This window comes from Dermochelys coriacea, chromosome 1 (genome assembly GCF_009764565.3).
Source record: "Dermochelys coriacea isolate rDerCor1 chromosome 1, rDerCor1.pri.v4, whole genome shotgun sequence".
NCBI classification, from domain to species: domain Eukaryota; kingdom Metazoa; phylum Chordata; order Testudines; family Dermochelyidae; genus Dermochelys; species Dermochelys coriacea.
Window position 1 is genome coordinate 199,670,722 of NC_050068.2, and position 1,021,997 is coordinate 200,692,718.

The window sequence follows — 1,021,997 nt, forward strand, 5'->3', positions numbered from 1 at the left end:
TTTTTCCCAGCTTTCAAGTCTACTTACACCATGATTAGGGTAAACAAACTAAAGGCAGTTGCGCTCTCTGCCCTGTTCTCTGGCTGAAACCTCACTGTTGACCCAGGGCCTGATCCAAAGCCATTACAATAAAAATTGCAATTGACTTCAATCAGCTGTAGATCAGGACACTAGGGCCCTGTCCAGCATTTCTTGCATGGCCAAAACTACCATGGATTTCAATGGGAGTTTGCAATGTGCAAGGACTGTAGCATCAGGCTTCCTAGTGGAGACCTTCTCTGTTGCCCTCTGCACAAGGTGCAAACATTTACACCACTGCAGAAGGGCGGGGAAACACCACCATTCAGATCTGGTAGCATTTTACATGCATGCTGCACTCACTTTTCATTGGTGTAAGTAGCTAAACAAGGTGTAGCACAACAATGAATCACCCTTGAGTCTTACAAAGGGTTGGAAATAGTGACTGGGTTTCATTGGTTTTAGGGATGGCCAAACTGGTTCAGAGAAAGTAGCATCTGACCCCAAACCCTCCTCTAGACTTTGAATGAGCCCCCCTCCTTTTTTTTTAGGTTCAAAATCATTTAGTTGACTTTTTTTTTAGAATGGCTTCTTTTTCATACATCTCTGCACTCTGGGCTCAACTAGAAGTGTTAAAATCCCATGGAAGAAGTCTGCCCTTATTGAATTTCTGGCCTACTTTTGCAGAGACAAGAGGGATGGAGAGTGTATAAGGTTCAAAAAGGATCTGAACACTCAGGCGCTTTTCCTGCCCTCTGAACCTTCGGACACTTGCCCATCACAATTCCAGATTCGTATTGTGTTGTTCATCACAGTACAATGATTGCACTCTAGGAATGTCAATTTCACTAAGCAGCTGCCAGACTATTTCATTTCAGAAACTACCTTTCACTGAAACAAAATATTTGTTTAGGATGTCCTATTGGTGAGAATTTTTTTTTAATGGAGTGCCCTAATGAAACCATGAGCCAATATGCCTTTTCTAATGAGTTTTTAAATCTTTCCATTTCTGGGGTTACAATAAAAATGTCTTATATGCAATGTGTTTCATTTTTCAACCCCCAGGATGCTGACACCCTGAACAAAGGAGGTTGGGGGGAAAATCCACCCTGACTGTATGGGGAAGGCACGAGAGTGTGAGCAGAAAGTAGCTCATGTGGGAAGAGGAGGGAAGACATGGAAAGGGTGGTCAGGGATTACATGGTTTGTAGGATTAGATATTGCAGAGATATAAAAATATAAAACTTTAAGTCTCTGGTGCGGACACCATGTACAGCTTGCTGGGCAGGAAGGGGTTGAATGCTGAACAGCCAGAGAGAGGCTCATAGCTCTGCCCTACATGGCGCCAGACAGCCCATACCTGGAAAAAGTAATTGAAATGCCCCTGTGCAGCTGCATTGTAAAAGAGCACATAATACTTACTGACACAGCTCCCCTCCACAGAAATGTGAGGCAGGGTGCTAGCAGAGCTCTCTTCCACAGCAGTTTCATTCTATATGGCTGTCCACATGGGTTTCTCACGTATTAGCCAAATCTGCCACATCAGAAAATTCTTGGCTGCCCTGATAAATCTCCTCCTGGATGGACCCATGGCATACATGGGGCCATGGGAGCACCAGTGGTTTGCTGGGTGCTTGCCACATTCTCTGCAGTACTACACACCACAACAATGTTGGGTTCAGTGGTGGCATTACTTGCAAAAATGCAGCCAGCTTTTCAACAGAGAAGTTACTTCAGAATTAGGTGACCCTGGAGCATTGGAATGCATGCAGGTATCAATACAGGTCAATCCAAGTATGAAGCAATGCAGTGTGGGCCACTAGCTGGAGGACTGCCAGAAGTGCAGAGGTTTTAGGAATTGGTCCACATGAACCTTAGCGTAAACAAACTCACTACAAAGTGAAATTACTCTTTACTACTTACTTACTGCGACCTAAGATGTTAAATAAATTGCTTTGAGAACAGGTTTTGGATGGATACATGGCACTGTAAGGTGAACTAACTGTAGTTACAGTGATGTAAAACCTGCATGTAGACAAGGTCTAAGGTACTTATCTGGCCATAGTATGGGAGTGCCTCACAATCTTTTTAGTATATTTATCAGTACAACACTTCTGTGAGAGAGCAGAGTAGTTTTATTCCTGTTTTACTGATGAGGCACTAAGGCACAGAGGGACTAAGTGACTTACCCAGGGTCACAGAGGAAATCTGTGCCAGAGCAGGGAATCAAACCCAGGCCTCCCAAGTCAGCACCTTAACCACTAAGGCATCCTTCCTCTCTAAATTGTTGTTTTCTGCATGGGAATAGGGGAGAAATTTCTACTGGCTATGCTGTACCTGTACTGTGAGTAAACTGAGGGTTTCTCTTACCAGGGCTATTTATTCATAACCTTTCACCAGCACTAAATTCATTTTGAAACTTGATTATGTAAAAAATGGCATCATGGGGCTCTGTGATCAAATGTGCTCAGTTAATATGTAAAAAGATGTCTATTTTTTCACCTGCCAGCCCTGTAAAATCCCCAGTGGACCCAAAAGTCAAGCTGTGTTCTTTACTTCTTGCACATTAACACCAGTCTTCAAGTTTCTGCAGGCCAAATTCTACTTTCATTTGGTCTTCAATGAGTTTGCACAGGTGTAGCTGATTGGCATTTAATAAGTAATTAATTACATGTGGTGGTGCACAAGAAAGAGTAGAATCCAGTGCATTCTCTTAGTACTGTAGAGCTAAAAGGAGAAAAAAAAATCCCTATTGTAGTCAGCTAAAATCAGCGGATTTGACTCCAATACACTCTTGAGCAGAGCTGTTGAATAAGAAGTGGGCATTTTTATACGGCTATTATTCAGAATACAACTGCACTTCAAAAAACATTAAATGCAAATTCTTTGGAGTAAAGAAGAGTGTATATTGCATCTTCTTCCTTTCATAGTGATATCATAGAAAAGTGTAGATATGACAGCTTGTCAGATCTACATCACTAGTTCTTAAAACAACTGAGATTACAAACTTTTAACAGTAGATTTTCTTCTCTCACTTAAGAACTGATTCAACCTTGTAAACAAACACATTCTTCACAGAATTAACAGTTTATTCCATTTTTAATGAGCCACATGATGCTATCTAAATATCATTTATCCTATAATCGTCTTTCATGCAGAATCCCAAATGTTCCGATTGCCTCATTAAGGCAGCATGCCCAGATTTCTTTCTTTCATATTTGCCTGGCTCTCAAGAAATTGGCTACAACACATTCCGATGTTTGAGTGCATGCATTCTAAAATGTCACAATATTCTAGATACACAGGAATTGCCATACCGGCACAGACTAACTGTCCAGTTAATACAAGAGTTTGTCTCAAACAATGGTCAATGCTGGATGATTCAGAGGAAATCATACTCCTGATGTGCAACATTGTACCCTCCAAGGAAGTGTCTTCCTGACCACAGCTGGTGATCCGTTTATGCCTAGCTAGTGTAGTGTAGTGCTGTTCTTATTCATGATCTTTTATTTTAATAAGTTAGCAAGCTCTTTACTTCACTAATCTTGAGCTATGCAAGTACCAGACAACCCACTCACAATGGACATTATTACAATATGTCATAAATCAAACAGATAGTCTTTCATCAAGAAGAATCCCAAAGCGTTTTTATTGTGCTTATCTATCTGATATATTGTACAAACTCCAAAGTTCACTTAAATTAAATGTTCACTTAACCTCCACTGAAATGGAACCACTCCTGGACTGAAACATACTCAGTCTCTAACACCACACAGCAATACTACACAGACATTCAGGCCAAGAAGTGAGGACTATTTTATCTGATTGAAACTGCAGGGGAAAATCTGGGTAGCCAGTGTCATTGCCAAAGTCCCCTGTGGATAAACACTCCCACTCTTGTAAAAGCAGCACGAGGACTTTATTAACCACAAGTGGACAAGCCCTCTGTTTGACAGCCCATTCAACAAACAGGGGCACTGTGCTCCCTATAAGGTTATTGAATCTCACCTGTCTTCCATAACTTTCAAAGATAATGGCTAATGGCTCAGATATCTCCTCAGTCAGCTCCTTGAGTATTTTAGGATGTATTTCATCAGGGCCTGGTGACTAGAAGACATCTAAGTTGTCTAAGGGCATGGCTACACTTGCAGATGTAGAGTGCTTTGAGTTAAACCAGCCTTCGGAGAGCGCAGTAGGGAAAGCACTGCAGTCTGTCCAAACTGACAGCTGCTAGTGCACTGGCGTGGCCACATTTGCGGCACTTGCAGCGGCATTGGGAGCAGTGCATGATGGGCAGCTATCCCACAGAGCACCTCTTCCCATTCTGGAGCTATGGCTTGTGGGAAGGGGCGGAGGGGGCTGGGCATTCTGGGTCCTGTCCCAACGCCCCGTGATGCATCAGTTCACATCCCAGCAATCCCTGTGCTTCAGTCCACATTTGGCACCATCTTTCAATGTTTTTTATACTGCACGCTCTGTCTTCCCTTTCAGTCTGCGGGAATGGAGCCCAAACTGCTGAGAAATATGCTGATGAGTCTCGCCAGCACACCACATTTGGCAGTCAAGTTACTGCTTAAGATCCAAATTGATAGTGAGGATTCCGACCATGATATCGACTCAAGTAACGCATACGACACAAGATTGCTTGTGGCATACACGGACATGCTCACCACTGTGGAACGCCGCTTTTGGGCTTGGGAAACAACCACTGAGTGGTGGGATCACATCGTCATGCAAGTCTGGGATGATGAGCAGTGGCTGCAGAACTTTCGGATGAGAAAAGCCACTTTCATGGGCCTGTGTGATGAGCTCACCCCCAACCTGTGGCGCAAAAACACGAGATTGAGAGCCGTGACGGTGGAGAAGTGGGTGGCTATTGCATACTGGAAGCTGGCAACTCCAGACAGCTACCAATCGGTTGCTAAGCAGTTTGGAATGGGAAAGTTGACCGTTGAAATCATGTTGATGCAAGTTTGCAAGGCCATTAATCGCATCCTGCTCAGACGAACCGTGACTCTGGGTAACGTGCATGACATTGTGGCTGGCTTTGCACAAATGGGTTTCCCTAACTGCGGAGGGGCGATAGATGGGAGGCATATTCCAACTCTGGCACCAGCCCACCTAACCTCTGACTATGTTAATTGGAAGGGGTATTTCTCTATGGTTCTCCAGGCACTTGTGGATCACCATGGGCGTTTCATTGACATTAACGCAGGCTGGCCTGGAAAGGTAACTGATGCATGCATCCTTCAGGAAGCTGCAATCCAGGACTTTTTTCCCCAGACCAGAAGATCACTGTAGGGGAAATCGAAATGCCCATTGTGATCCTTGGAGACCCCGCTTACCCTTTAATGCCGTGGCTCCTGAAACCCTACACAGAGAGCCTTGACAGCAGCAAGGAGCAGATTAACAACAGGCTGAGCTGGTGCAGAATGACTGTGGAGTGTGCTTTTGGCTGTTTAAAGGGCTGCTGGCACTCTCTGTATGGAAAGCTGGACCTGGCCAATGACAGCATCCCTGCGGTTATATCAGCATGCTGTACCCTCCGTAACATTTGTGAAGGGAAGGGTGAAAGATTCACTCAGGCATGGAACTCAGAGGTTCAACATCTGGAGGCTGAATTTGAACAGCCAGAGAGCAGCGCTATTAAAGGGGCCCAGCATAGGGCTGCAAGGATTAGGGATGCCTTGAGGGATGCCTTGAGGCTGAAAGCCAGCAGTAATATCTGGTGCCCTGCACGGGAATGAAGTGCAGTGGTTCCAGTGTTAGTATGAATCTGTGTTTGCTACACTGACTTGCAGGGCCAGTTTCTTTCCTGGGCTAAGCTATCTTTTACTTCATGCAATAATAAAGAATGTTTTCAAAGCCAAAAAATCCATTTATTGAAAAGAAAATGCATTTATTGAAAAGAAACACAACTGTTTTGGAAACAAAGGGCAAGGGGTGGGGTGGGGAACGGTACAATCACAGATTTATGTATGTCCTGTTATCATACTCAGCCGTCCGGTTTGGAGTGCTGTGCAATGAGTGCTGCACTTTTGGATGGCTATACTGCATGGTGATTGGGGTTGAGTGCAGTGGGTAAGGGTCGTAGTTTTCAGGGCTGGGTGGTGAAGCTGCAGGTGTTGGAGGCAGCTGGTGGCAATAAGAACCCAAATGTTGGGGAAAGTGGGTTGGAGGTGACATGGGGCAAAAAGGAAAGAGTTTTGGCACAAGGGCTGTGGGGGGGGGCATGGTAGTGCTCCGCCTGCATGGCTATGAGCGCCTGGATCGAGTCTGCTTGGTGCTCCCGTGATGCTTATTAGCCGATCCGTGCTTTGCTGCTGGAGCACCGCGTTTTTGTGCCGGCGCTCCTCATTCTGCTGGCGGATCCTCCTTTCACTCTCCCTCCACCTGCGCTTTTAGATTCTTGTTAAGGGACTGCTGCATTACTTCATGCAGAATGTCTTCTTTGCTTCTACGTGGCCTCTTCCTAATTCTTTGGAGTCTTTCAGCCGAGATCTCAAGGTTGCATCTGTAAAGGCAAAATGCAACACTTAACAGAGGCAGCATTGTTCACACCAGACAGAGCAATGATTCCCCCGTACTTAAGGGCAAGCACAGTCTACACAATAGCATAATTTTCCCATCCCAAAGTGAGCACACATAACCCACGGGAGCCCCAAAATGGTAAGCAAGCACAGGGTCAAGGGCAGGGCCGTCCTTATCCATACGCAAAGTATGCAGCTGCTTAGGGCACCAGGAAATTTCCAGATTCCCTGGTGCCTTGCATGCTGCTCCAGCCCCTGCTCCGCCTCTTCCCCATTGCTCCGCCCCAGCCCCACCTCTTCCCATCCCCGCTCCGCCCCCACTCCACTCCTTCCCCAAATCCCCCGCCTCTTCCTGCCCCCACCCCAGCCCCACCTCTTCCCACCACTGCTCTGCCCCAGCCCTACCCCCACTCCCACTCCTCCAAGGAGTGCAGCAGGGCTGGGCCTGCACTCACAAGCAATAGGAAATGCAGTGATCTGGCCCCAACCACATTGCCAGTGAGTGCTGGGGGTGGTTCCCCCCATCCCCCAAGCCAGCCCTCCCCCTCATAGGCTTGGGGCCAGCCCCCCCCATGGAGGCCTGAGGAGTTGTGTAGGGCCCCAGAATATCTAGGGACGGCCCTGGTCAAGGGGGACTGATTGTTTCACAGCTGTACTGCTCTCTGGATTTCTGTGCCTTGAAGAACCAACAGTGGCAGGGAGCCCCTATACTGAACACTCTCCCCACATTTTCCACAGGAGTTTGTCCTGGAATATATCTTGCTGCTGAAGGTGACCTGCGAAGCAAGGGAGGGTCTTCTATTACAAGGCTTCCTCCCTGGCCCATATGCAGCTTGCCTGTGTGCAGCAATGGTCCCCCCGCCCCTCACGGAACAGTGGCGCGGACATGTTAGTCTGACTGGAACAAGGACCCCAGTGGCTCTCCCAAGAAACTTGCGCAAGTGCATTGTCCAACTTCTGGAATGGACCTTTGAAGAGATCACTGAGGCCGATTACTGCGATGTGAGAGAGCACATCAGCGCAGTATTCTGCATCTAGGCATACATGCAGCCCTAACCCTCCTCACCCCAAGAGCCTGCACCGAATAACTTCCTTCCCAAAATAAAAGCCGCTTACCGGGAACCTCCTCTGGTGTTTGTCCTTCCCCAAGCACCGGCCGCCGCGACTGGCTACCTTCCTCCTGACTTGAGAGCAGCTCCTGGCCGCATGCATCTAGGGATTCCAGGGTGTTTTCCTTCGCCTCAGCACCCTCGCTCCCGCTTTGCTCCTCCTCCTGCCTGATTGCACTGGGCTCTGAAGTGTCCATAGTGGTACCTGGAGTGGAGGTGGGGTTGCCCCCAAGTGTCGCATCCAGCTCTTTGTAGAAACGGCAGGTCGCGGGGGCAGCACCGGAGGGGCCGTTTGCCTCGCAGGCTTTGCAGTAGGCATTCTGCAGCTCCTTCACTTTAATCCTGCACTGCAGTGCGTCCCGGTCATGGCCCCTTTCCATCATGTCCCTTGATATCTGCCCAAAGGTATCGTAATTCCTACAGCTGGAGCACAGCTGAGACTGGACAGCTTCCTTCCCCCAAACACTGATGAGGTCCAGCACCTTGCCATTGCTCCATACTGGGGATCAGTTGGCGCGTGCAGGCATGGTCACCTGGAAAGAGTCGCTGAGAGCCCTCCACGCCTGGCTGAGCAAACAGGAAGGGGATTTTCAAAATTCCCAGAGGATTTAAAGGGCAGGTCTGATGGTTGGTCACTTGAGGGCAGGGCAGTAGAGTTCAAAGTGATGACCAGAGTGGCTAGAACAGGCATTGTGGGACACTTCTGGAGGCTGATCAGAGTGCACTAACAAACCAGGGTGTCCACACTGGCCCTGCGGTGCTCCAACCAGGGCCCATCAAACGTTATTCCATTCACTGAGGTGGAGTACCAGGAGCGCTCTAGCTGCGGAGTCAGGGCGCTCTATGTGCCTTGCCAGTGTGGACGCGTCATGAGTTAGGGCGTCCAGGGCTGCTTTAATGTGCTCTAACTTGCAAGTGTAGCCATGCCCTAAGTAATTTTTAACTTGTTCTTTCCCTATTTTAGCCTCTGATCCTACCTCATTTTCACTGGCATTCATTAAGTTAGATGTCCAATTGTCACTAAACTTTTTGGTGAAAACTGAAACAAACAAGTGATTTAGCAGTTCTGCCTTTTCCATATTTTTTGTTATTGTTTTTCCCCAGAACTACATAAGAACGTAAGAATGGCCCTACTGGCTCAGACCAAAGGTCCATCTAGCCCAGTATCCTATCTTCTGACAGAAGCTGATGCCAGGTGCCCCAGAAGGAATGAACAGAACAGGTAATCATCAAGTGATCTATCCCCTGTTGCCCATTCCCAGCTTCTGGCAAACAGAGGCTAGAGACACCATCCTGCCCATCCTGGCTAATAGCCATTGATGGACCTATTCTCCATGAACTTATCTAGTTCTTTTTTGAGCCCCATTATAGTCTTGACCTTCCAGAGGTTTGGAAAAGGGCAAATATAGTGCCAATCTATAAAAAGGGGAATAAGGACAACCTAGGTAATTACAGACCAGTCAGCTTAATTTCAGTATCCGGAAAGATATGGAGCAAATAATTAAGCAATCAATTTGCAGATACCTAGAAGATAATAAGGAGATAAGTAACATTCAGCATGGATTTGTCAAGAACAAATCATGTTAAACCAACCTAATAGCTTTCTTTGACAGGGTAATAAGCCTTGTGGATATATTAGCAGGAGTGTTGCAAGCAAGACACAAGAAATAATTCTTCTGCTCTACTCCACACTGATTAGGCCTCAACCAGAATACTGTGCCCAGTTGTGGGCGGCACATTTCAGGAAAGATGTGGACAAATTGCAGAAAGTACAGAGAAGAGCAACAAAAATGATTAAAGGTCTGAAAGACATGACCTATGAGGGGAGAGTGAAAAAACTGGGTTTGTTTAGTGTGGAGAAGAAAAGACTGAGAGGGGACATAAAAGTTTTCATGTACATAAAAGGTTATTACAAGGAGGAGGGAGAGAAATTGTTCTCCTTAACCTCTGAGGAGGTGAGAAGCAGCAGTGGCCTTAAATTGCAGTAAGAGAGGTTTAGGTCGGACATTAGGAAAAATTTCTGAACTGTCAGGGTGGTTAAGCACTGGAATAAATTGCCTAGGGAAGTTGTGGAATCTCCATCATTGGAGATTTTTAAGATCAGTTTAGACAAACACCTGTCAGGGATGGTGATAATACTTAGTCCTGCCCTGAGTGCAGGGGACTGGACTAGACCTCTCAAAGACCTTTCCAGTCCTTTGATTCTATGAATCAGTCCTGACTCAATGAGAACATCTCCCTCTGCTGAATCACCAGCTCCTGGGGTTTCCTTTGAGATGTGCCATCCTGAGCAAGATTGAACCGGCTTACTTTATGTGAGCTGACAGGATCACAATCTGAGTTGAGGGAGGGTTCTTCCTCCACCCCCGCACAGATAACTGGGAAGACGATGCATCCATTTTCATTCCATCTGTAGGCTGTATTGCCCTGCCAGCTATACAGGCAGAAGTGGATTATTTCAGTATTTATTTATGGTATATACGGGTAGCATTACTGTGCAAGGGATACTCAGCTGGCTAATAGAAAATGGACCCAGAGTAATTACTAATGTAATGGTGGTGTTCAGGCCGAGAAGAGATGTCAAATGGAGTGATCCATACATTTAATTGATGGATTACCTATGATTTAATATATTAATTAACAACCTTAAAAAGAATCCGTGGAAGAAGGTGTGCTTATCAAATCTGCGGATAAGAGACCAAACCCGGGAAGCAGCAGTGAACTCTTTAGAGGACCAAGCTTAAAATATAGCTTGATCCTGAAAGGCAAGAGAAATGGGCTGAAATCAATAAAATGTCATTCAGCAAGGATAAAGGTAAAATGTTTCATATGGGTAAGAATAATCAAAGACACAAAGAAAAATTGGAGAATTCTGACCAGAGGACAGTATTACAAGCAAGTCAGTTTCACTGATTCATTCACTCCTAAGCCTCTCTGCTGAGTCTGCCTGAACTTCATTCTCCAGGGTTGTGTCCCCAGTAGCTTTCCCTAGCTCTAAATTCTCTCTCTCTCTCTCTCTCTCTCTCTCTCACACACACACACACACTCACTCACTCACTCACTCTAATGAAAAAACTGAACTTTTTTCAAATCACAAGAAAGTTTTGTAACACTTGCTGGGAATCGGTTTGGGAGCTTCAATTTGCACTTCTCCAGGTTGAGAAATGGTGTGACACATCATTATCCCCTTGGTTTAGTGAAAATGTCACTAGGTTAAAGTTGATATTTTTGTGGAAGCAACTGTGAATGCTCAGCAAAAGGACTAGCAAGGGATCTTAAAAGAACTGTTTACAGCAGCTGATCAGAATTGACAACTGCATATCCTCTCAGGAGCATTCAGAAGTGACCAAATGGTCAAGGTTTGCGGTTAAAAAGGGATTTTGGAAGTGGAGAATTCTAAACTAGAGCTGGGTGAATAATGAAAAAAGTATCTGGGAATGTTTGCTTCATTATTTACAACCCTTTTCATTTGCTTTCCACCAATTTTTCATCTAATCGGCCAGCTTGCCTGGCATATTACAGCAATTTAAAACAAAAACAACATGAGGCCAGGTTTTCAAAGGTACTTAGGTGCAGCTAGACACCTAGTGTGATTTCCATGAGCCCTGAGGCACCTACCTCTTAGACACCTAAATACCTTTGAAAATATGGCCCATGAGCTCTCCTGTATCGAATTTGTATCAATCCTATAGCATGCAAATAAGTTCTGAGACCAGTTCTACACATAAAGTTCCACTGATTTGCTAGTGCTGTGATTTGAAACAAGCTTCATTTCTATCCATTTAAAAACCTAGTTCTTATGTGTTTAGCTTGCACTTGCAAATGTTCCAATAAATAAACCAATTGTCAATTAATGACTCTGCTTGGAGACCTCTTCTCTGTAAATGTTTGCTAGAGTTCAGGCTTTGAATTCAAGTAATACCTTTGGAGCCATGCTACCAGGGCTTTCCCTGGCCACAGATGCTCCAGGATCCCCTCCCCACCTCCACATATAGCTAGATCTAGGCACTAAGGGCAACTATTTGAGCTACAGAGATTAAACTCCTCTCTAACCCCTAGAGGTAGGTGGATGAGGTGGGGCAGAATGGGGAAGCTTGCCTGCTCTGTGGGTATAAAGAGGACTCCCCACCACAGCAAATTCCCTTACAGCATTTGCAAAATTTAAAAAGTGAGAAGGATAGTGAATGGCTGCCTCCATAGGGAAACATACTCTTCAACTTGCAGTAGCCAAAGCTGTGCAGGATTTAGCCCGACTCACTCTCTTGTACTGGAGTGGCTGAGCATAATCACAGCAGAGTTTTGTGTCTTGTTTTCCTCAAGTAAAAGCACCTTTGAACTGCTGGGACTTCAGTTTTTCCTTTTATGTTGGTCTGTTTCAGGGTCGTATCATCTGTGCTTGATTTAAAAATAGTAACGTGACCTAACATAATTTCTCATTAGTCTAAGCCATCACTCTAATGCACCTTGTCAGATATAATCACAATAATACGCCACAAGAAAAGCTCTGTCAGTAAGAGAAAAATGCAGGTGCTTGAAGGAAAAAGGAACCCTTTTAATAATCAGGTCTCATATGCACGGATCTTTAAAATGAATAATGATTCAGATGATCTGGTATTTTAAGAACTTCAATCTGACTTTGCAAAATACTCCCACCTCAAAGTCATGAGTAGGCCCAATATACATTGAAAGCAGTGCTATTAACTTAAAGCTAGATCTTGCGCATACAAACATACACATTCTCGCTCAACTTTATTTACATAAGTAGTCCCAATGGCAAGCCCAGGGCTTTACTTTAGCATAGCTAATTCCTTCCTCCCTGCAATCAACAAAAAATTGTTTGTTTTATACAGTGCAAAGTTTCTTTTACATTTCACTGACATTTTTATTTCAAATTTAAACCTTTCCATTGCAGTAGGCACAGGAGCAGAATTAGGAAGCGAAACTAACTATAAACAGATAGTGAATCCAGTAGTTCAGTGATTCTCAACCTTTCCAGACTATATCCCTCAGGAATTTGATGTGTCTTGCAAACCCCATGTTTCTCCTCACTTAAAAACTCCAGCTTTGGTTTCAGCCCCCACGGTAGGGCTTGGGCTTTGGCTTCAGCCCCATTCAGCGGGGCTCGGGCTTTGGCTTTCTGCCCTGGGCCCCAGCAAGTCTAATGAGGGCCCTGGCAACCCCATTAAAATGAACTCGCAACCCACTTTGGGGTCACAACCCATAGTTTGAGAACCGCTGATATAGTAAATAGAGCAGTATAAACAAGTGATTGTCTGAATGAAATTTTAGTTTGCTTTGACTCTGCTAGTGCTTTTATGGAGCCTGTTGTAAAACTAAGCAAATATCTGGATGAGTTGATATACCCCCTGGAAGACTTCTGCGTACCCCCATGGGTACACATACCCCTGGTTAAGAACCATGGAACTAGTTTTACTGTCCCAGCTGTGGGAAGAGCAAAACAAGTAAACAATCAACATGAATAGTAGAAAAAAGTAAATTAGGTCTTTAACATTCTTTCAGTTTTAAGAATCTGTGGTGGCACCAGTAACACAGGTAAGGATTCTGTTTTGAAATATATAATTGTTTAAGGATTTACATTATAAGGAAACAAATCCTAACCCATTTTTTGCTCTTCCAGGTCACCTTTATCGTATCTGATATAGCACTCTGAAGAAGGCAGGCCCAACCCTGAAGTCTGCACTTTAGTAAAACTTTTATTAAGCCAATGGAAGTTTGCCCTGAATATGAACTATAGGAGCATGCCTGTAAAGGGCTAAATATTATTGTTTTGCTGGGGGTTGGGTGAAATCTCATTGAAGCTGGTGGACATGAAAGCCACCCTTCGTTCAGGATAAATATAAGAAACCAATCAAACTACTTGATGGAATAAATTGCTGAAACAACAGAAGCCACCACCAGAGATGAAAGTAAGCTGGTACACCCCGGTACAGCGTACCGGCAAGAGCCAGTGCACCGTACCAGGGTGGATCGGCTTCCCCAGGTGCAATTTAAAGGGCCTGTGGCTCCCAGCAGCGGCTGAAGCCCCCAGCCCTTTAAATTGCTGCCAGAGCCCTGGGGAAGGCGATTTAAAGGGCCCGGGGCGGTAGCGGCGGCCAAGCTCTGGGCCCTTTAAATCATCCCCGGAGCCCCGCCGCTGCTTTCTCAGGGCTCCGGCATGCTCCAGGGATGATTTAAAGGGCCTAGAGCTCCAGCCACCACTACCACCCAGGGCCCTTTAAACCTCTGCCAGAGCCCCCGGCTGCCACTGTTACCCCAGCATGGGGAGGCGGGAAGGGAGGGGAAGGAGGCACTTGCCGGTACAGAGTGGGCCGGGGCTGGCTCTGACCCCCAGTCCTGCCCCTTCTGCTCGAGGCCCCACCCCTTCCGGGGGCCAGAGCCGGCCCCAGCCCAGCCCCATACCGGTAAGTCCCTAGACTTACTTTCACCCCCGGCCACCACCCAAAACACAGGCCAGACAGGGCCAGTCAGGAATCTGAACTATGCTGGTAGAGGGGCTCCACTGTGGGCTGAATGCAAAGGCAGGGATGCTGGGTATTATTTTTAATGAAGGTGTGTGCATAGGCACCGACTTCTTCTGGCACCGGTGGGTGCTCGACCCTCCTCTGCCCCCGGCCCCGCCCCAACTCCACCCCTGCCCTGCCCCCTCCCGCCCCCATTCCAACCCCTTCCTCAAATCCCTGCCCCAGCCCAGCCTCTTCCTCACCTCCTCCCCTGAGCACGCCACATTCCTGCTCCTCCCCCTCCCTCCTGGAGCTTGCTACAGCTGTTTGGCAGCAGCAAGTGCTAGGAGGTAGGCGGAGGAGAAGAGATGTGGCGCGCTCAGGGGAGGAGGAGGTGAGGTGAGGCGGGGAGCTTGGCTGCCGGTGGGTGCAGAGCACCCACTAATTTTTCCCTGTGGGTGCTCCAGCACTGGAACACCCACGGAATTGGTGCCTATGGGTGTGTGCATGTGTGCGTGAGTGTGAGAGAGAGTGCAGATGCAGCCAGGCACATCACAGAAGGACACAGAGAATCAGCAAGGAAAGATGTGGACAAACTGGAGAGAGTCCAGAGGAGAGTAACAAAAATGATACAAGCTTTAGAAAACCTGACCTCTGAGGGAAGGTTAAACAAACTGGGCATGTTTAGTCTTCAGAAAAGAAGACTGAGGGGGGCCCTGATAGTAGTCGACAAATATGTTAAGGCTAATATAGAGAGGCAGGGATCAAATGTTCTCCATGGTCAGTGAAGGTAGGACAAAAATTAATGGGCTTAATCTGCAGTAAGGGAGATTTAGGTTAGATATTAGGAAAAACTAACTTTTTTCTAACTATAAGGGTGGTTAAGTTCTGGAACAGCCTTCCAAGGAAGGCTGTGGAATCCCTGTCATTGGCAGTTTTTAAGAACAGGTTGAACAAACCCCTGTCAGTGAAGGTCCTGCCTTGGCACAGGGGGCTGGACTTGCTGACCCCTCAAGGTCGCTTCCAGTCCTATATGTCTATGATTCTACAAAGCACCAGACACAGAAGCACTGGTAGCATAACCTTAGGAAAAAGAGCAGGAGAGAAAGAGCCTTGAGCAAAGTGCTGGCTGGAAAGGGCTTAGAACTGTGAACAAAGAAATTATCTCCCGTTGCTTGGTTCCTGCTGTGTTCAGGAATACAGGACTAATGTATACTTTGTAAATAAACAAGATTGCATGAAAGAAATAATTGTCTCCATCATCATTTTCTCCCCCTAACAGAAACAACAGTCAAGACCCCAAATCTTTTCAAACTGCTCAAGTCAAAACATTATAGTAAATTCTTTGGAGCAAAAATCCCATTCACCTCACTCATGTCAAAGCTCCCACTGAGATCAATGAGAATTTTTCCACAGTAAAGTGAGTAGGATTTGGTCCCAATTTAGAATCAGCAATGGTCAAACCTGGAAAGCGTTGGAGGTTCACTTAGGACACGCAACAAAGTTTAGAGACTTATCCTAATATCCTAATCTCTGGACAAAGAAAACAACCCCATGGAAATATATTCTCTGTGGTTCTGTTGAATAAGCATGGGCCCTTGGCAACACAGTCTCCTCAAGAAACTTTCTGACATGGGAAGCATGGGCCAGGGGGAGGCCGGGCAGCAGTACAGATGGGAGAACCTCAGTGAGGACAACTTGGAAGCCACGGAGATTCTTGGACTGCACTGCAGATCCTTGGGGTCTGCTAAATTCACAGCCCTCTCTATAGTGCTACAAACTCCCTAAGAAAAAGGGGGATTGGAGTGAACTATGTGGGCCCTATCCAGCACTGACCTGGAGCCCCTTTACAACTGTGCTGGCAGGTGTAAGGTGCAACTAGCGCCTATGCGTTACACAGAGCCAGCTTCATCTGCTCTGTGTTACCTCTGCAGCAGCCCTGGGAGCAGAGGGCATTCCAAAGAAGCCTGGGAAGTAGAGGGAATGGATGTAGCAAGGACAGACTTGTGCCCAGTTAGTCTAGGCCTCTGTGCCCATGGGGGTCATTGAATGAGGGGCACTTGTTAGGAACAAGCCCTCACTCCCCCTGAATAAAGGAGATGCAAACTGGCTCTGAGTTTCCACTAGCAGATCTCTGAACAAGTTTTACCTTCCTGCAGGGTGATCTGCTGGAAGATAGCATGTCTCCTTGAATGAAGTTTATAGAAATAGGGCCTGATTTGACAGTCCTTACTCAGGCAAATGCCCAATCAATTGTACGAGGTACAGAGCCACATAACTTCTGTTATGACATCGTTCTCTAGGTACTGCGCCTCAGAATGTCAGCGGAGGGAGCTACCGTTTTGTGAGGCTGCTTGGATGCAGTCTGTTATAGGGGAGACACCTGCTCACGCTCTGCTCTTTCATGGGGACTTCATATGTATTCTTCTCTTGATTTGTTGGTCCCTTAATTTAAACAGAGGGCCATCCAGATTGACATTACGTGGTTGTGTGCTGTATATGAAAAAGCATCCCGCTGCTAGCCCTAGGGATGGGCAGAGACTGAGAAGAGGTGGATTGTTCCTCCTCTATTCCAGGGCAGTCACAAGCCAGGTCTACTCCAGGTGCTGCCCCAGGGCTGCTCTAACCTGCAAGATGCGGAACCTCCAGGGTATAAGAATGCACCAGCCATATCTCCACCCCATCCCTCCAGCCTGCCCCTCCCTAGACTGTTCACTGTCACTCATGTTGAGACAGCATTGGTGATGACTCACTGCCCCTGGGAAGTTTTATACCTGACCCAGGGCATCTTTGCACCAGCCTACCTAGGAATCTGTCCCAACAAGTTGAATAGGAGTTTTGCTTGAGTAAGGCCGGCAAGATCAGGCCCTGAATTAGCAGCGCTACAACTAGAGTGAACATCCTGAATTTTACAGAAATAGCTGCGTCCTGTGAGAAAACATTTTCAGCGGTGTATTCTCAGAAGTTGTTTTCCCCTCACAAAAGTGATGTAATCATATAAAGCGAGTCAGGATTTATATTTAAATCAGATCTTTGGAGCAGAATTAATTCCTCATTTATCTCTGTGAGTTCACTATATCTCTACAAAAATATAATACTTGGAAAACTTTGTAAAATACATGTTAGATGCTACCACATCTGAAAGTGTGTGAGAAGTGATCACATTCCGTATGACCTATTGGCCTTGACATTTCTAAAAGTATTTATTTGCCGTCTATAAAAATCTTAGCCAGCTGTATTATTATTACTACAAAGATCCTCTGATCATTGCTGGAATGGACCTTTTCTTAAAATCCAAACATAGACAAACTGATATCAGCCAAGTCATTCACTTTAAAATAAAAAAGTAATAAAGTTTATATAACTACTTTTCTGATCTCCAGATCTTTATCTGTAAATTTCCAAGATAAAAAAAATCTATTGTTAGGGCTAGATCCTCAGTTGGTGTAAATGGAGCTGCTCCAACTTATTCCAGCTGAGGAGCTGATTTAAAAAAATAAACTAAACACAACCCTGAATGGCCAAAAAACAAAAAACAGCTATATATTTATGGCATTTTAAAGGAAGGAAAAGAGAGAAAGAAATAATAAAATGCCTTTTGAGCCAGAAAGCAAATAACCGTTTCTTAGCTGAAAGCAGAGAAGAGCAAACAAGCCCTGCCCTCAGTATTAAATGGCTCCACTGCTGAAAGGAATTATATTCAAGTGACTTGCAGTAAAAAACAAAGACAGATGGAAGAAACTAAAGCTCTAAGCCTTTTGTCTACTTTTATTTTGTTTTACTTTTTATCTTCTTTTTGGCTTACTAAATTGGCCTTTGACTGTCAGGATTTAAATATGGTTCTATTATGGTTAAAACTGACACCCTATCTGAGTTTCTTCTGCAGCACTTATTACAAGTGCCTTCTCAAACATATACATATTATAAAAAGAAAAGGAGTACTTGTGGCACCTTAGAAACTAACAAATTTATTAGAGCATAAGCTTTCGTGAGCTACAGCTCACTTCATCCGATGAAGTGAGCTGTAGCTCACGAAAGCTTATGCTCTAATAAATTTGTTAGTCTCTAAGGTGCCACAAGTACTCCTTTTCTTTTTGCGAATACAGACTAACACGGCTGCTACTCTGAAATATACATATTATAGGCAGCACTATCTGCCTTAACCTATAGTTAAGATTGCCCAACATTTTCCATGATAAGACTCTGTTTTCAGTTCTTTATAACTTTTCTAACCTTTAACTGTTCAGGCTGAAATTTTCCATGCTGGGTGTCTGCCTCAGGCTGAATTTTTATTTATTTATTTATTTACTGAAAAATTCAGCAAAAACAGTCTGCTGTTTCTCAGAATGAGGTGAGAGAAAAAATATGTTATTTTGCCCATGTTAGAAAAATTCTTACAATCATTTCATTCAGAAGCTCCAGCACCTCCAGACTTTGGGGGTAGAGATTTGAAATATGACAAAGGGGTATTGCCCTGGAGGTAAGATGTACCTTGGCAGCCCCATGAAATTTTGTTCAAATGTGGACGTGTTAAAAGCCTCAAAAAAAATCTCAGTTTGCACATGCTCAGTAGGGACTTATTACAGTCTGGGAGCTAAATTCTCCAAAGATTCTGTCTGCACTGAACATGCTCTAGCCCCCACCTGCTCCTACCTGCTGACTGGACTGTGCATGTGCCATCCCTACAGAGCTACTGAGCATCCTCCATCCTGGGAATGCAGGGGGCTAAGGAGGACTTTCCCTGCAAATGCTGCTCTCACTGCTGGGAGCCACTGTGGCACTGGGCACCAGCTCTGACTGCATGCAGCCTGTCTGTTCCGGGCTCTCAATGATCCACCGGCTGGGCCCAGGCAGTCAGGAGGAGAAGGAAGCTCCTGGCTGTAAGGCAGAGCACTGTGGAAAAGGTCAGGGCAGGAGGGGAAGTGGATAGAAGACTGGGGGCGGGGGGAGAGTAGCAGGAACTAGGGGCGGGACCAGGGGCACAGAGGGTCAGAAGATGGGATGATAGGAACAAGTTTAGGGAGAGGGGCTGGAGCAGAGAGGATAGGAGCAGAGGGGTCTGGGAAGAGCAGGAGCTGTTCAAGGGTAGGAGAGGAGAGGGAACATGGGAAGAATCTGGACAGTGAAGGAGATAGGGGCAGGGGCAGGAGCCAGGCAGGGGAGGATGGATAACAATGATGCAGCATGACAGGAGCAAGGTCTAGAGGCAGGAGTAGGAGGACAAGGGGACAGAGAGCCCTGGGGGCTAGAGCAGAGGGCTTATAGCCACTAGAGCACATGTTTAAAAAACATGTGAAAATACCTATTGGCTTTTGGAGCATCCCTCACAGACTCTGAGGAGACCAGAGTTCCTTGACTGCATTTGGTTATAGGCCTTGTTGGTCTTAATTGAAGCCCATACCGGACAGTTACTTGAAGAAGCCTGGTAATGGTCCCCTACACCCCTCATGGCAGGTGAGAAGGAAATGGATGGCCCAAAGAGCATCACAGCTCTGCATTGTGATGTCATCTTATCATCACAAAGCCCAACACTGTGGAGTCAGTGGTGAGGGGATCACAGGACCTGAGTGAGAGCTGAAGCCTGACCTTCCTTTCAGCAGAGTTCAGCCCAGAGGGAGTACAGTTTCTGGGCCATAGGGACACTCAGGGGAAATTGAGGGAGAGACAAAAAAGAGAAATTTTAAAAATTAATAACATCTGAGAGGCAATGTGGGGAGAAAAGGAAAGGAACCCAGGTGAGTCCCTGAGAAGTAATGAGTGCCCTTTTCCATGCTGTGCTACTGACATGGGAGCATCTGTGAAAGACAAGAGGTGTGCTCATGAACAGGGGAACAAGACTGGGGAGCACCCTAAATCAGCAAAACTATGAAGATTTGTCTCGTTGCTGAGTGCCAGGAACGTGATGCCAGAAACTCCAGGGATATTAGTGCTGGGAATGGGAATACTTGGATTTTTCTCTAATTGTGCTGAGAGTGGACTTGCGACCTGAGACCAAGTGTGCTTGCAGCTCACTGGTCCCTGTCCTGTCTGTGATCCTAGCTCAGGTGACAAAGCACTGGTGCACTGGCAGCATTGGTATCTTGCTGCATAAAATTAAAAGGAATGGGGAAGTCAGGAACAGAGGTCAGAAAATGGAGAGTGCAATTGCAAAAAGTTATCAGCACATGGTATGAGAAACAGAGAAGTACTGTGGGGTGGGGTGGAGGCTGGGACAGATGTCAGGATGAGAAGGATCTAGGACCATAGAGCCACAGATTCCAAGACCAAAAGGGACCATTGTGATCACCTAGTCTGATGACCTGCATAACATAGGACAAAATAATGCCTACACTAGATCTTCTAGAAAAACATCCAGTGATGGAAAATCCACCATGACAATTGTTCAAATGGTTAATTATCTTCATTTTTTAACAAAGCAAACCTCATTTCCAATCTGAATTTGTCTAGCTTCAACTCCCTGCCATTGGTCATGTTATACCTTTCTCTGCTGGACCAATGGTTCTCAACCAAGGGTACGCGTACCCATTGGGGTACATAGAGGTCTTCCAAGCAGTAGATCAACTCATCTAGATATTTGCCTAGTTTTACAACAGGCTACATAAAAAACACTAGCGAAGTCAGTACTAACTCAAATTTCATACAGACCATGACTTGTTTATATTGCTTTATATACTATACATTGAAATGTAAGTACAATATTTATATTCCAAGTGATTTATTTTATAATGATATGGTAAAATTAAGAAAGTAAGCATTTTTCAGTAATAACATGCTGTGACACTTTTGTATTTTTTGTCTGATTTTGTAAGCAAGTAGTTTAAGTGAAGTGAAACTTGGGAGTATGCAAGACAAATCAGACTCCCGAAAGGGGCACTGTAATCTGGAAAGGTTGAGAGCCAATGTGCTAGACTATCAAATATTTGTTCCCCATGTACTTAGACAGCAATCAAGTCCCCTTTTAAAAACCTACTGCCTGAACAGAGATTTGAACCATGGACCCTGAGATTAAAAGTCTGATGCTCTAGCAACACCTTGTCCTTCTGAAAGACAATATAGCAGGGGTGGGCAAACTTTTTGTCCCGAGGGCCACATCCGAGTGGGGAAATTGCATGCAGGGCCGGGGCAGGGAGTTAGGGTGCGGGAAGGAATGTGGTGTGTAGGAGGGGGTGTGATGAGCAGGAAGAGGCTCAGGGAAAGGGGTTGGGGCAGAGGAGGGGTGCAGGGCATATGAGGGGGCTCAGGGAAGGGGGTCAGGGTGCGGCGGGGGCTCAGGGCAGAGGGCTGGGATGCAGAAGGGGTGCAAGGTGCAGCAGGGGTCTCAGGGCAGGGGATTGGGGTGCAGGAGAGGTGCGGGGTGCAGCAGGGGGCTCAGGGCAGGGGTTGGGATGCAGGGTGCAGCAGGGGGCTCAGGGCAGGGGGTTGGGGTGCAGGAGGGGTGCAGGAGGGGTTCGGGCTCCAGCCCAGCACCACTTACCTGGAGCGCCTCTAGGGTGGCAGTGGCAGGCAGCGGGGCCAGGGCAGGCTCCCTGTCTGCCAGCCCTGGCCCCGCGTCACTCCTGGAAGTGGCTGGCACCACGTCCCCATGGCCCCTGGGGGAGCGGGGTCAGAGAGCTCCATGTGCTGCCGTCGCCTGTGGGTACCTCCCCCAAAGCTCCCATTGGCTGGGAACAGAGGTACCCACAGGCAAGAGCAGCACATGGAACTTTCTGCCCCCCCTCCCCCAGGGGTTGCAGGGACGTGGCGCTGGCTGCTTCCTGGAGCAGCACGGGGCCCACAGCACCACAGGGGTGACAAAGCTGCGGGCCGCATCCAAAGCCCTGAGGGGCTGGATCCAGCCCACAGGCCATAGTTTGCCCACCCCTACAGTATAAGAAGGACCTGCCTTGAATTTAACCTGTTGTCCTGACCCATGTGGTGGTCACCAGGAAGGATGACTTCACAAAAAGGTGGTAGATGGAGTGAGTAACCATGGGCTTGAATGGAGGCCCCATCAACCCCATGTTTCTGGTGCTGGAAATGTGGATTCTGGAATTATTTTCCAATTGCACTGGTGGGCCAGGAAAACGATCCCAGGAGTGATGAGGTTTGCTATCTGAGGCCTGGACTTGCAAGAGACAATGGGGTGGATCTGGCATCTTTTCTTGCTGAGGAGGGGCATTTAGCCTATAAAGGTGGAGCCTTACTGATAGTTTGGCTGAGGAGCAGATTGGGAAAGATGGTTTGGAGATAATATAAAAAAGGCTTATAAAGATAACATCTATGTTCCATCTGATCCATTTCAAAGGGAGAATAGGAGCTTTTTAAGTGCCTCAGGGAGTTTGACTGGAAGGGATTCATGCAGAAGGAGCAGGGGATTCATGGGTCTAGAGTTTGGACTATGGAGTTTGCTGCAGGTGTGTGATTGGGGCTTGACTGAGTCTGCCACTGTGCTACATCTCACCTACCAGCTGGGATGATTTGCCTTATCTGCCCTCCCCCACCCCCCACCCCCACGCCTGCCCGCCTGCCCCAAGGCAGGGAATGAAAGGAGAGTATCTTCCACCTGACAAAAGCTATATTCTGCCCTCACAAAGCCCTCAGGCGAAGACCCAGGAGGTGGGGATGGAGATAAGAGTGGGAGTGGAGGTATGGGCCCATGGAGAGTACAAGCCCACAGGAGCATTTGACAGAACAGTGCCATGAAAATCCCAGCAGTGAGAATGAAATCAATGGGAGCTGGAAAAACAACATTCTTATTGGTTTCAGAGTAGCAGCCATGTTAGTCTGTATTCGCAAAAAGAAAAGGAGTACTTGTGGCACCTTAGAGACTAAGAAATTTATGAGAGCATAAGCTTTCGTGAGCTCACTTCACAGCTCACTTCATCGGATGCATCCGATGCCACAAGTACTCCTTAACATTCTTACTGGAACCAGTGGCTATAAGAATCATTGAACTTCCCCACAAACCTTACTTTCTCAAATCTAACATCAAAATGATTCCAGATCAGAAGAGTGGGGCGGGGGCTAATTTCTGTGGGTTAACCCTTTCCCATTTCCTAGGGGTAACAGGTGGGGATTTTTGACAGTAGAGTTCACCTTCTAGCAGCTGTCTAATCTATACCAACAGGTCGACATTCAGGGGGAAACTGGGCATACCCCCTTTACGGAGAATAGGACCTTGCTCTGTGATATCCAGGTCACAATTGGGGGTGAGCAAAAGCTAGCTCTTTGTCTCTAAGGGCGCCTTGGCTTAATGCACTGAGTTGAAGAGGAGCGAAAGGGAAGAGAGGCAGGGAGGCAAATCCAAACCAATTCCACCTTCAAGGTGGAAGTCAATGTGTGATCTCAAGTGCTTCCAGGCTCCATTCTCCCCTGGGGACCTTTGTACAACTCCTCTGAAAGGAAAGAATACAGCTTCCCCTGAACACTTCCACTTCCTGGACACTACGGTGCTAATAAGCGATGGTCACATAAACACCACCCTATATCGGAAACCTACTGACCGCTATTCCTACCTACATGCCTCTAGCTTTCATCCAGATCATACCACTCGATCCATTGTCTACAGCCAAGCTCTACGATATAACCGCATTTGCTCCAACCCCTCAGACAGAGACAAACACCTACAAGATCTCTGTCATGCATTCCTACAACTACAATACCCACCTGCTGAAGTGAAGAAACAGATTGACAGGGCCAGAAGAGTACCCAGAAGTCACCTACTACAGGACAGGCCCAACAAAGAAAATAACAGAACGCCACTAGCCATCACCTTCAGCCCCCAACTAAAACCTCTCCAACGCATCATCAAGGATCTACAACCTATCCTGAAGGACGACTCATCACTCTCACAGATCTTGGGAGACAGGCCAGTCCTTGCTTATAGACAGCCCCCCAATCTGAAGCAAATACTCACCAGCAACCACACACCACACAACAGAACCACTAACCCAGGAACCTATCCTTGCAACAAAGCCCGTTGCCAACTCTGTCCACATATCTATTCAGGGGATACCATCATAGGGCCTAATCACATCAGCCACACTATCAGAGGCTCGTTCACCTGCGCATCTACCAATGTGATATATGCCATCATGTGCCAGCAATGCCCCTCTGCCATGTACATTGGCCAAACTGGACAGTCTCTACGTAAAAGAATGAATGGACACAAATCAGACGTCAAGAATTATAACATTCAAAAACCAGTTGGAGAACACTTCAATCTCTCTGGTCACTTGATTACAGACCTAAGATTGGCTATCCTTCAACAAAAAAGCTTCAAAAACAGACTCCAACGAGAGACTGCTGAATTGGAATTAATTTGCAAACTGGATACAATTAACTTAGGCTTGAATAGAGACTGGGAATGGATGAGTCATTACACAAAGTAAAACTATTTCCCCATGGTATTTCTCCCCCCCACCCCACCCCCCACTGTTCCTCTGATATTCTTGTTAACTGCTGGAATTAGCCTACCTTGCTTGTCACCATGAAAGGTTTTCCTCCTTTCCCCCCCTGCTGCTGGTGATGGCTTATCTTAAGTGATCACTCTCCTTACAGTGTGTATGATAAACCCATTGTTTCATGTTCTCTGTGTGTGTATATAAATCTCTCCTCTGTTTTTTTCCACCAAATGCATCCGATGAAGTGAGCTGTAGCTCACGAAAGCTTATGCTCAAATAAATTTGTTAGTCTCTAAGGTGCCACAAGTACTCCTTTTCTTTTAGCTTCCCCTGAGTTGGCCAACTATCCGGATTATTCCCCTCCTTTGGAGAGGCATAGCTGTGAGATGCCTGGGCACACCAGAGTGTCAGTCATGAAGGCTAGGAAGATTTCTCCCATTGCTGAGCACTACGTACATATGTGATGCTGTAACTCACAGCTTAAGGGTCTTTAAGAAATTCCCTTTTGCAGGGAATTATAAATTGCATTATGTAATAGATTGTTTCAAATGGTATAAAGAGAGGCCTTATTTTAAAGCATGAGCACAAGGGGGCAGAGTTAAAATTGAGCTTTCAGCCTTAAATCTGTATTTCCTAATTTCCGATTCCTTGGTTTTTCAACATTCAAGTCACATTGTTTTACATCTGCCTTCTAATTTTTAGCCTTTAAGGAAAGACATTCACCCCCAATTTGTGTGTAATCATTACAGGTGTAATACTGGGAAAGTCACGTTAACCAAACTTTTCACAGGTGACCACTGTGCATTCCTCATTTTCTGGGTACCCAACATGACATGAGACTCTGGTCTGCAGTACTGCTAGGCTCTTCAACACCACAGCTGAAGGCAGTTGGAGCTGTGCTCTGGATACAGGGTATGTCTAAAGAAAAGGAGTACTTGTGGCACCTTAGAGACTAACAAATTTATTTGAGCATAAGCTTTCGTGAGCTACAGCTCACTTCATCGGATGCATTTGGTGGAAAAAACAGAGGAGAGATTTATATACACACACACAGAGAACATGAAACAATGGGTTTATCATACACACTGTAAGGAGAGTGATCACTTAAGATAAGCCATCACCAACAGCAGGGGGGGGAAGGAGGAAAACCTTTCATGGTGACAAGCAGGTAGGCTAATTCCAGCAGTTAACAAGAATATCAGAGGAACAGTGGGGGGTGGGGTGGGAGGGAGAAATACCATGGGGAAATAGTTTTACTTTGTGTAATGACTCATCCATTCCCAGTCTCTATTCAAGCCTAAGTTAATTGTATCCAGTTTGCAAATTAATTCCAATTCAGCAGTCTCTCGTTGGAGTCTGTTTTTGAAGCTTTTTTGTTGAAGTATAGCCACTCTTAGGTCTGTGATCGAGTGACCAGAGAGATTGAAGTGTTCTCCAACTGGTTTTTGAATGTTATAATTCTTGACGTCTGATTTGTGTCCATTCATTCTTTTACGTAGAGACTGTCCAGTTTGGCCAATGTACATGGCAGAGGGGCATTGCTGGCACATGATGGCATATATCACATTGGTAGATGCGCAGGTGAACGAGCCTCTGATAGTGTGGCTGATGTGATTAGGCCCTATGATGGTATCCCCTGAATAGATATGTGGACAGAGTTGGCAACGGGCTTTGTTGCAAGGATAGGTTCCTGGGTTAGTGGTTCTGTTGTGTGGTGTGTGGTTGCTGGTGAGTATTTGCTTCAGATTGGGGGGCTGTCTGTAAGCAAGGACTGGTCTGTCTCCCAAGATCTGAGAGAGCGATGGCTCGTCCTTCAGGATAGGTTGTAGATCCTTGATGATGCGTTGGAGGGGTTTTAGTTGGGGGCTGAAGGTGATGGCTAGTGGCGTTCTGTTGTTTTCTTTGTTGGGCCTGTCCTGTAGTAGGTGACTTCTGGGTACTCTTCTGGCTCTGTCAATCTGTTTCTTCACTTCAGCAGGTGGGTACTGTAGTTGTAGGAATGCATGATAGAGATCTTGTAGGTGTTTGTCTCTGTCTGAGGGGTTGGAGCAAATGCGGTTATATCGTAGCGCTTTGCTGTAGACAATGGATCGAGTGGTATGATCTGGATGAAAGCTAGAGGCATGTAGGTAGGAATAGCGGTCAGTAGGTTTCCGATATAGGGTGGTGTTTATGTGACCATCGCTTATTAGCACCGTAGTGTCCAGGAAGTGGATCTCTTGTGTGGACTGGTCCAGGCTGAGGTTGATGGTGGGATGGAAATTGTTGAAATCATGGTGGAATTCCTCAAGAGCTTCTTTTCCATGGGTCCAGATGATGAAGATGTCATCAATGTAGCGCAAGTAGAGTAGGGGCATTAGGGAACGAGAGCTGAGGAAGCGTTGTTCTAAGTCAGCCATAAAAATGTTGGCATACTGTGGGGCCATGCGGGTACCCATCGCAGTGCCGCTGATTTGAAGGTATACATTGTCACCAAATGTGAAATAGTTATGGGTCAGGACAAAGTCACAAAGTTCTGCCACCAGGTTAGCTGTGACAGTATCGGGGATACTGTTCCTGACGGCTTGTAGTCCATCTTTGTGTGGAATGTTGGTGTAGAGGGCTTCTACATCCATAGTGGCTAGGATGGTGTTTTTAGGAAGATCACCAATGGACTGTAGTTTCCTCAGGAAATCGGTGGTGTCTCGAAGATAGCTGGGAGTGCTGGTAACGAAGGGCCTGATGAGGGAGTCTACATAGCCAGACAATCCTGCTGTCAGGGTGCCAATGCCTGAGATGATGGGGCGTCCAGGATTTCCAGGTTTATGGATCTTGGGTAGCAGATAGAATACCCCAGGTCCTGGCTCCAGGGGTGTGTCTGTGCGGATTTGTTCTTGTGCTTTTTCAGGGAGTTTCTTGAGCAAATGCTGTAGTTTCTTTTGGTAACTCTCAGTGGGATCAGAGGGTAATGGCTTGTAGAAAGTGGTGTTGGAGAGCTGCCTAGTAGCCTCTTGTTCATACTCTGACCTATTCATGATGACGACAGCACCTCCTTTGTCAGCCTTTTTGATTATGATGTCAGAGTTGTTTCTGAGGCTGTGGATGGCACTGTGTTCTGCATGGCTGAGGTTATGGGGTAAGCGATGCTGCTTTTCCACAATTTCAGCTCGTGCACGTCGGCGGAAGCAGTCTATGTAGAAATCAAGGCTGCTGTTTCGACCTTCAGGAGGAGTCCACCTAGAATCCTTCTTTTTGTAGTGTTGGCAGGAAGGTCTCTGTGGGTTAATATGTTGGTCAGAGGTGTGTTGGAAATATTCCTTGAGTCTGAGACGTCGAAAATAGGATTCTAGGTCACCACAGAACTGTATCATGTTCGTGGGGGTGGAGGGGCAAAAGGAGAGGCCCCGAGATAGGACAGATTCTTCCGCTGGGCTAAGAGTATAGTTGGATAGATTAACAATATTGCTGGGTGGGTTACGGGAACCATTGTTGTGGCCCCTTGTGGCATATAGTAGTTTAGATAGCTTAGTGTCCTTTTTCTTTTGTAGAGAATCAAAGTGTGTTTTGTAAATGGCTTGTCTAGTTTTTGTAAAGTCCAGCCATGAGGAAGTTTGTGTGGAAGGTTGGTTCTTTATGAGAGTATCCAGTTTTGAGAGCTCATTCTTAATCTTTCCCTGTTTGCTGTAGAGGATGTTGATCAGGTGGTTCCGCAGTTTCCTTGAGAGTGTGTGGCACAAGCTGTCAGCATAGTCTGTGTGGTATGTAGATTGTAATGGATTTGTAATGGGTATGTCTACTTTGCGATAAAAAACCCCATAGCACTGAGTTTCAGAGCCTAAGTCAGCTGACTCGGGCTTGCACGGTTTGGGCTATGAGGCTAAAACTTGCATTGTAGTCATCTGGGCTCGGGCCAGAGTTCAGGCTCTGAGACCCTCCCACTTTGCAGGGTCTCGGAATCCTGGTGCCAGCCTGAGCATCTACACAACAATTTTAGAGCCCCACAGCCCTGCAAGTCTGAGTCAGCTGACCCCGGTCCAGCCAGGGCCTTGCTGTGGGTCTTTTGTCACATTGTAGACATGCCCATATGGTGCTATATAATGTTAAGGAAAAGGAGTAATTGTGGTACCTTAGAGACTAACAAACTTATTTGAGCATAAGCTTTCGTAAGCTAACACGGCTGCTACTCTGAAACCTGCAATGTTAAATACTCTGAAAAATAAGATGCTAAGTATCTCAAATTGGGCACCCAAAATTATTTGATACTTTTGACAGTTAGAGTCTTAATCTCTCTCTCTCTCAATTCCACATGTGTAAAATGGAGATAATAATACCACCTCACCTCACCGGGAGGTTATGAAGATAAAACTAAGATACTGTGCTGAAATGCCCACAAGGTAATTAATAATGATGTATTCAGAGCAGGGTTTGGATTGTGTGCAGTAAATAAGGCCTGGAGCCATACACTGAATGATGAGGATAAGAAATAATATTGAATAGCTACCCAGTCAATGAGCGCCATCCATCCTGTGCACAGAATGACGCAGGAGTGTTGTTTGAAAAAACAATACGTGATCATGCAATTAAAGTCTGTATCATAAAGTATATGCTCAAGGGGACAAATTCAAATTGCACAAGCAACCTTAATTCTGGCATTTCCTAACTTTTGAGTACTTGACTTTGCAACCTTAATAATGTTCTTTTAACATTTTGTGTGTAACATTATATAATCGTTCTACATTACTGAGCATTTTCTTTTCCTCCAATCATTTTATATTATGTCTGTAATTCTATTAACTACTTGCTTCTGTAATTTCCTTTGCATAGTTGCTGATACTGTTCTATTTTGTTATCTTTAGTGATCAGTTTTGCTATAAAACAAAGGCAGCCTAAGACATGACTGTTTAAGCATCTGCAATAATGAGATTAAATGTTGGCATTAAAGAGCCAGTGTGCACAGAGCCTCTTTTGTGAAGAATTCCTACTGGAAGTTGCTGAAATCTCTTCTTTTTTTTTTAAACCCTTTAAAATAAAGTGCTCCCTGTATTCCCTCTGTCCTCTGCATCCGTGGCAATTCATTTTGTCAATCAACAAATTAATAAGCAGCAGCAGTAGGAGCCCATTGTGCATTTGAACTGCAGTGTGACTTTCTACTGACATGAGATTTCAGGTTTGTGCTGTGTTAAATGCCAGAAGTCAGGGCCAACTTGCAGGGAGCCCTGAGCTAGGTTGTTTGGGGTAATGGAACTGGGGCTGACCTCACACATCATGGCAGCCAGGGGAAAGGAGTATTCATCTCTGAGATGATGTTAGACCCTGTCTACAGTCAGGGATAGCTCCAGTACTGCAACTGGTGTAGCTGTGCCGCTAGTGACCCTCACAGTATTACTACACTCAGAAAATGCATCTTGTTAGAAACTAACACGATGTTGCCTTCAGGACAGGAAAGGACAGTTGTGTTGAAAAATATGTTAAATGGGACATTGTTAAGTACACCTTGCTCCTGTCTACAAAAGATGCCAAGTCATATTTAACATCACGTTTAGTTAAAAACATGATAGCACATTTTCTACCATGAAGCACTTTCTCAGTGTAGACATGGCCTAAGTGTAGTAAAGGGCAAGCCAGGGTTTGCACTGATTGCCAGCAGGGGGTAAACTTATTAGCTCAATCAGTGCAAATCCCTGCATATCTTTGTCTACACCTAGCAGGTCAGCATTCATGCAGTTACTCTGACCTTTGGACACCAAATTTTGAATCAGGCCTGATTCTGAGAGTATCGTTGGAGCTGAAACATAGAATCAGAAAGGGGAATTCACCCATGTTGCAGTCAGCATAGCTGTCACAAATTGACTCCAAAAGCTCTCCGTAATGAATTCCTTCCAGTGCAAAGCTGGCTTTCTGAGGGCGCTCCAGTGCAGGAATTATTCTGGGGTAGGATGGACAAAAGGAGGGAAACGTGTGGGTGTTGCCAGAGGGGACTAGTGCCCCAGTGATTTCTCAGCATGGCAGTGCCAAGCATAAGTTAGGGCAGTGCCTTATCCCTCAGCAGCAGCAGTAGAATAGAAGAAAAGTAAGCTGGCTCCCCCAGGTCTCTAGCTATAGTGCAGGATTGAATCTGGCCCAGTGTGTCATGAGGGCTTGGGGGCAGGGTCATTTGGGCTTCTCTGCGGGGACAACCAGCAGATGGAAGGGGAGACAATGTTGGAGGTGGGTGGAAGGAGGTCTGGGCCATTTGTCTTGGAACAGGACATCAGCATCCTCAGGACACTGACTGGAGTCTGCAACCCCCTGTGTACTCTTAGGGTTAAAGGAACCTAGGCTTAGCAAGGCTGTATTGAGATAAAGCATGGAAGCTAAGCCAACACTAGGATTACGATCAGTAAATCAAGGAGGCATTTTAACTATATAATGGCTGTACTTAGTGTTATTTACTGACTCGTCAGGCCTTGCTATTGAAAGTGACTTACAAAGAGGAAAAAAATCCTGGCTTCATGTTCTCTTTTGCTTTCTTATGGTGTACGAAGAAAGCATGCCCGGCTTGTCTGATTTTTATAAAACGTATTTTTGTTACCTTAGAAATATTAGTGATATCAGTTTGATCTTTCCTGTGTGACAAAGTCCAACTGGAGAGCTACCAGAGAGTGGTGGAAGGCCCATAGATTAGCCCTAGAATTCTAAAGGCTAGAATTACTCTAGAATCACCTTAGAGACTAACAAATTTATTAGAGCATAAGCTTTCGTGAGCTACAGCTCACTTCATCCGATGAAGTGAGCTGTAGCTCACGAAAGCTTATGCTCTAATAAATTTGTTAGTCTCTAAGGTGCCACAAGTACTCCTTTTCTTTTTGCGAATACAGACTAACACGGCTGCTACTCTGAAATCTAGAATCACCTTTCCTGATGAGCTGGAAAGAGGTTACCTCAGGTCAGTTAGGGACACCTGAGTCCAATTAAGGGCTACCTGGGGAGAGGGAGGTGAGCTACAGCAGAGAGAAGACATCTCCTGGGTGGTAGGCTGCTCTCCTCCTTATAGAGGAAGCAACGGGACTGACTGACTGTTTGGGGAAGGACTGGCATCCAAAGGCCAGCATAACAAGGCAACACCCTGGAGAGGGGGTAGGGAGAGGTATATTATATTCCCTTCTAGTGTAATGAATTTGCTTCTTTTTGTTTGGCTGAAGAGTCCAGCTTGGGCCTACCCTGAGGCCCATCTTGTAAATGGTGAAAAATATTACCTGAGTGGGGAGTAATAAAAATTCTATGGAGCAGGGGCAGTGAGTTGTATGAGCCCACGATGCCCCTGTTCCAGAAATATTCAGAGCAAGGGGGCCTGGCTCTACCAATGTTCAGGGCTTGGTCTCTCCCCCAGCCCCCCCCCTGCTGCCCCTGCACACCTTCCCCCAAAGCATCTCCCAGCCCTGCCTGCTGCCCCCGGGCGCTTTAAAAGGGCCTGGGGACCCCCAACCACTGCCACCATCAGTGCAGCGGGGCTAAGGCGGCTTCCTGCCCGCCCTCACTCAGTGCAGCGCCACTCCCAGAAGCAGCTGGCACATGCTGGGGGGGTGAGTTTCTGTGTGCTGCCCCTACCCTGACCCCCAATGGGAGCTGTGGGAGCGGTGCCTGTGGGCAGCAGTGCTCAGAGACCCCCTGCCTAGGAGCCACTGCCAGCGGGGTGTGTGGGTCATTTTTGGGAGCTGCCTGAGGTAAGTGCTGACCCCGTCCCATACCCCTGCCCCAGCCCAGAGCCTGTGCCTCAACTCCCTCCCAGAGCCCACTCCTGCACCCCAACCCCCAGCCCTAGCCCAGAGCCCACACTCAAACTCCCTCCCAGAGCCTGCACCTCCTCCTGCACCCCAGCCCAGAGCCCACACCCAGTACCCAAACTGCTTCCCAGAGCCTTAGGCAGGTGAGGGGGGTGCAGGACTTGGATCTGTTCTGGGCACCACCAAAAATTATACAAACTTGCTGCCTCTGCTCTGGAGTGGGAGTGACTTGCTCCAAACCCCTGCTGCCTGAGGGGGAAATGCTGAGCCTGGCAAGGTAAAGGAGGTGCCTTGTCACACCTGGTTTTGCTGGATGATTTGCCGTGGGAGTTGGGGGAGGGTGTTTCACAATATTGCCAACTCTCACAGTATTTGAAGTGACATCCTGGCACCATTAAAATCAATAACAAAACCCCAGTGAAGCCAGGATTCACTCTTGGTGTTTTTCTTAAAGCCCTAGCTCCTGGAGTCATGTAACTATAAGATTAAACTTTAATATTTTATTTATTTATTTATATAAAGCCTTTGACCCTCATGAACTGTAAAAACTCAAAAACCAGCAAGCAAAGAAACAAGAACACAAACTATATTACTTTCCTAAATTGTGGGGTTTTTAAAGCTAGTCATGATTTTTGAAGAGGAGTATAGAATATTTATTTAAAACTGATTTTTTTTTTCTTCCGACTGTGTCTGGGATGTTTGAGTTAGGTGGGTATTAATAAAACCAAAGTGATTTAACCTGTTTAAATCAATTTCCATCTCAATCAGTTCTTACTTTCTTGATATCTTTGCTGTCATAATCCACCTGTTCTCCAGTGGTCCATAGTCTTCCAGGATAGACAAGACCTGATTTTTTTTTCTAATACAAAAAAATTATAATACAAATCCTTCTAGGCCTTCTCTTGGCATCATCTACATGAGGAAGTTGCATCTCAGGGTGGTGGATTACCTTAAATCAATGGGAGAATCTCTCCTGTCAACCTATGTTGTGTCTGTACAAAGTGCTACAGTTGCATACTATAGCAATTTAAGTGTAGACCAGCCCTTAGATTCTCTTTCTATTTCTGCTGGTGACTTGTTCTGTGACCTTCAGCAAGTCACTTAGGCCCAGATCTACAATGGGACTTGGCCACTGATACTGAGCACCGCAATGCCTAACTTTTAAGTGCCCAGAAAACTCACAGGAACAAAGCCTGAGTTAGGTGCTGAAGCTTCCTGTACAATGAATGGGGAGAGAGTGTTCTTAGGCACCTTTATCTGCAAAAGCCAGCATGCTCTAGGAGATGCTGGTGATGAGGGGTGTACTAAACCCCACCCCTTGCTGGAGATCGGTGTCTCCCGGCAGACCAGACTTAGGTAGGATAATCATACATCTGGGACAGTCCTTTTTTTTTTTTTTTTTTTTTTTAAGCCCTGTCCCAGCCATGCTGACTCTTTTGACAAAAGTAGGCATTTGTCCCTGATCAAGCTGACAAGAGAAAATGGGACAAATACCCATTTTTGTCAAAAAAGTGGGGTGTGGTGCGGAGGAACATGAGGGGGGGCAAACGGAGATGCCAGCCCCATGTAGGGGGGTGGCTGGGGTAGAGGGGGAGAGAGGAAGGGTTCCAGTGCCTGGGGGCAGGCAAGGTTCCAGCCATAGCCTCAAGCCAGAGGCTGGAACGGTTCAAGTGACCAGTGACAATTTGGGGGTGGGGCGGAGCTTCAGGTCAGCAGCTGGAGACAGCCCCATGGGGGGCCGGGTGGGGGGGGGGGGAGAGAAGAGTACCCAAGGGCAGCCCTGTGCACTGTCTCGTTTTTCCCTTTGGGAAATATGATCACCCTAGACTTAAGATGCTATATGTGCTTGCATTCCAGAACTAGGAACCCACTCCCTGGAATGAGGTGTCTAAATCATTTCTTAAGGGAATGGTAGGAGCCTCCCTGACTCCACACAAAACAGCAGTGGCAGGTGGTGGTGGTGCCCATGTTATAATTCTTAGCCCCATGGATGGAGCAATGAGCTGGGATGTAGGAGACAGCTACAGTTCCACTACCTCTGCCTGGTGGGAGAAAGGATTTGCACAGGGGTCTCCTACTCTCAGGAGAGAGCTCTAACCAGCTCTGGGATATTCTGATGTAGGGTTCCCTCAGTCTCTCCTGTTGAAGCTGTTCCATTGGGAATAAATAATCAAAGGAGCAGGGGGACTGGACCCTGGGCCTCCTACCTCCTGGAGGTGGGGCAGCCCTAACCTCTAGGCTATAGTTATTCTTCCTCACCTTTTCAGGCGTAATGACTAGCTAAGTAATCAGCATAGCTCAGTGGTTAAAGCTCATTTCTGAGAGGTGGGAGACCTCTGCTGAAATCCTTCCTTCCCCTCATGGAGGAAATTGAACCTGGATCACTGACATCCCAGCGGAATGCTTTAACCACTGGGCTGAAGATCACAAAGTGTCCAGCATCATGCCATGGAGTTCGAATGGGGCCTAACAGGGTGAGAATGCCTACCAGGTGAGCCCTGTAAGAAAGAGAGGTGTTTGCCTATCTACCTTTCCCTGGTTTGTGGATTGGATGGTACAGGCATCCTGGTGACTAGACTAAGGCAATAGTGCATATGCCCAGAGGCAGAGACATGGGTACAAAGGGAACTTCTACAGCAGAAATGTAGGCCCCAAGTGAGTTTAGGCACTTACAGAGTTAAGTGTTAAATCATCCGATGAAGTGAGCTGTAGCTCACGAAAGCTTATGCTCAAATAAATTTCTTAGTCTCTAAGGTGCCACAAGTACTCCTTTTCTTTTTGCGAATACAGACTAACACGGCTGCTATTCTGAAACCTTACAGAGTTAAGTGTCAGCTGACTGGGGGTTGCAGTGGAACCTAAAACTGAGGTTTAGATGCCTAAGTACCTTTGTTGATCTGGACCATACCTGCTCTGTGCCTCTATTTCTCTGGCTGTAAAACAGAGATGCCAGGAAGTGCTGCGAAGTGTCACAAAATAATGTGTGTAAAGTGCTTGCTGAGATCTTTGGGTATAAGTGCAAAGAATTACCATTATGATCACTGTTATTATTGTCTTAAGTGGAAATCTTATCAGATAATAAGCAAGAGTCACTCCCACTCCTTACTGCTGCTGAGTACTTATCTAACCTACACTTTGAAGAGACAGCCCTTGTTCCTCCTAGAATCTCATGCCTAGACAGTGAGTGCTTGGTTGCTATTTCCCAGGGGCTCAATGTAGCTAATGTGGAAGGAATAGGTGACCCATACGTGGGTCAGATTTGAAGCGTTCCTCACCTACAAATAAGGCCAGATGTAAGTCCTCAGCAGCACCTGTTCTGACGCTTATGGTCTGCTTTTCCAAACGGCTCAGCACCCAAAATGCTGATCTCCTTTATTAATCAGGCCACTTATTTTGATAGTTAGGAGGAGACGGGGAGTGGAAATGTGTGCCGCCTGCCTCCCCTCCCCCCCCGGGTAGCTCTCTTGCAACTTTGGGTCTTAGTGCATTTAAAAAATGAAAAAGCAAATGAGAAGGAGAGATGAGACAAGATTTAGCAGCTAATTAGAAGAACGCCGTGCCTGCCCACAGAATGCCTGCTCCAAACCACAACACCACCACCAGGGGAGCCAGAAGTAAAGATGCCAGCTGCCACTATGATCCAGCAGTGGCTTCAAGGATCCAAAAGCTGAACTGGGCAAAATGCACAAAGGCCGTGAGGGAGATCCTAGGTGGGCCCTCGCCCTACTGCACGATCTATCTCTACAGTTACTTCAAGGATGAGCATCTCTACAGTTACTTCAAGGATGTATTTGACCGCATAGTCCAGAATGACGCGCAGCGCCCAGAGTGCCTCCGCCCCCTGCCCCATGTCGACTAAGCAGGTGTCCTGGAAACTGATTATACGCCCAAGGAAGTGATGGCCAGACTCTCAAAAACAAAAACACAGCTCCTGGGAAAGACGGCATCCCCTACAGCCTCCTGAAAAAGTGAGATCCCAGCTGCCTAGTCCTCACCACGTTCTTCAACCAGTGCAAGTGTAAGGGGACTCTTGCCCCCTTACTAACATTCAGTGGGGGTGTTTTAGTTGCTAGCTCCCAGTACTAAAAAGAGAGAAGGGTCAATGGGGAATCAGGACCCTGAGACTGACAGTCCCCAGGACAAATGGGGAGAGGCCAATGCTCCAGGTCAGCCTGAATGACAGGGCGAGCAGGCTAATCAGGGCGTCAGGAGGCCAGGGAGGTCCCGTCCTCAATGTGAGCTGGATTTTCCTGGGTCAGACAGAGTGGGGCTGAGCTAAGGAGAAAGCAGGGGCCCAAGCTGAGCTGGAGGGCAGAGCTGTGCCAGATCCAGAGGGACCAGAAAAGCAGCCCAGATAGAGCAGACCCTGTCCTGGGAGCAGAGCTGCAGCAACCAGAGCCAGAGAGGCCAGAAAAGCAGCCCAGGAAGCAGGTTAGTGCTGGAATCAGAGTCACAGAAGCAGCCTGCAGAGGAGATCTGTCCTGGGAGCAGAGCTGTAGTAACCAGAGCGGCCAAAGAAGCAGCCCAGGGGGCTGGAGGCAGAGCAGCAGCACCAGTGCAGAGACAGAGTGGTGGAGCTGGGGCTGGAGCAGTCTGGAGCTGGGTGCGGTGAGCAGCTGGGGAGACCGAGGGGGACCCTGGGCAGCAGGCCCAGCACAGGGAGACGCCTCAGCAAAGGGGCTCTGCAGGCCAGGCTTGGATCATAACCCCGACAGGGTGGGGGCGACACTGGGAAGAAGGGTCCTACCACTTAGAGCCTGAGAGCATGTGGCCACCACCAGAGCAGGTGTCCAACCCACAGCATCCCTGCAGCACAGCCAGGGCCTGAGAAGAAGGCCTGGGACTTGCAAGGAACAGACTGTGAACTGCCCTGACATTCCAGAGACACTGTTTGTGATGTTCCCTGCCACAGAGCGGGGTGATGTGTTTCCTTTAACCTTTCCCATTTTTCCTTATTCTTTTTAAAATTAACTGTTGATTAAATAACTTGCATTTGCTTTAACTTGTATGTAATGGTCAGTGGGTCAGAGAAGTGCCCAGTGCAGAGAGAGTCCCCCGGAGTGGGGACACCCTAGCCCCTGCCCTAGGTGACCACAGCAGGGTTGGGGGTCGAGCCCCCTAGGAATCCTGGGCCCAGCCTTGTTGGGGTTACGAGGACTCTGCCAGACAGGAGAGTGGAAGGGGAGTCCTCAAGGGCAGGGAGGCCACTGGGTAAAGGAAGTGGGAGCAAGGACTCAGATCCTTTCGCTAGCCCACTTCACTGGGGTAGTGCAGAAGCCAGGAAAGTTCCTCACAAGAGCGGGACTATTCCCCCACTTACACATGCGATTCTGCCGAACTCCCAGCTCCTGGAAGAAGGCCATGACGGTACTGGTGTACAAGAGCAGGATGACCCCAGCAACTGGAGGCCCATCTCCCTCTGCTCCACAATGTACAAGCTCTATGCCAGCTGCCTGGCATCGATGATCACGGAGTGGTCGGTGAGCTGGGGAGCCATCAGCTCCATCCAGAAAGGCTTCATGTCCTGCGAGGGCTGCTATGAACACAACTTCATCTTCGAAACCACCATTGAAACGGCCAGAAAGGCACAGAGGCAGTGCACGGTAGCGTGGCTCAACTTGGCTAACACCTTTAGGTCCATGCCCCACCACCACATCTTTGCCACGCTCCAGGAGTTTGGGATGCCAGAGAACTTCCTTCGTGTGATCCGAGAAGTGTACGAGGGATGCAGCACCAACGTTCGCTCGGTCGAAGGGGAGACCACCGAGATCCCGATCCGGAACGGAGTTAAGCAGGGCTGTCCCCTCAGCCCCATCATCTTTAACTTCGCCATGGAGCCGTGGCTGCGAGCGATTCCAATGGCAAAGATGGCTTCAACCTCCATGGTGAGAGGGTGAGAGTCCTGGCTTATGCGGATGACCTGGTCCTGACCGCAGATGACCCAGAGAGCCTCCAACATATGCTAGATGCCACCAGTTGAGCTGCCGATTGGATGGGGCTCTGCTTCAATGCGAAGAAGTGCGCAACTCTCCACATCGACGGCAGCAAAAGGGACTCGGTGCAGATGACAGGGTTCCAGATCCAGGGCGAGCCCATCATCCCTGGCAGAGGGGCAGGCGTATCAGCACCTCAGCACGCCGATGGGTTTCTGTGTCCGGCCAACTCCCGAGGACACCATCCAGGAGATCTTGCAGGATGCCACCAAGATCGACGCCTCCCTGCTAGCACCATGGCAGAAGATAAATGCCCTGAACACCTTCCTGACCTCCCGCATCTCGTTCATCCTAAGGGGATCCGCCGTGGTGAAGGTACCCCTCAACAAGGCAGACAAGATCGTCCGGCAGCTGGTGAAGAAGTGGCTGTTCCTTCCCCAGAGCCAGCAATGAGCTGATCTACATCACCCACAGGCATGGTGGTGCCAACGTCCCCCGCATGGGCGACCTGTGTGACATCGCGGTGATCACCCACACCTTCCACCTGCTGACGTGTCCCGAAGCCATGATAAGGAACATCGCGGCAAACACACTCTGTGACACAACAAAGAAGCGGATCCACAGAGCCTCCTACAGCCAAGACATCGCCACCTTCCTGAGCGGTTCCCTGGATGGCAAATTCAGACAGGACAGGCGCGACATCGCTTCACTGTCGTCCCATGCTTGCAATGCCACGCGTTGCCTGGGGAAGCGAACCGGCTGCCGCTGGGAGTGGTGCGAGGAGTGCCAGGAGCTGGGAGTCCTGGTGCTGCAAATCAGGTCCGATGACAACACCATCATCACCCCAAGCACCAAGGGCATGCTGGAGAGGACCCTGAAGGCAGCCATCCACTCACTCTACATGGAAACCTGAAGCGTAAACCGGACTAGGGTAAAGCCTTTGAACTGACCAGCAAGTGGGACGCCAGCAACCAGTTCCTCGCCGGGGGCGGCTTCACCCATTTCACTGACTGGCGGTTTATCCACTGTGCCCGGCTCTACTGCGTCCCGCTCAACGGAGCTGTCTGCCACAGGAACCGAGACAAGCGTTGCAGGAAGTGCGTCTACTCCAGCGAGACCCTGCCCCATGTCCTGTGCAGCTGCAAGCCCCACTCCAGAGCCTGGCAGCTGCGCCACAATGCCATCCAGAACTGCCTGGTGAAAGTTATCACACTGCACCTGGGGGAGGTCGTTGTGAATTGTGCCATCCCCAGTACTGACAGCCAGTTGCGACCTGACGTGGTAGTCACCGACGAGGCCCAGAAAAAGATCATCCTAGTCAACATCACGGTCTCCTTTGAGAACAGAACCCCGGCCTTCCGCAAAGCCCAAGCTTGTAAGCTGGAAAAATATGCCCCCCTGGCCAACACCCTGAAAGTGAAGGGCTACAAGGTGTAGATGGATGCCCTGATCGTCGGAGCCCTGGGTGCTTGGGACCCCTGCAATGGGCGTGTGCTGCAGACCTGTGGGCTCGGTCGACGCTACGCACGTCTCATGCGGCGCCTCATAGTCTCGGGCACCATCCGATGGTGCAGGGATATCTACATTGAACACATCACCAGCCACTGACAGTACTAGGAGGTGTGAGCCAGTATGACGTTGTGCATCAACTATGAGAAAGGGACCGAGAGACTTTTTCCATTGGACCATATGAACTGGAATCATAAACTCACTGAACATTAAATCTCACCAAATGAGGGTAAATCCATCCTCCTTGTCGTATCCACTCATTATACTCCACACTTGAACATAGCCATTATATGAACAACATACCTCCATATCTCAATGTCTGTACTTTGACCCGTTAACCTTTTACTCCCAATCGGGGATATTGAGATTATGTATTCCTTACGCCACTTGATCCTAAACTGAATTTTGCACCCCTTGATAATCTGTACCTTATTCCCTGATAACCAAAAACTTCTATGCTTAAACTCTGTACTGTTTTCTTTTTATTTTAACATCATTTTAATAAAATTATTAAATCTAGCCAGAGAGAGGAAGGGAGTAATGCATTAGGGATGGGGAGAGTGATCTTACAAAAACATCTTATCTCGCAAAAATGTATTTACATTTTATACAGTAATGAATAAACACACCCCTCTTTCAATTACTTCCTTAATATGACCGCTAACTGCCCGCTGTTCCAGGGTTTGTTTTCCCATATGGAGGGCTAGCAATGGAGTGATCAGGAACCACAAGTTCCCCTATCCCCTAATGGGAAAAGTGCAGAGGCAAGCGTGTGTTTGTCAATGAATTGCCCTTTGGATGTTTTGTATAATGTGAATGATCACAACCATGTGGAAACTTTCTTATTTTGTTGTAGTGCCTAAGGACACAGTGAGATGGACGCCCTTTTGTGCTAGGCACTGTACAAACAGAGTAGTACAGAATCCCTGCCCTGAGGAGTTTGCAATCTGAATAGACAAGGAAGACCCAGGGTAGGGAAAAGAGGTAGTGCATACGAGCAGAATCAGTGTGATGACAGCAAATGGCACATTAGCGCCATGTTGTTGGGGTTTTTCAATATTTTTGGATGGGTTTAGTTAGGAGAGATTAGCTATGTGTATAGAAAAAGGGAATGGAGAGAGGACAAAAATGAAGGGGGATAGAGGAGGGGAGGAAGGTACAAGCAGCAGGTGTGGGGGTGAGGCTGGGGTGAAGAGAGCACAAGGGGAGTTGGTGCAAACAGCCAATCAGCACAGGGCAGAGGTCCAAATCCATGAAGACTATGCTTACAGATTGGATCCCATAGGTGGTGGGATAGACAAGTATTTGTTCCTGGTTTACGGATCACTCTGGGGCTTAGGCAGGACATAGGCATCCTGACATTTAAAGTGACTCATTGTCCGTATGCACAGAGGCAGAAACTTAGGGAACTTTTACAGTAAAATTTAGGCACCAAGTGAGTTTAGGCACCTATTGGGTTAGGTTGCAGCTGAGTGAGGGATTTGTGGATCACAATAGTACCTAAAACTAGATTTTTAAGCACCTTTGTGGATCTGGGCCAGAATGTCTGGAGTTAATACTCTGAAAACATCCTCTGTATTGGCTGGTCTCTGCTAAGGCTGCTTTGGTGCCTGCTCCTGTAGGCCTCAATTTCATTGAGCCCTGGGGTTGGCTCCTCCCAGAATTCCTCACTTTCTTCCCCAAGCTCACCTGCTGCAGCCGAGGGAGGGGGTGCACTACAAAAGTCACAGTGCTCCCAAAAGGATGTCTCTCTTCTGCCCTAATGCGGATGTGGGAGATGTTTGTCTTGCCTTTCTTCCTCTTTAGTATCTCATTAGTTAGCTGTCAAAATATTAAAATATCATGCTGTGTTTCTTTAAGACAACTGTCAATTAAGCTAAAAAAGAACTGGAGCTGCTCTAGTCTTTATCTCCTCTCTTTAGGTACCTCTGTATTTGAAAAAAGTGAGATCTTAACCCAGGTTAAAACAGCAGTGAAGAGATGGCAAGGGGGTCTGGGATTGCAGTTAAGCAGCTAACCCAGGTTAAAAGCAGAGTTGCCAGATCTTCATTGCTACTTTAAGCTAAATTTAGCTAACTCATTAGCCAACCAGCATTAAGGCCACATGTTTTATTTGCATATAGATGGACCCTTAAATTGCTACATGACGTTACTGTGCACTGTTAAACCGCAGCTGTGTTCCACCGCAGAGATGGCTTCACTTCTGTAGGGGACAAAGAAGTCCTCTATCTATACATCCTATAAAATCCCATGGGATCCCTTGGGATGAGAGTTACTAAACAGACTCTACAGCGATTTCCCTTTAATTCACAGCTCTGCATTTGCTTAAAGTCAAGTCAGTATATTATCTTGACTGGCCTCCCCATAGGCTTTTTGTCAGCCCAGATCTGTAGAACTCATGAATCATTTTGTATTGTGTCTTTGATTTACATGGCACTACTTTAAACGTTGCAGGAAGTTTTGCTTGTTTCTTTTTAAAAAAAACACAAATTTCCACTTACTATTATGCCTTTTGTCTCCGCTACCGCATTGTTCATTTATTTGAGTTCCTTTTGTGCCTTGTCTCAGGACTGTGACCAATGGTGCAGTACAAGATATGCATTGCAGTAAGGCACACAGGAAAAAAAAAAATCTTATTCAGCAACTCAGGATTGTGGGGTTTGGGGTGTCTTTTAAAGCAGAAACCACACCTTATGCTGCTTAATGGTTGTATTGCATCTTTTGCATAAACTGTATCCTTGAGTAGAGTTAAATCTTCTACTGTTTGATAAAATAGTAATTGAAGGAGAGAAAAATAGACAAAGGAGAAAGGAAATGAGAGGGAGAGTTGATGAGGCAGAGAGATACAGGAAAGCTGTTCCAGAGAGCAGGAGCTCTTCAGAAGAAAGCTTACAAATCAGCGGCAGAAATATTTATATCAAGGGAGATGGGCGAGGCAGATGCTGAATGAGTAGTCTCACACCTGACAACCTTAAAGCTATAAATAAGGACATGTGGGGAGAAAAAATAAGGATGTTCCTCTAACTCCACCGAAATACTTTAGGGTATGTCTACACTACGAAATTAGGTTGAATTTATAGAAGTCGGTTTTGTAGAAAGCGTTTTTATACAGTCAAGTGTGTGTGTGTCCCCACACAAATGCTCTAAGTGCATGTAGTCAGCGGACTGTGTCCACAGTACCGAGGCAACCATCGACTTCCGGAGCTTTGCACTGTGGGTAGCCATCCCAAAGTTCCCGCAGTCTCCACCGCCCATTTGAATTCTGGGTAGAAATCTCAGTGCCTGATGGGGCTAAAACATTGTTGCGGGTGGTTCTGGCCCCCGTTCCCTTCCTCCCTCCGTAAAAGCAAGGACAGACAATCGTTTTGCGCCTTTTTTTCTTGAGTTACCGGTGTAGACGCCATACCACAGCAAGCATGGAGCCCGTCCAGCTAACGATCACCGTATGTCTCCTGGGTGCTGGCAGACATGGTACTGCATTACTACACAGCAGCAGTTTATTGCCTTTTGGCAGCAGACAGTGCAGTATGACTGGTAGCCATCGTTGACATAGTCCTGGGTGCTCTTTTAACCGGGCGCCTGGGCAAACATGGGAGTGACTCAGCCCAGTTATTTCCTTTGTTTCGTCTCATGGCGATTGAGTCCTACCGGCAGTGCACTGTCTCTTAATCTGCAGCTAGCAGAAGACGATGGCCAGTAGTCATACTGCACCGTCTTCTGCCGAGCACCCAGGAGGTGACGATGGCTAGCGGTCATACTGCACAGTCTGCTGCCAGCATGATGTATAAAGATAGATGAAGTGGCTTAAAAAAAGAAATAGACCAGATTTGTTTTGTATTCATTTTCTCCTCCCTCCCTCCCTCTGTGAAATCAACGGCCTGCTAAACCCAGTTTTGAGTTCTATCCTTGAGGCGGCCATTCAGTTTCTCACAAAGCCACCCCCTTTGTTGATTTGAATTCCCTGTAAGCCAACCCTGTAAGCCTTGTTGTCAGTCGCCCCTCCCTCCATCAGGGCAATAGCCTCGTTCCACGTCTTTTTTCTGTGCAGACGCCATACCATGGCAAGCATGGAGCCCGCTCAGATCACTTGGGCAATTAGGAGCACATTAAACACCACACGCATTATCCAGCAGTATATGCAGCACCAGAACCTGGCAAAGCGAAACTGGGTGAGTGGGCGACGTCAGCGTGGTGACGAGAGTGATGAGGACATGGACACAGACTTCTCTCAAAGCACGGGTCCTGCCAATGTGGGCATCATGGTGCTAATGGGGCAGGTTCATGTGGTGGAACGCCGATTCTGGGCTCGGGAAACAAGCACAGACTGGTGGGACCGCATAGTGTTGCAAGTCTGGGACGATTCCCAGTGGCTGCGAAACTTTCGCATGCGTAAGGGCACTTTCATGGAACTTTGTGACTTGCTTTCCCCTGCCCTGAGGCACAAGAATACCAAGATGAGAGCAGCCCTCACAGTTGAAAAGCGAGTGGCAATAGCCCTGGGGAAGCTTGCAATGCCAGACTGCTACCGGTCAGTCGGAAATCAATTTGGAGTGGGCAAATCTACTGTGGGGGCTGCTGTGATGTAAGTAGGCAATGCAATCAAAGATCTGCTGATATCAAGGGTAGTGACCCTGGGAAATATGCAGGTCATAATGGATGGCTTTGCTGCAATGGGATTTCCTAACTGTGCTGGGGCCATAGACGGAACCCATATCCCTATCTTGGCACCGGAGCACCAAGCCAGCGAGTACATAAACCGCAAGGGGTACTTTTCAATAGTGCTGCAAGCACTGGTGGATCACAAGGGACGTTTCACCAACATCAACGTGGGATGGCCGGGAAAGTTACATGGCGCTTGCATCTTCAGGAACTCTGGTCTGTTTCAAAAGCTGCAGGAAGGGACTTTATTCCCAGACCAGAAAATAACCGTTGGGGATACTGAAATGCCTATAGTTATCCTTGGGGACCCAGCCTACCCCTTAATGCCATGGCTCATGAAGCCATACATAGGCAGCCTGGAGAGTAGTCAGGAGCTGTTCAACTACAGGCTGAGCAAGTTCAGACTGGTGGTAGAATGTGCATTTGGATGTTTAAAAGCGTGCTGGCACAGTTTACTGACTCGGTTAGACCTCAGCGAAACCAATATTCCCACTGTTATTACTGCTTGCTGTGCGCTCCACAATATCTGTGAGAGTAAGGGGGAGACATTTATGGCGGAGTGGGAGGTTGAGACAAATCGCCTAGCTGCTGGTTACGCACAGCCAGACACCAGGGCGGTTGGAAGAGCACAGAAGGGTGTGGTGTGCATCAGAGAAGCTTTGAAAACCAGTTTCATGACTGGCCAGGCTACGGTGAGGAAGTTCTGTTTGTTTCTCCTTGATGAAACCCCCGCCCCTCGGTTCACTCTACTTCCTTGTAAGCTAACCACCCTCCCCACCTTCCTTCGATCACCGCTTGCAGAGGCAATAAAGTCATTGTTGCTTCACATTCATGCATTCTTTATTAATTCATCACACAAATAGGGGGATAATTACCAAGGTAGCCCAGGAGAGGTGGTGGAGGAGGGAAGGACAAGGCCACACAGCACTTTAAAAGTTTAAAACTTATTGAATGCCAGCCTTCTGTTACTTGGGCAATCCTCTGGGATGGAGTGGCCGAGTGGCCGGAGGCCCCCCCAACGCGTTCTTCGGCCTCTGGGTGAGGAGGCGATGGAACTTGGGGAGGAGGGCGGTTGGTTACACAGGGGCTGTAGTGGCGGTCTGTGCTCCTGCTGCCTTTCCTGCAGCTCAACCATACACTGGAGCATATTAGTTTGATCCTCTAGCAGCCTCAGCATTGAATCTTGCCTCCTCTCATCACACTGCCACCACCTTTCAGCTTCAGCCCGCCATTTACTCTTTTCAGCCTGCCACCTCTCCTCCTGGTCATTTTGTGATTTCCTGCACTGGGACATTGTCTACCTCCATGCATTCATCTGTGCTCTGTCAGTGTGGGAGGACAGCATGAGCTCAGAGAACTTTTCATCGCAAGTGTGGTTTTTTTCGCCTTCTAATCTTCACTAGCCTCTAGGAAGGAGAAGATCCTGTGATCCTTGAAACGCATGCAGTTGGTGGAGGGGAAAAAAAAGGGACAGTGGTATTTGAAAAGACACATTTTATAAAACAATGGGTACGCTCTTTCTCAGTAAACCTTGCTGTTAACATTACATACATAGCACATGTGCTTTCGTTACAAGGTCGCATTTTGCCTCCCACCACCGCGTGGCTAACAGCGGGGAACACTTCTGTTCAGCCATAGGCAAACAGCCCAGCAGGAACAGGCACCTCTGAATGTCCCCTTAAGAAAAGCACCCCATTTCAATCAGGTGACCATGAATGATATCACTCTCCTGAGGATAATACAGAGAAATAAAGAACGGATGTTGTTTGAACGCCAGCAAACATACACTGCAATGCTTTGTTCTACAATGATTCCTGAGTACGTGCTACTGGCCTGGAGTGGTAAAGTGTCCTACCATGGTGGATGGAATAAGGCTGCCCTCTCCAGAAACCTTTTGCAAAGGCTTTGGGAGTATATCCAGGAGAGCCACTAATGCCAGGGCAAATTAATCATTAAACATGCTGGCTTTTAAACCTTGTATAGTATTTTAAAAGATGCACCCACCAGAGGTCCCTTCTCCGCCTGGTGGATCCGGGAGGCAGCCTTGGATGGGTTCGGGGGGTACTGGCTCCAAGTCCAGGGTGAGAAACAGTTCCTGGCTGTCAGGAAAACTGGTTTCTCCGCTTGCTTGCTCTGAGCTATCTACAGCCTTCTCATCATCGTCTTCCTCGTCCCCAAAACCTGCTTCCGTGTTGCCTCCATCTCCATTGAAGGAGGCAAACAACACGGCTGGGTAGTTGTGGCTGAATCCCCTAAAATGGCATGCAGCTCATCATAGAAGCGGCATGTTTGGGGCTCTGACCCGGAGCAGCCGTTCGCCTCTCTGGTTTTCTGGTAGGCTTGCCTCAGCTCCTTAAGTTTCACGCGGCACTTCTTCGGGTCCCTGTTATGGCCTTTGTCCTTCATGCCTTGGGAGATTTTCACAAATGTTTTGGCATTTCGAAAACTGGAACGTAGTTCTGATAGCACGGATTCCTTTCCCCATACAGCGATCGGATCTCGTACCTCCCGTTCGGTCCATGCTGGAGCTCTTTTGCGATTCTGGGACTCCATCATGGTCACCTCTGCTGATGAGCTCTGCATGGTCACTTGTAGCTTGCCACACTGGCCAAACAAGAAATTGAAATTCAAAAGTTCGTGGGCATTTTCCTGTCCACCTGGTCAGTGCATCCGAGGTGAGAGTGCTGTCTAGAGCAGTCACAATGGAGCACTCTGGGATAGCTCCCGGAGGCCAATACCATCTATTTGCATCCACAGTACCCTAAGTTCAACCCAGCAAAACCGATTTCAGCGCTAATTCCCTTGTTGGGGGTGGAGCAAGGAAATCTATTTTAAGAGCCCTTTAAGTTGAAAAAAAGGGCTTTGTCATATGGACGGATGCAGGGTTACAATGATTTAACGCTGCTAAATTCGACCTCAACGCCTAGTGTAGACCAGAGCTTAGACACACAAGACTGAGTTTAGCCTTGTCATAAAGTGGATACAATTCCTATTGCAGGGTGTTGTGAAAGCTTATGTCTGGACTGAGTTGGCCCAATGTGCTTTTGGAGAAATAGTGGGGGTAGAGTTTGGGGGAGATGATAGACAATTGGCATCTCTGAGCAATGGGAAGAAAAAGCGGGGGAGAGAAAAAATGAAGGGCCATGAATGAGCCTGGCACAACAACATGGATTTACCATTGTCATGGACCCTGTGTAGTCTTTTACAATGGTATAAAGTGCAACCATTTGGATTATTATTTATATTCCTATAATGCCAAAGAGCCCTAGTCCTGGGCCGGGCCCCCATTGTATTAGGCACCTTACAAACAGAAGGATGGTCCCTTCCCTCAAGTACAAGCTAAGTTATTATTAATAATTATTACAATAATTTATTAATGATCATAATTTCATTTTCATGGAACTCATGACCAAGACTTGTAGGAAATCAGTTTCTCGGTTTAGAACAGATTCGTCTTCCTCCCCTGCCACCCTCCGCATCAATTAAAGTGAAGTTCCCAAATCAAGGATGATTTTTAAAAAAATACAACCCTATTGTACAGGAATAATTCAGAAGCCTTCCCAGCTACAAGCATTTTGCAGTAGTAACTACAGAACATAGTAGCAATCCTTAAACACAAGGGAATGCTGGGTGGAGTCTTATAGCTTTTACACTCCATTTGCAGAGGTGTAACTAACACAAGATACAAGGCACTGAAGAATTGTGCCCCAAGAGGGCTGCTTGAAGGGTTCCTGCAATTAATAGGGAGCCAGCGGAGTTGTTTAATATTAGGAGGATGTGGCTGAGTTTCTTGCAGATCCCACCCACTTATCTCTGTCCCACACCTACAACTACTTAGTAAACATTGTTCTGCAGTATGAGTTGCTATTATTCCTGGCTTGGCTTTATCTATAAGTCCTCTCTTTAATGATTTCACTCTAACATTTGCATTGTAACACGTCTACGACAGAGCAATCCTGCCAGAAGGAGTGATTTGAAGATACAATGAGTGTGTATCTGAAAGATCACTTCATATTTATCCCTGCAGTGGTGACTGAATCTGAAACATACAGAAACAAAATCTCCAGCCCAAAAGGATAGTGTGACTTCTGTTAGGCAATTATGTCCAACAAAGGTCAATCAAATTATAATGAGCTCTAATCAGCACTCCCTTGAGCTGTAACACACACTACCTGCAGCTGAGCGGCCCTTAAGAAAAGGTGTGAAATTATTTCCTGCCTTGGAAACATATTATAGAACAATCCCCTCCAGTCAGAGCCTTGACACCAAAAGCCCCACAGTTTATGTAAACTAGGGGCAAACACACAAGCATGCAAAGGAACTGGCTTGTGGAGAGCCATGTAGCCAAGTAATCACTACACATGGTGATGAGTAAAACCCAGTTCTACTGTTTTTCTTCTCAGTTGAAAGGCTTTTTAGCCTGTAGAAAATACTTTTCATTAACTAGTTGTGAAGAAGGGGTGCAGGGAAAGACAAGCAGCCTTCTTCTAGAAAGACTTGTTTACTCTAGTGAAATATGACATAATGTTCATTTCCCCTAGCATATCTATAACCTGCCTAGATCCCTTTGGGTACATCTACGCAGCAGCTAAATACCTGTAGCTGGACTATGCCAGCCAGCTTGGGCTCAGGCTGTGCTGCTGTTTAATGGCTGTGTAGACTTCCCAGAGGTCAGGCTACAGCTGGAGCCTGGACCCTTGTAGGATCCTAGAGCCCAGGCTCCAGCCTGAGCCCAGAAGTCTAGCCATGAAACTGCCCTGTGAGCCCAAGTCGACTGGGATGGGCCAGCCGTGGGTGGCTGGTTGTTGTGTAGATGTACCCTTTGTGGAGCTGGGCCTTAGTGACTTGCTAAAGGTCATATGGAGAGACTATGGGAACCTGTTGCTCTAAATCTCCTGGATATGCTAAGAAGGTGCTTGACAGTAATCAAAGGTGCCCAAGGGCCAGTCTGTGGAATCCCAAAGTGCAGCCCAGGGATAACCTCTCCATGTAACTGCTCTGGGAAGGCCAAACTGAATTATGGGACTGATCTTGCAAGGACCACCACATGGCATCATGCCAGTAGAAGAGCTGGTTGAAAAACAGAACTCTCCTTCTGCAAAAATATTTGTGATTTCAGCATTGGTTTTCATTCCAAATTGATATAAAAACAAAAATCAATTTTCTGCGAGATGGAATTTTCAAAAAATGCGGGTTGATTGGAACATCATTCTATTTTGACCAAATCAAAACATTTGAATCCAACTTTTGACTTTATATTTATAATGGATTGTTTTAAAATTTAAAATGCTTCATTTCAATTTTTACCAAAGAAAATTTCCTCAAAAACAACACATTCCCACTGAAAGCTTTGATTTCAGTAAAATGGGAATTTTGGACATGAAGTTTCATCAAAAAAAAATTTTGAGCAGCTCTACCTATTACTGTGAGTAGGCTCCGGGAGGCCATACTAGGTAGAAATTGCTGTTTGGCTGAATTGCCCAGCAATAAAAACCTACAGGTGGGTGCACTGCTCAAGTCAGTGAGCCTACCTACAGTAGTAGGTGTTTGCAGGTTAGTGCTCCAACTTAGTATTATTTTCTCTCTCATTTGTTGCTAGGTAGTTTGGTGCAGTGTGTAGAGCACTGGACTGGGAGTCAGGATTGGGCAGAAAATAAGGAGATGTAACTGGTTACATGATGCCCTCTCCCACCAATGCACTCCATTTTGCAGAATGTAGATCTGGCCCAGAATCATTGAAAAGTCATAAGACAGGAGTTGGATAGAAAACTGGCTTACAAGCAGCATACAAAGGTGGCCATGAATGCGTTCTATACAAGTAGGGAAAAGATTACAACTGGAAAAGGCATAGGATATTCCCTTCCCAAACTATCTCACCCACTACGCATAAATGCTTTGGGGGAAGTTATTGGAAATAAGATTTCCAAGGTTTCATTTGGAGTAATAGTGTTTGAGTCTTGAGATGGACAGAACTACAGGGTCCATCTGTGTCCTATAGCCACAATAAAGAGTGACTTTTGTATTCTGTAGAATTGTATCCTGTCCCCTCTGTGTCCCTGGTCATACAATGAGCTGACCGCTTTAGTCAGAAGCTGACTTCATAATCTCACCTCAATCTAGAGGAGAAGGCTTGGAAGCAACGAGTTCTCTGGCAGTACCATCATCCTTTTAACTCCCCTAGCAGGGTACTAACGGCTTGTCTTCACTACCATGCTATGTTGGTGCCGATGTTGTACATTTGGTGAAGATGAGCTATGTTGACAGGAGAGTGCTCTCCCACTGACATAGCAGTGTGGACACCACTTTAAGTCTATGTAACTTGCATCATATGGGAGTATCACTTTTATACCCAAAAAGAAAAGGAGTACTTGTGGCACCTTAGAGACTAACAAATTTATTAGAGCATAAGCTTTCGTGAGCTACAGCTCACTTCAGCTGTAGCTCACGAAAGCTTATGGTCTAATAAATTTGTTAGTCTCTAAGGTGCCACAAGTACTCCTTTTCTTTTTGCGAATACAGACTAACACGGCTGCTACTATGAAACTTTTATACCCGTGAGTGACGTAAATTACATTGACTTAAAGCAGCAGTGTAGACCAGCCCTAGGGATGGTCGCTGTCCGAAAAGAAGAATGTTACTGCATTGCAACTAGGGCAATAAAGATAAGTCTTTAATATTATTTGTATTCCAATAGCAGGTAGAGGCCCTGACCAGCAGCAGGGCCCCCTTGTAGTGGATGCTGAACTACACACAGATGCCGATAGATGGTCCCTGCTCCCAACACAGTTTACAATATAAATAGACAAGACAAAGGGTGGGGAAAAGGACAGAACAGATGGGGAGCTGAGGCAGAGAGAAATTAAGTGACTTAGCCGAGGTCACACAGGAAGTTTGTGGCAGAGTTAAGATTTGAACCAGGATCCCAGTTCAGTGCCTTATGACTCAGACATCCATCCTTCCTGAGACTCAAGAGTCAACGTTATGAAGGAGTTTAAAAACTTCCACAGAGACATCTTCAGTGTGGTTATTTCCTCCCCCGATTCTTTTAGAAATGACTATTTATAAATCTACTCAGCTAAGTTGTTCACTCGGGTGAAGGAACTGAACCACTAGGGACACAAATTAAAAACTCAGCATGAAGCAGGGAACTCAGGCAGATCTGCTTCAGTCAAAGGGTAATAAACATTTGGAATAACAGGGAAAGTACCTGAGATGTAATAAAGCAGCTCAAGAGGGAGTAAGGTTGGCTGCTGGAGATAGAGGGGATTAAGGGGTCTGATGAAAAGGTGGGAAGGAAGGATTAAGCTAGAGCAAAACTTTTAAAGGGGCCGGCATGTTAGACCAGATAGCAGGGTCCCCTGCCTCCAATTCTTCTCTTCCAACAAAATAAATGCTCATATTGTGCATTTTTATTCATTCTTCTAAGCTGTCTTATTTTGGTGAAAGGGAGCACTAACAGGCCAGCTTGCTACGAGGAACCACGTTGTGTCATTTGTGTGTAATGACATGTTATCTCTGTAACAAAAATACAATGATCTCTCCTCCATGCATTTCATGTAGGGGCTGTTTGTAAGAACTTCGCTAGTTAAACCCAAAGCCAGCCTGCTATTGCTATAATGTGTAATTTTGTGCTGACAAACTAAAGAATGGCACAGTGTGCATCCCTGGAGAGGTGAAATGAGGACTTAAATCGCTGTCCTGTATTGCACAGTTCCTACTGCAACAATAGCTCAGTTATTTCATAGCCCTACCTTAGTTTACCCCAACTATACATTGTGCTAACAATCCAGATGCTACCTGACTATCTCAGCTGTTCTTGAGAACTGGAGAACAATCACAGACTAATGTGCTGTGACAAACATCAGCCAGTCCCAAAGGGTTACATAAAGAATCAACAAAACTGCAGTTACCCACAAGGAGTTACATTCATGGAGAGAAACAGAACCACATTGTTTGACAATCAGAGAAGAACAATGAGGTTCAATGAGAAACCAAGTCCTAAAGCAGTTCTGCCAAGGGGCTGGCATGCGTCCGCTCCATGTAACCTTACCTCTTCCTTCTCCGTGTGCGCAGAACTGTATGCCTCATTGTAGCATATGAGCATCTAACACAACTCGCCCTTCCCCTCCCAGGCATTCTGTGCCAGGGGAGAAAAAGGAATTGCCATGACTGTGCCATTCTCTTTCCCATCCTGTCCTCCTTCATCAGCCCAGCTAATACTTTCATTAACCATTCTTGGGAGCTTGTCACCCACACTACATTAGGTTCCTTACCACCATGCAGTATTAGTAACAGTTATATTGCACTAATTCCTAGAATCCAACCTGCGTCCGTTGTGCCAGGTGCTGTACAAACACTTAGTACTTGATAGTCCCGCCAAAAAGGAGTTTACAGGCTAAAGACATATAAGGTGGACGAACAAGCAGGCTGGAGCGAGGGGCGTGAGACAAGGTAACAAAGATAATAGGATTTAAGCAATTCTTAGTCAATTGGGAGTAGAATTAATTTGCAAACTGGATACAATTAACTTAGGCTTGAATAGAGACTGGGAGTGGATGGGTCATTACACAAAGTAAAACTATTTCCTCCATGTTTATCCCCCCCATTCCTCAGACGTTCTTGTCAACTGCTGGAAATGGCCCACCTTGATTATCGTTACAAAAGGTTCCCCCCCCAACCGCTCTCCTGCTGGTAATAGCTCACCTTAAGTGATCACTCTGGTTACAGTGCGTATGGTAACACCCATTGTTTCATGTTCTCTATGTATATACATCTCCCCACTGTATTTTCCACTGAATGCATCCGATGAAGTGAGCTGTAGCTCACGAAAGCTTATGCTCAAATAAATTTGTTAGTTTCTAAGGTGCCACAAGTATTCCTATACTTTTTCTAGATACTTCTCCTGCCTTTTAATTCCTAAGGACTTTGCAACTTGGATGATAGGCATATTCCACTCCTTGGCGTATCACAGGTCCATCTATATGATGTATGTAGTTAGATGTCATCACAGAGTAAATAATGATTGTCCATTAAGTGCACATTTACGAATGCTATAAAGACACTACAAACTTTCCAGTAGTAGGCTTTGTTTTATTTTTTTGAATGGGTTGATGGCTTCAGAGGAAAGCGATAATAAAACCAACAAACTGGCTGACCGAGTGTTGCTAACATGATCTGTTTTTTCATTAACAGAGCTCCTTGGGATTAAAGCTAATGCATATTGCTGGGGGGCGGGCAGGCGGGGGGGACTGCCCATAGAGTATTATAAGTAGAGAAGGAAAAATACTTTTAATTATTCAATATGCAAGTCTCTGAAGGTAGCCCATACATACTTACCACTGTTTCTGGATAGAACCTGTTTCAGTTTGCTGCACTGTGTGTCAGGTTCTGGGACTATCCCCTCCAGATTTCTCACTAAGCCATTGGAATAACCAGAGAGCTAGCTCCCCACTTCCTTCAGGAATTGTTTCCAGGTTTTGTACAGAGATCAGTGCAAGCTGGGATAGGACTTGCGTTTCCACAATGTGTGTGAATATCTATGCAGTGCAGACAAGGGGTGAAAACTTGGCCTTGTTGATACCAATCAAAAAACTCCCATAGACTGCAGTGGGGCAAGCATTTCACCCAAGGATAATAAGCTATTAACTTTATTAATAGTTTATGTCCCTTCCTATTGAATATCAGTGCCTTGATTTGTAGCAGGTCTCAACCTGAGGCATAATTTTATGTTAATCTAAAGCTAACAGCTGTAGCATCTCACGGTGTGACCTCATCATGTCTCATTAACTAAACAGTTTTCAGATTGGTCAGTGCTTGGATGGGAGACCTCTGAAAATGTGGTCGTTGAGCAGGAAGTGACACTGATTCAGCAAGTGTCACTTCCTCTCTGAGAAAGTAATAAGCCAATACCTCAGCAGGGTATTCAGCTGCACTCTGTGGATAGAGGTGCCATCTTTCTACTGAGCAAGAAACCTGAATACCATTGATTTTTAAAGATCTGAAGACCTTTTCTCAAGAACAGTAACCCAAACCTCGGTCTCTTGGCCAAATTCCATTTTGAATAATTGCATTCTGTAGACCTAAATTTTCCTTGCAGTTTCATTGCTTACAATATTCTTCATTTACTGCACTAAACTGTTATCTAGTGTTATTAACAGCTGCCATGCTCTACCCCGAGACAGCTGCATTCTTTGAAGGGTGGTGGGGAAGTGATCCCTCAGTGAGGCCATTTGTGAGGGGGTTTTTTCTGTGCAAAAAATTTAGCATCCGCACAGCATTTAAGTTTGGAAAGCAAGCATTTGGAAGTCAAGAAATACTGTTAATAGTGAACGCTTAACTTTTCAGTAACTCTGCCCTTTGTACCTGTGCCTTAAACATCTGATGTCTTTATGTACTGTTAAATTATTTGTCAGTTAATACAACCTGAAATTCCTTATACAACTTTATGTACACTCAGGTCCAATTTCATATTGGGCTGGATTAAACTTTCAATGAGAGCTGCAAAACAAGCCAAGTTTGAAGACAATTGGGTCAGCGTTTTCAAAGCAATGAATGTTCTGTGTCAATGGCCCAGAAATTGTTTGAGACAAACTAACATTCAAGGCTTTCTAGCTTGGAAACAAAACTTAAAAACCAAATAGAAGTTTAAACTTGCTACCTTTAAAGAATGCATTAATGATTTCCATCAAGTGGGATGATACTGGATCCACTGTTGTGTGGTGGGGTTTGTTTTGTTTTCTGATTCAGGAGGATCATGGGTCTAACTAACACATAGGACCCAGAAGCTCCCCAAACACATCTCTCCCCACTCCACTTCACAGTGAGTGAAATGATTTGTAACTCAGCCAGAAATGACGTGGCTTTCTTCCCTTGTAGCTAACCAGTGCAATCTAAATGGGATCAGTCTTATCTGTGAAGAATTGTTGATTAAAATTTATTCCTTTGACATTTATATAGTGCCTAGCGCAATGGATCATTGGACGCTAGTGAAGTACAGATAAATAATGACTTATGAGTTCAGTGTATCTATCTGACATTCTTGCAAAGGCAACTTAAGGCCTTGAAAGAGATGGGCTTGGCAGGGAAAGAATAAAATGTTCCCCTTTCTTTAAAGGACACTGTCATAAAGTCTGTCTCAAACTAAGGCCTTAGGTAGGGTCTTTTCAAGGAAGCCTATGAAAGTTTGGCACCCACCTCCCCTAGGCTTCTGGAAAATCCCAACCTTTCAATCACTGTTCACACACAAAATGCTGTTGGAGGTAAATACCCTGATAAGAATAGAAGTGTTTCACTATTTTTATTTCAATTAAAACTTTTTAAATCTTGCTGCCTTTCTTTCTTCCTGTCAGAAGCCCAGCAGCAGTGAGCTAGGGCATGAGAACCGGGAAATGAAACCAGCTAGAAACAAGTGAAACTGACCTGCCTATGTTAACAGTCCAAGGTGAGTGAGGACCAAAAAGAAGACAAACAGCATACAGGTAAGCTAGATTATTCTTAATTATCTAAGGTATGATTATCATATATAAGGATTTTTTTTAAAATATGTACCTTGTGGGCCTAACTCTGCTCTAACATTGGTTTTGCTGCAGTATAAACAGCACTGATTTAGTGGAGTTATTCCAGAGTTACACCAATGTAAATAAGAGCCCAGTGGGTTTGTTTTGACATATTGCCTGTATGTCACTCTTTGAGTTCCCATAGTTTTTCTCCTTCTGAAGCTAGTTGCTGACTTGGTTTGTATTTCTGTGTGCCAATGCTTTTTTTAAAAAAAAAAAAAATTATTTTGGACCTGGAGAGGTTCAGGTTCATAAACAAAGATGGGGAAGACTGCGACCCTGCTCCAGAAAAGCATTTGAGCTCACATGTTTAACTTCAAGCACTTGGGGCTCAGTGCTGAGCACATGGGGCCCAGCCCAGCCAAGCACTTCAGGCATATGCATAGATAGTCCCATTGACTTCAGTAGGGGAATGCTTGCATGCGTAAAGTTAAGCACATACTGAGAGATTTGCTAAATCAGAACCTATAGGAGGAGAGAAAGCCAACCTGATTCTGATCTTGTTTTAATTCCATTGACTTCAGAGAAGCAGCTCTGATTTACACATGTATAAGTGAAACCGGATTCAGGTCCATAAAGTCATCTTTCACTTTAGCCAAGAGAGTAATCTCTCTCTCACCTGGGATAGCAGCAATTAACTTAATAGCAGATACTTGGCTGCCAGTTTATTGCATTGAATAGCTTGCACAGCTGTACAAATTCCTACCTTTGATTTGACAAAATGAGATTAACATAGCTCTTCCAGTTAAGCTCATTGTATACACTGCATGTCTAAAGTCTACAAGGGTGAAAAGAATTGGCTCAGTAGCACTTCTGTTGTTAAAGGCTGGAAATGATTGGCTGTGTAGCCTTTTTTATATTAATTTGGTGGGTCTCAATCCACTTCAAAACGTATATTTGGCCATCTCACACCTGGCACTTGTTGGTGGGCATCCCAGAAAGGATCAAGGACTGAGTGGGCTATAGAAGCTGTACCCTCTCAATACTAGAGGCAGTCCCGTTTGCATAGATTTGAAGCACATTTACCTGGGGGGAAGCTTCAGTTGCTGCTACCAAGTGTTGTGCGCTTGTTCTGTGCTGAAACAGAGGACTTGATTAGGATACAATAATCCCTTTTCATGGGACTCCTCAGCTGTAACCAGTTTTGATCACTGTAGTCACAGAATCTAAAGAGGGAAAAGAGCAGTTGGGTCATGTGGTCCATCTCCCTGTCAGTGCAGGAAAGGATCTTCCTCTGGGTTCAAAGGGCTAGCAGAGAATCAACCATAATACACTGCAGATCAGGCATTTGCTAAAGATAATTCATCTTGGTTCTGTCTTCACCCCTTTTGTACCTCACAGTATTAGTGCAGCAAAAAGAAATATTGAAAACAAAGCCTTCAAGCATGGTGTGACACACTCCATATATTTTATGGAAATACGCTTATGAGTAAAAAGAAAAGGAGGACTTGTGGCATCTTAGAGACTAACAAATTTATTAGAGCATAAGCTTTCGTGAGCTACAGCTCACTTCATCGGATGCGTACTCATATGCTTATGAGTGTGAATGTGATGTAACTGGAATATGCTTTATGCAAAACGTCTCTTGTAAGGTCTCATAACAAAGGTTATAACCTACTGAATATATTCCTCCTATTTGTATGCATGTAACATTCTTGTATCTGAAGCTAGAAATATGAAGTATAACTCTGAGGTCCTACTGTAATTATGCAAAGTGCGGGCCATTAATGGTGGTTAGAATCTTGATGTCTCCCATTAACTAGGACAATTGATTGTAAATGGTTTATTTACCTGCAAATCTTCCTGTGTAGGTGTGGGCCAACCCAGGAAGAATGGAAACTAGGGGTCTTATAGTGACATGTGACCATGTCACATGATATTGGAATCCATCTTAATCCTTGTACTTTTCCATTGATGAGGCAGGGGTGGGAACAAGCACAGACAAAAGATTCCCGCCTTATGCCAAAGCTATAAAAGGAGGTGGAGCAGGACAAAGGGGGCTGCCAATCATGAGAAAACCCCTGCTTACCACCTGAGATGTCTGCTGGAACTAACAAGAACTGTACCAGAGGAAAGGATTGGGCCCAGACTAGGAAGGAGTCTAGTCTGTGAAAGATGCTTATTGGAACATCTCTGAGGGTGAGATATTACCTGTAATCAGTTTCTTAATGTATTAGGCTTAGACTCGCGTGTTTTGTTTTATTTTGCTTTGTGACTTGCTTTGTCCTGGCTGTTATTACTTGTAACCACTTAAATCCTACTTTTTATACTTTTGTTTATTAATAAACTCAGAGTAAGTGATTAATACCTGGGGGAGCAAACAGCTGTGCATATCTCTCTATCAGTGATATAGAGGGCAAACAATTTACCCTGTATAAGCTTTATACAGAGTAAAACAGATTTATTTGGGGTTTGGATCCCATTGGGAGCTGGGTGTCTGGATGCTGAAGACAGGTAACCTGCTGAGCTATTTTTAGTTAAAGTCTGCAGCTTTAGGGGTATAGCCCAGACCCTAGGTCTGTGTTGCAGCAGGCTAGCATGTCTGGCTCAACAAGGCAGGGTTCTGGAGTTCTAAGCTGACAAAGAAAACAGGCTCAGAGGTAATTTCACCACATCAGGTGACAGTCCCAAGGGGATCTCTGTGACCAAACCCATCACACAGGGCCAAATGTCTTGGTCCAGAAAAGGGCCCACTGTTCTATTTCTTCCTACCTCTCCCATGCGCTCAGATGCTAAGCTGCATTTCCTGGGTCCCGTCTCTTGTCAGCCTGTCCAGATAGCAGCTTCCTGTAGTGGTTGAACCTCTTTTAAAAAAACAAATAGGACATAATTTTTTGTAGTAGCTGAGGGTACTGTCAGGAGTGACCTCAGTGGTGATTATTACACATGTTGGGATGCAGATATAAGTGACATGTCGGGGGGAGGCATAGCAGGAAAGATCATCAATATGAAAATGTGAGGTAGTGCAACATAAATCTTGATGGGGGGGCACTTACTCTTTCATGCACTCCTAAATCCTCCTGTTTGTTGCTTTTCCTACTATCTGCTCTCTCTTGTGGCCCCTTGGCATGTAAACACACACCAGCATTGACGTTGCTTTTGAATTTGGCGCTTACTCTTTGTTTTTAATTAGATGGAGTGATTATAACGTGAGCAGTGATTAGCGTCTCTTCTGGGTTAAACTGTAGCTTTCCTCTTACAAACTAAGAGCCTGCTTGCTTGCAGGTGGGATTTTCTTTGTATTGGTTAAATAATACGTGAGGGAGAGCAGTTGAGATTGGGAGGAGGAGGAAAAAATTATCCGAGTTCTTAAAAAACACAAAAACCTGATCAAATGATTTAAGGCCTGCCAAGCTCCATTGAGGAGTTTTATGGCTTTGGGAAATAAACAGCTTAGAAACTAGCAAGGGTGGTAGAGGGCTCAGGGGATTGGTAATGGGATATGAAGTGTCTCAACTTCAACTCATTGATTCAGATTCATCCCAAGTCTTGATAAAACTGCTCTTGCTGAGCGCTCTAAAGGCTAGTGTAGGCGGGCTCAGATTTTAACGCACAGTTTTCTCAAACTGGGGATTGCAAACAAGGTTCAAGGGGGTGATGCCCACCCTCCGTTTCTTTATGGCTAGATGGGAGGGAGGTCCCAAAATTCTATCTTGTTGTAAGAGGGGGCCGTAGTATGGTAAAGGTTGACAAGCACTATTCCAAGGTACGCGCGCACACATACACACACACACACACACACCCCATTGGCCTGATTCTTCTCTCCTTTATGCCGGTGAAAATCAGAAGTAACTCCACTGAAAATTGGGGCTACAGCCCCTCAGTGCACATTGGTCTTGCTCATTAAGTATTGATTCCCTAAGCTCATTTTTGGACGGTGTTGGAACCATTCTCTATATGAAGAGCTCTCTGAAAAGGGTCAGCTTTCCCCTTTGCCTAAAAATAATGCCATCCACACCCACTCTTCATTACGTCTCCTCCTAAGTGGATTGCGGGAGGATGGCAGCAGGGCCAGAGACAGAGTGGGAGGCTTTATGATGTGCAAGTGCCTGAAAATTCTTTATTGTATCGATTTCTGGCAGTATGAGAACCGCCCCCAGCAGCAAAGTGTCAGGATGCACTGGCATCATGTACAATGATTGTCATTTTTAAGTTCACCCAAGATATCGTGCACAGTCACTTACTCGCTCTTAATTATTTACTTAATTTAATTTAGAACTGGTAGTCTAATAGGAGCCACGCTGACAGTCCTCAGGGTAGACCAATTCTGTTCATCAGCGGACCAGGCAAAGCAGAGGCAGTGCCAGTATGAGTTTCTACACACCATCCAACCAATGGTCTTATCTACACAGGGGAATTGACCAGCATTGCTATTCCACAATAGCTCTTTGGGCCTAGCTACACAGGGACACTCAGGAAAGATAATATGGGTGAACTAGAGGTGTTAATTCGAAGTGGATTAGTTAAGCCACACTGAACCTGTGTGAGGAGACGCTCATTCAGAATTAAAGTGGCCTTAATTTCGATTTAGTTTAATTCATTTCCAAAGTGATTTAAACTAAATCGAAGTAAGGTCACTTTAATTTTTAATAGGAGCATCCACACAGGGGGTTTAATGTGGTTTAACAAATGCACTTTAAAAGCTAATTTGGATTTACTTTCCTGAGTATTCCCAAGTAGATAAACTCTTATTCTGGAATAAGTGTGTCCATACAGCAAATTATTCCAGAATAGCTATAGCACTTTACATTCATACCTACCTCAACCACACCATAGCTTCCCCATGTAGGCAAGCCCTTACCGATTACCTAAAGGCAGGAGAAAAAACTTCTGTCTCCACATTTGTTACAGTCACAGCTTTTTTTGCTAGGAGTGCCTTTTATGGTGTGAACTTCTATGATGTGGCCACCTGCCTACTAGAAAGTGGACTGAAACCCTAACACTTCTCATATGGGCCACCAAACAACCTGAACCTCATTAGTGATTTTCAGTCTTTACTGATCTTGGTGTCATATTTGACTTGAAGACTTGGAGGTGAGACACTCCACATTCTATTACCCAATCTCTGAGCCATTCAATGCACCTACTAGCATCTTCCTTAGCCTGAACATTTCCCATTGTTCTGCCTTAAGGCCTGAAGAAAAGACCTGAAGAAGAGCTCTGTGTAAGCTAGAGTACGTCTACAGTACGAAATTATTTCAAAATTATTCTATTAGAATTTTCTGAAGCGATTTTATACATTCGGTCTTCTGTGTCCCCACTAAAGCACATGAATTTGGTGGAGTGCGTCCACAGTACCAAGGCTAGCATCGAATGTCGGAGCGGTGCACTGTGGATAGCTATCCCACAGTTCCCGCAGTCCCTGCCACGCACTGGAATTCTGGGTTAAGCTCCCAGTGCATGATGGGGCAAAAATATTCTTACGGGTGTTTCTGGGGGTGTGTTGTCAGTCGCTCCTCCCTTCATGAAAGCTACGGCAGACAATCATTTTGCGCCTTTTTGGTGTGCAGAAGCCATGCTGCTTTCAGCAGATGGTGCACCACTGCTCTCTTGCTACTATGAATCCACCTCACATTTCCTCTCATCTTTCTATGTAATCTCTAGTATCTACTCTTTCTCTTCCTCATCGAACGCTTCCACTGCGAACTCTGCTTGGCCATCGTGAACCAAGCAGCACAGCTTCTGCCTCCAACTCTGCTCTCCCACTCTTGCCACACTACCGAGCTTCTCCATCTTGTCTGTCCTGGGCTCCCGCCTCCGTGAAAGCCACAGAACACAACCATTTCCCGCCTTTTTTCAGCTATTGTGAACTAAACAGCACTTCTTCCACTGCCACTCTGCTCTCCTATATTTCACACCCTTTTTCCAGGATTACCCATGCAGGCGCCATAGCCATGGAGCCCGCTCAGATCTCTGCTGCAGTTTTGACCATTGTAAATACCTCGCACATTATTCAGCAGTATGTGCAGTACCTGCAAAACCGGGCGAGGAAGTGACGACAGCACGATTACTATACTGATGAGGACATGGACACAGACGTTCCTAGAAGCATGGCATGTGGTGATTGGGAGATCATGGTGGTGTTGGGCCAGGTTCACGCCAGGGATCACCGATTCTGGGCCCAGGAAACAAGCACAGACTGGTGGGACCCCATAGTCTTGCAGGTATGGGATGATTCCCAGTGGCTGCGAAACTTTCATATGTGTAGGGCCACTTTCATGGAACTTTGTGACTTGCTGTCCCCTGCCCTGAAGCACAGAGACACCAAAATGAGAGCAGCCCTCACAGTTGAGAAGCGAGTGGCCATAGCTCTGTGGAAGCTTGCAAAGCCCGACAGCTATCGGTCAGTCGGGAATCAGTTTGGAGGGGGTAAATCTACTGTGGGGGCTGCTGTGCTGCAAGTAGCCAACACAATCATTGACCAGCTGCTATGAAGGATAGTGACTTTGGGAAATGTGCAGACCATTGTGGATGGCTTTAGTGCGCTGGGGTTCCCTAACTGCGGTGGGGTGATAGATGGAACGCATATCTCTATCTTGGCCCCGGAACACTGGGGCGGCCAGTACATAAACCACAAGGGGTACTTTTCCATGGTGCTGCAAGCACTCGTGAATCACAAGGGACGTTTCACTGACATCAACGTGGGATGGCTGGGAAAGGAGCATGACACTCGCATCTTCAAGAACTCTGGTCTGTTGACCAGCTGCAGGAAGGAACTTACTTCCCAGACCAGAAAATTACTGTTAGGGATGTTGAAATGCCTATAGTTATCCTTGGGGACCCAGCCTACCCCTGAATGTGATGGCTTATGAAGCTGTACACAGGCAGCCTGAACAGTAGTAAGGAGCGGTTCAACTATAGGCTGAGCAAGTGCAGAATGGTGATAGAATGTGCTTTTGGGCATTTGAAAGCACGCTGGTGCAGTTTACTTACTTGGTTAGACCTCAGCAAAACCAATATTCCAATTGTAATTGCTGCTTGTTGTGTGCTCCACAATATCTGTGAGAGTAAGGAGGAGATGTTTATGGTGGGGTGGGAGGTTGAGGCAACTCGCCCGGCGGCCACTTTCACACAGCCAGACAACAGGGTGATTAGAAGAGCACAGCAGGGCACACTGCACATCAGAGAAGCTTTGAAAGCCAGTTTCATGACTGGCCAGGGTACGGTGTGACAGTTGTGTTTGTTTCTCTTAAAGTTACCTGCCCCCTACATATATGAAAGGAAATAAAGTCACAATTGTTTAAAAACCATTCGTTATTATTTGTTGCACAAAACACTGAGAGAAATCAGAGGGTAGATGGGGGAGGGTGGGGGTATTGAGTTAAGGGGTGGAGGAGGAGGGAAGGACAAGTCCAGAAACCAAATAAAAATTTTGAATATGCCATCTTTCTGCTGCTTGTGCAATCCTCTGGAGCTGACTGTGTGGGTCCCCGTAGCTTCCCCCACCGTGTTCTTGGGCATCTGGGTGAGGAGGCTAAGGAACTTGGGGAGGAGGGAGGGCAGTTATACAGGGGCTGCAGCGGCAGTCTGTGGTCTTGCTGCCTTTCCCGCATTAGATTCACCATACAGCTGAGCATGTCAGTTTGCTTCCCCATGAGCTTGACCGTAACATCCTGCCTGCTCACATCACGCATGTCTCTCCTCTCTTCGTATTCATGTAACACTTTACGGGACTCCGCAATTGTTTGCCTCCACGCATTCAGCTGGGCCCTATCAGTGCGGGAGGACTGCATGAGCTCAGCGAACATGTCGTCCCAAGTACATTTTTTCCACCTTCTAATCTGGACCAGCCTCTGGGCCTGAGTAGATAGGGGCTGCGTTGAAACACTTGCACCTGCGGGAGGAGAAAAAGGGAGGGTAGTATTTTAAAAGATACATTTTAGAGAACAAAGGGGACACTCTTTCTCAGTGACATAGGCAATTCATAGTACACAGCACATGTTCTTTCTGTACAAGGTCGCATTTTGCCTCTTGTACTGAAGTGCGTGCCACTCTGGTGTGAGTAAGCCATCACATGTAGCCAGGCAACAGAATTCAGCTTGCAGGCAGCCATGGTAAGCCCTAGGGGCATGTGGGGTTCTGCTTCTTCCGCATTCATTTCAATGCTTTCAAACTGTCGGGCCCCCTTTTCCATAGCAAGCAATGCCTGGTGGATTTGCCATATAAAAGGAGGGCCTGTGGGCTCTCTGGGATGATCGCTTCACACAACACCCTCCCCCCCCGCCACACACACACACACACACACACACACACCGCGTGGCTCCGATGAGGATCTGAGCAGCGATGAGCCGTTTAAACTAAACACAAACAGCCCAGCGCGGCTGGGTTCCCCCCCCCCCCCCCCCCCCCGCATGGCTCCGATCAAGCTCTCACTCACCAGAAGTGCCTTCTCCAGGGTCATGGTCCAGGACCCCGCCTTGGGAATGGGGGAGGCTATTGGCTCCAGCGTTAAGAATAGTTCCTGGCTAGGGGGGAAAACGGATTCCCCACTTCCTGCCTGTGCACTGTCCTCCTCCTCTTCGTCCTCCAATTTCTTTACACAGTGGGGTAGCTCTGAACAGCAAAAAGTTGTAACACATGAACCATCTGCAATTTAAATCTCTGGGCCAAATTCAGCAGAATTATGACTTACATATCAAGTGTAAATTGGTCAGAATGCTTGAATAAATGGGTGTCTGTGGTAAAGGAGAGTTGCAGTGATTAAGTATTTAGTGAGTTATGCAAAAAGAATGTAAATTATATGCTGACAGAATGACATGGGATGAAGTGGGGGGAAAGCAACAGAACACAGCATATAAGAGAATGTTTCCACTATGTTATCTCTCACTCTTACAGTTGTTGCTTTTCCTTCTGGATCTACTTCTCCTCAGGAGTGTCAGGTTTGTATAATTTTTGGTGGTGCCCAGAAAGGGTTCAAGTCCCACCCCCCCACACACACCTGCCTAAGGCTCTGGGAGGGAGTTTGGGTGCGGGAGGGGGAGGGGTCGGGCTCTGGGAGGGAGTTTGGGTGTGGGTTCTGGGCTGGAGCAGGGGGTTGGGGTGCGGGAGAGGGTGAGGGGTGTGGTGCTTATCTCGGTTGGCTCCTGAAAGCAACCCACACACTCCTCTGGCAGCGGCACCTAGGTGGGAGGGCCAGGGGTCTCCGCGCACTGCTGCCCACAGGCACCACCCCCACATCTCCCATTGGCCACAGTTCCCGGTCAATGGGCGCTGCGGAGTCAATGCTCAGGGCGGGGGCAGTGTGGGGAGACACCCCCCACCCTCAGGGCCGCAGGGACATGCCGGCTGCTTCTGGGAGTGGCATGGAGTGAGGGTGGGAAGGAAGTCGCCTTAGCCCCACTGCAATGCTAGTGGTGGCAGCGGCAACTGGGGGCCCCCTGGCCCTTTTAAATCACCTGGGGGCAGCAGGCGGGGCTAGGAGACACTCTGGGGGAGGCATGTGGGGGCAGCAGGCGGGGCTGGGGGAGAGACCCGGCCCTGAACATTGGTGGAGCTGGCTCCCCAGGCCCTGAATATTCCTGGAGCCCAGGCACCACAGGCCCATATAACTCGCCACCCTGCCCACCAATATAACTCGACTGACTTCCAAGGGAAGCTGTGGGGGCAAAAGACCTATCTGGCTTTAAGATTAAACTTGATAAGTTTATGGAGGAGAAGGTATGATGGGATAATATGATTTTGGCAATTAATTGATCTCTAACTATTCATGGTAAATAGGCCCGATGGCCTGTGATGGGATGTTAGATGGGGTGGGATCTGAGTTACTACAGAGAATTCTTTCCTGGGTATCTATCTGGCTGATAAATCTTGCCCATATGCTCAGGGTTCAGTTGATCGCCATATTTGGGGTGGGAAGGAATTTTCCTCCTGGGCAGATTGGAAGAGACCCTGGGGGGTTTTCCCCTTCCTCTGCAGCATATGGCACGGGTTACTTGCTGGAGGATTCTCTGTGCCTTGGAGTCTTTAAACCATGATTTGAGGACTTCAATAGCTCAGACATAGGTGAGAGGTTTATTGCAGGAGTGTGTGCATGAGATTCAGTGGCCTGCATTGTGCAGGAGGTCAGACTAGATGATCATAATCGTCCCTTCTGACCTTAATATCTATGAATCTATGACTTCAGTTAAGTTACTCCTGATTTACATGTGAGTGAGAAGGAGAACTGGTCTCTCTGTGTTTAACAAAATTCTTTCTAGACATCTACATGCTGAATTGGTGCAGGTTCCACTGCTCTAGGCACAGACACCCACCAACACCTGCTTTTCTGACCAACTTGCACTTAGTGGGATAACTTATGTGACTATTACGACACAGATGACTCACCTATGCTTACCCATGACAAATGTGTGGGCCGACCCACAGAGTGTGTGTAAGCCCCACATTCAGCATGGTGTAGTGGAATAGGCACTTGACTAGGAGTCAGGAGACCGGAGCTATAGGTCCTATTCCCAGCTGACACTGACCTGTGTGACCTTGGGTAGGTCACTTACCTCTCCCATTCTTTGTCAGCTTTGTCTGTCTGTTTAGATTGTAAACTTTTCAGGACAGGGACTCTGACTCTGGGTAAGTCTGCACTTTGAGCTAGTGGTCATGCTAACACTCAAAAATCAGGAATAGTCTCAGTGACACAAGTGGCAGAAGGGGCATGTACTTGGGCATCTAGCTCCTCATACAACTGCAGCTACATTCTGTTTGTAGTGCACTAGCTCGATCAGAGCCAGTGCAGGTGTGTCTCATACAGCTCCAAGCACAATGGAGCTGGTAGTCGTAGTGCAAATAATACATTCCTTGTGCATTTATCTGATGTGTGTCCAGGAGAGCCAGTTCATAAATCCAGCAGGTGTATGTTCACCTCTTTGGGAGACCTAAGGTATGAGTTCAGATTTCAAAATAGATCCCATTACACATTCTTCTTTCTTTGCCACAGATATTTCAGTGTAGGGCACCCAAAGTTACTTATCAAGTCAGTTTCATTTGCCATTTTCTTCTCTCTTTCATCTAAGGAAGAAAACAAAATGCAAACAAAAGGGCGAACATTTTTGAAAAGTCAGTAATTACAGGCAAAATGCATAGCTTAAGGCTTAAGAAGAAAATTACCCTGTTGAGCAATAAAGCACTTAGAGTTTGACTCTGTTACGCAAGAAAGAAACTTTCCAGTCTGGTTGGCAACTGTTCCACTAGCGTCTACATAGTTATTGATTAATTCCTCTATTGTTACACACTTCTTTCATTAATCAGAATGGTTCTCTTCACTTCTCTGTCCCTGTGTAGCTTTTCTTAGTTTCTTTACAGCTGTTTCAGAGTAGGAAGCTTTAAATATCAGGTTACTTCATTAAAATACAATCTCTTCTGGTCCTGGTATGGAAATTTCCAGGGTGTGGCATTGTGTCTTTCAGAGAGAAATAAGAGTACACGATTTATTTTTTGCCGATTTAAAATTAGAGTCGGGTCCATAGTTCAGATCCAGGGCTTTTTGTTCACTCCATGATAGGACACACAGAGCCAGATCCTGAGGTGATGTAATTCCCTTGACTTCAAAGGAGCTATGCTCTTTTACACCAGCAATGTCCATAGCATGTACAGGGCTCTCCCCTGGGATCCACATTTTAGGGATATTGAGATCCAATGTTCCGGTTCAGAAATCTCTAGTTGAATCACATGGAGGTGATGATGCTGAGAGTAGATATGTAGTACAGATTTGCTTTTTTGCCTTTACCTTAATGCATATTAAAATTTGTAGACAGCCCTGAAACTTACAGTCCTCTCTTCATGCTCACAAAAGGTAGAGCACAGACAGAAATAGGCCTCAGTTGTCATGTGAAGGGACTCCACATATAGAAGGCAAAATAATAGTTCAGCCTTTGCTAACCCATTCAGTTCTTGGTGCATTTGCTGAAATCGCCAGTTCTGATAGTGATTTTTGTACCGAAAGCACCTGGCCTGGACAAAAGCCACTGCCTCACTTCACACAGGATGTTGAACACGTGTCAGAAGCAACAACTTCTGGTCACTGTCTATAACAATCATTTGTACTAGTGAATTAGAGGTCCTAACTTACAAATCCTTGCAAAGGCTAGTTCACAGACCTCTCCCTTTGTGGACCTGCAAGACAGCTATTGACTGCTCCACAAGGACAATGCATCTAGGAAGAGCCAAGTTTAGACTATCAAGGACTGAGAGCAAAGCATTCTATTCTAGGACTCTGATGGAGCCTTAAACTAGACTATATAAAACTCAAACCTAAGATACATCTTTGTGGGTAATGATTTCATCAAAATATCCACTAACAGATCCTCCAAGACACTGGGTCTGATTCACCCACTGTTTTGCTCCTGTTTTGCACCAGTGTTACTCCATTGAAATAAAGGAATTACACTGGTGGAAAACTAGAATAATGCAATAGTGAATCAGGTCAACAAAACACATTTGAACACCTCTTTAACCCAGGAGAGTCATTGTTCTGGACAGATTTGTTACTTCATCATTTGGTTTAGCATCTAGATAGCAAAGTGGCTGGCCTTTTCTACCCCTGTCCCAGTTAGATAGAAAGATATGAAATTATCTATATTATTCTTGACTTTTAAACAAACAAGCCAAAAATATAAATAAAGTCTTTGTTTGTTGCTTCCATGCTCACAGCTCTAAGTGTTGGAAATGAAATACTGAGCAAGTCCTTTCTTTACTCAGCCTTTATTGTTGTTCTTTCTGCACAATCCTAAGCTGCCTATAGCATGGTATCTAGGTGCATTTCATATGGGTCATTAACATTTTATATCAGAAGGGCAAGGATGTTTCTTCCTGTGTGTTAAAAGATAGTTGTATCCAAGAGACTGGTGGAACAGGGAGAGGTTATTAACTTCATTCTCACCCTATGCACAATGATTTGAGATTTCCTGATGACAATGATTAACACAAACTCCAGGCACAGTTAAATGTCAGTCTCAATTTCTAATGGCAAATTTAGTGTGTGTGATGCTTGCAAGATTCTTCATTCAGGTTTTAATGGTGTGCATAATCCATGTGTGTGTTTGTCTTCCTATATAAACAGGACTGACATAATTCACTGTGAAACTGGGACTCTGGAAGTTAAAAATTTTTACCAGCATCTGAATGATCCTCTCAGTTCTCTGTCATTGTAACGGATTGGATATCACTCCTCAAGTCATCTTTGATATAGATCAAAGTTACTGAGAAGACAGGGAATGAAGCTGAAGGAGATATATTCATGTTACCTTTAAAACTGCCATTGAAGGAGGATAGCCTTGTGTCTTGCAGTGACAACAAATAATCCCCTAATTGGGATAAGGCCATTAATATGCACATATAAGGAGCTGTTTGAGAGGCAAAGGTATGGGAGAGCGAACTGGAAACACAAAGATTGCACAGCTAGAGTGAGTCTTTCATTAAATATTGTATACAATGGGTATTGTGCCAGGCCCCAACCTAGCAAATGTCCAGACTACTGCACCTGAGCAAACATTATTGTTCCTATGCAAATACAATGTGTGACACTCTGGCCAATATGGTAATGTAGAATCATACATCATGCCCTAAAGTGACCAAAGGGTGTAACTGGGAGGCATTTCCTGAGAGGAGGTGGCTCATATCAGAAGCTGGGAGATGCAAACTGACAACAGGAGAAGGACGGGACGTCAACAGTTTGAAGAACAAATCCAGGTTCTCAAAGGACATGAGCATTTGGTTCTCCAGCTTATTTCTTCTTAAATGTTTGGGGCCTACCTAGGTGAGGCTGGGTAGGAGTCCTAAGGATGTTTCAGACAATTTATCTTTTTGTTTTTCTCTCAATTTTTGAATAAACCTTTTTCTTCATGTTGGATATTTTCTTAGTCCTGGACTGCTCTTGGGAAATTTCATTGTAATTTATTCTTAAACATGAGGAGAAATAAGTTCTGAGTTCTAGTGAGGGCAATGACATTCGACCTGGGTCATTTGCTCAAAGGTACAGATCAAAAGACTGCCCATCCCCCTGATGAGCTGCCAACATTCTGAGGCACCCAGTGAAGTGCACTGGGGAAGCCTGAGGGCTACTTGTTCCAGAAAGACCTGGGTGCCTCAGAGGGACATCTGAGCCCACTCGGCCTTTCCTTCCACTCCCCAAAGAGAGTTCTCGGTATGGATTGCTTCTGGACTAACATCAACTGCCTGTTCACTCTCCTCAAGACAGCCCCTTCGTCCTAAGGAAGCAAGCAGGATAATAATATTCCACGGTACCTGCCCATTCAATTTCACAATTATCCAAGTTTCAAGCGATGCTTCCAAGTTACAAGCTGCTGCTTTTAGAATTACTAGAGTGCAGGTAACCTCGCCAAGTATACTTCATTCTTCCTTTGAAAAGGAGCAAATGTGCAGCCAAAACTGCACACTGGTCATTCATACTTCTAACTAATTGAGCTATGCGGTAAGGAGACACTGATGATTGGAGAGCTAGTTCACTGAAGAAGCCGAGTTTTTGAAAAGTCCTTTGCATGTTCCCTTTAAGAAAAGGGCCACTCCAATAATTCAACTGATTGCTGTCTTGATCTTGTAAAGATATGGAAGTGCATTAGTTGCTGTCTCATGTGGACCTACCTGCTTTTTATTATTATTATTATTATTATTTATTTGTTTTATTATAACTTGACTTCTTTTTAATATTGTTTTTTACTTGTTTGACACTCGTCTTTTGTGATTTTCACAGGAATATTAACTAGTGATATTACTGATTCTTTCGTACTAAAGGTGGCTGGACTGCTGAGTAACTGCAGCTCCTTTTGACCTCAGTTACAGTTGGGTACACTCTATTCTTTTGAAAATCTGGCCCTATCTAATTCTGTTCCAGCGGGCATGTGATGTGAACAGCATAATCTAATAGTACAACAATTTATCACTGACGTACTGGACAGGCTGGCTTCTTTGACCTGAAAGGAAGTTAATCAGACTTCTTGGCCCTGCTTTTGCCGGCTATGATGGCTTGATTGCCATTCAGAGAGCTGCTGGTGGAAACTGATTCTAATATTAAGCACTATGAGCAAGGGATTGACTAAACTGATGGAACAGATATTGGGGAGGTGTTGTTTTGTTTGTGTGTTTTTTTTAAACACTATAAGCATGTTGAACATTGATAGCCACAGTTAAAAATGAATATAAACAAAATAATGTATTTTGGTATAATTAGGCTAATTATGATGGGAAGTTGGTTTTAACTAAACACCTGTTACCATTCTCTGATTGAATTAAATAGTTGTAAACCTCTGGGGTGCTCCTTCTTTTTCTTTCTTGCTAAAATCAATCTGTGCCGGAGGATTTTGCAATGTCTTTCTTCAATCGGATTAACAGTGTTTGTAGGGTCTTGCTCTCTGGAGCCTTGAATACACAGGGAATGTTGCCAGCAAATTCCAAATGGTACACTTTACGTCTAACCCTCACGAGAGCCCCCCAAGTTTACCTTCACTCTCTATAAACTTGGTGCCCTCTTCACTTGTATTATTGTAAATGATTTACATTGAAAATAAAGATCAGCCCTGATCTTACTACATCTGTCCGTAGAATCACTTGATGTATTGCTGCCCATATCATGGTCTCTGTCTGGTACCTAAGGATCAGAACTCTGCTGGGTTAGGTCTTCTTTTTCTGATCATTCATTTTAGATGGCTTGTGGTTCCAGTGTTGTCTCTTGCCACTTACAAAATAACATTCCACAGGATTTTTATTTTATGTCCCCTTCTTTTTACCTCATCTCCATTCTCACCGTGCCTTTACTCCTCAAAGCCTTTAATATCCAGGTATGTATTTCCAATGCAAAATTTCAGACCACTTTTTATGGAAGCAGGACAAACTTTTTAGGGAAAAAATGATAGTCATTATAGGCCTGATGGAAAGATTGCCATTTATTTCAGTGGGCTATGAATGTGCCCCTGCATCATAACTATAGCCCCATGCTGCCCTATCAATATTTATGTACTGCAGTTATTTTGCTATAAATAGATCAGCACATCTGAAAGAGACCAGATGTCTAAAATTAAAATTCTAAATAAGCAGTCCTTTCTAACCTGAGAAAGCTCTTACTGCATACAGTAGAGTAGCTTATAAATAGAACTTCAAATGCTGGTGATGTCATGAACCAAGAGAGCTCTTGACTTGTGATTTATTATGTCAGAGCATGGCATATTCACAACCTTGTAACTTACAGTCACTGCCCCTGTTATTATTCCCAAGCCATTGTGATTTTCAACAGATACACATTGTAGTAAATACTGACCTGAATTGAAACTCTAAACAATCAATCAGACTCTTCATTTTAAATTCTTCTTTGTGAATAATTAAGGGTATTATTGGCTTAATTGGGGGTACATAAAACATTCAGAATGAAATATGAGATTTCATGTCAAGTTTGCAGCCACCAAATTTGCAGATTTTTCAAACTCCTTGCTTAAAAGCTAATTTCCAAAGTTTGTGATGAAGATTTTTTTCACTGCAGCACATGATGTTTCTCTTGCTTCAGTGCAAGCCAATTATTTTTCAAGCTTTCCTGGAACACGGTTGTGAATACTTATTTACAAAATTTAATAATAGAATAATTGTCATTTTTGCTTAGCTCTCATCCCTGATTCTACACACTTATGCATGTGAATCACTTTATACACATGCAACTCTTTGCAGAATCAGGGTCAGGGTGAGTAATCAGAAAGGTAAAACATTCAGTATACAGAAAACATAATAGCACTGGAATTTAAAACCACACACTTAGGGGGAAAATGTCTTTTTCATTTGAAATATGCTTTGGAAGAGGAAGTCGTAGTTACAGACATAAAACTATTATGAACCGTTGTCAAAAATTCAAACTGAAACAAACCTTTTTTTAAGGTTTGAGAATTCTTTTAACTTCTCATTATTTGTCAATGTCATGCCCCTCTGCACTTATGAGTTCCAGAAAGAGCTTGATTTCCCAGTATTCTGACCAGAGCAGGAAGTACTACGCCTGAAAACTCATGAAACAGCTTGTGCTTGCAGTCTGATCCAGTCCAATATGCACACCTTAAGATGTTCAGAAAAGCCATTAAACTTTTGGGTGCTTATCTTCTGTTCATCTAAAAACTAATCTGAAATTGTCATGCGTGGCCGTATTATTCACAAATGGCAAAGCTGTAAATCGTGTACGCTCAAAGGAGTGCCAATAAAACATGTAGACTACAACATCATGTATTCTTCATAAATCACATATTTTATTTTAGAAATGTTTGAGAGAGCTCTCAAATATTTTATTTGGACTAATTTTTTGTACAGCCAGGCTGTCTGAGATGAGTTCAATTCTAACAATAATTTTTCTCCTTCCTCTAAAATTGCTTTTACCCTATCTGTCTGGCAGCTCTATGGTTTACAATCTTGGGACCTTCAAGACTAGAACCAAGTATTGTGTATTCCACTGAGATGCTAGGAATCTAACATTTCTAATGGACTAAAGCTCTGCTTGCTCTCTCTCTCTATATATATAGCCTCTCTCTATATAATGAGATAATGGTCCTTAAACCTGTTACTGGTGCCAGATCAAATGTTGCTCATGTAATTTGAGGATAAATGAATAATTTCTCTAGCAAGTTGATTTTCTTTTGCGACAGCTAAGTGGCTTAATGTTAGTCCTTGCTGGATCAAAGACATTTAGGCGCCTAATTCCTATTGAAATAGGTGTCTAGATACCTTTTGAGGATGTGGGCCAGAGTGCAGGTGAGGTGGTCAAAGGTACATGAGCAATCCAATTTATCACATAGATCTCATCCCCTGGTAGGTTATGTATGCATATACCTGCCCACATTTAATAAATATTTATTTAACTATCTCGGGTACTGTGACTGCTATTTAAAGAGGCATTTACTGCACAGGAGTATTTATCTTCACAGTACTATCTGCACTATTTCTTGTACTTAGACTTGGCTACATTTTTCAAACGTGGCCACTTCTTTAGTGTGCCTCAATACTTGAGTGCCCAAATTATTAAATGGGCTGAACACCCACAAACCTAACTGAAGTCAATGGGAGCTGTGGGTGCTGGACACCTCCTGAAAATTAGAGTGAAGCTGTCTCAAGTTGGTCACTCTACAATCTAAATCAGTCAAATGAATGCCTAGGAATGTGTGTGTATAAGTTCAGAGGGAGTGTATTATGCACATCTACCAATGTGATAGATGCCATCATGTTCCATCAATGCCCCTCTGCCACGTACATTGATCAAACTGGACAGTCTCTACGTAAAAGAATAAATTGACACAAATCAGACGTCAAGAATTATAACCTTCAAAAACCAGTCGGCGAACACTTCAATCTCTCTGCTCAATCAATCACAGACCTAAGAGTGGCTATTCTTCAACAAAAAAACTTCAGAAACAGACTCCAACGAGAGACTGCTGAATTGGAATTAATTTGCAAACTGGATACAATTTACTTAGGCTTGAATAGAGACTGGGAGTGGATGGGTCATTACACAAAGTAAAACTATTTCCCCATGTTATTTCCCCCCCTCCCCACCGCCCCACTGTTCCTCAGACGTTCTTGTCAACTGCTGGAAATGACCCACCTTGATTATCACCACAAAAGGTTTTCTTTCCCCCCTCCCCCCTCCTGCTGGTAATAGCTCATCTTAAGTGATCATTCTCCTTACGGTTTTCAGAGTGTATGATAACACCCATTGTTTCATGTTCTCTGTGTATATAAATCTCCCCACTGTATTTTCCACTGAATGCATCCGATGAAGTGAGCTGTAGCTCATGAAAGCTTATGCTCAAATAAATGTGTTAGTCTCTAAGGTGCCACAAGTACTCCTTTTCTTTTTGCGAATACAGATCAACATGGCTGCTACTCTGAAACCTGTTGTTATGGATTCAGTATTGCCAGTCCCAGATATGCTTGGTCCCCCCAAAATCTTGAGATTGGCTTAAAAACCATGGGATTTTAAAAAGTAGATATTGGATACACTAGATATTGGTTTCAGAGTAGCAGCCGTGTTAGTCTGTATTTGCAAAAAGAAAAGGAGTATTTGTGGCACCTTAGAGACTAACAAATTTATTTGAGCATAAGCTTTCGTGAGCTACAGCTCACTTCATCGGATGCATTATTGGGTTCTTTTTATGAGCCTTTTGGATACATTCAGGGCACCTTTTTCAAGCTTTCCTCCACAATCATAATAGCTAGAACTTTGCAGGGGTTTTTGTTCTGTTTTGTTTTAAAATGAAAGCAGAGAATCTTGTAACCGTGTGGCTTCAGAAATTGGGACTTTAGGGAAAATATTGACTATCACCAGACTGGTGGTAAAATCATGAGATTTGGCAACACTTTATAGTTTCTAAAGCATTAATCATTTGATTTCCCACCTCCACTCCCTTCTTAATTTGATCAGAAAGGAAAAACTCCAGGAACCTCAACTGTTTCCTTGATCACACTGACACTAGAAACAATTTCAGCACTTGAATATCTGTATGGGACCGATTAGCCCTGGACTGCTAGTGAGAACTGACTGCTAATTTGAATCTAGCTCAAGATGGCAGTGATTGACAGTTGTTACCAAGTGACAGCTGTTAGGTGCCCTGTACGAAGTGGTTGGCTGGTCTCAGTCAAGCTCCCACTGGCCAATACCTGTCTTATAAACTACCAACGCATCTTGCATCCGTGTTGATGCTCTCAGTAGAGAGGTCAAGGACTGATGATGAGACATAGAGAGTGAGATACTGTCTCAATTCCAGGAAAACCCACATTTCTCCAGGTGCGGGGGGGAGCGTGTGGAGCACTGAACTGCTATCACCCAGCTTATTCTATAGATAGAGGCCTCAATTTGCCAGAACTAAAAGCTCTTTTTAAACCTGGATTCTTGTGTAAATAATAGCCCCCTGATAAGCCTTGAGCTAGGCTTAAAGTGATAGTTGTCTGTCCTTTGTATGTTTAGGATTCCGTATCAAGAGAACTAATATTTGAAACCATAATATAAACCCCACAAGCTCAGTGAGCAGCAAAAATACAAATTGTGTCTTTACCCTGCAGGTGTGGGCTTTATTTAGTAGCAAGCAGAGATCTTGTCAATTCAGACCAGGAGCTGACCACCAGGGTGTGGTCTGAGCACCCACAATTCTAACTGAAGTTAACCTCTGAGCATTATAAACTAAGAGGTATGTGTACTCTGAGATTATAACAATGACGGAGAGACAATTTCGATAGAAAGTGTCTCAGATACACTGACCTGACCTCCCATCAGAGGCTGCAGAGCCAGTGGCGGGGGCACCGGGGCCATAGCTTGAGCACTTTTTGGCTGGGCCAAACCTGCATGGTACTGTGACTCCATGTGCCTGGTCACACCACCACTCACTCAGATTTGGAGCAGGTGGATGTAAGGACTCATGGGGTGCCTGAGGGAGGAAGAGGAGGATAAGGTGGGGGAGAGGGAGATCTATGGGGCCTCCCCACTTTAAACAGTGCCCTGCAGCCCTTCCCTCTCATCACAGTATGACACTATGGAGTGTTTTGAAGCTGTGAGGCTAAGCAGCCGGAGGAGATATAAGCCCAGGAGAAAGGAAGGTGAGGCAAGAGGGGTATTTATTATTCCTTCTTCCCCCCCAACCCCTTGGGCCTTGACAAAACAAGAACGTATACTCAGTCCTGGCTACTGAATCAACAGCCAAGTACTCCCTTTGCAGAAAACTGACTAGCCAAAAAGGAAAACAAAGAGGCTGCCACAAAATAATGAAAGAAAAATATTTAACATAATCAGAAGGATAACTACTGTATCCAGTCTTCTCCAGTTTAGTATATTTTCTCCATGCCTTTGTTTCCCCTTTTAACACAGGGACTTGTCTCCCACCATCAACCTGATACATGGAAATTGGGCTTATTAGCTTGTTTTATGACTAAGGCTACGTGAGTCGGTCACTGAGGTCATGGATTCCGTGATTTTTACGTGACCTCCATAACTTTCTGCCCCGGGCGGTGGGGTTCAGGCTTCAGCCCCACACTATAGAGCTCCAGCTTCCATGATTTATTGCCCACATCCTGTCCGTGACTTTTACTAAAAATACCTGGGACAAAATCTTTGTCTTATTTGATGACTTATAAAAAGGACCTGAAAGTTTCTGTTTTTTCTATAGGGTTTTGGGGTTGCTTTTCTCTGCTTCCTTTTTATCTTAGAAGAATCAGACATATCGAGTCTTGTTTTCCCTGTTTGGCTGGAGGCCTCCCTTGGAGGACCCAGGTACATGGAGTGAGAACTCTCTGAGCTTTAGAGTATGTCTACACTGCAATTGGGCAGGTGAGTGGCTTGAATCTAAGCCCTGGTCTACACTAGGCGTTGAGGTCGAATTTAGCAGCGTTAAATTGATGTAACCCTGCACCCATCCACATGACAAAGCCCTTTTTTTCGACTTAAAGGGCTCTTAAAATTGATTTCCTTACTCCACCCCCAAGGGGATTAGCGCTGAAATCGGTTTTGCTGGGTTGAATTTGGGGTACTGTGGATGCAATTAGATGGTATTGGCCTCTGGGAGCTATCCCTGAGTGCTCCTTTGTGACCGCTCTGGACAGCACTCTCAATTCAGATGCACTGACCAGGTAGACAGGAAAAGGCCCACGAACTTTTGTATTTCAGTTTCCTGTTTGGCCAGTGTGGCAAGCTGCAGGTGACCATGCAGAGCTCATCAGCAGAGGTGACCATGCAGAGCTCATCAGCAGAGGTGACCATGACGGAGTCCCAGAATCGCAAAAGAGCTCCAGCATGGACCGAACGGGAGGTACGGGATCTGATCGCTGTATGGGGAGAGGAATCCGTGCTATCAGAACTATGTTCCAGTTTTTGAAATGCCAAAATATTTGTGAAAATCTCCCAGGGCATGAAGGACAGAGGCCATAACAGGGACCCGAAGCAGTGCCGCATGAAACTTAAGGAGCTGAGGCAAGCCTACCAGAAAACCAGAGAGGAAAACGGCCGCTCCGGGTCAGAGCCCCAAACATGCGGCTTCTATGATGAGCTGCACACCATTTTAGGGGGTTCAGCCACCACTACCCCAGCTGTGTTGTTTGACTCCTTCAATGGAGATGGAGGCAACATGGAAGCAGGTTTTGGGGATGAGGAGGTTGTAGATAGCTCACAGCAAACAAGCGGAGAAACCGGTTTTCCCAACAGGCAGGAACTGTTTCTCACCCTGGACTTGGAGCCAGTACCTCCCGAACCCATCCAAGGCTGCCTCCCAGACCCACCAGGCAGAGAAGGAACCTCTGGTGAGTGTACCTTTTAAAATACTATACAAGGTTTAAAAGCCAGCATGTTTAATGATTAATTTGCCCTGGCATTCGTGGCTCTCCTGGATATACTCCCAAAGCCTTTGCAAAAGGTTTCTGGGGAGGGCAGCCTTATTCCATCCACCATGGTAGGACACTTTACCACTCCAGGCCAGTAGCATGTACTCAGGAATCATTGTAGAACAAAGCATTGCAGTGTATGTTTGCTGGCGTTCAAACAACATCCGTTCTTTATCTCTCTGTGTTATCCTCAGGAGAGTGATATCATTCATGGTCACCTGGTTGAAATACGGTGCTTTTCTTAAGCGGACATTCAGAGGTGCCTTTTCCTGCTGGGCTGTTTGCCTATGGCTGAACAGAAATGTTCCCTGCTGTTAGCCACGCCGTGGGGGGAGGCAAAATGCGACCTTGTAACGAAAGTGCATGTGCTATGTATGTAATGTTAACAGCAAGGTTTACCGTGAAAGAGTGTACCCATTGTTCTATAAAATGTGTCTTTTCAAATACCACTGCCCCTTTTTTTTTCTCCACCAGCTACATGTGTTTCAAGGATCACAGGATCTTCTCCTTCCCAGAGGCTAGCGAAGATTAGAAGGTGAAAAAACGCACTTGCGATGAAATATTCTCTGAGCTCATGCTGTCCTCCCACACTGACAGAGCACAGACGAATGCATGGAGGCAGACAATGTCAGAGTGCAGGAAATCACAAAATGACCGGGAGGAGAGCTGGAGGGCTGAAGAGAGTAAGTGGCGGGCTGAAGAGAGGGCTGAAGCTGAAAGGTGGCGGCAGCGTGATGAGAGGAGGCAGGATTCAATGCTGAGGCTGCTGGAAGATCAAACTAATATGCTCCAGTGTATGGTTGAGCTGCAGGAAAGGCAGCAGGAGCACAGACTACCGCTACAGCCCGTGTGTAATCAACCGCCCTCCTCCCCAAGTTCCATAGTCTCCTCACCCAGACGCCTAAGAACGCATTGGGGGGGGCCTCCGGCCGCTCAGCAACTCCATCCCAGAGGATTGCCCAAGTAACAGAAGGCTGGCATTCAATAAGTTTTAAACTTTTAAAGTGCTGTGTGGCCTTGTCCTTCCCTCCTCCACCACCTCTCCTGGGCTACCTTGGTAATTATCCCCCTATTTGTGTGATGAATTAATAAAGAATGCATGAATGTGAAGCAACAATGACTTTATTGCCTCTGCAAGCGGTGATCGAAGGGAGGTGGGGAGGGTGGTTAGCTTACGGGATGTAGAGTGAACCAAGGGGCGGGGGGTTTCATCAAGGAGAAGCAAACAGAACTTTCACACAGTAGCCTGGCCAGTCATGAAACTGGTTTTCAAAGCTTCTCTGATGCACACCACACCCTCCTGTGCTCTTCTAACCGCCCTGGTGTCTGGCTGTGCGTAACCAGCAGCCAGGCAATTTGCCTCAACCTCCCACCCCGCCATAAACATCTCCCCCTTACTCTCACAGATATTGTGGAGCGCACAGCAAGCAGTAATAACAGTGGGAATATTGGTCAGTAAACTGCGCCAGCACGCTTTTAAACGTCCAAATGCACATTCTACTACCATTCTGAACTTGCTCAGCCTGTAGTTGAACAGCTCCTGACTACTCTCCAGGTTGCCTATGTATCGCTTCATGAGCCATGGCATTAAGGAGTAGGCTGGGTCCCCAAGGATAACTATAGGCATTTCAACATCCCCAACGGTTATTTTCTGATCTGGGAAGAAAGTCCCTTCCTGCAGCTTTTGAAACAGACCAGAGTTCCTGAAGATACGAGCGTCATGTACCTTTCCCGGCCATCCCACGTTGATGTTGGTGAAGTGTCCCTTGTGATCCACCAGTGCCTGCAGCACTATTGAAAACTTGTGGTTTATGTACTCGCTGGCTTGGTGCTCTGGTGCCAAGATAGGGATATGGGTTCCGTCTATGGCCCCACCACAGTTAGGGAATCCCATTGCAACAAAGCCATCCACTATGACCTCCACATTTCCCAGGGTCACTACCCTTGATATCAGCAGATCTTTGATTGCATTGCCTACTTGCATCACAGCAGCCCCCACAGTAGATTTGCCCACTCCAAATTGATTCCCGACTGACCGGTAGCTGTCTGGCATTGCAAGCTTCCACAGGGCTATGGCCACTCACTTCTCGACTGTGAGGGCTGCTCTCATCTCGGTATTCTTGCGCCTCAGGGCAGGGGAAAGCAAGTCACAAAGTTCCATGAAAGCGCCCTTACGCATGCGAAAGTTTCGCAGCCACTAGGAATCGTGCCAGACCTGCAACACTATGCAGTCCCACCAGTCTGTGCTTGTTTCCTGAGCCCAGAACTGGCATTCCACCGCATGAACCTGCCCCATTAGCACCATGATGCCCACATTGGCAGGACCCGTGCTTTGAGAGAAGTCTGTGTCTATGTCCTCATCACTCTCATTACTGCGCTGACGTCGCCTACACACCAGTTTCACTTTGCAAGGTTCTGGTGCTGCATATACTGCTGGATAATGCGTGTGGTGTTTAGTGTGCTCCTAATTGCCAAAGTGATCTGAGCGGGCTCCATGCTTGCCATGGTATGGCGTCTGCACAGAAAAAAGGCACGGAACGAGGCTATTGCCCTGATGGAGGGAGGGGCGACTGACAACATGGCTTACAGGGTTGGCTTACAGGGAATTCAAATCAACAAAGGGGGTGGCTTTGCGAGATCTGAATGGCCGCCTTAAGGATAGAACTCAAAACTGGGTTTAGCAGGCCGTTGATTTCACAGAGGGAGGGAGGGAGGAGAAAATGAATACAAAACAAATCTGGTCTATTTCTTTTTTTGAGCCACTTCATCTATCTTTATACATCATGCTGGCAGCAGACTGTGCAGTACGACCGCTAGCCATCGTCACCTCCTGGGTGCTCGGCAGAAGACGGTGCAGTATGACTACTGGCCATCGTCTTCTGCTAGCTGCAGATTAAAAGACAGTGCACTGCCGGTAGGACTCAATCGCCATGAGATGAAACAAGGGAAATGACTTGGCTGAGTCACTCCCATGTTTGCCCAGGCGCCCGGTTAAAAGAGCACCCAGGACTATGTCGATGACGGCTACCAGTCATACTGCACTGTCTGTTGCCAAAAGACAGTAAACTGCTGCTGTGTAGCAATGCAGTACCACGTCCGCCAGCACCCAGGAGACATACGGTGATGGTAAGCTGAGCGGGCTCCATTCTTGCCGTGGTATGGCGTCTGCACAGGTAACTCAAGAAAAAAGGTGCAAAACGATTGTCTGCCCTTGCTTTTACGGAGGGAGAGAGGGAACGGGGTCCTGACGATATGTACCCAGAACCATCCGCGACAATGTTTTAGCCCCATCAGGCACTGGGATTTCTACCCAGAATTCAAATGGGTGGTGGAGACTGCGGGAACTGTGGGATAGCTACCCACAGTGCAAAGCTCCGGAAGTCGACTGTTGCCTCGGTACTGTGGTCACAGTCCGCCGACTACATGCACTTAGAGCATTTGTGTGGGGACACACACACTCGACTGTATAAAAATGCCTTCTACAAAACCGACTTCTATAAATTCGACCTAATTTCATAGTGTAGACGTACCCTAATTAGCTCAGGCACCAGTAGAAGTGAAGCTATAGCAATACAGGCTTCAGCACTGGCTGTAAAAGCCTGCCCAGGACCCTGGATACTTATTTGGGCAGCCACCCTGCACTTGGATCTGTGCTACCACAGCTTTCACTGCTCTTAGTGTTCCTGTTAGCTAGAAAGTGATCTCAGGTATGGGAGCTGCGCTCACATCTCCGATTGCAGTGTAGAATGGAAGAGTTGGAGTCCTTCCAACAGTTTGTTTAGGCATTTTGATCAAACAGATGTTAAACACAGTGGTGAAAACATCTGCTTCTGAGCTACACTAGAGCTTCCCCCATTGGTAATAAAAGTGCAACTTTTCCTGTTTTTCAACCAAAAAAAAAAATCTCCTCATGTAGGTTTGTCCTTTGGTGCCCTTCTGCTCTGGTCTTGTCACAATGATTGATTGCTGGTACGTGTGATGAATAAACTATTCCTGCCTTCCTCCTAAGTGGCCTGGAATCTCCTGTGCTCCCAGCGCTCTGAGCTATTCCCCTTGTGGAGCTGGATTACCAGGAGCGCTGGGAAAGCTCTCTCCCCGTACTCGCACGTGACCACACTCGCACTTCAAAGCGCTGCCGTGGGAGGGCTCCCACAGCAGTGCTTTGAAGTTTCTAGTGTAGACATAGCCATAGTTATACCAGCAAAAAAGTCCGTTTGCTCATATAGCTTATTCTACTTGGAGAATTGGTTTAAGGTGTACCAACAAAAGAGTTCTTTTGGTAGTATACGCTGTATCTCTGCTAGGGGAGGTTGCCGTGTAACTTTACCATATATCTATGCTAGCAAACCCTTTTAAGTGTAGACAAAGCCACATTAGATTTGCCAGAGCTGGAATGCCCAACTACTGGGATAGGGAAAGAGCTGTTTAAAAATGGCAGCATATTATCAGCAATAGTGAGAATTACAGAGGATGAGTTAGGTGAGTGGCGGGAAAGCGCTAGTCGGTATTTTGGACTTTAATCTGTGGCCTGTACATGTGTTGGAGGTACACTAATGAATTAAGCCTCACATTCCCCCTCGGGGGTGTGGATTTTTAGGCCCATTTTCTTAGACTGGGAGACTGAAGCCTTGTTCCTGCCCTCTAGGCAACAAGGGTGAGAGGGTCATTCAGTCTCTGGGTATATCTACACAGCAATTAAACACCCATGGCTCATTCGGGTCAGTTGACTCGGGCTTGCAGGGCTCAGGACTGTAACACTGCTGTATAGACATTCAGGCTTGGGCACAAGCCTGAGCTCTGGGACACCACAGGATGGGAAGGGTCCCAGAGCTAGAGCTCCAGTCCAAGCCCAAATGTCTACACAGTAATTTTAGCCCCTCAGCCTGAGCCCTGCGAGCCCGAGTTAGCTGACCTGGGAATGCCACGAATGTTTAATTGCTGTGTAGATCTACCCTCTATGGCCCAATCAGCCCTTGACCTCTTAGCTGGGACTGTCACCAAATGCAGAGTATGATGGTGGTTTTGTAATGTGGGCATCTCTCCAGTCAAACGTGGATTGAGGCCACCAACTCATGTCTCGCAGGCCACAAACAGTTATCAGATCAGAATGACTTTGGGTCTCTATTGACCTCAGCTGAATTTGCAGCGAGTGAGAGGGTTTGTATCTGGTGATCAATCCCCCTAAGTGTTCCAGAACTCCTGAAAGCACAGAGATTTAGCTTTATGCCACTGTTTCAAATGGTTAATGTTCTACAGCAGTGAGTGCTTTACTTCCCCTTAATACCACACTTCAAAGGGAAGCAAACAAAGCATTACTCTCAATCAGCAGACATCTACCATCCTTCCCCTTACCTCCTCTAGTGCATTAACCTTCCCTGAGATAGCTTTGTCTTGTCTTGTAGCTTAGATTGTTTCATAAGGGCAGCTCAGGGATTGAGGTCTGGCATCTTGGCCTCCTCAATGCAGGAGCTACTACGGGGCCCGTTCGGCCCCTGGCACAAGCTAGAACAGTTCTGAGGTCTTCCCTAAATCACACCCTAGCTTCAGTGGTTCCAATGCACCACTGCAGAATCACCAGAGTGCAAGTTTGCCCCAGCCATGCGCACACACTTCACTGGGCCCAGCTCAGGCCCTGCCTCTGCTCTGCCCCCTACTCTTGCTCTAGAATGTCCCTGCATCCAAAGCTGCCGCTGAGGTATCAAAGCTGGCTCTCTACTGTGTTAGGGGCCTTCTGTTCCAGGGTTATTCCCTGGGGAGGTTTACGCTGACTTACAGATGGGCCCTAGTTTCTTCTTTCTTTAGAACCTCCTTTAGAATGCAAGGCGGTATTGTTTGGTAGTTAGAGCAAAGGACTGGTATTTGAGAGATACGGGTTTTCACTTCAATTCTGTGTGCCTCAATTACCTAATCAGTACAATGGGCAGAATCCATATGTAGGGGGATAATCCTTGGCTAAATGGTGCTAAATCATTGAGGACGGTAGCTATATCTTATCATATGTGCTACCCACCTGCTTTTCAGTAGCAGTGTTCAACCTCGACTATGCCATTGCTGAATGGTGCCATGGCAGGGCCTAGATGGCATGCCACACAGACCTCTCAACCCACGTGGAACTGTATGATTCTGTACCATTTATTTTCTCTTCTTGGAGCAACACAATCCCATCCAAAGCACCGTTCCAGCTCCTAAGTAGTCACTTTGGTTGAAATGATACATAGAATTATGAAAAAAGAAAAGGAGTACTTGTGGCACCTTAGAGACTAACAAATTTATTAGAGCATAAGCTTTCGTGAGCTACAGCTCACTTCATCGGATGCATTGGGTGGAAAAAACAGAGGAGAGATTTATATACACACACACAGAGAACATGAAACAATGGGTTTATCATACACACTGTAAGGAGAGTTTCAGAGTAGCAGCCGTGTTAGTCTGTATTCGCAAAAAGAAAAGGAGTACTTGTGGCACCTTAGAGACTAACAAATTTATTAGAGCATAAGCTCCGATGAAGTGAGCTGTAGCTCACGAAAGCTTATGCTCTAATAAATTTGTTAGTCTCTAAGGTGCCACAAGTACTCCTTTTCTTTTTGTAAGGAGAGTGATCACTTAAGATAAGCCATCACCAACAGCAGGGGGGGGAAGGAGGAAAACCTTTCATGGTGACAAGCAGGTAGGCTAATTCCAGCAGTTAACAAGAATATCAGAGGAACAGTGGGGGGTGGGGTGGGAGGGAGAAATACCATGGGGAAATAGTTTTACTTTGTGTAATGACTCATCCATTCCCAGTCTCTATTCAAGCCTAAGTTAATTGTATCCAGTTTGCAAATTAATTCCAATTCAGCAGTCTCTCGTTGGAGTCTGTTTTTGAAGCTTTTTTGTTGAAGTATAGCCACTCTTAGATCTGTGATCGAGTGACCAGAGAGATTGAAGTGTTCTCCAACTGGTTTTTGAATGTTATAATTCTTGACGTCTGATTTGTGTCCATTCATTCTTTTACGTAGAGACTGTCCAGTTTGGCCAATGTACATGGCAGAGGGGCATTGCTGGCACATGATGGCATATATCACATTGGTAGATGCGCAGGTGAACGAGCCTCTGATAGTGTGGCTGATGTGATTAGGCCCTATGATGGTATCCCCTGAATAGATATGTGGACAGAGTTGGCAACGGGCTTTGTTGCAAGGATAGGTTCCTGGGTTAGTGGTTCTGTTGTGTGGTATGTGGTTGCTGGTGAGTATTTGCTTCAGATTGGGGGGCTGTCTGTAAGCAAGGACTGGTCTGTCTCCCAAGATCTGAGAGAGCGATGGCTCGTCCTTCAGGATAGGTTGTAGATCCTTGATGATGCGTTGGAGGGGTTTTAGTTGGGGGCTGAAGGTGATGGCTAGTGGCGTTCTGTTGTTTTCTTTGTTGGGCCTGTCCTGTAGTAGGTGACTTCTGGGTACTCTTCTGGCTCTGTCAATCTGTTTCTTCACTTCAGCAGGTGGGTACTGTAGTTGTAGGAATGCATGATAGAGATCTTGTAGGTGTTTGTCTCTGTCTGAGGGGTTGGAGCAAATGCGGTTATATCGTAGCGCTTGGCTGTAGACAATGGATCGAGTGGTATGATCTGGATGAAAGCTAGAGGCATGTAGGTAGGAATAGCGGTCAGTAGGTTTCCGATATAGGGTGGTGTTTATGTGACCATCGCTTATTAGCACCGTAGTGTCCAGGAAGTGGATCTCTTGTGTGGACTGGTCCAGGCTGAGGTTGATGGTGGGATGGAAATTGTTGAAATCATGGTGGAATTCCTCAAGAGCTTCTTTTCCATGGGTCCAGATGATGAAGATGTCATCAATGTAGCGCAAGTAGAGTAGGGGCATTAGGGAACGAGAGCTGAGGAAGCGTTGTTCTAAGTCAGCCATAAAATGTTGGCATACTGTGGGGCCATGCGGGTACCCATCGCAGTGCCGCTGATTTGAAGGTATACATTGTCACCAAATGTGAAATAGTTATGGGTCAGGACAAAGTCACAAAGTTCTGCCACCAGGTTAGCCGTGACAGTATCGGGGATACTGTTCCTGACGGCTTGTAGTCCATCTTTGTGTGGAATGTTGGTGTAGAGGGCTTCTACATCCATTGTGGCTAGGATTGTGTTTTTAGGAAGATCACCAATGGACTGTAGTTTCCTCAGGAAATCGGTGGTGTCTCGAAGATAGCTGGGAGTGCTGGTAACGAAGGGCCTGAGGAGGGAGTCTACATAGCCAGACAATCCTGCTGTCAGGGTGCCAATGCCTGAGATGCCATGATATGATGGGGATAAACTGGCCTGGCTTCTGTTAAGGAAAACTGTTCCTCATTAATGAGTTAGATTATCTCAGCGAAAGTGTGATTAAACAAGAACTAATTAATGCAATTTATTTGGACTTTAAAAAAGTGTTAACTAAATTAAGTGAGGCTATTAGGGAAACTAAGAAGTTATGGGGTGAGAGGTAAAATACTGTCATGGATTAGAAACTGGCTAAGTGACAGAAAAAGGGAGTAAGAATAGATGATCAATTTGACTTCAATAAAATTCAATGTTGTTTGTTTAAGTCACATCACAGAAACACATGCTACCAAACACTGCAACATTTACTACCTTTGATAGGAACCCATTCTCTTTGTGAACGTTGACAGGACTTGGTAGAAAATGGAGCACAGGTGTTGCATGTCCTTTTGACTTTCTAAAATATCTGATATTTTTGGACATTTTCTATGTTAACCCATCCTACATCAGTCTTTTGGATTACCAGGTGGGGATAGGTTGATCTTCCAGCACAAACATAACTGCTTCATTGAGATATTTTCAATGACAGTGGTGATCCACAGGCATGCAGATAACAGAAAATTAGAGGAGTGTGTTTTGCATTTAGCAGCTGGGAACACAGTGCCTTGAACCAAAAACACATGCTTAAATCTAGCCTGCATATGAGTCTAGTTACTGGCTGCATGTTTCCCATGAGTGTTAAGCAATGCAGATCTGGAAATACGTCCCACATCCCGATCTCCCCAGTGAAAACTGTCTTGAAGGCAGGTTAGGTTTTGATTGCTTTTACTGCCCTGCTCAAGGAAATCCCAATGATAGAAGTTAGCCTCAAGACTAATGGGGCCTTATTAATAATGGGACTGCTTTCTTCTGTAGCAGTGAATGGTCATTTAATGGCCTGCCCTGCAGTCATACTGCCTCTGGCTGTGATTGTATCACATCTCATCAACTAAAGTGGAGCCTTGTCAATAACTGGATGGAAGTGGAGAGTCCAAGTAAAAAAATCTAGGGTGCTGGACAGAGTAGGTTTGGTTGATCAGTAAGTGGCAATCTTATATGTAAAACCCCAGCACGGTGCTAGGGAGCCTTGTACTGTTGGAGAAGCCATCTTCCAGGTGATATGTAAACCTGAGGTTCTGATCACTGATGTTTAATAAAAAACCTCATGGAATCTTTGTAAGGCATGGAAACCTTGCATCCTGGCTGAATCCTAAATCCACTAACTGCATTTCCCCTTCCTAAATTCCCCCGTAGTTCTGATTGGATATAAAGCATTCCCCTTCATAGTGGCATGGGGTCAGAAATGTAGCATTGCTGTGTGTTGTTAGACAGCTGCTGTGGGTGGAATGAAAGATGCTGTGCAAATGTAAGTCACTAATTATCATTAACTGCATCTGCCATTCATAACTATGAGCAGAGGTGACCTCAGTCAGTCCTCTCAGAAACGACTGACTAATTGGTAGAGTTATTCAGGCCCCATTGATCTCCACTAGAAGAGGAGACAGCAGCACTCTTCATTACGCTAAACTTTTCAGCATAGGCAGTTTCCATCGCATCTTTCTGACTCGAGAAATGCTGTCGTTTTTATATTTTTACTTAAGGAGAAACCCCCTAAACCATTTCCACGGCATTTGACCCATTTTGCAGCACATCAAGGGAGAGTTGGGTCCCCAAGCTGATGGAAGGCAGAAGGGGCTGGGCAGAGAGCAGGGGTACCACTGAGAGGGAGATCAGGGAGTGAGCTAGTCTTGCTAAAAATAACAGAGGACGGGAGCACTGGGGGCAGCATATTGCCGCCTTTCCTGCATACCCATTCTTTAGTTCCCGCTGCTGGAGCTAAGGTAAGCCCTAAATTCCCCCATTGTTTGTGTTTGTTGTGGTGTTTTGAGGGCTGTGGTGGAATTGCCAGCTATCACTTTGAGTGGGGAAGGGGAGTGGAGGGTCAGGGTTCAGGTCCTGATCCTGTTTGCAGGCTCTGTTGGGAAGTGTGCAATCCACCTGGGCCTAGACATAGAGTCAGTCTGCAGACAGATAGCCAGCTTAGAGCAAGGTAGGATACGTTGTGCCTCTCTGTTTTAGGGAGCAGTCTGCTTTGTCTCCCTCTGTTTGTTCTCGTGTTTTATTGTTCTGAAGTCTAAGAAATAAAGTAGTGTTACATTGCAAGAACATTTTATGTTTTTAGCTAACCCCTTTGTGTATATGCAATAACACTTATAGACCCAGCCATCTTATAACCTTTAAAGATATTTCACTCATAGAAATAAATATGACTGAGGTTTGCTCTTGAGCATCTAAGATTCATGCTACAACTAGACTGAGGCCTTTGCATACCTTAGGATTTCAACCACTAGTATAGCTGCACAGATGTAAATCATATCTATGCTAGCGGTAGTATGCAGATGGTGCAGCTACACAGGTGGCTGAAATCTCAGTTGGCCAAGCCCAAGCTTTCTCCAGCTATTGCGTCAGGAGGAAAGAGAAGACCTTGTTGTGCATAATTTGCAGCACTAAAATCACTTCCCAAATGGGGAAAAAAATCTATATCCAAGAATGAAGACACAGGAAAAAGCCAGATTTGCCAATGTGTAAAGGCAACATTTAAAGGAGACAATAAGTTCAAACTGTTAACTACCTTTGAAATCTGTAGGGCATGATTATTTGGAGAGACTAAATGTCAGTATTTCTGTTCAGCAGGGCTCCTCCCTCTTACCTGGAGATGGGCTAAATTGGGGCTTGTTTTGATTTTACATAACCACATCGGTCAGGATTTGTCTTCATAAAACAACAAGTGGGTTTGGTTGGATCCAGGTCCCAGTTTATCCAGACATCTAGAATTCAGACTAAACTGTCCCAGTATTGACTCATATCAGCTAAAGGGGGACAAGTTGGTATGTATGGAAAATCTCCAGTCTCCTCCTAGACTAGACAGAGAATGGGAATAAAGAGGCCAGGCTCAGGCCGGTAAAAGGCAGGGGTAAGAAGTGAGCAGAAAGCTGATTGTTTGTTTAAATTAAGTGCTTTGATTCCATTTGGTTGTTTATTTTTTGATAGGTGAGTTTAATGGCCCAAGCTAGGTCTCTGACGTAAACACCTCATTGCAGTGTTTGGAGGCTGTGGGTGGGTCTAGGGATCAGTTTAGTGCTGCTGTTTTCCATGGCTGGGTGATTAACTGGGCGACAGCAGCATGGTGGCGACACTCTCAAAGCTCTTTGCAGGGAGACCAAAGAGAAAATTTGCTTTCTTTTAGTTTACACTGAAAACAACATAGCAGATTTTAGCCCTGTGCTTTGATCGTAAATGGAAAGTAAGTAAAGAATAGACCATTGATTCTCAAACTTTTTTTGTTGTGGACCACTTGAAAATTGCTGAGGGTCTTGGTGGACCACGTAGTGATCTTTCCAAATGTTGTTTGTACCGTTAGCTAACTATTGTAAAGCACTTTGGATAAAAGTGCTGTATAAAAAAAAATTAATAATAATTAACGTTTTTTTGGTCTACAAATAAAAGCACACAACTCATATTTTAATATCAGTAGTCTTACCTTTCTAATGCGATGGATGTGCCCTCTCTCCCCTGCCATGGCAGCCCCCCAAGCTGGGGTTGAGAAGGAGGGGGGTCTCTCCCTAGCAGCCGCAGCCCTGGAGCTGGGGGAACTCATCTCTTTTTTTCTGGCCGCTTCAGCCCTGCACATCCCAAATCCCCTCCACTCCCTCTTCTCACCCCACTGCCCCCTCCCACCTACCCACTATTTCCCCCAAGGCCACCACCTCGCCTTACATGTGCATCTTCTCCAGGGTCCAGGCACCTAATTAGTGGAACCAGGCCTGTGCAGCTCCACTAATGAGGTGGGGGGCCCTTCAGTCTCTTGTGTGTGGCCGCCCAGGCACGCACCTTAGCGGGAATTATCCGCGGACCACCTGAACGGAGCTCACGGACCACTGGTGGGCCACGCACCACAGTTTGAGAACTTCTCAAATAGACAACGTTACAGGAAGGGGGGTGGAGCACTAGGGACTTGAGCATGTGACCAAGAGTTAGGAATCCTGGGTTCTCTTCCCAATTCTCCCAATGATTAACTGCATCTACTCCGTGTTTTGGGGGCAGTCTCCCAGCTTTCACTTGCACCACTAGTGAAGCTCCACTGGCCGTGAGTGGTAGTGTCCACTCAGCACCACTGTTTTTAACCACTCTGGGTAGGTCTGCGCTGCAATTAGAAGGTGACTTAAGCACAGGCTGGCTGCTCAAGTACACACTGAGGGTCCTAGGTGGGCTTGTACAGCCCGTGCTGCCGTCACATCACTGCTATTGTTATTCAGGCTAGCTAGCTGAAAGCTAGCCTGGGTACATCTACAGGTCACACTTCCGATTGCAGCACAGCCATACCCTGTATCAGATGAAGTCTAGATGACACATTGTTTAATATGCCAGTGGTCACCAGAGCCCTGTCTACACTAGCACTTCCATCATTGCTTGCACAAGTGGAGCTACACTGGTGATACTGTAACTGCAGATTTCCCTAAACAAGCCTACTGTGACTACCATGTGACCATGAACGAGTCGCTTAACTTCTGCATTCATTCTCCCATTTGAATGGGAGGTGAGAATAGGTGAGAATAATATTTGAACCTTGCAGAGGGGTCGTGAAGCTTAATTTTAACTATTTTGTCAAGTGAGACCCTTGGATGAAAGATGCACGACTAGACACACAATGTTATTACTTGCATTGTGGATTCTGTACAAACCATGACAGCCCTAAAATCACAGGATCTGAGGGGGGTTTTATGTATCCTTGATTTCCCAGCATCCTCTTCCATTAGTCCACTACCCTCTTTGGATAAAGAACATACAGTAAAAAATACAATACGTAATTATAAAAGGAAATAGGATAAGTGTTAGCTTAACAAAGGCAGCCTTCTCTTAACTAAGATTTCCTTCAGTAGGTTACATCCGTGGATTCAGTCACTAGAAAAGAAGACTTGAGAACACGTCTTTTAATGTGAATTTAGTGTTGGTGAAAGTGACATGTTCGCAGCCCCTGGAGACTTTGTTTAACCACAGAGCAGGTATAGAATCGGTAGCCGTGGAGCAAGCTTCCTTTATGCTGTCTTGCCACTGTGCCAGCCCTGTCTAGAGAAACCCGGGGCTTGTCTGCATTAGAATTTAGCTACTGATGTAAACTGTGATTTGTAGGAAAAGCCTAGCTGTCAGTGTAAGAAGTAATCTATCTTTCATAGGTCCCATTACCATGATGTCTGAGCAGCTCATTGTCTCTAAGGGTGTGTCTACACTGCACTTAAACATCCATGGCTGGCCTGTGTCAGCTGACCTGGGCTCAGGCTGTGGGGTCGTAAAATTGTGGTGTAGACATTCAGCCTTGAGACAAAACTCTGGGACCCTCTCCGCTCATGGGGTCCCAGAGCCCAGCCTCCAACCGATGTTTGAATGTCTACCCTGCAATATTACAGCCCCATGCTCCTGAGTCAACTGTGGGAGTTTAATTCCTGTGTAGTCACACTCTAATGTATTTACCCTTACACATAGGCACCGACTCTGTGAGTGCTCCAGGGCTGGAGCACACATGGTAAAAAATGAGTGGGTGCTCAGCATTCACTGGCAGCCAGCTCCCCCACTCCCCCACAGCACCTCCTGCCCACCGGCGGCCCCACTGATCAACTCCTCCCTCTCCCTCCCAGCACCTCCTGCACACCACAGTCAGCTGTTTCATGGCATGCAGGAGGCACTGGAAGGGAGGAGGGAGGAACAGGGACAGGGTGCGCTCAGAGGAGGGGATGGGAAGGGGCAGAGTGGGGGGGGTTGAGCACCCCCAGGGCCTGGAAGAAGCCAGCACCTGGGCCCTCACAGCACCCCTGTGAGCTAGGGAAGTGCTATTATCCCATTTTGTAGCTGAGGCACAGAGGATCTAAGTGGCTTGCCCATAGGAAGTTTGTAGTGGAGCAGGGACCTGGACCCTGGTTTCACTAGCCCTAGGCTAGCACCTTAACCACTGGGCTATCAAGAGCAGTTAAGAAAGTGCAGTCTCAACAGCCTGTTCAAATCTTGGTGTCTATGACAAACTAGCTAGGGACCAATTGTGAGGGTGGCTTTTGTGATGTGAATGTTTGAGACCGAAAACTCACTTCATTTAGACCACTGAATTGACCATGAGATGCTAACGACAACCAGGCGTTAACAACCTGTGTTTGATTTGAACTGTCAACCCAGTTACAATCCAGGTCAATAAATACAGGTGCTAGAAGGGACAGACAGCAGCCTACTACCATGCCCCAGAGCCATCTAGATGCCATACCAGCTTGATTTTGAAATGCAGAACTATTTTCCTTCCCTCCATTCTGCCTGGTAAACCTGGTATCATCCCATCACATGGGTGTCACTACACGCAACTGTGGTTCTAGGTTAACACTGAAAGGAGTGCAACAAACCATTGTTTGGAATGCATTGCATCTGCAACATCTGTACAGTACCATTTGTCAATGCAGAGTTGGTTCCTCCAGGTCTTCTACCAGCATTGGTTGTAATGTTTGGTAATGCACCAGGTCTTTAGCTCTGGACCAGCTGCAATCTAAAATAGTTTCTTCCCAATGTAGACTGTAAATTCTTCAGAGCATGTACCATGTCTTCCGGTGTGTTTATCTAGAGCCTGGCACAAGGAAGTCCTGTTCCTGGGCCAAGGTAACTAATAACACTATGTGGATGGGAAACTTCAACTGTCACAATGACTCTGGCTCAACCGGTCCCTGTAGCCCCATCCCACAATGCAGTGCCTTACAGCTGGAAGCTACCCAAAACCCCTGTTCCCAGCAGGTGCTGGGAGAGAAATGTTTCAGGATTTACTTGCACTACACCAGTTACTAAGTGAGCTGTGTGCAGAGGCAAATGGGTTGCCAAGTCCATTGTTGCAAGGACAAGCCAGCACCTACATAGTTCATGTAACTCATGTCCTGGCAAAGTTTTTCTTGCTTAGTACAAACACCATTTAAGAGAAGAGGTTTGCCCTGATGTTGCTAAGCAAAATATCCTCCTCCCCACTGTGACAGGGTCCCCGGGGTGTAAACTGGACTGTGGGATCTCTGAGCCCTCCAAACCCACTATCCTGGGCTGTCTCTCTTGATGCTAATGTCAAGCTACAAGCCTCTGACAGGCATTGCACTTACACAGCCATCCACAGGTAGGGACACACCCAACGGCTCTAGGCAGGGGGAGGGGGGCGTAAGGTTAAATCCAGCCCTGACTTAGACCACCAGCCTGGCCAGTTATATCGGCAAGGCTGTGGAGGTCCTGTCACTCACAGCAACTGCACTGAAGTATACAGGGAGATAACCATGTGCCAGGCTAGGCCTCGGGCAGGAGTGAGACCCCCCACTAGCTGCCAGGGTTACTGATTTATAGACAAAAGCTGTATTTAGAGCCAGCCATGCCAGCAACTGGTTAAAAACTGAGCTTATTAAAGTTGCAAAGTAGACAGGGCCCTAGAATGTTGGCATTCCACTGAATAATTAGCATAATTAAGCACAGGCAATCTAAGAAACCAGAGCTGGGGCTCTTTATAGAGTGTCCTCTTTATGTCTCACCCACCCCCCTTTCCCAAGATGAGCCTTTTGTTTACTCCTTGTTCACAACAACAGTAGCACTTAGTAATTCTCAGCTTCAGAATGCTTTCCAAACGCTCATTAATTCAGTCTTTCCCAACCTGGCTTTGTCAGAGGCTTTCTGTCCATTCATTTTCTCTCTGGTCCCTTTTCACCATATTTCACTTTCTCTTTTCTGTATATTTTCCTCCGGGGGAGCACTTTTTCTTGCTTTCCCTGTACATCAGAGAAATATTGCTGAGAAGTGCTTGGGGGATCTCAGCTCAGTTTACAAAGGCTGGCACAGGTCCACTTTCCTATGAAGAAGTGGTGAACTAAGTAATGAGCTTACATTGGTCAGGCCTCACTCCTGGTTCCCACCATATGCCTGCTCTGTGCTGATTCTTGCCTCTCCTCTGGTTCCTGCCCATATGCCTCATTTCCAACCATCAGTAACCATTCCTGGCTCTGACCCCTGGCTCCAGCTTCTGACTCTGGCTTGACCCTTGGCTCTGGAATTTGGTCTCTGACCCTCAGCCTCAATCACTGGCTCAATCCTGTAATTGGCACTTGACTCTGATGCTAACCCTCATCTCTGCCTACATCCCGGTCCCTGATACAATGGTGGAAAGGCTAGTGTAGATATGCCACTGGCCTTTTTACCACTGTGTGACTTGAACTTGCTCAGAGCAGCCCTCCATGACATAGTAGTAAACACACTGGTACTGGTCACACTGGTGCTCTCACCATTGCTACCCCATGCAGAGCTGCGACAGTGGGAGAACTTCACAAAGGCCTGTGTGGACAGTGTCCATGTGTTACGGAAAACTGGGAATGTCCCTGTTTTCTGGGTCTGTCTCAGAGTCCCTTGGGATGGTTTTGAAACTCTGCAGAAGCCAGCAGCCAGCTGTGCTGCAGAAAAGGCCACCAAGTTGGCTGAGTGCACCCCCAAGGATCACCCCCCACCAGGTCTGGCATGTGTTGTCACCCTCCACAGCCTCCTAGTGAGTTCCCTCGCTTCACAAGTCCTGGAGCCAGCCCTCTCCTCACCCAGAGGGAAACCCATTAGGTGGCAGACTGGATGAGGGAGGAGGAAACCCTTTTCTCTCTCTTCTCCGGCGGCACAAAGGCTCCTGAACAGGGACCATTGTTCCATTCTGTGTTTGTACAGCGCCTCGTACAAAGGGGTCCCAGTCCACGACTATGCACTATAGTAATACAAATAATATATAATAGTGGAGAAAGACATTTTCTTTAGCAGAAAGCTTAAAGTCGGGGAAATAGCAAAAAACTGTGGGGGGGGCGGAGCCTTAAATTCCTTTGAAAAGGGACTGCCTTTTTGTGCGCATACGCCTCAGTGTGAGAATTTGTTTCAGGGCCTTGAGCAGCATAGTGCAAGGCAGGAGACTTAGGCTGTCGTCTTAGCTCTGCCATTGATTTGGCCTCTCTGTTGCTCAGTTTCCTCATCTGCTAAACAAAGATAATAATACTGGCCCCCCATGAGCATTGGGAGAGCCAATTAGTGTTCAGAAATGTTTGGATACAAATATGGCTTGTTTCCTGAAAGGTTTGGGATTCAGACTCTCAGCAACCATCTCCCATGCTTGAAGATAAAGCCTTTATTGGATCAATTAGATGGTTGCACCACCACAAAATATAAGGACATACCATTATGGCCTTGTGCAGGGATTGAGAACATAGGGAACAGTTTGATGATTTCCCACAAAAGCTTTCAGATAAGTTTAATGCCCTGAAATAATTACATTAGTCCCCAAGACAGAACTGATCTTCAAGCAAGCGAAACTGAAAGGCTCTGCTTAAAATGATTATTGAGTCATTCACCTTTAGGTTGCTGTAACCAGGGCCGGCTCCAGACATCAGCGTTCCAAGCAGGTGCTTGGGGCGGCAGTTTGAAAGGGGCAGCAGTTCCTCCGGCCACAGCGGCAAATCGGCAGTAGCTTCTTCCTTTTGCTGTCCACGGCGGCAGTTTTTTGTCACTGCTTGGGGCGGCCAAAACTGTAGAACCAGCCCTGGCTGGAACCAAGTAAGTAACCATTGGCCTATATGAAATGAGGTGATAGGAATCTCAGTCCAGTTCCTAATGGAGAAGAATCTGTAGCTCAGAACAATTATGATCACAGCTGGCAACAGCTGTCCCCTTTACTGTCTCAGCAAAGAGGTCAAGTGTTGGGTGTGCCTGGAGCCAGAACTCACCTTTCACACACATCCCGAGAGGTGGCCCCTTGAATTCAGCAGTAGGTCAGCTGAAGTGGGAAAAACAGGGGAGAAGTCACTTTATGTGGCATGTCCTCCTTGCACTCCATCAGGAATGTTGATGCTATTGTAAGTTTATGTTACCTTACCATTGCCTCAAGCTGCAGTAACAACGCTTTCCCTCCACCCCTCAGTAGTGAAGTAGGAGAGGAGAGCTACATATGTACAATGGCTGAGTGTTTTGTGTGACAATGGTGTATAGTAAGGGTTGGTGAGGCCTAGTCCTGCCATGCAGGAGGCCAGAGATCTGTGGTAGGGTTGCCAGGCATCTGGTTTTTGAATGGAACACCTGGTTGAAAAGGGACCCTGGTGGCTCCAGTCAGCAGCGCAGCAGGGCTAAGTCAGGCTCCTTGCCTGCCCTGGCTCTGCATGGCTCCCAGAAGTGGCCGGCATGTCCCTCTGGCCCCTAGGCAAAGGGGAGATCAGGGAAGCTCCGCATGCTGCCCCCGCCTCGAGTGCTGGCTCCGCAGCTCTCATTGGCTGGGAACCACAGTCAATGGGAGCTGTGGGGGTGGTGTCTCTGGGCACAGGCAGTGCACAGAGTCACCTGGCTGCATCTCCGCCTAGGGGCTGGACATGCCAGCTGCTTCCGGGAGCAGTGCGGAGCCAGGGTAGGAAGTGAACCTGCCTTAGCCCTGCTGCACTGCGGACTGGGAGCTGCCTGAGGTAAGCACCACCCAGCTGGAGCCCAACCCCAAGCCCTCAGCCCCAGGTTGGAACCTCCTCCTGCGCCCTAAACCCCTCATTTCTGGCCCCATCCCAGAACCCACACCTGGAGCCCTCACCCCCTCCTGCACCCCAACCCCCTTCCCCAGCCCAGTGAAAGTGAGTGAGGGTGGGGGAGAGCGAGTGATGGAGGGAGAGGGGCTGGAATGAGTGAGGGTTGGGCCTCAGGGAAGGGGCAGGGCAAGGGTGATCGGTTTTGTGCAATTAGAAAATTGGCACCCTAATCTGTGGGACGTGGCCTTTGTCCCGTCCTCCTCCTGCATCTGTTCTGCCAGTAGCTCTGAAGTTGATGCAAGGCAGCAGCAGGCAGGGCTCAGGAGCCAGGGGTCTGTCAGTGCTGGAAAGGGACGACTTGTGAATCCAGTTAAATGCTTCACAGAGATAAATAAGTAATAGCAGGGGCGAGAGAATGCAGAGACAGAAAAGAATGAAGTGACCTTTTCATTTCTTACCAAGAGGGAAAATTCCACTAGGGATAAATGAGCAAGAAAAGGACCCAATCTCCTTCCAGTCACAGCTGGCTGACAGGGGATTCCTGTCCTGAAGGCGAAGGCTAAGCACAGGGAGCCTGCTGGGGAAATGAGATGGGAAAGGGACAAAAACAATGTCAGAAGTGGAGCCTGGACTCCAGCCTTATTATTAAATTGCCCCTGCCCAACTCTCTCAACAAACCAAAGATACATTTTTAGTGATCCCACCTAGGTCTTCTGGTTGGCTCCTCATCAAGGTGAAAGGGGTAGGTAGGCAGGTTTTTGTTGTGCTGTTTGGCTGGAGGCTGTTTGCTGTGCAGGGCCAGATTAATGGGCTCCGATTACACTGCTGAATAATCTACACAAGGGGCGAAACATAGATGCTTCTTTTTTCCTTTGGGAAAGACCAAGACACTGTGGGGAACAGCACAAATGCTGGCCTCAACATCCCACTTTGTGCTTGTTCCCATGCTGCCTTTGCCCCTGGGGGAGCCCCTCTCAGTTGCTCCTCCTTTAAAGCATTCCATAAACCCCCATCGTTTCCATGACACATTCCCGGGAGAGCTGCCTCTTTGTACTGCATTGTTTTACCAGTCAGTACCTGTGGGACGGAAGCCCTTTGGGGCAGGGAACATATTACTTGCTTGGCACCGCTTTCCTGCTGTATGATGCTCTATACACTTACAATACTGCATGCCTGTGATTTTCCACTAGTCCTGCCTGTGAGCTCCTTTGCTCTGTGTGCTTTCCAAAGAGGATGTTGCTTCGAATGTCCCATCTGCACTGTCAGATCAACCTTGTTCGGGCAACACACACTTAACAAACGTGCCAACCAATCAAACAAACAAAAAATGGTTCTGTCTTGTACCATAACTGAGATTAAGCTTTGTATTAACCACAGGTTTGAACTGGGCTAAAGTGCAGCTTTGCAGCACGTTTCCAGGAAAGTGGTTAAAACAAAATTCAGTCATGTCTGTGCTACAAAATCAAACTGATGCCATATTTTTTTAAATTAATTTTAAGTTACTATAACAGAAATCATATACTTGGTATACAGTTTGCAGCAAATAATGGCACACAAATCACAGCTATAGAGATGTGAATTTGACCAGTTAAGACCAAAGTGTATTTTATAGGTTTTATTGTGTCTAAAACCCAGAATAAAACATCTTCTAATGGAAATGCCAACAGACCCATCATTACATTGTGGTTGCTGGATGATGCTCTACACAAGGAGGGAGGGATAGCTCAGTGGTTTGAGCATTGGCCTCCCAAACCCAGGGTTGTGAGTTCAATCCTTGAGGGGGCCATTTGGGACCTGGGGCAAAAATTGGGGATTGGTCCTGCTTTGAGCAGGGGGTTGGACTAGATGACCTCCTGAGGTCCCTTCCAACCCTGATATTCTATATATCTGAGGTTGCTACAGCAAGAAGTCTCACTGTAAAATTTAGTATAAATTTTCAATATAAAATTTTAAAATTACTCCTCCTTTAAAATGAGAGGGTTTTTTGTTATTACTCATTTATATTGCGGTAGCTTGTAGTAGCTCCAGGCATGGCCCAGGGCCCCTTTGTTTTAAGTGTTTATTTTCTGGCACATTTTTTGCTTTTAAATAAAATAAAATAGGTATGATGAATCTTTGTTGATTGATTTAGTTTATTTCCCATTTAAGATCCTACATTTAGAACCTCAGAGCTTATCCTCAGTATTCAAAGGGCAGCATAGCTTTGGTTCCTATTGAATTTTCCTTGTCTAAATACACATAATAAAAGGCATCTATATGTCTAAATATTTAATCTTGTTTTTGTCTTCCTTCTTGGCATAGCCTATTCTGATGTGTAAGCTTTCTCAACAGCAAGGGTATCCCGTACTCCAATACAGCATGCTCAGATGTTGGGTAACTGACCTCGTTTTAACCAGATCCCGACATGGCTGATTTTGCAGGATCAAAGAGAAAGAAGAGACCACCTCATTAAAGAAGTTCCTTTTGCAATGCTGAACTAAATAAAATCTGTCAGTAAACTGAACTCAAAACATTAGAGAAGCAGTTGACTGTATCCCTATAAATAAGTGGGAGATGCTGCTCTATAGTGCTTAAAATAGGGGACAGGGAGTCAATACACCAGAATTTTAGGGGCAGAATCACTGAATTCCTTAGGTTTCAGAGTAGCCGCCGTGTTAGTCTGTATTCGCAAAAAGAAAGGGAGTACTTGTGGCACCTTAGAGACTAACAAATTTATTGGAGCATAAGCTTTTGTGAGCATCCGATGAAGTGAACTGTAGCTCACAAAAGCTTATGCTCCAATAAATGTGTTAGTCTCTAAGGTGCCACAAGTACTCCTTTTCTTTTTGTGAATTCCTTAGCAAATCACTTGACCTCTCTGTATCTTAGGGTTTGTCTGCACTAGGAAGTTTTACCATTATACTATACCAGTATATTTAAATGTGATTGATAGTTTTAGCAATTTCCTAAGGAAAATAAGAGAGAGAATCAAAGTCAGCATTGGTGTAACTCCATTTGATTCTTTTATCCTTAGGACAGCGGTTCTCAAACTTTAGCATCCCAAGGACCCCCATTTTGATTTAAAATTTTTCACGGACCACCAAGTCCCCTGCTCAGCCATAGGCCCTGCCCCCACTCCACCCATTTCCCCAAGGCCTAACCCCTGCCCTACCTCTTCCCACTCCCGCTCCACCCCTGCCCCTCCTCTTCCCCACCTTTTTCCGCTCCCTTCCCCGAGTGTGCCCCATCCCTCGAGTGTACCCCATCCCCACTCCTCACTCTTCCTCCCAGTGCCTCATGCATGCCAGGGAACAGCTCTTCCATGGCATGTGGGAGGGAGGGGGAGGAGTTGATTAGCAGGGCGAGAGGCCCCGGACATGATTCCGCCCCCACCCCTGAGTGTGTCCCGTCCCCGCTCCTCCCCCTCCCTCCCAGCACCTGCTGCATGCCGCTGAACAGCTGTTCCCCGGTGTGCAGGAGGGGCTGAAAGGGATGGGGCAGAGTTGAGGGAGGGTGGGGGAGGAGTTGATCAGCAGAGTCTGCGAACCCCTGTTTGAGAAACGCTGCCTTAGGAAGATTCTGAAGATTAAGGCTGGTATTTTTCAGAGTGCTTAAAGCCTGGCCTACGCTAGTAAATGTACCAGCATTGCTATATCGATTAGAAGTATGAAGAAAATCCCAACCCTAACTGACATAGTTATGACAGCAAAAGCCCTAGGGTATGTGAAGTTACACTGTCAAAAAAGTCCTTTTGCTAGTATAGTTTATTCCATTTGGGGGACTGGTTTAAGCTACGCTAGCAAAAGCACTCTTGCTGATATAAATTGTGTCTCCACTAAGAGGGTGTGCCAAGATAGCTCTACCGGTACCTCTATATCAGCAAATCTTTTTAAATGTACACAAGCTCTAGACCGATTAGGCACACAACTCCCACTGAAGATTAGTGAAAACTGAGAGCCTAATTCTTTTAGATGCCTTTGAAAATCCAGCTTAAACCAATACCAGAGATGGGCTGAATCTTTCCCTTTGATGTACTGGGGTGAGGGAAAGAGGATGGAAAGAGCTACTTCTTGCTTGTGAAGCATCCAAGCACTATGATACCCCCTTGTCTACTCTCCTCTTCCCCGCCCCGCCCCAAGCAAAGATGGCCTGCTTCCCGCTCACCCCAGTTGTGTATAAACATCAGCAGATCAGCACACACTTGGCAGCAAAATGTCCGAAACAGCAGTGCCCTGTGACAGCTCACCTTGAGGAATCCTGTCCTGCCTTGGTAGGGTTCTTTTTGGAAAGGAAGGCCGCAGCTTCTGGTTAGGGTAGCATTTGGCTTTTTAATTTCAAGCAGCAAAGCCCATGTTTTTAACTGCCACCTGGAGGGGCATCCTCTTGAGTGAAGGAACCTGTCAATGCAATGGAAATGAAGTGAAGGTTTTACAATGTTATACCAGTTGGTGAGGATTTCATTCCTGTCTTAAGATGTACCTTTATTAAGCCTTTTTCTTTCTGAGCTAATGGATTTGACTCTCAAAGAGCCAGACAGCTGGTTGTTAGCTTTAGCTCATCTTGATGTTCATTTTCTTTTTGAATGATTTTACATGTTATTCAAGTTTAGTTACATTGCTGTGCAGATAAATTTCTTGGAAGCTTTCCCCCTCCCCACCTGCCTTTCTGCTAAGTTTTTAATGATTCCCCACTACCTGTCTTCAGCTCATATAGATCCACTTTTATTTGAATTATAGGTGTCTTTTTAATTAAAAGAAAAGGAGTACTTGTGGCACCTTAGAGACTAACAAATGTATTTGAGCATAAGCTTTCGTGAGCTACAGCTCACTTCATTGGATGCATTCAGTGGATGCATCCGATGAAGTGAGCTGTAGCTCATGAAAGCTTATGCTCAAATACATTTGTTAGTCTCTAAGGTGCCACAAGTACTCCTTTTCTTTTGCGAATACAGACTAAGAGGGCTGCTACTCTGAAACCTTTTTAATTAAAGGCATCTTGATTGCTTATTCATATTTGCAAAGCTGTCTAGCAAGTGCAATAAATGGTGGATGATTGGTTGAACAAAGGGAACAATGGGGGAAGCCTGGTCAAACAGCAACATTAGAACTTCAACCATCACCATTATAATAGTCTGGAGTTGATGACTTTTTAGTTCCTAAGCTGTAAAAGGAACCTAAACAGCCTTGCTGTGTCTGGTGATAGAGTGGCTCCCCGAGGCTCAAAGGGGAATAAAACAATAGTAGTGGCTGGGGGTTAGCTGACTGTTCTGTAATGCGCATTTATATCATCATTTGAATAAGTTTTGTGAGACAAAGTTTCTATTCCTGGTGAGGAAATGAAGCCCTGTATGGATGTCAATAATCTTCACCATTATACTGCATGTCTGATTCAGGGCTGCTCACAGATAGTTAAAATACTGGGACAGGACTGGGAATGGGAGATGGAGCCTCTAGATTAGCCATTCCCAAACTATGGTACAGAAGTTCGATGTTCCATCCATTCACTTCACAACCATTTTTTAAGAAGGTGATATGTGAACCAATAAAGCTTGGGACCCATTGCTCACTGGTTTAAATTACCCAGACTTGTAGTGGATTCAAGTGGCTATCATTCAGTGACTTCAATATAGTTTCTAATGCACAAAGGTCCACCATAGCAAGGACTGAATGGGCCACAGAGACTGAACAGTTCTCTGACCCATAGTGGAGACATGGTAGGACAGGGTGAGGAAAGTTTTGTCTGCTGTATGTATCAAGAGAGGAACTTGTTTCCAGAGCTGTAAGTCAGGCACCTTGTCTAATGTCTTGTCTACACTTGCAGTGGTGTCTAGAGTTCAGGCGCTACATGCTGCAGTGAAAGTCAGGCTGTGTCCACATTTGTCACTGCAGTGTGTAGCTACATGTGGCAGTGAAAGGCTCTGGCAGTGGGGCACTTTCGGAGCCTATCCCCGCTGTTGGAGCTTTTCACTGAGGCTGGGAAAGGCTCCGGCAGTGAACAGGCAGAGGGACACTACGTTGGTAAAAATAGCAGTGTAGACATGAGAGGCACTACTTCGGCATGTAGACACCCAGGTAGGATATATACCCTAAGGGTTCAGGCGTGTAGGGCACTCTACTCATCTAAGCTGTGCCTCACCGCCTACACTGCTATGTATACCCTTGCCAGCTGTGCTTGCAGTGTATTTAGGCTACGCTACGGTCTAAGTGGAGACGTGCCTTCAGGTACTCATCTGGCCCCTGTGATGGTAATATCTGAGCACCTCACAATCTTTAATATGTTTATCCTTGCAGCACCCCTGTGAAGTAGGGCAGTGCTATTACCTCCATTGTCCAGATGGGGAACTGAGGCACAGAAAGACTAAGTGACTTGCCCAAAGTCACACACAAAATCTGTGGCAGAGCTGGGAGTTAAACTCGGGTCTCCCAAATCCCAGGCTAGCGTCTTGACCAGTAGATCATCAGTCCTCTCTGTTTATAATACCAAAAGACCCATTCAAACAGACATAGCTACAATGCTAGGGGATCGTGTTACAGCATAGTAGTCCCCTAACTATGTTACAGTCCTAGAGTGCTCCCGTGACAGCGCTTTGAAGTTTCCAGTGTAGCCATGCCCATAGTGTGAATGCAGCTATACCTGTATAAAGGGGTCATATACTGGTACCACTCATTCCAATTCCCGTATAATAATAGCTATAGCAGCACTCTTTTCACCAGTATAACTGCATCCACTCTCTGGGAGTTGTATTGGTTTAACTATACCAGTATAGTCAAAGCGGTACAACTTTTGTGTGTAGACAAGCTGTGATGGGATGTATTCCCCACACTCGCCCTGAGAGAGCTAAATTAGGCCAGGTGGGCCCAATGAGCCAATTAAGCACTAAATGAGGGAGAGCCTTGATTAGAACGCAGCTCATCTCTGAGAGAACAGGTGGGAACTCCTATAAAGCCAGGAGGCTGGTAAATCATAGGGGGGGCAGAAGCTTATAGACTCTTTCCTTGGAGTAAGGGAGAAGGAAGTAGTTGGGGATAGGAACTGCTGGGACCTAGTAGGCCTGAGAGAGCGGGCTAACTAGCATAGGGTGACCAGTCAGCAAATGTGAAAAATTGGGACGGGGGTGGGGGGCAATAGGAGCCTATATAAGAAAAAGATCCAAAAATTGGGACTGTCTCTATAAAATCGTGACATCTGGTCAACTTAGATTAGCAGGCCTGGAGAAACACAGTAGGACTTGCTGTTTTGCTCACCCCCATGTTAGTTCTGCTTTCAGTTGAGTCAGCAGCAGTGACTTCTGGGCATGTATCCCAATGTTGTGAGCACCACTCCATATGATTCTGCTGAGCGGGAACATACAGGTGTAACCTTCAACTAATGTTCCCAAAGTTCTGACAACAGGAGCGGCACTCAAGGCTGTCCATTCATGAAAACTTTGACACATCTTCCAACCACCAAGAGCTGGTGCAAAACTAAATGTTGCGATCTATGAACACTGACTATTAGATGCTGTAATTGTGGTCAAATATGCTCATAGGACTGGCTGGCTCAGAGTATTTTGTAATGGGGATATAAACCTAGAGAAGTAATGGGGTATACTCTCCAGGATGGTAGTGACTGAAAGTTGTAACCATCTGATGGCTGTTTAGCCTATGTGAAAACAGTTTGGTGATCTCAATCCAGTTCCCAGTGGAAAAGTGCCTCTGTCACAAAATCCAGGCTTGGTTATGTCCAAGTTTTTAGTCCAGTTAGGGAATACAGTTAAGGTCCTGTCTATACTAACAAGATGGGCAAATGTTATAACTGGATCGCATGTCTGTTGTGATTGAGATTGATGGGGCCATTCATTGGTGGTGGTGGAAGGAAGTCTTGATCAGGCTTCTTTGGCTAGAGGTTGGCTACATTCAGTGCTCGTGGGGCCAGGGCCTGAGGTCTGGGTCTTGTTTTCTTTATCAGGATCTCACAGCCACAATTTCTTCTGAATTAGAATTTTTTTTTTTTAATCAAAAATACCTCCACCCCAGAAAGCTTGACCTTCCATCTGGTGTATTATGTACATCTGATCTAGGCCTAACTTAGGTTGTCAACTTCTTGGGTCAGGGACTGTATTGCCTTTTATGTTTGTAAAACACTGAGCACATGATGGTGCCCAGCATCCCCATGGGAGTCAGGGGAAAGAGGCAATCGCAGCAGTTCGTGATTTGGTGATTGGCGCTGTATAAAGATCTTAGAATAGGAAAAATACGATGCAAAGACAGAGAATGCAATAAAAGATTAAAAGAAATAGGACAGCATATTAAGGGTCTGATCAGAACTGCTCCGTGGTGGTTGCTTTAGCTTTCCCATCACTCATCCTGCAAGCCGCCTGTGCACTGTTCCCCAGCTCAGTTCTAGCCTGGAGCATCTTCCCTTCTCACTTTGAATATTGGCAGTAATGGTTTTAAAGGTACAATACTTAAATTTCTACAGCTACACAATTTGCTTTAGTGTTAATAACACATTTCCCTAGCACAGGGATCTCAAAGTACTTTATTAGCGTCTATTATTTTGTGAAGGATTTTAAATGCATACACATGCTGAAAACTGGAGGAACATTGAGGCCTGGTCCATACAGTGTAAAAACAAGTTACTGAATTAAGCTAAAACAATTTTAAATTAGGCTTATCCTGGCTTCAGTGCATCTAGGGGTTTGCACTTGTGCAACTAGATCCATTTTAAATGTATTTAATTAAATAAATGCAAATTGTCTATATTAGACAAGCCCTTAATTTTAAAGTATCAGTTGTTTGTTTTACATTAGATCACCCCTATTTCTCTGATATGTTACAACCCCAGAGCAAAACAGCCCTCCCCCCAAACACTGGGGAAAACTCTGATTTAACTTTGTGATTCGTGGATCAGGCCTGTGGGTAACGCTAAGAGTTGTTTTGAAGTTCTTCATATCGTAGTTCTATCAAGGCTGGTAGAAGCAGGTCTGAAACCTCTATTCTATCTCTGAGTGTAGCACGTGCACCCTCAAGTTTATTTTAATATCTGCCTGTTTTATCTGAAGGCCCAGCTTTGCCAAGTGTCATCAATATTTCTCAGAATCTCTGCTACCACCCTTCCTGCATGACACTGGTGACAAACTAATGATATTTTACTTATCTGTCCAACAAAACCCAGCCCTCTCCCTTGGTAAATGAGAGAATAGAACAATTGCAACATATCTGTCAGAGACTTGGGTTGAATTTCCTACTCTGTGACTTATTTTATTTGCCAGTGAAGATTCCCTGCAACTAGAGTGCTGGAGTAGAGGCATAGGATATTGTCCTGATGTATTAATGACTCCCTAAATTGTTTTTATGGGGCTTCTCAGATTCATGTAATGTTACCGGGGGTGGAATGTAGCAGATTTTAGGGGGGGAATCTGGGCCCCAGCGAATTCCTGCTGATCTAGTGACATTTACGGACACCTGCAAACATTAATATAGTGGCCCTCATACAGATCATCAGTTAGGCCCCACTCCCACTAAAGTTTTTTGAGAATTTGGGGGTGGCCTGTGCTTTCAGAGGACATAGTCCAGTCATGGATGTGTTTACAGTGTCACGCTGTCTGGAGTGGCTTATGACCGTGAGTGCCTACCGCAGGGCAGAGACCCCAAACTGGCTGTATGTTCTATGATTAGATTTTACCAGCACGGTAACAAATGTGAACTCCTGAAGTACTATAACAGACTGGAATGCCCAAGGGGACTATCTCATCACCCAGGCAAGCAAGCCGGACCTAGTGATAATTGGTTGCTATACACCAAAGATCACAAAATATTCAGGTTACTCCCAGTTTCAGGAGACCAGCCACTTACCCCAGATCAGTTTGTACTGAGATCTCACACCAAAGAGAACTCTTGTAGCCAATCCTATAGTAAATTATGTACACATTTATTAACTAAGAAAAGAAGTGAGGTATTACAAAGCTAAAGCAGGCAAGCATCTATACACAAATGAGTTAGTCTATAGGTTTTGAAAGGTGTTGTAGTAATCTGTCGGCTCTGAATGCCTCTTAGGCCTAACTCAGGTTGACCCTGGGATCTCTGCTTCTGTTGCATATCTCCTCAGTCCCGTGAGTCCAAACCTCAAAAAAGATGAAAAGATTTCTTGTTAGCTGTTTTTATTTCCTTCTTCCTGAACTCAAGCATCTTCATGGGTGCGGGGGCAATTAACCAAGTCTTTGTATTGTGATGTTCCACAATGGCTCACTTATTTTTAATAACCCTTCATGATGGGCAGGAGATAATCCCTCCTGACTGAGTTCACAATTTCCGAGAAAACATTTTTTTACGGTTATACAGCAAAACATTAAATATTACCAAATAGCATGTGATAAAGAAATTATATTTGAGATTAATGCATGCAACAACTTAGAAGCATCTCATAAAGTCTAAACACAGTGTTATAAGTCCAATACCTATCTTAACTATCCTAACATACCAGATGAAATCAACTGGTTTCCAGCAATGAGTTTGTCAGTGTTTTGGCTGAGGCCTAAAGCCTTGGCAAGAGCTGTCACCTAGTCTGCCAGAGTCACATCCACCTCTGTTACTGACTGACCTTAGGTTAAAAGTGTCCATGTATTTTGAGTGCCGATCTTGACCTGGATTTTCAGCAATGCTGAGCAGCCACAACTCCAGGTAATGGCAGCAGGAGTTGTGTGTGCTCAGCGCTTCTGACAATCAAGTCCTCGGTGTCTCAAGTTAGACATTCACAAATGAAGGCACCCGAAATAAGAGTCCTCTCTTTTTAAAATGACAGGTTTCAGAGTAGCAGCCGTGTTAGTCTGTATTCGCAAAAAGAAAAGGAGTACTTGTGGCACCTTAGAGACTAACAAATTTATTAGAGCATAAGCTTTCGTGAGCTACAGCTCACTTCATCGGTGAAGTGAGCTGTAGCTCACGAAAGCTTATGCTCTAATAAATTTGTTAGTCTCTAAGGTGCCACAAGTACTCCTTTTCTTTTTAAAATGTTAGTCTTGGTCTCTGTCCTAGTTCTCTCATCTTAAAAATGGGGAAGCAAAATCGGTAGGGGTCAAAACCCAGACCCTTGATGTGAACATCCCTGGAATCCAGAGGTGTTTGAAATTTAGTCCAAGATTTGGATTCAAATTTTGCAAATGGCTCCAATCTATCACAGACACTGGATCCAAACACTTCTAAACTTTAGCATCCACACCCACATTTTAGCGCCTGAACCTCTCTCTTAGAAGAATAATAATTACTTTTCTCTCAGCTGGTTGTGAAACAGATAGGAGCACAGGGTAGGTGGGAATCAGAAGACTTGGATTCTAATCCTTGTTCTGCCACTGACTCTGACTTTATCTTCACTTTGACCTGCCAACACATGTTAAAAGGACAACTGCTTTGGCCACACCAGAATTTTAACATATTAGCTAATACAAGGTGTGTGTTTTTAAAAAAAACAAACCAACCCTTTCCCCTGCCCCGTAACCTTGGATGTTACTGCTCCTCTGTGACTCAGGTTCTGCATCGGTAAAATGTAGTAAATAATATTTTTCCTTTGTAAAGTGTTGTGAGATCTATAGTCGAAAAAACCCTATATAAATTCTAGGTATTACTGGTGTTCCCAAAGAGTTCTGAAGATGCAAAATGCTAAGTTTTCTCTGATAAAGGAGCAAAACATTTATAAGAATGAACTATCCATGGCACCCAACCCATTTTCTGTGTGCAGCTGTTAAACCAACTGCTGCTAGATAACTCTTATCTGAAGTTACCTACTACAGGACAGGCCCAACAAAGAAAATAACAGAACACCACTAGCCATCACCCTCAGCCCCCAACTAAAACCTGTCCAACACATCATCAAGGATCTACAACTTATCCTGAAGGACGACCCATCACTCTCACAGATCTTGGGAGACAGGCCAGTCCTTGCTTACAGACAGCCCCCCAACGTGAAGCAAATACTCACCAGCAACCACACAACAGAACCACTAACCCAGGAACCTATCCTTGCAATAAAGCCTGTTGCCAACTGTGTCCACATATCTATTCAGGGGACACCATCATAGGGCCTAATCACATCAGCCACACTATCAGAGGCTCATTCACCTGCGCATCTACCAATGTGATATATGCCATCATGTGCCAGCAATGCCCCTCTGCCATGCACATTGGTCAAGCTGGACAGTCTCTACATAAAAGAATAAATGGACACAAATCAAATGTCAAGAATTATAACATTCAAAAACCAGACAGAGAACATGTCAATCTCTCTGGTCACTTGATTACAGACCTAAGAGTAAAAAGAAAAGGAGTACTTGTGGCACCTTAGAGACTAGTACTCCTTTTCTTTTTGCGAATACAGACTAACACGGCTGCTACTCTGAGACCTAAGAGTGTCAATTCTTCAACAAAAAAACTTCAAAAACAGACTCCAACGAGAGACTAGTGAATTGGAATTAATTTGCAAACTGGATACAATTAACTTAGGCTTGAATAAAGACTGGGAGTGGATGGGTCATTACACAAAGTAAAACTATTTCCCCATGTTATTCCCCCTCCCCCACCGCCCCCCACTGTTCCTCAGACGTTCTTGTCAACTGCTGGAAATGGCCCACCTTGATTATCACCACAAAAGGTTTTCTTCCCTCCCCGCTCTCCTGTTGGTAATAGCTCACCTTAAGTGATCACTCTCCTTACAGTGTGTATGGTAACACCCATTGTTTCATGTTCTCTGTGTATATAAATCTCCCCACTGTATTTTCCACTGAATGCATCCGATGAAGTGAGCTGTAGCTCACGAAAGCTTATGCTCAAATAAATTTGTTAGTCTCTAAGGTGCCAGAAGTACTCCTTTTCTTATCTGATTTGTTTATTTAAATTCTTCTGGTTGGTTGGTTTTTTATGCTTAATTCCATGTTGTTGTTTGAAAGTCTCAGGACTCCCCAACACCAAACTCCCCATCCTGAGCCAAATTCATTAACGATATAACCGCATTGAAGCTGTCCATCAGTTCATTGTTTTGACTACAGTCCAGTGCTTGTTTCTCTGGTTCCCCTGTAATATTCCTGGGCTTTGAAGTTTCAATAACATTATTTGCAGGGCAAGGTAAACAAGCAGTGCCACAGTTAATACATCAAGTACCTAGATACCATGGTGATAGGGGATCAAAGTGTGTGTGTCTAGGAGCGATTTCGTATTTGCATTGGAATTGATATGCTAAAACCCAATGGGGAAGAATGGAGCACACCTCCTTTGCTTTGTTTCTTGGTGCTGATGATGAGCATCTCCAAAGCTAGGTTAACAAGGCAGCAGTGCCTCTGTTTAAACAACAGAGTCTGCCTGTATAAGGGGAAAAGGCTAGAAAAGTCAGTTTAATAAAACCAAAGCTTAGTATCTACAGAAAACACATACAAATAACATTTTAAGGACAATTAGATTGCAGCAAATGCTTGATTATATGTTTTAGTCCCACGCAAGTTACTGAGCTCGCTGCAGGAGTAGCTGGGTGTAACACAGGCCATAGAATTTCACAGGTCAGACTATTTGATCTAATGGTCCCTTCTGACTTTAAAATCTGATTCTTCTGAGAGCTTTTCATGGAACTGTATTTGTGCTGGACAATACACCCTAGGGTGAACAGATAGCAAATGTGAAAAATCAGGACGGGGGTGGGGTAATAGGTGCCTATATAAGAAAAAGTCCCAAATATCGGGACTGTCCCTATAAAATCGGGACATCTGGTCACCCTAATACACCCACTCACTTCCCCTTCCTTCCCTGCCTGTTTTTCAGACTTTCTTCTTTTCCTTGGCACACAAGTATCAGCTGGAGGCTCATGACAATGGTAAAGATGTTCATGACAATGGTGACTAGAATGTAGGGTACAGTCCTGCACTGGCCAAAGGGGTTGTCTAGCTACTTTTTCCCCTCTCTCTGATTAGGGATCTGGGGGGCTACCATCACTTAGATAACCATTCTGTGATACTGAGGCAGGCAAATCCCTGTTGTGGAGTGGGGAGTGTACAGCAGGCAAGATGGCAGCATAGGGTTTACAAAAAGAACAGGAGGACTTGTGGCACCTTAGAGACTAAAAAATTTATTAGATCATAAGCTTTTGTGTGCTACAGTTAGCTTCCAAGTTTTGCTGTTTGGTTGATTGTGTTCAGTAGCTGATTCTTTTCTTATTTCCTTGTACAATATTCTTATTGTCTGTTGCAAAGTGTGGTGGGAGAGGGTGAATGAAGATTATAGTGAGGCTGCAGCCACAAAAAACAGTCACCACCCATAGAACCAAAAAAAAGTCTTCAGCTCCGAGTCCCTGTCCATGTGTGCTGAGGCCCTGTCTGCAGTGTAAATATAACAAACAGATGCCCTGGTTATAAGCTATAGTCCACAACCCAGTTATAAGCAATAATGCAGTGTAGTGTTCCTCATTATGTCATGCTAACCAGGCTAAGGCTGTAGGCTCTCTGTATCATAAACACGACTTCCTTGGTTATAACTATAGTGTAGACAGGACCTGAGGTGGAGTGGAGTCATGACACAATCTGAAGTACTTGGGAACTAAGATTCCCAGGGTCCATAGCACATGGGAAGAAGGATGGTCTAAAGCACTGTTGGGACCCAGGACTCTTGGGTTCTATTCCTGTCCCTTCCACTATCTCAGAGGAGGTGAGAAGCAGACCAGTTGAAAGTCTCTGTATTAACAGGATAAAAATAAAAGTGGCAAAAAATAGAAGTGATGTCATGGTAGAAGTTTACCACAGACCACCAAATCAAAGAGGCTGTGAATGAGTCATTCTGAGAATACACAACAGAAATATTGAAAACACAAGACCTGGTAGTAATGCTGGACTTTAACTACCTAGACATCTTTCAGAGAAATAATGCAGGAAAACACAAACATTCCAGCAGAATGTGATGTATGGGGAACAATTTTTTGTCTCAAAGTGGATGAAGTAACTAGGGGGACAGCCATTTTAGACTTGATTCTGACCAACAGGAAGGAATTGGCAGAAAATCTGAAGGTGGAAGGTAAATTATGTGAAGAGATAATCATGAAATCTATATTACGTTCTAAGAAAAGGCAGGTGTGAGAGCAGCAGAATAAGGATAATAGACTTCACAAAGGCAGACTTTAACAGAACTAGTAGGTAAGGTCCGGTGGGAAGAAAAACGATGGGGAAAAAGGAGTTCAGGAGAGCTGGCAGTTTCTCAAGCAGACAATATTAAAGGCACAACTGCAAACTATCCCAATGTGAAAGAGAGATAGGAAGACTAGTATGAGGTCAGTATGGCTCGTCACGAGCTTTTTCATGACCTGAAAATCAAAAGGGAGTCCTACAAAAAGTGGAAACATGGAAAAATTGCTAAGGAGGAGTACAAAAGAATAGCACAAGCATGTAGGGACAAAATCAGAAAGGTTAAGGCACCTGCCAAAGGATATAAAGGGCAATATGAAGAAGTTCTCTAAATGCATTAGGGGCAAGAGAAAGATGACGGAGAGTGCAGGTCCTGTATTTAGCTGGAAAGGAGAGCTGATGACGTTAAGGAGGCTGGGATGTTTAATGCATATTTTTCTTTTGTCTTCACTAAAAAGGTTAATGGTGACTAGATACTCCACACAATTAATATTAACAAGGGGAAAGGAATTCAATCCAAAACAGGGAAAGAACTGGTTAAAGAATATTTAGATAAGTTAAATGTATTCAAGTCCTCAGGGCCTGATGAAATTTATTTTAGGGTACTTCAGGAACTAGCTGAAGTAATCCTGGAACTTTTACTAATTATCTTTAATAACTTATGGAGGATGGGTGAAGTCCCAGAGGACTGGAGAAGGGCAAACATTGTATCTGCCATTAAAAAGGGGAACAAAGAGGACCTGGGGAATTACAGACTGGTCAACCTAACTTCAATACCTGGAAAGATACTGGAATAAATAATTAAACAATGAATTTGCAAGCACCTGGAGAATAATAGGGTTATAAGGAATAGCCAGCATGGATTTGCCATAACAAATCATGCCAAACCAACCTAATTTCCTTCTTTGACAGGGTTATTGGCCTACTGGATGTGGGGGGAAGCAGTAACCATGAGACATCGTGATTTTTAGTAAGGCTTTTGATGTAGTCCCATGTGACCGTCTCATGAGCAAACTAGGGAAATGTGCTCTAAATGAAATTACTATAAGGTGTGTACACAACTGATTGAAAGACCATGCTCAAAGAGTAGTTTTCAATGGTTCACTGTCAAACTGGGAGTGTGTATCTAGCAGGGTCCCACGGGTCATCCTGGGTGCAATACTGGGTGCAAATTCCCAACTACAAAATGGGGTGTAACTGACTAGATGGTAGTACTGCAGGAAAGGATCGGGAGGGCTATGGTGGATCACAAACTGAATACAAATCAACAATGTGATGTAGCTGCAAAAGAGTCTATCATTCTGGGGGTGTATTAACAGGAGTGTCAAATGTCAGATACAGGAGGTAATTGTCCTACTCTACTTGGCACTGGTGAGGCCGCCTCTGGATCATTGTGTCCCGTTCTGGATGCCACACTTATAGGAGAGATGTGGACAAATTGGAGAGCATCCAGAGGAGAGCAACAAAAATGATAAAAGGTTTACAAAGCTGAACTATGAGGAAAGGTTAAAATAACTGGGCATGTTTAATCTTGAGAAAAGAAGACTGAGGGGGTGACCTGATAACAGTTCACAAATATATTAAGAGCTGTTATAAAGAAGATGGGTATCAATTGTTCTCCATGTCCACTGAAGATAGGAGAAGTAGTAATGGACTTAACCTGCAGCAAGAGAGATTTTAGGTTACATATTAGGAAAATCTTTCTAATGATGAAGGGTGGTTAAACTCTCGAATCAGGGCCTTGCCAAATTGCCCCAAATTTCCTGGTGCCCTATGCAGCTGCTTGCTGCTCCAACAGCCAGCCTGATCCCCCAGCCAGCTGAGCCAGCCAGGAAGGCTGCCCCCGCTCCTGTCCCACACCCACTCCACCCCTTCCCCTTAACCTTCACCTCCACCCCACCTCTTCCCACCACTGCTCTGCCCCAGCTCTGCCCCCACTCCACCCCTTCCCCAAAGCCCCTGCTCTGCCCCAGTCCCCGCCCCCACTCTACCCCTTCCCCTGAGCTATGTTCCAGGGGACTGCAGCAGGGGTCAGGCGCGCCCTGTACTCACCAGGTGGCGGGAAGTGGAGCGACTCAGCCTGCTCCGTGCTACCGGTGAGTGCTGGGGGGCAGCTCCCCCCTGCCCCCCAAGGCTGGGAGCCAGGGGAGCAGAGCAGAGCAGGCTGGGGTCAGGTCACTCCATTTCCCATCGCCCCATGAGTGCAGGGTTGGGCCCGCCTCCAATCATCAGGCAGCAGGAAGTGGAGCGACCCGGCTCCTACCCACTCTGCTCTGCCAGCTTGTGCTGGGGAGCAGTTTCCCCCTACCCCACACAGATCTTGGCTGCACCCGCTTCCCCCATGGAGGCCTGGGATCAGTCCCTGCTCCTCCCAAGGGTGGTGGTGGGTGGGGGGCTGTGTAGGGCACTACAATATCAAGGGAGAGCACTATCAAGGGAATAGGCTTCCAGGGAGTTTGTGCAATCCTCATCCTTGGAGATTTTTAAGAACAGGTTGGACAAACATCTGTCAGGGATGGTCTAGGTTTCTTTGTCCTGCTTCAGAATGGGGGGAGAGGGGCTGGACTTGATGACCTTTTGAGGTCCCTTCCAGACCTATATTCTATGATCTTGTATGATCCTACATAAGTCATGCCCCTTTTGTGGGTCTGTTTCTCCCACTGATAATGTGGAAATAATACATCCCCACGTTACAGTGGGGTGGTTGGGAGACTGACTTAACTAATATTGATTAAGTGCTTTGGTAACCTTGGATGGAAGGCACTAAAGAGGAACAAAACTATATATTTACTTCTCCTCTTCTCCTTCCTGCCATTTCTGGGTCTTGTAGCAGCACCATTCAGCCAGCTGCAGTCAGCTGTGTGTGGTTCTGGCTGAAGCTCCGTTTTCTGCTGCCTCCCAAGAATCGTGTGGCAAGTCTCACCTGGTGACACACTACCATGAAGTGGCCTGTGAGTGAACTGTGGCTTCTGTTCCCATTGCTTCCACCATTTGGCTGTGTCCCTCAGTTCCCATATCAATTCAAAAGGGATAATATATTTTATCCACCTTTTAAAAGCACTTTGAAACGTCTAAGTATATTGTGAACAGATCTGGGTGGTTTCCCAGTGTCAGTACAACCTCTGGGTGTAACAGGAACTGAAACAAGCTTTGGCAGATGCTTGGGAACTTGATCTCTGAGAGATAAGCACAGAACTGAACTAACAGTGACTTTTTTTCCCCGTGCTCGAGATTTTTTTTTCAGTCAGAAGTGGTCAGAGGCTCCTTACCCCTACGTGATGCAAATCTCTCATATAAACACATTTATTCTAAGTCATTGAGACACCCAGTGGACTTGGGCCAGGGCTGGAGTGAGAAGCTATTTTAATAGCTAGACAGAGTGGAGTCAAAGAGGGAGACCTGCTGAACATGTGTTTTCCAGGAGACTAACTAAAGTTAGTTGAGAACCAGTTTCCAAGTGGTTCTAACTTCAATTTATATAGGAAATATGGCCAGCTACTCATCACAAGAATGCAGCATCTAAAACCATCCAAGTGGCCAAACATTTACCAGGTCTCAAGCCTTCCCTCAAAAAGAAAAAAAAATGCATCTTAATTTCTCAGTTTTCTCTCACCTACAGAGCTGAGGAAAGTTCTTCTACAAAAGTGTTAATTGGATTTTATTGCGCTCTCACACTATGGATCACACCAGCCTGGTAGCAAAAGGGTCCATTCTGTGCCATATGGGTGTCATGTATATGCCACAGTCTCTAGTAGACATCTAACCTTACATTGGTTAGTATGCTTTATTTAATGTTGCTGTTAACACTGGGACAAGTGCTCAAATACCATGGTGATAGGTATGGTATGGAAGCCTAGATAGAGTGCCACACTCAACAAATAAGGCATCCCAGCTATGTGCTGCTTGTAGCTCCCAAAATGGAGCTGGTAACATTCTGGATGAGTGCTGGCACTCATAAAACTGGGATATATGTTGCATTGGGTGCTTGAGTTGGTCACTAGCAGCGTGGCTCTGCCAGGAAAAGGAAAGGTGAAAGAGTAGTGTAGACAAGGTGTAAAGGCTTTTAACACACTCATCTCATTGCATGGTGATTTAAAAAAAAAATCTGAGACCGGCTTACACGATCACCAGTGGAGCTGCACTCATGGAAAATCATGGGTCAAAGTGTAGTTTCAATCAGTAACTGTAGATGAATTTATTGCATAAATGTAGAAGTGTAGTCAGTGGTTAAAGCAGGATATTCTAATGTGCTCTGCCACTGACTTAGTAGGTAGCCTTGGGGAAAGTCATTTAATTGCTCAGTGCCTCAATTTACCAACTACAAAATTAGTATTATAATAACATTAGCCAGGGATATTTTGAAGTTGTTTGTTTAAAGTGCTCTGAGCTTCAGGTAGCAGTAGTAGCTTTGTAAGGACAACTAGTATCTGATTACAGATAACAGCTGCTTTCCCTGAAGGGATTTAGAAAAAAGTAAGGAATCTCTCAAATCCCCCTGCATGGAGTTGAGCAAGCCCTCAATTAAGACTGCCCAGGCTCTGCTTCAACATGCTGCAGAACTGATTTGCATTTGGTAGTTCACCCCCAGCCTCCTTCCTGAAAGCAAAATAACATAAAAAATTATCATTTAGTTCAATCCTAGTCCTGGTCCACACACAACACCCTCCATTGCATAAATATAAGAAACCAAGTTTCAAATGGAAAATATTAAATACAAGGATAGAATTTGCCTAGCACAATGGCACTGATCTGGCTGAGGCCTCCAGGTGCCACTGCAAGTGAATGACTGCAAGGCATGTCCCATGTAAATGACAGCAGCAGGTCAATACCATTTGCTTGATTCCTCTGCTGTGTCCTCATTAAACTCATGACTGAAGGGTTTATTAATAGGATATAGTTCCTTCTGCTTCCAGGTTATTGGTGGTTCTTCAGCTCTGGTTGGGAGTGCCAGAAAGTCATCCCCATGGCCACATGGTGACCCCTGTGAAATGAAGTGGTCTCAGGCCAATTCCTAGTGGGCAGGTATCAGGTAAAGAAAAGTCCACCACTATGCAACTGGCACTAATTGGTTCTGTTGCTGGCTGTCTTAGCAGAGAGGCCAAGGAGGAACTGAATGGACCACAGAGGCTATGGGCCAAGTTTTCAAAGGTAACGAAGCACCTAAAGATATATCGATACATATATTGAAGCACCTAAAGATAGTGCCGAGTGGGATTAGGTACCTAACCTGCTTTGATGCTTTTGAAAATCCCACCAGGCACCAAGCTGTATTTCTAGGTGCCTCAGTATCTTTGAAAATCTGGGCCTATTTGCATATCCCATACAAACTCCTTCAGAACTGAGATGAGGCCACTTGTCAACGGGTGTTGTGTGTGGGGAAACCACCACTGCCTGAGCCATAGTGCATAGAGAACTTCAATCCACAGGCCTGTCAACTCAGCACCTTCTGTCAACACCAAATCTACTTCAGAGAAATGTAGCCAAGCCTACGTTCACAGTGCAAGCAGGAGTGCAACTGCAGCTCGAGCAGAGCTACCTGAGCTAGCTTTAATCTCCTTAGCTCAGGTCCCAGAGTAGTGAAGCTGCAGCAATGCACACTTCAGTACAGGCTGCACAAGCCCACCTAGAACCCTGGGTAGTTAGTTGCTGGCCTAGCCTGAGTTGAAGTGCATGCTGCTGCAGCTTCACACGTCTGGTACCTGAGCTAGCAAAATTTAAAGCTAGCTCGGGTATGTCTACATGAGCTGCACTCAGACCCGATGATTGCAGTCTAGACATGCTCCGAGACAGAATCCTCTTGGTGGCAGCATGAGATGTCAGACATATTGCCCTATGGAAACTAGATGATGACATCTCAAGAGGCAGGTAGTCCAGTCAAATCTTACTCTCCTCCCCCCCCACCCCCGGCTTCCCCCCCGGGGTGTCAAGCAACTCGGATCATTAAAGAATGGAATGGGAATCAGGCTAACGAGACCAAAAAACAGAGTCAAAGCCAGCCTTCTGTTCTGCAGCATTCTCAGAGTTCACAGGCTAAGAACTGGGAGCTCTTCTTTCTTACCATGGGTAGAACTGAAAATAAAGCTTTTTAACTATAATTGGCATTCTTTTTAACCTCCTGCTGCTGGTGTCCAGCCTGCTGGGAGGAAAAGAATCTCTGAAAGGGTTTGTAAATCACATTGCCATCCTACTGTGCTCCTGACTGAACAATTACAAGAGTTTGAGAGACAAGTTGTGCCCTGGTTTACCCCTCCCATCCCCAGTCCGTGTGGGCTGCTTGGATAAGTCAGCGCCTGATAGCTAACGACAGGAACCCTCCCCCTCTTCTTTTTTTTTAAACCTCTGTTAGATCAGGTTTCAGAGGTTTATGAGTTTAGTTCCCAAATTTAAGTGGTTTAATGCTGGTGAAAGAAGTCTGATAGATTCTTGGCCCCTGGAGACTGGAGTCTTCTGTACATAACGGAATAGGCAGCAGCATGGCAAGCTTCCTCTATGCTTTCTGCTGCTGGTATGCCTAACCACTACACCCCTTTAGGAGTGAGCATGGAGTTTAGTCTCCACGTGCCAGCCAGTTCTTGATTTTTTGCTGCTGAGACAATTAACATGGAGGCAGGGGAGCTGGAACAATTTTGTATAGTGGGGGTGCTGAGAGCCATTGAACCAAATGGCAAACCAGGATGGGCAAGCTTTTTCGCCTGAGGGCCACATCAGGGTTGCAAAACTGTATGGAGGGCCGGCTAGGGAAGGCTGTACCTCCCCAAACAGGCTGACCCCTGCCCCATCTGCCCCCTTCCACTTCCCACCCCCTGACTGCTCCCCTGAGAACCTCCTATCCATCCAAACCCCCCTGCTCCTTGTTCCTTGACCGCCCCCTCCCGGGACCCCCCCACCCCTAACTGCTCCCTGGGACCCCACCCCCTATCCAACCCCCCCCCCGCCGATCTCCTGACTGCCTCTACCCCTATCCACACCCCCACCCCCCGGAACTCCCACACCTATCAAACTGCCCCCTGCTCCCCATCCCCTGACTGCCCCCCAAGACCCCTGCCCCTTATTTAAACCCCCCCTCCTTGCCCCCGGTCCCTTTACCATGCCACTCAGAGTGGCAGGACTGGCTTATTGGAAAGCCTGGGAGGTGGGTGGGCACAAGCAGTGCTGCCCGTGCGGTGGCATGGCTGCGGGGGAGGGGGGAGAGTAGGGGAGGGGCCGGGGGCTAGCCTCCCTGGCCAGGAGCTGAAGGACGGGGCAGGGTAGTCCCGTGAGCCAGATGTGGCCCGCGGGCCATAGTTTGCCCACCTCTGCTGTAAGCCCTGTATATAATGGAAACCACTTCAAGCCAGAGGGTGCAGGAGCACCCCCTGCACTCTTATTTCCAGCACCTATGCCTGGAGGCTAATTAGTGTCTGCAGTTGTGTTTGTGGCGCAGACTTTTATCCTGTAGGAATGGAACTGAGAGCCACCAAACACATGCCACACAGACTTCAGATGGTACGGTTTCTGGGATGAATTTGAACCAATGCACTAGGAGTGAAAGGCTCTTTCTTCAGCCTCCTTGCCATTACTTGTCTAGTTCATATGGTGATTGATAAGCAATCACTACGTTGGCTGCCATCCTCACAGAGGCTCCAGAATGCCAGCTGTAATGAAACACATTGTATTTTCCCCAATTTCATACTTTATTCTTTGGGAGACGTGCTTTTTCCCTGAGGGATGTTTGCTTTCTGATGGGACAAGCCAATGGGGTGGATTTCCTCTATTTTCAGTGAGGAGGCAAAAATCCTATTTTCCTGCATCATCAAAAAAAGAATGGGTCTGGAGAAATGGCTTATTTACTACATCATAGTTTTCTATTGCATTGATCAGAATGTTGTTCGGGTTTCTGCTACTAATGGTTGTGTGTGCATCAGCCAAAGGAACAATACCTAGTCCCAGTGACCTAGCCTGGATATTTAACATCCAACAGTGATCTCTCTCCTGTTACATGCAGTCCTATTGCATCCCCAACATCCTGTCTGCCCATCCATGACAGACTCAGACCTTCTAGAGCTGTGAATCCTGCACCTACCCAGCTGTTCTGTGCTGAATTGGAAACTGAAGCCTGAACAGTTCTGCCCAGCTGAGCCAATACACCTGACTCTGCTGAGACTGGCATAAGCTAGGAGTAAGTCCACTGTATTACATAGGTGTAAAACTGGCATAAGCAAGAGGAGAACTGGGTTCCTTGGTGGTTTTCTGCTGATCTAATTACTCGTTGCCACCTCCCTGCTTTGATGCCTGGAGCATGGATAGGCATTTTTAATAAACCTACATAAATAAAAACTCTGTGCTCAGAGAACCAAATGCATACATCTGTGGGCCTGGTTCTCAGATATGCCGTTCCTGTGTTTGGGACAGGAATGGGGAGCAAAGATGGTTTTTAAAGCCACTTTTGCACACACTGTATTCTGGGGCTACGCAGACTTGCCTGTTCCCTGGTGTAATTTAGAGCTGCTTCTGTCCTGTTCCAAAACATATGCTCTGCTTCCCATGGACCCTTCTGGGTCCAGGAGGCAGAGAATCTGGGAACAGTCACAGTGCAGTGTGCTGCAGACATGATGCTCCTTGGGCTAATGTAGAGCCCGTATGTTAGCTTTACACTGACTGGGGTGCAAGGGACATTCTCGTGGGGGGAGAGGGGAGAGCGGCATTTCTAGCCACTCTGAGGCTACATTACGCTGCTGGAGTGGTGTAAAATGCCCCAGTGTCACTGAGAATCAGGCCCTGTGTCTCCCTAATTTTTCCTGGGAGACTGAACAGAGCACACATAGCTTGTGGCCTTTTGCACTGTGGTGGCTCTGATTGGTCCCCTTTGTTTTTCTCTTACCTGCTTTGTGTGGTGTGGGCATGGTGCCAGTCTTCTGAGCAGCTGCCCCTTCCTGCTCTAGGCCTGCCAGACAGATGAGAGCCAGCCCTGCCTGTTTGCCGCAGCAGTCCATGAATGGTAACTACTTAAGGGCATTTTGCATACTTTCATCTTCTAAGCAGTGCTCGTTCTAGCAGTTTATGAGGTTCCACCAGAGCCTGCTCCCCTCTCCCCTCAGTCCTTTCAGACTTGGAGTGTAATGTAAGTTATTTGCAGATCTGGAGAAGAGCTCTGTGTAGGGTGACCAGATGTCCCAACTTTTATAGGGATAGTCCCGATTTTTGGGTCTTTTTCTTATATTGGCTCCTATTACCCCCCAACCCCCTGTTCCGATTTTTCACACTTGCTGTCTGGTCACTCTAGCTCTGTGTAAGCTTGAAAGCTTGCCTTTCATAACAGAAGTTGGGCCAAAGCTATTATCTCACCAGTCTCATTTCGGTGCAAGTTACTTGGGTTCCTGTGGGCGGGAGTCAGCCAGGTGGCAAAACTACCCTTTTCTCCCAGCAGTAAAATCCACATTGCTCCCTCACTGAGAGCAAGGCACTTTCCCTGCCCAAAGGGCAAAATAATCACCTCTCTGGGGAATAACCCTGCGTCTCTCCACTCCCACATCTTGCTGCACCATCTCTTCAAGTGAAAACAACTCTTGAATCCCTTCTTTTCTCCCACTGCAAGAAGATGCCTCACTTCAGCCTTCTCCCTTCACCCCATTCGCATAAGAAACAAATCCTTATGAAACTGAGAGTAAATCCTAACAAAATCCCATTCTGCTAAATCATTCTTCCCTAGGTAGTGTGGAAGTGGGTTTCCATAACTCCTTCCTCCTGCAGCTAAACCTGTAGACATGGTGGATATCTTTGCACATTTTATCTTCGGCATTTTCAAAGGTCATTATAGGCTTTTTCTCTTTTGAAAATCTGATCATATAGTTGTGTGCTCAGACTGGGAAAAAGCTGAGTGGCCAGGCAGGGGACCGGTGAATTTGTACCTAACTTGGGTCCCCATTCTGCAAACATGGAAGCAGCTGCTTAACTTTACACAACAGTGATACTGAATCCAATGGAAACATTCACGGATATAAACTTAAGCATGTGCATAAGTGTTTGCAGGATTAGGGGCCTTGGAGTGTGGTGTGGTTAGGTGTGTGCCTTTTGAAATTATGCAGTGTTGGCCCTAGGATATTGGGGAGAGACAAGCTTTTGAGGCACACAGTTCTTAAGATCTGCTTGTCTCTTACCAATAGAAGTTGGTCCAATACAAGATTCCTCACCCACCTGGCCTTTTGAAATGCATTCTGGGTAGCTTTGTTTCCCTTTGGTTCTAGGTTTGGGATATGTGGTTATGGTTTCTACAGCCCTGCTTGATGCTGCTAAACCAACAAAGCTTTTCCTTGTAATAGTAATAAGGCCTTGCTCTTGTATAGCATTTTTCAGCAGCAGATTTCAAAGCGCTTTACAGATGGGAAAACTGAGGCATGGGTAAATGAAGTGACTTGTCCAAGGTCACTCAGCAGGCCAGTGGCTTAAGCTGGGAATGGAACCCAAGTATCTTGAATCCTAGTCCAGTACTCTAACCAGTAGGCCAGATATGCTGTAACAAGGGATTCTGTAATTACCCAAACCCAAGCATTACAAACACAGGAAATTCAGAGTTAAGGTTATTTAGAAGAAATCCAGACATGTTAAGGTTTGGATGCCTTACATGTACATTTCATACTACCTTAACTCTGCTCCACAGTGACACCATGCAATAACCATATTTATGATTAAGGCCTATTAGTTTTTGTGGTCCCATAATAAGATTAAATTGATTTTTAATGACACATTTAATTTTAGTTTATACCTCCCGCTCCTCCCCACACAGCATCTCTAGAGGGCAGAGTAAAAGTTGGTTGGAGCAGGAGCTACGTTGGTTGGGTGGGTGCTACGTTATTGAGGCAACATGATATGAAGCACAGAATACTGATTTGAGACTCTGGGGACTTGTGTCCTGTTTCTGCATCAGTCATTGGGTAAGTCACTTCATCTTTTCGTGCCTTTGTTTCCCCATCTATAAAATGGCCACAATGAGAGTGACCTCGTTTGTAAAGCATTTTGAGGCCTCAGGATGAAAAGCTCTTATATAGAGCTAAGTGGCGGTGTTAGCTATCGGTAATACAGTAAAGATGTGAGTACCTAGAGGGATGGGCCAGAAATTGCTGCTTAGGTTTTGGTGGGGGACCTAGCAATATTGAGTACTGGGCCAATTAGCAAGGGAAGATAGGTGGCAGGAGTGTGGTGGTGGTCAGTAAATGGTGGGGTAGGGTAGGCTACAGGTGAGCCAATGGTTATTGCTGAGTATGGATACATAGGGCAATTGGCCTAGCATTGGGATATGGACAGTGATTGCCGGCCCCCATCTGCTCCATAGTGGTGGTTCTGTGTGCAGTATTGATCCAGTCTCCACTTACATGGACCCAGCAAGCTGAGATATGGCTTTGAAAAACAAAAATCTAGTCGGTAATTGTGGGCAGCTCTTCCTTCTCCCTGGCTGTGCTTAGTTTGACCATGTGCTCTCCAGTGTCCTTGAGGGGAAAGAGAGGAAAATAGTGCATATGTTCCTGAAGGTTAAACTGGGAGGAAACAGTCTGGCCTGGTCCTTGCTGCTTTCTCTCACCCCTCAGATGGCATCCCCTTCCCCAATCTCTTCCTGAACACTACCACCGGTTGGTCTGGTCTGTTCATTGCAGACTCTACCCCCTGCCATACCTACCATCCTGTTGCAGACATTGTGGATAGCACAGTCCCAACCCCCCAGCAGGGACGCATCCCCGCCTGGGGGGCAGGCTCTGCCTTTCTCTCCTCCTCTTAACAGGTGTTCCCCGCACAACCACATTATTTGCATTAAATATGCAATAGCTGTGTTTACCCTTGAATGAGCTGGAGTGCAGTGTGATTTTAGAATGGAGGGTAGGAAAGAAAGATGGGAGGAGAAACCGCAAGAAGGGTACCCAGCATATCTTTGCTCTACTACACTCTCTGCTCAGCAGCAGGGCTGCTGCAGAAGTAGAGGCTCATGCAGAGGAGGCTGCATAGCAAAGAGAAAATGACTTTAAAGGGTGAGGGCATTTCTCTTCCTGCTGTCACCAGTTAACACCCCTCTTTGGCCTTCTCCTAAACCCAGACCAGGCTGCCGCTGCTGCCAGAGACGAAGAGGAAGGACGCCCAGCATGCTGTCCTCCCCCTTCTCCCCCTGTTGGGGCATCTAAGCTACGACTCAGTGACAGGCACTGTTGAAAGACCTAAACCTTGGAGTTCCTGGCATAGAATCAGGGGGTAGTACCCTTTTCTCTTTCCGGCCGAGTGGGCTGCTGTCCTGTGTTTGATATTCATGGGGGGATTCCCAAGGCAGGAACTTGCAGCTGTGGCCAGAAGGGACATCTCCGGCAGCTACTGCGCGTGGTAGCCAGCGGGTGGGAGCCGATGGGCTGCGAGAATGCGTTGGAGGCATGTGGGGCCCACAAGAAGGGGAGAGGGGTCAGGCACTTTCAGGCCATGGCAGGGTTGGCCGCTGTCAAATTTACAGACGGTAGGGCTGGGGGAGGTGTGGAGATGGTACGAAGGGCATTTCTCCCTCTCCCATCCCGCTTCGCAGCGAAGCTCCCGTCTGCAGCTCCACACGCCCTTGACCCCTTATCCCTCTCCCCAGCTCCTCCTCCTCCCCTTTTACACGCAAGGGCTCAGGTGTGCGGCTGGCGCCAGCCCTCGCCCCCTCCCCTGGTCTCAGGCCTCCGCCTCCCTTTGTCTAGCGGCTTGTGCCACGCCGCCTCCTTAAATGGCCCTCACCCTGCTCTGGTCTCTCATCCCCGCCCCTTTCCCTGCCAGCCTCCGGGCTGCAGCCGCACCCCGCCCCGCTGAGCTGCAGGGGCCCCCTGGCCGCTTTCGATCTCCCCGCCCCCATCGCCTTCCCCTCCGCCCTGCTAGAGCCACCGCTGCCCCCACCCGGGTCTGCGGGGCTCTGGCCGGGCGATCCCGGCAGGGCCCCGCATTACAGGTGGGGTCTCCGCTAGCGCCCTAGCTCCCTTGCAGGTGCGGCGGCGGCGGCGGCGCCGCCGGCGGGGGGGGGGGAGGGGAAACGGAGGCTACAACCCGAGTCGCCTTGCAGCTTGGCCACGTGCTTCCCCCCCTCCCCCCCAGCCACGCCCCCTCCCCCCAATCCCGCTTTCATTGGCTGCGGGGCTGCGGTGGGCGGAGCCAGTCCCCGGGAGCCGGGCAATATAGCACGTCGCGAGGCGCGGCTGCGGCCGAGCTCGTGTCCCTGGCCGGCTCGCGTCTGTGACTGTGACTGGGGCTGGCGGCCCGCCTGCGTCCGACCTGCCCCGCGGCCGCCGCCGCCGCCACCGGCCCGCAGCCTTCTCCGCCTGCGAAGCCGCCGCCGCCGCCGCCGCCGGGGCGTGCGCGGGAACCTGCCGGCAGGGTAGAGCCCCCGCCGCTCTGCCGTAAGGGGGCCAGTAGGATTTCCCCGTGTCTCGTCCGCGCCCAGGCGGGGCCGCTGCCTCCCCCATGGCTCGCGGCAAAGCGAAGGAAGGCGATGGCAACTGGAAGAAATTCGTCTGGAACTCGGAGAAGAAGGAGTTTCTGGGCAGGACCGGCGGCAGCTGGTGTAAGTGCTTCCCCGGCCCCGGCTCCCTGTGCGCCGGCCCCTGCCGCAGGGGCAGCGGCCCGAGCCGAGCTCCTCCCGCCTCCCCCCCCCCCCCCCAGCGGGCTGCGGGTCTCGGGTGGGTGCGTGGAAGGAGGCTGCCGTGCCCTGCTAACGCGGCCCCGCAATACCTCGAGATAGAAAGGGGGCGGGGGGCACGGAGTTGATTCCCGTGTGGATGGTGATCGGTTTAGAGCAAACGAGAGACCATCCCTCTCGCATCGGGATTAAAAAAACACACCCCGAACTTCCTGCACTGGTCTGAAATGCTGCTTAGAAAAACAACGAACAAACCCCAGGCTTGGTTACGCCGGCTGGATTTCATTTCTGGTTCCTTGCTGTGCTACCTTGAGCTGTTAGCTGATCTTGGGGCGGCTGGTTTCCTTCCTTCCTTCCTTCCTGGAAGAGCTGCTGTATCGCTTGGGGGAGACGCAGCGCTTATTGTTCCAGGCGGAAAGCGATTGTGTGTGGTGGGCTCTGATGTAGAGGAGGAACCTTGCCTCGTCTTTTGATCTTGCCCATACCCTGTCGTCCAGCCTGTTGCCTAGATTTGTCAGGGATGTTTTGAAATCTGAAAGGCTGAGCTCCTTCCCCGCTGGAGAAAGCTGCTCGGGTGTCTCTTTTCCTGGAAAAGGTCGTGCTGAAGGGCACTGATGTACTTAAATCCGAGTCGTGCCTGCGGTAGGGGTGGGGTGGGGGCGGCTGTGGGTGCGGGGGCGAACAGCCCTACACATGCCTGCCTCTCGCTGTTTCCTACCATTCTTCTCTGCATCAGACCCTTTGTAGAGGAGCCAGTGCGACTGGCGTGGTGTCTTTGGAGGAGGACAAATTGTGGAGAGGGTCAGGAAAAGGGGCTCTGTTTAAAGGTGTTAGAGGGATGGCCTCTGAAATCGGGGGTAGGGGCTTTTGTGTTGCAAGGAGAGACTTCCCTGGAATCCAGCAAGGTCGGTGGGGCTGCTTGGCTGGGGAAGCAAAGGGTTAATAATGCATCAGAGCTCAAGGTTAGTCAAGGTGATGCCTCAAAGCAGGAGGTAACGGGAGGCACTGGGCTCTCTGGGCAAGGCCATCCAGTAGTAGGACATTGGGGTTTGGTTTTCCTGGATGTGTGGATGGTCCTCTTGGGTTTTATTTACGTTCCGCTCCCTGCCTCCATTTGGAGGAATAACCTGCCTGAGCTGGTGGGGGGAGGGAAGAGAGGAAAGGGCTGGGTGGGGAGGAAGCAGGGGAGACTCAAGAATGAGTAAGTCCTTGAAGCCAGTCTCCTAGCAACTAAATGTAACTTGAGCGAGACCATGAGGTGCACAATGGCTCAAATCTATTGCCTCCTCCTTCCCTTCTCTTTGCTGTGTTTCTCCCCACTCTTCCTCCCAAGTCAGAGGCAAGAAGGACCCCCACTTCTAGGTGCATCACAGGCTGCATTGCACTAACCAGATACAAGGGACGCTGAAGATCTAGGGCATTACTTCCAAGTTTTTCCTCCCTCCATCTTTTTTGCTCCTCTCTCTCTCTGTTCTCTATACAACCATATCTGTTTGCTTTTGGATTCTAATAGTCTGCAAGCTCTAGGTCATTTTAATTTGACCCTGGAGGAAAGCAGCTTCCGGTTCTGTACAATAAAACACAAAATACGCAGTGATCTATAATTTGAGAAATGGTGTGTTTGGTTCCAGCTTGACCTAGCATGTGGCTGTTAGACACTGTCTTTCCCACCTCCCAGTCAAAGTTGCAAAAAAATACTGTTAAAATATTTCAGTCCACTGTTTTTTGTTTTCTTTTAAACAACCAAGCATCAAAGATGGCGGTGACACCTCTTTTGTCTTAAACGAGGAATACATCTCTCAGAACTGAAGTGCTAGGCATGGTTGTCCTTGGGGAGAGGGCATTTTGCCCTTGGGCTCATTTTTACCTAGCTGCATTATAATCAGCAAACCTGGGGTCTGTTTATGATTAGTGAAATTGTGGAACTGGAAAGACTTTTTATCCACCCTTTCCATTCTTCCTTTTTTGGGTGGTTTAAGGAAGCTGAGTTTACATCAGAACCCGGGAGGAAAAAATGGTTTTTACACTACCTCAATATAGCTGTATAAGCAAGAAGTATCTATGTGTAATGTACTGATTACATATTGTACTATTCAAATAGTACTTGGAGAGTTGTCTATTTATATATGAATTTTAAAAGCCGTAGTCAGTCTTACAGTTGCTGCCAACCAAAGCTGGCCTGCCACTCTCATTGTTGAAGTCAGCCCCTGTTGACTGATAAACCGGATGTGGGGTTGCCATCTTTAGATTTGGCAGGCAGAAGCATTAGGACACAGTATAGGAGGCTCTCACTATATACTTATGCGTGAGCACAGAATTTAAATACGTTTACTGTTTTTTATAGCCCCATGAGCCTGTGTGGGGCTTTACAGATGTGTAGAATGTGGTCCCTGCCACAAGGAACTTGCATCTAAATATCTAGAGCCAGATCCCCATTGGTATAGCTCCCTTAAAATCAGCCAAAGCTATGACAAGTGTACATTAGCTGAGAATCTGGCACATATATTACACACCAAGCAGGTGTGTGTAGCAGGCACCTGTTTCTCATGTAAGCCCTTGTGCTTTGTCAGTGCATTTGCTGGATATTTCCTAGAACCCAGGCTGTGTACCTTGTAGAGATCTTTTTACACTGTTCAACATATCTCCAACCAGGATGTTGTCAATGCTACCTCCTGGTACTGCCCATTTGATGTGATCCGGGGGTGGGGGGAATCAAAGGCAAGCAAGCACATTGCAGACAGCAGCGCTCTTGTTTGGTGTATTACAACAGCACCTCCTTTGACTGGTCTGGAAAAAATTTCCAAATCTCTCTGACATCACAACCATTTGCCTAGAGCTGCCTGAATACCAAAGAGTGTGATTAACTCTGAGTGTGCCAAAATATAGTGCTGCTGAGTTCAATTTCATGAACTTCCTGCTACCCTATCCCAGTGAGGAAGGAGGAAGTTTGAGGACAAGGCCCAACTATCTTAGTTTTTTCTCTTGTCTGTCCCACTCATTCCTGCTGCTCTTGCTTTAAGAGACTGAAAATAATTAAAGCCAAGGAGAAGAGAATTGTATTTGAATTGGGCTGCTTTTATATGGTAATTGAGCACAGGAAGAAAGCTTTTTTTTCTCTTGCACTTTGTCCGTCCTTCCCCCACTCCAGACGATTCAGAGAGTCTTTGTTTTTAGGGCTTGTTTACAATGGCACTTTACAGCTCTGGAGCACTGCAAGTTTCAGTGCTATAAAAAGGCAGTGTAGACAGTGCACCAGCGCTGGGAGCTATTCCCCTTGTGGGGAGGTGGTTTTTTATAGCGCTGGCATGCTGGCCCAGTGCTATGCCACGATTACACAAGCCACAGCATGCTAACTGTAACATCTGCTTAGTGACATCTGATTAGGGCATTCTGAAGTCAAATAGGTCTCTTCTCAAATCATCTGTTGCCTCTAACTCTAGTTCACTTACTTGTGCATCTGATGAAGTGAGCTAAAAGCTTATGCTCAGATAAATTTGTTGGTCTCTAAAGTGCCACAAGTACTCCTTTTCTTTTTGCAGATACAGACTAACAGGGCTGCTACTCTGAAACCTGTTACTTGTGCTTGTTACTGTTCCCTTGATTAGCATACAATGGCTTGGCATGGGCTGGTTTATCCTTCCTGTAGGCTGCCTGGTGATGCCTAGTACAGCATGTTACTATGCAGTTAATCATTTGAGATAATCCTTGTAAACCAGTAACTGATATCCAGATTCTGAGTAGTGTTGTGTTCCTTTTTATTTTCTTGTGTGGTTATTTCAGTCCCTCCTTTCCTTTAAACCAAAAATCAGGTTATATAATTGGCTGCTTCAGCTGGATGATGTGGTAATGCTGGGAGGTTTTTATTTATATAGGAATTGTCAAACTACAGTAATACAGATGGCTTTCAGCACCTGGAATCAACTAGACAATAGCCAATATGAAGCCTAATTTTGCTCCTAGCAACCTCTCATTGTCCTGTGTGTGGGCCTCTCATTGTCCGGTGTGTGGGATTAGGCCCACGGTTGAGGATTGGGGTTGTCAAAGCATCCTAAAAGAATTAGGCACCCAATTCCCAGTGGAATTCAGTTGGGTTTGAACTGTGAATTCATTTGGAATTTCCAGCTCCAAGGCTCAATGCTAGTGAGCGGCTGATGTCAGTGGGCATTGTGGAAGTGCTGAACATCCTAAGGACAGGCACTTTTTACAGATGTCCTTTAATACCACTCAGGCTTGCTTCACTGAAAATCAGTCCCTTATAATGCATCACAGAGTGATGTTACGGGATCCACCAGGAAATAAGTCCCCAAGCTTTAACCTTCACATGGTTTGTTTTCGTTTTTTTAAACGAAAGTTGGCTCATAGTATTATGTTGGAATGTGATGTGAATAAAATCAGAAAATTGCTTTGTGTTTGTACAGCGCCTAGCACAGTAGGGTCCTGGTCCATGACTAGGACACCCAGACACTACTGGGATACAAATAAACAATACGAAAACCCTGTGCAACTTGCTAACTGTTGTGACCATGATCCCTAGCTCAGTCCTCTTCGGCAATTTCAGTGTCACACTTAAGCATGCTGGGTTTTCCTTCAGCAGTAGAAAAGGATGAAGTTTTGTGCTCAAACATGGCTGCATCAAGGGCTTGATTGTTTCTCTGTTCTCTTGCAGTTAAGATCTTTCTTTTCTACCTGATCTTCTATGGCTGCCTGGCAGGGATATTCATTGGGACCATTCAAGTGATGTTGCTCACTATCAGTGAATTCGAACCCAAATATCAGGATCGAGTGGCACCCCCAGGTAATTTAAATAACAGGCCCATGCCTGACTGTACAAATCATTTCAAGAACAATAATTTTATTACATGGGAGTGATGATGGAATGCTGTCCCATTGCTGTGGCACACAGCTAAAATGGACTGGTGCCTCATCGTGGCTATCAATCAAGCGTGTCTAAAAGTGGTGGGTATGTTCCTAGCCTATGTTTACAGCATTGTTTTTTTTGCTATTGAGTCTTAATGAGAATTAAATATTGCATCACCTATAACATTTTCTGAAGTGAGATCTGAGTGTGCATGATTTGTTTTATATTAAAACAAATTAATGGAATGTGGTTTAGATGTTACGGCTGTCGGGACTCCTGGGTTCTGTTTTCATCTCTGCCACCTGATATCCAGTGGTGACCACAGACAATTTGCTCCACCTTTGTCTCTTTAACTCTTTCTTTTCTGTGAAATGGGGGAAATACCAATCTCTGAGGTTTTTAGAGGCTTATAACTACTGCTCCTAGATTCTTGGACATTTGGGGGTGGAAAAAGGGGTGTGTGTGTGTGAGAGACATACACATACATGCATTTGGAGTTCTCCTGTTTGAATGAACAGCCTGTTGGTACTGGATGAAATACAGCCAGAGTTTAAAAAGAGATCAGTTAAGAAGGTTTCAGAGTAGCAGCCATGTTAGTCTGTATTCGCAAAAAAGAAAAGGTGTATCTGATGAAGTGAGCTGTAGCTCACAAAAGCTTATGCTCAAATAAATGTTAGTCTCCAAGGTGCCACAAGTACTTTTTTTTCTTTTTTTAATCAGTTAAGCAGCATCTCTGAACAGTTTGCATGAGGTAAAAGCAGAGAGAATGCCTTGGCAATGCAGCAGATTCCCCACTTTATCATATCCAGTCTATGCTGTTTGGCTCCTGCTAAGAGTCAGTGACTGGTAGGCCATGAGAGTGTAGGGGGAGGAGTCTTGCAACTTTCTGCTTTCCCACATTACAAATGACCTTGAGGCTGCTTGGCATTGGGGATGGTAACGATTTGTCTCTGTCTCACTGCTTGCTCTGAAAAACAGCTCAGAAGCTTTTAATAACAATAGTATTTAAGTGACAATTGTGAGGCTGCTGGCAAGTTCCAAAGCTCTGTTGTCAGAGAGCATGCTGCAGCCTCACCCGGGGGTTAGCAGTGCAGTGGTAAACTGTGGCTAAGCTATATTCTAGCTAAGCAAGGACTATCATTCTAGCCCAGGGGTACATGTACCCTGAGGTCTTCCAGGAGGTACTTCAACTCACCTAGATATTTGCCTAGTTTTACAACAGGCAACATAAAAAGCACTAGCAAAGTCAATATGAACTAAAATTTCAGAGACAATGACTTGTTTGTATTGCTCTATACATTCTACACTGAAATGGAAGTACAATATTTATTGTATGGTAAAAATGAGAAAGTAAGAAATTTCTCATTAAGTGTGCTGTGACACTTCTGTATTTTTGTCTGATTTTTGTAAGGAAGTAGTTTTTAAGTGAGGTGAAACTTGGGGGGGTACACAAGACAAATCAGACTCCTGAAAGGGACACGGTAGTCTAGAAAGGTTGAGAGCTACTGTTCTAGCCTATACAATATCACTCAAGCAAAAATCAAAAGGCAGATCTTCCAGAAGCCTCACCACCAACATTTTAAAGGAAGTGTTTTCAAAGGATGAAACTTGGAACAAGGGCTAGAAACTGTGGTTTTTTTTTTTTTTTTTTTTTTTTTTTTTTTTTTTTATGATGCCTCAGAAGGTGTAAATGTTGCCCCAGGTGCTGAAATATTGGCCTGAACCCATCTGGCTTTGACATCTGCAAGAGAACTGATTGCTGTGGTCAACATTAGCAGCACTGGGATAATTAAGATAGAGCAGGCACTACATACCATATGCATTAGTTTTGGTGGAGGAATCTGCTCTTAAAGAAGAAAAGTGTTTGCCCCACAAAACTACATGGAAAAATACAAGGTGGGGGAGAAATTTTGATGTGCAGTTTGATTTTCAGGCTACATCCATATTGACTTGCTGAATGATCTGATATCACATGATCTACTTGTTGTTGTAGCTAAACTATTGCCAGTCTCTTCACTTTAATAGTAATTTTGGAGGTCTATTTCTGAGTTGAGATTAATTGTGAGCTGAAATTTTTTCATAAAACCTTTAATCTATAGAGCATTGACTAGTGTTTAAAAATGTTGACTGGATGTTGTGCAAATTGACCTTCAAAAATAAAATAATTGGAAGGTGAGTTGGTTTCAAGACACCATTTTAATGTGTCATTAAAAATCCACTTTGATTTCTATAAACAGGTTGCAGGCATTGATTTTCTGAAGACATGGCAATTTGAGCAGGCAGACTAGACTCCCTGGGCATGCAGTGGGACTAACATGACGACATTTTGCTTCACAGTCAAAATGGACTATCCTATAAATCTGTATATTCCTTCCTTTCCACCCCCTACTATGGGTGTTTCAAGCCCAAGACATTCAGTGCACTAGTGTTAAGCCCCTAAATTGGGGCAAGCATCCTTCTGTCTCTTGGAACCAGTTGATATTTGCTCTTCCTTGACTGGACGGTAGAGGTCATTTACACATTGGTAGGTACCTATGCCTGAAGCCTTTCCATCCTCATGCAAGCCTAGAAATAGTGTAGCTCTCAGCCTCAGACCTCATCATAGCCACTAGTCTGGCCTCTGAATATACTTTTTCAGTTATGGAAGTGTGAGTTTATATCTCATCAGCTTTGCAAAATGGCCATGAAAGTTGACCAGCCCAGGCACAAAATCTCACTGGATCTTATCACAGTGGTGGACTCATTATAAAATGGAATCCTGTCAAACAGGAAAGTGGACAAGTAGAACTTTGTGTATTGAGAGGGAGAATAGAAAACCTAAATTGCCTCTCATTGGAACCACTGTAGACTATTGGCTACATAAAATACAAATCAATATTCCCCAGTGAACAGCACATGCCCAGGTATATGTGGGGGAGTGGTACAAAGTGACAGGGCCCCAACTATTACATGTACTGGTAATCCAAGAATGGCAGGGTTACAGGACTGGGAGCTAGAAAAATCAGACTTCTATCGCAGTCTCTGGCTGTGACCCCTTAAGCAAATCACTTAACCTCTTTGTGCTATTTTGCAGATTGGGAGGGAGAAATAAAACTTGTCCTTCGAAAGCACTTAAGAAAAGTTCAGAAGAAAATGCTATATAAATGTTGTGCATTAGCCTCATTGCTCTGTAAAAATGCTATTGCTGTTATAAAATCAGAAATCATGTTGCCAATTACTGGGTGATCTTGATGTAGGTATAGCTCTATTTCTTTACCAGATGGCATTAATATGCTAATTACTGCATGCATTTCACACAACCGGGTTATTCTGCTCACTCAAGAGGCTAAATTAAAGTTTTGTACCCCTCCATAAAATATTGCTTTTCTAGGGGGTTGTGGTGGAATCAAAGGCATTCAAATGTCCAACATTGCAACTACAGCAAACACCGATACACTTTAAAAGTACAACAAGAAAAATGTATGGAATTCTAAGCCCTATTTAAGCACAGTATTTGGTTAGAAATTCTGATATGTGTGATGGAATAGGACGTTTTGTCTTAAACCTCAGTGTAGTATGCTGTAAAAATATCAATTGGGCCATGTATTTCTGTTCTTGCTGTTTGATCCTGGCTGCAGGGGGCTGGGGTGGGGGGGAAGGCCACTCCACACCTCAGAGTTTGGTTTCCTCTTCAGAAACTGTGGCAGAAAGGACTCTTCTGTCAGATCATAGTGTTTAAAAATGGCTCCCTCCTATGCCTGTGAGGTGGTGTAATGGAAAAGGCTGTTCTGGTACATAGTGGTTCATTGGCTCACTTAGCTTACATAGGAGCAATAAATTCAATAGAGGTCAGTGTATTTTTGCTGGTGAGTCTGCAACTGTCCTGGGGGCAACTCTCTGCAGGAGGCAAGTAACATCTTTTCCCTCTGCCTCTCATCTCTTAAGAGTGGAATTCGTGAAGTCCAAACTACAGAGGGCACCTGGTCACTCAGCCATGCAGCACATATCATTACATGTTGAGCAAGTGCACGTTTTCCTCAGTGGGAGTGGAGAGAAGACTAGTGTGACACCAGCACATCAGGGTTTTAAATTAGTTCCATCTTGGTGTGGGGTTTTTTTAAACTTACTAAACTAACGGGACCTTGAGGGTGGTAGCTTGCTAAGAATGACTGTGGGACTGTTGTGAATCTGTGTATGCCACACCCATCAGCACTTAATGTGCCCTCTAAGCCCATGATTGTCTTTAACTGGAAATAGCACTGTATTATGAAGCAACACTACTTACAGCCAAAGTTCCTCATTTTAAAGCCTTATTTCCAAAGTACAGCATTTCCTTCTTGAGGTTGTTCTGTAGGGGAAAGGCCAGCACTTTAGACATGCTGTTTTTCTTCCCCTGCTTTTAATTTTGCTTCCCATCCCAGGTGTGCACACTGCTCTTACAGGGATGTTCATGAGGGTTGGGCTGCTGGCTGCACTGCCTGCTCTTTAAGAGGATTGAAGCATTTATTTTGGGTGGTTATAGGCTTGCAAAAATTAGAGGGATGGCGGACACAGTGGGAAGCAGTAGGTCTTAAGTTTGGGCCTCAACACTGTCAGTAACATAGGTGAGACAGGGAAGGGGGAAACCAGTGATTTAAATAATCCTCACACTATCCCTGTGAAATTAACAGTGGTATTCCTATTCCTCTAATCTATCTTGTGCATCATTTTACCTATTTAAGTCCAAAGTCACATAAGCACATGCTTCTCCTTAAACACAAGCTTAAGTGCTAATGAAATGAATGTGACTTAAGAATTTCTACTTTGGGGGAACTCTACTCCAAAAAATTTAAAAATTTTGTGCACAATATTTTAATCTGCAAATTTTATTTGTCAAAATAACACTATATAATCATGCCAGTTTCAATTATTTTGGTAATTTATTTCAAAATACCTGTAAGCAAGTATGTCTCTAAAAATAGACACACACAAATTCCCCCAGGAGTAGAGAGTTAAAGAAACCCTATGACAACCCAGTTCCTGTTTCTCTGCCCCCTACACCTCCAAGAGCCCAGCTGGGGGGCCAGATGCTTACCTTCTGTCCCCCCAGAGCAAGCTGCAGGTACCCTTCCCCCAGCCCAGAAAATCACACCCCCTCCCCCAAGAGGCCAGCCTTAGGGGGAGGGGACCCCATGCCCAGACACTCTCACCCTCTTACCCCCCAGGGATCCAGAGGGAGAAATAGCCTGATGCTTGGTCCCAGGTTTGCACAGTTTTCTCTGTGCCACTGCCTCCTTCCTTCGGGGTGTGCTGGGAACTAAAGCTGCTGGGAATCCTCCAGTTCTTTCCCCTGGTGTTGTCTTCTATTTGTGAACTGAGCTCTTCTGGGTTCATTGGCCCCTGCTGGTGGCCAGTATCTCTGCAGCCCATTTCTGGGGGGGAAGGGAAATTCTCCACCATTGTGCAGTGGTGCAGAATTTCCCCAGGAGTGTAAACGTGCTTAAGTGCTTTGCTGAACTGGGGCCTTAGTGACTGGAGCCAAGGCCACAGGTTGAGCCATTAGGAATAATTTCTGGTCTCCCATCCTCCTTAGTGTAGTAGCCACTAGGTGCCAATTAAATATTGGAAGTTGGACAGAAGAGCCAATGGCATCTTTCTGATGTAAGGCAACAGCTCAACCTTTCCGGACTACTATGCCCCTTTCAGGAGTCTGATTTGTCTTGCGTACCTCACTTAAAACCCTCCCCTTAAAAGCCACTTGCTTACAACATCAACATAAAAAGACCAAGTTTCAGAGTAGCAGCTGTGTTAGTCTGTATCCACAACAAGAAAAGGAGGATTTGTGGCACCTTAGAGACTAACAAATTTATTTGAGCATAAGCTTTCATGAGCTACAGATCACTGCATCAGATGCATCCGATGAAGTGAGCTGTAGCTCACAAAAGCTTATGCTCAAATAAATTTGTTAGTCTCTAAGGTGCCACAAGTACTCACTTGCCTTTTTATGCAAAAAAGAAAAGGTCATTGCTTGCTTATATATTTGCTATATAATTAAACCATTTTTCTCACATGTCAATGGTGGGCTTGACTGACCACTAGCATGCAGCTACATGTCATCTTTGTTTAGTGGCTTTAGCTTGATATTGGGTGGTGGGATTTTTGTTTTTCCTGGGTTTTTTTTTTTTTTGCTTCAACAGAAGATGTACAAAAGGGGGTAGGTTTTCTGTGAGTCATGTGCCCTAAATAAAGTGTAGCTTGAATCGTCTAATGACAGACTGTACCGTGTACTTTACAGCTTCTATAGAAAGGCATTTCAAAATATTCTGCTATGCTTCATCTGTGTTCTCAGTTCCCTGGGTGAGGGGAGGAAGGGGGTGAGAGAATTTCTCTACAAGCTTAAATCAGTTGAAAAGCTAATGGTGTTGCCTGAAGCCCACATACAGAGGGCCACCTTAAATAACTAGTGTGTTTAACATTCACCAGCTGACAAGGAGGAGGACTGGGAGGAAGGGGTTAAAAGCTGCTTGCTATCACACACTATATTTAGCAGCGAGGGTTTTGTGTGGATAGCAAAGTTAAAGGTTCCTAAAAAAACAAATTGTCAGACTCTTGTACAAGCAATTGTAATTTTGATAGGATTTAATTCTGCTAGTGGGGAAGGTAACTTAGTTCTCAATTTGCAACCCAGCCCAACCCCGGGCAAAATATATGAAAGGGAGAACTAAGAGAAGATTAGAACTTCTTCCTGAAGTAAAACTTGAAACCATGAGCTCTACTGATTGGCTGTCTAGCTATCTTTGGCTGCTGGGGGCTGCCCTCAGGAAAACAAAGCAAATCTTTGTCTCCTAGGTTACAAATTCCAACTTTGGGAGGAGGGGATGGGGGACGCTAAGCAGTAGTACTCAACTGGCTTTGAAAGACCTGATAGAATTGTGAGCCGGTGTAGGCAGCTGAGTAGCTTCAGCCTGCATTGGAGGAAATTGTTGTTGGCAAAACATTTGTTTGAAAGTTGTCAAAGCAGATGCCACTTCTCTGCTATGCTGTGCTCGCTAAAGCGAAGGCAGCGGACTGAATGCAACCAGGAATCCCTAATGATCACACTGTTTACGACAGAGGCCACCACCAAAGCAGCATGAACTCTAGTTCCCGTTATTTTAAACTTCAGCATTAGTCACGCATCAAGGCATTCCATTAAAATGTGACCTGGACCTCATGCGAGTGCAAATATTTAATAGAGTTTTGTAATGACTAAGGGAATGGTTTTCCCTTTGACTGACTGTATGGGTAACTTCTATATATGAATCCTCTTCTCCTCCCCCCAATATCCTTGCCCTTTCTGTAATAGACAGAGCAGAGCTGGCTATGGAATCCAGAATTCTGGCCCCCAAGGCAGGGTTCTAACCAAAGGAGGATGTTCCCATTTACCCCATTCAATGAAATGTCTGACCAGAGGCAGTTAGCTCGCTTTCTGTGCAGAAAGCCCGGAAGAGATCAGTAAGGGGGAAAACACAATGCTTTCTAGAGATCAGATAATAATTTGACTCTGCTCTTAGCTCATGATGTGAGTAAATTTCATTTGGCTAGCGTAGTAATTCCTGCACAGCATAGGAGGGGAGGGTTATAAAGTGCAGAGGCCATGTGGGGCTGGAGAAGTGTTCTGGATGCCTGGCTGATCTGTTCTGCCCCCACATCCACATAGTGTAGGATCAGAGGGCAGACAGCTGTGTGATCTTGGTGATATGTCTGAACAATTCTTGTTGCTGGGATCACAGCAGCCTTACAGTGGGGCATAGCCTAACTTCTGATTCAAGTGCCGCAGCAGTGCTCCAGTGTTGCTTCTGTCAACCCAGCTGCCTCTACACTAGGGGTTGGTTCAACCTAACCTTGGTACTCTGGTGCAAGACCTTCAAAGCCCTCAGCGACATAGCCAGGTCTGTCTTATTTTTAAGAGTAAACCAGGGCTTAGTATTGAAACGTTACCATTTCAGGCTTGTAAAAATGAAATTTCTACTTAAGCAAAGAATGGAACCGTATCTGGTACAGATTTCCCTCCTGTGCTCCATCATTCACCATGGGATGGAGTCTTTGTCCTGATGTCAAAATAGATCTTCCCGGTCTGGTTTAATTCAAGGCTGCAGTCCACATCTCTCCATGAATGAGGAGTATGCCAGGGAAGTGTGAAATCTCAGTAGCATTTTGAGCTGAGGTTTGAGAGCAGTTACACCCAGACCATAATTTTTTCTTTCTTGCTAGATGTGAGAGGACAGCGATCAATCTTTGCTCTACCTCTACTGGGCCAGAGTTTCCAAAGGCTGTAACCCAAAAGACACGTGTCATTTTGAAAATGCGTTCCTCTATCTCCAGGCTCTGGAGCTGCTCTTGAAGGGCAGAAACAGAGTAGTGGGTTCTTCAGTTCCCTCAGGTAGTATCTGAACTTTGGCCCATGTCTCAGTCTTTAGCAGAGGCACCCCCAAATCACTAGTTGCTTCTGAAAATCTTGGCTTTGGACTGCTAGCACTACTCACTAACCTGCATTGTTTCCTAAGTCTGTGTTTTTCCTAGTGGATTCTAGGCATTTTCTTAGAAACCTCACCATCTTCCAAGCCTTGAATTGTTCTATCTGCCAGAGCATTGTAACCATTGAGTAAAATTCTCAAAAATACCTAAATGACATTGAAACTCAGTGGGACTTTGGCTCCTAGCTCATTTAGGCACTCTTGGAAACTTGTCGAGAATCCATTTGAGGTATCTCAGAGCCTAGGACAACTGTGTGCTCCCCCTTACCTTAGGGCCCAGTTCAGGAAAGCACGTAAGCACATACTTGCTTGGAATGCTTTCCTGAGTTGGAGTGTTTGGGAGGTGTCTTGAGCCAGCATGCTTGGGCTGTGCACTGTCAGCTCTTTGTTCAGCTGTATGCTAATCCACATCAGGCTGTGTCCAGCCTCCATCTTGTACAATTGACCCAGGTCTGTGCTGGATTAGAGTGTACACAACTGGTGGGGAAATAACAGTGCCGGATACCAATGAAGCCATAGGCCAGTAGGCCGTGTACTGCATGCTGGAATGTTGAGGGTTTTTTTTTAAAACAACTTGTGCAGTGACCCAAAACACTGTCCCTGCCACTAATGTCGGGACAGTGTTTTGGGCCATTGTTGGAAGCAATGACTGAGCTGTGTCTTAAACACATCACCTCCAAGTGAGCTAAAATCTGAAGAAATTCAGTGTGTTGGTTGTGCAGACTCTGAAATCTGAGTCATGTGGCAGTTTCTAGAAGAACAGACTCTTTCATGCACTATACATGTTGCCTTGAGATCATGTGACTTGGGTATTTATTAATCAATTTTTTTCTCCTTCTCGCCCCTTAGGACTGACAGTAATCCCCCGAGTACTAAAGACAGAAATTTCCTTTAATATTTCTGATCCCAAAACTTATAAAAAGTATGTGGCAGGCCTTAACGAATTCTTGAATGCCTACGACAATGATCAACAAGCCAACGATATGATATTTGACAATTGCCCTGGTAAGCAGACTCCTGGATATGAAGTTCTGATTGTTTTCACATAGCTGGAGGCTCCATTAGCCACCCCTCTCCTAAATGCATCCATCAAGAATCCAGATAATACTGGCCATTGTTGGTGTTGGTATAAGCCCTGTAGAATAACTTTCGTAGTGACCAACAGCACAATGGTTAGCTTTAGACTCTCCGGCTAATTAGCTGGTCTTGAAGTGGCTCATGACTGCCTGTTGTCCAAGTAGAATGCATGACGGTGAGCTTTGCTGTCCAGCTCTGATAAGCTTATGAGTGGGATTGTGAAAAACACTGAGCATTGGCCATCCTCCGCTCCCATCAGCAACAATAAGGGGTTTTACTGCTGTCTTCAGTAGGAGCAGGGTTAGGCCAGTGCTTAGCAAATTTGACAGTTCCACCCTGTGTGCCCAAATCAAGTTAAGAATTCAAATCTCGTCTCCAAAAGCTGTTCCGTGTGGGGAAGTGTCCCTTTCCATGGCCCCTGGGGTATAATAACAAACTACAAATAGATGCTGAAAGCACTGTTGAATCTCTTTGGACTGCTTTTCCTTCTCTACGTGGTCTGAAGGGACATCTGTATTCAAAGCATTTCTTCTAGACTTGCTGCTGCTCCTCCTCCTCCTCAGCTCCAACAGCCAGCCAGGGGAGAGGTCGTTACTCGGAAGCCATTTAAATCATGACACCAGCAGAATATTTTCCTCCTAAGTAGAGAGCGTTGGCTGCTCTGGGTCTTGACCCAAACCAGATCACTGGGCTCAAATACACAGCAAGTAGCCTTTTCAGTAACACTAGCCCACGTGTATTTTTCTGCAAGTCCAAAGGCCTAAAACTCCAATCATTGTCTTTCCATTGACATAAATGGAACAGGTCAAAGATGGTCAGTAGGTTTGTTTTTTAAAGTGGGCTTGAAATGCTTGTAAGATGTTTCAGATCCCCACCCTCTACCAGAACATCTCAATTATAGAATCCACACTTCAGTGTCCTTTGCAGTCTAATTTTTGGGGCCAGATCATGGAGCTATGCAGATTTACACCAGCTGCATAGACTTCAGTGGCATTATGCCAATTTACACCTGTTGATCACCTGTCCCTCAGGTCAGTTAGAATGTTTTGAGCTTCCTTCCCTTCTTTAGTTGACTGCTTCAGTTAACACCTAAAGCATTGCTCTAAATGCATCTCCCTGTTCTGATTTAAGTGTGATATCAACTCTTGTAGGGGAGAGAGCCCTGACCACTTAAAGGGGGACCTTTTCTCCTTCTAATGTAATTCAGCAAAGCACCTATAGTGGACTGCATGTAGTGTTGACTTGAAGGGAGATGTGTGTGTTTGAGAGAATAGATTTCTGACAAAATCCCTCCTGTGACCCAAACCTCTCCCAAAAAAATCAGAAGCAGCCCTTGCACACACTCATTCAAGGAAAAACACCCAGGAGAAAACAGACTTGCCATGTTCAGTAGAGCACATGTCACTGAATGGCTTGGTGCAGATCCATGAAGTCAGTATGTAGAAAGTGGCGTCTATCTTAGTTTTGATCACTACTAGACTGGGGCGGGAGGGGGGGAAGGATTCCAATCCCAGGGAAATGCTCACAGGAATGTTGCTTTTCTTCTCAAAGCTTTCAAGTGTGAGTTCATGCTGCATGCAAGTGTTTTGGTTTTTTGTCCCTCCCCCCAGAAAAACCCGAAGACTACATCGACCGAGGAGCATTTAATAATGGCCAGGGTCAGAAAAAAGTCTGCAGGTTCAGACGTGAATGGCTGGAAAACTGCTCCGGAATAGCTGATACCAACTATGGATACAAAGATGGAAAACCATGTGTTGTCGCCAAGCTCAACAGAGTTCTAGGCTTCAAACCAAAGGCAAGTGCTTCTTTTCTCTTCCTAATAATTTGGGGGGAAGCGATTTCATAGCAGGAGCAGGGGACTGGTCTTGGAAAAGCCATTTACTCTGGACTCTTCTCTGTAAAATGGAGATATTAATGTCTACCTTGCACCGTAGACGCAAGGCTTAAATAATTCATGGAAAGTGCTGTAAGAGCCTTCAATGATAGGTGCTATGGAAGCACATTGCAAATCGAGACTTTTGATGCATCCCCTTGGTTCAGGACTGCCAGTTGCCTTCCCCAATTCAGCCACGCAAGTTCTATGCTGACTCTCTCTGGCACTGTATCTAGAAAGCAAACTCCCATGTGGGCTCTGTGCCATTCCTCCTTATCTGTGATACATACGCTTTCCACAATACTTTTAGGAGACTTGCTTTGCCCTTTGACCACAAGCATTTATTGTGGGGAGGGGTGTTCTCTCAGGCTGTCAAGCTTAATCTACTACTAAATTCACTAACAAGAATATTATTTTTTTTTTTTTTTTTTTTTTTTACTGCATCTGAACTGCATCTACCCTGCCCCCCTCAGGAAGTTGTCTGTAGAGCTGCTCTTGTTGGCAAATTCAGATTACTGCTGGTAAATTAGTGGCTTCCATGGCCACTTACTTGCTCACAGCAATGACTGAAAATCATTGCCAGCCTGAGCTGGCTTTGAAACTGTGACCTAGAAGCAAATCTGGCTCCTGCCAATAGTCCTCCTCCCTCCCCGTGTCCCCTGGGACTTTGACACACAAGGATGAGGCCATTTGTTGGCATAGTTCTGAATTTCAGGAAGACATGCTGGAAACTAATCAATGTGCGTGTTTTCAATGGAGTGAGTCTGAAGAGCAGAGATTGTCCAGTGTGAAATGTAACACTTGCTTGTTCTGGGTTTCTTTTAGCCTCCACTAAATGACAGCCTCCCTCCAGAGATGATGGGAAAATACAATCCATATGTCATCCCTATTCATTGCTTTGCCAAGGTAAGTGGGAAAGTGTCCATGCCTTTCACACAGGAGACTGATCATGTGTCAAGAATCACAAAATTTTACTTTAAGCTTTGGAGGAAATTTGAATGTGCAATGAACTCGGGCCATGAAAGGGCAGAGCAAGCCAAAACCATAACATACACCATGCCCGTTTTGTATAAACAGACTCTTGCTTCTAAGCCATGGCTGTGGGAGGACATGTACATTCAGTGATGCTGTTTATTATCCAGGAGCTTCTTTCTCTGGCCCTAGTTCTCTTAGGGTAGGTCTACACTACCTGCTGGATCAGTGAGTAGCGATTGATATCTCGGGTGTCGATTTATCGCATCTAGTCTAGACATGATAAATTGATCCCCGAGTAGACTCCAGAACTCCAGTGCTGCGAGAGGCGCAAGCAGAGTTGATGAGGGAGCAGCAGCAGTCCACTCACTGCAGCAAGTCGATCTAGGTACATCGACTTCAGCTAAGCTATGCTCGTAGCAGAATTTGTGTACCTTATATCGACTCTTCTCCCTCCTCCGCCCCCTCTGTGTAGACTGGGACTTAGATTGGTGCAGATTGACTTCAGGATATTTTAAAAAGTGAGCATGCTTCAATCCTGAGACAGGAGTCAAGTCTTAGTGCTCATTCACTCCTTGAGCTTTCTGCTGACAAATGATGCTCCCCCCCCATCTTGCCATTCCTTTTGATAAGGATATCTTCCCATTAGGAACTGGATTGAGGCAACTCATTTCACAAAGGTCAGTGAACAACTAATAATGACTGAATGTTGTCATTCCCCAATCTCTGGGAAAGGTGCCCTAGAAATAACTAAAAGGCACGTCTCCCCAATCCTTTCACCCATCTATTGCCCAAAAGCAAGGTCTCTTCCAAATAGCAGTACCCTCTCCCTGGGGTAATTCATTTACTCAGGCAGGAAATTTGTGGAGAATAATGCTAACTGAAAAGCAGAATTTTTTTGTTCAATTTAAAATTTTTGGACTGATTTAAACTGCCAGAGGCACAGTAAGCTTTGCCAATTTTGGGCCAGCTCTAAGAGGGAATTATTAGAATTCAGGATTTTCCTGTACCCTCTGCTGTAGATAACAATGAGTGGGCAGGGAACAATAATGCTGATCTTGCCAAGCAGCTGGAAAACAACTTGAAGTTCTGTGGTGACATAATTTCCAAGTGTTTTTGTGGAACTACTTCCTTATAAAAGGTAAATAGGATTGGATTATGTCCATTGATTGCTTTAGTTGCCCACATTCTACTATTGTGTAGCTGTCCTCAGGGATGCTGAATTGGTTTGAATGAACAAAGTTAACTTTATTGCACTATCCAGCACAGAAGTCACATGATGATGGCCAAGTAGGGTTCAGATAATCGGGTTGGATGGGGGTATATAGTGGTGGGGAATATTTACACAATGGGGTTTGGACAAGTGGCTTTTTTTTCCCCCCCTTTCTTTAGAAAGAGGAAGATGCTGGCAAAATTGGCCCTGTTGAATATTATGGGATGGCTGGCTATGCTGGCTTTCCTCTACAATATTATCCATACTACGGCAAGCTGCTCCAGCCAAAGTATCTCCAGCCTCTCCTGGCAGTGCAATTCACTAACCTGACCTTAAACATGGAAGTGCGTGTGGAGTGCAAGGTCTATGGTGAGAACATCCATTACAGTGACAAAGACCGTTTTCAGGGACGTTTTGAAGTGAAATTTGACATAAAGAGCAGCTGATCATAAGCACAATTTTCTTTTCTCCCCTCCTAGCCATTTAAAAATTAAAAAAAAAAAAAAAAAAAAAAAAAACTACTAGTCTTGAACAAACTGTCATACGTATGGGACCTACACGTAATCTATATGCTTTACACTAGCTTTCTGCATTACTAGGTTAGAATGTAAACTTCAAGTGTAGCAATAGTGACAAAATATTTATTCTACTGTAAATGACAAGAAAACAAAATTGAGCCTTGGGATGTGCCCATTTTTACTGTAAATTATGATTCCATAACTGACTTGTAGTAAGCAGTGTTTCTGGCCCCTAAGTATTGCTGCCTTGTGTATTTTATTTAGTGTACAGTACTATAGGTACATACTCTGGTCATTTTTCAAGCCATGTATTGTATCTGTTTTCTACTTCTGTGAGCAAAGACTTTTGCTGCCTGAGGTGTAAATACTCAATGGGACTAGAACTGGCATGGTACTTTATTTTTCCTTTTAAAGATAAAGGCCCACCTACGAGACTATTTAACAGCACTCCATAATCCTTTTTATTTTCCTGTGGTGCAAGGGTATTTTATTTGGAGGGGTGGCAGGGGAAACTAATTAGAGTTCATGACTAAATAAAAAAGGTGATTGTGTACTGTGCTCTGTAGTGAATGCTCTTTCCACCCTCATCCTCCAGTATGTTGAGGGACCTGAGTCAGGCTATCCCCACCAGTGATGACTGATTATTTGCTTTGTGTATACTTTTTTTCCCCCCTCCTGCTGGCAGCATCACACCATGTGGTGCTAATGTCTTTATTGAATGTTTTAACCATTTTCATGGTGGAAGATTTTATATTTATGCAGTTGTACAATTTTATTTTTTCTGCAAGGAAGTGTAATGTATGAAAAACCAAAGTCACTTGTTTGAAAATAAATCTTTATTTTGAACTTTATAAAAAGCAATGCCGTACCCCATAGAATGGTGTTAAATGTTGTCTAAAGTGCAAAACTCTATGTTCTAACATATGTAATAAATAGCCAGGAGCACAGTGCTCTTGCTCTTGTATTTCAGTCAGGTTAAAACATTGGACAATAAATGAATGAACACATCTCTCCTTGTGTCAGTCTTTCGTTTAGAAACCCAAGATAGTTCCATGTTCTGCTGTCAGTTGTCCAGAATCTTGAAAAAGTACTGGACCTGTAAAAGATGCACATTACATTGCATCTTCTAGGTAGTTAACCATTGCAAAGTGACTAACAATAGCATCAGTGTGAATCCAGCTGGATCTCTGAAACAAATCAACTGTACTTGGTTTGCAAGAAAAGGATCTTGGCTGTCAGAATGTACTGGTCAAACTGGAATCTGGCTATATTTAGGGGGGTAAAACAGCTATAGCAAAGTCAGGTACTGAAGTGCTGTTTTTCTAAACTTTTTAATGGGAAGTGATTGTTTTTAGCACTCTGACCTTTCCAGAATTCCCTTGCAACAGTAAAAAAAAAATAAGACATTGACAATAGATGTTGATATTCAAAAAGTTAAAGCTTTAAAACCCAAATCAACATCCCATCAAAAGTAAATATCCTTAAATCAAAACTAAGTTCTAAAGCAGCACTTCTCTTCTCTGTAAATTAGGATGAAATTAACATTTACTGACAATCTTATCTTTCCAAGCCTATTTTACTTATAGGATCTCATGCCATTTTTAAGTTACATTTCAAAGTGTAGGCCTGCAGGTTCCTCTCTCAAACAGGTCAAAAACCTTTGAGTTTAGGAAAGGTAAGGGCTCCTACATATTGTATGATGTGGGTACATCAACTATTTTAGACCATATTAACACAGCAGCAGGGGTTGTGCATTAATCTAACAGGAGCAGCTGAAATGAAAATGTAGTGCTTACTGACCAACAAACCTGTACTCCAACTTTTGTTAATCTGCTGATGCCTCAAACTAACTTAGTACCTAATGTACCTTTATAGTTTAAAGCTGAGTTGGCAGTCAAACACCCTTCTAAAAATGTGGCTGAAATCTTATTTTCTGTTTTAAAAGTTGGACATCACTGGCAGCTTCAGGTCAGACACAAGTAGAAGACAAACTGATTCACAAGCAATAATGTAGTTTATACAAAATCATAATCACCAGAAACCTCCATTTAATGAGAATGTACTTCAAAGACCACAGTAATGGAGTTATTCCCATGTGTTCACAAATACAATTCCAACTGTTAAGGGCCATTCACTTTGTAAAGGGTTTGTAGGGAACTCGGTGCATGTCAGTCACGTATGGTAGCTCCAGTGATTTTTTTTGGGGGGGGGGGGGGAGGGGAGGAAAGGTGGGCATAGGCATTAATTTTTAAATGAGAGAACAGATTGCCTATGGCTCCTTCAATCTCCAGCAGCAGTTCAAAGAAATGCAGCCTTAACTGGTGCTGTCCCCTTAGGAGCAAGAGCCAGTCTTTCAACTCTGCATCTAACAGCTAGAGAAATTTTGTGAACACCACTAGCCTGAAAAAATGAAAACATTCCTTTCACTCACTTTATGCACATGTGAGGCCCTACTTGAACCTTACTGTGGTTAAAAACAGAGCTCCTACCACAAACCTAATTAGGATTGTGTGACATTTTGCAATTCATGACAGACTTTAAAAAGGCACATTAAGTGTGAATAGAACAGCACCTTAACTTCACCTACCACAGAGCTTCTACACAATTTCCCCTGCTTTTCTATGCATTCCCTAAGACATGCCTCAGTTGTGGGTCTAGTCTGATGTCTATCAGTGAAAAGGTAACAGACTTGATTCAATTATGATAGTCACAGGTGTTAAGACTTACAGCACTAAAGAAAATTGCAATTATTAAAAGGGCATGTTCCTATCTGAAAAAGACATGCGGAAAGTGACAAAGGTTTCTAACCATCAGAGGAGTGAAGTTTTGGAATAGCCTTCCAAGGGAAGCAGTGGGGGCAAAAGATCTATCTGGTTTTAAGATTCTACTCAATAAGTTTATGGAGGAGATGGTATGATGGGATAATGGGATTTTGGTATAATTGATCTTTAAATATTCAGGGTAAATAGGCCTAATCCCCTGAGATGGGATCTGAGTTACCCAGGAAAGAATTTTCTGTAGGATCTGGCTGGTGAATCTTGCCCATATGCTCAGGGTTTAGCTGATTGCCATATTTGGGGTCAGGAAGGAATTTTCCTCCAGGGCAGATTGGAAGAGGCCCTGGAGGTTTTTCACCTTCCTCTCTGTAGCATGGGGCACAGGTCACTTGCTGGAGGATTCTCTGCTCCTTGAAGTCTTTAAACCATGATTTGAGGACTTCAGTAGCTCAGACATAGGTGAGGTTTTTTGTAGGAGTGGGTGGGTGAGATTCTGTGGCCTGCATCGTGCAGGAGGTCAGACTAAATGATCAGAATAGCCCCTTCTGACCTTAGATTCATAGATACTAAGTGTTAGCAGAAAGAAGCCTCTCTAATCAATCAGCATTTTCACAGAGGGTTACCTGTAGAAAGCTGAAGGTGGTACTCCTGTCCCCCTCTCACAGTGAGGAAAGCAAGACACCCAGAAATAGGAACAGAATCCAGGTCTAACTCCCAGTTTGATTGCCTGTGTCACACTACTTACCTTGATGCTCTGGTAAAATCAAATGTGGAGCCTCTCAAACCTGGACTGCACTGATTTTCCAGCTCAAGTTACCACTACAAACATGCCCCTCCCCCCATATAAAGTATTTGCAACTGGCAGAATCCAATGGATTGGATTAGACTTTCATGACTGGGAAAGTCCCTTTCTGTGTATTTCATCATGTGTGGCATAGCAAAATGTGGTTCCCTTGAAAAATCACCACTGAGTAGATAGAAACTGCCCAAAAAGCATTTAAGAAAGGGTACGTCAACATCATCTAAAACTATCCCAACAGGAAGCTTTTCTGCATCCCTAATGAGAAGTCTGGAAAGCAGAAACTTGCAACTAGGGCCAGGCCCTCATTTTGCATGGTACAACCTGGTACTTAAAATGAGTAGTATTGTCATATCCTCAGTAAAACAGCAAGATCATCACTGGTCAGAGATAACGCTCTGAGTCACTTGATAAAATCCTAGCCACAGTGAAGTTAATGAATTTTTGCACTGACTTCAAGGAGGCCAGGATTTCACCCCCAGGGCAAAAGGATTAGAAGAAAGGCAAAAGCAGCATGGTTAAGTAGAACAGTCCATTTTTTTATGCTGTCACTTACAGACTCAGACTTTAAGGTCAGAAGGGACCAATATGATCATCTAGTCTGACCTCCTGCACATTGCAGGCCAGAACCTTACTCCCTACTCCTTTAATAGACCCCTAACTTCTGGCTGAGTTACTGAAGTCCTCAAATCATGGTTTAAAGACACTGAGTTACAGAGAATCCACCATTTACACTAGTTTAAACCCACAAGTGACCTGTGCCCCTTGCTGCATTCAATCCACTTCTGAAGTCAGTCAGTAACACAATGGAACATGAGTCTTTACAAACAAGACCCCTGGGAAACCAGTTTTAATTTAGGGACTGCTGCCCTCTGTAACAGCCAAACAGTCCTATTTGATTAATAGAGGGATAATGCATCTAACAGGGCACTGAGTTTGATTCTCTTGTAAAAGGATAGCATAAACTGAAAAAAAAACAAAGGATGCTAGAGGAAATTGGTGGGAAGGCATTTACCAATGTACCATGCCCCAGAAAAAATACTCCCAACAAGAAAGCATGAGAGACCATCAAAACCCCAGCCCTTCTTTTTCAATATAATCAAATGTTAATATTAAACAGGTAGTTGTAGTGACACACAAAATCTCCAGTCATGACTCACGCTCCATTGTGTTGGTCCTGTACAACAGAGGCAAGTCCCTACCTTGTCCAGCTATATGTATACACCAATACCCAAACATAGGACTCGCACTGAACAATGGAGATAAAATGTCTGCTCTGTGAAAATCATCTGATTAGACTCTTGCCAAAGGTATGTACATTTATTAAGAACATGCTACAAGCCACAGGGTGAAAGGCTGGCTTCACTGAACTCAATGGAAGTTTTACCATTGACTTCAGTGGGGTCAAGATTTCACCCATAGGCTCTACATGTAAACTTCAGGAAAAACAAAAAATTCCTTCCTCCCCTCACCCCCAAATGAGCAATAAATTATATTTTTATTTGATATCTGGGCCCCATAGTAAATTCAGAGGCTTTCAGTCACTAAATTATATACCAAAAAAGCCATCCAATGTACAAATGCAATCCACCAATTAATATAACATTTTAAATTGGTTCCCAAATTTTCCTCTTTAGATTCGGTTGAACTACACTAAGTATAGGAGTTGGGAGAAAACCCCACTCTTGAAATCCTACACTTCCATTTCTGCAAACAAATACTACATGTACCCTAGCCCTTAGAACCAAATAGTACTCAAAAAACACTGCACCAAAATCTACACTGCATGCTTACATGCATCATTGGGGGAAAAAAGACCCAAAACCAGCTGGACTTTTGGAGAATCATACACAGAACCTTCATACCAGTAGATATATAAGAATACAGATGTGTAAAACAGAATCAGTGACCAAAAATTACAGGACGAAACTGGGAGACCCTAGATGTGTGACTTGTGAATCAGTGTTGCAAAGGAGACAGAGATGGAGAGACATTTTCTGCTCAACCGTCAGAAATACAAGTCCTCCAATCTATCATACTTGATAGAGACTTTCCATTAAAAAATCCTGAGAAAGACAAAGGACAGAGATAGCATCACATAGCCTTGGGCACGTTTCTTCCTATGTCTACACTACGAGCTAGGGGTGTGATTCTCCCCAGCTCATGTACACACACTTGTGCTAGCTCTCATCGAGCTAGTGAGAATAGCTGTACAGCTGCAGTGGTAGTGGCAGTGAAAGCATGTCTGAGCTGTGCAAAATACAACCCCCCGAACACTGGTAGATATTGCCCTAGTGCGAGTATGTGTCCACAGACGGGAATCTCAGCCCCTAGCTCATAGCATAGACATAGCTGGAGTCAGAGGTGAACAAGAATGACCGATGGAGATGGGATAAAAACCCAAAAAATGACTATGAAGCCTGACAGGATACCGGATACTTAGATTGTAACAAAGCTGTTTGGAATTTCTGTTCCATGGGAAATTCTGACATTTAAAAACAAGGTCCCAGTTGAGAACGAACAGCCAACATTTTGAAATGTCCCACAATATTAAAATTCCAAAATGTTTCAATGTGGGACCACTGAAACATTTCAATTCAATAGTGTCAGAATATTTCAAAAGGTGGTCATTTTGTTTGGACTTATTTCAGTTTAACTTTTATATTAAATTGATAACATTAAATTAACACTAATATTATAACTGTATATTTGATATGAGTATAAGTAAAAACATTTCCATGCTGTCAAAAAAGTTTACACTTTTTTCCATTTTAAAATGATCAATAAATCAGTACTTTCCCATTAAATGTTTTGATGTTGACAAAGCTGCATATTTCAATGGGAAACTGTTTTGCTGAATTTTGTTGACCATCTCTAATTGTCAGTTCTTCGGCGGTAGGGGCCATCTTACTGTGATATGTTTATACAGTGCCCAGTAGCTGGTCCAGGACTAGGGCTTTAATGTACTAGAACTACTTTTCACAAATACCCCAGGTCTGTCTCTTTTTAAAATTTTAGCAGCATTGTGTAAGTTGTCACACTAATAAAGAATTTTGAATTTAGCTTGACTTATGGAGAGGCCTATCTGCCATCAACTTCAAATTTTAGGGTGGTTTGTTTGTACAGTAGTGACTTTGTAAAAGCTTCCATTGCACTCAGTAGAGCTGTTACTTCCTTATTGCTTACATGGTATATTATCAGCTGTCTATCTAAACACTCTGTTCATGCTGCTAGATTGACTCAAGTGTAATTTTTTTTTTTAATTCAATAAAATGATTTCTCTCTCTGCTCTTGGTGAGATTGAATTCCAGAGAGACAGGAACATTAAAAACACCTACGAAATACAGAGAGAGACACTTAAAGGCAAACTCATAATAGCTGAATTTGAGAACAAGCAATCTTATGAATATACATAACGTCATTAAGGTGTTGTAGACCCCTGATCAGAACAGAGTTAGTTTAAGCCTTAGAATATCGGGGTTCTTTTCCCATCTCTTCCCAATCCTCTCAACTTGCAAAAGTGTAAATGTGGAACACAACATGTGTCAGAGAACCAAAATGAGGAGGACAAAAAGCAGGAAAATTAAAATGCATGGGATCTATTCCTTCAGTGTAAATAACTCTGTTTCACCTTGGTCACATGATTATGCATTTCTCATTTAACTAATTTTCAACAATAAAGGGAAGACACCAAATGTGGGTGGAATATAAGTAACTTGGAGATTTTGAAAGGTACAGCTCTGCCACTGACTTGCTGTGATGCCTTGGGCAAAAATCACTTAATCTCTCTGGTCCTGTTTCCCAATTCATTAAATGTGAATAATACTTCATTAATGATTGTAAAATGCTTTGATGTGTCTAGATGAATGTCACACTTAAAATCTACACGACTAATACTAATAAAGAGTGTTAACTATAGATGCCCTGTTTATTGCAGCCTGGGCCTCCACCTACATGGCCTCTCTGGAAGGGAACTCTCTCACACTAATGGCTCACCCCTGGTTTGAAGAATCTCTCTCTTTTAAAATAGCTTTTATTGCATTGTCTAAAACCCACACAGAACGTTCTGACAAACTTCAAAGGCAGAACAAGCACAATAGATACTGTATAACCTACAAACTATGTGCCATTATGTTCTTTCCAAATACAATTATGTGGATTAGCTGCCATAGACTCACTGTAAAATCTGTTAACAATTTACAGGTATATAGTACGGAGGAAGGATCTGCCTTTCTAAAGACTTACTCTCAGGAGCTGTGCATTGCTGGGCAAGATGCTACAATGATAAATATGGCTCTGGGTAATCAGTAGGAAACAGTGCTAAAATCTGTTTAATGAATTAGTGCTTGTGAAAGATGGTGTATTGCTAGCTGTAGAGTGAGGCCAAGGTTGTCAAAAGTAACTAGTGATTTTGGGTGCCTCTGTTCTAGGCCCTTTGGGATGGCCCAATTTTCAGAAAGCGCTGACCCATGCCACCAGAGAAATTTAAGATACCTCTAATGGGGCATCCAAAGATGGAGGCAGACAGATCACTAGTCACTTCGGAAAATCTCAGCCTGCAGTCACTCTTTACTGGGACAGCACAAACAGCAGGAGAAAAAGCTTCCCCTGCACAACACGAATGTGCCTCATTCTTGACCCGGAAAGGGAAATATAGTCTCTATAGTCTATTCAAAATTTTGGCCCCTTTGCTATTAACAAGGGGGCCAATCAGTGCCAAAGACAGTAATGATTTTTGTCTGTGGACATTTGTCCTCCAAGGACAACAGTGAGACCAACCAGCCAAACTCATTTTTCATAGGCCACCCAATGGCCTTTAAATGGTGGTAAATTTCAGTTACACTCACTCCTCCCTTGGGATAGGTTTGAAGGAGAAGATGAAAGGCTCTGTATCCCATTACTAATCTCAGCAGCCACCCAACCTCCAAGGAAAACTGGGTTATAAACATGAAGATAAGCCCACTCTGCTTCCTGCTTCTATGGTAACATGGAAAAAGAACTGCGACTCTCTGACTCCAACAAGACCAATGACCTCACAGGGAGAGCTCTAAAACTGCTGCATTCCACAGTGGACACAAACTCACTGCAATCCTAGGACTAGTGAAGATGATAATTCCATCTCTTAAAGTGCAGAATAAAATAGCCGTTTCCAAACTTTCTACCCTCTAGCACAGAGGTGGGCAAACTACAGCCTGTGGGCCGTGGGACCGTCCTGCCTGGCCATTGAACTCCCAGCCAGGGAGGCTAGCCCCTGGCCCCTCCTCTGCTGTCCCCCCTCCCACACAGCCTCACCAAGCTGTTCTGCCAACACTGTGGGTGGCAGGGCTGCAAGCTCCTGCCGGGCAGCACAGCTGCCGGTCCTGGTGCTCTGAGTGGCAAGCAGGGGTTGGATAAGGGGCAGGGGGTCCCAGGGGACAGTCGGGACAGGGAAAGGTTGGGAGTGGGAAAGAATCCCCTAATTATCCTTCATGTGGGAACAAATGATACGGCTAGATTCTCGCTGGAAAGTATTAAGGGAGACTATGCTAGGCTGGGGAAGACGCTTAAGGAAATTGAGGCTCAGGTGATCTTTAGCGGGATCCTTCCTGTTCCTAGAGAAGGGCAACAAAGGTGTGACAAGATTATGACTGTCAACAGATGGCTTAGGCAGTGGTGCTATAAGGAGGGCTTTGGGATTTATGGCCACTGGGAGGCATTCATGGACAGAGGACAGTTCTCTCAGGATGGACTTCATCTGAGTAGGGAAGGAAATAGATTTCTAGGATGAAGGCTGGCACAACCGATTAAGAGAGCTTTAAACTAGGAATTTGGGGGAGATGGTTGGGAGATATCCAGGTAATCTCCATGCCAGATCTTAGCATTGAGAGGGCAGAAGATGAAGTAAGAAAGGATACAGCTGTGGGTAGGAGAATGTATATAAGGAGCAAGGGCAGTGTGGATACCAGTCTAATAGGTTATACTGGCTGTAGAATGACTGTGCCTAATCGGGTATAAAATGTGAGCGAGGCCAAACAGCAAAAATTAAGATGTTTGTACACCAATGCGAGGAGCCTAGGTAACAAAATGGAGGAACTAGAGCTACTGATGCAGGAAGTGAAACCAGATATTATAGGGATAACAGAAACATGGTGGAATAGTAGTCATGACTGGACTACAGGTATTGAAGGGTATGTGCTGTTTAGGAAAGACAGAAATAAAGGTAAAGGGGGTGGAGTAGCATTGTATATCAATGATGAGGTAGAATGTAAAGAAATAAGAAGCGATGCAATGGATAAGACAGAGTTCGTCTGGGCAAAAATTACATCGGGGAAGATAACTAGTAGAGCCTCTCCTACGATAGTGCTTGGGGTGTGCTATAGACCACCGGGATCTAATTTGGATATGGATAGAGCCCTTTTTAATGTTTTTAATGAAGTAAATACTAATGGAAACTGCGTGATCATGGGAGACTTTAACTTCCCAGATATAGACTGGAGGACCAGTGCTAGTAATAATAATAGGGCTCAGATTTTCCTGGATGCAATAGCTGATGGATTCCTTCATCAAGTAGTTGCTGAACCGACTAGAGGGGATGCCATTTTAGATTTAATTTTGGTAGTGAGGATCTCATAGAAGAAATGGTTGTAGGGGATAATCTTGGTTCAAGTGATCATGAGCTAATTCAGTTCAAACTGAACGGAAGGATTAACAAAAATAAATCTGCAACTAGAGTTTTTGATTTCAAAAGGGCTGACTTTCAAAAATTAAGGAAATTAGTTAGGGAAGTGGATTGGATTGAAGAATATATGGATCTAAAGGTAGAGGAGGCCTGGGATTACTTTAAATCAAAGCTGCAGAAGCTATCGGAAGCCTGTATCCCAAGAAAGGGGAAAAAATTCATAGGGAGGCGTTGTAGACCAAGCTGGATGAGCAAGCATCTTAGAGAGGTGATTAAGAAGAAGCAGAAAGCATACAGGGAGTGGAAGATGGGAGGGATCAGCAAGGAAAGCTACCTTATTGAGGTCAGAACATGTAGGGATAAGTGAGACAGGCTAAAAGTCGAGTAGAGTTGGACCTTGCAAAGGGAATTAAAATCAATAGTAAAAGGTTCTATAGCCATTTAAATAAGAAGAAAACTAAGAAAGAAGAAGTGCGGCCGCTAAACACTGAGGATGGAGTAGAGGTTAAAGATAATCTAGGCACGGCCCAATATCTAAACAAATACTTTGCCTCAGTCTTTAATAAGGCTAAAGAGGATCTTAGGGATAATGGTAGCATGACGAATGGGAATGAGGATATGGAGGTAGATATTACCATATCTGAGGTAGAAGCGAAACTCAAACAGCTTAATGGGACTAAATCGGGGGGCCCAGATAATCTTCATCCAAGAATATTAAAGGAATTGGCACCTGAAATTGCAAGCCCATTAGCAAGAATTTTTAATGAATCTGTAAACTCAGGAGTTGTACCGAATGATTGGAGAATTGCTAATATAGTTCCTATTTTTAAGAAAGGAAAAAAAAGTGATCTGGGTAACTACAGGCCAGTTAGTTTGACATCTGTAGTATGCAAGGTCTTGGAAAAAATTCTGAAGGCGAAATTAGTTAAGGACATTGAAGTCAATGGTAAATGGGACAAAATACAACATGGTTTTACAAAAGGTAGATCGTGCCAAACCAACCTGATCTCCTTCTTTGAGAAAGTAACAGATTTTTTAGATAAAGGAAACACAGTGGATCTAATTTACCTAGATTTCAGTAAGGTGTTTGATACCGTGCCACATGGGGAATTATTAGTTAAATTGGAAAAGATGGGGATCAATATGAACATCAAAAGGTGGATAAGGAATTGGTTAAAGGGGAGACTACAACAGGTCCTACTGAAAGGCGAACTGTCAGGTTGGAGGGAGGTTACCAGTGGAGTTCCTCAGGGATCAGTTTTGGGACCAATCTTATTTAATCTTTTTATTACTGACCTCGGCACAAAAAATGGGAGTGTGCTAATAAAGTTTGCAGATGATACAAAGCTGGGAGGTACTGCCAATTCAGAGAAGGATCGGGATATTATACAGGAGGATCTGGATGACCTTGTAAACTGGAATAATAGTAATAGGATGAAATTTAATAGTGAGAAGTGTAAGGTTATGCATTTAGGGATTAATAACAAGAATTTTAGTTATAAGCTGTGGACGTATCAATTAGAAGTAACGGAAGAGGAGAAGGACCTTGGAGTATTGGTTGATCATAGGATGACTATGAGCTGCCAATGTGATATGGCTGTGAAAAAAGCTAATGCAGTTTTGGGATGCATCAGGAGAGGCCTTTCCAGTAGGGATAAGGAGGTTTTAATACCATTATACAAGGCACTGGTGAGACCTCACCTGGAATACTGTGTGCAGTTCTGGTCTCCCATGTTTAAAAAGGATGAATTCAAAGTGGAGCTGGTACAGAGAAGGGCTGCTAGGATGATCCGAGGAATGGAAAACTTGTCTTATGAAAGGAGACTTAAGGAGCTTGGCTTGTTTAGCCTAACTAAAAGAAGGTTGAGGGGAGATATGATTGCTCTCTATGAAGATATTAGAGGGATAAATACCGGAGAGGGAGAGGAATTATTTAAGCTCAGCACCAATGTGGACACAAGAACAAATGGGTATAAACTGGCCACCAGGAAGTTTAGACTTGAAATTAGATGAAGGTTTCTAACCATCAGAGGAGTGAAGTTTTGGAATAGCCTTCCAAGGGAAGCAGTGGGGGCAAAAGATCTATCTGGCTTTAAGATTCTACTCAATAAGTTTATGGAGGAGAAGATATGATGGGATAATGTGATTTTGGTAATTAATTGATCTTTAAATATTCAGGGTAAATAGGCCTAATCCCCTGAGATGGGATATTAGATGGATGGGATCTGAGTTACCCAGAAAAGAATTTTCTGTAGTATCTGGCTGGTGAATCTTGCCCATATGCTCAGGGTTTAGCTGTTCGCCATATTTGGGGTCGGGAAGGAATTTTCCTCCAGGGCAGATTGGAAGAGGCCATGGAGCTTTTTTGCCTTCCTCTGTAGCATGGGGCACAGGTCACTTGAGGGAGGATTTACTGCTCCTTGAAGTCTTGAAACCATGATTTGAGGACTTCAATAGCTCAGACATAGGTGAGGTTTTTCGTAGGAGTGGGTGGGTGAGGTTCTGTGGCCTGCGTTGTACAGGTCGGACTAGATGATCAGAATGGTCCCTTCTGACCTTAGTATCTATGAATCTATGGATATGCGTGGGAGTCCCGGGCATCTGTCAGGGGTCAGGGGTGTGGATGGGGTCGGGGCAGTCAGGGAATAGGGAGCAGGGTGGGTTGGATAGGGCATGGCATCCCGGGGTGGCAGTTAGGGGCAGGGGGTTCCAGGGACAGGCGGTCAGGGGACAAGGAGCGGGGGGGTTGGATGGATCGGAGATTCTGAGGGGGACAGTCAGGGGGCGGGAAGTGGGGGGGGCAAGTAGGGGGCAGGCGGCAGGCTGTTTGGGGAGGCACAGCCTTCCCTACCTGGCCCTCCATACAGTTTCGCAACCCTGATGTGGCCCTCAGACCAAAACGTTTGCCCACCCCTGCTCTAGCATTTTCAGGAGTTTACACAGTTGTGCAGGCAATAACAACATCCAACAACATCCTGATTGTATCACTCATGCAAACACTTCTCTTTTCAACAATGTGCATCCTAAAAACAAGGAGAGGTTAGACAGAAAATTAAAAAGGAAAGCAAACCAACCAATCAAGCATCCCAAGGAAAGAGAAAGGTCTCTTAGGTGTAGGACACAGCAGAGGATTCCAAAGTGAAATAGTAGAGAAATTCACAAGTAAGGGTATTCCCAAGAAATGGAAATTCCCCTTAAAAAATAAAGAGGAGTTTAATGCTAATGCAAGGTGCCAGCTAGCTAGACAGCCTGAGAGACCAATGTTCTTGGTTTAACCATGGAATAAATACAGAATGGGCAGTAGCAGTATACCTTGGCACAGAGGTGGATGATGACTTACTGGGGCATTGGGCACAAAGAACATTTGCCCCCCCCATGTCTCGCAGCTCCCTGGAACCAGGGAGGCCAGGCGTAGCCCCTGCCCAGGGAAGGTGGAAGGTCCAAGGCTCCCCACAGCGGCCCAGTCTCCCTGGGTGGCTCTTACCACAACCCAGCTCTGGTTTCTTGCCTGGCCAGAGAGCAGGACCACAGTTCTGGAGCCAGAGGGTCCCCCACTTCTACACAGCTTCCAGCGCTCTTGCAGGGGCCCCCAAATTGGCCAGGACCCCATGGGCCCATGTTTTAATCTGCCACTGGCTTGGCAGAATGCCTCAACCCTGCCCTAGAGTTGAAAGGGTACTTTGTTATTCATGGTCCATTCATCCTTGGCCTCTCAATCTGAAACTCCTAAGTGCAGGGGACCAGTTAGTGTCAGTTTTGGTAGTGGTGGTTTTAGCAATGTAGACTCTTTCCCAATGGAAACTAATCTAAGACCCCTAACTCATTTCACAAGTGTCACCGAAAGGGTGATAGTAATTTTCAGTCATTTGTAACCTATGCTGAATTAGAATCATCAGCCAAGAGATGGAAGGCTCCATAGTCTATTATTAATTCAGAGCCAGCCAGTCCTCCTCCAACTGGCTGAGAGAAATGCATGCAATTCATCAATGCTATCTCTCTGAAACCATTTTGACACTATACCCCCACTGAACCAGTGACAGGGCTCCAGGAACAAGGTCCAGGTGATAATGTGATTCATGTGACTTTTACTGACCCATGGCACTGAGGTTTTATAACTCTTTAGGAATATCTTAATTTCAAATCACTAATGGGAACTCAAATACCATTTTGGCCATTAAAGCTGCTCTCTACATCAGTATAAACCTCGCTGAGACCTGACTGCACTTATTGATGGCTAAGACTGAGTTCTGTTTTAGATGCTGTTGAGTCACTGCAGTATTAACACAGCAGCATGGATTAAAACACTCAAAAAATATTGCATTTTTACAACATCTCTCATCCCAAAGGGTTTTATAAACAAACTGATGTACAAACAAGGGAGACATTTTACCCACCACTCACATGCAGTCACCTCTGGGGTGAGACCCAGCAGCTATTTAACAGTTTATAGCAATACCACTCAACCAACAAGGAAGTGAGGAATAGCTCTTCCAGATGAAACTGCAGAGAGAATTTGGTTCACTGTTGGACTTTGGTAAGGACACCAAGGTTATACTCCTTTCCTTCTTACCAAAGTGCCAAGGAATTTGTAAGGAACAAAACTGATCAGGAAGGGCCAATCTGAACTATTCACACATACTGGCAGGTTCTAAATCAACTTTAACCACTGACATAAAAGACCTAGGCTTCATGGCAGAGAGCTCAATGAACAGCTCTTTTCAGTGCATGATCATGATGAAAAAAACAAACGAGGGTACTCCGCAAGGTTAAGCAAAAGAGAATAACATTAAAAATATTGTAATGTTGGTGGCACACACTCATCTCAAATGTGTGTTCAACTATGATTAGCCCATCTCAAAAAGTTGTAGCTAAAGTAAAAAAAGGTTTACAGAAGGACAATGGTAGTTTTTCCATGTCTTAATAATTTTAACACTAGGACAGATTAAAAAGATTAGGTCAACATCTTAGATGGGAAACACGTAAGAAGGGACACGATAGTGATACATGAAAAAAATGAAGGCTACAGTAAAGGTAAATTGGGGCTGCTAATTTACTCTCTTTAATAGTACAACAACAAGGGGATATAGTCAATGAAATTAAAAAGTAAATTTAAAATGGATATAACAGTACATAGCTAACCAGTGGAATTCACTGACACAATTTATTGAATTCAAGAGGAGTTCAGACATTTACAAACGTAGAATTTTTTCCCATAACTGCAATAAAACAAACAAACAAACAATGTAAAACTTTAGAGCCTACAAGTCCACTCACTCCTACTTCTTGTTCAGCCAATCACTAAGGCAAACAAGTTTGTTTACATTTACGGGACATAGTGTTGCGCACTTCTTATTTACAATGTCATCTGAAAGTGAGAATGGGTGTTTGCATGGCACTTTTGTAGCTGGCACTGCAAGTTATTTGTGTGCTAGATGTGCTAAACATTCGTATGCCCCTTCATGCTTGTAGGCTCTAAAGTTTCACATTGTTTTGTGTTTGAGTGCAGTTATGAAAAAAAATTCTACATTTGTAAGTTGCACTTTTATATTACATACAGTACTTGTATGAGTTGAATTGAAAAATACTATTTCTTTTGTTTATCTTTTTCCAGAGCAAATATTTGTAATAAAAATAATATAAAGTGATCACTGTACACTTTGCATTCTGTGTTGTAACTGAAATCAATATATTTGAAAATGTAGAAAAACAGCCAAAAATATTTATAGTAAATGTAAATTGGTATTCTATTATTGTTTAACAATGCGATTAAAGATGGGATTAATCACAATTTTTTTTTAAATTGTTTGACAGCCCTAGAAGAAACTACTCCCGTAAGCATGTTACTTCATAATTGTCCAGCCTGGGTTCTACTTCTCTCTCTGAAGCACCTGGTATTGGCCACTGTTAGAGACAGGACATTGGACTAGACAGGCCTTTGATCTGGCAACTCCTAAATTCACAACTCATTTTAAAAACCACAGCACCCAGTTCCCAACATTACGCTGGAATATTGATTCAGTATCAACTCAAACCACCACTTCTTGCAATATCTAGGCATATTTTAGAGGACTCATCCACTTACTGACTCAGTATATCCCTGTTTAGTCTGAGCAAGCACTAAAAGAATCATAGCACAAGGCTGCAGGCAAAAATAGTTTTAAGGACCTTATTTGAATAGCTGTAAAACGGCTATCAATAAAAAGCAGAGGGCCTGATTTTCAGAGGGGTGGGGCATTCACATTGACTCCAAATGTAGGTCTGGGTGCTCAGCACTTCCAAAAATCAAGTCCCAGAGCTCCTTGCAGGTGAGACACACGTGAGAAAGAAGAAGACAGCCTGGGAGGTTTCCACACTGTAACTGACTGGGCTGCCAACAACTCAAAAGTGTACACCGCCGGAGCAAATGAGAGCGTAACTGGAAAACGGAGAATGGGAGAGTCTGTTCAGAGTGAAGTCACCACATCAGTGATTTAGGGATTTGCATACTGTTCACAGTAACAGGTAAACATCTATATTAAAGTACCTGAGAAGGAAGAAGTTAGTAAAGGGCAATAAGGTGAGATCACTCCCATTAGAAGTTAAAATGATACATCCAGAGAAAAATAAAGTCACTAGGAGCTGTACAGCTAACAAGCTATCCCTAAACAGCATGGCATAGATGCAAAGTAACACCTATCCAAAAGGCCCTGCTAGGGGACCATATATGCTACAGTTCGTGGCGCAAGAAGGATTATTTCACACACAAGAAAATGGTTGGTAACATTTTATTCATCGCAAGTAACCTCCTCTTTCAAGTGGGTTATTCTGAGATTTTGAGTGTCTGTGCTATTCTACTCACTGCAGCCCAAGAGATCTCTCACAATACGATTATTTTACACATCTGTGGCATTCAAAGTGCTTTACAATCTGATTAAGCCACAGGACTTCTACTCCCCTGTGGAATGGGTCAGTGCTATCACCACTATTTACATTAGTAGATGGAAAAACTGAGGCACAGCAAGACGGTGAGACTTGCCCAAAGTCCCACAAGTCAATGGCAGACTCCTGCATTAACCACTCAACAAGCTCTGCTTAAAATCAAATACACACACACACACACACACACACACACACCTATATGGGGAAATAACTTCTTGTTTTATATTTAATTTATAAAAGTGCATCTATTCGACACTCACTCAGTATATGTAAATGAATACCTAGCCAGAGTTAAGAAGTGAACTCCTGTCCCACTGATGTCAGTAGTAAAATTCCTAATGATTTCAGCGAGGTCAGGATTTAATTCAAGTTTCCTTTGTATTACCTAGATTGTAGGCTCTTTAGGCCAGACACCCTCATTGTCTTCTGTGTTTGTGCAGTGCCTAGCACAGCGGGATCATTGTCCTACCTGGGGTTTGTATTTGGGAAATATTACGTATGACAGGGGAAGTGATTTCTAAAGTTTGTGAAAGAACCTTAGCTCAGGATTTCCTGCATTTGTAGTGATTGTGCTAGCTAGGAATGGATATCAGCAGCCTTCACTCCATGTTAAACACAATGTTTTGTGTGATTAAATTTATTTATATATATATGTACACACACACACACACACATACACGAAAACTTATTGACCTAATTTAATCATATCAACGTACATTAGGAGTAGTTCCAATGAAGTCAATAGAGTTAAACTGATAAGAGAAGAGTGAGGCCCTACCCAGTACAGGTATAATTAATAATTTGCCTAGGGGATCTCTGGGAAGAATGCTATTTTGGACAAGTGAATAGTAATATTTCAGTGTGTTCCTAAAGGTGTATTAGTGGACAGAAAACAGCCTTACAGTCACACAGCTCTATACACCACAGGGTATGTCTACATTGGAGCTGGGAAGTGTAATTTCCAGCTTCACTAGACATACCCGTGCTAGTTCTGATTGAGTTAGTGAGCTAAAAGTAGAAGTGCAGTTGCAGCAGCATGAGCAGGAGGAGGGGCCAGCTGTCCCGTTAGAACGTGCCCACTGTTTCAGATGTAATCTGAGACAGAAGCCAGGCCAAGAAAGCAGGCCAGACAGGCTACTGAGAGGTCATAATGTACAAAAAAATCAAAAATTTTCTAGCTCAGCACAACCTCTCTTTCTGTGTGTGTATATATATATATATATATATATATGTATATATATATATATATATATATATATATATATCTTAAAAGCCCATTTATCACATAAATCAATGGCTATCACTCTTTCCAGACTACTGTACCCCTTTCAGGAGTCTGATTTGTCTCGTGTACCCCAAGTTTCACCTCACTTAAACTACCTGCTTACAAAATCAGACATAAAAATACAAAAGTGTCACAGCACGCTATTACTGAAAAATTGCTGACTTTCTCATATTTACTATATAGTCATAAAATAAATCGATTGGAATATAAATATTGTACTTACGTTTCAGTGTATGGTATATAGAGCAGTATAAACAAGCCATTGTATGAAATTTGAGTTTGTACTGACTTTGCTAATGCTTTTTATGTAGCCTGTTGTAAAACTAGGCAAATATCTAGATGAGCTGATGTACCCCCTGGAAGACCTCTATGTACCCCCAGGGGTACACATACCCCTGGTTGAGAACCAGCGAAAGAGATGACCTCTGGGATAAGGTGAAAGGAACAGAGCTGCTTGTCTGATCCGCTCCCAGTTTGTTAACCTCTCTACTCTAGTGCTTAGAAATACCCTAACTTGGCAGAATAGGTGGCATTTGGGCCTCATCTTCCCTGGCAGTGAAAGCATGTTAGCTGAACTGTTTCTAAAGATTGTTTAAATACAGTTTCAGCAGAGTTTGTTTGGCCAATCTAGGGCAGGCATAACCATTTTACTCACCGAGTTCGAAGGTAGGCAAGTGAATTAATACTTGAGGCTTTACAGAGGAAAGATAAAGCATCAACAGAACTAAAAGTAATACATCTACATTAGACCTACTATTTTCTTTTTAATTTCTTTTCCATGCACAAAGTCCTTTTCATTCTTTGTGCTGAGTCACCTCTTGGTATCAGCTACATACACAGCATCAGGAAACATTTTGAGACAAAATTCCAGTGCTAGTGAATATGTGCATAACCACCACCGAATTAGATACAAAAGACTGTCCTGCATTCCAGATTATTTCTATTCTGCTCCCATACCTCCTGGATAGCAGGTATCCAAAAGTCAAAGTGGTAGAAGACTTAAATCACAATCTTTATCATCTCACAAATCTCTCTGAAAATTAATTTTGATCAAGAGCGACAGTCAGATACAAATTTCAGTCTTTCAAAATGCCTATTATTTTCATGAAAAGTTCAAAACATTTTTCCCTTTTCATTTGAGATTATTAAAACCATTTTACTATGGATTATGCAGCTCAGTATAGGCCCCTAGTAAAAGACTTCATTGCAAGATTGCCTATGACTGAGAAACAATGGCTTCTTTATTAACAATTTAAAGACTCTTGAAAAGAAATGCCATACAAATGAAACCCCCTTATTGAAAGGTTCATTGCCACATTCTGCGCTTCTGCTGTGTAATGTTTTACAAATTGCATCACCTTGTGAATAGTAAGAGTTAGTTCTCAGAGGCTAGAGGCTGCTTGCATGCCAGAGTAGTTAATATGTAACAAACAATGCAGGAGACCTTTGTTCAGAATGTGATATACTGAAATTTCACACTAAGAATATGTACTCTTCTTAGCATCTCTATGCTTTCCAGAGTTATTCATTCACAGACTTTATTAGCATGTTTGTCATGCAAAGTTTGATGCACCAAAAAGATTACTTTTAACATTTGCATCTTTTAACAAAGAACTCTAGTTTTACTACTTATTATTGCATGGTGTACTGTTGCCAAATAGTATGAAATAATAAATAATCAAATAAGTAATGTTTTACACTCATATAAGGTCTTTCATCCCGCACTGTAACATAAACCATACACAGCAACCGACTCATCCATCACTAAAATCAACCTCCTCTGGAGTGGAATCTGACGGCCATTTGACAGCACACCAGAGTCCCTATGCAATGGTTTAAGATAGGAAGAGAAGTGTCACATTGAAAATTCAAGTTGGCATTCACCAAGACACTGCATCAAATACACCTCCCCTTGTGAAAATTGCCATTAGATATTTAATGACACCACACGGGCAGTGTTATGTTTTTCCACACTCAAAGAGCAGCCACACACCGTTACTCTGAATGACTTATTTTAGATCAAGAGAAACAACAGAACAAGAAAGAACAAAAATAAAGTCTCTTTGAGAAAGCACAATGTGTGCTGCCTCCTCTGGACCCTGTGTGACAACTTTGCATCACAGATTGGCAGCAGCCTCTATGGACAGCAAACTCCTACAAATTACAAGTGCAATACATCAAAAACTCAGTCGAACAATTATATGCACCACTGGCATGATCTCCAGCTGCACAGCAGCTCTGAAAACCATCGTGACACTAAGCACTCCTGTAGTCATACCCTACACACTATTGTAATTACCTTTGTACAAAATATGCCTTGTGAGGTACCATTTGAATACTAATAACTTACTGATCATTATTACTCTTGTGTGACATATGTACATGATGGGTACTAAGAATTATGAATAGTTTAAGTATTGACTCCAAGGGATCAGTGCTTCCTTTGAATATCCAACAACATGACATGTAGGACCTACTTGATGAGAGTCATTTAGGGAACATCCTTGAAGTACCTGTCCAGCCTGACACTGCTCAGCTTATGAGATGATCATTGTAAAAGGTGGTGCCTTCCATTTCTATAAAGTTGGATCCCAATTAGCTGAATTTCTGTTGTCTGAACCTTGATAACAATTGTATCTGTGTATCCCACTGTCTATCGAGCAATTGTAAGCAATTTGTACAACTAAATGGTGTTACTTATTGTTTCTAAGCCATTTAACCAAGTCATTTAGTTTTATTGCTAGGATGCTGGGCAAGAGAAAGAAAGGTTATTTGTCAGTAGCAAAGACTCATGTAGATTGTCAATACACAGCCCCACAATTGGGGATCTCAGGGCATACTTGAAATTAAAAAAAAAAAAAGATAGAAAACACTGTAATAAATGGCTCTCTCAGTGGACAAATGAAAGGCGTCCCACTTCAAGAGGTCATTTACATGCCTGCAAGATACGTTAAGTATGGGGTAAGGACAGGGAGGAACAGAGGCACAGACAGGGATTGAGGAGGCTCTGTTCAAATCCAGGCTGAAAACTTGCCTGAGACAATGAAAAATCCCATGTCTTCCTACCGAAGCCCACCCACCAAAGAGAAACACAGAGCAGGATGATCACGAGGAGAAACACAATTAACTCTCTGATGAGTTAACTGTGAATGGGGTGAGGTGGAGAGAGGGTGAATGGGAGGGTGTGGAGGTAGCCAATACAATCCGCATTTTAGGCAGCTCTGAGGCTGGAAAAATGTACATTTGGAAAAATGTAAACTCGACATGGAGAGGAATGGTAAGTGTGATACTATTCAGCTAATGCTCCTACAAACACTAACAAAGAGACTGCCAGGCCGCTTCAGATTATGTTACCAAACCTGCAGCTACAGGAGAACCAAAATTATGGACAGTGGGGACACCTATGCTAGTGTGGTGTTTACTGATCACACTCCAATATTGTGTGGTATGAGCTCTTTCATGCTGGCAGAGCTCTGAGATGCCTGGAACCCCATGATGAATAAGGACATCTGCCTTTTAATCATAGTACTGGCTGCAGCATACCACAGATTCCACCCTTCTTCTTCTTTGTTAAACTGGAAGCTTCCTCCACACTCAGACCACTTCTGAGCATACTCTCACTACCACCAGGGTCCTATCCACATGTTTACACTCGAAAAATTAGTAGCCTTATTACAGAAGTTGCTCCGGTCAGTGGTAGCAACAGCTTATAAACTAATTTTTTTACACAAGGTTGAGATGTTTTTACTCAGACCCTGACAACCTGCTTTGATGCATGTCTTAGCATGGACATAGCTGCATCATTGCTAGCAGTGTCTCTAAAATGGCTAGTGATTTTCCTAGCACAGACAAGCCCCAAGAAGCTGAATCCCTTCAGATGTCATGGATAGGAGTTTAGAGCAGGTGGTGGAGAGGTGCTCCGACACAAAAGCGCGAGTCTCAATGGAATGGCTGATGGCCCCAGATTTGCACGAACCAATTCCAGAGAGACGTGCTTTACAAAAATCCTTAATACTTTATGAACATTTGCATAAACTACTTGTACTGTACCGGTTTGGTGACAGCATGAGAAATAAAAGCTGCCATGCTGGTCTGCAGGTCTAACACAGCAGGTTTTCAAAAAGACTGCTAATTATACAGACTCCTGAGCAAACCCCCTTTAGAAAGCTTGGCTCTTTACTCTTCTGTAAAGACTCTGGGAAATATACGTTTTGGGAAAAGTTAGGTATTGAATAGTACTATTCATATCATAGCTATTCATGTAAAAAGATTTTACGCAAGTTGGGTTTGTGGCAAAAGCTTTAATGAATGTTAAAAATTACAAAATAACTCAAATTTCATGGGTTCATTGAATATGAAAGCAGAATCTGGCCTTTTACAAAGTTGAAGATGTGTCTTATTTATGTACAAATATTAAATAGCAAAGTATATTTGGATAATGGTTGTGTAACTTGACAATTAAGGGCCCAATTAAGCAAAGTGCTGGGCATTCCTGACCCCCACTGAAGTCAGTGGAAGCAGAGGACCCTCAAAATCAGAATCACCTTATAGAATCAGGACCAAAAATGCTACTGTTTTTCAGATCAAACGTGTATGTTGAGTAGACTTCGAAGTGCATTGTTCATGTAGTTTGCTGTTACATTGATTATAGACAAATTAAGGGCCAGATTTTCAAAGGTATTTAGGCACTTATAGAAGCAGATAGATGCCTAGTGGGATTTTCAAAAGCACCTAGGCACTCAACTCCCAATGATTTTAATAGGAGTTAAGCACCAAGGCCCTTTTGAAAATCCCACTAGGCACCTATCTGCTTCTTTAAGTTCCTAAATAGTTTGAAAATCTGGCTCCCCATAACTACATTTCTGAAAATGGGAGTTAAATGTTTTTGAAAATATTACTCAGTGTGTGTAGATGGGCTCAAACCCGAACTGTGAGTCTGAATGCTCTCAAAATGCAGGCCTGTGCTTTGCATTTCAATTCATATCAGGATCCAAACTTCCTATCTGAACCCAAACCTTCACCAAGATCCTAACTTCTCCCTGAACTTTTTGAAAGGTTGATCCCGGTCTGCGTCTACATCCTAGCGCTTCTGCTCACTCCCACCTCAAACTAAAATACTTAAGTCATGAACTTTGTGTAACTCTCAGGGCCGGCTCCAGCTTTTTTGCCACCCCAAGCAGTGAAGGGAAAAAAAAAAAAACCCAAAACCAAGCCTGGTTGAGCTGTCGCCGAAGTGCCGCCAAAGAGGAAGAGAGGGACTGCAGGGCCTGCCGCCGAAGACCCAGACGTGCCGCCCCAATGATGGACGGTGTGCTGCCCCTTTCTGTTGGCCACCCCAGGCACCTGCTTCCTTCGCTGGTGCTTGGAGCCGGGCCTGGTAACTCTTAAAGTTATGTGATATGTTTGTCAATGGCTCTCTCCTTCTCATGAGGGGGCAGAGTTAAGGGTTGTTGGATATTTCTGAATGCTTGATTGTTGGCATGTCTAGATTTCTTTAAGACTGCATGAACCTTAAAAGTTGCATTCTTATCTACACCATCCTGAGTATTAACATACATTTAAACACTTAGGTTTTATTAGTCGTACAGTCTTGGTATGTATTTTTTTGTAACTGTTTTACAGATTAGCAACCTTAATTTTAAGTAAGCAAAGTTTTTTGCCTGGGAATGTCCTCAAAGCTGTATATCACATAAGCTCGCCAAGCAAATTGAGATTAAAATTTAGATTATTACTGTATGGAAAACAAGATTTAGTTTCAGCTTTTTTACCTGTCAAAAAATTCCCTGGTTAGCAGATTACCACATAAGTGCACCATGTCCCTCAGTTACATTGGTGCTACCCCTTGACTTCAAACAGGTAATGGACAGCAAAATTGGGTCTAGGTGGGTTTTTTTTTGTTTTGTTTTTTTTTTTAAGGTCAATCTTTTGAGCCACTCCTTGCTGTATAAACAACGAGGAGCCCTTGTGGCACCTTAGAGACTAACAAATTTATTTGGGCATAAGCAAGGATGTAAACACATATACAGAGGAATAATTAAGATCCTGATCCAGCAAGGTGAAGAGCACTTTAGATAGATTTAACTGCACTCCCATCACCCAAATTATACCAGAAATAAAAACTGAAGTTATAATTTTATGAATGAAAATGTGCTCTCTCATTATGGCCAATGCTTCAGGCTAAACTGCAACTCCACCCTCCTGACTCAGTCACCAGAGTTAATCATTAACTCTGAGGTGCTTAGTGACTCGCTAAAATGTGGAGTAGTTTGCAGAACAAAGCCAAGAGGTCAGGGTCAAACTATAGGGAGCCAGTGACAATGAACTGGGTATTTTTAAGCTGCTTCTCATTTTTCAGCCTGACAGACAGAGTACTACCTGGCAGCAATGAAAAGTTAGTGTGCAGAATTAACAAACTTGACTAAAAGTTATTTTATAATAATGTTTGTTCCAACACCTGGGATCTAGTTCATTTCAGCTTTCCCTGTGCCTACAATAGTCCACACCTGTAACTCTGGGATGCTATTTGTGGGAGGAAGGCCATAGTCTGCTCCATCCCAGCAGTGTTGGACTAAGTCAGGATCCTGCACTATCCAGGTCAGTGAGAGATTAGCTATCAACTTCAATGACCTGAGATCTGGCCACCCTCAGTTACCTACTATCTCTCTCTCTTTTAAGAGGTTGAAGTACTTTGTTCTATCTGTGGGCAAGCTGAACAGCAACTGTCCCAAATAACACTCTCCAAATCCAGTTCAGGTCGATCTTTAACCAGAGGTTATTAGTAATTTTGCAGATGCCAGAGAGAGAGAGAGAGAGAGAGAGAGAGAGAGAGATCTTAAAATAACCAGCACGTAGAAACAGGAATACCTAAATGAATCCTATGGAAATCAGGGGTAGCCTGCTACTAAAACAGCACTCAAAAATCAGTTGAAGAATCTGTCACAAGACTGAAAAGTTCTTCCTCTCTCTCCTTCCTTCTTCCACTCAGCAAATACTGACCATACATGCCTAAGGACATGGTGACAGGGTAATCAGATGCCCCTTCTCCGTCTCAGTTTGGCTATACAAGGACAAACATCACAAGTCTTTATTAGGATTTGGGGATTGCCCCATCCTCAGTTTCCCATCTGCAAAATGGGAACCACAATACTCCCTCTGACCATCTTATCTATTTAGAATGCAAGGTTTTTGGGGCATGGATTGTCTCTCACCATGTACCTGTACAATGCCTAGCACACCGGGGCCCCAATCTTGATTGGGCCCTCTAGGTCCCAGGGTAATACAACCAATGAATAATCTTCCTGCTGCTGCTTTGGTCAATAACACACAGGATTAAAGTTTTCTTTTTACAAACATACTGGGACAAATTTACTCTCCCCAGAGCAGAAGGCCGCTCTCTGCATCCCTTGTGCACACAGGATATTTGCACCAGAAGTGGGACTCGTCAGGGAAGGGCAAGTGAGGTGTAACAAATACGATTGCCAAGGAGCCCTGGGTTAGAGGCTGCCTGGGCTATGCAATGAATGAGCACATATGCTCTCTGCCTTCTTTTGGGGCAGCAACAGCTGGCTCCAGACTACCACTCTGACAGACCAAGGGCTACAGGCAACTCACTCCAGGCAGACTTACTGCCTCTGGACTTGCAGCCTATGTTCCAACAGCAAAATCTGGCAAAACCCAACCCAGGAGGTGAAATGAGTCCATGTGCTATTCAGCACAAAACAAAATGCAGTTATATAGAGCAGGGCAAAAAAATAAAGTAAAAGCTCGTAAGTTTTCCCACCATTATTTTTAACACTAATTTTGTGGTTTGTTTTGCAAAGTCTTGGTTGCACTTAACATTTCACTTTTTGCCAAAAATGTAGCAGAAAACTTTGCTACAACATTTTCACCCAAAATTTCTGGAAGTGACTCAGCCGAGAGAGACAGACAGACAGACCTGGAGGTGAAACTCAGGAGTTCCCATGTCTGTACCTAGATCACTCCAGCACACCTCTCTCAGCTGGCTGGAGTGCATACTGGCTGGGATTTGCATACTGTCAGGTTATAGAAGCCAGGGCCTTGTTGGTGGCCAGAGTAGAGGGGGATGCATTTGGGGAGCTCATTTTCTAAACAAGTATCCCAGGGATGTGATGCAGTGCAGAAATAATTCTACACCAAAAGGTCTGGCTTTTATTCAGGTAGAAAAGTGACTGCTAGGGTCAAGTTTCTCCTCCGTTTGGGAATTACAAGGGATTGTTCTCATATTGGCATGAGAACACAATAGGCCAAATTTATCTCTGGCATAATTCCATAAAAGTCAATGTAGTTATACCAGTGATGAATTTAGTCCAGTCTCTCTCAGCTAATCAAGTATCCAGCAATGGCACACCAAGGTTTCATGGCAGCAACATCTGCATGATCATAATAGTGGCAGAGTAAGCAAATTTTCCATTGAAACGTATGAAACTGACTTGATCCTGCCGGCTCCACTATGTAGTGATGGGGAACCATGAGTGGGACCCACAAATTTGTCTTCCTACTGGAGAGTGAATTCAGTCTCTTTGAAGTTCACCTAGTCTGAAGCCCAAAATATTTGATATTTTGAATTCAATGTATTATTAAAATGCCAAATTATCCACACCCAAAAAACCCATCACCATAGCACTTTTCATAAGATCAGTGGTTTGCCTCAGAGTCTTGACCAAAATTTCCCCCTGCTTGTGTTGTGTCATTTTTTTTTTCCAGGGGGGATGGATAGCTCACTGGTTTGAGCATTGGCCTGCTAAACCCAGGGTTGTGAGTTCAATCCTTGAGGGGGGCCATTTAGGGATCTGGGGCAAAAATTGAGGATTGGCCCTGCTTTGAGCAGAGGTTTGGACTGGATGACCTCCTGAGGTCCCTTCCAACCCTGATAATATTCTATTCTATTTTATTCTATGATTTGGTTGCTTTACTCCACTCCAGCAGTGGCTACACTTCAATGCAATTGTACAGTATACATAGATATTTAAAGCACTTTGAGATGAAAGGTGGTACAGTACTATTATTATTACAGAAATAAAGGTCTAGTCTATGTTATTCAAAGACCGATACTTTGGGGATTTGCTATGAGGAAATTTGTACTAACCCTCTCCATCTCATCCTTAATAAGCTTCTCAGTGCAGTCCTTCCCTAGGATCACGCAAATGCATACTACATCACTACCATTTCATCAGGTATGACAAGCGAAGTGGTTGTATGTACCAGGACCATAAAACACTTCAGAGGCTCTTTTTAATTTCTGCTTAGCTGGGTTTTCAGTTAATTACAAAACTGAGATTAAAAAGAAGAGTCAGAAATGTATGCATTCTAGGAATTGAAAAGCTCTAGTAATTTATAAAACAATGTCCGCTTGCCAAGGAAACAATTCAGTATTCACTGTTTCATTACATTAAAAATGCACATTGGATGGATGGTCTTCATTATTGTTGCTTTAGCTCAAATTGTCATTGCAGAAACAATTGACAGCTGCAAAGCCATGTTGTGGGGGCAAATGCGCCAATGATAAAAAGGTAATTTAGAAAAAGAGGAATGTTTATGGACTGCAAAGCACATGCTTAAAATAAGAATGAACATGCTATGAAATAATATGCTTAAGTCTGTGAGCGCACTGCGGATTCAGAGGACATCATGAACCATTACAGTGAGGTCTGAGTTCATGCAATCAGAACATAGAGATAGAACTTCAGCCTTAAACTTCATTGAGGAGAAGCAGGGCCAGATTCACTAGTATACTCCAGCTTCTTTGTGCCACTTCTTTCATGAAAAGCAGCCAGGGTACATTTGTGAATCTGGCCCATATTATTTAACAATATATATGGAAGTCTCCTAGATATACTGAATTGTTGTCAGCTCTGGGTGGTTTATCTTCAGGGGTTAAACCCTTTCTCCGCTGATCATCTAAAGGAGGGGAGGGCAAACTACGGCTCACAGGCTGGATCCGGCCCATCAGGGCTTTCATTCCAGCCCACGGGATTGCCAGCTGCATGGCACAGCGGGGCTAAGGCAGGCTCCTTGCCTGCCCTGGCCCCGTGCTCCTCCCGAAAGTGGCCGGTACCACTTCCCTGTGGCCCCTGGGGGAAGAAGGAGCGGGGCAGAGGGCTCCATGCACTGCCCTCGCCTGCAGGCACCGACCCCTGCAGCTCCCATTGGCCAGGAACAGGGAACCGTGGCCAATGGGAGCTTCAGGGATGGTACCCGCAGGTGAGGACAGTGCGCGGCAGAGCCATCTGCTCTCCCCACTCACCCCAGGGCCACTGCCGGACATGCTGGCTACTTCTAGGAGCAGCGCGGGGCCAGGGCAGGCAGGGAGCCTGCCTTAGCCCTGCTGCACGCTGCTGCCACCCTAAAGCCGCTCGAGTTAAGCGGTGTTGGGCCATAGCCTGCACCCCAAACCCCTCCTGCACTCCAGCCCTCTGCCCTGAGCCCCCTAACCCCCTGCCTTGAGCCCCCTGCAGCACCTGAACCCCCTTTGTCTAAAACAAAGCTGATCACCAAGAGGAGTTTTTGCAACCTTATGCATTCGTCACATTGCTAAACATGCCCTCAGGACAGGTCCAGCCAATGAGAGGGTCCTGATGATATAATGCTTCTGACATTGGTTCACTACTTTGTTCAGAAACATCCTGAGAAAACTGTATGGGTGGAGTTCTCAAGCAACATAATGAACTAGAATTCTGCCTCCGGCTTGCTCGTGTAGTTGAATTAATTTCTCTTAATAAAGTCACCAGCTGTTTTATTTTTAACTTATCACTAGATTCCCGTACTATTACTCCAAACACAACACATTTTAAATAGCTCCAGAAATTGTTAGGCTTATTTTCTAATTTTAAAAAACCCGGTTATAAAAAGGGTGTGTAGAATTGTTGAACCTTACCTCCAAAAGTCCATCCTCTGGTAGATCTGTACAGTGGACAGCATTCTGAATCTTGTTTTTACCAAAGATGGCACGCAGGGTTCCAGGTCGGAGGTGACGGGCTATTTCCTATTGAATATATAAATATTAACACCGTGTGAACCTTATAGCCATGTTACATCATAGACAATACAAACATGTATCAAGTAAAGAATTCATTGAATGTTGATTAATATATGTACAGTATATCAAAAATGAAAATTAAGTGTTAAGTTCCAACTTGGACTTCATGTATGCATGTGATTGAAAAGCCATGACTAAGATGGGAACCGAAGGGTAAAAACAGTCCGATGTGAATCTAGTGTAATTCATAGATTCCAAGACCAGAAAGGACCATCTAATCTGAACTCCTGAATAACGCAAGTTACAGAACTTACAAAAATAATTCCTAAATTATTTCTTTTAGAAAAACCATCCAATCTTGATTCAAAAATTGTGACGGAGAATCCACCATGATCCAGTGGTGAATTACTCTCAATGTTAAAAAATTATTCCTTATTCCCAATCTGAATTTGTTTAGCTTCAGCTTCCAACCATTGGATCATGTTATACCTTTCTCCGCTAGACTGAAGAGCACATTATTAAATATCTGTTCCCCAGGTAGATATTCCTAGATTATAATTAAGTCACCCCTTAACCTTCTGTTTGTTAAGCTAAATAGACTGAGCTCCTTGGGTCTATCATTATGAAACCACCAGGAATTGTCAGCAGGGATAGGACTCAGCACCTTCCACAATATATGTATAAGCACCTAACACTTGAACTAATGGAATTAGCTGTGCATATGTAGCAGGCTCTTATCCACTACATGGAAGAGTCACTAGAGATGAAAAGATCACACACACTTAGCTAATGCAGAATGCTACACTAGATCTCCTCCAGCCTGAAGGAAGCAGATTTTCACTTTAAATTTGACATTGTCAAAACTGAGCTTCTGATCCACCCTCAAGCCCCTTCCTCCCCCGTCCTCTTTTCTCCGTCACTGTGGCCACCACCATCTAGCTTCCTCCCAATCATTCAGCCCCATAACCCCAGGCATCAACATATTCAGGCTATATCTAAATCTTGCCCTTTCTTCCCTCATAACATTTCAAAGTTCCACCTTTCCTCTCTGTCCACACCCTAAGGTGCTCCTCTCACATCATGGCTACTGCAACCTTGCCCCATTCTAGTCCAATCAAAGCATTGCTGCTGAGATCATCTACCTGTCCCATCATTGTGACCATGTCAATCCCCCCACCTCATACGAATTCTGTCTCAACCATGCCAAATAAAAGTTTCTTGCCCTTACCTTCAAGGCCTCTCACAATGTAGCCTAGCCATACCTACCTGCTCTATTATTTTATTGCTCTGCCAACAATGCAGGATCGACCACCCACTTGTCTGCCTCTCCCACAAACACCTTTGAGCTTCCTTCCATTCCATCCCTTAGGCATGGAATATCCTCCCTGAAAAAGCCACCATAATGCCACAGCCCTGTCGTCCACCTTGATGACTACAGAACACCACCAGCTGAGAGGGGTCAGGTAGCTGATGAGTTGAGACTATTGCTACTAAACGGCTGATTTGTCTTAACAAAATATACACATACCAATCAACTGTGCATGCAGCTAGTCTCTGAAAAAACATGCTCATACAACTCTTACCCTGGCTTTCCACACTCCAGTTTCACCCACCTGTTATGTCTTGTCTTAAACTACGATTGAGGCAGGGATGGCATTCAGCACAACAACCTGACTGAGGCCTGCACATACTTCTGTAATATTAATTAATATGAATGGTAATTTAGTTAACAGGTACCCATCTGAAAAGCAATTAAGCCATATTATGGCTGGATTGAATCTGGCTCAAACCACTTTCTGATGAGAAGCTTCATTTTCCCATTGTTACTGTGTGTATGCCAGTGTTAGTTACTGTTTACTTTGTAGTTATCTTTAGTTGTGGACACAGGAGCACACATGATGAAGACACTCTTCATCTCATAGGCATTTACAAGGTTTTGCTTCCTAATAAAGTCACGGGCATTGCCCTCCCCCCTGCAAACTGCAAGCCTTGGGCAGGTGCAGAATTTACCCCCACCCAAATGCAGCCCCATTGGCCTGACTGGAGCTGCCCCGCCCAAACAAAGATGTCAAACTACACCTATGAGTAAAGTCCAAGAGATTCTCTTAAGAAAAAAAACCTCCTAAACCCGATCATGTTTCGGGATTGCCAATAACCTGAGATTGATGAGGGAACAAAAATCACATGCGAGTTTACTGCATCTGCTTTGTACTGAGTAAGTGAAGCCTGGCTTGAAATGACTGTTGATCCCAGTTGGCAGAGAGCGACAACAATTTGGCTGCTAGAAGCTTGAAGAGAGCCCCAGGCTTTTTAAACTTTACTTGAAAAGACAGAAAGACATTACAAATATTTCGGTAGCCATAAAATGTTAGCTACCACTTCAGCAAGAATTAGCTCAGAGGCAGACTTGAAAGTCAAAGTTTCATGTTCACACCTTTTCCCCTCCAGCTTATCTAAAATGCTGCTTCTAAAATAATTTTGCTCTCCCACTGTTCCAAACATGTCCCTTCTTTCTCTGAATTCCTTCAGCACTTTCCCCTCTATTTTCTCATCAAATTCAATCTCCTTGTCCTCACTTTTACATCCCTGCAGAGTCTTGCTGTAGCCTACATCTCAGCTCTCTTTTCTTCCTACTCCACTTCCCAAGCCTCCCTTCTAAGTGTCCTGAATCTGTCCTTCTCCCTACTGCCTCTTATGCTTGGAAGTCTGTTTTTTCTTTAGCATCCTGAGACCTCCCAATCCTTCTCCAAACTTCCTCCAGGAAGCCTTTCCACAGTGGCTGCTTGCAATACATCTCTCATCTTTTTCACAAACTCATGGCACCTATTGTACTAAGTCTAATTTTCCTGTGCCTGCATTAGATCATACGGAGGGCAGAGTCAAGTTTTGTGTCAGCTTGTATGTTTAGTGTAAAATAATAATAATACTTCTTGAGCAATCTAAATAGATTCCTATTGCCTTCAGTTAATATATGTGACCAGAGAAAAGACAATTTTCACTAAGTGACCAAACAAGGGACCAACAAAAATCAGTTCCCTTTTAATTATTAGTTCTTCATTCTATTGCAGTAACACCGAAGCACTCACCTCTGGGATCAGGAACCCAGTATACTAGGCACAGTACAAAGAAACAACACAAAAACAGTTGATCTTTAGTTAAACATTAAAAAAAATATTGGAAATCTTGAGGATACTTCCTAAGTGGTCATTTCCGACGGGGCATTGCTTATAGAATTCAAGCTGCAGCTACACAACAGAGCTTACAGTGGCACGGCTGCACCAATGCTACTGTGTAGCGCTGCTAGGGCGGACATTCTAAGCCGATGGGAGAGAATTCTCCTGTCAGCTTTGTTACTCCAGCTCCTGCAAAGGATGGTAGCTATGTCAGCGGAAGAAGCTCTCCCACTGACATAAGCGCCGGTGTGGACAGTGCTATGTCAGTGTAAATTACATTGCTCAAGGAGGTGGATATTCACACCCCTCCACGACATAGGTAATGCCAACATAAGCTATAGCGTAGACATAGCCACAGTCCTTAGTGCAGATCTTAAGGTATATGCTTATTGCTTCCTATGTTTATTGTTACATATACAATACATTTCTATTGCCTCTTTAGTACCAAGAGAGACACTCAAGTATATGGTCCTCTTATTTTTAATTAAGAAAACCAAAAAGCATTCTATTTATTCCAGTTCTCAGAGTTTATATTTTACATGCTATATATACCTATTTTCATATTCTCTCCATTATATATACACATGTCCTTTCACTGTGCAGGAGTAACCTTGCCCGTGTGAAATAATTTGCAAATTCTATGGACTCATTTCTCCTAGATGAGACGGGGAGTTACGGAGGGCAGATTTTGCATTTTTCCTCTTGCCTTTAGTAGTGATAATTGTCAAAAACAGGCTGAAAACAACAACATCTTTATGATGAGAGGGCTGGTTACTTTTGCTTCAACACTTCAGGTGAAATGGCTTTGTAGTTAAGAATGCAGGAAGTATTTTTTTTTAAAATTCAGAATTGTAACAAGTGTCAGATAAAGTGTTCCAGCCATAAATGCAGATTCCAAGTAGGTTAAGCATTCAGTACAGATGAGCTAGCCCCATGTGGCCAGAAAGGCAGGTGGTTAAAAGCGTTGTTAAACATGCATGCGTATTGTCATTTGTTGTGGACATGAGATTCTAGTTAAGTGTAATTCTAGAGGCAGCCACTGACATCAGGCACTTATCTTTTCCTTCTCATTCAAGATCTATATGAAGTAGTCTATCCACAGCAGGTCCTTTTTTTATAATAATCAGGCCATCATGTGGTTTCACTCCAGGTGAATGATGGTTCCAATACCCTGGTGAATCAAGCACCAATGTGTTCACTATCAATTTCAAGCTTACAGATAAGATGGGCAGAATTCTATTTGAATTTTTTAAAAAGGTTTGACAGATAAACATTTATATTTAAGCATTTTTTCTATTTTGATTGTTTTAAATTTTCAGTTGTAGGAAATTGGGGAGGGGCAGGCAATTATTTAATGTCAAGATTCAAAACATTAAAGCTTTATAGCCATTAAAACACAAATTGCCAACATCATATGCAAAATATACAAAATAAATACCCGAAATCAAACTAAGACGTTCTCAAGCAGCATTTATCCTACTTTGCCTATCTGTACATTTCTATCATCGATAGAATATTTGTCATTGGTTTGTATTGTACAGTGAAATTAATGTTTACTGACATTTACTAAAAAATCTAATCCAAGCCTACTTATAGATCTAATTTTTCGCTGCTTTGTCCCTAATAATACAGAAATGTTTGCCCCTTCAAATTTGCCATTCACAAGGATAATTAAGAAGACACAATGACCACAATTGTCTTTTACTGCCATGAGCTCCAGAATAGACTTTCTAGCTTTTGTAAAGTTTAAAATCCCAAGAGATCATCTCCTTGAAAAGCAAGTGACTTCAATATCAATGGTGATTAAGTCCATCATGGAAAACACCATGCCCACAAATATGCCTGTCTTGATGTCTTTAAGAATGGCTCTACCTCAAGTGGCAACATCCTGACTTAGTTTCTGCCATATAATCCAAATGATAATTCTGATCATAGTCTTCATTGCTCTGGACACCACTCCTTTTTGCCTCAAAAGTCTCAGCAAGGGATAGAATTAATTCATGTATTATACTTCAGGTCAGACGAGATGATCACAGTGATGTCTTTTGGCCTCAATCTATGAAAGAGCTTGATGTTCCAGTCATCTTTTGGGACTTAAATAGAACAACTTGAAATGTCTTTGAAAATAAGGTCACATTTTAAGATAAAGATAATCCTTTCCAAGTCGCAGAATACCAAGTTAATGGTTACGACTGATGCAGTGCACAACTTCATGAGGAGCAGTTTGTCTGAACTTGGCCTGCACACCATGTGAGCAGCCCATATCCACCTTTGCTCCTTCTAAATTCAGGTCAACCAGTTTTGAGTTGTGCTCTTCTATTATAATCACTATAATGCCTAAACTGTTTTTTATCCCACAGGGTTACACCATCTAAGTCTGCTACGTAAGCAGAGCCTACGGTTTCCCAATCTGCATAGATCTGACATCAGTTTAGCCATCAGCAACTGCAGTGATAAGCTTTCTGTTTGTATTCCTGAGATACTTCCCAAGGAGACTAATTTGCTGTCTTTACGAAGTCTTTCATTTGGTTGGGTGTTAGCGTAGTTGCTCCAAGATGCTTAAGCTCTGGCCTGCCAGTTGAAGAGTATTTCAAAAATCCGAAAAACCGAAACCAGGTTCCATGTTAAACACTTGGTCCTCTTCCTCTATTTTATGGAGTAATTAGTAATAGGAGCTTCTTGTTGACAAAGTGATGCAATTTCTGTTTACATGCACTCCACATGAGCAGCAGAGAGGTCAAATACAGGTAGGGAATCAATAATAAAGATATAATACCCACTGCCAAGTCTTGCCAGAAAACTTCCTGTGCTTTCTGAAAATTCCACTAAAAACTTTTAATCGTTCTGACATGTAGCCAACTGATATGTAGATTATCATAAATTCTGGAATGAGAGTTTATATCTAAATTCCTTATATTCTTTAGCATAATCTTCTGTCCTGGGTGTATTAAACTTAATTGGCCTTAGGCCCTCAGTATTACCCTCTGCTGATTCAGGTTAATTTTTTAACCAGGTTGGTTTGACGTGTTCCAGACATTTTTCATTTTTTTAAATCAACCAACTCTGTGCACACATAGTGGTGTGTTTAAAGCAGTGTAAGAGTCAAGGATTGATTTGCAAATTAAATTGCCTGGCCCAGGGAGCAGCAGTCGTCAAGTATGCAATTGCAAGGATGTAAAAAATGTATCAGATCGTGTTTGGCAGCAGTAGCAAGTAATCAAACTGTAGTTTATTTTCCTACAAAGTCTGCTCTGATTTGGTTGACAAATTCAAGTATTGCTTGCCTTGCTGGTAAAAAATGACAGCCTTTGAATTCAGATTAAAGCCACGTCCCTTTTGCGAGTTATATTTGCCCACTTAAAATCAAACCATGCTCTGCATTGTAACCTCAGCAGCTGCTGCCTAAGCTTGCAAGTCTCTGAAAAATTGCTACACAGCCTATTCTCTTTCCTCTTCCCTCAGGCAGTTCAGTTCTCTTTGCTTCACTCCCACTCATTTCCTCCAGCCAACCTTCTCTCTGACTGGCAGCCTAATGGTGCTGCAGACTTGATATCACTCAATCCACCCACAGACTTCCTATTCTGTGTGCAGGAAACTTGACAGTTACTAGCCCAGACAGCGTTTCTACTTGTCCTGGACTTTTCTGGTCTACACTTTAGCAATTCCAATGATGGCTCCTAAATTACTTCTCACAGAAAGTTATTCCAATGTATTATTTAGGAACGCATCTGCCATAAACAATGGCCAAATTCAGATCTGGAGTAAACAGGTGTAATTCTTATGCAAGTTTCTGGGCTAAATTCAGTGGTAATGTAAATGAAAAGTTATGTATGAGGTGTAAGTTGGTCAGAATATGAATGTAAATGGTAAAATTACTCGATTTGGAATTCAGTAGGTCTGCAAAATGTGTGTAAATTACACACTGACAGGTGAAAGGGGAGTGTGCAGCAAAGAGCAACTAATATGAGGGTGTAAGAAAAATAAGAGGTAGCCAAGCCTCATGTACTCACAGTCTTCAAAAAATTGATTAGTTACTTTATTTGAGTTCCATTCTCAGATCTGTTTTGACTCAATGTATGACTGTAAGCAAGACAAAATAGGTAGGTACAGTGAAGAAACAGATTGACAGAGCCAGAAGAGTACCCAGAAGTCACCTACTACAGGACAGGCCCAACAAAGAAGATAACAGAACGCCACTAGCCATCACCTTCAGCCCCCAACTAAAACCTCTCCAACGCATCACCAAGGATCTACAACCTATCCTGAAGGACGACCCATCACTCTCACAGATCTTGGGAGACAGGCCAGTCCTTGCTTACAGACAGCCCCCCAATCTGAAGCAAATACTCACCAGCAACCACACACCACACAACAGAACCACTAACCCAGGAACCTATCCTTGCAACAAAGCCCGTTGCCAACTCTGTCCACATATCTATTCAGGGGATACCATCATAGGGCCTAATCACATCAGCCACACTATCAGAGGCTCGTTCACCTGCGCATCTACGAATGTGATATATGCCATCATGTGCCAGCAATGCCCCTCTTCCATGTACATTGGCCAAACTGGAGTCTCTACGTAAAAGAATGAATGGACACAAATCAGACGTCAAGAATTATAACATTCAAAAACCAGTTGGAGAACACTTCAATCTCTCTGGTTACTCGATTACAGACCTAAGAGTGGCTATCCTTCAACAAAAAAGCTTCAGAAACAGACTCCAACGAGAGACTGCTGAATTGGAATTAATTTGCAAACTAGATACAATTAACTTAGGCTTGAATAGAGACTGGGAATGGATGAGTCATTACACAAAGTAAAACTATTTCCCCATGTTATTTCTCCCCCCACCCCACCCCCCACTGTTCCTCAGATATTCTTGTTAACTGCTGGAATTAGCCTACCTTGCATGTCACCATGAAAGGTTTTCCTCCTTTTCCCGCCCCTGCTGCTGTGATGGCTTATCTTAAGTGATCACTCTCCTTACAGTGTGTATGATAAACCCATCGTTTCATGTTCTCTGCGTGTGTATATAAATCTCCCCTCTGTTTTTTCCACCAAATGCATCCGATGAAGTGAGCTGTAGCTCTCGAAAGCTTATGCTCTAATAAATTTGTTAGTCTCTAAGGTGCCACAAGTACTCCTTATCTTTTATTCTGTTTGTGAAAGAGAGAAGCTTTCGAGCTTACAAAGAGCTCTTCTTCAGGTCTGGGTCCTCAGATTTGAGGAAGAGCTCTGTGTCAGCTCAAAAGCTTGTCTCTCTGACCAACAGAAGCTGGTCGAATAAAAGATATTACCTCACCCACCTTGTCTCTCTAATATCCTAGGATCAACATGGCTACAACGTTGCATACAACAATGACTTTAAGCAAGCTGCTTAAACTCTATCAGTGAATTCTGGCCTCAGTGAAGTCAGTGGTAGTTTTGCCATTCACTTCACTGGAACCAGGATTTCACCCTATGGGTTTATTTATCCACCTGTAAAACATGAATAACGATACTTGCCTGTGTATCAGGGGACATTATGGAGTTTTACTGATTAATGCCTGTAAAGCACTTGGAGGTCCTCAGATAAAAGGAGCTATACAGCTGAACCACAATATTAGTCTGCAAGCATTCTGACTGACTATTACCCCAGCAGAACTAATATAGGCAAGTATTTCTTCCTTCTGAATTTTAGGAGAAAGAGAGAAAAGCAAAATTTTACACTCATACAAACAGTTCCGATAAAACTGCTTCACTGTACTACACATATGTGTACATACATAAAGTGCAAAGAAGTTGTTCCTGAAATCACCACAAACTTTACTCTTGTTGGGAAAATTCAGAGTTTACCTAGTGTACAAAGATAGCAGGGTCCAAGATGATGAAAGTTAAGTCTGGTCATTTCTGGCTTCGATCCTCCCATCACGCACACACACACACACACACACACACACACACACACACACACACACACACACACACACACACACACACACACACACACACACACACACACACACACACACACACACACACACAGAAAGAAATGCAGAAGAGGAAAGAACCACCAGAAAATTCTATAAGATTCACCAAGCTAAGCCATCTTGCTCCCTTCAAAAGGAGTTTGCAGCCTTGTTGAGGTGCGCAATGAACATATCCTGGGGATGCCAGAGATCCTTCTCGCTGATTCTGGGCCACCCTCAGGATCCCCTTCTCCTCCTATACAGCAGTAAGCCTTCCTTTGGAACAATGAAGGTATTGGCTGCTTTCCACATGGCAGTGCACTGCCCCTTTCTGAAAGAGGTATAGAAGCTATTGGGAGGAAATATTACGGTTTGTATTACAGTAGTTCTTTAAAAGCCCCAACTGAGATCAGAGTCCCATTGTGTTAGGTTCTGTACATGTATATTAAGAGATGGTCCTTGCCTTAAGAGCTTACAACCCATCTTGACACAACAGACAAAGGGTGGGAGAAAAGAGTATCATCTCCATTTTCAGAGTGAGAACTGAGGCACAGGGAGATTAAGTAACTTGCCCAAGGTTACACAGGGATGTGTGACAAAGCTGGAAAATGAACCTAGATCTCCTAAATCCCTGCCCAGTTCCTCAACCATCCTTGCTCTTTGGGTTAATGTTCCTTTAATTCCTGAGCAGATTTCAGATCAGGTATCTGCCTAGTCCCCTCCCTGCAAAGGGAGCCCCTCAATTCCACCTGGGCATCTTCCAAAACCATTCCATCCAGAGTCTGCACAGAGGGGCTTTGTGTGGGCTTTCCCTCCCTTGTTCCCTATCACAATGCCGTTCTCTTGCACTCAACCATTTCAGTTTTTAAAAAACAATCCAGTGTTTGGTTACCATGCATTTTCTCAGACTATAAGTAAACGAAACTGCTAAAAATTCTGCTCAGGTTGCCTTGCAGTAGAAAGAAGAGCAGAGCAGCAAGAAACACCCTAAATTATTCATCGACAGCATGTTTATTGAGCCACTCATTTTATATCCAATTTTTTAAATGTCTTTGTTTGATGGTTTCAGAGATAATGCTACAGAGTGAAACCTGCTATTGCAGCTGCTCGTGTTTGCTGCTGTCAGCTACAGCAGAGGTGAAGGATGGAAAAACAGAGATCACCTGTTTCTTTCTGATACAGAAGGGTAGCTGGCTCAGCTTGGAACATATTTCTGCCCTTCTAAACCACTGATGATGTAACCTAAGCAGAAAAGACTGGAGACATTCTCTGACAGCAATAGTATGCATTTCTTGTGTTATTACAATGGCACAATGTGGTATGCGAGGCCTACTGCGGAAACTCTCAGCCCATATGTATTCTCTCTGTCCCAATTCTTCCCCTAGGGACAATCCCATCATGCCTTTAAACGACGCAAGCATAGAGTCAGGTCACAAGCAGTTGTCTAGGAAGCCAGCTGCAGCTTCCAAGGAACCTGTGTAGATTGATTTTAAATCGCATTCCATATCCTAGCCAGTTCTTGTGGTTCCACTGCAGTTGAGAGTCCTATACAGAGTGGGTGAGTTCCCCCTAGAGCATTTCAAAGAACGAGTGACAGTTCCTCACAGACCTGCCTCTTCGGTGTACTTCAAATCCACACTAATAAAGGGTAGATGAAGAAGGCTGTGATCTGCAACCCCTCTTCTGCATGGCTATCAGCTGCTCTATCACCCACTAGTTAAATTTTCAAACAAGCACATTTGTGCTTTTTCCCATACTGCCCCTCACACTTGCAAGGTGCTCTGCAGAAACATCTGCAAAGCTACCTCATTATCCTCCTTCAAATCCCTCTGTACAGCTCTTCTTTTCTGTGATGCTTGCAAAAAAAATTGACAACGGCTAGGCTGCTAGTTGCAGAGACAACTGCCTATCATGCTGACCAGTACTGTCTCATTGTTTACTTGTATTCTTGTCTGTCTGTATCCATCTGTTGTCTCTTGCTTATACTTTGATTGCAAGCTCTTTGGGGCAGGGACTGTCTTTTTGTTTTGTGTTTGTACAGCACCTAGCACAATGAGATCCTGGTCCATGGTTGGGGTGCTTACAAGCTACACATAATAAATAATAAAATCAACGACACCCCTGGTCTACACTGGGAAAGGGTGGGGGGTTGACCCAAGATACGCAACTTCAGCTGTACAAATAGCGTAGCTAAAGTCAGTGTATCTTAGGTTGACTTACCTGGCCATGAGGACACTGGCAGGTCCCCCATCAACTCCGCTTCTGCCTCTTGCGAGCTGGAGTTCTGGAGTCAACAGGGAGTGTGTTCGGGGATCGATTTATTGCGTCTAGACGAGACGCGATAGATCAATCACTACCCGCCGATCCAGTGGGTAGTGAAGACCTGCCCTAAGCAAACAGTATTCCTCACTGTCAACAGACATTCTGAGTGTTAACTACAACTCAGCATCTTACAGTAACCAGGGCACTGTTCTGGAAAAAACCCCAACAGATTCTGAGCAACACAAATGACAAATGTGAAAGGTGCTATATGCACCTGATCATGCCATTCTCTACTATTGATTTCAAGGGTGTTGGAAAGAAAATACTCAATACATTCCAGGACTGAGCCCTGTAAGAACAAATTATTAGTAAGTGACTGACCGAGATAAATCACTGTGAGCTTCCTGCATGAAACTTTTTGGGGCAATCATAATTGACTCTTACCCACAGACAGATCTCCTGTGGCACTTTTGGAAAGATAAGGCAGCTAGCCCTAGTGTCCTAACAGAGTTCTAGCTTGGTTAATTACATTCTGCTCTCTTACACTCTCCTTGCAGTTTCAGCTAGATATTCCTCTTCACTTCCTCATCTAAATAACACTGCACAATTGCTGTGTTCCAACTCAGAGCTGGAAGCATTTCAGTGATGGATAAAGCCATTTCTGTTTGCAAACAAATTACAGAATCAGAAGATTGTGAGGTGCTTTGGAATCTATTTAGATGAAGTTGTTATGTAAATGCAAGGTCATTGTGACCAGCCATCTATCCTTAGCTGAGGAACTGAAGAGAAGGGAGACAGTAGTTCACTGCTGTTGCAATATCTTTTCCCTTTCTAGACACTGTGACCTCAGCACTTCCCTTATCTTCTGAAAAACAGTGCCCCTTTCTCTGTGGGAGGACTGGTATCACAAGTGACTTTGTTTTGGTAAAATGCTCTCTCAGGGTTTGGGCTCATAGAACATAGCTTCCCCATAGGTCTCCAAAATTCAAAACAAGCCAAGCCAAGCAAAGAAACAAACATCTTAGACAGAAATTAACCCAGATACTGAGTGCACTTCTAAAGCACATTGTATAAACGGATCTCACATAATGCTCTATAGATACTATTGAATTTAGCCTCAAAAACACCACTGATAGACAGGAAAGCCTAATTTACAGATGGGGAATCTATGATAGAGAGATTGATATATTTGTCCAAATCAAACAGTGAGTCTGTGGGTAGAGCCAGGAACAGAATAGAACACAGGTCTCCTGACTCCTAGTCCTGTGGCTTACCCTCGAAAGCCGTGTCTTTGTTGGAAAAAAAGGTGTGGCTTTAAAGCTTGTTAAAACCCTAGCATAGACAGGGAAAGCAGTATTTTAACATGTTAGCTGGCAGGGGTCAACCCTAGAAGGAGCTAGCGCAGGGGTCTCAAACTCAATTTACCTCAGGGCCAATGCAGTCCTCAAGTCCTCCCAGTGGGCCAATAATGTCACTCATGCTGCCCAGAACCCGCCCCCCAAAACTTCAAATCCCCCCCACTGCTTAAGGCTCTGGGAGGGAGTTTGGGCGGGGGAGGAGGTCTGGGGTAGGGGATTGGGGTGCAGGCTCTGGGAGGGAGGAAGAGTGCAGGCTCTGGGAGGGGGTCGGAGGGTGCAGCGCTTACCTGGGGCTTCAAGGTGGGGTGGGCTGGGGGGCCCTAGGCACTACCCCCGCAGCTTCCCATTGGCACAGGGGTACTCGGGGTAGGGGCAGCGTGCGGAGGCACAGCCCCACCCCGCCCCGGCAGACACATGGAGCAAGCAGGCAGTTGCCGCTCAGCTCCGCTGAGCTGGTGGAGCCCTGGGCCATTGTAAATTGCCTGGAGGGCGGCAGGTGGGGCCAAAGGAGAGACCCGGCCCTAAAACTGCTGGAGCCCTGCAGGCCACATTGGGGAGGTTCACGGGCCACAGATGACCTGCGAGTTTGAGACCCCAGAGCTAGCGCTAACAAATTTTAAACTACAACTTGCCTTGTCTACTCTAGGATGTTAATTTGCATTTAGCTAATGTGTTAAAAACACAACTTTTTCCCTACTGTAGATGTGGCCAAAAAACCCAACTGCTTCTCTAATCCTACCAAGACCATGTTTACACTAGTAAAAAGATATTGTGTTTCAAAACATGTTTAGCTAACACGATTTTTAAAAAGACTTTGCACCAAGATTAGACAAAGCAAGTGGTGTTAAATTCATTGGTTGGTTGTTGTCATCTAGCGGGGGAAGCAAAGGGTTGACCACAACCATTCACCACATTTTTAAAATACAATTTGCCATGTCTACACAAAGTGCATAATATCATTTAACATCATCTTAGCTGGCAAATTGTGAAACATGACCTAATCTTCCCAGTCTAGACAAACCCATTTATGCATAGTAAGCTCTGGAGCTGCAGAGTTAAAGATCAAGACAGGCTACCTAAAATAGTTAACCTTTTCGAGGCCGAGCACTCAAACCATACAATTCTATACAAATGATACAATTTTAGAAAGATCAATATTAGCTACAGAGAGCTTAAAATGTTGTGTATTTCATTCCACACAGGTAAAGAATGTGCTGCTTTTTTATCATTATCATTTTGAGTGTAAAGGGAGTATCTAGGATATTGGTCATCTCAGCCAACCTTTTTGGGTATGTCTACATTACGATCAGATGTGAGACTGCAGCACATGTAGACATACACATGCTAGTTTAGACCTAGCTAGCTTGGATTATAGTAGCAGTGAAGCCATGGCAGCATGGGCACCAGAACAACCTGTACAAGCCTGCCCGGGACCCTGGGTATGTACTTGAGTGGCTAGTCCTGCTGTCATGGCATCCAGTGATGTGGAGATGAGTGAGAAAGGCCAGCACTTGAGACAGACAGGTAGGGATCATGAGGTTCTCTATCTATTGGTACAGTCACCTTCCCGAGGTGACGCCAGGTTTTTTGGGGGCTTGTGAGACCTCAGGCAGACTTCTATAACCTACTTAAATGTACTCAACATTAGGAGTGTTTGGAAGCTGGATGGATCAGGGCCCTTATTGTGGGGATGCTACAACACTCATCATGGTGATGGATGGTATAGGAAAAAAAACTAGTTAGGTGTTTCAGCAACTGGGGGAAGGACAAAAAAAATTCTTGCAGCAAAAAGGGGGATGGACCCCAGTTCCAGTCTCCCGCCATAAGTCACCAGAGACTCTTAAGGGAGACAAGGAAGCAGAGTTTTCTGAGTTCTCATCCCTCACTGCAGACAATATGCTTAATATCAGCTCTTCTCAGTTGGGTTTAACACTTAGCACAATGCAATACCTGTTTTGTACCTAATTGCGGCAGTTTTATGACTAATGAATCTAGTTCAATGACTATCCCATGCAGGATTGATTTATGTAGAGGATTTAGTGCTCCTGAAAGGTTCTGGCCTGAATGTTCTGGAGAATATAAGTCTCTATCCATGAGACAAGCACAGCAGAGAAAGAGGCACTGCCAGCTGTCCCTACACTGTGGCCTTGTCAACGTGTCTTAGCCATGACTTGGAAAATCCGCCTCTAGGATTTAGAGTAGAGTTCAGTGTCCATGACCAGTCTTTGGCCTCCCTGCTGGAACTGCCAACAAATCCCCAATCGAGTGGTGATTTTGCACATGTGGACAACTGCCTATCAGGAAGACGACTGAGACCACCACCTCATTTCCCTGAACAGCTATCACATGGCAAAATCTCTTGGGCGCTACCAAACTATGGCACAGCACATTTAAACCAGCAGTTGAAATTGAAAGGATCCATATCCCATCACTAATTCCCTAATTGTTCTAATCTGCACAAGAAAATATTTTCAAGTGGCAGTGGTTGATACAGGACCTTTTAATTAAAAGCCCCTTGTTCTAGTATAGTAAATTCTGTTGCCTCTCCAGGATGATTTTGGAAAGTCAATATGAAAAAAGATAACTGAGCAGGTCATCCCACACATTGTGGAGGTCTGCCATATGAGCTGTATAGCCATAAGGTAAAAACCAACTTACTTATCTTTTTTTGTTTGGTTGGCTGGGTTTTATTAAGATATATTCTACATGCCTCTGAGTGTGTCACAAAATTAACATTATGAACATTGAATACATGCCTATTAGACTGAGGGTATGTCTACACTATGAAATTAGGTCGATTTCATAGAAGTCGATTTTTAGGAAGCGATTTTATACAGTTGATTGTGTGTGTCCCCACTAAGCGCATGAAGTCAGCGGAGTGCATCCACAGTACCATGGCTAGCGTTGACTTTCAGAGCAGTGCACTGTGGGTAGCTATCCCACAGGTCCCGCAGTTTCCATTGCCCACTGGAATTCTGGGTTGAGCTCCCAATGCCTGATGGGGCAAAAACATTGTTGCGGGTGGTTCTGGGTACGTGTCGTCAGTCACCCCTCCTTCCCTCCATGAAAGCAACAGCAGACAATCATTTTGCGCTCTTTTTCTTTTTCATGCAGACGCCATAGCATAGCAAGCATAGAGCCTGCTCAGATCACCGCTGCAGTTGTGAGCATTGTAAACACCACGCGTATTATCCTGCAGTATGTGCAGAACCTGCAAAAGCAGGTGAGGAGGCGACAATAGCATGATCACGATAGCGATGAGGACATGGACACAGACTTCTCTCAAAGCACGGACCCAGCAGCTGTTCAATGTGAGAAGCCGCTGGAGATGGTGTCGCAGTGATCAGAGGAGAACAGAACAGGATCTAAAGCCTGCAGTAGGGGGCAGGAATCCCAATTTCCAATCTCAGGGGCTGCAGAAAGACTTTTCTTTCCTGAATTGGTCTCAAATAGCTGGACATTGTTACAGCAAGTCCTAGACCAAGGCTGCAGCAGGGGCAAGTTGAGAGCCCTCCAACCCTGGGGAACTTTCACTCTGAGCCCCTAGTGCTATACAAGAAGCTTCAGGTGTTTTCCCAATTCTTTTTCCCCCGCTCTTTCCCCTTCCCCCACTTTCTTTACCTCCCTTCTCCCCATCTCTTACTCTCAGTAAGAATCATACAAGGACCATGGTTAAAAAGTGAAAGGAAAAGTCAGCGAAACCAATATTAATTGTTATTGCTGCTTGCTGTGTGCTCCACAATATCTGTGAAAGCAGGGGGGAGATGTTTAAGGTGGGGTGAGAGGTTGAGGCAAATCGCCTGGTGGCCGATTACACACAGACAGACACCAGGCGATTAGAAGAGCACAGCAGGGCACGCTGAGCATCAGAGAAACTTTGAAAACCAGTTTCATGACTGGCCAGGCTACAGTGTGACAGTTCTGTTTGTTTCTCCTTGATGAAAACCCACCCCCTTGGTTGACCCTACTTCCCTGTAAGTGAAAACCCACCCTCCCCCCTTCGATCACCGCTTTCAGAGGCAATAAAGTCATTATTGTTTCAAAATCATGCATTGTTTACTAATTCATCAAACAAATAGGGGGAAAACTCGCAAGGTAGCCCAGGAGGGGTAGGTGAGGAGGGAAGCACCAGGTGGGGAGTTGGATGAAGGGAGGAGGGAAGGACAAGGCCACACTACAGATCAAAACTTATTGAATACCAGCCTTCTGTTGCTTGGGCAATCCTCTGGGGTGGAGGGGCTGGGTGCCCGTAGCCTCCCCCCGCCGCGTTCTTGGGCCCCTGGGTGAGGGGGATATGGAACTTGGGGAGGAGGGCAGGCAGTTATACAGGGGCTGCAGTGGCGGTCTGTGCTCCTGCTGCCTTTCCTGCAGCTCCACCAGATGCCTGAGCATGTCAGTTTGCTCCCCCATTAGCCTCAACATTACATCCTGCCTCCTCTCATCGTGCTCCTACCTCCTCTCATTGCGCTCATTTAATGCAGGGGTCGGCAACCTGCAGCACACATGCCGATTTTTGTTCCGTTCACCCAGGCTGGCAGTGGGCTGAGCAGGGCCGGTGGCTGGAACCCCAGACCGGCAGCGGGCTCAGCGGCTCAGCCCATTGTCGGTCTGGGGTTCCGGCCGCCGGCTCCTGCCAGCCGGGGTCCCAGCCGCTGGCCCCGCTCAGCCCAGGCCGGGGTTCTGTCCATGCCTTTAGAGATTTTGACATATATATTGGCATTTTGTCTTTTGGAACGGAGTTCTACCTGCACGGATTCTTTTCCCCACACAGCGATCAGATCCAGAACCTCCCATTCAGTCCATGCTGATGAGATCGCCATGCTGGCCAAAATGGAAATGAAATTCAAAAGTTCCTGGGGCTTTTCCTAACTACCTGGCTAGTGCATCTGAGTTGAAAGTGTTGTCCAGAGAGGTCACAATGAAGCATTCTGTGATACCTCCCAGAGGCCAATACCATCGAATTGCGTCCACAGTACTTCAAATCCAGAACAGCGATGTCGATTTTAGCATTACTCCCTTTGCCCAGGTGGAGTACAGAAACCGGTTTTAAGAGCCCTTTAAATCGACAAAACCGGGTTGGTTGTGTGGACGGATTTAGTTTTAATTTGACCTAAAGCGGCTGAATCGACATAATCATGTACTGTAGACCAGGCCTTAGAGATTGGGGTCTAGGTTCTCAGCAGTAACCAACACACACTGGACACAGTTTTGGCAGAAGGCACGAAGGAGGTAGCTCTGCACCACACTGGTGACTGTGTAGTTTAGAGCAAACTCAGAGAGCACAATGGAGGGCTGGTCATATCCTGTTCCTTGTAGGTACATCCCCTAATGAGCCCCCTACACTAGGTGCCAGGCAGAGAGTAGCATAGGGAGGTGTTAAAGGTAGAAGGGAATCCTGAACTGGCTAAATCTGTAGGCTTTATGGATCTATTTTACTATCAGATCATCACAAAGAGGCAATATCATAGAGAAGAATCTGACTCTGGAAGTTTACCCTTATAAGGAAATCATTAAACCACCTAGCTAATAGGCCTTGGCACAGTCTGTACCAGATTTTTCATTAGATCTGCAATAGCTCATATGCTCAATTAAAATTGAAAGGACAGAGTCAGATATCTGACCCTAAATAACATTTAAGTAATTCAATCATGTCCTTTCCATTACAGGACTCCATAGACAGCATGACATAGTAACTGCTGCCTGTTATTGATCTGTTTGCTACTCTAGCCGACAATGGTCTGTGGCTGAATGAATTTTTTTTTTTTAATTTAACTTGTACTGTTTCAAGGGGTAACTGATTATATAAATTTCTTCTTTGTCAAAGAGTTATAATTGCCTTTCATACATGTTAATGTGTCTCTCTGTAGATGCGTAAGCAGTGATCATTAGGCAAAGGAAGACAACAAGCTTAGTTGACACTAGACAAGGAAGACAACAAGCTTAGTTGCTTGAAAGAGTCATTGTACATTATATGATTATATATTCTAATTTTTATATGGTCATTTTTCACATCCCATAAAAATGTCACATAGGCAATGCAGTTATAAGACAGTATAAAAGTACATAAGTATTTAGCCCTCAAATATATCTAATAATTCTTTGCACTTTCATAGTATCTGCCACAGAGATGCTCCCAACCCTGGCAGGTGGGTCATGTCATTGTTCCCATTCAACAGATGTGGAAACTGAGGCACAGACTAAGCAATTTGCCCAAGGTTACACGGAGGTCAGAGAAAACAGAAGTCAAATCTCCTGACTCCCAATCCTGCATTTTAAACCATAAGGACTATCCTCCCTTTCAGTTGTTAAGAGTAATAGAGTTTAAGGGCAGAAGGGACCATTATATCATCTAGCCTGACCTGTATATCCCAGGCCGCCAACACCCACACACTAAATCCAACGACCAAAATGAGACCAAAGTAAATGAGCCCTCAGGAGACTAGACTATGTGCCACAGGCAGAGAATAGAAGAGACAAAAGTGCCTCAGTGCCAGAGGCCCCTGCAATGGCAGGGAAATGATTGAGATACCTGGATAATCCTGGCAAGTGACCTGCACCCCCACGCTGCAGAGGAACCCCAAGGTCCCTGCCCATCTGACCTGGGGGAGAATTCCTTCCAAACCTCACATATGGCAATAAGTTAGACCCTGAGCATGTGAGCAAGAACCAGCCAGCGGAGCACCTGAGAGAGAGAATATGTGGTGCCACCTCAGAGTACCAGCCCACACTGCCCCATCTCCAGTTGTGGCCATGCTTGAAAGGAAAGAAAAAAAGCCTCCTTGAATACATGGTGGGGGGGTGTCCCCTTCCTGAGTCCTGCCACTGGCTCACTGAAACTCTGAAACACAAGGTTTAGGAAATAAGATATAAACTAGAAGTGAGCTCCAGGGCTGTTGAGCCTTGCCCCCTAGCATCACAAGCAATCCTGTCACATGAGTGCACTCATATATTTGTCCAGTTCTCTCTTAAAACTAATTAAGTTGTTTCCCACCACAACTTGGCTGTTGTGGGGGGAAACAACATGGCTGTTCCAGAACCACACCCTTTTGATGGCTAGAAATCTTCTAATTTCCAGCCTGAATTTGTTCATAGCCAGTTTGCATTCATTTGTTCTTATGAAAATATTGTCTGTTAGCTTAAATACTCTTCACCGTCCCTGGTATTTACCACCCTAAATGTATTTACAGAGACCAATCATATCCTGCTCAGTCTTCTTATCCCCTCAAGACTAAACAAGCCAAGCTCTTCCAATCTACAAAAACAACTTATTTTTTTTCCTGTGGCACCTTAAAGACTAACAGATTTATTGAAAATTTCCTTTGCTCTGACCCTAGCTCCTTTCCCCTCCCCAAACTCTCTGTGAAAAGGTTTTCTGGATTGCTCTGATTGTATTTAAACAGAACAGCTCTACTGAGAAAATATCACATGATACTTGGTATCTTCCAATCTACTCTCAGAAGATAGGCCCTTCATTTCCTTGATCATCCTAGTAGTGCTTCTCTGTACTTGTTCCAGTTTCAATTCATCTTTCTTGAACATGGGCATTGCATACAGCAGGGGTTCTCAAACTTTCCAGACTACTTTCAGGAGACCGATTTGTCTTGTGTACCCCAAGGTTGACCTCACCTAGAAACTACTTGCTTACAAAATCAGACATAAAAATACAAAAAAGTGTCACAGCACACTATTATTGAAAAATTACTTACTTTCTTTTTTTTAATATATAGTTATAAAATAAATCGATTGGAATATAAATATTGTACTTACATTTCAGTGTATGGTATATAGAGCAGTATAAACAAGTCATTGTATGAAATTTTAGTTTGTACTGACTTCGCTAGTGCTTTTTATATAGCCTATTGTAAAACTAAGCTTGAGAGATGAGTTGATGTATCCCTGGAAGACCTCTGCTTACCCTCAGGGGTACATGTACCCCTGGTTGAGAACCACTGGTATACAATATTCCAAATAAGGTCTTGCCAGTGCCTTGTACAAGGGCATCAATCTCTCTACTGATAATGCCTCGCCTAATACATTCTAGGATCACATTTGCCTTTTTCACAGCCACATCTCATTGCTGGCTCATAGTCATCCTGCGATCAATCCATATATCCAGGTCTCTCTCCTCCTCTGTCACTTCCAACTGATAAAGCTACAGCTTGTAGCAGAAATTCTTATTATCAGACTAAGTATATGACTTTACAATTCGTAATGTTAAATTTCATCTGATTTCTGTCGCTCTAGTCTTCAAGGTCACCCAGATCTTCCAGTAAAATATTCTGATCCTCCTCTGTTGACAATGCCTCTCACCTTTGTACCATTAGCAAATTTCATTAGCACATTGCTATGTTTTGTGCCAAGGTCATTAATAAAAATATTGAATAAGATCGATCCCAAGACTGATCCTTGAGTACTTAAACAGAACAGCTTTACTGAGAAAATATCAAGTACCTTATCAAAGTACTATAATTTCTCATGAGCAAATGTGTACTTTTTTTTAATAAAAAATTTGGGTGACAGGTTAGCAGTATAGTTTCTTTTTCCTTTCTAGCTGATATCGAGGCTGTAGATCCATGCTTTGTATTCTGCATAAATCAGCAGTTAATTAACATTGTAACCCATCCTTTTAACTCTGTAGAGTAGCTACCTCTTTGCTGCTGTTACATTTCATCGATTTTGTTCACAGATTCATAGATTCTAAGGCCACAAAGAACCATCATGATCATCTAGTCTGACTTCCAGTATAACACAGGTCATAGAACTTCCCCAAAATAATTCTCAGACCCTATCTCTTAGAAAAGCACTCTATCTTGATTTAAAAAATTGTCAGTTATGGAGAATGGTTAATTACTCCCAACATTAAACATTTGTGCCTTATTTCCATTCTGAATTTGTCTAGCTTCAACTTCTAGCCATTAGATCATGTTACTCTTATAGACTGAAGAGCCCATTATTAAATTTCTGTTCCCTATGTAGATACTTATTAGGGATGTTAAATACTAAACAGTTAACCGGTAAGCATTAATCTTACCAGTTAACTGACCCAAACCGTTAGCTCCCAGCCCACGTGGGCCGGCTGGCCAGAGCAACCCCAGCCCCAACTCCAGCCAGCCCAAACAGCCCCACCTCCTCTCCCTTTAATCGGTTAACCATTTAAATGACATAATTTTAATCATTTAAATGGTTAACTTTTTAAATGGATATTTACATCCCAAATACTTATAAAATATAATTAAGTCACCCTTAACCTTCTCTTTGTTAAGCTAAATAGATTGAGCTCTTTGAGTCTATTGCTATAAGCAGGGGTATATTGGGGTTTTGTGGGGTCCTGGGCCAGAGCAAGTGGGGGCCCCTCCCCACCCCTTCCACCTGCAGTCCCCCTGCACACTTCTGCCAGGAAAATGGGGTCAGGGCACGGGGGCTTGGCACGCCAAGCGGGGTTGGGGCGCAGGGGCTTGTCCCGCTCTGCCCACCTGGCACTCTTGCTGGGGAGCAGGGTTAGGGCATGGGAGCTTGTCCTGCTCTATCCACCTGGTACTCCTGCCCCCACAAGGGAAGCCCCCACATGCTGACCCTGCTCCCTGGCTGGAGTGCTGGGCAGGCGGCCAGAGCGGGGCAAACCTGGCAAGCCACCTGCACTCCAACCCCAATCCCCAGCTGGAGTGCCGGGTGAGCGGGCAGAGCAGGACAAGCCCGGTAAGCCCCCAAGCCTCAACCCCACTTCCTGGCAAGAGAGCTGGGTGGGCAGAGCCGATCAGGGTGTGGGGGCACCCATTTTTCTGGGGCCCCCCCAATTGGCTGGAGCCCCGGGTATGGGCCCTGCTGGCCCCGTGGCTAATCCACCACTGGCTTTCTAATCCTTTAACCATGCCTTGTTGCATGGTCATGGGCCTCTTCCTACTTTTCTGAAATACAAATGTTGAATTTCTTTTTAAACTTTACTCAATTTATGAATATCTTCCTAATACATATTTTTAAATGATATAATAAAGCCTAAATTTTTATATCAGACTTTAAAAAACACAACATTTCTTGCTTTGGAAAATGGAACCAAGTGACTGACATTCTATTGTTGAAAATAAGACCTTTTAAGAAGTAACTACACTTCCTGATTTTGGAAAGTGCTCAAATACATTGAAATTTCTTTTTTTCTGGTATAGATCTTCCTCTGCATGTTTTTCTCTTGTAGACAATGAGGCCTAATCATTTCACAAATGTCCTTTTAGAAAGGCATTGCTGTACCGTGATTATAGTCAGTCTGATTCTCTTCTATGATGATTCATAGAATCAACAAAGCAGCCAGAAAACCATTGGCCACCCATCACCAAATCAAATCCTCAGCACTGACTCCTCTAGGCACAAAAGGATTGGTTACATGAGTGCTCCTTGTAGTGTGCCCTGAAGCCTTCCAAACCCAGGTGCTGAAAAAGGGCAGGAAGTAGCAAGTTTCACAGATGTGGGCATTCAGCTAAGTATGCTGGCTGTCCTCTAGAGTTTATGCACAGGGGCCAAAAGTAAGAATTCCCTAGCCATTCTTAACCATTCATGATGGGACATAAGAGGAGATGCAGACTCTCAGGAAGCTGTCCCTCTGACCATTTAGGGCTTTAGAGAACACAACTGACACCTTGAATTGCACTGAGAAACCACACGAGTCAGTGCAAAGCATATGTGTTATATGCTCATGGTAACCCAGCACACTTAGGAAACAGGCAGCAATATCCTGCACAAGCTGAAGCTTCCAGGTGGTTTTCAAGGGCAGTTCTAAGCAAAACATATACAGTAGTCCAGACTAGAGGAGACAAAAGCAAGGAAATCTATAGATATTAGAGAGGAAAGATGGTCTTGTGGTTAAGACACACTGGACAGAGATTTGAGAGATGTGGGTTCATATCCAAGCCCTACCACAGACCTCCTGTGCAACCTCCGACAAGTCACTTCATCTCTTGGTGACTTGATTTCCCATTTGTACAATGGGAATATTATTTCCTTTCTCCCACCATTTGTCTGTATTGTCTATTTAGATTGTAAATTCTTTGGGGGCAGGAACCATTTCTTACTATATGTACGTACAGTACTCAGTTTAACAGAGTCCTGATCTTCACTTAGTCATCTTGACAATACCATAGTACAATTAATAAATATCTATGGTAAGCAAGGGCACCAGAAGGACTGCAAAAGGAGGGTAGTGGGAGAAGGGCAAGAAACCCAAACAGGCCAAATTTCTTCATGTTTCCACTTTTTGTAGGATTCTTTTATGATGTTCAGGTAATTAAAGAGCTCCTGATGGAGCCATATTGGACTCTTACTAGTCTTCATATCTTTCCTTTATGCTTATGACCAGCAAAAAAGCTATGGAGGTTTGTGCTCCTTGGGGTGGTACTACCAGTGTTTGCCTGACACAGACAAACCAAAACTAGTAAGGGGAAACTGTTGCTTTTGAAGAGAGTTTCAAAGGGTCAAGAGCAGGGTGACACAGTGGGAATTTTCTGTAACATTTTTATGAATCCTACGCATGCCTCAATTTCCCTCTGTACGTTGCATTGCTACCCGGTGGGTGCAAAAAGGTTAGCACTGCTCTTGGACCAGCACAGGAGACCAGAGGTGTCATCTGTGTCACCTGGCTGTCTCGGGGGCGGGGGGGAGGGAATGAGTACAGTCATTAAAAAACTGGCTCAAAACAGAAGGTCCAGCAAGACAAAGAGATGCCCCAACCACTGAACAATTAAGACCTAGCAACGGGAAACCCCAGCAAGCGGGATTTGTGAACTGAGCTGGAGAACAAGGTGTCAGGTGAGTGGAAGAAGAGGGGTATTTTTGGAGGGACTCAGGAGCCCAGACCAGAGGAGACAAAAGGGGGCAGGGGGAGAGAGCTGGAGTTGGAGTCCATCAAAACATGTCTGGCTCATCATGGCATTGGGTTGGCCAGGATGGATTATGGCTTAATTTCTGCCTCCCTGTGCTAATCTACGGACTTTCAGATTCTGTACCCAGGTGACTAATAAATTGTTACCTTGTTTTGAAAAGACTGCCTGTGTCATTGCAAATACTGAGAACATTGCGCCCTGAATGGATTCAGTACTAGCCTCCCGCAGGAGTCTGATTTAGCTGGATTCACTGCAGGGAGCCATGGTGAAAAACAGGGTTTGCTGACGCTGGAGTCTTGGAGGCCAGGGGCCTGCCTCTGTGGAACTGTAGGTCTGTGGGGCTTGGAACACTAAAGGGGTCATTCCCAGGAGATTGGGTATAGACTGGGGCATAGATCAGTCCCTGTGACTTCATGACCAGCAGAAATTAAGAACTACATATCTGTTAAATTTCTGTGGTTGGCAATGTCTCTTTAGCGGCTTCCTGTTACAGTTCCATTCCCATGTTCTGAGGTTATTTATTCTCAATCTGGGGGAATTTTCATACTATCAAAGCAAGGAAATGAGTCAGGTAATCTGGGGTTCTACTCCCAACTGTCATGGACTTGCTGTCACTTACCTCCTCTGTGATGTACTATCTCTATTCACAACGTTTTTCCATACACGTAGGACAGCCATATATAGTAGTTTCAGCACAAATGACTTATTTTAGATTAAGAAAAACAGAAAAAAAAGACCAAAACAAAAGCCTCCATGAAAGCCTGGTATGTATCTTTGGTGCAACATGCTGCATCAACTCAGTATCCTAGAGTGGCAGCTGTCTTGCATGACAAATATTTAAAGGTGCAGTACATGGGAAACAAAATCACAAGTTACACAGTTACATGCACCACAATCACAAAGCCTGCTCTCATTTATATAACATTTTGAGCACTTACCACTATAGATGCTGGAGATGGGCGGGGGGGGGGACGACCAAAGGATAGTTTCTCCTCTACTTTTTAAATGGGGGTGGAGGTTGGCATGCCTCCTGGCATGACAGAAGGGCAGCCAGGCCAAATTTCAGCAAGCGTATGGCATTGTGACCTGGTTTCAAATTTAAAATGACCCTGACAAATTGGAGAATTGGTCTGAAATCAACAAGATGAAATTCAATAAAGATAAGTGCCGAGTGCTTCACTTAGGAAGGAAAAATCAAATGCACAAATACAAAATGGGGAATAACTGGCTAGCTGGTAGTACTGCTGAAAATGATCTGTGGGCTATAGTGGACCACAAAGTAATTATGAGCCAACAATATGATGTGATTGCAAAAAAGGGTAATATTCTTGGATGTATTAATAAGAGAGTTTTGCATGTAAGATATGGGAGGTAATTGTCCCTCTCTACTCAGCACTGGTGAGGCCTCAGCTGGACTACTATGTCTAGTTCCCACATGCTGTAGGAAAGATGTGGATAAATTGAAAAAAGTCCAGAAAAGAGCAACAAAAATGATAACATTTTTCTGGCCTATGTGGAAAGATTAAAAAAACTGGGCATTTTTAATCTAAGGAAAAGATGACTGAGGAGGGACTGGATAGTCTTCAAATATGTTAAGGACTGTTATAGAGAGGACTGTAATCAATTCTTCTCCATGTCCACTGACGGCAGGACAAGTAGTAATGGGCTTAATCTACAGCAAGGGAGAGTTGGAAAGTTTTTCCTAACTATAAAGGTAGGTAAGCACTGGAAAGGCTTCAAGAGAGGTGGTGGTCAACATCATAGGAGGTTTTTAAGAACAGGTTGGACAAATACTTGTCAAGGATGGTCTAGGTATACTTGGTCCTACCTCAGCACAGGAGACTGGACTAAACGACCTCTTGAGATCCCCTGCAGCCCTACACTTCTATGATTCTATAATGTTATTAATGTCAACACACTTCTGAGAAAAGGCCTTGGTGGTTAACTTGCCTTCTTTTTTATGGTATAGCTTTCTAGATCTGCAGAAGCCAAACAAAGGGATTTTACAGAAGAATCCTGCATGCTGCCTCCAATGCTCCCAGCTGACTTGGGGAATTTTGTGGGGCTTTTGAAGTCACTGTGTATAGTGGCTGTGAGATAGAGTAATCTGGGAAGAGGAAATGAGGAATGCAAATAGACCTGGGGGGAAAAAAATCTTTACAGTGGCTGACCAGTTCAATATAAACTACAAAGATAGAATAGTGTTTGACAGTGACTAGTACAACTAGTACAGCGTTTCAGAGACACTATATACTATAATCGAATGGAAACAAGATTCAGGCAAGTGACATGGCTGCATAATCAATGTATTCTATTGGTACCAGTGGCAAGAGGACAAAGTTAAGATCTACCCTAATCTGCCTCCAAATTACAATTCTTTGTGCATCAGAACCACAGTAACAGATAAAAGAAATAGTATAACTACAGCCAGGATTATAAAAAATAATTTTCAAATTTGGGTGTCTAAAGTTAAGAGGCAAAGTTTTTAAAGTGCCTATGTGATTTAGGGACTTGTGCTTTCAAGTCACCCATACACTTCTGAAAATCCCATCCATAATTCATATTCAGGCACCTACATAAAAGTGCTTTATTTTTCATATGCGCTCAAAGCCCAAACTTCCAACAAATTCAATGGGTTCTTAGCGCCTCTGGAAAAAAAAATCAAGATTTTTATTTAGATGCCCAAATATGGGCTTGGTTCCCAAATGTATGCATCCGTCTTTGAAAATTTGCGTTATAATTTTAATAGCATGAAGAAAAAATATTAAAATTGGCATTTTAATGAACCTGCTGGCCTCTGATTGGGCAACTGACTAGCCCCCTAGAACAAACAGAAGCAAAAAGATTGGGCTATCTGTCATTCTAGGAGTTGTAGAAACACCTTTCAGTATCCATAGAGGGCAACCTGTTACCTAGCGTGACCAAAAAGTGACAGAAGATCAGGCTTAATGAGACAGACAGAGGGTTGGACTGTGACAGCAGCTGGTTGTAGGCAATATCCTGGCAATTGGCTGTGAAGGAAAACCCAAAGTAGAGCAATCCAAGCAGACAATGAGAGGCAACCACTTTAGCTGACTGACAGGAGAACAAGGAAAGGCCTATACGAGACCACAGATGAGGGAACTAAACCCTGGCCAGTGGGTTCCACAGGTCAATAATTAATTGCCCTCTAACAGATGAGTGGGCTAGCAGGAGCACCCTAAATACTAGGTCTGAAAGGGGTGAGGATATCCTTGTGCCTCTCTACTTGATTGCCTCCTACAAGTGGACTTACAAACTAGTGTGATAATTTTTAATTGTCATTTGTTTAAGACATTGTAACAAGGGTATCTGCACCTTTTTCCCTTTTTTAGTTTTAGCAACAACTCACTGGTTATTTACCGGATATGTGTGAGTCTTTAATAAAAACCCAGCAGAGGGCAAAAATCTGTAGAACCTAGTGTCTGGAGTGCAGACTGTACTTCATTCCCTGTAACGGCATTTCCCTCCACACTACTAAATATTTACAAGGGACTGTTGTACCACTGCATTCCCAGTGATCCCTACAGTTAGGTCAGTTACAGTATTTTTAACTGTGGGTTGGTCTTAGCCCAGTTCCTTGTAAACAAATACCTAATTCACAAAATCCACTAAAATCTTTGGCAATGCTGTCCCAGCATACAGACTACGCTAGTATACAACAACAAAACAGCAAGTTTTCTGTCTGAAATCTTCCCCAATGGCAACAAGATATTCCTTTTACAATGGGAGAGTCTTTCCTTTGCAGAAGTTTACTCACTTGAAGTGCCACCAAAAATAATCCAGTCATAGCAAATGAAACACATTTCATTCCAGTTTTAGCACTGTGCACTAATTACTGGTTTTGTGCACTTAGAGCTGTTCCTACCGTTTCCATTTTGGGGACCATGGAAAGTTAATCACTTGTCCTCACTCCTCCTCATCCCCAGAGTTTGGGGGCTCAGACAAAATGAGAGTGAGGTCCAAACAACAATCTCATTTTGATTATGTGAAACCCAGGCCACATGTGTTTTTGTCCAACTCTACTGACATCATAGAATTCCAAGGCCAGTAGTCTGATCTCCTGATCTCTCCGGCCAGCGACACCACCCAGCACCTGTACTCTAAACCCAGCAACCAAAATGAGACCTAAATATTACAGCCCACAGAAGACTAGACTATTATATGCCACAGGTAGAGAATGTGCGTGACTGGACACTATTCTGGATGCTTATGCCAGGCTCAGGGAGATGTTATCATTAGGGTCTTTAAGATCCACTTTAAAAATGTGAATTGCCACATTTGTAGTAATTATTACATTAGTTACATATCAGAGAGACAATTTGCCACCAATAAACTAAGGTGACATCCAGATAGGTCAGAGTCCAATGTCTTTACTCACTTTGAGTAGCACCTTACTTCAAGAGTCATCCCATTGACTTCAAATGAGACAACTAGTGGAGTAAGGGACTATTCAACATGAGCAAGGTTGGCACAATCTGGAACTTTGTGTTTTGTGCCGTAATTACAGGCTTTGCCCTTGTCTTGGTCTATAGCAGGTTGTATTTTTAAATCAGGAGGCAGTGCATCAGCTATGAACATGTGTGCATAACATGCCATAGCGCATTGTTAACATTAGTAGTTAAGAACATGCTGCATAAAATGCTTGATTGGCTATTCTCAAATGCCTTAAAACTTTGGTATTTATATACCAAACTTCTTCACACAAGTTAAGGTCAATAGACTTCATAAATCAGAGTCAATTTAGGTCCTCTTGTCCCGAGTCTGTCAGAGGACATTGGCACTGCCTCAGGATTTTAGAATTGCTCCAGGATTTTATCTCCTGGACAGCAATGCTGATTGAAAGTTACCACAGTAAGCTTAAACAAAAAACACCTCATTGATCAGAAACATAATAACTAAATGAGAAAAGGTGCATTTATATGAGAGAATAAGAAAAACACTTAAATCTTTCCCAGTCAACAAATGTTAAAATAAAAAAAAATGTTGAAACTGAAACCCCACATTGAGCAGAAAACTAAATCTAAAGTAGTGAAGCTTGAAACTAATTCTACAAGATAACTGAACTGTATAGGACAAAAACAGATTTTTTTTATTTTACACACACACACACACACACACACACACACACACGCGTGTGCGCGAATTCAGATCTCTGAATAACAATGTAATATTTATGGGACACTTTAAATATTTTCCCTCTCTTTAAGCACTAAAATATCAGCTCATGAAATTCTAAGACTCTGTACATAACCTTGTTAGACAGGAAATTGCTTTTCTGGGTTCTGCTACCACTACCTGAGGCAGACATTGAAACTACGTTTAGTCGTTAGCTTCTCTGACTATGTAGATTAGGGATGATAAAAAATGTGATACTTTAACCACGTTTTGTCAAGGACAAGCTGCAAACATTATCTAACTAAATAGATAAATTGCAAGGAAAGATACTCCTGAAAGCAGCTCTATCGCTGTGCATTTATCCTGTATGTGGATAAGGAATTGATTTAAGGTGATTCTTAGAATAAACAGTGGAGATAGATATGTTGTGTACTTCCAACATACCATTAAAGCAAGCAATATGAAGCCAATGTCCAAAACCTAAGACATCTGTTTCTAATGCATGTAGAATCATGCTTATTTTCACTCTACACATATAGTGTTGCTACCAGGTAAAGAGGAACCACACAAATATCCAAGATGATCCAATGGTTAGAGCACTAGCTTGGGACTCTGGACACTAGGGTTTAATTCCCTGCTCAGCTACAAGTTTCTGGTGTGTCTCTGGGAAATCAACTCGTCTCTTTATGCCTTACTTCCTCATTTGTAAAATGGGGATAACAACCCTTCCCTATCTCACAGGAGTGTTGTGAGGATGAATACATTAAAGATTGTGACTCACTCAGATACTATGGTAATAAATAAATAGCTAATAGAGCTTCAGGCCAGAAGAGATCATTAGATCATCTAGTCTGACCTCCTGTATATCACATGCCATTAAATTCCACCTAAATTGAGCCTAATGACTTCAGTTAAACCAAAACATTTTACTCCTCAGGAGAATATACTGAGGTGTACCACAGGCAGAGAATAGGAAAGACTGAGATACAACCAAGGCCCTGTGATGGCCAGGAATTGAGTAGATGAGATATACCCTATACTGAGATGATCCTAGCAGGCAATTCACAACCCACATTGCAGAGGAAGATGAAACACAGCCAAGGTCCCTGACAATCTAACCTGGAAAAATTCCTTTCTGATCCCAAATCTGGCAATCAGTTAGATCCTGAGCATGTGAGCAAGAAACACCAGCCAGGCATTTAAAACAAAGGAGTTTCTGTACTGCCTCATACCACCGGCCTAGCCCACCCTCACTAGCCATGGCAAATCTCTGATGCTTCAGAGGAAGCAGAATGAAAAAAGACCCAACAAAATTCAAAATGCAGAGATTATAATTGTGCACTGGAGCAAAAATATTCCTTCCTAACCTCTGCTGGAAGCCCTGAAACAGGAGATTAAATTATAACCATTATCATCATACAGTGTTATGAGCATGTTGGATTTATCTTTAATAACTTTAAGACTGCTAGTTTGTGAACACCTTCCAGTATCAGCAGTACCATGCCAAGGATTAAACAAAACCAGCATAAACATGAAAAACAAAAATGAAATAAAATGACAACCCCAATCTTTCAAAGAGTTCAAGTGTTTAGAAACCTTCCATTCATGGCATTTGGGATAACCAAAGGAGCAGTGTACTGTGTGAACTGCTATTGAGAGAGGTGACCGACCTTCATTTAAATATAGGTCAAATAATTGGGGTTATGCTCTGCTCACACTAGAGTAACAGAGTACATGAAATGGAACATTTAACATGGCCAAATGGAAAAGCAGGTAGAAATTAGCAAAAATATTTGAATAATTCCCCCAATATTTGCCTTCTCTAATGTTAAATGTGAATCTACACAGCAATAAACTCTAAAGAAGTTGTTCTCTTCTTCAAGTGTATATCTATAAAATACTGGGCATTGGAAACTGCCAAATTACAACTAAAACATCCTACCATAATATTAAAATACAAAGCCCTGACTGCATTGCCTAGGGATTGTCATTTTGTCTTCTGGATGCAATCTGGTGGTATTTTTGTCTGCACCTTATTGTCTGGTTAGTCAAAAACGGCAAGATCTTTGGGATAGGGACTGTCTCTACCTCTCTGTTCTGTACAGCATCATGTACGTTGATGGCACTCAAATAAATACATAATAAAGCCTATAAAAATCATATTACAAGCAGGGCTACGGAATGCAAGCTTTTTGTTTCCTACAATGAACATGGAGACTGGGGGTATGTCCACAATGTAATGTAAGCCCAGGCATAGACGACTCCTACCTCCTGATACTGAGGGGAACAATCTAAAGGGGGAGCACATGTGATTGTCCCGCATGTCTCCTTTGCCCAGCAACCCACCCTACGCCCAGCCCAGGGCCACCATGCTCTCCCTGCCCCCCCACAGTTACCTGTGGGTGGGAGGGGCTCTCTCCTTCTCCTGCTGCGCCTCCACCCTGGCACATTTGGCTGCTCTCCCTGGCAGTCGGGACCAGGCAGGGAATGGGATGGAGCCACTTCTCATGTGCTGAAGCTGGCTGCTCTGGGTTGCTGACTCTGTGCAGCACAGTGGCTGCCTGAGGAGGTGGCAGCGGTGAGCCGCCCTCACACCCCTGGCCTGGCTGCCGGGGACAGGGGCTGAGCAAGCTGGAGTCCCCTCTCCCCCTGGCATGTTTCCAGCTCACTCGGCCCCTGTTCCTGGAAGCCAGGCCTGGGCGGGCAGGGTGGCTCACTGCTGCCACCTCCCCAGCCAGGCTCTCTCTCAGGCAGCTGCTGCGCTGCACAGAACAGCAACCCGGAGTGGATGGTGTGAGAAGTGGCTGGTCCTGCCCCTTCCACTCCCCACCCAAGCCTGACTGCCAGGGTCGAGGACTGAGTGTGCTGAAGGACAGGAGCAGTGGGAGAAGGACAGAGCTCCTTTCCCTCCACCCCTCTGCCCTCCAGGCCAAGAAGAAATTGTGCGGGGGCATTTGACCCAGCATACCCCCCTGATACTTATTGCCTATGAGCCCAGAGTTAGTGGGACTCGAGTCAGCTGATCTGTATTAGGGAACTCTGGGCTTGAGCATCTACATTGCATTTTAACCCTATGTTAAGACTTTTCTAACTTGTGCTACAACCTTGGGCTCTGATATCCACACTGCAGTGCACAGACCCAAGTCAAAATAACCACATTCCAGCATCCTCCCTTTCCCCCAAAATGTGGCCACTCTAGCCCTAGGATTGTGGTGCACTGTGGGAAAACTTTACTGCCTGCCCTGCACATTACCAGGAAGCAACACTCTTTGCAAAAGGCTTGATCAGTTCACTCTCCATTGCAACCCAGGAGGCTCTTTGATAGTGTGCTTGCAGATCAGTGATCAGAAGAGAATGTGTTAATGCTGACCTAAGCTGCTGCCATTTGCAAAGGGCTTCCATTTTCAGTAGAGTGGATTGCAGATTGTTGGAACAGAGAGGACTAAGGAAGTTGTTCCATGGAACTGTGGGATACTTCTGGCTGACACCAGGAACCTGAATCAAGCGAGGCCGCATCTACAATGCAAAGCAAAAGGGCTCAGATTTGGGTCCCAGCTTAATTCAAGCTTGGGTCCTCCAGAGACCTGGGACCCTGGGTCCAAGCCCTGGATTAGCGCTATTGCAGCGTAGACACAAGGAGGGTTAGGCTTGAGCCCAGGCTCAAGCTTGGGCTTACTTTGCCGTGTAGACATACCCTGAGAGTTTCCTCCCACCAGTTAGACACCAGGGGAATGCCACAGACTTCAGTGGAGTAACACTGATTTACTCTGGCCTGAAAGGAGAATCAGCCTATTTGTTTTTGGTTAACTGTTGTAGTGCTTTGCAGTCCAGAGAAAATTGATGAAAACAATTACCAAGATAAAAGTTATCTTGACACTGTATTTTCACATAAGTATTCTTTTGGTAATTTTATTACTTTGTTTACCTAGGATCGGTGGATTGCCTACAGGTTCAGACCACTGATCCACCTAGGTCTAGTATCCGGCTTCAAGCAAGCAGTGTCCAATTGGGGATTGGTCCTGCTTTGAGCAGGGGGTTGGATTATATGATCTCCTGAGGTCCCTTTCAACTCTGATAGTCTATGAGTCTATGTCCAAAGGCTAAATGTTTCAAAGGAAGTGATAAACACATACAGTAACAGAGCAATACTGTAATGTTTAAGTTTGACATATAGAATATCGCCTTTCAAATATTTCTCTTTAAACAAGTAACTTACAGGATCAGAAGGCCCACAGAAGTCTCTGAATACTTTTTGAGGATCAAGCTGCCTGATCTCTAGTGCTATGCAAGGCCCTGAGCACAGTTCTGTAACCATCTCCTGGAAGAGGAAAAGATGAAAACAAATGTCAGTTTGTTAGTGTGTTACCAAGAGTTGTATTTCACATAAAAGTTGGATCGAAACACAAACAAGAAGAAATTATTAGGAAATGTTGGGGAAAACAGCAGGAAGAAATGGCAGAAGGTATAATCAGCATCCTTAGTTGAGATAATTTACCCATATTTTGTTATTCAGGTTCACAACATGGAGGGTAAGTTGGATCCCTAACTTCTTCAGGATGCCCAAGTACCAGCAGTTGCCAAAGTATGTTTATTTCTCTGCATTTAGCCTGAGGTTGCAACCTCTTCATTCCTCACATGGATCTTGCTACAGAAAGCCATAGCTTTGTCACCTTCAGATTAAGTTACTGCAACTTGCTGTACTTGGGTTTAAACCTGAAGAACATTTAGCCACTTTCATTGCTAAAAATGTGTTGCTTAGGGGTGGGAAAAAACACACCTCGAACGACAAAAGTTTTAGTGATGAAAAGCGCCAGTGTGGACAGCGCTTCATTGGTGGGAACCGCTCTTCTGGCGATGAAGCTACCTCCTCTCATTGGCGGTGATTTTATTCTGTAGCTGGGAGAGCTCTCTCCTGGTGACAAAGAGCAACCACGTGGTGCACCTCACTGTTGTAAGGTGCGTAGTGTAGACATAGCCTTAGAATCTTCAGCTGGTTCAGAATGGAGCGATCTATTTACTTAGCAGCATTTCCCATAGGGGACACGTAACACCTGACCTACTTAGTCAATATAAACTAAGTTGTCCGTTTTAGCTGATAAAAAACTTACATCATGCTTTAGGTCCTACCTCCCTTAGACACTGCCTCTTTCTTTAAGGAGAGTCTTAATTTGGGGAGGTGAATTTTAACTATAGCCACTGGTGCCAATTTGTAGTTTGCTAACAAGATTAATAGGGGTTCTTATGATCATTTAGTCTGACCTCCCGCATAACACAGACTGTAGAGTGTGTGCGCACCTAGATCTCTGGGCAGAAACTTTTAAAACAAAACAAAAGAAAGGAATTGCAACTGATGGGGAAAAGGGAAGACAGGAATAGGAAATGGGCGAAGGTGGTGAGAACAGGCTAAGATGTCACCATTCTAGCACTCAGCAATGAGCTGCTCATAGGTCAACCCGGTGGCAAGCAGAGAACAAGAAAGTAAAGGGCAACAAGGAGATGAGGCATGTGGCAGAAAAACCTGGATCATGCCTATCCCTAGCATGTAAGAATTAAGATTAAATGCAAAGAGAATTAAATTCAAATGCTATGTTTCCAGAATGAGAGCAACTTCCCAATGAGATCCCTTTTGAGATCACTCATGAAATCCTGCCCCACTGAAGTCAATAGCATGCTCCCTTTGACATTAATGGGGCCAGGATTTCACCCCAGAACTTTGATTATAGGGTGTTCACAGTAAGACAAGCACTCAACAAGGGATGAGTTTATTCCAAATTCCTAGGTTGCGTTATGAGGCACAAGGTTGAAGACCAGATGCCTTCAGCTACAGTGCAATGCTAAATGGTATTATTACTATGAAACAAGCTCTAGTGCAGCTGCTTCCAAAGTTCATTGGTTCATATACCACCTTCTTAAACAATGGCTGTGAAGTGAACAGATGGAACATCAAACTCACCTACCACGGTTTGGGGATCCCTGCTCTAGCAGTACTCAGCATAATGGGACATCCCAAAACGTGTAACTGTGTTTATAAAGTGATCATTTGTGGTTTGTTTTTTTCTAACAGTTATCTAAGGACTCCTGCCCTATGCAGTTGGACGAAACACCAGCAAAGCTATTGGCAACTATTTCAATTTCTCCTTTCATGAAGGACCATTTTATAGTTAGATGCCAAGCCCACATCTGAATGACAGACGACGATCCCTAGGAAATGAGGATAAGACCTTTGAAAAGGAAGCTGGATTTAAATATGAAACAACTTCTGCCCTGAAATTTCACACATCATGATGATTATTTTTAAGTCATTAAAAAAAAAACACAACAGGATGGAAAGTCCTAGAGATCTGAGTCACATATATGGAGGTCAGATCCTGACTTAGGTGCTCCTCCTTCTTCCCTCCTTGCTCCTTTTCAGTTGCCTAGCACTGGCACTATCTCACTGCGCTTGGTGCAAGTGCCTTCTCTTACAAGCTAGACTAGATTTCCTATACCTCTCTAGCTCAGAGAAGACCAGACCTGCACCTGGGGATATCCCATTTCCTTCACTTGAGTGCTCCAGGCACAGAGGGCTTGAAGGAGGTCTTGACTCATAAATTTAGCTTCAAATAGACTCTAAACAAAATCTCTTCTTTCTTGTCTTGATCTCTCAAATTTCCCTCTCCCTTCTGGTCAACTCTCCTATTGAATTATTTAACCATGCCAAATATTTTGGGGTACAGTATGTATGAAAGAGGTGCAGAGATGGAATAGCAATTGCATTTTGTTGCAACCACAGGGACTTCTCTGGAGATGAGAACAACTGCAGAGTATACAATTTCTTTATCAGACCATACAGATATGCTCACATTTGAGCTATGCTACATTCAGTTCTCCTATCTTGTCAGATCCTCCTTTGTCCTAGTTCTAAGGCTCAGGGCTGGGAGATGAGACCTGGTTAACATTCCCTATTTTGCCACCAAACTCTTGTGTCACTAGAGTCCTGATCTTCCAAAGTGATCAACCTGAGGTACCCTTACACACTTCTTGTACGCCCAGAGGCATAAAAGTTAAATGGCCAGATCCCTTTGGAGTGCTGGTACCTTAATCCATCTTTAAAATAGGGATAACTTACATACTTCACAGGAAAAAACAACGAGGAGTCCTTGTGGCACCTTAGAGACTAACAAATTTATTTGGGCATAAGCTTTCGTGGGCTACAGCCTTCTTCATCAGATGTATGGAGTGAAAAATACAGTAAGCAGTATATATATTATAGCACATGAAAAGATGGGAGTTGCCTTACCAAGTGGGGGTAATTTTCCCTCTCTTGATATTCACCCCTTCTTGTCAACTGTTGAGAATAGGCCACTTCCACCTTAATTGAATTGGCCTTGTTAACACTGACCCACCACTTGGTAAGGCAACTCCCATCTTTTCATGTGCTGTAATATATATACTGCTTACTATATTTTTCACTCCATGCATCTGATGAAGTGGGTTTTAGCCCACAAAAGCTTTTGCCCAAATAAATTTGTTAGTCTCTAAGGTGCCACAAGGACTCCTCATTGTTTTTGCTGATACAAATTAACACAGCTACCACTCTGAATACTTCACAGGGACATTGTAAGTCTCTTTTCACTATTGTTTTTACAGTGAACTGAAATCCTCAGAGGGAGGGTGTTGCAGAAATACAAAGTCACCTTATTATATTCCCGTTGGTCCACCTGTACCCAGAAAGCCTTCAGAGCCAGTGCTCAAAGGCATTACAATGTACACAGACATCAGTCCCCACTGAGATTACTACATACCTACTGGACCATACCGATTTCACAGAGATTCAAAAGACAGATTAACTTATATATGACATTAACCGCCCAACCATCATAAAAATGCTGAAACGCCCCAGGACGCACTGAGGACAAAGGAATAAATACAGAGTTTCTAGGCCAAACCACTTTTGAAATAGGACATTCAACAACAATATAAAACTAGACATTACATCAGCTCTACCAAAGTGAAATAGCTCAGTTCTGCTTTTCCAATCTGATCTATTCCATAAATATCTTGGCCCAATGGTCCTCCACTTTTCTCACAAAAAATTCTTCTGTCTCAGGAGTATACATGAGGAATTTCAGATGGATTGGTTCATTCTGGACCAACTCAGGGAGTGATCAAAATCAGACGCCAGATAGAATTCTAGTCACAATCCTAAGTACAGAGAGCAATGACCACTTCTCCTTAACTGCCGTCTTATTTTTTAGTAGATTCTTTTCTAGTTGATACTTACAGCGTATTCAGCAACGACACCTTTGTAAATCTCATAGAACTCTTCCACATTCGCACGTTCCATGTTGAACTATGCAAAGGAAAAGGGTGAAAATGTTAGCTAAACTGTCTCAGGAGAAAAAGCCAGCAAGCTTTTAGCACACTCTTTATTTACCCCATAAAGTATTTTGATAGTTTCCCCTGTGATACAAAGGAAGGCTTTGAAGGACTCTTTTGCTGATGATGCATGGGGCAGATAGGTTCCAGATCATTCTTTAACAGCCCAGCAAGCCCATACAGCTAAGCAGTAAATATTGTATTTTCTCCATGAAGTTGGCAGATGCCACTTAAAGATAAATCGGGAGCAGGATGGATTCAATAAGACCATTTTTACACAGTTCCTTTTCTGACCATAACTGAACTCTAAATTCCAAATTCGATTAGAAAGTCCAGCACCTCAGCTTGCACTAATTGATTCTGTTAATTGTGCCTCAATGAGCGCACAAATAGACCAAGGAGGCTGAACTACCTTCTGAACTCTAGAGTCTGTCCTTCCAGATCAAGATTGAGGCATATTAATGGCAGTTTTGTGGGGGAAACGTTTGCTTTGATTCTTCCCATGCAAAAACAGCTCTGTGGCCAAATAGATGATTTCAATCTCAAAGGTTTTCACAAGTATTAAGGGTGAGATTTTCAAAATCCCTTAGGCAATTTGGAAAATCCTATCTTAAATTCACACTAAATGTTTTATAAAAAAAAACTCTAAGCAGATTATTATTAATACCTAGCACTTTGCATGAGTAGATCTCAAAGTGCTTTATAAAAGAGGTCAGTATCATTACTGCCATTATACATATGGGGAAACTGAGGCACAGAGAGGCAAAGTGACTTGGACTTGTTCAAGATCACCCATCAGCGATACACCAGCCATACATTTAAAAGAAAAAATAATCCTAATGCTGACAACCTTGACACCCCGTCTACAAAAATAACTGTCCCCCCCAAAAAAATATAAACACAAAATGAAAATAACCCTCCAATGACCATATCACCCAGTCAAACAAACAAACAAACAAACAAAAACATACCCCCAAAAAGTTCTGATCCTAAAAAAGGGAGAGGCACCAGCGACTCAATGAAGTCCACTAGGGACTCTGTTATTCCTGTTGATTTTATTCAGAAGGCACTCATACACTACGATGAGGGGCAGCAGTATAAAACCTTTAAGACAGAGACTCATTCTGCATCACAGAAGTACATGGAAGTGCCAGGCTTCCAACATTCTTCCCAATACAGTCTTCAATTTGACAGCCCACGTTCCTATGTTGAGATTTTTTTTTAATTAAAGAAAATGGCAATCACACAACTTTAGATCCAGTTGAAATGGAAAACGGAAAGATATGAAATGCATGAGGATACTTACCAATTGCAAAGCTGAGATTTCAAATCCTCCATCAAGGATGGCATTTATGATCTTTCCAGTTATCCCTATGGAGATACAAACACACACATTCACAAAACAATTAAAGAAATTCATAGTATATAGGTATAGCAGTTACTTCATATACTACCTGTCTTCTTGTCAAAACACAGCATTTATGTTATCTCTGTAAAGCTGAAATATGCAGCAGAGCAGAATTCAGATATCAAACTTTTTGAAGCCATCCTTTGCAGGTGATTCTCCAAATGAGTTTTTATTCAGTTGTTGAAATAACTTTTTGCAGCAATGTATGAATAATGTGATTGGTGAAATCCTGGCCAGACTAAAGTCAATGGCAAAACTCCCATTGACTTCACTCTATATTTGCACCCAAAACTCCATTTATATAAACAGCCATTTAAAATATTATTTAGATTGCAAGTTCTTCAGGATAGGGACTGTCTACTATTCAGTGTAAGTACAGCACAATGGGGCCCCATTTTTGGTTAGTCCCTAGGCACACCTGTAACAAACATGATTAATTAAATGTGTACAAAAGCTCATCTCTGATGTACCTTCATGGACTTCCACGAAGTTACAACAGAGAAAAATATGGTCCCACTCCTATCTGGAGCCCGTTCTTGTAAATACTTACTACTGAGTATACCTACCAATGAATAAACTCACTAAAGTGGGGTGGGATGGGACTTGTGTTCACAGGATCAGGCCCTTTGAGAAACTATGTCAGTCTAGCATACGATGCAACAGTAGGCAGAACTTAGTAGAAATACTGTATCCACAGGATGAACCCAGTCAGTGCTCCAGAACTTCCTGCAGCTCTCAGGAGCACTTCATATAGTTCTAGGGGTTTCCAGACATTTGTTCAAGAGCAAGCAGAGATGATCATAGTGCTGTCCCCACGCTGAAGTCCAAATGTTGCACTGGGAACTTGAAGCAAATGAATTGATGCTCCTAGGATTTCTTCTTGTTGTTCCAAGAAGGTATAGGGTATGGAAAGAGGCAAGAGGGGAGAATGCCTCCCATTCTCTTCTAGTAGCCTGTCTTAGAGGTGGGGGAGGGAGAGGACATGGAGTAGAGCCACAGATTAACCGTACTGAGACATCCTGCCATTGTGTTGTGATGTTTGCATTGAGGTATTGTTATTTCTTTAGATGAGTACACTGTGGCACACTATGGTGATAGATGCAATATAAACACCTAGACAGCCTATATAACAAAGAGATGGGGCTTGCACTTCGTCATTCAAAGTCCAAGAAAGACATCTGGTAAAAAGTTTATGAAAAAGCAGAAAATGCATAGAGTACAATGGATGAGAGTTACTGAGCAGAAACCACCACTCATCTATAGGCGTTCAATGTAAAGTATTTGCTCAACACTTGCAGATATGGGGTGAAGTCCTGGACCTATTGAAGTCAATGGCAAAACTTCCATTGACTTTAATGGAGCAAGGATTGACTCATGGTCATTAAATACCTTAATAAACCATTCTCTAATATGAAAGGTTTTTTTTAGCACTGTAGAGAATAAGCTCAGTAGCTAAGACTATGACTGAAAACTAATACTCAAGTTTCCTAAATGCTCAAAACCTGAATTCTGCAGGACCCATAGATTTCTGTAGCATAGGGGCGCTGAATTTTGCATCACACTAACATATTGATGGCAACTTCAGTTAAATTCAAGAAGAGGGGCAAGTTCCTTAACAATTTAGTGAAGTACCTTCAATATCGTTTTCTGTCATTTTCATGTTAAATTCAATACAAATTGCAATTTGGGGAAGATTTTCAATTCATGCTTTTCCCCAAAATTTCCCATTTTCAAAATGTGACCTATTTTTGTTATTGAGGGAAAGCTGGAGGTTGTGGCATCTGGCTAGGGGACAGCTGTTTGGAATTTTGGCATTTAGAAATGAGTGGAGACAGAGTTTTTGGTGTCAAGGTATGTTTTGATATGGTGCCTCACAAACATTAATAAATGTATCACCACAATATTCCTGTGAGATTGGCAAAATAGGGATAACATCTACCCATGGGGACTGAGGCACAGAGAGATGAATGTCCTCAAGGTCACACAAGAAACCTGAGGTAGAGTCAGAAAGAGAACCCAGATGTCCGGAAGCTGTCTGGCAATCTCTCTCAATAACTCATATGGCCCCTCCCTTACTACAGTATCTAAGCACCTCCTAATTTTTCATGTATTTAACCTCACAACATCCCTGTAGGTAGGTAGATATTATTCCCATTATACAGAGGGGGTGACCGAGGCACAGAGATATAATGGGTATGTCTACATTGCAATGTGAGAACAGGCTCAGATTCAGACTTGAGCTCAAACCCCCTTTCCATCTACAAATAAATCTCTCAGACTGACTCGGACCTAGGATCCCAGGACACCGTGGGGGTGAAGGGTTCAAGACCAAGTCAAGACCAGACCCAGGGTTTGAGCCCTATTGCTTTGCAGTGTAGACTCAGACTAAATGACTTGCCCAAGGTCATTCAGGAAATCTGTGGCAGAGTAGGGAATTGTCACCATTCTACCGTCAACAGTTAAGGGATTACAGGACAGCTGCAGAGGGATAAGAGGAAGGGATCCTCCATCCTCTAAATTCCTGCAACCAACAGCCACAGTTTTGGGGAGAGCCAAGGAAGAAAGGGAAGAAGCAGAGGAATAGCAAAGGCTGAACTACTTGTTGTGAAATAGCAGCTATACCATTGGCTGAAGATCTCGGTTTTTAAACTTTATCAATAAATATCAGTTAGCCATTCACCAGTCTATCTGGTTGGCACATTCACACTGTTTGATTAAAATATTCATCATGTATCTGGGCCGGTGGGTAACATACACCTGCTCTCTACTGGACTTTTATCCTTACCAGTTTTAGTAAATTAGTAAAGTAAGTAGTAAGTTAGTAAATTAAATTAGTAAATTAGTAAATTCTATGTTGTAGAGGAATAAAGGATACTGGAATTCTACCATTCAACTTTGTGTTTCTTCTTTACTTAGGTTATTAAGATTTTGCTCATCTGGGTGGGAGAAGACAGACTACTTAGTGAGAGGGGCTCAGACATGTTTGGAACACTTTAACGCAGTTCCTTTGGCACAAAGTTCTTTAAATAATGAACCACGATAGATCTAGCAATATGTTCTTTTCTCCCATGGCACTTCCTGATTTCATCCTAGCTGCAGAATTTCTTGTGATTCCAGAAAGATCACTCATTACTACAGCATTTCAAAAGTTGAACCAATGGAATTCATTTCACTGGCCCACGTCATCCTCTCCCATAGCAAAATGTCTGGGAGAAGAATTCCCCCCAAAAAACCTCCTCATGATAAGCCTCCTCAACTATTCAGAGTAAGTGGGTGAGGATTGCCCCCACTGAAAAGGCCAATGGGCAAATTTATAAATCTGGCTAGGCAGTCCATTCATCCAGTTTTAAGTTGAATAGTCCTGTTTTTTCAAGGTCTGTCCTGCCGGTATAGATATAAAACCGGTCATGGTTTTGTCTGGTATCACGCTGCATAGGATGGAAGGTGATATTTTGAAGAGTTCGCTGCTCCACCCCGCCTGCATGACCTCGCATGCACCATGGACATGGCCAGTTTAAAATCTCAACAGAATAACCTACTGTTACCACCACCACCACTGTGCTTACATAGCTACTCATCTCATCAGAGCACTTCACAAACAGATATTAAGCCACACACCACATCTCTAATGGGGGAGATTATCATCGCCACTTCCCAGCAGTGGAAACTGAGGCCCAGAGTGGATAAGTGATTTGCCAAAAGCCTGACAGCAAATCAGTGGCAGAGTGGGGACTAGAACCCCAGAGTGCTGGCTTCCACTGCCCTGCTTTAACCAATAGACTGATGTCCTTTTCCTAGTAACAATGCACTTGCAGAATATAAATGGAGCAATACAGAAAAAGCCCAAATATAGCAACCCTAGAGCAATAGAGTGGCAAAATCCCACCGTTCAGGACCACGGTTTCAGCCAACTGCAGTAGTGGAAGGGGTTATGTGCTCAGATTTCTGAGTATATGGGGTGGGAAGGAAGAATTAATTAGGCAGTCATTTCAGCAGCTTACAAAAATTTATGACTTTTTTTTAAAAAGAGTAGCCACTTTAAAATCCAAGTGAAATAGTGAAACGAACTACTTCTTAAAGACCCTCCAAACAGGGACAGTATATATTTAAGTGCAGTAAGAAGCCAAATCAAATCAAAGCTGCAGATTAGGGGTTAGTCAGGATTAATTTTCAGAGACAACGTACAAAAGAAATCACAGTCTTACTAAATACAACTGGGGGAATTTAACACTAATCCTAGCAAATATGCATAACAAATAACCTTCGGCATAAAAACTGAGAGAGAAAGCTTTGTGTCTCCTAGACAGCATTAGGTTACTAGGCACTAACACTGGACAGATAATCTTCCAGCATATTTTAATCAGATGAACAGATGAGGCATTAGATCTCATTAGTTGCAGTGGTTTTCAACAATTTGCTACCTTGTAGTATACAAGGATAATTTTTCAATCATATGTAATAAAGGAGTAGTGGAGAACATCAGACTTTGTAAGATGATACAAATGTTTGCAAAACAATTGACTGGAGTAACATGCCCGGTTTACAGATGCCACATGTTCATCTAATAGTTGATTTGTCAATTCCCAGATCTACTAGCCAGTAGCCCAACTCTAGACTGTCATGGGTAGAGATGCTATGTTCCCTTCACTTCTTCTTGGATTTGCCATCCCACTTGAGCTTTTCACAGAGTGCCAGTCATCAGTTGGGGAGTGTAAGTCATCTAGATAAGTCAGAACACTGGCTTCTCTTCTCCAGCCTCTATTAATTCATCTGCATAATGTTCTGCCCCGAGTTAAACACATTTCACTCCTGCAGTGTGTCTCTTTTAAAGGGAAAAAATAGTTTCTTCACAGGAACATGAAAATTGCCAAATTGGCTCAAACAATGGTCCATCTAATCCAGTGATTTTCAAACTTTTTTTTTGGCAACCCGGTTGAAGAAAATTGTTAATGTCCATGACCCAACGGAGCTGTGGATGAGGGGTTTGGGGTGTGGGAGGGGCTCAGGGCTGGGACAGAGGGTTGGGGTGCAGAAGAGAGTCAGGGCTCTGGGGTGGGGGTGCAGGCTCTGGGGTGGGGATGGGTTTGGGGTGCAGAAAAGGGCTCCGGGTTTGAGGGGGCTCATGGCTGGAGCAAGAGGTTGGGGCACGGGCTTACCTCGGGTGGCTCCCAGCCAGCCATGCAGCGGGGCAGCTAAGGCAGGCTTCCTGCCTGTCCTGGCACTGTGGACCGTGTTGCTCCCTGGAAGCAGCCAGCAGCAAGTCTGGCTCCTAGGCGGAGGTACGCGCACTGCTCTCGGCCGCAGGCACTGACCCCCCGAGCTCCCATTGGCCAGGAACCGGCCAATGGGAATGTGAAGTCAGTGCTTGGGGCAGGGGCAGGGGCAGCACATAGAGCCCCGTGGTCCCACCACCTCGGAGCCGGACCTGCTGCTGGCTGCTTCCAGGGTGCAGTGCCAGTGTCAGAACAGGTAGGAACTAGCCTGCGTTATCCGGGCAGCACTGCCGACGGGATTTTTAATGGCTCGATCAGCAGTGCTGACCAGAGCAGCCACGACCAGTGCCTTCCATTCCGTGACCCAGTACTGGGTTGCAACCCACAGTTTGAAAACCACTGATCTAATCCAATCTCAAGTATTGGAGGATTCAGGAGAAATGACTGGAGGATGACAATTCCATTTCACTGAAACTTTTGAAGTTCTGCTTGTTTTGTTTTCATTCGGCAGTGGAATGAAAGCAAAACCTTTTGAATGTTTTTGTGCAAATAGAATTGTGTTTGGGGAGAAGGGGTGGGTGTACATCTGTTTGTCTCTCTTTTTTTTGCCTGGCAGTTAGGGTGCTTGCCCGGGATGTGGGAGACCCAGGATCAAGCCTCTGCTTTACCTGATTCAGAGCCGTACTTTTCATCCCAGCTCACACCACATCACAGAGCAGGGCCTAGAACTGGATCTCCCAAAAACAATACATCTTCAACAAAACAGAACATTTTGGTGAAGTTGTTCCAACCAGCTCTATACTTCAGAGCAAGGTACAAGAAACTCTGCAGTAGAAAGGGAGTTACGGGCTAACATGCTCATGGGGACTGTGATGGGGTGTAGTCCTCATACTGGCTCTGAGAGGGCCCAAGTAGGCCCAATCAACTAATTAGGCTGTAAAGCGGGGGGGGGGGGGAATGAAGGGAGGAAAGAAAACCCTCATTAGGAGGAAGGTCACCTGAGTTGAGGTTGGCTGGTCTAGTATAAACCCAGGAAGCTGGCAGCAGCAAGGGTGGCCAGAAAGAAGTTTGTGGTCACCCTCTGATTAGTAGAGAGGGAAGAAGGGAACCTGAGGAAAGCGTAGGACCCTGGAGGCCTGGCCTGTCGGGAAGGGTGTACCCTGAAGAGAGCCTGTGGCACAAGGGGTAGGAAGCAGCCCAGGGATAAGCAGCAAGGCTGGGGATTGCACAGACGTTGGCTGTGTATTGTAGGATCCCTGGGCTGGAACCCAGAGTAGAGAGCAGGCCTGAGCTTCCCTACCTGCCACTGAGGAAGTGGCACTGGTGGGGCAGTGAACTGGAAGACTGCTTGGGTCGCTGTGGGAGCGACGGAGACTTCGACAGATTGTACCCCAGAACGGGGGGAATGGTGAGTGATGTGACAAGAGGGCAGAGTCACAAAGAGGAGGCTGTGTTTCCTGGAGCGAGAAGATGACAGGGGAGACACCACCAGAGGAGGGCGCTGGCCTGGCAGAGCTAATCCCCAGAACTTCCAGGAGGCAGTGCCACCTGCAGTGAATGGACCCCATGACAGGGACATTTCTTCCTAACTCATATCAGCTGTAGTCAGTTTCTACCCTGAAGACTGAGGTTTTCTATCCCTTCCAAACTTCTGGATGTTTCCTTAATTCTTACTAATATAACTGCATAGTCTTATTATTATTATTATAAACATACAGTTTTTTCTTACTCTTGCTAAGATCTGGCCTCAATGCTTACCTGAGGCTATGAATTCCACAGGCTAATTGTATATTGTATGAAAGTATTTCCTTTATTATTTTTATTATTTCCATTATTTATATTGCTGTAGAGTCTAGAAGCCCCACTCCTGGATCAGGATTCCACTGTGCAAACACAAAACAAGGATCGTCCCTGCACCAAAGAGCTTACAATCTCAAGTATAAGACTAGAGGCAACAGATGGATATGGACTTACTGATTGTGGAGTTGTCATAAATATAAAGGGAAGGCTAACCACCTTTAAATCCCTCCTGGCCAGAGGAAAAACCCTTTCACCTGTAAAGGGTTAAGAAGCTAAAGATACCTCGCTGGCACCTGACCAAAATGACCAATGAGGAGACAAGATACTTTCAAAGCTGGAGGGGAGTGAGGAGGGAAACAAAGGGTTCTCTCTGTCTGTGTGTTTTTTCTGTTGCCCGGATCAGAGCAGGAATGCAGATCAGAACTCCTGTAAAGGTTAATATGCAATCTAGTTAGATTCTGTTTTGTTTAAATGGCTGATAAAATAAGTTGTGCTGAATGGAATGTATATTCCATTTTTTGTGTCTTTTTGTAACTTAAGGTTTTGCCTAGAGGGATTTTTTATGTTTTCAATCTGATTACCCTGTAAGGTATTTACCATCCTGATTTTACAGAGGTGATTCTTTTACTTTTTCTTCAATTCAAATTCTTCTTTTAAGAACCTGATTGCTTTTTCATTGTTCTTAAGATCCAAGGGTTTGGGTCTGTGTTCACTTATGCAAATTGGTGAGGATTTTTATCAAACCTTCCCCAGGAAAGGGGGTGTAAGGCTTGGGGGGGAAAGATATTTCTAAGCGGGCTCTTTCCCGGTTATATTTTGTTAGATGCTTGGTGGTGGCAGCAAAAAAAGTCCAGGGACAAAAGGTAAAATAGTTTGTACCTTGGGGAAGTTTTAACCTAAGCTGGTAAAAATAAGCTTAGGGGGTTTTTCATGCAGGTCCCCTCATCTGTACCCTAGAGTTCTGAGTGGGGAAGAAACCTTGACAGGAGTATAAGGCAACAATGAGACAATACTGATCAGGATGAGAGCCAGTGATCTCAACACACCGGTGACCTAACCATTGTCAAGTTTTTTTGTAAGCATCATAGAAAAGGAAAGTTTTGAGGAGGGATCTGATGGAGGATAATGAGGGGGTGTGTGTGTGTGTGTGTGTGTGTGTGTGTGTGTTGCCCAGGTTATGGGCCTGAGTTACCAGCAGGATGGTGATGTTGTCTACATTGATTGAGAAAGGACTTGAGGGGGAAAACTGAGAGCTGTGTTTTAGCCATCCTGAACTTGCGTTGACAACTGCAGACCCCAACAAGGAAATGCCAGAGAGACAGGCTGAGATTTCTGGGTTTCCTTTTCATTGAACATGCCCTTGTTCTTGTGTTAGGAGAAAGTGGGACAGAAACCCCGGTCTACCTTCTCTATGCCATTCATTAATATGTGTACCTTTATGATGTCCCTTCTTATTCCTCTCTAAAGTAAATAGTCCCAATCTTTTCAATCTCTTTTGTGATAACTTTTTTGAGATAGGGTCAACAGAACTCAACGCAGTATTCAAGGTGAGGATACACTATTAGTGTATATAATGGTATTCTAATACAGTCAATATTATATATAGATATAATATTTTTCATCCTATTCTTTATGCAGCCTAACATTTTATTTGCAGATTTGAATGCTACTGCACACTGAACAGAGAACTTCATTGAGCTGTGCACAAAATGAAACCCAAGTATCTTCCCACCGGTTACACATTGGAAGGAATAATTTGAATTACTCATTCACCTTACTTTATTAAATTACAAATTAAATTACTTTGAATTTGTCAATAATGAATCTCATCAGCTGTTGTGCTGTCAATTGACCTAGCTTTGTTAGGTCTTGCTGAAGTTCCCCACAGGTTTTTTTGGTCTTCACTGCCCTAAATACTTTTTGTATCCTCTGCAAATTTTGCCAGCTTGTTGTTCACCCACTTTTCCAGATCATTAATAAATATATTATAAACACTGATCTCAGTAGAGATCCTTGTGACACATCTGTTCATCTCTTGCTATGGTAAAAATGAACAATTTATTCATAGTCTTTGCTTTCTGTCTCTTAGCCAATTTCTAATCCAATATTTTGCCTCTCACTCCGTAATTTTGGCCCAGATTAGGAAAAGCCAGTTAAAGCGGATACTTAATGTTAAATACACACTCAAGTCCATTATTTTCTAGCAAAGCAGTTAAACTAAACACATGCATAGATTTAAACATATGCCATGCTTCGCTAAATCAAGGCCTTAGCTACCTAATAGCCTCTTGAGAAGGACTTTATCCCAGGGTTTTTAGAAGTGCTGATGAATTATGTCAGCTGGTTCTGTTTTATTCACCTTCACAAGAGGCATATTTAAAGGATTTAATAGATGAATGAAGCAAAATTTTCCCTAGCAGAAGTCACAGGGGTTAGTCTTGATCATGTTCTGATCATCTAGGTGTTTGTTTTTTTTTAAAATTGTTTCAGTTTTGCTGGTAATGAAGTAAGGCTCACTAGTCTGTAATTCCCAGGATCACTCTTGGCACCTCTGTTTAAAAAGAGCTACATACCCTCTTCTCTAATGTCTTGCACCTGAAAATCCCAAAGTGCTATATAAACATCAATTCATTCTCAATGTCCCGGCTTAAAAGATTTTTATTTTAAGACTTTCTCCCTCACATATACTAAAGACATTAGTCTTCACTGAGGATGAAATCAGTATTCTCTACATTATATTAGGTCAATTATAATCAAAACCTTGATGATAAATGGCACCTTATTATGCCAGAATATGGATATTTTGAGTTTCAGCAAGGAGCGGCTAAGACCACAAGATCAGTTACAATGCTCTGAAATATGTCTGCCTTCCAAATTCTTCCTCCCTCTGCCCACTCATAAAAGCTGTAAAAAGTTAGAAGCGCAGATTGAATTCTTTGCTCTAATGTCTGGTTCACTTAGTATTTAGAAAAAGAAGAAAAGGGTTACTCATCAGTAACTGTTGTCCTTCAGAATCAATCTAATAATGAACATCTACCTTGAGCGATTAAGACTAAATTACTAAAACAAGTAATCTAGAAAGAACACAGGATTGGCCTAAAAGCCAAACAAAATACTCCAAGCATAGAGCAATGGATCCTTATGTCCACAGGTAACTGCAGAAAAAAGGGACTGAAGCAATTGAGATGGCTCAACTCTTTCACAGACTTGGACATAAATGTTCAGATCTGTGAGGGATCACTTACATGAACCTAAACAGCACAGCTTTTCTAGATGGCTTCAAAAACTCAGCAGCACTGTCTTGTCTTGAAAGTGGAAATATCCACAGGCAAGTCTAAAATTACCTGAGGTACGGATTTACAACACCTGCACAGATTTGTATTAATCCCACTTCCATTTTCTTTCAGTTGCTATTTTCCAACAAATATTTCTTGATTTTTAAGTTGCTGAATACTTTGAGTTCCTCACTGACCTTTCCACACACTCCCATCTATATGGCTTAAGCCACACAGTACAGGAATTCTGACTCTGATTATTATTGTTGTTATTAAGATTATCATAGCACCTAGGTTTCTAGGATTAGATCAGTTCACTATGTAGTTGCCACTGACCTATTCATAATATACACTTATTTGTGGAAAATATATTTTGGGCACAAAATTTCTTGCACTTAGTCTGAATACAGAAATGATTTTTTTTTTCTTGGGTCAGAGAAAATTTCAGAACAATCCATTCAGCCAATTTTGAGTTATCTGAATACTTTTTTAAAAAGTGCATATTTAAAAATATTTTCCAGATACATTTTCTCACACTGAAAACTCAAAAAGCTCTTTTAATTTGGCATGTACCTATCCTGAATGAGGACTGCATGGTTTTCCTTGGAAAAATTCCTAACCAACAGGGAAGTTAAGTACTAGAACAAATTATGTAGGGAGATTGTGGAATCTCAGTCACTGGAGGCTTTTAAGAACAGGTTGAACAAACACTTGTCAAGGATAGTATAGACCAGTAGTTCTCAACCAGGGATACGTGTACCCCGGGGGTACTCAGGTCTTCCAGGGGGAAAATCAACTCCTGTAGCTATTTGCCTGGTTTTACAACAGGTTACATAAAAAGCACTAGCAAACTAAAGTTTCATAGGCAATGATTTATTTATACCGCTCTATACACTGAAATGTAAGTACAATATTTATATTCCAATTGATTTATTTTTCAATTATATGGTAAAAATGAGAAAGCAAGCATTTTTTTCAGTAATGTGTGCTGTGACACTTTAATATTTTTATGTCTGATTTTGTAAGTTTTTAAGTGAGGTGAAACTTGTGGGTACACAAGACAAGTCAGACTATTGACAGGGGTACAGTAGTCTGGAAAGGTTGAGACACACTGGTGTAGACAATACATAGTCCTGCCTAAGTGCAGGGGACTGGACTAGATGATCTGTCAAAGTCCCTTCCAGTCGTACATTTGTATGATTCTATGATTTTCTAAACCCTTGGCATTTCTCAGTTTAAAGTTCTGGGCTGAAATCCTAACCCCAAAGAAGTCAAAGACAAAACACCATTGACTTCAATGGAGCCATGGTTTGACTAAAAGAGGGCAGTGTTTCTCCTTGGTGCCTGTTAGACACTGCAGTCTGAAGCATTGCCCAAGTGGTTCCCTCTGGCCTTGGAATCTGAGGCCATGTCTACACTACTGGCTAAATTGGCACTGCTGCGATCAATGCAGCGGTGTCGATTTAGCAGGTCTGGTGAAGACACACCAAGCTGATGGATGAGCACTCCCATTGATGTCTGTACTCCACCTCACTGAAAGTTGGAAGCTATGTTGACAGGAGATCATCAACCATCAACATCTTTTTTTCTTGTCTCTTTGCAAAGAAGTTAGATTAAAAATATTGTGTTTATGAAATAGTAAACATAAGATTTTTAACAAGGACAGTAAGAAAATTCCAAATTCTGGTTCCTATAGCAAAATATAACTAGGCTACATTGCACAAATACATGAAAAAAATTCAAGTCTACCCTAATATACAAGGCACTATTCCTATTAGAAATATGGCTAAGTTATAGTAGCTATAAAACCCTGATCTTTCAATTCACTCTACCTCCCCACCCTACCCTGAACCCATTCAGAACAGCAACATTCAGATTCCTGCTTTTTACTGATTGCACTGGCTTAGGTGCTGCTGTTACACCTTTTTGGCCAAGGTTCAAGACTATATACTTCCTTGAAAGTCGATATCATGGCACAACAAAAACCAAAGCTCTTAGTTGGGGGGCATTAATTAATTTTTCTACTGGGGCTTATTTGTTCTTCCCCCCTAACCTTTATCTATTCTATCCATGTTTAGCTTGAGAGCTTCTTGAAGGAAGGACCATCCTTCTTGGATGTTTGGAAAGTGCCTAGGAGATTGTATTTACTTATTGTAACATCCACTAAGTATTAATAATACAACTTTCCTGCGATCATAATCAAATTTAACAATTCTTTAAAGAACTTGGCCATGCATTTTCATCCAGTTCTGTTCCTCGAACATCATGACATATCTATCATTTATGCAACATTTCCAGGCTTTGATCCCAATTGTCTTGGCCTCTATTTAAATGGTCATTAATGTTATTTCCAGACACTGCCACACTTCTGTCTAACAAACTCCCTGGTGGACCCCTACACAGATTGTTATTTGTGCACCACTCCATAGAACAGAGGAAGTATTTAACACAATATGTTTCCCTTGCTTCTTAGCCTTGACTGACTCCTGATTAAATTTTATATTTCTTAATAACTTGTTCTTTAACTATAGAAGACATTGTACAAATTTGGTCTGTATCTTTATGAACTTTTCATTTTTAATTTTCCAGTGTGCAAATAAAAGCTGATGCATCAACAGCCCTGAAAACTGAAGGGCTCTTTCATCACTGTTTAAGTACAGCGTGGCCAGTAATAGTGAATCTTCCCACACACTATCTCCTGCCAATGTGTGTCAAGTCAGAACTAGAGGAACCCACTTTGGCATCAGAGAGGAGATAGCCTCTAAAGAGCTTTAATCCCTTCCTGATGAAAGTCTTTCCACATGAAGTGTGAAGAAAAGGAATGGCCATGAGGCACGAGAAAAAGCATTGGCAGAACATGTATTGTATGAAGGTGGAAAACTGCCACTACTTTTGGAAAGAAACTTGGCCAAGCCTGTGGCACTATCTTATCTTTGTAAAATTTGGTAGAAGGTGGAACCGGAAACTTACTTTATACAATAAAAAACTGCCACCAGGAAATGACCTTCCATACAAGAAATCTGAGCTCACTCAGGAAATCCAGTGGCTCAAAAGGAACTTTCATCAGCTTTGTCAGGACCACACTGATATCTCATGACACTGGGGAACTTCTGAGCAGGAGAAACATGGGGTAATGTTTGTCACTTGTTCTCTCATGCCTGAACTGGCACAGGCTCCAAGCACAGAGTGGACAGGGGAAAGACACATGCACGAAACATCTTATCATTAAACAGTGCCCCATAATCCTAACCAGGAGATTGAAGAATTTATACTAATTACCATCCGTCTGGCTGAGGCGGAGGCCTGGGGAGAAGGCAGGACAGATTTTAAAAGAATGGAGAAATCTTTGGGACTTTAGAGGATGGTGAAGCTCTCGGACTCCCTATTGCCCCATTGAAATGGCTATTTCCTATGCTGGCACAATTACATAAACAACATAGCTTCCTAGAAAACCACCATGTACTCTGTCCTTCCTCTAGCCTCACTTCTATGAAGAGAAAATGGGATGTTTCTATAAGCCCTCTGCAGAATCCAAACACACCACCAACACCTTACCACCTCTCTCAAAACACTGAATCATGGTGACAGTCCTTCCAACCCTCCAGTTCACCCCATTAGCCAAAGCAGTTCTTTGCTTCAGCCAGGGATAGGGGGTTGCTAGAATGATGCAAGGCACTCTCTGTCCTCCAAGGCCAGGATACACTGCCTTCAAGGCACTCCCAAACTGGGAGCCAGGGACCCGAGCTCTGATCCTATATCAGGCAGAGTATTCTGCTGACAGTAGACTGAAACTACTGAGTATTTTTGCCTTTTTGAAAGACATGTCATGATACACTCATCCTTTTGTGGATCATGACACTATCTCCCAAACCCACATCTCTACCCCCACTCCAAGTGTTGTATGTTACTATCACTCTTGCTGGCCGAAGTCATCCCTTTATCTGGCCCCTAGGGTTTCTCTGCATCCTGGCAGACATTCACAGAGCTCTCACTCGCACTACATATCACATGCCTTTGATCACTGCGTCATGTTTCTGCTGCAGGTACTACTGTTGCTAAGTTCTGGTGCTTTGGCTGCCTAGCAACAGATGTTTCTTTATTCCAGTCAGGAGTGGATCAGTGAGTCCGGAGATAAAAGCAACAGTGATTTTCCACTGCTCTGTCATTGGATAGGAGCCCTATAAATGATCTACTGTAATCAGAGTCAGCTTCTAAAAAAGGACTGTGTCCTAAAATTAACTAGGTGCAAACTAGAGATTAGATTCAGAACTCTGATAACCACTTAGCTCACAGAAAAGCTCCCTGGCTCAGTCATGGTTAAACTAGGCTGTGTCTTCCAGCACGGCTAAGTGTGCCATTTTTCTGCAATGATCTATCATGATATGGAGTCTGCAGGAAAAAAAATCAATTGGAAATAGGATCAGAAAGCGTATCTTAAATCAAATTCAGTCAAAGATGGTGGGGGAAGGGAAGATGGAAAGCTCTCTGTAAGCTCAAGCACTTAAGTGTTTTATTACAACTGCACATAATTATACACATGTAATGAGCTGATTATGTTAATGGAAATTAGATAATCATGTTCAAAGCCTGGAAACTGAAAAGGTTTATTTTTAGTTGCTCTAGATTAAAAACTTGTACTACTCAAAATCCAATCTTTCACTGCTGTCTGAAAGCTTCTGCTGCTCTGATACCCCATGGGAAGGGAGGGGGTCTGTGTGGGGCCCCAGGCCCCCGTGGGGGAGCTGGTCACTTCCTGTGGGAAGTGGAGTGACCCAGACCCAGCCTGCTTGGCTCCCAGGTTTGAGGGGCAGCGGTGCAGCTGGGAGCCAGGGGAGCGGAGCAGGCTGGGGCCGGGTCGCTCTACTTACTGCAGCTGGTGAGTGCAAGGGAGCCTGACCCCTGCTGCAGTCCTCAGGGGAAGGGCTGGCTGGAGTGGGGGCGAGGGTTATAATCTAACAACAGCAAAATTATTAGGAGCCAAAGCCTAAGTTCATGCAACTTTCAAGCTGAGAGTTTAATTGCAAAATGAAGTCAGGAAAGTCAGAGTTAAGGCTCCCAGTAGCAACATTAATACTGGCACATAGCCCTTTACAATAGGCTCTTTCATCACAGGATACAAGGTAATACAAAACACTATATATGTGCATATAAGGTAACTGAGATGCCACTGTGATATTGGTATTATTTGAAAAGAGACCCAAGACTAAAAGTGTCTAAGAAAGGTTGCATGAGGAGGGGGAAGGAGGCCTATAAAAGGACAGGCCTAGAAGAATTAAATCTGCTCCCCAGTGATTGGGCCTCTGACATGTCATTCCATATTCTTTATGAAAATATGCTTATGATATGAATATGACATAACTCAGATACACTTTATGCAAGATAGGTCTTGTGAGATATCATTGGAAAGGTTATGATTGATTATCCAATTTGTATGCCTGTATCATTTCTGTATCTGAAGTTAGGAATATTTACTCTGTGTCTATATTTCAACTATATTACTTTGGGTGATGTCCCCTGCTTACACTTCAGGTACAACAATGAAAAAGCCCGACAGTGCCGATGGCCCAGCGGCAAGAGACAATGGATTGTAAAAGAGCTTAGTCTTCCTGTAACCTTGTGCGTCAGCCTGTGAAGAATGGCTACGGGGCCCTACAGAGGTATGTGACCATGTCACCTGATACTGAAACCCATCTTGAATTCTGTACTTTTCCATGAGAAGCTGTGGTGGGGGGAGTCAAACTAGGAAACAAAGGACTCCCGCCTTATGCAAATCCTATTTAAGGGTGGGGAGTGAGGTAATCCAAGCCATCAGTTCTCTCCCCGCTACCCCACACAAGATGACTGTTGGAAACAACTAAGACTGAACTGGGGAAAAGAACTGGACCCAGGTTAGAAGGGGCATCTGGCCTGTGAAGAAGATTATTAGAATAACATTTAGGATGAGAACTTTCATGTTACATTAATACTTTAATGTATTAAGTGTAGTTTGCATGCTCTGTTTTATGTTCTTAATAATCTGCCTTGTTCTGTCTTCTACCTCCTCAACTACTTAAAATACACCTGTAATAGTTAATACATTTATTTCTGATTTACAATATAACCCAGTTGATGTGATTTCTAATGGGAGGGTGCGGGGGGAGGGAGAAGTTGTGCATACTCTCCTCCACATCGAGTGAAGAGGCAAATTTCATATAATTTTGGGTTTCTACTCCAAGGGGGATGGACATCTGGGTGCTGTGGCAAGCTCGTTAAGGTGAGCCTTCTCAGAGCGGATCTCTGTCTCTCGGTGCAGCTGGGTGTGGCCCTACCTGTGTGCTTGGCTGGAAAAGGCTGGGGAGCCTAGCCCAACAAGACCAGGTAAAAGGGGGCCCAGGCTGGCAGAATAGTCTGACTCAGTGGTGTCCCAGCACACCAGGTGACATCCCAGGGGGTCCAGCCCGGCACAAGACCCATCATAGCCAACACATAGCGGAGCATGCAGGGTCAAATGCCCTCCCCCCACCCCGGAGATTTCTGCTTGGCCTGCCAGGTGGGAGCGCAAGGGACTCTGTCCTTCTCCCACTGCGCCTTCCCCCTGACAGCCAGGCCCAGGTGGGGAGCAGAAGGGGCAGGATCAGCCATTTCTCATACTGGCTGCTTCAGGTCGCTGATCTGTGCAGCGCAGCAGCTGCCTGAGAGACAGCCTGGCTGGGGAGGTGGTGGTGGTGGCGGCGGCGGGCCACCCCCCGATCTGAGCCCAGCTGCCAGGAACAGGGACCAAGCAAGCTGGAAACATACTGATGGGAGAAGGGACTGCGGCTCGCTTGGCCACTAAGCCTGGCAGCAGTACCTGGAGAAGCTCATTGCCGCCACCTCCCCAGCTGGGCTCTCTCTCAGGGAGCCAATGCACCACACAGAGTCAGCGACCCAGAGCAGCCAGCTTCAGCGTGTGAGAAGTGGCTCCATCTCATTCCCTGCCCAGGTCCAATTGCTAGGGGAGAGCAGCTGAATGTGTCAGTGTGGAGGCACAGCAGGAGAAGGACAGGGCACCTCCCCCCAGAGGTAACAGGTGCAGTGGCCCCGGGATGGGTGCAGGGGGTCGTTGCGCAGAGACACATGGGGCTGTCACATGTCCTCCTCTTTAGATTGTGCCCCCCACTATCAGGAGGCACGAGTCATCTATGGGCCCAGTTAAGTGGACTGAGCATGGGCGAGTTCCCGTGGGCCATGTGAGGAAAGATTCCTTCCTTCTCAGGCTGCACAATGGAAGCAGAGTTGCTTTGCCTCAGCTATTCCAAACTCAAGGTATAAGGCGTCTCCACCATGGCATGAGCAACTCATCTGTCCGCCGTGTCCAAATTTCTGCCTCATCCCAAACTTCTGGATGGTTTCTCAAACCTGCCTCTAAAATCTCATGACTTTCTAGGTTGTAGTATCTATGGTTTTTGCACAGGAGAGAACAGAGAGGAAATGGAGAGCCTACGTAGGCTACAAAGGAGATAGTTATTCAATCCCACCATTCTCATATGTTTTCCTGGTTTAAAATCAAGTAATTCCATTTATCTAATCCAGGGCATAGGGATGGGTGAGAAGTCACAGAGAAGATATTCTTAGGCTGTTCAATTTAGCTGTGTAGCAGCTATGCTTCTGCCTTACCAACCATTCATGATGGGAAGGAAAGGACTAAAGAAGTTGAATGGATCTTCTGGCTCAACCGTAGCCTAATCCTTGCATCTTTCAGGCTGCAAAGGTGGGTTCCAACTCACACTAAAGTGCACACTCATCCTGTACAACCCCAAAATACCTCCCTGCCACCCACACCCAGTGGAGCCACCCACACCCAGTGGAACCACCCCAATTCTAGTGCTTATGGAGCCCTGTACATTGGTGAAAATGGAGAGAAGATTTGTCCAGTAGCGACAGGGAAAGGCCTGGATGGAGACTAAGAAAGTGGACAAAAGGACCTGGGCGGAGATTTATGAAAGAGATACAGCAAGTCAAAAGAGGGCTGAAAAGGGGAAAGGGACTCCTGATGTCTCATTAAAAGATAGTTTTGAACGACTTTAGGAAATAACAGTTGTGCATGAAAGTTAAAAAAGCCCAGTTCAGGCCCTTCATTTTGTAATTTCAAACTCAATTTCAGATATCTGACAATTTTCCCATGTACTTTTTTCGCCATCATCGAAACATTTACCATAGTAAATATGCCAACCTATCTATGATCAAAGCCCAGGCTGCTGCTGGTGCCAAATTGCTCTGTCTTGGCTGCACAGCAAAGCTTTCAATAGCAGATGCTATGCAAGGCCTCACATATATGTATATGGTATATGTAGATAAGTAGATATAGCAGAAATATTATAAGTCTGTTTCCTGTGTAATGCACCCTTCTCCTCAGATGAAGACTTTGAGGCAATTTGAGATGGCTGTTACAGAATGAGTGACACTCTTTCATTAAGATTTGTATTTGGTTTTTGTTTTCCTTATTCTGAAATATAATTTATCCAAACAATGTACATGATTTGCTCTTTGAAGATGGAAATCACAGCAGTAAACCATCTAAAAGGCCACGATTGTGCTATACAGCACTTCTGAGTCAGCAGTGAAACACACACCCTGACCCTGCAAACTTTTATTCTACTAAATTAGTAATGTTCTTATGATCAGGCCCATGTTACTCACCTTCATTAACAGCATGAGGCTTAATAATGCAACAAGTACAGTTTGTAAATTTTGCACTATTAGCTGGACCATGGCCTCCACTTGAGGGAAAGAACAACTCCAGTTCCTGGGTGTAATTGAAATTGAAAATATTTTAGCGTTACACAGTTGCATGTCTCAGATCTTTAGCACACACAGTATTGTTCGGTGATATCCACAGCCTCATTTATTTAGATAGTGCTATAAGAACACCTATATTTATACTTCTCTCTCTAGCACCATTGATACCCAGGGCATGGCTAATCATTGTATCTCCCACCTTGGCTGCTGTAAGCATTTCTTCTTCACTTTCCCACTTCCATCTATTCGCATTCAATCTGTTCAAAATGTTGCTGTCATAATCTCCTCTCCCAACATTGTCTCTTCCTAGTTTTCTGCCTTCAGGTCAAGCTTTTTCACTCCCACCACAAAAATTGCTCCACAAATCCTCTCCTTTATTTATATCTCTGATCTCATTCCCCCGCCTCCCACATTCCATCCCTTTGCCTGTGGGAATGGTTGGAATCCCCACTCAGTTTTCAATACGGCACACACAGACACAAGGCTAGAGTCCAAACAGACCTCCTTCCCACTCATTTTGGGATTATCCTTAACAAACAAACAAACAAACTTTAGCCTGAACTTCTTGTCTGCCTTCTCTAAACCCTTTTCTTGCCTTAAAGACACTATCTTTTATGTTCCTGAATGTGGGCTAATGAGACCCATCTGTTCTGGCTGCCAGAATGAGTAAGCAGAATAGCTCTGCACCAAAATGCAGTGCCCTACAAACCTGACATCTTGTCACGCATATTCTGATCAAGCCTCTTTTCCAATTGCTCCTTTTGTTTCCTTTGCTCACTGACAACTCCATGCCTTCCTTCCATGCTATTCATTCACTGTGCTCAGAACAGCTTGCCAATGAACATTAGCTAATCACCCTGAACATGGCCTCCAATAAGATGCGTTAGTCATCTTAAACGGAATTTGATTAATTTCCTTTTAAAGGAGACAATAACCTGGAAATGTTACCACTAAACTCAGCTGATTCTTCCTTGTGTAACAGGCTCAGGGTGAAGCTTATCTCCTTGAGTTCCCTATGAGGGCTTGTCTACACTTACCGGGGGATTGACACGCGACGACCGATGCATTGGTGGTCAATTTAGTGGGTCTAGTGAAGACCCGCTAAATCGACCACAGATCGCTCTCCTGTCAACTCCTGTACTCCACCTGAATGAGAAGCGCAAGAGGAGTCAACGGGAGAGTGTCTCCCATCAACATCACATAGTATGGACCCCAGGGTAAGTAGATCTAAGACATTGACTTCAGCTACGTTATTCACATAGCTGAAGTTGTGTAACTTAGATCCATCTCCCCTCATAGTGTGGACAAGGCCTCAGTGATTTAGTACTGTGTTTCAGAAGGAATTAAGCTGAACTTAGATTTTCCCACTCCATAGCTTTTGTCCCTGTAATGACTTGTGATCCCTATCTAAACAATGAGCTAAACAATGCAATTTAGGGGCTCTTTCAATAGAAAAGAAGAAATTACCTCTGTTTTTGCTGCCACCAAATGTATCCTTATTTTAACACCTATCTGAGGCAAAGGGTCAACTTCCTGGATCCTTTTATAGATAATGAAGAGCATGTTTCAAAGATTATTCTATTCTGGTCTGTTGTCATTGACTACTGTTAACTTTAAATAAACAAAGTAGTCCCCAAAACACCAGGAAAAAACAAAATAAGATAAAATATTTACAAGTGTAACACGTGTAACTGGCAATATACAAAACAGATTCCTGAAAGAATAGTAAGAGAAATGACTAAAAGAACCAACACTTCAGATACAGGAATACCAAACTAAAACTATGTGGAATTCTAAAAACCAAGAACCTTTGACCTACCTATATGCCTAAATTAAGATTACCCCAAATTTGGCCTGTAAAAACAGAGATGTTATCCCCGGATAGCCTAGCAGACAAACCCTCAACTTGATCTGCAATTCATTCTGTGAGAAGAACAATTCAACCATCATCAAAAGAGCCCAGGACTTTGTTTCCCTTTCAAAAGATTTTTCCCAGTATGCTTTAGCTGACTTTTCTTTCCGCCCAGGAAAGTTTCTAAAAGCTGCACCCTATTAATTTCTTTGGCATCTGGTATGTAGCCACCTACCATTGTATGGCACTTGCCCATTAAATTCATAATTCCAATTACTGTATCAGAGATAAACTCCAGTACTCACAAGGTAAAGAGAAACCCCTCCCACAAAGATATACAAATTTATATGCAAGTCTACCAAAATAGTGAGCTAAACATTTACAGTCATAGGACGAGTAAAAAAATAACTAGCCTTTCAAAAGTAATTACCATAATATTACAAAAAACCAGCATTTTAAAATAAGTAAATGCAAGTATAGTAAAGCAACAATCTTATCAACAGAAAACACACACTTATTTCTCTAACTAAAATCCTGTGTTAACAGATTTTTTCCCATAGCCTCTTTCTTCAGAAGCTGCTATTCAGCATGCTGGCAGTATGCCAGAGCAGAAATACAGGATATAGCTACAGTACAAGGGCTACAGCAGCACAATTGCAGCTACGCCATTATAACAGATGCTACAGAGATGAAAGGTGTTTTTCCATCACAGTAATAAACTCTTCCATCGACCTAGTGGTGTCTACACTAGGGCATAGGTTGACATAACTATGTCTCTCAGGAGTGTGAATTTTTCACACCCCCAAGTGACATAGCTAGGTCGACCTAAGTTTTAGGCGGAGACCAGATCACACTTTGACTCTTACCTTTTCAAGTGAAGACATCTGGATCTTTCAATCTTGCAGATTCAACCCATGAGCACAAATAACCACTGTGACCCGAACAGCATCCCAATGCAAGAGGGCAAGGGGCTTACTAGTATCTGGTAGTGAGTTTCAGCTGGCCTGACCAGTTCAGTGTACCCATCTCGCTAATATAACCTGTGCCTAAAAAGTGTTATGTAAGATATCAATAGAAAGCTAACAACATATTGATCATTAATATTATTGTGTGGTGTATATGTGGTGGACTAATGCAAAATTATAAACATATTGGAAGTTACGTTCTTAAAGTGTCTGCCAACCAGCATTGAAGTTACCCCCACCCTAGACAAAGGAATGTGGTTTCATCACCTTATAAGTACTTCCAAGGTACATTAAGAAACAATGGGAATGCATTTACATAAAAGAGGTAAACAACAGCATCAAGGGGAGAAGATAACTATTCAGCATCATGGCAGGGGGAAGAGATTGCAGGAAACAGATCAGTTTGCATTGTAGATAACACCAGTCAGGAACCTTCTCCATCAGACTCCATGACCCCTTTCCTCACAGCAGGGGCAATTAACTTTAAGGAGGATTCATTTTCAAAAGTTTAATAAAAGAGAGGGGCAAAGAACCCCCAAGTGATCTTTCACCTAAGACGACAAAGGAGCTGAGCACTTTGTCTTTGTGGGAGATCCTGACCAACAGGGTGATCAGCCACCTTGCTGGAAGGTAGTGTGGTAAGAATCTGACCTTGAACCAAGATGGTAGGTTTCTTAAGTCTTAGCCTCTAGAAAGTGTTTTTCACTTTGATTTGCTTGTAACCATTTCCAGTTCTCTCCATCATACCTGGACTTACTAACAAAAGGAGATAGGATTTTAAATCAACTTGTTTTACTTTTAATCTAAACCCTCACAGTGTGATAAGCTGTGAATTCTGTCTCCTTAGAGGAGCAAACAAATCATCTTATTCCTCTGACGGTCAAGGAAAGAGCTGGACACTGCAGACCATGCAGTTTGGGGAAAATTTGGGACTGGGAGTGTGTGGAGTCACTTGGCTAATAGTAACCATGGCTGGTGGATACCAGAGTATGATTGGGGTATAATAAGCAGGTTGCTGAAATCTGAGTTGCGGAACCAGAGTTGGTTTAAGAGACACTCAGTAAATGCTTGTCTGCTGGTGTCAAGGCTGAGAGCCACAGCAGCAGAGCATTTAAGGCACCCAGGGTAAGAGGGCAGGTGGTGCCACAACCCCGACTGGTCGGGATTGGACCCCAGAATATGACACCTACCCTCAATACTCCCTTTCCTCGGCCCCTCCAAGCGCAAATTCCACTTCTTCTCCAAACCTATCATACGCAACCCAAGTTTCCCTCTGCCCTCAACAGTCTCGTTCACTCACTTACAGTGCCACTATCCCACAGATTTGCGCAATGTCCTCCCACAAGTTCCCACCCAGGCTCCACTCATACACTTGCCCCCCATAGCACCCACAGCTTCCAATGTGTCACTTATCAGAGCCCTGCTCCTTAAGCATGCCTCCTCCACCATGCTCCTATACTCAACTAACACGTTTCAGAGTAGCAGCCATGTTAGTCTATATCCACAAAAAGAAAAGGAGGACTTGTGGCACCTTAGAGACTAACAAATTTATTTGAGCATAAGCTTTCGTGAGCTACAGCTCACTTCATTGGATGCATTCAGTGGAAAATACAGTGGGGAGATTTATATACACAGAGAACATAGATTCACAGATACTAAGGTCAGAAGGGACCATTCTGATCATCTAGTCCAACCTCCTACACAACAGGCCACAGAATCTCACCCACCCACTCCTGCGAAAAACCTCTCTCCTATGTCTGATCTATTGAATTCCTCAAATCGTGGTTTAAAGACTTCAAGAAGCAGAGAATCCTCCAGCAAGTGACCCATGCACCATGCTACACAGGAAGGCGAAAACCTCCAGGGCCTCTTCCAATCTGCCCTGGAGGAAAATTCCTTCCCGACCCTAAATATGGTGATTAGCTGAACCCTGAGCATATGGGCAAGATTCACCAGCCAGATACTACAGAAAATTCTTTTCTGGGTAACTCAGATCCCACCCATCTAATATCCCATCACAGGGGATTAGGCCTATTTACCATGAATATTTAAAGATCAATTAATTACCAAAATCACATTATCCCATCAAACAATGGGTGTTACCGTACACACTGTAACAAGAGTGATCAGGTAAGATGAGCTATTACCAGCAGGAGAGCGGGAGGGGGGACGGACCTTTTGTAATGATAATCAAGATGGGCCATTTCCAGCAGTTGACAAGAACATCTGAGGAACAGCGGGGGTGGGAGGTGTGTGGGGGAGAATAAAGATGGGGAAATAGTTTTACTTTGTGAAATGACCCATCCACTCCCAGTCTTTATTTAAGCCTAAATTAATTGTATCCAGTTTGAAAATTAATTCCAATACAGCAGTCTCTCATTGGAGTCTGTTTTTGAAGTTTTTTTTGTTGAAGAATTGCCACTTTTAGGTCTGTAATCAAGTGACCAAAGAGATTGAAGTGTTCTCCAACTGGTTTTTGAATGTTATAATTCTTGACATCTGATTTGTGTCCATTTATTCTTTTACATAGAGACAGTCCAGTTTGGCCAATATACATGGTAGAAGGGCATTGCTGGCACATGATGGCATATATCACATTGGTAGATGTGCAGGTGAACGAGCCTCTGATAGTGTGGCTGATGTGATTAGGCACTATGATGGTGTCCCCTGAATAGATATGTGGACACAGTTGGCAATGGACTTTGTTGCAAGGATAAGTTCCTAGGTTAGTGGTTCTGTTGTGTGGTGTGTGGTTGCTGGTGAGTATTTGCTTCAGGTTGTGGGGCTGTCTGTAAGCAAGGACTGGCCTGTTTCCCAAGATCTGTGAGAGTGATGGGTCGTCCTTCAGGATAGGTTGTAGATCCTTGAAGTTGTGTTGGAGAGGTTTTAGTTGGGGGCTGAAAGTGATGGTTAGTGGTGTTCTGTTATTTTCTTTGTTGGGCCTGTCCTGTAGTAGGTAACTTCTGGGTACTCTTCTGGCTCTGTCAATCTGTTTCTTCACTTCAGCAGGTGGGTATTGTAGTTGTAAGAACGCTTGATAGAGATCTTGTAGGTTTCTGTCTCTGTCTGAGGAGTTGAAGCAAATGCGGTTGTATCGTATTGCTTGGCTGTAGACAATGGATCCTGTGATGTGGTCTGGATGAAAGCTGGAGGCATGTGGGTAGGCTTAGCGGTCAGTAGGTTTCTGGTATAGGGTGGTGTTTATGTGACCATCGCTTATTAGCACCGTAGTGCCCAAGAAGTGGATCTCTTGTGTGGACTGGTCCAGGCTGAGGTTGATGGTGGGACAGAAATTGTTGACATCATGGTGGAATTCCTCAAGGGCTTCTTTTCCATGGGTCCAGATGATGAAGATGTCATCAATGTAGCGCAAGTAGAGTAGGGGCATTAGGGGACGAGAGCTGAGGAAGAGTTGTTCTAAGTCAGCCATAAAAATGTTGGCATACTGTGGGGCCATGCGGGTACCCATCGCAGTGCCGCTGATTTGAAGGTATACATTGTCCCCAAATGTGAAATAGTTATGGGTGAGGACAAAGTCACAAAGTTCAGCCACCAGGTTAGCCGTGACATTATCGGGGATACTGTTCCTGATGGCTTGTAGTCCATCTTTGTGTGGAATGTTGGTGTAGAGGGCTTCTAAATCCATAGTGGCTAGGATGGTGTTTTCAGGAAGATCACCGATGGATTGTAGCTTCCTCAAGAAGTCAGTGGTGTCTCGAAGATAGCTGGGAGTGCTGGTAGCGTAGGTCACATAAACACCACCCTATACCGGAAACCTACTGACCACTATGCCTACCTACATGCCTCCAGCTTTCATTGAGACCACACCACACGATTCCCCCCCCCCCCCCGCTGTTCCTCAGACGTTCTCTGTGTATATAAATCTCCCCACTGTATTTTCCACTGAATGCATCCAATGAAGTGAGCTGTAGCTCACAAAAGTTTATGCTCAAATAAATTTGTTAGTCTCTAAGGTGCCACAAGTCCTCCTTTTCTTTCAACTAACACATGCATATCAATATTTTTAAGCTATGGCAATGTTTAATCTGCCAATGATAATATGTAACAATATGTACATACAGAAATGTTGACACATATAAACTTTTAAAAGTTGAGCATGATAGGAATGAAGAGGGGCATTTTAGGGAACAAAGTATGGGGGAGCATGTGGTGCACTTGGCAGTGGGGATGGTTAAGGGTGAGCAGGGTTATGCAAGGTGAAGCCTGGGAGCAATTCAGGATTTTCACAGAAGAGTAACAATCTGGGAATCTGTGGGGGATATAAAGGGGAGAGAGCCATCTACATGATTAACTGCTAACAATGATACAAGCTTATTAAAACATGGGAAATTTCCACACAAAACCTTTAACTTTGAGTTAAGGTTGTTCAGCTACATAGTACAGCCACTGTTTATTGCTGTATTTCAGTTTGCGTTAAGTCATTCAAACACCCCACTTATTTTACTTCATAGCACACACTCATACTGATCAATATGCAACCACACATCTGTAATACCAACACGCACTCACAAATTTCAACTCTAATTTCTACGTAAATATTTGTAAGAGGTCACCCAATCCAACGGCTTTTCCTAAACATTACAGAAAAACAGATTGCAAACAGTGATTGCAAAATTACATTTTACCTCACTTACACACACCAGTCCAAAGCCACGTACAATGAAATTTATGAAAGTCACTCTTACTCATATTAACCATCAAAACACAGAACTATAAGCACTCAACATGGTTGGAATTCCACGGTTCCTGCTGATTGTTCAGGATGATGGTTGAGATATGTGGGCGGTGGAAAGGAAATAATTATGGTTGGGAAGGGATGAGTGGAACGTTGCTGGCTTGCTGAATGATTTAGCTGCTTATTTCCTTGCTTTTTAGAATTTACATTGCTCAGCCATGCAGTCTACATAATTAACTCAAAGTTAAAGCATCTATATTATATACAGGCTTGAAAGGATTACATTTTAATTGGCAAATGTTGATTTTAGTATATGCACACATACCAACAAAAATGTTTTCTTTGATAATAATCAAAATTTACACATATGCAAAGTAAGACTTTATGGGTCAAATCCAGTGATTTCGATTTTTGAATCAGGCTTGTTACAAATAGACTAACGAATTAATAGCAAGAGCAGGTATTAGTTCATTTAAGGATATTTTACTGTCTATTTTGACATGTGATGATGACAATTTGAGTTTTTACAGTTTATAAAGCTTTAACCTTTTGAATCTCAATGTCTACTGTCATTAAAGAATTGCCTGACTGCCTCCCCATAATTTCCTGCAGCTGTGAACATTTAAATTGATAAAAATCTAAAATTATAATAATAATAAAAAATCTTAAACATCAATATCTACTGAAATTATGAAAAAATAATAATCGAATTCTGCCAGAAAGTGGTACAAAATGTGGCAGATGGGTTAGCCTCAGTGTCCTTGGCCAAATTTTCCAAGGTTATTCCCTCCAGGCCAGTGTGGAAGTATAAAGGCAGTATAGATTGCACAGTTGCTATTTGTACTGTGGATAAAGACTGTCTACAAACGTGTCACTGTAGTACATTTAAATCAGCACTAAATTCAAATGAAAAAAATAAATGGCATTTCTGTACTGATTGCAGACTGATCATTAGATTAGGTAAAAATACAGCTTAGCAAATGAACATAATGAAAAAATATATTTAAAAAAACTTACTTGAGCAGCAGAAGCAAAAGAGTCAGGGCCATGAGCTGCATTTCTTATGCCATCTGTTCCAAACATTGCTCTAATGCTGCCCGGGGCATCAGAACGAGCCACGCCAGAGTTTGCAGGTCCCAGTAACTTCTTCCATTCAGACACAGCATCATCTCCTAAAATCTCCATGGCAACAGTAGGACCACTTGTAATAAACAGGAGAAGCTCACTGCAAAACAGACATAGAGCAGGCAGGGAATTCACTATACAGAGAACAACAAAAATCTATGGACTGGTTCTCAACTCTCACTAGTGTCATGGGAAAGGATAACAGTCCACAGCACAGCCCACAGGCTCTGGAGGAATACTGGATGGGATAAGGCAGGGACAGTGGAGGCAGAAGACCAGTAGTGAGCCATTCCTTCTTTCCAGTTGTGCTCCTTCCATCTTGTGACACACTGGTGTCCATCTAACAGACTCTACTCAGCCTGTAAGATTGTCCTCATTAAAGCAACACGAGCACTCCTATTAGAGACCTCTGCCTCCTTCATCCACCTCTAAATCCTCTTATCCAGTACTTGCTATCTTGTCCGATTAGCTTCTCTCACTCAACCTATACCTGCTCCCTCACATCTGAGAGAGGCCTTGCATCAAAAATGTGTGTTACCTCAAAATATTCACTCCACCATGTGCTTCTTCCCTGTGAGACATGGAGTGGACTCTAATCTCTGCCCCTTACTAAAATGGGAAACTGAATTCTAGTGAAAGTGGTCCCTCTTAGCCTTGCTAATAATGTGTGATTAAGATAAAAAGTAAGATAAGATGAAAATATACTGTATGTAATTTTGTAACTATAATTTATTTGTTTGCCACAGGCAATGCGCTCAGTGCTGTACAAGCCACACAGATAAAGACAATCCCTTCCTTGCAGACTGCTGCAGTCTTTCCATTGAAAGAGAGAGACTGAGAAGTCAATATATACTGGAAATACAGAGCAGGGAAAAGAAAGTTGTTTGTTGCTTTTTGTATTGCAAACTCACAATTTCTTGGTATCATGGAAGTCATCAGATATTGGGGGAAGATTTGAATAAAGAGAAGGTGATGTGAGGAAAACATAAGGAATGCATGGTTAAAAAGACTCAAAAACTAAGAAATCCCAAAGTTAAGTTTGAATACATGTAACCTTAATTCTTCTCCCTTGAACATATACATCATGATATAGCTTTCAGTTCACAGTCGCATACTATCATCTCTGCAGCAACCACCTCATTCGGTTTGAAGGCTGGATGCTGCACAATGAATGAAAAAGTTGTGCGAGGTTTTTTTTATTCAGTTATTGTTATGGTTATATTTTTTATGGCTTATAGACAAATACAGACAAAAAATAATTTCTGAAAAGCTCCATATTTCTTTAAAAAACTACTGTGCAATCCATTTACATTAATACATATGTAAAATATGAAATTTAACATTCTTAACATTTAATCCCCAAAAAGTTAATAGCTACTTTTCCCTACTATTCAGTAAACCTTCATTAACTACCTATCTTGACAATTAAATCTGAAAGTCCAGTTTATGAAACACTATAATAAACCTTTAATAAAATACTATATGTAATTGGGTATGAGAATTTACATTTTATCAGCATGAGGATACTTTTTCGGTTCACTTACTGTAGCAAAATCCCATACAACAGATATCAGGTTTTGCTGGATGGCAGACAGAGTACATCATAGTGAATAGAGGGCTGACAGTTTCTCAGCCTGCTGCTAGTTTAAGCAATCCATGAAATAACACTGCAGACAGAATTCTTGTTCATTTATAAACTTATTCAAGCAGACTTGTTCAGCCAAGAAAAAATGACAACTTTATACTATAGTCTGACATTTCCTAAGGTCATTTCTCTACAGAGGACAGAAGAAAACAACCTGCATCTACACAAACCGATTGCTGCTCCTAGAATTAGGTGACAATTTCTATATTCCCAATGCTCAGGAACCCCATGACAGTGCTGCACTTGGCTCTCTGTCAGTTGCAATTTCTTGTTCTGCATGACCAAAAACATAAGCATGTCTACACAGCGCTTTAACATGGCTGTGTAGTCACAGCAGAGCGTGGCTGTAAAAAAAAACAACCCACGTCCGTGAGGGGAATAGCTCCCAGCACTGCAGCACTACCTACACTGCCACTTTACAGCGTTGAAACTTGCATCGCTCAGAGGGGTGTTTTTTCACATTCCTGAGCGAGGAAAGTTTCAGTGCTATAAGTGGCAGTGTAGACAAGCCCTAACTAGGATTGACCTCAACCAACTACACTGTGATAAAAGCTGTTAACCTGGGTCCAAACTCAGGAATATATTAGCTACCCCACCTTCTTTGCTAATCAGATAAAGCCTATGTGTAAATAACAAATAGCATTTATCCATTATGCACTGTAGCAAAGTGATCACCCTGCTCCAGCCCTGAAGGGGTTAAAACAGCCCTGGTAGAGGGCTGCCCTGGGAAGCCAGTAGTAAAAGCAGCCCTGGAGAGGAAGCAGCTGGGGAAAGAGGAGGAGAGGCTGGGGGAAGCTGAGTGAGTAGCTGACCACAGCTGTAGCCAGCTCAATCAGGGCCCAGCTGGCCCTTACAAGAGGACTGGGGGCCAGGAGCTGAGAGTCTCCCTGCTGTGGGAGCAAAGTATCTGAAGTGCAGCGGTGCTGGGGAAGGACAAAGGGAGCTGGGAAGCTCCACCCTTGTAAACCCCCAGGCTGCAGGCCTTGTTGAAGGCCTACAAAAGGTACTGGGGCTATAGAGGTGCAGCCTGGGAATAGGCAGAGGCAGCTGGTTCTAACCTCTTGCCAATGATGAGTGGCCATTACAGACTGCAGTCTGCCCCAGTGAGCAGGGGCTAGATGATGACTGGCAGTAGCCACTGAGGCAAGGTGGGTTTAGAGGGTTGGGGGTTCCCCTGGGAGGGGAAACCCAGAGTGTGGGGGTACTGCTGGCGCAGAACCCCAGGGTAAAGGGCACCGGGGTCCAGGAGGGACACGGAGCCAGTGGTAGGTGAGACACCGGCCTACAGAGGGCGCACTGAAAGCTGGAAAAGAGCTAAATTCCCAGATGACCAGCAGGAGGCGTCACACTGATGAATTGTCGCTTCGCTACATGCATCCTAATTAAACTTGATGCATGAGGAAACTGGAAGATTTTATACAGCTACATACACACAAATATATAAATATTTTCATCCAGCGTTTATGGAGAGATCAAGTATTTCATAGTTTCATGCAATATGAAACAGCAGAGCCACAAAGAGTTATGTATCTTGTCCAGCCATATACAAGACATGTGCTCCAGGTGCCACACTTTTTGAAATACTTGTGCTTTTGCATATTTGCTACCAGAAGGGTATCCAGGACTGGATGGTACTCTGCAATTCTCACTGATTGCAAGCCATATTCTGTATCTGGAAAGTCTCCTTCTCATGATTCTTTTTAGCTAGTGTCATTTTCACATCTCATAAGGTGGATGCATTCATTGGCACTCTATACCATAGTCTGACATTTCCTAGGGGCATGGGATTGTGGAACTGGGCACTGGACAACTAGGCCCATCTTAGGAGGAAGTTGGATGGGGTCCCCAAGCAAAACTTTGCATAGGCTCCCTTGAAACTTAAGCCCAGTTCTGTTTTTTGCCACATTCTTGTAGTGTCACAGGCATGTGAAATGAATGCCATGCACTGTAAAGAAATTTCTCCAGAACAATCTTTTCCTGTACAGTAAGTGAACATAACCTCAAAAGTATGTACGTACTTGTAAAAGGGCTTTGATTGATGGTCTACATGGAGATCCATTGCTTCTTTCCTAGAAAAGATTTTAAAAAACCCTGCATGAACCATTAATGAACAATTATATAATAATGTGCCTATGTGGGAAGTTTCTTCCCGGTAGTTCGTGGGTGGCTTATGCCCTAAAGCATCAGGGTTAATATACCTCATACATTTTTATCATAACAAGTGCAACTCTGAATATTCCTTTTACCCAGAAAAATTGATAATCCTCTGGGTCCTCTTTCGAATTCTCCTAAGCTCTTGGCTTCTATGGAATCTTGTAGGAATGAGTTCTACAGTTCACAACACATGGTGTGTAAGAGTATTTCCTTGCAGTAGTTTTAAATGTGTTGCTTCTCAAACTCTCTAACTGTAGCTATGTTTTTGTATTATGACGAAGGGCAAATAGGAGCACTATAACTTCTTTCTACCATTTGCTATTTTACAGTTTTCATATTCAACCTCAGATTGGACATGCCTGTCAATCTATTCATCCAGGCAGAGCAGCAGCTAATTTGCCTCACTATAACTGTTTTACTTGTCCAAACTAGACTTTTTGTTGTCCTGGAATGCCAGACAATAGGATTTTTCATAACCTGGTTTCTGCCTAATGTTTGCAAGTGTTGTTCCAGGACACAAAATATCACAGTGCTCTCCAGATTTCAGGAGGACTTTTGTTTGTTTGCTTGATTTGTTTTTTTTAACATGGAGAAAGTGTTCCCCCCAGGACTTCCCCATTTTTGTAAACTCACTATAGCTTTGTGTTTTCTTGTAGGTACACACCAATTGCCACATACTGCTTCCTTGCCACTTGACTGAGGTGCTGTAATGCAGTGGTTTTCAACCTTGTCATGCAATTGAACCAGTTTACTGACTAAGATCTCAGTTGTACCAGCCATTGACTTTTTCATCACATCCTCACCTGCGATTAGAAACCTCCTCTCCTCCCTACTTTAGGGCTATATTCTGTAGCTGCTCCATGTGTGTAACTCCTGTTGGCTCTACTGGGATTTCTGCATGTGGAGTGGCTAGAGAATTCATGCAGGGTCTCTAAGTCCAGCCTAGATGCTGGGCGGCTTCTTAACTCTAATTCAAAAGTGCACGCTCTAATCCATAATGGGTCTTTCTTTATTCTGAATTCTGGAGAGCACCAGATTCTGAGGCTATGATATGACAAAATCCAAATTCTCTTGGGGATTAGAGCTAGCACAACTGAAGACAGGCAACGGCCGAACAACAATGCTCAGACCACAGGCTAAGTCAGGAGTTCACCATTAAGATGAGGAGTGAAGTTGCAGTGAGGCTCGTGGACAAAGCAAACACCAGTGACAGGAGCTTGAAATAGCACTGGAGGAAACCATGCTGTTGTGTACTTCTCTATTAACTACCACCCATCTTGAAATATTGTCTTTGTAAACAAAGACAGTTCTGTGAATTTTTGGTCTCCATGACTCCACTCATATTGCTGAGAACCGGATGCAGTTATCAGCACAATTTTTAAAACACAGAATCCAAGACTGCACAAATGCACAGTGTGGTCACATCTTTAAAATGACTTCCCATGTCCACTTATTTTTCAGTACATCAGTGTGTAAACTAACTTCTATGAAGACAAGGAGGGAAAAAAGAGAAATGTGAGACACAAGAACTACAGTTACAGTCACTGGGCCAGATTCTGAAGTCTTTACTCCAAGTGGGTGAATAATTTCTAATGAAGACTTTATTTGAAGAATTTAAATTTCTCACTCTTCATAGTTCATGATTTTCTCCAATTTATACATTAGTCAAATTTCAGGTCTGTAGCTTATAGTTCACTGCAAGTATCTGACATTCAAAATTTGAGCCATTTTAATTGGACAGGTCTTGTGGTATGTTTCTGTTTATTGATTGGAGGAGTGAAGTTTTCAGAAGGAAGCTTTTCATGTGAATACTCATTCTGTTCAAATCAAAAACTAATTTTCCACAAATATTCTAAATATTTGCTTAAAATTCCCTATTATGGCAGTAATTCCTACCAGTAAGCTAATTCACTAGAATATTCATGGAAAGTGTATAGAAATGGGGCATGAACCCAGCCTAAGTTACATAATGTATAAATCTGAACAAATATTTGTGGATATTTTTTCAAAATATTTGCTCTGTCCTACTGCTTAGTGAAAAATCTTGTACGATATTAACTAAATATAAAACCAATCTTGCTAGCTATAACCCTAGTTCCCATTCTCTCTCAGCAGATCCCCACTTGTAGAACATGGAAAGTTGCATTCATCTTGGACAATGAGCTGATTTGAGAAGTGATTAGCTGAAGAGTTTGGAGAACTGACCTATCAAAGCAGGTGTCTGCCCTTGATTTCATATCTAAGCAATGGGTTTTACAAAAGCTGTGAATCAAGTTAACAGGGTCTGCCAGGCAAATGGCAGCAATAAGCCCCTTTTTTAAAAAAAGGGGGGGCGCAGGGGGGAGCTGAAGCTGATCTGGATAAGCCATCCTAAAGGGATATTTGGGATTGGGACTTTGACATTACTATATGCTATCACTAAAAATATGGTGCAAGTCCAAGGGACAAAAGTAGAGGGTCTTGTGAAAACCACAAATATCCAGCCACCATTTCAGATTCATCCCACATCACTGTCCAATTATGGTTTCATTAATAATAATTTTGCAGGGCAGGCAAGCAACTTTTCTCAATGAAAGGTAATAAAAATGTATATCTCATATAAACTGCTTGGATTTCTTTTCCTCAAGGTAAGCTAAGTCTAAAATATATAAAGTGGTTGAACAGAGATTCAGTTATCAGAGAAACCAACACACAAGGAAGCACCCAGCGCTCCAGGAGCAACACGCCAAGAAAGCAGAAGTTAAGTCAGGCCACAAAATGGTTCATGTTAAGAGACTGGAGGGTTGAGAGTGCTGCATTCAAGAACTGGAACTGTGTGGCAGGTTCTGGGGACTGGCATAGTCACAGACAACAATATGTGGCTACTGGAGGTGTGGTCTAGCACTGTCCTACCACTACCTCAGAGGGCAGACAAGATAACGGAATTCTTCCCTGTCTTATACTGGAACAAAGATGCAAGAGTAAGAATCCTGTGAGAATGATTTTTCCTCTCCAAGAGATGTTGAGTAGAGAGGTATGTCACAGCAGTACAGTGACTTTGGGGAAATCCTTCATGGTAGATCTACCAACTCTACCTTTCTTCTTTCCCCAGCATGCCCTCTTCTCCAAATTTTGCTGCTCAGGAACATGGGGGGGGACACAAGGTAGGGGGTTCAAAATCCACGCATGAGCTGGTGCTGGGCCTGGCCCTGGCCCTGTCCTGACTTGTGCCCCACAGGTTGTGGTGTGTCTGGGGAGTTCCACAGCCATGGTAGAAGGAGCAAGGCTCTGTGTTCCTAAAGCCAAATCTTGACTTTATAACTTGACTTTAGTAAGGCTTTTGATACTGTCTCGCATGACCTTCTCATAAACAAAGTAGGCAAACACAACCTAGATGGAACTACTACAAGATGGTGCATAACTGGTTGGAAAACCATTCCCAGAGAGTAATCAATAGTGGTTCACAGTCAAACTGGAAGGACATACTGAGTGGGGTGCCATAGGGATCAGTTCTGGGTCCGGTTCTGTTCAATATGTTCATCAATGATTTAGATAATGGCACTTTGCAGATGATACCAATCTGTGAGGGGTTGCAAGTGCTTTGGAGGATAGGATTAACATTTAAAATGATCTGGACAAACTGGAGAAATGGTCTGATGTAAATAGGATGAAATTCAATAAGAACAAATGCAAAGTACTCCATTTAGAAAGGAACAATCAGTTGCCCACATACAAAATGTGAAATGACTGCCTAGGAAGGAATACGATAGAAAGGGATCAGAGGGTCATAGTGGATCACAAGCTAAATATAAGTCAACAGTGTAATACTGCTGGAAAAAAACAAAAACAAAAACCCCATCATTCTGGGATGTACTGGAAGGAATGTTGTAAGCAAAACATGAGAAGTAATTCTTCTGCTCCACTCTGTGCTGATTAGGTCTCAACTGGAGTATTGTGTCCAGTTCTGGGCCCCACATTTCAGGAAAGATGTAGACAAATTGGAGAAAGTTCAGAGAACAACAACAAAAATGATGAAAGGTCTAGAAACCACGACCCATGGGAAGATTGAAAAAATTGGGGTTTGTTTAGTCTGGAGAAGAGAAGACTGAGGAGGGACATGACAACAATTTTCACATACATAAAAGGTTGTTACAAGGAGGAAGTGAGGTAAATTGTTCTTGATAGCCTCTGAGGATCGGACAAGAAGAAACGGGCTTAAATTTCAGCAAGAGAGGTTTAGGTTGGACATTAGGAAAAACTTCCTAACTGTCAGGGTGGTTAAAGTTGAGGTCCCTTCCAGTCCTATGATTTTAAGAATATGGATTTATTGCAAGGTAATAACCCAACCACCTTTATAGAATTATACAACAATCAACAGCTCAGTTTGCACTATGAAATCAGGTAATTCAGGTTAGGGGCAAAGAAACATTATCTGAGTTTTAAATCCATGATATTGATTTCAGTTTTAAAAAAGGTATACACTATATTTACTTACAGTAAGACCAATGCCATTTGTATATAACATTTTTGTATTACTCAGACATTGTCAGTGATTGAATCATGGGCAGTCTGGCCTAGTCATTGGATCAAGAGTCTTGCCTAACAGTTAGAGCTGAATCCAGACCCGGTGGTTCCAGGAGCAAAGCCCAGGGTTGTAGCCAGGAGTCAGAGACCAAAGCCTAAGCTGAACGGTCAACTGGAGTCGCAGTCAAAAGGTAGAGCCAAGGGTCTGAGTTTGCCTCATGTTCTCTTGGAGACTTGGATTTCCCATTCTTCATGCTCCTTTTGGCCTGGGCGCCTGTGGGAGGTGGTGGTGGAAAAGAGTGTCTGGGAAAGGGCTTTTCCACATACTGTTTCAGAGGGACACATGGAACTCTTCGAACTGTCCCAATAGGGGGCTAGAAGTCTCCAGGAGGGGAGATGTCCAGGCCAGGGCCTCCCCGATTAGGAGACTAATAAGAAGTCCTACTTGGGTCTGGTCAGAGGAGAATGACTGGGGCCAAAGCAGGAACAGGAGGCAGCACTAGCTCATGAAACCATGGAACTTGTTACGTTCCCCATCAAACTTATCCTGCATTAAAATCTTCAGCTCCCTAGAATCCAGGGCAACAGATATGGGTGGGACAGCTTGAGCCTGTAGCGCTGCAGTTTGTACTGCAAGATCATAAGCTGGGACCATAGGGTCTGCAGGATTCCCAAAACATCCTGCAGGGGGATGGCTGCCTCTGAGGAATCCTTCTGAAGGGCAGTCCAGCCATTTAACCACCCTTGTTCAATCTTTTGGGTTCCTCAAACTGTCAGTGACTGAGTTGTGGGCAGTTTGTCCTAGTGGTTGCAGCATGACTCTGGCATACCAGTTTGAGCTGAATCCAGACAGAGCAGTTCCAGGAGTGAAGTCAAGGATCATAGCCAGGTGTCAGAGTCCAAAGCCTAAGGGTCAACCAGATTTACAGACAGAAGGTGGAGTCGAGGCTCTGAGCTGGGAATCAGAAGTCAAGAAGGAGCTGTGGGATGGAACAGGAGCAGCCTGGGGCTGGGGCAGGAACAAGGCTAGAGAAAGTGGAGGCAAGGGCAGGACCAAATACAGCTATGGGCTAAGAATGCATTGAGCAGCAACTGAACTGCTACTGAGCATAAGTATCAGTCTGTTCACTCCTTCAGTCACTCAGATGGCTCAATCAGACAGCTTCTATCAGAGCCAGCTGCATTCACTGGATTGCCTGGAGACAGGCTCTGCTGCAGGTTAAGCCCAACAAACATCCTGAATTATGCATCATATGAGAAACCTAGATATGATTATGAAACAGATTATTTTCTTTGCTACTCAGTGGAATAGATCTAATGTTCTGACAACATAGAATAACTGTGAGGATACACTTCAGTACAAATAATCAAATCCTACAGGGAATGTTAATAGAGCCTTACCGTGAAAGTACCATCATTTTGGCTTTAGTTATTGTTAACCCAGCATTAATGATGATATCAATTAGGTCTCCAATCTTGGGAACTGCATCAGGTTTAACCAAAGCCAGTGTTCTGAAAAAGCAGAACAAAAAATATTTGGAATTTTCATTCTTTAGGAAAAGACAAAGTTAAAGTTACACTTAAAGAAAAAAGCCTCACAGAAGGAAATACAGAAATGCACAGTTACAGTCATCCAACAATTTTACCTCAGTCCTTACTGACCTTCCAACCAGCACAGGCATATCTTTCATGTATGATGGAGGCATTAAAACCTTAAAAAAACAGTTACCTACCTTTTCGTAACTGTTGTTCTTTGAGATGCGTTGCTCATGTCCATTCCATTCTAGGTGTGTGCATGCTCATGTGCACAGTCCTTGGAGATTTTTGCCTTAGCGGTACCCATAGGGTAGGCTGTAGCACCCTCTTGAGTGCCGCGCTCATACGCTTGTATATTAGGCGATGCCGACCCTATACCCTCTCAGTTCCTTCTTGCTGGCAACTCTGACAGAGGAGCAGGAGGGCGGGTAATGGAATGGACATGAGCAACACATCTCGAAGAACAGTTATGAAAAGGTAGGTAACTGGTTTTTCTTCAAGTGCTTGCTCAAGTCTATTGCATTCTCGGTGACTCACAAGGAGTCTCCTCGGAAGTGGGCTCAGAGTTCACAATTTAGCGGCTTGGGCATAGTGGGTAAGTGCATAATGGGACGTGAACATGTGGTTGGATGACCAGATGGCCACCCTACAGATGTCCTGGATAGGCACTTGGGCTAGGAAAACTGCCAAAGAGGCTTGCGCACTGGTTGAGTGGGCGGTGACAATCGCCGGAGATGGCTCCTTCATCTGACTGTAACAGTAATGAATGCAAGTAGTGATCCAAGAAGAAATTCTTTGAGCAGACACTGGACGACCTTTCATCCTGTCGGCTACCGCGATGAATTGCGTCGATTTGCAGAATGGCTTGGTTCTTTCAATGTAGAAGGCTAGCACCCTCATGACATCTAGAGAATGCAATCTACACTCCTCCTCTGATTTATGCGGCTTTGGAAAAGACAGGTAAGTAAATGTCCTAGCCCATATGAAACTGCGAGACCACCTTGGGCAGGAAAGCCGGTGTGGCTGCAACTGGACCTTGTCTTTGTAGAAGACTGTATAGGGTGGTTTCGAGGTAAGCACTCTAATCTCTGAGACCCGGCAGGTGGATGTTGTTATCACAACTAGGAACGCAATCTTCAGGACAGGAAAAGGAGAGAGCAGGAAGCCAGAGGCCCGAAGCAGGGTCCTGTGAGCCGTGATAGCACAACATTCAGGTCCCAGGGAGGAACAGGGTCCCTGACATGTGGGTAGACACACTTGAGGCCCTTGAGGACCTGGCAGTCATATCCCAGGCAAAAACTGACCTACCCTCCAGCGGCAGATGGAAGGCCAAAATAGCAGCCAAGTGGACCTTGACAGATGAAAGGGACAGACCTTGGAACTTGAGATGCAGAAGGTAGTCCATGATCAACTGCTGCGAGGCCCGCACAGGCCGAATGCCTTTATCCAAGGTCCAATAAGCGAACCACTTCCATTTGGCTAGGTAGGACGCTCTGGTACAGGGCTTTCTGCTGCCCAATAAGACCTGCTGGACAGCAGCTGAGCACTCTGGCTCCTCCGCATTTAACCATGCATCAGCCAAGGCGTCAGGTGCAATACTGCCAGGTTTGGATGCAGAAGACTGCCATGGTTTTAGAACAGCAGGTCCGGCCTGAGCAGCAGTTGTAACGGAGCAGCCAATGAGAGGTCCAGCAGCATGCTGAACTAGAGCTGGCCTGGTCAAGCTGGTGCTATGAGGATCACCTTCGCCCTGTCCTGCTTGATTTTGACAAAGACTCTGTGAATCAGTGGCACCAGAGGGAAGACGTACAACAGAGCCCCCAATCATGGGAGCAGAAAAGCGTCCGGCAGGGAGCCACTTTTATTCCCCAAATCAAGCAGAAAACATGGCATTTCCTGTTCTGCCAGGATGTGAACAGGTCTACCTAGGGAGTTCATCTTCCAAAGGTGGGGAAGTTGGCCTCTTTCAGATGGAGAGACCATTCATGGCGAGACGAGAAGGTCCTGCTGAGGCAATCTGTCAGAGTGTTCCTGGGCCTCGGGGAGATGTGAGGCTACAAGATGGATATTGTGTTATACACAGAAGTCCCAGAGCCTGAGGGCTTCCTGGCAAAGGGCAGACAATCTGTCCCCACCTTGCTTGTTGATATAGAACATAGTCACTGTATTGTCCGTTAGGACCTGGACCACCCTGCTTTTTATGTGAGGTAGGAAGGCTTGACAGGCCAGGAGAACCACTTTGAGCTCCCTGATGTTGATGTGTAGGGAGTGATCGTGACTCGACCAACGACCTGGTGTGCTGAGATCGCCCAGGTGGGCTCGCCTCCCCAGGTCCAAGGCATCAGAGACGAGGGTCACGGACAGGGACAGAGCCATGAAGGAAACCTCCTCCAACACCGATGCAGGATTCCACCACCAAGTGAGTGATGACATTTCATGGTCTGGGACCCTGATCACATGGTCCACACTGTGTCAGTTGGGGACATAGACTAACACCAGCCATGCCTGCAGGGGCCTGAAGCAGAACCATACGTGCCGGACCACATAAGTGCAGGCCGCCATGTAGGCACGTGTAAGAGGGTGGGCTTGAATGCACGAGATCAGGTCTGCCATGGCTTGGAACTGAGCTTCAGGAGGAAGGCTCTGGCCTGAGTAGAGTTGAGGATTGCTCCAATGAACTCTATGAGTTGTACAGGCATTAGAGTTGATTTTTTTCTTGTTTATCAACAGGCCCAGGCTGCAACAAGTGGAGCAAATCAGATCAAGATATCACCGCATCTGATCTCAGGACCGACCCTTTATTAGCCAGTCATCGAGGTACGGATAAATTTGCACCCCATGGCACCTCAGGTAAGTGGCTACTGGTGCTATTTACTTCGTAAACACTCTCGGGGCTGATATGAGACTGAAGCGCAGCGCTGTGAATTGAAAATGGCAGTGGCCCAACACAAAACAGAGGAAACGCCTGTGCCCCAGAAAAATAGAAATATGGAAATGTGTCCTTCAAGTCAAGTCAAGGGCAGCGAACCAGTCTCCCGAATCCAAGGAGGGAATAATGGAGGCCAGAGAGACCACACAAAACTAACTTCTTGAGAGATTTGTTGAGGAGAAGCAGGTTCAGAATGGGTCTGAGGGCCTCTTTTGCTTTTGGGGTTAGGGAATAATGGGAGTAGAACCCCTTACCCCTCAAGTCTGGAGGGAGCCCTTCTACTGCCCCCAGGCTTAAGAGGCTCTCGACTTCTGGAAGGAGGCGTTGCTCGTGAGAAGGGTCCCTGAAGAGGGAAAGGGAAGGGGGGCAGGAGGGAGGGTCGGCCATGAACTGAAGGGTGTAGCCCGAAGATGATATGTTGAGCAACCAACGGTCCGAGGTCAACTGCGATCAGGAGGACCAGAAGGGGTGCAGGCGGTTGAGGAAAGAGCAGGGGGGTGGATTCTGGGAAGTGACTGGGGAATCATCTTCGGGCGCATCCTCAAAATGCCTGCTTCTGGCTTCCTTGGCCTCTGAAAGAACCAGGATGGGCAGAGGAATGGAAAGACAAAGGGTGATGCCATTTAAATCCTTTGTCTCTGTCCTTCTTTTTGTAGGAGCTGGACCAAAGGATACCCCAGGACCTCGATGAAGGCAGAGGCAGTGGGGGACAGAAAGGCTTTCTAGCCTGCTGAGGGGTGTGTAGGCCCAAGGAACTGAGGGTGGTCTTTAAGGCCATGGAGCCGTGTGTCGGTCAGCTCCGAAAAGATCTCTGATCCCTCAAACGGAAGGTCTTGAACAATAGTCTGCATCTCCTGGGACAGCGCAGAGGATTGTAACCAGGAGCTGTGCCTCATGATCACCACAGAAGTGACCACCCTGACTACTGAGTCCAAGGCCATATGGAGGGTGCCTTACCACCGCTTTGCCCTCATCAACCCAGGTGGTGAACTCCTGGGCTCGGTCCTGTGGGAAGCCCTCCTTCAATTTGCTGATGGAGTCCCACAGGTTGAAGTTGTACCTGCCTAGCAAGGCCTAATGGTTAGACACATGAAATTGCAGGCTGGCTGTCAAATAAATTTTCCTGCCAAACAAGTCCAGCCTCTTGACATCTATTTTTCAGTGTGCCACTTGCCTGGCCCTGCCTAGCCCTTTCGTTGACGGCGGACACAACCAGGGATTTCACTGGAGGGTGGGTGACAGGTACTCAAACCCCTTTGCGGAGACATAGTACTTCTCTTCCACCTTCTTAGAGGTAGGCAAAATGGAAAGGGGGGTCTGCCATAATTATTTAGCAAATTTTAAGGACCCCAGGAGGGATGGGCTGTGCAACCCAGGCAGGGTACTAGAGGATATGACATTAAAGAGGTCATCAGACTCCTCCGCTAGCTCCTCGACCTCCAAGTTCAGGTTGGCAGCCACCCTTTTGAGCAGGGTCTGGTGCTCCTTGAAATCATCCGTGGGACCGTTTGCTTGTGAGGGGCCTGCCACTGCTTCGTCTGGAGACGATGAAGATGACTTCACAGCAGGGGGAGGGGCAACTTCCCCTTGCTCATCCCAGGATGGCTCCTTGGGTGTCGGGGCCCACTGTGTTGCACCCGCATCTGATTCGGCACTGTGCTCCGACTCAGGTGCTGGAGGCGGCTTGTCCAATGCTGCCTGGGAGGAACAGTGGGAGTATGGTACGGGCTTCAGTACTGCCACTGAATGGGCCATTTTCCCTGCCTCCACGCCACCACTGCAGGAACCACACCAGTCTCGCCTTTATTAGGTGATGGGCTGAACTCCCCTTCAGGCTCGGACCATTGCCTGTTCAGTGACCAGGGCAGAGCCGTAGATGCCTGCATCTGCCAACGAACCCTCATCTGCAACCAGTAAGGAGAGGGCGAGGACTGGTGCCTGCCCAAAGAGTGGTACTGGGGAGCCGGAGATTGGTGCTGCAACCGGGAACAAGCCCACACTGGGGGGGAATGACACCTGGAAGACCACCTAGGTGATAGAGATCTGCACCATGGTGAACTCTGGCCGGAAGCCAGACGGTACCATGGGTACGGGGATCAGCGTTGTGACTCAGGTGTTCGTGCCTTGCAGGCAGCAGGAACCTGTGTCTTCTAACTGGGGACCCAGGAGGCGGTTATGGGGATCAACCGTCTATGGACCGGGGATGTGCCGCTGCTTTAGGGGGCAGTCCCATAACTGGCTTGCCCATAGATGCTGGGGCTTTGGTTGGTTCCGTCGCATAGCTTGGTGTCTTTGATGGTGGCTGGCCTACATCCTCTTTGGCCACCGGGCCCACTCCAGGCACAGATGACCCTACTAGGGGATGGGACCCCGTGCTGCTTCCAGGCTGGACTAGGGGGTCTGACTGCAGCAGTACTCCCCAGCAGCTCCGGTGCAGGTACATGACGTGACATAGGTCCTTTGCCCAAAGTCCCCTTTTTCTGTGGTGCCGGTGGGTTCACTGACTTCAACTACTTCTTAGGCACCAGGGAAGGGGAACAGTGCTGGGAGGGTTCAAGTGCCAGTGGTGCACTGCGTGCTGACGCCAAGATGCCGGGTGTGGAGTCCGATTGTGACGGCTCCAAGGTAGGACAAAGCACAGCTTCAAGTGGATACCCTGCTCCTTTTGAGTTTGAGGGTGAAATTTTTGCAGATCCTGCATTTGTCCTTTCTGTGGGACTGCCCCAAACACTTTAAATAGCTCTCGTGGGGGTCACTAGGGGGCATCGGCCATCTGCACACTGAGCATGGCTTAAAGCCTGGGGAACGGGGCATGTCCCACTTCAACGCAAAGTCCCAGCCAAGACTCTTAATGCCTAAACAACTACCCTAACACACAACTTTAAGGTCTATGTACCTAACAACTAACACAATGGACTGTAAGAACTGCTAATGCTCTTGCAACCAACCAACCGTCACAGGTGGTAAGAAGGAATTGACAGGGCGTAGAGTCAACAGTGCCTAATATACCAGCACATGAGCATGCTACTCAAGAGGGCGCTACAGTCGACCCTATGGGTACTGCTAAGGCAAAAATCTCCGACGACTGTGCACATGGGCACAAACACACCTAGAATGGAATCTACATGAACAAGCACTCGAAGAAGAATAATATTTGCCTGTGGCATGGTCAGCAGTACATATGGGATCTCTGTGTCATCTAAAATGTCTAACTCCAGATATGGTAGCATGCATCTATGCTAAGTCTCACAATAGGGCAATCCTTTATAACCAAAAGTTCATGCATCTTTGGGAGGCTGTCCTGAATGTGGTTACTGCTGAGAATGTGAAAGCCTAATTTTCTGGTGAATGCACAGCACATTGAGATCCTTAGATAGAAGGGGCTATAGAAATGTAAATAATATATTTATTTGATTTATAAAGTGAAACTATTTCATGCTGGAGGTTGAAATATTTTTCCATCATGTCCCACCTCCATCACACTCCAACAAAGCAAGCTTTAACATCCCATTTGTTCCCTTTTCCCTCTTCCATTTCTGCCTGTTTATTCACACTGCTCTTTATGCATAGAGTGACCTCCTGATCAACAAGCAGTTATGCTCTTCCTATTCAAATCCTTCCATAAAAATTGTGCTTCTTGCACTAAGCTTGTAAAAAAAAAAAAAAGTGAGATCCTTATTTATTATTTGTATTATAGTAATGCCTAGAGGTCCCATCATGCTAGGTGCTGTACAAACACAGGGGCTTTCTTCCAAAGAGCGAATAATCTAAAAAGTCAGAATAAAGGAAGCATTATCTCTGTTTTATGGATAAGAACTATATTATGAGAGAAATCAAAACAAAAACCTCTACGCTATCCAGTTCATCCTGTCTTCTCTGCAATTATCTTTTAGACTCTAAGCACTTGGAGCCAGGATTCTTTTTATCATTCTGTTCTGTACAGCACCAAGTGCACTCTCAGTACTAAATTCATTATTAATCATAAATAATAAGCAGCATAACAGGAACTCTGTAAAATGACACTGTGTGCTTCCATTATTTAGTCTCACAGTGAGTCAGCATCAAGTGTGCTCAAGCTTACAAATCAACAGATGATTTATTTTACTGCCTGTATCACAAACTGCCTGGAATCTGAAAATCCAGTGGGGTTCTTCTGTCTCTTACACCATCTCCAGCAATGGAAGATATTCAAGACTGAATGTTTCCTTTATAGCAGTGCATCTATATAGAGAAGACAGATGCTGCCAGTTTGCTCCTTTTATTTCCCAGCATACTGGAGCAGACAGCTTCTGTGTTCGCTACAATTTGTTCTAACTGGAAATAACATGCTGAAATTAGGGGAAATTGACGAAGTGCCATTCCATTTGCTCTGATCACTAAAAGATATCAAAATTGCAGATGTTGTGGGGGAAAACATAACACTCTAGCCATCACTCAAGGCTTTTACAGAGAATGGGCACAGGAAATGTTAGAAGAGAGGTGGAAATTAATCTGATACTCCTGGTGGGGCAGAGGAAGGGATAGACCTAAGATGCAAAATTCACAGTCGAATGTGAACTTCCCCAAAGATCAGGATGCTCAGATCTGTGATTCTGATTAAGGTGCATGTCTACTGGAAACACTGCGATGGTGCAGACAAAATTGATTGGTTAAGATGCTAGAAAGGATCAAGTTGTTTAACCAGGAATTTCAATTCAGTTTGAAGCTAGTATTTCCCTTCAGAATGTTTGTCTAGGGGTTGTTTTTTGTTTGTGTTGTTGTAGTTATATAGACTATCAGAGAGGAGGGGTTTAATCCTACCATAATCTGTTGTTTACTTTGCTGATTTCAGACTTTGATAGGAGATCCTTAATTACTAGCAACATGCAGTGAAATAGGATATGGTGAACCCATTATCTTCAGTACTAGCTGAAATAAGCATCTGTCAGGAGTGGTTTTTAATAGTATTTTCAGTGTGTTTTTTATGGAGATGTGCAGGATAAAAAGTGCGATGATCCAGCATGCTGAGGGCTGTTCCTGAGATTGGATTTTGGATCCCTGTGATCTACTTGTAGTTTTAATTAGCAATATGTTTTAGGGTTCTGACATGTGAGTTCACACAAGTGCATTAGGGAGCAGTTACATCTGAGAACAAAGGGAGAAGAATTAAAAACTAGATTCGGCTACTTTGTATCACACAGTAAATCTGAATACAAATCTCTTGTGGTTATTGAAAGAAAGATAATAAGTGATCATAAGAAGGGTATCTGGTGCATAAAACACAATGTATACTGTGGCTAAAGCTGGTATTTATTTTAATAGAAGGACTATTACAAGTACAAAATCTTATGCTGTGGAGGGGAGGAAATGTTAAATATGATAAATGACTGGAAGCACATTTATGACTTACCAAATCAATAAAATAATCTGGTATTTCTGGTTTGTCATAAGCACTCTAACAATTTTTTTAAACCAGTTATGGTTCAATGGTAACATTGAAAGACACACAGTCCTCTTTAAAAATAAAATAAAATAAAATAAGTCTGAAAAACGTTTAACTAGTGTTAAGCGCCATCTAAGATCACTACAAGTGAAAGATTAGGGGGGAAAATTCTCTATTTCTTCCATTTTATTTACTTTGTGCATTTGACAGCACTGTGTGTTTAGTTAAGTTCCCTAGTCAGTTTCCTTGTTTGCATGGATCTTTCAGTTAACAGTGGAAAGGGGGAAAAGAAAAAAAGCATTTAAATATACAAACATGGCTGTAAAGCTAATAAATAAATTGGCTGGGGGACTCTGAGGCAAGTGGAGAACCTGAAACTACTTTCAAGTCACTTTTTGGAACTGGATAGATCTTAAGTTGACTGTCCGTACGGGAAAGTTTTATCTTTACGTGCAACTATAATCAGAAGAAGGATTACATAAAAATCAGCCTTTTTTTCTCCCCGCACAGCAGATCAATTGGCTGTATGTGTCTGGAGTCACACTGGCTCATTTTACTGACAAAAACAAAGGCCTCAGAAAGTGCAAAATGCTTGATGTGCAGATGCCAATCTAGCCTGGAGTACTCAATTTTGCACATGCTTCTCTAGTGATCAAAGTATGTGTAAGTTTTCCAAACTTGAGCCTAAGTGTTTCCTTCTGCTAGATGTATGGGCCATGCAGGACTATTACAGAACAAGGTGAAGATTATTCTGCCTCGTGCATCAACAGCAAAATTGTCCAGTTGCACGTTCTTTATCTTTGGTGATGCTCATTTCATCCTCTCTTGCAAAACTCCTCTTTTTCCCCTTCTGTCACTGTCATGAAACTTGCACTAAGGACTATCCCTAACAGGCAACTCCCCATAACCAGCCACTTGCCCCCGTGCAATATAATCTTGTGTAACCACTGAAAGTCAACCTCTGCTTGGAAACTGGATTTTGCTGGTCCCTTTGGTGATTGCCTAACGTAGATTTCAATGGATGCCATTTGGTCATTCTGAATAAATTATAACACTATCTCTTCTACAGCTAAAGATGGGCATGGCAAGTATTAGAAACCCCATTTTACAGATAGGGAAATGAGAGATTAATGGCACAAAGGCACAAAATTTGTACTGTTTTAATATGTAAGACTATAAATATGTTTTAATTATGTAAGAATATAAAGCAGTTCAATCATCCTAGTATAAACTGCATCCACATTGGTACAAAGGTGTTTTATACTAGTGTAGCTATTCCTATATAAGAAGTGGAATAAACAATTCCCATATAGGACACCTTTAAACTGCTGTAATTGCACCCACACTAGGGCTTATTCAGGTATAGTACATCAGTAAAAATTTACACCTCTAACCAAAAAGGTTATATTGGTATAAAAGTTGTATGTAGGCCAGGCCTAAGTGACTTGCCCAAGGTCACAGAGTTGAATCATAGAACCAGGAACATAAATAGAGCCTCATATTTTTTGTAAATGCAAAACACCACAAAAAACAATGTATAAAACTAGATAAAGTGCCGTTCACTCAACTCTGGCCCAGCTGCCCCTCTGTCATGATGACAGAAAAGTAACTGGGCCAAGCCTGAACAGTGCTGTGCCCCATTGCCAGGTCACATCAGCAGCAGCAAAGCAGCCGCCACTATGGGCTGAGTGCAGTGTGTGGGGGGGGGGGAGATTGTGGGGGGTTTCACTCTGTAAACTTCCTCCTCAAGCCTTCCACCTGCCCCAGTGGGAGGATTACCCCTCCACCCAAGGCAGGACCCAACCCTCCTCCCCCGGAGTGGATAAAATTGATAAAACGAAACACGAAATCCCTGAAAAATAAAACAAAAAAGGAATGTCACAGGGCTCTAAATATAACCCAAAAGTCCTGAAACACAATCTTCCTCTTTCATACCCTCCCTCCCACTACTCCAATTCCAACTGATAGGCAACATGCCCAGAGACCTTATTTTGGAAGGCTGTTACTGTATTCATCTCAGTGGCAATATTTTTTAGGGGGTAGGAAATGGTAAATGTTCAACTTTTCAACCTTATCAGTGTCTTTTTAGTGTTATTTTGATTAAAATATACGTTTTAAAATCCCGCCTATAGCTCTTTAAAAACAACACAGAAAAACAGGGCTAGTTTGGGGCTAGTACCTGGGTTACCGGTGTTAAGAACAGCAATCTAGAAAGGGTACTGAGTGTTTTTCTTAATGATATTGGGCTAAACTCTGGTCTCAGTGATACTGGTGCACATTCAGAGAGTAACTCCACAGAAGTCAATCCGTGTATGTAGCAGCATAACTAAGAGCAGAATTTGGTCCATGGGGTTTTTCCAGATTTGTTCTCCAAAGTAAACTTCTCCTGTCATGCAGCCTCAACTGGAATGAACTTATGAGCCTGATCTCAGATGGTGTAAATTAGCATAGCTCCAATTTTCACCAGCTGAGGATCCAGCCCTATAAGTTTTCTTGCCCCCACCACCACCCAGGCTTGGAATTTTTCTTTGAAATGTTCCAGCATCTCCTTTACTGCAGGAAAAGCAGTGGAGGATGGATTAACAACAATAAAAAGCTACTACAAGCTGATGTATAAAACTCATCACTTGGTAACGAGTTGCTGTTGGATCACAAGGCCTGTGCTTTGTCCCTGCAAGACACAGTCAATGGCTTTTGCAAAGTTCATTCCCTATAAGCACATACCAAGGTTGAAATTCTTCCCCAAGCTACCCATTGAAATCAACATTAGTGCACATTGGTGGGGTTATACAACTGTAACAAAAGCTGAACTGTGCTCCAGAATTGAAGTGGGGAGCAGTTTACATATATGGGAAGGTGTGATCTGGAGGGTGTAACAACAAACAGGAAAAATCATAGGTTTGACAACAGGTGGATGGATTGCTTTCTCTTGCCAAATCTCCTTGCCCAAGATGCAAACCAACAGATATACCCTCCCATCATCCCACCCTATCAGCTGTAGACACCCTCTCTGATCCCTCCTGAGAAAGCCAATTAGTTTGGTAAACTCACTTGCATAAACAGTTTTGTGGATAGCAAATACCAAAGGAACATCAGAGACCACATCCTCTTACCTTTCTTTGCGGCTACCCAACTTGCGGGCTGTGTATTGATCCCCATAGTCTACTAGGGAAAGGTGACGTGAAAAGACAGTAACTTTGTTGCCTATAAACAAATCTTCTAGGTGTAAGTCATCGTATTTTGTGCGTTTCAGAAAGGTGCGATGGTTCTTTACATCATACTGCAAAGAGAAGGAAGATCACCAAGCAGTTAAAGAGAGTGATTAAACAATGAGCAAATTCAAAATAAATTCTATTGAATTTTAGAACAGCCTCAAAAGTATTATGGGATCCAGTGAGGTTGCTAGATTCACTGAATTTCTAACCCTTTGAGTTTGCACGTACAATAGAAAAGGTCATGAGACAAAGCCAACTGTTGTACATTTGTTCCATTTTAACTGTCAGCCGGTGACATTGGGAGTCCCCTCAATACCAGTTGGCAGGGGGCATAACATACTGTAACTCACATCTGGCCTGACATGCTCACTGGCCCCAACATATTGGTGTCAAAGTGTCATGTAAGGTACCATGTACAAAATCCTAGTAATGTCAACTCAGCACTTCATCTTTCTGAAGAAAATGCAGTAAGTTCCATGAAGTTTACTGGGTGAGCTGTCAAAGCATCAGAGGAGATCTTAAAAGCAACAGCTTCCTTTCAGCTGCGTGCAGATATTAAAAATCCCAAGGCACTTCTGTGACAGTAGGGATCTGACCTGCTGTCCTCAGCCAAAACTGTCTCTTCCCACCCTTATATACCATGTGCCACCCTCCACCACAACGCTATACCAACCATCAGATTTTGTGAAACTTTTGCCCATTTTTAAAACCAAACTGAATCTTTTTGATAATCTGAAGTGTTTCGGAAGTTTGGACTTGAAAGTAGATGAAGGTTTCTAACCATCAGTGAAGTTTTGGAATAGCCTTTCAAGGGAAGCAGTGGGGGAAAAAGACCTATCTGGCTTTAAGATTAAACTCGATAAGTTTATGGAGGAGATGGTATGATGGGATAATGTGATTTTAGTAATTAATTGATCTTTAAATATTCATGTAAAATACGCCTAATGGCCTGTGATGGGATGTTAGATGGGGTGGGATCTGAGTTACCCAGGAAAGAAGTTTCTGTAGTATCTGGCTGGTGAATCTTGCCCATATGCTCAGGGTTCAGCTGATCGCCATATTTAGGGTTGGGAAGGAATTTTCCTCCAGGGCAGATTGGAAGAGGCCCTGGAGGTTTTTCGCCTTCCTCTGTAGCATAGGGCACGGGTCACTTGAGGGAGGATTCTCTGCTCCTTGAAGTCTTTAAACCATGATTTGAGAACTTCAATAGCTCAGACATAGGAGAGAGGTTTATTGCAGGAATGGGTGGGTGAGATTCTGTGGCCTGCGTTGTGCAGGAGGTCGGACTAGATGATCATAATGGTCCCTTCTGACCTTAGTATCTATGAATCTATCTCCCATTTCTAGATTCTGACTGGAATCAATAGAAGTCTCACAGGACAGCCTGCTCTTGTGAAATTCACAGCCCAATTCTGCATACTTAAAAGGTCAGAATAGTTCTGAGAAGCACTCATTTTGGTGAGGATTGGGTGGGCTACCTCATTCTGAACTTTTTGAGGTTCCTCATCACTATTCAGAATGAAACCCCTCTTTGTCCTTTGCATTAGTTGACATCTTATATTCTAATAGTTGATGAGATGGTAAAATAATAAAATAGTCGCTTAAATTCTGCTGTATAGTATTGCCTGACTTGATCAAGAGTTGTATTTTCAGATGTAACTAAATCAATAATCTTCAAAACCCTGACACTTGCATATTTCCTAGCCCAGTTCAACCCTAGCAGAGGAAAAAATGTGTTCCAGTTATTTTGCGCTCATTACCAAGTCGTCGATGTGACAAGGATGAAAAAAGCCTGAAGATGATATTTCCTCATCTACCTGTTTGTGGTTTATTTTTTTACATGGATGCCTGAATATATTTATAAACCCTATTTTAAAAAAAAATGACGAGCCACAAAGTGGGTAAACAACAGATCAACGTTACTTAGATTTGGTAAAACTGCAAGCTGTATTTATTTCTCTCTCTCTCTCTCTCTCTCTCTCTCTCACACACATGCACACTTTGCCTGAAGAAGCAAGTTTAGCAGAAATGAAATAATGTCTGCTAACAATCTGTTTTCTTGTGTGTTTAAAAAAAAAAGTTATAAGCCTTCTCTTATTAAGGCAATCATCTACATAACTTCTATTCCAAGCAATAAATTGTTATGGATTAACCTGTAAGGTTTCAAATGATGTCAAATTCTGAGAACGAAGCATGAATATTTGCCAACAGATCCAATTTGCTCACAGCATTCCCTGGTACCCTTTTCTGTTGTGGGCTACTGGGAGAAGAAACAAAAAATTATGCCAAACTCTCCCATAGCCAATAGAGGCCACTCCTCCTGCTATATAGCTGCCTCTCCAATATTTTCACTGCTTCCTCTACCAGTTTCCCCCTTTTCCCCAGGAACAGCCAAGAAGCATAGCATAGTAAGGAAAAGGAGGAAGGAAGGCTGAGAACTAAAAGGCCTCATTTACCCACAATAAGCCCTCAGCAGCTTCAGCCCCACATATGGCATAGGGGTGGTTAAGGAGAGGCATCAGTGGTGGTGGTGGGGGAATCCTTACAGGGAGGGATGAAGAGGTCAAATCATTCATCACCTCCAAAAGGAAATTTGCCTACCAGTTGCCACCTATCCTCTCTCCAGATATGTCCAAGGGAATAACAAGAAACCATTCACTTCCTCAGAAAGACAACAATAGGTAGAGATGAGGCAGAGCCCATTGACAGAAGAGGTGATTCAGTGGGGATTGGTTACTGGACATAGTTGGGACTTATATAAATTCAGAAAAGCATCCAAATTTTAAGACATTTGTAAAGGAGACCCCTAAGTTTTGTCTCTTCAATGACTGGAGAACGTGTCCACACCCAGTTATTTGCATTGTGTGCCTCCGGCACAGATCCTAGTTCCTTGGTTCTTACAAGGGGCCTCTATCCCCTTGAAGCCTTCTTAAGTCTCTCCCTGGCAGTTTGAGGCACTTTCTGTAGGGTTGGGGTGAAGATCTCCTGGATGAGAGTTCCCCCTGTGGGTCCAGGAGTCAGACCAGCAGTCTACTGCTTTGCAAACACGTTCCTTCCCCTCACCTGACTGCAGTTTCCTCTCTTTTACAGGCCTCCTGCCTATCATGAGTAATTGACAAAGACGGAGGGGTGGGGAAAGCCCTGCCCCCAGGACCTCTCTGGCACCTTTCTCATCAGCGAGAGGTCCATACACCCCATCACAACACCTGTCCAAATTGATCCCAAAATCTGAACAACAGAGTGTGACAAATGGCCAGAAAGGGTTAAATATCCAGCAAAACAAAATGACTCAAATTCAGCCGTTAAAGACGTGTGGGGACATGTTGTTTGTGTTTTTGTGTATTTACTTATATATGGGTAGTGGTCAACAATGTAATCAACAGTCCCTGTCTATGCTGTATTCTGATAATTCAGAGATCAAAAGAACAGCCTAGCATTTAAATGAATTGTAAACACAGGATATCACTGTATTCATCTCTCTTTGAAATGTATAGCAAATTATCTGTGAATGGTGGAAAAACAGGCAATTGCCTTATGTTAATTGGTATAGCTAAGTAGCAGTGATGGACCCGCTTCAAAGTTGCCCTAATTACCTATTGTTCCCCAAGGGACTGCGATTTGTCAAAGGTGGCTTGAAATTGTATAAAAAATCCCTGGATCCTGATCCTGTTTATCTCAAATCCGCTTAAGCTTCATCAGGAGAAGTTTGAATAGCAAGATGAGATCCCAGTTAATCTGGTACACCCTGGATAGGATATTGGACATTGGACTATAACCTATGGACTAAATTCTAAAAGAACTCTTTGCAACTACAAAGCTCACCGACTCTGCTATGAATCTGAACCTCAAGAAGTGAACTCATGTCTGTATGTATATTGATCTTTTAACCATACTCTCTCCCTTTTCTTTTTTTAATAAATTTTAATTTAGTTAATAAGAATTGGCTGTAGTGTGTATTTGGGTAAAATCTGGAATATTCATTAACATGGGAGGTAATGTGTCCGATCCTTTGGGATTGGTAGAACCTTTTCTTTTATATGATGAAATAAGATTTTCAGATATCTTCATCATATTTGACTTGGGTACCTGAATGAAGGCCTGAGGCTGGGTTACTTTAAGGGAACTGTGTTGTTGGTTTCTGGGCAACTGATGAGGTAATAAAAAAGCTGTTTTGTGCTGGCTTGGTAAATCTAAGTATTGAAATATCCACCAGCCTTGAGGATTGACTGCCCCATTCCTTGTAGTTCACCCTAACTGAGTGACCCCAGCTGGCTCCCACTGGGATCCCAGGTCACACACAACTTCTCCCACCATAGGTTATATATGGCATTTTTGCTTCCCCAGTTCCAATATAGATGGTCAGTTGAGCACCCATTCTGACATGCGTGTCTGTGTCAAATTATCAAGTACTGACAAGTTGTCAAAATGCAGAACTGTGTGGCTGTTGGGTGTACTAAGAGCTAAGATGATTAAAAATATTTTGGAAATTTTCAGTTTAGAGACCAAATATTTCTATACAGTTAATCTAATTTCACCAGCATCCACAGGAAAGGTTATTGTCACCCCAGGCCTATTAGGACAATTCTCTCTGGATACATTTTCAAATGTTGGCAACTATGCAAGCTTTACAAAATAAATCAATAAATAAGGAGGTTACTCCCTAGGTTCCCCTGAGTTTGTTTTATTTTAGAAACAGAGCAAACAAATTAAAAAATCTCTAAATTTTCCATTTCCAAATTAAAACCATACTATGGGGTGCGGCTTCCCAACTTCCAAACTGCATAGCTGAAAAGTATGCTTATGATAATATAAAAAGTTTTTACCATTTCAATTGACCCATCTTTCGGATAATACAACAGTTCGTAACGTCGAAAGAGTGAAGCGTTTGGATCATACCATTCTGCAATGAAAGCAAATCTGTCGTCTTGACTCTGGAAAAGAAGCAGTCATACTCAGAATCATTGAATTAAATTTATGTCCCAAATGAAAACACACTAGTGAACATGCTTCAGCATTGTGAATAAGAGCACTACTATCTGCTCACCAAGGGTGACAGCATCATTTAACTTCTGAATCGACTTTGATCTCAAAGAAAGCCTCTTAGAAATGTGGAGTTGGCCTTCTAAATAAGTATGATCAAAACATATTGTTCTAGTCTTGCCTACACTACAAAAAAATCAATCATGTTGAGGGGTCCAGTTACAACACAGCTACTGTCAAAATTTGAGTTCAGTCCCACCTACAATGCATGAAGGAACTGTTAGGGAGGCAACTTGACCCTCTCAATTTTCTGAGGTCAAACTCATCTGGGCCTGCTACCTTGCCCACTTTCAATTGTTATAAAATGTTTATCTGCTGATAGCTAACCACAGAACCTTTCCAAATTTCACAACATAGCCCAGAGGAAAACATATCCCTCTCTTGGTGGTGGTGACAATGAACGACATCTTTTAATATAAAGATAAATTCACTACGGCTGGGGCAATATTAGTGTAATCTATAACTTAATCTCTTACTATCCTTAAGAGGCCTGTGCACCTCAGCCTCATCTATAACTAATTTCCTATGAGTGGGAAGGGATAGCTGGGTTGCAACATTTCTGAAATTAACCAAATTTAGCTGGATGTGCGGGTCACTGGATGTGACTTCATCACTGCTCACAATCTTACCCGTTTGAGCCCTTGGATCCAAGGCACTGAAGAAAGGAAAAAAGTCTTGAACATTTTCCAGAACATAGGTAGACCACAGCTTTAAGATGTTGGCACTAGATGATTTTCAGAGGTGGCAATGACTGTCCCTCTAGCACCTGACTGGCTCAACGTGGGAGCCTCACCAAAAGTGGGTCCAGAAGGATGCCTTAGGTTGTATCTGGCATTGATGGTTTGATTTGCTCACTGAGGAGGTTTAGAAGTGAAAGACCCTCCTTCATTAAGAAGGCTTGGAGCCAGGTTTGTATTTCTATACTGACTCAGGGTGTGAAAATCTGACAGCAAATCAGGAGAATGAGCAAGAAGAATGGCATTGCCAGACATGTGAGGCACTAGCTGTGCACAGACTCCAGTAAAAAGGAAAGACAAAATGCACACCTCAAACCTTGGCCTGTGGGTTTGAGAACAAACCAGAACAAAACCAATGCTAGTTTGGGATTCAAACTGCACAATGATGTGGGAAGAGCCTCAAAAGAACCTAAACTACCTAAAAACCTAACTACCAAGAACTATTTACAGATAAAAAATTAGCAAGAAGTCTTGTTTAAAACCAAACTCCAGAGACAGAGAAGTTCCTATGTCCATAGCTGGCTGCCAAAAGGAAGAAACTGAGGTGCTTTGGACTGTACGGATATTTTATAACCTCAGCTCTGAATGTTTAGTACTGTGAAAGGGCAATTGGGCAATACCAAAGGGTGCTGCTTTCTAAAAGTTTCAGAGTTCTGGTGCTGGTGGACACATGCTACAAGTGGAAATATGCAGAGGCCACCCTAGAGTAAGTGGTAACACTTCATCACAACTGTTTACCAGTTCTATAGTCCAACAATGGTAATAAGATGATCAGTTTGCTTCTACCGAGGGGGAAAATAATAGAGAAACCTGCAGGCATTTCATATGCTTCTTCAAATGATTATTTTATTTTTACTTCAAAAATAAAGTATTTTTAACAAATATTTGGAATTGCAGGGGGTGTTGGATGCTGTTTGATTAGTTATACAGTTTCAATTCAACACTGCTAGAGACACATCTGAATTAAAACCCTGTGAGCTATACACCCCTGATCTTTGGGGAAATTTGGGTCTAGATTCTGGGGCTCAACCATTGCTCTCTAACAGAAATGCTTCCAAACTCTGTGCATAATTGGATAAGAACATTGCAACTCAGTCCAATCTCTGAACAATGCAAATATTTACAATAAATAGAAATTCAGAACTAAATAAACTGATCCCCCCCAAGTACTCATCCCCATCCCCGCCCCCCCCCCCGCACCCCATTCCAACCTTTTTGAGCTTTCTACATCGATAAGAAGCAACAGTTCTACTGTTGCTCAGCTGATACTGGTAAAAGAACACGTCCTTTAAATAGTTAGCACACTGAAACAGCTGATGGTATTCAAAGAAAGTAGCCTAGTGCAAGTCATTTCCCAGTGCTGCAGAACGTGTTATATATTGTGTCACTGTGCCTCATATTACATCCAGTCTTCAGAGGAAAGCTCTTCCTAGTCAACTGGTTTAAACAAAAGACAAGTGCTTCTAAATTGCCAATATAAGAGGATGGGTAACTGAATGTCATTACTATCTGATGTGTGTCAGTAGTCCCTGTGAAATAAGCTGTCAGTTTTACTCCGGTTCCAAGTGGACAGATGTCCACTAACTGTCTCCCTCATTTGCATTCTCAGTAGAAAAGACATGAACTGCACTCCCCCTCACCATTTGAGTAGTCCTTCTACTTTAAGGTTGAGGCATGTTAGAGGAAAGCTTGCACACACTGCCACTGCTTGTGTGATTCTCGCTCCGTGGAACAGAGATCTTCCAACTCCAAGGCTGTCAACTCTGCACTTCTCACTCCCCCCCCACAGGCACATTTGTGTTTTCCTTTTGACAGCCCTACGCCTTTGTTTTTAATGTCTCTCATTTAGTTCATCACTATTCCTTTTCAGCCTCTACTTCTGGGAAAAGGGGGAGCACGTTTCAAGGATCCCACCCCTCTAGAAAGCTCAAACAGGCCATCCCCTTTCACTTTTATACACTTTTTGAAGTCTAACATACATATATATCATATAAAAGATTAAGATTTTCAAGTTGGCACTAAGTAGGACTTAACTTTCAAATTTTGGAAAACAGTGGCATTTCAGTCGTGTCAAACACTGCTCGCTAAGCAGTGGAACGAACAAATGCATATCAGCTTTTAGAGCAGTGCAGAAGCATGAAGAGTCTGGTCCTGCTCCTGCTCCTACTTAAGTCAAGGATAAATTGTCCCAAGAGGATGGTCATTAGACTGGTGCATGTGGGCCAGAAACTATCAGCATTAAATAAAATGATCACTGGTAGGCAATTTTCTGCATTATCCTTTTCCCCTCCTGCTCCCAAGACAGCATGATGTGATGTTCCTACTGGGACATCACTGCTAATGCTACTAAATGTTAGATACTGAAAATACAATCCAGACAACAAAGCTAGAACTTTATAAGCTGGCCAGTGGCAGCATATGTACAGCTAGACACAAAAAACATTACTAGGATCTAAGGCAGCATCTCTCAAATGTGGCCACCATGGCCACACGAGTGCAACCAGAGGCTTTTCTTGTGGCCACAGCCTCCCGGGCTGTGATTGTGGGGGGAAGAGGCAAAGTAGCAGCCATTCCTGCTCCCTGTTGCTCCTGGATGCCCTACCTTGGTGTTGACACCGGGGGCACAATGCAGAAGGACCAGGCAGCCAATAAGTTCCCACCTTCCCAGTGGGGCTCAGGCTTTGGGCTTCAGCCGTGGGGTGGTGGGATGGCACGCTCTGGCCGAGAAGTTTCAGGCTTGATCCCCAAGCTCCAGCTGCGCAGTTGCAGGCCCCAGGCTCCAGATGCAGGGCTTCAGGCTCCAGCCCCATACTGCCTCCCCCACTTGTCACCGTATCCCGATCCAGGGCTTAAAATTTGTCCACAGGCTTGGCAGGACTCAGTAAATCTGCTGTGAAAAGTAATACTTGTACGTTTGTTCATATAATTTTTCACAGAAGACTTACTAACTAGCAATAAATACATTACAATGATTTGGATGTGTATATGTGCATATTTGTGTTTTTCCTAAAGCTAATTAACTATTTTAGGAAAAAGTGAGAGAGTGGCCACCGTACTCTGAGGCCACCAAAAAAATTGTCCTGAGAACCTGTGATCTAAGGCCTCAATTCAGCAAGCCATTTAAGCAGAGGTTTAAATCCCAGGGAATTCAATTGGATTTAAAGATGAACCTCAGCACTTTACTGAATCAGGTCTTAATATGAGAAGCAATGGGAAAGAATGAGATAATGAAGAATAATTCCACAATTGAACTACATTATCGAGCTTTGCAGCTTTGTTTTCAAAAACATAAGAGGAGTGTAGTATTGTAGACCATGTTGTCTAACAGAGAAAGCCCTGGACTGGGACTCAGGAGACCTGAATTCTGTTCCAGCTCTGACACTAGCTGCTGAGTGACCTTGAGCACTCATCTCACCTCTCTATGGCTCAGTTTCCCCACTTGGAAAAGGGGTTAATGATACAGATCTCCTTTGTAAAGTACTTTGTGCTCTACTGATGAAAAGTGCCATATAAGAACTAGGTATTATTTATTAACCCTTTAACACTCTATAGTGATGCTGGAAAGAGAACAAATGAAATTGTTTGAGTAATTTGCTTGAGTTATTTGCCTAGCAGTGACTCATATTGCGAAGCAGGACAAGTCACTTTATAGTTTAGGTTGCAGTGAATTTCCATGTGGCCTTCTTTGAACATCCTTTACCATGTTGTTTTGATTCTTAAACAAACAGTGCCAGTTTTAACAGCTGAATAATGATCTATGAATAAGAACAAATAATAAAGTCACATGGTTGTTAATCAGAGCCTTCTTTGTATTAATACTGAACATAGCTGTATTTTTCATTGCTGCAGGTCTGTAAAATAAATTAGTCACTAGAGATATGCTGCCAATTTTAATTTTACTACAATCCTGAAAATTTCCACCTCAAGTTTCCTCAGGCAAATGAATTTTTAATAAGAAAATAAAAAAATAAAAAAAAAATAGATTTTTCAATATAGTCATCAGCATCTTCATGGGAAAGTTGAGCAAATCAACTTTTTGCCTGGACTGGTCAATTTAAATGAGAATTCTGCAAGCCATTTCAACATGCTATTGATTTTAAAGTGCCTCAAGTAAATTGTATAAGATTTTGAACAGGTTGTCTATTAATTATTTATATTTATTATTCAGCAGATATTTATTGCAGGCCATCATTGGTTGTTCAGCTGAATGGCAAAAAGGACTATTCCTCAGCATGCATCTTTAACACGGTGCCCATGGCAAGGTAAAAAAGTAATTTTGGTTTGAAAAAAAAATCCCTCACAAAAGAGACTCATTTACAAGTTTAGGAAGCACAGGGTAAAGAACAATTTGAAAGAATTAACATTATTTTAAGGATAGGAAACAGTAATAGCTAACAGCTCCCTAAAACAACAAAATGGAAATAACGAAGCTTTATCAGCAGTCAGGATTAAAATTGCTTCTGTGCATACTACGCATAAAAATGTCATGAAGAAGAAATATTTTAAAAAGGCTGAGGACCCAAACTGGGAGATGATAATAGTCCATACAAAACAAACAGTCAAACCTAATTTAAAGCAGATTAAGTTTATGGGCAGATAAAATGTTTCAGGACAATTTATTGTAAAGTTAAGAAATGAGGTACCAAAAATAACCAAGGAAGTTTAGGAAATGAGCACAATGCACATACAAACTGAAAATCAGCACACAAGTGAGACTGTAGCTATATGAAAATTATTTGCATAGTATCAGATGTACAATGGCAAATAAAATTGAGTACAGTCATGACAGGAATTGATTTATGTAATGTGACTGATGTAATGTTAGCTACTTTCAGTTGTCATTGTACGTGTACGAGGCAGGGGTCCCTGGGGGGCCGTCAGAGAACAGGGGGGTTGGATGGGGCAGGAGTCCCGGGGGGCAAGAAGCGGGGGGGGGGGTCAGATGGGGGCGGGAGGCGGGCCATGCCTGGCGGTTTGGAGAGGCACAGCCTCCTCTAACCGGCCCTCCATACAATTTCAGAAACCCGATGCGGGGCCCTCAGGCCAAAAAGTTTGCCTGCTCCTGATTTAGATAATGGCATAGAGTCTAAAGTTTGCGGACAATACCAAGCTGAGAGGGGTTGCAAGTGCTTTGGACGATAGGATTAAAATTCAAAATTATCTGGACTAACTGGAGAAATGCTCTAAAGTAAAATAGGATGAAATTCAATAAAGGACAAATGCAAAGTACTCCAATTAAGAAGGAACAATCAGTTGCACACATACAAAACGGGAAATGACTGTCCAGGAAGGAGTACTGCGGAAAGGGATCTGGGGGTCATAGTGAATCACAAGCTAAATATGAGTGAACACAGTGTAACACTGTTGCAAAAAAACTAAGCAACATCATTCTGGAATGTATTAGCAGGAGTGTTGTAAGCAAGACACAAGAAGTAATTCTCCCACTTTACTCCATGCTGATACAGCCTCAACTGGAGTATTGTGTCCAGTTCTGGGTGCCACATTTCAGGAAGAATGTGGACAAATTGGAGAAAGTCCAGAGAAGAGCAAAAAAACGATTAAAGTCTAGAAAACATGACCTATGAAGGAAACTGGGTTTGTTTAGTCTGGAGAAGAGAAGAGGGGACATGCTAAAAGTTTTCAAGTACATAATAGGTGGAAACTCCATCACTGGAGGTTTTTAAGATTAGACAAACACCCATCAGGGATGGTTCAGATCAGTGTCTCTCAACCAGGAGTCTGATTTGTTTTGCGTACCTCCAAGTTTCACCTCACCCAAAAACTACTTGCTTACAAAATAAGACATAAAAATATAGAAGTGACACAGCACACTATTACTGAAAAATTGCTTACTTTCTCATTTTTAGCATATATTATAAAATAAGTCAATTACAATATACATATTGTGCTTACATTTCACTGTAGAGAGTAGTATAAACAAGTTATTATCCCTATGAAATTTTAGTTTGTACTGATTTCACTAGTGCATTTTATGGAGCTTGTTGTAAAACTAGGCAAACATCAATTGATGTAGTCCCTGGATGACATCTATGTACCCCCAGGGATACGTGTACCTCCGGTTGAGAATCACTGGTCTAGAGAATACTTAGTCCTGCCATGAGTGCAGGGGACTGGACTAGATGATCTCTCGAGGTCCTTTCCAGTCCTAGGATTGTTCTGAAGACTGAAATCCTCTACCTAAAGAGCAAGTACAGCGTGGGCCACCTGCTCCGCAACAGTCCCGTCAATGTGCTTCAAACCCTGACCTGGAGGGGACCCTGTAGAGATGAGAGGAGTGTTCACCATTCATAGCCAATCCTTGGCTTCTGTCGGGAGTCCCCAAAAGGGGGTTAATTTATGTGAACACTCGTCCCAAAGGGATTAGACAGAGACAACCACCAATTTATTTCACACGGGCCTCCAAACTTCTAACACTAGCAGTAACTTTAAGTCATTTCTGATCTGGATTAGATTTGATTTGGTGTCCTATACACGAAAGGTTTCAGAGCTCTTAACCAATCCCTAAAGCCATGCAGTCGTCCTATGAAATATTTTAAATTATTTAGGTAAAAGGTGACATCAATTAGTTGTGAACAGTTCAAGTAAAAACTATTCAGGTAACCTTACATATTTCTCTCTACTTCTCAAAACAAAATTCTCACTTTTTTTAGCCCTTTTAATAATTCCTACTCCACATTCCAAACACACACCATTGCAAAAATATATATATATATTTTTATAACATCTGCTACCACCCTTTTGTAATTCACCAGTAAAACCCAATGGTACAATGACAACTACTACTCATGATTTTCTCATCAGTGAAACCCTGTTCTAGTTATGACAACAAAATTGTGTAGGTGCTTTACAATTGCATACTAATAGTCTTAGGTTCTCCATATCTATTAAGGTACTTAAACTGCCGTCTCCTCATAATATCCAAAGGCCTTCCAAACGCAAAATCCTGGCCCCATTGAAGTCAACGGAAGTTTTGCCACTGGCCTCAATGGTGCCAGGATTTCACCCATGGTATTTAAAGACAAAGAAAAAGATTTATTTCTTCCCACTCTGTAGGAAAAATCACTTGTTTAGTTGATAGGTTTTGCTTGTTTATATTTATGTACGTGTATGTGAGAGTGAGTGGATGGGTTTGTTGTGTGACTGTGTGCACACGTGATGAATTTATTGGGAAAAAGCTAAATTAAAAATACAAATCTTACACTTAGTTCTCAGAGTGGTGAAGCCAATGGTCATTGTTAGCTTCAGTCTAGGTTCATCTCTTGTGAAAGTTCTATTTCTTGCACTGACTGGTTGAAAGTTTCATTGTCCCAGTGAAATGCAATTATCATGGAACATCACGGTCACAGACAGAAAGAGGTAGTGAGGACCAATCCCAAAGAGGGCTTTCCAGATTAGGATAGGGCTCTGCATTCACTGTGAAGCCAGTACAGAGAGTTGAGTACCAGGAGGTTATGTTCACAATGGGCCACAATCTTGTAGCCAGTCGGGGGGGAAAGCATTCCTTGCCATCATGGCCATTTGGTTGTCCAGCATCATTAGTGTGTCCAAAATGATACCATGGCTATGAATTGTTGTTTTGCTCCAAGAGCACATATGATCCATAATGGGGAGGCAGGTTCCACAAAGCACTTTATTCTTTATACCAGCATCACCTCAATATTTCTTGGGTTCATCTTTAGGAGTAACACTACTCTGCAGATCCTATTCACCGTTATCTTGTGCCCTGGTATTGCAGGGGACAGAATGGGACTGATTTTGGTTTCAAAAGCATCAGTGCAAATACAGACCAACTTAATTGGCCCAACAAGTATTACCTTTGTAAATGCAATGTTACCAAATTCATTACCATCGAATGTCATTTTTATTATACTTTGTCCATCTATAACACCTGAAAAACAAGGCTCTCAAGCTTTATAATATTAATATATTATCTCTGACAACACCTCTGGGATGTATTACATCCATTTTATAGATGGAGAAACTGAGGCCCAAAGAGGTTAAGTGCTTGGTCCAACTCTCACTGGGAATAGTATCAGGCCTTAAGTGACCTGTCCAGGGTCACACAGCAAGTCAGTGGTAGAGCTGGGAATAGAAATCAGATCTCCTGATTCATAATCTCCTGCATTCCTTGGAACCCCTTATTAAAATGTCACCACCAAACTGAATAGAAAGGAGGGGTGATTTTCCAACCTATGATGGAATTGATCCCTCTCAGACTAGTGTTAAATCATCTCTGAAAGGAATGATTTATCCCTGGGGCTCTCAAACCCACTGACAGAGAGCATTTTTTTGCCTTTGGAATGCGCCACAATGCCCCAGGTAACAGATATTTTCCCACATGAAGATACCTCAAACCACCACATGCCCTACAAGCTACAAAAGCTGAGCTCTGAGCTATACTATCAACATACTTGGTATATTTTTCAGGCGCTATATAAAACATTTCCAAGTGTGCTTACTAGATGCTATTGCTCCTCTCCTTTATTAGGTTATAGCAATGAGAAATGTTCTTTCAAAATGGGAAAAACAAAATACTGGATTCCCCAGTCCCTGATCCCTGTTTCCTGAAGGCACATGCACTCTTGGGCTTATCACAGGCTAACAGATGAAAAATGAATACAATCCCCTTCTTATAATATTGACAATACATCTTTGCTTCTAAGATCTTATCTTTTATGTCCCTTGCTCTTTGTCCATTAAACAGACAATTCTGTCCCATCAGCAAAAATAAGGTTACTGTTTCTTGTCCTGATGGTTTATAGATCACAAAAAAAATAATGCTTTGCGCAGTAACCTTTGTGATTCACAATTGCATTGGTGGGAACAGTTATCTCTACTTTCACTACTTATCAGTCTCCATGTACTATGACCCCTTCAATTCCGGCTTAGCAACTATCTCATGTGGGACACTATCAGAAAGTTTCTCAATATTGGAAAAGTGTGCAGTTCTATATAACACTGCAGTGAGTGTATCTTCCAGTTTTATTACATTTCCTGTCTCTTTTCTGTTCGTATTGGTTACCAGGAACTTCACCTTGTGTGAAATATTTGACACTAGTCCATTGTCTCTTCTACTTATATTTACCCGTTTGGCAGTCAAGAGAATACTATTAGGTTATAAGAGAGTGATTTTTGTCTGTTGCTCCCCATACCCCCTTATCCAGTTATCTTCAAATAGGGACTGCGTTAAAAAGAATCAAAAGGCTTGATTTAACTCTCATTGAAGCAATGGAAAGATTACCATAGACTTCAGTGGAAACTGGATTAGGTCCAAAATCTCCATTTTAATGTTCTGATGGCTGTATTTCATTTACTCTCTGCTGTGGGAAAGCCCTGAGCACAAAAGCACAGACATAGAAATCAGCTGTTTCTTGGAAATTGCTATGTGCAGCAGCAGCATCCCAAGAGCAGGGGACAAGTCTCCCACTGTAGAAGTGTTTTATTTTTTAAATGAAGAGAAATTCGATTCCCAAATGCAAAGTTTCATACCTTTCTAAATAGTATAAGCAATTTGCAATTAAGGGAAAGCTCCCGTTTGGAATTACTGATAACATGACTTATCATCATCAATACAGTATTTCAAACTTGATTTGAATAATATGTCAGTGGAGCCTGACCTTTTCAAAATGTATACTGCCTAAATATGTGATGAGATGAGAAGCAGCCAGGATGTAGAATTTTGCCTGTAGCACACCCAAACAATTCTAAAAAAAGTATTTGGCAGAGACGCATGCAATCTCAAATTTCTCATTCACAGTGGGATATCCTTGTTGTTGTTGTTATTAATTTAATGTTCAATCTTGACTGATCTTGGAACATGGCTAATACACATAGAAAAAACTGCTGAAGGGGTCTTCCTGGAATCCACTTGTTAAAATTCTTCCAACAAATTAAAGGAAAGGTTTCCTCACCTCTGATGAATTCCTACCCTAGTCCCCAAGCCATGCCAGAGAACTTGTTTTTGGGGCAAAATAAAAATACTTCAGAAGAGCAGTACTATTGCCTTTGAAATAGATGAGATTGTATCTTTGCCTTTTGATACTTTTCTTCCTCCTTTAATTTCCCCTGGGAAGATACCTCTAGGCTCTCCTAAAAAGTCTCCACTCACTTCCTCCTTTTCAATTTACACAAAGTAAGGATCATGCTATACTATCAATATATACTTGGTGTATATTTCAGGAACAAAAAACAAACACTTCCAGAAAATATAAAAGTCTGTCATGTCCTGTTGCCTCCTTCCTTGGCAGTAGTTTATTAATAGAGTATCGTTTAAATAGGATAATAAATAAATAGATTCCTCAGGTCATCACCACTTCTGTCGACAGGATCAGACCCTGTATCAGGCTTGGAAGGATTTCTTTTTTTTAATTGGCAGATGTTGGTAAACATCAATTTCACTGCACGTACACAAACCAACAAAAATATTTCCATCAATAATCTAAATATACAGATAGGCAGAGTAAGGAAAATGCTGCTTCAGAACTTAAGAGTAAAAATCCAATGATTTATACTTCTGAATTAGGCTTGTTAAAAATAGATTAGCAGACGAATAGTGCAACCATTTGATTTGTTGATTTAAAGATATTTACCTTCTATATTTTTACTTGTGACGTTGACAATTTGTATTTTAATGGGTTATATACAGCTTTACGATTTTAAATCTCAGCATCTACTGTCGTTAAATAATTGTCTGACATCCCCCATAATTTCCAGCAACTGTGAAAACTTAAATCGATAAAAATAGAAAAAATGCTTAAAAGTCAAAATTGGTATTATAAATCAAAATCAAACAAAAATAAAACTTGAATGCCACCAAGCCTACCTATAACAGATCAAAACAGAGAACATAACCACTTCATAATAAAATAAAATCATCATGATAAAAAAGAATGTGTTGTTGTTTTGAACAGAGATGGTTTAGGTGGAGCATATTATACTGCTCTCCAAACAGAAGGCTGAAGTGAAGGACCCTTCCTTGGAAGCATTATTACTCAGTATCAGATTAAATGGATCTTTTTGTGGATGTCTTTTCAGCCTCTAACAGATGACTAAGTCTTCCTAGTAGAGAGACAAAGTAGATGAGGTAATATCTTTTATTGCAGTGGTTCTCAATCTTTCCAGATTACTGTACCCTTTTCAGGAGTCTGATTTGTCTTGTGTATCCCAAGTTTCACCTTATAAAATCAGACATAAAAAATATCAAAGCGTTACAGCACATTATTACTGAAAAATTGCTCACTTTCTCATTTTTACCATATAATTATAAAATAAATCAACTGGAACGTAAATATTGTACTTACATTTCAGTGTATGGTATAAACAAGTATAAGCAGTATAAACAATTCACTGTCTGTATGAAATTTGAGTTTATACTGACTTTGTTAGTGGTTTTTCTGTAGCCTGTTGTAAAACTAGGCAAATATCTAGATGAACTGATATACCCCTTGGAAGACGGCTGCATACCTCCAGGGGTATGCGTACCTCTGGTTGAGAACCACTGTTTTATTGGACCAACTTCTGTTGGTGAGAGACACACACCTTCAAGCTTACAAAGAGCTCTGAAGAACCTCGAAAGCCCCTCTCTCTCTCTCTCTCTCTCTCTCTCTCTCTCACCAACAGAAGTTGGTCCAATAAAAAATGTTTTTTTACTTCACCCTCCTTTTCTCTCCAAAATCCTGTGACCAACACAGCTACAACACTACTGTCTATAAGCCTTCCTGTGAATGACAAAGAACCATTCCTCCAACTGGGAAATCACAAAGTATTAATTCTCTAAAAATGCCTAGTATATTAACCAATTGAAACTGCATCACCTAATGAAACATCTATGAGTCAACTACCAATTCAGATCAAGCCCCTCCTACAATGGTGCTTCAGCGCTGGGAAGAGAAGGTTGCTGACAGATTACCTACAGCCTCTTGAAGAATGCTCATGACCCAAAGGCAGAGCTAAATCCACCTTCCCCAAATGCATACTCTTCCCAAGCATGCCCCAGGAGTAAAGCTCATCCTTCCCCCAGAGGGGCCACGATCACCCTTCTGGCAAGACTCACAAGTAATAGCCTTGGACCGCTGGAAGCAGAGGTGTTACTAGCCTTTCTCCATGGCTCTTCTCCAGCAGGGTGCCATCTGCATTGCCTTTTTGTAATGTTGAGCAGGCCGGTCCCACAGTCCCAGAAACAGTAAGCGCAACAGCCTTCTGCCCTCTTGCAGCCAGGTGAAATGAACTCAAAGGAGACATGCAACACGTCAGTAGGAAAGCAAAGGAATAGAACCTAGGAGTGCTAATTCCACTCATTCCCAGCCCTCACTGCTAGACCATACTGACTCTCTAAATCAGATGTTGGCAACCTTTCAGAAATGGTGTGCCGAGTCTTCATTTATTCACTCTAATTTAAGGTTTTGCGTGCCAGTAATACATGTTAACCTTTTTAGGTCTCTTTCTATAAGTCTATAATATATAACTAAACTATTGTTGTATGTAAAGTAAATAAGGTTTTTAAAACGTTTAAGAAGTTTCATTTAAAATTAAATTAAAATGCACAGCCCCCCGGACCGGTGGCCAGGACCTGGGCAGTGTGAGTGCCACTGAAAATCACCTTGTGTGCCACCTTTGGCACACATGCCATAGGTTGCCTACTCCTGCTCTACATGCATACAAAAGGTAATATTAATAAAATATTCATCATATCCCTAGTTCTCACTGCAAAGCCTGAAGTCAAATCTCAACTTCGGATATTCTAATAATTTTTAGAGCAACGCATTAGGTCATCATAAACACCATCTCTCTATTTGGGGTATTGCAGGCCCAACATTGCAGATTACTTGCTTCATTATTTTGTTATGTGTAAGAATTTAGAACACTGGAATAAAATATAGGTTTTTAATTGGCTATTAAAGGTGGTCGCATTTAACCATAGATCTAGGAGCATTTCCCCTCTGTTTAATGACAAACAGACAAAATAGGACATGAACTTCTCCCTCCCTTCAGCCTGCCCTCCCTTCACCTCTTACAATTCTTGCTTCCTCTTCCTGTCACAGATGCAAAAGTTTTCATCTGCTCTCCTCCTCTAGCCTCCCACTTGCACCAATGATTCCATCCCATTTCCTGATCTCCCTGAGACCCACACTCATTCCCTCCCTACTCTTCTCCTTAACCTTTCACTCTCTTCTGGCTCCTTCCCTTCACAAAACAAGAATGCTTTAATCTCTCCCATCTTAAAAATACCCACCCTTGACCCCACTTGCATCTCTAACTACCATTTCATCTCCCCGCTCCCTTTCATCTCTAAGCTCATTAAATGTGCTGTTTGGAGCTCCTCTCCTCCAATTCCATCCTATACCTTTTCCAACGATGCTTCCAGCCCCTTGCATTCAACTGAAACCACTCTTCCCAAAGTCCCTAATGTCCTCTTCCTAGCTAAAGCTCACATCAGTACTCCAGCTTCACCCTCCTTAACTTGCCATCTGCTTTTGACATCATCGACCAGGCTATTCTTCAAATGTTGCCCTCCCTTGACTTCTGAAACTCTGTCTCCTCCTGTTTCTCCTACCTCTCCAATTGCTCCTTCAGCGGATCATCCTCAGCCACCTTCCAACCTTCTCTGCATGTTCCACAGGACTCGGTCCTTGATCCCCTTCTTTTCTCATGCTACATCTTGTCTCTGTGTATTCTCATCCAGAAACAAAGTCAGCCACCATCTTTATGCTGATGATTCACAGATCTACCAGTAGATCTTCTCGAGACCTGTCTTTTTGGACCAAACTGAACTCTCGGCCAGTCTCGGACATCTTGTGATGTCTAGCCATTACTGCATGCTCAGCACAGCCAAAACAGCTCATTCTTCCCCCTTAAACCACCCCATTACCTTTGTTCTCAATCACTATGGACACCACCATTTTACCTGTCCCAGCCAGCCCAAACTGGGGAAACTAATGATCCAGCCAGTGGACCAAATTTGGTGATGAATCTTGGTCACGTGCCACCTGAGGCACATTGCACATATACTAAGACTACAGGCCATAACCTGGATATCATCTTTGACTCAGACCTCTCTTTCGAGAGCCTCACATTCAAGGTGTGTCTAAATGTTGCCAACAACATTTTTAAGATACCACCTTTCGTATCCATCCACACAGCTAAAACTCTCATCATCCCACAACTCAATTACTGCAACAGCCTTCTCTCTGGCCTTGACATACACAGTCTTGCCCTGCTCATATCCATTCACAATGCTGCTACAAAAATCATTCTCCTACCCCATTGCTTTGACCATGTCATACCTTATTTGAATCTGTCCAGTCTCCCTCTTCCCTATTGCATCAAAAACAAGCTGCTCGTGTTCACTTTCACATGATATCCCCACTCAACTTATCATCTTTCATTTGCTACTGAGTTGTTGACTTCCACCTCCAGTCAGCCTTTGATGCCAGTCTCCATCACCCAGGGTTTTTTTCCATTGTTTCCTTGTACTCCCCTATCTGTCTGTATCCATCTGTCATCTCATCATATGCTAAGGACTTGTCTATACAGAGAGTTAGTCCAAGCTGGAGTGGAAATGTATACTATACTAGCTCCTGCACAGTAACTAGTCATGTGGACCTTGATACCACACTCTAAAAGTTCCACAGCATGATTTGATCTACTGCTGTTTCAAACAGCAGCAAGGTGCACATGGGCGACTTAGCGCATGGCAGGCTAGAGAGCTGTAGATTTACACCCCAGCTTGCCATACATTAAGTCTCCATATAGACATGCCCTTAGATTGCAAACTCTGGGACAGGGACTGTCTTTCTGTTCTCTGTTTGTACAGTGTCTAGCACAATGAGTCCTGGTCTATGACTGGGAGCCCTAGGCACTATAGTAATGCAAATAATAAATAATAATAATAAATCACAATAAATGAGGCAATCAGAAACCCAGGTGGCTATCCTACAAAGTTGAAGAGACAGCAAAATTATATAAAATACCAGCACTTGGAATCTTTACAAAATGGTATGGAAAATAATAAAGCAAAGAATAGAAACAGAACATGTCAAGTTAAGCTACATTAAAAAATACCAAAGCACCACCTGGGAATAAGTGTTCCTCTTCTACCTCTTGTCAAGGTTCCTTCCCCACTCTGAACTCTAGGGTACCGATGTGGGGACCTGCATGAAAGGCCCCCTAAGCTTATTCTTACCAGCTTAAGTTAAAACTTCCTCAAGGTACAAACTTTGTCTTGTCCTTGAACCTTATGCTGCCACCACCAAGCGTATTAAACAAAGAACAGAGAAAGAGCCCACTTGGAGACGTCTTCCCCGCAAAATATCCCCCCAAGTCCTACACCCCCTTTCCTGGGCAAGGCTTGATAAAAATCCTCACCAATTTGCATAGGTGAACACAGACCCAAATCCTTGGATCTTAAGAACAATGAAAAGCAATCAGGATCTTAAAAGAAAAATTTTAATTGAAATAAAAGAATCACCTCTGTAAAATCAGGATGGTAAATACCTTACAGGGTAATCAGATTCAAAAGATAGAGAACCCCTCTATGCAAAACCTTAAGTTGCAAAAAGACACAAAAACAGGAATATACATTCCATTCAGCACAGTTATTTTACCAGCCATTAAACAAAAGAAAATCTAATGCATTTCTAGCTAGATTACTTACTAACTTAACAGAAGTTCTGAAGAGCATTCCTGACCTGGTCCCAGCAAAAGCATCAGACAGACAGACCCTTTGTTCCCTCCCTCCCCCCGCATCCCCTTCTAGCTTTGAAAGTATCTTGTCTCCTCATTGGTCATTCTGGTCAGGTGTCAGCGAGGTTATCCTAACCCTCTACACGTGAAAGGGTTTTGCTTCTGGCCAGGAGGGATTTTATAGTTCTGTATACAGAAAGGTGGTTACCCTTCCCTTTATATTTATGACACCCCTGTAGTCAATTTTCAGCAAAAACAGAAAAGAAAGTTAGTCGTCTGTTAAACATCCTGGTTTGCTAAATAAAATGATTAATCAAAGACAGGAAGTGGGGATGGAAGCCGGGACTCCCGAGGTTTGTTTTCAGCTATTTCACTGATTTGCTGATCAACTTCACACCCCTGTGCCACAGTTTCCCCATCTAAAAGTAGAGGTAGTACCTATTCTGTTGGGGTTCTGTGCAAACACTTATCCTATCTCTCTGGAACCGTGAGATGAAAGGCACTACAGATGTGGAGAGCCCAATATTTACTACATCTGCTCATTGTTAAAGCATTTGTTAAAACCATATTTGTGCTCTGTTTGGCTGAGGGAGAAGGGGGAAAATAAAGTATCAGAGAAGAGATACCGCACATATACAGCAAGATTGCCAATAGTCAAAAACTTTCCTGCCTCCAAGACCAATAAGTTTCTTAGAAAGAAACAATCAGATGCTTGCTCCATAAAACAGAGAGGGGCTCTTCTGAGCAAGGCCTGTCTCTTCCTGTATCTACATAGTGTCTATTACACTTTGCATGTTAATAAATAAGAAGGGCAATTATATTATTGCAATTCTAATACAAGTTTAGTCTATATAAAATAAACAGTGTTTACATTTCCTTTTATAAAGTCTATATCTGACGTTCCACAAAGATGCACCTTGGGCAATAGAGGCCCCTATTTGAAAAGGTTAGGATACAGATGGCATCATTTTATCATAGAATAAAATGATTGCTATCTTATTTTAAAATATGCCCATCACTGCAGTTTCTAGGTGCCACCTACCTTCCATTCGCATTGAGCAAAGTCTATTTGCATGATTATAATGGTCAATAATCTTAAAAAGAAAAAGGAGTACTTGTGGCACCTTAGAGACTAACCAATTTATTTGAGCATAAGCTTTCGTGAGCTACAGCTCACTTCATCAGATGTAGCTCATGAAAGCTTATGCTCAAATACATTTGTTAGTCTCTAAAGTACTCCTTTTCTTTTTGCGAATACAGATTAACACGGCTGCTACTCTAAAATAATCCTAAATAAATGCACTGCTAAGAGACTTCACCCCACCTTTCTTTATAACTTTTATTTGATAAAGACAGTTATATTAAAAAAAAACTACTTACCCACAAGTAATTTTCCATTCTTTTTCCATTTGCTTAAGGGGAAGGAAAATTTCATTCATATTTCTAATGCTGAAGGTGTTCAAAAGCCAAAGGCCTGAGTTCTGAATTCTGCATGAACCCCACCTGAATCCAATTCCAATCAAATTCTAGAAAATGATTTGAAACTAAACAAATATTAGACTAATTTTTAACAGATTAAAATCTTAATCATGGGATTTCAATTAAATGGGCCAAATTCAGCCATGGTGTAAGTAAGTGTAACTCCATTGAAGTCAATGGTTTTACACTAAAACCAAATTTGGCTCAGTAAAATTTGGCCTCACTGTTACTTGTGCATGAACTTTTCTACTTCTACTAGATTAAACAGGCACACCACCATCTGAACTGTCTATTGCCAGTTTCATGGAAATACTGCAGCTTTTGTGTTATTGACCAAACAGGTCATGCTTCCTAACAAGAGCTTCACTTCAACAAAAGGACTTAAGCACATAGTTGGGTGTTTTTCCTGAATTGGGGTCTAGGAAGTTTGAAGCCTACAACTTTCTCCACAACTGGAAGGACAGGTAGTCCCAATTTATTTTAAACAAGCTACCTGGTTTTTGTGTCAATCTGCTATAGTTAAGAAAATATGTTTGTAAAATTGACAGCAAACAGAACTTCCAATATGAAGCATTTATGAACAGTCTCTACAATACGTTGTTTCATTTTTAAAAAATCTCATTTTAAAAGAGCATTTGGTTTGTGCAGTTAGACACAAAGAGGTCAGGAAACCTCAAAGTTGTATGCAGAAGCTTACTTCTGCCCCTTTGTATGCACACATTACAATGAAGTCTAGTTATAGGATCACACACTATATATAATGCAATTTTTTCCTCAGATTTCAATTACACATGAGGCCAAAGGCAAGTACTTTACTTAAGAAGAAACAGTCAGTTGCACACACAAAAAATGGGTAATGACTGCCTAGGAAGGAATACAGTAGAAAGGGATCTGGGGGTCATAGTGGATCACAAGCTAAATACGAGTCAACAGTATAACACTGTTGCAAAAAAAGCAAACATCATTCTAGGACGTAGTAGCAGGAGTGTTGTAAGTAAGGCAGGAGAAGTAATTCTTCCACTCTACTCCATGCTAATTAAGACTCAACTGGAGTATTGTGTCCAGTTCTGGGTGCCACATTTCAGGAAAAATGTGGACAAATTGGAGAAAGTCCAGTGAAGAGAAACAAAAATTATTAAGGTTTCAGAGTGGTAGCCGTATTAGTCTGAATCAACAAAAAGAACGAGGAGTACTTGTGGCACCTTAGAGACGAACAAATTTATTTGAGCATAAGCTTTCGTGGCTAAAACCCACTTCATCAGATGCATGCAGTGGAAAATACAGTAGGAAGATAAATAGATAGATAGATATACACACACACACACACACACACACACACACACACAGAGAACATTAAAAAATAGGTGTTGCCATACACACTATAATGAGAGTGATCAATTAAGCTGAGGTATTATTAGCAGGAGAAAAAAAACTCCAATAATAGCTCACCTTAATTGATCACTCTCATTATAGTGTGTACGGCAACACCCATTTTTTCATGTTCTCTGTGTGTATATATCTTCCTACTGTATTTTCCACTGCATGCATCTGATGAAGTGGGTTTTAGCCCATGAAAGCTTATGCTCAAATAAATTTGTTCGTCTCTAAGGTGCCATAAGTGTGCCTCATTCTTTTTTAAAAAATGATTAAAGGTCTAGAAAACATAACCTCTGAGGAAAGATTGGAAAAAAAAGGGGGGGGGTCTTTAGTTTGGAGAAAAGAAGACCGAGAGGGGACATGATAACAGTTTTCAAATGCATAAAAGGTCGTTACAAGGAGGAAGGAGAAAAATTGTTCTTAACCTCTGAGGATAGGACAAGAAGCAATGGGCTTAAATTGCAACAGGGTGGTTTAGGTTGGACATTAGGAAAAACTTCCTGTCAGGGTGGTTAAGCACTGGAATAAATTGCCTAGGGACGTCATGGAATCTCCATCATTGGAGATTTTTAAGAGCAGGTTAGACAAACACCTGTCAGGGTTGGTCTAGATCATACTTAGTACTCCCACGAGTGCAGGGGACTGGACTAGATGACCACTTGAGGTCCCTTCCAGTCCTATGATTCTATGATTGATCTTGTACAGGTTGAACCATTCTAGTCTGGCACCCTCTGGACCTGACCGGTGCCGAACCACGGGAGATCAATATTGTAGCGAGCAGGTCTCTTTATTTTTATCTCACCAAGGCGAACAAACAGAACAACGCTTGCAGCGCCACCTAGCCAAGGTTTACCGGCTCTCTTCATAACAAAGTGTTAGTGTTGTTACACAATTTTACTGTATTGGCACAAGGAAATAAGTAGATAAAGCATAAAAAAACGTAAAATATGCAAAAGAAAGAGATAATAAAGGTAAATCTATAATTTACTCATGTAAAATGATGCCTGAATTCTGCTTCCAAAGTGATGTAACAAGAACTACTATAATAATTTGAGTTACATCTGGGGTCTCTGCTGTAGGTATATCCAGGGTAGATGAAGTGGAGGCAACAGGATTTTTGACTCTAGAGTGTTGCTCACCGCTCCTCTTCGCTACCTTTAACCAATCTTCCAGCTTGGCTTGTCTCAGGTATTTTGGTTTTTCTTTAATGAATTTTTCTCATATCATGTAGAGAGACATGATCTCTTGCTCAGAAATGAAATGTCTTTGCTCCAATCCTTCTATTAAATTTGTTGCCAACTGAATATAGAAATTTTTTGTGCAACATCCTCATCATCATCTTCAACAACATCACTGGTTTCTTCATTATCTTCGTTTTTTCCCTGCTGTACCATTTGCACAATTTCCTCATCCGTCATTTGACTAGCAATTGGTGCATCTTTGTTGACTTCCATCCAGTCTAGAAATTTTCCTCTCCCAAATCCTTGGGCAGCTCAAGCACTACAAGGTGGGACATTCTCCATTAACACACTAACAATTTTTTGGTTTTCAGATATTGAAATCCAGTGAACTCGGACTCGTCGTTGATGTCAGGACTGTCCTCGAACATTAGGGCTTGTCACAATTTGTGTCTTCCATTCTTCAGAGTAGATGGAGTTATTCCTTCCCAGGCTCTAACTAGTGTCCAAATCATATCCTTGAGGTTAAATTCTTTCCTAAATGTTGTCAAAACTTTTCCCATCATTAAGTGATATCAGCAATTGGTGCATAAACTCGGACTTGTACATACACTTAAGGGATCGTAAGATACCCAGATCACGAGGCTGAATCAGTAAGGTACAGTCTGGGGGTAAATACAATCCCACCACATTATCTTTGACTAGCAGCTCTGCTTTATGGTAGGCAGAGCAATTGTCAAGAATCAGCACAATTCGGCACTTTGGATCCAGACCTACTGAGGTGCAATGGGTTCTTGCCTGAAGTAAAAATATTTCTCAAACAACTTGAGACATAGATTAGTCATTATCCATCATTTTTTGTTGCCATGGTATATTACTGGGAATATTTTCACCCCTTTGAATGCCCTTGGGTTCACACTTTTCCCAATAACTATGAGCTTGCATTTGTGCATGCCGCTGCATTGCTACAACCAAGGACAGTTACCCTGTCCTTCGACTCCTTCGTATCAGATGTTGGCCCCTCTGCATCAGTAGCCAATGTTTTTTCTAGGCATACAATGCCAATAGAGAGCAGTTTCATTGGCATTGTATACCTGTTCTGGGGAGAACTACTCATTTGCAACTAACTGTGCAAACCTGTCAATGTACTTAGCGGCAGCTTCCATATCTGCACTTCTTTTTTCACTGCACACACAATGTAGACTAATGCCATGCCTGTTTTTAAATTTCTGAAGCTATCCTTGTGAATAGTCAAACTCATGCTGCAGGTTAAGTTCTTTGTGGAATATTTTTGCTTGTACCATCATCATCTCGCCTGAAATGATAACACCTTCATTCCTACGAAGCTTGAACCCATGTATAAGTGCACTATCTAAATTGCTGCTTTCCCCCCTCCTTCAATATCTTACAAACACTCATACTTCTTTTACTGTCACTTTTGGCAAAAAGCTTAAGGATTTGACTCTTTTGCTTCTTCAAATCATACACTGTAGATGACCCCACATTGTAAAACTCACACAAGGCAAGTACCGATGTGCCCTTTTCCAATTTCTGCAACAGTTACACCTTTTGCTATATGGATATTGACACATGCTTATGCTTAGCAGCATTACCAACACTTCCACTGCTTGCTGGTCTCTTAGAAGACATGTTTAGGGGCAAATTAGAGCTAAATAACAGCACGGAACACCGAAAGCCAGGATTGGCAGGACTTTGCTGGACAGCGGGAAACTTGCCCCCCAATAGGCGGACATCTAGCGAACTAAAATCATGCCGAACCACTGATGTTGCCAGACCAGAGAGTGCCAGACTAGAGAGGTTCAACCTGTACCAGTGCACTGCTCTGTATACACCAGTGAGGCAAGGTCTTTACAGGAGCCCTACCTCATTTACTGCACACATTACAAGACGCATCTCACAAGGCTGTAGAAAAAAGTTACATTATAACGTATCACTTGAAAAAACTAAATTTGATGATATAATTAAAGACTTCAGGGAGATTTTCAAAAGTGTTCAGCACTGGCCTAACTCTGCTCCAACTGAACACAAGCAGAGTTTTACCATTAATTTCAATGGAAGCATAGCTAAGCTCTGATCCAGCAAAGCACTTAAAACACATGCTTAACTTTAAACATGAATCATCCCATGACTTGGGCTACTCACATGATTAAAGTTGAGCACATGGTTTTTGTGCTTTTCAAAATCAGAGTCAAAGGGGCAGAGTTAAAAATACTGCTGTCATTCATTGTTAAACATTTAGGTCCTGATCCTGGAATGTGATGATTGCAAGCAGGCCCTTGAGCACCCCTGTGAATGTGAATGGCACCCCTGTGAATGGGGCTCTACACAGGGTGTAGTCTGCATGCATTTCATTGAGGGATTGGGAATGTGATGATTGCAAGCAGGCCCTTGAGCACCCCTGTGAATGTGAATGGCACCCCTGTGAATGGGGCTCTACACAGGGTGTAGTCTGCATGCATTTCATTGAGGGATTGGGCACTTACTATGCATGTAACTATTTCCAAAGCTCAAAACTTGGCCAAATCAAAACCAGTGTTCATGGTAACCCTGAAAGGAACTCCTCTTCTATAAATTCTTGATCAAATTTCAGCATTCAGCCTCCAACTATTTCAGCACTAAAGCTGTTCAAAACAACACTGAAAGACTTTCTTTTTTTAATGCGGGGAACTGTGTATTTTCCCCCCTACTTTCCTTACGTTCAAAAGTAACAGCCCCATATTTACTCAAACTTGTCACTAAATATTCATCCTCCAGTAGAGGCCAAGTTTGGAAAATTTCAGAAAGTTACCAACAACTGAAAAAACAGTCTTTGAAAGGAAACATTCACAAATCCTGAACTATAGCTGTCAATAGTGTTCCAAGCTATAATTTTAAAGTCCAATATGATATTTAAAATTTCTTCAGTTTATCCCAGCTCTTAATAATCTTTTGCAAGATATTTTAGCAAGAATTGCCCTACTTGGAACCAGAGGCAAGGCAAACAGTGACCTTCAGCCAGCTGATTCCAGAGAGTGCTACTACCAAGTAGTTTGCATGAAGGTTCCAAAGAGCACACATTCTGCATTTACCTTGAACATTCTGAGTATATAATGGCCTATTAAACATTTATTACCCTATTTATTACCCAAACAACGTTGCCAACACTTCTCTTATTCACCACTGTGGGCATATTGAGCAAGCACTTATTCTGCACTACTGTTTAACCAAATGGGCTCCTCCCAAAGCTTGATAAAGTTAAAAATACTCATTTTACCTCGAGTTGTGTTAAACATTAACTTGAATGTAGTTTAGCTAAATCCAGATTTTAGCCAGCACAGACCACATTCTGTAGACTACTCTGCAGCCATAAATCTTTTCTCAACCTTTTTAGTGCTGGTGACCCCCCCCCCCCCTTTGGACTTAAAAATAATTGCCCCCCACAAGACCTGAAAAAATTGGGACCCCTTACCTTAGATATCATTAAGTAAATTATGAATAATACTCAGGGCCGACATTAAGGGGTGGCAAGCAGGGCAATTTCCCAGGGCCCCACAAAGCTAAATTACATGCTTCAGCCTCAAGCCCCACCACCTGGGGTTCAAACACGAACCCCACCACCTCGAGCTGAGGCATATAATTTAGCTTTGCGGGGACCCCTGTGACATGGAGCCCAGGGCAACTGCCCTGTTTGCCATCCCCCAACACCAGCCCTACATTTGCAACCCCCCTAAACCCATCCCACAACTCCCCTGATGGTCACAACCACCAGCTTGAGAAATACTGCTCTATTATAAAGACAGATGGACCACAAGTTAAATTTGAAATGGATTTCTTATGATGAAACCTGTTCAGCATTTTCCCATTATCAGGTTGTAAGATAAGTAAATTACTTCAGGGAAAAAAAGAAGTTAAATGGAATTACAAAAACACTATTAAACCTTGCTAATCCTAATCAGCTCAAAGGCTAATTTTATTACGATTTCTTTTTAAAATGATTTAATACATTCACTTGCCTCCTAGAACTTAAGACAGTTCATACTAGACTATTTCCCCTCTCAATTAAGGAAGGGTGTTTTCTAGTGGTTACCGGAGGGGACTGGGCAACGGAACTCTGCCATCAACTTCCTGGGTGACCTTGGGCAAGTTGCCAAGGGTTATTTTCAGAAGAACTGAGCACAGACAGCTCCCCTTGAATTCAAACAGAGATTTAATGCTCAGCGCCTCTGGGAAAAAAATTCAGGTTATTTGTGCCTCAGTATCTATCTCAATGTGTAAAATGGGAGTACTAATACTGACCTACTTCAGAGGGATTGTAAGGCATAATTAGTGAATATTTATGAAGTACTTGGTTTCGGAGTGGTAGCCGCGTAGTCTGTATCAGCAAAAACAACGAGGAGTCCTTGTGGCACCTGAGAGACTAACAAATTTATCTGGGCATAAGCTTTTGTGGGCTAAAACCCACTTTATCAGATGCTTGGAGTGGAAAACGCAGTAAAGAGGTATAATAAATATACAGCATATGAAAAGATGGGAGTTGCCTTATCAAGTGGGGGTCAGTGCTAACGAGCCAATTCAATTAAGGTGGTAGTGGGCTATTCTGAACACTTGACAAGAAGGGAGGAAAAATCACTTTTGTAGTGCTAATGAGTTCAATGTAATCAAGGTGGCCCATTTCAAATAGTTGACAAGAATGTTACCATCCTGCCTGTCACTCAGGCCCACAACCTGGGCATCATCTTTGACCCAGACCTCTCGAGAATCTCACATTAAGTCTATGTTTAAATGTTGCCAATTCTTTTTGCATAACATTTCTAAGATGCAGCCTTTCCTATCCATCCCCAACCAAAGCTTTCATCCAGCCTCTTATCGTCTTATATCTTGATTACTGTAACATCCTTCTCTCTGACCTTGACAAATGCCATCTTGCCCTGCTCATATCCATTCACAATGCTGCTCCAAAGATCATTCTCCCAGCCCAGGGGTCAGCAACAACTGACAGCTCTTTGGCTGCCCCCTTGTAGGCTGATGTTTTTTTGATGGGGTGCAAGGTATAGGCTCTGGCCGGGAAGCGCTTACCACAGGCAGCTCCCGGCCAGCGGCGCAGCAGGGCTCTGGCCCCACGCCACTCCTGGAAGCTGCTGGCATGTCTCTGCGTGCCCCTTGGGGGGAGGGGGAGAGGGAAGGCAGCGGGTCTCCGTGCGCCGCCCACACCCGCAAACACCACAGCCGCAGCTCCCATTGGCCAGCCCCCGTCCAATGGGAGCTGTGAGGATGGTGCTGGGGTCGGGGCCAGGGCAGTGCGCAGAGCTGACTAGCCCCCGCCAGGGGCATGCAGAGACGTGCCAGCAGCCAGCCGCTTCCGGGAGCAGCGTGGGGCCACGGCATGCAGCCTGCCTGAGCCCTGCTGCACCGCTGGCCAGGAGCTGCCTGTGGTAAGTGCCTCCCTACCAGAGCCTGCATCTCCCACCTCCCAACCCCCTGCCCCAGATCAGAACCCCCTTCTGCACCCAAACTCCCTCCCAGACCTCGCACCCCCCCCGTACCCCAATCCCCTGCCCCAGCCCAGAGCCCCTTCCTTTTATATTCAAACGGCAGAAGTCACGTTAAAAAGTATTGGTGAGTACCAATAACTTTAATACATTCAATTATTATTAGTTGATAAATTCTAACTCTACAAGTAGCTTTGCATGTGATGTGGCTCTTGAAAGATTTTGGTCAAAGACAAAAAACAAAAAAATAGCTCTTCTTCTTTGAAAGATTGCCTACTCCTGTCCTAGCCCATCCCTAGGACTGAGTTACCTCTCTCTGTGAATCTGTTCACTGGCTCCCCGTTCTCTATTGCATCTAAAACAAGCTGTCTGTCTTCACTTTCCAGGCCCCCACTCCACTATCATCTTTCATTTGCTATTGAGCTCTTGCCTTCTGCCTCCAATCAGCCCACAATGCCAGCCACCATCATCTATTTGTTAAGCGTTAAAACAAGCACCTTCATGCTTTCTCCTGTGCTGCCTCATGCTTGGGAAGAGCTCCCCATAAACACAAGCAAAGCTACATGGTCCTTCTTCAATTACCTGCTTAAGACTCTGTTTAACCACGAGAGACCACTGCCCATCATGCTGGTAGTGACTCCTTTGTACTCCTGTCTATATTTATCTATTGTCTCTTCTCTTATACTTCGACAGTAAGCTCTTTGGGGCAGGGGACCATCTTGTTTGTTCTGTGTTTTACAGTGCTCAGTACAACAGGGTCCTGGTCCATGACTGGGGCTTCAAGGTACTATAGAAATACACATAATAATAATAGAAGCTGCTAGGCTGGCTCATCCTCATTGCCAGCTGTTTTTTACAAGCCTCTATGAGCTTCTTTCCAGTGATGGAACTTGATACCTGTAGAAGCAGCTAGAAACAAGTTAAAAACAGAACTATAAGACCAGCATGCACTCAGTGGACCAGAGTTTGAAAACTACTAGAAGGTTCTAGAAGGTTGTTGAGGAAAGATAGATTGAGAGTAGAAATGTGTTCAAGCTGCAAAGATGGGCTCCAGAACCAAACTTCCACATAGTGTGGGGATGTTCAGATTGGGGGAATTGGTTCAGCCTAGTAATGAGAATGAAGTGATAGAGAAGGGCAAAACATAATTTAATTAATACTGGCGTTAAAGTTTGGCACAGGATTGCAGCTATATATACATATTTCCAGAGACAACCCGTGTCTGTCGATAGTGGGGGGCAGAGCGAGGGCAGCCGGCTTCAGCTGTATCACTGAGCATGCTCAGTTCAAGCCAAGCATTGCCTCTGCACACTTCCTCCTCAGCACACCTTTCTTCCAGGCCTTTAAAAATAAAATCCCCTGCCAGACAATCCCACACCTACCATCACTGAACTCATTTCCTCTCTGAGCAAGAGTCCACACCTCTCTGAATCTCCCCCCCCCCCTGCACTCTTCAATCACTTTTCTTCCCTTATATCAATGAAACCATTACCAACTCAATTTCCACTGAATCTGTCAGGCTCACTCAAAACAAAAACCTATCACCCACAATTTAATAACACTCACCCATCCAAATCCGATCTCAGCCCCAGAGTCAAATTACCCTCCTCCCATCAAAATCACAAAACTGGAATGCACTGAGACAGATTTGAACTAGGCTGATGTCTCCTCTATATCATGCTAAAATAAAACCCCATATGCGCCCACCCCCAAACTCTAGGGAAGTTACACTCCAGAACCAAGCTTTGCGCTTTCACCCATCATTTCTAGTCTCCAACCTTTTCTTTAGAAAAAGGTTTCTCCCTCGGTTCTGATCAACAGCAACTAACTGGCCTTGTCCTCAATGGAGGCAGAGCCATGCTACCTTCAGCATAGCAAAACGGCACGATAATCCTTTTCAACAAGATTGCACCTAGTACTATTTTTACCCAATTTCATAGTACTTGGTGGGAAGTGGATTCTTTCAAAATGAAGTGGTTAAAATTAATAAAGACAGTGTACACAGAACTCATAATACACAACTGGGCAACAGACCCGGATCTTGAATAAACCTTATCAAAGCTATGTCTCTGCAAATAAAGGAGTGCCACCTAGTGTTCATAGTGGGGCTGAATGCTTCATTTAAATACTGTCAAATTAGAGGCATTATCCAATTTCTTATTACTTTATTTAAGACATATGTAGCATGTGGGTTAACATTGTATAGTAAACTATACTTAGAAAAATAATGAGTTAACAGGAGAAAGTCAAAGATGAAGGCTTTATAAAGCCAAAATTTGAGGAGCAATGTACACAAGCATTCTAGAAATTATAAGTAGCATGGACTGGGGTGTCCTAGCAGTCAAGTCCTCTTCACCCAGAAAACGTTTGAAACACAGGGGATGTGGTTGAGTCTTTATATCTTGTCTCCAAAAGTGCCAGTACCACATGCTTCAGAGGAAGATGTGAGAAATCCTATGACAGTCACTTTTGGAGTAACCAACGGATAAGGGAAATTTCTTTCTTACTCCAGGCATATAACAGTTATCATGAGTTCTGGAACAGAAGGATTTTGACATTTTGTATACATTTATCCTGTGTAATGAAAGTGTGGATGTTATTATCCATATTAATATCTGCTAAGCTCCCATCCTTAATTATGTCATGTGGCCCTGAGTCCCAAGTGTCAATTATAGTTCCTTTTAAAACTATTTCCTTTTGTTAGTTTTTAATTTGACACCTTTCAGCTTCATTGGCTATGCTAGGACTACTGGATTTCATCCCTGGATCTTCCATGGACTTTCTGGGTTACCGTGGGCAAGTCACTTAAATGGGGAAACTGAGGTAAAAGCGTTTAACAAACAAAAGCATTACTGAGAGGTGCTTGTACTTCAGAAGTCACCACACAAATTCAAAGTATTATTAACACTACCATATAAAAACAAAAAATGTGTTATTCTAAAAGGAAGCTATTTTAAAAGTGCCAACCAGCAATGACATCTAAGCACAAGTGTTAAAAGCACAGATGAGCCTGAACATCCTCAAGTTCTGGAGCGTTTAAAAAGACAGAATTATGTATACTTAGACTTATACATGCATCCATTAAAAGGAGCATGTATATCCCTTTTTTTTATGCTCCTTAACAGTTTTCAAACACACAATCATAACAGAAACCATTCCTGTAACCAATGTTTTGAGGCCTGTGCCCATCTCTAATTAAACAGCTCACAGTACACAACCCAAAGGGATCATTTTCAGCAGTGCCTTTTTTAGTACTACCATTCAAGGGACTAAAGTTAGTTTTTCTGGGAGCCATATGAGATTGCACTGTTTGTAGGTGAGGGTTGTTTTATTTCCAAGTTCCTTTTAGCTGCAGGACCAATTATTGCATGTGAGTTTAAAGTCTGTAAGTATCCAGAGAGTTAATAGCCACAGTGCACAATGAAAGGCATAAAATTAGGATAACATTGCTCTTTCCCCTTTGATTTGGGGCATCCCACTCACCGGTTTTCTAAATCTTCATACCATACACACAACTGCTATTTATGAAGGTTTTTTCATTCAAGAAAGAACACAAGCCAACCCAGTTTATACACTATACATTAAGATGGGGATAAGGAGGGATGACTAAAACAACTGAGAAGTTTTGGAGGTCGGGGACAGCTGGGGGAAAGCAGTTGTGTGAAATATAGAAAGGATCTCAAGTCACAAAATTCCAATCAGTATATAAAAAAATTGCATCCCAAACACTCCAGTACTTGTATCACTTATACAGTGGTCACTAAAACAAAAGCACAAAATCACAGAGCCCACTCCTGCAAATACCACTAGGTACAATGCTTATTTCCATAAGTAAGCACATTTGTACAAAAGTAGCCTAATTAAACAAAAATGTAAGTTAATACCCTCCTGAGCAGACTCAGTTAGCAGAAATCTTTGTTCAGTTCTTCCAGGGTTGCGCCCTTTGTCTCACCAGCCCTTTGTATCTCGAAGCCCTGGTCTACACTAGGCGTTGAGGTCGAATTTAACAGCATTAAATCGATTTAACCCTGCACCCGTTCACATGATGAAGCCCTTTTTCTCGACTTAAAGGGCTCTTAAAATCTATTTCCTTACTCCACCCCCGACAAGGCGATTAGCGCCAAAATCGGTTTTGCTCGGTCGAATTTGGGGTACTGTGACACAATTAGACGGTATTGGCCTCCAGGAGCTATCCCAGAGTGCTCCATTGTGACCGCTCTGGACAGCACTCTCAACTCAGATGCACTGACCAGGTAGACAGGAAAAGGCCCGCGAACTTTTGAATTTCAATTTCCTGTTTGGCCAGTGTGGCAAGCTGCAGGTGACCATGCAGAGCTCATCAGCAGAGGTGACCATGATGGAGTCCCAAAATCGCAAAAGAGCTCCAGCATGGACCGAACATGAGATACGGGATCTGATCGCTGTATGGGGAGAGGAATCCGTGCTATCAGAACTACGTTCCAGTTTTTGAAATGCCAAAACATTTGTCAAAATCTCCCAGGGCATGAAGGACAGAGGCCATAACAGGGACCCAAAGCAGTGCCACGTGAAACTTAAGGAGCTGAGGTAAGCCTACCAGAAAACCAGAGAGGCAAATGGCCGCTCCGGGTCAGAGCCCCAAACATGCCGCTTCTATGATGAGCTGCATGCCATTTTAAGGGGTTCAGCCACCACTACCCCAGCCGTGTTGTTTGACTCCTTCAATGGAGATGGAGGCAACACGGAAGCAGGTTTTGGGGATGAGGAAGACGATGAGGAGGAGGTTGTAGATAACTCACAGCCAACAAGCGGAGAAACTGGTTTTCCCAACAGCCAGGAACTGTTTCTCACCCTGGACTTGGAGCCAGTACCCCCCGAACCCACCCAAGGCTGCCTCACGGACCTGCCAGGCAGAGAAGAGATCTCTGGTGAATGTACCTTTTAAAATATTATACAAGGTTTAAAAGCCAGCATGTTTAATGATTAATTTGCCCTGGCATTCGTGGCTCTCTTGGATATACTCCGAAAGCCTTTGCAAAAGGTTTCTGGGGAGGGCAGCCTTATTCCTTCCACCATGGGAGGACACTTTACCACTCCAGGCCAGTAGCACGTACTCAGGAATCATTGTAGAACAAAGCATTGCAGTGTATGTTTGTGGCCTTCAAACAACATCCATTCTTTAGCTCTCTGTGTTATCCTCAGGAGAGTGATATCATTCATGGTCACCTGGTTGAAATAGGGTGCTTTTCTTAAGGGGACATTCAGAGGTGCCCGTTCCTGCTGGGCTGTTTGCCTATGGCTGAAATGTTCCCCACTGTTAGCCACGCGGTGGGGGGAGGCAAAATGTGACCTTGTAATGAAAGCACATGTGCTATGTATGTAATGTTAATAGCAAGGTTTACCGTGAAAGAGTGTACCCATTGTTCTATAAAATGGGTCTTTTTAAATACCACTGTCCATTTTTTTTTTCTCCACCAGCTGCATGTGTTTCAAGGATCACAGAATCTTCTCCTTCCCAGAGGCTAGTGAAGATTAGAAGGCGAAAAAAAACGCACTCATGATGAAATGTTCTCTGAGCTCATGCTGTTCTCCCACACTGACAGAGCACAGACGAATGCATGGAGACAGACAATGTCAGAGTGCAGGAAAGCACAAAATGACCGGGAGGAGAGCTGGAGGGCTGAAGAGAGTAAGTGGCGGGCTGAAGAGAGGGCTGAAGCTGAAAGGTGGCGGCAGCGTGATGAGAGGAGGCAGGATTCAATGCTGAGGCTGCTGGAGGATCAAACTAATATGCTCCAGTGTATGGTTGAGCTGCAGGAAAGGCAGCAGGAGCACAAACTGCCACTACAGCCCCTGTGTAACCAACCGCCCTCCTCCCCAAGTTCCATAGCCTCCTCACCCAGACGCCCAAGAACGCATTGGGAGGGCCTCCGGCCACCCAGCCACTCCACCCCAGAGGATTGTCCAAGTAACAGAAGGCTGGCATTCAATAAGTTTTAAAGTGCTGTGTGGCCTTATCCTTCCCTCCTCCACCACCCCTCCTGGGCTACCTTGGTAATTATCCCCCTATTTGTGTGATGAATTAATAAAGAATGCATGAATGTGAAGCAACAATGACTTTATTGCCTCTGCAAGCAGTGATCGAAGGAAGGTGGGGAGGGTCGTTAGCTTACAGGAAGTAGAGTGAACCAAGGGGCAGTGGGTTTCCTCAAGGAGAAACAAACAGAACTTTCATACCGTAGCCTGGCCAGTCATGAAACTGGTTTTCAAAGCTTCTCTGATGCGCACCGCACCCTCCTGTGCTCTTCCAACCGCCCTGGTGTCTGGCTGTGCATAACCAGCAGCTAGGCGATTTGTCTCAACCTCCCACTCCGCCATAAATGTCTCCCCCTTACTCTCACAGATATTGTGGAGCGCACAGCGAGCAGTAATAACAGTGGGAATATGGGTTTCGCTGAGGTCTAACCGAGTCAGTAAACTGCGCCAGCACGCTTTTAAACGTCCAAATGCACATTCTACCACCATTCTGAACTTGCTCAGCCTGTAGTTGAACAGCTCCTGACTGCTCTCCAGGCTGCCTATGTATGGCTTCATGAGCCATGGCATTAAGGGGTAGGCTGGGTCCCCAAGGATAACTATAGGCATTTCAAAATCCCCAACGGTTATTTTCTGGTCTGGGAAGAAAGTCTCTTCCCGCAGCTTTTGAAACAGACCAGAGTTCCTGAAGATGCGAGCGTCATGTACCTTTCCCGGCCATCCCATGTTGATGTTGATGAAACGTCCCTTGTGATCCATCAGTGCTTGCAGCACTATTGAAAAGTACCCCTTGCGGTTTATGTACTCGCTGGCTTGGTGCTCCGATGCCAAGATAGGGATATGGGTTCCGTCTATGGCCCCACCACAGTTAGGGAAGCCCATTGCAACAAAGCCATCCACTATGACCTCCACATTTCCCAGGGTCAATACCCTTGATATCAGCAGATCTTTGATTGTGTTGGCTACTTGCATCACAGCAGCCCCCACAGTCGATTTGCCCACTCCAAATTGATTCCCGACTGACCGGTAGCAGTCTGGCATTGCAAGCTTTCACAGAGCTATTGCCACTCGCTTCTCAACTGTGAGGGCTGCTCTCATCTTGGTATTCTTGCGCCTCAGGGCAGGGGAAAGCAAGTCACAAAGTGCCCTTACGCATGCGAAAGTTTTGCAGCCACTGGGAATCATCCCAGATCTGCAACATTATGCGGTCCCACCAGTCTGTGCTGGTTTCCCGGGCCCAGAATTGGCATTCCACCTCATGAGCCTGCCCCATTAGCACCATGATGCCCACGTTGCCAGGGCACGTGCTTTGAGAGAAGTCTGTGTCCATGTCCTCATCACTCTCGTCACCGCGCTGATGTTGCCTACTCGCCCGGTTTTGCTTTGCCAGGTTCTGGAGCTGCATATACTGCTGGATAACGCGTGTGGTTTTAATGTGCTCCTAGTTGCCAAAGTGATCTGAGTGGGCTCCATGCTTGCCGTGGTATGGCGTCTGCACAGAAAAAAGGCGCGGAACAATTGTCTGCTGTTGCCCTGACAGAGGGAGGGGCGACTGACGACATGGCTTACAGGGTTGACTTACAGGGAATTCAAATCAACAAAGGGGGTGGCTTTGCGAGAAACTGAATGGCCGCCTCAAGGATAGAACTCAAAACTGGGTTTAGCAGGCCGTTGATTTCACAGAGGGAGGGAGGGAAGGAGGGAGGAGAAAATGAATACAAAACAAATCTGGTCTATTTCTTGTTTTGAGCCACTTCATCTATCTTTATACATCATGCTGGCAGCAGACTGTGCAGTATGACCGCTAGCCATAGTCACCTCCTGGGTGCTCGGCAGAAGACGGTGCAGTATGACTACTGGCCATCATCTTCTGCTGGCTGCAGATTAAAAGAGAGTGCACTGCCGGTAGGACTCAATCGTCATGAGACGAAACAAGGGAAATGACCTGGCTGAGTCACTCCCATGTTTGCCTAGGCACCCAGTTAAAAGAGCACCCAGAACTACGTTGACGACGGCTACCAGTCATATTGCACTTTCTGCTGCTAAAAGGCAATAAACTGTTGCGGTGTAGCAACGCAGTACCATGTCTGCCAGCACCCAGGAGACATACGGTGACGGTTAGCTGAGCGGGCTCCATGCTTGCCGTAGTATGGCGTCTGCACAGGTAATTCAAGAAAAAAGGCGCAAAACGATTGTCTGCCCTTGCTTTTACGGAGGGAGGGAGGGAACGGGAGCCTGACGATATGTACCCAGAACCACCCGTGACAATGTTTTAGCCCCATCAGGCACTGGGATTTCTACCCAGAATTCAAATGGGCGGTGGAGACTGCAGGAATTGTGGGATAGCTACCCACAGTGCAAAGCTCCGGAAGTCGACGGTTGCCTCGGTATTGTGGACACAGTCCGCCGACTACATGCACTTAGAGCATTTGTGTGGGGACAGATACACACTTGACTGTATAAAAACGCTTTCTACAAAACCTACTTCTATAAATTCGACCTAATTTCGTAGTGTAGACATATCCCTAATCAGGGTAATAAAGTCCACATGCTTAAGCTGACTGGGGCAAAAATACAGCTGCCTTCCCTCAGCCCAAGCAAACTGTGAAGGAAAGGAAAAGCTGTACCTCCTTGGCCACTGTGGCCTGACCTATTTACATACCTGCTTGGGTTTTCCCTAGTGTAAATTAGGGGCAGGGTGTTTCCAGTCCACAAGGATCTCCTTCAGTGAGCCCCAAAGGGTTTGTACAATTCTTCAGAAATGAAAGCAGAGATAAGTCACTTTCAGCACAATGAACATAGTGTGAAAGGCTACTAGGGAGGAAGCATGTTAGGAGACTGCTTTGGAAGAGAGTTGATTTTTGTGTAAAGATAATCAGATCTTAAGCAGGGAAGTAAACAAGGGAGTGGATTGCTCAGGGGTTTGATAATTTCAGGGTATAGAGCAGTAATTAAAAAGTTGTTAACACACAATTGTCATTTGGCTTTGGCATCAGACCTTAGGTTAAAATAACTAGTCAGTCTAGACTTTGCACTGCCAATTAAACTCCATAAGCTTCTTTTACTTTCAGTCATGGCTCACTCAGTAAATCCTGGATCTCTTTCAGTTCATAGCAACGCTTGAAATGGATTTAAAGGAATAAAAATGATCTGACAAATTTATTACAAATAAGGAACTGCACGAGGAGTCAGAGCTCTCAAAAGACAACTTATAAGTGATGCAATGGGAATTTATTAATACAGGCTTTAACCATAGCAGATGTCTACTTTGTCTCCTTTGATGGCAATTACTTTACCCACATCACTCACATGAGCCATAACTTCGCATGTATTAATTTTTTTTTTTTGAGGGCAGCAACTTCTGCAAAACTGAGCTACCATTTGGCTCATCCAGTAAGTTATTTGCACTGATTTTGCAAAGGGTCCTGATTTTGCCACCTTTACATAGGCAGAGTAGTACTTTACTTGACATGTACTGTAGTCCCATAGGGGTGGCAGTATTGACCCAAAATGAGTAACTGAAACAAGTTTTCTGTGGGTCAATCAGACAAACATAATGGGACAAGGGTTTGGGGTTTTTTTTGTTTGGTGGGGTTTTTTTTGCATTCCTGCCTGTCTTTTTATCTGCATGGATGACAAGGGCAGAAGCCTGTATCTTTGTATCAGTTTATTTTCTAATTACACAGCCCAAAAATTCCAGGATATTAGCAGCCATATCTTCTACAGAGTACAAGGCCTGTCTGCCCAAAGGGTAACTTAGCAATACTAGAGTACATTAGTTCAGCATGACCCCAATAAAGTCTCCAAGTTGTTTATCTGAAGATTTACCAGCCAATGAGCTAATTAAGGCCCACAATTATGGCATTTTCTTTGTCTGTAATGGCTTTTTTAGCATATTGCACATATCACTTTATTTTCATTTGCACTGAAATGTTGCAGACAGGAGTAGTCATGAAGCCAATGAGTTAGGAAACTCCTCTTTGTGGCTCATTTAGTCACAGAGTTTTCTAACTGAGAACTGGAGGAGTCAGGGGCCACGGCTCACATATCTACACTACTGTTAATAGTGGGATCCTTCTCTGGTACATCAGTTGTGCTGAGCCCACAGGTGCAAACTCTGATCAGGCAACAGAAGAGCACCTTTTCTTTTTATACCTTTTTCAAGAAGCCTCTTTGAAAAAGGAAATGCCATCCTTTTAAATTACAGCTGGTTACTCCACAATAAAAGCACACAGAGCTGAGAACAATGTTGGGTAAAGTCTATTATAGAAAAGCTAACCCTTGTCATACAAAGAGTTTTTACAGGTTCTGTAGGATGCAAATAATCTTGACTGCTTTTAAAGATGCAAACAAATGGCCAGACCCTCAGTAGAGCTATGTCAATTTACACCATCTGGAGACTTCTGCAACAGCTGGAATTCCAAGTTTACTGTTGCTGTAACACATTGGCATCTAGCTTAAGAAATTTTCAAGAACACTGCAGTTAAAATCAAGTCAGAACTACAACAGTAAAAAAAAAAAAAGCAAGATGATAATCAGAACGACAAGACAGTAAACTCTGACATCTCTATGCTTTATGTCATATAGAACTAGGTTGTGATATTCAAAGGAACCTGAGGAAGTTCCATTGAACTTAATGAGACTACTCATAGGCTTAATATTAAGCATGTGAGTAAGTGTTAACAGGATGGAGGACTTGCTGTGCAATACTGGACAAGTCACTTTGCCTCTGAGTACCTCAGTTTCCTCATTTATCAAATGGGGATAATATCTGCCTACCTGAGTGTTGCAAAGATTGTTTGCAATGAATTTTGAAACTGACAAGCACTAAGAACTATTATTTTAAGGAGTAAAGAAAATGAAGGCCCCAGTCCTCCAAGTGACAGCCTGTAAGCACACTATTGCACCCAACAATAGGTCCATTGATGTCTAAAGACTGTGTCACACGCAGTCACTTGCAGGATCAGGGAGTAAACCAACTGCTCCTACTGAATAGCATGCTACTGCATCTGGATTTGCTTTCTAGATTCACACAGTGTGACAGAGACATTGTTAAAAAGACATTTATATTTTTAAGAGGCATTTAATATTCTTACCCATCCTTGTGTGAGATTATATCAAAGCATATAATTTTTATTAAAAACATTTATTTAAAACAGTCAAGCAAACACCATACTCAACACCTTCTGCTGACACACAAGACGATTCCTTTAGGGTGTTCACCACTGTACAATTTACAACAGGTGCAGATCACACATGTAGACAATGAAATCCCCAAATGTAATTGAGTTACTTCTCTTTGCCACTGTATGGCAATGTTTCAAACTGTTTATTGATATTAGCTGATCTCTAAACGAATGCATTAGCATAGAAAGGTAAGAATTTAAAGAATATTTCAGAGCTCCTCCACTTCCCTTTGTTCACACCAAAATTATAGGCCCAATTCTACAATTTATAAAGACACAAATCCTAATGTACTGCTAGAAAGGACTGCAGCACTGGGCCCAATATAATTATACTCTGAATATTTTTGCATCATAAATAAAACTAGTATGAAACTGATTCAGTTAAGATTTTAATTTTCATGGTTCCATAGCAACTGTGTGATTTGTAATAGTTTCTCTTCAGGGAGTTCTATAAATGTTTTAATGAATGCCATCATAATTCTTATATACACTGTTGTTGCAGTTATGTTGGTCCCAGGATATTAGAAAGACAAGGTGGGTGAGGTAATGTCTGTTATTGGACCAACTTCTGTTGATGAGAGACAAGCTTTCGAGCTTACAGACAGCTCTTCTTCAGAAATTGGTCCAATAAAAGATATTACCTCACTCACCTTGTCTCTATCACAATTCTTAGTTTATACTGCTGTCTGGGAGCAATGCTGTAGTAAAGGGTCTGTCCGACTTTCTGTCAGATTTTCAGGATATAATAATTACATTCAGGATGAATTTAGGTTTAGAGTATAAGATCTGAATCTACAGGAAGGAGCATTTTATTTTTAATTCAATATTCTTGAAACAAGCTGTTTTTATGAAAGTTGCCGTTATTAACATCCTTCTGATGTTCAGACAGAACATTCACTTTTTAAGCAGGACCAGGTGAATAATGAGTTACAAGGTGTACAATTGCCACTCAATTTACCTTTCTGCTTAGACACTGCAAGAATTTTAAATAATGCTGATACATTCCTAAAATGGCTATTTTCACATCATCTAGTTTTTTAGCGTGTCCTCACACTATTTCAGGACCACTGCAGGAGGAGACTATGTATGTGAGTGGCTGGTAACATACAGGACTATGAGGGACAGAAAGAATTTAAATATTCGCCTGGAAAGGGTTGCAGGAGGCTTGTATAAGCCAGGGGCTGCCATCCTGCAGCTTCTACCTATTTATACAGTCTTCATCACGATAGTATCTGAGCACCACACAATCATTAATGGATTTTTTGTCCTCACAACACCCCACCGAGGTAGGCAAGTATTATCCCCAATTTATAGATGGGGAACTGAGGTACAGAGTAAATTAAGCTTCTTGGCCCAAGGTTGCACAGGAAATCTGGTTGAGCGGGGAACTGGTCCAGTGTCCTATTCAGTGTCCTATTCATTAGAACATCCCTCCTTCTACACAGTGGAGTTCTGCTCATAGAGGGATTAGGAGCTCACCACAGCAGGCAACTCCTCAGATGCACAGCAATTAAACTGTTCTCCCACAGAGTTTAGGAGCTCAGCATGACAGACATCTATCTTCCCTGCTGTACACCTTCTAAGACTCACAAGAGTACAACTCTGCACTGGCACTGCTTAGGAGCCTCCTTGTCCCCCTATACAGCGCTCTATCTCCTTCTGCCACTGCCTACCCCATGACTCCTTCATTTTAGTAGTCACCCAATTTAACAAAATTGTTTTGTAATCAATTAATATTGTCACATAATTCCACAGAATTCAGTGCTGTTCTCCCACATAACTTGACACAAAATTTAGGGCTAATGTCGCACATAATACAAGAGCCTTGCTTATAAGCATTATGATGTAAACAGAGTAACTCTGCTTCTGGGACCAAATATGGACTGCAGTGAGAAACTGTTTTTTTGTTACAAGAAACAATAAAAAACAAAAAACATATTTCTTAAAAACAATGTGTGTCTACCTTATTCCACCTTAAAAATAAAGGTTTCAGAGTAGCAGCCGTGTTAGTCTGTATTCGCAAAAAGAAAAGGAGTACTTGTGGCACCTTAGAGACTAACACATTTATTAGAGCATAAGCTTTCGTGAGCTACAGCTCACTTCGAGTTACACCAGGATCAAATTGGTCTACTAACTCCATACTATTTCTTGCTTTCTACTCTTCTTTATTTTGTAGCACACCCCATACCTTGCATTCTAAAGGCTAAAATTAGGCCTCAATTACTTTGTCAACACCAGCAAAATCAGTGCTCATATTAGAGCAACTAACACCAAGCACGCAGCAGCCACAGTTGTAGCAACAATATCAACTCTGCTGTAGAAAGGGCTGGAGCATTTTTACTACCATGCCAAGCTAGCAGCTTAAGGCTGGGACAGCTGCCTGGTGGCCGGCAATTGTTGAACTACAGGCACTAACTTTACCAGTGCAGATGCACAGGATGTCACAATACCACTCTTCTGCCTTGGAAGACGTTGCTTGAGAAGTAGTAAACCAAAGCTCAAGACGGGACTTGATGCCAAGGCTCCTATTTCACCCGAGGTGGTGGAAGGATGGAGACAGGGGTGGGGCCTGCCCAGCACCCACAAGCCACATGCCCCCGCTGGGAGTGGTTTGCAGTGGGCTGGTTCTGCTACCAACACCCCGCCGGGGCCCCTCACCCCGCGTCCGCTGCCAGGCCCAGAGGGAGAAAGGGACTGGACCACAGGGTCAGCGGTCTGGGGCCAGCGCGGGCCTTCTGCATTGGGTTTGTACAGCGCCTAGCACCACTGGGGCCAGGGGCCGCTGCTGGACTTTACGGCAAGAGAGGATGCGCCAAAAACGAGAAGAGCCCCCGCGGCCGCTGTGGGAGCCGCAGGGCACGCGCTGACCAGCCGCCCCGTTACAAGCAGCCGGGCCGCTGCCCAGAGCGGAGACGCCCCCCGCCCCACCCAGCCCAGCCGTGCCAGGGAGCGGAGCGGGACCGCAGGGGCAGAGGACTCGTCCCCCTCCCCCGCTCCATGGGGTCGGGGCGGTCCAGGCTGCAGGAAGAACGGGGGGGGGGGGGTTGTAACGTCCATCCCAAGGAAGAGCCACCCCCCCCACTCACCATGGTACCGTCCCCTCCGCTCCCGACCTCGGGTGCAGCCGCCTGCAGCGTAAACTCCGCGAGACGCCTCCTCTGCCCAAGCCGCGTCCTGGCAACCGAAGCCCCACCCCCGCGCGACAGTGAGTAACCCGGAAGTGCCTCGGGAGAGGTGGCGGAAGTTGCGGGGGGAGGGGGAAGGAAGGGAGCGTCAGTGGCTGGGCGCGGGGGCTCCGGCAGACCCAGGGCGCGTGGCGGCCCGGTGAGTGTGTCACGCCCCTCGCGGGGAGGGCGGGGCCGGCCGCTCCGCGTGTTGCGGCCTCGCATCGTCCGCCCGGCCCCTGGGTGACGCCGCAGCCGGGGACCCTGCGCGGGGGGTTTGTTTTTAACCCGCCGCCCGGCCGGGGCCGCTGAGGGTTCCGGGCCCGGGACTCGCGGCCCCGCAGGGTGGGCGCAGTTACCGGCGGGGGCCGCTCCAGGAGCTCAGGGCTGCCCGAGCCTCGCGCGCCCCCTCCCCTCCGGTGTTCCCCGCCTGGGGTGGCCGGTTTTGGTTGCCAGTGTTCCGGGAGATTGAATCACGTGACACGGTCTTTACTGCCTGGAGACTCCAGGCCAAACCTGGAGAGTTGGAACTCTAATACCGGCCTGTGTCCAGCTGCTGCCGGGAGAAAGGACTTTGGCCCAGGCCTGGCCCGGCCCCACCCCTCTCCCCCGGACGGTGCCGGTCAGATCTCTGCGGGGCTTGCGGAGCAGACGGCGTCAAAAAGAAAAACAAGGGGGAAAAAAAAAGCTGCCCCATAACTGAACGTAGGGCGGCCTTCTCATCAGGTTTTTGGTTTTATTGAGAGGGTGATAGCTCCCAAAATGTGCTAGGCCTTTCCAGACACCGAGCGCTCCGGTCCCGTCCAAAGGAGCAGGTCAGTGGAGTTCCTGCTCCATGTCACAGAGGCACAAAATAAAGAGTTCTGAAGAAACATCAGCAAAATTAGCAGGCACGTTTTAAAGTACTAATTACTGTTTCACCCTGAGTGTTCAACTTTTTTAGATTTGGTCGTCCTCTCTCCCATACAGCTGCCAAAGGGAAAAAAATGACATCTCTAGGGAAGAAAGGTAAGTGCTCTTCCTTTACTCAAAAATATCTACATTCTGGTAATTCCGTATTCACTTTGGAGGTGTTTAATTACAGAACAGAGCTGCAGTGTATGTTGGATGTTACAGTGTATCTCAGGGGGGAAAGGTTGTGGGAATCTTTGTTGTTGCAGTGAAAAACAGAGATACAGTAAAGAGCCTGGGTAGAAGTGGTAATGACATGTTTTCTTTTACCTTTGGATCCCTAGTTCAGATCAGGCCAGGGCAGTAACAACTGAAAGTTATTACCCTTTGATGGCTTTTTGGTGCCCTGAGATGATGATCTTCGTCTAATTCCTAGCAGATAGGTGTCTAGCATTTACTTGGCCCCCTTGTTTTTATTACAGTAGAATAATGAATTAAGCATTAAGACCGCACTTCTGCAAACAGACCTGCACAAGTAGACTTTTGTGCTGGCATAGATCAATTTGCAGGCAAAGTACCTAAATCTGCAAAAACTAGGAAATTCAAAATTAAGGATTCTCACTCTGTCCTTATGTCACACTGTAGTGGTGAGGCACAGCAAAATGTATATGGTCTGTTCTTGGACCTGCCTATTGTGCAACAATGGTAAGAAGTCAATCTCTTTTGCACCTTAATGGACATAATTTGCTGGGAATACTCTAAATCCCTAAAAATTTTATTCTCTGAAGATATTTTTTTTTTCTTAGTCCCTCCTTTTCTCAATGTTGGTTTAGGCAGGCATTAATAACCAGGGAGAGATTAGCACTGGAGAGGAAAAACACAACAGACCCTATTTTACTAACTGTGTGAGGCAAAGGATACTGGTTCAGTTATTGCAGATATTGTTTCACATTAGCAAGAAATCAATTTTCTATCAAAAAGATTTCTTGACTAGACTTGAAAAAACTAAATTCTAAAAAGCTCTTCTCTATTATCTGTTAACTAGTTGAGCTCTTGAATTATTTCTGGGTTTACGTATGTGACAGATATGGCAATTTCCTGTAATATCTTTGGGAGATCTTACTGTATTAAATTTATGTATCATTGTGGGCCAAGGATTGTATGTAATTCCATGGGGACGGGTGACCACAGCTCCTCCAGGAATTAAGAAGGGGGGTGTATGGTGCCGGGGGTGGGTGGGTGGGTAGGTGGGGGGTTATTAGGCAAATTCACTCAGGTTGTAACACTGCCAGAGACATACCACTACCTGGAGAGGTTCATATATGCTGGTTCAAACTGGATTCTCCAGAGACCAATAAACAAAAAAAGGTCCTATGGATAAATAGCCTGAGTTTAAACTGACTCAGGGCCTTCTTTCTGATCCAGCAAATGGACAGGACCTTCTGTCCAAGGGAGGCCTGGGAAGGTTGGAAGGACTTTGGCCAACTGAGGCCCTATAAAACAAATGGGTGACCTTTACCTCTACCTCGATACAACACGATCCAATATAACGTAATAAAGCAGCACTCCGAGGAGCAGGGCTGCTTTACCTCGTTATATCCGAATTCGTATTGCCGCAAGCGGTTCCTCTGTGCCCCCCACCCCAGCTCACCTCCGCCTCCTCCCACGAGTGCACCGCCACTCCGCTTCTCCCCCGCCCTCCCTCCCAGGCTTGCCACACCAAACAGCTGTTGCACAGCAAGTCTTGGAGGGAGGAAAAGCAGAGCAGCGGCGGAACGCTCAGGGGAAGTGGCAGAGGCAGAGTGGAGGTGAGCTGCAGCAGGGAGTGGTTCCTCTCTCTACCCTGCTATAACACGATCTCACCTATAAGATGGTAAGATTTTTTGGTTCCTGAGGACCGCGTTATATCGCGCTAAAGGTGTAGTAAGCTTTTAGCATGCATACAGGAATTCATTGTTTTTTACTGCATTGCTTTCATTTTAGGAATAAATGTGCTTCCTTATAAAAAGCTGTGTGGTAACTTTTAACTGCTGGCAATTAAACTGTTCATAAGCCTTCAGAGAGAAAGCAATGCACAGATGCTGGCCTGCTTAGGCAGATCTGACTTGCTGTGAATACCATAATGTAGGCAGAGAACTGTGAGCCTGGAAAAACCTTGGTCAGAAGGGAGAGAAACACAGGTTTTTACCCAACAGAGGTAATGTTTGAGAGGTGGAAGCCTAAAAGTGGGTGCCCTTGGAGGACAATGGAGAGGGTGCAGTTCCTCTGAAGTGTGACAACGTAAAATGGGCCATATGATAAAAAGATCAAACATCAGTCTTCGGTGTTCTGAAGCATCTTTCACCAATTTAGAATCATACACGTTAGAAATGGAAAATATCATTGAAGATCAACCATTCCATGTCTCTGCAGTGTGGTAGTACTTGAAGTTCTTGTTTTCTTGGCTAGAAGTATGACAGTGAAAATTTTACAACCAGTTTAGGGTTGTGCACAATTTAATAAAATCCAGCATCAACAGAAATTTTTATTAAACATTACTCTGCAGTGTTGGAAACCCAAACATGCCAGCACTAGGGGGGAGAGGAGTACAGGAGAACCAGAAACAGGAAGTGATTAGTTAATTCCTCTTTCCATTCTCCTCCCCCCCCCCACACTTTGGACAATGAAGTAAAACAGCACAAATAGTGAAAATAATTTTTTTTTTCTAAATTTTTCCAAGATTTACAACTAAGTTATTACTAGACACAGTTAAGGGGGAAAAAAAACTTAAGAATGTATTATATTGACAGTATCTCTTTAAAGTTGTTGTGAAGCAATCTAATGCTTTTCAACGGTGAAGGAGTGAAATCCTCTTGGCTTTGAATTCAAAGTTCAGTGGCTAATGTAGTGAGTTCATATAGATTTTCTGCAAAGTGGCTGCTGTTGACCTTTTTATCTATATAGTCTTGTTTGTGCAATGTGCATGTAAATATAAATGAAACTAGATGGCGGGGTTTTGTATTACTGACCTTACTAATATGAGTAGGTGCGCTCTTTCCCTTCTGAATCCTAATTGAATCTGTGCCCCAGCACTATGCTGCTTTGCAGCTGCATTGTAAAACCAAGGGCCTTCCAGCGTTGTGTTGCCATGCTCTTTGATTTTCTGTAACTCCCAATGGCGTAATAAAATAAATATATTATCTTCCCATTGTCTCCAAATTAGCTGACTATGCCTCGTCACCCATCCGTGGACCTGGAGATGGCATGGAAACTGAGCAGCCACCTAAAACTGTGGAAGTAATTGCTGGAGCCCACAATACAAGTCGTCATGCCCATCACAGGCCACACAAGAAAGCTATCTCTTCCCTGAGTCCTGGAGTTCTCCAACTAGGGAAAATACACAGTGATAAGTCAGTGGAGATTGAAGCTGTTCGAATACTGGTTCCCAAAGCTGCTATAACTCATGTTGTTCCTACCAAAAATGCTAAGGTGTCTAAATCCCTGGGACACCATAAAGGAGAGGACTTCAGCCAGTCAGATGGAGTCATAGAACCCAAGAAAGAGCTGTTGGATCTAAAAAATGCAATAGAAAAGCTCAAGAATTCAGAAAGGAGATTGCTACAGGATAAAGAAGGTCTTTCCAACCAGTTACGTGTACAGACAGAGGTAAGACATTGAGGATTGTTCTTGTGATAATAGATTTGTAGCTTTATTTTGTTTGGGAAGCCTGAGGAGACCAGTATGATGGTATAGTCTGACCTTCCTCACAAGGCAGGCCAGAGAAGCTTGCCAAGTAATCTCTGCATCAAACCCATAACTTCTTGAGCTATAGAATATATCTTAATCATGTGGCACAGCAAATTCCTAGCAAGCAGGTATGGTTTTACAATAATCTGTGTCACTATTGTCTTAGAGCTCCCTTAGTAAATTAGTATAATGAAAGACCCTTTTGAAATTAGATGTATGCAAGGGAACAGCTGTAGGAATCTCTACTCTGAACTGGAAATCTACCATGAGACCTGGCAAACTTAAATATCCAGTCTTGATTTAAAGGCTTCAAATAATGGAGAATCCACCACTTCCCTCGGTAAATTGTTCCACTAGTTAGTTACGCTCACTCAAAAATATCCACCTTTTTCTGAATTTGTCTAGCTTTATCTTCCAACCATTTGTTCTCTAAAACCCATTACATTTTGTTTCTGCTGTTTTAGACAGCAGAAACATTCATTATTTTAAAAATGTAATCAAAAGGCGACTTTTTGATATCTTTAACAAAGACAGCGGGAGCATGCAAATATAGAAAAATTGGCTTGCTGCACTGTATAAAGTATTCTGCAGAGGGCAACACTGTAAACTCAGTTACAAAAATAATTTTTCCCTACTGAACATAGAAATTGCTATACAGAGAGTACCAGTGGTCTACCTAATCTGGCATCCTTTCTAACACAATGGCCTGATGCATCTACCAGGTGCTTCAGAGGAAGGAAGAAGCCTCAGAGTGATAACTATCAAATAAATCACCCATAGGGCAAGTTTCTTCATACCCCCTTTTAGTTAGTGGTTGGGTTATGCCCTGGCACAGATGAGTGGATGTCCTACCTAATATAAACTGCAGATCTAAATGGCTACTCCTTCTGTAAATTAAGCTTGCATTCTTCTCTCTGTAGTAGATGAATGTGCTTATTCTTTCAGACATCAGTTATACAGGCTTATTTAAGCAATTACAGTTATAGCAAATAAGTTGCATGTCTTGACCACTTTAGTAAACATGAGGCTTAAAACACTTGGCCTTCAAGTTCCCAAAAGGACATGTATCTGCCCTAGTTGCAGTTCTTAAAGTGTCTTCTAATTATTTCCATACAAACGCCTGACATATTGGGAAATCAGTCTGAAGCTTTGTTAGCTAATGTGCTTTCTAGAAGCACACTGATTAGAAATATGACTTATGCTAGCTGTTCTACCCTTGGCCTATTCTAGGTGAATCGAGAGCTGAAGAAGTTACTTATTGCTTCTGTTGGGGATGACCTGCAATATCACTTTGAACGTATGGCTCGTGAGAAAAATCAGTTGATCCTAGAAAATGAGGCCCTAGGCCGGAATATGTCTCAGCTGTCTGAACAATTAGAGCGGATGTCTATACAGTGTGATGTGTGGCGCAGCAAATTCCTAGCAAGCAGGTATGGTTTTACAGTAGTCTGTGTCACTATTGTCTTAGAGCTCCCTTAGTAAATTAGTATAACGAAAGACCCTTTTGAAATTACATATATGCAAGGGAACAGCTGTAGGAATACCTACTCTGAACTGAAATCTACCATGAGATCTGGAAAACTTAAACCACCACAGCCCTGCTTTCTTAAGTGTCCAGCCACTGTCTGTCCAGTTTTGAATAAATATTCAAAATTATTCATCCCTATATACACTTGTATATCTTCAGTGTCCTTACCTAAAATTGTAATACCATAAACTTTTTTTTTTTTTAGCTGTGCATATGACAAGCTGAAAAGGGGTTCGTGCTGCTAGTAAATCAGGGTTCCAATTTATATGAAAACATTTATTGGTACAGAAAAGGATTAAAAGTAGTTTGCTGAGCTTCCGAGCATGGTGCAGGGCCCCTTTTATCTGTCAAGCGTTTGTGATGGACCATTGCTGGAGAGGGTGTGTTTGTTTGTTTTTAGACTGGGTTGACACTCCAGTGAAGGGGAGGCTTAGTGTTATCTATTTTGGAGTTTTGCATTAAGATTAATTGCTTTTTACTTGTCAAGATCCCAGATGTACAGTAAAATACACAGGAGCAGGTCTGTTGAATACAATTTTCACAAATGGAATTTAGACTTAACAATAGAGTAGACAGAGGATCTGTGGCATACCGGCTATGACCAAATTAAAGGCTTTACAAATGCAGTGCTCTAGGATTTATATTTAATCTAATATTGAATGCAGAATATATTTGACTGAACACAAGTTGGCTACATATAACAAAGCACATTCAACAGAGACTCAAGATCAGCGATGGAAGATCAGCCTTTTACCTGAGGTTGCCAGTTGAATCCAGCCCAGGTCATTAGTAACTGAAAGGTGCTATTATAAATTTAGGTGGTGGGGACCTATGTACCATGATTTCCATGTTCTTAGTTCAGTTATGTCTGAGGGATTAGAGACAATCTCTTTCCTCTAAATTTAGTAGTTGAGAGTGACCAAAAGTGGTTGGGATCTGATAGCTATTAGTTTGTTTCTAAGGGATCTGTGTCTAGATCATCCAATCACACCTTTGTTAGTCTCAGCAGAAAGACAACTAAATAAATGAGCAAGAAACTAAATGCACCTGATATCCCCCTTGATTTATTTCCCAGAGATGACTTCCCCTAGGCCATGCTTGAGGCATATTAGTGGGGCAGCCTGTGCAGTCACTGCTCCTTGCTTTACCTGCTCTTTGGTAAAAGAGGACTTCATTCTCCATTGCTGTTACGTATGACATTTCTCAACAGCATTAACTTGTCCCAAAACACTTTTTTTAAAAAAATTAAGACACTTCCTGTTTTTTTAATCAAACAACACATACTAAGCGTTTTGAGACTTTGAGTTTAAACAATCAGTTACTATGAATCTGCACGTTCTGTATTGGAGACATGTAAGAGGCTCGAGGGTTGCGCCAAACAAATAGAAACTAAAAATAATCTGCACTGGCTAACACAAGAATCCCTCTTCCTGGATTGCATTTATTCAGATCGGTCTGTAACAAATTTTGATAAAATAAAGTCTCAGCTCCCTGAAATGCTCTTTTTTCAAGCAACAATCAAATGTATATCCAGCTCAAAATAACAAGTGAATTTATGCAACAACAAAAAGGTCCAAAAAAACCCACCTTTTTAATTTAGCCTTTGGGAGTCTATGGGGGGAGGGATAGCTCAGTGGTTTGAGCATTGGCCTGCTAAATCCAGGGTTGTGAGTTCAATCCTTGAGGGGGCCATTTAGGGATCTGGGGCAAAAATTGGGATTGGTCCTGCTTTGGGCAGGGGGTTGGACTAGATGACCTCCTGAGGTCCCTTCCAACCCTGAGATTCTGATTCTGTCAGGGAGCATTTTCCATGGTGCCTTCCAGAGCTCCCTCAAAAAAAAGTCACTTTTTTAGATTATTATAGAGCATAGATAATAAAACAAAATTTAATGCCACTATATAAATCCATGGTGCACCCACTCGAATAGTGTTTGTCGTTCTGGTCACCCTATCTTAAAAAAAAAAATTGGAAAAGGTGCAGAGAAGGGCAATAAAAATGATTAGGGGGATGGAACAACTTCCATACAAGAAGAGATCCAAAAAGTTGGCACTGCTCAGCTTAGAAGAGAGGACTAAGGCAGATATGATAGGTCTATAAAATTGTGGATGGTGCGGAGAAAGTGAATAAGGAAGTGTTCTTTACCCCTTCACATAATACAACAACCAAGGGTCACCCAATGAATTTAACAGGCAGCAGGCATTGTTAAAACAAACCAAAGCAAGTATTTCTTCACACAGCTCACAGTCAAGCAGTGGAATTTGTTGCCATGAGATGTTGTGAAGGCCAAAAGTATAAATGTGTTTTAAAAAAAAAAAATTAGATAAATTCCTGGAGTGTAGGTCCATCAATGGATATTAGCCTATAGGGTCAGGAATGCAAAAGTTTGTCCCTCAGCCTCCAATTGGTGGAATCACCCAGCACTGGGCACTGTCAGACAGGATATTGGGCTAGCTGGACCATTGGTCTGACCCAGTATGACCATTCTTATCTTCATCTCCTCTTCCTGACTAAGCCGTGGAAAGAAAACAACTGCATTTCTTGATCCCACAGTTGAGAGTAGAGGGAAGGAAGCAACTGTGCCTTGCTGATGGTCCTTTTTTCTGATATTTGTGTTGGTTTGATCCTTACAACCTTGCTCATATCATCTACTGTGCCATGCGGCTTCCCCTATGAGCTTCAAAAGGCCTCCTTATTACAAAACATTTCCTATTCCTAGTTTAAAAAAAAATAAGCCAGGTATGCATCAGTTTTAATTGACTGCTCTTAATCCTTGAAATATTTGATCTGCTAAAATTATATCTGCAACAGAACCAAAAGTGAAAACTAACTCTTCGATTTCTAAATTGCCTGTTAAAAGTAGCTGATTTATTGGGGATTTTTTTTTTTTTTTTTTTTTTTTTTTTCAGAGTCATGGCTGATGAGCTAACCAATGCCAGAGCAATTCTTCAGCGCCAAACCCGGGATGCACAGAGTGCAATTCAGGATCTGTTGAGTGAACGTGACCAGTTCCGTCAAGAAATGATTGATACACAGAAGTATGATTACTCTTTACATTCTTTTAGTTTTCCTGCCCTAAACGTTACTCTGTGCATTTTTTTTATTACTGTGGTCTGAGTTAGGTGGTAGTCTGACCTAGAATCAATTCTCAACACTATTCTTGGTAGATAAGTATTTACAAAAACCATTGTTGTGATTGCTATGCGTGGAGCCCTTTTGTTGGCTGTCTCTCAGCAGAAGGATTGAAGGAGAAATATCAGTTGAACTTCACTCTTCACCCTAAAGAGTTGTTACCCCTAGGTGAGGGTTGAGATTTATCAGTCAGCAAAAGATAATGTAGGGGACCTCAGTCTTTCTGACTCTGAGTCCACCACTTGTCACCAAATTCTCTAATCATGATGGGCTCCTCAAGCCTTGTATTTTATTACTGTGCTAGTCTATTGAATAGCCATATGTCCTAATCTTGTTTAAATATTTAATTCTTATTTGTATGTTTCCTTGAATGTTTTTATATCCCTTGTCTGCTTTGAATTGTAAGTTCCTTGGGGCAAGATGGTCTATTTGTACAGCACCATGCACATTGATTGCACTGTATAATGATTTACTCATCATTACTATAACAATTCAATTTTCCCCTGAACAGATTGTTAGAAGAGCTGCTGGTTTCTCTACAGTGGGGGAGGCAGCAGACTTATTATCCTAGTGCTCAACCCCACACTACAGCAGAGCTAGCAGCAGTGAACCATAAACTGGCTAAAGCAGTGAGCTCCCACCTTCTTGGAAATGTTGGCACTAACACTCCAAAAAAGACTTCCCCACCAACAGAGTTGTGCAACACTCCTGCTGAGAAAATGGCTGAAATGGTAAAACCCTTACTATTGCTCCCAGTTTGTGCCACTATCAGTGCTGCATAGGTGCAGCTTCCAGTTCACTTCCAGGAAAGGCAACTTCTGGTGCATGAGAACTAATTACAGTCTAGAGTGAGAGAGTGCGTGGGCAATAGAGCTTTTTCGGTACATCTATCTAAAAGACCATTCCCTAAGCATATTTTAAAAACTGGAAAAACTCATGTCCCCACACTTTCTCCAGAGCACCAGGAGGTAGCCTACACCACCGCTGTATATCTGTGCAGTAGCACCCCTTAGTATAGTGTCTAATCTCTTTACCACTAATTTAGAGCTGCACGGTGATCATGCATAGAGGACTCTGTTCTTGGTCTTCCTCATGTTCCAGGAAACTGCAGTAGGATTTTTTTCTCCCTCCTCTTCTCTTAGACTTTGGCTATAATTTCTTCCCCCCCCCCCCCCCCCAATATATAGTCTGGACTTGAGACTGTATCCCTGCCAGCTATAATTTTGGGGCATACCTGAAGACTGGGGATTCAGTTTCAAAATAAATGGCTTTATATTAGGGCAAGGAGATCATTAGAACATTAAGACTGAAACAAATGACCTAATAAATGGTCAGTATAGTAGAGTTTTAATGAAGATGTAGATGAGCAAATTCTCCAGAGACAATAAGCAGCTGGGCTGGAATAACCAGCAGGAAGACTTTAAAGGGAAAGTACTGCTTCCCCACCCAGCCTACCTGCTGCACTCCAGAAGCGATTGGGACAACATTTAATTTTAGGCTAGGGAACTAACCAGGAAGCCTCAACTTGAGAAGTAGGAGGGAGAGGGGAAAGGATGAGGAAGAGAAGGAGGTGGGGCAGGGAGGCAAAATCCATACCATTTTCAAAGCAAGCTTCTCCCCCCCCCCCCCCCCCCCCCAAAAAAATCCAGTTACTGCAAGTACAGGTGGAAGGAAAATTGTGGAAGAAGATAAAAGTAGTGGAGAAAGTATTTTACCTTTCCCTTTAGTGTTTGATCATCATTGTAGCATGAACCATTTCTATAGGGAGGAGTATCCCATGCATAAAACTACCCCAAAATACCTATTTTAAAACTAAGCTATCCTCCACTAGAACTGAATCATCCTGGGAGTGTACTAGATAAGTGTACTGATAGGCACCAAGCAGCTGAAGGCACAAAGCACTGTGCACATAATAGTGGCATATTGCTGGACTCAAGCATGTTTGCAAATATCTTTGATTAGTTCAGAGGTCACTTTTTTGAACCTCTGATCTTCCCTTTTTGTAATGAATTTAATCGTAGCCTTTTAAAAAAAACAAAAACCATTACCTTAGTTCTGATGAAGGGATTCCAAATTTGTGAATCTATATTCACTGCAATATGAAGTTACTCAATGTTAAGAATTGCAGTTCAAGGTTAAAACTGATCAAGGTATGAGGATTGATAAAATTTACCATTCACCACAACAGCAGCCACCAATTGTATGTAAATTCAAGTCAGGGATAAAGCATCTTGGATTAAATAAAATCCAGTTCATGTCTGATACTAAAGTTCTCTTTTAGGTGCTGCGTGTGTTGGATCCAGTTGCCTGTCCTGAAGCATCACCAGAAGGTCCCTTTTCTGAGCCTTCCCCACCTTCCTTCCTTTCCACAAAGAAGAACATTGGGCGGTTTCACCCATACACCAGATATGAAAATATAACTTTCAACTGCTGCAATCACTGCCAGGGAGAACTGATAGCCCTTTAAAATCATTGTGCTGAAGACAAAATAAAGCCAGTGTGTCTGCAGATATGCTAACTTTTCCCTAAATGGCACTAGTGATTGATCCATTCTGATTTCCTTCTTTGCTATTATCTTCCTGGGGGTTTGTTATGCTAGAAACAATGTACTTTTTACTTCCTATACCTCTCATGCTTAGGGACCATCTACAATAATCTGTGGTGGGATCATAGCTTCTACAAGGCTGGAATATGGTTAATGCTCCCATCTATAAGGGCAAGACCAAAATGTTACGTCAGTACAATTTATAGTGTAAATAGCTCCTTAGATGTGTAGGATTTGTAATTATATTATGAAACCTTAATGGATTTCTGCTCAGGGGAAGACAAAACCATGAAACTATTTAGGAACATAGAGACAAGTGATGCATCCACTTGAAATCTCTGAATAGCACTTCCTTTAAAAGGGAGTTGAAATAAATGCTCAAGTGAGAAACATTGATTTATTGTTTAAGTATTTTCATTTAAAAAAGGGCAATAGAAAGCACAATCATTTCTATGCGGTTTAATTTTTCTCAGTAGTGTTACTCAGTTTGCTGTGGTGCTATGGTCAAGTATTTATAGGCCTAATTAAGTTAAGGATCAGGTGCAATTATGGGTCTTCACAAGTTCAGAAGGGGGCAGCAGGGCCCTTACCTTGATGGAAAGGGGGTAGAGAAGCCTCTTTAAGAAGAGACTTGAATGAAATTTAAGGTGTTTAAGTAGGAGTTGGTGCTGAATGGAAAACCTAATGTGCATGACAAAGTTATTTCTATGTGTACATGAGGTTGAAACAAGTGGATTAGAAGCATTTTAACTCGTAGAACCAAGCTGCTGCATAGCTGATGCAGCAAAGATTGATGTAGCTCCTTTAGCGCATAGTTTTAAAAACTGAAACTTACCCTATGCTTAGAGGCAAGATACTACACATGAAAATCTTTCATAGGTATTATACCCATAGAAGGGCCTGCATCATCAAATACTATGTATGCATAAGTAGTGACAGAGCATACTATATTTTTACTCATCTGGCTTTATTAGGTTAATGAGACAAATTCAATGTATGTACTAGTAACCAGCCAGCCCAATACAACAGCTTGCAGGGTTCTTCTCGGCTTGCTTATTTACATCTACCATATGTTAGTGAGCTTTTGAGCTCTTTTTGAACAAAAGTCATATTCATAGAAAAAATCATGCTGATATCTTGCAGCACTCCAGTATCCTGCCACCCCCAACAGACACAGTATGCATAGCCTTGCTATGTAATTAAGGAAAAGTCTCTAAACCAGTCACTGTAACACCTTTTGTTTGGTAAATCTAGTACTGTATACCACGTATAAAAGGCATACGTTTTTGACTGCTACTCTTGGACATGCTGTGGCCTGTGCAATTAATATGTTACAATAAACATTCTCTACCTACTTTTATCATGAATGAAGGTTTGGATTTTGTATACTTGTGACAGTCTTTGATTCCACATATTCTTTGCAGAATCTAAGGGCAAGTCTACACTAAAGCCAGGACTGATGCTCTGAGATCGATCCAGCAGCAGTCAAATTTAGCAGGTCTACTAAAGACCCACCAAATTGAGTGCAGATCGCTTTGCAGTTGATCCCTGTACTCTACTCCCAATGAAAAGAGTAAGGCAAGTCGACGGGAGATTTTCTCTTGTAGATCCAGGGTAACTTGACCTAAGGTACATAGACTCCAGCTACATTACTCATGTAGCTGGAGTTGTGTAGAATAGGTCGACTTATGCTATGTCCACACTACCGCGGTAAGAAATAAGAGATTGAATTCTGCAGGTGTTACAAGAAAGCTAACTGATGGGCATTAGCTTTTGTGCCCTGGTGAACCTCATAGGGACAGAGATTCCTCTCTCCACCCCTTGCAGGCTGGGAAAACACTCAAACAGATATTAAATTGATGAATTTGTGAGCGTATTGCCATGGGGAGAATAAAGGTTGGTCACCTGTAACCAGAGTTCAAGATGACCTCTGCACAGTCACACTTTTGTGATGTGCCAGTGGTGCAGCTTAGAACAGCAGAATCTTTTAATAGCAGTGCCCATTCGAATGCTCTTATGTCCTGTTCTCCTCCCTGCAATAAAAAGGAAGCATGGCATGCAGACTGCCTCGGACCTGAGGAGCTAGTGGAAGGAACTAAGTCTGTCACTAAGACTGAGAAGGAGGGGAAGGTGGACAGGGAGTATGAATTATCTTTGTGAAAGTAGGCTCTAGTTCTATCACTATGGCATTTTCCACCATTGTTAAACAATTTTAAAGCTGCATAAGTCAGTTATACTTTGAAGCCTCGCATTTTAAGCAGGAAAAGAATAAGCCTAACTTTCTTCCCAGTGGAATAATCAACTCCCATTAAGTCTTAGCTAGTGTAGCAAATTAAATGGTGCTTTAGGATCTCTTCCTGTATTATGGTAGACACATCTAAAGGCTTTAACAATAACTTTTTTTTTTAATTAGTTAACACATAGTTGAGCTGTGTCTACTAAACAGGTCAACACATGTGTCTCAAACCAACTATGCTTCCTAGCCACACATGCAGCAGTCTGTTTTTGGAAATCTAGATGATCACCCTACAATGCCTCAGTCAGAGCACCCAACTGCACTCTAGGTGGCTTAAAGGAAGGCAGACCAGTGAAACAGGTTATAAAAGGCATAGTTAACGTGCGTAGAGGAACCCTTCTACTCAACAGGACAGCTATGACTTGGTTGCAGAAAGACCCATGTTCTGTGTATGCAAGGCTGGAAACACTATTAGTAAGAGTTAACTATATTGGGTATGGATACACACCATGTTTAGAACCAGCCAGTTAATAGTAGGTTACATTAAATAGCGTAGTGTAGACCAGGCTAAAAACTATAAAGCCCACACCACTTGTGAGCATGCATACTTGTATGCTCACTAAAGGTGTGGGCAAAGAATTGGAATGAAATCAGTTGAAACTGTTTGAAAAAAGGTTCATATTTACTCTCTTTAAAACACAAACAAATACAGCCATTCCTACGTCTATGGTGGAATGAACAGCATGACTTTTAGATATCAAGACAGGGACAGAGAAATTAGAGCCAAAGTTGGTCCAGCTTGGTTTGCTTTAACAGTTAGATCAGGGGTGGCCAACCTGTGGCTCCGGAGCCACATGTTGCTCTTCAGAAGTTAATATGCAGCTCCTTGTATAGGCACCAACTCCCAGGCTAGAGCTACAGGTGCCAACTTTCCAATGCTCACTGCTCAACCCCTGGTTCTGCCACAGGTCCTGCCCCTTCTCACCCCCTCCTTTGAGCCTGCCACGCCCTCGCTCTTCTCCCTTCCCCGTCAGAGCCTCCTGCATGCCACAAAACAGTTGATCAGGAGATGCTGATCAGCAGGGCTGCCAGTGGGCAGGGGGAGCTGATGAGGGGCTGCTGACATATTACTGTCGCTCTTTGGCAATGTACATTGGTAAATTCTGGCCCCTTCTCAGGCTCAGGTTGGCCACCCTGGAATTAGATTAATAGAGTAAAGGCAGAAGAGAAGGAACACTGATCAATGTAGTCTGAACCTCTTGCATAACCAGCCATCGAACAAATTAAAGCACCCTTGCAAAACTGTCAAATTAACGAGCCCTGACATAGAATGTTCTCCCCTGCCCTTTACCAGGATGGGTGGCAAGGAAAGAACTCATCCTTTACTTCCTGTCAGTAAGTACAATTTGGAAGGGTTCATTAAGAAGATACAGCTCAGAATGTAATCTGAGCTATACGAGTGAGGTGTTAGCCCAGAAACAGAAGAATGAAATAGAGTGAATCTTCTGTGAGATAATGTCACTTTGTCCATTGTGGTCTCTTCGAAGATAAATATAGGGTCACTGTCCCCTGCATGAACATGCCAAACATAATTAAAGCAAAGCAAACTTGCCACAGCTATATGGATATTTATTCTCACTTTGGCTCAGTGGGATTGAGAGCACTGCTGAGTCATACACACAACAGAATCAGGTTCAAATTCTAAATAAATAAATAAATAAATAAATGGTAAGTAGTAAATGCATTGTCAGTTAAGAGAAAATTTTTAAATTATTTAAAGATTTTTAAATACCATAAAAGGGCACCGGTTGTCAAGAATCACAGCTCAAGCCATAATAGGTATGTCAGCTGACATTAATAATCGACACACATCAAACCTTCAGCTGTAATGGTCTGTGAAGCGGAAGGATTTAGGTTCAGAAATGGTGCAGAGGATATTCTGGATTTGTTTTGCTCTTCTGGCTTCTAGCCTAAGTTGCCTCGATCGCGCTTTGGCAGCCAGTTCCTCTGCTCGCTTTTCCTCTCTCTTTCTTTTTAGCCATCTGTGGAGAAAAACAACTTTGGAAGCACGGATAGCGATTAAAAAAAGTTTTTGACCACTCACTGGCCATCACTTCTGGCTGTATTCAAAGCAGACAACTGTTCTCTTAACGGGGAGAGTTAACTAAAGCCACTGCATCACTTAGCAAACAGGCTACATCCAGGAATTAATTGTTTTCTAGGGTCAAAGCACATCGGGGAAACTAGTGAGACAGATCTACAACAGTGTCAGCAGTGAGAAGAGTGGAACCCTTTGCCTGAAGCAAATGCAGTGCCTTTTCCAGAAACCCCTTTACTGATCTACAGCCTATGTTCCCAATACAACTTCCTACTATGGGGTTGCACCTTGATCAGCAGGCTGGGAACCAGCAGGAGTTGGTGATGTTGGGAGGAGGCTGGGGAGGGCACTGCCTGAAAACTTCAATTGGAGGAGTACAATAAGGTTGGGAGGAGGGTCAGAGGAACTGAAAGTGATTTCACCAGATTCTAGTCAGGACTGGCCCTAGGCATCTGTGGATATTCAGACTGCCAGGCCCCCCAAAACAACAGGGCTAAAAGGGCTGTAGTTTTCATCATCTGTGAAGAATGTAAAGGACTCCATTTCTGTGTTCAAAGGATGGCACATCTGATAGGCCAGTTCTGCCTTCAATTCTGAGGAAAAGTGTCTCCCACATACTTTACAAGTTTAAAATTAGATAGTAAGCTATGTTTTTCACAACAACATCTTGCTTTCTGCTTTAGAGAAACTAAAATAGTAAAGGGATGTTCAGCCAGCATCAGATCTAGATATTTTAACTGCTTTAAACATTAGCTGGACTTTCTTTACTAGACGAAAGTCACTCAGCACTGGGTTGTGCACCTTGGCTAGAGGCATATAGAATAAAACAGCCTTATTTTGTAGATTTTTCATACAAACAGCATCCCAAAATACTTGCATTAAATAATGACGAGGAAAGAGAAATTGAGAGATTTTAAAGGAGAAATTTGGAAGAAGAGTGAGCATCAATGAGGCAGAAAGAGTGAGGCTGTACCAGGTGTTAGGAACAACACAGAAGAAGGCTCTTACACCCATAGGAACAAAGGGGAGGATAGTTCTCAAATCTTTGCTGAAAACCTCCTCTTCACTTCTTTCCCCAGCCACTATAATTCACTTCATTCAAAATATGTTGCTTCCCTTTCAAACGTTTTAAAATGTAGCTTTCATAACAGATGCTTAACAAATAAAGTTGCATTATAAAATAAATTTTATAATTTAAGTTGCTGAAAGACATAACATTCGAATTTCCTTGCTCCGTAGAAAATAAGAACCATAGACTTACTGTTTAAAGGCTCTGTCACATTCCTCTGTTCTTGGAAGGAAGTACAGGCACTCTTCCTGGCGTCTAAGGATTTCCATTTGTTTTTCTTTCATTTGATCTTGGTGCTTTTTTTTAAGCCATAACCTGAAAGCTTCCTCTGGATCTCTGTTCTCCTGCTATATAAAGTGCGCACACATACACACACACACAATTAAATATGCAGTTTGTCTTTGAAATTAATATAACAGTACTACTTTGAATTTCTCTAGCATCTTCCATCCCAGGTTATGAAACATACTTTATAAACAATGCTGAATTTAGCCTCACAACCTTACTAAGTATTACCACCCCCATTTTAGAACCTGAGACACAAAGTCCTGGTTCTAAGACTAGAGTTTTTGGCTGCCGTTGTAACACGTGTAAATCGCTTGCTAACACAAGTGTAAATAAATGCTAATGGAGACACTTCACAAACATTAGTTCCTGGTTGTGATTCACCATAGGGCAAAGCTCCCAAATCATCATCATATTAAATGCAATATAGTAACATTTCTCATAAGTGATCCTATGACCATAAAGGTCACATGAGCACAGCTTGCTGCATGATTCATCCTGTTAAAACTGGAAAATTCCGATATATGAGCAGTTCTAGCACTTTTAAGAGAAAACAGTGTGGCAAACATGGAATATTCCTTGCTATGTTCATTTTTATAATGCTGAGCTGAGCAAAATAGGTGTAAATTTCAATTTTTCTGAATACTTACAGCACACTTAACAGGTATGGGATGGAGAGGTCTTAACTTACTCTACTATTTGAGCCTTCTAGTTCCTTTGCACGCTGAATTCGCTTCTCTTCCTGCACTTGTTCTTTTTTCTTCTGCAACCAAGCTCTAAAGACCATGTCATTCTCTCTCTTCTTTTCTTCTTCCTGTTGTTTTTTTTGTGCTGCTTCCTTGTGTGAAATTAAGGATTGAGTAATATCTTACAAGAAAGGTGTTAATCTGACACATGCAAAGGGGTTCAGCGTCAGAGCGAACACCAAAAATAGTCTGAATTACTTGCCCTAAAACATACTGAGAGAAATGGGAATAATCAACGGACACATCAAGTCAATACTACCTTGAGGAGAAAACTGGCCTTGAGCACCTCTGTGATTAAGGTTACATTTGGAGGCTTTCATTCTAACCCTTATTATTACAACCTCAATTTCCAGAAACCTTCCATGCTTTGTCTCAAATCACTGGAGGTTCAGTAGAAGTGGGTCAGGACACTTTAAACCCGATCTACCCTATGGCTCTAAGTGGTTTAAAATAAGTTTCACTGACCTGTTTTCAAAATTCGTTACAAATTTTCTCCTGCCTAGACAGACACTAAAAATCAACAGTTTTGTGACTGCAGGCATTAGCCTATAATAGAGGTTTCTGGAGTGACCACGCATTGGAGTTGAGGAGAATGTCATTTAATCATGGAGACACTGATAGCTTAACACTTCTCTGAAGCTAACATGATGGATTGCTTTTTAAAAAAAGCAGAAAACAGTCTTTGAGAGGTCTGTGAACGTTTGAGGATATTTTGGTCATTGCCAAGCATTCCAATAAACCAAACTATTCAGAAATTTTGTCTCATGATATTTTGTTCCTCTTTGGCACAAAATCTATGCACCCATCAAATTCAAAATACCAAAATACCACTCCTTTGAAGTCCAAATATCTTTTTCCCTGAAATCTTTTAGCAATTGTCTTCAAAAACTGACAATTGTTACACATTTTTGAGGTCTCTGCTACACACAATCTTTCAGAAACTTACTTTTCCTACTACATATTATTTTCCTGAGAGCCAAGAGGAATCATAGTACAGTTTCTTCTCTTTAGTACATGATTATAAAATAAAGGCACTGATCTGGCCTTCTACAATAGGTCTGTCTAAGGCCCGTTCTACACAATGAAATTCGATCAGTACATCACTCAGGGATGTGGAAAAAAAAAAGTCTACCTCCCCCGAAAGATGCAGTTAAACCGACCTAACCCCCAGCGTAGACAACATTAGGTTGACGGGAAAAATTAGCTCCCGCCTCTTGGGGAGGTGGATTAATTATGACGATAGGAGAAGCCCTCCCGTCAGTGTAGGCAGTGAGTGCCTTCAGTGAAGCGCTGCTGCAGCAATGGCACTGCAATATTTCAAGTTGAAACAAGCCCTATGTCTTGTTTGAAATTTCTTTCCTACATAACAGTGTTGAGAGTTGAGTACTTGAGTTGTTTTCCATTGAACCCCTACATAAAAAACACAAGCAATTCCCACAAAGGAAACCTTTGAGGTTGCTTGAGGGCAACACTCACCCACACAAACCTTTAAAAGCAAGGAAATGTCCAGTTACAGTAGTCTTCTTTAGCATACTTTCACCCACACACCACATTCACCAACAGACTCTGCCGCTCTTTAAATAAGTTCCATATACTGCCAACATATACATCAAACACACTACACACACCACATTCCTTACAGTCACACTTCAATGCAAACCTTTAACTCCCAAACAGTTCCCCATGGGAAAACCATATATCACATACTTATTCAGCATACAGATTCTAACAACGTCACAGAGGTCAGAGTTAAGGTTTTGGATTGAAATGTGATGGCGTGTGGGGCATGTGTGTGTATTCAGTTACTGTACATAGAGATGTATGAACTTATGAACAGAAAGGAAGAGTGTCAGTGAAAATGGTGAATGTGATGGGGGTAGGCATGTTTATGGATATATTAAATGGACATTTCCTTGCTTTCCATGCATGAGCGTTGCCTTAACTAGTTTTTAATGAAAGAGATTTTTATGGATTTGGATTATTAAGTGCAAAGTATTATTATACCATTGGGGAAACGATCAACTGAATGGCTTTTGAGAAGCAATATTTTCCATTAAGTTTGAGAAACACAGAAGGTCTGGTGGTCACTATGTTCTGGTTATTTCCTTTGTACTCTCACCTCTTTCCTTAGTTTCTCTTTCCTTTGTTGCATCTGTTTTTGCATCTCTTTTTGTTTGGGTGAAAGACCATAGGTGGAGCTTCTCAAAGGAACATTTGCAGACTGCACTCTGCGGGGAGTTCTTCCCATTCCCCCACTTCTTGCCATGTTGATGGCTGAGTTTGGGCGATACTTAGGGTTAGGTGGAGGCTTAGGGAAACAGACAGACTCTTCTCCAATGGGAAAGAAAGCATTTACCCCTGGCTGCACTAAAGGCTCTTCCTTTCTTAGACTGGGAGTGCCAAAAATAATGGAATGGGAAAACTTAGGAGAAATAGGTTGAGCTTCAATGTCAGTGAAAGAAACACTTATCGGGGGCAAAAAGCCATGGCTTTCAATATCACGTAAACTCAAGAGTTCAAACTTCCCATCTTTCTCTACTAGGATCTTGCCATCCTTGTGTTCCTCATCCTTGCCACCATTAAGTGAAAAAGACATGCTTTCCAGTCCTGGCTCATTAGAAATATGCAGTTGAGACAGCCTACTTGAAATATCCTCTTCACTTTCAGGATCATTTTTATAAGCTTCCGTATCTTCTAGAGGGGGAACTTCCAGATCTACCAATTTATCTTTGAATTTTAGTTTCCTTTCTCTATTCTCATCCAGAGGTTCTTGGTTCTCCAGCAGCTTGTTGGCTTCTTCGATCTTTTCCAAAATATAGCGCTTTATTTCTTCATCATCTTCCTCATCCAGTTCGTGCTGGTTTTCCAGCTTGGACTCCTGAATGGAGCTTTCACTGTCAGTATCAGATGTATGATCCAATGGTTTAACTTCGGGTACGGATACAGATTTTTCTTCATTTGGTGGACTCTCCTCCAGATCTGCATCAGGCTGAGGAAGCTGATCTACACATTCTTCTCTTTCCTCATTGTCTTCGTCAATATTTGCTTCTACATCCTCTTCATTCTGATCAAGATTTTAAAAAGAAAGAGAGTCCTCCTTTTTAAATTGTATAAGAAATAACCTCTCTAATAAGTTAAAAACTAACACTGGGTAGTTTATACATTCATAATATATCATTGAGGTTGGGACTTTAAAACCACAGAAATCAGGAAATTTACAGTTTAAGCTCCCGTGGCAAAGAACTGAATATGCCCCTTTGAGCATATTACTCAGACTTTAAGGCCAGAAGGGACCATCATGATCATCTAGTCTGACCTCCTGAACACTGCAGACTACACCCACTCCTGTAACATACCAATAACCTCTGGCTGAGTTCCTGAAGTCCTCACATCATGATAAAGGCTCCAAGTTACAGAGAATCCACCATTTACAGTAGTTGAATCCTGCAAGCGACCCATACCCTATCCTGCAGAGAAAGGTGAAAAACCCCCAGAGTCTCTGCCAACCTGACCCCGAAGAAAAAATTTTCCTGCCCCCAAATATGGCAATCAGTTAGACCCTGAGCATGTGGGCAAGACCCAACAGCCAGATACCTGAGAAATAATTCTCTGTAGTAACCCATCACCGGTGATTGGAGATATTTGTTGCTAGCAGTCATACATCGGTTACATGCCATTGTAGGCATTCTCATCATACCATCCCCTCCATAAACTTATCAAGTTCAGTCTACATAAAAGTTAGGTTTGTTGCCCTGACTACTTCCCTTGGAAGGCTGTTCCAGAATGTCACTCCTCTGATGGTTAGAAATCTGTCCAATTTCAAGCCTAAACTTATTGATGGTCAGTTCATATACATTTGTTCTTGTATCAATATTGGTGCTTAACTTAAATAACTCCTCTCCCTCTCTGGTATTTATCCCTCTGATATCTTTATAGAGAGCAATCATATCTCCCCTCAGCCTTCTTTTGGTTAGGCTAAACAAGCCAAGCTCTCATAAGGTAGGTTACTCTTCTGATCAGCCTAGTAGCCCTTTTCTAAACCTATTCCAGTCTGAAGTCATCTTTCTTAAATGTGGGAGACCAGAATTGCACAAAGTATTCCAAATGCAGTCTCACCAGTGCATTGTATAATGGTACTAACACTTCCTATCTCTACTGGAAATACCTTGCCTGATGCATCCTAGGACTGCATTAGCTTTTTTCACAGCCATATCACATTGGTGGCTCTCATCATCCTGTGATCAACCAATACACCCAGCTCTTTCTCCTCTGTTGCCTCCAACTGATAAGTCCCCACATTATAGCAAAAATTCTTGTTAGTCCCTAAGTGCATGACCTTGCATTTTGCACTATTAAATTTCATCCCATTTTTATTACTCCAGTTTACAAGGTCATCCAGATCTTCTTGCATGATATTCCAGTCCTCCTCCATATTGGCAATACCTCCCAACATTGTGACATCCTCAAATTTTATTAGCACACTCCCATTTTTAGTGTCAAGATTATTAATAAAAATGTTAATGAAGATAGGTCCCAAGACCAATCCCTGAGGAGCTCCACTAGTAACCTCCCTGCTCCAGCCTGACAGTTCACCTTTCAGTAAGATCCCCATTATAGTCTCCCTATTAGCCAGTTCCTTATCCACTTTTCAATTCTCATATTAATCCCCATCTTCTCCAATTTAACTAACTTTCCCATGTGGAACTGTATCAAATGCCTTGCTGAAATCTAGATAGATCAGATCTACTGCATTTCCTTTGTCTGAAAAACAGGTATCTTCTCAAAGGAGATCAGGTTGGTCTGGCACAATCTACCTTTTGTAAAACCATGTTGTATTTTATCCCAATTACTGTTTACTTCTGTATCCTTTACTTTCTCTTTCAACATTTGTTCAAAGACCTTGCATACAACTGAGGTCAAACTAACAGGAAAAAAGTGACCTAGTAAACTACAGGCCTTTCTTAAAAATAGGTACTATAGCAGCAATTATCCAGTCTTAAATTCACAGATCGATTAAAATCCTTGCAATTTCATATGCCAGTTCTTTTAATATTCTTGGATGTCCCCCCAATTTAGTCCCATTAGATTGTTTGAGTTTGACTTTCACCTTGGGTGTGGTAATTTCTACTTCCATACCCTCATTAGCCACCCTGCCATTGTATCTAACCTTCTCATTGCCTCAGTTTTTAATAAGGGTAAAGTATCTGTTTAGGTGTTGGGCTATGCCTAGATTATCTTTAATCTCCACCCCATCCTCAGCGTTTAGCGTTCCCACTTCTTGTTTTCTTTCTTTTTATTTATATGGCTACAGAACCTTTTACTATTAATTTTAATCTCCTTTGCAAGGTACAACTCTGCTTGGCTTTTGGTAGTTCTCACTTTTTCCCTGCACTTTCTGACCTTCAAGAGGTAGCTTTCCTTGCTGATCCATCCTACCTTCCATTGCTTGTAGGCTCTCTGTTTTCTCTTAACCACCTGTTTGAGATGTTTGCTTATCCAGCTTGGTCTGCAACCCTTCCCTACAAATTTTTTCCCCTTACTTGGGATACAGGGTTCAGATAGTTTTTGCAACTTTGACTTAAGTAATTCCAAGTGTCCTCTGCATTCAGTTGCTTGAGTTTTTCAGTCCAGTCCACTTCCCTAACTAATTCCCTTCATTTTTTAAGGTTTGCCCGTTTGAAATCAAGGACGCTAGTTGCAGATCTATTTTTGTTCAAACTGAATTAGCTCATGATCACTTGAACCAAGGCTGCCTCCTACAATCAGATCTTCTATGAGGTCCTCACTACTCACCAATAGCAAATCTAAAATGGCCTCACCTCTTTTCAGTTCACTAACTATTTGGTGAAGAAACATGTCGACTATCACATGCAGAAAAATCTCGGCCCTACTATTATTAGTAGCACTTGTCCTCCAATCTATATCTGGAAAGCTAAAGTCTCTCCTAACAACACAATTACTGGTAGTCTTTGTTTAATTAAAAACATTAAAGAGGTCTCTATCCATATCTAAATCAGATCCTGGGGGTCCATAGCATACCCCAAGCACTATCCCAGGGGAACCTCTGGTAATTTTCTTCCCAAAAGTGATATTGACACAGACTGTTTTATCCATTCCATCATTTCTAATTTCTTTACAGTCTACCTCATCATTAATATATAATGCTACTCCACCATCTTTTCTTCTGTCTTTCCTGAACAACACATACCCTTCAATACCTGGACTCCAGTCATGATTACTATTCCACCATGTTTGTTATCCCTATAATATCTGGTTTCACTTCCTTCACCAGTAGTTCTAATTCCTCTATTTTGTTACCAAGGCTCCTTGCACTGGTATGCAAATATCTTAGTTGTTTCTGCTTGGCTTTACCCAGATTCCTCACCCAATTTGGAAGTCATTCTACTGCCAGTGTTGTCTACCTGACTGTTGGGTTCATTGGTACTGACACTACTGTACGCCTTGCTGGAGCCCTCGGCATAACCAGCAGTGTAAGCCAAAGGCTGTGAACCAGAATAGGCCTGGCCTTGGCAAAACAACACACTAGGTATCAGCTAACACCAAGTAAGCACATTCCTGACTGGAGAGAATGGTGCAAAAAATACAGATCTCTCAAAAAACTACCTAAACGCATCCCAAAGAGATAGTACAAGAACACATTGACCCCTCATAAGATAAGGATGTGATGGACAGGATAATAGAGAAGGATGTTTTGTTCAAACTAGCAGGAACAAAGATAAGGGTGGCAACTAACAAGGTCTGGAGTATAATATGCAACATGTTTGTATTAACGTATAAAAGGAGGAGAAGTCATAGGAGGGGACAACTTTGTAATCACCAAGGGGACAGCATCCTGGTGTACTGACTGAGGGGGTACCTTGTCATGGGCATACATGTGTTAGTGTACCTGTAGCTCCTATGGGGCGCTAGTACCATGCTTTGTTGACAATAAGCCTGTCCAAAGGCCTTTGCCACTGAACCGAGCCTGTGGTATTTCTTGTGAACAACACTGAGGTCTGCTGAACTAACATGCTGCACTGTCTGCTAGTGCAGCTGACATTGGAGCTCCAAGAATAGCGACACTGGCAGCAGCAACAACATGCCACAGCACTAACAACAACCATCTCTCCTCTTAATGTCCATTATCCTACCCACTGCTGTTCCTTTCTCCACTGATGTATTCTCTTTCTTGATTTTCCTCCTGGTCATTAGAATCAGGCATGGAGATTACATAAGTGTCTTCCTCAAGTTCCTAGTTTAAAGCTCTTTCAATCAGTTGTGCCAACCTCCATCCCAGAAGTCTATTTCTCTTCCTACTTGGATGGAGTCCATCCCATGAGAATAGCCCTCTGTTCATGAATGCCTCCCAGTGGTCAAACATCCCAAAGCCTTTCACCACTTCCTGAGCCATCAGTTGATCATCATAATCTTGTCTCATCTTCATTCTCATCCTCTAAGAACAATAAGAATCCCACTGAAGATCACCTGACCTTCTATTTCTTTAGGACAAATCAGTGGATTCTTTCCTGCTCCTATTAGGATTCTCTTCAGCCTCAGGTCCACATCCACTATCTTTGCTCCCAGTGGACAGCACACCCCTCTGTTCTCTGGATCAGCTCTGGCAACATGCCTGTCGGTTCTTCTTAGTAGGGAGTCACCAGTCACATAGACCTGCCTCTTCCTGGTGTTGGAGTGAATCTCTGGCCCTCCTCCTATTCTTTCTGGCTGCAAGTCCTCTTGTCTTTTGTTCTCCCCTGCAATCTTCTGCAAGTTCTCCTGTATCCTCACGGGGCTCTGAACTCAGGCTATCTCCATTGACTCTTCCCCTCTTCTTACAGAACTAGCCAATCTTTTCTTCCTTGCCCTCCCCCTTGTTACTGCCTGCTGTGCCCCTTCTTCATTTTCCAACTCAGCAAACCTGTTCCTGAGCTTTATTTCTCCCTCACTAGCCTTTTCCTCTACGTAGTTCTCGCAGTCACATGGTTCCACTAACCACTTTCCATACCCAGTCTACCACTTCAGCTTCCATCTGTGACTCTTGACTTTCCCTTTAAGCCTCGTGCCTTCCCGCAATCATCTGCTCGAATCCCCTTCGAAATTCAACCATAGTTTCCACCTGCATCTCCAAACCTCAGATCTTCTCTTCCATCAGCTCTATTAGGCAGCACTTCATACAAACAAAGCTCTTTTTGGGGTACCTGCTCTAGAATAATATACTCCTATAGCATCCAGTCATCTTCATTGTCTCTTCCATTCCTTGGATCACTACCACTGCTATCTCTGTATTTGTCATAGCCTTCCCTCCCAAGATTCTGTCAAGGAACTGAAAAAAAACAAACACCACACACCCACTTCCACAAACTTCCCTTATAAACTCCCTGGTTTTCAGCTGGGTGTGCTGGCTCCTGAGCCGCTGGCTGGCTGGCCCATTCACTGTCTTTATAGGCCCTCTATCAGGGAAGCCCTACCCCCTAATCAGAGTCTCTCACAGTGCACTACCCCCTACCAGCCTCCGCAATTTGGGTAACACACATACACATACATACATACATACATACACACACACACACACACACACACAATGCACACAAACACACCCAAAAACACAAGAAGTCACTCTCAGTCCCTTAGTAACAGGGGATTGCCCCCTCCCACTGAACTCCCACTCAGACTCCACTGTTTTTAGCTCTGTTGGCTGGCTCCTGTGCCTCTGGCTCCTTTGTTGCCTTAACAGGCCCACCAATCAGAGAAGCCCCACCCCCTAATCAGGGCTTTGCTTCTCTCACAGCACACTGCCCCCTTCCAGCCTCTGCAAATATTCATTAGAAGAGGATCTTTTAGTACATGATCACACAAGGTTTAACTCAGTTTTCATAACATGCTTGATTTTCGCTCCCTCATAAAAATCCATAAAAAAAAAATCCAATATCAGCTTCAGAATTGGTATATGAAGTATGTGACCAAGGCACAATTTTTCAACCATGCTTAAACAGGACAGAGCTCAGAAGTGAGTCATTAAAATATAGGTGTTAGTAGTGTTCAAAAGTTCATTTTTGTCACTATGTAGCATAAAAATGGAAAGAGATAAAACTCAGTTTACTGGATGCATCTGTCAAGATCTAATGCACAGGACTAAATATAAAGGAATACAAAATACTTTGTACATGCATTCATGGTTATCAAGAAAAATAATTTATCAGTACTTTTAAGCCATGTTCATAGCTCAGCTTTTAAAGTTGCAAGCAGCTCTCCATTACAAGCCCTTATTTTTTGACCCCCATGTATATTTGTTAAAAATAGCCCATTTTGTCTGAAAAGTCCTAGTTGTAAGGAGAAACATTTGAGGATTTGAACACAAATGCTTTTTTGAGCTCCAGATTTATTGACATGTCCCATTCTGCAGATTTCTCCAAGCCTTTTTGGATTCCTATAACTCAGAAAAGAATTGCTATCTTACAGTAACTGGAATTCGAGATGCATTGTCCCTATGTCAGGCTGGAGGGAGGTTACCAGTGGAGTTCCTCAGGGATCGGTTTTGGGACCACTCTTTTTATTACTGACCTCGGCACAAAAAGTGGGAGTGTGCTAATAAAGTTTGCGGATGATATAAAGCTGGGAGGTATTGCCAATTTAGAGAGAGACCAGGATATCACACAGGAAGATCTGGATGACCTTGTAAACTATAGTAACGGGATGAAATTTAATAGTGAGAAGCGTAAGGTCATACATTTAAGGATTAATAACAAGAATTTTAGTTATAAGCTGGGGACGCATCAATTAGAAGTAACGGAGCAGGAGAAGAACCTTAGAGTATTGGTTGATCACAGGATGACTATGAGCCGCCAATGTGATATGGCCGTGAAAAAAGCTAATGCGGTCTTGGAATGCATCAGGCGAGGTATTTCCAGTAGAGATAAGGAGGTTTAGTACTGTTATACAAGGCACTGGTGAGACCTCACCTGGAATACTCTGCGCAGTTCTGGTCTCCCATGTTTAAGAAGGATGAATTCAAACTGGAACAGGTACAGAGAAGGGCTACTAGGATGATCCGAGGAATGGAAAAAGGAGACTCAAGGAGCTTGGCTTGTTTAGCCTAACCAAAGGAAGGTTGAGGGGAGATATGATTGCTCTCTATAAATATATCACAAGGATAAATACCAGAGAGGGAGAGGAATTATTTAAGCTCAGTACCAATGTGAACACAAGAACAAATGGATATTAACTGGTCATCAGGAAGTTTAGACTTGAAATTAGACGAAGGTTTCTAACCATCAGAGGAGTGAAGATTTGGAATAGCCTTCCAAGGGAAGCAGTGGGGGCAAAAGATCTATCTGGCTTTAAGATTAAACTCGATAAGTTTATGGAGGAGAAGGTATGATGGGATAACATGATTTTGGCAATTAATTGATCTTTAAATATTCATGGTAAATAGGCCTAATCCCCTGTGATGGGATATTAGATGGGTGGTATCTGAGTTACCCAGGAAAGAATTTTCTGTAGTATCTGGCTGGTGAATCTTGCCCATATGCTCAGGGTTCAACTGATCGCCATATTTGGGGGCGAAAAGGAATTTTCCTACAGGGCAGATTGGAAGAGGCCCTGGAGGTTTTTCGCCTTCCTCTGTAGCATGGGGCATGGGTCACTTGCTGGAGGATTCTCTGCTCCTTGAAGTCTTTAAACCCCGATTTGAGGACTTCAATAGCTCAGACATAGGTGAGAGGTTTTTTGCAGGAGTGGGTGGATGAGATTCTGTGGCCTGCATTGTGCAGGAGGTCAGACTAGATGATCATAATGGTCCCTTCTGACCTTAGTATCTATGAATCTATATTCTACTGTTAATACACGTGTTTCATGTCCCTGACATCAGACAAATCTTGCTAGCAGTGCCTGTCTGACCCATGTATGTGCCCTGCCTATCCTAGTGCCTAGTACCAGAGATATATAGGGCAGTGCAGGACCAACCAACATTCTAGTTCCTTCTCTACCATGAATCCACATAGTTTAAAAGTTATCTGAAGCAGACAGAAAAGAGGGTGGATACTGGAATACACATAGGGACAACACGTCTTAAAGAATGACATTTACTGTAAGGTAAGTAACTTTTGTTTCTTGAGTGCTTGTCCCTATGTGTATTCCACTGCAGGCGACTCCCAAACCGCCGGTAAAGCAAGGAAGTGTGGTCTCATTAAGATTGATAAAATTAGGTTGAGGTCCCACATAAGTATAGGTTTAAACACTGGAGGAAATGCTCTCCCTAGCCTTTCAGTCATCTAGATGCGTTAAGGTGAAAAAAAATACAGTAGAATTGTCTATAGATGGATGGAATGCACTAATGGCCACTAGATACACCCTAAGAGAACTGAGTGAAATATCCCAGGTTTTTAGCAATCTAATGTAATCCAAAATCTCTGATATACTAGATTAAAAGGGTAATAGTTGACATCAATCAGATACAAACCTCTTCCACTGTGCATCGTAAAATTTTCTTGATGAACATTTCCTACTACTGATTAGGATTACTTGGACTTCAGACGAACATGATCTCTCTAACTCAGAGATCTATCTAAATACCAAACTGCCAGGTGAAGGGTGGACGATTCAAGGGAGGCCAACTGTTCCTTTGTCTAGAGCAGCGGTTCCCAAACTTGTTCCGCCGCTAGGGCCGGGCTGTTTACCTGCTGCGTCCACAGGTTCAGCCGATTGCAGCTCCCAGTGGCCATGGTTCGCTGCTCCAGGCTAACGGGAGCTGCTGGAAGCGGCACAGGCCGAGGGACGTACTGGCTGTTAGATGTTAGAGGCAGACAAATCATAGAACGGATGGAAAAATGAAGCAGCTCTGAAAGCCAAGATAATCGTGGCCATCTCAAAGCTACCAAAATAACTGTTGCTTTGATTGTTCTTAGTACCCTTGGAAGAAGAGGAATTGGCAGGAATGCGTACATTAGGGTTTCTCACCATTGAAATTGAAAGGCAATCCATCAGAGAACCTGGACTCTGTCCTTTTCTTGCACAGAACTTCTGACATTTCTTGTGTGTGTCCATTACAAACAAATTTACTGCTGGCTGACCTCAACAGCTAAAGATGGCTTGTACCGCTTAGTCAAAAAGCACTCATTCATGATCTCTGAAAAAAATGCCTGCAGAGATTACCCGCTAGTGTTGTGTACACCCATAAGTGAACTGTTGACAGAGTGATCTGATGGCATGTGCACCAATTCCAGAATCTTATTACTTCTTTTCACAGGAGGGAAGAATATTCTTCTCCCTGTTTGCTTATGTAATATACTGCTGTTGTGTTCTCTAACATAATTTAAATGGACTGATTTGGAATAATTGGCAGAAACTGATTGCATGCATTGTAAACTGCTCTGAGTTCAAGTATGTTGATGTAAACCAAGATTCTTGTGGAATCCAGGTTCCTTGCACTAGGGGCCCATCTAGATGGGCTTCCCATCCAAACAAAGATACAAACAAAGATGGAGTTTGTCATGTGGTGTTATGTAGGTACATAATGCAATGTGACCCTGGCAGACAGCTACAATATCCTATAGTTATTCAAGGACTTGACTGCAGTTGATTTATTCGATGGACATGGTCTGAAACCTCTCACAAGGCAAATGAGCTTTGACTACCCTGGAGTCCAATCTCACTCCTACAAACTCTGTACTTTGCGTTCTTCTTATTCTGAACCCCATATTTTGGGAGAGATGGAGAGGACTGGGCACTGACTCTTGAGCCTCTTAATAAGCTCTCCCTTCAACTAGCCAGTCATCTAGATACGACTACACTTATCCCTTTTTGACACAGATATTACTACTAACATCTTCATGAATACTCTGGTGCTGTTGCTAGGCCAAACGGAAGCACTCTGCATTGATAGCAATCTGATTGATGATAAATCTTAGGAGCCTCTTGTATGCTTTCATCTAGATGAAAATAAGCTTCTTTGAGTTTGAGAACAATCTCCTTGAACTAGCAATGGAATTATTGAGACTAAGCTGATCATTCTGATTCTTAAATGACAAACTGTAGTGTTTAGCTGTCTGAGATCTAAAATGGCGTCTTCATCCTCCTGTGAAATAAGGACGTATCTGGAATAAAAGCCTCTCCTCCTCTGTGTTGAGGGGATACTGTTTCTACTATCCCCAACTGTAACAGAGAAATTCTATATCTTGTAGAAGAAGCCTCTCAGTAGAGGGGTCCCTAAAAATGGACAAGGAGGTGGACTGTAGGAGATAAAAGTGTAAATTTGTATTTTATGAAAGGTGGTAACAATTTCCAGTACCATTGGTCATGAGTCCTCTGTAATTCTCTAATGGAATTTGAATGGAGTCAGCAATGCTCTTCAGCAATTCATGGAAGGATTTAAACTCATCAGGATATGAAGATGAGGCTGGTACAACTACCTCATCAAGAGAAGAAAATAAAAGACTGACTAAAGCTGAAGTTTTTTCTTCTAATTTAAATAGTTTACAGGAGAAAAAAATCCCCTGCAGTGGTTGCAACCCAAACATTGCAGTAATGTGGTGGTGCCCAAAATCTAGAAGCTAAAGTTCACTGGAAATGTATGATAGTACAAACAAAAGTGAACCAGACTAATCATCCTTTAGTTTCAAATTAAGAAAAAGTTAAAAAGCAAAAACAAACAAACTGGGGAACTAATTAACTTGGATATTTTTTAATTATTTCAGTTGAAATTTATCAAAGGTATTTTGTAATACAAGTGAAGAATTTTTTAAAAAAATATAGGACATACGCCTTATTTTATTGGTATCTTTAAGGCTGGTATGGTAACCATAATTCTGAATGTTAATGGTATAACAATCAAATCTTGTATACACATTATATGTGACATGTTCAATTTAATGGAGAATAATCCCAGATAATAACATTCAGTTGTTTTTCCATTTCTGCACAGAGCACACGACTTCTAGGGTTGTGATCTTACTTACACAAATGAGGGACCTCTGGAATCATATTTCTCTGTAGATGTACCACTTATAGAAAAAATGTGGCTTAAGTTTTTAATTAAAAATAAGATGCATGAGTTTTAAGACATTTTTAAATCAACAGGATTGCAGTTTAACAAAACAGGAGAAAAGAGGAAAGGAAGTGGAGGTAGGACAGAAGGGAGGAGGAAGATGATTGGGAAAGGGCTGGCTGACTGATGGCTGGCTTCTCTGTTGCATGGTGCACGTCGGAACCAATATGAGTAGAAAGGGGGTCAGAGGGAAAACACACCTATATATTAATAAACCAACAGCATATAGTTAATGTCTATACCCCACTTTGAAGACAAAGTGCTACGTAGATAACTGTCCCCTCTAGCACAACTGGTACCATACAGAAGTTCACCTCCATAAGTCCTGGTAGAGTCTAATGAAATGGCACTCTAAATGCCTTATTCATCTCTCACGTGATCTTAAGTACAATTCAAACATCTTCATAAGTTCCTGCTGTTCTGCGTAACAAACTCCTTTGCTGCTTTTCCAAACTGGGTTGGGAGGGTGTGTGTGGAGGATCAGCAGTGGTTGTCTGAGGTCCTGTCAGTGACAAGACTGTGGCCAACATTCCCTCTAAACTTTCTTTGTGCTGAGCAGGCTACAAACTCCACTGAGGACTACATTTTTGTCCTTGGGCAAACTTACACTTTGGTATTTAAAAAGAGGCAAACCCCTAACAGAACTGTGGGAGAGCAGACAATTGATTGCAATAGCTTTCTTGAGAGATCACAGTCGACTGTGTAAATAAGTATTCCAGGACTGCTTAAAGTATGGATTATGTAAATGTGTATTTAAGGACATCAGAAAATGCCTAGTTCCGACAGGACCTACTACAACGGGTATCATGTAAATGTGTGTCCAGGGAGTTTTAAAGACCTGTATTATTGTGCAGTATTGTGCCAACAGTGAAACATTCAGCTGGAAGCAGGTCTCAAGCATTCTACTTCTAGCAGAGCTGATATCCATAATTAATTAAGTTGTGAAGTTTTGCTAAACAATTCTGTTCAAGATTCTTATATTTAGGCTGTAGCTACACTGCCACTTTCAACGCCAAAACTTTAGTCATTCAGGGTTGTGGAAAAAACACACCCCTCAGCGACAAAAGTTTTAGCGCTGAAAAGCGCCAGTATAGACAGCTGTGCTCCCGGCCATAAAGCTACCACCCCTCATTTGGGGTCGTTATTTTTTATCGCCGGCAGAGCTCTCCGCTGGCGATAAAGTGTGACTACACTGCCCATGTCACAGCGCTGCCGTGGCCGCACTGTAACATGGGCAGCGTAGACATACCCTTAGTCATTAAACTCAGGTCCATGGATGAAAGTAAAATTACCACATTTGGCATTACCTGTTACTCTCTATCACAAACAAAACAGATTTTTGCCATGTTCATGCAATAATTAATAATTTAAAAAAAGGGGAAATATGTCACATTACTGACATTTGAAAACCAGTTACTGTAACTGTTACTTTAGGTATTTTAGGAACTTCTGTGTCATGGTCTGTTCAGGTCTCGAGGGACCTCTCTACCATCCCTTCCCAGGAGCCCCTGCCACCCCCACCCCACTCCTTATCCTTTCTGGCTGGCCCTAAGAAGCAGATGAGAGGTGCTGTCCTGCTGGGGAAGCCCACCTGCCAACTATATCCTAATTCTGCAACCACTACAGATTGCTCACCCCATTTGGGGTAACTTTCATCCTCTCTGCCCCTCGCTATTCTGGTCTTTTTCCCCTTTGCCACTGTTTGGCAGTGCCTCTACTCCTTTCTTAACTCCACTTCTACCCCATTCCTGATTTTGACTCTCTGCCCCATATTCTGTCTGTTTTACCCCCGTGTATACAGTTTTCTCTCCTGCACAAATTCAGCCCATCCCTCCTCTCCAGCGTGCCCCCTCTGCACCTTTTTAGTCCACATAAACAGAAGGCAGCACACATCATGATTCCAAGTGAAAGCAGAGTAAGGGCAGAGGCTTCAGCAGATGTTACTGAGCATGCTCAGATTGCTTAAGCAAGTTCAGGAACAGAAAAGTAGCAAATTGCGCCAGAGACCAGTTTGTGCCAGGTTTCAGAGTGGTAGCCATGTTAGTCTGTATCAGCAAAAAGAATGAGAAGTACTTGTGGCACCTTAAACACTAACAAATTTGAGTATAAGCTTTCATGGGCAAAGCCCACTTCATTGGATGCATGCAGTGGAAAATACACACACAGACACACACACACACACACACACACACACAAAACATGAAAAAATGGGTGTTGCCATACCCACTATAATGAGAGTGATCAATTAAGGTGAGCCGGAGGGGAAAAAACAAAACAAAAAACAAAAAACACCCCACCTTTTGTAGTGATAATCAGGATGGCCCATTTCCAACAGTTGACAAGAAGGTGTGAACAACAGTAGGGGAAAAAAATAAGCATGGGGAAATAGTGTAATGACCCATCCACTCCCAGTCTTTATTCAAGCCTAATTTAATGGTGTCCATTTTGCCAATTAATTCCAATTCAGCAGTTTCTCGTTAAAATCTGTTTTTGAAGGTTTTTTTTGTTGTAGTATTGCCACTTTTAGGTCTGTAATCGAGTGACCAGGGAGATTGAATCAACTGAGTCACTCGATTACAGACCTAAAACATAGCATGTGCTATGTAGCTATGCTACAAAGGGCCAAAAGGAGGGCAACACAAACCCATTTTCCATACACAAAAAGCAACCATTTGCTCTCAGTCTGATCTGTTAAAAGAAGAAAGAATGAAAGTAAAGTCACTATGAGAGAGCACAGTCTGCATTGAACTGAATACAAAATAACCATCCTTAGAGATTCAAAAGGTGCAGTACATAGAAAACAGTCACATAGCTAAAATATAACACACAGATGAGATGCAAGCTACAGGAAAAGGCCCTATTCTTATGAGCTCAGCCTTCTATTAGAACTGGTGGCATGCCTCCAGAGGTGATGATGTGAAAGCTGTGGTCTCCAAAAGGCCCAGCAACAGTGGGACTTGGAGTTCTATCTCATGTGGTTTTACACTTGAACAGGAGGATGTGGTGCTCATTTCTGTTGTTAGAGTCCCATTGGGGAGGGTCTTTCAGTCCCTCCACCCAACAAAGGCCAGAAAGGAGAGAAGAATAACAAGAGTGGTAGGAGGGCAGTACCAAACATAGCCTGCCCGAGATAAGCTATCAAATAGTGAATTTCATAATCAGCTTCCATTTTGGCACTAATTCCTCTCTCACTGCATCCCTCCATATTCTCATCTTCATGTAATTTGGAATAAACCAAAGTTTGAGTAGCAAAGTAGTATGAGGCAACATAAAAAATGTATAATGGGAGTTGCACAAATGCTTAAAGATCACCAGCTAGGAAATGGAAGAAGTACTTTTGATCCAAGCACATTCTCTTTGTCCCTATAGGGAATACTGGCTTTTCTATTTTAAAGACCGGAATGATCTGAGTAACTGGAAAAGCCATGTATACCACATCTCTTTCAACTAGAATCCTGAATACCCTTTTCCTAGTTAAATATCAGCATGTTTACAATTACATACATATTTCAAATCAAACTTTGCATTGATTGTATGTGGGGTTCAAGTTGTTAAAAATCTGCAAGTCTATTGTAAAATAATTAGCATTTTCCTAATCAAATACCTCTGTTTCCCCAGGGTCGTCGTCATCTTCTTTTTCTTTTTCTTCATTAATAAACCACTCAAGATCCTTTTCAAAATCATCCTCATATTCTGCACTTTCTGTTGAATCACCAGCCTCTCTTAAGTCATCAGTGTCTTTCTTGACACTCATTTTGGCTTTGTGTTACAGCAATACTACAAGGGGGGAAAATATCGTTATTTTCATAAGATTTTTATTGATGCACAACAATATACTGTTGATACCTGTGGCACATAGGTAAAGTGGTGGACAATACCACCGCCTAGCTACTGTATTTCTATAGCACTTTACAAGAGAAGCTCCCAATGGGGTTTCCATCGTGAATGGATTTAGCCTTTCAACCCATGAAGCAGGGAGATATTTTCATTCCCACCTGTAAAATGGGGATCTGAGACACTGAGAAGCAAGCTGACTCATCCACAGTCTTAAAGAACGTCATTGGCAGAGGTAGAAAGAGAACCCATGATCTCCTAACTTCTAGTCCCTATTCTTTAGCCATAGACCAATTTTGCATGTATAACTACAGTGCTGGTACCAGATAACATCTCTCCTACTGCTTCCATTCCAGTTTTTCTTTGTTGTTCTCTCTCTCAATAGCTATAAAAACAGCAGTGGAGATGTTTCATTTATTATAACAATTCAGTACTGGGGAGGGCAATCCTGCCTGTGGCAGTGGCAATATATTTATTCCCTTAACATGTTACCAGCATAGGCACCACCAGTTCATTCAAAGAAGGTATTGAAACAATTCTCACATGTTAAAGCCAACACAGCAACGAACTGGGGCGCACAATGTCCTAGAATAGACCTTTCATAACTTCCCATAGAGCAGAGTATTCAAAACAAGAAGAGCCTGATGCATCAGACACTTGACTGGAGCCAGTGAGAGTCCTAAATCCAAAGCAGTTGTAGAATCAAACTCGAAATAACTGGTTCCCATTTAAAATATTTATTTAAAAATGCCTCCATTTCCAGCGTAAACAACAGGATTTAGGTGTGGGGGTAAAAACATGTCTTTCAAAGAGTTGAGCATGAGCTAATTTTAAAATTGATTATCAAACTATTAACATTGATAACTGAGAGAAACAACTGGATGGAATTATTAACTAATTGTTTCTCATCTGAGTAGTTTAGGGAATACAAAAGCCAAAAATAGAGTTATTGATAGCAATTAATTTGTCCCACATTCTACCACCAAGAATTCTTTTCTCATGCATTAGGGAATGTCAACCAACCAAAGAAACAACTTTAAAATAAATTAAAAGTTACAAAAATTAGTAATGGAAGTAAAAATAAAAGAAAATATTATTCAAAAATAATGAGCAGATAAGGATTACATAAAAGGTAAATAAATGAGTGATACAATATGTTAACTACGCAAAAGAAACCATATTAAAATAGAGTATACATTCTAGAACTACATCAAAAAAATCAAGGCATCAGCTAGGTCAAAGGAAACAATACCACAAAGCAAGTATAAGTTGAACAAATAACCACAATTAGACATCTATGTCATTCTATTAGTCATTTAGGATACAATACCACTTTGAAAAATCAACTAAAAGAAGAGTACAGCATGTCTGAAGAAGGCAGCACTACAAATCCTTAATATAACTCAAAATCATATTAAAGAAACAGTACTTTATGGGTAAATACAGATTTGAATGAGGCAATTGAATCACAAAATAAATGCAGGCAAATCTACTTCACACCATCAGGTTTCTATGAACTAATATACTTGAGCTATATCACAATCTTTAAACTGAATTAGGAATTGAATAAAACAAGGCAATACAATTTTAGCATTTTAAACTAAACAAGCTTTAGTAAAGCCAAGTAGTAACTTCTTTTGAATACTCTCAGCAAAATGCTTTCAAAACTGACTGGGAGAGTCAAGAGAATAACTTCAAATGATGTGACCGCTTTAAGCACAATATTAATATTTAGTGTACGTACATGCATAATTACTGTTACAATTTTCACAAAACATTTCAATAGCAAAATAGAATAGTTACAATAGCACAAGGATTAAACTGAGTTAATTAGGAGATGATGAAAGGCATGAAAGGTATAGTTACCATGAAATGCAACAGTGTAAAGTTAAGGCTTAAATCAGGAACGGTGAAGTAAGGTGTCTTTAAGAGGCAATGATGGATGCAACAATGCAGTCCCAGTTAATTTATCTAGAGGAAGAGGATGATTTGTGAAAATGTTTAAAGTCTAGAGTGAATGTTGGAAATTTAAGACAAAGAAATATCAAAATTCAACTTGCTCTCAGAGCTTGAGTTAGACAAAGAAATTTCATTCACAGTCTGAGGTTTCTCTCAAACTAAAAGGAAGACAGCAATTAGTAAGTTTTCATAATTTTAGAATGAATTCTGATAGGGCCTTTTTTTAACAGGATAAGTATAGACAAACTACAGTTTTCCAGACTACACTACAGTTTAAATGAAATGGAGAGTATGAAAAGTTATTCTCTCTCTCTCTCTGCACACACAGCAGCACGAACAGCAGATTTTGAAGCGGGAGGGTGAAACAGAAATTACCTGTCACTTGCTCACTCATACAGACGCAGGCAAGAACAGTGCCTGTTAGTTTGGCAAAGTAGGCATGAAAGGGAAATAGACAGAAAGGCAGTCAGAATAGGGGTTAAAGTAGTTAAGCCTTTAAAGCAGTTCAAACTGGAATAAAAGGCAGCAGACCAGTAACGCTAACTCCAAAAAGGTACAACGACACAGCAAAGGCTGAGTTTAAAGCATATAACCAAACGCTTATAATTTCACCTTGTTAACATCTTTAAAGAGTTGCCAACATATTTTTAATAAGCATGGGCAATGATTAAATCAGCCTTAAAAGAATAAGAATACAACCGTATCTGTGCATTAATACAGTGCTAATTAAAACAGTGCTTTAGGTGCTATAGCAAAGCTTATCTCTCGCAATTCTAAGAACCTAGTTTTTGGTTGTTAGCATGGAAAGGAATTTAGGTTTCTATTATGCTGACCACAGTAAGGCTTCTTTGTTCTTTGGATTTATTCACAATCTGTCTTTCAGTTATTGGAACAGAATAGTTTAGCAATATTCCGATGGAAGTTTTAAACCTGGAATTATGCAACACGGGAATTTGGTCCAATAGGTTGATTATATAGGAAAGCAACATAGTTCTTTCCCCAAGGAACTTCTGGTCTTCCTTCAGAGCCCAGGGTTCACCTATGGGTTTGTTGACGGGAAAACAGCGATTACCCCAGACTCTATACTGAAGCAGGATTGTTTTATCTCATCGTTCAGTATGGAGACTGATAGCTCTTGAGCAAGATGGATTTTCGTGATGTCTATTTCTTTAGGAAGGCAACCTCCTTCCTAAGGCTGGTTTCTGGTAGAAATGTATGCCTGGGACCGAATACTCCCCAAGGATGTTATCCATGAAAGACTCAATTAAAAAGAGTACCTCTCTCTCAGGAGATTAAAATGTTAGATTTACCCTAAGGTGGCTCACTTCAGCTAGAAGTGACAACAGTTCATGGGATCAGGCAGCTTCTTTGTAGTAGGAGCATTGATCTTTGGTAGGCAGATGGTACCCTTACTGGTACAGTTACAGCTATCCTTGACTGGCATAGGTCCAATTATTTTATAGGTATTGTTTCCCATTGAAATATATGGATGCAGTGGATTCCTATCTAAAAATGGTCACATCTGATAGTTCACCTTCCCAATAAATAGTTGCAAATTTTGGGGGAGCAACGTGCTGATCACATTGCTGGAAATGTGTCTCTTCACTGACAAGTCAGGAAGAGCTGCCCTATTTGTGTTTGCCCAGGAGAGGGCATTGTGATCTCGCAAAAGTCTATCTTTCAGTCCTTTCTCAAGTCACTGACTCATCAACAGTATCAATTTAAAGTCTTTTTAGTAACTGTGCTGTTTATGCTTTGCATAAAGTTCTACATAGTTATAATAGTCCTTTCACATTCTGTGATATTTGGTGCAGCTTTCTTAAAGTTTTAATTCTGGAGTTCAATATTCATTCTTTACTCAAAAATTTTTCCAAAAAGAATTTTCTCTATTTCTGCTTTAAATATAGGAAAGTTATCACACAAAATTTTGATTATATAATAATGAATTAGTGAAGTTTATTAAGCAAGTTCAACTTTCCATTCCTAATAATCAGAAATACTGCTTTACTACTATATATTTTATTCTGGATAATTTTACATTTACTAGGTAAGTACAACCAAAGTAATAATATTCAACTATAAGTTAATTCTTAGTCATAGTCTCGTACTTAAGAGCATAAGAACGGCTATACTGGATCAGACCAAAGGTCCATCTAGCCCAGTATCCTGTCTTCTGACAGTTGCCAATGCCAGTGCCCCAGGGGGAACGAACAGAACAGGTCATCATTAAGAGATCCATTCCCTTCTTGCCAGCTTCTGGCAAACAGAGGTTAGGGACACCATCCCTGCCCATCCTGGCTTTACCATTAAACTTCTAACCCAATATTTCATTCAACATCTTATTACAAATTGCATATTCATGAGTTATGGACCCCAACATAGGGTAGAAATACTTTGTAAACTAACTGGTACACATGAAAAGAGCATGGTTTAGTAGAACGAGGATATCAGAGACAGGATGGGAAGGAACTTTGAGAGCTAAGCGGTCCCAAATTACGTATGGTGCTTTATTATACTTGGACAAAAACTGCTTGAGAAATTAAGAAACAGAACAAATAAAAACAGTGCACTACTCATTCAATATGTTCTATTCTTCTCCATCACGTGATATAAATTGGCATAGCTCCACTGACTTTCATTAGAGTTAGGCTGACTTACACCAGCTAAGGATCTCTCTCTCTCAAGTGCAGTTAGCTAGCACCTTGCCCTTGCACAGGAGTGAACCGGATTATCTAGTGAGACTTCTGTCTCTATTGTACTGTAATCCTCAATCAGCACAGTAAAGTAAATAAAACTGTTTTTACTTTGTTGGATAATAATCATTAAAAAAAAAAAAAAGTTACACACAGACCACCACATTCAGCTGTAAAAAGCTCTCCACTTAGGCCAGGTCTATATTTAAAAGTTTTGCTGGCTTAGTTATGCCCGTTACAGGTGTGATTTTTTATGACTCAGCTATATAAGCAAAAGTATGCTTTTGCCAGTATAATTTATTCTTCTCACCAATATAGACATACTGGCAAAACTTTCGTGAATAGACGAGGCTTTAGATGGTAAGGTCTTCAGATTACTGGCTGTCTTTGTTATGTGTTTGTACACTGCTCAGCACTGTAATCCAATTAAGAAATAAAAATAAAATCATGGTAGGGACTTGACATGCACAAAAAGAAAGAAATTCAGCATTTATAAAGTTGCAAAGTTCTAAGCACAATCTAAACTCTATCACATTGCACACAGAGTACACAAAACAAAAAAGTTATGGTCTTAACAAAAAAATTACTCTGTATGAACAAAAGGGTATAGAGGGAAGACTAATCATTACCATAATTTTGCATTAAGTTCATGAGACTAACCCTTTGGTAGACTTTGCTAACTTATTTGCCTCATTAACACAAAGCAGTTGTAAAGTCTGTAATGCTCTGGACAGTTTTAAGAACATTTCCAGTCTGCCTCTCAGACATTTTTTTCTAGCTCCTAGAAAAAAAAAAAATCACTAAGACACTATATGTTTATAACGCTTTCCTGCCAAGCTATTGCAACTTGCAACAAATTCATTAACGAATTAAGAGCACGTATCCCCCCTGCGAAGCAGATTACTACTACTAACTCCATTTTACCTATGTGGGGAAACTGAGGCACGGAGCGCTGACAGCGGCTTGCCCAGCACGTGAGTAGCAATGCAAAGCCAAGCAGGGACCTCAGTCACCTCCAGCAGGCTCCAGCCCTGTGCGGGGAGCCCCCGCGGGGCTGTCCAACGCACCTTTCGCCACCGTATGAATGTTCACGCTGCAAAGGAGCCAGTCGCCACCCCCCAGTCGGAGATAAGCCCCGCGGCTAAGCGCATTAGTGGCCAGCGCAAGGGCCCATCCCAAGGGCTGGACCGCGGGAGCCAGGACTCCGCGCCGGGCTCCAGCAGCCGCCCCGTGCCTCGGCCCCTCTCTCGCCTGCGCACGGTGCCGGGAGCCCGCTGCGACTCGCGTTGCCATGGTAGCAGCGACCAGCCCCAGCTCCCCTCACTCACCCGTCCAGCCCTGCGCTGAAGACGGCGGCTCAAAAGGGCCAAACCTCTCTCTCTCCGTTCCCTTGCCTAAGCACCAAAGAGAGGGCGGGGTGAAGTCTCGTGAGAAAATAGACGAGAATGCTGCTTGCCCCGGTTGCCAGGGAGACCTAGATCACGCCTAACCTGGGTAGAGGCTGGAGCGTCGCCATCCTGGAAGGTGGCCAAGGCCAGCCAGAGCAGGGTGTGTTAGCACTTGTGGCACCTTAGAGACTAACACCTTTATTAGAGCATAAGCTTTCGTGAGCTACAGCTCGCTTCATCGGATGCATTTGGTGGAAAAAACAGAGGAGAGATTTATATACACACACAGAGAGAGAACATGAAACAATGGGTTTATCATACACACTGTAAGGAGAGTGATCACTTAAGATAAGCCATCACCAGCAGCAGGGGGGGGAAAAGGAGGAAAACCTTTCATGGTGACAAGCAGGTAGGCTAATTCCAGCAGTTAACAAGAATATCAGAGGAACAGTGGGGGGTGGGGTGGGGGGGAGAAATACCATGGGGAAATAGTTTTACTTTGTGTAATGACTCATCCATTCCCAGTCTCTATTCAAGCCTAAGTTAATTGTATCCAGTTTGCAAATTAATTCCCATTCAGCAGTCTCTCCTTCGAGTCTGTTTTTGAAGTTTTTTTTGTTGAAGGATAGCCACTCTCAGGTCTGTAATCATGTGACCGGAGAGATTGAAGTGTTCTCCAACTGGTTTTTGAATGTTATAATTCTTGACGTCTGAATTGTGTCCATTTATTCTTTTATGTAGAGACTGTCCAGTTTGACCAGTGTACATGGCAGAGGGGCATTGCTGGCACATGATGGCATATATCACATTGGTAGATGCGCAGGTGAACGAGCCTCTGATAGTGTGGCTGATGTGATTAGGCCCTATGATGGTATCCCCTGAATAGATATGTGGACAGAGCTGGCAATGGGCTTTGGTGCAAGGATAGGTTCCTGGGTTAGTGGTTCTGTTGTGTGGTGGCTGGTGAGTATTTGCTTCAGGTTGGGGGGCTGTCTGTAAGCAAGGACTGGCCTGTCTCCCAAGATCTGTGAGAGCGATGGGTCGTCCTTCAGGATAGGTTGTAGATCCTTGATGATGCGTTGGAGAGGTTTTAGTTGGGGGCTGAAGGTGATGGCTAGTGGTGTTCTGTTATTTTCTTTGTTGGGCCCGTCCTGTAGTAGGTGACTTCTGGGTACTCTTCTGGCTCTGTCAATCTGTTTCTTCACTTCAGCAGGTGGGTATTGTAGTTGTAAGAATGCATGATAGAGATCTTGTAGGTCTTTGTCTGAGGGGTTGGAGCAAATGCGGTTATATCATAGAGCTTGGCTATAGACAATGGATCGGGTGGTATGATCTGGATGAAAGCTAGAGGCATGTAGGTAGGAATAGCGGTCAGTAGGTTTCCGATATAGGGTGGTGTTTATGTGACCATTGCTTATTAGCTCCCTCCCCCCTGCTGCTGGCGCTGGCTCATCTTAAGTGATCACTCTCCTTACAGTATGTATGATAAAACCCATTGTTTCATGTTCTCCGTGCGTGTATATAAATCTCCCCTCTGTATTTTCCACCAAATGCAGCCGATGAAGTGAGCTGTAGCTCACAAAAGCTTATGCTCAAATAAATTTGTTAGTCTCTAAGGTGCCACAAGTACTCCTTTTCTTTTTGCAAATACAGACTAACACAGCTGCTACTCTGAAACCTGTGTTAGCACTAGCGCTAACACGGGCTGCACCCCCTGCCCGTGCTCCCGTAGCCAGGCCCGCTTTCCTAGGGAAACCCCACATCCAGCCAGACACGCAGCCCCAGGCTGACGTCTCACACCCCATGCGGTGCTTGAGGCCTTTGCCTCCAGGCACAAGCTGATCGAGCATCCCAGCCCCATGGCCAGTTTGTAGACAGCGCCCAGCATAGCCCACAGCACCTGTTCATAAATCAAGAGTCAGGGCTCAGAAATCATGAGATTTGAAGTATAACAAACACTAGGATCCTCCCCCCCCCCCCCCCTCGGGTTTCTGAGCTGTTGTCGGGTTCCACCAGGGCCTGGTTTCAAGCCTCTACAACCACGGGGCACAGAAAATTATTTTTTCCAAGGGGGGGGGGGGCAGCAAGCCCAATCTCCCATAGTTACATGGTTGCAGTTCGGGCTTTAAGGAAACCTCAAACGTTACAAAACTGGTTATAAAATCCTGCAAGTTGGTAACTAGCCTAGCAGCCTTCCCTCTGCTTCTCCTTTGCTAAGCCCCAGGGCACACAGCAATTTAGTTGACCTGAAAGAGAGCTCTGGGGCCTCTAAAGCTTGCCTCTTTCACCAATAGAAGTTGGTCTAATAAAAGATATTACCTCATCCACCTTGCCTCTCTCATATCCTTGGATCCAGATAGCAATAACACCGCAAACAGCAGTTTAATTTAATATACATACATCGAAACATGGGATGGAACTTAAGTGAGAAGGACAACAATGCAGAAGGTTCCATTAAATATTTCTACCACCTACACTATCCCTTCATTATTTATAAATCAAATCACTTCATAGTTGTCTACATAGAGTTAATTCCACAGCAAGTATTTAAAATGACACTTTTTGGCAGCATGCTTCACAGATCAATGGTTCTGAACATTGTGGTTTATGCAATTCAGCCACTCAGACAATGGCCCAGAATCCCACAATCTGTTGGGGGTTATATGAACAAACAACTAGAGGTTTCTGGGTACTGCAGATGGCTAGGACTTCTGATAGACTTGCCGCCCCCCCCCCCCAGCCCTGGATTGGATCACTCCAAAAGATGGCGAGGTTACCTCTACAGGCCCTGATGTGCTACTTACCTTGCCCTGAATCTGATACTTGGCACATGGGGAAAAAAAGAGGTGCGAAGATCTGCAGTAGGGTTGAGAGAAGAGCTGTAGAGACTGCACAAACAGAAGGAGGGGGGAGCTATTCCTTCCCTCCCTTGCCCAGGTTCTTTCTGGGCCCTAGTAACTAAAAGGTTTTTCTTCTCTCTCATCAACTGGGATGTATTCCACCAACCACCCTCTTCCAATCTACTTCTAGGTTACATTCCAGACCTTGAGAAGTATTTTTCTAAAGAATTGCATGTGCCTTTGGGAGCCTGGAGGTCCCAAGTTCTAACCCTGGCATAGACACCAATTCACGATGTTACCTTGGGCAAGTTCCTTCCTCTCTCTTTCCCCAGCTGTAAAATAGGGGATCTTTGCAGCTTGGCTGCTTCAGAAAGTGTGTGTAGAGCATCTCACTATTTGCAAAGGCTGTTGAGATAGTCAGCTGTAAGGTGCTGAAGCAGGACACAAAGTACACTGAAGATGCTTAAATGGAGGAAAACGCTCTCCCATTCACAGATCTAAAAAAATTACCAAAAAATATATTTTATAATGACTCAAAAAATTCACCTTTCAGCCACTACTACTAAACATGAAACTTCAGCCCATAAGGCATTTTATGCAAAAATTTGAAAAACAGTAGCTTATAGTGAGTGCCTCTCTATTATTGGCAATACTGTAATGATGTTTAAACTGCCAATGCAATTTAATAGTTCTCAAACTATGAATATTAATTATCTAAAGTAGGGTTTGAAAGTTAGATGGCAAGGATGCTATTCACATTTCTCAAAAAGAAAAGGAGTACTTGTGGCAACTTAGAGACTAAAATTTATTTGAGCATAAGTTTTCGTGAGTTACAGCTCACTTCATCGGATGCATGAAGTGAGCTATAACTCACGAAAGCTTATGCTCAAATAAATTTGTTAGTCTCTAAGGTGCCACAAGTATTCCTTTTCTTTTTGCGAATACAGACTAACACGGCTGCTACTCTGAAACATGTCAATTCACATTTCTGTCACTGTCTTCCTGCTATGTGACTTTGGGCATGTCACTAAGCCATTCTGTGCCTCATTTGGAAAAACACTGGATAAGTGCTAAGCATTCTTAAAAGGGAGGTACTTATTTACCCACCTTTTAAACACGGATATCTAGGATCTTATCTTTCACTGCTTTAGTCATTTTAAGCCATTGCAACATGGATTTGCACACATGTAAATTGCTACAAATGCAGGGCAGTGAAAAATCAGGTAGAGATGAGTGCTAAATAGAAGTCTTCCAACCCAACCAACTGGGTTAACATGAAGTGACAATTTTTGATGTCCATTTCTAAATTGCACTAACAAAAAGTCCTGGGTTAAGAGTCTGAGAAACTTTAGAAATCACTTCCTTCTTCATACACAACATTCCAATAATTATGTTCATAAGTACAAATAAGCCAACTGAAATATGTTCTTGGTTATATAGTTAATTTTTTATGAGACATACCTTAATAGATCTGTGACAGGCCAAAGAATTTCAGTGTACTAAGTTTTGTTATAACTGTATGACTTACTGTGGAAGTACACATTTTAAGAGAAGACCATTAGTGTATAAATTTAAATAGTTTTAAGAAATAGTATTAAATGATTTGTGGTTGCATCAGTGTTTGAGGTTATGTAGGTTAAATTTGTCAGATTGTGTATTAAACATACATGTTTTGTTTGGTAATGAACACTGATCAAATTCAAACGAAGTTAGGAGTAGAATGTTGAAATTTGTGCTTGTAACAAGAAGCCAGCTCGATAGTTAACCATAGAAGGACTAGTGCCCTCTAATTACATATCACCTTTACAAATTTTTGAAGTTAACACAAATCAATAACTTCCAAAAATTTCAAGGAGCTATGACTAGGGGTAGAAAGGAAAGGATTCAAAAAGAGATCCTCAAGTATAAAAACATTTTACAGTAACATCCTGGGTTGTCTGACATTTGTAGAGTGTAAAACAAATAATACCTGTAGATTGTAGCACACTGCATCATTGTGCTTAGGCTCTGGTAGCTGTTGTATGGCAATGAAACCAGTCATAACATATATAAATAGAAAAAGGTAATTTTGAACTAGAAACCCTTTTGTTTGAACTCGTGGCTATCAGCAGCATTCTTAGGTGACTGGGAATGTCACTGTTGCTAAGCACCTGTCAACACCTTGCAAATAATGTAGGGCTCCACTACTAATTCTGACGAATGTTATAGTAGCCAGCCAATTTAACTTGCTGTATTACTTCTTTTTTGAAATTCTCCTAGCACTTATGATAAACAGGCCATTGGTTTTCAAAACACAGTTTTAAAGGGCAAGTGATGACAGCACAGAGAACCATTGGTTAGATGTCATCTTTAGCTAGACTGAAATAGATGCTTATTGATCAGAACACTTAAGACAGACTCAGTTTTCACATGACAACTCACATTACAAAGTCTGCATCAAGCCTGCTCTAATTTCCACAGGCAGTACTAGACCTACCAAAAAAGAAAGGAGATGCGTGTGACTATAAAGCTTTAGCAAAGAATCCATAGCAAGTAATAGGTGGCATGGCTGGTGCAGGGAAGTTCATGATGTACCTCCAGTTTTACTTCAAGGGAAGGGTTTCCACTCCATCCCCTTGCCCAGTAGGGTTGTTCCATGGAAGACGTTAGTTTTAAGTTCTGCTGGGGACTTCTAGGAATGCTCTCACTGGCTGCTGGCTCATTGCAATCTAGCCACACCCATGCACTTTTGGAGCTTCACTATCTCCAGGACTCTCTACACATGGATAGTTATGGCTGCAATTATGACTTCTTACCTGGCAAACTGCCTTCCACTGGGAATCTTGTGCCAAGCAGAGATGCATCATTTAGTGAATCTCACCCAATGCTTTATAATTCACCATCACAGCTGAATCTAGCCTTAAGCATCAGATTTTAATCCCCTGGATTGCCTGGAAACCCAGCTGAGTCAACTCATCTAGTCATCCAAGTAAGGCAGAAGGGTGAACCATCATCATCAATTTTCAGATTAAAGATAAGGAATTAAGTTCTGCCACTGGCCTGCTGGGTGATCCTGCACATCACTTCATCTCTGCACCTGAGTTTTCCTCTTTGGAAAATGGGAGTAATGATGCTGACCTCCTTTGTAAAGTAATTTAAGATCTCAGATGAGAAGCACTTTATAAAAGTGAAGTACATTTCTACCCCAATATTACACGACCCAATAGAACACAAATTTGGATAGAATGCGATAAAACAGCACTCGGGGGGGGGGCCTGCACGCTCCACTGGATCAAAGCAAGTTCAATACAACATGGTTTCACCTATAACACGAGGACAGCATTATATCTGGGTAGAGGTGTACTAGAAAATGTTTCTACCTTTCCCTTATTATTGGCCCAAACTTGTATATACTTGCTACCAAGCACAGTGCACACTACCATGTGTATTCCAAAAGCAATGTGTTCCAAGATCACTTCTTTTGCGCTTCGTAGGTGTTTGGTGTTTAAGTAATTTGGTGGGTGCCCTAGGTGGCACTAGGATACAACAAATCAATGCAGTCCCAGACCAAAGCAACCCATCTACAAATTAGAGGGACACCACCAATTTGGGGCAAAACATCCACACAATTTAAAAAAGCATACTACTCTACATGACATTATTTAGAGTTCTTGCTTTTAATGGCACCGTGTGTGCGTGTCAATCCCCCCATTTTGCTTGTATAGTGAAAATTTGCCTCGTTTGTTTAGCTCTTCCATATATTAAATATGAGAGAGGACACTTTTTGAAACGAGATAGCATCTGTAAAGCCAGAAGACTTGGCAGGGGAGGGTGTAGTACATAAAACTAATTAAAAATAGTCTAGATTCCAAGGCAATTATCTTTAAGAGTTGGTTTTAGAGAAGACACACCGTGGTAGCATTACTCCTTTTTTGCTTGCTGGTGGATGTAGTGGTGGACACCAGCACCACTATTATTGTCTCCCCACCTGTCTAACCTAGTTTTCAGATGTGGATCCAACAAATCTATTTTAAAGTATTTCCCCTTCATGGCTGGCCTCTACTTCTTACCTGGGATATTTGCTGCTTGATGCTCAGGCCCGTGGCTCACGTCTTCAGTACTTGCTGTCACATCTATGCCAGAATCCTTCATGTGGCCACTATGTCGCAATGGTCACAGAGCAACAGCTACTCTTCGAGCTCCTACATTTTCCCCTCAAACCTCACTCTGCTGGATCAGGTTTTGCAAAAGCCAAGCCACCCCCATCCTTAGACTGGAACTGAAGCACAACCCCTCTATGGCAGGTTATTTTGTAGAGTTTATGGGCTGGGGTAGTGGCAGCTCTCTCTGTGAGGGTTCCTGGTCACAAGCATCCATTCAGTGGCTCTTCCCTCAACCTGCCGCTCTGGAACCTGCTTTCCAGTGATCTCTCCCATCCCATGCAGCGGATGTGTCTGTGGCTCCTTGATTGGTGTTCCCTCCCACAGTACCCTTTTAGTGGGCCCTCCACCTACAAATGAAATTCACCCTTGCTGAATAAATGCTTACTAAAACTAGATTACTAAGCAGTCCAAAGAGGTCAGAGTAGACACCTTGTCTCGGACACAAGATTTTTCCTGTACTGACATCTACAAAGCTGTAAATAGTTAATTGCCATCCACCAAGATTTGTTTTAGCTGTGGTTCCTTTTTAATTTATCCCCCCCACACCCTATTTCCTATTACATAAGAACTATTAGAAAGACCCATGTCCATTGCAGAAGCAATGCTCAACATAAGCAAGGTGATGAAATACAGATAAGATCATTTTAGGAAATACGTTGTAAAATACTTTGATAAAAATTGCTGTAATATCAGAATAAAACCAAATAAAGAGGTCCTATGCATGATTATGTCTTGTTTGCAATATTTCATATGTATATACCTTTGCTTCTACAAACATCACTCCCTCCACAACAAAATAGTCTCTCCTCCATCTAGGTTCTTATACTACTCCATCACTGCAGCATTCAGATACCAGTGATAATCATAAGAACCTGAAACGGACTTCCAGGCTTAAGATACCTACATTCATTGGCCTAAATAAATATAGTGTAAAGTGAACATATATTTAAAAACAGACATGGCGATAACTTTTGTACAACAGACATTTTGATCTTGCCACAATCCATTAGTAACATCACGCTAGAACAGAGGTCCTCAAACTGTGGGGCAAATGCTCGGGGGGAGGGTGCAATGGGACCCAGGCCAGCCCCACAGGGGTGGGGAGGGAGCACCACCCAGCCCCTCCACTCCCAGAATTGCTCCAGCCCCATCCCCAGCTTCAGCCCCCTTATCCCTGACCACGTCTCCTCTCCCACCTCCCAACCAGGGAGCCACAGCTAGAGGTTCAGCCTCCTTTTTTGGTTATTCATCCCCATGCTCCTGTATCATCTGCAACCAGGCTGAGATTGGCATCCGATGAAGTGAGCTGTAGCTCACGAAAGCTTATGCTCTAATAAATTTGTTAGTCTCTAAGGTGCCACAAGTACTCCTTTTCTTTTTGCGAATACAGACTAACACGGCTGCTACTCTGAAACCAGGCTGAGATTATATCACAAGGGGCTGCATGTGAAATGGCCATCCATTTTCCAAGAACAGTTATCAAATTATGTTTAATCACAATTTCTCCTTGCCTAAAACCTACCCTTTAACACTGCTTGAGAAGTTTCCTTAAAAAACAAAAGGAAAAAACAACTTTTAAATGTTCCTTTCAAGTTTCTTTTTCAGGATAAGGCAGCTAAGTTGCATACAAATAGAGGTCAGCAAAAATGGTCCCAGGAAACATTAACAAACCAGATTTCAAAAGCAGGAAGTTTGGGGAAGTTCAGATCCTGGGATTTTGCCTCAGGTCCAACTATACTTGTTGGGCTCCATAAGCCATCTCAGGTTCGAGTTGGATCAGGTCCTGGACAGTAGGAGAATAATGAGCATACACACTCAATTCTGTGGCTCACTTTGTAAGAAAAGCATTCTCTCATGGAACTCTCTCTCCTCCCAACAACCCCTCCCCCCCCATGGACCAATTCTCAGTTCTTGGCAGAAAAAAAAAAATTGCTTCCGTCCAAGGATACCTGTGAAACCTCAATTACGTTTAAAAAAAAAAAGTAGTGAGTAAACATGGTAGAATCAACTGGATAAGAAGCATATAGCATAGCAACTGGCCCTCCCAAAAGAGCCAATTTAGATACAAAAAATTGCACTGCTGTGTGCTTCCTTTTCCAGATTACTCAGGCGAGTTCCAAGTTGTCCAGACTGCAAAACAAAGGCAGGTTTTAGGATGCAGAGTTTTCCTGTTTAGTTAGAAAGGGGGAAGGGTTTAAGAATGGACAGATCTGATCAAAATAGGACGTCACCAAGTGTTTTTAAAAAAAAAAAAAAAAGCCAAAGAAATGACTATTTAGATGAAAAAACTGCAGTAACGCAGTCAGTCAACTTCATTCCCAGTACTAGTGTAGCCTACTACAGTAACCTACACTGGAGCATTCAGGGTCAGTGGCCTTTGCATCACAGGAGTCAAGAGTCCTAAATGACATCCATGATCCCACAGACCAGTATTCTGGACAAATACATAGCTTATTTGGTTCTCTCCAGAATTACAGTCCTTTCGAAGCAAGCAGCAGCATGGACTTTCCCAAAACAAGATGTATTTGCCAACAGCCAACTCACTGGTGTCAGAAGGCTAATCCAGAACACATTTTAGCTTTCCGGGGAGAGAACAAAAGAAAGCTATGTCTGATACTCTGACAGATGGGATGGCAGACCAGGTAGAAATAGTACAAGTGATATGAAGGAACGTGCAGACATACAAACCTCAAGTTTAAAATATATTCAGTACTCAGAAGTGTGCGTTTAACAGCATGGGTAAGGCACAATGGCAGATACAACACAGCTCCGCCAATGCACCTAAATTCTGACTTATAGCCTGCCTCCTGCTATTCCAGCCCTGGATCCCCACACGCAGCTCTGCTGGCGAACCTCACAACTGACCTGCAGCAGCTCCAGGCTTTTCATGCTCAAACACTGACTGCTGGATGGAGGGAGCATTTATACACCCAAAGCCTTATTTGCACTGATGATCTTGAGAGTCACAGGTTTTACTAGCCTTTCACCTCTTGAGCAAACTTGTGATACCCCAGTGCACCTCCATACACATGGAACTGAACAATAAAAAAGGCATTTGAGAAGGAATGGCTATTCTTACTTATGCAAGATCTAATTAAATAATTTTCCCTCTGATGTGTGCTACTAACATAGTATAAATTACACTTCAGATGGCTGCCTTGGAAAACAAGTGGCAAAGACAGCAATAAATACTTCATCTTCATACATCACAGCTGAATATGTCCTCATTCGCTGCATTAAGGAGGGCTTGCAGTAGATCTGCTTGGCATCTCTTCCCGTCTTCTGTAATTCTTCAGAACACTGTATATGCCACTCACCAAGAACACCAGCGATATGGCTGCAAAGTAACTAGCGTAGATCATGAACTGCAGAGTGGGAGAAAAAAACTGGTAAGTTAAAGGTTAGCAAATCCACTCCTCTCCATCTTATATGAAAGGAAAAATATTTTTCTTTTTTTTTTTTTTTTAAAAATAGGATTGGTGAATGAAGTATGCTGCACCTAGTTCATTATCTGGATTTATCACTACTTTAATTAGAACTGGGGAAAGACTCCAGACAAATGGAGTTTAGTCTCCAAGGCTGCTTACCTAAAAGGAACCAATGCCACAGCATGCACACAGAAAAATCTTTCACTGAACTAACCAGGAACTTCACTTGCACAGGGCTCCAGGAACATGTCTAATGAATAGTGGCAGCCCAGTTCTCCCACACACCTGTGCCTCAAACCCTGTCCCAATGGGGTGAGATGGAAGCTCAGCCTCCATCCTTGACTAGTCAGAGAAAATTAACAAGGCAGTCAACAGGTGCTAAGTGTGGTTGTGGTTTTGTAACATGGACACAACTGTCTGCTGATAACAAAACTGACACTTTCTTTTTCTTCCCTCTCCACACACAAGGTCACAAAGCACATTATGCAAAAAGAAAAGGAGTACTTGTGGCACCTTAGAGACTAAAATTTATTTGAGCATAAGCTTTTGTGAGCTACAGCTCACTTCATCAGATGCATCCGATGAAGTGAGCTGTAGCTCACGAAAGCTTATGCTCAAATAAGTTTGTTAATCTCTAAGGTGCCAAAAGTACTCCTTTTCTTTTTGCAAATACAGACTAACACGGCTGCTACTCTGAAACCTGTCATTAAGCAGGTTACGGAACACCCTCTGAACAGCAATAACCTGGACCAGAATCACAAACAGATGACAGAGGCAGGAGAGAGGCTCCACATCCTGATTTACATCCTTTCCTTCTTCCCCAGTTAGTAAAGATAAAGCAGTGATCTTACCTGTGTGAATATGTTTAGCCCAAGACCACTGGAGTCAACAACAATCAAGGTGAGCAAAGTCTGCAGAGCCAAGGCAATGAAAGTATTGATACCAAACACCAGAGCATACCGCTCCATGCTTAGATTGGTAGCGATTTGGAACCTAAGCAGAAAGACAAAGGGAGAAATGTGAATACAGGAGGAAAAGGGAAGAAGGAATCTTTCAGGGTGAAACAATATTTAGATAAGCAAGCTATGCAGGTTGAAAAGTTAGTTCATAAACTGGCTATACATTTCCATCATTTGGCACTGTGATCGTATCACATCTCACAAGCTAAGCAGGGTCACAGCGGGCTACCACTGGGGAAACTGTCACAGGGAAACCCCAACTGCTGCAGAAAAGAGTTTCAGATGTTCAATAAGTTGCATTCTTTATCTGAGTCAGTACTGAAATATTCTCTCCTAGTACCTGCATAGCACTGTGCCATTGGAAGGGGCCATCTTTCAGAAAAGATGCAAAAAACCCATTAGCACGGGGTGTATGCACTCCATGTTGGCCCAGCAACTTAAGGGTTAATACAGGCACTGCCAACCACTGCTGACTGGCAGTCTCACAGCAGCTAGGGGGGATACAAGGGCTGGGAAGCAGGGACTATAAGAGGAGTAAGCAGGCTGGAGAAAGGAGCTCCTGTCAGCAAACGTCTAAAGAGCTGCCCAGGGATGAAAGGACCAACCCCCGTGGTACCTGAGAACAAAGAGGGTATTCAGATTCCTGGGCACCAGAAAGACTGACAGCCCCACTGAGCTGACTGAGCTGGGCCCATGCCCTGCTAGGCCAGAAGGGGGCACCTTTGCACTGACTCACACCCTCCTCCTTTAAGGAGGAGACTTGTTATTGGTTGTCTTGGCTCGATTCCAATTTGTCCTACTGAGGAAAACTCCCTCTGCAGGTTCCAGTGGGACAGAGACTTTTTCCATTGGACCATATGAACTGGAACAATAAACTCACTGAACATTAAATCTCACCAAATGAAGGTAAATCCATCCTCATATCCACTCATACTCCACACCTGACCATAACCATTATATGAACATACCCTCATATCTCAATGGCTGTATTTTGACCCGCTAACCTATTACCCCCAGTTGGGGATATTACAGATTATGTATTCCTTACGCCATCTGATTCTAAACCGAACTGCACACCCCTTGATAATCTGTACATTATTCCCCGATAACCAGAAATTTCTACACTTAAACTCTGTACTGTTTTATTTTTATTTTATCATCTTAATAAAAATTCTTAAATCTTTCCTTCACTTCCTAGCTAACCTGTGCTATAGTGTTTGATTAAAAAGTTGCTGCACTCCACAAGTGACATAATATTATCTCATCTCATCTTCCTTCTTGTATGTCTAAGCTTTGATCATATATTATTGACATAGCACTTACCCCTCTTCCCCTCCCTATGGCTTCACTCAAACAATGTTTATGGAAAGACATTTCACTGACAGGCAGCACTACCCAGTATTTATAAACAATGACTTTAGTATCACAAAACCTCTGTTCTATTCCCAAGGTCTGCCACTGAACTGCAGGCAATTTGTCAAAGCTCAAGTGTAAAGAACTTCAAGATCCTTGCACAAAAGGCACTGCCTACATGCAAAGCATTAAGCCAGTTTTGAGACAGACAACAATAGTCTTATCAAGTTTTTTTTTTTTAATTAAAATACCTACGTTGCTATTGTGATGAGCAGCATATAGACAATTCTGAAGATTATATATGAGGCGTAACACACCCAGATGTTACGAACAGTGTCCATGACATATACAGCAGCAGCAATGAGGAGGGAGAACAGGGCCAATGCCACCTCACCCCAGGTAGCCCAAGATACTTTTACGTATCCCACAGCAAATACAGCAACAGCTCCTATAAGTAGAAAGGAAAACAATATGCAAATTAATAGTTCCTCAGACATTCAGCTTAAGCCTTCTGTGTATTAGATTAAGAGAAACCAATGTCTAAATATATGAGACGGGCATGAGGGGAGCTCCACTATTGTGCATATATTTAAAAAAAAAAATCAGAAATTGTAGGGCTGCAAAGAAGCTTGAGAGGCCATCAAGTCTAACCCCCTGCCTGACAGGTGTTTGTCTAACCAGTTCCTAAAAACTTCCAGTGATGGGGATTCCACAACCTCCCTTGGAAGCCTATTCCAGAGCTTAACTACCCTTAGAGTTAGATGCATCCGACGAAGTGAGCTGTAGCTCACGAAAGCTTATGCTCTAATAAATTTGTTAGTCTCTAAGGTGCCACAAGTACTCCTTTTCTTTTAGAGTTAGAAAGTTTTTCCTAATATCTAACCTAAATCTCCCTGGCTGCAGACTAGACCTATTACCTCTTGTCCTATTTTCAGTGGATATGGAGAACAACTGATCGCTGTCCTAATATATTTGAAGTCTTATCAGGCTCCCCCCAGCTTCTCAAGACTAAACATGCCCAGTTTGTTTAACCTTTCCTCATAGATCAGGTTTTCTAAACCTTCTATCGTTTTTGTTGCTCTTCTCTTGACTTTCTAATTTGTCCACATCTTTCCTGAAGTATGGTGCCTAGAACCAAATACAGTATTTCATCTGAGGCCTCACCAATGTCAAGTACAGCCGGACAATTACCTTCCATGTCTTAGATTCAAGACTCCTGTTAATACATCACAGAATATTACGGATTTTTTTCACAACTACATCACATAATTGATTCATATTCCATTTGTGATCCACTATCACCTCCAGGATCTTTTCAGCAGTACAACCACTTGGTCAGTAATCCTTAATTTTGTAATTGTGCATTTGAGATTTTTCCTCCTAAGTGAAGTATTTGTCTTTATTAAATTTCATCTTGTTGATTTCAGATCAGTTCCCCAATTTGTAAAGGTCATTTTGAATTCTAATCCTGTCCCCCGGAGTGCTAGAAGATCTCTGTTGGTGTCATCTGCAAATTTTATAAGGACACTCTCCAAGTCATTAATGAAAATATTGACTAGTACCAAGACACAGGACTGGCCCCCATGGGATATCCTCTCAGTTTGGCAGTGAACCATTGATAACTACTTTGAGTATGGTCTTTCAACCAGCTGTACACCCACCCTACAACAATTTCATCTCGACCACATTTTCCTTAGTTTGCTTATGTAAATGACATTTGGGACTGTGTCAAAACCCATATTAAAATCAAGAGTAGGATTCTCAACAGTACTCATCATTGGACTAATTGATCTCTACTTGAAGTCAGTGGTAAACTCCTACTAGACTTCAATGGGAATAAAGTCAAGCCAGTACCAAATGCTTTTGCAAATCCCACCCTAGCTCTGCGAGCGAGCAACCCTAGTGCCCCAGACTGTAGCTGATTCACTCGTCCTCATACGATCTTCCGGCTCAGACCCAAGTGAGCTATTCTGATCCCATCATCAGGAGGTACTGTACTCTAGCAGTCAGGTTTGTTCTGTTACTTATTTAAACTTGGCCGAGCACTATGGAGGCAGGTGGTCAAATGGTTAAGGCAGAGAGATGGGAATTAACCTGCTGGGTTCTGTGTCTAGAAAGTGATGATCTGTATGGGGGCCAAGTCTCTTATGATCTAGGGGGGGAGGGATAGCTCAGTGGTTTGAGCATTGATCTGCTAAACCCAGGGTTGTGAGTTCAATCCTCGAGGGGGCCATTTTGGGATCTGGGGCAAAAATTGGGGATTGGTCCTGCTTTGAGCAGGGGGTTGGACTAGATGACCTCCTGAGGTCCCTTCCAACTCTGATATTCTATGATTCTAGTCCTCAGAGGTGCTGAGCAACCTGTTCCCACTGAACCTCAGGCAAGTGCTCAACACCTCTGGGGAAGGGAAGGAATACAAGGTCATTAATATTCATTGCCTCAGTTTCCACCAACTAGGTTAGGAGGGTGATACTGCATTAGGCACCTTAGCTGTGTATCATTTAGTGCTCCTTTGAGTGAACACATTAGAGTAGTATTAAAAGTATCCCCCACAGCTGTGACAAAGAATGTCCAGTAGACTTCTGTTACACAAAAGTTTTTCACTTATGCCTTACCTGACCCTTTCAGTCAAGCAAGGCCTTTGGCAACTGAGGTTACAGGGCAGACTACTTTGAGGTTCACAAGTTTCTTCCAATACTTCCAACTAAAAACAGCGGTACCTCAGTCTGTTTGAGCAATAAAGTCATAGATCCTCAACTGCATTTAAACTGGCAATCATGTTAACACCTAACTATACATAGGGAGTCTGTCGTACATCCGGAGAGTTTTGTTAACCATTCCAGAGCTGCAACTGCTTTGGGAGGGTCCTGTAACACTGCACATCACAGGTAGAAAGACCAGGTATTTCCACATTTCAATACCTACCTCTTGGATTACAAAATCAGCGCAGTGCAGCTGAGTCACCTTTAGACATTACACATGAAACCCACCCAATGAAAATTTAATTCAGTGTCATTCTTTCGCCTGTACATGCTAGGAAGCACTGCAACATCAGACCTGTTTTGGCAATACTGAGTTTGAAGGACGTAACATGCTAGTTCTATGGTTTGATATAGTGTTTAGATGCCTTGTGACATGCACCCTTTGAAACTGGAGTTTAGTAGGTAGCTTACCTAGTAACGTAGAAACTGCCTCCACGCCACCATTATAGATCTTGAAGTTCTGAGAAGGCAGCACCATTTCCCACAAGCCTTGCGTGTAGTTTATTACCTGGAAGTAGCCACAAGTTGAGAATGCCCACCACACAGACCAGCAGAGCATAGGCCGGGAGGAATAGCACTGCAGGAAGTCCCGCCATAGCTCTTTGAGCACCTTTGAGATATCCACTTTCTGCTCCTGCACAGACTTTAAAAAAAAAAAATAATAATATCATCCCATTTCTGAATGATTCATCTTATTCCACAAATGAACTTACCACTGGCAGGAAGTTCCAGAGCAATAGCCCTGCATACACCACAACTCAGTCTGTCACAGAGTAGGCAACAAAGCATCCCCAGACTGTCCCAGCGACACGTTTTCCCACCTAACCCTGCATGGGTGAAAAAATAGTTCATTCTCCATGGTCTATATAAACCTTGGCCTCTGCGCTCTAAGGGCCAATTTACTGCTAGTTGTGGTGGAGGTGAGACTGATTTTCTGCTCCCCACCCTATTTGCTAGGAACTGGACAGAGGCCACCAACTTATTTCACACAGGCCACAGAACCATCAAACAGCTTCAAGTCATTGCCAATCTGACCTGGATTTGAGCCAGAGATCAAGTAGAAAGAGTTTGAGAGCAACCACGGAAGTTTTCCCAAGCAGGTATTTGGAAGTTTCCCACAAAACCAGTTTTCAGAGATTACAATTATTCAGATTAGTGGTCCCATTACATAGCTTCATACCCCGTTTATCAAGAGATGCAATATAATTACATAGGTGAAAAGGCTCAGACAATCATAGATATGTTGTCTGGAGGAGATCTGAAGAGTGATGGAGACTCTATGGAGCAAAGATAGAAGAAGGTTGTTTCAGACATAGGAGCTGCAGAGCAGAAGTTTCTTGCAACCACAATTGCTGGATTGCGTGAAGAAAAAGAAACTTACGGTCTCTTCTCATGCAGCTCACCTAGAATGAGGTTGGATAGAGAAGTTCCAGGGAGAGATTTTTGTAAGTGTTTACCTTGGGTGGGAAGAGCAGAAGTTAATTATCCATCAGAGAGGCTGGTTACTTTACTATCTAATGTGTAATTATATTCCCTACTGCTTTATGTGAACAGCACCAGAGAAAATAAGTACTAGCTTGCTTTGTAATAGAGATGCTAGATTTCAGACTACTTGGTTCAGTAGCAGATCTAGCAACTCCTCATGCCAAATTAAATTAATAGTTGCAGGAGTTGTACAGAGTAATTCATCTTGTACCAAGACACTGCAGGGTTCTTCCCAAAACCATTAAGGGTCATATCAGCACCATTAGGATTTCTCCTCCCCAAACCCCCTGCAATGGACATCAGCAGCCCCTTATGCATGGAATGCCCTTCCTGAACTAGTTTGTGAAGCTCCTGTTCTGTCCTTCAAATCAGTCCTCAAAACCCGTTCTACTGTGATGCCTATTAGCAACTGGAGGCTTTATATCAAGTTAAATGTATTAAAAAAAAAATGTTGAGAATGTTAAGGTTGAGAAGTCAAGTCCCTGAAAGTTAGGAAATGCGATTTTTATGGCGGTCTGTGCAATCTTAATTTTACCCTCTTGTACAACCATTCTGTACACTGAATGAAGCAGGGGTCCTGTGGTGGGTTGGGGGGGAGGAGAAGAGAAACCAGTATACAATCATGCAATTAGACATTATCATAATGCATCCACACAAGAGGGCCAAATTAAGGTTGCCCAGGCAATCATAAAACTGGCATTTCCCTACTTTTGAGTGCTGGACTCTGCAACCTAAATAAATAATGTTATTTTCATGTAATTTATATGCAATTTGAGGCGGGCGGTTTTTTTGTGTTTGTTTGTTTTTTAAAGATAACCAAATTCTACTGTGGACAACCCTCCTCCCTGAATCATGCTATGCTGAATGTGAACGAGACTAGGTGTAGGAGGGGGATGTTAGCTTTCTGATGCAAAAAATACCTCACCGATGCCAGCTTAATGTTTACTGTATAAGGAGAGAGTAGTAATGACCAGTAATGACCAGCTTCTCTCACCTTTCAGGAATGACCAGGCTAGGGTTCTCAGATTCACATGAATTAATTCCCAAAAAGAATTTTATCTTTATTTCTCTTGTAACCATTTCTGACTTTAATGCCTAATATGTGTACTCAAAATCACTTTTAAACTAACCTAGGATTGTGTTTAAACTGAATTGTTTGGTAATCCCAAGTAGCAAAACTGTTGTACACTGACCCCTTACATGGGCAACAGACCTATAATATCTGGAGTGTCCAGGAGAGGGCTGGGCAGTGAAGAACATATTTTGGGGGGAAATTTGGGACTGGGAGTGTGTTGGGGTCAACCTGCAAGTAACAATGAAGGCTGCTGGAAGCAAGAGTGTGACTGCAGTGTTGCTGACAGACTCCTGGGGTCAGAAGTACTGAACCAGGGTAGTGACTATATACAGACACTCAGGGGTGTGATCTGCATGCTGGCAGGCTGATTATGAGTGACCCAAGATTGAAGAGCAAGCGGTGACATCCCCTCACTGGTCTGGATTGTCCCTCGGAATGCGATACAAATATCACCAACAACAATGCAAGAGCTTTCTCCTCTGTAGTTCCTAACATCTTTTCATCAGGCTGACTCTCCATCTCATTTCAAGTCCCTCCTGAAGGGCTTTTTTAATCCATGAGTCCTTTATCACTTACTGATCTTATGCCTGCACCATAGTGTATACACACAAGTGTCTACTGTGATTTACTGTCACTTATTATAAAGAATTTCAGCAGAGTTAGGAAAAAAAAAAAAAAAAAGGTACTCTAAGATACTTCCAGGATCAAAAAAAATAGGACTAAGTTTGTTGCAGTCCAGTTACAGCAACCACATATGCCAAGTGGTAATAAGTTAATTATAGAACTGGGCAACTGGACAAATTTAAAATACTCCCACAGGCTATATTCTATTTAAAATACTCCCACAGGCTTGCATCAGAACTTAGTGCACACAACCCTAAATTCTTGTTCTGATTCAGTATCTTCCTGGTCAGATTAAATGATTAGCAAGTTCACCTGCAATAAAACTCTGTAGTTCCTCAGTTTTTCCTCTCACCAGGTTATTGAGGTGGCAGAGGCAAGCTGCATATTGTGATGCCATGGGGTGTATTAACTGCACTTTGGGCACCCATAAGGTTCTCACTACCTCCCCCCAAAAATGTTTCATTTCTTAAATAACTGAATGGGAATTTATTAATTTCCTCTTTCATAATATAAAGCACTAGAGAATTTTAAATAAAGTGACCAGGTACCTGCAGGAATAATGCTCGACATGTGTTTTTCAAAGTTCGGGTCGCAACCCATTACTGGGTCACAGCATGTAAGGCACTGGGTCACCTTGCTCAGCACCCAGGGACCCTAGCAGCTCCAGTCAGCACTGCCAACTGGGACATCAAAAGTCCCGTCGGTAGTGCTGCCCAGCTAAGGCAGGCTAGTGCCTACCTGCTCCAACACCGTGCTGCACCCCAGAAGTGGGTCCAGCTTCTAGGCGGGGGGGAGGGCCCATGGGGCTCTGCACACTGCCCCACCCCAAGCACTGGCTCCACACTCCCATTGGCCAGGAGCCGGCCAATGAGAGCTGTGGGGGCAGTGCCTGTGGGCGAGAGCTGCTTGTGTGCCTCCGCCTAGGAGCCAGACCTGCTGATGTCCGCTTCCATGGTGCCTCCCACACTCCGTGGTGCCTCCCACACCCCAACCCTCTGCCCCAGCCCTGAGCCCCTCCCACATCCATCATCCCCAGCTCCACTGGGTCATGGCATCAATTTTCTTTAATTAGGTCCCCAGAAATAAAAGTTTGACAACGACTGCACTACAATATTGCGTGATCAAAAAGAAGCCGGGAAAGCACTTTTCTGTGCCACACGTGGGTGAGGAGGTGGAGAGGGATACCTTTTGCTGTCGGGTAATTGAGACATACAGGTCACTACATATACAAGGTGGCCATGATAGTAACATGTTCCAAGGAAATGGAAGACAACAGCATGGCTTACCTGTGTCTCTGCAGAATGCTCTTCTACATTTAAGGGAACTTTCGATTCAATGTCTTCCCACCCAGGGACCCTTTTTAAGGCAGGATCATCTCGGATGACAGCTCCATTTTTACAATCTAGAACTTTCATCTCCCCTCTGGCCTGGCTTCTCAAGATGTGGTGAAAGAAAAGACTTTTCTGGGGCATTGGCAGAAACCAGGCTACGGCAAAAGCCACAGACACAGAGGTCAGGGAGATGACGTTCAAGCTGAACAGGGACCACTTGGCAACCGATACCAGAACCTGTCCACAGATGGAACCCACAGTGTAACCAACCAGAGTGGCACTTCGACAGTAGCTGGTGACTTTCTGGTACAAGTTCAAGTCCACAATGCTATAGATGTAAGAATAATAGGCAATCTCCGTAGCAGTCACCAATCCATAGAAGAACTCGAGGAACTGAATAGCTAGCAATCCTTGGGCGTAGAGCAGCATGAACCATGTCACTATAAGGCTCAGTCCCTGGAGAAGGATTACAGGTTTGTACCTGAGATAGTCTGTTGCAAGGAATACAGGAAACAGCAACACCAAATATGAGTAGGTCCATACTGGATAAATTTCATTGAAAACCTGTACAAAGAAAAGCAAGTCATTAACCAATCTACCTGGGAAAGTAAACTTTGTGTATTTGAAAGTTCAAAGGAAAAAGGATTCCTAAACACAGACATTTAAGAAACAGCTAGTAAAACCATTTCCCAGCAATGCCAACAATATACTGAACAAAATGCAACATCCCTCCCTTCTACCTCTAGTTAGTGCTGTACAGGGAACTAGAGGCAACAGTAGACTTGAGATTGGATACTTAAAATAAAAATCTTAAATTTATACGTGTCATTCCATCCCCAGAATTCCCAGAGTGCTTCACAAATACAATAGTTTTCATCCACTAGTGAAATGCAACAGCTGTTTACCAGAACACCAGACTACTATATAGATGCTTAAATACTTGCATAAGGCTTCCCAGATGTAGATCACAGAGTACTTTACAGAAGTGGGTAAGTTACTTTGTAATGTATTTCTAAATCATTATACATTTTACATCCAAGGAAACTGACTTGTCCAAAGTCACATAACAGATCAGTGGCAGAACCAGGAACAGAACCCAGGAGGTCAGGATGCCAGACTACAATCCAGTATCCTAGCCACTAATTAAGTTAAGGCAAGTTTAGGTCTGAACCTGCAACTAGTACATTTGTTCATTCCTCCAAAGAAGAGGAACATTACTATTAATGTTATCAAAAAGTGATCATGCTTTACCACTCATTTGTTAGTGAAGAAATAGTAATAGCTGTTGCTTCTCTACTTTGCTTCTCTTACTACTTTGCCATGTCACCAACTGGCATTTACTTTAACGGATAATGAATTTGCTACCGATTTATAGTGGACACTGTCAACATGAAACAGTTGACATGTACTTTTTTTTTTTTTTAAATCCAGATTCCGGATCAGTGCATCAGTTAAAAAGCCTGCCCTGAAGTTAGCCTTTAGAAAATTCCTTTTAAGATTATTTGTATGGGGTTTTTCTGGTTCCCTGTTGGGAATATCTTTATAAACACCAACAAAGAGGAAATTGACTATACAGCAAGTGCTGTCAAACACTCAAACTATATCGTGTTATACATTATGACATTCTCCTAAGCAAACCAGGGAAATGTGGTCTAGATGAAATTACTATAAGGTGCGTGCATAATTGGTTAAAAGACTGTACTAAAAGAGTAGTTAGCAATGGTTCACAGTCTAACTGGGAAGGATTTATCTAGTGGAGTTCCACCGGAGGCTCTCCGGGGTCCATTATTATTCAACATTTTAATTAAGCACTTAGATAATGGAGTGGAGTGTATCCTTATAAAATTTGCAGATGACACCAAGCCAGGAAGGGTTGCAAACACTTTGGAGCCCAGGTTTAGAATTCAAAACAACCTTGACAAATTAGAGAACTGGTCTGAAATCAACAAAATGAAATTCAATGAAGACATGTACTACACTTAGGAAAGAAAAAAATCAGTTGCAAACACAAAATGGAGAATAAATAACTAAGCAGAAGAACTGCAGGAAAGGATCTGGGGGATATAGCAGATCACAAATAAGGGTCACTGACCTCAAATAATGACAGATTTCAGAGTAGCAGCCGTGTTAGTCTGTATTCGCAAAAAGAAAAGGAGTACTTGTGGCACCTTAGAGACTAACCAATTTATTAGAGCATAAGCTTTGAAGTGAGCTGTAGCTCACGAAATCTTATGCTCTAATAAATTTGTTAGTCTCTAAGGTGCCACAAGTACTCCTTTTCTTCTGACCTCGAATAGATTACTAACAAAGTTGTGGAATCCCTATCACTGGAGGTTTTTAAGAACAGGTTAAAGAGGGATGAACTAGGAATATTTGTTTCTGCCAAAGCTAATAGGCAGACCGTGTGCCAAATTCAGATCGCCAGAAGCTTTTGAATGGACTGCAAAAATCTTATTTATTTATCATTATTGTTATTTTTGTATTATTTTCTCTAGAGTCTGGACTTCGACTATATTTTGACCAAGAAATTTGGACCTTGACAAAAAATTACCACCTTTGGTATAGGGGGAGGAACTACTAGATTACCTCTCTAGGTTCCTTCCTGCCCTACATTGCAATGATTCCCTGTAAAAATTTATAGCAGTCTTAAGTGTAATTTAGAATGATAGTGCATACGTTTTCAGACAAAAGTGTGACTTATGTGACAGCGACCCTTTAAACTAATTTTTAGGCCATGGACATTAAGATTTTGGGAGAGCAGGTCCTCCTGTGAAGATTTTCTTCCCAATAACAACTCCTCTCAGTTTGTACTCTGGCACTTCCAATCCTGGGGCATGGACCAAGATTAGATTAAACAGAGGTGGGCAAACAATGGCCCGCGGGCCACATCGAGCCTGTGGGACCCTCCTGCCTGGCCCCTGAGCACCTGGCCCGGGAGGCTAGTCCCCGGCCCTTCCCCTGCTGTTCCCCGTCCAGCGCAGCCTCAGCTCACTGCGCCGCAGTGCAGTCTTCGGGGGTGGGGGGAGGAGAAAGAAGAGAATACCACCTCTGAGCGATAAAACTTTTATCACTTAATTGCCAGTATAGACATAGCCTTAATCTGCATGCTGTCTGCATTACAGGGGACAAATATTGCCTCTGTGGCATTTCCATCATCTTGTAGGCACACAGGCAGCAATGTCCAAAGCCATGCCAATCAACATCCGCTGCCCCTAAACCAGGGGGTCACGAGGTTATTACATGGGGAGTCACAAGCTGTCAACCTCCACCCCAAACCCTACTTTGCCTTCAGCATTTATACTTGTGTTAAATATATTAAAAAGGGTTTTTAATTTATGGGGGGCCCACACTCAGAGGCTTTCTATGTGAAAGGGGTCACCAGTAAAAAAGTTTGAGCTCCACTGCCACTAAACCATGTACAAATCTATTCCAAACAGAAATCTGATGTTCTTGTTGCTTTGTTTTTTCAAGTAAAAAATTATTAATCTGGATTCTAGCTTGCTTTTGCAGAGCTAAACAAGAGTGATCAGTAAGTATTTAGTGCTATTTGAAGGTATTTATCAAGAAGGGGAATTGTTTCAGACACACAGAAAACTGCATTCTCAACACATGACAAAATTATTTTTAAATTCCCTGTTATTTCCCCAGACATTTACAGGCGAGGAACACTGGAAAACTAGTTATCAATGAGAAGGAAAAGAGAGTGTAAACAAACCAACATTTGTGCTCCAAATCACCAGTCTGAATTCAATCAGCTGTGATCAAGAGTCATTGTACTGAAATGTACTTGACAAGATGATCCCCAATACTTCAGATTTTTTTTAAATGTTTAAATGCCCCCATACACTCTTCCTTTGTCAGACAAGCCAAGAGCAGGTCAGAGACTGAGCCTATATCTAGTATAGAGAAGGTAGTTATGTTTACAACTGACAAAAACAAAAAAACATTTTACATCAAGACAGCTAACGTGTGTGAGTTACATTGCTGTAAAAATCCTACTGGAGACGAGACACAATTAGTTTTTAACAAAATGTAGCTAGGGGAGGAGAACACTATACCCCACACCTTGGTTTGATCTTACCTAGGCTACATCAGGGTAAAAGCCTCATGTGCCTTCCCTGCACTAGGATTTACAGTAAGATAGTTAACATGACTTAGCTGTCTCACTGCTTACAAAACACACGGGGGAGGGAGAGGCGGCAGCAAAGACCTAGCCATACTCTCTCCAGCTTCAAGTTGAGGCATGTGAGAAAGGGCAAGCTTACACGACTAACCCCTGCCCCCCCTGTCCTGCAGAACAATGATACATCGAGTATATACAGTGCTCTTAACAGGATGATCTCAAGCACCTTCCAAAACCTATTACCCCAATTTACAGAAAGGGAAGAGGGGGCATAAATTTAAGTGATTTTTCCAAGTTCATAGACAGAATCAGTGGCAGAGCTGAAGTCCTGACTCTTGCTGCCCCAAGCTAATAGGTAGGCACCACTGCCTCCCTGAAGCCTAGCTCAAAAAAAAAAAAAAATCCCTAACAAGGAGTCACATTTCAGCAACGGGGTGCAGTGGCCAGACTCCACCGGGATGATGCCATTTTGTCTCCCTCCAATCCCGCCTGCCATCAGACAGTCACCGTGGGGTGGGGCTGCTGTGCACAGCTCCCCTCTCTCCCCCCGGAGGGGATGCTCTGCGGGGGAGAGAGGGAAGGGGGATGCAGATACAATTCCGGGAGTTCTGCGTTAATCCGGAGTTTCGGGGGAGGGGGGGGAACCCCTAGATGGGGCACCGCCGCTTCCCCCAGCACCTCCGCGCCGCCGGCGGGCCGGTACCTGGGTCTCGGTGAGGTTCTTGTCCGGCCCCAGCAGGTAGCGGGTGAGGAAGGGCTCCGAGGGCCGCAGGCTGGCGAAGAAGCCGTACAGGCAGAGCAGGGCGGTGGGCAGCGCCCAGCAGCGGCCCCGGGGAGCTCGCCCGGAACCAGGCGGCGCCCGGAGCCCGCTCCGCGCTTCCATCCGCGGGGGCCGGCTCGCGACTCAGCGCGGGGCGCTCACGCGCCGCGGAGCCGCCATCCGTCCGCACGCGCCGCCAAAGGCACCTCCAGCCCAGCGCCGCCGCTCAGCCTACCCCCGGCCAGCCGGCGGAAGGGCAAGCGGCCTTCCCATTGGGCAGGGCGTCCCCGCCCCCCCCCGGGGATCAGCCAATCACAGCGGGCGGAATGCTGTGACGCTACACGGTCTCCTCAGAGTAAGGTGACGGGGGAGGAGGGAAGGGGAGGGGATCGGCACGTGGCTGGGCTCTCCTGAGGGCAGCGTGGGACTGTCACAGGGGGCTCGCATCCCGCCATTGGCTACCCAGCACCTGACTCTACAGACGTGCGCCCAGCTCAGCGCTCGATGTACTGCTCCTTATTGCCAGCTGCAGAGGCAAGGTGGGTGAAGGGTTTCAGAGTCGCAGCCCTGTTAGTCTGTATCCGCAAAAAGAACAGGAGGACTTGTGGCCCCTTAGAGGCTAACACATGTATTTGAGCAGAAGCGTTCGTGGGCTAAGACCCACTTCATCGGATGCAACTGAAGTAATAGCTTTGATGGCCCCAGTTTGTGTTGGTGAGAGACACAAGTGTTTGAGCCACACACAGAGCTCTTCTTAAGGTCTGGGAAGGTCCTCAGCGTGTCACAGCTGAATACAAAAAGAAAAGGAGTACCGGTGGCACCTTAGAGACTAACAAATTTATTAGAGCATAAGCTTTCGTGAGCTACAGCTCACTTCATCGGAAGCTGAATACAAGGTGAACAGATTGTTTAGCATAAGTAGTTAACATTCAGGAGTCAGGCCCTGAGAAAACTTGAGCCTAACTTAAAAGTCCTGTGATCCTAAACATAATAAATGCTGTTGGTGGTGGTGTTTTTATTTGTCCTCTGTGGTTTGAGCCTCAAGAAGGTCATATTTTCCATTTTTTTCCCCCTCCATAGCCACAAGTGCTAGAAACTTGCTGTTTATAAATAGCACAGGCTGAACTTCTCACATAGTCAAATGACTTCAAGGCTGGGGCTTTGAGAAGACAGTCACATAGTTACAATAAAATCACAAGAGTTGGCAATGTTGCGTACCCTCCACCTGACACATTACCCCATGATGTATCCCATGCACATCACCAACAGTAGCCTGTAACATATCCTGTGTACACCAGCCTGTACTATATGACACACCCACCAAGGTCACTGGCCTGTAACATAAGTTGCAGTACATCTTGTGCCTACCATAGAGTAGCTGTTCACATGTTCCCAGAATACCAGACATTTCAGCACTTTTGGTAACAGCATGGGCCCACCTCTGCCTACATGATGCTCCCCTCCCCCCGCCAGCATGATCTTGTAATAGTAATCCTTCAGGATTGTCCTGGAGGCTCCAGGAATTAAAGATTAATCTTTAATTAAAGAAGATGTCATGTGATGAAACCTCCAAGAATACATCCAACCAAAACTGGCAACCCTACCTTGTATGTCTGGTGCATGCAAGGTCATGCCGCGTGGGGGATGCCATTTTCAAGAGCATGCCTCCATGCCCCTGCCAGTGTGACCTCATATGTACTATCAGTGCAAGGTCCTGCCAGCAGGGCCAGAGCAGAGCACTGTTCAAAATGGTATTCCCAGGGGTGAAAGTAATTTAAAGGATTTACTGGTACTCTGGGGTCCTGAGCAGGGAGCGTAACCTCGACCGGAAGAGGTATGGCCTCATCCCAGAAGAGGCGGGACCTTTAAAGGGCTCAGGACTCCCCACAACGGCCGGAGCCCTGGACCCTTTAAAGTGCTGCTAGAGCCCTGCCACTGCTACCCCAGTGTGTAGAGAGCACTGCCTGTCATGCTGGCCAGCATTCTCTCATTGTTTCCTTTATGCTCATACCTGTGTATATCCATCTGCTGTCTCTTTTCTTTTACCTAGATTCTAAGCTCCTTGGGGATGGGACTGTCTTTTTGTTCTGTGTTTGTACAGCGCCTAGCACAAGGGGTCCTGGTTCATGACTGGGGCTCTTAGGTGCTAACGTATTATACATTATCATTATTATTACTATATTATTATTAAATAATAACCAATCAGGGATGAAAGATTAACAAACTCAGGGCTTGTAGAAGGAGAGCTCGAAAGAGAGACAGAGAGCCTCATTATGAGCGAAGAAAATTAGTCAAAGCTTAATTTTTGAAACAAAATTGACCAAGAGAATTACTTCCTGAACTGCAGAATTGTTTCAAACAGGAAGAGATGGTGCAGCATGTGCTGATCACCTGCATGAGCCTGGTTGGGAGAGAATATATGGACAGACACAGTGAGGTTGCCAAGAGTCTGCAGTGGAGACTGTGTGGCAAGTACAGATATAAATGCACCCTGCGATATTATGACCAGCAAATTGCAAGTGCTCTAGAGAACAAAGAGGCTAAGATTTTATGGATCTGGCAGTTGTCACAGGCAAAGGTGTGAGCAAACCGGCCAGACATAGGTGTTGTATAAAAGAAGACAAATAAGGTCATGTTAATTGATATTGCCATGCAGCAGACAAAAACATAAGAGAGAAGACAGCATTCAGGCTCTGCAAGAATTTTAAGGAAAGCTAAAGGAAAACAAATGTATTTGAGCACTTAAAATTCACAAAGTCTGCAGAGGGTTTAAAAAAACTCCTGACTATGGAGTCAGTTTGTGCTCAGGATTTTTGGTGATTCACAGGTAAATTTTAGAAAGTAGCTGTCCCCACTTTATGTTTAAAGATCTTGTATGTTGTAAAAGCTCTTTGTTTAAAAACAAACACAAAAAACCACATCCCTAGGATGTAATAATTTCCAAATTTATCCCCTGGCCCATGAAATATAATTTAAAATGGAACAGAATTAAATTAATTTGGCATCCCTATTCTTATGCACCAGGAAAACACAATACTATATACCAGATATACAGTCATTGCTCATCTCTTATTATGAGTCACCTTCAGGAGTTCCCCCACTCCCTCTCTTTCCTTAAGGCTAGGGCTTGTTAACACTATAGGTTATGTATAGGTCTGTATAATTTATCACTCAGGGGTGTGACTCAGCCACGACCAAGTGACGTAAGTTATACCAACCTAAGAGCCAGTGTGATAGCTAATGCCTCTCTTAGAGGTGGTTTTAATATGCTGATGGGAGAGCTCTCTCCCGGTCTCCCATCAACATAGAACATCTTCACCAGATGCACCATAGCAGCCAGTTTGAGCTTCTAGTGTAGACCTGCCCTGAGTCACAAGGCTTCCCTGATGAACATTCAACAAAGGGATCTTTTATCTTCCATTGTGTCCTCATTCTTTTCCAGCAGGGCACAATCTGAACTTCAGAGGGTGAGTTCTAGTACTTTTTTCCCCCAGGCAAGATCAGAGCTGGCAGCATTCCTCAAATTCAGTAAAATAGCTCCTCACTATCTTACTAGAACAAGAACATATTATGCAGAGAATGAGATAATGATCACATGAAATAATATTTTAGAGAGAGAAGAAAGGAGGAAAGAGAACAATTCATTCTTAGCTCTGATTGGAGCTATTCTATAAGATATACACATATTTCCTAGATAATTTAATGTTCTCTGCTCTCGGTTCAGATCCATCCTGCAGCATTGCAGGAACTCCCTGTTTTTCCATCTCCCCTTGTGCTATGCTTCCTAGCTCACACCTGCATTGCTGCAACTCCTATGCTTTGTTTTCTTTCATCCATGCTTTGCTCCACAAAGAGGGAGCTGCAATACAATAGGATGACTTAATAGGATTTACCAGACTGGGTCGTACCATTCATCCTTGCAATCAAGTATCCTGCTTCTAGCTAAGGCTAATACCTGAGGCGTGAAAGGGAAGTAGCAGAATAAACCTCCATAATGCACCCATCTTGATGACTCCTCTAATAAGTTATTTTCTTATACCTAGAACCATGGGTTTTTCTCACCCTCTCCATCATTATATCTTAACTTGCATAGCTGCAAAAGTTATTAGTGTCATAATATTAGCCAGCTCTTTATAGCACCCAGCCAAACATTTTGTCACCATCCACATCTTCCTATGGCAGTGATTTTTGCAGGCTGTCCTCTGTGTGCAGCAAAAATTCTTTTTCAGTGGCTCTTAGGCTACTGCCCCTCGATATCATTGCATCTCCTTGTTCTTGTGTATGGGACATGGGAACAAGGAGGGAGCGATCCCTTTCACCAGGCCATTCTGTAATTTGGAATAATTCACTCAAGCCCCAAATAGATGGAATAAGCTCCCTGGTCCATTAAAATAGGCACTTATCCCCTCTGTTTTTAAGATTTGATCTCTTAATCCTCATCAGTGTGAAAGAAACTGAAATTGTGACTGAAGCATGAGCTGTAATGTGAGAAATGTACAAAAATGTGTCCTCACTGTCAAAAAGCCATAAACACCCTCTCTGCACCCTGTACACAGGGTCTGAGTAGTAGGTGGCATAGAAGCCTGGCCTGCTGGAATGAGGAAGGGTTGAGGATCTAGATGCTGGCTGGGATCATATCCTCACACAGAAGTCAGCAGACTGGAGGTAGGAGTTTTAACTTTGTGAGTCTTACATCCTTCGGGTGCACATGCAGCCCTGCGAGTAATTTTTGTTTTTACCGCTGCCTTGTGCCAGGCCGCGTTACCATGAGCTTGCCGCTGAACCCCAAGCCCTTCCTGAACGGGTTGACACGGAAGCCGGTGATGGTGAAGCTGAAGTGGGGGATGGAGTACAAGGGCTACCTGGTTTCTGTCGATGGCTACATGAACATGCAGCTTGCAAACACAGAAGAATACATAGATGGTGCATTGTCAGGACACATTAGTGAAGTTTTGAAAAGCTGTAACAATGTCCTATACATCAGAAGAGTAGAAAAAGAAGATGGAGAAATGAGAGAATAAGTTTGTATATTTCTGGAAAATAAAGATCCGTTTTTCACAAAAGAGAATAGTAGTTCTATCACAGATCCCACAGGAGGCGAACCTGTGCCACCGCTGATAGCCCCTTCTGTCTCTACATCTCCTTCACTGGATTACTTCATTGAAGCCAGGCTGCAAGGGATCCACTCAGCTGCTGTTCCCCAGTGCTTCCCTTTAGGGGGTTTAACTAGAGTGTAGCGACCTGTTGAAGAGTTATTTAAGCCTCATGCTACATCATCTGGCTTCCAGTTTTTCTGCAGGGTTTTGGAGTGGACTATATGCATCTCCCTCTTTTCCGCTCCCCCCCCCCCGAGACTGCCCCTCTAGAGCTATGGATCCCTCACCCTCTGAAGGGGCCTCTGGGAGGTCTAAGGTGGGAGGGAATAGTGCAATAGACACAGCTGAGACCCTCTATGCTAGGAGGAGGTGGATCCAGAAGGAGACCCTCTGTGACCCTAACACTAGGCAGACATTTGGCCTAGTACATTCCCTTCTCAAACCAGCCACAGGAAGGTAATGCTCCTCTGAGCAGCATTGACATTTCCTGTACACAATTCAGATCGTTTTATTAGGAGTGAGAGATGAATTCAGAAGAGTAATTGAAGCTGCATGAGAAGGTTGGTAAGAAGGTGAATTTCCATTCTGTCTGGGTCTACAAAAACTCCACCTACCAAAAGCACTCTAGTTTGGTTACAGGTTTATCTATCAGGTTAGAAACATTACATCATCAGTTTTCTGGATTTTTGTTCCCACTGAATTTTTCTCCCTTTTTACTTTTTTTCCTTCTTTCCCATGGAAAAAGGAGGGTAAAGGTTAAAAAGTGTCTGAAAGTCAATATTCTCACTTTTTTTAAACCCTTTTTTCCAGTTGGAAAATAGTAAATAAATGTGAAAAGTAGGGGCTTCCCTCCATTGTCACAAGATTTTGTTTCTAATTTTCCAGTCAGAAATTTGACTGCTCTATCAGTCGATCCTATTATGAGCATTGAACACTATTACTTCTGTGGATGTAGTAGCTCTGCACAAATGAACCCTGTAATAAACGAAGTGGGGAGGTAGCTCCTTTTTATGGACACCCAGCCAGCCAGTTAGCTACAAAATCCCTGTTAGTAGCTGTTCTCTACTTGCTTTACCTGTAAATTGTTAAAAAAGCCCGTAGGTAAAAGGAAGGGAGTGGGCACCTGATCAAAAGAACCAATGGGAGGGTTAGAACTTTTAAAAATTGGGAAAAAACTTTCCCTTTGTTTGGCTGTTGTTGTTCTCCAGAGAGAAGACACAGAGCAGCAATGCAGTAAGAAGCTTTAAACCAGGTATGAAAATTCATCAAATCATACCTAGGAATTACTTATCTGAAACCCCAGATATGTACGTAGATCAGGGAATGTCTAGGAAGACGCAGTTAAGTTTATTTCTTTTATTTCTGTAAGGCTTGTGGACTCCTCTGTGCTAACCCCAAGTGTTTTTGTTTTGCTTGTCCATTAAGCTGGACTTCAAGAAAACCATTCTTGATGCTTATTATTATATTTGCTCTTTTTAAATCTAGCAATAGCCTAAGTTCCAAATGTATTTTCTTTTATAGTTTTTAATAAAATGTACTTTTTTTAATACCAGGATTGGATTTTTGTGTCCTAAGAGGTTTGTGCATATGTTGTTTAATTAGTTTGTGGCAACAGCTGATTTCTTTTGTTTTCTTTCTCAACTGGTCCCCGGAGCAGGGGTGAAAGGGCTTGAGGGTACCCCAAGTGCACCTTCCTGGGTCCAAAGGGGATTTTTTTTGCATTTCGGTGGTGGCAGCATCTACCGATCCAAAGTCAGAGAGAAGCTTTAACCTTGGGAGTTTAATACAAGCCTGGAGTAGCCAGTATTAATTTTTAGAATCCTTGCGGGCCCCCACCTTTTGCACGCGAAGTGCCAGAGTGGGGAATCAGCCTAGACAAACCCTTTCAAAGTTGTAACATATAGCATGAAGCTTACCAGGGAGACTGTTTCTACACTGTGTCATGAATCCTGGCTGTCACACCGAGCAAGCATAATGAATGTGTGATGCTATCTGTTGGGATCCACCCAAAATTTATGCATGTAATCTCCTGAGCATATCCTTGTGAATAATATTTTATATAAACAAATACATCATGCAACATAAAAAGAATATGAAAGGATACATCACCTGGTTCAACATGAAAATGGGAGGAAAGTTGCCAAGTATAAATGGATATGATTTTGAAGATAAAAACTTCAGAACTGGTGGAAATCCAAGGGTATTCTGTATCCTGGCTAAAAGAAAAGGAGTACCCGTGGCACCTTAGAGACTAACAAATTTATTAGAGCATAAGCTTTCGTGAGCTACAGCTCACTTCATCGGATGCATCCGATGAAGTGAGCTGTAGCTCACGAAAGCTTATGCTCTAATAAATTTGTTAGTCTCTAAGGTGCCACGGGTACTCCTTTTCTTTTTGCGAATACAGACTAACACGGCTGCTACTCTGAAACCTGTATCCTGGCTGTAACCCTGTAAGAGTGTAGGGCTCAGTTGTGATCTCAGTTACACCCATGGAGTTCACACTGAAGTCATGGGGAGTTGAGTAGACATATTGGAAAGCACAATCAGGTCCTTGAATTTCAAATGTGAAATTCACTTCACCCACATATAGTGCAAATAATTGGGTGGGGAAGGTCATGGACTTGGGGAGGCAAAATCTACCTGAAGCCTGGTGAATGCAATGTAGCTCTCCCCCACTTGCTCCTATGCCAGGCACTCTCAAGTGGATCCACATAGATGTTTCAGAGTAGCAGCCGTGTTAGTCTGTATTCGCAAAAAGAAAAGGAGTACTTGTGGCACCTTAGAGACTAACAAATTTATTTGAGCATAAGCTTTCGTGAGCTACAGCTCACTTCATCGGATGCATCTGATGAAGTGAGCTGTAGCTCACGAAAGCTTATGCTCAAATAAATGTGTTAGTCTCTAAGGTGCCACAAGTACTCCTTTTCTTTTTGCACATAGATGTTGGATCCCATGGCCCCATCCCCAGCTCACCTCTGTGCTGGGCTATGTGGCTGCACAGAGAAACCTCCCCCTCTCCCCAGAACACAGGGGCTGCCAAAACTTCCCCATGCCACTCCACCAGCACCTTGACACAGGGCTTCAGTGCTGCAGAAGGCCTTCTGGTGGCCCTGCACACCAGGGTGAATTTCATCTTAAGTGTTTGCTGTGTGAGATGTTGAATTAGGTCAGGCCAGAACTTGGCGGAGCTTGTTCAGCAATCACATGGTTTTAAACAATTCTCAGAAATTGCTGCAGGCATATTGGAAGGCAAAATCATATCAGCCCATCCTGGTTCCGCCTTGTCTAGCGCTCTTAGTAACAAAGCGTCATTTCTTGCCTGACATCTAGGGTGCAGTGATCCCTAGGGGATGTTCTTAGTCAGCATGAAACCTGAATAAATCATATGAAAGCACAACGCAGCCGGAGGGACAAAAACAACAACAGTTGTAGCTTACATCTTACCCAGTTCATGAACTGCTTCTGGGTTCATTGAGAAGTAAATTAAAGGGGAGGCTGTCAAGTTTAGATCGGTGGTTCAGGGCAAGGATTTACAAAATAATCTCACATGTGCAGAAACGTTCTTCTGAAATGTCTCTATATAAATTGGCACTACAAAGCATTTTTGTATTTAAAGCATCCTGTGCACTGTTGTGAAACAGTACACAACAAAACTCAGCTAGAAAAATGAAACGAACTATAAACAGAAAGACAAGGTGGGTGAGGTAATAGCTCTTTATTGGATCAACTTCTGCTGGTGGCAGATACAAGCTTGCGAGTTACACAGAGCTCCTTGTCAAGTCAGGGGAAAGGAACAGAGGGTCTGAGCTAAATACAAGTTGGAACAGATTGTTAAGCAGAAGGGTAACATATTGGAGGTGGTCACTTGAAAAGAATGAGTGGTTAGGGGCTAGATTGTTATGCGTAAAGGGTTTGAAATGGGCCATTAAGGATAGCAGGCAGTGAGGTGTGTCACAAATTGTTGCAATAAGCCATAAAACCAGTGTCCCTGTTAAGCCCAGGGTTTTGAATGTGAAGATATTGTGCAAATTTCTATTAAGGACAAGTATTGAAAGATCAGATATGAAGTGATCACTTTTTGAAAAGTGTTCACCACAGGTGTTGTGATGTTTGTGTCTTTTATCATTGTTCTGTGTGAGTTCATCTGAGAGCATAGCTACTGTCTGGTTTCACCCACATAGTTGTTACTGGGGCATTTGATGCACTGTATGAGGTGCACCACGTGTTTTGAAAAGCATGTGTAGGACCCCTGGATCTTGAAAGGTTTGTTGTGGGGGTGCTGATCATTTTAGCAGTGGATATATATCTACAGGTTTTACATCTGTTGTGCAGGCAAGGCCTGGTGCCCCTTTGAGTTGGTGTATCCTGGTCTGTGGGGAATTTGCTTCTGATGATGAGCTTGGTTAGGGAGTTGTTTGAAGCATAGGTACCAACTCTGTAGGTGCGCCGGTGCTGGACCACCCACAGGGAAAAATTAGTGGGTACTCTGCACCCACCAGCAGCCAGGCTCCCATCCCCAACACCTGTCCCATCTCACCTCTGCCTTCTCCCCCACTCCTGAGCACACTGCATCCCCATTCCTCCACCTACCTTGGAATAGGGGCAGGGAGGGGGCTGAGTTGGGGCAGGGACTTTGGGGAAGGGGTTGGAATGGGGGTAGGGCAGGCACAGGAGGGGGCAGGGCAAGGGTGGAGTCAAGGCAGGGCCGGGGGCAGATGAGGGTCAAGCACCTACCAGCGCCAGTAGAAGTCAACACCTATGGTTTGAAGGCCAGAAGAGAGGGTTCAAAAAAAGTTTTTTCAGGATATCAAAATGTTTAATAATCTGTCTCTAATAAATTTGTTAGTCTCTAAGGTGCCACAAGTACTCCTTTTCTTTTTGCAAATACAGACTAACACGGCTGCTACTCTGAAACTTCTATTTAGTTCACTCTGTTCCTGGCCTGGTGTCCTGGCCAAATTTACCTAATTATGTTCTGCCTATCCAAAATTCCCCCCTGCAGTTTCAGCTGATGCTAGCATTCCTCACTTCTGCAGTGCCATGTTGCTTAAGGTTATGTCATGTGAAGTGCCCCATGGCTTTCTCAGTTTTGTTTCTATTTAATGTGCATATGAGGAGGCTTCTGGGAGGGTTTGTAAGGAGACATGGTCTACATTGTCTCCAATACACTGATGATACCTAGCTCTATGTCTCCATAACATTCTGCTCTGCCAGCGGCATGGAATGAATGATGCACTACCTGTGTGAAACTGAGGCCTGGATGAGGGCAAGCAGGCTAAGATTCAATACAGATAACACTGAAATACTGTTGGTAAATTGGGGGAAAGCCAGCAGAAGAACTAGCAAAGACTGTGTCAGCAATTCGGATTGGAGGCATGCATCCACTGTTTGGGTAGGAATGAATGGTCAGTTTTTAGAATGGAGAGAGGTAAATAGTGGTGTCCCCCAGTGGTCTGTACTGGGACTAGAACTATTCAACATATTCATAAATGATCTGGAAAAAGGGGTAAACAGTGAGGTGGCAAAATTTGCAGCTGCTACTTAACTACTCAAGATAGTTAAGTCCAAAGCAGACTGCAAAGAGCTACAAAGGGATTTCACAAAACTGGGTGACTGGGCAACAAAATGGCAGATGAAATTCAGTGTTGATAAATACACAGTAATGCACATTGGAAAACATAATCGCAACTATACATAAAAAATGATGTGGTCTAAATTAGCTGTTACCTCTCAAGAAGGAACTTGGAGTCATTGTGGATAGTTCTGTGAAAACATCACGAAACTGCAGCCGCAGTCAAAAAAGCTAACAACATTAGGAAACATTAAGAAACGGATAGATAAGACAGAACATATCATATTGCCTCTATATATGGTACATATGCCCACATTTTAAATATTGTATGCGGATGTGGTCACCCCTCTCTAAAAAGATATATTGGAATTGGAAAAGGTTCAGAAAAGGGCAACAAAAATGATTAGGGGTATGGAACAGTTTCCGTATGAGGAGAGATTAAAAAGATTGGGACTTTTCATCTTGGAAAAGAGATGGCTAAGGGGGAATATGATAGAGGTCTATACAATCATGACTGGTGTGGAGAAAGTAAATAAGGAAGTGTTTTTACTCCTTATAACACAAGAACTAGGGATCATTAAATGAAATGAATAGGCAGCAAGTTTAAAACAAACAAAAGGAAGCATTTCTTCACACAATGCACAGTCAACCTGTGGAACTCTTTGCCAGAGGATGTTGTGAAGGTCAAGACTAACAGGGTTCAAAAGAGAAATAGATAAGTACACATGGAGTTAGGTCCATCAGTGGCTATTAGGCAGAATGGGCAGGGATGGTGTCCCTAGCCTCTGTTTTCCAGAAGCAGGGAGTGAGTGACTGGGGATGGATCACTTGATGATTACCTGTTCTGTTCATTCCCTCTGGGGTGTGTGGCATTGGCCACTATCGGAAGATGGGATACTCATGAGCTCCTCTGGTCACTTAGGAGTGGGCTTTTTAAAGCCCTGGTCTCCCTGAGTAACCCTGCCCCCTGGGTAAGGGTTAATGGGTGCTAAAAGGCTTAGGGATCACAGCTTTGTTAAGATGCTCTTAGCCTTGCCTCGCAGGCCTCTTGGCTCAGCAAACACATGATCCCCCAAACAATTAAATAATATTTCTTCACACAACGCACAGTCAACCTGTGGAACTCCTTGCCAGAGGATGTTGTGATGGCCAAGACCAAAACAGAGTTCAAAAAAGAACTAGATAAATTCATGGAGGATAGGTCCATCATTGGCTATTAGCCAGGATGGGCAGGAATGGTGTCCTTAGCCTCTGTTTGCCAGAAGTTGGGAATGAGCGACAGGGGATGGATCATTTGATGATTACCTGTTCTGTTCATTCCCTCTGGGGCACCTGACACTGGCGGAAGACAGGATACTGGGCTAGATGGACCTTTGCTCTGACCTAGTATAGCCATTCTTATGTTCTTGAGACAGGTTCATCATGTAGCAGCCTTGTTAAATCTAAGACCACTTCTGGATACTCAGGTAGAAGCTGTGTGGCCAGAAGTGCTATTTTCCCCCACCAGTGTCTGGCAATGAAGTGTGGCCCTTGCTACACAGTGATCCATGCCATCACCACCTTGGGCTCTACAAAATGTGACAATAGGTAATCACCCTGAATCTGGAGTTGGTATAAAGTGTAGCTGCTCAATTATTAAGTATTTTCATGACAAGAGCATGTAACACGGGTGCTCTGACTTACCAACAGACAACAGAAGTGGAGCACCCTCCAGATTTCCATGGAAAGAGGTTACTGACAGGGAGGCAAAGATCCCTCGCCTCTGGAACCGATTTCCCCCATTTCTCACATGAATTTAGATCTGTTAATCCTCAGGACATGCCTGCAAAATCTACCTCTTTTCTTGGGAATGGTTTGAGACACATAGGGTGATGTCCTGGCCCTACTGAAGTCAGAGTTTTGCCAATGGTGTCACTGGAGCTAGGACTGCACTCCAGAACTTTTGTTTGTTTAAACAAAAATATTTTTGTCTGGGAAGTCATGGCTGGGTTGAACATAAAACATTTTATAACAGCTTATACGGTTGTAACAACTGATCATTTAGCAATATGCAGTTATTAAAACTGTTTCACAGTATGAAAGGATCTCAGAACTTAGGAAATTTTAGCTGCAATCAACCTGAAAACTATCACATGAACAGTTTGGTGATTTTGCTCCAGGCCATTTTTGGATGCAAACATTTCATTTTTGGTGATGGTTTTGTCAAACTGGCAAAGTTGCCTCTCAAAATATGGAAAATCAGAAACGTTAACATTTTGCTCTTCACTCCAGAAATTCAGCTGTACTTTCACGTGGAAAACGGTGACAGTATGAAATATTTTAAAAAGGCAGAATAAAATGTGAAAATAATATTGATTGAGGTTTTAAATTTTATTTCACTTTTTTATACATCTTTACTTGGAAACACATACATTTTTTGATATAAGAACTCTAATTCTCTTGAAACAGCTTGAGACAATACTTTCTAAGGTTATAGACCAAAACATGGCCCTGGGTTCTTGATGATATTCTGCCCCAGGCCATGAAGGACCCAGGTGAGCAGAGGAAGTCCTCTGCTGACAAGACTGGAGCCTAGGACAGTACTAAAAGCTTAGCTAAAACTCTGCTGAAAAGATATATTCAGGGATAGCAAATAGATTCTCACTGAGCGCATCCATCCTGAGAAAATCTATAAATGTTTCATGCACTACAACAGCGCCACCAGCAATAATGTTGGCAAATGCTGTAGCATAGACAAGGTGTAGGTGTCTTTACCGTAGTGTTATCTAATCCTATTTTATTACCATCAGGTTCTGTTTCTCATCAACAGCCAAGAAGGCTTCTTTCTTCCAGTAGGGGATAACAAAACAGCATTGCCTAGCTTCTAGTGGTTAGAACATGGGACTGGAAGCCACGAATCCTATTTCTGGTTCTACCACTGACCTGCCATGATCTTGGGCAAATCTCTGTCTCTCTCTATGCTTCTTTCCTGCCACCTATAAAGATACTGTTGACCCCCACCCAGGGGGGCTGAGAAGATTAATGGTTATTTAGGATATATAGAGTCAGAGGCATGCATGGTGTTTAAAAAAGCAAATATAAAGATGAGGGCCCTAGATTCTCAGAGAAGGGGTTGCAGATGCTTGATCTTGAGGCCACTTCTATGTCAGCCCCAGCAGAGATCAGAGCAGAGTAGAGGCTTCTCTTATCTACACTGGCTGGCAATGACCCTCCAAGGGACCACCTACCAGCCAGGGATTGCTGGAGTGCAGCATCACACCTGCTTCCCAGCCCCAACACCATCGGCTACTGGATGGTGGTATAGATAGTGGTTTTTATGAGTACTGGGGAGTCCCCCTTCAAGGGGAATGCCTAGGGAGGGACATCTGATAGCTTTCAGCAATGAGGGGGCTACAGAGAGAGCAAATCTGGGCTCAGGATTAAGCCCAAGGTCCGTGCCCTCAGGAGATTTAGTCTAAAATTCGGTCAGAACCAGGACAAACAGAGAACAGACCATTATGTGTGACTGGGGGAAGACGACAGTGATAGAGAAATGGAGGGAATGTGTTTGGGTGCCCAGATTCCCATGGAAAGGGGCATGTCAAACTTGCATGCTTTGTGGATTTGATGTTTGTTACTTTCTCTTTTTAAGGGTGGGTCTACACTGCAGCTGGGACGGTGCAGGTGAAGAGACACGTGTTAGTTCTGCTCCAGCTTGGGTGCTAAAAATAGCAGTATGGCCATGGCGGCACGGGTTAGAGAACAATCCTACCTGTGAATAATCCCTGAGAACAATCCCACCTGACCTCTGTGTCCATACGTGGTTGGCCAGCCTGAGCTACCGCCCATGCCGCTGCTCGAGCACGCAAGCTCAAGTGGAGCAAGCACATGTCTACCCACCCACTCTGGGAAGCTCCCTCCCAGCTGTTATGCAGTTGTATCCTTAATATACATTTATATGAATGCAATATCTGTCAATGAAATCTCTCTTTTAATTCATGTTGGCAAAACACTAAGATCCTTGGAGGAAAGGCACTTCAGAAGGACTAAATCTGACTATTCTAAGAGTTTAAAAAAATGTAGTTCTGCACAGCGATTGCTGAAAAGTGTAAGGCTCCCAGACTTAACAATCCTTTGTTCGTGTGTACTCTGTGTGTCCAGCATTTAGGAAGGATCACAGCCAAAGAGTTCTACCCGAAGAGCAATGCTTCGATTCCAGGTTTTAGGAACAATGCGGATAAACCTGGAAAATATGGGTGGATTTAAAAAATGCTTGACCTGTCCGCTGCTGTTCTCATTCCCCCCAAATACCTGAAAGTAAACAAAACAAGGAATTAGTGGGAAAAAATTATTTTAAAAAAAAGCGGATGCATTTTTAAGGTATCTAAAAACTTCAGAGTTGCTGCGTTTGGGGACCGGAAGATGGACTGGATCACACCAGCCTTCCTCCTCTACGTCACTGGTTCAAATCCAGTCAAATCCAAACTGTGGTCTGTGTGAAATGATTTTGTGGTCTCTGTTTTTGTCTACATCACAAAAACTATCACCACGATTGGTGCTAACTGGCCCCTGTGTTGGCTGGGGACTGACAAATCTCCCCTCTCTTATCCCTAGATGTGGTCCCTGCAGGTCGGGTTTGAAGCACTTCCGTCAAGGCGGCTTGGGGGATTTTGCAAGTGCTGTACCTGCTGTGTGGATGTATGGGGGTCTCAGCTCTGTCAATCTGGGACCTTCCACCAGCACTAAATTCACTTAAAAAAATTAAAGCAAAAAATATTTTGCAGTGAAGTTTGGCAGAGGCTTCCGCGTACACATTTTGTGCATTCCTTTGAAATGTCCCTCTTTAAAAGGCATGCCACTGATTTCATCCCAGGTTCAACGGCATTCCACTCACACGTAGCATCTCCTCCCTTTCATTGGTGAAAATTATTTACATCGGAAATAAAGAGCCACGAAAGGGAAGTTTGAGAGTCCTCTATAATAGAAGAACTACTCCATCAGCATTTTAAATTCAACTGCGGGAACAATTTTTTGTGCCCCTCATTCTGGGGCTGTCCCTCGTTTGGGCCTTGAGAAGTATGACAAAGTGCTCCGGATTCAGAAACAGGGACAGAATTCTCCGAGTTTAAAATGGTACCTTTCCCACTGAAGTGGTGTCATCCATATAAGGTTTCCATTCTGTGCCTTCATCACTGTAAAGGATGGCGTAGGTTTTCACAAACAGCTCCACAGACATGGACTTGCAACCCTGGGTTGTGATAGCGGTTATCTTCTTTGCTTTGAGGAGATCAATCTGCAACCACTGCTGGTTGTTGTTTGACTACAATCAATACAAAGAGTAATGTGTGAGCAAATGTGTGTTTGTGCCAATATTAGCACAACCAGAAACTTTGCTCAATGACAGTTAAAGTGGTATGAAGACATCCACCCTCCCAGAACTTCAAACCTACGCAAACAAAGTTAAGGGAAGTGCTACCAGCATTCTCTGCTGGCCACATCAGTTTAATCACTGCAGATGATACACACTGATCCTCCATCCAGCATTCACTTCCATCGCCAACGCAGAATGAAAAGCAATAAAAATTCATCCCTGGTGAATTAACGAAGCTCTTATAAAGCACTTCTCATCAATAGATCTCAAAGCGCTTTACAAAGTGTCATCATCATCCCCATTTTACAGATAGGGAAACTGAGACATGCAGGGAACTGACTTGCTCAAGGTCAGCCAGCAAGCCAGTGACAGAGCTGGTTACAGAACCCAGGCCTCCTGAGTCTCACTCCAAGGCTCTAGTCACTAGGCAGTACTGCCGATCAACAGTAAAGCCAACAGAATTACACCAGATGAATTTGGCTCACAGGCCACCAACCTTCAGCGCTTACTCATCCACTGAGTCCAAAGAGACCACTCCCATGAATAAGGGCTGCAGGGCCTGCTTCCAGTCTCCACATAGTTTCATTGCTTTCCACTTCACATTATGAAATTAGTAAATGTTCTTTTAAAAAAAAACAAAAAACAAAACCCACCACCTGTCTTCCTTAAAGGAGCTGGGCATGTCATAAACCTTCCACTGGAAGGGAACTAAACAGGCTTTTCCCAGGAGGACTGAAAAGAACAAGCCAGAGCACAGCATGGAGGGGGCACAGGCACGGACACACACCAGAACATTTGCTAACAGCAGCAGCTTTGACTTAGCAGTTTTTTCTTCTGTTTGCTTGTTACCTTTGCTTGCCAGGCATTCAACCTCCCTTGCTGATTGAGACGCGCGAGGGAAGGCTCCCATGAGTTATACCAGGATATCTTATAGGAAGAAGCTGTAATCTGAGCTTTTTTGATCTCCCCATTTTCCATTCCCAGCGGCAGAGAGCAACCTGTTAAGAGAATAGCAGTAGATCTCCATGTAATCTCTTGAGCAGCAGTGGACCAGAGGAATAAGCAACAGGCTAGGAACGCCTGAGTTGTAATCCAGTCTCTGCCACCGACTTGCTGTGTGGCCTTGCTCAAGTCATTGTAACCGCCCTTGTGCCTCAGTTTCCCCATCTTTAAAAGGGGGGTAATGCAGGGTTGTTGTGAGCATTCATTAGTTAAAATGCATAAAGCACTTGGAAGTTGTGAAGTGCTATCTAAATTCTAAATGCTCAGGACGTGGGAGAAGAAAACACATTTGCAGTTAGGGAGTGGAGCTCTCTTTGCCCAGTCATCATTAAAACGAAGCCCAGCAGATGTGTGAAATAAAAGGTTTGTGCATCTGCCTGTTATGGGTGAGACTGTCAAAAGCACCCAGAGTTAGACCAATTCTGACTGAGCGCTTTGGAAAGTCCCACTCTGTATTCTTATATTGCCATTCAAGGATTTCAGAAGCATCTTGTGATGGTTGGATGCCCAACTTGAGAAACCCAGTTTTCAGAGGGTGGGAAGAGCTCAGTCTGAAAATCAGGCCTCTTTGAGGTGTTTCATATTAGGCACCGAAAATCATGAGTTGCTTTTGAAAATAATAATAGGGGATTTCAATTATCCCCATATTGACTGGTACATGTCACCTCAGGACGGGATGCAGAGAAAAAGTTTCTTGACACCTTAAATGACTGCTTCTTGGAGTCCTGGTCCTGGAACCCACCAGAGGAGAGGCAATTCTTGATTTAGTCCTAAGTGGAGCACAGGATCTGGTCCAAGAGGTGAATATAGCTGGACCACTTGATAATAGTGACCATAATATAATTAAATTTAATATCCCTGTGGCAGGAAAAACACCACAGCGGCCCAACTTGGGGGGGGTGGGGGAAGGCTTTTGTTTGTGCTCTTTGTTTACGTGGTTGTTCTCTCTTGGGATTGAGAGAGGCGAGACAGAAATCCATCTTCTCCAACCCATCCTAATCCAAGTCTCCAATATTGCAATCAGTATAGGCAAGGCAGATTAGTTTATCTTTTGTTTTTTTTTGTGAATTTTCCCTGTGTTAAGAGGGAGGTTTATTCCTGTTTTCTGTAACTTTAAGGTTTTGCCCAGAGGGGGATCCTCTGTGTTTTGAATCTGAATACCCTCTAAAGTATTTTCCATCCTGATTTTACAGAGTTGATTCTTTTACCTTTTCTTTAATTAAAATTCTTCTTTTAAGAACCTGATTGATTTTCCGTTGGTCTTAAGATCCAAGGGTTTGGGTCTGTGTTCACCTATACAAATTGGTGAGGATTATTATCAAGCCTTCCCCAGGAAAGGGGGTGTAGGGCTTGGGGGGCTATTTTGGGGGAAGATGTCTCCAAGTGGTCTCTTTCCCTGTTCTTTGTTTAAAACGCTTGGTGGTGGCAGCATACTGTTCAAGGCCAAGGAAAAGTTTGAGGAAGTTTTTAACCTAAGCTGATAAGAATAAGCTTAGGGGGTCTTTCATGTGGGTCCCCACATCTGTACCCTAGAGTTCAGAGTGGGGAAGGAACCCTGATAGAGGCAAAAAGGCATCCTTTAAACAGTGGAAGTTAAATCGTAGTGAGGAAAATAGAAAGAAGCATAAACACTGGCAAATGAAGTATAAAAATACAATTAGGAAGGCCAAAAAAGAATTTGAGGAACAGTTAACCAAAGACTCAAAAAGTAATAGCAATTTTTTTTCAAGTACGTCAGAAGCAGAAAGCCTGCTAAACAACCAGTGTGGCCACTGGACAATTGAGGTGCTAAAGGAGCACTCAAGGACAATAAGGCCATTGTGGAAAAACTAAATGAATTCTTTGCATCGGTCATCATGGCTGAGGATGTGAGGGAGATTCCCAAACCTGAGCCATTCTTTTTAGGTGACAGATCGGAGAAACTATCCCAGATTGAGGTATCATTAGAGGAGGTTTTGGAACAAATTGATAAATTAAACAGCATTAAGTCACCAAGACAAGATGGTATTCACCCAAGAGTTCTGAAGGAACTCAAATGTGAAATTGCAGAACTACTAATTGTAGTCTGGAACCTATCATTTAAATCAGCTTCTGTACCAGATGACTGGAGGATAGTTAATGTGATGCCAATTTTTAAAACGGGCTCAAGAGATGATCCCGGCAATTACAGGCCTGTAAACCTGACTTCAGTACTGGGCAAACTGGTTGAAACTATAAGAAAGAACAATATTGTCAAACATATAGTTGAACATATTTTGTTGAGAAAGAGTCAACATGGTTTTGGTAAAGGGCAATCTTGTCTCACCAATCTATTAGAATCCTTTGAGGGGGTCAACAAGCATGTGGACCAAGGGGATCCAGTGGATATAGTGTACTTAGATTTTCAGAAAGCCTTTGACAAGGTCCCTCACCACAGGCTCTTAGGCAAAGTAAGCTGCCACAGGATAAGAGGAAAGGTGCTCTTATAGATTGGTAACTGGTTTAAAGATAGGAAACAAAGGGTAGAAATAAATGGTCAGTTTTCAGAATGGAGAGAGGTAAATAGTGGTGTCCCCCAAGGGTCTGTTGTGGGACCAGTACTATTCAACATATTCATAAATGATCTGGAAAAATGGGTAAACAGTGAGGTGGCAAAATTTGCAGATGATACAAAATTACTAAAGATAGTTAAGACCCAGGCAGACTGTGAAGAGCTACAAAAGGATCTCTCAAAACTGGGTGACTTGGCAACAAAATGGCAGATGAAATTTAATGTTGATAAATGCAAAGTAATGCACATTGGAAAACATAATCCCAACTGTGTATATAAAATGATGGGGTCTAAATTAGTGTTACCACTCAAGAAAGAGATCTTGGAGTCCTTGTGAATAGTTCCCTGAAAACATCCACTCAATGTACAGTGGCAGTCAAAAAAGGGAACAGAATGCTGGGAATAATTAAGAAAGGGATCGAAAATAGGACAGAAAATATCATGTTGCCTCTATATAAATGCATGGTATGCCCACATCTTGAATAATGCATGCAGATGTGGTTGCCCGATCTCAAAAAAGATATATTAGAATTGGAAAAGGTTCAGAAAAGGTCAACAAAAATGATTAGGCGTATGGAACGGTTTCTGTATGAGGAGAGATTAATAAGACTGGGACTTTTCAGCTGGGAAAAGAGACGGCTAAGGGGAGATATGATAGAGGTCTATAAAATCATGACTGATGTAGAGAAAGTAGATAAGGAAGTGTTGTTTACTACTTCTCATAACACAAGAACTAGGGATCACCAAATGAAATTAATAGGCTGCAGGTTTAAAACAAACAAAGGAAGTATTTCTTCACACAATGCACAGTCAACCTGTAGAACTCCTTGCCAGAGGATATTGTGAAGGCCAAGACCATAAGAGGGTTCAAAAAAGAACTAAATAAGTTCATGGAGGATAGGTCCATTGATGGCTATTAGCCAGGATGGGCAGGAATGGTGTCCCTAGCGTCTGTTTGCCAGATGCTGGGAATGAGTGACAGAGGATGGATGATTACCTGTTGATTCCCTCTGGGCACCTGGCACTGGTCACTGTTGGAAGACAGGGTACTGGGCTAGATGGACCTTTGGTCTGACCCAGTAGGGCCATTGTTACGTTCTTAAATCTTAGCCCATAAAAATAAAAAGTTGAACCTCTTTTTCTAAGGTGTAGAGGGGAAAGAAGTACCAGTGAGTTCTCATTGCTCACCTTTGACTTCGCAGCCCAGGAGTTCCATCCGAAGAGTAGGCCTGTTGTAGGAGTCAGTTGGATAGACCCTAATATACCTAGCAATGATAGGTGGATCAATATGGTTGACTTTTATCCCATGGGCATCTGAATTACCTTCAAACAACTAGTAAAACAGAAAAAAGCAATTAAGAATTCACAAAACATAATGATATTAATTAAAAGCAATTGCAAGCTTGGTCCTGCAAACCCTATGTCATGCAATTAAGTCTTTACTTATGCAATTTCAATGAGGCTACTCACATTATAGCAAAACCTAAAAATACATCACCTTTTCTTTGCCTTACTATAGCATCCAGAGGCTAAATCAGGGACCCAGTGTGTTAGGCGCAGTACAGACCCTTATTAGGATATTAATAGACAGACAACTAAGACCAGTAGAAACCTAACATGCTTTAACACCTATCATTCAAACACCATGACACTGTGGGTATTGCTACACTACTGCAGCTACAGGTGCAGCGTGCTGGGGCTGTACCACTGTAGTGCCATAGCATTCATCCTTCCTTTGTCACTGGAAGGGGTTTTTCCATCAGTGTAGTTAATTCTCCTCTTCAAGAGGTCGAAGAAAGAATTCTGCATCTACAGTGGGGTGTAGGCTGACCTAACTACATTGCACAGGGTGTGATATTTTTCAGAGCCCTGAGCAATGCAGCTAGGTGAATTTAATTTTTAGGTGGAAACCAGGGCTCAAAGTTGAGCTCCAGCTGGCAGGGGAGGGATGTTTGGGCATAGCTAGGAGACCCCTGGGAGGGCAGGTGCGTTATGGACACTTGGGTTGCTCATGCGTTAGGTAGCTACTGCTAATATTGCTTTGCTAACTATTGTGACAGGGTGCAAGGGCTGGTCCGCACTGAACAGGGGCAGGAGTTCAGCCCAGCGTCCCACTCTCCTTGCACATGTGCTCAGGGGAAGGATTGTGAGACAGAAGTGAGGCCTGTGCAGAAGTGGGGCTGCACAACCAGGGTTACAGGGCTGGGTTGAAGCCCAGGCTGAGGAGATTCCTTATCGCTTACTACGATCCTGTAAAAAAGAAAAGGAGGACTTGTGGCACCTTAGAGACTAACAAATTTATTTGAGCATAAGCTTTCATGAGCTACAGCTCACTTCATCGGATGCATTCGGTGGAAAATACAGTGGGGAGATTTATATACACACACAGAGAACATGAAACAATGGGTTTTATCATACACACTGTAAGGAGAGTGATCACTTAAAATGAGCTATTACGAGCAGGAAGGAGGGGGGGAAGGAGGAAAACCTTTTAAAAACAGACTGTATTTCCAGCAGTTAACAAGAACGTCTGAGGAACAGTGGGGGGTGGGGGGAGATATAACATGGGGAAATAAAGAAAAGGAGTACTTGTGGCACCTTAGAGACTAAAAAATTTATTTGAGCATAAGCTTTTGTGAGCTACAGCTCACTTCATCGGATGCATTCAGTGGATTTCCACTCCATACGGTTAAATTCAGTGCCTTGCATAAAACAAGTTTCAGAGTAGCAGGGAAATAGTTTTACTTTATGTAATGATTCATCCACACCCTGTCTCTATTCAAGCCTAAGTTAATTGTATCCAGTTTGCAAATTAATTCCAATTCAGCAGTCTGTTTTTGAAGTTTTTTTTTGTTGAAGGATAGCCACTCTCAGGTCTGTAATCGTGTGACCAGAGAGAATGCCATCCACAGCCTCAGAAACAACTCTGAAATCATAATCAAAAAGACTGACAAAGGAGGTGATGTCATCATCATGAATAGGTCGGAATATGAACAAGAGGTTACTAGGCAGCTCTCCAACACCACTTTCTAGAAACCATTACCCTCTGATCCCACTGAGGGTTATCAAAAGAAACTACAGCATTTGCTCAAGAAACTCCCTGAAAAAGCACAAGAACAAATCCGCACAGACACACCCCTGGAACCCCGACCTAGGGTATTCTATCTGCTACCCAAGATCCATAAACCTGGAAATCCTGGACGCCCCATCATCTCAGGCGTTGGCACCCTGACAGCAGGATTGTCTGGCAATGTAGACTCCCTCCTCAGGCCCTACACTACCAGCACTCCCAGCTATCTTCAAGACACCACTGACTTCCTGAGGAAACTACAGTCCATCAGTGATCTTCCTAAAAATACCATCCTAGCCACTATGGATGTAGAAGCCCTCTACACCAACATTCCATACAAAGATGGACTACAAGCCGTCAGGAACAGTATCCCCGATAATGTCACGGCTAACCTGGTGGCTGAACTTTGTGACTTTGTCCTCACCCATAACTATTTCACATTTGGGGACAATGTATACCTTCAAGTCAGCGGCACTGCGATGGGTACCCGCATGGCTCCACAATATGCCAACATTTTTATGGTTGACTTAGAACAACGCTTCCTCAGCTCTCGTCCCCTAATGCCCCTACTCTACTTGCACTACATTGATGACATCTTCATCATCTGGACCCATGGAAAAGAAGCCCTAGAGGAATTCCACCATGATTTCAACAATTTCCATCCCACCATCAACCTCAGCCTGCACCAGTCCAAACAAGAGATCCACTTCCTGGACACTACGGTGCTAATAAGCGATGGTCACGTAAACACCACCCTATACCGGAAACCTACTGACCGCTATTCCTATCTACATGCCTCTAGCTTTCACCCAGATCACACCACATGATCCATTGTCTACAGCCAAGCTCTACGATATAACCGCATTTGCACCAACCCCTCAGACAGAGACAAACACCTACAAGATCTCTATCATGCATTCTTACAACTACAATACCCACCTGCTGAAGTGAAGAAACAGATTGACAGAGCCAGAAGAGTACCCAGAAGTCACCTACCATAGGACAGGCCCAACAAAGAAAATAACATAACGCCACTAGCCATCACCTTTAGCCCCCAACAAAAACCTCTCCAACGCATCATCAAGGATCTATAACCTATCCTGAAGAACGACCCATCACTCTCACAGATCTTGGGAGACAGGCCAGTCCTTGCTTACAGACAGCCCCTCAACCTGAAGCAAATACTCACCAGCAACCACACACCACACAACAGAACCACTAACCCAGGAACCTATCCTTGCAACAAAGCCCGTTGCCAACTCTGTCCATATATCTATTCAGGGGACACCATCATAGGGCCTAATCACATCAGCCACACTATCAGAGGCTCATTCACCTGCGCATCTACCAATGTGATATATGCCATCATGTGCCAGCAATGCCCCTCTGCCATGTACACTGGTCAAACTGGACAGTCTCTACATAAAAGAATAAATGGACACAATTCAGACGTCAAGAATTATAACATTCAAAAACCAGTCGGAGAACACTTCAGTCTCTCCGGTCACATGATTACAGACCTGAGAGTGGCTATCCTTCAACAAAAAAATTTTAAAAACAGACTCCAACGAGAGACTGCTGAATTGGAATTAATTTGCAAACTGGATACAATTTACTTAGGCTTGAATAGAGACTGGGAGTGGATGAGGAAAGTTTTAGTTTTACATAAAGTAAAACTATTTCCCCATGTTATTTCTCCCCCCTCCACACTGTTCCTCAGATGTTCTTGTTAACTGCTGGAAATGGCCCACCTTGATTATCACCACAAAAGGTTTTCCTCCTTCCCCCCCTCCTTCCTGCTGGTAATAGCTCATCTTAAGTGATCACTCTCCTTTTCTTTTTGCGAATACAGACTAAAACGGCTGCTACTCTGAAACCTCTCCTTACAGTGTGTATGATAAAGCCCATTGTTTCATGTTCTCTGTGTGTGTATATAAATCTCACCACTGTATTTTCCACCAAATGCATCCGATGAAGTGAGCTGTAGCTCACGGAAGCTTATGCTCAAATAAATTTGTTAGTCTCTAAGGTGCCACAAGTACTCCTTTTCTTTTTGGGGAATACAGATTAACATGGCTGCTACTCTGAAACCTGTTACGATCCTGTATTCTCCTTTGTTATTAACACCAGGCCAGACTAGTAAAGGGATCTAGGTGCCTCACGATGCAGATAGGCATCTAGTGCCGTTTTCCAAACGCCCTTTAGGCACTTAGGTCCTTTGGAATTAGTGGGATTTTCCAATCTGCATCTTCATATGCCTAAATACCTTTACAAATCTGACCCTGGTGGCAGCCTGTGTGTTACTTTCTGCTGAGCTGCGTAAAGCCAGGGAGGCTGTGGTGATTAATGAGCCGGCAGACCTTCTGTCTCCCAGTGCTGTTTCCTATGAAGGTGATCCACTTCCGTTTGTCCTTGCTGTAAGTCATAAAGAACTCTTTGACATACAAGGAGTTCATCCACTGCGAGGCTCCCTGCGTCTGTATCCCTGTGACCAGAACTTCCCTTTGCAAGTCCACCTGTAGAAGAGCAAGATACACAACTGTAAGAAAAGCTGCACCATGAACCTGATTTCATCCTCTGGCACCTAGGGCATGGTGCCCAGGCCTGCATTTAGGCACTCAGAATGGCACTTCCATGTCCAAGATGGGTAACGGGGTGTCTAAGCGCTGGCGCAAGAGTCCAAATGAGGAGTTGTGTCCTAACCTATTTTATTGATGTGTGTATTTATTTGTAGGCATTTTTGGGGTGCCCACCACCACAGTATCTGGGTACCTGACAAACATTAATGAATCCATCCTCGCAGCGTCTCTGGGCGAAGCAGTGGAGTGTTACTATTTCCATTAATGAGGCACAGAATGAGTAAGGCATACATTGCAGCCTCTGGTTTTGAGCATCCAGCCTGAGATAACCAGGGCTTGTTTTTGGGGGATGTTGAGCCCCCACAACTCCAGCTGAAGCCATCAGAGGCCATGAGTGCTCAGCACCTCTGAAAAATTAGAACCTGGTGTCTCAAGTTGGGCACAGAAGCACCCTCCAAAAAAACCAACATTTGAAAGTTTTTGCACAAGGTCACACAGTGATCATGTAGCAGAGCCAAGGTCTCCTGATTCCCGGGAGTGAGTGCCTTCACCAGAAGACCCTTTCTCCCCCCTTAGGCCTTCTGATGCAGACAGTGAAAAGGTCAGTGATGTTGTTTACTAGTGAAGCTGTGCAGGGAAAGAAAGATGCTCTTTCTGTAGCGGATCAGAAGAAAAAAACCCCACAATTAGTTTAAAGTAAGTTTTCAGCCCCACTTCATCAAGCACAAACGGATTATTTCTCTCTCCAAGTTTTCTTCCCTTACAAAAGAAAAGCAATTCTTTTCATGGATTTCAGAGGGATTTGGAAGGCATCTGTAATCACAGACCCTGGTTTCCACTGAGTAAGTCACATGAGTGCCATTAACTCCTTTACAGCTGCTAGACTGTTTTTGTGTATTTTTAATAAATAATTATGTTGACTATAATCACTTCAAATGTGTTGGGGGGAAGAAAGAGGAGAGGAAAGGTGTTGGACTGATAGCTCGGGGGAGAGTGAAGTCTTCTATTTATCCACCCAACATGGGCAGTGACCATGCAAGCTTCCTCCACGCTAGCCCACCAACAGGCCTCTGCCCAGAGCTGCAGGTGCCATCCCCAGGGTTCAGAGGGGTGTTCAGTCTCCATGGCCCATCCAGTCCTTGGTCTCTCTTCTGAGACTCTCAGCAAGGGGGCCAGTTAGCACCAGTTTTGGTGGGAGAAGGGGTGGGTTTGTGATGTGGACTGAGAACATCAGCTCATACACAGGTCTCTGATCAAATCTCATACTGCTGTGATTTTCTGGCTCCAGCAAAACCAGGCTGGATTCAGACAAGTGAGGTCGCAGAGAAAGCCTGCACATCCTGTTATCTATCTCATGAGCTGTCCAAGTTCCTCCTTAGCAGCAGTTTTAATTGAAAATCCATAATAACCTGCAGCTGCTGATTGAAAGTTTCTCTTTGATCCAGTAAGATGAGCAAAGAGGCAATTTTTTTAGAGGAGATAGGCTTAGCACAGCTCTGACTGGGTAAGCAAGGAGTCTGGGAGGATCCCATTTGCCACACCTGGTAAAGCAGCTGCCTAAGGATCACTCATGTCCCGTTTAGAGCATGAGCTGCAGTGACATGCAGGACATACTGTCTGTCAAGCTACAGAGAGCAGATACCACAACAAACAGGCAATTTCTGCAAAATCTTCTAGTGCTACAGCCAGTTCTAAGGAAATACTCAGTGTGGGCCTGATTTTCAAAACAGCTCAGCTACCTGTTAGGCACCTAAATGAAGTGACCGGATACTCAGAAGTACTCCACACCCAGGAGTCTCCACTCTTGAATATCTGGCCAAGTCTTTAGGGGTCTAACACGTCGCTGAGCTTTTCCAAGAACCTGGCCACTTGTTCTGGGGTTTCTGGAAAGCCACTAGAATCTGAACAGGAAGAGCTTAAAGTACAAAACAACTTGTAATTCGTTAACCGCCCCCCTCCCCCCCCACACCATGTAACAGTTTGTGTAGTGAAGTGGAAAGCAGATGTCTAACCCATGACTAGCCTGGAGGATTAGCTAGTCACTCAGCAAGGGGTGAATACATATACATATTGAGAGAAGGGGACAGCAAAAGGACAGACTGTTTATCTACAGTATGATTATACCCTGGGCAGCGGCAGGGCAAACTTCCCCGCAATTCCCTCCGACAAGAGGTCACGACCCTGACACAATACTGGGGCAGTGGCTCAGCACTCATTTGAAGAGGACCGTCCATCCTACTGAATCACCAGTACCACTTCCTGCAACACCTGAGTTTTCCTTGGCAGCCTCTTTGGGAAGGTCTAGTTATAGTTTGGCCTTGTTTAACACACGACACCCAAAATACACCCAGCATATGTGTGGTGGTGTAGCTGCAGGCATCAGCTAACCTGTCTGGACCTCACAGTGGGCAAGTATGTATGATACCAACCATACCTGGATCCATGGAAATTCACCTTGCTCCATGTCAGTGCTCCAAGCATTATATTTTCCAGCGTTGTTTAATCTAGCTAATTTAGGTTCCCAGTAGCCTAGATGGAAAAAAGGAACAAGGATAAAAGATATAACTCAAGGAAAACTAGAAAGCCACCATGTGCATATTTCAGTTTTTTTTTGGTTTGTCCTGAAGAAAGAGACCCCAGTACAAATACCTGATAAGCTGTAAAGCTGACAAAAGCTTCAGAGACATTGGATGTTATCAGCAAATAAAAATTGATTGTATCTTTGAAAACATTATAGTCAGAAAAGTGGCTTTAAAAATAATATAATACCTAGCTCTTATCTAGCACTTTTCATCAGCAGCTTTCAAAGCACTTTATAAAAGGGATCAGTATCATTATTCCCATTTTACAGATGAGGAAAACGGAGGCACAGAGCAGTGAAGTAATTTCCCCAACGTCACCCAGCAGACCAGTGGCAGAACTAAAATAAAATCCAGGTCTCCTGAGCCCCAGTCCTGTGCTCTAACCATTAGGAAACACTGCCTCCCGTGGCACCCTTTTATTTAACATCCTACTTCCTTTGGCTTTGTCAGCATTAGGAGTTGGAGTCAAGTTAAAACATGCAGCAGTCAGAGCTAAACAGAGTTTGGTTACTAGCGGTGGAGGCAGAGTCAAACCATGTTCTACGTCCACTGTGGAAAGCAACCCCTCCTGAAGGGCACTGTGTTAAAAATCAGTTGTTTCTCTTGTCTGATAGATAAGTCTCAATTGTGTGTGACTTGATTACTTCTGAAGCAAATGCCTTCAGAGGCATCCATCCCTCATAGAGGGCTAAATCCACAGGAAGTTTGAAGTCTCCAAAATAAGCCATTTGTTTCTAATCGCAGGGAGGAAATAGCATCTGAAAAAAAGTACCCACGCATGGGTATATGGAATGTTACCAAACTCTCCATCAAAAGCTCACCTTCGGGATGGAATAACTGTGAGAAATCAAAGACCCCAACATTGCTTGGAATGTCATTTTGCAGCCTTTTACTCCCTGATAATATTTGTACACTGCACTTCTACATCTCATTTCCCTTAAAAATAGCAATGAATTCTCAATGCCATTTTACAGCTGGAGAAACTGAGGCACTGGGGGAGAAGTGATTGTCCAAGGCCACCCGGCAGGCCAGTGGCAGAGACAGGAATAGAACCCATGTCTCCTGACAACCCTGCCCTGTACATTAGCCAGCAAGTAAAACAGGAGGAGCAGAAAAGCCTGTCTCACTGTCAGAAGACTACAGTGATATGGGCCTGGTCTACACACTTAAGTTTTGCCAGCATAGTTCTGCTGGTGAGAAGTGGGTTGGCGGGGGAAATCACACCTCCTATCTGACATAATTATGCTGGCAACCTCCTCCCTGCCCCCCGATCTTCTGTTGGTATAGCTAATGCTGTTCAGGGAGGCAATGTAGTTATCGCATCAGAACTCCTTCTGCCAGCCTAGGCTGCATGTCCACTAGGGTGCTTTTCTGGCATAGCTATGCCAGCCACGCGCTGCTGCGTACACATGGCCTTGGGCTGCTCAGTCCTCCTCCGACTCTGGGCCTGCAGAACCAGAGAGCTTTCTGAAGTCTGACAGCCTGTTAATTCCTGAAATGATGCCAGAAGACAGTAGCATACGTGAAACACAGAGACGCAGAGAAAATCTACAGTTGCACTGCCTGGTGCCAAGTCATATTACTGAAGACCATGTCTGACCTTCTTAAATAATGTGTTTAAACTCACTTATGTGATGAGAAGCACTGATCTCTGAATCAAGTATAAGTCCATTCATTAGGCCCATTGGTAACTTGCACTCTAGAGAGAACACAAACATGTTTGATTACTGATGAGCTGCATTCCATAACTTATCAGGAAAAAGAGGGTCATTCACAGTCATGTTTGAGGAGCTGGCTGGGCCTTTCTGAGGAGGTCACCCTTTGTGCTAACTCCCATAGGGCACATATGGGACTATCACTGTTAAAGAAAGAAAAAAAAAAAAAAAAGAATGATCATGATTAGATTCAGTACCTTTCTCTACAACGATAAAGGAAGCCTGCATTCCAGCTTGCTGATATTCCCCCACTTCGGTGTCTAAAAGCCACATGCCAGCTTTTGGTGGTGTCATTTCAATAGTTCGAAATGAGCCTTTAAAAGAGAGAGGAGAGAAACAAATCACAGCTCATCTACTGAAAGGTTAGCAGGAGATAGGCCCTGGTTTATCCAGCCTCACTGTTCTGTGTCAGCCAATCTATCCTGCCCATTTCTGGTGGCTTGGCAAAGTGAGAGTCCAATATCCTGCATCTATTGGAAAGCGTAGTAGATCCGCTAACATTCTCCTTTTAATAAACAGGTTCTAATTAGAGACATGCGGGAATCAAAAGTTCAGATCTGAATCCAAGCTTCACCGCTTTAAAATTTACCTTTTCACATAACCTTGGATGCAGGCACATATTTTGTACAATACCGCATACACAGTATGTGCTGTGTGATCATGTAGTGAATGACCTAACCTTTTACACTGATTCTTGCTGTGGTAACAGTAACTCTGAGGGGTTGATGCTGGCCCCGTGCTCCAGCCATGGCTCTGGCAGTGTGTAAGGGTTGTCAAGGAGCCACAAGAGAGCATGCACTAGAAGGGAATTCTCCCCGAGTCACAGCCGTATGCTGCTCCCACCATCCTGACACGTTCTTCAAAACCTCCAGTGGTGGGGATTCCACATACTCTCTTGGAAGCCTATTTCAAAGCTCAACTACCCTTAGAGTTAGAAAGTTCTTCCTATTGTCTAACCTAAATCTCCCTGGCTGCAGATTAGGCCCATTACTTCTTGTAGGTCCTTCAACGTGAAGAGGCGACCTGCTAACAGTCTTCCAGTATGTTAAGAGCTGTTATAAAGAGGATGGTGACCAGTTGTTCTCCACTGAAGAGAAGAACAACTGGTCACCGTCTTCTTTATAACAGCTCTTAACATACTGGAAGACTGTTAGCAGGTCACCCCTTCACGTTTCTCTTCTCAAGATTAAACATGTCCAGTTTATTTAACCATTCTTCATAAATCAGGTTTGCTAACCCTTTTAATCATTTTTGTTGGTCTCCTTGGGACCGTCTCCATTTTGTCCACATCTTTCCTAAAGTGTGTGCCCAGCATAGGTGCCGGCATCTAATTTTCCCCAGGGATGCTCAACCCCTGCTCAGCCCCAGGCCCCGCCTCCATCCTCGCCCTGCCTCTTCCAACCCCCACTCAACCCCCGCCTCTTTCTGACCCCTCCCCGAGCGTGCCCCATTCCCGCTCCTCCCCCTCCCAGCACCTCCTACACAGCTGTTCTGCAGCGTGCAGGAGGCCCTGGGAGGGAGGGGTAGGAGTCGATCGGCAAGGGCCAGCAGCAGGCGGCAGTAGAGCTTAGCTGCCGGTGTGTGCTAAGCACCCGCTAATTTTTCTCCGTGGATACTCTGGCCCTGGAGCACCCACAGATTCTGCACCTATGGTGCCCAGAGTTGGACACAGTACTCCAGCTGAGGCCTCACCAGTGCCAAGTAGAGCAGGACAATTAATTCCCAGGTCTTACATACAACACTCCTGTCAATAGACCCCAGAATGATATTAAGCCTTTTTAAGGGACTGCGGAAGACTGTTATGGCCTAGCTAGGGAATTTCTGCTTTCTCGAGCCGAAGGACACAGCTGCTTTGTTATTGTGGGATATAGATAGTTATTGAAAGACCTAGCTGCTTTGCATGGCTCTTCGCCAGTTAGCGAAAAGCCCACCTCTTTGGGAAGTACCTAATTCTATATTCATGAGCTGTTTTTGTGTAGTGCTTATTAACGCTGACTGTCTGCCCCTCCGTTGGACTCCGTCGCAGGCAAAGCTCCGGTGTGCTGGGTTCTCTGCCTCCGTGACTGCAACGCTTGGAGTCCCCGTTGCGGGTGGGTCACTAAACTTCAGTAAAGCCAATAACTCACAGCTGTGTGTAAGCCTCGTTTTTCTCAGAGTACTCCTGCCAGGCCTGTGGTACTTCGAGCACCTTGGCCCAGAACAGCCTTTTTCACAACTGCATCACATTGTTGACTCATTTTAAAGTTGTGATCCACTATAACCCACAGATCCTTTTCAGCAGTACTACCACCTAGCCAGTTATTCCCCATTTTGTAGCTGTGCATTTCATTTTTCCTTCCGAAGTGAAGTACTTTGCACTTGTCTTTATTGAATTTCATCCTATTGATTTCAGACCAATTCTCCAATTTGTTAAAGTTGTTTTGAATTCTAATCCTGTCCCCCCTCCCACCTTGGTACCACCTGCAAATTTTACAAGTACTCCGTTATCCATGTCATTAATGAAAATATTGACTAGGTCTGGACCCAGGACTGAACCCAGATGGATTCTACTGGATAAGCCCTCCCAGTTTGACAGTGAACCATCAATAACTACTCTTTGAGTACCGTCTTTCAACCTGTTGTGCACCCACCTTACAGTAATTTGCCTAGTTTGGTTATGGCAGTGTCATTTGGGATTGTATGAAAAGCATTTTGATGGCAACAAAAAAAGAGCTCTATTGTGATCATTAACTAGTTATTCATGGGCTCTTTCTTTTCAGTATGAATATTAAGCTCTCTAGCCACAAGTCTCCAAGCACTTTACAAATGGAAATCAGCATTATTGTACTTATTTTGCAAACAGGGGAAACTGAGGGACAGAGCAGGGAAGGAACTTACCCATGTTCACACAACAGGTCAGCGGCAGACTGCCTCCCACCTCTATCTCCCCTATACAAACCTGCTATGCCTGATCAGGACATCAGTCCATGCACTCCAGATCCCATCTCCAACCTTGCCCAGTAACTTACATTTCAGAGGAGGGCAGCCTCCACTCCAGTCCCACCTCAATGAGGTTGATCAGTGGTTCTGAAACTTTTGCACTGGTGACCCCTTTCACATAGCAAGCCTCTGAGTGCGACCCTCCTTATAAATTAAAAACACTTTTTAATATATTTAACATCATTATAAATGCAGGAGGCAAAGTTGGGTTTGGGGTGGAGACTGACAGCTCACAACCCCCAGGTAATAACTTCGCGACGCCCTGTGGGGTTTGAGAACCCCTGAGGTAGATGATGCTGGGGTTGGGGAAGTCCTTTCCGACCTCACAGGAAATGAACAGTTAGCACCTTGAAACACAAGACTAGATCATCGCTATCTTAATGGGCCCAAGCCAATTTCTGCCTCTGCTGGTCTAATGACACTGAATTTTAGTAGAGTCACTCCAACATTACCAACTGTAGGGTTTAACCTCATAATTATGAGTAGAAATGAGAAGACACTGAGCTGATATGTACCTGGAAGGAGAGGGTAGACACCAAGCTGATGCCCAGAGACTTCTGTGAAGGTCTGACCATGAAAGTGAACCACGTGAATATCTTCTGACCCGCCCATATTCAACAAGTGCCACCGGACCAGTTCATCTTTATACATCCTCAGTCCTTGCAAGTGATATATGATCCCATTAATGGCTGAAAAGGAAAATATTACAAAGGATAAAAGAAACTACAAACACATTCCAGCTGAGAGACAATAAAGATGTCAACTAGAGTTGGACCAGAGGATACAGATTGGATCTAGATCCAAATGTCCCCAAAGCCTATAGAGTTTCATATCTGGTGTTCTGGTCCATGCCAATCTCTAGTGTCAACATATAATAATGACATTCTCAGTTAATGAATTAAAATGTCATTGCAAGTGTAGTTGATGGTCATTCAAATAAGCGAGAATGCTTTCTACCTTCCTGGTAGAAACAAAATTAACAAAAGCCCCAGAAACTCTTGAACAGTTAAAGATAGACAGTGTTGAAATGTATCTCTTTGAATGAGTCAAACATGACGACAGCTTGATTCATGTTAGGTTTGTGAGCCAAACTAACCCCATAAAGCCTATATTAGGGGGCCTAAATTAAGTTGATTCCTCTTAAAGGGTCATTATCAAGTGGGTGTTGCAGCTCTGAAAATTTTAAGGGAAAAACCTGCAGGGTCCCTGCTAGCAGTGGAAAAAAAAAGGTCTAGAAAATAAGAATCAAGTGATAAGCAATACCCAAATGTCTGCCTGAAACTGCAGACAGCCTAAAGCAATGGCTCTGAGAGGTGTGAACTATCCACTTCATCTGAATAGTGCATTGATTCTGACATGTAAAGGTGATGATTTAAATGTCAACTTTGGTAACAATTTCACTACTGATCATTTTAATGGAAACATCCAGCAAATGTGCTTATTCCAATCCCAAACTGCCTCTCATCTCCTCAGTTGGGGGATTTAATATTAAAATAAACTAACAGAGGTTACTGTGTGGATGGCAATATTCATTATCATATTACATTCAGAAAAACTCCATTTTTCAAATTTAAATGGAAGTGCCACAGAATTCACAGCCTGCTGCATCTGAATGCCAAAGAACGCAGAGACCAGGCCACAGGATTTAAGCACAGCTTTCTGTAGAATACAGGGGGCTTGAATATAATGAGACAGACTCTATTAATGTCTACAGATCTGGCCACACTTTAAAAACGTGGCTTCCATTTTTACACACGGTCACTTATTCACATGAATAATAGTATTTACTGGCCAAGTTTCCAAAAGAGGTCTCCCATTTAGGCACCTAAATGAAGTGATCAGATTTTCAAAAGTGTGCAGCACCCAACTCTTCTCATTGTTGTGAATGCGGGGAGCTGCTGGATCCTGAGCTCTTTGGAATAATTGGACACTTCTTTTGGTACCTAAGTGGGAACTGAACTCTTCTGAAGAGCCAGATTCTATTGTGGGTGCCAAGCATGTCTGAAAATCCACCCTCTATGCACAAACTCCCATCTGTGCCAATTAGAGCTGACTGAAATCAGAATGTTCTGTTTCATGGGGAATTTCAAAATTTTTCTGAAACACAAGAATGTATTTTTGTGGGAAATGTAATTAAAACTGATGCAATTTTGCAACTTTTTGGGGGTAATCAGATCACCATTTTTAATTACATTGAAAACTGTTTCAGTTGAAATTTTCCTACCAGCTCTCCTGCCAAAAAAGCTCTCCTGTGCTAGGCCCGGCTGAAAATTCTCTTGAAACTGCTTTTTAATGGAAATTTTTTTTAAAAAATGAAATTCTCACAGAAAGGTCCTGTTTTCCATGGAAAACGTCATCTTGTGTTGAAAAACTGAAGAACCAGGGAGTTTATGGTTTTCAGCCCAGAACTGAAAACTTCCTGTCTAAAACCTAAAAAGAAAAGGAGTACTTGTGGCACCTTAGAGACTAACAAATTTATTAGAGCATAAGCTTTTGTGAGCTACAGCTCACTTAAGTGAGCTGTAGCTCACAAAAGCTTATGCTCTAAAAAATTTATTAGTCTCTAAGGTGCCACAAGTACTCCTTTTCTTTTTGCGAATACAGACTAACACGGCTGCTACTCTGAAACCTGTCCAAAACCTGAAAACTTCAATTTTTTTGGCAAAAAGTTAAAATTTTCTGTGGAAAATTTTAACAAAAACATTTTTTCTGTTTTTGTCAAAATTTTCCAACCAGCACTAGTCTATATGCATATTCAATTTTTATATGCACAAGGAATAGTGTAAAAAAAAATAAGTGAATGCAAATGATGTGTGCGTGCAAAGTTGCAAGTGCACCAAAAGAAGCTGGGTTGAGGTCTTTTTAATTCCTCCCTCTTCCCTCCCAACATGGATAACTGACAAAGGGAAAACATTAGTACCATGGAATTTGTGGTATTTTTGCACTGCTGAGGTCTTCTCAGTGTAAGTCCCTTTGGAATTCTTATCAAAGTACCAGCTTTTCTCTTCATCAAAGACCATAAAAAGCAGGACAAACTCTTGGGTATCTACTGGCCTGTTACTTGTACTGAGGGTTCCCTTTCGACAGATCAAGATTGGACCAATCAAGCCTGAGTGAATATCTTTTTCCTGGAAGGCAATAAATACAAATTACAAGTAAAAGTTAGGGTTTCCCCAAATACTTCATTAATAACAATTTGCACATTCACCGGGGCTTTCCTTTGAGGATTTTTCTTTAAAAGTGTTAACATTGGTGCACAGGAATTGCCAGACCGAATCAGACATGAGGCCCATCCAGTTCACCATCCTGACTCCAACAGTGGCCAGTGCCAGATTTTTTTCACGTTTTTTAAATGCCCCTAAATTTATGGTGCCAGTCTCTGATCCCTGTCTAGTTCTGCAATATCCTTTTTGAGATGGGTGGCTATTACCTACAGAAGTAAGACTTAATTAATGAATAAAGGTTGGGTAAAGGTCCCATTTTACAGATGAGGAACCCAGATCCAAGGTGTATTTGCACATCACATTGCAAACATGGGGGCTGGGAGAATCTCTCAGCGATGCTATATTCCTAACTAAGAGCCTGATCCAAAAGTCTACTGAACTCAACAGAAAGACTTTGGATCAGTCCCTACATTTGGGATAAAGGACCTGATTCCCCATTGCCTTGTGTAGTTACTGAACTCTATACAAAGCGGCTATGAAATGCTATCAAATCAGAATTTTCCACCCACTCATGCCAGTGGCAGCAATTTATATTCACTTTGCATCGGCATAAATGATTAGATGAGAAGCAAGAGAGTGGTGAATCAGGCCCAAAAGAATAGAAAGCAATGCAAAGTGCTGTGAAGCCAGTATTTCAGCAACAAGATATAGTAGCCGTTATCCAACAGACTCCAGCACCCTTCTGCTTAGATTTCCTTACCGGGTTTACACCGGAGTAATAGGCCCAGGACCTACAGGCTGCTCCAGGTTGCACAGGTCCAGACCGCTTGGTTGCAAACCATACATAGGTATAGGTGTCATTTGGCTGAACTGCATCATCCTTTTTGAACCAGCCTGGAGACTCATCTTCATAACTGCTTCCCTCAGAGGATTTCTCATACAAAAGCCCATGGGAATGGAGGGAATATGGTCTGGATGCCAGATTTTTAAAATGAACCTAGAAAATAAATACAGGCAGATTCTTGATTAGCAGACTTGGGCCTAAACCAAAACCCCAGGCATAAAACACCCATGAATTGTGTAAAGTACAAATACAGGATTCAGATTTGTCTACTGATTATGGGCTAGATAGTGCCTGGTTGGAGGTGGGGAGTGTAACTCCTGACACATCTTTACGGGGTGCAGCAAACTCGACTGTGCACAGCTAGTAGTATGTGGGAAGCAGGGTAATGGCTCTGGCTACTCCCTGCCCCCTTTCCAGCATTGTTCCCAAGAGGGAGCAAGTTGGGAGCAGCCCCTGCATTCCTGGGAGAACCCCACTTCCAGGCAGGCCTACAGTGGGTTTCACAAGGGGGACAGGGAATCTTCATTCTTTCCTACACCCTTGGCTGGCTGTGTTAGACGGGGCACAAGCTATTTCTACAGTAATACGAGATCCCAGAGTATGTAATTCCCACTGATGTCAATTGGAGTTTCTCTAGTATGCATCTCCTCACCCCAGAGGCGGACTGCCAGGGCAAGGAGCTTGTCTTTTCTCCCTCACTCTGAGGATGGAGTTGCAAGATTAGGGTTGGCTTTTGTCTTCGCCTTTTCTTGCTCCTGATTTTTATGTCGCTCATCTGTTCCCTTTGTGTACTAGAGAGCCTGGTCAAAGAAGTTAGAGATAATGAGCAGGTGGCTAATGGTTTGAATGGTGGTCCAGTGAGGCATTTCAGTACCAGGTTGAGGTCTCATGTTGGTGTAGGTCATCGCATATCTGGGTAAACATTTCTGAGACCCTTGAGGAAGCGTTTTGTATTTGGGTGTGCGAAAGTCAAAGTTCCATCGATCTCTCGGTGGAATGCTAAATGGCAGCAAGATGGACTCTGATCGAGCTCATCGTTAAGACAGTGCTTTTCAGCTCCAGTAGGTATTCTAAGATGAATGGTGGTGCAGCTGAATCGGTCATCAAGTGTCTTCCTTGACACCAGGTGGAGAACCTCTTCTATTTTTGAAGGTATGTGTTTCTCATAGTCAGTTTCCTGCTGTTTAATAACACGTTTGACTTGTTCTGAGCACATTATTTTGTCATGGTGGAATCATTCAGGAGTCATGCCTGTAGGTGGAATATCTCCAGATTTGGGTGGAGAGTGCGACCATTGTGTTGAGACAGCAGATCTGACCGGCGAGGGAGAGCTCGTGGGGCGTATATCACCATGCATAACAGGTAAGGATACCATGGCTGCCTGGGCCACATCAGGACTGTAAGGATAACTTTGGCCCTGTCTGCTCGGATCTTGTGTATCACATGTGAGATCTCTGGTATCGGTGGAAACACATACATGAGTTGTGCCTCCCGTCTGATGAGGAAGGCATCCCCTAATGACCGTAGTCTCAGTCCTGCTCTTGAGCAGAACATTGTGCTTTTGCGATTCATTGGGAATGCAAACAGATCAATGGTGGGAGTGCCCCACCATTTGAAGATTCAACTCAGGACCTCTCCATTCATCTCCCATTCGTGATTCTGTGAGAAATAGCTGCTGAGCATGTCTGCTGTCACATTCTGACAGCCTGGCAGGTAACATGCTGAGATGTTTACATTGTGTTGTATGCACCAATTCCAAAGTCTCATGGGTTCTGTGCATAGGGAATGTGAGCGAGCTCTTCCTTGCCTGTTGATGTAGAACATGCAGATGATATTGTTGGTCATAATTCAAATGGATTTATTCTATATATGAGGTAGGAAGTGTCTGCAGGTGTTGCTGACTGCTCGTAGCTCTAGCAAATTGATGTGCAGTGGGAGTCTCTCCCGGAGACCATTTGCCTTGTATCATGTGTTGACTCTTGTGAGCACCCAGGCCTATCAGTGAGGCATCTGTGGTGATCACTGTTGTTGGGGGTTTCTGTTGAAAACGGATACCCATACAGATATTTTGTGGCCTTGTCCAGCATTGTAATGAGTTGAGGACATTTGCTGGAACTGTGAGCCATTTGTGTAGGTTGTGTTTGGTTGGTACGTATACCATGCTTAGCCAACCTTGTAGACTTCGCATATACAGTCTTACATGTCGTACCATGAATGTCGTGGCTGCCATGTGTCCTAGTAATTGTAGGACAGTGTGAGCCTGAACTTGAGGGCTGACTTGTACCTCTTACATGAGGTTTGTGAGATTTGTGAAGCTGGTAAGGGGTAATGACTCCTTGGCTTCTATGGCGTCGAGGTGTGTCCCGATAAAGTCTAGTTGTTCGACCTGGTTTATGGTTATTTCCGTTCATTTATTTGTAGACCCAGATTCCGGAATAGTGTGATAGTGGACCGGACTGCATCCATTGTGTCTTGTAGAGTTGGGCCTTTGAGAAGGCAATCGTCCAGGTAGGGAAAAATCATTATCCCCTGTTTGCGCAGATGAGTCGTTACCACCACTAGAGTTTTGGAGAAGACTCTTGGTGTTGTGGATAGGCCAAACAGTAGTATTCCGTATTGGAAGTGTTCTCGTCTACCATGCATCGTAGACATTTCCTGTGGGCAGGATGAATGGTGATATGGAAATAAGCATCTTGGAGGTCGAGGGCTGAAAACCAGTCCCACTGAGGCAGCGCTGGGAGTATCGTACCCAATGTGACCATCTTGAATTTTTGGGATCTGACAAAGTTGCTGAGCTTCTGTAGATCCAGGATGGGTCTTCATCCTCCGCTCTGAGTCAGGAAGTAATGGGAGTAGAATCCCTTCCCTCTGAATTGTAGTGGTACTTGTTCCATGGCACCTAGTTGTAGAAGATGATTGACTTTTTGTTGTAGTAGGTGCTTGTGAGAAGGGTCCCTGAAAAGGGACAGGGAAGGGAGTAGGGTAGGTGGGCAGGAGGTAAAGGGAATAGTATATCCTGACTTGATAACTTCCAACACCCATTGGTCTGATGTTATGGTGGCCCAGATGTGGTAAAAGAGCTGGAGCCAATGGCCAAAAATTGGGGATGGGTCAGACGTGCTGTTTCATGAGGGAGGTCGTTCAGACCCTCAACCAACTTTTCAAAATTGCGGTTTTGGAGGTGCTGCCAGAGAAGTCGGCGCCTGAGATTGAGTTGGTCACCAGTGTTGTGATCGTTGACGCTGGTGTTGTTGCCTGTTTGAGGAGTCTCTAGGTCTCTGAAATGGTTGGTCTCTCCTTCTCTTTGCAGGGGGGCTGTAAATCCCCAAAGTGCGGAGCGTGGCCCAAGTGTCCTTCATTGAATGAAGAACCTTGTCTGTCTTCTGAGAGAAGAGTTGTTCCCGGTTGAAAGGTAAGTCCTCTACTTTTGTCTGGAGTTCTTTTCATATCCCCGAGGCTGGAAGCCATGAGGCTTGGTGCATTATTGCGGCTGTGGCTGTCATTCTGGCTGCGGTGTCTACTGTGTCTAATGCTGCCTGAAGGGCTGTTTTGCATCTGAGCTTGCCCTTGGTGACCATGGCCTGGAATTGTGTGTTTTTCCTCTGGTAGCTCAGAGATGAGCTGGGTAAGTTTCCCATAGTTGTTGTAGTCGTATTTGGCCAGTAGTGCAGAATAATTGGCCACCTGAAACTGAAGGGCACCAGAGGAATATACCTTGCGTCCGAACAAGTCGAGTCTTTTGTGTTCTTTGTCATGCGGTGTAACCTTGAATTGTGGCTGTTTGTTATGGTGATTTACTGTCTCGACAACTACGGAGTTGAGAGGTGGATGCACAAATTGAAAGTCTGCCCCCATGATGGTACATAATATTGTCTATCTACTCTTTTGCAGGTGGGTGGAATAGAGGCAGGTGTCTGCCAGCCTGTCTCTGTAGGATCCAAGAGGGCCTTGTTGATGGGAAGGGCAATTTTGGAGGTAGATGCGGGTGCATTATTTGTACCAGCTTGTGCTCATTTATCTTTTTCTCCTCTAGCAGGATGTCTTGGCTTTGCGCGACCCTCTCAAACAGCTCTTGAAACTGTTTAAAGTCATCCTCCGAGTGACGGTGGGATAATAATCACCTCATCTGCGGAGAAAGATGAATTGCTCACAGGAGATGTATCTTGATCTGTGCCCGGCTCTGTGTCCTCTCCCCCTTCCTGTGTCTCCAAGGATTGTGGTGTGGGAGATCCTGGGTTAGAGCACAGTTCACATCTATGTGCTGTGGACGGTCTAGAACGCTGACCCCTATATGCACTCCAGGGTTCCCAATGCGCCCACTGCATTGGGAAAGCCATAGGAGGGTACATCCATGGAGGTCAGCACCAACTGATTTGTTGGTGCAGGCATGGTGCCTGAGACACTTGGTGGCAAGTCCTGTACTGGTGAGCTCGGTGCTATGGAAGAGGCACATTTTTGTCAGTGCCTCAACTCCGTTTCTCTCGCTCAGACCTCGGCAGTGCCAGAGGTGCCTGGAGCATTATAGGTGCTCACCCAAAAGGAACATAGCATTGGAGGCAGCGTCCTGGCAGGAGACCGCCTCTGTTTTCGCAGACCTCTCTGTGGAGACATTTGAGCCCATTTTTTTTGGTTTTTCAGCGGGTAGGTCTCCTTTTCCATCCTGAGGAGCACCCAAAGAGACTGTTTGCTTGTCCTCCTCAGGCTGGAGGGACTTCTCCATCAAGATCATTTTAAGCCTGAGATCCCTGTCCCGCTGGGTTCTGGCTTTCAGGTTGCTGCAGTGGGACTATTTCTAGGAAATATGCCCCTCACTCAGGCAGCGTTCACATAAAGAGTGTCCATCTGAAACGGGCATGGCATCACGGCAGGAGCTGCATCGTTTGAAGCCTGGAGACCCCGGCATTTTAACTAGTATCGGTCCCTTAAGGGGGGAGTGTTGGGGAAGATTATTCCACCGCCTCAAAGATCTCATTCACAGGAAATGTGCCTTTTTGTAATATTCCCGTTACTACTAGATATAATCCCTTTTATTATATTTATTATTTTTATTGCTTCCACGTCATCCTTAGCATTTATGTGATGGCCGGCATCTTGGCCACCATGCCGGGATTGACGTGAGGACCTCCAGAACTGAAAGCATGAGTGGCTACCGTAGCTGGCTGAGAGTGTGGGGGGACTGTGACAACTCCGATCCTCTGAGAATTGGCTCAGAGGGGGGACTGTAACACATACTGACCAGTGAGTTACATTTACACTAGAACTGCTCAACATTGTTACATCAAAATATTTTTAAGACTAAAAATGACTTTTCAGAAAAATGTAAACATTTTCATTTTTGTTTCAGGTTTTTCATTGAAAATTTTTTTTCAGTAAAAAATTCTTGTTTCACTTGAGTGTTGGGGAAAATTTTCAGTTTTCAAAGAGCAAATTTTTTGTAGAACGAAAAGAAGTTTTTGAAAAATCTCCCTTCGCCCCCCTCCGACTTTTTGGTTTTGTGTTAAAAAATAAAGCTTTTTTGCATGGGAAGTTGAGAGAAAAATAAATTTTGCAAGATGGTCCACCAAAAATGACTGATATTTTTCAACCAGTTCTCGCTCAGCCCCTTCAGATCCTTGTAAGAAACCTTCATGCACCAAATATCTGAAGCCTTGACTTACTTGGATGACATCATCCACCTCAGCCCTGATAACAGGACCCAGGATACCCAGGTGTTCTTCATATTCCCCTTCAGGCTCCCGAGTTGTAAATGTACTATCCACATAGCTTCGGAAAATCACTTTTTTGTATATGGTGCTGCCCCCATCATGGCTGGTTCTGTCATTCCTCACTGTGCTGAGGGGAACATAATGGAATTAGAAAAATTATGGAATTAGAACATAACGGAATTAGAAAAACTGAAATCTTATGATGAAAATTAGAGACCTACACAAAAAAACCCCTCAAGATGTAGTCTGAGGAACAGTTACATTTACTGTTGGAGTGCTTTGGAGGAAAATGAATCAGCACAAATGTCAGTGATTCACACTGAAAATGTATGATCCAGGGTATTAAAGTGACTACAAAATGATATCACTACATTCCATTTTTCTCCTCAGTGATTCCACACCAGATTTGCTCAGTCTGCAAATCCTAAAATAGTTTTTCTAACCACCAGTGATGAAAATTTTCTCTAATATCTGAAAATCCATCTTGGCTATTTAATTCTCTTACACCATCATCTAGAAGAAACTGAATCAGAACTTAGAGTTTTGGTGAGGCAATAAGAATCCCGCTCCCTCTCTCACAGATATATCAATTCTGGAGAGCTAGTGGGAAAAAAGGATGTAATTAGTTATCAGCTATAATTCAGAGCCGCATGAGGAAGTGATGCTGACAGCTCAGTGAGAAGGTGTCACCTTGGCATATTTGCCATCTGATCACAACATTTAAAAATGCAACTGATCTGTGGAGAAATAGGAGTTTAGTCCCTCATAGTCACCTAAGGTACATCTACACAGCCCACAGCAGACTCAGACTTGCACTACCAAACTAAAAATAGCTGTGTACATGTGGCTCTGGCTTTCAAGTGTAGGGATGGGGGTGGGAGTCAGAGACCAAGTGCCAGCCTGTGCTTCAATTTCACGCACTGTCTACACAGCTGTTGTTATAGTATTAGCACAAGGCCAGGTATGTTGACCTGCACTTGGAAGTCTTGCTTCCGCAGACTGTGTAGATGTACCCTTAGTGGAAAGAGCACTATTCCTCTTGTGCCTAGAGCAAAGGCTGGGGATCATCCCTTTCTCATGCGGCTCTGAATTATAGCTGATAACCAATTACATCCTTAATTTCCATTAGCTCTCCAGAGCTGATACATCTGTGGGGGAGGGAGCTTGATTCTTATTGTCTCACCAAAACTCTAAGTGCTGATTAAGTTTCTTATGGATGTAGGTTCTATTCTCAACTCTTCCAAAGACTCAGGGACAGATCCTCAGCTGGGAGAAGTTGTCACAGCACCATTGATTTCAGTGGTGCTATCGTCATTTATATCAGCAGCTGAGTATCTGCCCCACACAGGGCAAATCATTGCAGTATTTGAGTTTCAGGATTTTTACACATTGAGAACTCAGAGCCCTCTGGGAACTCTTGCAAATACAAATAATGAAGGTAGAGCTTAAGCAGGGGTCCTACATAGGGAAAGTTGGGAAGGGGGAAAATAGACAAGTTTGTCAAGTAGTCTGAAGATACAATTTGAAAAATACACAATTTGGAGACTGAATTTGCTGTAGTGAAACTATTTCCGCTCCTGTCCAAAATCAGCTGACAATGAAAATTCAGGCTGTACAAATATTTTTGTGGGTAGCAATTTAGGGGGGAAAAGGCAGATTTTGCACAGAAATGTGCAATCACTGGTAATTTTGCATGGTTTGATTTGAAATTTCAAATTTTTAACAGGTTGAATTTCCTCAGAAAAACTGGATTACAAATTCCTGTTGGGAAATAAAGCCACTTTTTCCAAATCAAAACAATGCAAACATCTCAAATTTTGGGTTCATGCGCGATGGTCCAATCAGTTCTTGATCTCTGCTAAGACTGGCAACAAGGGGGTTAATTAGAATTGTCTGTGGTGGTGGTGATTTGCATGATGTGGATAGTCCAGTTCCCAGCAGATAAGTGGGAGCCAAACTACTCATTTTGTACTAGAGACTGAATAAAACTTCAGATGGTGGGAACTATAAGGTTGGAATTTTCAGTGGGGCCTAAGGGTGTAAGGCACCCAGCTCCATTGAGACTCCCTTAGGTCACTTTGAAAAATCTCCACCTAAATTCCTACCTACCCAAGCTGGATTCAAACTGGCAACCTATGGGCTCTCTCTTGACTGAGTCCCAAACCATCCCATCCACACTTACTTAGATATCAAGCTGAGGTATTGATGTGGGCCTCATTACTGTAGTATCTGTGCAGCTCCCAATCTTTAATGCATTTATCCCCACAAATGCATCTGTGAGGTAAGAAAGGGCTTTATCACCATTTTACAGACAGGGAACTGAGGCACAGAGAGACTAAGTGACTTGCCCAAGGTCACACAGGAAGTCTCTGGAAGAGGTGGGAGTTAAACCCAGGTCTCCTGAATTCCAGGCTAGTGCCCTAAAGCACTGGTCCTTCCTTCCTCTTCACCTACTGCATTACAGACTGTTAAATAGAACAGCACTTGTGTGATTAAGAAATCCCCTAATCCTTCAACAACAGTAGCTTTGCTGTGGGACAGCTATCTGAATCAGTGGCCTGGTATTTAGCAACAGGGTGTGAGGCAACAGAGAGGAAGAATTTGGCCCAACCTTTTCTTTAATCCTGCATAGTCCCAGAAGACCTCTTCGGCTGCGATGTAGTATCTCCTCATGGTCCCTCTGCTGCGTAGATAATGCACAGCAATGTCATCAGGGTTACGGACATTATTAATGTTGAATCTGGGGTCCGTTGTGTATGGGTCATCGAATTCTACGTATGCATATGAATACGAGTAATCTGCAATTTCCTCACTGTCAGAGCCTCCTGGAACATACTCCTTGTAGTCCCCATTCCCACTGGGAAGCCCTATGATGATGGGCTTAAATTGTCTTGGGGTCAGCGTGTAGTTAGCCCTGCTTGGCAAAACCGTGTGGTTGGCCTCGCTGGGCAATGCTGTATTGTTGCCCTCACAAAGGGACATTGTGTGGTTGGCCTCCCTGGACAATAATGTGCAGTTTTGCTCTCCAGGTACCTTTGGGGGTCTCACACCTCTGGGTGTCAATGAGAGATTACTATACTTTTGATGATCCTTTTTCTTCCTTCGGGTCTTGATGAGAGTCACAGATGTACTCAAGGTGCCATTCATATTTCTCTCTTCCCCTTTCAGAGTTGGATGCTTGCTTCTTCCTTTCCCATGACCCTTTGTAAATGGTGAGTAGCCTTTGAATTTCCCTTGCTTCTTCTTATTCAGGGATACACTCTCTCTTGTAGACATTGTAGCATTTCTGGAACAATTCTGTAATTTATCAGTAACCTGAGCTGAATTTGTCTCCATCCCATAACTCTCCTTTCCAGAGGCTAAATTCCATTTCTCATTCATAATTTTAGAGGGAGACTTCATACCTCTTGGTGACAGTTTTCCCAACATGTCCTTTCCCACCACTGGGCTACGAGTAGGAATTAAGATATCCGATGCATAATCTAGAGTAAAATTTCTTTCTTGTTTATCTTTGGGTAGTTCTAAATCAGAGAGATTGAACGTGTTTAATTCATTGTTTTCCACCCTGTGTCCCACAGCAAAAGTCAAGTTATCTGCATGTTTGGGAAATTCAGCATTTTCTTTCTTGGTTTTCTCCTCCTCTTCCTCCTCCACGTCCTTGTCCTCAACATATTCATTTGGAAACTGGTCAGACCCTAACATATCTGAACTGGAGATATTCTCTGCATGGTGAGCAGAAAGAGGTGCTCTGTCTGAACTGGTGTTGGCAAGAGAAGAAAGACTTTTGTTTTGCTGTATACGATCTAAGAGGGCTCGCATCTTTTTAACGGCGTAAAATGTAGTCTTCAGCTGGTCTCGCCTTTCCCTCTTTCTACTGAAATTGAATTCTCCGCCTGAACTTTTCTCTTGTGGTTCTTCTGAATAGAGTGTTGCAGAGGAGGACGCCATGCTGTCCCCTCTGTCAGGTAACAGTTCTGCTGCATCTTTTGTTTGGGCTTCTTCCCTGGTCCTCAGTAGTTCACCTGCAAGTGTTTTCTCATAATTTCCTGATATCTGACTGTAATTTCCTTCATTGTCACTTTGGTTTCCAGCTTTAGATGCCAAGTCAGGATTTACTGCTGTTGTGGTGACTGGAAGTGAATGTTCTTCTGCTGCCACCGTGTAATTTGCATGGAGGGATCCAGCCTCGGTTGGGAGAGGAGCAGTGCTTTGAGTTTCCAAGAGCTCATCAGTGTCCAAGGTACCACTGTTCTCTATGAATGGTGGATCTGAGCCAGGAGACACATCAGCCCTCTGAGTGCTGGTGCCAAAGTTCTCATCTATGGCCAGAGCAGTAAGATTCTGTGTTTCTTCCTGGACCACTGATTTGTTCCCAAATGTCCGAAGTCCCAAACTTGAGGCCAGAAAATCTTGATAATCATAATCATCAGAAGATTGCTGGGGTTTTTCTTCTGTTTCTCCTTCAGTTTGGGGTGAGGTTACAGGCACATTTTTAAGAGTCTTCTCATATGAAAAAACTATGATTTCATACAGGTCATCCTCAGAATAATAATCAATATCTTTTTCACATTTGGCATCTCTAAACCTCAGCCTCATGCCATGGCTCATCTCAGGGGAACCCCAGGATACAAAAAGCCATGTACCTGCAATTGGAAAAAAAAGTGTACTACATATTACTTGTAGAGCTTAGTCTGTACAGCACCCCACAATATTGCTCTGGTCCTTGATTGGGATTCCTAGGCATAACCGTAGCAATAAATCATGAATACTGAGTACAATTGACCCATAAAGTTCAGAGACAGATCTGGATATTAACTTCCCTAAAGTTTAGGGTTATTTGGTTTCAGGTTTTTGGTACAACCCATGATAGAAAGGGAGATAAGAGACCAAAACTAGATAGAAACAAGAGGTTTAGATAGGGATCCAAACTTTGGGAGTTTGGGTTGTGTGTACAAAACCTATGGATGAGAGAATACTGATCATAATAAAAATCCTCACATGCATTTTAAACCATTTCAAAATCAGATATGTTACAATATTTTAAAACGCTCTGGAGGCGGGAAGGTCTTTAATAGGACAGTGAAATTCCACATTTGGACCTCTAGATTGGCCTGCATGAGAATAAATGGGCACAGTGCACCAGTTGACTCCAGGTTCTTTGCATTTCATGGCATGTCCCACAATAAAACATGGGAGAGATGGACAAAAAATGGCTTTTACCTGAAAAAGATGCCAGATGTAATTTTCTACCTCCTCTATATTTTAAGTGACAGAATTGCATTGCTTACCTTACATTATTTCCAAAGTCAGCAATAATGAGCACATTTTACAAGAACTGGAAAAGAGGGTCTAGGGAGGGAAGGAGATGATCACATACTAAAACCAAACAATAATGATGGAGAAGTACAAAAGCACAACTTTGGAGATTTCTGTTAAGTCTGATGGAGGTTTCCAGCTTCAAGTAAACATTTTAAAAAAATAACCATAATGCATAATTAGCCTGTGGAACTCACTGCCAGAAGGTATCGCTAGAGCCAAGAAGTTAGTAGATTCCAGAGAACTAGCCATTTATATGGACAAGGAGAACATTCACAGGTATTTTAAACAGGATCAAAAATTAAGGGATCTAAACCCTTCTTCAAGGCATCAACCAACCACTGGGATTAGGAAGAATCTTCCATTATATGCAGGCTATTCCAAAATTGTCCACACTGTGGGATTTCTTCCAAATTTATGTGAAGCATCTGATAGTGGTTACTCTCAGAGACAGGATACTAGAACTAGATGGACCACTGGTTTGATCCAGTCTGATTGTTCCAACAGTCTTTCGCTCCTACATGACTGGTGGGCCAGATCCTGACCTGTAATGCAGCCATTTTTCTCAGTAACACCAGTATAATTTGGCTATAAGTCCATTTTAACCAGCCTACGGCGGTTAACACCAGTGGAAAGCTACATATCCTACAGTAGAATAGAGCAGATCAGAGGTCCCTACACCACGTGTTTTCTCTGCTGCCAGAGTAAGAGGGAAAAGCAGCTCTTGCTATGGAACAGCGACACTGTCAGGATGTTCCTTTCTAAATGCAGAACGATGAACAGGGCCCCAATGTATGGCTTTTAGGATTTGGCCTGCTGGTTTAAATGTGGACATTTTTCAGTTTCTATAGATTTTGACAGAGAACTTCAATACTGTGCTTCAAATGACAGTTATACAACTAGAGCCACAGTAAGGACTTCTTTGGAGAGTGCTCAAAAGCAAAACAGAATCATCAGTAAGTATAGCATATGCAACAGCACTGCTGTGTCATGTGCTGCCAGCATACATATACCCCATGTGTATCAATCACTCTTGCTGTAATCTAGGGAAAGATGTAGATAGGCTAAAATTTTCTATGCACTTTATGCAAAGCTTTTCTATTTTTATGAGTCCTTATGGACTCTAGATACAAAATCTCTTAGCAGATCATTAAACAAACACAGCAGTTCTGCCACTTACCAGCGTTGTCCATTTCTACAGTGACCGATTCTCCACTCATGGGGAAAAGATTCAGTACATCTTCATACTTCCCTCGAGACAAAAAACTGTGACCAGAAAGGTGTACGGACACCACCTCATCCTGGGTACCAATACTGGAGACGTGCCACTGCACAATTCCGTCATGGCAAAATCCCAGGATTTCAGTGCTGTCAGACATGTAGCCATTTATTGCTAAAACAAAACATAAGATATGCTGTTACAGCACCTTAAAGCCTCACCAGCATGCAAGACGGTAAGCCAAATTCATGCTTTCAATGGATTGACATCAGGGATGGAACTGACATCTTTGTATCCAGACAGAAAGATTATTGGCACTCTGATGAAATTGGGCTACAATCCAGTCACCTTCATCTGAAGGGACACCATTAGGTTAAAAAAATCACATATTAAAATAAAATGTCCTTACCTCTGTTCCTACTCACCCTATATTGGATTCAGGGTGAAAGAATTCAAATATATATTTTTTAAATTGTTGATTTTGTACATTTCTCTCAGCTAGCTAGCCGTGAAAACAGACTATGAATCAATTACACTTATGTTTACTTTTCACTTTTGGGTTCTGCATTACTCACAGTATAACACAGGCCTGTGGGTGACCTGGGCCGGGTACACTGGGGAGGGTGAGAAATGGGCTCCCAGTGTTTGTGCCATCATTGTCACCAGCTATTTTGGGAGGGCATATGCCTTCAGGACACATGCTCAGATTCACAAGCTAGAGTCAAACACTGGAGGAAACCCCAGAGGCTAGTGTTGCATCAGCAGTTTCTCTGGCTGCTCTGCTATCCTGTGTGTTACTGGACCACATGCTCCCTCCTGATTCTCTTGTGCTGTGGCCCTGAGGAGGCGGCTTCTAAGAACTACATGCACTGAGGGCCCCCCACACGGCTGTGCAGCTATGCCCCCCTTCCCTCTCTCAAATTAACAGACTCATTAACACTTACAAATTGCTTAGTGCCATGCTAATAGCTGCTGCTTGCTCCAAACACAAAAGCATGCAGTACGAGGCATGCAGCTGCTTGGCTGACTTCTGGATTCTTCCCAACATCCTTCCCTTTACTTCCCTCCTGATTCCTTCCCCCATCCACCCCAGGGCAAACAGGTGCAGCATCACAGATTGCTCCTGGTCACCACCCCAGGAACCCTGCCAGCCCCTGCCTACTATAACCATTCACCCCCAGTATCCATTCCCTTCTTTGAGGCTCTACACAAACTTTTACTAGGCCCCCCCTCCCTCACCCAGGTACTCTACCTCTCTCTATCTCCCACTGTCACTGATACGTCCACCCTGCACCTCTGGGTGCTGCCTCAATGGACTGTAGTTGGTGGCCCAGAAGCCCATGCAGGGCTGCTGAGACCACTGTCACTTCCCCTTCTCGGTTTACAGTTGCCTGACTCATGATGAGCTTGTTTGTGCCTAAGTTGCCCTAACTGTGCCCTATGAAATTCTGGAAATAGCAGATCCATGAAGCCAGAACCAGAACTCTGCTCATTCTTGCTTGCAGCACACATTCATCCTTCAGCATACAATCTCAGGGGCCAGTTTTTGCCACTTGGGAAATCCCCATGCCTGCCTTGCACCGCAGAATATGCACCCATCTGGGTACTTGCGCTCACATGAGCTTTTGCAAACTTGGGCCTAGTTTCCCACTCACTGTGCATCACGTTAGACCTGTAGAACTTGGGATCATCCCTTTTGACGGTGGAGGGGTTGCTGCAGTACTGCTTGATGTTATCCTCTAAGTACCAACTCTTGTTTTCATCAAACACGGCAAACACGGCCTGCTGCTCTACATCCGCCTTGTTCTGAAAGACAGCAGACATGGCAGGGTAAGTTTTGCAAGCAGCTAATGGATACATAGTGGGGTATATTAAGGGCCTAATCTCGCCATCCCTCCAGAGGCAAAATTTCCATTCAAGTAAATAGAAGCACAGTCCAGTAGTTAGAGCAAGGGACTGGGGTTCCGGACTCCTGGGTTCCATTTCTACCTCTGCAACTGACTCACTGGGTGACACTGGACCAGCTACTAGCACGGCTACTATGAGCTGGGCTCCCCATAGTGGCCCACTTGTTCCTGTATGTGCAGACGCTTAAGTCACTGCTTCCATTTACTTCTGGGTGGTGCCTGAGACACTTTCAAAGTAGATTCCTTCCTTTGGCCACATGGAGGGGAAGTGAAAGAAGAACTCTCCCAGCAACCCCCTTGCAATGCTTCTGGATCCCCAAAGTTTGGGGTTGCCAGACCTAGGTGAAATCTATGATAGACTGGGGTCAGAAGCTATCATAGACCAGGGTCAGAACTTCCTCCCTTTCTCCCTGCATACCATCAAACTTTGGGGAAGTTTAGGGTGGTGTCTAGAACCAGGATTTTGCAATTTCTTGTCTTGGCAAACAAAGCACAATGAAAGAAATCACTAGCAGCCTGATCTTTCTAACTGAAAGCCCCAGCGAGCACTCTAAATCCGGGGCTACATATGCCAGCATGCAGCTAAAAACTATCACTGCAAGCCGCCCTTATAGAGAAGTCCTATAGAATTTAATACAAAACTATCCCATTATTTTAGGTTTTTTGACTCATCCTATAGAATTTAATGTCCCAACTAGTGAGTTCTGTAGGGTGGTTCAAAGAACTTATCCAAAGGATCTCATACCTCATTACATTCTATGGGTTTTGAGACTGACTTCTACAGACGACTAGTGATCCGATCCCAGTTCAGTTCTAGAGGCCTTTTCTCTAAGGGAACAATCAATGAAACCAAATTCCTCTGTAGTTCAAACAACACACACGGACAGGAGCCTCTCTCTCTCTCTCTCTCTCTCTCTCTCTCAGAGGCTGCAGAACATGATCATACCTGCACACCCCTCTTGTCCAGTGCTTCCCTTTTACAAATCAGAAGTGGGCCAATCAGTCCAGAGGCTATATCCCTGGTTACATCTACAGCACTGTGATAGAATCTCGTTAGACACTGGGCATCCTGTGCAGTGGGCTGATCGGTGTCCACAACGCTCCATTTATACGTGTAGGTTTCCCCCGGTTGAACTGCTTTACTCAGTGTGCTGTTGTCTGAAGGAGAAATAAAAAGAGAGAAACATTAATAGGTGTTACAAACTTAGAGCCAGATTCATGGCTGGTGTAAATTGGCATAGCTCCAATGAAGTCAGTGCACCTTCAGGCACTTGAAGTTCAATATGTACTTTGGGCAGATCTACACTTCAATAACAACTGAGTACGGGGCCCTAGATACAGCATGGTTGTCCCATGTGGCTTACAACAGAGTTCCTGTTTGCAGTGCAGAAAGGGGCTTAACTATGCTCTGTTATTAAGTTACAGCCTTGGACCGTCCAAAGCTCTAGCACATCCTGGAGACATGCTTTGTGTCTACTGCAGAATGCAAAATGTGTTGTCACTGTGTTTTCTGACTGCTAAGGTCCCATGTGCTATATGGGAATTATACCACTTACTTTAGAGACTTGTCATGAAGCTAAATGAATGATGGGTGTAAATCGCTTTTGAGATCCATGGATGAAAGGCACTACAGAAGGACAAAAAAATTATTGAACAAGGACTGTTCATATCTGGGGCAGAAAATTCTACATTTTAATTGTGACAGTGAACTGCACACTGGTGGGAAGGCAGATGCAGAAGGAATTGCCTTGGCTCTAGCATATGTCCTGGCTAAAGCTAGCTCCATTCTTTTTCTACAACAAACCTGCTACTCACTACATTCTTCCTATACCAAATAATCACCCATAAAACAGCATCTAATCAATTGAAGTTAATGCTGCAGAAATAGAATCAAAGGACTGGAAAGGACCTCGAGAGGTCATCTAGTTCAGTCCCCTGCACTCATGGCAGGACTAAGAAATATTTAGACCATCCCTGACAGATGTTTATCTAACTTACTCTTAAAAATCTCCAATAAAGGAGATTCCACAATCTCCCTAGGCAATTTATTCCAGTGCTTAACCACCCTGACAGTTCTAAAGTTTTTCCTAATGTCCAACCTAAACCTCCCTTGCTGCAGTTTAAGCCATTGCTTCTTGTCCTAGCCTCAGAGGTTAAGGAGAACAAATTATCTCCCTCCTCCTTGTAACAACCTTTTATGTACTTGAAAATGTATATCCCCCCTCAGTCATCTCTTCTCCAGACTGAACAAACCCAGTTTTTTCAATCTTCCCTCAAAGTTCATTTTTTCTAGACCTTTAATCATTTTTGTTACTCTTTTCTGGACTTTCTCTGATTTGTCCACATCTTTCCTGAAATGTGGTGTCCAGAACTGGACAGATTACTCCAGTTGAGGCCGAATCAGTGCAGAGTAAAACAGAATTACTTTTTGTGTTTTGCTTACAACACTCTTTCTAATACATGGCAGAATGATGTTTGCTTTCTTTTGCAACAGAGTTACACTGTTGACTCATATTTAGCTTTAATCCGGGAGCCACAGTGGATCACCTTTCCGCAGTACTCCTTCCTAAGCAGTCATTTCCCATTTTGTATGCGTTCAAGGGATTGTTCCATTCTAAGTGGAGTACTTTGCTTTTTCCATAAACATTGTTTTTATTAAAGAAGTCATTTACTGTTGAGAATATATCTTCTCCGGTACTTCTTTCCTTTAGTAGCTCACAAAAAAGTAGTTCTTTGTGTATTTCATTATTGAAACAGAATCTAGCAAATACCACAAGCTGAGACATATTAGAAACATCTGTACTTTCATCAAACTGTATAGCAAACCTCCCACACTGGGTAATTTGTTCTAATACTTGTTTCTTCAAATCTTCAGTAATGTTTTCTATGAGTCTTCCAATAGTATTTGCTGACAAAGGAATGCATTTTAGTTTGTCGCCATATTATTTTCCGTGTATTATTTCATCCATTTTTACCACGGCAGGAAGAACAAGTGTTTCCCCAATGGTATATGGCTTTTTGTCTTTCACTATTAAGAAAGAAACCTCAAAAGAGGCTTCTAAACATTTATCATGAAAAAATTGTAGAGGTTTGTCTTCACATTCTGGATGCTAGTTTTTAAATGTCTTGCTAATCATGATGGCTTCATACTATCATTAGCTAGTATCTCAAGGCACAATATACACTTAGGGCGAGGTTCATCGTTAACGATAGTGGATGTAAATCCATATTTCAAATAGCCTTCTTGACCATTTTCAATTTTTTTGGCCGACTTCTTGTCAGATCTGATTAGATTGTCATTGTTTTTACCTCGTAATGTGGTTGGCGAAGAGCTCGTACTAGGAGTAGGAGAACTGCCAGCTCTGCCATTTTCTTGTTGTTCGCTTGTGCTTGCAGTATTAATATTATCTTCAACCCGCGGTTTCTTTGCAGGAATCTTTTTAAGCCACTTGTTCATTTTGTGAGGGTTAGTTTAGTTCAAACTAGATAATATAATCCATAAATCCACTTAACCAGGCACATGTAAACTGCAATATGTCGCAATATGCTGAAAGCAAACGAAAGAGTGAGGGCGCCACTGTCAACCCCTCCGTGTTGTGGAACTCCCACTCTTCCCTCAGGATACCTCGCATGGCCAGCTCCAAGCACCAGCGTAGGAAGCACGTGCCTGGGGCGGCACACTATAAGGGGCAGCATTGCAGCCAATCTTAGGGCACCACTCCTCCGGCCGCCCTTTCCCCCCCCCCCTCCGGCAGAGCTCCTCCTGCCACGCCCCCCAATGGATTGTCTTGCGCACCCCACTTTGGAGACCACTGATCTAGACCATTCCTGACAAATGTTTGTCTAACCTGCTCTTAAAAATCTCCAATTAAGGAGATTCCACAACCACCCTGGGCAATTTACTACAGTGTTTCACCACCCTTACAGTTCGGAAGTTTTTCCTTATGTCCAACCTAAACCTCCCTTGCTGCAATTTAAGCCCATTGCTTCTTGTCCTAGCCTCAGAGGTTAAGAAAAACAATTTTTTCCCCTCCTCCTTGTAACAATCTTTTATGTACTTGCAAACGTATGTCCCCCCTCAGTCATCTCTTCTCCAGACTGAACAAACCCAGTTTTTTCAATCTTCCCTCAAAGGTCATGTTTTCTAGACCTTTAATCATTTTTGTTACTCTTTTCTGGACTTTCTCCGATTTGTCCACATCTTTCCTGAAATGTGGTGTCCAGAACGGGACACAATAGTCCAGTTGAGGCCGAATCAGTGCAGAGTAGAACACAATTACTTTTTGTGTTTTGCTTACAACACTCTTTCTAATACATGCCAGAATGATGTTTGCTTTCTTTTGCAACAGAGTTACACTGTTGACTCATATTTAGCTTTAATCCGGGGGTCACAGTGGATCACATTTCTGCAGTACTCCTTCATAAGCAGTCATTTCCCATTTTGTATGCGTTCAAGTGATTGTTCCATTCTAAGTGGAATACTTTGCATTTTTCCTTATTGAATTTCATCCTAATTACTTCAGACCATTTCTCCAGACCATTTTGAATTTTAATCCTATCCTCTAAAGCACTTGCAACCCCTCCCAGTTTCGTATCATCCACAAACTTTATAAATTTACTCTCTCTGCCATTATCTAAATCACTGATGAAGACATTGAACAGAATCAGACCCCACTTGATACGCCCTTCCAGCTTGACTGCAAACCACTGTGAATGCTGCTTGCTGTCTGACTCATACAACGAAGTGCAATCACATCTCTCCGGTCCTTGAACAAATCCACTGACTCCCCCATTCCTTACAGGAATCAGGAAATAAAGTGTCCCCTCTTCCTTCTTTAAAGCCTTCCATGGACTGGCTACAGATTATTTCATAGCCCTTAACTTCTGTGTAGTCTCTCGTTTGCTTGACCAGCACTAGCATCCTCACTACCCAAGATTGCGGATACACAGTCTTACCACTGTTGATGACTTTTCCTGCTGCTCTTTCTGTATCTCTCAGCTCCATTTCATTTCAGATCACAGCAGAAAACATTTCTCTCTCTTTTTCCCTTAGCTATGCCTCTTAATATTTGCTAATATTTCTTCTCCTCCATTACTATTTAGCCATGGAAAGACTTTGAAGATGTAGTACTTGGACTTTCGGAAAGTCTTTGACAAATCCCTAACCAAAGGCAAAGTAAGCGGTCACGGGATAAGAGGGAAGGTCCTCTCCTAGATCTGTAACTAATTAAAAGATAGGAAATACAGGGTAGGAATAAAGGGTCAGTTTTCACAGCAGAGAAAGGTAAATAGCAGGTTCCTGCATGGATCTGTATTAGGAAATATATTGTTCAACTCATTCATAAATGATCTGGAAAAGGGGGTGAACTGAGAGGTGGCAAAATTTGCAGCTATACAAAAGTACTCAAGACAGTTATGTACAAAACTGACTGTGAATCGTCATAAAGGGATCTCACTAAACTGGGTGACTGGGCACCAAAATGGCAGATGAAATTCAATGTTGATAAATACAAAATAACGCACATTGGAAAAAAATAATCCCAAGTATATATACAAAATGATGGGGTCTCAATGAGCTGTTTCTACAACAGAAAGATCTTGGAGTCGACATGGATAGTTCTCTGAAAATATTCACTCAATGTGCAGGAGCAGCAGTCAAAAAAGCAAACAGAATGTTAGGAACCATTAGGAAAGGGATAGATATTAAAACAGAAAATATCATACTGCCACTATATAAATCCATGATACGCCCACACATTGAACAGTGCAGTTCTGGTCACCTTGTCTCAAAAAAGGTATCTCAGAATTGGAAAAGGTGCAGAGAAGGGCAACAAAAGTGACCAGGGGAATGGAACAGCTTCCGTATGAGCCGAGATTTAAAAGACAGGAACTGCTCAGCTTAGAAAAGGGACAACTAAGTGTGCGGGGCGGGGTGGCGGGGGGAGGGGGGGAATATGACAGAGATATGATAAAACCATGACTGGTGGGGAGAAAGTGAATCGGGACATGTTAGTTACCCCTTCACATAACACAAGAACGAACGGTCACCCGATGAAATTAATAGGTGGCAGGTTTAAAACAAAAGTAAGAAAGTACTTCTTTGCCCAACCCACAGTCAACCTGTGGAACCCATTGTCAGGGGACGTTGCGAGGGCAGAAGTATAACTGGGTTCAAAAAATAATTAGATAAGAAGACAGGTCCATCAATGGCGATTAGCCAAAATGGTCAGGGACCCAGCCCCATGCTCCAACTACCAGAAGCTGGAACTGTATGACAGGGGATGGATCACTGGAAATTGCCCTATTCTGTTCATTCCCTCTGAAGCATCTGGTACCGGCCATTGTCAGACAGGATACGCAGCTAGATGGACCTTTGGTCTGACCCAGTATGGCTGTTCTTATGTTACATCAGCGAGCCTCTTGGCTGGTGTAAACTGACATTAGCTCATTGAAGTCGAGGACCACGTCCACACAGATATTTTAAATAATGGTGCTGCTTAGCATATTTACATTTTATTTTTCATCTGTAGATCTCAAAGCACTTTACAAAAGTGGGCACTTATCATAATCCCCATTTTACAGATGGGGAAAACTGAGGCACGGAGAAGAGACGCAACTTTCCCAAAATTACACAGCAGGTCAGTGGCAGAGCTGGGAACAGAACCCAGGTCTCCCACTCCTGTGCCCTAATCAGTTACATGACCTCCTAAGGCAAAGACAGACCCTACACAAAGTAACACTTTTGATATTGTGCAAATGTGAACAGTTTCTGACCTGTGGAATCCAGGGGATCAGTGGCTCCTTCTGCGTCTTTTGAAAGCGTCACTCCGTGGAGGTAAATGCTGTAGGGTCGACTGGCCATATTTTTGAATACAATCTACGTAGATATGGAGATGCAGAAAGTTTGAGTTCAGCATTCAGTGAATCCTGGTCTGGGTAAATCCCAGTGAGAGCAAAACTTGCATGATTTCAGCACTGAAAGTGCTCAGGAGAAGAAACGCTCCTTAAAAGAAAACTCTGGGGATATTAAACCAGAAGCTTCTACTTCAACATGAACATTTGTGGACCGCACTGATTGGGGTTCCTCTTGTGCGGCCTGGTCTCAGGCAGCTGATGAGACTGCCATCCTCAGGAGCACTTCCCACAGGGCCAGGCACATGAAGCCATAGAGAGTGCTAGCCATGGATTGGAATCACTGGAATTCCGTAAAAACAACGTGTGGCACCTTAGAGACTAACCAATTTATTTGGGCATGAGCTTTTGTGGGATAAACCCCACTTCATCAGATGCATGGAATGGAAAATACAGTAAGCAGGTATAAATATACCGCACATGAAAAAATGGGAGTTGTCTTACCAAGTGGGGAGTAAGGCAACTCCCATCTTTTCATGTGCTGTATATTTTCCACTCCATGTATCTGATGAAGAGGGTTATATCCCACGAAAGCTTATGCCCAAATACATTTATTAGTCTCTAAGGTGCCACAAGCACTCCTCGTTGTTTTTACTGATACAGACTAACACGGCTACACCTCTGTAACCTGGGATCCCTTGACATTCCTCCCAGCAGTGAAAACTGGGGAGAGAGGATAACACCCATCCCTTTCCCAGCTTCTAGGAGCCAAGGAGGACGGCGAGGGAAGAGAAATGCTCAAGGATGGAGCCAGATGGAGAGAGAAGAAACAGTGCACTGAATTCAATTGCGGAGCCACAAAATCGTCATGGCATTTAAGGATTGTACGGCTTTGGGATGTATCAATCTACAATGGCGGCAAGTCCAGGGGACACACCATTATGATACAACATAACATCTCAACATCATGCTGTCAGTATTGTGTAGCTCTCTAGCTTCATTTGATGACTCCCATCAAAGTGGCTCTTCAGCTTTCAAGGCTGAGTACCCTTGTCTGAGACAGCTAAACAGTAAGTGGTAGAGATTATGGGTTCCTAAAGTTCAGACACAGATCCAAACTTCCCCAAAGTTCAGGTGTGTTTGGAGTTGGGGGTTTGGACCAGCTATTCTAAATATTCTTTACAAAAAGCAAGTGTCAATGCAAAGTTTAGATTGATAAACCCAGCACTCAAAGTCAGGGATGGCAGAGATAGGATTGCAAACTTAAACTTAACTCTGTCCCCTTGTGCTCATACCTTCAAATATGGCCACTCTTTGTATCATTACACCTTATGTGACAAAGAATACAACACAAGCTCTTTCTTGTTTACTGTAAGTTATTTTGCATTTACAGTAAGTTACACCACAGTACATACAGTCTTTGTATTTGGCCCTTGCCACTTACCTTGATTGTGTCTCTAACCTGAGCTCTGATAACAGGGCCCAGAATTCCCATTTCCTTGGGCTGAGGAGTCTCCAGACGCTTATTGAAGTTGGCATCTTCATACTGCCTGAAAACGGCCTTTTTATACTTCTTCCCAATGAGATTTGAGAAGTTGTCCAAGTACTGAGCTTTATATTGCCTTAAAAAAAAAAGCAAGAAGTATCAATAACATCTTCTTAATGATGAGATCCACTAGATCGTAGAATACTCTTCCATGGGAAATGGCAGAAGCCCCTTGCAAGGTTTCAAAGACAGTGGAATTCCCAATGATGGCTAAGAATAGGTAGGGTTCATTAAGTCAGGTGAGAAGTTGTGTTTTAGCCATAAGCTGTGGCTGTTTTGTACCTGGACCCTTTTGAGAAAGGCTGTGGAAGCGTGATAACAACAAAGGTAAGATTTATTCCCCTCACTCTCTTCTTTTCCATCTCCTCTCAGTCCTCCCTCTCCCCTGCTGCATCCTGGGAATTGTAATTCCTGAACTCAAAGCTACAGGAGCCCGCTTGGAGCAAATTTAGAAACACACACTGGGATAGCTATCTGCATCTAACTAGATGCAACACATCTTTCCCCTTTAGAATAACCATTGTAAAACTTCAGTCACTTCCAGACCATCACTTGAGTCCAGTAACAAAGTCTTCCAATCTTTTAGGCAGTTTCCTTTGTCTCACACTTCTCCTAATACCCAGAGAGGCAGGAAAAAGACAAGGCAGTGGAGCAATTCCTACTACTATAGATTGTCCATCATTATTATTGGTGTCATCAACATTCTCTGGTCCAAAGTGGAAATCAGCATTCTCTTCTTCAGCTGCTGGCTGATGAGCTGCGGACAGTCTTGAAGTGTTCTATTTCTTTTGATTTATTAATCCAGCAGAATCTTTTCATATTTCTAGTATCTGCAAAGGAAAGGAATATCTTGAACATTCTTTTTTGACTTTGTATGACAGCTTCACACAAACAAGAGCTCCAATTTCAAATTTGTGAGGTTTAGCACCTTACAATACACACACTGCTTATATTTCTCCTGTTTGTTCTTAACACATTCACAAATTGTTTCATGAGAAGGTTTGGTTGAAAAAAGGAGAATATGTAGGCCCCTGACAGGTAGTAAGTCATTTACCAGCCTTGTGTCCTCGTAACAGTTCAAAGGGCAATGCTCCTGGTGTTGAATGTGGAGTAGTCCCATAAGCAAACAGTGTTTCATGTAAAACTTCTTTCCCTGGTCTCCCTTGAAAACTGGTAAGTTGTAAACTTTCTTTCACCAATCTGTTCATTATCTCAAGTAGGCCACTAGCTTTTGGATTGCATAAAGAAACCATTTTCTGTTTGATAGCATTGCTAATGAGGTAGTGTTGCATTTCAGCAGAAGTTATTTGCATTCCATGGTCAGTTACCAATTCCTTGGGAAAGCCTTCTCAGGCAAAAACTGATGATTTTAACTTGTTTACTATTTCAGCAGTAACCTTTCCAGTGAATGTAATTTCTGGCCAATCTGAATGATAGTTTACCATACTATGACAAACCTCTGTGTAACAGACTGACCTTCAAATGCTCCCCATTAGGTCAGGAGCCAGTTTCTCTCATGGACACTTGGGATAATGAACTAGTGTGAGAAGGTGGCTGAAGGTTTTCGGTGACTTATCACTTCTAGCACAAGCCATGCAAGTCTTGATTATTTCCTCAACTTGCTTGTCCATCCCTGGCCACCAGAAGTCTTATCGCAGTCGTCTTTTGGTTAGACTCATCCCCATATGTCCTCCATCTGCCAGGTGAATTAATCGTTGTCTCACAAGTGTAGGCACAACAAGATGGTCAATTCTCAAAACCCATTCATTTACAAAGGACAGCTCATGTGATACATATCTATATGGTTCCAAGTGTTCTGGTGTCATTGTCATGTAAGACCATCCATTGACTATGTAAGTCTTTAGGTTCTTGTGATGGGGTGTGCTCCCCACACTGAAACTGCAAGAGTTGCATTAGGTCAGGTGGACCCAATCACTTAATTAGCTTGCAAAAGGGGAGCTTTGAGTTGGAGGCAGCTAATCAGAGAGAAGCTCACTTGTGAGAGAGAGGCGAGGCTTCTACAAAAGACAGGGAATTAGCAGGGAGGTATGTGCAGTCACTTCTGGGAGAAGGGAGATGTGGCGGGGGCTACAGAGGCAGGTAGCCTTGGGTTACTCCCTGGGAGGAGGGAGTGAGGGGACTGGCAAACCCAGAGGATGGGGGCAGGCCAGGAGGTCTGGAATCGGCTCAGGGAAAGGCAGCAAGATGCAGGGAACTGATCTTGGCTGTTGTATAGAGGGTCCCTGAGCCAGAACCTGAAGTAAAGGATGGGCCCAGTTTCCCCCACTGCAGGAGTGGCACCATGAGCTAATGAAGCGGAAGACTGCTGGAGAGCAGGAACATTGATACACTGCAGCACCTAGAAGCGGAGACCACAATAGTCACCTAGTCAGAGGGCTGAGTCACAAAGAGGACGCTGCAGCTCCTGGAAGTGAGAGGGAGGCTGCAGAGGAGAAACAGACAGGGTGTAATTGCTGGGAGGGGCATTGGCCTGACTGAACTAATCTCCAGGACAGCCACAAAGCGGTGAGTACAGCAACCCCATCACAGTCCTGAAGTACCTTGTCTTCTCTCATGGCTGTTACCCACTCTGAGATTGAGTTGTAGCAGAGATTTGTGCAAGGACAATCTCTTCCATCATCTTTCTCTATTGCAACCTCATGGTAAGGTATGGGCAGGCGAGACAGAATCTGCAGTGGTGTTGTTGATTCCTGGAAGATACACTGTCAGCAAATCAAAGTCCTTTAGTTTGGTGGCCCATTTGGCAATTCTTGGAGTTGCTTTTCCAGAACCTCATGTGATGAATAAAGGTGAAAGAGGTTTATGATCAGATCTTAAGATAAATCTCCCACTGCCCCGTAAGTAAGTTCTGAAGTGTCTTACTGCCCAAAACCATGCCAGAACTTCTTTCGCAGAGACAGAATCAGATTTTTCAGAATCAGTCAGGGCTCTGGAGGCAAATGCAATAGTGACTCCTGTCCATTTTTTAGCTGAGTCAAGACAGCACCAAGACCTTACTGACAAGCTTCTGTTGTGACAATTGTTTGTTTCACAGAAACAAAAGGTCTTAAAGCCAGGATCGTGGACAGTGCATATTTGATCTTGTTAAAGCTGTTCTTGTACACTTCAACCCATTCAAACCTTACATGACCTTTTTTTAGGAGATGACTCAGCAGAACTACTTTCATAGCAAACTTCTTTACAAACTTTGAATGGTATTTGCATAATCCAAAGGAGGACTGAAGTTTGTGCTTTTTGTCAGGCTGTGGTGCATCACAAATGGCTTTCACTAGGTCTGGTTTTGGTTGTATGCCATTCTGAGAGATTCTGTGTCCTAGACATGTCACTGAGTTGGTACGGAGTTGACATTTCTTCTTGCTAATAGTAAATCTGTATCAAAGTTTTTCTAGAACCTTTTTTAGCATGTCATCATGTTCAGATTCATCTTTGCCATACACTAGAATGTCATCTTGAAAGTAAGTAACACGCATTCTCTCGCCAAAGTTGCATGCGTCATTCTCTGGAATACTGGTGCTACAGAGGCCTTTTGAATTGGAAAAAACCTTCTGCAGTGATGAAAGCTGTGTACTTGCGGGATTTTTCCATTAAGGGGATCTGGTGGTAAGCCGAGCATAAATCAAGAGTCATAAAGACTCTTGCCTCCTTCAAGGTGAGCAGCATTTCCCAGATGTTGGATAGAGGATGACAATACACAACTATGTTGGAATTTAAATCTCTCAAGTCCACATACATGTGGATAGCACCATCAGACTTCCTGGTGAGAATGATAGGAGAAACCCATTCTGATGAATCAACTGGTTCAATTATATCTGCTTTGCATCGTTTCAGCATCTCCTCCTTGAGTGGTTGTCTCACTGCAACTGGTATGTTTTGCATTTTATGTTGTACAGGCACCACATTATATCGTAGCTGGCTCTTGTGCTTGAACTTTTTTTGTAATCCCTGCAGTGTCTGTGAAAACTTCTGAAAAGTCCGATTCCCATGATCCAAGTGATCTGCTTGTAGATATCTAAGTTTCTACAGATGGATCGGAGCTGTTCTTGACCAGCCTCTTCTCCCCACGATCCAGGAGATCCAACACCTCCTGTGTCGTACAGGAAGGAGTGTGTCTGCAACATGTAGCCAGCATAGTCAGCTAGGCAGTTGCTAGGTGAGCTCTCCAAGCTGGGCAACCAGGAAATGGAATTCCAAAAATTCATGGGGCTTTTAAGGGGAGGGGCAGCTTCCTGCGTACCTGCAGCAGAGTTCAAAGCAGAGAGAGATCAAACGAGGGACATTGTGGGACACCTCCCGGAGGCCATTAAGTTGATGTAAGTAACAGTGTCTACACTGACACTGCATCAACCTAACTACATCAATCTTGACTCTACACTGCTCATGGAGGTGGAGTTTAGTTGACAGAGTGGGGAAGTTATGTTGGCGAGATTGGAATTTAAGGGTTGACACTTCCATAGTTAGGTCACCATAAGATGCCTTGCATTGACCTAACTCTGTAATGTAGACCAGGCCTAACTTGATGCTCTGGCACTGAGAGTGAAATATCTGTGCCTTGGGGACATCTGACCTGGGCCCTGCCAGGGATAGGCTGCGTGAATTTGTCAATTTAACAGATGAAATGATCAGAGATCAAATTGTCATGAAGATAACAAGTTCCCCCAAGATTTGTGAACAACTCCTGATGATAAAAGGCCTTACCTTGGAGAAAACCATAGAAGCTGCCTGACGAGTGGAAAGCACAATCCACTGTGTTAAGTAGCTTTCTGCAACACCAGATGTCTTCGAGCCTGCATGTTAATACAGTCTGATACAAGACTGCAACCCGCAAAGCTCCTAAATCTACATCCTTTATTCCCAACCAACTCTACACTGTGCTATTTGCCAACTCCCAACCTGAGTTGCATGCTTCAGACATACCCCAGAGGCTATGGTGGGTCTCCCATCAGTGACTATTTTACAACTACCATAGAGTAAAAAAGCTGTAATCCCAAGGGGAGGGGGGAAATCTATGTAGCCCAAAAGAGAGTTTCTATTTTAGGATTGAATTATCAAAGGGGGCTTCAAATGATATTAGATCTGAAGAGTACAGAACATATTCTGCAAACTGAGGAAAAAAGGACTACAAAAGGGACCCGCAGCAGTGCTGCATGAAAGCCAAGGAGCTGCAGCAGGCGTACCAGAAGGCAAGGGAGGCCAAAAATTGCTCTGGTGTAGAGCTGCAGACTTGCCACTTTTACAAAGAGCTACATGCTATCCTCGATGGAGAGCCCACCACTACCACCCCCAAGAGCCCTGTGGATTCTTTGGAGGAACTTGAGTCTCAGGCCCTCTGCTGTGAACAGCGAGGAGGAGAATGGGGACAGGCAACCAAGGTATCCAGTGGTGCAGCAAGCCAGGACATGCTTTTGAGTCCTGCGCAATCCAGCTAGTCCCTACAGTCCAACATAGGCAAGCCTGATGCAGGGGAAGGAATTTCTCATAAGTATGCAGTTTGCTTTGAAATTGCAGGGATGGAAGGCCCAAAGTTGCAGGACACGTCTGTTGATTTACTCTTTTTTTACTGATGCTAGGTAAGGTAGTGAAATAACCAATAGAGGTAGTTGCTATCTGCTTTTCATCCCCCTCTAGAGTAAGGCAGAGGGTCTCTGCAGAACAGTTTGTGCGCTCCAGGATGTCCTGTGCACCCTTCATGGAGATCGTGAGGAAACTTCTCTGGATGTAGTGTGCAGTCCTCAGCCAAAGGTTTCTGGTGAGGGCTTCCTTTTTTCTTCTGCTGCGGTAGGACACTTTCCTATGCCACTAAGCCCTGATCTACACTACGAGTTTAGGTCGAATTTAGCAGCGTTAGGTCAATTTAACCCTGCACCCGTCTACACGACTAAGCCTGTTTTGTTGACTTAATGGGCTCTTAAAATCGATTTGTGTACTGCTCCCCAGCTAGGGGTTTAGTACTAAAATCGACTTCGCTGGGTCGAATTTGGGGTAGTGTGGACACAATTTGACAGTATTGGCCCTCGGGAGCTATCCCAGAGTGCTCCATTGTGACCGCACTGGACAGCACTCTCAACTCAGATGCACTGGCCAGGTAAACAAGAAAAGCCCCAGGAACTTTTGAATTTCATTTCCTGTTTGGCCAGCATGGCGAGCTCATCAGCACAGGTGACCATGGAGTCCCAGAAATACAAAAGAGCTCCAGCATGGATCAAATGGGAGGTGCTGGATCTGATCACTGTATGGGGAGAAGAATCCGTGCTATCAGAACTATGTTCCAAAAGACGAAATGCCAATATATTTGCCAAAATCTCCAAGGGCATGATGGACAGAGGCTGCAACAGGGACACACAGCAGTGTCACGTGAAAGTTAAGGAGCTGAGGCAAGCCTACCAAAAAACAAAGGATGCAAATGGTCGCTCCGGGTCAGAGTCCCATACATGCCGCTTCTATGATGAGTTGCATGCAATTCTATTGGGGGCCCCTACCACTACCCCACCACTGTCCATGGACACCTCCAAGGGGGGAGTCTCACGCAACAGGGATGAGGATTTTGTGGATGAGGAAGATGAGAAGGAGGAGGAGGAGGAGGTTGAGGATAGCGCACAGCAGCCAAGCAGAGACTCCCTTCTCCCTGGCAGCCAGGAACTGTTCATCATCCTGGAGCCAATACCCTCCCAACACTCCGAAGGCAAGCTCCTGGACCATGAAGCCAGAGAAGGCACCTCTGGTGAGTGTACCTTTGTAAATATAATACAGGGTTTAAAAGCAAGTGTGTTAAATGATTAATTTGCCCTGAAACTTGGGATGCATTTGTGGCCAGTATAGCTACTGGAAAAGTCTGTTAACATGTCTGGGGATAGAGCGGAAATCCTCCAGGGACATCTCCATGATGCTTTCCTGGAGGTACTCTAAAAGTCTTTGCCACACTGTGTGGGGAGGCCTGTTCATGCTGAGCTGTCCACGTTTGGCTGAGAGGGATCTTCTCTGATACTAGCCACGCGGTGGGGTGTGTGTGAAGCACATGTGCTATGTAACGTGAATTGCTTGATTCAGTGTGAAATAGTCTTCTCTTTGTTCTCTAAAATGTATTTATTTTCCTCCCGCAGCTGCAAATGTTTCTATGCTCCCCCTATCATCTCCACCCGAGGCTTGCGCAGATTAGAAGGTGAAAGAAACACACTCGCGATGACATGTTCTAAGAGTTCATGTAGTCCTCCTGCACTGAAAGAGCCCAGCAGACTGCATGAAGGCAGACAATGGCAGAGTCCAGGAAAGCATTAAATGAACGTGATGAAAGGAGGCAGGATGCAAAGCTGAGCCTAATGGGGGAGCAAACTGACATGCTCAGGCATCTGGTGGAGCTGCATGAAAGGCAGCAGGAGCACAGACTGCAGCTGCAGCCCCTGTATAACCACCTGCCCTCCTCCCCAAGTTCCATATCCTCCTCACCCAGATGCCAAGAACGTGGGTAGTGGGGGGGCTACGGGCACCCAGCCACTCCACCCCAGAGGATTGCCCAAGCAACAGAAGGCTGGCATTCAATAAGTTTTGAACTGTAGTGTGGCCTTGTCCTTCCCTCCTCCTCTCATCCACCACCCCACCCAGTGCTTCCCTCCTCACCCACCCCTCCTGGGCTACCTTGCGAGTTTTCCCCCTGTTTGTATGATGAATTAATAAAGAATGCATGATTTTGAAACAATAATGACTTTATTGTCTCTGAAAGCAGTGATTGAAGGGGGGCGGTCCGTTGGCTTACAGGAAAGTAGAGTCAACCAAGGGGGTGGGTTTTCATCAAGGAGAAACAAACAGAACTGTCACACTGTAGCCTGGCCAGGTTTTCAAAAAGAGGCATCCGATGAAGTGAGCTGTAGCTCACGAAAGCTTATGCTCTAATAAATTTGTTAGTCTATAAGGTGCCACAAGTACTCCTTTTCTTTTTGCAAATACAGACTAACACGGCTGCTACTCTGAAACAGGTTTTCAAAGCTTCTCTGATGCACAGCACGCCTTGCTGTGCTCTTCTAATCACCCTAGCGTCTGGCTGTGCATAATCGGCCACCAGACGATTTGCCTCAACCTTCCACCCCGCCATAAACGTCTCCCCCTTACTCTCACAGATATCATGGAGCCCCCACACAGCAAGCAGCAACAACAATAGGAATGTTGGTTGTGCTGAGATCTAACCTAGTCAGCAAACAGCACCAGCGAGCTTTTAAACGTCCAAAGGCACATTCTACCACCAATCTGCACTTGCTCAGCCTGTAGTTGAACTGCTCCTTACTACTGTCCAGGCTGCCTGTGTACGGCTTCGTGAGCCAAGGGAGCAAGGGGTACGCTGAGTCCCCAAGGATAACTATTGGCATTTCAACATTCGCAACGGTAATTTTCTGGTCTGGGAAGTCCCTTCTTGCAACTGCTCGAACAGCCCTGAGTTCCTAAAGATGCGAACGTCATGCACCTTTCCTGGCCATCCCACGTTGATGTCAGTGAAATGTCTCTTGTGATCCATCAGCGCTTGCATCTCCATTGAGAAGTACCCCTTGTGGCTTACATACTGGTTGGCATGGTGGTCCAGTGTCAAGATAGGGATATGCTTTCCATCTATCGCCCCACCACAGTTAAGGAACCCCATTGCAGCAAAGCCATCCACTGTGACCTGCACATTTCCCAGAGTCACTACCCTTGATAGCAGAACATCAGTGATTGCATTGGCTACGTGGCTCACAGCAGCCCTCACAGTAGATTTACTCACTCCAAATTGATTCCCAACTGACCGGTAACAGTCAGGCATTGCAAGCTTCCAAAGAGCTATCGCCACTCGCTTCTCAACTGTCAGGGCAGCTCTCATCCTGGTATTCCTGTGCTTCAGGGCGGGGGAAAGCAACTCACAAAGTTCAAGGAAAGTGACCTTACATGTACAAAAGTTTCGCAGCCACTGTAAATCATCTCAGACCTGCAACACTATGCAGTCCCACCAGTCTGTGCTTGTTTCCCAGGCCCAGAATTGGCATTCCATGGCAGAACCTGCCACATTACCACTATGATGTCCAAATTGCCAGGGCCCATGCTTTGAGAGAAGTCTATATCCATGTCCTCATCACTATCGTGATCACGCTGTTGTCGCCTCCTCACCTGATTTTGCAGGTTCTGCATATACTGCAGGATAATGTGCGAGGTGTTTACAATGCTCACAACAGCAGTGGTGAGCTGAGCGGGCTCCATGCTTGCTGTGGTATGTTGTCTGCAGAAGAGCAGAATTGCAGCGGAAGCAGTGGATGACGACTGATGCCACGAGAATAGATATTTACACAGAATGATGAGAGGACCTGTGAGGTGGATTCATGGCACCAGGAGAGCAAAGTTGCAGTGGAAGCGGTGGATGATGACGACGATGGTTAGCAATCCTACTGCACCGTCTGCTGACAGCAGTATGGCGTCTGCATGGAAAAAAGGTGTGAAATGATTGTCTGCCATTGCTTTCACGGAGGGAGGGGCGACTGACAACATGTACCCAGAACCACCCGCGACAATGTTTTTGCCCTATCAGACATTGGGAGCTCAACCAAGAATTCCAATGGGCAGTGGAGACTGCGGGAACTTTGTGATAGCTACCCACAGTGCAACGCTCCAAAAATTGACACTAGCCACGGTATAGTGGACGCACTCCGCCAACTTAATGCGCTTAGTGGGGACACACACAATCGACTGTATAAAATCGCTTCCTAAAAATTGACTTCTATACATTTTACCTAATTTTGTAGTGTAGACATACCCTCAGTGATTACTTCAACCGGAACCATTGCAGCACATGGACTGGCAGCATATGGCCCTGGTTTGCAGCCAGATGCCTGCAGGATCTGTTCCCTTCCAGCCTCCATTACCCTCAGGAGTGAGATATCAACTAAAATCACCACCGCCTGTGGAAAACAGTGCCAGTATTCTATTCAATTGCCCTAGATGCACACACTCATGCTCGTGAGCTATCCCCATCGTCCCCCTCACCCCTTCCCTTCATGGTTGTACTCATGATGACTGGACTGCAGCCATACTGTATCGATCACAAGTTGAAATGAGAATCTAATGCTTGCAACTTGTGTGGATGAAGGGGAGTGAGTTCAGTATACCAAGTTTCCATTTGTCTCGTGAATACACTCACAGTAGTACCTCTGTGCATTGTACCCTTTGCAGTTGGAAATGTGGCCTTGGGGGGGTCTCTCCATCCACACCAGTAGAGCGGCTCAGCCAGATAAGGAGGAGAAGGAAGATGAGGGATGGCATGTTCCAAGAGATCCTGCAAGCCTCTGCTGCTTTGGATACCAAGCATGGGGCTTGGATGTTCACCCTTGAGGACAGCAGGCCAGGGATAGAGTGGAGAGGAGAAAGGTGCAGGAAAAGGACAGACATGCAGCAGGAAATGCTAGCACTTCTCAAGCAGCAAACAGACATGCTGCAGACTCTTGTTGATCTTCAGGTTCAACCATCTTGTGCTCACCTCCTTCTGCAGTCCAAAGAGAACTGCATTCTGGGACCTCTGCACTATCCCTACCACACCACGCTGGACAATCACAGCTGCACATAACTGACCGGTATATGTGGAAACTTGTTGGATTTCCCAACTCCAAACTGAATTCCAACTGATCAGTAGCAGTTGGGCATTGCAAATTTTCACAATGCAATTACCACTCACTTCTCCACTCTCAGTGCAGATCTCATTTTGGTGTTGTTACGCAGGAGGGCTGAGGTGAGTTCGGCACATAGATCCAAGAACATCCTAAAGTTCTGCAGCCACTGCTCATCTTCCCAAACCTAATGTGATCCCACCCGTCAGTGCTTCTTTCTCTGGCCCAGCTCCAGCTCCATCATGAATGCCGTCAACAACTTTGAATTGTTTCTTTCTATGTCCCAGAGCAAATCTAGCCTCCGAGAAATTGTCACGCTGTAGCTCACAAAAGCTTATGCTCAAATAAATTTGTTAGTCTCTAAGGTGCCACAAGTCCTCCTTTTCTTTTTGCGTATACAGACTAACACGGCTGCTACTCTGAAACCTGTCACGTTCCCTGCAGCTCCTCTGGCAGTTCTGCAAATACTGCAGGACCAGGCTCGCCAGTCTCACAACACTCATCACAACAGTGCAGAGCTGTGCAGGATCCATGCTTCTGACACAGATAATGGACAGCCAGGAGGGATGCACAGGTTTGTGGGGATTTTGAGAAGAGGCGTGGAACGTTATGGGATGCAGATGAAATTATGGGATGGAGAACACTGCATTATGGGATGTTGAAATCATGTTCCTAGTCACCCCTGCGTGACTCGTTTTGCATCGATACAAGCGCTGCTAGTGAGAATGCGCACCGCCAACAAAAAGAGCGCATTGTGGACACGCAAAATTGATGTATTACTGCAATGGCTGTATGCTGATGTAACTTAGGTCGACATAATTTTGTCGCGTAGACATGGCCTTCATCTGCACAACAGCACCACTCACCTAGGAAACCTCCTGCTGCCTCATGGTGTCAGACTCCCTAAGCTTCCAGGATCTGCAACACTATGCAATCGCACCAGTCTGTGCTTGTTTGCTGAGCCCAGAATCGGCATTCCACTGTATCAACCAGCCCCACTGCCACCATGATGTCCCAATTGCCACAGCCCATGCTTTCAGGAATGTCTGTGTCCATGTCCTCATCACAATCATCCTCGTGCTGGTGTCTCTTAGCCTGGTTCTATACATACTCCAAGATAATGTGCGAGGTGTTTAAAATGCTCACAACAGCAGGGGTGAGCTGAGTGGGCTCCATATTTGCCGTGGTATGGCATCAGCATGGGTAACCCAGGAAAAAAGGGTCAAAACGATTGTCTGCCATTGCTTTCATGGAGAGACGGAGGGAGGGCAACTGACGACATGTACCCAAAACCTCCCTTGACAATGTTTTAGCCTCATCAGGCACTGGTAGCTTAACCCAGAATCCAATGGGCTGCGGAGACTGCGGGAACTGTGAGATAGGTACCCACCGTGCACCGCTCCGTAAGTCGATCCTAATCACAGTATTGAGGACGCACTCCACCGACTTAGTGCACTTGGTGGGGACATACACAATCGACTGTATAAAATTGATTTCTAAAAATCTACTTCTATAAAATCCACCTAATTTTGTAGTGTAGACATACCCTAGGACTTCTACATAGTGCATTCCATAAATACCATGCAACCCTGCCTCTAATATTCCTCTTCTTCTACAAGATTGAGTTCCTGTGAAAAATATGCAGAAGAAGTTCTTAAGGGCTAGGACTTTACATTATATAGCACATTTCCTAAGCCACCTCAAGTTAACATTCATCAGCACAGTATAGTTCACCATTTTACCTATCAATGGTCTCTGGAATTTCTGGAGCATAATCCCAGGTGATTTCTTCCGCAGCAATGAAATATTCCCAGTCCTTAATCATACGCAATTCCTTAAAGGATAATTTCTTCTTGAACACGTCTTTCCCCGCACATTCTTTTATGTTGAGGTAACCGTGCATTCCAGCTGGTAGAAGAGAGACACAGTACAATGGTTACTGTTAGTCCTATGAACACTGCATTCCTACAGCCCATCAGCTCAGGATGCATGAAAACATTCACTCATTGACCTGAGTCTATTCAGGTCGAAAAAAAAGGAGTGCAGGCATTAAGGGTGGTATTTTCAAAGGGGCTTGTGGGAGTCACTGAGAGCTCAGCAACTAACTCATATAGCCTCCTTTGAAAATACCAGCCTAACTGATAGCAAGAACTGCTCCTCTTCTGTTAAATGAGTCCTCCAACCTTTCACAAGAGGGAATCCACTGATCCATTACAACTGAGATCTGTTCACTCTAGGGGGAAACTAACATCCACTGTTAAAGATGAGCAGAAAAGATTTTTTGCCCACTGAACTGCAAAAGTTCTCTGTTTCTCCTGAAAGAGCTGGTCAATCTCCAGGTTTTTTTAGAATGAGGCTCATCTGAGCAACTTCCAAAGAGTTAAAAACTAAGTTCGATTCATTGTTGTCCTGTAGCCGCTTTGCAGCAGTCATCCTAATGAGCCCCATCTTGCAACCCTAATTCAAACAAAATGCCCTATTTCCACTGATTTCCTAGGATGATCCCAAATGTGTTAGCCACCACATTTGACAAACTTAGCAGCACTTTTGGAGATAAGGAGGAAGAGACAAGAATGACACTCTAACTGTACAACTGCCTCCTGAACAGATGTTCCCTTGCCTTGCAGATGCTTCTGGACAAGAGAAGATATCAGCCACCTTCCTTTCTGGCTCACAGTCATGTTTGCTGTGGTCGATGCACCTCCCACAAGGCTGACGGTCGAGACCTTGCGACAGTTTTGTTCCAGGACTTGCCCATTGAAATGGATGGAGAAAATCTCTGGTTTGGAGCTCATTCCTATCAAATGCCAGCTAATGTTATCGTATGTGCAAGCTCCTAGGTCTGAAACAGAACAGCAGGGTTCAGAACACAGGTGAATCATCCCAGAATGGTTCATTAATTCCCACTGGTAGGTGAAAAGTGAATATCCACTCTGCACTTTTAATAAAGTCTCTCTGATATCTCAATGACCACGTCTAGGATGGGTACTGTATAGGCCATGGGTGGGATTTTCAAAAGTACTTAAGTGGATTAGGAGTCTAAATCCCATTGAAAGTCAATGGGAGTTGAGTGCCTAACTCACTTAGGTGCTTTTGAAAAACCTCACTCCTTATCCAGCGAGTGGCAGGAAGAGATTTAATTCTCTTTCTGCACAAACAGCCACGCCCTTGGAAGCCATGTGCTCTTGGCACCAAGGGCAGACTGCAGGGGAAAGCGGTGGTGCTTGGGAGTGCACACATGCTCCCTTGTGGAACCAGATACGCATCATAAGGTTATACAAGAGGCTCTGCCACTCTACTCCTTCTGTTTGCTTTCTACAGCCCTATAGTGTATGCTGCAGTGAGGAGTAATATACAGTTTGTGGACTCTGGCTGGATGCCACGAGTATGTACAGTACCTGGCAACGTCCCATTAGTGTAACCATTAATTGTGTACAGGAGAGAGGTTGATTTTTGCCAGCTTTTGCTTTCATCGAACACAGCAAACATCAACACATATTCTTTGTCAAACAGCTTCTGTGTCCCATCTTCCTTCAGGCTTCCTGTGGGAGGAAACAAGAGGTATCAGATAAAGGCAAAAATAAAAGGCGCTCACATCAACTAAAAGGCATCCAGATCTATTCCATGAGCTTGCCGCACGTGCCAGCTGCACCTGGGCACATAGGACATCTTTTCAAAATGTGCTTGAGGTGACTAATTCTGGGGAAAGGTGCTGGATTGGCAGCTTTGGAGACTGAAGGCCTCTAGCATCCACAGAACAGATTCAGCACAGCATGCATCAGTGCATCCTCCCTCTAAACTACTCCGGTAATGTGCCACAGGGACGCTCTCTGACAGTGAGAGAGGAGATTCATCTTGAGGTCCAATTCAGTCCTTGACTTCTCTTCTGGGACTACCAGATTAATGCCAGGTGTAGCTGAGTTTCTGTCAACATGGACGGCTGCCCCCTTGGTACTGGACGGAGACCCCCAAATCATTTCACACAGACAAGCAAGTACCCTTCACATAGTAAGCATTTTTGGTCATTACTGCCATGGGCAGATACTGCAATGATGAGTGTAGTATAAGAACCTATATAGAAGAGAATAGGACTGGTGACCTAGAGGTGAGATGCATTTATATTGTATGCACATGTGTATTGCCATCCCACCCAAACCTAGTTTCATCTCACTGTTTCTTCTGATAGATTAGAGACATAACAAATGCAAACTTGTTTTCAATATATTGCTTGTTTATTTGACTTGTATCACCCAGGCAGTGCTTAATTTGTAATGAAAGAGGTGCTGGGGCTCAAGCAATTTTTTTACTTTCATAAGTGATGCGGGAAGCCCTGAGGTGCCGGGGCTATGAACTGCTCAGTCTAGAGGTGCTGGGGCTCAGCCCTGGCAGAAATTAAGTGCTACATCCAGGACTAAGACAGATATAAATGACTCTGGAGAAGCTTGACACAAGGAAGGAAAATAAATATTTCCAAAATATTCAAAAACACAATCACATCAGCTACATCATCAGGACTTTCCAGCAAGAATCACAATAAAACACCGAAAGGGAAAGAGCTCTGATGAGAGGAGGAGACTATAATAATAGATAATTTATAATACAAGAGCATTAACATTGCAAATTCTTGAAAGGAACATTATTGACTATGGTGCCAATCCTACAATGCAGTGTGAGCGGGCAGACCCCACACTCACATGAAGCCTGTTGAAGTCAATGTGTGCGGAGAAGAACTTGTATGTATTACATTGTGGGCGCAGGTTTTGTTTTGTTTTGTTTTGTTTTTGGAAGGACTAAATGTACAAACCCATTTAATCAATGTGCTCTACCCAAGTCATTCCATACAACAAACTTTTCTCAAGGAAGGAGAGAACCAAACTAAATAACTCATATACTAGCCTTTGGCAAAGGAAAAACATATACTCCTGTGGAATGGATGGCTCGGGGGACTGACAAGGAGCTAAGGAAACTTTCCCTTAGATCACTGATTCATGTCCATCTCAGATCTTCTGCAAGTATCTAATGTCTGTTTGAGATCATATAGAATAGCAGTTACTATCAATGAGGGGATGGAGCATGCTCAGTGAAGACAGAATCTTTGGAGATTTTAGCCACTAAACTCTAGCATGACACTACTGAGCATGTGCAAACTGAAATTTTTCATAGACTTATAACACAGCCGAATTTGAGCAGATTTTCACGTGAACCGAAAAAGCGCATCCCTAACAGAAAGGCCACCCCCCTTTGTCAAATTTCACATTCCTGCTCCAAAGCACGAGGATGCTCGAGTTTCTCAACAAAACAGTCTTAATAGATTTTTAATATGGGCAAAACCAAGTGTTTTTTCCTAGCCTTGTTCTCGGAAACAGTTGAACAGTATTGGATACAACTTTCCAAAATAATTCAATCTGAGGCAGACACCTGGAATGGTAAATTCCAGCCTGAACAGTTAAAGTTTCACAAAGTTATAAGCAATTGAAGTTGAGGGTCTCAAAATGGGAAATGTCAGGCAACTTTAATATAAAGCGACGTTACCAGCCCTGTCTACAATTAGAATTATTCAACAAACTAGTGTGCATTACAGCTAGTCCAGAACACTGTAACCTTGAGGCCTAAAATAAAGAGAGAGGAAACAAAAATCAATGTCCTCTTAACTGCCTGCCCAGAAACACGAGAAGGAAAGAGGGAAATGAAATGCCTTCTCACATTATGATACAATCTTCAAGCTTGATTTTTATGTTTTTTTTGTTTTTAGCATTACCATAACAGAAAGCAGCACTATCAGAATGTGCTAGGCTACTGAAACAGTAGACCAACTGACATTTTATAGCTTTTGTCTACCCAAAGCATTTTGGTTACCTTTTTTACATATAAGCAATGCTCCAATCAGACCGGAGTTAAAGTCCATCACCATGTTCTCATGTGAGTAATAGATATAGGTGAGACAGGGAGGGTCGACTTCTTTAGGCCCAATTTCTGCAGTGATCTCCCATGTGTATTTATACAGCAGGCCTGGAGGCACAGCATCATCCAGTTTTTCAAAAGAAGATGTTCTGTCAGCATACAGGGAACCTGCATAGGTAGAAGTCGAGAGAGGGAGGTAGAGGTGGCATTGAGGGAGGGACTGATGAACGTGTGAACAGGGCTTTTACTACCATTGCCACCCATACACAGAGAGCTTGATTCTTCTCTCACCTGCACCAGCTTTACAATGGTGTAACTCCATTCACTTCAGCAGAGTTACTCTCGATCCTCACTGGTGTCCCTGAGAGCAGAATCAAGACCAGTAGTCGGTTTCATTTACCCAGGCTGATGTGGTGGGGGAGTATAGTACAACTGCTCAGTCTCTCCATGGTTGGTTTCAGGAGTGATCGAGAAGGTACTAGCTGCCTAATTCACCAGCTTTCCACTGATCCTGGTCCAGCCTCCCTCCATAACACTGGCCCTGTAGGAGCTACTGCAGCCTTCCAACTTTTGTACATTACAAATCTGAATGGTGATAACATTGCATTTTTGTATTTAATTTGTTTGCATTGTCTACAGCCAATAAAAATGTTCACTTAACAAGAAGGCTTCATGGAGGTTATCAAAATTCTAGCTGCAAATAAGATGAGAAATCAGTGAAATATCAACCTGAACCATCATCAGACAGAATCGGAGATTTTCAGTGACATGTGATTGTTCCTCAACACAGAGCTCGACTCTGCTCCCACTCAGCTGAGAGCAAAACTCCTCTTGGGCCCACCACATGAACAAGGCATTAAACAAAACCTCAGAGAGCTCTCCCGACAAACTGATAAATAGCAAGGAACAAGATCATCTAGAACTGGGGGGTGAGGGGTGGAGGAGGGATGGGCTGGGAAATCTCGGACATTTTTGCAAAAAATGTATTCACAGAGTTTGAAATTTCAACCAAATTTCAAAATCTGAAAAAAATCCCAACCCCCTCGAGAGTTGCTGAAAAGGGAGAACATTTTTCCAGATACTGTTTCGAGATTCAAAACATTTCAACCACCTATGACATCATCAACCCTAATGCAATTAAATATTTGCAAGCTGACAGCCCACGTGCGTCACTGACACCAGTGCATAGGCAGTGTAAAATGCTACCATTCCGACATGGAAGTGCTTTACATTCACTTTGCACTGGTGAAAATGAGACACAAAGTGCAAATTGGGCACATATTCAGTAATAAATAACCCATTACCAATGGTGGCAAATGCCTTGAACTCTAAAGTCTTGGAACTGAAAGAATATCAATACATTTTCTTTAACACACACGTTTAAACATTTACTGTATGGGAGGATAATTCCAAATCTTTAGGACAAGGTTCCTTCTGAAAACTGTAGCTCTTTGGAGTAAAAGTATGTGAGGAGGCAGGACAATGTTGTGCAGTTCATTTAGTGCACAAACAGCCACAGACTGGATTCAAGGGTCACAGGTCATCAGTCTGTAGAGGATTTTCTGAGCATTTCCTCCCTCACCACTCTATTTTCTACCCCCTTGTTGCACTTGCAGCTCTATGCAATCTAGCTGATTGAGCGCCAGTTAGAAGAAGTTAACATCAAATTGGATTCCATCCTGAATTTTATTAATGGATGTTGGTAAATCATTTGGCAGGATAGAGTGGCACTGTTTTAAACTGGTAGCTTTACTCAAGTTTGATTTGGTCTCTATGGCATTCTGGGAAACCAGCAGGACATATTAGTACCATGCCTCTAACAACTGACAGCCAAAGGCCAGATCTTGCAAGAAGCTGAGCTCCTACTGGGAGATACCAAGTACCCTTTGTCATAGTCCCTGGGTAGGCCACCCCTTCTGAGACCCTGTTTCAGTCCCCTGACTGCATCTCTTTCTCGTGGCAGGGCTGTGCCTCCACTTCTTTTTGGGGTGAGATCCCCTGATCCAACCACTCCCTGACTTGGTCTCTGGGTCACACCTCCCTGGTTGCCAGCCATGATATTTAGCAGGCCCAACAGCTTGGCACCTGCAAGAGTTTCTCCTTGGGAGCCTGTGGTCAGTGGTAGTACGCCGTGACACAGAAGCAGCCTCTTCAAAACAAAAGAATGATTTGTTTGCCAAAAGGCGCACAGCACTCAGAGAGATGGATTGAAAATAAGAGACCTATACACATACTGTCTTACCTACACTAGGCATTCCCCTCAAGCCCCTAGGGTAGCCTTGGAGCCCATGTATTCTTGGGGAACAAATTACATCCTGCTTGCTGCCCCAGACATCAAAGGTCGATGGTGTCCATACTCTGGACTTGATTTTCGGCCCTTCTCTATCTAAGATTATATAGTCTTGAGTAGAAAAAAAGAATAGATGGCATTTTACAGCACATACCTTCCGATAGTTTGTTGTAAGCTATGCCTTGTGGGTGAATGCTCAGTGGTTTGTTGGCCATGTTCTTAAAGTGAACTACTAAAGTGTCTCCCACTTCAGCATGCAGAGTTGGTCCCAGAAGTCCTGCAGAAATTCAGCATAAAAAAAAGAAAAAGAGATGAGTATCAAATGGTGCATCTTAGTGAAAGGGAGAGAGTCACTTTCTCCTGAGTGGGAGAGTGAACTCCTGTTAAAGGACAAGTTGCACAAAATAAAGGCATAGGATTTAATGCCAGTGCAACAAGGATTGATGCTATCCAGTGATTTAGCTGTGAAATACCTAGATGATGGAAAGGCAAACAAGGATCTAACAGATGTTGCCCAATGTAAATGAGGTTGTGAATTATATATTCAGCAAAAGACACTGAAAATCATAGGAAAATTCTGCACATGAACAGAGAAGGCTGTTTCCTGGCTATGGAAAGTTTAGTGAACAGACAGCTTAAAAGCTGGGGAGAGGATTTCTCCCCTTACAAATTAGTCACCAGTACTGGCATAGTTTTAGGACAGCAGACAGACGTCTTAGGGAGTGTTTAATGCAACATCCAGAGCAACAGCCTCACAACACAAAGTATGCCTCCACTTCAGTGGGACATGCAGTTGCTAGTATGGGAATGCCTTGCCAAGCTGCTTTAATTTAGATAGCACGGCTAAGAACAGCAGAAAAGATGCAATAGCGCAGACCCAGGTGCAGGCTAACAATGTCAGTACATACCTAGGAGGAGCCCACACCGAAGCCCATGCTCCTGCATCTTTGCTACTTTTAGCCATGTTAGCTCCATTTAAGCTAGTGTGGGTATGCCTACCTGCGCTGGTATCACACTTCCCAGTGCAGTGTAGACGATCAGGGAAGAAAAGATCCTTCAGTCACAGAATGCATGCTGAGGAAATGGGCCTGGTAAGAAAGGTATTGTAGTGACGGCCTGAGGCATCTTCCACTGAAGTCAAAAGGATTTTTTCCATTGACATTAAAGCACAAATGGATCAAACCCTTGCCAAGATGGCCTAGACATTTACCTGTAAATATGTAGCACCTGTAAATGAGTAGCACCTCACTCCACCCAGTGACTGCATCATAGGAAAAAGCCAGTTTTACCCATCCTATCTGAGGGGAGGGCTTTTATGGAACAATGAAAAGTTACCAAAAGATAGGACAAAGGAAGCCAAGTATTGGAAAGGGGCATATCAATGCAGAGAGTCACACAGGAAGGGGAAGCACTGTGCAGGAGAGAGCAAGGTCACAGGCTGGGGGAAGAAAACTCCATGTGGGATAAGCCACCCAACATGTAACAGCCTGCATGAGGCAGGGGAAACCCTGCTTGCCTACATTCCTGGACACAAGTGTCCCTCCAAGGACTCCCAAGGGAAGAGTGAGCTAGCGAGGCACATTGCTCTTAGGATGGTTCTTGTGTTCTATATGATCAGTATTGTCTTGTGCTTTATGTGATTAAGTAAAAGAGCAATTGTGTTAGGCTCTGTGCAGAGTGTGAGAGTGTGCTTCACAATTATCACATGCCTCCTGTTCAATTAAGCCTTGGAGCAGAGTGTAGGGAGAGGGTGTGTTTGAGTGCAGTGGAGTCTGAAGAGTCACCGTTGTGCCCAAGGGCTCGGCAGCTCAAGAGTGGGTTCCACCTCTCATAAGGAGGTGCCGGATAGAAAGTCTGCACCCTGAGTGCGTGTCTAGGGACTCCAAGATCGGGGCAGGGGCTAGACTGTCTTCAGGTCCCAGAGCCTTAATGCACCCAGGGACCCTGAGGCTTGGATTCCCCTCATAGCAGTCTAGTGGGTGGCCAGCAGGGGGCACCCAACCAGATCTGTGACATTCTTCTTGCAGGGTTACAAATTGCTTTACAGAGAGAGTGCGTTGCTCCCCACTTGGTAACCACTGGCCCTGTCTAATGAGTGACCAGCCACTTACTCACTGCCTTTCATGCTGTGTTCTTGAAAGAAAGGAAATGGGTTAGGAGAAGGAGAAGGGAGGATGAGATCCCAGAAATTACAGTGTCAACCCAGGAGGGATCTAATCACAAACTCGCCGCTGCAGGTTGGATCACGGCAGGTTGCTGGCATCCAGTTGGTCCTCTCATCTATGATCTTTAAATACTGGCATAAATTTTCTTCCAGTCTTCTGGAAACTTCCCCAGCGTTCCAAGTCTTATCCAAAATCAATAGTGGTGGTTCAGGGCTTCGGTCCCCCACGCAGGCTTGCTTAAAAATCCAAGTCAAAGGGAAGGACCCCACCAAGCCACTACTCCACTTCTACCCCCCCTACAGCAACCCACCCCACCTGCTAATACGCCCCAGAACCTGTCCCCCTGGTGACCTTAGATCTTCTAGGAGGAGTGGTGGAATCCATAATGGGGAGTACTGAGGGGGGAGCCTCTGCAGCTGTGCACTGATCCATCATGAGCCCAGGCAGAGGATGGCAAATGGTGTCAAACAGAGCCTGGGGTTGGAGGATTGAGTGTGATCAGTGTGACTGTTTTGCACAGCGCTACACGTGTGGGAGATTGATAGCAGTGGAAGGGAGCAACACCCACATTTTTCAAGTTCTGAAAATACACAAACTGGCCTCCAAAAAAGGGTGCCCACATATTCTGCAAATGCGGCAATAGTGTACGCCTGTATTGTGGCCAGCAATGGCACCACAAACAGACCCATCACACAGATGATGTTCCAGGAGCACAAATGATCCCACAGAAGGGATCATTCTGCAACAGTATGATCATATTATATTGGAAACATGCAATAGGCAAGACAGTCAAAATCTCCTGGTTATGAAACTGAAAACAGTCAATGACTTACATTTTCAAAGGTGGCTAGTGATTTTGGGTGCCCAATTTGAAATACTGTAAAGCGGCCTGATTTGCAAAAAGTGCTGAGTCTGCCTGACTCAGAAAATCAGCCCCTCTTAAGGCATCTCAAAATTAGTGACCCAAAAATGGGAACTCCAATTACTAGTCACTTTTGATCCATAAATTCCAAGGCCAGGAGGAACCATTGTCATCAGCTAGTCCAGAGGTTCTCAAACTTCATTGCACTGCAACCTCCTCCTGACAACAAAAATTGCTACATGACCCCAGGAGCGGGGAGAAGCCTCAGAAGCCTGAGCCCACCTTAGCCCGGCCGCCCCGTGCAGGGCGGGGTTGGGGGAGGGCAAAGCCAGAGCCCCACTGCTCTTGGTGCAGGGGCCAAAGCTGAATCCCAAGAGCTTCAGCCCAAGGTGACGGGGCCTGTTACCTGAGGGCCTCCCACACTCTCAGGACTGAAGCCCTTGGGTTTCGGTCCTGGGCCCCAGCAAGGCCAATGCCAGCCCATGATGACCCCATTAAAATGGGGTCATGACCACTTTTCCCTCTAAGCTGTGCATGTGTGCATGCGCACACAGATCCTAAACCCTGCACACACGGCAAAACACTGCATGCACAAAAATTTGCACAGAAGCAAAATATTTGCACAGAAGTAATTTTTTGCACACACATGGCCTGTCAAAAATTAGAGGGAACATTGTCATGACCCACTTTGTGGTCCAAGCCACAGTTTGAGACCCTCTGATCTAGGCTGACCTCCTGTATAAGAGGCCATAGAACTTCTCCAAAATAATTTCTAGAGCAGATCTTTTAGAAAAACACCAAATCTTGATTTTAAAATAGCCAGTGATGGAGAATCCAGCACAACCCTTGGTAAATTGTTCCAAAGGTTACTTACTCTCACTGTCAAAAATTTACACCTTATTTCTAGTCTGAATTTGTCTAGGTGCAACTTCCAGCCACTGGATCCTGTTATACCTTTCTCTGCTAGATTGAAGAGCCCACTATTAAATATTTGCACCCCACGTAGATACTTATAAACTGTAATCAAGTCATCCTTAGTCCTCTCTTTGTTACGCTAAATATAGACTCTGAGAACTCAATCACTATACAGCATGTTGTCTAACGCTGTAGTCATTCTTGTGGCTCTTCTTTGAGCCCTCTCCAGTTTAATCAGTACTGATAACAGAGGCCAAAGTTTTTAAGGGATTGGGCTTTTGGCTCCTGGGCTATAGAGAAGAGCCACCTAAATTCTCTATATATTTGCTTGGCTTGCCATATATGCTAGCCAGGTGTATACAAATACAGGCACATTTTCTCGCCCGTAGAAGACATTGGCTTTGAAAGTTATTTTCTACTTACCTGAGAAAGTATCTGTTGGTTTTGCTTTCTTAAAATCTGCTTCATACTCTCTATAGGCAATTTTCTTAAACACAGGCTCTGAATTTTCTAATCTGCAATGGGAAGTATTAAAAAAAATAAATTAAAGGTAAAGCTTCTTAGCAATGCAGTGTGGTCGAGTGGAGTGGGCAGGAGACTGGGCCTCTGGAGACCTCACTTGGGTAAATCATTTCATCTCTTTCCCCCCCATCCCCCGTCCATTTAGAGCAGAGGTGGACAAACTAGGGCCCGCGGCCCACATCCGGCCCGGGCCCTGAGCTCCTGGCCGGGGAGGCTAGTCCCCGGCCCCTCCCGCATCCTCAGCGTGGGAGGGGGCTGCCCTGCGGGGGCAGGGGAGAGCAAGGAGGAAGCTCCCCTGCAGCCTCCGGGGAGCAGGTGGGCCGGAGGGCTCAGGAGCAGCACCGGGCTGCCGAACAGCTGGCTGAAGAGAAGTGGCGCTTTGAAGAGGAAACCGCCGCCTCCCTCCAGCGGCACAGCTGCCCCTGCTCCTCTTGAGCCCCCCCCGCGTTCCCAGGCCCACATACTGACAGGGGCTTTAGAGGGGGGAGTTGCCGGGGAGGGCCTGTCACGAAGTGGGGGTGTGGATAGATTTCGGGGCAGTCAGGGAGCGGGGGTGAGGGGGTTGGATAGGGAGGTCCCGGTGGTATGGGGGCAGGGAATCCCAAGAGGGGGCGGTCAGGGGACAAGGAACGGGGGGGTGGATGGGTCAGGGGTTCTGAGGGGGGCAGTCAGGGGGCGGGAAGTGGGAGGGGGCGGATAGGCTTAGGGTTTGGGGAGGCACAGTCTTTACTACCCGGCCCTCCATACAGTTTTGGAACCCCGATGTGGCCCTGAGGCCAAAAAGTTTGCCCACCTCTAATTTAGAGTGTAAGCTCTTGGGGACAGGGACTCTCTTATTACATGTTTATTCAGCAGGTAGCACAATGAACGGAGCCCCAGTCACAGCTGGAAATAGAAAATGTGATTTGTTCCCCTTTGAAAGAGCAAACTGGCCTCTTATAAGGCAGCCCAGGGATCAAAGTCATTCAGGAAATTGCTTCTTGGGAAACATGGCAACTGTCTTTAGCTTTTGATACATAAAATATATGCACAAATGGATCCCATGCTGTGTGCTGTAGAAGGAACCCAAGCAGGCAAGACGAAGAGAGCACATGGCTCTTGGATGATGGGTGTTGAGCTGAAATGAAGGTTGGAGGGGCAGAGCAGCCACATTTTGTGTCATGCATCCCTAGCTGACTGGTAGATTTCTTGGTAGCTACTGCAGGGGGCCTTCAGCGACAACTCCCTCTCAAAGTCTCCTACCTTCCTTTCAGGAATGTAAGGCACAGGCACGGTAGGGGGAACTTGATGACAGCACACAGACAGGGAGGCAGAGCAGGTGGATGAAGGGGAGGTCAGCCCATGGTGATGGCTCAGGATCCAGCCTCTGAGTTCAGAGCAGATCTGCTGCCCTGCAAGGCTGTGGATTACCCTAAATCACTCTCCCGAAAGGAATGAATCAGGCAGAAACGCCATAGGTTTCTACTCCACGGGGAGCAGAATTGGGCTCCATGAGTTAACAGGAATTTTGTCATTGACTTCAGCAAGAGAAGGCTCTGATCTATAGAGCTCACTGCTGAGTTCTTCCCTGCAAGAGTTTGTCCTCACAAAGGTGATATGTGACCTTATGTTATGATATTAGATGGAACATGCCTGACCGACCCTGGGGCCTAGGAAGAAGGAAGTTATGACAAAAGGAATAAAATCATTAGAAAAACCTGACATTTTTTCATGAAAATCTTGAATTGAAATTTCAAAAATCTGAAACATTTCTGCCAGGTTAGCAATAACGTACAGCCAGAAATAATCTTTGACCAGTCAGTGTGTGTAAACAGAGCCAAACCTCTAGCCAGCTTCGTTTCTATACACAGTGATGAGTGGGAGACATACACGTAGCACAAAGGCAGCTTGGAAATGTCATGGACATATGAATGCAAGCCCAAACGGTGTATGTTTGGAGGGCAGGGTACACTGAAAAATTACACCTGGTTATATCATATACAGTACTGCCAGCCTCAAATGTTCAAAAACATGAGATTTAGTTTTAAAAAAATTGCCCAAAATAGAGCAGTCATATTGAGTCCTGAGTTGTTTTTAGTGTTGGTGTAGCCGTGTTGGTCCCAGGATATGAGCGGGACAAGGTGGGTGAGGTAACATCTTTTATTGGACCAACTTCTTTCTGAGGTAGCAGCCAATAAAAGAATAGGTAATCACTTTAGAGATCAATTAAATGCATTCAAAGAAGTTTTGGGCCTCCTCTCTAGACACATTTGAATTAAAAACATTCAAAAGGCTCAAAAAATGTCTGACTTCCATGCCACTTAACTCCTCCACCTTTTTCCTCCTGGGTCCTTCCCTCCTCTCCTTATTCATGTAGGTCTCCTATATTATTACTGGTTTCAGAGTAGCAGCCGTGTTAGTCTGTATCCGCAAAAAGAACAGGAGCACTTGTGGCACCTTAGAGACTAACATTTATTAGAGCATTAGCCCACAAAATTTGTTAGTCTCTAAGGTGCCACAAGTACTCTTGTCTTTATATTATTACTGTAACCTCTACCCTACTGTGTTACACCTATATAGTACTGTCTGGTTTGTATGGTCTGTTCTTGCAGCTTTGAAGAGTTGTAAAATTGCATAATTCTGTTGGAGATCCCATGAAGCCTGCAGTATTCAGCAGCATATATCAGCTGTAAGTCATTTACCTTTTGGTACTTACTGGGTTTTTTTTTTTAAAACCACAAAAAAAAATACTAATCCCAAAAATTTGTCAATGTTGCCAGAGGAACCTGAAAGTGAAATTGAGCAGAAAGCATGAACGTGATGAAACTGCCTGTTGTGTATTCGTCACCTCAGCTGAAGAAATGTACTTAGTAAGCAACCATAAAGAAAGTAAACTAGATTATTCATTTACATTTTTAAAAATTGATGGTGTTTTTTTGTAAGGACCTTTTCTTATTTAAAAATAGATGTAGTATTGCCAACTCTTTTTTTGGTTAGTTCTGTGACATTTGATATTTTTTCTTAAAGCCCCAGTCACTTGAATCAAAAGTTTGCATGAGAATCTCAGCTTTTTAAGAAAATAAAAAATAATTAAAAACAACCCCTCAAAACAGTACATTTTTAGTGGTTGCAGAGAAAACTTGAAAATGTAACTTGAGTGTGACCAAAAAGCAAATAAAAAGAACTTCAAACTTCCCCCAAATGATGAGATTTTAAACAGCTTTTAAATAATGTTGAGAGTTTTTTTTATTTGCCTTGTGGCTTTTGAATTTTTCTACACAACTGTGAGGGCCAGAAACTTTTTTTTTTACTGTTGAAATGAAATGCATCCGATGAAGTGAGCTGTAGCTCATGAAAGCTTATGCTCAAATAAATTTGTTAGTCTCTAAGGTGCCACAAGTACTCCTTTTCTTTTTTCGAATACAGACTTACACGGCTGCTACTCTGAAATGAAAGCTGAGATTCTGATGTTTTCACTTAGCTGCAGCAAAACACCAAATCTCCAGAGACTCATGCAAAAATTCTCAATGTAGGATTGACCCCAGTGACAGTTTGGGGGGCACAGAGGACGCGGGATTGAGTCCAAGTTTGCCTTTGTCAAAATGGCATCAATAAAAACTGCTCCCAAAAATCACATTGTGTGAATAAAACAGTTGATAGCATTGAACTGAATTAAGGGCGTCATCCAACTGGAATCAATAAAAAGGATCTTATTAACTTCCATAGGCTGGATCAGGCTCTAAGCCCAGCTGTGCACAAACTCCTCAGGAGACTCAAGTCCCTTTCAGCCCGGGAGGGAGCTGGTTGCCTCCACATCTTCCTACTCTTACCTGGACTGTTCTTTGGACTGGGGTCTGTAGCTCCAGCTGGTGGTCTCTGCGGCTATGTAGTGCTCTCGGACCTGAGCTGCTCCCACCCGATGCCACGCCAAACCTGGCCACCACAAACCAAGCAGCATCAAGAGAAGGAGGCGCGTGCAGGAGAGCCCCATGGTGCAAGCTCCTGCTGATGCCACACTGGGAGACACATGAGGCAGTGGCTGCTGCTTTTGCTGCTACTGCTGGGGAAATGTTTTCACTGTGGTTAGTGATGCAAGAAGGGGGTGGTGATGTTAGTGACGCCCAGGTCATTGCTCTTCACCTCCTCCTGCTGCTGACAGGAACCATAGGGGAGATAAAGAGCTGCTCCGGCTGCCTTTCCCTCCCTCCCCCACATCTTCCCTGCTGTGTGCCAAGCACAGAGGACAAGCAGCCTCAACCACATAAGGCAGAGTTGGTGGGCTGGGTCGTTGCCTACTAGGGCAGTAGGGTATTAGGGGCAGCAGCCCAAATAAAAACTGTTTATGTGGCTGAGTTGCAGGGTGATGAAGCATAGGGGCAGTGCTGGCATTGGGGGCAGGGACCCGGCTACAGATGCCACATGTCCTTGGATTTCAGGGATTATTCCAATTTTGAGAGGGGAAGATCTTGCATTGTGCAAACCTGGCATGCTGGGCGATAAAGAGCAAGAAATAGTTCAAGGCTTGGGGACTGACAGGCTCCAGAAACTTGTACTAGTTCATATCCGGTCCAGGTTATCAGGAAATGTCAGCTGCTACCTCAGGACAGCTCTCTGGGGGCCTGTGAGAATCCGGGAGCTCCTAGTCGACAAGTGTCCACATAATCAGATAATTTACTTTAAATGCTCCCTTATTAGCAGGCTATATGCCAAACCCGAAGGAGCCAGGGAGACTTGACTTCTCTTTCATCCAGAGTTAGAGTCCCTCTAGCCCAGCTGTGAGTAGAGCTGGCTGAAATTTTTTGAACATTTTCTTGTAAAAAAAAAAAAAAGAAAAAAAATTTCTAAAATGATTTTCTTGTTGACATTGTTGAAATTTGACATCAACATTTTCATGCCTTTTTGGATATTGTTGCTTGATTTTTTTTAACACATAAAAAACAAATCAGAAACATTATCAAAATGGTTATTGACTTTTTTTGGTTTTCTTCCAATGTCAGGTTTTTTTGGTAAAAGAAAAATAGTTGATTTAGGTTTTTGGGAAATGCAAAGTTCCAGTGATCTCTTTGACAGTGTCTTTGCTAAAAATTAAAAACAAAGAAAAAGTCACAAAAAGTAAAATAAAAAAAAACTAGGCTCAATTTAAAACACTTTGAACCAAAAACATGTTGGCAATTTTCCCCAATTAATTTTGAATGTAACCAACCCCCAACTCTAGCTCTGGGATACATTTACAGGGCACTTGTCCATGCTGTACTGTTCTATTCTCTGGCTCTCACAGATGCATAGATTTTAAAGCCAGAAGGCACCATTATCATTATCCAGTCTGACTGCCTATAAGACACAGGCCATAGGACTTGCCTGAATTAACTCCTTCTTCAAGTCTAATAACTTGTGATTTAATGAGAGCACATCTTTTAGAAAAACATGCAATCCTGATTTAAAGATTTCCAGTGACAGAGAACCCACCACATCTCTAGTAAGTTGTTCCTGTGGTTAATTACCTTCACTTAAAATGTGCATCTTGTTTTCAGTCTAAAAATGTCTAGCTTCAACTTTCAGCCATTGGATTTTGTAATGCCTTTTTCTGGTAGATTAAAGAGCTGTCTACGTTCAGAAATCTCTTCTCCATGTAGGTACCTGTAGAATTTGTTACACCTTTGTCTGTTAGAACAGGGTGGGCAAACTTTTTGGGCCAAGGGCCACATCTGGATGGGGAAATTGAATGCAAGGCCAGGGCAGGGGTGCAGGAGGGAGTGCAGGGTGTGGGAGGGGTGTGGTGTGCAGGAACGGGCTCAGGGCAAGGGATTGGGGCAGAGGAGGGGTGTGGGGTGTATGAGGGAGCTGAGGGAAGGGGGTTGGAGTGCAGGAGGGTTACAGGGTGTGGTATGGGGCTCAGGGCAGGGAGTTGGGGTGCGGGGTGCAGGAAGGATTTTGGGCTCTGGGGTGGCATTGGCACGCACCGGGGCCAGGGCAGGTTCCCTGCCTACCTGCCCTGTCCCCACGCCACGCTGCTCAGGGTAGCGGCCGGAACCACATCCCTGTGTGGCCCCTGGGGACGCGGGGAGGACAGGGCTCCATGCGCTGCCCCTGCCGCGCCTCCAGGTACCTCCCCTGAAGCTCCTATTGGCCATGGTTCCCTGTTCCTGGCCAATGGGAGCTGTAGGGGGTGGTGCCTGGAGGCAAGGGCAACACATGCAGCCCTGTGCCCCCGCCCCCGGGCCCCAGCGTCGTGGTGCTGGCCGCTTCTGAGAGCAGCTCAGGGCCTGCAGCACCACGGAGGGCAATCCCGCGGGTCGGACCCAAAGCTCTGAGGAGCCGGATCCAGTCCGCTGGCCATAGTTTGCTCACCCCTGTGTTAGACAGAAGAATACTCTATTATCAATTTTTTTCCCCATATAGGTTCTTCCAGGTCATTGACAAAAATCTTAAACAGAAGAATCGATCCCTGTGGGATTCCACCAGAAACACACCCGCTGGATGAGGATTCCTCACATTTACAATTTCATTTTGAGAGGTATCAGTTAGCTATGTTTTAATCCATGTAATGTGTGGCATGTTCATTTGTATCATGCTAGTTTCTTAACAAATTAAAATACCATGTCAAGTGCCTTACAGAAGTCTGAGTATGTTACATTGACACTACTACTTTTAACTAAACTTGTAATCTCATCCAAAAAGATATCCAGTTAGAAAACAGATTTTGTCACCCTATAAACCCATGTTGATTGTCATTAATTATATTATCCCTCATTAAGTCTTTAATCATCAAGTCTCACATCAGCCGTTCTATTATTTTGCTCGGGATCCACATCAGACTGACAGGCCTATAATTACTTGGTCCTCCCATTTATGCTTTTTAAATACTGGTATAACATTAATTTTCTTCCAGTCTTCTGGAACTTCCCCAGTGTTCCAAGACTTATTCAAAATCAATAGCAGGGGCCAGAGAGCCCCCCAGCCAGCTCTTAAGATTCTTGGATGAAAATTATCTAGAGCTCCTGATTTAAAAATGTCTAACTTTAGTAGCTGTTGTTTAACATCTTCCTTAGTTACTGTTGGAATGGAAAGTATTTCATCATAATCATATGAGATGAAACTACTGTCTTGTTTTTTTCTCCAAACATAGAACAGAAATATTTATCAAACACACATCTGCCTTTTCTGTGTTATTATTGACAATTCCACTATTTCCTCTAGTAATGGACCAGTGACCATTGTAGGATTCCCTTTGTTCCTAATGTATTTAAAAATTCCTATGGCAAGCAGAAATAAGGCAAGAAGATTTCTTTGTGTCGTTTTGCTTCTTTTATTAAGTTTCTACTATTGCTGACTTGTGATTTTTGTTAATTTCTATTAACTTCCCCTTTTTCCCATTTGGCATTAGAACAAATGGAAAAAAGGGGAAGTTGATAGCAACTAATATAATTTATATATAAAATTTTACAGCTGCTTTTCCTTCTTCTCTCAGAGCCAAGCTGCTTTCTAATCAGTGTAGTCTTGCACCTAAACAAACAGTGACACATTTAGAGTTGGTGGGCCCTGTGCGCAGCTTCATTTTTGGGGCCCCCACCTTGATAGTGGCAGCTGGGAGCCCTAAGCCCTTTTAAAATTGCCAAGCCCCAGGGCAGCTGCCCCTTTGGCCCCAACCCCCGTCAGCAGCCCTGGGTTCGGGGGGTGCTGCAGTACCCCCACATTTTATGTGGGGCTCCATTGCTTGCCTGGACCACTTATGTTAAAACATATTGTTAGGAGCACAACTGCAGGGGCTGCCAAAACTTCCCCAGGCCACTCCACCAGCATCTTGACAGATGTTAAGAATCATTAAGAAAGGGATAGACAAGACAGAACATATATTGCCTCTATATAAATCCATGGTACATACGCCCATGTTTTGAATATTGAGTGCAGATCTGGTCGCCCCTCTCTAAAAAGATATACTGGAATTGGAAAAGGTTCAGAAAAGGGCAACAAAAATGATTAGGGGTATGGAATGGCTTCCGTATGAGGAGAGATTAATAAGATTGGGACTTTTCAGCTTGGAAAAGAGACGACTAAGGGGGAATATGATAGAGGTCTATAAAATCATGACTGGTGTGGAGAAAGTAAATAAGGAAGTATTATTTACTCCTCATAACACAAGAATTAGGGGTCACCAAATTAAATAGGCAACAGTTTTAAAACAAACAAAAGGAAGTATTTCTTCACACAATGCACAGTCAACCTGTGGAACTCTTTGCCAGAGGATGTTGTGAAGGTCAAGACTAACAGGGTTCAAAAGAGAAATAGATAAGTTCATGGAGGATAGGTCCATCAGTGACTATTAGGCAGGATGGGCAGGGATGGTGTCCCTAGCCTCTGTTTCCCGGAAGCTGGGAATGGCTGATAGGGGATGGATCACTTGATGATTACCTGTTCTGTTCATTCCCTCTGGGGTTCGTGGCATTGACCACTATCAGAAGATAGGATACTCGCTAGCTCCTCTAGTCACTTAGAAGCGGGCTTTTTAAAACCCTGGTCTCCCTGAGTAGCCCTGAGTAACCCCACCCTCTGGTTAAGGGTTGATGGGTGCTAAAAGGCTTAGGGATCACAGCTTTGTTAAGATGCTCTTAGCCTTGCCTCGCAGGCCTCTTGGCTCAGCAAACACATGATCCCCCAAACAATTAAATAATATTTCTTCACACAACGCACAGTCAACCTGTGGAACTCCTTGCCAGAGGATGTTGTGATGGCCAAGACCAAAACAGAGTTCAAAAAAGAACTAGATAAATTCATGGAGGATAGGTCCATCATTGGCTATTAGCCAGGATGGGCAGGAATGGTGTCCTTAGCCTCTGTTTGCCAGAAGCTGGGAATGAGCGACAGGGGATGGATCATTTGATGATTACCTGTTCTGTTCATTCCCTCTGGGGCACCTGACACTGGCGGAAGACAGGATACTGGGCTAGATGGACCTTTGCTCTGACCTAGTATAGCCATTCTTATGTTCTTGAGACAGGTTCATCATGTAGCAGCCTTGTTAAATCTAAGACCACTTCTGGATACTCAGGTAGAAGCTGTGTGGCCAGAAGTGCTATTTTCCCCCACCAGTGTCTGGCAATAAAGTGTCGCCCTTGCTACACAGTGATCCATGCCATCACCACCTTGGGCTCTACAAAATGTGACAATAGGTAATCACCCTGAATCTGGAGTTGGTATAAAGTGTAGCTGCTCAATTATTAAGTATTTTCATGACAAGAGCATGTAACACGGGTGCTCTGACTTACCAACAGACAACAGAAGTGGAGCACCCTCCAGATTTCCATGGAAAGAGGTTACTGACAGGGAGGCAAAGATCCCTCGCCTCTGGAACCGATTTCCCCCATTTCTCACATGAATTTAGATCTGTTAATCCTCAGGACATGCCTGCAAAATCTACCTCTTTTCTTGGGAATGGTTTGAGACACATAGGGCCTGGCCCTACTGAAGTCAGAGTTTTGCCAATGGTGTCACTGGAGCTAGGACTGCACTCCAGAACTTTTGTTTGTTTAAACAAAAATATTTTTGTCTGGGAAGTCATGGCTGGGTTGAACATAAAACATTTTATAACGGCTTATACGGTTGTAACAACTGATCATTTAGCAATATGCAGTTATTAAAACTGTTTCACAGTATGAAAGGATCTCAGAACTTAGGAAATTTTAGCTGCAATCAACCTGAAAACTATCACATGAACAGTTTGGTGATTTTGCTCCAGGCCATTTTTGGATGCAAACATTTCATTTTTGGTGATGGTTTTGTCAAACTGGCAAAGTTGCCTCTCAAAATATGGAAAATCAGAAACGTTAACATTTTGCTCTTCACTCCAGAAATTCAGCTGTACTTTCACGTGGAAAACGGTGACAGTATGAAATATTTTAAAAAGGCAGAATAAAATGTGAAAATAATATTGATTGAGGTTTTAAATTTTATTTCACTTTTTTATACATCTTTACTTGGAAACACATACATTTTTTGATATAAGAACTCTAACTCTCTTGAAACAGCTTGAGACAATACTTTCTAAGGTTATAGACCAAAACATGGCCCTGGGTTCTTGATGATATTCTGCCCCAGGCCATGAAGGACCCAGGTGAGCAGAGGGAGTCCTCTGCTGACAAGACTGGAGCCTAGGACAGTACTAAAAGCTTAGCTAAAACTCTGCTGAAAAGATATATTCAGGGATAGCAAATAGATTCTCACTGAGCGCATCCATCCTGAGAAAATCTATAAATGTTTCATGCACTACAACAGCGCCACCAGCAATAATGTTGGCAAATGCTGTAGCTTAGACAAGGTGTAGGTGTCTTTACCGTAGTGTTATCTAATCCTATTTTATTACCATCAGGTTCTGTTTCTCATCAACAGCCAAGAAGGCTTCTTTCTTCCAGTAGGGGATAACAAAACAGCATTGCCTAGCTTCTAGTGGTTAGAACATGGGACTGGAAGCCACGAATCCTATTTCTGGTTCTACCACTGACCTGCCATGATCTTGGGCAAATCTCTGTCTCTCTCTATGCTTCTTTCCTGCCACCTATAAAGATACTGTTGACCCCCACCCAGGGGGGCTGAGAAGATTAATGGTTATTTAGGATATATAGAGTCAGAGGCATGCGTGGTGTTTAAAAAAGCAAATATAAAGATGAGGGCCCTAGATTCTCAGAGAAGGGGTTGCAGATGCTTGATCTTGAGGCCACTTCTATGTCAGCCCCAGCAGAGATCAGAGCAGAGTGGAGGCTTCTCTTATCTACACTGGCTGGCAATGACCCTCCAAGGGACCACCTACCAGCCAGGGATTGCTGGAGTGCAGCATCACACCTGCTTCCCAGCCCCAACACCATCGGCTACTGGATGGTGGTATAGACAGTGGTTTTTATGAGTACTGGGGAGTCCCCCTTCAAGGGGAATGCCTAGGGAGGGACATCTGATAGCTTTCAGCAATGAGGGGGCTACAGAGAGAGCAAATCTGGGCTCAGGATTAAGCCCAAGGTCCGTGCCCTCAGGAGATTTAGTCTAAAATTCAGTCAGAACCAGGACAAACAGAGAACAGACCATTATGTGTGACTGGGGGAAGACGACAGTGGTAGAGAAATGGAGGGAATGTGTTTGGGTGCCCAGATTCCCATGGAAAGGGGCATGTCAAACTTGCATGCTTTGTGGATTTGATGTTTGTTACTTTCTCTTTTTAAGGGTGGGTCTACACTGCAGCTGGGACGGTGCAGGTGAAGAGACACGTGTTAGTTCTGCTCCAGCTTGGGTGCTAAAAATAGCAGTATGGCCATGGCGGCACGGGTTAGAGAACAATCCTACCTGTGAATAATCCCTGAGAACAATCCCACCTGACCTCTGTGTCCATACGTGGTTGGCCAGCCTGAGCTACCGCCCATGCCACTGCTCGAGCACGCAAGCTCAAGTGGAGCAAGCACATGTCTACCCACCCACTCTGGGAAGCTCCCTCCCAGCTGTTATGCAGTTGTATCCTTAATGTACATTTATATGAATGCAATATCTGTCAATGAAATCTCTCTTTTAATTCATGTTGGCAAAACACTAAGATCCTTGGAGGAAAGGCACTTCAGAAGGACTAAATCTGACTATTCTAAGAGTTTAAAAAAATGTAGTTCTGCACAGCGATTGCTGAAAAGTGTAAGGCTCCCAGACTTAACAATCCTTTGTTCGTGTGTACTCTGTGTGTCCAGCATTTAGGAAGGATCACAGCCAAAGAGTTCTACCTGAAGAGCAATGCTTCGATTCCAGGTTTTAGGAACAATGCGGATAAACCTGGAAAATATGGGTGGATTTAAAAAATGCTTGACCTGTCCGCTGCTGTTCTCATTCCCCCCAAATACCTGAAAGTAAACAAAACAAGGAATTAGTGGGAAAAAATTATTTTAAAAAAAAGCGGATGCATTTTTAAGGTATCTAAACACTTCAGAGTTGCTGCGTTTGGGGACCGGAAGATGGACTGGATCACACCAGCCTTCCTCCTCTACGTCACTGGTTCAAATCCAGTCAAATCCAAACTGTGGTCTGTGTGAAATGATTTTGTGGTCTCTGTTTTTGTCTACATCACAAAAACTATCACCACGATTGGTGCTAACTGGCCCCTGTGTTGGCTGGGGACTGACAAATCTCCCCTCTCTTATCCCTAGATGTGGTCCCTTCAGGTCGGGATTGAAGCACTTCCGTCAAGGCGGCTTGGGGGATTTTGCAAGTGCTGTACCTGCTGTGTGGATGTATGGGGGTCTCAGCTCTGTCAATCTGGGACCTTCCACCAGCACTAAATTCACTTAAAAAAATTAAAGCAAAAAATATTTTGCAGTGAAGTTTGGCAGAGGCTTCCGCGTACACATTTTGTGCATTCCTTTGAAATGTCCCTCTTTAAAAGGCATGCCACTGATTTCATCCCAGGTTCAACGGCATTCCACTCACACGTAGCATCTCCTCCCTTTCATTGGTGAAAATTATTTACATCGGAAATAAAGAGCCACGAAAGGGAAGTTTGAGAGTCCTCTATAATAGAAGAACTACTCCATCAGCATTTTAAATTCAACTGCGGGAACAATTTTTTGTGCCCCTCATTCTGGGGCTGTCCCTCGTTTGGGCCTTGAGAAGTATGACAAAGTGCTCCGGATTCAGAAACAGGGACAGAATTCTCCGAGTTTAAAATGGTACCTTTCCCACTGAAGTGGTGTCATCCATATAAGGTTTCCATTCTGTGCCTTCATCACTGTAAAGGATGGCGTAGGTTTTCACAAACAGCTCCACAGACATGGACTTGCAACCCTGGGTTGTGATAGCGGTTATCTTCTTTGCTTTGAGGAGATCAATCTGCAACCACTGCTGGTTGTTGTTTGACTACAATCAATACAAAGAGTAATGTGTGAGCAAATGTGTGTTTGTGCCAATATTAGCACAACCAGAAACTTTGCTCAATGACAGTTAAAGTGGTATGAAGACATCCACCCTCCCAGAACTTCAAACCTACGCAAACAAAGTTAAGGGAAGTGCTACCAGCATTCTCTGCTGGCCACATCAGTTTAATCACTGCAGATGATACACACTGATCCTCCATCCAGCATTCACTTCCATCGCCAACGCAGAATGAAAAGCAATAAAAATTCATCCCTGGTGAATTAACGAAGCTCTTATAAAGCACTTCTCATCAATAGATCTCAAAGCGCTTTACAAAGTGTCATCATCATCCCCATTTTACAGATAGGGAAACTGAGACATGCAGGGAACTGACTTGCTCAAGGTCAGCCAGCAAGCCAGTGACAGAGCTGGTTACAGAACCCAGGCCTCCTGAGTCTCACTCCAAGGCTCTAGTCACTAGGCAGTACTGCCGATCAACAGTAAAGCCAACAGAATTACACCAGATGAATTTGGCTCACAGGCCACCAACCTTCAGCGCTTACTCATCCACTGAGTCCAAAGAGACCACTCCCATGAATAAGGGCTGCAGGGCCTGCTTCCAGTCTCCACATAGTTTCATTGCTTTCCACTTCACATTATGAAATTAGTAAATGTTCTTTTAAAAAAAAACAAAAAACAAAACCCACCACCTGTCTTCCTTAAAGGAGCTGGGCATGTCACAAACCTTCCACTGGAAGGGAACTAAACAGGCTTTTCCCAGGAGGACTGAAAAGAACAAGCCAGAGCACAGCATGGAGGGGGCACAGGCACGGACACACACCAGAACATTTGCTAACAGCAGCAGCTTTGACTTAGCAGTTTTTTCTTCTGTTTGCTTGTTACCTTTGCTTGCCAGGCATTCAACCTCCCTTGCTGATTGAGACGCGCGAGGGAAGGCTCCCATGAGTTATACCAGGATATCTTATAGGAAGAAGCTGTAATCTGAGCTTTTTTGATCTCCCCATTTTCCATTCCCAGCGGCAGAGAGCAACCTGTTAAGAGAATAGCAGTAGATCTCCATGTAATCTCTTGAGCAGCAGTGGACCAGAGGAATAAGCAACAGGCTAGGAACGCCTGAGTTGTAATCCAGTCTCTGCCACCGACTTGCTGTGTGGCCTTGCTCAAGTCATTGTAACCGCCCTTGTGCCTCAGTTTCCCCATCTTTAAAAGGGGGGTAATGCAGGGTTGTTGTGAGCATTCATTAGTTAAAATGCATAAAGAACTTGGAAGTTGTGAAGTGCTATCTAAATTCTAAATGCTCAGGACGTGGGAGAAGAAAACACATTTGCAGTTAGGGAGTAGAGCTCTCTTTGCCCAGTCATCATTAAAACGAAGCCCAGCAGATGTGTGAAATAAAAGGTTTGTGCATCTGCCTGTTATGGGTGAGACTGTCAAAAGCACCCAGAGTTAGACCAATTCTGACTGAGCGCTTTGGAAAGTCCCACTCTGTATTCTTATATTGCCATTCAAGGATTTCAGAAGCATCTTGTGATGTTTGGATGCCCAACTTGAGAAACCCAGTTTTCAGAGGGTGGGAAGAGCTCAGTCTGAAAATCAGGCCTCTTTGAGGTGTTTCATATTAGGCACCGAAAATCATGAGTTGCTTTTGAAAATAATAATAGGGGATTTCAATTATCCCCATATTGACTGGTACATGTCACCTCAGGACGGGATGCAGAGAAAAAGTTTCTTGACACCTTAAATGACTGCTTCTTGGAGTCCTGGTCCTGGAACCCACCAGAGGAGAGGCAATTCTTGATTTAGTCCTAAGTGGAGCACAGGATCTGGTCCAAGAGGTGAATATAGCTGGACCACTTGATAATAGTGACCATAATATAATTAAATTTAATATCCCTGTGGCAGGAAAAACACCACAGCGGCCCAACACTGTAGCATTTAAATTTCAGAAAGAGGAACTACACAAAAATGAAGAAGTTAAACAGAAATTAAAGGGTACGGTGCCAACAGTGAAATCTCTGCAAGCAGCATGGAAACTTTTTAAAGACACCGTAATGGAGGCTCAACTTAAATGTATATCCCAAATTAAAAAAACCTAGTAAGAAAATCAAAAAAGAACCACCCTGGCTAAACAACAAAGTAAAAAAGCAGTGAGAGGCTTTCATAAATATAATGGGAAGGGTAACCACCTTTCTGTATATAGTGCTGTAAAATCCCTCCTGGCCAGAGGCAATATCCTGTTACCTGTAAAGGGTTAAGAAGCTCAGCTAACCTGGCTGGCACCTGACCCAAAAGACCAATAAGGGAACAAGATACTTTCAAATCTTGGGGGGGTGGGGGAAGGCTTTTGTTTGTGCTCTTTGTTTACATGGTTGTTCTCTCTTGGAATTGAGAGAGGCGAGACAGAAATCCATCTTCTCCAACCCATCTTAATCCAAGTCTCCAATATTGCAACCAGTATAGGCAAGGCAGATTAGTTTATCTTTTGTTTTTTTTGTGAATTTTCCCTGTGTTAAGAGGGAGGTTTATTCCTGTTTTCTGTAACTTTAAGGTTTTGCCCAGAGGGGGATCCTCTGTGTTTTGAATCTGAATACCCTCTAAAGTATTTTCCATCCTGATTTTACAGAGTTGATTCTTTTATCTTTTCTTTAATTAAAATTCTTCTTTTAAGAATCTGATTGATTTTCCGTTGGTCTTAAGATCCAAGGGTTTGGGTCTGTGTTCACCTATACAAATTGGTGAGGATTATTATCAAGCCTTCCCCAGGAAAGGGGGTGTAGGGCTTGGGGGGCTATTTTGGGGGAAGATGTCTCCAAGTGGTCTCTTTCCCTGTTCTTTGTTTAAAACGCTTGGTGGTGGCAGCATACTGTTCAAGGCCAAGGAAAAGTTTGAGGAAGTTTTTAACCTAAGCTGATAAGAATAAGCTTAGGGGGTCTTTCATGTGGGTCCCCACATCTGTACCCTAGAGTTCAGAGTGGGGAAGGAACCCTGATAGAGGCAAAAAGGCATCCTTTAAACAGTGGAAGTTAAATCGTAGTGAGGAAAATAGAAAGAAGCATAAACACTGGCAAATGAAGTATAAAAATACAATTAGGAAGGCCAAAAAAGAATTTGAGGAACAGTTAACCAAAGACTCAAAAAGTAATAGCAATTTTTTTTCAAGTACGTCAGAAGCAGAAAGCCTGCTAAACAACCAGTGTGGCCACTGGACAATTGAGGTGCTAAAGGAGCACTCAAGGACAATAAGGCCATTGTGGAAAAACTAAATGAATTCTTTGCATCGGTCATCATGGCTGAGGATGTGAGGGAGATTCCCAAACCTGAGCCATTCTTTTTAGGTGACAGATCGGAGAAACTATCCCAGATTGAGGTATCATTAGAGGAGGTTTTGGAACAAATTGATAAATTAAACAGCATTAAGTCACCAAGACAAGATGGTATTCACCCAAGAGTTCTGAAGGAACTCAAATGTGAAATTGCAGAACTACTAATTGTAGTCTGGAACCTATCATTTAAATCAGCTTCTGTACCAGATGACTGGAGGATAGTTAATGTGATGCCAATTTTTAAAACGGGCTCAAGAGATGATCCCGGCAATTACAGGCCTGTAAACCTGACTTCAGTACTGGGCAAACTGGTTGAAACTATAAGAAAGAACAATATTGTCAAACATATAGTTGAACATATTTTGTTGAGAAAGAGTCAACATGGTTTTGGTAAAGGGCAATCTTGTCTCACCAATCTATTAGAATCCTTTGAGGGGGTCAACAAGCATGTGGACCAAGGGGATCCAGTGGATATAGTGTACTTAGATTTTCAGAAAGCCTTTGACAAGGTCCCTCACCACAGGCTCTTAGGCAAAGTAAGCTGCCACAGGATAAGAGGAAAGGTGCTCTCATAGATTGGTAACTGGTTTAAAGATAAGAAACAAAGGGTAGAAATAAATGGACAGTTTTCAGAATGGAGAGAGGTAAATAGTGGTGTCCCCCAAGGGTCTGTTGTGGGACCAGTACTATTCAACATATTCATAAATGATCTGGAAAAATGGGTAAACAGTGAGGTGGCAAAATTTGCAGATGATACAAAATTACTAAAGATAGTTAAGACCCAGGCAGACTGTGAAGAGCTACAAAAGGATCTCTCAAAACTTGGTGACTGGGCAACAAAATGGCAGATGAAATTTAATGTTGATAAATGCAAAGTAATGCACATTGGAAAACATAATCCCAACTGTGTATATAAAATGATGGGGTCTAAATTAGTGTTACCACTCAAGAAAGAGATCTTGGAGTCCTTGTGAATAGTTCCCTGAAAACATCCACTCAATGTGCAGTGGCAGTCAAAAAAGGGAACAGAATGCTGGGAATAATTAAGAAAGGGATCGAAAATAGGACAGAAAATATCATGTTGCCTCTATATAAATGCATGGTATGCCCACATCTTGAATAATGCATGCAGATGTGGTTGCCCGATCTCAAAAAAGATATATTAGAATTGGAAAAGGTTCAGAAAAGGTCAACAAAAATGATTAGGCGTATGGAACGGTTTCTGTATGAGGAGAGATTAATAAGACTGGGACTTTTCAGCTGGGAAAAGAGACGGCTAAGGGGAGATATGATAGAGGTCTATAAAATCATGACTGATGTAGAGAAAGTAGATAAGGAAGTGTTGTTTACTACTTCTCATAACACAAGAACTAGGGATCACCAAATGAAATTAATAGGCTGCAGGTTTAAAACAAACAAAGGAAGTATTTCTTCACACAATGCACAGTCAACCTGTAGAACTCCTTGCCAGAGGATATTGTGAAGGCCAAGACTATAAGAGGGTTCAAAAAAGAACTAAATAAGTTCATGGAGGATAGGTCCATCGATGGCTATTAGCCAGGATGGGCAGGAATGGTGTCCCTAGCGTCTGTTTGCCAGATGCTGGGAATGAGTGACAGAGGATGGATGATTACCTGTTGATTCCCTCTGGGCACCTGGCACTGGTCACTGTTGGAAGACAGGGTACTGGGCTAGATGGACCTTTGGTCTGACCCAGTAGGGCCATTGTTACGTTCTTAAATCTTAGCCCATAAAAATAAAAAGTTGAACCTCTTTTTCTAAGGTGTAGAGGGGAAAGAAGTACCAGTGAGTTCTCATTGCTCACCTTTGACTTCGCAGCCCAGGAGTTCCATCCGAAGAGTAGGCCTGTTGTAGGAGTCAGTTGGATAGACCCTAATATACCTAGCAATGATAGGTGGATCAATATGGTTGACTTTTATCCCATGGGCATCTGAATTACCTTCAAACAACTAGTAAAACAGAAAAAAGCAATTAAGAATTCACAAAACATAATGATATTAATTAAAAGCAATTGCAAGCTTTGTCCTGCAAACCCTATGTCATGCAATTAAGTCTTTACTTATGCAATTTCAATGAGGCTACTCACATTACAGCAAAACCTAAAAATACATCACCTTTTCTTTGCCTTACTATAGCATCCAGAGGCTAAATCAGGGACCCAGTGTGTTAGGCGCAGTACAGACCCTTATTAGGATATTAATAGACAGACAACTAAGACCAGTAGAAACCTAACATGCTTTAACACCTATCATTCAAACACCATGACACTGTGGGTATTGCTACACTACTGCAGCTACAGCGGCGTGCGGGGCTGTACCACTGTAGTACCATAGTGTTCACCCTTCCTTTGTCACTGGAAGGGGTTTTTCCACAAGTGTAGTTAATTCTCCTCTTCAAGAGGTCCATGGAAGAATTCTGGATCTACAGTGGGGCATAGGCTGACCTAGCTACATTGCACAGGGTGTGATATTTTTCAGAGCCCTGAGCAATGCAGCTAGGTGAATTTAATTTTTAAGTGGAAACCAGGGCTGAGTTGAGCTCCAACTGGCGGGGAGGGATGTTTGGGCATAGCTAGGAGACCCCTGTATTCTCCTTTGTTATACACACCAGGCCAGACTAGTAAAGGGATCTAGGTGTCTCACGATGCAGATAGGCATTTAGTGCCATTTTCCAAACGCCCTTTAGGCACTTAGGTCCTTTGTAATTAGTGGGATTTTCCAATCTGCATCTTCAAATGCCTAAATACCTTTACAAATCTGACCCTGGTGGCAACCTTTGTGTTACTTTCTGCTGAACTGTGTAAAGCCGGGGAGGCTGTGGTGATTAACGAGCAGAGAGACCTTCTGTCCCCCAGTGCTGTTTCCTATAAAGGTGATCCACTTCTTTTTGTCCTTGCTGTAAGTCATAAAGAACTCTTTGACATAAAAGGACTTCGTCAACTGCTTGGCTCCCTGCGTCTGTATCCCTGTGATCAGAACTTCCCTTTGCAGGTCCACCTGTAGAAAACCAAGATACAGAAACTGTAAGAAAAGCTGCACCATGAACCTGATTTCATCCTCTGGCACCTAGGGCATGGTGCCCAGGCCTGCATTTAGGCACTCAGAATGGCACTTCCATGCCCAAGATGGGTAACGGGGTGTCTAAGCGCTGGCGCAAGAGTCCAAATGAGGAGTTGTGTCCTAACCTATTTTATTGATGTGTGTATTTATTTGTAGGCATTTTTGGTGTGCCCACCATCACAGTATCTGGGCACCTGACAAACATTAATGAATCCATCCTCATAGCATCTCTGGGCGAAGCAGTGGAGTGTTACTATTTCCATTGTATAAAGAGTGAGGCACAGAATGAGTAAGGCATACATTTCTAAAGCAGCCTCTGGTTTTGAGCATCCAGTCTGAGATAACCAGGGCTTGTTTCTGGGGGATGTTGAGCCCCCACAACTCCAGCTGAAGCCATCAGGGGCCATGAGTGCTCAGCACCTCTGAAAAATTAGAACCTGGTGTCTCAAGCTGGGCACAGAAGCACCCTCCAAAAAAACCAAGCAACATTTGAAAGTTTTTGCACAAGTCACACAGTGATTGTGTATCAGAGCCAAGGTCTCCTGATTCCCGGGAGTGAGTGGCTTCACCAGAAGACCCTTTCTCCCCCCTTCGGCCTTCTGATGCAGACAGTGAAAAGGTCAGTGATGTTGTTTACTAGTGAAGCTGTGCAGGGAAAGAAAGATGCTCTTTCTGCAGCTGATCAGAAGAAAAAAACCCCACAATTAGTTTAAAGGGAGTTTTCAGCCCCACTTCATCAAGCACAAACAGATCATTTCTCTCTCCAAGTTTTCTTCCCTTACAAAAGAAAAGCAATTCTTTTCATGGATTTCAGGGGGATTTGGAAGGCATCTGTAACCACAGACCCTGGTTTCCACTGAGCAAGTCACATGAGAGCCATTAACTCCTTTACAGCTGCTAGACTGTTTTTGTGTATTTTTAATAAATAATTATGTTGACTATAATCATTTCAAATGTGTTGGGGGGAAGAAAGAAGAGAGGAAAGGTATTGGGCTGATAGCTGGGGGAGAATGAAGTCTTCTATTTATCCACCCAACATGGGGAGTGACAGTGCAAGCTTCCCCCAAGCTAGCCCACCAACAGGCCTCTGCCCAGAGCTGCAGGTGCCATCCTTGGGGTCAGAGGGGTGTTCAGTCTCCATGGCCCATCCAGTCCTTGGTCTCTCTTCTGAGACTCTCAGCAAGGGGGCCAGTTAGCACCAGTTTTGGTGAGAAGGGGTGGGTTTGTGATGTAGACTGAGAACATCAGCTCATTATACACAGGTCTCTGATCAAAGCTCATACTGCTGTGATTTTCTGGCTCCAGCAAAACCAGGCTGTATTCAGACAAGCGAGGTCGCAGAAAAAGCCTGCACATCCTGTTATCTATCTCATGAGCTGTCCAAGTTCCTCCTTTGCAGCAGTTTTAATTGAAAATCCATAATAACCTGCTGCTGCTTATTGAAAGTTTCTCTTTGATCCAGTAAGATGAGCAAAGAGGCAATTTTTAGAGGAGATAGGCTTAGCACAGCTCTGACTGGGTAAGCAAGGAGTCTGGGAGGCTCCCATTTGCCACACTTGGTAAAGCAGCTGCCTAGGGATCACTCATGTCCCATTTAAGAGCATGAGCTGCAGTGACATGCAGGACATACTGTCTGTCAAGCTACAGAGAGCAGATACCACAACAAACAGGCAATTTCTGCAAAATCTTCTAGTGCTACAGCCAGTTCTAAGGAAATACTCAGTGTGGGCCTGATTTTCAAAACAGCTCAGCTACCTGTTAGGCACCGAAATGAAGTGACCAGATACTCAGAAGTACTCCGCACCCAGGAATCTCCACTCTTGAACATCTGGCCAAGTCTTTAGGGGCCTAACAGGTTGCTGAGCTTCTCCAAGAACCTGGCCACTTGTTCTGGGGTCTCTGGAAAGCCACTAGAATCTGAACAGGAAGAGCTTAAAGTACAAAAAACTTGTAATGCATTGATCATCCCCCCCGCTCACCCGCCCCCGCCCCCCCACGCCATATAACAGTTTGTGTAGTGAAGTAGAAAGCAGATGTCTAACCCATGACTAGACTGGAGGATTAGTTGGTCACTCAGCAAGGGGTGAATACATATACACATTGAGAGAAGGGGACAGCAAAAGGACAGACTGTTTATCTACAGTATGATTATACCCAGGACCGGCTCTAAGCACCAGCAAAACAAGCAGGTGCTTGGGGCGGCACATTCCTAGGGCTGGCATTCTGGCGCCGGCCATGCCGCCCCTAGAAAGTGCCCCCGCCACCCCAGCTTGCCTCCGCTCCTCCTGAGCGTGCTCTTTCCTGAGCACGCCACCGCCGCTCCGCTTCTCCCACCCGCCCTCCCTCCTAGGCTTGCCGCACACGAAACAGCTGTTTCACGCAGCAAGCCTGGGAGGGTGGGAGGAGAAGTCGAGCGGCAGCACGCTCGGGGGAGGCGGTGGTGGTGGAGCAGAGGCGAGCTGGGGTGGGGAGTGGTTCCTCTACCCCCCGTTACTTCCTGCGATACCCCGCCACCTTCGCTCACCTCCGCTCTGCCTGCTCCCCTGAACGTGCTGCCTCTCCCCTCGCCTGAGAGGGAAGGGGGAGAAGCGGAGCGGCAGCATGTTCAGGGGAGCAGGTGGAGTGAACGTGAGCTAGGGCAGGGGGTTGCACGGTGGGGAGCCACAGGAAGCAAGTCGGGGGAGGAAATGCAGCACACCCAGGGGAGGAGGCAGGGCTAGGGATTTGGGGAAGGGGTTGGGAAGGGGCGGAGTTGGGACAGAGCTGGTGGCGGGGGGGCACAAAAAAAAGCGGGGGTGGCCAAAAATATTTTTCTTGGGGCGGCAAAAATCCTAGAGCCGGCTCCGATTATACACTGGGCAGCAGCAGGGCAAACTTCCTCGCAATTCCCTCCGACAACAGGTCACGACCCTGACACAATACTGGGGCAGTGGCTCAGCACTCACTTAAAGAGGACAGTCCATCCTACTGAATCACCAGTACCACTTCCTGCAACACCTGAGTTTTCCTTGGCAGCCTCTTTGGGAAGGTCTAGTTATAGTTTGGTCTTGTTTAACACACGAGACCCAAAATATACCCAGCATGTGTGTGGTGATGTAGCTGCAGGCATCAGCTAACCTGTCTGGACCTCACAGTGGGCAAGTATGTATGATACCAACCATACCTGGATCCATGGAAATTCACCTTGCTCCATGTCAGTGCTCCAAGCATTATATTTTCCAGCGTTGTTTAATCTAGCTAATTTAGGTTCCCAGTAGTCTAGGTGGAAAAAAGGAACAAGGATAAAAGATATAACTCAAGGAAAACTAGAAAGCCACCATGTGCATATTTCATTCTTTTTTGGTTTGTCCTGAAGAAAGAGACCCCAGTACAAATACCTGATAAGCTGTAAAGCTGACAAAAGCTTCAGAGACATTGGATGTTATCAGCAAATAAAAATTGATTTATCTTTGAAAACATTATAGTCAGAAAAGTGGCTTTAAAAATAATATAATACCTAGCTCTTATCTAGCACTTTTCATCAGCAGCTTTCAAAGCACTTTATAAAAGGGATCAGTATCATTATTCCCATTTTACAGATGAGGAAAACGGAGGCACAGAGCAGTGAAGTAATTTCCCCAACGTCACCCAGCAGACCAGTGGCAGAACTAGAAATAAAATCCAGGTCTCCTGAGCCCCAGTCCCGTGCTCTAACCATTAGGAAACACTGCCTCCCGTGGCACCCTTTTATTTAACATCCTACTTCCTTTGGCTTTGTCAGCATTAGGAGTTGGAGTCAAGTTAAAACATGCAGCAGCCAGAGCTAAACAGAGTTTGGTTACTAGCGGTGGAGGCAGAGTCAAACCATGTTCTACGTCCACTGTGGAAAGCAACCCCTCCTGAAGGGCACTGTGTTAAAAATCAGTTGTTTCTCTTGTCTGATAGATAAGTCTCAATTGTGTGTGACTTGATTACTTCTGAAGCAAATGCCTTCAGAGGCATCCATCCCTCATAGAGGGCTAAATCCACAGGAAGTTTGAAGTCTCCAAAATAAGCCATTTGTTTCTAATCGCAGGGAGGAAATAGCATCTGAAAAAAAGTACCCACGCATGGGTATATGGAATGTTACCAAACTCTCCATCAAAAGCTCACCTTCGGGATGGGAATAACTGTGAGAAATCAAAGACCCCAACATTGCTTGGAATGTCATTTTGCAGCCTTTTACTCCCTGATAATATTCGTACACTGCACTTCTACATCTCATTTCCCTTAAAAATAGCAATGAATTCTCAATGCCATTTTACAGCTGGAGAAACTGAGGCACTGGGGGAGAAGTGATTGTCCAAGGCCACCCGGCAGGCCAGTGGCAGAGACAGGAATAGAACCCATGTCTCCTGACAACCCTGCCCTGTACATTAGCCAGCAAGTAAAACAGGAGGAGCAGAAAAGCCTGTCTCACTGTCAGAAGACTACAGTGATATGGGCCTGGTCTACACACTTAAGTTTTGCCAGCATAGTTCTGCTGGTGAGAAGTGGGTTGGCGGGGGGAATCACACTTCCTAGCTGACATAGTTATGCTGGCAACCTCCTCCCCGCTCCCCGACCTTCTGTTGGTATAGCTAATGCTGTTCAGGGAGGCAATGTAGTTATCGCATCAGAACTCCTTCTGCCAGCCTAGGCTGCATGTCCACTAGGGTGCTCTGCTGGCATAGCTATGCCAGCCAAGCTCTGCAGCGTACACATGGCCTTGGGCTGCTCAGTCCTCCTCCGACTCCCGGCCTGCAGAACCAGAGAGCTTTCTGAAGTCTGACAGCCTGTTAATTCCTGAAATGATGCCAGAAGACAGTAGCATACGTGAAACACAGAGACGCAGAGAAAATCTACAGTTGCACTGCCTGGTGCCAAGTCATATTACTGAAGACCATGTCTGACCTTCTCAAATAATGTGTTTAAACTCACTTATGTGATGAGAAGCACTGATCTGTGAATCAAGTATAAGTCCATTCATTAGGCCCATTGGTAACTTGCACTCTAGAGAGAACACAAACATGTTTGATTACTGATGAGCTGCATTCCATAACTTATCAGGAAAAAGAGGGTCATTCAGAGTCATGTTTCAGAGTAGCAGCCGTGTTAGTCTGTATTCGCAAAAAGAAAAGGAGTACTTGTGGCACCTTAGAGACTAACAAATTTATTAGAGCATAAGCTTTTGTGAGCTACAGCATCCGATGAAGTGAGCTGTAGCTCACGAAAGCTTATGCTCTAATAAATTTGTTAGTCTCTAAGGTGCCACAAGTACTCATTCAGAGTCATGTTTGAGGAGCTGGCTGGGCCTTTCTGAGGAGGTCACCCTTTGTGCCAACTCCCATAGGGCACATATGGGACTATCACTGTTAAAGAAAAAAAAAATGATCATGATTAGATTCAGTACCTTTCTCTACAACGATAAAGGAGGCCTGCATTCCAGCTTGCTGATATTCCCCCACTTCGGTGTCTAAAAGCCACATGCCAGCTTTTGGTGGTGTCATTTCAATAGTTCGAAATGAGCCTTTAAAAGAGAGAGGAGAAAAACAAATCACAGCTCATCTACTGAAAGGTTAGCAGGAGATTGGCTGACACAGAACAGTGAGGCTGGATAAACCAGGGCCTATCTATCCTGCCCATTTCTGGTGGCTTGGCAAAGTGAGAGTCCAATATCCTGCACCTATTGGAAAGCGTAGTAGATCCACTAACATCATTCTCCTTTTAATAAACAGGTTCTAATTAGAGACATGCGGGAATCAAAAGTTCAGATCTGAATCCAAGCTTCACCGCTTTAAAATTTACCTTTTCACATAACCTTGGATGCAGGCAAATATTTTGTACAATACCGCATACACAGTATGTACTGTGTGATCATGTAGTGAATAACCTAACCTTTTACACTGATTCATGCTGTGGTAACAGTAACTCTGAGGGGCTGATGCTGGCCCCTGCTCCAGCCATGGCTCTGGCAGTGTGTAAGGGTTGTCAAGGAGCCACAAGAGAGCATGCACTAGAAGGGAATTCTCCCCGAGTCACAGCCGTATGCTGCTCCCACCATCCCGACACGTTCTTAAAAACCTCCAGTGGTGGGGATTCCACAAACTCTCTTGGAAGCCTATTTCAAAGCTCAACTACCCTTAGAGTTAGAAAGTTCTTCCTATTGTCTAACCTAAATCTCCCTGGCTGCAGATTAGGCCCATTACTTCTTGTAGGTCCTTCAACGTGAAGGGGCGACCTGCTAACAGTCTTCCAGTATGTTAAGAGCTGTTATAAAGAGGATGGTGACCAGTTGTTCTCCACTGAAGAGTGTTGAAGAAGTACTGGAAGACTGTTAGCAGGTCGCCCCTTCACGTTTCTCTTCTCAAGATTAAACATGTCCAGTTTATTTAACCATTCTTCATAAATCAGGTTTGCTAACCCTTTTATCATTTTTGTTGGTCTCCTTGGGACCGTCTCCATTTTGTCCACATCTTTCCTAAAGTGTGTGCCCAGCATAGGTGCCGGCGTCTAATTTTCCCCAGGGATGCTCAACCCCTGCTCAGCCCCAGGCCCTGCCTCCATCCTCACCCTGCCTCTTCCAACCCCCACTCAACCCCCGCCTCTTTCTGACCCCTCCCCGAGCATGCCCCATTCCCGCTCCTCCCCCTCCCAGCGCCTCCTACACAGCTGTTCTGCAGCGTGCAGGAGGCCCTGGGAGGGAGGGGTAGGAGTTGATCGGCAAGGGCCAGCGGCAGGCGGCAGTAGAGCTTAGCTGCCGGTGTGTGCTAAGCACCCGCTAATTTTTCTCCGTGGATACTCTGGCCCTGGAGCACCCACAGACTCTGCACCTATGGTGCCCAGAGTTGGACACAGTACTCCAGCTGAGGCCTCACCAGTGCCAAGTAGAGCAGGACAATTAATTCCCAGGTCTTACATACAACACTCCTGTCAATAGACCCCAGAATGATATTAAGCCTTTTTAAGGGTCTGCGGAAGACTGTTACGGCCTAGCTAGGGAATTTCTGCTTTCTCGAGCCGAAGGACACAGCTGCTTTGTTATTGTGGGATATAGATAGTTATTGAAAGACATAGCTGCTTTGCATGGCTCTTCGCCAGGTAGCGGAAAGCCCACCTCTTTGGGAAGTACCTAATTCTATATTCATGAGCTGTTTTTGTGTAGTGCTTATTAACGCTGACTGTCTGCCCCTCCGTTGGACTCCGTCGCAGGCAAAGCTCCGGTGTGCTGGGTTCCCTGCCTCCGTGACTGCAACGCTTGGAGTCCCCGTTGCGGGTGGGTCACTAACCTTCAGTAAAGCCAATAACTCACAGCTGTGTGTAAGCCTCGTTTTTCTCAGAGTACTCCTGCCAGGCCTGTGGTACTTCGAGCACCTTGGCCCAGAACATTTGGCGCAGCGAGCGGGGTACTCTGAGAAGCGATGCCGCTTTGGCCGAAGGTAGGGGAAGTGGAGAAGCTGTTGCTGTCCCTACAGCGCATACCAGGATGGCCCCCGACGGAGCGCTGGGGGCCGGTAGCGTGGATTATGGCCGGGTGGGCTGCCCCGGCGGATTGGCCGGAGTTCCAACAGGCTGCAGGGGTCACGCCCGTGCAGCTGGTAGAGGGGTTACAATGGTTGCGAGCAAACCGGCGCTCTGGGGCAGAGAGGCGGGCGATGGGGGAGCTAGGGTGGCTCCTGCTGACTGCCGTCCGGGCCCAAAATAAAAAGGTGCTCCGCTTACAGCGGGACTGGAAGAGAAGACTCAGGAATGCATGGCGCAGGCGGAGGCCCGGGCCGTGGCTCAAGAAGTCATCACCTCCCAGGCGGAGAGAGCCCAGGAGCTGACACGACGCTGCGAAGTGTTGGTTGCTCAGGTAGCGAATAAAAGGCGCCTCAGGCATGGGCGGCAGCTGATCACCATCGCCCAGGTGTGTGCGTGCGGTGGCCGCTGCCCCCTCCCGGGACCCCAAGACTTGGGATGGGAATATTTGGGACTCCTCATCCTCGGACGAGGGGGAGGAGGAGTCCCCTGCTGTGGCTCTGGCATGCCCGGTCCGGGAGTTGCGGGTGCAAGGAGGCGCCCTACAACCAGAAGTTGTCCACACGTTTAAAATGAGTGAGTTGCAGGAAATTGTGAAGACGTTCCGCCAGGAGCCCGGGGAGAGCATCCTGCAGTGGCTCGTGAGTGTCTGGGACAATGCAGGTAACACGGATTTGTTGCTTTCTTATGAATTTCAACAGTTGGGGGTCCTATCGAAAGACTCTCAGGTACGTGCACAATTGGTGAACCCGCCGTGGCCGCAGGCTGGGGGGCAAGAAATCGAAAGCCCCTTGTTGTACCGCTGGCTGGCGGCTGCAGTAGAGGCGGCCTACCCCTCGGTGGAGGAATTGGAAGCACAGGCGTGCCCCTGGAAGGCCATTCCGGAAAGTGTGCAAGCCCTCCGTCAATTGGGAATGGCCTTGGTTGCCTCCACGGGCGGGGAGATGGGGCCAGACAATGTACCGGTGACAAAATCGATTAAAGCCACAATGTTATGCTTGGCCCGATGAGTTAAAACCTTCCCTCCACGCGGTTGTCATGGCAGAGAATGGGCACGTGGGAGACTTGGCAGCCACCCTTATGCGATTGGAGGCTGCCTTGGCGGGCGCTAGGCCAAGAGCCATACGGGCTGCGAAGGCGCAGCAAGGCAGGGGACAGGAGAAAGGGGAGTTGCGGGTACCCCGGAAGACCTTGTGGCTAGATCTCTTGCAGGCTGGTGTCCCTCGCGAGGAAATCAATGGAAAGCCGACGGCGGACTTATATAAGCGGTGGATGCAGCTACCCCCTACCAAACGTAGTGCCGGAGAAAAAGGGGAGAAGAGTGTGGAGCGAACCAAGCCAGTGGAGCCCTCTGCTCCGCCAGCCGAGTGGAATCTGCCGCGCCCATATTGAGGGCATGACAGGTCCTCCATTCCGTGTGTCGCGGCAGCCACACACGGGAGGGAGGCGGGAGACCGATGCCGCTATGTACCCCTAGCAATTCGCTGGCCGAGGGGAGGAGTCCAATACGAGTTGGCGTTGATAGATACGGCCAGCTGGGTATTATACAAGGGCCTCCGGACCTGGATAACTGCGTGGGAGGCGAAGGGTTGGGAACTCGCAGGCTGGCCCCTGTGGGGAACGGCGCTCTGGCAGCAACTCCTGCGCTATGCCTGATGAGCCCCTCTGGCCGTGCGACATGTAGACACCCACACAAAGGCTAAAACCTCCGAGGCCCATTGGAATGCGGCGGCCGATGCAATGGAAGCGAGGGGAGGCCCTGTGTAATCTGTTCCCTTTACCTCCTGTAGGTCTAGAAACCAGCAACCCGAGCGAGACCAAGTGGCACGTATTGGCTAACGTGTGGTGGACGGTACCGCAGCGGGAATCGCAGGCCTCCATAGTCCTCACCACCGGGGAAGGATGGGCATACATACTCCTGGAAGGGGAAGACTATCCCCGCATGGTCTCGCTCTCCCGTTTGTCGTGGCACTCCTTATGAGAATCACCGCTGCAAGAGCTACCACCTCCTCCTGGTGAATACCTGATTGGTGTTAGCCCAAAGTGCTGTTAATACGACGTCGTTTTGCTTACCGCGTACATATGCCATGGGTGCCGTGATGGAGACCTGTTTCATCGGTGTCTGCACAGACCTGACCCTCGTCAAGCACTATTTCTTACTGAAGACAATTGATAAGACTATTACATATACGGATTTGTATGCTTTGGGTCCCGCCCAATACAATGTAGACGCGTCTATATATTCGTTCCGTCTTCTTGCGTCTTCCGTCTTCTTTGTATTTTTTGCTGCCTTTGTGGCCTTGGCCTAGTCTCCCAGTGCGGTGCGCGGTTTCCCCTCCGCATTGTATCCTCATGGTCCTTGACATCGCTCGAGAAAGTGAGGGGAGGAGTGTAAGGGACTGCGGAAGACTTTGTTACGGCCTAACTAGGAAATTTCTGCTTTTTCGAGCCGAAGGACACAGCTGCTTTGTTATTGTGGGATATAGATAGTTATTGAAGGACATAGCTGCTTTGCATGCCTCTTCACCAGGTAGCGGAAAGCCCACCTCTTTGGGAAGTACCTAATTCTATATTCATGAGCTGTATTTGTGTAGTGCTTATTAACGCTGACTGTCTGCCCCTCCGTTGGACTCCGTTGCAGGCAAAGCTCCGGTGTGATGGGTTCCCTGCCTCCGTGACTGCAACGCTTGGCGTCCCCATTGTGGGTGGGTCACTAACCTTCAGTAAAGCCAATAACTCACAGCTGTGTGTAAGCCTCGTTTTTCTCAGAGTACTCCTGCCAGGCCTGTGGTGCTTTGAGTACCTTGGCCCAGAACAGCCTTTTTCACAACTGCATCACATTGTTGACTCATTTTAAAGTTGTGATCCACTATAACCCACAGATCCTTTTCAGCAGTACTACCACCTAGCCAGTTATTCCCCATTTTGTAGCTGTGCATTTCATTTTTCCTTCCGAAGTGAAGTACTTTGCACTTGTCTTTATTGAATTTCATCCTATTGATTTCAGACCAATTCTCCAATTTGTTAAAGTTGTTTTGAATTCTAATCCTGTCCCCCCTCCCACCTTGGTACCACCTGCAAATTTTACAAGTACTCCGTTATCCATGTCATTAATGAAAATATTGACTAGTTCTGGACCCAGGACTGAACCCAGATGGATTCTACTGGATAAGCCCTCCCAGTTTGACAGTGAACCATCAATAACTACTCTTTGAGTACCGTCTTTCAACCTGTTGTGCACCCACCTTACAGTAATTTGCCTAGTTTGGTTATGGCAGTGTCATTTGGGATTGTATGAAAAGCATTTTGATGGCAACAAAAAAAGAGCTCTATTGTGATCATTAACTAGTTATTCATGGGCTCTTTCTTTTCAGTATGAATATTAAGCTCTCTAGCCACAAGTCTCCAAGCACTTTACAAATGGAAATCAGCATTATTGTACTTATTTTGCAAACAGGGGAAACTGAGGGACAGAGCAGGGAAGGAACTTACCCATGTTCACACAACAGGTCAGCGGCAGACTGCCTCCCACCTCTATCTCCCCTATACAAACCTGCTATGCCTGATCAGGACATCAGTCCATGCACTCCAGATCCCATCTCCAACCTTGCCCAGTAACTTACATTTCAGAGGAGGGCAGCCTCCGCTCCAGTCCCACCTCAATGAGGTTGATCAGTGGTTCTGAAACTTTTGCACTGGTGACCCCTTTCACATAGCAAGCCTCTGAGTGCGACCCTCCTTATAAATTAAAAACACTTTTTAATATATTTAACATCATTATAAATGCAGGAGGCAAAGTTGGGTTTGGGGTGGAGACTGACAGCTCACAACCCCCAGGTAATAACTTCGCGACGCCCTGTGGGGTTTGAGAACCCCTGAGGTAGATGATGCTGGGGTTGGGGAAGTCCTTTCCGACCTCACAGGAAATGAACAGTTAGCACCTTGAAACACAAGACTTGATCATCGCTATCTTAATGGGCCCAAGCCAATTTCTGCCTCTGCTGGTCTAATGACACTGAATTTTAGTAGAGTCACTCCAACATTACCAACTGTAGGGTTTAACCTCATAATTATGAGTAGAAATGAGAAGACACTGAGCTGATATGTACCTGGAAGGAGAGGGTAGACACCAAGCTGATGCCCAGAGACTTCTGTGAAGGTCTGACCATGAAAGTGAACCACGTGAATATCTTCTGACCCGCCCATATTCAACAAGTGCCACCGGACCAGTTCATCTTTATACATCCTCAGTCCTTGCAAGTGATATATGATCCCATTAATGGCTGAAAAGGAAAATATTACAAAGGATAAAAGAAACTACAAACACATTCCAGCTGAGAGACAATAAAGATGTCAACTAGAGTTGGACAGAGGATACAGATTGGATCTAGATCCAAATGTCCCCAAAGCCTATAGAGTTTCATATCTGGTGTTCTGGTCCATGCCAATCTCTAGTGTCAACATATAATAATGACATTCTCAGTTAATGAATTAAAATGTCATTGCAAGTGTAGTTGATGGTCATTCAAATAAGCGAGAATGCTTTCTACCTTCCTGGTAGAAACAAAATTAACAAAAGCCCCAGAAACTCTTGAACAGTTAAAGATAGACAGTGTTGAAATTTATCTCTTTGAATGAATCAAACATGACGCCAGCTTGATTCATATTAGGTTTGTGAGCCAAACTAACCCCATAAAGCCTATATTAGGGGGCCTAAATTAAGTTGATTCCTCTTAAAGGGTCATTATCAAGTGGGTGTTGCAGCTCTGAAAATTTTAAGGGAAAAACCTGCAGGGTCCCTGCTAGCAGTGGAAAAAAAAAGGTCTAGAAAATAAGAATCAAGTGATAAGCAATACCCAAATGTCTGCCTGAAACTGCAGACAGCCTAAAGCAATGGCTCTGAGAGGTGTGAACTATCCACTTCATCTGAATAGTGCATTGATTCTGACATGTAAAGGTGATGATTTAAATGTCAACTTTGGTAACAATTTCACTACTGATCATTTTAATGGAAACATCCAGCAAATGTGCTTATTCCAATCCCAAACTGCCTCTCATCTCCTCAGTTGGGGGATTTAATATTAAAATAAACTAACAGAGGTTACTGTGTGGATGGCAATATTCATTATCATATTACATTCAGAAAAACTCCATTTTTCAAATTTAAATGGAATGCCACAGAATTCACAGCCTGCTGCACCTGAATGCCAGAGAACGCAGAGACCAGGCCACAGGATTTAAGCACAGCTTTCTGTAGAATACAGGGGGCTTGAATATAATGAGACAGACTCTATAAATGTCTACAGATCTGGCCACACTTTAAAAACGTGGCTTCCATTTTTACACACGGTCACTTATTCACATGAATAATAGTATTTACTGGCCAAGTTTCCAAAAGAGGTCTCCCATTTAGGCACCTAAATGAAGTGATCAGATTTTCAAAAGAGTGCAGCACCCAACTCCTCTCATTGTTGTGAATGCAGGGAGCTGTTGGGTCCTGAGCTCTTTGGAATAATTGGACACTTCTTTTGGTACCTAAGTGGGAACTGAACTCTTCTGAAGAGCCAGATTCTATTGTGGGTGCCAAGCATGTCTGAAAATCCACCCCCTATGCACAAACTCCCACCTGTGCCAATTAGAGCTGGCTGAAATCAGAATGTTCTGTTTCATGGGGAATTTCAAAATTTTTCTGAAACACAAAAATGTATTTTTGTGGGAAATGTAATTAAAACTGATGCAATTTTGCAACTTTTTGGGGGTAATCAGATCACCATTTTTAATTACATTGAAAACTGTTTCAGTTGAAATTTTCCTACCAGCTCTCCTGCCAAAAAAGCTCTCCTGTGCTAGGCCCGGCTGAAAATTCTCTTGAAACTGCTTTTTAATGGAAATTTTTTTTTTAAATTAAATTCTCACAGAAAGGTCCTGTTTTCCATGGAAAATGTCATGTTGTGTTGAAAAACCAGGATGAACCAGGGAGTTTATGGTTTTCAGCCCAGAACTGAAAACTTCCTGTCCAAAACCTGAAAACTTCAATTTTTTTGGCAAAAAGTTAAAATTTTCTGTGGAAAATTTTAACAAAAACATTTTTTCTGTTTTTGTCAAAATTTTCCAACCAGCACTAGTCTATATGCATATTCAATTTTTATATGCACAAGGAATAGTGTAAAAAAAAAAGTGAATGCAAATGATGTGTGCTTGCAAAGTTGCAAGTGCACCAAGAGAAGCTGGGTTGAGGTCTTTTTAATTCCTCCCTCTTCCCTCCCAACATGGATAACTGACAAAGGGAAAACATTAGTACCATGGAATTTGTGGTATTTTTGCACTGCTGAGGTCTTCTCAGTGTAAGTCCCTTTGGAATTCTTATCAAAGTACCAGCTTTTCTCTTCATCAAAGACCATAAAAAGCAGGACAAACTCTTGGGTATCTACTGGCCTGTTACTTGTACTGAGGGTTCCCTTTCGACAGATCAAGATTGGACCAATCAAGCCTGAGTGAATATCTTTCTCCTGGAAGGCAATAAATACAAATTACAAGTAAAAGTTAGGGTTTCCCCAAATACTTCATTAATAACAATTTGCACATTCACCGGGGCTTTCCTTTGAGGATTTTTCTTTAAAAGTGTTAACATTGGTGCACAGGAATTGCCAGACCGAATCAGACATGAGGCCCATCCAGTTCACCATCCTGACTCCAACAGTGGCCAGTGCCAGATTTTTTTCACGTTTTTTAAATGCCCCTAAATTTATGGTGCCAGTCTCTGATCCCTGTCTAGTTCTGCAATATCCTTTTTGAGATGGGTGGCTATTACCTACAGAAGTAAGACTTAATTAATGAATAAAGGTTGGGTAAAGGTCCCATTTTACAGATGAGGAACCCAGATCCAAGGTGTATTTGCACATCACATTGCAAACATGGGGGCTGGGAGAATCTCTCAGCGATGCTATATTCCTAACTAAGGGCCTGATCCAAAAGTCTACTGAACTCAACAAAAAGACTTTGGATCAGTCCCTACATTTGGGATAAAGGACCTGATTCCCCATTGCCTTGTGTGGTTACTGAACTCTATGCAAAGCGGCTATGAAATGCTACCAAATCAGAATTCTCCATCCACTCATGCCAATGGCAGCATGTTCACTTTGCATCGGCATAAATGATTAGATGAGAAGCAAGAGAGTGGTGAATCAGGCCCAAAAGAATAGGAAGCAGTGCAGAGTGCGGTGAAACCAGTATTTTAGCAACAAGACATAGTAGCCGTTATCCAACAGATTCCAGCACCCTTCTGCTTAGATTTCCTTACCGGGTTTACACCGGAGTAATAGGCCCAGGACCTACAGGCTGCTCCAGGTTGCACAGGTCCAGACCGCTTGGTTGCAAACCATACATAGGTATAGGTGTCATTTGGCTGAACTGCATCATCCTTTTTGAACCAGTCTGGAGACTCATCTTCATAACTGCTTCCCTCAGAGGATTTCTCAAACGATAGCCCATGGGAATGGAGGGAATATGGTCTGGATGCCAGATTTTTAAAATGAACCTAGAAAATATATACAAGCAGATTCTTGATTAGCAGACTTGGGCCTAAACCAAAACCCCAGGCATAAAACACCCATGAATTGTGTAAAGTACAAATACAGGATTCAGATTTGTCTACTGATTATGGGCTAGATTGTGCCTGGTTGGAGGTGGGGAGTGTAACGCCTGACACATCTTTACGGGGTGCAGCAAACTCGACTGTGCACAGCTAGTTTCTACAGTAATACGAGATCCCAGTGTATGTAATTCCCACTGATGTCAATGGGAGTTTCTCTAGTATGCATCTCCTCACCCCAGAGGCGGACTGCCAGGGCAAGGAGCTTGTCTTTTCTCCCTCACTCTGAGGATGAAGTTGCAAGATTAGGATTGGCTTTTGTCTCCCCCTTTTCTTGCTCCTGATTTTTATGTCGCTCATCTGTTCCCTTTGTGTACTAGAGAGCCTGGTCAAAGAAGTTAGAGATAATGAGCAGGTGGCTAATGGTTTGAATGGTGGTCCAGTGAGGCATTTCAGTACCAGGTTGAGGTCTCATGTTGGTGTAGGTCATCGCACATCTGGGTAAACATTTCTGAAACCCTTGAGGAAGCGTTTTGTATTTGGGTGTGCGAAAGTCAAAGTTCCATCGATCTCTCGGTGGAATGCTAAATGGCAGCAAGATGGACTCTGATCGAGCTCATCGTTAAGACAGTGCTTTTCAGCTCCAGTAGGTATTCTAAGATGAATGGTGGTACAGCTGAATCGGTCATCAAGTGTCTTCCTTGACACCAGGTGGAGAACCTCTTCTATTTTTGAAGGTATGTGTTTCTCATAGTCAGTTTCCTGCTGTTTAATAACACGTTTGACTTGTTCTGAGCACATTATTTTGTCATGGTGGAATCATTCAGGAGTCATGCCTGTAGGTGGAATATCTCCAGATTTGGGTGGAGAGTGCGACCGTTGTGTTGAGACAGCAGATCTGACTGGCAAGGGAGAGCTCATGGGGCGTATATCGCCATGCATAACAGGAAAGGATACCATGGCTGCCTGGGCCACGTCAGGACCGTAAGGATAACTTTGGCCCTGTCTGCTCAGATCTTGTGTATCACATGTGATATCTCTGGTATCGGTGGAAACACATACATGAGTTGTGCCTCCCATTTGATGAGGAAGGCATCCCCTAATGACCGTAGTCTCAGTCCTGCTCTTGAGCAGAATATTGCGCTTTTGCGATTCATTGGGGATGCAAACAGATCGATGGTGGGAGTGCCTCATCATTTGAAGATTGAACTCAGGACCTCTCCATTCATCTCCCATTCGTGATCCTGGGAGAAGTAGCTGCTGAGCATGTCTGCTGTCACATTCTGACAGCCTGGCAGGTAACACGTTGAGATGTTTACGTTGTGTTGTATGCACCAATTCCAAAGTCTCATGGCTTCTGTGCGTAAGGAATGTGAGCGAGCTCTTCCTTGCCTGTTGATGTAGAACATGCAGACGATATTGTTGGTCATAATTCAAATGGATTTGTTCCGTATATGAGGTAGGAAGTGTCTGCAGACATTGCAGACTGCTCCGCAGATGCTCTGCTCTGCATCTAGCAAATTGATGTGTAGTGGGAGTCTCTCCCGGAGACCATTTGTCTTGTTTCGTGTGTTGACTCATGTGAGCACCCAGGCCTATCAGTGAGGCATCTGTGGTGATTATTGTTGTCGGGGGTTTCTGTTGAAAAGGGATACCCATACAGATATTTTGTGGCCTTGTCCAGCATTGTAATGAATTGAGGACTGTGAGCCGTTTGTGTAGGTTGTGTTTGCTTGGTATGTATACCATGCTTAGCCAACTTTGTAGACTTCGCATATGTAGTCTTGCATGTCATACCATGAACGTCGTGGCTGCCATGTCTCCTAGCAATTGTAGGACAGTGTGAGCCTGAACTTGAGGACTGACTTGTACCTCTTACATGAGTTTTGTGAGGTTTGTGAATCTGATAAAAGGTAATGACTCCTTGGCTTCTATGGTGTCGAGGTGTGCCCTGATAAAGTCTAGTTGTTTGACTGGGTTTATGGTTATTTCCATTCATTTATTTGTAGACCCAGCTCCTGGAATAGTGTGATAGTGGACCGGACTGCATCCATTGTGTCTTGTAGAGTTGGGCCTTTGAGAAGGCAATTGTCCAGGTAGGGAAAAATCATTATCCCCTGTTTGCGCAGATGAGTCGCTACCACCACTAGAGTTTAGGAGAAGACTCTTGGTGTTGTGGATAGGCCGAACAGTAGTACTCCGTATTGGAAGTGTTCTCGTCTACCGTGAATCGCAGACATTTCCTGCGGGCAGGATGAATGGTGATACGGAAATAAGCATCTTGGAGGTCGAGGGCTGAAAACCAGTCCCACTGTTGCAGCGCTGGGAGTATCGTACCCAATGTGACCATCTTGAATTTTTGGGATCTGACAAAGTTGCTGAGCTTCTGTAGATCCAGGATGGGTCTTCATCCTCCGCTCTTCTTCTGAGTCAGGAAGTAATGGGAGTAGAATCCCTTCCCTCTGAATTGTAGTGGTACTTGTTCCATGGCACCTAGTTGTAGAAGATGATTGACTTTTTGTTGTAGTAGGTGCTTGTGAGAAGGGTCCCTGAAAAGGGACAGGGAAGGGAGTAGGGTAGGTGGGCAGGAGGTAAAGGGAATAGTATATCCTGACTTGATAACTTCCAACACCCATTGGTCTGATGTTATGGTGGCCCAGATGTGGTAAAAGAGCTGGAGCCAATGGCCAAAAATTGAAGATGGGTCAGACGTGAATGCTGTTTCATGAGGGAGGTCGTTCAGACCCTCAACCAACTTTTCAAAATTGCGGTTTTGGAGGTGCTGCCTGAGAAGTCGGCGCCTGAGATTGAGTTGGTCACCAGTGTTGTGATCGTTGACGCTGGTGTTGTTGCCTGTTTGAGGAGTCTCTAGGTCTCTGAAATGGTTGGTCTCTCCTTCTCTTTGCAGGGGGGCTGTAAATCCCCATAGTGCGGAGCGTGACCCAAGTGTCCTTCATTGAATGAAGGACTTTGTCTGTCTTCTGAGAGAAGAGTTGTTCCCGGTCGAAAGGTAAGTCCTCTACTTTTGTCTGGAGTTCTTTTCATATCTCCGAGGCTGGAAACCATGAGGCTCGGCGCATTACTGTAGCTGTGTCCATCATTCTGGCTGCGGTGTCTGCTGTGTCCAATGCTGCCTGAAGGGCTGTTTTGCATCTGAGCTGGCCCTTGGTGATGATGGCCTGGAATTGTGTATTTTTCCTCTGGTAGCTCAGAGGTGACCTGGGCAAGTTTCCTATAGTTGTCGTAGTTGTATTTGGCCAGTAGTGCAGAATAATTGGCCACCCGAAACTGAAGGGCATCGGAGGAATATACCTTGCATCTGAACAAATCGAATCTTTTGTGTTCTTTGTCATGGGATGTAGACTTGAATTGTGGCTGTTTGTTATGGTGATTTACTGCCTCGACAACTACGGAGTTGGGAGGTGGGTGCACAAATAGAAAGTCTGCCCCCTAGGATGGTACATAATATTGTCTATCCACTCTTTTGCAGGTGGGTGGAATAGAGGCAGGTGTCTGCCAGCCTGTCTCCGCAGGATCCAAGAAGGCCTTGTTGATGGGAAGGGCAATCTTGGAGGTAGAAGCGAGTTGCAGCATTTGTACCAGCTTGTGCTCGTTTATCTTTATCTCCTCTAGCGGGATGTCTTGGCTTTGCGCGACCGTCTCAAACAGCCCTTGAAACTGTTTAAAGTCATCCGCCGAGGTTGGCGGTGGGGGCATAATCATCTCATCTGTGGAGAGAGATGAATTGCACACAGGAGATGTACCATGGTTTGTGCCCGGCTCTGTGTCCTCTCCCCCTTCCTGTGTCTCCGAGGGTTGTGATTTGGGAGATGCTGGGTTAGAGCACAGTTCACATCTATGTGCTGTGGACGGTCTAGAACGCTGACCCCTATATGCGCTCCAGGGTTCCCAGTGCGCCCATTGCATTGGGAAAGCCATAGGAGGGTACATCCATGGAGGTCCACACCATGGTTGGTTCATCTGGTGTTTAGGACCCATGTGGCTCCACATTGGTCGGTGGGCCTTAAGTGAGATGGGGGTATAGTCCCTGCATCTCCTCCTCCTCATTACTGGAGAACTGTGCCATGTCTTGTGGGCTGTGATCTCCTCTGGAGCCTGTGGGGGAGCCCTTGGCACCAAGTATCGGTGAATGTGGTGCCAATGAAATTTCTAAGTCTCTCTGGTGCAGGAGAGATGGTGCCGGTGCCCATTTCTGAGTAGTCGGTCCCAGGGGTGCTTTCTCTTTTGTTGATGGAGTTGGTGCCGACCGGTGTTGTTGTTTGGCCATTGCCCTCAGTGCTGACTTGGTAGTGTCTACCGGTGCCAACTGATTTGTCGATGCCGGGGTGGAGGCATGGTGCTTGAGACACGCGGTGCCAAGCCCCATACCGGTGAGCTCGGTGCTATGGAGGAGGCACGTTTTTGTCAGTGACTCAACTCCGTTTCTCTCGCTCAGACCTTGGCAGTGCCAGAGGTGCCTGGAGCATTATAGTTGCTCACCTGAGAGCAAGATGGCATCGGAGGCAGTGTCCTGGCAGGAGACCGCCTCTGTTTTCGCAGACCTTTCTGCGGAGATGTTTGAGCACGCTTTTTTGGTTTTTCAGAAGGTAGGTCTCCTTTTCCATCTTGAGGAGCACCCAGAGAGGCCATTTGCTTGTCCTTCTCAGGCTGGAGGGACTTCTCCATCAAGATCATTTTAAGCTGGAGATCCGTGTCCTGCTGGGCTCTGGCTCTCAGGTTGCTGCAGTGGGAGTATTTCTGGGGAATATGTCCCTCACCCAGGCAGCGTATGCATAAAGAGTGTCCATCTGAAACAGGCATGGCATCACGGCAGAAGCTGTATCATTTGAAGCCTGGAGACGCCGGCATTTTAACTAATAACCTTCCCTTCGGGGGGGTGGGGTGCTGTCTAACAAATTAACAAGAAATTTGTTTTTGTTTTAATAACACTAACTCTAACTCTCTTTTTAACAGCTTATCTAAATATTTATCTAAAAGCTATTTCTTAAAGGTTTTCAGGGAGAACTGCTAACACTGCCCCTTCGCTCCCTCTTTAGCAGAGGACGGTTGAGAAGGAACTGGAGGGCTTGGGTCGTGCACGTTCTACACACAGCACCAATGGTGCCACGAGATGCCTACTGCGCACCGGCAACCCACACGGACCCTGCTACCATAAATCTCTCATCGACGGGACGCACCATCACTTAAAGTGGAGTACCCACAGAGACACTGCTCGAAGAACTATTATGTCCCATTCAATCTATCCCATCAGGAGTCAACACCTTCCTTAGAGTAAATATTCTAAAACACTGCCCAGTTTTAAGTCCCAAGAGATGGAGACCACTTCTCTGGGGGAAGTCTATTCCACCGCCTCAAAGATCTCATTCACAGGAAGTGTGCCCTTTTGTAATATTCCCCTGTTACTACTAGCTACAATCCATTGTATTGTATTTATTATTTGTATTGCTTCCACATCATCCTTAGCATTTATGTGATGACCGGCATCTTGGCCACCATGCTGGGATTGATGTGAGGACCTCCAGAATTAAAAGCATGAGTGGCTACAACTTGAGCTAAAGCTCCATAGCTGGCTGAGGGTGTGGAGGGACTGTGACAATTCCAATCCTCTGAGAATTGGCTCAGAGGGGGGACTGTAACACATACTGACCAGCGAGTTACATTTACACTAGAACTGCTCAACATTTTTACATCAAAATATTTTTAAGACTAAAAATGACTTTTCAGACAAATGTAAACATTTTCATTTTTGTTTCAGGTTTTTCACTGAAAAATTTTTTTCAGTAAAATATTCATGTTTCACTTGAGTTTTGGGGAAAATTTTTAGTTTTCAAAGAGCAAATTTTTTGTAGAACGAAAAGAAGTTTTTGAAAAATCTCCCTTCGCCCCCCTCCGACTTTTTGGTTTTGTGTTAAAAAACAAAGCTTTTTTGCATGGGAAGTTGAGAGAAAAATAAATTTTGCAAGATGGTCCACCAAAAATGACTGATATTTTTCAACCAGTTCTCGCTCAGCCCCTTCAGATCCTTGTAAGAAACCTTCATGCACCAAACACCTGACTTACTTGGATGACATCATCCACCTCAGCCCTGATAACAGGACCCAGGATACCCAGGTGTTCTTCATATTCCCCTTCCGGCTCCTGAATTGTAAAGGTACTATCCACATAGCTTCGGAAAATCACTTTTTTGTATATGGTGTTGCCCCCATCATGGCTGGTTCCGTCATTCCTCACTGTGCTGAGGGAAACATAATGGAATTAGAAAAATTACGGAATTAGAACATAATGGAACAAAACATCATGGAATTAGAAAAGCTGACATTTTATGATGAAAATTAGAGACCTACACATAAAAACCCCTCAAGATGTTGTCTGAGAAACAGTTACATTTATCTTTGGAATGCTTTGGAGAAAAATGAATCAGCACAAATGTCAGTGATTCACACTGAAAATGTATCATCCAGGGTATTAAAGTGAATACAAAATGATATCACTACATTCCATTTTTCTCCTCAGTGATTCCACACCAGATTTGCTCAGTTTGCAAATCCTAAAATAGTTTTTCTAACCACCAGTGATGAAAATTTTCTCTAATACCTGAAAATCTATCTTGGCTATTTAAATCTCTTACACCATCATCTAGAAGAACCTGAATCAGAACTTAGAGTTTTGGTGAGGCAATAAGAATCTCGCTCCTTCTCCCACAGATGTATCGATTCTGGAGAGCTAGTGGGAAAAAAGGATGTAATTAGTTATCAGCTATAATTCAGAGCCGCATGAGGAAGTGATGCTGACAGCTCAGTGAGAAGGTGTCACCTTGGCATATTTGCCATCTGATCACAACATTTAAAAATGCAACTGATCTGTGGAGAAATAGGAGTTTAGTCCCTCATAGTCACCTAAGGTACATCTACACAGCCCACAGCAGACTCAGACTTGCACTACCAAACTAAAAATAGCTGTGTACATGTGGCTCAGGCTTTCAAGTCTAGGGATGGGGGTGGGAGACAGAGACCAAGTGCCAGCTTGTGCTTCAATTTCAAGCACTGTCTACACAGCTGTTGTTATAATATTAGAACAAGGCCAGGTATGTTGACCTGCACTTGGAAGTCTTGCTGCCGCAGACTGTGTAGATGTACCCTTAGTGGAAAGAGCACTGCGGATCATCTCTAGTGGCTGGGGATCCATCTCTAGATCCTCTAGTGCCTGGGGATCATCTCTTCCTCCTGTGGCTCTGAATTATAACTGATAACCAATTACATCCTTTATTTCCATTAGCTCTCCAGAGGTGATACATCTGTAGGAGAGGGAGCTTGATCCTTATTGTCTCACCAAAACTCTAAGTGCTGATTCAGTTTCTTATGGATGTAGATTCTATTCTCAACTTTTCCAAAGACTCAGGGACAGATCTTCAGCTGAGGGAAGTTGTCACAGCACCACTGACTTCAGTGGTGCTATCATCATTTATATCAGGAGCTGATTATCTGCCCCACACAGGGCAAATCATTTCAGTATTTGAACTTCAAGACTTTTACACATGGAGAACTCAGAGTCCTCTGGGCACACTTGCAAATACAAATAATGAAGGTGGAGCTTAAGCAGGGGTCTACATGGAGAAAGTTGGGAAGGGGGAAATAGACAAGTTTGTCAAGTAGTCTGAAGATACAATTTGAAAAATACACAATTCAGAGACTGAATTTGCTGTAGTGAAACTATTTCCGCTCCTGTCCTAAATCACGCAACAATGAAAATTCAGGCTGTGCAATTATTTTTGTGGGTAGCAATTTTAGGGAAAAAAGGCAGATTTTGCACAGAAATATGTAATCACTGGTAATTTTCCATGGTTTGATTTGAAATTTCAAATTTCTAACAGGTTGAATTTCTCTCAGAAAAACTGGATTACAAATTCTTGTTGGGAAATAAAGCCACTTTTTCCAAATCAAAACAATGCAAACATCTCAAATTTTGGGTTCATGCGCGATGGTCCAATCAGTTCTTGATCTCTGTTAAGACTAGCAACAAGGGGGTTAATTAGAATTGTCTGTGGTGGTGGTGGTTTGCATGATGTGGATAGTCCAGTTCCCAGCAGATAAGTGGGAGCCAAACTACTCATTTTGTACTAGAGACTGAATAAAACTTCAGATGGTGGGAACTATAAGGTTGGAATTTTCAGTGAGGCCTAAGGGTGTAAGGCACCCAGCTCCACTGAGACTCCCTTAGGTCACTTTGAAAAATCTCCACCTAAATTCCTACCTACCCAAGCTGGATTCAAACTGGCAACCTATAGGCTCTCTCTTGACTGAGTCCCAAACCATCCCATCCACACTTACTTAGATATCAAGCTGAGGTATTGATATGGGCCTCATTACTGTAGTATCTGTGCAGTTCCCAATCTTTAATGCATTTATCCCCACAAAAGCATTTGTGAGGTAAGAAAGGGCTTTATCACCATTTTACAGACAGGGAACTAAGGCACAGAGAGACTAAGTGACTTGCCCAAGGTCACACAGGAAGTCTCTGGCAGAGGTGGGAGTTAAACCCAGGTCTCCTGAATTCCAGGCTAGTGCCCTAAAGCACTGGTCCTTCCTTCCTCTTCACCTACTGCATTACAGACTGTTAAATAGAACAGCACTTGTGTGATTAAGAAATCTCCTAATCCTTCAACAACAGTAGCTTTGCTGTGGGACAGCTATCTGAATCAGTGGCCAGGTATTCAGCAACAGGGTGTGAGGCAACAGAGAGGAAGAATTTGGCCCAACCTTTTCTTTAATCCTGCATAGTCCCAGAAGACCTCTTCGGCTGCGATGTAGTATCTCCTCATGTTCCCTTTGCTGCGTAGATAATGCACATTACGGACATTATTAATGTTGAATCTGGGGTCCGTTGTGTATGGGTCATCTTCGTCTGCATCTAAATATTGGTAATCTACAATTTCCTCACTGTCAGAGCCTCCTGGAACATACTTCTTGTTGTTCCCATTCCCACTGGGAAGCCCTATGATGATGGGCTTAAATTGTCTTGGGATCAGCATGTAGTTAGCCCTGCTTGGCAAAACCGTGTGATTGGCCTCGCTGGGCAATGCTGTATTGTTGGCCTCACAAAGGGACACTGTGTGGTTGGCCTCCCTGGACAATAATGTGCAGTTTTGCTCTCCAGGTACCTTTGGGGGTCTCACTCCTCTGAGGGTCAATGAGAGATTACTATACTTTTGACGATCCTTTTTCCTCCTTCGAGTCTTGATGAGAGTTACAGATGTACTCAAGGTGCCATTCATATTTCTCTCTTCCCCTTTCAGAGTTGGATGCTTGCTGCTTACTTTCCCATGACCCTTTGTAAATGGTGAGTTGCCTTTGAATTTCCCTTGCTTCCTCTTATTCAGGGATACACTGTCTCTTGTAGGCATTGTAGCATTTCTGGAACAATTCTGTAATTTATCAGTAGCCTGAGCTGAATTTGTCTCCAACCCATAACTCTCCTTCCCAGAGGCCAAATTTCTTTTCTCATTCATAATTTTAGATGGAGACTTCATACCTCTTGGCAACAGCTTTCCCAACATGTCCTTTCCCACCACTGGGCCACTAGTAGGATTTAAGATATCCGATGCATAATCTAGAGTAAAATTTCTTTCTTGCTTATCTTTGGGTAGTTCTAAATCAGGGAGATTGAACGTGTTTAACTCATTGTTTTCCACTCTGTGTCCCACAGCAAAAGTCAAGTTATCTGCATGTTTGGGAAATTCAGCATTTTCTTTCTTGGTTTCCTCTTTCTCTTCCTCCTCCACGTCCTTGTCCTCAACATATTCATTTGGAAACTGGTCAATCCCTAACATATCTGAACTGGAGATATTCTCTGCATGGTGAGCAGAAAGAGGTGGTCTGTCTGAACTGGTGTTGCCGAGAGAGGAAATACTTTTATTTTGCTGAACATGATCTAAGAGGGCTTGCATCATTTTAACAGCGTAAAACATAGTCTCCAGCTGGTCTCTCCTTTCCTTTTTTCTACTGAAATTGAATTCTCCTCCTGAACTTTTCTCTTGAGGTTCCTCTGAATAGAGTGTTGCAGAGGAGGACGTCATGCTGTCCCCTCTGTCAGGTAACAGTTCTGCTGCATCTTTTGTTTGGGCTTCTTCCCTGGTCCTCAGTAGTTCACCTGCAAGTGTTTTCTCATAAGTTCCTGATATCTGACTGTGATTTGCTTCATAGTCACTTTGGTTTCCAGCTTTAGATGCCAAGTCAGGACTTACTGCTGTTGTGGTGACTGGAAGTGAATGTTCTTCTGCTGCCACCGTGTAATTTGTATGGAGGGATCCAGCCCCGGTTGGGAGAGGAGCAGTGCTTTGAGTTTCCAAGAGCTCATCAGTGTCCAAGGTATCACTGTTCTCTATGAATGGTGGATCTGAGCCAGGAGACACATCAGCCCTCTGAGTGCTGGTGCCAAAGTTCTCATCTATGGCCAGAGCAGTAAGATTCTGCATTTCTTCCTGGACCACTGATTTGTTCCCAAATGTCCGAAGTCCCAAACTTGAGGCCAGAAAATCTTGATAATCATAATCATCAGAAGATTCCTGGGTTTTTTTTGATATTTCTTCTGTTTCTCCTCCAGTTTGGGGTGAGGTTACAGGCACACTTTCAAGAGTCGTCTCAGATGAGAAATCTATGATTTTATATGGGTCCTCATCAGAATAATAATCTATATCTTTTTCACATTTGGCATCTTTAAACCTCAGCGTCATGCCATGGCTCATCTCAGGGGAACCCCAGGATGCAAAGCTCCACATACCTGCAATTGGAAAAAAAAAGTGTACTACATATTACTTGCAGAGCTTGATCCCCACCTATCATGTCCTGTCTAGACTGTAAACTCTCTAGGTCAGGGGCTGTCTTCTGTGTTATTAATCTGTAAAGCACCCCACAATATTGCTCTGGTCCTTGATTGGGATTCCTAGGCAAAACCGTAGCAATAAATCATGAATACTGAATACAATTGACCCATAAAGTTCAGAGACAGATCTGGATCTCAACTTCCCTAAAATTTAGGATTATTTGGTTTCAGGTTTTTGGTACATCCCATGATACAAAGGGAGATAAGAGATCAAAACTAGATGGAAACAAGAGGTCAGTTGTGAAGTTTAGATAGGGATCCAAACTTTAAGAAGTTAGAACTGGGAGTTTGGGTTATGTATATAAACTTATGGATGAGAGAATACTGATCATAATAAAAATCCTCACATGCATTTTAAACCATTTCAAAATCAGATATATTACAATATTTTAAAACCCTCTGGAGGGGAGAAGGTCTTTAATAGGACAGTGAAATTCCACATTTGGACCTCTAGATTGGCCTACATGAAAATAAACAGGCACAGTGCACCAGTTGACTCCAGACTCTTTGCATTTCATGGCATGTCCCACAATAAAACATGGGAGAGATGGACAAGAAATGGCTTTTACCTGAAAAAGATGCCAGATGTAATTTTCTACCTCCTCTATATTTTAAGTGACAGAATTGCATTGCTTACCTTACATTATTTCCAAAGTCAGCAATAATGAGCACCTTTTACAAGAACTGGAAAAGAAGGTCTAGGGAGGGAAGGAGGTAATCACATACTAAAACCAAACAATAATGATGGAGAAGTACAAAAGCACAACTTTGGAGATTTCTGTTAAGTCTGATGGAGGTTTCCAGCTTCAAGTAAACATTTCTCCTTTTAAAAAAATAACCATAATGCATAATTAGCCTGTGGAACTCACTGCCAGAAGGTATCGCTAGAGCCAAGAAGTTAGTAGATTCCAGAGAACTAGCCATTTATATGGACAAGGACAACATTCACAGGTATTTTAAACAGGATAAAAAACTAAGGGATCTAAACCCTTCTTCAAGGCATCGACCAACCACTGGGATTAGGAAGAATCTTCCATTATATGCAGGCTATTCCAAAATTGTCCACACTGTGGGATTTCTTCCAAATTTATGTGAAGCATCTGATAGTGGTTACTCTCAGAGACAGGATACTAGAACTAGATGGACCACTGGTTTGATCCAGACAGCTGCAGCGGCACAGGAGCCAGCAAACAGAGCTGTAAACAGGGGAGTTTCAGTGGGAGTTTGAAAGAGGAGTTTGTATTGTGGTGCTTGTTTGGGGTTTGATTTTGCTGTGGGTGGTGGTGCTTTGGTGTGGTTTGTGTTTCCCAGATTAACAGGATTTAGGTGGGAAGGCGATGATAGATATGGAGACAGCAGTGGGAGTGACTTATGTAGTGGAAGACACAATGAGGATGACTGGATGTGGAAGCCGTGGTATGTACATGATCCTGGAGCGGGGGACCTGGTAAGAGTTTTTTCTGCATGAAATGCCGTCTGATAGAGTGATGGAGGAAAAGATCCGAGGTTTGGAGATGCAGGTGGAAAGTCTGGTTGAGTTTAGTAAGGGGTTTGAGCAGATGATGGAGCAAAGACATGAGATAACTGAAGGGAAAAGCTCAGATTTGCAGATGGAAGCAGGACTGAGGAATTCTAAGGGGAGACTGCTGGGTGAGGAAAGTGGTCAGTGGAAGCATGTGACTAAAAGAACCAGGCAGAGGAAAAGACGGGCTAGTGAAGGAGAAATAGAGCTCAAGAATAGGTTTGTAGAGTTGGAAAATGAAGGGGATCAGCAGGTAGTCACTGAAGGTGGAAGGGCAAGGAAGAAGAGAACAGCGGCTAGTCCTATAGGAAAAGGGGAAGAGTCAATGGAGACTACACCAAATATGAGCCCCAGGAGGATATGGGATAGGCTGCAGAGGATTACAAGGGAGAATAGGAATGGAAAGAACTTGCAGCCACAGGGAACAGGGGATAGACTGGAGAATAGCACCGTCACCAGGAAAAGGCAGGTCTATGTGATCGGGGACTCTTTAACGAGAAAAATAGACAGGCCTGTAACCAGAGCTGATCCAGAGAATAGAAGGGTGTGCTGTCTTCCAGGTGCTAAGATATGGGATGTAGACCGAGGTTGAAAAGGATCCTAAAGGGAGCGGGAAAGAATCCCCTAATTATCCTTTATGTGGGAACAAATGATTCGGCTAGATTCTTGCTGGAAGGTATTAAGGGAGACTATGCTAGGCTGGGGAAGATGCTTAAGGAAATCGAGGCTCAGGTGATCTTTAGTGGGATTCTGCCTGTTCCTGGAGAAGGGCAACAAAGGTGTGACAAGATTATGACTATCAACAGATGGCTTTGGCAGTGGTGCTATAAGGAGGGCTTTGGGATGTATGGCCACTGGGAGGCATTCACGGACAGAGGACAGTTCTCTTGGGATGGACTTCATCTGAGTAGGGAAGGAAATAGACTTCTAGGATGGAGGCTGGCACAACTGATAAAGAGAGCTTTAAACTAGGAATTTGGGGGAGATGGTTGGGAGATGTCCAGGTAATCTCCACACCGGATTTTAGCCTTTAGAGGGAAGAAAACAAAGTAAGAAAGGAACAGCTGTGGGTAGGAGAATGGATAGAAGGAGGAAGGGCAGTGTGGATACCAGTCTAATAGGTTATACTGGCTGTAGAACGACCGTGCCTAATCGGGTACAGAATGTGAGCGAGACCAACTGCAAAAAACAAGATGTTTGTACACCAATGCGAGGAGCCTAGGCAACAAAATGGAGGAACTAGAGCTACTGGTGCAGGAAGTGAAACCAGATATTATAGGGATAATAGAAACATGGTGGAATAGTAGTCATGACTGGACTACAGGTATTGAAGGGTATGTGCTGTTTAGGAAATACAGAAATAAAGGTAAAGGTGGTGGAGTAGCATTGTATATCAATGATGAGGTAGAATGTAAAGAAATAAGAAGCGATGGAATGGATAAGAGAGTCCGTCTGGGCAAAAACTACATTGGGGAAGAAAACTACTAGAACCTCCCCTGGGATAGTGCTTGAGGTGTGCTATAGACTGCTGGGATGTAATTTGGATATGGATAGAGCCCTTTTTAATGTTTTTAATGAAGTAAATACTAATGGAATCTGCGTGATCATGGGAGACTAACTTCCCAGATATAGACTGGAGGACCAGTGCTAATAATAATAATAGGGCTCAGATTTTCCTAGATGTGATAGCTGATGGATTCCTTCATCAAGTAGTTGCTGAACCATCTAGAGGGGATGCCATTTTAGATTTGGTTTTGGTGAATAGTGAGGACCTCATAGAAGAAATGGTTGTAGGGGACAATCTTGGTTCAAGTGATCATGAGCTAGTTCAGTTCAAACTGAAAGGAAGGATTAACAAAAATAAATCTGCAACTAGGGTTTTTGATTTCAAAAGGGCTGACTTTAAAAATTAAGGAAATTAGTTAGGGAAGTGGATTGGACTGAAAAACTTATGGATCTAAAGGCAGGAGGAGGCCTGGGATTACTTTAAATCAAAGCTGCAGAAGCTATCAGAAGCCTGTATCCCAAGAAAGGGGAAAAAATTCATAGGCAGGAGTTGTAGACCAAGCTGGATGAGCAAGCATCTTAGAGAGGTGATTAAGAAGAAGCAGAAAGCATACAAGGAGTGGAAGATGGGAGAGATCAGCAAGGAAAGCTACCTTATTGAGGTCAGAACATGTAGGGATAAAGTGAGACAGGCTAAAAGTCAAGTAGAGGACCTTGCAAAGGGAATTAAAACCAATAGTAAAAGGTTCTATAGCCATATAAGTAAGAAGAAAACAAAAAAAGAAGAAGTGGGACCGCTAAACACTGAGGATGGAGTGGAGATCAAGGATAATCTAGGCATGGCCCAATATCTAAACAAATACTTTGCCTCAGTCTTTAATAAGGCTAAAGAGAATCTTAGGGATAATGGTAGCATGACAAATGGGAATGAGGATATGGAGGTAGACATTACCATATCTAAGGTAGACGTGAAACTCAAACAGCTTAATAGGACTAAATCGGGGGGCCCAGATAATCTTCATCCAAGAATATTAAAGGAATTGGCACATGAAATTGCAAGCCCATCAGCAAGAATTTTTAATGAATCTGTAAACTCAGGAGTTGTACCGAATGATTGGAGAATTGCTAATATAGTTCCTATTTTTAAGAAAGGAAAAAAAAAGTGATCCATGTAACTACAGGCCTGTTAGTTTGACAAGGTCTTGGAAAAAATTTTGAAGGAGAAAGTAGTTACGGACATTGAAGTCAATGGTAAATGGGACAAAATACAACATGGTTTTACAAAAGGTAGATCGTGCCAAACCAACCTGATCTCCTTTTTTGAGAAAGTAACAGATTTTTTAGACAAAGGAAATGCAGTGGATCTAAATTAGATTTCAGTAAGGCATATGATACCGTTTCACATGGAGAATTATTAGTTAAATTGGAAAAGATGGGGATCAATATGAAAATTGAAAGGTGGATAAGGAATTGGTTAAAGGGGAGAGTACAGTGGGTTTATTGAAAGGTGAACTGTCAGGCTGGGAGGGAGGTTACCAGTGGAGTTCCTCAGAGATCAGTTTTGGGACCAATCTTATTTAATCTTTTTATTACTGACCTCAGCACAAAAAGTGGGAGTGTGCTAATAAAGTCTGCGGATGATACAAAGCTGGGAGGTATTGCCAATTTGGGAGAGAGAGAATGGGATATCATACAGGAAGATTTGGATGACCTTGTAAACTGGAGTAATAGTAATAGGATGAAATTTAATAGTGAGAAGTGTAAGGTTATGCATTTAGGGATTAATAACAAGAATTTTAGTTATAAGCTGGGGACGCATCAATTAAAAGTAACGGAGGAGGAGAAGGACCTTGGAGTATTGGTTGATCATAGGATGACTATGAGCCGCCAATGTGATATGGCCATGAAAAATGCTAATACGGTCTTGGGATGCATCAGGCGAGGTATTTCCAGTAGAGATAAGGAGGTTTTAGTACTGTTATACAAGCCACTGGTAAGACCTCATCTGGAATACTATGTGCAGTTCTGGTCTCCCATGTTTAAGAAGGATGAATTCAAACTGGAACAGGTACAGAGAAGGGCTATTAGGATGATCCGAGGAATGGAAAACCTGTCTTATGAAAGGAGACTCAGGCTAAACAAGCCAAGCTCCTTAACTAAAAAAAGGTTGAGGGGAGATATGATTGCTCTCTATAAATATATCAGAGGGATAAATACAGGAGAGGGAGAGGAATTATTTAAGCTCAGTACCAATGTGGACAAGAACAAATGGATATAAATGATCATTGGGAAGTTTAGACTTGAAATTAGACAAAGGTTTCTAACCATCAGAGGAGTGAAGTTTTGGAATAGCCTTCCAAGGGAAGCAGTGGGGGCAAAAGACCTATCTGGCTTTAAGATTAAACTCGATAAGTTTATGGAGGAGATGGTATAATGGGATAAAGATCAATTAATTGCCAAAATCATGTTAACTATTCATGGTAAATAGGCCCAATGGCCTGTGATGGGATGTTAGATGGGGTGGGATCTGAGTTACTACAGAGAATTCTTTCCTGGGTATCTGGCTGGTGAATCTTGTCCATATGCTCAAGGTTCAGCTGATCACCATATTTGGGGTCGGGAAGGAATTTTCCTCCAGGGCACCAATGGAAGAGCCCCTGGAGGTTTTTTGCCTTCCGCTGTAGCATGGTGCACGGGTCACTTGCTGGAGGATTCTCTGCTCCTTGAAGTCTTTAAACCACGACTTGAGGACTTCAATAACTCAGACATAGGTGAGAGGTTTTTCGCAGGAGTGGGTGGGTGAGATTCTGTGGTCTGCCTTGTGCAGGAGGTCAGACTAGATGATCATAATGGTCCCTTCTGACCTTAATATCTATGAATCTATGATCGTTCCAACATTCTTTCACTCCTAAATGACTGGTGGGCCAGATCCTGACATGTGATGCAGCCATTTTGTTCAGTGATGCCAGTATAATTTGGCCATAAGCCCATTTTAACCAGCCTATGGTGGTTAACACCAGTGGAAAGCTACATATCCTACAGCAGAATAGAGCAGACGCAAGGGTCCCTACACCACGTGTTTTCACTGCTGCCAGAGTAAGAGGGAAAAGCAGCTCTTGCTATGGAAAAGGGACACTGTCAGGATGTTCCTTTCTAAATGCAGAAGGGTGAACAGGTACTCAATGTATGGCTTTTAGGATTTGGCTTGCTGGTTTAGATGTGGACATTTTTCAGTTTCTATAGATTTTGACAGAGAACTTCAATACTGTGCCTCAAATGACAGTTATACAACTAGTGCCACAGTAAGGACTTTTTGGGGGACTGCTCAAAAGCAAAACAGAATCATCAGTAAGTATAGCATATGCAACAGCGCTGCTGTGTCATGTGCTGCCAGCATACATATACCCCATGTGTATCAATCACTCTTGCTGTAATCTAGGGAAAGATGTAGATGGGCTGAAATTTTGTATGCACTTTATGCAAAGCTTTTCTATTTTTATGAGTCCTTATGGACTCTAGATACAAAATCTCTTAGCAGATCATTAAACAAACACAGCAGTTCTGCCACTTACCAGCATTGTCCATTTCTACAGTGACCGATTCTCCACTCATGGGGAAAAGATTCAGTACATCTTCATACTTCCCTCGAGACAAAAAACTGTGACCAGAAAGGTGTACGGACACCACCTCATCCTGGGTACCAATACTGGAGATGTGCCACTGCACAATTCCGTCATGGCAAAATCCCAGGATTTCAGTGCTGTCAGACATGTAGCCATTTATTGCTAAAACAAAACATAAGATATGCTGTTACAGCACCTTAAAGCCTCACCAGCATGTAAGACGGTAAGCCAAATTCATGCTTTCAATGGATTGACATCAGGGATGGAACTGACATCTTTGTATCCAGACAGAAAGATTATTGGCACTCTGATGAAATTGGGCTACAATCCAGTCACCTTCATCTGAAGGGACACCATTAGGTTAAAAAAATCACATATTAAAATAAAATGTCCTTACCTCTGTTCCTACTCACCCTTTATTGGATTCAGGGTGAAAGAATTCAAATATATATTTTTTGAATTGTTGATTTTGTACATTTCTCTCAGCTAGCTAGCCGTGAAAATAGACTATGAGTCAATTACACTTATGTTTACTTTTCACTTTTGGGTTCTGCATTACTCACAGTATAACACAGGCCTGTGGGTGACCTGGGCCGGGTACACTGGGGAGGGTGAGAAATGGGCTCCCAGTGTTTGTGCCATCATTGTCACCAGCTATTTTGGGAGGGCATATGCCTTCAGGACACATGCTCAGATTCACAAGCTAGAGTCAAACACTGGAGGAAACCCCAGAGGCTAGTGTTGTATCAGCAGTTTCTCTGGCTGCTCTGCTATCCTGTGTGTTACTGGACCACATGCTCCCTCCTGATTCTCTTGTGCTGTGGCCCTGAGGAGGCGGCTTCTAAGAACTACATGCACTGAGGGCCCCCCACACGGCTGTGCAGCTATGCCCCCCTTCACTCTCTCAAATTAACAGACTCATTAACACTTACAAATTGCTTAGTGCCATGCTAATAGCTGCTGCTTGCTCCAAACCCAAAAGCATGCAGTACGAGGCATGCAGCTGTTTGGCTGACTTCTGGATTCTTCCCAACATCCTTCCCTTTACTAGCCTCCTGATTCCTTCCCCCATCCACCCCAGGGCAAACAGGCGCAGCATCACAGATTGCTCCTGGTCACCACCCCAGGAACCCTGCCAGCCCCTGTCTACTATAACCACTCACTCCCAGTATCTATTCCCTTCTTCGAGGCTCTACACAAACTTTTACTAGGCCCCCCCTCCCTCACCCAGGTATTCTACCTCTCTCTATCTCCCACTGTCACTGATACGTCCACCCCCCACCTCCGGGTGCTGCCTCAATGGACTGTAGTTGGTGGCCCAGAAGCCCATGCAGGGCTGCTGAGACCACTGTCACTTCCCCTTCTCGATTTACAGTTGCCCGGCTCATGATGAGCTTGTTTGTGCCTAAGTTGCCCAAACCGTGCCCTATGAAATTCTGGAAATAGCAGATCCATGAAGCCAGAACCAGAACTCTGCTCATTCGTGCTTTCAGCACACATTCATCCTTCAGCATACAATCTCAGGGGCCAGTATCTGCCACTTGGGAAATCCCCATGCCTGCCTTGCACCGCAGAATAAGCACCCATCTGGGTACTTGCTCTCACATGAGCTTTTGCAAACTTGGGCCTAGTTTCCCACTCACTGTGCATCACGTTAGACCTGTAGAACTTGGGATCATCCCTTTTGACGGTGGAGGGGTTGCTGCAGTACTGCTTGATGTTATCCTCTAAGTACCAACTCTTGTTTTCATCAAACACGGCAAACACGGCCTGCTGCTCTACATCCGCCTTGTTCTGAAAGACAGCAGACATGGCAGGGTAAGTTTTGCAAGCAGCTAATGGATACATAGTGGGGTATATTAAGGGCCTAATCTCGCCATCCCTCCAGAGGCAAAATTTCCATTCAAGTAAACAGAAGCACAGTCCAGTAGTTAGAGCAAGGGACTGGGGTTCCGGACTCCTGGGTTCCATTTCTACCTCTGCAACTGACTCACTGGGTGACACTGGACCAGCTACTAGCACAGTGGCTATGAGCTGGGCTCCCCCTAGTGGCCCACTTGTTGCTGTATGTGCAGGTGCTTAAGTCACTGCTTCCATTTACTTCTGGGTGGTGTTTGAGTCACTTTCAAAGTAGATTCCTTCCTTTGGCCACATGGAGGGGAAGTGAAAGAAGAACTCTCCCAGCAACCCCCTTGCAATGCTTCTGGATCCCCAAAGTTTGGGGTTACCAGACCTAGGTTAAACCTATGATAGACTGGGGTCAGAAGCTATCATAGACCAGGGTCAGAACTTCCTCCCTTTCTCCCTGCATACCATCAAACTCTGGGGAAGTTTAGAGTGGTGTCTAGAACCAGGATTTTGCAATTTCTTGTCTTGGCAAACAAAGCACAATGAAAGAAATCACTAGCAGCCTGATCTTTCTAACTGAAAGCGCCAGGGAGCACTCTAAATCCGGGGCCACATATGCCAGCATGCAGCTAAAAACTATCACTGTAAGCAGCCCTTGTAGAAAAGTCCTATAGAATTTGATACAAAACTATCCCATTATTTTAGGTTTTTTGACTCATCCTATAGAATTTAATGTCCCAACTAGTGAGTTCTGTAGGGTGGTTCAAAGAACTTATCCAAAGGATCTCATACCTCATTACATTCTATGGGTTTTGAGACTGACTTCTACAGACGACTAGTGATCCGATCCCAGTTCAGTTCTAGAGGCCTTTTCTCTAAGGGAACAATCAATGAAACCAAATTCCCCTGTAGTTCAAACACATACGGACAGGAGCCTCTCTCTCTCTCTCAGAGGCTGCAGAACATGATCATACCTGCACACCCCTCTTGTCCAGTGCTTCCCTTTTACAAATCAGAAGTGGGCCAATCAGTCCAGAGGCTATATCCCTGGTTACATCTACAGCACTGTGATAGAATCTCGTTAGACACTGGGCATCCTGTGCAGTGGGCTGATCGGTGTCCACAACGCTCCATTTATACGTGTAGGTTTCCCCTGGTTGAACTGCTTTACTCAGGGTGCTGTTGTCTGAAGGAGAAATAAAAAGAGAGAAACATTAATAGGTGTTACAAACTTAGAGCCAGATTCATGGCTGGTGTAAATTGGCATAGCTCCAATGAAGTCAGTGCACCTTCAGGCACTTGAAGTTCAATATGTACTTTGGGCAGATCTACACTTCAATAACAACTGAGTACGGGGCCCTAGATACAGCATGGTTGTCCCATGTAGCTTACAACAGAGTTCCTGTTTGCAGTGCAGAAAGGAGCTTAACTATGCTCTGTTATTAAGTTACAGCCTTGGACTGTCCAAAGCTCTAGCACAGCCTGGAGACATGCTTTGTGTCCACTGCAGAATGCAAAATGTGTTGTCACTGTTTTCTGACTGCTAAGGTCCCATGTGCTATATGGGAATTATACCACTTACTTTAGAGACTTGTCATGAAGCTAAATGAATGATGGATGTAAATCGCTTTTGAGATCCATGGATAAAAGGCACTACAGAAGGCCAAAAAAATTGTTGAACAAGGACTGTTCATATCTGGAGCAGAAAATTCTACATTTTAATTGTGACAGTGAACTGCACACTGGTGGGAAGGCAGATTCAGAAGGAATTACCTTAGCTCTAGCATACGTCCTGGCTAAAACCAGCTCCATTCTATTTCTACAACAAACCTGCTACTCACTACATTCTTCCTTTACCAAACAACCACCCATAAAACAGCATCTAATCAGTTGAAGTTAATGCTACAGAAATAGAATCAAAGGACTGGAAAGGACCTTGAGAGGTCATCTAGTCCAGTCCCCTGCACTCATGGCAGGACTAAGTAATAGACCAGTGATCTCCCAACTTTTTTGATTGCGCACCCCTATCAGTAAAAAAACTTTGAGCATGCACCCTCAATATATGTATATTTATTTATGTATTAATTAGACATGTACTACTGTATTATTATGTACATTATATAACACAAAAAATAGAAATTAAAAAAGGATGAGATAAAGATGAAATAAACAATATTTTTTAAATAATGTATTTGATTTTATTTTCTTTATTAACAGTACAAAAAACCTTTTTGCTCTCACTAAAAAATTATTATTAATAATATTTTTAGTGAGAGCAATGTGACTGAATATGCTTCATTATTTTTGAAAATCTTGGTTTAAACACATTGTGATACAGCGATTCGAAGGTCTGGTTCTAAGTTCGGTTTATTTCGCACCTTGGTTTTAATGGCTGTCATAGCTGAAAAAGATGCCTCACGAAGATATGTAGATCCAAATGGAAGAAGTGCATCGTTGGCTGCGCTTATTAAATCATGATACTCATTTTTCAATCCCATCCACCAATTATGCAAAAGTTTTTGTTGAAATTCGGCGAGTAAATTTCCATCTTCCTTGATGTCAATCAGTTGTTCTTGCAAACTAATCGGAAGGTGTTGCATTTTTATATTTTTAACAAATGGGTTCAAAACCCACTGAAACTCTTTGTTTGGAAGATTTTTAAACAGGTTAGAAAATTCTTTTTCCAAGTTTTTTAAGTGTGTAGATATGAGAATTTTTATAGGTGACACACTTACATTGTTTTCTGCAACAAAATCACATAAAGATGGAAACATTTCCAAACGTCTGTTTTCAAAATGCTCTCTCCGTAGCACAAGTTTCTTTCAAAAAGCAGTTACTTTCTCACTCATTGTTAAAACGTCACCTTTACCTTAAAGGAACAGATTAAATGTATTTATTTTTTTGAAAATATCCGCTAGGTAGCATACTACTGACAGCCACTTGTCATCACAGAAAAGATCAGCAAATTTGGAACACTTGTCTTTTTGTAAAAGAAAAATGCATAACTCATCTTTAAGTTTGACAAACTCTTTTAAGCACTTTGCCACGAGATAACCAGCGAACCTCTGTGTGTTACAAAAGATTTTCATGGTCAGCCCCCATCTCATTACGAAGTATTGAGAAGATTCTACTATTTAAAGGTCTTGTTTTTATAAAATTAATTACATCAATGACATCCTGCAGCTCTTTGTGCACTTCTGGCTCCAACTTCTTTGCAGCAATAGCTTGCCCATGAATGATGCAGTGAATGATTTTCACATGTGGTACTCTCTCTGTAACCTTACCCCGGAATCCTTTCTTTATTCCAGTCAAAGCAGCCACTCCATCAGTGGTTACACTTTTCCATAAACATTGTTTTTATTAAAGAAGTCATTTACTGTTGAGAATATATCTTCTCCAGTACTTCTTTCCTTTAGTAGCTCACAAAAAAGTAGTTCTTTGTGTATTTCATTATTGAAACAGAATCTAGCAAATACCACAAGCTGAGACATATTAGAAACATCTGTACTTTCATCAAACTGTATAGCAAACCTCCCACACTGGGTAATTTGTTCTAATACTTGTTTCTTCAAATCTTCAGTAATGTTTTCTATGAGTCTTCCAATAGTATTTGCTGACAAAGGAATGCATTTTAGTTTGTCGCCATATTATTTTCCGTGTATTATTTCATCCATTTTTACCACGGCAGGAAGAACAAGTGTTTCCCCAATGGTATATGGCTTTTTGTCTTTCACTATTAAGAAAGAAACCTCAAAAGAGGCTTCTAAACATTTATCATGAAAAAATTGTAGAGGTTTGTCTTCACATTCTGGATGCTAGTTTTTAAATGTCTTGCTAATCATGATGGCTTCATACTATCATTAGCTAGTATCTCAAGGCACAATATACACTTAGGGCGAGGTTCATCGTTAACGATAGTGGATGTAAATCCATATTTCAAATAGCCTTCTTGACCATTTTCAATTTTTTTGGCCGACTTCTTGTCAGATCTGATTAGATTGTCATTGTTTTTACCTCGTAATGTGGTTGGCGAAGAGCTCGTACTAGGAGTAGGAGAACTGCCAGCTCTGCCATTTTCTTGTTGTTCGCTTGTGCTTGCAGTATTAATATTATCTTCAACCCGCGGTTTCTTTGCAGGAATCTTTTTAAGCCACTTGTTCATTTTGTGAGGGTTAGTTTAGTTCAAACTAGATAATATAATCCATAAATCCACTTAACCAGGCACATGTAAACTGCAATATGTCGCAATATGCTGAAAGCAAACGAAAGAGTGAGGGCGCCACTGTCAACCCCTCCGTGTTGTGGAACTCCCACTCTTCCCTCAGGATACCTCGCATGGCCAGCTCCAAGCACCAGCGTAGGAAGCACGTGCCTGGGGCGGCACACTATAAGGGGCAGCATTGCAGCCAATCTTAGGGCACCACTCCTCCGGCCGCCCTTTCCCCCCCCCCCTCCGGCAGAGCTCCTCCTGCCACGCCCCCCAATGGATTGTCTTGCGCACCCCACTTTGGAGACCACTGATCTAGACCATTCCTGACAGATGTTTGTCTAACCTGCTCTTAAAAATCTCCAATTAAGGAGATTCCACAACCACCCTGGGCAATTTACTACAGTGTTTCACCACCCTTACAGTTCGGAAGTTTTTCCTTATGTCCAACCTAAACCTCCCTTGCTGCAATTTAAGCCCATTGCTTCTTGTCCTAGCCTCAGAGGTTAAGAAAAACAATTTTTTCCCCTCCTCCTTGTAACAATCTTTTATGTACTTGCAAACGTATGTCCCCCCTCAGTCATCTCTTCTCCAGACTGAACAAACCCAGTTTTTTCAATCTTCCCTCAAAGGTCATGTTTTCTAGACCTTTAATCATTTTTGTTACTCTTTTCTGGACTTTCTCCGATTTGTCCACATCTTTCCTGAAATGTGGTGTCCAGAACGGGACACAATAGTCCAGTTGAGGCCGAATCAGTGCAGAGTAGAACACAATTACTTTTTGTGTTTTGCTTACAACACTCTTTCTAATACATGCCAGAATGATGTTTGCTTTCTTTTGCAACAGAGTTACACTGTTGACTCATATTTAGCTTTAATCCGGGGGTCACAGTGGATCACATTTCTGCAGTACTCCTTCATAAGCAGTCATTTCCCATTTTGTATGCGTTCAAGTGATTGTTCCATTCTAAGTGGAATACTTTGCATTTTTCCTTATTGAATTTCATCCTAATTACTTCAGACCATTTCTCCAGATCATTTTGAATTTTAATCCTATCCTCTAAAGCACTTGCAACCCCTCCCAGTTTCGTATCATCCACAAACTTTATAAATTTACTCTCTCTGCCATTATCTAAATCACTGATGAAGACATTGAACAGAATCAGACCCCACTTGATACGCCCTTCCAGCTTGACTGCAAACCACTGTGAATGCTGCTTGCTGTCTGACTCATACAACGAAGTGCAATCACATCTCTCCGGTCCTTGAACAAATCCACTGACTCCCCCATTCCTTACAGGAATCAGGAAATAAAGTGTCCCCTCTTCCTTCTTTAAAGCCTTCCATGGACTGGCTACAGATTATTTCATAGCCCTTAACTTCTGTGTAGTCTCTCGTTTGCTTGACCAGCACTAGCATCCTCACTACCCAAGATTGCGGATACACAGTCTTACCACTGTTGATGACTTTTCCTGCTGCTCTTTCTGTATCTCTCAGCTCCATTTCATTTCAGATCACAGCAGAAAACATTTCTCTCTCTTTTTCCCTTAGCTATGCCTCTTAATATTTGCTAATATTTCTTCTCCTCCATTACTATTTAGCCATGGAAAGACTTTGAAGATGTAGTACTTGGACTTTCGGAAAGTCTTTGACAAATCCCTAACCAAAGGCAAAGTAAGCGGTCACGGGATAAGAGGGAAGGTCCTCTCCTAGATCTGTAACTAATTAAAAGATAGGAAATACAGGGTAGGAATAAAGGGTCAGTTTTCACAGCAGAGAAAGGTAAATAGCAGGTTCCTGCATGGATCTGTATTAGGAAATATATTGTTCAACTCATTCATAAATGATCTGGAAAAGGGGGTGAACTGAGAGGTGGCAAAATTTGCAGCTATACAAAAGTACTCAAGACAGTTATGTACAAAACTGACTGTGAATCGTCATAAAGGGATCTCACTAAACTGGGTGACTGGGCACCAAAATGGCAGATGAAATTCAATGTTGATAAATACAAAATAACGCACATTGGAAAAAAATAATCCCAAGTATATATACAAAATGATGGGGTCTAAATGAGCTGTTTCTACAACAGAAAGATCTTGGAGTCGACATGGATAGTTCTCTGAAAATATTCACTCAATGTGCAGGAGCAGCAGTCAAAAAAGCAAACAGAATGTTAGGAACCATTAGGAAAGGGATAGATATTAAAACAGAAAATATCATACTGCCACTATATAAATCCATGATACGCCCACACATTGAACAGTGCAGTTCTGGTCACCTTGTCTCAAAAAAGGTATCTCAGAATTGGAAAAGGTGCAGAGAAGGGCAACAAAAGTGACCAGGGGAATGGAACAGCTTCCGTACGAGCCGAGATTTAAAAGACAGGAACTGCTCAGCTTAGAAAAGGGACAACTAAGTGTGCGGGGCGGGGTGGCGGGGGGTGGGGGGGAATATGACAGAGATATGATAAAACCATGACTGGTGGGGAGAAAGTGAATCGGGACATGTTAGTTACCCCTTCACATAACACAAGAACGAACGGTCACCCGATGAAATTAATAGGTGGCAGGTTTAAAACAAAAGTAAGAAAGTACTTCTTTGCCCAACCCACAGTCAACCTGTGGAACCCATTGTCAGGGGACCTTGCGAGGGCAGAAGTATAACTGGGTTCAAAAAATAATTAGATAAGAGGACAGGTCCATCAATGGCGATTAGCCAAAATGGTCAGGGACCCAGCCCCATGCTCCAACTACCAGAAGCTGGAACTGTATGACAGGGGATGGATCACTGGAAATTGCCCTATTCTGTTCATTCCCTCTGAAGCATCTGGTACCGGCCATTGTCAGACAGGATACGCAGCTAGATGGACCTTTGGTCTGACCCAGTATGGCTGTTCTTATGTTACATCAGCGAGCCTCTTGGCTGGTGTAAACTGACATTAGCTCATTGAAGTCGAGGACCACGTCCACACAGATATTTTAAATAATGGTGCTGCTTAGCATATTTACATTTTATTTTTCATCTGTAGATCTCAAAGCACTTTACAAAAGTGGGCACTTATCATAATCCCCATTTTACAGATGGGGAAAACTGAGGCACGGAGAAGAGACGCAACTTTCCCAAAATTACACAGCAGGTCAGTGGCAGAGCTGGGAACAGAACCCAGGTCTCCCACTCCTGTGCCCTAATCAGTTACATGACCTCCTAAGGCAAAGACAGACCCTACACAAAGTAACACTTTTGATATTGTGCAAATGTGAACAGTTTCTGACCTGTGGAATCCAGGGGATCAGTGGCTCCTTCTGCGTCTTTTGAAAGCGTCACTCCGTGGAGGTAAATGCTGTAGGGTCGACTGGCCATATTTTTGAATACAATCTACGTAGATATGGAGATGCAGAAAGTTTGAGTTCAGCATTCAGTGAATCCTGGTCTGGGTAAATCCCAGTGAGAGCAAAACTTGCATGATTTCAGCACTGAAAGTGCTCAGGAGAAGAAACGCTCCTTAAAAGAAAACTCTGGGGATATTAAACCAGAAGCTTCTACTTCAACATGAACATTTGTGGACCGCACTGATTGGGGTTCCTCTTGTGCGGCCTGGTCTCAGGCAGCTGATGAGACTGCCATCCTCAGGAGCACTTCCCACAGGGCCAGGCACATGAAGCCATAGAGAGTGCTAGCCATGGATTGGAATCACTGGAATTCCGTAAAAACAACGTGTGGCACCTTAGAGACTAACCAATTTATTTGGGCATGAGCTTTTGTGGGATAAACCCCACTTCATCAGATGCATGGAATGGAAAATACAGTAAGCAGGTATAAATATACCGCACATGAAAAAATGGGAGTTGTCTTACCAAGTGGGGAGTAAGGCAACTCCCATCTTTTCATGTGCTGTATATTTTCCACTCCATGTATCTGATGAAGAGGGTTATATCCCACGAAAGCTTATGCCCAAATACATTTATTAGTCTCTAAGGTGCCACAAGCACTCCTCGTTGTTTTTACTGATACAGACTAACACGGCTACACCTCTGTAACCTGGGATCCCTTGACATTCCTCCCAGCAGTGAAAACTGGGGAGAGAGGATAACACCCATCCCTTTCCCAGCTTCTAGGAGCCAAGGAGGACGGCGAGGGAAGAGAAATGCTCAAGGATGGAGCCAGATGGAGAGAGAAGAAACAGTGCACTGAATTCAATTGCGGAGCCACAAAATCGTCATGGCATTTAAGGATTGTACGGCTTTGGGATGTATCAATCTACAATGGCGGCAAGTCCAGGGGACACACCATTATGATACAACATAACATCTCAACATCATGCTGTCAGTATTGTGTAGCTCTCTAGCTTCATTTGATGACTCCCATCAAAGTGGCTCTTCAGCTTTCAAGGCTGAGTACCCTTGTCTGAGACAGCTAAACAGTAAGTGGTAGAGATTATGGGTTCCTAAAGTTCAGACACAGATCCAAACTTCCCCAAAGTTCAGGTGTGTTTGGAGTTGGGGGTTTGGACCAGCTATTCTAAATATTCTTTACAAAAAGCAAGTGTCAATGCAAAGTTTAGATTGATAAACCCAGCACTCAAAGTCAGGGATGGCAGAGATAGGATTGCAAACTTAAACTTAACTCTGTCCCCTTGTGCTCATACCTTCAAATATGGCCACTCTTTGTATCATTACACCTTATGTGACAAAGAATACAACACAAGCTCTTTCTTGTTTACTGTAAGTTATTTTGCATTTACAGTAAGTTACACCACAGTACATACAGTCTTTGTATTTGGCCCTTGCCACTTACCTTGATTGTGTCTCTAACCTGAGCTCTGATAACAGGGCCCAGAATTCCCATTTCCTTGGGCTGAGGAGTCTCCAGACGCTTATTGAAGTTGGCATCTTCATACTGCCTGAAAACGGCCTTTTTATACTTCTTCCCAATGAGATTTGAGAAGTTGTCCAAGTACTGAGCTTTATATTGCCTTAAAAAAAAAAGCAAGAAGTATCAATAACATCTTCTTAATGATGAGATCCACTAGATCGTAGAATACTCTTCCATGGGAAATGGCAGAAGCCCCTTGCAAGGTTTCAAAGACAGTGGAATTCCCAATGATGGCTAAGAATAGGTAGGGTTCATTAAGTCAGGTGAGAAGTTGTGTTTTAGCCATAAGCTGTGGCTGTTTTGTACCTGGACCCTTTTGAGAAAGGCTGTGGAAGCGTGATAACAACAAAGGTAAGATTTATTCCCCTCACTCTCTTCTTTTCCATCTCCTCTCAGTCCTCCCTCTCCCCTGCTGCATCCTGGGAATTGTAATTCCTGAACTCAAAGCTACAGGAGCCCGCTTGGAGCAAATTTAGAAACACACACTGGGATAGCTATCTGCATCTAACTAGATGCAACACATCTTTCCCCTTTAGAATAACCATTGTAAAACTTCAGTCACTTCCAGACCATCACTTGAGTCCAGTAACAAAGTCTTCCAATCTTTTAGGCAGTTTCCTTTGTCTCACACTTCTCCTAATACCCAGAGAGGCAGGAAAAAGACAAGGCAGTGGAGCAATTCCTACTACTATAGATTGTCCATCATTATTATTGGTGTCATCAACATTCTCTGGTCCAAAGTGGAAATCAGCATTCTCTTCTTCAGCTGCTGGCTGATGAGCTGCGGACAGTCTTGAAGTGTTCTATTTCTTTTGATTTATTAATCCAGCAGAATCTTTTCATATTTCTAGTATCTGCAAAGGAAAGGAATATCTTGAACATTCTTTTTTGACTTTGTATGACAGCTTCACACAAACAAGAGCTCCAATTTCAAATTTGTGAGGTTTAGCACCTTACATTACACACACTGCTTATATTTCTCCTGTTTGTTCTTAACACATTCACAAATTGTTTCATGAGAAGGTTTGGTTGAAAAAAGGAGAATATGTAGGCCCCTGACAGGTAGTAAGTCATTTACCAGCCTTGTGTCCTCGTAACAGTTCAAAGGGCAATGCTCCTGGTGTTGAATGTGGAGTAGTCCCATAAGCAAACAGTGTTTCATGTAAAACTTCTTTCCCTGGTCTCCCTTGAAAACTGGTAAGTTGTAAACTTTCTTTCACCAATCTGTTCATTATCTCAAGTAGGCCACTAGCTTTTGGATTGCATAAAGAAACCATTTTCTGTTTGATAGCATTGCTAATGAGGTAGTGTTGCATTTCAGCAGAAGTTATTTGCATTCCATGGTCAGTTACCAATTCCTTGGGAAAGCCTTCTCAGGCAAAAACTGATGATTTTAACTTGTTTACTATTTCAGCAGTAACCTTTCCAGTGAATGTAATTTCTGGCCAATCTGAATGATAGTTTACCATACTATGACAAACCTCTGTGTAACAGACTGACCTTCAAATGCTCCCCATTAGGTCAGGAGCCAGTTTCTCTCATGGACACTTGGGATAATGAACTAGTGTGAGAAGGTGGCTGAAGGTTTTCGGTGACTTATCACTTCTAGCACAAGCCATGCAAGTCTTGATTATTTCCTCAACTTGCTTGTCCATCCCTGGCCACCAGAAGTCTTATCGCAGTCGTCTTTTGGTTAGACTCATCCCCATATGTCCTCCATCTGCCAGGTGAATTAATCGTTGTCTCACAAGTGTAGGCACAACAAGATGGTCAATTCTCAAAACCCATTCATTTACAAAGGACAGCTCATGTGATACATATCTATATGGTTCCAAGTGTTCTGGTGTCATTGTCATGTAAGACCATCCATTGACTATGTAAGTCTTTAGGTTCTTGTGATGGGGTGTGCTCCCCACACTGAAACTGCAAGAGTTGCATTAGGTCAGGTGGACCCAATCACTTAATTAGCTTGCAAAAGGGGAGCTTTGAGTTGGAGGCAGCTAATCAGAGAGAAGCTCACTTGTGAGAGAGAGGCGAGGCTTCTACAAAAGACAGGGAATTAGCAGGGAGGTATGTGCAGTCACTTCTGGGAGAAGGGAGATGTGGCGGGGGCTACAGAGGCAGGTAGCCTTGGGTTACTCCCTGGGAGGAGGGAGTGAAGGGACTGGCAAACCCAGAGGATGGGGGCAGGCCAGGAGGTCTGGAAGCGGCTCAGGGAAAGGCAGCAAGATGCAGGGAACTGATCTTGGCTGTTGTATAGAGGGTCCCTGAGCCAGAACCTGAAGTAAAGGATGGGCCCAGGTTCCCCCACTGCAGGAGTGGCACCATGAGCTAATGAAGCGGAAGACTGCTGGAGAGCAGGAACATTGATACACTGCAGCACCTAGAAGCGGAGACCACAATAGTCACCTAGTCAGAGGGCTGAGTCACAAAGAGGACGCTGCAGCTCCTGGAAGTGAGAGGGAGGCTGCAGAGGAGAAACAGACAGGGTGTAATTGCTGGGAGGGGCATTGGCCTGACTGAACTAATCTCCAGGACAGCCACAAAGCGGTGAGTACAGCAACCCCATCACAGTCCTGAAGTACCTTGTCTTCTCTCATGGCTGTTACCCACTCTGAGATTGAGTTGTAGCAGAGATTTGTGCAAGGACAATCTCTTCCATCATCTTTCTCTATTGCAACCTCATGGTAAGGTATGGGCAGGCGAGACAGAATCTGCAGTGGTGTTGTTGATTCCTGGAAGATACACTGTCAGCAAATCAAAGTCCTTTAGTTTGGTAGCCCATTTGGCAATTCTTGGAGTTGCTTTTCCAGAACCTCATGTGATGAATAAAGGTGAAAGAGGTTTATGATCAGATCTTAAGATAAATCTCCCACTGCCCCGTAAGTAAGTTCTGAAGTGTCTTACTGCCCAAAACCATGCCAGAACTTCTTTCGCAGAGACAGAATCAGATTTTTCAGAATCAGTCAGGGCTCTGGAGGCAAATGCAATAGTGACTCCTGTCCATTTTTTAGCTGAGTCAAGACAGCACCAAGACCTTACTCACAAGCTTCTGTTGTGACAATTGTTTGTTTCACAGAAACAAAAGGTCTTAAAGCCAGGATCGTGGACAGTGCATATTTGATCTTGTTAAAGCTGTTCTTGTACACTTCAACCCATTCAAACCTTACATGACCTTTTTTTAGGAGATGACTCAGCAGAACTACTTTCATAGCAAACTTCTTTACAAACTTTGAATGGTATTTGCATAATCCAAAGAAGGACTGAAGATTGTCATTTTTGTCAGGCTGTGGTCATCACAAATGGCTTTCACTAGGTCTGGTTTTGGTTGTATGCCGTTCTGAGAGATTCTATGCCCTAGACAGGTCACTGAGTTGGTACGGAGTTGACATTTCTTCTTGCTAATAGTAAATCTGTATCAAAGTTTTTCTAGAACCTTTTTTAGCATGCCATCATATTCAGATTCATCTTTGCCATTCTTACTTTCAAGATGACATTCTAGTGTAACACCCATTCTCTCGCCAAAGATTGCATGCATCATTCTCTGGAATACTGGTGCTGTAGAGGCTAATCCCAAACAACAACATTATTTTGAATTGGAAAAAACCTTCTGCAGTGATGAAAGCTGTGTACTTGCGGGATTTTTCCATTAAGGGGATCTGGTGGTAAGCCGAGCATAAATCAAAAGTCATAAAGACTCTTGCCTCCTTCAAGGTGAGCAGTATTTCACTGATGTTGGATAGATGATGACAATACACAACTATGCTGGAGTTTAAATCTCTCAAGTCCACATACAGATGGATAGCACCATTGGGCTTCCTAGTGAGAATGATAGAAGAAACCCATTCTGATGAATCAACTCATTCAATTGTATCTGCTTTATGTTGTTTCAGAATCTTCTTGAGTGGTTGTCTCACTGCAACTGGTATGTTTTGCATTTTGTATTGTACAGGAAACAAATTATATTGTAGCTGCATCTTGTTCTTGAACCTTTCTGCAACACCTGGAGTATCTGTGAAAACTTCTGGAAAGTCCAATTCCCATGCCCCAAGTGATCTGCTTGTAGATATTTAAGTTTCTAAAGATGGATCGGAGCTGTTCCTTACTAGCCTCTTCTCCCCACAGATTCAGGAGATCCAACACCTCCTGTGTAGTACAGGCAGGAATGTGCCTGCAACATGTAGTTAGCATAGTCAGTTGCTAAGTGAGCTCTCCAAGCTGGGCAACCAGGAAATGGAATTCCAAAAATTCATGAGGGTTTTAAGGGGAGGGGCACCTTCCTGCATAACTCCAGTGGAGTTCAAAATGGTGAGAGGTCAAGGAGGGGCATTGTGGGACACCTCCTGGAGGCCATTAAGTTGATGTAAGTAACGCATTGTCTATACTGACACTGCATCAATCTAACTACATCAATCTTGACTCTACGCTGCTCATGGAATTGGAGTTTAGTTGGCAGAGTGGGGCAGTTCTGTCGGCGGGATTGAAATTAACGGGTAGACACTTACATACTTAGGTCACCATAAGATGCCTTGCATTGACTTAACTCTTTAATGTAGACCAGGCCTAACTTGATGCTCTGGCACTGGGAGTGAAATATCTGTGCCTTGGGGTCATCTGACATGAGCCCTGCCAGGGATAGGCTGCATGAATTTGTCAACTTAACAGATGAAATGATCAGAGATCAAATTGTCATGAAGACAACAAGTTCCCCCAAGATTTGTGAACAACTTCTCATGATAAAAGGCCTTACCTTGGAGAAAGGTAGAAGGTACCTTGGAGAAACATAGGAACTGCCTGACGAGTGGAAAGCACCATCCACTGTGTTAAGTCGCTTTCTGCAACACCAGATGTCTTCCAGCCAGGAGGTTAAGACAGTCTGATACAAGACTGCAACCCGCAAAGCTCCTAAATCGACATCCTTTATTCTCAACCAACTCTACACTGTGCTGCAACCTGAGTTGCATGCTTCAGACATACCCCAGAGGCTATGGGGTGTCTCCCATCAGTGACTATTTTACAGCTACCATAGAGTACAAAAGCTGTAATCCCAAGGGGGAGGGGAAATCTATGTAGCCCAAAAGAGAGTTTCTATTTTAGGATTGAATTATCAAAGGGGGCATCAAATGATATTAGATCTGAAGAGTACAGAACATATTCTGCAAACTGGAAAAAAGGACTACAAAAGGACCCACAGCAGTGCTGCGTGAAAGTAAAGGAGCTGCAGTACGCATACCAGAAGACAAGGGAGGCCAACAATTGCTCTGGTGTGGAGCTGCAGACTTGCCACTTTTACAAAGAGCTACATGCTGTCCTTGATGGAGAGCCCACTACCATCTCCCCCAAGAGCCCTGTGGATTCTTTGGAGGAACCTGAGTCTCAGGCCCTCTGCTGTGAACAGCGAGGAGGAGAATGGGGACAGGCAACCAAGGTATCCAGTGGTGCAGCAAGCCAGGACATATTTTTGAGTCCTGCACAGTCCAGCTAGTCCCTACAATCCAACATAGGTGAGCCTGATGCAAGGGAAGGAATTTCTCATAAGTATGCAGTTTGCTTTGAAATTGCAGGGATGGAAGGCCCAAAGTTGCAGGACACATCTGTAGATTTACTCTTTTTTACTGATGCTAGGTAAGGTAGTGAAATAACCAATAGAGGTAGAGTTGCTATCTGCTTTTCATCCCCCTCTAGAGTTAGGCAGAGGGTTCCTGCAGAACAGTTTCTGCGCTCCAGGATGTTCTGTGCATCCTCCATAGAGATCGTGTGGAAACTTCTCTAGATGTAGTGTGCACTCCTCGGCCAAAGGTTTCTGGTGAGGGCTTTCTTATTTCTTCTGCTACGGTAGGACACTTTCCTACGCCACTCAGTGATTACTTCAGCCAGAACCTTTGCAGCACACAGGCTGGCAGCATACACCCTGGTTTGCAGCCAGACACCTGCAGGATCTGTTCCCTTCCAGGAATGAGATATCAGCTAAAATCACCACCGCCTGTGGAAAACAGTGCCAGTATTCCGTTCAATTGCCCTATATGCATACACTCATGCCCATGAGCTATCCCCTTCATTCCCCGCCTCTTCCCTTCATGGTCGTACTCACCATGACTGGACTGCAGCCATATAACGAAGAGAAGGAAGAAGAGGGATGGCATGTTCCAAGAGATCCTGCAAGTCTCTGCTGCTTTGGATACCAAGTACAGGGCTTGGATGTTCATCCCTGAGGACAGCAGGCCAGGGATAGAGTGGAGAGGAGAAAGGTGCAGGAAAAGGACAGAGACATGCAGCAGGAGATGTTATTGCTTCTCAAGCAGCAAACAGACATGCTGTAGACTCTTGTTGATCTTCAGGTTCAACCATCTTGTGCTTGCCTCCTTCTGCAGCCCAAAGAGAACTGCATTCTGGGACCTCTGGGGCCACTGCACTATCCCTACCACCCTGGACAATCACAGCTGCAAATACACTGATCTGTGAGAGACAGTTGATGTATTTGTTTCTGAAATGGAAATGATTGTTCTTTCCCCTTCAAAAGTTCTTTTCCCTTTATTTAAGCTTTATTCAATTATAATTTTTTTCTATTTGCATGGGTATGGCATAAACATCTATTTTTGGCAACTTAGTGGATTTCCCAATTCCAAACTGAGTCCCAACTGATCAGTAGCAGTCGGGCATTGCAAGTTTCCACAGTGCAGTTACCACTCACTTCTCCACTCTCAGTGCAGATCTCATTTTGGTGTTGCTGTGCAGGAGGGCTGGGGTGAGTTCAGCACATAGATCCAAGAACATCTGAAAGTTCTGCAGCCACTGCTCATCTTCCCAAACCTGATGTGATCCCACCCTCAGTGCTTCTTTCTCCGGCCCAGCTCCAGCTCCATCATGAATGCCATCAACAACTTTGAATTGTTTCTTTCTATGTCCCAGAGCAAATCTAGCCTCCAAGAAATTGTCACGTTCCCTGCAGCTCCTCTGGCGGCTCTGCAAATACTGCTGGACCAGGCTCGCCATTCTCACAACACTCATCACAACAGTGCAGAGCTGTGCAGGATCCATGCTTCTGACACAGATAATGGACAGCCAGGAGGGATGCACAGGTTTGTGGGGATTTTGAGAAGAGGCGTGGAACGTTATGGGATGCAGATGAAATTATGGGATGGAGAACACTGCATTATGGGATGTTGAAATCATGTTCCTAGTCACTCCTGCGCGACTCGTTTTGCATCGATACAAGGGCTGCTAGTGAGAGTGCGCACCGCCAACAAAAAGAGCGCAGTGTGGACACGCAAAACTGATGTAATTACTGCAGTGGCTGTATGCTGATGTAACTTAGGTCAACATAATTTTGTCACATAGACATGGCCTTCGTCTGCACAACAGCACCACTCACCTAGGAAACTTCCTGCTGTCTCACGGTGTCAGACTCCCTGGGCTTCCAGCCTGTCCTTGATCCTGTCCCTGTTCTGGCTCCAGCCTTGTCCAGGCTTTGTTCCAGCCTGCTCGAGGTGAAAGTCAGTCGAGTGACTTACCGGTACACTGGGGCCAGCTCTGGCCCCGGAAGGGGCGGGGCCTAGGGTGGAAGGGGTGGGGCTGAGGGAGTCAGAGCCAGCCCCAGCCCATCCTGTAAGTTAAGTGTCCCACCCTCCCTTCTCCTCCTCTTCCCCCCTCCCCCACCAGGGGAGCAGCAGCAGTCCGGGGCTCCTGGGGCTATTTTAAGGGCCCAGGGCTCCCCTGCTTCTACTACCCCAGACCTTTAATTAGCTGCCGGAGACCTGGAGAAGCGATGGGGCTCCAGTGGCTATTTAAAGGACTAGGAGAGTAGAAGCAGGGGAGCCGCAGGCCCTTTAAATAGCCCCCAGAGCCCTGGGGTAGTGGGGGCCCCAGAGGTTATTTAAAGGGCCGGGGCTCCAGCTGCCTCTGCCGCCCCGGTCCTTAAAATAGCCCCTGGAGCCCTGGAAGAGCAGCGGTGGGGCTCCGACGGCTATTTAAAGGGCCAGGGCAGTAGAAGCAGGGGAGCGAGCCTCGGGCCCTTTAAATAGTTGTCAGAGCCCCGCCGCCTCTACCCCAGGGCTCCAGCAATGGGCCTCTGGAGGCAATTTAAAGGGCCTGGGGCTCCAGCCACTGCTGGGAGCCCCAGGCCCTTTAAATTGTCCTCTGGGGCAGCCAGGCTGCCCCAGTACGGTGCACCAGCTCTTGCCGGTATACTGTACCGGGGTGTATCGGTTTACTTTCACCTCTGAGCCTGCTCCAATCTTCTCTGTGTCCTACTGTGACTCTGCTCCAGACATGTTCCTGACCCGCTCTAACCCTGTACCTACCTCCTGAACCCCAGGCCCTTGGACTGTCTCCAACCTGGCTTCAACCTTTGGCCTGCTTCTGGTATCGGACTGTGATCCTGACTGGGCTTGTTTATGGATTCTGACCTTGGTTCTAACCCAGCACCTGTCCCCAGATCTTAGTTTCAGCAGTGCCCTGTCCCAACTCTATCTCCGGCTTCGACTACTGCTCTAACCACCAGGCTTGATCACCTAGAACCCAGAGCCTGACACATTCACTTATTCAGCCTGGTAGAGCCCTTCAGAAGCCATTTACTAGGACTTCTACATGGTGCATTCCATAAATACCATGCAACCCTGCCTAAAATATTCCTCCTCTTCTACAAGATTGAGTTCCTGTGAAAAATATGCAGAAGAAGTTCTTAAGGGCTAGGACGTTACATTATATAGCACATTTCCTAAGCCATCTCAAGTTAACATTCATCAGCACAGTAGAGTTTACCATTTTACCTATCAATGGTCTCTGGAATTTCTGGAGCATAATCCCAGGTGATTTCTTCCGCAGCAATGAAATATTCCCAGTCCTTAATCATACGCAATTCCTTAAAGGATAATTTCTTCTTGAACACGTCTTTCCCCGCACATTCTTTTATGTTGAGGTAACCGTGCATTCCAGCTGGTAGAAGAGAGACACAGTACAATGATTACTGTTAGTCCTGTGAACACGGCATTCCTACAGCCCATCAGCTCAGGATGCATGAAAATATTCACTCATTGACCTGAGTCTATTCAGGTTGAAAAAAAAAAAAAAAGAAGAGTGCAGGCATTAAGGGTAGTATTTTCAAAGGGGCTTATGGGAGTCACTGAGAGCTCAGCAACTAACTCGCATAGCCTCCTTTGAAAATACCAGCCTGACAGCAAGAACTGCCCCTCTTCTGTTAAATGAGCCCTCCAACCTTTCCAAGAGGGAATCCACTGATCCGTTACAACAGAGATCTGTTCACTCTAGGGGGAAACTAACATCCACCGTTAAAGATGAGCAGAAAAGATTTTTTGCCCACTGAACTGCAAAAGTTCTCTGTTTCTCCTGAAAGAGCTGGTCAATCTCCAGGTTTTTTTTAGAATGAGGCTCATCTGAGCAACTTCCAAAGAGTTAAAAACTAAGTTAGATTCATTGTTGCCCTGTAGCCCCTTTGCAGCAGTCATCCTAATGAGCCCCATCTTGCAACCCTAATTCAAACAAAATGCCCTGTTTCCACTGATTTCCTAGGATGATCCTAAATGCGTTAGCCACCACGTTTGACAAACTTAGCAGCACTTTTGGAGATAAGGAGGAAGAGACAAGAATGACACTCTAACTGTACAACTGCCTCCTGAACAGATGTTCCCTTGCCTTGCAGATGCTTCTGGACAAGAGAAGATATCAGCCACCTTCCTTTCTGGCTCACAATCATGTTTGCTGTAGTCGATGCACCTCCCACAAGGCTGACGGTCGAGACCTTGCGACAGTTTTGTTCCAGGACTTGCCCATTGAAATGGATGGAGAAAATCTCTGGTTTGGAGCTCATTCCTATCAAATGCCAGCTAATGTTATCGTATGTGCAAGCTCCTAGGTCTGAAACAGAACAGCAGGGTTCAGAACACAGGTGAATCATCCCAGAATCCCAGAATGGTTCACTAATTCCCACTGGTAGGTGAAAAGTGAATACCCACTCTGCACTTTTAATAAAGTCTCCCTGATATCTCAAAGGCCACGTCTAGGATGGGTACTGTATAGACCATGGGTGGGATTTTCAAAAGTACTTAAGTGGATTAGGAGTCTAAATCCCATTGAAAGTCAATGGGAGTTGAGTGCCTAACTCACTTAGGTGCTTTTGAAAAACTTCACTCCTTATCCAGCGAGTGGCAGGAAGAGATTTAATTCTCTCTCTGCACAAACAGCCACGCCCTTGGAAGCTATGTGCTCTTGGCACCAAGGGCAGACTGCAGGGGAAAGCGGTGGTGTTTGGGAGTGCACACATGCTCCCTTGTGGAACCAGATGCGCATCATAAGGTTATACAAGAGGCTCTGCCACTCTACTCCTTCTGTTTGCTTTCTTCAGCCCTATAGTGTATGCTGCAGTGAGGAGTAATACACAGTTTGTGGACTCTGGCTGGATGCCACAAGTATGTACGGTACCTGGCAACGTCCCATTAGCATAACCATTAATCGTGTACAGGAGAGAGGTTGATTTTTGCCAGCTTTTGCTTTCATCGAACACAGCAAACATCAACACATATTCTTTGTCAAACAGCTTCTGTGTCCCATCTTCCTTCAGGCTTCCTGTGGGAGGAAACAAGAGGTATCAGATAAAGGCAAAAATAAAAGGCGCTCACATCAACTAAAAGGCATCCAGATCTATTCCATGAGCTTGCCGCACGTGCCAGCTGCACCTGGGCACATAGGACATCTTTTCAAAATGTGCTTGAGGTGACTAATTCTGGGGAAAGGTGCTGGATTGGCAGCTTTGGAGACTGAAGGCCTCTAGCATCCACAGAACAGATTCAGCACAGCATGCATCAGTGCATCCTCCCTCTAAACTACTCTGGTAATGTGCCACAGGGACGCTCTCTGACAGTGAGAGAGGAGATTCATCTTGAGGTCCAATTCAGTCCTTGGCTTCTCTTCTGGGACTACCAGATTAATGCCAGGTGTAGCTGAGTTTCTGTCAACATGGACGGCTGCCCCCTTGGTACTGGACGGAGACCCCCAAATCATTTCACACAGACAAGCAAGTACCCTTCACATGGTAAGCATTTTTGGTCATTACTGCCATTGGCAGATACTGCAATGATGAGTGTAGTATAAGAACCTATATAGAAGAGAATAGGACTGGTGACCTAGAGGTGAGATGCATTTATATTGTATACACATGTGTATTGCCATCCCACCCAAACCTAGTTTATCTCACTGTTTCTTCTGATAGATTAGAGACATCACAAATGCAAACTTGTTTTCAATATATTGCTTGTTTATTTGACTTGTATCACCCAGGCAGTGCTTAATTTGTAATGAAAGAGGTGCTGGGGCTCAAGCAATTTTTTTACTTTCATAAGTGATGCGGGAAGCCGGGGCTATGAACTGCTCAGTCTAGAGGTGCTGGGGCTCAGCCCTGGAAGAAATAAAGTGCTACATCCAGGACTAAGACAGATATAAATGACTTTGGAGAAGCTTGACACAAGGAAGGAAAATAAATATTTCCTAAATATTCATATACACAATCACATCAGCTACATCATCAGAACTTTCCAGCAAGGATCACAATAAAACAAAGGAGGTGCTGTCGTCATCATGAATAGGTCGGAGTATGAACAAGAGGCTACTAGGCAGCTCTCCAACACCACTTTCTACAAGCCATTACCCTCTGATCCCACTGAGAGTTACCAAAAGAAACTACAGCATTTGCTCAAGAAACTCCCTGAAAAAGCACAAGAACAAATCCACACAGACACACCCCTAGAACCCCTACCTGGGGTATTCTATCTGCTACCCAAGATCCATAAACCTGGAAATCCTGGACGCCCCATCATCTCAGGCATTGGCACCCTGACAGCAGGATTGTCTGGCTACGTAGACTCCCTCCTCAGGCCCTACGTTACCAGCACTCCCAGCTGTCTTCGAGACACCACTGACTTCCTGAGGAAACTACAGTCCATTGGTGATCTTCCTAAAAACACCATCCTAGCCACTATGGATGTAGAAGCCCTCTACACCAACATTCCACACAAAGATGGGCTACAAGCCGTCAGGAACAGTATCCCCGATAATGTCACGGCTAACCTGGTGGCTGAACTTTGTGACTTTGTCCTCGCCCATAACTATTTCACATTTGGTGTCAATGTATACCTTCAAATCAGCAGCACTGCGATGGGTACCCGCATGGCCCCACAGTATGCCAACATTTTTATGGCTGACTTAGAACAACGCTTCCTCAGCTCTCGTCTCCTAATGCCCCTACTCTACTTGCGCTACATTGATGACATCTTCATCATCTGGACCCATGGAAAAGAAGCCCTTGAGGAATTCCACCATGTTTTCAACCATTTCCATCCCACCATCAACCTCAGCCTGGACCAGTCCACACAAGAGATCCACTTCCTGGACACTACGGTGCTAATAAGTGATGGTCACATAAACACCACCCTATATCGGAAACCTACTGACCGCTATTCCTACCTACATGCCTCTAGCTTTCATCCAGATCATACCACTCGATCCATTGTCTACAGCCAAGCTCTACGATATAACCGCATTTGCTCCAACCCCTCAGACAGAGACAAACACCTACAAGATCTCTATCATGCATTCCTACAATTACAATACCCACCTGCTGAAGTGAAGAAACAGATTGACAGAGCCAGAAGAGTACCCAGAAGTCACCTACTACAGGACAGGCCCAACAAAGAAAATAACAGAACGCCACTAGCCATCACCTTCAGCCCCCAACTAAAACCTCTCCAACGCATCATCAAGGATCTACAACCTATCCTGAAGGATGACCCATCACTCTCACAGATCTTGGGAGACAGGCCAGTCCTTGCTTACAGACAGCCCCCCAGTCTGAAGCAAATACTCACCAGCAACCACACACCACACAACAGAACCACCAACCCAGGAACCTATCCTTGCAACAAAGCCCGTTGCCAACTCTGTCCATATATCTATTCAGGGGACACCATCATAGGGCCTAATCACATCAGCCACACTATCAGAGGCTCGTTCACCTGCGCATCTACCAATGTGATATATGCCATCATGTGCCAGCAATGCCCATCTGCCATGTACATTGGCCAAACTGGACAGTCTCTATGTAAAAGAATGAATGGACACAAATCAGACATCAAGAATTATAACATTCAAAAACCAGTTGGAGAACACTTCAATCTCTCTGGTCACTTGATTGCAGACCTAAGAGTGGCTACCCTTCAACAAAAAAGCTTCAAAAACAGACTCCAACGAGAGACTGCTGAATTGGAATTAATTTGCAAACTGGATACAATTAACTTAGGCTTGAATAGAGACTGGGAATGGATGAGTCATTACACAAAGTAAAACTATTTCCCCATGTTATTTCTCCCCCCCCACCCCATCCCCCACTGTTCCTCAGATATTCTTGTTAACTGCTGGAAATAGCCTACCTTGCTTGTCACCATGAAAGGTTTTCCTCCCTTTCCCCCCCCTGCTGCTAGTGATGGCTTATCTTAAGTGATCACTCTCCTTAAAGTGTGTATGATAAACCCATTGTTTCATGTTCTTTGTGTGTGTATATCAATCTCCCCTCTGTTTTTTCCACCAAATGCATCCGATGAAGTGAGCTGTAGCTCACGAAAGCTTATGCTCTAATAAATTTGTTAGTCTCTAAGGTGCCACAAGTACTCCTTTTCTTTTGCGAATACAGACTAACACGGCTGCTACTCTGAAATAAAACACCGAAAGGGAAAGAGCTCTGATGAGAGGAGGAGACTATAATAATAGATAATTTATAATACAAGAGCATTAACATTGCAAATTCTTGAAAGGAACATTATTGACTATGGTGCCAATCCTACAATGCAGTGTGAGCGGGCAGACCCCACACTCACATGAAGCCTGTTGAAGTCAATGTGTGTGGAGATGAACTTGTGTGTATTACATTGTGGGCTCCAGGTTTTGTTTTGTTTTGTTTTTGGAAGGACTAAATGTACAAACCCATTTAATCAATGTGCTCTACCCAAGTCATTCCATACAACAAACTTTTCTCAAGGAAGGAGAGAACCAAACTAAATAACTCATATACTAGCCTTTGGCAAAGGAAAAACAAATACTCCTGTGGAATGGATGGCTCGGAGGACTGACAAGGAGCTAAGGAAACTTTCCCTTAGATCACCGATTCATGTCCATCTCAGATCTTCTGCAAGTATCTAATGTCTGTTTGAGATCATATAGAATAGCAGTTACTATCAATGAGGGGATGGAGCATGCTCAGTGAAGACAGAATCTTTGGAGATTTTAGCCACTAAACTCTAGCATGACACTACTGAGCATGTGCAAACTGAAATTTTTCAAAGGCTTATAACACAGCCAAATTTGAGCAGATTTTCATGTGAACCGAAAAAGCGCATCCCTAACAGAAAGGCCACCCCCCTTTGTCAAATTTCACATTCCTGCTCCAAAGCACGAGGATGCTCGAGTTTCTCAACAAAACAGTCTTAATGGTTTTTTAATATGGGCAAAACCAAGTGTTTTTTCCTAGCCTTGTTCTCGGAAACAGTTGAACAGTATTGGATACAACTTTCCAAAATAATTCAATCTGAGGCAGACACCTGGAATGGTAAATTCCAGCCTGAACAGTTAAAGTTTCACAAAGTTATAAGCAATTGAAGTTGAGGGTCTCAAAATGGGAAATGTCAGGCAATTTTAATATAAAGCGACGTTACCAGCCCTGTCTACAATTAGAATTATTCAACAAACTAGTGTGCATTACAGCTAGTCCAGAACACTGTAACCTTGAGGCCTAAAATAAAGAGAGAGGAAACAAAAATCAATGTCCTCTTAACTGCCTGCCCAGAAACACGAGAAGGGAAGAGGGAAATGAAATGCCTTCTCACATTATGATACAATCTTCAAGCTTGATTTTTATGTTTTTTTTGTTTTTAGCATTACCATAACAGAAAGCAACACTATCAGAATGTGCTAGGCCACTGAAACAGTAGACCAGCTGACATTTTATAGCTTTTGTCTACCCAAAGCATTTTGGTTACCTTTTTTACATATAAGCAATGCTCCAATCAGACCGGAGTTAAAGTCCATCACCATGTTCTCATGTGAGTAATAGATATAGGTGAGACAGGGAGGGTCGACTTCTTTAGGCCCAATTTCTGCAGTGATCTCCCATGTGTATTTATACAGCAGGCCTGGAGGCACAGCATCATCCAGTTTTTCAAAAGAAGATGTTCTGTCAGCATACAGGGAACCTGCATAGGTAGAAGTCGAGAGAGGGAGGTAGAGGTGGCATTGAGGGAGGGACTGATGAACGTGTGAACAGGGCTTTTACTACCATTGCCACCCATACACAGAGAGCTTGATTCTTCTCTCACCTGCACCAGCTTTACAATGGTGTAACTCCATTCACTTCAGCAGAGTTACTCTCGATCCTCACTGGTGTCCCTGAGAGCAGAATCAAGACCAGTAGTCGGTTTCATTTACCCAGGCTGATGTGGTGGGGGAGTATAGTACAACTGCTCAGCCTCTCCATGGTTGGATTCAGGAGTGATCGAGAAGGTACTAGCTGCCTAATTCACCAGCTTTCCACTGATCCTGGTCCAGCCTCCCTCCATAACACTGGCCCTCTAGGAGCTACTGCAGCCTTCCAACTTTTGTGCATTACAAATCTGAATGGTGATAACATTGCATTTTTGTATTTAATTTGTTTGCATTGTCTACAGCCAATAAAAATGTTCACTTAACAAGAAGGCTTCATGGAGGTTATCAAAATTCTAGCTGCAAATAAGATGAGAAATCAGTGAAATATCAACCTGAACCATCATCATACAGAATCGGAGATTTTCAGTGACATGTGATTGTTCCTCAACACAGAGCTCGACTCTGCTCCCACTCAGCTGAGAGCAAAACTCCTCTTGGGCCCACCACATGAACAAGGCATTAAACAAAACCTCAGAGAGCTCTCCCGACAAACTGATAAATAGCAAGGAACAAGATCATCTAGAACTGGGGGGGGAGGGGTGGAGGAGGGATGGGCTGGGAAATCTGAGACGTTTTTGCAAAAAATGTATTCACAGAGTTTGAAATTTCAACCAAATTTCAAAATCTGAAAAAAATCCCAACCCCCTCGAGAGTTGCTGAAAAGGGAGAACATTTTTCCAGATACTGTTTCGAGATTCAAAACATTTCAACCACCTATGACATCATCAACCCTAATGCAATTAAATATTTGCAAGCTGACAGCCCACGTGTGTCACTGACACCAGTGCATAGGCAGTGTAAAATGCTACCATTCTGACATGGAAGTGCTTTACATTCACTTTGCACTGGTGAAAATGAGACACAAAGTGCAAATTGGGCACATATTCAGTAATAAATAACCCATTACCAATGGTGGCAAATGCCTTGAACTCTAAAGTCTTGGAACTGAAAGAATATCAATACATTTTCTTTAACACACACATTTAAACATTTACTGTATGGGATGATAATTCCAAATCTTTAGGACAAGGTTCCTTCTGAAAACTGTAGCTGTTTGGAGTAAAAGTATGTGAGGAGGCAGGACAATGTTGTGCAGTTCATTTAGTGCACAAACAGCCACAGACTGGATTCAAGGGTCACAGGTCATCACAGGTGCTCTGTGGGATAGCTGCCCATCATGCACTGCTCCCAATGCCACTGCAAGTGCCGCAAATGTGGCCACGCCAGTGCACTAGCAGCTGTCAGTTTGGACAGACTGCAGTGCTTTCCCTACTGCGCTCTCCGAAGGCTGGTTTAACTCAAAGGATTTTCTGAGCATTTCCTCCCTCACCACTCTATTTTCTACCCCCTTGTTGCACTTGCAGCTCTATGCAATCTAGCTGATTGAGCGCCAGTTAGAAGAAGTTAACATCAAATTGGATTCCATCCTGAATTTTATTAATGGATGTTGGTAAATCATTTGGCAGGATAGAGTGGCACTGTTTTAAACTGGTAGCTTTACTCAAGTTTGATTTGGTCTCTATGGCATTCTGGGAAACCAGCAGGACATATTAGTACCATGCCTCTAACAACTGACAGCCAAAGGCCAGATCTTGCAAGAAGCTGAGCTCCTACTGGGAGATACCAAGTACCCTTTGTCATAGTCCCTGGGTAGGCCACCCCTTCTGAGACCCTGTTTCAGTCCCCTGACTGCATCTCTTTCTCGTGGCAGGGCTGTGCCTCCACTTCTTTTTGGGGTGAGATCCCCTGATCCAACCACTCCCTGACTTGGTCTCTGGGTCACACCTCCCTGGTTGCCAGCCATGATATTTAGCAGGCCCAACAGCTTGGCACCTGCAAGAGTTTCTCCTTGGGAGCCTGTGGTCAGTGGTAGTACGCCGTGACACAGAAGCAGCCTCTTCAAAACAAAAGAATGATTTGTTTGCCAAAAGGCGCACAGCACTCAGAGAGATGGATTGAAAATAAGAGACCTATACACATACTGTCTTACCTACACTAGGCATTCCCCTCAAGCCCCTAGGGTAGCCTTGGAGCCCATGTATTCTTGGGGAACAAATTACATCCTGCTTGCTGCCCCAGACATCAAAGGTCGATGGTGTCCATACTCTGGACTTGATTTTCGGCCCTTCTCTATCTAAGATTATATAGTCTTGAGTAGAAAAAAAGAATAGATGGCATTTTACAGCACATACCTTCCGATAGTTTGTTGTAAGCTATGCCTTGTGGGTGAATGCTCAGTGGTTTGTTGGCCATGTTCTTAAAGTGAACTACTAAAGTGTCTCCCACTTCAGCATGCAGAGTTGGTCCCAGAAGTCCTGCAGAAATTCAGCATAAAAAAAAGAAAAAGAGATGAGTATCAAATGGTGCATCTTAGTGAAAGGGAGAGAGTCACTTTCTCCTGAGTGGGAGAGTGAACTCCTGTTAAAGGACAAGTTGCACAAAATAAAGGCATAGGATTTAATGCCAGTGCAACAAGGATTGATGCTATCCAGTGATTTAGCTGTGAAATACCTAGATGATGGAAAGGCAAACAAGGATCTAACAGATGTTGCCCAATGTAAATGAGGTTGTGAATTATATATTCAGCAAAAGACACTGAAAATCATAGGAAAATTCTGCACATGAACAGAGAAGGCTGTTTCCTGGCTATGGAAAGTTTAGTGAACAGACAGCTTAAAAGCTGGGGAGAGGATTTCTCCCCTTACAAATTAGTCACCAGTACTGGCATAGTTTTAGGACAGCAGACAGACGTCTTAGGGAGTGCTTAATGCAACATCCAGAGCAACAGCCTCACAACACAAAGTATGCCTCCACTTCAGTGGGACATGCAGTTGCTAGTATGGGAATGCCTTGCCAAGCTGCTTTAATTTAGATAGCACGGCTAAGAACAGCAGAAAAGATGCAATAGCGCAGACCCAGGTGCAGGCTAACAATGTCAGTACATACCTAGGAGGAGCCCACACCGAAGCCCATGCTCCTGCATCTTTGCTACTTTTAGCCACGTTAGCTCCATTTAAGCTAGTGTGGGTATGCCTACCTGCGCTGGTATCACACTTCCCAGTGCAGTGTAGACGATCAGGGAAGAAAAGATCCTTCAGTCACAGAATGCATGCTGAGGAAATGGGCCTGGTAAGAAAGGTATTGTAGTGATGGCCTGAGGCATCTTCCACTGAAGTCAAAAGGATTTTTTCCATTGACATTAAAGCACAAATGGATCAAACCCTTGCCAAGATGGCCTAGACATTTACCTGTAAATATGTAGCACCTGTAAATGAGTAGCACCTCACTCCACCCAGTGACTGCATCATAGGAAAAAGCCAGTTTTACCCATCCTATCTGAGGGGAGGGCTTTTATGGAACAATGAAAAGTTACCAAAAGATAGGACAAAGGAAGCCAAGTATTGGAAAGGGGCATATCAATGCAGAGAGCCACACAGGAAGGGGAAGCACTGTGCAGGAGAGAGCAAGGTCACAGGCTGGGGGAAGAAAACTCCATGTGGGATAAGCCACCCAACATGTAACAGCCTGCATGAGGCAGGGGAAACCCTGCCTGCCTACATTCCTGGACACAAGTGTCCCTCCAAGGACTCCCAAGGGAAGAGTGAGCTAGCGAGGCACATTGCTCTTAGGATGGTTCTTGTGTTCTATATGATCAGTATTGTCTTGTGCTTTATGTGATTAAGTAAAAGAGCAATTGTGTTAGGCTCTGTGCAGAGTGTGAGAGTGTGTTATCTGCTTCACAATTATCACATGCCTCCTGTTCAATTAAGCCTTGGAGCAGAGTGTAGGGAGAGGGTGTGTTTGAGTGCAGTGGAGTCTGAAGAGTCACCGTTGTGCCCAGGGGCTCGGCAGCTCAAGAGTGGGTTCCAGCTCTCATAAGGAGGTGCCGGATAGAAAGTCTGCACCCTGAGTGCGTGTCTAGGGACTCCAAGATCAGGGCAGGGGCTAGACGGTCTTCAGGTCCTAGAGCCTTAATGCACCCAGGGACCCAGAGGCTTGAATTCCCCTCACAGCAGTCTAGTGGGTGGCCAGCAGGGGGCACCCAACCAGATCTGTGACATTCTTCTTGCAGGGTTACAAATTGCTTTACAGAGAGAGTGCGTTGCTCCCCAGTTGGTAACCACTGGCCCTGTCTAATGAGTGACCAGCCACTTACTCACTGCCTTTCATGCTGTGTTCTTGAAAGAAAGGAAATGGGTTAGGAGAAGGAGAAGGGAGGATGAGATCCCAGAAATTACAGTGTCAACCCAGGAGGGATCTAATCACAAACTCGCCGCTGCAGGTTGGATCACGGCAGGTTGCTGGCATCCAGTTGGTCCTCTCATCTATGATCTTTAAATACTGGCATAAATTTTCTTCCAGTCTTCTGGAAACTTCCCCAGCGTTCCAAGTCTTATCCAAAATCAATAGTGGTGGTTCAGGGCTTCGGTCCCCCACGCAGGCTTGCTTAAAAATCCAAGTCAAAGGGAAGGACCCCACCAAGCCACTACTCCACTTCTACTCCCCCCTACAGCAACCCACCCCACCTGCTAATACGCCCCAGAACCTGTCCCCCTGGTGACCTTAGATCTTCTAGGAGGAGTGGTGGAATCCATAATGGGGAGTACTGAGGGGGGAGCCTCTGCAGCTATGCACTGATCCATCATGAGCCCAGGCAGAGGATGGCAAATGGTGTCAAACAGAGCCTGGGGTTGGAGGATTGAGTGTGATCAGTGTGACTGTTTTGCACAGCGCTACACGTGTGGGAGATTGATAGCAGTGGAAGGGAGCAACACCCACATTTTTCAAGTTCTGAAAATACACAAACTGGCCTCCAAAAAAGGGTGCCCACATATTCTGCAAATGCGGCAATAGTGTATGCCTGTATTGTGGCCAGCAATGGCACCACATACAGACCCATCACACAGATGATGTTCCAGGAGCACAAATGATCCCACAGAAGGGATCATTCTGCAACAGTATGATCATATTATATTGGAAACATGCAATAGGCAAGACAGTCAAAATCTCCTGGTTATGAAACTGAAAACAGTCAATGACTTACATTTTCAAAGGTGGCTAGTGATTTTGGGTGCCCAATTTGAAATACTGTAAAGCGGCCTGATTTGCAAAAAGTGCTGAGCCCGCCTGACTCAGAAAATCAGCCCCTCTTAAGGCATCTCAAAATTAGTGACCCAAAAATGGGAACTCCAATTACTAGTCACTTTTGATCCATAAATTCCAAGGCCAGGAGGAACCGTTGTCATCAGCTAGTCCAGGGATTCTCAAACTTCATTGCACTGCAACCCCCTCCTGACAACAAAAATTGCTACATGACCCCAGGAGCGGGGAGAAGCCTCAGAAGCCTGAGCCCACCTTAGCCCGGCCGCCCCGTGCAGGGCGGGGTTGGGGGAGGGCAAAGCCAGAGCCCCACTGCTCTTGGTGCAGGGGCCAAACCTGAATCCCAAGAGCTTCAGCCCAAGGTGAGGGGGCCTGTTACCTGAGGGCCTCCCACACTCTCAGGACTGAAGCCCTTGGGTTTCGGTCCTGGGCCCCAGCAAGGCTAATGCCAGCCCATGACGACCCACAGAAGTAATTTTTTGCACACACATGGCCTGTCAAAAATTAGAGGGAACATTGTCATGACCCACTTCGTGGTCCCAAGCCACAGTTTGAGAACCTCTGATCTAGGCTGACCTCCTGTATAAGAGGCCATAGAACTTCTCCAAAATAATTTCTAGAGCAGATCTTTTAGAAAAACACCAAATCTTGATTTTAAAATAGCCAGTGATGGAGAATCCAGCACAACCCTTGGTAAATTGTTCCAAAGGTTACTTACTCTCACTGTCAAAAATTTACACCTTATTTCTAGTCTGAATTTGTCTAGGTGCAACTTCCAGCCACTGGATCCTGTTATACCTTTCTCTGCTAGATTGAAGAGCCCACTATTAAATATTTGCACCCCACGTAGATACTTATAAACTGTAATCAAGTCATCCTTAGCCCTCTCTTTGTTACGCTAAATATAGACTCTGAGAACTCGATCACTATACAGCATGTTGTCTAACGCTGTAGTCATTCTTGTGGCTCTTCTTTGAGCCCTCTCCAGTTGAATCAGTACTGATAACGGAGGCCAAAGTTTTTAAGGGATTGGGCTTTTGGCTCCTGGGCTATAGAGAAGAGCCACCTAAATTCTCTATATATTTGCTTGGCTTGCCATATATGCTAGCCAGGTGTATACAAATACAGGCACATTTTCTCGCCCGTAGAAGACATTGGCTTTGAAAGTTATTTTCTGCTTACCTGAGAAAGTATCTGTTGGTTTTGCTTTCTTAAAATCTGCTTCATACTCCCTATAGGCAATTTTCTTAAACACAGGCTCTGAATTTTCTAATCTGCAATGGGAAGTATTAAAAAAAATAAATTAAAGGTAAAGCTTCTTAGCAATGCAGTGTGGTCCAGTGGAGTGGGCAGGAGACTGGGCCTCTGGAGACCTCACTTGGGTAAATCATTTCATCTCTTTCCCCCCCATCCCCCGTCCATTTAGAGCAGAGGTGGACAAACTAGGGCCCGCGGCCCACATCCGGCCCGGGCCCTGAGCTCCCGGCCGGGGAGGCTAGTCCCCGGCCCCTCCCGCATCCTCAGCGTGGGAGGGGGCTGCCCTGCGGGGGCAGGGGAGAGCAAGGAGGAAGCTCCCCTGCAGCCTCCGGGGAGCAGGTGGGCCGGAGGGCTCAGGAGCAGCACCGGGCTGCCGAACAGCTGGCTGAAGAGAAGTGGCGCTTTGAAGAGGAAACCGCCGCCTCCCTCCAGCGGCACAGCTGCCCCTGCTCCTCTTGAGCCCCCCCCCGCGTTCCCAGGCCCACATACTGACAGGGGCTTTAGAGGGGGGAGTTGCCGGGGAGGGCCTGTCACGAAGTGGGGGTGTGGATAGATTTCGGGGCAGTCAGGGAGCGGGGGTGAGGGGGTTGGATAGGGAGGTCCCGGTGGTATGGGGGCAGGGAATCCCAAGAGGGGGCGGTCAGGGGACAAGGAACGGGGGGGTGGATGGGTCAGGGGTTCTGAGGGGGGCAGTCAGGGGGCGGGAAGTGGGAGGGGGCGGATAGGCTTAGGGTTTGGGGAGGCACAGTCTTTACTACCCGGCCCTCCATACAGTTTTGGAACCCCGATGTGGCCCTGAGGCCAAAAAGTTTGCCCACCTCTAATTTAGAGTGTAAGCTCTTGGGGACAGGGACTCTCTTATTACATGTTTATTCAGCAGGTAGCACAATGAACGGAGCCCCAGTCACAGCTGGAAATAGAAAATGTGATTTGTTCCCCTTTGAAAGAGCAAACTGGCCTCTTATAAGGCAGCCCAGGGATCAAAGTCATTCAGGAAATTGCTTCTTGGGAAACATGGCAACTGTCTTTAGCTTTTGATACATAAAAGTATATGCACAAATGGATCCCATGCTGTGTGCTGTAGAAGGAACCCAAGCAGGCAAGACGAAGAGAGCACATGGCTCTTGGATGATGGGTGTTGAGCTGAAATGAAGGTTGGAGGGGCAGAGCAGCCACATTTTGTGTCATGCATCCCTAGCTGACTGGTAGATTTCTTGGTAGCTACTGCAGGGGGCCTTCAGTGACAACTCCCTCTCAAAGTCTCCTACCTTCCTTTCAGGAATGTAAGGCACAGGCACGGTAGGGGGAACTTGATGACAGCACACAGACAGGGAGGCAGAGCAGGTGGATGAAGGGGAGGTCAGCCCATGGTGATGGCTCAGGATCCAGCCTCTGAGTTCAGAGCAGATCTGCTGCCCTGCAAGGCTGTGGATTACCCTAAATCACTCTCCCGCAAGGAAAGAATCAGGCAGAAATGCCATAGGTTTCTATTCCACGGGGAGCAGAATTGGGCTCCATGAGTTAACAGGAATTTTGTCATTGACTTCAGCAAGAGAAGGCTCTGATCTATAGAGCTCACTGCTGAGTTCTTCCCTGCAAGAGTTTGTCCTCACAAAGGTGATATGTGACCTTATGTTATGATATTAGATGGAACATGCCTGACCGACCCTGGGGCCTAGGAAGAAGGAAATTATGACAAAAGGAATAAAATCATTAGAAAAACCTGACATTTTTTCATGAAAATCTTGAATTGAAATTTCAAAACTCTGAAACATTTCTGCCAGGTTAGCAATAACGTACAGCCAGAAATAAACTTTGACCAGTCAGTGTGTGTAAACAGAGCCAAACCTCTAGCCAGCTTCGTTTCTATACACAGTGATGAGTGGGAGACATACACGTAGCACAAAGGCAGCTTGGAAATGTCATGGACATATGAATGCAAGCCCAAACGGTGTATGTTTGGAGGGCAGGGTACACTGAAAAATTACACCTGGTTATATCATATACAGTACTGCCAGCCTCAAATGTTCAAAAACATGAGATTTAGTTTTAAAAAAATTGCCCAAAATAGAGCAGTCATATTGAGTCCTGAGTTGTTTTTAGTGTTGGTGTAGCCGTGTTGGTCCCAGGATATGAGCGGGACAAGGTGGGTGAGGTAACATCTTTTATTGGACCAACTTCTTTCTGAGGTAGCAGCCAATAAAAGAATAGGTAATCACTTTAGAGATCAATTAAATGCATTCAAAGAAGTTTTGGGCCTCCTCTCTAGACACATTTGAATTAAAAACATTCAAAAGGCTCAAAGAATGTCTGACTTCCATGCCACTTAACTCCTCCACCTTTTTCCTCCTGGGTCCTTCCCTCCTCTCCTTATTCATGTAGGTCTCCTATATTATTACTGGTTTCAGAGTAGCAGCCGTGTTAGTCTGTATCCGCAAAAAGAACAGGAGCACTTGTGGCACCTTAGAGACTAACATTTATTAGAGCATTAGCCCACAAAATTTGTTAGTCTCTAAGGTGCCACAAGTACTCTTGTCTTTATATTATTACTGTAACCTCTACCCTACTGTGTTACACCTATATAGTACTGTCTGGTTTGTATGGTCTGTTCTTGCAGCTTTGAAGAGTTGTAAAATTGCATAATTCTGTTGGAGATCCCATGAAGCCTGCAGTATTCAGCAGCATATATCAGCTGTAAGTCATTTACCTTTTGGTACTTACTGGGTTTTTTTTTTTTAAAACCACAAAAAAAAATACTAATCCCAAAAATTTGTCAATGTTGCCAGAGGAACCTGAAAGTGAAATTGAGCAGAAAGCATGAACGTGATGAAACTGCCTGTTGTGTATTCGTCACCTCAGCTGAAGAAATGTACTTAGTAAGCAACCATAAAGAAAGTAAACTAGATTATTCATTTACATTTTTAAAAATTGATGGTGTTTTTTTGTAAGGACCTTTTCTTATTTAAAAATAGATGTAGTATTGCCAACTCTTTTTTTGGTTAGTTCTGTGACATTTGATGTTTTTCCTTAAAGCCCCAGTCACTTGAATCAAAAGTTTGCATGAGAATCTCAGCTTTTTAAGAAAATAAAAAATAATTAAAAACAACCCCTCAAAACAGTACATTTTTAGTGGTTGCAGAGAAAACTTGAAAATGTAACTTGAGTGTGACCAAAAAGCAAATAAAAAGAATTTCAAATTTCCCCCAAATGATGAGATTTTAAACAGCTTTTAAATAATGTTGAGAGTTTTTTTTATTTGCCTTGTGGCTTTTGAATTTTTCTACACAACTGTGAGGGCCAGAAACTTTTTTTTTTACTGTTGAAATGAAATGCATCCGATGAAGTGAGCTGTAGCTCATGAAAGCTTAGGCTCAAATAAATTTGTTAGTCTCTAAGGTGCCACAAGTACTCCTTTTCTTTTTGCGAATACAGACTTACACGGCTGCTACTCTGAAATGAAAGCTGAGATTCTGATGTTTTCACTTAGCCGCAGGAGCTGAGGCTGTGAGAAAACACCAAATCTCCAGAGACTCATGCAAAAATTCTCAATGTAGGATTGACCCCAGTGACAGTTTGGGGGGCACAGAGGACGCGGGATTGAGTCCAAGTTTGCCTTTGTCAAAATGGCATCAATAAAAACTGCTCCCAAAAATCACATTGTGTGAATAAAACAGTTGATATCATTGAACTGAATTAAGGGCGTCATCCAACTGGAATCAATGCAAAGGCTCTTATTAACTTCCATAGGCTGAATCAGGCTCTAAGCCCAGCTGTGCACAAACTCCTCAGGAGACTCAAGTCCCTTTCAGCCCGGGAGGGAGCTGGTTGCCTCCACATCTTCCTACTCTTACCTGGACTGTTCTTTGGACTGGGATCTGTAGCTCCAGCTGGTGGTCTCTGCGGCTATGTAGTGCTCTCGGACCTGAGCTGCTCCCACCCGATGCCACGCCAAACCTGGCCACCACAAACCAAGCAGCATCAAGAGAAGGAGGCGCGTGCAGGAGAGCCCCATGGTGCAAGCTCCTGCTGATGCCACACTGGGAGACACATGAGGCAGTGGCTGCTGCTTTTGCTGCTACTGCTGGGGAAATGTTTTCACTGTGGTTAGTGATGCAAGAAGGGGGTGGTGATGTTAGTGACGCCCAGGTCATTGCTCTTCACCTCCTCCTGCTGCTGACAGGAACCATAGGGGAGATAAAGAGCTGCTCCGGCTGCCTTTCCCTCCCTCCCCCACATCTTCCCTGCTGTGTGCCAAGCACAGAGGACAAGCAGCCTCAACCACATAAGGCAGAGTTGGTGGGCTGGGTCGTTGCCTACTAGGGCAGTAGGGTATTAGGGGCAGCGGCCCAAATAAAAACTGTTTATGTGGCTGAGTTACAGGGTGATGAAGCATAGGGGCAGTGCTGGCACTGGGGGCAGGGACCCGGCTAGAGATGCCACATGTCCTTGGATTTCAGGGATTATTCCAATTTTGAGAGGGGAAGATCTTGCATCCTGAAAACCTGGCATGCTGGGCGATAAAGAGCAAGAAATAGTTCAGGGCCTGGGGACTGACAGGCTCTAGAGACTTATAAAAAAAAGTCTCTAAAACAATTTTCTTGTGTGAAAATTTGTTGACATTGTTGAAATTTGACATCAACATTTTCAAGCCTTTTTGGATAATTTTTGTTGATTTTTTTTTACATAAAAAACAAGTCAGAAACATCATCAAAATGGATATTAACTTTTTTTTTTTTCTCCCAATGTCAGGTTTTTTTGGTAAAAGAAAAATAGTTGATTTAGGTTTTTGGTAAATGCAAAGTTCCAGTGATCTCTTTGACAATGTCTTTGCTAAAAATTTAAACAAAAAAAAAAAGAAACTACAAAAAAGTAAAAAAAATAAAATAAAAGCTAACAAAGAAAACTAGGTTCAATTTAAAACACTTTGAACCAAAAACATGTTGGCAATTTTCCCCTATTAATTTTGGATGTAACCAACCCCCAACTCTAGCTCTGGGATACATTTACAGGGCACTTGTCCATGCTGTACTGTTCTATTCTCTGGCTCTCACAGATGCATAGATTTTAAAGCCAGAAGGCACCATTATCATTATCCAGTCTGACTGCCTATAAGACACAGGCCATAGGACTTGCCTGAATTAACTCTTGCTTCAAGTCTAATAACTTGCATCTGATGATGAGCTGTAGCTCACGAAAGCTTATGCTCAAATAAATTTGTTAAGTCTCTAAGGTGCCACAAGTACTCCTTTTCTTTTTGCAAATACAGACTAACACGGCTGCTACTCTGAAGTCTAATAACTGTGATTGAATGAGAGCACATCTTTTAGAAAAACATGCAATCTTGATTTAAAGATTTCCAGTGACAAAGAATCCACCACATCTCTAGTAAGTTGTTCCTATGGTTAATTACCTTCACTTAAAATGTGCATCTTGTTTTCAGTCTAAAAATGTCTAGCTTCAACTTCCAGCCATTGGATTTTGTAATGCCTTTTTATGGTAGATTAAAGAGCGGTCTATGTTCAGAAATCTCTTCTCTGTGTAGGTACCTGTAGCATTTGTTATACCTTTGTCTGTTAGACTGAAAAATACTCTATTATCAAATTTTTGTTCCCTACATAGGTTCTTCCAGGTCATTGACAAAAACATTAAACAACATAGAAGAATCAATCCTTGTGGGATTCCACCAGAAACACACCCGCTGGATGAGGATTCCTCAACTCTCAAAATGAAATTGTAAATGTATCAGTTAGCTATATTTTTATCCATGTAATGTGTGGCATGTTCATTTTGTGTCATTCTAATTTCTTGACAAATTAAAATACCATGTCAAGTGCCTTACAGAAGTCTGAGTATGTTACATTGACACTACTACTTTTAACTAAACTTGTAATCTCATCCAAAAAGATATCCAGTTAGAAAACAGATTTTGTGACCCTATAAACCTATGTTGATTGTCATTAATTATATTATCCCTCCTTAAGTCTTTAATCATCAAGTTCCACATCAGCCATTCTATTATTTTGTTCGGGATCCACGTCAGACTGACAGGCCTGGTCCTCCCATTTATGCTTTTTAAATACTGGCATAACATTAATTTTCTTCCAGTCTTCTGGAAGACTTATTCAAAATCAATAGCAGGGGCCAGAGAGCCCCCCAGCCAGCTCTTAAGATTCTTGGATGAAAATTATCTAGAGCTCCTGATTTAAAAATGTCTAACTTTAGTAGCTGTTGTTTAACATCTTCCTTAGTTACTGTTGGAATGGAAAGTATTATATCATAATCATATGAGATGAAACTACTGTCTTTTTTTCTCCAAACATAGAACAGAAATATTTATCAAACACACATCTACCTTTTCTGTGTTATTATTGACAATTCCACTATTTCCTCTAGTAATGGACCAGTGACCATTGTAGGATTCCCTTTGTTCCTAATGTATTTAAAAATTCCTATGGCAAGCAGAAATAAGGACAAGAAAATTTCTCTTTGTGTCCTTTTGCTTCTTTTCTTAAGTTTCTACCGTTGCTATCTTGTGATTTATGTTAAATTTCTATTAACTTCTCATTTTTCCCATTTGTCATTAGAACAAATGGAAAAAAAGGGAAGTTGATAACAACTAATATAAATTTTTATATAAAATTTTACTGCTGCTTTTACTTCGTCTCTCAGAGCCAGGCTGCTTTCTAACCAGCATAGTCTTGCACCTAAACAAACAGGGGCGGATTTAGAGTTAGTGGGGCCCTGTGCGCAGCTTCATTTTTGGGGCCCCCATCTCGGCAGCAGCGGCCAGGAGCCCCGAGCCCTTTTAAAATTGCCAGGCCCCGGGGCAGCTGCCCCTTCCCCGCCCCTCCCCCCCGTCAGCAGCCCTGGGTGCAGGGGGTGCTACAGTGCCTCCACATTTTAAGCAGGGCTCCACTGCTGACCCGCACCACTTATGTTAAAACATATTGTTAGGAGCACAGAACTGCCCGGTCCCCTGGGGAGACAGGGAGGTGCCTGAGCCCGGCCACAGGGGCTACAGCAGGTAAAGGGGATCGCAGCAGCCTGCATTGCAAGGACTCAGCGGAGGTGAGCGTGCGGAGGCAGTGGTGTGCTCAGGTGGCTGCCAATGGAGCCATGCCCCCTCCTTCAGATGGGTGTTCAGCCCAAGTGGGTCTCTGCCCGCTTCTCTGGGCTGGTCAGTGGGGCAGCAATGGAGCCCGCAGAACCCTGGGCGCACGGCACCCGCTGGGACCCTGGGTACCCCAGAGTCAGCGTACGAGCAGAGCCACCATGGGCCTGTGGAAGAAAGGAGACACCAAGATCTTCATGGCCAAGGACAGCTTTGGGTGCCCCGGCAGCCCCACGCTGGCTGGCCTGGAGAAGTGGGCAGAGACCCATGTGGGCTGAACACCCACCTGAAGAGGGTGGGGGCACAGCTCCATCGGCGGCCACCTGAGCACCCAGCTGCTTCCATGCGCTGATCTCTGCTCGCCTCCCCTGGACGCGAGGTCCTTGCAAAGCAGTGGCTGCGATCTCCCTTAGCCGCCGCGGCTGTGCTGCAGCCCCAGTGACTGGGCTCAGGCACCTCCCTGTCTCCCCAGGAACCTGGGGGCTCTGTGCTCCTAACAATATGTTTTAACATCAGTGGCGCAGGGCAGCAGAGCCCGCAGAGCCTTGGGCGTGGGGTGGCAGCCAGGACCCTGGGCGAAAGCAGAGCCCTTCAAAAAACATGGGGGTACTGCAGCACCCCGTACCTCTAGTCCCCGTGCCTATGTTTTGGGGACCCCAGTCATTAGGGGCCCTGTGCCATGGCACAGTATGTTTCAGGGTAAATCCGCTCCTGTAAGTGAACAGCAATTTTTAGTTCTGTGATCAATTCCTCTCTGTTGGTTAAGATGAAGTGAGCTGTAGCTCATGAAAGCTTATGCTCAAATAAATGCTCGTCTCTAAGGTGCCACAAGTCCTCCTTTTCTTTTTTGCGAATACAGACTAACACGGCTGCTCCTCTAAAATCTAATATAATGATGGATTGTTAATTTTTAGACATTTAGGGGAACATGAGATCTCCAGTGTATGTCACTCAAGCTGAAGTCCTTCATGAGCACACAGCTTTTTTCCCTTCACATTATAGGTAGGTGGTCATTGTGATGTTGCACCCCATAATGCTTTATGGAAATATGTCTATGAAAGTAAATATGACATAACTGAAATATGTTCTATGCTAGATATGCCATGTAACATATTTCTGCAAAGGTTACGATCTACTGGATATATTGATCCTATTTGTATACATGTATCATTTTTATATTCAAAGTTATGAATATTGGCTATATTCTTGTTTAATTTTAAGTAGCCTCAGTGAAGCAGTTGGTCAGCTTCCTGAGAAAAGACTATCTCAGTAAACGCCCAATCAAGAAACACTTAAGCTAACAAAGAACTTGGAGATGCCAATCCACATCTGAGCTTCCCTGGGAATGTGGCCTGGCTGGTAAGAGACGGAGTCATGCATGCCTATGTAATTCCAAAACTCCATCTTGGAGGTGGATTCTGGATAGGAGAGAAGAGGGGGTCTCCACGCACAAGAGAAAATCTATTAAAGCCCGTGGGAGACCCCACCATTTTGTCTTCGGGTGGCACAAAAGATAGCCTTTCCACCCCAGGGAGATGCCTGAAAGAAACTGGAACAAAGGACAATAGCTACAGGGGTGTGAGTGATTGCTGGACCCAGACTAGAAGGAGGCTAGTCTGAAAAAAACTTATTAGAACATCTCTGAGGGTGAGATTTTATCTGTAATCACTTTCTTACTGTATTAGGCATAGACTTGCATATTTTATTTTGTTTGGTAATTTACTTTGTTCTGTCTGCCATTACTTGAAACCACTTAAATCCTACTTTTTGTATTTAATAAAATCACTTTTTATTTATGAATTAACCCAGAATATGTATTAATACCTGCGGGGGCGGTTTGTGTGTGGCAAACAGCTGTGCATACCTCTCTATCAGCATAATAGAGGGCGAACAATTTATGAGTTTATCCTGTATAAGCTTTATACAGGGTAAAACGGATTTATTTGGGGTTTGGACCGCACTGGGAGTTGGGCATCTGAGCGCTGGAGACAGGTGCACTTCTTAAGCTGTTTTCTGTTAAGCCTGCAGCTTTTGGGGGACGTGGTTCGGACGTGGGTCTGTATTTGCAGCAGGCGAGTGTGTCTGGCTCCAACCAGGCAGGGCACTTAGGTCCCAAGCTGCCAGGGAAAAGGGGCTCAGAGGTAGTCTCAGCACATCAGTTGGCAGTCCCAAAGGCGTTTCTGTGATCCAACCCGTCACAGTTATCCTGTTCTCTAATGTGATTTCGTGGTCTGTAGCAGACACCAGTTAATACCCCATCTTCAGCTTTGTCGATTAGACCATCGATCCATAAGCATTCAAAATAATTTGCTTCCAAACTGTCAGTGACTCAAATAGGTAATGCCGTTTGATAGAATGCCACTCTCTCCTGTTTTGCCCACTTAATCCTTCCTAAATACATTATAATCATTGATTTTAATATTCCAATGGTGTGACTCACCCCACCAAGTTTAATACATACTAACCAGATCAAATTTTCTGCTCATAAATGCAGCAATGCCAATTTTTCGTTTATTACTGAGGCTCCTAGCATTGGTGTATAGGCAATTACAGAATTTCTTCTCTTCACATCCCTTGATTACTCCTCCCCCCAAACATCCCAATTTTGTTCTGAGTGCTCATTATCTTCCCTCTTTTCATCTTCCATTTGTTATTAGTTTAAATCCCCTCCTAACTTCTGTAGCCAGCCTGCCTCTGAGGAGATTAGGTCCCCTTCTACTGAAATGGAGGCCATTCAAATTGTACAGCCACCTCCTTACATAGAAGGTGGACCAATTTTCCACAAACTAAAATCCTCCACTAATTTACCTAGCCAACAGCTCACTTCCAGTGTCTTCTGTCTTCCTTTGCTCCTAGGACAGGAAGGACTTCAGAGAAGATCACTCTGACATTCCTCTCCTTCACCATGCTCTCGAGTTCCCCGAAGTCCTCTATAATCTGTGAGGTATCATGTGAAGCGGTGGTGTTAGTGCAGATATGCACCATGACCAGTGGATTGTTGCCCACTAACTTCAGAAACCTATCCAGTCTTAGAGTGACATCTCCCATCTTCTCTCCAGGAAAACAGCACGCTGTCCACCTGTCTCACCTCTTAGGGATCCAGCATCGTTCCCTAACACTAAATCAGCTCACAAGAATTTAAGGAGTGACCTGAAATAAACAAACAATATGCCATGTTGGTCTGTGTGAGTATCAGCTTGGCTTGTGACCTAGGGGCTTGCAGGTATCATGGTACCACCTCTATTTTGAAGAGAATGCCATCTGCCTAACATACAGCCTTTTCCCCAGGAACAGGAAACAAGTAGACATGGGTCTGTCTCCTAGTGTCAAGGTACAATCTTTGCCTGGGATGTCTGTCACTTTGTGTTTAACAGAGCATCAGAAGTTTTGTTGCAAGGCACTGATGCAATGTCATGACCTTTGTCTCACTGAACTAACTTTAAATAGTGGCAGCCCTACATTCACATGTGGGATGGGAAGAGTAGGAAAGAACCTGCTGCCCTGGATGTGAAATGCAGGTCACTGATATTTAGCACAAAGCATCAATCATTAGATGCACCTACATCTCATAGTAGGGCTGACACACAGTCACATCTATGAGAGAAAGCTTTGTGTAGCTATTGTGTGCATTTGTTGGTATCCCCATCACAGTCTTACTCTCCCAGCTGAGAGGGCTTAAGACTGCCTGTTCCCAGACACGATTAAAACACATTAGAGACCCTACTATGTTATAATCACTCTTTCTTCTTGCCAGTATTCCTTAAAACACCATTCAAATCCCTCCTACCAAAAAGTAAGCTATTTATGCAAACTTAGGAGAGACAAGGAACAGAATCAACTATGAAGTCCTGTATGGATTATGCCATGTGGATGTGTATTACTGTGTTCAGTGCTTAGTTACTATAGATGTGGGTGAAAAGATGGTAGACAGATAGCAGGTACAATAGATATAGCAAACAGAGTAGAAGCAGTATTTTTCCTACCACCTCTTATTTCTACCCTTTTAATAACTTATTTTTAATATACTAAACAAGCAGAAGGGAAGGACGGCCTTGGGGGTAAGGCACTGGATTAGGACTCAGGAGATTTGGAACCTAGTCTGGCTCTGCCACAGATTTTGTGTGTGACCTTGGATAAGTCACTTAACCTCTCATTACTTCAGTTTCCCCATCTATAAAATGTGGAGGATAACCCTAATGACTGATGAATGCTGAAAATGACTGTAGTATTGTTCATGAATAGTATGCCTCACTTTCCCTATTACATGTTTTGTTGCTGACTGAATGCCTAGAGTTAAGTCAAAGGAGACTATAAAAGGGTTATTAAAAAAAAAACTGAGCAGAAAAGGTAAAACAATGACAAAGATGAATCAGCCTCTGATACACACCTTCAAGCAGCTAATGTAACAATGGCTGGGCCATCAATGGGGGAAGGTTCCACGTGTGTGGCTCCATCTATGCCAGCATGGTTTACACTTCCCAAGGCTAAGACTGGGATCAAAGGAGATATAAAAATCTGAAGAGACCATAGAAAAGGGAGTGGGGTTAGGTGAGCTGGGAGAGGCTACTTGGTATATCTGAAAAAGCAGACATGCTGGAAGACTCCCTGTGACGCACAGGGAGCATGCTGCAAGCAGCGTATGCTCTTCTTCCTCGTTCCAAGATAGGAATAAGCCAGACCTACCTGAGCTATACCTAGAGAGGTTAAGCTTAGGTAAGGAAATATGCATGTCAGACTGTTTACTTTATATCCTGGCTTTGTCTGCTTTTTACTTTTGAGTGGAAGACTAAATGATGCTTTGTTTTAAAGAAGCCATTTCTGTGACACTGCAAACTTATGCTGTGTCAGGCTCCCAGACAAAAACAACTTGCAAGTGCCAAGCACAGTTGGACTTGCTGAATTAGTCCTGCTTGGTACCTAAGAGGTTAATAACCCAGGGCCTGGAATGGAGTGAACCAACTGAAGAATTCCACCCCAGGAAAGATAAAAGCACGTGTGGGGGATGCAAAAAGGGTAGAGCAACAGTGAACTGGGCCCAAAGTTCTTAACCATGGGCCTAATCCCGCCCATTGAAATCAATGACAAAGCTCCCCTTGACTTCAACAGGGCAGGAGACGATAGTGCATGAGAAAAGCGTGGCAGGTACTTTTATTGCTTCTCTTAAATGAATAAGCTCACCTACCTCTATGGGCCAAAAGAATAACTCAGGGCAAGATTTGACTTTTCATGTTCCACAGACCTCTCCCTGTTCTGTAGTATGTTTAAACTGAGAGGAAACAAATCCCAGAAGTACTTCTCACACAGATGATCAGATACAGTAAAACTGTGGCTTCCACACAAACCAAAATCCATTTCAAGGGTGCTTGTTTAGAAGCCACAGGTGGCTTTGTGTCTGAACCACACATGCTTAAGTGAAGAAGGGCATTTTCTAATAAATTAGAAATGGTTAATTTTATTCTTAGATTTCAAATTACAAAAATATTTAAAAGATCACTGCCAAAACAATCTTATTTTTTTAAAAATGTCCTTATCTGTGCTACTGTCATCTAAGATTTACACAGAAGGCTTTCTGAAAGAATTTACTTTTTCCCTCCATTTATGTTGTGTTTATGTGCTGCATGTCCCTCAGCTTGAACAATGAAACAAAGCTCTTCAGTTTCACCTTCTGACTCTAGTAAGTTTATTCTTCTGGGATTTTTTTGCTACAGCATCAGGCTATTAGGTTTGTGTTTCCAACACTATACGGAAATGTTTAAAATGTCCAAAGACGTTCTAAGTGAATTAGTGAAAAAAATAATGAAAAATATATCCATATTATTATTATTATTATTTTTTAAAACAAAACAGCTTTTTGGCCTAGTACTTGACAGTGTCCCTCAGAGCGCTTATGTCAACATCTCAGCTCAGATATTTTATTCTCTACTAATGAGAAAAATCTAAATTCACAGATTAAAAAGACAAAACCAAAACCATTTTAGGAAAATCCTAGATGGAAAGTAGGCCTTCATGTATGTTTCACAGATTCAAGGCCAGAAGGGATCATTATACGATCATCTGGTCTGACCTGTGTAACTCAGGCCATAGAATTTGCACAGCGCCTAGTCCAATGAAGCCCCAGTCCTAACTGGGGCCGCTAGGAGCTATTGAAATATAATTAAACAATAATGGTACAGAAATAGAAAATAAAATGTCACTTTAAAAAGAGTAGTAGAAGCAAATCCATGCTGTCTTACTTATGAAAGCGGTTGCTAGATGATCTGTTACACACAACAAACAAATTCAGGGTCACAGATTCAAATCCTTCTTAGCATAAACCTGAGTATCTAATGATAATCCCAGCAAGAGAAAAGTCTCTTGGAGAGGTCATGGGTTCACAAGCCTGCAGGAGATCTGGTAAAGATACAGTATACACTATAACTTCAACAAGCAGCAACCTTTCATGATGCTTCTGTCTGATGGTAGATTTCGCATTATATGATGCTATTACAAAATATTCATGAAGCACTGTAAAATTAGAGTACCTTATAAATGTAGAAGACAAACTCTGTGCCCTAAAAAGTTTATATTCTAAATAAGGTAAGGGAAGACTTAGGAGAACAGTTCAGGAAAGGGATATCCATGTTTGTGCCACACCTGAAGAGACTCCTGTAATAAATTATAACAATCCTCCATTGCACCACCAAATTAGGTAAGCAAGGTTGGAAGAGAAAGAACTGTAGAATAGTTAAACTGCCTTGAGACAAAAAGAATTGAGAAAAAAATTTAAAACATGCATTCAGTAAACATTTCCTGTACAGAGCAGGGCGGAGGGGAGAGAAGAACATGACTTTTCTTGGCAAACAAAGGAGTTAATTATTTAACTGCAGCAAATATCAAAAATACCATTTTGAACATAGATGTGCGTGACAGAGCGAGAGAGAGACTGACTGACTAGGTCCAATGGATGCATTTCAAAACTGGGAGTGGTGAAACAATCAGATGGGTATAACCTTTTCTACAGAAAGGCATTAAAAACAAGAGGTCTGCAGGATCCCTCTCTGGGAACTGGTGAAATGGCTCCTTGTGGAAGTAAGTTGAAAACAGGACATGTTAAAAATCACAAGGACAAGCAAAGGTAGCTGATGGCAGACAAGCTGTAACGGATAAAGCTTCTTTTTGGAAAGAAAAAACTTTTACTAGAAAGGGGCTTGAGTGTGGTTTACCTATTTGATAACCATGTTGCCCAGTGGATAGAGCACTGCCATGGAACTTAAGCAACGTGGGTGCTAGACCCTGCTCTGCTAGGTGATCTTAGGAAAGTCACATCCCTTCTTGGTGCCTCAGTTTTGCCATCTATAAAATTAGGAGGATGAACCTGACCTCCTTTTGAAAGTGCTTTGAGATCATAAACCTGCACCTAGAATCATAGGGTTAGAAGGGACCACAAGGATCCTCTAGTCTAACCCCCTGCCAAGGCAATCCAGCCTCCTTCTGAAAACCTCCAGTGAAGAAGCTTCCACAACCTACTGAGGCAGTCTGTTCCATTGTCCTACTGTTCTTCCAGTTAGAAAGTTTCTCCTGAGATTTAATCTAATCTAAATTTGCTATGCTGTACTTTGAACCCACTGACTCTTGTCCTGTTCCCTGTGGCAAGAGAGACCTTTTCCATCTTTTTTATGGCAGCCTTTCAAGTATCTGAAGACCACTATCATGTCTCCCCTTAATCGCATCTTTTCCAAACTAAACCTTTTGCAGTCATTTACATTGGTGCAACGTGTGAATAAATTAGAATAGTAGTATTTTGCACTCACTTGGCCCTGCTGTAATAGGGTCCTCCACAAAGTACAGTGCAGCGTAGAATTAGGCCCCAAAGCATTTATGTGCTCAAAATCTGTACAATTCCCCAAAAGAAAAGAAGTCATAGAAATCCACTACTGTGCTGTTCCGAGAGAGTAGCCAATGCCCTCATGCTCACATACCAGGCCAGTCAATAAGCAGCCTCTCAACTAGATGTCCTCTCTATCTATGATGGAAAAGGTAGTAGTCATGAAGGGGGAGAAATAAAACCAGTACAGCAGTCAACATCCAGACTGTCAAAATCAGACAAGGGATGAGACACCTAAAGCAGCTTGCATTATCTGAGATACAGCCTTTTGTAAATTGGGGACTGATTATCAAAAAATACTCTCTAGTTTTGCAACTTCATTTCAGACATGAAATTTCAGAATAAGTACGAGGTTTTGTGATCAAACTAACTTTTGCTCTTCTCACTCAGTTTCACAAGCTAAGCCCAAGGGACTTGTATTCCTAGATAAAAAAAATGTGTGTTGGATTTCACTTACATAATTACTGGCAGACAGAACGTTTGTGGGTACAGCAGGGAATGACTGCCTTAGTATGCTATTGGTCTAATAAGACATTTACAAGATAGATCTTTTCCTGTGGACTCTGTAAGGCTGTATGACTGAAAGCAAGGCATTCTAGTTTCTACAGTCATTGATTAGATTAAGTTGCTTGTTGTGGACAGATAAGCATTAAAAAAAAAAATTCATCCCAAGGCAGTAATACAAGGACAAAGTTAAGAACCCCCACTAAACTTCAGCCCTGTATTTCTATACTTCCACCTGTCAAGGTTTTACATTTGCCTTCAGGGCTGAATTTCATTATTTCCAAAAGTTTTTATTTAAACATAAATAAAAAAAAAGTTACAAGAATATTTGCAATAGTTGAGTTACTGATATAACTCTTACCATTGCCTGTGGCTAATCAAGATTTTTATTTGGGAATCTGTGTGTGTTTGTCTTTTTCCCCTTAATGTTTTTGAAATGTTTGACATACATTAAAAGCTAGTGTGCCACCCCGGGTAGGAAAGTTATATGGTTTTAAGCATTCCAACTTCTGCAAGACAGCTTCCCTACTTCATTCCTGAATTCCTAGGATGAAATGCTGACTCTGCTGAAGTCAGTGACAACTCCAATTGACTTCAATGTAGTCAGGATTTCACCACTGGTCTCCCTCAGTTTTAGCTCTCTGTGGAGCATATACAGAACTTAGTAGATGGGCAAGACACTGGAGGCCCAATGCAGATACTATTACAATCCACAACAGCACCTACAGAATTTAAAACACATGCAGGGAGGCAAAACACATATGAGAATAGGAATCAAGACATTTTATAGAGCAGGAGGCAGATGTATGGACTTGGGAAAGACAGGTATAGTCATGGTAGCTTCAAGATGGACAGACAAAGGGTCCTCTTATAACTTGGTTTTTCTATAGCCTCTCTGAGATGGAGGCAGGAGGGAAGGGCTGGAGCCTGTAAGAGTTCCTGAGATAGGATTCTCATAGGGGCATGGAAAGCTAACACTGAAGTGCCTGTGTTAGGATCTGCTGATGGCAATAGCTCAATTTCCTCTCTTCCATACATGTATCCTAAAGAATGTCTTCTACAAAGAAGAAAAATAATTGTGTTGATGGAAGTCATTGACTAACTTCAGCATCACTGTTTCTTAACTTTTCTGCTGGCATCAAACTACATGTTCCTCCTATATACCTGTGAAAATTCTGTTGCCTGGCTCTTGCTGGTGGTGTAGATTCTACAACTTACATCCAGGGCCAGAAGAATGGGATTGTTGTCAGCCTCTAATGTACCTGGATGGAGGAGCAGGTGCAGGTGAAGATTTTGCTGCCATCCAACTCTTCACTGCAAGCTGCTGAAGATTATGTCAGTTTTCCCTGCAGAGGAAGGCATTAAAGATTCTGCCACTGCAGAAAAACAGCAGCATCAGCAGCTGGCTGCCTCTAGGGTATCATCTTACTAAGACAAGGCTATTGCTGCAGATGACAGCTGTTTCTTTTTCTTTCCAAATGTAGCAGCAGGGTCTTTCCAGGAATCTTCTCAGAAATGCTTCAGGGGATACCCCTCTCAGGGAACTCTAGTGCCTGAGGGAAGGTGAGAGGCTTAAGTAGTGGGGATGGAGGAATTTTGACAGTTTCAGATGGTATTATGCTTAAGCGACAAATATTTGAAGAGGGTGAAGGAGGACTGAAAAGACCAGGAAGAGCAACTTCAGAATGGTAATGGTTGGAGAGGATAGAGACTACAGCATTGAACAAGTTTAGCCTCTATCTACTAACTGCACTTCCCTCAAATCCATAATGTTTTCCACAGTTATGTGAAATTATTTAATCTGGAAGAGCTATGTATAATCAACTATCGCAACTAGGGGTATCTCAGGCACATAGTATTGTTTCAAAGTTTGGATGAGTACTCATGGGTGAATTCAATAGTTGTGGGACCCAGCTTTATGTAGTTGCAACTTTGAACATCACCTCCCATGAGCAGTTTGGAATGAAACATGCAAGTATTTGAATCTGTGGAAAGAATAGAAAAGGAACACAAGCACAGCCAGAGCAAATTCACGTACAAATAGGGGTGGAAGTTTATTGACTACGGGTGGGCATGACTAACTACTAACCCAACCTACTAGGGGATAGAGAACCACATTAAAAGCCAGTTAACATTTTGAAATATTAGCATGGAAAAAGCTTTTTAAAAACAAAAGCTTAAGGCACTGAGTGTGTTCTTGTACCTTCAAGATTAATCTGGAGGCCAAGAGAAAATACACTGAGTTAGGAAGGACAGTATGCATCTCCCAAATAGGCTCTCTTACCCACCATCTCAACACTATGCTTTAACAATTCATATAAGCCATCTTTGTTGTTTCTAGGACTAGCTATTTTTGCTTGTGGCACAGTACAAAGAGTTAAAACTTAGATATGATTATCACTTCTTTTCTCCTGCATGTTCTCAGAAAGGCACTTGAGCAAATCACCACAAGTTTCACCATGTAGTTCTGAGATAGCCATCAATTATACAAAAAACATCTGAAATGGAAGTTACTTGAAAAATAAAAAGCATTTTATTACTGAAGCCAAAAGACTCAAGCTTAGGCTAATACTGGAAAGCAAAGTTTTAACCTTTGATATGAAAGACCTACTAGCTGTAAGTAAAAAATATGCTTAAAGGACTAACTAAGATTAATATGTGAAAATAAAAACCTATACTGCAAGTATAGGAATGAAAAGTGGTTTATTTTACACACAGAACTTTATTTAAAAGTAAGGCTGGTAGTGGAACTTTTTATTTTGATGCATAAACTTGATAAAAGTTGAATGTTACAGAAACTGTGTACAATGCTGAACAAAAGTCACATGTATAGGGTTTTTTAAAAAAAAATCAGAACCAGTAATTAGCATAGACATTTGTGATTTCTAGTTACATTGTAAAGTGCCTTGTGTAGTCATATTCTATTGTTGGAATGACCGCTTGTACAAATTTCAAGAAAATAAGAAGGTACCTGAGTCTCTAGTTAAGGTAAATATGGAGTAAAAAAGAGTAATTAAATGCTTACTTTATATCCAAGAAAACTAGGTGAAATCATGCCTTTTGTAAGTGGCCTGAATCTTATTAGTATTTCATTAGGTAGGAAAAGTACAGCTTAGAAAGTCTAAAGGGGACAAGAAAACAATACACTAATATAGTGAAGAATGGCACTTCTCAAAACTTATGATTTGAATGATCAGGTAATATTTCAAGTTTAAGAAATTCACTTATTTTAAAAAACTTTACCCTGCTAATACTAAGCCAGTTTTGCATGAAATACTTTGTGTTTACATTGAATTGCTTTCTATGGGTTACCTTCCAGTTTAACTTGCTTTAGACTTATGTTACACCACATAATCTGTCCCATCCACAGGTAGCGGATATGAAGCAGACTCTACAGTTTGTGTCCATCTTGAACTGTAATAGAATGACAGAGCCACATGAAGGGTTAAAACCCCACACTATTAGTTTAGTTATCAGCCTAACTAGCTGTAATCTATACTGGTACAACTTTGTTTATTCAAGGCATAAGACTAGCTGGTGTGAAAGCTGCTGCTGGTGGTGGTGGTTCAGGGCTTTCAGCTGCACCACAGCCCCCCCCTTCCCTTCTTGCTTTAAAACAGGAAAGCCAAATGAAGGATTAATTTAAAGGGACACTGGCACAGTACCCTGAAAGTGACATTTCTGTATGAAAGTGGTGTACCAATATACTAATTGTGTAATCTTTGTACCTACTGTTATTACAAGTATCACTTAAGATCCCTCATCTCAGAGATCAGAGAAAGTACTATTTGTACAAATGCAACTGATCAACAGAAGTGTGCAAATGACTAGCTATAACAAATTATTTTCACTGTTCTGTTGATCAGTTGCATTTGTTTTAGAATTAGCATCAGATCACTAATGAACTTTGCTGGGGGAAGCTCAGTCAGCACATGCATGCTACTTCCCAGTTCCTGAACATAAAAAAAAAATGGCAACTTGGTGTGCCTTAGATGTTATTGCTAATCTAAAAGTGACTTCAGTAGTAGTAAGCTTCCCAAATTACCTGCAAAATAAAGTTTTAGGAATAGACATAGGATGGATTAGACCTTTATTAGATAACATACTCTTCAGAGGTCTCCTGACATTCCATGGAAAGGATACATATGAACTCCAAGTTCTCCCCCACCTTCTGCAACTGTTTCAATTATTTTCTTCATCACTTCTGCATGCCTGAAAGTAGATTGGAACTCAGAGATATCATGCCAAGATAGCTCAATCTTCCATAACTCAATAAAATTAGATTACTTGTGCAGATTAATAGCCTTAAGTAGTATGACTGGATAGCTACAGAAAGTGGTATTTGGATAAGGAATTTTTTTTTAACCTTTAGCTTACTGGTGTAAAACCAATTCCAAACCATGACAGTTATTACCAACTAATGGTGGTTTGGTTAGGCTTCTGAAAGAACAGGGCATACTTAGTCCACATCAGAAAACACCAGGAAGAACATTATCCTTGTGGGTAAATTTCATGCTTCACCCTGGACATGGCTGCACTGTGTCAGAGAGGAAGTACATTATTGTGGAAGTGTGGAATAAACTCATCTGGGGGTAGGTTGCTTCCATCACTAAAAAGTTTTAAAAAGTTTTGGTGCTGGGAAAGCAGATCAGTGCATGACAGTTTTCACAGACCAGATATAAGCCACAAGATGCCCTTCATACTGTTAAGTCTCATACTTCACTGTTTAGTATGGCGGTGACAATTTTCAAGATAGTTATGTCTGAGATTCTTATTCCAGATTATGCACAACAAAACTTTAAAATTAAATCGTACTAACAGAATACATTTCAAAGTTACAAGTGATTTTCATTTTCAAAACAAGTTTAAAACTCAGATCTTGCTTTTACTTACCTGCCATATCAGAGTTAGAAAGTTCCAATTTCTTGCAATAGTTGTGTCAACACCTTAAACTGCAGCAAAATTATCTTATTTTGTTTTAGGGGAGTTTAAATTACATTTAACCCTTCCACAAATGTCAGTTTAAATTCACTGTCCCATTAATCAAGTCATTTTACTAGCTGTTAGCATAAATCTGAACATGGAGCACTGTGGCCAGAGTGAGATTAAAATCAGGTGCACTAATTATTTATATTTGTATATTTTCATTTAGCACCTTTCATACATGGTACTTTGCAAACTACAAAGCAAACACTTCACCCACCACTGACAGGGGCTGCAGAGAGACAAGAGCAATTACAATATGTTTAGGGCCCTTTGTTTTCAGTTTTTATTTTATTTAATTTAATTTTTCCCAGGAATTTATCAGTGTTTATTACTACAAACAAAAACAGGCGAAAAAAAATAGATGAAAAAAATTTCTGGGTAAATATTGGGTTATTTTGGTGGATGGAAGGAAATGGGAAAAATATTCAATAGATTAATGCTTCATTGAATGGAATGCAAATGTGGTTTGCTGCAGAACTAGAAGAACTCAAAACACACAGTGACACCTGAGTTTAAGGAAACAATACATCTCTAATCCCAATAAAACTCTTCATTTGAATACACAGTTTACTGTTGCAGATTAGAACTATTAGCCTATAAATATTTATATTTAATAATTGGGCCACGCTGTTTGCAGTGCATATAGTCAACTTAATCTTTTCTCCTGTTTTGTTTTTTTTAAAATACTTTCAAATACTTCCCTTGTTCTGAAACGTATTCAGATACAGATTTTTGTTTTCTTTCCATTGTAGTGTCTCAGATCTTGAAAACGTTATCTGCCAACAGCTTGAAATCTGTACGTGGTGGGCGTGAGATTCATAAGTATGTTCACATGTGTACACACTTCAGAGCTTGTGCGCGCGCATGGGTACACACGCATCTTCTAGACTAATACATAGCCTTACTTCAACAGACTGCTTTGCATATACACAGACTAATGTATTATAACACAGATCTCATGTATTTATCATTTTCTAATAAAACAAGCTATTTTTTATATATTTGAACAACAAAAGTAGGGTGGAAAAAAATCAGTACCCCCCCCACAAAAATCCACAACAAATAATGCTGTTTCTAAAACCTTGGGATTTTTGGGAGGGTGGGGTGTAAAAATTAGTTTAAATTGAAAACAAAGCAGCTTAAATATGTTGCACAATTGTAAGGGAGGAGAAAGTGAACATTTCTACTTAATGACGCTGGGGAAAAACTCCTCTTTAAGAATAGCTATGGGACCTTTAATATGTCCATGCAGACCAGAACCCCAGCTAAAGATTTTTGTCAACGCTCCCTGACTGGATCCAAAACTTGTGCTTCCAGATCTGATGCTCAAAACACTAAGAAATATTTTGGCCACCGGCAATTCCAAATTTCATACACACCATCTGCCATGCAAGCCAAGTTATGTAATTTGACAATCAGTAACTGTTCTTTGATTCTGTAAGCTATCACCACTGTGTTATGTTTATCTCAAGTATGGGCCCAGATGTACTCACTTATTGACATTGTAAACATTGGAAATGTTTCTCTTTTACAGTGTTTGGCACTTTAAGCCACCATGTTTTGACACATATCTGGAGAAACAACATCAGTAGCTGCATATAGAGCTGCTCCTGCCAATGCATCAGAACTTTTCACAACCAGTTACAGTCTCAAAGTAAAGATGGCTGTCTGACATGTTTCCAATATAACATTTGTAGATACGGGAGAACAGGGAGCAGCAGCAAGAAGAGGTACAGAGTGGGAAGAAGAGAAGACTGAGCAGACAATAGTTCTCAGGCAGGATTGCAGGGGAGAGAAGGAGGCAGCAAGAATGACAAAGGAGGTGCTGCACATAAAGATTGCTTTAGCTATGCTTTTAGTTTAGGCTTTTGTACTCAACTTTAATTTGTGAAAAATCCAGAGGATATGAAGACAAACCAAGGGAAGACCACAAAGAAATTAACAGGATTTTTTTTAAAATGGTCATCTCAAACTGACTGCTATTTAGGGGAAGCTTACAGAATTTAATGAAAGGGCTCAGATACCATTATATAAATACTTAAGTAGGTGGCTACTAATTTGCATTCAGTCACAACTCTGTTAGGTCAAAGTCTAGCCATCTTGCTCGTGTGATTCTGAGAATGCAAATAAGTGGTTGCCACATTATTAAAATGGATATTGTGAAGTGGAATGAGTCAAAGAGAAGAAGTGGTGTTGGGCAATATCAGAGGACTCTCTCTCACAAGCTATACTACTTATCCTTATATGCACTTGCTGGGCAATCATAGCCAATTAATATTTTATTAGTCCCACTGCAATACTACTTCAGAGTTTATTGACAAATTTACACAGCAGGTGCTTTATATACATTTCAGGACCAGTCAAGCTGTTCACCTCTCTGAATTCTCTGATGTCAGTTCAGCCATGCTAAGGTGGTTTCATTCTAGTTCAGAGAGTAAAGAAGCTCATTCCATGGCCATTGAATACTTCATCTCAAGACATCAGAACAATGCTGCAGTTTGGTGGAAGACTTATTACAATAGCACTGCGATTTTTCATTATACAATCTAGCCATAAAATGCTGCCATTGTGTTCCTTAGAGTGCAAAACCTGACAGATTTCGATAATTTGCAGTCCCATAGGAGCCAACATATTCGTGTCGCTCTTGCATCCCTACAGTTGTATAAAAATATGCACAAGCGCTTGTGAAAGCAGAACTAAGATTGGAAAGATCTGAAGTGGTTTATTTGAGCACTTCATTTTAAAAAGGGAAGCAAAGATCTTATAACTTCAATATCAGCCACAAGCCTCCTCCCTTCAAAGTAGAGAACGAAGAGATAGTCTAGTACAGACTGTAGCACTACTAAGCCAGACATTGTAGGCTCAACAATTTTAAAGTGAAACGTGTACAAAAAAAGAAAAGGAGTACTTGTGGCACCTTAGAGACTAACAAATTTATTAGAGCATAAGCTTTCGTGAGCTACAGCTCACTTCATCGGATGCATTAATGCATCTGATGAAGTGAGCTGTAGCTCACGAAAGCTTATGCTCTAATAAATTTGTTAGTCTCTAAGGTGCCACAAGTACTCCTTTTCTTTTTGTGAATATAGACTAACACGGCTGCTACTCAAACGTGTACAAAAAGTAATCCTGGGAAATGCTTTTGGGTGTGTGATAAAGGATGGCTATCTGGACTCGCAAGAGAGTTTTGAGGAACAGCTGGGAAATTGTATTTTTGCTAGACATTATCCTATATCAAACCACACTGTATGGACTTCAAGGAGAATGAAAAGGAAAGTGAGGCAGCCACGTGAAAACAGCAATCTGAAGAACTGCAATCTAGAAGGGTCTTGAAAGCCTTCTTTAATCTAGAGTTTAGTCCTTTTTTAATTAGAGTTAAATGTTTGCCAGTTAACTTGAGCTAGCTAGATACTCCACCAATGCTTATTTGACTACAAACATTTGATCCACCTCTAGCCTAGATTGGACCAAAGACATTTGTGTCCTAGAACAAATGTTTGCAAATGATGATCTACACATGTTGCAACCATATTAGTTGGCTTAAATTAATTAGCAGTCAATTAACTAGTTACAATAGGACTAAGAACTTTAATCCAGATAACGTCAAACATTGCTACTCCTACCAAAGACTATGACAGCCATGCATTAGGCTTCTTTCAGTCCCACAGTCTTCAAACAAATGGAACAGCCATCAAAATAAGCTTCCTAACACAAAAGGCCTCAGTAAGAAGCTCTCTCACTGAGAATTTGTTCTCCCAATTCCGAGGACCATCTTCCTACCAGTGTAGGAGACCAAATGAACTACCAGGAAAATCTTTCAGACTTCTGTGCGCCTTGAACATATTGTGTTAAAAGACTAAGTTAAGCACTCAAGTTTAAAAATGCTGGCCTGATGGTTTAGTTACACCTTATGAATTTTGTAATTCATGTTCATTAAAAAAAGGTTAAGTCAAAAGAAAAAAGCTTTCTAGGATGGAAAGCAACAGGACAGTCTGGTCCAACAAAAGTGAATTGTCTCTTCGGCTTTCACCAACTTCAACAACAGGAAAGGAAGTTTTAATAATGGAGTAGGGAAAATTCAAAGATCCCCCATAATAAAGTGTGTCAATGTGGAACTTGTTTATTAAGGTGACTTCTGTAGTTGCTCAAACACAGTGAAGTGAATGAGAACTAGTAGCAAAACCAGCATTACCTTTAACTGCAGCTTCCTGGACCTCCAAACTGACCAACACCCAGCCATCTTGGAAAGCACTAAAGTTGTATACACTAGGTTGTCTCCCTCCTCTACTCCCACAACACACCTCATAATGAAAACTATAGAGTGAAACTGCTAAGCTTTAAGAAGTACGCCCTGGACACTGAAGGGCATAGGAGTGAATCCTTCAGTTGACTGTATAATATTGCAATTTTTTGGTGAATACTTTAAAAATCACCAAAAATGCAGTTTCAGGTCAAACTATTTGTGAAATCATGTCAAGTTCACATAGTAGTTTTGAGCAAACCAATATCAAAATGTTTCAGAAAAGTCAAAAAGTCACATTTCATTTTGACCTGACTTGAGGATTTTATTTTATTTTGGGCACTGAAAGTAGGTCTAGATCTACAAAAATGGGGGGGGGGGAATGGATAGGGGGATGGGCAGGGCTGGTGATGCCCCCACTCCTTAAAACTCACTGGGATGTGGGATACTCAGGTTCAATTCCCCACTTTTGCCTGATGTGGAAAAGGAATTTGAACTTGGGTCTCCCACATTGTAGGAGTGTCCTAGCCTCTGGGGCAAGGGATATTCTGGTAAGGGACTCTCTCAATTTCTCCTCTTGAAGCTGTTCCGCTTTTTGTAAGTAAATTAATTATTTGAGCAGAGCCTTGAACTTGGGTCTCTGACATCCTAGATGCAGCCCTAACGAATCCATAGCCTATGGAGTCTCTTTCCCTGACTCAGTCACTGTTCATTGCCCAGTTCCTACTTCTACAAAACTGTGGATCTGCAAATTGATTGACTAATTGATTAAATGGCTGCCAATTGACTACTTCTAACAGGAAATCAGTAAAGACCACTTTTACCCATAAAGCAATTGCCAAAACACAACAACTTGTGTGACAATCTTGATTACTTAAAATGTTCTGTTCAATGATTCAACAAGTGGTTAGCGTGCAGCTTGCCATGGTATCCTTTTTCAGTTCCTCCTTTGAAACAGAATATGATGGCAATACATGCCACAAAAGAAGAACTGCTGAGTGAGCAGGCTGCCATAGCATTGTGAGCCAACAGCTACTTTCCCAGTTGTCGTCAAGCATAGCCCTATGTACATCACATTGCACAACTTATGGGTGGGCAAGGAAGTGACAGGGATAAGACAGGAAAGACTGGAATTTCTTTGAGAAGCAAAGTTTAAAGCAGTACCCTTGGCTACCGTTTCTACCTGAAATATCTAGGAGCAGCTTGGAATCCATCAGGCCCTTTTAACTTCAAAAGTTAAGTGACTGAGTGGGCAATTCCCACTCAATAGAGAAGACACCTTTCATCCACTCTCCCTCCCCTCTGCCCCACACCAAGCAGTTCCACACCATCTAATTCATAGACTTTGAGGTCAGAATGGACCATCATAATCATCTATTCTGACCTCTTCCACATTGCAGGCCAAAGAACCTCATCCACCCCTAACCTCTGGCTGAGTTACTAAAATCCTCAAATCATGGTTTAAAGACTTCAAGTTACACAAAATCCACCATCAGAAAATCAAACTGAATTGTAAATGGTTCTGAAGACCAATCCAGCTGCCTGTCTCCCCTGGGTGACTCACACACAGGCATGTGCCAGATGAGATGGCTGAGAACTGCATACTAAACAAGCAACAATTGCCCAGATCCCACTCTCTGGCTCTTTGAGAGAACAGCTATTTAATTAAAACCTGTATACACCTCCCAGAGTCTGTAGCTGCATTAGTACCATCAAAGGCAGCTGGTCAATTTACCAGAATCAGCAGAAATCAACTGTCCCATGTCCATAGCCAGAACCTATACTAACAAAACCTGTGCTATCTGTACCACACTCTGGCCTGAAGCCAGACTGACAGGACTCAAGGAAGCTCAATACGCTGGTTAATACTGGAGCAGTCTCACTACAATCTCAGCTTTCCCTCTCCAACCCACCATCCCCCAAAACAGGAAGAGTAGCAACTGGAGAGACTATCAGCATCAAAAAACTGCTTCTTGAGCACAGGCCTGAGTGCTGACACTTTGCTCTGCTGGGGAAGGGTGTGGAGGGCGAAAGATGTGTGACAGTATCTACTGATAGTATTCTCTCATGAGAGATTTCAGAATAGCAGCCGTGTTAGTCTGTATTTGCAAAAAGAAAAGGAGTACTTGTGGCACCTTAGAGGCTAACAAATTTGAGCATAAGCTTTTTGAGCTACAACTCACTTCATCGGATGCATTCAGATCTCATGAGAGACTATCCCAACCTCCCCCCCCCCCCCCCCCCCCGCACACCATCTCTAGAACCCTGCTGAGTGAGAGAAATTCAGCTGGAGAAGAAGTTATGTTGTTTGCCAGCAGACTCATGCTGGTAGGTGCAGGAAGCCCAAACACCTCTCAGCAAGAAACTGAGCAACTGAGCAGACATGCTAGATTCAATACATTGTCCATGCCCCAGATGGAACTGCTGGTTGGGACTTCAATTTTTAATTGCTATCATAGGCACAGCATAAGACATGAAAAATTCTTAATGCAATCACCCCCATGATTTCTCCCCAATACTCTGATCACCTCCTTTCACATTTAAGCCATATCTACACTAATTGCTACAGCTGTGCCACTGCAGTTATGCCGCCGTAGCGCTTCAGTGTAGACATTATCTACGCTGACGGGAGGGAGTTGAGAGGCGGTAGCTAGGTCAATGGAAGAATTTTTCCGTCAACCTAGAGCATGTCTATACTACAGCCTTAAGTTGATCTATGTTAGGGGACTGGGGGCGGGGAAGGGGTAGGAAGCGGGGGTGTGGACAGGGCAGTCAGGGGACAGGGGTGCGGTTGGATAGGTGTGGGAGTCCCAGGGGGCCTGTCAGGGGGCAGTTGGATGGGGCAGAGGTTCAGGGGGGAGCGGGGTTGGATAGGAGGTTGGGTCCCGGGGGCAGCCAGGGGACTGGGAGCAGGGGTCCTGGGAGGGGACAGTCAGGGGACAAGGAGCAGGGCGGGAGGGGGGTTGGATGGGTGAGGAGTTCTGAGGGGGGCAGATAGACGGCAGGGTCCAGGCTGGTTGGGGAGGCACAGCCTTCTCTACCCAGCCCTCCATAAAGTTTCGCAACCCTGATGTGGCCCTCAGGCCAAAAAGTTTGCCACCCCTGCCATAGCGTGTACAGACAAAATTAGGTCAGTGTAAGGCAGCTTAGGTCAACCTGTGTAGCGTAGACCAGTTCCTACTGCTATCTACACGAGGATTTAGTTAAAGCAACCTTTTTTTTTTTTTTTTAATTGTAGACCAGGCCTTACTCAATTGCAGTCATCGGAGTATCAAGATGACCTGTAGAAGTTGTATACAAAGAGGTCAATTTAGCAGACACTTGACAGTCAATGGTTAGAGCATCCTACTACAGTATCAATAGCCAGTGGACCTCAGCTTGTATAGTACCTTCTCTGTAACTGACCCATTTGGTTTGACCTCTAATGTCAGAAGGCAGCCCAACAACATAGGGCCTGTGGACCCAATAGGAGTAAAGGTAACGTTACACCTTTAAGTGTGCAATCCTCACCCTAATCACTACCATAGTGTGGGACCACATGTGTGAAGACAAAAGCCCCATGGGATAGACCCCCTTTGTTAACATAAGTGTCCACATGGATGACATTTTTTCAGTTTGATTTCAGTGCTCATGACCCTCTCAGCAACTCTAAAACCAGGCTAGAGAAAAATTCAAACTGTGTCTCAGAACAGTAGCCGTGTCTATTTTAAACAGATTCTGGGTCTTGGATATAGGGTTGTTGCACTCCAATTTAATCTTGGAATGAGACCCTATATTTAGAATCAGATGCAACCAAGACACACACACACACACACACACACACACAGGTTAGTAAGCATCAATAATTTCTCATCTACAACAGGGTGAAGTAGTGACACTGACTTCATGGCTACACCAGTTTTTACAGTTTCATGATGGCTCCAGCAAGGTGAAAGTGTTTATTTTCTATAGAGAAGTTATTCAAATGTCAGACAAAAGGTCTATTAATTAATCAATTTAATGAGCACAGCAATTCAGTGCAATGAAAGTCACCTCTAATTAGCGAGGCAAGAACTGCAGGAAGTGGTAATGATGAGCCAGCATAGCAGCTACAGAAGCAATTTAAGCAGGTACCTCTGTACTCAGTGGCGAAGGGGTAAGAGTCAGTCCTATCAGTACCAACTCTCCCGTACCTGTATCCCCTAGTTGCAAAAACTGCAGAGGAGACACCCTCACCCCTGGGGGCAGGGTGGGGGACTAGGGCTCCTGCAGTGTTCCTCCTCACCTCACCCGTATGGGTCTGGGGACACACTGCAAAGAAGAGCCAGCCAGAGACTGAAGCTGGCAGAGCAGCTGCAGAAGCATTGGCTGTTTGCTCCAACTTCCTCCCTCCCTCCCAGGCCTGGTCTACACCAGTAGTTTTCAAACTGTGGGTCGTGACCCAGGACTGGGTCAGGGAACGTAAGGCACTGGGTTGCAGCGGCTCCAGTCAGCACAGCCAACCAGGCTGCTGAAAGTCCTGTCGGCGGTGCTGCCCGGATAAGGCAGGCTAGTCCCTACCTGTTCTGACGCCACACTGTGCCCCGGAAGTGGCTGGCAGCAGGTCCAGCTCCTAGGTGGGGGGGCCACAGGGCTCTGTGTGCTGCCCTGCCCCAAGCACCGGCTCTACACTCCCAGTTAATGGGAACTGGTGTGTGCAGGCAAGAGCCATGCGGAGCCACTTGTGCACCTCCACCTAGGAACTGGACCTGCTGCTGGCCGCTTCCAGGGAGCAGCGTGGCTTGAAGTGCCAGGACAGGCAGGAAACCTGCCTTAGCACCCCTGCTGCGCCGCTGACTGGGAGTTGCCCGAGGTAAGCCCATGCCCCAATCCTCTGCCCTGAGCCCCACCTGCACCCCAAACCCCTCATCCCCAGGCCCAGCCCAGAGCCTGCACCCCCAGCCCAGAGCCTTGACCCCCCCACACCCTGAACCCCTCATTCCCAGCCCCACCCTGCAGCCTTCACCCCTGAACCCCAAATCTCTGCACCAGCCCTGAGCCCCTCCCATACCCCAACCCCCTAGCTCCATTGGGTTGCTGGCATCAACTATTTTCCTCAACTACATCTCCAGAAAAAAAAAAAAACCACTGGTTCACAAACTTAGGCTGACAAAAGCCACCTTATGTTGACCTAATAATGTACGCGTCTACCCTGCCAGGTCTCTTCCATCGACCTGGCTGCCTCTTATGTCAACTTAATTACTCCAACTGTGCAAGAGGCATAATACTTAATTCGACATTGATGGGTCGACAAAGGCAGCGTAGACGCAGTGTTGTACAAGTCAATTCAACTGGCTTTCAGGAGGTGTCGCACAATGCTCTGGTGTGACCGTTCTGGTAATCATTTTCAACTCCGCTGCACAGTGGCCAGGTACACAGGAAGCATTTCTTGTTTGATCAGCATGGAGAGCTTGCCATCCTAGCAGATCATGGCAACTCAATGCCCAAAACAGGCTATAGCCTGGAGTACACAGGAGGTGGTGGATCTTAATGATCTGTGAGAAAAAGAGTCTGTGCAGGCACAGCTCTGATCCAGTCATAGAAATTTAGACATCTATGAGAAGATTGAGCAGGGAGTGGGGGAGAAGGACTACACCAGGAACACGCAGCACAACTTCGGCAGGTGTACCAGAAGACAAGGGAGGCAAATAGTCATTCTGGTTCTGCACTTCGGACATGCCACTTCTACAATGAGCTGCATGCAATTCTCTGCGGCAACCCCACCACTACTCCCAAACACAGTGTGGGTACCTCTCAGGAGTCTGAGTCCAGGGCAAAAGCTGATTAAATAGCCCTGCACACTTGGATCACAACAGCTCCCACAGTGGATTTACCAGCTCCAAATTGATTCCTTACTGACCAGTAGCCATTTGGCATTGTAAGCTTCCACAGAGCAATTGCCACTCTTCTCCACTGTCAGAGCAGGTCTCATTTTAGTGTTGCTGTGTTCCAGGGCTGGGTAAAGCTCTTCACAAAGTTCCTGGAAAGCGGCCTTCTGTATTTGAAAATTCTACAGCCACTGCTTCTTATCCCATAACTGCACAACGATATGATCCCACCACTCAGTGCTTGTTTTCCAAGACCAGAAATAGTGCTCCACCTTGTTCAGCTGCTAAGCGACTGCCCTCCACTCCTAGATGCTCATGTTGTCCCCAACACCTCATCCCTGCTGCTGCTACCCCTAAACAGAGGTTTCCTCTGGCCACTTCCATTTTGTGGGCTTCCTCCAGGGTACTATTACTGCTGCCACAAATGGCGAATTCCCAGCTATTTCTTTCTTGCCAAAGCGGGCTTCTGCAGAAACCTCTAATTAGCTTCACACGCCTCTTCTTCCCTTTTGCAGTTTCATGCCTCTTTTTCCTCTTCTTTTTTCACTTCCCAGTTAGCCCTATCTGTTCCGCCTCACTGTCAGCCAACCATGTACCTCTGCTTTCCCTACTCCACATTCACATGTCCTAATTTGAGAGTTATATGCATCTTTAGTTTCAATAATGGGGGAGCTCAACCAAGTAGGTCCAAAGGGGGGGGGAGGGGGGAAGAGAAGAGAAGATGTGCTTGCACCAAATCTACACAAAAAGAGTCAATTCAAAGATGAGTGATCAAATTGGACACTTTCAGGAAGTCACTTGAATCTGTACCTTAACGGACAACCATACAATTCAATAAAAGGCAGGACCTCAATTGAAAGCATGATCCTGTTGGGTAGATAGCCGACAACCTGTCCAAGTAGTTCAACAGCTGGTAGTTACAAAATTGGGAGACTTAATAGCAGATCATTGTAACCCAGGAGAACCAACAGCACTGGGTTCTGAGGCAGCACCACAGCATGAATAGTTTCTTTACATGTAACAGTCTAAGCATAGCTGTCTGCCACCTTCTGGAGTTGATGTGAAAGTGCAATTGTGTGACTGACTTTTTATTGGATACACAAAAACAACCTGTAGTAGCTTTCAAAATACAATAGATTTTTGGTAAACAATTTACCTTCCCAAAAGGTCATGCTAGAGTAGAATTAAAAAAAAAAAAAGTTTTTTGCAGCAAGAGATCAAAACTAGAGTAGCCCGATTCTAAGCTTTCTAGAAGAGGAGATTCATGGACAATACAGTTTTGAGATGCAACTACAGAACAGGCACAAAGGAAAAACCAAACCAATTCTCTTAATGCACATTTAGCACTGAATACTGGGATGGCTACTCAAACAATTGCTGACTTTTCTTCCCTTTGCAAAAGGGAACAGCTCATGCAGACAGATAGCTAGCTGTGGACAAGTGTCCAGGAAATGGAAATTTATGATTGATAGATCACCAAGGGATGGACAAAAGGCAATTTTAATTAGACAGAATGATATTTTCACAAACATATGCATAAGCAGGGCTTAATAAAGAAACATTGAAAGACTAAAGATACCTGCATGGATGAACTGAACACATAGGTGGTGGAGGAAGATGAGGATGATTTTCAATTGTTACTGTTTTTTTGACATGATCTTGACTAATATCTTCATACATGTAGTCTACTGTTAAAGGCTGCCGTTGCTGGAAAAAAAAAAAAAAAAACATGCAGCAGAAAAGAAATGTGTAGGAGGAAAAGATTGTGAGACACTTTTCCTGCTACTCAGAAAGTAGGATAGCGTATATACACCTATAAAATGCTACTTTAGTGCTATCTCTGCTTAAAGGAGTACTTTATAAACTAAACATATAGCACTGAAATCAGAAGTGGCAAGCAACCATAGGGACAACAGGTGAGAAAGAGGATCTTAATGACAGGGCAAACCTCTATTCTTATGAAAAATGCTGCAGGATCCATAGGATCCACACAGAGCAGATAAAATACTGCACAGTACTTTGTTTATAGTTCACTGGGAGAACTGGGAGCTGAACCTGTAATTCCAGGGAACCGAGATATTTCTAGACTGAGGCTTATATCCCTAAGATTACGGAATCTTGTAAATTTGATGGCTTAAGTGGAAGAAAAATGCTTCCTTACTCAACTGTCCTGCTACCTGTGTATACTTGGTTCTCACACCTTCTTGCTTTACTGACTACATTTATTGATTTTCATTTTTGTTACCCACGGAAAACTAACAGCTCAGAGAACTAGAATCTTTTCTTTCATGTGCACCATCACAACTGGTTACCAAGATCCAATTACAGGGCCATTCAAGGTGTGGTGAGCTTGCTTTTACATAATTCTCACAGGCCTAGTAAATCTTGGCTGAAGTCCTGGCTCTACACTGATCTCCTAACTTCTTCCCTTAATAAATATATAATCAATCAAGTAGCAACAAATTGACCTTGCTACCTTAACTGGTGAGTCTTAACATTGAGAAAAAAAAAATACTGCTATACCTCATCATATCCAAATAACCACAGTCTGGGAGTTTGGTAGTATTTGTCATAAGTGATATAGAGGTCATAAGTTCTGGTCTGCAGGATGGTATCTTCCCCTCCGACATCAGCTTTAGCTTTGCTAGCTTCTGCTATTTTTCTTGTATCAAGAGTTGCCTGAGGATCAAGATTTAAGATAAAAGAATAAAGTCAATAACAGCAAGACAAATATTTAAGTAACAGTATGCCTCTATTCACCTTTGCCCCAAACCTAAAAAGACATCTGAAGACCATGGTAACTGACATACTGATCAGAGTACAATATTCATTTCATACAATATTCATTATAACAAAAGTTGGTGCTTTTAAAAGTTTTAGTAAATGCATTTAAAAAAAATGCCACATTAGCCATTTGACAGTGTTACTAGTTCAAGCACAAGGTAGAAAGGGTGTTAATGCTGTGGTGGAGGTAGAGAACAGTTCACTCACGTCATCTGTCTCCAATAGCCCACTCTCTTCATATTCTGAAAGGAAAGAAAGAATGTCTACAAGTTCATGCCAAGCTTGTAATTAGTCTTCAGAAGCTTAAAAATGTGCAACCAAGAGTGTTTCCTTAAAATTGGCAAGCATCTAATATACATGCTTTATCCAAGTAGACTTCCTAATTTTCCAGTACCATTAAACTACACCTAGACTCTCCAATACTGTAAATCTGACATTGTCTACCATGTGGCTCGCAAGACACTCATGGAAGCCTCTAGGAAGTCAGCATTTTTCACTGGGTGGGTTTCAGAAACTGAAGTTTGTGCACTAAGCAGTCACACTGAGTTGCCATGCTAGACTTGTCTATTCTGCTGCCTACTAGCCTAATTTTCCAGTCACTGACACTTGTTCATTCCCGTGGAGTTGTGGTGGTATAAACCCAATGTGAAAGGAGAATCAGGTCCAACATGGGCCTGTTAATAGGCATTACATGGAAACAAGCTGTAATGCTTTCCTAGAGAGTGCTGCCTGGTTATATGGCTGAAATAAAGTGCATCCTATCCAACTTAAAGGGAAATACCTTCCATGTCAGCTGCTTCCCCTTCATCTTCCTCATCATCTTCAAAAGAGACTGGATGTCCTGGTAGTTTTATACTGTCCTTTTAAGTTAAATTGAAAGCAAGTGAGAACAATGCTTTAAAGATACTTGGGTTCAAGAGATGTGATATGCAATTCATCTGCCTTGGAAAATCTATTTACAAACGAGTATTTTCCATTTATTCCTATGAAGCCAATCAACATAAATAAGAAAACGGATATTCACATTAGTAGGTAAATTTGTGTATTTACACAGGAGTATTTGTGGCACCGTAGAGACTAACACATTTATTTCATTCTCAGGCATTTAAAGGTTTTTGGTACATTAAAAATCCACTGAAAGGTATGAGAGTCTATTCTCTTGCTTCCAGATCAACTTTGCTCAAGCTCAAAGTCAAAGGATGACTTCTGTAACTATCCATGTTGTAAATTCTTCTCTGAAAATACATCTACTCCTATATCACCACCAAGATAGAGACTCTGCTGTCAGAGTATAACTGATGAGCCTGCTGTTTCCCAAGGCAGAACAGAATCCAGTTTGCTCAGCGGCACCACACAGACTATATAACTAGCAGGAAGAAGAAACTGCCAGCAAAGAGAAGTGTGACTTGAAGACATACGGAGCCGATACATGGGTAAGTAAATTTAAAGGAATCAAGTACTATTATACTTAAAACTAAAGTTTAAAGCCTGTCAGTACCATAGCAAAAGCCAGTTGTCCAATAATTCCATGCTTATTTTAAAGCCATGCAAGATTCTCAGCTTGTTTGAGACTTTGATCCATAGTCTGACAAGTTAGAGATCCAAGATTGGAAAAGAGATATTCTGGGTGTCAATGGCCAACTTTCCTCGCTTTCCATATAAAACAGGTTCCAACATTAAAAGTTCTATACAAGCTTGCTAAGTGCATAATGGGATGGCATGTTTGCTCTGAGTATCTAAGTTGTGAACTGCTTTGGGATACAGTACCTGTGTACAGAAAAGCAAATCCTGTTCTAATAATATTACACAGGAATGCAAAGATTTGCCATCTTGGATTGGGCCATTAGCCCATCAAACCAAGTATCCTGCAAAAAGCAGCTTTTTTTTTTTTGCTTATCTGATGAAGGCAAAACCCTTGCCACACAACGCATGTGTGGAGCCAGTTACACAATTAAATATGTATAGTGCAGAAACTTTACATTCTGAAAGAATAGGTGACAAGCATGCCAAATGCTTCTTTTATTTCTGCTTGAAAAGCGTATTTGCCCTGGGCCCTATAAACATGGTAAAAATATTGGCATTCAAGACAATGTTGTTGGCCAGCTACAATAGGTCTGTAAGCACCATGAGGGACCACTGAATTAAAGTGATCTGTTGCAGTCCTTACCAATTCTTTCCCCCCCACCCTCACTTCACACACCAGATTTATACTGCTTTTAGATTCAAAGAAGTCTTCCAATTGCAGCTCAGAGGCACAGCTCCATTTTAGTCAGGTTCCTTTTAAAGAGGCATTTTTACAGATGCCTTTTACCCAATAATGCTTTTTAACAATATACATGTTATGGTTGGGAATGGAAAGGTTCATGTCATCTTCAGTGCCTCTTCCAGCTGCTCTCAGCTTCCTCTAAGGCTGAAGTTTTCCAGATTTCATCTCGGCCCTATGATGTTTTGAGAAGTATGGTGGCAGTTAATAAAAATGCACTAAAAAAGAATGAATTTAGCTACATTAGTGCCTCAACAACTGGAGATAGAAGTTTGGCAGGACATGTGACTTATCCAAATCAAGATGTACCTTCCCTAAACTACCTTAAGGCACCAGGATTTAAAAACTATATAAAGCTTGATTAAGCCCCATTTTATCATATAATAGGACTTTTTTTAAAATCTAACAATTTGTCAGCATTCTAATAGCTCTGCACATGCTCACCTCAAAGCTGAGTGAAATCAGTTTGTTTATAGGTTTATGTTGAATGGAAATACTTCCATGATATGGGAGTGGATACACTCTTACCATTGACATTATAATGTGTTACTAATTCAGTTCATAGCTCACTCCACCTTCACATTTTCTGGCCTTTGTACTGGTCTTTCATCTACAGAATTAGCTCACATGGCTGTTTAGGGACACTATCAGACATCTATTGTATTTTAACCTTCTAGTACAATAAGTCAATATTCACAAGCTAACAAATACCTTGCTCTCCAGTGTGATCTCCTTAACTGCTTCTGTCCCGCTTGCAATACCTGTTGATTGAACATCAACACTGAAAACAGTCAAAATTAGAAGAGCCTGTTTCTTTGTTGCCAGGATGGTACAAATGGCTAAGAAAGGAGTATGCGATCCTTTCAATTACACTTAAACTTTAGAAACTGGAAGGACACAAGTTATTCAGTGCTGGACAAAGACTATTCCTCCCCCAAGCAGGCTTATATAGGCTAGTACAGACTAATCACATAGTGCAGGCCTTATGAGGAGAGTTTTGATACAGGAATCTTAAGGAGTTTCTACACAAGTAATGAGTTGGGGGCAATAATTTAACTGATGACAGACAGCCCTTACCACTGCAAAAGATCTAGATAGAGTAAGAGTCACACTGCACTACTCATGAACACTACCTTACTAATAGTAACCTCAAGCACATGAAAGCAAGGTGCACTCAAAGAATAGTAATTTGAGTATGTGGCAAGAACTACTGTACATTCAAAGCATCCTGTCCAAGGAGCTTATATTTAAAAAGTAGCAGCTTGCCCTATCAATTAATTAGCATTAGGAGAAGAGCCTGATACTGTGGCTACACTAGAGAGCTTTGCACCATATAAACACTTTCCTGTTGCCTTAGAGCAGGTACTCTCAAGAGCTCTCCCATCGGCTTAATTACACCAGCCCTGCAAGTGGTGGTAGCTATGTTGGCAGAGAGATGCTCTTCTGACGACATATGCTGACTTAATTTAGTGCTGTACACGTCGGCATTTATGTCACTGAGGGGGTTGGCTAATTCACACCCCGAGCAACATAACTTGGCCGACTTGAGCTGTAATATAGCTGTAGCCTCTGTCATTCAGAAAAAGGAACACCCAATGCATTGCCACTTCTCTTCAACCCATCCCACTTATCTTTCTATTCCTTCTTGTTTACTGCTGTTCTTCTCCGCTGTCCTGTAATATTACATCACTCTTTTCGATACAATCTCAGGTCCAGTTAACCAACTGAAAAGGATCTCAGATGACTTCCTCAAAGATACAATGCATTATCTTAGGAGAATACCCATGAATAGATACCATACCTTACCACTCAGGAAAGACACAGCCAGCCAGCATACTAGCAACACAACACATCAGCAAAAGAACACTGTTTTGGAACAATCATTTCAACTGGGTGGTGTAGTCATTCCTACATATTATTTCTCCTGCCAGCACTGAAGGTACTCTTAGCTCTACAATAGCCTACCACTGTCAGATCTGTTTTTAAAAAAACAGAACTGGTTCACAATATCAGTGAACCTCCCAAAATCACTGGGAGTAACCAAACAAATTTCTAGTGACAAAAATAAGGGAGTTAAAACATCAGCAAAAACAGAAAAGAAATTAACTTCTCCTGGGGTATTCCAGTCACACTAATGAGTTGTTTTTCTTAGGACACGTCTTCACTAGCAACATTAAAGCGCTGCTGCTTTAAGAAGTTTAAGAAACTTACTAATGTCTCTCTCTCTCTCTCACACACACACCACACACACACACACAGAGTAAATATGTGGCACAGTAAATAGGTATTTAACTGGGAATGTAACTCAGGTCTTTCAAACTAGCTATTCAGATACATCACGTATGAGAGTTAATTTTAATTTTGAAACATCTATTAAGAGTCAAAGTCTTTAATATTAGTTAGCAGTGGAGAGTATCAATACCTGCATTGTGAAATGTGTCTACCCATCCCCCATCACCATCATCTTCTTCTATAATTGCTTCCAGTTCATCTGAATACTCCATCTGTTTACACCGCTTGTAGCATGGCACTGTAAAGATCAGCAAACTCTTACAAGTAATAGGATAATTCCAATCAGATACTAGACAGAGCAGAGAAATTCAAGCTGCAAAGCATTCTGCAGTGAATAAGCTTCCCCCAGCCCCTATTTGCTCTCTGTGATACAAGGTTGGGGGTTTTTTGTTTTGTTTTTTTAATAGGTTAAAGATACAAATTTAGACAAAATATCTTTATATTATACAATTTCAGTACATTTAGGTTAATCTTTTAGGATATCCAACTTTAATTATTCACATGAATTTAGTGCAGGGGAAGGGAAGATGATACTTGGACTCCAGTTAAAGAACTGGTACATTCCAGGCAGTGGTCACACAAGCATCTTACATTTTTCTGCCACCTGTCATTGTGCTTCAACCCTGACCTGTAAGGGTCAGAAGGGAGTTTGAGTCTCCAGATTTTCTGAGACTGCCAACTATTTGGTGATATCTGGGAACTACCTATCCATTTGTTTCATGCATGTCACTGAACAGCTTTTAGTCAGTGCAGATCTTGGCTGAATTTGAACATGCAACTTTTACCGGTTATCTGCTGGTCAGACTTCCACTTAAAATTCATCCGTCATGTAAGTGACAGATCAGTTTGTCACCTGGGAAACTGCTGTTAACAGTAACATGGTTATTTAACAAGGTTAGTTTACTGTGGATCATATGCATATGCAAATGTTCAAGCTGTGCTTTCTAACATAAGACTTTGTCTACACTAGTATTTTTTATTGGCAAACCTTGTGTCAGTTAGGGGTCGTGTGCACGGCGGAGGGAGACACACTCAAATACCCCGACCAACATATGTTGCACCAAAAAAGCACTGGTGTGGACAGTGCTATGTCACCAGGAGAACATCTCCCACCAACATAGCTACCACTGCTCGTTGGGGGTGGTTTAATTATGCAGACAGGAGAGCTCTCTCCCGTTGGCATAGAGTGACTACACAGGAGATCTTACAGTGGCAGGGTAAAAGTTTGTGTAATAGTACTTATCTGATTTAAAGGCAAAACTGACATTTTCATTAATATAAACAGAAAGATTATGTCTGCAACACTCAAAGCCAGCCCTGGAGAAGAGAATTAACACACAAAGGCTACACTTCATAAGCGGACTGTAGACCTTCTACAAAAAACAGTGCATGGGGTCAGGGTCCTCTAGTTTTCATTTTGACATTTCCCTGGAAACTGGTTAGTAGGGTGCTCTGTGGCATCTTTTCTGCAAGTGTTTAACTTAAGTGAGAGGTTATCAGTATATCGTGGACCCAGACGACTGAGCGCAAGAAACGTGGAATCTTGGATTTTCTTCTGAAGAGTGACCAGGAGAGAAGGAACACCAGAAGACCCCACAGAAATTGCAAGTACATCACTTAGCCACGCAGTCATTGCTACCGCCTGCATAGCAAGTTTGTTGCAACTGTAGCCAGCACTGGGGCGTAAAGAATTCATTTACGTCCTCTACAGACCATAGGGCATTCCACTGGCTCACTGAGGATTTCAAGTCTCCAAAATGGGCAAGTCAAGTTGAAATGTGGAATGCCACCTTATGAGGCCATAATTCCTTCTCCTGGGCCTTCAATTACATAGTTTTTGCAAGCCAGAACTGAGGAGGCTACACTGGCATTTCTGCTATAGGCAAAGTTTGACACAAAAGACAATGTTTCTTTTGTGAAAAGAAAGCTTCCCCCATAGTTTTGGCATAGATGCAAGTTTTCCTCTTTTATAGCAAGTGGGGCAGTCAGCACTACCATTATTCAATGGTTTAATTTTGTGACCATCAGTTGAGCTTTTTCACAGCAGTTTTCTGCAGTTTCACTAGTATGATGATCTGAGTTACACAGCTTGCATGAGATTACAAGTATGAGTGTTACCATGTAAAGAATTTTGGAATACCTTTAGTAAGCCAGAAAGAATCAGGAAATCCAGTATTCGGGAGAGTGAAGGAAGAAGAATTTTAAGTTAAAACTTCACTCTTGCGAACCACTGTGTGCGCAAGGCGGGGGTAGAGGAGGCAGATCATTAGAGGGAGCAAGCAAGCAAGGAAAGAGAAGGAGGGCTATTTAGTAAGTGTTTCTGGACTTGAAGTTTTCACTTTCACAATGCAAGGTGCAGTGCTGACCCCAAGCATATATTTATTATATTCATGCTCAGTGAGAACAGATTCTGGATACTCAAATTCAGACAATCTGCTACTTGTGTCACTACAAAATTAAAATGCAGAAGATACAAGGGAAGGTTAGTTTCCATTGTCAATTTTATGTAGAGGGTAAAATTTGGGTGCACAAGCATGTTCCAATAGGCCTGCAATTATTTTTCCTTAAGTCATTCACAAGAGCTGTACTGCATTCAACTCTACTAAGAGTCATTCTTACCATTTTTAGTTACCAAAAACTGTTTGTCTGTTGGCAGATAAGCCTTGACCTTTAATTCTTCTCCTGAAGCCCTTTAAAAAAAGCACACCACAAAAAAGTGAAAAACTTGTTTTGTAGACAAGAACACTTCTATTTTCAGTCTGTGTGGCCAGAAGACAAAAATACCACCCTCCTGCTTCTGTTTGAGATTAGCAACTACCACATATGTAGTAGCAGAACTTGAGAAGTACTGTAAAAACAACCTACCTCTTCGCAATTTGAAACGTACCAAACTGACCAATGAGGTGATCCCAAGTGTGAGCAGGAAGTGGCTGGGAAGAAGTATATTTAAGAGCTTTCAGCAGAATCACCTCACAACCTATTGTGACTCTTGACATGCTGACAAATCTAAATCTACTAATTGTATATTGCCCACGTGCATTAGTTTTTGGCTTGAACAGTAATAATCTAGACACTAACATTCTGTTCTAACCATTAATCATTTCATGATTTATTTTTATGATGCAAAACCCTGTTAAAATGTACTGAATACATTTTTTGTACATTCTCACTGCATTCCAGAGAGGTTAAAAAAAGCCTTCTCAGAGTGAGTATGGCATGTATATTCAGAGACAGACCAGCTTTTCTAATCTAACTCAGCTGGATATGGACCCATGATTAAATTTAAGTAGTGTAAGCTATTGTTTTTAATATGTAGGTTACATCAAGGCAATGACTTTGTAAGTAGCCCCTTATAGTTAGTAAGTTCAGTGACTCTCTGCCACCATGACAGAGAACATGATCTCAAAACTTCAGATTCCCCATAATCAATGGAGCCAACGGCCCAAGGGAGAATGAGCCTGCTATTACTATTACAAATTGAAAGTATTCATACCAGAGCAGTCGGTTTTCTCTATTGCCTCAGAGAAACCATCCTGTCTGCAGCTACAAATAGTGGCTAATACAAAAGCCTCCCCCATAAGAGTGAGTGTAATTTGGATCATGACAAAGATATCAATGGCATGAGTTCTACTGCCAGAGTTTATTTCTAGATTTCGTTCTTATCTATGTTAAATTGAGATACACCATATATTTTTGCATCTGATGCAAATGTAACATGACAAAAAGCTTGCTGTTCCTCTAGCTTTCTGCACCTCTAGCTCTTTATGCCTCATTCTCTTTTACTTACCATTGCCAAGTAGGACAGTGGTGAACTAAATGGTCTCCAGCTGCCACAAACTGTTTGGGGCACAAAGAAAAAAGAGTGAAATGCTGATGTATGCAGTATAAGGAAACTCTTACAAACTTGAGCAATATTAACATTTCAGTTGTACGGAGATCACATTTTTGTAAGTGTTCAAAGTAATCTTCATAGCACTTCATGCTTTAGAGATGCAGTGAAAAGAAAGAGCATCTGTTTCCTCCAACTGGGGTAGACAGACATTGACCGATTTCTTTCAGCTCAAGGAACCTACAGTAAAGAGTCAGAACTGCAAAGATGGACAGAACTTCCAAGAGTTTTCTCTATACCTTATGGCAAACCTAAAAAGGTTTCTGAACATTTACCAAGCTAGATAAAATATACTTGGTCACTCCACCATGAAGACAGCAGTGGGGGTGGAGGGGGGGAAGAAAAAGAAAAAAGCTAGTTTTATTTGTCCATGGGGAAAGTTTACTCTCTCCTATATCAGGACTTGACAAGACTGCTTTATTAAATGAATGCTTGTTATAGTTAGCAGTACAGGCAAGCAGAATTTGGCTTGACATTTAATTTGTGTGAAAGCTTTTCTTCTTAAAAAAAACCAAACCCAAATGGAAGTATTTCTCCATTCTCAAATTTTAACTACAGTAAAAGTTCTTAAAAATATTTCCCTGCAGTGTTCAAAACCACACACTGCAACATGAAGAAAAAGTGAAACTGACATCACTTATTCACTGTTAAAGTTGAGAGAAATGCAAAAAGTGAACAAGTGGATACGAGTATTAAGGGTATGGCAGTGCCCAGAGATGCCAATCATGAATGGATACCAAAGTGTCCTAGGTGCAGTGAAAACATATGAAAATAGGTCTCTGTCCTGAAGAGTTAGATTTTAAAAACTTTCTTTTAATAAACTGTTAATAGTAACGGAGATAAAGAAATTTCTTAATTATGTTTCTAGTATATTTTAAAAAACAGCATTTAAGAGTGAATATTAATGCAGTCTGATCCTGTCATTTGTTTGTCCCTTTATTCTGTTCATAATGGGAAGGAATAGCTGAAGTTTTAAAGCCATAGTGAGTTTTACTTGTTCTTTACAATGTTATTAGTTTTGCAGATGACTTACACATCTGTTGTTCCAGCTGCTTCCCCATTTTAAAATACTACTTCAGAGTAACATGCTACTCAGCTGACTGAAAGCCATTGCAGAATGGCTTCACAGGCTATAGTATAGATTGGCCAACCATTTTCTCTCCATGTGCTCCAAAAACAATGCAAGTCAGCCTAACAGAAATCACCACATCTGTTCAGTATGGATAATAGATTTAGTCCATGGAATAGTAATTTCCTTTTTCTAGGAAAGTGTCTGAAGACTGACCTCTAATAAAAGTAAAAAGTTTTACAGTAATGGGGAAAACAGTTTAAAAAAAATCAGAGAAGATCTATAAAGCCATTCACTCATACGTGAGAACACTATGTATACTGTAGAAAACTGCTGCATTCTTTAAAATCCTATACATGTTTAAAACACTTGAATGGCTTTGTCAAGGCAGCTAACCTTGGTGCAATGATTCACTACTTTACTCCTCTGACCATCTGCTTTACTATGGTCTGTTTCCATAGAGGAGACACCCTGTTAAAGCAGGTCTCTCATTGATTCTTTTTGATCCACCTGCACTCTGGCATGGATTTATATCTGATGCTGCAAACAGCAAAGACTCCATCCGTAGTGCATATAGCCAGCTGACCCATAAGGGAAACCCCTTCTAATTAGACATCCCTGTGCTTTCCCCCCCCCCCCCCCCACAGATGATAGGGCTAAGTGTCAGTGGTTGAGTTATCTAGAATTTTTTTTCTGGTGTGGTTGCCATGAAGTTAGAATAAAATAAACACAATTATCTCAAAAGATTGTTTAGCACTAAACAAATTGGTTCATTCTATACTACTCCAGTGGGCTAGCAAAAATGATCTCCTCTGGCTCATAGTGTAGCTCAGTAGAGATGTTTCAGATGCCAATATTGGGATATTTCTGCCTCATTTATCTTCCTATGTTATTTGTCTGTCTTGCCACCACTATCTTCATTTTCGTCTGATTCTGTTTCCTTCCTTCTCTCTGCATTTGTCTTTACCTTACCTCTCTCCTTCATCCCCCCTGCTCCATTTTACTCTTTTGTAGTCTCTGTGTAGACAGTTTCAGAGCCAACAACTTTCAAATGCTAGCCCTTTACATAAGGATGGAAAGAGGAGGAAAACCAAAAAACACCATTGCATTCGATACAGAGAAGAAACAGGCCAGGAATTTGTAATCCTTGTTTCCTTTTACAACAGACTCCTTTATAAGCTGCTACTGCAGGCACTTACTGGAAACATGGCCAAACTAGGGGCAGCATATAGAGGAGTACAGAGATATGCTGGTGCATGGCAGGTGGCCAACAATATGTTGTGACCCCACCACATACTCCGCAGCAGGGGAACAAAACGTATGGTGGAAAGGAGGGGCTGCTTTCAGCAAGCCTGGGTGGTCCCGGGATTGCTTAAGGGAGGGGGAGTTTTCAGTCCAATGAACTCTTTCCTGCTCCGACTGCAATGCAGAATGGAGCTGCTGACCCAGGAAAACCAAACCACCTAAACAGTGTTCAGAGAAGGGTGGGTTCTCCCTCAGCCTCTATTAGGATGCCTAGGGCTTACGCCCAAACACCATTCCAAGAGGAATTCTGTTGCTGACAGACTCCAACAGCAGAAATACCTTGCACATAATAGTAATCACATCCTCAAATTTTCACTAAGTTAGCAGTTGCAAGAACCAATTTAAGATTGATTATAATGTTATCGCAACTTTTACCACAAGTTATTACTATTTTAATAGCTTCCTTAAGTACTTTTTAGGAGTTCTGAAAACTCACCTCTTCAGGAGTGATGACTCCAGTTTCTTTAAACTTTGACTCCTAGAATAAAGACAATTCAGAAACATTTACATCTGTTGATATTTGAATCCCACTTTCCAAGGCTTAAGAAACTCGGCTAGGCTCTGATCCTGCAACTCTCTCTTTGATGATTCTCAAACTGTGGGTCATGACCCCAAAGTGACCCTGTTTTAATGGGGTCGCCAGAGCTGGCTTAGATTTGCTGGGGTTCGGGGCCGAAACCCAAGCCCCACTGCTCGGAGCCAAAGTCAGAGGACTTCAGCCCTTGGTGGCAGGGCTCAGGTTCCAGGCCCCCTGCCTGGGGCTGAAGCCCTTGGGCTTCAGCTTTGGCACCCCCATCCTGCCTGTGGGGCTCGGGCTTTGGCCCCCTTCACCCAGTTCAATGGGACTCGGGATTCAGTCCCCGTTCCTGGGCTCATAGTAATTTTTGTTATCAGAAGGGGTCGCGGTGCAATGACATTTGAGAACCCCTGCTCTAGGTAGCTCTGTGCACCAGCTTGAAGGCAGTTGCGGGGTCAGTACCCTAGTTTGTAGCCTACCTGCAGCCATTTTCTATGGCACAGAACATTAGCAAGAAAGTAGTTCTTCGCAGAATCCAAAAGGTTATCAGAACTGCCACATAACCAAAGCATATTTTTCTGTAATTATAAACAGTTCAGTTGGCTAATAGAAAAGGAGAGCTCCTGTGATCAATGCTATACTTGCTTAAGAGGCAGAAAGCCAATCAGAACCAGGCACTCTCAGCCATGATTTCTGTAACTGTTCTAAGAAGTGAACTAAAAAAATATTAACATAATGCATCAGTTTAATATTATAAAAAGCAAAGTAGTACAGAAATGAAGAAGGATTGTTCCCACTGCCAATGTGACTTTTAGAGAGATTATTTCCTTTTTTGGTGTATATATTCATTCCTTTATTGTGCGCCATGTGGAAACAGTTCTGAGTTTATTGATTTTTCTCATGCTGTTTTCATTAACTTGTTCTCAATTTGGACAAAGTACACTTAAATCTTATAGCTTTCAATTTATTTTTGCATTCAGACAGACATCTAGAAAGTTTTAAATATAAAAAACAGGTGTAATTCATGCTCATGTAAACCCAGAATGTACAGAAAATTTTAAGACTTCAGAAGAAGCAACATCAGCACTGAAAGACGAGAAGTTTCCCCTCCATAATTTTAAGACTACCCAAGAATGAGAGAACTAGTAGTTATACATATTTGGGATGTGCCATCCACCACTGTAATATTTGAGGTGGATTTCCTTCCTACTGCCCTGAACAGCTCTCAGATTTCATTATCAGGTCTCAGGCCTATTTCAACCAGTACTCTGAATCTGGGCTACAATTCCATTCTGTTCAATCCTCCAACATCATTCAGTCTTCAGTTAAGCATAGGTTCTACTGCCTCCACTGCCAGAGTTAATTGCCATAGATGCACAGCATGGGACACAGACTAAGTCTGAGGGTGTCCAAATTGTCTCCTTCTAACAAGGGAGCTGAAAAAAAGCAAAGTCTTCTCCATATAAGCAATCTAATCTCTCTCCTCCCCCCTCCAAAGATGAGGGAAAAAATATAATTTAAGTGCATGATTCAGATGAGACAGGCAAAACTCTTGCTGTACCACTGAGAGACAATAGAATATCAATACTGCATGCCAATGAAAATTCTCCTTTTAAGAGTTTGGGAGAATAGATAAATCAGAAGACTTTATGGCAGTGCATTGTGTTACTGTATCAAAGTCTCAGAATGCAATGATCTTAAGACTCGTTCCCAAGGTGCATTTTACAGCACATACAAGTCTGGGATCCTGAGAGTGGGAGGGGCCAAAAATAGACCAGCCTGAATCCCCTGTCAACCTAGTGAAATGTAAAAAGCTTAGCTTCTCTAGAAGGCAAGGCTACATTATGCTGCATTCCTAGTGAGTATTTTTAAAGTCCCATCCATCTGTAGTAGAAAGAGAGACTGAAGCAGAGGCCTGGTACAAGGCCTGAATCAAAGTCAGCAAAAGTTATGCTTTGAGCAAAAGTCAGGCCCCCTCAAAAGCAGATGCTTGCCTGCAAGTTCACTGTTCGGTACATGAACTCAACGCCAGTTTTGCTAGCATTGCTACAATAGCTTGTTTATGTAAATATACTCCAGCAGGCTAGGACAAGAATACCCCAACCTAGCACATGATAAGATGGTTTGACAGAAATGATGTTTTGTCTGAAACATCAGGAGAAAGGTACGGGGGGGGGGGGTAAATAAACGTCAAAATATATAAGGTGATAGGCAAGTTGTTTATCCCAGATGGTTTGTTTCAGTCTATAAATGCTGGAATGCTTCACCTTAACCCTTTGTCCAGCTGCTGGTCCACTGTCATGAGCAAACGTATTAAGTTCACCTGTAGCACATATAGGAAATCAATACTGTGCTTTGTTGGCAATAAACCTGGCCACGCTCCGTCACCACTGAACAGAGTCTGTGATCTTCTTGGGCAGTTCAATTAAAGTCTGCTGTGTGAGCTATCTTGTCAGAGCCCGTGCAGCACATAGAGAGAACACACATGCAGCCAACAACTGACATCACCGTTCACTTGGTTTTTAGTTGTTGTTTTGTGGCATTCCAGTCTCTCACAACAAGCTATTCGAAGTGCAAGGATGGTGCACAGCAAGTCTTCCTTTAATACAATGTGCTACAGTCGTTAGATGGGGAAATTTGGGGTTAGAACTCCTGGGTTTTATTCCTAGCACAGCAAGTGACCCACTCAGTAAACTCAGACAAGTTACTTCACTTCCCTGTGCCTCAGTTTCTGTCTCTATATTCACAATCACAGTGATAGGCAATGTTACAAAAACTTTTCTAAAACATGGACAAAACCATAATATTTACTTCAAGGGGCAAGAAAATTTGGTTCATGAACGAAGAATGCTATAAAGTGGTCTACAAACAAGGCTCTCTGATGTGAAGTACAAAATATTTTAGGAAAATACATTATAGAAGCCTGAACGGACGAAGAGGATTGTGGTTTTGTTTTTTCCCCTAAAAGGGTCCCAGTAGAAACAACTCCTCTGAAAGCATGCACTAAAGATTTGAAAGCGAAACTGTCTTCACAGTTTTCATTTCCTGGACTGAGAAAAATCCAGAGACTAAACTGACAGCAAGAGAAGAGAATGGGGATTTAAAAAAAAAAAATCAGTTTTAATACAAGGGATTATTAGCAACAGAGGCAAGAATACTTTACAGTAGGACAGCTACATGTAACAAAGAACAAAAGGGACAGAAGTACCTGCATGTGTTACGGCTACATGAAGCACAGAAGTAGATAGAAGTAGTTGCACGAGTTACAAGGGTTTGGCAAGTATTGGGCTAGGTCTCACACAGCAACTGGATAGCCAGGGCAGGCACAGACCAGCTGCAGTGGTTTAGCTACTGTGTAGACATAGCCTTATTTCAAGGCCTTGCCTACACACAGAAACCGTACTGCTTGAACTACACTGGTATAATAAGAGTGGTACAATCATCCCACCCCCCCTCCCGAAGCGTGGACTCTGTTATACCCAGGTGCTTATATCAGCATTTTTTTTTCTACAAAGGAAGGAGAATAAGCTAGTAGTACAAGGCACCTAAGGTGACCAGATAGTAAGTGTGAAAAAACAGGACAATTTTTCGGGAGGAGACGAGGAAGGTGTAGTTGTGTATTAGACAAAGCCCCAATATCAGGATAATACCGGGACATCTGGTCACCCTAAGGGCACCTTTCCTCCCATGAAATTGCACCTAGATTAGGACAACCCCTAGCGGAAACATCTCGGGACAGAAGTCACGCCCTTAACCAACCCGGCCACCCCGGCACCAGAACTGCCATCGCCCAGCCCGGTGAGTCAGTACCCGAGGGCAAATCACTCCCCTGCCCGCCACACCGCTGAAGGCTCCCTGCCCACCTGCTGCCTAGCTCTAGGGGCAAGCCGGGCGGCTCCCAGGGTCCCGCGCTGCCGCCGCCACCGTCTCCCTGCCTGGAGCGCAGCGGGCTCCCTCCCCCGGGCTGTGACAGCCCCGGCGCCCCGCGGGCGGGAAGGCGGCGCGGGCAGAGGCTTCCCAGCGGACGGAGCAGGCTGGGGGCCGCTTCGCGGCTCTCGCTGGGACAAGACACTAGCGGGCTGCGCCGCCGCGAGAAGCGCCCGGGGAGTGAGGGTGGAGGGGGCCGAGGGGAGGAGGCAGCCCCGGGCCCCCCCGCTCGGGGCGCGGCGGCGCCACCGGGACGGTACCTTGAGCACGGGCGTGAGGTACTCGGCCACCTCCAGCGCCTTCCCCTTCACCGTGTTGATGACGTTCTGCATCCTGCCGGCGCGCGCGGGGGTCCCTAACGCCCACAGCCCCGCTCGCGCCTCAAGCCGTCAGCTGCCCCCGACGGCCAGCCGAAGTCACATGACCAGTTCCCCCCCACGCACGTGACACAGAAACCCGGCGACGGAAAGGGCTTTGCTCGCAGCTTTATGCTTGCGCGGCAGATTGCCGGCTACAGCCCAGAACGCGCATGCGCACGTGGGGAGACCGTGTCCCTGCGCGCACGCGTAGAAAGGCGGGCCGGATAAGGAAGAGGAGAAAGGACGTGCGCAGTACGCTGCATGAGGGAGGAATCACATGACTGTCGGGGAGGGGGTGGTTCCCCACGTGACTAAGCGACAAGGGACAGGCCGCTAACTGTCGCCGCGCGTGCGTGCGATGTTGGGCGAGGGAGCTGCTGCTGCTGCCGCCTGGTGAGCCCAGGGAGGGGCGGGGTCTGGGAGCTGTGGGGGCGCGTGTCGCTCGCTGCCCCCGCGCCGAGGGGCCCGCGATGCGGCGTCGATCGTGGTGGCGGGGCCGGCGCGGGAGCCCTGGGGAGCGGCGCTGGCGCGGCGTGTGCGCGAGCGAGCGCGCGCCCCGCCGCAGCTCAGAGCAACGGGCTCCCCGGGCCCGGGTCTCGCGCGGGAAGCGCCCCTGGCGGCGGTCGGCGTTGGCCCCATGTCAGGGCCTCCGGCTTTCTAGGTCAAGCACCGGGCCGGGCATCTGCTCGTGCCACGTCTGTATAGCCACGTTCCGGCCACCTGCCGCCTCTCCCGTGCCGACGCCTGATCCGGGCCGTTTGCCGGCTTGGCTCTTAGTGAAACAAAGTTTGGGGCTTCCCCCTGCTCTGTGTCTTAGCAGCTGCACCCATAAGAAACAGGAGAGGGTTTCTGTTTTGCATTCTTGTTTCCTAATTCCGGTGCTTCAGGTAACTCAATGATAGTAAAAATAAGTCTTGATCGTGTTAATATATGTTGTTAGTGAGACTGAGAGGTTCGTGTAGGGGTTTGGACTACTCTAGTTGGTCTCTGTGGAAATGAATGAGATCTTGTTTCAGCACATGAGACTCAGCAAATTGTTTTTTTAAATGTGACACGTCATAAAAGAACAGGGAGATACCAAAATATGCCATTTGTTTAATAAAAAGAAAAGGAGTACCGGTGGCACCTTAGAGACTAACAAATTTATTAGAGCATAAGCTTTCGTGAGCTACAGCTCACTTCATCGGATGCATTTGGTGGAAAAAACAGAGGAGAGATTTATATACACACACACACACAGAGAACATGAAACAATGGGTTTATCATACACACTGTAAGGAGAGTGATCACTTAAGATAAGCCATCACTAGCAGCAGGGGGGGGAAAGGAGGAAAACCTTTCATGGTGACAAGCAAGGTAGGCTAATTCCAGCAGTTAACAAGAATATCAGAGGAACAGTGGGGGGTGGGGTGGGAGGGAGAAATACCATGGGGAAATAGTTTTACTTTGTGTAATGACTCATCCATTCCCAGTCTCTATTCAAGCCTAAGTTAATTGTATCCAGTTTGCAAATTAATTCCAATTCAGCAGTCTCTCGTTGGAGTCTGTTTTTGAAGCTTTTTTGTTGAAGTATATCTGAAGTATAGCCACTCTTAGGTCTGTGATCGAGTGACCAGAGAGATTGAAGTGTTCTCCAACTGGTTTTTGAATGTTACAATTCTTGACGTCTGATTTGTGTCCATTCATTCTTTTACGTAGAGACTGTCCAGTTTGGCCAATGTACATGGCAGAGGGGCATTGCTGGCACATGATGGCATATATCACATTGGTAGATGCGCAGGTGAAGGAGCCTCTGATAGTGTGGCTGATGTGATTAGGCCCTATGATGGTATCCCCTGAATAGATATGTGGACAGAGTTGGCAACGGGCTTTGTTGCAAGGATAGGTTCCTGGGTTAGTGGTTCTGTTGTGTGGTGTGTGGTTGCTGGTGAGTATTTGCTTCAGATTGGGGGGCTGTCTGTAAGCAAGGACTGGTCTGTCTCCCAAGATCTGTGAGAGCGATGGCTCGTCCTTCAGGATAGGTTGTAGATCCTTGATGATGCGTTGGAGAGGTTTTAGTTGGGGGCTGAAGGTGATGGCTAGTGGCGTTCTGTTGTTTTCTTTGTTGGGCCTGTCCTGTAGTAGGTGACTTCTGGGTACTCTTCTGGCTCTGTCAATCTGTTTCTTCACTTCAGCAGGTGGGTATTGTAGTTGTAGGAATGCATGATAGAGATCTTGTAGGTGTTTGTCTCTGTCTGAGGGGTTGGAGCAAATGCGGTTATATCGTAGCGCTTGGCTGTAGACAATGGATCGAGTGGTATGATCTGGATGAAAGCTAGAGGCATGTAGGTAGGAATAGCGGTCAGTAGGTTTCCGATATAGGGTGGTGGTTATGTGACCATCGCTTATTAGCACCGTAGTGTCCAGGAAGTGGATCTCTTGTGTGGACTGGTCCAGGCTGAGGTTGATGGTGGGATGGAAATTGTTGAAATCATGGTGGAATGCCTCAAGAGCTTCTTTTCCATGGGTCCAGATGATGAAGATGTCATCAATGTAGCGCAAGTAGAGTAGGGGCATTAGGGGACGAGAGCTGAGGAAGCGTTGTTCTAAGTCAGCCATAAAAATGTTGGCATACTGTGGGGCCATGCGGGTACCCATCGCAGTGCCGCTGATTTGAAGGTATACATTGTCACCAAATGTGAAATAGTTACGGGTCAGGACAAAGTCACAAAGTTCAGCCACCAGGTTAGCCGTGACAGCCTTGTCACCATGAAAGGCTTTCCTCCTTTCCCCCCCCCCGCTGCTGGTGATGGCTTATCTTAAGTGATCACTCTCCTTACAGTATGTATGATAAACCCATTGTTTCATGTTCTCTGTGTGTGTGTATATAAATCTCTCCTCTGTTTTTTCCACCAAATGCATCCGATGAAGTGAGCTGTAGCTCATGAAAGCTTATGCTCTAATAAATTTGTTAGTCTCTAAGGTGCCACCGGTACTCCTTTTCTTTTTGCGAATACAGACTAACACGGCTGCTACTCTGAAACATTTGTTTAATAGTTATTCAGCATTGTACAAACACATCCCTCTCCCAGCATTGCTTTTTTGGGTCTTTCCCTGGAGCATTCAGTGCATGTTGTGTATCTTTTGCTGCTGTTCAGCGATTTTCCAAAGTAGCAATAGACTGAAACTATGGAAGGGCTCCAGAATGCAATAAAACCATGTGTGCTTAGATATCGCTTATCAATGTTTGAAAATACATGTACAAGGTATTTTCATTTTGTTGTCCAAAGGGCATTGACGTCCAGACAGCAGAATGGAGACCAAATGGTGCAGCTCATCTCTATGGTGCTCAAAGTCAGCCTTGTACACCTTCCTGCTAGGAGGAGCATTTGTTACCTTGGGCTCAAGTCGTATTCTCCTGATGAAGTATTCCGCCAACGAAGGTAAGGTCAGATATTTAATATATAATGTATTACGTGCAGAAATTAGAGTTTTCTACTTGGGGTAAAACAATGTTGATGCTGAGATTAAACCACTCTATTGCAAATATATTTACAATAGATATTGTAGGTTTGGTGTCCCATTCAAGCCATATGTTTATCCTTGCCTTTTGTTTGGTTTGAAGGTTTGTTAGGAGCATAAATGTTTTAGTACAGATTCTGTTTCTGGGGGAGCAGTGTGGTCTAGTGCAGTGTTTCTCAAATGTGGCCGCACGCGTCCACCGGGGGCTTTTCTTGAGGCCACAGCCTCCTGGGCCGTGATGGGGGGGCAGGGTGGGCGCAAAACAGCACCCCCTCCCCAGGGACTACCAGAAGAGGTTGGGCCCTGCCTCCCTCCGGAGAGACATAAGCTGGAGGAATAGGCAGCCAGTGAGTTCCTCACCTTCCCCGGGGCAGTGGGAATGGGCTTCAGCCCTCAGGTGGCAGGCTCCAATCAGGGGGCTTCGGGCTCTGTCACCTGGGCCTGGGGCTTCGGGCTCCATTCCCTGGGTGCATGGTGATGGGCTCTGGCCTCAAGCTCATCGCCCTATGGCCTCTGCCCCTCACTGCCTCTCCCAGTGCCCCATCACCCCTGGCCCCTGCTGCCTCTGTACCTGCCTCCTCATCCAAGGCTTAAGTTGTCCCTGGGCTTGCCAGGGCTGAGTAAGTCTGTTGTGAAAAGTGATATTTGTGTGTTTGTTAATATCACTTTTCACAGCACACACAGTAGCTAACAAGTCTTTAATTTTTTTTTTTTAAAAAAAGGGCAACTAAAAAAAAGCAACAGAAACAATAAGAAAAATGACAAGAACGTTCACAACACCTTATTTGTGTTCTATTCTGTTTAGGACCAATAAAGAATAGAGACAGCTGTACACTATTTTTATTATTGAGTCTGTAAAAAGAAAACACCCTACATAGATTGCAATGATTTGGACATGTACCTGTGCATATTTATTTGTTTTTCTAAAGTTAATTAAGTATTTTAGGAAAAATTGTCAGAGCAGCCACCAGCAAGTTGGTGGCCACACTCTGAGGCCACCAAAAAAATTGTTATGAAAACCTCTTGATAATGGATAGAGCACTGGACTCGGGAGACCTAGATTCTATTCCTCATTCTGCAACTGACCTGCTGGGTAACCTTGGGCAAGTCTGTGCCTCTGTTTCCCCATCTGTAAAATGGGGGTATGGCAACTCTTTCATTTAAAGCTTTTTCAGATCTACTGATGACAAAAGTGATATAAGAGCTAGATGATGATGATGATGATGATGTTGTGCATTGGAATCTGTCAGCAAAGAGAGTTTTTTCTATGCTGAAAACCTTCTGTTTAGCCCTGATGTGCCTGATATTGGAAGGTGCTGTGCCCTCAACTCCCACAGAAGTCAGTCTTTCAGGATCAGACCTTTTGTTACTATATAGTATTATGGCTGCCAACTTTAGTAAAAACTGACAAAGAGTATGTGTGAAACAGATTTTAAATACTTACAATAATTCTGGCTAACAATGAAAGGGTCTAATCCTTGAAGAAGGGTTAGCCAACTTAGCAACCTCAAACTTGTAAAATTGTCAGTTTTGTTTTGTTTTGTGTGAGCAAAGCTCAAATTTACTTAAATTGGGAAAGTATGATTTTTCATCTTTCAGTAGCAATGGCTGAACCAATTGTACTCAACTTTTCCTGAAGAATTCAAATTTTGTGAGTTTGAGACCAAGCATGGAAAACTTCAGCCTGGAAAGTGAAATGTTCAAGAAGTTGTGTGCCATTGAAAATATGGAGTATTTATAATTAAGGTCATGAACATAATCTTAACTTACAAAGTGTGCGTTGTTTATGGGCCCTGGTCAAAACTTTTTAATTGATGCGTTTAAGCGGTTCTCATGGAATTGTTGTGCTCTTTCTGTCACTCTAAATGCGATTGGAAAAGTTGGAGAAATATGACTGTTTATTTGCTATAATAATTTTGCTGAATTTCACAGATAATAAATACGATTACCTTCCGGCAACTGTGAATGTGTGCTCTGAACTAGTTAAATTGGTGCTATGTATGACAATGGCACTCTGGATAACAACAAAAGGTAAGTTCATAAGGTTTAAAATCTGTTAGGAAATGTTCACCTTAATTTTGACATTCCTCTGCTCTTGTATGATGGATTCAAATGTACAGTAATTGTACTATACACGTGGTGTATCATGGTATAGCCTATTTGCAATGGTAACGGGGAGCCTATTTGCAGTGGTAACAGGGACAGTATCTTCACTGAGAGTTAACTTGAGTTACACTCTGTACTCGACTAACTCTCTTGAGTTCGTGTAGCTTGAGTGACGGAGGTTACACTATGAAATAGTACAGAGCAATTATATAAGCAGCACAGAATGATTGTGTTAGCATCTGACAAACTCAAGCTGTGGCGTTGGTCTACATATGGAATTTATATTGGCATAGACCCCACTGTAGACTCAGCCATGTTGACGGTGCTTCCATCAGTGTAGCTGACATTATTCGTGGAGGTGGTATTCGTACGCTAACAGAAAAACCCCTTCTGTTGACCTAGACTGTGTCTGCACTATGGGACTGTGCTGGTATACTTATGCTGGTATAGTCTCTGTAGTGTTGACATACCCATAGCCTGTACACCCTGACAGGCAGCCAACTCAAGTTAAAAGCACTATCATGCTGTAGTGAAGGGTTTTTGTGTATGGATAGGACTGGAGCTAGAGGCAACACTCAAGGTATAACTTGAGTTAACTCTGAAGTGAAGACAAGCCCTGGGTCTGTGATCTCTTCAGATTTTGTCAGCTAAGCCAGGGTCAGGCTTGGTTACCGAAAGCTGTAAAAAGTGCTGATGGTGACTGTTATGGCTCTCGGGATATCCAGGACTAGTCGTCTTATTACCCTCTGCCTTCAGCGTGAGGGAGTCTTGCCTGTGCCTAGCTGGGCATCAGCTCCCTAATGCCAGCCTGTCAGCCACTGAAGCACTCTCCTCTGAGCTGTGCCAGCACTGTCTTTACCTTTCAGATTAACAGTAGGTGCACCCTGGTCCCTGAGTCCCTTTGAGAGTTCCCGTGTGATATCCAGTTCCTGACACTAGCTATTTTCAGAAATCCCAGATCCTTTGCCCCCAAAAGCACAGTGTTCTGCAGTTTGCCAGTTTTACCTTAAATCCTTTCCCCTATATAGTGTACAGCACTTACAAGCACTTTAAAAGAAAATTTATTTAAGAAAGAATAGATGTTCCACTGGAAATGAGAGAGTGGTGGAAACAAATGGTTAAAATACAAAGCAAAATCCTAAAGGGTGAACCTGGATCTAAGTTAATTAATAATTACCTTTCCTATCTAAAAAAGTAGGTTTCCCCCCTGCCCCTCCAAAATAAAAAAAAAATTTAGTAGTACAGGCAGTGGCAGATCTGGCTGGCTTCACAGACCAGGGTCTAATTTTTCATATACTCCTGAACACTCCTCCACCTCAATATGTTTCCTCCTCAGTAGAAGTATATAGAGTATTTCTCCATGCTCTGTGTTATACTGAAACAATCTTTTGTCTCTGTTCATAGGCAGGGTAATTCTCTGGTAATTGTTGTAGTGTTTCTTTTTTACCTCCAAGTGGTTTTGATAGTTTGCAGTTACCTCTGATGGTTTTCCATTGAAAATCTTGAGAGGGACCAAGGCTAGACAATTGAACCTTCATCACTGGCTAACCAGGACAGGGGGTGACATTTCCTTCCTGTCTGAATGAGCCATCACAGAGACACATTATCCCCTGGTGACTTATTCTGCTCCAAGTCCATAAAGCATACTTTCAGTATAACTAAATTGTTCCTTAAATATTGCCCATACATGCATATTGCAATGGTTATGAATCTTGAAAAGTTACAAGCTTTCCATAGATACCTTGTATATTACTATTTATGGTTAATTACCCTGCAAAACATGTTTGCTATAGTGAGTTGGTCAGGTCTGAGGTAAGTTGTTTGCAAAGAACAGGGGATCCTTTGCCAAGGAGCCTCTGTCTCTCAGTGATTCAGTAGGCTATACTCTTCCTTCTGAGTCGGTGCTGATTCAGTGTCCCAGCAGAATGCATGGTGTTTGGAGTACTTCTTTTCTTTTTCTTTTCTTTTTTCTTCAGATGAGACATCAGTTTCTGATCACTTTTGTGGTCATTAAAGATTTTTTGGTGATCTGCCTGAATTTCATTTTAGGTAACTATATTCTGTCAAGCAAAATTCTCCCTGTAGTTTGTTAGATACAATATTCTTCAACCTTAGAAGGAAGGGAGTGGTCCTGTGGTTCAAGCGTAGAATTGGAAATGAGAATTTCTTGTTCTACTCCTTGGCTCCATCACTGTATTCTTTGAACAAATCCCTTAACTACTCTGTTCTCCAGTTTTTCCAGTGTAAGTTTTGTAAGGCTTGTTTAGTGTTTATAAAGCCCTTGGAGAGACTCGTAGGAAAGGCACAAGAGAATAGTAAATTATTGTTGATTGCAGTTCCTTCTTTTCCACTCAACCTCTCTGTAGCTTCTTCATAAAGTGAAAAAGATCAGTGGTCAAACTTACCGTTTCATAAAGCAGTATAGTAGAAGACTGATATTTTTGTACAGGAGAGAATGATAGCCTTTTGGGACTTCTACCGTTTTGTAATAGAGACTGAAAAGGAACTTGAGTGAAATACTGATTTCCACAAATGTTAATGAAAAAGCCAGGTTCAGGCAGATCATAAATTCAGTGCACAGCCCGTGTTTAAAAAGCAAACTAAACTGAATATTTTTTTTTCACAAGTAACTGTAGCACCCAACAAGCTATTGTATGAAAAGGGTAGATAAAACTGGCGTGTCTTCCAAAATGGGTTGATTTCCTAACTGTAGTAGATTGATCTTTTTCCTCATAATCCACTATATATATACATTGTTTATATATATATATATATATAACAATCAGTACGTTTGAACCAGAAGCCACTGTGACATGTCTGCTGCATGCATTTACTTGAAGGCTGACACATGAAAGAGTTGAGCTATCAGCCTGGACAGTGTAGTTGGTATGTCACTAACAGTCAGTGTCATCTGAGTAGAATTTCCAGCTTCCCTGTCATGGAAGATGAGGATGACACATGCCAGTGCGTGTGTGTCCTTTTTCACGTGCTCTGTAAATAAATGCTGTTTTTTTAAAGTTCACATTTAAAGAAGTGAAGCCTTTATAGGCAAATGTCCACACTGATGATGATCTAGAGATGGAAAGACATATTAGGTCATCCAATCCATATCTCTGCCAGTGAAGGTTTTCTACCTACTGCATGTTTGATGCTGCTGTTTTCCTCCTTCAGTATATTTCCTGGACAGATCACCTGTCATTCCAAAGTGCTTTACAAGCTTTTACTAAGCAATTTAATTCTTTGATTTGGGAATAAAGTGTAGTCAGATTGCAGGGAAAAAATGACACAGACCTGCATTCAAATGACTAATGATTGAGAATGCTTAAGGGTACATTTATCTTCCAGGCTTTCTCCCCTCAAATCTGATATAGTTTGAGGGGAAGCTGAAACTAGTCAACTCATTCCCACCTAAATTTCCTCCATTCACCTTCCCCTTTTGAGCCTTTAAACACATCTCTTTTTCTCCTCTTCCTCTCATCCCCACACTCACGGCTATTCATTTTTAAAGTTACACTATGTTTAAATTACACATTCCCTGAACATTTAAGCACATGTAATTTTTTTTTTTTAATTTGTATTATCATATCACGTAGGTACCCCCGTCATGGACCAGGATCCCAGCATGCTAGGTGCTATACAAACCCAGAACAAAAAGGTGATCCCTGCCATAAAGAGCTTACAATCCCTGTGTAATCTTGCATCTTCTCCCCTTCCTCACTCTCTGTTTTGTCTTGTCTTTTTATGTCATAGATTGTAAGCTCTCTGGGAACAGGGACTGTCTTTTTGTCTGTAAAATGCTACTGTACTTTGGTGGTATATATGCATGTCTCTTACATCTTGGTTATTGTTTCAAATCTAGGCTTGCTCAGTAGTCAGCAAAAGTCATTTCTATCTGACTGTCATTCTTTAGGCATCAATAATGATGGGCAGTCTCATCCTAGTTCCTAATCAGTATTGTGCAAAAGGACCACCAGCCTTCTTGATGGTCTCTGCTGAGGCAGAAGACCAAATGACTGTGGAGACTGAACTCCTCTCCTTCGAGGTTGTTGCTTTAGGTGCTCGGTTAAGGCAGATTGACAAGAGAGTATGGGGAAGCTAGTACTGTCTCTGCTTGTGTTGTGTATCTCCTGTGGATTAATGGAAGACTAAGGTCTCCAGGGCTGTCATTCTGACACCATTCATCAAACGTTATATTTGCTTTAAAACAAAAAAAAGCAATTGCTGTCCTGTAAGGTGGGGATTAAAACACACTTCCATTAACAGGGGAAATCTTTCACACAGATTTCCATCATTCTAATCAAGTTCATTTTACTGACTGATTTCTTTCCCTTTTCTTTTAGAGGGACGTTCATATAGTGACTTTGGATGCACCTCCTGGAGGGAGTTTTGTAACTACATGAAGTGGTCAATTCCGGCCTTCCTGTACTTTTTGGATAACCTGATTGTTTTCTATGTATTGTCCAACCTCCAACCAGTAAGTATACACAGACCAAATAAAATAGCATTGAAATGATGCAAGTCTCTCTCTTGTTGGAGGTTTGCTAGTTGGGGTTTCATGGTCCTGCAGTTGATCTGTCTAAGGCTGCCCTGTACACAAGGACCATTTCTATTACGCCCTTCCATCCATCTGCCCATCGGATCCTGTTCTGTAGCTTCCAGTTGAGAGAGAATCTTTCTGCATTATGTACTTCCTTCCTGATTTAGAGGTAGTGTTGAATGGCTTCAAAGTGATGCAAGACTTGGTCCTTCCTCCTCCTTTCTTGAGCTCAGCATATCTGTTGGCTTTGAAGGTGGGTTTCTGGGTCCTGTCCCCCCATATGGCTCCTACCATTAATGTCTTTATATGAATGACTTCATTCAGTCACTTCTGTATTTTGCTTTCTTCCATTCTGCACCGATACCATTATGATCAAACCCCAAAAGGAGGAAGGGGAGGTGGAAAGAGTTTGGATGCTGATTTTTTGCATTTAATTACCTCCAGTACCTGAGCTAATATCCAGTGTGACAGACATTTGCTGCTTTTATTCATAGGACCTGGAATCAATCTACAAATGATCCGAAAAATTTGGATTTTCATTTTAAGACTGGTATTATTATTTTGTTGTTGTTCAAGTTTTATTAGTGTTGACTAGAAAATAACAGGGAATTCTCAATATATTTTTCATGACACTAGAGAAGCTATAGTTAAACTCAATCTAAACCTTTATTTTCACTCTCAGGCTGTCTCAAAAAATTGTCCTTTAAGGCTCAAATTTTTGGCCTGGACAGCATATAGTCAACAGGACTGTTGCTTTTACCTTGTTTGCAAACATCTGGTTTTAGGGGAAAAAAGTTCTGGGTGACTTAAAATAACATATGGACTGTTTTTTTTAGCTTTTGAAAGGTGAGCACAGGTATAATGCTCTGAATAATTACAGGATCTGATGTTTGAAAGGTTACATCCACAGGCAGTCATTTTCTTAAATAAGCAACTTGGCTTTTGGTTGAGGGGATCTTTTGTAAAGATCACATGGAAAGCTTTTACACACATTAATAATTTGTATCTCTTCCGTTAGTGTGAATGCTGTTCAAAACCTTCCATTTCCTTTTTATAACTCTTTGTCTTTAACTTTCGATCTGGTATATTTCATAGAGGTTTATTAAAATTGTAGTGCTGTAATGGTAAAACAAGAATGATTAATACCATTTCAGATATTTAAGTGCATCCTGGGCTGAATACATTTTGGAAGGCATGGTAAGCTGCAGTTGAAGGGACAGTAGCTAGTTGCATGAAAGAAGATGCTTGTAAGCCTTGTCTCATGTGATTTTAAAAACTAGGTAGGTATGGGTCTAATTAGTACTTGCATGAGTGACTGCCTGAAATACTGAGGATTCTATGCTTGGAGCAGTGGCTGTTCTTAATTATTTAATGTGGCTCCTAAATAAGATTTTATTTTATGTGATGTTACCTCATGTGTTGCATAGTGGTCTCTGGTAGATTTGGCTCTGATTTCTGCCTTGTTATCTTGTTCCTTGGGGCATTCGTAAATAAATATTGGAAAACAGGATCAGGTAGATATTGCACCATAGGCTGTTAGAGACAGGACATAATACAAATTTTGGTTTTGTACTTTGATTGATGACCACAAAGCAAAAACAAAATGTAAATGGAGCACGTGTTTCAATTGTGTATCTGTCCCTGTATCTGCTAGTCCATCTCTTGAAGAACCTCCTCTGTCAGTTCTGGATTCACCTATTTAGTCAAATATGTTTCTTACTCTTAAAAGCAGAACTGAGGAAATTTTATGCTTAATGATCTAGTAACAGTTTTTAAAAAGGAGACTTTAATTTCACAAGTCAGGAAAATCAGAGGAAACCTTATTTCTGACCTCTTGGGTATATTCATTGCACTTTGTATCTTTGATCAAATGAGAACCCAATACTGGAAAATGTGACCTGCTACTTGGCAAATAATACATTGGATTATAATGGAAAGGAACTGCCCTTTTTATTGGTTAATGCAAGACAACATTAATTCAAAGTTAGGGTTGTGAATTTAAAGACATAAGTCATGAAGGTCAGAATATATGCACAACATGGATATTATGTATATAAATATTTGATTAAAATCTATTATGTAATAAAGAGATCTTCCTTCGTAAAGGTCTATTGCAGGGGGAGACTCAAGGTAAATGAAACCCAGATTTCTGTGTTTTATCACTCTTTATTAAACAGGCTGTGACATAAGGAGAGGCATTTGACAGAAAAGTATTTTTTAAAAATTCTTTTTAATCTCTGTTCCTGTTCTGGTTTCATTAGAGTTGCACCAGAAAAATATTTTTTCTGGAATGAGATACTACAAGTCTCTCATGGCCACTTGCTCCTCTGGTGCCAATGATGTACTATAAATTATGCAGTCTCGGATATCTTCAGTTATTCCCATAACCTGGTTGTTGAGGGCAATAATTCAGTTTTGAATTTCGCGTGGCAGTTCATGTTTAAAGACTAGGGTCATGGCTTGCCAGACATATTAATGGAAACCCACTACTTCCTAGCTGAGTCAGCCTGGAATGACTTAGAGAACATAGTTAAGATTATAGCACATCCCTGTGGGAATCTAATTGAGAATATTCTGACTCTTAAGACTTTTTTTAAAGTGTGGTTCCGCTCTGAAAAATGCCATTGTTTATGAAGTATCCAAATCAAATTTGTTCTGATTTCCTAAATAAAACAGTGTTGTTATTTTAATTAATACTGCTGAAAGCTTGCCCTGGGTACTTTCCTTCCATGCATTATCACAAATAATGAAGATTTTGCAGACCAGATTCTTCCTTCAGTTATACCTGTGCAGACCTGTTGTCTTCAAATTATGCTCTGTTACATCTGTGCAACAGCATTAGGCTATGTCTGCACTACGCAACTTTTAACAACCCTAAACTTTTGTCTTTCGGGGGAAGTGTTTTTTTAACACTTCTGAAAGACAAAAGTTTTGCTGTTCAGTTGCCAGTTTGACAAAGCCTTAGTCTTGTAATTGGTACCTAGTTGACAATTCTGTTGATGAGTGAGCCAGAATAGACTCCGGGAGCTGTATTGGTTATGCATGGCTAGCCAGAGTAAAAAAATAACAAGCGCTCCACATTCTCTCCCCTTCCCCCCAGTAAAATCAGTAGATCTGACTCTGATACTCAAAGACAATAGGATTAGGAAGGAGCCATTTTTACACAATCACTTTCCAGAGTAGAACTGTGATTTAAACGTTTGTTTTCATGCGCACTGTTGATGTTTGAGCTTTCTTACAATCTCAAAGTACAAACAGCAAAAAAAATCTGAACGCACACCACAATTTAAGTGACTGAATATTCTATGTATTAAAAATCTAACTCATGGCTGTAAGAGAAATTTATTTGCCCAAAGTGCTTGATCCAGCGCTCACTGAAGTCGGTGGAAGTTTTTCCATCTCTGTTTAGCCCAGGGTGAAAACTGCCCCATTGCAGAAAAAGCTAGCAAAGGTTCTGTGCACCACTTAAGCCATTAATGTGGAACTGGCAAGTCATTTAGGATCTTGTGTGGTTCCGCCTTGCAAGATCGAATTTCGCCCTGAATGAAAGGTCAGTCCCAATATGATCACTTTTTACTCTGGGGTCTTCTGACAGATGAACACTGTGAGTTGATTTTTCTTGGTCAGATTCTGTCTGGATTGTAATTTTTTCCCTATCCTCTTTTTCTAGGCCATGGCTGTATTGTTCTCAAATTTTATCATTATAACAACAGCGCTCCTATTCAGGATAGTGCTAAAGTAAGTAGCTATGAAAGCAAATAAAACATTGGGGAAGTTATGCTGGATTCTTTCTCTCCACATGAAAGCTATAGTAATTTTTAAAAAAAAGAAAAGGAGTACTTGTGGCACCTTAGAGACTAACAAATTTATTAGAGCATAAGCTTTCGTGAGCTACAGCTCACTTCATCGGATGCATCCGATGAAGTGAGCTGTAGCTCACGAAAGCTTATGCTCAAATAAATTTGTTAGTCTCTAAGGTGCCACAAGTACTCCTTTTCTTTTTGCGAATACAGACTAACACGGCTGCTACTCTGAAACCAGTAATTTTTAATGCTCTGTATTTTCTGTAGTCTTTGGCTTACAAGCGAGAATAATGGCTTAGTGGTTTAAGTGTTATGGTAGGTATGAAATACTTAACTTAATTGGAACCACAAGTTTAAATTTCAGCAAATTTGTCTGTCCTTCATTCTCCTGTAATAGATAGAATCGTTATTGTATTATAATTGTGTCTCCACTGTGAATCATGTAGAAACTCCCTTGGCTCCTCATAGGCAGTTGGGGGAGGCACTTGAGCACACTGCCTCTTTGGTGTCTGAGATGAAGCTCTAGGGAAATCCTCACCTCATTGAAGTTAATGGGAATTTTATCTGCTCAATGGAGCTGAGATTTTACCCTCTCTCTCTGGGTTTGCCTATGGTGTGGAGGTTTCTCCGTGCCATGTGTCATTTGTTTTCAAGATGCTGAACTCCTGTCCCTGTACTCTAAAGGTTTGGGGTTTTTTGTCTCCACACAGACGGCAGCTCTCCTGGGTGCAATGGGCATCTCTACTGATTTTGTTCCTATCCATCATAGCCCTGACTGCAGGGACCGGAAGCAATCAGCACAGCTTGGTCACACACGGATTTCATCATGACATGTTTTTCAGCTCATCTAATCACTGCCTTCAGTACACCAGGCCAGAGGAAGAGTGCTCGGGAGGAGACAACTGTACGGTAACCGGGTTCTTTTCCAGCTTCAGGTGGAATGTCACTGCTACCACTGCAGGAGCACTGAAACCTCTCCGCCTCGGCTTGGGCCATCTGCTGATAATAGTGCAGTGTTTCATCTCTGCTTTGGCCAACATCTATAATGAAAAGATCCTGAAGGAAGGGGACCAGCTCAATGAAAGTATCTTCGTGCAGAATAGCAAGCTGTACGTCTTCGGGGTGCTGTTCAATGGGCTGGTGCTGGGCTTGCGCTCTGAGAACCATTGGCAGATAGAGTACTGTGGCTTCTTTCATGGTCACAATGTGTTCTCTGTAGCTCTCATTTTTGTCACTGCCTTCCTGGGGCTGTCTGTGGCCTTCATCCTGAAGTTCCGAGACAACATGTTCCACGTCCTGACTGCGCAGATCACCACTGTGATCATCACCATTGTGTCCATTGTCATCTTTGACTTTAAGCCTTCTCTGGACTTCTTCTTGGAAGCACCTGTGGTGCTTCTGTCCATATTTATCTACAATGCCAGCAAACATCAAGGCCTGGAATATGCCACTCAGCAGGAGAGGAACAAACTCCTTGGTGAGATCTGGGAGCGATCCAGCGGGGTAAGGCTTTGAAATGCTCATGTCTCTGGTTGACTCCCTCTCTCTCAGACTTTTTACCCAGTTGGCCGTTCATAGTTCACTACACTTATGGGTGGACTCATAATTCAACCAAATTGTCACTTTCATTTAAATGACACAAGATCAGTCTCAGTCTTGTAAATATATCTTTGTTTTAGCTCTATATTTCTATGTGTAGCTTCCTCTTGTTTCCTGAGGTCTGGCTGAAGCTTTACCTCTCTGCTCGGAACTCAGATGATCCTTCAGCCATCTTGGCTTGATTTAACATTTTCTTTTAACATTTGCAAACAAATACCCCATCAAACCCAAATATCCCAGCATTATACTGGGGAACTGATTATAAACAAGGAAAATTGCCTAGTCTATTTTCACAGCCTAGGTTCAGCTAAATGCAGAAAGTAAACATACAGCGTAAATGGGAGGAAAATAAATTAGATATTTAAAAAAAAATCAGCTTTAACAGTCTAAGATGTTTTAAGAAATTCAGGTAAGTTTGTTTTTTGTTTTTTGTTTTTTTTAAAGAAACGCAAGTAAGGATATTTTTAATGTAAGAATTTTCAACATGGTAGTTGCCCCTTCCTCATGAATCAGTTCCTCCAGCCTCCTGCTATAATTTCTGTTCTTCTATGAACAAAGATCCAGATGCTTAGAATCTAGGAAAATCTTTGTGGGGAAGGGGCTTGCTCCTAGACTTCACATTCAGGTGAACTGAGAAATAAGTCTGCAGTGTTTATAATATAATTATGGTCTGTGAGCAGCAGAGGGCATTGTCTATATTTAGTCCTGGGAAACTTCATTTATCCCAGAAAGAGGAGTTTCCTTGGAATTCTGCACAGTGCTATTCCAGAGTGATATTTAACAGCAAATAACACATGTAGTCACATTCGTAAAATCAATCACAACAAGAAGAAAATTTGCTAATGCTGTTAATATCTTCTTCCCCTCCATTTTTCGGCTCCTGTAGGATGGAGAGGAACTTGAGAGACTGACGAAAGCAAACAGTGACATTGATACAGATGAAGATGCCTTCTAGCATGAGCTTGTGCAACTGAGTGCTGGGTATTCTCCAAGAGAACAGTGTTGGTATCATTTTAAAATATGGGATAGTCTCTTTTTTCTGAGTGCAACAGTTAAAACTGTTTGGATGGCTTTGTGATTCCAGAGGATTTGTATTGTGTTTTTAAGTTGTGCAAATAAAACACAGCTCCAAGATCAGAATAGGGTATGTCCAGGTTTGGGGCTGGGATGTCAGATGAGAAAAAAAAATGAGTAAAGCCCATTGGATTTCAGAAGTTGACAAGGAAAACTAGAGAATTATCAGTTTGAGCCTTATATATTAAGGATCTTTTTCTCTTCTCATACTAGTGTAAATCAGCAGTTAATTCCAGTGCAGTCAATGATAAACTGATAATAAAAGTAATATTAGAGGAAGGTTTTGTCCTAGCTTAATGATCTGGGTCATATGGGTGCTGTATTACGTATAGTAATCCAGAACACTTGATGTCCTCAATTGTACATGTTTGTCTACCATACGCTAGGGTTGTATGGGGATAATAATATTTCTCACTGGTGAAGGGCCTGATCCTGTAAACCTCAAATCGATGATCCTGACTCAGTAGAGAATAGTCCCATTGAATGGGCCCCTAACATTTGTAAAGTGCTTTAAAGATATGAAGTGTTATATAAGTGCTAGGTATTCTTATTTCCAGGGATACATGTTCATTGGTATATGCACCCTTCTGCAGTTTGATTGAGGGATGATTCCACAGCTGTTGAATGAATTTCCTCATTTCTGCAGTGATTTGCTGGTGCTGCTGCTCCTGTGTGTCCTGTGGAACATTACACCCAGTTATAAATACGTTCTGTTTTTTGGCAACGTGATTAGTGTTGCACAGTGGCAGAGAAGCTTTCCTGATATTCAGAAATACAAGCTTTTAAATAAGCAGAGGATTCATATACTTTCCTTTGGTGAAGTAATTTCATTCGTACTCTACCTGGAATTGCAGTTTGCCCATCACAAGACACCAGGGATTTTCATTCCAGTTCACTATAAAAGTAAGTTTCAGAGTAGCAGCCATGTTAGTCTGTATCCGCAAAAAGAAAAGGAGTACTTGTGGCACCTTAGAGATTAACAAATTTATTTAAGCATAAGCTTTCATGAGCTACAGCTCACTGCATCGGATGCATCCCATGAAGTGAGCTGTAGCTCACGAAAGGTTATGCTCAGATAAATTTGTTAGTCTCTAAGGTGCCACAAGTATTCCTTTTCTTTTTACTATAAAAGTAGTTACAGTGAATTTGGACATAAAGTAAGTGCATTTCACCATATCTGTAAATATAGAGTTTTAAATTTAAAAAGATAAACTTGGCCCCAAATTTAGAATTTTTGTAAAAACAAGCTTTAAAAAATCAAAACCCTAAGAAATATTTCCATAGTCTTTAAAAAAAAAAAAAAAAAATCAGATGAATAGGTTCTGTTTAGACCAACATTTTTCTGCATTGTTTGCAGCCCACATGCTATAAAACTGCGCTAGTGTGTGGGATGGTCTAGATAATACTTAGTCATGCCTCAGTGTAGGGGCTGGACCAGGTGATCTATTGAAGTTCCGTACATTTCAATGATTCTATGACCCTGAGAGTGAAATTGACTAGAAACCGTAGGGTAATCGAAAGCCTACTATCATTGTCCAAGCTGAGAGAAATGGTGAAAAGTCTGTTCAGTTTGGAAAATGTTTTATTCCATGCAGCATGATCTGGCAGACTCAGCAACTCCTGAGTCTAATCCCTTTTCTTCCACTTCCTCAGCTAGTCACCTTGCCTCAGCCATTTCAGCTTCCTCCCTGAGTTTCCCCATTTGTAATAGAGATAATACTGTTACCTACCTCATAGATGTGTTCTGAGGATTAATTATCGAATGTTTGTGCAGCCCTTTGAACAGTAAAAAACTATACAGACGCTTCAATGTGTTTCAGTAATCTAAGCTATTACTAAGAAGATAAGAACACTTGTGTTTTGTTTTTTAAATATAAGGCTAGATTCACTCCTATGTTTCAGCTGCTTTTTGACACTGGCCATAAAAAGCACCTGTAAACCCAGCTTAATCAGAGAGCCCCTTTGAATTTGGCTCACCATTTTTAACCTGACAGTATCCTTTCAAACATACCATTTGCGTTAGGGATGTGTTCCCTATTACAGGTGCAGCTCTTGAATGTGAATAAAGAATATGTGGCTTGACCATGGTCCAGATTCTGACTTTACCCCAGTTTTATGCCTATGTAACTATTGGCTTCAGTGGAGTTTCTCCTTATGTATGCTGGTGTAACTGAGAGCAGAATAAGGCTTGTTGATTTCAGCAACTCACGATTATATTGCATTTTGTGTGAGACTGCTGTTTTCATATGTACTGGTGCCTATGGTATATGACTGCTTTGTAAATAGGTGTTGTTTTATATGTAATTTATTATGTCTAATTTGTAAAACAAGCCTGAATAAACTAAAGTTCATTATGAAATGATTGCATCACAAGTTCTTTCTGGTTTGAGGTGTATTCATGCTTTCATAGAGAGGGCAGCAAACTAGAGTTACAATATGCCTTTTCTCTCTGTTGCCACTAGAGCTATTAAATAAAAACAGAAACACAGTGTATTCTCAATGACCCTAGAACATTTGACAGCTGCAGCATGAGAAAGGGTGCAGTACATAATGACATTTGGTTGTTTCTGTAAGGTAAACGATTTAAGTATAATCTCTTAGCTATGTAGGGTTTCCCTACACTGGTAGCATGTTATACCCATTCTGCACTGGTATATATGATTATGCAAGATGCTGGGTAAAGTGAGTTGAAATGTTGCTGAAAGAACATCTGGGGATGGGAAATGGGGTCCATATAGTTCAGATAAACTTGAAAGATGAGGAAAAATTTTTAGAAGACGTAGAGTCAAATTAGTAGGAAAAAGAAGCTATAATTTTTTCCCTTCTAGGAAGTATCTTTCATAGTGGAAACATCCACTGTATAATGCCTCACAAAACTACTTCTTAAAGGGTTATTTAATGATCTGTGCTCCATCGTTAAGCTATGCCAGAGTGTGCAGCAGTAGCTCTTTGCAGAACATGATATTAAAACACTATGTGATTTAATTATTAACCAATCAGGATGCTTTTATTATGTTATTGATCAATTATGTTATCAACTTGCACTAAGTTATTAATTTAGCTACTGTAAGAATAAAAGTATTTCCCTTGTTTAAATATGAATAATATTACAGTAAATGAAACAATGAAGTGACACTACTGTGGCTCTTTTGGGTTATGTTGGTGGCTAATTTGGCTCCTGAACCACTGAGGTCTGAGCATCACTGATTTATACTATTCTTGGGTGTTGAAGGAACTTAGTTTTCACAAAGACTAAACTCTGGGCCAAATTTGAGTTGACAATATCCTATAAATACACACCCCTTCTCTTTTCTGAAGTGAGACTGACAGCCCATCCACCTCAACTTTGCTTAACACACTCCAAACTCTTGATGAGACAGGCAAAGCCGCCACAATTCACAGCTGCAGCTGAGCCTAGTACACAAACACACCTGGGGCCCCCAGCCCCAAACTACTTCACAATTTCAAAACAGGTGCCCAGATGCACCTCTCCATTTTCACACTAGAAATTCAGAGTGACGCAAACAGGCTTTACAGGAAAACCGCAGCTTTCAGCGCAGGCAGCCAGCTCTGGGTTCCCACGTGTGCTGCTGCAGAGTTTCTCAGTGGGCTGAAGGAAATCCTGCCTTTGAACTTGTGCTCCAAAATTCATGAGACAATGTGTTCTATAGTTTATTAATGTACATTCTCTGCCACACTTGATCAGCTCATTGGTCCATCAAGTGTAATATCCAACCTCCAGTTGTGCCAATACCTGTCAAGTTGTACTTGGTGTTTGCCCTCCAACTGCTGCAGCGGTCTGCTCCTGAATTGCATGTCTAATTCACCTCAGTGGTAAAATGCTTGATTTTAAACAGCTAAAGCTGGGAGCAATAAAGGGTTAGGACCCCGTTGTGGTGCTTTATTCCAGCCTATGCTATTTAAAGAGCAGTTGCAGATTGGTAGATGGGATACAGTAATGAAGAGCCTTGAAAGTGAGACAAAGGCACTTGAGAGGCCTGCACATCTAATATCAAGTCAAAGGTGGTTTACTTGGACTCATTGATTCTATTGTCTATCCAGGTTCTTTTATGTCACCATAGCACCATCCCATACATGAGCCATTTTAGGTAAGTCCATCTATTTAAACTCTTTGTATGCAAACCAAGAAAGTGCTTGGAGGGATCTGAGGGTGTGAGAGATGGTGTGGGCTAGGCCCTGAGGCCCCTGCTGGAGGCTTTGTGGCCCTGGCACACCCCTCTCCTCTAAAGGGCAGTGTAGAGAGGTCCTCCAAGCTGCCTAGAGTGGCTGTGTGGGAAGCAGCCAGTCCGGGCCCAGCCGGCTAGTATACAAAGAGGTGCTGGGCCAGAGCGAGTTCAGTTTCTTGATAGAGGTGGAGGAGAGTGGATGGTGCCCTGGGCTGGCTGCTGGGACTCCACCAGGACGAGGCCCTGAGACAGACTGTGTATGACTTGGCCGGAGGGCTGAGTCAGCGAAGACCCAACACAAACACACACTCGGCCAGGGGGCGCTCGCGAGAAGTGAGTGCAACACTGTTACTGGAGGAATGAGAGATTCAAAGCAGTTTTTGGAAAGCCAGAGAAGGGGTTACAGTTGTTAAAGGTATGAAGTCCTTTGGGACTCACAATTTGGGAGAGGAACCTATTACAAATGGCCAAGATCCCCATACCACACGCCTAAGCTAATGTCAGCATGCAGGTTTCTGAAGGCTTCAGTGGATTTCTCTCCGAATAGTCATTGTGTTAGTTTTCTTATTTCAGTTCTCAGAATAAGATTTGATTTTCTCCCCCCCGCCTTTCAATTTCAATGGATACGCTTCCTGCCCTCTACAGCTAATCAGCTACCATGGTCCACCCCAGTTGTGGATGAGGTGCTCCTTATCTCTCTCTTGCCTTTTGCATTGGGATGTTTTGAGGCTTAATTAGGATTAAATTGGGTACCTTTGCATGTTGCTGAGCCATCCTAGGAAAGGAATTGTGTGTCAGGGAGTCACTGTTCCTTCCCTATTCGCCCCGTCCTGTGGTGGAGAATAATTTGCTGCTAGTGTATGCCAGCAACAAATTACTACCCACCACACTGCTGGCTCAGCTCTTCTGGCCAGTACATCGAGTCAGATTTCTGGTTGCTGCTCTAGGAGGGGAGTAAGTAGATGTGTAGCATCCCTTGTCTCGGCATCCTTGGACCCAGGGTCTGGGTAGCCCATGCAGGAGTTATCAGGAGGATGGCGACTTACCTCTTTCTCTTACTTCTTTATACAAGTGTACAGTCCAGGCTACTGTCTAGGAATCTAGGTCTTAATAGTTGTTAAAGCGTTTTGAGAAGCTTGGATGAAAAGCAGTGTGCATGTAAAAGTAGTATTCTAGTTCCTCACTTTTTAAAATATTCCTCCTGATGGGAGGAGTGCCCTTTCTCTAGCGTAATTTAAAAAGAGCCAGACAAAAACTCACTAATTATGGTTGTGATTTATTTATTAGCTATTACTTTCTAAGTAACACTTAGATGTGAAACTTCATAACCACACTCATGTTTTCTATACTTTTATGGTAGCTTGTTAACAGAGAAAGAATCCTGGCTGCTTTAACCTTTACAGAATGTAACAGGAAAACTCATTTAAATGCAGTTTCCAGATGCATATTTTCATTGATGGGCGATAACCTGTTTGGGAAGGGAAACCATTAATGCAAAAAAACACCTTAACTGTTAAAATTTCAGTTGCTTTAAGACACCTTAACTGTTAAAATTTTGTTGCTTTCCATTACATGCATCTTTGCAGTATACAGTATGTGCCTGAGTTTCCTGTATTTTGCAAACATGATAGCTGTCAACCTTAGAATGATATTTCCAAGAACAACATATGGAATTATTAGCTTTAGATTATATTTCATTTAAAGGAGAATGACAGGTTTTACATAAACTTGTCCAGAGAGTTTTCCCACGTGCAAAGTCTGAGCATATAAATCAGCCCAACATCTCTAGAGATTGGACATCAAATGAATTCAAATGGTCTCCAAAACCACACTTTTGGCCTCCCTACTTGAGATTTCTGTCTGAAGACAAATGAGATGAAGAGAAGCCATTTCTGAACTTTATCAAGTGTGCTTAGTGTAGTGGTGGCAGTATAGTCTAATGGTTAGAGGATGGAGTGGCACTCAGGAGACCTGGGTTCAATTCCCACCTCTGCCACTGACATGTTAGGTGACTTTGGGCAAGTTGTGTCTCCTCCCTATGCCTCAGTTTTGCCATTTGTAAAGTGGAGATAACGATACTGACCTTTGTAAAACACTCTGAAACCTGCTGATGAAGCCAGTCAAGATAAGATAAGATGTTGCTGAGCCATCCTAGGAAAGGAATTGTGTGTCAGGGAGTCACTGTTCCTTCCCTATTCGCCCCGCCCTGTGGTGGAGAATAATTTGCTGCTAGTGTATGCCAGCAACAAATTACTACCCACCACACTATGCTGGCTCAGCTCTTCTGGCCAGTACATTGAGAGTGTAGAGTCAGATTTCTGGTTGCTGCTCTGGGAGGGGGAGTAAGTAGGTGTGTAGCACCCCTTGTCTCAGCATCCTTGGACTCAAGATAAGAGCTAGGTATTATTTTTCCAAGTTCCCCATGTGACAGAGTTAAGCTGGGCAGCTGCAAGAGAGTCATTTTTTTCCCCCACCCTTAAAGTTTTGCTTTTAATGCCACAGTGAAAAAATGCATTTTTGTTGCACCTATTAACAGTTTACTTTTGGATAAACACAATGAAAATATGATTCTCTTGCTTTCCTACAATAGCTTAAGTCAGTAGTACTTCACAGTATGTTTGGTCCAATTGTAAGGCACTTCTTTGTACTGCAGCTACTTCACTTGGCTGAATGCTTCTTGACCATGTCAATGTATTCCTGCACATCATCAGGAGATCCCAGGTGCTCTCTGGTGGATATCCTCAGGCACTATATCCAGCATGGACGGCAGGTATGTGAGCCCTAGAAAGATAAAGGCCTTTTTTCCTATAAACTGTGAAGGGGTGACCTCCGGCTTCTCCAGGGTGAGAGGCTGCTCTCCTCCCTACCAAGGGAAACCCCCAAAGTGGATTGCCTGCTTAGGGGAAGGAACACACAGAGAGAGAGAGAGCATGGGAAAGGTATTCCCCTTTTGCTTTGTGTTTGTAAATTGGTTCCTTTTTGTTTGCTGGAGGAACCGTCCTTGGTCCTGTCCTGAGGCCTACTTTGGAAGAACTGATAAGAGAACACAGAGGGGGAGGACAAACACCGTCTAAAGTGGGGCTGGTTTAAACCAGGCCCCACCACTGCAAGAGGAGGAAGTGCAGAGTCCGGCGAGGTGGAGAGGCCTTGCCACATCCTAAAATCTTGGTTGAAAAATCTGTAAGAAAATTGAATGATGCTTCAATGCTTGATGCATCTACACCAGATCTAACCATATGGAGACATCAGGTATGTAACTGTGGAGATACACCAACCCATGTGTCTGCACCTCTCCAAGGAAGGGCTGGACTTCGGGATATTAGGGCCCAATCCAACTCTTGAGGAAGTCTTTCCATTAACTTCAGGAGAGCTGGATGGGGCCCTTAGTGAGGTTCTCTTGAATTGGAGAGAGAAGTAGATAACTTACTAATGAGAGGGAGACCTACCTCGTCTGTGCAGCAGTAGGAACATTGACTCCCACCCAGAAATGGTGTGAATACCATCCTCCACAATGCGTTTCTCACAAATGACAAGGATGCTTTAGGAGAGCAATGGCTGAGCAGAACATTGGCTTCTGCCACATGGCCTCTAACCAATAAATTGGGCAGAGAGCATTATGTCTGAAGACCATTCCAAGCTGTATTATTTAGGATACATCTACACTGTCCGTGGCAGTGAGCATCCCAGCCCTGGTCGACAGCCTTGGACTTGCACTAGTGCTCTAAAAATAGCTGCATAGGCAGCGCTTTGAAGTTGAGAGGTTTTTGTTTCTTTTTCTTTAAAAAAAAAAAAAAACCCAAACAAACAAAAAAAACCATATGAAAATAGTGTTTCCTTCAGTAAATTTCATCAGTATTGTGAATCCAACACAACAGCATTGGTGATAGAAGGCCAGAGGAAAAATGACCCAAAATCCTAGGAATCCTGCAAACATCCAGAAACTCCAAAACATCATTCTCTATCTACCATGAAGAATTGTTTCGTTAACAGGCATAGAAATATGAACTTAATATACCTGCATGATGGATAGCTAAGCATGTCTCAGTTTCTGCTTGTTCTCAGAGTGGTGCTACAGAAGGGCAGCGTTAAGGTTGGTTGTGAGACTAACAACATACTTTCAACTGTTCGGGGCTAGTTTTGTTTTTGTTAAAGTGAAACCTTAATTTGGAAGTTTCCAGCTTTCTAATGTTTGGGGGCGGGGGGGTTGAGCAAGGTACATTGTTCTCTTAAGGGTTTTTTTGGTTGACAATGGGATAGATCATTTCAACCTTAGCTCCAGGTTAACAAAGTTTTCTGCCCAGGGGACTTGATAAAGAGAGATGGGCTGCAAAATTCAGACCTGCTCTGGATATCAAACCCCATCCCTCAACATTTCAAGTTGCTCAGAAAGGGGAGTTAGGTTTGGTCTATTAGAGATAGGGGTCAGCATCAAAATTTAGATCCATGTTAAGACAAATCCTAAATCTTGCAGGTGTTCAGATGCAGAGTTTGTTTGGACCAATCTCTATACATTGACAGCCACATACCTATCTTGACTTCAGCGCTAAATCCATAGAGTGACAGGTCAGTGTCTGGTGCATACACAATTTTAAATTCTCAGGATCTTGCCTATTTGGTTGAACTTTTCCATTTGTTTTGGCAGGTTAAGTCCCTTCTCCCCAACCCCAACACCGGACGTTTCCGCTAACTCATGATTTACAGCGTGATTTACTGTGCATTCATTTAGAGTCATTGCAAAAATACAAAGACATGGAAATGTTTTAAATGACTGAGAAATCTCCTTAAAATGGCGTCTTCTTTCATCTAAAGGACGTAAGTGTTAGAGAAACATCTGGTGTACTTACCCTGCTTCTGCCTTAGACCAAGGTGGTTAAGCAGCTGACTGTTTTGCACTAAGGCAATCGGCACTTACTTTCTTAAGCTGAGCCATAGGACATCACACACTTTCCTCTAAGACTTGCTTCAGCCTGGCTCATTATTTTTTATCATTCCTTCTTGCCTTTTTAAAAAAAATTCTCTTCCCCCTCCATTTCAGCGGCTGAATTGCTGCAGGCAGCAGCCAACTTGAAAGCTAGAAGTTACAAAGTAAACAGTCTTTTCAAGATGGCTCCTTCCAGGGCCATCCTTCACCAGCAAGCCCCAATCACCATTCCCTACCTAGGAAATGAGGCCCAAATCCTCAAAGATATTTAAACACCTAACTCCCATTGATTTGAACAGATTAAGCACCTACCGACCTTTGAGGATCTAGGTGTGAGTGTCAAACTAGCTCCATGATGACTAGGCCTTATGGCACTGAGGAAAGCCTGCTCCAGAAGGTGGCTGGAAATCCTGGTGCTGAGGGAAGCCTGCTTCAGAAACCAGTTGGGCTTTCTGGCAGTGTTTCACTCTTTCTGTGCTTATCAGGGTGACCCAGAAAGCAAGTGTGAAAAATCAATACAGGGGCTGGAAGGTAATAGGCACCTATATAAGAAAAAGCCCCGAATTTCAGGACTGTCCCTATAAAATTGGGACATCTGGTCACCCTACCCAGAAGTAGCATACAAGGCTGGACTTTTGAGATGGTTTCTAAGGAAAACACCTGGTTTTCAGTGAAGCCCTTGTTTTACCGAATTTTGTTCTCATCTGGGGGGACAAAGATTTCCAACTACTTGCTTAATGTCACACTGTGGGGTGTACTTTGGCCCCCGCATGTTTCTACCCTATGGCTCTGACCATTGATAAGAATCCTTTTCCAAATGTGTCCCTAAGGGTGATGGGTGGGATGTGTATCAAGATACCAAGTTTCCATATAATCAGTGAGGTTAAAGGTCACCTAGATGTGCCTTCCATCCTGCATGAGGTCTTCTCATTGGGATATTCCTGAATTTTGCTGCAAGGCCCTTAAGGGTTAAAGGCTTGATTCAACTCTCATTAAAATGAGAAGATAGACTCCTTCCCATTGATTTGAATGGGAGTTGGTTAGAGCTCTCTCTGAATTATTTTTCCAAGCCCCTATATTCTAATACAGTTTCCTTGACTAGGGTGAAGTTCATATTTTTAGACTGTATGTTACAAAACAATAGGATAAAAGATTGGTGTTCAGGGGTTATTGCCTATGGCATAGTGTGACTAGTATAGGTCTCAAAAAAATATATATATACCAATGGGCCTGCTAGTTAGAGAAACCATAGCAGAAGCAGAGCTAGTTGAATAAGCAGGTCCAAATTTTCATAAACATTTTTGTAAAAAATAATTGTCCTTTTTTTGGGGAGTGGGGGGAGGGTGGAGAAGGAATTTTGAAATTTAGATGAAAATTTTTGTCAAAATATCTATCTGGCTCTGGAGATGAAATTTTCACCAAAATATTATTAGAAATTGCTGGTTGAAAAGCAAGTAAAAATGTTAACAAATATTTTGGAGAAATGTCTTCCTTTTCTGCCGAAATTCAATTTTTTTCAACCATCTAGAATTCGAACCCTGCTAGCTTGCAGCTCTGGCTTAAGCAGAGCTGTAGCTAGGATGGATTTAATTGTCTCATGGAGCAAGAACCCCAGCTAAAGACATAAAGTGACATGCAGCAAGATTTGTCGTTCAGAGCTTTTTCTGCTGTATTGTATCAAATCCTTTAGCAACCCTTAAGGTGGCATTTTGGTAGGTTATGGGTGAAACTCAGCTAAGTACAAAGCTGATCTGTTACAAAAGAGATGCAGTCATTTTAGAGAAGGCATTTTGAAAGGGTTTTAAAAAAATTATTCTAAAAGAGAACCTGCCCCACACTTATTTCCTAAAATCTCCTTCCTTGGGAAAGTCCTGGCATGTGATCCTCTTTGTCTGTTCATCAGCATGATATAAAATTCTCACTTTCCAATAAATATGCTTTGTTTTTCTCCTTGAAAAAAATATATATAAAAAAATGTTACAATGTCTATTGTACAGGTTGTGTCCTGGCTACAGTATGAGGTCCGTGGGGGAAAGATTTTTTTGTTTTGTTTTTTGTTTTTTTGGTTTTGTTTTTTTGTTTAATACAAACAAACTGAAACTGGTGATGCCCTCTGATTACAGGGGTTAAAAAATATAAAGGAGTCTTTACTGCTTAAAAGCATCAGTTCTACTGGTTTGAAATATTTCACTGTAAAGGCTTGTGGATTTTCAAAACGGCAAATACAATGTTTATTTAGGCCCTTGACTGAATACTGGAAGAAAGAGGCATGGGCATTTAGATGGCTTCAGAAGAATTTCCATGTCTGGCCACTTGCAGCTTGAACAGCTATTAGGATGCAGGCAAGAGGCAGCAGTCAAAGGTTAAGTAGCTCTTTTTAGTATGGGTATCCATGGTGGTAACTTTCATGGTGACGGTAGTCATCTTGGTAACCTTCCTGGTATCCCTGGTGATAGCTATGGTAACCATACCCACCATACTCGTCTTCCGGGCATCGCATGCCAAGTGATTGCTGAATTGCCATTTCCTGTCGCCGGAGCTGCATGGAATCGATCAAATCGTACACGATCACCATGGACCACATTGGGGAAGGGTACCAGGATTTGACGTTTCCATCCTTGCCAACCAGAAGCATGGAGAAATATTCAGGGCTGATTTGGAAATAATTGCGGATGTCTTTCACCAGGTTAGCAGGGACATCTTCTCGCTCTACATTGGAGCTTCCTAGAAAAGGATAGAATCAGGCACAATGCTGGTGTTTTGATTGCCCAGCTAAATGATAATTTGGAAAGTATGCCCTGTGACCTTTTCTTCCTATTTTACTGCCCTCTGACTAGGATCTTTTACAATTTAAGGATCTCACAACCCTCCTCAGCAGAGATTGACTTCAGGACCTCCCATTTCCAAAAACACAGGTCACTATCATGTGAGCGGAAGAAAAATTTTTGTTTTACTAGGGTTTTATTTGTTCTGCAGGCTGTAGCCAGCAGAGGGTGATATAATCACACACTCACGCACGTGTCTGATACTTCATGCAATTTGGGGCGGTGGTTATATACCCCAAATGCGAGCGAAGGTGGAGAGGTTCCTTCCTGTTTTCACCTCTCCTTTGATGGATGTACTTAATAGGGTTACGTAGCTGAAAAGCTCCCTGCCTCCAACATGTGCTTGGTAGTGAGATCTCTAGTGCAAGGCTAACCCTGTGTGGGCCTTGTGGCACTGAAGGAAGCAAGGAATTGATGATGAAAGGAACCTTGAGTGAAGTCAGAGGCCTGCACATGAGAAGTAGCTGTGACTGTGCTTTATTAGCTTCCCCTTAAACTCTATAGAAGATAAGGATATGGCGGGGGACGGGGCAAGGAGAAGCGTGCATTTGATCCACTCTATTTTGACTTCAGTGAGAGATAAAGACATGCTGCATCTTGCCCCGTCCCTACCAATTATGGTGCCTTATGCAGCCCGAGCACCTGACCCCTCTCCGCCCCACAGAGGGTCTGGGCTGCAGTCGAGGTCTGCGGAGGCAGGAGCTGTGGGAGCTGCTTGTGGGGGCCCACAGGCCCAGAACAGCCCAGGGGATTAGCGGGGGGGCTTGGCGCCAGCAGCAGGAAGCAGAACAACCCATCCCCAGCCCGCTCCACTCCCCCCGCCCTAGCCATGTAGCTCGGGGGGAGAGGGCTTGGGGAAGTGGTCTGCCCTTCCCCCCACCCCCACACTCACTGGCGGCAGCAAACGGAGTGACACAGCAGGGAGCCAGCGGAGTGGAGCGGGCTGGGGCGCTCTGCTTCCCGCCACCACTGATGAGTGCGTGGGTAGGCCTGACCCCTGCTGCCTGCGCCAGGTCCCCGTGCTAATCCCCTGGGCCATGTCCATCGCTGGGGGAGGGGGCTTGGGAGAAGGGGTGGAAAATGGGGGTGGGAAGAGGCAGGGCAAAGGGAGTTGTCCTGGTCCCGCACCTCCCTAGGAATGCACAGTGGGGCCAGCTGGGGGATGGGGCTGGCCGCCAGCACTGCTGTATCGAAGCACGCAGCTGCTTAGGGCACGATGAAATTTGGGGCAATTTGATGCCTCAAATTTCGTGGTGCCCTAAGCAGCTATGTATTCTGCGTATGCCTAAGGACAGCCCTGGCTGCACCTTTCAGGCTCAGGCCCATCATTTTTACCCTGGCAGCGTCTCTTAAACAGGAATGTTATGAAAGTTAGAAAATGTGCTTTAATTCTAGTCATATCTGTCCGTCTTACCACCCTTTCAAGCAAAGGTCCCAGCTGCCCCTTAGAAACACACAGTGCTATCTATGTGCCCTTCATGAGCAGTCATTAAAGACTGGGAAACCATTTCTCACCATTGATGGGATACAATTCTAAGACACCACCGATCTCTTCCCCGAGTCCTAGCAGCTTGAGGATAGTTATGTGGCGCAGACCTGCAAAGGAATGAGAGGGGCTTTGGGTGACACCAGAAATTTCCACTCAGTCATGGACAGATGTTGTTTTAACTGTCCAGGTCCATGCTTGCTTGTTGGGGTCCAATCCCACAAGTCTTCTGTGCAGGGACTGACACTGATTTCAATAGGAGTGCTGTACGTGAGCCATTGACAGAAGCAACCATTCTGATCGGCTAGTCTGACCTCCTGCGTAACATAGGCTGTAGAATTTCCCTGAAATAATTCTATGGCATGGTGGGCTTAATCAGGGGTTGGAATTTGGGGATAAGCTAATCCATACAGGCACTGTGAAACTTATATTGTGAGAGCAGAGACACAGCAGCCTCCAATGTGGTTCTGCTGCGTGGGAGGGCAACCACAGGGGACAGGCACACTGGGGAATTGCAGTGGTCAACTCCATGGGCATAACTTCCCTTGCCCCCAAACCCACCTCCCATTGTGTGGGGAAAGGAAGTAGGGCAGGTGAGGTGCACCAAGAGGGACACCAGGCAGGTGGATGCTGCTGCAGTAGCAGGCGTGGAGTGTCCTGGTGTGTGCATGGATGGATTCTTCAGAGGCTGAACGAAGGGGCCCTCTTTTCCCAAGCCCAGCCTTTTAAGTTGTCCCCTAAATGTTCTGCTAATGTTCTTACACTTGCATAAACTAGAGTGCAAAATACCTCCTGCCCCTCTCTGGTGAGGTTTAATAATATCTCAGTACTTGTGTTTATTGTTTGACTCAGAGAGTCTTTTATGGGGTCCAAACAACATGTGAGTTGGTGATCTTGTATTAGTTCCACCACCCAGGAATTGACATGCCATGAGAAGAGCAGCTCATATGTTGTTTTGGCCTCCACCATGGCTCCCTGAGAAAATCCTGCAGTATTTACTCAGTCAAAACTGCCACCAACTAAGATCTGCAGGATTTTGCTCTAAGGCATTAAAAAAAAAAGTGAACAAAGTAAATATAAATAAAGACAAATATTAGAACCTTAGCTCACCCTGGCACAAAGTCGCCAGGGCATTCATGTTAAGGCAGGTAAGCTGGGTAGATGCAATTTACTGCTCACATTTATAAATTGCTCATCATTCCCCCAAATTAGGGAACATATGCTCTGCCCCTTGGCTTTAAATGCATGGATTGTGAACAGTGTTCCCTCTAATTTTTCCCACACGTGCGGAATGAATTTTGTTATGTGCACCAATATGGAGGTCATATGTGACACATCACCTTCATATTGGTACACACAAAAAATTCATGTGGTGGGGGTGGGGCAGAGAGGTTTAGAGTGTGGGAGAGGGCTCAGGGCTGCAGCAGAGGGTTGGTGTGCAGAGGTGTCAAGGCTCTGGCTGGGGGTGCGGGCTCTGGGGTGGGACTAGGGATGAGGGGCTCGGGGCTGGAGCAGAGGGTTGGGGTGCAGGGGTGTGAGGGCTCCGGCTGGGGGAGTGGGCTCTGGGGTGGGGCCGGGGATGAGAGGCTCAGGGATGAGGGGCTCAGGGCTGGGCTCTGGGGTGGGGCTGGAGCAGACGGTTGGGGTGTCTGGGGGAGGATGAGGGCTTCAGCTGGGGGTACAGGCCCTGGGGTGGGGCCAGAGATGAGGGGTTTGGGGTGCAGGAGGATGCTCTGGGGCTATGGTGGGGAGAGAGGACTCCCTCCCAGCTCTCTCTCCCTGCAGCAGCACCTGGGCTGGGGGGAAAGGTGCCTCTCCCCGCTGTGGCAGCTCCAGGGCTGCCATAGGCACCCCTCCCCTGGCCGCAGCAGGTCTGGGACTGAGTTGGGGCTGGGAGAGGGGCGCTCCGGCAGGTCCCGGGCGGACAGGTTCCCTGAGCGCCTATGCAGTGCTAAATAGGCTGCTGTGTGGCCATGCAGCTTACAGGGAACTTAGGTTGTGAGAGGCAGGGTGCAAAATCTCAAGTGGAGAAGCTGTAGGGTCTGGTAACTTATCAGGCAGCCTTAGAAGAGGCATGATGATCTCCTAATACAGGAGGATGGTCAGAGACCACGACTGAGTACAAAGCAAAACTATGTTACTGTATCAGACCATGAGTCCAGTATCCCACCCCCTGCCATACCAGATCAACCCACTGGTCCATCTAATCTCATAGCCCTCTAGGGAGTGTCCTGCCATGCTGGATCAGACCATTGGTCCATCTTAGTCTGATATCCTGCCTTTGGCAATAGAAGCTTCAAAGAAGGGAAAATCACCCCTCCTAATTACTCCTGACCAATTGTGCAACCCTGCCCATGGGGATGAAAACTCCTTCCTAACCCATAGAGTAGTTGTTGGGGTGAAATTCACAAAGGCATTTTAGATCTCTATCTTTCATTGAAATCAAGGGGAGTTAAGACCCTAAATATATTTGTGAATCCCACCCTTCATGCCTTGATGCATGAGATTTTACCTTAGTTTGCAAAAAAATCTCAGGAGATCCAAAGAGTAGTGAGAGCTTTATTTTAAATCAATTGAAAGAAATGAAGAGAGAACCCCACCAAATGCATGAAAAAGTCAGCATGCAGAGAATAGTGCGCTTATTCATGAGATGTACAGTGGCAAACTGTTTGGAGGTAACATACGCTGTTGCCCTCAAGTGGGAAATTACTATGGGGATCAGATTAAATCAGGCATCCATTTTTTCTTTTTTAGACAGAGGATTGGAATGTTGTCTTTGAGAAAAGATCATAGAGACGCACCAGGGTCCCAGTTAGTGAGGCACCTCTTTCTATACTGCGAAGAGTCCTGGAAGCTACTATTTTAGTGACCCAGAGGCAGGACACTTGGAAATGCACAACTTTATTAAGGATATTCAACCATGGCATGAGGAAAAAGGAGAGTTATGCCTTATTAACTTCTGGAATTCCTTAAGGATATCCCTAACAGGGAAGAGAGTTAAGTGAATAGTGGCTGTATGCAGATCTTCAGAAAGTATGTGACAAAGTTCCATATCACACACTAATTTGGTATCAAGGGAAGTGGAAGCGGCTGAGGGTGTGTATTACAGTGAGACTGTGATTAAGAGAGTGACTCTGTAAGTGAGATTGTGTGGATCCCTGTTTATTCAGGCACCATTGACATTCACTGAAACAGTTGGAGACTTCTGCTACAGAAGGCATTCCACTACATTGCTGTTCAACAGGGGAAAAATCTAGCCCCTGCCACTACAGCTGTACAGAAGATTCCAGACAGTGTGGAGCTATGATTCATGGAGGAGGCTATGCACCAGAAAGCTGAGCAGTGGTGTACTTGCTCCATTTACATGGCTGGTAGGGGAAGGAAGGGAATAGGCAGAGCTGAGTGAGCCCCCACTGCATGGATTCTTTAGCTCTTCCTTTCCAGTAAGGGCTATAGGCGCCTTGAAGGCTCTTTGCGCTAAGAGTTCAAGTGGCCTCCATGAAGATGCTTTGCATAATTGGGATGAGGAAGGAAAGAACATAGCTTTCTCCATCCTTTCATGCATCTCCTTGCTGCCCATCCTGGTTCTGTATTGGGCTGATGATTGGTTCCTATAAGCACAACTTGCTTATACCATTAATTTGCTGAGCTGTGACAGCAACAAGATGGACAAGCCCAGGGCTGTTCTATTGCTAGAAATGTCCATCAGAGAGAGAGTCTTCCCTAACCTAAATGAGGGATTTCAGAGGAGGTACCAGCATCCCCCATGGTATGCTTGGGTGGCAGCAGTTACTACGGTGCATGTCAGAGGTTTGTCTTCTTCCATCCCTAGGCTGGATGGGTTCAGTTAAGTTTTCAGCTGGACAGACCTTCTCAGGCTGTCTGGGTTTAGATCTGAGTGAAGGAATCCATCCCCAAATGGCACTCCGGAAGGATGTGGTCTGGGGAGCAAGAGCGTAATACAATCGGACTTACCAAAATTACAGGCCTGTCCACTGAGGGCAGAAAGCTGCTGGGAGTAGGCCCAGTCCTCGTCACTGGGAGCAGAGATCACCAGCAGCCTCCTCCTCCACCGGAACCTGGAAAGAGATGAGAACACAACAGAGAGGAAAAGGAAGACTTGTGGCACCTTAGAGACTAACAAATTTATTTGAGCATAAGCTTTTGTGATCTACAGAGAAGCATTGTTCTTGCTGCTTCAAGCGCCCTGAGCATTGTTTTGAATTGAGGGGTCAGTGTAGATATGGTATTTCACAGCCTTCAAAGTGCTTTATGGAGAAGCCAAGGGGGCCCATTGGACGCTACTGTGACTCACGTGATGCACAGTGCAGCTTGCTCCTAAGGGAACCACAGTGCATCATGGAAGATGTAGTCTGACCCAGGAGCCTGGCCCACAGGAGAGAATGGAGCCCTGAAGCTTCCAAATGGCAATTCCAGTGAAGCATTACAGCACTGTAAGTAGTTTAATGTCCAATTGACATGAAACGAAATGTTCCTATTCAGTTCCACAAAACGAACTGATCTTACTTGAAACAATGTTTCATTTCTTTTTTTTTTCCTGATGGAAAATTGAAAATGTCAGCAAATTCAAAACTTTCTGAAGGAAAATTTTGATTTTTGCAGAAATTGCATTTTGAAGGAAAATTCCCACCCATCTCTAGTGGGGAAGCATTTTTAAAAGGTTTGTTAGTGTGAACTTAGGTGCTGAATGTGCTCCCCGAACTTGCTTAGAGGGGCTATAGAACTATAGAAAAACAGGCTTTGGGGGTATAGGTTTGGTAAGCTAGTGTGCTAAAAATAGCAGTGGCACTGGCAGCAGCCTGGGCTATTTGCCCTGACTACAACCCTATCTGAGACCCTAGGTACATACTTGGGTGGCCACAGCTACACGGCTATTTTTAGCGCACTAGCTTGATTAAAACTAGCGTGTGTATGTCTACCCAAGTTGGAAATTACACTACCAGATGCAAAGCAGATGTAGACTTTGAGAGCTTAGAGGAGATGTGCTACAGCACCGATACTCACACTGTGGCTTTTAACCACAGGTGGCTCTTTAATGTGTCTCCTGCAACTTTTTGCAGCATATAATATTAAAACACTTTGAGATTTAATTATTAACTTGTCTATGTTATTAACCAATCAGGATGCTTTTACTATGTTATTAAGCTATCAACATGCACTAAGTTATTAACGTATTTATTGTGAGAATAATATATAAAAACAAAATATTTCCCCCATCATTCACACTACTGTGGCTCTTTTGGGTAATGTTGATTGCTAATTTGACTCCTGAACGCTGAGGTCTGCATATCACTGTACTACAGGAAGCAGGTAGAGAAGGCGAGAGACGAAGAATGAGAAACAGGGGATGGGCAAAGCGGCTTAGAAATAAACCCAAACTCTTCCCCCACACTCCCTTTTCCAATTTAGATTTGAACCTAGAACCAAATACAAGCCATATATTTATGAAGGTTCCCAAATGTTTGGTCAATGTTTTCATTCATTATTTGTATTCAATTTAGAGATGGAGCCTGAGCTGCAACGTTTGTATCCAGACCTGAGTTGTCTCAAAGTTCATATAGTGTTCAGATCTAGGACTTGGTTCATCCCATTTATAGCTGGGATTCTCCATTAATTTCATACTGTGGCCCACACCTTAATAGAGGGCTTATCTCCTCCCCTCCTGCTTACCATGATCACCTCCCCCCAACATTCATGAATGTACACACCACCTCCCACTCCCATTTGTAAGTACAATGTCCCTGTGACAACTAGAGCAATTTCTTCCATGGAAAAGGAGGATGAGAGGAAGGATGGTCTAGTGATTTAGCGTGCTGACTTAGGAGACCTGGGTTCAGGTCCCTGCTCCACCCTGGCTTTTCTGTGTAACCTTGGGGTAAGTCATTTTAGTCTCTCTCTCCTGCCTCAGTTCTTCATCCTGTATAACGTGGGTAATAGCACTGCCCTACCTCAGAGAGGGGTTGTGACAGTAAATGTGATAAAGACTGTGAGATGCTCAGATAGTGGGGTAATGGGAGCCATATAGGTACCTGAGAGAGAAAAGTACCGAGTGTACTCTGGGCTTCGTTTTAGCAGTTGGAACAAGGAGGGGCCAGCACCATGTGACTAGCCAGCTCCCTGTGGACTAGAATCAAGGGTTCCACAGACCAGTGTCTGCAGCAGAGGAAGATATGCCAGATGTAACTTGTGGGGTCCAGATCCAAATCTGAACTCTCACAATATTTGGGGATGCTGGGTTTAGGAGTTTTGTTCAGTTTCATCTCTAATTGTCATGCCTCTGTCCTTCCCAGTTCTATCCAGGACTGGAAGAGGCTAAAGCCTGATCTCAATTTTGCATGTCGAAACATCTTGACTAAGCATCTGAATTTTGGATGCTCAGCCAACGGGACCTCCAAATCTCAAGATCTTTACACATTGCCATCTCTCGGTGATATAATGGCGCTGGGAATTGTATTGCAGACTGTGATAGAAAAATCACCATAGAATTTCTCACAATACGCATTTTGCAACTTTGCAAGTTGTGCTATGCTGCTAGAAGAGCTACAACAGGTTGCAGTCATACAGTTTGTATATGAATTAGTGAAGATCACCTGGCATTGACCTATCCAAGAAGGGTGGTGACAGGGAAAGATTTGTAACCAGTCTCAAAAACCTAAATGAAAGGTTATTTAGTATTTTAAAACAACACTTTTCTCTGTAAAGGTACCTCCCCATCCAAAACTTATTCAGTTTAAAAGAATTCACAAAACTGCAGGGATATTTTTGTACTAGGAAATGCTCTTTTAAATGGAGGCAGATGTTGCTATAATACATAATAATAACAGTATTTACTTTGAGCACTTTGATACAAGCCTATAAGACATCCCAAAGCTTCAAAACCTGTCAGTGTCACCATTCACAGGTAACTATGAACCAGCTGATTGTCTTTTTGAAATTTTTGGGCTGAATCAAAAAAAAAAAAGGTCTACCCACATGGTAATTTTCTGGGGAGGTTCTAAGTAGGCCAGTGCTTGTGTCACAGCAAGGCCTTCTGGGAAAAAAGCCAGGACTTTTGTGGGGGCAAGGAGTTGTTGTTGTGTTTTTTTTTTTATTTTAAGTAAAAAAAAACAAGTTACATTGTTTTTTAGGCTATTGATGCCAGCTGATGAGACAATGGCTGAGTTCCTCAGCCATACTGCATAGCAAAGAGAAGCAAGCCAGCTCCTGACTAGCTGGTCTGCTGATGAGGTAATGGCCCTGCTTCCCCACCCAGGGCTACCCAGTGAAGTCCGCTGTAGTCTTTCCACTGCCTTTAATGGGCTTTGGATCCATTTCCCCATGGAGCATGGTGAAGAAACCGAGGGCAGCTCCTAACCAGCTGGTCTGGTGGTTTGGCAATCAATGGCCTGACTTCTTCATTCCCGTAAGACTGAAGAGAGAGATTCCCAGGAGGGAGCCTTAAGCCCTGAATCACTCAGCCTATGCTGTCATCATCAGTGTAGATGTATGGGGATGGACTTTACCAAGGAACCTGTACCGTGAGCCTTCAGCTGTGCAAGGATGAAGATAATTGACAATACAGTGCTTGCCACAGTTAGTAAGGGATTGGCACCCACATACCCCTTCACCAGGGACTTATTTCTGATAAGGCGAGCAGGCCTCGCATTTGGAATCTGGGAGCCTCCAGGCAGCTTTGTATCCAAACCTTCTACCTCTTTTCCCTACAACCACCCCTCCATCCTCTGCATTAGTCTGCAAGGGAAGTCAATGGTTTCAGTCCGGTCAGTGAGCTCAGATAGTAGCATAGTCAAATATCCTGTGTTAAACTGGGACTGACCCCTCCACCCCAAATGGAGACTCCCCCCAAACATCTGTGGGTTTCAAGGGTTCCCAAAGCCAGCTCTCACTAGTGGTTTCCTTCCATGCCATTCACACAAATTAAGAATGATATTTACATAGTTTAACTGACTTCCCTGATGAGCAACGGCAGGGGGTGACTCAGGGGGTAGTTTCAGTCACAGGGAGAGGTAATTTATGGACAAAACAAAATGAGCCCTGCTGAGGGCCAGGCCAGATTCAGTGACTGGCATAATCTATCTACCTTTTAAAGACCCATTGATGCCCACTTCCTAGAAAACAAAAATATCATCTTTGGAGATTGTTCTGTTTATAGATCCTCTATTTCTGCCTTTCTCTTCCCCTGTTTTTTTTTATTACTAGGGCTATTTGTAGGGAAACACAATTTTGTGGTTTCCTTCTCTGCTAGTATACAGGCTCTTTATTGCCTAGGACAGCTGTTCCCAAAGTACAGTTCTTCTTGGGTCATTCTGAGAGCCAAGCAGGAGGGGAATGGGGGAGTTAGGAGATGTGGTGGATATGGTAAAGATGCTTTCTCTCTCTCTCTGTCTCTCTCTCTCTCTCTGAGGAAGTGGCCCTCAGAAATGAAAATGCTGAAGAACCAATCACTTATGCATTCACCTCTCCCGGCTGCTTATTCCCCCTTGGAGTCACAATCCTCAGTGTCATCTGAGTCATTTTCATAGCAATCAGACATAAGAGTACAAACTGAGGATTTTGATGGTAGGGGGAGGAATATGCAGCAGCAGTAGGTGAACTCCTGAACAACAAGAGATCTTATTTTTGTGCAGATCACCCAGTAATGGAGATGAGCCAGAGCTGCAATATTTAACTTCAGATCTGAATTTCTCCAAAGTCCAGGCACATTTTGCATCCAGGGGTGTTGCCTTGTGGGGAGAAGAGTAATACAGAATATACAGACTACATGAGCAAAGACATCTCTCTAAGCAAGTTTTTTCAGATGTTTTCCAGGATGCATTAGCAGCTCTTTTACACTGGCTGTTTTATTTCAGACATGATAAGAAGGACGTTGGGGAAAATGGAGTCAGTGATCTGAACTGCACAGGAGGAGTTGCAGCTGAAATAACGAGATTGTGGCATGTGGCGTCCAATGACCAAAGTACAGAAACATTGCAATGCTATTCTAGAGCTGAACAGGTTCAAAGCATTGCACACACATGAGCTAAGTAATCCTCCCTTGCCCCTGTGTAGAAGATTACCCTTATCTGTGGAAACAGACACAGAAAAGTGAAGTGTGTTGGCCAAGATTGTGCAGTGAGCCTGTGGAAACAAAACCCAGGAGACCCCATTTCCAGAGTTCTACTTTCCACAAGAGTATGCTACAGCTGCAACAGAGTTAACTATGATTAAATCTCATTATTTTGCTGGAAATGATAAATATTGCAAAATCTATTTTGAAAAACAACAACCTTTCCTTAAAAATAAAGTATGCCAGATATTTTAAATATGATTAATTATCACTAGCAGCTAGAAACAGATCAGTGCTGAAAGTAATACCTGGATAAGAAGTTTTCCAGGGACTGTTTCTTGTCATCTTTGCAGACAATACCTTCCCTCTTCTGCTTTTCCATGTCTTTGATTCGTGACTGGAAGGTGTCAACCAAATCAAATATAGACTTCATTGCAATGGGCACTTCATAATATTGCTATAAAAGAAAAGGTAAAGAATAGGTTGAATTACAAGTGAAGCCCTTAAGCACATAACATGCCACTGCAAGAAGAAACAGAAACATGCCACAGAACATGCCACTGCAAGAAGAAACAGGGTGGAAACTGTCCCTGATTTCACAGAGTCTGTTGTGAGGAACGGGATTATTCCTAGGATTCCAGCTTTAAATGTTTGCCTTGTAGGACAAATTTGTGTGTCAAGATACTGCACGCAGCTTACTAGAATCAGGTTATCTTGCAGTATTATGCTATGCCCTAAAAGAAAAGGAGTACTTGTGGCACCTTAGAGACTAACAAATTTATTAGAGCATAAGCTTTCGTGAGCTACAGCTCACTTCATCGGATGCATTTGGTGTTCTGTGCCCTAGAACATCATTCGTATACGATGCAACATCAACGTGTTGTGTCACTATATCACATGGCAGCCCCAGGCTGCCTTTCAGGACACCATGTGCTGCATTCAGCTCCTCTGACAGAGGTAGTTTTATGCTTGTGGTGAGTTGCCAGAGCACATCCCAGCACACACCCAGACCTCCCACTGGAGTTCCCCCATCTTGAAAAGATGGACTGTGCCCTCCACCCTTCCCATTTGCTGTCAATCTCCCTTGCTGTCCACCTTCTAGGTGATGAAACCCTTCTGACCCTCCAAGTCAGGGGTGGCCAACCTGTGGCTTCGGAGCTGCATGCGGCTCTTCAGAGGTTAATATGCAGCTCCTTGCATAGGCGCTAACTCCAGGGCTGGAGCTACAGAATCTAACTTTCCAACATGCCAGGGGTGCTCACTGCTCCCCTGCTCTGACCCAGGCTCTGCCCCCACTCCACCCCTTCCCTCAAGACCCCTACCCCTTCCCCCAAGCCTGCCATGCCCTCACTCCTCCCCCTCCCTCACAGAGCCTCCTGCGCATGCGAAACAGCTGATTGCAACAGGTGGGAGGTGCTGGAGAGTGGGAGCTGATGCGGGGCTGCTGATGTATTAATGTGGCTCTTTGGCAATGTACACTGGTAAATTCTGGCTCCTTCTCAAGCTCAGGTTGGCCACCCCTGCTTCAAGTAATGGCAAGGCCCAAACCAGCCTCTCTCGTGCATCTCATACCAGTCCACAGCACATTTCTGCTTTTCAATGCCTTTTTGTTCAAAGAGCTCAACTCCCCACCTTGACCCTCATGTCAATATCCGTCAGCACCATGAAGAAGTCATTGTAGGTCATCCCGTATTCTTTCCTCAGCTCATTGATGAGGGGCTGGTCCACAAGGTCATCATCCTCTACCACCTTCATGGGCTTCTCATTATCTTAAAAGCAAATAAACTGCTGATAAACATGGAATCACAGAGCAAACTGTCATCAGTTTCATCATATAAGTTGCACAAAAGGGGCAAAAACATCACCCACTCTCCCTCTCTTTAGTCATAACTGGCCATGGTTTTCAAAAGGGAAGTGATTTTGGCTGCCCAATTTACGGCACCATAAACGGGACTAATTTTCAGTCCCCACCTTCTGAAAATCAGGACCCTAAAAGGTATCTTGAGCTGGACATCCAACATTGCTAGTCACTTTTGAAAATCTAGCCACGTGTAATTTATCCTGAAGGAACTCAAAGCTCTTCACAGATATTTCACAACTACGGAAATGCAGTCTTCTTCTGGAATGGTATGTAGAGATTATTTAACAGCGCATGGCAACATTCTATGAAAAACAACATATCCAAATAAAACAGCACAGAGAATTTAAAACTTTATAATACTGTTAGCACAGTTGGATTTTGGCTAGGATTCCTGAGTTAACATCCCTATTCTTGAAAAAATTGACATGGGATCTTTAATGATCACAAGTGACTAGGATTGCTGTTTTGTTTCATCCGAAAGGCAGCAGGTCCAGCCCTTTAGTGCCATGTTGGGGTACTGATTTACTATTGAGTGCCACCTACTGATCACCTACATGCACTTCCCCATGCCAGCACTCAACAATTGAAAGAGAAAGGTCTGCATGTCAAGCCTGATTATGTAAATACACTCAACTCTACTGTGATCACAGAAGACATTCAAAAAGGCTTGCTAAAACACAGAGACAGTATTTTCATTTGGAAAAGAAAGCATCTTTGAGTTATCCACATGCAACCCCCCCAAAGTAAAACTAAACTTACTAAAATCCCGAACATTTGAAAAGATTTTTAACAAGTGAAAACATTATTTTTGTTTTCCTACATCTGAATAACCAAAATGACCAAACTGATCCTGCAGACACTTTCAGATACGCACCAAAAAAATAAATAAAAAACTTGCTTTTAAGAAGCGACCATAAGAAATTTCACTCCATTATAAAGGTATAGTCAGGTGACTTAAAAAAGGTTTGAAATAGCAATGTCATCATCATCTCAATCTCAGCTACAGTGTCAATAGTGCTGTTCTATAGTACTGCAGCAATGATCTAAAACATTCCACTACACAATAGCATTCCTGCAGTGTTTTGTATAGTTTTTGTTTTGTTTCCATAAAGGAAGCCACAATCACACATGAAGCACCTGTTAAATGGGATTAACTCTGGCTCAGCTGACATCTTTAAAGTGGGTATTACCACAACAGTCCACCGAAAGAAAAAGGTGCATAATCCAAAGTGTTTGTAATATCAAAAAGATATTAAAAGGCACATGCAACAGCAGGTGAGATCATACTGTAACCCTACTATCTTTTATTGCAATTCCCTAAGAATACAGGTGGAAACAGGAACAATAAGATATATTAAATCTCACAGCACAGGAATCAAATTAACATCTAGCAACCGAGAAATAAATAAATGAACATGAAAAAACATGCAAAAATGACATTAAAGGAAATGTGGGGCACAATAAACTGTGAAAGAGTACAATAATAACTATGCTATGTTCTTCTATAGCACCTGCCACCTGAGGATCTCAAAGCACTCTGCCCCTCCCAACAGCCCCAAGATGTATATATTGCTATCCTCAATTGCAGATGGAAAAACTGAGACATAGCTATTAAGTGATTTGCCTAGGTCAGAAAAAAGCAGTGGCAGAGCTGCAATAGGACCCAGGAGTCCCACACCCCTGCTCTAACCATTAGACAATAGTGAATAGGGACGAGGCAAACTGAGTTGGATAAATTAAATAAATACTGACCAGAATATTTGATCTCTGCAAACAGTTTGGTTTACTATTCATGACTTTTCTTTTTCATGCATTTCTGAACATCTCCAAGCTATGGTGGATATGGGTATGGATTCAAAGCTCGCTGCAGGACCATTGTCTCTAGAATTGGCTGCACAAAAACCCTGGATCCAGTGCAGATATGGACCTGAACTTTTTGCAGCTTGGGCTCATTTCTAATAGAAACAGTCAACTGTCTGAATGTTCCAGTGGTCACACTTTCTATTATGGTTACATTTACAAATAGTTTTTGAAGAGTTAGTACATGATTCATATCACGTTATGCACATGATTCATATGTTCTAAACATAGTCTTAGGCACATCGGTAGAAGATGATGTAGTTGATTACAAGCCTTGGTTATAAGCAACCTATTGAGTCGCTGGGCTCTGACAATCACTTAACCATTTATTAAAACAGCTGAAAGTCATATGAAATATTTATACATGTATTCTTAAACTGTAAAACTGGCCAGGAGTAAACTTAGGCTGGGAAGGAGAAGAAAGTTTCTGGCTATCTGATGAGTCAGTTTCTGGAACAGACTTCCAAAAGGAACAGCAGGTAGCAAGAAACCTTGATAAATTTTTGATAAATTTTTGATAAATTTTTGAATGGGATTATTTGCGATAGCAGGGGACTGGACACTATGACCCAAAAGGTCCCTTCCTGTCCTATGTGCTTATAAAATGTGACCTCTAAAACATATAATAATTATTACTAATACTAATTATTAATCAGTCCAAACAACCCTGCAAAGCAAAGACAAACCAGCTCAGTAGAATAGGGCAAGAAAGATCAGCGAGAAATGTGACTGCAGCCAGCTCGGTGTTAAGTTACATGACACCAGATAAATGTAAAACAAACATTAACCATAAAAAGAAAAGGAGTAATTGTGGCACCTTAGAGACTAACAAATTTATTTGAGCATAAGCTTTCGTGAGCTACAGCTCACTTTGGCTGTAGCTCACGAAAGCTTACGCTCAAATAAATTTGTTAGTCTCTAAGGTGCCACAAGTACTCCTTTTCTTTTTGCGAATACAGACTAACATGGCTGATACTCTGAAACCAAACATTAACCATGTGTCTATAACCATGGCTATTTTTTTTGGTTAAGATTGCAGATGTCAGCACAGAGGTGACATTTTAGGGCTTCTCTGTCAGGGGAGACCAGAGAAGACAAACTATTTGACAATGTTCCTCTTCACAACTGATAGCTTAAGGCAGAAAGTAAGACTAGGAGTTAAAGGCAGGAGCAGGAGACAGAACTAGACATTTTTGCAAACCGGGAAGAGATTACTAGCCAGAGAACGCAGGGGTCCATTTTAAGACCACTCTGTTATTCACCACCTGCCCTCAACCTCCACAGCCAGAGATGGTCTCTAGCAGCAGGACTGGCATCATTCTGCTGTGCAAAGATAGGGGCAAGATTGAGAGGGGCCACACGATCTACTGCCACATGGAAGCTGCTCTCTTTCCACCCTTTCTGGAGGGGTCACAGCAGGAACGGTGGGAAACCTGGCACCCTCACAGCTTCAGTAGCAGCCACAGAGCAGTTCTGCCGCTGGGGGGCGGGGTTGGGGGGATTCTTTTCCTTCCTCCCTCACATATATTTCCACAGTGCCCAGCCCAGCTACTTAGGGGTTTGGGGAGAGGATTTAGATGAGGTTACAGCAAGGTTGGGTTGCTTGGCTGAGCAGTACAGTGGCCCCATGCATTAAGCATTGGATATGGACCTAAGCAATGTGGGTTGTAGTCTTGGGTCCAATGTTTACTAATGTGGTCCTAGCATTTGGAGTAAAGGTGGGCTGTGCTAATTTGGCTACTTAGAGTGGGATTTTCAAAAGCACTGAGCACTGGCCTAATTCTGGTCCTAGGGAAGTCAGTTGGGAGACTCTCATGGGATACAATAAGAGCAGAGCTAGCCAGTACTTTTAAAACCATCCTGCAACTGACTATGTGCAGTTTTTCAGATGTGCATTGAATGAGGCCAGCTCTGAAGGAGACTTTATGAGTTCAGTCAGTCATGCTCACTAGTGTCTGGTGAGAGATTTAAACCTATGCTTTCCTTTAGATCCATAGATTTTAAGGTCAGAAGAGACTATTATGACCATCTAATCCAACTTTCTACACAACACAAGCCAGAGAACCTCACCCATTGATTCCTGCATCAAGCCCATATCTTGTGGTTGAGCTAGAGCATGCCCTTAGGCTGGAAATTTCAGAGAAGAGATTCTTGCATGAGATTATTATATTATTATTATTTAGTGCTTGTATTACAGTAGTACAGGAAGGCCCCATCTAAGACTGGGACACCATTGTGTTGGACACTAGTGCATCTAGTCAGGCCATAAATATTGCAAGTACAGCTCTTCTTGGGAATTTTTGCTCCTTCTGGTCCTGACAAGAAGCCAGACAGGACCATATAAAAAAATGAAAGGGGAAAAAAGAAAAAGAAATTCCTATTTTCTGAACATATAAAAGGGTTTGGCACAAGTTCAGGTGGGCTTTTATTTTAACCAAGTTGTTTTTCTCATGTCACTAGCTGAGATGAACCCCTGTGAGCCTTCTGTGTTTCATCACCTAGTGTCTTTCTTCTATCTGAGGATTCCGCTTTTGTACTCTTGCATGTTTCTGGAACTTTGCTGGGTTTGGGTTAAACCTGGAACAGGCTGAAGGACTATGGTGTATGTCAAACAGTGGATTTCTGTTTTATTAGCCAGATGGCAACTTTATATAATCCTTACCAGGGCACTGATATGTGTATGGGCCTAACTATGCATGGGGTGATTTTGAGTAAACTTAGACTTACTTGGAAAGAGCTTTCCCTGCTCCAGGTGTGCCACAGAGACACAGAAATACTCTCTAGGCTCTGCTCTCAGGGACCTCACTCTGAGTGGCCGGTGATTCCTGTTGTGTTTGATGGAATAAATGGGCCCAGGGAGTCAGACCCCTCATAGACACAGGGACCTAGATCCTCCGCTGAGGCAGCAGGGTGCTAGCAGGCATTCTGTCACAACTTCACGAACCTCAGACCAGCTGTCTGCCAGCCCTGCAAGGCCATGAAAGAGCTGAGCTCATGAGATTTCCAGCCAGTCTCCCTTGCCCAAGAAGTTTGGAGAAACAGCTTAACTCCCAGAGGAAACTGGGTTTGATGTGGCAGAGCTGTGAGAAGGAGCAATAGTTTCTATACAAGCTCTTCAAAAGTTGCAATCCAGCAAACCACATAAACCCATGTGCAACTTTAAGCATAGAGCAGCCCTGTGATGTAGTGGGGCCGGATTGCATCAGAATGGCATACTGGCACTTTTGCCGCATGGAGGACACCATTTTGTTCTCAAAATGGCGTCCTACACACAGCATGACCTCGCATGCACTGTGCGTCCGAGGTCATGGCCTATAGAGGATACCATTTAGTAGAGCAAAATGGCATCCTCCGCACAGCGTGACCTTGCATGCTCTGTGCGTCTGAGGCCATGCTGGCAGGGGTGTTCCCACGCTTGGAGCATTCTGATAGTACAAGTACTTGCCCATTTAGGACTACACCCCTGGAGTAGCCCTACTTGACATCAATGGGACTTTTCATATATTTAAAGTTATACACAAGCTTAAGTGCTTTGCTGGACTGGGAACTAAGGACCTGGTCCAAAACCCACTGAAGTCAACAGAAAGACTCCCACTGAATTCAGTAGGCTTTGCATCAGGATCTGAACTTGTACACTCAGATTTTCAAAGCTGCCTAAGGGAATTGGATACTCAGCTCTCATTTGGTGCTTTGAAGATGCCCCCCTTAAAGAAGGCAACACAAGGTGTGTGTAGCTGGTTTAACCGCTTACTGGAATATGCATGGGCTGAACAAAGTATCTAGAAGAACCCTGGGTTCATTCACTGACAGTCAGGATGGTGCATAGTACCATGAGCTGAACAACTTTACACCAGCCACAGAAAGTAGCCAGGCTGGCTGTACATTGCTTTATGAGTAAAGAGAGGACATTTGCTTGTGCCCCTTCTAAGGAGAATGAAAAGAACATCCAGACCACAATAAGTAAACTAAAGCTGCACTCAGCACCAGATTCAAACTTCCTTCCCCAAATTTTTGGACTGTTTGGTTGGGGTCTATCTCTAATCAAAACATGTTTAACAGAAGAGAGAAGAACATATTGAAAAGCACACCCTTATAATGACCATGCCTGAGAACACTCATTCTGTGGGCATGCTAAAATCAGACATTTGCTAGAGAGGAGAGAGCTGATTCAGAGAAGGGAAAGAACTCTGACACAATAGCTATCTAGTAAGATTTCCTGTCTGTCCTGATTTTAGCCCATGTGTGTGAGGAAGGCCTTTTGCATGGCATTTTCAAAGGGTGCTTCCAAATCTGTTCCAACCAAAGCAAGTGCAAAGAGAGGAGAAAATGTAACATTCAGCAACAGGAAGGGAGCCATTTGGAACTTCAGAATGGGAGTTGGGTTGGTCTGAGTTGTGAATAGCTTTTTATTTAATCGAAACCAATTTCCCCCTCCATTGTGAAATGACTCCTGTGTGTGACACTGGCCAATTTATTGTGGCAGTTCTTAAAGCCTATTAGTTTGTAGCCAGCCACTTGCTGCTGATGGTCTGCAAAATAAATCCAGTGATATCACGGAATGTAACTGTTCAGTTACCCAAAGAGATGGATACACGAGATGTCTACAGGCCTGAACCAAATGATCTTCCTGCCCTTCCCTGGTCACACTTTGCTGCTTTCTACTCTTTCACTGGTGTTAAAAACTACCACACATTTCACCTTACAGTGCTGGAAACCTAAACATGGGAAATACCAGAGACAGCTATGTAAATACAAAGTGCGGGATGTAGGTGGGGGGAAATTGCCATAACAAAGGATCTCTCTTAGACTTTTACCCCAGTTGGGTTTCCTCTCTTCCCTCTCCTATGTTCGGCCCACCTTGAAAAAAGAGACAGGAGAGAAATAAATATGTAAAAAAATGAACCTAGTTGAAAGTGATCAATCTTCATGCTGCTGTTGTTCATGGTGCCGAAAATTGTGATGACTGAGATTTTCCTTGTGGCCATCTTGCAGAAACTCTCCAGGTATTCGTCTCGCTGTTGCACGTACATGGTGTTGTCGGCCTTGGGGGTTGTGATCAGCTGGGGGTTGGCAGAGACAAAGAGTTTGATTAGTTTCAGAACAAAGCCATAGAGAGCCCCTATGTCAGAGGAGCAGCTCTCCAAAAGAGAATAGCATCTTAGTGCTTGCCCACTGGGGTTTCTTTTCCACACAATAGCCAGTAGCTCAGAAACTTACATTTATTTATTTAGGGCTAGATTGTGTCTTTAGGCCCAGCCCTGAGCAAAAGGCAATGGGTCGCTAGAGGAAGAGCCCCAGAGACACCCCTCCAAGACACAGTCACTCTGATGCTCCCCTGTTGTGCTGATAGGAGAGGAGTAAGTTGCTACAGACTTTACTAGGAACAACATACTCTCCTCCTACATCTTTGCCTTTCTGAATCCAGTCAATTCTCCAGCCCAACTCGTTGAGGCGGGAGCAGGTAGGCCGATCCACCCTCACATCCACTTATTTATAGATACAGGAACAGTGGGTATAGAGCCTCAGATCATCAAAGGTATTGAAGTACTTACCTCCCACTGATTTCAATGGAAGTTATGTGCATGGGCCGCAGGGACATGCTGACCACTGTTTCACGCAGCTCCCATTGGCCGGAAATGGCGAACCGGGGCCACTGGGAGCTGCGAGGGCTGTGCCTGTGGATGGTCAATGTAAACAAAATGTCTCACGGCCTGCCAGTGGATTTCCCTGGTGAGCCGCGTGCTGAAGGTTGCCGACCCCTGATCTAAGCCACAGCCCTTTCTTTCTCCCCTGTGCCCATGATCCAGGCATATCTAATGTAGTCCCTTTAGTCACCTGCATGGTTGTATTAGATCCGGGCATCATCTACCTCATACTTAGCCAAAAACATTTGGAAATTCCCATTTGTAGGCCTTATTTAATTTGTTGAGAGAGGAAGGAGGGGAAAGATATGGGGGGAGGGGGAGGCGGGGGGAAGCAAATGATTACAGTAGTAATAAAAAAATCTTTTAGGTTCACACCAATGCCTCTTCAAGTGTTTTCCAAAAGATACAGGTGTGGGGGGTGAGATGGCCGCTGTTTAACTACACACAGCAACACCACACAACAGTTTAGGACAGGAAGTGGAGGAGAATCCTGGATCCACTTGAAACAGAATAGTTCTAACTCAAGCTAGACTCTGTCCAAAATCCCAGATCCCGCTGAACACTGGGGGAGTTGAAATCTGGAGCCAAATGTTGTGGCTTAGGCTCATCACGAGACATAATGTTGTCTTAACTGTGTAAAACTGTCTGGGATACTTTCTATGAAACATCCTTTATAAATACAGTTTATCAGTGCATTCAGTTACAAGGATGAGCTATAGATGTAGAGGCCCTGAGTCTCATTTATATTGAGGCCCCTTTATATCACCCTGGTGATGAAAAATGGCTTTAGTGTAAATGAGAATCAGGCCCGTACAGATTATATGAACACAAGATGATTTGATTACTAATCTATAGCACAAGTTATGTACTTTAAAGTTGCAGTAAAATGCTTAAAAAGAAGTATTTTAAATACTGTTTGAGAACTCAAATAAGTACCAAAAAATGAGCCCAGTTCTGCTCCCAGTTTCATAGCCAATGTGTGGAAATGAATGCAGAATTTGGCCCAATGGAATTGTATGGGTATAAGTGAGCAATGAATTTGTCTCACTCTGGCAAATCTTTTAGGATAAAGTGGGAAGCATTTCAGAGGCAGAGCAAACCTCAAACCATAGCTTTAAAATAGCCTGGAATTCTCTGCAAAACAAACAGAGAGTTACTTATTGGTTTAATTTTAGGCTGCATTTACCACTACTTGCCTACGTTGTTGGGGGGGGGGTGTGAAATGCTGCATAGAAACCCTCAGTCTCCAACTCAGCACCACTGAATAACACACAAAAAACAAACTCCCTCAGGCAAAACTTTCTTACCACAGATCTGAACTAGGGTGGGGTTTCAAAATCCAGATCAAGATGTGGATCCAGATTTTACAGCAGTACCCTATATCTATTAAGGGATGAACCAAAGTCCTTGCTCTGAACACCCTAAAAACTTTTGGAGGTTTGAAGTCCAGATCAGAATCTGCAATTTGGGCCCAGCTCTCTGTTTAGACAGTTGTAGCACTTAACCCGCCCCTATGAAGTGGCTGGTTGAACCACCATAAGGAGCGATTCTCTCTCTAAATTCACGTTTCGGAGGAGGATTGAGACAGGATCTTTTGGAGCCAGGCCCCGTCATCCAAGTGGCCCAAAGGGAACAGTGTAGCAGAGCAGTGGAAAACAGCACAGGCAGAGCTGATACTAGAGAGGCCTGGGCTGATTCTTTTGGGAGGAAGATCAAGGACTCAGGAATGTAAGAGAACTGTACATGTGGGGCAACTGACTGGTAGAATTGGACCCGAGAGGAAGAGATAGCTGAGCTGGATAGAAAAGTCTGCTTGGGGAAAGGGGTGCAAAGAAAGGTGGCTTTTATTTTAAGGGGCCTGAAATGTCAGTAGATCCAGATTTCAATTACCTTTAATCTACCTTGTCCACATGTCACATAAAACAAAGGCAGAGCCATGAGCTGTATCTTCAACCTTGCCTCCATTAATGACTACTGCATAATGAACATAGCTTCCAGGAGGAGGAGACTATGGGTAGTACCAGACTGTGACAAATTCTAATGCAGCTTGGTAGTAGTGTTTGCTTGCAGTCTGTTCCAGCCTGACTACCTGAGACTGGACAACTCATTTCATTTCTGACAGGTTTCAGAGTAGCAGCCGTGTTAGTCTGTATTCGCAAAAAGAAAAGGAGTACTTGTGGCACCTTAGAGACTAAGAAATTTATTTGAGCATAAGCTTTCGTGAGCTACAGCTTACTTCATCGGATGAGCTCCATTTCTGAGCTCCAGCTGAGAAGTGATCTGAGATCTGGAGATTCAAATTCCAGACTGAGTGATGAGTCACGATGGTCCTTAGGGGAGGAAAGCAGTGGCTGGCTGGCTTCTGTGATTTCTATTCTGTACTCATCACTTTTTTTGGCCTGATGTGACACTAATTTCTGGAAGCCACAACGTTCAGAACTAAAGCCAGGTTTCAAAGACCCTAAACTTCAGGGCAGTTCCTATCTGCGGTCTTGGTTTGGCCAATTATTAACACCAGGGTCATTTGCAAAATTCAGATTCCCCAGGGTCAGGTTTTTTCAAACACATGGCCCCCTCCCTGCTTCCAAAATTCAGTGCTGTTCAAATCTGCTGTTTTGGTTTGGATCTCTCTCTCTCTCTAGTATAATGACAGGTTTCAGAGTAGCAGCCATGTTAGTCTGTATTCGCAAAAAGAAAAGGAGGACTTGTGGCACCTTAGAGACTAACAAATTTATTTGAGCATAAGCTTTCGTGAGCTACAGCTCACTTCATTGGATGCATTCCATGAAGTGAGCTGTAACTCAGGAAAGCTTATGCTCAAATAAATTTGTTAGTCTCTAAGGTGCCACAAGTACTCCTTTGCTTTCTCTCTAGAGCATTTATTCCTATTAGCCCTTGAAAGCTAATACAATTAGGGGAGAGAAAGTTGGATTCTGTGCTATCTTGTGCATCATCAGAACTGTCAGCTGAACTCCCATGGCAGATGGCAGAATCTTTGTTACAGGTGATGGTATAAGGGGCAGGAAGAGCCTGGCTGGATTTTTGGAGCCCATGTGCTGTTTGTGACACTGGCCACTGGAAAATCCTTGTAAACTGAGCTAATCTGTGAGACTGAATGAGGAGCTCCCAAATGCTATTTTTCAAAGTGAACCTTAAAAGTGAATGCTGCCTAGCAAAGAAATCATTTGAACTGGGGCTAAATTGTTCCCTTTCACAGGTGAAATGTTTTTAGATACGTACAATGGAAAAACGTACAATATTATTAAACCCTGGGAGAAGCAGCTCCAGACTGTGCTCAGTTTCTAAGCCTTGGAACCTCACCAGAAGAGCCTGTTGTAATTAAACTAGCATAGGGAGGGCTTGCCAGAGAAACCTAATGGCCCTGAATGCCCAAGTCCCATCAGAAATTAATGGCAGCTTTGAAAATTCTACCTTCAGCACGTATACACGCAGGCATGTGTGTACATATACATGCTCACACATGCCCATAAGCAGTGCCCAACCACTTGGCCTGTTTATAGAGTTTGGACACTAGCATCACAATGAAGATGTCAGCTGGCAGAGCATGCTGGGAACTGGAATGTAGAGGGTGGTGGTAACACCAGCAAGCATCCCAGTGTGGTTGGTGGACAAAACCCACATTGCGACCTCATTAATTAATCTTCCCAGATATACAGCCCATCACCTACAGAGCCAAAACAATGATGGCTGTTTGGTAGCCCCATGCAAAGCAAATGGAAGGGCTCCAGTCCAATTCCTTGCAGACAGCTGTCCATCATATCAAAGATGCCAACATGATTGGTACCCTTTATTGGCTGTTGCAGCAGAACGTCAAGGACTGAATGGGCCATCGATGATGAACTCCCCTTTCGCCCCGAGAGATTCCTCCCAATGCAAGGTTAAGAACAGGCACAGTGCAAAGGGCAATAATGCAAGCTTCCCCACTGGAGGCCTTCATCTCCAAAGTTATCAGGCTGGTACCTTTCACCACCATTGTAAAAAAACAATATTAAAAAAAATAACCCCGCCCCAGATTTCCCATTCACTACAATCTCACTAGGAGGGAGATTTATTTTAATGGGTGAGGTGATAACACTCAGGAACATGCTACTTACAATGAGTCGCCGTTTGCCTTCAAAAAAATCTAGGAGGTTTGTCACCGATTTCCTGGAGGGCTGAAGGAAAGGCTTTATGTTTGGCTTCAGATAGCCCTCGTTCTCAGTCCTGCTACCCTTCTTGTTCTTCTTGCTACGGTCTTTGTCCTGCTTGTTCTTCTTCTCAGCTTTGTCCTTCTTGGCGTGCTTCTCGCTCTTCTGCAGCTTGTCGGGTCTCTCCTTCTTCTTCTTCTTCTCAGGCTTGTCTGGTCGGTCGTGCTTCTTTGGCTCTTTCCCTTTCTTCAGCGGGACATTCCCTGCTGCAATCTCTTGCTCCAAGTGGGGAATAGCAGGCCTGCTTGGATCATATTTATCCTCATATTCATTGCTCAGGATCTTTTCCTGGGTTCTCTTTTTAGGTGGCTTGGCTTTGGCTGGTTTGTGCTGGCCTGGAGTGACACTGGGATCCCGGTGAATATAGTCCTTCCGGTCTGTACGGTTGTCTCTAAATCTACCTGTGTTTGCCCTCGTGTAGTGCTCTGAGGTGGCTGTGGGAGCCTCTGTGTAGCTGTCATTGCTGGCAACTTTGCCAGGTCTCCGGGTGGCTACTGGGTGTCTCTCTGGGTGGCCATGCTGCCTGTCTCTGCGGTTCTCATTCCACACAGGGGTGTAGAAATCATCAGTGGCTGTTCCCTGTGGGGCAGTTGCCTCGGGCGCTGTGGGCAGCCTATGATAGTTGGAAGTGGTGTGTGACTTTGTGGTCCAAGTTCTCTGAGTGGTTGGAAGGGTTGTGGCTGTGGTGATAGGTCTGCTCAGCATCATCACTATGCGGGTGGTTGCCTGGGTAGTGGTGGTTGTGGGAGGGAGAGTGCTGGCCCTTGTTGAAGGGGGAGGAGGAGCCACTGTGATTGTGATTGGTTTCTTCACTGTTTTGCTCCTTGTTGGCTGAACATTGCTTCTCCTTGGCTCCTCCTTCCTTACCGACAGCTGGACGTGTCCACCACTTGATGTAGGTCTGGTGCTGCCACTATTGTTACCTTCCTCCACCACTTGCCCCTCCACCCTGGCAGCTTTGCATTTCTGGATGAAACCCTTCTGCCTCATCTTCTCGATTTTCCTGATGGGGCTCTGGTCGATGACTTCGTACATGGCCTCTAGCCTTACAGGGTAAGGGTACCTTTCCTCCACCTGTAAGGTCTTCTTCAGCAGCACCATGCCAAATTTCCCCTTCTCCAGTTTCAGAAAGCTCATGAGCTTAGGGATGAGGCTGGGATCTAGAGGCTGCTCCAGGATTTTCCCTTCACTAGTTATCCTCCTGACTTTCCCTCCTTCCTCCCCTTCCTCATGGAACAACACGATCTGCTGGATGTGCCTCTCAGCCAGTTCGCAGTAGACATCGCTTTTAAGCAGGCTCATCATGAGCCGGTAGTAGCCTTCAGAGGCATGAGGGGCAGAGATGACCCAGACTCTGTTCTTGCCGGCAAAGCTAGCCAGGACATTGGGAGAACTGGACCCTGAAGGGAAACGTAAAATTCGTGACCGAGACACTGCAGACTTCCCCTCGTCCTTAATCATGTCACGCTGGGGATGTCTGGCTGCAACGGTGTGTCTCTGCGTCTTCCTCACTCTGGCCCTGACACTCCTGGCTTGGGCAGGCACTTCATCTCGCAGCAAGTCAGGTCGTACATTTTTTGATGCCGGAGTATCCCTCTTGGCAACAGGACGTTCGAGATTCCCCTGTGAAGGTGTCCAACTCCCCTGGGATGCCTCCGACCTTCTCAGGAAGGAGAGCGATCCATTGCTAGCCCTGTGAGAGAGAGGCAAGTAACTAATTCCATGGCTCCCTCTGTCTGCTAGCCTCACTGTCTTCTCAGAGTCACACGCTAGCCATGTTGCCCACAGCATGGCTAAACTCAGAATTAGTGTCCAGTTCATTGTACGATCCACTTCAAAAGAAATAAGGAGAAAAAGTTAAATGTTAACAGTAGAATTTTAGATATAGACATAGACAGATATATCTTGTACTTTCTTAGTGACCAGAGAGCAACACATAGACTGTGACATTTCAGTTATATAAAGCACTAAATACAACTTAGTCCTGTCAGGGTATTTCTATAAAAACTTTGAGGCTATTTCTAGAAAAGCAGAGAGTAGATTAATTTAGGCAAAAAATGAGATAATCAATCTATAACATGAATCTATTTATCTATCCAAATAAGTAAAAAAATACAATAATTATGTTTACATCATACACACACACACACAGGCTCACAGAGGTGGTAAGCCAAGAGTTTGTTTTTAACTTAAAACTTACCCTCGCAGGAAAGTTTCTGTTCACGATACGTGTATCCCAGCCCTTTCTTTAGAGGGAGAGCAATGCCATGGAGTTTTGCTGCAGCTCACTGGTTTTTATGTAACAAAACAGACTCCAGAGACAGTTTGGTTCACTGTGGAGCTTTTACTTTTTTGTTTTTCTTCACCTTCTTGACAAGTGGGATGACGTGAAAGGAAATTTCCTTTGTGATTTTTGCTGCTCCATTTACCTGCCGGTCTGTCTTGTTTCTGTATTAGTCACACACACACAGAGACACATTTCATCTAATAAAAGTGAACTCTCAGCTGTTTCTGAATCTCTCTCTCTCTCTTTCAAAGTTCCATGATCCTTCTAATCACTCCTTTCTTCCTCACTCTAGTTTAGCTCCTTTGTTTCCAGAGAGAAAAAGCCCTGGGATTAATATATTTTTCAGGCTGAAGCAAAACACAGGAATGCGATGTTGAAAAAAGAAGCCTCCTTTAGCCTGCTCTTTCTCTACCCACTTTTTTTCCCCAATCTTTTCTTTTTCTTCTTCTTCCTTTTTGCTGGATGTTATCCCAGAAATTTCAGGATAACCTCAGCCCTGCTCTAAACCAAACTCAAACAGCAGCCGCCACTGGAAATCAGGGAAACTTCACTAAGAATTTAACAGATCAGCAGAACACCGCCTCCTTCCCACTTCGCCTTCTTCCCACTTCAACTCACTGAGGGAGGGCGGAGGAAATTTCTTAGGGGGTTGAAACGTTTCACATCATCATCATAAATTACTTTGGAAAAGGATGACTGCGACCTTAACTCTTTAAGCACCTCAAGCTCTCAAACTGGCTTGACCTTCCTCCCAAGCACTCCCTTCCTTATCTTCTTTTCTCATTCCACTAAACTGATACCATCAAGTTAAAAATCACATGCTTAAGAAACTCATTTCCTTACCTGTGTTAATAACAGCACATTAGATAGTCAAAACCTGATAGAGGTTTTTTTTAAAACCTGATCTCCTTCCCCCCATTTTTACTGTTTGTTTACTTTTTATATTTCAATCTGGAAAATAAAAAGAGACCAGTCAATTTCATCTGAGTTTCTAGTCAATTTCTCTTTCATAGTCTCATACACAACTGCTGTAGTCTTTAATTTGCAAACAACCAAGGGGTCAGTTGATTTTTAAAAACTGGATCAAAAAAATTAAATATTAATTTTTGATTCACAGACATGCATTATGCAGTGTGCATTATGCAAGTCAAAAACAAAAAGATGCAAACTTGCAGAGAGAGATGTGCGAAGACTAGATCCCCAGCTGGTGTAAATTGGTGTAGATCTATTGACTGCAGATCCTCAGTTGGTGTAAACTGGTATAGCTCCATTGCAAACAGACCTACCAAACTGATTTATACCAGCTGAAGATTTGGTCCACAGACTCTTGACTAATACCCAAGAGGTGGTAACACATCACTTATTGGCAATTGATATACAACACTTAAAAGTACTAGAATGAAAACATTGCTATTGCTCTTTGATTTGGAAAAGACAATCATCATCATCATTCCTATTTACAAAGCCTAGTTTTATTTACAAATCCTAGATTAAATGTTCGATCAAATGTAAGTGGCCCTTTAAAAAATGTAACACCCTACACTTTCCCCCTCTGTTTCAAAGTATTTGCATATTCATTCTCTCTCTGTCTCTTCTTTGCTTTGTTTTTGTTTTAAGTTGGCAAGTGCTATGGAAAACATTGCTGATGTTTTTATTTTACACTCATATGGGTGCAATTTTACATTTCTGTGGTTCATGGGTTGCTCTTGATGTAGGTCTGGATCCTGCAATGTGCTGCTAATCTCTTAATAGGAGTGGAGATCATTCACCCTCAACCCCTTCCAGGATCAGGCTTAATAAGAGAAGCTCCTTGCAAAGCAATGTGTTGGAGACAAACAACAGTGGCTGGACCAGTGCCCCTGGTGTGTTGTTCCTGGCTAGCTGGAGCTGGAAGGGCTGTGTCACTCCACCGAGCTCCCAACTCTGGCACAGTGAGGTGTCAAGGGTTTTTGATGAGCTCAGAAGAGATGCCTGTCTAGACTTCCTCAGCCAAGGAGAAGTCACCATGCATGGCACAGGGTCATGATGTAGATCTGTTGATGCAGATCTATTGACTGCAGTAGTTAGGGATTGTCCAACTGTATATTCTGTTACACTAATATGCTGAGACATATGTAGGAATGTGATTTACTGCATGATATTCTGATAAAAAATTAGTACTATACAAAATCAGTGTAGCCTAGTTCAAAACTTGGGTAACTGATAGATCTCAGAAAGAAATTGTAAATGGGAAGTAATCATCCAGCTGGGGTGTTTCTAATGGGGTCTTTCAGGGACCTGTCCTTGGCCCAATCCTGTACAATATCTTTATCATTGCTATAAATTCGCAGATGGCACAAATATTGGTGGAGATATAAATAATGATGGGCACAGATCAGCTAAACAGACTGATTTGGATCACCTGTTAAGTGGGCTCATTTGAACAACATATGTTTCAAAAGAGCCAAATGCAGGGTCGTGCATCTAGGAACAAACAATGTAAGACACATTTATAGGATAAAGGACTGTATCCTGGAAAGCAGTGACTCTGAAAAGGATTTAGCAGTTATGGTTGATAACCAAATGAACATGAGCTTCCTATGTGATGCAGTAGTTAAGAGGGTGAATGTGATCCTTGGATGTATAAGCAAGGGAATATCAAGTATGAATAGGACGGTAATATTACCTCTATATGCAGCATTAGTGAGGCCATTACTGGAATACCGTGTCCAGTTTTGGCATCCACACTTCAAAAAGGATGTTGGAAAATTGGCAAGGGTTCAGAAAATAGCTACTAGAATGATTAGAGATCTGGAAAATATGCCGTATAGTGAGACACTAAAGCAGCTCAATCTATTTAGTTTATCACAGCCCTGGTCTACACGAGGAGTTGAGGTCGAATTTAGCAGCATTAAATCGATTTAACCCTGCACCTGTCCACACGATGAAGCCCTTTTTTTGACTTAAAAGGCTCTTAAAATTGATTTCCTTACTCCACCCCCAACAAGGGGATTAGCGCTGAAATCAGCCTTGCTGGGTCAAATTGGGGTACTGTCGACACAATTAGAGGGTATTGGCCTCCGGGAGCTATCCCAGAGTGCTCCATTGTGACCGCTCTGTACAGCACTCTCAACTCAGATGCACTGACCAGGTAGACAGGAAAAGGCCCGCAAACTTTTGAATTTCAATTTCCTGTTTGGCCAGTGTGGCAAGCTGCAGGTGACCATGCAGAGCTAATCAGCAGAGGTGACCATGATGGAGTCCCAGAATCACAAAAGAGCTCCAGCATGGACTGAACGGGAGGTACGGGATCTGATCGCTGTATGGGGAGAAGAATTTGTGCTATCAGAACTACGTTCCAGTTTTCAAAATGCCAAAACATTTGTCAAAATCTCCCAGGGCATGAAGGACAGAGGCCATAACAGGGACCCGAAGCAGTGCCGCGTGAAACTTAAGGAGCTGAGGCAAGCTTACCAGAAAACCAGAGAGGCAAACAGCCGCTCCAGGTCAGAGCCCAAAACATGCCGCTTCTATGATGAGCTGCATGCCATTTTAGGGGGTTCAGCCACCACTACCCCCAGCTATGTTGTTTGACTCCTTCAATGGAGATGGAGGCTACACGGAAGCAGGTTTTGGGGACGAGGAAGATGATGATGATGAGGTTGTAGATAGTTCACAGCAAGCAAGCGGAGAAACAGGTTTTCCTGACAGCCAGGAACTGTTTCTCACCCTGGACCTGGAGCCTCTACCCCCTGAACCCACCCAAGACTGCCTCCCGGACCCTCTGGTGAGTGTACCTTTTAAAATATTATACATGGTTTAAAAGCAAACATGTTTAATGATTAATTTGCCCTGGCATTCACGGCTCTCGTGGACGTACTCCCAAAGCCTTTGCAAAAGGTTTCTGGGGAGGGCAGTCTTATTCCATCCACCATGGTAGGACACTTTACCTCACCAGGCCAGTAGCACGTACTCGGGAATCATTGTAGAACAAAGCATTGCAGTGTATGTTTGCTGGCATTCAAACAACATCCATTCTTTATCTCTCTGTGGTATCCTCAGGAGAGTGATATCATTCATGGTCACCTGGTTGAAATAGGGTGCTTTTCTTAAGGGGACATTCAGAGGTGCCCATTCCTGCTGGGCTGTTTGCCTATGGCTGAACAGAAATGTTCCCTGCTCTTAGCCATGGGGAGGGTGGAGGGGCTAGCCATGCGCTGGGGGGAGGCAAAATGCGACCTTGTAACGAAAGCACATGTGCTATGTATGTAATGTTAACAGCAAGGTTTACTGTGAAAGAATGTACCTATTGTTCTATAAAATGTGTCTTTTTAAATACCACTGTCCCTTTTTTTTTCTCCACCAGCTGCATGTGTTTCAAGGATCACAGAATCTTCTCCTTCCCAGAAGCTAGCGAAGATTAGAAGGTGAAAAAAATGCACTCACGATGAAATGTTCTCTGAGCTCATGCTGTCCTCCCACACTGACAGAGCACAGACGAATGCGTGGAGACAGACAATGTCAGAGTGCAGGAAAGCACAAAATGACCGGGAGGAGAGGACTTGGGCTGAAGAGAGTAAGTTGCGGGCTGAAGAGAGGGCTGAAGCTGAAAGGTGGTGGCAGCGTGATGAGAGGAGGCAGGATTCAATGTTGAGGCTGCTGGAGGATCAAACTAGTATGCTCCAGCGTATGGCTGAGCTGCAGAAAAGGCAGCAAGAGCACAGACCACCGCTACAGCCCCTGTGTAACCAACTGCCCTCCTCCCCAACTTTCATAGCCTCCTCACCCAGATGCCTAAGAATGCAGGGGGGGGGCCTCCGGCCACCCAGCCACTCCACCCCAGAGGATTGCCCAAGCAACAGAAGGCTGGCATTCAATAAGTTTTAAAGTTTTAAACTTTTAAAGTGCTGTGTGGCCTTGTCCTTCTCTCCTCCACCACCCCTCCTGGTTCTTCTCTCCTCCACCACCTGTCCTGGGCTACCTTGGAAGTTATCCCCCTATTTGTGTAATGAATTAATAAAGAATGCATGAATGTGAAGCAACAATGACTTTATTGCCTCTGCAAGCAGTGATCGAAGGGAGGACGGGAGGGTAGTTAGCTTACAGGGAAGTAGAGTGAAACAAGGGGCAGGGATTTCATCAAGGAGAAACAAACAGAACTTTCATACTGTAGCCTGGCCAGTCATGAAACTGGTTTTCAAAGCTTCTCTGATGCGCACCGCACCCTCCTCTGCTCTTCTAACCGTCCTGGTGTCTGGCTGTGCGTAACCAGCAGACAGGCGATTTGCCTCAACCTTCCACGCTGCCATAAATGTTTCCCCCTTACTCTCACAGATATTGTGGAGCGCACAGCAAGCAGTAATAGTGGGAATATTGGTTTCGCTGAGGTCTAACCGAGTCAGTAAATTGCGCCAGCGCACTTTTAAATGTCCAAATGCACATTCTACCACCATTCTGCACTTGCTCAGCCTGTAGTTGAACAGCTCCTGACTAGTGTCCAGGCTGCCTGTGTATGGCTTCATGAGCCATGGCATTAAGGGGTAGGCTGGGTCCCCAAGGATAACTATAGGCATTTCAACATCCCCAATGGTTATTTTCTGGTCTGCGAAGAAAGTCCCTTCCTGCAGCTTTTGAAACAGACCAGAGTTCCTGAAGATGCGAGCATCATGTACCTTTCCTGGCCATCCCACGTTGATGTTGGTGAAACGTCCCTTGTGATCCACCAGTGCTTGCAGCACTATTGAAAAGTACCCCTTACAGTTTATGTACTCGCCGGCTTGGTGCTCCAGTGCCAAGATAGGGATATGGATTCCGTCTATGGCCGCACCACAGTTAGGGAATCCCATTGCAGCAAAGCCATCCACTATGACCTCCACATTTCCCAGGGTCACTACCCTAGATATCAACAGATCTTTGATTATGTTGGCTACTTGCATCACAGCAGCCCCCACAGTAGATTTGCCCACTCCCAATTGATTCCCGACTGACCGGTAGCTGTCTGGCATTGCAAGCTTCCACAGGGCTATTGCCACTCGCTTCTCAACTGTGAGGGCTGCTCTCATCTTGGTATTCTTGTGCCTCAGGGCAGGGGAAAGCAAGTCTCAAAGTTCCATGAAAGTGCCCTTACGCATGTGGAAGTTTCACAGCCACTGGGAATCATCCCAGACCTGCAACACTATGCGGTCCCACCAGTCTGTGCTTGTTTCTCGAACCCAGAATCGGTGTTCCACCGCATGAACCTGCCCCATTAGCACCATGATGCCCACATTGGCAGGGCCCATGCTTTGAGAGAAGTCTGTGTCCATGTCCTCATCACTCTCGTCACCGCGCTGACATTGCCTACTCGCCCGGTTTCGCTTTGCCAGGTTCTGGTGCTGCATATACTGCTGGATAATGCATGTGGTGTTTAATGTGCTCCTAATTGCCAAAGTGATGTGAGCGGGCTCCATGCTTGCCATGGTATGGCGTCTGCACAGAAAAAAGGCGCGGAATGAGGCTATTGCCCTGACGGAGGGAGGGGCGACTGACGACATGGCTTACAGGGTTGGTTTACAGGGAATTCAAATCAACAAAGGGGGTGGCTTTGCGAGAAACAGAATGGCCCCCTCAAGGATAGAACTGAAAACCTCAAGGATAGAACTCAAAACTGGGTTTAGCAGGCCGTTGATTTCACAGAGGGAAGGAGGAGAAAATGAATACAAAACAAATCTGGTCTATTTCTTGTTTTGAGCCACTTCATCTATTTTTATACATCTTGCTGGCAGCAGACTGTGCAGTACAACCGCTAGCCATCGTAATCTCCTGGGTGCTTGGCAGGTGCAGTATGACTGCTGGCCATCATCTTCTGCTGGCTGCAGATTAAAAGACAGTGCACTGCCGGTCGGACTCAATTGCCATGAGATGAAACTTAAAAGGGAAATGACCTGGCTGAGTCACTTCCATGTTTTCCCAGGCGCCCCGACCTCATTGAGGTCGGTTAAAAGAGCACCCTGGACTACGTCAATGAAGGCTACCAGTCATACTGCACTGTCTGCTGCTAAAAGGCAATAAACTGTTGCTGTGTAACAATGCAGTACCACGTCTGTCAGCACCCAGGACTAGCTGAGCGGGCTCCATGCTTGCCGTGGTATGGCGTCTGCACACGTAACTCAAGAAAAAAGGCGCAAAACGATTGTCTGCCCTTGCTTTCATGGAAGGAGGGAGGGAAGGGGGGCCTGACAATATTTACCCAGAACCATCCGCGACAATGTTTTAGCCTCATCAGGCACTGGGATTTCTACCCAGAATTCAAATGGGCGGCGGAGACTGCGGGAACTGTGGGATAGCTACCCACAGTGCAACACTCTGGAAGTCGACGGTTGCCTCGGTACTGTGGACACACTCCGCCGACTCCATGCACTTAGAGCATTTGAGTGGGGACACACACAATCGACTGTATAAAACACTTTCTACTAAACCGACTTCTATAAATTCGACCTAATTTCATAGTGCAGACATACCCTAAGAGATGCTTAAGAAGTGGTTTGATCATAGTATATAAGCATCTCCATGAGGAAGAGATTTCTGAAAGTAGACGATTCTTTAATCTAGCTGAAAAAGGCATTATGAGAGGCAGTGGTTGGAAGATCGAGCTAGACAAATTCAGACTAGAGATAAGGTGCACACTTTTAACAGGGCGGGTAATTAACTATTGGAACAAATTACCTAGGGAGGGGGTGGATTCTCTATCACTGGAAGTCTAAGCCAAGAATGAATGTCTTTCCAAAAGATATGCTCTAACTCAACAGATATTATGGGCCCTGATGGAGAAATTTTGGGTGAGGTTGTATGGTCTGTGTTACGGAGAGGGCCGTCTTAGATCATAATGGTCCTTTCTGGCCTTGAAATCTGTGAATGGATGAACTGGTTTGGCTAAACTAAGGAGCTGTCTCAAAACGTCTAAAAAATGGGTGGAGGTTCAGAAAAGTTCAGTTAAACGCTGTGCAGTAGTTTTCACGTCCACGTGGCCCGGGTATTATCTGGAAATGGCCAGGGCTAGAGATGCCCTCTTAGAGCAAAAAAGGCTGCTCCTGAGGTATTTTCAGCTCTGCTGGGAGCAGGAACTGCTGGGCACCTTTTGAGAAAGTCCCTTCCTGCCAAGATTTGCCATCAAAGACTAGCTATTAAAACAGAACCTTTGAAACCTACTGAAGTTTGCCTTTCCCTAGAGACCTCTCCTCTGCTCATGATCCGGCGAGACAGCTGCTCTCGTTGAAGATGCTGTCGTATTAAGCCCAGAGTGATATTTTTACGAGTAAGAAGCTGAAGATTCTCAGCAGGGATTCCTCCACTGTGGATTTGGGAATAACCTGCTGGGGGTGATCAGGATGAGCCAAAACCAGAATGCTTTCTGGGTATGATGGGGTGTCCATGGCTCTGTTGGAGGCCCTGTGGTCCTATCACATCCTACCTCAAACTGCAGAACTGAAATTAATTTGCAAACTTGACACCATCAAATTAGGCCTGAATAAAGACTGGGAGTTGCTGGGTCCCTAGAATTTTTTTCCCCGTCTGTTAATATTCACCCCGTCTTGTCAACTGTTGGAAATGGGCCACATCCACCCTAATTGAATTGGCCTTGTTAGCACTGACCCCCCACTTGGTATCCTGTCCTTTCACCCTTTCATTTCCATTTATATATGGCAGCTTGTACACAAAGCTGTATTTCTGTCTACCTTAATACGGAGGTGTCCAGATCTATAGTTCCTATTCAGAAGATCTCCCATTGAATCATAGAATATCAGGGTTGGAAGGGACCTCAGGAGGTCACCTAGTCCAACCCCCTGCTCAGATCTTTTCATATGCTGTATATTTATACCTGCCTACTGTATTTTCCACTCCATGCATCTGATGAAGTGTGTTATCGCCCATGAAAGCTTATGCCCAAATAAATTTTTTCGTCTCTAAGGTGCCACAAGGACTCCTCGTGGTTTTTCTTGTTGAACAGCAACTCTGCACAAAGATTCAGGGAAATTAATGCTTTATCCACTTGAACTACAGGGGGCAATTTTAGGAAGGCAGCATTCAATTACCCCATATCTGTAACATGTACAATAGTTGTCAAGTTCCAAAAATTCAGATCATCCCCACAAAGGGTGAGTTCAGATCTGTTGCAGAATAATAAAAATCTTGCTATGCTTTACTTTAAATGCCTGAATTAAAAACCATGGTTCCAAGTGATATGACAAAGAAAATATTGCATGGCTAGTTTGACCAGATTTTTAAAATAAAAAAAGAATCTTTGATAAATATGATGGGCTGTACTGGGCCTTCAGTTTTTAAGTCAAACTCTCCCCTTAAATCCATGGGGCACTCAGGATAAAAACTGATGGCATGATCTCGCTGTTTGATACTGACATCTTTTTTTTTAAAAAAAGAATCCACATCTTGGCAATATTGTAGCCAAAAGCTCCAGGCTTTATTTTGGTTGCAATGAGATTTCAATGTTTGGGTATTTATTTTTGGGCCTGTGTTAGTGCTGTCCCTGAACTCAGCACCTCGCCCCGTCAGGTTTACAACACTTCCTCTTGAGTATGAAGCTGTCACATGGACACATCTCTTGTTCTGGGTCTGGCTGACATCTGGAATAGAGTCATCAGCCAGGGAGATCAAAACATAGTCTGGCCAGCACTTATATAACTTCTACACTAGTAGAATTGACTAGTGCGGCCGGAATTATCTATAAAGCTGAATGTATGTGAGTACATGTAGACAGTTAATGAATATAAAGATCACCATTTACGGCCACTTATGAATATGTAATATTGTATTGTTCCTAAGTTTGCGAGACCAAAAAAGTTATTGTTGTGCACCAGAAATGGCTTTTTCCTCTTTACACAGCTCTTAACAAATAACATTAATTCAATCAGGAAAAAATCTGGCCCTCCCTAATCTTACCATTTAGGATACTCCAAATATGAATATGGGGCCAAATTATGTCAATTACGCCAAGTACAGCCCCATTGAGAAGTCCTATTGTTTGCATCCCTCAAGATATTACAGAGGAGAAATGTCCCTGAAACCCATAAAATGCAGGTGGGTATCTTTTTAAAGCAGTGTAATACACTGGCTGAGTGAATGTGACGATGTCTCCCTCAAGTGGCTCACCCCAGTGACAATAACAAGCCAGATTTCTCAAGTGTGTCTGCTTATGCAGTGGAAGGAGTTAGTTGCAGCTGACTGTTGGCCCCAGTGCAGAGCTGCAAAGGAGCGCCAGGCCCTTCCCTTTCCCCAACATGCTGTCTCCTGCCCCTTCTTCAGAGGGGCGGGGGCAGTATCTGATGCAGGAAGTGACTATGCCATGCCAGCTTTCTCTTAGCAGAGAGTTCTCTTATACAAAGGAAATTCTCTGCTGGGTATCTCCAGCCACTTTGTAACTTAGACTGATTTAGACTGAAAGTTCCAGCCCAGAGAACAGCAGCTGCACACAGCTGAAGCAATTCCTCTTAGCTCAAATGGCAGGAGCTTGAATTCTTGGTTCTAAACTCCTGGGATTGGTCACCACTGACGACTGTGGTGTCTCAGTGTATGAAGTCATGGATTATTACACTAGGAAGTGAAATAAACACAACACAAAAACCTCATTCATGTAACAGGCAAAATCTCCTCTCAGCTACTCTGGGAGAGTAATTTCAATGGAATTCCACCAGGGTAAATAAGAGACAAATTTAGCCCACTGAGTCATAAATGGTTGATCCTCCCTCGCTCACAATAATCTTGATTACTATTTCTGTGCCTCACCATATATCCCAGGATTACAGGAGTGCTGCTGGAGGTGCCATCTTTTCCTGGAGATGTAAGCTATAGCAGATGAACCCTTGTGCTCATTAAAGATGCTGATACCACAGGGTTTGAGATTCAGCAAACTCTGAAAGCTATTTTGGGGTTACCAGGCCTCGTGTCAACAGTTCCAGTTTGTCAACCTTCTTTAGCCTGTAATTTAAATCCATGTTGGTTTGGGATTTTTAAAAGCGTGGTTTGGTTGATCAAAAAAAGGGTTTTTCAAGATAGAGGACTGCCTGTGTTATGTATTAGGGACTGAAGAGTCTTCCAAAGCAAGGCTGGCATGAGAAGGTGCCCCAGATGTAGTGCTTGCTTTTTCTTTGTATTTATTTTCCTCCCAGTTTTTTTTCCACTGGCTCTTCTCTCTCTGCTCCTTTTTCAGTCTCTCCTAAACTGAACTCAAACCCAACATTATCTGAGTCAAAACTGCCTGACCTATTCTATTTAAACTTGGTTTAAAATAAACATCAGGTTGGCCCCAGCCCTTGTTTAAAGCTCTCATGATATTTTTCACAGGAATAGAGGGGATTAGCCCCAGTGTCTTCGCTATATGCTGGTTTGGCTATGACTGGGTAGTGCTGATGTGAGCTGTTAATCAGCTGTCACACACCACTCCTCAGATATGGCTGAAGCTATTTCTGTACATATCAGCTATGGAAAATACTTTGGGATCATGTGGAGACAATAATAGTTCCTAGTGTTTTTGACCAGGAGAGCTGAAAGGCTTTACAAAGTCTATTTTACTGCTGGGGAAACTGAGGCACAAAGAGGCAACGTGACTTGCTCAAGGTCACCCAACAAGCCAGTGGCAGAGCTCAGAACAGAACCCTGATTTCCTGAATCTAAGTCCAGTGTGTCTAACCAGCAGGTCTCAGGTTCACACATCCTTCTCCCTGCTCCTCAAGACAAGCTATTCATGAGGGACATAATCTAAGAGGGTGAGGTACTTTAATATGTGAATTTCTATAGTACCCAAACTATTTTTTTATTTTTGCCTCAACATCTAATGTTTGGGCTTTCTAATGTCTGAATTTTTCAAACAACTACATTCTTTGAATGTGCTTCCCCTATTTACCCATCCTCCATATTAATTACATGTTAGTAATTTTTTTTTTGGTCTGGGAATTCATTATAATGTTCACAGAGGGCTTTGATGGTGAAATAGGTAAAGTATGACTATAAACAAAGATATTACACACACATGCTCGCCTCAAGATTCACTACTGGTCCATGGACAACATTCAAACCCTTTAGGGTCCTGATTCAGCAGAGCACTCAACTGCCACTGACTTACAGTTAAGCGTATACATACATGCTTTGCTGAATTGATTCCTAAGATGAATGAGAACTAAGCAAATCCCTGTCCCCTTGTCAATTTAAAGCTTGAAACTTTAGCCAGTGTTATCATCTACAAATCTGAGGAGTGGGAGTAGGAAATAGGATTACATGCAGATAATAAATTGCTCTTTTGGTCAAACTGAGGCCCACAGTGTTTCAGTGAGAAGAAGACTGTAGCAGGACTGGTAATTGAACTCAGAGATCGTCTGAGGCCTCAGCCAGTGCCTTAACCGCAAGACACTCCTTCCTCAAAGATAAAAATCTCACTGAGAATTCATTCTCATAACAGTAAGCAACATAAGCTTTACATAGTTTTGTAAACAGATATTTTTCAAATAAATGTATGTTAAAGATGAATATTACCAATATTGATTTTGCTTGCTTATCTCCATGGTTGAAAATCATATCATACGGAGAGAGATTGAAATCCTGGCCCTATTGATGTCAAAGGCAAAACTCCTATTGACTTCAATGGGATCAGGTTTTCACCTTTTGTGTATACATAATATTATATAATTAAGCTTAATACTGTAGAGGGACCATATTTTTCCAAACATTAAAGAAAAAGGGATAGAAGAAAAAAGAGAGAAAGAAGTAAGACAGAGAGACAGAGTTAAGATATTATGTAACAGATCACAGGTGAAATAATTGATCCAAGTTTTCATGCCTGGATGCTGTTACTTTTCCCATCACTATTATAGTAAGATTCTGCTTTCATCCAGGTTTCAGAGTAGCAGCCGTGTTAGTCTGTATTCGCAAAAAGAAAAGGAGTACTTGTGGCACCTTAGAGACTAACAAATTTATTAGAGCATAAGCTTTCGTGAGCTACAGCTCACTTCATCGGATGCTTTCATCCACTAAGGGGAGGTGAGCTGGGATTTTTCCAGTAGCAATAGAACTTTTACCACACAAAATACCAGACCTGTTAATGCTGCTTTACTTAGGGAGTCAACAGGAGTCCAAATCCAGCCTCGGTAGGTACAACTTAGCCAACTATGAAATAGGAAATTTAAGGAAAGAGCATGGACTGCACACCTCTGTCCAGAGAGAAGAAGTTATACTGCAGTATCAGAGAATATGGAAGAGCATAATCATTGAGCAAAATGACAGAATTTGGGCATGTTAAGTCTTGCGGGTGTCTAATGGTCGTTGTTAAGCTAAGGAAGTCTAGCTTACTCCATTGGATGCATCACTTGTGAATTTGTCCCAATATGTGTGCCATCATTGGAATTGGATTAGACTAGTAGTTCATCTCATTTGGTATCCTATCTCTAACAATGGCTAATATTAGATGGCTCAGGGCATGTCTCCGCTATGATAAAAAACTCCTGACCCTGAGTCTCAAAGTCTGCGTCAGCTGACTTGGGCTCGCAGGGCTTGGGGTGCAGGGCTAAAAATAGCAGTGTAGACATTTGGCCTCCGGCTGGAGCCTGGGATGCTGAGGACACAGTTTATTTTCATTTATTTGTAATATGACATTTTTCCCACTTGTTTTGGAGGAGTACATATAAAATCAAATATTTTATCAAGTATGGTTTTAATTCAAGAGCCTTTCTCTAAAAACACAGTTCTTCTAGCTAAAAGTGTAAATCAGTTCATAATAGATTGCAATAGATTGAAGACTTTCTACTTCAGATTAATAATTTCATATCCATTAGTTAATGTATGTCATTAACCTTGAAAATGATCTACAAAACTCTCTATTCTATTATTATTTATATTCCAATAGCACTGAGAGGCTACCTCTATTGTGCTAGGTGCTGTTCATGCATCTAGCAAGAGACAGTCACTGTTGCAAAGAACTAACCATCTAAACAGACAAGACAGACAAAGGGTGGGAGAAATGAAATACCCTCGGACCCCTTTTACAGATGCGGGACTGAGACATAGCAGAATTAAACAACTTGCCCAATATCACACAGGATGTCTGTGGCAGAGCTAGGTCTATAGCATAGTCTAGTGCCTTAATCACAAAACCAGCCTTCCTCTTTCTCTGAAAGAGTATATACATTTTTCAGTCACGCTTTATGTGAAGATTCCATTTATAAATAGTTTATAAAGGATTAATAAATGATGAAAAATAAATGGTTCCTCAATTTTCATACATATTTTTTGAGGCCAATAGTTCCCTAGGTTGCTTACAACCATGGCCTATAACTATCTATAACGTCTTTTACCTATATGCCATTAATCGTTTATCAACCATTTATAAATGGAGTCTTTAAGAGTGACCAGTTTTTCTTCGTTATTTTGAATAGCTTCCAAAACAAGTTCTAAAGATGCAACACCCTTTATACAGCTAGGGAAACTAAGTCACATAAAGGATAAATGGCTTTGTCTCAGGCCATGCCGCAAGTCTGGAGCAGAGTTGGGAACATAATTTAGGAGTCCTAATACTCAATTTCCTTCTCCCTCTCAACAATATCAAAACCTAATCCAGAAAACAAAAACACAACATAGATCACATGTTAACAAGGGGAACAAACTTACACTCTGATCCTGAACTCGGATTTCTAATGCAGATACCTATGGCCAAACAGAGTCTCATTGATATCAATGGGATGCTGCACAGGTGCAGGGATGCACATTAATGGATCTTAATTGAGGTTTGGGATCTATATATCATGAATCTGGTTCTTTCTTGTCAATTCTTGATATCATGTCCTATTATATCCTCAGGCCTATTCCTAGTTCAATGTCTGTTGATCTGGTCTTCGCTTGCCCTAAATCCAGCCACTGGAAGTACATCACTATTTCTGATATAATCTCATGTTACTTATTAGGGATCTGGGTTTTTTTTAATGGAGGTTGATTTTTTACTTAATATAATAATAAGAATTGTATTGTGGTGGGATCTAGGAGCTCATTGTGCTTGGTGCTTTACAAACACAAAACAAAAACCTTGCATGGAAGTATAAGACAAAGGACAACAAGTGGTTACAGACAGACAGGGGATCGCAAGGAAACAATGAGACAATATTGGCCAATGTGATAGGCAGCCGTCTCAGCACATCAGTGGTCTGATGTTGTCAAGCTTTTGGGAGCATCACTGCAAAGGAGAGTTTTAAGAAGCAATTTGAAGGAGGATAATGAGGTATCTTTGTGGATGTTTTACAGGGAGCACCTCCCAAGTGTGAGGGGTAGCATGAGAGAAAGCACAAAGGTCTGGTCAGAAGTCAACAACAAAAAGGAACAAAATGAGAGAGAGAGAGAGAGAGAGAGCAAACCCTCCATAGCTTATTTTTCTTTAAGGTTAGTTCTCAAAGTTTGATGTTAAAGAAGTATTACTTAATTGCTACAGGTTTCAGAGTAGCAGCCGTGTTAGTCTGTATTCGCAAAAAGAAAAGGAGTACTTATGGCACCTTAGAGACTCTCTAAGGTGCCACAAGTACTCCTTTTTAATTGCTATAGTAGTGGCCAAAAATGTCTAACATCTGTATGACTAATATCCGCATACCATCATATACAGCAGAGAGTGGGCTATAAAATGACAAGAACTGATCGGAATGGAAAAAATAACAGCAGGTTGGAAGACCAACCTGAGCTATTTATAGGGATGGACTTCACTTATTTTGAGGAGAGGAACACAAATGATTAAGGAGCTGGGGGACTGATTTATGAGGAGAGATTAAAGAAACTAAATACATTTAGCTTGGGCAAAAGACAACTAAGAGGGAGACGTAGTCTCAAAGCCAAAGAGGTAGAGGAATTGTTAGAGGAATTTTAAGGGATAATGGGATCAGATTGAACAAAGGTAAACTTAGACTGACTATTCTGAGATCCTTCCTAGTAGTGAGATGTGTTAAGTCTGTGCAGTAGAATCCCAAGGGAAATGATGGAATTCCTTTTGTCTGAATCATTTAAAAATGGACACAGAAAAGCACTAGAGAATATTGTGTTGGTGGGGGAATGTGAACTAGATGACTTAATAGGCCTTTTTCATCCATGATTCTCTTATTTCATTCCTTGAAGTATCAGATACCTACATTCCATACAGAGCTTAGAAGGAATAAATGAAAATAGAGAGATCCATGCTGTTGAAAGTGTGTTTCTACTCTAAGTAAAATATGATCCCTTTCTTACTCAAGAGATCTGCTCTCTGTAAGAATCAGAGTTAGAGCTGCTGATTGTCATGACTAAAATACATTATTCTTTCCTCCTGGTTGCCCTGCAGAGCTAGCATAACCCCAAGAGATGGAGCTGGATTCTACTTTCACTCATGCATCATGAATTGATTTGTTAACTAAACTACTAATGCAATCTTGAAATGTACCCCCTCCCCAAAAACCGTTATATGTGCCAACCTCAGTGTTTCCCATGAGGCATCACAGCATCAGACAGACTCGGAAGACAATTGGTAGTTATAAGGTAGAGCCAAATCTGGCCTACAGGGTCTCTAGTTCTGTTGTTAGTACCATGTGAGATGGAAGAACACCAGCTTGACTCTCAGATCCCAGGGTGATATTGCAGGGCTAGCAGTTAGAAAGACAGCTTTTTACTTTTAAAATGAGCATATTTTGATCTGGAGTCACTGAGACATGATAAACATGGGATCTGTTTTTACAAAATCACTTTGAGTGTAACTGCACAAACATAACCCCCAACTGGGACCAATAGGACTAATCAGGTGCTATAAATTAGGCCCATGCCAGAATACCTTGCCAAAGCACGGCCATAATCTGAAATATAAAACCTAAGTGTGGATACAGCCTCAGAGTCATTGCCCCAATTCTCATTTACATGAAGGTATCCACCTTAAAGCCATTTCACACTGCCAGAGCAATATGGAGTGGCCTTGGACTAAAAGAATATCAGGCCTTTTGTGTCTAGAATCCTCCAGTTCCAGAATTCATCTATTCTCCAAGCACACATTCCAGCCATATATTTATAATGTCAAATACAAATAGGAGGATTCTTAGCTGCTGACTCTGTTTAGTTTGTGAATAGTCCTTTCTAGTTCATCTATCCTTTCGCTGAGTTTCTACCATGTCTTCTTCCATCAAATTCAACAGAAAATGCTCTCAAGTCCATTTATACTTAAGTTAAATAAGCTTTCAAAAAAAGGTAGAAAGCTTGAACTCAAACCAGTTTGAGTGAACATGAGTGGACAAAAGATTGACATATTATAATATATAACAACCATAACTTGTTACCAAAAGTTACATTTTCATTAAATATAACTTGTGGCACCTTAGAGACTAACAAATTTATTAGAGCATAAGCTTTCGTGAGCTACAGCTCACTTCATCGGATGCATTTGGTGGAAAAAACAGAGGAGAGATTTATATACACACACACAGAGAACATGAAACAATGGGTTTATCATACACACTGTAAGGAGAGTGATCATTTAAGATAAGCCATCACGAGCAGCAGGGGGGGGAAAGGAGGAAAATCTTTCATGGTGACAAGCAAGGTAGGCTAATTCCAGCAGTTAACAAGAATATCAGAGGTTTCAGAGTAGCAGCCGTGTTAGTCTGTATTCGCAAAAAGAAAAGGAGTACTTGTGGCACCTTAGAGACTAACAAATTTATTAGAGCATAAGCTTTCGTGAGCTACAGCTCACTTCATCGGATGCATTGAAGTGAGCTCACGAAAGCTTATGCTCTAATAAATTTGTTAGTCTCTAAGGTGCCACAAGTACTCCTTTTCTTTTTAAGAATATCAGAGGAACAGTGGAGGGTGGGGTGGGAGGGAGAAATACCATGGGGAAATAGTTTTACTTTGTGTAATGGCTCTACAGCAAACAGGGAAAGATTAAGAATGAGCTCTCAAAACTGGATACTCTCATAAAGAACCAACCTTCCACACAAACTTCCTCGTGGCTGGACTTTACAAAAACTAGACAAGCCATTTACAAAACACACTTTGCTTCTCTACAAAAGAAAAAGGACACTAAGCTATCTAAACTACTATATGCCACAAGGGGCCACAACAATGGTTCCCGTAACCCACTCAGCAATATTGTTAATCTATCCAACTATACTCTTAGCCCAGCAGAAGAATCTGTCCTATCTCGGGGCCTCTCCTTTTGCCCCTCCACCACCACGAACATGATACAGTTCTGTGGTGACCTAGAATCCTATTTTCGACGTCTCAGACTCAAGGAATACTTCCAACACACCTCTGACCAACATATTAACCCACAGAGACCTTCCTGCCAACACTACAAAAAGAAGGATTCTGGGTGGACTCCTCCTGAAGGTCGAAACAGCAGCCTGGATTTCTACATAGAGTGCTTCCGCCGACGTGCATGAGCTGAAATTGTGGAAAAGCAGCATCGCTTACCCCATAACCTCAGCCATGCAGAACACAGTGCCATCCACAGCCTCAGAAACAACTCTGACATCATAATCAAAAAGGCTGACAAAGGAGGTGCTGTCGTCATCATGAATAGGTCAGAGTATGAACAAGAGGCTACTAGGCAGCGCTCCAACACCACTTTCTACAAGCCATTACCCTCTGATCCCACTGAGAGTTACCAAAAGAAACTACAGCATTTGCTCAAGAAACTCCCTGAAAAAGCACAAGAACAAATCCGCACAGACACACCCCTGGATCCCCGACCTGGGGTATTCTATCTGCTACCCAAGATCCATAAACCTGGAAATCCTGGACGCCACATCATCTCAGGCATTGGCACCCTGACAGCAGGATTGTCTGGCTATGTAGACTCCCTCCTCAGGCCCTTCGTTACCAGCACTCCCAGCTATCTTCGAGACACCACTGACTTCCTGAGGAAACTACAGTCCATTGGTGATCTTCCTAAAAACACCATCCTAGCCACTATGGATGTAGAAGCCCTCTACACCAACATTCCACACAAAGATGGACTACAAGCCGTCAGGAACAGTATCCCCGATACTGTCACGGCTAACCTGGTGGCTGAACTTTGTGACTTTGTCCTGACCCATAACTATTTCACATTTGGTGACAATGTATACCTTCAAGTCAGCGGCACTGCGATGGGTACCCGCATGGCCCCACAGTATGCCAACATTTTTATGCAAAAAGAAAAGGAGTACCCGTGGCACCTTAGAGACTAACAAATTTATTAGAGCATAAGCTTTCGTGAGCTACAGCTCACTTCATCGGTGCATCCGATGGTGCACGGGTACTCCTTTTCTTTTTGCGAATACAGACTAACATGGCTGCTACTCTGAAACATTTTTATGGCTGACTTAGAACAACGCTTCCTCAGCTCTCGTCCCCTAATGCCCCTACTCTACTTGCGCTACATTGATGACATCTTCATCATCTGGACCCATGGAAAAGAAGCTCTTGAGGAATTCCACCATGATTTCAACAATTTCCATCCCACCATCAACCTCATCCTGGACCAGTCCACACAAGAGATCCACTTCCTGGACACTACGGTGCTAATAAGCGATGGTCACATAAACACCACCCTATATCGGAAACCTACTGACCGCTATTCCTACCTACATGCCTCTAGCTTTCATCCAGATCATACCACTCGATCCATTGTCTACAGCCAAGCGCTACGATATAACCGCATTTGCTCCAACCCCTCAGACAGAGACAAACACCTACAAGATCTCTATCATGCATTCCTACAACTACAATACCCACCTGCTGAAGTGAAGAAACAGATTGACAGAGCCAGAAGAGTACCCAGAAGTCACCTACGACAGGACAGGCCCAACAAAGAAAACAACAGAACGCCACTAGCCATCACCTTCAGCCCCCAACTAAAACCTCTCCAATGCATCATCAAGGATCTACAACCTATCCTGAAGGACGACCCATCACTCTCACAGATCTTGGGAGACAGACCAGTCCTTGCTTACAGACAGCCCCCCAATCTGAAGCAAATACTCACCAGCAACCACACACCACACAACAGAACCACTAACCCAGGAACCTATCCTTGCAACAAAGCCCGTTGCCAACTCTGTCCACATATCTATTCAGGGGATACCATCATAGGGCCTAATCACATCAGCCACACTATCAGAGGCTCGTTCACCTGCGCATCTACCAATGTGATATATGCCATCATGTGCCAGCAATGCCCCTCTGCCATGTACATTGGCCAAACTGGACAGTCTCTACATAAAAGAATGAATGGACACAAATCAGACGTCAAGAATTATAACATTAAAAAACCAGTTGGAGAACACTTCAATCTCTCCAGTCACTCGATTACAGACCTGAGGGTGGCTATCCTTCAACAAAAAAAACTTCAAAAACAGACTCCAATGAGAGACTGCTGAATTGGAATTAATTTGCAAACTGGATACAATTAACTTAGGCTTGAATAGAGACTGGGAATGGATGAGTCATTACACAAAGTAAAACTATTTCCCCATGTTATTTCTCCCCTCCACCCCACCACCCACTGTTCCTCTGATATTCTTGTTAACTGTTGGAATTAGCCTACCTTGCTTGTCACCATGAAAGGTTTTCCTCCTTTCCCCCCCCCTGCTGCTGGTGATGGCTTATCTTAAGTGATCACTCTCCTTACAGTGTGTATGATAAACCCATTGTTTCATGTTCTCTGTGTGTGTATATATAAATCTCTCCTCTGTTTTTTCCACCAAATGCATCCGATGAAGTGAGCTGTAGCTCACGAAAGCTTATGCTCTAATAAATTTGTTAGTCTCTAAGGTGCCACAAGTACTCCTTTTCTTTTTGCGAATACAGACGAACACGGCTGCTACTCTGAAACCTGTCATTAAACATAACTGTTTTGCAACGCCATCTAGTGACACATGTGGATGCCTATCAAAATCCAACTTTCAAAGCCTTCCCAATAACTATTTCATCACATTAAATCGAACTGCAAAAAGATATGCAACAAAAATTCTCCTCGCACATGCACTGATTCAGCTGCATTGACAGTTACACCAATGAACATGAGAGGATAATTTGGTCCATAATTTACTTTACACTGGTTTCAGAGTAGCAGCCGTGTTAGTCTGTATTCTCAAAAAGAAAAGGAGTACTTGTGGCACCTTAGAGACTAACAAATTTATTAGAGCATAAGCTTTCGTGAGCTACAGCTCACTTTACTTTACACTGTCATTGTTGTTTGTTCAATTTTTTTGTTCTTTACTTAGATTCTACAGTGAAATTAGGCTGGTCAATTTAATTATCCATTTCCTCTCAGTTTCAATATCTTACTTCCATGTTTAACCCCTCTCCCTGTTTGAGATTTCAATACTATAGGGGAATGTTCACATTATTTAAAAAAGTATTTCACTGACAGTAAAATAATATGAAAATATTTCTATTCAGATCTCCAACCAGTGTTAGGGTATCAATTATATTGATAGTCTCCCTTTAAGATAAAATTAAAATAAGCTTCCACTGGAAAAATAATAATAAAAAACCTTCCCTACCTGAAGCCATGTTAAAATAAGGGCCTTATTTAAACAGTTGCTCGGAGATACTTCTGCCATTTGACAAGCCTAATGCAAAACAAACATCTGAGTTACATAAACCACATAAATCACCGGGGAATAAAAGGGAGCGAGGGTGAGGTAGACCGACAGAAAAGCCAATTGTTCCCCCTCCTATTTCTAGCTGCCCTGCCAGACACAAATCAGATACACAAGGCCTTTTGGTTTTTTAATATTTGGGAGTTTTGAACTATTGTTCTTTAAACGTTTCATTTTCTAGCACTGACACTTTTTTTTTCTGGAGTTGTACATATTTTAAAAACAAAGCTAACGAAAACCGCATGTCTGAAAAAAAATGTAGTATTTCTGAGCAGCGACAGCTACAAGGCCCTTCATATTCTGCGGCAAGATTGTAACTTAACTCCCATCCCTTGCATATTCTATTCTATTTCCTCACTTCTCTATTGTTTTCTGTACCCTGGACATAAGATTTATTTTGCATGGATATAGTGGTCAGCCCATCCTCCACTGCACCTTCCAAGAGACTCAGGGTATTTTACAGAGCAAACTGTTGTTGTTGTGGTTTTTTTAAGACAGCATCAAACATAAATGCTGAAAACATTCTCTCAATCTGAAACAGACTTGGTTTTTCCAAATTCCAGCCACAAACTGGTTCTTCAACTGTGGGACATAATTATTAAGGGATATGTTTTCTCATCAGCTGCATCCAAGGGGTTGACTCCAACAAAAGCTGCATGCACTCATCTGAGGGAAGGATGTGCCCTACAACCTCTCACTCCAAATGACTGGAGCCACCACAAAAAGTTAGCACATTCAGACCAGATGGATTCTCCATCACCAGCAGTCTTTGTATTGAGACAGAATGGCTTTCTAAAAGATATGCTCTGGCTCAAACAGAAGTGATGGGCTTGATGCAGAGATTACTGGCTGAGGTTCTGTGGCCTATATTGTGCAAGAGGTCAGATGATCAAAATGGTGCCTTCTGGCCTAAAAATCTATTTATCTACTCTATGAAAATATCAGTAAATGACTCTAATACCAGGATCCCACAAGCCCTTAGGCCTTGCTAACTGAAGTATTCCCACTGAAATCAATGGAATTACTTAGGACTGCAGGATGGGACTTTCAGTTATCACATATTTATTTACCTGTCTATGAACAGTATGTATGGATGCATGTGTAGCTATGCACAAGTGAGCTTTGGACCTGATCTTGCAGTTAACAACTGAACGGCTGTGCGTATGCAGAGCCAGTCAGTGGGGCTACGTGCCAATGCAGGGGTCTGCCCACACACTGTACATTGCAGGATTGGACCTTCAAAGAGCTCAGCCCCTATTAAGTGCAGTCAATGGAGTGTTCGGATTTTTGGAAATTCCCAGTGGCCAGGACTAGAGCTGGTCAAACAACAGGGGTTTTTTTCATGAGAATTTTTGTAAAAAATATATTTGGTTTTTGGTCAAAATTTGTCTAAATTTGACATTTTTTGACCTGCTCTATTCAGGGCAGAATATGGCCTATATTGTTAGCAGTTTGGGACCATAAACCTTATTTTTCCATTTCACCTACAAGAAACCATAAATTCATCCATTGCTAGCACATCCCAGCAATGATAATACTTAGCCACATCCATGACATTTTCCATCAGAGATCTCAAGCACAGTTTATGCCTCACGACAAGCCCCATTACCTGCAGTTTACCAATAGAGAGAGACACACAGGCACAGAGACATTCAGTGGCTTGATCTGTGGCTCTTTCTATTATCTTTGTGGGACTAGAACCCAGGATTCTAGTCCCATTCCTGTGCTCTAGACACCAGACACTATTCTATTCTAGCAGCCTTAAAAGTGGATTCCACTTTGAATGATTCTTTTGGCAACCAAAATAAAATGCATTTTCAAAGAGCTGTGCAGAAGGCAACAAAAAACCTCAACAGGAATTCTGCAAATTTACAGTGGGATTTGCATGCATTCTTGACCACTACTTGTTGAAATACAGCCCTAAGGATATAACATAATTTCCTTCTTTTCTAATCTTAATTTGAATGGTTTACGAATGCAAAAGGTCTCCAGTTAATAAAAACAGCCAACCTTAGGAAATTACATATTTTGTTCCATTTTATATACAATTATTTCTAAAAATGTATTATTTCTGCCACTATTACTGGGTCCCCCACCATCTAGTTTGTGTTTTTCTGAGCAACCACTGCTAGGCCTCCCATTCATGCAGGTCTCGCTTCCCAACAGAATAAATATGACATTAGCTGCTAGATTTCTTATAGAAGAGACAGCAAAGGTCAGTCCCAAAATAACCTGCTCCCATATACCTGAGAGCACTACACAGAGGAACAATGACTATGGAAAGCTTATGTCAGGGACGGTTTGCAGAGTTCAGCAAAACTGGCAGGAAGCCACATGTGAAACGGAAAAACAAAGAAAGCGAAGCACTAAGAACACACTGAGAAGGCGATGGGGAGTGCAGAGGGCAAGTTTCAAAGCTAGCAAGAGCCACTTCTAGGCTTGTACCAGCAGAGTAGGTTCAGGCAATGCTGTCAAGCCTACAGCTGCTAGGGCCCACTGGCTCATGGGGGTCCCACCCCTGCCAGGGATAGGCTGAAAAGCTAGTGTGATGTTCATATTTCTTGCCCTAGTGCCACATGGTGTGGAGTACAAGCTATTTTATGTTGGCTGACAGCTCAGCGTGGGGGAGGGAATGATACTAACACAGCCCCCTTAGAGAATCAGAGCTTCTTCCCCTTAACCATGGCTGGGGAGCATGCACCCTCCTACTGTAGGAACAGGAGCCCCATATCCACTCTTACTGTAACTCTCTCTATGTACACATACCCCACTCCTGGTTACGTTACCTATGCCTCCCCATGGGACCGAACCCCTGACCATATCAACATACAATGGGAAATGGAAGCCTGGCACGTTCTCTTGGTGACCCCATTGCTGCTTGTACCACTGCCTCTGGGCTTCTCTCTGCCATATGAAGAGGAATCACTACATCAGATACGTTGGTTTTAAAACAGGAAGGTAAAAGCTCCCCTTTAATCTGAAGGAAAACAGCCTTCTCTGCTTGTGTCTGGCCAAGACTCATCTCACTATTGCTCCTCTTGTCTGTTCCAGTGTCACTTTCATAGTGGCAACAATCCACCCACAGCACCTGCAGTCACAGCACCACCAACCTTCCTGAGATTTCTGACAGTCCTGAGGGCATGAATAATCTGAGCTTCAGGGTCAAAAGCCTGAGCCCCACCTGCTGGCAAAGTATACGATTTGGGGGAAAGAAGGAAACATTTGCACACTAGATCATTTGCACACTGGATTTGCACTCTGGATCATTTGTACCCTTGCTCAATCCAGGGGTTTCAGAGGGAGCCCCAGTCTTGCTTGACCCAGCCTTGCAAATTGGATTAATACAAAAAGCTTGTGCACATTTTTCTCATTTGTTCCCAAAACAGAAACCTTGGCTGTATTAAAACCAATTATTACAATCAATGGCCAAGTTTACAAAAAGACTAGTGATTTTGGGTGCCTCAGTATTTAATTGCCAGACTTGAAATACCTTAAAGGAGCCTAATTTGCCAAGAGAGGGTGGATGGGGGTGTGGCCAGCACTTTCTGAAAAATCAGGGCTCCTTAAGGCATCTCAGACTGGCCACCCAAAATTGCTAGTGGCCTTTGAAAATCTTGGCCAATAGGCTTAGCATCAAGCTGGTGTATGGGTGCAGTAACTCACAGGAGGATATACTTATTTAGCAGATCTGCAAGCAGCTATCTCAATGTTCTAAGCCATTCCCAACAGCTGCTTAATGGGGTCAGTGGCCTCAGCTTTTGTCCTCTTAAAATTTGAGGCCCTTTGCTGCAGGACCCTCCGCTGCCCCACATGTGACATGCCTCTACCCTCACAATCCTTACCCAGCCAAATCCCCATTCCTCACCTACTACGTAGAAAAATCTCCCTGGTTTTCATTTGAATTGATACCAGAAAGCATTTTCTTAAACCTGTAGAGCCAGATTCTCCCCTGCCTTGCTCCTTGCATGGTTATTTACACTTCTGCAAGGTGGGTCTAAGACACTACCACTCTGATCTGGTAGCATATGACATCCACCACACAGCGTACAAGGCAGTACAGAATCTGGCCTATATAACTTCCAGATGGTGTATCACAAGTATTACCTTTCACATTAATTGTCTGTTTGCTTGTGCTCTCCTGACAGATGGTTATAACTAGCAGTGTCTCTCATTTCACACTTGGGATATGTCTACACTTCAAGCAAAGGTCTCATTGCAGAGCAGGCTGGCGTACTTGCACCAGCTTTAATCTAGCTAGCATGGGTAACAATAGTAGTGAAGAAGTGACAGCACATATTTTAGAACAGGCTAGCAAGCCGAATATGTACCCAGGCTCCCTGGGGGCAGGGCAGGGACCGTCTTTTTGTTCTGTGTTGGTACAGCACATAGCACAATGCGGCCTAGATATCACTGTAATGCAAATAAATAATAATTAATAACTACAGTACTACCTTGAAGCCTGACTCATCTAACTTTACCTGCTAAAGTGCATGTCCCACAACTGATACCAAATATGTTTTTACGTAGGAGAATGTAGTTGCCACTTCAACAGTTTTCCCTGGATAATGTTCAAATTTTGCAGCTTGATTTAAATCACATGGATCAACTCATATCTATACTTTATCTGGCTACTCAGTTACAATCGTGGATTTGACTCAGCCTGAATGTAGGTTGTTCCATCTTGTCATTAACTCATCTTTTCCATATTATCATAGTCTTTGTTTATCTGTTAAGGCCAATGGAATATTTTTGGTGGAGGGATGATGAGAATTCCTGATGTATCTGTCAGTGTGGTATTCTCTGTCCAGACATTCTGGGCACTTGAAGACATCTGAGAATTCTCCCAGTTTACATTCCACTCTCTGCTAGACATTGTGGCATTTACAGGAAATTAACCTCATGATTAAACAAGTTGTTCATGTAGTTAGAAAGTTCGTAAGTGATGCCCATGTAATCGCTGGCAATATAGCAGCATTCCTTGGTAAACACGCTTCTTAATTCATTGCTCTTCTGTCCTAAAAATATGTCCGTACCAAGAAAGCTGCCAAAATGGAACCAGCGCTGATGGAGGTGGCTTTTGGGTTCAGCTACGAATGTCCTTATCATTGATCTTGTCCTACACTTAATATTTCCCAGTCTTAAGCACTGCTTAAAAGTGGATACAATTTTTTTGAATCGGGCTTCCTTGCAAATCCAATGCATTTGGAGGAAGTAATTGCTTCATCTTTGGTCCTATCAATTCTGTCACAGGAACAAGAACCTCTATACTTTCTCAGCTCCAAGTGAAGGCACAGCAGGGAGCATGAAAAAAATTTCACACAAAGCCCACGGAATGCAGCTTCAGGGAACACTTTTGTCAAACTGAGGCCTTGTCCACATGCATTTTATGCATCAGTTTAACTAAATGAGTTTGGAAACTGATTTAGTTAAATACATGCAGCTCCCTTGTGTGGACCATTTTAAATTGATTATTTCAAGATAAATTGATATAAGGCTTTTTGAATCCAAAAATAAGAGTGCCTACACAAAGGGGTCACACAAAAGGGTTTAATTTAGGGACATAGGAATTGCTATAATGGATCAGAGCTGAGATCCATCTAATCCAGTATCCTGTCTTTGACAGTGGCCAGCACCAGATGCTTCAGAAGAAGGTGTAAGATCCCTACATTAGGCTGATGTGGGATAATCTGTCCCCCACATTAGGGCTGCTCCTGATCTCTGATAGCTAGAGATTGGGTCAGGGACAGTCTCTTACCGTGTCTGTCAGTCAAAGAGTTTACAATTTAAACAGGCAAGAATGGGAGGAAGGGAGTATTATTCCCATTTTGCAGATGAAAAAATGGAGGTGCAATGGGAGTAAGTGACTTGCCCAAGATCACACAGGCAGTCTGGCAAAACTGAGAGCTGATGTCAGATCTCCTGAGTCTCAGTCCAGTGTTTTAACCACAAGGGCATCTTCCATTTCTGGCATTCCAGTAGTTCTTGGACTAATGTTTCAGGTATTAGACTAGGAATCAGGACTCCTGGATTCTCTTCTCAGCTCTATCTGGCCACCCTACTTATCTGTACATCCTTTAGTTCAGATCATGAGAGAGATGGCATAGGAGACACCTGAAAGCTCCGTCAGGATAATGGTGGTTGAAGAAGTGGAAGCATCTGGTAACGCCTGATGGCTGATAGAAGATCAAGCCTTTCTGCTGGTTTGATACGTAGGTGAAAAGTTTAGGTATCTCAGATGTTGGATCACTTTGCAGACTACTTCACACGACCCAGACAAGTTGGTTTTTCAACATCATGGCTTTATGACCTCATTGTGGCTTCCAGCCAGCATCCCCTCCACTGAATCCTATTTACAGTTGCGCTGTAACACATTACTTAACTCAGGTGTCTGAAGTGAGGCACTCACTCACTCCATTCTTGTATTTCTTGATCCTCACCATCTGGTGATACTTTCACTGACCATCTTTCTCTGCCGGTCCTGTCCCTCTAGTATGAGACTCAAAGGCATTGATATAGTGAGGCCAACAAACTGCTGGTGGTGTTTAGTGATCTGCAAGTGACAAGTGGAAAACACTGGCTAACACAGAGACCTTGGGACTGATCCAAGGTCCACTTAGGTCACTGGAAAAACTCCCCTTGACTTCAATGGGCACTGCATCAGGGCCCAAATCCTGGAATCCTTGAACTCAAAGTGAGCTTTTTAGTATTGTCATTAATCATCATTTGCACTTTTATAGTGTTGTTCCTCTGTACATCTCAAAGTACTTTGCAAAGTAGTATTAGTCCCATTTTGCAGATGGCAGAAATTCAGGAAGAGAGAGAGGTTGAGTGTCTTGTCTTTGGTCAAGAGCAGATGGCAGATCCTCAGCAGACGCTAATTGACATAGCTTCAATGATTTCAATGGAGTGATCTCAATTTCACTATGGCAGAACTGGAACAAGAAACAAGGGTTGAAACCCTGGCTCCACTGAAGTCAGTGGCAAAACTCTCACTGACTTACTAAGGCCAGGATCTCACCCCATGTGTCTGGCTCCCAGTTCTGTGCTCCAAAGACTAGCTCCCACTGCTTCTCCTGAGTAAAGACTGCAGGATTTAGCCAAAATCAGGTAGTTGTACGTATGCTGTAAAAGACACACTTCTTTAGAGGCTTGTGTGAAATGTACGTGTTGGTGTATTTCTTTTATAAAGATTTATGTGATTTATTTATTTGATTGAAAGTAATTTGGATTTAAACATTCTCCTGTATCTCACTGGAAATCCAAAGACACCAACATTGTAGTAGTGCATGAGAACCAGAAAGCGCAACTGTCTGTTCTAGTTTTGTGGTCAAAGATGAGTGACCAGCACCATAAACAAACAAATTGGATGAATGAACATAAGAATGTCCATACTTGGTCAGACCAAAGGTCCATCTAGCCCAGTATCCTGTCTTCCGACAGTGGCCAATGCCAGGTGCCCCAGAGGGAATGAACAGAACAGGTAATCATCAAGTGATCCATCCCCTGTTGCTCATTCCCAGCTTCTGGCAAACAGAGGCTAGGGACACCATCTCTGCCCATCCTGGCTAATAGCCACTGATGGACCTAGACTCCATGAACTTATCTAGTTCTTTTTTGAGCCCTGTTATAGTCTTGGCCTGCACAACATCGCCCAGCAAGGAGTTCCACAGGTGGACTGTGCATTGTGTGAAAAAATACTTCCTTTTGTTTGTTTTAAACCAGCTGCCTATTAAGGAAGCAGCACTATCCACAATTTACAGATGGGGAACTGAGGCACAGAGAGACTAAACCACTTGCCTAAGGTCACACAGGAAGTTTGTGGCAGAGCCAGGGACTGAACCTGGGTCTCCTGAGTCCCTGCTTTAATCACAAAGCCACTTTTCCTTCCTTTCTAAACCTTCCCTGGGACATTGTTATTCTAGCACCCTTTTTTAAAAAGTAAACTTCCCTATGTTTCAAATAACTACTTAGATTATTAATATTGAAAGAAAGTTGAAAATTTAATTAAGGAAATAGTCTGAAAATCAGCCTTATCGTGATAGCCTCCCTTTATTTGGAACACGTGGTTATCTCACACCAGTCACACACAGACTGGAGAATTGTGGGACACAGGTTGCTATAGATTCCATCTTAGTGAATAGTAGCATGGCCTAGTGGTTTAAAGCAGAAGTCTGGGTGTCAGGAGATCTCTGTTATTTTTCTTTCTATGCCATTGGTTTATTGTGTGACAGTGGACAAGTCACCTAAGCTCTCTGTGACTCATGTGAAATGGGATAACACATGCCTGCCGTACAGGGCTCAGGGCGTTAGGGGTGTGTAAAGTGCCTGTATATCCCCAGATGCAAAGAGCTATGGAAGTGAAAAGCATTATTATTACTACTACCCTTCTTCAGGTTATTGTCCCACTTGTAATTTCCAACTCCACAGTCTTGTTTTTCTAAGATGAAACATTCAGGCCCAGAGGATGAGGAAGCTCCAGGAGGAGAATGGGGAGACATTTACATTACTTTTTTTAAGACGAGCAAAGGGTGGATGAAGAGAAAGTCTGGGGTGAACATGATGGCCCCCCACATGGAAAAGGATGGTGGTTATCTGCTGTTGTGGTGCATATGAGTAGAGGAATAGCAGCAGGTATCTTGTAGCTATCTGTTATATTTCTGTAATGCAGTACTTCATTGTGCGTGAAGCTCACTTCTTCCTCCTGGAGATGTGGGCTTTTGCCCCTTTGGTCTCCATTTAAGCACTATGAGCCAAATGTAGGAATGAGTTTAAGATGGTGTAATTTATACCTTCTTTTGTATCCTTGGCATGTAAATTACACCAACTTCAGTTATCACTCACTTATTGACAGGTAATTTATACTCCCTTACACATCATCTCAGGAGCTGATCCACTGAGTCTGAACTAGAATAATTTACCAGGTGAGTATCTGGAAGGAGGTGCAAATGACACCAGCATAGATTCACTTAAACTCACCTCAGAACTTAGCCCTATTTCTAGTCATGAGAGCAGTCAATTCAATGGCTGCAAGGCCATGCACAGTCAGTGACAGGTGAACTTCAACGGATCTGGAGGTTCATTTGGCTATATCCCAAAGTTTGAGTGCTTTTGTATTTTTTTACCTCTTTGGTCCAAATTTGAGCTGGAAATCTCATGAGAACAGGCTCCTTCACAAAGTTTCCAGCTAACTGCTGATGTGCATGTGGTTGGAATTACCACATGAAGAACATTTTGTTACTTCTGCTTTAGGCCCAAAGCATCCAGGACAAAACTCACTGAATAAGGCCCCAGGCTTTTCATAAGCATAAGCCTTCTGACCACCATACCACCTGCTGGGACCTATCCAATATACCCTTGTAAACTAATGAGGAAGAGCCATAAGCCGTTGTCATTAAACTTCCGTTCTTAGCAGTTCATGCACAAAGCCTGGTTTCTTCCTCCTGTTCCTACAGGATATGACTTACTTCCTGACCACAAATAATTGTGAAAGTAAGTGAATAAAAACCATACACTGTAGCTAGAGACAGGCCTGACTCACCCTCCCAGGATGGGGATCTGAACTTTCCCAACAGTTGGATATGTTCACATCCAGGATTTTGGTTTGGGCTCACATCTAAATTTGTCACACGTTCTGTGGGGATTGGATAGTTTAGCTTCTGAATCCCATTCCCAAGTCCTCCTTTCAATGCTGCCCCAGCTCAGCTTTCAACCAGATGCCATCTGGTGACCTATGTGAAATGAACTGATCTCAGGCAACTGGCTAGTGTCCAGCTGGTGCTTAGGTACTATAATGTAGGGCCCTGTGATGCAGTGTCCACCCCATGCAAGCCCTGAGCAGGTTAATGTGGGCCAGAAGGGGCCAATTAACTTTAGATGCTGCACCTGGAGGGGAACCAGGAATTGCTATGCAATAATTGCAGATGAAGCCCACCTGGGGGAGGAACTGGTCTAGAAGTATAAAGCCAGGGAGTGAGAGCAGGAAGGGGCTACATAGAGGAGGTCTGCAGTTAGTCCCTAGAGGGCAGGGCAGGGCAGGGCAGGGCAGGGCAGGGCGAGGCGAGGCGACGCGACTCGGACTCGGACTCGGACTCGGACTCGGACTCGGACTCGGACTCGGACTCGGACTCGGACTCGGACTCGGACTCGGGATCCAGGGGGGAGCTTACTGCCCTGGACCAGGGACTTTGAGAAGGCTGAAATAGCCACATGGGGGTGGTGGAAGCTCTGGTGCTAAACCCAGAGATAGGCAAGGTGCTAGAGGTAGGTAGGAAGGAGCCCAGGGGGTCTGAGACTGAGCAAACCTAGCTTAATAGCAAACCTATTCAGAGGACCCCTGGGCTGGAACCCACAGTAGCAGGAGGACGTGGGTTCCCCTACCAGCCTGGCAAAGTGACACAGGACCTGGAGCTGTAACAGAGGACTGCCAGAGATGGCATATGGACAGCTCGTTCAGTGAGACTTAGCTCACAAGAAGGGACTACGTAAGGTATGTCTACACTGCAATTAAAAACCCACGGCTGGCCCATGCCAGCTGCTTAGGGCTCGTGTTGCTTAATTTCAGTGTAGACTTCCAGCATAAGGCCGCAGACCAAGCTCTGGGACCCTCCCAGTTTGCAGGGTCCTAGAGCCCGGGCTCCAGGCCAATCCTGGAAGTCTACACTGCAATTAAAGAGCCCCATAGCCTGAGCCCTGTGAGCCTGTCAGCTGGTACAGGCCAGGGGTGGGTGTCTAATTGCAGTGTGTATATACCCATAGTAACCTGGCCGGAGGGCCGAGTCACGAAGAGGAAGCACCCCAAGTCATGGAAATAGAGGGGGCCACAGTGTGAGCTACTGATGGGAAGGGGGACCAGAGGGGATGAAAGCTAATTCCCAGACCCAGTCACAAGGAGGAGCCCCTACAGTGAGTGGGACTCTTTCACAGGCAACTAAAAAGAAAGATAGACATAGATTGCAGGAATAGATGTAGATGGGTGAAGGATAGGAGTCCACCTCGCAAACAGCACGTCAAAAGTATTACCAATTGGCCAGAGGGGACAAGGACTAAGTGAGACAAGGAGGAATGGGGATGAGTGGGAAATTAACAGATGAGATAATAATTATAATAATACTTTTCACTTCCATAGCACCTTGTATCTGAGGATCTTAAAGCACTTCACTCTGCCCTAACACCCTATGCCGGGGTGGGCAAACTTTTTGGCCCGAGGGCCACATCTAGGTATGGAATTTGTATGGCAGGCTATGAACGCTCACAAAATTGGGGGTTGGAGGATAGGAGGGCTCTGGCTGAGGGTGGGGGCTCTGGGGTGGGGCTGGGGATGAGGGGTGGGGGTGCAGGAAGTTCTCTGGGCTGGAACCGAGGGGTTTGGAGGGCAAGAGAGGGATCAGGGCTCGGCCAGGGGGTTGGGGCACAGGAGGGATTCGGGGGGCAGGCTCCGGGCAGTGCTTTCCTCAAGCAGCTCCCAGAAACAGCAGCATGTCCCCTATCCGGCTCCTACGCGGAGGCGTGGCCAGGCGGCTCTGCATGCTGCCCTGTCTGCAGGTGCTGCCCCTGCAGCTCCCATTGGCTGTGGTTCCCAGCCAATGGGAGCTGCGGGGTCAGCGCTTGGGGCGGGGGCAGAATGCGGGGCCCTCATGGCTGCCCCTGCTTCCGGGAGCCGTGCAGAGTGGGGCAAGACCCTGTCCCTGTTCCCCAGCTGGAGTGCCAGAATGAGGCAAACCCTGGACCCCACTTCCCAGCAGGAGCTTGAGGGCCAGATTAAAACATCTGGAGGGCCGGATGTGGCCCCCAGGCCGTAGTTTGCCTACCACTGCCATTCGCTTTGTATGGTGTGTGTTATCCCCTCTCACTCCGAGAATTAGTCCCTCTAGCACCAGACAGAGGCACGTTGCTGGAAGATGGTGGGTGTGGGTAGGAACTGTGCTCTGCTGCTGCTTGTTGAAGTCATTGATCACTTTTGATCTGCCCTAAATTCACACACATGTTTTAGACATCATTCAAAAGCTGTTGAACACATGAACCTATTTTTCTTGAAGATAAAGTAGGCAACGTTACAACATTGTCTATTTAATTCACCTCAGCTACCCAGTGCTGTTTTTCTTCCCCAGGGTCTCAGTTCTGTGTGTGAACCCAAGGGGTTTAGGACCTCTTCAGCACAGCACCTTGCATAGAAGGCTTTGAACATCTCTTCTTTTTTAGAAATTCTACTGCAATCCCTCTCTCATGTAAGATTTCAGACTGGGGAAAAGAATATGTAGCGGATGTCCACATTTTCCATCTGCAAATGCTTAAAACAAAAAGTTGCCAAAAGGGCAGGTCTCTATCTTATGGTATTTTTTGAAAGTCCTGATTGCTTTTTTTTGGTGTGTGTGCATACATTGAATTACTGAATCAGAATGATGGCTGCGGGGGAGGGATAGCTCAGTGGTTTGAGCATTGGCCTGCTAAACCCAGGGTTGTGAGTTCAATCCTTGAGGGGGACATTTAGGCATCTGGGGCAAAAATTAGGGATTCGCCCTGCTTTAAGCAGGGGATTGAACTAGATGACCTCCTGAGGTCCCTTTCAACCCTGAGATTCTATGAACCACAGAAAGGAAGCGTACCATGCAATTTCCTGTTTTCTTTCCTACAAACTGTATCTTCAAATGCTACTATGGCATGAAATAAAAGCAGAGATAGAAGGTGAAGCATGGTCAGAGATTTCAGAAGAGATTTTAAACAAGGATCTGATGAGGCAGAGAGAGACACAGAGGTCGCTGCAGATGACAGGAGCTGCGGAGGAGAAGGATCTTGCATCACAACTGTGAGACAGTATGAAGGGACATCAAGGAGGCTGCCAGTCAGTACTAGATAAGAAGAGGGAGCAGAGACAGGACAAGAAGGAAACTGGGGATGCTATTCACCATTACCTTTCACCGCTGGTAACCACACCAGTACAAACTAAGTGCAAAGTGGGTGTGGAATGGTGCAGTTCTGGAATCAGATCCTCAGCTGGTGTAAATCAGCACATCATCATTGAAGTTGATGGAGCTAAGCTTATTTACCCTAGCTAAGGCTTTCTCCCCTGATCTAGTAGTGTTTTACACCCACTCTGTGCTCGTGTAAATTGTTACAGAGGGGGCAGGGCAATGGTGAATCAGGCCCTGGGTCCCTGAGATAGCCTAAAGAGAAAATTTAGGGACAGGGAGAGTTCAAGGGAGAGTTGAAGACAAGTTAGGTCATTCGAACACTAGTCTGAAATGAGCGAGGTGGCAGGCGACGTGTCTGGGGGTTGAGAGCAGTGTGGTCAATGTAACGAATTAGAAGAATGAGCCATCTGTTTGTGCATATGGCTGGCTGTCCATTTTCCCTTTCCTGAACAGCACAGTTTGGATCACAGCCTATTTTCAACAATTGCCCTTCCTTACTTCCCATAGTAGAGAATCAAGCAAAGTCAAATAATAAACAAGCTGTAGACTCATTCTTTCCTCTATCACTTATCCTGGAGAAAAACACTTTTTCTCACATTACTCACCTTCCTCTGTCCAAGACTTCCAGACCTCACACTTGAAGCTATACACTGACTGAGAGCTGGGTCAGGGAGAAACTAACATCAATGGTATAATATGTCCAGTTAGGTGCATTATTAAGGTTGTAGGAGGTCATCTCTCTCAGGCATCTGGCATCAGTCACTGTTTGAGGCAGAATAACAACTCACAGCCAATCTAAAGGCCGTGGAAACTGATGGGGAAAGTCACATTGACATCAATGGGCTTTGGACCAGTGCACCGTCATAAGATGTTGAGCAGCCCTCCCATCTCCACCGCTGGCAAATAAACACAAGCCAAACAGGACACAGAATAGCTCTGTTTGGAAGATGGCCCAATGATCATTCCTGGTGGACACTGGAAAGGGAGAGCATTGCAAAGTCACGGGCCTAGGCCCACAAAAGAGCAGGTGGTGTCTCTAGCAGAGCTGGTGCTACGCATAAGCAGATTAAGCCATTGCTTCGGGCCCCAAGCTACTCAATGGGACCCCCAATTAATTATTGATATGTGTTGTGGTAGTGGGGGGAGAATATTCGTGTGTAGGGCCCTCAATGGACTAGCACGGCACTGGAACTCTCCAATATTTTGAGGGCAGTAGATCAGAGTGTTCAGATGGAGAAGAATGAATGTTGTGAGGTTGGGCTGCATTAAAGTCAGATCCTTGCAATCCAGCCCTTGAGGTCAATGGTAGGGGAGGCGAAGGCTCAGCTGTGAGGCAGAGGCAAGGCAATAGACAGTGATACAGTGCACCACTAATGGTCTGCTGGGGTGTGCTTGAACTGGCCTGACTTGGGAGTTGTTTATAGTGGGGAGGGCAGCTAGGCTAGGAAGAAGAGTGTGTGTTTATTGATGGCAAAGGGTGTTCCCTGAAATTTGTTGACCCACAGTCTGTTTAGTCTTACTCCACTCCTCTGTGGGGAACAATGGCAAATATGACAAATGGGATGGACAGGCTGGGACCCCCTCTGTCTTTACTGTGGATGTGATATCATATGCTATAGCTGATGCTTGTGTAGGCCCCAATTTGATTCAAATGAATGGGGACCCCGGCTAATTTTCACAACATTCATAATGTGCTTTGGGTTGGATGGAGGGATTGGAAGCTGGGCAGGTTGGAGGCATTTGCCATTAGGAAGGTGATAGTGAGGGAGGGTTTGGGGAGCTGGAGAGGGTAGATGAGCCAAAGCCAAAACTGTTTATCCAATCCCCCATTTCGGGATCTGAATAAAACAGGACTTAGATCCAGACATCCCTGGCTTTGCAAACCTGAAATCCAATTGGCTTGACTTATGTCTAGTCAGTCTAGGGGAGATCAGGAAGGTTTTCTTCATAGGAAGAGGCATCAAGACACTTATCACTGTGGGAGCAAGAGAGGATTTCATTACCTGGTAGGGGTGGTTGGATCTGGGCGTTTGTCACTGGAATGAGGGGATGAATGGGCCCCCACGTTCCTCTGTCAGAGGTGGGACCTGGAGTGATGAGTACAGTAAGCCAGCAGGCAGGGGAGATGTGTACTGGGGCAACAGGCTCACAGAGGAGAAATGGGGAAGCACAAGTGAACAATAAGGCAATGGGAAATCTTTGTTATAACCCTATTTCCCCCTCCCCCAGTTATTATTCAGAGCTGACTTTCAAATTTTGGAAAGAGCTGGAAAGGAAGAGGCAGACAGCAAATGCTATCTGCTTTCCTCCCCCTGGAAAATGTCCAAAGTCACACGCCTGCTGGAGTTGCATGTTTCTGCTTAGGGAAGTTGCCTGAGCTTTGTTATCTTTAAAGGTTTAGGTTTCATCTGAAGCTCGGTGGTTTCCAGCTGTGTCGGTTTAGGCCTGGGTATCGTAGGCCTCCTCCCTTCCTCAGGCCCGATCTAATGACTTCTGTGACACATGCATTCAAAAAAAGAGAATCTCAGCCTGGGCCGTCTACCAATAGTACAGCACCCAAGAGGCAGGTTAGTTGGAGAGACTGCCGCAGTGCTTTTATTCACTGCACAAGTACCCAGTCTGAGTCTCCTTAGGCTTCCACATGTATTTTCAAAAGTACCAAAGTGACGGAGGGTATGTCTACACAGGAGCTGGGGTGTGATTCCCAGTCAAGGAGACATATTTGCACTAGTTCAGATTGACCTAGTGCGCTACAAATAGAGTGTAGCTGCAGTGGTGTGAATGGTGGGAGGGGCTAGCTGCCCACATACATGCCTATCATCTCTGATGGGTACAAACTTGGAGTGGCTAGCCCCTCCTGCTGGTCATGCCACCACAGCGACACTCTGTTTTTAGCACGCTAGCTTGATCAGAGCTAGCGCCAGTATGTCGCCTTAAATTCAGAACCACAGCCCTGGCTCGAAATGTAGCCATGCTCTTCGGCACCTAAGTCCTAATGGCCTGTAATAAGGCTCAGTCATTAGTAAAGCTACTCCCATACAATCATGACCTTATCTCATCAGCATAAGGTCTCCCATACTCGTAACATGATACTTAACCTTTCCCCACTGCCCCCTTCACTTGAACATTTCCAGCAATGTTACGTTGGCTACTTTTCAGTTGCTAGGAGAGAGCTGTGCCAGAGATAGGTAAGTGAAAGGGGTGGAGAGGAGCAAGGGCAGCAGGAACAGCGAATCACCACCTCTGCTTCCTCCATCCACCTCCCACTCTCACCTAGCCCAGAGGAATTACAGAAACTAGAGGTGGAAAAAATACATTCGGTTCCATCCAATCCATCTCCCTGCTAATGCAGGGTTGTCTCCTATAGGACGACAACTAGCCTTTAGTTTGATATGTTCTAAGCTTTTTGGGTCAGGGCTGTCTTTTCAATCTGTGTTTGTACAGCGCTTAGCACACTGGGGTCCTAGTCCACGATTGGGGCTACTAAATGCTACAGTAATTCAAATAATAGTATACGACAATGATAATATGTTCCGTACAATGGAGATTCCATCCCTTCCCTTTTAAGATTATACTACACCCTAATACATCTTCCCACCAGATGTTTACCTACTATTCAGCTTCAATGTATCCTTTTTTTAGTTTTACCCCACTATTCCCAGTCACACTTCTATGTACCAAACCCCATCAGTTCCTTTCTCCATAGCATTAATAACCTTAAAATAATCATAAGCCATTATCTTGTACTCCCATCCTCCACTCTCTTACATATTCCTTAGCCATGCTACACTAAATTAGCTCCATTATTTCCTCCTGTGTCAATGGCCTTCCACCAATCAAGATCAAAAGACTGTGTGATCATAGATGCAAGTGATTCCACTGATCTCTACAGTTGAGAGCCAATTATAGGGACTTTTTAAAACATCACACATACTGCAGGTGTAATCTTTGTACTCTGGTCTTTTGCACAAGGGAGCATGGCTCAACTTGTTGTTCTGTGTTTGTACAGCACCTAGCACAATTGGATCCTGGTCTATGACTGGGGCTCCGAGGTGCTCCTGTAATACAATAATATGTAATAATATTTACCCTTTTCCTGCATCAGTAGCCTTCTTCATGTGTCAATTTGTTTTGAACTATTGATGAAATGCTAAAGCTAATTAGCTTGTGTGATTATTGCAGACTTGATTTGTATCCCAGGACGAATGAATTACAGAAGTACAGTGAGTTGCGGTTGAAGAGGTGGTGGCTGGTTACATAATACTGCATGGGAAGCACATCTCATCTTTCATAAGTATTCAACAGAGAATAGTAAGTCAGCAAAAATACTTTGCTTTGGAAAAATACACTCTGCTGCATTCTCATTTTTTTTCTTTGAACTTATGTAATGAGTCTGACTTGAAAGGAACTGACTAAAGCCACATTATGCAACCACCACTTCATATGTAAGCTACAGCAGATGCCTGGTTAACAGAGCAGTATACCATTTAAGGCTACCAATATCAACTGAAACAGATAAAAGGCATAGGAAGAAGTTTTGTTAGAGCAGGAGGCTGAATCAGGAGTTTGGGGTTCTACTGTGTGACCTTTGGGCAGTCACAATCTCTCTTGTGCCTGACTCTCCTTACCTTTATCATGGGGATAGTAATGGCTTTGGAAAGAGCTGAGTCCCACCCCATGCTCAGGAGTGCACACTGACTCTGAGTCTGTGTCCAAACTCACCCCCTTCTGAAGGTTGTTGGACTTTACGGGTATCTCAGAAAAAGTAACACAACGTAAATCTCTGCCCAGATTTCCCACCTGGAACCCGGCTGTCCCTAGGATTTCCTTCTAAGACCGCCTTGATTTTAGGTCCCTAGTTCTTTACATCTCCTGCTGGAGCTAACTGGACCAACCTGCTGACATGGATGAGCAACAGTTACCCTAAATACAGGTTTTTAACACCAGAGCCTAGGGTGACTTGGTGAAGGAAGCCTGCATTCCTATACAGGGTCTTGGACTTTGCCCCCATTACAATATATATCGTGCGGGGATGTGTGTATGGCTTCATTAGTTAAGACCAAAATTTGCCTCAATTCTTGGGAGCCGAGCTTGAAACACCTTAATGCTGACAGCTGAGCAACCCAAAACGGAGACATCCAGAATGAATGGCCACTTTTGAAGATTGGGCTGTTAAGTTTTAAAGGACTTGGAGACTCTTGGTTATAGCTTGCTACAGAAGTGCAAAATATGGACCGCATCTTGAACCGGTGGTAGTAGTTAGCATAGGCCCCCATCTGCGCTAACTTCTGCCTGAGCTGGGCAGCTGAGGATCAGGGAGCTGCAAGTGGCACCCTCCAAGCACCACTCCCAACTATGTCTGAGCACAGCTTGGTGGTAATAGGGAATTAAAATAATTGATGTCAATAGAGCGCTGCTAATTTACACCCGTTGAGAATTTGGTCCTCTATCTTCATGTAGTGATGACTGCTCTACTTGGCTCAAACTGTCTCTCTGTGAGGACAGCAGTTTCGCTCTATGATCTTTAAGGGATTGATGGCCAAGGCTTTCAGAAGTGAGTAATGATTTTGGGTGCCTCATATTTTGGGGGCCCAACTTGAAATGCCTTAACAGAGCTGGATTTGCAGAAAGTGCTGGGTACCCACCCTCTGAAAGTCAGGCCCCTTTCAGGCATTTCAAGTTGGGCGCCCAAATTCTGAAGCACCCACAATTATAAGTCACTTTTGAATATCTTGGCTGTTGTTTCCAGGGCTGATTTTTCCATGGCCCTTTAGAGGTGTACATAGCACTGCACCTTTATAAATCACAGGTTTCAGAGTAGCAGCCGTGTTCGTCTGTATTCGCAAAAAGAAAAGGAGTACTGGTGGCACCTTAGAGACTAACAAATTTATTAGAGCATAAGCTTTCGTGAGCTCCCCACCCCCCACTGTTCCTCTGATATTCTTGTTAACTGCTGGAATTAGCCTACCTTGCTTGTCACCATGAAAGGTTTTCCTCCTTCCCCCCCCCCTGCTGCTGGTGATGGCTTATCTTAAGTGATCACTCTCCTTACAGTGTGTATGATAAACCCATTGTTTCATGTTCTCTGTGTGTGTGTATATAAATCTCTCCTCTGTTTTTTCCACCAAATGCATCCGATGAAGTGAGCTGTAGCTCACGAAAGCTTATGCTCTAATAAATTTGTTAGTCTCTAAGGTGCCACCAGTACTCCTTTTCCTTTATAAATGTTTCCCTTCCTTTTGTATCTGCCTTCTGACTTGTGGGAAAAGGGAATGGACAGTTCCAAGCATCTAAATAAAGAGCAGTTGCCACATGAGCTTCTGTTTTTCAGGGTATTCAGTGGTGGAGGCAGTGAGAAGAGGCTGGGATTTAAATTAGCCCATAGTGTCTTGAGGACACTTCCCTTGCTGTGTTTAGGCCACACTGGCTCAGGCCATCTTGCATCTGTCCAAAGTTATTGCAAAGCAGACAAGACAGCCTTTGATCTCTCAAAAACTGCAGCAGTGTGTGTCTGCCTGTGTGTCTGATTCTCTCCTGTTATTGCTGAGCCTGAAACACGATAACTCATATAGGACTTTGGAGTTTAGATTAAAACTGATTTAATTGATTTTGCTGAAGCATCATCCCGTAAGGAAACCCCAAAGTTGGATTTAAAGGGCTAGACAAAGGAGCAGCTGTGACATTTAGATATTGCTTTTGGAACAACAATGTAATACATCACTTTATTCTGCTGGGTTATGCTCCCCTCTTGTTAATGGTAGAAATCACTCTATCAGAACTGGTAAAAGAGCTTCAGTGTTGCTTGATGTGGAGCATGTTGAAAGGGAAAATGCTGCTGAAAAAGCTGAACCTCACTTCCCAGTCTTCTCCATCTCTTTCACATTCATTGACCAATTGATGCATCAAGAAAGAAATATCACTCTACACTCGATGGAAAGATGGGGGCTGGGTATGTCTCTTTCAAGTTTTCACAAGATGTATTTAATAGCACCAATTATAGTAATAATCAGGGCATGTATGTTCTGTAGTACCAGCCATTTAATCCACTCCTTACCACTGAATTGGGCTCCAGAATCTCAGCATTCATGTAAAATACTGGAAACTTGTAGCCCTCATGGTTGCAAAAATAACCTTAAAAACCATGAACCAAGTGGAACCAATGCCACACTGTCTTCCTGAATCTGCAGAGAGCATGAAACAATAGCTGTATGATATGTGACCTGCCTCATTTTTTCCAGTGGAACGTTAATTGTAAAAATGAATGACAGCTGAGATGGCTGAAATTTATCCAACAAAAAGTTTTTTCATCAAACAATAGTTGTTTTATTAAAACAATTTTTTTGGAAAAAATTGTCACAGCTGTTGAAAATTTTTATTTTCATAAAATACTAAGTTCTTCCTCAAAACTTTTAAAATAACAATATTGTTAAAAATCAAACCAGCCAGTGTTACTGAAAATTGGGGTTTGTGTTTATCAGAAATTTCAATAACAATTTTGATAATGTTTTCTATTCAAATTTTAGATAGCTGCAGGATATGTGACAAAAGTCAGAAAAAAAATGAATCACATTGAAATGCAAATAACTTCAGCATTTCAAAACTTTCCACAAATAAGGAAAAATGCAAAGTACTCCATTTAGGAAGGAACAATCAGTTGCACACATACAAAATGGGAAATGACTGCCTAGGAAGGAGTACTGCAGAAAGGGATCTGGGGGTCATAGTGAATCACAAGCTAAATATGAGTCAACAGTGTAACGCTGTTGCAAAAAAAGCGAAAATAGTTCTGGGATGTATTAGCAGGAGTGTTGTAAGCAAGACATGAGAAGTAATTCTTCCACTCTACTCTGCTCTGATTAGGCCTCAACTGGAATATTGTGTCCAGTTCTGGTCGCCACATTTCAGAAAAGATGTGGACAAATTGGAGAGAGTCCAAGAAGAGCAACAAAAACGATTAAAGGTCTAGAAAACATGACCTATGAGGGAAGATTGAAAAAATTGGGTTTGTTTAGTCTGGAAAAGAGAAGAGTGAGAGGGGACATGATAACAGTTTTCAAGTATGTAAAAAAGGTTGTTACAAGGAGGAGGAAGAAAAATTGTTTTTCTTAACCTCTGAGGCTAGGACAAGAAGCAATGGGCTTAAATTGCAGCCAGGGAGGTTTAGGTTGGACATTAGGAAAAACTTCCTGTCAGGGTAGTTAAACTCTGGAATAAGTTGCCCAGGGAGGTTGTGGAATCTCCATCATTGGAGATTTTTAAGAGCAGGTTAGACAAACACCTGTCAGGGATGGTCTAGATAATACTTAGTCCTGCCATGAGTGCAGGGGACTGCAGCAGAAAACCTCTTGAGGTCCCTTCCAGTCCTATGATTCTAAATATTGGTTTTCGTTTTTTGACCAGCTTCAATTATAACAGTTTAAATAGATGCATTATTAACTATTTCACGGATCATTTTGCCAAAAACATCCAGTTGGCATGCTTATCCTGCAATCCCAAATCATCTTTGATGCTTCCCCAGATGCCAAAAGCCTTAATTGCCCCTACTAATCTACCAAAAACTCCAGCTTCCCTTCCAATGGCTTTTAAGATGCAGTTATATGCAGTCAATACTATTATTTGCTGTCTATTGAAAACTGAAAATGAGTAGACTGTAAAATAAATGCAATTTCATATTAAAACAAACAAGTCAGGGCGTGAGTATGTACAAGTGCTGTACTGAGTGTATTATTTATTTCCTTATTTAATTCATTACTGTTGCTTCTGTTTTTGAATGTATATAAACTGCTGCAGGAACTCTATCGTGCCACACTAGAATGCTGCAGAACTTCTGAATTTTGCCATAGAATTTGGCAGGAACTACATGGGGCCTCGCTAATAAAGGTAGGAACTGTGGATTTGGTCAGCTGGCATTTTGGTATACATATACACATATGGAAGGTCTAAAACAGAGCAAGAGTTGGAAGCAATGTTTCTACCCAGGTTTTTTTAGTAGAAATATGTAGGGGATAATGAGCAAACTAAATGCCCTAAACAAAGAGCCTAAAGGCTAAAACAGAACAGCAGGCAGGAATGCATGTTATACCCTGTCTAATTGCAGCTTACAGATGACTGCTTAGGTTTATGCTGAAACGCCCTGTTTGTTACAAGTCCTAATGGTGGTGTTTGAAACCATACTCTAGAGATGGATCCAAACCCTGAACGCTGGCACCCAGAGCCCTGATTGTTGGGAAAGTTCAGCTCCAGATATGAACTTTGCAGCTGGCGCCTGCTCTGTTATGGTATGAACCAAAATTGCAGGCTCCCCACGCCCTGCTTTTGAAGAAGGTTGAATCCATATTCTGATTTGAGCTGTGAAGCCAGTGCTGCTTTGCTGCCATTTTCCTTTTCCATTGTGGGCCCACAACTGCAGAGTGCTCAGCGCAGTCACAGAGCACCTTACACTAAGGGACATAACTGCTCTCTGGATGAGGGGAAGTTAGAGGTGACAGATTGTGCTGCATTTGTAAGGCTCTGCACCCCTACAGTGCGTTATAGCTACAGAATCTTGGGCAACTAGTGAGAGGAAAATCCTCTGTACTGAGCAAAGTCATAATAAAAGGGGTGATAAAGATGGTGGAGGCAGATAGAATCCTCTCTTGAGATCATGGAATACCAGCAAATTTGCTATTACAGACAAATCTGCTACTATGGGCACAGCTGAGCCCCCTTTATGCAGCAGATTTGGTTGGCCATTCCCTTCTGTCCAGGAAAGCATCTGATTGTCTCAACCCAGCACCTGTTTTTTGTTAAGCATGTTCTATCATCTGACTCCAGGGGTATGTTTACACAACAGTCATCAGAGGTGTGACTGCAGCACACATAGGGATACCCAAACTAGCTTTGATATAGCTACTTCAAATAACAATAGTAGTGAAGCTGTAGCAGCGTGGGCAGTGGCACAGGCTGGTACAATTCTGCCCAGGACGTTGGGTAATTCCTTGAGCGGCTAGCCCATGTTTCTGCCCATGTTGCTGTGGTTCCATTACTCTTGGTATTTGAGCTAGCTAGATCAAAGCTAGCTCAGGTATAGCTACATATGCTGCAGTCACACCTCTGACTGCTGGGTAGACATGCTCTCCAGATCCCAAGCTTGGCAGTTTTGACAGGGAATAGCTAATTATATCCACCCATTTAAAAACTCAGGTTGCCAGTGTCACGTGAATGCTTTTCTCTTTTCTTCTCCCATTCAAATTTACTAATGATACAGGCTACTTCTGACCTCCCTTTAGAAGGCCCAGTCAGGAATCAGAGCCTGCTGCAGATCTAGACTCCTGGTAGCTTTATCAGTACAGCTGGCCTGCAGCAGCTTGCCTGACTGGCTGGCCACACCATCTATTTGCCTGGAGGGGCCTGCTCAGTGTTTATGCCTATTGTTATGACTGATCCTGCCTTGTACACCTCCTTGCTCCAGTTCCTGACTCTGGCTTGACCCTTAGCTCTGGTATTTGGTTCCTTATCCCCAGCTTGACCCTTGACTCCAGCTTCAGACTACTGATGCCTGCTTTGACCCTAGTTCTTGGTAGCTATGCTGACCACTAGGCCTGATGTCCTCTCTGACCACTAGGCCAGACAGCCTTCTTCCCTATCACCTGACAGGCTTGTGGCTAGCTCTGTCCAGCTGCATGTATTGCTCTGAGGTTTTCATGCTGTTTTTCAGTCACCTAGAGGGAGATGTATCATCTGGGGTGGGTTTTTGAGCCCACGGAGAATGGTCAGACTTCACTATCCCGATCTGAAATAATTGTTTGGAAGAATGATTTTGTTTTCATCTTGTTGCTTTTGGCAAGAGGAAAAGTACAAAGTAAGAGAAGAATTTGTTCCTGGCTGACTTCAAAACAGAATGGCTCCCTGTTTGCTTTTCTAAATGTTTGCTAGGTGGGGATGATTCCTGGTGGTTTGTGATCCCAGGTGCATAGTTTGCTTTCGGTCTAGCCACAGCAGTTTACCTTATTTACAAAAGAGTCTTTCAGCACCTGACCCTGTGCCCACGCAAGCTCTGCAGCCTGTAATTGTCTAATTAGCTTGTGTTAGTTTATGCATCTGTACCAGTACATAAACAGGTTATTTCAATATGTATCCAATCAAATGTGTAACAGGCTTTCCTGTGCTGTTATTGTTTAAATGGTGTGGCCACGTGTGTAGGTAAAGAGAGAAGGAAAAATGATCCCAAGCCAGCAGGGCTGGCTCTCGGTTTTTTGCCAGCACAAGCTCCGAGAGCACAACTGCCCAAGCAAAAAAAAAAAAATGGTGGCCAGAATGCCGCCGCTGGAATTGTGCCCCCCAAGCACGTGCTTGCTTTGCTGGTGCCTAGAGCCAGTCCTGCAAGCCAGAATGCTAGGTCAGAATTTTGGGGGTATTCAAAATCCACAGCTAAATCCCAATTTGTTTTTTGTAAATGCCCTTTATCTTCATAAGAGACTGAACCCAAACCATGCCTCTAAACCCCCTTAAACTTCAGGGTGTTCAAGATTTGAAGCCTCAGCTGATTTTTTTGGTGTACAATACAATGGCCTTCTGTCTTTTTATTCTGTGCCTTTTGTTTTGTTTAATGATGGGCCAAAACAGCAGCCTTTAATTGAAACCTTCCTCCCTCTCTTTCAACAAAGCTTTGGGGCTCAGATAAAACCTGCCGGGGATATGCCAGGGTACCTTGTGTACAGTAATGAAGGGGATACTAGAGTAGATCAGGTGCTTTTATTTCCCTTCCAACAAGGGGATTTTTAGTAAATTGAAAGGGAGCATGTTTAAATATCGATAAAAGGAAATACCATTTTATACAACACATAGTTAATCTGGGGAACTCACTGCCACAAGAGATCAATGGTAGTGTTTTATTTTTAATGTTATATGTTGGGAAATTTTGGACCATAGGGTGAGGAGATGGAAGGTTGGGATTTTAATAGGCTTTTCTTGTCTTAGTTCTACCGAGCCAATGATTCATAGATACTAAGGTCAGAAGGGACCATTCTGATCATCTAGTCCGACCTCCTGCACAGCGCAGGCCACAGAATCTCACCCACCCATTCCTATGAAAAACCTCACCCATGTCTGAGCTATTGAAGTCCTTAAATCATGGTTCAAAGACTTCAAGGAGCAGAGAAGCCTCCCTCAAGTCAACCATGCCCCATGCTACAGAGGAAGGCGAAAAACCTCCAGGGCCTCTCCAATCTGCCCTGGAGGAAAATTCCGTCCCGACCCCAAATATGGCAATCAGCTAAACCCTGAGCATATGGGCAAGATTCACCAGCCAGATACCCAGGAAAGAATTTTCTATAGTAACTCAGATCCCATCCATCTAATATCCCATCTCAGGGGATTTGGCCTATTTACCCTGAATATTTAAAGATCAATTATTTACCAAAATCCCATTATCCCATCATACCATCTCCTCCATAAACTTATCGAGTAGAATCTTAAAGCCAGATAGATCTTTTGCCCCCACTGCTTCCCTTGGAAGGCTATTCCAAAACTTCACTCCTCTGATGGTTAAAAACCTTCGTCTGATTTCAAGTCTAAACTTCCTGGTGGCCAGTTTATACCCATTTGTTCTTGTGTCCACATTGGTGCTGAGCTGAAATAATTCCTCTCCCTCTCCTGTATTTATCCCTCTGATATATTTATAGAGAGCAATCATATCTCCCCTCAACCTTCTTTTAGTTAGGCTAAACAAGCCAAGCTCTTTAAGTCTCCTTTCATAAGACAAGTTTTCCATTCCTCGAATCATCCTAGTAGCCCTTCTCTGTACCTGCTCCAGTTTGAATTCATCCTTTTTAAACATGGGAGACCAGAACTGCACACAGTATTCTAGGTGAGGTCTCACCAGTGCCTTGTATAACGGTACTAAAACCTCCTTATCCCTACTGGAAATGCCTCTCCTGATGCATCCCAAAACCGCCTTAGCTTTTTTCACAGCCATATCACATTGGCAGCTCATAGTCATCCTATGATCAACCAATACTCCAAGGTCCTTCTCCTCTTCCGTTACTTCTAATTGATGCGTCCCCAACTTATAGCTAAAATTCTTGTTATTAATCCCTAAATGCATAACCTTACACTTCTCGCTATTAAATTTCATCCTATTACTATTACTCCAGTTTACAAGGTAATCCAGATCCTCCTGTATAATATCCCGATCCTTCTCCGAATTGGCAATACCTCCCAGCTTTGTATCATCTGCAAACTTTATTAGCACACTCCCACTTTTTGTGCCAAGGTCAGTAATAAAAAGATTAAATAAGATTGGTCCCAAAACCGATCCCTGAGGAACTCCACTGGTAACCTCCCTCAATGCAGCTACTAGAGAATGAGCTGCAATTTATTTTGTGTTGTGCACTATCATACTGTCAACTAAATTTTCCCCAAAGAATGTTTTTTACTAGTGCTGGTATAAGAGGCAGAGAAAACCGAGTTGAATTTTCAGATCCTATAAAGGGAATTGGCAGCTAGAAAACTTGGCTGTTGACTTGTACTTCAAGCACATTTTGAGAGGAGTAAATAAGAGGAAATGAATATGGAACTCTGCAACACCACTTTCACAGAACCACGATTCAGACTCTAGCCACCTTTCAAAGCCCCAGTTGCACTTGGCTCAAAGGAGGAGATAGTGACACTAAAAACTAGTCAGGTAGAGCCAGTGTTAATATTTTCAGTGCCTTCAAAAGAGAGGAGTATGTAAACTAATCCTGCCTCTGTCAGAATCATAGAATATCAGGGTTGGAAGGGATCTTAGGAGATCATCTAGTCCAACCCCCTGCTCAAAGCAGGACCAATCCCCAATTTTTGCCCCAGATCCCTAAATGGTCTCCTCAAGGATTGAGCTCGCAACCCTGGGTTTAGCAGGGCAATGCTCAAACCACTGAGCTCTCCCGTTATTATGAAGTTACTAATAACAACCACACAAAATCAAAGTTATGTTTAAAATGGGGGCGAGATACAGTTTTTTCCCTGTTTATTTTTTCAGGAAGTGATTGCTGAAATGCTTGGTGAGGGATGACTTCCATTCCACATCCCTATTTGAGGCATCCACAAAGAGCTCAGAAAATTCAGGTTCACTCCTAATGATCAATAGCTGACAGTGCTAAACCCAGGCATGGATTTCCGTCCAGTAATATCCATAGTTCCCATCAATCAGGACTCAACTAGTGGAGACTGAAGCCTTGAACCATTCATGAATATGGACTACAAGTACATAACAGGGCCAAATTCTTCAGTCCTTACTCAGGCAAATCTCCCAGTGCCGTGACTGAGAAAGGACTGCAGGATATGAGCCATAGGAATTACCCTCCCAGAAAAGTATCAGGGGGTAGCCATGTTTGTTTATATCCACAAAAACAACAAGGAGCCCGGTGGCACCTTAAAGACTAACAGAAAGCTTATGCCCAAATAAATCTGTTAGTCTTTAAGGTGCCATCGGACTCCTTGTTGTTTTCCTCCCAGAAAAGACCTTCCAGCTTGGTATCCTGGCTAGTCTGCTGACAGTAACCAATACCAGATTCTTCAGAAGAAGGCATAGGAACTCCATAATGCATCTAATTGTGCACTCCTATCTAGCTAAGGGCTAGTCTTCACAAACATTTAGTGCATGGCAAGCTGGGCTGTGAAATTAGCCTGCCACTGTCCACACGGATCCTGCTGATGCACATTAACAGCTCCCTAATGTACTTTGACCAACCCCCCTTTGAAAGTGGACTAGATCAAAGCCCCTGATACTTATATGGTCCCCATCATCACAGTATCTGAGAGCCTCACAGTCTGTAATGTATTTATCCTCATAACCCCCCCTGTGGAGTAGGGCAGTGCTATTATGGGGACCTGAGGCACAGAGACTAAGGAATTGTCTTCACTGCAGAGTTAACTCAAGTTATAACATGAGTGTTGCCCTTAACACAAGTCCCTTCCATACACAAAAATCCTTCACTCAACTGTGGCGGTGCTTTTAACTCAAGTTGGCTGGCCTGTTAGGAGGTGTAGGCTACAGCTCATGTTAGCACACTTCATTAGCTGCTGACACAACCATTCTGCGCTGCTAATCCAATCACTCTGTGCAACTCCAGTGTTAGTTTGCAGTGTGGCTGCTCTCACTAGAGCCAGGATAACCTGAGAGGAGCTAACTCACATGCAGGTAACTTGAGTAAACTCTGGCAGTGTGGATTCAGCCACTGTGTGACTTGCCCAAGGTCACACAGGAAGTCCATGGCAGAGTATGGAATTAATCTGGGTTTCCCAAATCCAAGACTAGCATCTTAACCACTGGTACATCCTTCCTCTCCATCTCCATTATGCTGTGGGGGGGAATGTCTTTCTAACTACAGCAAGTAATGAGCTGGCACTACGACTTGCGAGGGCACAATCTAGTTCATTTGCAGAATGCACCTCTTGGCAATGTCAGTGAATGCAGCTTGGGTGAGGAATGAATGCAGGACGAGAGGAGGATGAAATGGAAAGCTTCAGTGAGGGAGGTTCTTTTATAGACTACAGCCAAAAGGAAATGGGAAGCAGAGATTCTGTTCTCCTTATCAATGGAAGTTATGGGAACTACTTTTCTTCACACAAAAGTCTTGTCTTGTGCTAGCCTGGTTGTGACTTGACCAGGCCAACGTTCAAGTCCATGTGGTTCTAGATGAACAATTTGTACTTGGGGAGTTCCTATTTAAAAACTGAGGGGCAGAGGAGGAGAAGGGATCAGTGTGTTAATCAGGAGAGTCTAATGCAACAGAGATCAAGAGTGAGCTGTTTATCTGTGACAGGACTGTGATGCCTTAGCTGACATTTTTGCAGGCCAGAACTGCTTGTTTTCAGTTTTGACCAATTCTCACGCAGCTAAACAGGAATGTGTGCAGTTTGTAAATAAGCAAATTATACTAGAAGACACCTTGATTCTGCATCACCAATTTCTTCGTCATGTGGAACACGACCAGCTGCAAAGGCCCCCAAAAGCTGCTACTGCTCAGGAAAGAGGCCTATAATACAAATGTATAATCTTCTCTGGAATCCTTCTGAGCCTTTGGACTCTGTGCTATCATGTGGCAATGAGTTCCCCAGGTTAATCATGAGTGTGTAAAAAAACCCTATTTCATTTTATCAGTTTTTAAATGGCTGCCTTTCATTGTCATTGAATTCTCCTTTTTTCTTGTTTTATGAGAGAGCATCCCATTTACCCTCCCTGCACCATTCATTATTTTCTATACTTCTGTCATGTTCATTGTATTCATCTGCTATCTAAACTGAATAGTAGTCTGAATCTTTTTGATGTCCCCTCATGTGGAAGTCTTTCCATGCCTCTGATCATTTTTGCTGTCTGTCTCTACACCCCATCTATTTGGCTCTCCCATTGACTCATTGCATGAACCTGGGCAAACCACATGCAGTCAGATTGTGATGCCCTTACTCATGTTAAATAGTACCTTGCTGCACAAATAAAAATCTGAGTGAGACTACTTGTGGAATAAGTAGTCAATGAATCAAGATCTGGCCCTGAACTTCTCTATCACCTTCCCCATTGGCATGAAGAGGATTACACTGTACCCTCCTTTGTGAAGCATGCTGAGATCCATGAATCAAAAACTCTCTCTGAGTACTGAGAACCAGTCTGATTATTTATAGGCATATTTGTGGGATGTGGGGATCACACCATTATGAAAGAGCTTGTAAAAAAGGAGGGGAAAATATTTCCTAGAACCTGAAGATTTTTGAAAATTACCAGAGGGAGTGATAAAAGGAAGGGACTGCCTGGGAACAATTTTTGAGAGTGATATTTTGCATGTCGTTGTCTATATGTGGTGAAATAAATCTTCCATGCATTGGCCTCAAATAAGTATTTATAGGAAATTTATGTCCTGTTCCCTGGGGCTTGTCTCTGCTTTCAACCATAGGATAGTGTTGGTTGGGGAAATGTGGAGGACCAGAGTCCTGGGGGAGTGGCACAAGGAAGAAATAAAACCTCTCTGTTGGCTTACAGACATCATCATTTTTTCCCCTGGATGCATTGAGGAAGAGCTTTCTGAATGAACTGACTTTTATAGAGAATGAGCCAGCTGTCTCCATGGTGTAACTTCGCTGACTTCACTTCCACCAAGAATAGAATTTGACCCAAAGTCTCTTATTTTTCAAAATCTGGAGCATTTGTAAGGGATAATCAAATCTGGATGACTTTTACATGGCACATGGGTCTTAATCTGAGGTAGAAGAAATGCATCCGATGAAGTGAGCTGTAGCTCATGAAAGCTTATGCTCTAATAAATTTGTTAGTCTCTAAGGTGCCACAAGTACTCCTTTTCTTTTTGCGAATACAGACTAACACGGCTGCTACTCTGAAATCTGAGGTAGGTCTTTAAAGGGATTATCTACATGACAATAAATTAAAAAGAAGATTAATCACTAAAATATATTTTATAGAAGTGAATAATGGAAACTAGTAACTCCCACAAGAAGCTGCTATCTTGAATGTCTAAAGGCATAATGTAAAATGCAGAGAATAGAGCTCCCACTTGAATGCATCAGATATCAGAGACCTTCAGAATTGTTGTAAATCAAACTATTTTTCTTTGCAGAGTTTCTTAAATTAAAAATGGTTAATCCATGTTAGGTTCTGGTTAAGGTCAATGCCATAGCTGAAGTCACATGAGTTTTGTATCGGGGGGGGGGGGGGCTTGCCCTGGGGGCTGGAGAACCTGGGCCTAACCCAACCCTGATTAACTGCTGAGCCTCACCTGAGAGGAATCTGGTGATTCCTGAGTACATTGCAGGCGTGTCTGTAGAGAGCAAGAAGGTTCTTGCGGAGGGGAGATCAACGCAGGAAAGGGAACAAAGTTCTTCAGGCAGGAAGGTCTGGGAAAGGCCCTGACTAACCAGTGAAGTGAGTGGGAGACATAGAGGGGAACTTGAGAAAAAGGATGGGAAGTGGTTCAGGGATAACTACAGCAAAGGTAAAGTTGTAGCCCTAGCTGTTTGGTACAAGGCCTAGGCTGGAACCTAGAGTCAAGGATAGGTCTGGGTTCCCTTACTGGCCCTGGGAAGGGGCTACAAACCCCTAGAAAGGCTTGTTGAGGTCAGCAAGGGGGCTGCAGGCTGAACTGAGGTTAGGCTGAAGAAAGAGCCCCTGACAGGGTAGAAGGCCTTTCTGTTAAAGAAACTTTTAGTTTGGGCCAATGGCATCCCCAAAGGGGTGGACTAAAGCTGATGACCCGGACAGAGGGCTGAGTCATCAGACAGAGAAATCACCATAGCACTGGAGTGATCATTGGTAGGTGATGCTAGCCCAGTGAGAGAACTGCAATGCCCTGAGGGGTACGTGGCGGTGAGTGGATTTACACATTTCAGAAACGGAGGTTGTCTGCAATTGGAACTTTACAGCTGACCTCTCCCTATGGTGAGGTGTGCTTACAATGGCATCCTGATCTGAGCCACCCTTGGGTTTGATTTACCAAAACAAAAATAAGACTGATGAGGTTTTGCCAAACCAAACCCAACCTGCTCCCCAGGTTAGAGATCAGTTTAGATCAGAGTTTGCGTCAGGGAAGCCTGGCTGTTTAAAAATAGCCAGAGCCTCGCGAACCAGCTGAGCGGCAGCGAACCAGCGGAGCAGCGGGGACAGCAGAGCAGCTCACAGCAGGAGTTTGCCTGGGACTGGTAAGTATCCGAGTGTGTGTGTTTGCTTGCTGAGGAAGTATCCGAGCGTGTGTTTGCTGGGAGAGAGCCTGAGTGAGTGTCTGATTGGCTGCTAGCCTGCAGGGGGCGGGCATTAGGGTGTCTGTGTGTTTGCGTCAGGGAAGCCTGGCTGTTTAAAAATAGCCAGAGCCTCGCGAACCAGCGGAGCAGCGGGGACAGCAGAGCAGCTCACAGCAGGAGTTTGCCTGGGAGTTCGCCTGGAGTGAGCCCAGTGAGGCTTACATCTTGCCAACGTCTCTGAGGAAGCTCATAGTAGGTAGGTGATATGGAAGGGGGGGGTTCAGCTGCTGTGACCTGCACTGGATGTGCCATGTTTGTCTTTCTTCCACAGGACAGAAGCGACTTTGTCTGTACAAAGTGCAAGCTGGTCTCCATATTGGAAGAAAAGATTGAAGGTCTGGAGCAACAGTTAACGACCCTGCGTTGTATACGAGAGACTGAGGATTTTCTGGACCAAACTCAGGATAGCCTTCTAGGGGCACAAAGCTCTAAAGATGTAGAGCAGGTTGCACAGAGGAGCCAAGAGGCCAGTGAAGAAGCTTGGCAACATGTGACCTCCAGAAGAGGTAAGCGGAATGTCCGGGTTCCAGTAACACAGACACAGGTAACTAACCGCTTTCATGTTCTCTCCACAGGTACCAATGCGGAGAGTGGACCAGATGATATGTCTGGGGGGAGAAAGCGGAAGGAGACTCTGCTGGTTGGGAGGCATGAGATGCGATGTCCTGAGGTTGGGGGTTCCACGACCACCACTCCCAAGAGGAGAAGGCGGGTGGTGGTGGTCGGGGACTCTCTCCTCCGGGGGACTGAGTCATCTATCTGCCGCCCTGACCGGGAAAACCGAGAAGTCTGCTGCTTGCCAGGGGCTAAGATTCGTGATGTGACGGAGAGACTGCCGAGACTCATCAAGCCCTCGGATCGCTACCCCTTCCTGCTTCTCCACGTGGGCACCAATGATACTGCCAAGAATGACCTTGAGCGGATCACTGCGGACTACGTGGCTCTGGGAAGAAGGATAAAGGAGTTGGAGGCGCAAGTGGTGTTCTCGTCCATCCTCCCCGTGGAAGGAAAAGGCCTGGGTAGGGACCGTCGAATCGTGGAGGTCAACGAATGGCTACGCAGGTGGTGTCGGAGAGAAGGCTTTGGATTCTTTGACCATGGGATGGTGTTCCATGAAGGAGGAGTGCTGGGCAGAGACGGGCTCCATCTTACGAAGAGAGGGAAGAACATCTTTGCCAGCAGGCTGGCTAACCTAGTGAGGAGGGCTTTAAACTAGGTTCACCGGGGGAAGGAGACCAAAGCCCTGAGGTAAGTGGGAAAGCGGGATACCGGGAGGAAGCACAGGCAGGAATGTCTGTGAGGGGAGGGCTCCTGCCTCATACTGGGAATGAGGGGCGATCAACAGGTTATCTCAAGTGCTTATATACAAATGCACAAAGCCTTGGAAACAAGCAGGGAGAACTGGAGGTCCTGGTGATGTCAAGGAATTATGACGTGATTGGAATAACAGAGACTTGGTGGGATAACTCACATGACTGGAGTACAGTCATGGATGGTTATAAACTGTTCAGGAAGGACAGGCAGGGCAGAAAAGGTGGGGGAGTAGCACTATATGTAAGGGAGCAGTATGACTGCTCAGAGCTCCGGTACGAAACTGTGGAAAAACCTGAGTGTCTCTGGATTAAGTTTAGAAGTGTGTGCAACAAGAGTGATGTCATGGTGGGAGTCTGCTATAGACCACCGGACCAGGGGGATGAGGTGGATGAGGCTTTCTTCCGGCAACTCACGGAAGCTACTAGATCGCATGCCCTGATTCTCATGGGTGACTTTAATTTTCCTGATATCTGCTGGGAGAGCAATACAGCGGTGCATAGACAATCCAGGAAGTTTTTGGAAAGCGTAGGGGACAATTTCCTGGTGCAAGTGCTAGGGGAGCCAACTAGGGGGAGCGCTTTTCTTGACCTGCTGCTCACAAACCGGGTAGAATTAGTGGGGGAAGCAAAAGTGGATGGGAATCTGGGAGGCAGTGACCATGAGTTGGTTGAGTTCAGGATCCTGACGCAGGGAAGAAAGGTAAGCAGCAGGATACGGACCCTGGACTTCAGAAAAGCAGACTTTGACTCCCTCAGGGAACAGATGGCCAGGATCCCCTGGGGGACTAACATGAAAGGGAAGGGAGTCCAGGAGAGCTGGCTGTATTTCAAGGAATCCCTGTTGAGGTTACAGGGACAAACCATCCCGATGAGTCGAAAGAATAGTAAATATGGCAGGCGACCAGCTTGGCTTAATGGTGAAATCTTAGCGGATCTTAAACATAAAAAAGAAGCTTACAAGAAGTGGAAGGTTGGACATATGACCAGGGAAGAGTATAAAAATATTGCTCGGGCATGTAGGAAATATATCAGGAGGGCCAAATCGCACCTGGAGCTGCAGCTAGCAAGAGATGTCAAGAGTAACAAGAAGGGTTTCTTCAGGTATGTTGGCAACAAGAAGAAAGCCAAGGAAAGTGTGGGCCCCTTACTGAATGAGGGAGGCAAGCTAGTGACAGAGGATGTGGAAAAAGCTAATGTACTCAATGCTTTTTTTGCCTCTGTTTTCACTAACAAGGTCAGCTCCCAGACTGCTGTGCTGGGCATCACAAAATGGGGAAGAGATGGCCAGCCCTCTGTAGAGATAGAGGTGGTTAGGGACTATTTAGAAAAGCTGGACGTGCACAAGTCCATGGGGCCGGACGAATTGCATCCGAGAGTGCTGAGGGAATTGGCGGCTGTGATTGCAGAGCCCTTGGCCATTATCTTTGAAAACTCGTGGCGAACGGGGGAAGTCCCGGATGACTGGAAAAAGGCTAATGTAGTGCCCATCTTTAAAAAAGGGAAGAAGGAGGATCCTGGGAACTACAGGCCGGTCAGCCTCACCTCAGTCCCTGGAAAAATCATGGAGCAGGTCCTCAAAGAATCAATCCTGAAGCACTTAGAGGAGAGGAAAGTGATCAGGAACAGTCAGCATGGATTCACCAAGGGAAGGTCATGCCTGACTAATCTAATCGCCTTTTATGATGAGATTACTGGTTCTGTGGATGAAGGGAAAGCAGCGGATGTATTGTTTCTTGACTTTAGCAAAGCTTTTGACACGGTCTCCCACAGCATTCTTGTCAGCAAGTTAAGGAAGTATGGGCTGGATGAATGCACTATAAGGTGGGTAGAAAGCTGGCTAGATTGTCGGGCTCAACGGGTAGTGATCAATGGCTCCATGTCTAGTTGGCAGCCGGTGTCAAGTGGAGTGCCCCAGGGGTCGGTCCTGGGGCCCGTTTTGTTCAATATCTTCATAAATGATCTGGAGGATGGTGTGGATTGCACTCTCAGCAAATTTGCGGATGATACTAAACTGGGAGGAGTGGTAGATACGCTGGAGGGGAGGGATAGGATACAGAAGGACCTAGACAAATTGGAAGATTGGGCCAAAAGAAATCTAATGAGGTTCAATAAGGATAAGTGCAGGGTCCTGCACTTAGGATGGAAGAATCCAATGCACCGCTACAGACTAGGGACCGAATGGCTCGGCAGCAGTTCTGCGGAAAAGGACCTAGGGGTGACAGTTGACGAGAAGCTGGATATGAGTCAGCAGTGTGCCCTTGTTGCCAAGAAGGCCAATGGCATTTTGGGATGTATAAGTAGGGGCATAGCGAGCAGATCGAGGGACGTGATCGTTCCCCTCTATTCGACACTGGTGAGGCCTCATCTGGAGTACTGTGTCCAGTTTTGGGCCCCACACTACAAGAAGGATGTGGATAAATTGGAAAGAGTACAGCGAAGGGCAACAAAAATGATTAGGGGTCTAGAGCACATGACTTACGAGGAGAGGCTGAGGGAGCTGGGATTGTTTAGTCTGCAGAAGAGAAGAATGAGGGGGGATTTGATAGCTGCTTTCAACTACCTGAAAGGGGGTTTCAAAGAGGATGGCTCTAGACTGTTCTCAATGGTAGCAGATGACAGAACGAGGAGTAATGGTCTCAAGTTGCAATGGGGGAGGTTTAGATTGGATATTAGGAAAAACTTTTTCACTAAGAGGGTGGTGAAACACTGGAATGCGTTGCCTAGGGAGGTGGTAGAATCTCCTTCCTTGGAGGTTTTTAAGGTCAGGCTTGACAAAGCCCTGGCTAGGATGATTTAACTGGGACTTGGTCCTGCTTTGAGCAGGGGGTTGGACTAGATGACCTTCTGGGGTCCCTTCCAACCCTGATATTCTATGATTCTATGATTCTATGATCAGACAAAACTGAAATCTTTCATCTGAATCCCCAAATTTCAATGGTTTGGATAAACTGGAATCAGGGTCTAATCTACTCCTAGTGTTTAATCTACAGGGAGAATGTAGAAAGGCAGAATATAAACATCCTGGTTAGAATTTGGCCATGACATGGGTAATCCCCTATATCTAATGAAAAAAGAGCCAGAAGACTGGCTGTAGGGTTTGAGGAACCTTAGACGATGACATCATCATAACAATCTTATTGGCCAGTCACAGCAAGGCACTGTTGCTAGTTGCTTGTGCATGCAGTAGCCTCATACATTGTAGTAGTGGCTACACATATCACACTTTTTTGTAACATTTTACCCCGCATCAATCCCTTAATTTTGGAGTCAAAGATATGTTGCCTTTGTTTGTTTTGATTCACCCACCTGGTCACCCCCAGGGGCTCAGGCATATCCAAAATGGCAGTTTGGTCGTGTCGTTGTTTATGGAAAAATAAAATCCTTCCCTGCTGTTGCTGTCTGTTCCAGATAATTTACTTGGCCTTGACTAATTTTCCATTCTGTGAAGCTTCTCTCTAGAGTTCAGCTGATTTCCCTCTGTTCATTTGCCTTCAGATGTTCCTCTGTCAATCCCTCAACCCTCCCAGCATTGATACTCTCATCCTTACAGATTCTTCAGAATGACTGTTCTGATTCATTTAGTCATATGTTGCTCCATTTTTAATTTCACCAACCCTTTCTGATTGTGCTTTTGAATTACTCCTGGATCTCTGAAGCTGTCCTCCTCCACCCTACACTTATGCACATGCACAAGTGCAATACAATTCTCTTCTCCGTGTGTTGCTTCAGCCAATGCCGCAACATCTAGTTTTTCTCCAGTTAGAAGGTCTCCTGAAAAAGTCTAATTCTGCTCCAGTTTCAGGAGAGATCTTGTTGTGAGGAAGCTGCCCTTCCCATTACAGTGATCTGTGCCAATTCAGCAAATGAAATAGAAATTCACTTCTGCCATAGATCAGCATGTCACTCCCTTCAGGCGCTTCCAGGTTCCTTTCTCCTCACTGTTGTCCTTTGTACATCAAAGAAGGAGATCCGGGCTTGTGCATAGGCTTGATACAACATTATAGTGTGAGAAGAAATATTCTGAAAAGCGTACAGGAGCAAATTCCCCAACTACAAACACAGGTAACCTGAGAAAAAAGAGTGGAGCAGGTTTTCAAAGATAACGTTTCCCCTATTTGCCCGGAGGGATTAGCCAAAATTCAGGGTCTAGTGGGATGTTTCTGTTAAGAGGAGATTCCTACTGTGTTCAGGGAAACAGGACTTTGTGTATATTCTTTGTAAATAAACAGGATTGCAGCAATGAAATACCTGACCCCAGAATCAAACAGCAGGTGATAGTTTCTTTACTCACAGTTCTAAGCCCCTTTCCAGCCAGCACTTAGCCCAAAATATCTCTCTTTAGGCTTTTCTTAGGGTCACACTCCCCCTGCTTGTTCTGGCTGTGTCCTTGGCTTTCTGCTGCTTTGTTGTCAGCTCTTCTGATGTTTCTCCTGTTTCTGTCACAGAATACAGAAACACACTTCTATCAAACGATACCCATCAAAACCCCTCTGCCTACATGCGCCTCTGAACTAGGTGGAGACACGTACCTGTGTTTGGGGTGGAGGCTGCTATTGTTTCAGCTACCTAGTTCCATAAAGAAGCTTAATTGTTTCTTACATTTATCAGTAAGGAAGGGAGGCTGTTAAACCTCACCAAAATTGGTGGGTGTAACCCAACCCCAAACAACAATAAGATATGAAGGAAGTAGATCTGGCCACGTAAATTGCTACTTGGCTAAGCTGCTACTTGGCTCAACTCCTTCTCGGATTCCCCTCAGCCAATTGAGTCTTGTACTGTACTGAGTGAAGCATGCACTTGGGTAACTTATTACACAGGTGCATTAGAAAGTTACATGAGAGCCTAGTCCATATCTGACCTGAGGCTGAAGCCAGGCTTGTCAGTTGATGCACCAAGATTATTGAATGCAGGCCAGATCTCATTAGCATCTTATCTTTGAGGGAGGGACAAATATCATAACATCCATAAAGCACAATTTAATTCACCCAGAACCCTAATTCTGGCTACATAAAAATGATGAGAACACCATCTTCTTGTTGGACAAGCAAGATGGCGCTCCAGAATATTCTTAGACAAGCCACCTTAAAAATGTTTATCACCCACTGTCCTCCATTCATATCATTCTCTAATTAGATCTCTGCAATCATTCAGGCTGGTCAAATTAAAACTGAAGCTGAAGGTATCTAAACCTGTAAACAGCTGTGTCTGAATTAGCTAGAAATCTCATCTCATGGCCCATACAGACCTACATGCTGACCAGATCCCCTTGGTATGATTCATATTATCTCGTGCATGATATTATACATGTCATGCTATTACAAGTTCTCAATGTAGTTGTTTTGGAGTTTTCTTGTTTTGTTTTTGTGTTGGTTTTGGAGCTGGTTTGTTTGTTTTGTTTTTGCACTGAGGAAGCCCTGCTGAGTCAGGACTTTTCTTGTTATAGAAACACTGCTTTTTTGTTTTGGACTGGGTGATGGAAGGAGGTTTTGAACCCTTTGAAGAGTTAGAACCAGTCACTAATTTGTTGGGTGTGAATAGCAGCTTCTTGAGAACTAATGTCCTTTCTCTTTTTGTAACTGAAAGCACCGCTTGACCTGTGACAGTTCTACTGAGAAGATGATGATATCTTTCATTTTTTGAAGTAGGAAGGTAGTATTGTCTAGTGGTTAGAACACAAAATTGGTAATCAAGAGACCTGAGTTCTGTACACAGTTCTGCCACTAGCTTTCTGTGTCACTCCACTGTGCCTCAATTTTTTCATCATTAAAATGAGGATAATGATAGCTCAATTTACAAAGGAGGGTAACTGGATAAAGATCACGATATAAGTGCAATGTATTATCATTAATATACCAGTAGCAAGGATCCTTTTAGCCAAGAATTCTAAAATGCTTCACAAGCAAAGTCTGATGTAGCACTCCTCACTCCAGTGAATAGTCCCTTTGACTTTAGTGGGACTTGCTTGAGTAGGGACTGCAGGATTGGACTTTACATATATACACATACACACATATATAGGTGAGAGTGGGCCTGTCTGCTCACATGGTTCTATGATTTAAGTCAGTGGTAAAACTCCCGTTGACTCCTTTAAGAGCAGGATTGGGCCCAGTGTAACTAAGTCCATGGTAGTGCTGTGATTCTAGTATTCAGCACATACAATTATAGTATCACTGTGCACGTTAGCTGTGATATCGGTGTCAAGTGCTGGTGAAGGCTGAGTTTGGATGATGTGTGTCCACCTTTCCTGCAGACGCACCGCTCCCTACTCTTCTACTTGTGTTAGCATCATGGCTCCTCCCTGCTCCTCCATTTTTAGCTCCACTGTGGAGTTTGAGGTAGCCAGTGTGTGTGGCTCTGGGGATTAATGCTGCAAACAGATACTCCTCACCTGCTGGTATAGAAGGGCTGGGCTGTGCTTGTGGAGAAATTTGTTTCTGTATAATGTAAATGGTGCCAGCTGGAGGTAGTGGTGAAAGTATCCCATAGCATCTTCTGAGGGAAGCTAGCTGAGGGGGAGTGAATGGAGTGGGGGCTACAGCCAGCTGTGTGAATAGAAGGGTATCCTTCTGGGGGGGAGTGGACTCAGTTGTGAAGGAGTGGAAGAGATGAGTTAGTTTAGGAGGGGGCAGAGTGGTGAAAATATCTCCTCCCTGTAAATAGAATCAATATGGGGTACTGGGGTGAAGCCAGTATGGATATCGAATGGCAACAAAGCTTGGAAGATTGGAGAGCAGTCCTGGGCTTGGTCCCTTCCAACCCAGATTTCTAGCCTGACTTTGCCATCTCCAGAGGTTTGGCTTGCTTGAACGGAACACCCATGGGGGAAGCTTGCTTGAAATGAATGTGGTTGCATAGGGGGCAAATGAAAGCAGAGCTGGCCCTGTTGAACATTATACTGGATAAAATTCCCTATTGCAGCAAACCAAGTGAGGAAAGTAGGGAATGGCAAGCACGGAGAGGACAGGCTCACTTCCTGAGCTATGATAGTGAAGCTGTGTGTCATGTGCTGTTCTGCACTATGAAATGAACCCGCCTGCATCCAGAAGAATGGAATTAACTTTTTATTGGGGAAAACAATTAGTGTTACAATACAGAGGACTGCTTCAAAAAAAAGAAACATTTTGGCTAATTTTTAATCCCAAAGTGCACGTAGGCTCCAGGCAACAATACGGTTCAGTGGCCTCACATATTTCAGTTGGAATCAGAATGAAATTGGTTTGGAATCATGCAAGAAAGTAGTTCCACATCCGTAGATTTTTACTGCTTTATCTGCATTTTAAATAAAGCCAAATGGTTCTGTGCTGAAATCATTTAATAAATCCAGATCCCAGGATGAGACTTTAATTGTAAACTGCAGCCTGGAATGAAATCTACAGAGCTAAATTATAAACCTCTTTTAGATGGAATGATAGAAATATGTAATGGAAATGATTGCAAAGGCTTAACTCCAGGATTGCAGCTGGCACTGCCAGAGTTAGTGGAAATATAGCACCCAGGGAACACTGAATCCGAGACCTTTCTGTTCTTCTCTCTTGTGCTTATAAATGATTGAGCTACATGTGCACTATAGTTAAGTCTGGCTTCCAATTTGCATTCTGCTACCTTCTTACCCCCTCCTGCCCTCTTCTATTCTAATTTTCTCAAATCCCTTTTGGGATGATACTTTCTCTTTAGAAGATAAGGCCAGACATGAAAGTCTTTATTTTTGAAATGAGCAAAATTAGTTCAGCCACTTTTAAGTTTTCTGTAAGTACAAATGTAACAAAAATAAACAAGTAACAAACTACTTACCCAGCTGTTCCTCATCAGAAATGTTATGTATTTATAATTCAGAACTGGCTGAACAGATTTCGTTCAAACTTGGCTTGCATTCTAGATTCACTGAGATCTAAGGAACAAGCCAACTTTGAAGGAAATGGACTTGTTACCTTGAAACTATAAATCAGACCCAGGTTCTCTTAGATCACTAGGAGAGATAGCAGAGAATCTGATCCTCAGGATCTAGAAAATAAGAGTATAAACAAAAGGAAAGTTATTCAATTATCCCTGAAGCTAAAGTACATTTTAAGAGTAGCAAAGTCTCTCTTCAGGGTCTGTTATATGAATACATTGACTGTTGAAAATCAGTCAAATTCTTTGGTCCTTCTCTTTCTCTCATGGTCCTGAGTAAGGGGTTGCGGGGGGAAAAATTACTAAGGAATCTTAAGGCTTTGACCCACTGTGCATAATTTTTCACCATACCGTTGCTGTTAGGGGATTACTGATACAGACTAATTGCAAGATCATGAAGTATGTAGTTGAATGCAAAAGCATTTACATTTTATTAAACAAATGTATTGTTAAGGGGCATAATTTGTCACTTTTAAATTGGCAACTTAATTGCCTTTAAACCTTAATTAAACCACTCCCAACCCCTACTGCAAAACTTGTTTGAAGTACATTACTTTGAGGCAGCGAAGGCTCCTTGTGTTAAAACACTAATGGCATAAATTAGTCATTCACAAATATGCTCTCATGGCCTCCCAGGGGCACATATAACTGAAACAACTTTATTTTTATAATAAAGAGGAAAATATTGTTATAAACTGAGTTAAAATCCCTTAAACTGATGATTGAAAGAGCTGCCCTTCATTCTGGTTAAACAACATGTCTGTCTCCAAGGCAAAGGCATACCCAGGGCCACTCAGAAATTTAAAAGACTTTGTGGGTTGGAGAGACGGAAGAGGTGGAAAGGGAGAGAAAGTCTGAACAGAACATGCAGTTGGTCGTACAACCCTGTAAAAGTCCTAGAGAGAGCCTTAGAGGTGAGTTCTGGCTGAAAGAGGTTTGATGCTATGAGCAAGGACACCATTTCCTGTTCTGGTTCCTTGTGTGTTCAGGGAAACAGGGCTTTGTTCATCTCTCTAAATAAACACAATTGCATCAAAGATACCAGACTTCATCAACCTCTCCTCCTAACTGGAGAAACCTACAAGACACTGCATTTTGTCCAGTCACTTGGGTCAAAAGTGTGTTTTGGGATATAAAGAGGCATAAGCATAGAAAAGAGTGTGATAGATAGGACAATATCTTGGACACACCTTATTGAATTAAGTTATGTATCATTGTTGGGCAGGGATTGTATGTAATTACATAGGCAGAGGAAGCAGAGCCCTCCAGGAACTGAGAACAGTGTGGTGTTGGTTAGGCAAATTCACTCAGGCTGTAACCCCTCCAGACAGCTACCATGACCTGGAGAGAGATTTGTATATACCAGTTGAAAGTGGATTCTCAGGGGACGCCCAGACAAAGAAAAGATTTTTGGTTAAATAACCTGAGTCAAAACTGACTCGGGGCTTTGTGCTGATACGACAAATGGATAGGACCTTCTGTTCAAGACTGTGCATCTGCTGGAGCCCTTCCTGAAATGGGGGTGAGCTCTGGCCAGTTAATGAGCATGGGTCTAGGTTCTTTCATCGTTTTAATGTGTTTTTTCTCTAATGCTTTAACCTGAAGAATAAACTTGCTTCCTTAGAAGGCCCTGTGCGGTAACTTAACTGTGGCAATTATATTGTTTACAGTCTCAGAGGAGAAAGCGGCAAAGCAGGCCTGGTTAGGCAGCCTGACTGTGCTGGGGAATTCACAGTGCAGGCAGGGACCTGTGCAGCCTGGAAATAACCTGGTCAAGAGGGAAAGGGATGAGGGTCTCCACCCAAGAGAGATGATGGCTGAGGAGCCGAGAGCCTGAGGCTGGGTGCCCTTGCTGGACCACTAGGGGGAAAACAGGTGCAGTTGCCCTGACTTGTGACAAAGGTGGTTCTTTCTTGAGGTTGTTCAGTTCACCTCATTCTCCTTTTCTGTCTCAACCCTACATGGGAATGCTTCAATTAATAAAGCTAATTCTTGCCCGATACTTCAGTTGGGGCCCTGTTGTGTTAGTGCTGCACATGCACGTAGTAAGGACAGCCTCTGCCATGAAGAGCTTACGGTCTGAGTAGAAAAGACAAATGAGGGGGTGGGAAAGGGAACCTGGGAGCTTTTGGCCCCCAGCCCTGTGTTTGAACTACACTGCCATCCCGTACGCTTTCCCAAATATCTGATGCAGGGTTCTGTGTGGGGTCATCTCTAAGACTGACTTTTTTTTTTTTTTAAACCATGTGCCAATTCTAAATATAGTGCCTTTGTTTATGTTGCCCTGCTGTGCTGAAATCCTTCCCTTTATGAGGTTTGTTCTATGGGCTCAGTACTTCATTTTTCCTTCCCATCCCATGTTTGTAAAGTGCTCTGATGCTTCCAAATGCTGCTCTATTAAATTTGCAAAAAAGTCAAGTATATTTCAAAGCAACTCCCATAACTTCATGTTTTTAATTGTCCAGAATCTCCAACTCTTCTTTGTTTTATTCTAGTTGTAAAATCAAATAGGCTGAACAAAGACAAAGGGACTTTTTTGCTGGGAAAACCTACTCTTGTGTGTGTTTGCACGTGCGTGTGCACGCGGCGGGTAGGGGGGAAGAGTATGCCTGAACTCATTGACTGGACTGTGGGTCTGGGACTAGGCCACTAGGTAGCTAGGATATTGTTTTGCTCTCTTTCATTTCCAGTACTTTCAGCTCTAACAAACTTCTTTGAGGTATTGTTCATGTGAAGCTGTAGATATAGGACTTAAAGTGACAATGGGGGAATGCCTCATTTGTCACTCTAGTGTCCAGAGAAAAGAGGACTGGGCTATGAGGAATATAAAGAAGATTTTATTTAAACTAAAAAGAAAAGGAGTACTTGTGGCACCTTAGAGACTATACGGCTGCTACTCTGAAACCTTTATTTAAACTAAAAAAAAGAAAAGGAGTACTTGTGGCACCTTAGAGACTAACAAATTTATTAGAGCATAAGCTTTCGTGAGCTACAGCTCACTTCATCGGATGCATTTGGTGGAAAAAACAGAGGAGAGATTTATATACACACACAGAGAACATGAAACAATGGGTTTATCATACACACTGTAAGGAGAGTGATCACTTAAGATAAGCCATCACCAACAGCAGGGGGGGGAAGGAGGAAAACCTTTCATGGTGACAAGCAGGTAGGCTAATTCCAGCAGTTAACAAGAATATCAGAGGAACAGTGGGGGGTGGGGTGGGAGGGAGAAATACCATGGGGAAACAGACACACCCCTGGAGCCAGGACCTGGGGTATTCTATCTGCTACCCAAGATCCATAAACCTGGAAATCCTGGACGCCCCATCATCTCAGGCATTGGCACCCTGACAGCAGGATTGTCTGGCTATGTAGACTCCCTCCTCAGGCCCTTCGTTACCAGCACTCCCAGCTATCTTCGAGACACCACCGATTTCCTGAGGAAACTACAGTCCATTGGTGATCTTCCTAAAAACACCATCCTAGCCACTATGGATGTAGAAGCCCTCTACACCAACATTCCACACAAAGATGGACTACAAGCCGTCAGGAACAGTATCCCCGATACTGTCACGGCTAACCTGGTGGCAGAACTTTGTGACTTTGTCCTGACCCATAACTATTTCACATTTGGTGACAATGTATACCTTCAAATCAGCGGCACTGCAATGGGTACCCGCATGGCCCCACAGTATGCCAACATTTTTATGGCTGACTTAGAACAACGCTTCCTCAGCTCTCGTTCCCTAATGCCCCTACTCTACTTGTGCTACATTGATGACATCTTCATCATCTGGACCCATGGAAAAGAAGCTCTTGAGGAATTCCACCATGATTTCAACAATTTCCATCCCACCATCAACCTCAGCCTGGACCAGTCCACACAAGAGATCCACTTCCTGGACACTACGGTGCTAATAAGTGATGGTCACATAAACACCACCCTATATCGGAAACCTACTGACCGCTATTCCTACCTACATGCCTCTAGCTTTCATCCAGATCATACCACTCGATCCATTGTCTACAGCCAAGCGCTACGATATAACCGCATTTGCTCCAACCCCTCAGACAGAGACAAACACCTACAAGATCTCTATCATGCATTCCTACAACTACAGTACCCACCTGCTGAAGTGAAGAAAGAGATTGACAGAGCCAGAAGAGTACCCAGAAGTCACCTACTACAGGACAGGCCCAACAAAGAAAACAACAGAACGCCACTAGCCATCACCTTCAGCCCCCAACTAAAACCCCTCCAACGCATCATCAAGGATCTACAACCTATCCTGAAGGACGAGCCATCGCTCTCTCAGATCTTGGGAGACAGACCAGTCCTTGCTTACAGACAGCCCCCCAATCTGAAGCAAATACTCACCAGCAACCACACACCACACAACAGAACCACTAACCCAGGAACCTATCCTTGCAACAAAGCCCGTTGCCAACTCTGTCCACATATCTATTCAGGGGATACCATCATAGGGCCTAATCACATCAGCCACACCATCAGAGGCTCGTTCACCTGTGCATCTACCAATGTGATATATGCCATCATGTGCCAGCAATGCCCCTCTGCCATGTACATTGGCCAAACTGGACAGTCTCTACGTAAAAGAATGAATGGACACAAATCAGACGTCAAGAATTATAACATTCAAAAACCAGTTGGAGAACACTTCAATCTCTCTGGTCACTCGATCACAGACCTAAGAGTGGCTATACTTCAACAAAAAAGCTTCAAAAACAGACTCCAACGAGAGACTGCTGAATTGGAATTAATTTGCAAACTGGATACAATTAACTTAGGCTTGAATAGAGACTGGGAATGGATGAGTCATTACACAAAGTAAAACTATTTCCCCATGGTATTTCTCCCTCCCACCCCACCCCCCACTGTTCCTCTGATATTCTTGTTAACTGCTGGAATTAGCCTACCTGCTTGTCACCATGAAAGGTTTTCCTCCTTCCCCCCCCTGCTGTTGGTGATGGCTTATCTTAAGTGATCACTCTCCTTACAGTGTGTATGATAAACCCATTGTTTCATGTTCTCTGTGTGTGTGTATATAAATCTCTCCTCTGTTTTTTCCACCAAATGCATCCGATGAAGTGAGCTGTAGCTCACGAAAGCTTATGCTCTAATAAATTTGTTAGTCTCTAAGGTGCCACAAGTACTCCTTTTCTTTTTGCGAATACAGACTAACACGGCTGCTACTCTGAAACCTTTATTTAAACTGAGGCTGTTAGACACCAACCCTGTCTTTTTTGGCTCTCCAGCTCCTATACTGTCTGTGCTGCCCATTGTTACCAAATAGGCTCTCCTGTGAGGTCAGGAAGGAATTTCCCCCCAGGTTAGATTGGCAGGGACCTAGGGTTTTTTGCTTTCCTCTGCAGTGTGTGGATGCAGGTCATTTTCCAGGATTATCTGGCTATATCCCACTTAATCATATTCCTGCGTTGCAGGGGCCTTGGGCACTCGTACACCCTGGTCCCTCCTATTCTCTGCCTGTGGCACATAATAGTCTAGTCTCCTGTGGGCTGTGATACTTATGGTCTGATGTCTGTTGTTGGTAGCTTGTGATATTAAGCAGGTCACACTAGATGGTCTGATGGCCGCTTCTGGCCTTTTCAAAAGGCAAAAGTGGGACACAGGCAGGAGCCCTGGCTAGGCCGAAAGCTGGAGCCACCCAGGGAGCCCTGGACCTTCCACCTGCCATGGGCTGGTGGCTGGGGTGCCTGAGAGCAGCCCCTAGGTCATGTCCCTGCCCCCCAACCAGGGGGGTACTGCCCAGGGCAGGTGGAGAATCTGGGGCTCCCTACAGAGGCCTGGGCTCCCTGGGTGGCTCTTACTACTGCCCTCCTCTGGCTTTTGGCCTGGCCCGGGGGGCAGGGCCTCAGGAGAGAAAGGAGGAGCAGGTGGTGGGGCCTCATGGTAAGCAGGGAGCTGAGGCCCACTTCAGCGCCCTCCCTTCCTCCCTACCACCCCCCACTGGGAAGAGGTTGGCACAGCCACTGAGTCTCAGTGAGGCACAGAGTGGTGCCACAGGGAATCCAGAACAAATGGTGTCATGGAGTTATTCAGGCAGGACTTAAAGGACTCTGCATTACAGGACTGTCCTGCCCAATTCAGTATGGGTGGTCACCCTATTTAAACTATATGACCAAGTCCTGGCCTGGACGCAGTCATGCAATTAACAGCTGCTTGCACAACAATTCTTCCTCAGCGATGTAGTATAATTCATTTGTACAGAACATTCTGATAACACTCACTCTTCCTTTGGGGAGGCAGGGAGGTGTGTTAACACTAGGTAGCGGAGTGGAGACCGGGGAGAAATGGACTGATCTCTCCGATGGGGTAGTGCTGCTTGTCTGCGCTGGCAGCAGTGGGCCCAGAGTGCTGATGCAGCAGAGTCTAAGTGTCACTGGGATGGTGCTCTCGCCAAACCCAAGACCTCAGAAATGATCGGATGATAGAAATGAAGCCCAGAAGAAGTATTTTCAGCCTAAAATGCAGCACATATCCTACCAGTAGGGCTTGAAAAGAACAGGAAAGTGCTTCAGGGTGGAGAGAGCCAATGCTGTGCTCATTTACAAATTGGGGAGAGTTACCTCAGATTCTGCCTCATCACCCCCCCGCGGGGGTGTACCATCCCCTTAGTGGACATCAGTGTTTGGAGCTGGTCTGCAAATTCCAGTGTCCCAGCACTCAGCCTACATTGAGCCCTGACAGACCCTGGTAGAGTTTTTCTATTTCTGTTCTTAACTTCTTTAATCAGCACCAGTGAGATCTGACCTGCACATAGGCAGGCAAAGGGGAAATAATCAATAGCTCACCTGTGCACCATCTGTTAGTCCCCTTTGCTTTCTCCTCTCTGTCTCATCTCATCCCTCAGTCCCTGCAGTGTATCTTGACTTCTTTATGCAGGTGCATTAAAAACAGGGGTCTAACATCCGTGTATATAAAGCTGTATTTTTCATAGTCTGTATTTTTTTAAAGATATTGGGCCAACTTCTGGTTGATGTCAATGGGGTAGTATGGGTGTAAATAAGTAGCATTTGGTCCTTCATTTACTCTTTTGACTAACAATGGACATTGATCAAAAATCTCTACTGCGCTGTCCAAAAGGACCCTGCTTCTTGAAAATGTACAATTAATTTAGAAGGTATGTGTGTGAGAGAGATTGTTCCTTCTATTGGGCTTTACCTCAAACTTGTCAGCTTTGAACTGCATCTGTTACCAAGTTGTCCAGTACTCTTGTTTGCATCACGTAATTCACTGGAACAAGCTGGTGGATCTCAGTGTGTTACCTAGTAGATAATTGCCCCCCTCATAAAATCACCATGGCAGCTTACCACAAAGAGGCCAAAGACTGACTAGATCCTGGAGAATGATTCTAACCTCTTGTTTCCCCACCTTAGGTGTTATATAGAACAGTTGTTATGGATTGGCACGGGTGCAGCCACTGCTGCATCTGGTCTTTGGATAGCAGGGAGACTTCTCTAACGCTACGTTCATTTGTTTTCCTTCCATTTAAAAAAAAAGGGGGGGGGGCTGCTGTTTCACTGGGAGAGGTTAGAGAAAGCCTTGTGTTGATGCCAGACTTTGAAGGCTTAATGGAACATTATAATTTCCCCCACTTTATAAAAACTGCATGTTGCCAGCTCTTGCCCTCAGGCACTAACAGGAGTCTAGGTTGCTCTAAGAGTGTCTCTTTTCTGCTCTTCCCTTTGTGCAGCAGCTCTAATGTCATGAGCAGCTCAGACTGGAATTAACACTTTCCAGCCAACATCATTTAACTATGCCAGAATCAGCTGGCACTGGGTGGTCAGTGTTCTACTGATGTATCTATCCCTGTCTCCTCTGTGACCACCACCTCCTACATGCACTATCCTCAAGTGGTGGTCAGTGTTTCTCCAACACTGTGTCCCATATAGGGTGACCAGATGGCAAGTGTGAAAAATTGGGGTGGGGGGCATAGGTGCCTCTATAAGACAAAGCCCCAAATATCAGGACTGCCTATAAAATTCAGACATCTGGTCACCCTAGTCCCATGTGGCATAGCAGCTTACAGAAAGCTGTTCTAGTATAGGAGACTCAGGCTTTGGCTGGGTTTTCTCTCTCATATGCCCCATGTTGCTTTTGTACAGCATCTGCTTTGTCAATATGGACCCCTTCATATAGCAGAGCATTACACTCACTCCTATGGTTCTAGCCGGTGAAGTCAGGCTATGAATTAAACTCCTGTACAGTCTCCTAAGTCTAGCAGTCATTTAAGGTAACTCCCCGAGCTACTGCGCCAGTGAGCAATACTACTTGTGCTTTTTGAATGGTAGAGATGGCGGAGTGGGGGAATGCCTGGGTGTAGGTGAGGGCAGAAGAATGTCAGACTGGGCTCAGATGCAACACACCTCACAGTCAGAGTGTTGCATGGATGTAACTGACAGTCAAATTTGGTCCATAATAATTGTGGGTATTGCAACAGGGGGGTTACATAGACTCTTCAGTATATTGGGGGTCATTGCTGTAGTAACATTACTTGCAGCTGTATTTAGGCTAGTACGAGAGAACACTCTGTTATTTTTTTACATAAGGAATTACAGATGTATTGGATCAACTGCCATTAGTGAAACATTCCTGAAGAGCCTTCATTTTCCCTCCATAAAATGTGTTCTGCAGGGAGTCCTCATTTTTTCTAGCAAAGTTTTGTAGAACATTTTACTGAGCAGTCATGACAAGATTAGAGTTTTATGGGCCAAGTTCTCTGTTTCTACTATTCTATCGCACAACTAGAAAACTCTGTGGGGTTGCACTGGAATCCCTGAGCACAGAATTTGGACCCCTCTGATTTTCAGCAATACTGTCTATGGTGCATTGTACTAAACCTTAGTGTATTCTGTGCTCTTGTAAAATAACTTTTGAATACATGGCCATTAAATATGACTTAAGAGGAAGGTGCAAGGAACTCTGTAATAGGTATTTATGAATAACCTTCCCAAATGGGAATTTTCTTCCCAAACCATCCCCATCAGCTACTGGCTGGCCTAGGCCCTGAAGAATATCCCTTTATAACAATTTTCAGAGTAGCAGCCGTGTTAGTCTGTATTCGCAAAAAGAAAAGGAGTACTTGTGGCACCTTAGAGACTAACAAATTTATTAGCGCATAAGCTTTCGTGAGCTACAGCTCACTTCATCGGATGCATTTGGTGGAAAAAACAGAGGAGAGATTTATATACACACATAGAGAACATGAAACAATGGGTTTATCATACACACTGTAAGGAGAGTGATCACTTAAGATAAGCCATCACCAGCAGCAGGGGGGGGAAAGGAGGAAAACCTTTCATGGTGACAAGCAAGGTAGGCTAATTCCAGCAGTTAACAAGAATATCAGAGGAACAGTGGGGGGTGGGGTGGGAGGGAGAAATACTATGGGGAAATAGTTTTACTTTGTGTAATGACTCATCCATTCCCAGTCTCTATTCAAGCCTAAGTTAATTGTATCCAGTTTGCAAATTAATTCCAATTCAGCAGTCTCTCGTTGGAGTCTGTTTTTGAAGCTTTTTTGTTGAAGTATAGCCACTCTTAGGTCTGTGATTGAGTGACCAGAGAGATTGAAGTGTTCTCCAACTGGTTTTTGAATGTTATAATTCTTGACGTCTGATTTGTGTCCATTCATTCTTTTACGTAGAGACTGTCCAGTTTGGCCAATGTACATGGCAGAGGGGCATTGCTGGCACATGATGGCATATATCACATTGGTAGATGCGCAGGTGAACGAGCCTCTGATAGTGTGGCTGATGTGATTAGGCCCTATGATGGTATCCCCTGAATAGATATGTGGACAGAGTTGGCAACGGGCTTTGTTGCAAGGATAGGTTCCTGGGTTAGTGGTTCTGTTGTGTGGTGTGTGGTTGCTGGTGAGTATTTGCTTCAGATTGGGGGGCTGTCTGTAAGCAAGGACTGGTCGGTCTCCCAAGATCTGTGAGAGTGATGGGTCGTCCTTCAGGATAGGTTGTAGATCCTTGATGATGCGTTGGAGAGGTTTTAGTTGGGGGCTGAAGGTGATGGCTAGTGGCGTTCTGTTGTTTTCTTTGTTGGGCCTGTCCTATAGTAGGTGACTTCTGGGTACTCTTCTGGCTCTGTCAATCTGTTTCTTCACTTCAGCAGGTGGGTATTGTAGTTGTAGGAATGCATGATAGAGATCTTGTAGGTGTTTGTCTCTGTCTGAGGGGTTGGAGCAAATGCGGTTATATCGTAGCGCTTGGCTGTAGACAATGGATCGAGTGGTATGATCTGGATGAAAGCTAGAGGCATGTAGGTAGGAATAGCAGTCAGTAGGTTTCCGATATAGGGTGGTGTTTATGTGACCATCGCTTATTAGCACCGTAGTGTCCAGGAAGTGGATCTCTTGTGTGGACTGGTCCAGGCTGAGGTTGATGGTGGGATGGAAATTGTTGAAATCATGGTGGAATTCCTCAAGAGCTTCTTTTCCATGGGTCCAGATGATGAAGATGTCATCAATGTAGCGCAAGTAGAGTAGGGGCATTAGGGGATGAGAGCTGAGGAAGTGTTGTTCTAAGTCAGCCATAAAAATGTTGGCATACTGTGGGGCCATGCGGGTACCCATCGCAGTGCCGCTGACTTGAAGGTATACATTGTCACCAAATGTGAAATAGTTATGGGTCAGGACAAAGTCACAAAGTTCAGCCACCAGGTTAGCCGTGACAGTATCGGGGATACTGTTCCTGACGGCTTGTAGTCCATCTTTGTGTGGAATGTTGGTGTAGAGGGCTTCTACATCCATAGTGGCTAGGATGGTGTTTTTAGGAAGATCACCAATGGACTGTAGTTTCCTCAGGAAGTCAGTGGTGTCTCGAAGATAGCTGGGAGTGCTGGTAACGAAGGGCCTGAGGAGGGAGTCTACATAGCCAGACAATCCTGCTGTCAGGGTGCCAATGCCTGAGATGATGGGGCGTCCAGGATTTCCAGGTTTATGGATCTTGGGTAGCAGATAGAATACCCCAGGTCGGGGTTCCAGGGGTGTGTCTGTGCGGATTTGTTCTTGTGCTTTTTCAGGGAGTTTCTTGACCAAATGCTGTAGTTTCTTTTGGTAACTCTCAGTGGGATCAGAGGGTAATGGCTTGTAGAAAGTGGTGTTGGAGAGCTGCCTAGTAGCCTCTTGTTCATACTCCGACCTATTCACGATGATGACAGCACCTCCTTTGTCAGCCTTTTTGATTATGATGTCAGAGTTGTTTCTGAGGCTGTGGATGGCACTGTGTTCTGCATGGCTGAGGTTATGGGGTAAGCGATGCTGCTTTTCCACAATTTCAGCTCGTGCACGTCGGCGGAAGCACTCTATGTAGAAATCCAGGCTGCTGTTTCGACCTTCAGGAGGAGTCCACCCAGAATCCTTCTTTTTGTAGTGTTGGCAGGAAGGTCTCCGTGGGTTAATATGTTGGTCAGAAGTGTGTTGGAAATATTCCTTGAGTCTGAGATGTCAAAAATAGGATCCTAGGTCACCACAGAACTGTATCATGTTCGTGGGGGTGGAGGGGCAAAAGGAGAGGCCCCGAGATAGGACAGATTCTTCTGCTGGGCTAAGAGTATAGTTGGATAGATTAACAATATTGCTGGGTGGGTTATGGGAACCATTGTTATGGCCCCTTGTGGCATATAGTAGTTTAGATAGCTTAGTGTCCTTTTTCTTTTGTCAAAAACCAGTTGGAGAACACTTCAATCTCTCTGGTCACTCGATCACAGACCTAAGAGTGGCTATACTTCAACAAAAAAGCTTCAAAAACAGACTCGAACGAGAGACTGCTGAATTGGAATTAATTTGCAAACTGGATACAATTAACTTAGGCTTGAATAGAGACTGGGAATGGATGAGTCATTACACAAAGTAAAACTATTTCCCCATGTTATTTCTCCCCCCCACCACACCCCCCACTGTTCCTCTGATATTCTTAGGTTTCAGAGTAGCAGCCGTGTTAGTCTGTATTCGCAAAAAGAAAAGGAGTACTTGTGGCACCTTAGAGACTAACAAATTTATTAGAGCATAAGCTTTCGTGAGCTACAGCTCACTTCATCGGATGCATTTGGTGGAAAAAACAGAGGAGAGATTTATATACACACACAGAGAACATGAAACAATGGGTTTATCATACACACTGTAAGGAGAGTGATCACTTAAGATAAGCCATCACCAACAGCAGGGGGCGGAAAGGAGGAAAACCTTCCATGGTGACAAGCAGGTAGGCTAATTCCAGCAGTTAACAAGAATATCAGAGGAACAGTGGGGGGGTGGGGTGGGGGGGAGAAATACCATGGGGAAATAGTTTTACTTTGTGTAATGACTCATCCATTCCCAGTATCTATTCAAGCCTAAGTTAATTGTATCCAGTTTGCAAATTAATTCCAATTCAGCAGTCTCTCGTTGGAGTCTGTTTTTGAAGCTTTTTTGTTGAAGTATAGCCACTCTTAGGTCTGTGATTGAGTGACCAGAGAGATTGAAGTGTTCTCCAACTGGTTTTTGAATGTTATAATTCTTGACGTCTGATTTGTGTCCATTCATTCTTTTACGTAGAGACTGTCCAGTTTGGCCAATGTACATGGCAGAGGGGCATTGCTGGCACATGATGGCATATATCACATTGGTAGATGCGCAGGTGAACGAGCCTCTGATAGTGTGGCTGATGTGATTAGGCCCTATGATGGTATCCCCTGAATAGATATGTGGACAGAGTTGGCAACGGGCTGTCACGGCTAACCTGGTGGCAGAACTTTGTGACTTTGTCCTGACCCATAACTATCTCACATTTGGTGACAATGTATACCTAATGTATCCCCTAATGCCCCTACTCTACTTGCACTACATTGATGACATCTTCATCATCTGGACCCATGGAAAAGAAGCTCTTGAGGAATTCCACCATGATTTCAACAATTTCCATCCCACCATCAACCTCATCCTGGACCAGTCCACACAAGAGATCCACTTCCTGGACACTACGGTGCTAATAAGCGATGGTCACATAAACACCACCCTATATCGGAAACCTACTGATCGCTATTCCTACCTACATGCCTCTAGCTTTCATCCAGATCATACCACTCGATCCATTGTCTACAGCCAAGCGCTACGATATAACCGCATTTGCTCCAACCCCTCAGACAGAGACAAACACCTACAAGATCTCTATCATGCATTCCTACAACTACAATACCCACCTGCTGAAGTGAAGAAACAGATTGACAGAGCCAGAAGAGTACCGAGAAGTCACCTACTACAGGACAGGCCCAACAAAGAAAACAACAGAACGCCACTAGCCATCACCTTCAGCCCCCAACTAAAACCTCTCCAACGCATCATCAAGGATCCAGTTGAAAAAAAAGAATGAATGGACACAAATCAGACGTCAAGAATTATAACATTCAAAAACCAGTTGGAGAACACTTCAATCTCTCTGGTCACTCAATCACAGACCTAAGAGTGGCTATACTTCAGATATACTTCAACAAAAAAGCTTCAAAAACAGACTCCAACGAGAGACTGCTGAATTGGAATTAATTTGCAAACTGGATACAATTAACTTAGGCTTGAATAGAGACTGGGAATGGATGAGTCATTACACAAAGTAATGCATCCGATGAAGTGAGCTGTAGCTCACGAAAGCTTATGCTCTAATAAATTTGTTAGTCTCTAAGGTGCCACCGGTACTCCTTTTCTTTTTGCGAATACAGACTAACACGGCTGCTACTCTGAAACCTATTTCCCCATGGTATTTCTCCCCCCCACCCCACCCCCCACTGTTCCTCTGATATTCTTGTTAACTGCTGGAATTAGCCTACCTGCTTGTCACCATGGAAGGTTTTCCTCCTCCCCCCCCCCCCCCCCGCTGTTGGTGATGGCTTATCTTAAGTGATCACTCTCCTTACAGTAAAAAGAAAAGGAGTACCCGTGGCACCTTAGAGACTAACAAATTTATTAGAGCATAAGCTTTCGTGAGCTACAGCTCACTTCATCGGATGCATTGAGCTGTAGCTCACGAAAGCTTATGCTCTAATAAATTTGTTAGTCTCTAAGGTGCCTCAAGTACTCCTTTTCTTTTTGCGAATACAGACTAACACGGCTGCTACTCTGAAACCTCTCCTTACAGTGTGTATGATAAACCCATTGTTTCATGTTCTCTGTGTGTGTATATAAATCTCTCCTCTGTTTTTTCCACCAAATGCATCCGATGAAGTGAGCTGTAGCTCACGAAAGCTTATGCGCTAATAAATTTGTTAGTCTCTAAGGTGCCACAAGTACTCCTTTTCCTTTATAACAATGAATCACATCTACTGTAGCTGTGAATGTTCTCATTATCCATATACACGTCTAATTCCTTTTTTAATCCAGCTAAGCTCTTGGCCTCAGTGATATCTAATGGCAGTGAGTTCCATGGGTTATAAGTAGCATTTTCCTTGTTCTCGTGTTATGCAAAATAAAAGGCAAAATTAGTGCTCCTGCCTCATTCTTTATTCTGAATACTTCTTCCATGTCTCTGCTGCATAGAGAAGTCTTTCCATGTCATCAGTCTCTGAACCCCCTCTATTTCTGCTATGCCTTTTTGGAGGTAGGGTGTGCAATGCTGGTAGATCAGGTCCAGCTCATGCCAAAGTCTCTAGGCCTCAAGCAAACACTATCAAATGCATAGCTGGAAACCAGTCTGACTCACCTGTGTGTTTTGCTAAAATAGGTATTAGGCTTGTAACAATGTGTTTAGACTTTAATGTATCCAGTAGTTTACAAGCATTTCATAATCTCATTTATATCTCTAAGCCATGCTATAAGGTAATACTTAAGTGTTTGTTCTGGAACTGTAAATCCAGTTAGGGAAGAAACCTCACCAATACTGGTTTGCACCCATGAGGTAGGTTATCTCTGGCAAGGAAGGTCTATTGAATCCAAATGGGCCATTGTAAGTGATCAAAGAACAAGGACTTTGTTGATTGCTCCTGGAGCACTGACAAAGAGGGCGGGGGGGGGGGGCATGCAGGAGCACTCATCCCATCAGCTTGGACTCTAGGAAGGTAAAAATCCCTGACCAAAAGTAATTGGGGTATTTTTTTATGTTGTTTAGATTCTAAGGGGCAAAGATTCCTAAACACAAGCAAGAGATCTCCAGGATTAAGCTGGGTTAGCCCTAAAGGATTTAAGGCATATTTCAGCAGCTTTATCATCATCTGAAACATAACTTTATCATCATCTGAAACTGCAACTCATTTGTATGTATGTGTTTACCTGTTTTAACCTTGTAAATAATTCTCATTTCTCTTTCCTAGTTAATAAACCTTTAGTTAGTTTGTTACAGGGTTGACTATAAGTGTTTGTCTTGGGTTTGAAATCTGAGGTACAATTGACCTGGGGTAAGCGACTGGTCCTTTGGGACTGGGAGTATCCTGAATATTGATACAATTTTTTTTTTTGGTGTAAGCACTCATCTATCACAAAGTATCTTGCCACCCAGGCAAGCTGGAGAATTGAATGCCCAAGGGGACTGTCTGTGACTCCATGGTAAGACTTGTAGTGCTTTATGAGTTCACCCTTGTTACTGGGTTGCTAAAATCTAATTATAGAACATACAGCCAATTGGGTTTTTTGCCTTGCTTCTTGACAATCTGACCTGAGGTTGATATTCTCGCTCAAGAGCCACTGCACACAGGTGACCATGTATTATGAATTTATATGGCACTATAATATTCTCAGGATTATTTCTGGGCCTGAAGTAATGCTCACTGGTCTGTCATTCCCAGCATGCCCCATAAATGGCTCTCTAAGATTGGTCCAAAGTTGCTATGCTCTAGTCATCTGTAGTAGCTGCTGTTAGTGAGAGAACACATTTTTGTTACCAAATTATTCTTAATGTCTTTAGAAGTCTTGATTATAGTCACCAATCATGGTGACTTGCCACTCTTCAATTTATCCGTGAGTTCCAGCACCTCCCTTTTTTGGTCCCTTAATTTCTGACAGTATCTTGTCTCTAATACCCTAAAATACTAAATCCAGGATATGTCATTTCCCAACACCCACTGAGGTGAAGACTGATGCAAAGAAATCATCTAGCTTCTCTTCATTGAGCCTGCCCAAGTCACGGAGAATGCGTCCTGCTGATTTCAGAGAGCAAATCAGTTACACCCAGTTTGAATAGATTCTCCTATGGGACTGGATGATTCAGGAGATTAGTAATAGGAGATGGAGCCTTTCATCTATAGGTAAGACGTTCAAATCCAGTCCAGTTTAACAGGGAATAAAACTCAGTGTTGTCTGAAGGCTTTTTGGCCTGTATGAGCTCAGCCCAGTTCCAGTGTTGACATGTTGTCAGTTGCGGGGATGGTATTTTTTTCCAGTCTCCATAGCAAGGCAAATCGAATGAACCATAGAACCTGAACTGCTCTCTCATCCTAACGCTAGCCCTTACTTACTGGTCAGGGTGGGGGGAATAGGGCGCTGAAGGCTAATGCTGCGGCTGCCGGCTAATGCTGCTGCTGCCCCCCATACTGTACTGCTTCTGTAGATGGAAGAAGTCTCCAGGGCTCTCAAACCAACTCTAAAAACTAATTGTGTAAAGGAATGTATGTACTGATCACTTCAATGTTCTGGTGTGAAATCCTGGCCCCACTGAAGTCAATGGTGAAACTTCCGCTGACTTCAGTGAGGTCAGTAATCTCCTGGAGACCTGTGGAGAAATAGAGTTAGAACTGTAGTTCAGTATTTGACCAGTGCTTTGACCCAGTAGAACAATCAATATGGGATCCTGCCTCAGCCAGTGGCTGTTGAACAGCTATTGAGTTAGATTTATACCCAGCGGTGAAGTTTCCAAGGCATTTTGAAAGGGTTTTGCACTTGCTCTGAATTGATCTCCAGGTTGAATGGTGTCCCACATCTTCTATCCGCATGAGTAATTTACTGTAATTAATAAGGCGCCATTTACATGCAGTCTGTAACGCTGCTCTGACCTCAGCTGCCACCTGGCTATGAGCTCAAGTATTTCTAAGTTCTACATAAAACTATACTGTGCTGCTGGCCATGACTATTTGCAGGCTAGAGCTGCAGTGTGACCTGCTCTCAGGTCAGAACTGAGAGCCCAACTGCATTACATCACATGCTAGTAATTCAAGTGAGAGGCACTGTGGTTTTCTTTCACTCCCCTCTCCTCCTATTTCTATTACAGCCCTGGACTGACTGGGTAGCCTATGACAAGAAACAGTTAACAAGTGGGTGAGGTATGATGCCTGCATAATATAACTTAAAGCAACTGAAAATGAATCAAAGTTCTGTAGTCAGGAGATTGGAAAGGATAAGACTTGATCAACTCCTTCTCCCTTCCCATCAATGTGTGTGTGCGTGCACACTGTAACAAAGCAACCTTTGGTGGGACACTACTGAGAGTATCCTTTCAGGACAAATTGCTTAGAGCAGGGCAGTCACAGCCCAAAGCTGGGGGTCTTTCACTACTGAGGCACACCAAACCAGCCAAATAGAGAGGACTTTGGTTTTACCCCCCTGGCTAACCAGAAGTCATACAGGCAATTTCCTCAGACATTCCAGTTTCCCTGTATCACCACCCGTGCCACTCCTTATGGGGATCAATGGTTATGAAAACCAATACCCCAGTAAAAGAAAAAAAAGGTTCTCCCAATCCCAAAGGACCAAGCCCCAGACCCAGATCAATATACCAGTCAATTCTTACCCACAAATCACGCTGTTGCCAATCCTTTAGAATCTAAAAGTTTATTCATAAAAAGAAAGAAATATAGATGTGTTAAAATTGGTTAAATGGAATCAAATACATACAACAATTGCAAAGTTCCTAGTTTAGGCTTGTTTCAGGCTTGATGAGATTACTGCTGATTTAAACCAATCACGTCTCTGGAGTACCAACATTCCAGTTTGGATGGTTGTTTAGTCCTTTGTTTAGAGCTTCAGTTTCAAGCACAGTTCCTCCAGAGGTCAGAAGCAGGATTGAAGACAAAATGGAGGGTTTTTCAGGGATTTTTATATTCTCTGCCATGTGGAAGGAAACCCCTTTATTCTTACTGTGGAAAATCACAGCACCAAGATGGAGTTTGGAGTCACATGGGCAAGTCACCTGTCATGAAGACTCAGTTTGTAGGTGGCAACCATTGCTCACATGCTATCTTGAAAAGGAGTACTTGTGGCACCTTAGAGACTAACAAATTTATTAGAGCATAAGCTTTCGTGAGCTACAGCTCACTTCATCGGATGCATTTGGTGGAAAAAAAAAAAAAAAAGAGGTTTTTTTTTTTTCCACCAAATGCATCCGATGAAGTGAGCTGTAGCTCACGAAAGCTTATGCTCTAATAAATTTGTTAGTCTCTAAGGTGCCACAAGTACTCCTTTTCTTTTTGCGAATACAGACTAACACGGCTGCTACTCTGAAACATGCTATCTTGAATGTTCCCAGGAAGGCTCCTCAGATGTGGATTGGAGTTTCCCAAGGTCCATTGTCAGTTAAGTGTTTCTTGATTGGGCACATACTCAGAATAGTCCTTTCTCAAGAAGCTGACCAATGGTTTACTAATGCTACTTAGAATCAAACACATTGAGATACAAGTACATAGCCAATCTTCATAACTTCAAATAAAAAAATTATACAAACATACAGACAGCATACTTATCACCAGCAAATTACAACCTTTTCATAGACCCCTTACTTGACCTCCTTTCTACAAGATTTGGTGCAACGATAGGACCTTGGTTGCAACAATGATCTATATGGTCACAGTTCATACACAAGCAATGGGGCTTTTCTCTCATCCAACTTTTATTACAATGGTTAATGTGGTGCAACCTGCATTCACATTGAATCGTATGGCTCTGTACAAATAAGTGGCCAAACTAGGTTAATAGATCTTGAGGCCAGAAAGGACCATTATGATCATTTAGTCTGACCTCCTGTGTAACATCTGTCAGAGAAGCTCTCACTAATCTTTGTATCAAGTCCACAACTGTGAGCTAGAGCATATCTTTTTAGAATGGTACCCAGTCAGTTTCAGGGTAACTGCACTTATATTCCCCCTCTGTGATCCACCAAGGGCACCCATTTAAAGGTTTCTCTTGGGCAGAGGCCTGTGTGTCTCTCCCTCTTGACCAGGGTTTTTCTAGGCTGCATGGTTCCCTGCCTTACACTGTGATATTCCCAGCAAGCCAGACTGACTAAACAGGCCAGTGTCTGTGCTTTGCTTTCTCCCCAAAGGCTGTGAACCACGTAGCTGCCAGCGGCCACAAGTTACCACTCGCTTCTTTGTAAGCAAGCACATTTATTCTTAAGGTGAAAGCATTACAAAGAAAACATTTAAAAAAAATAAAAGAATCTATGTGCATGCTATAAAGCTTACCAGAGGTCACCCACAACTTCAGCCTCAGGCTCTGGTAGGTGTCAGTCCTTCAAAACACGCAACTGGATTTTCCCCTGGTTACAAAATCATAACTGTCTCAGATACAGAACCTGAATCCCAGCTGAACAGGTCAGCCATTTCTTTATGCAGTTCTGGCCTTTGGTCCCTAGGAACAGCTAATCCCCAGACCAAGACCCCTCTCAGGCTAAAGCTTCAGAAGGCTGGGTTTTTGCATAAGTGAAAATGGGGAATTTTATTAACCTCTCCCTAGGGATTCCCAAGTAAAACTGCTTAACATTTATTGTCCCAAAAGTTAATTCTTATCTAGCACACTTTAAATATAGTCCTTAGAATGCTGAGGTCTCACATCTGCTACATTGCCCCCTAGAGAGGTTCCTTACAATCCTGGCCCACAATCACATGCGAACCATTCATTTAATACAATGGACCTCAAAGATACTTGAACTTAATTCAATAAAGGCCTCCCCAAGATGTTGCAGAATGCTGCTATATCTGTCACAATCCAGTCTTGACTTAAAGATTGCAAGTGATGGAGATCAATGACATCCCTAGATACATTTTTCCAATGGTTAATTAACTTTGCGCCTTATTTCGACTCTGAATTTGTTTAGCTTCAGCTTCCCAACCATTGGACCTCTTACAACTTCTGGGCTAAGACTTTGCATGTCAAGTTTCATACCAGAGCACAGTTTTACACCTAAATCATCCCCAAACCACTAGGAGTTACACTAACGTGCTAAAACATCTTTACCAGAACTAATAAGTGGCAGCACTGCTCATTCTGAGAAGTCAGACTCCTAAAGAACTATAGGGAGATACCAGTGGAAGGAGAGGGGAAGAGCAACTCTACTACCAATCTTCAGAGGAGGAAAGAGCACTCCTGGCAATTGCCATCTGGTCACTTTAACTTTATCCCTAACAAAATAATGGAACAAGTATTGGGGGTAAATCTGTGAGCATCTAGAGGTTTACTCAACCAGATCCTAGCCTGCACAAATAGCAGAAATCCTCTCTCAGATCCCAATCCAGGAAGGCACCCCTTGAGCATGTGTGCACTGAACAGGGATGGACTTATTTAACCACATGCTTATTTTCCTGATTCTCTTCCTCTGTGAGATGCACCTGTGAACTCCCTAGCTGCCATGGTGTGGGGGCAGGGATTAGCAGCTGGTGAGGTCATAGACATAGCATTGAGGGGCTAAGAGAGATGTCCCACAGTTAGAAGAGAGCATCTTTGGCTTGTCACTGGCAGTGAGTGAAGGTAATAAGGACAGGAGAACTTAATTGTGGCTACCTGATTTCCGAGGGGTTTTGCAACTGAGGCAGGAGGTGTAGGCAGCATCTGTTAATGGAGGCAGAAGGCACTTCCTTAAAGCAGCAGGCTGGTGACACAGATGCACTTTTAATTCCATATAAGGTCTTCCGTACTTTGTCTCTCTTAAACAGCAGGAAATTAAAAGCAAATCTAAATTCCATCTCCGCACAAGAGCTCTAGTATATTGTAGAATACGCACACCTTGCCCTGTCAGTGTAACGCTTCCTCAGAGGTGCTAACTCAGCAAATTTCATTTCTAGGTGTACATCCATATCTTTGACTACAAAGCATTTGCCCAGCCAGAGATGGTAACTCCAGGATCTCAACATCCCCAAATTTAGGGATAGGTTTGTAACGTCACCCCCTCCTTCCCAAAAATCCAAATTTCACATCTTGCCTTTGCATCTGTGTATTAACTTGACCATAACCTCAGATCTGAACACCATTACTTTTGCTTATGGAAAAGGAGGTTCAAAATTTGAATCTGGACCTTAACATCACAGCTCAGAGTCATCTTCAGCTGAGACTGGTTTTCGTGTTAATTTCCAAACTGGAGTTTGTCCATAGGGAGTAATTTTATATTCCTAAATTCCATATTGATACAATGACTCTAAAATGATTAATCTTATAGTTCGTCATCACCGGGGGAGCAAATATTATGTTTAGTTTCTGCTTTTTGCAATCATTCCATGTATTATTCAAAGATATACATTACAGAAAAGCTCTTACAGTTACTGCCTTGGACTCAGACTCGGGAGACCTGAGTTATATTCCCTGCTCTGCCACAAATTGTGTGTGACCTTGAGCAAATCATTTAGTCTCTCTTAGCCTCAGTTTCCCAATCTATAAAATTGGGAGTAATAACTTCCTTTTTGTCTTAGCCATGAAGAGCTTGTAATCTTATGATTTGTGTTCAGTGCCTAGCAATGGGGCTCCAATCTCATTTGGTGCTTCTAGGCACTACAGTAATGCAAACAATAAATAAAAGGTTTGTTGCTCTCCTGGTTTACTTATGTATATGTCATCCTTTTGAAAATCTGTATTGATAAGGAGGGTGTCTTGTTTTTGTGTTTTTTTTTGTTGTTTTTTTTTAATCTTCTGGCCTACTGGGAGAAATTCAGGCAGAGGAAAGTGACTTACTTCCACTAAACGAGGGCACACACATACTGCCTGCTGAAAAAGAAGAATTTATGTGTACGTATCCAACCCTACATACAAGGAGCTTCCATATTCTATTCATGCCATGAGTGGGAATCAAACACACAGAAGATGTATGTTGAGGCAACAGCTTTTGCTGGGTGGCTGTAGGCACGTAATGTCCCAAAGCACTCCTGCGGCTGTTTGAAATCTCCCAGAATGCCCTTTATCTGTGAGCTGAGCAAAGATAGGGCATCACAACTCAAATATGGATGTATTGAACCATTTGAGCTTAAACCATTTCAGTACAAACAGTTACATTCTCTGGTGTATACCAAGCCAAAAATTCAGGGAATTCAGAATTAAGCTTTGCCATGGAATTCCTAACTCTGTCTTTTTGCTTGCATGCACGCATGCATCCCAGCTGGAGATGGACAACACAATTTAAAGTTTGTGCAGGCCTTTTCACTTTCCGGGACTGGAAGCAGATACCAAGGTACTATTAAAGAAGTTAAACTCAGGAAACTGAAGCTCATCCAGGTCTGATTCAGCAAGATAATGCATATGCATGTGCCTAATTTCAAGCACATGAGTAGTCCCATGGGGGTGACACCAGCCAGGCATGTCCTTAAATATCAGGCTGAATTGGAGGCTTAGATGTGTGGATGCTTATTCAGACTTGAGTTTCCCCCCATAACTAATTGAGTTGCATAGGATCTTTCAGGACATGGTCAGATGTCCTCTGTGGAGTAACACAGAATGCTAGACATGTATATCAGAGATGAGAGGAAAAGCTGGAGATCCTTTGAAATATATTAGATTATTTGCTGAACAGAAGGCCACATTGCCTGATGTTGTGTGATCATGTAATGAAAGACCCTACTGTAGTGATGGGATAGGCACAAGGGAACATGGTTAAAGCTGTTATGGGGACCTTAACTCTGAACTTCCTGACTCTTGTGTGATTAAAATTTCAAACTTAAACTTGTGTTTGTGTTTTTTGGGCACCATGTTCACTTGGGGAAGGATGCTCGGGTTTTGGAGTTCTCCCTTCACAAGAGAATTGCACTTGAAAATGTATTTGCCTAAATAAACACGATCAAGTTGCAAACGTATGGTCATCCCTTTTTGAACTGGTACAAATACTAAACATTCAGGTACTACAGCCCAAGGATTATGTTAATGATCTAGTATGAAGCAGGTGAGGGAGAAATTCTACAGTCTCAGAAATGTTTATAATTGATACTTTGCCTTAATTGTTAACTCTGTTTTTTCTTCTTATTGGTAATATAGTCTAGTCTGGGGCACGAAACATTCCCCGTCCTATTTTAATTGGGGCTTTCCTATACAAGTATTGAGGAGGCTCAGTACTACAGAGATGTTAAAATCAGATGAGATCAGCACAGTCCTGCTCTTCAAAGCATCCATCAGTTACTTTCAGCTGGAACTGTTAGTGTTTTCCATAAAACCCAGTATGCCCCTTTGTATCTGCTGTATTGTTATTGAGTTTACCATGATTTGTAACACAGTAGTTCCTTGATGCCCCCAGCTGAGTTTGTGCTAATGCTGTACAAACATGGCAGGAGACAGCACCTGCCACAAACAGCTTACAATCTAAAAATCTTAACTAGACAAAGTCAGAGGGGGAACAGAGGAATGAAGTGACTTCTGCAAGGTCTCATGGCACAGCAGGGAAAAGAAGCCATTTATCGTGAGTCCCAATCTGGTGCATTATCCACTCACCCACACTGTTTCCACTTGTGCTAGGAAGCTCACTATTATAGATAAATAGTGCAAATGACATGTTAAAGAAGGTTTCAGAGTAGCAGCCGTGTTAGTCTGTATCCGCAAAAAGAAAAGGAGGACTTGTGGCACCTTAGAGACTAACAAATTTATTTGAGCATAAGCTTTCGTGAGCTACAGCTCACTTCATCGGATCCGATGAATTGAGCTGTAGCTCACGAAAGGTTATGCTCAAATAAATGTGTTTGTCTCTAAGGTGCCACAAGTCCTCCTTTTCTTTGTTAAAGAAGGTTATTGTTGCACGAAAAAGCTGTTGGGTAGAGCTGAAATCCAAGCTCTTTACCATGAACATACAATAGCTCTAAGTTACCCACATCTGTTTCCAGACCTATAACACTCTTCAATGTCATCCATGTTCAGTGCTAACCACAGATGCTGTTTTCACACCTTGCTATGTTGCTTAGCAGTTAAAAGTATCTGTAAAGGAAAAATATTGGTGGCCAATTTCCTGTGTAAAATACAAGATCCAAAAGCTTCTCTCTAAAGCTGATGCCCTGTTTCAACTGGCTCTGCCATCTCTTCTGCTTGAAAACCTACACTATGCATCATACAAACAGTTTTTTATGTAAAGTGAAACTTCAGGGAAACTTTAGGAAGGGAAGGATAGCTCAGTGGTTTGAGCATTGACCAGCTAAACCTAGGATTGTGAGTTCAATCCTCGAGGGGACCATTTAGGGATCTGGGGCAAAAATTGGGGATTGGTCCTGCTTTGAGCAGGGGGTTGGACTAGATGACCTCCTTCCAACTCTGATATTCTATGATTCAGAGTTTCAGCAACCTCCAGAGCTTGCTGGTTGGGCTCACAGAGGCATATGATAGTTGCTTCTGCAGTTGACATATAAGGCCATCAGGCCAATGCAATGCAGACTTACTGAGCCAAATTCATCCCTACTGAACTCCACTGAGGCAGAATGAAACCATAGGTTACAGAGGTGTGAACTCTCCCATTCATGGGAGATGGGATGGTAACTCAAAACTTTAAAGGATGACAGGTTTTTAATTTAAACGTTAACTCTTTAATTGTTGAGTCAAAAAAAGAAATTTAGCAAATATAGTGATTTGAATATCATCACAACTAGAGATGGAAAAGGCCAGTTGGTCATATTTCTAATCCATCCACCTTGTTACTGCAGGATTGTTCCCTACAGTCAGGGTTTCAATTCAGTTGGAGTTGTTTGGAGTTCAGGTAACTATTTGCAATCCCCTCTGGAAATTTCGATAGCATGTTGGGGGTAGGATGGCGGGTGGAGAGGGGAGCTCTGGGAAATACTCTCTAAGAATTTAAGCTCTGCCTACAGTTATACTCACCACTACATTTTGCCCTAAGTAATTGGAGCTCTCACCACTTTCCTTGTGACTTTTCCACAGTATACTAGATGTTTTTTCTGCCTGTTTTTTCAGATTGTTTTCCATGGCTTAATTTCATCCTGTTACTCTTGGTTACACCCCAGCATTCTAAGGGGTGCCCTAAGGAAGAGTGGTGCTGGCAGACAATATGGAAGGGAGGAATGAAGATCTGATACAATTACAGGGATGGATTTGTGTGGTGATTGGGTAGAGTTCCATTTTCACAAATACACTCTCTCTTAACTTGGACCTATGGTAATAGATGAGCGGGTTGGCAGGTGATATTAAACTACTGTGCAATGGTTGAAGCAAAATAAAAACTGTGGGCTTCATCATCCTTCACAGTAAGGCCCCTTCACATAGCTCTGCCAGTGCAAAGGGGCCTTACAGTGGGAGTAAATGTAACTTTCTGCCTGAGTGGTGTAAAGGAGCTGTATAATGAGAAACAGGCCCTCTGGTTCTGGATAATATAACAAAAGGGCAAGGACCCTCTATCCTTGGAATTCATAGTTTTGTTTTTTTTCCTGAACCCAGACCAGCCACCCAGCTCATTAGACTCTTAAAGCTGGAATGTTTCCAGATGAATAATGGACTGAACTGTGCGGGGGAAGGGGGGAGGCATCAATGGTATGAAAAGAATGAATACTCTGATACAAGCTCTCTGCTATTCTATAACTCTAGTTACATTTCAAGCAAGCTGATGGTTTTATCCCCTTAGCACAGAGACATGTGCAGACATTCACTAAATTCATCTCCATATATTCCCATCCCCTAGCCCCACATGAGAATGTGAACAACTACCAAGAATCTCAGTTGGCTAAGAAGATGTTATGAAAAATAGTCTGACTGTGACTCACCCAAACTTCATAACCAAGGCCAACCCCCGCCACCTCCATAATAACCTCTTGCTAGTTCTGAATCTGACCTCAGTGCTTTTGTCCATGCAACATGCCAGTCGCATGCATTCTTGTTCAAATACTGAAATTTGTGTACGTCAATTTAGGTCTAGGCTAGCGCATGTCACAGGTCAGAAAATCTAATCATCCCTTTCTCCTGAACTTGTAAAGAGAAAATCACAGCTACTCAGGCAGGGATGGTCAGCTGAATGAATGTGGCAATTACAATAAGCCCATCAAGGATGCTAGAGGGGGATTGCCTGGTTCAGGTAGTATACTAGAGCAAGGGGGGACTGGAGCATGTGCCTTAGGATCTCTGGGTTCTGCTTCCATCCCTGATTCTGATTTGCTGAATGACTTTGGGCAAGTAATTTATCCTCTCCATGCCTCAGTTTCCCTATGCAAAAGGAAACTGATCTATCTCAGGGCTGTTTTGCAACTTAATTCATATTTGTAAAGCACTTTGGGATCTGTGCATGAAAAGGACATATAGTAATGGGATGGGTAAGCTAAGCAAGTAACAGAAAGGTAAGTTATTAAATAAAATACAGTTTATTAAAGACAAATGCTACAAGATTAAACCCTTCAAACCTGATTTTTCCCTCCAAAAATCCATCTGATCAACTTAGTGTTGCACAACTAAGGATGTGTCACAGTATGCAGTAAGCATGCTCTTCTGTTAGGTTTCTCTAGCTGGGGTAAGCCATATTAGCCATCTGGCTGTATGCTGTTGCATTTAGAGCAGCAGCAGACTAAAAATCATAGAAATGAGAGAGACACCTCCTGGCTTATCTGCTTTGTTTTCTCTGTTCACCCAGCATCACTACTGCAGGGCTGTTCCGTACCATATATTGTTAGTGCTTTGTCTAGTGTAGTTGTAAATGATGCAATGGACAGGGTTTCGGCTCCTTCCCTTGGGAGATGACTCTATGATTTAACAGTTCACTTTCAGGAAGACATCTCAATTTCAACCCATTCCTCCTAATACCACTTTAAATGATTACTCTTTCACCTTCAACAATTTCCATCCCACCATCAACCTCAGCCTGGACCAGTCCACACAAGAGATCCACTTCCTGGACACTACGGTGCTAATAAGCGATGGTCACATAAACACCACCCTGTATCGGAAACCTACTGACCGCTATTCCTACCTACATGCCTCTAGCTTTCATCCAGATCATACCACTCGATCCATTGTCTACAGCCAAGCGCTACGATATAACCGCATTTGCTCCAACCCCTCAGACAGAGACAAACACCTACAAGATCTCTATCATGCATTCCTACAACTACAATACCCACCTGCTGAAGTGAAGAAACAGATTGACAGAGCCAGAAGAGTACCCAGAAGTCACCTACTACAGGACAGGCCCAACAAAGAAAACAACAGAACGCCACTAGCCATCACCTTCAGCCCCCAACTAAAACCTCTCCAACGCATCATCAAGGATCTACAACCTATCCTGAAGGACGACCCATCACTCTCACAGATCTTGGGAGACAGACCAGTCCTTGCTTACAGACAGCCCCCCAATCTGAAGCAAATACTCACCAGCAACCACACACCACACAACAGAACCACTAACCCAGGAACCTATCCTTGCAACAAAGCCTGTTGCCAACTCTGTCCACATATCTATTCAGGGGATACCATCATAGGGCCTAATCACATCAGCCACACTATCAGAGGCTCGTTCACCTGCGCATCTACCAATGTGATATATGCCATCATGTGCCAGCAATGCCCCTCTGCCATGTACATTGGCCAAACTGGACAGTCTCTACGTAAAAGAATGAATGGACACAAATCAGACGTCAAGAATTATAACATTCAAAAACCAGTTGGAGAACACTTCAATCTCTCTGGTCACTCAATCACAGACCTAAGAGTGGCTATACTTCAACAAAAAAGCTTCAAAAACAGACTCCAACGAGAGACTGCTGAATTGGAATTAATTTGCAAACTGGATACAATTAACTTAGGCTTGAATAGAGACTGGGAATGGATGAGTCATTACACAAAGTAAAACTATTTCCCCATGACAGGTTTCAGAGTAGCAGCCGTGTTAGTCTGTATTCGCAAAAAGAAAAGGAGTACTTGTGGCACCTTAGAGACTAACAAATTTATTAGAGCATAAGCTTTCGTGAGCTACAGCTCACTTCATCGGATGCATCCGATGAAGTGAGCTGTAGCTCACGAAAGCTTATGCTCAAATAAACGTGTTAGTCTCTAAGGTGCCACAAGTACTCCTTTTCTTTTTGCGAATACAGACTAACACAGTTGCTACTCTGAAACTTGCCCCTTTCAGGATCTCCTTTCAATTGGGCAGCCCTGCATTTGCCTGGGACATAAACCAATGCATTAAATGCCTGTAAATGACTGAAGCTCTACAGGCATTTGCTAACCAGATTTGTTGGGCTGGCAAACACATTGCCTTGTACTGGATGGTACGTTGCCTCAGGTAAAACTAATCTATGATAGGGGTACTGTCCACCCCTTCCCAGTTCTCCATTCCAAACAAGGCTCTTAATGACACCCCCCACCCCCGCCCTGGCCCCAATGGCACAGATAATGCTGGGAGAGCTGTAACTCCAGCAGCTTTCTTCTTAATTAGGGCTTTGGCACTGATCCATAATTCAGCCCTTTGTGAACAAAAGCACAAAGCGGCTGGCTGGCCCAGATTTGGGATTGACAGAGGGGTCACTGTTTGGCTTCCATCAGGAAGAACAAAAATGTGATGAGACAACAGGGGAATCAAATGTCAGAGCCCAGACGGAGCTGAGACTAAAACAGACATGTCTGGAGCGATATTGTATCCGAATGACACCACCGGGATTTATTGTCTCTCAGGATGTTAAGCAAGAGAAGGGTGAACAGGACCTGTGGATAATATAGTATCCCTGCAGTCAGTTCTTTGCTGGGCCTCTCAGAAGGCAGATCACAGAAAGAACAGCCACTTTCTCCTTTGTTGGGCTACATAACAATTCTGTGCCTCCTTAATTCTGGACTGCTCCAAGGACCAGGGCATTCCTCAGCATGAGACCAGCCCTAGGGCCTGCTCTGGAGTTCAGGATACTTTTTGCACTCTGGCATGTCCCTTACCCACCCCCAAAATACCTCCTTTTGCCCCACTTCTGGTATGCCCCTACACTGAGGGCAGCCTGTGCTGGCCCCACACTATTCTACTTCCTGCAGTGGTTGCCTCCAATTCATACTGCCAGAGTGGCATAAAAGGACCACAGCAGGGGCCAGAATCTGGCCAGCTGTCTCTCTTCCTTTAGCTAGTTAATAGTTAATATAAGACACCCTGTACTTCAGCTTCCACCTTTCCACTGTTGCATGGAAAAGGAAGGGTAAAGCAGGGAGGGAGGGGACGGAAATAACGGTGAGGTATTGTCGATACTGTGGAGCATAAGCTTGGTCTGTCCCTCTTCTTTTTTTCTCATCTCATAATGTAACTGTAAGGGGTTGGGCAGAATTAGTGGAAGGTAAATGCTGAACAAATAAAAAGGATATAGTCAGCCTGGGGCACTGCTAGGATTGGTCAAAAATTGGGAGGTCTTTTCTCTGAAAATAAAAAAGGTCATTTGAAAATTTTCACTGATTTTTTTTTTCAGTTAAATTATTTTTTTCTTATTTTCATTTTGTTTTTCCTTCTAAAGGTGGAAAAAATGGAAAGAGAGAGAGAGAAAGGAGGTGAAGGTTGGACTAGATGACCTCCAGAGGTCTCTTCCAACCCTAATATTCTATGATTCTGTGAAGGCAAAAAACTGAAAAATGATCAGATGTCAAATCAAAAAGTAAACTTTTTTTTAGTGACTAACCCAAAATGTTTGACCAAAATGAAAAAAATTCCACAAAATGTTTTTCAATCAACAAGCCATTTTTAGACATCCGGTTTTGGGTTGGTTTTTTGTTGGTTTTTGGTCAAAACACTTGATATGAACAGCTCTATTTACTGCCTCAAAAGGTTATCAGTGTTGTAGCTGGATTGTAAAATAGTGCTTCATAATTTCATGACTGTATTGTAGTTATGAAACAACAGAGGCAATCAAACCCCCTGTTTAAATGCATAAACTGATCACCTACGAGGATTGAAAGGGATTTCCCTTCCTCACAAACATGCACATTACAAACCGGCCAGGGGCATTATGGGAATTTTGCCTTCTTCCAAATCATGATGACAGTGTTGACCGCTGCTAGATACTGGATTTGACAGATATTGGGAAAGTCTATGTTCTCATGGCAATATCTTAAGTGCACAAAAGTGGACGAGGGAGGAAAGGTTGAATCTCTCAGTGACAGAGCTGTGTGTCACCAAACATGAGAGCGCCCAAGAAGGAGACACTTTAGTGGAAGCTAACCCACAGCTCCAAGATAAAGTTAAAAGAAACACCAACTTCTGGGTTCACAGTGAAGAACCTATTTGGTCCTTCATCTTGTCCTTGTACTATAAGAGAGCAGGTGTTCTTACTGCCAATGAATATTTCTTGCTCTTGGTATCCCCTGGATCCAGGAGAAGCCAGAAGTACTAAGTGCTGGACACCATTTTGGGTCTAATGGGGAAGAAGGGAAGAAGAAGGGCTGCTATCTATACGCTCCCACATCCCTGCAGCTTCCCATTGAAATGAATGGGGAACTTCCGAACACTAGTCTCTCGCTTGTGTTCTAACTCTAGAAGTTGCCTTTGTATGTTCATGAGTGGTTGGTGTGGGAGACCCCTTTCTTTCTTCTGGTCAGAGACGGTGGCAATGGTTAATACAAACAAAATATATTCAAACAAGAATTGGGGGAGAGGGGAAGGCCGAGTCAGGAGAGATGGAGACAAGACTGGCTGAATTAAGAGAAGCAGAGTTGAAGTACTAAGGTCTTGTCTACACTAGGTTGTCTACATTGTCTCCAGTATCCTAGAAGATCAGTTCAGTTTAGACCTTCATTTAGGTCACAATTCAATCAGTTTTCCAATGCTGTTGTGTGGTTAGTTGCTTGTTTTTAAATGTCACCCCTTCTTAATATATATAATATAGATATTATCTGGTTGTAGTTACCTGAACACATTGTTTCAAATTAATTTACTTTTTACATAGCTTTAAATTCAAATACTTTACTTTGTGTAATAAGCTACTGAATTTTTTTCTGTTCTTCTCTCCTTGCTGACTTTAATTGCGTCTAGGACCCACAGTTCCACACGACAGCCCTAGTGTGACTTTCACAGATCGCTCTTGTATGCTTTTCCATTTCCTTCTGCAGTAGCCAAAGTAAACTAGTAGGGGAGGGGGAGTTTAAGAATTATTGGTTTCACAATGCAATGCACAGCAAGGTGACATCTTGTCACAAGTTTCCTTTATTTTGGTAGTTACATTAGCTCACTAGGTAGGATAGTAAGAAGTACTGGAGTCACTGGATATTGTTAGCATGCTTGTGTGGCAGACACTTTTTGCAGGTAGAACTCACTCTTGGAGTCTGATGTTCTTGGAATTGAACCTGTGGTCAAATTCTTGGACAACATGGGTAGTGCCAAGCCACCAGACTGAATCTGAGTCAAGTAACCGGTAACCAAAAGCCATGACCATCAAAAGAGCTTGCCATTGGACAGTTCCAAAAACCACTCACCATGGTATTGCCCTTCATGGTCACAAGAGCACTTTACAATTATACAACTAACAGGCAGAGCTTTTATTTTATTATCTCTATATTTAAGTATATTGTAATGAACCTGCTGGCTTGTTATTGGATTCCTCTCCATCCCTCTAGAGGTGATCTGGAGGAAAAGGCTGACATCATTCTGAGAGGATCAGGAACGCGGATAGTATCTAGCCCACAGAGCGCAATGCGTTACCTAGATTGAACAGGAAAGGAAGTAGCAAGAAAAGCAAATAACAAGAGTGTGTGTATGTTAATATAAGGCACCCTGTATTTCAGCTTCCACCTTCTTTTGGGTCCTTGGTGTGTTGCACCAAATGAGACTCCCTTTCTCCTTAGTGAGGGAAAGCAGGTCTAAGGGAGTCTAATTCACATCACCTCTGAATTTGGCCCATTCAGTACACCATGTTCTCTGCCTGAGAATCTCATGAGAAACAAATTGCCATGACTAATAAGTTCCAGCTCAAACTTCGCATGAAAATGCGGTGGCTTTTTCCACAACTTAAATTGAAGCAGGGCTAAGCCAACAAAGAGATTACAAACGAACCAAGAGTTTACTTTGCATGGTTGCCACAGAGTTTCTGCCAGATACAGTATCCTGTTTTCCCTCCACGCTCCACTTGGAGATCACATCAAATAAATCTGAATTTCCCAGTTATGTAGATATAAAGCATGCTGCTGCCCTGCGTGTTTGAAATTCTTTGTATTTAGCAAGAAATGGAAGAGCAGGCATTATGCTGAGTCAGTTCACTGGATCCTTTGAGAAAGGATGTAATTAAACATCCCTAGAATCAGAATTGTGACAAACAAGAAGTTATGGATGGGTGCCAGGGGGGTGGAGGGGTGGCAACCCATTTTTTTTTTCCCTTCATTTTAAAAAAGTTTTTGGATATTTACACTTCTCCTCAGAGTCTTGATCCAGTTCCATCTGCTGAGCAGCATTTGATGACACAAACAACTGAACCGTATGTCCATTGCTAGGATAGGAAACAAATCTTTCTAATTGGCAAAGTTTATATCTGAGATCACCTCTGTGATTTTATTGTGTCTTTACAATCCAGGTATATTCACATGGATGTTGGGGTCTGGTACAGCTCTTGGTGCTGTCCTGTTACCGCTTTTCATTTTGGATATGAGGAGACCAATCATTAAAGTTGTTAGCGCTTGATGAATTGTGTCACAGAGGGCATATCACACATGAGAGGTATTGCAGAGGATCAGCTGGGCTTCAGCATGTCATCTGTTTTAGCCCTGAATAGCTCCAGGCCACCAGGGCGATGTTAGGGTATTTAAGAGAAATGTCACTCCATCCCCAAATAATTGACACGGGGTGATCTGGGGGAACAAACCAAGATGGCCTGAGATCACCTAGTACTGAGCTGGGAAGAGGGGGGAGGGTCTGAGACAAGTGGTTGGGAGGGTGACCTCTTCAAACCTGCTGTTTCAGCTCTGCCCCTCTGTCCCAGGCCAGTAATACTTGTAGGTCCAAGAAATCCCCTCAGGGTGGGGCCGCATTCATTTTGACTGGATACAGTTCTTGTGCTCCATGGAGCTCTCACCACCCATGTCCCAGAGTTCTGGTTCCCTTTAATGTGCATCAGCTGGAGATGGCTCTGTGTTGGGGATGGGCTTAAGGGCTTTCCCTGTGAATTTGCTGCAATGGCCCCTGTCATGGGCCTGGGCACTTTGTTCTTTGAAGCAGGCAATTCTATGGTGAATAACCCATGTCCTCCTTATCCCAATTTTATCCTTATGGGGTGGGCTGGAGCTAGGCTGGGTTGTGGCCTCACTGCCCTGGGTCTGTTTCTGCCCCTCACTCCCTGTATTCTCCCTCTTTCATCCCTGCCAGTTCCTCCTGGTCTTGTGCACACATTCCTCTCTGCCAGCATGGCAACCTTTTGGAGGGATTCACACAGAGGCCTTCTTAATGCTCCTCAGGAGCTGGCCTAAGGGTTGTGCGGCCCTCATTTCCCCATGGTCTCGGCCTGCACCAGCTCTACCCATTTGTTTAAAGACTTTCCATCCTTGTGGCCTTAACTTCACGAGCCCCTTCTGGGATCAGCCATTGAAGTGGCTATGACAGGTTGCCCCCCCACACCAGGTGCCACCTGATGTACTGGGGTCCCACTGAGCCCGCCTATTCCACCAGCCTCCCTCACCCTGTCCTGCTGTGCCACGCCCTCAAGCCTCCTCTAACACACACACACAGGTAGGGACACGCCCAGATGCAGAAAGACACAGACACTGAAGCAGAGATGGGGGTCCACCTATCAAGGAAGGAGGAGAGCATATTTGGATACAGACTTGCTAACCTAGTGAGGAGGGCTTTAAACTAGGTTCAAAGGTTCAAAGCCCATAAGTAAGTCAAGAACATGGAGACCTGGGAGAAGGTTTGGAATTTGGAGGGGAGCATGGGCTGTTATAGCAGAGATAAAGGAGAGACAGGACAGAACCAGGGGTTGGGAATTAAATCAGTATCTTAGATGTCTGTATACGAATATGAGAAGTATGGGGAATAAGCAGGAAGAACCTGAAATGCTAGTAAATAAACACAACTATGATATAGTTGGTATCAACGAGACATGGTGGGATAATACACATGACTGGAATATTGGTATAGAAGGGTACAACTTGCTCAGGAAGGACCACCAGGGAAAAAAGGGAAGTAGTGTTGCCTTATATGTTAAAAATGTATACACTTGAACTGAGATTGAGATGGAAATAGGAGACAGACTTGTTGAAAGTCTCTGGGTAAGGATAAGAGGAGTAAAAAACAAGGGTGATGTCATGGTAGGGGTCTACTACAGACCACCGAACCAGGAACAAGTGGTGGATGAGGCTTTTTTTAAACGACTAACAAAATCATCCAAAGCACGGGACTTGGTGGTAATGGGGGACTTCAACTACCCAGACATCTGTTGGGAAAATAACACAGCAGGGCAGATTATCTGAAAAGATTTTGGAGTGTATTGGAGACCATTTTTTATTTCAGAAGATGGAGAAAGCTACTAGGGGAGAGGCTGTTCTAGACTTGATTTTGACACACGGGGAGGAACTGGTTGAAAATTTGAAAGTGGAAGGCAGCTTGGGTGAAAGTGATCACAAAATGATAGAGTTCAGGATTGCAGGGAATGGTAGGAGGGAGAACAGCAAAATAAAGAGAATAGATTTCAAGAAGGCAGACTTGAAGCAAACTCAGGGAATTGATAGGAGAGATCCCATGGGAAGCAAGTCTAAGGGGAAAAACAATAGAATACAGTTGGCAGTTTTTCAAAGAGACATTATTAAGGGCATAAGAGGAAACGATCCCACTGTGTAGGAAAGATAGGAAGTATGGCAAGAGACCACCCTGGCTTAACCAGGAGATATTTAATGATCTAAAAATCAAAAAAGAGTCCTACAAAAGTGGAAACTAGGTCAAATGACAAAGGATTAATATAAACAAATAACACAAGTATGTAGGGACAAAATTAGAAAGGCCAAGGGACAAAACAAGATCAAACTAAATAGAAACATAAAGGGTAACTAGAAAACATTCTTCAAATACATGAGAAGCAAGAGGAAGACCAAGGACAGGATAGGCCCATTAGTCAACGAGGGGGAGAAATAATAACAGAAAATGTGGAAATGGCAGAGGTGCTCAATGACTTCTTTTTTTCGGTTTCAGAGTAGCAGCCGTGTTAGTCTGTATTCGCAAAAAGAAAAGGAGTACTTGTGGCACCTTAGAGACCAACAAATTATTTAGAGCATAAGCTTTCGTGAGCTACAGCTCACTTCATCGGATGCATTCCGAATGCATCCGATGAAGTGAGCTGTAGCTCACGAAAGCTTATGCTCTAATAAATTTGTTGGTCTCTAAGGTGCCACAAGTACTCCTTTTCTTTTTTCTTTTTTTCGGTTTTCATGAAGAAGATTGGTGGTGATTGGATGTCTTACGTAGTGAATGCCAGTGAAAATGAGGTAGGATCAGAAGAGGCTAAAATAGGGAAAGAACAAGTTAAAAATGACTTGGACAAATTAGATGTCTTCAAGTTACCAGGCCTGATGAAATGCACCCTAGAATGCTCAAGGAGCTATTAGCATTTGAGGAGATATCTGAGCCATTAGCATTTATCTTTGAGAAGTCATGGAAGATGGGAGAGATTCCAGAAGCCTGGAAAAGGGCAAATATAATGCCAATCTATAAAAATGTAAATAAGGACAACCCAGGGAATTACAGGCCAGTCAGCTTAACTTCTGTACCCGGAAAGATAATGAAGCAAATAATTAAGCAATCAATTTGCAAACATCTGTAAGATAAGGTGATAAGTAACAGTCATCACGGATTTGTCAAAAACAAATTGTGTCAAATCAACCTGATAGCTTTCTTTGACAGGGTAACCAGCCTTGTGTATGGGGGGAAGCAGTAGATGTGGTATATCGAGCTTTAGTAAAGCTTTTGATACTGTCTCGCATGACCTGCTCATAAACAAACTAGGGAAATACAACCTAGATGGAGCTATTGTAAGGTAGGTGCACAACTGGTTGGAAAAACGTTCCCAGAGAATAGTTATCAATGGTTCATAGTCATGCTGGAAGGGCATAACGAGTGGGGTCCCTCAGGGATCAGTTCTGGGTCCAGTTCTGTTCAATATCTTCATCAATGATTTAGATAATGGCATAGAGAGTACACTTATAAAGTTTGCAGATGATACCAAGCTGGGAGGGGTTGCAAGTGCTTTGGAGAATAGGATTAAAATTCAAAATGATCTGGACAAACTGGAGAAATGGTCTGAAGTAAATAGGATGAAATTCAATAAGGACAAATGCAAAATACTCCATTTAGGAAGGAACAATGAGTTGCACACATACAAAACAGGAAATGACTGCCTAGGAAGGAGTACTGCAGAAAGGGATCTGGGGATCATAGTGAATCATAAGCTAAATATGAGTCAACAGTGTAACACTATTGCAAAAAAAAATCGAACGTTCTGCAATGTATTAGCAGGAGTGTTGTAAGCAAGACATGAGAAGTAATTCTTCCACTCTATTCTGCTCTGATTAGGCCTCAACTGGAGTATTGTGTCCATTTCTGGGCTCCACCTTTCAGAAAAGATATGGACAAATTGGAGAGAGTCCAGGGAAGAGCGACAAAAATGATTAAAAGTCTAGAAAACATGACCTATGAGGGAAGATTGAAAAAATTGGGTTTATTTAGTCTGGAAAAGAGAAGAGTGAGAGGGGACATGATAACAGTTTTCAAGTATGTAAAAAAGGTTGTTACAAGGAGGAGGAAGAAAAATTGTTTTTCTTAACCTCTGAGGCTAGGACAAGAAGCAATGGGCTTAAATTGCAGCAAGGGAGGTTTAGTTCGGACATTAGGAAAAACTTCCTGTCAGGGTAGTTAAGCTGTGAAATAAGTGGAATCTCCATCACTGAAGATTTTTAAGAGCAGATTAGACAAACACCTGTCAGGGATGGTCTAGATAATTAGTCCTGCCCCGAGTGCAGGGGACTGGACTAGATGGCCTCTCGAGGTCCCTTCCGGTTCTATGATTTCTATGAAATCAGCTCTGTATGGGAAAAATCATTTAAGGGATTGCCCAGCACTCAAGGATAGTGCATATTTTCAGCAAGAAAAAAGGATTCACAATGATGATAAATAACAGCGAGAGCTCTGGAAAAACGCACTGCGCGTTAGAAAACCCAGATAAGGCAGGTCTTGCCCTGACGAGTTCATAAACAACATAGCACAAGACACCCCCCAGAGTGAATTTCAGCTTCTCTGTGAGCTATGGATGCTGGACAGACTTTCCAAACTGCCCTGAGGGGCTTGAGACCTTGGCTAACAAGCTCTAGATTCTCGCTGCCGCGCTCTGCACCTCTCTCTTTCCCATGGGATGGGGATGCTTGTGCACTCTGAGACCTGTGGAAAGAAATTGAATTAGTCTAGCAAAATTGTACATTGGAGAGTAGGTGTTGGTTCTGTCTCCTCTGCCGAGGGGTAGGGCCATGGAAGACAGTAGTGGAAAGATAGCGATGTCCCAGTGGGGCCATCACCATCGTGATAGTCACTTTGATTTGCTATTACCCATGAAGTTGTGGCATTTGTGTTGCTCCTTCTGCCCTTACATACTGTTAGTTGTGGTGGAAGTTTGGTTTATTCATCTGAGTCCTTTTCCTTCTGTTTACACCTGGAGCCTTTGGGTTTCATTCAAGGGAATGAATTTCCATAACTGAATCCCAGTACGGCCAGAGAGAACCCCTTTTATCAAATTATATACATTTTAATCTCTATCCCTGATGATTTGCATAAGTAGTATTTAAATACATCAATAAAGCAAAAAAAATACAAGAGAAAAAAACTGGAAGGAAAGCAGCAGAGTGGGAAAACTTTTGAGAAGGAGCTAGAGGTATAAATATTAAAAAGGAAGAGCGAAAACTTTTGATAAAGAGTCACGGGGAACAGGTCACCTTGTCTGATCTCTGCCTATTAGCAATGCCCTTTGTGCTAAAATCTTTTTCTCACCTGTCCACAATTCTCTGTGCTGATGGAATCCCTTGTGCTAGTTTATTCCAATCACCAGTCTTGCATGCTGTTAATACAGTTCAGCTCGTGCCTCAGCTCTGTGTTGCCTCCTGGGGCTTTTGGACATTGTCCTACCACCCCACAACACTGTGAATACTTCCTGTTCTCTTTAAGTGTCTACCAGGGAACAGAATAAACACTCATTGTGTCCCTTAGCTCTCTAAGCCTTTTCTCTGCTACCTTACATAGATTTTTAGGACTCTCAGAATTACCCATGTTTCGCTTTTTCTCTCAAGCCAACTCATTTCAGCCTGTCTTGGGCTAAGCTGGCTGCGGAGGGGCTGGAACCAAATTCCCTGATCTAAGGAACCCCCACCCTAACTTTGGAGCAATTTGAAATACATACAAGGATCTGGATCCTAATTTCAGAGCTGTCCTCAACTCTCTCTGCCCTTCCCTCACCCGTGCCTATAATGGATCCGCCCATAACTCAGGATACAGATGCTCCCAGGGGTTATGAAATCTGGATCTGAATTTAGTGCCTCAGCCCTGTGTCTGGTGTTTATTATGGATGCATCACTCAGCAAGATCTTGGCAAGACTAGGGAATTCCTCTTTCTCAGGCAGAGGGAGTGAGCCCAGGACAGCTGCGAAATGGTCAGCCATCCCTACTAACTCCTCCTAAGGACAGTCCAGAGATTAATAGCACTTACCTACTACTAACAGATCCAAATACTTTGCTGATGATCCCCAGGGCCCTGCTCTATTATCACTGTGTTGACATGAGATGGGCCTGAACCAAAACCTTGGATCCTAACATCTCCAATTTTGGGGTCAAAATCCACATCAAGGTTTGAATCCTTCGCTCAAGCCCAGCTCTAACAGTGACAGAGCCTGGCTAGGAAAGCCCTGGGAGAACTGACGCTGAGGGGCAAGGACTGACTGGATGACTTCTGGAGAGATGAGCTCATCAGCATTGCAATTTCCAATGGTGATCTCACATGCTCTGATCTGCTCCTGACCAATGAGATTGCTGGATTTCAACTGATCTCACAACCATTGTCTCAGCCCCATTCTCTGCACCTGCTTGACTTTCATCCCAATGGGTCAGATTCTGACCTGCATCTTCTGGTTTCATTACAAGGAATTTAATTTCATGTAAGGATGATAACAGCCTTTTAATTTCAGTCGCTGTAGCCACCCTGCTGTGCTGACTTAGGAAAAATCAGTCATTGCTGGCCTGGACAATATTCAGTAATTAAGGAAGATGCTAGAGCTTAAATATTAGTACAGTTTATAATGACATTTCCCCTCATATGTTGGAGATGGCCTTTGTCTGTGAAATGAGACTCCTCCCAAAACACTCTCCTGCCCTTATACTAGGGGCTCACACTGCATCCAGTTCCTGCTGAGCTGGTGTCCTGATTATGGGCTTTTTAGCAAAGTGTATTCTAGTCTCTCTTTTCTTTTACTGTAAGGGAGCTAGGGCATCTTGGCAAATGCATGTGAGAACCAACTGAGAATGCCTTTCCTAAATCACAGCCATTGGGATTTCAACAGACGGAAACAACCAAACTCAGAAACAGTTTTTGGACTCTGGTTTATTTCAGTGCAGGTAACAAGCAGGGTAAGTGTTTTTTTTTACCCACTAAAACTTATGCCCAAATAAATCTATTGGTCTTTCAGCTGCCACAGGACTCCTTGTTGTTTAAGCAGGCTCTGTGTTTTAAATTAGTAATCAGGGAGGATAGCTTTGAGGACTGTCAGTGGGCTAATGGAGTCTATCTTCTCTGGAGTCTGCTGTTAAAATCTCTCTTCTGTCATTGATTCAAATCCATCTAAGGTTGGTTGTTACCAGTGGGTTCTTACCACTGATGGCAGATTGGTGGTTTCTGTGCATTTCCCAGAGGACAGCTATCCATATTACAGAAATCACCACTGCAATGGGCTTTAATTGTTCCTTGTGTCAGTCCTAGCAAAGGTCCTGGGCCTACCATGGGGACTGAAATGAGCTCATACCTGTAGAGGTGATTCACCTAGGTGAAGTTTGAGGCACGCGAATGGGACAACATGGGTGGAGCTTATGTTATGTGGATAGAGACCTTCAGTTTCTAGGTCTGTTCCACCAGCACTAAGCCCCATGAAAAGTGCCTCCTTCTCCAGACTAGAATGCCACATTAAGCCGTGGCCTTTGAAGGTTGCAGTGTGCTTTATGAGCTTACACTTCATGCAGTGGTGAGCAGCCCTGCCGGTGAAAAGAGTTATGGGATCTCACAGTTCATAAGTGTGGAGCACTTGCAATAACATCATAAATATTTCATTCTACATCGCACTTACAGTTACTAACACTCTTCATATAGAAATGACATTAATCCCCAGCCACTGGGGCAGAAGAGCTTGTCTGGCAACTGGCTGGTCACATTACTGGAAGGCCCTTTCCCTTCTGAAGTTCAAGTGGTGAGCTGGTCATAAAACGGGCCCCCTGGTTTCCCTTTTAAGCACAAGAAGATTATTATCACTAGTTCTTTCCTGGCAAGTTCTGGAGCACCTCCCATTTGCTTTCCTGCCACTTTTGTTTACCTTGGGGTTGAATAAGTCCTCTGCTTTGTTAGGCCACAGAAAGGAGAGCAATGTCTCATTCTGAAATCTCCATTTCCTCAACTTGTTGCTGGATGAAGGCTGGCATCGGTATGCTGCCAATTTGTTCAGTGATTCTACCTAAGTAGGGCTAAAGCATCAGCAAAACACCATTAAAGGTCATGAGTATTTTTCCCTTGCAAGGCAATGACTCTCTATACTCTCAAGAGCCCCAGAAAGCTTGCTTAATCCTGTTTAAATGTGTGTTTAGTAAGAAGTGTGTGTCTAATTTGTTGTTAACTGGTCAGCTAATGCAAGAAATAAGCTGAAATATGTTTCTGTCCTGAACAATGAGTAAGATTCTACCCGCTGCTAAGGCTGTTTAGATAAATCTATTAAAAACAAGCAAAAGTCTTGTGTTTTCAGTTGATCTGAACAAAGATCAGACACTGGTCTTAATCTTTAATGCTTTTGATAGGCTGTCTGAGACAACCTCTACCCCCATGCTCTGGCAGGGAAGGTATAGTCAACAATGAAACCCTGTCTGACAATCCCTAGGATGAAATTGCCTTTACTCTGGCAAGGTTCCCATGGAAACAAATTAAACAGCCCTGATCTACACTACACAGTTAAGTCAACATTGACCTAACTCTGTAAGTGTCTACACTAAAACGTAGCTCCCAATGATGTAACTCACACACTACACCGACTTCATAACTCCACCTCCACGAGAGGCATAGCATTTAGGTCGATGTAGTTAGGCTGACACAGTATCAGTGTAGACACTGTGTTGCTTACATTGACTGTTGCTGCCTTTCAGAAGGCATCCCGCAATGCCCCACGCTGGCAGTTAAAGCAGTGCAAGCGCTCCTGGTCAGGATGCATATCACCGACACAAGGAGAGCAGTGTGGAGTGTGCAAAAGAGATTTAATTACTGTGGTGGCTGTATGTTGATGTAACTTAGGTTGACTTAATTTTGTAGTGTACCCTTGAGTCAATGAATCAATGAAACTGAAGTCAATGTGGGCCTTGCCTAAGAGGGGTTTGGAGGATTTGGCCTTCTGTTAATAATGTACAACCCAAATAATCCAAAAGTCCTTGGGTAACCTTGACATCAGACTTCCAAACCTGCTGGGTCTGCTCCTTCAGTTACGCAGAGTTTACAGGCTTCATAGCTACAACCCTACTTCATGTAAGAGTTCCACCTGACTGAGCTGTGAGAGTCTCAGTTCCTAAACTCTGTAAAGCTAGAATTCTGGTACTGCAGACCACCCAAACTCCACTGATGCCTCTTGTGCAGTTAATTCTTCTGGCTCTTCAAAACTCAATGGGATGAAAGCTCTAGTGAAACCTGAGGGAATATATCAACCCTTCAGCTTTGCTGCATGGAGACTAGGTAATCAAGGTTTGACTGAGTCCATATTTATTCTCTCACACAGTTTTCCAGATCCAGCAGGTTCAGTTTGAGTCAAACATTGTTTCTTTGTTTTTTTCCCCCCTAATCACCAGCACTGCAAACTCCCTCTGGGATCTGATAATCCTGCTGGACTCTTTCTATCTCTTCCCATATATCACCAATAAGAAATCTCCTGCTGGAAATGAGATGACAGTTGTTTTGACAATGCTTAATGCAAAATAAACTCTAGCTTGCTTCCCCATAATGCAGGGTTCAAACTAGTTGGTCAGTAAAGGAGCAGTCAGGCCTTGAACCATATAGGGTGAAGATATCTGTGCATAGGGTCAGCATAAGGCCTATGTTTTGAGAGCTTGAGTGGGACTTCATTGGTGCACAGGGCGAGCAGGAATATAAAGTAAGAAAGTACCATTTTACATCATCACTTGTATTTCATTGTACAAAAGTCAGTAAAATCAGAGAAATGTTTCCCACGGCAACCTTAGCTTCTCTCCCTTGTATGTTTACCTCCCACATTGCAACCTGAATGTTAAATTCCCATAGTTTTCTGCTTGTAATCAAGCATTCTTCTTCCCTGTTTTCATAGCTTTGTTATCACATAATACAAAAGGATCTTCCTCAATTTTTGTTTTTTATCATCTCATAGAATCATAGAAATGTAGGGCTGGAAGGGACCTTGAAAAGTCATCAAGACCAGTCCCATGAACTGAGGCAGGACCAAGTAAAACCTAGGCCATTCCTGACAGGTGTTTGTCCAATCTGTTCTTTAAAAACCTCCAATGACGGGGATTCCACAGCATCCCTTGGAAGCTTATTCCAGAGTTTAACTATCTCTTATATCTAGCTAGATGCAGGTAATTTGTGATTGTAAATTGATTCCTAGGTGTTTCCTGTAGCTTTGAGACCAGGAATTCCCAGGAGTCCGGTGGCACCTTAAAGACTAACAGATTTATTTAGGCATAAGCTTTCATGGGTAAAAAACCCACTTTTTCAGATGCATGGAGTGAAAATTACAGATGCAGGCATAAATATACTGATACATGAAGAGAAGGGAGTTACCTTACAAGTGGAGAACCAATGTTGACAAGACCAATTCAGTCAGGGTGGATGTGGTCCACTCTTAATAATTAATGAGGAGGTGTCAATACAAACAGAGGGAAAATTGCTTTTGTAGTGAACCACCAGATTCCTCATTGTTTTTGTGGATACAGACTAACACGGCTACCCCTCCGATGCAATTCCCAGGATGCACTGGAGGGAGGAGACGGGAAGGAAGAATGTGAACTCTGTGAAAGAGTGAGGGGAATAAACCTTACCTTTGCTGTTATCAAGCTTCCCAAGTCTTCCTCAAACGGGTTCAGGTGCAAAATTACCCTTATAGTTAGAGTAGATTTTAGGAAAAACTTTCTACCTCTCCCTTGCTGCAGTTGAGGCACATTACTTCTTGTCCTACCTTCAGTGGACATGGAAAACAATTGATCCCTGTCTTCTTTACAACAGCCCTTAGCGTATTTGAAGATTATTACCAGGTTAGACAAATACCTGTCAGGGATGGTCTAGACAATATTGAGTCTTGCCTCAGTGCAGTTAGATTAGATGACCTACTGAGGTCACTTCCAGTCCTATATTTCTATGATGCTATGCAGATCTATTTGGGAAAGCCATTATATTAGCACTGGTGTGGAAGAAATGGAATTTTCATATGAAATTAGAAGAGACCAGTTTGGTGCATTAATTGTAACCATTACACATGTACAAATATATTTCAAATTGTTCTGCTTTACTAGTAAACTGGAACTCTTCCATATTTCTATAAGTTTTCTTTTTAACTAGAAAATCCCTTCACTGCTTCTTTGCTGTTGTGTTTTACTTTTTTAGAGTACCATCCTCATCACCTTTGTTCTTGTTTTGTCTCCAGGCACAGAGCATATTGCATGTCTCCTCTGCCATTCTGTGTTGTCAAATACAAAATGGCTGCCTATGTCTTGAACAGCAGAGTCCTTAAAGATTTAAAGGTGCAATAAACAAAACACATAGTGTTGTCGCTACATACACTGTAGTTTGTCTAGCATGAATTCAGAATGATGAGCTCAAACCAAACTCCCAATTCCAAATAGCCCTGAATGTTGGGGAAAATTTGGAAAATTTGCAGCTCAGGCCAATCCCTAGAATTTAGCTGTAATATAAACAAGTGTTATTTTTATTACTGAATATTGCTATCCTTAATACCTGATCGTTCAAACACTGGCTGTGAGGCATTTTCCCTGCCCCTGCCAACTGCTTAAGTTGCTTAAAGTCTTGCTTAAAAATAAGGAAATGGATTTCTTGAAGGGGAGGAAGCAGTTGGCCCACTGACACTCAATAGATTACACTGGAACTAAATCTGCTATCCTGGAACAGGGGGCAGCCTGCAAAAATTAGGTCAAGGAACCTCCCAGTTGCTGCTGACCTGATCAGACCCAGAAAACCAATGATAAATAAACCACAAGGCCAGTTTTAGCCTAAAGGAAAATGTTTTTTAATGGTGGTGCCTGGGATATCAGCTGGAAAATGCAAAATATGTTAGGCTCATTCTAAAAGAAAAAGTGTACATTTTAAAATGGCTTTACTAATGGTGGAGCTGACAAAAAAGCCTGACTCATATCATAACCCTCCCTCCCCCGCCAAAAAAAAAAAAAGTTGTGGGGATGTATATATCTGGCCTTTGCACCACAATCTGATCTCTAGTCCTATGCATGTGTGAAATATCCCCACACCAGTGCAATAGCCACCCCTGCTCTACCAAATCTGGTAAGGTCAGTGCACAAAGTGATGCAGCTGCTACTGACAATTCATCATAGCAGAGGGTAAAATATATTCTTTTTCTTTAAAAAAAAAATAACGTGCTAAATAAGGTGGATTTTTAAAATTTAATGTTAAGGAATTTTTCTTCTGGCTTTGAAGAAGCACAGCTTCCCTATCCCAGCCTCTGCCAGATTTCACAGAACTTTCTGTAAATGCATCCATTAAGTGTTTATTCAGGCTATAGTCAGCTCTTTATATCCTCTTCCCGTAGCAACAGCAAAATATCCTTTACTGGAGGTCCAATCTGAAGTTCTTTGCAGTCAATAGAAAGTCTCCCATTAATTCCAGTGGGCTTTGGCTCAGACCCTGAGAGCTGATGTATTGACAGTACACCAACAAACATTACTTGAGTCTGGTGAAAAGCAGCTGAAGGCTCTATCTCATTTGTATGCCTTAATTTGCTTTCCTTTTAAAAGCAGGAAAGGACACCACACATGCTTAAAATCAAACAAGCTAATAATAACAATAACATTGCATCAATACAGCTGTGTTAAGGGGACAGGATTTTTATTACACAAATGTCAGCAAAGTCAGAATTATGCATCCGATGAAGTGAGCTGTAGCTCACGAAAGCTTATGCTCTAATAAATTTGTTAGTCTCTAAGGTGCCACAAGTATTCCTTTTCTTTTTATGATTCCCCTAGGAACTTGTGAAAGTCACCATTTTGACTCTGAGGAGTATTAAACCACTCATCAGTTAGGACAAGCCATCTACGGCTAGCTTGTCTGCTTTCATGCATTTCTCCATAGGAGGGGAATATACACCCTATAAATGGGCTGGCTAATTGTTTTTTTAAGTCAACCATTCCTGACTATTTTATTATTCAGATCCATCAGAAACTGTCACCACATCATTCCTTAGAGGCCCTTCAGCAAGGACAGCTCTGAAACCAGAAGTTTTTGATGACCACTAAGGCATAATCAGAGAACAAGACATTATGGGTAATTATATGTCTATTACAATGATGGCTGAAAAGCTGACTTCCTGGCAAAATTTAGCTAAACCCTTTTTTAAAAAAACAGTTCACTTGCCATTTTCTTTCATGAAAGCACAAGTTTGTTTGGTTTTTTTTTAGTGCTTGTATATTTTGTGGGTTTGGGTGAATTTTTTTTAAAAAATCTGAACACAGGGGTATGTTGCTAAGCTGTACTCTTATAAACTGCCCAGTGTAATGGTGGCCTCTGCTTACATCTCAGCAAAGATTTAATAGCAGATGCCGTGATCCCTAGCCAGGAAAGCACTTAAGCACATGCATAAGTATGCGCTTCAAGTTAAGCACAAGCTTTCAGTGCTTTCCTGAATAGGTATGGACTTAAGGATGTGTGTAAGTTCTTTGCTGAATCAGGGCCAGAGTTCTGTTGTGAGGCCTCATGTTACTATGAGTTTCACTTTTATGAACTCCGGAACATTTACTAGCCTTTTCAGAAGTATTGTATCTAAAGGATTTATATGGCCCCCATCACTGAAGTGTCTGAGCACCTCACAGTCTTTAATGCCTTTACCCTCAAAACTCCCCTAAGAGGGAGGTAAATGTTATTATCCCCATTTCATAGATGGGGAACTGAGGCACAAAGAAAGTAAGCTACTTGGTCAAGGTCACACAGGAAGTCTGTGGCAGAGCAGGGAATTGATCCCAGGTCCTAGGCTTGTGCCTCAACCACTGGACCAGTGGTAGGCAACCTATGGCACGCGAGCTGATTTTCAGTGGCACTCACAACTGCCTGGATCCTGGCCACCGGTTGGGGAGCTCTGCATTTTAATTAAATTTTAAATGAAGCTTCTTAAACATTTTAAAAACCTTATTTACTTTACATACAACAATAGTTTAGTTATATATTATAGACTTATAGAAAGATACATTTTAATTTTTTTAGAAGGTATTACTGGCACGTGAAACTTTAAATTAGAGTGAATAAATGAAGACTCGGCAAACCACTTTAGAAAGGTTGCCAACCCCTGCACTGGACCATATTTCTGCTAATAAAGTAACTGCAACGGTCAAAGGACCAAAGTTCATTTTGTGATGAGTGAACCTTGCTTTTATTCTTTTGTGTTCATTCATATATTGAATACTTTGAAAGATTTGGTCATTTACACTGAGTCTCCCAGTCAGTGTGAATTAGTGAAATTTTACTGTAGTACATTTTTTGTCATAGAGCTTTTATTATAAACAGACAAGAAGTTAAGTAACTTACATGGCACACTGTACTTCCCTAGTCAGCTTCTGCCTCAAGGTTAAAGCCTTGCAGCAAATGGATTATACTCTAAGGACCTAGTTTTACATTTCTTACTGAAGTAAAACTCCTCCCAAAGTCAGCAGCTTTAATAGAATCTGTCAGATTCAGAATGGAAGCATGAGTATTGAAGTAATCTGCAATGAGATTCTATCCCACAGCAAAATCAAGCATTTTGGTTTTAATCAGTTTGTCAAACAATTTCTCAGGGGATTCTGGGTCCTCATAAAGTACAATAGCTTAGGGAGAAAGATACTGTGTGCAGAGTATTGGAATGATGCCTCTGATCCTTTGGGCTCCACAATGTTTTTAACTGATGTGAACAAAAATGTTTCTCATCTGTTAACTCTGAGACAGCCAAATGATTACACTCAAACTTTCCAAAGAAAAGATTTGCGTCTGAGATGAGGCCAAGCATCAGAAGCTGTTGCCCAGAAGGGATTTCATTTTTGATAGGGAGAGAGAAAGTTATAGACTATTGCCGCGAATGGAAATTCCGTCTCAACTTTATCTGCAGCATCATGCTTTTGCAGTGCTGTCATGACCTCCACTCCTGTTAAAGTAGCAATATAGGAGCAGGAAGGGGCAAACATCTGTAACTCAACGAACTATTTAAACAAAAACATGTTGAACCCTATGTCGAGAAAAACATAATCTAGTAAGAAGACCTACTAAGCAGATAGCCTTGAGGAAGGCCATGTGGTAAGCAAGAGTTCTCAAACCCAGCCTGTTCAATCCAAAGAATATGTATATTGTTATTTGCTAGGTTTATACTTGTTTTATTAGGTCTGAAAAACAGTGTGGCAGAACAAGATGTTCTGCCAGTGGTGAATGCTGGTTAGCATCTATCAAATGACTATGAATATGTTGATTATCAACAGGTTTCTTTGGCTTTCAACTCTTGGCCAAGTGCGATGTAGATTTCTGTAGTTAACAAGATTTCAACTTTTTTTTTAAAAAGTGTCATTTTTGGAGGCTAAGCTTGGAATTCCATGGAGTTTTCATCATTTAAAAGGACTTTTATATAGCTGCAGTTTCTGCAGACACCTGCCAGAATGGGGGGAGGGATAGCTCAGTGGTTTGAGCCTTGGCCTGCTAAACCAAGGGTTGTGAGCTCAATCCTTGAGGGGGCCATTTAGTGATCTGGGGCAAAAATAAAAAAAAATGGGGCTTGGTCCTCCTTTGAGCAGGGGGTTGGACTAGATGACCTCCTGAGGTTCCTTCCAACCCTGATATTCTATGAAGTACCTTCAGAACAACATAGCACTGGAGTGAGAGGAGACGTTACTTCTGATTAAAGTTGTGGAGAGACACAAATGACAAAACATGGATGTCCCATTCTTGATCTTATTTTGAGACACACACCCACACCCAGACAGTCTTCCTCAGAATAACACTAGCAGATCATTTAAAGTGCACAGGATGGCCTCCTTCTCCTGTATACTTTAGTATGTTTCATGGGAGAAGGAATTTCTTGGGGGATGGACATGAGATGATCATCCAAGCTGCTTATATGTTGCACTTCTGTGGCACCTTTAATGTTTGTCTGGCTTGTATTCCATCTCTGAGAGTAGGGGAGCCTCTGGTAGAAAGTAGGGTTTGTTGGGAAAGGGTTTGGATGATGCTGTCCAGATTGCAGACATCTTCATTCTCCTGATGCTGTCTTCAGGGACCTTTATCTAAATTCAGCTTCATGATCTTATACTCTGGATGATGGTGTAAGGAGCAGAAAGAGTCCAGAGAGACTTTTCAAATCCCAGCTGGAGTTTCCAGAACTATGTGTTAGAAAAATCAACTTTGGTCTTGTGGACCTAACAAATCTAGTGTGGATCACAGACAGAGAATAAATTTGGACCCTCCCAATGTCATTTGTACAATTTCTTTTCTATCTGTAACTGCAAAGAAACACTGTTCTCTCAGGCTGAATTCCTGCCCTGAGAACGCTACTGGGGTCGGACAAGTATTACCTCAGTGTGCATTCAGACATTATTAAAACAAATTACTCTATCGCAGCACAACTAAAGCCCATTCATTCATTCATTCATTCATTCATAATGGCGGAGGACTGGGCAATGTCCCTGAGGGATGCTGGAAAGAATTGGTCTGTTGTAAGCTCCCACACTAAGTTATTTAAAATTGATTTATTTTGCTAATATCACATAAACACTCCCAGGAGAAGATAAAAACAAACAGATCGATGGTGATTTCGCCTTCAGGCTATTTCCTGTGACAAGGCAATAAGCATTGGGTATAGAACTTGCTGCTATAGAAAGATATCGCTGTGTCTGTGGGGCAGTCATTTCCCTTGTGCCTCACAGAATTTGTGCGCTGAACATCTTAAACTACGGTGTGTTTGTGCTGCACAATTTGGCCCAGGTTTTCCAGACTGACTGACTTGCACGTGGCAAAAGTGCAGAGGGGCATGAGGGCAAATGTGGCTTCAAGCCACCTTTGTGACTCCCCAAGGCTAGTGCTGGCCTGGTGCTAGCCTGTTCCCTGCCATAAGACAGAGTCGTCTGAAAACTGCTGTCTTTTCCATTGGCTGCCAAAGGACCCTATGCCTCCAGCAACTGAGCGTCATCACTGTATAGAGATAACCAAACCATGCTCCCTACACCTGGGAGAAGACGGGCTCAAGCCCACAACATAAGGATCTGAACTAGGTTTTGATTAGGTCTATTATAGAGGTTGGTGCCAGCTACAAAATTTGAATCCACATTCAGATTCTGAAAACATTGCCAGCTCCCCAAAGGGGTTTCTGTTACAGGGTTTTATCTTCTGTCCCAGAATCTATTGCATGGGCTGTACCAACATCCGCATATTCTAAGATTCTGCAGACTCTAAACTTCATTCCAGCGGCATTAGCAGACAATGGATTTTACTTTTGAGGGGAGAGGTGATGCATGTGGCCATTAAGTGTAGAACTCTAGCTGTATAGTACTAGCCTGAGGCACGTGCAGAGAATTAGCAGCTAAGTGCAAGGTCCAGAGGAGCTTTTACCTGTTAGAATGGCTCAGACCGGGTGGCGAGCACCGCACTCTGCAGCATTCCCATTGCTGCTGCGAAAGGGAGAGGCCTGGTGTGAATGCCCTCAAACTAATCATGCTTCCAAGCTGTCTGTCTGCGCCCTACTGGACATATTAATTGAACAACCAATCTAGTACTGCAGTGACTGCTACACTTATATTAATATTAGCACTATTTGTACTATCCTAGTGCCTAGAAGCCCCAGTCGTGAAGCCGGATCCCATTGTGCTAGATACTGCTCTGCCCCTGCACTGGGAGTCAGAGAGGCTTTGGCCTCACTCTTCTTTCCCGCATCCCAGTGAATCAGTTCATGGGCAGCTCTAGCTTTTGCACTAAATGATTAGTTCTATGCCTGCCAGAAACTCAGCTACTGATCCTAATACTGTCCTGGGGAAGTAGATCCTTGAGATTTTGCTGCTTGCCTCTGACTTACTCAACAAGTACAAGTTTCAGAGTAGCAGCCGTGTTAGTCTGTATTCGCAAAAAGAAAAGCAGTACTTGTGGCACCTTAGAGACTAACAAATTTATTAGAGCATAAGCTTTCGTGAGCTACAGCTCACTTCATCGGATGCATTTGGTGGAAAAAACAGAGGAGAGATTTATATACACACACACAGAGAACATGAAACAATGGGTTTATCATACACACTGTAAGGAGAGTGATCACTGAGGATAAGCCATCACCAGCAGCGGGGGGGGGGGGGGGGAAAGGAGGAAAACCTTTCATGGTGACAAGCAAGGTAGGCTAATTCTAGCAGTTAACAAGAATATCAGAGGAACAGTGGGGGGTGGGGTGGGAGGGAGAAATACCATGGGGAAATAGTTTTACTTTGTGTAATGACTCATCCATTCCCAGTCTCTATTCAAGCCTAAGTTAATTGTATCCAGTTTGCAAATTAATTCCAATTCAGCAGTCTCTCGTTGGAGTCTGTTTTTGAAGCTTTTTTGTTGAAGTATAGCCACTCTTAGGTCTGTGATCGAGTGACCAGAGAGATTGAAGTGTTCTCCAACTGGTTTTTGAATGTTATAATTCTTGACGTCTGATTTGTGTCCATTCATTCTTTTACGTAGAGACTGTCCAGTTTGACCAATGTACATGGCAGAGGGGCATTGCTGGCACATGATGGCATATATCACATTGGTAGATGCGCAGGTGAACGAACCTCTGATAGTGTGGCTGATGTGATTAGGCCCTATGATGGTATCCCCTGAATAGATATGTGGACAGAGTTGGCAACAGGCTTTGTTGCAAGGATAGGTTCCTGGGTTAGTGGTTCTGTTGTGTGGTGTGTGGTTGCTGGTGAGTATTTGCTTCAGATTGGGGGGCTGTCTGTAAGCAAGGACTGGTCTGTCTCCCAAGATCTGTGAGAGTGATGGGTCGTCCTTCAGGATAGGTTGTAGATCCTTGATGATGCGTTGGAGAGGTTTTAGTTGGGGGCTGAAGGTGTCCACATATCTATTCAGGGGATACCATCATAGGGCCTAATCACATCAGCCACACTATCAGAGGCTCGTTCACCTGCGCATCTACCAATGTGATATATGCCATCATGTGCCACAAGTACTCCTTTTCTTTCAACAAGTACATTCAGAGAGGCTCACACAGGAACAGCAGCTGTCTGATTGGAAATATAGGGGGCAGACTGCTCAAAGCAGCTCAGAACGAAATGATTCCCTAATTAAAAAAAACCCCACAATCTGGGGACTCTTTTTTTTAATGTTACTGGCCCCTTAACACTTTGTGGAAAAAAGGAGACTCTTCCTAAGCCCCTCAATGAAATGAGCCATCCGGGGACATTAATCCTACCAAGTTTCAGAGTAGCAGCCGTGTTAGTCTGTATTTGCAAAAAGAAAAGGACTTATTCTGTTGCCTCTTAAAAAAACCCTGCATCCCAGTGTCTGAATCACACAGGGCCGCCTTGATAATAGGCTGTGGTCTTTAGATTTAGATCTAACATGAATTGCAGAGGGTGGTGTTTCAAAGGCACTGTTCTCACAAGGCTAGTTGTTGTCTAGATCGCCTTGACCATTACACTGAGCTGGTGCTCAGCTGGCCGGGCAGAGCTAGCTCAGCTTTCACTCTGGAATATAGTTGTCTAGGCCTGGTAGTACCATTGTTTTTTCCCCAGTGCTAGTGAAATGTGTTGCTTTGACAGCCCTGGTGAGGCTGAAGTCATCGCTTTGTTCACACGCAGTAGCTGTGAAAATTTTCCTTCATGCTGTGTCCTGCCAACGAGCCTCAACTCTGACATAAAGGGACCACCTGGTGGGGTGAGAGGGGAGTGCTCTCTCAACTGGGGGCCTGTTTAATCCCTGGCCCCTGAGACATGATTACCAGCAAGGGGCCCAATTAGTGCCAGTAGTGACAGTGGATCTGTGAGCTGGACATCTGCCATCAGATGGTGACAGCTTTTGGGCTCTGCCATTCCAGGCTCAGGAAAGTCTGGGGATCCTGTTACAGGTCCAATGAGCTACTGAGTCCCACAAAAGTTCCATTTTTGTGCGTGTGGACCTAGTTATTGTGACAATCCACTTTGGGGCCCTGTTCTCCCACCAAGGGATACTAATAAGTCCTACTGATGGCAATGAGAGTTACTCATATCCTCCCAAGAAAGAATAAGTCCCCCCTGTCTGGGCCCTTAACATCGTATGCTGCCTTCTAGGGAGGGACAAAATCCTTCAGACACAATAAAAGCTCCTCTCCTCCTCCATCCGAATGAACCTTTACTGCAAATTTACAGGGAACCATCTTGGCGGAGGGAGGAAGTTGTTTCACATTTTAAACGTATTTTGAACCAATCTCGGCTTCAGAAATGGGAATGGCAAAGCACCGCGGGAGCCTGTTCCTGCAGAGTCTGCAGCCATTTTGCAGACCCAAGAGATTTGGATCACTGAGATGAGGCCTAGGTAAAATCTGAATGTTTAAAGCAGTGACCCTCAGACTGAGGCTCAGGAGCACAGCTCTTTGCAGCACATGATATTAAACCACTGTGTGATTTAATTATTAACCAGTTTAAGTTATTAACCAATCAGGGTGCTTTTACTGTGTTATTAACCAATTATAGTTGATAAAATAATAATACTTGGTCAGTCATTTTGCTGTGAGAATAAAATTATATATAAAACTAAATATGAATATATAATACTACATACAGTATATGAAACAATGAATTCACATTACTGTGGCTCTTTTGGGTAATGTTGCTCCCCAATTTGTCTCCTAAACCACTCAGGTGTGAGTTTCAGAGTAGCAGCCGTGTTAGTCTGTATTCGCAAAAAGAAAAGCAGTACTTGTGGCACCTTAGAGACTAACAAATTTATTAGAGCATAAGCTTTCGTGAGCTACAGCTCACTTCATCAGATGCATTTGGTGGAAAAAAACCAATCAGGTGTGAGTATCACTGATTTAAAGGCATCCTTGGCCTTCTGAGTTGTTTGAGTTTTGTCCGGCACTAGTTAAAACTAAGGGATTTAAGATTTATCTACATGATGGATTTTTGCTAATCTGATGCAATCACACCCCTGCAAAGCCCCAGTGCCAGTGCAGTGTGCCAGTGATACACCATTGCAGACGATGTCTTTGTACCGTACCTGTGCTAGCGTTTTTTGAATCTGTAACTACCAGTGGGTGTAGCACCCAGGTATATTACTCAATTACTAATTCCCTGATGGGAGCAGGGGTAGGATTAGGGCAAAAAGGAGCTGGGATTAGTGAAAACACACATCTGTCATACTTATACTGCCCTTCTCCCACTCTATGTCAGTCTTGATTACTTAGAATGCAAGAGCTACAGGGCAGGGACTGTCACTTACTATATGTATGTACAGCACTTACCGCAATGAGGCCCTGACCTCAGCCAGGCTCTCTGGGTGCTCCTATAATACAACTAAATAATAATAAAGAAATAATATATATACTGCACATTAATGCTTTGTAAACAACAAATTGGGATTCTGCTTCTTTGTCCATAAGATGTTTCTGATTTTGGTAATGGTTAAAATCACATAGGGTTTACAATGTAAAACAAACGCTGGAGAAAGCAACTGAATGGGGGTGCACGTGGGAAGGGCAAGGATGAAAAAGTAGGAATGTTTGTGTATATGGGACATTAGTAAGTGATGGTTAGATTTCAAAAGGAAATGGAAGGCCCTTAAGTGGAACTGCGAGTATTCCAAATTGGAACCAGCTACAAATTTATGAGAAATCCTTGTGCTTTCAATTGTAAATATTTACATTGCTGAATTGCTCAATAAGCTGCCAGATAAGCTTCCTGAGGGAACTTTGTTTGTTTATTTTGTTTTAAATTTTAGCTAATCTGCCTTTGATTTATCCTGTGGGATTAAATTCTCACATTGCTCAGGCGTACTTGTTCCCTTGTACTATAGATCACAAGGAGGAATGCAATATATACATGCATCATCTGTTAGCATACAGCTGACTACAGTGACTGGAGTTTGACCGCATAGGGGATTTTAAAAAGTGAATATAATGCTGATGAAGGATGCTGCATCGATAACTGTGAGAACTGGGGTCATTTGATGATCCACATAACTGTCACAAGAGCCGGGCAAACTTCCCCATGTCATCCTGCCTTTATGCCTCAACTCAACTTTAGGTAAATGGGCCTTTTCTCTCCAAAGATCTGTGGCCTATCAGAGCAAGGACCACTCTATTGTAATTTGTATATCACATTCCGTTCTTGTTGAAAGTCTCTGGGTAAGGATAAAAGGGGTAAAAAACAATGGTGATGTTATGGTAGAGGTCTACTGCAGACAGGGCCAGCTCCATCTTTTTTGCTGCCCCAAGCGGCGAAGAAAAAAAAAAAGGAAAAACCCAATTAAGCTGCCACCGAATTGCTGCTGAGGAGGAATAGAGGGAATGAAGGACTTGCTGCCAAATTGCTGCTGAAGACTGCAGGAGCCACCCCTTTCTATTGGCCGCCCCAGGCACCGGCTTTCTTCGTTGGTATCTGGAGCCAGCCCTGACTACAGACCACCTAACCTGGAAGAAGAGGAGGATGAGGCTTTTTTTTAAACTGCTAACAAAATCATCCAAAGCCCAGACCTTGGTGATACTGGGGGACTTCAGCTACCCAGACATCTGTTGGAAAAATAACACAGCAGGTCACAGATTATCCAATAAATTCTTGGAATGTATCTGTAAAAAGAAAAGGAGGACTTGTGGCACTTTAGAGACTAACAAATTTATTAGAGCATAAGCTTTCGTGAGCTACAGCTCACTTCATCGGATGCATTCACTGAATTCTTTTTACGGATACAGACTAACATGGCTGCTACTCTGAAACCTGTCATTATGCATTGGAATGTATTGGAGACAATTTTTTATTTCAGAAGGTGACAACACCTACAAGGGGAGAGGCTGTTCTAGACTTGATTTTGACACATAGGGAGGAACTCGTTGAAAGTTTGAAAGTGGAAGGCAGCTTGGTGAAAGTGATAGAGTTCAGGATTCCAAGGAATGGTAGGAGGGAGAACAGCAAATTAAAGTCAATAGATTTCAAGAAGGCAGACTTTAGCAAACTCAGGGAATTGATAGGAGAGATCCCATGGGAAGCAAGTCTAAGGGGAAAAACAATAGAAGACAGTTGGCAGTTTTTCAAAGAGATATTATTAAGGGCACAAGAGCAAACGATCCCACTGCGTAGGAAAGATAGGAAGTATGGCTTAACTGGCTTAACCAGGAGATCTTCAAAATGATCTAAAAAATCAAAAAAGAGTCCTACAAAAAGTGGAAACTAGGTCAAATGACAAAGGATTAATATAAACAAATAACACAAGTATGTAGGGACAAAATTAGAAAGGCCAAGGCACAAAACAATATCAAACTAGCTAGAGACATAAAGGGTAACTAGAAAACATTCTACAAATATATGAGAAACAAGAGGAAGACCAAGGACAGGATAGGCCCGTTAGTCAATGAGGGGGAGAAATAATAACAGAAAATGTGGAAATGGCAGAGGTGCTTAATGACTTTTTTGTTTCAGTTTTCACCAAGAAGGTTGGTGGTGACTGGACATCTCACGTAGTGAATGCCAGTGAAAATGAGGTAGGATCAGAAGAGGCTAAAATAGGGAAAGAACAATTTAAAAATGACTTGGACAAATTAGATGTCTTCAAGTTACCAGGGCCTGATGAAACGCATTCTAGAATTCTCAAGGAGCTGACTGAGGAGATATCTGAGCTTTTAGCCATTATCTTTGAGAAGTCATGGAAGATGGGAGAGATTCCAGAAGCCTGGAAAAGGACAAATATAATGCCAATCTATAAAAATGGAAATAAGGACAATCCAAGGAATTACAGACCAGTCAGCTTAACTTCTGTACCCGGAAAGATAATGAAGCAAATAATTAAGCAATCAATTTGCAAACATCTGTAAGATAATAAGGTGATAAGTAACAGTCATCATGGATTTGTCAAAAACAAATTGTGTCAAACCAACCTGATAGCTTTCTTTGACAGGGTAACCAGCCTTGTGTATGAGGGGTGGGGGGAAGCAGTAGACATGGTATATCTAGACTTTAGTAAAGCTTTTGATACTGTCTCGCATGACCTGCTCATAAACAAACTAGAGAAATACAACCTAGATGGAGCTATTGTAAGGTGGGTGCACAACTGGTTGGAAAAACATTCCCAGAAAGTAGTTATCAGTGGTTCACAATGATGCTGGAAGGGCATAACGAGTGGGGTCCCCTAGGGATCAGTTCTGGATCCAGTTCTGTTCAATATCTTCATCAATGATTTAGATAATGACATACAGAGTACACTTATAAAGTTTGCGGATGATACCAAGCTGGGAGGGGTTGCAAGTGCTTTGGAGCATAGGATTATAAATCAAAATGATCTGGACAAACTGGAGAAATGGTCTGAAGTAAATAGGATGAAATTCAATAAGGACAAATGCAAAGTACTCCACTTAAGAAGGAACAATCAGTTGCACACATACAAGATGGGAAATGACTGCCTAAGAAGGAGTACTGTGGAAAGTTCTCTGGGGGTCAGAGAAAAGGATTACTTGTGCACTTAGAGATTAACAAATTTATTTGAGCATAAGCTTTCGTGACCTACAGCTAACTTCATCGGATGCATTCAGTGGAAAATACAGTGGGGAGATATATATACATAGAGAACATGAAACAATGGGTGTTACCATACACACTGTAAGGCGAGTGATCACTTAAGGTGAGCTATTACCAGCAGGAGAGCGGGGGGGGGGGGGAGGAAACCTTTTGTAGTGATAATCAAGGTGGGCCATTTCCAGCAGTTGACAAGAATGTCTGAGGAACAGTGGGGGGTGGGGGTGGGGGAATAAACATGGGGAAATAGTTTTACTTTGTGAAATGACCCATCCTCTCCCAGTCTTTATTCAAGCCTAAATTAATTGTATCCAGTTTGCAAATTAATTCCAATTCAGCAGTCTCTCGTTGGAGTCTGTTTTTGAAGCTTTTTTGTTGAAGAATTGCAACTTTTAGGTCTGTAATCGAGTGACCAAAGAGATTGAAGTGTTTTCCGACTGGTTTTTGAATGTTATAATTCTTGACGTCTGATTTGTGTCCATTTATTCTTTTACGTAGAGACTGTCCAGTTTGACCAATGTACATGGCAGACTGGCATTGCTGACACGATGGCATATATCACATTGGTAGATGTGCAGGTGAACGAGCCTCTGATAGCATGGCTGATGTGATTAGGCTCTATGATGGTGTCCCCTGAATAGATATGTGGACACACTTGGCAACGGGCTTTGTTGCAAGGATAGGTTCCTGGGTTAGTGGTTCTGTTGTGTGGTGTGTGGTTGCTGGTGAGTATTTGCTTCAGATTGGGGGACTGTCTGTAAGCAAGGACCGGCCTGTCTCCCAAGATCTGTGAGAGTGATGGGTCGTCTTTCAGGATAGGTTGTAGATCCTTGATAATGCGTTGGAGAGGTTTTAGTTGGGGGCTGAAGGTGATGGCTAGTGGCGTTCTGTTGTTTTCTTTGTTGGGCCTGTCCTGTAAAAAATGACTTCTGGGTACTCTTCTGGCTCTGTCAATCTGTTTCTTCACTTCAGCAGGTGGGTATTGTAGTTGTAAGAATGCTTGACAGAGATCTTGTAGGTGTTTGAGCAAATGCGGTTGTATCATAGAGCTTGGCTGTAGACAATGGATCGTCTGGTGTGGTCTGGATGAAAGCTGGAGGCATGTAGGTAGGAATAGCGGTCAGTAGCTTTCCAGTATAGGGTGGTATTTATGTCACCATTGCTTATTAGCACCATAACGTCCAGGAAGTGGGGTCATAGTGGATCACAAGCTAAATATGAGTCAGTGTAACGTTGTTGCAAAAAAAGCAAACATAGTTCTGGGATGTATTAGCAGGAGTGTTATAAGGAAGACCTGAGAATTCTTCCACTCTACTCCATGCCCATTAGGCCTCAACTGGAGTATTGTGTCCAGTTCTGGGTGCCACATTTCAGGAAGGATGTGGACAAATTAGAGAGAGTTTCAAGAAGAGAAACAAAAATGACTGAAGGTCTAGAAAATATGACCTATGACGGAAGATTGAAAAAACTGGATTTGTTTTGTCTGGAAAAGAGAAGACTGAGATGGGACATAACAGTTTTCAAGTATGTAAAAGATTATTACAAGGAGGAGGAAGAAAAATTGTTTTTCTTAACCTCTGAGGGTAGGACAAGAAGCAATGGGCTTAAATTACAGCAAGGGAGGTTTAGGTTGGACATTAGAATAAACTTCCTAACTGTCAGGGCAGTTAAGCGCTGGAATAAATTGCCTAGGGAGGTTGTGGAGTCTCCATCATTTTGAGAATTTTTAAGAGCAGGTTAGACAAACACCTGTCAGGGATGGTCTAGATAATTCTTAGTCCTGCCACGAGTGCAGGGGACTGGACTAGACCTCGTGAGATCCCTTCCAGTTCTGTGATTCTGTGATTCTCACTAGATGGTATATTTCTGATAGAATATAGCCTATTGCCCAATCCTGCTAAAACTCATGGGCTGGACTCTGATCTCAGTTGCACCAGTTTAAGTCCAGAGTAACTTGATTGCCTTAGTTCCTGTCACATCTCTGTGTCTCAGTTTCTCCACCTGTAAAATGAGAATAATGACACTCATCCACCTTTGCTTTAAGATCTACAGATGAAAAGTGCTACACAGAAGCTACTATTATCTCTGTCTTTTACTTCAGTGGAGTTACTTCACATTGGTACTGGTGTACCTAAACTCAAAATCAGGTCCCAGGTATCTGGGGTGAAATTCTGGCCTCTCTGGAATCAATGAGAATTTTCAATGGAGCCAGGGTTTCATCCTTGGACTCTAGGGGGGTGTTGCATTTAAAATGGTACCTATATCCAAGACCTTGCTCTTCAACCATTAGAATTAAGAACTTGGTGGAATTTTCAAAAGCATTTGAGGGCATTAGAAGCACAAATCCCATTGACTTTCAATGGGATTTGTGCCTCTAACTCCCTTAGGTGCTTTTGAAAACCCTGCCTTTAGCCAACATGATTCCTAGAATGACACGTTCGGGATAGAGGCCTGAGAACATCAACTCGCTTTGCATGGGCCACTAAGCAGCTACCAAATGGTAATTATGTTCTACCTCTCCCTCCTCCCTTGAGTCCGTCGTGTCTATTTAGATTATAAGCACATTGGAGCATGGACTGTCTGCTTCTCTGTGTTAGCACAATAGGGCCCCATTCTGGGCTGGTTCCAAGGCATTACCATAAGAAACATGATTAAAATAATAATAAAGTAACCAACTACCTTCAATCAGTTCCAACCGATGGGTGACTTTAAGCCACAAAGTAGGATGAAGAGCCCTGTCTCCTGTTACCAGTCCCTTTGAGCCATACCTTCAGTCTGCTGAAAGGAAGCTCATAAAAACCCCAGATTACCTTGCTCCCCCACAACAAAACTTCCCATAATTAAAAAGCAGATATCAGGAAAATAATAGCAAAAGCTCCAAGGCGGAATCTATGTGTGCAGCCCATCTAGGGACAGACGACAATCCAAAAGGCAAAACAATTTCCATAAGAACAGCTGCTATTCGCAAGTCTTACATTTGGTCTACTGTCCTGCAGAGGTAAGAATTGGACAGCATGTTTACTCTGATTTCATAGTCCTCTGGCTGGGCTGCCAAAGTAAGCATGTTTTGGATGGAAGTCAGAAAAAAAAAAAAAAGTAAGCTTGGCACCAACATCAGGTTTCACATTCACCTCCTACCTGGCTTGGTTTCTTTTAATCCCTTGCCATGATACAGAGGAATACGATCCTCTACCATTAAAAGCAATTAAGCTCTGTACTGTATGTGACTTGAGATTTGCTCCCTTAATGGGGTGACTGAGGCTAATGGAATCTGGTTGTAAATTGAAAGGCGACAATGGAAAATGTTGCAAATGTTCTCTTTTTCCTTCAGCCTCAATATGGCTGCTGTCCATTTCTTGATTTTTAAGGGGGGTGGGGGTGGGGAAAGAGATTTCTTTCTGGATTGCTCTTTAAGAACTCTTCCTATTCCCATTTATTGCAGCTTCTTGGAGCTAATATCTTGGCCTATCTCCTCCTTCTCAAATAGAAGATCTATATGTGATTTTGTGGTTTTCCCATTCCAAGGTACACGATGAAGCTTTTTATAAGGCAAAATAATATTTTGCTGTAAACAGAGCCATATAATGGAAGACCTTGATATAGCAAACACTGACTCCATACAACAGAGTTCCCTAGTCAGTATGTTGCTTTTATTTCTGTTTTGAAGAGCTTTGCATGTTCATTGCATACACGTGGCAGTGCTTGTAGATTTTCAGCCTTGGGAATGTTAGCAGCTCAGCCTCATTTACCTCATTAGCATCAGCATATGATCTCATCTTCCATGCTAAAGCAGGGCTGGGCCTGATCAGCATTTGGATGGGAGACCTTGAAAGAAAACCCAGTGTGTTGCAGAAAGTGCTGTTGTTTAATAGATGATACACTGCCCTCACATCAGCACAATGCTGGGGATTATTTCTGTTGCTGGAAGTGATGTCTTTCATCAAATATTAATGGCCATAAAACTTATACTCCTTACAGACATTGTGTCATTCTTTGTAAGGTTGTTCTCTCCAGTTTCCCACCTCAATTCAAACACAGGGTTAATGGCATCTTGCCCAGTCAAATTCCATCCCACAATTTTGATTTGATATTACTGTTGTTCACTTTCTGTCATAAAGGGGTTGAATTGCTGAGCAGTTTTGTACAGCTTCTGTATTCAGCCTCAGAGATGGCTGCATTGTAGTAGTGGTTGAGATACTTCTATCTGCAGCAGTTTGTAGACTCCTTTGGAATCCTTCAGGATGAAACATACTGTATAAATGTAAGACTGTAGTATTTTCATTTTAAAATTAAAGCCAATTTACAAAAGAAAGCGTACTCTTAAAGGAGATCTGCAAAGGATTTTCTTCTTTAAATTGTGCTCATATCCTTTTTTCTGCTTCTTTCTGGTTTATTAAGAGGGCTAAAGGTTTTTTGAGAGGAGTGATCGGAAGAGCAGGGGTTACACTTTTTCTGAAATTTTTTGTACATTTGAACAGTACAGTTTCAAATGTGACCTTCCCTAGTTTCCCTGGAGGCCATTCTGGGTTCTAATCCTGTCTGTACCGCAGATTCTCTATGTGAGTTTGCGCAAATCACTCAACCTCTCTCTGCTTCATTTTTCCACATCTGTAAAATAGGGCGAATGCATTTCTGCTTCACAAGAGGTTAGTGAGGCTAAAGGTGTTGCTGTTGGTAAAATGCTTTGAGATCACTCAATAGGAAGTGTTATTGAAAGGCGAAAGAGTAGTATTCTTGAATGGGTAGAAACAGGAGAGGTGGAGGGCCACTAGGGAGTAATGCGAGAGGGGGCATAGGGTGTATAGTTGTAGTGGAGGCAGGGGGTTGTTAGGGGGCCATGGTTGTCATGGTCATAAGGAGGCAGTGAATTGGAGGAGTGGGTCAGGGAAACCTCATCCCCTGGTAGGTAGGATTTCTTTGTGCTGAGGAATCTTTCCCTGCATTTTGTGGAGATTTCTCAAAACAGGGAAAACCCACCCATTACAGGGTGAGATTTCCCTGGCCCAACCCCTAAAAAGCAGGGCCAGCTTTAAGTCCTGTTGGTCAGCCAACCTCCCCAGGCCTCTTTGACTGGGGAAAGGATGTGGTAGGTGTTCCCCTCAAGATTTTGGTGACTGTCCCTGTAGAACTGGTGGGCAGTGACCCCATTGGCATCTCCAGAAAAAAGGAAGAATGGACTCGTGGACAACCCCTTAAGATGACTAGAAAGGAGAGAGAATAACTACCACAAACCCCAAGTAGACTCCAATTTTGTGTCGTGTAGAACCTAATGTGGTGGTTATGGGAGGGTTATTAGCCAGTGAGACATGCAAGGGGAGCAGGGGAGTCTGGTTGTTGGGTGTATTTCATTAGAGTGACTTGATTTTCATCTTTTCTCCTTAACATTGGCCTAGTACCCTCTTATGAGGTTGTCTCCAGGGAGACATGGGTTTCAGACAGGGAGGTTGGGAGGGCAGGCCACAAGATGATCCCTGAAGAAGTGGAGCATAATGTGAGAAAATCTGAGAGCCACTGGATGCCAGCACTCTGATGGAGGGTGTCTGGGGAGCTATAATGCAAAGTCTCCTTCCACAGCATGACTTTGACTCTGTCTGTTTTAGCAGTGGTGTGAGGTTGAAGCACCACCTAGTGCCTCTTGCTAGATCTTAGCCTATGGTGGTGATCAACTATTTTCACATGGGAGGGTTGGAAAGCTCTCTATTCCCAGCACACATCAGCTATAAGCAAGAGAATAAAATTTAAAAAACAAGCCTAAAAGCCCACCTTTTAGGGAGGTGGGGAGGAAAAACTTTGACGCTGCCTTTAGACATCAAAATGAAGCATATCCATTCTCTTCTCCCCCATTCCCCATAGGCTGCTTTACTCCTGTCCTTGCAGGCAACTCTTTGCAGCTAAATAGCAGCAGCAAAGCTGTGAACTCTCTTTTCCCCCACCTTGCTTATTATCTCAGTGAGGTGTTAACTTGAAGGCTACTGAATTTCAGCAGACTGAAAACTAGGAGAAATAAGGCTAAAACGTGACATCGAAAGAACAAGAATCTTGATAAATTTAAATAATGTGATACAAAATACTTTAAACGCAGCCTCTGATACAAATTTCCTTTTTTAAAAAAAAACAACAGTTTAAAGAAACCATCTGCACTCAACTCCCAGGAGGTAAAACTTGCTCCAATTTATTCTCATATAGTCAGACACTGCTGTTGCACCTGTGCAAAGCCATTAACTTCAGTAAGTGTAAAGTGTAACTGAAAGCAGCATTCAGCATATAGGGTGCATGCAGGATTTTGCTTCAAGTCTCTTGCTAATGTGTCCCCTCTTGTTCAGTCAGGGCTAACCTGCTTGTAATCAGTCACTGGGGATTATATATACACACACTGAAAGGACTAGGCACACACATTGTCTCCTTCCTTTTCTGGACTGAATTTGTTCACAGTCCCAGACTTCTGGATCTTGAGGTTCAGCCACTTTTCCCCCCCACCAGCTCAGTGTCTGGTGCACCTTCACTACTCACAGAAGACTTCGTGGGCACTTGCACTGGTTCTTTTCCCTTCCCGGCTGGTCTTCCCTTGTAGGCTTATGTCTCACAGCTGCCTGGGCATTTAAGATAGTAGGAGCTCCAAGGTGACCCGAAGTCAGTGAGAGTACAAAGTGGGGGGGAGTGTGTCTGATACACAGAATAGGGATCAACTCTTCGCAGGTAGACAGGACACATTGTTGTCATCAGCAAGGTACTATGGAATGAGTTGCCCTGCTCGGTCATTCTGGCTGAACGTTTTTTTTTTTGGGTATGAAAAACATCGCTTTCTAAGGTGTGTGAAATAATCCTGGTTCCATGCACAATGCATGCTAGATAGAGTCCGCTGCAGAGTCTCAGTTTCTAGTGCAGCAGTGTTTATTTTCATTACACAGCAAGGAACCTTTCAGGCAAGGGCGATCAGGTTCAGAAAGGCAGTTCTCTACTGGAGCAAATGGAAAATTTGTAGTGAATAATGTACTCGACAAAGTTAACCTCTTGCTCTGTTTGTGAAATATTTGTGAGCATCTTATTATTTATTTGTATTACTGTGGTGCCAAGGAGCCCTAGCAATGGATCAGGACTCCAGTGTGCTAGGCACTGTACAAACACAGAACAAAAGGACTTTCCCTTCCCCAAAGGGCCTATAATCTCAGTATAAGACAAGATAATAGATGGATACGGACAGAGGGGGCACCACAGGAAAATAATGAGACAATACTGGTCAACATGATAGGCAGTTATCTCAGTATACCAGCTACCTAACTGTTGGCAAGTTTTTAATAGGCATCAAGGCAAAGGAGACTTCAGGGTGGCTTTGAAAGAGGATAATGAGTGAGTTTTGCAGATGTTTATGGGGAGTTTCTCCCAATTGCGAGGGGCAGCAGTAGAGAAAGCAGGAAGGTGCTTGTCTAAAAATTTAACAAGTGAATGATAGAAGCTGGCACCATGGGCTTATGTTAGTACTTAGCATTCAGTCTTTCTAGTTATGACTGAATACATCATACAGAGTTACTTCTCTTTCCTTACTGGTTAAACATAACTCTTAGATTCATGTTCTTGTTGTGCATATTCAGACTTTAAAAATTAAAACTGGTTTTCATGAATTCTGTCTAGTCTTTGCTATTTCTCTTAACATTCCTGCCAACAAACTCATTTCCTAGAATATTTGTGCAAAGTGAGAATACAGGGGGCACCAATGCCTCTGAAGTAAATGCAGCTTTATTGAAGTGAATAATCATGGAAGATCCCCCTAACTCTAATCTACATGCTAGCAATATAATTCTAAGTTTTGGTGGCGGGGGGAGGTCAGGGAGGGTTGGAATTATTTAAACTAGTACCTGGAGGCAAGCTAGTCTGTGCTGGAGAGCAGTTAAATCTGTTAGGGACAGCAGTATAATTGCATGCTAGGGACAGCAGTGTAATTACAAAATGAGAACTTGAGGAGCAGGAGATAAGAGTGAATAGGTGACACTGGGGGACAATCTAGACCAGTGGTTCTCAACCACAGGTCTGAGGCCCCCTGGTGGGTCACGAGCACATTTCAAGGGGGCCACCAAGCAGGGCCAGGATTAGACTAGCTGGTGCCCAGAGCAGAAAGCTGAAACCCCACTGCATGGAGCTGAAACCCCTGGGGCTGCACCCAAAGCCTGAGCAATGTAGCTGTGGCGTGGGGCCCCAGGCAATTTTGCCCTGCTTGCTACCCTTAACGATGGCCCTGGCTTTTATATGCAGAAAAACAGTTCTTGTGACAAGTGAGCCATGGAATTTTTATAGCATGTTGGGGGAGCGGGGCCCTGGAAAGAAAAAGACTGAGAATCCCTGATCTAGACATTTGTCACTTCTGAAAGCTGGTGGGATGAAAACAATAGGACTACTGCAATTCCTGAACATAACTATATATAGGAAAAATGGATTAGGTTGCTAGGAAAGCTACCAGGGCTCTTAGTAGGCACTACAACAATATAAATAAAGAATAATGGTACTTAAAGAGGGTGAATAATAATATAGCATCTTGTGTCTTAGGAGCTCAGTACTTTACCAAGTTAGACATTATCCCCATTTTGCATGTTGGTGTGATGGGGGTTAAAGGGCTTGATCCTGCTTCCCTTGTAGTCAATACGAGTCTTGCCACTGACTTCAGTAAGAGCAGGGTTAGAGCCACGATGAGGTACACCAACCTTGAGATTTGTTCAAGGTCATACAGCAAGTCTACGATAGAGCTAGCAATAAAATTCATGGGTGAAATCCTGGCTCCATTGAATTCAATGGCAAAACTCCCATGGAGATCAAGATTTCACCCCATGTTTTGACTCCCAGCCTTGTGCGTTACACTGACTCTTTGTGGTACTGGATATGAAAGGACTTCAAAGACTCTATCAAAAGAGATTTTCTGGGTGGAGAGAACCAAGAGGTAGCACATGTACAGAACCAATACTGGGACACCAGCCTAAATAACCTGGAAGTGTAGTACCAGCCTCTGGATTAGAACAAGGATAATGGATGTAAAATGTCAAGAGCAATCATGGAGGTGGCAATATCTAATGCAGTGGTTTTCAGCCTGTGGTTCATGGACCCTTTGTGATCCGCAGACTATGTCTAAAGCAGAGGTGGGCAAACTACAGCCTGAGGGCCACATCCGGCCCGCAAGACCATTCTGCCCAGCCCCTGAGCTCCTGGCCTGGATGGCTCACCCCCGGCCTCTCCCATGCAACCTCAGCTCACTGCACCACCGGCGCAATGCTCTGGGCAGCGGGGCTGTGAGCTCCTGGGGCAGTGCAGCTGCAGAGCCTGGCCTGACTGGTGCTCTGTGCTGTGTGGTGTGTCTGTGCTCCAGGCAGCGTGGTAAGAGGGCAGGGAGCGAGGGCGGGGGGTTGGATAGAGGGCAGGGGAGTTCGGGGGGTGGTCAGCGCCGGGGGTGTGGAAAGGGGTCAGAGCAGTCAGAGGGTGGGGAACGGGGGTTGAATGGAGGCAAGGGTCCCGGGGGGGGGCAGTCAGGAACGAGGGGGGGTTGGATGGGGTGGCAGGGGGCAGTTAGGGGCAAGGGGTCCCCGGGGGGCCATCAGGGAACAGGGGGGTTAGATGGGGCGAGAAGCAGGGGGGATTGGATAGGGGCGGGGGCCGGACCATGCCTGGCTGTTTGGGGAGGCACAGCCTCCCCTAACAAGCCCTCCATACAATTTCTGAAACCTGATGTGGCCCTCAGGCCAAAAAGTTTGCCCGCCCCTGGTCTAAAGGGTCAGTGAAAGGTGACTCTGAAAATAAATCTTCAGATCCCACAAAAAGGAATTCTGTTTTTCTGATGGATCAAAAGTATGTGAATACCCCACCTACAGGTCAAAACCTGGCATGGTTGTCGTTACCATAGAAACCCACAGTTTAGCATCCCTTTCTCATGCTGCATCGAATGCTGCGCTGAGCACATGCAACGTTTATAATTGAATTCTTTTCAGTCTAAGACTTCTATGGTAGGGATCCATGGACCACAGACTGAATTTCCAAAGGGTTTTTTTTCCATAGATACTAAGGTCAGAAGGGACCTTTCTGATCATCTAGTCCAACTTCCTGCACAATGCAGGACACAGAATCTCATTCACCCACTCCTACGAAAAACCTCACCTATGTCTGAGCTACTGAAGTCCTCAAATCATGGTTTAAAGACTTCAAGGAGCAGAGAATCCTCCAGCAAGTGACCCGTGCCCCATGCTACAGAGGAAGGCGAAAAACCTCCAGTGCCTCTTCCAATCTGCCCTGGAGAAAAATTCCTTCCCGACCCCAAATATGGTGATCAGCTAAACCCTGAGCATATGGGCAAGATTCACCAGCCAGATACTACAGAAAATTCTTTCCTGGGTAACTCAGGTCCCATCCATCTAATATCCCATCTCAGGGGATTAGGCCTATTTACCCTGAATATTTAAAGATCAATTATACCAAAATCACATTATCCCATCATACCATCTCCTCCATAAACTTATCAAGTTTTAATCTTAAAGCCAGATAGATCTTTTGCCCCCACTGCTTCCCTTGGAAGGCTATTCCAAAACTTCACTCCTCTGATGGTTAGAAACCTTCGTCTAATTTCAAGTCTAAACTTCCTGGTGGCCAGTTTATACCCATTTGTTCTTGTCCACATTGGTGCTGAGCTTAAATAATTCCTCTCCCTCTCCGGTATTTAGCCCTCTGATATATTTAGAGAGAGCAATCATATCTCCCCTCAACCTTCTTTTAGTTAGGCTAAACGAGCCAAGCTCCTTAAGTCTCCTTTCATAAGACAAGTTTTCCATTCCTTGGATCATCCTAGTAGCCCTTTTCTGTACCTGCTCCAGTTTGAATTCATCCTTTTTAAACATGGGAGACCAGAACTGCACATAGTATTCCAGGTGAGGTCTCACTAGTGCCTTGTATAACGGTACTAAAACCTCCTTATCCCTACTGGAAATGCCTTTCCTGATGCATCCCAAAACCGCATTAGCTTTTTTCACAGCCATATCACATTGGCAGCTCATAGTCATCCTATGATCAACCAATACTCCAAGGTCCTTCTCCTCCTCTGTCACTTCTAATTGATGCGTCCCCAGCTTATAACTAAAATTCTTGTTATTAATCTCTAAATGCATAACCTTACACTTCTCACTATTAAATTTCATCCTATTAGTATTACTCCAGTTTACAAGGTCATCCAGATCCTCCTGTATAATATCCCGATCCTTCTCTGAATTGGCAATACCTCTTGTATCATCTGCAAACTTTATTAGCACACTCCCACTTTTTGTGCCAAGGTCAGTAATAAAAAGATTAAATAAGTTTGGTCCCAAAACCGATCCCTGAGGAACTCCACTGGTAACCTCCCTCCAGCCTGACAGTTGGCCTATCAGTAGGACCTGTTGTAGTCTCCCCTTTAACCAATTCCTTATCCACCTTTTGATGTTCATATTGATCCCCATCTTTTCCAATTTAACTAATAATTCCCCATGTGGCACGGTATCAAACGCCTTACTGAAATCTAGGTAAATCAGATCCACTGCGTTTCCTTTGTCTAAAAAATCTGTTACTTTCTCAAAGAAGAAGATCATGTTGGTTTGGCACGATCTACCTTTTGTAAAACCATGTTGTATTTTGTCCCATTTACCATTGACTTCAATGTCCTTAACTAATTTTTCCTTCCAAATTTTTTCCAGGACCTTGCATACTACAGATGTCAAACTAACAGGCCTGTAGTTACCCGGATCGCTTCCCCCCCCCTTTCTTAAAAATAGGAACTATATTAGCAATTCTCCAATCATTCGGTACAACTCCTGAGTTTACAGATTCATTAAAAATTCTTGCTAATGGGCTTGCAATTTCCTTTAATATTCTTGGATGAAGATTATCTGGGCCCCCCGATTTAGTCCCATTAAGCTGTTTGAGTTTCGCTTCTACCTCAGATATGGTAATATCTACCTCCATATCCTCATTCCCATTTGTCATGCTACCATTAATCCAAAGATCCTATTTAGCCTTATTAAAGACTGAGGCAAAGTATTTGTTCAGATATTGGGCCATGCCTAGATTATCTTTAACCTCCACTCCATCCTCAGTGTTTAGCGGCCCCACTTCTTCTTTCTTAGTTTTCTTCTTATTTATATGGCTATAGAACCTTTTACTATTGGTTTTAATTCCCTTTGCAAGGTCCAACTCTACTCGACTTTTAGCCTGTCTCACTTTATCCCTACATGTTCTGACCTCAATAAGGTAGCTTTCCTTGCTGATCTCTCCCATCTTCCACTCCCTGTATGCTTTCTGCTTCTTCTTAATCACCTCTCTAAGATGCTTGCTCATCCAGCTTGGTCTACAACTCCTGCCTATGAATTTTTTCCCCTTTCTTGGGATACAGGCTTCCGATAGCTTCTGCAGCTTTGATTTAAAGTAATCCCAGGCCTCCTCTACCTTTAGATCCATAAATTCTTCAGTCCAATCCACTTCCCTAATTAATTTCCTTAATTTTTGAAAGTCAGCCCTTTTGAAATCAAAAACCCTAGTTGTAGATTTATTTTTGTTAATTCTTCCATTCAGTTTGAACTGAATTAGCTCATGATCACTTGAGCCAAGATTGTCCCCTACAACCATTTCTTCTATGAGGCCCTCACTACTCACCAAAACCAAATCTAAAATGGCATCCCCTCTAGTCGGTTCAGCAGCTACTTGATGAAGGAATCCATCAGCTATCACATCTAGGAAAATCTGAGCCCTATTATTATTACTAGCATTGGTCCTCCAGTCTATATCTGGGAAGTTAGTCTCCCATGATCACACAATTTCCATTAGTATTTACTTATTAAAAACATTAAAAAGGGCTCTATGCATATCCAAATTAGATCCCGGCGGTCTATAGCACACCCCAAGCACTATCGTAAGAGAGGCTCTACTAGTTATCTTCCCCAATGTAATTTTTGCCCAGACTGACTGTCTTATCCATTGCATCGCTTCTTATTTCTTTACATTCTACCTCATCATTGATATACAATGCTACTCCACCACCTTTACCTTTATTTCTGTATTTCCTAAACAGCACATACCCTTCAATACCTGTAGTCCAGTCATGACTACTATTCCACCATGTTTCTGTTCTCCCTATAATATCTGGTTTCACTTCCTGCACCAGTAGCTCTAGTTCCTCCATTTTGTTACCTAGGCTCCTCGCATTGGTGTACAAACATCTTATTTTTTGCAGTTGGCCTCGCTCACATTTTGTACCCTATTAGGCACAGTCATTCTACAGCCAGTATAACCTATTAGACTGGTATCCACACTGCCCTTGCACCTCATATACATTCTCCTACCCACGGCTGTATCCTTTCTTACTTCGTCTTCTTCCCTCTCAATGCTAAAATCTGGCATGGAGATTACCTGGACATCTCCCAACCATCTCCCCCAAATTCCTAGTTTAAAGCTCTCTTTATCAGTTGTGCCAGCCTCCATCCTAGAAGTCTATTTCGTTCCCTACTCAGATGAAGTCCATCCTGAGAGAACTGTCCTTTGTCCATGAATGCCTCCCAGTGGCCATACATCCCAAAGCCCTCCTTATAGCACCACTGCCTAAGCCATCTGTTGACAGTCATAATCTTGTCACACCTTTGTTGCCCTTCTCTAGGAACAGGCAGAATCCCACTAAAGATCACCTGAGCCTTGATTTCCTTAAGCGTCTTCCCCAGCCTAGCATAGTCTCCCTTAATACTTTCCAGCGAGAATCTAGCCATATCATTTGTTCCCACATGAAGGATAATTAGGGGATTCTTTCCCACTCCTTTTAGGATCCTTTTCAACCTCAGGTCTACATCCCGTATCTTAGCACCCGGAAGACAGCACACCCTTCTATTCTCTGGATCAGCTCTAGTTACAGGCCTGTCTATTCTTCTCAATAAAGAGTCCCCAGTCTCATAGACCTGCCTTTTCCTGGTGACAGTGCTATTCTCCAGTCTCTCCCCTGTTCCCTCTGGCTGCAAGTTCTTTCCATTCCTATTTTCCCTTATAATCCTCTTCAACCCATCCTGTATCCTCCTGGGGCTCATATTTGGTGTAGTCTCCCTTGACTCTTCCCCTTTTCCTACAGGACTAGCCTCTCTTCTCTTCTTCCTTGCCCTTCCACCTTCAGTGATTACCTGCTGAGCCCCTTCTTCATTTTCCAACTCTGCAAACCTGTTCCTAAGCTCTGTTTCTCCTTCACTAGCCCGTCTTTTCCTCTGCTTGGTTCTTTTAGTCACATGCTTCCACTGACCACTTACCTCACCCAGTCTCCCCTCAAAATTCCCCAGCCCTGCTTCCATCTGTGAGTCTGAGCTTTTCCCTTCAGATACCTCATATCTTTGCTCCATCATCTGCTCAAACCCCTTCCTAAACTCAACCAGACTTTCCACCTGCATCTCCAAACCTCGGATCTTTTCCTCCATCAGCTCTATCAGACGGCATTTCATGCAGACAAAACTCTTACCAGGTCCCCCGCTCCAGGATCATGTACATACCACAGCTTCCACATCCAGTCATCCTCAATGTGTCTTCCATTACAGGAGTCACTCCCACAGCTGCCTCCGAATCCATCATAGCCTTCCCACCTAAGTCCTGTTAATCTGGGAAACACAAACCACACCAAAAGACCACCCCAGCAAAAGCAAACCCCAAACAAGCACCACAATACAAACTCCCCTGTTTACAGCTCTGTTTGCTGGCTCCTGTCCCGCTGCAGCTGTCTGTGCTGCTGCCTGACTGGCTACCTTTATAGGACCCCTACTCAGAGAAGCCCTGCGCCCTAATCAGGGCTCAGCTTCTCTCCCAGCACAAAGCCCCCACAAGCCTCTACACACACAAATACTACAAATACCTTCTCCTCCAACAGAACTCCCACTCAACCCCCCCTGTTTTCACCTCCACTGGAAATTTTTTAGGGGTCTGCAAATGAAAAAAATGAAAACCACTGATCTAATACAACAGTAAAAAGCAGTGTCTCCCTTTGTGACTCCGCCACATCTGAGCTGGTTTAGGAAGCCCACATGGCTGAGCCACAAAGTAACAGTGAATTGAGCAGAATTAAATGTAACACCCTTGCTTGCTTGGAGGGTGGCTTCAGCACAGTGGCACTGAACTGCAAGGAAAGGAATGTGGATGGGTGCACTAGTGACGGAGGAAAAGAGCAGGGAGAAACTCCACCCCAAACTGGTGATGTTCTTCACATCAGAGAAAAGAGAGGACCTGTGTGTAGTAAAGATGCTTAACTCACATGTGGATAGTCAAGAGTCTTGGCTCTCCAGGTCACAGAGTAAAGCTGAGAGCCTGCGCTGTACAATTTACCATACAAGGTTTGATTAAGTCTTGGCCTGGATTAAACAATCATGCAGCTACAGGGCAGCATTCCTATTTAGCACTACAAAGGGGGACAAGTTGCTGTGCTGGCATGAGGCCCAGAGGGATGTGGTTATCTCCAAGGTCAGGAGGCCAAGTGCTGCCTTCTGCAGAAGCAGCCTGTGAGATTCTCTGACCTAAGCTCTCTGATGCTGTGGGAGACATGGCTATTGTGCAAAAAAAGGATAGTCTTCGTAACCTAGAGCCAGAAAGAGTGAGAAAAAACAGACTGGGCCTGGAAAAAAATAAATTGACTTAGTCAAGCACATGAAAGTGTATGAACAACTCCAGAAAGGCCTAACAAACCTAGGTAACTGGGCAACAGGCTAGCAGGTGGAATCCAATATAGACACACGCAAGATAGTGTACATTGAGAGATGCAATCTGCTATACACTGCTGGGCTCTGACCTACAACAGCCGTAGTCTCAAGGGGAAAAAATTGGTCTTGTTGACAATGCAGTGAGCATGATTGCTCAATACCCAGTGGCAGGCAAAAAGGGAATGAATCTCTGGCTATATTAAGACAGCAACAGATCATTATGACAATGTCACTTTTTAGATCACTGAGACTTTCAAAGAAGCCCAAGGGAGTTTGGTGGCCATGTCCCATTGTAATCCATTGGGAGTTGGGTGCTAAACTCCTTTAGGTTCCTGGGAAATTCCAAGCCAAGGTACTTTCTCACCTTGAATTCAGTGTCCAGCTCTGGCCACCTCCATGCAAAAAGGACACATCAGAAATGGAGAAGGGCAACAGGTGTGTTTAGAAGACTGAGGAGTGGGGTTGCTCTCTCCAAGGAGGAAAGGTTTGAGGATATTTACAGAAGCTTGGAAAGGGGACCAATTGAGAGCCGTGTTTCTTTCAACCAGGAGGGTCACAAAAGGCTATCGGAGGATCACGAGATGTTGAAAATTGTATTACAGTCAAAAACAAAGAAAATCTTCTCTCTCTCCTCCTCCTCCTCCCCCTCCAGCCCACACACCCTTACCCTTCAAGGTCAGGGGGCCTCTGTCAACCTCTCAATAAGTACACACAAACAGATCATAAAGGCTTAGCATTAATACTTTTTTTACTCTTACTGTTATAGTAAAGTAAGAAGGTCATGACATTTTTTTACTTCAAATAAGGGCTCACCCAACCAATAAGGTTGAAAAACACTGGTAGAGAAGACAACTGCCTTGTCCTATTTACCTCTGTCCATAACACATGGACAAGAGGCACTTTGATGAAATTAAAAGATAACATGTTTGAAATGGATAAACTTATTTTTATATGAAGTAAATTAAACTTGTGCTGCAATTATACTTAGACAAAATAGCTTAATGAGATTCAAGGAAAGGTTTCAGCACATAATTGAAACCACCCTCTGCAATTAACGTTAGCTAAAATAAATATTACAAGGGCCAGCAAGCCTTATGCTTCAAAACAAACTGAGTACCAGCTGAGGGCAGGAAGAAATTACCCTGGCTTGGTCCATTATTGCACAATCCCAGTAGATGCATTATTGGTGTTTTGCTTCTTTTCCTGAAACATTTTGCCTTGGCCACTGTTAGAAACAGATTAATGGAGTGACTGGACTATTATGCTATTGCAGTATGTTAATGCCTGTGCTCCCTGAAGGAGTAGATTTCACCATGGGAAGACTCCTGAGAATGACTTGTAACTTAGTACAGACTATAGAAAACATTTTGTGTTCAATGGGAGACCTGACAAGTTATTCAGCTTGTCTGTGAACCATCCTCCTACCCAATGGACCTCCTCAATAGATAGTGCTTCTTCTCAGGATTGGGAGGATAATGAGATACTCAGCTGATCTCCCATCCCAGCTGATCTATCATCTAGTGACCAGTGCCCTTACTATTACAGTAGACTTGGTCAGTGCGTGTTTCACTCCTCCTCCCACTCCCAAAGTGACACAGAACTAATGCCTATAAGCGAATGTCAGATGTTTGGATTGCTGAAGTCAGGGCAGCCAGTAGGGACCTGTGAGCACAAGAGCTGTCCATGTTGAAACCAATGGCAGCAGGTCACTCCGTCCTTCACAGTGCTAATTCCCAGGATGGGGACGGGGCAACAAAAAGGGAAAAGGAAACGAGAGGAATTGATCAGCAAGCAGATATGTTTGGAGGCATCCAGTGGTTATGCAGATCCTTGGCTCCCAGAATCCCGTGAAGAAAGTGTTTGGTGATGGAGATCTTCTTCTGGAAGGAATCCAGTATCATTAATCTTCCCTGCAACCTGTTCCCCTTCTTCACACAGATAGTGAGTCGGGCCCAACTGGATTCTCACTTTTCTGACTGGAGCCCTGGTGGGAGGTCTTCTCTCACTGTTACTTCATACACTGTATTGTAGATTGTGTTTTCCTTCTGCACATAGCTGGCATAGGGCTCCAACTCCTGCTGCTCATTACTATCCTAGTAAATCAAAGGCAATAACCATGAGCACCGGGACTGGATTTGTTTGGAAATAAAAGTTCTTTCTGGAATCTTAAAAAGGTGTGAACTGAGCAACAACATGTCTCCCCTCCCCTAAATGTAAGAAACACAGGGAGCAGGGCTCCACGGATATATGAATGATCACAGGCTGATGATGCTATGGAAACAGTTGATGGCATGTCGGCCTTACAGATAGAGCCATCAAGAAGCAGCATGGTCTAATGCCTAGCACAATGGAGTGGGGCTCAAAACTGGGATTGTACCTGGTTTTGTCACTGACCTGCTGACTGAACTGGAGATGTTTACTTCACCTCTGTTTTCTCATCAGTGCTCTGTCTCTCTTACCTATTTGGACTATACGATCTTTGGGGACTGCCTCTCACTATGTCTTTGTACAATACTGAACAAAATGGGGCCCTGATCTCAGTTGGTGCCTAGAGGTTCTTTTGTAAACCAGTAATAAATAATAATAAACTGAGCTAAAACTACAAAATAACATTAAGTTCCAATCTATGCTAATGTGGCAGCAAAAACAATCAATCCTATTTAGGCTCCTAAATGCCCAAATGCCTTTTGAAAATGAGACTTAGGTGCCTCAATCAGTTAGATGTTGCAATGCTGAGGGCAGAAATTCCTAAATACCTTTAAAAATCTGGGCCTAAGTGACTTGCTCAAAGTCACCACAGGAAGTCTGTGGTAGAGAAAGGACCGTAGCTCACTAGAGCCCATGGCTAGCATGCTAACTATTGACCCGTCTTCCCTCTCCTGTCCTTATTAGTCAGCTCACCTGTATTGTAACATGATTTGATCACATCAGAGTTAACTATTGTTAAATTGTGGGTCTGACTCTCATTTTCACTAAGGACTCTTTACACTGCTCTGGCCATAAAGGAGCCTTAAATTGTATGTAAATGGTATGTAAATTACAGATCTGGCCATTCAGAACTTAATGCCTTTTTGAGATTCACAGTCCATTTTGTTACATGACATCTTTCCTTTTGTAAATTTTAAAAAAAGGTTCCTTCTCATTTAGATCAATAAGAAAAACTTTCAAAACAACCCCCTTCCCCAGCCACTTTGCTGTAAAACCATGAGGTGTATCACAGCTATACTCAGCACAGCTCTTCCTGGCATGATCAGGGAGAATTGTCAGAGCTGCTGCTTTTTGAATGACAAGAATGCTAGTTTGAGTCTTGATTGTGGTAGTGCTCTACAGGCCCATATTACAAGTCCAAATCTTGATATTCAGAGTGCAGATGGACTCTGTCCTGCTTTCTGTCAAGTGACAGTTTGTGGAACACAATTGCACCTGCAGAAAGTAAGGAGAGCCAAAATCTGACAGCTTCCCTTAATATATAAAACTTTTCTGAGTTACTTTGGGAGCACATCTCAGATTTAGTGACATCTTGGCTTACATTCTCTTCCTTACCTGCAGGTTGTGTGTGAGAGCAGTCTCAGGGATTTGGGACTTATAACAAATTCTGTGGAAAGGAAAAGAGGAAAAAAAGACAGGAAAAAAAAGTATAATAATTTCTACCTTCAGTGTTAGGTTGGGCCACTGAGACCACACATCTTGGAGCAGGAGGGCTCTGCTTTTGAGAGAATCTGTAATCCACAACTAATGAACCCCTTCTTCCTCAAGTCATCAAGAAGGGGGCTAAATGTCATCTCTCAGATCCTTCACTGGATGGGTCTTGACCAGGGGTTCTCAAACTGGGGGTTGGGACCCCTGGGGTTGCGAAGTTATTACATGGGGGGTCATGAGCTGTCAGCCTCCACCCCCAAACCCTGCTTCACCTCCAGCATTTATAATAGAGTTAAATATTTAATATGTGTTTTTAATTTATGAGGGGGGCACACTCAGAGGTTTGCTGTGTGAAAAGCGTCACCAGTACAAAAGTTTCAGAACCATTGCACTTGACTCTGATGTTTTGATCTCCTGACTCTACATTTGTGAAGTCCCTACTCCCGCTTGTGGGAACCCTGAGCCCACTGGGAGAGCAGAATAGCGGAGACAAGGTCCTCTGGATGGATAAAAACTTTGCCCTGAATAAGCTTTATTCTTCTGAGGGAGGAGGACATGAGGCTAAGCAGTTGGACTTTGGAGTACGGGGGAGAGGAGCTGAGTGAGGGGTTCTCCTGGAATACCACCTACACCAGGAAAAGAACGTCCCAGTTACAAATTGTCTATATTTAAGTACAATGCTCCCTGTTCTTTTACCCTGGAACTGCATCCCTCTGACTCATTTAAGCAAGGTCTGATGGAACTGAAGTGCAGCATGCAACAAAGGAATAAAGATTCTGCTGCTTGATTCAGCTTTATTAACCTTCTGACAGGACAGTCTTGCTCCGTCCTCCAGAGCAGGGTGACATCTGTTTGGTAGGGAATCCCGCAAACTGCTGGCTCGAAGAAGCAGATTGAGATATTTTGTAGTACGTAGAGAACAACTTTTACTTTGCCAACTCTCCATACTGACAGGAAGTTTCCCTGGAGTCAGGAGGTGGCATCTTGTGTCCCATGCCCACCCGCTCCACCAGTGTATCATTCACTTAGATACATCGTGCCTCTTTGTGCTGCATCATGCCACATCTGTGAATGTGGCAAAATCAGAGATGCTTGGATGTCATCTGATCTGATATCAAATAACACCTTAAGTTTCCTCTCAGCTCTAGACAAAATGATTCCTTAGTGCCATGTCATACATACCTGCCACGGTGGAGCTTACAGAGGAAAATTAAAGCCAAAATGAAGAGGATGCCCAGGAGACCAGCAGAGATGGTGAGATACTGAGGAAACATGTCTAATAAGAGAGAATCATGATTTTCTAAATAGGGAGAATCACCATTTCAGTTATTTCCTCACTGATCAACTCCTTTATTGTGTCCACCTGAGGATCACAAGGTGCTTTAAACATTAATTAAATCTCACAGCCTGCCTGTAAAATAAATAGTATCTCCACTTGAGAGAAGGGGAAACTGAGGCAAAAAAGTTAAATAGCTTGTCCAAGGTCATGCCTGGAGATTTCAATCTGGAAGCGGAACCCAAATCTCCCAATGCCCAATCATGCACTATAATACATGTTGCTCTGTAGGCTCTGCATATCTCACCATTCAAGCTATCTCTTGTAAGACTTCAAAGCAAAAGAGCAAGGAAAATAAATAACAGTCCAGATAATAGCCATTTACCGTTCAGATTATGAGACTGTTCCCCATTTTCAGGTGGCTAGACACTAGAATGTGCTCTCCTCCCCTCCTCCTTTCACAGTCCCGGTGGCAGGATTCGTATTTGCAGCCCAACAAATTTTATTTATGCTTCTCTTTCAGTTGAACGCCTTGTCCATACAAGCAAGTGACAATTGTGACTCAGGTCCCATCAATGCCTTCCCACTGCCAATAAAGTACCACAACCTTGACCTAAAGGGAGCACCTCCAGGGAGGGAGTAGGATAGTTGAGTCTTCATGGCCCAAGTCATGATATCTCATAAGTCACTGACTCTTGGTCACTACCAAGCTGGGCCAGATGTGACCTGGTGACATCACCGTGCAAGGCTCCATAGCCATTGTACAGTCCCCTAACTGACCCAGTCCCCCAGTTTAGACATTTGTATGGAAAGGAGACAAGAAAAAGGTCTCACTTCAGTCTTAAAATGTAGAGAGCATTTCTGCAGTCTTTATAGATTTCCCTCTCTAGAAGCAAACTGTCAGTTGAATTTGCAAGGTCCCTGCCACACTCTCACCAGTCTCACTAATATTTTTTGGAGCTGTTGAACAGAGGAGCACATAGTTTATCAGTTATGAATGAAGACTAAATAGAGAAAAGAGATGTGTCCTGTTACCTGATTGGCATTCCTTGGATTGGCTTGTGTTCAGAGCCAGATGAGAGACAAAGCAGGTTATAATAGTCTCTTTGGGGCTGTATATACTGAGCACAGTCACTGTCCCATCTGGGTGTTTTTCAAGCTCAGTCTTGGGATTTCCGTTTGGGTCCCAAGAGATCTGTGCAGCTGGTTTTCCTGCAGCTGCTTTGCACACAGGGGTCCCTTTACTATCACAGGTCAAGGTCACTTCAGGAGGGACTGCAGGACAGGAGAAAGGGGCAAGAGTTGAAGTTAGTTTGCTGCACGTGGTATGGCAACTTTCCTCATTCCTATACAAGAAGAACATGGCAGAAAGAGGAGAATGAGAGTGAAGACAGTATTGCAATAAATAGCAAACACCTGCAACAGTAAAATAGATAAGGAGGAGTCCTTACAGCTCTTGAAATGGGGGTATCCCTTGGATGAGAGGGTGAGTGAAAACCTTAAGTGTACCATGTGGACTACCATAGATAATATCCCGAGACACGGCTTTAGGGAAATGAAGTACCCTCTCCTCACACAGCAATTTATCCTGGTTCAGTTAGAGACATATAAGATCTCATCCACCCTCTGCTGTCAAGATGGAACACAAACAAAAGAACAGAACCTGTATTCACTTCAGAACTAGAGAATGTTGAGGGCTAAAGTGGGAACTAGGAAGAACAGCAGAGAGGAGGAAGGCTGAGAACCACAGTAAGCAAAGGTGCATGCCTGTAAGCCCTTTCCTTAAACTGTTTTGACTGACCAAGGTTCCCAGCTCCACCCCACAAAGTGAATGGCCGGGACCAGGAGCTCATCTGTCACCCAGGTTCCACTGCATTGTCTCGTTGTCATGACTCCTAACAATCTCACCCACTCATGTCAGTTTTCTCAGGGATGGTGTGAAGAAATGGGCCTGTATCCAAAACCCCATATCCAAAAAGTTCCTGGATCCTGATCTACATTATGTGTCATCTGCTGCTGATCTCAGGTAGTAGTTAACACAGGGGTGTGGGTATATTTCTTATCCTTGGTGTGTCTTTGTCTCTCTCTTCCCCTCTGTTTTAGTCAATTTTGCAGTAATAAATTCTTATGGTTATATCATTTAATATAGTCTTTCCAAAATTACCTGGGCAACTTTCAGTATTCTGATCTAGTTACTGCCCTCATGTCAGGTGGGTCACCACAGTCATCCTCCTTTGTTGTGCACAAGATAATGCACTAATGATGTTCCTAGCAAATAGCCTCTTTATGTTTGAGGCAGAAATGTTACAGGGGTAGCATAGGAAGATCTGGATATCCCAGGGGGTTGGTAATAGGCTCTATTAGCCTTTTACTTGTAGCTCATCTGTTCTAAACCAGATCAGGTTTGCAGTAATTGAAAGTCATTACTATCCGCTGTAGGTGAACTGAGTTGACCTCAGTCCAGGTGCTAACAGACTTGGTTTACACTTGCCAATGGGCATCCAGTCTCAGAAGAGAGACCAAAGAAATATTGAACATGGGGGGACTGAACTATCGTTATTCCTAAAAGTGGCCTCACTAAGAAAGGTTTAAGGTACGTTGACTTGTTTGCTATACATGTTCTGTGAAGAGAGGATTTCAGTCTCCAGAACTGTCATTCTGGAATTTCTCACAAGCACTAAAAGGCTCAGATCCTCAAAGGCATTTAGGCTCTTAACATCCATTGAAATTAGTGGAAGTTGGGAGTCTAAATACTTTTCAGGATCTGGGCCTAAATTAACTTTTTAAAAGCAGTTTCATGGGGGGATGGCTTAGGCTGGGGGTGTTTGTACAGAAGCCCCTCTACCAAATAGCCAAAGATTGATGTTAACATCAGGTAGAAAAATAGCTCATGCCAACCTTTCCAGCCATAGAAATGAGGAGAAAGGTTTGAGGAGGGAAAAGAGAACCAGAATGTAAAGAAGTTGGATGTGAGGAGAGACCACAATGAATTCACATAAGGGGATTAACCCAGCAGACTTCCTAAACTCCTTAGTTTTTGGAGTTCCCTGAGCCTATATTCTCAACATTCTAAGAGGAGGGGAGGTTTATGTGTCAGGCATGAATCTGATTGTGTAGACAATTAAGAATGTCACAGCCTGTTACTTACCTAATACAATCAGAGTGTAGGTTTGATTGAAAGTTCCATCGCTGTTTACAGTTTCACAGCTATAACATCCCTCATCTGTGAGTGTCACTTGCCGAATCTGAAGTGCACTATCAGTTTCAGGGCTAGATTTCCAATCCATTCTCTCATTGCAAGTTGTTCTGTCTGTCTTTTTCTGATCAAATCTGAATGCCAGTGTGCAGTGATTTCCATTCCTTGGTCTTATCTTCCATATTACTGCTACCAGATTCTCCCTTGAAATGTTACCACAGGTCAGAACAATGCTGGAACCAGCTATATTAGACACTCTGATGTTATCTAGACAAGATGTAGGAAGAGAAGGATACTTGAAAAGGTCACCCAGAGTGTCATCATAACCTTGGAGCTCTGGGGGTAACATCTCTAGTATTATAGAATATTCCATAGTATGATCCCACCTCTGCAGATACTAAACTCATCTCCTTGTGTCCATAGCTTTAAACGGTGACTGATAACCTGACGTTTGGTTTTGCCACCAGTCCATAAGATTAACCTCTCTGCTCTCATACTCCATAGAACCTCTTCCCTACTGCAATCACTGCCAAGTTTCAGTATAAAGAAGTTATTGCGGAGTGGAGCCTGACTGAGATGCAAGGCACAGCTAATTTGGAGGAGCTCCTGGGGTAACTTTCTTTTTTTCCCCCTTGCTTTGGCAGTAATTGTGAGGCAAACGAATGGGAGGGAGTAACATTAGTAGTGTGCCTGTTCTGTACTGGCTTTGACATAAGCACAAATCAGGAAAAGTTAGACATTTCTGAACCACTTTCTGCTGCTCCATCCATAATGGGAGTTAAGCTACCATCTTGAAATAGCTGGAACTCAGCAGAATCAGAAAATCTTTGCAGGAGCTGTATGCTAAGGATTGGTCTACACGTAAAACTTATGCTGGGGTAGCTATGTCAGATAGGGGTGTGATTATTTTTTACCAATATAACTATGCCAATGTAAGCTCTAGTGTAGATGCAGTTATCCTGGAAAAACAGTCCAACTTTGAAAATAGTTTCTATTCAACATATCTTTCTTCCTCTACCCTCCCGAGGCCAAATTCTGCCCAGCTATACTGGAGTAAATCTGAATTAGGTCCTTTGATTTTAGTGGTGTTATGCCAGATTTACATTGATGTTATTGAGAACCAAATTTGAATGTTTGTATTTGATATTTATCCGGTCACTTCTCTGACAAGAATGAGTTTCTACTCCTGTTAGGCCTGCAAAGCCCATACAGACACAGGAGAGCGAGCTGGAGTCTATTCTCCCTCACTGAGCATTGACAAAACTCTCAGTTAAGTTCCAGTGAAATAGTCTTTACCATCAATGGTGGAAGAAGAGGAACAAAGAACCCAGCTGCATTTTCAGATCCCAGGTGAAATTTGTGGAGCAGGCAGTTAGAAAAATCCTATGACTGCTAAATTGAGCAAATTTATCCTGCAATTGCTGAGAACAAATAGGGAATTTCCCTTCTCCTCATCTGCTTTTAGAATTACTCTTCTGGATATAAAAGAAAAGGAAGACTTGTGGCACCGTAGAGACTAACAAATTTATTTGAGCATAAGCTTTCGTGAGCTACAGCTCACTTCATTGGATGCATTCGGTGTACTACTCCAGTGTAGCTGGGCAGAATTTGGCCTCGGGAGGGTAGAGGAAGAAAGATATGTTGAATAGAAACTATTTTCAAAGTTGGACTGTTTTTCCAGGATAACTGCATCTACACTAGGGTTTATATTGGCACAGCTATATTGGTAAAAATCCATATGAAGTCCAGTACAACTCATTTTCATGGCTGAATCATCAGCATCACCAAGTAACATCAAATTTATTAGACTATAAATATTATGTCCACATAAGTCTATCACAAAAACTTCAACTCTGATTAAAAGGACAATTTCAACCTGTTTAGTTCCCTAAATTACTTTTCTGGATGTGTTTATTGCATTACAGAAGATGAAACTTTTATTCTGGATCCTCAGTGAGCTACACAATGTTTACATCTTATCTAATCTACATTTTTTCTTGGGAAATTTCTTTCTGTTGCTCTACTGCCAGTAGTAACATGGTGTGAGCACTAGTACAGATAGGCCATAGGCATATTTTTACCACCATGTCATTTAACCCTGGTCAGAACAGGAACAGACGAGAGCTGGGCAAACTTTGTTTGGTAAATACTACATTATTTGTGAATTCGGGTCAAATAGTTTTGGCCAAATAAAAAATGATTTTTTTTTTCAAAAAAGTGTAAATGTTTTGTTTTGACATTTCATTTAGAAATAAACTGTTTATTTTTCATTCAACCCACACCATTTTTCCCTCACTTTTTTCATTTTGATGAGGAAAAAAATCAGTTGGGGTTTGAAACAAACAGAATTTTACTTTTCGTTTTTCAGTTCAGCCACTGAACTGAAAAACCCATTTAGTCACTCAGCTCAAGTCTAGACTCTCTGGAAGTCCCAACACTTGTGGCTGGTCTACACTAATATTCTTGCTGTTGTCACTGATAGCACTGCAACGGTGGCAATGCGATGTGAGGAGATTTCCTGGAAAATGCCAGTTTAGGCAAGACCTTAGAGATGGTGTAGGGGAATGAACTCCACTTCCCTGTGTGCCTCAGTGACCATCTCATGTGCTTCTGTGATCAGGCTCATAACCACATGGTCTCTTCTACTTTGCGGGGGTAGGGGTGGGGAGAGCCTCTGATTGGCAAGCTCCTCCACAGAGAATAAGGGGACGAGATGTATACCTGCAGTGAGGCATAATTGCTTGCTTGAGGTCACCTGGGAATGCTGAAAGAAAAGGAGTACTTGTGGCACCTTAGAGACTAACAAATTTATTAGAGCATAAGCTTTCGTGAGCTACAGCTCACTTCATCGGATGCATCCGATGAGTGAGCTGTAGCTCACGAAAGCTTATGCTCTAATAAATTTGTTAGTCTCTAAGGTGCCACAAGTACTCCTTTTCTTTTTGTGAATACAGACTAACACGGCTGCTACTCTGAAACCTGGGAATGCTGAATCGCACTTGCTGTTTGGCACTGCACTTCTTGCTACTACCAAACGTGACACAGTGACGTATAAATGTGGGGGTTCACAATGTCCTTTCACAATGGCCCTGATTCAGCTAAGCCTTTAGGCCCATGCTTAGCTTTAAGCTGGAGTGGTTCCATTGGCCTTCAGTGGAACTATTCACAAGACCTAAGGAGGTTGTGGAAACTCCTTCAGTGGAGGTTTTCCAAAGGAGGCTGGACGGCCAGCTGTCTTGAATGGTTTAGATACAACAAATGCTGCATCTTGGCAGGGGGTTAGACTAGATCTGGGGTGGCCAACCTGTGGCTCCGGAGCCACATGCAGCTCTTCAGAAGTTAATATGTGCCTCCTTGTATAAGCACCGACTCCAGGGCTGGAGCTATAGGAGCCAACTTTCCAATGTGCCGGGGAGTGCTCACTGCTCAACTCCTGGGTCTGCTAGAGGTCCTGCCCCAACTCCATCCTTTCCCACTCCCTCCTCTGAGCCTGCCATGCCCTCAGTCCTCCCCTCCAAGAGCCTCCTGCATGTCACTGCTGATGCAGGGAGGGAAGTGGAGGCACTGATTGGCGGGGCTGCCAGTGGGCGGGAGGCACTGGGAGCGGAGGTGTGCTGATGGGGGGCTGCTGACGTGTTACTGTGGCTCTTTGGCAATGTACATTGGTAAATTCTGGCTCCTTCTCAGGCTCAGGTTGGCCACCCCTGGACTAGATGACCCTTGAGGTCCCTTCTAACTCTATGGGTCTATGATTCTTTGCTGGCAGGGGGCTCATATGAGGACACTGAGTTGATGACCTACCCCACCTACATGAAAGAGGGAAATCCCTTCAGCCTGAAATTGTGACAAAGTGGCTCTAATCCCCAAGGTTAAACCCTGGTCGCTCCTGTTTATCATCCAGGGGCCTGATAATCACCATCGTTTAGGGTTATTCCCAATCTCTATAGCTCCTGGTGATGCAGTGTAACCCCCGGTGGCATGGGGCAGTGGCATGTTTCATGCCCCCCACAATGCTTTTGGTTTCCATATAGCAGCTGGGGATAAATTTTTCCATTGATGGAGGCATACCCCTGAGAGGCAGAGGGACTTATGTGGTTCTACTGTGCCACAGAAAGCCTGCATTGGGAGGGTATTGGCTGCATCACTAATCCCTGAGCTGGGGGCTTTAGGTGTGAGTTATGGGCATGCCAGTAGAAGGAGGAGTCTAGTAGGTGGATCTCTAACCAAACCCACCCCTTGTATAGCAGGGATCCAGCAGGCCTTGATGCTGCTACAGCCCATGGGCTGCAGTCCTACCCATAGAGCCTTAAAAACCCGAGGATCCCATTCTCTCACCCCATGAAGATTCTCTATGTAAAACTATTCGCTTCGATTTTAAACATTTTGGGGCAGGGACCATCTCTTTGTTCTGTGTTAGTCCAGTGCCTAGCATGGAGAGGCCCAGCTCCATGACCGGGGCACCTAGGTGCCACCATAATAGAAATAATGATTAATAATAATGAGATATTGGGGCAGGATGAGAGAATTCAGCCCCAAGTATGGGGTTAACTTCTCCTTCCCAATCCCTCACAGGGTGATGGTTGTCTCAGTGCTCTGAGTTATACCAGTACTGTGCGGCACCAGGCCATCCTCTTTTTCCTAACCCCTTAGTGATGGCCATTCAAACATTACCATTAGGGAGGTCTGGACTTCGTACATCTTGCTTCTTGCCAGCACATGAATTGTTTTCTTGGCTGGGCTCCATATCAGATCCAGTGGAATTTCTTGCCTGAGAACCTTTGTATAAGGAAAAATAGTAGTATAACTTTCAAATTAGCTTACTAACTCAGAGGGAAAATAAAAAAAGTCTCTACCCGGTTGGTTGCTGACAATCCACCTCTTCACAAGCTGTTCAAAATGGCTAAAAGATGCTTCACACACAGCGAGCATTGTTGCAACGGAGAGCTGAGTGGGAATGTGATATCATGCAAAGGATGAGGAGGCATGACTCTGGGGGTTCTAATCCAGACTGTGCTAAAGACTTCATCTGTGACCCTGGGCACATCACTTAGTCCTTTTATGTTTCTCTATCTCTTAGGCCTGGGCTAAACTTTATATTTAAGCAGATATAGCTGGCGCGCTCAGCGGTGTGAAAAATCCACATTCTTGAGTGCTGTAGCTATGCCAACCTAACTTCTGGTGTAGATGTAGCTAGGTTGACAGAAGAATGCTTCTGTTGACCTAGCTACCTTTGCTCAGGGAGGTGGTGTTCCTACAGCTACAGAAAACCCCTTCCATTGCTGTAGGCTGCATCTACCCTCTGGGGTTACGCCAGTATAGCTACAGCACCACAGCTGTGCCACTATAGTCCCCTTAGTGTAGCTACGAGTCTGACAGGTGTGAAGTGTCCTGTTCATCTCACTGAGGCATTCACTCAGGGATGATAATTTAAATGTCAACTATTTCATTCCCTGAGTAAGAAAGGAGACAGTGGATCATAACTTACTGTGAGTGATTTCTCATTTTTGTGCCACATGTCCATGACATTTGGGAGATATCACCACTTTTTTTTTCTTTTTTTTTTTTTTGCTCGGCCCCAGGAGCTTAGCAGAGCCTATGGGCCCCACTGAGGGGAAGTCAAGCTCAAGGAGCCCAATCTAGTGCAGCTCAGAGAGCTGCACTATCATATTTTGTGCACAAAATTGAGTGTGAGTAGTGTTTCATTATGGAGACTCATGTGGGTGAAGCTTATGTTATGGTAGAGCTTGGAAGAATACTGCCTCTCCCCTCTCCCCCAGTCTGAGCCCTGATCTCCAAACCTCTCAAGTCCCTCAATATTCTCTAACTTTGACTCACCTGAATATTTCTGTACCATCTCTAAATGTTGCCACTTCCCTGTTCAACAATAAGTCAGTCATTAATCCAACAAACAATGTCATTAAATATTAAACAAGGTTCCGTAGCAGTGATCCTAGTATAGGTTTTTAGGTCACCCCACTATTTACAGCTTTTCTTGTTTAAAGTGGGCCATTTCCCCTCCTTTTGGGGTTTTTTTTTCAAAGAGACACAGTCAATTTAGAAGTCATATGTAGTCTTGAAAATTTGTCATCTACCTCTTGCAAAACCTAAGATTACGGTAACTGAAAGCGATTGGGGAAAAATATTTTTCTCTCCTTTTCTTCGTTTGTGTACATTGTGCATTTGACAGCACTTTGGGTATAGTCAGTTTCACTGGTTCTCATCTATAATCAGTGACTTAGTCATTTTCTCCTGTATCTTTGAATCTTTCACACAGCAAAAGGAGAGAGAAACACTTTTAAAAATAGGAAAATATGATTGTAAAACCACAGGGGGTCTTGGGGGCAGGTGTAGAACCTGAAAAGACTTTTAACTCTTTTCATACTGAGTAGATTTCAGATTGGTGAAATTCAGTTTTATATCCATGACTGAACTTTTATCTCATGCCCTGAGAATACTTAATTTCCTTAATAGCCTCTTTAAGAAACTGAAGCTTTTTAAGAGATTTTGCCCTCTAAGGAGATTGACAGTTTTGCTCAGAGATAGTTCTATTGTACATTGATTTCCTGCAGCAACACCCTCTTTAACTTTTCAGTGCATAGCCCCACACGCAACAGATTATAACATATTCAGATTAGTGGTATAACAAACTCACAATTGATATACCACAAGCAGATGACTGATTGCATCCTGGAATGAATGTTACATGAGTTACACTATGATGCAATTCAAGGGGCAATATTTGCAGTTTGAAAGAGGCCAGTTGTAATATGCTGAATACGTATAGTCTTTTTTCTGTATCTATACTCTGTCACTGAGTATCTGTGACACTAAGCAAGGCTGGGGTGGGAGAACATAACAGACAGACAGCGGATCCCTGGTATAACTCTATGGCAGTGAATGGAGTTACACCACGAATGATCATGGCCCAAAGGGTTTGTGAAACTCACTTATCTTCTGAACACCAGCCTGTTCTTTTCAGTTGTAAGAATAGGTATGTACTACTAGTAAAAATAACAAATTAGTGTATTGGGTAGATCTCCCTGCAGCTGTGAGATATAGGAGGTAAGGGTTCAGTTGCTTGCTGAAGGGAATGACGCACAAATAAGGACGGTGTGGACTCATACCTTGCTGTCACCTTCAGTTCCCCATTCCCATCCCCACAACCAGACTCTTGATTCTCTGACAATTTCTCTAAACCCATGGTCCCCACCCTATCTCTGTCATGCTAACACTAGTTTATTTAGTCATCTCTTGTTTCCATTACATGAACTCCCTGCTTTCTCATTTCCCAGCTTCTCCTTTCATTCCCTTGTAATCATCTTCTGCTTCTGCCATTGTTACCATGTCACTCGTCTGGGTGAATCTCTCCCCCACCCCGGATGGCTTCTTCTCTTCATTACTAATAAATTACTAAGTCATTCCCCACAAAGTCATCCCCACCTCTAGTTTCGTTGTCGTAGCCTATCTGTGATGTGTTTATTGTTAGACCGTAAACTCTCCAGGCCAAGGAATGACTTCAGCTGTATGTACTGTACTGGGCTGAGCTCACTGAGAATGCTAAATAATACACGTACATCCAAACTCCTTGTTTTCATTTTCCAGGCTAAACACAACTCTGCACCTGCCCAACTCTCTGCTCTTATTTCTTCCTGTTACCTTCTCTTTCCATTTAACCTGCCCAAGCCTCACCCCTAAACGCTCCTCTTTCTTTACACCTTCTTCCGTGCCACCCCAAAAGCCTGGAATTCCCTCTTTCTACTTGGGCACCAAAGAATCTTCTTTCTCTTCTTCAGCTCCTCCTTGAAAAACTACTTATTGGATGGAGTCTTCCAGTGATACTTCAGCAATGTAAGAAGCACATAACTCAACCCTGAGGCCATGTCTAGGCTAGGAAAGGTTGGCTATGTTTTAATCAAGACAAAGGCTAAAAGAAAAAAGGCCCCACTTTAACATGGGTCTGTCATCCAGACAGCCAGCGTAGTGTCATGGGGTTGGAATCGTTCATCCTCCACAACACATAGGGCTGGTCCTCAATTGGTGTAAATCATCATACCTGAATTGAAGTCAATGGAGTTAAAAGTTTACACTAGCTGAGGATCTGGCCCCTAAACTGTAAACTATTATAAGGCAAGGTCTGCGTCTCCATTTTCTGTACATCACCAAGCAAGCTGATGGAACACAAGAAGAAATCTGATGTTTACTCACACGGATGCCTCCCTGTGTTCTGCCCACATCAGGCTTTGTGATTTGAATCTATGCTTTTATTATGACACTAACACTGCTTCTAATCAGGCTTTGTGCAGATGAAGTATGCAAGGACTGATCCGAGTGGGGGCCCAAGCCAGCCGTAGTGTGCAAACTCCTCTGTAGCTTTTACTCCAGCCTGGCTCATGAATTTCACCCTCACCATTCCCATTATTGTTCTAATTGAGATGGCATTTTTATTGGCTTATAACGTTCAGAAATAGTTCCCTTTAAGGCCAAAACGTGTCCTGGTTGTTTTCAGTCCAGAGAGGAAATCCATTTTCAACCTTTGAAGAAAAATCTATTCCTTCCATTTAAAGATTCATATAAAAAGAGCGCTGTGTGTGTGTGTGTGTGTGTGTGTGTGTGTTTCTCACTTATTGAAATAGATTTTATTTTTTTTACTTTAAATTATTTTTGTCTTTTTACTTTGCAGGAAATTTTTTTTTAAAATCTATGGAGGCTGACATTTTAATCAGACAAAGTCAAGAAAATCAGAATTATGGGGCTAGATCACTAGTCCTCACTAAGTGCTGTTCCAGTAGTACAATGGGCACTAAAGCAGACAAGTGAGTATTTTCTCCAGCATAGGGGAGTCCTCACATGGCTTAAATGTGACATACTGCCTACCAAACAGCTACAAAGGGCCTTTGATTTTTTTTCTCACTGAAGAAATGAACATGGAGCATTTTATATGATGCTGCGTAGACTCAATCTAAATTTCAGTTCTCCTCCTCCAGTGAAAGGACTAAAATGCATTTTGTTTTGTTTGTTTATGTTGAAGTTGCACCTTCTCTTGGAATCATAGATGCAAATATGTAGGATTTTATGTGTCTGACTACCTACGGTATGTTTTGTGATCATTTAAAGAAAGACCCTGTTGTAATTTATAGTTACAAGCTGGCAGAGTTAAGGTGACTGTGCTGTCCTTAATGCCCTCACTTTTGTGCAGTTAAAAATCTCACTCATAATTGTTTTGAAGTTGGTTTTTTAACATAATAATTTCTTTGGATTTTTCTAATAATGAAGCTGCCATATGAAAAATAATAAGGGCTCTGACTTTTCTGCCCTTTTTGTACATTTGAATGATCACGTCTTCAAAAACAAAAAATAAGAGCGGTGAGTTTTCAAACAGTGTGTACATCCACACTCATATGTCAGAGTTAAAGAAAATACAATATTGTATGTGGTCAGGATGCTATTTTCAAACCTCCTTACTGCTGAGGTTTTCAAATGAGACTGATTCAAGCACAACAGTCCTTGGTCAGAATGATGTAAATGTCAACTGGGTTCAGGCTCTTGGGTGGGGCTGGGGATGAGTTGTTTGGGGTGCAGGAAGGGGCTCTGGGTTGGGGGGGCTCAGGGCTGGGGCAGGGGATTGGGGCACGAGGTTGGGGTGCAGGCTTACCTCAGGCGGCTCACAATCAGTAGTGCAGCGGGGTTGCTAAGGCAGGTTTCCTGCCTGTCCTGGCACTGCGGACTGCGCTGTGCCCCGGTAGCGGCCAGCAGCAGGTCCAGCTCCTAGGTGGAGGCACGCAAGCAGCTCTGTGCAGCTCTCGCCCGCAGACACTGCACCCCCCACCCAGCTCCCATTGGCCGGTTCCCGGCCAATGTGTATGCGGAGCTAGTGCTCGGGGCGGGGGCAGCACCTAGAGCCCCGTGCCCCCCGCCCCGCCTTGGAGCCGGACCAGCTGCTGGCTGCTTCCGGGGCACAGCATGGTGTCAGAACTAGCCTGCCTTAGCTGGGCAACACCACTGACAAGACTTTTAATGGCCCGGTCGGTAGTGCTGACCAGAGCCACCGTGACCCTGTGCCTTCCATTCTGTGACCCACAGTTTGAAAACCACTGATCTAACACAGCCCAGACCAGGACTAGACACCATAGTTGTTAAACCGCCTGCGCTTTGTCTAAGCTCGTGCTTCCCATGTCACCAAAACTAGTGCAGCAGAACAGCTGCTAGTGCAGCAGTAGGAGATTTAAGAAAAAGGCTCATGTAGTTGAGGCCCGGCTGAGCCTGTAAAGTGCACCCTTTTTCAAATGTCATCATTTCATTTTACAGCCACTCCTGGCCCCCCCAGAAGCTGTCTGGGACTCTGGGCTCCCAATAATTTTGGTACTCTGTGGGGACAGATGTGTCCATGATGGGTGTACGTGCACTGGGCCCACCTACCCCACTAAGCCTGTGGCCTGTGAGGGAGTGGAGGCCAGAATGGAGGAAATGAAGAGGAGTTGACTGGGTTTTACTACATGCTTTGAGGCAGCCTCCTGAGTTCAACCTTATGCAGAGAGGGAAGCAGCCTGGTCTGGGACAGGGCACTGAAGGATAGGTACCTGTGGGAAAATTTCTGTCTCCTGTTTTTCTGTGGAAAATTGGGTTTTTGATTAAACAATTGTTCTTGTGCAAACTTATCTGCCTTCCATGGAAAATTTCATCTTTTTGTCAAAAAAAAAAAAAAATTCAAAAACCTTCTGGCTGAGAAGGTTTGGGTTGTGGCTGAGAGGTTTTCAGGTTTTTAACTGAAATTTAAATGAATGAAATGAATGAAATTTAATTCTTTTATTTAGGTCAAAATTTTCCTAGAAAAAAATCCTCATTTCCTGACCAGCTCTATTTAAGATCCTGGGGTTTTACCCCTGACTCTGCCATGAGATCACTGTTATACCTTGGACGAGCTGCTTAACACTCCTGTGTCTCAGTATTTCCATCTGTAAAATGTGGACGAGGTACTAACCTAACCTCTCAGGGGTGCTGAAGCTGAATTAAACAATGGTTGTAAATGTTTTGAACTCCTCTGATGGAAGGCACTAGAGATGTGAAACCTATCTTTGGAGCCTGTGTTTGAAAAGCTCAGCACAATAGACCAGTTCTCACTGTCAGTACATGTACTTCAGGCTTTTGTGGCTGGTGCATGAGACGGCCTCTCCCTGCTTTAGTGATGAGTTTCTGTGGTGAGCTCAAGGGATGCACCTTGCACTCACGAGAGTGGGGCTTGGAAGATCATGAGCTCTATATATACAGGTGAGTGGGAGCTGGTGGAAGTAGCTGGAGCAGCTAAAAGGCTAATAAAACTGAGACAGCTGACCTAAAAGGTTAGGAAGCATGGCCTTAGATGATACTGTTTTCACTACAGAAGCTGTTTTTGATCAAACACTGACAGGTGTTCCTTATGGTAAAACTCCCACCAGCTCTCAGAATGGATCCTCAGTGCTACTTGCCACTCTCTAATAGGATCTCCCACCAGTGCTCAGAATGAAATTTATGACCTCCACCCTCCGCCATGGGAGCTATGACCAGCCTTCCTAACAAAACCCAGAAGAGACCCCCCCGCCCCGGCTAAGACTTTGGGTTCACAGATGGGGCTGCACACGCTATTCCCTGTGTGATCTACAGTCTGTTAAATAAATCAGCCTCTTGGACGACAGGAATTTAAAGACACAGGGAAGAGTCTTTTGGCAGCTGATAATGTTGTTAACTGAATCAGTCCCAGTTGCTAAGTAAACCAGACACAGGGCACATTTCTAGTGACAATAAGTGATCAAAGGCAGATGTAGTGGATGAAGTGCAGGTCTAACATGCCAGTAACAATACATTATCGACTGTGTCCTTTAATGAAAGCAGCACTGATAAGTACAGCATTTACATGAAGGAAACATCTTAGCACATTCCCCTTGCCTCGATCCATAGCAGCTGCTTGGTCCCAAAGAGAAGTCCAACTTACCCATTGGTACCATGGCCTCAGTGACGGTGAGCAGCACGAAGGCACAAAAAGTCTTCCCAACACAATTCATGTCAGCTTTTGCTTTCATCGCTCGCACAGCTCGCTCACTCCATCCATCCTGTTGTCAGACCAGCTGCAGATGTGGGGAGCTTCCCTCTGTGACAGCATGCCCTTGCCAGCCAGTGTCTCTGTTCCCTCTTCCACTTCCCCACCTCTCCTCCACCCCAACTCCGCCTGCTCCTGACTGATTATCTCCTTGGAGGTAGAGAGGCTCCTTCTTCTGCCTTTTCATGACACTAGGCTTCCTGTGCTGAGAGCCAAAGCAAACATTGAGGAAACAGATTTAGCAGCTATGCCTTCCGTTCATTGGCTCTCCTTGCCGTGCTGATGTGTGAAGATAAACTCCACAGCAGAGCTCAGAATGGAGTAAAAATGAAGCTTATTCTTCAAGCCTGGGCTTACTGTCAGAGAGGGAATATTAATCATGGGGAGTTGGAACATCCAGTAATAACAGTGCACTCAGCGCTTCACAGACAAGAAAAGTTCAATCCCTGAAGGGCTTCCATTCTAAAAGACCTTATATACAAAGACCTCTTTTAATAATTGCCCCGCAGGAGATGCTCTGTCCCTGTTGGGATCAGGGCCTTAATCCTGCTCTTAAACAATGAGGCTCACTCTGACCTCAGAGGAGAGAATGTATAGTGAAGGGTGGGGGGGGGCGACTTTTGTTGTAGTAGCCAGGCAAGATACTAACAAACTTCAACAGGACTTTATTTTTTAAAGTGGAAACCTCTTTTCCAAGCTGCTGCTGCACCCTCAGTAGTTCTCCCTCAGCCTCTTCAACTCCTCCCCCCCTCCTCCCTGTTTCCTGTCCTTTCAGACTCCCAACAGCCAGTGCTCCCAATTCTAATAATTACAAGCAACATCAAAACACCACACTCCCTCTTCTCTTAAGAAACTCCCCCAATTACAATAAACGTTGTTCTAACCACAGGAACAAATAGGAAACAAGGCACTATACTGTTGACAGAAATATTACACTAAAAACACTATAAATACTACATAACATAGTCTCTAGTCCAGACAGGTGGTTGTCTGGGTCTGACAGGCCATCTCTCAAGCCCTGGTTCCAGTGCAATACGGTGAAGTCATCCAATGCAGACTGGGTGTTGGCATAATCTCCTCTTGGTGCACAGGCAGGTGCAAGACAAGAAGCATTCCATACCCGTCCATCAGAAAGTTGATAGGTGTAAGGTCCCTTCTTCTCTATGATTTTAAGAGAAGCTGTGAATTTATCATCCCCTTTGTGTAAAATTCCAGGTTTTCGTATTCTAACGAAGGAACCATACTGAAACTTTGGTTCCTTAGCATCCCGCTGCTTGTCTGTGAAAGCCTTATATTTTGCTTGGTTCTGTTCAACTGTTTTTCTCACATCATCCTCAGTTGGGGTCTCAGGTCATGCCTTTAACAATCCAGCAATGTTCAGTTTAGTATTCATCCGTTTCCCATGCAGTAACTCTGTGGGTGATCTTTGCATTTGTGGCATGTCGTGTAGCCCGATATGCTTGCAAGAAATCAGTAGTGAAGGTTATCCACAATCGCCCTTCCAGTTTAGCTGTTTGCAAACTCTCTTTCAAACTTCTGTTAAATCGTTCGATTTCCCCATTGGATTGAGGGTAATATAGGGATGACCTTCTGTGTAAAATGTTCCTCTTTGCTAGAAAAGTTTCCAACACTAGGGAAGTAAATTGACTACCATTATCTGAAACCAGTTCTTTGGAGTTACCTTCCCTGCTAAAAACTGAAGAGAGGAACTTAATTACTCTAACAGAAGAGATTTGCGATATAAACACTACCTCAGGCCATTTACTGAAATAGTCTATTAAGGTGATGGCATATGACAGTCATTTGGAGCAGTATCAAAGGGTCCTACAATGTCAATCACCACTTTTTCCTGTGCAGATTCAGGAAGAGGAACAGGCTGTAATGGAGGGGTACATGTCACTGCTGTCTTATCATGCATTTGGCAAGTGACACAGGATTTTATGAGTGCTTCAGTTTGAGAGTCCATCCCTGGCTACCAATACAGATCCCGTAGTCGTTGTTTGGTTCTGACAATTCCTAGATGAGTATCGTGTGCCAGGGTGAGTTTTGATTATAATTCTTCTGGCACAAGTAGCCAGTGTGTACCTCATAGCACACAGCCATCGAACAAAGAAAGTTCATACTGAAATCTAAAATAAGGCAGCAAAACTGGGTCAAGGGTTTTAGGGTTACTGGGCCATCTCTTTGTCAGAAATTTCCGTAGTTTTTGTTGAACTGGACACGCTGAACAAGCAGCTTGAAATTGTTCTCTTATAACTTCAGTAAGAGTGCTTGTAATAAGTGCAACTACTATATCCTTATCCTCTGGTGGACCATCTGGTGAAGGCAAAGGCAAGCGAGAAAGGCAATCAGCTACCACATTTTGGTTTCCAGGCTTATATTCCAGTTCATAATTAAAAGAGAGTAGTCTTGCAGACCATTGAGCAATACAGTATCCTGCTCTTCCCAGTCCTTTCATGGTGAGCAGCGTCGTCAAAGGGTTGTGGTCTGTGCGCAACTTGAACATGCGGCCCCACAGGTAAGTTCTCCATTTTTCAGTAGCCCAGACACAAGCAAGTGCTTCTTTTTTGACTGCAGAATATTTTCTCTTAGCATTACTTAGTATCCTTGAAGCAAATGCAACAGTCCTCTCTGTGTTGTCCCCATGAAGTTGTGTGAGGACAGCCCCAAGTCCATAATCAGAAGCATCAGTAGTTACAATTGTGGGCAATGCAGGACTGAATAGTGCAAGTACTGGACTATGTACAATCAAGTCTTTCACCATTTCGAAACTAGCTTGTGTATCCGTTGTCCACACTAAGGTTGAACTTTCCCATAGTAATTCTCATAATGGTTCAATGACGGAAGCATAATTGGGAATGTATTTTGCATACAAGGTGGTAAGACCCAAGAAGGAACGTAAAAAGGTTTGCAAATCTGTTGGAGGAGGAGCATTTGAAATTGCCAGGATATGAACCAGATCAGGTTTTAGTCCAGCCTGTGAAATTGTATGCCCAAGAAAGGAGAGTTCAGTTTGTCTAAATTTGCATTTGGACCTATTGAGCCTGAGGCCTGCTTTGCTGATGCAATTTAGTACAGACTGCAGATTATTGTCATGCTCCTCCAAAGTATTTCCAAACACACTAATATCATCCAAATAGCACTGAACTCCATGTTGATTCTTCAAAATCAATTACATCATTTTTGGAAGGCGAGACCATATGGAACACATTTAAAACGGAATAGTCCCTCGTGTAATAAATGCTGTGAGGTCTCTGCTATCTTCATGCAACATAACCTGGTGGTTATGCGCTCTGTAAATCAAGAGGAGAAAATATCTTTGCTCCACGGAATTCTGCAAATACTTCTGCTATGTGAGGAAGAGGATGGCTGTCAATCACAATAGCTTTATTTGGCTCTCTTAAGTCCATACAAAGGCAAATGCCTCCCCCCTTCTTCTGCGTCAGTACTATAGGTGAAACCCATTCCGAGGAGTTAATCTCTTCAGTAATGTCCTCTTGAACAAGTTTTCTAAATTCCTCTGAAACAGCTTCCCACACTGAAAATGGTAAGCGCCGTAATTTCTGTCATACAGGCATCACATTATTCCACATTTTAACTTTATGCAGAAACCCATAAGCACAGCCGAGTTTCTCCTCAACCTGTTGTTGGGTCCCAGCTGAAACTGGTGTGTGTACCGCAAGAGTGCTTTGCCAAGGAAGATAAATTCGTCCATTAACTATCCTGAGATTTAAAGCAGCCAATAAATCTCTGCCAAGGATAGGAGTGCCTTTGTGGACAGTGTAGAACTCTGCAGTTACACAGCAATCACCAAAAGTAACTATTGCTGGCAGGCCGCCATGTACTGGAATATGGTTTTTTAAATAGCACACCAAGTGAAGCTTGGGTTCAGTCAAAGGCAAATCTTTAAAGTAATGCATGTAGATGGAATCAGGTAGTATTGATACTGCTGAGCCAGTGTCCAACTTTAGTTGAATAGAGTGTGATTTGCCTGAGGGTATGGCAGAAACGTTTACCATGCACTTTATTTGTTCTGAAATATGTGCAATAGAGATTTTGTCCATGATCAGCACAGTAACTGCATTGTATTGTAACTGCATGCACCTGTTGATTGAACTGGCTGCTGCGATATACTTTAGCAAAATGCCCAATCTTTTTGCAGTGATAGCACTGAGCTACTTTTGTCGGACATACTGTGTAGCTTGCAAGGTGTTGTGGGGATCCACAGCGAAAGCAAGCTTTTACTGTATTTTGAATTTGCTGATTTGGTGGTTTTTCATTAGTTTTCCTCTTGTAATTGTTTGTCTGCAGCGAAAGTGAACTTTTCTGCAAAGGAGTCACAGCCTGGACTGTGCCTCCTGTATCCATGCTCATTATTTTGGCTTCAGCTGTAGCTGACTCAATCTGGGTAGCAATGATTGTTGCTTTTTCTAGTGTAAGTTGTGGTTCTAGAAGTAAATGTTCTCTTACACTTTCTCTAATCATCTCATCTGCCATATTCCCAAAGTCAAAAGTTACAATCAGACTCCTCAGGGAAGCAATATACTGCATTATAGTCTCCCCTGGTTTCTGCTCACGCTGGCGAAATCTGTAGTGATTAGCTACTACATTCACTTTTGGTACAAAAAAGTTCTTTAATGCAGTGAGTGCAGTCTCTCATTTATCGTCTGCAAGGGAAAAAGTATAAAATATATGCTACCCTTCTGCTCCAAGGCAGTGGATTAGCAGAGCACACTTTCTTACTTCAGAAATCTCTGTAGCACTGATTGCAAGCAGATAAGTCTCAAACATATGGATTCAGACAGTAAAAGCAAATGGAGGCTCACCTGGGCTTTGCAGAAGGGGTGCAAGTGGGTTCAGCGGCAGAGGATCCATCCTCGTCGCCAAAATGTTATTGTAACCAGGCAAGGTACTAACAAACTTCAACAGGACTTTATTTGTTAAAGTGGAAACCTCTTTTCCAAGCTGCTGCTGCACACTCATTAGCTCTCCCTCAGCCTCTTCAACTCCTCCCCCCTCCTTCCTGTTTCCTGTCCTTTCAGACTCTCAACAGCCAGTGCTCCCAATTCTAATAATTACAAGCAACATCAAAACACCATAGACTTCAATTTTTTACTTAGCTTTGGACACAAGTTCTTTAGCCTTCCAAGCTTGGCAGCTGTCTCCCCGACCAATTTGTAGCCCATCTCCCTGGTTGAAAGATTTTTGTCTTTTTGCTAGGACAGTGGCCCCATCTCTCTTCTTCCTCACTGACACTTCCAGGTCAAGTTCAGCGTTGGCTACTTCTCCCATAAGCTGACAGCATCTCACATGCAGAACTCTCTGGTCCCACAGAAGTGCTGGGGCTTCTAGCTGGCCATATGTATAACCCAAAATAATTAAAATCCAGAATGACAGCCAAAAGGAAATAACAGTTGTCACTAAAAGCAGACTAAGCAGAGAGGCCGGCATGTGTTTTGTTAGGACCATGTCTTTGGTATGTATTTTTTGTGGTTACTTTAACACTTCTTGGCTAGCAGGATCAAGGTTTATAGACCTCCTGGGAAAAGTTGGGGACCTATTGAAGGGAGGAGAGGCGGAGGCAGGCCAGGTCAGGCCAGGGAGTGGGTTCCAGGTGTCAGATTTGCATAGAGAAAAGAGCAGGGAACATGAGAACTACCATAACAGATCAGTCCAGTGGTCCATCTCGTCCACTATTGTGACAGTGTCTGGTACTAACTGCTTCAGAGGAAGGTGCAAAAAATGCCATAATGGACAATTATGGATTATCCTAGAGGCAGTTTCTTCCTAATCTTTGCCAGTTGAGGGGTAGTTTAGGCTTGGAAGTATGACAGTTTATCCCACTTATAATTTTTTTTATCCTGCCCAATGTTATTGTGGATGTTCTCAGTACCCATAAAAAGGTCTAGGTCTGAGTCCTTGGCCACAATAATATCATGTGGCAATGAGTTCCACGGGTAAACCGTGTTATATGAACAAATATTTCTTCTTCTTAGTTTTAAATGTAATTTAATTGAATGCCCCTTGTTCTAGTAATATGAGAGAAGGTGAATAGAAACACTCAGTGTACTTTAACTATACCATTTGTTATTTTGTATACACATGCCTCTCTTATATTCCATCTTGCTCATCTCCTTTGAAGGAAACAGCCCCAGTCTTTCTTCACATGTGTCTCTAATCATTTTTGCCATCTGCCTCTGTCCCATTTCTAAATCTGCTGTTTCTTCAGGGGACCAGAACTGAGCACAGTACTACATAGGAGGACATACCATTGTTTTATAATATTTTCCATTCCATCCCTTATACTTTTGAACATTTTGTTTGCTTTTTAGACCTCCACAGTGCATCGAGCAGAGGTTTTCACTGAGCTTCCCCCACTGCTGTATAGGCCTACTTCCCAAGTCATTACCATTAATCTAGAAACCAGTAATGCATGTGAGCAGATAACAATAATTTCAGCTAATCGGAGAGGGACAGGTGGTAGTTGATTGGAGACACATTAAGAGACAAGGGTGGAAAGAGAGTTAGGGAAGATAAGTTGTACTGAGCCTTGTTCATGAAGGAAAAGGAGCTTGAATTTGATGCAGAAGTCCAGGGGACTTGAAGAGGAGCTAGACATGGACATAGAGGCAGCTGATTTTGTGGAAATTCTTTGGGTGGATTGAAGGGTATGGATGGATGTTGTGACCCTGTGGGGACGGGGTCAAGGGAGGAACCCTTCCGGATCAACAGCATTTCCCCTCACCCCCCTCACCCCAAATTGATACAAAGACAGAAACCCTGCTACCCTTCCTTTTACTGTAGGGGTTTATCCAGGACAACCAGGGTTAAACAACTGGATTCATTTGGAAGGTAGACATATGGAACCTGCTGATCTTTTCTGGGAGAGGCCTCGGAGCTCAGAGACCAGTTAGAGGTTCACAGGAAGGGTGTTAGACCAGAGAGCTAAGAGGCAGTGAGTCTGCTGGGATTTTGAACTCTTTCTTTTCTTGTAAAAAGACTGCCCCATAAACAAAGGGCCTGGGAACCAAAACACAAAATTATTGAGGTGGGACTTATGTTTTCTCTTGATTCTGCACCCCAGAGAATGGAGATGCCTTTGTCTTTTCTCAGCTGGAGACTGGCGTATCTGTTACACCAGAGGAGCTTGGGCTCTTTTACAGAGGAGGTGAGGAGAGCTGTACGTCTGGGAGGCCAGTGTGGAGGAGGGTGTAGAAGTCAAGGTGAGAGAGGATCAGGGCCTAAATAAGTTGAATGGAGGAGGACGGATGGACTTTGGAGATCGTGCAGAGGGGAAATTGAGAGGATTTATTGACAGCATGAATGTGGGGAAACAGGAAGGGTGGGAGTGGGGAGCTGATTGTGATGCCAGAGACAATGCAGAGATTGGAGAAGGTGCCAGCTGGGCTAGGGAATGGGGAAGAAGAGGGAAACGTCTGGCAGGAAATGGGAGATTGGATTTCATGGTGTTGAACTTGAGCTGGTGATGTGTGCATTATCCAAGAAGAGTCTGGACAAAGGGGGTAGGGTAGGGTGCTGAGAGCCATCTCTACTAAAGGTAGTAACTGAAGCGAGGAGACTGCATGAGGTTACCTCTGGGTAGTGCAGAGGGGAGAAAAGAAGAAGGCCAATGACTGAGCCCTGAGGGTCACCAACAGAGAACAAAAGGGAGGAGGTAGAGCCCCCAGTGGAGATAGCGATGAAGCAGTTGGAGAGGGAGAAAGAACACCAGAGATGACCGTTGCTGAAGTCAAAGGAGGTAACGATCTCAGAGAGAGAGGGTAGTGATGATTTCCTCTGGCAGCATCCTTCAGACAACAGTACAGTCCTGACAGCAGTATAATCACATGCACCGAATAGTCCTGAGAGGCCTCAGAGGGCACATGTTCTGTGGGGTTGCGTGGTTTTATTATAGCACTACAGCAGAGTCAACACTAGGACCATTTATTTGAAATGGAATGCAGACTTGTCACAATGCCAATCTCAAGTCCTTGTCTGTTCTTGTAGCTGAAGTATGGGTTCTCCATTGTGGTTTTTAGTGTGGGTTACTTTAGATCCACTGTCTGTTTATTATAGTATCATCAGACATTGTCTGAGAGATGCACAGTCTGTGATCAGCTCCGTTTGAAGTGGTTTTGCTCAGACTTAAGCCTTTCCTGCCAACAGAACTTATCATAATAACTTGTTCAATATACAGAGCAGCTGCAGGATTTGGGAAGATACGCTGTAACTATTGAAGTATAGATAGAAAATAAGTTTTTGGGAGTAAAATTACTACTTAATAGAGCCTGAATATTGACAGGTGGTTATTTTGTCAAATCCTCAGTTAGTGTAAATTGGCATAGTTCCATTGACTTCTGAGAATCTGGCCTATTGTGTCAACCATAGCATCCTAGAGTCCTGGGCCTTGAGACCCCAATGAGTGATGATGTTTCTAAGTAATCTGGACTTAAATAGATACATGTGAAAAGTCTCATCAATCAAGAGAGCTGGTCTCTGCACTATTGATATCTCACCTGACTGCATAGAACCCACACGACGTCCTGTCAATGAAATGACTTGTTCTGGCCTTTCGCAAGAAGGCTTCATTTATAGTCCAGTGCATTGTGCACTACTCACCATGATACGTCTATTTAAAGAACCTTTAATTCCCCTACAGACATTAATAGAGTTGGAGCATCAAGCTTAATAGGAAATTTCCTATTTTTTGATGATTTGCACCAGAGACTTACAATTATTGATAGTTTTCCCCACCTTTGTTGATTTTACTAAATAACTTTTTTTTTTCATTTTTAAACTCTTTTCCCCCCAAGTGAAAAAATAGATGCATTTTATGGATTTGTTATGTGTGGTCATAAAAGTGAACAAGGAAACGCATTGGATAGAGACATTTTTTGCGTTGGCAGATGCTGTACAAACTTCTTTGACAACAATCCTGACCTGCAGCCCTACAGCTATTCTAGTTCTGGGCTCCCCACACAGCTCTGCAAATGTTCCTGAATCTTGACCTGCAGCCCCCCTTCCATTATTCCATCTCTGCGCCTCACACAGTTGTGCCATTGCCTCTCAGCCCAGCCCTGCGGCCCCCCTGCTATTCCAGTCCTAGTCCTTCAAAGAGTTCCACCAAAGCAGCTTAAATCTAACCTGCAAACCCACCTGAAATGTGACTGTGAAGGCAGCTAAAATAATAGACTCCAGCTTCAGCTGTTACATGCTGTGCCCTGTAAAGGATGTCATGCAGTGGTCGTTACCTATCATTTCAGTCCCACAAAATAACAACTCTGACCAACCTGCTCCCCTAACAGAGTGATAAAGTGAAACCCAGAGGAGAACATCACATAGTAAAGGGGTTGGGGCTGTTTTTGAAGAAGCTTCTTAGGTGCTCTGTGGTTACTTGGTATTGTTTATTCCTGAAAACACCCACACACTTGAAAGTCCTGATGAGAATATGGTTTCTTCTGTGATTCCCCCCGGAGGGTAGGAGGGGCAGAGGCAGAGTGCAGCACCCTCACATATCAAAGGTGCTTTTATTTCATAACAAAACTGAAATGACTGAGCCCTGATTCGATGCCTTTAGTTTCTTTTCTTTCTGATTGAAGGAACAGAATTGTCCTGAGCTTGAACCTACAGGTTTAAATTCCTTCTTGTGGTCTGTATTGTATATACTCATAGATAGACTGAGAATTTCTGCCAGCATTTCAAAGCAGATTTACAGGAGTGGGTTTATATGTAAATCTATTTGGAAACTCCTCCCCCATCCTGCCCCCGGCCGCAGGATCTGAGCCAGTGTCTCTTACAATCCTTCTGCCTCCAGAATGAAATACCTGCTTTCTCGAAGATTTATAGGGGCAAATCTTCAGTGGATGTAAATTCTCATAGCTCCATTAAGTTAATTTTAAGGCCAGAAGGGACCATTATTATCCTCTAGTCCCCAAACTTTTTACCTCATGCCCCCCCACACACCCCTTTTGTCCCAGGCCCCACAGGGAGCTGGGAGTGAGGTCGCGGCTTCAGGAAGGGAGCACATGGACACACGTAAGGAGGCCAAGGCTGGGGCCACAGCTGGGGGTGGGAATGGAGCATTGGCCAAGGCCAGTAGCCAGGTGGAGGTTGGCAGTTGGGGTTAGGAGCCAGAGCCAGAGTCAGGAGTGGAGCTGGGTGGCACTCCGTCCCAGCTCCCCATTGGGTCTGACCTGGGTTCCAGTTGCAACCCCCCGAATGTTCCTCCGCCCCCCTCTAAGGGGCCGCACCCCACAGTTTGGGGACCTCTGCGCTAGTCTGACTTCCTGCATAGCACCAGCCACAGAACATCACCCAGTGATTCCTTCTTCTAGTCCAATAGCTCAGCTATGAACTAGAGCATATCTTTTAGAAAGATGTCCAACCAGCACTACTGCAGGCTGGGCAAAGGGATCAGAGCACATTTGGAGAGGAGGGTGCCTGATGACTGAGTAGTGAAACCCCTTGAGGAGAGGAAAAGACCCGGAGAAGGCTGGATGAGTTGCTGAGATGGGAGGGTAGTGGGAGAAAGGAAGCAGGGTGCTATTTCCAGGAAATTCCCCTCCTTTTGTCTTTGAGTCTCCAGCACACCTGGAGCCAACCTCTGTTCCATTGGTCATGGGGAGAATCATGCAGGAGGTTCGTACCAGAACAAACGTATAACTCTGATTTCACATGAAGAGGAAGGAGATGATCTCTCAGGTTCTCTCGGAGATGTTTTAAGAAGTACAAACGCACTGCTGGATGGAATGAGAGCGGGTGGGAAGGCAGGTCCTATGGCATAGCCAGGGTTTGAGCAGTGAGCACCGCCCGGCACATTGGAAAGTTGGTGCCTGTAGCTCCAGCCCTGGAGTTGGTGCTGTATATTAACTTCTGAAGAGCCACATGTGGCTCTGGAGCCACTGGCTGGCCACCCCTGGTGTAATTCAACTGAAGTCAATGGAATGATATTGTATGTAAGCATTTCAGGGCTCTCAAGACCTTGGGTTATCTTCCATAACATGTGCTGCACCTGCGTGTGACTACTTAAGGCTAGACTAGGTCTGAGACTTATCTGCCAAACTTCGTGGTTTATGTGGAGTTGAACTCCTCCTATTGAACTCCTCCTCTTATTGTGTATTTTTTCTTCCCTTTTTTCTCTGACTTTGGCCGTATGAGCAGCATTAAAGCTCAGAGAGGTGGAGAAGAAAAGTAGATGGGAATTTAATGGCACACAAGTCAGGGAATTCACAGTTATTTTTCCTAAAACAACTGTGTTGCTCTGCCTCCTGGTAAAGCTGGAGCCATTGTGCTGTGTGAATGCATCCGATGAAGTGAGCTTTAGCTCACCCATACATTTGTTAGTCTCTAAGGTGCCACAAGTCCTCCTTTTCTTTTTGCGAATACAGACTAACATGGCTGCTACTCTGAAACCTGTCATTGTGCTGTGTGTGATCCAAACAACCCGCCCAAGCTAAGAAGCATTGGACTAGGCCAGTGCTTGGATGGAAGATACAGGTGCTGCAGGCAGTGGTATGGGACTCTTCTCTCTGGTTCAGTGATGAGCCAATACCACAGCAGAAGGTTGGCTGTAAGACCAAGGTCCTGACTAAGTTTGTTTACTAAAGATCTCATGGAACTTTTTACAAGGGTAGGGGTGTTTCCCCTAGTGTCTTGATCAAATTTCTACACAGGTAATTACACTCCGTCTCTTTATATCCTCCTACAGTTTCAATTCCACACATAGGAATTACCAGACGGGTTCAGACCTGAGATCCATCTAGTCTAGTATCCTGTTGCTGACTTTCTAGATCCAGATACTTCAGAGGAAGGTGTATGAAACCTCTTAATCCCTAATAGTTAGAGATGGGTTTAAACCCTGACACATGAGGTTTAATATCTCTTCCAAGATGTATGTTTACACTACTATAATTCAGAATATTCTTGATGTCCATTTAAATGTCCAGTCCTGTTTTGAATCTTGCTAAGATTTTGGCCTCTGACATAAAGTAGCAGTGGGTTCCACAGCCCAACTGTGCATTGAATGAAAAAATATTTCCTTTAATTTGTTTTGAAGTCTCTACATTATAATGCCTTGTTCCTGTGTTATGAGGCAGGGAGAAGAGAAGCTCCAGGTAGTATTCACTTATTTCCCTAAACTTGCTTAGTTTTTAGCGGTAGGGTTGCTATTCACCCAGAGGCAGGTGGATGAAAGGAACCTTGTTTAGTCCATCAGTTTAAGTCTGTGCAAGGTGGGGACAGACAAGTTCTACAGAAATGCAGTAAAGACTGACTAGTACAACAGTGTAGCCTCCTGATTCTAATTTTTGATTTGTACAAGTTGTTTAGACTTAAACCTTAATTTGTACATTGGGTCAAATTCTGCTCTATTACATCATTGTAAATCCCCTGTAGTTAGTGTAATTACTCTGGGTTTACAGTAGCATAACTGGGAGCAGACTGCACAGTGTGGCTGAGATACTGTTGCTGTGGGAACCTTAATTGTGCATTTCCTGACTTGAACTGTCTGATGAAAATCTCACCTTTAATGTGACGTTAGCATTTTTATTTGTTTGTTGGCATGCAGCATAAACTTATCAACTGAACAAATAGGAGCAAAAAAACAGCCAGGCTGCACAAAGCCTAGAGGAAGGATGTAACTGTGCGCTTCTGAAAAAAGCTAAAAGAAAAGGAGTACTTGTGGCACCTTAGAGACTAACAAATTTATTAGAGCATAAGCTTTCGTGAGCTACAGCTCACTTCATCGGATGCATTTGGTGGAAAAAAAAAATCTTTTTTTTTTTTCCACCAAATGCATCCGATGAAGTGAGCTGTAGCTCACGAAAGCATATGCTCAAATAAATTTGTTAGTCTCTAAGGTGCCACAAGTACTCCTTTTCTTTTTGCGAATACAGACTAACACGGCTGCTACTCTGAAACCTGAAAAAAGCTAGTTTAGGTGATGCTGCATCTGCTTAGTGGGCCAAATCATTCAGTGGTGTAACTCTGTGGCCTTTGCTGAAGTTACAAGCTAAAAGAATGATCCTTTTTCTTTTATCTGCTGATCAAAGAGAAGTGAAAAAGGCTTATTAATTTAGGGACCCTATAAAAAGCATATGATGCCCCCCCTTCCCCAGGTAGAGGTATTTCGCCTCTCACTGGTATCGTACAGTGAGTGGAAAAGCAATGATGAGAGGCGCACACTCTAATGTCAGCAGTGCATAAAATGGTCTGAAAAAAGTGGGGCTGCTGTTATAATCTGGGAGCAGTTCCTTTGGTAAAAAAGTGCTTAACGGGCACCCCTCAGGGACCTAGCTTGATTTTTAATTTATTTAGCTTTTGCTGTTCTGCGACCTCTTGCAACACTCCCCCCACCCCCCAAACACCCTTATGCACTGAATAACTGACGCATACCACACACACCGGCAGGGAAAAGTTGCGGGGGGGGGGGTGCGCTTGCAGACATTCCTGCTGAGTCCTCCTTTTGAGGAACAACTTTTCAATTGCATTTCACCCTGTAAAGGTCAGGTGAGAGTTGTGGGTGGGGGAGATTATTTGCAGATGGGGTTAATCAGGAGAGAAACACCTCTCCTGTGCAGGTGTGTAGGGCTAGCAGGGGTTAACCCAAGCAGAAAGGAGGATTTCAAAGTGAAACTTGTACTCTTTTTCCCCTAAAATCCCTTGTTTTATTTGGCTGTGTGACTCTTAAACTTTTTGTTTTCTCTGCAGTCACCTTTGAACCTTGAAGGGCTCTGCTGTATAAAGGGAAGGATGGTCATTTGTGTTCAGTTCAGAACATAAAGTCACCACGAAGGAAGGCACTGAGTTCTTTCATCATGGATACTTTACTTATCTTCTCTCTTGTTCTTCTAAAATAAGTAATTCAGGCCATAAGTATCTGCTTGCAACTTGTGCATGGAGAAATATAACACATCAGGCTCCTGACTCTCTGGGGCTCTGCCACTTGTGCTGGTGTTTGCACCAGTACAAAGTGGGTGTAAAAATGTTACTATTCTGTTTGTGGAAGCATTTCACACCTGCTTTATATTAGAGTAAATGACAGCACAAGCTACAGAGGGACAGAAAAACAGGCCCTAGATCCTTTTATGTTGCTCATTAGGACAGAGACCTGAGGGGCATATTATGAAAGTAAAGTGAGATGCATAGTCTGTTAAAAATGTAGATGGAGATATGGTAAGAGGAGAGAAGCAGGCAGACCTGGAGCAGAAGGAAGTCAGTGGTGGCAAAGCAAAGCGAGGGGGAGGGATTTGGAGGGGGAAGGCAAAGAAGGATGCATGGTGTGTAGAAAGAGGGAAGTCATTCCCGTCATAGGAGGAATGTGAAAAAAGGGATGAAAATAAGTAGGTGGAGGATACAAACAGCAACAAGAGTGAGCAGAGGGCCGGGGCATTTTTTATGCCAGTTCTCCTGCACGGGATTTGAATGTTTGAACTCCAACAGGCCCAAGTAACAGTGCTGAATGACAAACTAAAGCAGTGGTTCTCAACCAAGGGTACACAAACTGCTGGGGGTACACAGACATCTTCCAAGGGGTATATCAACTCACCTAGATATTTGCCTAGTTTTACAACAGGCTACAGAAAAAGCTTTAGCGAAGTCAGTACAAACTCAAATTTCATACAGACAATGACTTGTTTATACTGGTCTATATACTAGACACTGAAATGTACGTACAATATTTTTAGTCCAGTTGATTTATTTTATAATTATATGTTAAAAATGAGGAAGTCAGCAATTTTTCAGTAATAGTGTGCTATGACACTTTTGTATTTTTATGTCTGATTTTGTAAGAAAGTAGTTTTTAAGTGAGGTGAAACTTGGGTGTATACAAGACAAATCAGACTCCTGAAAGGGGCACAGGAGTCTGGAAAAGTTGAGAGCCACTGATCTAAAGAGCTGTGCAGAGCAGGTTTCTGAGAGGCTTTTGTGTGTGTGATCCCAAAGGGCTAATCAATACTCCTGTAAAAACCAATAATAATAATAGTAATTCTTGTATGGTGATCTATAGATCTCAAAGAACTTTACCAAAGGGGAAAACATCATTAATCCCCATTTTACAGATCAGACCTGGCTTGTTCCTCCCCTTGGAATTCTTCTCAGGAGCTTCTTGATGAATCAGACTGGAGCACTCCTCCTCTGAGGTGCTGGCATCACCAAGTGGGGTCCAATTATGTTACCTTTATGGAAATGAAGAACCTCCCCATTCTGATAACTTCAGGCCCAGAAAGTCCATGGACCTAAACATTTACCTAGTCAGCAGTTCCACAGGTAGTTTGAGACAGCTGAGATTCTGGGTCAATGCACAGGCACAGTCTCAACTCTTCTAAAAGGCCAACTCAGGACAGGGGAACGCCAATCGTACATTCAGCCGTGCCCAGAGAGGGGCAGGTCCTGTTTAATGGACAGAAGCTTATAACATGCCCTTTATATTTTAATTATATTTTAAGGTCACTCAAAATAACTATATTAAAAGAACATTATTAAGGTTGCAAAGTCAAGCACTCAGACATTAGGAAAAGCCAGAATTAAGGTTGCCTGTATGGGGATGGCAAAAGGCATTTCCCTGCCCTAACGGCCACACCCCTGCCAAATTTCAAGTCCCTGCTCTAAGGCATGGGGCACTATAGCTTCTCAAAGAGAAGGTTGACAGAAATTTTTTTTAAAATGTGCAAACAATGTAGCCTTATTCTCAGAAACAACTGAATTGTTTTGGCTGAAACTTTCCAATAATGTTCAGCCTGAGGCAGTCATCCAGCATAGAAAATTTCAGCTCAAACTGTCAAAGTTTGGTAATGTTATAAGCAACTGAAAACAGGGTCCTATGACAGGAAACATCAGGCCACCTTAGGTTTCAGAGTAGCAGCCGTGTTAGTCTGTAATCGCAAAAAGAAAAGGAGGACTTGTGGCACCTTAGAGACTAACAAATTTATTTGAGCATAAGCTTTTGTGAGCTACTGCTCACTTCATCGGATGTATTAGGTGATGCTACCAGCCTTGCCTACTCTGAACAGCTCAACTTCGAACACCAATTTTTGACACTCAAAATCTGGCTGAAAGGTTAGACTTCAACTTGGTCAGAGTGAAACTTTTTTCCTCCTAAAATCATAAATGTGGGGTTCCGTTTTATGTGCCTCAAATGTTGACCCTGTCCTCTGCCACCGGGAGACATCCTATGTAGAATCAGGCCTTTGTGCTTCACAAAATTCCCCTGACCTCTTCTGTGATGAACATCACAGGCAAGAGAGGAAGGAAGGCCCAATAGTTAGGGTGCTAGCCTGGGAATTAAGAGATCTGGGTTTATTTCTTTGCTCTGCCACAGACTTGTGTGTGACCTTGAGCAGGTCACTTAGTCTCTCTGTGTGTCAGTTCTCTAACTGTTCTGTGAGAATAATAGCACTGCCCTACCTCACAGGGGTATTTGCCCAGTTTTAAGCCCTGTTTTTGTTAGATTTGTCCCTTGTCCGGAACCAATATAAAACCAGACGTGGTTTTGTCCAATATTTCATCGTAATGCAGTGCTCTGCTGGTGTGATCTCACATGCACCGTCATGCCAGCCGGGAAGGAGCTGCGTGCTCTGCAAAATGGCATCCTCCGTGCAGCAGACTTCATACACACCCTTGCACGTGCATGCGAGGTTATGCCAGCCGGGGTGGAGCAGCACACTCTGCAACAATGTATCCATTCTGCAGCGTCACCTCCCATCAAGGGGATGTCCTGTATTCTGGGGATGCCACAGTGGCCATCCTAGGGGTGTTGTGAGGATAAATACTTTACAGATTGTTGAAGCACTTAGATACTAGGGGAATGAGGCTATATAAGTACCTTATCTAGAAAGCTAGATACATAGATTTCCGGTGACAGTAACCCTAAAGAAATCCTATATCTTAAGAGAATGTGGGTGGATTATGCTATAATATTCTGCTGGACAGGTTCACCAAGTGACAAAGAATAAAAGCCTTTGGTCAAAGGTCTGCAGTCTCACATATAAAAGCACACATGGTGGAGGAAGGTTTGAAACTTACTGATCTCTACTCCTTTTTGGAAGGGGAAAGCTATGGGCAATCTCAGGATTTTTTTTACAAGAACCTTTTCTCATTACTTTTTCATATTGTCCTAATATTGTTAACATATTACCTTGAAAAAAATCATGAAAAGAATGTTATTAAGGTTGCAAAGTCAAGCACTCAAAAGTTAGGAAAGGCCAGATTTACAATTATCTGTGGAATCTGCTCTTGACCCCCTTGCATGTATGCAGTAGGGTTGCCACCTCTGAGGTATAAAAAACCCCAGGACATCCAGGATTTTGAACCCATAAAACTGGCCCCCTAGCAGCATGTACTGAGTCCCCTTACAGATTTCCTGGGACAGCTACCTCAAAAAAGGAACAATCCTGGGAAATCCTGGACACGTGGCAGCGCTAATATGTAAAATAATGCCTCTTTATTGACAGGATCACATACTGGTTTCTTCCACAGGTCTCCTGCTTTATGAAGCGCTCAGAAATGGCGCTTCTGAAATGGGTAGCTATTCAATATTCCTTTTTACCTTCCTCATTCAATGTGTGTTCCCACAAATTATTTACTGCTCACAATCTAAACCCTGCATTGAATACAGTGAATTCTCTCCTGGGCTTTCTGTGAGGCACCCACTGTAGTATCTTAGTGCTTTACAACAGAGGCTAGGGACATCATCCCTGCCCATCCTGGCTAATAGCCATTGATGGACCTATCCTCCATGGACCCTCCCCCCTAGTTCTTTTTTCAACTCTGTTATAGTCTTGACCTTCACAACATCCTCTGGCAAGGAGTTCCACAGGTTGACTATGCGTTGTGTTGTGTTTTGTTTGTTTTAAACCTGCTCCCTATTAAACTTCCTTTTGTTTGAACGAGTCTTGAAGTGTGAACTCCCCCTTTAACCTTAGAAATGATCCCTCCTAGGCACTCACACTGTTGGGTGAGGTGTGTGTGTGTGTGGCAATGTTTCACTTTGTGCTGTTTGTGCTGTACCTGTTCTTTGAACAAATAGAGGATTTCACTCTTTTGCTGTCAATCCAGCACCTCTTATGTGCAGTAAATTCATTTAAACTGTGAATTAAGTCATCCAGGTGATTAAAAATATAAAAGAGGCCAGCTTGGTTTTCTGAGCCTAGGTTCACAATAAGAAAAGGAGTACTTGTGGCACCTTAGAGACTAACAAATTTATTAGAGCATAAGCTCAGCTCAAATGCATCCGATGAAGTGAGCTGTAGCTCACGAAAGCTTATGCTCTAATAAATTTGTTAGTCGCTAAGGTGCCACAAGTACTCCTTTTCTTTTTGCGAATACAGACTAACACGGCTGCTACTCTGAAACCTGGGTTCACAACGTCTTTGCCAAAGGCAGCTATGTTACCATAAAGAATTAGCAGCCACCTTCTGTTTGTACTTTAAAATATTTATTCTTATCTCTGAGCAAAAGAGAAACCCTATTTTTACTTCTACAGTTCATTTATACCACAGGTCTGCTCTGATGGACTCAGATCATTCTGAAACCACACCGCAAATAAGAATGGCTATAGTGGGTCAGAGCAATGGTCCATCTACCGCAGTATCCTGTCTTGTGACAGTGCCAAGTGCCAGATGCTTCAGAGGGAATGAACAGAACAGGTCAATTATTGAGTGATCCATTCCCTGTTGTCCAGTCCCAACTTCTGGCAGTCAGAGGCCTAGGGACATCCAGAGCATGGGGTTGTGACCCTGACCATCTTGGCTAATAGCTAGCAATGGACCTATCCCACATGAACTTATCTGCTTCTTTTTTTAAACCAATTATACTTTTGGCTATCACAACATCTCCTGGCAATGAGTTCCACAGGTTTACTGAGTTGTGTGAAGTAGTACTTCCTTGTGTTTGTTTTAAGTCTGCTGCCTATTAATCTCATTGGGTGATTCCAGGTTCTTGTGTTATGTGAAGTGGTAAATATCACTTCCCGTTTCACTTTTTCCCCACCAGTCATGATTTTATAGATCTCTATCATATTCCCCCTTAGTCGTCTCTTTTCTAAGATGAACAGTCCCAGTCTTTTTTAATCTCTCCTCATATGGAAGCTGTTCCATACCCCTCCTCATTTCTGTTGCCTTTCTCTGTACTTTTTCCAATTCTAATACATCTTTTTTGAGATGAGGGAACTAAAACTGCACACACAATTCAAGATGTGGGCGTACCATGGATTTATACACTGGCATTATGATATATTCTGTTTTATTATCTATCCCTTTCCTAATGGTTCCTAACATTGTTAGCTTTTTTCAGTGCCATTGCATGTGGACCAGATGTTTTCAGAGAACTGTCCATGATAGGAAACAGGGAAAGAACAAGTTAAAAATTACTTGGACAAGTTAGATGTCTTCAAGTCACTGGGGCCTGATGAAATACATCCTTGAATACTCAGGGAGCTGACTGAGGAGATATTTGAGCCATTAGTGATTATCTTTGAAAAGTCATGGAAGACAGGAGAGATTCCAGAAGACTGGAAAAGGGCAAATATAGTGCCAATCTATTAAAAGTGAATAACAGAACAGTCAGACTAACTTCTGTACCCGGAAAGATAATGGAACAAATAATTAAGCAATCAGTTTGCAAACATCTAAAAGATAATAAGGTGATAAGTAACAGTCATTATGGATTTGTCAAAAACAAATCATGTCAAACCAACCAGATAGCTTTCTTTGACAGGGTAACAAGCCTTGTGGGATAGGGGGAAGTGGTAGACGTGTTATATCTTGATTTTAATAAAGCTTTTGATTCTGTCTCACATGACCTTCTCATAAACACACTAGGTAAATGCAACTTAGATGGAGCTACTATAGGTGGGTGCAAAACTGGTTGGAAAACTGTTCCCAGAGAGCAGTTATCAGAGCTTTACAGTCATGCTGGAAGGGCATTATGAGCGGGGTCCCAGAGGGATCAGTTCTGGGTCCGGTTCTGTTCAATATCTTCATCAATGATTTAGATAATGGCATAGAGAGTACACTTATAAAGTTTGCAGCCGATACCAAGCTGGGAGGGGTTGCAAGTGGTTTAGAGGATGGGATTAAAATTCAAAATGATCTGGACAAACTGGAGAAATGGTTTGAAGTAAATAGGATGAAATTCAATAAGGACAAATGCAAAGTACTCCATTTAGGAAGGAACAATCAGTTGCACACATACAAAACAGGAAATGACTGCCTAGGAAGGAGTACTGCAGAAAGGGATCTGGGGGTCATAGTGAATCACAAGCTAAATATGATTCAACAGTGTAACGCTGTTGCAAAAAAAGCAAACATCGTTCTGGGCTGTATTAGCAGGAGTGTTGTAAGCAAGACACGAGAAGTAATTTTTCTGCTCTACTCTGCGCTGATTAGGCCTCAGCTGGAGTATTGTGTCCAGTTCTGGGTGCCACATTTCAGGAAGGATGTGGACAAATTGGAGAGAGTCCAGAGAAGAGCAACAAAAACGATTAAAGGTCTAGAAAACATGACCTATGAGGGAAGATTGGAAAAAATTGCGTTTGTTTAGTCTGGAAAAGAGAAGATGGAGAGGGGACAGGATAACGGTTTTCAAGTATGTAAAAGATTGTTACAAGGAGGAGGAAGAAAAATTGTTTTTCTTAACCTATGAGGCTAGGACAAGGAGGAGTGGACTTAAATTACAGCAAGGGAGGGTTAGGATGGACATTAGGAATAACTTCCAAACTGTGAGGGTGGTTAAGTGCTGGAATAAATTGCCTAGGGAGTTGAGGAGTCTCCATCATCGGAGATTTTTAAGAGCAGGTTAGATAAACACCTGTCAGAGATTGTCTAGGTAATACTTAGTCCTGCCACGAGTGCAAGGGACTGAACTAGATGACCTCTCAAGGTCCCTTCTGATTCTATGATCCTATGATGACTCCACGATCTTTCTTAAGTGGTAACAACTAATTTAGACCCCATCATTTTGTACGTCTAATTGGGATTATATTTTCCATTACTTTGCACTTACCAACATTGAATTTTATCTGCCATTTTGTTACTCTCACCCAGTTTTATGAAATCCCTTTGTAATTTTTCACAATCAGCTTTGGACTTAACTATCTTGAGTAATTTTCTATTCTCTACAAATACCACCCCACTGTTTACTTCTTTTCCAGATAATTTATGAGTATGTTAAACTGCACAGGTCCCATCACAGATCCATGAAGAACCCTGCTATGTACCTCACTCCATTGTGAAAACTGAACATTTATCCCTACCCTTTGTTTCCTTTCTTTGTTACTGATCCATGAGAAAAGTTTTTTTCCCATGATTTGTTACTTTGCTTAAGAATCTTTGGTGTGGAACCTTGTCAAAGGCTTTCTGAAAGTCCAAGAAGGCTATGTTGACTGGATCACCCTTTTCCACATGCTTGTTGATCCCCTCAAAGAATTCTAGTAGATTAGTGAGGCATGATTTCCCTTTACAAAGCCGTGTTGACTCTTCCCCAACAAACCGTGTTCATCTATATGTCTGATGATTCTGGTCTTTCCTGTAGTTTCAACCAATTTGCCTGGTATTGAAGTTATTTTACTGGCCTGTAATTGCCTCTGGAATAATTTTTAAAAATCAGCATTACATTAGCTATCTGCCAATCATCTGGTACAGAGGCTGGTCTAAATGATAGGTTTTACACCAGAGTTAGTAGTGCAGCAGTTTCATATATGAAATTTCATGTACCCTGGAGGCTTACAGCTAGCAGTCTCGAGTTACATGGCCTTCATCAAGATCTGTCATGGTGCCAAAAACAACAGGGTGTTAGAGGGACTGGATGATTCAGGGGAGCAGTAATGAAACATGCAACCAGGGAGCCCTTGGTGCCAATTGGCAGAGGGCATAAAGGGTGCATAGAGGTTTACAGGGTCTGCTGTCTACATAATAGTGTACCCAAGGTGGCATATGGCATCTACCAACAGCCAGTAACACACTGGTCATCCTAATCATTGCAAGATGTATGGCTGGATGAAATTTAGGGAGTTATGTATCTATATTTAAAACAAAGTTCTTAAGGTATGCGAGTTAAGACCGGTCACCAGATGGTGATAAACAGGTTCTGTTCAGGCAGGAAGCAATACTCTCTTATGTTTCTGGCTGGTCATAGCGTGGCTTCCGATTTAAGTCTATTTGTGTTATTGAGACTGATGCTAACTAAAAGAATGTGAAACTACAGGAGAGGAAAGCTGTAGGAAAAAACAAAAACACCAGAGGGTGTCTTGTTTATGAGTAAATACAATAGATCTTGGGAGTATAACCGTGGGTACTGAGGTACACCTTGTATCCTTCCACGGAGGAGGCAAGGGTTCAGCATGACTTGTCTCATGAATGCAAGATCACAGCCAAGCCTGGGTGTAATACACTGGAAGGATATGGGGTGAGCTTTTGCTCTATAAGACATGACAGTAACTAGTTAAATAAGGCTAGTTTCTAGCCTGTGTAATGAGTTTATTTTATACCATTTGTTTCCAATACTTTTATTTGCTATTTATCAAAATCTCTATACATTGTTAAATACACTTTTATTTGTTTTCACTATAAATACACCCAAGTACTGTATGTTTAATAGAGCTGTGATCTCAGGTGGGGGTACAGTTCCTTTGGGAGCAGCAGATCTGTAAACTCCAGTATCCAGTAACCAAGGTCTGGACCCCCCTCTCCCCCCCCGGAAGGGGATACTCAGCCCTTGGAGGGTTGGAGTGTGCCAATCACTATTTAGGTATTAATGGTGGTGAAGAACATTGTTACAGACAGTGAAGCCCCAGAAGGCTTAGGACAAAAGAGGGGGCCTACTTGGAGGGTCGGCATGCCTACAGCCTGGGAACAATGCTGCTGCAAGAGGGTATCTGAGAAGTGAGGGATTGTTACGCCTTGCTTTACAAATGGGGACCCTGAAACGCAGAGGTCGAGACTGGTCCAAGGCTACAAAAGGAGTTGGTGAAAGAGCTGGAATTCTTGCTTCCCAGCCCTTTGTTCCATCCATGAGCCCTTGCTTGCAGCTGCTGTCTGGGACGACTCTGTTGAAATTCTTGCCTAGTATGAGACACTGCTAAAATCCTGGAAATACCCTGAGCTGCATTTTGCTGAGGCAAAAGGATGATGTTCAGCAGAACATTCTAACATCTCATCTATTTTTGGATTGCTTTTCTGAACTCAGGATCCCTTGGCTATGGTTTGACGCTTGTCAGTTAAGCCCTGCAAAGAGCAACTGAATTAATGTCCAGAAAAAGTATAAATATCGACCGTGGTTTTATAACAATCTTCATTCCCATCTCCATTGCGTGCATCATCAGCAGCAACCACAGTTTCTCTTCTCAAAAAGTCGCTTTACAGACAAGTAAGGCGGCTCCCTCCCCACCCCCCGCCGCCTTCCCCACTGAATGAAACTTCATCTTCAAATTGTCTGTGGTTAGGAGCTTGCTTCTAACAGAATTTTCACAGACAGAATTTGTACATCTGTATTAGGAGATAGGCCCTGAGCTGCAAAGGTCAGATCCCAGGATGAACCTTCCCGAAGTGGCAGCAGCCGGGGACTCAGCTTTGTTCAACCGTCTAAATTGGTCGAGTGACTCCGCAAAAAATGACAGACAGCTAGCAAGGAATAATGTTGATAACAAAACAGCCAAGTAAGGCAGAAAGGGTAACAGAAAACTCCCCCCTGCACTCCCACCCCAGTGTGTGGTTCAGTGCAGACCTATTACCTTGGGAGTGCAGGCCAAAACTTCCCATAGACGTGCTCCCCAGACAGCCACTCTAGTAATTAAGATATTGGTCAAAGCTATTTTTTCCCCTCTACCTTCAGGCCTTCCAAAATCTAGGCAAATAACTCCAGTGCAAACATATTAGCCTTCCTCTAATGTTTGAACGCTTTCCTTTGCTGGGATCCTCAGCAGAGAGAGATTTTCTAAGATTCTGTTTTTCTATAAAGTAAGTCATTTGTGGCACTCAATTTGCAAGGACACCCCAGCTCCTTTACACCCCATGGTCTCATTATCTTGCACCTACACTCCTCTCCTTTTACTGCTGTCCTGTGAGAATTCTAACGATGAGCTCTCACTCTATGTCCTGATTATATTACACAGAAAGGACCTGGACCCCCTAGTAATTGCTGGACTTCACAAGTGAACTGAAATTGTTATTTTTATCTACTTCCTGGGTGTTCCGGGATTTTATGAGGCATCACACTGGTTTCTAACTCTGTTTTTTTTCCCCCCCATTCCAGATGAACAAGCTTCACAGGCTCAGCATGAGATCAGCCCAGCCCAGCCCACTTACTTATTTATGAATCACCGGGGGTCCAGGAAGCAGAGAGGATCTGTTCACAGAACCACACAGGGACTAGGAGCTCAGAGAAGGATTAGATGAGGGTAAGTAGCATAAAATGAAGGTCATAGAATCACAGAATTTAAGGCAAGAAGGGGTCGCCAGATCATTTAATCTGACCTTCTGCATGTCACGGGCCACCCGCACCGCCCAGCCCCTGCACACTAAACCCAGCAACCAAAATTAAACCAAGGTATTACAACCCACTGGAAACTAAAGTATTATGAACCACAGGCAGAGAATTGGAGGGACTGAGGTGCACCAGTGACTGAAGCCTCCGCAGCAGCATGGAAATGATTAAGTGAGATATACCCAGATAATCCTGGCAAGTGACTTGCACCCACACGCCACAGTGATTGGCCACGGTGCTTGTCAATCTGACCTGGGGGAAATTCCTCCTGTCCCCACATATGGTGATCAGTTAGACTCCGAGCATGTGAGCAAGACCCAGCCAGGCAAGCCCCTGAGAGAGAGAAAGCCCTGAGAGAGTACCAGCCCACTTCATCCAGTGTGCCATCTTCAGCTATGTCCATTGCTGATGCCTCAGATGAAGGAGCCACCCCCTACCAAAATATAATGTGTGAGGGAGGGAATCCCGTCTCGATTCCTGCAGATGATCAAATGAAAACCCTCAAGCAGGAGATTTTAGGCACACCAGACATGGAACTGAAGGGACCCTCAGGGCTGCTGAGCACTGCCCCTATCACCACAAGCAACCCCATCGTACAATCACATTCAAACTGGTCCAGCTCTCTCAAAACTAATTAAGTTGTTCCCCCCACGATTCCTATAGGGAGGCTGTTCCAGGACGTCACCCCTCTGATGGTTAGAAACATCCTTCTAATTTCTAGCCTGAATTTCTTAATGGCCACTTTAAACCAATTTGTTCTTATGCCAACATTGTCCTTTGGCTTAAATAAATCTTCTCCCTTCCTGGAGTTTTACTCCCACAATGTATTTTGAGAAAGCAATTATATTCCCCTCAGCTTTCTTTTTGCAAGACTAAACAAGCCAAGCTCCTCCAGTCTCTTGTTATAAGATAGGCTCTTCAATCTACTGATCATGCTAGTAGCTCTTCTCTGCATCTGTTCCAGTTTAAGTTCATCTTTCTTCAGCATAGGTGACCAAAACTGCACACAGTGTCCCAGAGGAGGTCTAACCACTGCTTTGTACAACGGCATTAACACTTCTCTGTCTCGACTGGAAATGCCTCGCCTAATACATTCTAGGATCATATTTCCCTTTTTCGCAGCCATATCAAATTGGTGGCTCCTAGTCATCCTTGATTGGCCCAAACGTCCAGATCTCCCTCCTCCTCCGTCACTTCCAACCGGTGAGCCCCCAGCTGGTAGCAGAAATTCTTATTATTAGATCCTAAGTGCATGACTTTGCACTTCAAACTATTGAATTTCATCCCTTTTCTGTCACTTCAGTCTTCAAGATAATCCAGATCTTCCTGTACAATGTTCCGATCCTCCTCTGTATTGGCAATGCCTCCCAATTTTGTATTGTCAACAAATTTCATTAGCGCATTCCTACTTTTCATGCCAGTCATAAATAAAAGGATTAAATAAGATTGAGGAACTCTACTAGTAACCTCCTTCCAGTCTAATAGTTCACCTTTTAGCTCAACCCGTTGTCCTTTCCCCATGAGCCAGTTCCTCATCTACCTCAATTCTAGTACTAATCCCTATTTTCCCTAATTTAAACTAAAAATTTTCCATGTGACACCATCTCAAATGCTTTATTGAAGTCCAGCTATATCAGATCTACTGCATTTCCCTTACCTAAAAAATCAGTTATCTTCTCAAAGGAGGATATCAGGTTAGTCTGGCATAGTCCATGTGGCATTATTTCCCTTTTTCCGTTTATCTCCATGCATTTAATTATTCTTTCATTCATAATTTAATAGATCTGTGCAATGACAGACATAATAACCAATGTAGTGCAGGTGATGTACGACGCAAAGCGAAGATGGGTGGGGTCATGTTGTCCGCCATCAAGACAATAGGTGGACAACCCACATCAGTGACTGGATCCCCAGAGACCACAAGCGATGGCTGGGCAGACCAAAAACACACTAGGCCGATCCCATGACAAAACTCTTTGGCCAGAAATGGAAAGAACGTGCTCTTAACAAAATTGAATGGTGTGGTGTTGACTGGCATTTGTGGAGGGATGGATGAGGACAAGCCAGACAGAGGTGACTTTTTTCCCTTTCTTAAATATAGGTCTGATGTTAGCTGTTCTCTAGTCACATGATAGCACCGCTGGATAGATTGATTTATTAAAAATCCATGCTCCCAGACTGGCGATCTAATGTGCCAGTCACTTTGAAAAAGGTCAGAGCACCATGCGGAAGCAGGGAGTGATACCAGTGGGAAGAAAAGGAATTGACGCTGGAATACCTAAGATAGGAGACAGCAATGCACAGGGAAGACAGAATTTCATCCCCAGTTTAACAGCTATTTAGAAGCAACAGAGAGATGGGGGCAATTCTGTGCTGTGCCTTAGATATGCCTGCACTGGAGCTAGAAGATGTAAATTCCAGCTACATGCCAGATTCTAGAGCCAGACCTGCACTAGAGCAAGCCTGCTGAAAACAGAAGTGTGGCCACAGCAGTGCAAGCAGCGGGACAGGCTAGGCATCCTGAGTTTGATCCCATCTGAGTCACTAGGCAGCTAGCCACTGATACCACCGGGGCTACACTGCTTTTTTAGTGCAGTAGCTCGCTCAGAGCTAGCACGGGTAAGTCTCCTTGAGTTGGAATTTACACCTTCCAGCTCCAGTGCAGATGTACTCTTAGAGGCACAACACAAACCTCACAGTCCAGGGGAAGTGGGAAGGGGAAGAAGCAAGGAAAAGGTGGTTAAAAGTCACCTAATGTCCTCCTGATTCTGGACTGCTACAGGGAGCTACCTAAAGTTAGCAGCCCAATCCAAACTGCCTGTGGGCGGCAGCCTAATCCAGTATTGCTGTAGTGTTCTGGCCCTGCTCCTGTAACCCCTGCCATATGCATACCCCTTCTATTTGTGGCAGAAGCTTCATAGGACAACCTGCAGCGGTCTGATGCAGTGCCTGCACTGGTGGAATTCTCCCATGGCTGGTCCTATAGCAGCATACAGAGGATGATGTGGGGGTGTTGTTATTGGGCTCAAAAATCACACCCATTGACTGCAGCTTTATCACAATGGGCACCTACACCAGCTTCTCCTACCCTTCTCAGCCTTTCCCCAGTCATTCAATTACTGTGCCAGATAAATGGAAGGAGAATATGTACCTCAATTTCAGGCATGTGTAAGGCAAACATTGCCCCTGTACACATTCGGATTAGTATGGCTTTTATATTTAAGTATAAAAAGTGCAGGTTTGAAACAAAAGGTCACGTGTACTTTGCACATCAGTTACACTGGTCTTCAATGCAAATCAAACAATGCCTTCCCTGTTGCATCATAAGTCTTTTGAAAAACAGCCAGAAACTAACCTCACTACCATAAAAACAAATAATCTATGAACTATGCACAGTACAATTACAGAGAATTTTACAAGGGTGGTTTAATGCAAATAACTGAAACAGAGCAGCATTACAGTATATTATCTAGCTGTTGCCCTACATCCACTTCCCCGACTTGGTTTCAAACTACATGCAACCACAAACTGCAAGCAAGATTAACAGTCACTTCTCAGTTTAGCAATACTGTACATAGGTCAGAGCCAGTGAGACTGCCTGGTCAGTGTAGCCTTGACTGACAGATCCCCATGTGAAATGTTTTCAGATTCCCATGCAAAATGCAGCAGGCATCTAATAAAAACATTAGATACAGAGCTACCAATGCAGCCAGTGGATATCTCCATCTTAATTTCCGTTTCCCGAAAGCACACTCCACCCTCGTCCTGCATTTGCTCAGTTGGGTTTTATTCTCTGTGGGTTTGTAAAGGCAGAGAGAGATTTCTTGAGCCATAGAAATATTGGGCATGCAGGGTCACCCAGGGGCACAGATTGGACAGAAACACTATCAATATTGGTATTGGTAGCGGATACTGATAATGCAGTTCCCATTTTGCTCATTCGTGAAAGTGCAGCCTTTTATTTTTGAATTCTGGCATTGTGCACTTTATCTGGTCACCCTATGTACCTTTTCATGGATCTCCCACATTGATCCACTAAGGCCTACATTACCACAGAGAACACTTTTCTGTTAACGTACACCTGGGCTTGCTGGGAAGAACACAGAATAGGTTCTCTCAACAGCTTTGGCACAGTTCAGCAACGCAGCTACCTATAGCCTCAGTGATTTTTGGCACATGCAAATGTATGCTCAGTGTAATATATATCCCAGTTTTCTACTATTGTAGGGGCTCATAGCTGTACCTATTTTAAGGTTGCCCAACACTTCCCATTATAAGACCCTGTTTTCGGTTGCTTTGCTTCAATTGCCAAACTATAACCACTTGGGCTGAAATTTCCCAAGCTGAGTGTCTGCCTCGGTTGAATAAATTTGTTAAGTTTCACCCTAAATGCTCCAGCCATTTCTGCAAATGACCTTTTCTTTGAGAAACACTAGTGTCCCCGTACTCTGAAGCAGGCACTTGAAATTTGGTAGGGGTAAAATAACTCCCCATGTAGACAAGTCCTAAGTCACATTGAAAATGGGATTTAGTCTCCTTTTTCACATAGGCACTTATGAAAATTTTACTGCTGTTCATTTATCACATTGAAGTTGCTGCGCTTTCCACAGATAGCCTGGCAAGGTCCCTGTTTCAGTCCCTGTTCATCCCCACCTCCCTAGGGATCCCGGGTCTCCCTCAGCCAGGGACTCTCCCCACTCTCTTACTCACATGATCCTTGAGCCAGTGCTACCAAGAGTCAAGTTCTTGGAGAACTCCCCTGAGCTCTGCTGTACAAGAACAGACTATGCACCAGGTTTTAACACCACTTGGCCCAGCCAAACTGGTCTGGACAGATAAGCAACTGGGCCAAGTTTCAGTGGCACTGTGACCCCATGCACCAGGTCACAATGATCCTCACCGATATTTGGATCGGCTGCCCCCTCCATCTGTACAGAGAGGTGGCTGGGTCAAATTTCAGTGCCATTACGATCACATAGCTGGAGTGACACTCCAGACTGCTCTGGCAATAGCTGTACTGGCTTAGTAAGGAGGTAGGGCCATAAAAGTGGTAGGGCCAATGACTCCCCTTCCCCCCAGCTCAGCGGCCCATAGAACATTGAGCAAGTACAAAAAAGTGGGGAGAGGGGGTTGGACTGCACCCCTGCCTAACTGGCACCATTGCCAGAGGAGAAACTAGGACTAAGTGAGCAAGGAGACTGGGACTGGGATGAGAAGCCTGAAGAGTGGAGACTGGGTCAGGGTAGGCAGGGAGAATGGGACTGGATCAAGGAGCGAGAGATGGAGAAGAGACAGGAATGCCAGAATGAAGGTTGTCTGTGCTACCTTAATTTGCCCCCCTTGTGCATACACATTATGATCCAGTCTTTAAATTCATGATCACATACAGTACTATTTTTTTCCCCACAGAACCCCTGCCTCATTCAGTGCACAGCATGGACTTGCTTTGGGGAAGACTCAGGGCTGTGTAGTACAGGAGACTTGCCTATAAGACCTCTACCTCATGTGTTTCAAAACTTGGCAGGTGTGTACTGAATGAAGCAGAGGTTTGCAGGAAGAGAAAAGGAGGATCTCATGGTTAAAGCAGATGACTGCTGCCCTGGAGACCCAAATTCTATCCTTGCCTCTGCCACAGAGTTCCCATGTACTGCTGGGCAATTAATTCAAACTGAACTTTCCACAAGTGAAAAGGAAGTACTTGTGGCACCTTGGAGACTAAAATTTGAGCATAAGCTTTGTGAGCTACAGCTCACTTCATCAATGCATCTGATGAAGTGAGCTGTAGCTCACGAAAGCTTATGCTCAAATAAATTTGTTAGTCTCCAAGGTGCCACAAGTACTCCTTTTCTTTTTGCGAATACAGACTAACGCGGCTGCTACTCTGAAACCTTTCCACAAGTGGTCACTAATTGTGTGTTCCTCATTTTCTGGGTGCCTGACTTGAGAGCCTGAGGTCTAATTTGCAGTGTGGAGCAATCACAGCTGCAAGTGTAGTCCATGGGAGCAGAGTCTGAATATATATTGGTAAATACTCTGAAAAATCTGACCCTAAGTGTCTTAGATCAAGCAACTAAAATGAGGAGATACTTTGGACCTTAATCACTCTATGCCTCAGTTCCCCCTCCATAAAATGGGAATAATACCCCCCACAACACCTTGTGAAGATAAATAACGTTTGTGAAGCTCTCAGATACTGTAGGAGGAAATTAATAATTCTGTCTTCTGAGCAGGGTTTGAACAGTGTACAGTAAATAAGGCCTGGGGCTACACACTGAACAACAAGGTGAAAACAAAATATGGAACGGGTGCTCATTAAGTGATCACTGTCCATTCTGTGCAGTGGCCCTGTGGAAAACTTAGTATGTGATGATATAATTTTGTTTCCAAACCCTTACCAACCTCCCCCTTCCCCAGCCAAAAAACCAAACCAGAAAATATCATTTAAAACAACAATCCCTTAACGCAGCAGATTTTTGATCCCAAGCGGGAGAAATTTTTTAAGTCAGTGAGGGGCTTTGCTACTATTGATTTTACATGGAAGGTGCTCAGCTACTGCAGTGATGTGTGTCACTATAAATCTCAACAATTTCAACAATTTCCACCCCACCATCAACCTCAGCCTGGACCAGTCCACACAAGAGATCTACAGTGCAAATAAGGGATGGTCACATAGCCACCACCCTATATCTGAAACCTTCTGACTGCTATACTTACCTACATGCCTCCAGCTTCCATCCAGGACAGATCACATCCATTGTCTACAGCCAAGCCCTAAGATACAACCGAATTTGCTCCAATCCCTCAGACAGAGACAAACACCTACAAGATCTTTATCAAGCATTCTTAAAATTACAATACCCACCTGGGGAAGTGAGGAAACAGATTGACAGAGCGAGATGGGTACCCAGGAATCACCTACTACAGGACAGGCCCCATAAGAAAAACAACAGAACACCACTGGCCGTCATGTACAGCCCCCAGCTAAAACGTCTCCAGCACCTTATCAACAATCTAAAACCTATCCTGGAAAACAATCCCTCACTCGCACAGACCTTGGGAGACAGGCCAGTCCTCGCTTACAGACAGCCCCCCAACCTGAAGCAAATACTCACCAGCAACTACACACCACACCACGCCACAGAAACACTAACCCAGGAACCAATCCCTGTAGCAAACATCGTTGCCTACTCTGTCCCCATATCTACTCTAGTGACACCATCAGAGGACCCAACCACCATCAGCCATACCATCAGAGGCTCATTCACCTGCATGTCTACTAATGTTATATATGCCATCATTTGCCAGCAATGCCGCTCTGCCATGTACAGTAGCCAAACCGGATAGTCCCTACGTAAAAGAATGAATGGACACAAATCGGACATCAGGAATGGTAACACACAAAAGCCAGTGGGAGAACACTTCAATCTTCCTGGACATTCTGTAACAGATTTGAAAGTAGTTATACTTGAACAAAAAAACCCTTCAGAAACAGACTTCAAAGAGAAACAGCAGAACTAAAATTCATTTGCAAATTTAACACCATTCATTTGGGCTTGAATAGGGACTGGGAGTGGCTGGCTCATTACAGAAGCAGCTTTGTCTCTCCTGGAATTGACACCTCCTCATCTATTGTTGGGAGTGGACTACATCCACCCTGATCGAATTGGTCCTGTCAACACTGGTTCTCCACTTGTGAGGTAACTCCCTTCTCTTCATGTGTCAGTATATTTATGTCTGCATCTGTAACTTTCACTCCATGCATCTGAAGAAGTGAGGTTTTTACCCACGAAAGCTTATGCTCAAATAAATCTGTTAGTCTTTAAGGTGCCACTGGATTCCTTGTTGTTTTTGTGGATACAGACTAACACGGCTACCCCCTGATACTTGACTATAAAATTCGAAGATAGACAATATAAAGACTGGTTTCAGAGTAGCAGCCGTGTTAGTCTGTATTCGCAAAAAGAAAAGGAGTACTTGTGGCACCTTAGAGACTAACAAATTTATTTGAGCATAAGCTTTTGCGAGCTACAGCTCACTTCATCGGATGCTGTAGCTCACGAAAGCTTATGCTCAAATAAATTTGTTAGTCTCTAAGGTGCCACAAGTACTCAAAATAAAAACTGTATCATAATGCATATGCACAAGGTAAGCACATATGCAAAGTATGGTTGCACAAGCAATGTAAATCTGGTATTTCTTTACGTTTGAGTGGTTAACTTTGCAAGTGTAATATTAAACTTTTAACAGTTTGTCTGTAATTTATAGTGAGTGTTTCTAAAAAAAAAAAAAAAAAACACGCTTTAACTGACTGCCCCTTTATTGCCACCTAGTGATCAGAGCAAGTAATTCCAGTTTCCTTTATTACTGGGTTGGTAACTATAACCTTTATCTGCACTGGAGTTTTTAATTTGAAACCAGAGAAAGCCTGCTGGTGCAAATCACATTTTGCACTGGGGCAGTGCATTTGCACTGGTGCAGGTACATTTGTGTAGCTACCAAAAACCCAGTACAGGCCTACCTCTAGCTTGTTTCTCCTTCATTGATTTGAAATGGATAAACTGTAGGGTCTGCCTTATCCTTATTATTGGGAGTCTGGCTGGGAACACTGATGGTCCAAAACCATATTCTGATTGGCTAGATGAACCTTTATATTGATGACATGGCTGTGCACTAACTCCCAATGATGCATAATAAAACCTCTCGAATAAAAGAAACAGAAATCCTGACACCCACAATGGGGTTGACAGCCAGGAAATTAACAAGGGGAGAGGGGTTCTATCATACTTATCTTTGCCTCCTATTTTTAAAATTGAGCATTACAAGCACTAAGTGCAAAGACAGCCAAAACCCATTTTTATGCCGCCTTCCTCCTCTGCCCGGCCCCCCTGACTTTCCATCCCTACTAACCCCTTTCTGGGGTGCATTTAAACTTGCGTTGTCTGCTTCAGTGTCGAAGTCGCTCCCAACGTGGCACGGTACAGCTGAAGGTCCTTTAAGAGCCAGCTCAAGGGGAAACGGCTCCTCTTTCACGTGCCGCTGCCCAGTTTGCGAGCAGAGCCGTGCTGGGCTGGGCTGCTCCGAAATCCGCTTGCGCTGTGGAGGGCGGAGGCGAGGTGGCTTGAAGACGAACTGCAAAGGGGCTCTGAGCTTTTCTTCATCTTTACAAGGGGGAAGGAGGCCTGAAAGGTGGGGCTCTTCCCTCCCCGTTATTACGGTTTAATCTTAGAAATGAGCGGGGCTGTGCAGTCGGACCTTGCCGGGTTCTGGAGGGGGAGCCTCCTCTGCCCGGAGAGGGGGAAAGGAGGCCGGCCGGCCGGCTCTTTAACAAGGACACCCGTTCTCCCGCCACGTTTGAGCGAAGCAGGAAGTCACACGATTGCAGACAAAGGTGAATAACCGCCCTGCCCCTCTCCATTCATCCGCTTCAGCGCCGGCGAGCTCATCAGCCCGTGACGGGGCTTCGCCAGGGAAGGGGCGGCGCGCGCCATGTGGGGGGTGCAGAGTCTGGGGGGGGGGGGGGCGCGCTGGGCCCGGGGGCCGCCCGCTCGCGGCTCGGCAGCCCGCGGGGGGGGGGGGAGGGGGAGGAGCCGCCCCGCCCCGCCCGGAAGCGATCGCCCCGGCCGGGGTGAGAGGTCGGGCCGCCGCCGAGGAGAGCGAGTCCCTCCCCGCCGCCATCGCAGACCCGCCAGAGCGCCCCCTGCCGAGCGCCCGCCCCGCCCACGCTCCTCCTCCCCGGGCCGGCCTCTGCCTGAGGCTCCGCGCCGGAGCCAGCCGCTTCCAGTGTCGCCGCCGGGGGGGGGGGACTCCATCCTCCCCAGCGCGGGGCCCTGCTGCCGCCTGGGCGGGGGACGCTTCGGGGGCGCCGTCTTCTGCTGGGCTGTGAGGAGGGGGCCCCCCTCGTCCAGCTGCCTCCCCTCAGGGCTGTGGGCACGACAGGCCCCGCTTTGCCTCAGCGGCCGGCACTAGCTCCGCCAGGGTCCCCCCCCCCCCGGCAGCCTGACGAGCTTTGTGGGAGCCGGGGCAGCGCGGGCAGAGATGCGCCGGCTCCAGAGGGCGAGGAGGCTCGCGGGGGCGAACTGCCTGCCCCGGAGACACGGCGCGACGCCGAGCAGCTCTGCCGAAAATGCGTCGTTTTCGGACGTGCTGCAGCTGGGGGCTAAAAAGCTCGCCGGGCTCGTGTTCCCCCTCCGGCGTCTCGAGCCGTGTCTGGCCCCGGGCGCGAACACGGCGAGCTTCCGGACTTTCAACCCCAGCCGGGGTGACCTCCGCAGGGCAGAGGGGTTTTTCACAGCCTCGGGCAGACACGTGATCGGTTATGTCACTTCTGCCGTCCGCATGGACCATGCGCCCCGGCTCTCCCAGCCTGAGGTGAGGCCGCTCGCAGGGACGGAGAGGAAGGTGCTACCCTTGCTCCTGTGCAGCCGACTGGGGGGCCACCCCATACAAAAAGAAGAGGAGGGCTTGTGGCACCTTAGAGACGAGCGCGTTTATTGGAGCCTAAGCTTTCGTGCGCTACAGCTCACTTCACGGGATGCATTTGGGGGAAAATACGGTGCGTATATCCATCTCCCCTCTGCATTTTCCACCAAATGCCTCCGCCGCAGTGAGCGGTGGCGCACGAAAGCTTAGGCTCCAATAAATGTGTTCGTCTGTATTTGCAAAAAGAAGAGGAGGACATGTGGCACCTTAGAGACTAACTCGGCTGCTGCTCTGCATCCTATACAGCGTTTTATCTGTCTAGTCTCCTCTGAATTCATGCATTTGGGTGCTGTAGTTTTGGCGGTTGGCTTGACTATGTGGAGCCAGAAGAGAGCGTTTCTGCGCCACCTCAGCCCTCTGTGAACCGTGGGGGCTGTGCCTGCATGATCTTATGTAGGGAAACCTGCTCTGCACTGTCAATTCCCTCAGAGCAAGAGGTGCATTTTTGTCTACACTGGGCGGGGGAACTGATGGAAGTGCAGCTTCTGAAGGGCCTGGGATCCAAGGAGCAGACTAAGGCCTGGGCTTTCTGCAGATGTCCCAAGATTTTACAGATCCTGGAACTTCTACAGAGTTGAAGGACTAAGTCCCTTATTAAGGGAACAAAATATTTATCCCTACAGATAGAACAATTACATGGAAATTTCATGTTGTTAGGGCTACTAAGTTTTCAACCTAACTTGGCCCTTCCTGTGGCTTTTCATATAGGAGGGTATGAATTAACACCAAGACATTACTTGAAAGCAAGTCTCTTAGTTACATACATGACCCCCCATCACCATGGTATCTGAGCACCTCACAGTCTATAATATGATACCCCTGTGAGATAGGGAAGTGCTATTATCCCCATTTTACAAATGGGGAACAGAGAGGCTACGTGACTTGCTCAGCTTTACACAGGAAGCCTATGGCACGGTCTAGAACTCAGCTCTCTCAAGTCTTGTGTCAGTGCCTTAGTCACTGAACCATTCTTCCTCATCTAAGGTGGTAAGACCATGAGAACAAATTGAGGGTTTGCAGGAGTGACCCATTCTTGTTGCACAGGTGGGTTTGGATGAGGGGGAGAAAACTAACAATGGTATCTCCTTTCTCCTGTCTCTCTCCAGGTGTGCTTTGTGGGCAGAAGCAATGTTGGGAAATCCTCCTTAATAAAGGCCTTGTTTTCACTGGCTCCAGACGTTGAAGTCAGAGTGTCAAAAACTCCAGTAAGTGATGTTACGGAATTCCCTCCATCTCAACTGGAAGCTCCTGCCAGTCAGGGGAGACGAGAGAAAGAGGGCTAACCTTAGCTCTGGGGTAACACAAAGCTCTGGGAGCATAAGCTGGATTCTGCTTTGGCTTGTGCATCTTCAACAGAAATTAAGGTTCATTTGCAAAAGTCTTATTACTGGAAATATGAGGTGAAAAGAACCCAGCTTGACTCTTAGAGCCCAGGGTGAGTTTGCAGGGCTAGCAGTTGGGAGGAAAAAAATAATCTTTTTTTACTCGTAAGCTGAGCACATTTGACGTGCAGTCACTGAGACAAAACACACGCATAGCCCTACCAAGCTAATTTGTAGTCACTTTTTGAGAGTAGTTTGGCACTCGGAGTAATAACTGCGGAAGGTTTTTGAAGTAGGTGGAACTGTCGCCATCTGCTCCGCAAGGAGAAGAGCAGGCAAGAGTTCGCCACAGCCTATGGCCCACAGAGGGAAGACTTGGGGGCATGGCCAGTGATGCCATGACTCTGTAGATCTATTGGCTTAAACACTCTCACAACAATTTTTAGTGTGTTACTGATGCTACTTCAGCACAGAGGCTTCAGTGGTGGTTCTGGAGCAGTTCCCCAAGTATCCTGTGTCCTGCGTTCAGCATGTGTGGTGGGGAGAGGATTCCAATATCCCCAATACCCATCCACGGTGCCCAAACTGAGAACCTCCCATAGGCAGAGACTAGGTTCTCTGGCTGTGTGTGAAGACCAGGATCCGTAAAACAGTGGTTCTCGACCTTTCCAGACTGTACCTCTTTCAGGAATCTGATTTGTCTTGCGTACCTGCAAGTTTCACCTCACTTAAACTACTTGCTTACAAAGTCAGACCTAAAAATACAAAAGTGTCACAGCACATTATTACTGAAAAATTGCTTTTTCTCATTTTTACCATACATTTATAAAAGAAATCAACTGGAATGTAAATATTGTACTTGCATTTCAGTGTATAATATAGAGAGCAGTATAAACAAGTCATTGTCTGTATGAAATTTTAGTTTGTACTGACTTTGCTGGTAGCTTTTTATGTAGCCAGTTGTAAAACCAGGCAAACATGTAGATGAGTTGATGTGCTGCTGGAAGACCTCTGGGTACCCTCAGGGTTACGCATACCCTTGCTTGAGAAACACTGCTGTAGAGTGTTTCCTAAAATCCTTTCTGATACAATGGCTAAATAGTACGGTAAGTACTAGTGTTCTGCTCTTGGGTTGTAATTTCAGAAAATATAAATCCAGTACATCGTGTGCCTACTGGACTCTCCTACGTGAGCTCATACAGCATCTCCCTCCTCTCAACTACATAGATTTGGGTAGTCACATTTAGCTTATGTATCAGTTGTTGGGATGGTATCCTGTTTCTACTAAACCATGAAGTGCTTCCCTCCTTATCAGCTTGTCAGTAACCCAGGACACATTACAAAGTCTATTTGGTATTTCTAATGAATCTAAAACACTTTCCAGTCTTCTAGGCCCATCGGATTCTTGGTTCTTGTCCATATTCAGCTCAGATATCTAATGTTGGGCATAAAGTACCTTTTAAATAAATCCATAATCCCATGGTCGTTTAGTAATATTTAATAAAGCCCAACCTTTCTCTCTGCAGGGCCACACAAAGAAAATGAATTTCTTCAAAGTGGGGAAATACTTTACCTTGGTGGACATGCCAGGCTATGGCTACCGAGCCCCCCAAGACTTTGCTGACATGGTGGAGGCCTATTTACAAGAGCGTCAGAAGTAAGAGAATCATTGCATGCTGTTGTGTTTTACCTGCAATCTCACAGTGCATCAGAATAGTGGGATGTTGGCATAGATTATAAAAAGGTGGAAGAGTTAAGTATAGATATCAAGAAGTTATTGCCAACAATGGGGTGGAATGTTTTAGACCATAGTATAGCTTCCAGAGTGAAGAGGTGACATTACCATTGTTTGAGTCCTGTTTTGAAGCTTGGATGGATCAGAGCTCTGGAAAATATTCCCCTTAGGTGCTATCCTGTATTAACTCCTCTCAGGATGGGAAAAGAGAATTAGTCTCATCTAGTTCTTCTCCAAATCCTGTGAGGTAGCCTCTCGGTCCTCATGCTTGTTAATGTAGAAACAACCATTGTTGCATTGCCCCTCACTTGTGTTACTCTCTGTATCTTCGTTAGCTTGAAGAGGACATTCTTATTAGTGGACAGCTTGGTAGGATTGCAGAAAGCAGACCACATTGCCATTGAAATGTTGGAGGAGTTTGGGATCCCTTACGTTGTAAGTTATACTTTCTCTTTAAAACACGAACCAAAATAAAAATGTAAATTGGCTGGGCTCAAGGGCATTCTCTAAACATTTTGTACCTTCAGCTAGATGAGCCTCGGCAGTAGAGCTCTAGCAGTGAGTTAAAGGTGATCTGCATGGGGGAAAAAGTTGTGTCTTCCACCATCCCCCTTTTTTTTAAAATTCATACTGTATAGGGAGGCCTGAAAATCTGTAGTCTATTATTGGTTGACCTTATTTTTAGTGCCCAGTTTGACACCTCTTAAAGAGGCCTGATCTGAATAGGCTGGGTGCTCAGCATTCATGTATTAGTATCCCATTTAGATAGGACATGAAGTGGTTTGAAAGCGGTGGGAGGGCGATACATCTTGGCAAACATTTCCAGGTTAACAGTAAAGCAACATTCTACCCTCCCCCTCCCTAAATCTTCTCTTTATGTATTTGTGCAGCTTGTGTTAACCAAAATCGACAAAGTTCCCAAGGGATTGTTGGTTAAAAATGTACTGGAGATCCAGGACTTCGCAGAGACACACACTCAGGGGTGCTTTCCTCAACTCTTCCCAGTCAGGTAAAGCTCACTTCTACTGATGTCTTATTTTTAAGCACCTGAAAAACACCAAACTCACTGAAAGGTCTGACAGTTTGGGAGACTGAACTCCTGTTTATGCCCAGAACAGGTACAATGGTCAGTGTCTGGGCAAGTTACCCCCATGCTGACCCTACCCTATCTGAGGGAGAACCCCCTAAAGAGGTGAGAGGAGAGTTCAGCTTTCAAGGCCCAGTCCTCCTTGGGTCTTTCAGATGAGACTGGCAGTAGAGGCACAACATACGATTATGGGTTTTGTGGTGTGAATGCCTGTCGGAGACCACCACACTCATTTTAAACAGACCACATATCTGCTGCCTGTGTGGAACTTTAACTTCAGTGTTCTTATTCCAGTTAGCTCTGCAGAGTCTATATAACTGTGGGAGAGGGAGCTGGGTTCTGTTTTGGATCCAGCATTAACAGAACAGGTAACCAGTTTCTGATTTTAGGCCCAGCTCTGCCCTTGGTTACATCGGTACCACCTCACTGAACCCAGCTGCGTGGTACAAATGTAACTGAATGGAATCTGGCATATAGAATCTTGTATGGGTGATAGATGTGTTAGAAAGAACCCAGCTTGACTTCCAGTTTCTGGGGTGAGACTGTGGCAATATAAAAAAATCTTTGTGTAAATTGAGCACGTCAAACATGTGACCCCCAAATGCTCCTTTTACAGTGTCCATTTTCAGAGTAGAACTAGACTAAGGTCTAGAGCCACAAAGCTATGTAGGCTCCTAAGTGACTTGGCCAAGGAGACACCGAAAACCTGTAGCAGAGCTTGAGACAGAACCCAGATATCCATTCCTCTGCACCTTGTGAAGTCACTTACCTTGGTGCAAAATGCTACCAAAAATCAGAGCAGTGTAATGTTCTACAGCCACTTGGTTTGGGTATAAGTGACTATCCAAAGCCTGTGCTTTTAGTATCATATCCCTCTCCAAGGGTTGCTGTGCCCTTGTTAGCTTCTAGCATATGGGCTCAGGATTTTTATTTGGTATCGAGCAGCGAGCAATTGTCAATTAGGGGAGGGTGCTGGGGAGATCAGCACTGGATTTTGTAAGATGAGAAAGTGTAAAAGAGTACACCAGTTTGTAGCTATCATGATAATGTCCCTTTATAATGAGATCCTGAATTAAGTGATGAGCCACAGCCAAGCTTCCATTTCTGAGTACTCTATACCTGATAAAAGTTCAAATGTAGCTCCTTTACGTAGAAAGGAAAGTGAAATCCTGGGACACTGAAGTCAATAGGCCAGGATTTGACCCATGACATTTAAATTAAGTGGTGAAAATCCTATGTAACATTTTTCCCTTGTTTAAAAAATTCTCAGCAGAGAGCCCTAGTAAAAATATTAATCATCACCTTATTTTGAACATCTTGTGAAGTTGTTAAACTTGTACTAAGGTTTGCTGCACTATAAATCTCAGCTGCAGAGTTCAGTAACTCTTATTATTGCAGTAATAAACTAAATGGAAGAATTAACACCTAATTTCATTGGATAGAAAATGTTTAGCGCACTACAGAGCTGCAGTTTCAAGCTCTTGTGAAGCTGCATTTTTGCACCGGAAAGACAGGTCCTTCCTTCTACACACAAAGCTAAGTGAAGAGAATCGGAGATGTGCCATAAAATTTTTTGCTGATTCCATTCTGTGATCATGCAGTGGGTAAAGTTAAAGTTGCTGCAGGAACTATAAATTTCCTGATTGTTGTGAGACTAAATTATTGATGTATCAAAAACAATTGGATGACTTTGCCAGTTACCCCTTACTCCAAGGGATGCTGGCAGTTTAGTAGAATTAGGCACCTGCATTCGAAGGAAGCAAGGACCTGAACCTGTAAATCTTTGTTTCTACAGTTCCATAGAGTATTCTGGCATCCACCTGCTGAGGTGTTTTATAACCCATGTTACAGGAAACCTTCCCATGAAGAATACCTGACAGACCTACCTCTCTCTGTCCACAATTCTCCCGTTGTACTCTACCCATCCAGCACAACAGGTATCCAGCATACTGCTCTGGACATTGCTTTGTGCATAACATAAAATAGTGAAATTATTTTGAGGGTTTGTAATTTGTCAATGAAAATTTAAGGATGCTTAAATGATTCATGCAGCAGAATGTTATCTATGATTTTCCAGATTTGTTTATTGGTATTAATTTACTAAATTGACAAAAAGTAAAAGGATTTTTAAAGGCTATGCTTTAACAAGCTTCCACTTGTTTCTCTTCCTTGTTGTGAAAATAGCTTCAACTGTGAAGCAGGTTTTAAATGAAAGCTCAGATGCTAGACCGTAGCTGTATTGCAAGAGATAAACACCAGCAGAGTGCATGGGGCCCTGGCTATAGCAACATCCTTTATTAAGTACATCCAGAATTCACTGATCAGCTGTGACTTTTTCAATTAACTTGTTTTAATACAGATAATATATGAGAATAGGGTCACCCTATGGAATTAGAACCTATTGATGTATGGGTTCAGTTCTAAGATTATTGGTGACAAGGAAGTAGCATGAAACTCTTTCCTGCTGTAGGGCTTCCTATGTGGAGGTGGAAAGGACTTATCCTTTAAGAAGTTATGAGAGGATGCTGCCTGCAAAGGAAGTCTGGTATACAGGCTGCATGGAGTTATGTGGTACCTCTGCCAGGAGGTAATTCCACTCTGTGCCCTAAAAGGAAATTACCCTAATGTAATCAAGCACCACTGGCTACAAGCTGTGAGGGCCCTCCACCACCCCATCAGTTCCTAGGAGAAAAGATTTCAGAGTAGCCGCTATGTTAGTCTGTATTCGCAAAAAGAAAAGGAGGACTTGTGGCACCTTAGAGACTAACAAATTTATTTGAGCATAAGCTTTCATGAGCTACAGCTCACGTCATCGAAAATGCATCCGATGAAATGAGCTGTAGCTCACGAAAGCTTATGCTCAAATAAATTTGTTAGTCTCTAAGGTGCCACAAGTCCTCCTTTTCTTTTTAGGAGAAAAAAGCAGATGAACTAATAGCAGGAGGAAAGTTGTGACTGTGTTGATGGTGAGTGAAAGACTGCTTTGAAAGCACTTATTAATGGAGCACTCTGCTGGAAGAATTAGTACTTACATGGCATCTATTGCCTTGGAGCAAGTTCTGAGGATTTCAGGGCAGGGGGTTCACTTCTCCTTTTTGTACTGCGTTCTCTTGTTCAGCACTGATTTCACCGTGCACATCTCAGAACAAGCCAAAATTCTTTAGTGATGTCAAGTGACCATAAGGGAGTGAACTTCCATGGCAAATGAGGTACATGCTACATAGCTGGCCCTACATTGTCCATCAGTGGCAGCCTCCTATTCAGGGGCACATAGTAGTGTGAGAAGCTTATTCCACATCTAAGGTGCATCTATTCAGTAATGCCCACTATATGGCATAGCTGTAGTGTTAGTGATGGGTAAGATTTTCTTCCCAGAAGATTGCCCATTCTTAAGCTCTGTTTACACTGATGGGATGGAAAGAGTACAGGCTCTGTTCACACTTGTCGCTGCAGTGGCTAGTTGTATGCCATGGCAAAAGTCTCCAAGAGTAGGAAGTAACTGGAGCTTTTCACGGGGGCAGGGGAAGGCTTGAGTACGAGGATGTTACATTGCTAAAAATAGTTCTGTAGAACAAGAAGGTACTCCTGGGGTTCCAGTGTGTAGGGCACGCTCTTCACCTAAGCAGTACTGTTAATGCCAGTGTAAGCTGGGCATGCTGTGCCTGTACTCTACATGTGACTTAAGTGTAGATTAAGAGGCTGTGTGGTCTAGTTCATGTCTGCTCATAAAAGGAAATGCTTTTTTACCCAATCTAGTTGACCTCAGGAACTCACTGTCTTTAGATGTTAATCCTACTATGTGATAGTGTACTGCATGAGGCTACTGTTCCAACTCCCGGTCTCGAGGAATGGCTACTAATTCCTATGTGCTGAAAGCAAGAAAGATTGATCAACGTAGTTAGGAGTTAGATCCTTCAAGCAGAACAAAGGGAGAGTCAGGGCTATGACTCTATATATAACCATTGTTAGAAGTGCTCAGTATCATAACAGCCGATGTGCCCTCCTAGATAGTACAGCTCTCAGGGGCAAAGAGTGTGCCACATGCTATGGCTCAATATCAGTTCTTGGTGAATAGTTTCAGCATGCTAGCAAACATTTTTCAGAAGCATCAACTCAGTTTTGAGTGCTGCATGCTCTGGGGTCTTCCAAGTTGAGCATCCAAAATTAATGGACACTTCTGAAAAGTGTGGCTTAAATCCTAGAGCTTGATATACATCTGCCTGCAAAACCCAAGGTTCTTAAAAAAAAAAAACAAAAACTACACCAACTGCTAGCAAAAATCTTTACAAAATACCTTTGACTGATATTCATTTTTAAATACATAGTTTACATTTGTAAGAATTTAATAAATATATACTTAGACAGCACACTATGGACCAGATCCTGTAATCCTTGTAACTATCATTGGATTGACTTCCTTGGGACTTTGTAGAAGGAATGTAGGACTGGACCACATTACAGTTGTGCTACAGAAAAAAATGCCTAGGTGAAGTCCTCCATGCAAGGGTTATAGAGCATCAGTTTTACTTTTATATTTGGCTAGGATTTGTTTCAGGTTGTCCAAGAGATCTTCAGACAAATTCTTCAAACACCATATCAGCTTTTTCATTTTGCTCAGCCAGGTATTTCTACAAAGAGAATGTTACAAGTGAGATTTTCAACTTCCTTTTTTAACCTAAAAGACATGGAGCTTCTGTGTCAGCACCATGTGCATCTTTTATTATTATCCACTGCATTTGGTATCAGGTCATCTATCTACAATTTATTTGATTTTTTTTTATTGAAGAAACCAGTTTTAATATTTAAACTCCAAGATCTGACTTGATAGTAAAGTAACCAGGTTACAAACAGCTGTGTTTGACAGTGGCATGCCACCACACTTTGTAAATTCCTAGGGCGCAAATCTGATCCCCCAGGAGTTCTTGTGAATGAGACACAGCCATGTTGCCTATTAAATAATCTCAACCCATAGGCTGATGGTATAAAAACCAATCCTGTTCTTGAGGGAGGTTAGCATGGCAGAACACTGAAGGAGCATGGATAATTTGCTGATTTTTAAGAAGCTTTAGATCCCTCTTAAATGTCTGCAGAGAGACTGGTAGCTCTCCGCTCTGTGGTGTAATCCCTCTTATTCACAGACCTAAGACTTTTTTTTTTTTTGCGCTATTTCCTGGTACAAACCTTCAGAGAAATCCCAGTTTCACTGAAGTTAATGGTGCAGGATTTCACTCTTAATATCCAAGTATGCCTCTTCTCTCCCCTAGTCTATCATTAGTTGTTTCCACATTTCTCCTTCCTATTGAAGGTATATATTTCAGATTGGAAACATGCAATCTGAGTCTTGCACTTGGATTACAGTGTCCTAACCATTCACCTTCCCCAGACCTGAAGGAGCGCAATGAAGCTCGTAAGCTTGTCCCTTTCACCAACAGAAGTTGGTCCAATAAATATTACCTCACCTAGCTTGTCTAATGGCCTAAGCATTCATCTCACTTCTGTAGCCATCCCCTGCACAGTCACTACAAGTGTAATTCCATTTTAGAAGCGGTTTTGATGGCCCAATACTTTCACTAACCTAGATGATTTACACAGCAAACTACACGTCCTTTATGGCTTTAAGCCCTCTTGATTAAAATGGTTTTCCATGAACAAAGGTACTGGCACCATTAATTGTGAGGCAGAAGCTCTAGGGACTCTAGTCAGAAGCCCAGAGTGTTATTTCTACTTGTCATTTCCCTGCCAGGTGCCCTTAGGTGAATCCCTGGCCCCCTCTGTGCCTTTTTCCCCTCCCCCAGTTTGTGTTATCTACTTAGAACATAAGCTTTTTGGGTCAAGGACAGTCTCTGCACAGCACCTAGTACAAGATGTTGGGACCTCTAGCTGCTACTGTAATGCAAACTATAAATCACATCCCACCCTTTGCAAATTGGTTAGTAGGCCTTTGAACACTACAGGAGAGGCTACAGTCATCTTTCCAAAATGATCTCTACTTTTTGCATTTCTGATAAAGTCTGAGCAAGCTAGAACATCCACCCACAACGGCAGTATTGAACACCAACAATTCAAGTATTTGGAGACTTATAATTTCTCCTTTTTCCAATACAGCCCAGGAAGAACAATTGCAATTACTACTGCTATTTCACCCTACATTCAATCAGTGTGGTGACAGCCGTTTTAGGTGAGGTTGGCAGGGCATGGTGCTGTACTTTAGCAGCCTCCAAGCTTTTTGGCAAGGAGGTTAGACAGTGAAAGCATTACAAGGGGCCATTTTACCAGTAGACTAGTTGCTTTACTAGCTCTGTTAATAATTTGAAGGGAAGGTAGGGAAGATGAGCTCTGGAGTATGTGTGTGTATATATGACTAAGGCAATCAGTCATGAAATATCAATACAAAGAACCTAGAACAAGAGACTATTCAGCTGCTATTCCCAACACCACACACTGGTTGGGTGCTCTGCTTCCACATGGCAGTTAGTTTCAGCACATTTTTAATCCACATGGAATTTGCTATTGTGTCCCTTTGGGAGAAATTGTGGACTTTTCTGTACAGGAAGGAACGAGGTTCAGCATGCCCAGACAAACAGGAGAGAGATTTGTTCTTTCCAAGGACATGGGGAGAGAGAATTAAAGAGGGGTGGGGTGGAAATGAACTGACTGTAAATTGCCTTTTGGGCAATGTATATTTCCTAACCCTGCTTTAGTGTTCATAGTAATGGGTGTGACTTACCTCTACAGACCCTACATGAAAAGCCACCATCTCCAAGACAGGGTACAATTTATCAAGCATTTGCGTTTTCTCTTCATTTGTTGTCCTCACAGCAATCTGGTGCCTGAGGAATACAAATACATTCCTTAATTGCATGCCCAGGCCAAAGAGAAACCCCTTCATTTTAAGGTTGACATGTAACAAATGTTAGAAAAATTCAACAGGCTGGATAATTTAAATCAAGACAATTTAAAAATCACCAAGGGGAAAGCCTCGGTTTAAATAATTGATTTTAACCTACTTTTCTGTTTGTACTTCAGTTTCTTTCTAAAGGAATGTGCATTCTCATTGGTTGATGAAATTATTAAAACATTAATTTACAACTAAAGCCTTTTCACTAGATTTAGTGCATCTTTTTGCTACCTCACAGGATATACTAGAACTATCTACATTTAAGCAATTATGTATCTTCATATTTTCAGATTAACTGTACATTTTTAGTACGTTATAAAATGGTGAATGATATTGCTTATTTACTAGATAATTTACTTTTTTGCTTGGATTTGTGTCAAGCTATATTAGGATGGTAACTTGTTTGTTTAAATTCCAAACAGCATATAAAATACCACCTTAAATGTTTTGGATAGATAATCTATTAAAGCATGTTCCACATTTACAACTAAATGATTTATTAAACAGGGAAATTAACTGTACTCAGTGAATTAAACTGGTTGTTTCAGGTAAGCCTGGGAAAATTTTCAAATGAAAGTGACAGTTTAAATTCCTAGTCTCACCTAAGTCTCTTGAAAATAAGAGTCTCTTAAATTACTCAAGATGACCATTGTTCCATATTTAAAAAGTTTGACCTCAAAAGTTAGACTCAGGAAAAAACATCTTTTATATAGAAAAGCAGCTATTAACTCGGTTTGTTTTTTTAAATCAAGGCTCATGGATTCAGCATATTTTTTTCTTTAACGTTTTAAGAGAATAAATTTAGGCCTTAACATTTTGTTTTAAATCCAGATTTTAAACAGGTTTATTTTTATACAAAATTGTTATTTAAAATAAAAATCCAATTTAAAATAAAATCCAATCCTGAAACTAAGATTATAGATAAAACTGAGTATCTATACCGTTTATACATTCTCTAGCAAACATCTAGCCAATTCAGCATTATCAGACATTACAATAACCTTACGTCTAATTTCTCCCAATCCATTTTTCATCAGTCCAAATATATCAAAAACTTTGTAAAGGCATTGAATCAGCCATGTACACCGGAGTATTTTTAGGTATTATATATAGATGTAGTCTAAAATGATAAATCTTAGTTACACAACAATATTATGCGTGCTTTGTATTGTTAAAATATTAACATTCTGCAGTTTATGTATAGGGCTAGACTTTGAACGTACATGGTTTATGTAGCATGGCACAAGATAAAGCAGGGGACTGGGACTCAGATTTGAGTTCTATTCCTGGCTTTGCCACTGGTCTGCTGGGTGACTTTGGCCAAGCATTTTCCTTTTCAGTGCCTCAGTTTCCCCATCTGTAAAATGGAGGTAATACGGACTTCCTTTGCAAAGCACTTTGAGATCTACTGACGAAAGGCAATAAGAGCTAGAAGGTATAATATTAGGATCTTCTTCTATGGATTCATCTTCTATGAATATCTATGAATATCTATGGATTTTTATATGTTCAGCAAGTGTGTCAAGTCTTAAGGGCCTTTCTGTAGAACTTGAAAACTCAGACTCTTGATAGATGGGACATGGGGTTGGTGTCACTGGAATGGGTAATAACTAACATTCACATAACTGGATATTAGAGAGTTCATGAACTGTAAAGGATACTGAAATCTTTAACTACAGTATTTTCTTTCTTACAGTCCAGTTACTATTGAAAGTTAACTTCTGAATTTCACAGTATATGAAAATGTGTCCAAACACATACAGGTATTTCGGACTCACTATGGCAGACTCAAGGTAGCAAGACTGGCTAGAAATGGGCTTTTCCCTCAAATCAATTTGGTCAGTCAAAAAAAAAAAAGTTAGTTTTCAAAAAGTGAAAAGGTTTTGGTTTGACAAAGTCCATTTTCCACTGAAAGTAGCAGGCACTTTTCTTACGTTTGTCTTTAGTTGAATACTCAGTTTTCCACTGAAACAGACAAAGTTTTAACCAGCCCTTGCTATGCAGACAAATTAATACTCCATACTGCAAGATTCTGGAAGGAGAGAGTGTTAGTGATATGGGAACCACAGTATATGCGCAAGACTAAGGGCTAGTTACGTACTCAGTCAAGGAAATCTTATACAAACTACAGAAATTCACCATCAACCCTCCAGAGTGTGGTCTTCTCTCTGCATTGAAATGCAGTAGACTTCTCAGGAAAAATCTGTTTAAAAAAGAAAACAAAAAAAACCCCACACCTGGATGTGCTGCACTTCTGAATTTCATGTAGCTCATTCATAGCTTCACTGAGGCCCTCAGTGACTCCAGTCTCAATTAGGTTTTTATGCATCTCTAGAGCTTGCAGTGCAGCTGCATTTTTTTCTTCTTCTTCTTCTTCAGCCACCTAAGGAAGGATAAACAAATTCTGATCAGCAACGTGTTCCTCAGACTAAGTTTACCCATCAATAATTAAAGTCCTAGAACTTGCTAGGAGAGTGGACCTTGGGCCAGCAGAGGAATACAGGCAACCCTAAAGAATTCCCCCTATGAAAGGATCAAACCAAGGCCTCAGCAGGACAAACTTTAACTAGTAACAAAAATTGACCTCTTTCCCTTCCCTTCCACCCCCCCCCCCCCAAGAGTATCTATATAACCAAAACGCAACTGTTTAAAGAGGTGACAAATAGCAATGCAACTCTCAAACATATTTTAAAAGGCAAAGCAAGTGTTCCTGGGTAAAGGTTCAACAACCATATGGCAAGACGGTGTGGAATGGGAGAGGATTATACATGACTAGAAATAGTCCCAAAAACTTAGATCCCTTTAGTAAAACAACAAGTAACTCCTTAAAGGTTTCCTTTTCCTTTTAGGAGGAGCCATTGTTCTCATGGGCAGTCTGCCACTCGGCCCCCAATCTGAATGGGGTTCAAAATGACTTAGCAAGATCTATGAAAAAAGAAACAGGAAGCAACACTTCTCTCCTGTATCCATTAGATCAGGAGTTCTCAAAGTTTAGCAACCCGAGGACCTGCATTTTGATTTAGTATTTTTTCTGGACCCCCACGCTCCCTGCTCAGTCCCAGGCCCCACCCCCAAGTGCCTTCCCCACCACTTTCTGCCCCCTCCCCTGAGCTTGCCCTGTCCCTGCTACTCCCCCTCCCTCCCAGCACCTCCTGCACACCACTGGCATCCAGGGTGCCCTGGGAGGGAGGGGGAGGAGTTGATCAGCAGAGCCGCAGACCCCCCCTGGAGTACCCTTGCAGACCCCAGTTTGGGAAATGCTGCACTAGATGAGTTGGGCATTGGGTCAGGCATGTACTGTAATGAGCCAGGCATCATGAGAGGCTGTACACCCTGAAGTGTCCTTGCAGTACCAAATCTGAAGTATTTTGTGAACCATTTTATTATTTTTTTTAAAAAGAGTTTTGCTCTGTCCGTGCATGTTGGCATCTGCTTACACCAGCATGCTGCCTGGAATGGTTTTTGAGACCTCACCAGGCTTTTTCCTTACCCCCGCCTCCCCTTAGTGAGGAACAAGTGAGATTTGGACTGGATTAAGGTAGTCCGGGACCCTAAAAACATCATAGTGTGGTACAAGTAGACTCAATTTCTGCTGTAGAGAAGCCATCAACAAGGCAGATCCAGGTCCAGAAACGGTTGCGGAAAAAGATTGCAATAAGATATTTGTTCCAAGAAAAACTGGGTGTCTAAATACGTCCATCTGACCAGAAACTGGGTACCATACCTGACAACTGTTCAGAGAGAAATGGGAGGCAACATATCTCCAAGAACAAACAACATCCAAAGGGTGGGTGTGGGGAAGGGAGCTCTTCTGCTGGAAGTTAGGCAGAGGGATAGCAGTTTCTACTCATGAGATGCCACCTAGAAGAGGACCAGCTGACTGTCCAAAGCCATATAATCATTCATCAGGTTAAATTCAGCATGACATAGGGTGTAAGTCAGTGCAGAATTTAGTCGTACTCATTCAAAAAAATCTCTCATTTTTTTTCACTTTAGAAAAGTAAATTCCTACCTTGAGCTTCTGCTGGTGATAGTCATCCAGCTTTTGGGCTTCTTCTTTCAGCAGTTTTATGTTGCTTTTCTTCTCTGCTATCATCACATTCAACTTCAAGAATAGATTTGGTTTAAAAAAAACCAAACAAACCAAACCAACCACCACATGTGCAGCTGGCTGGAAATATCTTGCAAAACCTCAGAGTTTTATAGAACTTCAAACAATACACTAGCTATTTAGGGCTGAAACAAAGGTCAAAGACCCTTACTCAAGTGCTAGAGATAAATGCTCAGCCTCAACTCACAATATAGATATTAAGATAAAGGAAATACTGGAGAACTATTTAAGGTCATGTTAATTTTCCCACATCAGGAAGCCAGATGAATTTATGTTCCCTCAGAAACAGATAAAGGTGCTAGTGTGGTTGCAGAGTCCATGGGAAATTTTCACTGGAAAAAATAAATAGTTGCTCAAATTTTGTAGGTTTCAGTGAGCTGTAGCTCACGAAAGCTTATGCTCTAATAAATTTGTTAGTCTCTAAGGTGCCACAAGTACTCCTTTTCTTTTTTCAAATTTTGTACACTACCTTCAACCCATACAAATCATTTTCAGTGACACGGAAATGTCACTGCAATTACAAAGCAATAGGAAGATAACCCTTTTCAATGGACATCTGAAAAAGGCAGAAAGTGAATGGACTTTTAATAAAAAAAACTAATGAACAATATAAACTATATTTTATAAAATAAGTAAGTGGTTTTGTCTCAAGGGGTGATGCAATGCATTTCCCTGTGCACTAACTATTCTATCGCACACCTTCAGTAAACTGCTTCTCCTGGTTTCCTACACTAGAGCAGGGGTCTCAAAGTCCTCGCCTGCGGGCTATCTGCAGCCCGAGAACCTCCCAACTGCAGCCCACGGAGGAGACATGCACAGTGCCAGCTCTGTCTGCTGCAGGCACCGGCACTGCCCCCCCCCACACACCTCCTATTGGCTGGGGGAGAGGGACAGAGAGACCATCACCAGTTGCCTGGCAGTCAGCCAGGGAGGCAGCATCACCTTTTTCCCCCACAATGAATATAAACAAGTCAAAATACGGAACACAACTCTCTGATGCCCACCTTGCTGCAATCCTGAAGGTTTCAACTGCTCAATCACTCAGGCCAAACATCAACAAACTGACAGAACTGAAGCGTTGCCAGGTGTCTGGCAAACACTAAAAACTCTGGCAGGCGAAGAATTGTGTAAAGTTGTATGATCATTTTATTATTTCTGAGAAATTAAAAATAAAAAAATACAATATAAACATTTTCTTTTCTGAACACCATCTTCAGTGACATTATTGGCCCGCTGGGAGTATTTGAGGACTGGCACTGGCCCTAGCCCTAAGGTAAATTGAGTTTGAGACCCCCGCACTAAAGGGATAAAGTTAATTATGAACATATTACTCACTCACTCTCCTGGGTTAATTTCAGCAATCTTTGCTTCTTTAGAGACTAACTGGACATCAATGTACATTAAGTATCAGTGTCCGGGTCTCCGCTACCTAGCCCAAGCAGTATTGTCTGCTGGAACACTTCAGTGGCTAACAGGATCATTTGTCCTGCTGCCACCTTCTCCATGGACCCAACATAGGGACCAAGTCAGTGTCTCAGCATTTAGCAGATTCCCATTTTTTGTTGGATGGATTGTGGAATGATTACAGTGCTGAATTACATGTCCTAAATGTGCTTTGTTGCAGAGGCTCAGGGTAGAGGTATCATATTTCAGATTCAAGACCTGGAACAGTGCACAATTCATTTGCATGAATTAAGCAACAAAGGCTGGAGAACTGAGGTGGTGAACTGCTGGTGCTGACTATAAATGACTATTTGTGTTACTAACAATATAGTATCTACCTTAGCCCACATAGCGTCTACAACTCAAGTTAATTCACTGGCTGCTTTTTTAGGAATAACCTGTATTTCCTTCTCAGGTCTGGAGCTTGGCTGAAACAAATCAAGGAGCAGCAGACTCATTGCCAAATAAGAATATATTTTGACTGTATATTTCTCTCTATATTCATAGTTTAAACCTATCACTTAAATTGCTTGTTTCACCTTATATAGCCTAGGCCTGGTATTTCTGCTTGCTGAATTTGTTTACTATTACATGTTCTTGAATAGGAGAAAATCCACATTTGCTTGACTGAGCTGAGATCTGTAACACCTACAGGGAACTTGGTAGCTGGGCTTGCAATCCATACCCTCTGCTAGATAACTAAGTGGGAAGTTTGCTTTCCTCCAGAGATATTTATGTGCTTTCGCTGCACCAAACCATACACATTTGGATGAAAATATTTTGTGGCAGGTGTTCAGTTAAAGAATGCTGATTTAAGAGAAGTTAGTGTATGATCAGTAGATTTCTCTAACCAGAAATGCCAAGAATAATATATAGCCCCCTGACTCACTGCCTGAAGACCACCATTCTGAAAATATTTACTACCTAACCCCCATAAGCAAAGATGTATAAAGCTTTTAGAGCTCACCTGTTCTAAGGAATCCTCTAAAATTATTTTCTTGTTACTAGCTTTACTTATTGCCTCTTCAGTCTCATCTATTATCTGCAAAGCGGAACCTGTAATGCACATTGAAAAAAAAGACACACACACACACACACGTGTAAGAGAACCATGTGGTACAGTTCTGAAATTTACAAGGAATCGCTGACTGAATACTGCCCATTAATGGGTATTCAGAATCTCTCAGCATCTTTAAAACAGACTTTTTTTTTTAAAATCAGCCTGCCAAAGAAATGTTTCCTCCCCACATCCCAAAACATGTATTCTCCCCACCCCCTACCCCCACAAAAGTTACTCCTGCCAGGTAAGAGTCAGCCCTATATCAGTAGGTCACTGTTCTAACAAACTTTAAAACTAGTGCAGCACTCAAGACCCACAGACAGTTCAGAGATGCCTCTGTGTAATGGACAGATTTAGTAATAGTCAGATTTAGTTTCAAAAGAGGCAGCACAGCTAGGCAGGGGAGAAGGAATAGAAGCAGTGCAGTTGGTTGCAAATGGTTGAAGGAAAGGGGGAACAATACATGCTGCAGCAGACAAAAAAACAAAAACAAACCAAAAAAACACCGAACAAGTGAGATGAAGATGGCTTTAGAATTCTCCTCTGAGGGATTGCAGATTTTACCCAATCCCTGCACTCTTACTTCTGGGGAAATTCTGCACCATTGTGCACATGCAGAATTTTTTTTCCCACTGCAGAAAATACATTCTGCCCAAGAAGTGCTGCAGTTCTGCCTTTTGCCCAATTCTGGTGCCACAGAATTTTTTTTCTGCAGGGGGAAAAAAAATTCTGCACATGCCCAGTGGTGCAGAATTCCCCCAGGACTAGAAATTCATCACAGAACCCTGCCTGCAGCACCAGGTTAGGATAGAAAGAGTGGGGCACATGGGGCTGCTGGTGGAGGAGGTATCACACTGAGGTTCAGAATGGCTAGTGGGGGGACAGACTGGGGCACAGGCTCAGGGGAGCTAGTAGGTTGACAGCATTGAGCCAGGGGCTAAATGGGAGTTGGGGTGCAAGGCTGCATGGGGAGGAAGGCTGAGACACATGGGGGTGCAGGGACAGTGGTAGCTGTGCCTATCTGAATGGGAGAAGTTTGAGGTCAACCAGGGTATGCATGGGGGAGGCTCCCCAACTCCCTAACAATCCCTCCACCCTCCCAAAAAACCCTGTTCCATACTTCTCATCCACAGTGAACAACCCTCCAGGTCCAGGCTCCTTCCCTCTCCCTCAGTTCCTCTGTTACCCCGACTCCCCGAAATCTTTGCAATACTTCTGACGGGTGTGGGAAATTCATTTGAATTTCATTACAGAAATGTATTACACAAAGTTCTGTACTAATGGGCTTAGTAAGGAATCTATTTGTCCAAAAAAAAAAAAAAATTACCAGAAATTTTTTTTGGGGGAAAAGGGGTGTCTATATTGTTAGAGACCTACTTCCTGATGGGTATTTTGAAACAAATTTGAAACTGTCATGATTATATTGTGTTATTTTGACAAATAAAATATGCACGTTTTTAAAGTATGTGCAGAATTTTTAATTTTTTGGTGCAGAATTCCCCCCAGAGTAATTTTTATTTGTAACAACTATGTCTGTCCCTCCCCCTTTGATTCAAGAAATCTGGCTTGATATGCTCCCCACCCCCGCCCTCCATTCTGTAGCAAAGAGAGATGAGTGAAACTTTTTCTTTGCATATATGTTCAACTAAAAAACAAACCAACCTGAAAACAGAAGCATTTTAGAAATGTCGATTAGAATAGACATCCAAATATTGAGTTCAACCTGAACGAAGTATTTTTGGTTTTTCGTTTTTGGGGGTGGGGTGGGAGGGATTCAGTTTCAGTTCAAGACACCCAATTTCCCCTCCCCCCCCAGCTTTTTCCATTTGGACACAAAACTGGAAAAAAAAATAATCGATTATTCACTCAGCTCTATTAGCAACATCCCACACAGGCTAGACGGTACTGCAGCTATAGTAGGGATGTTCAAGGACGACCTTCCTTGTGTATTTTCTAACATTTTACAGCTGAAACACATACACTGTTCCCAGGACTCAAATGTTCCAAACAAAAGCAGTTGTTAAAGCACACCTACGTTGATCTGCCTTCTGTATTTGGAGAGAGAATGGGGTCCATCCTCTAGGTTAAACTTAATCTCAAAATCGTGGCCTCTGGAATTTTCCATGCCTGCTGGGATTAGCTTCAGCTTCCAAGCCAGTTTGTGATAATCATCCAGCTGTGCTTCAATCTGGGAAATATATGGAGTTGGAGGGATGGTAAGAGAGAAAGACACTGAATAGAAAAGGTCAAAACGTGGCTACTGCTAACTTTCCATGATGGATTACTATTGTTGCCACCTCTAAGAGGATACCACTGCCAGGTGGCTTCATAGATGCACAGACATTTTGAGACCTCAGAAAAATCTTTAAAATATTAGTCACCACTGGAAGCTTTTGAGCGAGATGACCATTTCTGCTATTTATGGAGCAGTTTTTCAGCCATCAATCTCAAGGCACTTTACAAAGGAGGGTCAGTATCATTATCCCAATTTCAAAGATGGGAAAACCAGGGCACAGAGATGCGATGGGATTTGAAGCTCAATGGCCTGTACAGATAGACTTGAGCGATTTTTAGCTGTCCATTCTTTTCTGAGCAGCTGTATTTTCCTCTCTTGGATGCTTAATAAATGCCTGCTCCACCTATCCCTTGAATATTCAAGGAAGATTAGCTAGCGTGTATCCTTGGAAGCTGCCTGTAAAGAGGACAGATGGTATTGTGGCAAAAGCATGAGAATGGGAGATCAGGGCTCTGTTCTCAGCTCTGCCACAGATTCCCTTGTGAACACTGGCAAGAAACACTTCACCCCCTCGTGTCTCAGATTGCCTCTCTGTAAAATTGGACTTATGTAAAGAAATGCAAGATCTTTGGCTGGGAAGAGTCTTACAAGTGATGAATAAATTAAGAATACAGTTGAGCGACTCAGCCTTACAAATGCAAAGACTGTCAAAGGTACTTATATGGCCCCCATCACCATAGTAGTTGAGCCTCACATTCTGATGCATTTATTCTCACAACACCCCTGAAAGAGAAGACAGGGCTGTTGTCCCATTTTACAGATGGGGAACTGAAGCAGAGGCTAAGTGACTTGCCCAAGGGCACTCAGGATGTCTGGAAGGCAGAAAATAAAACCCAAAAAAATTTTTTTTCCACCAAATGCATCCGATGAAGTGAGCTGTAGCTCACGAAAGCTTATGCTCTAATAAATTTGTTAGTCTCTAAGGTGCCACAAGTACTCCTTTTCTTTTTGCGAATACAGACTAACACGGCTGCTACTCTGAAATAAGCTGCTGGTTTAAGTCAGCACAGCTGTATTGAAGTCAAAGAAGTTACACTAGTTTACACCAGCGGAGGATCTGGCCCCTGGGTTTAATTCCTAGTTCTGCCACTAAATTATTGTGTCTTGAGCAGGTAATGGAATCGCTGTGTGCCTCAGTTTTGTCATCTGTAAAATGGGGATAATTATGTTCAGGCTCTTCAGACTATTTCAAGCTCCTTAGCTGTCTCTGCAACTACAGTTGAAGGCAATACACATGCCTGTTGTGACCTCTCAGGGCCTGGATATCCAATGATTCAATGGGCATTGAATCAGGCCTTGGCTGCTGACGCACAAACAAGAACATGAAAAAATTCCAGGCCTACTGGAAGCAAGAGCAAAATTGTAAATTATTTTTAAGCTGTTAGAGTCATTCATCGTGCCCTGGTTTAGTTTCATTAGAAAAATAATTGACAGCAACCTCTTAAGTTCCCAACTTTCTCTCTCTCTTGTATTTTGACCCTTAATATCAAAACTGCAAAGTTGCCAGATTGCCTGTCCCAGTTCCCGGCAATGGTTTCACTCACCTACTCTTTGCCTCTTGCATATTTTAGCTCCTCAGCCCATAGCTGCTGCCACTCCATCTCTAGCTACTTGGTAAGCTTGTTGATAGTTTGCTGAAGCTCATCTTTCTCATAGTTTATTCTCTCGATGTCTACAGCTGTGTACAGCTGATTATCAACAGTGTGCTGCAGCTGGGCATTTTCCTGCTTCATCATTTCAACTTCCCATTCTGTAATCAACAACAAAAAGAAGAGGAGCTAGAGATCTCTGGACATTTGCTAAAGATCACAGTGTCGCCACCCGTTTTCCAGTATAAACATCCCATTCATCAGTGAGGTGTACTCCTAGCAGTAATACAGATGTGTACTGCTTTCATGAATGGCACTCTGCATCTTTAAAGTGCTCTACAAACTTATGCCTCACAGCACTTGTGAATAGGTTAACGTGGGATCTCCACTTCAGGCTCTACATCAGGGGTTCAAACTGGGGGTCTGGACCCCTCAGGGGTCACGAGGTTATTACATGGGGGGTTGCGAGCCGTCAGCCTCCACCCCAAACCCCGCTTTGCCTCCAGCATTATTACATATTTAACACCATTATAAAAGTGTTTTTAATTTATAAGGGGGGGGGGGAATTGCACTCAGAGGCTTGCTATGTGAAAGGGGTCACCAGTACAAAAGTTTGAGAACCACTGCTCTACGTGCACATTTCAAAGGGCTATGTCCCTTCTCCTGCAGTGTTGCTGCTTTGTTCTAGATCAGTGAGATCGACTCAGATCTACTGTTTTTTAAATGGAAGGATTTCAACTTAGGCAGGTTGTGCTTTCACTATTCAGGGCTAAGGGATTTTCCTTTAATTTGAGGCAAGAAAGCTTTGGTGCGAGATCGGTCTCTGCTGCCTTCCCTCACTGAACTATGGGAAAAGGAGACCAACTGTAAGGAAGCTGGTCCAAGAGGGCAGAGTCTATCCCCGAATCTTGTCATCTCCCACACTCGACAGCCGGACAACTTACAGGTTTCTGCCTCAAAAGACAATTCTTCTCCCCCTAGAAATCAAGGCCATGGCTTTTAAAGATGCATCCAGCACCTCCTGGTCCAGGAAGTACCTATCCCTGTATGTATGGCCCCACTGTTTTCCCAGCAAGTACAAGATTACTAGCCAAGTAAGATCTGCTTGAGTACAAATTCATCCATGGAGTAAGCGTATGTCCGTTTCAGAGCCTTCAATCTGCAGTACTAGCCAACAAAAGAAGTGATGATGCATCATCATCATCATCAACTATCTCTGATGCAGCTTCCTTCTCACCTGATGCCTCACACACCTCAGTGAGGCTATGTAGTTTCTGATCCAGGACAGCTGAATGAGATTCCAAATGGGTCATGTAAGCCTGATATTTTTCGACATCAGCTTGCAGCGAAGCTTTCAGCTTCCTCAGCATTTCTAGACTATCCTTTGAGGAGAAAGAAGAGTGTTAATAACCTAACTAGTATTTAGAAGAATCAGCCCTGCTTTACAGTGGTTACTGGAAACATTAGTAGCTTGATGATAGATTTTCGGCTGCATCTTTTCTTGAATCAGCTGCTACCAAGGCAGATAATTTTCCTCGCAAGCCTAAATGGTGGTGAACCCTGCCATTCTGTCTATCCCTGTACAATCCTTACCCCGAAAGCCTCTTCCCTCCTTTATCTTATTTGGGTCAAATTTTCAGTCTCAGACTACGAGATATAGTTATTCCCAGCCTGATAAATTAGCTCTTAGGAGTTTAGAATTTTAAATTTTATCATTACAACACCAGCTAAATTGAAACATTAAGAAATTAAAACCTACAGGAGAAAATAAAGGCAGAGGTGAGACTGTCATGCGTCACAGGAGTCTAATAATGCTTGAGTCTCATGTACCAGATGCACTGCAGTAATAAGTCACAGCTCTGTAAGGACAGAGAGAAGCTTCAACTCAGATTTTTCTTGCATTTAGAGCTTTAAATGAGACCTTCAGTATTAATTTCATATCCGACTTTTAGTTTAAAAAAAGAAGCAAGATTCTACTGAGAGCCTGAGACACTGACTTGACTCTTCCACCAGCTGGGGCCAGGAGTTGTGAGTGTCCCAGATGATACCTGTAGCTCTGGAGATAGTTTCCTTTGTAGTACCTCAGCCCCCTTCCTATCACCTCAGGAAGCAGAATTTCAGATACCCCCGATTCAGCTGCCCCCGCCATTTGCTCAGTATGTACATGTTACTGGTGAGATTATAGCACCTGGAACCCCAATAAGGGAAGACCCAGCTTTGATATAGTTGAAAGAAGTAGAAAGATGGTTTACTAACTGGCTCGCTTTCCTTCTGTCTCTCTAGCCTTGCAATCTCTTCATTCAACTTTTTGTTCTCTGCTTCCAAGGTCTTCATTTTGGAACGGTCTACTTTAAACACTTCATCTGCAAGAAACCACACTGGGTTTGAATAACCCTAGAGCCTCGATAGTCATACCAGACAACAGTGCTGCAATACTGTAGCGCAGTGGTTCTCAAGCTTCTCTGCACCACCACCCCCTACTGACAACAGAAGTTACTACATGGCCCTACGTGGGAGGTGGCCAGAGCCCAAGCCTCACAGCCCCAGGCAGGGGGGAAGGAGGGGGCCCAGAGCCCTGCTACCCCAGACTCAAGCCCTCGGGCTTCAGCCCTGGGTCCCAGTGAGTCTAATGCTGGCCCTGGCAACCCCCATTAAAATGGGGTCATGACCCACTTTAGGGTCCTGACCCACAGTTTGAGAACTGCTGCCAGACACTTTAGAAATGCTTAAAGGCAGATGGTATGCAACAGCAAGAGATGACACTGCCAACAGGAAAAGCCCTAAGTCTTGGGAACGAAACAGTCTGAAGAGGAAAATGGAAGTCAGTTTCCAATATTCAAAGTGATTTGCAAGGAGAAACCACACCAAAACAGATTCACTCTTAAAAATGAGCACCTTGCAATGTCCTATGAGCAGGCAGATGAGCTGCTGCTAGTTCTAGGAGAGGGTGTGGAATCCTGACCCAATATCAAATCAGCTGTTTTTAATCAACAGATGGTGAGCTTAGGATGTATCTGCCAAAAGTGACAGATGATTTTGAGAGCCCACCTTGAGAGGCTATAAAGGAGCCTGGTGTACAGAAAGTGCTGAGCATCCACCCTGTGAAAGTCAGGCCCCTTTAAGGCACCTCCAGTTGGGCAACCACAAATTGTGGCACCAAGTCACTTTGCACTTCTGAAAATCATGGCCATAGTAAAGACACTTAGACCCTCACTTTTAAACATCAACATTTTCCTAAATATGAATGTGAGTGCTTAACTCTAGGCACCCAGTCCATAGGTAGGCACCATCATTTGAAAAATGCTGATGTTGGCCTTACTATAACCCCTGTAAGGAAGGCAATACGTGTGACAAGGCCCAGAATTCTACTAGCCTGCATATGGTTCCTTGCAATAGCAAATTCAGATGGCCACCCTTATTTAGTTTTGCCTGTAGTTCTGCATCCATCTCTTCAAAAGCATCGCCTCCATTCATGAAATGATCATAACACTTTTCAGTGTACTCCATAAGTAGCTGAAAAACAATGTGGTTTTTAGAGCCTTTTAAAAACCCATTAAGCAAGCTTGACATACAAAGCCATGGGGCAAACCAACATCTTAGTTAAATATTATTAAAATGGACATACAAGGTCACAAGTTCTATTTTGAAGCTTGAGCTTAATGACAGCCCACACAAACCACCCTTTTAAATCTAAGAAGGTGCTTTAGGGCAAATCCCGTTAGAAGATTGGGTTATTTTTGTTGATTTAAAAAGCAGCTTTCACTTCGGATCTTTTTGTTTCCTAGCCTGGGTGTCCACTTGCTCATTGCAGGCTGTGAATTCGGTTTCTCTAGGCCTGACGTCAGGCCCAGAGCTAACCAGAACTGCATGGGCAGCATGCCAGACGCCAACGTGAGAAAGTGACACAGGTATCTGAAAATCCCCTTCTGGCCCTGACCAAAAAGGAATCAGACTGAGATCCCACAGAGCAAGAAGCTGATTTTATTTGAGGTGGGAAAGGTATTCCCAAATCTGTAACTTGCCATGTCATTTACGGATGGGCAGAGAGGAGCAGTTAAACAACCAGCTGTCCTCTGGGCTGCAAGCTCTGAAAATAGCTGCTCCTATTTTTGAGAAGCCAAGCAACTGGCCACTGGGGTACAGGGAAAAAGCCTTCGACTTGCATGTGTGGTCCCAAAGTGGGACCCCTACCAGGAACTGGCCACTTCCCCTGGCCAGTTCAGCCCGGAGGCATAAGCAGTATGTTCCCTTCACCTACTCCCACTGCTTCTGTGGGAAGAGCAGCATGTGCGGACAGTGTTAGGAAAAAGAGATGACTTCAGGCAACAGTCCAAGCTATCAGCCACTTGGCAGGGGAAATGGGGCGGGGAAGGGAAATCGAAGGATGGCAGATCTTTTCCTCTCCTTCAGCTCTGTATTATAAAGGTACAAATGATGATAAATGCAAACTTATTTGTCTAAAATGATTTGCCTTTTTAAGAGAGCAATTCTCATCCATACATCTCAATGTATTTTACAGGGGTAGATCAGTGTCGTGCTCATTTTACACAGGGGAAAACAAAGCTAAAATAAATTGCCCACGGTCACATAGTAAGTCAATAGCAGAGTCAAGAATCGAGTCCACTCTGACCACCGTCCCCTTCCCCCCATCCCGTGCATTATCCACCAGACCAAATTGCCTCCCAAAGCATGCTAGAAAACAAGGCTGTCCTTTTCTCCCTTCCCTTCTGTAAATAATCCAATGGCCAGCTAAATTCCATGCCACTTGTAAACCGCAGGTATCAAACTCGTTATAGAAAACAGTGTGGTTTTTTTAACTATTATTTTAACAACAGTTCTTACATTTACATTCTGTCCACCTCTTTTGGAAGAGCACTGAGAACAATATACACTTGAGTGTGAACAGAAAAAAGGCTGATCAAAATCCAAATTAAAAAACCCCATACCAAAATGGGAGTTCATTTACTTCATTCGCTACTTTTCCTGACAGTGTAGTGAACATTGTCTGATGAACAATTAATATAGTACAATACCTTATTAACTACAATTTCATCTTTAGCCTCTCCTGACCAGCACTGATCAGACAAGCATATCTGAGTTCTCTCTCATGACACTGTATATCTAAAAAGGGACAGAGTAAATCTCACAAATTAGAAGTGCACAGTGTTCACTGGAGATCCTTATTTGATATCACCTGTCACTAGCCTCCATATCAGAGTCATATTTGTATTAAGAAAACAACGTAAGAAGGCAGGGCTAGCCCCATCGGGGTGGGTTGCACACTCTTGGAGCTCTCCGTTTCTTTGGTGTGGAAGCCTCCTTTTATTTCTAAACAATAAGCTAAACCCCTGGTACTACAGCAAAATGCTGAAAAAAGGAATCTTGGTCTGACAGGGGCTCTTAAGGACTAGTGGGAGAGGGAGGTGCAGGGCCACAAGGTGATGGGGTGCAGAGCTACATAGGATCGGGGGAATGGCTGGGTGGGGGCACAGACACACATGGGGACGGGGGAGTGGGGACAGGGACAGAGGGAGTGGGTACAGAGCAACATGGGGGAGTGGGCGTCTGAGTGTGGGTGGAGAGATGTGGACAGGAAGTGCGAGGACACATGGGGATGTAGGAACATATTGGGATGGGGCAGATGTGCCTGACTGAATGGGAGAGGCTACAGGTCAGCCAGGGTCTGCATGGGAATGCTTCCTAGCAATCCCTCCCCGCCAACCCCCAAGAAAACGCCTGTTCCGTACTTTTCCCAGCCTCCAAGTTGACACCCAGGCTCCTTCCCAGCAATTACTTCCCTCTCCCTCATCTCCTCCATTCCCCGACTCCCCCAAGCCTTTGCACTGCTTCTGAGGGATGTGGGAAATACGGTTCTATATTGTAGTTTAAATGAATTCTTACTCAGTTCTGTATTAATATGCCTAGTAAGGAATCTATTTCTCAAAAAACATTTCCTGAATCTTTTTTGTTGTCTGTGTTGTTACACACCTACTTGCTGACTGATATTTTGAAATAAATGACCAAAAATAATTGAAATTGGTGTGATTATATTGTTATTTATTTTAAAACATTGTGCACAGATTTTTAAAATTTTTTGTTGCAGAATTCCACCAGGAGTAAAAAAGTCTCCTTCAGCAACATTACATGGGAAACGTTGCTCTGTTAACGCAGTAACTTGGTCCAGAGGAGCCCCTGACTTTACAGAATAGCGTTACATCTGTTGATGGAGCACTGGAATCTATGTTAGTAGATGGTTGGCTGTGATATAGTTACAGTAGGAACGATGGAAAGAATGGATGAAATACCCAGGATTAATGGGAGTGGTACAACATTCTGCTCAGAGCAGCCTGTTAAATTGTCAAAGGGGAAGAGTTCTCTTCGCTAAGTGTCAGCATATATTGTCTGTGACTTTTACGGTGAAAAACAAGCCCCTGCACACCACCTAGATAACGGACACACATATCGGAACTAACATAACCGATGTGGTCAAAAAAGATTCATACTGCAGAGATCATACCCCATTCTCTTCAATCTGTTAATGGCATTACATCTCAAAGAGACAAATGCTTTAATGGCATAGCAGATTCTGAGGAAACATTATGAAAATCATGGGAGGGTCTCAAAAGGGAGGAAAGAGAAAACATATTTTGAGGATAAGCTTAAAGCACTGCAGCTTGACACAAAGTAGTCAACAGGGCAAATATACCTTAAATACACCAGGAAGTCCTATGAATAAAATAGCAATCACCACACTGCAATATTTTGTACAAGAAACAGGTTACTGTTCCCCCCGCCCCCTGACATGTGCCCAGCTGGGTATCACCACTTGTAAAAATTGCCAATAAAAAGGAATTTTCTAGAGGAAGACAGAAAGAAGTTGATCGACTGTGGCTAAGGTAAGAGGAAGTTACTATAAAAAAAAAAAAAAGCCATTTTTCCTCCAACAGATGCAGAGACATTACCTCAGCAGTCTTGTCTGCTTATATCTGCAGTCAAAAAGCCAGACAGCTTCTGAATCTAAGATATTGCTGTAGGGCCCTAAGGCTGTATGAAGACAATTCTGGATCTTGAAGAATTATAGTTTAAAAACTTCAGTTCATTTCTATCAGAATTTAATGTAGACTGTTTTCTCTTGTTTATTCTTTCCTCTTATACCCACCCACTCACCCACCCTGGGTATTGTTATTTGTAATAGTTACTACTTTTAATTTCTCTAGCATCTTCCCTTTGAGGATTTCAAGCCACTTTAAAGAAGATAATGAATGTATACTCACAACCCACCTGTGCGGTAGGGGAGTATTACTGGTCCCATTTTACAAAAGGAAAAACTGGGGTATTGGGATTAGGTGTCAGATTTTTAAAGGCAGATAGGCACTTTTGAAAATCCAACTAGATGCATCTACCTGTTAGGTACATAAAACCCATCAATTTCAATGGGAGTTAGGTTCTCACCTCGCTCAGGTGCTCTTTGAAAATCCCACTACTACGTGGCTCTCTGCATCTTCAGGCACCTAAATACTTTTGAAACTCTGGCCTTAACTAGTCCAAAGTCAATGGCAGAGCCTGGAACAGAACCCATATTTCCCTGCTCAGCTCAGCTCCACTGGATCACAGCTGACCTCCCTTTTCCTCACCATACCTCGATGCAGTCTATTAACCACACTAGTGCAGCGGCAACCTGAGGCCAGACATGCGGTGCACCCACGGTGTACATGGAGCTTTTTGGCCATGGAAAGGGATACCTAACAAGGAAAGAAGAGTTAGAACAGTTTCCAATTGCCTGAGCAGGCTGATAATCAGCAGAGAATTAAAAGACATCTCCCTGCCAAATAGATTTGATTTATTGGACACACACAGACTTCTGCCTGTTTTTCTGATGAATGTTCACTATTGTTAACACTACAGATCATGAACTGATTTTATTCCTTTTACGTGCATCAACACATTCTGTCAGCTAAGGTCAAATTGCAGTATCTTTGCCACTTGTAAAGAAGTTTAAAAAAAAAAAAAAGCACAACTCAGTTTTTGGATACCAGGTGAAGTTTGTGGCACCAGCAATTAGAAAAATACCCTTAAGTTGTAAATTGAGTACTATGACATCCTGGCACCTCAATATTCACCACTGTCATGTAATTAGGATATGTTTTGTACAAAGTATGCCTTTGAGATATCATTCCAAAAGTCTTGATCTGCTAGACATTAATATCTCGTTGGATTGTATCTGCTATCGTCGTATGTAAAATTATGAAATGTGTTACTGAAACATATTGTGAACATATTGAGGTTGAAAACACCCACAAGCAGCCTTTAGGCCTTTTTCCTGTTGTACCTGAAAAAAAAAAAAAACTTATTAAGGAAATGCACACAAGCATCACCCCAGAAACTGTGTACAGTAGAAACCTCAGAGAGAGCACTACACAATGGGAAATTTTTGACCCACATCATAGCAAAAGAGCTTTCCAGCAAGTGGGAAGAAGATATAAAAGAGGGAAAATGACATGATTATACTTCACTCTCCCTACAACAACACACCTGGAAACACCTTAGGGGCAACGACTGAATTGTGGGAAGTGATGATCCCAGGCTAGATGGATTTTAGCCTGTGTATGAAAACCTGGGAAAGCCAAGGCAGCTTGTGCCTTAAGAATCTGCCAGCCTGTTTATCGCTCAGGGTGAGAATTTGCTAATTCATGTCCTACTTATCTAGTGTGTTAAGCTCAGTTTGTGGTTTTTGTTTATTTACTAAGGTAATCTACTTTGATCTATTTGCTCTCTCTTATAATCTCTCTTTTGTATTTAATAAACTTGTTTTTTGTTTTCTCTAAAGCCAGTATATGGAAATTATAACTTGGGGCAGAAAGCTGTTGCATCTCTCTCTCTCTCTCTCTCTCTCTCTCCACATTGAGGGAGTGGAGAATTTTATGACCTTATGCTATGCAGTTCCCTGTGCAGTGCAAGACGGTATAATTTTGGGTTTACACTCCAGAGGGGGTCCATGCCTTACCAACTAGGAGGTGCCTTAACTGAGCCTTCCCATGCAGAGCTGATCTCAGCATGTGTGTGTGAAGCTGCGGCTGGGTGTGTCCCTATCTGTGTATATGCTGGTGAAAGAGCAAGCTTGGAGAGCTTGGCAACTTATCACATAACCACAGTGTAAAAGGGAACCCAGGCTGGTGGGTTAGGCAGGCTCAATGGTCCCCCAGTTCCAAGCGGCACCCGGGGGTGGGGAGAGAAGAGGCGGAAACCAGTTACAAGTACAACTTATCTGGAATCACTGAGAAATGACAAAACCAACTGTGTCATTTCAAAGGGATTTCATCAGTTCTGGAAGAAATCCACAGTGGGATTAGTCAGGCATAGGCACATTGAAAAGGGAAACTCAAGTAGTTGAGATCCGAGGCACTGATTGTGTGAAAAATCAAATCTACTCTTCAAAATATTTCCCTGCAATATCAGAAACCCAAACATCCCAGCTAGTGCATGGGAACCAGAAAGTAAAATAGAGCCAGCTAGTTTCACTGTATATGATAAAGAAAGGGCAAAACATAGAACAGAAGTGGTGAAAGTAAGTTATTTTGGATTTCACAGTTTTGGCATTACTAGTAATAAAGTAGTACTTTTCTTTTTTGAGCCAATTCAAATGCTTAAAGGGGGAGGAAAATGTTGAGGTTGAAACACTAGATGACAGCAGAATACCCCTAAGGGAACACAAAGTAAAAAACAACCAGAGGCTGAGTGGAGTCAGACAGTCATGGAGTCTGAGAGCTGCAGTGACCGGGTGGCAATGCCTTCACTGAAAGGAATTGGCACCTTGTATTCCAAAAGGGCACCTGGGTCCCATTGACGGGCCGAGACAAGAACCACTGCCTTGTTCACACACCAGAGCCTGGATTCAATAGTGGGGATCTTCAGTAAAAGATCAAGTATTATCAATGGTATGTTGTTTTCAGAATTTTTTTTAATCCAGATCTTTATCTTGACTCTGTCCCTTTGAACATAAGGGTGCCCACTTTATACAAATCTCTGATCAGCTCTGGTACATACCCAAGTTCTTTAAAGACTTTTGGGATCTCCTCTTCAATTTTAGAATCAGGAAGTTCATAAGAAGGGCACAAAAAAACATATATAAAAGCAAAAATCCTGAAAAAGTCCTTAGTAGAGGGAGTTTGGAGAGATTTCACAGAGACATTCTAGGCATAGATTCTCCACAAGAAACTAAGAAAGGCAACAGACACAAAGATTAATAGAGACTCCTAATCAGATCTTGACCAAGGTGAGGTCAGTGTCTGCATTTATCTTGAGGAACATTACATTTTCATTGCTACTAATAAAAATCAATATACATATACTGATCAATACATTCTGAATGGGTATTTTCAATTTAAAACAAAACTCTCCCTCATTACAGCCACACATTTCTGGAAGATTAACATTCAGAGGGGGAGACAGAGAGGCTGAGAAAAAAATATATTCATGTCTTATGAGCCAGTGAATAAGCTGAGATTTGTATATGCTCTCTGTTAAATCTACAACAATGATAATCGTAGCACCGTTGTCCTCAGAAGGTAAACTCCTCATTGAAAAAGTGACTGATTGAACAGATGTTCCCCTTGTGCCAGCACTTCTGATGCCTCTGCGGAATCTGCAAGATCTAAATTTTCAGTTAAAAACAAACACTAAATCAAATGGCATTATTCTTGCCCTTCTAGATGCTAATCTTCCAAATGTGACCCAATCCGATGCTGCTTTACTAAGCTGCAGGAGAGAGATGCAAATTGGCCCTATTCATCTCTACACAGTGTTAATTCTCAAGTCTAATTAGGGAAATTTTAATATCAACTGCTCATTTTAGCAGAAAAACTCAGCTATTTTGGGATTGCAGGCATAACCTGATTAGAGCACCACCACTTTTCTCCCCAATCTGAAACCTGCTTATCACATAGTTTCTCCACACAATCACAAGCTATCCCAGTTTTATCTTCTGTGTATCATATGTACAACCCTAATGCTGTAACAGAACCAACTAATCTATTGCCAAAGAGGACAGCATCCCATGTTTGCATTTAGAGTACAACATTGTTATGAGCAGATACAGCAGACATTGGTGGCACAGTGGGTGGGAACCCAGGTATATCTCACAGAGCTGTCGGATGCACTGCTGGATGTAAGTCTTGTCATGAAGTGGCCTGGGATCCTTTACCTTTTCTGTACTAGCAAAAAAGCCCCATGGAGTATTTCGCGATGCTCCAGAACCACTTGTCCTGAAACCGAACAGAGAAGGTTAAACTGCTTTGGATTACATGCTGTGTGCTTTTAGCATTTACAGAACACCCAGAATCACACTGGAAAGGATATCCAAAGCGTACAAGAACTATAAAATCTTCATGCTTCAAAGCATAAACCAAACATCCAATGAAGGCAGTTAAGAAAAAACTGCCCCACAGGCAGGTTATTCCACAACTGTCCAATTACAGGGATTCATACATATTCCTCTGAAGCATCTGACCTGCTACAGTGATCTCATACAGGATAGCAATCTTCCTATGCACTTACATTATTCTCATTAACACAGCATTTGTGCACAATTCCTATGTGCCTACTCTCTAATCTAATGAAAGAAACAAACAGGAAAAAAAAAGAAATGGAGGGGAAATCAAATATTTTAGGTAGTCTTTATACATCAAAACAGCAAAAAAAGGACACATATCTATTTCCTCCCCTGCCCCCTTTGCAAGCCACTTTTAAAGCCTAGAGTTTTAATTATTCATTATTTTATATAGGAAATACTGACTGAAGCAAGTCAGGAGGCATTGTAACAGTACCTTTTCACAGAGAAGTTGATTTTTCCTTCAGAGCCACCAGTGTACTTAGATATGTTCAGCTTTGATCGTTCTCTAGAGAAAAGATAACAAAACATTACACTGTAATTTAAAGAAAGGGAGTACTAGTGGCACCTTAGAGACTAACAAATTTATCTGAGCATAAGCTTTCATGAGCTACAGCTCACTTCATCGGATGCATTCAGGGGAAAATACAGTGGGGAGATGATTTATATACACAGAGAACATGAAACAATGGGTTTATCATACACACTGTAAGGAGAGTGATCACTTAAGATAAGCCATCACCAGCAGCAGGGGGGGGGGAAAGGAGGAAAACCTTTCATGGTGACAAGCAAGGTAGGCTAATTCCAGCAGTTAACAAGAATATCAGAGGAACAGTGGGGGGTGGGGTGGGGGGGAGAAATACCATGGGGAAATAGTTTTACTTTGTGTAATGACTCATCCATTCCCAGTCTCTAGTCAAGCCTAAGTGAATTGTATCCAGTTTGCAAATTAATTCCCATTCAGCAGTCTCTCGTTGGAGTCTGTTTCTGAAGCTTTTTTGTTGAAGGATAGCCACTCTTAGGTCTGTGATGGAGTGACCAGAGAGACTGAAGTGTTCTCCGACTGGTTTTTGAAAGTCACCCCTGGGTAAGGGCGCCCGTGAAAACCAAGCCCGCGGTAGCGCTCAGCCCCCAGCACAGGATGGGACAGGAGCCCGCGCAGCCTGCAACCGCCTCAGGGCGGCGTGAAGAGGTTGTCCCTCCCCCGCCCCACGGTTAAGGAAAAGCTCCCGGGTAGCGAAGCCGTGGCTCAGCTGAAAGGCTGCACCCCGCGGGAGCCCCTGAGCGGGGCGGCTCCCGCCCTAGAGCTGCTGGTGGCCGTGGCAGGATCTCTCCCCGCCCGAGAGCGGCGTGTCCGGGGGGTGACTGGAGGGGCTCTGCCTAGCTGGGTCTTTACCCCGCCGGCCTCTGGGCTCCCCTCCCCCACTGCTGAACACACCAGGGCAATGGGGCGCTGGGTCCCGCCCGCTACTCCACGGGGGGGGGGGGAGGGAGGGAGGGAGGAGGCTGGGTTCGCCCGTCCCCCCCCCCCCGCAGGGCGCCCGGCTCCTTCCCCGCCTCAGCAGCAGCGCTAGCAGCGAGGCGCGGGGCAGGTGAAGCAGCGGGGGGCGGGGCTGGGCCCGGTGCCGTACAACAAGATGGCGCCGCCCAGAGCGGAAGTGCGAGGCCGCGGCGAACATGGCGGACGAGGAGGAGGATCCGCCGGTGAGTGCGGCTATTAGGCCCGGGGGGCCCGGTGCCTCCTTCCTGCCAAGGGAAGGTCGCTCGTTCCCGGCCCCGCCCCTGCCGGGCAATGACTCCGGGGATCTCTGGGGTTAGGGCTGGCGAGACCCCGGGTGACGGGCCGGGCCGGGGAGCTTCTGAATCCGCCGCGCCCGGGCTGCAGGAGCGTCACAAGCGGGGCCGCGGTCCCGCTTCGCCTGGGCTCGGCCCCGCTCCGCGGCGCTGGGGTTTCTTCGGGCCCCCCAGGGGCACCGGCTGCCGCGTGTGGCGGCGACCCGGAGAGACCGGCTGCAGCTGCGCCGGGAGAGCGTCTCCTTCTGGGGATCAACCTGGGGCCTTTCCCGGCTGCCTCGCTTGTTCGGACCGCTGCCGCCGTTCTCCAGCTCGTCCCACAACGCCCCCACCCCCCAACACACACACGCGGCTGCTGGCAGAGGACGTGGCCAGTCACTGGCTTAGCAGGGAGTCCCCGTTGCCCAGCCCGGGTAGAGCTACCGAGCGGGGGAGCGGGAACAACGTGTACGGTGGAGTGAGTGTGTGTGTGTGTGTGGGGGGGGGGGGTGTTGAGAGCCACTGAACCAAACTGTAAAACCTGCCTCAGATGGGAACCGCTTCAAGCCCCCCCCGGGTGTGCGGCACCCCTAGTTCCAGCACCTGTGCTACTGGAGGTTTATGGTCCTGTTTCAAATTTTGACACAGTCTGTTTTCTGCCACAAGCTGGAAGTTCCCTCTCGGGCTGGCTGTTGTGAGTACAGGGAGTGAGAGACAAGGTGGCTGAGGTAAATCCACATTGCCAACTCCAAACGTTCAAAAATCATGGGTCAGGCTCACCAAAAATCATGAGATCATGTAAAAATACTAGATTTGGTGTTCTGCTTTTTGAGCCTTTAGCATGCACTGGGGTCACATTTTGAGGCTTTCTCCGTAGCCACAAGGGCTAGAAACTTACTTTTTCTTTAAGAACGAGGGCTGAAATCCTCACACATCCACTTGATTCCAGGAGTTGGGGCTTTAAGGAAAACAATCCTTCTGATGAGAGTTGTGACACAACTATGCGTTGGCAACACTGGTTCTTGGACCAGCTTCTCTTGGTGAAAGAGACACGCTTTCAAGTTTCACAGAGCTCTACTTTGGGTCTTAAGTACAGATAGTTCTCATGCTCAAATGGAATTCATAATTAGAGCGATACATCCCCACACACTGTAACACTGGGGTGGCTTGGGAGACCCTTATGGGGAGGTTGAGATGTTGGGGGGCAGAGGGAAGGGGCTTGGGTTGTGTGACCACCTGGGCCTGTCTGCTGTGCTGTTGTCTGATCTTCCTCTCTGGTGTCTGCCTCACCCGAGTTTGAAGAAGACACTGAGGAAGCCGGAGGAGGCCCGGATGGTGGGCAGGGCAAGAGGAAGAGGCTGTTCTCCAAAGAGCGTGAGTCCACGTATCTGTGTGTGTCCGTGTCCGGGTAGTAAGGACCCCCACCCTAGGCTCTCTGAGAGCGGCATTTGTGGCATACCAGGGCACCCTTCACTCCTCTGGGAATTATAGTCTGTTAAATGAGGATGTAGCTGTAAATTGAAATAAGCCAGTCAAGGTGACAGGCCCCAGGATCTCTGTGGGAGTATTGTTATATAACTTATAATACAGCTCGGTGTAACTGTAAAGAAGGCAACAGGCTGTACTGCTGCCTAATTAGATTCACAATTTGGATTGTGTAGTCCCTGTGCCCATACCACAGGGAATACGATCCCTCAATATGTTCACTTTGGAGACAGGTACCTAATGTTAAGTTCTGGTGACTGATCTAGGATGCTGAAAATCATTGTCGGCTGAAAATGAAGCCCTTTTAACTTATTAAATTGCTTTCTGAATTACAAATCACTTTCGTCACCATTATAGAAACTGTTCTTGTGAAGTACAGGAACAGCCACCCTAGATCAGACCCAGGTCCATCTAATCCAGTATCCTAATCGTAGAGTTTGTTGTCAAGCATAGTTCCGGTAGTACTACATGTACTGTATGTATTTCAAATGGTTGTTGCTAATATGGTTTCTGTTGACATCCACATGGCATCTGCATGTCATTCTTACCACAATTCTATCATATTTGGCTTGCACAGACTTGTAGATTTGAGTTTGTTTGAAGAACTTGGTGCATATGCTAAGTCTGCTGCATAGCTGGAACAATGGAGCTCTTTCAGTCATACTATGAAAAGGAGTACTTGTGGCACCTTAGAGACTAACAAATTTATTAGAGCATAAGCTTTTGTGAGCTACAGCTCACTTCATCGGATGAGCTGTAGCTCACGAAAGCTTATGCTCTAATAAATTTGTTAGTCTCTAAGGTGCCACAAGTACTCCTTTTCTTTTTGCGAATACAGACTAACACGGCTGCTACTCTGAAACCAGTCATACTATGTTTTCTGTTTCCCCAGTAAGATGTATGATGTATGGGTTTGGAGATGACCAGAATCCCTATACAGAATCAGTGGATATTCTTGAAGACCTGGTGATAGAGTTCATCACAGAGATGGTAGGTTATATTAAAAAATCTGCTTAATTTGTTTCTGGACTGAAATGACTAGAGAGAGCAGTCCATTTTAAAAACAAATAACTCTTAGTTAGACAGTGGTTAGGAAAGCCCTTTCTAAAAAAAAAAAAAAAAAAAAAAAAAAAAAAAGATCAGTGGAAGGGGATGCTTTAGTTTTCTAAAGACTCTAAAAGTAGGCTTCTTTTTATTTTTCACTAAAAAGACCTATAATTAAAAAAAACTTACATAAATTTAAACCATTTAATAAATGTCTTGAACTAATCCAGTAACTGGTTGATTAATCATCTGATTTGCATCTCAGAAATCACTAACCCTTCATCCTTCCAGGGTTGATGATCTCCTGCATTCAACAGTGTGTACTTTTAAAGGGAAAAGAAAAGTCCTGCATGCTCTGTGTGGGCATTGGCTCACATTTCTGTTGTTGTAAGAGAAGATTTGCCTTGTTGCCCTGAGCCAGGGATTCCTGGACTCCATTTTTTTTAACTGAGCTGCGTGTTTTCTTCTCCTGGGGTACAGGAGTTTTATATACTGTACTACCTAATTTCTTCTCACTACCTGCAACTCCCAGTACTCCTCTCTTTACATCATTTTGCAGGTTAGGCCTGTCCTCCTGTGTACTTGCTGCTACTCTGATTTTGGTATGATCAGCAAGTTGGATGACAATTCACCACACACACACACATGCCACTCAATGAAGGCACAAAGCAGCTGGCATGGTGCAGACATAGGCTTGGCTGTGAATTTTATATATTATGTTTGTGACTTTATGACAAAGCACCTAACAGTGTTGCACTTGTATATGAGTTGCCAGGAAATAAGATTTCCAGCTTTTATTTATTTGAGTTTTGGAGAGGGGTGCATATTGACTGGCACAATAGATCCGGGTCCGTGAACCTTGCTTATAGCTGCTATGGTATTGCAAATAGTAAATAACTGGTAGGTAACGTTGCTGCTTAGACTGTTTTTGTGGGTGTTTTTTTTTTGTTTTGTTTTGTTTTTTACTAGTGTGAAAGGTAGTTCATAGACCACCTAGAAAGGCTCTCCTGACCATAGTTTAGCTAGGATGGTGGCTTTCAATCTCTTAAACTATTGGTTTCCTCTTCAAAAGTGCAAAGCCCAGCTTGTTCGAAGTGCCAGTGTACCATCTAAAAACAGTGTATAAGGTAACTTACAAGAAGGAAAAGGAAGCATAACTTTCAGTGAAATCATTGTTTGTTTGTTTTTTAAACAGACACACAAGGCAATGTCAATTGGACGGCAGGGTCGTGTACAGGTTGAGGATATTGTCTTTTTGATCCGCAAGGACCCACGGAAGTTTGCTAGAGTAAAAGACCTGTTGACTATGAATGAAGAACTGAAACGAGCCAGGAAGGCTTTTGATGAAGCAAACTATGGATCTTGATGCTTTTGTGTTGTGCAGAGATGGTAAACATTATGACTACATGTTATGTATATATTTTTTTTTTAAGCCATTCTCTTTTTCAATACTGAGAAACTAACCCCCTACTGCTTTGGGTTTGTTTTTGTGGGGTTTTTGTGTGTGGGTTTTTTTGTTTTGTTTGGGGGCTTTTTGGATGGATTTCAGTGCTGAAGTGGCTAAAGCTGCATTTACTGGTAAGAACTGCCAGACAAGCCTGTAAATGTATCTTAATATTTTGTATCTTCTTATGCTATTTTAAGAAAAGGCAAGGGAGTTCAAACTAAAAGTGCTCTAGAAGTTCTTCATGCTTGTTTGTAGCAACTCTTGTTTTGAGTTATGGCAGCCTGTCATGTACCAGATGACTAGAAAGCTAAATGAGAAGAGATGCTTGGCAACTGTGCACAGTTCTCATTAGATTCATATATCCTTCAGCTGATCCACCAAGTTGATTTCAAAGGAATAATTGAAAAGTTAGTGTCTGAACATCATTGTGTTCGGAGAGGTTTAAACAGTGTAGCTAGCCAAAGTATTGAAACTTTTTCCATGTCTTACAAGGGGGTATTTATGAATAATGTGTTTTAACAGTTCTCTTGCTCTGAGTCTGCAATGTTAAATATATTCAAGGCACATGAGAATATTTCCACATAAGGAACAAAACTTATTTGCACTAAAATGCTGCATGTCCAGTAGTCTTAGTCCCACAATGGAGTCTTAATCTAAAATATATGAATATTTTTATGGAAATGGCTTTGCTTTTTTTGTGTACGCACTGCCAGATATTAGTGAGGATGCTGACTTTTTACTATTTAGCTTCAGTTAGCTGTGACTCTAGGCTCACCTCCCCTAGATTTAACTGCACTCCAATAGTTCTTTCCACATAAAGTAGTCTAGAAAGACAAAACTGGGTTTTCAGGCATTTATTAACCAAGAGAAGGAAGCAGCCAGGGATGAATAAACAGCAGGTTCCAGTTTCCTTCTGGCATAATAAAGCTTAATGATTCTGTTCAGTCAGAAATAATTTAATAGTTTTGTACTACTAGAAGATGCGGCTGCTGTGGCATTTCACAGCTAGTTTAATGTTTGAAACATTACACTAGAGGGTCTTTCAAATCTAGGTTTAAATTCCACCACATTGACTTACCTTTCATCCTTAAGACACGCATTGTTCCATATATTTTACTCTGCATGGATCTCCTGCAGAAGGCCATAAACAGAAGTCCTGCCTGGTTGGTAGGAACATTACAGATCCTATGGTGCTCCTTTTGAAACAGCAGACGTTACCATATTTATCCCTATAACCCGTTGGTTCTCAGCCTTTCCAGACTACTGTACCCCTTTCAGGAGTCTGATTTGTCTTGTGGACAGCAAGTTTCATCTCAAACTACTTGCTTACAAAATCAGATATAAAAATACAAGTGTCCCAGCACACTATTATTGAAAAATTGCTTTCTCACTTACCACATAATTATAAAAATCAATTGGAATATCACTATTGTACTAACATTTCAGTGTAGTCTATAGAGTAGTACAAACAAGTCATTGTATGAAATTTTAGTTTGTACTGATTTCACTAGTGCTTCTTATGTAGCTTATTGTAAAACTAGACAAATATCTCTAGATGAGTTTTTGTAGCTCCTCAAAGACCTCTGCATACCTCCAGGGTATGTGTAACCCTGGACGGGAACCACTGCTCTAACTCACTGGTGATATCATTTGTGATTTTGTATATTGATAGCTTGTAAGTGGTGTAGAATCTCCTAAAAGAAAGGTGTTAAGTGTGAATTATAGTCCACTACATGCCAAGAGAATTTCAGGGGGAAGCCAATCAAACCACTAAAATAGACAGCTTCTTCTGAGATTGGCCTGCTGTATTATGCTGCAGGACTATTCAAGCTATTGCCTGAATGTAGCATTTAACCTTGTAAATAACAGCCTAGAGCAGAGGTGGCCAACCTGTGGCTCCAGAGCCACATGTGGCTTTTCAGAAGTTAATATGCGGCTCCTTGTATAGGCACCAACTCTGGGCCTGGAGCTACAGGTGCCAACTTTCCAATATGCCAGGGGGGTGCTCACTGCTCAACCCCTGGCTTTGCCACAGGCCCTTGCTCCTCCCTCTCCCCTGTCCCCAGAGCCTCCTGCATGCCAAGAAACAGCTGATGGGGAAGTGCTGGGGGGAAGAACTGATGAGGGGTTGCTGATGTATTACCGTGGCTCTTTGGCAATATACATTGGTAAATTCTGGCTCCTTCTCGGGCTCAGGTTGGCCACTGCCTAGAGGACTTTTGTAGAAATTTTAACTTGTATGCAAAGAAAATAAGATCACAAAACTGGTGGGGGGGGGGGGGGATTTTATGGATGGTGAGTAGTTGCTCTGAAAGTCAGGGATCATTAAATAGAAATCTATAGCACAAAGACATGCATTTCTCTTCCCATTTTACAAACACCATCAGTCTTTAGATTTACTGTAATGTGACTTAATTTGAATATTAACACCAGTGGGGGTGGTGCTATAAAATGTAAATGTGTCTGTGCTGAAATGAGGTAGGAGACTTATACAATGGGGTAACTTTGCTCTTCCATCCCCTGGGTTACCTTTTATATTTCTTGTGGGCACTATTGTAAAGATTGGTTTTTAAGGGGAATGACACCTAGATTATTTTGTGTATTATAGGGCTAGCGGCTCTAGTTCTGGACCAGCACCCCATTGTAGTAGGTCCTGTACAATAGGAGAGTATTCCATACACCTCCAACATTCTTCTAGGTGAAAACAGATCACTGGGGCATTGTGATAAATGCAAGATTTCAGTGGCATCATGGTAACTGCTGTATCAGCCCCCCCCTTACTCTGCTGTGATACTTACTTACTTTCTCTGGTCAGTTTCCTGTATTTAAACCAAAAATGCAGAACTCGAAAATGAGAGTGCATCCTCCCCCCTCCTCTGGCACTTAAGGTTTGGTCCTAGGAACACACATGTAACTATGAACACTAGTCCCATTGGATTCAATAAGACTACTCCTGTACAGCAGTGATGTAGAAGCAGGACTATAAACTAAGTTGTTCTCAGCATGGACCATGGCTTTGTATATATTAGTACAGTAACTCTTCACTTAAAATGGTGCTGCTATTCTTGCACCTTCCTCTGAAGCAGCTGGTGCTGGTCCCTGGTAGAGAGAGGCTTTACTAGACTAAACAGATCACAGGTCAGCTCCTCATGTATTCTCCATCTTTATTTTCAGGTACTTGTATCTTTCCAGGAAAGCAGCCTTCTGGGCTGAAAGCTGCTTCTTAGGCTATGTCCAGCACTGAGTTATGGAATGTTTTACCGAAAAGCTTAATCTGTACCTGCCTTTGGCAGTGTAATAACTCCATGGAAGTGGGTTTGTGTCCTCTGATGAATGAAGGCAGAACACTTTTATTTTTAATCTTGTCATGCTACAGCTAGACTACTTCAGTGCACTATAGTTGGCTGCTACCCTTTAAAGTAGCCTCAGCTACATTGTGTGTAAGCTGAAACATCAGCTCACCTCTTCTCCAGGCTGAGCTGTTTTATACACCTAATCAGCACTTCAAATAGGCAAACATCTTTCAGAAGTGGGGTTTTCAATGAAACCCTAACTGCTGAGACACTTATTCTACAGTGTACCTCCAGCCCTCACTACTAGACTTACTGTATGGATCACTCTTACAGGTGGGGTTTAAACTTCACAGCACCAGCAGGAATGCATGCTCACTGCATGATCTACATTTCAGATCTGGCCAAGCACTGGAGTTAGGGTAGCTTAAAGCAGTGGCTGTCACCTTTCCAGACTACTGTACCCCTTTCAGGAGTCTGATTTGTCTTGAGTTACCTCTAAGTTTCACCTCACTTAAACTACTTGTTTACAAAATGAGACAAAAATACAAAAGAGGCACAGCACACTTACTGAAATTGATTCATTTTTATTATAATTATAAAAGTCTATTGGAATATAAAGAGTGCTTACATTTCAATGTATAGTAAAGTTATCTGTATAAAACTTTAGTTTGTACTGACTTTGCTAGGGCTTTTTATGCAGCCTGTTAAAACCTAGGCAAATATCTAGATGAGTTGATGTACCCCCTGGAAGACCTCTGTGTACTCCAAGCGGTACACGTACCCCTGGCTAAAAGCAACGCTGTAAGAGCCAGCTTATATGCTCCCATACACTTCAGGCATCAAAATGGCAAAGACTGCTGTCCTCCCTCTAAGATCATGACAATACAAAGACATTGTGATTTCTGTACTAGCAGCAAATATTAAAGGGGTGACTGAACATAGAAAGTATTTTAAAACAAGCCAAGACTAAGTATTTGTGGTGTTCAATCTTTACTCAGAGCAAGGGAGGGGTTCCTTTGATAGCCAGAAGCAGATGGCCCAGCTCTTTCCACATGCTAGAGGAATCTTGTCCTCTAGTTGGTTTCTAACATGGTGTTTTATACTACATTCTGTGATTGCAGCACTTATAAGACAGGTCTCTCATAGTCATGCAGTAGGACTAGAGAGAGGCATTGTGCTTTTCCAGATGAAGAGATGAAAAACGCCCAAATAAACCCCTGTTCTCTTAGCAAGGCCCCCTCACCCATGAAGATATTAGACTGTCCGTCTGAGATCTCCTCTAAAATGGCATTTTGCAAAGAAACATTTAGTAAGGCCACTATCTTCTGTATGGCAGCCTCACTAGCCCCTCTCACACCACCCCAATTATTGTGGGGAAATTAAGTATGTGGATTTCAGAGACTAACGCTTTAACAATGTTTCTGATAGTTTCCTTTAGGAGACCCCAACCCATCTTCTAAAGGCAGTTATAAAAAGCTAGACTGTGGAGTTCTAGAGTAGTAGTCCCCAAATTTCATGGTTGGGCCCTGCCATACACTTCTGTGTGCATCCCTCCCCCACATGGTCAGGAGCAGGGCTGTAGCTCCTGAGGTTGGGGGGGGGGGGGGGGAAGAGGGATGGAGATAGACGCAGGTAAGGGGGCCAAGGCTGGTGCTGTAGCTCAGTGCGGGTTTCAGGCCAGGGCTGGAAACAGAGCAGTAGCCAAGGCTTGGGGAAGGGCCAAAACTAGGGATGGGACAGATGCAGAGTCGAGGCTGTGCACGGGGCCACAGCAGAGGGGTTGGAGCAGGGTTGGGTAGTGCTCCTTCCCCCACTCCCCAGGGGGGCTGGCTTGAGCCCCATTGTGCCCCCCTAAAGTTCCTCCACACCCACCCTTGGGGGGGCATGTCCCACAGTTTGGGGACCTCTGTACTACAGTGACTCACCCACACATTACACCAGTGTTATACACCCATTGCTGCAAAAATGTCATCAATATCATCATTCTCACTAGCCCCTTTCACTGTAGGTCCAGGGTTTCTTTCCAATGCCACAGGTTCAGAGATCCCCACTTTGTCTTGTTCTCCAACATGCGTGGCAGTACTACAGTCTCCTGCTTTTCTTAAGTGAAGTGAATGCTCACACTGCTGAGCAGGAAAGAGGGACACAGCACCAGGCATACTGTCTTCAAAAAGGATGGAAGTGTTTTGTTGAACAAACTCTGGAGTCTTCTTTGAGACAGATTTTGATCTTCTAGACAGTTTGATCTTCCTTTGCTGCCAGAAACATGCTCTGTGGTACTGCTTTGGCCAACATGCCTTTTGCAAGCCAGAGAGAAGGTATTTGCAGATAGATGCTTTAACACAGCCCAGTTTTTTCTGCAAGCTTTAAGGTGAAGGGGGAAAAACAAAGCAATTCTTCAATGGGGCGGGGGGGAAGACACACAAAAGGGTTTCTGCTCTGGCAAAATTCAATCCTCCCAGCTTTGGGGGACTTGGACATTTCCCTTCTTCCCTCACAACCCAGAGGTATAGAAGCATCTTGGAAATCATAAGCCCAGGCTTGAAAAATATCACCATCCCAGGTAGAAAGAATATTTTCCCACCCTACATCTTATTGCAGTGTAGAAAGTATTCATACACATTTAGAAAAGCTTCACTGCAGATGAGTGAACAGAATAATGCACCTCCCCTCAAATGCATTTCTAGATCTGTGAACATTCCAAGGGCTTTTTTACACAGGAACTTGCAACCGTTTCATTAAATTGATTTAATTAAGAAATTGCACACTGGTGGACTCTAACTTTGGTTTAAGAATAGCTTATTTCTGTCATCTTAAACCAAAAACCCCACTCATACCAGAACAGCAGCCACCACTCAAGGTTTTGTACTAGCCTAGCTACATTAGTTTTAATTCAACACTTAGGTAATGCCAGTACAATTTTCCCACAGAGGTAAGACCTAAATAGTAGGATATATTAAAGAACTGCAAAGTGGTGTCCCTGAAAACCCCAAATCCATGTTAAATTACACCTACCTGCAGCCCTGAGCCTCCACATGCTGCAGCCGTTTGCTTTTCAAAAGTTTGGTTCCCAGAAAGAAAGCTTCTGACTTGAGCTTTTTGCTTTTGCAGCAGAGAACGGCCATTTTGAGTGCTTCAGACAGTTCTCCAAAAGAGCAGGCTTCTCTAAACCTCAACACAAGGGATTTGGTATGCTGGGATCTTGCTGCTTTTGCTTCAGAAAGTGTTAGTCTGAAGTCTACATCCTGAAATAAAGATGAGGGAAGAAATTAGTGTTTTAAAAAAAATCAGTGTCCAATTGATCCTCAAAAGGAGAAAAGCTCAGATGCTTAGTGTTAAAGAAACATCATTTACTGCACTGGGAGGCAGTGGTCTGGTTGTTAAGAGCAAGGGACTTAAGTTCAGGAGACTGCAGTTCAATTCCCATCTCTAGCACCAACCGTGAAATGGAAACGGATACCCACATTTGTAAAGCACTCAGATCTGCAAGCAAAGTATAAAACTACCTAGTCTACGCAAAGCCGCCATGCCAGTCTGAGGAGCTAAGACAAGGTAAGCCAGGTCTTACCACTAGCTTCAAAGTACCAGGGACAGGCAGCCCAGAGGGGAGAGAATATTTTCCATCACAAACATACAGAAAAAGGCTTTGGAGCTCCGATGTCCTCTTTGAGATACAAAGTGTGTTAATTTAAGCCATACAAACCTTTTGGACTCTGGGTTTAAGTTGCCTACATAAGGTCTTGATGTCAAATTCCAACTGCTTCCCTGGGGAGGGAGAGAAAGAGAAAAGATTGTCACTTAAAAATGGGAAGAGTTAGTTCATTTTGGTAAGAGTCCTTTCCGTAACTGCAGTTTCACCTCAGCTCAGCCGTTCAGTCTGCTGCATAGCCATACAGGAGACATCAGGCCATAAGCTGCTTACTAACAACTGGCTCACACCAAGGCTCAGCATTGCCAGCTGGCAATGCAAAGAGGGGCGAGCAAAGAATCAAGATGTAAGATACATCTCAGCCACCTAGGAGCAAGGAACAAAATGGATGGTGAGATTCACTGAAAGCAACACAGAAAAATTAGGTGGATAAAGAAAGCCATTCATGCACTTTGATGCTTTTGGCTTCTGTCACCACCCCTACAGGAGGGAGGTTTAGTGGTTAAAGCACAGAACTAGGAATCAGAGGATCTAGGTTCTGCTGTATGGGACTTGGCCAGTTTACTTAGCTTCACTGTCCCCTCATTTATAAAATGGGGAGGAGGAATGATAAGCATGAGCTGTCTACTATGTAGACCTACTGAGAGGCTTAAATTGTTCATCTTTGTAAAGGGTTTTGAGATCCTGTACTTTACCGCACCATGGAAGTGCAAAGGATTACTTAACACACTTCCCCCCGGCACCAGAAGTCTTCACATATTTCCAGAAAAACAGTAACAAAATTGCACAGCTTTACACTTCAAAAGATGACATGAAAGAGAAGGGTAGGCCAAAGCATACTTCTTACCACTCTTCTGTTAAGAGATCCCAGCATGTACCTGGCCCAGAGAAGCTTAAAATGAAGCATTTCATGCTGGGACCTGTGATATCCCTGAGCCACAGGATTTACTCCATTTTATGCAAGTCAGGTAGAACCTAAGGATTAGAGGCATGTTGCAAACATGGCTCTCCCCACCAACAATACTGCAGCAGAACTCTTTACCTTTATTAGATCTTTTCACCGAAACCGGCTTCCCAATGTCAATGGGGCGCTGAATGCTCGTCATCTTCTTGCTGCCCCTTGTGGGAGCTGCCAGGCCTCTCTCTTTACTGCACCTGGATGCTACTGCAGGCCCTGTGAACAGTTTGTTCAGCCATCCAGTTGCCTTTTTTGTTGCAAGTACTTTAGGTCTTTTCTTAATCTCCAAATAAAGGGGTCCCAGAAACTCAGTGATTTCAGAAGGGAAGGTAAACCCCTTAATGTAAGGCATCTGCTGGGTCCTGGACACCTCCTGCAGCAACCCAGACAACACCCCATATAAAGAAATGAGGCTTTGTAATACACACCTATAAAGAATCCTGGGAAAATAAACACATGGGCATGAGCCAGCTGCAGACACAAGCTGTTTAACTTGTATTCACTAAGCAAGTACACTAATCCTGTACCTGCCTCTCCCTCTTCCTCCCCTTTTTGCCTAAAGAAGTCCCTTTCCTCTTCCCTCCTGCCCCCGACACTTCTGGGTCCTGACTTCATGCTCTCCAACCACCTTTCCTTGCATGTGTTTCGAAACTGGTTCTTCCCTACAAATACCCTAACCTCCCAATGTAAACTGCTTCTTCAATGCTGATTTCTGGCCTAAGGGAGGGTTACCAGTTTTGGCTGGACCTATCCCTGGAGGTTTCATCATGATATAATCTTTAATTAAAGATTCATCTTTAACTCCTGGAGACTCCAGGACAGTCCTGGAGGGTTGGCAACCCTAATCATGGAACATCAGGACAGAACTTGCTCTACTCTATAAGTCTCCATCCAATACCCACCCTCCAGAAACCTCTTTTCTTCCCTAGCACTATATCTTGTGGATCTTCCATAAACCCTGGGAATTAGCATGTTCCCAGGTAACATCCAGCCAAGCCCATTTAACAGGCATTCTTTCATGCACCAAAACATTCTGCATCAATTCAATACAGTTGGGCCTACTTATTTGATATTATACACTTTCCTTTTCAATGTCAACTGGAAAAAATTTTTCCTGTTCCAAACAGCACTTATACAATTTATTATATACATGGAGCTACGCCACGCAAGAGAATCTGTATTTTTTTCAGTCTAACTGCACACTTTGTACATGAAGCAATGACGTGAAGAGACTGGAACAATGATTGCACTGAAAGAATCAGGAGCACTGAGGACTGACTCCATTCCATCAATTTTATTTTCAGATGAGGCTGATTGGTTACTGGAAAATCCCAGATGTTAAAAAATGTTGTGGCAAACTGACACCATGTAGTATAGAGAGGTATATACAGGGTGAAATGGTTACTGGAAAATCCCAGATGTTAAAAAATGTTGTGGCAAACTGACACCATGTAGTATAGAGAGGTATATACAGGGTGAAATGAACTTGGCTAAAGAAAATATATGTTTTGCAGTTTATGTAAAGTGCAGGTCCTGTTAGCAGTTGTGGGAGAGCCTTGAAGGAAGAGGGCTAATTGGAAAAACTGGACCTGGAAGGTAACTGACAAGATAGGAGGGAAAGTCCTTAAAGAAGACACCCTAGTTACCAAGAGTGGTTCAAACTGGTTTAATCAAAAAGAAATTTTCAGTCATGTAGGGTATGATAACAAAGGTATAACAAGCTGAGGGTTCACTCCGAGTACCTGCCCTGTCCAGCTGGAACCAGCCTACATGGGTTTGAGCACCCCGGGTCTAGTTCTGTTGTAAGTATCCAATCCATACTTATAACTGCATGTTACTATATGGGTGTGGTTATTGCTTAGGCATTTAAGACACATTTGGAGCAACTATAAATATCATTTTGCCTTTGGATTTAATAAAGGAATTTATGGTTAAATTAGTGTCATGGTAAAACCCTGTATTAATAATAATAATTCTAACCACCCTGACTGTGGTATAGTTAAGGTTAGAGAAATTTGCTAAGTATGCACATTTCACATCCACTACAGCATCCTACAGGATATCCAGTAAGAGAACACAGCTTCTTTGTCGCACATGGAACTGGCAGGTCAAGAGGGAAGGAAGGTGGCAACGACTAGGACTACACCACCCTGTTCTGGTGAGATAACTCACTAAGCAGAAAGGCCAGAGTACGGCCATGCCATCTGCTGGTGAAAGTATCCAAGGAAAAGAAGACAGACAAAAAACAGTAAAGATTAGTTTTCAAAGTGTACAAACCATAATCTGCTCAACAATCCTGAAACCACGGTGTTCAAGAGAATGTATTCTTCCAAACACAGATGCTTAACAGATAGGCTGGAAATTAAGCTGATTAAGGTTAGACAACACTATAACACTGTACAATGGAACTCAGTGAGCAAAGAGACTTTCCTAAAAAACAAAAAAAAAACAAAAAAAAAACAAGCAGCAATTGCTTTGGCAATTGTTTAGACTAGGGATACCCAAATGCAGGCTTACTAGGGGCTGCAATGGCAAACTTGCCAGCAGCATGAGTTTCACACCTAATAACACAAATGCATGCAACTTGAAGCTTCTTTAATAGATTAAAAAAAAAAAACTGCTTGGCTGAGTCCAGCAGCAGTTACGAGCCTACAGTAGATGCAGTTCTCACCATGAAGCTGAATGGGGGAGGGCTGCAAGTGATATTTAAGAAAATCATTCTGTAAAGAGAAAGGATACACAAATGCTTTGCAGCAACACTCTAGTAAGCGCAGCAAGAGCTTGCAGCCTCCCAAGATCTTCACCGCCACCACTTCTATCACAGGCTGGCTGGGAACTAAGCACTCCCGTGCATTTTCAGATTTACTTTTCCTACATTGTCAGAAGGGTAAGGAGATGGTGGTTACACTTAGCATTTGTATTTTCTTCTGAAGTTTTTAGAAGCTTAGAGGTAATGCTTACTGAAGCCTGGTCTACACTACAAAGTTAGGTGCCTTTGTGCATGTGTCTATTCTTAAATCCGTCTCCCACCTATGTAAGCACCCTGTTATGGTAACACAGTAACACCCCCTCCCCGAGTGGCGTTGAGCCATGGTCGATGTACTGAGGTTGACGCAGCACGAGTGCAGACACTGCGTTACTTATGTTGACTCTAACAGTCCTCCAGCAGCTGTCCCACAATGCTTGACACAGACTGCTCTGGTCACAATTATGAACTCCACTGCCTAGGGATCACAGAGAGTGGAAGGCTCCCTCCCCTTTAAAGCCCCCTGATTCTCCCACTTGGTGAGCGCACCTAGCAGCTCTCCATTGTTGTGTGCAGTTGCCCAGCTGGACATGACAGCTACACACTCCAGACATGTGCCAGCTCAGATTACATAGGAGATATTAGAACTCCTGGGCCTGTAGGGAGAAGAGGCTGTGCAGACACAGATACAGACTAGCTGTAGAAATGTGGACATCTATGAACGGATTGCACGGGGGATGCAGAAGGGGTACGACATGGACCAGCAGCAGTGCCACATGAAAGCGAAGGCACTACATCAGGCATATCAGAAGGTCATGGAGGCCAGTCGTCAATCTGGTGTCAAACTGTAGATGCCACTTTTACAAAGAGCTGCATGCCATACTTGGCAGAGACCCCATCACCACAATAGATACCTCCAAGGAGCCTGAGCCACAGGCCCCTGGCATGAACAGCAAGGATGAGTAGGAGGTGGAAGAGGAGTAGCATGAGGGACAAGTGACCAAGGATCCAGCTATGCTGAGCATCTGGACCTGTTTGAGATTCCACTGCAGTCCAGGCAGTTGAGCATGGGGATGTTCGATGCAGAGGAAGGAACCTCAGGTAAGTGTAACTGTATTTCCCATTACATTGATGTACTGATGATGCCCCCACCTTAACAGGACACAGCTATCAACTTTTCATTAGTTTACTCATACAAGACGAGGTAGCAGAACTAAGAGAGGTAGCATAGTTATCTGCTTTTCATTGCCCTGTAGAGTTAGGCAAGGGGGCCATACTGAGCAATTTGTTTATATACAGGGATGGCCCTTGAATCCTCCTGAACGAGCTCGAAGAAACTTTCATGGAGTTACTCCACAGTCCTCTCTCAAAGGTTTCTAGGAATGGCAGCCTTATTTCTTTCTCACACCACTCCGTGACAATTTTGGCAGGCACTATTGCAGTACACAGGTAGCAGCATACAGGCCCGGGCAGCTTCAGGACACTAGCAGCAGCTGTGCTCTCTGTTACCCTGAGAAGTGAGATATCAGCTAAAATCACCACCCCCCCCATGGGAAATGGTGCCAGTATTCAGTGCTGTTGCCTTATACTCACAGTTTCATGCAACTGAACAATTCCCTTCTCATTTTCCTCACGCCTGGCGTGCCACGCTCACTGTGGCTGGTGCTGTGAGTGGCGCCCGGCACAAGCACACCAAAGCAGATGTGTCAATGAGCGCGTCATGTTGAATTCTTTAGGGGAGCAAGGGATGGGAGTTCTGAACCTCAACTTTCGCTTTCCGTTGTGACTATACTGACAATGGTACCTCTGTGCATTTTATGTCATTGCTGCCTTGAGGGGTTCCTGCTCCACATCCACTGAACGCCTGAGTCAGATAAGGAGGAGAAAGAAGAGTACTTTGGGTGACATGTTCAATGAAATCCTGCAAGCCAGTGCTGTATCAGAGCTCAAGCACAGGGCCTGAAGGGTGAACACTGCAGACGGCCTGGAGAAGGAAAGAGCAGATAGGTCAACGGTCCAGGAGTCCCAGCAGGAAAAGGAGAGAGAGATGCACCAGGACACAATGGGGCTTCTCTGACAACAAACAGAAATGCTGCAGACTCTTCTGGACCTATAGGTTCAACAGTCATGGGCTTGCCTCCCTTTGTAGTCCATGGAGAACTCCACTGCAGCACCTCCTTACACCCCCTCCAACATTCCACATGGCATCATGGGCTGCATCCCTACCCCATCATTCTACCCCACAGAATATTAAGGACAACCAGAGCATCACATACACTGACCTGTGAAAGCCACAGTTGCTGATGTGTAGGTAAAGCGGACATGAACATTCCTTCCCCCTAGTTAAGTTCTGTTCCATTAGTTTTTAATGTATTTGCTTTTAAATTGCAGGTTTTTCTTTGCACTTTTTGCTAATTAATAAAATTCTATTATTTCAAAAATAATTCATCTTTATTAGATCACAACATATGCTGTAGAGTGCCTAGCAGTTCTGAAAGTACCCACTTGTTACTGTATGGTGTAACAACTCAGAGGATCAATGACCTACAGTGTAATAATTATAAATGTACAGCAAGCACCACAAAATTAACAAGTACCCTGACTGTGTGATATTCAGAGATGTACACCAACCACCACACAATTCCTAACAGGTCCCAAACAGCAGGTCTAGGAAGAGCACAGTCTACCACAACACATTCCTGTGACTTACTGTTGATGTGCTCTATGAAAGCCTCCCTGAGCCGCATAGCTCCACATTGAGCAATTCTAGTAGCCCATGTGTTTGGCTGTTCAAACTCAGCAGACAGCCACTCCACCCCAGCAGCAAACTTGCCCTCTTTGCTTCACAGATATTATGCAGGTCACAGCAGACAGTTGTAACCGTTGGGATGGGTTTTTTTCACTGAGATCCAATCTTGTAAGTGAGCAATACCAGCATCCCTTCAATCTACCAAAAACGCATTCAACTGTCATTCTGCACCTACTGAGCAGATAGTTGAATCTCTCCTTGGTGCTGTTGAGGTGGCCGGTGTACAGCTTCATAAGCCAGAGGAGTAAAGTGTAGGCTGGGTCCCCCAGGATCACTACTGGCATTTCAACATCACCGTGGTAATCCGCCAGTCGGGAAAGTGCCTGCTTGTGGCTTTCTGAACAGTCCTGTGTTCTTAAAGATGCAAGTGTCATGCACCGTCCCTGAGCAGGCAACACTGATGTTGGTGAAGCATCCCTGGTGATCCACCAATGCTCGCACAATCATAGAAAAGTAGCCCTTTTCTGTGGATGTAATCTGTGGCAAGGTGATCTGGTGCCAAAATAGGGACATGCATGCTGTCTATTGCTCCACTGCAGTTTGGGAATCTCACCACTACAAATCCATCCACTATGCCCTACACATTGCCTAGAATCATGGTCCCGTGTAGCATGAGACAATTAATGCCCCTGCATGCTTGCGTGACAACAGCCCCTCCCGTGGATTTTCCAACTCCACAATGATTTCCCACTGACTGGTGGCAATTCAGCCTTGCAAATTTCCACAGTGCAATTGCCACTTGCTTCTCCACTGTAAGTGCAGCTCTCATTTTGTGTCCCTGTGCTGGAGGGATGGGGCGAGCACAGCACACAGATCCAGAAAGGTGGCCATTCACATCCAAAAGTTCTGCAGCCATTACTCGTCATCCTAAACTTGCACTACGGTGAGATCCCAACAGTCAGCGCTCCTTTCTCAGGCCCAGAAGCGGCTCTTCACCATCTGCATCTGCTCTGCGAATGACACTAGCAACCCTGAATTGGTTCTTGCTATGTCCCACAGCAATCTGTCATCCAAGAAATCATCAAGTTCCTCGCCGATTCGCTTCTTCTTATGGCTCTGCAAATACTGGAGGATCATGCATCTGTCTTGTGCTTGCAACACTTACGACAGTAGCGCAGAGCTGTGCAGGCTCCATGCTTCTGTCGGAGATAGTGGACAGTTAAGACGGCTGTGCAGTTTCATGGGATTTTTTTTTTTTAAAAGACAAGAAAATTATGGGATATAGATGGCATTTTGTGATGGAGACAGTTACATACTGAAAAGTTGAGCCCTTGCTCCCAGACATCCCTGCACAACTCATTTCTGCCCTACCATGCATTGTCAAAACTTCCCAAGAGACAGTGAGCTGGACGGTGGCAGGTTGCACACATGGATACGTACCCATGGTGCACTGCACTGTGCATCAACCCAAATACTCCTGGTAAGTATGCACAGAGCTGATGCTAGGAGCCAAGTATGCACGTGCACAAGCAATATACTATCTGTGGCAGCTTTATGCCAACATAACTTGTGTCGACCAAAGTTTGTAGTGTAGACATGGCCTAAGATACTGTATCATGTAGCAAGAGAATGGGTGGTAAGATATACAGTTTCATGCAACTTACTTGGGACACAACTCCGCCAAGCCTTGAATGGAGCCCGTCAAGTTCATCTGATTTAAACGCTTTAAGCATTGTTCTACCTGGAAAGAGAACAAACACCTTGGGTGGATATTTGCAGAAAAACAAGTTTTTTAGCCTAAGAGTTGTCCATTAAATTACGCAACATCTCCCCTTCTCGGTCTGTCAGGGGCAGTAGGTGGACCTTCTGAGTCTCTTACATAGGTACATTCAAATATCCAAATAATGGTGGTGGGCTCTCTCTAGGACATTATTGTGACAGGAATTTACACTGGGACAAAGAAATTGTTGATTAATGCTGACTCCTGTAGGCTGCATGTTGCTATTTTGGGGATTTAATTAAGTTTTCAAAAATAAAAATGCAGATGACTTGAGAAGGAGGCAGTGTGTCAAGTGGATAGATTGGAAGTCAGAAAACCTGGGTTGTAACCTCAATTGGGCTACAGCAATGAGCAGCATACTTATTATATTTAGCTAAAATGCACCAAAATTTTTTTTTTTTAATTGATGATATTCAGCAAATATATTCAACTTCACTTTTTAAAGCTGCTTTGAAAAAAACTCAGTTATTTCCCAAGGATAGTTTGCAGAAGTTGTATTTCAAAGGCAATTTGTAGATTATTTTCTCCCACCCCTGAACACAAATATTTGAATTTCTATTATTAATGAATTGTAAGAAGCATGAAATGGATAAAAACATCTAATTACATTTATTTAGGGTCTTAACTTGAACACAAAGGGTCTAAATATTGTTCTTACAGAAATAAGTAGCAGAATTCTCACCGACTACAAAGGAGCAAGACTTGGTTCAAAAACAAGTGGAACTTACAGTGTCTTAAAGACAAGCAAAGAGAGTTATGAAACTACCAAAACCCACACTTTTGGGATGAAAACAAGCCTGCCAAATTTCTTCCTCAAAAGAAATTTTGAGAAAATTGCAATGGACTCATAACTGACATTTAGAAGGCTCATTCCAACCATAATTCTGTCATGAAGATGTTTCTTGCTGACCTGTTTCAGAGACAAATAGGTTTTATGGTGAGACATTCTGTTGTGGAAACCATAAAGGATCGAATGTAAAACTTTTCCTTCTGCATCCACAGCTTTACTCTTTAGCAATGTGCTGACCTTGTAACATCCTTTAATAACAGTGGGAAGGCATCTCACTGAGGAAAAAATGGACACATTAAATTAATTATTTATTCCATACAAGATAAATCATATTAGGACAGCATAAATTACAACAATCCATGTCCCAAAGCAACATACTTCATAAAAGCTAGGAACTACCTACCTGACTTGTTTTCAAATACATTTGAACAAATACCAGTTTGCTACTCTTGCCTGCAATACATTATTTAGTCCTTACCTATGATATATAACACATGGGAGTTCCCTTAAAACAGAATTTTAAGTCATTTACTTCTCCCCACTTTTTCCGTTTTCCATTTCACTTAGCTTGGACAGTGCAACTTGACTAGTTTAGGCAGTATCACTAGAGCTAGTCCAATAGATTTGGATTTGTGTTCCTAAAACTGCAAGGGAATAGAAATAAAACTGCCAGGTAGCGAGCTGAGGGAGGGGGTTGGGTTTTTTTAATCATGATCACTTCTAGTCAGGTTGTGTTCTGTATTTAAACCACAAACCTTTAGAACTCTTGCATAATGACAGGTTTCAGAGTAGCAGCCGTGTTAGTCTGTATTTGCAAAAAGAAAAGGAGTACTTGTGGCACCTTAGAGACTACCAAATTGATTAGAGCATAAGCTTTCATGAGCTACAGCTCACTGCATCTGTAGCTCATGAAAGCTTATGCTCAAATCAATTTGTTAGTCTCTAAGGTGCCACAAGTCCTCCTTTTCTTTAGAACTCTGGGACTAAAACTACTAGATCAGACCCTCTAAAAATCCATTCCCAGATCCTTGACAATCCCAGTCACACACATGCTTCACCCAGTGCGCGCCTAGCTGTGTTTCACAGTCACAGATGATCTGAGAGTCAGGTACTGGTGCCTCAAGTTTGCAGGCAGGAAGGGCAAGAGGTAACGGGCATGTACGTATGGGGGGGGGGCGAAGGGGGGTCGCCACATACCCTGGTGAGTTCTACTTTCCTCCTCCCCAAGGCTGCTTCCACTATAGCCCCCGACCCCAGCATCCTTCCCATGCAGCGCCCCCCCCCCCCCCCCCGAGCATCCTTCCCGTGCAGCCCCACGCACGCCCCTGGCAACTTCCCTCTCGGTCCCAGCGGACGGTGGTACGTGCTTGTTCTTCCCAATGCCCCCTCCCCAGCGCTGCCCTTTGGTCGGCTACCTGCGGGGTTTTGGGCCGGCAGGGCCACCGTAGCGCAGCTCGCCGGCCACGGCACACGCCACCGGTTCCACGCCGCCTCCCCCTGCCCGGGCGCCGCCATCTTGCCGGGGCGAGAAGAGGTGGGGACTCCGAGAGTGGCGATCAGGGGGCGGAGCTACAAGAAAAGAGGCGGGGCTGGGCGGAACCTGGGCGGAGGCAGGTGCGTGGGAAGCGCCGACTCTCCTGGGCGGGGCCTGGTGCGAGGCTCCCCCCCTCCCCCCGGGCCTCCTCGTGCGGGGCTGAGTCTCGTGGCGCCCCACAGGCCCCCGGGGCCCCCAGCGCGGGGGCGGGTGAGGCCAGAGCCCCACGTGGGCCGGGTGCTGCCAGGGCCCAGACCCCGCCCCGCCGGGGCAGCCTGGCCGCTGCTGGGGTTGTGCCTCAGGCTCCAGCTCCTGGAGGCAGGCGATGGGGGGAGAAGTTGAGCTGGGCCCCAGGGCAGGAAGTGTCTCGCCCTCCCGGCTGCCGAGCTTGAGCTTGAGCTTGAGAGCGCGACCCTGGGGTAGCCTTAAGGCTATGAAGGCGAAGAACCCAGCCGGCTTAGTTTATTATTATTTTGATCTCATGATTTGTAAGCCAATCTCATGATTTTTCGGGGGCCTGTAACTCGTGAGCTTTGAACGTTGAGGGCTGGCAGCGCTCCTGCCGCGGCTGAGATCACCCCAATGGGCATCCGCATGGCAGGGATCTCGGGTAGTGTGGCCAAGCCGGGTCACTGCCCCTCTCATCACATCTCAAAGCAGCACCAGACGCTGCCAAAACAACAGAGGCAAAACCTGTGGCTATATCATCACTGTGTCGGCTACAGTGATCAGTGCTCCCCACAGAACACCTTTCAAGAGCCAGGGGTACCACGGGTGTCTATCACAGCATATGGTGTCCCTCATCCAGTAAACTAAATGCCCCATCAATAACTATGTGGGTGAAATGAGACGATCGCTACACTGAACTCACACGGGGAAATGATAAAAGACAAAAACACCACATGGTCTGTCCATCACAGGCATCTAGCCACCTTTCACCAAAGTGACGTGAAACCTGGGAGCTCTGTCTCATCACTAATGGAGGGGTGGGGCTGGAATAAGCTATACTGATGAAGGCACAGGTTTGCCAATGTAAACTGGGGCCATACTAGGAGTGTTTTACCAGTATAGCTATACCTTTAAAGCACTGCTAGCGTAAGTGTGGCCTTGCTGTTAGATCATCAGGAAGCATCAATGCTGAACAAAAGGAAAAGCCTTCCACCTGCAGCTAAGAAACTACCCCTTCCTCCTGGTGAGGATCTGGCCAGAGTGATCCGTGTATCCATTACCTCCAGTTGGGTAATTGCAACTCACTGTTTCTGGGGCTGAAGGTGGATAAAATGCAAAAGCTCCAGCTTATATAGAATGTGGTTGCCCCATGGGACAGGCCTCTGAAAACACATCACCTCCTTGCTGTCCACTGATCCCGAGGTCTCTTTCAGCATCATTAATTACCAGATGTCTCCTTCCCATATTGTATAGTAGATTATTACCACCCCACTAATGATGATTTTGTATTTTTCCATGCTGAATCTAATTTGTTGACCCCAGGAGCCACGTTTGTTCTAATTACAAACCTGTTGAAGTCAATGGAGTTATGCCAGACATTATTTTTTTCATGCTTCTAATCTTTCAAGGTCCCTTTTAATATTTTCTCAGTCTTCATTCACTGGTGCTTGTATAAATAGAGAGTAGATGATGAAAATAATGGTGTCCCTTTAAGGAGCTGTAACCTTAAGTTGCTCTAAATGGTCCCACCTGAAGAAGAGACAAGGTAGCATGGATAAAAGCTGGCCAGATGTGCCTATGGCTGTCTAAGGAGTGGATGTAGAACAATCCAGCACAAAACAGGCACATGGGGAGTGGTGAAAGTAAAAAAGTGGACTGTTCAAGCTGTGAATGGAAGAATATCACTAAGGTCTCTTTGGGAGAGTTTCTGAGATGTTGTGACCAGCCAATAAGTGAGGAGCAAGCCTGGGCCCTTTGCTTTCAATGTTGCCATAAAATGAAGCAGTTGGCTCAGAACCCCCATCCTGTGGTGATTAAAGGTCTGGGAAGCATCCTTATCCATTCTGATGGTGCTGTTTCCTTCATGGTGCATCCTAAATCTGGTAAGAACAAAGGCATGGGTGGATGGGGCTCTTAGACAAAAGTCTTTTCCCTCTGATAATGCTATGGGTTTCTTTATTGTGCCCATGAGAATATAACAGCCATGTGATTCTGACCTTAAAATGCTTTCTATAGTGAATCCTATGAATCAATCTACAACTAAAAAACTAACTTGTAGTATTTCCTGATCTAAATGTCTACGCTCCTAATGTGAAAGGCTGTATTCTCCATACCAATTAGAATATCTACAGAGAATGGAGAAGTATACCAGTAGTATTTCTAATGGTTAGAGTATCTGACTAAGAGTCAAAGTTTCTGGGTTCTAGTTCTGCATCTACTGCTCTTCACCACCTATAATATGGGGATGAAATACTTTTTCTTCTTTACAGGGATGTTTTGAAACTTAATTACTGTTTGTTAAGTATCTTTGGCCAGAAAGTGCTACACAAGTTCAGTGTAGGACTATTTCTTCTTTCCTCCTCTAGGCCCTCCCCCCTCCATTATCTTTGATTATTGAATCACTTGTACAAATCATCCCACGAAACAAATGCCTGAGACAAGGAGCTCTGGTTCCTGGAAATTGATTGTCTTCACCTATATGGGTACACGCACACCCAACATATTTGTGTTTTAATTTGAGGCTTTGGTGACTTGATAGCTGTTTAATCATATTGATGTACTTCCCAGCCTGCTTGCTTTCTGCTGTTAGACTTTCTCTGGAAGTAGCAATTGTGCTGGTATGTGACTGTCAGCATAAGCTGCAGGTGGTGAGGAAAGAGGGACAAGTGGCTGATAAAGACTCGGATTTCATTTTGTGGTAGTATTCAGAGCAAAGCACCTCCCACATTCCTTTTTGCTGAAACCTCTCTAAGGATTCTGTGGCTGTTGCTAGATCTTGTATCCTGGAGTGGACGATGAATATGCCTTTTTACCAAAGGTCAAACGGTGCAAAGATGGAGCTATATTTAGGCATGTTCTCTTCCTAGCACACTGCCACCACACAGACTACTGGATGCAGAAGGAAAGGAGAACTTTATTCTTTCTTTGGGGTAACAAACATCCACTAACAGATCACTGCCACCACGCGTGGCTTGAAATGGAAGATGTGCCAGGCACCTTCTCTAGTGACCCTTAGATAGTCCTATTCGGCTTACCTCCTCTGGAAAGGAAAGAATTGATGTGATCCAAGGCTTCTGGAGGTCTCCACTGTGACACTACACCCCATATTCTTCATAATGGTATTATGTATGATTAAACATAATTATGATGCATTTTATGCAAGATGAGTCATGTGAAGTGTCATTGGAAGAGTTATGATTTGCTAATATGATTACCCTATTGGTATGCATGTATCATTTTTGTATCAGTCAATATTCATGATTTCAATCTATATCAAATGTAGTTACTGGGTGATGCCCACTAAGCAAGATGCTTTTAGTCTAGATAGCTGGCTGGGAACGGCCTATTCAGGGTAATGAGCCCTTAAGGAAAACAATAGGCCTTAGGAGAAGCTTACCTCCCTCCTGGTGAGCCTTCCTGAGAGCACTCCAAACAGCCCATAAGTAATGGTTGCTATGACTCCACAAGGTCATAAGACCAGGCCACGTTTCTGGACTCCATCTTGGGATCATAGAATATCAGGGTCGGAAGAGACTTCAGGAGGTCTTCTAGTCCAATCCCCTGCTCAAAGCAGGACCAACACCAACTAAATCATCCCAACCGAGGCTTTGTCAAGCCAGGCCTTGTCAGTGTTTTTCCACAAACTGAGTTTTGGGCCAAAGGGTTCCTAACATATGCTAAAGCTATAGAAGGAAGGGAGTGACATCAGTGGTTCTTCATTCCCCATGCAAGAAGACTCCTGAAAACACCTGAGGAGCAAAGACTGAACTGGGGGAAGTGCTAGACCCAGGCTAAAGAGATTTCTAGCCTGTGTATGAAAGACTTGAGGATTCCAAGCTGCAAAGCAAGTGTAGCTTGTGCCTTAAGAATCTGAAGCCTGCTTGTATTATCTCTTAGTGTGAGAAACTACTATTCATATCCAATCTGTTTAGTATATTAAGTTTAGTTTGTTTTTTGTTTATTAGGTAATCTGCTTTGCTAGATTTTAAGTGATTATAAGTGATATCTTTTGTAGTTAAACTGGTTTTTGCTTAACCACTGAGTTGGAGTGAAGTACTTGGGAATCTTAGCTCAGAGAGGCTGTTGCATATTTCTCCCCACATAGAGGGGGAGTGAACTGGGTAATTTCATACTGGTTCCTGTTTGGACCAGGGCAGGACTGAACCACTCTGGGGTCTTAGGCTGGAAAGCTGGGGGTTATTTTGGCTGTTGCCTTTCTACTATTGCTTCATAGTAGCAATCATGTCGCTGTCGCTGGTCAGAGAACTTGCAAGTAACTTCAGCTGGGTGTGTCCCTACCTGGGTGAATGCTGTGGAAGCGTAGGAGCAGGAGTGGGTCTGCAGCTTCTCACATCAGCACAGTGTGAGAGGTCAGAGGGTTGGTGGATCAGAAAGCTCAGTGGTATCCCAGTCAAATCCTCCACCAGCAAGAAACCAAACGCTGATTCCAACAACTGCCCTTTCTAGTATGGACTTAAGTCTGTAGGGATTGGTAAACTGCTTTATCTTTTCACTTGTTTCCCTTTCAGATGTTAACGAGACTCAACTGGAGGAGCAGGTAAGACTCTGGAGTTGAGAGATGACATTGAAGAGCCTGTGACTTTTTTTTTTAGTCTGGCAAATGCACAGAAATAAGCCTGCATTGATAAAAGGAGTAGCTAAAAATCTTGGCAGTCTTGATCTTCAGTGATGCAGCAGGTTCATAAGATTCCATAGTCATCTAATAGTCATAGCACTCATGCTGTCCCAGTGGCTTGCATAGTGTCTCCTGCATGGGAGTGGAAATCTAGGTGAAGTTCCAGGCTAAATTAAAAAATGACCCAAATTGACTGGGCATAAGATACCCACTGAAGGGGTGGGGGAGGTTGGGTTGTGGCAGGAAATGCTGTCAACAGTGCATCGGAGATGAAGCAGGCAGCTTTCCTTGCTGCCACCGCTCACTTAATGTTATCTAACTGTATTTGGGTGTTGCAACTGAATTAGACCCCAGTCTCTCATCTCCAGTTGATCCATGGAGCATCTCAGTAGCTGCTTGAATGACAGTGGTAGGATTATATTGTGTCCAAAGAGGTAGATGGCCTTGAATGTGGGGAAAGGTGCTGGCATGGTTGGGAGGGATAGAAATGTTGGGGTTCCATTTGGGAACTTTATCTCCACAATAACCAAATTACTTCTGCATTAATCTGAAAAACCATTTCCTTGGTTTCTGTAGCTGACAGAGCATCTGGGAATGGTGATCTATAAAGCCCTGGATTGGGGGATTGACAACCATCTGGAGCGAGAGCTGAGTGAACCACTGGAGAAGCTGATCTCCTTCCTCCTGAAATTAGACACTGAGGCAACAAAACCAGCAATCACTTTCCAGGATGTCCTCAAGGTTTTCTCTCCCCCTTCTTATTTTTACTATACAACCATGTCAACTTCTCTAATGTATCTGCACTTACCATACTACCTAGTTTTTTTTTTTCCCAGTGTATTCTGGGAAAATCTGGTCTTGGCCCCACCAGTGCATGTGAGCTGGTGCACTCCAGAAGATCCTGCTGCACAGAGATGGGAGGAATGAAGAAGGGGCAAACTAGTTTCACATTGGTCAGGCTACGTACACATGGCCCACACTGCTTGCAGGAAACCTCATCTTAGGCCTCTGGCAAGGAATCTTAGGCCTCTGAAAAGGACCCCACGCAGTTACGTGGCATAGCTACTAATTGTAGTGAGGATGGGAAAACACCATGTGTAATGTCTTAACGACTTACCAACTCAATTAATATCTGTAGCATAGCTAGGCCCTTAAACTCTGGTTCTCTCCTCTGTGGCTGTCTCGTGGTGCAAGTACCTGCCTTGAACTTAACCTCATAGAAACATGCCTGCAGGCAGCATGTTTGTGATTCCTACTTCCCCCTCCCTTTCCCTGATTTTCCAAGCCCCCTGCAGAGATTCAGCTTATTTGGATGGGGTCCAGATAAGCCCCAGGTGGTAAAAAGAAAGTTATGGGCACATCTGTAAGAAAGCATGGTGTTAATGCACCTGTCCTGCCTTCAGGAGAGATTCCTGCAGATAAGAGGAGAATCAGTGCTTGCAGCATTCCGTGGTCCTAAAACTGTTCTTGGCCTGGCAGCTGAATGTAAGTGCAGGCAGTCAGGAGAGACTAGTGCAGTGTCAGAAAGTGGACCTACCCAAGCAACCTTTTCCCATATCCTAAGGGATAATGGGACCCTCTACTCAAAAGCAGCACTGAAGCTAAAGGAAATGCTTTATCTAATCTTAATAACTAGCCTCTTTTCAGGTCTCTGGTCTCTATCGGGCAAGACTCTTATGATATAGCTTTGCAAACCCACCTCTAGGCTAGACTAACCTTTTTACTAGAAGCCCTCCCCATATGGGCAGGTGTTTTTGTATCAGTAGAACTTGGGCAGCATGCAGGCACTTAGAAAAGCTTTATCCAAAGCAACATATGCTCTCTGGTCTATGCTCTAGCTTCAAAGCACTGTCCAGACACTGAGCCTCACCACCCCTCTTCCATTTTACATATGGGGAAACTGAGGCACATAAAACATGACTTGTCCAAAGCCTTACATCAGGTTTCTGAAAGACCTGGGGTTTGAATGGTAACTATTTCTACTTTGTGCTCAGTCCATTAGACTGTTCTCAATGAAGCTTTCTCGCTGCCAGTCCACTGGCTGGTGTGCTCAAGGCACAAGCAGCCATAATTTCTGTCTGCCAGGCTTATTTTTAGATTTAAGGAAAACAGAGAATAAAAGCAAGTCTTCATGAGAGTACTCAGTGGCTTCCTCTAACATGCTGTCTCTGCCATGTCTCGGAAAAGGGCAGCCTCGTCAGAAGACAGTGTTTAAATTTCTAGTATATAAAAGAGGATAAAATTACATAGCTGGCCCAAAATTGGGCTTTCCCTTTCTCTAGTCCTCTTTTTTTCCTTTGCCCTCCCAACAGAAGGGAAGGCTCTTCTGAGCTATAACATGTAAGGGACACAAGAAAAGGTGATCCTAATCTCAGAACCTGAGTAAACTGGAAACTGAGAGATGCAACCTGCCCCATCCCCAAATCTTTTATTTCAAGGAGAACTTTTCTCCAACCATCAATGCTGAGTATATGGCTGAATTTCCTTTCAGATCTGTGAGGAGCATTTGCCCAGGCCCTCTGAGGCTGCCAGCTATTACAGAACAGTCTGCAGGGTTCTCTTTGCTGAGTACATAGATCTTCAGAAACTAATGCTCGCCCTACAGAACTCCAAAGAGGTATTTTGTGACCATCCTTAAGCTGTCTTTCCTCCTACCCCATGCACTTAATTCCAGGCTAATCCTCTTGCCTTTTCCCCAAGCAGAAGGTTATTAAGCTAAAGTTCTATTCCCTGCATCTGAAAGGGGTGGGCTTTCTCCCAAGAGCCAGAATACATTAATCTTGTGGATTTGTCTTCCACGTTGTTTTTTCAACTGAGGTTGGCAGTACTCTGACTGGGGCTGGACAGACGGGAATGGTCTAGGAATGACTGGAACAGTACAGGCTAATTGGCTCACATCTTCATTTGACAGAGTCTGCGAAGAATGGATGTGGAGGACTTGCTGGAAAATGACACTCGGAAGGAGAAAGATAATTACTGGGTAAGAATTTAGAATTCTTGGTTTTGTAATTATATTCCTTCTGTGAGGTCTTTCAGTGACTTCTCAGCTTAAAACAGAGATAAACATAACCAATTAAAACCCTCTAAATACCAAGTGACACGCTACACTAAATTCTAGCTCTCTGGGAATTGCTGTCCACCCCAAGAGCAGTTCTCTTTTCTTTGGTCTTGTCTACACTGCCAACTTTGGGGAGATCTCCTACTGTATCACTGTAGATCAGCCAGGGACATTCTAGCCATCATGTCACACATACCTGCTGTGAGCAGGTTTAGATGTCAGGATAGTTAAAGGCCATTAGCTTCAACTGCTAGCACCTGTTCAGCTCCATCAGTGCTAAAGCAACAGTGGGAGATAGCTTCCATATTCTTCTCTCTTCTCCCCCCACCCCCGTCCCCTCTAGTCTTATCCCTCTAGTTGGTAGACTCCAAGATTGCTGGGGCAGGGACAATGACTTGGTGGTGGTTCTGTCCAGGGCCAGTGAATTGAGTGCTCAACCAAAAGTAAACGGCTCTTCTGATTGGAGCCTTGCCAGGGTAAACCAATGCACTGGAGTCTAAGAGATGGGAACAGCAACCCCCAAGGGACCTGCTCTGTCTAAATAGTGTTCACTTTGAAACATAACAAATTCATATGAAAACGTTTGACATTTGTGTTTAGGCATATTTTCAATGTTGGTGTGTATTAAAATAAACTAGCAAGTTAATTCACTCCCTAGACCACTAAATCAACCTCACATAGCTTATTTAGGGAAGACCTGAGTAAATGCATGGTCCTTTGCAGTGTGGCCCAATAGCCCAAGAGACTCCGCTGCACTTAATTAAGAAAAGTGCCATTTCAAAAGCAAGAGCCCCATTGCCAATCCTCTGCCTCCAGTCTCCCAGATTCAAGTCCCCAAAGAGCTAGCTGCTTGCACCATCCTGGCAGGTAACCAGGGCCCACATTGAGCAGGGCTCCATAGATTCATGTCAGCCCCTTGAATGGTATCTGGTAGCTAAAGCAGTCTATGGAGCACAGGATTATATACTTAATATGCTGAATATCACCATTAGGCAGACCCCTCTTTAGGCACATCTGGTGCAGAGCTGTGCTGTCCTAGCTATATATGTATATTGGAGTATCTAAGGCACTGACCATCTTGACCTCAATGCTTAGATGCCTCTTCGGAGTATAACTGTTGCACCAGCCTTTAAGTGTGTGCTCCCCCTGACAAATGACTGAAGTGGGTGGATCATGTGCATATCTCCACACCCTTTTGCATTAATGAGGCTAATGCTGTTAGCTCTTCCTCTGCATGTTGCCCTGTAGCAGGCTAGCTTGTGGCACAGTGTCCTCAGGGAGCTGCAGAATGGTGTGAGGCTGCGCAAGGCCATGGAGCGACCCCAATGTAGTGTTCCTCCCAAGGAATACGCCCGCTCTCCCTATGAGCTCTTGACAGAGGACATCCGATGCAAGAGGTACACCCTACGCAAGGTGAAGGTGAGCAATGGTTCTCAACATGCTTAGTTTGGCATCTGTTGCTCTAGCTACCTGGCATCTGACATCTGTTTGATTAAATCCAACCTGTGTCCTCTGAGTAACTTCCAGGCTCCAAGCGTGAGTGTGAACTCATGAGCGCCACTTGAGCATATAATGGCCACCACATTCACCCACCAACTCACTTCATTTTCAAGAACTAAATGCTGTGTAAGCCATTCTAGGCTACCTTGTCTGAAGCCACTTCATAAAACTGTCTCTTGTTCACTATCTTTCCCAGCTCTGGAAACACTGATCTGTCTCCACAGGTTCTCTATGGTGCATCCTACCTGATCTTCTTGGCAGTATGCTGTTCAGAAATGGAAGACTCTTACATGAAATGTATCCAAAGGGAAGCTTACTAGTGGTCTGCCTCAAGCAGAGGGCCTTAGGCAGCACTCACTGACTTGAATGAGGGCTTGGACAAAATAAGGAAAGCTGAAAAAGTTCCCAGCAAGTCCTGTTGTGCTGGCTGGTGTTAGTGGGCTCCAATGCTGCTGATGTGCCCAGAGACTGATGGAGTTCCTCTAAAGGACTGCAGCATCACCACTCACGTGTCGCTGCTTGAGCTAAGTCAGTTTTAAAAGCTAGCATGAGGTTGTGCGATGTTGCAATGTCTTGCAAGCTGACTCTTTGGCACAAGATGAGACAGTTTGGCAATAAAGACCTATAGTGACAAAATAAAAATCTTGCCTACCACACTAAACGCCCGATCTTCAGCTGCTGCTTGTTGTTCCCCCATAGCTTTAGGAGGGCATACATACCTGGCTCAGCCAAGGCTGAAGAGCTTCACTTTGAAAATCCTCTCCTCACCCTCCTTCACCAGCTCCTGGACTGTGGTGGTGCCCTTCCAATTGGGCTGAGAAACTGTACTTGGAGCCTGAGTCTGAACCCTGCTAGTATTGCATACACCGTTCACAAGGTGCTCATACTCTGGTGGTCAGGGAGAGCAGAGGAAGTACCTTAGAGTAGGCTATATGTAACACCAACAGACTCCAGTTGTCAGTGGGTGGGATTGAACCTGGGATCTCTGGAGCTTAGTGCATGAGCCTCCACCACACCCACATGAGCTGGCTGTTAACTAAGGCTGTAGAGCAGACTTATTAATCTTTATCTCTAAGTGGTCTTGGTGCCACTAGATGGGACCAAACACCACACTCAGGAGGTATGTGGGTTACATATACATAGTGGAATAGTGACAGATAAGAGGTGATATATCACTAGCTGTTACATGTTATGAGGCATAAATTGCAGGTGCACTCAAACCTAAGGCAGCAGAATGAACTGGGTCTTCAACTGTGGTCCATGGATCATTAGTGTCATACATACATCACTGTACCAAAAGCATTTATCGAGCAGTTGTACATGTACCTCCTGCTCGCTACAGTGCAGTCCTTGATCAAAACAGCCTCTGGAAACCACAAGTGAGTCATCAAAATTCAAATGAGCCCCTCTGCACCTTTAGTGCTGCTTTGCATCAGTCTTTAGCAAACCAGGGTTAAGTTTGCAAGCATAAATGAGAGGAATAGGTAACACAAGAGGATAAATGGCAAATTGACCTGGAGACAGTGCTAGTATCTTCCCCCTCACTGCCTGCATTCCCCAGTGCTTTCCTAAAGAGCAGGGCTTTAGAGCAAACAGCACAGGTACAAAATACGGCTAGCCAACAAACGCAGCTTCACCCAATATACTAAATGGAGTCATTTTCTCAAAATACTGTCCTCTTGTGACAGCCCTACACTTGCTGCAGGAGGGGTTGTAGAAGAGGTGCCCATGTGATATAATCTGTCTTAGTGTTCTCCAATGAGAACTTGAGAAACAAACTTGTATGTGCCTGCTAGCTACTTCTGTTACAGTTAACCTGTTTAGGAGTTTCTTGAACTACAAGAGGGTGCTATTCGTGCTTTGCTGGGTAGGGAAGTTCTGCTAAGCTCTCATGCATGAAGTTCCCTCTCTGTGTGACCATGGTCTGGATATGTTGGAGTATGTTGAGGTTTCTTAGAGCCTTGAAACTCTTTATGCTACTTCTATGCATGATCTTTTAAAGGGCTGCAGGAATCTTGTAAGCCTATGCCCATAGCTAAGTGCTACCCAGCTCCCAGTAGATAGCCATGTGCTATTTCTTCACAGGCTTTTCTCTTTGCAACAACATCTTACAATCCTATTGCCCTTTCTACCCTTCACTCCCAAGAAATGTCTTATAATAGGACTCTTCTTTAATCTCTTGCCTATAAAGATTGACTTGAGTTAGATGCACACTTGTGAAATGCCATGAGTGGCTATGTAAGGTTGTGAAACTGTATTTCCTAGTTCATCCCCCATTTCTGGGGAAGGAGGCTTTTCAAGAAAAAATGAACTTTCATCACTTCAGTGTCCTTTTCACCCTTTCGGATCAACAGTGAGCAAAACTGCAAGAGCTCTGAAGGCAACACAGTTCCTTCACAGCCTCCTTTAAAGCCAGTAAGTGACGTGTTTAGTTGTAATGGCATGAACAGAAGGATCCCTGACTGGCTGAAGCAACACTGACCTATCCCATTCCCAAGTCCAGCAAGGTAGCTGGAATGTTAGAACATCCCTTTTTTTTATATATAGACCAAATTAAAAGACCCCCTGTGTTACAGGGGGAAGGGAAGATGACTCAGATCTTCAACCTTTTCTCCCCTAGTCATTTCTAACTAATGCAGCTGCTTCTCTTTTTGCCTCCTAAAAAGTTTCTGAACAGTCTTTGGTCAAGCTATGGTTCACTTACTATAGCTTCTACTTTGAGTTGGTCCATGGAAACTTTCTCCATTGATTAGCAAAACTCTATTGTTCCTATAGATTGGAATTTGTGTGGGAAGTGCACAGGTTACAAATGGTGAGTGCTGGAGATACAGAATTTCTGGTTGGGTGTGGAGACTGACTTGTGAAACACTGCACTTCTCAGAAAAGGCATGTCTATATTGCTCTGGGATCTTCATTTTATCCAGTGGCTTTTCATAGCTCTCTACTTCATGTTGCAGGCCTCAGAGAGGAAGCTGAAAGAGAACTCCCCCAAAGAACCCAGTCTGCACGACCTGCTCATGGTGGAAATAAAACAGACACACAAGCTTCGGTCATCTTCCACAGAGACAAATGGGAGCAGGCACAAAGGTACCTACTGGTACTGCTGAGCATCCACTAGTAGTAGGCATACTTGTGATGTATGAATTAGTCATGTGTCAGAGATAAGGAATGCTAAGGTGCTCAGATCAATTTTCAGAGGCACCAGCATTGCTACTTTTCAGACATAGAATCATAACGTTGTAGGACTGGAAGGACTCTTGAGAGGTCATCTAATCCAGTCCCCTTCCTGTGAGACTAAAAGGAGGCAAAGGGTTGCTGAGCCATCACCACCTCAGGGAGGTCCAGTGTGAGACTTGTGGAGTCTGTCATCAGTGTCTTGCTTGCTTATGTTGCAGTTCTTGGTTTGGTTTTTTCCAGATACCTTTGTGATGCCAATGTTATCTTTGAATTCCCTGTGTGGCAATGTCTTATCTGTCCAAAATGCCAGTACAGGGCTTACAATTCACAAAGTTAAAAAACAGCTGCTGATCCCTGACTTGCTGGTCCCAGAATTTCAGGTAAGTCCTTTTAAATGAAATCTTGTTGTTGTTATAGAGGCTGAAATGGCCAAAATATATAGGCACCCTGGAACTTCAGGTTCAAATCCCAGCATGGGCAACTTGGCGCTTCGCTCTTCTAGGGCGAATAAATTGGAGTACCAATCAGTTGATTTGAGTCCTATCTACCCTCCGGAAATCCAAGCCCTGTGTAAAAATGGATCATTTATGTAGTATAGATGTAGCAAGGGGACTGAAGCTTTCAGGTTCTCGCTGCTCTCAGTGCAAATTCTCTTGCTCTTTTCATAAGAGTTGGAATCTGTGAAGCCAATGTTAGCCAAAATGTCTTCTGCTCCCCTTCCCTTTATCACTGATCTCTACTTCAGAGATGTCTGCATTTCATATGTTACGGGATATAGTGGAGATATATTACTCACTGCAAGTTAATTATTCAACCTTCTCTGCTTGTGGAATATCTGAGCACAGTTTAATTCAATAAATTAGAATGATCATAATAAAAAAATAACCCTAGGAGTTGATCATGAACAGTTCTGAGTACTTGGTGTCTGAAATTCAAGCTGTTTAGTCAGTCACATGTCTTTGTTTCTGTTCCCTAATTCAGTCACTTTTTGTTTTGCCACACATACTCCTGCACATAAACTGGAAGTTTTTCCTACATGCACCTTTGTCAGTGAAATGCTTTTCTTTGACTTAAGCAATTGCAAATGTGAATGAATATTTGCATAAAATATCTAGCTGTATTTGCACAGCTCCAGTGTATAGTTGGTAGAAACTTGTGATCATTCTGATGACAATGTCTCATTCAGCTCCATTGATTCTGAATCCTATTGGTGTATCTCTAGTGATAAGGCTTGTACAAATGCTCTTGGCTAGCAGGATTGCAGCAGCACAAGCTAACAATTCAGATTTTAGAACAAAATCCAGTTAAGGTTTCCTATATTCTAAGGATCTCTTCTCAAGCAGTTTCTATTATAGGGTCTTGAACTTCCTCTAGTTTTGATTAGAGAGAGGCCAAGGCATTGGTACCTGATATCATCTGGGGATTAGGCATGTCACCCACAGAATCTCCTGAGTTGCTTTTGAGTTCCTGCATCCAAACTGGAGCCAGGGAAAACTTGTCTTCCTACATGGCTCCAAAGCTGTAGGAGGGGAATCTAGATTCAAGGACTTCATCTGAACATCTTCTATCCCTGAAACTTTTGAGGGTGGCTGGAGTTCACATTAGGATTTGGGTCCCATCTCCACTTTTTAAAATCTTTACTGGGTCAAATTACATTGTAACTCCAGTGGAGTTTGACTCATTATTGCTCTTAATCTGGAGCATGGTGTGTGAATTGAGGTGAACAAGCCAGCTCATTTCACCACTACTTCTGTTTAGCCAACCATCTGGCAGTGGTAAGGTCTCATAAGAACCCCCGTTCTCCTTCATTGTCAATGAGGCACATATCTGCTATTCTCAGGGGCTATAGATTATGGGGAGGTGACCTTCCAACCCAACCCTACCTCTCTGTGGTGTTTCGTACCCACTAAATCTCCCAACTCTGATCCACAGGAAGCAGATGGGGCATTGAAATACAACTTGGGAGTCATCTCGCACAGATCTGTACTGACATCAAGCAGCACAGGTCAGTATGCCCTTTCCTGCCTTGCTCTCCCCTTTCACAACATGGTCTAAATACTTGAATCAATGGGTCCTCCACATCCTTATGAACTGACCCCAGTCCATCTTTCTCTGCTTCCTGCTCCTTTTGAAGTCACTCGTATGCTAGAGCCATCTGATGTGAGGATCTCCATAATATGGATTTGCTGGCATGGAGAGACCTTTCAAATCAATTTCTGGCTGTGAAACTTCTTGAATGTTAAATTTCTAAATAGTAACAATTCTTCATGCTTCCAGTTTCAGGCCTTATGGTAGCATTCAGTGAGGCTTTAGAATGTGTGAATGAAAGGAATAAGTTAATCATTGATTTAAAGTAGGACCCACATGTAAACATCACGGTTGCTTGCTTACATTTCTATTCGGAATGTACCCAATTACTTGGTGCTTCTGTGATCTTGGGTAAGGGGGAGGAAGGGAAGAGGGTCTCTAGAACAGGCTTCACTGCCTTAAGTACTACAGGCTGATCAGTTTCTGAAGTGTTCCACTCTTCTAGAGAATCTCTAGAAGTTACCAATCACATTTACGCTTTAACCCCTTGTCTTTTCCTACTTTTCCATTTCCAGATCGCTCTGCAGAATGCACATTTACCCCCAAGAGCGTGCCAGTGAAAGGAGACTGTAAAACAAGCGGCTATCTGAATCTAAATCAGCAACTGCCTTTCCACCGAGGGAGGTCCAAATCTTTAAGGAGTGCCCTTCAAATCAAGGAATATGTAAGTCCTGCATGGGCCTGCAACTCCACTCCTAGTGGTGCTACAAGCTGGTAATGAGCTGGACAGGCTACTGTCCCAAGGGTTGCTTGATCTTAGTGAGCACTAAAATGGAACATGGCATGGGGAAAATGGACCCCCCCAACTTTCGTAACTTGAACTCTTAATGGAGCTGGCCAAATTTTTTTGACAAACTTTTTTCAACAAAAAATAAATATGGCAACACCAAAATGTTTTACGAATTGAAGAGTTTTGCTGAATTGTTTCAGTTTGAAATTTTTGTTTTGAAAGTATCAATTAAATGTTTAGATTTTTTTTAAATCCATTTTTGGTTCCAAATGACTTTGATTAAAATTGTTAAATAGTCTACATCAATCCAAGTTTAAAATATCCTAAATCAAAACACAACATTTTGTTCAACCCAAACCTTTGGATTTTAGAATTGATAGCAAGCGCAAAAAATCCATTATTCACACAACTCTGCTCTTCAGTGCCTGCTCCTCTGCTGGTTAGCACAGCTGGTGCTGTTCCCTTCTAGCTTGGCTCTTCTGAGTACATGATGGGGTACTTGGTGATGAGTACTTGATGATGAGTAACATTTAAAATAAATGGTATATGGCTACAGTTCTAGAGCTCCTGCAGAATGTTTAAAATGCACCAGAAAGTGCATGTTCAGCAGAAACTAGCATAATGCACATTCTACTAACCGATAACGTCAGAATCCGTTAACAAGCATGCTACACGGTTCTCCTAACTGAACTTCAGGAATAAGGCATTTCAAGGCATTGTTAGGAAAACCAAGCCATGATTGACAACAGGTTCCACTTTCTTCTCCACCCCGTCAGTGATTAGAGGTGGGGGGAAAATCCAGCATAACTGCCGGTCTAACGGTGTGCAACAGTAAGTGTGCTAGCTACTGTCTTCTGTTAGAGATCTAGTGCTCTGTCCTTGTGGTGTGTGGTTTTTTGTTCTCCCCCTCCCCCCCCAGTTGACAAGGCCTAACACCAGTAGTAAAGCAACTGGTACAAAGGGCACAGCTGTACAGTGGCAACTATAATCTCAGATCTGGTGTTAACAAGAATGTAGCATCTTTACCAGCTCAGAACAAGGTTCCGTACACAGGAGTTGAGCACCATATTATTCACCACTATCTGCTAGCAGCAAAGCATGGGTGCTTGAATTCAGGCACAGACTTTTCTAGAACCCTTCTTCATGCACTCTGTGGACATGAATGCTCTTAATGCATTTTTAGAGCATTAAATGTGGTAAGGTCCTCTCTACTGTAGCTGCCAAGCCTAGAACACTGGAAACAAGAGAGATGATGAGAATTTGTCAAACATGGCTTATTTTCCCAGTGTGTGTGCGACCTAAGGCATATGGTGAAAGCTGGATATCAAAACCCTGTCTGAATTAAACAATGAGCTGTTTCTTGAAAGTATGCTCAGTGTAGCTGTTCAGATGGAAAATAATCTGGGCCTAAGACCTCTTAACTTTCTACATTAAGTGTGGATGCCTTTAGCAGCCATCTTTAATTTAAATAAATAAAATAACCCTGTGTACTGATTAGCAGGGTGTATGTAGCTTGACTCCTGAGCCCTGATCCAGTTAGGTACTACAACATTCAGCATCACAGTCCCTAACTTCTAGGTTCCTAGAAAAATCACAGGAACAACAACACAATCAACAAAGTTAGGAGCCTATATACATATACAATGAATGGGGAGAGAGGTGCCTTTAAAAAGTGATCAGCAAAGCCAGCATGCTAGGCAGGGAGTCACCTAAGCATAGCCTATGGGAGATGCCAATGGAGGTGTGTTAAGCCCCATCCCTCTCTGAGATCGGCATCTCCCTGTAGCCTGGATTTAAGAGCCTGTCTGCTTGTGATCCAGAAACTGGGAACATTGCTCCTGGAATCAGGCAGTTTAGGCTTATAAATCACTTAATTCTTTCTTGCAAGAAGTGCTTGGCTTACTCCACACAACTGTGGGAGAGGGGAGGGTGGTGGTAGTGCTGCTCACTTTATAGCTTTTTGTCCAGTGGATAGAAGTGTCGCCCAGGTTCAAATCCTCTCTGCCTGGGGGTGAAGGAGAAGATTTGAATAGGGGTCTTTCATGTCTCCTGACAGTGCTCTAACCTCTGTGCTATGGGATGTACTGGTGTTAAGTAGTTATTGGAGCAAGGGGACTGAGGCTTTCAGGTGGGTCCCTAATAACCACTACAGAATAATCTCTCTGGTGCACTTTAGTACTTATCCATAGAGGAAAAGCTTCAACAGGAGAGACTGGAGCATTCTGTTGTGGGCTCCCCAACCACTGAGCTATGGGATACTCTCCTGGGAGATTTGAACAGGGCCTCTCCCTTCACTCAGTCAGGGGAATTCAACCTGGGTCTCGCATCCCATATGCTCAGGGTTTAGCTGATCACCATATTTGGGGTTGGGGAAGGAATTTTCCTCCAGGGCAGATTGGAAGAGGCCCTGGAGGTTTTTCACCTTCCTCTGTAGCATGGGGCACAGGTCACTTGCTGGAGGATTCTCTGCTCGAAGTCTTTAAACCACAATTTGAGGACTTCAATAGCTCAGACAAGTTTTTTCGCAGGAGTGGGTGGGTGAGATTCTGTGGCCTGCGTTGTGCAGGAGGTCTGACTAGATCATAATGGTCCCTTCTGACCTTGATATCTCTGAATCCCAGCCAAGTGTTCAAACCACTGGGCTGGAAGTTATAGGATGGTACCTCTTCTTCTGCAGGCTGGATTTTGAATGGAACCTGATCTGCTAGGCAGCTACTGAGCATGCCTCTGGATCCAGCCCTGCATGTGAGTTAGCTGGAGGATCACCCCATCTTCCTGGAGTGCTCTGGAAGTTAGGCCTCTGGATGCCTAGTGGGAGGTAGCAGTGAGGTCAGGTGCCTAGAGGGTTGACTGGCAGCCAAGTAGGAGTTCTGTGGTCTGCAGCAGAGCCTAAAACTGGGACTAAAGTGCCTAAGTACCTTTGTGGTTCTGGTCCTCCAGGCTGAATTTTATACCGCACCTTTAAATGTGGTCCCTTCGCTGCTGCAGTAAGACCTGCTGTTTTTGTCACCTATCTGCTGCAGAAAGGGATACACCACATTTGTGTATCGGGGTGGCCTTTTGGACTTATCCTAATACAAAAAGGCCCTTCATTGTATGGGAAGCAGAGAATATAATTGTGGCCTGAAGCTCTTTTTCATGGCTGGTTTTCAAAAACTTCTTCAGAACATGGCTTACCTTCCCGATGGGAGTCAGGTGCATCCCTTGCCATCCTTCACTCTCCTCAGCCTCTGGCATGGCTGTATTGTGACTCAAAGGGCACTTTGCCAGGCTGCCCTCTATTGTCTCAGAACCTGAGCTTGAGAGGAGATGCTTGAGATGACTTGGGCAGTTGCTGTACTATGGACCCATCAATCACATGGGGCTGGAGTTCAATTTGGGTTTAGAATCCCCCCTCAAACAACTGGCTTTTTTTCTTTGGTCTTTAACTCTTAGCTGTCCTTTTTTTGTCTAGGATTACCCCTCTCCTACAAGTTGGCCATCACCAACCATTGCTGAACTGATTGGAAGCAGATATGCCATGATGTCTGAAATGGAGGGCTCCCACCAAAGAGATGGTCATAGTAGATCTTCAGGAGCCAGGGTATTTACCATTCCCCTTAGATGTACTGCCCTTTCTTTCAGAAGAGCCTGCTGGCTTCACTCCTGTCCTTTTATTCCTGGGAATAACATGTGCCTGAAAACCAAATGGATCCCAAGTGGCTTCACTTAGCCCTATAATACACTGATCTTAAGGAATCCTGGCCCAGTCCACATGGAAGCTTTAGACACTGCACAGTGTTAAATTTCTAAGTAAGTTTAATTTGCACACTGAGCCTAGACCCTAGCTAGTTCTCCAGTACTCCATGGTGTTGCCCAACAGATCCCTTGTTCCCAAAGTAGGAAAATTGTCATAGCTGGCCCACAAGAACCAAATGGGTTTAAGATGCAATACTTAACTAGGATTTCTGACCTTCCTAAAAGCTCTAAGCAAATGCAAACCAAGACTTTTAGCTGAAAGACCTTCAGATACTTGGACTATGAGACCAAAGTGTTTTTCTTGAGCAAAAGGAGCTTCTCCTAACATAGTTGTTCACTTCCACTGTCCAATTATGGTGCTCTTCACCCTGAATTCTAGGGTGACCAAATAGCAACTGGGGGGGGGGGGGGGAACAGGATGGGGGTGAGGGGTAATAGGCATCTATATAAGAAAAAAAGTTCCAAAGAACGGGACTGTCCCTTTAAACAGGATATTTGGTCACCCTACTGAATCCTCACTTTCTTCACACTTCTGTTGGAGTCCCCAAAGCTGCTTGTGTACACCCTGCCTTCTTTCTGCTTCTTCAATAGTCCTCCACAATCACCTCCCTTTCTTGACTATTGAAACTCTCTTCTTTGGCCTCCCCAAGTTCTGGTTCTCCAGGCTGAGACCTGTGGCAATACCACTTCTCACCACCATGTGTGCTTTATTTAAAAACAAAATAAACTTCAAGCTATTCCTCAGCTTTTCCTATGGCTCATCATCCACTTCAGGATCAAAATTTGCCCTGACACATTAATCTCCCTGGAAATGATAGTCTGTCTCATTTCCCTATCCCCACCTTGCTTTCTTTATTGGATGCCTATGCTCGTCCACACAATCTAGCTGTCATCAAGAGCGGCTCTTACTGTCGGAATCACATCTTGTCGTCAACACTCAAGTTTCAAATCTTCTCTGAAAACTTCTTTGCCTATGGCTTTTAATTCTTATGTCTCTGCCTTCCTGTGTTTGAACTCTGTTACTGTATGTAGATCTAAAGCCTTCAGGATGCTGAATAATATAGAATATGCTATTTTGTACTGGCAATAGTTACTGCTTGCCAAGAGTTGCTTCCCATTGGCATTCATAGGTAACTCTTATCTGCAGGTCTGTTTCAATTGCCATAAGCAGATGGTCTTTCTGTGGCCTTACAGGTGTCATCTCTGTAGCAGGTAAGCTGATGTAGAAGGACTTTATGGGGCAGGAGAAAGGATCATAAACTATTCTAAAGTGTCCAATTGCAGCACTCAATGGAGCAAGTTGTTTATCTCTAATTTTGCCTGCATAGTTGAGCACTATTGTAACTGTTTTTTTTTTCTCATGGTTATGGGTGAAGGGAAGACTGTCACCTTTGTAGTGTCTTAGTTTATTTTTAAAATTCATGAAAGATAATTCTGACTATTCAAGAACCATCCTTGTTCCCCTATACTTTAGACCATCCTCCACTGCAAAGGTGGAATCTGACTGTCCCCAAAGTCATGGGGCAGATGATGGCTTGGTTCTAGATCAGGCTCCTCGGCAAATGCTCAGTCAGGATCTTTGTGGATGAACTGTGAAATTATCTGAATGTTTCAGTGACTTGGAACATGTTGAGACACCTCTGTTTGCTCATAAACTGTAAGGCTTGTTCATGGAGGGGGGGAACAAATCTGGGGCCTGTTACAGACTTAATCATTTTAACTACATTTGGGGCAGAAGCAGTTCATGAACCAGGGGTCATCCAGCAGCAATCAAACACCCTGTCATTTGGTGACCCAGTCACACAACCCAAGTACTGAATTATGAATATTGAGTACATGTGGCAAATAGTAGTTCTATAGGCTGGAGCTCTTTCACACATCAGTCATTTAAACTAGTACATATTAGTCTTTTCACAAATTACCAGTGAATAGGGAAGTTCTAATTGAAGCCAGGTGAATAAGTCAGAATCACAAATGATGTCTTTGAGCTTATTTGGAAGACGCATCTTTGTCTGCAGTATTGAGATCTCCTGAACTCCATTCAAATAATAACACTGTTTCTCTCTTTCTCCCCCCCCCCCCCCCCCCCAGTGTCATCTGCTGCAATTGTTGCATCAAGGTAAGTCTTTACTCTGTATAGTAGTTGAACTGATAAATTTCTATGTCTTGACTCTCCCCACCATGTGTCTTAACTAGTCATAAACATTCCTCTGTCCCATTGACTCTTCCAATTTACCTTAAACCTCTCTCCTGGTTGCCTTGAAGATGGAAGAAGCTGTCTCAATATTCCAAATCAGTAACAAATATATACACCCCCAAAAGTATGGTCAGTTGCATAGTCTAAGGGACCAGATGGAAAACACATTTTTCTGGCTTCTCTTCAAAGCTTGGCCATTAACTTGCTGTGACATTAAGCAAGTTGCTTCACTTTGTTCCTCCTTTTACTCCTGTGACAATGGAGATGATGCCTATCCATCTCTGTAAAGTGCTTGGAGATCTCTGGGTGAAGTACTTCCTGACCCTGGTACAACTAAATCTCACCCTTACTAGTATATTAACATATCAACTAGTCCTGTGTTTGGCAAACTTGCCCTGAGCCATACTGGCTTTTTAAAACTGAGAATTTGTTCTGTTGGTGACTTAAGTTTCATGGCATTCTGGTTCTAGATGTCTGTGCCCTCCAGACCATGTGTGCATCTTCCACTTAGCTTAATAAAAGCACTGAGACACTCCAAGAAGGAGGACTCTGCTACCCAAGACCAGAAATCCTCACCGTTTTTTGAAGTAGAACATTGGGATTGTTCTAGGTGAGGTTTTTTTTCTTTTAAATGCAAGACTTGCTTTCTATAGTCTTTCACTTTCTGGGTGTCTCAAGGCTCCTTTCAAGGGGAGGCATTGCTTCTGTGAAGTGGGACCAGGGTAGGCAAATACAATGGCTGTTAGATATTAGTGCCTTTGGCCAATAGCATGTTACACTGACTGGCTGTCGGCCTACCCATTATCTTGGTTTATTAATGACTCTCTTGAAAAGGGGCCATTGGATCTCAGGTTCCAAATAGAGATGGGTAGAGTGGACTACAGTTAACATCTCACCTAAAAGACTTCCATACCTGATATCTGTATCTTTCTCCAAGTTAATGCTATTGCAGAAAAATTCACCCAATAATCTCTATCCAGTGTTTGATTTTATCCTCTGGGACATTAAAGCTGATAAAACTCCCTCAGGGTCCAAGATATCTTGTATATCACCATGGCTTAGATACAAACTGGGACTTATGTTCATAGGCAGTAACTTTAGGTGATCCAGAGGAATCCTCCCTCTAGCAAACTAATAGCATCTTGTGCATAGGCTACAGTATCTGAGGTGCATCACAAATACATAAAGTAGCAAGCAGTCTCTTGGTTCTCTCCTTTTCTGCCAGTATGTTAACTTTTTTTTTGTCTTCCCCTTTTATTGTGGGAAAGCTCTTCCAAAAAGATAGTTTAAAACCTGTCCCAAATGTGTTAAGGTCTGGACATTCTTGGCTCTTGTTATAAGAAGCCCCATAGCTATGGTCTGGTGGCTGGGTAAGGGTTGGGGTAGATCAGAAGACCGCTTTCTCAGGTCTCTTCCTTCTAGTCTGGAGTTGCATTGTCCATTATGAGAGCAGTATTAGGAAACTCTTGGATTTGAAAGTCTCTTGGGGCAGACGAGACCTGTCCATTGCAGCATTTGGATTTGATCTACTTTTCAGTGTGGGTCAGTACAGTGTTAAGAGCATAGAGATGATAGCCGTTAGTATTGCTTAACAGGTGGGTAGCTGCATTCAGAACCAGTTGGAGCTCTGCCAGGGTAGCTGCTCTCATTGCAAGGCATGGTACATGGTGATTGAGGCTGGAGGTGATAGACGCATCACCACATCATCAGACCATCTTGATCATTGGAGGCCATGTTCCCCCACCTCACCCCCAAAAATGCAGATGAACTGGTGCTTGCTTGTTCCAGTCATGTCATACACTGAAGGGAGTAGAAGGTGCTCAGCACCATCCCCCAGGACTGTGCTCTAGATGAAGTGCTAAGTGGGTGTTTGGATCAGGAAAGGGATTTGCAGAACACCACCTATTTTAACTGAAGCCTGGATTCATTTTTGTAACTTTCAGAGTACCACTAGTGTTTGAACCCTATTGCCTAGCACAGTCTCTTGCCTCTCAGAGAGAGACCGTGATGGACTGGCCTTCTATGGACATCTGTACCAAATGTGAGCAATACCTGTTGCATATCCTCTCCAGCCAGCAGCAATGCATCCCTCCCAGGAAAAGATCCAGGTCATGGACTGAACTGGAATGACTCCTCTCCAAATGTCTCCTGTCCTATTGAGTCCTTTACATTTTTGTGTGTTTTTGTTTTTTTTGTTTGGTTTATTTTGCACCTGAAGTGCAAAAATAACAGCAGTATGTATATATTAACATAAAGGCCTGAATAAAAGACCCCCGGCTGGATACTCTTGGCTACCCAGAAGGCACAGCTGTTTACTTTATAGTGAAATAGTGTAAAACATTGTGGCTCTCAGCATTCTGCTTTTAATTTTTTTTAATAAATTTAAATAAATGTTGAAGCAGTGTCACACCTCTAGCATGTCATCCTTCACTGCACTTGCTGTCACCCATAAAGACAATGGAAATCTAATAGTCACTGCCAAAGGGCAATCCCCATCATCTAAATAGTGAAATAGCACAGTAAGTGGGTGGGAGTGCTCACCCCAAAGCTCTGTTGCTTAGCAGGGGGAAAATGGGGCTTCCATCACATGATCACAGCACCAAATCCCTCATGCTCACTCTGCCCTTCTTCCCCTTCCCCCCCCCCCCCCCCATAATTGGCTCATTTAACATCACCAGAAACTAACTACAGATACAGAATAGGATTCTAGCCATGGCCAGTAGACAGACTGCAGGGCTTGCAGCTTGTTTGGTAAGAAGTCTCTTTAGTGCTTCCAGCTCTTCTGGAGGCTGTCAGTACTGTGCCAACCAGGCTGCTCCCCTCCTACCTCTCTGTAGCTGGCAACCCTCCATCACCACCTCCAGTAGTTGCTCTCAGCCCCGTACTTGGCTTTTATTTTGGCCTTGAACTTTTTCAGCTGTCCTGAATTGAACCATGTTCCTGCTTTGTGATGTTTAAGTGGAAAAATAAAGAGCATTTTGGTAAACTGTGCAAAGGGGGAACTCAAACTGTAGGGGTGGAGGGGAAGAGGGTTTGCTGGTATATTTGAATTTTAAAATCCACTTAAATCCTCCTTTTCCCCCTTAAGACTACCTCTAGAAACAAATATAGTTCAAAGGTAGATTTCTCCTCCCTCAGCTTGAGGGGGAGAGTTTTTCAGTAGGAATTTGACATGCTAGGTAGCTGCTTTCACCAGGACTGTTGACAGGCTTGTGGTGACATTCATGCTGGATGAAGTAACATCTGGAACATAAAGGTAAATGGCTGATTCTAGACTAGAGCTACTGGGGCAGAGGGCAGACAAGATGACATCTGAGCTGGATCCAAGCTGCAAAACTTGGATCTGACTTTGAAGAGTTTGGAAATTCAAATCAAAGGCTGTAAATTGTCAGCTGGACAGAGGCAGTCCGGAATAACAGTTATTCACAACACAAGCTGAGCCTACTAGGCTGTGTGCCTGCCCCAGTGAGGTAAAGCACTTCCTATACAGACACTCAAGAGTACTTCAAACACTCAACTGATTAGAGTTGTCCTGAGGCTCCTGTCACAGGCATGCTAGCTTCCTGCTCACTTTGTCATGGTTCAGCTGTAAACTAAGCTAGTCTCTAAGAGAGACAAGCTGGGGTGTACTTCAGTTGTAGAGGACAAGTTTACCATACAGTCCTACTGAACCAGTGCTAAAGTAGAGCAGTGGAAAGACAAAACCTTCTCCATTCTTCCTGAAACCTTGAGTTACATTAGTCTGTGAGTGGACCATTACAGTAAGCGCTCTGCCCTTATAGGAGAGGTGAACCCACCCACCTCAAACTACAGGTGAGAGTGACTGGCCTATGCCAGTAGTGGAATTTCCATGTGTCATGACCACTGTAAACACAATCCTACAGCCTTTAATCAACACAAGTAGTCAATCATGAATGAAGAGTGCTCAGGTTGGTACAAGAGGCTGGAACTAGAATCCTGTGACATATATATATACTCTAGCTTTGTGTCAGACAAAATATCCCACCAACAAAACTTGTTATATTTCAGAGAAGTCCACCATAAGAGACTTTGCTAGGGATTGCTCAAAGAGAGACTTGGCAAACTGATGGAACAAGTTGCTGGAGTGAATGATGCAGCTCTGAGAGGGAAGGTGGAGAATGAGGGGATATATAGATATGCTAGTTCTTTTCCATCTTTAGCTAATCCAGCCTATTCCACTAATTTCATAAGTAGGGAAAAGTAAGTAAACCAAAGCATCTTTGCCTTTATCTTGTGGTTCAAACAGGGTGCTTCAGGATGGAACCATGATGAGCTAAGAACATTTCATAGCTAACACCCATCTCAATACCTGTGATGCTAGTAGTAAGACACTTGTCACTTTGTTATACTACAGTAGGCTCAAGTGACTGACCTTGGCTTGGGAAATAGCTTTATGAATTCATCCTCCACCAGTATGTCTGTTCTCCTTGTAACAAGCAGGATGTCCATGAATAGTAAAACTGAATTGTGTGCTCAATCTTCCAGCAGAGGGCAGCAAAAGGCTGTAATTTATATTAGCCATCATTTTCTGAACTCTGCAATCTTCTTTCTATTCAGTTGTACCAGTGCAAGAATGGTATTGCTCTCTCTGAGGCCAGGAGTTACATCAATTCTCCCCAGGCAAAATAGAAACACCAAAATGAAGGAGAATCCTTCAGTCACAGGGATCTGTCCAATCTAAAGTGAAATCACATGGTGATTTTAGTCCCTGGTGGAGCAGCATCATATAACCACAACTATTGATTTCTTCAAAAAAAGAACAGGAGTACATATATCTTCTTACTATATGTTCCATTCTATGCATCCGATGAAGTGGGCTGTAGCCCATGAAAGCTTATGCTCAGATAAATTTGTTAGTCTCTAAGGTGCCACAAGTACTCCTGTTCTTTTTGCTGATACAGACTAACATGGCTGCTACTCTGAAACCTATTGATTTCTTGGTGTCCCCTGAAATGGGATCACATGAGTATGGGGCTTTCTTGCTGCAGTTAGAGCATGGCCTTCTGGTTTGACAGGGAATGAAATCAGCTGTGTATTTTACTATGAATATGTAGACCTGAAGAAGAGCTCTGTGGAGCTCAAAAGCTTGTCTCTCTCACCAATAGAAGTTAGTCCAATAAAAGATATTAACTCACCCCACCTTGTCTCCTTTACTATGAATGGAATACCTCAAGGCAGGCTGAGAAGTTTTCTGCCATGAGATATTTCAAGGAACCAAAATGACACTTTCTTCTTTTCTTCACTAGTTGGTTACCTGCAGAGAGACTCCCATGTGCCTTAACAGAATCCTCCATAACCATTTACCAGCATGAGGAAGCGTCATAGACTGTTCAGGCTGTGTTAAGAAACAACAGCAGCTCTTTTCTTTTGCTAGAGACTTAAACTGAACATAATACTTTTGTGTGAATTTCACCCTCTGGTTCTTGAGGTCCTGCTTAGCAGAGCAAGGGTGTATTTCCTTGGCAGGGGAACCCGCTTTGTAGATCTCTTCCTATTCATACTTGTAGGTCTGAACATGCCAAGAAGCTAAAGAACTTGAAAACAGTTGGGAGAAGTCCTCTGTCAGCATAGTCATATTGTCAGTGTGGGAGTACAACATGTATATGTTATGGAATATCCCAGGGAATATTCTCCCCTGCCCTGCTGACTTTCCCAGGAATGGTCTCAGTTAAAGTACTGTAATTCTGACCTGAAGGCACTCCCTCTATTCCTGTGCATCTACGGGGACTCACTAATTCAGGTGACATGCAGATTTCTAGATGGAAGCCTCTGCTATATTGTCCATGTTGTGAGCCAAAATCAGCCGGTCGAGATAACTTGCATCCAAGAGTTTTAAAAGAGCTGGCTGAAGAGCAGCCTAGACCATTAATGTTGATTTTCAATAAGTCCTGGCACACTAGAGAAGTTCCAGAAGAGTCGAGGAAAACTACTGTTGTGCCAATATTTTAAAAGAGTGAATGGGATGATCTGGATAATTTTAGGCCTTCAGTCTGACATCAATCCCAGACAAGAAAATGGAACAGCTGATACAGTACTCCATTAATAAAGAATGAAAGGAGGGTAATATAATCAATGCCAATAAACAGGGGTTTATGGAAAATAGATCCTGACAAACTAATGTTATACCTTTTTTTAATGAGATTACAAGTTTGGTTCATAAAGGTAATAGTGTAGATATAATATGCTTAGACTTCTGTGAGGTGGTTGACTTACTACCACACAACATTTTGATTAAAAAACTAGAACCATAAAAATTAACGTGGCACACATTAAATGGATTAAAAATTGGCTAACTGAAAGGTCTCATAATGTAATTTTAAATGGGGAATCATCATTCAGAGCGTCTGTTTCTAATGAGGTCCTGCAGGGGTCAGTCTTGACCCTATGCTATTTAACATTTTTATCAGTGGTCTGGAAGAGAACATAAAATCGTCACTGATAAAGTTTCCAGACAACACAAAGACTGGGGAAAGTGGTAAATAATAAAAAAGTCAGGCTACTGATACAGAGTGATCTGGATCTCTTGGCAAGCTGGGTGCAAACAAACAATGTTTTGATACAGCTACATCTAAATGCATACATCTAGGAACAAAGAATATAGGCCATACTTACAGGATGAGGGCCTCTATCCTGGGAATCAGTGACTGAAAGAGATTTGAAAGTCATGGTGGATAATCAAGTGAACGTAAGCTCATAATGCGACACTGTGGCCAAGAGAGTTAATGCAATTTTGGGTAGCATAAAAAGGGGAAGCTCAAGTAGGAATAGAGAGGTTATTTTACCTCTGTATTTGGCACTGGTGCAACTGCTGCGAGAACACTGTGACCAGTTCTGGTGTCCACAATTCAAGAATGTTGAGAAATTGGTGAAGTTTCAGAGAATAGCCATGAGAATAATTAAAGGATTAGAACACATGCCTTAAGGTGATAGACTCAAGGAGCTGAAATTATTTAGCTTAACAAAGAAAAGGTTAATGGGTGACTTTATTCCCAGGTGTCATTAAGTACCTGTGTGGGGAACAAATATTTAATAACAGGGTCCTCAATCTAGCAGAGAAAGGTATAACAAGATCCAATGGCTGGAATTTGAAGCTAGACAAATTCAGACTGGAAATAAGGTGTACATTTTTAACAGTGAGGGTGATTAGCCATTGGAACAATTTACCAAGGTATGTGGTGGATTCTCCATCACTGGCAATTTTAGGATTGATGTTTTATTAAAATATATGCTATCGGTAAAAAGGAATTATTTTGGGAGATTTCTATGGGCTCTGTCATATAGGTCAGACTGATCATCACAGTATTTTCCTCCAGATCACTGTGCCAGTCTCAGGAATATGGGGTGTTATATGATATATAACAAAACACTGATTGGATGCAATGGGAACCCTATAGCTGAACATCAGTAGTGCGCTTGTGACTTCGGTTGCATCTGTTTTATTTCACCTATATACATGGGATATTTTCAGAGCTGCACCCATTTTAGAAACAATCCCTGACATTTACAGTCCAAAACTATTTCTGCATTGGTCACTTCGCATGGAGACGTAGGTCACTGGAGTGAGATGTGTCATGTGTTTGTTAGAACCACTGCACAGTAGTTTAAGACAGGAATTTTAGAGCAATGCATCAACTAAAACTAAAATGAAGTTATACTTTGGGCTTGTGTATCTGCTGCGGCAATGAGGACTATGCGGGACTGATTTCTAAAGCACATTAATAGGCTGTGTATTAATTGGTCTGTGTAGACTCTGCTGGTGAGCACTAAAAGTTCCCTAATAAGCTTTAATGTAGGACCATTTGAAACAGCACCATGTTAAAGTGCACTAGAGAACTTTTAGTGCGCACCAGCAGGGTCTACACAGATCAGTTAGTGTGCAGCACATCAGTGCACTTTAGAAATCATAGAATCATAGGACTGGAAGGGACCTCGCGAGGTCATCTAGTCCAGTCCCCTGCACTCAAGGCAAGGCTAAGTATTATCTAGACCCTCCCTGACAGGTGTTTGTCTAACCTGTTCTTAAAAATCTCCAATGATGGAGACTCCACAACCTCCCTAGGCAATTTATTCCAGCGCTTAACCACCCTGACAGTTAGGAAGTTTTTCCTAATGTCCACCCTAAACCTCCCTTGTTGTAATTTCACTCTGTTGCTTCTTGTCCTAGCCTCAGAGGTTAAGAAAAACATTTTTCCTCCCCTCCTCCTGGTAACAATCTAGTAGTCGGCATTTCTGCACCATGTAGAAAAGCCCTTAGACACCATGCAAATATTATAGTCGGCTGGTAGCACTGCTATTGGTTGAGACTAGCTTACTGCTTAACAACTGATTTTTTTCAAAGAGCTGTAAAATCCACATGCTTTCTTGGATTGTCTTGAAATTTCCTGTACCTTATGGGAGTCCAGAAGAGGGTTAGCAGTCCAAATATGAGATAATTTGAACAAAGTAGTCTAACCTTATTCTTGTATAAAGTGCCATTCAGTCCTTAGTGATTCCGAGCAGTGAGGACTTTGTTTAACAACACTTCCAGCAGCATCAGACCCCCTGGTACATCAGTCCACCCCAACTGAGCACCAGTGATGCTTTCTACAAGCCTTGAGGTTTCCCATCTAGGTACTGTTACTAAGCGTGCCCCCTACTTAGCTGGTTTGTTCCAGCGAGATCCCAGGCTAGCAGAGTATAGCTGGGGGCCTTTTTGGCAGGGTTCTCCATGGAGTTTTTATGAGACAATATCTGTCAAGTGTATGTGTGAAGATAAATCAAACAAGCACAGCCATGGCAATTAAATCAATGTGAAATTTGAGCGGCTTTCCCCAGCTGCCATGTGGGCTGAGTGTTTTAGAAACAGGACAGGAAAAGGTAGCCAGCAGGGGGAAGGAAGAGTGGAAAGGAGACAGTTTCCAGGGAAAGGAGAGAAACAGAGCTGCAGATGGATTTACGGTTGCGCTGTTGAAATATTTAGGTCGTGCCTGGTTCAGAAAGCAGTTGTTTTGGACCTAGAGGGCATCAGAATGGGAGACTTTAACAATCCATCTGGGATGTGTCTTGCCCATCTCACAATAGCCAGAGTGGGATACAGATGGGAATTCCATGGGATCATGGTCAGAGGGAGCACAGTTCCAAGCTGAGCTGAAGTGAAATGAGTTGGACCAGGGCAAATGGTGTGTGCCCCGTATAAAGCCATTGAGCAGATAATAACTGAGCATAGAGAGACCACCAGCTCTCTGCTCCTGCCTCCCCTCCCCGCCAAAATTCTTGAGCTGATCTCTTCTTAGACTCTTTCCCCATTCTCTAACCATCTCTCACCCCTAGAAAGGGAGGTCAGGGTTGAGGTCACTGATGGGGCAGGGAGGGGAAGGTCAGGCATGAGGTTGCCTGCCTGTACCAAAGCTGTCCCGCATAGGAAGAGGGCATTGCAGCTTCCAAAGCCATCAATCTCCTTCTAACTTTCACTAGCTATTCACCTCTCCAAATTTTAAGTGGAAGAAAATACAGCCAAGCTCTTCAGACCCTTGTGTTGCGCCCCTTGGAGCTGCATTCTTGCTCCCGAGTGGTCAGTCACTGAAGCAGAAGAGCCAATATATCATTTGCAATCTCTTTATTTTGAGGTTCAAGTTGGATCAAGGTATCTGCAAGCTACAGTAACCGGGAAATGATTCCTTGGTTTCTTACAATGGGCCACTAAGAAAGCATTTGTCATTTCCCCCTGGCTGCACTGGGAGTCTGAGTGCACTTACTTGCTTACGCCCGTGATTCGTAAGCAGAGAGAATGGCCTTGCTGAGGAGACAGGACCTAACACAATTCCAAACCAACAAATCACTTCGGGTTGTAACAAAGCCTGTGTGGCACTTGCACCAAATGTAAAATGGGAGTTGCATCAGTATTCCATATGCTGTTGACACGTCTTGGAACACAGAAACGTGGGGCACAGATTTGGTGGCCAGATCCTTTGCTGGTGGAGATCAGTGTCTCTTTACTGAAGTCAATGGATCTGGCCCGCTGTAGTGTGGCTTCTGTATGTGATGTCTCGCTCATTTAATTATTGTGATTCAGGTATGATGACAAGTGTTAATTGGAATAAAATTAAAGAAACATGTATGGTCTCGCTAGTAATCGTGAAAAAAGGCCATATTCTGTTTATACGTTGTTTAGTGCAATGGAGTCCTGGTCTGTGACTGGAATCCCTAGTTGCTACTCAGTACAACATAATAATTCATAAGCAGTGGATATCAGACACTGTGCCTACTGTACTGGCTTGGACAGAAGGTTTATGGTCTTATTTACTCAGGGAGCAAATGACCTTTTATCATCAAAAAGCATAGGGAAACTATTGACGAAAACTGGGTGCTAATGATGGGCTAGTTAGATTTATATGGGTGGAGATATATGGCAGATTGCTTAGCTAAGGCAAATAGCCAAAGCTACTTTGAATGATGGAAATACGCCAGTTGACACCAGCCAGAATCCAGCTCACAGTCTTCTACTACCCAGCAGAGATGTTGTAAAAGTCAAATATTCAAGGACTAGGTTTCTGTATGTTTTTTTTTAATGCATGATGTACCTATTGGCACCAATCTATCAATCCTTATAGTAAATAGACCACCAACACCCCCCCCCCCCCGCACACACACACACACACCACGACTGCAGGGCAGTGGCCAAAAACTGATAACCACAATTTCAGAGGGTTATTTAATGTTCAAGATGGAAATTCCAAAAAGACAAGAGCCTGTCAAACAAATGGGGTGAGGTTTTTGTTTAAGAGCCTGTTAATGGGAATCAGTTGTTTGTTCTACACTACAATATTATGTAAAAAGGTCGCCATGGGGCACACAACATGACAGTCACAAAGAAACAAGAGGTGGGTTCAACTCTAAAAGATACACCAGCATGTTGCAATGATGCAATTTTTTGCTAGTCCAAAATAATATTGGGGTCATTTCCATGGTCCTGGAAGACCAGCTTGCAGATCTGAGTTTGGCTCAGGAGCCCTGCCAAAACTGGATGAGGTTTGGATTCAGTGTCCAGCTGGAGTCTATCTGTATAAGAAATCCTTGGTGATGCTTCCCTAGCTGTTCTGCAGCCCCACACTAGAGAGGATGAAAACTACATTCATAGAGGGTCATAAAGCTAGGGGTCTAATTCACGGCAGTGTAATTACCTTGGAACTGTTAGAATTACATTGGCATTAAATTAGAGTGATCCAATGAAGAATCATGCCCAAGATATTTTTAAACCAACTACCTTCAGTCCCCTATACCTCTCCCTCCTCATGGTCCACAAGCTTTACCCTTGTATATTACTTGTATATTACTGACATCAATCATTATTAATTATTATTATTATTATTTGTATTACCATAGTGCCAAAGAGCCCTAGTCATGGGCCAGGACTCTGTTATGCCAGGCGCTGCACAACCACAGAACAAAAAGATAGTCCCTTCCTCCGAAACCTTACAATCGGAGTAGAAGACAAGAGGCAACAGATGAGCGAAGACGGATGGGGAAATACAAGGAAACAATGAGACAGTGGCATAATGGACAGTGATCTCTATATTCCAGCACCCTGACTGTTGTCTAGAGATTTTTGCAGGAATCATGACAAAGAGAAGGGATGATGGAGTCAACCAGTATCTTGGCAGCACCTCTTGGGACAGCAGTCATTTGGCAAGGCCTTTGGAACAGATTCCTTAAGTCAGGCACATTTTACCCCTGCTGCCTCCCCCCAGAAGCAAGGAATTCATTTTCCTTGTCCTCAGTAAAATATTGCCAAGGCAGCCTATGTCTTCTGGAAAATGGACAGGAAAATTCATACTACAGCAGAAATGAATGTAAGAAAATCATATCTAGTCCAAGTCTGGGTCACAACATCTGGGTTACAGCAGCCCCATTGTTATCTGCTGCCAAATCCCTTGCCAGTCTCTTAGCATCACAACACCTCATAGGCTCACCTCTGAGCCAGCGGGCCCAGCTCTGTGTCAGAGCTCTCTACTTGGTCCAGATACTCATTGCTCAATTCCCACTGAGGCACATAACTGAAGTGGCCATATTTTCAGAGGTGCTCAGCAGCTCCTATTGTTCTCAGTGGGAACAGATGGGTCCTGAGTGCTTCTGGGAATCTGGCCCCTCAGGAATGCTCCTGGCAATCTTTGAAGTTAGGGTTGGATTGCCATTACCAGACTAGCCATGGAGTCCTCGAGCAGGGTATCTCCACATAATATTTGCTCAGGTGCAGTGTCTTGGGAAGTGATATAAGCTCTGTTCCTTTCCCAGAAAAAGAATCATTGTCTGCCATGCTTAATTAAAGTTTGCCCTTCACATATACACCCCCCCCAGAGTAGAAGTCAGTTTCCCACATTCTCCTTTGATCTAAGTAGCTGTCACCCCAAAATGCATATCATTTCATTGCATACACTTTAGTCAGCATCACATTTGTTTGCGTGTTAATGGGTCCCTCCCCAGGGGTGGTTGACTGTCTTTCCCAGAAGTCAGGTTTCAGAGTAGCAGCCGTGTTAGTCTGTATTCGCAAAAAGAAAAGGAGTACTTGTGGCACCTTAGAGACTAACAAATTTATTAGAGCATAAGCTTTCGTGAGCTACAGCTCACTAGCTGTAGCTCACGAAAGCTTATGCTCTAATAAATTTGTTAGTCTTTAAGGTGCCACAAGTACTCCTTTTCTTTTTCCCAGAAGTGTTCCCTAATAGATTAAACCATTCTCTTTTCAGTTCCTAAAATATTCTGTTAACCCCTATTTGACACTAATCCACTCTATATCAGCGCTGTTTGCTCCACCAGAGGTCTGTGCTCCATCACAGCTCCATTCAAAGTTTCAGAGTAGCAGCCGTGTTAGTCTGTATTCGCAAAAAGAAAAGGAGTACTTGTGGCACCTTAGAGACTAACAAATTTATTAGAGCATAAGCTTTCGTGAGCTACAGCTCAATGCATCCAATGAAGTGAGCTGTAGCTCACAAAAGCTTATGCTCTAATAAATTTGTTAGCTCCATTCAAAGGAAGTGATTCTGTTTCAATGTATTGTATTTTGGAGAGTGAATTTGTCATCAGGAGAATGAGGGTCAATTCCACCTATGAGGTCCAGGAGTAGTTCAGGCAGGTGTTGTACAAACCTCTTCACAAAAAGCTCTGCATCTCTCTTCTGCCCATGCAGTTCTCTCAATCCTGGGCTCCCCCCATCTCTCCCAATGCACCCCATTCCTGACCTGTAGCATCCCCTGCTATTCCACTCCTGGGCTCCCCACCCCCCACAGCTCTGCCAGTGCCCCTTGCTCCTGCACTGCAGCCCCTTTTTCCCCCTTATTCCATCCTGGAGCTCTCCTAACAAGAACTTCCCACTCTAACAATGTGTAGTGAATGTGGTATGGGTGCTCTCTTTCTGTGGGCAATGTTCCTGATATGTGCTCTCCTTTAAATTTGAACTCAGCAGGCTAATTCTGCCCTCTGCCTGAACAACTCCATTAAGTCTGCATTGGTGAAAGGCCATTGCATTTCCCCCCAGTGTGTCATCAAATCAACGTTCCTCCTGAGTTATACTCCAGGGACGTGGCACTGGGATCCATGGTACAGACCCAACACAGGGAAGCCAGAGCCATACTCGGGAGACAATGTGCAGAGAGAAAGGAGTTAGAGGGGATAAAGGCAGTCTGGCAGCCACCTCAAGTTGCTACTAAGGCCTTGTCTACAGTTTTGCCAACAGAACAGGGGAGGTGTACACGCTACAAAGCTATTTTTGGCGGCAAAACTCCACTGATTTGCTGACAAAATAAAGCCCCCTTGACGAGAAGCACAGAGCTTTTTGCAGCAAAGTTAAAGCGACAAAGCGTCAGTGTAGACGCTGCTGTTTGTTTTGTTGACATAACTGGCCTCCTGCAGTATCCCACAATGCCTGCCGTGACCGCTCTGTTCACTCTTTTGATTTTGGCTGCCCTGCCGGCATGCACCTCTCCCCTTTCAAAGTGTGGGCAAATTTTGACATTCCTCAGCCTGGAGAGCTCCCAGAGCTGCTGGGGATGCTGCTCCAGGCAGCTGAGGAGGCTGTGGGAGAACTCGGAGGGAATCACAGAACCATAGGCAGGCAGGTAGAACAGGCTGCTGTGGGGGGCGAGGGGAGGAACTGCTGTGCTGTGCAGAGCTGGGGGCTGATGTATGTGGGGCGGTGTCCCCTTCCCACAGGATTGCTTGCTTAGGTTGATGTCTGAACTTAGAGACAGCATGCCGACACACTTCCCCAACTCACACTGTCTCTCTCACATATACACTCCCTCCCACGCAATCTCTCACACACTTCCCCAACACATACTCTGTCTCTCCCCTTTACATACACATACACACACACTCCCTGTCAAACACTCTCCCCCTCTTCCCCCGCAACATACACTTCAGTTGAAAAGCACCTGGCAATCTAGTAGGGTGCCCATGGAAAGATGGGATTGAGAAACCTGCATCATGTGACACTGTACCAGCCCCTGAGACATTGCAAATCCTTCCCAAAGCACCCTGCAGCCAGTTGAACAGTGGGATAGCTACCCACAGCGCACTGCTCTCTGTGTCGATGCAAGAGCTGCTAGTGTGGATGCGCTCGGCCACTACAAAGAGCATAGTGTGGACAGACAACAGTGGTTTAGTTAAAATGCTTTAATTAAAGCGGCATAACTTTTGTTGACAAAACTCTCTAGTGTAGACAATGCGTAAGGCTCAGGATCACTGGGGTGAAATCTTGGCCCATTGAAGTCTGTGCCAAAACTTCCAGTGACTTCCAGAGAGCCAGGATTTTACCCCAGTCCCTGTTGAGGAGATGGGGAAAGGGAGAAGTAAACCCCAGAAGGAAGGGGTGTGGTTGTGTGTGGAAACCCTGCAGCTCATGGGGAATAGTCACATCAATCAGTCAAAAATGAATGAATTTGTTCAATAATATTTTCTTTAGATTTGTTAATAAACAAGCTAATAAAGACGAGGGCTGGAATTTTGCTCTCATCTTTCCCTGGCCTCCTACGATGTCAGTAAGCTCATTAAATCCTATTTATACGGATCATTCTTAGATTCGTGCTTACGTTATGTCTGAAAAAGGGGGGGATGAAAATCTCCATCCAGAAAATGGCTGGCAGGGGATGAAAAAGAATATGCCTTGGTAAAATTACTGTCACTCACACTGACACGGATACACACACTCAGAGCTTCCACTGCCCGAGCAATCAGCACCGTTCCATAGAGTTAAGGTCCCAGTCTGGAACATGGAAAACTGTAACAGCCGAAACAGATCAGCAGATGTAAATTTGTTACAACAGCAGCAGCAGCAAAGAGGGGAGGGAGGAAAATCCTTCGGAGCCTATGTCTGATTTGACTGCAGTGACCTCTCATTCCTCAAGTAAAGCTCTTTCTTTCCCCAGATCTCCATGTATGGCTGGCATTCCACGATTAGGGAGGCATCGATAAATCAGTGACAGACAACCATGTGAGTACTCTAGCCTTCCCTGGAAGCTGGAATCATGCTGCGGAAAGTTCAGATTCATGTGTTGCCTCTTCATTCCAAGCGGCAGATGAGGAGGCTGGAGTTTGGGAAGGGCGACTGGGTGATGGTGGGGGCAATTGTGCTGGCCAAGCAAATGAGGGGTGAGGATAGCATTGGGTAAGCTGAGGACAGTAAGATAGTGGAGTACTGAATGAGCCAAGAACTTGGGTGGTAGTAGATATTAGGATTAATCATGATAGAGAAATGTTAGTATTGCACAGTGCTTTGCAACTGGTCGCCATGTGACAGAAACAATGGGAGTCCTGCACTACGGAGCTTAAAATCTAAAGGCACGTGGGACAAGCAGACAGACACAGTCTGTGCAAACGCAGAAGGCAGCATGGTCTAGTGGATAGGGCACTAGGAGGCATGAACCTGGGTTCTATTCCTCGGTTTGCTGCTGCCCTGACGTGTGACCTCAGGCAAGTCACTTCACCACTCTATGCCTCTCTTTTCCCTCTCACCTTTCCTCAGTCCTGTCTATTTAAACTGTAAACTCTTCAGGCCAGGAGTTGTCTCGTAGCATGTGTGTGTACAGTGCCTAGAACAACATGGGCCCTGGTCTCCCCATGGGCATCTAGGGGCTACTGTAACTCAAATAACAATAAGAAGGGAGCACAAACAAACTGTGGGGCAGGTGAAAATACGTCGAATACCCCAAGAATTTGGAAGGGAAGTGGTGCTGGGGTGGGCCAAGGATTAGAGAGACTGACAAGGTTGTGTAAATGCTAATATTACACAGTCACTTTCCCCTTTAAGTCACTCTTTCGAATCCAGACCAGATTAGTGGGGATCAGAGCTGGGCCCTTATTCAAACAAAGAAGTCTCTGGAAATTCAGGGATGGGAGCACAGGGAAGATGCTGCATCCTCTTAAAGGGTCTTGCAGCTGGTATGTTCTCCTCACACCCTGGAGGGTGTTTTGTTGTCCTGAGGCACAAGACAGCCTGGGGTTCCAATGAGTCTGATGTAGCTGGGCACCACTCCCAAAGCAGGGCAGTGACTAACAGCCACCATGTAGCTCTAAACTGAGCAAACTGCTGGAAAATGTACTGTGGGGGATGGCCCTGTATTAGGCAGAGGGCTGGACTGAGGGGCCTGGTGGGGCTGCCCTGACTCTGATTTTTAGAGGTCAGTAACCATCAGAATCTTTCTCTGGCCCCTTCAGCAGAGTGGGACAGGTTATCCCTGATGTAACTCCATTGAGACCAGTGAGGTTATGCCGCGGTGAATTTGGCCCAGAAAGTTGGCAACTGATCATGCAGCCCCTGAAAAGCATCAAGTAAAGCATGAGGCAGTGGGGACTGTAACAAGGACTCTTTCCTTGGCTGAAGCAGGAACAGGGCCAGACTAGCACTGTGGGCTTGTCTCTGAGGTGCCTCCCTGTCTGGGGCTCTGGGCGCGGGAGCTGGGATAGGGGTTAGCGGATTTTTTCCATGCTGTTTTTCCAAGATCCCTGACAGAGCCCATCAGGACAGTCTTTTATCAGCGCTGCACGCTTTAGTGAGTCTGTCATGACTCACGCACAATGTGCTCCACACTGGATTAATCCAGCCAGCTTTCATGCTCAGGATGTGGCAACGGGAAGCGGGGAGAGAGAGAAAGAGAGACGAGCAAAGATGGATGCACAGACTAACACGGACTGGAGAGATCGGAAGCCTGAACTCATTTGCTTGTCAAAGACAGGATCTCAATTTTAGGGTGATCTGAAGGGGCAAAGAAAGAACAAACCTAGATCAATGGGGGGGGGGTAAAGAACAATAAGTATGTATACTGCCATTTAGTTGCAGATACTTGTTGCTTTCATTATTTATTCATCCCAGGATGCATTGAGCCAGTGGCACTGCCCAAGTTTATTTCCATTGCTACACCATTACTTTTATATCACCCTCAGGTGAGTTTGAGTCTCAGTGATATGTAATATCTCCCAGAGGCCTCCAGGCAGGAAGGCCATTCCTTATGCTAACTCCCTCAAGGGGGTCAGAATCACCCCCCCCCCCACATGCACACACACACACACACTTCCTCCTACAATTTCTGAGTAATTCTATGTTTTCTTTCCACCGACATGGGCTGGATATGAAAGAGCATCCTACAGGAGAAATTTCCTGCATTTTGGTCCCATCTGCACAACTTACTGAGTCTCTTCAATTCTTAGCCCACCCAACACTATCTTCTTTTCCAAATCATTGGCTCACGCAATACCAACCAGATTCTCCAAATCTGGGGTCACTTAGCATTAAAAAACTTTGGATAACCCACCTATTCCCAAATCACAGCAGCTTCAGTAACCCTGCGTCACTCTATGTCTGCTTTCCCAGCACTTATTTCAATAAACTGCTCTGCAGGTGTCAAGTTGAAAAGTCAAGGAGAAATTTTGTGTCTCTGAATTCTAAGAGTCTTGATTTATTAAACTGAGACTCAGTATTGTGGTAAAGATCTAGCAGCTTTCTCAAATGCATGCAGGCCAGCTGGTGGCTGACATGGACCTGGCTATGAACTTTTCAGAGTGCTCTGTCCTTTCATCACTAGTGTCTCCGGAAAAACTTGAGTGGATTAAATCAAGAATCAGTTTGGTATCTTCCAAAATCCTCATTTGGAATCTAGATGGGATCTCACCAGGATCTTGCATCATTATTGAAGTAAAGAATACCACAGAGCACGGTTCACCCTGACTAAAAGATCCTACCTAAAGGATATGTAGGGCCAGATTTTCAAACATGGGTGTACAAAAATGCTTATGCACTTTTAGCACATTTATGTTAGGAATGAAGCTTCCTTCATGCACATGCACTGCTTGAGCAGATACCTCTGGGGATTTATGTGTCCAAATAGGATATGGTTGAAAAACTGGCCCATTGATTGCTGCTAACATTTAGCGCGTCCCTTTTACCCCTTTCCCTACTGTAATTTCAGAGAGATCCATTTGTGGTGCTTGGAATTGCATAACTGTGATTTTTGTTAATTAGATGGCTTCAGAAATGTCCAAGATGTTAGTCCTCACTAAAGTCCATGGCAAGTCTAAATTTTTAGAGAGAATACCTCTCCAATGTCCCTCATTTTGAGGGATGTCATTCATTTCAGCCCCAAGTTATCTGTGTTCTACACCAATTTGAGATCCCCTTACTTTTATAGTTGAAAATTATTTGTATCAGCAATAAATAACCATGAACTTGTACCTACAGAAAGAGTCATTTACAGAAGGAATCCCATGGGATTTTAAGTTCCCTAAATGGGTAATTTCTGCATAACCCTCATTGTGGGTCTTTGTCACACATCGTGTCCCATGTCTGGGCCTTGGCAGGTCAAGAGGTGTGAAGAAAAGCTATGTCTGATTTTGCATGTTGATTGGAAAATGTAGCTTTAAGTGGTTTAGCTTCCTAATAGGAGATCGGGGGGAGGGTGATGCGTGTACTGTGATGCAGAGGCAGTGGGGAACCGTGTGACAGAATCAAGAAGTTCTCTTTGGGATTACTGAATGATCACTGAACTCTACACAGTCCTCTGAGGAGTGGAATCCACATCACAGTTGACATGAATATTCCCCCTAGTTGGTAGTCTCAACAGAAATGGACAATGGAGATTGAACTACCTTCTCACCCCTAAAGACAGATCCTTCTAGGGCAGGTTTGAGGCATGTGGTGTATTGAAAGCTGTATTAAAATAGTCAGCTCTCACTGTAAATGCTCAGGGATGTTTTCTGGTCCTGTTTGTAGGCTAGGGGGCTCTGTCAGAAAGTATGTGGTCTGAACCTAACAGAGTGAGTCTGCAGTAAGGTGAGGTGAGTTGTGCTTCTCTGCTTTAGGGAGCAGCCTGCTTTGTCTCATTCTGTTTTTGTTTCTTGTGTGTTATGGTTCCAAGTTTTTAAGAAATAAAGTGGTGTTACATTGCAACCTTCCAGCAAGAGCATTTTATGTTTTTAATCTAACTTCTATGTGTGTATGCGGTAACATGATAATGCACATTGTCAGGGGTCAGCGTGAGGAAAGCTTGCACTGATGCTGCCCATGCTGTAAATGGTCTGGGATAAAGAGAGTCCTAAAAGGGCCTGGACAACTGCTGAGCACCTGCAACTCCAAATTAGTAACCGTCAACATTTAACCCCAACAGAAAATGTCAGACTTCAGGGCTGTCAATCCAGCACCTTTCACCTGGCCCAGTTACTCCAAATTGACACAAATGTAAGTGAGATCAGAAGCTGGGATTCTCTATTGCCTGGCACCTTGTGTAATGATTTACACCTGTGCCAAATGGATGTGAAATGCTACCATTCCTTTTTAAACTTTGAATTTATACAGGACCAGACCCCAGATAGTATAAACCGGCTGTTTAAGTGGAGCTTTGCTGATCTACACCAGCAGAAGATCTGGCCCAACATTTTTCTGATAAAACAGCTGTGGCATTCAAGATAGAGAAAAACCACAATGCTGTGCAACCATATTAAGATGAGAAAACCCTATACACCTTTCTCAGACCTCGCCAATTCAAGAACTGCAGTCATAGTGCTGACAGTAAGATATGTAGAATATTACCACCCAGATATTTTTCACACATCAAATATCCATCCAAGACACTATCATATTAATTACACCTGATCTGTGCTCCACAAAATGAGACTTTTCACTGATCTTCCTTAGGGTCAGAACCATTAATAACCTCAAAGAATTGATCATCGTTTGCCAATCGTCCTGTTCTGATTTGGTAGTTTTTTACACCTGCTTTCCCCAGGTGCAAGGCCCCTATTCCTCAGAGCACTTAAGCATGTTCTTAACTTTAAGCATGTGATTAAGTCTCTTCCTATTCAGCGAAGCAGTTAAGAACATCCTTCAGCATTTGCTTGAGTCCCATTGAAGGCAAGGACACAAGTTAAGCACATGCTTAAGTGCTTTGCTGAATTAGAGCTTAAATGACTATGTAACCCCCTGCGCGATGTGTGTGGCAGGCTCCTGAGCCACTGAGGACATGAGTTGTTACCTACAGAGGCTTGGCTCTTCAGTACAGGCTGTAGCAACTCAGGCTTTTAGGTCTGGCGGTCCAAGATGGTGGCTGTCAGATCCAGTTACTCCATAATTACCTGCATGTAGGGGAGATCATTCTCTGTCTCAGGGAACTGTGGATTTACACCAATGTCAAGGAGATCAGAATTCGGCTCCTTACCTAACAGTTACCAGAACAGGGGACCACTGCAGTCAGAGAATCACAGTCAATGGCTCTATTCTGGTTTACACCACCTAAGAACCCAGAGTGGGTTTTTTTTTTTTTGCAATCTGTGTCACACTTCCTAAGGGACAGAAAAACAGTTCTCCAGTCCCTGTGTCCTTTAGAAATGAAAACGATCTCTGTTTAATTTTTACGCAGCCTATTAACTAAGACACTGCCTTGCTCACCGTCTTGCTGCACTTTGCCCAGCTGGGTCGCCCCGGGTGTTCTAATGATTCCCTTTCGTTTGATTTCCCAAGCGTTCAGGAGGGCCTTTTCATTTCCCCACCCCAGCAGCATTGTGCCGCTCGGCTCTGGAGCATGAGTTGCTGCCACTGCTGCTTCTCCTTGGCACATGGAAAGGGGCCCAGGTGTCAGAAAATCTCTCCGTTGCATGTTCCAGCCCCCCACTCCAGTGTGAAAGGAAATAAATATGGGGAGGAGGGAATGCGATAATAACAGTTCCCACTTGTTAACTAAAAAACATAGAGCCAGGAGGGAGGACATGGAGAATGGCAACAGCAGGGACTGCTGGGAGGGAGCTAGGGAGGGAGGGAGGAAGGTGGATGAAGGGGGCGGAGGTGGGGGGGAGGTGTCTCTCTCCACAACAGCCATCAATTATACAGGCTGGTTTTTGTTGCGTTTTGTTTTGTGAGGTCTGAACTGAAGCTCAGCTGATGAGGGCAAGTTGTGTGTGTGGAGAGGGGGAGGGGGAAGAAGGGATTTTGCCCAATCCAGTGATTCTGAATGGAGGTTTCAGGCTAAATGGAGGGGCCTGAGGCAGTGCAGGCCTGAAAAAAGGATTCTCTGGGACTGCGCAGGGGAGAGGGGGAATGGTAGGGGGATAGGATGCTGGGGGGAAGGGAGGAGAATAGTACAATAATGGGAAAGCGGAGGCCAGGCTGTGGAGCTCTCATTTCTAACAATGATTCCCATGTGGTTCTCTTTATCTCAGCCATTCAGGAGTCAATAGAAGGAGCTTTTTCATTTCAGCACTAAGTATGCAGTGCCCCCCCAGTCCCTAAGTATGCAACGTTTCTCCCCTTCTGCCATAAAAAAAAAGAGCGAGGGAGATTCTCAATGACATTAAAAAAACCAAAAACACAGCTTGAAAGAACTGGAAGAGCAGTTCAGTCAACAAGTGGGGTTTTTTTTTTTGCTCCGACTTGCCCTAGATTCAGTGTGATCAGGTGGAGTTGAACATAAGGTTGGTAGAGTTGTTCCACCCCAGCCCCTCTTCACATACCAGAACTTGATTCTTCCTTGCTGCCCTCCCCCTGCCCACACTGTTAACCACAACACTCCTCACCCACCTCCCCTCCTACACCCACTTTAGACACAAGCCTAGCTCTGCTGGAGCCTGATTCTCCCCAGCCTTGCACCTGTGTCACCAGTTACACCTGTGGAAGCATTAGCCAAGCAGAATCCTCCCCTTAGTCACCCTGGCAGTAGCAATGTACACTCCCTTTGCCAGTTGGAAATGACTCCAGGTGCACAGAACTGGGGCCTCTGGCTTGGGTGGAGTTCCTGCTGATTTACATTGAGATAAGTGACAGAGAAATCAGATCCAACAGGCCCACAGACACAATGACCCTCTCTCTCCATTATTACCTGGCTTTCGTGGAGGGGTCACAGGTTATTTTTTCTGGTGGGTCTTTCTGAGAACACTGTCCATTGTGAGGTGGGAACTATTTGGAAACTGTGGAATTTTAACTTGTATAAAAGGTCCCCAGAGCATGGGCTGGGTGCTTATTCAGTGCTTGTACATTGAAATGGAAGGATGGGTCAGACCCTTGGCTGGGTCTGCACTGATTTATGCCAGCTGAGAAACTGGGCTTGTGCATGCATATATATACACCATACAGGTTTAGCCAGAAGGGACCATTGTGATCAGCTAACCTGACCTCTTGCATAACAGGCCCGAGAGCCTCACCTGAGAATTTCTGCAACAAGCCCATAACTTCTATTTGAACTACAGCATATCTTTTTTGAAAGGCATATAGTCTTTAAAGACTGAGAGTGATGGAGAATCCAGCACAAGTTTTTCTGGTGGTTAATTACCCTCGCTATTGAAAATGTGTGCCTTGTTTTTACTCTGAATTTGTCTGGTTGCAGCTTCCAACTATTGGCTCTCATAATGCCTTTTTATGCTAAATTAAAGAGCTGTTTACTAGCAGAAATCTCTTTCCCATGTAGGTCCTTGTAGACTACAATCATGTCACCTATTAACCTTTGCTTGGATAGACTGAGCTTCCTGAATTGCTGTTGTTTTCCAGACCTCAGGTCATTCTTGTAGCTCATATCTGAACCCTTTTCCGTATTCAATATATATTGTAACACATGGACCTGTGAGCATGCAGTGGACCTGCAATATGCTCACTCTAAGGAGCTGTGTGTGCAGTTATGGACTAGATGCCACAATGCACTGGTAGAGCAACAGTTGGAGAGAATACTATATGTGGACATGCTGAACTGCTTCCTGCTGACCAGGCTGGTAAATATGGCTACACTGAGCCATTTGAGGAGCAAATGATGCTAGAAAAACTTAGCTGCAATGTTTAACCATGCAACTGCCCAGCCCTCTAGCGTAGACTGACCTACAAAGAGAAGACATTATTAGAGATGGAAAAGTCCAACACAATTTAACAGAAAATGATACCCCTGCTGTAGAAATCTATAGGACAGTTCCAAAAAAAACTACCAGAAGGATCTCAATCCCTATTACATTCTATAGGTTGGTTGAAAGTAAGTTCTTAGAATGCTATTGGTCTCATCCTTTTTTAGCCCCTATAAGACTTTTGTGTAAGGGGAACTGCAGGATTTAGTTCATATTTCAAACCCTCCAACCCCCAGCTGAACTTCTGGGGATTTCAGTTAGATGATTTCAGTTCAGGTCCCTTTCTTGCTCCTATTGGTCTAATTCCCCTCTCACTTACTTTGCCATAAACCAGGAGTAACTTCACTGAATTAAAAGGAGTGAGAATGGTATAAAACTGGGGTGAATAAGATCATACTCAAGCCCTGTGTTTAATTGCAGCCATCCAGGGCAAACCAGAGATGTCTTGTGTGATGGATAGATAGAAAGGGATACAGTAACAAGAAAAGTGCCGGGACCAGTTATGTTTAAACACGTATCTATCTAAGGCACTTATATGGTCCCCATCATCTTAGTAACTGACAATCTTTGACGTATTTATCCTCACAATACCTCTGTGAGGTATGGCAGTGTTATTACCTGTGTTGTACAGATGTGGAACTGAAGCACAGAGAGGCTAAGCAACTTGCCCCAGATCACACAGGAAACCTGTGGCAGAGCAGAGACTTGAATCCAAGCCTCTCAAAGCCCTAACCAATGGACCATCCTTCCTCTGCTACCCGGATCAAAACACGTTGTGGTCCAAGGGCAGCCTTAGTCACAGACTAAGTAGAAAGCTCCCTGCATGAAGGGGCACCACACCTGTATTAGGACTGTCATGGTCACTCACCAACAGGCCAGTCCGCGAACCCTCTTCTCTGACTGCAGATCTTCTACCCCCCATGCCTCAGCCCCTGGTCCCCACACCCAAAGAGCAGAGAGATGAATCCTCCTTCTGTAGGAGGAAATCACACAAGGGTGGGTCACTGAGCTGCGGGAAAGGACAGGAGAAGGGAGTGGTGGGTTGGTGACTCATAATACCATCTTCACCCAGTGCAACTAGGGACAGCTTTGGCAGCACTCCAAATTACTCTGGCAGGACAGGAGATATGAGGCATTGGGTTCTCTTTGGAGCATCAGGGCCCAGACTAGTGGATCCTTCCCACTGCACTTTAATTTACCATCACAAAAGCAATGAACTTAGATGGCACCAGGGCTCAGATCTTCAAATATATTGAGGCCCCATAACTCCCATGGAAATCAATGGAATTTCAGGGCCTGAATCCCTTTGCGGATCTAGCCTCAGGAGACACCAAATATTTATCCCAACATAGCACTTGATATTAAAGGGGACAGAAATGGGAAGGAAGAACTTTTCTCTGACAGGCTAAGTCCTCCTACTCCAGCCCCCAGTTTTTGGGACAGTATGATAGTGATACCCCGGCCTTGCAAACTCACAATGGACGACAGTCCCGTTTCACACGGCATGTTACATGCTAATGGAGCCCACACATTGGGGTCGCTGCTGTGGGAGGATTAGGCCTTGACCCTCTCTTGTGCCACTAGCGTACTATTCCCTGGCTGTGCCTGCAGCAGGCAATCCCAGGCAGAGAGTTAATCGCCTCACTCCCTGCAGCAGCAAGCAGGGGCCCTTGACCCTGTCAGCGATACATTTATAATCAGTGATAAACATCTCTCACACTATCCTGTTTTCAGGCAGCTCGAGTACTAGGGGCTTGATGGGGCTGGGGCTGGGGCTGGGGCTGGGGCGGGGGTGGGGAAGATGGGAAGGAAGAGGGAGGTGGCTTCTGGTCAGGCCTGCTGAAAAGGAGTTAATTAAAGTGGCCATTTTGCCTTTTCATGTCCTGACATTCCTGTCAACTTTTCTTCAGCAGTTCGGAAACCATGTGACCAAAGTGGCCTCCCCTAGCATTTCGCGACCAGCTCTCCTCCTTGGCTGGTTTCTCATCATCCCCCTCGTCATCCTCCTCCTCCTTCTGCTGCCCCAACATGTTTCCATTATTTAAGAGATGCCTGTTAGGAAAGAGATCTTGTGGTTCAGTCTTTCTTCTTCCCTCTTCTACACTCTTTAGCCTCTCCTGGCTCATAGCGGTCCATGGCTCAGATGCAGAGATGAGTCTAGCTCTGTGATAACAAGCATAGATTTCCTCCTGCTCCTTGTTCCTGAGATAGGTCATTTTCAGAGAGGTTTTCAAAATGCATTAGTTGTGTGTTGCTGTGTGAAATGAGCACTGGGGAAAGATTCTGGATGAACAGCCCTGGAGACCAAAGTTCTTAGCCACAAAATAGGTACTGTATGAGCAACACTCGTGCAAGGCAGTGCCCTATCCTGAAGGAGTGGAAAGGTAATTCAAGTCTATAGCCTCTTTTGTGAGGCTGTCAACAAGGTAGCCAATTTTGGTGGCAGTTTTTGTGCTGTGGATACCTGTCCACCAGGAAATGGACCTACTCAACTCATTTCACATGGACTACCAAAAAATAGACAACTGCCAATTACCTCCTCCCTCTCCTAGACTTGGAAAGTCCCTAACCCATTACTGATCCCTAACCCAATCACTGGAGCATTTTGTTGTTAAGAGAAGCAAAACAAACTTCTCCCGCACTATGGTGTTTACTCACTTTAGTGCTGTTATATAGGTATCATGTGGTTATTTAACCCTTTAAATAAGACCTATAATCAAACAGTGGGAAAGCAAGCCATTGGGTCTGCCAGTGACACACTATAGTGGGCTTAATCGGCTTACTGGAGTCCCTTCTCCAGGGCTGCACTCACAACGCATCAACAGCCTGAATATTATCATAACTAGGGTTTGAACTTGTATCCTTGTGGTCCATAGGCAGTGGCTTTGCCTAGAAAATCAAAAGCAAACCGCCCTCTTGCCAAGCCAATAGAAGCTGTGCTAAGACTAGCTCAGATGGAAGTTGTTATTTGGCCATCTTATTCCCACAGTGGCCTGGGAAGGTTGTTAACCCCTCTTGGGAAGCAAGATGGGGGACTTTGTCCTGGGAGGTGGTGACTCTGAAAAAGATTTGAAGGTTGTGCTGGATAATAAGCTGAGTTCCCAGTGTGATGCTGTGGCCGGAAGAGCTATTGCCATCCATGGTTGCATAAACAAGAGAATCTCAAGTAGGAGTAGAACAGTTACCTTATCTTTGTATTTGACACTGGTGTGACCACTGCTGGAATAGAGTGTCACAATTCAAGAAGGATGTTGATAAATTGGAGATGATTCAGAGAAGAGCCATGAGAATGATTAAAGGATTAGAAAACATGCCTTGTAGTGATAGACTCAAGGAGCTCAATTTACTTATCTTAACAAAAAGAAGGTTTGGGGGGGAGGGATGATCAGAGTTTATACGTACCTACCTGGGGAACAAATATTTAACAATGGGCTCCTTAATCTGTCAGAGAAAAGTATTATACAATCCAATGGCTATAAATTGCAGTTAAAAAAATTCTGACTCGAAATAAGGCAATAATTTTTGACAGTGAGGGTAACTAACCATTGGGACAATTTCCAAGGTTTGTGGGGGATTCTTCATCACTGGCAATTTTTAAATCAAGATTGGATGTTTTTCTACAAGATCTGCTTGAGGAATTCCTTTGGGGTGGGGGGTCCTGTGGCCTGTGTTATAAGATGATCACAAGTGGTCCCTTCTGCCTTAGTATCTATGCATCTTGTGAGCATAAATAATAGCAGACCTGTCCCTGTGATCTCTAGATATTTGTGTCCGACATCCCCTCCCCTCCACTCACACATAAATAATAAAAATAGCATAAAAATAATAGCTCACAGCCAAACTAAGCCATACACAACTCCCCAAGAGTCTGCTTTTGTTATAAACAACACATTCAGGCCAGGTTTGTCTAAACGTTCACTGATGTTCATGAGCTTTTCAGTTGAACCTAGGCCATTCTGAGTACATCAGGGACACTTTATAATTTTTCATCTGTGCTACACGTGGGCCCAGGCGGTATTGTCACATTCTGATTTTGGATTTGTCTAAGGTTCAGGGTTCAGTTTGGAGGCCTCATCAAGGAATGGGTTGGTAGCTTATTTCAATGGTACTGAAATCTCTGTTGTTGAAGGGTTGCATCCCTTAGAATGGCAGAAATCTCACGAGATCAGCTGCTTGTGCAAGCTGCCTCCAGTGTGGGCTGCACCTCTGGCTTTCAGCCATGTCCCAGACCAAAAATCAGCCTCTCTTGGATCTGGGTCTGACCAGGAACTAAAACTGTAGGAGAGGATTTGGGACCAGGGATTTTAATCTGACAGTTTGGTCGCCTTCAAAATGTGAAATGGTTCACATTGAAGTTGCTGGTTTTGAGCCACTCTGATTGAAGTCAGGTGAAACTCATTGGCTTAAATTGAATTGTGCTTTCAGTCTGAAGCACAGGGAAGGGAAAGTGAAGCCACATGAGCCAAAACCAAAGAATATGTTTGCACTTGGCCCAGCTACAGGGAGGTGACATGAAGGCCACACTGAGGGTCAATGGCAGAGACAGTAATAGAACTCCCCAAATCCTCTTCTTTACTCACAATATGATCATTGATCTGTCAACATTAGTTTGTGTGGGCCAGACCCTCAGCTGATGTAAACTGGGTTAGCTCCAAAGAAGTCAATGGCACTTCATGGATTTTTGCCAGTTTAGAATCTGGTCCAATGTTTGTAAAATGCACTATAGATTCATAGATTCATAGATACTAAGGTCAGAAGGGACCATTCTGATCATCTAGTCCGACCTCCTGCACAGCGCAGGCCACAGAATCTCACCCACCCACTCCTACGAAAAACCTCACCTATGTCTGAGCTATTGAAGTCCTCAAATCGTGGTTTAAAGACTTCAAGAAGCAGAGAAGCCTCCCTCAAGTGACCCATGCCCCATGCTACAGAGGAAGGCGAAAACCTCCAGGGCGTCTCCAATCTGCCCTGGAGGAAAATTCCTTCCCGACCCCAAATATGGCGATCAGCTAAACCTTGAGTATATGGGCAAGATTCACCAGCCAGATACTACAGAAAATTCTTTCCTGGGTAACTAAGATCCCATCCATCTAATATCCCATCTCAGGGGATTAGTCCTATTTACCCTGAATATTTAAAGATCAATTACTTACCAAAATCACATTATACCATCATACCATCTCCTCCATAAACTTATCGAGTAGAATCTTAAAACCAGATAGATCTTTTGCCCCCACTGCTTCCCTTGGAAGGCTATTCCAAAACTTCACTCCTCTGATGGTTAGAAACCTTCGTCTAATTTCAAGTCTAAACTTCCTGGTGGCCAGTTTATACCCATTTGTTCTTGTGTCCACATTGGTGCTGAGCTTAAATAATTCCTCTCCCTCTCCTGTATTTATCCCTCTGATATATTTATAGAGAGCAATCATATCTCCCCTCAACCTTCTTTTAGTTAGGCTAAACAAGCCAAGCTCCTTAAGTCTCCTTTCATAAGACAAGTTTTCCATTCCTTGGATCATCCTAGTAGCCCTTCTCTGAACAAACTATGGAAGAGCGAAGTGTTATTTAAAAATCAAACCAGTTCGGATGATACAAGCAGGGGACCAGGCTGGAAGCAAGTTAACTCCATTTCTAAATGGCAGTGCTACAGGTGACATAACTGGGTCTTGTATGATACACATCCTTTTTCCCCTTCTCTGAGAACACCATGGGTGTGTTTAGGAGCCCAGTGCCAAGGGTCAGAGAGTGGGGACACTTTCTCGCCCAAATGATATTTCATTTCTGCAGTGTGTCCAGAGAACCCCCCAAACCGTTAAATCCTAAACCTCTTCCTTAAAACCTTGCTGTGCAAACATTCACAATGAGATTATTGGAGCAACTCGTCCTCCTAGACTTTTATTGTGTTGGATTTCCAGGGTTGGGGGAGTTGCACTCACATTGGAGGGCAGCAGAAATGGGCAAGAAGCGGGTTCTGCTGAGTGAGACCCACACTTGATACAGAATAAAGTTAACCTTCTGACCTGTCAGCTCCTTCTGAAGGGGGGTGGGAAGAGTTGAAAGGGAGGAGTGAGATGTTACACACTCAGGGAGTTGAAACGAAGGGATTTGTAACAGGAGGCCCTTTGGGGCTACTGAGAGAAACACGCAAGGATTTTGAAGACCCCCTTATTTCAGGAGATCAACTTTCTTGGAGCCTCCTGAACCGAGCGTTCTCACCATCCAGCACAATATACACAAACACACATCATGTGTGTGCATGCAGATAGAGTGGATGGGGGGCAGAGGCAGCCGTTAGAAAGACTTGCTGAGAAAGGTATTTTTCATGGGGGCGTGGGGTGGAGGAAAAAAAAGGGCAGGCCCCTCGCTCCCTACTGAGTCCATTTCTCCTGCTTTGCTGGAGCTGTCAGGCATGAATCCCAGTAGCATTCCGTAACTAATTGACAGTAATGGGGACCATTGGGAGTCTAAGAATACATGGCATTACCCAGCATGCACTGGAGCAAGGAGAAGGGGGGGCTGCACAGGGGCAGCTGTAGGGGAAAATAAAGAATGTCTTTTAAACTTCTTTTTTGTGTGTGTGGCTGTGTTGTTACGGAGGTGGGGGGAGGCCAGAGAGGGGCAGCATGGAAAAGTGATTTTGAAAAAACTTTTATTTATCTGAAGTGAAAAAAGCTGTACATGGAGGTGAAATCTTGTTTTTTCACAGTGTCCCAGGGCTTTGGGGGTTGCTGCTACAAGGAAAGAGTGGATGGAATTTCAGTTTAAACCCAGTGAAATCTAGGAACTATCTCTCTGTTTTGCATCCCCTCCTGGATTTATAGCAGATTGTAATATACGACCTGCTGGCACGGCTGTTGAGTTGCCATTTCTAGAAACAACCCACCCTGTGTTTTCTGGGCTTAAGGAATCAGCACAGAAAAATCTCCCCCTCCACATGTAATTTGGGATCTCTGGCTCCATATGTTTATCCCCCCCCCTCCAAAAATTAAATACATATTTAGGAAAGGGGGAGGGCAGATTTTCCTCTCTCATACAACCCTGCCTGTGTGGAGCTGTGCTAGCATCACAGATGGAATTTTTATTTGACTCTCGTAAAACCTTTTTCAATTTACAAAAGTCAACATTGCTGAGATGATCTGTTTATAAAAGAAGCTGAATGTTTTTTGCTATTTTCCAAATGGAAAGAAATGGAAATCTGTTACATTTCTCAGGTGCCCATCACCTTAGTATCTGGGAAACAGCGAGAGAACTGAGATGCTGGCATTCTTTGAAAAACTTTGATCCCGCAGCAGCTAGGGCAGGATCCCAGCCTCTGCAATAGCCACCATCATGTGTGCTGCTTCAGTGGTGCAAAGTGACTTAATATCTGCCCTAGAGCACCCCCTTCACATTGCCTAGCTTAGGAGTATGGCTGGGGAGCCCAGAAGCTGCTGGGTTTGGATCACCCCCTTGATCCCCGCATTCCAGGGGATGTGAGGATTTTAAAGTGGCATATCAGTTCATAGACTCAGAAGAGACCATTGTGATCATCTAGGCTGACCTCCTGTAAAACACATTTCACTCAGCTATCCATGCATGGAGCCCAATAGCTTGTATTCGACTAAAGCATATCTTATACAGCCACCTTTCGTCCCCTCACATGTCTGGGTTGTGTGCAAAACAGAGCTCAGCCAGGCATGAGTGCTGGGCCTCTACTGTTTAGAAAAATATTTACTTTGCGTTTTGAATTTTACATTGCCTAAATAAGTGCTGTATCTACAAATGACCTGCAGTATGTGATATTAAAGTAATAAGCTCTTCAGAACGAGGACCATCTCTGACTTCCAGTGCAGTACAGAGGGGCCTCTGGGTGGGACCCTCTAAGACATACCATAATACAAATAAGGAATAATAATGTACCATCAAGATCAAAGACATCTATTTAAAAAATTTCCTCAGCAGCTCAGGTTATTAAAACTGGGGAAAGAAAGGGTAAAAAAATCATCAGACCAGCCTGTCTCCTGTGCCAACATACGCTTGGTGCAGAAGACTGTGGATGGGGTGGGATGTGGTTCCATGCATATCTTGGCACTTGGCTAATTACAACTCCCTGATTTTCAGGCTCCCCTGGCCTCAACTTTGATGTAAATTAGAACAGCCTCAGAGCTGCTCCCACTTACAACACCTGACTATGGTCCCTCAGGAGTCAGACACCAGCTGAGAATTGTTATAGGGGAGCAGAACTCCACTCCTCCCTCTCTGTCTTCCAGCCCCATCATGCCCCCTACAAGGGCAGGGGGAGCAGTTGGTGTAGGAGCCAGCACCATCACCATTCACCAACTGAGAGTTGTTCTTCTCCCTACTTTGAGGGCTTAATTGGACTTCAGTGGTGCATGCATAGGCATTTTGGTGTCTCTCTTTATGGGGATGAATTCCCCCCTGACAAACAGATATTTTCTTACACGATTTTGTTTCACTCTGTAACAATTGAACAGATCCTACACAATGACAGAAATAGGGCATGATCACGGACCAAGTTATACCCCCATAAACCACTGCAGGGGGAGTTACAGACAGCTAGTGATGCAAGCCTTGGGTGCGTTGTCAGACAACAGGGCATATGCTGAGGGCCTTTAACCACCCATAAAGTGGTCCAATAGCTAACTAATGCCCACCCTGGCTGACATGTAACTTATTGTGTGGCAGATTATTATTTTTTAACATTTAAAAATACTGGAAGAAAGGAGTGCAGTACACAGCAGCTCCTTCTGTTACAAAAAATAGTTCCTAATAGAAGGATTTTAAAAAAGCAGGGAATGGGAACTCTTTGAAATATACTTATCCGTGAATATTTTTCTAAACTTTTCTCTGTTATGTTCTCTCAACTCTCTGGTTCCATTCTCCACCCCTACAGATGCCCAACTACAGTTTCAAGAGCAGTTTGTGACCCAAGCATCATTTTTGGCTCAATGTGTGTTATAAAAACTACATTTGGCACATCAAACAATGCGCACATTTGGGCCTATCCAGTTCCCATTCAAGTCAATAGAAAGATTTCCATTAACTTCAGTGGAAACGGAATCAGTCTTTATACCAAACAAAAGTTTAAAATGTCTGCAGAGCCACAAACTGTCTCCACCTGGTGTCCTTTGTCTTACACTCCATTTGTAAACTCTTTGGGGCAGGGACCATCTTTCTGTTCTGTGTTTGTACAGCACCTAGTACAATGGGGTCTCCTGGTCATGACAGAAGCTCCTAAGCATGATGGTAATACAGAAGCAGTTTGTTGTTATAATTATTTGTAAGGACATATGGAGTAATGAAACTGCATTTATTTTCTGCATTATGCCTTTATTTTCTGTGTACTGTAACTTTAATTTGCAGCACCAATCGCCATTTTGTTCTCAGAGTTGCTGCTGGTTGGTGTGGTGGAGACACACACTCTGTGCTCTCTAATGGAGAAGTTACTTCCATTCTCTTTCTTTCTTGCTATTGTTCTTCCTTCATCAACAATAAAAATCATTCAGGTTTAAATGATGTGTATGGAAAAATGGAAGAGACATTATAAAACTGTCCCTTTTCCTCCTCCTGATTGCCCCAATCCCTGTCCCTACAATTCCTATTCCCTCTACTCACCTCTTCAAGCTTCCCTTTTGTCTATTAACTTCTTTCTCCATTCATTTAACAGCCGGGATGTAGGAACCTTCCAATATTGCTCAGGATGAGGTTCCAGCTGTGCACTTTTAGAAGCTGGCATCTGTAATGTTCCTTACAGTGGAGAAGATACAGAGCTGGGCCGTATTGAGTACAAAGGGGATTCTTTACTGAGGCTGCTGGACACAGACAGACCCTGTGGTTCTCGCTAGCTCTCCAGCTCCCAGACAGACTAACACAGCTCATGCTGCCTCATGTCACCTCACAGACTCTCCCTAGCTGTGGGCTGGATTATTAGTCATGGATGGGACTACAGACTATGTTATAGTGCACGTGGTGTCATCATCTAGTAAACCCAACTGGCCAAATAGAACAAGCTGTTGGACAATCAATGTCTACAGCCAAACTTTAACATCCCATCTCTGGGCTAAATTGTGCCCTTAAGGCACCCGCCAGGAGAAGCTCTTACGGGGTGCAGTGAACATTCCCCACCAGGGGCCTACTTCACTGGCCAGTGTTGAGGGAGGGGGAATAACTCTGAACTTTCAGCCAGCCTCGTAGCCTTTGCTCTCAGGGGGAGCAGCCCAGCCCCAGAGAACAATAGGCTTGAATGAAATCTAAAACAGGGTTTCTCAACCTTTGCGTCAGGACCCAAAATTGGGTCACCAGAATATTTCAAAGGGTTGCGTGGCAGCTCCTGTGGATCCTGTCCCACAGGGCTGGCTGTGCTCGCCTCCCAGCCCCGGGCACTGTAACCTCTGAGGTCCCAGCGCCACACAGCTTTGGCCCAGCGTTTTTAGACAGCAGCCTGACTAGATGCCATGTGTTTGCTTCCTTAATGTCCGCATCAAACAGTGACTGTTTGCTCAGGCTCCTAACTGAGAAGGGATTTTTCCAAGTATCACACAGCATGGTTACATGTCCTCAGTAGACTAGACCTTATACTCAAGGTGAGCATTGCTCTGCAACACCATCTTCCAGCAGTCCCCCCTGTAAGCTGGTGGAGGAGGTCCAGCTATGACACAATAGTATTTCATGTGAGAGTTTTATTCGTGGTCCCACGTTACAACAGAACATAGTTATTTAAACAGAGCGAGAACTCCGCTTCAGGTTGTAGGCTGCCTTCCACTGGATTTGCAATTCTGCACCCACAAAGCCTCCCTCTGAGTCCCACTCAGTTTTGATAGGATTGCCCGTGTTCCTTCTGAGGGACTGCTGGCTGGGTCTTCAGTCCCCACCATTATCGCTCTTTCCTGAGCACTTAAGTGAGATCTGAGCCAGGAGTTAACTTCCGCTTTGCTGGAACGCAAATAGGGATTTGGGACTTTGTCACAACACACTCCCACACCCCCTGAAACTTTCAATTTATCCCGAGCAATGGCTGATATGACTGTAAAGCTAATGGTATAAGTAACTCATGCCGTGACAGCCCAGATGTATAAGTGGGGTGAACATTAATGGATTCACAAGAAGCTGCAGCAGAAGAGAGAGCAGCTGGCTCCTTGGGAGCATTTCTGAGCGGACCTGCCCTTTGCATAGTGCCAAACAATAAGCAAGGCTGGGCTCAGCGAGGGTCTCCATGACGGTGTGAAGTCGCTAGCCATTGGGCAGAAGGCAGGCCAATCTCAGGGGCTTTTAGCCCCATGTGCACCTGCTTTATGCATCTGTATGGGGTTGCTCTCTGTTCAAATTAATGCCTCATTCATGAGGGTCAGGATATGGCCTTTGACTGAAACCTTTGGCTGCAGTTCTTTTAGGCCTGTAGGCGACAGGCAAAGTGGATTCTCTTTTAACTCGACAGCTATCCCTACTACTTTGGCCATGCAATAACCCCTGGATCAGCTCCTTACCAACAGGCTTTCTAAGCAGCCAAGGGAAATTCTTCATTTGATGTTTACTCATTTAGTTCCCTGCCTGTGATCAGCAACATCCACATCAGGCGTGGCAACCTTAAGTAGTCTTGATAGATGTACTTATGCCTTCGAAGTCTTCATCAGACTAGATATTGCACCTGTAGACTAAAGTGATGCCTGGGCACTTTAGAAACATCTGATTAGATTCCATTAGATTTACATCACAGTGTGACACTAGCAACACTGACAGGTTTCAGAGTAGCAGCCGTGTTAGTCTGTATTCACAAAAAGAAAAGGAGTACTTGTGGCACCTTAGAGACTAACAAATTTATTAGAGCATAAGCTCTTGTGAGCTACAGCTCACTTCATCCGATGAAGTGAGCTATAGCTCACGAAAGCTTATGCTCTAATAAATTTGTTAGTCTCTAAGGTGCCACAAGTACTCCTTTTCTTTTTACTAGCAACACTGTAGTTAGTGCTCAAATTGCAAGCCTAACCTCCTCTTTCCAGATGCTCACAACAGCTAAAAATTACTTTTCTGCACCTCAGTTTCTATATCTGTAAAATAGCCCTGTGTTATGCAGGAGCTCAGGCTAGGTGGTTTCAATGGTCCCTTCTGGCCTTAAACATCTTTGAGTCTATGAATACTAAAGCAGTTCAAAATTGCATAATTAAAAATCATGTCAACCAGAGATGGAGCCAAAACAAAGCCTGGAGCCAAACACACCTGAACTTTGGAAGAGTTCAGCTCTGGCTTCAGGCCCAAACTTTGCAGCTCTTGTTCAAAAGGCTCATGAGCCTTAGAATACTTTGAGGTGAGCCTGGTGTGGGTAATGCATTTATAATGAAATCCTAACCCAGGGGATTTTCATGGGGCTTGGGGTCTGTAAGGGAAGTGTCTCACCTGGCTCTGGTAAAAAGTCACCTCCCTCTGTCTGAGAGGCTTCGATTCACTTGAATGTTTGGCAACTGTTTAGAAGGAGGGCGTGAGAAAGGGGAACTAGAATGGGGGTCAGCTTACCTACATACTGTTTTTTGACTTTGCTACTGAACCCCTGTGTGACCTTAGGCTAGTCACATCACCTCTCTTTGCAGCCGTTTTCCCATCTATATAAATCTGAATGGCAAAGAGATAAGTCGATGAAAAGAATGGGATCCAGGGTTAGAACAATAATTAAAGAAAATTGGCGGGGACATAAACCCACATGCTTCAGGGTTCAAGCCAACCTTTACATATTGGCGGGAGGGGTCAGGAGAAAATTTTCTCTGGAGCAGGTTGTCCAATAACTGCCTATTGCAGAAGTGGGCAAACTTTTTGGCCTGAGGGCCACATCTGGGTATGGAAATTGTATGACGGGCCAGGAATGCTCACAAAATTGGGGGTTGGAGTGTGGGAGGGGGTGAGGGCTATGGCTTGGGGTGCGGGCTCTGGGGTGGGGCCAGAAAAGAGGAGTTCAGGGTGTGGGCTGGGGCTCTGGGCTGGGGCAGGGGGTTCAGGTGCCGGGGGGAGGGCTCCAGCTGGAGGTGCGGGCTCTGTGGTGGGGCTGGGGATGAAGGGTTTGGGGTGCAGGAAGTGCTCCGGGCTGGGACCGAGGGGTTTGGAGGGCAGGAGGGGGATCAGAGCTGGGGCTGGGGGCTGGGGTGCAGGAAGGGGTCAGGGGTGCAGGCTCTGTGTGGCGCTTCCCTCAAGCAGGTCCCAGAAGTAGTGGCATGTCATCCTCCGGCTCCTATGCAGAGGCACGGCCAGGCAGCTCTGTGCACTGCCCTGTCTGCAGGCACCACCACTGCAGTTCCCAATGGCCGTGGTTCCTGGCCAATGGGAGCGAAGGGGGCAGCGCTTGGGGCAGGGTCAGTGTATGGAGCCCCCTGGCTGCCCCTATGCATAGGAGCCAGAGGGGAGACATGCCACTGCTTCTGGGAGCTATGTGGAGTGGGGCAAGCCCCAGACCCCACTCCCTAGCGGGAGCTTGAGGGCCTAATTAAAACATCTGGAGGGCCGGATGCGGCGGGCCATAGTTTGCCCACCCCTGACCAACTGGAAGGTTTTTTTTACCTTCCTCTGAAGCAGCTGATGCTGGTCACTGACAGGGACTGGACTAGAGGGACCGTGGCTCTGAGCTGGTTTTGTTAATTCCTATATTGCTATAATTACCCACCTTTGTGGGTATGGATGCTGTGCTATGTATGGATGAAAGACACCATACACATGGTGGTATTAAAGATCGTCAGCAGAAAGCACTGTAGAGGGGCAAAGTGAAATCCCCATCCTGCAAAGGCTCACAATGGAACTACTCACAAGGCATAAAGTTAAGCGTGTGCTTATGCCTCTGCAGGATTGAGGCCTACCATTGTTATTGCGCTGGGCACAGGTTTAAGAAGGGGCTCTCCTTCCCCACCAGTAAGGGCATCAGGTTTGAGAACCCTTCTACTCCCATAAGTCCGTGGGGCAGCCAAGTTGCTAGTTTCCTGGCAGTCGGACTGCACCTTCCCATCCACCTCTCTCTTGGTCCTTCACTCTGGGCTGCATCCCGGAGTGGGAGGTGGTGGTGGCCGGGGTGGGGAGGGGAAGCAACTTTTTAAATAAAAAATGATAAGCGATGAATAGATCGGCTAATCCCGGGAAACCTTGAGAATATAGAGCAGCATCTGTGGGGCCTCCCTTTTTTCTTTTCTTTTTTAAATTTTCTTTTCTTTAATTTCGCTGCAGCACATATAATCAATTATGGCTTGAATCGGGGATAAGGGGAGGGGAAGCACTTCAATTCATAAATCAATTTTATACGGTCATCAGTCAGGTTGTGAATGCAAATACCTCTGTCGGTTTAGGTTATTCAGAATTAATTGACTCCCACCGGGCTGGGCTGCAGCTGGAGAGACGCTTTCTCACAAAGTCTACTCGGACTCAGCATGGGGGCGGGCGGGGGTGGGGGCTGGCTTCCTCCTCCCTCCTCCACCTCCTCCTCAGCTTTCCCCTCTCTAGGCGTATTATACTATTGATGGTGGGGGGAGCAGTGAGTGTGTGTATGCAAGAGAGAGATGCTTGAAGAAAGAAAGGGATATGCAAAGATTAAAGTCACAAACCCCCTCTTCAGCCCTGGCCTGCACAGGGACTTTTATGTGATTAGAAATGCTCTGCTTTCAAGGGTTTGCTTTTAAGTCTTGAGCTTCTCTTGAGCTTCTCAGATAAGAAAACAAACAGCAATGTCAAAGCCCCTGTGCTCAGAATTTGAGCTAGAATAGTGTCATTAAATAGCCACTTTGCTACTGAGACTTGGGCATTTGGGTCATGGTCTCAAAGCCAGCCTGGGTCAGGAGTGATTGAAAGTCATTAGCCTCCAGTGGCTGTTTTGGTGGCCTAGTGGAAATGAGCTGGGTGGGGTTCAATCCACCCTGGGGACACATCACGAAAGCTACCCCCTGAATTCCCACTCATTGGACCCTCTCTCTGGTGGTTGCAGTGGAGAGGCCAAGGATTGGCGAGGGCCTGGAGACTGAATTACCCTCTCATCTCTAGAGACAGTCCCTCTTCTAGCTTATTGTGAATACACATGGGCAGAGCAATGTGGGGAAGCTGGCTCTGTGCTGTACCTGTTTTATGGATGAAGAGAGGACTTCAGTATCCCTGGCTGTCAGTCTGGAACTTTTTGGCTGCACTGATTCCTTGGCTTCCTTGGGTCAGGGACATTGTCAATGGCTCTCTGCTTAGTGTCCCCAAAAGGATTCCCTGTGACCTTGTGACCTGCTCCCCCATCCCTATTTTTCATTCTTTGCCCCATGTAATTAGTTGATGTTCTGAGATCTGTGGTGCCTCCTGATACCTGAGGGGTGGACCTTGTGCTGTCCTGATGGGCTGTGCCCAACAACCCAGAAATCAAATAGGTTGGCACATTCCAGAGAGGGAGGCCATTGTTGAGCTCTTTTGATGGCTTAGCCCATGGCACAGAAGGCAAAAAAGGAAAATCTTTGGGAGACATCTCTGGGCTGAGTAGGGGGGAAGATTATTTTTCTTGGGGAGGTTCAGCCAAACCCAGGGCGGGGTCCTGACCTGCTTGTGTAGGTGAATGGGCACAGAGGTGGACTTGTCATACGCACTCACCAGTGAGTAATACTTGCATAAATAGTAATACCTAGCTCTGATATAGTGCTTTTTGTCAGTAGAGCTCAAAGTGTTTAACAACGGAGCGGGGGATAGGGAAACTGAGGCACAGAATGGGGAAGTGACTTGTCCAAAGTCACCCAGTGGCAGAGCTGGGAATAGTACCTAGGTCTCCTGAGTCCCACTCCAGTCCTCTATCCACTATGCCACATTGCTCTGATCATTGGAGACTTGATTTACAGCTCAACCTGTCTCAGAAAGTAAGGTTCAGGGCATATCCATGTCCACTGTTGCACAATGGACTAGGTACGTTAGATCGTGGACAACACTGGAGGCATGGATGACTAATCCATATGGTCCTATGACAACAATAGTCTTGGAATGTTGAAAGCCCCCAGGACTCTGGGGAGGTAACAATAGCAGGAGAGGAAGCTACAGTGGTACAGCTACAGTGCTGTAGCTTGTGGCACCTTAGAGACTAACAAATTTATTTGAGCATAAGCTTTTGTGAGCTGTAGCTCATGAAAGCTTATACTCAAATAAATTTGTTAGTCTCTAAGGTGCCACAAGTACTCCTTTTCTTTTTGCGAATATAGACTAACACGGCTGCTACTCTGAAACCAGTGCTGTAGCTGTGCTCTGTAGTGCCCATAGTGCAGACAAGCCCAAAATGAGGGTGTTCACACAGGGGTTTAATGCAGTTTAACTAATCCGCTTCAAATTGATACCTTTAGTTAATTTGGATTAATTTCCCTGGATTTCCCTGTATAGACTAGACGAGAGTGAGCCAGGCGCTGAGCGAGTCTCCCACATAGCTCTGCCAAATGCACATCACGCCTGACCTACAAAACTCCTTGCTGTCCCACGCATATCTCTGCCAATGCCCTGGCTGCTTCAGTCACCCTCTATTCCAGTCCTGGGCTGCCCACACAGCTCTGCCAATGCCCCTCTCTCCTGATCTGCAGCCCCCACTGCTACTCCAGTCCTGGGCTCCCTGCACAGCTCTGCCAATGCCCCTTCAGACCTGGGTCTTTCCCATCATGCTGAATGGCAGCACTTTGACACTATGGACAAATGTATACTCAGTCGATAAGGACGAGAATCACAAACTCATCTTCAATTGTCATGTGAAACAACTTTGTGCCACTGTCTCCAGAAGTGACAGATTGGTTCGTTAACATGAGCATCACTCCTTTCTTCGTTCTTTGAGTGAGAAATCTAGGAGAACAAGGAGAATCTTATTAGTGTCTGACTCACTTCCTGCTATGTGTTAAATGGCGGCCTGTTGTGAAGAGCAGACCTGGCCTGGGTGCAAATTAGAGTTAAATTTATTGATCAGGCTGTTAATGTGAGACACTGGATTTGACACTGCAATCTCACACCAGCTCATCTGACAGATCTATGCATGGTACAATGCTATGATTGCTGTACAGTCATCAATGGTTCCTACCTCATCCCGCCAGCCTCTCATCTTACCAGCTCTCCCTTCCGGACTTTTGATTGTCTAAGATGCCCAGGAATTTAGGCATCTGATTCTTTTTGTGGAAGGCCACATGGTCAAATTCCCATGCAGAGTGTCATAATGTTATGCTTGGGGTCAGAAAAGTGACCAAGTAATTATGGCCCCTTCCTTTTCCACAATTCTGCTCTCTGTGTGTCTTTGCACCACACCTGCTCCCTTGACTGACAGTAACCAGGTTTTATTCCTGTTAGCCAAATAGTTATAGGACAGTGAGTTGGATTCTATTCTTTCCCTACAACGTGTGAGCAAAACTCTCAGCTGAGTTCTGATGGCAGGATCTTTAAAATAGGTGACTGAGTGAGAGCCGGGACGTGCCCAGCTGAATAGCCAAATCCCATGTGGAGTGTGTGGCACTGGAAGTTAGTAAAAACATTTCTGAATTTATAAAACTTGAACACCTTTGATACAGAATCAGTGAGAGAGATCATGTTAGCAGTGATTTTTCAGAGTCTATGTGTTTCTGTTTGCTCAACAGTCAGAACAGAGTCCCTCTAGATCCTTCTTATTATTGTTACTCGTGTATTTAAAGTCAAATACTAAAAGTGACCAAGATCCACAAGACATGATTCTCTTCCCTGCAGGATACTAAAAACTCCGTGAGAGAATCAGGCCACAGAACATCAGCCACAGGTCAACATTTCATAGACCGAAGCCAGTGCTTTAACAGCTGGGATTGTTGGGAGGTGTGAGCCCCTTGTTTTACTACACAGCCCCTTTCATAGAGGCCTGGGGAAAGGAGGGAGAAACTTTACACCCGTGGTGCGACTTCTGAAGAATTTACAATCCTCTTTCCTAGAGACACTAAAGATTTTATAGCCTTGGTACCCAAGGTTACAACACCCTGTGGAACTCAGAGCTGAGCCCATGCTCGGGACCCTTGGTCTCACTAGCAGCTGGAAGGCAGCCTGTAGCTTCACATGGGGGAATTTTATTTTGGCAAGGGCGGGGAGTAAGGAAGTTGAGAGAGAAGGAAAGACAGAGGCGGTGGAGGGGAGAGAAAGAGGGAGAACAAAAGAATGTGGGGTGAGAGAGCAGTGAGAAAAGAAGCAAGGGGAAGAAGTAAGAGAGGAGAGTGGAAAGAAAGGGGGAGGGAGGAAGGCTGAAGGAGTGGGGGAAGAGAGACAAGAGGAGCAGCAGAGAAAGAGGGAAGGGAAAGAAGAGGAAGGAAGAAATGAAGGGGAGGAAGAGATATAGGGAATGAAGGAATGAAATGGGAGAAGGAGAAAGGGAGGTCAGAAGAGAGAAAGGGAGTGAGAGGAGAGAAAAGGCCTGGGGTGATATGGCAGCTGAGGGCAGCTATATTAGGAGAGCTCGGAAACTTTCCATATACATCTAGAAAATGAGGCTCTATACTGATCTTCTGAAATGGGTCCCAAATTATTTGGCAAATAAACTCCGAAAGCCAGTAACCCAGGGCTAGGATTCATCTCATACCCACACACCCAGACATGCACAACTCCCCACACACAAACACACCCACACATACACCCTCATAGATTCTAAGGCCTGAATGGACTATTCTGATCATCTAGTCTGTCCTCCTGCATAACGCAGGCCATAGAACTTCTCCAAAGTAATTCCTAGGGCAGATCTTTTAGACAAATATCCCGTTTTGATTTTAAAATTGTGTCAGTGATGGAGAATCCACCGTGACCCTTGGTAAATTGTTCCAATGGTTAATTACCCTCACTATCAAAAATATACACCTTATTTCCAGTCTGAATTTGTCTTGCTTCACCTTCCAGCCATTGGATCGTGTTACACCTTTTTCTGCAAGTTTGATCAGCCCATTATTAAAATTTGTTTCCTATGTAAATACTTCTCTTCTTAGCATATGTGCAATGTGCCTCAGGTGGCGTCACCAGGATTCATCACCAAATTTGGTCCGGTGGTTGGATCATTAGCTTCCCAGGCCTGGGCTGGCTACTGACTGGGAGCATGACGTGAATGTTGATCCATGCCCCCCATGTAAGTAATTATAGACTGTAATAAAATCACCCCTTAGCTTTCTCTTTGTTAAGCTAAACAGATTGAGTTTTTTGAGTCTCTCACTATAAGGCATGTTTTCTAAACCTTAAATCATTCTCACGGCTCTTCTCTGAACCCTCTCCAATTTATCAACATCCTCCTTGACTTGTGGGCACCAGAGCTGGACATACTATTCCAGCAGTGGTCTCACCAGTGCCAAATATAAAGGTAAAATAACCCCTCTACTCTTACTTGAGATTCCCCTGTTTGTATATCCCAGGATCACATGAACTCTTTTGGCCACAGCATCACACTCGGAGCTCATGTTCAGCTGATTATCCCACCACAGCCCCCAGATCTTTTTCAGAGTCACTGCTTCCCAGGATAGACTCCCCCATCCTGTAAGTATGGCCTGCATTCTTTGTTTCTAGGTGGATACATTTACATTTAGTCTTATGAAAATGCATAACATTTGCTTGTGCACACTTTCCAAGAGATCTAGATTGCTCTGAATCAATTGTTCTTTCATTATTTACCCCTCCTCCACTTTTTGTGTCATCTGCAAACTTTACGAATGATGATTTTATGTTCCCTTCTAGGTGATTGATAAACATGTTAAATAGCATAAAACCAAAAACTGATCCTTGCAGAGTCCTACTGGAAACACACCTGCTCAATGACAATGACCCATTTATAGTTACGTTTTGAGACCCAACAATTAGCCAGTTTTTAATCCATTTAATGTGTGCCATGTTAATTTGATATCATTCTAGTTTTTTAATCAAAATATCATGTGGAACCAAGTGAAACGCCACATAGAAGTCTAAGTATCTTATGTCAATACTATTACCTTTATCAACCAAACTTGTAATTGGATCCAAAAAAGATATCATGTTAGTTTGACAGGATCTATTTTCCATAAACCCATGTTGATTTGCATTAATTACATTGCCCTCTTTTAACTATTTATTAATGGAATCTTGTATTAGCTGCTCCATTATCTTGTCCGGGATTGATGCCAGGCTGACAGGCCTATAATTATTTAGATCACCAGACAGGATCTATAGCTAAACTCATGAACTACAAGTACATCTTTTCCTCCCACATTTGTACACCCGATACACACATGCTCATCTATGTACACCCCTACATGCATATCCTTGGACTCCCCACAACCAGTCTCATTCACACTTACAACTCCACTCACCACATATGCACAGCCTCATACACATGCTCCTGTCCCCTACTCAAATAGACAAGCATGCACAAACCCACCCCCATGTCCTCATATACGCATACAATCACAAACATGCACACATACTCCCTGACCCACACCCTCAAATACACACAGTCTCAACCCCATTCAAACACACCCTCACGTGCTTACACACCCCATGTGTGCATATGCTCTCACACACACATACTACAAGACCAGACAATTTTTTTTTACAAGCACAATGTATTGACTTATTCCTCAAGCCAGCCAGCCACAATCATAAAAATAAATTCCTCAAACCCAACATTAAATGCAACACATTTTTCTCTGGTTATAAAGGACAGAAACCGATTTACAACACAGACTTTCTCGACTTTTATAGACATTACAAGTGCCCTGGAAAGGGATGGGAAATTGGGGGCTGTGGAGACCTGGCAAGGGTAGGACAGAGATGAAGGCGCTACAGTAGTTTAATTTTCTATTAAAATCCCTCCGCACAAGCTGTGTAAACATTTGCCTGTTAAACAAACACTCTACAAAAGACATAGACTCTACACTGTTAATGAGACTAACTGCTCATGCTGTACTAGGAACCTCCACAAAAAAGCCAGAGGAGTTAAGGCAGTGTGCAGCCTTAACTGGGGCATATCCTGACCTCTGAGTAGCAATCTCCCATCAGTAGGAGTTGAGGGTGTTGAGCATCTCTTGGGGCAGACTCTTAATGTTCTGTTCATGGAGGTTTGATCTGGGATGACTAGGAGTTTATGGATATCTAGGGCCTGGTTCTTCTCTCACTTACACCAGTATAACTCCACAGGGTCAAATTCAGCCCTGATGGAACTCCATTGACTTCTCTGCAGTCATAGATAAATAAGACTTAGAGGAGCTGATTCTCAAAGACACAAACAGGTCACATTCTGGCCATAAATGGTCAGTGGATAATTACCTTTGGGATGGGGAACTCTTCATTGGCATGAAGATGGCAGCAGCAGCTCCTGCACCAGTTACTCCCCATCCCATCATAGGGGGAGTGTTGGGGGACAAAGCAGGTATGGTGGGTCACCACCAATTCTCCACTGGCTTAAATCCATAGGGACATCATACCAGTGGCAGTGCTCACACCAGGGCTAGACCAATGGAGTCAAGAAGTTATACCTGGCTTACTGATGATCTTCCCCCTAAGAACATAAGAATGGCCATACTGGGTCAGACCGAAGGTCCATCCAGCTCAGTATCCTGCACCACTCCTGTTCCCACTGGCTTCAGTGGAGATACTCCTGATCAAGTGAGAGACAAATAGGGTCCCTGGGCTTTAGAATGATCCAAGTTTTCAAAAGAAAATTAGGGAGACCTTTCCAAGGATTAGGAGAGGAACGGGGGTTGTGCTGTGTGTCTGTTTGGGGAGGAATAGGAAAAGGGGTAGAGAGGACTGTGTGAGTATGTGTTTGGGGGTGGTAGTCCTGCAACAGAGCAGCTCAAAGTAAGAAAGCACAAGCAGCAGGCACAGCCGTCTATTAAGTGATGGTTGGAAATGGCTCAGAACACTGACATTGTTACTTTTGGACCTGCTGGAGAAGCATTTCCTCTGGCATGTAATTTGGCCCTTGCACCTGCTTTCCAACTTTTAGTGAACACCACTGTCTTTTGAAGGCTTAACCTAGAGCGTGATCATTCTCAGTGCTTTTCAGATGCTTAAGAAATGGTTTGTTTTTTTTGTTTTGTACTGGGTACTTCAGCTTCCCAAGATAATAACCAAGGAGCACATGGGGATGGGGGACAAACTAATATGAAACAGACGAGCAAATTAAAAAAAAAGTTGACCAGACTTTTTGGAACAAGAAATGAGACTCAGAGAGAAAGGGAAAGGTTGGATTTATTTTGGTTTGAGATTTGAGGCCTGTTCTTATGTAATCACAGAGACATAATACTTAGAGGCGGCAAAGATAAAGGCAGTCTATTCTATTATGAACCCAGCCCAACCAATGCATGTTTCCTGTAATCTAATGGTCTCCAGTGTTTTGGTCTATTTGTGATGGGGTTTATACCACTTACATAGACTGTAAGCTCTATCCTACCTACAACCTACCTATCTAGTTGCAACCTCAATCTAAACAATTTAACCTAAACAATTTCTCTCCCTCATTGGGGTTTACACCCCTCAAAGATTGGCTGCAAATGGTGGTTTGCTCCATCCCTAACTCAGAGATTTTCAAAGATTTCCAGAGCTGTTGAGTCCATCCACAATCACAGTTAGAGAGGCATCTGAATCCACACCCTAGATCCAAACAGCTCCAAATGTTAGGTGTGTTGATGTGTGTATATTTGTGATATCTTTGAACCTGAGCCTGCCTAAGTCAGAGGACAAGTTTAGGCTACAAAATTAAGTTGATCTAAGTTACGTCAACTGCAGTACTTGAATTGGTTTTACATATCCACACTACTATTCTTGTGTCAGCGGTGTGCATCCTCACCAGTAGCGCTTGCACCAATTTAACTGCCAGTGTGGGGCATTGTGGGATGGTTTCTGAAAGGCAGCAAGGGTTGATGTAATCAACACAATGTCTATACTGACACTGCATTGACCTAATGACATTGACTTAAGTGCTACGCTTCTTGCGGAGGTGAAGTTGTTAAATCGGCGTAGTAGGTGAGTTGTAGCAGTGGGAGCAACATTTTAGTGTAGATGCTTACATAGTTAGATGAACATAAGCTGCCTTATGTTGACCTAACTCTGCAGTGTAGACCAGGCCCAAGCTACCTCCAAGTCTAAGCCTGATGAGTCACTCCTGAGCCAGAAACTGTGATAAGTCATCAGAGGCAATTTCCAACAGGTCTGGTGATAGGCCCCACGCCATTCTACCAGGATTCAGCCAATCCACAGGTCAGGTGATTTTCAATTCTTTATGGATATGGTTAAGTATTTGCACCACATCCACAACAACTGAAAGCCAACCTTGAATCAGTCAAGGATTACAAATGATATTCTGATTTCCATCAGCAGGACATCCTCATATTGTGGTTGGGGATAAGGTATGGCTCTTGATGCAACACCTGGGCACTGTCCACCACCACTCAAGAAAGCTGGACTATCAATATCTTGGCCCATTCTGGGTCAGCCAACAGATTAACCCAGTGGCCTTCAAACTCCAACTACCCAATATGATGAAGGTGCAACAGTGTTCCATGTTTTTCTGTTGAAAAAGTACACCAACAACTTCTTTCCCAGATGAATTCAGCCACCTCTTCCCCCAGTCATGGTCTTGATGCAAGAAGAATACCAACATATTTGAAACATATTTTGGATTCCAGGGTTTTCTGAGGGAAGCTCAGGTACCTCATTGTTTGGAAGGGCTATAGTCCAGCCAATAGCTCATGGGAGCCAGCTGACAACCCAAGCTACTTCAGAAATTCTATCGGTCATACCCTGACAAACCAGGCCTGAAGATGCCTGGTAGGCATCTTTTGAAGGGGGGGCGGGGGTGAAGTGATGTGGTATCTCTGTGTCTGAGCCTACCTAAACCTGATGAGTCATTTGTGAACCAGAAAGTGTGATGAGTCATCAGAGGCAATTACCTGCAGGTCTTATGATAGGCACAATATTCAACCAGGGTTCAGCCAATCCACAAGCAAAGACCCCTCCTGGCATACAGGTGATCCCCAAGGCAGGTGTACAGGCTCCTAAGGGAAGCAGTCTCTCCAGTCCACTCAATGTCACTGGGAACGCTGGCTGAGAACACTCCCATGGCCAGTCATTTCAACTCATTGCTCCTACTCTAGCTGTGCCTGTTTCCATGCAAGCCACCCCCTGCTCCAGTCTGCATCTGTTCCTTCCTCTGCCGGCCTCCTGGCCATTCTGACAATATTAAGAATTTGTCCCTCACAGTGGAGAAGAGACAAGACTGGGCTGTCATGAATATAAAGAGGATTCTTTATCGAGACTTTCTGGACGCCAACAGACACTGTGGTTCCCTCTGACTAACTAGCACAGCCTGTGCTGCCCAGTATCACAGCACAGGATTTCCTTAAATCCTGGCCTGGACATAGCAGCCATGGAATAGTTTGCTGACTCCACTGCAGAACCGCAGCCTGGATATGGATCTAAATTTTGTGACTGGCAGCTTTCATTATCATGGGCTGAACCGAAAAGGGGATGCCAAACACAGCCAGACTTTCAGCAGTTTGAAAACCGGATGAAACTCTTGCCGCTTGGGCCCATACCATTATACTCTGCTATGGAGGTGACACTTTGATTCTCTGAGCTGTGCCATATTTCCTGTTTTCTTGCCTACTCAATTTAGTAACCACATTTTTTACTTGAGTGTGACATCAATTTTAAAACTAAAGGACACTCCACTAGTTTGGATATGGTGCCCACAATCATTTTACACTGGGCTCACACCAGCTCTGTCATATCAAGCCAGGGCAAGAAGAGAGGGAAACTGGCTCTCAGGCTCAGGCTTTCTAGGTTGTCTATAGAAAAGGAGTACTTGTGGCACCTTAGAGACTAACAAATTTTGTTAGTCTCTAAGGTGCCACAAGTACTCCTTTTCTTTTTGCGAATACATACTAACACGGCTACTACTCTGAAACCTGTCATTATGCAAGGCACTGAATTTAGCCGTATAGAGTAGAAATCTGTCAACTTCATGAAAAAACTCGTACAGATATAGACAGACATCATCTTGCTCTCCAAATGCAAACAGATGGACATCATATCGAAAGGACTGAAGGTTTATTAAATTTGTTAGTCTCTAAGGTGCCACAAGTACTCCTTTTCTTTTTGCGAATACAGACTAACACGGCTACTACTCTAGGTTGTCTATGTAATTCACACACAAAAAAACATTGTGCCCGTCGAGTTCAAACTGCAGGTGCTCAGCACTGATCGGAGCTCCTCGAGCCATAAAGGGAAATGAGAATTAGACTGATTAAAACATTTTCCATTGAAATTTCAAAAAATTTTCACCAGCTTTAGGGAAACTATCTAGTGATTAGCGCAGGGAAGTGGGTCTCAGGACTTCTGGGTTCTACTCCTCATTCTGCCACTGACACACTATCAGTCAGATTGTGAACCCTTCACTTTCAGTGGTGAGCAATTACTTACATGAGTAGCCCCAATGAAGCCACTGGCTTGACACATGTTAGCAACTACTCAGCAGTGGACATAAGGAGTTGCCAATCTGGCCCTATGCAATTTTAGGCAAGTTACTTAGGCCAGCAGTTTCAAAGTCATATGCCTAGAGTTAGACACCTGACTCTGTATTTAGTTAAATAAATGACCTGATTTTCAGGTGTGCTGAGCCCTCCCAGCTCTCATTGCCTTCTAAATGAAGGGAAGGTGCTCAACACTTCACTAGACGGGGCCTGCAGCTTTATGCTAGACACTAGTTTTCTCCCTAATTTTGAGGAGGGGGTGGAAACAATTTGATCTCTTTAATTGCCCCAAGGTAAGATCCAAACCCGAAAATGAGCCCATCTCCCAGGCAGGGTGAAGCAGGGAGCTGGCGGCATTTCTTGGATGAGATCAGAGAAAGCTGATTTATGAAGCAAGGAGAAAGCAAAGAGCTTTTATGGGTAAAATGTTCTCTGTTTATTTCCTTTCTGTCAGACTGTGTTCCTCCAATACTTCTGGCTTAGAGCTAGCTCCCTACAGCCTATCATAAGCATTTCAGCATGTGCTAATTTAATTGAACTAGGATTCTGGCAGACACTTGGGAATAACATCCCAATATTAGCTGGAGGCTACAGTCTAGTATACCCTTGAGCACTCTGCTTCCTCTGCGTTCAGGAAGATAAGGCCCTCCATTCAGCTTTGCATTATGTAACTTCTCCATGGAGCCATAAAGCTCTAGGATCTCAGCAGAAGGTCTCAGCTGACAGTAAAGTGGGAGCGTGGTGCACCTCAGAATAGGGTGACCAGATAGCAACTGTAAAGAAATGGGACACGGGGTAGGGGGTAATAGGCACCTATATAAGAAAAAGTTCCCAAAAAAGGGACTGTCCCTCTAAAAACGGGACATCTGGTCACCCTACGTCAGAACCTACTTCAAACTCCTCCTTCCCCTTGGGCGCAAGCTGCAAATCTGGGAGCCAGAACTGAACTCTCCCAAAGTTGAGGGATGTTTAATTCAAGCTCAACTCTAGTTAGAATAGCTAATAAAATCAGTGCAGGAGAGAAATTCACAGGTGTATCTGTGCAATTGACTTGTCCTCCTCCAGAGGAGCTCTAGGTTCAGGTCAGCACACTTACGAGTCCAGCTGAACTCAGCGTGGGAACCTGGAAAGAACTGTGGCGAACATGAGAGACTGCAGTGAACATTCTAGAACCTGTGGTGAGAATCTGAGCTGAGGGCAGGGCATTATATGCAGGGAAGGGACGTCCAGTACAGTTGATCCATGGGATGCCCAAGGCTGGGGTACAAATTTCAAAGTGGTCACTAAAGACTGGGCATGGGCACCCTGAGATTGAGCTGGGAGTTCCCACTACAAAAGGGCATCTGCAGTGTCTGCGGTTCCCATCCCTCCACACAAGCACTCTCAACTGGACAGGTGTAGGCACAGCCATTGTCTTGATTGCTTGGCGCTGGGGCAATTGGAACAACGCTGGTACCTCTCGTGAAATGTGAGGAATGCCTTTATGTGTTTTATGAGCACCACATGGTGACAATGGTATATTTCTCTATGACTGAGGAGTCTGTGTGCAAGGAGACACACTCAGGTACACACACATCAATCTGTGCTCATAAAGAAGCAGACCCAGAGATATCCACTGACATATATAGAGTCACAGGGACAAAAGCATAGTGAGGTACACCGACGCACACAAACAGCCAGACGCAAACACACCTTCACAAAATAAAATCAGCCAAGAAGCTGGAATCAATAGTGAAATCAGACATGGAGCAAGAAGCTGAATATTTAAGTGAAGAGAGAATCCTGGACTTAAGGACCAAACTGCAGTAGGTTTATGGGGAGGACAGAAAGGAGGGGAAAGAGAAAGCTGTGTGAATCAAGCCAGTTTTCTCTCCTTTCTCTTTTAAACTCCACTGAGTCAGGAGAGCTCCTTAAGGATGGCTCTCATTTCCCTAATTAGACTGCCCCGCTCTCTTTGCAGGGCACCAGACCTCTGCAGTTCAGCAATAACATGAAACTTGTTATTTTACAACCCAGGCAGGGGAGGAAGAGATGGCTGCTGTGCTGGGCATCACAAAATGGGGAAGAGATGGCCAGCCCTCTGTAGAGATAGAGGTGGTTAGGGACTATTTAGAAAAGCTGGACGTGCACAAGTCCATGGGGCCGGACGAATTGCATCCGAGAGTGCTGAGGGAATTGGCGGCTGTGATTGCAGAGCCCTTGGCCATTATCTTTGAAAACTCGTGGCGAACGGGGGAAGTCCCGGATGACTGGAAAAAGGCTAATGTAGTGCCCATCTTTAAAAAAGGGAAGAAGGAGGATCCTGGGAACTACAGGCCAGTCAGCCTCACCTCAGTCCCTGGAAAAATCATGGAGCAGGTCCTCAAAGAATCAATCCTGAAGCACTTAGAGGAGAGGAAAGTGATCAGGAACAGTCAGCATGGATTCACCAAGGGAAGGTCATGCCTGACTAATCTAATCGCCTTTTATGATGAGATTACTGGTTCTGTGGATGAAGGGAAAGCAGTGGATGTATTGTTTCTTGACTTTAGCAAAGCTTTTGACACGGTCTCCCACAGCATTCTTGTCAGCAAGTTAAGGAAGTATGGGCTGGATGAATGCACTATAAGGTGGGTAGAAAGCTGGCTAGATTGTCGGGCTCAACGGGTAGTGATCAATGGCTCCATGTCTAGTTGGCAGCCGGTGTCAAGTGGAGTGCCCCAGGGGTCGGTCCTGGGGCCCGTTTTGTTCAATATCTTCATAAATGATCTGGAGGATGGTGTGGATTGCACTCTCAGCAAATTTGCGGATGATACTAAACTGGGAGGAGTGGTAGATACGCTGGAGGGGAGGGATAGGATACAGAAGGACCTAGACAAATTGGAAGATTGGGCCAAAAGAAATCTAATGAGGTTCAATAAGGATAAGTGCAGGGTCCTGCACTTAGGATGGAAGAATCCAATGCACCGCTACAGACTAGGGACCGAATGGCTCGGCAGCAGTTCTGCGGAAAAGGACCTAGGGGTGACAGTGGACGAGAAGCTGGATATGAGTCAGCAGTGTGCCCTTGTTGCCAAGAAGGCCAATGGCATTTTGGGATGTATAAGTAGGGGCATAGCGAGCAGATCGAGGGACGTGATCGTTCCCCTCTATTCGACACTGGTGAGGCCTCATCTGGAGTACTGTGTCCAGTTTTGGGCCCCACACTACAAGAAGGATGTGGATAAATTGGAAAGAGTACAGCGAAGGGCAACAAAAATGATTAGGGGTCTAGAGCACATGACTTATGAGGAGAGGCTGAGGGAGCTGGGATTGTTTAGTCTGCAGAAGAGAAGAATGAGGGGGGATTTGATAGCTGCTTTCAACTACCTGTAAGGGGGTTTCAAAGAGGATGGCTCTAGACTGTTCTCAATGGTAGCAGATGACAGAACGAGGAGTAATGGTCTCAAGTTGCAATGGGGGAGGTTTAGATTGGATATTAGGAAAAACTTTTTCACTAAGAGGGTGGTGAAACACTGGAATGCGTTACCTAGGGAGGTGGTAGAATCTCCTTCCTTAGAGGTTTTTAAGGTCAGGCTTGACAAAGCCCTGGCTAGGATGATTTAACTGGGACTTGGTCCTGCTTTGAGCAGGGGGTTGGACTAGATGACCTTCTGGGGTCCCTTCCAACCCTGATATTCTATGATTCTATGATTCTATGTGCTCCATGGAAGAAAGGGAGCTCAGAGAAATCTGGGAACCTGTGTGTGTGAGTATGGGGGGAGCTGTCCCTGTTAATGAGAACTTTTCCACTCTCTCCCTCTCCCCCCATCCCTGTGTGCTCCAGTCCCTAATACCCACGCACCAGGAATTACACTAAAAGGAAAGGGAAATTATTTTCTATTTTCTCTAGGCTGTTCTTCAAAGCCAAGATGTTTGGGAATTGTTGTTTTTTTTTAAACAAATGAGGGCTGGGATTTTTAAAACAACCTTTGGGCAAAGGTGCCTCAGGCAGGGCTGGAGCTGATCCAGTCCTGATGCTGAAGAAGGACTTGGTGGCAGTGATGGTGAGATATAAGAGGCATCAACCGCTGGACAGGATAGGCACCAGTCCATGCCGGGATGGTGTCCTGTTGAGGCAGGCCATTCATCCGGTTTTAAACCAAACAGTCCTCCTTTTGGGTGGTTTGTCCCCCCATCGGGACGTGGTAGTGTCTGGTGTCAGACAGAGGACACTATTTTGAAGAGCATGACATTCCGTCTCCACTGGCATGGCCTCGCACGCACACGCTGGCTGGGGCGAGGTCACGCCAGTGGGGTAGGCCCAAGCTCTCCCCACACATCCCAGAATGCCCTGTCTTCTGGGAATGCATGAGAGGCCACCCTCCTCCTGCTTCACAAACAGCACAATCTCTGTTTGGTTTCTGACCCTGCTCTTTCTTTCGGCCATCTCGTTAGTGTCAGTTCACCCACAACGCAGGGTCTCCCTGTTTGAAATAGTAATAGACATTTGACCTGGATTTCATAGTCTCAGTATCACTTTGCCTCTTTGCCTCAGGATTTATCTGGCCCTCATCCCTTTTGTAGCCAAGCAAATCACAGACAATAATAGACGTTAGCCTCTGAATAGTACAGAGCCACTATCCCCACTGGGCAGATGAGGAATGAGGCAGAGGGAGGGTAAAGTGAGTTGCTTACCATCACACATGGGGTTGCCAACCCTCCGGGACTGTCCTGGAGTCATTATCTCATGCAATGAAACCACCAGGCCTACGTCCCACCAAAATTGGCAACCATAGTCTCACAGCAGGTCTGTGGCTGAGGTGGGAATTGAACCCAAGTTCCAGGCCCCTGTGCCATCTTTCCTTTGGACTAGGTGCCTGACTTGTGTTGCGTAGCACCTTTCACCAGAAGTAATCTTTGTGAAGTCAGTGATATTACTGATGTGCTCAAGTGCTTTGCTGGACTGGGAACAGAGTGCTCGGCACCTGGCAGGATAAAAGCCCTTACTCATAGATGTAACGAATTTTGCCAAAAAAGAACATATCCCCTTCATAAAGCTCTGCAGATCCACTCTACACTGTGGAGTGGGCAGTAAGTCTGTTTTCATTTTCTCCAGATCAGCAATGAAGCCATTTTTGCTCAATTTGTGTCCAATTTAAATAACTTGTCATATATTTATTAGTAATATTACAGCATTGCCTCAATGGCCTAATCAAGATCAGGGCCCCATTGTGCTACGGCTGTGAGAGACAATCCCTGCCTTACAATCCAAGGGATATGGGTGAGAGCAAGAAAGTGCTATTGGCCCCATTTTACAGTTACTGTGTCTTGAAGATATTAAGTGACTTGCCCAAAGTCACACAGGAAGTAAACTCAGAACTCCTGAATCCCCGTCCACTGCCTTTATAGCAAGGCCTCCTTAATTGTCTTCACTGTGCACACACGACTGAACACAGCAACACACTCATCTATATACATACATAGTCCAGTGATACTCACTCAGTCCATTCACGTATACAAACACACACACACACACACACACACTCTCCCCCATGCTCACACACTGTAATCTCTCTAACACAGTGTAAAATCGATCTCTCTCTCTCTCTCTCTCTCTCTCTCTCGCAGACACACACACGGTTCCCCATGCTCTCTTTCACACACATACAAAGAGGCACAGGCAGACAGGTGGACTGGGAGGAATACGCACTTTCTGCAAAGAAATGGCCATTTGCAGCTACTCCTAATCACACTGGTTGAATTCCACATATTAAAATAAGCAGCACACACAGAGCAGGAATTTATGCGATGCCTATGTGGTGCTCTTTTGCAAAAACACAGACTTAAAAGAAAATGCCAGCACCTTCTGCCCCCTTCTCGTTGTTCCATTTTATCCCCCAAAAAGCATGCGTGTCCAGCAGCATGGCGGTAAGTTTAAGATTTGTCTGGCCCAGATTCGCTATGGTGGCAGCTTTGGTGAGTCTGGAGAGGCAGATTTCTCTTTCTCACTGTTTGGAAACATGCTGGCTGCCAATTCATTCCAAGGGAGCCTGTCTCCCCCTCTTTGCTTCCATTCTCTGGAAAGGGCAAGTAAGCCTTGAAACGTCAGGCAGGCTGACTGAATAACTGTGCCAGGAAGCAGGCAAGGTGGTGCCAACAGCAACGTGCTCACTCTGAAGCCAGAGAAAGAGAGAGAGAGAGAGACTGGAAAATTACATAAGTCTCCCGAGGGAGAGTCTGTTCATTTCCTGTTGCTGACTTTCTGGTGGGGAAGATGAATATGATCAGGAGTGGTACAATTCTGTAGTGGTCCTTGTATAAATCAGCCATTGGTGAGTGAAGGGAAACGGGGAAGTGTGGGGGGAATTACGCACGGATTTCCCATGAATTGGTTTAGGGGCTGGTTGTTTTTATTGGGGGACAATAGCACGTACTGTTCTGGTCTGCTATGTGGGGACCCTGATTCAACAGCTGGTTTGTATCACAAGTGAAAAATGAATTTGGTGGCCTAACCCAGCTCACCTGTGAACATTTCCCAGCATTACAAAATCACCAGTACTCAATTTGGAGTGATTTGATCAGTTGGCAGTGTCAGATCAGAAAGGACCTAAGATTGTAATAGTTGAATCTGTTCATGGGTCAGGAGTGAGGAACATTGGCAGAGCTAATTGTGGGGAGCCCAGGGCTGAAATACCAAGGAATATTTTGTCTCCCGAAGACGGAGATATTTTTGGCAGAGCTGGAAACAGGGTGAAGCCAGACTGCAATGTACTTAACTGATGCCCCTCCTTCCCCCCCCCCCCACCTTATTTTCCTCCACACTAAATTCTAACATGTGATATTAAGACCAAGAAATTCTCCATGCTCAGGAAGCTTTGTACATTGAAAACATTGCAGACAGTTTGTGCCATTCAGAGTGAGCATTTATGCCATCAGAATGGGGGTAGGGTGGGGATTGAGGGATGAGTGCTTCTGAGTTGCTAAAACCCTTTTGAGGTGTGAATTCCTTGCACATGCCTCAAACAAAGGGAAGGGGGGTGAGGGACAGTGTGCCAACAAAGACACCCCCACCCACAGCTCCGCAAGGAGTCCAGGTCAGCAAGCCAGCAGAACCAAGTCTGGATCTTCAGTCAGCACAGCTGGACAAGCAGTGTCATCCCTAGTGTCCATCATGCCAACACTCGAGAAGCAAGGACTGCCGTTATGGGGCAAGAGAGGAGAGTGTGTGTGCGTGTGCATAGTGCACATAGGAGGGAGGAAGAGGCCAGCTTTCCTAGTTTGGTTAAAACCCACTTCAGTCTCTTACACAACACACACAAGGTCCCATGAGCTTGGTAACAGCCTCCCTCATGCTATTGTGTGGCTGACCTGCTTAAATAAACTGTGTTATTTTAAGCAAGGGCAGCCGAGCATTTGCTGAAGTTCTTCTCTCTCTTCCCCTCTCCCCTTCCCCTTTCCCACTGCTTCAGTTTCCCATTCCACCCCACTTTTCTTTACACAGCGGGATTAATCCATCAAACCAAATGGGGGGGAGGAGGAGGGGCAATGATACTGCACTCCAGTGAGCACTGAAGAGGCCCCCATTCATGGGTCAATAAAACCAGGGAGGACTCTCAGATTTAATCAGCCAAGGAGCTCTCCAGCACTGGAGACAATTAACATCAAAGAGAGAGAGAGAGAGGGAAGGCAGTTTGGAAATCCAAGTACAATTTTTTCTTTAAAAGACAGGAAGGCTAAGAATGAAGGGAGGGGTGTGTGCTAGGGAAGAGGGCACTCAGATAGCCCAGTGAAGGGTATGGAGTAAGAACCAATAAAAGGGCTGGCGAGAGGGAGAGAAGGAGTAGCCCACCTGAAGGAAGTGATTCCCTGAAGTTCCCCATAATCTCGTTCCCCATTTATAACTGTAGTACTGTTGCTTACATTCTATCTACATTAGAGAAGAGCCTGAATTTAAAGAGACACAGCCCTGAACTTGAGGAAGATTGGGGACAGAACCACAGCTAGTTTTACAGATGGGAAAACTGAGGCACAAAGCAAGGACATGACTTGCCCAAGGTCGCATCATGAGTTAATGGTAAAGCTGGGAATAGAACTCAGGAGGCTTGGCTCCCTGTTTTAACTAACTAGACAAACTACCTTACTGATGCTACCATAGAGATTGCTCCTGCCATCACTTATTACAGCATGTATCCTTGCCCCCATGCAGACACCTGTTGGCTTGAATGGGACGCTGTATGGGAGTAAGCATATGCACAACAGTAACTTCTACAGGATTTGACCCGTAAGGATGCAGTTACACATCTGTAGTATCATAATTATCTGAGCAGTTATAGCTTTAATTTGTTATCAACCATTGTGCAGGTGTGCAATAGGCTGGCAGTGTGTTCCTGAAAAAATAAGTACCTTCTTAACAAATGGTTATCCTGTTGGAAATGCTAAGTGGGCTCTGCTGATTCTATTTGAGATGACTCATTACCCCATCCATATATAAGCAATGGGCTATCTACAGAAGACCTAGAGTGTAGGCTGAGCAGTCATCTAGGAAGAACAACCAAGTATGGGGAGAAGGCTTGGGTTGGATTTTGTGGATCAAGCCCAAGCCCAAGCCCAAGCCCAAGCCGGGGGTAAGTTTTGACCCATGGCTGTGTTTGAAGCAGCATGCCATCTTCTTCACAAGGTGACAAACTGAAAAAAAAGGTGTTTTATTATTGCTGGGAAAGGGGGTTGTTGGGCAGGGCTCAAGACACAATTTATTTCACATTAGCTTCATGCTTACAAAAATCCCTTCACCCCTAATTGGCCTTACATAACTCCACTATGCAGCACTCTTTCCAACTTCAGGAGCACCACTAAGAAATATTAGACCAGTAGTTAATTGTTTCCATCATAATTTACTATCCTCTGAGCTATAATGAGGAGATTGAACAGAAAATCATATCCACACTAGAGCCCACCACAGCATTCCTGCTTCTAAGACTCATGCTTTTTAGACTTCTCTCTTCTAGATTTTGGTGCCCAAATATACCACCCATTCTATAGTTTTGGTCAACTGCTATGAGGAAACGTAGCCACCCACATATAGACTGAGGTTTTCTTTAAATTTCCCACTCTTGCAGTGCTGCAACTTCACTGATGGCAGCAAACAGTGAAAAAATTACTGTAGATAAGGCAAGACTGGTATTTCACTAGGCAGCCTGGCTCAGTGAGTAAGGCAGTGGCCTAGTAATCAAAAACCCATGGGTTCTATTCCTACCTCTAGCACCACCCTTCAACTCTCTACATCCCCTCTCACTCTTGTCTAGTTATAGGGTAAACGCCTCAGGGAAGAGACTACCGCTTATTATGTATTTGTACACTTAGAAATCAGAAAATCTAGTAGCTCAAACACCAGAAGGCAAAAAGACCCCCAGATTTATTAATTTTTAATATCTAATGATGTTTAAGCCAATCTCATGGTTTTGAGGGTGCCTGGCTCATGATTTTTGAATGTTTGGGGGGGTTGGCAAGACATCTCTCTTAAATATTTGTCTTCCACAGGGACTAGGAGAGATGACATACAAGCACTATAGACCAAACCAAATTTCTAGTTGAAAGGTGTGTTTCATTTAAAGCAGTGGTTTGCAAGCTTTTTTCATTTGCAGACCCCTAAAAAGTTTCAAATGGAGGAACCCTTCGGCAATCTTAAACATAGCCTGTGGACCCCCAGTGGTCCATGGACCACAGGTTGAAAACCACCATTCTAAAGAATCGAATGGAAGGAGAAAATCTCCCTAAATTTCAAGCAGTCCTAATACATCATTACAGTTTCATAGCTACATATACCCCACGGTACTTTACCCTTTCTTGATTTGGAGCATCTCTTCTGTTGAACTTTTTTTAAACTCTGAAAGGGATAGTTGGGTATCTGAATTTCCATATACTTGGTGTATTGACAGATTGCATTTCTGTTCTTGGGCACAAAACTCATAAGGTTTGCCTGACTACCATGTCCAGACCTTTGTTTCCAAAGCTGCGAATTGGGAGTCAATAAAGGCAAGTGCACCTAAGAGAGGAAGCATCTGAGATATGACCTCAGGTCAAAGGCACCAATGGAGGTTGTGATCTGTACTCCAAAGCATGCCAAGTAAGGTCTGGTGAAAGCACAGGGAGAGACCAATGATTTGATGGGTGCAAGGCCTCATTGCACAGGAGGTAGAGTTGGCACAGCAGTAGGGGAATGGATTTCCCAGTCTCTCTCCTGGATTTCAAGGTGATGGGGTTGCAAGGCCTTGGCATTGCCTGGCACTAGTAGGACTTGAAGAATAAGTGAGGAAGAACTAATTTAAAGCGCTCTCTATTCTCCCACCCAGTTCCATCTGCCCCACTAGCCTCCTCTTCCCACTATATAGTTTCACCAAAGGTTTGCAGCCACAGCGCTCTCATTTGTATGTTTGTTCATGTGTTGGCTATCTTGGAACTCTCCAGGGATTTGGCAGTTACCGCCGGTATGGGCACATTAGAGACAGCCTGACAGATCAGGGGAAGCGAGGGAACATTGACTTGGGTGAACAGTCGTCTATGTATCGGTTACATTTAAATTGCAGCTGTCTGGATTTGAGGAGGACCGGAAGGGGGCACAGGGCAGGCCCCGGCTTTTTGTCTTGTGCACTGAACTTTGGGACCCTCTTTCCTTCCGTCCACCCACTCTTTCTGTCGCATACATCCCCCCCCCCACCCTGTGTGTGTTCTCCTTCGCCATCTCATTTTGTCCCAAAAGGCTCCTCTCTAAGAGCAGCTCCTTTAAACAGTGAGAGGAGGGAGCCTCTCGGAGCTCTGAGGTAAAATGACTGGGAACACATCCCCCTTCACCTTTCCTCCTTTTCACTGCACAGTCTCTCTACCATCTTCCTCCCTTTTCCTCAGCAGGTACCTCCAGAGCAGTAGTTCTCATCCTGCAGCTGTGTACTAAAAAAAAAATCCAGTCCCAGCTGCCCTACCCAGCACGCAGTGAGGTCCGGGGTCTGGGTCTCAGCTGCCTGGCCCCGCACTTAGCAATGACCGGGGTCTGGCTGTCTGGTCCCATACTTGGCAGGGCCTGGCTGCCCGGCCCCAGGCTTGGTGGGTTCTGGGTCTGGGTCCCAGCTGCCTGGCCTCGCACCCAGGGCTCCGCTCCTGGCCCCACTCTGTGGAGGGATCTCTGGGCGGGGGGTGCTGGGCATATGGATTTATGGGGGGGACTTAGCGGCGGGAGCCGTGGTTCTCAACGTGCGGCCCACAATGATTAATAGGTTGAGAACCACTGCTCCAGAGTAACCTTAGGAACAATACCCCAGCATGATCAAACCTTTGGTCTCACTCCAGCAGCTGGTTTCCATTAAATGTTCTTAAGCACTAAGAATTCTCTCTCGCCCACTCTTCTAAAAGTGTTATGTTTCCTTTCCTTTTTTTTTCTACTTCCAAAGGAGGGGAAGGGGCAAACTGACATCAAGAAAGAAACCACAGGACCTGATCCTGCTGCTGCATGCACAGCAGTCCCCTCAAAGGCTGTGAGTTAGCCACCAGCTGAGTTATTTACTTGCCCACTTATGTACCAGTTGAGTTACTTACCATCTTTCCATGCCCTACTGCCTAGCTGCAGCAGCTCTCTAGCTAGGCCACTAGCATCGCTGATGACAGGGGACACTGTTGTCCCTCTGAGCACAATTTCTCCACACACAAATTGCACATAAGTGGGCCCAAGATCTAATGTGGGCTGACTTATGCAGGGTTGCACACCCAGCTGTAAATAACTAACAGCTCTGAGCTGGTTATGAGAGAGGTTGGTTGCTGGCAAAGGTAGTAGGCTGGACTTCTGGGGAAAGTGCACTGAGCTGGGAGCCAGGAGGTCACACATTCAAATGTCACCCTTATGAGCTGTTTACATTTCTGTGTAGCCTTCTTGTTAAAGAAGGCTTCATACCATTGTGATGCTGACAGGCCTGGTGCCAGCTCATGCCAGAGCTTCAGGCAAATTTGCTTCTATATTAGTATAGATCAAGTAATGGTTAGACACTGTATTGGGTATTTAAACTTCATGAACACGAATGGGATGCTGTTTGCATTGTTTTCACTTATTTATATCCCATTATAATATAATTGCACACATTTACATTGTGTATACCCCTGTAACTAAATAACTCATCAAAGGAGAAAGAAACCCTTTGGAATGCAAATGAAGAACTTTAACAGAAAATGCTAATTTCAAAGCAAGTGGTCATTGTGTGTGATGATCAAGGTCAAGTGCATTCCTCACTCACCATCATCACAGCAAAAGCCCATGTGAGTAGAGAGACTGTCAGCTTGTTTTCTGTTGGAAGAAGCTATAAATATATAGTCAAAGAAAGATCCTGTGTCTCTGACTGTTTGAACTCTTACGGAGGAGGATACCAGATGCAAAGCCAAGATCCCCCAAGACAATCTGGGTACCCTGAAAACACTTTTGGGAAACTGGCAGTTTATTACATCACTGCTTCCATTTAGACGTACAAACTGTGATTCACTTGTTAGTAATTTTTTTTTATCTGCTTTAACCTCACAATAACTCTCCTTTTTTTTTTTTTCCTCTTGGCTAATAAACCGATAGTTTACAATAGAATTCGCTACCAGCATTGTCTTTGGTGTAAGATCTGGTGTACCAATGGATCTGAGGTAAGTGGCTTGTCCTTTGGGACTGGAAGCAACCTGATGTGGTGTGATTTTTTTTGGGGGGGGGGGGCAGGGCTAGGGACCTTTATTCCCAAAGTCCAGTTTGTCTGGGTGGCAAGATAGACTGGAGAGTCTAAGGGGTCTGTCTGTGACTCCATGGTAAGATTGGTATAGTGACCCAGGAATTCACATTTGTCACTGGCTTGGTGAAATCTAATTATAGAACACACCACTAGTTTGGGGTGTCTGCCTGTTTTTCTGATAGTCTGCCCTGAGAGGCACTCTGTGATGGGGTTATGCAGACCCTCTGATGCCCCCTTCTGGAGGCCTCGTGGCCCTGCCATGCCCTGCCCCCAAAAAAGGGCAGTGGAGAGGGTCCTTCAAGATGCCTAGAGTGGCTGTGTCCCACACAGCCAATCGGAGCCCAGCAGCCTAGTATAAGAAGAGTTGCAGGGCCACCAGACATTGTTACTTGCTGGAACTGTAGTAGTGTGGCTGGGGGAGAGCATGTGTGCTTGCCCTTTGCTAGTTGCTTGGACAGGGCCCTGAGGTATGGGTGAAGATGGTGTAGGGCTATGGGGACATAGCAGTCATCTGTTGTGTCCCTTTAACTATTTACAGGGTCCTGGGGCTGGGATCTGGAGTAGTGGGTGGGCTGGGTACCCCCCATTAGCTGTGGGAGCAGTGGTCTGGATATTGAGGCATCCCAGAAAGGGAACTGAACTATAGTGGCCTAGCTGGAGAGCTGCAGTCAAAGCTCAAGAGGGTGAAAGACATTGTCTTCAGGGAGGGAGCTGTGGGGCACTGCTCTATCCCAGAGCAGGGACCAACTGAAAGAGGGAGAGTGCAGGCACGTGCACTTAAGGGGGTGCTTATGAGAGGTAAGTCAGCCCTGTTGCTCACTCTCAGTTGTGAGCAACTCCAGACATAGGTGCCGACTCTGGGTGCTCCAGAGCTGGAGCACTCATGGGGAAAAATTGGTGGGTGCACTGCACCCACTAGCAGCCAAGCTCCCACCTGCGTCACCTTTGCCGCCGCCTCCTCCCCTGAGTGCTCCATGTCCCTGCTTCTCCTCCCAGCATTTGCTGCCACAAAACTGGTGTTTTGTGGCATAACAAGCTCTGGGAGGGAGGGGGAGGAGTGGCAATGAGGTGCGCTCGGGGGAGGAGGTGGGGAAGGGGCCAAGATTTGGGGAAGGGGTTGGAATGGGGGCAGAGTTGGGGTGGGGACTTGGGGAAGGGGTTGAAATGGGGGGGTCAAGGACCCCCTCCCCAGACCCAGCAGAAGTCTGCACTTATGACTCCAGACAGTTATCCTAACAGGCTGGCAAGTGTCCTTTCCCCTATTGCACAAGTTTGAGAAGCTGAGTAATGATATTTTGTGCAAAGCTGAGAATCTCACCCAAGTCTCTAATGACAGGCTCAAGTCTTAGCCACTCAGCCCCACCTCCTTTCAAAATAAGCATGTCAAGTTCATGTCTTTGCCTACCCACTCTGTAACTGCTGCTCAATGTTTTCTTCTCTGAGCCAGGAATAGAACCAAGGAGTCCTGATCCCAACCTATGGTTGCTGTCTACCAGGTAGTTCTGTAACCCACTGGTCCTGTGATGGCTCATCTACAAGAAAAGTAAGTTACTCCTGTAGCTTGTTTGGCAGCAAGTTTGTGCTGCCTGGCTGGAAGTCCTGGATTCAAATGATGATGCCCCAACTAGGGGCAGAAGAGCAGGCTTTTGGTTGAATATACTGGGACTCTTTTCTAGGTCTTTTTTTTAAGCTGATTTATTTAATTTACAGAATGAGAAACATGCATTAAACAGTTTTTTTTTTTTAAAAAAACACAAACTATCAGTTAGTGCAATATGCAACAAAACATGGGTGTTTCTTTGTCCATCTTTCAGTCCTGTATCTTTCCCTGTTGGTGTTTACACATTGGCAGGGCTGAAGGTTCAGAGGTATGGGTGTGCCTGAGTGATGGAACCCTAGTGGCATCCTCTGACTCAAGTGATGGAGATTCATGCTGGGGGGGGGAGACAGTTGATTGGTGGCCTTTATTCTGGATTGTCATACCACTTGCTGCTTTTTCTTGTCCTTGCACTCTGCAGTTAGTTCTGAAATGAAGTATGGAATATGGCTGGCTTGGATGGCTGAGCTAACCTGTTTGAGAGCAGCTGGGGAAAAAGGAAGGAAGGAGCTCATTCTGTTGCAGGAGCCCTGTTTCAATGTACAGTGAGGAGAATCTGGGGAGTCGGTTAGCATTAGCTAACTGCAACAGGGGGATCTTGAACCAAAAAGATACAAGACTTTCTGTAGGCTAAACATAGACCATATGCAAAGGGAGCATGGATCTCTAGTTGTCCCACATCCATATTTCCAACAGCCAGATCTGAAGGAAAAGCAGAGATGGATTCTAACTCAGAGCTGCAGACAAAGGGGAGGCTAAGAGGATGATTTTGCCCTTTTAAAAACAAATAGCTACCCAAGATCAGACTCATTGAAAGGTCTCTTATTGGAGTCTGTAGCTGAGAACAATCTGCTCCTCCCTTCTTACAGCTCAGAAACCTACTCGGACTCCACTGGTTGGCTATCCTCACTTGTGCTGTTTGTTCCCTCCACACACACCTTTACAGTTTTGTGCAGCAATACGAGTTACAATATCCCTTGACTCCACAGCAGTTTTCCCAGGGCCCAAGAAGAGATCTCTTGCTGGAGCATTCTCCAATACTAGACTCAGCTAGCACTGCTTACCCTCCCCGTATGTGGCCGCCTTGTGCCTTTTCATCAGTCTACAGCTATTGGGCTAATTAATCCTTTAGCTCACCCAGCCTGCTATCCTGATTGGGGAATGAAATGTCATTAGCTAATCAGCCCTCTCTGGGGGAGCTAATTAGTGCCAGAGTGATCAAAGTGCAGGGAGTTAACAGGTGAACCTGACCTGTCAGAGGGTCATTTTTATGTGGTCCTTAGTGGTAGATCATCTCTTCAGATCCTGCCTCTTGTCTAGGGAGTTAATGTGATCTCATGGTGAGCACAGGGAATTGGGTGGTAGGACTCTCAAGTTCCAACCCTAGCTGCAGAACTCTTGGAAAGTAACTTCCTTGCTCTGTACCTCAGTTTCCCCTGTGTGAAATGGAGATAACAAAGCTCACCTGCTTCCCAGGGATTATTATGGAGTTTAATTAGTAAGTTGCTTGCAGATCTGCTGATGAAATAGGCTATCCGAAGCATATAGTGTTGTCATTATTACCAGGCCAGAGGATGCTGTTTACCTGAACTGATTCCTGATTGTTTGCTTACTGGCTCATGAGCTTCTATAGAGACAAAACCACAAATTTGCTAACTAACTCTTCTCCAATGCAGAAGATAGCCATGCCTACAATACATGAGTAGTGTACAACCCATAGTCCCATCTCTTAGAACAGCATACTCTTTGCTGCAGGCCTGTCTTGTTACAGGCATCTTTTCCCAGCACACCTTTCCTCTGATTGGCCTTTCAAATTTGGCATCCCTAAAGCAGCTGTTCTGTAATTGGCTCCTGCTTGCTGCATCTCTCTTCCACTTGGTGTTAATACTCCTGCTAGGTTTCCACTTCTCCTGCTGAGAAGGGGTGTGTTCTCATAGTGCCCTTGTCTTTGTATGACATACCAAGAATTCTCCATAAACATTCCTTAGGAACTGGATTCCTCCAGTCACACCTGAGCCCTTAATCAGGATGGATTTGAATGAGAAACAGAGTTAACACTAAGAAAAGGAGTACTTGTGGCACCTTAGAGACTAACAAATTTATTAGAGCATAAGCTTTCGTGAGCTACAGCTCACTTCATCGGATGCATTTGGTGGAAAAAACAGAGGAGAGATTTATATACACACACAGAGAGAACATGAAACAATGGGTTTATCACACACACTGTAAGGAGAGTGATCACTTAAGATAAGCCATCACCAGCAGCAGGAGGGGGAAAGGAGGAAAACCTTTCATGGTGACAAGCAAGGTAGGCTAATTCCAGCAGTTAACAAGAATATCAGAGGAACAGTGGGGGGTGGGGTGGGAGGGAGAAATACCATGGGGAAATAGTTTTACTTTGTGTAATGACTCATCCATTCCCAGTCTCTATTCAAGCCTAAGTTAATTGTATCCAGTTTGCAAATTAATTCCAATTCAGCAGTCTCTCGTTGGAGTCTGTTTTTGAAGCTTTTTTGTTGAAGTATAGCCACTCTTAGGTCTGTGATCGAGTGACCAGAGAGATTGAAGTGTTCTCCAACTGGTTTTTGAAGGTTATAATTCTTGACGTCTGATTTGTGTCCATTCATTCTTTTACGTAGAGACTGTCCAGTTTGGCCAATGTACATGGCAGAGGGGCATTGCTGGCACATGATGGCATATATCGCATTGGTAGATGCGCAGGTGAATGAGCCTCTGATAGTGTGGCTGATGTGATTAGGCCCTATGATATGTGGACAGAGTTGGCAACGGGCTTCGTTGCAAGGATAGGTTCCTGGGTTAGTGGTTCTGTTGTGTGGTGTGTGGTTGCTGGTGAGTATTTGCTTCAGATTGGGGGGGCTGTCTGTAAGCAAGGACTGGTCTGTCTCCCAAGATCTGTGAGAGTGATGGGTCGTCCTTCAGGATAGGTTGTAGATCCTTGATGATGCGTTGGAGAGGTTTTAGTTGGGGGCTGAAGGTGATGGCTAGTGGCGTTCTGTTGTTTTCTTTGTTGGGCCTGTCCTGTAGTAGGTGACTTCTGGGTACTCTTCTGGCTCTGTCAATCTGTTTCTTCACTTCAGCAGGTGGGTATTGTGGTTGTAGGAATGCATGATAGAGATCTTGTAGGTGTTTGTCTCTGTCTGAGGGGTTGGAGCAAATGCGGTTATATCGTAGCGCTTGGCTGTAGACAATGGATCGAGTGGTATGATCTGGATGAAAGCTAGAGGCATGTAGGTAGGAATAGCGGTCACTAGGTTTCCGATATAGGGTGGTGTTTATGTGACCATCGCTTATTAGCACTGTAGTGTCAGAGTTGTTTCTGAGGCTGTGGATGGCACTGTGTTCTGCATGGCTGAGGTTATGGGGTAAGCGATGCTGCTTTTCCACAATTTCAGCTCGTGCACGTCAGCGGAAGCAGTCTATGTAGAAATCCAGGCTGCTGTTTCGACCTTCAGGAGGAGTCCACCCAGAATCCTTCTTTTTGTAGTGTTGGCAGGAAGGTCTCTGTGGGTTAATATGTTGGTCAGAGGTGTGTTGGAAATATTCCTTGAGTCTGAGACGTCGAAAATAGGATTCTAGGTCACCACAGAACTGTATCATGTTCGTGGGGGTGGAGGGGCAAAAGGAGAGGCCCCGAGATAGGACAGATTCTTCTGCTGGGCTAAGAGTATAGTTGGATAGATTAACAATACTGCTGGGTGGGTTACAGGAACCATTGTTGTGGCCCCTTGTGGCATATAGTAGTTTAGATAGCTTAGTGTCCTTTTTCTTTTGTAGAGAAGCAGTGTGTTTTGTAAATGGCTTGTCTAGTTTTTGTAAAGTCCAGCCACGAGGAAGTTTGTGTGGAAGGTTGGTTCTTTATGAGAGTATCCAGTTTTGAGAGCTCATTCTTAATCTTTCCCTGTTTGCTGTAGAGGATGTTGATCAGGTGGTTCCGCAGTTTCTTTGAGAGTGTGTGGCACAAGCTGTCAGCATAGTCTGTGTGGTATGTAGATTGTAATGGATTTTTTACCTTCAGTCCTTTCGGTATGATGTCCATCTGTTTGCATTTGGAGAGGAAGATGCTCAGAAACAACTCTGACATCATAATCAAAGACTGACAAAGGAGGTGCTGTCGTCATCATGAATAGGTAGGAGTATGAACAAGAGGCTACTAGGCAGCTCTCCAACACCACTTTCTACAAGCCATTACCCTCTGATCCCACTGAGAGTTACCAAAAGAAACTACAGCATTTGCTCAAGAAACTCGCTGAAAAAGCACAAGAACAAATCCGCACAGACACAACCCTGGAGCCCCGACCTGGGGTATTCTATCTGCTACCCAAGATCCATAAACCTGGAAATCCTGGACGCCCCATCATCTCAGGCATTGGCACCCTGACGGCAGGATTGTCTGGCTATGTAGACTCCCTCCTCAGGCCCTTCGTTACCAGCACTCCCAGCTATCTTCGAGACACCACTGACTTCCTGAGGAAACTACAGTCCATTGGTGATCTTCCTAAAAACACCATCCTAGCCACTATGGATGCAGAAGCCCTCTACACCAACATTCCACACAAAGATGGACTACAAGCCGTCAGGAACAGTATCCCCAATACTGTCACGGCTAACCTGGTGGCTGAACTTTGTGACTTTGTCCTCACCCATAACTATTTCACATTTGGGGACAATGTATACCTTCAAATCAGCAGCACTGCGATGGGTACCCGCATGGCCCCACAGTATGCCAACATTTTTATGGCTGACTTAGAAAAACACTTCCTCAGCTCTCGTCCCCTAATGCCCCTACTCTACTTGCGCTACATTGATGACATCTTCATCATCTGGACCCATGGAAAAGAAGCTCTTGAGGAATTCCACCATGATTTCAACAATTTCCATCCCACCATCAACCTCTGCCTGGACCAGTCCACACAAGAGATCCACTTCCTGGACACTACAGTGCTAATAAGCGATGGTCACATAAACACCACCCTATATCGGAAACCTAGTGACCGCTATTCCTACCTACATGCCTCTAGCTTTCATCCAGATCATACCACTCGATCCATTGTCTACAGCCAAGTGCTACGATATAACCGCATTTGCTCCAACCCCTCAGACAGAGACAAACACCTACAAGATCTCTATCATGCATTCCTACAACCACAATACCCATCTGCTGAAGTGAAGAAACAGATTGACAGAGCCAGAAGAGTACCCAGAAGTCACCTACTACAGGACAGGCCCAACAAAGAAAATAACAGAACGCCACTAGCCATCACCTTCAGCCCCCAACTAAAACCTCTCCAACGCATCATCAAGGATCTACAACCTATCCTGAAGGACGACCCATCACTCTCACAGATCTTGGGAGACAGACCAGTCCTTGCTTACAGACAGCCCCCCAGTCTGAAGCAAATACTCACCAGCAACCACACACCACACAACAGAACCACTAACCCAGGAACCTATCCTTGCAACAAAGCCCTTTGCCAACTCTGTCCACATATCTATTCAGGGGATACCATCATAGGGCCTAATCACATCAGCCACACTATCAGAGGCTCGTTCACCTGTGCATCTACCAATGTGATATATGCCATCATGTGCCAGCAATGCCCCTCTGCCATGTACATTGGCCAAACTGGACAGTCTCTACGTAAAAGAATGAATGGACACAAATCAGACGTCAAGAACTATAACCTTCAAAAACCAGTTGGAGAACACTTCAATCTCTCTGGTCACTCGATCACAGACCTAAGAGTGGCTATACTTCAACAAAAAAGCTTCAAAAACAGACTCCAACGAGAGACTGCTGAATTGGAATTAATTTGCAAACTGGATACAATTAACTTAGGCTTGAATAGAGACTGGGAATGGATGAGTCATTACACAAAGTAAAACTATTTCCCCATGGTATTTCTCCCTCTCACCCCACCCCCCACTGTTCCTCTGATATTCTTAGAGACTAACAAATTTATTAGAGCATTAAATTTGTTAGTCTCTAAGGTGCCACAAGTACTCCTTTTCTTTTTTGTGAATACAGACTAACACAGCTGCTACTCTGAAAACCTCTGATATTCTTGTTAACTGCTGGAATTAGCCTACCTTGCTTGTCACCATGAAAGGTTTTCCTCTTTCTCCCCCCTCCCCCCCCCCGCTGCTGGTGATGGCTCATCTTAAGCGATCACTCTCCTTACAGTGTGTATGATAAACCCATTGTTTCATATTCTCTGTGTGTGTGTGTGTGTATATATAAATCTCTCCTGTTTTTTCCACCAAATGCATCCGATGAAGTGAGCTGTAGCTCACGAAAGCTTATGCTCTAATAAATTTGTTAGTCTCTAAGGTGCCACAAGTACTCCTTTTCTTTTTGCGAATACAGACTAACACGGCTGCTACTCTGAAACCAGAGTTAACACTAACAATCAGTATTAGCTGGAATGTTGATTTCCTTAATATTGAGAGGAGGGTGTGTTCCTATTTCTTAGGAGAAGAGACTCTAAAAGCCTTTGTGAAATCACCATTTCTCAGAAGGCTATTCAAGGTACTAAATTGTGTATTTCAATTCTGATACGTTGCATAAGTATAGATAGGTCCAACCTTGGAGGTCCTGGTGGGATCCAAATTACAAAGTCTATATATGAATGTTGGCATTAAAAGTTGTATAAGATAGCAGAGACCTGAGGTTTCTGGTCCTTATAAATAGTTGTCCAGAATGGGTTTCACCATGTGTGATGACTTGATGCATGAATTCTGGTTGATATTGTGAAATGTTTCTATGAAAGCCTGCTGTAGCTTGAATGCCTCTGGAGTTTTCAGTTTGGTAAAGATGCATTCATTTTGCAAGTTTAGCCCTTTCTATCATTGGGTTTGCCTCCATATTGCACTGAAATGTCAGACTGACGGCAAAAGAGTTCTTAATGTTAAGAGCTCTTCCATTGAAAGGGAATAGCACTAAACATAGGCTGGCTCCTAACCAAGAGAACTGGCTTGACAAGGGAGAGGTCACCTTGACAATCAAGTCACTGGAGGGGGGGGGGGGGGCATGGTTATGTGAGGAAGCTGGCAAGGGGGCCATCTGGGCAAGGGGGCTGAAAGTTTAAAAAGGGGTTAGCCATTTTATCTGCAGCTCAGAGGAAAAAGGAATCATTCCAGTATGTGGGGCCTGTAAGATGAGGGGCAGGCCTGCCTGCTTACCTGAGGCCCTCCACTGGCTCCCAAGGTCAGGGGGAGCTATTGAGAGGCTCTGTGGTTAGGATGTTTTTCTGTTTGAGCTGTGATCTCTTGTGCTTTAGAGAGACACTTTGCTGAGGCTTTAATATATGTACTAATCACAAAAAGAACAAGAGTACTTGTGGCACCTTAGAGGCTAACACATTTTGTGTATAATCTTCCTACTGTATTTTCCACTGCTTGCAGCCAATTAAGTGGGTTTTAGCCCACAAAAGCTTAGGCTCAAACTTGTTAGCCTCTAAGGTGCCACAAGTACTCCTGTTTTTGTGGATACAGACTAACATGGCTGCTACTCTGAAACCTGTTCAGTTACTGGGAGCCCCCTGAGAGAGTTATGGCTCACATCTTTTGCTGGGATTCTAAGCAAGTGGGGTATCTTGGGAGTCAGCATGGCATCTTGAGCCTAGGCAGCTGGATGGCAGCTTTCAGGGTGGGATGCTAGTCTGGATCTTGAGCCTGTGCCTAGGGACCCCTGGGCTGGGGCAGTGGCTGGACTCAATCAAGCTCCCGATGCTTTGATTCCCCTCACAACAGTCTGGTGTGTGGCTGGCAGGGGCACTTGGCCAGATCTGTGATCCCCAGATCTGTGTTTGGGGTTTGATTCATGATTTGATTGGCTGCTATGTTGTGTGATGCTGTCTGTTGTAGACCTTCTCTCACCTAGGATTAGGTACAGAGTCTCCAACGCTTTTATAAATGGGAGGTGTTTCTGTTAGTTCAAGGAACTATCTTTTTTGTTTTGTTTTATATACACCCTCCTCCCCATTTTGGACCAAGGATAAGAAAAATGTTTGTCCTGCTCTCTCCTTTGTCATATTGGCTTCATAGCGCTTTATAGTTTGTGGTTCTTAGAGCAAATCTGTATTTGGTAAGAGTCTGACTTAGCTTTGCCCATTTCCCTGTGGGGAGATGTCAGCTAATGCCTGGGCTCTCAACCGGGAGGCCATAACAAGTTCCAAGGAGTTGCAGCCAGCTTCCCTTTAAGGTTTGATCAGTGGTAGGTCCTGACACTTCTCTTAACCTGGGGTCACATTATGGAAAATATTGAGAATCACTGTCTTGGTGTCCTCCTTTTGTGCAGGGACTTCTTAAAATCTTTTTCTTCCCTGTTGGCTTTTTTTTTTTTTTTTTTAGATGTTGGTCCAATCACCTGGGCATCATTTTATTTTTGGTGATAACCCACTGGTCAGAAGGTTGTAGAGACTTGCATGTGGTTTTATAGGATTAAGTTATCTTCAGTTGGATTCTAGTTTGGATCCTTGAGTCTAGTGCTTTACAGAGGAGGGGAGTGCTTTCAGGATTGTTGGTGCTGTCTGTATGTTGACTGGGAGGAGCCCACCCTGTTCTGCTCTGCAGCCATTGTTGCAGGGGTTCCTGTGTACATGCAGTGCTTGTCTGCAGAACAATAGGTACAGGATTACTATTGAGATTTTGTCCAAGTTTGGTGGCACTGGCTGTTAAAGATGGGCCCCAGGTTTTGCTCACATTGAATTATGCCACTGCATAACTTTAGTGGAGGGTTATTTATCTGGTGGGGTTATTTATGGCATAGTTGGCCTATAGACATTATTTTTTCTTGTGATGCTTTCATAGCCAATTCTATGCCACTATCATGATGTTTACTTTGTTTGGGTTGCTTTGTATCTTTATCTAAACTAGCATGTGAAATGCTGGGATGACAGATCAGATCTAGCATGTGGCTGAATCCTAGACTGACTTCGCTGTGAGCTAGCATGTCTGAAAACCACATGGTATAAAAGCAGCACAGCACAAAGTTCTGCCTCTTGATGGATTGACTCCATTTTAAAATGGAGTCCATTATCCCCTGCCCAATTTTGCTGTTCTCTGTTGCTGGGGGAAGCCCTGGGTTTGGTCCTCTGCTCCCCTCTGTCTGAAGGGAGGCTGAGGTAGAACAGGAAACCACCACTCAAAGTAGCAAAAGACTTGCGAAAAAGCCTTTCATTCCTGAAACTAGAGCACAATAAATCAAGGGGACCTGCCTTAAAGAAACTTGGAATGCTCTTTTAATTAAAAACCCAAATCCCAGAGTTTCTAAAAAGAAATGGAGGGCGGGAAGGAAGAAGGGACCTCTGAGATGCTTCATAAATCACATGCTGAGTGGGTTGAACTGAGGAACATCTGCACCAGGTCCCACTGTCGGAGAGCACCATAATGGATTGAATGTCCATGTGTGAAAGCAGGCAGAAAGCTGCTGATTTGGAGAAGGAGAGCCCCTTTTGGGGAATAAAACAGGCCATTTTGTGCCCTCACCCAAAATAGAGCCAGATTAAGCCCATCTCAATATCACTTTTAAACACTTTTTTTTTTTTTTAAATGTTGTGGGGCCAAGCCTGGTTTCCTGGCACTGAATGCTTGACATCAGTGGGGGAATCTGCTAAACATCTGTCTATACACAACTGCAAGGTGTCTGGGAACTAAACAGAAAGCACTGGAAGCATTAGTATAAAGCTAAATTATGACTTAACTGGCATCAGAGACTTGGAGTGATAAATCTCCAAATTGGGATATTTGTACAGTGGGCTATAGCTTGACAAGGAAGGACAGGCAGAGGAAAAGGGAGGTACATTATGCATCAAGAATATATATGCTTTTTCTGAGGTCCAAAAGATGGTGAGAGGCAGACCAGTTGAAAGTCTCTGGGGGCAGGGGGGAAATATTATGCTGGGGTCAACTATAGACCACCAAATCAAGAAGAGGATGTGAATGAGACACTTCTAGAACAAATATCCAAAATACAAGACCTAGTAGTAACGGGGGACTTTACCTACAAAACTAAGGCTGGCTACATTGGAGAGCTTGCAGTGGCACAGCTGTACAGAGAGCTCTCTTGTTGACATAGCTACCACCTCTTGTTGGGGGGTGGCTTAATTATGTTGGCAGGCGAAGGTCTCCCACTGACAGCAGTGAACACTACCCCTTATGCTGGTGAAACTGTGGCTCAGGGTATTTCTTCATGCCCCTGAGCAACATAAGGTTTGCTGACATAAGTGGTTCAGCAAAACACAAAATTTCCATTATTCTCTTGGAATGTATTGGAGAACTTGGTTTCAGAAAATGGTGGAAGTATCTGGGGGTGGCCATTTTAGACTTCATTCTGACCTACAGGGAGGGATTGGTTATGAATCTGATGGTGGAAGACCATTTGGGTGAAAGTGGCTGATAAATTTCATGATCTTAAGGAAAGGAAGTGAGAGCAGCAGAATAAGGACAATAGACTTCAAAAAGCAGACTTTAATATACTCCAGATAGTTGGTAAGGTCCCATGGGAAGAAAATCTAATTTATAAAGGAGTTCAGGAAAGCTTGCAGTTTTTCAAGGAGACCATAGTCAAGACACAACCACAAACTATCTTGATACTATTCTTCCTATCTTTCCTTTGTAAGAGGCCAATAGGGCTCCATCAGAAGTTTCTTTACCTGAAAATCAAAGTGGAAACATGGATGAATTGCAAGGAGGAATACTACAAAAGGTGGAAACATAAAGGGACAATCAGAAAAACTACAGCACAAAATAAGCTACACCTAGCAATGGACATAAAGAACCTGTTCTTATTTCCTTTTAATACATTGAGAACAGACAAAGGTGAAGGAAAGCATGGGCCCTCTGCTTAGTGGGGAAGGAGAGCGAATGACTGACCTCAAGAAGTCAGAGTTCAGTGCCTATTTTGCTTCAGTCCAGGGTGGAGTAAAAATCAATATTTGGTTTTTAAAATTTAAAAGGTTTTTTAATTTCTCCATTTTTTGATCAGAAAACCATCTGAATAGTCATAATTAAGAAGCATTATAGCTCAAAGATCTAATCATGGAATAGGGATTATAAAGTAATTCTATAGTATGAGAATATATTCATGTAACCTTTAGTAAAACTTTTCTTAAGTTCCAATAGTTCATGGATTAGGGACTGAATCTTATGGGGTTCCAGGGGCTTCTGTATAGATTATTTAGGTTAACTTTTCTATCTAACCAATGGGACTCTGCCATCAGAGATGCTTAGTTTTGCAGTTCTCAAACTGGATTTGTCTCCAGAGAACATACTTAACAGCAAAAAATTGCTTTAAAATATATAGGGGGGAGAAATAAGACCTCAATCCTATTGTCCACCGATTTGCAGAGGGACACAGTCAATCCCTTACCTCTCTAGAAATGCAAAACTTCAAAAAGTTCAATGAATAGAAGATTGGGTGTGGAATAGATCTGGACAAGAAGTCTGGAGATAAATGTGAGAAGGAAGAGACAGGCAGTAGAAACAAAAGCGAAACTGTTTTGAGCAGCATATTCCAGAAGTCTTGAGGTCTTCCTGAGTGTAGCCTTCATTGATTTGAGATCTACCATACCATTCTCTCACTAGAAGGGAACCTATAATGGCAGCAGGTTTGGGAATATTTTAATGATGATCCTTTATCATAGAATATCAGGGTTGGAAGGGACCTCATGAGGTCATCTAGCCAACCCCCTGCTCAAAGCAGGACCAATCCTCAACTAAATCATCCCAGACAGGGCTTTATCAAGCCTGACCTTAAAAACCCTCGAAGGAGCTTCCACCACCTCCCTAGGTAACCTATTCCAGTGCTTCACCACCCTCCTAGTGAAAGTTTTTCCTGATATCCAACCTAAACCTCCCCCACTGCCACTTGAGACCATTACTCCTTGTTCTGTCATCTGCTACCACTGAGAACAATCTAGATCCATCCTCTTTGGAACCCCCTTTCAAGTAGTTGAAAGCAGCTATCAAATCCCCCCTCACTCTTCTCTTCTGCAGACTAAACAATCCTAGTCATTCCCCCTCCCCCCCCCCCCCCCGCCCAGCCTCTCCTCAGTCATGTGTTCCAGTCCCCTAATAATTTGTTGCCCTCCGCTGGACACTTTCCAGTTTTTTCCACGTGTAGTGTGGGGCCCAAAACTGGACACAGTACTCCCAGATGAGGCCTCACCAATGTCAAATAGAGGGGAACAAGCATATTCCTCGATCTGCTGGCAATGCCCCCTACTTGTACAGCTGAAAATGCCGTTAGCCTTCTTGGCAACAAGGGCACACTGTTTACTCATATCCAGCTTCTCACCCACAGGTTCTGCAGCAAAGGACCTAGGGGTTACAGTGGACAAGACATGCCTGTGAAATGCAAACAGTGCAACAAAGAAATGCAAGGCCCAGTTGCCCAGAGGAAACAACATCCTGATAAGTGTTCCTTCTCAGGAGGAAGCTCCTCTGAAGATGATGAAAGAAACATGCAGGATTTTCAGGTTCGTAAACTTTTTTTTTCATACTTGTTTCTTAAGGACTGACAGTCTTCCTTCTGGACTATTCTTGAATTCTCATGTTTGAGCAAAAAAATATAGTTGTTACTTTATGGTACTAGCATTTTATATGCAGTTGTGATAAAAATATCTGAAATAGATCTTCCTTTTACAATTTCACCTTTAAAGTAGTACTGAATGTCAGTGAATGCAATGAGTAATACTAAAACAGGATTAAATAACTACAGTGACTTATTTTGTTGAGGAGACTCCATCCTCAACATATAGGATTCTAAAGACTATCCACCTTTAAGATCACCATCACTTTCTATAGTTTTAGTTATCTGCCAATGATGTTTGTCACATCATGTATGTCATATAGCCACAGTATATCACCTGTAGCAAAAGGTCTTGTAGCAACCTTGTCTATGGTTGTTTCTGGATGATGGAGATGAGAACCAGCAGATTACAAGAAGAGGTAATTGAGAGTTGCCTGGTTTGTTATGCAACAAACTCTCCTTTCCATGATTGAGAACCCACACTTCATTAAAATGGTTCAGTCATTAAGACCAGGATACCATCCACCCAACAGAGCAGATGTTGCAGGCAAATAACTGGATAAAGTGTAAGAAATAGAGCAGTGTGTAAAAGGTCTAGAGGGTGAAATTGTTAATCTGAGTCTTGATGGGTGGAGCAATGTCCACAATGACTTTTGTATGTGCTTGTGTGACAACAGAAGGGAATGGCTTCCTTACCAAAACAATTGATACATCAGGAAATGCACAAACAGCAGAATACTTACAAGAAGTATCAGTAAAAGCTATAACAAACTGTTGGGGGGGGGGGGAATTCAAATGTCTAGCATGCAGCTTGGTCATAGACAATGCTGCAAATGCATCCAAGGTGAGGAGAAATTTAGAGTGAAGAGTCCCAAGTAATAACATATGGCTGCAGTGATCATTGATGCACCTCCTAGCCCAAGACTTCAGTATTGAAATTGCAAAATACTTCCATAACAACCACCGTGCAGCAACTGCTCTGAAAAAAGTGGGAGGAACCAAGCTAACTCAGTAGTGAACTGTCTTGAGCACTATATCAAGAACTGGCCTAATCTGATGGTACTATCACAGCCAAAGTTCCAACATTGGGCTTAAGAGAAATGTTGAACACATGCTGAGTACCTTGGCCTAACTCCAACATGTTCCTGGACTGAACAGTCCATTTGTAAGCTCCTAGAGGATAATAAGGTTAAGGGAATAGGCAGCATGGATCTAGTAAGAGCAAATCATGCCAAACCAGCCTAGTTTCCTTCTTTGCCCGTATTATTGGCCTAGTGCAGTAGGGGGAGGAGCAATAGATGTATGATGTACCTTGACTTTTAGTAAGACTTTTGACACCATTTAAATCTGGGTATGTTCTTGAGAAAAGAAGACCTGAGGGGAACCTGAGAAGTCTTCACATATATTAAGGGCTGTTTATAAAGAGAAATGATCAACCTTTCTCTAAATCTCCTGATGGTAGGCCAGAAATAGGCTTAATCTGCAGCAAGGAAAAGAGTAGTTAAACTCTGGACTAGACTTCCAAGGAAGGTTAGGGAATCCCTATAATTTCTTAAGTAAAGATTGGACTTACACCTGTCAAGGATCTAGGTTTACTTGGTCCTGCCTCAGCACAGGGGCCTTGACTAAATGACATCTCCAGTTCCCCTCCAGCCCTATATTTGAGTCTAGTGCTGTGAAGACAACCGTTTAGTCCCCACTCCTTGGATTTTGACTTCCCACCACATTGTCCAGCCCCAAGACTGCTGTGAAAGCAGACAGCCCAGCCCTGGGAAGAATGGGGAGAGGGAGATGAAGGAAGGGCCTTGTATTTCTCAACAGCACTACCTCAACCAGATTAAGAGGCTGCTCTTTTTTTTTTTTTTTAAACTTCTACAGGAGTCCCATCCAGTAGTAGGTGGCTGCTACAGCACTTGTTCACCAGCCACAGAAGCAGGAGTAAACAAGGATGGGGCAGGCAAAGGGCCAGGTACCAAGCAGAAACAGCATAGCACTAATGTGAGCAGTAGAGTCATGGTAAAGAAACTAGCATTCTGGGGGAGAGGGTTAGAGATCTCCTAGAGAAGATGTGTCCCCTGCAGCTCTACAGGCATGTCAGGGGCTGCCTATGGGGGCCATGGGGCTGACTGGAGCAGCTTTTGCTTGACCTAGATTTAGGCCAAGCAAACAGAACACTATGAAACCTAAGCTCTCTCACTCGTGTGAGATCTCAGGGATCCCTTCAACTCTCCAAGTAGACGGGTCTGGGAGGGGTACTGGGGTGTGTGTGGGGGAGGAGAGAGGAGAGAACACACCAGAAATTGGCCACAAATTGGGGTGGAGCAAAGAAGTAAGAGGAGGAGATGCTGGACCTGCTGCAACTCCATTTATTTAGGTGGGGATTACACCAGGGATGAATGTGCCCTTGCATCACATGGGTGTTGCAGAACCATAATATAGTCATGGTGCAACAGCTAGGCATTGCTGGTACATCTTCACAAGAAGCCCTGATGGCCTGAGCATTTGGTTCCCCTCACTGTCCCATAGTAGGCACCCTCCAGCAATAACGTTGGGAATAGTTACTAGATCTAAGGTGTACTGTAATTAGCTATGCTGGTATTTATGCCTTTGTTTTCAGTGTGCTGTGCCATGCTGTTAAACCTCTAAGGGCTCTGCCATGTGCAGATGTTTTCTGTTTTGTTTCAGAGCAGACATAGGGGAGATGCACAAACCTGTCATTCTCTTGCTGGGAGACTTTATCTATCTTCTCTTTGACTTGGTCTCAATCTACAATAAAAGTCACCCTGATGGGAAATACTTTGCTCTCTGTGTATGGGGGGGAAAACATGAAAGGCTGTCACCAATCCCCATGTTTAGGGTTTTGGTGTCTCTAACACCTGGGCAGTGTAAGTAAGAAAAGATACTTAACTGCCTTTCATCTCCAGAATGCTTTAGACACATAAGCTAGCCAGTCTGTCAATACATACTGTCTGCAATGGGTTCAACCTTCTGCCTTCACTGTGAAACGAATGGCCGGTCCAGCAAAGCTGACAAAAAAGCCCCATATCTTGTAGAACAGGTCCCTTTTGCCTTTCAGCTGACCTCTGGCTACTCCCCAGTTCTTTTGTCTGCTCAAAATGTGTGGTGTCTCTGTCTGTCTCTGCTTCCCTCCCTTGCTGGCCAAGATCAATTTCACTAAATGAATCGTAGTCTAGTGGAAACTCCCTATGAACTTTGCCAAGAATTGCAAAGTTGATGAAAGAGCAATGCTCAGCCAAGGAGAGCTTTGCATGGTTCTTACTGGTTGGGACCAGCAGAGGTTCCCATTAGAGCTGGTGCCTATGGGCCATGAGGGTCATGGTTGGAGTCTCAGCTGAGATTTGTGCCCATGTACATGCAGTGAGCCTAGCCATGGTTTAGAGGGCACAAGTAGTGGTTATCTAACGCAACTGGTGCTGTAATGTTATTGGAAGTCTCTCTCCATAGCTGCCATCCCTGGCAGCCACAGATCATTTCTTTAGGTCTCTCTACCAGGTTTCTCCTGTTTGAATTAAATTTCCATCAATTGCAGAGTGTTTCCCATCCCTCCAGATTAGCAACACAGTTACATTTATTCTTCACGCTACTTTGGAATTTGCATTTAGCCTAAATCTGGCTTTAAACCTTGCTTCCCAGGGCAATGACTCTATGGTTGTGTGGACTTCACGGGTGATGGTTCAACAGATGTGGTCCAATAGATAAGACACGAGACTGAGTGAGTCCTCCTGAGGCTTATTCCTGGCTGTACCATTCACTCACTGTGTGACCCAGGGGAAAGTCACTTCACTAGTCTGTGCCTCCATTTCTTAATGGAGACTATAATACTGGCCTGGTTTTTTGTAAAGTGCTGTGAGATCTACAGATGAAAAGCACTCCATATGTGCTTTTACTTGTTTATACTTGAACACTAAGCATATTTCACTGCTGGGGACCATTGCCACCACTCTTAGACCTTACATCTCCACAAGGACTCTGGCCACTAGAGGGGAAGAGTCATGTAACATTTGGACTAATAACAGAGGGATTGGTTCAAATTTCCCCCAACCCCAGAGTTTGGATGCTGAAGTAGAAGACTTATGGAATGTGGTGCTACAGGTCTTTGGTCTCCTGTACAAGGATGCAGGCTGTTATTGGTGATCACTTGTAACAATTACTGAGGGGAGAAGCTCCAGTGACTAGGGTGACCAGATGTCCTGATTTTATAGGGACAGTCCTGATTTTTGGGTCTTTTTCTTTATATAGGCTCTTATTACCCCCCCACCTCTGTCCTGATTTTTCACAATTGCTGTCAGGTTGCCCTCCCAGAGGCTATAAAACAGAGTCAACAGGGAGACACTAGTGATTGGACATCTTACCCCTTTCATGTGAGACCTAAGATGACATTCTTGTTCCTGGCCTGAAATGCACCTTTCTCTGAGTGGGAAGCTCCCAACCTCTGGTTTCCTTGCAGTTGTCATCCAGCTGCCTGATAACTGGCCTGTGTCTCGCGTACTGACTGGCATGGGCAGTGCGTGACTCCTGCATTTGGGGAGGCTGGGCCTTAGTGCCAGAAGCTCCCTAGAAGTGTTAGGGAGGGGGCACTGGGACCTGGAGCGTGGCCCCACCCCCTGCTCCCCGCAAGGCCTGGCTTTCTTCAACCCCCTCCCCTGAGGTGCCCCCTGCTCACGCATCTCTGCCTCTGAGCAGGTGGAGAAGTGTGAGAGGCAGGGGTGGGGGGAGTAGGGTTACAACTTTCTAATTTCTGAAAACCAAACACCCTTGCTTTGTCTGCTGCCCTGACCCATTCATTCTTCTCCCACCCCCATCGCTTGCTTTCCCCCTACCATCGCTCATGTGCTCATTTTCACTGCAAGGCCCAAACAGTCATATTTATTGTTTTGACATATATTATGCTAAGCTCAGGTTTTATTTGTTACAGGATGCTACAGCTGGCAGTAAAATAGTCAAAAAGGGTAATTTTTAAAAAAATGAAATTTCACAAAGATTTTCATGATTCTTTCCCTCCCCTCTTTACATTTTTTGTAACTAACTCCATGTTTTTTGTTCACTATGTTATTGTAATTTTACATGTGGAATTAGGACCAGACATTATCACAGCTGCAATGGGTTCATTGAAGGTCCATTCCTGATACCCAAATACAAATCCATAGAGTACAACCCCAGAAATGGTCACCTGTCCATATACCTATATAAATAAACCTGTAGAAACTGACTCCCACACCTACATGCAGATACACATGTGTACACATCTAGCATGCACTAACACGTATATTTCCACATTATTTATTATTACAATTGTTTAGTGCTTAGAGACTCCAACTAAGATCAGGGCTCCAGGGGGTAGGTGCTGGTTATACACATAAAAAGAGAGTCTGCAACAAAGAGTTTATAATGTAGCTAGACAAAGGGTGGGAGAAACGTATGATATATTGGCTCTTCTGCAATTACTAGTCAACATTTTCTTTTTAAGAAACAATACGTATCTCTTAGAGTTCCCTTCTCTTTTAAAAAAATTGTTATGAAATTAATACATACATTTTATGTCATCAATTTTTTGTGTGTGCAAGCCAGCAAAAGCAATAAAAGTCAAAGAGTTAGGCTACTAATTTTATTCACAAAGGTATACACATGCAGCAATATATGCATCTCCCTACACAAAGACACATGGTCTCTTACAGACATACATGCACACACTTGTCTACACAGAGACACTTTTTCATACACTTTTCCAGGGGCTGCCTAAATCACCCAGCAAGGAAGAGAGGAGGATGGGTTGAAGGGGAAAAGATTTTTTTTTTTTTTTCCGCAGGAGGGAGGTGGAGGAGAGAGGATGGGGAAGGAAAGAGGCCAAGGATGAGAGCAGGCTTGGGGTTAGGGGGGCAGTGAAGGAGCGAGGAGGAGGTATGTGGGATGGATGGGAATGCAGGGGGAGGCAAAAGGCTACAGGTGCATGAAGATGTGGGGGGCACGGGTATATAGGGATATAATGGGAGTGCAGCAGTGTATGGAGGTGAATGGGGTGCAGGGGTTTGGGGGGTGAGGGACATGGGGGTGGTGACTCCACGCAGTGGAGAGGATGGGTAGGAGAGCACTGTAAGGTACAGGTGTAAGGATGGGTAGGTGTGAGGGGCAGGATGGGATGGGACAGGGGAGGGATTCAATGACAGGGATGTGGTGTGAAGGGGTTGGGATGGGGAGGAATGCAGGGATGGGGAGGGATGCAATCATGGGGGGGATGGGATGCAGTGATGTGGGATGCAGCTCCATTCCCAGCACTTGGAGAAGGGGATACACAGACTGCGGTTCGCAACAGACCACGGTTCGCCACAGGGCATGTGCCACAGCTCGAGCCCAGCCACACGATAAGAGGGCCAGGCAACAGCAGGAGAGGCGTGCATCACGCAACCCCTCAGCAGCCTCCTGCTGAGCACTCGAGTGGCACTAGTTCCTCCCCTGCCCTGAACCAGCCAATGGGAGCTGTGCTGGGGGGCGGGGCAGCATGTGGACCCCCCCCCCGGTAGCCCCTAAGGCTAGGAGCCAGACATGCCAGTTGCTACCTGACCTGGGAGCCGCATAGTCTGTGGCATGGTGGCTAACAGGGAGCCTGCCAGCCCCATTGTGGTGCAGTGCTAACTGGGTGTTCAACGGCCCAGTCAGCGGTGCTGACCAGAGCCGCACCAGGATCCCTTTTGGAGCGGGTGTTCTGGTTCAAAACTGGACACCTCATCACCCTAGCGGGGAAGCACCAGAGAAGCACAAGAGATGGCTGGGGGGGCGCCATGGGAGAAGCAGTAGAGCAGGGATGGGAAGAGGAGCAGCATGGGCAGGACCGCCAGGCAAGACCGGGATGCGGGAGTGGAGCCTTGGGGCACAGCATGACAGCACTCCAAAGATGGTAGGCCAGCGGCACACCTCCAAAGGGAGATATGCAGTATCCTGGCCTGTTAAACCTGCCAGCCATGTTGACTGGCAAACTTCTATAACATTGGGAGAAGCTCCCACAGGCTTGGAAGTTCTTCTCCTTGGGAGTCCCTGGAGGATTCTCAGCCCTCCTGGCTCTGGCCTAGTGGGTAGAGTTGTGTGAGCGATCTCCCTCATGCCATCATGGTGGTGCTCTTTGCAGCTGAAACCAGACATTTCAGAGACAGGGAAAACTAAAGCCCAGTCAAACCAGTAACAGAACCTCTCCAAACAGGGAAAGGTGTGTGAGTCAGCTAGGTTAGGACCCAAATGGGCTGTCTCCTAACTACTCTATCAGGCTCCTTCCTACCATCGCTCATTCTTGTGTTTCCCTCCTTGTCCTACTCCCCTTTTTCCCTTTTGTGTCTTCGGGCCTCCTCGCCCCATTCCAGTACCTCACATTATGTTTCTCACTTCTCAGACCCTCTTTCTCTTCCTTCTCCTTCCTGCATCTCCCTCCCTCTTCACTCCTCACTCCCTCCTTCCTGTTTTTTTCCCCTCCGCACCGTTCCTCCCACTCATAGGCACCAACTTTCCCCGGCGCTGGTGGGTACTCGTGCCCGCCCCCACTGGCCCCGCCCCTACTCCATCCCTTCCCCACCCCTGCCCCACACCCATTGCAACCCTTTCCCCAAAGTCCCTGCCCCTATTGGACCCCTTCCCCAAATCCCCGCCTCTTCCCTGAGCGGAGCCTGGCACGGTCAGGGGAGGAGCTGGAGTGGAGGTGGAGGTGAGCTGGAGCGGGGGCGGGAAGGACGGGGAGCTGCCGGTGGGTGCAAAGCACCCCACCAATTTTTTCCCCATGGGTGCTCCAGCCCCGGAGCACCCACAGAGTTGGCACCTATGCCCCACTTCCCCATAGGGTTGCCAACATTCTAATTGCACAAAACTGAACACTCTAACCCCGCCCCTTCTTCAAGGCCCCACCCCTGCTCACTCCATCCCTCCTCTCTCTGTCGCTCATTCTCCCCCACCCTCACTCACTCATTTTCACTGGGATGGGGCAGGGGATTGGGGTACAGGAGGGGACTCTGGGCTGGGGGGGTGGGCTCTGGGTTGGGGGCCAGAAATGAGGGGTTTGGAGTGCAGGAGGGGGCTCTGGGCTGGGGGATGGGGAGCAGGCTCTGGGGTGGGGCTGGGAATGAGGGGTTTGCAATGCAGGAGAGGGCTCTGGGCTGGGGGTTGGAGCTGAGGGGTTTGGAGTGAGGGAGGGGGTCCAGGCTGAGACAGGAGATTGGGGTGTGGGAGGGGGTACGGGTTCTGGGCTAGGGGTGTGGGTTCCAGAGTGGGGCCAGAAATGTGGGAGGGGGTTCAGGGTATGGGAGGGGGCTCTGGGCAAGGGCAGGAGGTTGGGGTGTGGGAGGGGTTCAGAGTGCGGGCTCTGGGCAATGCTTACCTTGGGGGGGGGCTCCCCAGAAGTGGCAACATGTCCCTTGGCTCCTATGCACAAGGGTGGCCAGGCGGCTCTATGCGATGCGCTCTGCCTCCACTTGCAGATGTCTCCCCCACAGCTCCCACTGGCCATGGTTCCTGGCCAACACCTAGTTGCTGGGGGACATGTAGCCACTTCCAGGAGCCTGTCAGCCCCGTGCCAACTAGACTTTGAATGGCCCAGTCAGTGGTGCTGAGTGGAGTTGCCACAGTCCCTTTTCGACCAGGTGTTCCAGTCAAAAACAAACACCTGGCAACCCTATTTCCCCATCCCTCTTATTTTCTCTACCCTTCGTCTCTCCCTCCCCTCACCACCACCAGGATTCAGATTTCCCATTGGCCTGTCTGGTTCCTCTTCTCCCACAGGGTGTTCCTAAAGCATGATGAATGCATCCGATTGATTGGGAAGAAACGGCTTGGACCGGGGTTCCCAGCTTTCCTCAGCCAGGCCTCTTCAAGCTCTGCTCCAGGAAAACTGGCTGCAGTAGCTCAAGCCAACAGAGGCCCTGCATGGGAGGAAAGCTCATAAAACCCAGGTGTGTTATCGCTCTGCATTGCTGTCAGCCTTAGAACATGAGCCTCCCTCAGAGCTGTGTGCTCCCTGCCAAGTGATTGGAAAGAAAGTGAAGGGCCAGCCAGGGCAGGTGTCAGGTTTCTGCTCAGGGAAAGGAATGAGGCTGTGCTGTCTGAAATCCCACACATGCAATTTCACTGGGGAGTACCACAAGCCTTATCAGGATTCAGGCACTGGCTGCTCAGAAGAGGGATAGTTTCCAATTCTTGGTTTCTCTGCGCTCTTTCTCTCTCTAACGCTCTGCTCTTTCTTTCTCTCATCTGTTTCCTTTGACGCTGGTCCCAGGCCCACTGCCAAGTCTCTGATCCATTAGTGAGGTGCCTTGCTGACTGAAGCACAAATCATGATGGATCCGGGTGCAATTAGCAGCTCCTAGCACCTCATCTGGAAGACATTAGCTTGGCTGGGGGGAGGCAGAATTGGGAGGGGAAGAGAGAAATACGAAAGAATTGATGTAGATGCCAAACAGAATAAATAGCCTATTTCTATAACATTAAGGAACCACAATCCAGCAGCAGATAGTGATGTGCAAACTGGGGAGACAGGGCATGTAGTTACCCTATCCTAGTCAACATGGCCCCCTGAACTATAACACATTCTGCGGGGTGCATGGTGGTTACTGAACCCTCGGACTTGCAGTTACCATGTCCCATTCAAAGTCCCCTTGCTTTTTCACACAGGCCCAGACTGATTATTATGGTGTTCCACAGAGTGTGCCCCTTGGGGTACCATAACATCACCAGCTGGGAAGCTACAGTTCTCTAGGTGCCTCTCAGGTACTAGGACCTCCCAGTGTGTGCTGCTATGGCCTACAGTACCACTCACTCCCAGAGCCATGCCAGGGGTGGGGTTATGATGTCCTGTACAGTATCATGGCGCACTAAAGTGTCCTAGATTGTATGGCTATAAACAAGCCAGGACTCAGCCCTGGTCTACACTGCGAATTTAGGTCAAATTTAGCAGCGTTAGATCGGTTTAACCCTGCACCTGTCCACATGATGAAGCCATTTTTGTCGACTTAATGGGATCTTAAAATCGATTTCTGTACTCCTTCCCGATGAGGGGATTAGCGCTGAGATCGACATCGCCGGGTCGAATTTGAGGTAGTATGGACACAATTCAACGGTATTGGCTTCTGGGAGCTATCCCACAGTGCTCCATTGTGACCGCTCTGGACAGCACTCTCAACTTGGATACAGGTTTCAGAGTAGCAACTGTGTTAGTCTTTATCCGCAAAAAGAAAAGGAGGACTTGTGGCACCTTAGAGACTAATAAATTTATTTGAGCATAAGCTTTCGTGAGCTACAGCTCACTTCATCGGATGCATTTGGTGGAAAATACAGTGGGGAGATTTATATACACACACAGAGAACATGAAACAATGGGTTTTATCATACACACTGTAAGGAGAGTGATCACTTAAGATGAGCCATCACCAGCAGCGGGGGGGAAGGAGGAAAACCTTTCATGGTGACAAGCAAGGTGGGCCATTTCCAGCAGTTAACAAGAACATCTGAGGAACAGTGGGGGGTGGAGTGGGGGGGGAAATAATATGGGGCAATAGTTTTACTTTGTGTAATGACTCATCCATTCCCAGTCTCTATTCAAGCCTAAGTTAATTGTATCCAGTTTGCAAATTAATTCCAATTCAGCAGTCTCTCATTGGAGTCTGTTTTTGAAGTTTTTTTTGTTGAAGGATAGCCACCCTCAGGTCTGTAATCGAGTGACCGGAGAGATTGAAGTGTTCTCCGACTGGTTTTTGAATGTTATAATTCTTGACGTCTGATTTGTGTCCATTTATAACTTGGATACACTGGCCAGTAGACAGGAAAAGCCCTGTGAATTTTTGAATTTCATTTGCTGTTTGGCCACCGCGGCGTGACCATGCAGAGCTCATCAGCAGAGGTGACCATGGAGTCCCAGAATCGCAAAAGAGCTTCAGCATGAACCGAACGGGAGGTACTGGATCTGATCGCTGTATGGGGAGACTAATCCGTGCCATCAGAACTCTGTTCCAAAAGATAAAATATTTGAAAAAATCTCCAAGGGCATGAAGGACAGGGGCTATCACAGGGACCCGCAGCAGTGCCGTGTGAAACTTAAGGAGCTCAGGCAAGTCTACCAAAAAACCCGAGAGGCATACACCCGGTCAGGGTCAGAGCCCCAGACATGCCACTTCTATGATGAGCTGCATGCAATTCTAGGGGATGCCCCTACAACTACCCCACACCTGTATGTGGACTCCTGCAAGGGAGTCTGATGCAACAGGGATGAGGATTTTGGGGATGAGGAAGCTGATCGCGCACACCAGGCAAGCGGAGAAACTGTTCTCCCCAACAGCCAGGAACTGTTTATCACCCTGAAGACAGCACCCTCCCAACCCGAGCTCCCGGACCTTGAAGGCGGAGAAGGCACCTCTGTTGAATGTACCTTTGTAAATATAATACACTGTTTAAAAGCAAGCATGTTTAATGATTAATTTGCCCTGAAGACTTGGGATGCATTCGCAGCCAGTATAGCTACTGAAAAAGTCTGTTAACATGTCTGGGGATGGAGCGGAAATCCTCCAGGGACATCTCAATGAAGCTGTCCTGGAGGTACTCCCAAAGCCTTTGCAAAAGGTTTCTGGGGAGGGCAGCCTTATTGCATCCTCCATGGTAGGATACTTTACCACGGCAGGCCAGTAGCACGTAGTCTGGAATCATTGCATAAGAAAGCATGGCAGCGTGTGGTCCCAGTGTTTGCTGGCATTCAAGCAACATCCATTCTTTATCTCTCTGTGTTATCCTCAGGAGAGTGAGATCATTCATGGTCACCTGGTTGAAATAGGGGAAATATCCCACAGAGACTTGGTGGAATAACTCACATAACTGGAGTACTGTCATGGATGGATATAAACTGTTCAGGAAGGACAAGCAGGGCAGAAAAGGTGGGGGAGTTGCATTGTATGTAAGAGAGCAGTATGACTGCTCAGAGCTCCAGTATGAAACTGCAGAAAAACCTGAGAGTCTCTGGATTAAGTTTAGAAGTGTGAGCAACAAGGGTGATGTCGTGGTGGGAGTCTGCTATAGACCACTGGACCAGGGGGATGAGGTGGACTTTCTTCCGGCAACTAAAGGAAGTTACTAGAACGCAGGCCCTGGTTCTCATGGGAGACTTCAGTCACCCTGATATCTGTTGGGAGAGCAATACAGTGGTGCACAGACAATCCAGGAAGTTTTTGGAAAGTGTAGGGGACAAGTGCTGGAGGAACCAACTAGGGGCAGAGCTCTTCATGACCTGCTGCTTGCAAACCGGGAAGAATTAGTAGGGGAAGCAAAAGTGCATGGGAATCTGGGAGGCAGTGATCATGAGATGGTCGAGTTCAGGATCCTGACACAAGGAAGAAAGGAGAGCAGCAGAATACGGACCCTGGACTTCAGAAAAGCAGACTTTGACTCCCTCAGGGAACTGATGGGCAGGATCCCCTGGGAGAATAACATGAGGGGGAAAGGAGTCCAGGAGAGCTGGCTGTATTTTAAAGAATCCTTATTGAGGTTACAGGACAAACCATCCCGATGTGTACAGAGAATAGTAAATATGGTAGGCAACCAGCTTGGCTTAACAGTGAAATCCTTGCTGATCTTAAACACAAAAAAGAAGCTTACAAGAAGTGGAGGATTGGACAAATGGCCAGGGAAGAGTATAAACATATTGCTCGGGCATGCAGGAGAGAAATCAGGAAGGCCAAATCACACCTGGAGTTGCCGCTAGCAAGAGATGTTAAGAGTAACAAGAAGGGTTTCTTCAAGTATGTTAGCAAGAAGAAGAAAGTCAAGGAAAGTGTGGGCCCCTTATTGAATGAGGGAGGCAACCCAGTGACAGAGGATGTGGAAAAAGCTAATGTACTCAATGCTTTTTTTGCCTCTGTCTTCACGGTCAGCTCTCAGACGACTGCACTGGGCAGCACAGCATGGGGAGGAGGTGACCAGCCCTCTGTGGAGAAAGAAGTGGTTCGGGACTATTTAGAAAAGCTGGACGAGCACAAGTCCATGGGGCCGGATGTGCTGCATCCGAGAGTGCTAAAGGAGTTGGCGGATGTGATTGCAGAGCCATTGGCCATTATCTTTGAAAACTCATGGCGATCGGGGGAGGTCCCGGACGACTGGAAAAAGGCTAATGTAGTGCCCATCTTTAAAAAAGGGAAGGAGGAGGATCCTGGAAACTACAGGCTAGTCAGCCTCACCTCAGTCCCTGGAAAATCATCGAGCAGGTCTTCAAGGAATCAATTCTGAAGCACTTAGAGGAGAGGAAAGTGACCAGGAACAGTCAGCATGGATTCCACCAAGGGCAAGTCATGCTGACTAATCTAATTGCCTTCTATGACGAGATAACTGGCTCTGTGGATGAGGGGGAAAGCAGTGGACATGTTGTTCCTTGACTTTAGCAAAGCTTTGACACAGTCTCCCACAGTATTCTTGCCAGCAAGTTAAAGAAGTATGGACTGGATGAATGGACTATAAGGTGGATAGAAAGCTGGCTAGATTGTCGGGCTCAACGGGTAGTGATCAATGGCTCCATGTCTAGTTGGCAGCTGGTATGAAATGGAGTGCCCCAAGGGTTGGTCCTCGGGCCGGTTTTGTTCAATATTTTCATTAATGATCTGGAGGATGGCGTGGATTACACCCTCAGCAAGTTTTCAGATGACACTAAACTGGGAGGAGAGGTAGATATGCTGGAGGGTAGGGATAGGATACAAAGGGCCCTAGACAAATTAGAGGATTGGGCCAAAAGAAATCTGATGAGGTTCAACAAGGACAAGTGCAGAGTCCTGCACTTAGGACGGAAGAATCCCATGCACGGCTACAGACTAGGGACCAAATGGCTAGGCAGCAGTTTCTGCAGAAAAGGGGTTACAGTGGACAAGAGCTGGATATCAGTCAATAGTGTGCCCTTGTTGCCAAGAAGGCCAATGGCATTTTGGGCTGTATAAGTAGGGGCATTGCTAGCGGATCGAGGGACATGATCGTTCCCCTCTATTCGACATTGGTGACGCCTCATCTGGAGTACAGTGTCCAGTTTGGGTCCCACAACACAAGAAGGATGTGGAAAAATTGGAAAACGGTCCAACAGAGGGCAACAAAAATGATTAGGGGACTGGAACACATGACTTTGAGGAGAGGCTGAGGGAACTGGGATTGTTAGTCTGCAGAAGAGAAGAATGAGGGGGGATTTGATAGCTGCTTTCAACTACCTGAAAGGGGGTTCCAAAGAGGATGGATCTAGACTGTTCTCAGTGGTAGCAGATGACAGAACGAGGAGTAATGGTCTCAAGTGGCAGTAGGGGAGGTTTAGGTTGGATTTAGGAAAACTTTTTCACTAGGAGGGTGGTGAAACACTGGAATGCGTTACCTAGGGAGGTGGTGGAATCTCCTTCCTTAGAAGTTTTTTAAGGTCAGGCTTGACAATGCCCTGACAGGGATGATTTAGTTGGGGATTAGTCCTGTTTTGAGCAGGGGGTTGGAATAGATGACTTCCTGAGGTCCCTTCCAACCCTGATATTCTATGATTCTTTGAATTTTATTAAGGGGACATTCAAAGGTGGCCATTCCTGCTGGGCTGTTTGCCTGTGACTGAAAAGAAATCATCTCCACTGTTAGCCACACGGTGTGGGGAGGGGTGAAGCAGTCATCACAGAGAACTGGGTGTGTCGGGGGGGTTAGTTGGGTTTGTGCTGCATGTTAACCCAAAAACATCAGCCCCTCCTTTTAATGGCCAATGTGTCTTTTTCAGTTTTACTCTCCCTTTTTTTCCTCCTGCAGCTGCAAATGTTTCAACGCTGCCACTAGCATCTCCGTCCCAGAAGGTGAAAAAAATGCACTCGTAATGAAATGTTCTCTGAGCTCATGCAGTCCACCCAAACTGAAAGAGCTCAGCAGAATGCGTGGAGGCAGACAATGGTAGAGTCCAGGAAAGCACAAAATGAACACGAGGATAGGTGACAGGAGCAACAGGAAAGGTGGCGAGATCAAGAGGAAAGGTGGCAGCAGCATGATGAGAGGAGGCAGGATGCAATGCTGAGACTACTGGAGGATCAAACTGATATGCTCTGGCATATGGTTGAGGTGCAGGAAAGGCACAGACCACCACTGCAGCCCCTGTGTAACCAACCACCCTCCTCCAAGTTCCATAGCCTCCTCACCCAGACACCCAAGAACGTGGGGAGGGGGCCCCCTCCGGGCACCCAACCACTCCACCCCAAAGGACTGCCCAAGCAACAGAAGTCTGGCATTCAATAAGTTTTGAAGTGCAGTGTGGCCTTGTCCTTTCCCCCCTCCGCCACCTGGTGCTTTCCTCTTCCCCCACCCCTCCTGGGCTACCTGGGCAGTCATCCCCCTATTTGTGTGATGAATTAATAAAGAATGCATGAATGTGAAGCAACAATGACTTTATTGCCTCTGCAAGCGGTGATCTAAGAGAGGAAGGAAGGGTGGTTAGCTTACAGGGAAGTAGAGTGAACCAAGGGGCAGGGGGTTTCATCAAGGAGAAACAAACAGAACTGTCACACTGTAGCCTGATCAGCCATGAAACTGGGTTTCAAAGCTTCTTTGATGCGTAGCGCACCCTGCTGTGCTTTTCTAACTGCCCTGGTGTCTGGCTACACGTAATCAGTGGCCAGGCAATTTGCTTCAACTTCCCACCCCACCATAAATGTCTTCCCCCTTACTCTCTCGGATATTGTGGAGCGCACAGCAAGCAGTAATAACAATGGGAGTATTGGTTTTTACTGAGGTCTAACCGAGTCCAGTAAACTGTGCCAGCGCGCTTTTAAACATCCAAAGGCACATTCTACCACCATTCTGCATTTGCTCAGCCTCTAGTTGAAACTTGCTCCTGACTACTGTCCAGGGTGCCTGTGTATTGGCTTCATGAGCCATGGCATTAAGGGGTAGGCTGGGTCCCCAAGGAAAACTATAGGGATTTCAACATCCCCAACAGTTATTTTCTGGCCTGGAACATAAGTCCCTTGCTGCAGCTGTTTATACAGACCAGAGTTCCTGAAGATGCGAGCGTCATGTACCTTTCCTGGCCATCCCATGTTGATGTTGGTGAAACGTCCCTTGTGATCCACCAGTGCTTGCAGCACCATTGAAAAGTAGCCCTTTCGGTTATGTACTGGCTACCTTGGTGGTCCGGTCCCAAGATAGGGATATGGGTTCCGTCTATCACCCCACCACAGTTAGGGAATCCCATTGCAGCAAAGCCATCCACTATGACCTGCACATTTCCCAGAGTCACTACCCTTGATAGCTGCAGCTCAGTGATTACGTTGGCTACTTGCATCACAGCAGCCCCCCACAGTAGATTTGCTCACTCCAAATTGATTTCCAACGGACCGGTAGCTGTCTGGCGTTGCAAGGCTTCCAGAGGGCTATTGCCACTCGCTTGTGAACTGTGAGGGCTACTCCCACCTTGGTATTCTGCACTTCAGGGCAGGGGACAGCAAGTCACAAAGTTCCATGAAAGTGCCCTTATGCATGCAAAAGTTTCGCAGCCACTGGGAATCATCCCAGACCTGCAACACTATGCGGTCCACCTGCCTGTGCTTGTTTCACGGGCCCAGAATCAGTGTTCTATGGCATGAGCCTGCCCCATTGCCACCAGGATGGCCAGATTGCAGGGCCCGTGCTTTGAGAGAAGTCTGTGTCCATGTCCTCGTCACTGCGCTACCATTGCTCCTTGCCTGCTTTTGCAGGATCTGGTTCTGCTTATACTGCATGATAATGTGTGAGGTGTTTACAATGCTCATAACTGCCACAGTGATCTGAGCGGGCCCCATGCTTCCCATGGTATGAGTCTGCAGGACACCAGAGTTGCAGGGGAAGCGGTGGTTTGGAATGATCAGTTTTGCAGACCTACTGCACCGTTCTACTGCCAGGACACAACAGCTGAGAGGGCTGCATGCTTGACGTGGTATGTCGAGACAAGAGCAGCCGAGCAGAGTTGCAGTAGAAGCAGCCCTGTGAGACCACCAGGAGAGCAGCGTGCCAGTGGAAGGGTGCTCTGGGAGTGGCTGGTTCCTTGTTTTCCAGGCAGGGAGGATGAAGGAAAAAGACTTGGTTCTGGTTAAGCCCTTGGTCACATGAGGATGCCCTTCCTATTACTTTTTTGTTTTTCCTTCTTAGTAACACTTCCAATTAACTCTCAAACTTGCTCACATATTGTACTCTGCCCTGCATGAGGGGTGGGCTTGTGTCAGTCTCAAGTAAGGAATAATGTGGGGTTGTTCAAATCAGGGACTTTTAGTCATGTTCACCACCTGCCCCTTGCCCCCCGACCCGACAAAGAGAATTTGGGAACCACATGATACTGAAGGATGACCCTGCTGAGGAGAGCTTTAAGACCATGATCAAAGGCATGTGGATACCATGTGATATGTGGTAGAAGTGCCAGAGAGTTCATCATGACATTATCAGGACTAAATTTGGGCCCAAATTTAGGAACTGGGGAGAAGCCGAAGACAAAAAACCCAAGCTTTTACAAAAACCAAAGACCACGAGATAACTCAAATGGAAAACAATTTTTTTAGCTCTAAAAACATTCCTCTGTGGCAACCCAAACATTGCATTATTGTGCTAGGCATAAGGACCTGGTAATGAAACTGACTGCAAAACAACCACCTATTTTCCTTGTCCAAGCTGTGAGAAGTGCAAAAAGTAAACAGAACAAATAGTGCCATAGGAATAGTGTGACAATATTTATTGAGTAACCTAGAGTGGGATTTCCAAAAGGATCTCAATGAGTTTAAGTCCCAAATCTCACTGAATTTCAGTTGGTACAATTGGCACCTAACTCAGTTAGGGTCTTTTGAAAATCATAGCCCTACCATGTATAGGAAAGGATTTTTGTAAAGACCCTAATAGCATATTTTTAAGATTGTAAGACAACTTCTGTTAAAAGGCTTTTAAAAAAAATTAACCCCTTCTTATTTTCTAAAAAACAATAATTTGGATCTGAAATATCTCATGAGTGGTTAGTGTGGGATTTTTTGTGGAGGGGCAAGGGTGGAGGTGTGTATGTTGGGGGGAGAAAATTGTCCAAGTTGTTCTGTATCTTACACTTTTAATGTACCTCCTCTCTGGGGACTCCACCCACTTTCCAACAGGCAAGGGTGTTGTCTTCTGAGCACTGTGGGGCCCAGCTTTCTGGCTTCAAGCAGGATATGAGTTTTTACAGGAAACTTGTGGGGCTCTCCAGGATGATAAATCTGCTACCTGATTAAAGAGCAGGAGGCACCTGAGCCGAGGGTAACAATCTTCACACCTTGAGAGCAGGCTTTGGAACACACTCTGATATAGGGGAATTCATGGCTACTCCTGTCCCAGGCTGTCCCAGCAGGAGGCACTGTAGGCAGCAGTGCAGGAACCCTGGCTGTGGGAGAATTCATAGTTACTCCAACCCCAGCAGGAGACACTATAGAAAACAGCCATGAAAACTACTTAGCAATAGTTCAATTTCTTGGGAAGATAAGCTGCCTCTCTATTGTTGAGATGGAGAAGGGGCAATGTATTGATCAGATGGATCTGTAAATAGTAATCTCGCTGGTAGGTCATTTAAACAGACAGAAGCAGCTACTGCTAACTTCATCCATCATCCAAGAGTCCTTCTCATGACACAGTCCTGTGTGCTGCCCGCTAACACTTTGAGCTCAGTTGCCTCTGGCCAGGCTGTTTGCAGCCCTATAAGGTAACTGAATCTTCAAAAAAGAAAAGGAGTACTTGTGGCACCTTAGAGACTAACAAATTTTATTTGAGCATAAGCTTCGTGAGCTACAGCTCACTTCATCGGATGCATCATTGGAAGTGAGCTGTAATCCAATGAAGTGAGCTGTAGCTCACGAAAGCTTATGCTCAAATAAATTTGTTAGTCTCCAAGGTGCCATAAGGACTCCTTTTCTTTTTGCGAATACAGACCTACCACGGCTGCTTACTCTGAAACCTGAATCTTCACAGTTCATTTGATCTCTCTCGAGTCACTAAAACCTTCTCGGTGTATGTTTGGGCCTTGGAAAAATGACTAAGGAGCTGCAGAAGGAATTAATTATGCAGGAAAACTAAAAGAATTAAAGGTCCCATTCCCTCTCACTTTACACTAGAATTTACATTGGTGTGAATTAAGTGGGGTTTACATGAGGTAACTGAGAGGAGAACCAAGCCTGAAATAAGCATTGCTTTCTAATTAACAGTTAAAATGAGATCAAAGAAATACCAAAGTGGGCAAGAGTTTTGTTTTGGATGGTCCAACCTAGTAAAATCAGAAGTAATGGATGAAAAAAAGCAGAGGAAAAATTTAGGCTGAATATCAGGAATCGATGAATCAGAATTTCCATCTTGTATCTGTCAACTGCAGGGTTTCTGAAGCATCTGGCCACTGTCCAGAGGCCGGAGCTGGATGAGATGGATTTTGGGACTGAGCTAGTCTGGCTGTTGCAATTGTTCCCTATAAGAGGTGCCCCAGGACTAGCTCCAGGTCAGGAATGACTTTTTGTTTTGAAAGTTCCAGGAATTAGGGTGGCTGTTAAAATGCTTTGAGATCCTGGTCTGAAAGATGCTGTAGAAATGTGTGTTCAGGCCTAGTGCAAGGTAAATCCCAGGCATGTGTGCACACAGGTACAGCTCTTATCACAACTCTTTTTGCCTGTTGCACAATCCAGAGTGGGGATCCCCATGTTCCAACATTGTGGTGGCCTTTAAAGGGACAAAGTGTTGTTCTGAATAAGGAACTATGAAAGAGATACTGTAACTAGAGAAGAGGGTATGTGTGTATCAACTACAGCTAAGAGGAGGCTTAGTTTGTAAGTCAGTATCTGCATGTCTTAATACCAGAAATGGTGAGGAATTGTTTAGGATGATCCTTATCACTGGAAGTAATGGGCTGAAAAGGACATCTTAAAGTGAATAACATAATGTTATGCTGGAAGGTGACAGTGGCTGCCACTAAGGGGGCCTTGATCTATAAACAATCACAGACCTGCTTAAAATGGAAGGTGCAATTAACCCTTCATGTAGTGAGCTTGCTGGAAACAGAAGCCACTGTCCAAGGCAATGGGCTGCATAGCAAGGCTCAGTCAGAAGCTAAATCATATGGGCTGAGGGGCTCCCTGATTGCAATGCAGGGGCTAGGGGACTGTTTGTCAAGCTGGTGTGTGTTAGAGGGAGAGTACCAGCAGACAGAAAGAGGAAACAATTATCAGCGAGAGGAAGCAGAGACACAACTCCTTGGTGTGCAGAACTGACTGGAGAGCAGACTTGGAAACAGTGACCAAGGAACTGCCTGCTGTGTGTTCCCACTGGGTTCAGGAGAGCAGGGTTTTGTGGGAACTCAGTGTAAATAAACAGGATTGCACCAGACAACATACCTGCCTCCATCATCAATTTCTCCTAATGGAAACAGTCCCGCAAAGATCCTGAATATTGGCTAACCACTCAGGCCAAAGGGATAACAGTAAGTTTGCTAAAGCTGAGAACCGAGGCTGTGGAATTGTGTGTGGAAACCCCATCACTTGAGATATCTCAAACTGAATGGACAAAGTGCTGGAAAATGTTCTGTGGGGAAGGACCCTGTGTCAGGCAGATGGCTTGAGGGCCTGGCAGGACTGCCCCATCTCTGCCCCATCTCTGACTGCTAGAAGTCGCTAACTATCTGAATCTTTCTCTAGCCCTGTCAGCAGAGAGCGCCAGGGGTCTATTCTTGGTGTAATCCCATGGAGGCCAGTTGGGGTTACACCAAGGGTAACTTGGCCCAGCAAGTTTGAAGCTGATCATGCAGCCCCTGGAAAGCAGCAGCCACCAGGCAAGCAGAAGGCAATGGGGATTGTAGAGAAGGCTCTTTCCTGGGCGGGAAGCAGGAAACAGGGCCAGGCCAGCACTGTGGGCTTTTCTCCTCGGTGCCTCCCTGTCTTTGGACCCCAGGTGCTGGAGCAAGGATAGGGTTAGCAGATTTTTTTCCATGCTGTTCTCCACAGTCCTTCACAGAGCCCATCAGGACAGCTTTTATCAGCATTGCACGCTTTAGTGAGTCTGTCATGACTCATGCACAATGTGCTCCATGCTGGATTAATCCAGGCTTTATGCTTGGGATGTGGCGAGGGAGAGAAATGGATGCATGGACTAATGGGGGCTGAAGAGATCAGAAACCCAGTCCCTTCACATATTGAAGATGGGCTCTCAATTTTAGGGTGATCTGAAGGGGCCAAGAAAGAACAAACCTAGATCAATGGGGAGGTGTGCTAAAAGAACAAGAATTGGGGAGGGGAATATAGCTGTAATAATTAAGCTTGGAAGGATTAGATTGTTATTGGTAATGTTGATTTTCACCACACACACACACACACACACACACACACAGAGAAAAATGTTTCCATTAATGATGATGGAAATTTACAGATAGGCTGCTTGAGAATTTACTATGATTTAAGGCTAAAATTTTGACATATGATAGTGACAGTTTGTGTTAACGGTTATAAAACGTTAGCTTTTTGAACTACAGGGTCTACTCTCCATTACGAGATTAGTGTCTGACATCCCGCTCCGTAACTTCCCCACAACTTTGAACACTTAAATTGAAAAAAAACACTTTATAATAAATATTTAAAGGGTGTTATCAATTATATGAAATATTGATTTCTGCCATGCCTATGGATACAGTCCTGTTCTTACAGTCTTATCAGAGAAGAAGTGTAATCCACATGGTGATTAGAGCTAAATTAAATATGCCCTGAACCCTCAAAGACTGGACCGCAAGTTCAGGATTTCTTGAATCAGCAAAATTAGCCCGGAAACCCCTTTAACGGCCTTCTAGCATTATTGCTGCTTTCCACGCACTAAGCACCAACTCAATCTTTACCTAGATTATTTTTATTTCAGTTTAAGAGACTCCACAAAGAAAAACTCCTAGGACGGTAAAGATGCAGTGCCCAGAATACCAAATCAGAACAGGACGGGATACAACGCAACCATCTTATCCCATCAGCCTTGATGCTACGCAGAATGAGGATGTATAAATAAATACAAGCCACAGGGACCCTTGAATGAAGCCTCTGGAAAAATGAAGGGTTCAGAAAAATCAGAAAGCAGTATAATCATCATGGATAACAACCAAGGATCACAGACAACAGCAAAAGACTGTTGCACTGCATTGTGGATTCATTTATTTATTTAGACCTTTAAGAGGCAAAGTTTCGCAAGACAGATCCAAATGCAAAAAAAAAAAAAAAAAAGAGTGCCACGGGGTACATTATTTATTCACATCAGAACCTGGTGCTCCGAAGAGTGGTGCTTCGGCTAAACTCTTTCTCCTGCCTCCTCTTCCCCCAGCCAGAGCACCACTTGCAGAGCCCTGCCCTGACTATCGTATATCCAAGTGCAACTGTTCTGTGGTAGACTCATAACCTGTATATTTGAGGATCTGTGCTTAGGATCTTGGAGATCTTATGCACTGCAGATTAGATGAGAACAACATACGTTGCTCTTAAGTACTTGAATGTCACCACAGGAGCAGAAGGGGGGCAAGGGAACCGCACAGAGGCAGCAGTTATGACTGCCTGCCCACGTCTAATGACTGCAGACAAGGCACAGATAAGGCCAAGCTCAGAGCAGATTCTGGGCACCAGGGAGTGTGAGTGGAGATTAATGAGAAGTAGGAGCCACATAGACCATCAAGTCTGGGGGAAGCAGAGGGGGCCCCTCTGGGCATTGCTTTGGAACTTCTAAAATCTCTGGTCCCAATTCATCACTACCATGTGGCCCCTTTATGGCAACCAGGGGATGCCCCTGATGTAGGAGGCTTCCCCAGCTATTACAGAACAGGCATAGCACACAGGAGTATCTGTCTCAGGGGGCATATCTGGGAGTGAAGAGGCATGGCCCATGTACTATTGAGCTCCAAGTATTCCTGGGTGCTGTAATTCTCTTGGGGCTGCAGGCAGTTGGGCACAAGTTAGGGTAGTCCTCAGACTGCTCTAACCTGTGCCAGGGGCCTGCACATCCCCCAGAATGTCCCAAACAACAAAGGCACAAAGCTGGCATAAAATTTTCACTGACAGGAGTGAGAGTTTGGGATGTGCAAAGAATGCAAGATTAAGGCCAGAGTTTTCAACTCAAAGTGAAATTTGTTAGTCTCTAAGGTGTCACAAGTACTCCTTTTCTTTTTGCGAACACAGACTAACACGGCTGCTTCTCTGAAAAGTGAAACTGTAACTCTTCAATTTTCAATGTTCCTGGTGAATGAAATGCAGGACATCAGTCATTACTAGCAGTGGAGAAAGAAATTCTTCCTGTGCTTAAATTAATAATTTAAGGTGTCATAAAGAGAACAAGGAGAGGACTTGTCTTCAGAAATTAGAAATGGTAAAATCAGTCCTGGATCTAAGCTTCCCTTAAGCTTGGGTGGATTTAGATCCCAGGAGCCATTTGGGGGCAGTCCATTTAAATATGATTAATTATTAAAAAAAATCATGTGTTTTAAAATGTGGTCTCACTATTTATGCTGTTTTTTACAATTTTTGTATTTTGCTCAGCCTGGACAATTAGTTTAGGGCATTTTCGCTTAGATTAATTAGTAATAATTATGAATTATAGTTGAATACAGGCATTTGTAACGGGGAGCCTTTAGGAGACACTTATTTTCACTTTCTCACTGAGGTAGAAGCTTTTTATATTTGGCACATTCATTCATTATGGGTACAGGAAAAATCCCAAATGCTCCACCTTTCTATCAGAGGCATAAAAAAGTCATCGTTCTAACCATTCATGAACGTTTTTGATATTCTTCCATGAAGTTATAGTATAGTCTATCCCTGAATATTTTTAAGACAGTGGACCAAATTTAGAGGTGAGTCTACACAGCTGTAATTCACAACCTTAGGGGCCTATTGACTATTGCCCTGCATCTTGTACAATCCTTTACACCCACCAACTGCTTGTCTATGCACGCAAATTGTACCTCGTTAGCTGTACCAGTGTGCAGCTAAAGAAGCAAAACCATCTGAGGGTGGATACAGCTGTATAGTATCAAGCACCTTTCTATCGAGCATAGCTCTACCTGTGCAGGAAGGGAACAAAGCTATAGCAGCATAAGGCACTGTTACACTGGTAGAGCTGTGTCCATACTAGGAATTGTACAGGTATAACTAGACCAGTAAAAAAAAGTCCCAGCCTAGCTGAGATAATTATGCTGGTACAAAACTTGCATAGCCTAGGCCAGGGCAAGTTGGGCATAAAATCTGTGGCTACACAAGAGGGCCCAGAAAAAAAGGAGTATAGTAAGAAAAACAATCAACAGGAGGAGGGTGTAAGAACTTCGTTCTCACCCTGCTATAACTTATACCTTGTTACAGTGCTTCTGGTTGCTCAGTATGTGAACTTCACCATCTTAGACTCCTCTACACATTAATAAGGGGGTTAAAGGGCTTCCTTAGTGTAAGAGGTTATGTCTACACTACAGCCACTACAGTGGTATAGCTATGGCACTGTAGCTGTGCTGCTGTAGCTGTAGTGTAGACACTTCCTGCAGCGAGGGAAGGGTTTTTTCTGTTGATGTGGTTAATCCGTCTCTCAGAGGTGGTAGGTAGGTTGATGGACGAATTCTTCTGTTGACCTACCCGTATCTACAGTGGGGGTTAGGGTGACCTAACTACATCGCACAGGGCATACAATTTTTCACAGCCCTAAGTGATGGATATAGATCAATCTAATTTCCAAGCGTTGACCAGGCCTAAAATAAACTAGTTTAAATGTGACTTAAAACCATTTGAAGTGTGTCTACATTAAGGGGTCGTATTGGTATCACTAAATTGACATCAAAGCAATTTAGTTTACACTAGTGCAAATTTCCTAAACTAGATAAGCCTAGTTCTTGCATCACCTCTGAAATTTAGTGCACTGTGTTTTGATGACTTGAGCCCTTCCCTCTTTGTTTTCTCTGATTTGTCTAATCTATTGTTAAAAGATGCTTAATTTCTGAATCCTGCTCTGACATTTTCTTCTCTAATCTTCTCTCCAGCCAAACAAGGTTGTATTTGTTTGTTTAATTTGACATGCCAAGAGAGAAATGATCCCATTTCCTATGGATTATCAAAGTCACAAACAGCTTTACAACAGAGTAAACAAAGTAAAACTCATGTCTCAATTCTTTGAACTAGAGGCTTTCTAATCACTTCACTTCTTAATGTGATTCCTTTCCCTCTCTCCCCTGCTGCTGTCAAGATGACTTTCTGGCCACTTCTAATAGAGGCTGCTCCCCTCAGCCCAGCCCTGTCCTCTGGATGAAATAATCACAGCCTCTTTGTTCTTCCCTTCCCCAATATAACCAGCAATCCAGCTTGACAGCTTTGTACCCCTGAAAAAGGGGTTTTTCCCCTTCTGTCTAGTTTTTGGCTCTGTGGCCCAATCCCCTCCCAGCAAACTCCCATTTTCACTAAGATCAAGAACTGAAAACACTTCCTCACTGAGGTTTTTTCCATTGACTTTACTAGGAGTTTTGCCTGAATAAGGAATCGGTGTTAGGGCTGAAATACACTCTAATTGCACAGCCATCGGTGTATATTTTAATTCTGATTTGAGATGGGCTTGAGTCACAGAGTTTATAATCAGAATTCAAATTTCCACAGAAGTCAGAGGCATTTTGAATTCCTGGTTTTGGATGGGTTCAGTGCAGAGATAGTTGTCAGCCACAAAATTCAGATTGAAAACTTCTCCAAAGTTTTGCGAGTGCTTGGATCTGGAATTTTGAGTTCCCCCTCCCCCTGTTCTGTTTATTACTTCTACAGTAATTGGATGGCCAGTGTGGATGAATTCAGCCTTGCAGGATGTATGAGAAAACTCGCTTTCTTCACTGGCTGAATGAGCAAATTTAACTGAGCCTGTTACCCACTGAGTGTCTTATCAAAACTCCACTGTCCAGTTTCCTTTGAGTTCTCTCTTTCATCTGGAGTCCTCTTATGCTCCCTTGTCTTCCTCAGCACAATATCAAACAGCTGGAGTTTCTGCAGCTCTGAGGAGGTGGGGTTTTAATCTAACTGGGGCAGCAGTGAGACCAGAAAAGGCTGGGCTTTATTCAGACTAGCTGGTAGCCTAGGACAACAAAGACACTGTGGCACATACTGCTGATGAAATGTTGCTAGCTGGGGCTCAAGCCTCATAAATAGTTCAAGTTAAGAAGTTTCCTCTGAGGGACTGGATGACTTAGGGGATTGGGCTAAAGAGGCTTTTTCAGCTTTGTTGCTGGTTCAAATCTGGTCCAGGTCAACAAAAGTCATTGCTGTCTAATGGCTGTTTGATGGCCAGTGTGAAAGAAGTTGGTGCCAGTTGAGTGCCCAGGGAGGTAGATCTCCCTGTCACAAAAACACCATGACTGGGAGCACTCTGGGATTCTCAGGAGAGGTGCCCAGGTCTGAAGGGCCAAAGAAACTGAAATGCCCTCTCAGTTTAGAGGTGGTTGTCCTGGGTTTAGGGATGAGGCATACAAGGAGGACAATGCATGTGAAAAACTTGCATTGCAGTCACATGTACTCTTCCCCGCCTGGGAATAAACAGAGAACTAAAAACTCCAGAGTTGTCCTTTTGGCGCCTTGTACTAACACTAATCTCTCTTTACAAACCCTGGGCCAGATTTTTGGGTAAGGTAAGGTAACTCTAAGGCCCCTTTCTCTCCTCTTTCTTCCTTCCCACCCCCAATCCTAAAACTCAAGGGCCAGTTCAGCTCCTGTTTAATTTAGAGCATCTTAAAACGGCTTTAAATTATGCAGGAACTAATGGTCAGACAAGTTATTTCACTTCAGTGGGAACTGCTGGGTGATCAGCACTTTTAAAAACCAGGTCATTTATTTAGGTGCCTACATGTGGATTTAGGAGCTGAACATAAGGACCCATATTTGAGAAGAAAATCTTTGGGTTGTTTTTTTTGTTTTTGTTTTTTGTTTTTGTTCATTAGACATGAAAGTTAACCTTCTGGAGAAAGAAAATCTTTGTTAAAGATTCAGTAAACCTGCCCATTCAATACACGTGTAAGATCCAATGATACACACCCTTCAAGATCTCTAGTATATCCTCCAGTGCAGACCAGATTTGACAAGCGTGGTATGTCTAAATATAAAAAACTAGCATTAAATTTTTTTAAAAATAACTTCCAGGTTGACTTTATACATCATAAAGAAGCACATAACTCCCCACCCCAAATCATCACCCAGATGAATCAATCTGATTCCTCTTAATGGTGATGTTAACTCTGAAACCTAATGGCAATGTAAATGTCAACATTAACTGCTGATCACCTCAGCAGAAATGTTCTCTTCCACTGTTGTTGTGACTGAATGTAGGGGCAGCTATTGGATCAGAGAGTCACGGAAGCAGCTGGTTTGCTGGGATGAAGAGGGAAGGACAGCCGAGATGAATTCGTTCCTCAATATAAAAGCCTCTTCTCATTACCAAAAACCTAAACTGCTTCCCACGTATGATTACCGAAAGTTCCAATTGCCCCTTTCTCAGATATCAGAACTTTGAGTGTCCCCTCCGACAACTTCTACAGTACAGTTATTCATTGCAGTTCATAAACAGTGGCACACTGCACATTTGGGAGCAAAGTAATACCAATGGAATTGAATATCAAATTATATAAATAATGCCTGGAAGGTGTACTGATTGGCTTGGATGTGGGGACAGTGAGGTGAAGAAGGCATGTGGGGGAAACACATTGCTTCATAATTTGGGGGTCCATCTTGCATAACTTAGGTCTGATGTGTTGCAAAGGCCATGTACTCTTGCATAAGACCGCTTGGATGCCTAAGTTAGTGCATAATGTGGCTGGCTGATTGTTAAACAGTGCTGCCTGTAGAAAGCACACTGCACAGATACTCTGAGCTCTGCACTGAATGATGATTTCCAGATGTAGTTTAAGATGTTGGTTTTACCTCAGTTGCTTGGGAGGGATCATCCTACCTGATAAGACTGCCCCTCTTCTCTCCCCTGAGATAGTCATGCAGCCCTGGCCTGCAGAAGGGTTCAAGCTAACAAGCCCTGTTGCAAAACAGAGGGATATTCAAAAGTGGAACTCAAGCCTTTTATTTGGTCAAACAGAGCCCAAATCTGTTGGCCTATGGGACACCCTGCATGGCTTGGCTCTTCTCCTGCATCTCTGCTGAGTGGGGTGGTTGAAGGACTTCATAGAAATTTTTAAGTCCACCATTAGATCATCTAGTCTGACTTCCTGCGTAACGCAGGCCATAGAATTTCACCCTGTCATTCCCCTATCTCAGTGGTTCTCAACTTTTTTTCATTTGTAGATCCCTACAAATTTCAAATGGAAGTGCAGACCTCTTTGGAAATCTTAGACATAGTCTGTGGACCCCCAGGGTCCACGGACCACAGATTGAAAACCACTGATCTATGGTAACGACAACCTTTTGTGGACCCCTTAGACATAGTCTGCGGATCCCCAGGTGTCTGCAGACCACGGGTTGAAAACCACTGCCCTATATCAAGCCTGGAAGGAGTCTTGGGTATGCTACAGCATATATTTCAGAAATACATCCAGTCTTGATTTAAAGACTTCAAGTGATGGAATCTACCACAGCACTAGGTGAGTTGTTCCAATGGTTTTAATTCCCACTGGGTGACTGGATGTGTGAGTTACTGTATATATACTGCTGGATTTGGGGGGTGAGGATTAATTTCAGCTTGCAGATGCTGTTTTTGACTATTGTATTTGGCTGGGTGACTTATGATATTGGGCTAGAGATAAACATCGTTCGTCCTGAAACGTCATGCAGTTATGATAAACGTCTGTGGTCCCCTTACTCTGCCAAGTCAGCCAGGGTGGATCTTGGTGAAGACTAGACAACAGCAATGCACCATGGTGGATCTAGAGAAGATCACAGTCCTGGGGCTATGGGGATTCCTTCTGGTCTCCAGTGATGACAGCGTTTGATGAGGGAGATCTGTCTGCTGCCTCTCTATCATCAGGCTTTTCTGCCTGTTGAGTGTCAGGGGAAATCTGATGATTTATATCCCAAAGCTTCTGCAGGAGCAAGTTCCTCCAAATCCCTGGCCACCTGCTTGAAGAGGGATCTGCTGGGGCAGGGGTGGCCAACCTGAGCCTGAGAAGGAGCCAGAATTTACCAATGTACATTGCCAAAGAGCCACAGTAATACATCAGCAGCCCCCCATCAGCTCCCCCACCCGCCGCTCCCAGCGCCTCCCACCCACCGGCAGCCCTGCTGATCAATGCCTCCCCCTCCCTGCACCTCCAGATCAGCTGTTTCATGGTGTGCAGGAGGCTCAAGGGAGTGGGAGGAGCAAGGGCACGGCAGGCTCAGGGGAGGGGGTGGGAAGGGGTGGAGTGGGAGAACCAGGGGCAGAGCCAGGGGTTGAACTCTGAGCACCCCCCGGCACCTTGGAAAGTTGGTGCCTGTAGCTCCAGCCCGGAGTTGGTGCCTATACAAGGAGCTGCATATTAACTTCTGAAGAGCCGCATGTGGCTCCGGAGCCACTGGTTGGCCACCCCTGTGCTGGGGGTAGGAAGGCTCAGAAGAAATGGAGAGGGGGGGTTGGAGGTGTAACCCCAGACCCTAAGAAAAGGGACTGAACCTGGGAATGGAGCCTTGCTAGGCCCTGCTGCTGAGGGAAAGAGGCTTGGTTAACTGGTGGCTTTACCAGCATTCCCCTGCTCCACCCTCTCGTTCCCTGGCCAGGCCATACGTTCTGTTCTCTCTGCACAGAGGTCTGCGGTCTTTTGTCTCTTGCCTTGGATTTGCTGGGGCTGCTCTTATTTTCCCTGAATCTTTCACTAGGTTTCATTTCTTTCCCTGCCACTCCTCTTTCTCATTCTTCTTTCTTTTGCTCCCATTCACCCCATTCCCCTTTTAGTGCGTGTTTTCTCCTGCCCTCTCTCCTTTGGGATACTTCAAGGCATCCGAGGGTAAATCCTCTGTTCACTGTCCAGCCTCATTAATGATGCTACATCGGTGGAAAGGGGGACCTTCACTTAGAGGAACGACTACCTGGGTAATGCTGGCCAGACAGAATGCTTCAAAGCACTTTATAGACATTAATTACCCCTGTGAGACAGACAAGGCATCTGCCTCATAGAGGTATCCTTGTTTTACAGCTGGGGAAACTGAGGCACACAGAGAGGAAGGACTTACCCAAGATCACACAGTGAGCCATCATCAGAGCCAGGGTGCCGGATCTAATTTTCAGGAGGGCCCTGAAGGACAGCAGGTAAATGTGCTAATGTTACATGTAGAAGTGTATTTAATACAAACATTTGGCCTGGCTCTTTACTAGTGCAATTTCTAGATGGAATAGTGGGAAAGAAGTCACACTAAGATCTTGAAGCTGCAGAAAAGGGTGGGCCATGATGTTGTGGTTATATTACATATTCCCTTATGGGACAGTCCTACAGATTTTAATAGAAAATGTCAATTTTCCTCTAGAACCTTTGAACCACCCGGAGAGTTTCATAGAGATTTATGTCCCTGCTAGAGGTCCATTAGCATGGTTAAAAAAACACCTATAGAAAAGACATCTTCTCTATTTAATTCTATAGACAAAGTAATTTCTACAGACCTATAAGTTTCATCCATATTAAAATCTACTGGATTTTTCCATAAAGATTCTGTTCATGTTTATTAGTAGCTCATTTTGTTGTTATTTCTCTCTCTCTCCAAGGTCCAGTCATGATAATCACTGGAGTCTGGTTTTATAGGCTGAGGGATATGAAAAATAAACCCATTAAAATGTTTTAAAAGCTCTCTAAAGTGACTTTTCTGCTAAATCTGTAGCACATGCAGAATCCATGAAGCAGTGATGTAGTATCAAGGTTTTGTCAGCACTTGCTTGCGATGTCCCACATTCTGTTCTGGCCACGTTGCTCTCAATGAATGATGGCTCTCTCTGAGCCCAGTAGGGGCTAAGCACCCACAACTCTCTGAAATCAGTGGGATTTGTGGGTGCTCAGCTCCTAGGATCAGGCCATGTAGACTGCATTGCACATTGTACCACCAATCATTTGATAGTTAAACATCTCTTTCACTATGGTGCATATGGGGGCTGATCCTGCACCTTTCTAAGGGCATGTCTACAGTACTGACTGGATCGACAAGCAGCAATCGATCCAGCAGGGGTCGATTTATCGTGTCTAGTCTAGCATCGACTCTGGTACTCTACATCAACGAGACGCGCAAGGAGAATCGACGGGAGCTGCTTTCCCATCGACACAGTGCAGTGTTACCACCGCAGTAAGTAGTTCTAAGTAAGTCGACTTCAGCTACATTATTCACGTAGCTGAAGTTGCATAACTTAGATTGATCTTATCGATCTGGTAGTTTAGACCAGCCCTAAGTCAATGGGAATTGTAATGTCAGTGGGGGCAGGATTGGGCTCATGGTGAAAAGAACACCCAGAGGCCTCAATGACAGCGGGAGATCTATTGTGCTATCAGTTGGCCAAACACGGGGGAGATGGGGTCCTGCTCCAAAGAGCTGACAATTTAAAGATTTAAAGCCCAAGCTTGTGAACACTTAAGGATGTGTGTGACGGTCTACACTACTGTGGTAAATCGATCTTACTTATGCCACTTCAGTTACATGAATAACATAACTGAAGTCGACATAGTTAGATCCCTTACCACGGTGGCGACACTGTGCTGTGTCAACAGGAAAGTGTCTCCCATCAATTTCCCTTGCGCTTCTTGTTGAGGTGGAGTACCAGAGTCAACACTAGAGAAATCGGCAGTCGATTTATCGGGTCTATACTAGACCCGATAAATTGACCCCCTCTGGATCGATCATGGTCCATCCATTGGTAGGTAGTGTAGACAAGCCCGGAGGTGGAGTACACACATCAATGGGAGAGTGCTCTCCCATCGATTTAGTGTGTCTTCACCAGACTTCCTAACTCAACACTCGCTGCATCGATTGCAGCAGTAAGTGTAGACAAGCCCTTTTCACCAGCAGTCCTGTGAATTTAGACGGGACTATACACATGAGTAAAGTTATGCACATGCTTAAGCGTTTGCAAGAGAGGGGCTTACAAAGGTAAGCAAAATCCAAAAGGCTGGGGCAGGGGAAGACAAT

General features: G+C 43.9%; 16 protein-coding genes, 10 long non-coding RNA genes and 1 pseudogene across 70 annotated transcripts; 15 read left to right on the plus strand and 12 right to left on the minus strand.

Moving 5' to 3' along the window:
* The first annotated feature begins 31,432 nt into the window (after positions 1-31,432).
* Positions 31,433-99,528, plus strand: LOC122459470. 3 transcript variants are annotated; one of them, XR_006280184.1, is made up of 4 exons: positions 31,433-31,605; positions 55,692-55,849; positions 64,734-64,777; positions 68,947-71,212. It is a non-coding gene; the product is annotated as an uncharacterized LOC122459470 (long non-coding RNA). The 3 variants fall into 3 exon arrangements; XR_006280187.1 differs by lacking the exons at positions 64,734-64,777; positions 68,947-71,212 and adding an exon at positions 99,420-99,528; XR_006280183.1 differs by lacking the exon at positions 64,734-64,777.
* LOC122459474 lies at positions 35,015-58,229 on the minus strand. The gene is made up of 3 exons (XR_006280189.1): positions 58,050-58,229; positions 54,994-55,000; positions 35,015-35,057 (listed from the first exon to the last, which is right to left on the minus strand). It is a non-coding gene; the product is annotated as an uncharacterized LOC122459474 (long non-coding RNA).
* Positions 99,529-125,321: 25,793 nt separating the features above from the next.
* ATP1B1 (ATPase Na+/K+ transporting subunit beta 1) lies at positions 125,322-145,804 on the plus strand. Of its 2 annotated transcripts, XM_038382193.2 has the most exons (6): positions 125,322-125,737; positions 130,479-130,607; positions 139,994-140,149; positions 141,832-142,016; positions 142,920-143,000; positions 144,459-145,804. In XM_038382193.2, the coding sequence occupies exons 1-6, from the start codon at positions 125,638-125,640 to the stop codon at positions 144,723-144,725; spliced, it is 918 nt and encodes a 305-aa protein (XP_038238121.1). In that variant the 5' UTR covers positions 125,322-125,637; the 3' UTR covers positions 144,726-145,804. The 2 variants fall into 2 exon arrangements, with proteins under 2 accessions (XP_038238121.1, XP_038238130.1); XM_038382202.2 differs by lacking the exon at positions 139,994-140,149 and having other exon boundaries at positions 125,382-125,737.
* On the minus strand, positions 145,466-308,234 carry NME7 (NME/NM23 family member 7). Of its 6 annotated transcripts, none has more exons than XM_043511708.1 (13): positions 308,121-308,229; positions 267,655-267,762; positions 262,730-262,896; positions 251,131-251,241; positions 245,091-245,141; positions 241,320-241,527; positions 232,691-232,796; positions 213,643-213,707; positions 212,242-212,310; positions 208,195-208,296; positions 207,673-207,750; positions 174,129-174,236; positions 145,466-145,893 (listed from the first exon to the last, which is right to left on the minus strand). In XM_043511708.1, exons 1-13 carry the CDS (start codon positions 308,121-308,123, stop codon positions 145,861-145,863), a joined length of 1,209 nt encoding a protein of 402 aa, XP_043367643.1. In that variant the 5' UTR covers positions 308,124-308,229; the 3' UTR covers positions 145,466-145,860. The 6 variants fall into 6 exon arrangements, with proteins under 6 accessions (XP_043367643.1, XP_038238110.1, XP_043367648.1 ...); XM_043511697.1 differs by lacking the exons at positions 145,466-145,893; positions 174,129-174,236 and adding exons at positions 207,175-207,494; positions 292,432-292,567 and having other exon boundaries at positions 308,121-308,234; XM_038382182.2 differs by lacking the exon at positions 207,673-207,750.
* LOC122459495 lies at positions 145,953-147,574 on the plus strand. Its single transcript, XR_006280226.1, has 2 exons — positions 145,953-146,621; positions 146,673-147,574. It is a non-coding gene; the product is annotated as an uncharacterized LOC122459495 (long non-coding RNA).
* Positions 299,293-321,385, plus strand: BLZF1 (basic leucine zipper nuclear factor 1). 5 transcript variants are annotated; one of them, XM_043511675.1, is made up of 7 exons: positions 299,293-299,296; positions 309,168-309,206; positions 312,292-312,734; positions 314,046-314,245; positions 317,251-317,379; positions 317,985-318,204; positions 319,755-321,385. In XM_043511675.1, the coding sequence occupies exons 2-7, from the start codon at positions 309,185-309,187 to the stop codon at positions 319,938-319,940; spliced, it is 1,200 nt and encodes a 399-aa protein (XP_043367610.1). In that variant the 5' UTR covers positions 299,293-299,296; positions 309,168-309,184; the 3' UTR covers positions 319,941-321,385. The 5 variants fall into 5 exon arrangements, with proteins under 5 accessions (XP_043367610.1, XP_038238100.2, XP_043367614.1 ...); XM_038382172.2 differs by lacking the exon at positions 299,293-299,296 and adding an exon at positions 308,107-308,239; XM_043511679.1 differs by lacking the exon at positions 299,293-299,296 and adding an exon at positions 308,250-308,364.
* A 2,481-nt stretch (positions 321,386-323,866) lies between these two features.
* On the minus strand, positions 323,867-350,396 carry CCDC181 (coiled-coil domain containing 181). 9 transcript variants are annotated; one of them, XM_038382144.2, is made up of 6 exons: positions 350,308-350,396; positions 344,098-344,270; positions 328,572-329,516; positions 326,398-326,544; positions 325,614-325,765; positions 323,867-324,296 (listed from the first exon to the last, which is right to left on the minus strand). In XM_038382144.2, exons 2-6 carry the CDS (start codon positions 344,245-344,247, stop codon positions 324,134-324,136), a joined length of 1,557 nt encoding a protein of 518 aa, XP_038238072.1. In that variant the 5' UTR covers positions 344,248-344,270; positions 350,308-350,396; the 3' UTR covers positions 323,867-324,133. The 9 variants fall into 9 exon arrangements, with proteins under 9 accessions (XP_038238072.1, XP_038238014.1, XP_043367590.1 ...); XM_038382086.2 differs by having other exon boundaries at positions 325,614-325,768; XM_043511655.1 differs by having other exon boundaries at positions 350,231-350,344.
* Positions 350,397-358,821: 8,425 nt separating this feature from the next.
* On the minus strand, positions 358,822-375,496 carry SLC19A2 (solute carrier family 19 member 2). 3 transcript variants are annotated; one of them, XM_043511731.1, is made up of 6 exons: positions 375,193-375,496; positions 370,322-370,930; positions 366,263-366,485; positions 363,345-363,537; positions 361,629-361,770; positions 358,822-360,714 (listed from the first exon to the last, which is right to left on the minus strand). In XM_043511731.1, the coding sequence occupies exons 1-6, from the start codon at positions 375,370-375,372 to the stop codon at positions 360,586-360,588; spliced, it is 1,476 nt and encodes a 491-aa protein (XP_043367666.1). In that variant the 5' UTR covers positions 375,373-375,496; the 3' UTR covers positions 358,822-360,585. The 3 variants fall into 3 exon arrangements, with proteins under 3 accessions (XP_043367666.1, XP_043367667.1, XP_038242724.1); XM_043511732.1 differs by having other exon boundaries at positions 370,463-370,930; positions 375,193-375,487; XM_038386796.2 differs by having other exon boundaries at positions 366,263-366,494; positions 375,193-375,487.
* Positions 375,497-379,949: 4,453 nt separating this feature from the next.
* Positions 379,950-380,287, plus strand: LOC119845776 (small nuclear ribonucleoprotein F-like). Its single transcript, XM_038378507.2, has one exon. The coding sequence runs from the start codon at positions 380,016-380,018 to the stop codon at positions 380,268-380,270; it is 255 nt and encodes an 84-aa protein (XP_038234435.1). The 5' UTR covers positions 379,950-380,015; the 3' UTR covers positions 380,271-380,287.
* Positions 380,288-388,275: 7,988 nt separating this feature from the next.
* F5 (coagulation factor V) lies at positions 388,276-461,619 on the minus strand. Its single transcript, XM_038394720.2, has 25 exons — positions 461,376-461,619; positions 457,468-457,559; positions 453,257-453,379; positions 450,768-450,980; positions 448,310-448,453; positions 447,532-447,753; positions 446,654-446,819; positions 434,179-434,356; positions 432,657-432,759; positions 426,829-427,040; positions 425,631-425,781; positions 423,937-424,149; positions 420,052-422,083; positions 417,393-417,567; positions 411,652-411,888; positions 410,648-410,855; positions 408,243-408,416; positions 404,946-405,062; positions 404,661-404,732; positions 402,886-402,980; positions 400,233-400,388; positions 395,991-396,135; positions 392,120-392,268; positions 391,037-391,219; positions 388,276-390,210 (listed from the first exon to the last, which is right to left on the minus strand). The coding sequence occupies exons 1-25, from the start codon at positions 461,534-461,536 to the stop codon at positions 390,064-390,066; spliced, it is 5,868 nt and encodes a 1,955-aa protein (XP_038250648.1). The 5' UTR covers positions 461,537-461,619; the 3' UTR covers positions 388,276-390,063.
* On the minus strand, positions 410,038-410,631 carry LOC122459508. The gene is made up of 2 exons (XR_006280251.1): positions 410,357-410,631; positions 410,038-410,146 (listed from the first exon to the last, which is right to left on the minus strand). It is a non-coding gene; the product is annotated as an uncharacterized LOC122459508 (long non-coding RNA).
* A 5,861-nt stretch (positions 461,620-467,480) lies between the features above and the next one.
* LOC119852838 (coagulation factor V-like) lies at positions 467,481-546,363 on the minus strand. The gene is made up of 25 exons (XM_038394706.2): positions 546,114-546,363; positions 542,188-542,279; positions 538,098-538,220; positions 535,464-535,676; positions 530,863-531,006; positions 530,077-530,298; positions 529,194-529,359; positions 520,348-520,525; positions 518,826-518,928; positions 512,321-512,532; positions 511,142-511,292; positions 509,448-509,660; positions 500,726-502,745; positions 498,030-498,204; positions 491,658-491,894; positions 490,659-490,866; positions 488,467-488,640; positions 482,250-482,366; positions 481,778-481,849; positions 480,003-480,097; positions 476,621-476,776; positions 475,585-475,729; positions 471,319-471,467; positions 470,236-470,418; positions 467,481-469,409 (listed from the first exon to the last, which is right to left on the minus strand). Exons 1-25 carry the CDS (start codon positions 546,272-546,274, stop codon positions 469,263-469,265), a joined length of 5,856 nt encoding a protein of 1,951 aa, XP_038250634.1. The 5' UTR covers positions 546,275-546,363; the 3' UTR covers positions 467,481-469,262.
* Positions 546,364-560,584: 14,221 nt separating this feature from the next.
* Positions 560,585-591,414, minus strand: ATG3 (autophagy related 3). 3 transcript variants are annotated; one of them, XM_038386950.2, is made up of 12 exons: positions 591,120-591,414; positions 586,852-586,893; positions 583,940-583,989; positions 582,772-582,842; positions 580,283-580,390; positions 578,572-578,621; positions 576,379-576,457; positions 575,805-575,839; positions 575,337-575,492; positions 574,393-574,520; positions 561,885-561,953; positions 560,585-560,712 (listed from the first exon to the last, which is right to left on the minus strand). In XM_038386950.2, the coding sequence occupies exons 1-12, from the start codon at positions 591,189-591,191 to the stop codon at positions 560,631-560,633; spliced, it is 942 nt and encodes a 313-aa protein (XP_038242878.1). In that variant the 5' UTR covers positions 591,192-591,414; the 3' UTR covers positions 560,585-560,630. The 3 variants fall into 3 exon arrangements, 2 of the variants coding, with proteins under 2 accessions (XP_038242878.1, XP_038242880.1); XR_006280248.1 differs by lacking the exon at positions 560,585-560,712 and adding an exon at positions 560,926-561,155 and having other exon boundaries at positions 561,787-561,953; positions 591,120-591,350; XM_038386952.2 differs by lacking the exon at positions 560,585-560,712 and adding an exon at positions 560,926-561,155 and having other exon boundaries at positions 561,848-561,953; positions 591,120-591,349.
* Positions 591,415-591,468: 54 nt separating this feature from the next.
* Positions 591,469-610,197, plus strand: SLC35A5 (solute carrier family 35 member A5). Of its 5 annotated transcripts, none has more exons than XM_038386946.2 (7): positions 591,472-591,611; positions 594,488-594,640; positions 596,652-596,750; positions 601,166-601,299; positions 605,033-605,100; positions 605,876-606,668; positions 607,651-610,197. In XM_038386946.2, the coding sequence occupies exons 2-7, from the start codon at positions 594,511-594,513 to the stop codon at positions 607,717-607,719; spliced, it is 1,293 nt and encodes a 430-aa protein (XP_038242874.1). In that variant the 5' UTR covers positions 591,472-591,611; positions 594,488-594,510; the 3' UTR covers positions 607,720-610,197. The 5 variants fall into 5 exon arrangements, with proteins under 5 accessions (XP_043367693.1, XP_038242874.1, XP_038242871.1 ...); XM_038386943.2 differs by lacking the exon at positions 591,472-591,611 and adding an exon at positions 591,746-592,105; XM_043511750.1 differs by lacking the exon at positions 591,472-591,611 and adding an exon at positions 591,851-592,046.
* Positions 610,198-613,006: 2,809 nt separating this feature from the next.
* On the plus strand, positions 613,007-616,752 carry LOC122459515. Of its 2 annotated transcripts, XR_006280261.1 has the most exons (3): positions 614,396-614,795; positions 615,018-615,274; positions 616,497-616,752. It is a non-coding gene; the product is annotated as an uncharacterized LOC122459515 (long non-coding RNA). The 2 variants fall into 2 exon arrangements; XR_006280260.1 differs by having other exon boundaries at positions 613,007-615,274.
* On the minus strand, positions 615,833-646,809 carry CCDC80 (coiled-coil domain containing 80). Its single transcript, XM_038386942.2, has 8 exons — positions 646,099-646,809; positions 643,806-645,730; positions 638,949-639,105; positions 631,957-632,093; positions 630,633-630,781; positions 625,233-625,336; positions 621,287-621,367; positions 615,833-619,670 (listed from the first exon to the last, which is right to left on the minus strand). The coding sequence occupies exons 2-8, from the start codon at positions 645,717-645,719 to the stop codon at positions 619,324-619,326; spliced, it is 2,889 nt and encodes a 962-aa protein (XP_038242870.1). The 5' UTR covers positions 645,720-645,730; positions 646,099-646,809; the 3' UTR covers positions 615,833-619,323.
* Positions 642,040-643,699, plus strand: LOC122459516. Its single transcript, XR_006280262.1, has 2 exons — positions 642,040-642,331; positions 642,565-643,699. It is a non-coding gene; the product is annotated as an uncharacterized LOC122459516 (long non-coding RNA).
* A 31,129-nt stretch (positions 646,810-677,938) lies between the features above and the next one.
* LOC122459517 lies at positions 677,939-680,799 on the plus strand. The gene is made up of 3 exons (XR_006280263.1): positions 677,939-678,239; positions 678,913-679,004; positions 680,377-680,799. It is a non-coding gene; the product is annotated as an uncharacterized LOC122459517 (long non-coding RNA).
* Positions 680,800-698,568: 17,769 nt separating this feature from the next.
* On the plus strand, positions 698,569-800,406 carry LOC122459537. Its single transcript, XR_006280299.1, has 3 exons — positions 698,569-698,975; positions 798,438-798,570; positions 800,063-800,406. It is a non-coding gene; the product is annotated as an uncharacterized LOC122459537 (long non-coding RNA).
* CD200R1 (CD200 receptor 1) lies at positions 782,377-835,737 on the minus strand. 4 transcript variants are annotated; one of them, XM_038390971.2, is made up of 7 exons: positions 835,212-835,737; positions 794,429-794,533; positions 789,710-790,024; positions 787,597-787,836; positions 786,468-786,561; positions 785,190-785,241; positions 782,377-783,739 (listed from the first exon to the last, which is right to left on the minus strand). In XM_038390971.2, exons 2-7 carry the CDS (start codon positions 794,499-794,501, stop codon positions 783,611-783,613), a joined length of 903 nt encoding a protein of 300 aa, XP_038246899.1. In that variant the 5' UTR covers positions 794,502-794,533; positions 835,212-835,737; the 3' UTR covers positions 782,377-783,610. The 4 variants fall into 4 exon arrangements, with proteins under 4 accessions (XP_038246899.1, XP_038246880.1, XP_038246910.1 ...); XM_038390952.2 differs by lacking the exon at positions 835,212-835,737 and adding an exon at positions 801,723-802,284; XM_038390982.2 differs by lacking the exons at positions 786,468-786,561; positions 835,212-835,737 and adding an exon at positions 801,723-802,296.
* Positions 835,738-836,003: 266 nt separating this feature from the next.
* GTPBP8 (GTP binding protein 8 (putative)) lies at positions 836,004-855,904 on the plus strand. 6 transcript variants are annotated; one of them, XM_043511863.1, is made up of 7 exons: positions 836,004-836,672; positions 837,890-837,988; positions 839,632-839,762; positions 840,176-840,275; positions 840,731-840,849; positions 842,779-842,864; positions 843,398-843,616. In XM_043511863.1, the coding sequence occupies exons 1-7, from the start codon at positions 836,340-836,342 to the stop codon at positions 843,433-843,435; spliced, it is 906 nt and encodes a 301-aa protein (XP_043367798.1). In that variant the 5' UTR covers positions 836,004-836,339; the 3' UTR covers positions 843,436-843,616. The 6 variants fall into 6 exon arrangements, 3 of the variants coding, with proteins under 3 accessions (XP_043367798.1, XP_038246922.1, XP_038246931.1); XR_005291218.2 differs by lacking the exon at positions 843,398-843,616 and adding an exon at positions 853,795-855,904 and having other exon boundaries at positions 836,013-836,672; positions 842,723-842,864; XR_005291221.2 differs by lacking the exon at positions 843,398-843,616 and adding an exon at positions 853,561-853,693 and having other exon boundaries at positions 836,013-836,672; positions 842,723-842,864.
* On the minus strand, positions 845,034-870,631 carry LOC119853470 (annotated as a pseudogene).
* Positions 870,632-871,294: 663 nt separating this feature from the next.
* Positions 871,295-875,983, plus strand: TAF13 (TATA-box binding protein associated factor 13). The gene is made up of 4 exons (XM_043511881.1): positions 871,295-871,414; positions 872,779-872,857; positions 873,861-873,958; positions 875,208-875,983. The coding sequence occupies exons 1-4, from the start codon at positions 871,388-871,390 to the stop codon at positions 875,376-875,378; spliced, it is 375 nt and encodes a 124-aa protein (XP_043367816.1). The 5' UTR covers positions 871,295-871,387; the 3' UTR covers positions 875,379-875,983.
* A 3,337-nt stretch (positions 875,984-879,320) lies between these two features.
* Positions 879,321-892,961, minus strand: NEPRO (nucleolus and neural progenitor protein). 5 transcript variants are annotated; one of them, XM_038390912.2, is made up of 9 exons: positions 892,840-892,961; positions 891,545-891,699; positions 890,519-890,595; positions 886,099-886,230; positions 885,637-885,714; positions 883,444-883,799; positions 882,456-882,517; positions 881,768-881,997; positions 879,321-881,116 (listed from the first exon to the last, which is right to left on the minus strand). In XM_038390912.2, exons 1-9 carry the CDS (start codon positions 892,937-892,939, stop codon positions 880,696-880,698), a joined length of 1,611 nt encoding a protein of 536 aa, XP_038246840.1. In that variant the 5' UTR covers positions 892,940-892,961; the 3' UTR covers positions 879,321-880,695. The 5 variants fall into 5 exon arrangements, with proteins under 5 accessions (XP_038246840.1, XP_043367744.1, XP_038246867.1 ...); XM_043511809.1 differs by having other exon boundaries at positions 891,662-891,699; positions 892,840-892,956; XM_038390939.2 differs by lacking the exon at positions 892,840-892,961 and adding an exon at positions 887,699-888,089 and having other exon boundaries at positions 891,545-891,580.
* Positions 892,962-894,665: 1,704 nt separating this feature from the next.
* Positions 894,666-916,657, plus strand: LOC119861797 (protein spire homolog 1-like). Of its 4 annotated transcripts, XM_043511887.1 has the most exons (16): positions 894,668-895,009; positions 897,656-897,684; positions 898,339-898,503; positions 900,254-900,379; positions 900,674-900,742; positions 902,069-902,239; positions 904,667-904,735; positions 905,278-905,407; positions 905,738-905,877; positions 907,430-907,502; positions 908,101-908,249; positions 911,770-911,898; positions 913,201-913,265; positions 914,145-914,172; positions 914,721-914,860; positions 916,194-916,657. In XM_043511887.1, the coding sequence occupies exons 1-16, from the start codon at positions 894,754-894,756 to the stop codon at positions 916,378-916,380; spliced, it is 1,926 nt and encodes a 641-aa protein (XP_043367822.1). In that variant the 5' UTR covers positions 894,668-894,753; the 3' UTR covers positions 916,381-916,657. The 4 variants fall into 4 exon arrangements, with proteins under 4 accessions (XP_043367830.1, XP_043367822.1, XP_038273283.1 ...); XM_043511895.1 differs by lacking the exon at positions 914,721-914,860 and having other exon boundaries at positions 894,666-895,009; positions 916,194-916,354; XM_038417355.2 differs by lacking the exon at positions 904,667-904,735 and having other exon boundaries at positions 894,673-895,009.
* A 52,583-nt stretch (positions 916,658-969,240) lies between these two features.
* LOC119848396 lies at positions 969,241-977,302 on the plus strand. Its single transcript, XR_005290248.2, has 3 exons — positions 969,241-969,343; positions 975,613-975,677; positions 977,205-977,302. It is a non-coding gene; the product is annotated as an uncharacterized LOC119848396 (long non-coding RNA).
* Positions 977,303-989,682: 12,380 nt separating this feature from the next.
* LOC122457778 lies at positions 989,683-990,252 on the plus strand. The gene is made up of 2 exons (XR_006277454.1): positions 989,683-989,851; positions 990,111-990,252. It is a non-coding gene; the product is annotated as an uncharacterized LOC122457778 (long non-coding RNA).
* The last annotated feature ends 31,745 nt before the right edge of the window (positions 990,253-1,021,997 follow it).

Bases quoted from the DNA above. Each gene is read 5' to 3' on its own strand.
- CCDC80 (XM_038386942.2), bottom strand. From the start codon at position 645,719: ATGAACTGGACACTAATTCTGAGTTTAGCCATGCTGTGGGCAACATGG. The intron at 625,337-630,632 runs GTATTACTTTCA...ATCTCTTTCCAG, and splicing joins CTGGAAAACTTCTTATCCAG to GTTCCGGTGGAGGAGGAGGC. The intron at 619,671-621,286 runs GTGAGAAATGGT...ATCCTTTTCTAG, and splicing joins AGAATTGTATCCCATCAATG to GAAGCTCCAATGTAGAGCGA.
- NME7 (XM_043511689.1), bottom strand. The intron at 245,142-251,130 runs GTAAGGCTCTAT...AATCTTTTCTAG, and splicing joins AAAATGATGGTACTTTCACG to GAAAGAAGCAATGGATCTCC. The intron at 232,797-241,319 runs GTAAGTTTTTTT...AATTACACCCAG, and splicing joins CTTTTGCTTCTGCTGCTCAA to GAACTGGAGTTGTTCTTTCC.
- ATG3 (XM_038386950.2), bottom strand. From the start codon at position 591,191: ATGCAGAACGTCATCAACACGGTGAAGGGGAAGGCGCTGGAGGTGGCC. The intron at 578,622-580,282 runs GTATTGATACTC...TTCAATCAACAG, and splicing joins AGACACATTTCACAATGCAG to GTATTGCAAGCGGGACAGAA. The intron at 576,458-578,571 runs GTATTTGTTAGC...TTAACTTAAAAG, and splicing joins AGATCACACTGGAGAGCAAG to GACAGTATAAAACTACCAGG.
- NEPRO (XM_038390912.2), bottom strand. From the start codon at position 892,939: ATGGCGGCGCCCGGGCAGGGGGAGGCGGCGTGGAACCGGTGGCGTGTG. The intron at 883,800-885,636 runs GTTTGTACACTT...TTATTTTCCCAG, and splicing joins GGATTGTTGAGCAGATTATG to GATTCTTTATAGGTGTGTAT. The intron at 881,998-882,455 runs GTTTGTATGGCT...TCTTTATTTCAG, and splicing joins TTAAACCCAGAGTCCAAAAG to GATGTAGACTTCAGACTAAC.
- SLC35A5 (XM_038386946.2), top strand. From the start codon at position 594,511: ATGGAGACCAAATGGTGCAGCTCATCTCTATGGTGCTCAAAGTCAGCC. The intron at 605,101-605,875 runs GTAAGTAGCTAT...GTCTCCACACAG, and splicing joins CTATTCAGGATAGTGCTAAA to ACGGCAGCTCTCCTGGGTGC. The intron at 606,669-607,650 runs GTAAGGCTTTGA...CGGCTCCTGTAG, and splicing joins TCTGGGAGCGATCCAGCGGG to GATGGAGAGGAACTTGAGAG.
- BLZF1 (XM_038382172.2), top strand. From the start codon at position 308,122: ATGGTACCGTCCCCTCCGCTCCCGACCTCGGGTGCAGCCGCCTGCAGC. The intron at 309,207-312,291 runs GTAAGTGCTCTT...TCTCCAAATTAG, and splicing joins GACATCTCTAGGGAAGAAAG to CTGACTATGCCTCGTCACCC. The intron at 317,380-317,984 runs GTATGATTACTC...TCCCCTGAACAG, and splicing joins GAAATGATTGATACACAGAA to ATTGTTAGAAGAGCTGCTGG.
- F5 (XM_038394720.2), bottom strand. From the start codon at position 461,536: ATGGGGCTCTCCTGCACGCGCCTCCTTCTCTTGATGCTGCTTGGTTTG. The intron at 424,150-425,630 runs GTGAGTGGGAAA...GTTTTGTTTTAG, and splicing joins CAGGTCTAACGTGATGCACA to CAATAAATGGCTACATGTCT. The intron at 392,269-395,990 runs GTGAGCAATGAG...TTCTCTTAACAG, and splicing joins CCTGGGCTGCGAAGTCAAAG to GTTGCTCTCTGCCGCTGGGA.
- CCDC181 (XM_038382086.2), bottom strand. From the start codon at position 344,247: ATGAGTGTCAAGAAAGACACTGATGACTTAAGAGAGGCTGGTGATTCA. The intron at 325,769-326,397 runs GTAAGTTAAGAC...CACTTTATATAG, and splicing joins TAGAAGGCTCAAATAGTAGA to CAGGAGAACAGAGATCCAGA. The intron at 324,297-325,613 runs GTAAGTCTATGG...TTTTCTCCACAG, and splicing joins TGTGACAGAGCCTTTAAACA to ATGGCTAAAAAGAAAGAGAG.
- CD200R1 (XM_038390952.2), bottom strand. From the start codon at position 801,810: ATGAAAGCAAAAGCTGACATGAATTGTGTTGGGAAGACTTTTTGTGCC. The intron at 790,025-794,428 runs GTAATGTTTGAA...CATCTTGTCTAG, and splicing joins AAGTCCAGACCTCCCTAATG to ATAACATCAGAGTGTCTAAT. The intron at 787,837-789,709 runs GTAAGTAACAGG...CCTGTCCTGCAG, and splicing joins CTACACTCTGATTGTATTAG to TCCCTCCTGAAGTGACCTTG.
- LOC119852838 (XM_038394706.2), bottom strand. From the start codon at position 546,274: ATGGGGCTCTCCTGCACGCGCCTCCTTCTCTTGATGCTGCTTGGTTTG. The intron at 542,280-546,113 runs GTAAGAGTAGGA...TTCCCATTGCAG, and splicing joins CAGTCCAAAGAACAGTCCAG to ATTAGAAAATTCAGAGCCTG. The intron at 529,360-530,076 runs GCAAGGGAACAT...CTCTTCTACCAG, and splicing joins TGTCCAGAAGCATCTGCAAG to CTGGAATGCACGGTTACCTC.
- LOC119845776 (XM_038378507.2), top strand. From the start codon at position 380,016: ATGAGCTTGCCGCTGAACCCCAAGCCCTTCCTGAACGGGTTGACACGG.
- LOC119861797 (XM_043511887.1), top strand. From the start codon at position 894,754: ATGGGGAGTGGTGAAAGTAAAAAAGTGGACTGTTCAAGCTGTGAATGG. The intron at 895,010-897,655 runs GTAAGAACAAAG...TTTCCCTTTCAG, and splicing joins CATGGTGCATCCTAAATCTG to ATGTTAACGAGACTCAACTG. The intron at 905,878-907,429 runs GTAAGTCCTTTT...TCTGATCCACAG, and splicing joins TGCTGGTCCCAGAATTTCAG to GAAGCAGATGGGGCATTGAA.
- TAF13 (XM_043511881.1), top strand. From the start codon at position 871,388: ATGGCGGACGAGGAGGAGGATCCGCCG. The intron at 871,415-872,778 runs GTGAGTGCGGCT...GCCTCACCCGAG, and splicing joins ACGAGGAGGAGGATCCGCCG to TTTGAAGAAGACACTGAGGA. The intron at 873,959-875,207 runs GTAGGTTATATT...TTTTTTAAACAG, and splicing joins TAGAGTTCATCACAGAGATG to ACACACAAGGCAATGTCAAT.
- ATP1B1 (XM_038382193.2), top strand. From the start codon at position 125,638: ATGGCTCGCGGCAAAGCGAAGGAAGGCGATGGCAACTGGAAGAAATTC. The intron at 130,608-139,993 runs GTAATTTAAATA...CTCGCCCCTTAG, and splicing joins GGATCGAGTGGCACCCCCAG to GACTGACAGTAATCCCCCGA. The intron at 142,017-142,919 runs GCAAGTGCTTCT...GGTTTCTTTTAG, and splicing joins TTCTAGGCTTCAAACCAAAG to CCTCCACTAAATGACAGCCT.
- SLC19A2 (XM_038386796.2), bottom strand. From the start codon at position 375,372: ATGGAAGCGCGGAGCGGGCTCCGGGCGCCGCCTGGTTCCGGGCGAGCT. The intron at 370,931-375,192 runs GTACCGGCCCGC...TTCTTTGTACAG, and splicing joins AGAACCTCACCGAGACCCAG to GTTTTCAATGAAATTTATCC. The intron at 361,771-363,344 runs GTAGGTATTTTA...CTTTCTGCTTAG, and splicing joins CTGCTCATCACAATAGCAAC to GTTCCAAATCGCTACCAATC.
- GTPBP8 (XM_038390994.2), top strand. From the start codon at position 836,340: ATGCGCCGGCTCCAGAGGGCGAGGAGGCTCGCGGGGGCGAACTGCCTG. The intron at 836,673-837,889 runs GTGAGGCCGCTC...GTCTCTCTCCAG, and splicing joins CCCGGCTCTCCCAGCCTGAG to GTGTGCTTTGTGGGCAGAAG. The intron at 840,850-842,778 runs GTAAAGCTCACT...CCCATGTTACAG, and splicing joins CCTCAACTCTTCCCAGTCAG to GAAACCTTCCCATGAAGAAT.